The 1,153,433-nt window shown below is 37.9% G+C and overlaps 2 protein-coding genes across 6 annotated transcripts; one reads left to right on the top strand and one right to left on the bottom strand.

Moving 5' to 3' along the window:
• Positions 1–614,978: 614,978 nt before the first annotated feature.
• On the bottom strand, positions 614,979–618,760 carry FGF20 (fibroblast growth factor 20). Its single transcript, XM_053700854.1, has 3 exons — positions 618,484–618,760; positions 616,493–616,596; positions 614,979–615,224 (listed from the first exon to the last, which is right to left on the bottom strand). The coding sequence occupies exons 1-3, from the start codon at positions 618,758–618,760 to the stop codon at positions 614,979–614,981; spliced, it is 627 nt and encodes a 208-aa protein (XP_053556829.1).
• Positions 618,761–665,545: 46,785 nt separating this feature from the next.
• Positions 665,546–1,143,736, top strand: MICU3 (mitochondrial calcium uptake family member 3). Of its 5 annotated transcripts, XR_008400732.1 has the most exons (16): positions 665,546–665,914; positions 858,558–858,711; positions 863,673–863,704; positions 913,008–913,086; positions 942,082–942,129; positions 952,426–952,508; positions 1,005,062–1,005,133; positions 1,017,249–1,017,287; positions 1,031,454–1,031,549; positions 1,032,377–1,032,477; positions 1,043,099–1,043,270; positions 1,093,999–1,094,107; positions 1,101,329–1,101,486; positions 1,111,343–1,111,411; positions 1,137,441–1,141,961; positions 1,142,210–1,143,736. XR_008400732.1 is itself a non-coding variant. In XM_053703927.1 (15 exons), the coding sequence occupies exons 1-14, from the start codon at positions 665,591–665,593 to the stop codon at positions 1,111,409–1,111,411; spliced, it is 1,536 nt and encodes a 511-aa protein (XP_053559902.1). In that variant the 5' UTR covers positions 665,546–665,590; the 3' UTR covers positions 1,137,441–1,143,736. The 5 variants fall into 5 exon arrangements, 4 of the variants coding, with proteins under 4 accessions (XP_053559902.1, XP_053559903.1, XP_053559904.1 ...); XM_053703927.1 differs by having other exon boundaries at positions 1,137,441–1,143,736; XM_053703928.1 differs by lacking the exon at positions 1,017,249–1,017,287 and having other exon boundaries at positions 1,137,441–1,143,736.
• The last annotated feature ends 9,697 nt before the right edge of the window (positions 1,143,737–1,153,433 follow it).

Genomic DNA, 1,153,433 nt, shown 5'->3' with positions numbered 1-1,153,433 from the left:
GTAGGTGTAATTAGTTTAAAATTGTTGTAATATTTTTCTTATGTTTGTAAATATTTTTTTATTTTTTGTAACTTAGTTCTTTTTTATTTTTCGTACTTTAGTTAGTTTATTTCATTGTAGTTATTTGTAGATATTGTATTTAATTAATGTATTGATAGAGTAGTGTTAGGTTTAATTGTAGGTAATTGTAGGTATTTTATTTAATTAATTTAATGATAGTATAGTGTTAGGTTTAATTGTAACTTAGGTTAGGATTTATTTTACAGGTAATTTTGTAATTATTTTAACTATGTAACTATTAAATAGTTCTTAACTAATTAATAGCTATTGCACCTGGTTAAAATAATTACAAAGTTGCCTGTAAAATAAATATTAATCCTAAAATAGCTACAATGTAATTATAATTTATATTGTAGCTATATTAGGATTTATTTTACAGGTAAGTATTTAGCTTTAAATAGGAATAATTTATTTAATAAGAGTTAATTAATTTCGTTAGATTAAAATTATATTTAATTTAGGGGGGTGTTAGTGTTAGGGTTAGACTTAGCTTTAGGGGTTAATACATTTATTAGAATAGCGGTGAGCTCCGGTCGGCAGATTAGGGGTTAATAATTGAAGTTAGGTGTCGGCGATGTTAGGGAGAGCAGATTAGGGGTTAATACTATTTATTATAGGGTTAGTGAGGCGGATTAGGGGTTAATAACTTTATTATAGTAGCGGTGCGGTCCGCTCGGCAGATTAGGGGTTAATAAGTGTAGGCAGGTGGAGGCGACGTTGAGGGGGGCAGATTAGGGGTTAATAAATATAATATAGGGGTCGGCGGTGTTAGGGGCAGCAGATTAGGGGTACATAGCTATAATGTAGGTGGCGGCGCTTTGCGGTCGGCAGTTTAGGGGTTAATTATTGTAGGTAGCTGGCAGCGACGTTATGGGGGGCAGATTAGGGGTTAATAAATATAATACAGGGGTCGGCGGTGTTAGGGGCAGCAGATTAGGGGTACATAGCTATAATGTAGGTGGCGGCGCTTTGCGGTCGGCAGTTTAGGGGTTAATTATTGTAGGTAGCTGGCAGCGACGTTATGGGGGGCAGATTATGGGTTAATAAATATAATATAGGGGTCGGCGGTGTTAGGGGCAGCAGATTAGGGGTACATAGCTATAATGTAGGTGGCGGCGCTTTGCGGTCGGCAGTTTAGGGGTTAATTATTGTAGGTAGCTGGCAGCGACGTTATGGGGGGCAGATTAGGGGTTAATAAATATAATACAGGGGTTGGCGGTGTTAGGGGCAGCAGATTAGGGGTACATAAGTATAACGTAGGTGGCGGTCGGCAGATTAGGGGTTAAAAAAAATTAATCGAGTTGGGGCGATGTGGGGGGACCTCGGTTTAGGGGTACATAGGTAGTTTATGGGTGTTAGTGTACTTTAGAGCACAGTAGTTAAGAGCTTTATGAACCGGCGTTAGCCCAGAAAGCTCTTAACTACTGACTTTTTTCTGCGGCTGGAGTTTTGTCGTTAGATTTCTAACGCTCACTTCAGACACGACTCTAAATACCGGAGTTAGAAAAATCCCATTGAAAAGATAGGATATGCAATTGACGTAAGGGGATCTGCGGTATGGAAAAGTCGCGGCTGAAAAGTGAGCGTTAGACCCTATTTTGAGTGACTCCAAATACCGGAGGTAGCCTAAACCAGCGTTAGGAGCCTCTAACGCTGGTTTTCACGGCTACCGCCCAACTCTAAATCTAGCCGCATGCTAGCTACAATATAACTAATAGTTATATTGTATCTATCTTAGGTTTTATTTTTATTTTACAGGTAAGTTTGAATGTATTTTAACTAGGTAGACTAGTTACTAAATAGTTATTAACTATTTACTATCTAGTTAAAATAAATGCAAACTTACCTGTCAAATAAAACCTAACTGTCTTACACTAACACCTAACCTTACACTACAATTAAATAAATTACATTAATTAAATACAATTAACTAACTAATTACAAAAACTAACTAATTACAAAAAAACAAACACTAAATTACAGAAAATAAAAAAGAAATGATCAAATATTTAAACTAATTACACCTAATCTAATAGCCCTATTAAAATAAAAAAATCCCCCCCCCCCAAAAAAAACCCTATCCTACAATAAACTACCAATGGCCCTTAAAAAGGCCTTTTGCAGGGCATTACCCCAAAGAAATCAGCTCTTTTACCTGTAAAAAAAAAAAATTCAAAAAAAACCCCAACAGTAAAACCCACCACCCACACAACCAACCCCCCAAATAAAATACTATGTAAAAAAAACCTAAGCTCCCCATTGACCTGAAAAGGGCATTTGGATGGGCATTGCCCTTAAAAGGGCATTTAGCTGTTTTTCTGCCCAAACCCTAATCTAAAAATAAAACCCACCCAATAAACCCTTAAAAAAAACTAACACTAACCCCAGAAGATCCACTTACAGTTTTTGAAGACCGGACATCCATCCTCAACGAAGCCGCAGAAGTCCTCAACGAAGCCGGCAGAAGTCTTCATCCAAGCGGGCCGAAGTCTTCATCCAAGGCGGCAGAAGTCTTCATCCAGACAGCATCTTCTATCTTCATCCGGCGTGGAGCGGCTCCATCTTCAAGAAATCCGATGCAGAGCATCCTCTTCTTTCCGCAGCTAACGAAGAATGAAGGTTCCTTTAAGGGACATCATCCAAGATGATGTCCCTTGAATTCCGATTGACTGATAGAATTCTATCAGCCAATAGGAATTAAAGGTGAAAAAAATCCTATTGGCTGATGCAATCAGCCAATAGGATTGAGCTTCAATCCTATTGGCTGATCCAACCAGCCAATATAATTGAGCTCTCATTCAATTGGCTGTTCCAATCATCCAATAGAATGCAAGCTCAATCCTATTGACTGATTGTTTTTTTTAGCTGGCTCTCCCCTTTGATGTCTATGGGGAAATCGTGCATGAGCACGTAAAATCAGCTCAAAGCAGCGCTGGTATTTGAGTGCGGTATGGAGCTAAATTTTGCTCAACGCTCACATATTGCCTGCTAACACCGGGTTTATGAAAACCTGTAATAGCAGCGCTATAGGGAGGTAAGCGGTGGAAATAACTTGCAAGTTAGTACCGAGCCACTCTTACCGCAAAACTCGTAATCTAGTCGTTAGTTACTTGGATTATAAAATCAGACTACAGACAGGATGATTGCAGGTGCAAAGCCAAACAGTTAAGCTCATCAATACGACAAAAGGTTAACTCAAAGTGATGGTAAATACAAGCGTTTAACAAACCCTAGGATTTACTATCGCTAAAATAAACTCTAGTTTCTGTCATCAATTACTAAAAAATCGGTTCAAAATTTTCACCCTTTCTGTGCTGAAGTATATGGCCTCCCACAACATAGCGCTCCTTTATCAATTAGGTGAAGTTTCCACTTCTAGCTGTGCTAGGATGTCAGTTGACATGCGCGGCTATAGGTTTAGAGGTTGATACATCACCACACTGAAGAAGACCACTGTGACGTGGGCGGCCGGATGAATTGATTTTTGTGATAGTAAATCCTAACGTTTGTCAAACTCTTGAATTTACCATCACTTTAAGTAATATATTAAACTACTGTTTTTTAAGTATTTTCTAAAATATTATATTGCACTATAGCAAAGCAAACTAAATTAAATCTAAGTACTATTAGTATATCTCTAGTCTAGCTGTTAAAGTGTTATTATTTTTAAAATCATCTAATTTGCAGCTAAAAGTCTTCTGATTTTTTAAGATAAATAAAAAAGGAGAAAAAATAGACACAGACACACTAAGTGCTAGTATATTATTCTCTAAAGCAGCAATAAGCAATCCAAGGGAAAATATCGTTCTCAAAAGGTCTGTAACTCATTGAGGCCACAGTGGAACAACACAAAGAAAGCTAAATGCTAACTAACTGATTGCCAACAGATCAGAGCTTCAGGAAATAACTTAAAAATACCCCTTCCACTTCCATCCCTGAGAATCCTGGATGGCTAGAAAATGTCACAGGTCTCCACTAGCGGGTTAAGTTAAAATGTCAATCTATTTGCCTGCTCTTCCTGGTTTCATTTTATTGGATAACAGCTTGCTTGCATCAGAAAAGTAGGCTGTTATGGAAACAAAAACGAACAAACAAATTAGTTGAACACATTTTTTTCATCTAATTATGTGTATTCATTGCCCAGATTACAAATTGAGTGTTAATGATAGCGTGGATCTCGCTATTTACAAGAGAAGGGTAAGCGCGGCCATGATCGATATAGCGCAACCTATTCTTTCAATGGATATCACAAATGTGATAATTAGTGCTAGATTATTTATCACGGCTTAAGACTTGAAGTAAGTAAGGGTTAAAAAAAAGCACAAAACACATAAAAAACACATTAAAATAAAGTATTACACTCATATATACACTTTTTTTAATAAAAATATCATTTTTAACATTATTAAAGGGCTTCAATGTGTGTGTATATATATATATATATATATATATATATATATATATATATATATATATATATATATACAGTATCTCACAAAAGTGAGTACGCCCCTCACATTTTGTAAATATTTTATTACATCTTTCCATGTGACAACACTGAAGAAATTACACTTTGCTACAATGTAAAGTAGTGAGTGTACATTCTGTATAACTGTGTAAATTTGCTGTCCCCTCAAAATAACTCAACACACAGCCATTAATGTCTAAACCGTTGGCAACAAAAGTGAGTACACCCCTAAGTGGAAATGTCTAAATTGGGCCCAATTAGCCATTTTCCCTCCTCAGTGTCGTGTGACTTGTTAGTGTTACAAGGTCTTAGGTGTGAATATGGAGCAGGTGTGTTAAATTTGGTGTTATCGCTCTCACACTCTCTCATACTGGTCACTGGAAGTTTAACATGGCACCTCATGGCAAATATTTCTCTGAGGATCTGAAAAAAACAATTGTTGCTCTACATAAAGATGCTCTAGGCTATAAGAAGATTGCCAAGACCCTGAAACTGAGCTGCAGCACGGTGGGCAAGACCATACAGCAGTTTCACAGGACAGGTTCCACTCAGAACAGAAGAAGTTGAGTGCACATGCTCAGCGTCATATCCAGAGGTTGTCTTTGGGAAATAGATGTATGAGTGCTGCCAGCATTGCTGCAGAGGTTGAAGGGGTGGGGGGGTCAGCCTGTCAGTGCTCAGACCATACTCCGCACACTGCATCAAATTGGTATGCATCGCTGTCATCCCAGAAGGAAGCCTCTTCTAAAGATGATGCACAAGAAAGCCTGCAAACAGATTGCTGAAGACTAAGGACATGGATTACTGGAACCATGTCCTGTGGTCCAATGAGACCAAGATAAACTTATTTGGTTCAGATTGTATCAAGCGTGGGTGGCGGCAACCAGATGAGGAGTACAAAGACAAGTGTGTCTTGCCTACAGTCAAGCATGGTGGTGGGAGTGTCATGGTCTGGGCATGCATGAGTGCTTCCAGCACTGGGGTGCTACAGTTCATTGAGGGAACCATGAATGCCAACATGTACTGTGACATACTGAAGCAGAGCATGATCCCCTCCCTTTGGAGACTGGGCCACAGGGCAGTATTCAACATGATAATGACCCCAAATACACCTCCAAGATGACCCCGGCCTTGCTAAAGAAGCTGAGGGTAAAGGTGATGGACTGGCCAAGCATGTCTCCAGACCTAAACCCTATTGAGCATCTGTGGGGCATCTTCAAACGGAAGGTGGGGGAGCGCAAGGTCTCTAACATTCACCAGCTCCGTGATGTCGTCATGGAGGAGTGGAAGAGGACTCCAGTGGCAACCTCTGAAGCTCTGGTGAACTCCATGCCCAAGAGGGTTAAGGCAGTGCTGGAAAATACTGGTGGCCACACAAAATGTTGACACTTTGGGCACAATTTAGACATTTCCACTTAGGGGTGTACTCACTTTTGTTGCCAACGGTTTAGACATTAATGGCTGTATGTTGAGTTATTTTGAGGGGACAGCAAATTTACACTGTTATACAGGCTGTACACTCACTACTTTACAATGTAGCAAAGTGTAATTTCTTCAGTGTTGTCATATGAAAAGATATAATAAAATATTTACAAAAATGTGAGGGGTGTACTCACTTTTGTGAGATACTGTGTATATATATATATATATATATATATATATTTTTTTTTTTATTATTTTTTTTAATGTGTGTTTATATTTATGTGGAAATAACACATAAAAGCAGCGGCGCTAAAAAACATACCCTTTAAGTGGTCCTTTACCTTTCTTCTGCGGTATCCTTTGTATAGATGATTTGGAGAGGTGTCCTTGCTTCTGTGTGCAGGGATAAATGATCACCGTGGTGTAGATCAGCAACAATAGTAGTAGACACACTCTATCATCCTGCAGCTCCAGAAAAAGGCAGAAATAAATTTATTAATATATTTATGTGTGTATTTCTGTTTTTATATGTATAAATATGTATGTGCACATATACATACATATTTACACATATATACACACATATGCACAGACAGAGGCCCCTATTTATGAAAGTCTGGCGGACCTGATCCGACAGTACGGATCAGGTCCGCCAGACCTCGCTGAATACGGAGAGCAATACGCTCTCCATATTCAGCATTGCACCAGCAGCTCACGTACTCGATCAGGTTGAATTGTGGCGATGTCTGTCCGCCTGCTCAGAGCAGGCAGACAGGTTATAGAGCAGCGGTCGTTGTGACCGCTGCTTCATAACTGCCGTTTCTGGCGAGCTTACAGGCTCACCAGAAATATGGGGCATCAAGCTCCATTCGGAGCTTGATAGATAGGCCCCATAGACATTTTACATTCCTGTTCTTCGCTTAGAAAAAAAAAAATATTTTTATTTTTTAATTGAAATGTCTATATATCTATATATAAAAATTATATATATATATATATATATATATATATATATATATATATATATATATATATATATATATTCTTAAAGATATAAAGGTAAAGATAATTATTTTACAAAACAAAATAATTATATATATATATACTTAAAAAGAAAATTTTCTTCTGCATGAGTAACATAGGAATGTAAAATATTTGTAACTCACCTTCGGCTTTAGCGCAGTTGGTCCAGCACTGTGTCGGGTTAGCACGCGAGTCTATGGGGTTAGCAGGGTCATGATATCCAAATTCCTGAAGTTAGCATGTCTAACTTACGGCTAGATTTGGAGTTCGGCGGTAGATGGGTTGCTAACGCCACGCGTGTTTTATGTCTAACGCACGTCATTGTTTGACTCCGGTATTTAGAGTTCAAAACAGACCATCTAACGATGCTCCTAACGCGTGTATGTCACACGCGTAATACTGCCCGCGTAAGACAGTCTCCCATAGAGATCAATGGGAAAGCAAAAAAATAGCTTTTTTCACCTAACACTCGATCTCGCGAGAATACGCACAGCTCGGTCATATGACGCATACCACATCATGCACAACAATAACACGCCGCAAATGTCACAACAACAATCAATCAACAAAGCACACAAGCATTACACATTCACAAGCGGGGGGATTTGAAATAAAATTTAATACGGGGAATACGCATATACTTTAAGATGCAGAAATTCGCAAAATAACAACAAGGAATAAAAAATATATACATACACTAGAAAAATAATCGCATTCAATATAACTATATATTAGGACAAACATACATATACAACACTTCACTAATAACACACCATCGCAAATTCACATTTAAAAAGAATACTATTGGACAATGTTAGAGAAAACGACCACTATGACATCATCGCATTCTACACATTCCACAAATACTAACTCAAAATGAGCATGCGCAAATTCACACAACTAATACACATTGCACTAATATTAATTGCTAATAAAGCACACCTGAACACAATTTACAACGGAAATTGGTACATCATTAAACATTTACACAGGGTATATAAGCACCACACAAGCATGGCTTCTTTGACTGTGTTGCTGGTGGGTCTTTGGAGATTGGAGTTTTAAGATTAGAGAGTTGGTGCATTATTGTGAGTGAGTTAGTGTTAGCGTGAGAGAGTCAGTTGTTAGTGTTATCGTGAGTGAGTTAGTGGGAGTTAGTGGGAGTGGGAGAGAGTCTGTTAGTGGGAGCGTGAGTGAGTTAGTGGGAGTGGGAGTTGTTAGTGAGAGTTGTTAGTGGGAGCGTAAGTTAGTGGTAGTTAGTGAGAGTTAGTGGGAGTGTTTGTTAGTGAGAATTAGTAGTAGTGTGTTAGTGAGAATTAGTACTAGTGTGAGTTAGCGAGCGAGTGATTTTTCTGTACACGTAACACATTTACACGCAAACACATTCAATACATACATACACTTATCAATAACACTACATACACTCCATACCCCCTACCCCCTCATACTACACTCCATACCCCATTCCCTGTAGTCCCATTCCCTTTCATCCCATTTACTCTTATCCCATACCCCATACCCATCCCCTAGTTACATTTAGTTTACATATCCTCCTTTTAGTCTTCTTCTTCTTTTGGTTTATTTAAATACTCCTTACCCTCTTTGTTTTTTTACATCCCTCTCACACTTTCAGCACTTTTTTTGTCTTTTTAGTTCTTTATTTTGACCCCCTCTCATTTCATCACACTCACTTTTTGTTTGATTATTTGGGGTTTAGTTTAGGGAACAGATGGAGGCCAGGCAGGGGAGAGGTAGAGGGGGGAGGAGAGGGAGGGGGAGAGGAACAGGGCAGGAAGGGGGGCAGGAAGGGGGGCAGGAAGCGGGGGTGGAAGCGGTGGGTGGACCCAGCCACTTGGTTCAAGATGAACAAGTGGCTGGGCCCAGTGGCGGACAGAGTAGGGCTTCACAGTCCGGGAAACAGAGGGCATCGTCACAGGGGAAGGCCAAGGCGACTAGGGAGGCGAGGTTTTCGATGGAGGAGAAGGAGGCCCTCATAGAGGCCTATATGGCCAGGTATAGGAGGCTGCAGCACCAGAAGACTACCCCGACTGACAAGAGGAGGCTCTGGAATGAGATAAGAAATGCAGTCAATGCAGTGGGTGGCCGGAACAGAGATCTTGATTCGATAAAACATCGCTACCGGGACTGTAAGATGGATCTCAAGAAAAAGTTAAGCCTGGAGGCCCGACATGCCGCAGGAACCGGTGGCGGACCTGCCCTGGAAATAGAGTACTGCCGATGGGAGGAAATGTTGCGGCCCAGCATCTCCGAGGTGGAAGTAGTCGGTATCGGAGGAATTGATACCGGGAACCTGCCACTCTCATCTGACGGTAAGCTCATTGAACAATAAATTCACATACGAATGTATTTCAAGGGACACTATACGCAAACCTTTACTTTCATGATTGAGGTAGCGAATACAATTTGACAAAACATTCAAATGTACTTATATTACCTAATTTGAATCATTCTTGAGATATATTTTAATTAAGAAATAGCCATGCACACGGTGAAACAATCACAGGAGGCAGCTATATTCAGCTAACAATCAGCATCTTATAAGCATATTTAGATATGCTTTTCAGCAAAGAATATCCAGAGAATGAAGCTAATTAGATAAGAAAAGTACATTAGAAAGTTGATAATAAATGTATGCTTCTAAATCATGAAAGATAAAACATTGGGTTTCATGTCCCTTTAAGGGTCAGATTAATGCTATAACGTTGTTTACACGCATTCAATTACTTTGCGGTTACATCAGTATCTAGGCTATAGGTTAGGTGTGCATTTAAACAGACTGAAAACAAACGCGAAAACATTCAGATTGACCAGAGATATCACAAACACGGTTTTGAAAAAGCGGAAATCGTATTGATTGTTTGTTAGATTTCAAAGTGGATTAATGATTCTGCATTTGTAATTGTATCGTAAGCTAAGTCATTTAAAGCTTGATTTGCAAATATGCTAATATATACATTTTTTTTTTTTTTTTTATAATATACAGAGTCTGGGGAGGAGGCAGCACAAGAAACACAGCCTCATCTATCTCCCCGGGATGAGAGTGGTGGGGAGGAATTTCCACTTCGGAGGGAAGAGGCCCCCCGTGAGGAAGAGCGCACGGAAGCTGATGAAGAGGCCCCGGAAGCAGAGGAGGAGCCTGCGGAACCAGAGGACCCTCAAGGACCCGCACACCGCCGTGCACGGGCACCCCGCCGTGCACGGGTACCCCGCCAAGCACAACAAGAGGAAATAGCGGAGGTGCGGGTTCTACTGGACTACATAGACCAGATGCGTAACTCCCGGATACAAAATATCGAAGGCCGCACTCGAATTCTTGATGGACAAAATCAAATAATTGAAGGACAAAACCAAATAATAAACATGCTCAATAGAATCGAACAAGGCCAAAACAGAATCTTTAATCTGCACCAAGAGATGTTCAATTTTTTCCGGGAGGCGCATGCTGGTCTACCTCCTGGTCCGCCTCCTGCTGCTGGGCCTCCTGCTGCTGGGCCTCTTGCTGCTGGGCCTCCTGCTGCTGGGCCATCTCCTCCTGCCGGCCCATCTACTCCTGCCGGGCCATCTACTCCTGCCGGGCCATCTACTCCTCTTCAGCCATCTCATCCTCTTCAGCCATCTCCTCCTCTTCAGCCAGCTTCTCCTCCTCAGCCATCTTCTCCTCCTCAGCCATCTTCTCCTCCTCACCTTGGTCGTCCCAGTACTCTTCCTTCCACTCTTCCCACAACCTCTCCAAGGAGAACTCTTCGGAGTCAGCAGTTGCCCCTCCCAGAGCCTCAGCCCCGTGGGAAGAGGGGAAGGAAGAGGAAGTAAGTATTTATTTTCATCTTTAATTTTTTTTTTATTTAATGTGTAATGGATAGGTATGTGATGATGTGGTTTTCATACACTTGTGGACCACACTCTGTATATAATCTACTTCTATGGGACCGGGTCCATGGAGGAAGATTGTTTGCAGAGTGTGGGTTATAAGTGTGTGAAAACCACATCATCACATACCTATCCTTGTTCATGATATTGATTGGTTTCTGTGATGTGATGTCCAAACTGTTTCCCGAATCGCAAACAAAATTACCATTACAATTATCCATGATGGCATATTACTGTTTGAATGCCAATAACACAGCTTAAAGGGACAGTCAGAAAATTATTGATTACAAAGAAAACACTGTATTACGCATTATCAAGTTGGAAACAACAAAACATGGAGAAATACGTGTGACTTATGTGCTTAACCTTGCATCTATGACTAGGAAAAATGACCACTTATTTGTTGTTCTGACATAACAACCTTTTAGATATCAATGATCAATACATGGTAAATAATATGCTGTATGAGCACAAGGTTTTACATATACAAATGCTATCCAAATGCCCTCTAGTGGTCAAATTGTATAATGATTACATGCACTCTTCAAGCTCGAAGAAATGAGCACACGAACCTCATAGGTTTAGCTAGCAAATTTAAATAAACAAAGACAAATGATTAATTGGTGAGAAACCTTTGATATCATTGATATTACAAAATTGACTTTTAGAATAATGCAAAACATTATTTGTTTTCTAAACTGTCCCTTTAACAAAATTACATATGCTAACACATATTTGAAGCTTGTTGGTATATCTACATGTACTTGGTCAAAAATTAAATATTGAAATCAGATTTATATTGACGTGTTAAATAAAGTATATTTTCTTAAAGAGACATTATTGTGTTAATTTTTTTTTAGAAAGACATTTGTTTGAACAATGAATATGGTTTAAAGTCCTTTTAGGAGTGAGGGGTGAAAATATGCTAACAATAATATATTTGAAGATTAAACAATGTGGAACTCATACATGATACAAAAATCAACATTTGCATTAAAGGGACAGTATACTATATTTTTAACAGAACTGTATGTAATAGACACTACTACAAACAACAAGATTAACATATACTGATATCAATATTACAAAGCTTCAAACACTTTCAAAGAAAATCGGGTTAGCTCTATTGAAAATATAGATGAACCCCCATTACAACCGTAAAACAAGACAATACCCCATCATTAACATATGAAAAGACCCTTTACACAAACAGGAGAAAGCTGGAGATGGTACTCACATGAAACTCAGAGGCTGGGCGAGGAGTCGGAAAATTAATTACATTTTCTTTGAACAGAAGCAAAATGAAACGTGTATTTGTTAAACAATGGACTATCTAACTAGAGACAAAATAAAAAGTTTTGATTTATAATGTGAGTGTCTAATGAACCTTTAATAAAATATACAACGAAATTACATTTAGAAGAAGTCGGCATCATATATTTAGCATATGATAAAGCTAAATGCATATTGATTACTTTATTCTAACACAATAGCGCATATTTATTAATTAGATATCATTAACATTAAAAACAACAGTCATTTTTATGAAAAAGGAACATATTGTTGACAAACATATTAAACAACATGGACTATAGAGATTTGCACCTGCCTCGAAATATCATATGCATGAAAACATTTTGCTTTCGTTCGTTTATTCAACCAGACATCCAGCAAAAGAGAATGTGGTGGTCTTTATCAGCTACGGGTCAACAATGTAACATGATGCAAATAATACATATTCGCAAGGTTTTTAAAATTGTCTGCAGTCACAAACGTGTTTAACGTGCACAAACAAATATTGCGGGACTACGTAATCCAATCATACGTTTTTTTACCTTTGCATGTGACGTCTTAACATGGAGCTTCCTTGATCACGTAAGAACGCCATCCAATTAAAGGCACATTCTTGATCACGTAAGAACGCCCCAAAAAAAAAGGCGCATCCTTGATCGTGTCAAAACGCCATCCAATAAAAGGCACATTCTTGATCACGTAAGAACGTCAGTCAATACAAGGAATCATTGGACAGCCTGGCAGGTGACGTTTTAAGCAACATGGCGCATCCGAGATAGCTGAAAAACCGCAGCCAATACAAGGACTCAGTTGACAGCTTGGCATATCACTAAAAAACTTATTTATATTTTAGGAACTAGTATGTGTCTAGATTGCTATCTAGGAATGTCACCAAATCATGAATCATCTTTTCGGACTTGACTGTCCCTTGAACTATAGCTATGGTGTATATCTTTAACATTTAAAAGATACACATGAGAAATACATATGCCATTGATGTTTTAAGATATGTTTTGATTGTTTTGGAATAACAATAATGATACATGGATTGATTAAACGTGTCATTTATTCAAGTTTAAATATGGTCAGCCTACCTATAGCCATATATGGGAGTAGAATTATTTTGTTAACATATTTTTCCAAAAATATTCATCATCTAAAATATTTGCATTACACACAGAGATTTATTTGGTTACACTTTTACAATAAGATAAAATAGAAAATGAAATACATGTGCTGTCAACATTACAATAAGATTGTTTATTAATAAGATTATATGTCCTTGTTCATGTAAAAAGGACAAAAACGCTTTAGAAATGGAAATACATTCATTAACAATTGTGCTCACCATCCCTTAAAGGGACATTATTTTGTTTTTAAAAAGAGGATACACATAGACAATACTATTTCAATAAAATGAACACTTTACAGGGATTATATCATTGTATCAATCCTCAGATCATTTGTTAAAGGTGCATCAATTCATGCAGAGTTTCTAAATACACACATGGATGTGAAAATTGAAATATACATATATACACAAATAACAATCTATATATACATATATAAAACAATTACTATGCTAATCATAATCATGCAATGATAAAGCTAAGAGAAAAATATATAAAGACAAATAATAAGATTACATTGGAGATGTTAATCTTAAAGTCATTTACAATTGTCTTACATATATGATTTTTTATAAAAAAATATTTTTGGTAGGTCCCTTTAAGGATCAACAAGATAAACTAGAGCTTTAAAAAAATAACATGAAGAATGAGGACAAAGAATCGTGCAATTACATGTCTTTTATTAGTATGTAATCAACAACGTTTAGAAATAATCTTGTAAAAATAAGGAATATTTGAGCCATATGACAAGGTAACAGAGTGCATCACAGTCCATGAAGAGAGTTGCCAAGGGCCACCATAGCCCCATTGGAGACATATGACAAGGTAAAAGAGTGCATCACAGTCCATGAAGAGAGTTGCCAAGGGCCACCATAGCCCCATTGGAGACATATGACAAGGTAAAAGAGTGCATCACAGTCCATGAAGAGAGTTGCCAAGGGCCACCATAGCCCCATTGGAGACATATGACAAGGTAACACAGTGCATCACAGTCCATGAAGAGAGTTGCCAAGGGCCACCATAGCCCCATTGGAGACATATGACAATGTAACACAGTGCATCACAGTCCATGAAGAGAGTTGCCAAGGGCCACCATAGCCCCATTGGAGACATATGACAAGGTAAAAGAGTGCATCACAGTCCATGAAGAGAGTTACCAAGGGCCACCATAGCCCCATTGGAGACATATGACAAGGTAACACAGTGCATCACAGTCCATGAAGAGAGTTACCAAGGGCCACCATAGCCCCATTGGAGACATATGACAAGGTAACACAGTGCATCACAGTCTATGAAGAGAGTTACCAAGGGCAACCATAGCCCCATTGGAGACATATGACAAGGTAACACAGTGCATCACAGTCCATGAAGAGAGTTGCCAAGGGCCACCATAGCCCCATTGGAGACATATGACAAGGTAACACAGTGCATCACAGTCCATGAAGAGAGTTGCCAAGGGCCACCATAGCCCCATTGGAGACATATGACAAGGTAACACAGTGCATCACAGTCCATGAAGAGAGTTGCCAAGGGCCACCATAGCCCCATTGGAGACATATGACAAGGTAACACAGTGCATCACAGTCCATGAAGAGAGTTGCCAAGGGCCACCATAGCCCCATTGGAGACATATGACAAGGTAAAAGAGTGCATCACAGTCCATGAAGAGAGTTGCCAAGGGCCACCATAGCCCCATTGGAGACATATGACAAGGTAACACAGTGCATCACAGTCCATGAAGAGAGTTGCCAAGGGCCACCATAGCCCCATTGGAGACATATGACAAGGTAACACAGTGCATCACAGTCCATGAAGAGAGTTGCCAAGGGCCACCATAGCCCCATTGGAGACATATGACAAGGTAACACAGTGCATCACAGTCCATGAAGAGAGTTGCCAAGGGCCACCATAGCCCCATTGGAGACATATGACAAGGTAAAAGAGTGCAACAGGCACAACAATAAACTTTTAAAAAGGCCAAATGGCAACAATAAAAAAAAACATCAACATGTGGACGGAGGATTCTTATCTGCCACCTTGGAGCATCTCCAGATCCTCCACTTACTGGTCATCCTCTTCATCGTCCTGTGCATGTCCAGCTCCAGATTCAGGCCTTGAACTTAATCGCATAATTTCACGCAGAGTCAAGTCCTGAACCCGGAGCTGGGCCTGCATGGTGTCGTTCATCCCTCTCAGGACAGCTGCGTTCCTCAACACGGCCTGCTCTACTCTTGCTATACCTTCTAGCATGAGACATGCTGAGTCACAGCCTAAAATAAAGAATAAATTAAATATTAATGATAATTAGACAACAGACGAAAAAAATAGAAAAGATACATTGTCATCATAAAGACAAATCATTCTTTACATCAATTAGTTTAAATTTATTCTTTACACATGAATTATGTTATTCAGACAGACCGAAATCATTAAAGGGACAGTTTACTCAAACATGTTGTCCCCTTTAATTGGTTTTAGATGATCCACTTATACAGCTTGAGTGTATAAAATCTTGTTAAAGGATTTACATTGTACTTACATTAGCAATTTAAATATTTTAATTATACTGTGGTAGGCACACCTATCCTTAAACATTTTGGCATTGAGGACAAGCTGTGTAAACATAGCAACCTGAAGAAATTACATTCCCACTGGGTTAGACAAGAGATAATGTATAAACATTTGTACATTAATTGTTGGATCCAAGTAGTGGTGATTGGTATATGTAGTGATATCCAATTAAAGGGACACTGAACCTAAATATTTAATTGACTGATTCAGATAGAGCATGACATTACAAATATTTAAAAATTACACATATTCTTTAAATGTTTGAATTCTATAGCTAGATTTTGAATGCAAGAATGTCGGTTTTTAGGGCAGGCCATATTTGTTTATCAACTTTGTTTGTCCCTGCTGGTTGATGGATACATTCATCCAACAATAAAGAAATGATGTCCACAATTATTTTATTTTTTAAAATAATTATAGGCATTTCTTTGTTTCAATAAAGATATCAAGAGAATGAAGAATAATTCATAAGAGTAGTAAATTATAAATTTGATTAACATTGCATGCTCTATTTGAATCACAATAGAAAATATTTTCCTTCAGTGTACCTTTAAGTATCTTATAATGTTGATTTTGAATGATACTTCCAGCTGTGCCTGGGAAGGACAGTCCGACACTCAGGACAATGAAGGTTGAGACAGGGGGGAGGGATGGGATTGGCTTGGGGAGGGATGGGATTGGCTTGGGGAGGGATGAGCTGATGCTCCGGGGTAGGCCGTACAGCTGGGGAGTGAGGAGTTGGGGTCTGGGCAGCTGTACGGGCCATAATACGGGGAGAGTGGCGAAGGGGGTTGTAGGGGCGTTTTTTGGGAGGGGCAGGAAATGATAAATGGGAAGGGCCGGCAGGGGTCTGGGCATGGGCAGGAGTCTGGGCATGGGCAGTGGTCTGGGCATGGACAGGGGTCTGGGTCTGGGCATGGGCAGGGGTCTGGGCATGGGCAGGGGTCTGGGCAGGGGTCTGGGCATGGGCAGGGGTCTGTGACTGGGCAGGGGACTGGGCAGGGGCGGAAACCAGATGACCAGAAGTGGTGGATCCATCTGAAAATGTAATAAATATATATTAACATCTCATACATCATGAAATCAAATCAACGCATTTCAAATTGATTATGTTTTCTATATACTTAGAAGTGTGTTTGAATTTGTAAACAATTATGAAATGAGGATATGGTATGCATATAGGCACTCAGATAAATATCAATTACTGTCTGTACAATTATAACATTATTATTGTGTTTTGGCCTGGAATATGCATGTGACATAATGATGGCATGAATTATACATTTTAAAAAAAAAAAATTTCATGCTGCCTGATATAGAAAGGGGGCAGTAGTGTATTTGAACAGACAAATAATATTCCTTTTTAAAGTGCAAAAGCTGTAGACTTGTCTTCAATGAAATGATTTCAAATAAAGCAACATGTTGGAAACATGATAGATATATTTCACATACCATTAGACTCCAAGGCAGCCTCTTCCTCCTCCGTCACATATGTTAAATCAATCTCTGTAAAACATAACATGTTGTGTACACGTTAAGTACAGATATTATAACATATGTTACTGTTGTTCAAAGACACACATCAATGTTGCATTAAAGATATACACACCCAAAGTTATGATTTACATCATTTTGATGGAGCATACAAATTACATTAGATTTGTTATTCTCAATGATTCATATTTTCGATGTATTGTTTGTATTAATTTAAAAATCATAAAAGCATAGTGCATAGAACATTTAAGATTTCTCATGTGTGTATCACTTGATGACTGTTGTCAAAAATGAACATGGAAACAAACATATGCTATACATCTTCTGAATAACAAATGTGTAGACTAATAAAGTTTTAATTATTAATCTTTCAATATTAAAAGAAAATTAATATATAATCAGAAGAGAAAATTATATGTTTGTTTCAAATGTTATGCTTCATCAGAATCATGCTCATAATATTGATTACCAATACACCTTCAATGACATATAAATGAGTCAATGGACTTACCAGGAGACCGCAAAGGCGAATCTATGTCACTGCTGGATTCCTGTAGGCTCACCACACCAACTCTCTCTATGAATGATATAGATATATATTAGGAAACACATTTGGGATATCACTAAATCACATCTATATCGAATTTTAAGATTAATCAACTTGAAAATGTGAAGAATAGAGCATTCATTAAACCAGAAAATGCTTAATTGAATCAAGGGGGTTCTGTTAAAAATGATGTATTGAACATATGTTTAATTTCAGACTATATTAGACATCAAACTCATCTCATACGATGCTATTGCATATCTAAATATACCCATTGATCAATGTTCTTAAAAGAATACACACAAACCACATTTTGAAGAGCAGCTGTTGACAAATCTAAACAAACACATGTGGCACATCGAGCCATTTGTGCAATGTACAGTAATCTTGTTTAGGACACAACACATATTTATCACAATACAAAACCAAATTGATTAGTACAAATATGTAATCATGGTGCTGTTAGAGTATGCTGATATCTATAAAGTAACTCCAACAGTGAATATGTGAATTATATATCAATATTGTTTAATCCAAAGAATGTAAAGATGAATGAATCTATTGTTTATTAAAGGGACACTGACATGATTAATTTAAATCATTGATTTCTATGTTCAAACTGTTCAAAATGATTTAACATTGACTCCTATTATAATTTGAATGTTGCTACATTTTAATCTTAAAGGCAGATAAGCAATTTTGTATTCAATAAATATTGTTTGTTGAAGGTATCCACCAATCATCAATAAAAACCCAGGTTGTTCAACCAAAATTGAGATGCAGATAAACGTACATTCTTGATTTTAAAATACATTTAGCAATAGAATATTTCACATATGATGATAGTATTATATTTAAATGTTTATTAATATTGCATACTCTAGCTGAATGACAACATTAATAATTGTAGATCAGTATCCCTTTAATATAAAATTATATTGATTTGACAATGTTGGTGTTAATGAATTCTCTACTCCATATGTTGATGTAATGAATGGGATTGAGCATGCAATTCAAATCTAATATGTTATTTAAGGATATCCGAAGAATTATTTAATTTTCATCTATTAAAGGGACATTACATATAAATATTGAACAATGTGGATTTAGTATGTAATGTTCTGTCCATGTTTCTAAGACAAATGTCAATTAAAATGAGACATACCATACTGTGACAAGCCCTGCCTTAAGGATCCAGCAGCAACATCCATATCTGTAATATATTAAATGAGGATTGCATATCATTAATACAAATCATGCCATGTTTAAAATCTTTACATTATTAGCAAATCAATTTAAAACTATTAATCCTTTGGTAGTCCCATGAGTTAATTGTTTCCTCAATTCAATTCATGATAAATATATCCTGTACTCTTATTTTCAATCAGTTGTGTTGTTTACTGTAGCTTTAATTATTTTTTGGTGTTATTTCATTCTCATCAATTGATGTGCATATGTTATAATTTATTTGGATTCTTCTTTTTTTATTATGTATAATATTGAAAATAAGAATACTGTATTCTTCACATATATAATAATTCACATTTCATTTTGACCAACATGTATAAAGCAATGCCACTTACAGCAAAGCCATGTTAACGTGTATGCGCAATTCCATTTTCGCGATCATTGCGCAATGATTCAAAGCGGGATTACGCATCCGTCATTTGACCAACATGTATAAAGCAATGCCACTTACAGCAAAGCCATGTTAACGTGTATGCGCAATTCCATTTTCGCGATCATTGTGAAATGATTCAAAGCGGAATTACGCATCCGTCATTTGACCAACATGTATAAAGCAATGCCACTTACAGCAAAGCCATGTTAACGTGTATGCGCAATTCCATTTTCACGATCATTGCGCAATGATTCAAAGCGGAATTACGCATCCGTCATTTGACCAACATGTATAAAGCAATGCCACTTACAGCAAAGCCATGTTAACGTGTATGCGCAATTCCATTTTCGCGATCATTGCGCAATGATTCAAAGCGGAATTATGCATCCGTCATTTGACCAACATGTATAAAGCAATGCCACTTACAGCAAAGCCATGTTAACGTGTATGCGCAATTCCATTTTCGCTCTGTGACGCATATTCTGTAGAGCGCAAGACACATCATTCCTATTTCATGTGTCACTAATCTAAAATCAGATATCTAAACATCATATGTAGTGTATGTTGTGAGATCTGTATAAGTTTAGTATCTGACTATATACACATTTATTGATTTAAAAAAAAAAAAAGATATTATAGGAAGTTGGATAATTACCTGGTTCAGATTCTCCATCTCCTCCCAGGCCACCGGACGGAGAAGCAGCTGCCCTGGCCCCCGCGTCAGGACTTTCAGATCCCGCAGCTGGGAGGGAAGAAGAGGAGGCCGAGGATGGCGAGGATCTGAATCTTTTGGGGACCCGGAGATTGAGGAGCTTGCATAAAGTCACCTCATAAGGGAGTAGGTACAGTTTCCGCGAGGCCTCTCTTTTGCCACCTCTTTTACGGGCTTGTACCCAGTCCCTTATGAGGTTGACTTTTTTAGTTAACCGCAACCTCATATCTCCGAATCTCCTCATGATCTGATCCTGGGTCCTCTGGACGTCACACACCAATCTAACCGCATTGGTGATAGACTCCCAGAGGGCCTTCTTAACAGGCGCATCTGTCAACCTCCTCTTGTTCCCAAACAGCTGGGGATAAAAGTCCTTGACGGCGTGGACCAGTGCAGCGCTCTCCTCCTTGGTGAACCTGGGAGCTGACATGCCTGCTGGGTTGTCCAATAAATATATTATAATAATAATATAAACTACCTGCAGGCATTAGACAACTGACAAGGATGGCAACGTGTAATGGACTTTTATATGGTGAAGTAAACATGAGATGCACCATGGGACAAGTTATCTGTACATCTGATTGGATAAAAGTTTGAAATATTGTTAGAATGTCTGTGAGACCATCCTGACTCAAGTTGTGTTTGTGTGATGAACTCTGATTGGCCGTTCCTTAATGTTTCATATCTTAGTAACTTCCTTACACATACCTCATGGTGGTGCTGTAACTTCATTTTTCATGTAGACTTATTTGTAATTAATGGGCCTGTCATGCGGATATGTGTGACGCAGATTTAATATCCATGATCCGTTAAATATTAATGATTAAATTCTATTTAACATCTAATACTGTCACATTATTAATGTTGTAGACATTTCTCGGTTTAATAACGGTCTGTTTCTTTAATACAAATACACATTTAATATTGTATGTCTTTATTGTTCATAAAATCCATTTATTGACTTATTGTGAAGTATTGATATTGCTCTATTAAATGTATTTCATAATGCACATTGATTGTGTGCTATTGCGTGACATTAGACTTTAATGTTTAAAGATGCTAATCTGGTGTTTCAAGATGCGTTTCCCACGCAATATTTCTGAATGTTCAAATTCAGGTTATAAGGTCATTCACTTGGATAATCTGTTTATAAATGTTAAACTACAGGTTTGTTTGTTATTAGTAAATAAACCTCGTGCTTATATTTGTCTGAAGTGCTCATATATTTTATTGTGCAATGGCGTCTTTATTTTTAAATAGACATTACAAACAAACAATTGTATCAAATGATCTGTAGAGATAGAAGATTGTTTAGACTTTAAAATGTAAATCAATTTATCTTAGTATTTAGATATCCTCAACAGAAGAAATTTAAATGCACATGGTTGAGACAATCACATAAGGCATCTATGTGCATCCACCAATCTTCATCTACTGAGCCTATCTCGATATGCTTTTCAAGCAAAGTATGTCAAGATAGGAAGAGAAGTAAATACACTCTTTAAATCTCTTAAAGGGACACTGTCCAAACAAATTTAGCGTTGGTGATTCAGATTGAGCATGAAATGTTAATCAACGTTATAATTTAATCCGATTCTCAAATGTTAACAATTATCTTGTTATCTTTCTTTGCAAATCAATAATGATATTTGAGATTACGGACAATTGTTTCAAAAAACCTGGGTTGTCCTTGATGATTGTTGGATAAATTAATCCACCACAAAAAACCAAGTTCAGTCCAGAGTACTGAAGCTAATAAATTATCTATTTAATGCCTTATTTTTAAAGTAATGATAGCAACATCACAAGGAGCATTCATAATATGAGACAATATTTAAAGTTGCTTAAAATAGAATACTCATTCAGAATGTATAAATCATTAATTTTTTAACTGTCTCCCTTTAAGTATATTTTTAGTTCATGTCCCTTTAAATAAACATTTCACAATAATGCTTGAAATATCAGAAACCTAGGCACCTTCCTTTTGATAAATTAGTATAACATATGAGTATATAAAATTTAGATTAACTTCTGGATTGTTTTACACACTGACTGAAATATATATTGTAAAGGAGGTATTTCGGAGTCTTCAGCTTAGAGGGACATTAAGCTATATGTTATGTATGCATTTTGGATAAGATTATAATATTTGAACAACTTAATATGTTTTGGTATTCAATCATTAGATTGTAATTATATATATTTTTGGATTAAATACATATCTACATAGGCTATTTTGATGCTGATTGTTGGTTGCACATAGATACCTTATGTAATTGACTAAGATATGTGCATTGATTTTTTTTTTACAAAGTATATTTAAAGACTGAATGTAATTCTATAGTACTTTCTAAATATGTTTAAATTATTTTATGAATTATTTAAAAATCAATACACAATATACTTTGTGAATGTCCCTTTAAGGACCAAAACATTTGGAATGTTGATTTAACATTGTCAAAATAAACTAAAGGGGAATGAAAATTATATATAGATATGTGATGTCTAACCCAAGAGGTAAGATTTTAAAAACTACATAATATTATTAACTATAGTTAAATGACTCCACTAGAAAATCAAATCGATTAACCTGCCATCCAATAACTAGCTTGTGAAAAATATAAAGTTAAATGACCTACCATTTATAAATGTAAAAATTAAAATAATTTAGCAAATAATGTTTTGAGATACCTAAGGAAGATACAAGATCTTATAAAATTAATTTTACATTCAACAACACTGTCACTTTAATGTAATTGAACCACTTCCCCTTCTTAAAAGTGAAAAAAAATAATTTTTGAGAAATTGACTACATATCCGAAATTATTTTAACATCTAAGAATTTCAAAAGAAAAGCATCAATGGATCTCACTCCCCAATGAATGTTAAAAAAGATAGTTTAATGTAATATTCTCTGAATCAGTGGATTTTCCACAATTAATGCATTATTTGATCTTATGCATGTGCTTGTCAAATAGACAACTACCAGTCATGGGAGTCAAATTGATTTTTATTGACAGATTATATGGATATTTATTATAGTCTGTTCCAAAGAGTGTATTTAATACTAAAATGTTTATTATTACCATTTTAAAATTTAATAGTTTCTGAACCAAAAATAAAAAAATATTCCTGGAAGTCATCAGATGCCAATCTGAAATGTAAAAATTTTTTTTACAAAAGTTAATACACACGTAGTCAAAGATTCATAAAATACATTTACAATAATCTTGTGTCTATGCTCTAACTTTGTTCAACATTTTTTAAAGATATTTATTAATTATATTTAAAAAAAAAAAAAAATATTGTGTAATAAAATAAAAAAAAAAATCTGATTTTCGAATTATACATAAAAATGTATATCACATTTCAATAATATATATGTTGAACATAAATGTCATATTTCATGTCCATTCAAATACCTCTATATCAACTATAATATGTATTCCTTTTTATGATTGTGATCCCTAAATATCTAATGATGAAATATGTATGACTAATGTATGTAAGATACCAATAATCAACATTCTTCCTGTGATTCTTAACTAGCATGCATTGGTACACCAACCTGGATAATGCATGGTCTTTGAAAGTCAATTCAGGGGTAAATAGTTGATCTTCAATAGGTGTCTTATTCATCATTTCAAAAATAGAGGACTGAAATCCCATCTAAAAATTAGAAATTCATCTAAGTGTCTGATTGTGATCCCTAAATATCTAATTAAGAACTAAATATGACTAATGTATGGAAGCTACTAATATTCAACATTCTTCCTGTGATTCTTAACTAGCATGCATTGGTACACCAACCTGGATAATGCATGGTCTTTGAAAGTCAATTCAGGGGTAAAAAGTTGATCTTCAATAGGTGTCTTATTCATCATTTCAAAAATAGAGGACTGTGAAATACCATCTAAAAATTTTAAAATCATCTAAGTGTCTCCAATAGGATGCCTCAACAGTCTTATTCTATTAAATAGTTGGCACTTACCATGTGAACATGTCTTTGTATGCTTTTCAAGGTCAGCAGATTTGAAAGATAATGCCAGACATGATCCCATTGGTATACTTCAATTTCAATCTTGGCTTTTTCCACTGTCAGTCTGGGCAATCTTCACTGTCAGGCTTCTAATTCTTCCCTTTCAGTCTTTAGATTAAGTCAGCTCCCTAATGGCATAAAAGGTTTATTCAAAATTACTACAAGTGTGTGAATCATTTCTCTAGCCCTCTCCCACCCACCATTTCATAAGAAATTTCTGTCACTAGCTTACTGTGTAGCATCTTGTGTTATGTTCTATCAAGTGTGAAGATGAGTCATATTGAGCAGAACAAACCTCTAATGTGTGACATTGAACCATAGTCATGCTAGAGGATCCCTTTCTGAGTATTTTCATTTTAAGTAATGTGTAAACTAAATACTAGTTTAGAAAATGTATGCCATATGATGTATTTGTGTACAATTCATGCCAGCAACAGTCCAGACATTTATACTTACCAGCTGATGTCCTCTTTAAAAACCAGGTGGCAAAGACTCGCTACAGGACCCAATGGCCAGAGCATCACCTATATTAATAAATGAAACACATTTTTAGCATTTGATGAACAATCCTAACATGTTTGCACAATTCTCTACTTGTCATTTCCCTACAGTTCACATCTATTGATAATACTCCAGTCTAACTTCTATTCTTTACCGTCTAAAGTTGCGGTTGATGATGTCTGCTCTGACATTGAGCCCCTCATCCCGGAATGGCCCCTCTAGAACAGGATCATCCTCCTCATCTCTGAGGAGGTTTCTGTCCGGCCGGACGGCCTGCAGCATCCCAGCCCGCTGTGCAATATTATGCAGGACGCTACAGGCTACAACGATCTTAGCCACCTTCTTTGGGTTGTACTGGAGGGCTCCTCCCGACCTGTCCAGGCACCTGAACCTCATCTTCAGGAGCCCGAACATCCGTTCAACCACCGCCCTGGTTCTCTTATGAGCCCTATTGTAGCGCTCCTCAGACACATCAGTCGGGCTACGCAAGGGGTAATGAGCCAAGGCCGGCTCATGTACCCAGAATCACCTATAAATTATGAACAGAACATAATTCAAACAGAATCCTCAAAATAGTATTTGTAGTACAATAAAAAGTTTTGTACACAATAATCCATTAATAAATGTTTATTTTAACTTTAAAATATCTAGTTCAATATTATTCTCTATCTTCCCATTTCAGCTAAGACATGCTACATATGCGTATTTCTCCTAAATCAAGCCTTGTGTAAAATGCTAACTACATGGTTACATTACATTCTCTATCTGAGCATTTAAGGTAAGACATGCTACATATCTGCATTGAACTAAAAGACATTTGCGGAAAGAGACAATGACATGGTTAAATTGCATTAGCTAATATCTTCCCATTTCAGCTAAGACATGCTACATATGCGTATTTCTCCTAAATCAAGCCTTGTGTAAAATGCTAACTACATGGTTACATTACATTCTCTATCTGAGCATTTAAGGTAAGACATGCTACATATCTGCATTGAACTAAAAGACATTTGCGGAAAGAGACAATGACATGGTTAAATTGCATTAGCTAATATCTTCCCATTTCAGCTAAGACATGCTACATATGCGTATTTCTCCTAAATCAAGCCTTGTATAAAATGCTAACTACATGGTTACATTACATTCTCTATCTGAGCATTTAAGGTAAGACATGCTACATATCTGCATTGAACTAAAAGACATTTGCGGAAAGAGACAATGACATGGTTAAATTGCATTAGCTAATATCTTCACATTTCAGCTAAGACATGCTACATATGCGTATTTCTCCTAAATCAAGCCTTGTGTAAAATGCTAACTACATGGTTACATTACATTCTCTATCTGAGCATTTAAGGTAAGACATGCTACATATCTGCATTGAACTAAAAGTAGACATTAGCGGGGGGAAAATATATGGTTAAATTGCATCCTATAGCTGAACATTACGCTAACATTTTAAAACTACAGTGGCAATTGTCAAAATAATTAACCATGTTGTGCACAAATACTCACCAACGAGATAACAAGGGGGCATTTGTCTTTCCTCAAACTGTCTCCACAGGGACGACAGAGAGAGGATGCGGGCATCATGACAAGCTCCTCCAAAATTCGCACACACATGCATAATCCTCATCTGTGCGTCACAAACATACTGCACGTTGAGGCTATGAAAATGTTTGCGATTTCTGAAGGGCGAGTCATCAATTGGAGCACGCAGCGCAATGTGGGTACAATCTATGGCTCCCAAGACATTGGGCATTTGAGCAATATCAAAGAATTCCCGCTTCAGGGATCCTATGTATTGCTTACTGATACGTACCATGACGTCCAGAAAGTTATCAAACACCCCAGAGAATGTACCTTGAGCCAGGCCATGCATGTACAGTTCTCCGGATTGAAAACTCCCGGAGGCCAGGACGTATAGACAGCTTAGCATCCTACTCATGGCGGGAACAGCAGTCCTTATTCTTATACGTGGCTCCAAATGAGGTTTAAGAAGATCGTAAAGGCCAATGAGCTGTTCACGATCGAGCCGATACTTATCAAAAACCTCAAAGTCGCTCATGTTTTCCAAGGTGGGTCTCACCCTGTAGACACGAGGACCTCGAACCAGATGACCCCTTCGTCACAGTCTGAGCCGCCGAGGCTGCCTGATTCGACCAACAGCTAGTTCGCCAATAGCAGCACCAGCTGCGTCTACCATGTCATCGTCATCCATCTTTCAAAACAGCGTAACAAGGTAAGCACTTGATCTGATGTGGATCACAAGTGATGCATTGGCCATGTTGTTTGGGGGATTTATAGTACAATTAGTCCAAATGGTAGTGAGTTTGTAATGATTGCTGATTGTATTCACCTGTTTGTATGTGAGCGGCGCGAATGCTTTCACAGTGGGCGTTTATTTGTTGTTTGCTGAAATGTTATTTTCAAACAATGATTCTCAATGTGAAAGTGTCAAAGATCACACATACAGTGCATGTTTGTAATGTTTGTTCATATGCGTAATCAATATTTCTTAAACGCGATCTTATAGTAACAAGCACACGTCCAGGCTAACATGAATGAAAGTGCATAGTTGTGTATAATGTGCATCGAATGTGATCGATCAATGTTGCTGCAATATTGTTTGTAAACGATAAAGTAACAGCTGCCATCTGTAGGATTGTATATATAAGTGATTGCCGAGCTGTCAATATTGTATGCGTCCCTTTAAAATCGCACTAATGCTGAATAACTTCCGGCTGTCATCTGTAGTATTGTATATATAAGTGATTTCCGAGCTGTCAATATTGTACGCGTCCCTTTAAAATCGCAATAATAATTCCGAACTTCCCGTCTGCCATCTGTAGTATTGTATATATAAGTGATTGCCGAGCTGTCAATATTGTATGCGTCCCTTCAAAATCGCACTAATGCTGAATAACTTCCGGCTGTCATCTGTAGTATTGTATATATAAGTGATTTCCGAGCTGTCAATATTGTACGCGTCCCTTTAAAATCGCAATAATAATTCCGAACTTTCTGTCTGCCATCTGTAGTATTGTATATATAAGTGATTGCCGAGCTGTCAATATTGTATGCGTCCCTTTAAAATCGCAATAATAATTCGAACTTCCCGTCTGCCATGTGTAGTATTGTATATATAAGTGATTGCCGAGCTGTCAATATTGTATGCGTCCCTTTCAAATCGCAATAATAATTCCGAACTTCCCGTCTGCCATCTGTAGTATTGTATATATAAGTGATTGCCGAGATGTGAATATTGTACGCGTCCCTTTCAAATCGCACTAATACTGAATAACTTCCGGCTGTCATCTGTAGTATTGTATATATAAGTGATTGCCGAGATGTCAATATTGTATGCGTCCCTTTCAAATCGCACTAATACTGAATAACTTCCGGCGCTCATCTGTAGTATTGTGTATATATAAGTGATTGCCGAGCAGTCAATATTGTATGCGTCCCTTTCAAATCGCGCTAATACTGAATAACTTCCGGCTGTCATCTGTAGTATTGTATATATAAGTGATTGCCGAGCTGTCAATATTGTATGCGTCCCTTTCAAATCGCAATAATAATTCCGAACTTCCCGTCTGCCATCTGTAGTATTGTATATATAAGTGATTGCCGAGATGTGAATATTGTACGCGTCCCTTTCAAATCGCACTAATACTGAATAACTTCCGGCTGTCATCTGTAGTATTGTATATATAAGTGATTGCCGAGATGTCAATATTGTATGCGTCCCTTTCAAATCGCACTAATACTGAATAACTTCCGGCTGTCATCTGTAGTATTGTATATATAAGTGATTGCCAAGATGTCAATATTGTATGCGTCCCATTCAAATGGCACTAATACTGAAGAACTTCCGGCTGTCATCTGTAGTATTATATATATAAGTGATTTGCGATCTGACAATATTTATTAATTGTCCCATTGAAATCGCCTTAATAATGCTGTTCCAAACTGTTGTTTACGTATATGTTGTATTGTAGTATTGAGTGTTAAAGTTCCGAAAAGGGCGGTACAGTCGTGAATCTGTGATGTGTATGGTTGAATCTTCTAATGACGTCATGATATTATTAACCTGCCTATGTAGTTCTGAAATCCTCATTGTGTTGTTGTATTGTGCTACATTGTTATTGTGTGCTCAATAAAATCTAAATGTGTGCTTTGTGGTTGCGTGATGGGTGATGCGTGTTATGTACATGTACGTATATATTGTGATTGTGTCCCACATATGCTGACTTCTATATAGCGGTCTGGCATTGTTGTTCCTTCCCATAAAGTGACATCTGTAATCTGGTGTACTGATGTTCTTGTTGTACGTAATTCCTAATGGTTTCTGGTGATGGAATCATGATGTTAAAAGTACAGTAAAATCCATATGTTCTGTTTTGTGATTCCTCTAGAGAATGTAATGTGTTTTTCCCCCATCATTTGAATGCACATGTATGAGTGAGTGTTAAAAGTAATGTATGTGCATCCATGAGTGATCATGTGTTAAGCCTATGTAGATATGCTGTTGCTGCAAGCATATGAGTTGAATAACTGAAATGCAATAATAAAGGTAAATGAGAATTGTTTCCCATTGTGTAGTGTTTGTGAATCCTGAAAAGTTGACATTATTTTTGTGTCCGTTTAAATGTAATATTTTTAAAACAAAAATGTTATTACTAGTGATGTTGATTTGTAGTTGATGTAATATAAAATTCTGGAAGAATTTAATGGTGTTGTGAATATTCAAACAGTAAAATCCATAAATCCACCATAGGGAAATAGTCATTTCTTGATCTATTTATCATAGCTGGGTTTAACGCATGAAATCATGTCTTTTCTAGCGCTGGTATTTGGAGTTTTTCTGTCTACGCTATTTGCGTGCGTTAGGGAAATGAGGGTTTCGCGTGCACGAGCACGTCTTCCCAATAGAAGTCAATGGAGGCTCTAAAATTTGTTCATGTTTTTTTTCTAAGACTGGTTTTCCTCGTAAAGTGAATGACGTCATGAGCTTTTGTGAAAAAGTAACTAAATCGTGTTCTTTTTGTAATAAATAAATATTTTGTGTATGTCATGTGGTGTATATTGTTTGTATGCATCGATGAGTGTATATTTGTGATAATGTTATTAGTTAGATGTAGGTATATGAGGGTCTTTTCCCGTGTGTCAATGTAAGTCAATGGGAAAATGGATTTGTGTTGTTTTTTTTCTAACACCCGAGATCTCGCAACTTTAATCCTTTGTATTTTGATGAAAAATTATTAAATATGAAAAATAAACATAGTGTAGTGTTTGTATGACTGTAAGTGTAGTTTGTATAATATTTTTTATTTGATTCGTGGATCTTTTTTTGTCGGTATATGTTTACTACTGGGTCTGAGGTGTCGGTAGAAATGTGAGCGTTAGGTTTTTTTTGAGTGTCGGTAACTGAACTCTAAATACCGGAGTCCGTAATAAACCCGCGTTAGGAGCCTCTAACGCTGGTTTTCACGGCTAACGCCGAACTCCAAATCTAGGCCTTAGTCTTTTGCTCATGCACTAACTTTCTTATTTCAGGTTGTAAAAAGCAAAAAATTAGCGCACCATGGGCCCCATCCGATATGCAGCGTGGCTCGCAAAAGCCGGCGATGCCGGTTTTTGCGCAGGTTTGGTATTACATATACGGTGTAGCATACAAGTTACGCGCGTATATTTCAGCTTTCGCCCGTATTTTTTTTACCCATAGACTGACATAGAAAAGACGTGCAATTTGGTATCTAATATACAGCGTAAGGACTTACGCACGCAGAATACAGAAAATCTACTCCATTCTCATCTCGCCACAAATTGCAGGCGCAGCAACCCTTGCACTGACTAAAAAAACAGCGTAACTCTCTGAAGGCCTAACAAATGCATGCTCAATAACATACATATCAGCTGCTTGATCTCAAACAGTTAAACCTCTTCCAAGCATTTATTATTCCTGCCCCTGCAAGTGTGTCAAACCAATCACAAACACAACCTCTCAACAGGAAGCCTAAAAAACCCGCCAATGCACATCCTCATTAGCCACCATGTTTCCCCTGCTTTCCATAGAGAGGCAGCATCATGGGGCACAAGGGGTGCATCATGGGGCACAAGGGGTGCTGGAAGCCCTACAAGCCCCTGTTGTTCTGTCTATACATGCTGATTCTATAGTTGCTGCTGAGGTCCCTGGTCATGGTGCTGCCCCTACTGCTGCCCCTGCTGCAGCTGGTCATAGAATTACATACTGCGGATTTCCACTGCATGTAAGTGAAACTACTAAATCCCACCCCCCCTTCCCTTAACCACCCTAATTAATGAAAATATCTCATTATTTTAATTCATGTTTAGGTCACTATGATTTATTGACTATTATTAAGAAGAATGAAAATGGATGTTTATACCTTATGTTCACACCTTCTGTAAATACATTATTATTTATATATATATATATATATATATACCCATGTGCAAGGATAGGCAAGGTGTCCGTACACGGTGTCCGTGACTGGCCCTTGCAGTGTCCGCCGCCCATTTTGCTGTGGGGAGGGAGAAGTAAGACAGATGAATACTGGTCCTGACTCCTATTTAACACACGCGGTGCCACATTTTTAGGGTTGTGGCCACTCACACATGATGTCGCTTAGTACCAGAAAATGACTCTGAGTGAGACAGAGAGAGAGGGAAGATTCAAGAAGCAAGCTGCCACTGTGTCCCTGGCGCTTTATATGCAAAGGTAAAGCACTTTAACCAGAACCTGAGGTTTATTATAAATAGTATTTAAATATAAAGAAAATATATAGTAAGGTTGTGAATCATAACCTTAGTATATCTTTTCTTTCTGATTAAATAATAGGAATGGGGAAATATTTAGTGAGAATAAAATTAGTGGCTTGTCAAGAGACTGCTAGCAATATTGGAATAAATAAAGCCTGAGTGAAATACTGGATGTGTATCTTCTGCATCTGTATAATAACACCCAGCTCTATACAAAGACACAGAAGTTACACTGGCACATGTGTATAGCCAGGCAAGGGCTGGTTATAGGATCAGTGGTATCTGCATCAGTATAATAAAATTCAGCACTATAAAATATTAGTTTTAATTGTAAATGTACCTTGGTGTCCTTCACTAAAGGTCTTTACTTTAGAAACTGTCCGCCACAGCCTTGGCTCGTGACTATCCCTACCCATGTGTCAATTTCCATTGGATGTGAGAAACCTTGATTTACATCTTATAAGTGAATATTACTATATGTACCCTTCATACACAACTATGTGATGTGGTTTATAGAACATGAATATGTCATAAACATGATAATATTACCTTTTTTGGGCCATTTCCACACAGGCCTTATTATATGTTTTAACAATATTAGTGTACTAAAACACACCTCACATTGATGTGGATGACAATTATATGGTAAATAACAGAGGACAAGATTTATGGTGAACTATAAGAATATTTATTTCTTTTTAGGCTTCTTGGATGAGGGGGCTGAGGTGACTGTAGTGGATTTCCTTGTTCTCCTGGTTTGTGAAGCTTCAGATGTTTCTGCTGGAGTGCTGGCCACAGATGATAGGCTGGAGGAAGTGCCCTGCTGGTGTGTAAAGTGCTCAACCAACACACCCAAGAGTTGATTTTGTTCCCGCCATCTATTGTCCATCTGCATCTGCATATCAGACAGAATTCTCATCATCTGCGACTGGTTTTGAACAATTCCACTTAATGATGCTGCCATGTCCCTCTGCAACTCTATGCTACACTTGTGTAACCTCTCTTTGCTCCAGTGAAACCTCTGTTGGCCTCTTTGTCTGCTCTCGCAGCGTGTTATGAGCCTCCTCTGGTGTGAAATGTATTCCTCACCCAGTGGAGAATACAATGCATCCACAGGCTCTTGAGCAGCAGGGCTTCTAGGTGCTTGAGGTGCAGGTTCAGCTGCATCTGCTGGTGCTTGTGGGGCATCTTCAGCTGCATCTGCTGGTGCTTGTGGGACATCTTCAGCTGCATCTGCTGGTGCTTGTGGGACATCTTCAGCTGCATCTGCTGGTGCTTGAGTACTTTCAGCTATATGTTCATCTGCAGATGGTGGAGCTCTCCCAAGTGAAGAGGATGGTGGAGCTCTCCCAAGTGAAGAGGATGGTGGAGCTCTCCCAAGTGAAGAGGATGGTGGAGCTCTCAGGGTGGATTGATAGTCCCTCTGATGACCAGTGTGTGACCACTCAGCCTGTCCAGTTGGCACTTCTTGTGACATACCCTGTGTGTAAAAGCCATGACTGCCCTGAGATTGTGTTGGGGGGGGGGGGTAAATACATGGACCCTTTGTGGCTGACTTGGCTCCCCCTCAATGCCAAAAGAAGAATATTCCTCTGGCCAGGAATCTTGCCAGGGGTCATATGTCAATGGTGGTGGCATCACTTCCGGGTCCTCAACTGAAGCCATCCAACCCTGCTCATGCCTGGGAGCATAATGTTCACATGGTTGCCTGAAGACTGGTGGTGGTGGCTGCATGCCTGTGACTGGTGGTGGTTGTGGAGGTGGCTGCATGCCTGTGACTGCTGGTGGTGGTGGATGTGGCGGCATGCCTGTTTGCATCCTTGTGACAGGAGGTTCTGTGGAGGAGTCAAATGATGAGAGGGATTAGTACAGTCATATATATGTCCATGTGGGCATACAATGCACATTGATACATGCTAGGGCCTATACTCATTCTCATGTCAAACTCTATAGCATGCATGTGCACATTGTGATTTGTGATATGAGGGATTTTAATCTGCACAGTATACAGGTATGTGTTTCATACAATAGTTATGTGTACATGTCAATAATGGAAAAATGTGTTCTTTAAGTGACACTATGGTCACACAATTTACTTTAGCCTGATGTAGGCACAGAACCTGCTTTCTGAGCTAAAAGTATTGTGATGGCTATAGTGTCCATTTACTGAAAACTCTACATGTGGCTTGTGGCCTGTGTTACTCTGAGACATGTTAGTATTGCACTATTCCACCTCATATCATGAATTGCATTGTGTTAAGTAGCATTAATGTCAAATATAATTGTAGATGTTTTTGTTAGTAGGCCAAATACCATGCTCCTCATTGTGTACATGAATGAGTGACATTAAAGGATGTTATATCTCAAATACATATCATACTGGTGTGTGGGATGTTACTCACCAGCATGATGTGCTGTGGTTGCAGCCCCTGAGTCACGAGCCCCTGAAAGTCCATGGACTGCTGTGATACTCAGGGACCTGCGTATCATCTCCTGCCAGGTGTTGTATTCTGTATCCAGGGGTGGACCACTGCCTGTTCCCCTCTGGTGCATAGCTTCCTGCCCCATCTTTTCTTTCACCCGCCTCTTGTAGTCATTCCACCACTTCTTAAGGCCCTCAACAGTCCTCCTCTGCGGGGCCACACTGTTGACGGCATCCTCTACCGCCAACCATACTGTTTTACGCCTTTTGGCAACGCATTTGCCCTTCTCCTGGCCAAAGAGGGCACTGTGATTGTCCATGATGGCCTGGACTAGGGCAACATTCTCATCGAATGAGAAGTTTGGACATCTCATCCTCTCATCCTCTGTGGACACCTAGCTTGCTCCCTGTGATGTCCTTGGTGTGGGTTCCTCCCTATCCTCTCCCTCCTCCCCCCTTCTGTCCCCATGTGCACACTCTGTCCCTCTTCTAGATGTGCCTGGTCTCTGGGGCTCTCGGGCATCTCCCCTCCCTTCTAGCTCTCCCTCTCCCCACTCCACTTACTCCCTGACGGGGACCCCACTGCTCCTCCTGTCCTCTCCAATACTCCTCTCCCTGCCACTCCTCTCCCCTCCGCCCTACATCTCCCTGCCATCCTCACACTACACACACTCACATACTCACACTCACTCCCAGTTCAATCACACACAATCACAACCAAACACAGCCTATCACACTGTAAAATTGAAATAAAATGTGTGAGGTGTTAGAAAAAAAAAAGTGTTGTGTATTTTGTATATGTATGTATGCAAAATGTGTGCAATACGTAAAAATATGTGTAAGTGTACAAGCTTAAACAACCAACAATGCGACCTAACTAACTCCTCTGTTTGCGCCTCTCTCTCTACTCTGACTAATCCTCCACTCCACTGTAGTGTGCTGTAGCTCAACGAACCATCCAAAAACACTGAAGAAAATGACAGCTGCGCATGGGTTTATATATGACTTTTGAATAGCATAATTACGTGGCGCATTTTTAGATGTAGTCGCCGTTGATTTTTACGAGTGTTAGCCTAATTTGCATAAAACTACTTTTTATTGAGACTTTACGTGGACAAAATACAGGCGTAAGTCACTTGCGACAAGTAAAATGTGTATTTGCGCACTTTTCGAAAGATCGCCAGTTTGTCCTACTTACGCCAGTTTAGCATCTAACGGCGCAGTATATGTAATACCCGATGTGCGAGGTGAAATTACAGGCGTCGCAGGTTCCATCGCTTGCGTCGAAAACTACGCCGTATATCGGATCGTGCCCCATAATCCTTAATCAGATATTAACAGATATCACAAATAAAGAACAATTTGGCATTTTTTACATTAATTACAAAACAAATGCACATCTCTATATCACACCATGTAACCATTTGCAAAGCTTATAGTCTATAATTTACCAATCACCTAATTATGACAATGTAATTTGTAATTTGAGTAAATTCCACTCAATTTATTTTAAAACCCATTCACAATTTTCATCTTGTTGAATGCTTATATTAAACCCTCAAATATTACATATTAAAGTAATACAAATTCATAATTGTATAAATAAATATAATAGAATTATATTGTGACGAAACCAATCTCGCCACTGTACATTGGAGGGCCTGTTATGGAACATTCTTTGGGCTGGAGGTACATGGGCTTAAGGATACCCAGAGACTGCATGGAAATATGGAATTTTATATGCTGGACACCCCATGTACTTTCATAACTCTGTCTTATGTCTATGTCACCCTGTATCCATAAATACAGGATGGGTACAGGGTGTGAGTGCACCTTTTGGGAGCAATTGTGACTCTATAAAGCAAGTGGGCATAAAAGACTTTATAGCTAATAAGAACTGTTCCTATATTCTGTAATAAGATGTATTCTATGTATGTTTCAGATCTGATTGTGTCCTTGTGTGATTATGTTAACTAGACTGCCCAACATCAGATTGTCTGAGTAAACGTTCTTCCCTAGTTAATTAACTTAATATGTTAATCTGTTTTACCTGTGAATAGACAATTGTTAGAGAGGTTTGATGCATTGTTCATATGTTTGCTTTACTGTTAAACCAATGCCCTTTGTAACCTGAACCCAGGGTGTATAAATCTGTGTGCTGCCTTCAAATAAAGGAGACATTCTGTTTTAAACCTGAAACTGGCTGGGTTGTGAATTGCTGATTCCCTATGCAGGACATTGTTCATCTGGTATTAACCCTTGGTACACTGTTGGTACCGTAACATTGGTGGCAGCGACGGAATGAACCTTATCGCCCAGAAGAGCAACTACACAAGCCAGTAACCTCAGGAAGAGGGGGATTATTACAATACTGATTAAGATGGAAAAGAGAAAAGTAAATTTTGCAGCTTTTAAAAACTTCCTGGAAACAGAAGGAGAGATTGATGGGTACCTTGCGGATTTTGAGAGGCAATGTGCACTACACAAGGTACCCGCAGAGGACTGGGTCACGATATTATCTGGAAAATTATCCAGCCGGGCCAGAGAGGCTTTTCGGGCCATTCCAGATGAGGAAGTCAGGGATTATAATACTGTAAAAGAGGCTCTGCTCTCCAGGTATGCGGTTACACCGGAGGCATACCGGAGACGGTTCAGAGACACTGTTAAATTAGCTGGAGATTCCTACCTTGAGTGGGCATGTAAGGTGCACCGCACAGCAGCTCACTGGATAGCGGGGTGCCAAGCCATATCTGGGGAAGAGGTGCTGCAGCTATTCCTGTTGGAACATTGCTTCGACAAATTACCCGCAGGAGTTCGAGAGTGGGTTCGGGACCGTAAACCCTCCACCCTGCAGGAAGCGGCTCGCTTGGCAGATGAGTATACGGATGCCCGCAAACTGGACACTGCTACCACTAAGCCCCCTGCTAGAGTGGAGTACAGACCCCCAGTCACCCCAGCAGCTGCCAGTTACCAAACCCCGGCGCACCACTATACCACACGGCCTCCGGCCACGAACTACCCTCAGAGAGCCCTGCGGTGCTACTCACAACCTATTCGGTGCTTTAGATGTAAGCAACTAGGGCACAAAAGACCAGAGTGTCCCCTAAACGCAGCGAACCAAGCGCAGTCCTGGAGAATACCCGCCGGCGGAATCCCACGTAATCCTCAGCCTGCGGCCCGCTACGTAGAGGCGCAAGAATGCTGGAGCATCCTACATGAGGCAGACCTTGTGCAAGCTGCCCACCGGAATAACCGGCAACTGGTTAAAGTGAATGGGAAGAAGGTCAGTGGTCTACGGGATACTGGTGCTACCATGACCTTGCTTCAAAAGAACTTGGTGTCTGAGAAACAGTACACTGGAGACACTCTGGCTGTGAGGGTAGCAGGGGGCGATGTGTTCAGCCTACCTGTTGCCAGGGTACATTTGGATTGGGGAGTGGGCGCTAGACCTGTGAATGTGGGGGTCAAGAAGGACTTACCTGCTGATGTTCTTCTTGGAAATGACTTGGCCCCCCTTGTTTCTGCCTACGCTCCTATGGGTCCCGCTGATGTTAACTCTGTGACTACCCGTGCCCAGATCCGTGCAGCAGAGACTGACCCACCTGCTGCTAAGCCCCAGGACGCTGAGCTCAGTAAATCTCTATCCGCTATTGATATGTGGAGGTCCCGTTACAATGCGCTGATGAAGGAGAAGAGGAGCGCAGAGGAAAAAGCACGTTTAGAACAGGAATCTCTGCTAGACAAGCTGCACCGACAGACTGCAGAAAACACCAGCTTGAGAGTGGAACATGAAACATTAAAGACAAACTTAGTGACACTGGAGGAGAAGCTGACGCTGGCTCATAGTGAGGTGCAGCAACTCAAGGGCACCCTATGTCAGTATGAAGGGATTGTGGATACCTATAAAGAGCAGGTACAGAAAACTCGTAAAGAAGCTGATGGGATTTTGAAGGACTGTTTGGCCCTGGTCTGGGCACTGAGGAATTTGAACCCTTGTTTGTATGGACAGGAATTCTCTCTCATAACGGGAATACAGATGGATTGTCCCAGCAAACTGACATGCCTACCAGGCGCTCTGGTGGTATATGGCACAGTATATACCCTGGACAGCCGAGCATGACAAACCAGAGGGAGAGGAGTTTGATGGTCCTGTCCCCCAGCAACACGGCTGTTTAGCCAAAGGGGAGACGATTGGTCTCCCCCTCCAGCAGCACAGCTATGTATCCGAAGGGGAGACAGTCGGTCTTCCCCTCCAGCAACCAGGCTCCCACCAGGCTACTTCCATGGTAGTGCTGCCACCCGGGCAGAGTACAGCTGGTCTCTGCCCACCTCGCAACCCACCAATTCAGCGTACCAGTCCCCCACACAGCTGTGGTGAGGCACCTGGACATGGACAAGTTTTCCCCGTACTCAGGTGTAGTAACCATTTATTGTGGGTGGGCTGTACTACTAATTGTGTTTTATGGGTGGGTTGCTGGACTAACCAGGGCACTGACCGGCAGGAAGTCAGATACCCTGTTAGTCTGTTTGGAAAAGGGGAGAGATGTGACGAAACCAATCTCGCCACTGTACATTGGAGGGCCTGTTATGGAACATTCTTTGGGCTGGAGGTACATGGGCTTAAGGATACCCAGAGACTGCATGGAAATATGGAATTTTATATGCTGGACACCCCATGTACTTTCATAACTCTGTCTTATGTCTATGTCACCCTGTATCCATAAATACAGGATGGGTACAGGGTGTGAGTGCACCTTTTGGGAGCAATTGTGACTCTATAAAGCAAGTGGGCATAAAAGACTTTATAGCTAATAAGAACTGTTCCTATATTCTGTAATAAGATGTATTCTATGTATGTTTCAGATCTGATTGTGTCCTTGTGTGATTATGTTAACTAGACTGCCCAACATCAGATTGTCTGAGTAAACGTTCTTCCCTAGTTAATTAACTTAATATGTTAATCTGTTTTACCTGTGAATAGACAATTGTTAGAGAGGTTTGATGCATTGTTCATATGTTTGCTTTACTGTTAAACCAATGCCCTTTGTAACCTGAACCCAGGGTGTATAAATCTGTGTGCTGCCTTCAAATAAAGGAGACATTCTGTTTTAAACCTTAAACTGGCTGGGTTGTGAATTGCTGATTCCCTATGCAGGACATTGTTCATCTGGTATTAACCCTTGGTACACTGTTGGTACCGTAACATATATAAATAAGAAGAACAACAAATTATTCACACATGTAAAATTACACAAGTAAAAAAAATCTTGGCATCTATGGAACCCAATTATTGCAAATGAGATCTTAGGTAATACAAATACAATGCATCTCAAAGTAGCCCATACCCTTGGTTTCTCCTAGAAAATCTAGCTAGTTTATAAATGTTATTTTAATTGTATCTATTTCTGATCTAAGCTAGCAATAGTCATGTCCATAGTAAGAATGCATGAAGCAAAAAAGAATTAAATAACCAGAGTGATGCTCTTCTAAAATATATGGTCAGAGTCAGACTGTTAACTCAAAGTCAGACTGTTAAATCAAAATAAGAATCTTCAAAGTCTCTGACAGGAAAAACATTATACATCTAAAGTAGTTATTCCTGGTTATTTGTGAGCCTGTCTTTAGAACAGAAATGGCTATAAATGCAAACTGATGCATGTCGTAACCCACACTATAAATTCCATTGGATACAACATTTTTTTTGTGCATTACCACAAAAAATGGTTTAATGATAGAATCATTTTGGAGCCAGACATTTCAGATTAACCATCACAATATTTCATAATATTAAATTATGCTTATGTATTTTCATCAATTTCTATATAACCATTTACAAAAATACCAGCATAGCTATCAATGTCTGTTTTAAAAGGTGAGAATGGTTTAATGCCACTTAAAAATTGTAACCTAGCAGCTACAAATAAGATGATTCATTTTTTTATTGGATCTGTTTGTGAAATAGGATTAGAAATGTGTTGTTGGCTAAACATTTTTAAAAGTAAATACCTTGAGTGAATAGGAACAAAAGTTTTCACATACCAGTTTTTATTTATTGGATTATTTGAGGAGTGACCACTAAGATCATTATTGTGGCGCTGGCGAATGATTGTCCTGCCCTGCTGGTAGTATGAGAGGGGGAAGACGTGTAGTATTCACTGGCTTGTGGTGAGCTGTTGGACAGATTTGAAAAAAGAACACAACCTACTTTTAGCACCATGTATTTGGTGTATTCCTTTTATAATGTTTTAGCTGTTATTGAACTTTTTGCAGTGGTTCCACGCTCTGGTTTTTTGTTTTTTGTCCTTATAGATTTTTAAAAAAAGTATTTGTTACATTCATTTGCACTGCTTAAATAATATTTGCATTTAGCATCAGAAAATACTTTTTGAGAGGTACGACTTTTCAATTGTTAATAACTTTCGGCTAGATTACGAGTTTTGTCGGTAATGGTGTGCGGTGCTAACGAGTATTTTATTCTCACTGCTCACTTAAGATAGCACTGGTATTATGGGTTTTTACAAACCCGGCATTAGCCGCAGAAAAGTGAGCAGAGAGCAAAATTTTGCTCCACATCTCACCTCAATACCAGCGCTGCTTACGTTAGCGGTGAGCTGGTGTAACGTGTTCATGCACGATTTCCCCATAGGAATCAATGAGGGAGAGACGGCTGAAAAAAAGAAGAGTAAAGCTCCTAAAGCAGCCCCATTGATTCCTATGGGGAAATACATTTTATACCTACACCTAACACCCTAACATGAACCCTGAGTCTAAACACCCCTAATCTTACACTTATTAACCCCTAATCTGCCGCCCCCGACATCGCCAACACCTGCATTATATTATTAACCCCTAATCTGCCACTCCGGACATCGCTCTCACCTACATTATATTTATTAACCCCTAATCTGCTGCTCGGGACACCACCGCCACCTACATTATACTTATTAACCCTAATCTGCAGCCCGCAACATCGCCAACAGCTACATTATATTTATTAACCCCTAATCTGCCGTCCCCAATGTTACCACAACCTACCTACAATTATTAAACTCTAATCTGCCACCCCCAACGTCGCTGCAACTATATTAAAGTTATTAACCCCTAAAACTAAGTCTAACCCTAACCCTAACCCCCCCAACTTAAATATAATTTAAATAAATCTAAATAAAATTCATATCATTAACTAAATTATTCCTATTTAAAACTAAATACTTACCTATAAAATAAACCCTAAGCTAGCTACAATATAACTAATAGTTACATTGTATCTATCTTAGGGTTTATTTTTATTTTACAGGCAACTTTGTATTTATTTTAACTAGGTACAATAGTTATTTAATAGTTATTAACTATTTAATAACTACCTCGTTAAAATAAATACAAATTTACCTGTAAAATAAAACCTAACCTGTTACACTTGCACCTAACAATACACTATAATTAAAGTAATTCCCTAAATTAACTACAATTAAATACAATTAAATAAAATTATCTAAAGTACGAAAAAAAAAACACTAAATTACAGAAAATAATAAAATAATTAAAAGTTTTTTAAACTAATTACACCTAATCAAATCACCCTAATAAAATAAAAAAGCCCCCCAAAATAATAAAAAGCCCTACCCTATACTAAATTACAAATAGCCCTTAAAAGGGCCTTTTCCAGGCATTGCCCCAAAGTAATCAGCTCTTTTACCTGTAAAAAAAAGTACAATACCCCCCCAACATTAAAATCCACCACCCACACACCCAACCCTACTCTAAAACCCACCCAATTCACCCCTTAATAAAACCTAACACTAACCCCTTGAAGATCACCCTACCTTGAGATGTCTTCACTCAACTGGGCCGAAGTTCACGAAGCCGGGTGAAGTGGTCCTCCAGATGGGCAGAAGTCTTCATCCAGACGGCATCTTCTATCTTCATCCATCCGGCGCAGAGCGGCTCCATCTTTAAGACATCAGACGCGGAGCATCTTCTTCATTCGACGGCTTCTTCAGCAATGACGGATCCTTTAAGTGACGTCATCCAAGATGGCGTCCCTTCGATTCCGATTGGCTGATAAAATTCTATCAGCCAATCGAAATTAATGTAGGAAAAATCCTATTGGCTGATGCAATCAGCAAATAGGATTGAGCTCGCATTCTATTGACTGTTTCAATCAGCCAATAGAATGCAAGCTCAATCCTATTGGCTGATTGGATCAGCCAATAGGATTGAACTTCAATCCTATTGGCTGATTGCATCAGCCAATAGGATTTTTCCTACCTTAATTCTATCACCCAATAGGAATTGAAGGGATGCCATCTTGGATGACGTCACTTAAAGGACGCGTCATTGTTAAAGAAGCCGTCGTTTGAATAGGATGCTCCGCATCGGATGTCTTGAAGATGGAGCCGCTCCGCGCCGGATGGATGAAGATAGAAGATGCTGTCTGGATGAAGACTTCTGCCCGTCTGGAGGACCTCTTCTTCCTGGCTTGGATGTAGACTTCTGCCCGTCTGGAGGACCACTTCGCCCGGCTTTGTTGAGGACTTCGGTCCGGTTGGGTGAAGACTTCTCAAGGTAGGGTGATCTTCAAGGGGTTAGTGTTAGGTTTTATTAAGGGGGGATTGGGTGGGTTTTAGAGTAGGTTTGGTTGTGTGGGTGGTGGGTTTTAATGTTGGGGGGGTATTGTACTTTTTTTTACAGGTAATAGAGCTGATTACTTTGGAGCAATGCCCCACAAAAGGCCCTTTTAAGGGCTATTTGTAATTTAGTATAGGGTAGGGCGTTTTATTATTTTGGGCGCAAGCAATATCATGTTTTTGCGATTGTTTACTCGAGGGTTAAATTGCGCAGAAGTAATCACGATTGCTTGAGCGCGATTCAAGTTGGACACAAAAAAGTGTCACAAAACACATCAAAAATACATTACAAAGTACAGTTACACTTATAATAACACCATCTAATAAAAATTATTTAAAGAAAATATTGCACAAAAAAGTGCTCAAAGATATGAGGTCTCAGGTGTTAGGAGAAAAAAAAGCAGGCAAAGGGCTTTAACCTAGAGATACATGCAGTTAAGTAGATGAAAAAAACATGAAAATTCATATGTATGCAATATTCATATTTAGTATAGTGTTATATTGTGTATTTACTGTAAATATTTCACATTCCAATGTTCTGCACATAGCAGAATATGTTCTAAGTATGTATAAATATATATATATATATATATATATATATATATATATAAATATATATATCTGTATATATCTATATATAATTATATTGCAGATCATGTCGGCCGCACATCGATAAATGCCATTTATCATTGCACCAGCAGTTCTTGTGAACTGCTGGTGCAATACCGCCCCCCGCAGATTCGCGGCCAATCAGCTGCTAGCAGGGAGTGTCAATCAACCCGATCGTATTCGATCAGGTTAATTTCCGGAGATGTCTGTCCACCTCCTCAGAGGAGGCAGACAGGTTATGGAGCAGCAGTCTTTAGACCACTGCTTCATAACTTGTGTTTCTGGGAGCCTGAAGGCTCGCCAGAAGCACAGGACATCAAGCTCCGTTCAGAGCTTTATAATTCGGCCCCTTTGCTACAATGTAAAGTAGCGAGTGTACAACCTGTACAACCGTATAAATTTGCTGTCCCCTCAAAATAACTCAACACACAGCCATTAATGTCTAAATCGTTGGCAACAAAAGTGAGTACACCCCTAAGTGGAAATGTCCAAATGTGAGGGGTGTACTCACTTTTCTGAGATACTATATATATATATATATATATATATATATATACAGTATCTCACAAAAGTGAGTATACCCTCACATTTTTGTAAATATTGTATTATATCTTTTCATGTGACAACACTGAAGAAATGACACTTTGCTACAATGTAAAGTAGTGAGAGTTCAGCCTGTTTAACAGGCTGCAGAGGTTAAAGGGGTGGTTAGTCAGCCTGTCAGTTCTCAGACCATACGCTGCACACGGCATCAAATTGGTCTGCATGGCTGTCATCCCAGAAGGAAGCCTCTTCTAAAAATGATGCACAAGAAAGCCTGCAAACAGTATGCTGAAGACAAGCAGACTAAGGGCATGGATTACTGTAACCATGTCTTGTGGTCCGATGAGACCAAGATAAACTTATTTGGCTCAGATGGTGTCAAGCCTGTGTGGCGGCAACCAGGTGAGTTGTATAAAGACAAGTGTGTCTTGCCTACAGTCAAGCATGGTGGTGGGAGTGTCATGGTTTGGGCCTGCATGAGTGCTGCTGTTACTGGGGAGCTAAAGTTCATTTAGGGAACCATGATTGCCAACATGTATTGTGACATACTGAAGCAGAGCATAATCCCCTCCCTTCAGAGACTGGGCCGCAGGGCAGTATTCCAACATGATAACGACCCCAAACACACCTCCAAGACGACCACTGCCTTGTAAAAGGAGCTGAGGGTAAAGATTATGGACTGGCCAAGCATGTCTCCAGACCTAAACCCTATTGAGCATCTGTGGGGCACCATCAAATGATAGTTGGGGTAGTGCAAAGTCTCTAACATCTACCATCTCTGTGATGTCGTCATGGAGAAGTGGAAGAGGACTCCAGTGGCAACATGTGAAGCTCTGGTGAACTCCATGCCCAAGAGGCAGTGCTGGAAAATAATGGTGGCCACACAAAATATTGACACTTTGGGCCAAATTTGGACTCATTTTTGTTGCCAACGGTTTAGACATTAATGGCTGTGTGTTGAGTTATTTTGAAGGGGACAGCAAAGTGTCATTTCTTCAGTGTTGTCACATGAAAAGATATAATAGAATATTTACAAATATATATATTTAGACATATATTGTACCACAATACCATCAATAATACCATCAACTGTATGTAGAAATATGTATTTATGAATAAATAAAACATATCCTGTATGTGAAGAACATTAGAATGTTTTTTTCCCACTTTTTTGTGCTTCATTGACTTTTATGGGGGAATTGGTTATCGCGAGCATGATAACTTTTAACTTTCAACTCATAATACCAGTGCAACCAGACACACGCAAAAAGTTTACTTCTAGCTCAATTAACTCTCTAGCGAAAGCACTAAATAGTTTTCTACTTTTAATCTAGCCCTAAATCGGTTGTGATATTTAGTAAGCAAGCAGCAGGTTTTACTCTCACTTAAACTTTTTACTTTCAACTAATAAGCACGCAACATGATGTGCGCAGAAAGCTTACTTATAGCCAAGTTTATGCTTGAGTAAAAGCGCTAAATAGCGTGCCACTTGTAATCTGGCCCTAAGTAGAGATTGGTTAATATAGGATAATGATTATTAAACTAGTTTGCTGCTGTGTTAAGCTACTCCTGCTTCTAAAGTGCATAAAAAAAGTAGAGACTGATTATTTTTTGGTCTCAGACTTTAGTCTCTTTCCCATATTCAAGGGAGGTTATGATTGGTTTAAGACTTGGAATTATTATTGATGCTATGTACAGTAAATGTTTATCATCCTTGAATGTCTCCTTTTAAGACAGTAAATATAATCTTGTTACTTTTTCAAGAAAACTCCGACATCCTTTACATGTTCCTTTCTGCAGCGTTGGGTTTGGTTTATATTTTTATATATTTTTAGATACTTTTGTCATACCTTGTATGTCTCATTTGAAGAAAATACATAATCCTTGTTACTGGAAGAAATATTTTTGTCCACTTTAAATATCTATTTTTTGCACAAACCAATATATTAATCTATCTATCTATTGGGTACTTATAGAGCGCAAACTAATCACCCGTGAGGGTCTCAAGGCACTAAGGGAAAGCAGATAGGAGGAGGGGGGAGGGGATGGGCGTTCAGTCAAAGAGCCAGGTTTTGAGGTCCTTTCTGAACTTAGTAAGGGAGGTGGATTGTCTGAGGTGCAGCGGGATGGTGTTCCATGTCTTTGCTGCTATGTGGGAGAAGGATCTTCCGCCCACTGTGGATTTGCTGATGCGGGGGATGACTGCGAGTGCTTGGTCAGTCAATCATAGTTGTCTGGCGGGGGTGTAGAAATTTACACGGTGGTTTATGTATTAGGGTCCGATGTTGTGTAGGGCCTTGAACGCATGGGTAAGGAGCTTGACGATGATTCTCTTGTTGATGGGGAGCCAGTGAAGGTTCCTTAGGTGTTCGGTGATGTGGCATTGGAGAGGGATGTCGAGGATGAGTCTGGCTGAGGCGTTCTGGATATGCTGGAGTCTCTTTTGGAGTTTGATGGTGGAGTCGGTAGGGAGTGTGTTGCCATAGTCCAATCGGCTGCTGACAAGGGCGTGGGTGACTGTTTTCCTGGTTTCGGTAGGGATCCACTTAAAGATTTTTCGTATTAGGTGCAGGATGTGGAAGCATGTTGAGGTGATGGCATTGATTTGTCGGTTCATGGAGAGTGATGAGTCCAGGATGAAGCCTAGATTTCGTGCGTGGTCGGTTGGGGTTGGAGGGTGACCAAGGGCTGTGGGCCACCAGAAGTCATCCCATGTGGATTTATTGGGTCCGAGGAGGAGGACTTCGGTTTTGTCTGTGTTCAGTTCGAGCCGGTTGTCATTCATCCAGGTGGCGACTGCTGTCAGGCCTTTGTGGACGTTCTTTTTGGTGGTGGTGGGATCTCGGGTGAGTGAGATGATTAACTGGGTGTCGTCGGCGTAGGAGATGATGTTGAGGTCATGGCGTTGGACGATGGCTGCGAGAGGGGCCATGTAGATGTTGAAGAGGGTGGGGCTCAGCGAAGAGCCTTGCGGTACACCACAGATGACTGGTGTGGGTTTGGAGGAGAAGGGAGGGAGTCTGACTTTCTGGGTCCTGCCCATGAGGAAGGAGGTGATCCATTCCAGGGCTTTGCTGTGTATGCCAGCATCGTGTAGGCGGGTGCAGAGGGTGTTGTGGTCGACAGTGTCAAAGGCTGCTGAGAGGTCTAGGAGGATGAGGGTGGCAGTTTCTCCTTAGTCGAGCATGGCGCGGATGTCGTCTGTGGCGGTGAGGATGGTGGTCTTGATGCTGTGGTTGCTTCTGAAGCCAGATTGGGAGTGGTCCATGGTGTGGTTGGCCTCAATGTGGTCAATAAGTTGCGAGTTGATGGACTTCTCTATGACTTTGGCCCTGAAGGGGAGTAGCAAGATGGGGCGGTATTTATTTGGTCTGTGGGATCTGCCAAGGGTTTCTTCAGCAGGGGTTTCAGTTCTGCGTGCTTCCAGACATCCGGGAAGGTGCCGGTTTTGATGGAGCAGTTGATGGTGCGGCAGAGTTCAGGGGCAATGGTGTTGCTTGCTTTGTTAAATATGTGATGAGGGCATGGGTCCGAGTGTGCACCGGAGTGGATGGATTTCATGATTCTGAGGGTGTCTTCTGTGGTGAGGGGGCTCCAGATAGTCTGGGTTTGGGAGGGATTTGAGAGGGGTATCTGGTGTAGGGGAGTGGGTGGTGGAGGTTGAGTTATGAGGTGTAAAACTGTCATAGATGTCAAGGATCTTGCAGTGGAAGTGGGCAGTGAGGGTATTATAGAGGTCCTGGGAGGGTGGGATGTTGGTGGTGTCGCTGTTGGGTTTAGAGAATTCCTTGATGACTGAGAAGCTTGATGACTGGCTGTTGTGTGCATTAGAGTTGATTCTGTCTTGGATGGCTGTTTTTTTGGTGGCTGGATGGTTTTTTGAGGGGGGCAAGGATGTTGGAGCAGTCTGTAATCCAGAGGTGGAGGTTGCGGGTGGATGAGTTGGCATCTGTGGAAGTAGGTGGGGAGGATTTGTTTAGGGTGCGTTGTAGTTGGTCTTGGGTGATGTTGTTCCAGTTTCTGTGGGGTGGGTGGTACTGTCGGAGGTGGGTGGTGGGTTTGTTGAAGGAGAATTGTATGCAGTGGTGGTCAGTCCAGAGGAGTTTTGTGATGTTATTGACTGAGATGGGGTTGCCTGAGGAGAAGATCAGGTTGAGGGTGTGGCCGGCTGCGTGGGTTGGGTAATTTACTAGTTGCTTCAGTCCGATGGTTCCGAGGTTTTCCAGGAAGGTGGAGGTGTTGTGATCATTGGGGTTATCAAGATGGAAGTTGAGGTCACCGAGGAGGATGTAGTCTGTTGAGGCGAGGTCATGGGGTGCGATATGGTCGGTGATGGAGTCGCAGAAGGCGGGATGAGGTCCGGGAGGTCTGTAGATGAGGGTGCCACTGAGGGGGGTGTTGGGGTTGACCTGGATCTTGAAGTGTAGGTGTTCTAGGCCTGGTGAGTGGTCGTCGGAGCTGGTTGCGACTTGGATGGTATGTTTGTGGATGATGGCGATGCCTCCTCCAGGTCGGTTGCTGCGGTCTCTGTGGCAGATCTTATAGCCTTTGGGTATTTCAGTGGCGATGTCCGGCGCTGATGTGGGGTTTAGCCAGGTCTCGGTGAGGAAGGCAACGTCTGGGGAGGTGGAGTCTAGCAGGTTCCAGATTTCGAGGGAGTGCTTGTGGATGGAGCGGGTGTTGAGGAGGATGCAGTTTAGGTCATTTTGGCTGTTTTTGGGTGGGTTAGTTGGTTGGGTTGTGGTCTGGAGGGAAGGGAAGGAGCAGTTGTGGCAGGTAAAAGGTCCGAAGGTGTTGGTCGGGGATGCGTGGTGGCAGGCAGGTGATCTACCGGTGTTGAGCTTAGCTGGATAGGGGTAGGTGTGAAATGAAAACAGAGCAAGTAGGATACAGTAGAATACAACAAAAATACATAGGGAGGAGGGAGAGAGAGAGAACTTACTTCAATGGTGTTGGGAGCAGCATTAAATACAGCAGGAAGGTGGGCAGGCTGGTTAGCTGGATAGGGGTAGGTGTGAAATGAAAACAGAGCAAGCAGGATACAGTAGAATACAATAAAAATACATAGGGAGGAGGGAGAAAGAGAGAACTTACTTCAATGGTGCTGGGAGCAGCATTAAATGTGATGGATGAGACGACTGCTGCTTCTTAAATTAAAAAGCCGGAAACTTTGAGGGTAGATTGCAGCATTCGCTGTTTGATAAATCTACCCCGTAGACTCTTTGCCCAATGTGTTTAGAGGGATATTGCTATCTCAAAGACGAGACCCAAAGGAGGCTGAAACAATTGTCTGCGGTTGCCATTTACCTTATTTAGAGAAGAATTTCCTGTTTTTTGTGCTGGACTCACATTGTTTGGCAGGATCAGATTGATATACAACAGAAAAGTTTTCCTCTGTGAAAAGCACAATTGGGCTAAAAGAAGCTACTCCTAGGTGATAACCAGGTGATAGAACAAGCCACTGTGCTGTTGTTCATTCCTGGCAGACTGCTTCTCTTTCTGCATGTATTTCTATTATATTTTAGTTTCTCTTTTGCTATGGTTGTAAAGTTCTGAATCTACATTTGGATTAAATAGCTATACTAACATTTTGGCATAGACATTACATATTGTCAAGACAGTGGCCTTGCCCTATATCAGACAGCTGCAATTTTAGTTTGTAGAACAAGAACATAAATGGAAAAGAAAGAGGAATATACAAATAAATATGCATGTATGTTTAAAGCTAATCCCTCTATTTATGTGCATGGTATAGTTTTCAATCCAACCAACAGGCACATGCTACTATTTTCTGATTAGCATTTTTTCAGTTCTGAGCTATGGTACCAGGACATTTAACTTTTTACTTTTTTTTTATTATTATCTTTATTTGCATTTTAGAAAAACATAATACAATGATATATATTCATACAAGAGAGATAAGAGTTATCAAAATGATCACAAGATTCGTAAGGGCTAACACAATATTTCTTTGATATTTATGCATGTGTTTCCTTTTCCAGATTGTCCATATCCTTTAAAGTACCGTATTGAGATAGTTTAATCTTGTGAACTTGTGCACTCATTGACATTGAGTCAAGTTGTTAAAGTTCTGATCTCTCTCTTAATGTCCACTTGTCATTAAAATAAAATAACTAAACAAAGATTGACAACAATTTTAAAACATATAATTAAACAAAAGAAGAAATAACAATAAACAACTTGTGTTTATCCACTTAAAACATAGTTACCCGAATCCATTTATTTGAGTTTCCTATAGTATAAATTATTCATTTGTTACTTTCTGAAGAGTGTTTTGGTTGGAAATAACAGAAAATGTGAAGGAATAGATATGATGTAGTAAATCAGCTACTGTTTACGAAAGACTCCCAAAAGAAGATCATGTCTCTCTAGTAGGAGAGTATCCTCTACCAATGTTGGGGATATCGGTTGATTTCACAGTTTTGGAATCAACTGTTTTGCCAAATTAAGGAGTATCTGAAATAGGTGTTTTTTAATCATGCAGGGGATATTTGGTTTTAGAAACATAGAAACATAGATATTGACGGCAGATAAGAGCCATAGGCCCAACAAGTCTGCCCGACCTTACCTAACAGTATAAACTTATCTAGTTCGTAGGATAGCCTTATGCTTGTCCCATGCATTTTTAAAGTCCCCCACAGTGTTTGTTGCTACTACCTCTTGAGGAAGTTTATTCCATAAATCAATCACTCTTTCTGTAAAGAAGTGCTTCCTCAAATTACTCCTGAATCTACTACCCTTTAGATTGAGCTCATGACCCCTTGTTCTTGAATTTTCCATTTTATGTAAAATACCCACAGCCTCAGTTTTACTAAACCCTTTAATGTACTTGAAAGTTGCTATCATATCACCTCTTTCCCTTCTCTCCTCTAAGCTATACATATTTAGGTCATTGAGCCTATCCTGGTAAGTTTTATTTTTTTAGACCATGTACCATTTTGGTAGCCCTCCTTTGCACAGATTCAAGTTTGTTAATATCCTTCTGAAGATATGGCCTCCAGAACTGCACACAATACTCAAGATGAGGCCTAACTAATGATCTATAAAGTGGCATAAGAACCTTACTATTTCTGCTGCAAATACCTCTACCAATACATCCAAGCATTCTGCTAGCCTTACTCGCTGCATTACTACATTGTTTACTAAGTTTTAAATCATCTGAAATAATAATTCCCATGTCCTGTTCCTCGTCTGTAACAGTCAGTAAAGTGTCATTGAGTCTGTAATTAACATTTGGATTTTTCTTCCCTAAATGCATTATTTTACACTTTGCTGTGTTAAACTTTAGATCCCAGTCGTTTGTCCAATCCTCCAATTGTTGTATATCACTTCTCATTTTGTCTACCCCCCCTGGAACATCCACACTGTTGCAAATTTTTGTGTCATCTGCAAAGAGACATACTTTCCCCTGTAGCCCTTTTCTGATATCGCAGATAAATATGTTAAACAAAACAGGCCCCAGAACTGACCCCTGAGGAACACCACTAGTAACAGCCCCCTCTGCTGAATGAACTCCATTTACTAAGACACTTTGTTTTCTGTCCTTAAGCCAGCATTCCACCCAGTTCACAATTTTTGAATCTAGACCAAGGAGATATAGTTTGTGAATAAGTTTATTGTGTGGGATGGTGTCAAATGCTTTGCTGAAATCTAGATATGCTACATCAACTGCTCCTCCCTTGTCTAATACAAGGGAGGAGCAGTTGATGAATACAAGGGAGGAGCAGTTTGTGTTTAATAAAACAATGTCATATGTTAATGTGATATTTGTTTGTAGTATATCATTTATAGCAGATGTTAAATGATCCCAGAATGGTTTTAATCTACTACAACCCCACCATATGTGTAACAAATCACCTTTAGACCCACATTCTCTCTAACATCTGTCATTGGCTTTAGGAAATAAATATTTGATTCTGGTAGGAGTGAGATACCATCTCATCATTATTTTAATGTTAACTTCCAAAGCTCTAGCTGAATGTGCTCATTTTGATAGTGTTTTGAATCTTGATGACCAGATCTCGTCAGGCAGACGGAATCCCGTCTCTTTCTCCCAGCTACTAGTATAACTTGGCATTAGAGGAAAAATCCATTTCAAAACTATTTTATATAAGGTAGAGATAATTTTTTTAGGAGGTTTGTCACTAATGCACATGGTTTCAAATGGGGTTAGGGGTTGCAGCAGATCATCTTTATATGTATGTGAATTAATGAAATGTGACAGTTGGTGGAATCTAATCCAGGAATTTAGAAATTCTGATCCTAATTCTCCTAGTTGGGACTTTGGAAGGATCTTTTTGTCTTGGGTAAGTATACAAATAGAGAGTAACTGTTTGAAATTTGAAACCTGTTCAGGGTGTTTCTTTGCTCCCACTGGGAATTCATTAAAACCCAATAGAGGGGATAAGGGAGAGTATTTAGTAGTTAGGAGTTTATGTTTGTGTCGCAGCTTCTTCCAATCATTCCATGTTTTAATCACAATGGAGGACTTAGAAGTTAAGTGTTTATATGTATTATCTGGATTCCAACACATAGCACCCAGGTGTGAAAATGTTGTGAGATGTGTTTCTATTTGCACCCATCTCTTACATGTTTCAGAATTATAACTAGACCATTCCATTATTCTATGTAAAGAGATAGCTTGTCTGTATTCTTGCAAATTTTGGACGCCTAGGCCACCCTCTGAGGTTATTTGGGTCAATGTGTGTCTTGGAGGTCTACGGCTCCAAATATAGTCGTTTATAATTTTCTGTAAAAGGTTAATATGATGGGAGGTGTTCGGTATAGGAAGCGTTTGCATTAGGTACAAGGCCTTGGGTAGTAATATCATTTTAACTGCATTTATACGTCCTAGCCAATTTAGATTCTTTGGAGGCCATGTAGATGTGAGTTGGCTAAATTCTGATACTAGTCTGGCATAGTTATTTTTAGAAGGATATCAGGATAGAGAGAGATATGAATTCCCAGGTACTTTAATGAAGATTTTTGTATTTTAAAAGGACATTTGCTAAGCAAGAAAGATTTATTGGCCTAAGTTCTGATTTATGAAAAGTAACTTGAAAATTTAAGACCAATCCATATGATTTAAGTTCTTCTAGTACCGCAGGGAGAGAGCCAATAGGGTCAGTCAATGTCATTAAAATGTCATCCGCAAATATTGCGAGTTTATACATTTGATGATTCACTTGAATTCCTTTAATTTTGTGATTAAGGTGAAGATTAATAGCTATTGGTTCCAAGGCTAATATAAAAAGCAGAGGGGATAGAGGGCAACCTTGACGGGAGCCATTACAAATCTCAAAGAGGTCAAATAGGCACCCGTTGACTCTTATACTAGCTGAAGGGCTATGGTAGAGGGAAAACACTTGTGATAGAAATTTGGATGGGAGTCCAAAATGTCGTAGGGTAGTTAGTAAGAAAGTCCAGTCAAGTCGGTTGAAAGCTTTTTCTGCGTCTGTCGATAGAAAACAGGTAGGTGTGTAGAAGAGACAAGTTCCAGGAGATCTAGAACTTTGATAGTGTTGTCTTTGGCCTCTCCCTGCAGCATGAAGCCCACTTGATTGTGATGAATCAAAAATGGTAAAATGGGGTTCAATCTTGTCGCTAAGCTTTTAGAAAAAAGTTTCAAGTCCACATTTAGGAGCGAGATGGGTCTGAAATTTGCAGGGGAGTCAGGGGGTTTGCCCGGTTTAGGAATAACTGTAACATGTGCTGGTGTCATTGTGTCTGGGAACTGTAAATTTTCAGGGATTTGGTTGAAAAGATTAGTAAGGTGTGGAGCTAGAGTTTTTACAATAAAGGTTTGTGAAGGCGTCTGGGCCCGGAGCTTTACTGGGTTTTAGACTTAAGATGGTATCACTGACTTCCTGTTCCTGTATAGGTTGTTTTAGTATATTTTTAAGTTCTAGTGGTATATTAGGTGTTGGAACATTTTGTAGGTATTTTTCACAAAGCTTACTATCGGCTAGATTACGAGTTTTTGTCGTTAAGGCTTGTGGTGCTAACGAGCATTTTTTTCTCACCACTCATTTAAGACAACTCTGGTATTACAGGTTTTTCTAAACCCGGCGTTAGCCGCAAAAAAGTGAGAGGAGAGCAAAATATATCTCCACATCTCACCTCAATACCAGCGCTGCTTAAGTCAGCGGTAAGCTTACTAAACATGCTCGTGCATGATTTCCCCATAGGAAACAATAGGGCTGAGCTGGCTGAAAAAAAAAAAGCAGTGTTCAGCTCCTAACGCAGCCCCGTTGTTTCCTATGGGAAAATACATTTTATGTCTACACCTAACACCCTAACATGAACCCCGAGTCTAAACACCCCTAATATTACACTTATTAACCCCTAATCTACATCGTTGCCACCTGCAACCCCTAATCTGCCGCTCCGGACACCACCGCCACCTACATTATACCTATGAACCCCTAATCTGCCGCCCCCAACATCGTCGCCACCTGCATTATATTGTTAACCCCTAATATGCCGCTCCAGACACCGCCGCCACCTACATTATACCTATGAACCCCTAATTTGCTGACCCCAACATCGCCGAACCCTACATTATATTTATTAACCCCTACTCTGCCACCCCCAACGTCGCTGCAACCTAACTACAATTATTAACCCCTAATCTGCTGCCCCCATTGTCGCCGCCACAATAATAAAGTTATTAACCCCTAAACCTAAGTCTAACCCTAACCCTAACACCCCCCTAATTTAAATATAATTTTAAATAATCTTAATAAAATTACTACAATTAAATAAATTAATCCTATTTAAAACTAAATACTTACCTATAAAATAAACCCTAAAATAGATACAATATAACTAATAGTTACATTTGTATCTATCTTAGGGTTTATTTTTATTTTACAGGCAAGTTTGTATTTATTTTAACTAGGTACAATAGTTATTAAATAGTTATTAACTATTTAATAACTACCTAGCTAAAAGTACAAATTTACCTGTAAAATAAAACCTAACCTAAGTTACAATTACAACTAACACTACGCTATAATTAAATTAATTCCCTAAACTAACTACAATTAATTACAATTAAATTAAATAAACTAAAGTACAGAAAAAAAAAACTGATCCAATCAGCCAATAGGATTGAGCTCGCATTCTATTGGCTGTTCCAATCAGCCAATAGAATGCGAGCTCAATTCTATTGGCTGATTGCATCAGCCAATAGGATTTTTCCTACCTTAATTCCGATTTGGCTGATAGAATTCTATCAGCCAATCGGAATTGAAGGGACGCCATCTTGGATGACGTCATTTAAAGGAACCTTCATTCTTCAGTTGGACTTCGTTTGAAGAGGATGCTCCGCGTCGGCTGGATTGAAGATGGACCCGCTCCGGATGGATGAAGATAGAAGATGCCGTCTGGATGAAGACTTCTGGCTGTCTGGAGGTCCTCTTCTGCCCGGATCGGATGAAGACTTCTGGCCGTCTGGAGGATCACTTGTGCCCGTTGGGTGAAGACGTCTCAAGGTAGGGTGATCATCAAAGGGGTAGTGTTAGGTTTTATTAAGGGGGGATTGGGTGGGTTTTAGAGTAGGGTTGGGTGTGTGGGTGGTGGGTTTTAATGTTGGGGGGTATTGTATTTTTTTTACAGGTAAAAGAGCTGATTACTTTGGGGCAATGCCCCGCAAAAAGCCCTTTTAAGGGCTATTTGTAATTTAGTATAGGGTAGGGATTTTTATTATTTTGGGGGGCTTTTTTATTTTATTAGGGGGATTAGATTAGTTTAAAAAACTTGTAATTATTTTATTATTTGCTGTTATTTAGTATTTGTTTTTTTTCGTACTTTAGTTTATTTAATTTAATTGTAATTAATTGTAGTTAGTTTAGGGAATTAATTTAACTATAGTGTAATTGTAACTTAGGTTACGGTTTAGGGTTAGGGTGTCGGCGATGTTAGGGACGGCAGATTAGGGGTTAATAAAATTTAACTAGTGTTTGCGAGGCGGGATTGCGGCAGTTTAGGGGTTAATATATTTATTTAAGTGGCGGCGATGTCCGGTCGGCAGATTAGGGGTTAAAAACTTTATTTAAGTGTTTGCAATGTGGGGGGTCCTCGGTTTAGGGGTTAATAGGTAGTTTATGGGTGTTAGTGTACTTTTTAGCACTTTAGTTAAGAGTTTTATGTTACGGCGTTGGCCCATAAAACTCTTAACTACTGACTTTTAAATGTGTTAGGAGTCTTGACAGGAGAGGGTCTACCGCTCACTTTTTCCAAGACTCGTAATACCGGCGTTAGGCAAATCCCATTGAAAAGATAGGATATGCAATTGACGTAAGTGGGTTTGCGGTATGTTCGAGTTACTGAAAAAAAGTGAGCGGGAAACCAGTACCTGCCTGACTCGTAATACCAGTGGGCGTTAAAAAGCAGCGTTGGTACTTCTCAACGCTGCTTTTTAAGGCTAACACAAGACTCGTAATCTAGACGTATGTGTTTCCACATCTCTCAAGGGAAAAAGGTTGTATAATCTGTTATAAAAAGTTTTAAAAGCTTCTGCTATACTAATTGTATCCTCTATGTTAGAATTGTTTTCTCCCTTTAGAGAATGTATATACGCTTTGTGTTTTTGCTGTTTTAGGGATTTTGCTAGGATCTTGCCCGCCTTATTACTTTCACAATAGAAACGTTGCTGTAAATTAATATACTGGTTTTGTGCTTTGGTGTGAAGTAGTTTATTCATAAATGTTCTGGAATCTGAGAGTTGAGATAAAATATTATTATCTTTAGGATTTATTTTATGCAAATAGTCTAGTTCTGAGATTTTGTGAGCAAGAACACTGTGTTCCAATCTTTCCTTTTTATTTATTTGAGCTTTTAGCTTTAATAGTTCACCTTTTATGAAACTTTTATGCGCTTCCTATAGTGTAGCAGTATTAACGTCGTTGGTGTCATTAATGGAGAAGAAAGACTGAAGTTGTTCTTCAAGTTGTGATTTGTGCCCTGGCTGCAACAGAATGGAATCATTGAGCCACCACTGGAAATTTTTTAGTTGTGTAGATGGCCAAATCATGTTGCAAGTAGCCATTGAGTGATCAGATCATGTAGTGTGTTTAATGCTAGCTTCTAGAACATAGGGTAAGGCAACATGGCCCACCATAGCATAATCCAACCTTGAATAATTTTGCTGAGGGTGTGAAAAAAAAGTGTACACCCTTTTTTGTGGGAACTTGAATCTCCACGTGTCATGAAGTGACTGTGGATCTAGAATTTGAACAATCCATATTAGGATTTAGCGTAATATTTAGATTACTGGCCAGAATTAGTGGTCCTTTGATTATTGGGATTAGTCTAGTGGTAATTCGTTTAATGAAAGCATCCTGGCCCTTGTTAGGTGCGTATAGGTTAACAATAGTGATTGGCTTACCATTCAGTTGTCCTATTATGCAAATGTATCACCCCTCTTTATCCTAAGTTGTCAATGTGTAATGTTGTCAAAGCAATTGACTTATGAATAAGTATGCTTACACCATTTGTTTTTTTTAATGGGTTAGTGCTATGGAAGTGTTGTGAATATATAGGAGAAAAGTATTTAGGTATGTGCAGCGATTTAAAATGGGTCTCCTGTAAGAGAATTATATCACCTTCTCGTTTCTTAATATCTTCAAGGGCTATTCTTCTTTTAGAGGGGCAGTTAAAGCCCTTCAAATTTTGAGAGATTAATTTTATTTTCCATTGCTGTTTATTTGTCATTGGAGCTAATTTTGGGTAGAGTATATGTACTCAATTTATAGTGATGTGGCAAATGTGATACTGGATAACTTAAAATAAATACAATGAAACTACACATATTTAAAAAATTGGTTGGCAACATTAACAAGAAGTAGTAACTACTTGAGGATGTCTAAAATCCTCATCATGTAAAACTCTTAATATACATGGTGATCTTAAAAACTCTTAGAACAATTTAACTGGAAAACTGTGGCCTGCTAAGGCAGTAGGCTACAACAGAAGGCATCACATTAGATCAGGTATCTAGTTGACAAATTACAATAATCATCCAAGCTAATAAAAACAGGTTATTAACTATGAAAAGTCAACATTAACGTAGAAGTACTTATCATATAAAGTCTTACTTAAAGAGCAAAAGAGCTGAAATATTCCTCTTTATGAGGATACGTAGAGAAAAAAGGATACATGACCTGAGGTTTCAGGTGCCCTCTTTATTAGACTATGAGGCTTTATTATTCTCTTTATGAGGTTTCTTTGGATTCGACCTGCCATTCTAGTCTTTGTGGCAAGGGTGGAAGAGTTGGTAGGGTTTCAGAATTAGAATCTCTTCTGTCGTCCGTTACTTCAGGGTCAGGTAAATTTAGGGTCTTGCAGGTTTCCAGGATGTTGTTTGGTGATCTACAGACTATCCGCCTGCCCCTCCATGTTATTAGCAAGTGGAACGTAAAGCCCTATTTGTATGCAATGTTCTGTTTTCGTAGAATTGAATTGAGGGGTTGCATCTCTTTTCTCTTCTGTAGCGTTCTGCTAGACAGGTCAGCATAAATCTGCAGATCAGTCCCATTATATCTGATAGGCTGCTTAAAGCGGGCTTGCTTCATAATTTCTTTTTTGACCTGGTAGCTTGTAATTCTAGCTATAACATCTCTTGGTGGCTGTGGTCCGATTGGTTTAGGGCACAATGCCCTATGGGTTCTGCCTATCTCAACTGAAGATGCAGGGTCCTCATCTTTAAGAAATCTAAAAAGATCTTGTAGATATTGGTCTAATTCTGATGATTCAATCTGCTCAGGTATATCCCTGATTCTAACATTGTGTCTTCTGCTGCGATTGTCAACATCGTCGAGCTTGTTCTCTAGCTCTTGAATAGTGTCATCTTGTTTGGCGATTCTTGTATAAATGCTAGATAGTGCAGAAGTATGTGAGTCTAGATTACTTTCCAGGCTTTCTACCCTCTGGCCCATGTCAGTGATTTCATTCTTGAGGTCTGAAATCTCGTCTTTTATGCATTGCTTGACCTGCACTATTAAGGTAGAGAAATCTTTTTTTGAAGGTAAGGTATTAAGCAGTGCCCTGGGTATGGTGATTGCTTCCACATTAGGTTCATCTTCAGAGTCTGAGGATGGAGAGAGGTCTCGCTGCGGAGAAGACATGTGTTTCTCATGTGTAGTAGGAACTGCGTCCTTCGTTTTGAAAAAAGTTATTGACAGAGGGAGTAGAGGAGGTCGTGTTTTTTACTTGGTTCTCTTTATTTCATTTTTTAGGAGACATGCTGTCAATATAACTTGCTGGTTTATAGGAATAGTGGTGCACTGCTCTAGAATTCTACTGAGCTGCCAATAATACTGTGTAGTGCTATGAGTAAATGCTCAGAAAATCAGACTAGACACTGATAAATTGTGACTCATTAGGTGATATAAGGGTGAACAACTGCTGTATGCAATTGAACGTATAATTTTTATTTATATCGTTGAAGCCTCGGTGTGAGATGTAATGCCTCTGGCTGCGGGCCGTTAATAAATGCCTGTTCTGTCAGCCATTTTAAAAGCTGGGTCCTAGTCAGCCACGTGGGTGAAATAAGAGCCTGCAAAACTTTTGCATTTATTTCTTGAGTTAGAGTTCAATTTTCCCTGCAGGGCTCCTTTAATTTTGTGACAATGGTGTATTGGAAGGTGTCTCTGTACCCTGTAGCAGGATCAAGTGATGCAATTATATGCAGGTTTTATTTTTCCCCAATTGTAGGATCTGTTTACATTCTGCTATCAATAGTACTGCTTCAAGGTGTTTTTCTATTTATTAATTTTTGTCTTACCGCTTGTGGTCTGGGCGGATGTAACTCCGATACTGGGTGAGAGTGCTGCAGCTATTGACAAACTTTGAGATGCTGCTTCATAGGTGTCATGGTGGCTGCAAGCAGTTTGACCGAAATCCTCTGTATCCAAATGTAAGGAGAAGATTCAAAGTGCCTACAGAGCGGCAGAGTAGAATCTTTTATCCGGAGAGCACAGTTTAGGTGCTGAAAAGGGGAATTTAATGAGTTGTAAGCTAGTTTTACATGATGTGGGCGCTGGAGCTCATTCACTGTGCAGCCTCATCCATTGAGCGCTGGCTCGGCCCCCCAGGACTTTTTATTTTTTATTTACGAGTGCTTTATCCGTGCTCAACTTTTTTTTACCATTGCGTGCCCAGTTGCACATGCAAGTAAAACTTTTGTGCTCTAGTGTTCACATTTATTTTCAACTTGTAATACAGGCGGAATATGGCCACAAAAATCCAATATTGATTGCACGCAAACGATAGTACACCACTTCTAGTGGTACCTCTCTTCTTTAGCCCATAAAGTACGTGGTACCTCTCTTCTTTATATTTTTCCATTTTTTTCATGTGCTTTTGCTGTTTTCTAATTCAAGCATTTTGTATCCAATCAGCTGTTCTTGATAGTTATTGGAACATTTTTTTTTAAATAAATTAAAAATATTTTTGTGTATGATTGTATAAACCCATTAGCTTCTAAATGAAAAAGGTTCTAACATATTGCTATTTATTAAAATGTGCATTAATTCTTAGTTACTTGCAATTTGTATTTATTTGTATTATTAAAGATAAACCTACTTGTGGGAAAGACTGTCACTGACTATCAATTACTTTAAAATGTCAGCTTTGTATAACACCAAATGCAAGCAAAATAGATGCATGGCTAAGCCAAAAATATTTTTTTATTATTTCTTCTTATTCTACTTCTTTCTTGTTTCCCCTTCTCCTTCTTACTTTTTTTTCCTTCTTCCTGTTCTTCTTGCTACTTTCTCCTTATTTCTTCTTTATTCTTCCTCCTCCTCTCCATTTTAAAAATGGTATGTTTAATTAATAACAATGTCTCTTTAATTCAGTTCCACAGTTGAAAGGGACATTAAAGTATGTATGTGTATATGTATGAAGTGTTTAATACTTAACTTTCATTAAAATAATATAGCGCCAAACTACTTGAAAAGGTCTCCTACACACCATTGTTTTGCTCTTGAGAGATACCCAACATGACATTTGCTGCGTGCCCCCATAGAAGTCTATTATGTGAGAGATTTAGCATAGCTGCTTTGACTAGCAGATGCTAACATGCTCTATTTTATCACTTCAGTGATAAAATACACCTTTGGTCTTGTAATATGAATGTAAAAATAGAATCACTATTGATTATGGTCAAGCATTGTTAATGCATAGGGGTCGATTTATCAATCCTTTCGATCCACTATGGCTGCAGTTCCTCACAAGAGAACCTGCACACTGTATTTAACAAGCAGCGGTCATCAGACCGCTGCTTCCCTAATCTTTTGCCACCTCTTAAGTAGCGATATTCAATCTCTGCGGTCTAGTCCGACCGGAGAGATTGAAAGCTCCTGCCCGCACGTAATTGGCTGTGCACGCGCAGGGGGCAATTGCACGCAAGCGCAAAATAGTGCTGGTGTGCAATGCTGAATTTCGCCAGGGGAATTCAGCTCGCCAGAGACGAGCTGCGGTGAACAGGGGCGCGTATGTGCACCCCTGTCTGCCTCAGCTTGATAAATCGCCCCCATAGAAGTGCTAATATTTTATGCTCTTCTTGTAATTTAGACCTTTATGGGGAAACACATTTTAAGTTTTATGACCCTTTAAGATGATTTTTTTAATATATTTGTGCAATGACAATGATTGGATTTACTTTTTTTTCACTCTGTGATCTTTATTGTAAATGAAAATAGTGGGAAGAAAAAAGACAAGGAACTTTTGTTTTTATAATTTTTGAATGTGCAGTTTGCGTGATGTATCAAAAACACATTAATAGTACAATCCCTTTTAGACTCAAACTAAATCAGAAACAAACACAAAAAGATTTAAAACTTCAGAAACTGTAAGCCATTTCATACAGAGGGGCCGATTTATGAAAGTGCGAGCAGACATGATACGATGTAGCTTATCATGTCTGCTGCACATCGATAAATGCCGACAGCATACACTGTCGGCATTAATCATTGCACAAGCAGTTCTTGTGAACTGCTTGTGCAATGCCTCCCCCTGCAGATTCACGACCTGAAAGCTTGGGCGGAAACAAGGGCATTCAGAGCTTGATAATTCGGCTTCATAGACACATATATGGGACGAATACTCAACATAATAGATATCTTATATAACTTAGATATCATATTTGCATATTATTTTGAAAACTCTCCAAATATTCACCAGCAATGGCAGATTAAACATTACATATTCACATTACAAATAAAAATATATATCCTCTGTATGGTTTTACCTTTTTTCCTGACTTGTCTGAAAACTATCCTTTCTTGCTCTTGCCAGCAGTTTTATAAAGAAACACCACTCATAATTGCCCACTGTTTAATTTTGGGGGTTTTTGCTACTGTGGAGTATTTATGACTTTTTAATCATGTCTTCTGTATTTTGAGAATAGCCATGAAACGTCAAGCATGAAATCTATTATGTACTGTCACCATTATTTCTTCTGGTAAGGTCATGCATTCATAACTTTTAGAACATAATTTACATTTTGCTCTGTGAATGAATTTGCTAGGCAAGTAATTGCACCTTTACAAATACATCATACATGTATAAAAATGTGTGTATATATATAGTTTTCATTTTTTTATTTTACTATTAGTAAATTTTCAAATCGTCTTGAGTTATACATAAATAAAAAATTGCACTTATATAAAAAAAACATGCTTTTTGATATGCAATCCTATGAGGCATACAATGGTTACACATTTACCAAATTACATTATGGGTCCCATTTCATAAGCTGTTGGTAGGTAACTTTTGCATCTCTAGTGGGCATTATTGGACTCTGGTGGACTGCTCTTCTGCCATTCCTCCCACCACTGCATGGGCAAACCTACACCACAAGGGCTCCAAAACTACTTACCTTGGAAAATGTCTCAAGCAGTAAAATTATAAACTATTTATTCACCCTTTTTCAGTACATACATATCTGCAATTCTCATGTAATAAGTATTCACAATGATTTAATGCACAGAACATAAAATGTATACAGTGAGATGTGCTTTATCAAATTAAATGTAACTTTATTTGCAATAAACATACAGCTAGATTACAAGTTGTGCGTTAGCCTTAAAAAGCAGCGTTTAGAGGTCCTAACACTGCTTTTTAACGCCCGCTGGTATTACAGGTAGGTGCAGGTGTACCGCTCACTTTTTTGGCCAGACTGAAATACCATAAATCAACTTACGTCAATTGCGTATCCTATGTTTTCAATGGGACTTGCATAGCGCCAGTATTATGAGTCTGACCAAAAGTGAGCGGTAGACCCTCTCCTGTCAAGCCTGGTACCACATTTTAAAGTCAGTAGTTAAGAGTTTTACACTACAACGCCTTAGCATAAAAATCTTAACTAAAGTGCTAAAAAGTACACTAACACCCATAAACTACCTGTTAACCCCTAAACCGAGCCCCCCCCCCCACATCGCAAACACTAAAATAAATATTTTAACCCCTAATCTGCCGAACCGGACATTGCCGCCACTATAATAAATATATTAACCCCTAAACCGCCGCACTCCCGCATTGCGAACACTATTTAACTATTATTAACCACTAATCTGCCGACCCTAACATCGCTGACACCTATCTACATTTATTGACCCCTAATCTGCCGCCCTCAACGTCACAGACACTATAATAAAGTTATTAACCCCTAAACCTAAGTCTAACCCTAACCCTAACCCCACCCTAACTTAAATATAATTAAAAGAAATCTAAATAAAATTACTACAATTAACTAAATAATTCCTATTTAAAACTAAATACTTACCTATAAAATAAACCCTAAGATAGCTACAATATAACTAATAGCTACATTGTAGCTAGCTTAGGCTTTATTTTTATTTTACAGGCAACTTTGTATTTATTTTAACTAGGTAGAATAGTTATTAAATAGTTATTAACTATTTAATAACTACCTAGTTAAAATAAAGACACATTTACCTGTAAAATAAAACCTAACCTAAGTAACAATTACACCTAACACTACACTGCAATTAAATTAATTACCTAAATTAAATACAATTAATTACAATTAAATAAAATTATCTAAAGTACAAAAAAAACAAACACTAAATTACAGAAAATAATAAAGAAATTACAAGATTTTTAAACTAATTACACCTAATCTAATCCCCCCCCCCAAATAAAAAAGCCCTACCCTACACTAAATTACAAATAGCCCTTAAAAGGGCCTTTTGTGGGGCATTGCCCCAAAGTAATCAGCTCTTTTACCTGAAAAAAAATTACAATTCCCCCCCAACATTAAAACCCACCACCTACACAACCAACCCTACTCTAAAACCCACCAAATACCCCCTTAAAAAAACCTAGCACTAACCCCTTGAAGATCACCCTACCGTGAGAAGTCTTCACCCAACGGGGCAGAAGTGGTCCTAAAGACGGGCAGAAGTCTTCACCCAACCGGGCAGAAGTGGTCCTCCAGACGGGCAGAAGTCTTCATCCAACCGGGCAGAAGTGGTCCTCTAGATGGGCAGAAGTCTTCATCCAGACGGCATCTTCTATCTTTATCCATCCCGCGCGGAGCGGCTCCAGAATTCTATCAGCCAATTGGAATTAAGGTAGAAAAAATGCTATTGGCTGATGCAATCAGCCAATAGGATTGAACTGTTATTCTATTGGCTGATTGGAACAGCCAATAGAATGCAATCTCAATCCTATTGGCTGATTGCATCAGCCAATAGGATTTTTTCTACCTTAATTCTGAGTGGCTGATAGAATTCTATCAGCCAATCGGAATTGAAGGGACGCCATCTTGGATGACGTCATTTAAAGGAACCTTCATTCAGTCGTCGGCCGTCATCAGAAGAGGATGCTCCACGTCGGATGTCTTGAAGATGGACCACTCCACGCCGGATGGATGAAGATAGGAGATGCCGTCTAGATGAAGACTTCTGCCGGTCTGGAGGACCACTTCTGCCCGGTTGGATGAAGACTTCTGCCCGTCTGTAGGACCACTTCTGCCCAGTTGGGTGAAGACTTCTCACGCTCTCCGCTCCAGAAGAAAGAAGATTGAAGATGCAGCTTGATAGAAGACTTCCTCCCGATGATGGACTTCCGACTTCAGCCCGATGATGGATTTCTTCAGCCGCCGCTTGGATCCAGACTTCAGCCCGAGGATGGACATCACTCTTCAGCCCCCCGCTTGGGCTTGGATCAAGACTCTGGACCGATCGGTGAACCTGGCATGGTGAAGACAAGGTAGGAAGATCTTCAGGGGCTTAGTGTTAGGTTTATTTAAGGGGGGTTTGGGTTAAATTAGGGGTATGTGGGTGGTGGGTTGTAATGTTGGGGGGGGGTATTGTATGTTTTTTTTTTACAGGCAAAAGAGCTGAATTCTTTGGGGCATGCCCCGCAAAGGGCCCTGTTCAGGGCTGGTAAGGTAAAAGAGCTTTGAACTTTTTAAATTTAGAATAGGGTAGGGCATTTTTTTATTTTGGGGGGCTTTGTTATTTTATTAGGGGGCTTAGAGTAGGTGTAATTAGTTTAAAATTGTTGTAATATTTTTCTAATGTTTGTAAATATTTTTTTATTTTTTGTAACAGTTCTTTTTTATTTTTTGTACTTTAGTTAGTTTATTTCATTGTATTTATTTTTAGATATTTTATTTAATTAATTTATTGATAGTGTAGTGTTAGGTTTAATTGTAGATAATTGTAGGTATTTTATTTAATTAATTTATTGATAGTGTAGTGTTAGGTTTAATTGTAACTTAGGTTAGGATTTATTTTACAGGTGATTTTGTAATTATTTTAACTATGTTAGCTATTAAATAGTTATTAACTATTTAATAGCTATTGTACCTGGTTAAAATAAATACAAAGTTACCTGTAAAATAAATATAAATCCTAAAATAGCTACAATATAATTATTATTTATATTGTAGCTATATTAGGGTTTATTTTACAGGTAAGTATTTAGCTTTAAATAGGAATAATTTATATAATAAGAGTTAATTTATTTTGTTAGATTTAAATTATATTTAATTTATGGGGGTGTTAGTGTTAGGGTTAGACTTAGCTTTAGGGGTTAAAAAATTTATTAGAATAGCGGTGAGCTCCGGTCGGCAGATTAGGGGTTAATGTTTGAAGTTAGGTGTCGGCGATGTTAGGGAGGGCAGATTAGGGGTTAATACTATTTCTTATAGGGTTATTGAGGCGGGAGTGAGGCGGATTAGGGGTTAATAACTTTATTATAGTAGCGGTGCGGTCCGCTCGGCAGATTAGGGGTTAATAAGTGTAGGTAGGTGGCGGCGACGTTGTGGGGGGCAGATTAGGGGTTAATAAATATAATATAGGGGTCGGCGGTGTTAGGGGCAGCAGATTAGGGGTACATAAGGATAACGTAGGTGCCGGCGCTTTGCGGTCGGCAGATTAGGGGTTAATTATTGTAGGTAGCTGGCGGCGACGTTGTGGGGGGCAGATTAGAGGTTAATAAATATAATATAGGGATCGGCGGTGTTAGGGGCAGCAGATTAGGGGTACATAAGTATAACGTAGGTGGCGGTCGGCAGATTAGGGGTTAAAAAAAATTAATCGAGTGGTGGCGATGTGGGGGGACCTTGGTTTAGGGGAACATAGGTAGTTTATGGGTGTTAGTGTACTGTAGAGCACAGTAGTTAAGATCTTTATGAACCGGCGTTAGCCCAAAAAGCTCTTAACTACTGACTTTTTTCTGCGGCTGGAGTTTTGTCGTTAGAGTTCTAAATCTCACTCCAGTCATGACTCTAAATAGATCCCATTGAAAAGATAGGATACGCAATTGACGTAAGGGGATCTGCGGTATGGAAAAGTCGCGGCTGGAAAGTGAGCGTTAGACCCTTTAATGACTGACTCCAAATACCAGAGGGCGTTAAAAACCAGCGTTAGGAGCCTCTAACGCTGGTTTTCACGGCTACCGCCCAACTCTAAATCTAGGCCTAAGCTAGCTACAATGTTTATACAACTATTAGTTATATTGTAGCTAGCTTAGGGTTTATTTTATAAGTAAGTATTTAGTTTTAAATAGGAATTATTTAGTTAATTGTAGTCATTTTATTTAGATTTCTTTTAATTATATTTAAGTTAGGGGGTGTTAGGGTTAGACTTAGGTTTAGGGGTTAATAACTTTATTATAGTGGCGGCTACGTTGGGGGCGGCAGATTAGGGGTTAATAAATGTAGGTAGGTTGCGGCGACATTGGGGCAGCAGAGTAGGGGTTAATAAATAAAATGTAGATGTCGGCGATGTTGGGGGCGGCAGATTAGGGGTTCATAAGTATAATGTAGGTGGCGGCGGTGTCGTGGGTGGCAGATTACAGGTTTATAAGTGTAACATTAGGGGTGTTTAGACTTGCGGTTCTTGTTAGATTGTTAGGTGTAGACATAACTTTTATTTCCCCATAGGAATCAATGGGGCTGCGTTAGGAGCTTTACGCTGCTTTTTTGCAGGTGTTAGGTTTTTTTTCAGCCGGCTCTCCCCCATTTATTCTTATGGGGAAATCGTGCACAAGCACGTTTTACCAGCTCACCGCTAACGTAGGCAGCGCTGGTATTGAGGTGAGATGTGGAGCTAGATTTTGCTCTTCGCTCACTTTTTTGAGGCTAACGCCGGGTTTGTAAAAACCCGTAATACCAGTGCTGTCTGTAAGTGAGCGGTGAGCATAAACTGCTCGTTAGCACCGCACAGCCTCTAATGCAAAACTCGTAATCTAGGTGTTAGTATTTTAATATGAGTAAAATTTGTTTATAATAATAAAATGGAAAAATCTAAAATAAGTGTATTAGTTTGCCAAGCATCTCTAACATCCTGCTTCTACTATTTTAGTATGCGTCCAAAGTTTCCACAAACACACTTTACAATGGGCTCAATCAAAATCTGTTGTCCCATCTCTTTCAGTAGTGGTACTTTTTTAGTTCAAGCTAATCACAATCAAAGACTTTCTATTTATTTCAGTACCAAAAATGCATAATCGGCTCTATGAAAAAAGGCCATATACTTAATATTGGACAGTTTAATTTTTTGTTAATAATGATCCATTTCCTCAATACTTTAGATTTTAAATACCATCTGGCACTGGCATTAATCATTTGTAAGCATTCTAAGATGATTTGTAATGAAAGTTATTTTCCCATTATGGTGAACTTTGGCAGTTATGGCGAACATTGGCACTTCAGATTTTTCAAAACTACATTTCACATGATGCTGGACTGGACTTCAGAGTGGCTGAGCATCATGGGAAATGTAGTTCTGAAACATCTGGAGTGCCAAGGTTCGCCATCACTGGTCTAAAGTCATTAGAACTCACTTCATTGCTATTGTATACTGCACCATCAATGGGTAGTCCTGTCATTTTCATATGTACTGTAAATGAATTTAAAAGGACAGTCAACACCAGAATTTTTTTTGTTTAAAAAGAAAGATAATCCCTTTATTACCCATTCCCCAGTTTTGCACAACCAACACAGTTATAATAATACACGTTTTACCTCTGTAATTACCTTGTATCTAAGCCTCTGCAAACTGCCCCCTTACTTCAGTTCTTTTGACAAGCTTTTAGCCAATCAGTGCTCACTCCTAGGTAACTTCATGTGCATGAGCTCAATGTTATCTATATGAAACACATTCACTAATGCATTCAGATTAGAGGCAGTCTTCAAGGTCTAATAAATTAGCATATGAACCTCCTAGGTTTAGCTTTCTTGACTGTCCCTTTAATATAAATATATACGTGATTTCTCATACAGAAAATGAGATTTTCAGGAACACGAGAAAATAAAAATCTCAACCACAAAATCTAAAAAAATCTATTTAGCAATCACGGTTTTAATTTTTTGTTTTTATTTTATATTCACATTTTTTGCAATCTTATCTTACACATCTTATCTTCCAGCAAGATATTAAGGTTTGGTAATCCTTCTTGTTTGTTGTCAAAAGCAGAGATCTTGAAAGTAAAAAAAAATTTTTTTAAAACAAATTGTTTTCAATTTAAGAATCTCATGTCATGATCTGCTTACAATGATAGAAATATTATGAGGTTGTAATTATTTTATATACATCACAGTAAACGTTTTTTAAATAAAAGAGTTCAATACAGGGAGAATGTAAAATTTTAGGAGCCATTTTCTTTCAATAAGATAATCCTTGCAAATTTATGCTTTCACAATTTACAATGGGAGAATAGTTAAAATCATGTTATAGAAAATAATATTCTGTACTGTTCTACTTGATTGAAAATTAAAATCTGGAAAAATTGTGAAACACTTTCTTCTCAACCAATGATTGAAAAAAAAGAAAAGAAAAATAATTACTTTTATAATAAGAACAAAATCATTTTGATGTAATGAGATTTACAACAAAGTATAATATAAAAGTTTTGAACCATTTTTACATTGTAACAGGTGTTTGTATAAGCTATGGAGGTACATTTAAGGTATTGGGGCATATTTATCAAGCTCCAAATGGAGCTTGATGCCCCATGTTTCCAGAAACAGCAGTCATGAAGCAGCGGTCACAAAGACCGCTGCTCCATAACCTGTCCGCCTGCTCTGAGCAGGCGAACAGACATCGCCGGAAATCAACCCGATCGACTACGATCGGGTTGATTGACACCCCCCTGCTGGCGGCCTATTGGCTGCGAGTCTGCAGGGGGCGGCGTTGCACCAGAAGCTCTTGTGAGCTGCTGGTGCAATGCTGAATACGGCGAGCGTATTGCTCGCCGTATTCAGCGAGGTCTGTCGGACCTGATCCGCACTGTCGGATCAGGTCCGACAGACCTTGATAAATTGGGGCCATTGTATAGTCAAAATTAAACCTTCATGATTCAGATAGGGAATGCAATTTTAAACAACTTTCCAATTTACTTTTATCCTCAAATTTGCTTTGCTCTCTTACGGCTAGATTACGTGTTATGCGTTAGGTAAAAAAGCAGCATTAAGAGGTCCTAACGCTGCTTTTTTTTACGCTCGCTGCTATTACGAGTCTTGAAGGCTTAGGGTCACCGTACACTTCTTTGGCCTTACCGCAAAACGACTTACGTAAACTTTGTAAAGTATTTTTTCTCTGGGACTTCCATAGCACCGGTATTTCGAGTCTGTCCTGGGAGGCCAAAAAGTGAGCGGTACACCCTAACCTGTCAAGAGTCCTAACGCATTTAAAAGTCAGTAGTTAAGAGTTTTATGGTACAACGCTGTAAAATAAAACTCATAACTAAAGTGCTAAAAAGCACACTAACACCCATAAACTACCTATTAACCCCTAAACCGATGCCCTCCCTCATCGCAAACACTAAAATACATTTTTTAACCCCTAATCTGCCGCTCCGGACACCACCGCCACCTACATTATATTTATGAACCCCTAATCTGCTGCCCCCAACATCGCTGACACCTACATTATATGTATAAACCCCTAATCTGCCGCCCCCAATGTCGCCGCCACCTACCTACACTTATTAACCCCTAATCTGCCGCCCCCAGCGTTGCCGCCACTATAATAAACATATTAACCCCTAAACCGCCGCACTCCCGCCTTGCAAACATTTGTTAAATAGTATTAACCCCTAATCTGCCATCCCTAACATCGCCGCCACCTACCTATATTTATTAACCCCTAATCTGCCGTCCCCAACGTCGCCGCAACTATACTAAATGTATTAACCCCTAAACCTAAGCCTAACCCTAACACCCCCTAACTTAAATATAATTTAAATAAATTTAAATAAAATTACTATCATTAACTACATTATTCCTATTTAAAACTAAATACTTACCTATAAAATAAACCCTAAACTAATAGTTACATTGTAGCTAGCTTAGGGTTTATTTTTATTTTACAGGCAAGTTTGTATTTATTTTAACAAGGTACAATAGTTATTAAATAGTTATTAACTATTTAATAACTACCTAGCTAAAATAAATACAAAAGTACCTGTAAAATAAAACCTAACCTAAGTTAAAATAACACCTAACACTACACTATAATTAAATTAACTAAATTAAATACAATTACCTAAATTAAATTAAATTAAATTAGCTAAAGTACAAAAAACAAACACTAAATTACAGAAAATAATAAACAAATTACAGATATTTAAACTAATTACACCTAATCTAATAGCCCTATCAAAATAAAAAAGCCCCCCCAAAATAAAAAAAAAAACCCTAGCCTAAACTAAACTACCAATAGCCCTTAAAAGGGCCTTTTGCGGGGCATTGCCCCAAAGTAATCAGCTCTTTTAGCTGTAAAAAAAAATACAAACAGTAAAACCCACCACCCACACAAACAACCCCCCAAATAAAATACTATCTAAAAAAAACCTAAGCTCCCCATTGCCCTCAAAAGGGCATTTGGATGGGCATTGCCCTTAAAAGGGCAGTTAGCTCTTTTGCAGGCCCAAACCCTAACCTAAAAATAAAACCCACCCAATACACCCTTAAAAAAACCTAACACTATCCGCCAATAAGAATTAGGGTAGAAAAAATCCTATTGGCTGATCCAATCAGCCAATAGGATTGAACTTCAATCCTATTGGCTGATCAAATCAGCCAATAGGATTGAGCTCGCATTCTATTGGCTGATTGGAACAATCATTATATAATGAAAGTATATTGGAAATTGCATGCTTTATCTGAATCATGAAACCTTGATTTTAACTTTTGTGGTCCTTCAAGAAACTGAAATGTTTTTTGTAACCTGTAAATTGTGGCCTAGATTACAAGTGGAGCGCTATTTCTAGAGCAGGGTGCACTATCAATATTGCTAGACTGTGCTAGGATTAGTGCGCTATTGTAATGCTATTGTAATAATAGTATTTTGATCCATAATACACTGAGAGATGTATCAGAGTGGAAATATTTATGTATGAGTTGTAACCCCCAATTTCCGTTTATATGGCTGGCTGTAATAACCTAAATATCAGGCTATTTATAGTGGTTAAATCAATACAGTCTTTTGTTACAACAACAATGTAATGGAGGTGTAAATTGGTATTTGTGACACGGAGGTAACCAAGATGTAAGTTTACAAAGTTTACAGGTTACCTCTGTGACTTGATATAAGCCGCATGCAATAGTGTCAATTTTACTGAAATAAGAACACGGATTTACATGTGGCGTGTGTTACCTTATACCTTCGAGCGCTTGTTGGAAGGACACTGAAGCAGCGTGTCAGTGGAGCTGTTCTGCGTACTTAGAAGCTGCAAGTCTTCTGGTCCCGGTAGGAGAGGGAGAAGCAGCCATCCGTAGCTGATGACATCAGCGGAGAGAGTAACAGGAACACTGATGTCTGTAGAAAGCTCAGGGTAGATTCACCGTTAAGGTTTGGTAGGAGCATAGCAAATACAGGAATGATCCCAGCAATAAGAGCTAGCAGGAGGCGCTTTATATAGGGAGAGGATGAAAATTTAAAGAGCAGAACGAAATACAAGGTAACGAGTACATAGTCCTTACAGCTATCCGGTATTACAAGTACATGGTAAAACAGAATAACCAGAGAATGTTTAGCGCAGCTGGTATCCCTTTAGCACATCCCATTATTTTAATAGATATCACGCTAAAACACTCTCATATTACAAGTTGAAATATGCTCAAGTGCAACACATAACAACACTAAAAATGTAGTGATACTTGAGACCTGAAGTAAAGTGTTAGGGCTACAAGAAAAGTATCACCAAATAACACATGTAAAACATATTAAAATAAAGTATTACAATATATTTACAGCTCTGGAATAATGAAGAGACTCCATTTTTTTTCTTAAATCATCATCTCTACATCTATGGCACCCATTCCATTCCAGTGTCTGTGTCTGTTGAATTTCAACACAGGCACACTCATTATACTTAATGAGGTACTGATTAGGCGATCCCCTGAACCAAATCTTATTTAATAAGGAAAAGTATAAAAAAAACACTGCTGTGGTCATCAATATCCTCTTGCTAAATGACCAACTGAATGGCAAAAACAGTGCAAGCAGTAACTCAAATGTAATTAGAATAAAAAAAAAAATATTGACAATGCCAAAAGAGTTGAAAATAGAAGTTTTGAGCGAGGAAAATAATGGTTCAATTCTGGCTTTACTGGCAGAACGATACAGTAAGCATCAGGTTGCTTCCATCCTTAAAATTTCAAAGACGGTGGTTCATAAGAACAAGGTCAAACAGCAGACATTGGGAACAACAAAGCAATAGACCAGCAAAGGGCAAAAATGACTCTCCGGTATGACTGCCAATTCATTCGAATGTCACTCAGCAACCTTAGCATGACATCAAGTGACCTACAAAAAGAATGGCAAATGTCAGCTGGGGTGAAGTGTATGTTGAAGATGTTTCAAAACAGGATTCTAGGGGCAGGGGTGAAGTTGTGCAAAGAAAGAAAAAAAGCACTTCATCAATGAGAAGCAAAGAAGAGCCAGGCTTTGGTTTGCAAAAGACCATAAGGATTTGACTGTAGAGAAGAATATATTTACAGCTCTGGAAAGTAAGGTCATCTTTTTTCACAAGTCCATTTTTAAGCTTTGTCCAACACCTGGTCATCTAATGGTTAGATAGCAACAATGAGAGACCTACAAGTTACAGTGTCTCTCACCCACTGTGAAATTTGATGGAGGACCGATGATGATTTCAGAATGCTACAGCAAGGCTAGAATCGGGCATATTTATCTTTGTCAAGGACACAAGAATCAAATCATGTACAAGGTAATCCTGGAAGAAAACTTCTGCTCTGACAATATACCATGCCACACAGTCAGGTCAATCAAGGTGTGGATGGAGGACCACCAGATCAAGCTTTGTCATCACCAGTCCAATCTCCAAACCTGAACCCCATTGAAAACCTCTGGAATGTGATCAAGAGGAAGATGGATAGTCACAAGCCACCAAACAAAGAGGATCTGCTTGAATTTGTGCACCACGAGTGCCACAAAGTCACCCAACAGCAATGTGAAAAACTGGTGTAGAGCATGCCAAGATTTATGAAAGCTGTGAAAATTGACCTTGAATTGAAAATAAGGATATTTTACAAACATTTTTTTGAACTCTTGCTGTTAAAACATTAGTATTGTGTTATTTAAAAATGAATATGAACTTGTTTTCTTTGCATTATTTGAGGTCTGAATACACTGCATCTTTTCAATATTTTGACCAGTTGTCATTTTCTGCAAATAAATGCTCTAAATAAAATTGGGCTAAATTACGAGTTTTGCGGTACGGCTTTTAATGCTGGAATGGCCAGGAACGCATATTACGAGTTGTGGCGGTATAGCTATGCCGCCATCATTTCAGCCAGTAACGCAACGTCCATTCCGCACTCAAAAAAATGATGTTTGAATGTGGGATTCTCATACCGCCTGAATTACAGTTTGTGTGTTCAGGCTAAAATGCTTGCGTTACAGCCTAATAGTCTAATTTAGTGTTTTGTGATGTCCCCCACATCGCAAAACACTAAATTAGACTATTAACCCCTAAACCTAACACCCCCCTAACTTTAAATTAAAATTACAATATAACTATCTTAAAATAAATTACCTGTGAAATAAAAAAAAATAAGTTTAAACTATAAATTAACCTAACATAACTATTCTAATAAACTTAAAAAAACTTCCAATTAAAAAATCTAAATTACAAAATTAAAAAAATCTAACACGGCGGTTTAGGGGTTAATAGGTTTATTACATTTCATAGATGTTGGGGAGCAGCGGAATAGGGGTTAATAATTATATCTAGTGTTGGCGATGTCGGGGAGTGGCGGAATAGGGGTTAATACGTTTTAGTATTGTCGGCAATGTTGGGGGAGGCAGATTAGGGGTATTTAGACTAGGGGTTTATGTTAGGGTGTAAGGTTTAAATGTAACTTTCTTTTTCCCATAGACATTAATGGTGTTGCGTTACAGCAATTTGCCATTCTGCACTTAAGGTGTTAATTTTTTTTTTAACACTCTCTACCCATTGATGTCAATGGGGGAAAGCGTGCACGAGCACGTAAACTCAGCACTTGACTTTTGTGCTGTATGGAGCTTAATACACCATAACGCACAGCACAAGGAGGCTTTTCAGTAACTCGTAATGGCAGGGCTATGGAGAGTGCAATAACGCATTTTTTTGGGCGTTAGCGCAAAACTCATAATCTAGGTAAATATTTTTATTTGGAACTTGGGAGAAATGTTGCCAGTAGTTTATAGAATAATAAAAAAAAAGTTTTATTCAATCACATACTGTACCTATAAATTGTTAAACCAGAGAAACAGATAATTTTGCAGTGGTCTCTTTATTTTTTCCATAGCTGTATACATATCAAATATAAGTTTAATATTAAAGTAAATGCATAAAAAAGTGTTTAAAAGGTAAATGATATTTGTCAAGTTGTTTGACTGTGAAGGGCTCAAAGGTTTGTTTATATACATATACAGTATATACACAGAGTAAGATATGTATGAGTATATATATATATATATATATATATATATATATAATTTTATTTTTTTAAATATAAATATATATATATATTATTATTTTTTTTTTTAAATAAAATAAAATGTTCTTCTAAGTGAAGACCAAAGAATTTCTTAATGCACCTTCAGCTTTAAGGCAGCTGTCCTAGCACGCCTTTGCGAACGAAAGCCAGAAGAGAGTTTCGTACCTCGCCCCATAGTAGTCTATGGGGAATGGGAGTTAGCACAGCCATGCTATCCAACCTCCAGATGTTAGCACACCTGAGGCTTCCCCTCAAACACAAACTTTCAACGTGCAATATAAGCACAAGAATAGGAGTGCTATTTATTTAACCTGAGCGTTGCTCAATAACGTTAATATTTTTGTACTCCACTTGTAATCTGGGTCTGTAAATTTTCCTTTGCAATATGTATCAATTCGTTTGATTTAATTTATTTCTATCTCCATTTATTTCTAATTATGTAGCTGAATAATCAGCTAAACATAGATACTTAACACAGCCTATTGCTAAGAAATAATGATTTACATTTTGTAAATACAACATACATTCTGTATAGAATTATGGAGGAACATTTTATAATTAAAACTGTGTCTTAATAACCTTTTACTTACACTAAGAATAAATATTTATTCATTCTTTCATCAGAGCTATGTTTCGCAAGTTAAAGCGTTGTACATGCATGATTTTATTGTGTATAAATAAAAGAGAGTATGTAGAATTGAGAGCTACGTGGTATGAATTTAAACTTCAATATACTGTAAAGGAGGGTTTGTGCTTGAATTCTACAGATAACATTCTTTTCTATTACACTTCATTATACAGACATCATGGAAGAATTCTTTATCAAGTGTTCTAGTGGCTAGTTCCCATGAGCTTAGACAGAAGCAATTTGTTATATAGAGAATAGTAACCCCATCTTTAACAGCAGAGTCAGTCTTTTATCATTTCACCTGCCAGAGTGTTCTAATTTGGCCTGCATGCTTGGCATAGCACATATGAGAATGTTTGCACAAATCAGCAGCTTGGTAAAGTCTGTTGTTTAATCTTCACATTTCATATGAATTTAATTTCTAATATACAGCACATTTTTCAGTTAGTTTCAGTTATTTTCAGAAATAAAAGACAATGGTAATATTTTTCTACCTTTAAATTTCTAAATATACTATTTAACCAAAAGTATGTTGACAGCCTTACTAATTATTAGGTTCAGGTGTTTCCGCCACACCTTTTGCTAACAGGTGCAAATACCCACAAAATATCCATAGACAAACATTGGTTACACAATGGGTCATACTTAAGAACTATGTGACTTGAAACATGGCTTATCACAGGATGCCACCTTAGCCACAAGTGAGTTTGTGAAATTCCTGCCCTGGTTAAATTTAAGTGGTATTATTGTGAAGTGGAAGCATATAGGAACTACAGCCCAGCTTTGAAATTGTAGAGCATGCAAACTCACAGAGTGGGGCGGTCAAGTCCTAAAGACGTAGCACATAAAAATTGCCTATCATCTGTTGAATCACTCACTACAGACCTCCAACTAGATCTGTGCAGGAACTATGCTTGGGGAGCTTCATGGAATGGGTTTTCATGGCTGAGCAGCTGTACACATGTCTAACTTTAACATGTGCTATACCAAGTGTCAGCTGGAGTGGCATAAAGCAAGCAACCACTGGTCTCTGGAGCAGTGGAAACGTTCTCTGGAGTGATAAATCATTCTTCATCACCTGGCAGTCTGATGGAAGAATTTGAGTGTGGCATATGCCAAGAGAATGCTACCTACTGGATTAGATAGTGACAGTGTGGAGGAGGGATATTGGTCTGTGGCTGTTTTTTTATGGTTTGGGGAAGGCTCCTTAGTTCCAGTGAAGTGTCATCTTAATACTAAAGTATGGGGGGCAGAGTCTGTCTAGAACCAAAATTGAGGTTTTTCACTGAGGCTCCGTGTTCCAGGATGGGGAGATGAGCCATCAACCTCTTAATTTTACACCTAGAGGGTCACAAAGCAGCTATAAAGTGACATGAAGAAGCAGAGAACAGGTGGATTGATTATTTAGAGGTCAGACCCACGGCTAAAGCTCATTTTAGAATGACCAGGAGGATCGTCATAACCGCCATCTTTCTCTAACTACCAGGAAGACTCTGCCGTGTGACGCGACCTGATCAGCCATAAACCAGAGGCATACTAAAAAGGTCACGATCGCAGGAACATATATCTAGCTACAGACTGTGAGTACTTGACACAATGTCACTTTATGCCCCACAATGTCTACAAACACCGGGTCACTTTATATGAGACACACAACAGCATAAGGGGAGATTCTCTAATATTGCAATGCATTTGTATATATCTTGAAGCCAGCCTTACCCTGTTAGCCTGTGAACCGGGAGGATCATTATGGTGGTATCTTTGACATGGGACTATATTGTGGCTGTTAGCAGAGGCTTCTTTTATAAAATATCATAATACACTACAGATTGGAGGAGGCAAGATGTATAAAATGTGTGGCTGAGTCCATGAAGTGTAGCGCTCTCCACGTGGCAATTGTATTAAGGGCTCTCATACCTCAAGCCAGAATATATAGGCTAGTTTTACTGACCCTCCTGGTCACTTTAAGGGGGTTATCTGTGAATGGCCTTTACACAATTTTTGAGCCCATGCACAGTCCTTGAGTCCAGGGGAACATTGGATGACTATAAATTTTGAAGGGAGTCTAGGCCTGCATCTCCCTTATTTCTCCTGCCAGATACGTTTTTATTCAGTGATTCCCCATTTTCAATACAAGCCTGCCACCATGTGATTATAGTTGATATTGCAGCCTGGTTATTAAGCATGTATTCAATCTCCAATATAGAGGGGGAAGGAAATAACTTGATATTAGCCCTCTTGTTATTATTGAAGTGTAACTCCTCAAAGTATACATTCATAAGAGAGATAGAATGGCTTCAAAGAGACCAAATAAGCTAGAGAAACTGGGTGGAAAAAATACACCTGTTACGTCCTACTTCAAGCAAACTCCGGGGGATAACTCTGTGGACCACACTAAGGAAGTTATGGATACGAACGAAGCCACCCCAACAGGGTCTAACTCTATACAAGATAACACCCCTTTAACCAGGGCTGATCTACACCTGCTTGTTTCCAAACAGGACATCACCAACAGCTTTGATAAGCTATGGGCTAAAATTGATACTATGCATACTTCCATGAACGAGAGCCTAAATGACATCAATAAAGATATATCTGATCTAGGCACAAGAGTAGAAACCCTAGAAGATAATAGTGACAACTTAGTAGAAGATGTAGAGATGGCGGTTCAGCAGGTCTCACAGCAACAACAAGTGGTTAATGAACTACTAGATAAGATTGAAGACATGAAAAATAGAAGCAGGAGATGTAACATCCGTCTCAAAGGTATTCCAGAGTCAGTAAAGTCTGAAGATCTCCCATCCTATCTTCATCAGCTATTTTGTGCAATAACACGAGTGGACCCATCCACAGAAATTGAAATTGAAAGGGCACACAGAGCTTTAAAACCTAGACCTAGAGCTGACCTTCCACCGAGAGACATTATTGTAGCATTTCTGAAAAAGATAAGATCCTTAAAGATGCAGCTAAGCAACCGACCTTCAAGTTTCGAGGTAACGTGGTTCATTTTTTTCAAGACCTAAGCATCAGAACATTACAAAGAAGAGGAACCCTAAGACCCCTCACTACTCTTCTAAGGAAAAACCAAATTCAATATAGGTGGGGTTACCCATTTGCTTTGCATATAACTAAGGACAATAAATTACTAACAATTAGAGACGCAGAAGGGATTCCAGACATCAGTGCAGCATTGGATCTGGAAACACCAACACTACCAGAGCCTTCATCACCAACGGGGCCACCCAAACCACAACGGGTACCCATGAAGTCGCAGAGATCACAATGGGCTAAGATGCCTAAGAAGAAACCTAAGAACAAATGAAAGACTCAGCCTTAAATTTCTAGATTGCTTTTTCTTTTCCCCATGGGTGAACATGCCCATTAGGGAGTGTTGGTAAACAACTGGAGCCTTTAGGCCTAAGAACTGAGTTTATAAACAGTCAGAAATAATAGTTATTTTTCTAGGAGATCGTTATTGTATTCATACGAATGATAGTACCCGTAGAAATAATTAGAGAGTTTATAAAGTTGTTATTTATTCTTATGATAAACTCTGAGCAGTTAGGCTCGGACATATGACTTTTAGATTGATGGCCCTCTCCTTAAACAACCTTATTTAGTATTGAGCAGGAGGATGAGTGGCATCTCCCCAGTTCCTGAGAGTTCCTCTAGATTTATATATGTTATGTCAGGAAAATAATTTTTTGTTTTTTATTCCAGGTTAAACTTTATGGTTTAACTTTATGGATTGACAATAAGGTTTCCAGTTTTAATAACCTGTTTTATTTATTTTTTTCTCCCTCTTTAACAGACTATCTTTTCCTCTACTCTTCTCCTCTCTTCTTTACCCCCTTCTCCGAATGGACCACAAATGTACCTGTCACACGGGAGATGGTTAGAAATTCCTATTTGGGCATTGAAGACAACATGGCAAGTTGAGCCTTATACAACTTATCAGGTAACCAGGGTCTCTATGACACATAGGGAGTTCATTGCACTCACTAAAATCACATATGGCTTGTTCTAACATTACCCTTATCTCGCATAATGTGAGAGGCCTTAACTCTGATATGAAAAGAAGGAAGGCAATGTCACAATACAAACTCCTAGGTGCTAACGTGATATTTTTACAAGAGACCCATTTGATGTCTACACAGGTTTCTAAATACTGGGAAAGACAATTTCCACTACTGTAGACCAGACAAAAAGGGGGGTATCTATCCTACTGCATTCCTCCCTGAATTTTTATCACACTGACTCTATCATTGATGAGGAGGGCAGATATCTCATTATCAAAGGTACTTTAAATGAGGTTGAATTAGTTTTTTGTAACGTATATGCTCCAAATGAACACCAGGAACAATTCTTTACTAAATTGTCCTACCTCCTCACTAGCTGAAACTCAGCTAGGATCTTCCTAGCAGGTGACTTTAATGTTTCTCTATACCCACGAGACCAGTTGCCGAACACTCACACTGACACGCAACACAGAAATAATAGAAAGGTTAAGTCAATTTTTAACATTATGGAGGGACACAGCTTACTAGACTCCTGGAAAGCCCTATATGGCATAACCTCAGACCACACATATTTTTCTACAGCACATCGTAAATATTTTAGACTTGATTAAATTTTTCTGAGCCAAATTCTATTAGCAAATACTGTGTCTTCCTCTATTCACCCATGCGTGTGGTCTGACCACTCCATGGTGTTAATAAAGTTGGAGGGGCTCCTCCCGCCTAACAATACGAGGAGCTGGACATATGATCCCACAATTTTGAAAAACCCAATTCACAAGGAGACGATACTCAAACACATGGAAGAATATTGGATCTTTAATACAAATACAGTAGATAATCCTATACAGGTGTGGGCGGCACACAAATCAGTAATGAGAGGCATATTAATCCAAACTAAATCATATACTAAACGCAAAGCAAAAACACTTTTTAACACTCTCCAACTAGAAGTAGCAAGCCTGGAGAGGCACCATAAAATCACAGGTTCCGCTAGTTTATATGAAACATTACAAGACAAACGCCAAACTCTCGACAATCTACTCAATGACCAGTCAATCAGAGCAGGGTTAAGACTTCAATCTAAATATTTTATATACGCAAATAAACCGGACAAATTCTTGGCATATAAAATTAGAAACAGAACTAGAGACATGTCTATACGTATCCTTTACAATACTAAGTGGGATCTGACTTCGAATCCCAAAGACATAGTCAACACATTTGCGACGTATTACGGTTCTTTATATGATGGACAGAAAGTGAATAGAACAGCTCAAATGCAGAACTCACTGGATACTTTTTTATAGGAGGCTGCCATGCCTAAGATTAGCCAACAAGACTTAGACCCTCTAAATGCCGACATTACGGATAGGGAGATTATAAGTGTCCTTAGGGATTTAAAGCCAGGAAAAGCTGCAGGTCCTGACGGTTTCCCGGGGGACTACTACAAACTATTTAAATCATCCCTTACTTCTCATTTAACCCAGTTCTGCAATTCCATCCTGCAAGGTCATACTGTACCACATGAACGTCTGGAAGCAAAAATTATAGTTCTCCCCAAACCAGGCAAAGATAAGATGTTATGTCAAAACTATAGACCGATATCCCTAATAAACCAGGACTTAAAAATATTTACAAAAATTCCAGCTAACCGTCTTAAACATCTTCTCCCCAAATTAATCCACCCCGATCAGGTGGGTTTTATTCAAAACAGAGAAGCACCAGATAACATCAGGAGAATGGTGACCTTGCTGGACTATCTTCATGTGACAAAAACACCTTCTCTGCTCCTTTCTTTGGATGCGGAGAAGGCGTTTGACAGAGTCAATTGGGTTTATATGCAGGTGGTTTTGAATAGGATAGGGATTATGGGGGCGTTCATGGATGCAATTAAAAATGTATACTCCACCCCCTCAGCTAGTTTTAGGGCTATAGGACATCAGTCTGATAGATTTGCGGTCCTTAACAGCACCCGTCAGGGATGCCCATTGTCCCCTTTGCTGTTCGCAATATGCATAGAACCACTAGCCCAACATATTAGAAAATCCCCTGACATTGCAGGAATTAAAATAAAGCAGAAGGAATACAAAGTTACGCTTTTCGCAGATGATATCCTTCTTTCCTTGACAAAACCGTTAATCACTCTGCCGAATCTTTACAACACCCTTAAATCATTTTCATCAATATCAGGATATAAAGTAAACTTAGAAAAATGCGAAGCGATGCCCATAGAACTACCAGACCATACTAAAAAGTTGATAGAGCTCAACTTTGAATTCAATTGGGCTAGACAATATCTCATATACTTAGGGATTAATCTCACAAAACATTCATCAGAATTATACCATGCCAATTATCCCCCAATATATAAATCTATAAAACAAGATCTGAATAACTGGAGCAAACTAACACCTAGATTTAGAGTTTTGCGGCCAAAGGGGTGCGTTAGCTACGCGTGTTTTTTCCCCCCGCACCTTTTAAATAACGCTGGTATTTAGAGTTGTCTGAAGGGCTGCGTTAGGCTCCAAAAAGGGAGCGTAGATCATAATTTACCGCCACTTCAACTCTAAATACCAGCGTTGCTTACGGTAGCGGCCAGCTTGAAAAACTTGCTCGTGCACGATTTCCCCATAGAAAACAATGGGGCAGTTTGAGCTGAAAAAAAACCTAACACCTGCAAAAAAGCAGCGTTCAGCTCCTAACGCAGCCCCATTGTTTCCTATGGGGAAACACTTTCTAAGTCTGCACCTAACACCCTAACATGAACCCCGAGTCTAAACACCCCTAACCTTACACTTATTAACCCCTAATCTGCTGCCCCCACTATCGCTGACCCCTGCATATTATTATTAACCCCTAATCCTACGTTATCCCTATGAACCCCTAATCTGCTGCCCCTAACACCGCCGACCCCTATATTATATTTATTAAGCCCTAATCTGCCCCCCAACATTGCCGCTACCTTACCTACACTTATTAACCCCTAATCTGCCGACAGGATCTCGCTTAACTCCTAAACCGCCGCAATCCCGTCTCGCAACCCCTATAATAAATGTTATTAACCCCTAATCTGCCCTCCCTAACATCTTTGACACCTAACTTCAAGTATTAACCCCTAATCTGCCGACCGGACCTCGCCACTATTCTAATAAATGTATTAACCCCTAAAGCTAAGTCTAACCCTAACACTAACACCCCCCTAAGTTAAATATAATTTAAATCTAACGAAATAAATTAAATCTTATTAACTAAAGTATTCCTATTTAAAGCTAAATACTTACCTGTAAAATAAATCCTAATATAGCTACAATATAACGAATAATTATATTGTAGCTATTTTAGGATTTATATTTATTTTACAGGCAACTTTGTATTTATTTTAACTAGGTACAATAGCTATTAAATAGTTATTAACTATTTAATAGCTACCTAGTTAAAATAATCACAAAATTACCTGTAAAATAAATCCTAACCTAAGTTACAATTAAACCTTACACTACACTATCAATAAATAAATTAACTAAACTACCTACAATTACCTACAATTAAATCAACTAAACTAAATTACAAAAAAACCCACTAAATTACAAAAAATAAAAAAGATTACAAGAATTTTAAACTAATTACACCTACTCTAAGCCCCCTAAAAAAATAACAAAGCCCACCAAAATAAAAAAATGCCCTACCCTATTCTAAAATAAAAAGTTAACAGCTCTATTACCTTACCAGCCCTTAAAAGGGCTTTTTGCAGGGCATGCCCCAAAGAAATTAGCTCTTTTGCCTGTAAAAAAAACCATACAATACCCCCCCAACATTAAAACCCACCACCCACATACCCCTAATCTAACCCAAACCCCCCTTAAAAAACCTAACACTAAGCGCCTGAAGATCTCCCTACCTTGTATTCACCCAGCCGGGTATCACCGATTCGTCCAGAAGAGGGTCCGAAGTCTTCATCCTATCCGGCAAGAAGAGGTCCTCCAGAGGGTCCAAAGTCTTCATCCAGGCGGCATCTTCTATCTTCTTCCATCCGGAGCCAAGATGGCGTCCCTCAAATTCTGATTGGCTGATAGGATTCTATCAGCCAATCAGAATTAAGGTAGGAAAAATCTGGATCAGCCAATCAGATTGAGCTTGCATTCTATTGGCTGTTCCGATCAGCCAATAGAATACAAGCTCAATCTGATTGGCTGATTCAATCAGCCAATCAGATTTTTCCTACCTTAATTCCGATTGGCTGATAGAATCCTATCAGCCAATCGGAATTCGAGGGACGCCATCTTGGATGACGTCATTTAAAGGAACCTTCATTCGTCGTTAGTCCGTCGGTGAGAAAGGATGGCTCCACGTCGGCTGCTTCAAGATAGACCCGCTCCGCTCCGGATGGAAGAAGATAGAAGATGCCGCCTGGATGAAGACTTTGGACCCTCTGGAGGACCTCTTCTTGCCGGATAGGATGAAGACTTCGGACCCTCTGGAGGACATCTTCTTGCCGGATAGGATGAAACATAGAAACATAGAAACATAGATATTGACGGCAGATAAGAGCCATAGGCCCAGCAAGTCTGCCCGACCTTACCTAACAGTATAAACTTATCTAGTTCGTAGGATAGCCCTATGCTTGTCCCATGCATTTTTAAAGTCCCCCACAGTGTTTGTTGCTACTACCTCTTGAGGAAGTTTATTCCATAAATCAATCACTCTTTCTGTAAAGAAGTGCTTCCTCAAATTACTTCTGAATCTACTACCCTTTAGCTTGAGCTCATGACCCCTTGTTCTTGAATTTTCCATTTTATGTAAAATACCCACAGCCTCAGTTTTACTAAACCCTTTAATGTACTTGAAAGTTGCTATCATATCACCTCTTTCCCTTCTCTCCTCTAAGCTATACATATTTAGGTCATTGAGCCTATCCTGGTAAGTTTTATTTTTTAGACCATGTACCATTTTGGTAGCCCTCCTTTGCACAGATTCAAGTTTGTTAATATCCTTCTGAAGATATGGTCTCCAGAACTGCACACAATACTCAAGATGAGGCCTAACTAATGATCTATAAAGTGGCATAAGAACCTTACTATTTCTGCTGCAAATACCTCTACCAATACATCCAAGCATTCTGCTAGCCTTACTCGCTGCATTACTACATTGTTTACTAAGTTTTAAATCATCTGAAATAATAATTCCCAAGTCCTGTTCCTCGTCTGTAACAGTCAGTAAAGTGTCATTGAGTCTGTAATTAACATTTGGATTTTTCTTCCCTAAATGCATTATTTTACACTTTGCTGTGTTAAACTTTAGACCCCAGTCATTTGTCCAATCCTCCAATTGTTGTATATCACTTCTCATTTTGTCTACCCCCCCTGGAACATCCACTCTGTTGCAAATTTTTGTATCATCTGCAAAGAGACATACTTTCCCCTGTAGCCCTTTGCTGATATCGCAGATAAATATGTTAAACAAAACAGGCCCCAGAACTGACCCCTGAGGAACACCACTAGTAACAGCCCCCTCTGCTGAATGAACTCCATTTACTAAGACACTTTGTTTTCTGTCCTTAAGCCAGCATTCCACCCAGTTCACAATTTTTGAATCTAGACCAAGGAGATATAGTTTGTGAATAAGTTTATTGTGTGGGACGGTGTCAAATGCTTTGCTGAAATCTAGATATGCTACATCAACTGCTCCTCCCTTGTCTAATACTTTTGTTACATAATCAAAGAAGTCAATTAGATTAGTCTGACATGATCTCCCTGAAGTAAAACCATGCTGATTTTGGTCCTCTAAATTGTTTGTCTTTATGTAAGTCATAATTCTTTCTTTTAAGAGGCTTTCCATTAATTTCCCTACTACTGAAGTTAAACTAACTGGCCTGTAGTTGCCAGATTCTTCTCTACTGCCCTTTTTATGAAGGGGTATTACATTTGCTATTCTCCAATCATCTGGGACAGCTCCTGTTAATAGTGACTGATTAAACAGATCAGTTAATGGGACAGTTAGCACTGATCGAAGTTCTTTTAAAACCCTTGGATGAATATTATCAGGACCCACTGCCTTTGTAACATTTATTTTTGATAATGCTAACAAAACCTCATCCTCTGTAAAAAGATTACTGTTAAGCTTGTTTCTATTTTGCATTGCATCCCTTAATGTAGACATTGTATCTTCACAATCTTTAGTGAAAACAGAACAGAAGTAATCATTGAGACAGTCTGCAATCTGCTTATCTCCTTCTATTATTCTACCATCAACTGATTTCAATTTTACTATTCCTACCTTATTTTTTCTTCTTTCACTGATATATCTAAAGAATGTTTTGTCCCCATGTTTTACTGACTGTGCTATCTTCTCTTCTGCATGAGCTTTAACCTTCCTAATTAACTGCTTAGTCTTTTTTTGTTGGAGTCTCCATATTTTCATATCATCATCTGCTTGTGTGTGTCTGTAATTTTTATAAGCTATCTTTTTTGTCTTTACAGCATGTGCTACTTCTTTGGAAAACCAAATTGGTTTCCGCTTTCTTTTACTTTTACAGACATGTCTAATACAGTGTGCGGTTGCATCTAAAATGGCACCTTTCACAAATTCCCACTGTTCTTGAACCCCTGTAATAAGAGTTTTCCCCTTTAAATAGTTCTTTAGGTATTCTCCCATTAATGAAAAATCTGCCGTCCTAAAGTCTAAAACTTTTGTTTTAGTCTGGGTGGACAGTTCCTGAACATGAATACTAAACCAAACAGATTGATGATCACTGGATCCTAAGTTCTCACCTACAGACACATCTGAAACTGTATCACTGTTTGTAAGTATTAGATCTAATATAGCTTCCTTACGAGTTGGTTCCTTGACTAATTGTTCAAGTGATTCCCCTAGCAGAGATTCAAGAATATACCTGCTTCTAGCCGATCTAGCAGAAGGAGTCTTCCAGTCTATATCTGGCAAATTAATGAAGACTTCGGACCCTCTTCTGGACGGATCGGTGATACCCGGCTGGGTGAATACAAGGTAGGGAGATCTTCAGGGGCTTAGTGTTAGGTTTTTTAAGGGGGGTTTGGGTTAGATTAGGGGTATGTGGGTGGTGGGTTGTAATGTTGGGGGGGTATTGTATGTTTTTTTTTACAGGCAAAAGAGCTGATTTCTTTGTGGCATGCCCCGCAAAAAGCCCTTTTAATAGCTGGTAAGGTAATAGAGCTGTTAACTTTTTATTTTAGAATAGGGTAGGGCATTTTTTTTATTTTGGGGGGCTTTGTTATTTTTTTAGGGGGCTTAGAGTAGGTGTAATTAGTTTAAAATTCTTGTAATCTTTTTTTATTTTTTGTAATTTAGTGTTTGGTTTTTTTTGTAATTTAGTTTAGTTGATTTAATTGTAGGTAATTGTAGGTAGTTTAGTTAATTAATTTATTAATAGTGTAGTTTTAGGTTTAATTGTAACTTAGGTTAGGATTTATTTTACAGGTAATTTTGTAATTATTTTAACTAGGTAGCTATTAAATAGTTAATAACTATTTAATAGCTATTGTACCTAGATAAAATAAATACGTTAAATAAGTTGCCTGTAAAATAAATATAAATCCTAAAATAGCTACAATATAATTATTCGTTATATTGTAGCTATATTAGGATTTATTTTACAGGTAAGTATTTAGCTTTAAATAGTAATAATTTATTTAATAAGATTTACTTTATTTCGTTAGATTTAAATTATATTTAACTTAGGGGGGTGTTAGTGTTAGGGTTAGATTTAGCTTTAGGTGTTAATACATTTATTAGAGTAGCGGTGAGGTCCGGTCGGCAGATAAGGGGTTAATAAGTGTAGGTAAAGTAGCGGCGACGTTGGGGGGTCAGATTAGGGGTTAATAAATATTATGTAGGTGTCGGCGATGTTAGGGGCAGCAGATTAGGGGTACATAGGGATAATGTATGTGGCGGTGGTGTGCGGTCGGCAGATTAGGGGTTAAAAAATGTATTAGAATGGCGGCGATGTGGGGGGGCCTCGGTTTAGGGGTACATAGGTAGTTTATAGGTGTTAGTGTACTTTAGAGCACAGTAGTTAAGAGCTTTATAAACCGGCGTTAGCCCATAAAGCTCTTGACTCCTGAGTTTTTTCTGCGGCTGGAGTCTTGTTGGTAGAGTTCTAACGCTCACTTCAGCCAAGACTCTAAATACCAGCGTTAGGAAGATCCCATTGAAAAGATTGGATACGCAATTGGCGTAAGGTGATCTGCGGTACGGAAAAGTCGCGGCTTGCAAGTGAGCGTTAGACCCTTTCCTGCCTGACTCTAAATACCAGCGGGCGGTAAAAACCAGCGTTAGGGCCCAATAACGCTGCTTTTGACGGCTAAAGCAGAACTCTAAATCTAGGGGTAAGATTCTCTTGGTTTGGAAGATTATCGGCGGTTAAAATGATGGTGTTACCACGGATTTTATATCTGTTCCGCACCTTACCGATAGGAATACCAACACCAGACATTGACAACCTCCAAAAACGCATACATAGTTTTATAAGAGGAAATAAAAAAGCTAGAATCCCCACAGTGATCCTCAATAGGAATAGAAAGTTGGAGGGGGGGGTAGGGGCCCCAAACTTTAAACACTAATATCAGGCAGCCAGACTGGCACAGACCACTCTTCTTAACGACCCAGACGATGACATTGTATGGACTAAACTCGAATCAGATGTTGTTGGAGTAGTGCCGCGGGACCTGATTCTTTGGGATTCAAAATGAAGTTTTAATAGAAATTTTTACAAATTCTCTACTATAGATTTTATGATTAAACAGTGGTCCAAGTTGACCGTCTCCCTGGCACTGCTTCCCCAAAATTCTATTAAAACTCCACTCACATGCATAGTCAGACCAGAACTTATCACGATTCTTAAGAAGTGGGAGAATAGAGGATTATATAGAATAGCTGACATACTAGAAAGGGGCAAAATGCTGAGTTACTCCCAGCTACAAGATAAACTACATCCAATTAAACTAGATTGGTTTTCATACCTACAGCTTACCTTTACCATATAACATCTTCTGCCAACGATAACTAAGAACCCACCCACTACTATGTGTAGTGTAACGTCTAGACCCAAGAGCACTATATCACAACTTTACCAGGCAATTCAATCGGCTACATGGAATTCTAAAACCACATTGCAAACTAAATGGGAAAATGATCTTAATAAAGAAATAGAGACACATAAATGGCACACAATTCTAAGTAACGCGGGGAAAGGATTACTAAGTGCAGACATGCTAGAAAGCTGTATTAAAACCAATTTTCGTTGGTATCTTACGCCAGTGATAACTTCACACGCTACCAGAAATAGGTCCAGACTTTGTTATAGAGGGTGTGGAGGAGATGGCAATTATAAGCAGATGTGGTGGGATTGTTCCCACTCACATAGAGTCTGGAATCAACTATCACGATTTTTAAGCTCTATTCTTGAAAGCCCAATTAAATTGTCTATAGAACAAGCCTTACTTCATACTAGACTTAAGGAATTTAATAAATACATCAATTTATTCATTAAGATAACATGCACAGCCACAAGGGTGTGTATAGCCCGACATTGGAGGGAGGGGGCCCCTTCCTGGGAGGAAATCGTACTCAAAATCAAACATTACTACAGCATGTCAGCACATGCAGCTTTTATTTTAGATACTCAAGAAACCTTCCTGAAGGTTTGGTATTATTGGATCTTACATAACTAGGTTTAGTACGCAAATTAATTCTATCAGGGTTCTCCCTCCTGGGTGCTCTTCCCCCAAATTTACCTGGAGCCCCATTGTGACAGGAGAGAAATTTAATAAGAATTATGGATACAGCAATGTGGTCAGGAGATTGTCCCTTCTTTGTAATCTTTCCACCTCTCTTTTCTTTACCTTTATCTCTTTCTTTTTTTAGTCCTTCACTATTTTTTCTTCTCCCTGGTAAAAGGTTGTTTTGCAATGTCTATGAGTGGTTTATTGTAATTAGAAATACTAAATATCTATGATTAGATCTGGTTTTCACCAGATTAGTACCACCATTACAAAATTTAATGTAATCCTGCTTTCTAGGTAAAAGAAGATTTTTAATTATTGGTTTATGATAATTCTGAATATTGTAACCTTTTCTTTTTTACTTTTTTAGTTTCTTTTGGAAGCTAAGATTCATGTTGTTATGGATTGTTTCTTTTTTCTGTTATTATGCTTTCATTACAAAATAATAAAAATCACTTTATCTTAATACTAAAGTATGCAAAGACATTTACAGTTGGGTGCTTTAAACGTTGTGGCAACAGTTTTGAAACGCCCTCTCTTGTTCCAGTATGACTGTGCCCCTCTGCACAAAGCAAGGTCCATGAAATTATGGTTTGATGAGTTTGTTAAGGAAAAACACAAGTGGCCTTCACACAGCCCTGATCATAATCCCATTAAAGGCCATTTGAATGAATTGGAAGGCTGATTGCGAGCCAGACCTGTCTGACCTTAAAAACACTCTTTTGGCTGAATAAGAACTGAAGAAAAGGAGGGGGGAAACTCCATATTAATTCCAATGGTTTTGGACTATAATAGAGGGGTTTGTAATGGGGGGTTGTTGCAGTTTAGGGGTTAACAGGATAGATACTTGTGGTGGATATGTGGCGGTTGAGGGATTAATAAAATATACGGGTAGTTGCATTGGGCATGGGGGGTTTTCAATATTTATTAGTGTAGTGTTAGGTTGCGATTGTGGGGTACTTTGGTTTAGGGTTATTAGGTTTAGTGGTTAGGCATGGCAGTTATATTCAAAGGGATCTTTTACTAAACATCGCCAATATGGCATGTATACTAAACACTTCTAGTAAACACCTCTTGATGATGCCTTCTATTATCAGGAGCTTGGAATATCTCGACAGGCTTGCTCGACATAGCAGCGGATCCCTTGGAATATGTTGTCGCCTCGTAGCACTTTCGATCATGGGGCCTCTGTGAGATCTCTCACAAGATTCTATTCAAGCTAATTTTGCTATATTTAGAGGCATTCCTTAAATTATTGTATGTGAAGGAGGGACAATCACAGTTTTGTTACATTTACACTTTCTACTTTGTATTATAAATTACTTTTCAATTAAGTGGTGATTTCTCAAATTCCGATTATGCCTTGAAAGTTTGTGTTTTACTTTAACAAATTAGGATCATACTTTGTATATTTCTGTGTGATTTTTACAAATTATATTGCTCTTTGTATTTTCTCCTTTGTAAAATAAAACTGAAAGCTTCTGAAAGTGGGAGTTCCCTGAGCTGAACAGGGGATTTCCCAGGGTATGTCTGAATCTCTTTTACAATGCTCATGAAATGCTCTAAGCATTTTACACAAGCTTGTCTCCCTGATTTATCTCTCCAGATCAAAATTCTCAATGCATTTAACTGACAGAAAAAAAATAAAAGTAAAAGAAGAGTAATATATACTAAACTGGAGGCAAAAGCAAATTAAATTGTAGTGAAAAAAAATTCAGTTTAATTTGTATTTCTGCAAACGGAGGCTTTATATCAGTCCCAGGTGCTCACCTGTTAACTATTCCCTGTGAAATTCTACATTGCAGATATGCTCATTACTTTCTATGGAAAGCATCTCTGATCTATTTGGGACTTCCAGCTTCAATCCATTTTCTTATGGAATTCAGTGAGTTCATCCCCTGTGAAGAAAGCACTATACTTTTTCTGCAATCTAGTGAATATTTATTCATCAGGCCCATATAGAGTAATGAAGCTCCCTGGGAAACTGAAGCTGTCAGTTTTATTTAAAATGGAAAAAATATAAAGTATAGTGTAATTTGTAAAATATACACATACATATACAAAGTATGACTCTAATTTGTTACACAGCATTTCTCAAAGCATTATAAGAATTTGTAAAATAATCCTAAATACACTGCTGTAGACAGAATCTAAATGCATTAAAATACTAAATAAAAAGCTTAAATTTAATAAAACTTAAAGGATATAATCTGAAGTGTAAAGTAATAAAAAATACAAAACACAAAGTGTAAATGCAGTCGAACTGTCATGTCACGCAGTGCTATATTGCACTGGACTTGCCTCTCTTTCATAAGCAGAAATGCAGGAAACACCCCTTGGAGAAGTATAGCAAAATCTGCCTTTTTAGAATCTGGTGAGGAACCTCTCAGTGCTGGAGAGTCATTTTATATCATCTCATCTGAGCAGAGAGCTTTATATCACCTTGTCCTAAGCATTGGTCTCACTGCGTATACTAAGATAACATATGGTGGATTATGTATACATAATAGAGAGATAAGCTAATGAGGGCCACTCTCCCTGCAAGGTCAGCCTATTTAATTGGGTTGTGATTATTATTACAAGAAGCAATTTTACATACAAATAATAAGCACAGCAATTTTCCATACACTTTATACTCTGCGTTTGGTATAACAAGTAATCTTAAACAAATTTAAAGGAAACCACGTTTACAGAACAATCTCCCTTTAACTGTATATAAAAATAGCTTCACTCTGCATTTTATCATCACTAGCCTAATACTGGAAAATAAAATAAGCACAATCCACACAAAAATATCTACAATGTGGCATGTCATAACATTTTGCTGTGGTGTTTTATTTTCGCTTTTATGTGCCATATGGTATTAACTTTACTATATGTTTTTTGTGTGATTCACATTTTGTGTCAGGCTTCCAAGTTGTTTGGGAAATATATTGATAGTGTGAATGCAGCACAAAAACTAATCAGCTTTCGTGCATAGTTTAAGGTGGTTAGGAGTTTTCCATTTCATTGCTGCCACCAATCAATTACTGAAAGCACCACAGCAAGTTTCTGATGGCTTTTTCAATTAGAATGCAAATAGCATACCCAATTCTTATTTTTTGATTAGAGGTAAATTGCTCCATTAAAATCTCACTAAGGACTTTCTCTGGTATGTACAAAAATCACAGACTCAAAGATCTTATGGAACTTTAATATCTAACCTTTCCCAAGTACAAAAGTTGCTTTGCTAATTAAGTTTTTATGCTATCTCCTTCATTTTCACTTCTAAAATTATTTAATAACTAGAATATACATGACTGTGTCATCAATGTGCCCTTCAGTTCAATACATTTGAGTTTGTTGGTAGCCTTAATAACTTTCGGCTAGATTACGAGTTGTGCGTTAGGGCTAAAAAGCAGCGTTGAGAGCTTCCAACGTTGCTTTTTAACGCCCGCTGGTATTACAAGTCTTGAAATGACAGGCTCACCGCTCACTTTTTTGGCCAGACTCGGAAATACCGCAAATCCACTTACGTCACTTGTGTATCCTATATTTCCAATGGGATTTGCATAAAGCCGGTATTACGAGTCTGACCAAAAGTGAATGGTACAGCTTCTCCTGTCAAGACTGGTACCGCATCTTAAAGTCAGTAGTTAAGAGTTTTACACTACAACGCCGTAGCATAAAACTCTTAACTAAAGTGCTAAAAAGTAAACTAACACCCATAAACTACCTATTAACCCCTAAACCGAGGCCCCCCCACATCGCAAACACTAAAATAAAATTTTTAACCCCTAATCTGCCGAACCGGACATCGCCGCCACTATAATAAATATATTAACCCCTAAACCGCCGTACTCCGCATCGCAAACACTAGTTAAATATTATTAACCCCTAACATCGCCGACACCTACCTACATTTATTAACTATATTAAATGTATTAACCCCTAAATCTAAGTCTAATCCTAACCCCCCCTATCTTAAATCTAATTTAAATAAATCTAAATAAAATTACTATAATTAGCTTAATTATTCCTATTTAAAACTAAATACTTACCGATAAAATAAACCCTAAGCTAGCTACAATATAACTAATATTTACATTGTATCTAGCTTAGGGTTTATTTTTTATTTTACAGGCAAGTTTGTATTTATTTTAACTAGGTACAATAGTTACTAAATAGTTATTAACTATTTAATAACTACCTAGTTAAAATAAAGACAAATTTACCTGTAAAATAAAACCTAACTTAAGTTACAATTACACCTAACACTTCACTATAATTAAATTAATTCCCTAAACTAAATACAATTAAATACAATTTAAAAAAAATCTAAAGTACGAAAAAAAACCCCACTAAATTACTTAAAATAATAAAATAATTACAAGATTTTTAAACTAATTACACCTACTCTAATCCCCCTAACAAAATTAAAAAAGCCCCCCAAAATAAAAAAGCCCTACCCTACACTAAATTACAAATAGCCCTTAAAAAGGCCTTTTGCGGGGCATTGCCCCAAAGTAATCAGCTCTTTTACCTGTAAAAAAAAAAAGTACATTTCCCCCCCAACATTAAAACCCACCACCCACACAACCATCCCTACTCTAAAACCCACCAAATACCCCCTTAAAAAAACCTAACACTAACCCCTTGAAGATCACCCTACCGTGAGACGTCTTCACCCAACCGGGCAGAAGTGGTCCTCCAGACGGGCAGAAGTCTTCATCCAAGCTGGGCAGAAGAGGTCCTCCAGACGGGCAGAAGTCTTCATCCAGACGGCATCTTCATCCATCCGGCGTGGAGCGGGTCCATCTTCAAGACATTCGACGCGGAGCATTCTCTTCTTTCTTCGTCCGACGACTGAATGAAGGTTCCTTTAAATGATGTCATCCAAGATGGCGTCCCTTCAATTTCCGATTGGCTGATAGAATTCTATCAGCCAATCGGAATTAAGGTAGAAAAATCCTATTGGCTGATGCAATCAGCCAATAGGTTTGAACTTCAGTCCTATTGGCTGATCCAATCAGCCAATAGGATTGAGTTGGCATTCTATTGGCTGTTCCAATTTTTCTACCTTAATTCTGATTGGCTGATAGGATTCTATCAGCCAATTGGAATTGAAGGGACGCCATCTTGGATGACGTCATTTAAAGGAACCTTCATTCAGTCGTCGGACGAAGAAAGAAGAGGATGCTCTGCATTGGATGTCTTAAAGATGGACCCGCTCCGCGCCGGATGGATGAAGATAGAAGATGCCGTCTGGATGAAGACTTCTGCCCGTCTGGAGGACCACTTCTGCCCGGTTGGGTGAAGACGTCTCACGGTAGGGTGATCTTCAAGGGGTTAGTGTTAGGTCTTTTTAAGGGGCTATTGGGTGGGTTTTAGAGTAGGGTTGGTTGTGTGGGTGGTGGGTTTTAATGTTGGGGGGTATTTGTACTTTTTTTTACAGGTAAAAGAGCTGATTACTTTGGGGCAATGCCCCCAAAAGGCCCTTTTAAGGGCTATTTGTAATTTAGTGTAGGGTAGGGATTTTTTATTTTGTTAGGGGGATTAGAGTAGGTGTAATTAGTTAAAAAAAAATCTTGTAATTATTTTATTATTTTCTGTATTTAGTTTAGGTAATTTATTTAATTATAGTGTAGTGTTAGGTGTAATTGAAACTTAGGTTAGGTTTTATTTTACAGGTAAATTTGTCTTTATTTTAACTAGGAAGTTATTAAATAGTTAATAACTATTTAGTAACTATTGTACCTAGTTAAAATAAATACAAACTTGCCTGTAAAATAAAAATAAACCCTAAGCTAGATACAATGTAACTTTATTTAGATTTGTACTTTTATTTAGATTAGGGTTAGGGATAGACTTAGATTTAGGGGTTAATAACTTTATTATAGTGGTGGCGATGTTGGGGGCGGCAGATTAGGGGGTTAATCAATTTAGTTAGGTTGCAGCGACATTGGGGGCGGCAGATTAGGGGTTAATAAATATAATGTAGGGTTCGGCGATGTTGGGGGCAGCAGATTAGGGGTTCATAAGTATAATGTAGGTGGCGGTGGTGTCCGGATCGGCAATAATATAATTCAGGTGTTGGCGATGTCGGGGGCAGCAGATTAGGGGTTAATAAGTGTAAGATTAGGGGTGTTTAATCTCAGGGTTCATGTTAGGATGTTAGGTGTAGACATAAAAAGTATTTCTCCATAGGAATCAATGGGGCTGCGTTAGAAGCTGAACGCTGCTTTTTTGCAGGTGTCAGGTTTTTTTTTAGCTGGCTCTCCTCCATTGACTCCTATGTGGAAATAGTGCACAAGCACGTTTTATCTGCTCACCGCTAACGTAAGCAGCGCTGGTATTGAGGTGAGATGTGGAGCTAAATTTTGCTCTTTGCTCACTTTTTTGCGGTTAACGCCGGGTTTCTAAAAACCCGTAATACCGGCGCTGTCTGCAAAGTGAGTGGTGAACTTAAACTGCTCGTTAGCACCGCACCCCTGTTAATGCAAAACTCGTAATCTAGGTATGTGTTTGTTTTTAACATTAGTTTATATTTATAGTTATTGAATGTTTTACCAGAAAAAATACATTGAGATTTCTCTCATTTTCAAGTATGTCCTGGGATATGCCAGCAAAAAAGAAATAGTTATTTTGCAATGCTTACTAAATACCAACTAAAAGCATCAAGGTTTTGTACTAGCATTACAAGTAAATGATTTTCAGTGGAGTCACAAAACAGCAGGAAAATAAAACAAAAATTAAAACAAAATTTAAGTAGTTTAAAAAAAAAAGTTAAAGGGACAGTATAGTCCAAAATAAACTTTCATGATACAGATAGGACATGCAATTTTAAACAACTTTCCAATTTACTTTTATCACCAATTTTGCTTTGTTCTCTTGGTATTCTTAGTTGAAAGCTAAATCTAGGAGGTTCATATGCTAAGTTATTAGACCTTGAAGGCCGCCTCTTATCTGAAGGCATTTTGATAGTTTTTCACCACTAGGGGGTGTTAGTTCATGTGTGTCATATAGATAAAACTGTGCTCACACATGTGGAGTTAACTAGGTGTCAGCACTGATTGGTTAAAATACAAGTCTGTCAAAAGAACTAAAATAAGGGGGCAGTTTGCAGAGGCTTAGGCTTATAGGTAAAAATGTATTAATATAAATGTGTTGGTTAGACAAAACTAGTTAATGGGTAATTAAGGGATTATCTATCTTTTAAAATAATAAAAATTCTGGTGTAGACTGTCCCTTTAAATAAATATTGACAATTGGTGGAATTGAATCCAAGTGGGATGGAAATTTCTGCAACACACCCAGGACCTATGACAATAAAGTCACAATTAAGCTTTCATGATTCAGACAGAGCATTCAATTTTCAGAGACTTTACCATTTTTTTTCATTGTCAAATTGTGCATAATTGTTTTACATGCACACTTACTGAGGCACCGGCTACTACTGAGCAGGTGCACAAGTTCACAGTCTATTTGTATATGAGTCTGTGAATGGGTGATAGTTGTCACGTAATACAAGGGGTTAGCAGATTGAAGTAAATTATTACATTTTTAAGAAAAAAAACCTGCTCATTTAAAATTCATAGTAAGTGCTCTTGCATTGTTTTTTCTTATGCACTTGTTGATTATGCAATTCTAATGTATTTAATAGTCCTTTAAAAGCCATATAAACCCAGTAGTATATTAAAGCCACATATCACATACAATATGTAAATAATACATTTTGAATTAACAATATTTTTATTTTTATTTCCATCATCTCCTTTTCTAGGTATCAATCCCTTTTTTGTTATATTTACTAAGATGGCAGCTTGAGCAAGTCTTTGAGTTAGAGGAAAAAGAATGTATAGGGGGCACCTTGGCAAACCACAAAATGTTTAACAAAGCTAAACACAGCAATAAATATATTAACAATTGTGAAGAAATATGGTTAGAATGACCAGATCATATAAAACAATATGTGAGAAATATGATATAGAATAACAGTATAACGATAAATATAAAATAGTAATTAGTCCCAAGTGGCCAGACATGATGATGTCCCGTGGATACAGAAGAAATTAGGGGGCAAGGCAGCTATCTGTGAGAGGATCAAGGTCCACATCCTGGATCATATATCTGTAAACAACATAAGAAGATAGAAGCGCCACATGGCCCAATACTGTGTGATGAGGTATGTAAGATTATAACAGTGTAATAACACACTCACATTTGGTGAGACACCCCAAGTGGTGTAGAAGACACGGCCTGGGATCAATACAGTCACCCAGCAGACTAACCTCCAATGGCTGATCTGCAATTTGTAGTAGGTATAAACAGATACAACGCCAATATGGCCTAGTATTGTCGAAACAATGAAGCAGTATATGGTGATAAATATACTCACATTTGGTGAGGCACCTCCCTTGGTGCACTAGAGGCAAGCTGGGATCAAACAGTCACCCAGCAGACTGATACCCGGTCAGGCAGGAACTCCCAGTAGTCCAAAAAATAGTTCAGTGGCTAATAAAGAGATCTGGCAGCAAGTGGTAAGTGGAATAAAAATATTAATATCAAAATATAAAATGCTAGCAACGCGTTTCTCATCCAACCAGTGGATGTTTCATCAGCCTGATGAAGGTACAAGCGGAGTGTGGCATCATCTGACTCCTTTCCCGCCATACTGGCACTTTCTCAAAGAAAGCATCAGTACGGCGGGAAAAGCGTCATATGACATCACACATTCATTTCAGGATGAATGTATAAATTTACAATTTTTCCCATACTTGCATTCATATGAAAATATAAACTTATGCACCTTATGAAAAAATTAACAAATGCTTGAAAGTTTAGTTGAGTTGTTTGTGTTGATCAGTTGACTTTTTTGGGGGGGGGTTTAAACATACTTCAAAATGTTAATATTTGAACTATTTAGGTGGGAAAGGGAATTTACATTTATATTACTATTTACAAATTACTTTTTCAGTTGATTAAATCTGGTGTCAACCAATAATAATCTTTACTTTTGTTCTTGGCCATTCCTGACATTGTGTGCTGCTGCTGGCTTGTCAAAGTAATGCTAGCTACTACTTTAACTTTATTTAAGTTTAATCTTCTGTGTGGAGTGTGAAGGAATTTGCTTTTTAAATTATCATTCTGTCAGCTTACATACATTGATATAGCAAGAAAACAGGATACTTCCTTTGTGCACATGCTGGGAACTAGACATTTACATGGGCAAAAAATTCAGTTTGTACGAATCTCTCTGACCTAATATTCTGAAAATTTAGTTTTCCTAATATTCGGCTACCATGCTATTTGGTATTCATTTCATTTTAAACCAGGGGCATATTTTGGCCTAGGCAAACAAAACCTAAATATGCCATTGTTTTAAACTAAAAGAATACAGAATATTCATTGAACATTTAAATTTGTTTTCGTTAAATGAATGTATTGCTACAGGTGAAAAAGTTCATCTGTAGTGTTACATCCTTACCTATATTGCGCTGGAGAGTTGCACTAATCCTGACCCTTCTTTAGGGTCGGGATTAGCGATGCTCTACAGCACGCTAGAGGTAAGTATTTTAACCCCTAAGATAATTTAAAGGAAACAAAAGAATAATGACAAATTTTATCAGTACAGGTAGCCCTCAGTTTACGCCGGGGTTAGGTTCCAGAAAGAATGGTTGTAAATCAAAACTGTTGTAAATTGAAACCCAGTTTATAATGTAAGTCAATGGGAAGTGAGGGAGATAGGTTCCAGGCCCCTCTCAAAATTGTCATAAGTGACGCCTAATACATTATTTTAAAAGCTTTGAAATGAAGACTTTAAATGCTAGACAGCATTATAAACCTAATAAAATAACCACACAACAAAGAATATATAATTAAACTAAGTTAAATGAACAAAAACATTTGCTAAACAGCATTATAAACCTAATAAAATAATTACACAACACAGATTTCACTTGCATTTTTCTGCAAACAGTTATTTCCATGCATTCCAATATGGAACAGGGAGATCTTGTTTCTTTGAAATCTGCTTGATAGCTCAGGTCTGGTTAAACGGATTAATTTCAGCGTGCTTGGCTTTGCTGCAACACAAGCGGACAGTTCCACCTACTGGCTATTTTAATACATGCACTGCTTCTCAATGCTTTTCAATAGCAGTCACATGACTGGAAAAAAAAAGGTTGTTATTCTGAAACGGTGTAAATTGAACCGTTGCAAAACGAGGGCCACCTGTAGTTATTCATTTTTGTTAAATTTTGAAGTGCATGAAACAAATATTTGTTTCGTTAACGAATTTGCATTTGTAGCAAAACAAATGCACATGTCTACTAGGAATCTATTTAAACTGATATTACATTGAATTAAATGATGGTCTTGAATCAATACTGACTCATGAAAGAATGTTTATTTTCTCTGGGATTCTTGTTTTTATAGCAAGAGTATTCAGGCATGCAATACAAAGCAAGAGTCTTGATTCTAGTTTGATAAAATTGACACTTCAATGTCAACAACCTTCAAGTAAGTAATGCTTTATCTAGATGTATTGCATTGTTATTGCTTGTAGCAATTTCTTTCTGACAACATTCTACAATGATATACACATTGAAGGGAGTTCTGGAGGATATAGCTAGACCATGAACTACTGAGCTATATTTGCCCCATTGGTCAAATATTGTAAGATGGCACCTATTTAGTAGGACTTAGAAATGTTATGTATTGAACAAAGGCTGGTGTTTTAAATAATAATTTTTTTAATAATTTTTACAACATGCATGTACAATCCCTTATGCTATACAAGCTACTACATTTACCTTTTCTTTTCAAAAATTGTCAATTAGTTTAAAATGACAAAATCCTTAATATCTCTGTACCTGATCTACCCTCTGTACACATGTTTAATGTTAAATTTTATTTCACAAGGCTGAATTATCAAGCTCTGAATGGAACTTGTTGCCCCTGTTTTCGTGTGAACCTTCAGGCTTGCCGGAAACAGTAGTTATGAAGCAGTGGTCAAAAAAACGTTGCTCTATAACTTGTCCTCCTGCTCTGAAGCCGTGGATATCAATCCGTCCGAACTTATATGATCGGGCTGATTGACACCCCCTGTTAGTGGACAATTGGCCGCGCATCTGCAGTTGTGGTATTGCACAAGCAGTTTACAAGAACTGCTTGTGTAATGATAAATGCAGACAGCTTATTCTTTCTGCATTTATCGATGTGCAGTAGACATTATACGCTACATCGTATCATGTCCATTCGCACTTTGATAAATTGACCCCTATATGTGGAATAGGTAATGTTTTTTCTTAATACAACACAATAATTATTTGTATTTGTATTTAACTACCCCTTGCAATTAGCCTAGATTTTTCTCCTGTCATTATGTATTCTTATTTAGTCTTCTTAGTAGTCTTCTTTTTGATTTTTCCTGCCTGCTGTAGTTTTCCTTCCTTTGGTCTCTGAATGCATCACTGACTCTCAAGCTACTGGCAAGTGGTTCCACCTGCTAGAAGGGGGGACTGTAAGATTAGGATGAGAATAAACAGATCCTATAATGTCATGGGGAGTTGTACTGAAGGTGTAAAGATTAAAATCAGGTTTATGGACTTGCATCCTGGTATAGTTTGATGCAAAGAAATTGACTGAAGATGTTGACAATTACAGTTCCTGCCACATAATCTCACAAAAGTTCTTTATGGGTTATCTTTTAGTTGACCTCTTGTTGCAGGTATTCCCGCTGAAGCTCCCTGTACTGTGCCTTCATGTATAACGCTACATAATACATGTGGTGATGTAATGTAAAGTGTAGTTTTTACTAACTGAGCCATGAGATTAATATTATCATTATCATATTTTAAACAAAACATAATGCCTCAACTAGCAAGTACAGCCTCTTTCCCCATTTCTATTCACATCAGGTTATATTTAAACATATACTATACATGTTTCTTATGAGGTTGTGGTCATCTCATGGGAGATTAATGGGCGAGTCACTTCAAAACTTCCACTCGCTGCATGCTTAGTATATTCCCCATGATCAGCAAAACAAAACAAAATTGTTATGTAAAACACAACTCTAATGAAAATATAATTAAGTGGTTTGTAGCAATAAATAAATAAATTATATATATATATATATATATATATATATGCATATATATAAATATATATATATATATATATATATATATATATATATATATATATATATATATATATATATATATATATATATATATATATATATATATGTTAAATAGTTTTTTTTTTATGTATAATTGTCATCTTGCCTAGTGGGTATCTAAAATGTCCACCTCAGCAGTAAAGCTGAAGTTTAGTAGTCTAACCACAAATTGCAACCTTTCAAAAACCTTGTAATAAAAAAGAATATTGACTGAACAAAAAAATCAGGTGAGGTTAAACTTGACTGTGTAAAGTTGATGAAAGGTCAAGCTATTCTAAATTTAAATACCACTAAGGAAGCTTGACTTACTTTGTATGTATCTCACTGGATAGTGCTCTAGTCAGGGTATGGAATCTATGTACTGGATTATTATTGCTGTAAATAAATCTCTAAAAGGTAATAGGATCTAGTGATTTACATTAAGATAATCTGGAGTCTCTATGGTATTAAGCTATAATTTCTTGCAGCATAGTGTGTTCATGCAGAGTATGATTTATTACAACTGCATAAAATAGTGTTAACCTGGGACAGTGTTTGTTGTTACTTATGATTTATTTTGAAGGTGTTCTATGCTAACATGTGTCACTTGTTTTAGTGTATTCTTGCAGCTACTAAACTACTAGTAGCTTCTAAATGACCAAATTCATTATTTCATAAATTCATAGATTAATAGTAGATTCAAGAGTGATCTATGCTGTATGATAGGGGCTCTTTAGTAGTTCAGTCTCTATAGAATGGGTCCAAAAGTGGCCCCTATGTTCCCACCTATCACATGCTTTATATCAGTTGGCCCACAAGTGGCCGATCATACCAATTACGGGACACTATTAGAAAACAGAGGTTCTTAATATGACGGTGTATAATCAATTTATTTTGTATTACTATATTCTATTTACAGTTTGCAACTTTTACATTACTGTTTTCTCTGACTCATCATAATCAAGCTATTCACCTAAAAGATGTAAAAACATGAAGTCATCTTTGTCTCACTTTAAAGGGAGCCAAATGTAATTGACTTAACAGTAGAATAGCGTAATCAATAAATGCATAATAATTAGACAATGTAAAAGAAATTAGTTTGAACTTTTCTTTGCATAAATGTTTTGTAGATGATCCAGTTATATAGCCTATACAGCTTTTTTTTTTTTTTTTTAAAGAATAGTTTTGCTTATTGTTAAATAACATTGCACTGATTTTCAGACTCCTAACCAAGCCCCAAAGTTTTAGAAGAATACTGGGGCGCGATCCGATATACGGCGCAGGTTTCGGCACAAGCGAGGGAACCCGCACCGCCCGTAATTTCACCTCGCACATCGGGGTATTACATATACCCCGCCGGCAGTTCCTAAAGTGCCGTAAGTTGGATAAACTAGTGATGTCCAGAAAGAAGCGTAACTACAAATTTCTGGAGTCGTTAGTGACTTACGGCACTTTAGAAACTGCCAGCGCCTAATAAAAGTAACAAAAATTTTAAATCTCCCGTAACTGTCTAACACGCCTCCCAAAAATAAGCCCGACATGTATACCCCTATATCCGGAATCCCCCTCTCACCCCTAATAATAAATGTATTAACCCCTAGACCGACAACTCCCCACAACGCAATAAGCCTAATTATTAACCCCTAAACCGCCATAGCCCACACTGCAAGTAATAACTAAATTATTAACCCCTAAACCGCCATAGCCCACACCGCAATAAAACTATTCTAGTATTAACCCCTAAACCGCCATAGCCCACACCGCAATAAAACTATTCTAGTATTAACCCCTAAACCGCCATATCCCACATAGCCTATTAAATCTATTAACCCCTTATCTGCCGCCGCCAACATCGCCGCCATTATAATAAAGTTAGTAACCCTTAAACCTAAGTCTAACCCTAACACCCCCCTAACTTAATTATTATTCAAATAAATCTAAATAATATTACTATTATTAACTAAAGTATTCCTATTTAAAACTAAATACTTACCTATAAAATAAACCCTAAGATAGCTACAATGTAACTATTTTAGGATTTATTTTTATTTTACAGGCAACTTTGTATTTATTTTAACTAGGTACAATAGCTATTAAATAGTCAATAACTATTTAATAGCTACCTAGTTAAAATAACAAATTTACCTGTAAAATAAAACCTAACCTAAGTTACAATTACACCTAACACTACACTATCATTCAATTACAGTTTGCTACGATCAGCTGTATGCTGTGTGACACGATCTTTCCTCCTGATGTGTGGACAATCAGGCGTTGCGGCGTCCTACTATGCAGGGAGGGGTGTGTGATGGCACATGACTCCAAGGTCCAATCAGCACGTCCGGCTCATCTGTGTAGAAATTGATGAAAACTGCCAGGATTAAAACAGCAGCCATGAGTGGCAGCAATCCGGTTTGGGACTCCAAGGGTGAAAAAAGCGTTCCTGCTGCCTGACAAAGTAAAAGTTCAAATAAAGGCACAGTGCAGAAAACGATAAATTTAAAACTCCAAAATTTTTATTGATTCCAGTAAAAAATACCCACAACATCCATGGGTGACAGAAAACACACACAATCACTTGCTGTGAATAGTGATGTCACAAATAGTTCGCCGGCGAATAGTTCCCGGTGAACATAGCATGTTCGCGTTTGCCGCTGCGGGCGAACATATGCAATGTTCGATCCGCCCCCTATTCGTCATCATTGAGTAAACTTTGACCCTGTATCTCACAGTCTGCAGACACATTCCAGCCAATAAGCAGCAGATCCTCCCTCCCAGACCCTCCCAGCTCCTGAACAGCAGCCATTTTAGATTCATTCGGAAGCTGCATTGTTAGTGAGAGGAGGGACAGTGTAGCTGCTGGTGATTTAATAGGGAAATTGATAGCTAGGCTAGTGTATTCAGTGTCCACTACAGTCCTGAAGGACTCATCTGATCTCTGCTGTAAGCACAGCACCCCAAAAAGCCCTTTTTAGGGCTAGAACATAATTTTTTTTTGTTTTTTTTTCCTGTGTTATCTAATTGCAGTTGCCTGCCTGCCAAGCCACTTGCCCAGTGCCACCCCTCATATCTGGTGTAACAGTAGTGTAAATTTAAAAAAAAAAACTTTTTTGACTGTGAAACATCAGTCTGCTAGTGTAATCTAATTGCAGTTGCCTGCCTGCCAGCGTGTGTGCCAGCCCACTTGCCCAGTGCCACCACTCATATCTGGTGTAACAGTAGTGTAAATTTAAAAAAAAAACTTTTTTGACTGTGAAACATCAGTCTGCTAGTGTAATCTAATTGCAGTTGCCTACCGGCCAGCGTGTGTGCCAGGCTCACAGCGTATACTGTGCCCACTTGCCCAGTGGCCCCACTCATATCTGGTATAACAGTAGTGAAATTTAAAAAAAAAAAAAAACTTTTTTGACTGTGAAACATCAGTCTGCTTGTGTAATCTAATTGCAGTTGCCTGCCTGCCTGCCAGCATGTGTGCCAGGCCCACTTGCCCAGTGCCACCACTCATATCTGCTGTAACAGTAGTGTAAATTTAAAAAAAAAAACTTTTTTGACTGTGAAACATCAGTCTGCTAGTGTAATCTAATTGCAGTTGCCTGCCTGCCAGCGTGTGTGCCAGGCTCACAGCGTATACTGTGCCCACTTGCCCAGTAGTCCCACTCATATCTGGTGTAACAGTAGTGTAAATTTAAAAAAAAAAAACTTTTTTTGACTGTGAAACATCAGTCTGCTTGTGTAATCTAATTGCAGTTGCCTGTCTGCCTGCCAGCGTGTGTGCCAGGCTCACATCGTATACTGTGCCCACTTGCCCAGTGCCACCACTCATATCTGGGGTAACAGTAGTGTAAATTTAAAAACAAAAAACTTTTTGGACTGTGAAACATCAGTCTGCTTTTTTGTGTCAGGCTCACAGCGTATACTGTGCCCACTTGCCCACTGCCACCACTCATATCTTGTTTAATAGTAGTGTAAGTGTACATTTAAAAACAAAAAAAACTTTTTGGACTGTGAAACATCAGTCTGCTTTTTTGTGTCAGGCGTACAGCTTATACTGGGCCCACTTGCCCAGTGCCACCACTCATATCTTGTTTAATAGTAGTGTAAGTGTACATTTAAAAAAATAAAAACTTTTTGGACTGTGAAACATCAGTCTGCTTTTTTGTGTCAGGCTCACAGCGTATACTGTGCCCACTTGCCCAGTGCCACCCACTTGCCCAGTGCCACCACTCATATCTTGTTTAATAGTAGTGTAAGTGTACATTTAAAAAAATAAAAACTTTTTGGACTGTGAAACATCAGTCTGCTTTTTTGTGTCAGGCTCACAGCTTATACTGGGCCCACTTGCCCAGTGCCACCACTCATATCTTGTTTAATAGTAGTGTAAGTGTACATTTAAAAAAATAAAAACTTTTTGGACTGTGAAACATCAGTCTGCTTTTTTGTGTCAGGCTCACAGCGTATACTGTGCCCACTTGCCCAGTATCACTACTCATATCTTGTCATATCTGATGTTTTAAAGCACGTTATTCCAAACAATTTAGGAAAGTTAGGTGATTTATGCCATTAATAGATTAAAACCAGACTCTGCATCAACTATGTAATTTTCCGTGGGAGTTTTGCCATGGATCCCCCTCCTGCATGCCACAGTCCAGGTGTTAGTCCCCTTGAAACAACTTTCCCATCACTATTGTGGCCAGAAAGAGTCCCTGTGGGTTTTAAAATTTGCCTGCCCATTGAAGTCTATGGCGGTTCGCCCGGTTCGCCGGTTCGCAAACTTTTGTGGGAGTTCGTGTTCGCAGTTCGCGAACCCAAATTTTTAGGTTCGCGACATCACTAGCTGTGAACTGCTGACATGTTTCGACCCTCAGGTCGTAATCATAGCTGTAAGTAAAACACCTGTCAACCTATTTAAGGCTGCAGGTTAAATCTCATTGGTTAAAAGTTTAAATTAAGCAAGGTGTGTCAATGGTAATTAATACCAGTTTAAACATACATCTATTTGCGCCCATTTAAACCATGTTATCAGCAGGGCAAAAAGGAAATGAGACATAGAAAAAGAATTATACATTATTTTAGATGCTTTAGATCTGGGACATATAAAAGAAAAAGAAAAGAAAATTGTTACATATGCAAATATGTGATGTTGTATATAGTAGAGCATACAATACATAGTATATATACAACATGTTATAATAATACATGATGTGTATATTTTACATTAATGACTGTAGCAACTTGTGTTCAGAATACCTCCATATGACTTGTCACTCATCTAACATACATGTGTATGCACTTTCATATCTGCTTATTTTAGTACATATTGTATGTATTGCATTAATGGCTGAGACAACTTGTGTTTAATATATCTCCATATGACAAAGTCACTCATCTATCATACATGTGAATGTACTTCCACACCCACATATATGTGCAAGCACAAATGCACACATCCGTACACACATATATGTACACACACACACACACATATGTGCATCTCATACATTACATAAACCTGAAGTGGAAACTATCATATCATTTACAAAGTGTATTGTATAGAAAATGTATAGAAAAGTATATGAACATACACAATTCTATACCCTAAAACAAGCATTTATAGGATATTAATTGATATGTCATCCCTATATGAACATTATATATCTGTAGCCATAGCTGCAGTGTAAAATTTCAGAATTTAAACAAAGCATAAAGCGGTATACAAGTAGACAAAACATACAGTATGTGGCCAATACTGCTGATTCAAAATCAGATTTCTAAACATAAATACGTATATACAATTATATGTAACAAAGATTGGTCACATATGCTGATATAGGTCAATACCATAAATGAGAACGCACACATTAAAACTTGTGTGTATACACCCACATGCATATACAGTATACATATATATCCAAATGTGGGCAGTCTTGCTGCGAAAGAGGGTGATACATAAAAGGATTACACTACCTCCAAAAATTGATCAAGTCATATTCGGAATTTAGACCAGTTGGTACCCTTGTCTCGAGCCTAAAACTCCAATACATCTCCCTCTTCCGCTGCAGTTGTTCACGATCACCTCCTCTGGGGGGGCATGCTACCCTCTCTATGGCCTGCCACCTCAAAGAACTGTCACTCTTGTCATGACAACGTGCAAAGTGCCTGACTAGAGGGGTACTGGCTTCTCCTGTTTGTATAGTGGATAGGTGATTGCGAATGCGAACCTTAACCTCATTTGTAGTGAGTCCTACATACTGTAGATGACAGAGTGTGCAGGTGAGTAGGTATATTACGTAAGTTGTAGTGCATTTCAAACAGCTGTTAATGGGAAAAGTTTCTCCTGTGACCTCAGATTTAAATATATTAGATACTGTGATATACTCACACACTCGGCACTTCTGTCTGCACTTATAAAGTCCCTTTTGTGTGAGCCCAGAGCTAACCGATTTATTCTGCTCGGGCAATGAGGAAGGTGACAGGGAATTAGCCAAATTAACCCATCATTAACACATTTTTCAAGTTTATCGTCAGCCGATAAAAAAAATTAAATATTTTTTAATTATCTTACAGATCTCTGGATATTGTGCACTGAATTCTGTAACAAATGTTACCCCTTGAAAAGTAGTGTCAGAATGTTGGAGTGATTTAATTCAGTCTTGAATTAGTTCAGTCCTTTTGATTTATTGGACTTGTCTCTCCGCTTTATGAATTACATGTTCAGAATAGCCTCTCTGTTTTAATCTCATACTGAGGTCTTTAGACTGTTGTTGGAATGTTTTATCCATGGTACAGTTCCTCTTAACTCTGACAAACTGACCCTATCTATATCAATGATGCAACACCTGGTACACATATATAGGGGTTCAATGTCTCTAATGAGGACATGAGAAATTTGGCGCAGGTTTTTTGCCTTCCCCAACAAAAAACAGGGATAGGTCTAGGTACACAGGGTGGACAAGACTGGTATCAGTTGAGAGGGAACAAAGGGAAACAAAAATACAAGTAAATAAAAATGTGGTTAATTTATCTAATCACACTCTAACACCGTCCCAACTATCTGTTCTAAGTTATGGTTTAAACTTTTCACCCACAAATAATTTTAATATCTTTCAAACACTTCTAGATGTTAACAAACTGATCAGGAACATCACACTCAATAAATATTACAATGATATATTGGATTCTTCCACTGGTAATGCAGAACCTATAAGTAAAGAATCTATTATCAACACTAAAATCTCTTCTAATAAACTCTCTTTTAAAGAAGCTTGTGACACATTGACACTTGAACACCTTTGGAGGGATGGTACTGAAGACACTAACCCCCAAATGATCAATTCTTATGGAGGTTTTAGAAATCCTTCAAATTTTTATCCTATACAACATAGGGGGCAGACATTAGAAACCTTCTTTAAGAGAGTTGAACGTGACCTTTTAGAACTTAAGTCTACTAATCGCTATACTAAACCTAACTTAACTAGGCAAGAAAAACTAGCCCTAGAAGAACTAAGATCTAAGGATGACATAGTTGTACATTCAGCGGACAAAGGTGGCTCTATTGTTGTTTTAAATAGAGCTGATTATGTTAAAGAAGCTTTCTGCCAATTGAATGATACTGACAACCTTGTCAATAGATCTAACCAGAGCTTTTCAGAAAGAATTGCTCAGTATCTTGGACGATTGTATGGAGGATGGGCACTTTGATCTCAAAACATTTGAGTTCTTGTGTGTTACCCATCCCATAGTGCCCATCTTCCACCACCTGCCCAAGATACATAAGTCCCTCATTGATATCAAAGGTGGTCCCATAGTCAGTGGGATAGGCTCATTAACTGAACATGTATCCCAATGAATCGACAGTATTCTCCAGCCATTTGTGGTTTCACTGTTTGGTTATCTTGGTGACACCAAACATGTGATAAACACACTTGAAGGCATGGATTGGGAGTATGACACATTCAGATGGGCCACAATAGATGTTGTGGCCTTGTACTCTTCTATCCCACACAAAGAAGGCCTTGAAGCTATATCCTTCTTTCTGAAACAGAATTTAACTTTTACTGATGACTTTCAATCATATATTCTGAGATTACTCAAGTATTTACTCACCCACAATTATTTTAAATTTGAGGGACAGTTCTATCTCCAGAGATGTGGGACAGCGATGGGGGTGAAATTTTCCCCCTCTTACGCCAACCTATTTATGGGTTAGTGGGAGCTGTCCCACATCTATGGAGATGGTAATCCCCTAAAGCATCTGGTCCATTATTATGGGCGTTATATAGATGACCTTTTGTTAATTTGGTTGGGTGATGACTCTGATTTCTCTGAATTTCTGAATTATTTGAATAGTAATGAATTTGGTATCCGGTTCACCTCTGAACTACAAAAAGACACAATTAACTTTCTTGATATCTCTTTATCAGGAACCAGAGATGGAAAAAGTATTACTAACATTTATAGGAAGCCAACAGCAGGCAATGCATTATTGCATGCAAAAAGCTGTCATCCAAGACATGTGCAGTTGCAAAGGGTCAGTTTGGCAGAGTTAACAGGAACTGTACCATGGATAAAACATTCCATAAACAGTCTAAAGACCTCAGTATGAGATTAAAACAGAGAGGCTATTCTGAAAAAGTAATTCATAAAGCAGAGAGACAAGTCCAAAAAATCAATAGGACTGACCTAATTCAAGACCAAATTAAATCACTCCAACATTCTGACACTACTTTTCAAGGGGTAACATTTGTTACAGAATTCAGTGCACGATATCCAGAGATCTGTAAGATCATTAAAAAACATTTTAATTTTTTATGGGCTGACGATAAACTTGATAAATGTGTTAATGATGGGTTACGTTGCTCCTACAGGAGAACGAAAACTTTGGCTAATTCCCTGTCACCTTCCTCATTGCCCGAGCAGAATAAATTGGTTAGCTCTTGGCTCACACAAAAAGGACTTTATAAGTGCAGACAGAAGTGCCGAGTGTGTGAGTATATCACAGTATCTAATATATTTAAATCTGAGGTCACAGGAGAATCTTTTCCCATTAACAGCTGTTTGAAATGCACTACGACTTACGTAATATACCTACTCACCTGCACACTCTGTAATCTACAGTATGTAGGACTCACTACAAATGAGGTTATGGTTCGCATTCGCAATCACCTATCCACTATACAAACAGGAGAAGCCAGTACCCCTCTAGTCAGGCACTTTGCACGTTGTCATGACAAGAGTGACAGTTCTTTGAGGTGGCAGGCCATAGAGAGGGTAACATGCCCCTCCCAGAGAAGGTGATCGTGAAAAACAGCTGTGGAAGAGGGAGATGTATTGGATTTTTAGGCTCGAGACAAGGGTACCAACTGGTCTAAATTCCGAATATGACTTTATGACTTGATCAATTTTTGGAGGTAGTGTAATCCTTTTATGTATAACCCTCTTTCGCAGCAAGACTGCCCACACTTTAGTATATATATATGCATGTGGGTGTATACACACAAGTGTTAATGTGTGAGTTCTCAATTATGGTATTGACCTATATCAGCATATGTGACCAATCTTTGTTACATATAATTGTATATACGTATTTTAGAAATCTGATTTTGAATCAGCAGTATTGGCCACATACTGTATGTTTTGTCTACTTGTATACCGCTTTATGCTTTGTTTAAATTCTGAAATTTTACACTGCAGCTATGGCTACAGATATACAATGTTCATATAGGGATGACACATCAATTAATATCCTATAAATGCTTGTTTTAGGGTATAGAATTGTGTATGTTCATATACTTTTCTATACATATTCTATACAATACACTTTGTAAATGATATGATAGTTTCCACTTCAGGTTTATGTAATGTATGAGATGCACATGTGTGTGTGTGTGTGTGTGTGTACGGATGTGTGCATTTGTGCTTGCAGATATATGTGGGTGTGGAAGTACATTCACATATATGATAGATGAGTGACTTTGACATATGGAGATATATTAAACACAAGTTGTCTCAGCCATTAATGCAATACATACAATATGTACTAAAATAAGCAGATATGAAAGTGCATACACATGTATGTTAGATGAGTGACATGTCATATGGAGGTATTCTGAACACAAGTTGCTACAGTCATTAATGTAAAATATACACATCATGTATTATTATAACGTTTTATGTATACTATGTATTGCATGCTCTACTATATACAACATCACATATTTGCATATGTAACCATTTTCTATTCTTTTTCTTTATATGTCCCAGATATAATGCATCTAATATAATATATATAATTCTTTTTCTATGTCTCATTTCCTTTTTTGCCCTGCTGATAAAATGATTTAAATGGGTGCAAATAGATGTATGCTTAAACTGGTATTAATTACCATTGACACACCTTGCTTAATTTTAACTTTTAACCAATGAGATTTAACCTGCAGGCTTAAATAGGTTGACAGGTGTTTTACTTACAACTATGATTACGACCTGAGGGTCGAAACATGTCAGCAGTTCACAGCAAGTGATTGTGTCACCCATGGATGTTGTGGGTATTTTTTACTGGAATCAATAAAAATTTTGGAGTTTTAAATTTATCATTTTCTGCACTCTGCCTTTATTGAACTATATATATATATATATATATATATATATATATATATATATATATATATATATATATATATATATATATATATATATATATATACACACACACATACACAAAATAGAATATTGCTGCACATCCACTTCTATATTATCAAAACATTTTAAATATTGCAAAAATTCACCTATGCTCATATTTTAAAATTAGGATCTTAGTCCCACAATATGGCCAGATTTTGTTTAAGCCAGTCACCAACTTACAAGGTGTCCCTATGTTGACTGGTCCTAACACTGCAATGTGATGCCTTTCTGGGCTATAGCATTTCTGCTTCAACTATGCATCTATGAATGAGCCTCCCTGGCTTTATACACACTTCCAATGTCCTATAATGAGAGCACCTGAGCAACTGGGGGGGGGGGTTGCTAGAAACCATGAAGGTGGTTAGTCTTCCTTTAAATACAAATGTTTCTGCACACCTTACAAAATTATTATATTAATATTACTTAGGGGGTGCAGGCAAACAACCAAATAATTACACAAAATAGAATATTGCCGCACATCCACTTCTATATTATCAAAACATTTTAAATATTGCAAAAAATCACCTAAGCTCATATTTTAAAATTGGGATCTTAGTCACACAATATAGTCAGATTTTGCTTAAGCCAGTCACCAACTTACAAGGTGTCCCAATGTTTACTGATCCTAACACTGCAATGTGATGCCTTTCTGGGGTATAACATTCCTGCTTCAACTATGCATCCAAGAATGAACCTACCTGGCTTTATACACACTTCCAAAGTCCTATAATGAGAGCACCTGAGCAACTGGGGGGTGGGGTATAAACCATGAAGGTGGTTAGTCTTCCTTTAAATACAAATACAAATGTTTCTGCACACCTTACAAAATTATTTTATTAATATTACTTAGGGGTGCAGGTATACGGAGATATATATATATATATATATATATATATATATATATATATATATATATATATATATATAATATTTGTATAAAACCCACCAATACAAATATTCATATAACTCGATTTGAAAGCTTCTAAACTTCTTGAACAATTGTAAGATGTGGCATAATTAGATTTCAAATGAAGGTCTTCAGCTAATAAGAATAAAAATAATAATAAACTGCTGGTATAAATAGTCCAAACTCCTTAACCTATTATTTATTCTGTATATAGATCCACATCTCATATGGAATTTAAACCCTTCTTCACTATCTAAACCCTTGAGTCTGTCTCCTCATTAGGGGCATTTGGGAACTTGATCTATTAATTTAACTGAAAGGTGAAATAAAGTATTTGGATGTAAGGCAAACGGGGATATTTATCAAGCCGTCAACTGAAAATATGTCAGAATTCTGCAGCGTAATTGTTGCGAGCTTGATCCGACCTAGTTATCAAACCCTACAGACCGGCAAAAGCTGAAATCTGTGACGTAACATACGATCCGCCGGTCTCAATCCGACGCAGATCGATGCTTACGTCAATACAGATGTTCCAAATACACGTTCGGCTCTATTTGACACTTTTTCAAAGTTTTTAAATAGTTAACAGGTACGCTTGTGGCTATTCCAGCCCAGCGTACCTGTTTTTCAATCCACCACCCTGGAGGCCGCGGATGCCATAGGAATCAATGGGAGTCTGAAAGCAGCGAAAGCTTATGTTCGATGCTGCCAGATATCCCATTGATTTATTTGGTAGAAAACATTAAATGTTTACACCTAACACCCTAACATAAACCCGAGTCTAAACACCCCTAATCTGCCGCCCCGGCATCGCCGCCACCTAAATAAAATGTATTAACCCCTAAACATTTGGCCTCCCACACCACTACCACCAACTAAACCTATTAACCCCTAAACCGCCAGCCCCCCACATCACCATAAACTAAATTAAGCTATTAACCCCTAAACCTAACAACCGGCTAACTTTAAATTAAAATTACAACATCCCTATCTTAAAATAAATTTAAACTTACCTGTAGAATTAAAATAAACTATTTTTAAACTATTAATTAATTTGCCCTAACTATTATACTACAATTAAATTAAAATACCAATTAAATTAACTAAATTACATATTAAAAAACCCTAACCCTACTCAAATAAATGAAATATACTATTAAACCTTATTAAAAATGACTAACTTAAGAAGAAAAAAAAAAACACATTATCAAAAATAAAAAAGAATTACACCTAATCTAACAGCCCTATCAAAATAAAAAAGCCCCCCCAAATAAAAAAAACCCTAGCCTACAATGAACTACCAATGGCCCTTAAAAGGGCATTTTGTGGGGCATTGCACCAAAGAAATCAGCTCTTTTACCTGTAAAAGAAAATACAAACACCCCCAACAGTAAAACACACCACCCAACCAACCAATCCCCCCAAATAAAAACCTTATCTAAAATAACCTAACCTCCCCATTGTCCTAAAAAGGGTATTTAGCTCTTTTACCTGCCCAGACCCTACTCTAAAAATAAAACCCACCCAAACAAACCTTAAAAAAACCTAACACTAACCCTCGACAAATCACTTACAGTTATTCAAGCCCCACTTGAAGGATCCATCCAGCCGGCAATAAGTCTTCATCCGGGCGGCCTCTTCCATCTTCATCCAGCCGGCAAAGTCTTCATCCAGATGGCATCTTCTATCTTCATCCATCTGGCGCGGAGCGGGTCCATCCTGAAGACATTCGGCGCAGAGTTCCTCTTCAATACGGTCGCCGCCGTAAACTGAGACTTGAATGCAAGTGACGTCATCCAAAATGGCGTCCCTTTGCATTCCTATTGGCTGAAAGGTTCCAATCAGCCAATAGGATTAGAGCTGCTAAAATCCTATTGTCTGTTCCAAGTAGCCAATAGGATTTGAGCAGCTCTCATCCTATTGACTTTTCCAATCAGCCAATAGGATGAGGCTTTGATAAATATCCCCCAAAATGTTTAGCTACAGCCTACAGGTGTCCTTGGGGATCTTGTGCTATAGACAGTATGTGCTCCCTTATTCTATCGTTGGCCATATGAATAGTATACACCTGAAAATACAGAACCCTCTTCTGAATTGAAGCTTCTGTGTTTGTACACTTTAATTTCTAGCATGCTCTGTGACCAAAGCTGTGATATGATCTGTTTTTGTTTCCACTTCTTGCCATTTAATTAGTGCTGGTCTACTGATTACAAATTAAGATCTGTGTTTTGTTAATGTTTAAAAAAAAATCTTCTCCGCCCACCCCCACCTCCTAATACAACTTCTCTCTCAGCTCAAGATTTTGCCAGCCACTTCAATAGCAAAATTGATTGATTCCATCAGAAATTAAATCAGCTCTCAACATACTACCAATCTCCCACCCCTCAAAATCTCACAATTATTCAAAACCCAAATGCCCATAAATTTAGTCCTTTCGCCGCTGTTTACGAGGAAGAAGTTTCTGCCCTTATACTGTCCTCCCACCGCACTACCTGTCCCTTCGATCCCATCCCCTAACAGCTACTCCCCTCCCTCTCTTCTACCCTCACCCATTTTCAACCTCTCCCTCAGCACTAGTATATTTCCCTCATTTCTAAAACATTCACTGGTCACACCTATCCTCAAGAAACATTCCCTCGATCCAACCTTCCCATCCAACTACCGCCTTATTTCCCTACTGCCTCTTGCCTCAAAGCTCCTCGAAAAGCTAGTATATGCACGTCTATCCAATTTCCTTACACTAAACTTTCTTCTTGACTCACTGCAACCTGGATTTCATCCCCTTCACTCCACAGACACAGCAATTGTCAAGGTTACCGATGACCTTCTTACATCAAAATCCAAAGGCCGCTTCTCTCTGCTTATCCTCCTTGATCTGTCTGCATCCTTTGACACTGTTGACCACCCTCTTTTGCTCCAAACCCTCTAATCCTTCGGCATCTGCGACATAGCTCTCTCGTGGTTCTCTTCCTATCTATCTAACTGTACTTTTAGTGTAGCATTCTCCGGAGCATCCTCTGCCCCGTTACCACTTCCCGTTGGGGTACCTCAAGGCTCTGTCCTCGGTCCCCTTCTCTTTTCAATCTACATGTAATCATTAGGTTCCTTAACCCCTTAATGACAACTGACGTACCAGGTACATCATGCATTAACAAGCAGTTAATGACAATGGACGTACCTGGTACGTCAGTTGTCTAACAGAGTGCTGGAAGTGATCACAATCACTTCCAGCAGCTCTGAGGGTATTGCAGTGATGCCTCGATATGGAGGCATCCTGCAATACCCCTTTACAAGCCTCCGATGCAGAGAGAGCCACTCTGTGGCCCTCTCTGCACCGGTAGTGATGGTGCCGATGGTGCCTTTGCCCAGTGGGAGGAAGGAGCGTGTGCGCGCGCGTGCACGATGCGCGCGCACACGTGCACGATGCGCGCGCGTGCACGTGGATGCGCGTGCACGATGCGCGCATTACCACACTGACACCAATGAAGGAAGGGGAAAAAAAAAAGTTAAAAAAAAAAGTTTGTTTTTTTTTACATATAAAAGGATCTGGGAGGGGGAGGGGGTGGGGGTATTGTGGGGGGGCTGCTACACTACAGAAATAAATTTGTATAAAAAATACAAATAAAAGTTATAAATAAAATTTAAATAGTTTGGCCAGTGGGGCCAAACTGGGTACTGGCAGACAGCTGCCAGTACCCAAGATGGCGGTAATTAGGTAGGGGAGAGGGTTAGAGAGCTGGAGGGGGGGATCAGGGAGGTTGGTGCTAAGGCAGGGGTCCATCACAACTAAAATATTTTATAATTTTTATTTAAAAAAAAAAAAAAAACTCTTTTATTTAGTACTGGCAGACTTTCTGCCAGTACTTAAGATGGCGGTAACAATTGTGGGGTGGGGGAGGGAAGAGAGCTGTTTGGGAGGGATCAGGGGGTGGGATGTGTCAGGTGGGAGGCTGATCTCTAAAATTAACCCTGCAAGCTCCCTACAAGCTACCTAATTTAACCCCTTCACTGCTGGGCATAATTCACGTGTGGTGCGCAGCAGCATTTAGCGGCCTTCTAATTACCAAAAAGCAACGCCAAAGCCATATAAGTCTGCTATTTCTGAACAAAGGGGATCCCAGAGAAGCTTTTACAACAATTTCTGCCATAATAGCACAAGCTGTTTGTAAATAATTTCAGTGAGAAACCTAAAATTGTGAAAAATGTAAAGTTTTTTTTTTTATTTGCTCGCATTTGGCGGTGAAATGGTGGCATAAAATATACCAAAATGGGCCTAGATCAATACTTGGAGTTGTCTACTACACTACACTAAAGCTAAAATTAACCCTACAAGCTCCCTACAAGCTCCCTAATTAACCCCTTCACTCCTGGGCATAAAACATGTGTGGTGCGCAGCGGCATTTAGCGGCCTTCTAATTACCAAAAAGCAACCACAAAGCCATATAAGTCTGTTATTTCTGAACAAAGGGGATCACAGAGAAGCATTTACAACCATTTGTGCCATAATTGCAGAAGCTGTTTGTAAATAATTTCAGTGGGAAACCTAAAGTTTGTGACAAAATTTGTGAAAAAGTGAACTTTTTTTTTATTTTTATCGCATTTGGCGGTGAAATGGTGGCATGAAATATACCAAAATGGGCCTAGATCAATACTTTGGGATGTCTTCTTGTATATGTGTAACAGATTTTGGGGGTCAAAGTTAGAAAAAGTGTGTTTTTTTCCATTTTTTCCTCATATTTTATCATTTTTTTTTAGTAAATTATAAGATATGATGAAAATAATGGTATCTTTAGAAAGTCCATTTAATGACGAGAAAAACGGTATATAATATGTGTGGGTACAGTAAACGAGTAAGAGGAAAATTACAGCTAAACGCAAACACTGCAGAAATGTAAAAATAGCCATTGTCATTAAGGGTAAGAAAATTGAAAAATGGTCCGGTCATTAAGGGGTTAATAAAGTCCCACGTGTTTCAATAACATTTGTATGCCGATGAGACCCAAGTCTATCTCTCTGCACCAGACCTACCTCCTTGCTTACTAACCCGTGTCACTAACTGTCTTTTTCATATCTCATCTTGGATGTCTTCTCACTACCTTAAGCTAAATCTCTCCAAAACTGAACTCCTTATTTTTCCGCCTTCTTTCAATATCTCCCCCACCCCCCAATTTTCTATAACTGTTGATAATTCCATCATTAAACTCAAACCCTGCATGCCCGATGTCTTGGGGTCACACTTGACTCAGACCTTTCCTTCACTCCTCACATTCAGGCCTTGGCTAAAGCCTGTCGCTTCCACCTTAAAAACATCTCTAAAATTGGGGGGGCAGGTCTGACCAATGACCAAGATGGCTGCTTTCAATATGGGCTGTGATTTAGTGCAACCTAATCCGCTGTTTATTGCCTAACTAACGTAAAATTTACAGTTACTCTGAGTGATATAGTAACAGATTTATAAAAAAAGTGGGCGCTTAAAGCAGGAGATTCAGTAGATATGCACAAATTATAATTTCCTCTGTAGAGAATAGATCAGACTATGGGGGATAATATCCAATCTACTGCCGTTTAGTAATATTAAAATATTTTAGTTAATAAACAAATCTGATATATTTAAATATTTTTATTTGATGAACAAAAAAATGATAATTAATATTCAAGATTAAAACAATAATTCATATTCAATATCTAAAACAATACACATTCACTCCCAACTATAGTTGCTCTTTCAGCCGTTCACACACTCCCTAAAACAATACAGTATAGATGGTTATATAAAAACAATATAAATGCAAGCTTGAATTTGTGTCAAAAACCAGAAGGTGCAATATATTTCCAAAAGGGATTAAAAGGTAATATTGTCTATTCCTGATAAAAGATTGTGCACAGTATTTTTAAACAAGTCCGCTACAGCAAGGTAAAGTGCCAGGTCTTAGTCTCTTTAAAACTGATTAACCCAAGTGAGAACAGCCGTCGGTCTTTTTTCACCGGCGCTGTATTCAGTTTGCAAAAGGGTAGTCCGTGAGACTTCAGTACTTTACGGAGATCTCTGTTACGGTCCTGTATGTTTTAAGGCTATCCGCCTTCTTACCGTTACTCCACTGTATTTCAGCCGTTCTGCTGCAAACAATTGACCGCACGCCGGTGGCTTCCAAGACTCCTACGTCACCTGGTTTCCGGAACCTCCAGGTGAATCAGACTTGCGCAAGTCTATTACGAGGTGTAGGAAGACCTCTAGTCCTGGTTCTGTTACCGCTCTTCAGTACTTACACAGTACGCGGTTGAAAGATCCTCCAGTCTTTGTCTATCAGATAGACTTGTAGCAGAAAAAGGCAACGGCTGAAATACAGTGGAGTAACGGTAAGAAGGCGCCGGTGAAAAAAGACCGACGGCTGTTCTCACTTGGGTTAATCAGTTTTAAAGAGACTAAGACCTGGCACTTTACCTTGCTGTAGCGGACTTGTTTAAAAATACTGTGCACAATCTTTTATCAGGAATAGACAATATTACCTTTTAATCCCTTTTGGAAATATATTGCACCTTCTGGTTTTTGACACAAATTCAAGCTTGCATTTATATTGTTTTTATATAACCATCTATACTGTATTGTTTTAGGGAGTGTGTGAACGGCTGAAAGAGCAACTATAGTTGGGAGTGAATGTGTATTGTTTTAGATATTGAATATGAATTATTGTTTTAATCTTGAATATTAATTATCATTTTTTTGTTCATCAAATAAAAATATTTAAATATATCAGATTTGTTTATTAACTAAAATATTTTAATATTACTAAACGGCAGTAGATTGGATATTATCCCCCATAGTCTGATCTATTCTCTACAGAGGAAATTATAATTTGTGCATATCTACTGAATCTCCTGCTTTAAGCGCCCACTTTTTTTATAAATCTGTTATTTAAATTGTTACTATCCAGGAAGGGGATAGTTTTATAGTGAGGCTTTGGAGATTAGATTCAGCGCTTCACCCACACTATTGTTTTAAATGAGTGATATAGTACACTCGAACATCTGAGGACCAGATTTATATATTTTTCTTCCACGGCAGTTCAGCCCAGCAAACCATACTAGAGGAGGTGCACAGCGGAGGCCTTACAGCGGCCTGGACCTTCATCTACCCCTCCCCACTACCTGCTTAAGGTTATAAGTATGCAGATACTAACATTGTTCTACACCCTTGCTTTGAGAACAGCCAGTATTTAGTAAAGGACACATTTTTCTACTCCAGCCGGTTGTACTGACGTAAGAATATAGGCTAGATTTCACAATGGCTGGTCAATTGCGTTACAATATCGTTGAACTTTTAAGCGCCCACTTGTATAATGTTGAAGAGGAAATGACAAAAGTCTTGCGCACATTTGGGGCTGTGATCGCTACCGAAAGAGAGAGAGAGTCTGACCTAATGGAAGCTTATGACCTAGGACATGAAAAGGCTCCGCTAAACCAGACATCATCTATAACGGAGTCAGTTACCGCTGCGGAATCTGAGAAAATATTTCATAGCCAAGAGTCTGATATCATAACTCGACATGAGCCGCTTCTACAACAGGGGATTATCTGCCACGAGGCAATCCGGAAAATAGCACAGAATAAAGTGCACTTACTACTGCTAAATATCTCCCCAGTCGAATATGACTGCCAAGAGTCAAACATCGCCTATGAAGAATTCCGACTCGCTACACACCACACTGTGCAGACACTTTGGACCCTGATCCCCCTGACAAAAGAAGGGACATTGAAATCCGCTGGGAGAAGGCCGCTTGTAGTGGGGAACGTAGCTTTCTTGATGCAGATCCCTAGTCGGGTCATGGTGCTAAGTTTACTGAATACTGTGACGCAAGAGAAACGGAGCTGGAAGTCAGGGGGACTCACCGAGGATGCCTGGACCAGGCTCCGGTACAGTATCTCACCAAGCGAGATTATTTCTAGAGGGATAGGTTATGCTCCACTCTGCTTACATCTTAGCCTGGAGATGTACTGTGGCCCCAGCGCTTTCAGCGCGGCTGGGGTCGGTTGAACATTTTGCACATTCTGAGGTGGCCACTTGGGGATTTTAGCTGCCCAGCCGACCAGAACTTATATCTAGAGTGAACATGGCCTGTTGCTATATTTGTAGCCCCTCAAGGTTTAATTGTCAGTAAGTAAAGCAGAAGCATGATATGTTTACAGTCATTTGTGAGAGTGCTATATTGTCGGCACATTAGCATGTTCTTTAGGGAATAACACATGTTAACATGATCATATTTGGACATTCGAATACGCTGGTTTGCAAAGTATTCTTACACAGCGAATCGACTAAAATTTGGACTTGCTATACCCAGTTTATCATATTAAAATGTCTTCTGAATGGACACTGTTCACAACACTATCAGATTGTGCGAGAGCCTCTGAGGTCTATATAGTTTCTATCGTTAATGTTCACATAGAGCCTTGTTATGTTTTGGGTATGATTTTGCTATATTGTCTCCTAACAGGTTTAGAGCTTATTGTACTAGTGAGGCAGGAATATTTTGAAGTTAATAATAGTTCAGCCGTGATAGTTATTTTCATTTAGTTTACCATAGCTAGAGAAAGGCTAATGTAATATTATATATTCTTTCTTTTTGCAGATATTATATTTTCAAATTTTTATACTAATATCTTTGTACTGAAGCATACTAGCGAGTGTATGTCAATTTTTGCTCTTTTGATGTATTTGCCTTTAACTTATCAATGTCTGGTCAATTGAATTTTATTTGCGCCCCCTAACTACTATTGATATCTAATTATTATTATGATTCATCTGTTTATGGGTATAGGGCCCATATCCAAGTGACAGGACCTAATTGTGAGAAATGGAGACGTATAATGTTTATTCCCTATTATTTTAGTGCTGATGTCTTCAAACTTTATTTTTTACTAGCATAGGCCATAATATATTTTACTATTTTAGTGTTAGTAATAGTTTCATGGCCTATTTCTGAGCTAATTTCATTATGACCACATGGCTCACCTGCTCATTAGTTCTACTTCCAATTTAGTTCTGGATTTCTGCAGCAATTAAATTAGTGAGTGCCCTCAATTTAGAAGTAATGCTATTACCTCACGTAGTTGGATTTTATACCCCTGCTAAGATTAGATAGAGTGTATATGCAGCTGGAGACACCCACCCTTTCTTGCAGCCTTAGGAATAGTTCAGTAGCCAGCGTATACTCCCCCATATTATTATTTTGCCCTAATATATTGGTCCTCAGATTCTCTCCACATCATCCCCCCTTAGCGATTTGATCCTACACTAGACAGCCCTTTTGCTTCATATCTACTTTTGATATGAGTACTATTACTTTCATATAAGCCCAAACATATGTTTTGATCCTTATAGGTCCACTTATTATATTGTAGGGGCCATCACAGTTTGGTGTAATGAGGGTGTGTGTTCTACATTTTCCTCATGTTTATTTTAATGTTTCTTCAGTGTTTTGATTTATAGTGCTTCTATATAAATTTACTTGTGCAAGTATAGTTTAAGGGCCCAAAAGTGACCCTGCATGTTGCTACTTTAAAAAAAAAAAACGGAGGTTTGCTTTTTGCTTTTATTATTCATACAGTTAACGGTATACTACTAGATTCATCTCTGGAGCTCAGAGTCCTGTCATTTTTAGTTATTGAACTGTATACTATCATTTCTGCTTCACAATATTGTTATTTATAAAGTTTATATAAGAATAATTTCTGTATACCACTATAATTCGCTCTTACGGGTTGAGAGCCTTTGTAAGTGGTTGCTATGTAATGTTATATCTTTCAACTCAATAAAAAAATATATTATAAAAAAAAAAAAAATCATCTCTAAAATTAGACCTTTCCTTACACAAGACACAACTAAGATTTTAATCCACTCTCTCATCCTTTCTCGCCTCGACTACTGCAACTTCGTCCTCTCTGGTCTACCTTGCTGCTGCTTAGCTCCTTTACAATCCATAATGAATGCCTCTGCCAGGCTCATCTTCCTTACACATCGCTCTTCATCTGCTGCACCTCTCTGCCAATCCCTTCACTGGCTTCCTCTTGCCTCCAGGATTAAACATAAAATCCTCACTCTGACATACAAAGCCCTCAACTGCACTGTTCCCCCCTCCATTTCAGACTTTGTTTACAGATACTCTCCCCCCTGTCCCCTTCACTTTGCTAACGATCTCCTACTCTCCTCCTCTCTTGTTACTTCCTCACATTCCCATTTACAGGACTTCTCCAGACTGGCCCCCATCTTGTGGAACTTCCTGCCTCACTCCACAAGACTCTCCCGTTTTAACAGATTCATGCGCTCCCTAAAGACTCTACTATTCAGGGATGCATACAACCTACACTAACCTTTCCTACCTCAATTGCTTTCCTCTTGAACCCCTTAGAATGTAAGCCTATGATCCCAGGTGTTTGCAGATCGCCTTCATAAGAGCGGACTACAACAGTGCAACTCTCGGCAGGGCCCTCTACTAATTTGATTCCTATAAATGTTATCCTGTATACCGACTATGTTTATAGCGCTGCAGAAAATGTTGGCGCTCTACAAATACCTCATAATAATAATAATAATAATAATCTACCTACACTATGAAATGTATCAAACATGATTTACATGTAATTAAATACTCTACATAACGTATGTTGAGCTACAATTCTAATGATGATATATTTTATATAAACTTTGATTTTAGTAGATCTAAATGTTTCTGTAACTTCTATGTAAGTACAAGTTTAATTGGTCTCAATCCACAGTTATTGCTACTATTTGTTTGGTGTTAACCAATTAATACATTGTTTTGAAGACTTAGAGAAGTCTCTACTTTACCTATTCTCTAAAGTAGTACTTCTTTTTGGAATAAATCTCAGTTTGCTTTTTAACATGTTGTGTATTTTTATGTCTCCCCATAAAATCCCTAGATTGTTTTTAATTATTCTGCATATATTATTATACTCATTACTGAAACATGTAGAAAAACTACCTGAGCTGAATAGTTTTATCTTGGTAATAATTGTGTTGTTTATTTTATATTTAACTTCTTTGAGACTTCTTTTATTGTAAAATCTTGCTGTAAGACGTTTCTCCAAATCATTAGCATGTTTGAAGTAAAGTTGTTCAGTGCTGCAATTTATTTTGGTTCTAATGAATTGCCCCTTTGGTATTGCTTTTTTGATGTGGCTAGGATGGCAGGAATAGGCTCTAAAAACTGCTGTTGGTTTTCTTTATAGCTCAGTTATTATATTTCCTGATGTAGCATCACCAATTCATTTTAAAAACAAAAAAGCTTTCTCTTTTTCTGATGTTTCATAGGTAAATTTTAAATTTACTGTGTTATTATTCAGATATTCCACAAATGTATATAGTTGTTCATTGGTACCCTGCCAGATAAGTATCATGTCATCTATAAACTGACCGTAATGTACTATTTCTTGTATGTAGGGGTTTTAATCACCAAAGATTTTATTTGACTCAAACCAAATCATAAATAAATTGGCATATGAGGGGGTAAATTTAGCCCCCATTGCCGCACCTCTTTTTTGGATATAATAAATCCCATCAAACAAGAAAAAAATTATGATTCAGCAAATAATCTGTTACTGTAATCTGAAATTGGATGAATGTAATATCATAGTCGGTATATCTCATTAATACCTGATACATGGCTTCTAGCTCTTCTTTATGGGGTATGCTAGTATACAATGAAGCTACAGCGATAGTTTCCCATTTGTAATTCCATATTGCTGTTAATATTCTTTTCTTTAAATTCCCAAGAATCTCATATATAGCTTGGACTTTGGATTTCTATGGGTTGCAAATAAAAATCTAGCCAATGTCCCAATTTTTCTCCCAAGGTACCAATAGTTGAAACAATGGGGTGGCCATGAGGTTTTTTTATATCCTTATGTATCTTAGGTATTATTCTAAAAACTGAAGTTTTGGGGTGTTCGACTGTAACAAATTCTAAAGTGGCTTGATCTATCAACCCCTCATTAACTGCATATTTAAATAAATTATCTAAATCTGACTTAAACTTACTTGTGGTATTAAAAATTTATCTCAGATATTGTTGTTCATAACTCAATTGTTTCATTATTTCATGTACATATTTGGATCAATCCAAAATGACTATATTGCCACCTTTATCTGCTTCAGTAATTACTAACACTTGTGCCTTTTTTAAATTATTTAAAGCTATATGTTCTTGAGCAATTAAATTGTTTCTATATGGTTTTAAATCTTTGGTTTCAACGTGTCTAGCCAACTCTATCAAATCAGATGCAACTTTTCATTGAAAAATCTCTAAATAATCCTCGCTATTTTGTATAGGATAAAAGTCTGTTTTTCTTAAACATGAATTTGGAGTTGTGACTTAATGTGATAACGACTCAAAATTTAGTGAAATCAAATCATGTTGAGAACATAAATCAGTGAAATTGGTCAATTGTGTGTGAGTGATTTGTTTTAAATTAAATTGTTTATATGATAATCTTGATGCCTGATAGTAATTTGTAAATCTTGCACATTCTCAGTAATAGCTGGTGTCTCAGAAAATGTGCATATAAAAGGATTGTGCATAGTTAGATAACAGATGTGAATTGGAACGTTGTTTAACTTTGTGTGCTCTATCTGAATAATGAAAGTTTAATTTTGACGTTAATGGTCCTTTTAATTGTTTTCTATGTAACTGTAAAGTAGTTTCAAATTACTTCAAACTTTGCAATTTTAAACTGACTTATGGCTTAATTGTCAGAAACTCTCCAACTTGGAGTGAAATCATCTAGCAGACTTCACATGGGCAGACCTCACACTCTATGAAAATGTACCAAATATAGAAGTCCTAGCAATCTATTGGCTGCCTCCCTTATAAAGTAATGAAGCTCTATGGAATGCAAAGTCTCACAGAGTGAGTGGAGCATCAGATGCTGATACAAATTGTCAGCTTAAAACACACATAAATTAAACTGAAATGTTTTAACTACATTTTAACTTTGATTTAGTTTAGTACACTATCGACGAGATTACGAGCTTTGCGTTAGAGACTATGTGGTGCTAACGAGCAGTTTTCTCTCACCGCTCACTTACATGCAATGCTGGTATTGCGAGTTTTCAGAAACCCGTCGTTAAAAGACAAAAAGTGAGCGTAGAGCAAAATTTTGCTCCAAATCTCACTTCAATATCAGCGCTGCTTAACTCAGCGGTGAGCTGGTGTAACGTGCTTGAGCACGATTTCCCCATAGGAATCAACAGGGAGAGCCGGCTGAAAAAAAGTCTAACACCTGCAAAAAAGCAGCGTATAACTCACTAATGCAGCCCCATTGATTCCTATGGGGAAATAAAATTTATGTTTACACCTAACACCCTAACATGAACTCTGAGTCTAAACACCCCTAATCTTACACTTATTAACCCCTAATCTGCTGCCCCCGACATCGCCGACACCTACATTATAATTATTAACCCCTTGATCTGCCACTCCAGACACCGCCGCCACCTACATTATACTTATGAACCCCTAATCCGCTGCCCCCAACATCGCCGACACCTACATTATATTTATTAACCCCTAATCTGCCGCCCCAACATCGCCACCACTATATTAAAGTTATTAACCCCTAAACATAAGTCTAACCCTAAGCCTAACACCCACTAACTTAAATATAATTTAAATAAATCTAAAGAAAATTACTATCATTAACTACATTATTCCTATTTAAAACTAAATACGTACCTATAAAATAAACCCTAAGCTGGCTACAATATAACTAATAGTTACATTGTATCTATCTTAGGGTTTATTTTTATTTTACAGGCAAGTTTGTATTTATTTTAACTAGGCAGAATAGTTATTAAATAGTTATTAACTATTTAATAACTACCTAGTTAAAATTAATACAAATTTACCTGTAAAATAAAACCTAACCTAAGTTACACTAACACCTAACACTACACTATAATTAAATAAATTAAATAAATTAAATACAATTACCTAAATGAAATTAAATTAGCTAAAGTACAAAAAAACCCACTAAATTAAAAGAAAATAATAAACAAATTACAGATATTTAAACTAATTACACCTAATCTAATAGCCCTATTAAAATAAAAAAGCCCCCCAAAATAAAAAAAACCCTAGCCTAAACTAAACTACCATATAGAATACCAGATAGAAGATGCCGTCTAGATGAAGACTTCTGCCCGTCTGGAGGACTACTTTGCCGGCTTGGATGAAGACTTCTCCTGGCTTCGTTGAGGACTTCGGCCTGGCTTGGATGAAGACGTCTCCCAGTAAGTCGATCTTCAGGGGGTTAGTGTTAGGTTTTTTTAAGGGTGTATTGGGTGAGGGTTTTTTTAGGTTAGGGTTTGCGCAGCAAAATATCTAACTGCCCTTTTAAGGGCAATGCCCATCCAAATGCCCTTTTCAGGGCAATGGGGAGCTTAGTTTTTTTTTAGAAAGTATTTTATTTAGGGGTTTGGTTGTGTGGGTGGTGGGTTTTACTGTTGGGGGGGGTTGTTTGTATTTTTTTTAACTGTAAAAGAGCTGATTACTTTGGGGCAATGCCCCCCAAAAGGCCCTTTTAAGGGCTATTGGTAGTTTAGTTTAGGCTAGGGTTATTTTTATTTTTGGGGGGGGTATTTTAATAGGGCTATTAGATTTGGTGTAATTAGTTTAAATATCTGTAATTTGTTTATTATTTTCTGTAATTTAGTGTTTGTTTGTTTGTTTGTTTGTTTTTGTACTTTAGCTAATTTAATTTAACCTCTTAAGGACATATGACGGAATTTTTCCGTCATAAAACAATTGAGCAAACTAAAAGCTGTGTCCTTAAAGGGTTAATTTAGGTAATTGTATTTCATTTATTTAATTTATTTAATTATAGTGTAGTGTTAGGTGTTAGTGTAACTCTGGTTAGGTTTTATTTTACAGGTACTTTTGTATTTATTTTAGCTAGGTAGTTATTAGATAGTTAATAACTATTTAATAACTATTCAACCTAGTTAAAATAAATACAATCTTGCCTGTAAAATAAAAATAAACCCTAAGCTAGATACAATGTAACTATTAGTTATATTGTAACTAGCTTAGGGTTTATTTTATAGGTATTTAGTTTTAAATAGGAATAATTTAGTTAATGATAGTAATTTTATTTAGATGTATTTAAATTATATTTAAGTTAGTGGGTGTTAGGTTTAGGGTTAGACAGGTTTAGGGGTTAATATGTTTATTATAGTGGCGGCGACATTGGGGACGGCAGATTAGGGGTTAATAAGTGTAGGTAGGTTGGGGCGACATTGGGGAAGGCAAATTAGGGGTTAATAAATATAATGTAGGTGTCGGCGATATTGGGGGCAGCAGATTAGGGGTTCATAAATATAATGTAGTTGGTGGCGGTGTCCGGAGCGGCAGATTAGGGGTTAAAATTTTTATTGTAGTGTTTGCGATACGGTAGGGTCTCAGTTTAGGGGTTAACAGGTAGTTTATGGGTGTCAGTGTACTTTTTAGCACTTTAGTTATGAGTTTTATGCTAAGTCGTTGTACCATAAAACTCATATCTACTGACTTTAAAATGCAGTATGAATCTTGACAGGAGAGGGTGTACCGCTCACTTTTTGGCCTCCCAGGACATACTCGTAATACCAGCGCTATTGAAGTCCCATAGAAAAATGACTTTACGAAGTTTACGTAAGTCATTTTGCGGTAAGGCCAAAAAAGTGTGCGGTGCCCCTAAACCTGCAAGACTCGTAATACCAGCGATAGTAAAACAGTAGTGTTAGGACCTCTTAACGCTGCTTTTTTACCCTAACGCAAAACTCATAATCTAGCCGATTGATTGTAGTTTAATAAATACTATTTTTCTTTCAGTCAGAAAATACATTGTGAATTTTGAGAAAATGTCACCACCATACAATTTTCAAGATAGATCCATGAGTGTATGACAGATCTTAATAGATAATGTTACCTGAAGTTTTGAGAGCAAATAGAAGGACATTCACAATTTAATTTAAAAGTATTATTAATTTGTGTGTTTTACTTTAATTGTATTAAATTATAAATACAATATTATAACTTAAAAATTATTAAATCTATTCAAGAAAAGTTGTAGAAATTCAACAAATGAGAGAACTATACATAACTTAAAAAACTCACTTTGTGAAAATTCAGATAGTTATTTTATCAGCATATATCAATTGCTGTAGAAAAGCAATCTTTTTCATAGTGATCAATAATAATAATCCTTTTGTAATTTTTTTCTTTTCTTTTCTTATTTAGATATTTGTATTTCTGGAAAATGTATATGGATTCTCTGTGGGTATGAAACTGAAATAGCCCTAAGAGATTCTAGTATTTTCGATGTTATTGCAAACTTTTAACTTTTTTAGTTATTAATATAAGTAACATTTATCTGTTTTCTGTAAAATTTCAGACAATAAATATTAGTAAACTTTTTTTAATGAAATACAACCATAATGTTGTATTGCTAACCCCTAAAGAGACTTTCGTGGTTATAAATAATGTTAACTTCAATACATTCGTTGCTACCAGTAATATCATATATTATCTTAAATATTTATCAGTCACTTAAAGGGAAGCTAGTACGCATGTGTAGCACAATTAATAGAGGCGAGCAGCTGCCTTCTGATTTGGTGGACCGTTAACTAATTACATTTTTTTAAAAAGCAGCTGTCTGGTAAAATCTTTGCAAGGGATAATAAATATATAAATTTGATTTTGATAAATATTTAGGGCTAGATTACAAGTGGAGCTCCTGCTCGATTGTTATCTGTGCTAGAAGTGGGGAAAAAATACACTCCCAATATTCTCATGTACGCTAACCCAACATGAAAATATGAATACAAAAGAAGCAGAGATCTGAGCACTCGGGGGCAAGTAAAATCCATAGAAAATCTTTATTGAGGTAAGAATAAAAACTGCATCTCAATGCAGGTAAGCAAGGACAGCAATCCTGACGCGTTTCGCGCCCCCTAGTGGCACTTAGTCATAGGAATAAGTGCTAGAGGTGTCTGTAGTGTACTTAAAGGGATGACTGACCAATCACTAACCTGTAATAGGTGTCATCGGACGCCACCCCAAAAAGAACACTGACAGCACAAGAGGAATGTTTTAAAAAAACAATATAAGTAATAAAACTGTAGGTACAAAAATCCTTGTATGCATACTAACAGGCTTATGAGATAGAAAACACATGGTACATAGAAAATATGTTAATTAATATGTCTTATAGGTTGCCTAAACAATGTATTTAAAAAATGCCTAAATGACAATATATTAAACAAATCCATGGCTACCAATGAAACCTAGGACGATATGTATATATATTACTTATAAACATGAAAGCATAATGACAATGTAAAGACAGTAAGAAAACAAGGTTTATATAAAACTATGTGTTTGATTAATCAGTGTGAAAGTTTGAATAATATTGGAAAATAATATTATTAAAAAATAATGTTGTTAGAAAATATGCTGTTAGCAATAAAGGGGTCAATAATCTGGAAGAAGAAAATTACAAACATTGCTATGTGCATGTTGTTAGACATGAATCAAAGCAAGGAAATTACAAAAAAAAGTTTTTTTTGTATATTAATCTATGAAATAAGAAATATCCCATTCCAGATTAATACCCTTGGGATGTCTGGTTTCCAACTTCAGAATCCAGAATAACTCTCTTTTTGTGAGAAGTTTGTGTCTGTCTCCCCCTCTGGTGGGTTTGTGTACTACCTCAATGATCTGAGCTCCAAAACTGGGAACACCAGTTAGGTGCAGGCCATTGAAGTGTTTAGCAACCGCTGAGTTTTTATTAAAATTCTCAACGTCCCTCAGGTGCTCCCTGACTCTGTCTCGAAATTCACGGGATGTTTGGCCTACATACTGTTGTTGGCAAAGGTTGCAATTAAGTACATATACTACCCATTTGGTTCTACAGGTGGCATAGAAATGGATTTCAAATGATTTCAATGTGCTATTAGAATAAAAGTAGTTGCCAGTAATAATGGATTTACAGGATTTGCAGTTGAAATTGTGGCATTTGAAATTGCCTCTTCTGCCACTGTGTAACCAAGTTGAGGAAGACTGATTAGTAATTTGTATCATGCTGGGAGCTAATCTGGAGCACAATGTTTCCGGCTTTCTTGAAACAAATTTGAAGTTGATCAATGAATTTGATATTAAGGGGTCATTTTTAAGGAAAGGAATGTGTTTCTTTAAGATATTTACTACTTCACTGTATTGGTTAGAAAATGGAGTACTAAACACTACTGAGTTTTCTGAAAATATTTTATGAGGTCTTTTTGGTTTGGGGATACAATCTGCCTTGACATATTGCTGTGCTTTTTCCAGGAGACTTGAGTCATATCCTCTGGCTAACAATCTTATTTTTAAATCCTTTGATTGGTTAGAATAAATCTCATCACTGTTGGTGTTTCTCTTGAGTCTTAAAAATTGGCTTTTGGTAATTGACTTGAGGAGGTGCGGAGGATGGGCTGATCGGGCATGTAGGATGGTGTTGCCCGCAGTAGGTTTTCTATAAGTGCTTGATATAATAGATCCGTCATCTACCACTCCTTCCAATGTCAAGTCCAAAAAGTTAACTATAGAGGGGTTGGATTCACCAGTGAATTTCAATAGACTAGTGTTGGTATTTAAATATTCCAAAAAACAAGCAAGTGAGAAACCCTCTTGTCCCCTATTTTCAATTATGAAAATCATATCGTCGATAAATCTATTGTAAAAAATAATATCATGTATAAATAAGTTTTGATAAGAATAAATATGTTGGAGTTCCCACCAACCCACATATAAATTGGCATACGAGGGGGCGAATTTCGCCCTCATTGCCGTTCCACAAAGTTGGAGGTAAAATTCTTTATCAAAAATAAAATAGTTGTGGGTTAGTAGGAACTCCAAGCAATCACAGAAGAAGATTTTCTCTTCTTGTTTGTATGCAGTGTCTCTATCCATGAACCATTTTATGGCTCTGACTCACTGATTGTGAGGGATACATGAATATAGTGATTCAATATCAATAACTACCCAATTGAAATTGTCCTTCCATTTTATGCTTTTTAAGTTATCTAGTAGATGACCAGAATCCCTAAGATAACTGTACAAGTTCACTACAAGTGGCTGTAGAATACAATCTAACCATTCAGACACAGGCTTCAAAAGGGAGCTGATTTGGTGGACCGTTAACTAATTAGATTTTTTTTAAAAGCAGCTGTCTGGTAAAATCTTTGCAAGGGATAATAAATATATAAATTTGATTTTGTTAAATATTTAGGGCTAGATTACAAGTGGAGCTCCTGCTCGATTGTTATCTGTGCTAGAAGTGGGAAAAAATACACTCCCAATATTCTCATGTACGCTAACCCAACATGAAAATATGAATATTTCACATTCTAAAGTTCTTCACATACAAGAGTATCTTCTATTTATTCATAAATAAATAATTTTACATATTTCTGGTTCAATATATATACATTGGAATGTGAAAATATTTACACTGAAGGCCGAAACATGTTAGAACTGGAGTAACGCTCCTGTTTTTCATCTTATGGGATGTTGTCCTGTTTGTTTGTTTTTTACTTTTTGTAATAAATGTTGGACTTTTATATTTACTAAAGCAGTTCCACCTCTCTTCTTTGCTTATATTTACACTAAATACATAGATAAAAACCTTAATCAAATATGAATATTGCATAAATATCCTTTTACATGTTCACATCTACTTAACTGCAAAGGGATCCAATGCACTTATATATATATATATATATATATATATATACACAGGGAGTGCAGAATTATTAGGCAAATGAGTATTTTGACCACATCATCCTCTTTATGCATGTTGTCTTACTTCAAGCTGTATAGGCTCGAAAGCCTACTACCAATTAAGCATATTAGGTGATGTGCATCTCTGTAATGAGAAGGGGTGTGGTTTAATGATATCAACACCCTATATCAGGTGTGCATAATTATTAGGCAACTTCCTTTCCTTTGGCAAAATGGGTCAAAAGAAGGACTTGACAGGCTCAGAAAAGTAAAAAATAGTGAGATATCTTGCAGAGGGATGCAGCACTCTTAAAATTGCAAAGCTTCTGAAGCGTGATCATCGAACAATCAAGCGTTTCATTCAAAATAGTCAACAGGGTCGCAAGAAGCGTGTGGAAAACCAAGGCGCGAAATAACTGCCCATCAACTGAGAAAAGTCAAGCGTGCAGCTGCCAAGATGCCACTTGCCACCAGTTTGGCCATATTTCAGAGCTGCAACATCACTGGAGTGCCCAAAAGCACAAGGTGTGCAATACTCAGAGACATGGCCAAGGTAAGAAAGGCTGAAAGACGACCACCACTGAACAAGACACACAAGCTGAAACGTCAAGACTGGGCCAAGAAATATCTCAAGACTGATTTTTCTAAGGTTTTATGGACTGATGAAATGAGAGTGAGTCTTGATGGGCCAGATGGATGGGCCCGTGGCTGGATTGGTAAAGGGCAGAGAGCTCCAGTCCGACTCAGACGCCAGCAAGGTGGAGGTGGAGTACTGGTTTGGGTTGGTATCATCAAAGATGAGCTTGTGGGGCCTTTTCGGGTTGAGGATGGAGTCAAGCTCAACTCCCAGTCCTACTGCCAGTTTCTGGAAGACACCTTCTTCAAGCAGTGGTACAGGAAGAAGTCTGCATCCTTCAAGAAAAACATGATTTTCATGCAGGACAATGCTCCATCACACGCGTCCAAGTACTCCACAGCATGGCTGGCAAGAAAGGGTATAAAAGAAGAAAATCTAATGACATGGCCTCCTTGTTCACCTGATCTGAACCCCATTGAGAACCTGTGGTCCATCATCAAATGTGAGATTTACAAGGAGGGAAAACTGTACACCTCTCTGAACAGTGTCTGGGAGGCTGTGGTTGCTGCTGCATGCAATGTTGATGGTGAACAGATCAAAACACTGACAGAATCCATGGATGGCAGGCTTTTGAGTGTCCTTGCAAAGAAAGGTGGCTATATTGGTCACTGATTTGTTTTTGTTTTGTTTTTGAATGTCAGAAATGTATATTTGTGAATGTTGAGATGTTATATTGGTTTCACTGGTAAAAATAAATAATTGAAATGGGTATATATTTGTTTTTTGTTAAGTTGCCTAATAATTATGCACAGTAATAGTCACCTGCACACACAGATATCCCCCTAAAATAGCTATAACTAAAAACAAACTAAAAACTACTTCCAAAACTATTCAGCTTTGATATTAATTAGTTTTTTTGGTTCATTGAGAACATGGTTGTTGTTCAATAATAAAATTAATCCTCAAAAATACAACTTGCCTAATAATTCTGCACTCCCTGTATATATATATATATATATATATATATATATATATATATATATATATATATATATATAATACATATAAACACATATAAATACATATGTTTACACACACACACACATATATATATATATATATTACATATAAATACATAAATACATATGTTTACACACACACACATATATATATATATATATTACATATAAATACATAAATACATATGTTTACACACACACACACATATATATATATATATATATTACATATAAATACATAAATACATATGTTTACACACACACACACATATATATATATATATTACATATAAATACATAAATACATATGTTTACACACACACACACACATATATATATATATATATTACATATAAATACATAAATACATATGTTTACACACACACACACATATATATATATATATTACATATAAATACATAAATACATATGTTTACACACACACACACATATATATATATATATATATATATATATATATTTATATATATATTATACATATACATCTTTAGACAGATCTTTAGCCATTTGCCTGCCTTTTTAATTCTAACACCTGAGACCTCATATCTTTGAGCCCTTATAACTTTTTTAGTGCAATATTTTTTTTTTTAATATTTGCTATTAGATACTCTTATTATGAGTGTAACTATACGTTGTAAAGTATTTTCAATGTGTTTTGTGCTACTTTTATGTTTTCACAAACAGTTAACCAGAGCTTTAAAGCTGCGGTTATTATTCTAGTGTAAATCGTGATTGCGCTCAAAGGGACAGTCAACAACAGAATTTTTGTTGTTTTAAAAGATAGATAATCCCTTTATTACCCATTCCCCAGTTTTGCATAACCAACACAGTTATATTAAAGGGCCACTAAACCCAAATTCTTTCTTTCATGATTCAGATAGAACATACAAATTTAAACAACATTACAATTTACTTCTATTATTTATTTTGCTTCATTTTTAGATATCCTTATTTGAAGAAAAAGCAATGCATATGGGTGAGCCAATCACATGAGACTTCTATGTGCAGCAACCAATCAGCAGCTACTGAGCATATCTAGATATGCTTTTCAGCAAGAATATAAAGAGAATAAAACAAATTAGATAATAGAACTAAATTAGAAAGTTGTTTAAAATTACATGCCCTATTTAAAACATTAACTTTTTTGGACTTGACTGTCCCTTTAAGCGTTAAGCCAGACAAGTGCAAACACCCGCGATAAACCCCTTATCACTCGCGTGCAAACATTTGCGCTCCACTCATAATCTTGCCCTTACTTGGCAGATATTTTTTTAACTTCCACTGCCTCTTTAAATGGCCTTGGTAAAATGTCCTGCATTACATTTGTTTTAAAAGTGTAAAGCATCAGCTACTAAAATAAAAATGCTGAAAGTTGCCTAGCACTTTAGATGTCAGACCTGGTCAGCAAGGAAAGCCTTAATTATATAAAATAGCTGTAAATTACCATTTAGATTACATTGACGAGGTACTGTTTCACCTATCAACACCCACCACATTTTCCTGACATTCTTAGCTAGTTGGAGTGTCACTGAGTATTGCTAGAGATCTATTAATTTTTATAATAAAGTTTCTTTTATAATGGATAGTTGAAATATCATGAGAATATTAATTACAAGATAACTACTAACATTTTGTCTTTCAATATAAAATGTTTATTGATTTACAAAACATATTCCATTTATTTTATTTTTCTTCTAAAGGTAGTTTTTATTTCAAAGGTTACACATTGTATGTGCATAGATACTTATAGAAGAATCATTTTTACATGCATGCACTCTGATACATGAAGAAAAGAAAGTGAAATATTATTCATTTCTTCACAGATGTCTGTCTTCCTCTTGTGAATACTGCTTTGTCAAAGCTTATAAAATATCCATAATCTAACTACTGCCTTAAGCACGGCTCATGCCAGCAAGGCTGTAGTTTAGCCATTCATGAAGAATACTTGTCTGATGTATTTTTGTCTGAATACAAACACAGATCTAAGTAGTGTAGTTTTACTGCCATCTAATGGACTAAACAGGAATAGCATAAATAAATTGTTGAACAAGTATGAACTGTATGCAATGTTAATATGCTATAAGCATGGTATACATATGTACGTATGTGAGTTTGGGTTTATTTCTTTCTGCAACAATATGCTCAGTTTACTACAGCACAAGTTGTTTTTTCAGGGTCATCTTGAAAATAGATATACAAGCTTGACTTGATGAAACTATTTATAGGATACTTTTACATTTTTGTGGTTTTACTTCCTTGAGGTAATAAAGTACATGTGCCATCTCTCATGACTAAAACTAACCAGGCCTTAAAGTAAAACCACATAACCTATTTTAATCTTTGAATATGTGTTACAAAGTCTGAATAGTTTCCATTAACAAGATTAAACAGCCTGTAGTATGTACGATGTAAATCATATCTTTGATTTCTAAAACCACCTCTGTAAATGTTGTTTCAGATTTACTTTAAAACGTAACGTTAACTTGTGAACAGTTCTTTTACAAAAATAGTTTCTTAATGTTTTTATCTAAACTTTGTCTTTAATACCTTATATGTTATGTGTATTTATTATAGATATATAAGGAGAAGGCTGCATAACTCAGTATAGAAAAAGCTACCGAAATCTATATTATTCTTATTTTCCATCTAGACTCTAGACAATCCTACTCTATAAAAGTATTATGTATTGTCCTGGTCTTATGATAAAGAAAACCTTCGCGCTCTTCAGTGCCGGCATTATGTTATGCAGCTAAACTATGTGTTTCCAGGTGCAGGGAACCCACATGAGGTATAGTGGTAAATATAACAGAACCTCAATAATTAGCTTCCGCATATCCTAAAAAGGAGCAACAATGAAAGTTCAGTATATATAAAAGGCACATATATAAAAAGGTACAATTTAAAAAAAAAATCATAAAAGTCCACATATACACAGAGCTTCCGGTTGGGTGGAGTCAGCTTGAGCAGCTTCCGCATATCCAAAAAAGCAGCAACAATGAAAGCTCTATAACAACTGTGACCTAATCACAAAAAGGGGGGGCGCTAAATGAACATAAAGCACAAAACACAATTGTGGTGTAAAATTAATACAAATAATATGTATATAATAAAAGTTTTGGTTGCAATAAATCCTAGAAAAAGTATGTGCAAGGAATGTCCTTAAGATGGTATAGGTTATTGTCCAATATTGGCTGCCTCCTCCTCACTGGCTGGTTCAGGCAAAACTATAAAAGGTGAAGAGAAACAGAGCGGCGCCTCATGTGTAGTATCGTCATATGCAGACACAGAATATAGACAAATTTAGCCAAATGGGTACTCACACACTCCAGGAGCACACTTATGTGCTGGTAAGGGCCGGCTGCAGATTTATAGGGGTGTGGCAGCTCACCCGTACAATGGCATTCTCAGTGCTGTGGTGCTGGGAATGTAATAGAGAAAAAGCACTACATGTGCAGACTGTTAAAGGTACAACCAACAATATTTGCTTAGTTATGTAGATGGGTACTCACATATTCCCAGAGCACACCAATGTGCTTGTAGATACCGGCTGCAGAATTAGGCAGGTGTAGCAGCTCACCCAAGCAGACAGGTTTTTGAAACAGATACTGTTGTGAAACAGTATGCGAGGTGGTCCAAAAAATGTTGCACAAAGTGTCAGGAACAATTCTTGTGTTCAGTTAAAGCAGTAGGTAGGTAGAAAAATCCACTCAATAGGTAAAAATACAATTATTTAATAAAAACAAGTTAAAAAACAACAACGCGGGGAGGCGGAGCTGGCCGCAGCCAAGATGGCTGCTTAACACCATAGCTCCGGAATCCAGCTCCAATAAAATAACCCCATAAGTTCATATTCCTGTTGGCTTGCAGTCTATTTCATGGGGGCTCGGTAGTTACCCACATAAGAAGGCTGGGAGCAGAGTTCGAGCTCATAACTCACCCATCTAAGCTACGGAGCCGGTATTAACCTCACGGCCCGTGCCGCACTCTGTACTCCCCGGAGCGCCGCAGCGCTACAGACTACAGAGGATTCCAGCAGCGAAAGGGGATAAAGCTGATGCGCAACTTGCCGGAAAAGAAAACCACAGGTAATCTGCAACAACAGAGGGAGCACCCTCCCGCATCTTCCCCACGACTGATATCTCACCCACACGCCACCGGACTCTCTTGTCCTCTCATCACAGGCAGCCATATTACCCACGTGGTAAGGGGGAACTCTAAACAGTTTAACGCTGCTGCTGCAGCATATATCTAACCAGAGTGACACACTTGGCAAACGGCTGAGTACCGGGGGGTGACCAGAAGGAAAAGAGGGAGGATTGCTGGAGAAAGGTTCAGCTGAAGTTGAAAACTCAGTATAAAACATAAAGACATTCTAAGTGCATCCTCTCCTTCTACAATTATGCGTTACAGTTCTATCATTGCGTTATCAATTCAATGTCCCACATTTTGAACATTGGACTGAGCTTTTATCACTGTATTCTCCCCTGGATATCCTTTGCCCAGGCTATTGCTTCTCTATATAGCTTCAATCTTTAACATAAAACCATCCTGGGATAGTCACCCATCATTTTCACCCCATCTCTGCAGCAGAATTTATGAGAATATTCCCTGTGTGTTCATAGAGCTCTTCATAAATTATTATCATGAATCCTAAACGCTCTGCAAAATTAAACAAGCCACAGAAAATAACTAACCAAAGGGACAGTGTGGTAGACCATTTTTTCTCCCCTACGGGAACTAAAGCAGCAATGCATACAGAAGCCACCAGATCGCCTATGAAAAGAGTGGAGACAACACAGCATAATGTGGAGGCCCCTGAAGAGAGCACCTCTGTGCCAAATGCTATCCTTTCCACACTGGCGTCCAAACAGGATATTGCGGATATTATCCGCTCATGCATCCGTGAGGAAATAGCAGAAATAAAACAGGACTTGCACTCTGTGGGAAATAGAGTGGAAGCACTGGAGGAATTCACAGACCACCTGCAGAAGGAAATTAATACAACTCAGGATGTCACAAACCACCACACCACATTGCTATCTGATCTACATGACAAAATAGAGGACCTTGAAAATCGGAGCCGTAGGAAAAATCTTAGGATCCGTGGCATTCCTGAGTCGGTGCTCCCGAAAGACTTCCCAACCTATTTTCCAGCCCTCTTTGCTCACCTTAAGAGCTCCTCACCGACTACAGATATCCCTTGGGTCAGAGCCCATAGAGCCCTCAGGCCCAAACCTCTGGACTCAGCGCCACCAAGAGATATCATCATGAAGTTTAAGGACTTCAGAGAGAAGGAGGAACTCCTAAACCTCTCCCGTAAGAATCAACCGGTCAAGTTTCGAGGGGTCGTTTTACAATTTTTTCAGGACCTTTCACAAAGAACTTTGCAGAGAAGAAGGGAACTAGCCCCTTTAACTGCACTCTTACGTCAAAAGAGGATTCTATATAGATGGGGTTTCCCATTCCATCTATACGTCCTTCATGGAAATCGGAAATTAACCTGCAAATCTACAGAAGACGTCTGAGACTTTTGCACTGCCTTAGAGATCGAGGTCCCTAATGGACTGCCTACAGAAGAATCTCAAGAACCTCCGAAGAAAAGGCCAACTCAGACAGATCCACGATTGTGGCAAAAAGTTGCCCCCAAGCAGAGGGCTCGCCCTTTAGACAGGTCTCCAAGCTCCTCTCCCTGATATGCACACAAGAGACCTTTTTCAGCGGAACTGAACCATTTATTACTGAACCATTTATTGGGGCCTGAAACAAGGAGGACGGGAACTTGGTAAAGTATGCCTAGAAAGTAGCATTTTGGGGAACACTTTAACCCAAATTTCTTTTATTTTCTTTTATTCTCTTTTTGAACTTTTCCTGCTCCTGTTCTGCTGTTTTTTGCTGAGTATTTACCTTAAAGCTGTGGCTACTTGGGTCCTCATATTGACCACTTTAATGTAGTTTGAACTCTTTCCATAAGGTTTTAGACTTGCAAGCTCTTCTTTATTGATGTCAAGTTAACATGACTTATGGGTAATTGTTAGATCTAATTGTATATAGCATAAGGTGGAGCTGGCTATCATCTCCTCCCAACTAATAAACGTTATATGACGTTACTTTCTCTAAGATACTTTTTGTTAAGACATAAATTATGTTATCTGTTTTCATGTTATTATTTGTTTATTATGTTAATGTTGTGTACAAGAAATGCAGTAATTGGGTTACAATTGAGATTAGACATGCACTCACAGATCATCAGTCCGGAACCATTGTTTAGACTTTTGCACAAGATGACAGATTTCCCCCCACTGACGAAACATGACTTCTGACAGCAAAAGCATTACACTGATAAGCCAGAATGTGAGAGGCCTTAACTCCGCCCAGAAGCGCTCCATTGCTATGCTAGATCTACGTAGGAAGGGAGGTGATATTCTTTTCCTACAAGAGACGCACTTCCTAAAATCTAAAGAGCCTAAATACTTCGGGGGCTATTATGCACAACAGTTCCATAGCTCTTTCGACCATAAAAGAAATGGTGTGAGCATCCTCATAAGCAGGCGCATCTCCTTTACTCCGATCCACACACACTCGGACATGGAGGGAAGGTTTCTGTGTGTGACTGGTTTAATGTTTGGTTCACCTGTCACGCTAGTGAATTTATATGCCCCAAATAACAAACAACTCCCTTTTTTTTAAAAATACTTTGCCCAAATTCTAGACCATACTATAGGAGCACTCTATATTGGGGGGGATTTTAATGTACCCATCCACCCAGACATGGACACTACAAACCCTAAACCCTCCACATCTAAACACACACTTAGGCAACTATGGAAACTCATGTACGAACAGACGATATTTGACATTTGGAGACTTAAACACCCAACTAGACGTGATTATACTTTCTTTTCCTCCCCACATCGCTCATACAGTAGAATAGATTACCTCCTGACAAATCAAAAAGGCTTGTCTAATGTTCTCACTTCCAAGCTTTCCCACACAGTTTGGTCAGACCATTCTGCGGTGCTCTCCCAATTAGTTTGGCCCTCAGCGCCTAAGAATACTTTCCAGTGGAAATTAGAGGACAATCTACTAAATTTCCCCGACTTTAAAAATAAGATAGAGAAATTATTGCCGGAATACTTCCAATTTAACTCTATACCCGAGACCGACCCCTTTATAGTCTGGGAAGCCCACAAGTGTTATATCAGGGGGGAATTAATTAAATATAAGGCACATGTCAGAAAAAAAGCACGGTTGCTGTTTAAAACATCTACTGATCTCCTAGCCAGACTAGTACACAAACACAAACTGAACCCCACAGACACTATAATCCTAGAGGATTTAGATAAAGCTAGGAAAACGGTACAAGACCAGTTGCTACAGGAAGCTAATACATTGGCTTTGAAGACAAAGCAAAAATTTTATTTTGAGAGCAATAGAGCGGGAAAACTCCTTGCACGCTCTCTGAAACTTAAAAAATTGAAAACCTTTGTCCATGAATTAAAAACACCAGCAAACAAAACGGTTAACACGACTCCAGAAATACTTTCCCAGTTCTTAGCGTACTATTCTAAACTGTACAACCTCCCGAGACCCAACCCTCTGGTTGGCAATGAGAACACCATAAAGGCATACCTCACAGAAACCCCCCTACCTAAGTTAACAGATGAACAGGCAGCTGACCTAGAGACACCCTTTTCAGTCGCAGAAGTTGCGGCGGCCCTGAAACAATTACCAGCGGGAAAGAGCCCAGGGCCTGACGGGTTCACGGTCTCTTATTATAAAAAATTTGCACCCTTCCTGCTCCCATACCTCAGTACACTTTTTAATACGGCCGATCAAGAACACCCCTTCCTCTCATCCATGCTAGAGGCCCATATCACCGTAATCCCTAAACCAGGCAAACCTACCAACTCTCCTGCAAATTTCCGCCCTATTTCGCTTTTAAATGTAGATATAAAGCTGTACGCTAAACTCATAGCCTTAAGAATCAACAAATTGCTACCCCAATTAATCCACTTAAACCAAGTAGGTTTCGTGCCTCGCAGAGAGGCAAGAGATAATACCACCAAGATACTAAATTTACTTGAATATGCCCAAACCCATACCATTCCCTCTATTTTCCTGGCCATCGATGCCGAAAAGGCGTTTGATCGTCTAGATTGGCTATTTTTAAAACTTACATTAGCACGATTCGGAATAGGAGACAAACTCATAGGAAAAATCTTTGCTTTATATCATACCCCGAAAGCCCGAATTAAATTGAATGATTCTATTTCAGATCCCTTTCCCGTCCTTAATGGTACCAGGCAGGGATGCCCTCTCTCTCCTTTATTGTTCGTCCTAGTCATGGAAGTCCTAGCTGCTAACGTCAGGGAAAACTCGGGTATACAGGGGATTCAGGTAGGCGACACCCAGTATAAAACAACGTTGTATGCTGACGACGTCCTCTTCACACTCACTTCACCTTTACAATCACTCTCTTCACTAATGCCTGCAATAGAGACATATAGCTCCCTAGCCAACTTCAAGATTAACATGGCAAAGTCAGAATTTTTAAGTGTAGGACTCTCAGACCGCATGACCAACCGAATTACAGAACAATACCAGTTTAGGCAACAACACACCTCTATCAAATATTTAGGGATTCAAATCCAAAGCACACGAGACTCCCTATATCGGCTGAACTATCAGACCCTATTAGAATCTGTGAGAACAGAACTGAAGGGTTGGCAGAACAAATGTCTGTCTTGGCTCGGCAGGGTGCAAGCATTTAAGATGAGTATCCTGCCTCGCTTTTTATATCTATTTCAGACGGTCCCTATTTGTCTCCCCAAGCAGTACATTAGCGATACACAAACTTTAGTTAATTCCTTTGTATGGGCACACAAGCGCCCCAGGATAGCAAAAGCTACACTTTATAGACCCCGTAATAAAGGGGGGCTCGGGGTACCCAATCTCATGCTCTACCAACAAGCGGCGAGTCTTAATAGAATAATAGATTGGTGTAAAAATGTGCAGGACAAGGAATGGGTGAAACTTGAGCATGACCTAGCTGGCTCAAAGAGCCTAGGGGCGCAATGTTGGTTGTATAAGCAAGACAGGAGTGCGCTGATATCGTCCACCTCTCTTATAAAGGACACATTTTCAACATGGGATTGCCTCACTAGACCCTTAAAGGGTGTGTCTACGGTACCTTCCCCATTAACCCCATTACTTCATAACAAGAACTTCCCTCCTGGTCAACAGACACAGGCGGACGGGTCATACGGCATTGCAGCAGGGTTCCCATGTTTTTCTGTGTTGGAGGGAGGTAGCATTTTACCTAGATCCTCCTTGGTAGAAAGAAACATTCCATATTTCAATAAGTGGTTTGAATATCTCCAAATGTCACATTTTATCTCACATCACACAGACAGAGCTAATATAGTCAGGAGCCTAAACCCTTTTGAAACGCTTTGCTGGTCCACGCAATCAACAAGAGGTGCTCTCTCAATGTCATATAAAATCTTAATAGCCATACACTCTAGAGACCTCCCGACATACACTCGAGTCTGGGATTCAGAGCTGGGCTTCACAGTCCCTCCTGAGACTTGGGATGTTATTTTCCAACACATGGGGAAAGCACCATCTTCAATGAGCATCACAGAGACAAATATGAAATTATTGTGTAGATGGTATCTTTACCCAAGCAGGCTTGCCAAGATTCATGGACTCTCAGACCCTCTCTGTTGGAGAGGATGTGGACAAGTCGGCTCTCTATACCATATATGGTGGGACTGTCCAGTTCTCCAATCCTTCTGGAAGTGCATACATATCGAGATTCAAAAAGCCCTTACACATGAGATTCCGTATGACCCCTTGACATTACTACTTAATAAACCCCCACGACTTAAATGTAAATATAAATCTACACTACTTTATATAATGCTTAGCAGCACAAAGCAGCTAATCCCGAGGCTATGGAAACAAAGAACTGTCCCGACTATGAAAGACTGGTCACAGAATGTCTCATTCCTTTTATCCCTTGAGAAATACCACTATACTCAGACTAACAGACTTGACTTCTATTGTGCAATGTCTTTTTACTGGGAAACCTATAGTTACAGAGCCGAGGAGGTTACCCCACAATTAACTAACACTACTATAACCACCCATTAGGGGCTGAGTTTAGGGAGATATGTGGATAATTGGGCAACACTCAAGAATACGCTCTATACTGTTATGGTTGTGGGTCTTTCTATGACATTATCTTTAACGACTTTACGACTTTTATAGTTTCCCATACTGAAATTTCAATCTTGTAAAGTATTATTATCTGCATACGAATTACATAACATGTTTTTCTTTTTTGTTGTTGTTATTTAATTGTTGTTAAGAAAGGAAAAAAAAAAAAAAGGACACAAGCTTTGGACTTTGCAAAAGGACTTTTGCTCTTTCATTGGACATTACGACTTATGGCTTCTCTTGAAGCGGACATGAAGATTAGGGTCCATGAGAATTGTCCACAATGTTATTATTTTCCCTTTGTTGCGCAATTGTCTTCTAAGTATGTTGTCAATTTTTTTTTTCTCTATCAATAAAGCTTGTTGGAAAAAAAAAAACAACAACAACGCACAGGTTTGTTGTACCAAGTGGATTAAAGGGGTTAACAATATTGCCCCAATAGTTGCAACGCATTTCTCGGTTAACCAACCGTTTCATCAGGCATAAACTAACTTCATCCTACCTCTGCCTTTTATACCTAACTGACAAACATTCTACTCCCATTCAAAAGGGTGTGTTTCCTAATTAATCAGTTACACCTGTATAGTGAGACTTGTGTCTCTCGTTACAATGTCTTACATACATGCAGTTAAATGAAAACTGAACTTAGCCTAACCCTTTTTCTCCTTTTTTTGAAAATACATCATAAAAACAATAATAAACTAAAGCATCCCGCATATTGAAGCAAGAGATTGTGTATACATAAGAAACATAAAAGGGGATTTTCCTTACCTGATATTACCCATAATTCGTAAATCACTATTCTCCCTTTTGTATACGTTTTTTATGATACTAGTTTGATTAAAGGGTAGTGTTCCCCTACTGTGAACAACATTTATTTAAAATCCTTAGCTAATTTCTCGTTTCTTTCTGTGTGTGGGTTTGTGCAAACAGTTTGTTTACATGCCTCGTTTATCACTGCATTTTTATTTGCTCTCGTGGAGGCCTTGTCGGACACCCAAATCTCATTGGTTTTCGTTGGCTGACAGGAAGCCAGAGGGCTTTACTATAGGCTAAACCACCATGACCTGGGCGTAAGTACACGCCCCCCGATCAGTCATGATTTTACAGTATGATCACTGATGCCCTGGGAATTGACAGACGCACCCCAAATGGGCTAGACCCCAATTCACGATAAGAGCGTAATCTGTGCGCTTATCCTTATCTGTGTTTCAAGAACCTGTTTGTTTGGGTGAGCTGCTACACCTGCCTAATTCTGCAGCCGGTATCTACAAGCACATTGGTGTGCTCTGGGAATATGTGAGTACCCATCTACATAACTAAGCAAATATCGTTGGTTGTATCTTTAACAGTCTGCACATGTAGTGCTTTTTCTCTATTTCATTCCCAGCACCACAGCACTGAGAACGCCACTGTATGGGTGAGCTGCCACACCCCTATAAATCTGCAGCCGGCCCCTACCAGCACATAAGTATGCTCCTGGAGTGTGTGAGTACCCATTTGGCTAAATTTCTCTATATTCTGTGTCTGCATATGACGATACTACACATGAGGCGCCCCTCTGTTTCTCTTCACCTTTTATAACAATGAAAGTTCAGTAGATATAAATGCCACAATTTAAAAAAAAAAATCATAAAAGTCCACATAAACACAGAGCTTCTGGTTGGGTGGAGTCAGCTTGAGCAACAACGACGAATGCTGGCTACATGCTCTTACTACCAAGGGCAAATTCTATCTTCCCACGCTGTCAGTATTTAACATTGCAAAATCAGTTCTGGTGAACTGCTTGTGCAATGCAGCCCCTGCAGATTTGTGGCCAATTAGCTGCTAGCAGGGGGTGTCAATCATCCCGATTGTACATGATAGATGGATTGATGTCCACAGCCTCAGAGGCAGCCGCTGAGTTAAGGAGCAGTGGTCTTAGGAAGGCCTAAAGGCTCGTGCAGAAACAGGGGTATTTGGCCCAATTCGGGCCATGATAAACGGCTGTCTGGAGACTTCAGAACCCTGATCTTAAGGAATTTACATGTGAATCCTTATCGCACAAATCCTTCTCTCGGATTGATTTCTTTTTAATTTCTAACAATATGCTGGGTCTAGACTGCAAAGCACGTTTAAATGAGATAATATAAAGAGAAAGCCTATAGTCTCCGGAATTGGGTCCCTTTTGGAGAAACTGTTGACCTGGATAGATTCCTTTTTGCAGCCGTTATTCAAGCTGATTTCCAGTTACATAAGGGATACCAAACATCTCCCGAGACTGTTGAGACTGTTGGATAAGGAAGTTTGGCAGGAGGGTTATACCTGAGTAACTGTGGACATTGTGGGATTATGTTCTGCAATCCCCCATGACAAAAGAGTAGCAGCAGTTTGGTTCTTTCTTGATAGATACACTAATTTTGATGACCAGTTCAAAGACTAGATCATTCGGGTTATCACAATCTTACTGAACCACAATTATTTTCTTTTTGATGGTGATTATTATCTTCATAGACCTGGGACAGCGATGGGGGCGAAATTTGCCCCCTCATACGCCAACCTGTTTATGGGTTGGTGGGAGCTGTCTCACGTCTATGGAGATAGTAATCAATACATTAATTGTATTAAGTTTTACCACAGATACATTGACGATTTGACTTTGTTTGGAGTGGTACAGTCTTAGAAGTGGAGGAGTTTATAAACTATCTGAATACTAATGCAGTAGGCTTGCAATTTACATATACGGCTAGTCCTAAAGAAATAGCCTACTTGGATGTAAATAGCCTACTTGGTAATTTTGAAAAAGGTAGAATTGAAGGTTAGATGTATCAAAAGCCACTTCAATCAAATATCATATTGCATGCAAGAAGGATTCGTTGAGGACTTTGGCCCGGTTGGTTGAATACTTCTCCCGGTAAGGTGATCTTCAAGGGGTTAGTGTTAGGTTTTTTTAAGGGGGTATTGGGTGGGTTTTAGAGTAGGGTTGGTTGTGTGGGTGGTGGTTTTTAATGTTGGGGGGGATTTGTAATTTTTTTTACCGGTAAGAGAGCTGATTATTTTATTTAATTGTATTTAATTTAGGGAATTAATTTAATTATAGTGTAGTGTTAGGTGTAATTGTAACTTAGTTTAGGTTTTATTTTACAGGTAACTTTGTATTTATTTTAGCTAGGTAGTTATTAAATAGTTAAAAACTATTTAATAACTATTCTACCTAGTTAAACTAAATACAAACTTGCCTGTAAAATAAAAATAAACCCTAAGCTAGCTACAATGTAACTATTAGTTATATTATAGCTAGCTTAGGGTTTATTTTACAGGTAAGTATTTAGTTTTAAATAGGAATAATTTAGATAATTATAGTAATTTTATTTTTGATTTCTTTTAATTATATTTAAGTTAGGGGGTGTTAGGTTTAGGGTTAGACTTAGGTTTAGGGGTTAATAACTTTTATATAGTGGCAGCGATGTTGGGGACGGCAGATTAGGGGTTAATAAATGTAGGTAGGTGGCATCGATGTTAGGGCTGGCAGATTAGGGGTTAATAATATTTAACTAATGTTTGCGAGGCGGGAGTGCGGCGGTTTAGGGGTTAATATGTTTATTATAGTGGCGGCGACGTTGGGAACAGCAGATTAAGGGTTAATAAATGTAGGTAGGTGGTGGCGACATAGGGGGCGGCAGATTAGGGGTTAATAAATATAATGTAGGTGTCGTCGATGTTGGGGGCAGCAGATTAGGGGTTCATAAGTATAATGTAGATGGCGGCAGTGTCCGGAGTGGCAGATTAGGGGTTAATAATATAATGTAGGGGTCAGCGATGTCGGGGGCGGCAGATTAGAGTTTAATAAGTGTAAGATTAGGGGTGTTTAGACTCGGGGTTCATGTTAGGGTGTTAGGTGTAGACATAACTTTTATTTCCCTATAGGAATCAATTGGGCTGCATTAAGGAGCTTTATGCTGCTTTTTTGCAGGTGTCAGACTTTTTTTCAGCCGGCTCTCCCCGTTGATTCCTATGGGGAAATCGTGCATGAGCACGTTACACCAGCTCACCGCTAACATAAGCAGCGCTGGTATTTGAGTGAAGTAAGGAGCAAAATTTTGCTCAATGCTCACTACTTGTCTGGGTTGTAAAAACCCGTAATACCAGCGCTGTCTGTAAGTGAGCGGTGAGCATAAACTGCTCATTAGCACCGCATAGCCTCTAACGCAAAACTCGTAATCTAGGTGTATGTATTTTACTGTTTCCAAGATTGCTCTAATTCTTAAAAAAAAGAAAGACCCCAAATGCCCTGTGTCCTACAGGTATATATCGCTACTGAATCAAGATTATAAAATTTTGACAGCTATTATTTCTAATAGCCTTAAAAATTACCTTAACCCTATCATACATTTAGATCCAGCTGGCTTCATGACAGGAAGGAACCTTGTCAAAAATCTTCAGAAAGCTATGCTAATATTAGATTATTTCCATAATAAACCTGTATGTAAAAAATCACACCTAAGACTGGATATGGCTCTAATTACAGTTGACACAGAAAAGGTGTTCGATTCTATTTTATGGGACCATTTATTTTCAGCTCTTGAAGGTTTTGGTTTTGTTGGTAACTTCTTACAATGTATACATCTTATTTACAAGGCTTCAATCTCTTATTTTATTGTCAATGGTGACATCTCAGACTAGAAAACTCTCAAAAGAGGGACGCAACAAAGGTGCCCGCTATCACCCTTATTATTCAATCTTTCCCTAGAACCTTTTGCGATTCTCTTGAGGGAGGAATTGAGAGGAATTAGATTGGTGGACCGGGAATTAATGCTGTCACTCTTTGCAGATGATATTCTGATATTTCTGAGTAACACAGGTCAGACTATTCCTCGGCTACTACAATTGATCGAGCTGTATAGCTCATTTTCCGGATATAAAATAAACCTGGGGAAGTCAGAACTGCTTCAATAAACCAGCGGGTGAGGTTCTTCACCCATTCAAGGTGGTGGATCAAATCAAATATTTAGGTATTAATCTTAGCAATAATCCCTCAAATTGGTATCATTGGAATTTTCTCAAATGTCTTGATGACATCGGGAAGTTGAATGTTTGGAGTAATTTACCCATTTCGATGTCAGCACGCATTATGCTAATCAAGGAAATTTTTTCCCCAAACTATTCTATCTTTTACAGAACCTCCCACCACTCCATCTCAAAAAGGATATCATTTTGTTCCATAAAATGTGCTCTAAGATCATCTGGCAAGGGAAAAAACAAGAATCTCACTACATAAACTCTCTCTGCCCAAGATGAAAGGCTGCTTGGCATTTCCTAATATTACCTTCTATAACTTTGCCTCTCTGGGGAAATTTGCTTTAGACTGGATTACAGGAAGGGATTATGTATCCTTTTCCCACCTGGAGCTGAAGCTGATTGCTCCATTTTCATTAAAAGCCTCTCATATACCCTTTTCCAAACTGCCAGCAACTATTGTTCCAATGCATACTTTCAAGTTTATAATTCTTGACAAAAAAGATGAGCAGTGAGGTGACAGTTACTAATGTTCATCAATAAACTCAAAAGCCACTCTTGAGGAAATAGCGAATCACCATCCATATATTTAAACACAGCAACCTAGGTAGGTGAGACTTACTTTTAGTATTTGGCACTGTCCTCACGGCAACCACTCTCAGACCTAATCGCCTTCTGTATTTATCACAGACCAGGCGACTGGTACTATTTAGTGGGCTTTTCGGGTGTAAATCACTACCCGACTTATCTGGACAATGTCTCACAACACACGGCACAAGCCGTCACAAAGTTTTCACTCACCCCCTAGTGCTGTTATTTTTGATGCGGTGGCTTCATTCGTCCTCACGGAGAAGAAATGCTTCAGACGCTTTTCACGTCCGCAGTTAGCTCCCGGCAGTAGCGTAGCCACTCCAAACTCCTAGGCCCCCAACAAACCAGGGACCACGTGATCGAATCCTCCAATTGGATACGTCCTCAGTAGGCAGAGTAATCAGTCCGAACAAATTGCAGGCTAAATGAGAACAGCAGTAGGCAGTAATCCAAGGGTTATAGTGCGGTACTGTGTGTCTATGAGAACAGAGTGAGAGATTCAGAAAGCGGGTCCCTGTACCCACTTGAAAATAAGCATTGGAAAAAGAGAAAAATGACTGATCCTCACTCAGGTCATAAACAAACAATTCTTTAATCCATATTATTTAAAAATAGGAAACAGGACATGACAAAAACATGCAGCCAAGCTGAAACGTCTGACCGGTTTCGGTCACACAGGACCGTAATCATAGACACCATATAATTCTTGCCTGGAAAAAAATATGCTCCCTAAGCGAGAGGAACTATCGTAGATCTGGTTTTTATGCCCTTAGTCGGGAATCCGGAATTTGGCCCAGGACTTTCCCCGGGTCCTTATGCCGCTTGGGCACTAAAAGGTCTTGTATTGGAGATTTTTATGAGTAGGGGGTTTTAAGAGCGAGATCGTTTTCTGCACTCTGTTTAGATTTCGGTATTCATCATTACAGATCTGCCACTAGCTTGAAACATTAAGACTGGAAACTGGGGATGACATGTCTTGGATAAATAGATAAGTTAATATGACTATACTTATCAGGGAACATTTCCATTTCTAAAATGTATAATACTCAATACTATTCAGGGTGAAACTCATATTGAAGCTTTGCATGTAAAATGGAACAGACTGCTCCCTGAACTATCAATAGAAAATATCTCCCAAAGTTTCCAACTAGCTGAAAAACTCTAGGCCTCGATCCGATATGCAGCGTCGCCCGCAAAAGCCGGTGACGCCAAATTTTGCGCTGGTTTGGTATCACATATACGGCGTAACAAAGAAGTTATGCTCATATATTTCTGCCTTCGGCCGTAGTTTTTTGGCCCATAGACAGGTATACCAAACCAGCGCAGTTTGGTATCCAATATACAGCGTAAGGACTTACGTGGCGAAAATGGAGAAATCTTACTCCATTTTCACCTCGCCACAAATTGCAGGTGTAGTAAGCCTTATGCTGTGTATTGGAGCCCCGTAACTCCCTAAACTACCTACAAAATAAACACCTAACGCATGTGCAATGTCTATCTACCTGTCAACCGCAAACTGCAAAATAAAACTTAACACCTAACGCATGCGCAATGTCTATCTACCTGTCAACTGCAATCCCCCGCTGCAATCCCTAAAAAAGTATTTAACCCCTAAACCGCCGCTCCCGGACCCCGCCGCCACCTACATTACCTACCCACTAATGTGAGCCCCTTACACCGCCGCCACCTATATTAACTACCCCCTAATGTGAGCCCCTTACTCCGCCGCCACCTACATTACCTACCCCCTAATGTGATCTCCTTACACCGGTGCCACCTACATTACATACCCCCTAATGTGATCTCCTTACACCGCCGCCACCTACATTACCTACCCCCTAATGTGATCTCCTTACACCACCGCCACCTACATTACCTACCCCCTAATGTGAGCTCCTACCCCGCCGCCAGCTATATTATAATTATTAACCCCTAATTTAATCCCCCTACCCCGCAGCTAGCTATATTAAAATTATTAACCCTTAATTTAATCCCCCTACTCCGCCGCCAGCTATATTAAATTAATTAACCCCTAAAATACTAAAATATCCTTACCACTAAACCTAAGTCTAACCCTACAAATAGCCCTGAAAAGGACCTTTTGCTTGGCATTGCCCCAAAGTAAACAGCTCTATTGCCAGCCCTTAAAAGGGCTTTTTGCGGGCCATTGCCCTAAAGTAGCCAACTCTTTTACCAGCCCTTAAAAGGGTTTTTTGCGGGGCTTGAATCTTATTGGCTGATTGAATCAGCCAATCAGATTTTCTTACCTTAATTCCGATTGGCTGATAGAATCCTATCAGCCAATCGGAATTCGAGGGATGCCATCTTGGATGACGTCATTTAAAGGAAACTTTATTCGTCTTTCAGCTGGATGTTCCGCGTCGGAGGTCGGAAGAAAGAAGATTGAAGATGCCGCTTGGAGGAAGACTTCGCCCCGATGGAGGACCTCTTTTTTGCCGCTTGGATGAAGACATTGCCGGGATGGAAGACCTCTTCTTTGCCGCTTGGATGAAGACATCGCCAGGATGGAGGACCACATCTGGATGAAGTTCTGCCCGGCTGGGTGAAGACGACTCAAGGTAGGGAGATCTTCTGGGGGTTAGTGTTAGGTTTTTTTAAGGGGGGGTTTGGGTGGGTTTAGAGTAGGGGTATGTGGGTGGTGGGTTGTAATGTAGGGGGTGGTATAGTGTTTTTTTTACAGGCAAAAGAGCTGATTACTTTAAGGAAATGCAGTGCAAAAAGCCCTTTTAAGGGCTGGTAAAAGAGCTGGTTACTTTTTAATTTAGAATACGGTAGGGCATTTTTTTATTTTGGGGGGCTTTATTATTTTATTAGGGGGTTTAGATTAGGTGTAAGTAGCTTAAAATTCTTGTAATCTTTTTTTATTTTTTTGTAATTTAGTGTTTGTTTTTGTAATTTAGTTTAGTGTATTTAATTGTATTTTAGTTTAGATATTTGTAATTTATTTAATTTATTGATAGTGTAGGTGTATTTGTAACTTAGGTTAGGATTTATTTTACAGGTAAATTGGTAATTATTTTAACTAGGTAGCTATTAAATAGTTATTAACTATGTAATAGCCATTGTACCTAGTTAAAATAAATACCAAGTTACCCGTAAAATAAGTATAAACCATAAAATAGCTACAATGTAATTATTAATTATATTGTAGCTATCTTAGGGTTTATTTTATAGGTAAGTATTTAGATTTAAATAGGAATAATTTAGTTAATATTATTAATATTATTTAGATTTATTTTAATAATAATTAAGTTAGGGGTGTTAGAGTTAGATAGGGTTAATATAGTTATCATACATAATATAATAACTATATTAACTATATTAACCCTAATATAATTAGGGTTAATATAGTTAATATAGGTTGCAGCAGTGTAGGGGGATTAGATTAGGGGTTAATGTATTTAATATAGGTGGCGGCGGTGTAGGGGGATTAGATTAGGGGGTAATACATTTATTATAGGTGGCGGCGGTGTAGGGGGATTTAGATTAGAGGCAAAAAAGCTGATTACTTTGTGACAATGCCCCGCAAAAAGCCCTTTTAAGGGCTGGTAAAAGAGCTGGTTACTTTAGGGCAATGGCCCGCAAAAAGCCCTTTTAAGGGCTGGCAATAGAGCTGTTTACTTTGGGGCAATGCCACGCAAAAAGCCCTTTTCAGGGCTATTTGTAGGGTTAGACTTAGGTTTAGTGGTAGGGATATTTTAGTATTTTAGGGGTTAATTCATTTAATATAGCTGGCGCCGGTGTAGGGGGATTAAATTAGGGGTTAATAATTTTAATATATCTTGCAGCGGGGTAGGGGGATTAAATTAGGGGTTAATAATTTTAATATAGCTGGCGGCGGGGTAGGAGCTCACATTAGGGGGTAGGTAATGTAGGTGGCAGCTGTGTAAGGAGATCACATTAGGGGGTTGGTAATGTAGGTGGCGGCGGAGTAAGGGGCTCACATTAGGGGGTAGTTAATATAGGTGGCGGCGGTGTAAGGGGCTCACATTAGGGGGTAGTTAATATAGGTGGCGGCGGTGTAAGGGGCTCGCATTAGGGGGTAGGTAATGTAGGCGGCGGTGGAGTAAGGGGCTCACATTAGGGGGTAGTTAATGTAGGTGGCGGCGGGGTCCGGGAGCGGCGGTTTAGGGGTTAATAACTTTATTAGGTGCGGCGGGGTCCGGGAGCGGCGGTTTAGGGGTTAATGCATTTCTTATTAGGAGAGTGAGGGGGGATTGCAGATAGAGGGGTATACGTGTCGAGCTATGTTTGGGAGGCGTGTTAGACAGTACGGGAGATTTAATACTTACGGCACTTTAGCATCTGACGGCGCTGTATATGGGATAGCTCGAGTTGCGAGCTGAAACTACGGGCGGCGCAGGTTTCCACGCTTGCGCCGAAACCTGCACCGTATATCGGACCATGCCCCTAATCTCTATAAACTGGTGCGAATCTCACTTTGAATTAATAAATATTGCGTATATTACACCCACGCGCACTGCTAAATGGTCCGGCAATGATGGGCATTGCTCTAAATGTCGGGCTAAAGATGCAGACATTCTACATTCTAGACAAAATAAAAAACAAAGAGAGGCACCGAAATGTGCACATCAGTAGGTTCACAACATCAGAATGGAAAGAGCAAGCACAGGGTACTCACATGTGTGAGGAGCACAGCAATGTACTTGTAGGTGCAGGCTGGTTATAACAGCTAACCAGCTAGCTGATTCTTGGTACTGGAACTGGATTACAGCTAGTAGATGGAGACGGTCCGCCTCATATGTTAGCAAGGTGCTCAGATAGCAAGTTCAGATCATGGTATCATATTAAAACTTTTAGTATAAAAAGTAACAAGATGAAATCATACCATAGAACTTTGCTTATAAAAGAGCAATTTAAAATCAAGTGATATTGCAACGCGTTTCTCGGTGCTATTGCCGTTTCATCAGGCATATTAAACATTTTAAAACCACTGAATTATATAGCCAGACGCTACCATATGTTAATAGGACCTCTCACTAATGGGAGTAAAGGACGGACCAATCACTACCCTCATCAGGGTGGGTGTGTATCTTACACCTGTTCATTTGTACAGATAGATTCAATTTGTATGAGGACCAATCTAGTATAAATTTACATCTAATATAAGTTTACATACAGTGCATATTTATGTAAATTAAAAGAAACTCAAAATCACTATTGTTCATGTTTAGAGATCTCATATTGAGTATTTTCTTATGTATACACACCTTCGCTACTGGTGATATCAGAAAGAAGGGGTCGTGTGGACTGACATGTAGCTATTGATATGAATCACCAAAATACAGACTTAAAGAGAAAAACAGCATAAACAGATAGGGGGAGTAGGAGTACCCAATTTATTAGATTATTACCAAGCTGCTAGACTGGAACAAATCACATTACTAAGTAAAAACTGTCAAGGAGTCACTTGGACCACAATCAAAGCTGATATAGCAGGACTGCACAAACCTGCAGATATCATATGGAATCCCATAACCAAAACAAATAAGCTACTATATAAAATGAAGGTTACAGAGGAATCCAAACAATTATGTAGATCCCTTACATTGTCACTAAAACTAATACCCAAACACGGGGGGCGGAGCTTGGTAGCAATCATGATGGTCGCATAAAACCGGAGCTCCGCACATAGGGTCCTAAAACAGCTATCTGGGGTCGCTTCCAATGCCTATACCATACTATATGGAAAGATAACTGTGAGCGGAACGCATACTGACAGGAAGGACATCTTGCCTATATCGACAACTGGACCATTACACTTTAGCTGCATAGAGCCCTGCAGTCAACACTACACTAACGCAGCAGTTCGGGTGCCAGCATAGGAGCCAAAATTACCGCAGCAGAGCCTTTACTCGCAGCACTGAGGTGAGACTGGGAAAAAAAAAACCTTAGCCACGTGGGTAGCGAGTATAAGGCGCATAAACTAAAGGGACACCCGGCACTACCGACAGCCTCTGAGATATTACAACCAAATAGTGGAGGCTTACGCTACACCTGCTTTACCAAGCAGGTTACATAAATACAAAATAAAGACGTTTACAGATAGAGAACACCTCTCTAGGGATTGCTACCCACAATACCATATCATACCCCCTACTCCATATCATTTACAAGGTGGACACTAACTACAAGGGGTGCCTTTAATACAAGTCCTTTTCTCAGCGAAATAGAGAGGATATTATATCATCTTATCAAATGGCATCCAGAAGGCCTTCCAAAACTGACAAATTAGCCAAACTGTCCGTAAATAAAACGCATACAATGCCTTCCTTTTTTACTACAGATCACTCTCCTACAATTGCTCTGGCTAATAAAAGCAAATCTCCCCCCCAGCACACAATCTCAAAGATCTGTAACTGATTCAACACCAGGGGAGACTGACACAATCCCTGCCTCTCTTCTATCACATTTTGCATCTAAACAGGAAATCTCAGAAATTTTCAGAACATGTCTCAGAGAAGAACTCACAGAGCTCAAACAAGAAATTCACACAATGAGCTCTAGAATTGAAATGCTGGAAGCAGACACTGAAGAGATCAGGGAAGATATTACCCGTGTAGAGAACAATACCGCTGTACACCAAGAGAATATAGCGGCATTATTAGACAAAATAGATGACCTAGAAAACAGGAGTAGGAGGAAAAACCTGCGCCTGCGAGGTATCCCTGAGTCTATCCTGCCTAGTGACTTCCCAGAATACCTGCAAGCCCTCTTCTCTGCTATTAAAGAAAAATCATACACAGAAGATATTTTATGGGTAAGGGCACACAGGGCCCTTCGGCCTAGACCACCAGACAAGGCTCCACCTAGAGATATTATCATTAGATTTAAAAACTTTCTTGAAAAAGAAATGCTTCTCAACCAATCACGTCGACAACAGCCCGTGAGATTTAGGGGTAATGTTATACAAATTTACCAGGACCTCTCTACAAGAACACTGCAGAGAAGGAAAGAATTTACTCCTCTAACGACACTGCTCCGAAGCAAGAAGATCCCGTACAGATGGGGTTTCCCCACACACCTCATAGTTATTCAAGACGATAAAAGACGGATTTGCAACAACCCAGAAGATATGAACGCCTTCAGCAAAGATTTGGGCATTGACCACTCAATGGACTTAACTCCTCTGACAACAGACCAACAGAGAGCTAATAAAAGGTCAAATAACAACCCGGCAAAATAATGGCAAACCAAGATGTCCAAAACGGATAAAACAATATCAACGGCAAGTACATCCAGGAAGCAACAACCCTCACCTAGAACCAATCCTCCTTCTGAATCTGAGGAGGATTAGAGACATAACATACACTTTTTGTTCAAGTGCTGCCTCTTTTTGGGTCCAGATACCAAAGCTCACTATTATATTGTATTTTATTTCATTTTATTTTTTTCTTTACTGGACATATGCTGAACTCTGAATATAGGACAGCCACGCCGAGACAGGTATCGTATGTAGCCTATTAACGTATTCATATCTAATATGAGACTGATAGTCACTACATGAAGAGATACGCTGCCCCTGCTTGGGGCTACCAATGACCCCAAGATACTTATATTTAAAGTCTTATTCCTGTTCTGGGATAAGCAAGAACTTTATGCTTACAAAATATAGGACCTTATGATTGTATATCCCCCTTTTGTGTTATATCTCATTTTATGTCTGTTCTCAGACTTAGAGATTTGTTTGTCTTTATAATGTTACAGTTTTGCACTTCACAAAGTGTTAATGATGCATTCATGCATAGTTATATTGTTTGTTTTGATTGTATGTATGAAAATAATACATGCTCAGATTATGTTACTATTTGGAAATGTTCTTTACCCTGTAATACAGCCATTGTATGTTTGATATGCTTAGATACTTACAAATATAGCGTATTTTTCTACCTAGATAATGCCTTACCATAATTCTAAAGTACCACACTCCTTAGTCCTTTTCTCCCAGAACATCAAGGGTTTTAACTCCCCATGTAAATGATCAAAAGCCCTTTCGGATGCTTCAAAGAGGCAGGCCGATATACTTTTCCTCCAGGAGACCCATTTTAGGAAGGGAAGCACCCCAAAATACTTAGGACAAACATATACACAACATTTCCACAGCACGGGTCCCTCTAAAAAATGCGGAGTTAGCATACTAATGAAGAGAAACATACCCTTTACATTGATTAAACAGGAGTCAGATAGTGAGGGCAGATTTTTAGGTCTGGTGGGCCTTCTGTATGGAAGACCAATTACATTTATCAATGTATACGCCCCTAACAGTAACTAAGCCTTTCTTTGCAAAACTGTTCAGCCGTATCCTAGACCTTTCCACCGGTCCTATTTACATAGGGGGGGACTTCAACTTACACTTTCAGCCCCATTTGGATAGCAATAACTCCCGCCTCACACATAAGACGAAATTTCACGCATATTTTTGGAAACAACTTAAACTACACAAACTATACAACATTTGGAGACTTCAACACCCCAACACCAAGGACTATACATTCTACTCCCACCCCAACAAGTCACACAGCAGAATTGATTATTTCCTTACTGATCAAAAGGGTCTCACACATGTGAAAAAATGCTTAATATCACCTACAGCATGGTCAGACCACTCAGCAGTCTTGTTACATGTTGTGTGGCTGGAACACGCGGATATACCATTTGTATGGAGGTTAGATGACACCTTGCTCACCAAAGTAGATACAGTTGATGGTTTGAATAAAATTATGGAGGAATATTTCCAGATAAATGTCCCCTCAACTCCTAATCAGTTCGCGGTTTGGGAGGCGCACAAGTGCCTCCTCAGGGGCGAACTTATAAAATTAAAAGCCCAAAAGAGACGGGCACAAAGGGTAGAATATGACAACCTGACTACTAGACTTTCTCAATTGGAGCATTCACATAAACATTCCCCTCTAGATGATAATATCCTGGCCGAAATATCAAAGACTAGGCAAGCTCTAGATGACTTTTTACAAATAGAACACCACAACCTCTCACACAAACTAAATAGTCTCTTCCACTACGAGAACAACAGAGCTGGTAAATTCCTAGCAAGAGCTCTGAAGAAGAAAAAACTTAAATCACATATCTATGAATTAAAGCCCCCAAACAAACCACCTTTAACCACTATGCCTGCAATTCTCCAGGCGTTTTACGCCTACTATTCAGAGCTATATAACCTGCCTTCTTACAATGATTTGCCCAGTTTTGAGAAGATACTAGGCGAATACACCAAAAACTGCCCTTTACCCAAGCTTACTGAGACCCAATTAAAGCAACTTAACTCATCCTTCACTGTCCCTGAAATAAAAAAAGCCATACAAACACTGAAAAATGGGAAAAGCCCAGGGCCAGATGGGTTCTCCACGAAATATTATAAAGTTTTTCAAGACACCTTAGCCCCACACTTGGCTACTATTTTTAATTAAATAAATCAAGGGGCAAGGTTCCCACCCTCGATGTTGGAAGCACATGTTGTGGTTTTGCCTAAACCAGGCAAGCCGGCCACGACCCCTTCAAATTTCCGCCCCATTTCTCTACTAAATGTAGATGTTAAATTATACGCTAAAATTCTTGCCACTCGCTTAAATAAAGTACTCCCACACCTTATTCACTTAAACCAGGTAGGATTCACCCCATACAGAGAGGCAAGGGACAACTCCACTAAAATCATTAATCTCATGGAATACGTAAGTAAACAAAACATCCCCATGGTAGTCCTTTCTATGGATGCTGAAAAAGCATTCGACCGCTTGAATTGGTCTTTCCTTAAACACACGCTCCTAAGATTTGGCTTTAACACTGAGTTCCTTACCAAAATATTCGCCCTCTAAAATAACCCCACGGCCAAAATTAAGTTAAATGATTGTCTATCCGACCCATTCACCATCAAGAACGGCACTCGACAGGGCTGCCCCCTTTCCCCCACGTTATTCATTTTAGCAATGGAAGTTTTGGCCACATACATTAGATCCAACCCGAAAATTAAGGGCATAGTCATAGATCATATGGAATATAAGACCTCCCTATATGTGGATGACATCATCCTAACCCTTACAAATTTGGAAACTTCAGTACCTGCACTCATGTCACAGCTACATGAATTTGGAGAGATGTCATATTTCCGAATTAACTACTCCAAATCAGAATTTATTAATGTAGGAACCCCACAAAACGAGCTACACCATTTGGAAATGCACCAATTCAAGCAACAACCTGTGGCACTAAAGTATCTAGGTGTTTACATCACCCCCCATCTGCACAAAATAATCCCGTTAAATTTCGAACCCCTTAAAACACATATCATAACCACTTTGACCTCTTGGAAGCAAAAACCCTTGTCCTGGTTAGGTAGAATCAACCCTATAAAAATGATCATTCTCCCTAAAATTTTATACCTTCTCCAGGCAATCCCTCTCCCTATCCCAGATAAGTCATTATATCAGCTACAAAAAATAATAAATTCCTTTATTTGGGGTAATAAACGCCCAAGAATCGCCACCCAAACACTATACCGTAATAAACTGCATGGAGGATTAGGGGTACCAAATCTCCAATTATACAAACAGGCAACTCACATGGCAAGGATAGTGGACTGGTGTAAGCATATGGCTCATAAGGAATGGGTGACCTTAGAAACTAAACTCAGTGGGGCCACACAGCTTGGAGACTGGTGTTGGACCCCAGCCACTCAGGCACGCGCCGACCCTGCTCAGCCTATTGACCCACTCACTGTCCAGGAAACATTTCGGTTATGGTATAAAACCCTAAGGTCACAGAAATCTATCTCATCCCCTCAATCACCGCTGTCCCTCCTTACCCACGATACTCAGCTCCCCTTTCAACTTCATACAAGTGCTCAGAATATTTCAATGATACACCAAAGCATGTCTTGCTACAGGGTCTTACAAAACGGAAAGCTTAAAACTAAACGAGAGGTTTTGGATATATTAAACCTTAACCAGCATAACTGGTTGACATACCACCAAGTTTCACATAGCCACCAGACGCATGCCAACAAGAACAACATCTCTAGACCCCTAACACCCTTTGAGTCCATGTGCCATGCACCATTACCAAGCAAAGGCACCTTATCCATGTCTTATAAATTGCTCATTTCACATCAAGCCATACACCAACCATCGTATGTTCAAAAGTGGGAATCAGAATTAGATGAACACATATCACCCAAAATTTGGGATACAATTTTTAGACAGATGAGTTCCTCCGCTTCCTCTTTGCAGATTACCAAAATGAACACTAAACTACTATGCAGATGGCATTACACTCCAGATAGGTTGGGGAAGATGATCCCTTCTTATGATACAAGCTGCTGGAGGGGATGTGGAGCCAGGGGCACATTTACACATGTTTGGTGGACTTGCCCTATTGTAAAGAAATACTGGCTAGACATAGGCAGGGAAATAGAGACAGTTCTGGGCTCCCCTGTCCCCCACACACCGTGGACATTTCTGTTCAATGTCCGCCCCCAGATACGTTGTATATACAGACTTAAACTGTTAATGCTTATGGTAAATACGGCCAAGAGATACATCCCTTATAATTGGAAAAAAAATACATTACCAACACTACAGTTCTGGAGAGACAGAGTAACCACAGTTCTAAAACTAGAACAATACCACTATACCAAAATAGGAAACTTAGGGGAATTCCATGATTTGTGTTTCATTTGGGAGGAATATCTACACTCACTTAAAGACCTGAATACCCATCTTATATCCCCCCCTTTATAGCACAGACACCTCATTAGCACCTTTCGCACTATTTTGAACACACCTCATATCCTAACCAGAGAGATACCATGAGCCCTGACCATTACCCACTAATGATACTAAAACAAAGACTGGGTACCTGTTATCGATATCCCCCGAAACAGGACTTCAACTAGTAATACTTTGTGACTATTGGAGCTATACAGCGTAGGGATCTTATCATGATGTTAATCTAGATTGCCACTGTATGTCTTTTGCATCAGATCCTTTCAAATGGAAATGTCTTTTTATGGCTGTATTTTTTTCATAATGATATGTAACATGTGCAATGTTTTACTGTTTCAATAAAATTGTTTAAAAAAAAAAAAAAAAAAAAACTAATACCCAAACACACTTCAATAATGCCAGTGGGAGCTTTATTTCCTTCAGACTTTCAAAGACTGGTCAGTAAATGGGAAAATAAGGGACTGTATAGAGTGGCAGACTTTTTAGATAGGGGAAAAATTATGACATATATCCAGTTAAGAGATAAGCTAAAGCCCTTTGCACTGGTTCCTGTATCTTCAGATCTCTAATGCCATAACTAAATACATAGAACATTACAACACTTCGATACACTACTCTGGAACGACTTAGTGCAACATCTGGTAGAAATAAAAAAATGATTACACAACTTTATCTAGCTATACAGGAGGTTAAAAATAATACAAAAACGACACTCCATGAGAATTATTGTATGCATGTTTATTGTAGTATTACTATGTATGAGGTACAATATCTGATAATAAAAATCATTTCAACTAAATATTCACCTCTAAACCCAGCCTACGGACCTGTAAATACAGTTATTATGATAGTACGGAACTTAATTTGAAAGAACTGGAAAAGTAGATCTGGACTCAAATTTTCTGAATTGTTTAAAATGCTGCAAAAGCAAATGACTTTGAAACAATTCGGCCTGAGGATTTATAATGAAAAAGAGATAAAACGCTTCTTTCTAAAATGGGAGAAACTGATCTTATCTCTCCCTCCAGGAGTCCAAATCCAAGTGGTTTCCTCTTTTAAGAAATCAGATTGGTTTAATCAACAGATATTGAGAGGTATTTTCCCAGGTGGCTGGCAAAGAAGTAGTTAAAACTAATTCCCCCCCTCTTTTTTTTTTTCTCTCCGCCCTCTCCCTTCCTTTATAATCTAGTCAAGTGCTTGTAGATTGGCATCCTTTCCCCTACATGGATCTTTTCTTTCTGTTTCTCTTTTCTCTTCGTTTTTTATTTCTTTTTTTTTTCTTCTGTTTGGTGGGTAATGCAAGCTTAGTGATAATTCCTGTTTTGCTTCTTTAGACGTTATTATCCGCAATTTCTATACTTTGTACTGAATACAACAACTAGTTTACATGTGCTTTACAATGGTTTTACATGTTGCCTTTATACATGGTTCCTCCTTCCAGGAGTTAAGAACCTACCCTTTATTTTCTTTGTCCTAAATGAACAAGTTGAGTTTACTGAAAACCATTGTAGTATTTTTTTTTAATTATGTGAAAAATCACAGATGATATTTATAGACATGTCATTATGTTATTGCTTTGTATTTTCAATGTTACGGTACTAAGTTTCAATAAAATCTTATAAAAAAAATAAAAAGTAATAAAATCACAAAAAGTAATACAGTGTAGCAGTATAGGGAAACCCAACCATATGCGTTTTGGGCTTAATCTAACTCTTGTTCATTGGCTAATAGGTCCAACTATTAATAGACAATTTCTATAAATAATGATACGTGTGTGTCTAGTTGTCATCATTTTACTACATTAGAAAATGTCATCATAATCTAACGTAGCATGTATTAAAAGAATCACCAATGTAAGGGAAGAGAGCACTTGTAAGGCTTCACCTTGAGATTGGAGTGCATTTCTTAGGACCAATTTTTTTTTAAAAAAAGGACATTGCATAATTTAGAAAAAGTTCATAGGAGGGCCACAAAACTATGATGGGAATAGAAGATTTAAACTATGAGGAGAGGTCTGTTTTCTCTAGAAAAAAAAAGCTGCTTAAGAGGTGAATTGATTACTGTAAACCAATACATTCAAGGCCCATATACAGAGTTGGCAGAAACCCTGTTTATTCCAAAGCAATTGTTTGTGGCTAGAGGTCACAATTTAAGGCTAGAGGGTAAAAAGATTTAATCTCCATCAATGTAAATGTTTTTTTTTTACTGTAAGTGCAATCACATTGTGGAACTCATTGCTTAGATGGTAGGGAATGACAATACCTTAGATGCATTTAAAAATGGCTTAGATACATTTCTGGCTAGAAATAGAATTCATATAAATGACTGTGTTAAATGCTTACTTGGATATACAAAACATCTCACATTTATATACAAAAACGTGGAAATAAAAAGCATCTCACATTGATTTCATGTTAAGTAATGTCTAACATATTAATACATTTATCTTGTTCATACACATATTGGAATCACAGAAAAAAGGAAATAAACAAAGTGTTATTGTATTATTTTTATAGCAACTTTGTTTCTAAATAAATACACCCCCAAGCAAAAACATTTGATATGTCTTCTACTGCTCTTCGCTTATCTGATCTACTTTAAATGAATATATTAACATCCATCTTGAGATTGAAACCAGAGGGTTGTCTAATTTTTAAGTGAAAGATCCAATGGACTTCACAATTGTCACACCCTTCTTTCTCTGTCTCCTCTTCTGTGCCTACTAGCGGCAATGCTTAGGAATTGTAGATTAACAGACGCCACTGCAAAATGCTATCAGCTCGTCTGACAACTGCTCTGTGTGAGAGAGGCGGGGTCACTTGACATTGCGTGATGATGTCACTGACCTCTGGATCGATTAGGATTTGCACTGCATTGATGTAGCATCATTAACGGCTGCATCACGATGCATCGCAATAGCGATTATTTTCAGCACCGCTAATTCTTACTTCCTAAAATTTTGCAGCTTCAATCAGGAGTGGATGCATTGTCCTCTGACGTGTGACAGTATGCGGGATGCCTAAACCAGACAGAACAGTGCATCTCAGATGTTGAAGACCAACAAAACGAGACACAAACGGCTAGATTACGAGTTTTTGTCGGTAATGGTGTGCGGTGTCAACAAGCATTTTTTTCTCACCGCTCACTTAAGACAACACTGGTATTACAGGCTTTGTTAAACCCGGCATTAGCCTCTAAAAAGTGAGTGGAGAGCAAATTTTAGCTCCACATCTCACCTCAATACCAGCGTTGCTTACGGTAGCGGTGAGCTGGCTAAATGTGCTCATGCACGATTTCCTCATAGGAATCAATGGGGCAGTTTAGGCTGGAAAAAAACCTAACACCTGCAAAAAAGCAGCGTTCAGCTCCTAAAGCAGCCCCATTGATTCCTATGGGGAAATACATTTTATGTCTACACCTAACACCCTAACGTGAACCCCAAGTCTAAACACCCCTAATCTTACACTTACTAACCCCTAATCTGCCGCTCCCAATATCACAGACACCTGCATAATATTATTAACCCTTAATCTGCCGCTCCGGACACCGCCGCCACCTACATTATACTTATGAACCCCTAATCTGCTGCCCCCAACATCACCGACACCTACTTTTTATTTATTAACCCCTAATCTGCCGCCCCCAATATTGCTGCCACCTAACTACACTTATTAACCCCTAATCTGCTGCCGCCACTATAATAAAGTTATTAACCCCTAAATCTAAGTCTAACCCTAACCCTAACACCCCCCTAACTTAAATATAATTTAAATACATCTAAATAAAATTACTATCATTAACTAAATTATTCCTATTTAAAACTAAATACTTACCTATAAAATAAACCCTAAGCTAGCTACAATATAACTAATAGTTACATTGTATCTAGCTTAGGGTTTATTTTTATTTTACAGGCAACTTTGTTTTTATTTTAACTAGGTAGAATAGCTATTAAATAGTTATTAACTATTTAATAACTTCCTAGTTAAAATAAATACAAAAGTACCTGTAAAATAAAACCTAACCTAAGTTACAATTACACCTAAAACTACACTATAATTTAAATTAATTCCCTTAACTAACTACAATTAATTACAATTAAATTAAATAAACTAAAGTACGGAAAAAAAATCCCACAAAATTACAGAAAAAAATAAAATTACAAGATTTTTAAACTAATTACACCTAAACTAATCCCTCTAATAATATAAAAAAGCCCCCCAAAATAATAAAAATCGCTACCCTATACTAAATTACAAATAGCCCTTAAAAGGGCCTTTTGTGGGGCATTGCCCCAAAGTAATCAGCTCTATTACCTGTAAAAGAAAATACAATACCCCCAACATTAAAACCCACCACCCACACACCCAGCCCTACTCTAAAACCCACCCAATCCCCCCTTAATAAAACCTAACACTAACCCCTTGAAGATCACCCTACCTTCAGACGTCTTCACCCAGCTGGGCACAAGTGGTCCTCCAGAGGGGCAGAAGTCTTCATCCAATCCGGGCAGAAGAGGCTCTCCAGAGGGGCAGAAGTCTTCATCCAGGTGGCATCTTCTATCTTCATCCATCCGGAGTGGAGCGAGACCATCTTCAAGCCATCCGATGCGGAGCATCCTTTTCCATCCGATGACTAACACCAAATGACGGTACCTTTAAGTGACGTCATCCAAGATGGCGTCCCTTCAATTCCGATTGGCTGATAGAATTCTATCAGCCAATCGGAATTAAGGTCGAAAAAATCCTATTGGCTGATCCAATCAGCCAATAGGATTGAAGTTCAATCCTATTGGTTCCAATCAGCCAATAGAATGCAAGCTCAATCCTATTGGCTGATTGCATTTTTTCAACCTTAATTCCGATTGGCTGATAGAATTCTATCAGCCAATCGGAATTAAAGGGACGCCATCTTGGATGACATCACTTAAAGGTACTGTCATTTGGTGTTAGTCGTCGGATGGAAGAGGATGCTCCACGTTGGATGGCTTGAAAATGGACCCGCTCCGCTCCGGATGGATGAAGATAGAAGATGCCACCTGGATGAAGACTTCTGCCCCTCTGGAGGACCTCTTCTGCCCAGATCGGATGAAGACTTCTGCCCCTCCGGAGGACCACTTGTGCCTGGCTGGGTGAAGACATCTCAAGGTAGGGTGATCTTCAAGGGGTTAGTGTTAGGTTTTATTAAGGGGGGATTGGGTGGGTTTTAGAGTGGAGTTGGGTGTGTGGGTGGTGGGTTTTAATGTTGGGGGGTATTGTATTTTTTTTACAGGTAATAGAGCTTATTACTTCGGGTCAATGCCCCCAAAAGGCCCTTCTAAGGGCTATTTGTAATTTAGTATAGGATAGGGATTTTTATTATTTTGGGGGGCTTTTTTATTTTATTCGGGGGATTAGATTAGGTGTAATTAATTTAAAAATCTTGTAATTATTTTATTACTTTCTGTAATTTTGTGTTTGTTTTTTTCGTACTTTAGTTTATTTATTTAATTGTAATTAATTGTAGTTAGTTTAGGGAATTAATTTAATTATAGTGTAGTGTTAGGTGCAATTATAACATAGGTTAGGTTTTATTTTATAGGTACTTTTGTATTTATTTTAACTAGGAAGTTATTAAATAGTTAATAACTATTTAATAGCTATTCTACCTAGTTAAAATAAATACAAACTTGCCTGTAAAATAAAAATAAACCCTAAGCTAGATAAGATGTAACTATTAGTTATATCGTAGCTAGCTTAGGGTTTATTTTATAGGTAAGAATTTAGTTTTAAATAGGAATAATTTATTTAATTGTAGTAATTTTATTTCGTTTTATTTAAATTATATTTAAGTTAGGGGGGTTAGGGTTAGACTTAGGTTAAGGGTTAATACATTTAATATAGTGGTGGCAACGTTGGGGGCGGCAGATTAGGGGTTAATAAATGTAGGTAGGTGTCGGCGATGTTAGGGACGGCAGATTAGGGGTTAATAAAATTTAACTAGTGTTTACGAGGCAGGAGTGCAGCGGTTTGGGTTTAATATATTTATTGAAGTGGCGGCGATGTCCGGTCGGCAGATTAGGGGTTAAAAACTTTAAGTGTTTGCGATGTGGGGGGGGGGGGGGCTCGGTTTAGGGGTTAATAGGTAGTTTATGGGTGTTAGTGTACTTTTTAGCACTTTAGTTAAGAGTTTTATTTTACGGCGTTAGCCCATAAAACTCTTAACTACTGACTTTTAAATGCGGTAGGAGTCTTGACAGGAGAGGGTGTACCGCTCACTTTTTCCAAGACTCGTAATACCGGCGTTAGGCAAATACCATTAAAAAGATAGGATACGCAATTGACGTAAGGGGATTTGCGGTATGCTCGAGTCGCGGAAAAAAAGTGAGCGGTACACCTGTACCTGCCAGACTCGTAATACCAGCGGGCGTTAAAAAGTAGCGTTGGGACCTTTCAACGCTGCTTTTTAAGGCTAATGCAAGACTCGTAATCTAGGCGAAAGTATGGTATTAATACTGCGCAGACAATACAAGACCTGGAAAAGACCTGGAAAATTGTTCCAGGCGCAATAACCTGAGAATTTTGGATCTCCCTGAGTAAGAATAGAACAAATAACTTTTTTTTTTAATATATATTTGTATTGGGGTTCAATGTAAGTCATACAAACATGAAATGGCAGTGAACAGTAGAAAGAAAAATAGTTTCCAGATGCACATCTAGTATAAAACAGGAGAGATATGCATTACAGGTTATATGACATATCATAAACTTATTATACACCGTGTTTGCCAATCACACTATATACCCACCAAATACATCTTGAGGCCACTTTTGGACCTCTCAAGGACTAGATAAATATGCAAATACAGTAGGTCATCTCAAACATAATGAGCCCACTCTTATAAAGAATAAAGAACCTTTTTGATATAAATTTGTTGGTCTATCTGTGTTCAGTTTTTATGTTTTTAATCCTCCTTTAAATGTTAGGGCCTCTTTTGGACCCATAGTACTAGCATTACTGAACAATGGATGGTAATGCAGTTGAACTATATATATTCAGTAGGCAGGGTATAAACCTGGGATTATGTATCAAGCCAAGGAGATATAACTCTGCAAATTTTAACTATCTTTAAGCACTTCAAGTAGTATAGAATCCAAGACATGTTATATGTTTGCCTGTTAAACTATCCTAGGACATCAATATTGAAACTGCCTCTTACACCTGTTAAAGCCTCTCTTGGATCTTAAGTGTAGCGATATGCGGCAGTGTGTAGGATACAGCTTATTACATCACATCTATATAAATAGAATAAATAAAAAATGTGTTTAGTATTATATATCAAGCAGGGGCAGCGTAAGTGTACTATTGTGTACCCTTGACATTTCTAGAAAGTGCAAATTCTGAGTCACATTGTCTAATTTTCCGTTGAGTATTATTCCCTTTTTTATAGAACAGCAGAACTCCCCCAAGTTGCTATGTCATTAAATTAAAGGACCAGTAAACACAGTAGATTTGCATAATCAACAAATGCAAGATAACCAGACAATACAATAGCATTTACTCTGAATTTCAAATGAGTAGTAGATTTTTTTTCTAACAAATTTCAAAGTTATGTATAATTCCATTCCCTCTGTACCTTGTGATAGGAATCAGCCTATCACAAATGCATATACGTATAGTCTGTGAATTCTTGCACATGCTCAGTAGGAGCTGGTGGCTCAAAAAGTGTAAATATAAAAGACTGTGCACTTTTATTTTAATGGAAGTAAATCGGAAAGTTGTTTAAAATTACATGCTGTATCTGAATCATGAAAATGTAATTTCACCTGAGTGTCCCGCTAAGTTAAAGTTGGTATAATAAAGGGACTAACCTGATACGAATCTTACACTCTATGGAACTAAAAGTACATAATCTAAATAAGGATTCATATGAGTATTATGGGTTAAAAAATTCGCCATCTAAACAAAAGGTTCTATAGGGAATCATTGTTCTATAGCACAAATTAACTACAGCAGAAATACTGGAGGGGTTTAGAAAATACTATCAAGAACTGAAGAGAGAAAAAAAATGTAGTGCGGCTATCTAAAATAACATCAGAACAAAGAGATTCAATGAATGCTCCTATATCAGTGAAATAAGTATTATTATCCATTAAGAATATGTCAGCAGGTTAAGTGGCAGGATTTGATGGTTTATCAAATATTACAAACTCCTTGCACCAGACATTGGGGCATTTTTCTCAAGCTCTGTATGGAACTTGAAGCCCCTTGTTTGAAGCAGCGGTCTAAAGAGCACTGCTCCATAACCTGTCCACCTGCTCTGAGGAGGCAGACAGAACTCGCAAGAAATCAACCCGATCCAATATGATCTGGTTGATTGACACCCCCTGCTAGCGGCCGATTTGCCACAAATCTGCAGAGAGCGGCATTGCACCAGCATTTCACAAGAACTTCTAGTGAAATAATAAATGCCAAAAGCGTACGCTGTCGAAATTTATCGATGTGCGGCGGACATGATCCGCAATATCGGATCATGTCCGTCTGCCCCTTGTTAAAGGGACACTCAGGTTATATTACATTTTCATGATTCATATACAGCATGTAATTTTAAACAACTTTCCAATTTACTTCCATTAAAAAAAAATGTGCACAGTCTTTTATATTTACACTTGTTTAAGTCACCAGCTCCTACTGAGCATGTGCAATAACTCAGACTATATGTATATGCATTTGTGATTGGCTGATTGCTATCACAGTGGAAATATACATAACTTTGAAATGTGTTAGAAAAGAATCTACTACTCATTTGAAATTCAGAGTAAATGCTATTGTATTGTCTTGTTATCTTGCATTTGTTGATTATGCAAATCTGGTCTTTTAAATAGTCCCCATTGCCTCGATGTTGGCAGATCTCTTTACGACATACATACATACATAACAACGGAAATGCAACTTGCAAACATTTTTATGAATGCTAATATATTTATTCTACCAAAACAGGGAAGAGACCCAGAATCTCCCAGTTCCTATCATCCATATCGCTTCTCAACAGTGATCATAAACTGCAGACTAAGATTCTAGCTGATAGACAAGTGACCATCCTCCCATCAGTCATTAATAAAGACCAGATGGGGTTCATCAAAAATAGATATTCTGTGACTAATTTTAGAAAAACACTCCTGGTTTTATAATATTACTGGCATAAGGAGAAGAAAGGGGAGCTTGGGGACCTGTCAGACACCGGTCTGCTGTTGTTGGATGCGGAAAAGGCATTCGACAGGGTAGAATGACCACACTTATTTAAATCATTGACAGTTTTTGGATTTCAGTAAGAGAGTGTCCTGCTCTAGTGGCTAAATTATATAATCAGCCTAAAGCTTCTCCGTTAGTGAACAGGCATGTGTCCAGTACTTTCCCACTCGCTAGGGGCACCCATCAGGAGAGCCCTTTATCTCCCTTACTATTTGACATTGCCATAGAACCTTTAGCCCAGCAATTATGCCAAGAAATGGAAGGTATATCATGTGGATGATATGCTTCTTTTCATAAGAAATCTGGATAATTCTATACCCCAAATAATGAATTGTATAGAGAATTTTGTCAGCTTTTCTGGACTAAAAATTAATATTGACAAGTCAGAACTTTTATGACTCAAAAGAAGCAAGACATACTTATTGAAAGATTGGCCTTTTAGTGAAGTCTCTAAATCGTTCAGATACTTGGGCATTCAATTGGCGAAACACCCACATACTTGGTACCAGCTAAATATTTCCCCTAAAATAGCTCAAATGGAGAGCATTTTAAAGAGTTGTATTCACTTTCCTTTAACAATGTCAGGTAGAATAGGTTTTATAAAAATGTCACTTTTCCATAAGTTGTTGTATGTATTGCAGGGGTTCCCCTTGTTATTAACTAAAAATGACATTTAGAGAATGCATATGTCATATTCTTTATTTATCTGGCAGCAAAAAAGTAAGAGGATAGGGCTCTCAAAACTATTTAATTCCACACCAAAAGGAGGGTTTAAGTTACCGAATGTCCAATGGTACAATTGGGCAGCATTAGCTAAGATAGTAAGGGGTTCATCAAACTGGGCAACTGACTCTGAGCATTTTATAATCAAGGAGGTAGAGGAGGCATGGGTGACACCACTTTAACTGGGATATTTACAATTTTAAAACCTAGATGGACTACCTACTCATATCAAAGATAATTGGATACTTAAAGGCCACATATTAGCCAGGAGAAAAAAAACTCTGCATTTTTTGGGGCATCTGGCTTTTATTTTAAATTACTTCCTCTATGTGGAAACATTGATTTAATTCTGTGGCTTACCTCAAACCACTTGAAATGTTGGGCTTCCAGAGGCTTAAAGGGACAGTATACACACATTTTTCATATAACTACATGTAATATACACTACTATAAAGCAGAATATCCAAAGATACTGATCTAACAATCCAGTATTAAACATTTTAGAAACTTGACACCCAGTGGAATGGACTGGAAAACCAGGAAGAACAAACACTCCCCCCTTAGCCTATGAAAAGACAAACAGGATCCAGCAGTAGTCCGTAAACGAGCATATACATCTGATACTTTGGAGCTTGGTTCGGAGTCTGAAAATCACAACAATGTTATTAAAAAATAAGCAAAACTATACACTATTACAAAACATTCATGCAAAGAAAAATCTAGTGTATAATGTGCCTTTAATAACTATAAGTCAAATGGTTGATTGCTCACAAAAACGTATTCTCACATTCAAGCAGCTGCCGGAAAATGTTGAGATACCTAGGCAGCATTATTTTTCATACCTATATGACCACAACTATGTCACTAAGATTGTTCAACAGAATGCTTCCTATCACTGGAACATCTCATTGGAACATCTAGTCTTCCCTCTATAAACAGGGACTTTGATCTATCACATTACCATGTATTGCTGTCAAGTAAAGCTGATTTGTTTAATACCCAAATACCCGATAAATGTGTGAGTGCAGGTTATCCAGAGGTCACAACAGAGGCAGTGTCTCTGAGTTTTGAGAGTGTTAGGGCTGCCACCTTATCAGCAGATCTCCGTGAAACAAAGTAGAAACGCATGCATATATCCTATCTCACACCACAACAATTGGCTAAATGGGCCCTGTCCCCAGATAACATTTGTAAGAAATTATCCTCCTCTAGTCCATAATTAACAAATCTCATGTGGGATTGTCCAAAGATCCGATCATTATGGGGCCTATCTATTAAGCTCCGAACGGAGCTTGATGGCCCATGTTTCTGGCGAGTCTTCAGACTCGCCAAAAACACACGTTATGGAGCAGGTGGACAGGGATTGCCAGAATTCAAACCGATCGATTATGATCGGGTTGATTGACATCCCCTGCTGGCAGCCCATTGGCCGCGAGTCTGCAGGGGGCGGCGTTGCACCAGCAGCTCTTGTGAGCTGCTGGTGCAATGCTGAATACGGAGAGCGTATTGCTCTCCACATTAGCGATGTCTTGCGGACCTGATCCGCACTGTCGGATCAGGTCCGCAAGACATTTGATAAATAGGCCCCTATGACTTAATGTGACTATATCATGGTCTGCAGTTCTGTTATGTAGTGACAGAAAAATGAATAATGTGACAAAGTTTATAAATTCTGTATTTTTGTTAGCTAGGAAACTAATATTATCACTTTCGCTGTCTTCAACTCCCCAGAAGCTTGCAATTCTAAGGAATAGGATCTATCACCAGCTGAGGATAGGGCAAGCAGATGTGAAGGGAGAGATCTCCACACATATAAAAACCTTCTTTCTTAAATGGGAGATACTGATTATTACACTTCCTATTCCATTACAACTCCACATACTGGACCCTTTCTCTACGTCTGAATTCATCATGGCAAATGGAGTTCTTCGAATGAGACAAAGGGAAGAAAAGATGGGCGTTCCAGTTCCCGGAAGTTGCAGGCTAGCTAGGGTCTGGATCACCTCATTATTATTGTTTGATCTTAGGGAAATGTAGAGCACTAGTTTAGATATTTAGTAATTATTATGATTGTTTATTCTTTTGAATATTAATTAATGTATCTTGTTGATGAAATATGTTTTTTCTTTTCCTCATATGTCTAAATACCGCTCTATGATCATGCGATGTAATTGTATGACATGTTCTTGATATGTGTATGTCTCAAGTTTCTTGAATAAATAAAGAGGGGGGGGGAAGTGTCACAGGTAGTATATTGTCTGTCCAAGGTTGGGAAGTGACCATAAGAACACAGTCCCAGCACAGAGGATGAAACCAAGGAGGTGACAAAAATTATAGTGGGAGCAAGCAGAAGCAGAGTTGATATCCAGGACAGAGGACTGTAACAAGCGGGCAAAAGACAGTTCAAAATTGGTAAGCAAAGAGTTCAGGCAAAAGGTCAAAACACTTCCAGTCAAAGGCAAGCAGAATCGTGATCCAAAGGAAGGTCAGCAACAAAGTTCAGCAAGGGAAACTTCTTAGGTTAAGCCCACTCAGGAAAATATCCTATACACAGGCAAAGACAAGAAGCTGCTGATATAGGGTGTTGATTATCTACCTGCAGCTGGCAGGCAAGGGGAGTTAGAGAGTGAGCCAGACAGAATAAACATTTCTAAAGCAGAACCTCAATCCTTCATTGGCTCAGGAGGAAAAGTAACTGGCCAGAGACCGGAGGTCTATAAACATTAGAGTTAATGTTTGTTATGTAAGAACAGCACAGGGACCAATTAGAAATGCTCTTAAATAAGGAACCAATTCCTAACACAATAGGTTTCCTCTTAACTTTTGTGATTCAGACAGAGCATGTAATTTTTTTTAAAAAAGCTTTTCAATTTACCTTTATCATCTAATTTGTTTTGCTATCTTGGTATCCGTTGTTGAAACATAGAATTTGACGGTAGATAAGAACCAATCAACTCTACCCATATTACCGCTGTCTTGTGAAGCTGCCAGCTTTTGCTAAAGTGAAAAAGAGAGTTCTGTATTTCCCCTCTAAGTGCAGTGGAATGTTCCACTGTCACTTCCTTAATACAGACAGAGGCAGAGCAGGAAGAGAGATGCAGTCAATGAGCAGTGTTTTAGCCACACCTTAGTAAGTTCTGCAACCTTAGATTTCACTGAAAGGGATTCTGTTAGTGAAAATTATAATTTAATGAATGTGGTTTAGTGTTTTGTGTTGTTTTTTACTGTTTTACAACAAAGGATCGTTTTTGTATTTTGTTTCCTCAAACTTTACACTCACTAACTTAGCAGTTTGCCTCTGTATTAATTTATAGTCTTACTTTGTGAACTCTCTGTAGCTCTGCTGTTTTATTACTTAAAAATGCAATGGCCCCTCTCCCCCCCCCACCCTTGTGTGTGTGTGTGTGTGTGTGTGTGTGTGTGTGTCTCTCTATCTATCCATCTCTCTTCTTATGTGTTGTTCTCCCCCATGATCTCTTTCTTACTCTGTCTCTCTTCCTCCCCCTCTGACTCTCTCATCCCTTATGTGTCTCTCTAACCCTCTGTGTTTGATTGTCTGTGTCTCTCTCTCTCTCTTTCTCTCTCTCTAACTCTCTGTGTGCGATTGTGTCTATCTCTCTCTCACCCTCTGTGTGTGATTGTGTCTCTCTCTCTTTCTCTCTAACCCTCTGTGTGTCTCTCCCCCCATCTCTCTCTCCCTCTCCCCCCGAGTGCTTTTCTGTGTTTCTGTCTACCTTTTATTTATTTAATTAATGAATTGGTAGTGCCATCTGATAGTGTGGCTTTATTTAAAGGGGTGGGGTCAAGTGCCCCATCATCTTTAAATTTCACCAGCCGCCACTGGATCAAGACATTTTTATATTTACTGAATAATGAAAGAATCTATAAGCATAATTTGCAGCATTAAAGTAAAAAGTATGTTTTAAACATATTTTAACCCTTTGAGTGCTAATGACGGCTCAGAGCCGTCACAGAGTTTCTCACTCTGGTGCTAATGCCGGCTCAGAGCCGTCATGAGCACTCTCCCACCTAGAGGGAGATCTGGGGGCTCCTTACTGATCCTACCCCAGCGATCGTGCCTGTAGAGCCGGGGCTTCACATGATGTGCGGTGACGTCACACGCAATTACGTGATGACGTCACTGCGCAACTTTATTTATACCTAACAATGTTAAGTATAGGAGGAGGGGGCATGCTGCTTAGAAGCCTGTATCTCAGGCATCTAAGCAGCTACAGACCCCCAAGACCCATTGTTGGAAAGGTAATCACCTAACCTTTCCAACAGTGTAAGTCTGTAAAAAGAAATAAAAAAGTTTAAAAAAATGTTTTCAAAAATTTCAAAAATAAAAATAAATAAATAAAATATTAGCACCCAGGTGGGAAATGGCTTAGCAGCCAAAGGGTTAATGGGCATGGATTTCTAGATCTCATAATCAGAGCTAGCATTTTGTTATCTGGCAATTGTTTCTGTTACAATCCTTTAGACTAAAATCAGATGTTTACTAAGTTGACCAGTTTTCCAAGAAACCATTTAAAGGGACATGAAACCCATATGTTTTCTTTCATTATTTAGAAAGAGCATGCAATTTTAAATAACTTTCCAATTTACATCTAATATCTAATTTTCTTCATTATTTTCATATCCTTTGTTGAAAATCATATCTAAATATGCTCAGTAGCTGCTGATTGGTGGCTGCACATAGATACCTCATGTGATTGGCTCACCCACGTGCATTGCTATTTCTTCAACAAAGGATATCTAAAGAATGAAGGTGTATCCTAGCCACTGCCTCACCAGCCTCTGACGTCACTGCACGTCACTGACATGAGCAAAGTCTCTAGTCTTCACAGGCACCTGAATCTCAGTGCACTGCTGTATCTGGAAATACATGTTATTGTTTTCTAAGGATAGGCTTACGCATTTCCCAGGTATTCTTGAATTCTTTTACAGTCTTTGGGCCAGATTATGAATGAGCGATAAGAGATTTGTGCACATAGTGCTTACTGCTCGTATTACGAGTTGAAAATAAACATGAACGCTTGAGCATAATCACGATTTATGCTACAATGATTAACGCAACTTCAGAGCTCTGGTTAATTGTTTTGCAAAACTAAAATTTCTCACAGAACACATCAAAATAACATTACAAAATACACTTACACTCATAATAAAACCATCTAATAAAAAATATATTTTTTGTAAAAATTGCACACAAAAGTTATAAGGGCTCAAAGATATGAGATCTCAGGTGTTATAAAAAAAGTCAGGCAATCGCCTTTAACATAGTGATATACATACATATACATATTTAAAAATGTATATGTATATATCTATATACTGTATATAAATAAAAGAAGGACTGAATGACTGCATCATCAACGCCCGGCTCAAACCATTTAACCTAGGAACGTGAAATTTGGAAGGTACATTGTTTTTATGACGTAGGCACCCACTAAGGAAGGATTTTTGGAAATTACGTCCCTAAGGGGGTGAAAAAGGGGGGTGAACTTTTTATGAGGATACCTATAGCTCACAAACCGACAATGTTACAGGCGTGAAAATTGGTATTTAGATTCTCCTTGAAAACAAAAGAAACAAGTGTTTTACCATTTCCCCAAAATCCACTTAAGGGGGGGGGTCAAAAGAGGGGGGGCTGATTCATGAGGATACCTATATCTCAAAAACCAATGATGTTACAGACGTGAAAATTGGTATTTAGATTTTCCTTGAAAAATTAAGAAACTTGTGTTTTATCATTTTCCCAAAATCCACATAAGGGAGAGTTCAAAAGAGTGGGGGCTGATTTATGAGGATACCTATATCTAAAAAACTGACGATGTTACAAACGTGAAAATTGGTATTTTGATTCTCATTGAAAATGAAAAAAACATGTTTTACCATTCCCCCAAGATCCACTTAAGGGGGGTCAAAAGGGGGGCTGATTTATGGGATACCTATAACTCAAAAACTGATGTTGTTACAGACTTGAAAATTGGTATTTAGATTCTCCTTGAAAAATAAAGAAGCACGTGTACTTAAGGGGAGTCAAAAGGTAGTGCTGATTTTTGAGGATACCTATATCTCAACAACAGACAATGTTACAGACGTTAAAATTTGTATTTAGATTCGCCTTTGAAAATAAAGAAACACATATTTTACCATTTCCACAAAATTCCTTTAAGGGGGTCAAAAGGGGGGAGCAGATTTATGTCGATACCTATATCTCAAAAACCAATGATGTTACAGACGTGAAAATTGGTATTTAGATTATCCTTGAAAAATAAAGAAGCACGTGTACTTAAGGGGAGTCAAAAGGTAGTGCTGATTCCTATATCTCAACAACAGACAATGTTACAGACGTTAAAATTTGTATTTAGATTCGCCTTTGAAAATAAAGAAAAACAAGTTTTACCATTTCCCGAAATCCACTTAAGGGGGGGTCAAAAGGGGGGGGGAATTTAGGAGGATACCTATATCTCAAAAACAAAAGATGTTACAAACATAAAAATTGGTATTTAGATTGCGAGAAACAAAACAACAAAGTAAGGAGCGTCGCATAAAACATTACATAAACACAATGCAAACTGCAGTTAAAAGCAATAACCTCAATGTGTATAAGCAATTAGTAGCAGGTTATTATTGCAAACTAACACAATGTTAAGTCTTTTAGGGTACATAAAATACTTAGTCCCTTAGTAGATGTTTTTTCTTTCTCTTATTTTTCCCCCTGTATGATTAATATGCTGCTCCTAGTCCTTCCTAGTCCACTTGTGTGTACTCCGTGGCTGTTAAATCGTATATCAAGTTGATCTGTAAAACAGAGCAAATGGTGCGCAACAAACTGCACAGGAGATCTAAGTGCAGTATTAAAAGCACCAATTTTATTTAAAAAAGCTGATAAAACTATACACTCACAAAGGAACCCTTAAACATATGAGGTATGTATTCACAGTGATTAACAGTTGGTCCCCTCAGAGCCGTCTCACCAAAAGTCCACACTATGGCAAGTTTGTGTTACACACCTTTGTCTTTAAACAAACCCCCAGTTATTGCAGTAATTTCAATTTACTCCTATCGGCTCCACCGGATCAAACAGTCAATAGGTAATGGTGCGCAAGACATCCTCTGTGAATACATACCTCATATGTTTGAGGGTTCCTTTGTTAAGTGTATAGTTCTATCAGCTTTTTTTAATAAAATTGGTGCTTTTAATAATGCACTTAGATTACGAGAAACACCAAGAATTAGCAAAAACTCAAGAAGTTCATGTCTGCGAGTGTGCAACCCGAATGGGCACACATGTGAGGGCACATGTCGTTGTGAGTGGTCAGGTTTTTCGCTTTTTTTACAAATCACAAAATCCACGCGCGCGAAGCCGTGGGCAACAGCTAGTATATATATATATATATATATATATATATATATATATATATATATATGTGTGTGTGTGTGTGTGTGTGTGTATGTGTGCGTGTGTGCACATTTGTATTTATGTATTTATATGTGTATATATGAATTTACAGACATATATACACATATAAACACATAAATACATATGTACACATGTATAGACATATAAACAAGTGCATTAAAGCCCTTTGCATTTAAGTAGATGAAAACATGTAATAGCATATTTGTGCAATATGTTTTATTTAATAAAGGTTTTAACTAGTATTTACTGTAAATATTTCACATTACAATGTTCTACAAACAGTAGAATGTGTTCTAAGTATTTCTAAATAGATATTCCTATATACTGTATATATATATCTGTCTATATCTATACCTTTATAAAATTGTATATATATGTAGTTACAGACATACAGTATCTCATAAAAGTGAGTACATCCCTCACATTTTTGTAAACATTTTATTATATCTTTTCATGTGACAACACTAAAGAAATGACACTTTGCTACAATGTAAAGTAGTGAGTATACAGCCTGTATAACAGTGTAAATTTGCTGTCCCCTCAAAATAACTTAACACACAACCATTAATGTCTAAACTGTTGGCAACAAAAGTGAGTACATCCCTAAGTGGAAATGTCCACCATTATTTTCCAGCACTGCCTTAACCCTCTTGGGCATGGAGCTTCACAAGTTGCCACTGGAGTCCTCTTCTACTCCTCCAAGATCACTGAGCTGGTGGATGTTAGAGACCTTGTGCTCTCCCACCTTCTGTTTGAGGATGCCCCACAGATGCGCAATAAGGTTTAGGTCTGGAGACATGCTTGGCCATCCATCACCTTTACCCTCCACTTCTTTAGCAAGGCAGTGGTCGTCTTGGAGGGTGTGTTTGGGGTCGTTATCATGTTGGGGTCATTATAATTTCTTCAGTGTTGTCACATGAAAAGATATTATAAAATATTTACAAAAATGTGAGGGGTGTACTTACTTTTATGAGATACTATATATATATATATATATATATATATATATATATATATATATATATATATATATATATGAATAAATAGTACATATTCTGTTATGTGCAGAAGATTGAATTGTGAAATATTCATATTTTCATGTTAGATTAGCGCAAATGATTGGTTTTGATTTCTGGTTAATTTTGTAAGCGCTAATTGTTACCGCAAGCTCGCGGTAACAATAACCAGCCGCTTGTAATGGCTGATTATTTATTGTGCGCCAGCAAACTGACAAAATTGCCAGTTTAAGGGTGTGCAATAAATTAGTGCTCCACTTGTAATCTAGCCCTTAATGTTTACCGAAAACAAATTTGAATGTTTAACTGATTAGTGCAGCCAATGAAAATTCAGGGAAATTAATTTCCTTAAATATCCAAACGAATATTTAGTTGAAAACCAAATCACATCTCTAAGGTATATATATATATATATATATATATATATATATATATTCAATTATAAGTGAAGAACATAGGTATTTTGAATATTCTAACACACCTTTCTGCTTTAGCTCAGTTGGCCTAGTACACCTTCGGGTTAGCGCTCAAGCTAAAAAAAAAGGTAAAATACTTTTTTAGCAAGTACCATAGAAGTTTATGTGGTAAAGAATTTAGCATGGTTGTAATATCCGACCTCCAGATGTTAGCGTGCTTGAGTATTTTGCTAGCGCACTAAATTTTACATTCAGCTTGTAATACCAGCGATATCATGTCAGCATTATTGATTTACCTTGAGTGCAGTTAGCACTCAAGAGTGATAAATATGTATCACTCTACTTGTAATCTAGGCCTTTAACTTTATTTGATATGGTAATAAGTGTGCACACACAAAGATATTTATTATCATGTATAAATTTAACAATAATGCGTTTTTGAACAATGTGCAGTATGATTCTTGTCCACTAGATGGTAGTAAAGACTTAACTCATTGCTAACATAAAATCATACAATTCAAGATCTACTTTTACATATCATATCACCCTGGGGAATAAAAGTTTATTCTACGTTATAATAATTTGCTAAAAAAATTATTAAACAGTATCAAGGCTAAATGTAACTCTCTAAAAAGTTATGTAAGCTCTATGAGAAAATATTCTAAGAATAAATCTGTAAATTGTCTTTTAAAAACATTTCAATTTCTCTATTAATTTACAGAAACAAAATACCCCCAAATAACCACACGGTGTGTATTTACTAATTGGTGGGAAACTTCTATATTATACACTTGCAAAAAATGATAGATCTGACAAATTTACCGTTCACAGCAGAAAAAGCGCCTCATGTGCAGACATATAGTACCAAAAGTGTAAATTGTACTGTTTATAACTTTTGCTCACTAATGGGATTCCAAACACAATATTCAAGTATTAAAGGAACATGAGCAGTATTTTACTTTCTCTCTGCAAGTGAAATATTCATAATACACTTTACATACAAATAGAAGTTTTAATTTTTTTTGCCCATTCTATGGGCAAGATTACATATGCGGCGTCGGGCGCAAAACCTGGTGTCACCAATTTGTAGTCGGATCTAGCGATCACATATACGACGCTGCATACAAGTTACGCGCATATATTTTAACCGCCGCCCATAGTTTTTTCTCCCATAAACTAACATAGAACCGGAGTTGCGAGTCAGTTTCACATATTCAGTGCAAGGACTAACACGCACAGAATGGAGAAATTTTACTCTATTTTCACCTCGCTACTCATGGCTGGAGCAGAAAGCCTTGCGCTGAGTATGAAACTACCGTAACTCCCTGGAAGCCTTAACAAACACCTAACGCATGCGCAATATCTACCTCAAAACCGCCATCCCCCCACATCGCAATAACTAATAAAAGCATTAACCCCTAATCCGCCAACCCCCACATTGCAAAGTACCTAATTACATTATTAACCTCTATTCCGCCAACCCCCTAATCCGCCAACCCCTACATTACAAACTACCTAATAAAACCATTAACCCCTAATCCGCCAACCCCCACATTGCAAAGTACCTAATTACACTATTAACCTCTATTCCGCCAACCCCCCCAACGCAAAGTACCTAATAAAGCTATTAACCCCTAATCTGCCACACCTCCACCACAATAACTAATACAATGCATTAACCTCTAAACCGCCAACCCCCAACGCAAAGTACCTAAATAATCTATTAGCCACTTAACCGCCAACCCAGCACAACCCAAAATACCTAATTAACCTATTAACCCCTAAACCGTAAACCCCCCCAACAACGCAAAGTACCTAATTAACCTATTGACCCCTAAACCGCCACCCCCCACAACACAAAGTATTAGCCAAATAACTAAGCCCCCTAACTTAACAACCCCTAAGTTAGCCCAAATTACAATACACTAACATAAAATAAAAAATACTAACTACATTAAAAAATAATAACCCTTGGCTGTTAAAATCAGCCAATAGGATGTAAGCAGCTTTCATTCTATTGGCTGATTAGAATTTTTAAGCCAATAGGAATGCAAGGTAACCAAATATATAAGGGGTACCTTGCATTCAATCTTCAGTGTGCAGCGGACGATCGCATGAAGGGGACCTCCATGTTGGATGACCTCGCTGTCGCCGCCACTCCACGCCAACGGAATGAAGATTGAAGACGGTCCCGCGCTGGATGAAGATGGAGCTGCCTGGACGATGCATCGCAGGACTTCAGTAATGGTGAGTACCTATTTTGGGGATAGTGTTAGTTTTTTTGGGGGGGTTTGGGTTGTTTTTTTTTTAGATTAGGGCTTTTTTTTTATTTTTATAGGCACTAAAAGGCAATGCCCATACAAATGCCCCTTTAGGGGCAATGGGTAGATTAGGGTTTTTTAAGTTAGGTCTTTTTTATTTTGGGGGGTTGGGTGTTGTACTGTTAGGGGGGACTTTCTATTTTTTTTTTAAAAAAAGATCTGATTTCTTTAGGGCAATGCCCTACAAAAGACCCTTTTAAGTTTTATTGTAAGATTAGGGATTTTTTTATGTTTGGGGTGTTTTGTTTGTTTTTAAGGGGGTATTAAAATAGGAATAATTTTTTTATTTTGGATAATTTAGTTTGTTTATTTTTTTGTAATTTTAGTTGTTGTTTTTTTAAGTAATTTTGCCCTATCTTCTTTCTTCAATAGGCTCAAGCACACCCACATACACACAGAGAAGCAGACTCAGATGCAAACACACAAAACATAACAGCAATTAAAGGGAAGGAATGGAGAAACATTACACAGTTTGAGATTGTAATAAAAAATGTTTAATTATGGGCCAAATTACGAGTGGAGCGCAAATTGATGTGTTAATTGCTCCTGTCCAGTTACGCTCGTATTACGAGTTGAAAGTAAACTGTTTTCACTCTCACGCTAACCCGACAAGCGCAAAAAATCAGAAGTTAGAATATCGTGTGTGCGTTCACATATTCCCCCATAGAAGTCAATGGAGAAAAAAAGTGGAAAACAAAACCTAACATCCCACTCTCGCAAAAACCTGATTGCATATTCTCATTTACGCTAACCCGACATGAAAATATGAATATTTCACATGCAATGTTCTGCACATAGAAGAATATGTTCTATTTATTCATAAATACATATTTCTACATATATCTGATGTTAATTTGGTACAATATATATCTATACCTATATATATATATATATATAGATGATTATATATAGGTATAGATATATACAGATATACATAGGAATATCTATTTAAAAATCCATAGAAAATATTCTGCTATGTGCAAAACATTGGAATGTAAATTTTTTACAGTTAATACATAGTTAAAACCTTTGTTAAATATGAATATTGCATAAATATGCATTTTCATGTTTTCATCTACTTAACAGCAAAGGGCTCCAATGCACTTTTATATATATATATAGATAGCAGAAATGATGCACTCTCAGGTCTTTATGTAAACACAAACTTCAATTTAATGAAACATTTTAGGGGACAGCCTCCCCTTCATCAGCATACAAAACAGTGATAACATCACACCTTAAATACATAATGTAAAGAAGTTCTCCAGCTAGTAGTGCAAAATCGACCTTTATTAGTGCCTACAGGGTTCCAACAGTAACAGCAACGTTTCAGGCAAACAATATGCCATTTGTCAACCTTAAATACATAAGTGAAAAGAAATCAATTTACACACCTGTGATAACACTCAGTGTTAGTGACCATATCGTGTATGAACCGCATGCCATGCGTGTCAGTGATGCCACCGGAAGTAGTGATAACGCTCACAATAACCATGTGCTGAGCATTGTTAATGTGTACACTTAGTAGTGGTGTGCCACAGTATGTTACGGTAGTCACTTACACGATAAGTTAATTAACAGAACAGATCCGATACCAGAAGTGACGAGATACGTCACAACCAGGACCCATTCTGATCGGAAGGTAATTAAGGTGGCACTCAAGGATAGGAGGAAGTATCACTTACAATTTAAAAGACGAGGGGAACAAGCCCCACTTATAAATTCCTATTTTTTGCTACACTGTATATATAAAGGTTAAACACACTGACACATGAGTTCCACAGAATATGGGACAAGTTAAATATCACAAAATATATACCGGATATTATGGTATTGGAATTTACATCCGGTTGACTTGCCGCTACTTCCGGTGGCATCACTGACACGCATGGCGTGCGGTTCATACACGATATGGTCACTAACACTGAATGTTATCACAGGTGTGTAAATTGATTGCTGTTCACTTATGTATTTAAGGTTTGATGTTATCACTGTTTGGTATGCTGATGAAGGGGAGGCTGTCCCCGAAAATGTTTCATTAAATTGAAGTTTGTGTTGACATAAAGACCTGAGAGTGCATAATTTTTGCTATCTATTATTGTCATTTTTAAACCCAGGCAGATTTCCCATTGGAGGGTTATTCTGTTTAATTGACTGTGACTATATATATATATATATATACAGAATACAAAATTCAGCTCAACCCTCCTAACGACAACAACCTGGGTGCAAGGATGCAATAACATACAGGAACAAAGGATGCACTCTCAGTTCTTTTTCACTCCAAGTATACAATACTTTATTGTGTAACGTTTTCGGGGATCTAGTCCCCTTCGTCAGCATACATAAGTGTTAAAACAAACATATTTTAAAGTGTGAATAATTACAAATCAAACAAACCTGGTTACTCCCAGTAGCGCCAAACATTCCGTGTGTGGAACGCATATTGCGTTCCACCATTAGAGCCAAAACCGGAAGTTCAATTACGTCACTTCTGGTTCGTTCCAATATGAAAAAATAGTAAAATATGCTCATTATATAAACATGGCACAAATGTGAACTAAAGTCTTTGAAAATATAACTCAGCAGCATCAACTTGTGTGTACATATAAACATGTGATAAACATAAACACATTTAGCCATACGCCATAGTATACAAATGGTTACCATGGAGACCAATGACGCTCTAGAAGCGTAAGTGCCACTGCAGAAGAAAATCTTTTTTTTGAAAGGCCATCATTCCTTATATACAAGCCTAAATAGTGCGGTATTAGTGCAAACGTATAATAGAGCATGGCAAAAAAATAAAAACATGACATAAACAAATAATATCTTATATATAAAGTGCAAACAATATAGGTTATAATGCACAGATCAGTTTCTCTTGTAATAACCTATTAATCAGACTACGATCATTTATAACAATCCTATTACGGGTTTATTAATATCTTGGAACCAGTGGTAGTCATAACAACCACACCATGATACTTATTATTAAAAACACGGAAAGGCTATATCGTAACAATGTATTAATACATATTGGCAGTGTAGAAGCAGGGGATCTTATACAAATACCAGCTATCCAACCTGCTTGGCTCTTTCAGAAAACCAGAACGGTTATATGCAATATTTTCAAACTGTAGATCTGGGTTTGTATTTCGATCTGCTTGCAAAGATAGTGTGATACTCTTATATACATGTGACTTCACATAGACATTAAGCCTAATTCTTATTTATTCAAATACAGGTTTCCTCAATAAGGATTTTTCAAACCCTGCCTTCTAGAGTATTAACAATTATTAGGCTTCATTCTTCCCCAATAACATACTAGCATCAGCTACCCCCTGCAGATCATAAGTATGAGTATATAACCACATCCACTTTCACAATGTTCCAAAACATAAATGTCCAGGAATATGCCTTACGATGGTATATAGTATAGATCCCATGAGAAATATAGGGGAACTTTCCAAAAGTGTGACAGAAAAGAGTGACACCCACCAGGAGGCCTGACTTCCACACAGGGATAGGGATACGAGATGTTTCCAATCCCTTATGCTGTGAGCATAATGTGAACAGACCTCTACTCTGTGGGATGCCTATGCACAATGCAAACACAGAGTCTAAGCTCCCCAGAGACGCATTCCCAGTATGTAACACACTAATCAGACTTATAACAGACCCTTAAAGTCTGGAATCGTATTCAAGCCACCGGGGTATATGGTTCCCAACCGGTAAATCCATTGTGCTTCACACTTAAGTAGTAATTTATTCCGGTCACCTCCCCTCTCCAAGACTGGAATATGATCAATTAGAATATACCTAATCGAGGAAGTGGAGTGACCTTTCTTGGCGCAGGTCACTCCACTTCCTGAGAGTTCATCCTTTGTTCCTGTATATATATATATATATATATATATATATGCATTGGAGCCCTTTGATGTTAAGTAGCTGAAAACATAACGTATTTATGTGTTTATTTGTGTATATATGTCTGTAAATACATATATACACATATAAATACATATTTGCACATATATAGACATATAGATGGATAGATGATAGATAGATATAAGATAGATAGATAGATAGATAGATAGATAGATAGATAGATGATAGAAGATAGATAGTAACTTTTAACTTGTAATACAAGCTGTAAGCGTCAGAAGCCTCGATTACAACCTGGGTGTACAATATTTGTTTGGATACTAAATCATTTTGATAATTTCCTAAATATTTAGGCAGCTAATATAATTTTAAAACTTACATCTGCATATTATTCTCAGGCTAATCCTTGCTTTGAAGAAGTCAGAATGTCTACCATTTCTTAATGTTTATTTAACCATTCAAAATATATGCTCTAAAAGTAAATTCCCAGTGGGAACTAGGGAGATACATAATAAAATGTTGATCTTCAATTGTCCTCTCTAAGTATTGGACTTTGGTATAAAGACAGAGATAATATAAAGAAGCATGTGTGTGTAAAGAAAGTGATAAAATAAGGAAATCTGATTTCCCTGCAAACTCAACTCATTTTAGGGCTAACAATTACACGCAAGCAAAAAGCGGTTTATCACAGCTGTTTGCACATGTAGGCTGTAGCGCTCGAATTACAAGTTGAAAGTAAACGTGATCACTTGAGCTCAATTAAATTTAACGTGTGTTGAGATTGTACGTCCTCAGAGCTCTGGTCAACTGTTTTGCAAAATAAAAAAGTTGCACAAAACACATAAAAATACATTGCAAAGTACAGTTACACTCATAATAACACTATCTAATAAAAATTATTTTTAAAACAATATTGCACACAAACATATGTACATTTATGTGTGTATATATATATATATATATATATATATATATATATATACTGTATATATATATATATATATATATATATATATTATATATACAGTACTGTGCAAAAGTCTTAGGCCACTATTAGATTAGTTGTTTTAGCAATTGTATAATAACCATTTATAATTCTGTCTCAGTCTCTTTATTAGAATACAACCAGAAAATACAGGATATTTGTATGCAGTATAACAAAAATCTGAAAAAAACAGGTTCTATAGGCTAAAGTCGCAAGTATTTAGTGTGACCTCCTCTTACACTTGAGCAATAGAAGGAACCTGACTGCAAAAATGATCTATTACACCAGGTTTGTGCAAGACATGCTTGAGTATTACATACACATGTGGTATGAGTTTAATTAATTAGAAGATTGCTAATAAGACCAACTTTCAATCATATCATTCCATTCAAAATGCCAAAGATCACAGAATTTAGACAAAATCATACTTTTGCATCAGCAAGGCCACTCTCAAAGGGAAATCAGCAAAGAAACTGGATACTCAAGATGTGGTATTCAAGCTTATAAAGAAATATGAAGAATCAGGAGAGGTCAAGGACAAAAAAAAGAACTGGAAGGCCAAGAAAACTTTTAAAATCTGATGAGAAGTTTAGCAGACTTTCTTCTTTGAGAGACCGGAGGAAGCCCAGCATGGACCTGGCTCAGCATCTGGCAGCTTCATCGGGAAGCCAAGTTGACCCTTCTACAGTCCAAGAAGCTTGATCAGGAATGGTATTTGTGGAAGGGTAGCAGCTAAGAAACCAATTTTTGGGAAGTAGAACAGGGTGAAAAGTATAAGATATACTAAAACTTACAAAGATTGGAATGAAGAACAAAGGAAAAAAGTATTATGGATTGATGAATACAATTTTGAAATGTTTTGGTACAATCATCCACAATATGTGAGAAGAAGAGTTAGAGAGAGATGGAAGAATGAGTGTTTGCGGCCTTCAGTGAAACATGGTGGAGGGTCAGTCCTGGTTTGGGGCTGCATTTCTGCCAGTGGTGTTGGCGATATTGTCCGAATTGATGGAATCATGAGTGCTGAAAAATGCAGACAGGTTTTAATTCATCATGCCATTCCTTCTGGAAAGCTCCTGATTGGGAATGGTTTTATTTTTCAGCATGATAACGATCCCAAGCACACTGCTAATGCAGTGAAATCATATTTGGAAAGTAAAACATCTGATAAAACACTGACAGTCATGGACTGGCCTCCACAGTGTCCAGACCTTAATATTATAGAGGCAGTATGGGATCACCTGGACAGAGAAATAAATAAAAGACAACCTAAATCTAAAGAAGAACTCTGGGAAGTGCTGAAAGAAGTCTGGTATAATATACCAGAAGATTACTTCAGAAAACTTCAGGACAGTCTCCCCAAAAGAGTTCAAGATGTGCTTAGTGCCAAGAGAGGTCACACTAAATAGTGAGTTTGCCTGAAGTATCCATTTTGGTCTGAAAATTGTTTTTTAATATTTTGTGTACATATTTCCTGTATTTTTCGTTTGTATCTTAACAAAGAAACCGAAAAATAAATATGGATGGTCATTAAAACTTTGCTAAAATAACAAATCTAATGGCGGCCTAACACTTTTGCACATTACCATATTTATTTATATATATATATATATATATAGTTTTACTGGGGATAGGGTGCACACAGATATATTGTAAGGGTAAAGCGTATTGTGCTGGCAATCCTAAATGTATATAACCAAATCAGTTAGAAAAGAGCTCTAACAATTCTAAAAGAGCTAAAGCGGATTACTGGCCGCACCAAAAACAACCCTACAGTATACTTGGAAATGACATCCTAAACAGGTTTGCTGAACATATACATTTTAATAAAAACATAGCCAAAAAGGTACATGCTGAGAATAATGGCAATAATCAAATTACAAAATACAAGTTACAAGTGTAGTGCACTACTGATATCTGTGGGCTAGCATATGCAAGGTTAAGGTCGACTCATGAGAAAGTCCATCCCTAATACCGGGCACTTGAGTGTTAAGAACACGCTCCGGTTATAGTGTAGACAGAATACCGTCCTTGATATCTCATTGGTGTATGTTTGATCCGGTACCGGATTTTAGACAATAGTATGAGAGTCCAAGAGTGGTAATTTCACCGTTGAAAACTTAATCCCATGTGCAAGAGACACATCAAACTTCAAACTTTCAGAGTGCAAGACTTATTACTGCATGGCTTACCTTCGCTCTCTTCACACACTCTACGGTATTACCTGACAGGATCTCATCCGTGGTGTGACTTACAGCAATGTATTCCGCCTATGCAGCTCTTCACTTGCTCAGATATTCGAACTTGATATCGCCAGATACACAGCAAATGGGATGAGATCCTGTCAGGTAATACCGTAGAGTGTGTGAAGAGAGCGAAGGTAAGCCATGCAGTAATAAGTCTTGCACTCTGAAAGTTTGAAGTTTGATGTGTCTCTTGCACATGGGATTAAGTTTTCAACGGTGAAATTACCACTCTTGGACTCTCATACTATTGTCTAAAATCCGGTACCGGATCAAACATACACTAATGAGATATCAAGGACGGTATTCTGTCTACACTATAACCGGAGCGTGTTCTTAACACTCAAGTGCCCGGTATTAGGGATGGACTTTCTCATGAGTCGACATTAACCTTGCATATGCTAGCCCACAGATATCAGTAGTGCACTACACTTGTAACTTGTATTTTGTAATTTGATTATTGCCATTATTCTCAGCATGTACCTTTTTGGCTATGTTTTTATTAAAATGTATATGTTCAGCAAACCTGTTTAGGATGTCATTTCCAAGTATACTGTAGGGTTGTTTTTGGTGCGGCCAGTAATCCGCTTTAGCTCTTTTAGAATTGTTAGAGCTCTTTTCTAACTGATTTGGTTATATATATATATATATGTATATATATATATATATATATATATATATATATATATATATATATATATATATATATATATGCACCTTATACCCTTGAACACCTATAAATATTTTTATATTAATATTGTAACAGTATATTTTAATTATAGAAATAGAAATTTTAGATCCAGGCTTTCCAGATAAACGAATAAACTTTATTCAATGAAAATCAACATATTGACATGTGTAACACAGCTCAGTCTTACGCGTTTCAGTTTACAAGCGTGCCGTAATCATAGACCATACATTCAAACTTACACCTGTGGCTTAAATGCCCAGGTATTACACACTCCCACTTGATTTTTACTTAACTCTCCTCCCACAGACTAGGAAAACTTTACAATACATATTTCTTGTTGAGATTGAAAGTTAGAATTAAACTTAAAACTGCTATAATCTATCTTTTATACAATCCTTATCTACAAGATATTTGTACTGATTTACCTGATAAGTTAGTTACACTAGTTGCTACCATAGCAATTTTCTGTTATTCTTTAAAGCCATATCAATATCCATAGAGCGCTTATAGTTATGTATTATACAACTTGAAAATTACAATTACAAAATAGGTAGAAATAGCAAAATGGTATTTCAGCTCCCTTCTGTGTATATCATAATACATTGTGCCATTCCATCTCTCTTTAAATGTTGTAACCACGCATTATATTCTCTTCATTAATTAAAAACCCTGGGGGTCTATATATAAAAAACCCTTCACAAAATATATTGGGGACAAATATAAAAGATAATAAGAGAGTTATTTTGAAGACATATCAGTTGTATCAGTCTATTCTAAATATATCTTGCTAGAACCAACAATTTATGATATCATGTTCAGAGTTGAACCCTTGGGGTACCTGTGTCTTTAACTTAAATATCAATCATAGAAAATAGCACAGCACTTACTGCCAGTATCCAGGTGCACGCTGTCAGAACCCTGCACAGATCCCCAATAAAGTGCAATATATGAAAGACAGCAGCACTACAAAATATGAATCAATATCCTTTATTTATAGTGAGACATCACACAGAACAACAACGTTTCGGTCACAAACTGACTGATAACATGATTAAGGTCAGTTTGTGACCGAAACGTCATTGTTCCGTGTAATGTCTCACTAAATAAAGGATATTGATTCACATTTCGTGGTGCTGCTGTCTTTCATATATTTAACTTAAATATCCACTAAGCCTCTTGTTTCTTTCATGTAATTAGCAAGAGTCCATGAGCTAGTGACGTATGGGATATACATTCCTACCAGGAGGGGCAAAGTTTCCCAAACCTCAAAATGCCTACAAAAACACCCCTCACCACACCCACAAATCAGTTTTACAAACTTTGCCTCCTATGGAGGTGGTGAAGTAAGTTTGTGCTAGATTCTACGTTGATATGCGCTCCGCAGCAGGTTGGAGCCCGGTTTTCCTCTCAGCGTGCAGTGAATGTCAGAGGGATGTGAGGAGAGTATTGCCTGTTTGAATTCAATGATCTCCTTCTACGGGGTCTATTTCATAGGTTCTCTGTTATCGGTCGTAGAGATTCATCTCTTACCTCCCTTTTCAGATCGACGATATACTCTTATATATATACCATTACCTCTGCTGATTTTCGTTTCAGTACTGGTTTGGCTTTCTACAACATGTAGATGAGTGTCCTGGGGTAAGTAAGTCTTATTTTCTGTGACACTCTAAGCTATGGTTGGGCACTTTTTTATAAAGTTCTAAATATATGTATTCAAACATTTATTTGACTTGACTCAGGATGTTCAACATTCCTTATTTCAGACAGTCAGTTTCATATTTGGGATAATGCATTTGAATCAATCATTTTTTTCTTACCTTAAAATTTGACTTTTTCCCTGTGGGCTGTTAGGCTCGTGGGGGCTGAAAATGCTTCATTTTATTGCGTCATTCTTGGCGCTGACTTTTTTGGCGCAAATTTTTTTTTCTGTTTCCGGCGTCATACGTGTCGCCGGAAGTTGCGTCATTTTTGACGTTCTTTTGCGCCAAAAGTGTCGGCGTTCCGGATGTAGCGTCATTTTTGGCGCCAAAAGCATTTATGCGCCAAATAATGTGGGCGTCTTATTTGGCGCTAAAAAAATATGGGCGTCACTTTTGTCTCCACATTATTTAAGTCTCATTTTTTATTGCTTCTGGTTGCTAGAAGCTTGTTCACTGGCATTTTTTCCCATTCCTGAAACTGTCTTTTAAGGAATTTGTTCAATTTTGCTTTATATGTTGTTTTTTCTATGACATATTGCAAGATGTCCCACGTTGCAACTGAGTCAGAAGATACTTCTGGAAAATCGCTGCCTGGTGCTGAAGCTACCAAAGCTAAGTGTATCTGCTGTAAACTTTTGGTAGCTGTTCCTCCAGCTGTTGTTTGTATTGAATGTCATGACAAACTTGTTAATGCAGATAATATTTCCTTTAGTAAAGTTCCATTACCTGTTGCTGTTCCGTCAACATCTAATACTCAGAGTGTTCCTGATAACATAAGAGATTTTGTTTCTAAATCCATTAAGAAGACTATGTCTGTTATTCCTCCTTCTAGTAAACATAAAAAGTCTTTTAAAACTTCTCATTGTTCAGATGAATTTTTAAATGAACATCATCATTCTGATTCTGATAATAGTTCTTCTGGTTCAGAGGATTCTGTCTCAGAGGTTGATGCTGATAATTCTTCATATTTATTTAAAATGGAATTTATTCGTTCTTTACTTAAAGAAGTCCTAATTGCATTAGAAATTGAGGATTCTGGTCCTCTTGATACTAAATCTAAACGTTTAGATAAGGTTTTTAAATCTCCTGTAGTTATTCCAGAAGTTTTTCCTGTTCCTGGTTCTATTTCTGAAGTAATTTCCAGGGAATGGAATAATTTGGGTAATTCATTTACTCCTTCTAAACGTTTTAAGCAATTATATCCTGTGCCATCTGACAGATTAGAGTTTTGGGACAAAATCCCTAAGGTTGATGGGGCTGTCTCTACTCTTGCTAAGCGTACTACTATTCCTACGGCAGATGGTACTTCCTTTAAGGATCCTTTAGATAGGAAAATTGAATCCTTTCTAAGAAAAGCTTATTTGTGTTCAGGTTATCTTCTTAGACCTGCTATATCATTGACTGATGTTGCTGCAGCTTCAACTTTTTGGTTGGAAGCTTTAGCGCAACAAGTAACAGATCATAATTCTCATAGCATTATTATTCTTCTTCAACATGCTAATAATTTTATTTGTGATGCCATCTTTGATATCATTAGAGTTGATGTCAGGTATATGTCTCTAGCTATTTTAGCTAGAAGAGCTTTATGGCTTAAAACTTGGAATGCTGATATGTCTTCTAAGTCTACTCTGCTTTCCCTTTCTTTCCAGGGTAATACATTATTTGGTTCTCAGTTGGATTCTATTATCTCAACTGTTACTGGAGGGAAAGGAACTTTTTTACCACAGGATAAAAAATCTAAAGGTAAATTCAGGTCTAATAATCGTTTTCGTTCCTTTCATCACAACAAGGAACAAAAGCCTGATCCTTCATCCTCAAGAGCGGTATCAGTTTGGAAACCATCTCCAGTCTGGAATAAATCCAAGCCTTTTAGAAAATCAAAGCCAGCTCCTAAGTCCACATGAAGGTGCGGCCCTCATTCCAGCTCAGCTGGTAGGGGGCAGATTACGTTTTTTCAAAGAAATTTGGATCAATTCCGTTCACAATCTTTGGATTCAGAACATTGTTTCAGAAGGGTACAGAATTGGTTTCAAGAGATTTCAAAGAGATTTTTTCTTTCCCATGTCCCAGTAAATCCAGCGAAGGCTCAAGCATTTCTGAAATGTGTTTCAGATCTAGAGTTAGCTGGAGTAATTATGCCAGTTCCAGTTCTGGAACAGGGGCTGGGGTTTTATTCAAATCTCTTCATTGTACCAAAGAAGGAGAATTCCTTCAGACCAGTTCTGGATCTAAAAATATTGAATCGTTATGTAAGGATACCAACATTCAAAATGGTAACTGTAAGGACTATCCTGCCTTTTGTTCAGTAAGGGCATTATATGTCTACAATAGATTTACAGGATGCATATCTGCATATTCCGATTCATCCAGATCACTATCAGTTTCTGAGATTCTCTTTCCTAGACAAGCATTACCAGTTTGTGGCTCTGCCGTTTGGCCTAGCAACAGCTCCAAGAATTTTTACAAAGGTTCTAGGTGCCCTTCTGTCTGTAATCAGAGAACAGGGTATTGTGGTATTTCCTTATTTGGACGATATCTTGGTACTTGCTTAGTCTTCACATTTAGCAGAATCTTATACGAATCGACTTGTGTTGTTTCTTCAAGATCATGGTTGGAGGATCAATTTACTAAAAAGTTCATTGATTCCTCAGACAAGGGTAACCTTTTTGGGTTTCCAGATAGATTCAGTGTCCATGACTCTATCTTTGACAGACAAGAGACGTCTAAAATTGATATCAGCTTGTTGAAACCTTCAGTCACAATCATTCCCTTCGGTAGCCTTATGCATGGAAATTCTAGGTCTTATGACTGCTGCATCGGACGCGATCCCCTTTGCTCATTTTCACATGCGACCTCTTCAGCTCTGTATGCTGAACCAATGGTGCAGGGATTACACAAAGATATCTCAATTAATATCTTTAAAACCGATTGTACGACACTCTCTGACGTGGTGGACAGATCACCATCGTTTAGTTCAGGGGGCTTCTTTTGTTCTTCCGACCTGGACTGTAATTTCAACAGATGCAAGTCTTACAGGTTGGGGAGCTGTGTGGGGGTCTCTGACGGCACAAGGGGTTTGGGAATCTCAGGAGGTGAGATTACCGATCAATATTTTGGAACTCCGTGCAATTTTCAGAGCTCTTCAGTCTTGGCCTCTTCTAAAGAGAGAATCGTTCATTTGTTTTCAGACAGACAATGTCACAACTGTGGCATACATCAATCATCAAGGAGGGACTCACAGTCCTCTAGCTATGAAAGAAGTATCTCGAATTCTGGTTTGGGTGGAATCCAGCTCCTGTCTAGTTTCTGCGGTTCATATCCCAGGTATAGACAATTGGGAAGCGGATTATCTCAGTCGCCAAACGTTGCATCCGGGCGAATGGTCTCTTCACCCAGAGGTATTTCTTCAGATTGTTCAAATGTGGGAACTTCCAGAAATAGATCTGATGGCCTCTCATCTAAACAAGAAACTTCCCAGGTATCTGTCCAGATCCAGGGATCCTCAAGCGGAAGCAGTGGATGCATTGTCACTTCCTTGGAAGTATCATCCTGCCTATATCTTTCCACCTCTAGTTCTTATTCCAAGAGTGATCTCCAAGATTCTGAAGGAATGCTCGTTTGTTCTGCTGGTAGCTCCAGCATGGCCTCACAGGTTTTGGTATGCGGATCTTGTCCGGATGGCTTCTTGCCAACCGTGGACTCTTCCGTTAAGACCAGACCTTCTGTCACAAGGTCCTTTTTTCCATCAGGATCTCAAATCCTTAAATTTCAAGGTATGGAGATTGAACGCTTGATTCTTAGTCAAAGAGGTTTCTCTGACTCTGTGATTAATACTATGTTACAGGCTCGTAAATCTGTATCTAGGGAGATATATTATAGAGTCTGGAAGACATATTTCTTGGTGTCTTTCTCATCATTTTTCCTGGCATTCTTTTAGAATTCCAAGAATGTTACAGTTTCTTCAGGATGGTTTGGATAAAGGTTTGTCTGCAAGTTCCTTGAAAGGACAAATCTCTGCTCTTTATGTTCTTTTTCACAGAAAGATTGCTAATCTTCCTGATATTCATTGTTTTGTACAAGCTCTGGTTCGTATAAAACCTGTTATTAAGTCAATTTCTCCTCCTTGGAGTTTGAATTTGGTTCTGGGGGCTCTTCAAGCTCCTCCGTTTGAACCTATGCATTCATTGGACATTAAATTACTTTCTTGGAAAGTTTTGTTCCTTCTGGCTATCTCTTCTGCCAGAAGAGTTTCTGAATTATCTGCTCTTTCTTGTGAGTCTCCTTTTCTGATTTTTCACCAGGATAAGGCGGTGTTGCGAACTTCTTTTGAATTTTTACCTAAGGTTGTGAATTCCAACAACATTAGTAGAGAAATTGTGGTTCCTTCATTATGTCCTAATCCTAATAATTCTAAGGAGAAATCATTGCATTCTTTGGATGTAGTTAGAGCTTTGAAATATTATGTTGAAGCTACTAAGACTTTCCGAAAGACTTCTAGTCTTTTTGTTATCTTTTCCGGTTCTAGGAAAGGTCAGAAGGCCTCTGCCATTTCTTTGGCATCTTGGTTGAAATCTTTAATTCATCATGCTTATGTCGAGTCGGGTAAAACTCCGCCTCAAAGGATAACAGCTCATTCTACTAGGTCAGTTTCTACTTCCTGGGCGTTTAGGAATGAAGCTTCGGTTGATCAGATTTGCAAAGCTGCAACTTGGTCTTCTTTGCATACTTTTACTAAATTCTACCATTTTGATGTGTTTTCTTCTTCTGAAGCTGTTTTTGGCAGCTGTTTCAGTTTGAATCTTCTGCTTATATTTTCAGTTTTTTTCATTATAAAATGTAATCTTTATTTTGGGTGTGGATTATTTTTCAGCAGAATTGGCTGTCTTTATTTTATCCCTCCCTCTCTAGTGACTCTTGCGTGGAAAGATCCACATCTTGGGTAGTCATTATCCCATACGTCACTAGCTCATGGACTCTTGCTAATTACATGAAAGAAAACATAATTTATGTAAGAACTTACCTGATAAATTCATTTCTTTCATATTAGCAAGAGTCCATGAGGCCCACCCTTTTTGTGGTGGTTATGATTTTTTTGTATAAAGCACAATTATTCCAATTCCTTATTTTTTTATGCTTTCGCACTTTTTTCTTATCACCCCACTTCTTGGCTATTCGTTAAACTGCTTTGTGGGTGTGGTGAGGGGTGTATTTGTAGGCATTTTGAGGTTTGGGAAACTTTGCCCCTCCTGGTAGGAATGTATATCCCATACGTCACTAGCTCATGGACTCTTGCTAATATGAAAGAAATGAATTTATCAGGTAAGTTCTTACATAAATTATGTTTTTTTCAAGAGGTTCAGCCTGCCCCCCCCCCCCACCTCTATGTGGTTTTCTAATGTGTTCTATAGCACTCCATCTAAAGGATTTCAAATCTTGTTCATGTTCTTCTATAAAGTGTTTAGCTAAAGCTGAACAAGGTATAGAGATCATGACCCCTTGTTCTTGAATTTTCCTTTTTATGTAAATACTCACAGCCTCTTTACTAAGCCCTTTAATATACTTGAAAGTTGCTATCATATCACCTCTTTCTCTTCTTTCCTATTTAGGTCATTGAGCCTCTCCTGGTATGTTTTATTTTTTAGACCATGTACCATTTTGGTAGCCCTCCTTTGCACAGATTCCAATTTGTTTATATCCTTCTGGACATATGGCCTCCAGAACTGCACACAATACTTAAGATGAGGCCTAACTAATGATCTGTAAAGTGGCATAAGAACCTTACTATTTCTGTTGCAAATACCTCTATCAATACATTCAAGCATTCTACTGGCCTTGCTCGCTGCAATACTACATTGTTTACAAAATTTTAAATTAGCTGAAATAATAATTCCCAAGTCCCGTTCCTTATTTTTTACAGTCAGTATTGTAGTGTTACAAATTGTAGTTTAAAAAGATATTAAATACTGGGCGTGTGAGTAAATTTAAAATTTCACAAGCAAATCCCGAATATGGCAGCGGCATTTGACTATTTTCTGCCTCTGGATTATTTAGTGTTAAGTGCAATGTAAAAATATCTGTGCAAATCCAAATGTGTATGTTGCACTTTCCTTGATTTTATGTGTAGGGTATGTTTGCTTTGTTTTAAAGAGCATACCTACAACTTTGAAGGCGCAAATATTATTTTTTTTCATTTTGACACAAAAGTTAATAAAACAGTACAAAAATAGGTATTTCTTGGTTGCATAAGTATTTACCCTTTGCCTAAGTAGAACCTTGCTACTGCTACTGTTGTAAATCTGGATCAAATTTTAATCCATTCTTCTTGGCAAAAATGCCAAGCTATTGTTAAGCTCTGGGTGGTCGAATAGAAATTGTAGGTGAACAGTATTTTGAAAGCATTGCCACAGATTTTTAATCGGATTGAGGTTTGAGCTTTGACTGGGAAGGTGCGCACAACATTCTCTCTAGCCTCAGGTACTTGCGCAATGAATCAGGGTGTTCTTTAGACTTATCCTGTATTTGGCTCCATAAGGTTTGCCTTCAGTCATGATTAGCTTCCCAGACCCATCCAATAAAAAGCATTGATCCAACAAGATGCTTTTACCACTATGTTTCACCTTGGGCTTTAAAAGTAATAAGCAGTTTTGAGCACCACACATTGCATTGTGTACCAAGGCCAAAATTTAGCTTCTTAGCCTAGTGAAAAGTTAAAATGTGTGTTCAGCAGCATAATTACATTTAATTTAATTATAAAAAGCAGGAGCTAGGTTTACAATATTTACTATTAAACTGAGATGGCATGTGATACTTATCTGTATATATATATATTTTTTTTAATAACTTTATTTATAGTAATAAGATCCATTACATACTTGACAAATTAGAGCAATGCCGTGTTGTATACATAAAGATTAGAACAGTATACATTACAAGAAACATTATTCAGATACCTGAGAATGTGCATACTTGTATTTGCCATGCAGAGGCTAGGATCATTTTTTCTTTTTCCTTATATAACATAAAATAAGACATCGAGGCCTATTTATCATATGTCTGTCGGACCTGATCCGACAGTGCGGATCAGGTCCGTCAGACATCGCTGAATTCAGAGAGCAATACACTCTCCGTATTCAGCATTGTACCAGCAGCTCTTGTGAGCTGCTGGTGCAATGCAGCCCCCTGCAGACTCGCGGCCAATCAGCCAGCAGGGGGTGTCAATCAACCCGATCGTACTCGATCGGTTTGAATTCCGGCGATTTCTGTCCGCCTCATCAGAGCAGGCATATAGGATTATGGAGCAGCGGTCTTTGATATGGTCTTTTGAAACACAGGGCGTCAAGCTCCATTCGGAGCTTGATAGATAGGCCCCATTAACTTAGTGCTAAGATCCAGTCCATACATGAAAAATTGGAAACAAAAACATCAATGCCGTGTTGTATACATAAGATTGAGAACAGTATACATTACAAGAAACGTGATTCAGATACCTGAGAATATGCATATTTGTATTTGCCACGTAGGGGCTAGGATCAACTTTTCTTTAAATAAAACATACAATAAAACAAAAACACAAAATAAACTTACCCAGAGTGTCCCCAGATCACCCCCCACAGACCAATACCTGTACGGAGTGGAGAAGCCCATCCAGCGGGCTATGTATGTGTAATTGAAATGGGTTCAGGATTGATTATCTGAGATGCACAAGTTACCCTTTAGGTTTTCATTTAAAACATAACGACTATTTCTAAATGGGTGAATGACCCTATCTCTAACAATAGCCGGTAAGTATTTAAGGTAAGCTTCCCATTTATGAAGAAAGCATTTAATTTGCTTTTCTGGGTCTCCTTTTGCGTCTGCTTGTTCAGTCAGCATTTGGGTTTGTATATTATTAATTAACTGCTGAAAAGGGGGTGTTTTATTGCGTGCCCATTCCGCTAGAATTAACTGTTTTGCTAAGATAATAACTATGGCCTAGATTTAGAGTTTGGCGTTAGCCGTGAAACCCAGCGTTAGAGGCTCCTAACGCTAGTTTTAGGCTACCTCCAGTATTTGGAGTCACTCAAAAAAGGGTCTAACGCTCACTTTTCAGCTGCGACTTTTCCATACCGCAGATCCCCTTACGTCAATTGCGTATCCTATCTTTTCAATGGGATCTTTCTAACGCCGGTATTTAGAGTCGTGTCTGGAGTGAGCGTTAGAAATCTAACGACAAAACTCCAGCCGCAGGAAAAAAGTCAGTAGTTAAGAGCTTTCTGGGCTAACGCCGGTTCATAAAGCTCTTAACTACTGTACTCTAAAGTACACTAACACCCATAAACTACCTATGTACCCCTAAACCGAGGTCCCCCCACATCGCCGCCACTCGATTAAATTTTTTTAACCCCTAATCTGCCGACCGCCACCTACGTTATACTTATGTACCCCTAATCTGCTGCCCCTAACACCGCCGACCCCTATATTATATTTATTAACCCCTAACCTGCACCCACAACGTCGCAGCCAGCTACCTACAATAATTAACCCCTAATCTGCCGACCGCAAAGTGCCGCCACCTACGTTATACTTATGTACCCCTAATCTGCTGCCCCGAACACCGCTGACCCCTATATTATATTTATTAACCCCTAATCTGCCCCCTCAACGTCGCCTCCACCTGCCTACACTTATTAACCCCTAATCTGCCGAGCGGACCGCACCGCTATTATTATAAAGTTATTAACCCCTAATCCGCCTCACTAACTCTATAATAAATAGTATTAACCCCTAATCTGCCCTCCCTAACATCGCCGACACCTAACTTCAATTATTAACCCCTAATCTGCCGACTGGAGCTCACCGCTATTCTAATAAATGTATTAACCCCTAAATCTAAGTCTAACCCTAACACTAACACCCCCCTAAATTAAATATAATTTTAATCTAACGAAATTAATTAACTCTTATTAAATAAATTATTCCTATTTAAAGCTAAATACTTACCTGTAAAATAAATCCTAATATAGCTATAATATAAATTATAATTATATTATAGCTATTTTAGGATTAATATTTATTTTACAGGTAACTTTGTATTTATTTTAACCAGGTACAATAGCTATTAAATAGTTAAGAACTATTTAATAGCTAAAAGAGTTAAAATAATTACAAAATTGCCTGTAAAATAAATCCTAACCTAAGTTACAATTATACCTAACACTATACTATCATTAAATTAATTAAATACAATACCTACAAATAACTACAATGAAATAAACTATCTAAAGTACAAAAAATAAAAAAGAACTAAGTTACAAAAAATAAAAAAATATTTACAAACATAAGAAAAATATTACAACAATTTTAAACTAATTACACCTACTCTAAGCCCCCTAATAAAATAACAAAGCCCCCCAAAATAAAAAAATTCCCTACCCTATTACTAAAGTTCAAAGCTCTTTTACCTTACCAGCCCTGAACAGGGCCCTTTGCGGGGCATGCCCCAAGAAGTTCAGCTCTTTTGCCTGTAAAAAAAAACATACAATACCCCCCCCCAACATTACAACCCACCACCCACATACCCCTAATCTAACCCAAACCCCCCTTAAATAAACCTAACACTAAGCCCCTGAAGATCTTCCTACCTTATCTTCACCATACCAGGTTCACCGATCGATCCAGAAGAGCTCCTCCGATGTCCTGATCCAAGCCCAAGCGGGGGGCTGAAGAGGTCCATGATCCGGCTGAAGTCTTCATCCAAGCGGGGCAGAAGAGGTCTTCCATCCGATTGAAGTCTTCATCCAAACGGGATCTTCTATGGTCATCCATCCGGAGCGGAGCGGCAGCATCCTGAAGACCTCCGACGCGGAACATCCATCCTGGCCTACGACTGAACGACGGTTCCTTTAAATGACGTCATCCAAGATGGCGTCCCTCGAATTCTGATTGGCTGATAGGATTCTATCAGCCAATCGGAATTAAGGTAGGAATATTCTGATTGGCTGATAGAATCAGCCAATCAGAATCAAGTTCAATCCGATTGGCTGATTGGATCAGCCAATCGGATTGAACTTGATTCTGATTGGCTGATGGAATCAGCCAATCAAGCCAATCAGAATCAAGTTCAATCCGATTGGCTGATTGGATCAGCCAATCGGATTGAACTTGATTCTGATTGGCTGATGGAATCAGCCAATCAGAATATTCCTACCTTAATTCCGATTGGCTGATAGAATCCTATCAGCCAATCGGAATTCGAGGGATGCCATCTTGGATGACGTCATTTAAAGGAACCGTCATTCGTCGTTCAGTCGTCGGCCAGGATGGATGTTCCGCATCGGAGGTCTTCAGGATCCTGCCGCTCCGGATGGATGACAATAGAAGATCCCGCTTGGATGAAGACTTCAATCGGATGGAAGACCTCTTCTGCCCCGCTTGGATGAAGACTTCAGCCGGATCATGGACCTCTTCAGCCCCCCGCTTGGGCTTGGATCAGGACATCGGAGGAGCTCTTCTGGATCGATCGGTGAACCTGGTATGGTGAAGATAAGGTAGGAAGATCTTCAGGGGCTTAGTGTTAGGTTTATTTAAGGGGGGTTTGGGTTAGATTAGGGGTATGTGGGTGGTGGGTTGTAATGTTGGGGGGGGTATTGTATGTTTTTTTTTACAGGCAAAAGAGCTGAACTTCTTGGGGCATGCCCCGAAAAGGGCCCTGTTCAGGGCTGGTAAGGTAAAAGAGCTTTGATCTTTAGTAATTTAGAATACGGTAGGGCATTTTTTTATTTTGGGGGGCTTTGTTATTTTATTAGGGGGCTTAGAGTAGGTGTAATTAGTTTAAAATTGTTGTAATATTTTTCTTATGCTTGTAAATATTTTTTTATTTTTTGTAACTTAGTTCTTTTTTATTTTTTGCACTTTAGATAGTTTATTTCATTGTAGTTATTTGTAGGTATTGTATTTATTTATTGATAGTGTAGTGTTAGGTTTAATTGTAGATAATTATAGGTATTTTATTTAATTAATTTATTGATAGTGTAGTGTTAGGTTTAACTGTAACTTAGGTTAGGATTTATTTTACAGGTAATTTTGTAATTATTTTAACTCTTTTAGCTATTAAATAGTTCTTAACTATTTAATAGCTATTGTACCTGGTTAAAATAAATACAAAGTTACCTGTAAAATAAATATTAATCCTAAAATAGCTATAATATAATTATAATATATATTGTAGCTATATTAGGATTTATTTTACAGGTAAGTATTTAGCTTTAAATAGGAATAATTTATTTAATAAGAGTTAATTAATTTTGTTAGATTAAAATTATATTTAATTTAGGGGGGTGTTAGTGTTAGGGTTAGACTTAGCTTTAGGGGTTAATACATTTATTAGAAAAGTGGTGAGCTCCAGTCGGCAGATTAGGGGTTAATAATTGAAGTTAGGTGTCGGCGATGTTAGGGAGGGCAGATTAGGGGTTAATACTATTTATTATAGGGTTAGTGAGGCGGATTAGGGGTTAATAACTTTATTATAGTAGCGCTCAGGTCCGGTCAGCAGATTAGGGGTTAATAAGTGTAGGCAGGTGGAGGCGACGTTGTGGGGGGCAGATTAGGGGTTAATAAATATAATATAGGGGTCGGCAATGTTAGGGCAGCAGATTAGGGGTACATAGGGATAATGTAAGTAGCGGCGGTTTACGGAGCGGCAGATTAGGGGTTAATAATAATATGCAGGGGTCAGCGATAGCGGGGGCGGCAGATTAGGGGTTAATAAGTGTAAGGTTAGGGGTGTTTAGACTCGGGGTACATGTTAGAGTGTTAGGTGCAGACGTAGGAAGTGTTTCCGCATAGCAAACAATGGGGCTGCGTTAGGAGCTGAACGCGGCTTTTTTGCAGGTGTTAGGTTTTTTTTCAGCTCAAACAGCCCCATTGTATCCTATGGGGGAATCGTGCACGAGCACGTTTTTGAGGCTGGCCGCTTGCGTAAGCAACTCTGGTATCAAGAGTTGAAGCTGCGTTAAATATGCTCTACGCTCCTTTTTTGGAGCCTAACGCAGCCTTTATGTGGACTCTCAATACCAGAGTTATTTTTATGGTGCGGCCAGAAAAAAGCCGGCGTTAGCTACGCGGGTCCTTACCGACAAAACTCTAAATCTAGCCGTATGTAAATAAAGATATCATGAACAAGATTCTTGTCATTTGGTATTAAAAATATTATATGTTGGGACTAGAGGTGACCCTGTGCTTTCGTCACTTTTGTCAGCCAGTATGAAATTTTATAACAAAAAACAGAAAGTGGATCACGGGTGGAAAAAGGAAATATACATCTTTATTGTTAGTAAAACGTATGATAAGACAAAAATAAAAAATACTACATGTAGGATAGCGGTCAGAAGCGTTTCGGCTCACACCTTCATCAAAAAGTATGAAATTTTAACCCAGATAATCTGTAGCTTGGGACAACCCCATAACAGATGGATCCAATCTGGAGAGGCATAACTACATTTATTACAAATATTTTGAGCACCAGGAACCCACCGAGAATGAAGACCCGGAGTTATATAAGCCTGTTGTAATATTTTCATATGAGATTCCCTAAGGTTTGCTGACAGGGTCACAGATTGCACTTTATTTAAACTAGCATTGATAAGATCCTCATCGACAGGCAGGGCATCACAAGCAGCCGACCTTGATAAAATCCTCTACATAGCAGAATTTTCTAAATGTTGTAGAATAAGGTTATATGTGTTTGTGATTTTATAGGAGCCCAATTTTGCCAGCATACAAAGTCTATAAATATTGGTAGGTTCCCCAGAGAGCAGCCCGTCTGTTTTTTAACTTGGTTATATAATGCCTACATTGAAAATAAGCACATTTTTGAGTGTCCGGGAGGCCATAAGAGTTTTTAAGTTCCTGAAAAGTCAGTGGGTTGATTAGCTGTTTAAGTGTCATAAGATGTTGTGATTGCCATAATTTAAATGCTTCCGTGGTGTATCCCAGTAAAAATTGTAAATTGCCCTGGATCGGCAAATAATTACTAGACAATTTTTTCACTCCCCATAACCTGCACAATTTGACCCAAGCTCGTAGGGGATCCCTATAGAGTATGTGACTTTGTATATGTGATGGTAGCGCTGTAATGTCTGCATGGGTTAGAAAAGCTATATGTATCAGTTTAATGAGGTTAGCCTCTAATTCCAGGGAAGTGAATCGGCCATTTCCAACTAGCCAGTCCAAGATTAATTTTGTTAATGTGACCCAATTGTACTATGATATACTAGGAAGGTGCAGCCCCCCCTTACATATCGGCATTGCTAGGTAGGTTTTCCCTATCCTATGTTTATTCCCTCTCCATATGAACCACCCTAGAGCGGATTGTAAAGAATTAGTATCTTGTTGAGTAAGAAGGAGTGGCAACATCTGCAGAGGGTAGAGGAGTTTGGGCAGTGCAACCATATTTAAAAGGTGGATTCTGCCTGAGAGGGAAAGAGGTAGACCAGCCCATCCTGATAATAACAATTTTATATTTTGGACAGTATCCCAGAGATTAAGATGGTATAATTTATTGGGGTTTACATATATGTAAATACCTAGATATTTAAATGACCCATCCGTAATTTTAAGTCTCATATCTGCCAATGTAGTGGTTGATGTGTTTTGCAACCAAGTAACCTCAGATTTGTCAATGTTAATTTTATAATCTGAAAAGGTACCGAAATTATTAATTACGTTAAAAAGGCTATTCAAGTTAGTATGGGGGTTACCCACAAAGAGTAACAAGTCGTCGGCGTATAGTGACAGGTGCAGAGGACTGTCAAATAAGTCTAAACCTTCGCTGTTCTGTCTGATGTAGCACGCCAAAGGCTCCATAGCCAGGTTGAACAACAGAGGGGAGAGAGGGCAATCCTGTCTTGTCACCCTCTGCAACTCAAACAAAGGGGAAAGCCATCTGTTAATTATCAGGGACACTCTAGGAGCACTGTATAGTCTTTGGAGGAAATCTGTAAAAAAGCGTTAGGCCAAATTTTGCTAAAGAAGTCTGTAAGTGGTCCCATTCTATCCTATCGAATGCCTTTTCTGCATCTAATGCTAAAAACCATGCATCAGGTAATTTAGTAGGGCTAGGGGAGTAATTGTTATACCAATAGTAAGATGAGATCGCTAAAGTTCTCTGAATGTTTATCACTGAGGACCTGCCTGTTACAATTCCTTTCTGATCAGCGTGAACAATGGATGGCAGGACCTGTGCTAAACTATCCGCTAAAATTTTAGTGAGTAATTTATAATCTCCATTGAGAAGCGAGATCGGTCGATAGGAAGATGTATGAATAATGTCTCTGTCTGGCTTAAGCAAAAGACAAATATTGGCTTCTGCAAATCTACTGTCCATCTGGGAAGCTCCCTCCAAGTAGGTTGTGTATAAGGAAGACAGGGTAGGAGCAATCTCCTTCCCTAGGAGATTATAAAATTCTGAAGGCAGGCCATCAGGGTCTGCTGCTTTCCCTAACTTGGCCTTCCGTATGGCCTTGAGTACCTCCTGTGGGATTACACAGTCATTAAGAAGGGCCCTTTGCTCATCTGTCAGAGTGGGAAGACGTACATTGTTCCAAAAATGTTGCTTAGCTTCCAAATTAATATTTTGGCTGGTGTATAGGGCAGTATAATATTTTACAAACTCTGCCATAATCTCTCTATTATCTGAGGTCACTTGTGATTGCGAGTTAATGGCTAGTATGTAAGATTTGGGACTATTGAGTTTTACCAGATTTGCTAATAATTTGCCTGATTTGTTACCATGCCTATAATACCGACCCTGTCTATGGATGTTGAACACATTGTCTTGCTGGGCTAGGAATGTGTCTCTTGTTCATTTAAGGCCATAGTATTGTTGTTTAGACGCAGGTATAGGGTCTGATAAATATGTGTTATATGCCTCTGTGAGGTTTGAGAGAAAGGTGTCAACCACCTTCCTAACGTTCTTGTTGTAATGTGCTGTAAAGGACGTAATGTGACCTCTCATCACTGCCTTAGAGGCATGCCAAAAGAGGTTGGGGTCAGTTGCGTGTTGGTCATTGTCAGATGCATAGTGTGTCCAGGAGGACTTTAGATGTTAGTGAAAATGAACATTATTATATAAGTAGTATGGGAATCTCCACGCCTTCTCTGGGGGTTTAATAGACATTTGTTGGAGTACGAAGGAAATTGGGGCATGATCCGAGATTGTGATTTGTCCTATGATTGTATTACATATCTGTGGTGTTATCACCGGGGAGGTAAGGAAGTAGTCAATTCTTGACAGTGAATTATGTGATTTTGATAGGCACGTATAGTCCCGTACCACTGGGTTCTGCGCCCTCCACACATCTACTAAGTTTAAGGTATTTTTAAAAGAGCTAATCAAGGCCACCTCTCTTTTGTTTTTTGCTAAGCGTTGTGTTTGAGAGGTATTTGGTGTAGTAGGGTCTTTGCATCTATCCAGGGGAACCACTTGAGCCAGGTTAAAGTCTCCCCCCATAATTATAGGGGAGTCATACGTGGCTAACTTAGCTAAAAGAGTTGCCCAGACAGCTGGACAGTGGTCATTAGGTCCGTAGACATATGGTATAAATTAGATTGTTAAACTGGAAAAGTGCCAAAATGTATCTACCTGTCTTGTCCACCTCCACCTGTGAGAAGGAAATAGCAAGGCACTTCCTCACCAGAATAGCCACCCCCCTTTTCGTGCCCTCCGTAGGAGAGTATAATAACTGACCCACCCATCTAGATTTTAACTCTTCATGTTCCTCAGCGGACAATTTGGTTTCCTGAAGCAAAGCTATATCTGCATGCAGTGTGTTTAGTGTTGTAGGATCATACTTCTTTTAGCTGGGGAAGTAATACCCCAATGTTCCACAAAATTACTTTAAGTCGTAAATCCATAATGCAAAGATAAACAGAATCCTGCCATGGAACTGTGCAACATCAGCGGTAGTGACATTAATCGGATATTGATAGGTGAACCTAAAAAGGTGGGAGTAAGCACATGTTCCAAGGGAGAGACCCAAGTTGTGACATAGATATTCCCTGCTTCTATGTGTGATATATTGTTAGTGGAATGAGCAATAGTACTTACTACCTGAGGATGCTGGGGGACGTATCTTTGGTGAGTTTGGCCTAGGGGGGGTGAAACTGCAATCACTCCAGAGACATCCTGATAGTAAACAAAGAAGAAAGCAATGGTTAGAAATGATGGTAAAGATAGAAACACGTAATAGATAAAGTAAGGCCATACTAGTTGATAATTTTCCATATAACTCTCCACCATAAAAAAGGGAACCCGGTTTGACACGGTATACATAGTAGTTTTGGTAAATAAAGTGTAATTGCAATAGATAACTAGAAAAATAAGGCCATGACCCTGGAGATCCCAACTCCCCACTACACAGAGACATCATGGAAACCTTGAAGGTGTTACCCAGTGTCAAGATAGGAAGCAGGGGCCCCCAATGCTTGTAATAGGAGAGCAGTGTGACCCCTAACTCTGACCAAAAGGGGTATGGCAGCTGGAGGCTAGAGACTGGGTAAGGGCATATGAAAATTTTGTGTTTAACGGACTTTTCCTATGCCAAATAAAAAACAGGTGTATTGCTAATAGACAATTCAAGTTCCGTGTATATAATATAAAATCATGGGTTGCCCTCCCTTAGTAGCAAAGTGACATCCATAGGACACTAAATGGGGGGGAACAATAGTAACTTAGAAAAGGGCTAATACTTAATGAGATAACCTTGTGTCACATATATTCCCAGTATGGGTTGTTGAACCAATACAGGTCAACCCTGCAAACCCTAGGCATTGAAACAGGTGATGCACAATACAGGGAGTGCAGAATTATTAGGCAAGTTGTATTTTTGAGGATTAATTTTATTATTGAACAACAACCATGTTCTCAATGAACCCAAAAAACTCATTAATATCAAAGCTGAATAGTTTTGGAAGTAGTTTTTAGTTTGTTTTTAGTTATAGCTATTTTAGGGGGATATCTGTGTGTGCAGGTGACTATTACTGTGCATAATTATTAGGCAACTTAACAAAAAACAAATATATACCCATTTCAATTATTTATTTTTACCAGTGAAACCGATATAACATCTCAACATTCACAAATATACATTTCTGACATTCAAAAACAAAACAAAAACAAATCAGTGACCAATATAGCCACCTTTCTTTGCAAGGACACTCAAAAGCCTGCCATCCATGGATTCTGTCAGTGTTTTGATCTGTTCACCATCAACATTGTGTGCAGCAGCAACCACAGCCTCCCAGACACTGTTCAGAGGGGTGTACTGTTTTCCCTCCTTGTAAATCTCACATTTGATGATGGACCACAGGTTCTCAATGGGGTTCAGATCAGGTGAACAAGGAGGCCATGTCATTAGATTTTCTTCTTTTATACCCTTTCTTGCCAGCCACGCTGTGGAGTACTTGGACGCGTGTGATGGAGCATTGTCCTGCATGAAAATCATGTTTTTCTTGAAGGATGCAGACTTCTTCCTGTACCACTGCTTGAAGAAGGTGTCTTCCAGAAACTGGCAGTAGGACTGGGAGTTGAGCTTGACTCCATCCTCAACCCGAAAAGGCCCCACAAGCTCATCTTTGATGATACCAGCCCAAACCAGTACTCCACCTCCACCTTGCTGGCGTCTGAGTCGGACTGGAGCTCTCTGCCCTTTACCCAACCAGCCACAGGCCCATCCATCTGGCCCATCAAGACTCACTCTCATTTCATCAGTCCATAAAACCTTAGAAAAATCAGTCTTGAGATATTTCTTGGCCCAGTCTTGACGTTTCAGCTTGTGTGTCTTGTTCAGTGGTGGTCGTCTTTCAGCCTTTCTTACCTTGGCCATGTCTCTGAGTATTGCACACCTTGTGCTTTTGGGCACTCCAGTGATGTTGCAGCTCTGAAATATGGCCAAACTGGTGGCAAGTGGCATCTTGGCAGCTGCACGCTTGACTTTTCTCAGTTCATGGGCAGTTATTTTGCGCCTTGGTTTTTCCACATGCTTCTTGCGACCCTGTTGACTATTTTGAATGAAACGCTTGATTGTTCGATGATCATGCTTCAGAAGCTTTGCAATTTTAAGAGTGCTGCATCCCTCTGCAAGATATCTCACTATTTTTGACTTTTCTGAGCCTGTCAAGTCCTTCTTTTGACCCATTTTGCCAAAGGAAAGGAAGTTGCCTAATAATTATGCACACCTGATATAGGGTGTTGATGTCATTAGACCACACCCCTTCTCATTACAGAGATGCAAATCACCTAATATGCTTAATTGGTAGTAGGCTTTCGAACCTATACAGCTTGGAGTAAGACAACATGCATAAAGAGGATGATGTGGTCAAAATACTCATTTGCCTAATAATTCTGCACTCCCTGTATATACTCTCTGAAATAAGAATCATAAAGACAACGGTTATAAACATGTAAAGATTACTATACATTTTAAACCATGAAAAGGTCCCTGAAAGAGATACCAAGACAAATACTCAGAGTTGTGGCCTCAAACATTGTCCTGTCTTCTTTCGGAAGCCAAGTAGGCCTGCAGCGCTGCAGTTGAATGAAAAATCTTGGGCCCTGAAATAGTCTGGAGCCTCAGTTTAGCAAGAAACAGAAGGGCTACTTGATGGCCCTGCTTGTGCAGCTGAGAACATAATGGTGCAAAATCGTTGCGTCTTCTGGTGACATCTGTTGAAAAGTCCTGAAAGATTAGGAGATGGTGTTCCTCAAATTTGACCTCCTTATCCGCTCTGTAAGCTCTCAGGATTGCTAACTTGTCCTGATAATTCAGGCATTTAAAGATGACTTGGCGGGGCCTATCTTTCAGGTTACCCAGGTGTCTGTCCGGGCCTATTCAATGTGCTCTTTTGACATCAATCGGTGTGTAATCTGAAGACATTCCCAGAAGCTTAGGGAGCGTGGATGAAGTGAAGAGCAATAGTTATTTGTCTTTAAGCGTTGCAGGCACTCCAACGATGTGTAGATTGTTTCTCCTGCTGAGATTTTCTAAGTCCTTCACCTTATCTTGTAGATATTGATTCTGCTTTACTAGATTTTTAAGAGAGCCATCTGACTCCTGTTGTCTGTCTTCCACTCCTGAGATCCTTTGTTCAGCAGCCGTAAGGTGCATAGAAAATAATCTAACTTTGCTGGTTAGCGTTTCCATACCAGCCTGCAGGGATTCCATTTTTGGTAGAAAAAAAGCCTGAAGATCCTGTAGCAGTGAGCTATGATCTCCTGGAGAATCTATTCCAATTTCTATCTGAGGAGAATGTGTTGCATGTATTTCCACAGCATGGTGGGTTTTTCTGTCTTGTGCTTTCGGTCTTTGACTCATAGGGCGCCATGTACTAAGGCGTCAATTTTTTCGCACAGACCGTATCGAAATAACCCGCCGGCATTCGCACCATGCGGATGGCACTTCGTTACATGAATGTACTAAAAACCAAGCCGTAAAATTTTGCGTCTATTGTGTGTCGAAGACAATCGGATTATTGATAACTTTGAAGCTTCGTTCGGCGCGAAAGAGCAAAGTTAAGAAGCAGTCTGCGACCTGATTGGTTTAGTTAGACACAGCTTGGAATGAACCGGTGGCAAAAAAGTGTAAGGCTGCCAACAGTTTTAATAGTCCGGGTATGGCTTGTGAACGCGCTGTCATTGGTTCAAGGTATTCTGCTATTTCATTGTAAAGTTGCATAATAGCTTCTCTGTCCAAACGGAATCTCTGGATAATCTCTCGATCAGAAATGCTTTCCAAACCCATACGTGGAAGGAAAACTCTAGGGACTCTAATTCTTCTACCTCTCCTTCTTTGCAAGTTGTTAACCGGTGCCTGTATAGCCCTTCTTCCTCGTAATTGAATTAATCGGAAAAGAAACATGTGTAAAAGTGTCTCCATCTTCATTCACTGATCCAAAAACCAATAATGCTACAATAGTAGTCTAGTCCTTTCACTTAAGTACTTCTACCTGGCGTCAGGTTGATACCCCCTATAGTTTTCTATTGTATTCGCTACCTAAATGGTCGCGAAGCAAATCACGCGAAGTTATAGTGAAAGTTGGAGCGGGCGGATTAGTTGTAACATTCATAATTTCCGATTACAGTGAATTTACGTGCGATCAAACATGTAGTAAGTGGAAAAAGGCTTCGGAACGATGAGTTGAGTAAAATTACGATCGCTGATGAAAATAGTGGTTTTTCGAGCAGATCGCAGATTGATACATACGAGAAGCAGATCGTGAGCGAATTTTGACGCGGAAATACAGACGGACGGTCACTTCGAAGCTTAGTACATGGCGCCCATAGCGTCTTTTATAGGTGGAGACAGCCTTTGAAAATATTCAGTAACTTTCATAGAACAGAGGCAAAATATATTATGATTGAACTGGTACTTCTGATGAGATATTTAGATTTGGCCACTAGATGGTACTATTTAGCTGGATCAGAACACTGAAGCTGAACCTCACATACACTGTGAGAAAGTAAAGCAAAAATTTTAAATTTAAAACTGTGTATGCAGAAATTGCAGCATTACATACTCCAGTGTATGAGAGGAAATTATAAGGAGGTGTTATAGTAGCCCCTGACACAATGTCTCCCAGGATGATAAGGGAGTTATGAAAGTCCAATGCATCGGAGCCTTTTCACACTATCCCCCTGTCGTTTCCTTTCCACCCTATGCAGCGGTAGTGGGTGGATGTCTAAGTCTAGTGCACTATGTGTGGGTTAGGTGGTGTATCTGTAGGCCAAGTGAGACCAATGTGAACTTAAGCTGGGCCTCAATATGTCCTCCACTTATCTCAGACCCCCACTGTATTTAAGGGCAATGCATGGTCCTCGGTATGCTGTGCGTTCTGGTCTGAGAAATCCCCTCACTCACCCAGGCTGCAAAACGGGTTCTGAGTGTCAGCTGAAAGAATGAGAGCAGAGGGAGATCCCTGAAGCCTCTACCCAAAATGGCATCTTTACGCACCACAGCGCTCCCTTTTTCCTCCCGTGGACTAGGACCGATTTTTGAGTCCTGCGTCTGCCACAATTCAGCCAGGGTTTATCAGCATCAGTGTCTGCCATTCTCCTGGCAAGAAGTAAATGCGGGGGCAACCGGGAAGGCAGACTTGGATACTTTTAGTTGTAAAAGTTACGGAGCTCCTCTGTGCTGCTGCCCTCCAGTTGCCCCGCCCACCGAAAGTCCCTCTTATCTGGACAAATCTTGGACCAAAACTTTTTATTAAGGGATATGAAACCCAAAAATTGCTTTTGTGATTCACACAGTGCACACAATTTTATAAACGTTTCCAATTTACTTCTATTAAAAAATTTACTTTGTTCCCATGTTGAAGGGTTACCTAGGTAGGTGTCTGGAGCCATAGATGGCAGAAAATAGTGCTGCCATCTAGTGCTCTTGCAAATGGATAACATTCTTGCAAAACCATTGCCTTATATTGCTCCAAACACATGCATGCTCCTGAGCTTACGTCCATGCTTTTTAATGAAAGATACCAAGAGAACAGACAATTTAATAATAGAGGTAAATTAGAAAGTTGTTTAAAAGTGCATGTTCTATCTGAATCATGAAAGAAAAATAATGGGTTTCATGTCCCAACACCTCCATTGATCTAGTGTAGAGTGAAACACCAACTACAAGATAAATGTAATGTACTCACAATACTAATACAAATTAGACATGTGAAATAGGATTTGAAAGAATGCATGGAATTCCTAATTTTGCTGTATGCGTTATTCATGCATGCATTATCAAATAAAAACAAGCAGCCCCTTTAGGGTTCAAATGCTCACAGTTACACTATTCAGGCAGGAAAGGTTTCAAAAAGTTTAAATTTAAACTATCCAATAAATAATATATCCCCCTATGATGTCAATCATATCATTCCAATATTGGTTTCTGATACCTCGGTTTGGGTTGACATTGGAAGCCTGTTTTTCAGGTGAGGTGATTAAAAATCCAAAATTAGTTTGAAGGCTGAAAGCTACAATGTGTAAAGGAAAAATGGTGGTTCATCAAAGAAGATAAAATTCCAAATTTATTGTAACAGGTTAAAAACTAGGGTAATGCAACCCTTAGGATCATACATTTAAGTGGCGTAGCACTGGATGGCTTACGTGTTTCGGCTTATACAGCCATAGTCACAACCTACAATTCATTGCCTCAAACAGGTTTAAAAAGACATGAAACTTTCATGATTGGTTAAAATTAACACGCCTGCTTAATGGTGACCCAATGAAATCAAGTCCATGTCTGACAGCTAATATATATACATGCAATACAGAAAAATAACAGCAGTTACTAAATATAAACAAGGGCTAAGCATCGTAATGTGGGTAATGATATTTACAAATTAATAGTATGAGTATGCAAGTTTATCAAAGGGCAAACATAAACAGCAGATATACATGCTGCTGAGAGTAAATAAGTGCATATTCTGTAAGCAGTGATCGTAACTGGTTGCTGGTTGAGCACAACTATATGCTAATGGTCCAATGCAAGAGGCTTAATGTATGGTCATTATTGGACTATCGTGACTGGCTATATACTAACACACCCATTACTTAATGGTCCAATGACAGTAGTTTGGTCCTATGGGTGTCTGCCAACTAATATGTTTTGTGATACAACTCTTAGTGTTGTTGAATTAATGAACCATCCAACCATCATATTGCAAATCATTAAGATAACATATACAATTTACAGATAAGCCATAATATCAATAGACAGTAGGTGAAAGCATGATAGGACCGCTATATACAAGGGGGTACATATGTAGTCAAACGGGCTAAAGCATTGTCCTATGCAAATGGGTACATTTATAGTGTGCCGGGCTAGATTACCGTTCTATACATAAAAAAAAATGTGCAGTATACCTGGCTGATTTAGTCATTATTAATAATAAACTACCTTAGTATTCCTCATATATGATATAATATAGAAATAAGCATCAGTGTCATTGACCTATAATATATAATAGTATATCCATTCTGCTGCTGTATACTAGATATTGACAATCACCAGTATCCAAGGTCTGGACAGCTTGACATTAATGCACATAACTTTGCATAATTTGTGCCCCACGTTCAAAACATCTAAAAGTGAAGTATTGGCATAGAGAAGTGGATCTTATACAAATATATGGACAGATGTGATCACTGATGTCCCAATGAGAAATGGGAGTGGTTACAAATACATTTCTGTTGCCCTATTCTATAACGGTCCTAGGACGAACGTCCCATGGGCCGTTGATGGAAAGGGAAACATAATATCCCTGTGACATCAATCATTCAAATCCATAGTGTATTCATTATATACTAAACCTCTCTCATGAATATAGCTTAACCCCACAGTACATATAGGAGTATCTCCCTATGGCATCAGTCATCATAATCCATGGTGTACTCATTATATTACATACTGAACCTTTATCATGAATACAGCTTAGCCCCACAATATGATATGGGAATATATGGTTATTCCCAGTGGTTCATAATGTCATATCTTGAGAAGAAACAAAAGCCACAGCCATAAAAGAGTTTTCAATCGAAAAGCACCTGAAAATGTGTTTTTGGCTGTTATATACCTTTTATTGAGTTCGAAACTGGGAATCCTAACAAAACTTTTACACCTCTTAAGGTTACATTACAGTTCTTTTGAATAAATCCCTTTGTATAAGGTGTAAGGGAAATACTTATGTAGATGTGTAAGATTACCTACTGTATCTGAATCAATCCTGATCACTGGTAAAAATATAAATGCCATTTGTATATAGTCATGATGGGTATACTGAGCATTTTTACTCAATAATTATATTGACACTTAATATTTTAGAAGTATTTTTTTTCTTCATTATTTCCAAATATGAATTGAAAAAGAGCCGTTTTCTGATTTGGCAAGATATACTTCTGATATCAAGAAAAACAATATGATCTTTCATATGAGATTGATCTTTCATGACTGGGATTTCAATAATGTAGTTGCAAAAACTGGAAACCTCACTGTTGTGAACGGGCTTTTTCCATTGCATTAACAAATGTGCAATCCTACTTGAAACTTTACTCACAAAGTGCAACCTCCCCATTGATAATTCCACTGCCTCCTCTGCAAAACAACATCTGCAACTCACTTCCTCATTCGGCCTGTCACAATGGACTGACTAGCCCACTCACAAAGATGGTCACTCCCTTGATCTGATTTTCAGCTATCGATGCACTATCTCAAACTTCACAAACTCACCTTTTCCTTTTTCTGGCCACACCTCCTCACTTGTAACATCACCTCCCTCTCCTACAACTCTCCCTCCTTCTACCGCTCAGACTAAACTTCACAGAAGTATCAAGTCACTAGATCAGCAATAGCTTGCTAGCTCTCGTGAACCTCTTCTCTCTTCCATCCACTCTTTTTCCTGTCCTGATGAATCTATCTACCACTATAACACCACCCTTACATCGGTCCTTGATAATCTGGCCCCACCTACCATAGCTCAGAAAACAAACACTCATCCTCAGCCCTGGCATACTCCTCTGACACATTACCTATGTAAATGTTCCCGTACTGCTGAGCGACACTGGAGGAAATCTCGGAGTTCTGCTGACTTTCTTCACTATAAATTCATCTTGAACTCTTACTATTCTGCCCTTAATCTATATAAGCAACATTACTTCTCCACTCTTATCTCTACTCTTTGTTCAAACCGAAAATGCCTGCCTCCCACCACAACTTTTCTCTCAGCTCAAGATTTTGCCAGCTACTTCAACAACAAAATCGACTCTATCAGAAATGAAATCTGCTCTCAACATACTATCAGTCTCCCACACCCTCAAAAGCTCACAATCATCCAAAACCCACATAGTCATAAATTTAGCTCTTTTGTCCCTGTTACGGAGGAAGAAGTTTCTGCCCTTATACTATACCTGTCCCCTCGACCCCATCCCCTCACAACTACTCCCCTCCCTCTCTTCTACCCTTACCCCTATACTCACACACATCTTCAACCTCTCCCTCAGCACTAGTATAGTTCCCACATATCTTAAACATGGATTAGTCACACCTATCCTCAAAAAACCTTCTCTCGATCCAACCTCCCCATCCAACTACCGCCCTTTTTCCCTACTCCCTCTTGCCTCAAAGCTTCTTGAAAAGCTAGTATATGCACGTCTATCCCATTTCCTTACATTAAACTCCCCGATGTCTTGGGGTCACACTTGACTCAGATCTTTCTTTGACTCCTCACATTCAGTCCTTGTCTAAAGCCTGCCGCTTTCACCTGAAAAACATCACTAAAATCAGGCATTTCCTTACACAAGAAACAACTAAGATTTTAATCCACTCTCTCATCCTTTCCCGCCTCAACTACTGCAACTCCATCCTCTCTGGTCTCCCTAACTGCTGCCTTGCTCCTTTACAATCCATAATGAAGGCCTCTGCCAGGCTCATCTTCCTTACACGTCGCTCTTCATCTGCCACACCTCTCTGCCAATCTTTCACTGGCTTCCTCTTGCCTCCAGGATTACACACAAAACTCTTACTCTGATATATAAAGCCCTCAATTGCATTGCTCCCCCCTACATCTCAGACATTGTCTCCAGATACTCTTCCTCCCGACCCTTTCGCTCCACTCATGATCTCCTACTCTCCTCCTCTCTTGTTACCTCCCCACATTCCCATTTACAAGATTTCTCCAGACTGGCTCCCATCGTATGGAACTCTCTGCTTCGCTCCACAAGACTCTCCCCTAGTTTTAAAAGCTTTAAGTGCTCCCTGAAGACTCCACTATTCAGGGATGCATACAACCTACACTAACTTTCCTATCTCCACTGCTATCCCCTTAAACCCCATAGCATGTAAGCCTATGAGCCCAGCTGTTTGTAGTCCACCTTCATAAGAGCCGACTACAACAGTGCAACTCTCGGCAGGACCCTCTACCCAATTTGATCCCTGTAATTGTTTTTATATACCACCTATGGCTCTAAAAATACCTGATAATAATAATCCCGCTTGACAGCTCAGTTATGAAGAAACCTGTACTAACAGTGACAATCACAACAAAGCCATTTTAAATAAGAAACAAATGTTTGTCTGCATATACAAATACACCTCTAAAATGTAATATGTGCCCATTTCAGAGTGTCCCGGACATATGCAACATAATAGAATTATTTAAATTGTCTTGGAATAAATGAAAATACGTCAAAAATGAAAATATGTCAAAAATGAAAATATGTTAAAAAGGTAATTTTGGGACTTTATCAATTGCCTTTAGTTGTCAAATTCAATAAATGGTCTTTAAAATTTGCTGAAAATTATTGAGAAAATGGATTTTGATTGCTGTGAAAATTTTGGCTCCATAGGACTTTTTTCAGTGAGCTGAAAATGTGTCTTTGGCTTGAAGAAACTAACAACCAGTTATTGTGATTGTGTTGAAATGAAAAGTGCCATTTTCTGGATGAAAACCTGCTGCAAGACAAAAATGCCTGATAGATTGTCCTCTATGTCCTTTTAAGTTAATTATGTAAGATTTAGTTTTGTTCTTGGTCAATTTAATCCTGACCCAAATTTATAAATAAATATATCAGGCTTGTGCAGCAGCGAATAATTCATGTTAATCAAATTATTTGTAATGAATATTCTGAAAAATTTGTTTTTAGTAGATGTGTTTGCTACACTACTCATTTGTTCGGATATTGGTTTTGTGAAAACAAAACAAATATCTGTATTTTGTTATGAATATGCATTTGTAACTAAATGAATGCACCTCTCTAATATATATAGCTTGAAGTAGTAGCAATGACTACTACATTAACTTTATTTAAGTTTAAACTGCTGTCCAGCTGCTTCTCTGCTGCTCTAAATATCTTCCCTATAGGAAATAAGGGGTTACCAAATTTCCATTAACGAACCATTATTGTTGGCAAAATGTATCAACAACAAATGTCCTTGGATAAAATTAAATATTTTTTTTTCCAAGATAAATAATTTACACAAAATGAATATTTTGCCATACACATGTCTAATTCACATATTTATTCAAAAGGAAAAAAATTTGGTAATTTTCTCAATGATTAGTAAATATTCAATAGATTTACAAAAAAATGATATCAATACTAGAGTGAAAGATCTCATTTAAATGTACAAAATCCAGGCATTTCCAAACTTAGTCTCCCCCCACCCACTGGAATATTTTGTGAGATCATCAATGACTTCATATGTGATATAATCTATTACATCATCAATTCCTCCTTACTAACATACAACAAATCACTTAAAACATCATCAATATGACATTGTTACTCGCAACTCACATCACAATTTTCATTATTAGGACCCAATTATCTAAAGGTTTCTGGGCTAGCAAGATTCTCTAAGAAATCTTACCAATAATTTGAAGATTTTCTAAAGGTAGTTTTTACTTTTAGTATGTGTCTTGTAAAGGGGTTTTCCCTGCGTTTCAGTATGTGAAGGAGATGCATATATTACAATGGGATTCACAAAAAAATTTAATTTAAAAATCTCATAAAACAAATAAATAATCTGTAAAAAAACATCCAATTAAACTTTAATGATTCAGATAGGGCATGCAATTTTAAACGACTTTCAAATTTACTTGTATCATCAAATTTGATTTGTTTTCTTGGTATTCTTTGTTGAAAGCTAAACCTAGGTAGGGTCAAACTGATTTCTAAGCTGTTAAAGGCTGCAGATGCTTAGAAACAAGGCAATCACAGAAGTAAAAAGTGTTGAATATGCAAAACTTTGGAATGGGTAAAAAGGGGTTATCCAAATTTTTAAACTATAAAGCATTTATGTAAGACTGTCCCTTTAAATCCCATTAAAAAGCATAATTTAATAATTCAACAAAAATTGTATTTTATGGAAAAATTAAGATTCATATTGAAACCATGCAGGAAAATGCTATTTATTGCATACATAGCTGTTAGGCTTTGCCTTAATCTTTCTTCTTTTAAATGCTCTCTGAAGACTTTTCTGTTCAGAGAAGCCTACCACCCAACTCAATAATATTTCTCTTACCTAACAACATTTCCCTCATCTAACTCTGCATTAACATATTTTTCAATCTTGCAGTCCTCGCCTCCTGTTTCTCAACCTCCTACCCTTCTAGATTGTAAGTTCCCACCAGAATAGGGCCCTCAATTCCTCCTGTATGTGTTTGTAAATTTTGTCCTGTCTCTTAGAAGTTTTATATTATTGTTTTATTTAAATGAACTGTATCCATGGACAGCGCTGCGGAATATGATGGTGCTTCATAAATAAAGTATAATAATAATAATAATACAGTTGAAATCATAATAAAATTACACTGCAGATGCAAAAAAAAAACATTTTATTTACAACCCCAATTCCGAAAAAGTTGGGACAGTATGGAAAATGCAAAAAATAAAAAAGAGTCATTTGAAAATTCAATTCACCCTGTACTATATTGAAATTTCAAATCTGATGACTGCAACACTTTCCAAAAAAGTTGGGACAGGGGCAATTTAGAACTAAAAGCAATGTGACAAGTGAAATAAGAAGGTGATGTGAAACAGGCGAGGCAATCGTGTAATCATAGTATATAAGGAGCCTCCAAAAAAGGCCTGTCCTTCAAGATCAAGAATGGGTCGAGGCTCGCCAATCTGCCAACAGATGGATCAGCGAATAATCCAACACTTTGAGAACAACATTCCCCAAAGAAAAATCAGTAGGATTTTGGGCATTTCACCTTCTACAGTGCACAATATAATTAAAAGATTCAAGGAATCCTGTCAAATCTCAGTGCATAAAGGGCGAGCCCAAAAACCACTACTGAATGTGCTAGATCTCCGATCCCTCAGACATAACTGTCTCAAAAATCGTCATGAGTCTGTAATGGATATCCTGACATACTTTAGTAAACCTTTGTCAGTCAACACCATTCGCCGCTGCATCCACAGATGCAAGTTAAGGCTTTACTATGCAAAACAGAAGCCATACATCAACACTGTCCAGAAGCGCCACCAACTTCTCTGGACTCTGTCTCATCTGAGATGGACAGTAGCACAGTGGAATCGTGTTTTGTGGTCCGACGACTCAACACTACAAATAGTTTTTGGAAAAAACAGCCGACCAAAGAGGAAAAGGAGCATCCAAGCTGTTATCAGCATCAGATCCAAAAGCCAGCGTCTGTCATGGTATTGGGTGTGTCAGTGCCCATTGTCTTTTCCAGGGACGTCCATGCATTTTCCAGCAGGACAAAGCCAAACCACTTTCTGCCTGTATTACAAGCACATGGTTGCCTAAGCAGAGAGTGCGGGTGCTAGCATGCCCTGTCTGCAGTCCTTACCTGTCTTCGATTAAGAATGTGTGGTGCATTATGAAGCACAAAATAAGGTAACAAAGGCCCCGTACAGTTGCGCAGCTGAAGACATGCATAATGGATGAATGGGGGAAAGTTCCGCTTGCTTAACTTAACCAACTGGTGTCTTCAGTTCCCAAACACTTAATACGTTTTATTAAAAGAAAAGGTGATGTTACACAGTAGTAAATAGTCGGCTATCCCAACTTTTTTGGAGTGTGTTGCAATCATCAGATTTGAAATAAGTGTATATTTTAAAAAATACATTAAATTCACACAGTAAAACATCAAATAATGTGTTAATAATGTGTTTTCAATATAGTACAGGGTAAATTGAATTTTCAAATAACTCTTTTTGTTTGTTCCATACTGTCCCAACTTTTTCTTAATTGGGGTTGTATATTTATCAGGGCAAAATTCTCTATTTTCCTTATTGTAAAATGTGTTTTTCCACCTCATAGAGATGTTCAGGTGATGTTTTCTAGTCAGCTTTTTACAGATATGCTGCATCATTTTCAAGTGCTTCAACATTTGGGTATCATGTCAGTTTAAGCTTAAGTGTGTACATTTGTAACATACATACTGCAATTCTCCTGCTCATTTTGCTTCCATCTGTATCTTTGAACCCAATACTTTACCAGTGATTGCTGCTTGCTTCCAGTATATTTCCTACCAGTCTTTACGGATTTCAGTTTTAGGGATCTTTGGTCAGCTTAAAGGGATAGTCAACACCAGAATGTTTGTTGTTTAAAAAGATAGATAATCCCTTTATTACCCATTCCCCAGTTTTGCATAACCAACACTGTTATAGAAATACACTTTTTACCTCTGTGATTACCTTGTATCTAAGCTTCTGCTAACTGCCCCCTTATTTCAGTTCTTTTGACAGACTTGCTTTTTTTTTTTTTTTTTTTAAATATTTTTTATTGAGGTTTTGCATGTCAAACATAGAACAGAACACGGCTCTTATGAAAAAGAGAAAAAAAATACAAACAAAATTGAGCAAAATACTTTGACAATTATAAAGAGTATTAATGATAGGCTAATGAGACCTCGATTTTTTCAATAAAATAGCATATATGACTGACCAGACGAGAACACAAGTTTAGGCCCAATGAACCAGAATTATATAAAAAAAAAGAAATAGCTACTGGTCAGGTACACAGCTCTTTAGGAGCTTCCAGAAGCGAAGGAATATATATATAGTAGGGGGGGGGGATATTAAGCGGGTAAGCACCGCTCTAAATATGGGGGGGTGGAGTGGAGGGCGGAGCCATAAAATATATTGCAGCTAACATATCTCCCAGGCTGCTACCAGTAGTATTTTATGAATATCTTTGAGTAGAGACCTAATAAAGGTCTCTAGGCTTTTGTGTGTATAATGAATAAGATTAGCTCCTAAGATAGTTACACCTATGGAGGGATGCTAGTATATAGGTAATATGAAATACGGAGTAAAAGATATAAAAGCCTTCTGGATTGGGCTCCTCTCCTAGGGGAATGCCAGCTATAGGCGATGTGGGAAAAAGGAGTAGGTATAAAGTACCGGCAGGCAAAAAGTACCGGCAGGAAAGGGAGGAGAGGGGCCCAACAGGGAAAGGATGATTTACTCTAGTAATGAAGTCAACATAGGGAGCACCCATAACCATAGTAAGGTTGACAGTGTCACCTTCACATGTGATCACGGCATGTACAGGATGGGGGTCATCTATAGGAATATCACCACAATAGAAAAGTAATACACGTTACCTCTATAAACTCTTGCATGGCGTAATATCAACTAGTCTGAGTATTATGTATAATATGAGTTGGGGGTTATATAGCATTCTAGCAGCCAGGATCCCAACATTAAAAGCCGGTATGGAGGAAAAGAGCTTAAGGATATAATGTACTATTTACTCTCACGCCCCATAGTCAGGGTAAAATGCCTAGGGCTAGACGTGGAGATGTCTTTAGGCATATCTTAATAGTAGCCAATAGCTAAAGTTTGCTATGACACCCAGAGGATAAGTAATGAGAGAACTGACATAGGCAAAGCACTTAATCAAAACATATAAATTAACAGGGTATCTGAAGTAACTTAACTCATCAGAAGGTCCTCTTCTTTGGCAAAGATAAATAAATAGTATGACTCTGCTACTACGTGGGATCTTGAGGCCTATAGCTGAAATGAGTATGACTTCAAAGGTTCATATCTAGTATTTAAATAGTGTCAACTAAATTATTTTAAATGTCAGAAATCTCTGAACAAATCTGATAGCTTGTAGGAGGTATAGTGCTAAAAGGCTATATGTGTAACAGAACAGCTCAGGGAAACACAAACAGATCAGAGCTAACTTCTCTGAGGATAATATAAACAGTACTTCTCTGAAGAAGAATATTAGGTAATATGGATAACATTACTATACATACTAACATATAGCATAGTTGTACCATCTGTAGTAGGATCTAGCAGATATAAATATACAATTTTAGAAATAGCGGTAAGTAGCATCAAATTCCTATATTATAGTGATATGTTAATAAGCTAGGTAGCATATGTTACAGGTAGCAGACAAACCAGAATAGTTATACTATATTTCTCATGTCACGTCAGATGCTTATAATCCCAATTTCCATGTGGAATTGTAGGAACATTGGTAATAGGCAGTACTATAGGTAAATATATCCTAGCAAGGAAAAATTATGTACCAGAAGTTACCATAGTAAGGGCAGTTATAGTAGTATGTAAACATGAAACTGGGGTAGAATAGTTCAACCTTTCAAACCTAATGAAGAACAAAAACATTTAAAGATGACAAAACAATATCACCTAAAAGGGTAGACTTTAGGCATTAAACAAATAACCAAGAGTGGTTATATAGTCACTGTAAGTAATCTAGCAAACTCCATTAGCTGAGACAGTAAGTTCAAATGTGACCTAAACAGAAGGTAAAACAAAGCATTATATGTCTCCCGGACCTTAGAGAGGATAATAAGAAGCATATTAGTTAGCAAAGAGAACCTATTTTGTAAAAAAAAAAAAAAGAAATACTTATATGGAAACCAGAAACAATACAGAAGCATTACTAATACCACAGTTCTGTACAAGGGGCATTGATGTTAAAGTGTAGCTAATGTTAAAAAATATAACTTTGCAAGGGTAATGTCAGGATCAGTCCAGATTGGTATGAGTGTCTGAGTAACAGCAATAGTGGGTGATTCATATGTTAATGATTAGATCCCCTGCTATAAATTTTCCAAAAGATCCTCAGCCGATGCCCAGCTTAGGCGAGGCTTTTAATAGATAGTCCAAGTCCCTTTTATGGAATTGATCAGGACCAGTCTGGGCATAGAGAGAGGATCTGCACCTTGACACCTGATTTCGTGGGCAGATGAAAAGGAAGCCAGGCCGACACGAGAGCCGCACCAAAAGTCTAACATGACCAGGAGAGGAATAAGAGAGGTAGCGTGATGTCCATGCAGAAGGGCTTGAGCGCCTGGAGTGGGGATTAGATCGTAATGCATCTAGACACTTTCGCAACTGAGGATCATGGCGCTGGGCAGTCATACCAACCAAGTCCCCTTTGTGTGCAGTTAGATTCCCTTCAGGTACAGATCCGTGCGTTTTCCTTCCTACTCCAGTAGTGTTCACAGCGGTGAGTGCTATAAGCGGCCGGTGCAATTGCTTCGTTAAGTGCACACAGGGATCTGCTGCACTGCTTGGTGTCATAAGAGTGTTAGGGCTCAGGGACAGTTGCAGACTTCGGCAAGTTAACATTTCAGGCATCGGGCACTGCATAGCCTTGATCTGGGGGAGTCCTACCAATCCCGACATGACAGCTTCTATGTGGAGTGTGTCATCTGTGCTTGATTGCGCCGGGTTACCTCTTATAGATCCAAATAAGATGCAGGTCGGGTCTCCTCCGGGCTGCTTTTCTTGTAGTCATGCAGGGTAAGATTGAGTAAACAGTGAGTCTCCTGTCTGGCCCGCTATGTGGATGTCAAAATTGGGTAGGCGCGAAACGCCATCTTGGCTGTGCAGCTCTGTGATGATGGACCGCAAGCTGCTAAAATGACTATCATCTCTATCCAGCAAGCCTGTCAGCAGAGAGGAAAGGTTATTAGGAGAGTTTTCCATCTTACAGGCAAAATATGATAAAGATATAGGTTCCTAGAATTCCATATGTTAAAGTTTTATCGTTCAGGTTCCGGGAGCACTGCTATGGAACGTCTTTCTCCTTTGGCGGTTGGCTCCGCCCCCCGACAGACTTGCTTATTAGCCAATCAGTGCTGACTCTTAAATAACTCCATGGGAGTGAGCACAATGTTATTTATATGAAACACATGAACTAATGCCCTCTAGTGGTCAAAATGCATTCAGATTGGAGGCAGTCTTCAAAGTTTAAGAAATTAGCATATGAACCTCCTAGAATTAACTTTCAACTAAGAATATGAAGGGAACAAAGCAAAATTGGTGATAAAAGCAAATTGGAAAGTTGTTTAAAACTACATTCCCTATTTAAATAATGAAAGTTTTTTGGGGACTTGGCTTTCCCTTTAAGTGAGAGAAGGTTCACTAGCTTCCTCTGTTTTTTACTGCTGTGCTTAACCTGTGGGTGGGTATTACCTCTCTTACTTGAGAGACTTGTTTCTGAAACCCAGTTTAAAGGATTGTTGCTCCTGTCCCTTTTCTTCAGTTTCATTTAATAAAATAATTTTTGATACTTGCATTTTGGATTCCTTCAGTCACCTAAGGGTTAAAAGATAAATTAGCACTTTTAATGTAATTGACTTTTCAATGAACCATCTATGATGAATTGGTGCTGAATCAAATTGCTTAAATAATTCTAATATTTGTGTACATTTCTGCAAGAAATGGGTAATCTACACATATGAAGTATTGATTATTTTCTCTGGAAGTTGGTGGAATTATAAGATTATTATTATTGGGACCAAGTAGTCAGGAGGAATCAGGGAAACTACTCATACTTGGTACTTTAAAGTCTTCTATGGTAATATTAAAATGTGCCTTGAGGTTAAAGGGACAGTCTAGTCAAAATTAAACTTTCATGATTCAAATAGGGCATGCAATTTTTTAAAAAAAAATCTAATTTACTTTTATCATCAAATTTGCTTTGCTCTCTTTGTATTCTTTGTGGAAAGCTAAACCTAGGTAGACTCATATGCTAATTTCTAAGGCATTGAACTGCCTCTTATCTCAGTGTATTTTTACAGTTTTTCACAGCTAGACGGTGTTAGTTCACATGTGTTATATAGATAACATTGTGCTCACTCCCATGGAGTTATTTAAGAGTCAGCATTGATTGGCTAAAATGCATGTATGTCAAAAGAACTGGAGATAAGGGGGCAATCGTCAGAGGCTTAGATACAAGGTAATCTCAGAGGTAAAAAGTGTATTAATTTTAACAGTGTTGGTTATGCAAAACTGGGGAATGAGTAATAAAGGGATTATCTATCTTTTAAAAGAATAAAAATTATGGAGTTGATTGTCTCTTTAAACCTAAACTTTAGACACCATTAACCCATGCTCTGCCACCTAGTTTCCTTTGTACAATTACTTTTAGCCACTGCATTAATAACCACAGTTTCTGAAGGTTGTACTAACCCTATGTTATGTTCTTATACCAGTTGTAAGGCACTGCAGATGGATCAACAGTTAAAGAGCAGTGGGTTAACAATCATACCTGTATTATATTGGTGTTATGTTTTGAGTATAACTAAGGTGAGCAGTGCTTGCTGGGAGATGTAGTTTTATGGCAGTTACAGTTGGTCTTGTCTGTTTGCTTAGCCTTTGAATAGAGACTAATGGAGCACATCAAAGTTGTATAACTATAGACAAAGCCCTTTTCTTTCATGTAATTAGCAAGAGTCCATGAGCTAGTGACGTATGGGATATACATTCCTACCAGGAGGGGCAAAGTTTCCCAAACCTCAAAATGCCTATAAATACACCCCTCACCACACCCACAAATCAGTTTTACAAACTTTGCCTCCTATGGAGGTGGTGAAGTAAGTTTGTGCTAGATTCTACGTTGATATGCGCTCCGCGGCAGGTTGGAGCCCGGTTTTCCTCTCAGCGTGCAGTGAATGTCAGAGGGATGTGAGAAGAGTATTGCCTGTTTGAATTCAATGATCTCCTTCTACGGGGTCTATTTCATAGGTTCTCTGTTATCGGTCGTAAAGATTCATCTCTTACCTCCCTTTTCAGATCGACGATATACTCTTATATATATACCATTACCTCTGCTGATTTTCGTTTCAGTACTGGTTTGGCTTTCTACAACATGTAGATGAGTGTCCTGGGGTAAGTAAGTCTTATTTTTCTGTGACACTCTAAAGCTATGGTTGGGCACTTTTTTATAAAGTTCTAAATATATGTATTCAAACATTTATTTGCCTTGACTCAGGATGTTCAACATTTCCTTATTTCAGACAGTCAGTTTCATATTTGGGATAATGCATTTGAATATATCATTTTTATCTTACCTTAAAAATTGACTTCCCTGTGGGCTGTTAGGCTCGCGGGGGCTGAAAATGCTTCATTTTATTGCGTCATTCTTGGCGCTGACTTTCTTGGCGCGAAATTTTTTTTCTGTTTCCGGCATCATACGTGTCGCCGGAAGTTGCGTCATTTTTGACGTTTTTCGCGCCAAAAATGTCGGCGTTCCGGATGTGGCGTCATTTTTGGCACTAATAGCATTTAGGCGCCAAATAATGTGGGCGTCAATTTTGTCTCCACTTTATTTAAGTCTCGTTATTTTTTGCTTCTGGTTGCTAGAAGCTTGTTCACTGGCATTTTTTCCCATTCCTGAAACTGTCATTTAAGGAATTTGATCAATTTTGCTTTATATGTTGTTTTTTCTATTACATATTGCAAGATGTCACACGTTGCAACTGAGTCAGAAGATACTACTGGAAAATCGCTGCCTGGTGCTGGAACTACCAAAGCTAAGTGTATCTGCTGTAAACTTTTGGTAGTTGTTCCTCCAGCTGTTGTTTGCATTAAATGTCATGACAAACTTGTTAATGCAGAAAATATTTCCTTTAGTAAAGTTCCATCAACATCTAATGTTCAGAGTGTTCCTGATAACATAAGAAATTTTGTTTCTGAATCCATTAAGAAGGCTATGTCTGTTATTCCTCCTTCTGGTAAACATAAAAAGTCTTTTAAAACTTCTCTTTATACAGATGAATTTTTAAATGAACATCATCATTCTGATTCTAATGATTCTTCTGATACAGAGGATTCTGTCTCAGAGGTTGATGCTGATAAATCGTCATATTTATTTAAAATGGAATTTATCCGTTCTTTACTTAAAGAAGTCCTAATTGCATTAGAAATTGAGGATTCTGGTCCTCTTGATACTAAATCTAAACGTTTAGACAAGGTCTTTAAATCTCCTGTGGTTATTCCAGAAGTTTTTCCTGTTCCTGGTGCTATTTCTGAAGTAATTTCCAGAGAATGGAATAATTTGGGTAATTCATTTACTCCTTCTAAACGTTTTAAGCAATTATATCCTGTACTGTCCGACAGATTAGAGTTTTGGGACAAAATCCCTAGAGTTGATGGGGCTATTTCTACCCTTGCTAAACGTACTACTATTCCTACGGCAGATGGTACTTCCTTTAAGGATCCTTTAGACAGGAAAATTGAATCATTTCTAAGAAAAGCTTATCTGTGTTCAGGTAATCTTCTTAGACCTGCTATATCATTGGCTGATGTTGCTGCAGCTTCAACTTTTTGGTTGGAAACTTTAGCACAACAAGTAACAGATCATGATTCTCATAATATTATTATTCTTCTTCAACATGCTAATAATTTTATCTGTGATGCCATTTTTGATATTATCAGAGTTGATGTCAGGTTTATGTCTCTAGCTATTTTAGCTAGAAGAGCTTTATGGCTTAAAACTTGGAATGCTGATATGTCTTCTAAATCAACTCTACTTTCCCTTTCTTTCCAGGGTAATAAATTATTTGGTTCTCAGTTGGATTCTATTATCTCAACTGTTACTGGAGGGAAAGGAACTTTTTTACCACAGGATAAAAAATCTAAGGGTAAAAAGAGGGCTAATAATCATTTTCGTTCCTTTCGTTTCAACAAAGAACAAAAGCCTGATCCTTCATCCTCAGGAGCAGTTTCAGTTTGGAAACCATCTCCAGTCTGGAATAAATCCAAGCCTTCTAGAAAAGCAAAGCCAGCTTCTAAGTCCACATGAAGGTGCGGCCCTCATTCCAGCCCAGCTGGTAGGGGGCAGATTACGTTTTTTCAAAGAAATTTGGATCAATTCTGTTCACAATCTTTGGATTCAGAACATTGTTTCAGAAGGGTACAGAATTGGTTTCAAGATAAGACCTCCTGCAAAGAGATTTTTTCTTTCCCGTGTCCCAGTAAACCCAGTGAAAGCTCAAGCATTTCTGAAATGTGTTTCAGATCTAGAGTTGGCTGGGGTAATTATGCCAGTTCCAGTTCTGGAACAGGGGCTGGGGTTTTATTCGAATCTCTTCATTGTACCAAAGAAGGAGAATTCCTTCAGACCAGTTCTGGATCTAAAAATATTGAATCGTTATGTAAGGATACCAACATTCAAAATGGTAACTATAAGGACTATCCTGCCTTTTGTTCAGCAAGGGCATTATATGTCTACAATAGATTTACAGGATGCATATCTGCATATTCCGATTCATCCAGATCACTATCAGTTTCTGAGATTCTCTTTCCTGGACAAGCATTACCAGTTTGTGGCTCTGCCGTTTGGCCTAGCTACAGCTCCAAGAATTTTTACAAAGGTTCTCGGTGCCCTTCTGTCTGTAATCAGAGAACAGGGTATTGTGGTATTTCCTTATTTGGACGATATCTTGGTACTTGCTCAGTCTTCACATTTAGCAGACTCTCATACGAATCGACTTGTGTTGTTTCTTCAAGATCATGGTTGGAGGATCAATTCACTAAAAAGTTCATTGATTCCTCAGTCAAGGGTAACCTTTTTGGGTTTCCAGATAGATTCAGTGTCCATGACTCTGTCTTTGACAGACAAGAGACGTCTAAAATTGATTTCAGCTTGTCGAAACCTTCAGTCACAATCATTCCCTTTGGTAGCCTTATGCATGGAAATTCTAGGTCTTATGACTGCTGCATCAGACGCGATCCCCTTTGCTCATTTTCACATGCGACCTCTTCAGCTCTGTATGCTGAACCAATGGTGCAGGGATTACACAAAGATATCTCAATTAATATCTTTAAAACCGATTGTACGACACTCTCTGACGTGGTGGACAGATCACCATCGTTTAGTTCAGGGGGCTTCTTTTGTTCTTCCGACCTGGACTGTAATTTCAACAGATGCAAGCCTTACAGGTTGGGGAGCTGTGTGGGCGTCTCTGACGGCACAAGGGGTTTGGGAATCTCAGGAGGTGAGATTACCGATCAATATTTTGGAACTCCGTGCAATTTTCAGAGCTCTTCAGTCTTGGCCTCTTCTGAAGAGAGAATCGTTCATTTGTTTTCAGACAGACAATGTCACAACTGTGGCATACATCAATCATCAGGGGGGGGCTCACAGTCCTTTGGCTATGAAAGAAGTATCTCGAATTCTGGTTTGGGCGGAATCCAGCTCCTGACTAATCTCTGCGGTTCATATCCCAGGTATAGACAATTGGGAAGCGGATTATCTCAGTCGCCAAACGTTGCATCCGGGCGAATGGTCTCTTCACCCAGAGGTATTTCTTCAGATTGTTCAAATGTGGGAACTTCCAGAAATAGATCTGATGGCTTCTCATCTAAACAAGAAACTTCCCAGGTATCTGTCCAGATCCCGGGATCCTCAGGCGGAGGCAGTGGATGCATTATCACTTCCTTGGAAGTATCATCCTGCCTATATCTTTCCGCCTCTAGTTCTTCTTCCAAAAGTATTCTCCAAGATTCTGAAGGAATGCTCGTTTGTTCTGCTGGTAGCTCCAGCATGGCCTCACCGGTTTTGGTATGCGGATCTTGTCCGGATGGCCTCTTGCCAGCCGTGGACTCTTCCGTTAAGACCAGACCTTCTGTCGCAAGGTCCTTTTTTCCATCAGGATCTCAAATCCTTAAATTTAAAGGTATGGAGATTGAACGCTTGATTCTTGGTCAAAGAGGTTTCTCTGACTCTGTGATTAATATTATGTTACAGGCTCGTAAATCTGTATCTAGAGAGATATATTATAGAGTCTGGAAGACATATTTCTTGGTGTCTTTCTCATCATTTTTCCTGGCATTCTTTTAGAATTCCGAGAATTTTACAGTTTCTTCAGGATGGTTTAGATAAAGGTTTGTCCGCAAGTTCCTTGAAAGGACAAATCTCTGCTCTTTCTGTTCACAGAAAGATTGCTAATCTTCCTGATATTCATTGTTTTGTACAAGCTTTGGTTCGTATAAAACCTGTCATTAAGTCAATTTCTCCTCCTTGGAGTTTGAATTTGGTTCTGGGGGCTCTTCAAGCTCCTCCTTTTGAACCCATGCATTCATTGGACATTAAATTACTTTCTTGGAAAGTTTTGTTCCTTTTGGCCATCTCTTCTGCCAGAAGAGTCTCTGAATTATCTGCTCTTTCTTGTGAATCTCCTTTTCTGATTTTTCACCAGGATAAGGCGGTGTTGCGAACTTCTTTTGAATTTTTACCTAAGGTTGTGAATTCCAACAACATTAGTAGAGAAATTGTGGTTCCTTCATTATGTCCTAATCCTAAGAATTCTAAGGAGAAATCGTTGCATTCTTTGGATGTTGTTAGAGCTTTGAAATATTATGTTGAAGCTACTAAATCTTTCCGAAAGACTTCTAGTCTATTTGTCATCTTTTCCGGTTCCAGAAAAGGCCAGAAAGCTTCTGCCATTTCTTTGGCATCTTGGTTGAAATCTTTAATTCATCATGCCTATGTCGAGTCGGGTAAAACTCCGCCTCAAAGGATTACAGCTCATTCTACTAGGTCAGTTTCTACTTCCTGGGCGTTTAGGAATGAGGCTTCGGTTGATCAAATTTGCAAAGCAGCAACTTGGTCCTCTTTGCATACTTTTACTAAATTCTACCATTTTGATGTGTTTTCTTCTTCTGAAGCAGTTTTCGGTAGAAAAGTACTTCAGGCAGCGGTTTCTATTTGAATCTTCTGCTTATGTTTTCATTAAACTTTATTTTGGGTGTGGATTATTTTCAGCAGGAATTGGCTGTCTTTATTTTATCCCTCCCTCTCTAGTGACTCTTGCGTGGAAAGATCCACATCTTGGGTAGTCATTATCCCATACGTCACTAGCTCATGGACTCTTGCTAATTACATGAAAGAAAACATAATTTATGTAAGAACTTACCTGATAAATTCATTTCTTTCATATTAGCAAGAGTCCATGAGGCCCACCCTTTTTGTGGTGGTTATGATTTTTTTGTATAAAGCACAATTATTCCAATTCCTTATTTATATGCTTTCGCACTTTTTTTCTTATCACCCCACTTCTTGGCTATTCGTTAAACTGATTTGTGGGTGTGGTGAGGGGTGTATTTATAGGCATTTTGAGGTTTGGGAAACTTTGCCCCTCCTGGTAGGAATGTATATTCCATACGTCACTAGCTCATGGACTCTTGCTAATATGAAAGAAATGAATTTATCAGGTAAGTTCTTACATAAATTATGTTATTTATTTGAGAATAACACTATTTACAGAATATGTGTGGGTTTCTCACTGAAAAAGTAGTGCTTAAATATGAGTAACATCTAAAAACTCCAAAGCGTCTCAGCACAGGGATGTAAATGGCTCAGCAGTTAAGGGGTTAAATAATCTAGTCAACCAAAGCACAGCTGTAAGTAAATAATGTACACAGTGGTTAATACAAAAATATGGTGATAATCCTATTGTTGTTCTGAGATAACATCTGGGCCAGATTAAATGATTAAAAAATAACCCTATTAACTGTTAAATATATCTTAGAGGTCATCTACTGATCATATATCGGATATTGCGACTATTTTTCCCATAACTTTACATTTCTCATGTTCTAATTGATACATCTGGATTAAATTACCAACAATTGAAAATCCTTGTTTATGGTTCTGGTCTCAAAAGTCAATCCAGAGATGCAATTAAACCTCATTTTCAAGTGTTGCAGAAACTAAAGTCAAGTAGTTAAAATGAAAAGATGATCTTTAAAAATATATCTATCTAGAGGATACTGCATCTTACCATCTGACATGTGGACTTTAACACTGCAAAAAGCTTGCAGCTTATACTTTAAACAAGTTTAACCTGGGTCTTCTATCAAAGGGAATGCTGTTATAATAGGGAACATATACGAACAAAAAAGAGGAAATGATGGTGAAAGATGGAAACATTTTGGAAGGAGTCATTGTATTTCTATGTTGTGAAAGAGTTTTCAAGCATCAACATGATAAAAAAAACTGCAAGAAATTATTGCTTAAAGGCACAGTAAATACTTTCTGAGAATAGCAGCAGTACAAAGATATAGTTTGTCATCTCAAAGCCTAGGAAATATTCATTTAACCCCCCACACACTGTAAATGCATGTTTAAAACCAACTCATCAACCATAGGCAGCCGTTGAGATGCTATAGTGAGCTCTGGTTAATGTTAATTAAGCAAGTGGTTCAGCAGATGTTCTCTTGGTTACATCTTAAAGGGACACTCAAGTCAAAATAAACTTTTATGATTCAGAAAGAGCATGCAGTTTTAAGACACTCTCCAATTTACTTCCATTATCAAATTTTGCACATTTTTTTTATATTCACACTTTCTGGGGAACAAAATCCTACTGAGCATGTGCAGAAGCTCACAGGGTATACATATAGTAGTCTGTGTTTGGCTGATGGTCTGTCACATGATGCAGGGGGCCGGAAAATAGGAGAAAAAATAAATTTGTCAAAAAAAAATCTACTGCTTATTTGAAATTCAGAGTAGGTGTTAAATCATTGTCTTTTAGTTATGTACTTGTTAATTATGCAATTCTACTGCATTGAGTGGTCCTTTAATAAAGGCTGGGATCAGATAACTGCTAAATGTTTTCAAGGACCTTATAGGAATGAACCACACGTATACACTAAAACATTATATTGCTGAGTTTACATTGTTTTCTTTAATCATTTATGATTTACAAATGTTTGGCATTAAAAGGTTTTACACAGTTTACACTGAAATTTTCACCTTGCAATAAAGGGCATTTGTACCCCTTTGTATGCCTAGTAGAGGAGGCTGAAATGTTGAACCCATTAATGGCGGCATATGCCAAGCTTAAAGCTGTTAATGGGTTCCTCATTTCAGCCTTCTCTACTAGGCATAAAAAGGGGTACAAATGCCCTTTATAGCAAGTTTAAAAGTTGGTCATTTAAAGGGACATAAAACTCAAAATATTTCTTTCATGATTTAGTTACAAATTGAAAAAACAAAACAATAAACGTCTAAAAATCAATCGTATGTTTTCATGGCTTCTCATGACAGATCATTAAATTACTTCATATAGACGTTATTTTTTCAATAGTTTTTTTCTTTGCAATATAAATTACATTACAATAATGGAAACTATAGTAAATCTAGAAAGATTACAAATTAAAGTAATATAGAATATTGTGTTATGTGTACATTCTCTAAAAGTTTGCTCAGAGACAATTAGGGCGCTACTGTAATATAATTCAGTACTTGCCCATTTGCCTGTTTCATTTTTTTTTTATTATTTTTTTTAATATTCTTTTATTGAGGTTTTGCAATAAAGTAAATGTACAATACATACCATGAAACATAAATGGCATAATTCCAGTTGAACAATGAACAATGTTATAAGCAAGAAAAAGGATGGTTGACATAATATGGATTTCTGAAACCTTGATTTTATACTAATTATAGCAATTTGTAAACGACTAATTAGCTGGCTGCTTATGGGCCTTTTGGTTACGAAAAGATGGGTAAAATATGATAGTCACACTTGTGACCCCGAAGGAGTCCGATAACATCTGTAAGATTATATCAGCGGATAAACACTGCTTACAATAAGCAAGAGTACTTAAGATTGGCATAAATGAAATAAGAAATAAGTGAGTTAGCATTATATATATGGTCTCTTATGGAAACATTATAGAAAATATTAAACTATGATAAAAAATAATTAAAAAAAATAACAAGAAGAAGCTTTAAGTGAGGTGACTAGTATTACCGTGTTGTTAAAAGTGGTACTTAATGGAGGAGGGTAACTATAGCCTAGGACTGCTTTTAGGCCTTTTAGGAAGATGAGGCTTATGATCCCACATTAAATCAATGTGGAAATTAAACGGCCATCTGTTAACTTACTGTACTGTTATAAGGTAATGCAAGTGGTCTGTCAGGCGTGTTAATCGCATGTTAGGGAGCATATTATTAAGAACGTTACTCACTTTTATAGTGGTTGATCACAAGAAATTTAAGAATTTAGTTATGTGGCTATCACATAATGTGGGGGTCTTTTGTATACTTTTACTCTGAGGCATTTTCCTTAAGTGTGGTTAACCATCAAGCAAATGGATTCTAGGCCTTCTTTCATGTATCAAACCTGAAATATATCTCAGTTTTATCAATACCAATGCCATGCAGCCCCGGGCCACGGGCCGCACAGCAAGATCTGGTATAAAGGGAAATGTTAGTAAGAAAACAAGAATTCTAGGGCTATCCACATTTATATGTCACAGGTTAAATAACGTTAACAATGAGCCATGAATGTATAATGCTCTCTATCCCTACATACAACCTATAAAATTAGGTATGTTGCTTCTGATGGGTAGGACCCGTGTAACTAGACTTGAAAATAAACAGCTGCTGTAACTTGTACCTCTTGAGGAGTGGAATAAACCTATACAGAAAGAGGTCATATAGATCCCATTTAAGTAAACTAAAAGACAAGTAACTGCATAACCACAAATAATTTGATGCATGTATTAGCATAATATAATCTGTTTTCTTCTTGTATCATACTACATTGGCGTAAAAGTGGTAATAGGTTCGATAAATGGAGTGTGTATTAATTAAATTATCCTCATGGCTGACGTTAAAGTTTGTTGTTATACAAGGGTGTCGAGAAAAGTCACATACAGGAGGAAAAGTTTGTGATACACTTTAATCAGTTGCCCTAATATGAAGACGAATGGTTCCTGTATTCCGTGAAATATGAGTGTTAAAGTCCCCTTCAGAATGGTAAAGCATTCGCCACATGTGCTGAAAGGTCCACCTGGATCCCACATCCAAGACCATAGCCGCATATGTGTTCGGGTCCATCGTTTCCCTTTAGGATCATCATCTGTTGTTATTGAGCAATAACCAATGGGCTTCCATGAATCCCAAATGCACTGCTGGGTAACACTTGGATAGTGATTATAACCTGTCTTATTTATGGAGTGTCTCTTGAGCTTCTCCCCTGATTTGAAGGAAGAAGGTTTCTCCCGGAGTGTAAGGTGTTTCTGGCGACTTGCAGCAGTGGCGGTGTCTGTCTTGTCGTAAAAAAACTTAAAGACCTTTTATTTCTGTCGGAGGGAAGAGCTCTATAGCAGGCCTGCTCGCCAGATACCGGGTCACATTTTCACAAGGCGAGTGTCTCTGTGAATCGCCCAAAACCAGATTGTCTAGGTAGTTACTAGAAATTCTCTCCGCTTTCGTGGGACTAGTGCAGCAGAATGCCAGTCTAATTTCCTTTGTGTGCGTCTCTGTTTGGCGGTCCAGTCTGTCAGCACGACAAGTAAGTCTCTGGGGCTAAGCTCCATGGCAGATTCCGTATAGTTGAGACTCAGGTGGCGCTTATAAACTAGTATACCTTAAGAAATTACACAGTAATACTTATGAAATATTGCAGTATGATGTTGATTGCTTTAACCTGGCTAGCCGGTTGAGGGGTATATAGCAAGAAACCTTGTAGGCCGCCTGTGCTTCTTAGAGGTCCGTATTAGGGGTCCGAGCATGTTATTTCACACAATAATTATAAAAATTCATGCAGCGTCATCTGGTGAAACTTGTGCTCAATATATATAAAGATGATGTTCCTTAAATCCGTAGATAATCAGCAGATTGTTTAGGTATCTCTAGGAGCTCCTAATTTTTTGTGTTATTCTGGCCGCTGCTTGGACACGCCCCCAGCCTGCTTCATTTTAATAATAGTAGTTAATTACTTCCAAACACTCACAGTGTTATAAATACCCTAGTATTATGCTGCAAATTATTTAGAGGGACATCAGTATTTTCCCTGGAATGCATCTAACAAGAAATTTAAAAAAAATGTATTACAATCTTTTGTTCATGGAAAATGGATATTCTTGCTATGAAAAATAAGCATGAAACATGTCACTACCAACCAACAGAGCTGTAAGAGTCTTCCTCAGCAGCTGTAAGAGACTTCATCATCTTCTGTAAGAGTGTTCCTCATCAGCTGTAAGTCTTCTTCATCAGCTGTAAGAGTCTTCCTCATCAGCTGTAAGTCTTCTTCATCAGCTGTAAGTCGTCCTTATCAGCTGTAAGAGTATTCTTCATCAGCCACTGAGCTTTTACTATATGCTACAAACTGTCTACAGACTTATACTTCCTGTTAGTTTAAAATCAAAATAAACAGGCTTAAAGGGACTATCAAAACCAGAATTTTTGTTGTTTAAAAAGAAAAATAAGTCCTTTATTACCCATTCCCCAGTTTCGCATAACCAACACAGTTATAATAATACAAATTTTACCTCTGTAATTACCTTGTATCTAAGGGGGATATTTATCAAAGGTATGTTGGACCTGATCCGACAGTGCGGATCAGGTCCGAAATACCTCGCTGAATGCTGAGAGCAATACGCTCTCCATATTCAGCAATGCACCAGCAGCTCTTGTGAACTGCTGGTGCAACGCCTCCCCCTGCAGACTCGCGGCCAATTGGCCACCAGCAGGTGGTGTCAATCAACCCGATCGTACTCGATCGGGTTGAATTCCCGCGATCTCTGTCCGCCTGCTCAGAGCAGCCGGACAGCGTTATGGAGCAGCAGTGTTTAGACTGCTGCTACATAACTGCTGTTTCTGGCGAGTTTGAAGACTTGCCAGAAACACGGACCCTCAAGCTCCATCTGGAGCTTGATAAATGGGCCTTTAAGCCTCTGCAGACTGCCCCCTTATTTCAGTTCTTTTGACAGATTTGCATTTTAGTCAATCAGTGCTCATTCCTCTGTAAATTCACATGCATGAGCTCAATGTTATCTATATGAAACACATGAACTAACACCTTCTAGTGGTGAAAAACCATTCAGATTAGAGGCAGCCTTCAAGGTCTAAGAAATTAGCATATGAACCTCCTAGGTTTAGCTGTCAACTAAGAATACCAAGAGAACAAAGCAAAATTGGTGATAAAAGTTAATTGAAAAGTTATTTAAAATTACATTCCCTATTTAAATCATGAAAGGTTTTTTTGGACTTGACTGTCCCTTTAACGTATCCTTTATCAAGCAAAAATATTTTAAAATAATAATATTTTTAATTAAATAGTGCTTTTTCATATGCATGACAGATTATTTTTTTAGAGTTTAATGTCATTTTAAAGGGATATGAAACCACAACATTTTCTATTGTGATTTAGACAGAGCATACATTTTTTTAAACAAAAAGTGTTCAGTTTACTTCTTTTATCAAATGTGCTTTGTTCCCATGGTATTATGTTTTCAAGAGATACCAAAGCAAGTGTGGGGAGCAATACATGGCAGGTAATAGTGCTGACATCGAGTGCTTCTGCAAATGGATAACTTTCTTCCAAAACTGCAGCCATATAATAAATCCATACCCTTGCAAGCTCATGAGCTTACGTCAACAAAAGATACTAAGAGAACCAAGAAAATGTGATGATAGAAGTAAATTAGATAGTTGATTAAAATTGCATGCTCTGTCTGAATCATGAAAGAAAATATGTGTGTTTCATGTCCCTTAAAGCTGATTCTATTAAAATAAATACATAAATAATACCATAACATATTTTAAATAGCACTCAACCTATTTTAAACTCATCATTACCTTTAACAAATATGTCTTACTTTTATACCAGTAAACATCTTGTTATTTTGTTTGTTTCTTAAATTCAGATTTATTTATTCGAAACCTTCAATAAAAATAACAATATTTAATTTTAAGATTTATTCTAATTTCCTTTTGGGATTTTATTTACTACACACATTTTCGCTAATGGAGAAGAAAAAATGTTAATCCATTCTTATCTGGGCTCATCTAAGGTTTGATTTGTAGGGGCTTTGAATGTTTTTCACCAAGAGAGAAAGATTTGGCTGTAGAAAACAGGATTTTTTTGATGACATGATACAGCACGTCTTGAGATAATGGATTTTTTTTTCATTTACTCCTTACCTCCTCCCTCCCTTTCTCTCTCCTTAGTTGCTCATGCAGTTGCCTCTTACTTATATTTTGTTGCCATTCGTATTGAGGGGCCTTTGTTCATTGTAACAAAATATAAAAGAGCATCATTATAAGTTCAGATTTCTACAGTGGCTTTCTGGAAGGTTTTGATCAATGTAGAGAGGTTGTCTGAAAGGAGAAACATTTTCCAAGATAATGTAGTGCAAGGAAAAAAAGAATGCTGTCATATTGAGAGAGTCTGTTAAAACTACCTACCAGTTAGGTAGACAAAAGATACAGGTTACGGCTTATTTTGAAATGCACTGATTAATGTGCGGTCCTGTTACTTGCAGTAATCATTGTGTTGTTATGAGAGAAAGCTTTCTACATTCCTAATTTGTTTAAAAAGATTGAAAGAGAGAGTGTCCTTCCATAGTCTGAAATGGGTGCATTATGACTGGCGTGCTTAAAACATCCGTAATATTTTTATAGTTTTTCTATTTTTATGGCTGAATGTTTCTATAGAAAGCAACTTGGAAGCACTGTTTAACAGTGAATGTCATTGCTACTATATAAATCACAACAAGGAGTCAATACTGATGGAGATACATTTGTCATTAAGCAAAGTGAGAGTATTTTCAAAGGAAGCAACTATGCATTTGTCACAGGTGCAGGAGACAGTGAAAGTTTGGATTTTTTTTAATTGGGGTTATATCATTATCAAAAGGACTGAATTTTTTTAGACATAAAATATATTTTTTACTTTAGCCTCTTAAGCCTTGATGATCAAAAATTTGCGTACGAAAGCATGAAAAAACAGTTTTAGCCTCGCAGGGACAGTCTTCATGCATTTATCAAAGAAAATTGGCTGTCCCTGCGAATGGCGAGCTGTCACCCATAGAAATAATGAAAGCTCTCTGCTATGTTAAAGGTTGAAATGGAGGACGAAGTACACAGGAAGAAACCGGTGCATGTTTCAACTTTAATATTACACATAATACGATTAAAAATACACTGTTTTCAGTGCACTGTACCTTAAATTCACTGTTATTTTTGTATGGATAGGTTTTCCTTTCAGAGTAATTAGTGTTTTGAGTATTTTGATAAAAGCACTCCACCTTTTAACGTGCAAGAAAACAGTGAGATCTGTAGGGTGAAATGTATACAAAATTGCGCTGGGATTAGAGAGACAATCTCATACACGCCCATGGAACGCCCATGTTCAGCCCATTTTAGGGGGAAAAAAAACAACAAGGCTCTATATTTTGTACCCATGAATACGATTTGTTTCTATGAGGCCGATTTATGAAAGGTCTTGCGGACCTGATCCGACAGTGCGGATCAGGTCTGCAAGACCTCGCTGAATGCGGAGAGCAATACGCTCTCCGTATTCAGTATTGCACCAGCAGCTCACAAGAGCTGCTGGTGCAATGCCACCACCTGCTGACTCGCGGCCAATAGGCCGCCAGCAGGGAGGTGTCAATCAACCCGATCGTATTCGATCAGGTTGAATTGCCTTGATTCCTGTCCGCCTCATCAGAGCAGGCGGACAGGGTCATGGAGCAGTGGTCTTTAGACCGCTGCTTCATAACTGATGTTTCTGGTGAGTCTGAAGACTCGCCAGAAACTCGGCCCTCCATACGGAGCTTGATAAATGGGCCTCTATGTGTGTAATTAAATTACGATTTATTCTGTGCATATTTAAACCGATTTATTCATGTGTAATTTACTTTAAAATTAAAGTTTTTGATCAAATATGATTTTGTAAAGATTTTTGATGCACCATATATTTTCCTGCGTTTTTTTGTGTGAATGGTTTAATTATTAGTTTTGTATAATATTTAAAATTACGATTTTCAATGTGCACTTTTGTAATATATGCATCTGCTTCCCATACAGAAATGTAGTATACGCCCCTTAATAAGACACCCTGTTTTCAGCATAAATAAAGTCAAAAAAATGCTCCATAAATGTCACTACGATTAAAAGGACACAAATGCCATGCAATGAAAAGCACACAATGAGGCCCATTTATGAAGCTCCGTATGGAGCATGAAGGGCCGTGTTTCTGGCGAATCTGAAGACTCGCCAGAAACATCAGTTATGAAGCAGCAGTCTAAAGACCGTTGCTCCATAACCCTGTCCGCCTGCTCTGATGAGGCGGACAGAAATCGCCGCAATTCAACCCGATCGAGTATGATCGGGTTGATTGACACCTCCCTGCTGGCGGCCCATTGGCCGTGAGTCTGCAGGGGGCGGCGTTGCACCAGCAGCTCTTGTGAGCTGCTGGTGCAATGCTGAATACGGAGAGCATATTGCTCTCCGCATACAGCGAGGTCTTGCGGACCTGATCCGCACTGTCGGATAAGGTCCGCAAGACCTTTGATAAATTGGCCTCAACGCATGTCTTATTTTGGAAATACATTTGTTTCAATACACATACATTAGGAAAAATGCTTATAGTAAAATGCTCAGTCGTAGTTTTACTGTGCTTAGAACATATGTATGTATGTCCTTTGCACCTGGATTAATAAACTGCACCAGCTCAGAGATTATATATATTGCATCAGTTAAGTCTGAGTCATTGTTTGTTGAGAAAGCACAGGGTTTGAATGCAGGTGCATAGTGTATATGTGCATACTCTCAATACACAAAAAAGGACATCACTGAAACTGGTAACTATTAAAAGAAGTATTTTTGCTAAACTGAATTTATTTTTGAATTTTGAGTATTATGTCATTTTAAGTAAAATATCAGTGTATTCAACAGGTTCCCAAACCAATGTGCCATCATCCTAATATGTTATTTAAAAAAAACATTCAATGACTTCAGCACAACGTTTCATCCTATATGTAAAGGGCAAATGATTAGAATGACAAAAATACAAAGATGAGTCTCACGGACCACACTAAAAATATAGCCCAGATATTCCAATGTTATTCCTTCTGGAAACAGACCCGATGTTGATGATATTTCTGTTAACTGAGTCTCATGCACCTTCATTTTCTAATACAGGATTATACAAATGTCTGGTCCGTGTCCTCAACCTAACCCCTTTCATTTCAATACCTTCACCCAGTTCTTACATCAAACCTAACTGTTGGCTACGAGTGGTGGAACATCAAACCCAAGCAATGAGTAAAAATAACTATCCAGTCAAAACTGTGACTACCTCCACTATTCATTTCACCCATCGAAACTGAAAAAACTCCAACTGAAAAAAATCATAACAATTCAGCCTAATCTAAAGATATCTCTCAAAAATTGTATAATCAATAGGTTAGCCCTAAAACAGTTGTTGAAGAACATCTATGAAGTAATGTGAAACTGTCCCCGTGGCTTTAATTAGGAAAGGATATAAAGAGACATGAAACACACATTTTTTCTTTTGTGATTCAGACAGAGCATACAATTTGTAAACATTTCCAATTTCCTTCTGTTTATCAAATTAGCTATCTCTACTGGAAATGAAATCAATTTGGGAGGAGCAGGACAAAGGTAAGAAGTGTTAAGGTCAGTGTTTTTGGCCCTGTACCTTACATCGGATGCTAATGCTCCTGCAAGAAACACAATTTAATTTTCCTAATCTGGGGAAATCCAGCATGAGAAAGGGAAACTTAAACATATCTGCCATGAAACCTTATGATTCCAGGATACCATGGGTTAATGGTTTTCTCTGTGTATCCAGGTATTTTAATGCTTGCTGTTTACATTGATCTTTATGAGTCAAGATGTCAACACAGAGATTTGAGGTCAATTAGATTTGAAATGCTAGGATATCACTTATATGTTACTTCATGACCAAATATGACAAACATGTCATGTTTGGTATCAAAATAATACTTATGTTGCCACAATGGGATTGCTTATAGATGTATGTGTACTGCATATGCATAATTTAAGATATAAGATATTCTATAACTTAATAATAGCAAATGTGTGTCGGCACCTTTAGTCACCATAGGGTTAATATCACAATAAGAGAAGTGACTCCGCTTTAGTAAAAGCCAAAGTTCCTGTTAGGGTTAAATCCGCCACTCTGTAACCCTCTTCCACTCACCTCACATTAAGCTGTCAGGTCAGGGTGCAAATTTCGCCGCTTACCAGCGAGTGGCCTGTCCCAAGGTAGAGATGCTCTTATCACTCTGGTCAGGATATCTGAATGCAATCCAGTAGCTAACCGTGCAGATACCGTCCACGCTTCATTCACTTTCAGCGTCTGACGTCATCCAACTACACCGGCTTCCGACCTTTGACTTCCAGGTGCCGCATGAGGTGAGTGGGATCTTGCAAACAGGGAACACCATCCGACATCTTCCATGCTAACCTCCGTTTCAGGAAAACCAAACAGTAACAACAAATCAGGTGCACTGGTAGCCAGAATGGTGAAAAAGGAAACTTTATTGAAGAATTCTTAAAACTTTCATTACGATAATGAAAAGGTTCATCAGGATCACAAGGTTGTGTGAGTGGTGTGTGTTCCACTCCAAGGACTGTCCGCTGACGCGTTTCGGCTCAAGAGGCCGTAATCGTAGCTACAGTCTATTGTTCTAAAGGCCTTATATACCAATTAGAACCAGCTAATAGGTTAAAAACAATTACACCTTTTGCTACTTGGAGCATAACTTAAACACACCCACTATTGCTAAACAATTTACAATGCATTACAATGTAGAAAGAACAAACTCTTTCAAATTTACAAATATATAGATATGTTAAAGCAATAACTCACTTTTAAGGATACAAAGTTATAATTACATTGACCAGACCATCATTAGCCTTAAGCATAGGGAAATGTTTCTAGAAGAGAGATTCCTCAAATGAGGCTATAAAGGGAGTGACATTAGAGCTTCCAGAATGAATATTGCGGCAATAGAAAGAAAAGAATTTCTTAAACCAAGAAGGAAAACTAAGGAAAAGTTTGAAGGAGTATCCTTCATAACTGAATACAGCAAACAATATCACCAAGTATGTAATATTGTCATGAAACATTTCCCTATGCTTAAGGCTGATGATGGTCTGGTCAATGTAATACCAAAGGGTTGTAGATATGCATTTAGAAAGGGTAGGAGTTTAGGAAACATACTAGCTCCCACACAACTCAAGTCAGAACATCCAGAAATTTAATCTTGGCTTAGATTTAAAGATACATGTAAATACAGCTATGCTTAAAGTACTGCCTGTGAACATTTGCAGCAAGGTGACGGTTTCACTAGCACAGTCACGGGGTAGAAGTTTAAGCATTTTTCCTGTTTAAACTGTAGATCTTGTTATGTAATCTATCTCCTTATCTGCATTGAATTTGGGATTCAATATACAGGACTTACCACAAGAGAAACCAGAGAAAGGATTAGAGAGCATGTAACCAATATAAAGACTGGTAAACTAAGTACACCATTGGTGCAACACTTCAGACAGGCTCACTGTAAAAGTGCACACTCTTTAAGGTGGACCATAATTGAGTTGGTTAAATGTAAACAAAGAGGGGGTGACAGAGACAAATTACTGGCCAGGAGGGAAGCCTATTGGATACACAGGCTCAGGACAAGAGTTCCGGATGGATTAAATTCAGAATACGATCTTATTAATTTTTGGGAATAGAGGTCCTGAGCATGTGTATCCATATAAAGGTTATTTTTGGCAAGCTATCTGACAGAGTTAACAACCTCCCCTCCAGTTATTAAAACTATACAATATGTTCCTATTTTGAACGAGCTTAACATTGGTTCTATGTAAATTGGAGCATACCATCAATTACCAATTGGAGCATATATCAATAAATGGATTCCTTTTTATACATAATCGATTGATATGTGTTATTAGTGTAATGTACAGAATATTAGGAAGGGTCACATATAAATTTACACACATTAAAAAGAAAAATGTGCATAGAATTAATCTGTTCTGTATATGCCCCTGAACTTGTATGCATACAGATGTATTTGTGCATGTACAAATCTAGTTACTCAATGTAATAGTTGTTTTAATGATTATAACTTTGTATCCTTAAAAGTGAGTTATTGCTTTAACATATCTATATATTTGAAAATTTGAAAGAGTTTGTTCTTTCTACATTGTAATGCATTGTAAATTGTTTAGCAATAGTGGGTGTGTTTAAGTTCCGCTCCAAGTAGCAAAAGGTGTAATTGTTTTTAACCTATTAGCTGGTTCTAATTGGTATATAAGGCCAATAGAACAATAGACTGTAGCTACGATTACGGCCTCTTGAGCCGAAACGCGTCAGCGGACAGTCCTTGGAGTGGAACACACACCACTCACACAACCTTGTGATCCTGATGAACCTTTTCATTATCGTAATGAAAGTTTTAAGAATTCTTCAATAAAGTTTCCTTTTCACCATTCTGGCTACCAGTGCACCTGATTTGTTGTTGCTGTTTGGTATTCTGTAACTTAAGCCAGGGATTGTAATTTGGTTTATGTCCTTCCATAAAAAAAAAAAGGGATGGCTACTTTCCTTGTCCTTTCTGGAAGGGGCCTCGTCAGAAAACTGACCTCAGAAAAAAAAACGTATGTAATGGTGAATTCAGAAAAATATTATTTTCTTTCACAGGGGAAGCTAGACCAGCATGTCTGACCATTGTTTATTGCATTGTATTTTTCATGTGTCCCTATTTAAAGCGGCAATATGGTCACCCTAATATATATACATATTTATATTTATAAGAAAGAGAGAAAGATTGCAGAATGCTCATGAACACTACACAGGATGGAATGGATTAGTCAACACACTAAACCACAAATAGCATTTTCATAAGTTCTTCCCCTTATTGGTGCTGTGTTAAGTGTTGACTGAATAGCTCAAGAAATGATTCATATAATGCGCACAAAACAAGAGGTTCAGGGGAATACAATTATGGATAGTTAATTATATGTGTCATTTAAACACAATCCCATAAATACTACAGATACATTAAGCTGTACATGAGTAGAGATGTATGATGACAATTTCTTGGATTGGTTTGTAATTTTGTTTCTATAGCTGAGGTTTTATAACTAGTCAGTTAAATACACTTCAAGCTATATTTTTTTCCCATAAAGACTCAAACTAAAGAAAGCAAATGAGAAAAAAAAAATGATTCAAGCATAATGTGGAATTTTCAGTTTAGTATTTTTTTAGGAAAGAAAATTAGAGCATGAATTTTAGTGTCAATATAATTAAACAGTGTTCTATTTTACATTTAGTCACGAGTTATGTGTTTTTTATGCTATGTGCTTACGTCGTTAATTGTGTTCTTAAGTCTTTCATGGTCTGCATTAAAGGGACAGTAAAGTCAAATTTAAACTTAAAAAGATTGGGTAGAGCAGGTTATTTTAAATACATTTCCAATTTACTTCTGGTATTAATTTTGCATAGTTCCCTTGGTATCCTTTGTTAAAGAGTTATCCTAGGTGAGATCAGGAGCATGCACGTCTTTAGACATCTGGTAACAGTGTTTGCAACAATGTTTATAGCAATGTTATACATAGTTGCAAACACAGCTGCCATAAAATGATACAGACTTTCTATGGCAGCAATATTATGAATATACAAAAAACGACGATGTAACAAAGATCAGAACAGATTAAGTTGTTGTGTGGTTAAGAGAAACAACATAATTAGTATAGAGAGACTTCCTCACCTTCTGCCTAAAGAAGGATAGACTATATATTATGTAAACAACATACAAGGTTGATTCACACCTACAGTTTTTTCAGTGCCCATAAACATAGCAAGTACCAAATTCCTATAGTTTCAGTTCAATGCATTTTAACCTGATGACCGAGCCATATTTGCCTAAACATAAAATCAATTCCAACCAATGCAAAATACAAATTTTATATATGTAAATTGAAATCAAGCTGGTTACAATGAGATCTAAAAGAGTACAGTAATTCCCATAAGTATGCAGTATGTATTATTAAAAGTTCCAGGGTTATCACACAACATAAAATAAAATGCAATATCAAATTATTATTATTATTATTATTATTATTATTATTATCTGTTATATTAATAATTTTAAAAGTATAATTTATCTATGTATATATTTTAAATATAATCTGTATATAATATTTATTTGTATATAACCATATACAACTAGTTCACCTGTCTTACTGTCAGCCCTATAAAAGATTAAGGGATTCTTCAGTTCATCTGGAGAATATTAAACTTGCTTTTAAAAGATATTGCTGACGAAAGGTTCAATGATATCCATATGTAAACAACTGAGATGTGATAGCTTGCTGTACAAGTGTATCATGGCAGCAGATAACTCTCAAACACATTTTACAACTACACCCTATGAATTCCTGCTTCATATTTAATTGTTTAATTGTTTAAACATGTGCTGCATAATTAATGTACAACTTCTAGATTTAAAAAAAAAAATCAGCCTACTTCAAGCAGTAAATTCTTACCTATTAATAAAAATACACAGCCACATATAGAACCAGTGTTGGCGATAAACAATATATTGTATTGTGCAAATTGTTTATTGGTTTATGTATGTCTAATGTATTTTTACGAAACAAATTGCAGATATATAAATGTACTGTAATTTTTGTGAATAATATTTGTTATTCTTGATGGGATCTGGTTATGTTCATTTTTTATAAAAATTATTGCAGAAAAATGTGTTTCTATTATCTACATGGGCCACAGTAGAAGTAAATGTCCCCATATAAATACTAGTTTGATTTCAATTAGCAACATAATTTAAAGGGACATTAAAGCTGTTCATGACATCTAAAAGAGTGCATGGGATGGTTTCCTTTTGGTCCTGGAAACTTTCCCCAAGATAAAGTATAAGTAACATTAAACAAAAAATATATAAATGGAAGAGCAATAACATATTTTTGCATAACAAAAAGATAAGTTAAAATCAATTGAAACTGATATAGAAAGTACTAGGAAATGTATACTGCTTCACAAATTATCTCTATAGAAAAATTGCTCACTAGCTGATAAATACAACCACTCTATTGGCAGGGAGAAAAAAGCATCAACAAGTGTGAAAGTAGTTTGTTCAGGAGATAAACATTTGTTTTAAAAGAAAACTAATATGGCTGATACAAGCTTTACCAAGCTGTTGTTGGTACCATTAAATATCAGAGGACCTTTTTAATAAGTTATTAAAATTAGTTTCAAATCAACAATGTACCAACAAGCACATTAGGTAACCAAAGTGAAGCAGTTAATATGGCAGTATAGCAGTTTCAGCAAATTAACCATCTAATTGTTTAAACAAATTTTTATGGGTGCTGTAAATATCTGAGTGTCAATTTAATATTAATAACTTCTTTTATTGTTCTGTATATAAATACAAAAATGTAATAATTAGCTTAAAATCATTTCATTTATCAGCTATGAAGGAAAATAAAAATCAAAATGCCTTAATTATGTAGTCATTTGCATATTAATCTCTGATGAAGCGAATGTACGCTTGAGCGAAACGCATCAGTTTATAGGGAGCACACCTTTCTACCCTATGGCTCAGATCCAATAAACTATTGGATTCAATTCACTACGGAGCTCAAGTGTGTTTTTTTTTTGTTTTTTTCTTAATGAGGTATATTCAGATAATATTGTAAAAGTATATTCAAATATATAGCCATTGATAAAGTGCATATTACTTTTAATTCCCTGGAAATGTATCTATGGACAGTATAAATTAACATAATTTCTTACACACTAACGTGCCTGTGAAAATAGTCTTAAGGGGCTTTTTCTATTGTCTGATATTTTTAAATTAGTTCTGTAGTAAAGTCTAAACATTTTGAAAACTTATTAATATCTTTTTTTGTTTTTCAATAGCCAAACCTCTATAACCACTTGCTTTATTTGGAGGAGCCAACCCGAGCCTGAGTTTGCAGACAATAAGCCTAACCACAGTCATTCTGTTGGCTCTTCGACAACTAAATGATGAGTCCACCTACAAGCAGCTATCTGGTAATCCAACTTTTGTGTTATATACAGTTGCAAGAAAAAGTATGTGAACACTTTGGAATGATATGGATTTCTGCACAAATTGGTCATAAAATGTGATCTGATCATCATCTAAGTAGACAATCACAGTCTGCTTAAACTAATAACACACAAAGAATGAAATGTTGCCATGTTTTTATTGAACACACCATGTAAACATTCACAGTGCAGGTGGAAAAAGTATGTGAACCCCTAGACTAATGACATCTGCAAGAGCTAATTGGAGTGAGATGTCAGCCAACTGGAGTCCAATCAATGAGATGAGATTGGAGGTGTTGGTTACAGCTGCCCTGTCCTATAAAAAACACACACCAGTTCTGGGTTTGCTTTTCACAAGAAGCATTGCCTGATGTGAATGGTGCCTCACACAAAAGAGCTCTCAGAAGACCTACGATTAAGAATTGTTGACTTGCTTAAAGCTGGAAAGGGTTATAAAAGTATCTCCAAAAGCCTTGCTGTTCATCAGTTTATGGTAAGACAAATTGTCTATAAATGGAGAAAGTTCAGCACTGCTGCTACTCTCCCTAGAAGTGGCCGTCCTGTAAAGATGACTGCAAGAGCACAGCGCAGACTGCTCAATGAGGTGAAGAAGAATCCTAGAGTGTCAGCTAAAGTCACTGGCAAATGCTAACATCCCTGTTAGCGAATTTACAATACGTAAAACACTAAACAAGAATGGATTTCATGGGAGGATACCACAGAGGAAGCCACTGCTGTCCAAACAAAACATTGCTGCACGTTTACAGTTTGCACAAGAGCACCTGGATGTTCCACAGCAGTACTGGCAAAAAATTCTGTGGACAGATGAAACCAAAGTTGAGTTGTTTGGAAGAAACACACAACACTATGTGTGGCGAAAAAGAGGCACAGCACACCAACATCAAAACCTCATCCCAACTGTCAAGTATGGTGGTGGGGGCATCATGGTTTGGGGCTGCTTTGCTGCGTCAGGGCCTGGATGGATTGCTATCATCGAAGGAAAAATTAATTCCCAAGTTTATCAAGACATTTTGCAGGAGAGCTTAAAGCCACCTGTCTACCAGCTGAAGCTCAACAGAAGATGGGTGTTGCAACAGGACAATGACCCAAAGCATAGAAGTAAATCAACAACAGAATGGCTTAAACAGAAGAAAATACGCCTTCTGAAGTGGCCCAGTCAAAGTCCTGACCTCAACCCGTTTGAGATGCTGTGGCATGACCTCAAGAAAGCGATTCACACTAGACATCCCAAGAATATTGCTTAACTGAAACAGTTCTGTAAAGAGGAATGGTCAAGAATTACTCCTGACCATTGTGCACGTCTGATCTGCAACTACAGGAAACGTTTGGTTGAAGTTATTGCTGCCAAAGGAGGTTCAACCAGTTATTAAATCCAAGGGTTCACATACTTTTTCCACCTGCACTGTGAATGTTTACATGGTGTGTTCAATAAAAACATGGCAACATTTCATTCTTTGTGTGTTATTAGTTTAAGCAGACTGTGATTGTCTATTGTTGTGACTTAGATGATGATCAGATCACATTTTATGACCAATTTGTGCAGAAATCCATATCATTCCAAAGGGTTCACATACTTTTTCTTGCAACTGTATATATATATATATATATATATATATATATATATATATATATATTATACAAAACACGGAAGGGGACCGCACTCTCAGAGTGGACTGGGTACACATCCCATGACCCTGCAACATGTCATAGGCAGTTAACCCCAGACAGGTCTGGGTGCAAGAACGATAGGAAAAATTACAAAACAAATTAATACAACACACAGACAAAGTCCAGCACTCACTTACCTCTCAGCTAAGATTAAAAGCAAAAATGGAAGGGTTAGTTACCGCATTTGGCCAAATGGGACAAGCCCAGATACCATGTCAAGGTCCCTTCCAAAACCTGGGACCCTAAAACAGCTACACAAAGCAAGCTCTCAATCCAACAAACTGGGAACAAGTGAAGGGTACACAGGTTATGTAATCACCCTAGACATATACAAAATACGGAAGAAGACTGCACTCTCAGACTGGACTGGGTACACATGCCATGACCCTGCAACATGCTCAGACCTGGGTGCTCACTGGCACTTACAGGAAGCTGTGCTGTCCCCATAGTCAGAGGCAGTTAAACCCAGACAGGTCTGGGTGCAAGAACCATAGGGACAATTACAAAACAAACTAATACAACACACAGAGAAAGCTTGTGAGTGCTGGACTTTCTCTGTGTGTTGTATTAATTTGTTTTGTAATTTTCCCTATGGTTCTTGCACCCAGACCTGTCTTGGTTTAACTGCCTCTGACTCTGGGGACAGTACAGCTTTCTGTGAGTGCCAGTGAGCACCCAGGGCTGAGTATGTTGCAGGGTCATGGGATGTGTACCCAGTCCAGTCTGAGAGTGCAGTCCCCTTCCGTGTTTTGTATATGTATAGGGTGATTACATAAGCCTGTGCACCCTTCACTTGTTCCCAGTTTGTTGGATTGAGAGCTTGCATTGTGTGACTGTTTTAGGGTCCCAGGTTTTGGAAGGGACCTTGACGTGGTACCTGGGCTTGTCCCATTTGGCCAAATGCGGTAACTAACCCTTCCATTTTTGCTTTTAATCTTAGCTGAGAGCTTGTAAGTGAGTGCTGGACTTTCTTTGTGTGTTGTATTAATTTGTTTTGTAATCTCCCCTATGGTTCTTGAACCCAGACCTGTCTGGGGTTGACTGTCTGTGACTCTGGGGACAGCACAGCTTCCTGTGAGTGCCAGTGAGCACCCAGGGCTGAGCATGTTGCAGGGTCACGGGATGTACCCAGTCCAGTCTGAGAGTGCAGTCCCCTTCCGTGTTTAGTATATGTCTGGGGTGATTACATAAGCCTGTGCCCCCTTCACTTGTTCCCGGTTTGTTGTATTGAGAGTTTGCATTGTGTGGCTGTTTTAGGGTCCCAGGTTTTATAAGGGACCTTGACGTGGTACCTGGGCTTGTCCCATTTGGCCAAACCCTTCCATTTTTTCTTTTATTCTTAGCTGAGAGCTTGTAAGTGAGTGCTGGATATATATATATATATATATATATATATATATAAAAAACTGAAGAAATGACACTTTGCTACAATGTAAAGTAGTGAGTGTACAGCCTGTATAACAGTGTAAATTTGCTGTCCCCTTAAAATAACTCAACACATACCGTTGGCAACAAAAGTGAGTACACCCCTAAGTGGAAATGTCCAAATTGGCCCAATTAGCTATTTTCCCTCCCCGGTGTCATGTGACTCATTAGTGTTACAAGGTCTCGGGTGTGAATGGGGAGCAGGTGTGATAAATTTGGTGTTATTGCTCTCACACTCTCTCATACTGGCCACTGGAAGTTCAACATGGCAGCTCATGGCAAAGAACTCTCTGAGGATCTGAAAAAAAGAATTGTTGCTCTACATAAAGATGGCCTAGGCTATAAGAAGATTGCCAAGAACCTGAATCTGGGCTGCAGCACGGTGGGCAAGACCATACAGCGGTTTCACAGGACAGGTTCCACTCAGAACAGGCCTCGCCATGGTCGACCAATGAAGTTGAGTGCACGCTCAGCGTCATATCTAGAGGTTGTCTTTGGGAAATAGACATATGAGTGCTGCTAGAATTGCTGCAGAGGTTGAAGTGGTGGGGGGTCAGCCTGTCAGTGCTCAAACCATATACCGCACACTGCATCAAATTGGTCTGCATGGCTGTCGTCCCAGAAGGAAGCCTCTTCTAAAGATGATGCACAAGAAAGCCCACAAACAGTTTGCTGAAGACAAGCAGACTAAGGACATGGATTACTGAAACCATATTCTGTGGTCCGATGAGACCAAGATAAACTTATTTGGTTTGATAGTATCAAGCGTGTGTGGCGGCAACCAGGTGAGGAGTACAAAGACAAGTGTGTCTTGCTTACAGTCAAGCATGGTGGTGGGAGTGTCATGGTCTGGGCCTGCATGAGTGCTGCCTGCACTGGGGAGCTACAGTTCATTGAGGGAACCATGAATGCCAACATGTACTGTGACATACTGAAGCAGAGCTTCAGAGACTGGGCCGCAGGGCAGCATTCCAACATGATAATAACCCCAAACACACCTCCAAGATGACCACTTCCTTGCTAAAGAAGCTGAGGGTAAAGATAATGGACTGGCCACGCATGTCTCCAGACCTAAACCCTATTGAGCATCTGTTTGGCATCCTCAAATGGAAGGTAACATCCACCAGCTCTGTGATCATGGAGGATTGGAAGAAGGCTCCAGTGGTAAACTGTGAAGCTCTGGTGAACTCCATGCCCAAGAGGGTTAAGGCAGTGCTGGAAAATAATGGTGGCCTCACAAAATATTGACACTTTGGGCCCAATTTGGACATTTCCACTTAGGGGTGTACTAACTTTTGTTTCCAACAGTTTAGACATTAATGGCTGTATGTTGAGTTATTTTGAGGGGACAGCAAATTTACACTGTTATACAGGCTGTACACTCAGTACTTTTCATTGTAGCAAAGTATAATTTCTTCAGTGTCGTCACATGAAAAGATATTATAAAATATTTACAAAAATGTGAGGGTTGTACTCACTTTTGTGAGATACTGTATATATATATATATTGAACAGTTTTAAGAGTTAAATTACATGAAAAAGTGGCAAAATAAACATTAAACGCATAGTGCATAGTAAGTTCCACTAAATATATCAAAATATTTTAGATTAAAAACGCAAAGGTGTTCATTAATTGTGATGTCCCGAACTGTTCGCCCGCGAACGGTTCACAGCGAACATAGCTTGTTTGTGTTCGCCCACAAACGCCCCTATGTGTCATCATTGTGGAAACTTTGACCCTTTATGTCACAGCCACCTGACACATTAGAGCCAATCAACATCAGACACTCCCTCACAGACACTCCCAGCTACTCGGAATCCGCCATTTTAGACTCATAACGACCTTGCTTTTTTAATGATAGGACGTGTTATGTTTTTGCTCCTGACATTCATAGGAAAAACATAGCTAGGCTAGTGTATTTACAGTCCAGAAGGACTCCACTCATCTCTGCTGCAAGCACAGCACCCCAAAAAGCCCTTTTTAGGGCTATATTTTGTGCCGTTTTTTTTCTTTATTTCTTTTTTTTTTTATTAGCATTTGCCTGGCTTTCAGCTGTGGGTTTAAGGCTCACAGCATATGGTGTGACTACTGCCACCACTGATATCTCCCTAACAACATTAGTTTAAATTTAACTAACCTAAAAATATAATTATTTTTCTAGTGTAATTTTTTTTCATTTTCTATCAGGCCAGTGTCACACAGCATATACTCTGGTTCATTGCTCTGTGCCAGCCAGCAGCCAGCAGTGTTAATATCCGTTTATAACATTATTTTTAATTTTAAAAAAAAACACAAAAAAATATTTTTCTAGTGTAATCTAATTACATTTACTATCATGCCTGTGTCTGTCAGGCTCACTCAGCATTAATATACCTCTTTTTTTTCAGTCTTTTGGTTAATTGGTCTGTGCCAGGCAGCCACCCAGCACTCATATCTATTTTTCTTTCACCTTAATTTTAATATATAAAAAAAAAAGTTTAAATTTGTTTGCTAGTGTAATCAAATCTAATTTTCTATCCGGCCTGTGTGTTTTGCTGACATAGAGAGCCTACTGTGTTTACTTGCTGCCCTCCATAGTCTATGAGCCACGACTCATATGTGTTTAACCTTTTTTTAATTTCCCCCCCAAAAAAATAATTTCAATCATTTTTCTAGTGTAATCTAATAGTATTTTCTATCAGGCGTGTGTGTATCCGACATACATAGCCTACTGTTTTTAATAGCTGCCCTTCCAAGGCTATCAGCCACGACTCATATGTATGTGCTTAACCTTTTTCTTAAAATTTCCAAAAAAAAGTCTTTAAATCATTATGCTAGTGTAATCTAATTGTATTTTCTATCAGGCCTGTGTCTAACTGTCTATCTGACTTACACAGCATACTGTTGTTATAATTGCTGCCCTACGTAGCAGCCAGATAGTGCAACCAGTCATAGAGTCATATGTGCATTGCACTTCTTAACATAATTTTAATATTAAAATCTAAAATTTTAAAATATTTTGCTAGTGTAATGTAACTTAATTTTCTATCAGTCCTGTGTTTTTGTCACTTACACAGCATACTGTGTTAAATTACTGCCCTACCTACCATCCACGACTCATATCTGCCAGCCAGTCAGCCAGGCCCAAGTAGCCAATTAGTGGCACCAATCACAATTCTTGTAACAGTAATAAAAAAATAAAAAAAAAAATTTTTTTGGACTGCAAATATTCAGTCTCCTAGGGCCATTGAATTTCATTTACCTCCTGCCTGCCACTGCCAGCCTTTTGTGCCAGGCCGTCTAGCCAACTATTTACACCAATCATAATTGTTGTCACAGTCAGACAGTATAGTTATTAATTTAAATAAAAAAAATTTTTAGTGTTGATTTTAACCCTCAGTTTGCTCGTGCCTTTGAATTGCACTTTTCTACAGCCTTCCAAGCCTGTGTGCCAGGCCTACTTAAAAAATATTTACACCAATCATATTTGTTGTGACAGTATTCTAATAATTAAAAATTAAAATTTTTGGTAATAGTTGCTGTGATTTGAATCCTCAGTTTGCTGGTGCCATTGAATAGCACTTTCCTCCTGCCTTGCAGCCTGCTGTGAGCCAGGCCCACCTAGCCAATTGTTGTCACCAATCATATTTCTGTTAACAGTATTGCAAAAATTGTCAATCATCACTGTTTAGACTGTCAGTAATCAGTCTCCTAGTGTCCTTGAATTGCATCTCCCTCCTGCCTGCCATCCTTTTGTGCCAGGCCGTCTTGCCAACTATTTACACCAATCCTAATTGTTGTCACAGTATAGTTACTAATTAAAATAAAAAAAATCTTGATGGTTGATCTTAATCCTCATTTTGCTTGTGCCATTGAATTGCACTTTTCTACTGCCTGCCAGCCTGTGTGCCAGGCCCAACTATCCAATTAGTGCTAGCAATCATATTTCTTTTAACAGTATTGCAAAATTTGTCAATCAACACTGTTTTGACTGTCAATCTGCAGTCTACTAGTGCCCTTGAATTGCATTTTCCTCCTGCCTGCCTGCCTGTGTGCCAGTCCCAACTAGCCAATTAGTGCCACCACTCATATTTATTGTAACAGGATTGGAATTTTTGTTAATCATAACTGTTTTGACTGTGATTCTTCAGTCTCCTAGTGCCATTGAATTGCAGTTTCCTTTCTCCCAGCGTGTGTGCCAGACAGGCTCATTTGCCAAATAGTGCCAAACAATCATATTTGTTGCCACAGTACTAGTAATATTTCAAAAAATTAACAATTTGTGATTTTTGAAACATCTGTCTTTTTTGTTGTTGTCAGTCTCACAGCGTATACTGTGCCCACTTTCACAGTGCCACCACTCAATTGGTGTAATAATATTGTTAGTGTCCATTTAAAAAAAAATGACAGGCAGAGGCAGGCCACCCCGCAGGTTCCGTGGTCGTGGTCGTGGTGCTGTGATTCCTTTAGACCCTACAAATATGCACATTGTTCAGACGCCGGGTGCCAGGGGGGATGCAAAAACTTCTGAGGAGGACCTAGTTGAATGGCTAACACAGGAAACCCAATCTTCTTCAGCTTCAGCTGCTAGTCCTCCTAACCTTGACGCACCATCTAAGTCCAGCTGTGCTTTGGGCAGGTCTCAAGTGACCAGTGCCACTCCGCCGCCTGTCACCACCACCAACACTAGCACCACAGCCGCTTCACTTGATCTGTCACAGGAGTTATTGACACATCATTTTTAAAAAATGAGTGATGCGCAACCATCATTGACAGAGGATGTAGATAATAGTGATCAGTCTCAGTCAGGCAGCATTACCGACATGGAGGTACGGTGTGATGATGATGGTGATGTTGTACCCGCTACTGCTTCCTTTCTTGATGTTTCAGATACAAGTGAAGCGTTAGTTGATTTAGACCCATTATGGCTTAAAAGCAGACTCTGCATCAACTATGTAATTTTCCATGGGAGTTTTGCCAGGGATCCCCCTCCAGCATGCAACAGTCCAGGTGTTAGTACCCTTGAAACAACTTTTCCATCACTATTGTGGCCAGAAAGAGTCCTTGTAGGTTTTAAAGTTCGCCTGCCTATTGAATTCAATGGTTGTTCGCGCGGTTCGCGCGTTCGCGAACAATACCGGAAGTTCGAGTCCGCGGTTCGCGAACCGAAAATTTTAGGTTCGCAACATCACTATAATCATTTACCCTCTAAATGGTGCAAAAAAAATTATTAGAGGTTGAGTTAATTTAATCAATATGGTTTGGACAAGCTTTGTACTTTTTTAGAAATAACTTATATTTACATTTTATTTTGAAGCAAATAAGAAATGGGGAAACTGTGAGAACTGAAACATTATTATAAAAAGTTTGTACAGAGAGAAAGGCATTTCATCTTTTTTCATGGACAATTATTGTTTCATCTCTGAAAATCAGAATGACAGTTTTACTGACGGAATGATTAGACAACTGGCCTGTATTCTGCTGATGGAAACAGGAACTTACTGTATTTTATCTAGACTTATGCTTTATACAGGATTCTTAAAGCTTTGCACAAGGGTTACTTGTTAGAAAAATATGTTTTCAAATAACTTGAGAGGGAATATGATACAAGCTTGTATTTCACTTGATTTTAGCTAACAGCTTAGTATTCAAGAAACAATATGAATTATATTCTGATCTGTAACAGTCTAATAGATTTTTATTATGCACAATAAACAAGATTCAGAAATAATGTATCCTCTCTATTCATTAAACTAGTTTTTATAACTAAATTTTAATATGGTTTTTATTTAAAGGAGGAATTATGTGGTTGTTGAGATTTTGACGTAGTAACAGTATTATTTGCTTCTTTTCAACATTCAAATAAACAAATAATCTAAACAAATAGATCACATTGGCTCATTTGGTTGTTGAGTGGCCTCCATGTCGTTAGTGGCAATCCAGCTTACCATGTTTAGTGGCATTAAAGGGATATGAAACACAACATTTTCTTTCATGGTTCAGATACAGCATGCAATTGTAAACAACTTTCTAATTTACTTCCATTATCAATTTTCTTTGCTCTCTTGGTATCTTTTGTTGAAAAGCCATGACGTATGCTTTGGAGTATGTCCATTTCTGGAGCACTGTATGGTAACAAAATAAATGTTGTCCATTTGCAAGAGCATTAGATGGCAGCACGATTTTCCACCATGCAGTGTTCCAGATGCCTGCCTAGGTATCTCTTCAACAAAAAATATCATGAGGCTGAAGCAAATTTGATCATAGAAGTGAATTGGATTTTTTTTTTAATTGTATGCTCTGTCTGAATCACATGATAAAAAATGGGTTTCTTTCATGTATTTGGCAAGAGTCCATGAGCTAGTGACGTATAGGATATACAACCAAGATAAACTTATTTGGTTTAGATGGTATCAAGCGTGTGTGGCAGCAACCAGGTGAGGAGTACAAAGACAAGTGTGTCTTGCCTACAGTCAAGCATGGTGGTGGGAGTGTCATGGTCTGGGCCTGCATGAGTGCTGCCGGCACTGGGGAGCTACAGTTCATTGAGGGAACCATGAATGCCAAAATGTACTGTGACATACTGAATCACATGAAAAAAATGGGTTTCTTTCATGTAATTGGCAAGAGTCCATGAGCTAGTGACGTATGGGATATACAATCCTATCAGGAGGGGCAAAGTTTCCCAAACTTTAAAATGCCTATAAATACACCCCTCACCACACCCACAATTCAGTTTTACAAACTTTGCCTCCTATGGAGGTGGTGAAGTATGTTTGTGCTTGATTTTCTTCTGTGATATGCGCTTCTCAACATTTTGAAATCCGATTCCTCTCAGAGTACAGTGAATGTCAGAGGGACGTGAAGGGAGTATCACCTATTGAATTCTATGGTTTTCCTCGCGGGAAATCTTTTCATAGGTTCTCTGTTATCGGTCGTAGAAATTCATCTCCTACCTCCCTTTTCAGATCGACTATATACTCTCATATTCCATTACCTCTACTGATAACTGTTTCAGTACTAGTTTGGCTATCTGCTATATGTGGATGGGTGTCTTTCGGTAAGTATGTTTTTATTTCTTAAAGACACTCTCAGCTATGGTTTGGCACTTTATGTATTAATGTAAAGTTTTAAATATATGTATTGTACTTATATTTGCCATGAGTCAGGTTTATGTATATTTCCCTTTGCAGACTATCAGTTTCAAACTTGGGAAAAGCATATTTAGGAAGTTATTTCTTCTTACCTGGGGTATAGTCTTTTCTTCAAAATTGACTGTTTTTATTAATTTTCGCGGGCAAAATTTTGGCCTCCGAGGCCGCAAAATGCTGATATTTATTGGGTCATTCTTGGCGTGAGAATTTTTTGGCGCGAAGTTCGATGATGCAAATTCGCCATTTCCGGCGTCTTAGTTGACGCCAGGTATCCTTGCACAAGGTTGCGTCTGCTATGGTGCGAGTTGCGTCATTTCCAGATGTTGTTAGCGCAAAAAAAATTAGTTTTGCGTTGAGCGTCATACTTGGCGCCAAATAATTGTATTATTTAAACCCCACTTCCTATATGCCTCTTGCCTTTTTCTATGCTTAGAGGGCTATGCTGTTTGCATTTTTTTCCCATTCCTGAAACTGCCATATAAGGAAATTGATAATTTTTCTTTATATGTTGTTTTTTTCTCTTACATTTGAACAATGTCTCAATCTGATCCTGTCTCAGAAACCACTGTTGGATTCCTGCTGCCTGATAACAATTCTACCAAAGATAAGGGTATCTGTTGTAAGTTAGCGGAGATTATATCTCCAGCTGTAGTATGTATCAGTTGTCATGATAAGCTTTTACATGCAGAGAATGTATCCATCAGTACTAGTACAATGCCTGCTGTTCCTTCAACATCTAATGTACATTATATCCCTGTGAATATAAAAGATTTTATTGCTAATGTGATTCAGAAGGCTTTGTCTGTCATTCCGCCTTCTAATAAATGTAAAAGGTCTTTTAAAACTTCTCATAAAGATGATGAATTTTCAAATGACCGAAAACATACTGAATTATCCTCCTCTGATGAGGATCTATCTGATTTAGAAGATCCTACCTCAGACATTGACACTGACAAATCTACTTATCTCTTTAAGATGGAGTATATTCGTTCCTTGTTGAAAGAAGTGTTAATTACTTTGGATATTGAGGAAACTAGTCCTCTTGATATTAAAACTAGTAAACTTTTAAATTCTGTTTATAAACCTCCTGTGGTTACTCCAGAGGTTTTTCCAGTTCCTGATGCTATTTCTAATATGATTTCAAAGGAATGGAATAGGCCTGGTACTTCTTTTATTCCTTCTTCTAGGTTTAAAAAGTTATATCCTTTGCCAGCAGCCAGATTAGAGTTTTGGGAAAAAATCCCCAAAGTTGGTGGGGCTATTTCTACTCTTGCCAAATGTACTACTATCCCTATGGAAGATAGTACTTCCTTTAAGGATCCTTTAGATAGGAAACTTGAATCTTATCTAAGGAAAGCATATTTATTTTATGGCTATCTTCTCAGGCCTGCAATTTCTATAGCTGATTTTGCAGATGCATCAACCTCCTGGTTGGAAAGTTTAGCGCAACAGGTAACAGATTTTGATTTTTCTAGCATTGTTTGCTTGCTTCAGCATGCTAATCATTTTATCTGTGATGCTATTTTTGATATTATCAAAATTGATGTTAAATCTATGTCTTTAGCTATTTTAGTTAGAAGAGCTTTGTGGCTCAAATATTGGAATGCTGACATGGTATCTAAGTCTAGATTGCTATCTCTTTCTTTCCAAGGTAACAATTTATTTGGTTCTCTGTTGGATTCCATTATTTCAACTGTCACTGGGGGGAAGGGGGTGTTTTTTTTACCTCAGGATAAAAGATCTAACAGTAAATCTAAAGCTTCTAATCATTTTTGTTCTTTTTGACAGAATAGCGAACAGAAACCAAATCCTTCCCCCAAGGAATCTGGTTCCAATTGGAAGCCTTCTTCATGTTGGAATAAATCCAAGCATTTTAAGAAACCAAAGCCAGCCCCCAAGTCTGCATGATGGTGAGACCCTCATTCCAGTTCAGCTGGTGGGGGGGCAGATTCAAATTTTCCAGAACATTTGGGCAGATTCTGTCCAAAATCATTGGATTGAGAGCATTGTCTCTCAAGGGTATCAAATAGGATTCAGAATAAGACCTCCTGTGAGAAGATTTTTTCTCTCACGCGTTCCAGCAAATCCAGTGAAGGCTCAGGCTTTTCTGAAGTGTGTTTCAGATCTAGAGCTTTCAGGGGTAATTATACCAGTTCCGTTTCATGAACAGGGTCTGGGGTTTTATTCAAATCTATTCATTGTCTCAAAGAAAGAAAATTCATTCAGGCCAGTTCTGGATCTGAAAATTTTGAACCGTTTTGTAAGAGTGGCAACTTTCAAAATGGTGACTATAAGGACTATTCTGCCTTTTGTTCAGCAAGGTCATTATATGTCCACGATAGACTTACATGATGCATATCTTCACATTCCGATTCATCCAGATCACTATCGGTTTCTGAGATTCTCTTTTCTAGACAAGCATTACCAATTTGTTGCTCTTCCATTTGGCCTAGCAACAGCTCAAATAATTTTTTCAAAGGTTCTTGGTGCCCTACTCTCTGTAATCAGAGAACAGGGTATTGCGGTGTTTCCTAATTTGGACGATATCTTGGTACTGGCTCAGTCTTTACATTCTGCAGAATCTCACACAAATCAACTAGTGTTGTTTCTTCAAAGACATAGTTGGAGGATCAATTTACCAAAAAGTTCCTTGATTTCTCAGACAAGGGTCACCTTTTAAGGTTTCCAGATAGATTTAGTGTCCATGACTCTGTCTCTAACAGACAAGAGACAAATAAAATTGGTTTCAGCTTGTCAGAACCTTCAGTCTCAGTTATTCCCTTCAGGGACTTTGTGCATGGAAGTTTTAGGTCTCATGACTGCAGCATCGGGCGTGATCCCCTTTGCTCATTTTCATATGAGACCTATCCAGCTTGTATGCTGAATCAATGGTGCAGGGATTATACAAAGATATCACAATTAATATCCTTAAATCCCAATGTTCGACTCTCTCTGACTTGGTGGTTAGATCACCATTGTATAGTTCAAGGGGCCTCCTTTGTTCGTCCAACCTGGACTGTAATCACAACAGATGCAAGTCTTTCAGGTTGGGGAGCTGTCTGGGGATCTCTGACAGCACAAGGGGTTTGGAAATCTGAAGAGGCGAGGTTACCAATCAATATTTTAGAACTCCGTGCTATTTTCAGGGCTCTTCAGGTTTGGCCTCTATTGAAGAGAGAACCATTCATTTGTTTTCAGACAGACAATGTCACAACTGTGGCATATGTCAATCATCAGGGTGGGACTCGCAGTCCCCTAGCTATGAAAGAAGTATCTTGAATACTTGCTTGGGTGAAGTCCAGCTCTTGTCTAATTTCTGCGGTACATATCCCAGGTGTAGACAATTGGGATTATCTCAGCTGTCAGACTTTACATCCGGGGGAGTGGTCACTTTATCCGGATGTGTTTTTTCAGATTGTTCAGATGTGGGGTCTTCCAGAAATAGATCTGATGGCTTCCCCTCCCAGGTACCTGTCCAGGTCCAGGAAACCTCAGGCGGAGTCAGTGGATGCGTTAGCAGTTCCTTGTTTTACCAATCTGCTTATATCTTCCCGCCTCTAGTTCTTCTTCCAAAAGTGATCTCCAAGATCATCATGGAACATTTGTTTGTGTTTCTGGTAGCACCAGCATGGCCTCACAGGTTCTGGTATGCGGACCTTGTCCGGATGTCCAGTTGTCAACCTTGGCCACTTCCTTTAAGACCAGATGTTCTGTCTCAAGGACCATTTTTCCATCAGGATCTCATATCATTAAATTTGAAGGTATGGAAATTGAATGCTTAGTGCTTAGTCATAGAGGTTTCTCTGACTCAGTGATTGATACTATGTTACAGACTCGTAAATCTGTTTCTAGGAAGATTTATTATTGAGTTTGGAAGTGTTATATTTCATGGTGTTCTTTTCATAAATTCTCCTGGCATTCTTTTAGAATTCCTAGAATTTTACATTTTCTTCAGGATGGTTTGGATAAAGGTTTGTCTGCAAGTTACTTGAAGGGACAAATCTCTACTCTTTGTATTTTATTTCACAGAAAGATTGCTAGACCTCTTTATATTCATTGTTTTGTTCAGGCTTTGGTCCATATCAAGCCTGTCATCAAATCAATCTCTTCTCCTTGGAGTCTTAATTTGGTCTTGAGAGCTTTACAGGCTCCTCCTTTTGAGCCTATGCATTCTTTGGATATTAAACAACTTTCTTGGAAAGTGTTGTTCCTTTTGGCTATCTCTTCTGCTAGAAGAGTTTCTGAATTATCTGATCTTTCTTGTGAGTCACCTTTTCTGATTTTTCATCAAAATAAGGCAGTTTTACGGACTTCGTTTACATTTTTACCTAAAGTTGTGAATTCTAACAACATTAATAGGGAAATTGTTGTCCCCTCTTTGTGTCCTAATCCTAAGAATTCTTTGGAGAGATCCTTACATTCTCTGGATGTTGTAAGAGCTTTGAAATATTATGTTGAAGCTACTAAAGGTTTCAGGAAGACTTCTAGTTTATTTGTTGTCTTTTCTGGTTCTAGGAAAGGTCAGAAGGCATCTGCCATTTCCTTGGCATCTTGGTTTGATTCATAAGGCTTATGTGGAGTCGGGTCAGGCCCCGCCTCAGAGAATCACAGATCATTCTACTAGATCAGTCTCCACTTCATGGGCTTTTAAGAATGAAGCTTCAGTTGATCAGATTTGCAAAGCAGCGACTTGGTCTTCTTTGCATACATTTACTAAATTCTACCATTTTGATGTATTTGCCTCTTCGGAAGCAGTTTTTGATAGAAATGTTCTTCAGGCAGCTGTTTCAGTTTGATTCATCTGTTTATGTTTTAAGTTTTTTTTCTTTTCAAATATAAGAAAAACATTTTCTTTTGAGTGTGGATTTAATTTTTCAACGGAAAATGGCTGTTTTTATGTTATCCCTCCCTCTCTAGTGACTCTTCTGTGGAGTTCCACATCTTGGGTATTACTATCCCATACATCACTATAGCTCATGGACTCTTGCCAATTATATGCAAGAAAACAAAATTTATGTAAGAACTTACCTGAATAATTCATTTCTTTCATATTGGCAAGAGTCCATGAGACCCACCCTTTTTATGGTGGTTACGTTTTTTTGTATAAAGCACAATTATATTTCCAGTTCCTTTTTTGATGCTTTTTACTCCTTTTTCTATCACCCCACTACTTGGCTATTTGTTAAACTGAATTGTGGGTTTGGTGAAGGGTGTATTTATAAGCATTTTGAGTTTTGGAAAACTTTGCCCCTCCTGGTAGGATTGTATATCCCATACGTCACTAGCTCATGGACTCTTGCCAATATGAAATAAATTAAGTTATCAGGTAAGTTCTTACATAAATTATGTTTTCTTATACCTTTAAGTGCACAGTACTTGAAATCCTACACATCAAACTCATCAAACTTGAAATGATTGTTAAACTGGTTGTTAAAGGAACATGGAACTGAAATCGTTTCTTTCATTATTCAGATAGAGCATGTAATTTTAAACAACTTTATAATTTACTTATATTATCACATTTTCTTTGTTCTCTTGGTAGCTTTTGCTTAGGAGACGGCACATTTCTGGAGCACTATATGGCAGCAGTTTTGCAAGAATGTTATCCATTTGCAAGAGCACTAGAGGACAGCACTATTTCCTGCCATGTAATGCTCCAGATACCTACCTAGGTATCTCTTAAAGAATATAATGGAAAATAAGCAAATTTGATAATAGTAAATTATTATTTACTTTTTTTAAAATTGTGTGCTCTGTCTGAATCACAAAATAATTTGTCGGTTTTGTATCCTTTTAAGAGGTTAAAACAATTACAACTGTAACAACTTCAGAAACACGGTAAATGTAAATGTCTGTAACAGTATATTACATATATCTGTCTTGTTATAGAAAGTAGTCTCGCTGGATAGAACGAGAGGCATCTCAGTAACTCAGTAAGCAGTCAGAGGGAATGGTTGTCCGTGGGGCCTTCTCGGCATGGTCTGGGCTTTCCACCTATACCTCAGCCACTCTATTGCCCCTATGAAGCTCCATTTGTTATAATGCTAAACTCTCAACTTGCGGCTGTAATGAGAGGTGGGTACAAATGCCTTTGAATACCGTAATTTTTGACTTGCAAATTTGCAGCAAATTGGTTTTTATTACATTTATAGCAGTCTTGCGTGGATAATTACATACTGTATATTTGAGAAGTTGTTTACTGCTGTACTATATGATGTATAAGCAAAACACCTGCATCACTGTTGTTGGGTTTGTGTTTTAAATAAAGAGGTTTATATGAAAACACAGAATAGTTCATGTGGATGAAGATGATTTAAAAAGTCATATAAAAATATGAATTTAAAAAACAAACTGAACAGCCAGTCATATCTTGTATAAAAAAAACTCTTAACTTGTAAGCATTACCAGAAATAAGTTCAAATTAACAATTTGTTGCACATAATTAAATATTCAAACTATGAATCAAAGATATGGTAGGTCACCTATAATTTATTTTGTACGTTATTAGACAAAACATACTATACACAAATTTGTTCCATTAAATAAGGTTCCCACATCAATCAGTAGGTGGTGGGACCTGCAATAAACCTTATGACCCCCATCTTACAGGAAAAGCCAGATTTTCATGATTTAGGCCCCTATTTAAGAAAGGTCTTGCGGACCTGATCTGACACTGTGGATCAGGTCCGTAAGACCTCGCTGAATGAGGAGAGCAATACGCTCTCCATATTCATCATTGCACCAGCAGCTCACAATCGGCCGCCAGCAGGGGTGTGTCAATCAACCCGATCGTACTATGTAACATTATTTAATTAATATGACAGTATATTGTGGGTGTCAGATATTGCCAATTTAACAAATGTCTCTGCTGGTGCAACGCCGCTCCCTGCAGACTCGTGGCCAATGGGCCGCCAGCAGGGGGTGTCAATCAACCCGATTGTACTCGATTGGGTTGAATTACGGCGAATCCTGTCCGCCTGCTCTGAGCAGGCGGACAGGGTTATGGAGCAGCGGTCTTTGTGACTGCTGCTTCATAACTGCTGTTTCTGGCGAGTCTGAAGACTCGCCAGAAACACGGGCCATCAAGCTCCGTTCGGAGCTTGATAGATAGGCCCCATAGACTGGTTTACATGTGTAAGTAACAAATGTAAGGGTGTGTGTGCCTTGATTGAGCTAGCAGCCCTACCTGAAAGGGCTGTTGGAAGTATTGGATATTTTTAGCAAATAGATTGTTATATCTGGTGATCGGAGTTTGTCCTCCACTACTTCCTAATCTTGCCCACCCATGCATGCCTTTCCATAGACCTAGAAACCAGAATTAAAATTCCCTTTTAAATCTAAAGCCAACACCACCTTCCCTTGTACACTCTGGAACTCTTGCTTTGTTTGCAACAAGCTCACTTCTATCCATGACCTCTTCATCACCCATTCCCTCAACCTCCTGGCTCTCACATAAACCTTACTGTCATTCAGACACAGCTTCCCCTGCTGCATTGTTGCATGTAGGTCTGCAGTTCAGTCATACTCCTAGGCCTGGAAACAGGCAAGGAGGTGGTTTAGGTATTTTACTTTCCTCTTGTTGCAGCTATCAACAAACCTATCTCTTCCTCACATTTTCTTCCTTCACATAGTTTCTTCCCTCTCTCTACTTGTTGCAGTTATATACCCCATCCCCCGGGTCCCCAACTTAATTTCTTTCTGCTTAGCTATCTTATTTCCTCTCCTCAGACACCCCTGCCCTCATCCTTGGGGATTTTAACCTCCCATTTGACAATCCCATTGTTCTTGGAGCAAAGAAATTTCTACAGCTCACTTTCACTTATCGTCTATTACAATAGACTGACACTCCCACTCACAAAGATGGACACTCCCTTGACCTGATTTTTAGCTATCTTTGCACAATCTCAATCTTTACAAATTCCCCTTTCCTTCTTTCTGACCATCATCTCATCACTTGCAATGTCACAGCACTTCCTTCTACCATCTAACCCTCACAACAAACTCCATAGAAGCAGCCACTAGAGTAGCAACATCTCTCAAACTCTCTAAATCCTCTGCTGCCTTCTATCTCCTCCTTTTCCTGCCCTGACCAATCTATCTGTCAACTTACCATTGGTCCTTGACCATGCACTCATGCTCATCCCTGACATACTCCTCTGGCAACCTACCTATGTGTTTGTTCAGGGCCGGTGCTAGGAATTTTGGCCACACAGGCGAAGATACATTTTGCCGCCCCCCCCAATTACATACCACTCCATTTCTAGTCTTTGATAAACCGTTACAGAGATGTGCTAACAAAACGTACAGATAACTATTTTATCTATAATTATAGTGAAAATAATTCCCCATTCCCCAGTGTGTTAGTAGTATATGTGTGTGTGCATGCCAGTATGTGCGCATATCTGTCTATCTGTGCATGTGTTTGCATGTAAGTGTGGGTACATTCATGTGTGAGTGTGTGTGTAATGGTGAGTGTGTGTGTAATGGTGTGTGTATGTAATTTTCATAGATATTAATTTTTGTTGTCCTAATAACTTATATTGTCTCTCAGAGTAGATCATACACCTTAAGTAGCATTTTACCTCTATTTGGTAGTTTCCCTTATCATAAGATTGTTTTTTAAAAATATCACAAAATACCTGGGGCGCGATCCGATATACGGCGTAGTTTTTGGCGCAAGCGAGGGAATCTGTAATTTCACCTCGCACATCGGGGTATTACATATACCCCGCCGGTAGTTGCTAAACTAACTAAAATATAAAATCTCCCGTAACTGTCTAACCTGCCTCACAAAAATAAGCCCGACACGTATACCCCTATATCCGCAATCCCCCCTCTCACTCCTAATAATAAATGTATTAACCCCTAGACCAACAACCCCCCACAACGCAATAAGCCTAATTATTAACCCCTAAACCGCCATAGCCCACACCGCAATAAACCTATCCTAGTATTAACCCCTAAACCGCGGCTTCCGGAGCCCACCGCCACCTACATTGTATGTATTAACCCCTAAACCGCCGCTCCCGGACCCCGCCGCACCTAAATAAAGTGTTTAACCCCTAAACCACCCCACAAAAGGCCCTTTTAAGGGCTATTTGTAATTTAGTTTAAGATAGGGAATTTTATTATTTTGGGGAGCTTTTTTATTTTATTAGGGGGCTTAGATTAGGTGTAATTAGATTAAATTTCTTGTAATATTTTTTTATTTTTTGTAATTGAGTGTGGGGTTTTTTGTAATATAGTTTAGTTGATTTAATTGTATTTTATTTTAGATAATTGTAGTTAATTTATTTACGGCTAGATTTAGAGTTTTGTCGGTAAGGACCCGCGTATCTAACGCTGGCTTTTTTCTGGCCGCACCTTTAAAATAACACAGAATGGCTGCGTTAGGCTCCAAAAAAGGAGTGTAGAGCATATTTAACGCAACTTCAACTCTCGATACCAGAGTTGCTTAAGGACGCGGCCAGCCTCAAAAACGTGCTTGTGCACGATTCCCCCATTGGAAACAATGGGGCTGTTTGATCTGAAAAAAAACCTAACACCTGCAAAAAAGCCGCGTTCAGCTCCTAACGCAGCCCCATTGTTTCCTATTGGGAAACACTTCCTACGTCTGCACCTAACACTCTAACATGTACCCCGAGTCTAAACACCCCTAACTTTACACTTATTAACCCCTATTCTGCCGCCCCCGCTATCGCTGACCCCTGTATATTATTTTTAACCCCTAATCTGCTGCTCCGTAAACCGCTGCTACTTACATTATCCCTATGTACCCCTAATCTGCTGCCCCTAACACCGCCGACCCCTATATTATATTTATTAACCCCTAATCTGCCCCCCACAACGTCGCCTCCACCTGCCTAAACTTATTAACCCCTAATCTGCCGAGTGGACCGCACCGCTATTATTATAAAGTTATTAACCCCTAATCCGCCTCACTAACCCTATAATAAATAGTATTAACCCCTAATCTACCCTCCCTAACATCGCCGACACCTAACTTCAATTATTAACCCCTAATCTGCCGACTGGAGCTCACCTCTATTCTAATAAATGTATTAACCCCTAAAGCTAAGTCTAACCCTAACACTAACACCCCCCTAAATTAAATATAATTTTAATCTAACGAAATTAATTAACTCTTATTAAATAAATTATTCCTATTTAAAGCTAAATACTTACCTGTAAAATAAATCCTAATATAGCTACAATATAAATTATAATTATATTATAGCTATTTTAGGATTAATATTTATTTTACAGGTAACTTTGTATTTATTTTAACCAGGTACAATAGCTATTAAATAGTTAAGAACTATTTAATAGCTAAAATAGTTAAAATAATTACAGATTTACCTGTAAAATAAATACTAAACTAAGTTACAATTAAACCTAACACTACACTATCAATAAATAAATTAAATACAATTCCTAAAAATAAATACAATGAAATAAACTAACTAAAGTACAAAAAATAAAAAAGAACTAAGTTACAAAAAATAAAAAAATATTTACAAACATTAGAAAAATCTTACAACAATTTTAAACTAATTACACCTACTCTAAGCCCCCTAATAAAATAACAAAGCCCCCCAAAATAAAAAAATGCCCTACCCTATTCTAAATTACTAAAGTTCAAAGCTCTTTTACCTTACCAGCCCTGAACAGGGCCCTTTGCGGGGCATGCCCCAAGAAGTTCAGCTCTTTTGCCTGTAAAAAAAAACATACAATACTCCCCCTCCAACATTACAACCCACCACACACATACCCCTAATCTAACCCAAACCCCTCTTAAATAAACCTAACACTAAGCCCCTGAAGATCTTCCTACCTTATCTTCACCATACCAGGTTCACCGATCGATCCAGAAGAGCTCCTCCGATGTCCTGATCCAAGCCCAAGCGAGGGGCTGAAGAGGTCCATGATCCGGCTGAAGTCATCATCCAAGCGGGAGCTGAAGAGGTCCATGATCCGGATGAAGTCTTCATCCAAGCGGGAGCTGAAAAGGTCCATGATCCGGATGAAGTCTTCTATCAACGGCATCTTCAATCTTCTTTCTTCGGGAGCCATCATCTTCCATCCGATGCAGAACATCCTCTTCTCCCGACGCCTACTAGCCGAATGACGGTTCCTTTAAATGACGTCATCCAAGATGGCGTCCCTCGAATTCCGATTGGCTGATAGGATTCTATCAGCCAATCGGAATTAAGGTAGGAATATTCTGATTGGCTGATGGAATCAGCCAATCAGAATCAAGTTCAATCCGATTGGCTGATTCAATCAGCCAATCAGATTGAGCTTGCATTCTATTGGCTGTTCCGATCAGCCAATAGAATGCGAGCTCAATCTGATTGGCTGATCGGATCAGCCAATCGGATTGAACTTGATTCTGATTGGCTGATTCCATCAGCCAATCAGAATTTTCCTACCTTAATCCTATCAGCCAATCGGAATTTGAGGGACGCCATCTTGGATGACGTCATTTAAAGGAACCGTCATTCGGCTAGTAGGCGTCGGGAGAAGAGGATGTTCCGCGTCGGATGGAAGATGATGGCTCCTGAAGAAAGAAGATTGAAGATGCCGTTGATAGAAGACTTCATCCGGATCATGGACCTCTTCAGCTCCCGCTTGGATGAAGACTTCATCCGGATCATGGACCTCTTCAGCCCCCCGCTTGGGCTTGGATCAAGACATCGGAGGAGCTCTTCTGGATCGATCGGTGAACCTGGTATGGTGAAGATAAGGTAGGAAGATCTTCAGGGGCTTAGTGTTAGGTTTATTTAAGGGGGGTTTGGGTTAGATTAGGGGTATGTGGGTGGTGGGTTGTAATGTTGGTGGGGGGGTATTGTATGTTTTTTTTTACAGGCAAAAGAGCTGAACTTCTTGGGGCATGCCCCGCAAAGGGCCCTGTTCAGGGCTGGTAAGGTAAAAGAGCTTTGAACTTTAGTAATTTAGAATAGGGTAGGGCATTTTTTTATTTTGGGGGGCTTTGTTATTTTATTAGGGGGCTTAGAGTAGGTGTAATTAGTTTAAAATTGTTGTAATATTTTTCTTATGTTTGTAAATATTTTTTTATTTTTTGTAACTTAGTTCTTTTTTATTTTTTGTACTTTAGTTAGTTTATTTAATTGTAGTTATTTGTAGGCATTGTATTTAATTAATTTATTGATAGTGTAGTGTTAGGTTTAATTGTAGGTAATTGTAGGTATTTTATTTAATTTATTTATTGATAGTGTAGTGTTAGGTTTAATTGTAACTTAGGTTAGGATTTATTTTACAGGTAATTTTGTAATTATTTTAACTAGGTAGCTATTAAATAGTTCTTAACTATTTAATAGCTATTGTACCTGGTTAAAATAAATACAAAGTTACCTGTAAAATAAATATAAATCCTAAAATAGCTATAATATAATTATAATTTATATTGTAGCTATATTAGGATTTATTTTACAGGTAAGTATTTAGCTTTAAATAGGAATAATTTATTTAATAAGAGTGAATTAATTTCGTTAGATTTAAATTATATTTAATTTAGGGGGGTGTTAGTGTTAGGGTTAGACTTAGCTTTAGGGGTTAATACATTTATTAGAATAGTGGTGAGCTCCGGTCGGCAGATTAGGGGTTAATGTTTGAAGTTAGGTGTCGGCGATGTTAGGGAGGGCAGATTAGGGGTTAATAATATTTATTATAGGGTTAGTGAGGCGGATTAGGGGTTAATAACTTTATTATAATAGCGGTGCGGTCCGGTCGGCAGATTAGGGGTTAATAAGTGTAGGCAGGTGGAGGCGACATTGAGGGCGGCAGATTAGGGGTTAATAAATATAATATAGGGGTCGGCGGTGTTAGGGGCAGCAGATTAGGGGTACATAGCTATAATGTAGGTGGCGGCGCTTTGCGGTCGGCAGATTAGGGGTTAATTATTGTAGGTAGCTGGCGGCGACGTTGTGGGGGGCAGGTTAAGGGTTAATAAATATAATACAGGGGTCGGCGGTGTTAGGGGCAGCAGATTAGGGGTACATAAGTATAACGTAGGTGGCGGTCGGCAGATTAGGGGTTAAAAAAATTTAATCGAGTGGCTGCGATGTGGGGGGACCTCGGTTTAGGGGTACATAGGTAGTTTATGGGTGTTAGTGTACTTTAGAGCACAGTAGTTAAGAGCTTTATGAATCGGCGTTAGCCCAGAAAGCTCTTAACTACTGACTTTTTTCCTGCGGCTGGAGTTTTGTCATTAGATTTCTAACGCTCACTTCAGACACGACTCTAAATACCGGAGTTAGAAAGATCCCATTGAAAAGATAGGATAAGACGTAAGGGGATCTGCGGTATGGAAAAGTCACGGCTGAAAAGTGAGCGTTAGACCCTTTTTTGACTGACTCCAAATACCGGCGGTAGCCTAAAACCAGCGTTAAGAGCCTCTAACGCTGGTTTTCACGGCTACCGCCAAACTCCAAATCTAGGACTTAATTAATTTATTGATAGTGGTGTAGTGTTAGGTTTATTTGTAACTTAGGTTAGGATTTATTTTACAGGCAATTTTGTAATTATTTTAAATAGGTAGCTATTAAATAGTTATTAACTATTTAATAGCTATTGTACCTAGTTAAAATAAATACAAAGTTACCTGTAAAATAAATATAAATCCTAAAATAGCTACAAAGTAATTATAAATTATATTGTAGCTATCTTAAGGTAAGTATTTAGTTTTAAATAGGAATAATTTAGTTAATAATATTAATATTATTTGTATTTATTTAAATAATAATTAAGTTAAGGGGTGTTAGGGTTAGACTTAGGTTTAGGGGGTAATACATTTAATGTAGGTGGCGGCGGTGTAGGGGGGGTCAGATTAGGGGTTAATATAATTAATGTAGGTGGCGGCGGTGTAGGGGGGTCAGATTAGGGGTTAATATATTTAATGTAGGTGGCGGTGGTGTAGGGGGGTCAGATTAGGGGTTAATAAATTTAATGTAGGTAGCGGCGGTGTCCGGGAGCGGCGGTTTAGGGGTTAAACACTTTATTTAGTGGTGGCGGGGTCCGGGAGCGGCGGTTTAGGGGTTAAACACTTTATTAGGTATTGCGGTTGACAGGTAGATAGACATTGCGCATGCATTAGGGGTTAGGGAGTTTTTTGTAGGCATTTTTAGGGAGTTACGGTGCTCCCATACTCAGCGCAAGGCCTGCTACGGCTGCATTTTATGGCGAGGTGAAAATGGAGTAAGTTTTCTCAATTTTTGCCACGTAAGGCCTTGCGCTGGATATTGGATACCCAATTGCGCGGGTTTTATATGTTAGTCTATGGGGGAAAAAACTACGTCCGACGGGTGAAATATACGTGCTGCATTTATATGCGGTGCTGTATATAGGATACCAAACCCGCGCAAAAACCGGCGTCGCCGGCTTTTGCGGGCGAAGCTGCATATCGGATGGGGCCCCTGGGACCTAATGTTTAGCCAGAAAGCATAAATTTATAAGTATACACAGGACTGGCAATACTTGTCTGGTACAATAAATGTTAGAATATTGCATGCAAAAAAACTGTCTTCATTCTGTGTGCAAATAGTGGCACTATATATGCACACATACATGATGGCACCTTCACATCAAGCAGCTCCTTACTCCTCAGCCCCATTGTCATTCTAATACAGGGCTGTTTCTAGAGAATCTGGTTCCCAGGGCTAGGTTCCAAAATGAGCCCTCCTCCCAAATTTTAAGTTCAACCTTCCCCAACTTGGACCTTGCATGTCTCACTATCATTTACTATTAATTTGCAACTCCTTCAAAATGTACAATTTCAATTTCCAAAAAACATAAAGAACAAGACAAAAGTAAAAACTTACAAAATATTGTAAAATTAATAATTACAACGTATAGTGGCAGTTATAACAGCCTAATGGTACTTTGCAGTACTTTATATAACAAAAGCAACATCATTTATTCACAAATGTGTTTGTCTCAATCCTTAAAGGGGTCATGGAACCAAAACATTTTCTTTTGTGAGTCAGATAGACCATAACATTTAAAGTAACTTTCCAATTTACTTCTGTTATCAAATTCACTGTATTTTCTTGTTATCGTAACCTTTGTTGAAGGAGCAGCAAAGCACTACTGGGAGATAGCTGAGCACATCAGGTGAGCCAGTGACAAGAGGCATATATGTGCTGTCATCAATCAGCAGTCAGCTCCCAGTAATGCATTGCTGCTCCTGAGACTACGTAAGTATGCTTCTTAATAAAGGATACGGAGAACAGAGAAAATTAGATAATAGAGGCAAATTCTGAATCATAAATTTAGTAATGACTTTACTGTCCCTTAAAAAATAAAATGGAGAAATCAACATAAGTTATCAAATCACAAAATATTATTTGTTTAAGCTAGCATCAGTGTGCTGAACAAATAGCTTTTAGCAGTGGTATATTTAAATTCAATTACAATAGAGAGGCAACTAGAGGGCTGCAATGGGTTGCTATACATTCAGCTGTAGCCCTGTCATAGGAAAAGGGTTAAAAAGGGCACTAAATTAACATTTATACTGTGACAGTGCCTGCATTTCAGCCCCCCATAGTGAAAATAGAACAGCGCTACGGAATTTGGCGGCGCTATACAAATAAATGATAATAATAATAATTATAAAGTTGTATTTATATTGTCCTCAGTTGCAGTTTATTGTAGTTAGATTAGAGAGCAGACCACAAAATACATATAATCCCAAACCCCTACCTTTGTTTGACAGCTATGCCTGCCTGGTTTTACATTCCCTTACTACTGACAGCACCGTGGGGGCAGTTCTTACAGAAAAGCAGGGAAACTTTGTGAGACATCGTAGTTTTGCCTGTTGAGCGGCATCTCATGTTACAATCACTGCCCTTCATGATAGCAGTGGAACGGAAGCTGAGCATTCCATAAATCATGACAACCATGACAGTTGCAGAGGGGGAGAAGGGGGAGAAGGGAAGGGTCAGGTCAGGTTTATATTCTGTTGCAGCATGTGACCACACCACTGAAAACGGCCCTGCTCTGAAAGCCTGCACGCTGTACAGTTAAAAGCTACAACACATGCTTGAAGGGAAGAGAGGGCATGTTATACCACAAAAAAACAAGCCCGTAGGATTAGGAAAAACCCATTGTCAGGTGAGAGAGGAGTAAAAAGGTGGAAGGTGAAGTAGGGCACTTATAGTGGTGGTGGGGCGTCTAAATTAACCAGCAATTCACTCAACCTCTATGAGGTCAGTGTGCAAAAATAAGGGGGACAAGTCTGGTGCAACCCCACATCTAGTGGGGGACTCAGCCTGCAAAGAGGTCACTTCCCTCAGCGTGGTATTGGTTGTGCCCCCCACTAACACTGTACTCCCAGCCTTCAGCCCCAGGTGTTGACGTCAGCTTTGACGCGTCCACTGTGGAGTCCAATGTGTCCAAATTCATCTCTGGATCACTCTTCTGATGCTAGTGGTATGGTTTTGGCAGAGGTAAAGGAAACCGATTACGAGGGTCTCTGCTGATCAGTAGAATCAATAACTACAGTAGAAAAGATGTCCCAGACAACTTTATTTCATATTCCTTAAAAACAGCATTGCAGTGTAATCATAGAAAAAAAGCAGGATGGCACTTAGACTAACTGTCTAACGCGTTTCTGCTCCATGAGCCAAATTCATAGACACTAAACTTCTCCCCTCCCTCTAGTCTTAAATATCCTGTGTGAAATTAAAATAAATATGTGCACCTGATTAATTACTCAAATCGTCACTTTGATGTTCTTAGCCTATAGCATTATACAAAGTCAGTATACTTGGTTAGTGACTTCACTGATGCTGTATTGTTATGTGTTATATTTACAATCAAAGCTTTTTGGTGTATTTATTTTGTTGTGGATGTAAAACATTTTTTCTCGTTTTATTATATTTTATTTTTGCTGCAGTCTTTGTAGCTGCTTATTAAAAAAAAACTTTGGTGAATGAATATTCACAATACTTATAAGTATATAACCTTATAGAGTATATAGAAATATGCATATACATTTTCCTTTTGCTTCATAAAGCATAGCTAAAAGGGATTATTTTGTTTGGTACACAATAAAGGTTATATTTGAAATTGAATTGGAAATACATTTATGTCAAACAGACCCTTTGCACTATACAATAATATCTTATCCCTTTGTTTTTCTGACACCTCACATAAAAATGAGTATACATATTATTTCATTTGGTTAAAATGCTTGATACTAACATATTAGTTCTATCTCCAATAATTGATCAGGTCAAATTTGCTATTTAACCCATGTGGGATTCTGGATCTTAGCTGGAATATCCAGTAGATCTCCCTTTTGCTCAGGAGTTAATCTATATTACCTCCTCAAGGGTTCACTTTTACCTGTTCAATTATATTCCAAAACAAGGAGACTGTATTCCTGTTGTGATGTTCTATAAAATGTCTCGCTAAACGTGTAAGTTTGGTCTCACTTTTTTGTCTAGTATGGTGGTTGTCTTCCTGTAGTGATGTGATGTTTGTCAGATGTTCTCTGATCCTCACCCTGGCCTCTCTTGTCGTTTTACCGACGTACTCTAAATGGCACTCTTCACAGGTTATGAGATAGATAACATTTTTGGTCCTGCAGTTAACGCAGGTCTTAATCTCTATATGTTCACCTGTCACCTTTGTATGGAAGCTATTACCTGGTCTGACATGTTTACAGGTTTTGTCAAGAAAGCTTCAGGATCCTGCTGGGTACTTTGTTTGATTGTAACTATAACACATAGCAATACAGCATCAGTGAAGTTACTAACCAAGTATACTGACTTTGTATAATGCTATAGGCTAAGAAAATCAAAGTGAAGATTTGAGCAATTACTCAGGTGCACACATTTATTTTATTTCACACAGGATATTAAAGACTAGAGGGAGGGGAAGTGTAATGTCTATGAATACAGCTCATGGAGCAGAAACGCATTGGACAGTTAGTGCCATCCTGTTTTTTTTTTCTATGATTACACTGCAATGCTGTTTTTAAGGAATATGAAATCAAGTTATTTTTATGGAACCGCTACATCTGGGACATCTTTTTCTACTGTACTTATGAATTCTATGCATATGTTCCCACACTGCTGAATGATACTGGAGAAAGTATCAGTCTTTAGCTGACTTTCTTCAATACAAGTTCATCTTAAACTATTATTCTGCCCTTAACCTCACTAAGCAGGATTACTTCTCTACTCTTATCGCTGTCCCCTTGATCCAATCCCTTCACAACTTCTGCCCTCCCTCTCTCCTACTCTTACTCCAATCCTCACACATATTTTCAATTTCTCCCTCAGCACTGGTATATTTCCCTCATCCCTTAAATATGCACTAGTCCCATCTATCCTCAAAAAAGCATCTCTCAATCCAACCTCCCCATCCAACCATAGCCCTATTTCTCTACTCCCCCTTGCCTCAAAACTTATGGAGAGTTTAGTATATACACTTTTATCACATTCCCTCACATCAAACTCCCTCCTTGATCCATTGCAATCTCGATTTCAGTGGATCCAGAAAGCATTAATGACCTTCTCAAAGCTAAACTGAGAGGCCAGTTCTCTCTGTTAATCCTTTCCAATCTGTCTGCAATCTTTGATACTGTTAACCACCCTCTCTTGCTCCAAACCCTCAGCATTTTTGGCACAGTCCTCTCATGTTCTCCTCCTACCTTTCTAACTATCTTTAGTGAAGCCTTCTCTGGCGCATCCTCTGCCCCTTTATCACTTTTTGTTGGAGTACCACAAATCTCTATACTTGGTCCCCTTCTCTTCACGATCTATATATCATCCTTAGGTTCCTAAATAAAGTCCCATGGATGTAGATATCATTTGTATGCTAAATCTACCTTTCTGCACCAGACCCATCCCCTTCCATGTTAACTCATGTCACCAATAGTGATGTCGCGAATAGTTTGCGGCGAACATAGCATGTTCGCGTTCACCGCGGCGGGCGAACATATGCGATGTTCAATCCGCCCCCTATTCGTCATCATTGAGTAAACTTTGACCCTGTATCTCACAGTCTGCAGACAAATTACAGCCAATCAGTAGCAGACCCTCCATCCCAGACCCTCCCAGCTCCTGGACAGCAGCCATTTTAGATTCATTCGGAAGCTGCATTGTTAGTGAGAGGAGGGACAGTGTAGCTGCTGGTGATTTAATAGGGAAATTGATAGCTAGGCTAGTGTATTCAATGTCCACTACAATCCTGAAGGACTCATCTGATCTCTGCTGTAAGGACATCACCCCAAAAAGCCCTTTTTAGGGCTAAAACATCATTTTTTATTTTTTTATTTTTTTCCTGTGTAATCTAATTGCAGTTGCCTGCCTGCCAGCATGTGTGCCAGACTCACAGCATATACTGTGCCCACTTGCCCAGTGCCACCACTCATATCTGGTGTAACAGTAGTGTAAATTTAAAAAAAAAAAAACTTTTTTGACTGTGAAACATCAGTCTGCTAGTGTAATCTAATTGCAGTTGCCTGTTTGCCAGCGTGTGTGCCAGGCTCACAGCGTATACTGTGCCCACTTGCCCAGTGCCACCACTCATATCTAGTGTAACAGTAGTGTAAATTTAAAAAAAAAAACTTTTTTGACTGTGAAACATCAGTCTGCTAGTGTAATCTAATTGCAGTTGCCTGCCTGACAGAGTGTGTGCCAGGCCCACTTGCCCAGTGCCACCACTCATATCTGGTGTAACAGTAGTGTAAATTTAAAAAAAAAAAACTTTTTTGACTGTGAAACTTCAGTCTGCTAGTGTGATCTAATTGCAGTTGCCTGTTTGCCAGCGTGTGTGCCAGGCTCACAGCGTATACTGTGCCCACTTGCCCAGTGCCACCACTCATATCTAGTGTAACAGTAGTGTAAATTTAAAAAAAAAAACTTTTTTGACTGTGAAACATCAGTCTGCTAGTGTAATCTAATTGCAGTTGCCTGCCTGCCAGAGTGTGTGCCAGGCCCACTTGCCCAGTGCCACCACTCATATCTGGTGTAACAGTAGTGTAAATTTAAAAAAAAAAACTTTTTTGACTGTGAAACTTCAGTCTGCTAGTGTGATCTAATTGCAGTTGCCTGCCTGCCAGCGTGTGTGCCAGGCTCACAGCGTATACTGTGCCCACTTGCCCAGTGCCACCACTCATATCTGGTGTAACAGTAGTGTATATTTTTTAAAAAAAACTTTTTTGACTGTGAAACATCAGTCTGCTAGTGTAATCTAATTGCAGTTGCCTGCCTGCCAGCGTGTGTGCCAGGCTAACAGCGTATACTGTGCCCACTGCCCAGTGCTACCATTCATATCTTGTGCAACATTAGTGTAAATTTAAAAAAAAAACTTTTTTGACTGTGAAACATCAGTCTGCTAGTGTAATCTAATTGCAGTTGCCTGCCTGCCAGCGTGTGTGCCAGGCTCACAGCGTATACTGTGCCCACTTGCCCAGTGCCACCACTCATATCTTGTTTAATAGTAGTGTAAGTGTACATTTAAAAAAATAAAAACTTTTTGGACTGTGAAACATCAGTCTGCTTTTTTGTGTCAGGCTCACAGCGTATACTGTGCCCACTTGCCCAGTGCCACCACTCATATCTTGTTTAATAGTAGTGTAAGTGTACATTTAAAAAAAAAAAAGTTTTTGGACTGTGAAACATCAGTCTGCTTTTTTGTGTCAGGCTTACAGCGTATACTGTGCCCACTTGCCCAGTGCCACCACTCATATATTGTTTAATAGCAGTGTAAGTGTACATTTAAAAAAATAAAAACTTTTTGGACTGTAAAACATCAGTCTGCTAGTGTAATCTAATTGCAGTTGCCTGTTTGCCAGTGTGTGTGCCAGGCTCACAGCGTATACTGTGCCCACTTGCCCAGTGCCACCACTTATATCTGGTGTAACAGTAGTGTAAATTTAAAAAAAAAAACTTTTTGGATTGTGAAACATCAGTCTGCTAGTGTAATCTAATTGTAGTTGCCTGCCTGCCAGCGTATGTGCCAGGCTCACAGCGTATACTGTGCCCACTTGCCCAGTGCCACCACTCATATCTGGTGTAACAGTAGTGTAAATTTAAAAAAAAAACTTTTTTGACTGTGAAACATCAGTCGGCTAGTGTAATCGAATTGCAGTTGCCTGCCTGCCAGCGTGTGTGCCAAGCTCACAGCGTATACTGTGCCCACTTGCCCAGTGCCACCACTCATATCTTGTTTAATAGTAGTGTAAGTGTACATTTAAAAAAATAAAAACTTTTTGGACTGTGAAACATTAGTCTGCTTTTTGTGTCAGGCTCACAGCGTATACTGTGCCCACTTGCCCAGTGCCACCACTTATATCTTGTTTAATAGTAGTGTAAGTGTACATTTAAAAAAATAAAACGTTTTTGGACTGTGAAACATCAGTCTGCTTTTTTGTGTCAGGCTCACAGCGTATACTGTTCCCACTTGCCCAGTGCCACCACTTATATCTTGTTTAATAGTAGTGTAAGTGTACATTTAAAAAAATAAAAACTTTTTGGACTGTGAAACATCAGTCTGCTTTTTTGTGTCAGGCTCACAGCGTATACTGTGCCCACTTACCCAGTGCCACCACTCATATCTTGTTTAATAGTAGTGTAAGTGTACATTTTAAAAAATAAAACCTTTTTGGACTGTGAAACATCAGTCTGCTTTTTGTTTCAGGCTCACAGCGTATACTGTGCCCACTTGCCCAATGCCACCACTCATATCTTGTTTAATAGTAGTGTAAGTGTACATTTTAAAAAAAAAAACTTTTTGGACTGTGAAACATCAGTCTGCTTTTTTGTGTCAGGCTCACAGCTTATACTGTGCCCACTTGCCCAGTGCCACCACTCATATCTTGTTTAATAGTAGTGTAAGTGTACATTTAAAAAAATAAAAACTTTTTGGACTGTAAAACATCAGTCTGCTAGTGTAATCTAATTGCAGTTGCCTGTTTGCCAGCGTGTGTGCCAGGCTCACAGCATATACTGTGCCCACTTGCCCAGTGCCACCACTTATATCTGTTGTAACAGTAGTGTAAATTTAAAAAAAAAAACTTTTTTGATTGTGAAACATCAGTCTGCTAGTGTAATCGAATTGCAGTTGCCTGCCTGCCTGCCAGCATGTGTGCCAGACTCACAGCATATACTGTGCCCACTTGCCCAGTGCCACCACTCAATGTCAACAGATTACAAAATGCAACAACAATATAGTGTATATATAGTGTGATAAAATATACAAAATGATATAACTTATCAGTCCATAGGTGAGTCAATCACTGAAAAAGTATTGTCCCTTTGGACTTGCTTTCAATAGTCTTTTACTCTTGAATTCACGGCAGCTCCTTCCCAAATAGAAGAGGTCAACTGGAATCTGTGATGGTATAAAACAAACACACAGAAGGGCGCCTCCTAGTGTAATAAAGTACAGTATTTTTTTATGTACTTTATTACACTAGGAGGCACCCTTCTGTGTGTTTGTTTTATACCATCACAGATTCTGCTTACTTGCTTTCCTTGTTTGCATTCTCCGGCAATGATCTGCTATTATTCTGTGCTAGCAGCTAGTAGGTGATTGGCTAAAGTAGATCCCCAGTCAGTAGTACCTCGGGTTGTACACCCTCCCGGGGTCTTAGGGTTAGGCCGGGTTCCTATGTCGTAGATTGTGTTATTATTGGCAACTCCATTGTTGTTGGTGGTATCCTGGTCATAAGAAGTTGAAGCTCACGTACCAAAGGCACTTTTTCTATTATTGGCTGAAAGATCGCCTCCAGTCTAAGGAGTATTAAATCATGCTTAATGGAGGAACTTTTATCCCTTGTGTCAGCTGGAAGTGATGCCATCATACCGTTCTCTGGGATTTCCCGCTTGGCAGGTAGTTCTGGTTGGAGAAAGCGGCAAATGTTGAAGGCAATTGAAGGTGTCAAGGCTTAATATGCGATCAGTCCTGGAAGAACACCCCGGTAGACGGGGGGGCGGCGCTTCCTGTAAGATCACCGCTGCTACAGGCCTCAGATCTCCAGTTCCGGCCCTGGGGTCATAAGTACAGCAAAATGGTTCCAATTGTATTATAGGTCTTCAGGAACACACATTTTATCGTGTTAGTGTTAGATGCTGTGGCTGTGGACCGATAAACAGAGGTTTATAGGCCACTCTCCTGGAGCTCTTGAAAAGTGTGGCTACACCGAGACGCTGTTAGGACACGCCCCCTTTTTATTTTTAAGCTTAGGGTTCTTTTGCCTTTTAGGTTTTTTTAGTACTGCTGCCATTCCAGGGGGAGTAACCTGTACTTTGATTGGGATACATCACCAGCAGTGCGATATATTCCAATCTCTGAAGTACAGGTTACAAGTAGGGTGTCAGGCATGTTTGTCTCTCCACCTTTTCAGTGGCAAGACTTTCCAGTGTGAGGCAGTTAGTGTAGGTTAAGGGAAAGTAAGGTCTCACAGGCATTATTTGAAGCATATAGAAATCATGTTTGGTTTCAGTGAGCATTCTGTCTGCGCTGTGTAGGAACACTTCAAATACGCTCGCCCACAAAAAAGGCCGACAAGTGGCGATGTCAGCGATGTTTTGCTGATGTTGCACTCCCCATTATATCCTATGGAAGACACATCGCCACTCGCCTGCCCTTTGTGGGTCTTCCCCTTTTATTCAAATATATCAACAGACTAATAGACTGCGAGGCCGACGAGGCCAGAAAGACAGTTGATGCTCTGAATATAAGGGCCCCAGTTTTTGGCCAATTCCTGCTGTTTCCACCTTAAAAACATTTCCAAAATTCTCTTCTTCATTCAAAGCACAATTAAGATTTTATTCCACTCTCTTATCATTTACCACCTTGACTATTGCAACACCATCCTCTCTGGTCTCCCTAGCTGCCATCTATCTCTATTGTTTGCGATTTCAGAAGGGACCCTCTGCTGCTGGAGCCCGCAGAGCAATATGGGTGCAATCTATTGCTCCCAAAACATTTGGCATTTCAGCTATTGCATAGAATTCCCTCTTGAGGCATCTTCAATCTCGGGGCGGAGCCAATAGCTGTTGCGGTATGACGTGTGTCTGAGGAGCTCCTGGTCTAAAATAGTCATTTTGAAGTTTATTTTCAACTTTAATTTGATTTTTCTTTTGAGAAATATCTGCTATGAAACCTTGTGGCATCCAAGAAGAGACTAGAGACATCTGACATGTAACGGACCTACCTATGTTCCTCAGCTGGCTACATTACGATTGACCACGAGGCTGTGAGGCCTTTCTTGATTAACTGTTGGTGTCGTCAAAGCTGCCGCGTATATACCCCCCCAGGACCCTGGGTTATCAAACCAGTTCATTAGCAACTGGCCTGTTCTATAGTCAATCTCTGTCACAACTAATATATTTCCAACATGGCAACCGCAATTCAAAATACCTTGATGGAAGTTGAAGCCCTTCTAATCTCACACTTTGAGAAAATTGCTACAGCATAGGACGCTGAATTTAAGAGCCTACGCACTATTGCAAGATCTTATTCCACTTCAGCAAGTAACGCTAACGAGTCTCGGTTCTCTGGAAAAGAGCGGCGCAACTCGCCAAAAGTTCCGGTGTCACCAGCATTGTCACTTACTGGTACAACCACTAGCTCAGCACATGCAAATGAAGCTCTAGACAAACCTGAGTTCCATGGATGTGGCATTGCTAAACAAAACAAGCTCCCTTTGCTGGCATCGGCATCTACAGGGAGTGGGGAAACAGGACGCAGACAGCTACCCCGCTTGGCCCTGTAACGGAGGCCAATGTGGGAATGGATCATCACTTTTTGCCTGGCATCTGCAGTGGTAGCGACAACTTTATCCCTGACTCAGATGTTGTGATGCGGCAGCATGGTGCCCAGGCAGCTATACTGACAGCCTGCTATATCTACGCTGAATGCAGGGTGATGAACAACTTGGAGACATCAGCCATGGCCGTAGGGGATCTCGGATTGGAAGGTATGTCTCGAGCCTATACACGGTCATCGGTTAAAATCTTCCAGGCTGGGAGGCCAGCTAAGCCAGAACAGTCACAGTTGGGTCCCATAGATCATCACCCTCACCAAAGCCCGTACACAGAGATCGCTTGGCTACTGCCAGCTGAATGTCTGGCTCCATACTACGCTGCAAACTTCCCCCCGGTAAGGCTAAATCCAAATCTCATTGAGCCATAAACTTACCTCACTTTGCCCTCTATGTGTCCCGGGCTGGAATTGGTTAGTGAGGGGTCTCATCCCATGCACATTGGCCCGGATCTGCGAGGATGACCTGGAATCTCCCTAATGTGCCGCAAGCAACTATGCATGCATACATTTTTTCTTATTCCCTTTTCCTGTCCCTCTGGATATTAGGAACTGAATTTACTATTCATCAGACAGTATGTGAGCTGTAATGAGATTGCTAGAATCTCCACCGGTTAGTTACATGCAGGGACATATTAGCAATCTCGGAACTGTGCAATCTATTCCCCCCAGTATTAAACATGGTATTAAGTCTGGACTCCTAGGAGAACTATTTGCTTGGAAGTCCCGCAGAACCCATAACGCTTGCTTCCAACTCATATTGGGCATAACACGGGACTAACAGTTTGATGCAGGAGTATTCTTACATACTGGCGATCATATCTTCAGCTGGCTGTTTTTTTCTTTTCTTACCTATTGCATGTTTTAGTGTTCATGTCCCATGGTACCTTGAGCTGCTATGCTGATAGTTTCACTAGTCCAACTTTTTCTGCATATATCACAGACTATTAGGTTAGTAAATATCCACTCCTTTATACACAGCCCAAAGACTTAGTTCTATGCATTATAATATATGTTGGTATAGAATGTGCATAGAGACTGTAATGCTATCTATCTACTCCACATATCATTTGTATTATATTATTCTACAGGTCTATAAATTTATTAGCCAAGTACAATGCTTAGGTACCTTACCTGTATAGTGCTTTTTATTGGGCTTATTCATGCGACAATAAGGGAAAATGGTAACACCCTAACTAATGTTGCTTAGTTTAATTGTACATAGTCTGATCTTATATGGTTTAATCCCGTGTGTGTGCTTCCCTAGGTTCACCACTTGCTTGCTATAAAATGTTTAGAACCATTGTCTTATTTAGATTGTGGGGTTCCAGAGTGCCTTTAATGCTCCGGTAGGGAGAGGGGAAGCTCATATATGGTCTGAGGGGCTGGCTTCGTAGTAGAGAGATATCTTAACGAAGATAATGCTAGCTGCTCACTCATAATAGTAATTTCTCTGACCATTCCCTATATTCGGTTTAGTCCGGCCCCCACCTGACATCTGGTCCCTTTTATCCACCCTATATAGTATTAATCAAGGGACAGTGTACACTCATCAGGACCCCTCAGTTTAGGGCAATGACTAGTCATAGCCTATATATTTTCCAATACCCTGTGTAATAATTGTGTATTCCCATAATGGGGCTTTTCCACTTACTATTTGACAGAGCAAAATATGGAGCATTCGTTTTTTGTTGTGTTTAACTAATTTCTTTGGTCCGAAAGTGGCCGTAACTACCACTAGAGTCCCCTTATTGAGCTAAATCAGTTATCATAGGTCCAAAAGTGACCTTTTATGGTTTTGGGGACACCCATATATAAATCTACATTGCTGGAGTTCAGTAGCTGGGTGTGAACTAATGTGAGGTTGTTATTTACTTGTCTTTGAATTCTACTGTTTGCCATAATTGTACCATATCAATTGTTTGATGTCCCTGCTATTGAATGTATACATAAAGTTGTATTTCTGAATGACCTCAATAAAATTTAAAAAAAAAAAAAAAAAACCTCTGCATCGCTCATGTTATCCAAGGTGAGCCTCACCCTTTGAACAGGAGGAGCCCTAATCCTCAGGTGTTCCACATGCTCCTCTTCGAGGCGCCGGGCACACCTGAGTCTGTTACATAACTTGTACAACAGCACCAACACAATCTAACTGGGGGTTGTCCATATTTGCAGAGCCAAGCAGCACATGCTAAATAGCAGAGCAAACACGAAATGAGTAACAAGGTATTCAAACACACAAACGCGATCTGATACAATGTCGGTAATAAGGGACGTATTGGCCGTGGTGTTTGGGTGATTTATAGTGCAAAATGTCGAATGGAAGCGTGTTCGTAATGACTGCTGATTGTATACACTTGATTGTATCTGAGCGGCGCAAATGCTTTCAAAGTGGGCAGGTTTTTTTTGTGTTTGTTGACATTTTGTTTTTCACCAATAAATCGTAATGTGAAAGTGTTAAAGTGTAAAATATAACATATACAGTGTATCTTCGTAATGTTTGTTCATATGCGTAACAAATACTTAGTAAACGCAATGTTATATTAAAAAACGCTCAAATTATTGAAAGTGCATACTTGTGTATAATGTGTACATAGACATGGCATATAATCTGATTGATCTATGTTGCTGCAATATTGTTGCAAAACGATAAAGTAACGGCTGACATATATAATATATAATAATATAATATATAATATAATAATATATATATTATATATATATATTATATTATAATATTATATATATAAGTGATTAGCGAGATTTCAATATTTTACGTGTACCATTGAAATTGCAATAATAATGAAGATCTTCCAAACCTGTCGTCTATGTATATGTAATATTGAGTGAGAAACTGATTAAAGAGGCAGTAAAGTCCTAATGCTATACTCTGTATGGTTGAAGCTTAGAATGATGTCATCATATTAGCTACATGCCTGTCTACTTTCCAAATCTTCATTCTCTTGTTCTAATTTGCAACAATATTATTGTGTGATGATTAAAAAGATAAATGTGTGTTTTGTTGTTGTGTGATGTGTGTTATGTACATATAGGTATGTATTGTGATTATCCCTCACATATGTTCATTTATATAAAGCAGTATAGCATTGTTGTTCCTTCCAAAAAAACGACAACTATAATATTTTCTAATGAAATTCCTAATGGTATATTATGTTTAAATCTTGATTTTAAAGGTACACTAAAGCGATTATCTTTCATGATTCAGACAGAGAATACAATTTTAAACAACATTCCAATGTACTTCTATGATCTAAATAGCTTCATTGTTTATATATCCTTTGTTGAAGAAATGTTTTGTGGGGGCGTGTCTAAGCCGCAGCCATGAATAGACGTGAAAATTGGTTGCTCTAATTATATTCTAAATAATCGGTGGATTATCTCGTTTATACTACCTCATCTCTCCTCACATGGCTGAATATTAGCTAAAGAAAAGCTCTGGAATCAGATGATACCAATATTTCCATGTACCTGCAACTAAAGGAACTAAAACAAGCTACAATCAGGGCTGCGGCCTAAGACTAATTTTCATCTCACCCCCCCCCCCGGTTTGAAAGTTAGCCGGGTGAAGCGGTAAGAACCTGTTCTATCATATTGGGATCCCCACTTAATGGATCAGAGAGGTGTTCGCTGGGAAGAAATGGTGAACCTATGACCCATACAGACTCACATTGGGGTCAGAAGTCTTACCCCTTTTTGCAGCGGTTATCTCATAAGATGGAGATTCATCACACAGCCCTCAGGATGAGCTTGAGAGCTGAATTGAGGGACAAACTCACCTTTTCCAGTCCAATCCTGGTTTCAACAAGTCTCCCGGTCGTGTTAGATGGGAGCCAGAAGGGAGATCATACTGATGGCCTAAAGGAGACTACCTGTACGATCATGCCACCAGACACAGATGGATGGGCCTCGCTAAATATTGCCTCAGCGGACATGGCATCATGCACGCATTATGGCATTGGGATACCGCTGGCAGGAGAGAGGCTGGTTCTGTCAGGGTGCCAGGAATCAGAAGAGAAATGCAAAAATAATCACACCTTTATTAATAGAAAAAAATAATAAAAAGTCCACAAGTCAAATAACAAGCCAGGAATCAAAACCAGAGCTGGTAGTCAGACGAGCCGAGTCAGGAGCCAAAGCGAATAGTCAGAGTCGAGTCAGATGAGCCGGAATCAGGAACAAGGAGAACAGCAGAGTCAAGAACAAGCCAGGAATCAGGAACCAGAAGAGACGTCAGACAGTCAGGTAATACGCAGGAACTCACAAACAGGTCTGAGACAACGCAAGGGCAAAGCATACTGAACAGAGGCCCTTTAAATAATAAGTGATGACATCACAATTCTGAGACTGCATCCTGTCTCACACGGATGATGTACACCATTCTGGCCATAAAAGGATGTGCAGGAAATGAGCAGCATCACACAGTATGCACCAGAGTCAGCAAGAGAGGTGAGTAAAATTGGCCATGAACAGGGATAACTTGGAGGAAGCATTAATAGCACTATTACGAGCAAATTCTGCCCAAGGTAACAGTTCAGACCAATTATTGTGGTGATCTGAGACATAGCAACGGAGGAACTGTTCCAGAGCCTGATTAGACCGTTCCGCAGCCCCATTGGATTGAGGGTGATATGCAGAGGAGAAGGAAAGCTGGATCCCCATTTGAGCACAAAAGGAACGCCAAAATCTGGAGACTAACTGGCTACCCCGGTCCGACACTATCTCCTTGGGTAACCCATGTAAACGGAAGACCTCCCGGGCAAAAATTGAAGCAAGCTCCTGAGCGGTAGGCAACGTCTTCAAGGGAATGCAATGTGACATTTTAGAAAAATGGTCAATCACCATAAGGATAACAGTATTGACATTGGAAACAGGGAGCTCGACAATGAAGTCCATGGAAAGATGTGTCCAAGGACACTCACCATTAGCAGGTTGAAGACCCACAGGAAGACGTTGAGGAGTCTTATTCTGAGACCAAACTGAGCAGGAGGCAACGTATGCAGCAACATCAGAACGAAGACCTGGCCACCAGAATTGTCAAGTGACAGACAAAATCATTTGGTTCTTGCCTGGGTGACCTGCGGCTTTAGGATAGTGATAAGTGTGCAAAAGTTTAGTTCAAAGATTCTCAGGAACAAAAACAAAAGGAAAAAATACCACTAGGTTTCTCAGGAGGTGCATTGGTTAGTGCAGCCAGGATCTCCTCCCCCAAGGGAGGAGTGAAATTAGTACGTATGGTAGCCAAAATATGGTCAGGAGGTATAACTGGAGTAGGTACAGACTACTCCTTGGACAGAGGCGAAAATTGTCGAGAGAGGGCATCAGCCCTAACATTCTTACTACCAGGCAGGTAGGAGACCACATAATTAAACCGAGACAAAAATAGTGTTAAATTCTTGTGGTCAGTAAGAATGAGCACTGGCACGCTAGTACCCTCGAGAAGATGCCTCCATTCCTTGAGTGCAAAAATTATGGCCAGTAATTCCCTGTCGCCAATTTCATAATTGCACTCCGCTGGAGACAATTTCTTAGAAAAGAAACCACACGGATGCAAGGAACCATCAGGCGTAGGACGTTGAGACAAGAGGGCACCTACTCCAGTCTCAGATGCATCGACCTCAAGAACGAAAGAAGAACGAAAGGCAGGACAGGGTTAGGATGAGCCAGAACTGGAGCGGCAGCAAAGGCAGTCTTAAGACTATCAAAGGCCTTAATGGCAGTAGGTGACCAATGGAGTGGATCATTCTCTTTATGGATCATGTCTGTGATAGGTTTGACCAACTTTCTATAGTAATTGGCGAACCCCAAAAAACGTTGAATAGACCGAAGACCAACTGGGCAAGGCCACTGCAGAACTGAAGATAACTTGTCAGGATCCATGGAGAACCCTGCAATGGAGATAACATAACCTAGGAAGGTTAGTTGAGTCTGATGGAACTCACATTTCTTGAGTTTACAAAACAGGCTCTGAAGAACCCGTGTAACATCAGAACGATGAGCCTCAAGTGTGGGTGAGTGTATGAGGATGTCATCTAAGTACACCACAACACACTGTTGCAACATATCTCGTAGGACATCATTAATAAATTCCTGGAAAACAGCAGGAGCATTACATAGGCCAAAGGGCATTACAAGATACTCATAATGCCCGCACCTGGTGTTAAATGCTGTTTTCCATTCGTGGCCCTCCTTGATCCCAACGAGATTGTACGCTCCTCTCAAATCAAGTTTAGTAAAGACCGTAGCTCCCTTGAGGCGGTCAAAGAATTCCGTAATGAGCAGAATAGGGTAAGCATTCTTAATGGTAAGACGATTAAGACCCCTATAATCGATGCATGGACTTAACTCGCTACACTTTTCTTTCACAAAGAAGAATCCAGCCCCTGCAGGAGACCAGGATTTGTGGATGATCCCCCGCAACAGAGCATTGGCAACATACTCCTCCATAGTACAATTCTCCACAACAGACAGAGGGTAAACCCAGCCCCGAGGAGGAATGGCTCCGGGTTGCAAGTCTATGGCACAATCGTAAGAATGGTGAGGAGGCAATGTACCGGCACGCAACTTGTCAACATTGTCTAGGAACTCTCGGTACTCCTCTGGCAATTGAGATACCGAAGAAGTGCACAAGACTTTAACTGGTTTCCGAAGAAAAGTGGAAATACATTGCGGAGGCCAGGACAAAATTTCGGACCTGCGCCAGTCAAGACTGGGATTGTGCTTTTGGAGCCAGGGATAGCCCAGAACAACCTTAAAATGTGGAGAGTTTATCACTTGGAACTGGAGGATTTCAAAATGGAGAGCCCCAACAGCCATGGATAACGGAGCAGTTTCGTGAGTAACAAGTGCGGGCTGAAGGGGCCTGCCATCAATGGCCTCAATAGCAAGCAGAGCAGACTGAGGCAAAATAGGAATGGAGTGCTTTGATACAAAAGCACTGTCAATTAAATAACCCACAGCACCGGAGTCAACAAGAGCCTGGGTGACTATGGAGGAGTCCACCCAGGAAAGGACAACCGTAACCGAAGGTTTCTCCTTTAGTGGTTCCGGGGATGAGGATAAACCACCCAAGGTCTGCCCCCGACAGGACCTTAGGTGTGAGCGTTTTGCCGGCTGTGTAGGACAAGATTTTAAAAGGTGACCCTGTAACCCACAATAGAGACAGAGCCCCACCCTCCTCCTAAAGGCCCTCTCCACTGTGGAGAGACGCATGAATCCCAACTACATCGGCTCAGCAGTACCTGGTGACTCGGGACCAGGAGGCATGGGAGAAGAGGGAGGCATGGGTGGGAATGAACACGTAGGAAACAAGGGAACAGGAGGCTTCCACATGCGCTCCTTGAAAGAGGGCCTCTCACTTAGTCTGATGTCAATTAGGATCAAAAAAGACACCAATGCCTCGAGATCTTCTGGTAAATCTCTGGCAGCAACTTCATCTTTAATCGCATCAGAGAGCCCATGAAAGAAGGCGGCAACAAGGGCTTCATTGATCTAACCTACCTCTGCGGCAAGCGTACGGAACTTAATGGCATACTGAGCAACAGATCTTGTTCTTGCTGAATGGACATGAGTCATTTAGCAGCAGAGGAGGAGCAAGCCGGAACATAAAATACCCTTTGAAAGGAGGCCACAAATTCAGGGTAATTTGAAATCACAGGTTTATTAGTCTCCCACAAGGGATTAGCCCAGGCAAGAGCTGTGTCAGAGAGTAACGAGATGAGAAATCCCACCTTAGCTCTGTCAGAGGGAAACGCCCGAGGTAACATCTCAAAGTAAATGCCCACCTGGTTCAAAAACCCTCTGCACTGATTAGGATCGCCTCCATATCAGCATTAGCTGATTTATTTAATCAGTCACTTCTAACAGGAGTTGTTCCAAAAGACTGGAAAATTGCCAATGTAGTCCCTCTTCATAAAAAGGGTAGTAGGGAAGATTCTGCTAACTATAGGCCAGTCAGTTTGACCTCAATTGCAGGGAAATTAATGGAAACTCTTTTAAAGGAAAGACTTGTATCTTTCTTTCAGACAAACAACTTAGAAGACAAAGGACATCATTGTTTAACTGCTGGAAGATCATGCCTGACTAATCTAATTGATTTCTAAGACCATGTTACTAAAATAATAGACCAGGGAGGAGCCGTAGATGTTGCATATCTAGACTTTAGCAAATAATTTGACACCGTCCCACACAACAAACTTATTCACAAAATGTATTGCCTTGGAATAGATGCTAAGATTGTTAAGTGGGTAGAATGCTGGTTAAAGATAGACGACAGAGGGTTTCAATTAATGGAGTACATTTAAATGAGGCATCAGTTACTAGTGGTGTTCCCCAAGGGTCAGTTCTTGGGCCTGTTTTGTTTAACATGTTCATAAGTGATATTGGAAGTGGGCTTAAGGGGAAGGTTTGCTTGTTTGCTGATGATACAAAAATTTGTAACAGGGTAGATGTTCCAGGAGGAGTTGATCAAATGAACTGTGATATTAATAAACTAGAAGACAGGTCAAATAAATGGGATCTGAAATTTAATATTACCAAGAGCAAAATTATGCATATAGTATCCAAAAACCCAAAGGCCAATTATAGTCTCAATGGTACATTACTTACTGTAATTAAAGAAGAAAGAGATTTGGGAATTATTATTTCAGATGATTTAAAATGTGGTACACAATGCCGCAGTGCAGCCAGCATGGCCAGTCAAATGCTTGGTTGAATTGGAAGAGGTTTTAGTAGCAGAAATAGCAAGGTTCTTATGCCACTTTACAGATCATTAGTTAGACCAAATCTGGAATACTGTGTACAGTTCTGGAGACCATATCTTCAGAAAGATATAAATAAACTAGAAGCTGTCCAAAGGAGGGCTACTAAAATGGTACATGGTCTAAAATATAAAACGTACAAATAAAGACTCTATGATCTAAATATGTATAGTTTAGAGGATAGAAGGGAAAGAGGTGACATGATAGAAACCTTCAAATATATGAAGGGACTTAATAAAATAAAACGCCAAAACAAGAGGTCACAATCTAAAGTTAGAGGGTAGCAGATTCAGGAGAAATTTAAGGATGCATTTTTTTACAGAAAGGGTGGTGGATTCATGGAATGAACTTCCATTTGAGGTGGTAAACACAAAGACGGTAAAGGAACATGCTTAAGGCTATCCTAAGGAAAAAGTAACATTTAATATGGGTAGACTTGATGGGCCTTTTCGGTTCTTATCTACCGTCAAATTCTATGTTTTTATGAGGTAGAGGTGTGAAAAACAGTTATGAGTGAGTGCACCTATTGGATTGAGACAGCTCAACCCTGATAAACAGCTGTTCCTTCAAACAACTGTGAGGGATCGATGGGGTAAAAAACAAGTGAGGGGAGCTGTGTGTATTTCAATACATAAATAATATGTGTTACCGTGACCTTTAAATGAGCTTCTCGTATTGGTTTCAAAATTCAATCATAATATATATTGCGCTGTGATAAGGTAAACAAATAGGTGAAAATTGGGTGAAAAATAGTGAAAATATGACTACAAGAGGTTAAAAAACAAAATATTTAATTGTTGCCATACAAAATAATATTGGACTAGATAATATATTCTGATAGGATAATAAGTGGTAAAGAGCTCTATTACCTTGCGTATAATATATATTAAAATTCCTTAATCACAAGTTAAAATTGACAATAAATTCACAATAAATTCATGCTATAGTATTCAAAGCATATGATAAAAACAGATTAAGTTAAAATAATTAACATAGGAGGTGGAAATAAATGTTCATCTGATGAATTGCAAGTATCTTTTGATGTGACTTTAAATGTGACTTTTAGTTGGAAATGAAATTACTCACAGTTTGCTTGAAATAATTTTTCCAGGTGTCTGATTGGTTGAAACAGACAAGCCTTTATGTGAATAAAAAAAAATGTTTTCGCTGTATTTAAAACTTGTAGATCGAAATTGTAGATGAAGATAACAACTACTGGATGGTAAAGATGCTGAAACTGTTTACCTAAACTGGGTTTGCAGGAGTTTCAGTTGTTGATCAAACTTGGTTCTATATGTAACGTAGGAGGTGGAAATAAATGTTCATCTGATGAATTGCAAGTATCTTTTAATGTGACTTTAGATGTGACTTTTAGTTGGAAATGAAATTACTCACAGTTTGCATGAAATAATTTTTCCCGGTGTCTGATTGGTTGAAACAGACAAGCCTTTATGTGAATAAAATAATTTTTCCGCTGTAGTTGAAACTTGTAGATAGAAATTGTAGATGAGGATAACAACTACTGGATGGTAAAGATGCTGAAACTGTTTACCTAAACTAGGTTTGCAGGAGTTTCAGTTGTTGATAAAACTTGGTTCTGTATATTTAAACTGTTATCTAAGACTTGGTTTGCAGGAGTTTCAGTTGTTGGTATGACTTAATTATAGAAACTGTTTACCTTGTATTTATTTGCTGGAGTTTTTATTTTTCTGGTTGCGTGAGGTGTTTGAACGCTTCTCTTTGTAGGTGTCTGTTTGTAGCTGAAACTATATACCCTCCCCGGGTTTGCTGGAGTTTCAGTGATTGATGGTTGATCTGTAGTGAAACTGTTTACCTAGGAAAGGTTTGCAGGAGTTTCAGACCACCTGTTGGTTATAAAAATCTTTTCTTAAGAGTTGCTGGAGCTGTATACCTTTTTCAAGGTTTGCTGGAGCTTCAGGTCTGGTGAGTGTCCACTTTAAGTCTTGTGGTGCTCGGTGTATAGCAATCACCGGTAACAGATTTTTTCGTGTTCAATCCTGGGTAGTCTCAGATGCAGACTTGAGTTGTTGGAGTGCACACTAGGGGCAAATCTACGCGTTTCGGCTTCAGCCTTTATCAAGATGCCCAAGGTGTGCTGGTCTTGAGTTTTTAAAGGTGTAGGTGTGATTTCATTGGAGCAATTTGAAATCTGGATCAACCAATCAGCTAATTGATTGGTAACTACATAGGCTTGTAGCAATTAGTTTTATTATGTTGAAAAAAGGACCTTAGTTTTACCTTGAACATAGGAAAATTGATAAATAAAATATGACATTTATAAAATAGGAAACAATAATAAAATATTTTGATAATTTTAATGGACATTTTTTTGAAATGTAAAAATGTTTAAAAAACTTTTTAAAACTTGTAGATATTAGAACAATTAAATATTTGTTGCCTCTTATAGTTGGGAGTTAAAGAGTTTTTTTGCAAAAAACATATTTTAAAATTAATTGTGCGTGTCTAATTTCATTGATACAATATTTTTATTGTTATATTCTTTTCTTTGATGCATTATTTTGGACAGTTTGGTAAATGTACCATTGTTTTAATTTTATTTGGATTTTATGGACTTATATTGGTCTCCCTTTAAATTTATATCTTTGAGTGCTAATGTGGGAGGTTCTTATATTCAAGTATAGAAAGGTATTAATTTAAAGAGGAATTTTTACTTATTCTATATGTGAGGATCAATTTATTTCACCTAAAATTTATAGGTGTAAATTTGTAATTTATAGTACAGATTAGTATGACGTTATTGGCTGTTTCTTTAAATGAGAAAATTAAGATCAAATTCCATATTTAGTCTGTGGGGGTGTAGAGTTTTAAAAGAGTGGATATATTCTGCTTCTTTTCTCAGAAGTAGATTTTCTATGTTTCCCCCTCTAGGGTTTAAAATGATTTTCTGAACACCCCAAAATTTCATATGTCTAGTATTGCCATTATGGCATTCTGTAAAGTGTTTGTATAGAATTGTATTAGTAGCTTTATGCTCAATGTGATGTAAGTGTTCTCTAATGCGATCTCTTAGCATTCGACTAGTTTGGCCAAAATATTGATGGCCACATAAGCATTGTATGCAATAAATTAAATTTTTGTCTGAGCAGCGGATAATTTCTTTAATGTTAATATATTGTTTCGTGTTGTTTGATTGTAAAGATTTAGTTTTTGTACTGTGTTTGCATGATTTGCAAGCTGGGCAGGGGAAGAAGCCTTCTACTTTTTTATTCAAGATGTTTGTGGTACCTTGGATGTTTCTTTCTTTATTTTTAAATTCGCTGGGGGAAAGAATATTTTTAAAATTTTTAGCTTTTTTAAAAATGATATCTGGTCTGTTTTTTAGTTTGTGTCCAATAATCTGGTCTTGTTTTATGTAGTGCCAGTGTTTATTTAAGATTTTCTAATCTCTTGATGTTGGGAATTGTATTGTGTTATGAAGGGTATGAAGAGGGGATCTTCCTCTCTGTTGACATAATCTTTTTTTATTTTTGGTTTTAAAATTTGATCTCTGTTCATTTCAAGGACTCCCAATTTGTTTTGTTCTAGAAATTGTGGGTCGTATTTCTTTTCTTGAAATCTTTTTGTTAGTATTTCTGATTGTGTTGTAAAATGATTTATATCTGAGCAGTTTTTTCTGATTCTAATGTATTGATTTTTTGGAATATTTGTTTTCCATTTCGGTAAATGACAGCTGTCATTATGAATGTAATTATTGGCATCAGTTTTTTTGAAAAAAGTTTTCGTGGTGATTTCATTGTTTACTATTTGTATTTCTATGTCAAGGAAGTGGATATTATTAGTGCTTGATTCGTGTGTGAAACTAAGGCCTAATGAATTGCTATTTATATCTTCTATGAATAGTTCGAGTAATTCTGGTTCCCCTTTCCAAATAAGGAACAGGTCGTCTATATATCTGTAATATTGCACAAGGTTCGCCCCCCAGGGACTGGAATTAATGTATTTGTTTTCAAAGTATCCCATAAATAAATTAGCGTAACTGGGGGCAAACCTTGTGCCCATTGCAGTCCCTTTTAGTTGTAAGAAAATATCTTTATTAAAGAAAAAAGAATTATTGTGAAGTATGAAATGTATACAGTTTAAAATAAATTTATTTTGTTCTATATTGAGGTCTGTGTCTCTATCCAGAAAACATTTTGTAGCTTCTAAACCTTTTTTATGATCAATATTTGTATATAGCGAATTAACATCGCATGTTACCAGGAGGTAATTATTTTTCCAAGAAATTGTTTTTAGATTATTCAATAGTTGTGTAGAATCTTTGAAGTATGAGGGTAAGTGTGTGACATATGTTTGTAGAAAGAAATCAACGTACTGAGAGAGATTGGAAGTGAGAGATCCTATGCCAGATATAATAGGGCGTCCTGGGGGTCTTTTGAGGTCTTTATGAATTTTGGGAAGTATATAAAAAGTTGGGGTAATGGGGTTTTTAATATTCAGAAAGTCAAATTCATTTTTAGTGAGTAATCCTATTTCTGATGCTTCTTTTAGAAGTGACTCCAATTTTTGAATCTGATTTTTTATGGGGTTTGATCTGAGTTTTTTATATGTCTCTTTGTCTTCTAAGAGTCTATAGGACTCTTCTAAATAATAAGTTGTGTCCATAAGCACAATCCCTCCACCCTTGTCAGCCTGCTTAATGGTGATGCCAGGGTTGTTTTTTAGGTCTTTTATAATTTTGAGTTCTTTTTGAGTCAAGTTCCAATTTATGTATTTATTTTCATCAATTTTATCAATATCTTGTTTTACCATTTTTTCAAAGAGTTTAATAGATTCGCTTTTTTCATTTGTTGGATAAAAGGTGGAAGTAGCTTTTAGATTTGTATGTTTATATCTAGATTCATTTTCTTTGAGGATTTTGTTTTCTACAGGATTTTTGATAAAATATCTTTTTAAAGTGAGCTTTCGAATATATTGGTTTATGTTTATTAGAGTATCAAATTTATTTTATTTACATGAGGGTGCAAAGGATAGGCCTTTATTGAGTACTGATTCTTGTATTGGATTTAAAGGGTATTTGCTAATGTTGAATATTCCAATGTTAGTTATTTTTGTCTCTTTGGGGTGTTGTCTAGATGGTCTTCTATTCCTCCTGCCTCTAATCCTCTTTTGCTTCTTATGATTCTTTGTGGGAGAATATGATGTGTGATGTTTTTTGATCTCTCAAATGAATGGTTTGAAGTACTCGAAACAGCCTCTTTAGGACTCATGAAAATTATAGTGAAATCAAGAAACATTTCATTAAATGAAACCAAAACTGAAATAGACAAACATAAAATCACTATGAAAACATTTGAAAATAATACCGAATTCATAAATTATCAAAAAGAAATCTTTAAAAATATTTCATTGTTCAAAGAAAACATTTTAGCAAATAAAATATCTAAATACAACAGAGATTTAGAAGACTATTCAGACAATGACATCACAGATATTCCTATAGAAATTAACCCTATTGTAGAAAACAATTACAATCTGACACCCTCCTATGCTCATAAAAAAGACAGATCTTTCATATTTGGTAAAAGTAATCATCAAAACACCAAACAAACCTTAGCCTCCACATCCAATAACACAGTACAAAGAAATCAAACAAATCACCATGTATCATACAGACACAAAAACTAATTACCATATAAACAGCAAAATCATAAATACAGGAATAGAAACCCAGAAAAGAGTTATCATCAGGAGAATTATTATACTGACCCCAAAACACAAGATGAACATTCTTTCAACCACAAGAGAAAAGAATTAAGATCACAACGGAATTACTCCTCAAATTAAACCTATTACAATAATATAGACCATACTCAAAACAGAGAATATCCTCATAGGAGGAATTACAATGATTCCCATCCACAAACCAGTAACTACTCCTCGTATAGAGAGAGATATGACCAAGATCAAAAACGAAATGATATAAAGAATTACCAATACAGACAGTACAATTCACACACAGACAAAGGCCCATATCAAGGCTATTCCAGAAGCAACCACAATAACCAAAGTGACTAATTGGAGAATACCAACTAGAAATAGATTTCAAGCTCTAGAACATGAAAATAATAGGTCACCTGCACCCCATCACACACAACAGGAAGTTTTTTTAGAGAATGCCCCTCAGGGGGAAGGTACATCAAAAAACATCACACATCATATCCTCCCACAAAGAATCATAAGAAGCAAAAGAGGATCAAACCCCATAAAAAATCAGATTCAAAAATTGGAGTCACTTCTAAAAGAAGCATCAGAAATAGGATTACTCACTAAAAATGAATTTGACTTTCTGAATATTAAAAACCCCATCACCCCAACTTTTTATATACTTCCCAAAATTCATAAAGACCTCAAAAGACCCCCAGGACGCCCTATTATATCTGGCATAGGATCTCTCACTTCCAATCTCTCTCAGTACGTCGATTTCTTTCTACAAACATATGTCACACACTTACCCTCATACCTCAAAGATTCTACACAACTATTGAATATTCTAAAAACAATTTCTTGGAAAAATAATGACCTCCTGGTAACATGCGATGTTAATTCGCTATATACAAATATTGATCATAAAAAAGGTTTAGAAGCTACAAAAATTTTTCTGGATAGAGACACAGACCTCAATATAGAACAAAATAAATTTATTTTAAACTGTATACATTTCATACTTCACAATAATTCTTTTTTCTTTAATAAAGATATTTTCTTACAACTAAAAGGGACTGCAATGGGCACAAGGTTCGCCCCCAGCTATGCTAATTTATTTATGGGATACTTTGAAAACAAATACATTAATTCCAGTCCCTGGGGGCGAACCTTGTACAATATTACAGATATATAGACGACCTGTTCCTTATTTGGAAAGGGGAACCAGAATTACTCAAACTATTCATAGAAGATATAAATAGCAATTCATTAGGCCTTAGTTTCACACACGAATCAAGCACTAATAATATCCACTTCCTTGACATAGAAATACAAATAGTAAACAATGAAATCACCACGAAAACTTTTTTCAAAAAAACTGATGCCAATAATTACATTCATAATGACAGTTGTCATCTACCGAAATGGAAAACAAATATTCCAAAAAATCAATACATTAGAATCAGAAAAAAACTGCTCAGATATAAATCATTTTACAACACAATCAGAAATACTAACAAAAAGATTTCAAGAAAAGAAATACGACCCACAATTTCTAGAAAAAAACAAATTGGGAGTCCTTGAAATGAACAGAGATCAAATTTTAAAACCAAAAATAAAAAAAGATTATGTCAACAGAGAGGAAGATCCCCTCTTCATACCCTTCATAACACAATACAATTCCCAACATCAAGAGATTAGAAAATCTTAAATAAACACTGGCACTACATAAAACAAGACCAGATTATTGGACACAAACTAAAAAACAGACCAGATATCATTTTTAAAAAAGCTAAAAATTTTAAAAATATTCTTTCCCCCAGCGAATTTAAAAATAAAGAAAGAAACATCCAAGGTACCACAAACATCTTGAATAAAAAAGTAGAAGGCTTCTTCCCCTGCCCAACTTGCAAATCATGCAAACACAGTACAAAAACTAAATCTTTACAATCAAACAACACGAAACAATATATTAATATTAAAGAAATTATCCGCTGCTCAGACAAAAATGTAATTTATTGCATACAATGCTTATGTGGCCATCAATATTTTGGCCAAACTAGTCGAATGCTAAGAGATCGCATTAGAGAACACTTACATCACATTGAGCATAAAGCTACTAATACAATTCTATACAAACACTTTACAGAATGCCATAATGGCAATACTAGACATATGAAATTTTGGGGTGTTCAGAAAATCATTTTAAACCCTAGAGGGGGAAACATAGAAAATCTACTTCTGAGAAAAGAAGCAGAATATATCCACTCTTTTAAAACTCTACACCCCCACGGACTAAATATGGAATTTGATCTTAATTTTCTCATTTAAAAAAACAGCCAATAACGTCATACTAATCTGTACTATAAATTACAAATTTACACCTATAAATTTTAGGTGAAATAAATTGATCCTCACATATAGAATAAGTAAAAATTCCTCTTTAAATTAATACCTTTCTATACTTGAATATAAGAACCTCCCACATTAGCACTCAAAGATATAAATTTAAAGGGAGACCAATATAAGTCCATAAAATCCAAATAAAATTAAAGCAATGGTACATTTACCAAACTGTCCAAAATAATGCATCAAAGAAAAGAATATAACAATAAAAATATTGTATCAATGAAATTAGACACGCACAATTAATTTTAAAATATGTTTTTTGCAAAAAACTCTTTAACTCCCAACTATAAGAGGCAACAAATATTTAATTGTTCTAATATCTACAAGTTTTAAAAAGTTTTTTAAACATTTTTACATTTCAAAAAAATGTCCATTAAAATTATCAAAATATTTTATTATTGTTTCCTATTTTATAAATGTCATATTTTATTTATCAATTTTCCTATGTTCAAGGTAAAACTAAGGTCCTTTTTTCAACATAATAAAACTAATTGCTACAAACCTATGTAGTTACCAATCAATTAGCTGATTGGTTGATCCAAATTGCTCCAATGAAATCACACCTACACCTTTAAAAACTCAAGACCAGCACACCTTGGGCATCTTGATAAAGGCTGAAGCCGAAACGCGTAGATTTGCCCCTAGTGTGCACTCCAACAACTCAAGTCTGCATCTGAGACTACCCAGGATTGAACACGAAAAAATCCGTTACCGGTGATTGCTATACACCGAGCACCACAAGACTTAATGTGGACACTCACCAGACCTGAAGCTCCAGCAAACCTTGAAAAAGGTATACAGCTCCAGCAACTCTTAAGAAAAGATTTTTATAACCAACAGGTGGTCTGAAACTCCTGCAAACCTTTCCTAGGTAAACAGTTTCACTACAGATCAACCATCAATCACTGAAACTCCAGCAAACCCTGGGAGGGTATATAGTTTCAGCTACAAACAGACACCTACAAAGAGAAGCGTTCAAACACCTCACCCAACCAGAAAAATAAAAACTCCAGCAAATAAATACAAGGTAAACAGTTTCTATAATTAAGTCATACCAACAACTGAAACTCCTGCAAACCAAGTCTTAGATAACAGTTTAAATATACAGAACCAAGTTTTATCAACAACTGAAACTCCTGCAAACCTAGTTTAGGTAAACAGTTTCAGCATCTTTACCATCCAGTAGTTGTTATCTTCATCTACAATTTCTATCTACAAGTTTCAACTACAGCGGAAAAATTATTTTATTCACATAAAGGCTTGTCTGTTTCAACCAATCATACACCGGGAAAAATTATTTCATGTAAACTGTGAGTAATTTCATTTCCAACTAAAAGTCACATCTAAAGTCACATTAAAAGATACTTGCAATTCATCAGATGAACATTTATTTCCACCTCCTACGTTACATATAGAACCAAGTTTTATCAACAACTGAAACTCCTGCAAACCCAGTTTAGGTAAACAGTTTCAGCATCTTTACCATCCAGTAGTTGTTATCTTCATCTACAATTTCGATCTACAAGTTTTAAATACAGCGAAAAAAAAATTTTTTATTCACATAAAGGCTTGTCTGTTTCAACCAATCAGACACCTGGAAAAATTATTTCAAGCAAACTGTGAGTAATTTCATTTCCAACTAAAAGTCACATTTAAAGTCACATCAAAAGATACTTGCAATTCATCAGATGAACATTTATTTCCACCTCCTACGTTAATTATTTTAACTTAATCTGTTTTTATCATATGCTTTGAACACTATAGCATGAATTTATTGTCAATTTTAACTTGTGATTAAGGAATTTTAATATATAATATACGCAAGGTAATAGAGCTCTTTACCACTTATTATCCTATCAGAATATATTATCTAGTCCAATATTGTTTTGTATGGCAACAATTAAATATTTTGTTTTTTAACCTCTTGTAGTCATATTTTCACTATTTTTCACCCAATTTTCACCTATTTGTTTACCTTATCACAGCGCAATATATATTATGATTGAATTTTGAAACCAATACGAGAAGCTCATTTAAAGGTCACGGTAACACATATTATTTATGTATTGAAATACAGACAGCTCCCCTCACTTGTTTTTTACCCCTATGAGGTAGAGGTGCAGCACCGGACATGCTCCTGGTAGGACTAGGTGCAGCAGCGGAAACAGGAGCAGCCATAACTTGCAGGACACTTTAGTCCAAATGTGCAGTGTGAGTCAGCATGGTTTGCAGGGCTAGGGCAAATTGATCCAAGTGGTGATCCTGTTCATCCATCCTAGAAATTATGGCAGGTCAAGGTGGATTATTAGCACCATTAGGATTCATGGCCCTTGCGTAATGTCAGGGTGCCAGGAATCAGACTGAGACGAGAAATGCAAAAATAATCACACCTTTATTCATAGCAACAAATAATAAAAAGTCCACAATTCAAATAACAAGCCAGGAATCAAAACCAGAGCTGGTAGTCAGACGAGCCGAGTCAGGAGCCAAAGCGAATAGTCAGACGAGCCGAGTCAGGAGCCAAAGCGAGTAGTCAGACGAGCCAGAATCAGGAACAAGGAGAACAGCAGAGTCAGGAACAAGCCAGGGATCAGGAACCAGGAGGCACGTCAGACAGCAAGGTAATACACAGGAGCTCTTACAAACAGGTCTGAGACAACGCAAGGGCAAAGCATACTGAACAGAGGCCCTTTAAATAATAAGTGATGACATCACAATTCTGAGAATGTATCCTGTCTCACACGGATGATGTACACCAGTCTGGCCATAAAATGAAGTGTAGGAAATGTGCAGCATCACACAGTATGCACCAGAGTCAGCAAGAGAGGTGAGTAAAATGGCTACCAGCAGCACATGGCAAACAAAGCAGGGAAAAAACCCTGACAGGTTCTGGGCACCCCGGAGATGTGGCCGGTCGAAGGGGGGCCTGGAATAAAATTTGAGCTGAGGTACCTGGTGAGCCCGCTACTGAGATCCACACATGCCATACTGGGACATTCTAAAATCTTCCAGCTCTGAAATACGGACTTTGCCCTGAAAGCCACTAACCATCCTGGGAAAAAACTTATGTACGGCAGGCATTTTGGTGGCCCCACTTGTCCATGCAACCCCAGATTCGATATGCCTGAACTCTCCTATGCCTGAAAGAGGGATAGGATAGAGGACTGAAGGGACTTTGGAACCCGGATAAGAGACAAATAGTAACCATAATTACTTGATGATGACTCTCAATAGTCTGAGTTGTGCCCTTATTCATAGTGTACAATATAATATGCTTATCTGTCTCCTACAGTCAGAGGGGGTACATTGTATAATTGCCCTATGACCCACTAGATAGTTGTTAATATGGGACCTCTACCTCCCCTCCTTGTCTCCTAGACTGTTTTAGTTCTAATTTCCTCGTTGATCACTGCTATGTCAGCGTGTAAAAGTAAATGTGTAAGAATGCCCAGCAAATATATATCTGCACAAGTTAGTTATGGGTCTTCCTACAATAACTTCATTAGAGACATAGGGTAGGTGAAGTGGGCAGATTCTGGTCACCATATACTATGTCCTGGTACTAAAACGCCTTTCATAAGGCACAGATACATTTCACGGTTCCTTGTCATAGTGGAGATGGTTCACTGCTTGCACTGAAGGGGAATGTGTGTTTACTATCCTTATCCACATATATACTCTGCATGTTATTCTCTTGTTTAGCTTCACAAAGCTATATGGGTTTACTGTAGCATCAGAACAATCCAACTTCATTTTAGCTATGTCTTTTAAAACTGCGCCCTTGCCTTTTTATATATAGCATGCATACTTATTAGAATACCTTCCCCAGCAACACATAATTATTAGAAGTAATGAAAGCTCTGTTTGTGGGGACCCCAGATACATTGATCCTGCTAGTTTACTAATATTATACCCGTATATCATATTTCTTATATCAGTTGCTCTTTCCTATTTTCTATATACTAAGGTCCACGAGTGACCACGACAATCAGCTAATTCCCCATACTTTTATAATTTCGGATTCGGTAGGTCCAAGAGTGACCCTTTGTGCCATACGAGGAACATAAGTTAAATTTTAAAAACTGAGGTTTCATTGCTATTTGTCCTAGACACCTCTGTTAGCTATAGGCTAGCTACCTCTATTGTTATTTTTATGTTTAGTACATTTTACTCATAGCAGAACATGATATCGCTGTCTATAGGATTAAAATATATGACACAGTACTATTGCTCATGTCAGCAGATATTATCATATTGTAGAACTTGCTTTATTGTATAATATCTAGTTGTATACCTATGTATAGCACTACACAGGGTAAGACATAGCACTTGTTTTTTTTTTCGTGTACATGTTAAAGTGTGTACATTGTACTAGATCTGCACAATTTTCTTCCTTTTTTTTATTTTTTTTTATTTTATTATCATGCCTGCTTGACTTATTTCTTATGTTGTATTCAATCATAACCTCAATAAAAAAAACTATACATTTAAAAAAATATATATGTTTTGTGTACGTAATCTCCTGTATATTGTTTGTATGTAGTACATTATGTATGTATGTGATGATATTTGTGCGGAGATGTAGCTAAATGAGTGTATGTTCATGTATGTCTATGTGAGTCAATGTAAAATGGGTTTGTGTGCATATTTCTTTTCTAGCACCCAAGATCTCGTATCTTTGATTCATTATATAATTTTTTTTTTATGCTATTAAAAATAAATTTATTGTACAGTGTTTGTATGAGTGTAAGTGTACTTTGTATAATATTTTTGAAGTGATTAGTGAAGGTTTTTGGCTGTGATATATCAATAACTACTGGTCTTGGATAGTATTATTGATTTGTGCGTAGATGGGGATTTTTGTTGTCTTATGGAGGTTTTTTCAAACTTGTAATGGCTGCGTTAGGGAAATGGATGCGTTATGGGCCATAACGCTACAATTTTAGTCATAACGCACAACTCGTAATCTAGCTGTTATTTTGTTAATGGTCCTTTTGCAGTGCATACCCATAAACCTTAGATTTATAAGAAAAGGGATGGAATAATGATGATTTTCATGATGGGCATTTAATATGTATTAATTTATACATTTATCTCAGTTAATTCCAAGCTTTGTTATAGCTGCACCAAGCACACCTTAAAAATAAATACAAATATGCACTGACTTGAAAATTAAATAATTATAATCATGTTATTCCACCTTAAAGGGACATTATACACTAGCTTTTTCTTTGCATAAATGTTTTGTAGATGATCCTTTTTTTACAGTCTACCTGGAAGTTTTTTTTTTAATAATCTATAGTTTTACTTTTTTTTTTAATATCATTGTTCTAGTTTTCAGACTCCTACCCAAGCCCCAAAGTGTCAGATGTATATGTGTGTTTACAGACCACTGCTGGTTCCTGTTTGCCTAATCTGTCTTTTCATATGCAGGGAAGGGGGGGGGGGTATCTGCATAAAGCCCCTTTCACTGGGTGTTTCATCTAATTTCATCAACAGTGCTGAATTTGGAGCTTCTAAGTAAGTTTTTAAAAGGTTTTATACTAGATTTTAGATCAGTATCTGTGCATATTCTTCTTTATAGAAGTATCTATTACATGCAGTTATATGAAAATTGATGTATACTGTCCCTTAAAGCATGAATTCCCCCCCCCTACAGATCAGCCTGCTCCTCCCCTAGCTAGTCATGATTTGATGACCTATCTACAGGAGGAAGGGCTCCCACCCACCAGCTACTAGAACTTTCAGTTCAGTTCAGTGTGTCAGTAGAGATATGAAGCCTGATTCATCTTAATGAATCACTTCATTTTGGATGGTTTGTTTAACTGAACCAGTTCATGAACCAATTCATCTGTTCACTTGTTGGGCACATGATGCATGAGGGAAGAGCCACAGTGTTTCCTATTATGGATGCTCCACTGATCTGATTCCTGACTTCTGAGTCACTGTCCGACTCCTGACACACAATGCAGCATTACATCTATTTCTTACCCATATCATATGGATAACCATATCTGCTGTGACCTGATATTTGAATGAGTGTTCTGCTAACTGAGTGTTTCATTGCTAAGTAGTTAGTTAAATGGGAAATGCAAGTCAAAATAACCTTTTATGATTCAGACACAGCATGCAGTTTTAAGACACTTTCCATTATCAAATTGTGCACAGTCTTTTTATATTCACATTTACTGTAGAACAAAAATCCTACTGAGCATGTGCACAAGCTCACATGGTATACATATACTAGTCTGTGATTGTCTGATGTCTGTCACATGATACAGGGGGCGGAATATGAGAGAAAAAAAATAATTTGTCAGAAAAAAATCAACTGCTTATTTGAAATTCATAGTAGGTGTTTTTGCATTTTCTTTTTACTATGCACTTGTTAATTATGTAATTCTAGTGCATCGTTCATGAACTGGACATCACTATGGGCTCGATTTAGGAAGCCATTCTCCTCCCTATGACTGGAGGCTCTCACAAGAGAACCTGCAGCCACGATTTATCAAGCAGCAGCCATGAGACAGCTGCTTCCCTACCCTCTTATATTTGTCCGACCAGGGAGATTGACAGCTTCTGCCCGTGCGTGATTGGCTGTGTGTGGGTAGATAGCAGGATTGCAGGCGAGTGCAAAATAGCGCTCGTGTGCAATGTTAAATTCCGGCAGCAGATTGCTGCCCACCAGAGGAGAGCTTGGGCGGGCAGAGGTGCACCTCAGCTTCAGTCACATGGATTTCTAAAGCCCAATGTTATCATTATGTTATGTGAAAAACAGTACATATAGCATTGCAATGCAAATGCTCACAAAGTATATTTATCCTTTTTCAATACAATGCTAAATAATATATGATTACCTTGTGTGACGAACCAAGGTTATCCAACTCTGCGCCAGTCAATTATTTGACACAGAAAGGGTTTTCAGCCCCCTTTTACTGTCACCAATAGGTCACAATCTAGCTACACCAGGGAAGCTTGTGATTCAGTTTAGTGGGTGCACGGGTTAACCACACACCCTAGTCTGTACTTGACGTAAGAGAAATGCCCAAAATTCCCTTTTAATGCCACCCACAATAAACTATCAATCCTATAGCTCCAATACTGTCACCACTCAAAATTTATTAAAGGGAAAATCCTAAGAAAAAACCCAGACTTTACACGTTAACTCTAGAAATACAATTTAGCAGAAAATAACCTAAATTATACAGTTCTAATATTCCAGTCTCTTTCAGTAACGTGGTTCAATTATTAGACAAAGGCTAAACTTAATAAAGGAATTATTTATTATGCCAAAAATATTATGCACAATGCATAATTAATAAACAAGTTGTTACAAATAAAATTACACACGCAAACAGTTTTTTCAAAATAAAAAGAAGAAAATTAGAAACCTTACACTGTACTAGTCTTTGGAATCTGTTACCAGAGAGATGGCATGAAGCAATTGGGTCCTTACTCTGTGTTGTCGCAGCCTCCCTTGTAAGAATGACAATCTTATTATTAAAACATAAAATTCTTATACCATTTTCCAGAGATCAAGTTGCCTGACCACACCCTCCTGGGCGGGCTAAGAAAACCCCCCTGTCTTTATGACCTTCAATAGACTAATTTCTTGCCTGAAATTATACAATCCATTATAAGTTCTGCTAGGTAACTCAATTTCTATATTTACATATCTAGAACCTTTTAGTTTCATTGGGAGAATCGGTTTGATATCAAATATGCCATAGGTTGTCATATTTACCTTCATTTAAGGTTATAACAGTTTTAACACACATATGTACATAATATACCAATGTCCTTTCAGTGACCTGGTCAGTTTTTATGATGAAGGGCCTGTTTTGCATCATGCATTCTATTGACAGCCTAAGCCATAAACTTTATCCTGTGTATCTCTGGGACTAAGAGCTTGAGTGGCTTTATGACTCAATGCATACACAATAACATTTGGTGGAGCTATTTAGGAGGCTCCTGGCAGTTCAAAGAAAACACAAGTCACAATTTTTCTTGAAAAACAAATAACTGTTTTGAGTTCAAGCTACACAAAGTTAACTCCTTAGCAGCCTAATCCTGAGATATTTGTGACACCTTGTATCTAAGGCTTTGCACCAATCCCCCTTATCTCAGAGGTGTGTGCATACTTGAATTTAGCCAATTAGTGATTACTCATGATTCAACGAGAATCTGCTCAGTGTTATCTATATGATACACATTAACTAGCTTTTGTTTTGCTGTGAAAAACCTATAAAATGCTATGGATTTTAGTTCTTATAAATTATATTAATATAACAATGTTGGTTGTGCAAAGCTGGGGAATGGGTAGTAAAGACGCTATCTATCTTTTTACACAATAAAATATTTGAAGTAGACTGCCCCTTTAAACTTTACACTGTACTCAGACAGATAGGCCTATATGAAGTAGACTGCCGCTTTAAACTTTACACTGTACTCAGATAGATAGGCCTATATTTATCAAGGTCTGTCGGACCTGATCCAACAGTGCGGATCAGGCCCGACAGACCTCGCTGAATACGGCGAGCAATACGCTCGCTGTATTCAGCATTGCACCAGCAGCTCACAAGAGCTGCTGGTGCAACACCGCCCCCTGCAGACTTGCGGCCAATAGGCCACCAGCAGGGGGGGTGTCAATCAACCCGATCGTACTCGATCGGGTGGAATTCCAGCGATGTCTGTCCGCTCAGAGCAGGCAAACAGGTTATGGAGCAGCGGTCTTTGTGACCGCTGCTTCATAACTGCTGTTTCTGGCGAGCCTGCAGGCTCGCCAGAAACACGGGGCATCAAGCTCCATTCGGAGTTTGATAAATATGCCCCATAATCTCAATGTAAACAACACATTTTGCAGCTATACTGCTTTTGAATCCAATCCCTATCTTTTGGATAACCTTTGCAATGTACAGCATTGTGTGTACAATAACACAGGCTTCCGTGAATCTACTGTGCACAGAGCATTATGAAAATGTATACAGTACAGTTCTCACTGCCATTTTTTTCTTTAGGTAGTGGAATCAAATTGGATGTTTCCATAGTATTAATAAAAAAATAATTGTCAACATTACCCTGCTTAAAAAAGACAGAAGAATGTGACAATATTTTACAGAGAAATGACAGAAAAATATGTATTTGAATTGTACAATTCATAATTTTTTACAGGTAGCACAACTATTTTGTTTTGAGAAACCAGTTTTTAACCTGAATAATTAACTAATTTCTGTTCAATATATATTTTAAATATAATATAATTTATGTAGACCTATTTCACCTCCAATAATTTGAATATAATTGCATTGTATTGTGAAAGGATAAATATGCTTTGTGATCATTGCAATGCAAAATGTACTGTTTGTCACATAACATAATGCTAACATTGGGCTTTTAGAAATCCATGTGACTGAAGCTGAGGTGCACACTTACCAGTCTGTCTGTATTGATCCTTACTGACACATTGGGGCCGATTCACCAACCTCTCATCGGCCCCAATGTAACTGTTTCCGCGTGAGCTTTCAGGCTCGCCGGAAACAAGAGTTAAGAAGCAGCGGTCTTAAGACCACTGCTCCTTAACTCGTCTGCTGCCTTTGAGGCTGCGGAAATCAATCCGCCCGGTCAAATACAATCGGGTTGATTGACACCCCCTCCTAGCAGCCGATTGGCCACAAATCTGCAGGGGGCGGCATGGCACAAGCAGTTCATCAGAACTGCATGTGCAATGTTAAATGCCGACATGCTGTTGGCATTTAGCAATGCAGGGCGGACATGATTCGCTATAGAGAATCATGTCTGCCCGGGGTATGATAAATCTACCCTATTGACTGAACTGACACTGAAAGTAATATTAGCTGGTGAGCCTGATCTGTAAGTGGGAGGATTCACGCTTAAGGTGGAATAGCATGATTATAATTATAAATCATGCGCACAATTTAGCTAAATCGCAAGCACGATTTAACTAAATATTTTTGGCAAAATTGATTTAGCAAAATGTGCTCACGATTTATACAAAAACTCTTGTGTGACACCTCTGGTGTTCCGTTTGGACATATTATTATTATTGTTTATTTATAAAGCAAAACATATGTATGCAGTTGTGGAGTACAGTAATCAGAAGACATTTATAGAAGTCATAAAGGGTAGAGGTCCCTGCCCTTGGGTCACTGTAAGCTGTAAACCATCTTTACATAAGGCGGCCAACAGGGATGTGAACTCATGAGCTTACATTCTGCTGTTTGCAAACCTTAATCACTGGCCTATAATGGCAACAGTACTGGTTAACAGGGGTAAATACCTGTAACAAAATGTAGCTTTACTTATAAGTGGAACATCTTTTTTTCAAAATAAAATACCTTCATATTAGATGGCATGCATGTAAATGAATAGAATTTCCCTTTAAAGTAAGAATGAAAGGTTTGTATAATACAATTTAACAGTCACTATACAAAACGTCTTTCACCTTCACCTGAAAGATCGCCTTTGTAAGATAGGTTTACTTCTGGTAAATGATATATTGTAAAGGTGTGCTATAGAACAGATGGGTTTGGCACAGCATTATAGAAAACAAGTACCAACTGAAGTGAGTCATTCTGGTGCTCCATTAGGTCTTTTCAAACACACATTTGTATAGCAGGAATTGCCATTAACATTTACAGATAAATGCCAGACTCACTACTGCTTTTCCTTGGTTTGTAAACAAAGTTGGTTATTGGACCATGACTTAGATTAAAGACTAACTGTATTGTATCTTATTTATGTAATTGTTACAACAAATAATACTGTATATAGGTGACTTAAGTGAGAAGGTATTTGAGTCAAAATGTGCTACAATAGAGAGAGTATGTGGTTCCTATGTGTATTTGTATAGAGCAAACTATCTTATAATTTGGAAATTAAGCATACAATATATTACTGATCAGCATTAGGGTAAGAAATATACACCATGAAGAGTGTTTTTTTAACTCTAGAAATGACTGATTTATGGCAAAATTTATAAGAAGAGCACCCTTCCACAACATGTATGAATGTAGGTATTGAATATAGCTTAGATAAATGTACATTTAAACTCACACACACATACATATATGCATGATGTAAAATATTTGTGTATAATTTCTCTTTCATTTATAAAAGTAGTAATTTGAAAAGAGTAGTTTGAAATTTGAAGTCTTGGTAAGACTGTTCTGATTTAAACACAGTGGGAAATATTCTTTCTTGCAATCTTTATGTTATTAAAGGATTAAGCATTGTTAAACAACACAATCTCTTTAAATTACGATTTGAAGCATGCAACTAGGAGTATCTAATTCATACACAATCTTTCTCACATTTCAAAGAGGAAAACTGTGTAAATGCTGAAATGTAACTATATCCTTTAAGGTATTAAAAGTGACATGTGAATGTAAAAATGTCTATTGTTATTAGTATTAATTTCCTTTCCCATATTTGATTTAGCTATACTAACAAATTACTACTTGATGACAAGAGTAGATAGGTTTTGATTTTTTATTTTTTTTTGTCAAGAATTTGACCTTTAGGTCCTTGCAACCTGTTACAAATGTGCAATGTTTAGAATAGCAATAATCAATTCCATTGCATCTATTCTTAAGGGAACAGTAAACACCAGAATTTTTGTTGTTTAAAAAGGTAGATAATCCCTTTATTACCCATTCCCCAATTTTGCATAACCAACTCAGTTATAATAATATACTTTTTACCTCTGTGATTACCTTGTATCTATGGCTCCGCAAACTACCCCCTTATTTCAGTTCTTTTGCATTTTTAGCCAATCAGTGCTTGCTCCTAGGAGCTTCACGTGCCTGAGCTCAATGGTATCTATATGAAACACATGAACTAACACCCTCTAGTGGTGAAAAACTGTCAAAATGCATTCAGATTAGAGGTGGCCTTCAAGGTCTAAGAAATAAGCATATGAACCTCCCAGATTTAGCTTTCAACTAAAAAGAGAACAAAGCAAAATTGGTAATAAAAGTAAATTGTAAAGTTGTTTAAAATTACATGCCCTATTTAAATCATGAAAGTTTTTTTTTTAACTTGACTGTCCCTTTAAGAAATTTTATATTGCTAATAATTATTATGCTAACCACTTTTTTTATGTGAAAATAATAAATCAGAATAATATAATTAAAAAGTAAAGATAGCAAAAACAATTTGGATATTCTATCATGTTCTTACTTACATAAAATTAATTTATAAATGTATAACTATTAAATGGTCAGCATAAAAAAACTGATTGAATTTTTGAAATATTTCTTTAATCTTTTAAAAATTTTAGAGGTGCTCCACTGAATAAAATGTTTGAAAATTGCTGTGTCATAAAACACAGGTTGCAGCAGCCCATTGCAATGCTTCAATAATAGGTTATTGGTTTTTATTGTGTGTTAACACATAGTTTAATAATCTGGTACATATAACCCCATTGAGGAAAACTAAATATTATATGGAAAATATAAAACAAAAATCCCACTCCCAATTCAAATCAGTTCAGGTTTGCACATGAAAACATACTGTAGCTTGTGTTGTATTTCAATTACTTTAAATTGTGATTAATAGCATTTCTGAAGACTATTCAAAAACCTTCATTGAAAGATGTTACATCAAACTAATGGGAAAAATCATCAAAAAAATTGATGCATTATTTTATACTATATATAAGACTATGTTCAGCACTGGAATTTTATCTATGTAGTTGGAATTTGTTGAGAGAGAGATAGGTAGACAAATCTATGATCAAATACAAGAGATTGCTCTTATTTTACAATAAGGAGAGTGAGGAAAACAAAGGGGGTCCAGGGGGAATAAAGGGGAGTAAGGGGAAAACAGAGAGGGATGAGGAGGAGAGTTTACGACATTTGGAGTGAGAGGGGTAGAGATAGTAACAGGGTGAGTGAAACAGAGTCAGAAGAGAAGACAAAGTGGCAGAAGATGCAAGAGAGGGAGTCAAAGGGGAAACTAAGTAACAGGAGAAAGACAGGAGAAGATAAAGTGATAAGTAAAGACATATGAGGAGAGATAATGATGGGGAGACAGACAGAAAGAGAGGTAGTGAGAGGGAAATAAAGAAGAGAATGTCAGGGAGAGTAAAAGATTAAGGGCCCGATGACCTAAAGCTCTACGCTCAGGTGAAATGATCTAACTAATCTCATCAGTACGGTGAAGTCCCTCAAATAATTTTTGAAACACAAATCTTACATTGAGAGATGTTTATCTCACTTTGTACATGAAGGAAAAACGTCTTTATTACAATATAAGGTCTAAAAGAATGCCCATAGATTTTGTGTGATTTCTCCCCATTACGGCAAGTTTTTTAACAGCAGGCCCAAGTAACAAGGAGAATGAGGGATTAAGGGCCTGATATTCAAAACCTCTCCGGCATAGGGAGAAATCACACAAAATGTTTTTAGACCTTGTATTGTAATGTAGGAGTCTCTGTTTCATATAAAGAACACTACATAGCAACATAAACATTTCTCAAGTTAAAATTTGTGTTTCTAAAAAAGGGCCTTGCAGTACCGAAAGTGTCACGCTCCGCTCAGCTATTCTCTGCCGTTTTCTGCGCTTTTGCGCTACGCTGCGTTGCCTGGCAACATCTTACCTCGCTGAAGCCGTTCCACTCTGCTGACATCAGGCCAGGTTCTTATTCCGGCGTCTCTACTCCACTGGTGCCCGTTTGTTTTACCTGCTGTGGCTTTTGTGAGTACATTCTTTCAGGATTACCTGTTATTGAACTTTTGCCTGTCTGACAACGTTTTTGCTCAATCCTTCCAAGTCTGAAGATAAGTTTTATACTTTCTGCCTGATACTTGTTACCTATAATCTGCTACGTTATTGCTTGTATCAAACCTGCCTGAATACACGTTGCCAGACCTTGCCTGCTTGACTACTCTATTGGTTAACCCCTACCTGCCTGAATACATGTTGCCAGACCTTGCTTGCTTGACTACTCTATTGGTTAACCCTTACCTGCCTGAATACACATTTTGCCAGACCTTGCCTGCTCGATTACTCTATTGGTTAACCCCTACCTGCCTTAATACTCGTTGCCAATCTCTGCCTGTCTGACTATGCCTATTCCTGGCCCTGCTCTGCCTGCTATCAAACTTACAAGTACCATCCTTGAAACCTTTGAGTAACTCCAGTTTCTATTGTGTTAACTTTACTTTCCTCTGAAGCTGTCGTGGGGTCAGGTCCTGGTTTATACTCAGTGTGCTAGTGTGTTTTTAAGTTCATTCTAGCATTTGGGTCTGATTCTGGACTTTTCCTAACCTGACATTACAAACGGGCCAATTACAGACCCCGATGAGTTATCCAGGGCTGTGGCTCTACAAGGACAGCTTCTTGGAACCCACTCTGCACACCTGCAATCTCTGGATTCTAAATTAGACCAGATAACTGCTCTTCTGCATAATCTCTCATCATCTGCTCAAGCTTCAGCAACTCCTGTTGTGGCAGGACAATTGATTCCAAGAATCCCACTCCCTTAAAATATGATGGCAATCCTGAAGACTGCCGTGGATTCATAAACCAATGCCATCTTCACTTCAGAAATAAGCCTCATGTGTTTGTTACCTCTTCTTCTAAGATCACCTTTTTGATTTCTCTCATGAAAGGTAAAGCCTTAGCCAGGGTTTCACCTCTTTTGGAAAAAGACAATCCTTTCTTAATGATAGTGAATATTTTGTGTCCATTTTTTCTTCTGCGTTCGATAAACCCGGATGGTCTTCGGCAGCCGAGACTAGGCTGTTGAATTTAAGACAGGCTTCTCTTTCTGTAGAAGAATATGCTATTGAATTCTGGACTTTAGCTGCTGAAACTATGTGGAACCAAGGGGCCCTTCGTGCTGCCTTTTGCAAAGGAGTTTGTGAACGTTTAAAAGATGAGCTTATCTTTAGGGATCTACCTGATTCTCTGGAAGAACTCATCAACTTATGTATCAAACTGAATGCCCACTATTCTGAGTGTCTACAAGAGAGAGACCGTAACAGGAGACCATTTTCCAAACCAGTTTATCATATGCCAACCCGTTCTCCTAACCTTCCTAGTCCTAGCTCTTCTGTTTCTGAGTCTGTAGAACCCATGGAAGTTGGAGCTATTAAGTTAACCGAAGCTTAACGCCTCAGAAGGCGCAATCTTGGACTGTGTCTTTACTGTGGTACTAAAGGTCATTTGTTGAAAGATTGCCCTACACAACCAGTAAAAGCCAGGGCTTAACTTCTGAAAGAGGGACAGAGTTAAGCCAAAACTCTTTGTCTTCCCTCAATCCTAAACTCTATGTTTCTGTTACTCTTAGATGTGGGAACACCAAGTTCCAAGCTCAAGCTCTTATAGATTCTGGAGCTGCAGGAATATTTATGGATTCAAATTTTGTCAACACACTCCGGATTCCACTTCTTACCAAAAGTCAAATGATTAAAGTTACCACGGTCAGTGGCCAACCTCTGGGTTCTGGATACATTCAATATACCACTATAACCCTACTTATGTCAGTAGGCATTCTACACTCAGAAACTATCATTTTTGAAATAATCTCTTCTCCTCAGTTTCCTTTGATTTTGGGACTTCCTTGGTTACAACTCCATGATCCTGTTTTCTCTTGGTCTAAAGGGGAACTTATAGCCTGGGGTACTACTTGTTTCAAACATTTTCTGCAGAGTCCTCACAAATCTTCAAGTTCTTTTTTAGCAGTATACATCAAAGATTATTTGACCAGAGGTTTTATTCGTCCTTCATCCTCACCTGTAGGAGCAGGCTTTTTTTTGTTGAGAAAAAGATGGGGGTCTCCAACCGTGCATCGATTATCATGCTCTGAACCAAATAACTATCATGAATTGTTATCCTCTTCCACTCATTCCTGAGTTATTTGATCGTCTCTAAGGTACATCCATTTTCTCCAAATTGGATCTTGGAGGGGCGAACAACTTAGAATACTTAAGGGGATGAGTGGAAAACGGCATTCAACACTAGATTCGGCCACTATGAAAATCTTGTTATGCCGTTTGGGTTGTGCAATGCCCCTGCTGTTTTCCAACACTTTGTAAATGAAATCTTCAGAGATTACTTAAATCAATTCATCATGATCTATCTTGACGATATACTGATCTACTCCAGGACCATGTAAGAACATCATCATCATGTAAAGTTAGTACTCCAGAGATTACGTGAGAATTCTCTCTTCGCCAAACTCGAGAAGTGCTCTTTCCACCAAGATTCCATTTCCTTCTTGGGATATATTATTTCACAATCTGGATTTGAGATGGATCCCGATAAACTCACTGCTATTAAAGATTTGCCTAGACCTACCACCCTAAAATCCCTACAAAGGTTTCTTGGCGTTGTCATTTACTATCGAAAGTTTATAAAAGACTTTGCTAACATTTCTTCACAACTTACTTCTCATACTAAGAAGGGTCAAAACTGCAGAGATTAGTCAAGCACTGCCTTACAGGCCTTTGAAACTTTGAAATCAGCATTTTCTTCGGAATCCATCCTCTGTCACCCCGTTTCAGATCTCCAATTCATCCTGGAAGTGGATGCCTCTTCTATAGCTGCATGAGCTGTGTTATCCCAACAGAACCCGGTCACCAGTAAGATCCATCCAGTGGGGTTCTTCTCTAAAAAGTTTAATTCTGCAGAACAAAACTACGATGTAGGTAACAAAGAGTTACTAGCCATAAAATTGGCTATGGAAGAATGGAGACACTGGCTTGAAGGCACTGCTCAACCGTTTCTTATCTTAACAGATCATAAGAATCTTCTGTATCTCCATACTGCTAAATGCCTCAACTCACGTCAAGCCCGCTGGGCTTTGTTCTTTTCCAAGTTTAATTTTGTACTCTCTTATGTTCCTGGTACTAAAAATTTCAAGGCTGATGCTTTATCCAGGCAATTTCAGTCCACTGACTCTGTGTTGTTGGATTCTGAACCCATACTACGACTAGTAAGTTTTCTTGCTCAGTTGTCCTCATTTCCTATACAGGCTCTACTCTCTGCTTAAGCTAAGGTACCTTCTTCCTACAAACTACCTCCTGGAATCCTGTTAGGATTTGAAAAGTTTTTATAGATAACACTACTACAACAACTTACTGCCAATGTAGGACCACTCAGTCTCACACCTTACCTCGGATTCCCACAGATTGAACTTAAGGGAACCCTGATATGCTCATTGATCTGAGGGTCACTACAGCAGGGTAGCTGGGTGAATACGGAACCTTCACTCAACAAAGACTGCTGGCAGCAGAAAGGAGAGTATTAGATAGAGATTAGTAACTCAATAGTAGTGAAAGAGTTAAATACTGCAGGTGCCTTGATTCAGTCACACAAGCAGTCAAACATAAAATATATACAAAAGGCTTTAACAAACACGCCAGCAATCACACAGCACTTAGTTATATGAATAAAACTAACCAAGCTGAGAATATAGCATAATCCAGATTTTGAGAATGAATATTTAGTTATATCCTAACTTGTCCAATGTAAACATAAGTAGCTGTGTTGATCTTATGAAGCAGGTGTAATTGAATTTATACAAACAGTCATTTGCAAGCAGATTTGAAGGTAAGTTTGATAATTACTAGAGTATGCTTAGGAAGTCCGTTATGAACAAATTGTAGCAATATGTATCTTTGTCAAAGTTATTAGTATTCAAGTTAGTAAGCAGAGGAAATAGTTTGAGGCATACTAAACCTATTTGTCAGCAAAAGCAGATATAATTCCCCAGCAAGTGTGAGCGTTAGTTACACAGTTAATATGGCAAGCTTGCAGATAAATGAAGTTGTAGTAGTACATGCAGTTCGTATAATGCAAAATATACAGACCAGTATTACAGGAGGTGGCAATGAGCAGAGTAATACTGTTACCAGACAGCAAACAGCCCCAGCGGTACCAGAGAGAGCCGGAGACACAGCCGCGGCGGGAGAATGTCGGGCGTGACGTCACACTCTGCTGGGAGTAACTTCAATACAGGAGAGACAGAGAGATCTCTGACTGAAATAAACGGTGAAAGGCTCTAACCACAAAAGAGCATAAGCAGGTAGATTCAAGCAAGTAGAAACTCAAGGTGAGTTTAAAGAGTAATGTAATTAAATACAATGTTGTATAAACGGCTAGGTCTCTTCAGAAGCAGCTTGTCACTGAGCAACAAATTACCAAGCAATGAGTTCTGTTGGGAGGTGCCTTAAATAGGGCTAGTGAGTTCACTTTTTTAAAGGTACAGCATGAAAAGAAATGAATCCCTGACAGGACACCCCCCTCAAGGAGCCGCTCCGCGGATCAAGGACCAGGACGGTCAGGATTTCTACGATGAAACAAGGAGACAAGACGGGGAGCATAGACATGAGTGGAGGGTTCTCAAGAGTCCTCCTCCGGACCAAACCCTTTCCAACTGACAAGATATTGGAGCTGATTACGATGGTAACGAGAGTCTAAGATAGACTCAACTTCATACTCCATGCCATCAGTAACTGAAGGATCCACCGTGTCATTCTGAATTGTGTCTCTCATTGTACAATACGGTTTTAAGAGTGAAACGTGGAATGTGGGATGTATCTTCAGAGAATCCGGTAGCTGAAGTGTTACAGAATTAACATTGATGACTTTTTGTATCAGATAAGGCCCTAAATATAAAGAAGCCAGTTTTTTAGAAGGGACTTGTAACCTAAGATGTTTAGTGCTTAACCAGACTTTGTCGCCAATCTTGTAATCTGGGGGCTTGGATCTACGTAGATCATAGTGGTGTTTCTGAACAGCCTGAGCTTCTTGTAAGACTTGTTTCAATGTTGTGAAATTGGTGGCAATGGAGTTAACAAGGTCATTGACTGTAGGCATATCGGAATTGTTGATCTGATTTGGGTAATATGAGGGATGAAATCCATAGTTGATATAAAATGGTGTCATTTTAGTTGAAGAATTCAGAGCATTATTATGGGCAAATTCGGCAGTAGAAGTAGAGAATGCCAGTTATCTTGTTGTTGGGTGCAGTAGCAACGAAGATATTGCTCTAATGTTTGATTTGTCCTCTCTGTTTGACCATTCGTTTGTGGATGATAGGCGGTACTCAATAGTTTGGAAATATTGAGAGAGGAGCACAGTTGATTCCAAAACCTTGAAGTGAATTGCGTACCTCTATCTGTGGTAATTGACTCAGGTAAACCATGTAATTTCACAATCTGATTCAGAAAAAGTGAGGCAGTTTCTGATGCTGTAGGTAATCCTCTATGTGGTAAGAAATGTGCCATTTTAGAGAATAAGTCCACTACTACTAGTATGGTATTATAATTAGCAGATGAAGGTAAGTCAACAATGAAATCCATAGCAATTGCTGCCCAAGGTCTATCTGGTACTGGTAAGGAGAGTAGGTAACCATAGGGGCTCTTGTGCTGATGTTTCTTAGTGGTACATACAACGCAGGATTCAATGTACTATTGAATAGTATCATGCATCTTGGCCACCAATAATTCCTTTTAAACAAATGAGCCGTTCTATGAACTCCAGGATGACCAGCCAACAAGGAGTCGTGGGCAGAGGCAAGTACCTCATTCCTGAGAGAAGGAGGTATATACAATAGAGTGCCATGGTAATATAAATTGTCTGAATGTTTTAGTACATCCAAATGATCCAAAGAAGAATCAATCCTTAAATGTTCTTGTAGAGTGGTTTTAAAATCAGTTGTTAGACAGATAATTCTATCCGAGAGTATGATAGATGAAGGAGAAACTACATCAGTAGGACGGGGGTCTTTTCTAGAGAGAGCATCGGCTTTCATATTTTTGGATCCTGGTCTATAAGTTATAACATAATCAAAACGAGAGAAAAACAAACTCCATCGAACCTGGCGTGCAGTAAGGGTCTTGATTGATTTTAAATATTCTAAATTACAGTGATCAGTATAGATAGTGATTGGATATGTTGCACCCTCCAGGAGGTGTCGCCAAAACTCCAAAGCTGCTTTGATTGCAAGAAGTTCCTTATCACCGATTCCATAATTAATCTCCGCTGAACTCATGGTTCTAGAATAGTAGGAGACAGGATGCAAAGGTTCTTTATCAGAGTGTCTCTGAGATAGAACAGCCCCTACAGCAAACTCAGAAGCATCAACTTCGAGCGTAAATTGACATGTGGGATCTGGGAATTGTAATATAGGGGCTGAGATAAATTTACTTTTTAGAGTATTGAAGGAATGATCAGCATCTTGATTCCAGACAAACTTAACCTGTTTACGTGTTAGCGTAGTAAGAGGTCTGACTATAAGAGAGAAATCTTTAATGAACTTTCTATAAAAGTTCGCAAAGCCAAGGAATCTTTGGACATCTTTTTTATTACGGGGAATAGGCCAGTTTGTGATAGCGTCCACTTTGCTTGACTCCATTGAAATTCCAGCTGGTGAAATGCAATATCCGAGGAATTATATGGTGTTTGTGTTAAAAATACACTTTTCAAGTTTTGCATAGAGATGGTGCGCCCTTAAACGTGTTAACACTTGTTTGACATGTACAATATGAGCCTCTAGAGAATTTGAGTAAACCAAAATGTCATCCAAGTAGACGACTATACAGACATCTAATAAGTCATGGAAGACATAATTTATAAAACATTGAAATGTCGCTGGGGCATTGCACAACCCAAAGGGCATTACAGTGTATTCATACAATCCGTATCTTGTACGGAATGCAGTTAACCATTCATCCCCTGCCCTCATCCTGATCAAATTATAGGCACCTCTGAGGTCTAGTTTAGTAAAAACTGTGGCACCTTGTAAACGTTCAATAAGTTCAGGTATGTGGGGCAGGGGGTACCTGTTCTTTTTTGTGCATTTGTTCAACTGCCTATAATCGATAATAGGCCTGAGACTGCCATCTTTATTTTTTACAAAAAATATTGCTGCAGCTGCAGAGGAGGTGGAAGGTCTAATAAACCCTTTTTTCAAGTTGTCATCTAAATATTGTTTTAAATGATTTAACTCTGGCTGTGACAACGGATATATGTGACCGTAAGGTATGGAGCTTCCAGGTATAAGATCAATAGGACAGTCATAGTCTCTGTGTGGAGGCAAGGACTCAGCCTCTTTTTTTATCAAAAACATCAGCAAACTCACTATAGCATTCTGGTAACTTATGTTCAATGATTTGACAAAGTGTGTGTACCCCAAAACAGGATTGCTTACAGTGATTTGAATCGAAAACCACTGATGCTGTAGACCACGATATAGTGGGATTATGTTTTATTAACCAATTCAACCCAAGGATTATTGGATAAACAGAAGATAGAAGGACATCAAACGAAATAAGCTCTTTGTGTCCTGAAGGGGTAACCACATTGAGTGGGATAGTGTGGTGAGTTATGAGACCAGAGCTAAAAAATGAACCGTCAACCAGACGAATTGCTAGTGCAACATTCTTTTTTATTAGTGGTATGTGATTATTAACAACAAAAGTATTATCAGCAAAATTCCCAGAAGCCCCAGAGTCAATTATGGCCTGAACGTTTATCTTCTGATGGGACCACTGTAGGGAGACATAAATAGATAGATGAGATTTTATGCTGTTAACCAAATTAACTGTATGGTCATTAGATGAAATCTTACCCTTCTTTTGTCGAAGCAGGGAGGGACAGTCCCTAACTCCATGGTTCTTTTCAGCACAGTATAAACATAAGTTTAGAAGCTTACGCCTTGCTTTTTCTTTGGGTCTTAAGGGTCCCCTAATGACTGCAACATCCATGGGTTCTTCAATGGATCTGGTGGATACTGTGGAAATAGTTGAGTGATGATAGTTAGGAGTCCTCCTGGTGGTATTCTCAGTAAAAGATCTTTCTGACTTCCTTTCCCTAAGTCGACAATCTATGCCAATAGAGAGAGTCATCAAGGCATCCAAGTCCTCTGGGATCACACCCCTTGCCAACTCATCCTTGACTGCATCGTTGAGCCCTAAACGGAACTGATTGCATAGAGCAGGAATATTCCAAAGGGTGTCAGGTGCCCATCTTTTGAATTCAGTAATGTAATCTTCTACCATTCTTTTGCCCTGCCTTAAAGATCTAATGGCAGTTTCAGCAGTGTTCTGCTTATTGTGATCTTCGTATAAGAGAGACATAGCAGAGAAAAATTCTTCTAGGGAATTTAGAATGGGGTCATCCTTTTCATAAAAGGCATTGACCCAAGACCTGGCCGCACCTCTGAGAAATGAAATTACAGTTAAAACTCTAATCCTGTCAGTTGGGTATGACTTAGGTTTCAAAGTAAATAGCAGAGTGCAGGAATTCCTGAAATCCCTGAACATAGATCTGTCCCCAGAGAACTTTTCAGGCAGACTAACAATGGGTTCTGGGGTTGGCTCAACATTGGGAGTCTTGTTAGCAAGGTGATCATTAATAAAAAAAAAATATATTCTGATTCTCTAATTGAATATCCCTTAAGCCTTGAATCATGTGATCCATACTCTGGGCTTGAGAACCAACTCTCCTGGACAGTTCACTTATGTCCATGATTTAAGCTGTTAGTATTATTCTTTTTAAGGCTTGGTAATATGTTAGGATTTGCTAAGTTTTTATAGATAACACTACTACAACAACTTACTGCCAATGTAGGACCACTCAGTCTCACACCTTACCTCGGATTCCCACAGATTGAACTTAAGGGAACCCTGATGTGCTCATTGATCTGAGGGTCACTACAGCAGGGTAGCTGAGTGAATACGGAACCTTCACGCAACAAAGACTGCTGGCAGCAGGAAGGAGAGTATTAGATAGAGATTAGCAACTCAATAGTAGTGAAAGAGTTAAATAATGCAGGTGCCTTGATTCAGTCACACAAGCAGTCAAACATAAAATATATACAAAAGGCTTTAACAAACACACCAGCAATCATACAGCACTTAGTTATATGAATAAAACTAACCAAGCTGAGAATATAGTATAATCCAGATTTTGAGAATGAATATTTAGTTATATCCATACTTGTCCAATGTAAACATAAGCAGCTGTGTTGATCTTATGAAGCAGGTGTAATTGAATTTATACAGTCATTTGCAAGCAGATTTGAAGGTAAGTTTGATAATTACTAGAGTATTCTTAGGAAGTCCGTTATGAACAAATTGTAGCAATATGTATCTTTGTCAAAGTTATTAGTATTCAAGTTAGTAAGCAGAGGAAATAGTTTGAGGCATACTAAACCTATTTGTCAGCAAAAGCAGATATAATTCCCCAGCAAGTGTGAGCGTTAGTTACACAGTTAATATGGCAAGCTTGCAGATAAATGAAGTTGTAGTAGTACATGCAGTTCGTATAATGCAAAATATACAGACCAGTATTACAGGAGGTGGCAATGAGCAGAGTAATACTGTTACCAGACAGCAAACAGTCCCAGCGGTACCAGAGAGAGCCGGAGACACAGCCGCGGCGGGAGAATGTCGGGCGTGACGTCACACTCTGCAGGGAGTAACTTCAATACAGGAGAGACAGAGAGATCTCTGACTGAAATAAACGGTGAAAGGCTCTAACCACAAAAGAGCATAAGCAGGTAGATTCAAGCAAGTAGAACCTCAAGGTGAGTTTAAAGAGTAATGTAATTAAATACAATGTTGTATAAATGGCTAGGTCTCTTCAGAAGCAGCTTGTCACTGAGCAACAAATTACCAAGCAATGAGTTCTGTTGGGAGGTGCCTTAAATAGGGCTAGTGAGTTCACTTTCTTAAAGGTACAGCATGAAAAGAAATGAATCCCTGACATCCTGTATGTACCTCCTGAATTCCATCTTAAGTTTCTGCGTTGGGCTCATGATAATATATTGGCCGGTCATCCTGGGGTAAACAATACTTTATGGAAACTCAAACAACATGTTTGGTGGTCCTCCATGACTAAGGATGTTAAGTATTATATTGTTGCTTGTAACTCTTGTGCCTCTAATAAAAAGGCTTCTCATCTACCTTTTGGGCTATTACAACCTCTCCCTGTACCACACTACCCCTGGACTCACATCTCCATGGACTTTATTATTGGAAACAAGACCATATGGGTAGTGGTTGACAAGTTCTCCAAAGCAGCCCATTTTGTTCCTTTGCCTGGATTACCCTCAGCCCGGAAACTCTCTGAGTTTTTAATCCTTCATGTCACTCAATTACATGGATTCCCTTTGGACATAGTTTCTGACCAAGGAGTCCAATTTGTCTCTAGATTCTGGAGGTGTCTTTGCAAACATTACAGAGTTAACATTTCCCTTTCTACTGCCCATCATCCCCAGTCTAACGGTCAAACTGAACGTGTGAACCAATCTCTTAAAACCTTTCTCAGGCACTATTTAAACCATCGACACTCTAACTGGTCTCAACTTCTTCCTTTAGCAGAACTAGCCCAAAATTCTCGCTTCAATTCTTCCTTACAGACTTCTCCTTTCAAGGCTGCCTATGGATTTGAACCTAGAGCTTTTCCTATGTCTACCAGTACTACTGGAGTACATGGGGCTGAGCAAACATTGACAAGACAACGTATCCGAGAAATCCTTCTCCTTTCTTCTAAAAAGTATAAAAGATTTGCTGATCGCATACGTTGTAAGGCTCCTTTATTCCGCACTGGAGATAAAGTATGAATATCAACCAGATTCATTCGTCTAAAGCAACCTTGTACTACATTGGGTCCCAAAGGCATTGGACCATTTAGGATTGTTTCCAAAGTCTGTTCTTCTGCTTACCGAGTGGCATTGCCCAAGACCTTGAAAATTAATCCAGTATTTCACGTATCTCTTCTGAAATCTGTAGTGACAAACCAATTTTCCACTAAATTCAAATCTCCTCCACCTTTCCTTGTGGATGGTACTTCTGAATTCAAGATCAGTCAGATCCTGGACTCTAAATTGCGGGGTAACCACTTGTATTACTTGGTTCATTAGAAGTGTTACCCCATTACTGAACGTTCCTAGGAACCTGCTTCTCATGTCCATGCCTCTGCTTTGATCAAACAGTTTCACATCCGGAATCCTACTAAGCCTGGTCAGGTCCCCCGGAGGGGTCCTTAAGGAGGGGGTATTGTCACGCTCCGCTCAGCTGATCACACTCCGCTCAGCTGTTCTCTGCCGTCTTCTGCAATTTTGTGCTACGCTGCGTTGCCTAGCAACATCTTACCTCACTAAAGCTGTCCAACTCTGCTGACGTCAGGTCAGGTTCTTATTACGGCATCTCTACTCCACTGGTGCCCGTTTGTTTTACCTGCTGTGGCTGTTGTGAGTACGCTTGTCTGACAACGTCTCTACTCAATCCTTCTAAGCCTGAAGATAAGTTTTATACTTTCTGCCTGATACTTGTTGCCTATCATCTGCTACGTTATTGCTTGTATCAAACCTGCCTGAATACACATTGCCAGACCTTGCCTGCTTGACTACTCTTTTGGTTAACCCCTACCTGCCTGAATACACATTGCCAGACCTTGCTTGCTTGACTACTCTATTGGTTAACCCTTACCTGCCTGAATACACGTTGCCAGACCTTGCCTGCTTGATTACTCTATTGGTTAACCCATACTCAGGACTTCTTAGAATATCTCACCTAAGCCACAAGGTTTTGAATCTCAGGCCCTAAGAGAGATAAAGTCAGTGGGAATGGGAGAACTGTGGACAGATAGAAATAGGGAAGGCATATAACAATAGATACAGGGCCAGGTCACTGCTAAAAATGTAGAGAACATTATCGATATTTAAAAATAGTAAGCCCAACATCAGGTTTCTAATATTTCCCACTAGATACCTCACAAATCAGAGGGTTAATAAACGCTCTTGAATATTATATTCACTCATAGAAATGATGGTTAGAATTTCATTATTTGCAAGCTTACCAGAAATGGACATAGAAGAAAAACCTTTGAAAAGTCTAGTGATGGACTGCCTGTTAAAATATGAGAAAACTATTTCCAAAGTTGTAGAAGTCATTATTCCAGAGTGTGTGGATACAGAAGTTCCAAATACCATCACACAATCTTGTAAAAAAAAAACACATGATAAGTGCTCGAAATTGCCTTGTTTAAAATGTTTCTTCATAGACAGATGCAAGTAAATGTTTTTCATTACAGGAACATTTTTATTTTATCCATTGCACCTTATTTACTCCCAACACAATAAAACTCAGATAACCTAGAAAAATGCAACAATAAAAACATAAGGTGACCAGATGTTTTTTCTGACAAATTTCAAAATTTCCTTTATAGTGCCAGCTCTATGTATCATGTGACAGCCATCAGCCAATCACAGACTCAAATATGTATACACGTGCTCAATAGAAGTTGATGCCTCAGAAAAGTCAGCAAATAAAAAACTGCACAATTTGATCAATTGGAAAGTTTTTTAAAACTGTGTGCTCTATTGGATTTTGATTTTAGTGTTCCTTCAATATGAAAACATAATTCAAATCAGGCATGTGCAATATGTGATCAAAGCATGTGCTGTTATATCTGCTAACATTTCTTTAAAGGAGAATTAAACACTAAATAAATGCTTGATAGATTAAAGGGACACTGAACCCAAAATTTTTCTTTTGTGATTCAGATAGAGCATGAATTTTTAAGCAACTTTCTAATTTACTCCTATTATCAAATTTTCTTTATTCTCTTGGTATCTTTATTTGAAATGCAAGAATCTAAGTTTAGATGCCGGCCCATTTTGGTGAACAACCTGGGTTGTCCTTGCTGATTGGTGGAAAAAATCCATCCACCAATCAAAAAGTGCTGTCCAGAGTTCTTAACCCAAAAAAGCTTAGATGGCTTTTATTTCAAATAAAGATAGCAAGAGAACGAAGAAAAATTGATAATAGGAGTAAATTAGAAAGTTGCTTAAAATTGAATGCTCTATCTGAATCACAAAAGAAGGGTTCAGTGTCCCTTTAATGTATTCAAATAGAAGATTACTCTAAGTATAACATGTAAAGTTAAATTAGCTGTTTAAATATTGACAAAATAAGTGTAAAGTTTTAGGGCCAGATTATAAGTGAAGCACTAAAGCGCACGCAAATGTGCACTGGCATTACAGATAAGGTGCAATGCAAACGCGACCTCATGTTTGCATTGCACGGAAAGCATTGTGCTCACAAGAGTGTGCTTCCATTGGCTCCAATGGGTGCCTCGCTCTCATGCCATGGGACATGGCATGAGAACTAGCGCAGCGCAGGGGGTAAGTCGCGCAGCGATGGGCAGCAAATGTAAATATATGTATATCAATATATACATATATATGTATTTCAGGGCCGTTTTCAGGGGCGGGTGAAGCGGGCAGTAGCCCGGGGCGCAGAGGGAAAACAAGTTGCAGTTGAAACTCACTGCCGGCTCTAAAAGGAAAAGGTTCATTCTTTTTTATAAGATCAGTTTGTGGTTTCCCTGCCTATTATATATTGCTCCCAGCCACATGAAGAAGAAAAAAATATATGCATTTGAAATGAGCCTGTACGCGAGGTAAACTTAGCACTCCTGAATGACAGGCCCACCCTTTATGCGGGGCAAGCATTGCACAAGTTTGTGGGACAAAGTGATGCAACAGTGTGCACTGTAGTGCCGCACAAAAGTGGCTACACTAAACCCAGATGCAGAGTGATGGGCGGCGGCAGATCAGACTTAGCACTATTCAGACCACGGCTTACAATTGCAATGTTAGGGAAGAGCAACCTCAAGCAGCACATGTGTCCTGTCCTCTTTCTAAAAGCATGTGCTGTACAGTGAGCAATACAGCGCAGGCTTTTACATAGAAGACAGTGCACATGTGCTGCTTGAGGTCACTCTTCTCTAACTCAGTGCGGTAAGCAGCTCTCCTTACAAGAGTTCTTCAATTGGAGCTCCGTCCTACAAGGTGAGACTAGAGAAGGAGAGCAATCCAGGGAAAATAAATAACACACTTAGTTAAAAGGGCAAGGTGTAGAAGATGCGGCCGAGCAGTTACAGAGCAGGGGATTGCCTTAGCTGCTATTCTTACTGTAAATCTTCCCTGTCTCACACACAAGTGCTGCGAGTGCCGGGCTCCCTGCTCTAAATTCAGTGTAGATAGAGTATGAAAGGTCTAAGTTCAGCTGCCAGTGTTCTGTGAAGGGACCTAACTTTTCAAAAGAGCGAACCATGTCACTTCCTGTGACGTTTCATCAGCTGTTTCTCTCATGTTGACCCTAATACGCATGCGTGCCAGCTTCTTCACATTCCTGGCCGCATACGTCACGGTAAAACTATTTAGACTTGTGAAATTGTGAAACCATTGTATAGCGCATGCGTGGCCTTTTATATCACAAATGGGGGTGTTTTATGGAACAATGTTTATTCAACACTGTATGTTCATTATGGTGTGAAACAGAAATAAATGTATAGTTATTTAAAAATATTTCTTTATATATAACCTCAAACATGGAACGATATTTATTCGTACCTGCATGACAAACAGCCACTCGGATATCGCCACTGCATATCGTATTTCACAGTAAAAAGTCAAGTGCTTTGGATGTTTGTATGTTTTTTAAGTTATATATAAATAAATATTTCTAAACAACTATACATTTATTTCTGTTTCACAGCATAATGCACATACAGTGTTGAATAAACATTGTTCAATAAAACACCCCCATTTATGATAGAAAAGCCCACACATGCGCTATACAATGGTTTCAGAATTTCACAAGTCTAAATAGTTTTACCGTGACGTATGCGCCCAGGAATGTGAAGAAGCTGGCACGCATGCGTATTAGGGTCAAAATGAGAGCAACAGCTGATGAAACGTCACAGGATGTGACATGGTTTGCTCTTTTACAAAGTTCGGTCCCTTCACAGAACACCGGGCTTATGAACTCCCTCTCTTGCTGTGGCTTTTACTACCTTAGGCATCGGAACCTTCACTAATACAAAACCAGTGGCAGGCAGTGCTGTGTCTTCAATCCCCCCTTCAGTACGGCATTGCACAGGATTCAGGATCAGATAAGTGTCCCTCATAAAATGTGTACAGAATTGGTGATTGTGTTGCTGCACTGTTTCATATGTTTGTATTTTTAGAGGATTTTTTTTACTTCACTAAACTATTTATTTAAACTATTTTTTCTTTTCCTTGTGCTACATTCTTTCCCTTTAACTCTTACATGGAAAGCAGTATATGGTAAAAACCTTCTAGGTTTGTCCCAGTGTGTGTGTGTATGTGTGTGTGTGTATATATCTGTGTATGTGTGTGTAAATATGTATGTGTGTATGTATGTGTGTGTGTATATGTCTGTGTATGTGTGTATATGTGTGTGTATATGTGTGTATGTGTGTGTGTGTGTGTGTGTATATATGTATGTGTGTATGTGTGTGTATGTGTGTCTGTGTGTGTATGTGTGTATGTGTGTGTGTGTAATCACTGAGCACTTTGATTCATATGTGTATACACTACATACACCCACACTGTACACACACACTACATATACATACACATACACACACTACAAACACATAACACTACACACACACACATACTAAATACACACACTACTTACACACATGCATGCTCACACACATACTATATATACATATATACACACTATGCACGCACACATGCATACTACACACACACAATTAACCTACATACACATATTACACACACACTGCATACAAACACTTCACCTACATGAACACTACTCACAACTCTACATACACACACTACAAAATCATACACAGACTTAACACATACATTATATATTCAAATTATTGTTATTTTAATTAATTATCCTAACTTTCTGCCCATATTTTTGTTGTGTAAACAGTTTGCCTATAAGAAGGTGGCAACATTATGCGATGCAAATGAGCAAGCTTGGTAGTCTTCAGATGCTTTTTTGTAAATGGATATATTTTTTCTCTCCAATATCACCATAAGATTTAACACCCAACTTATAATTATTTTTGTTGCTGACATGAAGCAGTAAGAACATATAGTAGTTTTACTCATTTACTGTATAGAAATCTAACACTTGTTTAAATCATAACTTTATATATACTGTGTGTGTGTCTATAAATATATATATATATATATATATATATATAAATATATATATATATATATATATATATATATATATATATATATATATACACACACACACACACACTTGTGTGTCTCTTATTTGATGCATCTGTTTCACAAATGAGTATTGAATGTATATTTACTGTATATGTACTTTTTGATTGGAGTAGTGCATGTCTGTGCGTTAGTGTGTGTAAATATGTGTCTCTGAATGAGGGTCCATTAGTTTTCTATCTGTGATCTATGCCTGAGATTTGGGAAGTGTCAATGAGTGCTTGTATCTATATGTGGATGTCGATGGGTGCCTCTGTGTCTGTCTATGTCTATGGATGCCTGGGAGGAGGGAGAATGTGTGGGGGGGCACATTTTGAAATTTCGCCTTGGGAGCCAGATTCTCTAGAAACTGCCCTGTATGTATGTGTTTATATGTGTATATACCCATATTAAATGTCAAAGAAATTAGGCAGACACTCAGAAATCAATTCAAATCAAAATTTCTTTACTGTAGGCAGCAGCACATACAGAGCAACGTTTTGGGGTAAGTTACCCCCTCCTCAGGCTCAATACAGACAAATACCAAATGTACCTCTTATATAGCCAAATAGACCCACCCCCAATTAACAATTATGACATCATGGGGTCGATCCGATATAGATCGTAGTTTGCGGCGCAAGCGAGGGAACCCGCGTCGCCCGCAGTTTCAGCTCGCAACTCGAGCTATCCCATATATGTCGCCGTCAGATGCTAACGTGCCGTAAGTCTGACAAACCAGCGATGTCCAGAAATCTGCGCAAGTACAAATTTCTGGCGTCGCCAGTGACTTGCGACACGTTAGAAACTGCCGGCTCCTACAAAACCTGACTAAAGTCTAAATCACCCGCACTGTCTAACACGCCTCCCTAACATAGCCCGACAAGTCTAACACACCTCCCTAACATAGCCCGACACGTCTAACCCTCTATCCGCTATCCCCCCTCACTAGCTGTAAGGTTCCTCGCACTGAATCTATCTGACTGTACCTTTAAGGATCATCACCTTCCTCCTTTATAAGGAACTTCCTCCCAGCAGTTCATTGCTGGTTAATTGAAGTCTCTATACGATCTTCATCTCTGTCAGCCCTAAGTGGTTTACACTTACTCTGTGATTTTCTACTTGTCTCCGTTGCAGCTATCAGCTTCCTGACTTACCCACCAAGCTACAAACAGGAGATTCCAGCATCCGCTCTGCAAACCCTACGCTCAAGCCGGCATCTGCTGTTTGGAACAGTTACAGATTTCTGTGAAGCCGCCGGTTACGTCATCAGCTACGGCCGCAGTGCGGTAAGCTTGTCTCTCTCCCTGCAGCTCTATCAGATCAACGCCGGAACCCCTCTCTCCTATTCCGCTGCCTGCTAACCACCTAACAGCCTACAATCAATCCCTGAGACTCTGGCTACGTATTCCTTCAAAGAACTAAAGGTACTGACTGATTACTTGTTTCATATCTAATGTAAAGCCTAACTGTTTGTTGCTGTTGTCACAACTCATTGTTCTCAGTGAAAACTATGTTTGGCTACTATTAAATCTTTTATGTAGCTTGGGAACTTCCACTCAAAGAAGTTACATAATAGATACACACAAAACTTTGATTCTGTGTATTACATAATTAACCAGCCAAAAAAGATACAGGATTTAATTGTGAATTCACTAATTTTTGATTTCTGTTTTCACCGTCCTGTTTAAACTATACAAGTAAACAATATGGAGATGGGTGCTATGTCTGAACACCTAAAAAATTTATCTGATAGGGTAGATATGCTCGCCAGCTCATTTCAAGAATTACAGATAGAAAACCAGGCCCTAAAGGCCTGTCTTAGGGAAACACTAGCTGCTAAACCAGGCCAGAATGAACATCATCCTGAACCTGCAGTTTCTACACCGGAGAAATTTTCTGGCAACCGCTCTCAATTCAGAGAGTTCAGGAACTCCTGTATGTTATTGTTTGAACTAAAACCTAAAACATACGCTTCTGAAAGAATTAGAGTGCTAACCGTCATTTCTTATTTAAGAGGAGAGCCCAGGGCATGGGCAGACACCTTTTTTGAAAAACAGGATCCTATCCTAGGATCTCTGGAAGCTTTCTTTACAGAAATGTCCACACTCTACGATGATCCTTATAAGCAAATCTCAGCAGAAAATAACCTTAGCGCTTTGAAACAAAATAAAAATGCTGTTGAAACTTACATAACTCAGTTTAAGATCTTTGCCACTGATTCATTGTGGAATGAGATTTCACTGAGGAATCAATTTCGTCTGGGATTAAGTGAGGAGCTTAAAGATGAACTTTCACGGATTGGAATACCGGACACTTTGGAGGAGTTGTATACGGTGTCCATATCCATTGATCGGCGTTTGAGGGAGAGACGGTCTGAAAAATCTGGGTTCACAAAAAGAGCTCCTGCACTACCTACTCCTTCTTCTGGGAAATATTTCCCACAACCTATGGAAATAGGCTTTATTAAAGGCCCCCTATCCACACAAGAGAAATCTAGAAGGAAAACTCTGAACCTATGTTTATATTGTGCTTCCCCTAAGCACGAGGTTAAGGACTGCCCCCTATTGGCAAAACAGAAATTAGGTAAGAATGATCTTCCTCTAACTAACTTTTTCTCTAAAACTACTGCCACTAAATATCTAACACTGCCCATCTCTTTACAGTGGGAATACTACAAGATCCGGACTACAGCCATAATTGACACAGGGTCTTGTGGTAATTTCATTGACGTGAATTTTGTGAAAGTTAATAAAATTCCTTTGATCACTAAGCACATCCCTGTATCTGTGAAGGTTATTGATGGTACTCTTTTACCTAGTGGTCCTCTCACTCACCAAACCATTCCCCTTCAGTTACACACAGAACAAAAACACACTGAACAAATAAGTTTAGATGTTATCTCCTCCCCTATGTTCAAAGTTATTCTTGGAATTCAATGGTTAAGTCTTCATAAACCACTTATTAACTGGTCATGTCTTACCATTACATTCCCAGAGATCCAGAACACCAAGCTTACATCTAGTAATTCTTTTTGTTTGTCTCTGACTGATTCAGAGAGCAAGATACCCCCTCAGTACTCCGAATTTACTGACGTGTTTGACAAAAAAGAAGCAGAATCTTTACCACCCCACAGGGCATACGATTGCCCTATCGATCTGCTTCCAGGTGTCTCTATCCCATTTGGGCATCTATATCCTTTGTCTAAGCCTGAATTAGAGCATTTGAAGAATTATATCGACGAGAACCTTAAAAAAGGGTTTATAAGACCCAGTACCTCACCCGCTGGGGCGGGCATGTTCTTTGTTACCAACAAAGACGGTTCTCTCAGACCTATAATAGACTATAGGGAGCTAAATAAACGCACAAGGAAAAATAGGTACCCTCTTCCATTAATCCCTGAACTGATAGAAAGATTGCGTGGCGCCTCAGTTTTCACCAAATTGGATCTTAGGGGCGCCTATAATCTTATCAGAATGAGAGCTGGAGATGAATGGCTTACAGCATTTAGGACTAGATATGGTCTATATGAGTATACTGTAATGCCATTCGGGCTTTGTAATGCCCCAGCAACATTTCAGTGTTTCATTAACGACCTTTTCAGAGACATATTGGATGTATATATCGTCGTCTACTTAGATGACATTTTAATATATTCGCAAACTATTGACCAACATAGAATTCATGTCAAAGAAGTACTAAACAGATTAAGGAAAAATAGTTTATATGCTAAACTTGAAAAATGTATTTTTGAAACCCAAGACATCACTTTTCTAGGTTACCATATCACTGTACATGGTATCTCTATGGACAATAAAAAAGTACAAGCTGTGCTTGAGTGGCCAATTCCTAGCACTAGAAAGGAAACTCAACGCTTCCTGGGTTTCTCTAACTTCTATAGGAAGTTTATTCCTGGATTTGCTGCAATTGCTAAACCTCTCACAGAACTCACAAAAATACATAGCACTTTCCGTTGGACACCTGAAGCTCAAGAATCTTTTGAAATCCTTAAGGAAAGATTTTCTACAGCTCCCATCTTGATGTTTCCAGATATGAACCATCAATTCGTCTTGGAAGTTGACGCTTCCGAATACGCAATTGGTGCAATCCTTTCCCAAAGACCGTCATTCAAGGATCCATTGCATCCAGTAGCTTATTTCTCCAGGATTCTACAACCTGCCGAAATTAATTATCCTGTCGGTGAAAAGGAGTTATTGGCGATCAAAAGTTCATTCGATCACTGGAGACATCTATTGGAGGGTGCTGTTCACCCCATTGTAATATTCACTGATCATAAGAACCTGCAATATCTGCAAACCAATAAAACCCTTTCCTCCAGGCAACTGAGATGGAGTCTTTATTTCTCAAGGTTTAACTACGTCATAACTTATAGACCTGGGGAAAAGAATGGGAAGGCCGATGCTCTATCTAAACAACATACGATAACTACACCTGACCTTACGCCAACCACTATAATTCCTCGAGACTGTATTCTAGGATATATAGGAGATTTCGTACCACAGATGATACTTGCCCAAACTTCTGATGACGATAGACCTACAGATGGTCTTACCATGCACACAGATGGGTTGTTATATAAAGAAAAGAAATTGTACATACCAGCTTCCTTCCGTCCCCTAGTATTGAAAACTGTTCATGACTCACCTTTAGCTGGCCATATGGGTGCAACTAAGACCACTGAACTCATCCTTCGTTCTTATTGGTGGCCTGGAATCAGAAAATCAGTTCAATCCTTTTTATCTAATTGTACTATCTGTGCCACTTCAAAGCATTCAAAACAACGTCCAATCGGATTTTTACAACCACTTCAAGCCCCTTTGAGACCATGGGATAAGGTCTCCATGGACTTCATCGTTGAGTTACCCAGATCCAATGGGTTTACTACTATCTTTGTTATCACCGACCTATTTTCTAAAATGGTCCATTTCATCCCCACTACTGCTCTTCCTACGTCTAAGCATACAGCTGAACTTTTTATTAGAGAGGTGATTCGGTTGCATGGAATACCAAAATCTGTAGTCAGTGACAGGGGGACGCAGTTCACATCCAGGTTTTGGAGACATCTTTGCAAAGCTTTGCATATTGAACAATGCCTCACGACTTCTTTTCACCCGCAGTCAAACGGGCAGACTGAACGAATGAATCAAGTTGTGGAACAATATCTGAGATGTTACTGCTCTCAAGAGCAGGATACTTGGGCATCTTATTTGCCTTTGGCGGAGTTTGCACTTAACAACCATGTAAGCTCTTCCACTGGTTTCAGCCCCTTTTACATTAACTATGGACTTCATCCCGTAGTGATCTCTTACCCAGGATTGATTCACCTTGTCCCCAGGTGAACGATACAGTGAATGGCATTTCACGCATATTTTCTTCCGCAAGGGCTCATATTCTTGAAGCCCAGGCTTCCCAGAGTAAGTACTACAACCTCCGACATAGGGCAGGTCCGCAGTATGCCGTTGGACAACGGGTCTGGCTCTCCACTAGGAACTTGAAGTTGCGCTATCCCTGTAGGAAATAGGGTAGAACTTACATTGGTCCTTTTGCTATCACCTCTGTTCCTAATCCGGTTACTGTTACTTTGGATCTTCCACCCACTTTGCGGGTTCATCCCACCTTCCATGTTTCCTTGGTGAAACCATGTGTTTCTAATGATCCTACTCCCGTTTCCCAACCTGACTTGGTCGGTTCGGACCCTCAAGAGGAATACCAGGTTCATAGTATTCTTGATTCTCGTCTTCTTCGTGGTCAACTCTTCTATCTGGTCCATTGGTTGGGTTATGGACATGAGGAAGATTCCTGGGAGCCGGCTTCCAACCTCTCTGCTCCCCGTCTCGTCTCCCTTTTCCATCGGAGACACCCGGACAGACCTCGTCCGTGAAACCTCGCTGTGGTTTCCTTGGGGGGGGGCCTATGTAAGGTTCCTCGCACTGAATCTATCTGACTGTACCTTTAAGGATCATCACCTTCCTCCTTTATAAGGAACTTCCTCCCAGCAGTTCATTGCTGGTTAATTGAAGTCTCTATACGATCTTCATCTCTGTCAGCCCTAAGTGGTTTACACTTACTCTGTGATTTTCTACTTGTCTCCGTTGCAGCTATCAGCTTCCTGACTTACCCACCAAGCTACAAACAGGAGATTCCAGCATCCGCTCTGCAAACCCTACGCTCAAGCCGGCATCTGCTGTTTGGAACAGTTACAGATTTCTGTGAAGCCGCCGGTTACGTCATCAGCTACGGCCGCAGTGCGGTAAGCTTGTCTCTCTCCCTGCAGCTCTATCAGATCAACGCCGGAACCCCTCTCTCCTATTCCGCTGCCTGCTAACCACCTAACAGCCTACAATCAATCCCTGAGACTCTGGCTACGTATTCCTTCAAAGAACTAAAGGTACTGACTGATTACTTGTTTCATATCTAATGTAAAGCCTAACTGTTTGTTGCTGTTGTCACAACTCATTGTTCTCAGTGAAAACTATGTTTGGCTAATATTAAATCTTTTATGTAGCTTGGGAACTTCCACTCAAAGAAGTTACATCATAGATACACACAAAACTTTGATTCTGTGTATTACACTAGCCTAACAATAAAATATGTATTAACCCCTAAACCGCCGCTCCCGGAGCCCGCCGCTACCTAATAAAGTTATTAACCCCTAAACCGCCGCCAGCTATATTAAATCTATAACCCCCTAAAGTGAGCCCCTAACACCGCCGCCATCTACCTTACCTACCCCCTAAAGTGAGCCCCTACCCCGCCACTATCTATTTTAAAATTATTAACCCCTAATCTAATCCCCCTACCCCGCCGCCATCTATATTAAATTATTTAACCCCTAAAATACTAAACTATCCCTACCACTAAACCTAAGTCTAACCCTACAAATAGCCCTGAAAAGGGCTTTTTGCGTGGCATTGCCCCAAAGTAACAGCTCTTTTTGCCAGCCCTTAAAAGGGCTTTTGGCGGGGCTTTGTCACAAAGTAAACTGCTCTTTTGCCTACAATCTGCATCCCCCTACACCGCGGCCACCTATAATAAATGTATTAACCCCTAATCTAATCCCCCTACACCGCCGCCAGCTATATTAACTATATTAACACTAATTATATTAGGGTTAATATAGTTAATATAGTTATTATATTATATATATTAACTATATTAACCCTAATTATATTAGGGTTAATATAGTTAATATTGTTATTATATTATATATATATTAAGTATAATAACCCTATCTAACTCTAACATCCTAACTAAACTCTTATTAAAATAAATCTAATATTAATATTATTAATTAAAATATTCCTATTTAAATCTTAATACTTACCTATAAAATAAACCCTAAGATAGCTACAATGTAATTAATAATTACATTATAGCTATGTTAGGGTTTATATTTATTTTACAGGTAAATTGTTAATTATTTTAACTAGGTATAATAGCTATTAAATAGTTATTACCTATTTAATAGCTACCTAGTTAAAATAATTACCCAATTACCTGTAAAATAAATCCTAACCTAAGTTACAAATACACCTACACTATTAATAAATTAAAGAAACTACAAATATCTATCTAAAAATACAATTAAATAAACTAAACTAAATTACAAAAAAAAAAAAAACACTAAATTACAAAAAATAAAAAAAAGATTACAAGATTTTTAAGCTAATTACACCTATTCTAAGCCCCCTAATAAAATAATAAACCCCCAAAATAAAAAAATTCCCTACCCTATTCTAAATTAAAAAAAGTTCAAAGCTCTTTTACCTTACCAGCCCTTAAAAGGGCCTTTTGTGGGGGCATGCCCCAAAGAAAGCTGCTCTTTTGCCTGCAAAAAAAACACAATACCACCCCCCAACATTACAACCCACCACCAACATACCCCTAATCTAACCCAAACCCCCCTTAAATAAACCTAACACTACCCCCCCTGAAGATCTCCCTACCTTGTATTCACCCCGCCGGGCAGAACTCCTCATCCGATCCGGGCGATGTCTTCCAGCAAGCAGCAGTGATGTCTTCTTCCATCCGGGCGATGTCTTGAAGCAAGCGGCAGAGAGTCTTCTTCCATCGGCGATGTCTTCAAGCAAATCGGCATCTTCAATCTTCTTTGTTCGCTCCTCCGCCGCAGAGCATCCATCCGGCACGACAACTTCCCGACGAATGAGGTTCCTTTAAATGACGTCATCCAAGATGGCGTCCGTCAAATTCCGATTGGCTGATAGGATTCTATCAGCCAATCGGAATTAAGGTAGAAAAATCTGATTGGCTGATTGAATCAGCCAATCAGATTCAAGTTCAATCCGATTGGCTGATTGGTTCAGCCAATCGGATTGAACTTGAATCTGATTGGCTGATTCAATCAGCCAATCAGATTTTTCTACCTTAATTCTGATTGGCTGATAGAATCCTATCAGCCAACCGGAATTCGGCGGACGCCATCTTGGATGACGTCATTTAAAGGAACCTCATTCGTCGGGAAGTCGTCATGCCGGAAGGATGCTCCGCGGCGGAGGAGCGAACAAAGAAGATTGAAGATACCGATTTGCTTGAAGACATCGCCGATGGAAGAAGACTCTCTGCCGCTTGCTTCAAGACATCGCCCGGATGGAAGAAGACTTCACTGCCGCTTGCTGGAACACATCGCCTGGATCGGATGAGGAGTTCGGCCCGGCTGGGTGAATACAAGGTAGGGAGATCTTCAGGGGGGTAGTGTTAGGTTTATTTAAGGGGGGTTTGGGTTAGATTAGGGGTATGTGGGTGGTGGGTTGTAATGTTGGGGGGTGGTATTGTGTTTTTTTTTTGCAGGCAAAAGAGCAGTTTTCTTTGGGGCATGCCCCCACAAAAGGCCCTTTTAAGGGCTGGTAAGGTAAAAGAGCTTTGAACTTTTATTAATTTAGAATAGGGTAGGGAATTTTTTTATTTTGGGGGGCTTTATTATTTTATTAGGAGGCTTAGAATAGGTGTAATTAGCTTAAAAATCTTGTAATCTTTTTTTTTATTTTTTGTAATTTAGTGTTTGTTTGTTTTTGTAATTTAGTTTAGTTTATTTAATTGTATTTTTAGATAGATATTTGTAGTTTATTTAATTTATTGATAGTGTAGGTGTATTTGTAACTTAGGTTAGGATTTATTTTACAGGTAATTGGGTAATTATTTTAACTAGGTAGCTATTAAATAGTTCATAACTATTTAATAGCTATTATACCTAGTTAAAATAATTAACAATTTAAATGTAAAATAAATATAAACCCTAACATAGCTATAATGTAATTATTAATTATATTGTAGCTATCTTAGGGTTTATTTTATAGGTAAGTATTTAGATTTAAATAGGAATATTTTAGTTTATAATATGAATTAGATTTATTTAATAAGAATTTAGTTAGGGGTGTTAGGGTTAGATAGAGTTAATATAGTTAATATAAATACTATAGTAACTATATTAACTATATTAACCCTAATATAATTAGGGTTAATATAGTTAATATATATAATGTAATAACTATATTAACTATAATATACTTAGGGTTAATATAGATAATATAGCTGGCGGCGGGGTAGGTAGATTAAATTAGGGGTTAATAATTTTAATATAGATGGCGGCGGTGTAAGGGGTTCACATTAGGGGATAGATCAGTTAGATGGTGGCGGTTTTAGGGGTTCACATTAGGGGATAGATCAGTTAGATGGTGGCGGTTTTAAGGGCTCACAGTAGGGGGTTAGTTTATGTAGATGGTGGCGGTTTAGGGGTTAAATACTTTATTAGGAATTGCGGCGGGGGATCGCGGTTGACAGGGAGATAGACATTGCGCATGCGTTAGGTGTTAGGTTTATTTTAGCAGATCGCGGTTGACAGGGAGATAGACATTGCGCATGCGTTAGGTGTTAGGTTTATTTTAGAAGATTGCGGTTGACAGGGAGATAGACATTGCGCATGCGTTAGGTGTTAGGTTTATTTTAGCAGCCAGTTTAGGGAGTTACGGGGCTCCAATAGTCAGCGTAAGGCTTCTTACGGCTGCTTTTTGTGGCGAGGTGAAAATGGAGTAAAATTTCTCCATTTTCGCCACGTAAGTCCTTACGCTGTATATTGGATACCAAATTGCACGGGTTTGGTATACATGCCTATGGCCCAAAAAACTACGGGCGACGGCAGAAATATACGCGCGCAACTTCTAGGTTACGCCGTATATAGGATACCAAACCCGCGCAAATATTGGCGTCGCCGACTTTTGCGGGCGACGATTTTTATCGGATCGACCCCCATTAAGGAAAGAAAACACACCTCTAGTGCAATTTCAATTAATAACACTAAACAACCAATCTCATTTATAATCTAATGTTTAAACATCATAAATCACAACTTCTAATGCTATGTATGCATATTACTTATAACTCTTGATGAATTCCAAACAATAAGCTAATTTCTCACTCTCTACTAATCCCTTAAACGCATGCCATATATACATTTCATGCATTTGGGATGTTATTGTTTTGTTATTAATATTTCTTTTGTTTTTTTGTTTTTTTATTTCTTTATTATTGTTACTTATTATCTTCTCTCTAACCTGAAGAGTATTAAAACAGACCAGCTAAATGATATTCTCTATTAAGCCCTCTAGGATGTAACGTGCTAAGTCTATGTATCCACATAGCTTCTTTTTTCAGCAACATCCTTTCCCTGTCAAAGCCAATAGAACCTTTTGAAACAGAGTCAAGTACCATAAATCTTAACTGATTCACCTGGTGTCCCCTCTCAAAAAAATGAAAGGGGACAGGAAGGTGTCTCATTTTGGAGTTCCTAATAGTAGACTTATGTTGGGTGAGTCGCTCCTTAACACTCTGTGTCATCTCGCCGACATATAATAGTCCACACGGACACTTTAGAGCATACACCACATAAGACGATTTACAAGTGAAATGGCCTTTAATATGAAAATGTTTGCCTGAATGGGGATGACTTATTGTGTTACCCTTAATAATGCTATTGCAATGAGAGCAGTTGAGACAGGGAAAAGTCCCATTCTCAATAGGTCGAAAAACCCTTTGTACACTTTTCATGGACTTTACCTTAGCCCTGACCAATTGCTTACCAATAGAATTACCCTTTCTAAAAGAAGAAAAAGGTGGAAATTTAAAATCCCTGATTTCAGGCATAGAATCCCTTAACATAAACCAATTCTTACAAATCACTTTATGTAATTTGACACTCATATTGCTAAAATTAGAAACAAAGGCCAATTTCTTAGTCTCATCTCCATTTTGCTTAGGTTGAAGATTGATAGACTCCAATTCCCCACAAGAATAACCTCTTTCTTGAAACCTCTTGCGCATCTCATCTAAGCGCAATGAACAGGTTAAGGGGTCTGAGACTATCCTCTTCACTCTAAGAAATTGCGATTTTGGTACACTCTTGAAAACTCTTGGTGGGTGATGGCTTTGACGGGACAATAAAGTATTCTTGTCAGTAGGCTTTCTAAAAATGTCTGTCTCAAAATGGTTGCCAGCACGCATAACAACAGTGTCTAAGAAAGCCACTTTCTCAGTATGATAATTAGCAGTAAATTTTACTGCTGGCACCTTATTTTCTATTCTTAAACGGAGTGCCTCAATGGATTCAATGCTGCCCTGCCAAATGATAAACAGATTATCTATATAGCGCCACCAAGTCAAACACTTATGAAACTCAGGATCAATATATATCACTTGTTCCTCCAATTGATCCATGTAAAGGCAGGCATAGGCAGGGGCAACATTTGAACCCATTGAGGTACCCCGTAACTGCAGAAAGAATCTGTCATCAAAAGAAAAATAATTGTGAGTTAACACTAGTTCTAATAACTCCATAAAGAAGTTAATTTGTCTATCAGAGTATTTGGCTGACCGCATCAGAGAAGACCAGACACTGTTTAAACCATCAGCATGGGGGATTATAGTATACAGACTACTTACATCCCAAGTAGCCAAAATGATATCCTCTGGTAGGTCAGCCAAACTTCTGATTTTACTCAGAAAATCACTAGTGTCTTTCAAGAAAGATCGTCCCTGTCTTACTAAAGGAGTGAGAACTTTTTCCAAAAATTTAGCAATTGGACTGAACAAGGAGTCAATGGAGGCCACTATGGGCCTACCCGGTGGATCACAAAGATCCTTATGTATTTTAGGTAATACATAGAAATTAGGGGTTTTAGGATTCTGGTTAAACAAATAATCAAACATTTTTTCACTAATTATTTCATCATCAACAGCTGTTTTAAGTATCTCCCTAACTCTAGTCATAAACCCAAATAAAGGATCACAGTCAAGTTCCTTATAGACCCCTTAATCACTCAATTGTCTTAAAATTTCACCTTTGTATTTTGATGTATCCATAACGACAATTGCTCCGCCCTTATCAGGTCCTTTGATGGTAATGTCAGAATTTTGTTTTAAATTCTCAAGGGCAGTCTTTTCAGCAATTGTCAAGTTATGTTTTACATCCAAATAAGAGGACCTATTAACCAAATTTTCAAATTCCTTATTCACAACATTGATAAATGTATCAACAGAATGATTGTACACAGTAGGGGTAAATTGACTCTGAACATGTAAACCAAACACAGATGGATCCAAAATGCATTTGTCCATTTGAGAGCCGTTATCAATCACAGGCTCAGATTCCCCAAAAAAAGCTTTTAGTTTAATAGTCCTGTATAAACGATGTAAATCTAGCTGTAATTGAAAAGTGTCCACCTCCTCCACAGGGCAGTAAGTAAGACCTTTAGATAAAACAGAAAGTTCTGCAGCAGAAAGTACATAACTTGAAATATTAATGACATTATTGATATTACCTATTTCTTTGCTCGCCGTTGCATGCCCTGACCCTGACTTCCTTGCTCGTTTTTGGCTCCGTTTCCTCTTTCGCTTGGAGCTGGACTGTCATCCCCCGAGGAGGTTGAAGAGGAGCTTGTATCCGTTGAGGCCGGATCATTTGTGGCTTTTTTCCCCCGCTGTGGCTTCCATGCTTTCACCCGGGGTCGATTCTGAAAGCCACCCGATAGCCAACGATAGACATTTCCTGCTGTATAGTCAGACTCGTCACGTCTGAACTTCCGGCGCTTACGTTCCTCCACTTCCTTCCGGAACGTAGCTGCGCCCTCCTTAGCTGTCTGAACCAGCTGTTGAAGTCATCTTCGGTCGACGCCTCATGAAGGAGCTCCTCCTGCAACTTAACCTTTTCCTCCAGGGTGAGTAACTCCATCTTGGAAAATTCGATATTTAGAATCATTAGGTCAAAACTGCATTTATTCAGAATCTGTTGATATCTTTGGCAAAATTCAGCATTGTCTTTAAAGAAAGTAGGTTGCAGTCTTGAGCGCATTCCTCTTGGGATGCGTTTTACCCGGTGGTATTCAGCTAACGTAGAAGAATGTAGCTGAATACTACACTGTCTCTTGACAAGTTTTTCCAGATCCTTGGAATATAGGTCTTTATTCGGTGCCGTTAGAAACTCCCTAGGTCACAGAGCAAATGTGGCAATGCGTGCGGCATCCTCTTCAGAGTAGGAAAAACCCCAGATTCATAGGTAGAACTAGGAGTGCTGCTTTTTTATGCCATGTCTTTAAATAGTGCAATTTAAGCACAGGAAAGGGTCCTCACCTCACCAGGACAAAATGCAATATTCACAGCTTTGCAAAACGTAGAGGGAGTTCAACCTTCCAATTGGAGTGTCACAATCCTCACCTAGTCCACAGGTGTGAAGTATATGTCAAAGAAATTAGGCAGACACCCAGAAATCAATTCAAATCAAAATTTCTTTACTGTAGGCAGCAGCACATACAGAGCAACGTTTCAGGGTAAGTTACCCCCTCCTCAGGCTCAATACAGACAAATACCAAATGTACCTCTTATACCCATATTAAATTTCAGAAAGAAAAAAATAATACCACACTCCGTAAAAGTTATATATTTATTGAAAAATATTTAAAATTCAAATTACGAAATTATATGACAGCTTTGCCACATAATATGGAGAAAGAGCGCAGCACACGGGCTTACGCATTTCGACTGATTGCCGTAATCATAGCATATTGTGTGTCTGTGCTCCCTGCCATTAAGAACACTTTACTTCAATCTAATTGGTTAAAAAATATGCGCTGTTTCTCCTTCTAACGCTCAGATAATGCTAGACACCTGTAGCTGAATATTTAACCCTATCACTTTTATGTCCCTTCTTATGCATACTAACATATTCAAGAATATCTCTATTAAGTGATTTTTAATTTTGTATAGTATGTGATATTGGGTTTATGCCAAATGAAACAAGATATATTATATGTATCTTTAAATTTTGTTGTCCTGAGAACAAACCTTTTATTCATAAAATATTATAGGTATAATCTTGAGAGCCTATTATGTAAGATAATATCAGTCTATGGAAGTTATAGTGGCTTACCCCTTAGAGAGCAGTGATAAATTTGTAGTAATAAAATGGGATTTTATAAATGCTTACTATTCTTTGTACTCTACCTAATACCTATTCATAGGAATTCTCTATGTCTATTATGGTCAGTTGGTAAAGTATTACAGGGGGATTATGTGTATTTTGTTTTAATCCTATTCACTAAACCCTATTCTCTATGAGGCTTTATTGTACCTCAGTAATCTGCCTCTCTACTCCCTCTAAGGGAACCAATGAATAACACTGTACTGTGATAAGAGTACAAGGGGAGGGTTTTAATAACGAAAGAAATAAGAAAAGAATGTGATGATATATGGAAGCAATGTGGTGTCATACGGTGTGAGACAAGTAGGGGACAAGTTATTCCCAATAGTTTATAATGTCGTACCTGGAGTTGAGACCCTCAGGTATTCTCGTTCTGAGTCTCAAAATCCAGAACATCTCCCTTCTTGCCAAAAGTTTGTCTAAATCACCCCCCTCCTGGGGACCCTTACATCTTCAATTGCGCACCACCTTAGTGTGTTTATCTCACCCTTGTGTCTCTCCGTAAAATGTTTCACTAAGGGAGTTTGGGATTTACCTCTCGAAATCGTAGATATATGCTCCCTTATTCTTGTCTTTATGTCCCTTGAGGTGAGACCAATATATTGAACTTTACATGTTTGACATGTGAGCATATATATAACACTCTCTGTCGTACAGTTCATACAAGTATTAATCTGGAAAACCTCTCCTGTCACATGGGACTTAAATGACTAAGTTTTTTCTAGATACTCGCAGGGCTTACATTTTTTGTGGCCACAATTGTACATGCCTCTGCTGGTCAACCAAGTACCACTGGGTTTAATTTGGGACTTCAGTTCTGTTGGAGACAATAGTGACCCCAGGGTGGGACATTTTCTTGAACTGCACCTAACTCCCTTTTTAACGACATTCACCAATTTGTCATCTGCTGCCAAAATGGGGAAATGCTTCCTTATTATATTGACAATTTCAGGGAACTGTGCACTATAACTAGTAACAAATGTTAACCCCTTGAAATTACCCTGTTGTTTTCTATTTCCTCTAAGAAAAGTGTCTCTCGTTTTTGGTTCCGCTTGCATTCTTGCCCTCCTTATTATTTTCTGTGTATACCCTCTCATTTTTAACCTTTGTTCAAGGGCTACTGCTTCTTGGTGGAAATCTCCATCATTCGAGCAATTCCTCTTTAGGCGAATGAATTCGCCTTTGGCTACTGCCGCTGCTGTGTGTCTTGGATGACAGCTACTGCAATATAGCAGTTTGTTTCCACTGATCGTTTTTTTGTATACTTTGGTAATAACTTGTTTGCCAGTTATCCCTTTTAAGATAAGATCCAGATAGTTAATTTTACTGGAATTACATTCGAAAGTGAAACTCATGCCCACATTGTTGTCATTGAGGGTTTCAATAAATCTTGGAATATCTGATGGATCCCCTTTCCATATAAATAGGAGATCGTCAATGTATCTTCCATACATGACGATTCTATCCTTGTAGGTATTTCTATCTCCAAAGATGTGGAAAAATTCCCACCAACCTAAAAATAGGTTGGCATACGAGGGGGCAAATTTGGCCCCCATCGCCGTTCCACATCTCTGGAGATAGAAAATATCCTGAAACTGGAAAAAATTGTGGGTCAAAAGGTACCTTGTTACTCTAAGTACAAAGTCTTGGAAGTCTAAGGAGAAGTCTGAGTGATTTCTGAGAAAGAATTTGATAGCCCTCAAACATTCCTCATGAGGGATCGAGGAGTACAGGGATACGGCATCCACTGTTATCCACTGATAGTCCTGGTCCCACATTTGTGTTTCCATCATATTAAGGACATGTTTAGTGTCCCTAATATAAGAAGGCAACTTTTTCACAAAAGGCTGTAATATGCTGTCAAGCCACTGGGATAATGGTTCTAAAAGGGACCCGATCCCACTAACTATGGGACGTCCCTTTATATCATCAAGTGATTTGTGGACTTTGGGTAGGTGATGGAACAAGGGTGTTCTGGGGTTGTCCACCATTAGAAACTCCCTTGTTTTCTGATCAATACACCCCTGCTCCATCCCCTCATCCAAAAGATGCCACAATTCCCTCTTGAAAATCTCTGTGGGATCTTTGTGCAAAATTACATATTTTCTTTCATCACTCAGTTGCCTCAATGCCTCCTTGACATAGACTTCTCTGTCCATAACAACCACTGTCCCTCCTTTATCTGCGTTTTTGATGACTAATTCAGTGTCATCTTGCAGTTGTTTTAACGCTAATCTCTCTTCTTTTTTTAGATTCTGTCTAGTGGGAACAGTGTTGTCTTTCAGAGCTAAAAGGTCTTTTTCAACTCTGTTAAAGAATGTCTCTATAATTGTCCCTCTATCTTGTATGGGATAAAACACAGATTTTGGTTTGTAGCATATGCCTTTATTAACATGACCATGTTCCGTGTGTGCATCAAACTGGAGATTTTGTAATGTTACCTCATCACATGTTTCCTGAACACTCAATTTTATTGGTTCTATTTCTGTATTTACATCCCTTAAATCAGAGACTTCAGTGTTCTCCCTACCAAAAAAGTGTTTTTTCAAAGTTATATTCCTCACCAGTTTATTAACGTCAATGATGGTTTGGAACACACTGAAGTCTGTGGTGGGTGAAAAAGACAATCCATACTGTAAAACATTATATTGAGTTTTTGTTAAATGTTTCTTGGACAAATTGATCTCGCTACCTATTTGTACTTTGTTTGTGTCTTTTGCACTCATATTAACACATAAATATATATGTATATAAGCATATACATATATATTTACAGGGAACACACAGTTCCCATAGACCGCTATGTAAAGGCACTTTTCAATTCCGTTTTTTTTTTTTCTAACACCCGACAGCTGCCGACTTTTGCCCCCAAAAAACTGCTAAGTGCAGTTTAAAAAAAAATAACACTAAAGTTTGATACAAAAAATCTCTAGACCTCACTGGCTATAAAACCTATAAGCACACTCTTAAAAACATGATCTTCTCACACACGTTTTAGTAGAAATGAATTCAAAATAAAAGCATAGAGAGTGGCACCCATATAACATACAGGCTAAAAGGTTATAGAATTTTAATCAAAACGAGCGGATGACTTAATAAACTCTCTACACACTGTGTGTATACAGGGAGTGCAGAATTATTAGGCAAATGAGTATTTTGACCACATCATCCTCTTTATGCATGTTGTCTTACTCCAAGCTGTATAGGCTCGAAAGCCTAATACCAATTAAGCATATTAGGTGATGTGCATCTCTGTAATGAGAAGGGGTGTGGTCTAATGACATCAACACCCTATATCAGGTGTGCATAATTATTAGGCAACTTCCTTTCCTTTGACAAAATGGGTCAAAAGAAGGACTTGACAGGCTCAGAAAAGTAAAAAATAGTGAGATATTTTGCAGAGGGATGCAGCACTCTTAAAATTGCAAAGCTTCTGAAGCGTGATCATCGAACAATCAAGCGTTTCATTCAAAATAGTCAACAGGGTCGCAAGAAGCGTGTGGAAAAACCAAGGCGCAAAATAACTGCCCATGAACTGAGAAAAGTCAAGCGTGCAGCTGCCAAGATGCCAAATGCCACCAGTTTGGCCATATTTCAGAGCTGCAACATCACTGGAGTGCCCAAAAGCACAAGGTGTGCAATACTCAGAGACATGGCCAAGGTAAGAAAGGCTGAAAGACGACCACCACTGAACAAGACACACAAGCTGAAACGTCAAGACTGGGCCAAGAAATATCTCAAGACTGATTTTTCTAAGGTTTTATGGACTGATGAAATGAGAGTGAGTCTTGATGGGCCAGATGGATGGGCCCGTGGCTGGATTGGTAAAGGGCAGAGAGCTCCAGTCCGACTCAGATGCCAGCAAGGTGGAGGTGGAGTACTGGTTTGGGCTGGTATCATCAAAGATGAGCTTGTGGGGCCTTTTCGGGTTGAGGATGGAGTCAAGCTCAACTCCCAGTCCTACTGCCAGTTTCTGGAAGACACCTTCTTCAAGCAGTGGTACAGGAAGAAGTCTGCATCCTTCAAGAAAAACATGATTTTCATGCAGGACAATGCTCCATCACACGCGTCCAAGTACTCCACAGCGTGGCTGGCAAGAAAGGGTATAAAAGAAGAAAATCTAATGACATGGCCTCCTTGTTCACCTGATCTGAACCCCATTGAGAACCTGTGGTCCATCATCAAATGTGAGATTTACAAGGAGGGAAAACAGTACACCTCTCTGAACAGTGTCTGGGAGGCTGTGGTTGCTGCTGCACGCAATGTTGATGGTGAACAGATCAAAACACTGACAGAATCCATGGATGGCAGGCTTTTGAGTGTCCTTGCAAAGAAAGGTGGCTATATTGGTCACTGATTTGTTTTTGTTTTGTTTTTGAATGTTAGAAATTTATTTTTGTGAATGTTGAGATGTTATATTGGTTTCACTGGTAAAAATAAATAATTGAAATGGGTATATATTTGTTTTTTGTTAAGTTGCCTAATAATTATGCACAGTAATAGTCACCTGCACACACAGATATCCCCCTAAAATAGCTATAACTAAAAACAAACTAAAAACTACTTCCAAAACTATTCAGCTTTGATATAATGAGTTTTTTGGGTTCATTGAGAACATGGTTGTTGTTCAATAATAAAATTAATCCTCAAAAATACAACTTGCCTAATAATTCTGCACTCCCTGTATAACCTACAATTAGCTATTGCGTGGTAGTTTATAGAGAATAAAGGCTGCGGTCATAAAATCCTAGAATATGCATAAGCTACACTCTATGGCAGTGCTTTCCAAACTGTGTGTCGTGACACTTTAGTGTGTCGGCAGCATTGTGTAGGTGTGTCCCTGCTTCGGCACACCTTTTTTTAATTTAAAATTCTTTTTAAATTTTCTTTTGGTTTCCGACTTTCTTCGTGCCTGCTATGGATATCATGTGGTTGACACGTGATTGATACCTAGTGGGTCCCAGATCATCTTAACCTATTGACGCAGCTTAGTGGGAACTGAAACTATTCCCATTGGTGGCACATTGGCTCCTGACTGCACGAGTAGTCTCCTCAATCGGCTTGTGACTGCACATGTAGTCTGTGAGTGGGACAGCAGTGTGTATGCAGCGTGGGCAGTAGTCAGTCGGATTCGCAGAGCTCTGAGGGCGGCAGCTTAAACGCTGAGCTGAAGTCAGTGATTTTTTTTTTGCAGCTAGCTCCCAGTAGTGCATTACTGCTCCTGCTCTTGATATATGGATAGGAAATCGAAGCTTAAAAATGCTTGATGATGAAATGCGAGTGTCTTCATCTAATATTCCCCAAAATATTCAGAAACTGTGTTCATCCCATCAACCTCATACATCCCATAAAAAAAGTAAGTAGCTATTGGTGTTATTAAACTTTTTTTAATTCTTGCACATACATACTGTTACTTGTAAATACATTTTGCTATTATATAATTTATGTATGTGCCCGTATCTCTTAAAACAAGATAGTTTAACCTCCTGTTTGCTAGTACAATTGAATTACTGTGTCGCGAAATGATGTAGGTCTAAAAAGTGTGTCACCAACATGAAAAGTTTGGAAAGATCTGCTCTATGGTATATCTAAAAATAAACATAAATTATAAATGATATTTAATAAACATAAAACATGATAGTACAGTATCTTTTAAAACAAATGTTGTAGCCACACCTATTAATAGAAATTTTTTTCTGAATATTCCAGCAATTAAAATATTAAAGGGCCATAATACCCAAATGTTTAAACACTTGAAAGTGATGCAGTATAGCTGTAAAAAGCTGATTAGAAAATATCACCTGAACATCTCTATGTAAAAAAGAAAGATATTTTACCTCAAAAGTTCCTCAGTAGCCACATCCCATTGTAAAGGATTTCTAAGCAGCATATTAGTATGTCTGTCCTGGGACAGCTGAAAGGATGAGCCTCGTGAACTCTCATATTATTTCACCAATCAGGTAAAGGAAGCTTACTATGAAATCTCATGAGAGTTAAGTCAAATCTCATGAGATCACAGTAAGAGTTCATGACCTCAGCACTGCTGATGCTGATTGGCTGCTGTTCATTTCTTCATTTTTTTTATTTTTTTTTTACCTGCAGCTGGGAGCAGCTGAGTATAACTTTTTACACAGAACTTACTCTGCTGAGCTGAGGAGATTGTGAGGTAAAATATCTTCCTTTTTTACATAGAGATGCTCAGGTGATATTTTCCTGTCAGCTTTTTACAGTTATACTGCATTAGTTTCAAGTGATTTAGCATATGAGTATTATGTCCCTTTAACTGTTGCAACTAAGTTACAGCTATGTGTCCACTATGTATCCACTTTGAAAGCATATTTTTGCTCAATAAGTGTTATCCAATGTATATCAGTTAACAGTACTTTTAATCCAAAGTATCCACAGATATTTTTGTAACAAAGTACCTTAGTTTTCTTTGTAATCAGCGTTCTCCAACCGTTAATCCATCCAAGCAGACACGTGGTTCTAAGACAACCAATCCTTGTATGGGTCTTTATTTGAACAAGTGCTGCAAGTTGAAACAATTTTTCGCTCGGATTTACTGAGTATAAGGAATGCAGGAGTGAACGTTCTAGGTGACAAGTAGTTACCTGTTTGTTGCAGACTAGCTTCCAATCCGCTGTCTGTGATGTAAGTGTCCAATAGCTTATTATCCCAGTGTGCGTCCAGATTGGGAGAAGTAGATATTTCAGGTTTTCACCTGACTAGCTGTTTATCAGCTGTTCGGCAGATTGTTGCACATATTTCAGCATCTAAACAATGCCTTTATCAAGATAACAGGATTTGGATAGTTGTCCGTCTTTTATATCCGTCCTTTAAAGGGATACTACCTTTCTCTTAAAGGCAGTGTATTAATATTTATACAGTCTTTTTTTTTTTTTTGAGTTTTAAATATTTTATTAAAGATAATAAAATCACAAAACAGGATTTAAATATTTAAATGAGCGTTTCAGTAACAAGACAACATTACATACAGGTAAACAATATTGGGTTACTCAAAATCCACTAGGCATACAGTAAATAACATAAATACTTGGGGACTCGTGGTAAATTTTGCTTATCATAGACTGGTGTCCCTATTATATCTCGGGCTAGTAAAGAAAGGGAAATTGTTCGGGTTGTTAGGGCCTTCTACGAGACTTCACACAGAGGGCTCAAACAAAGTCACATGGATTTCCGGTAGAAGAGTTTAAAGTTAAATTGGAAACAAGGAGAGGGTTTACAGTCCCTCTTAAACTCACAAAAATATTTATGTATGGGAAGAAAAGGGGGGAGCATAAAGGTTAGGAGGGGGAGAAAAGGAGAGGGGGGAGACAAGGAGGATGGGGGGGTGCTTGATATTTGAACTAGGTCAAACAATTTGTGTAGGTCCTTATTATCCACAGGGACCAGGTCTCAAATTAAATATCACTAGAGGATACATTAGGCTTCCAGTCAGTGTCATAATGTTGCTTCCAGTCTGACCATACCAATTCAAATAAGTCAGAATTATTTAATTTATAAAATATGTCCTTCTCCATGGTATATATATATATGCCATGGTGTTGCAAACCATGGCCCAGCTAGGGGATGACTCCTTTTTCCATGAACAGGCTATAGCATATTTGATGGTCGTAAATAGGTATATGGAAATGTATTCTTGGTGTTTGGGTAAAGCATGAAGGTGTAGGTGCAGGAGGGCTGGAGCGGGTGACCTAGAGAGGGAAATTCCAATACGAGAAAGAAATGCGAAGCATTGCCGCCACAGAGGCTGAATCACGGGGCACTCCCACCAGATATGCAGCGCATTACCTCTGTGTCCGCATTTCCTCCAACACTCGGGAGACGCACTCAGGAACATCTTCGCTAACCTAGTAGGTACATAGTACCAATGGGATAGAAGTTTGAAGTATACTTTATATATGGTGGATGGGGTATGTGTGAATTTGAGTGAGCTTACATTTAGACTTTCCTGATTTATTTGTAGTGTATAGTGTGAAGCAACATATACAATTAAAAATCCTTTGTTGAAAGATTTCTAAGACTCGTTGGCTGGGATTTATTGATGTTATGTTATTATTGAGTCAGGGACCAGACTCTATCCCGTGCATGAGCATATTGTAAATCTATCTAGAAGGTGGTGCGGTCACTATTTGATAATTGTATACTTCATATAGCGTTGTGCAGTGAATAGCCTTCTGAGTCAAAGAAAAGGCACACTCCCACCTTTCAGGTAGGACCCAAATGCTTAACAATGTCTCCCATCGGGCCAAATGGGCTGGCATTTCAGGATTTTGTGATCCGCTTAGGAGTCTATAATGTAGGGTGAGGGGCTTACAAAGCCTGGCCCCCTGAGCCCAATTAGTCTCCCACAAGGTTAACGGACGGGAAAGATTTGGTTTGAATCCCCAGCTATTCAAGAAGCTCTTAATTCTGTGGAACTCAAAGGGCAAATAAAGTGCTCCTGCTCCATCACCTATTTGGGTAAGCTGCTTGTAAGAATCCCGCAAGGTCGTAGACCACAGGTCCGACACTAGGTTGACTCCCAGTTGCCCCCATTTATTGGGGTGAGAGTCCCGTAGGCCCAAGAGGAGACCCAGAATAGAAGTATACAGTCTTTTTTAATGTTTAAATGACATTGTCTCCAAAAATATGTCCTCTAGTAACAGAAACTCAAGCAATATACATATTACATATATAAAAGACCATTTCAAATTAATCACTTAAAAATTACAAAAATAAAAATTACAAGTAAAAATTACAAAAATTAAAATACTCTTAAAATATTTAAATGCTAATTGTAGTAAATATATATATATACCATGTCATAAAATATAACAAATTCGTTTTATCAAATAAATGGATTTAAATCTAGCTCCGCAATAAGACCATTTGGTGTTAAGGTGTTAAAATTAAAAATTAATTCAGCTTCAGTTAAGAGTAGTCTTCTAGTGATATTCCCACCCCTGTGTAATTTTATCTTTTTCAGTCCCCAATATCTCATTCCATTAGTTTTTTGGTTATGATGATCCTTGAAATGCTTTGATAACAGGTGATCTTCAAAGCGCCATTCAATATTTAATAGGTGTTTCCTTACCCTATCTTGTAAGGGGCGACTAGTTTGACCCAAATATTGCCTATTACATGGGCATTGAATTAGATATACTATATATCAGTACATCTTATAACCTCATTTATATGAAATCCATAATTTGAGTTACTAGATTTAACAGTTTTAGTTTTTGTGCTAAATCTACAGGATTTACAACCATGGCAAGGAAAAAAGCCTTCTAACTTGTTCCCTGATAAATCTACATCAATTTTGTTACCCCTTTTGTATTGGAATTCGCTAGGCGATAAGATTTTTGCTTTTCTATAAATCACTTTAGGTTTATAACTAATGAGATCACTCAGCAGTGGGTCATTTTTAACTAAGTGCCAATGCTTGTTTAATATTTTATTTGCTACCTTATAATCTGAGCTATAGTTGATGATGAATGATGTATCTCTTATTGTGTTTACCTGTGTCTTATCACTTTTTGTTTTTCTAGATCTTAATAACTGCTCCCTGTCCTTTTGCTCAGCACAGAGGATGGCTTCTTGAATTAAGTTTTCACTATATCCTCGTTCTGTAAACTTAAAGGACCAGTCAACACAGTAGATTTGCATAATCAACAAATGCAAGACAAAAAGACAATGCAATAGCACTTGGTCTGTACTTCAAATGAGAAGTAGATTTTTTTTTCTGACAATTTTAAAAGTTATGTCTATTTCCACTCCCCCTGTACCATGTGACAGCCATCTGCCAATCACAAATGCATATACGTACCATGTGACAGTCATCAGCCAATCACAAATGCATACACACTTATTCTGTGAATTCTTGCACATGCTCAGTAGGAGCTGGTGACTCAAAACGTTTAAATATAAAAAGACTGTGCACATTTTGTTAATGGAAGTACATTGGAAAGTTGTTTAAAATTGCATGCTCTATCTGAATAATGAAAGTTTAATTTTGACTTGAGTGTCCCTTTAAGTGAAAACTTAAAGGGACACTGAGCCCAAATTTTTTGTTTCGTGATTCAGATAGAGCATGCAATTTTAAGCAACTTTCTATTTTACTCCTATTATCAATTTTTCTTTGTTCTCTTGCTATCTTTATTTGAAAAAAGAAGGCATCTAAGTGTTTTTTGGTTCAGTTTTCTGGACAGCACTTTTTTTTGGTGGATCAATTTATCCACCAATCAGCAAGGACAACCCAGGTTGTTCACCATAAATGGGCCGGCATCTAAACTTACATTCTTGCATTTCAAATAAAGATATCAAGAGAATGAAGACAATTTCATAATAGGAGTAAATTAGAAAGTTGCTTAAAATGTCATGCTCATTCTGAATCACAAAAGAAAACATTTGGGTTTAGTGTCCCTTTAAGTTTTCACTTAAAGGGACACTCAAGTCAAAATTAAACTTTAATTATTCAGATAGAGCAGCAATTTTAAACAACTTTCCAATGTACTTCCATTAACAAAATGTGCATAGAAGTAGAAGAAGTCATCATCTGTGCTGAGCAAAAGGACAGAGAGCAGTTATTAAAGGGACATGCCACCCACATTTTTTCTTTTATGATTTAGAAAGAGAATGCAATTTTAAACATCTTTCTAATTTACTTATATTATCTAATTTGTTTTATTCTCTTGATATTCTTTAATGAAAAGCATATCTAGATATGCTCACTAGCTTCTGATTGGTTGCTGCACATAAAAGCTTCGTGTGATTGGCTCACCATGCGCATTGCTTTTTCTTCAAGTAAGGATATTTAAAAAATGAAGCAAAATAAATAATGGAAGTAAATTGTAATGTTGTTTAAATTTCTATTCTCTATCTGAATCATGAAAGAAAGATTTTGGGTTTAGTGGCCCTTTAAGATCTAGAAAAGCAAAAAGTGATAATAAGACACAGGAAATCACAGTAAGAGATACAGCATTCATCACCAACTATAGATCAGATTATAAGGTAGTAAATAAAATATTGGCAGTGCATTGGCACTTAGTTAAAAAGGAAATCCTGTAGATTTAGCACAAAAACTAAAACTGTTAAATCTAGTAACTCAAATCATGAATTTCATATAAATGAGGTTATAAGACGTACTGATAGCAATATAGTATATCTAATTCAATTAATGCGGAGCTAGATTTAAATCCATTTATTTGATAAAACAAATTTGGTATATTTTATGATGGTATATATTTTTATATATATATATATTTTTACTATAATTAGCATTTAAATATTTTAAGATTATTTTAATTTTTGTAATTTTTACTTGTAATTTTTACTTTTAATTTTTGTAATTTTTAAGTGATTAATTCGAAATGGTCTTTTCTATATGTAATATGTATATTGCCTGAGTTTCTGTTACTAGAGGACATATTTTTGGAGACAATGTCATTTAAACATTAAAAAAAGACTGTATAAATATTAATACACTGACTTTAAGAGAAAGGTAGTATCACTTTAAAGGACGGATATAAAAGACTGACAACTATCCACTTCCTGTTATCTTGATAAAGGCATCGTTTAGATGCTGAAACACGTAGACTTCTAACGGAAGTGCAACAATCCGACGAACAGCTGATAAACAGCTAGTCAGGTGAAAACCTGAAATATCTACTTCTCCCAATCTTAGTACCCAGTATGACCTCCATTACATATGCAGCGTCGCCTGCAAAAGCCGGCGATGCCGGTTTTTGCGCATTTTTGGTAGCCTATATACAGCGCCGCATATAAATGCGGTACGTATATTTCCCCCATCGCTCGCAATTTTTACTCCCATAAGCTAACATGGGGCCACGTCGTAAATCAGTATCCAATATCCAGCGCAAGGCCTTTCGTGGCGAAAATGGAGAAATCTTACTCCATTTTTACCTCGCCATTAAAAGCAGCCGTAGCAGGCCTTGCGCTAAGTATGGGAGCACCGTAACTCCCTAAAATGCCTGCAAAAATAAACTAACACCTAACGCATGCGCAATGTCTATCTACCTGTCAACCGCAATCCCCCACCGCAATAACTAATAAACTGTATTAACCCATAAACCGCAATAGTCCGCACCGCAATTAACCTATTCTAGTATTAACAACTAAACCACCGTAGCCCACATAGCCTATTAAATGTATTAACCCCTAATCTGCCGCTGCCACTATAATAAAGTTATTAACCCCTAAACTTAAGTCTAACCCTAACACCCCCTAACTTAAATATTATTTAAATACATCTAAATAATATTACTATTATTAACTAAATTATTCCTATTTAAAACTAAATACTTACCTATAAAATAAACCCTAAGGTAGCTACAATATAATTAATTACATTGTAGCTATTTTAGGATTTATTTTTATTTTACAGACAACTTTGTATTTATTTTAACTAGGTACATTAGCTATTAAATAGTTAATAACTATTTAATAGCTACCTAGTTAAAATAATTAAAAATTTACCTGTAAAATAAAACCTAACCTAAGTTACAATTACACCTAACACTACACTATCATTAAATTAATTAAATAAATTAACTACAATTACCTAAAATTAAATAAAATTAAATAATATAAACTGTAGTACAAAAACAAACAAACACTAAATTACAGAAAATAAAAAATACAAGATGTTTAAACTAATTACACCTAGTCTAAGCCCCCTAATAAAATAAAAAAGCCCCCCAAAATAATAAAATGCCCTACCCTATACTAAATTACAAATAGCCCTTAAAAGGGCTTTTTGCGGGGCATTGCCCCAAAGTAATCAGCTCTTTTATCTGTAAAAAAAGGAATACACCCCCACAACATTAAAACCCACCACCCACACCCAACCTTACTCTAAAACCCACCCAATCCCCCCTTAAAAAAAACTAACACTACCCCATTGAAGATCACCCTACCTTGAGCCGTCTTCACCCAGCCGGGCAGAAGTCTTCATCCGATCCGGGCACAAGTGGTCCTCCAGCCGGGCAGAAGTTTTCATTCAGTCTGGGCACAAGTGGTCCTCCAGCCGGGAAGAAGTCTTCATCTGATCCGGGCAGAAGAGGTCCTCCATCCGAGCAGAAGTCTTCCTCCAAGTGGCATCTTCTATCTTCTTCCATCCGACGAGGAGCGCCTCCATCTTGAAGACATCCGACGCAGAGCATCCTTCCTGGCCGACGGACTAACGACGAATGAAGGTTCCTTTAAATGACGTCATCCAAGATGGTGTCTCTTCAATTCCGTTTGGTTGATAGGATTCTATCAGCCAATCGGAATTAAGGTAGGGAAAATCCTATTGGCTGATGCAATCAGCCAATCGGATTGAAGTTCAATCCGATTGGCTGTTCCAATCAGCCAATAGGATTGAGCTTGCATTCTATTGGCTGATTGGAACAGCCAATAGAATGCGAGGTCAATCCGATTGGCTGATTGGATCAGCCAATAGGATTTTTCCTACCTTAATTCCTATTGGCTGATAGAATCCTATCAGCCAATCGGAATTGAAGGGACGCCATCTTGGATGACATAATTTAAAGGAACCTTCATTCATCGTTAGTCCATCGGTCAGGAAGGATGCTCCGCGTTGGATGTCTTCAAAATGGAGCAGCTCCTCGTCGGATGGAAGAAGATAGAAGATGCCGCTTGGATGAAGACTTCTGCCCGAATCGGATGAAGACTTTTGCCTGGCTCTAGGACCACTTGTGCCCGGATCGGATGAAGACTACTGCCTGGCTGGGTGAAGACGGCTCAAGGTAGGGTGATCTTCAATGGGGATCTAATATGATGGTACACTGAGCACCTACTACTTGGGAGACCCTTTGCTCTAATAAATTGACCCCTAGCGGTCAAATACAAGTGGAAAAATCAGAAATATATATATCAGAGCGCCAAATAACAATGGCAGGGTCTAGATGAAACCAAATATTCAGGAAATTTTACTCATACAGATACAATATATAAAATTACAGATAAACCAAATAAAAACAAATAATCAAGGATCCGAGATTTCACAATAAATAAAAAGCCCAAAGTCCTTGGGTGATTCACAATATTGTTCACAAGTAGCAGATCTAAAACATATAATTTTGGAACATGTAGATTCTATAAATGTCTTGCTGATGTATAGTCTGTGAAATTAAAAAAGTGTGGACCTATGGTCTTAATATGGCGTTGGTCCTACTAATTGTAATATATTGTTGTCAGTCGAACCTTATATCAAAGTAATTGAATGATGTGTCTTTTTTTGTGTAATATATATGATCAAAGGGTTTAACTAGTGATCTCCATAAAGGTGATGTTACAATATAAATTGGCCTTGGGAAATGAAATGCAAATGATTCAATGGACAAAAAACTTCTGTGTGTCAAAAATCCAAATAGCAATGGTGAAAAAACAACACTTAAAAGTGATGAAAAAAGAACAGTGTGATCACAAAAAATCTTAAATTGGTGCAGATTGTGGATACAATCTGTCTTGATAAGCAATAAACAGTCAAAGGGCAGTCTTCACAATTGTGCAAATACAATTTAATTGTCAAATAAATGAAATATATTCCATAGTGAAAAAAAAACTTCCAAGTGAAATAAAAAGAAAAAGAAAAAGCTTAGTCCTGAATAGGTGTGAACAATCACACGGCTTATAGTTAATGTCAGATTGAGATATAAATGTGTGGTGGTTTTCTCCCAGTGTTAAGTGCGATGTGTCTTCTAAGCAGTAACCCAAACAATAAATTCAGCTTGCTGCAGATATAATTCCTTCTGCCAAAAAGAAATCAACAATAGTGTAGATGGTTTATAATAAGTAATATTACCAGAGTGCCACTCACCAGTCGACGCGTTTCGGTCATACACTGACCTTTATCAAGACTGGTTTTACATTACAATTAAGGTCTTTAAATACCTTGTTTAGTGATTACCTTTTTTCGTAATACCGGAAGTGAGTTTCTCAGCTTCCGGTTTCGCGTTAGGCTAATACATTTGTTTCATGTAACAAACAAGCATTAAACTGCAAGACATTCCCTGCAAATAGAACTGAGAAGAATTTTATGATAATTAAACATTATAGATGTATTAGCCTAACGCGAAACCGGAAGTTGAGAAACTCACTTCCGGTATTACGAAAAAAGGTAATCACCAAACAAGGTATTTAAAGACCTTAATTGCAATGTAAAACCAGTCTTGATAAAGGCCAGTGTATGACCGAAACGCGTTGACTGGTGAGTGACACTCTGGTAATATTACTTATTATAAAGCATCTACACTATTATTGATTTCTTTTTGGCAGAAGGAATTATATCTGCAGCAAGCTGAATTTATCGTTTGGGTTACTGCTTAGAAGACACATTGCACTTAACACTGGGAGAAAACCACCACACATTTATATCTCAATCTGACATTAACTATTTGCTGTGTGATTGTTCACACCTATTCAGGACTAAGCTTTTTCTTTTTCTTTTTATTTCACTTGGAAGTTTTTTTTTCACTATGGAATATATTTCATTTATTTGACAATTGGATTGTATTTGCACAATTGTGAAGACTGCACTTTGACTGTTTATTGTTTATCAAGACAGATTGTATCCACAATCTGCACCAATTTAAGATTTTTTGTGATCACACTGTTCTTTTTTCATCGCTTTTAAGTGTTGTTTTTTCACCATTGCTATTTGGATTTTTGACACACAGAAGTTTTTTGTCCATTGAATCATTTGCATTTCATTTCCCAAGGCCAATGTATATTGTAACATCACCTTTATGGAGATCACTAGTTAAACCCTTTGATCATATATATTACACAAAAAAAAAGACACATCATTCAATCACTTTGATATAAGGTTCGACTGACAACAATATATTACAATTAGTAGGACCAACGCCATATTACGACCATAGGTCCACACTTTTTTAATTTCACAGACTATACATTAGCAAGACATTTATAGAATCTACATGTTCCAAAATTATATGTTTTAGATCTGCTACTTGTGAACAATATTGTGAATCCCCCAAGGACTTTGGGCTTTTTATTTATTGTGAAATCTTGGATCCTTGATTATTTGTTTTTATTTGGTTTATCTGTAATTTTATATATTGTATCTGTATGAGTAAAATTTCCTGAATATATGGTTTCATCTAGACCCTTCAATGGGGTAGTGTTAGTTTTTTTTAAGGGGGGGTTGTTTGGGTTTTAGAGTAAGGTTGGGTGTGGATGGTGGGTTTTAATGTTGGGGGGTGTATTTCTTTTTTTACAGGTAAAAGAGCTGATTACTTTGGGGCGATGCCCCGCAAAAATCCCTTTTAAAGGCTATTTGTAATTTAGTATAGGGTAGGGCATTTTATTATTTTGGGGGGCTTTTTTATTTTATTAGGGGGCTTAGATTAGGTGTAATTAGTTTAAGCTTGTAAAAAAAAAATCTGTAATTTAGTGGGGGGGGTTGTACTATAGTTTATTTTATTTTATTGGATTTAATTTTAGGTAATTGTAGTTAATTCATTTAATTAATTTAATGATAGTGTAGTGTTAGGTGTAATTGTAACTTAGGTTAGGTTTTATTTTACAGGTAAATGTGTAATTATTTTAACTACGTAGCTATTAAATAGTTATTAACTATTTAATAGCTATTGTTCCTAGTTAAAATAAATACAAAGTTGCCTGTAAAATAAAAATAAATCCTAAAATAGCTACAATGTAATTATTAATTATATTGTAGCTATCTTAGGGTTTATTTTATAGGTAAGTATTTAGTTTTAAATAGGAATACTTTAGTTAATAATAGTTATATTATTTCAATTTATTTAAATAATAATTAAGTTGGGGGGTGTTAGGGTTAGGCTTAGGTTTAGGGGTTAATAACTTTATTATATAGGTGGCGACGTTGGCGGAAGATTATATATATTTAATAGGCTATGTGGGCTATGGCGGTTTAACGGTTAAAACTAGAATAGGTTTATTGCGGTGTGGGCTAGTTAATATTTAGGCTTATTGCGTTGTGGGGGATTGTCGGTCTAGGGGTTAATACATTTAATATTAGTAATGAGAGGGGGGATTGCGGATATAGGGGTTTTATGTGTCGGGCTTATTTTTGGGAGGCAGGTTAGACTTTTACGGGAAATTTGATATTTCCTTTACTTTTCTTAGGCGCCGGCAGTTTCTAAAGTGCCGTAAGTCACTAGCGACTCCAGAAATTTGTAGTTACGCTTATTTCTGGACATCGCTAGTTTATCAGACTTACGGCACTTTAGGAACTGCCGGCAGGGTATATGTAATACCCCGATGTGCGAGGTGAAATTACGGGTGGCGCAGATTCCCATGCTTGCGGCAAAACCTGTGCCGTATATCGGATTGCGCCCTATATATGGACCCACACTGGGATAATAAGCTATTGGACACTTACATCACAGACAGCGGATTGGAAGCTAGTCTGCAACAAACAGGTAACTACTTGTGACCTAAAACGTTCCCTCCTGCATTCCTTATACTCTGTAAATCCAAGTGAAAAATTGTTTCAACTTGCAGCACTTGTTAAAAAAAAAGACCCGTAGAAGGATTGGTTGTCTTAGAACCACGTGTCTGCTTGGATGGAGTAACGGCTGGAGAATGCCAATTACAAAGAAAACAAAGGTACTTTGCTACAATAATATCTGTGTATACTTTGGATTAAAAGTACTGTTAACTGATATACATTGGATAACACTTATTGAGCAAAAATACGCTTTCAACGTGGATACATAGCGGGCACATAGCGTTCACTAAGCTGCAACAGTTAATATTTTAATTGCTGAAATATTCTGACAAAAAAAATCTATTAGTAGTGGTGGCCACAACATTTGTTTTAAAAGATACTGTATTATCATTTTTTATGTTTATTAAATATAATTTATAATTTATGTTCATGTTTTTAGATATACTATAGAGTGTAGCTTATGCATACTCTAGGATTTTATGACCGTAACCTTTATTCTCTATAAACTACCACGCGATCGCTAATTATAGGTTATTATACACACAGTGTGTAGAGAGTTTATTAAGTAATCCACTCGTTTTGATTTAAATTCCATAACCTTTTAGCCTGTATGTTATATGGGTGCCACTTTCTATGCTTTTATTTTGAATTAACACTTAAAGGGACAGTCAACACCAGAATTGTTGTTGTTTAAAAGGAAAGATAATCCCTTTATTACCCATTCCCCAGTTTTGCATAACCAACACAGTTATATTAATATACTTTTTACCTTTGTGATTACCTTGTATCTAAGCTTCTGCTGACTGCCCCCTTATTTCAGTTCTTTTGACAGACATGCAGTTTAGCCAATCAGTGCTCAGTCCTAGGCCACTTCACGTGCATGAGCTCAATGTTATCTATATGAAACATGTGAACTAATGCCCTCTAGTGGTCAAAATGTATTCAGATTAGAGGCAGTCTTCAAGGTCTAAGAAATTAGCATATGAACCTCCTAGTTTTAGCTTTCAACTAAGAATAACAAGAGAACAAAGCAAAATTGGTGATAAAAGTAAATTGGGAAGTTGTTTAAAATTGCATGCCCTATTTAAAACATGAAAGTTTTTTTTTGGACTTGACTGTCCCTTTAAGTTTGGGGGCAATCGGTGGACATTTAGAAAACTAACCAGAGGTCAGAACAGGTTAATTTTCGTTGCGCTAATTGCTAATGCAAGCTCACGGTAGCAATAACTAGCAACTTGCCCATTTGCGAGCGCACGATACTTTAACTCTCCATTTGTAATCTAGCTCTTAGTGTCTATAAAACAATGGGAGCTGCCATGTTGTAACTTAGGTTACCTCTTCTGCTGCGGCCAGTTAGGAACAGTTATAAATAGGTCACTAGAGTGTGCACCCAATGGCTGCATGGAATATAACAGTGTTCTGCACTTCCATTTCTAACAGGAACTGAAAAGATCACAATTTCAGAATGGAATTACAGGAAAAAGGGACAAAAAAAAATGTAAGTATATTGCAGAGTTTTTTTTTAAATGTACAATTTATAATTTTATATTACCATGTCAAAGAGTTTAAAGGGACACTGAACCCAAATTTCTTTCGTAAATCAGATAGAGCATGAAATTTTAAGCAACTTTCTAATATACGCCTATTATCACATTTTCTTCATTCTCTTGTTATCTTTATTTGAAATGCAAGAATGTAAGTTTAGATTCCGGCCCATTTTTGGTGAACAACCTGGGTTGTTCTTGCTAATTAGTGGATAAATTTTTCCACCAAAAAAAAAAGTGCTGTCCAGAGTCTGAACCAAAAAAAGCTTAGATGCCTTCTTTTTCAAATAAAGATAGCAAGAGAACGACGAAAAAATGATAATAGCAGTAAATTAGAAAGTTGCTTAAAATTGCATGTTCTATCTGAATCCATTTAATATACCCCTTATCTCTTTTATTTTGACAGACTTGTATTTTAGCCAATCAGTGATGACTCCTAGGTAACTGCACGTGCGTTAGCTCAAAGTTATCTATGACACACATAAACTAACACCCTCTAGTGGTGAAAAACAGTCAAAATGCATTCAAATTAGAGGTGACCTTCATGGTCTAAGAAATTAGCATATGAGCCTATCTAGGTTTAGCTTTCAACTAAGAATACCTAAAGAACAAAGCCAAATTGGTGATAAAAGTAAATTGCAAAGTTGTTTAAAATTACATGCCCTATTGGAATCATTTAATTTTATTTTGGACTTGACTTTCCTTTTAAGGGCTATTGGTAGTTTATTTGTAGAATAATGTTTTTTTTTATTAAAATTAATTAATTTTTTTTTAAATTTTTCTTTGGTATTTTTTTGTTTGTTATTTTTTGTAAGAATAGATTTTTTTATTTTTTGTAATGGTAGTTTTTTTTGTGTAAATGTTAGGGGGTTTTGTATTTTTTGTAAAGGCTACTTATTTTTTTATAATATTTTTTTATTTTTTGTAATGTTTTTTTTATTTTTTTAAGTAATGTTAGATTTGTTTAGGGTAGGCTTAGGTTAATATTTTATTTTACAGCTAAGTTTGTTTTTTTCAAGGTAGTTAGTATAGTTTTAATTTATTTATGGGTATTTTAATTCGGGTTAAGTTAGGGGGTTTTAGGTTAGGGGCTTTAGTTATTAGTTTATTACTGTGTGTTGTGGGGGGATGGCAGTTTAGGGGTTAATGATTTATTTAGATAGTTTGTGATGTGGGGGTGGCGGTTTAGGGGTTAATAGTTTATGTACTTTGCGATTTGGGGGGATAGTGGTTTATGGGTTAATACTTTTATTTAGTGTTTACGATGCAGGGGGGTGGCGGTTTAGGGGTTAATACTTTTATTTAGTGTTTGCAATGTGGGGGGATGGCGGTTTAGGGGTTAATCATGTAGTTTATGGGTGTAAGTGTACTTTGTAATGTATACATTATAAAGTAATGTATTAGATCGCGGTACGGATTGATGCAGAAAAGACTATTGTGGTAGCGCAATGGAGATTTCGCTTAACTTGGAATAGCATAAGAAAAATGGATTGCAAAATCGCCATTGCCCTAGTGCAAAGTCTGTTGTGCATCACTTGTAATCTTGCTCCTAGTCTTCTCCTCAGATGACCTATTTAGGTAATCTTAAAGAGACAGTAAACACCAGAATTTTTGTTGTTTAAAAAGGTAGATAATACCTTTATTACCCATTCCCCAATTTTGCTTAACCAACACAGTTATAATAATATACTTTTTACCTCTGTGATTACCTTGTATCTATGCCACTGCAAACTGCTCCCTTATTTCAGTTCTTTTGACAGACATGCATTTTTAGCCAATGAGTGTTTGCTCTTAGGAACTTCACGTGCCGGAGCTCAATGTTATCTATATGAAACACATGAACTAACGCCCTCTAGTGGTGAAAAACTGTCAAAATGCTTTCCGATTAGAGGCAGTCTTCAAGGTCTAAGAAATTAGCACATGAACCTCCTAGATTTAGCTTTCAACTAAGAATACCAAGAGAACAAAGCAAAATTGGTACTAAAAGTAAATTGGAATGTTGTTTAAAATTACATGCCCTATTTAAATCATGAATTTTTTTTACTTTACTGTCCCTTTAAGGCTTTGCCTAAATGCAGCAGCATTTGTTTTGGTTATGTGGAATAAAGTTTGTGTTCCAGTTTGATCCAGACTTCTCTAGTCTGCCTAATACCATCATTTAACAGTATGCTCCAGCTTTTTTATTATGTTAACAGTTTGGACTCTGCTACATTTCTAAGAGTATAAGTGACAAGAGTTAACAACCAGCTTCTTTACCTACAGCTAGCATTATCTAGAGAAAGCGAGACATTATATTAAATGGTCCAATTAAATACATCAAATAGCACTTAATTACAGCATACAATTAAGTAACACATGGACAATGCATTCTACAAAATATTTATTTAGCCTAGTGATTTATAATTGGCTAAGCAAATTTCATTTGAAACTTTAAAGGGACAGTAAACTGTATATGAAAGACACTTGTATAATTATTTGGGCTAATTTCTGACTTTAAGAAATACAGGGCCAGATTATGAGTGGAGCGCAAACATGTGCGCCCAAGTGATAAGGGGTTTATCGTGGGTGTTTGCGCTCGTCGGGCTTACCGCTGATATTACAAGTTGAAAGTAAAGACGATCACAATCGCAATTTACGCTAGAATGATTACCGCAACTTCAGAGCTCTGGTTAACTGTTTTGCAAAACATAAAAGTTGCACAAAATACAACAAAAATACATTAGAAAGTACAGTTACACTCATAATACCACCATCTAATAAAAATTATTTAAAAAAAATGTTGCACACAAAAGCTATAAAGGCTCAAAGAGATGAGATTTCAGGATGTTAGAAAAAATGGCAGGCAAAGGTCTTTAACATAGATACACACATATTTGTGTCTAAATATGGATATGTATGTATATAGGTTTAAATATATTTATACTATAATCGCGTTTGTAACGCGTCCGTCCCTGTCGGCAGTTGCGCACGCCTCCTCAAAAGAATGTTGGCTGTGCGCGCAGCTAAAAGAATTCACCTGGATGCAGTGAAGGTTGATTCAGAAAATAGCAGGGTGGTAAAAGAATCCATCAATTCTTTCACAACCCTGCAATTTTCGGAATCCACCGGGATGCAGCGAAGGCAAATTGAGCATTACAGAAAAGAAAAAAAACTATCTGCCCGCAATAAGTATTGAAAAAAAACGAACTGTCCGCAATAAGTAATAGAAAAAAAAACTAACCGCCCACAACAAGTATTTTTTTAAAAAAACGAACCGCCCTTACAAACTATTAAGAGAAAAAAAAACTAACCGCCCGCACAAAGTATTAAGAATAAAAAAAAATACCCAATAAAATTATTAAACCCCTAAATCTGCCAACCACATTGCAAACTACCTAATACATCTATTAACCCCTAATCCACCAACCACAATGCATTAAACCTAATTTACCTATTAACTCCTAAACCGCCAACCCCCAGAATGCAAAAAACTAATTTAATGACTAAGCCCCCTAATCTAACACCCCCTAAATTAACCCCCAAAGTATAACTAAATAAAATTGCATGTATATTGCAATGCCTCACTTTAAAGTGTATGTGCATCTTCCATCTTAGAACAGTAAAGACCAAACATTCCCCTAAAACCTTTTTCGCATGCATATACTTTATTATTTGCACATACTTTACTAGTATGAGCCATAATGTATGGCGTAAGTTCTTTGCAACTTCTGAACTCTATGTATGCATAGCCTATTTCCAGGTAGTATTGGAATAGAAAGAGTTAAATAGAATTACACACGTATCTAAACTCAGGTATTGGTTAATCTTACCATCAATGAAATTGAAGGTTTGCTTTTAAATAAGTTACACAGGTATATTGTATCAGCTTTGATTACGGCAGTTTGCGGGAACATGTCAGCCTAAGTACATCTGTGCTTTTATGTGTTACTTTGGACCCCCATGGGTTATTTTATCCCAGTGGATTACAAATAAAACTTTTGGATTTTACTTTGCCTTTGGAGGATTTTCTTACTTTTCGATAATATATATATATATATATATATATATATATATATATATATATATATATACTGTATATATAGTAGATGTGGAACAAAGCACTCACTGGTCTTGAAATATATTCAAACTTGAGTTTTTGTAATGGTTTGCTATACTAGTATCCTGATTATTGTAGGACCACTCAGCCTCACACCTTACCTCGGGTTCACTCAGATCTAACTTATAGGAACCCTGTTGTGCTCATCGAACTGAGGGTCACTACTGTAGGGATACAGAGTGAAAGGGAACCGTCACACAACACAGCTACTATTGTAACACAATATGATAAATAAGTTATAAATGCTCACTCCAGAGATCCAGAGATAACGTCAAAGTTGAGTAAGAAAATGTGTTCAGATAGATCATAAAGCTTCATTCCAGTCACATAAAATATTTACAAATTCACCACTCACACACACAGTCTTCAGCCAGTAAGTTGCTAGGCTTGTATAAAGCAATGGCCACAAGTATAAGGTTTATATAGAGAGCAAGCAAAGTCCTGTCCTGATATATGTATATATGTGAAATATAGCAAAAGCACTGATTGCAGCCTTGACTGATAGAAATTTATTCAGTAAATGGCATTAGACACAGATACATAAGCTTATAATTGATACGCTAGATACACAAGCTGAGTAGATAAATAATAGAACTGATTTACCAGTACCGGTTGTTAACTTACAAACTGGCTTGTACTGTGAGCCTGTAGCATAGGAAGAGTGAGAGGGAGTCCGGCGATGCTGCAGGAATGGCAGATGCAGCTTGAAGCGTGTGTGAGCGGCAGCAGCCATTGAGGTCGGAAGTAGACCGGGCGTGACATCACACGCTAACAGTGCAGCAGACTCCACAGCTCCTGAAACCTGCTAAGATGGTTCCTATGCAGGTAAGAGACAGGGAAGGATCAAGTATCACAGTAGAAATTAGGAGGAAGCCAAGGTTAAAACGATGAGCAAAGAAAAAGGCTTCAGCAGTAGAAATCCCAGCTGGTTAGCTGGAAACGGCTAGGTGTCTTCTTAGGTACTTAGAGAATTCTAAAGCACTGACAAATTACCAAGCAAGGAGTAGAGCAAGGAGGAGCCTTAAATAGGGAGATGTTGATCAGGTACTTAAAGGTACAGGAACGTATATGCCAAAACCCCTGACAGAACTCCCCCCTCAAGGAGCCGCTCAGCGGATCAGGGTCCAGGGCGCTCAGGATTCCTGCGGTGAAATAGCGAAATAAGTCGAGGGGCAGAGAAGTTAGTAGAAGGTTCCCAAGAATCCTCCTCAGGACCAAACCCCTTCCATCTCACCAAATATTGAAGCTGGTTTCGGAGGTAGCGGGAATCCAAGATAGATTCAATCTCGTATTCCATGCCATCAGTCACCTGAGGATCGAATGAAGAACCCTGGGGGTATCCCTCACCATGCCGTAAGGTTTGAGTAGTGACACATGGAATGTAGGGTGTATTTTTAAAGAAGTGGGAAGCTGTAGCGTAATGGCATTGGGGTTAACCACTCTAATGATTTCATAAGGTCCTAGGTATAGTGCTCCAAGCTTCTTACTAGGAATTCTCAACTTAAGGTTTTTTGTACTCAGCCACATTTTATCCCCAACTATGTAATCGGGGGGTTTGGAGTGTCGTATATCATAGTGTCGTTTCTGGGAAGCTTGAGCATCCTGTAAAACCAATTTCAGAGATTTGAATCCATTAGCTATGGAATTACCAGTGTCAGTTACCGTAGGTACGTCGAATCACTAAAGTGGGGTAGATTATACGAAGGATGAAATCCATAATTAATATAGAAGGGCGTAGATTTCGTAGAAGAGTTAAGTGTGTTATTATGGGAAAACTCAGCAGTAGGCAAAAGTGAGTGCCAATTGTCTTGTTCAAGAGTGCAGTAGAAGCGAAGATACTGTTCTAAAGCCTGATTAGTCCTCTCCGTCTGCTCATTCTTCTGAGGATGGTATGCGGAGCTCAATCTTCTAGTGATGTTGAGGGAACGACATAACTGATTCCAAAATCTTGACGTAAATTGCGTTCCCCTATCTGTCGTAATAGAATCAGGTAGACCATGGAGCTTTACTGAGGTATAAAATGAGCCATCTTTGAAAACAGATCTACTACAATCATAATGGTATTATTTTTTGAAGATGAAGGTAAATCCACTATGTAATCCATAGCGATGTCCATCCAAGGTCTCTCGGGTATAGGAAGAGAAAGGAAGTAATCATATGGACGGTTATGTTAATGCTTTTTAGTGGTACAGGTAAAGCAAGTTTGGATGTACTGTCTAACAGTGTCTACCATTTTTTGCCACCAATAATTTCTTATGAGAAGATGTAGGGTTTTATGGACCCCTGGATGTCCTGCTAAGAGTGAATCATGAGCAGTGCTAACAACTTCCTTTCTGAGAGAAGCTGGGATGTATAATTGATTCCTATAGTAATACAGGTCATCTGAATGTTTATTTAATCCGAGCTGTTTCAAGGATGGGTCTTGTTTCTGTTGTTCTTTTAGGGTGGACTTAAACTCCCTGGTCAAACATATAATCCTGTCTGAAGGTATAATAGTTCCTGGGGTTTCTACATTAAGAGGTTTAGGATCCTTTCTGGAGAGAGAATCAGCTTTGAGATTCTTTGACCCAGGTCGGTATGTAATTACATAGTCGAATCGTGAGAAAAAAAGACTCCACCGGACCTGACGTGAGGTCAAAGTTTTATTAGATCTTAGATACTCTAGATTCCGATGGTCAGTGTATATCAAGATGTGAAATTTTGTACCTTCCAGGAGATGTCTCCAGCACTCCAAAGCTGATTTGATAGCAAGAAGCTCCTTATCACCTATACCATAATTCATTTCTGCTGAACTCATGACTCTAGAGTAGTAGGACACCGGATGGAGGGGATCTGTCGGAGAAATGCTTTGAGACAGAACAGCCCATAAAGCATATTCAGAAGCGTCAACCTCAAGCGTGAATTGACAACTGGGATCTGGGAATTGTAGAATAGGGGCTGAGATAAACCTGTTTTTGAGGGTGTTAAAGGAATCATTGGCAGATTGATTCCAATTAAACTGAACATGTTTTTGTGTTAAGTAGGTCAAGGGTCCAACAATATGTGAAAAACCTTTAATGAATTTTCTATAAAAAAATTGCAAAACCCAGGAACCTCTGAACCTCTTTTTTGTTACATGGAACAGGCCATTTAGTCACAGCTTCTACCTTACTACACTCCATGGATATACCAGAAGGTGAAATATGATACCCCAGGAAGGAAATCATGTTAGTGTTAAATATACACTTTTCTAACTTAGCGTAAAGATGGTGAGCTCGTAAGCGTGACAAGACTTGTTTCACATAGGATAGATCATTCTCATAAGTATCTGAGAATATGAGAATGTCATCCAGATATATGACAATACACACATCTAACAAGTCATGGAACACGTCGTTTATGAAACACTGAAACGTCGCTGGGGCATTACATAAGCCAAACGGCATAACCGTATATTCATAAAGTCCGTAGCGTGTTCGGAAAGCTGTCAACCACTCGTCCCCAGCCCTCATCCTGATCAAATTATAGGCACCTCTGAGATCTAATTTCGTATAAATAGTGGCACCTTGTAAACGTTTCTTTCAGTTCAGGAATGAGAGGCAGGGGGTATCTGTTCTTTTTAGTACATTTATTGAGTTGTCTGTAGTCGATTATGGGATGGAGACTCCCATCTTTATTTCTAACAAAAAACATGGCCACCCCAGCTGAAGAAGTGGAAGGTCTAATGAAACCTTTTTTCAAGTTATCATCTAAATAATCCTTTAGATAGGCTAATTCTGGCTGTGATAGGGGGTATATATGGCCATAAGGAATAGTACTGCCAGGTATCAAATCGATAGGGCAGTCATAGGTCCTATGTGGGGGCAGTGTTTCTGCCTCTACCTTATCAAACACATCAGCAAATGGTGTGTAGCACTCAGGTAAAGTATGTTCAGTAATGTGACCAAGTGTATGCATACTGAAACAGAATTGTCTACAATACACAGAATAAAAAAAACACTGACCCATACTTCCAAGAAATAGTGGGGTTATGTTTAATTAACCATTTTATACCAAGTATCATGGGGTAAACAGATGTTGGGAGTACATCAAAAGACAATTTCTCTTTGTGCCCAGAGACTGAAATAACAGTAATAGGGATGGTGTGGTGAGTTATGGGGCCTGAACTGAAAAAAGACCCATCAACCAGACGGGTAGCCAGTAAAAACACTCTTTTTTATTAGCGGAATCTTATTTTTAACAACAAAAGAAACATCCACAAAATTCCCAGATGCACCAGAGTCAACTACGGCCTGCACGTCTATCTTCCGATAATGCCACTGTAGGGAGAGAGGAAGTGATAAATGAGAATTTAAGTTATTAACCTTATTGAATTGTATGTTCAAGATGGGGTGTCTTACCCTTCTTTTGTCGAAGAAGTGATGGACAGTCTCTGACGCTATGGTCTTTTTCGGCACAATATAAACATAGATTTAGCAATTTGCGCCTGGCTTGTTCCTCAGGTTTTAGAGGACCTCTAATAACTGCTACATCCATTGGTTCATCGGAAGGCCTGGATGGCACAGTTGAGGGATTAGAATGGAAGGTGGGATACCTCCTGGAACTAAGATCAATTGAAGATTTTTCAGACTTCCTCTCCCTCAGTCTTCGGTCAATGCCTATGCTGAGAGTCAGTAAAGCTTCTAGGTCGTCTGGGATGATATCACGAGCTAGCTCATCCTTTAGAGCTTCACTCAGACCTAAACAGAACTGATTCCTTAAAGGAGGATTGTTCCACTGTGTGTCAGTGCCCATCTTCATTCTTCCACCACCCTCTTACCTTGGCGTAGGGACCTTAAGGCTGTCTCTGCTGTGTTCTGTTTGTTGTGGTCCTCATACAGGAGGGACATGGCACCAAAAAATGCATCCAACGAATTCAAGATGGGGTTATCATTCTCGTAAAAGGCATTAGCCCAGGATTTAGCCTCACCCCTTAAAAAAGAGATGACAGTTAATACCCTAACCCTGTCTGTAGGGTAGGATTTGGGTTTTAGAGTAAATAACAGGGTACAGGAATTCCTAAAGTCCCTGAACATAGATCTGTCCCCAGAGAATTTTTTTGGGGGAATAACCATGGGTTCAGGTGTTGATTCAGCCACAGGTGTTTTGGTAGCGAGATGTTCATTAATAAATTTCCTGATATTTTCCAATTGAATCTCTCTTAGACCCTGTATCATGTGGTCCATGCTCTGAGCAAGAGAGCCAACCCTGTTGGAGAGTTCAGTTATATCCATAATGCAAGATACCAGTATTCTTTTTTCAGGCTTGGTAATATGTAATGGTTTGCTATACTAGTTTCCTGATTATTGTAGGACCACTCAGCCTCACACCTTACCTCGGGTTCACTCAGATCTAACTTATAGGAACCCTGTTGTGCTCATCGAACTGAGGGTCACTACTGTAGAAATACAGAGTGAAATGGAACCGTCACGCAACACAGCTACTATTGTAACACAATATGATAAATAAGTTATAAATGCTCACTCCAGAGATCCAGAGATAATGTCAAAGTTGAGTAAGCAAATGTCTTCAGATAGATCATAAAGCTTCATTCCAGTCACATAAAATATTTACAAATTCACCACTCACACACACAGTCTTCAGCCAGTAAGTTGCTAGGCTTGTATAAAGCAATGGCTACAAGTATAAGGTTTATATAGAGAGCAAGCAAAGTCCTGTCCTGATATATGTATATATGTGAAATATAGCAAAAGCACTGATTGCAACCTTGACTGATAGAAATGTATGCAGTAAATGGCATTAGACACAGATACATAAGCTTATAATTGATACGCTAGATACACAAGCTGAGTAGATAAATAATAGGTAACCAGTAAGGGGTTGTCAACTTACAAACCGGCTTGTCCTGTGAGCCTGTAGCGTAGGAAGAGTGAGATGCTGCAGGAATGGCAGACGCAGCTTGAAGCGTGTGTGAGCGGCAGCAGCCATTGAGGTCGGAAGTAGACCGGGCGTGACATCACACGCTAACAGTGCAGCAGACTCCACAGCTCCTGAAACCTGCTAAGATGGTTCCTATGCATGTAAGAGACAGGGAAGGATCAAGTATCACAGTAGAAATTAGGAGGAAGCCGAGGTTGTAGTGATGAGCAAAGAAAAAGGCTTCAGCAGTAAAAAAGGTGTCTTCTTAGGTACTTAGAGAATTCTAAAGCACTCACAATTTACCAAGCAAGGAGTAGAGCAAGGAGGAGCCTTAAATAGGGAGATGTTAATCAGGTACTTAAAGGTACAGGAACGTATATGCCAAAACCCCTGACAGTTTTATTTGCAGTGACATTTCGGAGTGTTCACCCCTTCACCTGCCACCCTGGCATTTGAATACAGTGAGTGTGAGTGCACTTAACCTACCTCCTATATATATATATATATATATATATATATATATATATATATATATATATATATTTATGTGTGTACATATGTATTTATGCATTTATATGTGTATATATGTATTTACAGACATATATAAACGCATAAATACACATGTACACACATAAGACATATATATAAGTAAATTGGATTCCTTTGCAGTTAAGTAGATGAAATCATGCAAAAGCATATTTATGCAATATTCATTGTTAATAATGTGTTATATTGTGTACTTACTGTAAATATTTCACATTCCAGTGTTCTGCACATAGCAGAATATGTTCTATGTTTTTTTTAAATAGATATATATATATATATGTTTATATCTATACCTAACTACCTAGAACCGAAATACTGTCACAGTTAGATGATGCTCTGGTCTACGAAAGACTGCCAAGTAACCCTACACGCAATTTCAAAATAAAAATTGATGAATACCTCAAGAATCTAAACACTCAAGGATTACTGTCACAATCCCTTTTTTCCTACCTGGTTGTGGAGTACCCCATCCGGTATGAGAGTCCAGTTCCCTTCCGTGTTTTGTATATGTCTAGGGTGATTACATAAGCCTCATATAAAGGCATAAAGTACACTACTCACATTTTTGTAAATATTTTATTATATCTTTTCATGTGACAACACTGAAGAAATGACACTTTGCTACAATGTAAAGTAGTGAGTGTACAGCCTGTATAACAGTGTAAATTTGCTGTCCTCTCAAAATAACTCAACACACAGCCATTAATGTCTAAACCGTTGGCAACAAAAGTGAGTACAAAAGGCAGTGGTCGTTTTGGAGGTGTGTTTGGGGTCGTTATGTTGGAATACTGCCCTGTGGCCCAGTCTCCAAAGGGAGGGGATCCTGCTCTGCTTCAGTGTTGTCACATGAAAAGATATTTACAAAAATGTGAGGGGTTTATTCACTTTTGTGAGATACTGTATATACACATGTATACACTTATATACATATGTATATATACATACATACACATATTTAGACATGTATATGTATGTATATATACATTATAGCCCTTTCACTTCAAATACCTTGTCATATACCTTATACCTTTTAACCCTTATAACTTTTTATTGTATATGAATAATTATTATTAGATAGTGTATATATGAGTATAACACTTTATTTTAATGTATTTATGTTGTTTTTGGTGCAACTTTTTAACCCTTTATGCAAGGACTTTAATCGCACTTATTTTGCACTCATGTGGTCGTGTTTACTTTCAACTTGTAACTTAATTTAATTTATTTAATTTTTATTCCCAAAAATTGAAATCGAATGCCGAATTAAATCCCTTAGGAATACGTGTATTTAGGGCAAAAAAATTCAATAGGCTTCTCTCTTGTATAATAATTTAGTGATATTTCCTCCACGCTTGGGGTATTTGATCTTTTTCCACCTAAATGTGGAATTGACACTCTGATGTTCAATTATAAATTGTTTGGCAAGTTCTGAAGAATGCTCTGATCTTTTTATTTCAGAGAAATGTTCCCTAAACCTTTCTCTTTCCTCACAAGAGGTGCAACCTACCTATTGTCTATCACAACACGTGCACCAAATCAAATATAATCCTTTTTTTATCTGCAATGTATGTCATACTGTTTCCCTGTCATCCTAGACTCAAAAGTATCACTTATGTGGATAAAACCACAGGGTATACATCAACTAGTATATCCACATCTATACATTCCATTTACCTCTAACCATGAACTTGTTGGTTTTTGGGTCCTCAATTCACTAGGAGGTAAAATATTGCCCAATGTGTTGCCTCAACTGTAAGAAAACTGTCAACCTTGTTTCATCACATGCTTTAATTCATCATCAGCAGACAACATTGGAAGTTGTCTACCGGTAATTTTACACACATCATAGTAATCTGAGGAATATTGTGTGACAAAAGTAACATTATCTTTTTTTAGGGAACCTTCGTTTATTAGCTGGTATCTACATCCAATTTGGCACTTTTAATTATATCTTTTTTATAACCTCTTTCAATTAATCTGACAACCAGATCATTACTTTGTTTTTCATAATCACACTGATCAGAGCAATTACGTTTAGTCCTAATAAATTGCTATGGAATATGGGACCTGTTTCGGGTGATTACTTTTTCCATGTAGTAACATATTACCTGAGATGGGCTTTCTATATATTGTAGAATTTACCCTCCCAGTTACTTTGTTAGAAATCAAAGTCACATCCAAATAGTTAATAGTACAACTGTGAAAATCATGAGTAAATTTAAGACCAAGTGGATTATCATTGAGATACTGCACTAAAGCATTAATTCCTTTACTGTCCCCTGGCCAGACAGATATCAGGTCATCTATAAAACATATGTCATATGTACTGGACAAAAGGATTTTCATATTCAAAAATTTGGACCATCTCCTACCAACCCATAACTAAGTTAGCGTAGGAGGGGGCAAATTTGCCCCCATAGCCGTGCAACGGATCTGGAGATAATAATTGTCCTCAAATTAAAAATAATTATGTCAGTAGAAAAAAGGTGACTTCTAACAGTGCTATACTTTGTAATTTTTTTAGAAAATATTTAATAGCCTCTAAACCTACATCATGTGGTATGGAAGAATAGAGCAATACAACATCTACTGTAAGCCATCCAGCATGAGGATTCCAAATAAATGTATCAAGTTTTTTTTAACAAATGCTTTGTGTCTCTAAGATAACTATGTAATCTTAGTACCAATGCCTAGCCATTCTGATAGGGACTCACATTATGACCCTATGCCAGACCCTTTCACTATTAATAGCAGGTTATACAGTCTGCCATGTCTTTTAGTTTACTTTTGTGTAAGTGAGCATGAGTGGATCCTCTTTCCCTCTGCTCTCTAAAGATTTATGTGATATATTGTATGGTTAAATATGGTTGAGAGGAAAAAACATTTATCAACATGTTAAATGTGTTCATTAAAAAAGAATTAACAAGGTACAAAATCCACCAAAACATCATCTTTAAATCATCTTGCTTTTTTACAGATTGACAACTTTAAAAAGATAGACAGTGAAGTGATATTACATACCAGAGGAAAGTGGAGCACATAAGCTTTGTTAATACCCAATGCTACACTTTCTTCAAAATGCTTTTTAGTTTTAAAGGGACATGAAACCCACATTTTTTCTTTCATGATTTAGAAAAAGCATGCAATTTTAAACAACTTTCTAATTTACTTCAATTATCTAATTTGTTTTATTCTCTTGATATTCTCTGCTGAAAAACATATCTAGATAGGCTCAGTAGCTGGTGATTGGTTGCTGCACATAGAAGCCTTGTGTGATTGGCTCACTCATGTACATTTCTATTTCTTCCATAAGGGATATCTAAAAAATTAACCTAAATAAATAATAGAAGTAAATTGGAATGTTGTTTAAATTTGTATTCTCTATCTGAATCATGAAAGAAAAAAAATGGGTTTAGTGTCCCTTTAAGTTCACTAGATAAGTGAGTGGGAGTGTAGCTGTAGTGGTGAATGTAAAGATTTCACAGGCGGGAGAGCTGGTATGTTGCTTGTTACTCTTTGCACCTGCAGGGAAAAAAGATTTGTTCATTTTTGCCTCTTTTGTCAAACAGGCATCCGACATTCACGTGTTCTCTAATAGTAATGATCGGAAGGAGGTAAAATGTCTTAATGAAAACACAATCTTCACCCTTTCCTTGTGTTAAAGGGACATAAAGCCCACATTTTTCTCTCATGATTTAGATAGAGCATTCCATTTTAAATAACTTACCAATGTATTCTATTATCAAATCTTCTTCATTTACTTGTTATCCTTTGTTGAAAAGCAGGAAGGTAAGTTTGGAAGTGTGCACATGCCTGCAGCACTAAATGGCAGCAGTTTTGCTAAAATGTTAACAAGAGCACTAGATGGCAGCATAATTTTCTGTCATGTAGTGCTCCAGACATGTGCGCGCTATCTATATAGATATCTCTTCAACAAACCATAACAAGGGAACAAAGCAAATTTGTTAATCAACGTAATTAAGAAACTTTTTTTTTTAAAATTGTATTCTCTATCTGAATTCTGAAAGAATAATTTTGGGTTTCATGTCTCTTTAAGGAAGTGATCAATTTTAAACACAGCATTTTGGGATGAGCTTATAGCCATCTACATAAGAAATAATTCTAAAACACTGACAACTGATGATTAGGTATCAAATCAGATACACAAATCTATAGAGATTCATTTTTTTATAAATATGAAAATGTATTTGGTGCTCTGTTCCCGGGTTTATAAACGTATCCCATGTCATGTACGCTGAAATTGGGGATCAAGGTGGCAAATTGGCTTTTTTATTCGAAGTGTAAAAATCTAATCTGCTTGTGTAACATTTTGCTTTATCTCTCTCATGGTTTAACAGTGTCCTCAGCAAACAGAAAAATGACTAAACTATTAGTCGCCACCTGCATTCCCACAGCACAATAATTAAAAGAGTAGATTGTTCTTGACTGATGGATTATTAATTCCCCTCAGGTGCTTTGCACAAAATCTTGATCAGTAGAAACAGATTCATCTTTAATCAGTTAATTTATTAATTTTGCTACTGTGCAACAGAGTCATGAAAATTGGTCGGTGTATAACAAACTAAATGAAAGCTCTGTATTTCCTCCTTGATAATAGTCCTAATTTATGAGTGATGACAACTACTCTGATTAAAGAATTCTGAGATTTGGGTTCACTTAAATATAAACACTTTTGCCTTCAGTATGTGATCTAGGTTAAAAGTAAAGGGGCATTCTAGTGTTAAAATAGAATTTTCAATTTTATTAGGAGTAAATTAATGTCCTTTTTCTCGGTAGCCTAGGTTCCAATAGTTTTGGCAAAATGCCAGGTAATTATCGAATTAAGGAGTTTGGGTGTGTTTTTTTAATTCAATTTCAATTAATTACATTACAATGTTTTCAGATTCCTGAAATTCCATTGTGACCACTTGGTTTGAAGGAATGGACCCTATTGTCATAGCTGGATATTTCTGAGAATTAACACACACATTCATAAATATCTACTTTAAAGGGACAGTCTAGTCAAAATTAAACTTTCAGATTCAGATAGGGCATGCAATTTTAAACAACTTTCCAATTTACTTTTATCTTCAAATTTAGCTAAACCTAGGTAGGTAGGCTCCTCATATGCTAATTTCTAAGCCCTTGAAAGCCACCTCTCATCTCTGTGCATTTTGACATTTTTTTACAGCTGGACAGTGCTAGTTCATGTGTGCCATATAGATAACATTGTGCTCACTCCCGTGGAGTTATTTATGAGTCAACACTGATTAGTTAAAATGCAAGTCTGTCAAAAGAACTGAAATAAGGGGGCAGTGTAAAAGAGCTAAATACCCTTTTAAGGCCAATGCCCATACAAATGCCATTTTCAGGGCAATGGTTAGCTTAGGTTATTTTAGATAGTTTTTTTATTTGGGGGCGTTGGTTGGGTGGTGGGTTTTACTGTTGGGGGGTGTTTGTATTTTTTACAGGTAAAAGAGCTGATATCTTTGGGGCAATGCCCCACAAAAAGCCCTTTTAAGGGCCATTGGTAGTTTATTGTAGGCTAGGGTTTTCATTTTTATTTTGGGGGGGCATTTTTATTTTGATAGGGCTATTAGATTAGGTGTAATTCTTTTTTATTTATTTTTATTTGTTTGTTATTTTTGTAATTTAGTGTTTGTTTTTGTAGTTTAGTTATTTTTTGTAATTAGATACTTTTTGTCATTTTTAGAGTAGTGTTAGGATTTTTTAATGTGTAGTTTAGTTTTATTTAATTGGTAGTTAGTTTAATTTTAGTTTAATAATTATAATAGTTTGTTAGTTTAAAATTAGTTTTTAAATTTGACAGGTAAGTTTTAATTTAATTTAAGATAGGGAAATTGTAAATTTAATATAAAGTTAGGGGGTCGTTAGGTTCAGGGGTTAATAGTTTATTTTAGTATATTCCGTTGTGGGGGCTTTCGGTTTAGGGGTTTAGGGGTTAATAGTCTATTTTAGTTTATTTTGTTATGGGGGGCTTGCAGTTTAGGGGTTAATAGGTTTATTATAGCAGCAGTGTGGGCGGACGGCAGATTAGAGGTTAATAATATTTAGATAGTGTTTGCGATGCGGGAGGGCAGCAGTTTAGAGGTTAATAGGTTTATTATAGTGGCGACGATGTTGGGGAGCGGCAGAAAAGGGGTTAATACATTTTATTAGTGGTGGCGATGTCAGGAGCGGCAGATTACGGGTTAATGAGTTTATTATAGTGTTTGCGATGCGGGAGGCCCTCGGTTTAGGGGTTAATAGGTAGTTTATGGGTGTTAGTGTACTTTTTAACACTTTAGTTATGAGTTTTAAGTTACAGCTGTGTAGCGTAAAAATATAACTGCTGACTTTAGATGGCGGTACGGATCTTGTCGTTATAGGGTGTAACGCTCACTTTTTAGCCTCACCGCAAAACTTGTAATAACGGCGCTATGGGAGTCCCATGAAAAAACGTAATTTTTACGTGTGCGGTACTGACGTTGCGTTACAGGCTAAAAGGTGTGCGGTACACCTATACCGAAAAAGACTTGTAATGGCTGCGGTGCTGTTTTAATGCTGAAAATGCCATATTTTCAGCGTTACTAGCCACAACACAAAACTCGTAATCTAGGTATTTATTTTTTAATAAAATACACTATTTTTTGGGCATTTGGGGCAGATGTATCAAATTAACCAGCTCGCGGTAGCAATAACCAGCCACTTGTTGTAATGGCTGATTTATTATCGCCCGCAGCAAACAGGCAAATTTGCCCATTTGCGAGCGGGATAATTTAGCTCTCCACTTGTAATCTAGCCCTTATTCGGCAGTGAATTATTTTCCCACCGAGCTAAATGCCCACCTCTGTTTTCTGCGCTCCACTGCTGAGGAGATTATTCACAGGAAAGGTCTAGCTGTAAAATTTCACATTTTTGGTTGGAGGGGGTAACATAACCTGTAACTTCCAAGAGATGGGTTAATATATTATATTATAAAGTATTATTTTATTTAATTTGTTGCTCTAAATTGTTTTTGCTTTTCACTAAGAGGTTCATCTGCTTTACATATTACTGTTTATTATTCTCCTGTTTTTTTTATTGTTCACAAAGGTCCCTGAATTATTTTATGTTACTCTGTCTCCGGTTCAGAATATATTATAAAATTTCTGTTGTGGTGTACTGTATTGTACTTTCATTTCCATGATGGAACATACCGCAACTGTCCCTAATTCTATGAATAAAATATTTTTTTTATCAGATTGTGTTTATAAGAGTGAGTGCAACTGTATATTTTAATGTATTTATGTTGTGTTTGGTGCAATTTTGTTTTTTATTCCAAACTTTTTACGCAAGGTTTTCACTCGCTCTAACCTGATGCACGTTAAATGCAAGTGCGCTCTAACGTTCATGTTTTCTTTCAACTTGTAATATAAGCGCAAATTAACATGCCAGCGATATTTTTTTATTGCACGTGCTAACATTAGGGCGCCCTATGTGTGATATCAAAGCTCACTACCTGGTTCTTACCAGAAACTTCTGTTTTATCTCAAAATTGTAGTTTGCAGAGTACTTATTATTATTATTATTATTATTATTATTATTTGTTTATAAAGCCCCGACAGATTCCGCAGCGCTGCCCACGGGTACAAGATAAAAGTACAACGGAGAAACAATACAATAAAAGACAAAATTTTACAGACAAATACAGGGGGAATTGAATAGTTGCAGACAACTAGTTTATTTTTACTTAGATTAGACCACTTTTATATTATTACTAGATAATTAGTAACTTGGTTTATAATCTCGTGGTGAGAATGTTTACACATAGTGGATCACACGCATTTATGTCTTTATATTGTATTGCTCCTAACTGTGGGCCAGATTAAGAGTGGCGTGCTAACAGTTACGGGTGAGGGCATTCGGGTTTATTGTGTTTATCGTCGCTGTTTGCGCACACGATTCGAAATAGTATTTCTAGTCTAATACTGCGTTTTATAAATGTAATATTCGAATTCTAATGCCACATTCAAATTCGAATATCACATTCGAATTTGAAAGTGACATTCGAAAACTGTAAATAACATTTGATAATAGAATTTTTAAGAATATTCGTTCTCATCAACATTCGATTAGGTAAATCAAATTTATACAATAACATTTGTTCTAACATTCAAATTCGAATATAAACACATTTGCCCATCCCTAGTAATTAATCTATGTGCAATTAAATTTTTACTAGAATGTCCCTTTAAGATCTCCCACATCACCCATCTCAATAAATTCTACCGTGCAGTTATAAGCACTGTGACCCTCAATTTTGTCCTGTAGTAATAGGAGCTTTAGTATTAGGGGCTTAGATTTTATATTATGAGTATACGGAGTGTAAGGAGCTCACCGTACTTTGTGTGTTGAGATTCAGTAATGTCGATCCTTGTTATGATCATGCCAGTTTTCCAGTAAATTGTATGTCTATTTTTCACCCAAATACTTAGAAAACAGAGGTTTAATAGAGTATTATGTTTCAAATATATATTAGTTTTCTATTCAAGTAGCTTTGTGTCCATAAGGGGCCTCCCCCCCCCCTCTTATTTTCCCCCATTTTTTTCCAATGGCTTTGTAGGTGATCCAAGAGTGGCCACTATTCAGCATTTTGGGAAAGTTTCTCTCTCTTATAAATTATATATTTTATTGTTTTTGGAGATGCTTAAAATATTTATAAAAAACATGAGGGGGTATATTTATCAATGTGTGAGCGGACATGATACGAAGTAGCATATCATGTCCGCTGCACATCTCTGCACATCAACAAATGCCAACAGCATACACTGTCAGCATTTATCATTGCACCAGCAGTTCTTGTGAACTGCTGGTGCAATGCCGCCCCCTGCAGATTCGCAGCCAATCGGCCGCTAGCAGGGGGAATACGATCGAGTTGATTTCTGTCCGCCGCCGGAGAGCAGGTGGACAAGTTATGGAGCAGCGGTCACCAGAAACAAGGGGCCTCAAGTTCCATACAGAGCTTGATAAATATGCCCCAAGGTCATTTTACTCTTTTTCCGTCCAGAGAATTACAAGTACCTAGCTGGTAATAATGTTGGTTATGCTCATTATTTAATCTTGGCAAGGTGATAACTGTATTCATACAATTGGAAGATATGTTATGAATATTTATTTATTAACTTTAGTAATTTTGTCCATGTATGATGATATCTTGGTACAGGCTCCATCTTTACCTTTAGCAGTCTCTCATACCATCAGTCTCTTGTGGTTTCTTTGCAATTACGGTTGAAGAATCAATATCCCAAATAGTTCTCTTTCTTATCTGACCAGAGTCTTTGCTAGTAGTCATTATAGACTCAATATTTGCAAAACTGATACAGAATTTAAATTAATTCTATTTACAAGATTTTCCAATTTTATGATTATGCCTAGGCACTTTTAGGATAGTCCTGTTTGTTCATCATACAATTGATGTTTCTCTATTTTTGTGATATTTTTAAATTAGCAGATTTAAATTTTGCTTGATATGCTTGAAAATATAGTGTTTTTGTATCTTTTTCTAAAAAAGCGGATTATTTAAAAGAATGCTGAATTCCCGTTCTTTCTCAGGATTTTAGGATTGTTATCCTGTTCTCTCTCTGTTCTTATAACATTTTTATGCTCTTGTAACTTGTGCTAGGACTATAAAAACTTTACTTTCAACTTCTAAAACAAGAACAAAGATGCTCAAAGAACAAAATATACTCGCAATTTTGATTTTACTGGAGCACAATTTACGCTTGAAATATCACACAAGAAAGCATAGGCCCTGTAGAAATACAAAACAGAGTGTATATATTTGTACTTTGTGTATTTTGAAGTGAAATGGTCTTTTATAGAAACCACAGATTGCTTGGATAAATGGATTTCTGGAATTGATACTCAGGGATAATTTGGCCAAAGTAAACATGGCATATAAATTTAACAATTATAAAATATCTTACTTTCAAGTAGATCATATAAATCAAAATAGAACAAAGGTTGAAACAGAAAAAAGTGAGGTCTGCCCCTGTGATGTCTGAACAACAATTTTACTCCAGTCTGGAGAGCTTTAGAGACTTAGGCACTTAGTATGTTCCTCAGGATTCTTTCCATGGACTTCATGGCTCCACCCATAACACACCTGACAAATCTACTCTGTTTATGACATGCTGGTCCTGCAAATGGCACACACATTGCCCCACCCCTTGTGTTGCAGCTCAATCCACAAGTTCAACTTACCTAGCTATAACAGAAAGAGTTGGCAGTATGGAACCTGAAAGTCAGAATTACCTGCATCAGGATTGAACGCTAATGACCTCTTCCCATCCGGTAGCAACACAAGGTGCACTAATTCAGAGTGCTGCTCCTTAGATAAAGTCGGGATTGGGTGCTATAACTCCACTCTTGAGTCCTGGTGTGCTATCTGCTGAAGAACCAAGTGTGCTATGCCCTAAGATTGATCTGACTATGTTGAAGCTTGAACATTTTGTTGGTCGCGTTATCCATGACCTCTATGGGCCTTCAAGATGTGCTAAGTGGCTGTAGCATTATTTAAAGACAGCACTGTTGGGTTAGCGTATGCATCAAGAACCTTCAGCCAATCAAGGCATACTGCAATATGTCCCAGTGACATAATTCAATGCCCTATAAATTCCTCTGAGGCATTTCAGACCTTATCCCTGGCTTCCTTTGTTGGCTTTCAACTCAATTAAACCCCTGATTGCTTTTGACTGCTTCTGAGGATTCTGATCTTGAACCTATGTTTATGCCTGTGATACTTGTATATATTTCATAAATAGTTCCACACTCCATGATCTGTCAGCTCATTCTTTTGCTGCTTGTCAACAATCTTCAGAAACACAAGCAATTACTATTTTGAACACTAAAAACATATGTTCAAGATAAATTATCTCTGACAAGTTAGGATTAGAGTCTCATTTTCTTATATTTTAAGTTTAGCATTTTATAGTTTAAAATATGCTGTCTAGTTAACTGTTCTATTTCTGAACCTTTTTCTTTTTAGCACATTTTGTGACCTGGAACAAAACGGCAGTTAGACATTTCCTAAGTAATGTTAAATTTTACCAAGGTTTAACATAAAAAGCTATATCAATGACCCTTTTCCTGTCTAAAGCAAGTAACCTGACTTATAGCTGCTGATTTTGCAGCTGTCATTTTCCTCAATGAAGGAATCTTTTGTTCTTCAGATAACTGGCACATTGTTTGCTGCTCAGGTGCCCAGGAAAAAACATAATATGTAATATAATGAGAATATCTTCAGTAAGAGAGAGAACATATTTATGTACCATAGAATACTTTAGCATAAAAAAAAGGTTTTTATGCTCTTTTAAAACTTAATTTTCTAGAAATAATAAGGCTATAAACCATACATGTAATTGTGTACTAAAGAAAAGTGTTGTTTTACAAATGTAAGTCATAACACAATTAAAACACACAGTTATACAATGCAGTATATTATATTTTCTGGTGACAAAAAAGTTAAAACCACAAATCTTTCTGCAAGTTGTGAGAATTTTAAGACTAAATCAGGGGAGAGGAAAGTTTAAATGTGAATAGATACTATGCTGCATAGTTTACTAGTCTTCATATGACACTTTCTATATTAAACATTTTTAGTTTTTGTGATTTTTATGACAGTTTTCGTATACGTGTTATAGAGTACGATGGAGTTTTATATACCGCTAATCATAGACACAGTTAGAAATACATATATGCTAAAGGTACGTTGGAACATGGAAATGGTCAAATCCCTGTAGAAACACAAAAAGATAAAAATTAAAACTCATCTCACAAAAAGTAACCTTCAATATATTCAAGAAGTTCCTATGAAAAAAATGACACTTTTTGAAAGGTCACGACCGAATGATCTCTCTTTACTCTGGTGAGATTATCTAAGAAGTCTTTCAGTAATGCAAAGTCCCTCACAGAATTTTAGAAAGGCTAATTTTTGCTTGAAAGTTGTTTATATCACTACAGGGCTCTAAATGTGAAGACCCATATAAGATTTTGCATAATTCTTCTCCATGCCAGCAAGTCTGAACATAAGGCTCACTGAGTGAAAATGTTCATAATATGTAGAAAACTTATGAAGAAGACTTAAATTTTGGAACCTCTGAGCACCCAAGTTCCAAAAATATCACAGAGGCTTCAGATTTATATGGAATAAGAATATTGTGCTCATTAAAGTTGCACTTCAGTGTTAGTCCTTAAAGGGATATTAAACATTGCTCCTTTGGTAAAAACAAATAAATTAAATCAAAGTAAACATAAAAAATAGATTGTGTACAAAAAAGCAAACAACTTTCTTGTTTTCTTGTAATATTAGCACTTAGAATTTCTCATTGTTGCCCCTGCTCCCAGTGTGATGAGAGGGACATTTTTTAAACTTAAGTTTCATTCTGGCGGTTCTGACCATGAGCAAATCTGACTCCCTGTTTATCTAGTTTATTCACTTAATACTAAACCAACTGTGGAAGTTTTATGACATCATGCTAGATAAGCCTTCTGTAGAGACCACAGCCTCCTTGTAGAACTAGGACAGAAAGTAATGGACACTGCACAAATGGAGATTAAAAAAATAAATAAAAGGTCTAATCCATTTTAATTGATGAAAAATACATATTGCAATTATTTATATTAAAGGGACAGTATACACCAACTTTCATATAACTCTAAATAAAAGGTCTAATCCATTTTAATTGATGTAAAATACATATTGCAATTATTTATATTAAAGGGACAGTATACACCAACTTTCATATAACTCCATGTAATATACACTACTATAAAGAATATGCACAGATACTGATATAAAACTCCAGTATAAAACCATTTAAAAACTTACTTAGAAGCTCCCAGTTTAGCTCTGTTTAAAAGGTTACTGGAACACCCACTGCAGGTGGGAAATAGCAGACACTCTCCCCTCCCCCTTCATTTGCATATGAAAAGACATTTTACACAAACAGGAGCAAGCTGGAGTAGATATAGGTCGGTATTCTCCTAAAACTTTGGGGCTTAGTTAGGAGTCTGAAAATCAGAGCAATTTTATTTAAAAATGGGCAAAACTATCCATTTAAAAAAAAAAAAAAACTGTATGGGCTATATAAATGGATCATCTACAAAACATTTATGCAAAGAAAAATGATCCCTTTAAGAATATACCACTGCATAGGTTTTTTTTTGGGGTTTTTTGTATTACAATAAAACAGACTGTTTATTATCCCTTTGAAACACATCATGTGAAAAGTCTAGTGTCAGGAATAAGGAGTTTTAATTACACTTTTATAACTGTAAAATTGTAGTGAAGAAAATGTGCCTTAAAGCTAAAGTACGGGAAATAAACAGACAAGTGGTTCAGCCCAGAATTTCAAATGCAATGAAAAGCTCTAAAGATGAAACAGAACAAGAGGTAAGTAAACAATACTTACCACTCAAAATGAACAAAAAAAAATCACAGTCACTGCAGAGACACAGACAGACCAAGGGTAAAATGCATGCTTATCATAAATTACAGATGAAAGTCCACCAAGTGCACTAGCTGGAAAAAAGTGTTTACATCAGATGTTAGGAATAGCAGTGAAATGACTGTTTTTCATTTTAGATTTAACATGTGTTTATTAAGGATTTTTTGTTTTTTATTGGAAAGGTGAGAATAAACTCGGAAAGAGCAAAAAATATGTAGAGGGGTTGTAGTGTAAGGTAAGTGGAGTAGATGGCATGAGGAGGGGAACAAGGTGGAAGTCTGGATAGAGTTAGAAAATGGGGATTAGTAGGGTTAGAGTGGGTGTTAGTGGCATTGCACTGCCTAGGGGGGAAAGGCATGAAAGAGGGGGTCATTAGAGTGCCCCATCCCTAGACAGGAATACATGGACCTGGCAGAGATCATATGTTTTGGTGCAGGAACAGTTATGAGGCTCAGACATCAAGAATTCAGGAGAGATAGCTGGTTAGTCACTGCAGATGGAATGTCAGGAGTGTGCTGTGTTTCCTCAGAAAAGAATACATCCAGGAAGGAGAGGTACTCTGAGCTAGTGAAAGAAGCACTTGTATGTTGAGTGGATACAACAAGACTAGGGACTGATTATCTAAATCCTGGGGTTGTGAGAATCTCTACAAAATCTCGCCAGTAGTGTGAATCCCCTGATGGAATTCTCTAAAGGCAGTTTTTACTTAAGAGCAGTGCGTCTCACAAAGGTTTTTTTCCTCGATGTAATTAGGTGTGTACATTAAATAGGGCTCTCAAATAATTATAATTTAAAAATCATATTAAATTATTTTATACCATGTTGAAATAAAAAGATGCAGTAAAATATTGTACTGTTAAATCATATTAAAAATGTTATTGAAATTGCGCTTCAAAATTTGTATTTCTCAGGAAAACCCCTATTTAATGCACACAGTAGAACTCTTAATAAAATGACACTGCTAATGGGCTGAACAAGGGCATTCTATGGTGATAACAAATACCATAATATCACAAAGCCAAAGAAATGTGAAATAAATGTGATAAAGTAGTGAACAAGAAGTGATTTATAAAGTGTACTTAATGAAAACTAAATACTTCGCCCAGCTATGCCAATTTATATATGGCAAATTGGGAAAATCTTTACATCTATAATTCCCCTGGGCGCAATATCTGGTGTCCTATCGTCGTTACATAGACGACCTGTTCCTGAATTGGTCAGGAACTGAATGCCAATTGGACGAATTTAAAAAATATTTGGCAAACAATGAGTTTAACATAGCACTAACATGGACCCATAGTAATACTAGGGTAGAATTTCTTGATTTAGAAATCTATATAGAAGACAAGTAGTGAACAAGTAGTGAACAAGAAGTGATTTATAAAGTGTACTTAATGAAAACTAAATACTGCGCCCAGCTATGCCAATTTATATATGGCAAATTGGGAAAATCTTTACATCTATAATTCCCCTGGGCGCAATATCTGGTGTCCTATCGTCGTTACATAGACGACCTGTTCCTGATTTGGTCAGGAACTGAATGCCAATTGGACGAATTTAAAAAATATTTGGCAAACAATGAGTTTAACATAGCACTAACATGGACCCATAGTAATACTAGGGTAGAATTTCTTGATTTAGAAATCTATATAGAAGACAACATACTAAAAACCAAAAACTTTTTCAAGAGTATTGATGTGAACAACTATATTAGTCTTAATAGTTGTCACCAGAAACATTGGTTAAAAAACATACCAAAGGGGCAATTTGTGCGTCTAAGACACAATTGTAGGGACAAGACTGTTTTCCAAACCCAAGCTAAAATACTAAAAGATAGATTTAAAGAAAAAAACTATCCTAATGCCTTCTTAGAGGAAAAAATAGAGGAAGTTGCGAAATTAGATAGGAGTGAGTTATTACAGTACAAACAAAAAAATAAAAGGATACCGATAATGGATAACACCAAAGCAGCAAGTAGACTTATTCTACAACACAGCACCCAAAGTAATGAAGTTAGAGATATTATACAGAAACATTGGGGTATTCTATTCAGAGACCCAAGTTTGATGGATGTCTTAGAGGACAGACCAAATATAATTTTTAAAAAGGTACCTAATTTAAAATTACAACTCTCACACAATATAACACAAGTAGAAAAAATAAGTCCAAATAACAACTGGTTATCCTCTCCCCAAGCAGGCTTTAGGAGATGTCAGTTTTGTAATGCCTGCAAGAAAATGAAAAAAGGATCGAGAGTTTGTAACACATTTTACTCTGCTGATGGCAATAAAACTTATTATATCAATCAGTTCATCACATGTAATAGCAAGAACGTAATATACTTATTACGGTGTTCGTGTAATTTAATTTACATTGGCCGCACTTCCAGACTTCTCAAAACCAGACTAAATGAACATATTTATAATATAGAAAAAGGCTTTCAAAAACACTCACTATCAGCACATTTTGATAGAAAACATAATAGGAGAACAGAAGACCTAGATTTTCTTGGTATCAGGAAGATAGAATGTAGTTGGAGAGGAGGTGATGTACAGAATCAATTGGGTCGTCTTGAGATGAAATGGATCCACATTATGGACAGTTTCATACCGAACTGCCTCAACAAGGACTTTGAGTTACATCATTTCTTATAAGGATACAACTCAGCTTCCTTCCTCTTAAAATCCTCTCACTAACTTAGGACACCTTTATTTATCTACTTATAGGTAGATCTAGAATAATCACAAAATATAAATAATCATCGTTATCATGACATAACTTGTGTCTCATATCATAATTTATAATGTTCATTTAAGCTTGAGAATGTTATCAAATAATATTGTGTGTAGAAGAACGTCTATTTATATATATTATGATGTTACTTCTCAAACGATAAGACCTTGTTTTGATCAATATAAACATGTATATTCTGGTTATGGATAGAGAATGCTGTAATATCGGTGGGGGACAAGTGTGACTTGAGTTGACGTGTCACACAATAATCCACAAATGGCATTAACCGCTATGTTAGGTAATAGACATGTTAGTAAATATTGTTTTAACGAAATAGATGTAGGGCGTTTTAATGAAGATTTACGTAAACCAATATTGTCCTTAACCTATATATATATATATTGTCTAGAGTTTTCTTGTTGGAATATTCTCAATCTAAGGAAAAATAATCATGATTATGCCCACTTCCAAAATGGAGGACTAAATACCGGATATCCGGTTTAACGAACTAGAAGTATTCAAATAGGATTTTCAGACATGCGCACACCATTCCTTGAAAAAGCTCTTTTGCGAAACGTACGTCGGATACATTGTTTCTTGTTCCTTGGTGTCCTTCCAAGAATCTGCACACCAGTAAGGAGAGCAACATATGCTGGACTCTTAAGGGGGAGGTTGTGTGGTTAAGTTTCTGCACTCCTTACCACGGTCTCTAGTATTGTGTATAAGCTCAATGTAAGCAATTACTTGATTGTATTGCCTATCCTATTGTATGTGGTGGTCTCTGCAGCTCTTGTGGCGCTTTTTATACTTATATTTTAAATAAATCCTTTTTATTCAAAAATCCTGTTCAAGCAACTGTTTACCCAACAGTATAACATTGGGTGTGCGCTTAAACCTGAGCTTGGCTATAGCTCCATCTCATGTGAGTAAGCAATTGTACACACACATTCTGCATTTGAAAAGGTTACAGAGTTACGCTATGTGGCATTTTTTTCTTTCTTTTCATATGAGGATCAAAAGAAAATAGAAGCGTGAAGATTTTGGAAGAACACACATATCCTTATATGAACTTTTATAAGTATTTAGTTTTCATTAAGTACACTTTATAAATCACTTCTTGTTCACTACTTTATCACATTTATTTCACAAGGGCATTCTATGGGCCTAGCTGAAAGCTCTCTCCAGGTCTGGCAGATTCTCTTAACATTTCTCCCGGAAGACCTCCCTATTTTATCTTGCAAACTGAAAGTTGGCAAGATTATGTAAAAATAAGCAAAACTTGTATTACACTAATAGAAACACATACATGAAAAATAGTGGCAAATGTAAAATACTATACTATGAAAACTGAGTAATCTGATTTGTATTGGGTGCAGTGATTAATTTTTAATGAGAAGATCTGGCAGATGTTTTATTTACTTTATTTTTCATTTAAAAAGGGTGATGTGATTAACAACCCATGTACAGTAATACCCTTTAATACATGTTTACATATATTTCTATAAATACTAATTCATGCTCCCATGTATAGGAATTTGACAATAAACGTACAAAACAGACATTGACTTCCTTTTTATACATTTTTAAATTATTAGACCTTTCACCACCAACATTCATTCTGTACAATCAATAAGTGTCTCCTACTCAAGGCCGGATTGGCCTATCAGGATACCAGGAGATTTCCCGGTGGGCTGCAGCTGCTGGGGCAGAAAAGTTACAATTTAAAGGGGTGCCTTTATTACAACAATCTGGCACTTTCATTTCATGTAAAGTAATATAATTTAATCATGAAAACAATATTGGGGGAATGAGTATCCCATTAATCCCTTTTGAGAAAAATGTGACGTGCATTCTACTGACTCAGCAGAAAATAGGGCTGGTCTTTATATTTTTCCAGGGCAGCTTTTTATTCAAAGTCTAGCTCTGCTCCTACTCAGTGACGTGCAGTGACTGGTAAGGCACTGGCTAGTATCACAGCCAGATAAACACACATAATAACCCTAAAAAAAGGTTAAAATGTTAGATACTTAAACATCTGCAGAAACACTCAAATAAAAACATTAAAAGGGATACACAGACTCCGACACTCAGACACGCACACTTACATACACAGACACAAAGAAACAGACTAAAACAAAAAGTATTTTTACATGCACAATAATATGCACTCATTGGATTAATAGCAAATAAAATAAAATAAAATATTGTATTTTTTTCTACAAATCCATAGAGCGCCTATCATGCATTTGTACTATGCTTTGTAGTTTAATTATACTGCTTTTATAGTCTGTTGGGAGTACTGGATCCATTCATAATATTTTATCGCATGCTGTTGCTAAGCTTCTTTAACTCTTTTGCTACCGGGACTTTCAGACAAAAATTTGCCCAAAATACCAGAGAATTTTTAGCATTGTTGCTATCACTCCATTTAAACAGAAATAGAGCCTTTTTTATTTACCTGTCAAAACTATATATAAGTAGACAACCCAAGCTATTGATCTAGACCCATTTTGGCATATTCCATGCCACCATTTTAACGCCAAATGCAATCAAATTAAAAGATTGGTACTTTTTTCATAAACTTTGGGTTTCTCACAGAAATTATTTACATACTGCTTGTGCAATCATGGTACAAATGTTTGTAAAAGTTTCTCTGGGATCCCCTTTGTTCAGAAATATCAGACATATATGGCTTTGGCATTGCTTTTTGGTAATTAAAAGGGCGCTAATTGCAGCTGTGCACCACATTTGTCAGGGTTTTTTCCCTGCTTTGTTTGCCATGTGCTGCTGGCAGCCATTTTACTCACCTCTCTTGCTGACTCTGGTGCATACTGTGTGATGCTGCTCATTTCCTGCACTTCCTTTTATGGCCAGACTGGTGTACATCATCCGTGTGAGACAGGATGCAGTCTAAGAATTGTGATGTCATCACTTATTATTTATAGGGCCTCTGTTCAGTATGCTTTGCCCTTGCGTTGTCTCAGACCGGTTTGTGAGAGCTCCTCTGTATTACCTGTCTGTCTGACGTCCCTCCTGGTTCCTGATCCCTGGCTTGTTCCTGACACTGCTGTTCTCCTTGTTCCTAAATCCGGCTCGTCTGACTACTCACTTTGGCTCCTGACTCGGCTCGTTTGACTACCAGCTCTGGTTTTGATTCCTGGCTTGTTATTTGACTTGTGGACTTTTTTTTATTTTTTGCTATTAATAAAGGTGTGATTATTTTTGCACTTCTCGTCTCAGTCTGATTCCTGGCACCCTGACATTACGCAAAGGCCATAAATCCTGATGGTGCTAATAATCCACCTTTACCTGCCATAATTTCCAGGGTGGATGAACAGGATCACTGCTTGGATCAATTTGCACCAGCCCTGCAAACCCTGCTGACTCGCACTGCACATTTGGACCAAAGTGTCCCGCAAGTTACGGCTGTTTCTGTTTCCGCTAATGCACCTAGTCCTACCAGGAGCATGTCCGGTTCTGCACATCTACCTCAGCGATATGGAGGCGATCCTAATCAGTGCAGAGGGTTTCTGAACTAGGTGGGGCGTTTCCCTCTGACAGAGCTAAGGTGGCTCGCTCCTCCTCTGCTGCTAAACGACTCATGTCCATTCAGCAAGGTACAAGATATGTTGCTCAGTATTCCATTGAGTTCCGTATGCTTGCCGCAGAGGTAGGTTGGAACAATGAAGCCCTTCTTTCATGGGCTCTCGGATGCGATTAAAGACGAAGTTGCTGCCAGAGATTTATCAGAAGATCTCGAGGCATTGGTGTATTTTTTGATCCTAATTGACATCAGACTAAGTGAGAGGCCCTCTTTCAAGGAGCGCTTGCGGAAGCCTCCTGTACGGTTGTCTCCTACATGTTCTTCCCAACCATGACTCCCTGCTGAGCCAATGCAGTTGGGATTTACGTGTCTCTACGAGGCAGAGAGGGCCTTTAGGAGGAGGGAGGGGCTCTGTCTCTATTGTGGGTTACAGGGCCACCTTTTGAAGTCTTGTCCTACACGGCCGGGAAACGCTCACACCTAAGGTCCTGTTGGGGGCAGACCTTGGGTGGTTTATCCTCGTCCCCGGAACTGCTAAAGGAGAAACCTTTGGTCACGGTTGTCCTTTCATGGGTGGACTCCTCCATAGTCACCCAGGCTCTTGTTGACTCCGGTGCTGCGGGCTATTTCGGGCTATTTCATTGACAGTGCTTTTGTATCAAAGCACTCAATTCCTGTTTTGCCTCGGTCCATTCTGCTTGCTATTGAGCAATATAGAGTAGAGTCCAGCACAAAGCACAAGTCCTCAAAATGGTGAGAATATTTCCTCAGAGTGACTGCCACACTCCAATATCATAGTACAAAAAAGGAAGAGAGTAAATATTTCTCATTTAATCCAAGTCTTTTATTGATACAGGATCAGACAAAAAAAGACACAACGTTTCGGGGTCAATACCCCTTAGTCATGTGATAAAACACACCTATGACACACCTGTTTAAATACACTAATAAATTAACCCCTTAATGCAAACTGCTTAGTAATTTTATCACAGTAGTGTATAAACACTGACACCTGCTGGTCAGGTGTGAAATGGCATGTAAATTAAAAACAAACCTGTTGATCAAATAAGCCTACCAGGTAAAGCAAGATTTCTACAATTATTCAATGAGTCTAAGAATGTGAGCACAAACAGCAAAAACTTTTCAAATATTTACACATTATGAATCATAAATCTGCATTCAAAATTATATAGTGAATTCCAATAGAGAAATGGACAAATATGGACAAATATATATTACAAGGTCCACCATATATACATTTCTCAAATGAGAAAAGAAGATTTGATGAGGGTACCAGTTTCATTTTATAAACACTTAATGGGTCAAAATGTTTCCAAGAGATATATACTAAAGACCTAGAGTGATAACTCATAACCTAAAAAATATCTCAATACAAAACAGACCAATTAATCTCTCTATTCATTCCCTTCGGTTCCAGGGTATCTAATTTAAAGATCCAATAGGATTCACGTTGTTTCAATAACTGTGTCCTATTGCCCCCACGTCTAGGAGATTTGACGTGGTCGATAACCTGGAACCGAAGTTGACTGATGTTGTGGCCAGCGGCCAAAAAATGATGTGCCAGGTGAAATCTCTCCCACGCAGTCAAATGCTCAGGGTTAGGAGGATTGTGGATGATGCTGATAGGTCACAGAGGGGATACCCACCCACACTGATTGAAGAGACTATGAATGATGTTTCTGCCATAGATAGGGAAATTTTGTTTAAACCAAAGTCAGTACAGAATAAGAGCAATAGGATGGTGTTCGTCTCTGGTTTATATAGACAAAGTCATGACATTATACGTATCATACGTAAACACTGGAACATTTTACAGGATTGTGTCCCTAATGTTGAGGAGTTCTGTCAATATCCCATGCCAGCCTATAAGCGGAATAAAAGCTTGAGAGATACTCTTGTGAAGGCGGACATTGGTTCTGGCAGAACCCCTCAACAGGGATACATCACCAAGAAAAGTCTTGGCTGTTTTCCCTGTCTGGGCTGTACCAACTGTGGATCTATTATCAAAAGCCCCTATTTTTCACACCCACTGACAGGACATAAATTTAGATATAGAGATTATTATACATGCAACACCTGTTTTGTGATCTATATGATCAAATGTCCTTGTGGGCGGGCCTATATAGGGGAGTCCACTAGACGGGTGGGTGACCGTATAACCGAACACAAGAGTAACATCAGGTGTAAGGTCACCACTGCCCCTGTGGCACATCATTTCATTTTTTGGCCGCTGGCCACAACATCAGTCAACTTCGGTTCCAGGTTATCGACCACGTCAAATCTCCTAGACGTGGGGGCAATAGGACACAGTTATTGAAACAACGTGAATCCTATTGGATCTTTAAATTAGATACCCTGGAACCGAAGGGAATGAATAGAGAGATTAATTGGTCTGTTTTCTATTGAGATATTTTTTAGGTTATGAGTTATCACTCTAGGTTTTTAGTATATATCTCTTGGAAACATTTTGACCCATTAAGTGTTTATAAAATGAAACTGGTACCCTCATCAAATCTTCTTTTCTCATTTGAGAAATGTATATATGGTGGACCTTGTAATATATATTTGTCCATATTTGTCCATTTCTCTATTGGAATTCACTATATAATTTTGAATGCAGATTTATGATTCATAATGTGTAAATAGTTGAAAAGTTTTTGCTGTTTGTGCTCACATTCTTAGACTCATTGAATAATTGTAGAAATATTGCTTTACCTGGTAGGCTTATTTGATCAACAGGTTTGTTTTTAATTTACATGCCATTTCACACCTGACCAGCAGGTGTCAGTGTTTATACACTACTGTGATAAATTACTAAGCAGTTTGCATTAAGGGGTTAATTTATTAGCCTATTTAAACAGGTGTGTCATAGGTGTGTTTTATCACATGACTAAGGGGTATTGACCCCTAAACGTTGTGTCTTTTTTTTTGTCTGATCCTGTATCAACAAAAGACTTGGATTAAATGAGAAATATTTCCTCTCTTCCTTTTTTGTTTCTGCTTGCTATTGAGGCCATTGATGGCAGGCCCCTTCAGCCCACACTCGTTACTCATGAAACTGCTCCGTTATCTATGGCTGTTGGGGCTCTCCATTTTGAAACCCTCCAGTTCCAGGTGATAAACTCTCCGCATTTTCTGGTTGTTCTGGGTTATCCCTGGTTCCAAAAGTACAATCCCAGTCTCGACTGGCGCAGGTCTGAAATTTTGTCGTGGTCTCTGCAATGTATTTCCACTTGTCTTCGGAAACCAGTTAAAGTCTTGTGCACTTCTTCGGTATCTCAATTGCCAGAGGAGTACCGAGAGTTCCTAGACATTTTTGACAAGGTGCGTGCTAGTACGTTGCTTCCTCACCAGTCTTATGATTGTGCCATAGACCTGCAACCCGGAGCCATTCCTCCTCGGGGCCGGGTTACCCTCTGTCTGTTGCAGAGCATTGTGCTATGGAGAAGTATGTTGCCGATGCTTTGTCGCGGGGGATCATCAACAAATCCTGCTCTCCTGCAGGGGCTGGCTTCTTCTTTGTGAAGAAAAAGGGTGGTGAGTTAAGACCATGCATCCATTATAGGGGTCTTATTCATCTTACCATTAAGAATGCTTACCCTATTCCTCTCATTACGGAACTCTTTGACTGCCTCAAGGGAGCTACAGTCTTTACTAAACTTGATTTGAGAGGAGCGTACAATCTCGTTAGGATCAAGGAGGGCCATGAATGGAAAACAGCATTTAACACCAGGAGCAGGCATTATGAGTATTTTGTAATGCCCTTTGGCCTATGTAATGCTCCTGCTGTTTTCCAGGAATTTATTAATGATGTCCTACGAGATATGCTGCAACAGTGTGTTGTGGTGTACTTAAACGGCATCCTCATACTCTCACCCCCACTTGAGGCTCATCATTCTGATGTTACATGGGTTCTTCAGAGACTACGTGAAAATGACCTGTTTTGTAAATTCGAGAAATGTGAGTTCCATCAGACTCAAGTAACCTTCCTAGGTTATGTTATCTCCGTTGCAGGGATTTCCATGGATCCTGACAAGTTATCTGCAGTTCCGCAGTGTCTTCACCCAGTTGGTCTTCAATCTATTCAATGTTTTTTGGGGTTTGCCAATTACTATAGAAAGTTTATTAAAAACTTTTCTTCCTTGGTCAAACCTATCACAGTTATGACCCGTAAAGAGAATGATCCACTCCATTGGTCACCTACTGCCATTAAGGTCTTTGATAGTCTTAAGACTGAATTTGCTGCCACTCCAGTTCTGGCTCATCCTAACCCTGTCCTGCCTTTCGTTCTTGAGGTCGATGCGTCTTAGACTGGAGTAGGTGCCCTCTTGTCTCAACGTCCTATGCCTGACGGTTCCTTTCATCCATGTGGTTTCTTCTCTAAGAAATTGTCTCCAGCGGAGTGCAATTATGAAATTGGCCATAGGGAATTACTGGCCATAATTTTGGCACTCAAGGAATGGAGGCATCTTCTCGAGGTTACTAGCATGCCAGTGCTCATTCATACTGACCACAAGAATTGAACTTATCTATCTGATTTGACTTCTCCCTTGGGGGAGGAGATCCTGGCTGCACAAACCAATGCTCCTCCTGAGAAACCTAGTGGTAAGTGTTTTGTTCCTGAGAATCTTCGAACTAAACTTTTGCACACTTACCACTATCCTAAAGCCGCAGGTCACCCAGGCAAGAACCAAATAATTTTGTCTGTCACTCGACAATTCTGGTGGCCAGGTCGTCGTTCTGATGTTACTGCATATGTTGCCTCCTGTTCAGTTTGTGCACAGAATAAGACTCCTCAACGTCTTCCTGTGGGTCTTCTTCAACCTATTGCTAATGGTGAGCGTCCTTGGACACATCTTTCCATGGACTTCATTGTCGAGCTCCCTGTTTCCAATGGCAATACTGTTATCCTTATGGTGGTTGACCATTTTTCTAAAATTTCACATTGCATTCCCTTGAAGAAGTTGCCTACCAATACTTCAAGGGACCGGGGTAGCCAGTTTGTCTCCAGATTTTGGCGTTCCTTTTGTGCTCAAATGGGGATCCAGCTTTCCTTCTCCTCGGCATATCACCCTCAATCCAATGGGGCTGTGGAACGGTCTAATCAAGCTCTGGAACAGTTCCTCCGTTGCTATGTCTCAGATCACCACAATAATTGGTCTGAACTTTTACCTTGGGCAGAGTTTGCTCGTAACAGTGCTATTAATGCTTCCTCCAAGTTATCCCCGTTCATGGCGAATTATGGGTTTCAACCATCCTTGTTGCCCGATTCATTCATGTCTCAGGGTATTCCGGCTTTGGAGGAGCATCTCCGGCAACTCCGTTCCACATGGGTGCAGATTCAGGATTGCCCTCTTTGTTCTATGCAGCGACAAAAGTTCCAGGCTGATTGTAGGCATCTGCCCGCGCCTTCCTACCAGGTTGGTGAGAGAGTTTGGCTGTCCTCCCGCAACTTGAACCTTTGTGTGCCTTCCAATAAGCTGGCTCCCCATTATGTTGGTCCTTTTCGAATACTCCGACGGGTCAATCCTGTGGACTAGGCTCTTGACCTTCCTCCTGCAATGCGCATCTCCAATGTTTTTCATGTCTCCCTCTTGAAAGCATTGGTTTGTAATCAGTTTACCACTGTGTTGCCTCGTCCCCATCCTATCTTTGTTGACAACCATGAGGTGTATGAGGTAAGCAGCATTATTGACTCTCGTATGTCCAGGGGCCGCGTACAGTATTTGGTTCACTGGAGGGACTACGGTCCGGAGGAGCGTTCATGGGTTCCCTCCTCTGATGTTCATGCTCCTGCCCTCCTCCGTGCCTTCCATGCCTGTTTCCCCAATAAGACTTTTGTCCTCCTGCGGGGGGAGGGATCGTTGAGGGGAGGGTAATGTCAGGGGTTTTCCCTGCTTTGTTTGCCATGTACTGCTGGCAGCCATTTTACACACCTCTCTTGCTAACTCTGGTGCATACTGTGTGATGCTGCTCATTTCCTGCACAATCAGCCAATAGGATTGAGTTCACATTCTATTGGCTGATTGGAACAGCCAATAGAATGCAAGCTCAATCCTATTGGCTGATTGAAATGCTTGTGCAATGCTTGTGCAATGCCGACCCCTGCAGATTTGCGGCCAATCAGCCGTTAGCAGGGGGTGTCAATTTACCCGATCATCTCTGATCGGGCTGATTACTGTCTGCCACCTCAGAGTATTATGACCGTTGCTTCTTAACTCCTGTTTCTAGCGATCTGGAAACTATGGAGGTAGATTGCAGCATCCGCTGCTTGTTAAATCTACCCCATAGTCTTTACTTTAGGTTGGTAGTTCAGTACTGCAGATAGCCAACTTCAATATCTCAATATTATTTTAGTCACATAAGTAATGCATTGCAAATATACTTAAGCATACATAAAAACAGGTTAAAAAATAATAAAAAATGACAATAATAACAAAATGAACTTAACATATAACAAATGGTGCCAATCACTGCCAATGACTGTGCTGTTATTAATAATACATTACATGCTAAGCATCAATTCTTTAAGCCTCTACCATATGTTTTGGGACATATGGTTTCTAGGTCATATTTAGAAAAAAATTTGAAAGTCTATTTATTAGATTCCCAGTAGAATTTTATGTCTTGAAACATGTCAAGTTTATTACTTTTAAGGTACCCATATTCTTCAAGGACCATTATTTTTTCCATAAATTGCACCCACATAGTCATTGTAGGAACATGTGATTTCCAATGTCTTGCTATGAGGGATCTGGCTGCGTTCAGGGAAAAATTAATAAGTCTTGTGTGGAGTTTACACACACGTTTTGGTAGAAAATTTGACATAGTATTTTTTAAATAATGCAGTCCTTTTTTTAACTCTGATTTCCTACCACAATTTCTGCTACTCGGAAATCAAAAGTATATATACTCTGAGCATAAGTGATTAAATTCTTGTAAAATAAATACTTTACCCAGGATGTTTCTCCTTAGCACCTTCACATGAGAGCTATTCACAGCAGCAGAGAGTGCTAAGAGCAGCACATCCCAGTAATCTGCCTACTGGAGGGAGGAAGTGAAGGGCTGACAGCTCTGCCCTCTTAAAGTCACGGCTGCTGTTTGCTTCTTGCAGAAATTTGTAAAAATAAAAAGCACAGCCAGGCAGCCAGCAGCCAAAATAGAGCAATGACTGCTGCTACCCTACATTGCATGCTCCAGCAGCCCTTTACACAGTGAACTGTATAAGTGAAACCCAGGTCTGCCCACACAGGGCACGCAGTGTAGAGTGGAGAGAGGCACTTAAATAATACCTTTTCTGCTGCTAATGCTGCAGACATTGTGCTCAAAACAAAAATTATGGTGCACAATTTTAAGTGGAAAGGCAGTTGCTGCACTATATTTCTGTCAACCAGGTTTCCCTCTTTTATAAGGTCCCCCCATAGTACAGATTGTCAGTTCTTCTCTTACACTAACACTGTAACGCCCCCCCAGAGGCAGATATGAGAGCTGCCTCAATTGGGGATTTTTCTTGATGGCTTAATGATGAAATGTAATATTCACATTCCTTATGAATAAAGATCTGCAGAGGGTGTTATACTTGAAAGATGGTGGGGTCTGGATGCAATATAAAATAATTACTACTGTAGCTAAATGTAATAGCTACAGCCTCCAGATGACTGTTGTAAGTGTTGGCTCCCAGGATACAGGGCTTCTAATGATGAAATGTGACTCCTGACCTGACAGCATCTTTTAAGTTGTTGTGTAATCGAGGAAAAGCTGAGCTGATCTCTGCCTATCTCCATGTATTTGCAGAATTGTCAGAACATTTGGTGATTTATTTATTTTACTTTAACATTATTTTCCTTTATCTTTTCATGACAGGTGAGTTTCTTTCTCTCGTGACTACAAGTACAAGCTCCCACTATCTCTACAATTTACACCAGCTCTATATATGAGAGTCAATTAACAATTGTCTTCTGAGAATAGAGATGGCTAACGAGATTTCTGTGCATAGATTCATAACTATAACACCACCATCCTCTATGGAACCTACCTGAACATGTCTATTCCATATTATAAATTGTTTCTTGTGGTGTACAATTTATGCATTATGTGTGCTGCCTTGGAATACAGCTTGCAGATTCATCATACGATTCATCATTTTTAATCTAAGATCAGTAGCTGTATGTTATAGCTAAAAAAAAGATCTTCTTCATACATCTCATGTATTTTAAAGGCAAGGACATTTCTGCATGTGTTATTTAGAGCTTTTAATACCTGGATTAGGATATCTGAAGAGGATGACTAGCAGTGATGTGCAGTCACTAGAGGCAGGTGAGGCAGTGCTTCACCTCTCATATGGGCAAAAATAAATATATATTTTTTATTGGCTTAAAAAAAAATAAAAAAATTGCTATTTTTTTTCCCCAGCATTTTTTTTTCACAGCTACATGTTGTGCAATGGAGAGGCACAAGCAGGTCTGCCCACCATTACACAACATGCTGCGCCATCTACTGGATTAAATTGGTTAAGCTCATTGCATGGCCCATTATCTGCTTATTTGAGGCAGTCCCATTTGGGCTGACCCAATCCAGTGAGAGGCATTAGTAAGTGGAATTTAGGGTTGGGGCTGGATGTTAAATCATATAAAACAAAACAAAAACGGAAAAAAAAACAACTTTCATTTATTTTGTTGCTGTCCTGTGAAGCTGACAGCTTTGCTAAAGTGAAAAAGAGAGTTTTGTTCTTCCCCTCTAAGTGCAGTGGAATGTTCCACTGTCACTTCCTGAATCCTTATAGAGCAGGAAAGGGAGAGAGGCAGAGAGAGCAGTGTTTCACCCACATTTTATTGTAGTAAGTGCTGCAGCTGTAGATTTTACTGAAATTGATTCTGTTAGTGAAAATGATAATTTAATGAATGTGGTTTAGTGTTTTTGTTGAATTGTGTTCAGATACAGCTCATTAACAGGGGGGACAGTAAGTGAGCATAACCCAATACTTACAGGAAGTCAAAGGGTCAATTCAAATTTAAATCCATAATTTAAAACCCAGAGTTTGAAGTTAAGTGTGCAGTGTCCACATTATTTAAACTAAAGTTTTTGACATTGAATATTGCTAAGCCTCCCTTTTTCATGGTTATTTGATTTAATTAGGTACAAACTCCATATATGTTATGCCTGTTCAGTCAGAGGATGCAGTATCTATTTTTATTTTTCTCTGTATCTCCATTTATTTAAAGACTGCTGTTAACTTGTAATTCACAAATCAATTGAAAGCTGTTGCATTGTGTTTTTAATATGTGCTGCTTTTATACAAGTATATATTAATAAAAGGAGATACTGAGTCATTTAAAAAATATATGTAATTATTGCAGTTGTTAAATGTTTTTAGAAATAATGCCACTGTAAAGTAACTGGTTAAACACATAGTCAAAGGGAGACATTTAAAATTAAACTTTCATGATTGAGGTAGAGCATGCTATTTTAATAGACTTTTCTAGTTATTTATATTTTGAGAATTAGCATCAACTGTTACTGGCCCCATGCCAGCAAATCAAATTAGTTTTTGAAAGGAACATGAAAGTCATATTTACATTTCCATCATTCAGATAGAAATTGCACACAAAAAATAAATAAACTTTCTATTTTACTTTTATTATTATGTACTTCATTATTTTGGTATCCTTTGGTGTCCTTTGTTGAAGAGCATACCTTAGTGGGATGTGCACATGCATATGAACACCATATTGCAGCAGCTGTGTTGGCAGTATTGATAACTTTGTGTAAAACTTGTATGGTAAATTATTTCTATTTTTACAATACAGTAGTGAGTAGAGAAGAGATTGTGTATCATTCTAATTGCTTAGTAACTGGCACTGTGCCACAGAATTGTGTGAGTGTGTATGTGAGCAGAGTGTGTGTGCTTTATTCTCCATGTAATCAATACATTTCCAATGAGCTGGTGCTTTAGTGCAGTGTTTCTCAACAATGATCCTCAAGTACCCCCAACAGGCCAGGTTTTCATTATAGCCAAATCAGTGCACAGGTGAAGTAATCAGCTGATCAGTAACTCAGTGGTTACTAACTTGCTCTCACCCATCGCCTGATTATGTCACCTGTGCACTGGTTCAGCTATCATTTAAACCTGCCCTGTTGGGGGTACTTGCGGCCCTCTGTACATGTGTTTCTCCGGCGTATCATATCTAGTGCCTCACCAGCCTCTGACCTCACTGCACATCACTGATGACTAGGTTATTACACTTATGGTGGACTTGGTGGACTGAAAGGACCAATATGTCAAAAAGCAAAAATGGTTTAATAACTTTATAAGGTCAGTGATAGATTGGTTCCCTACAAAAGTAGACAACAAGATGCCGGTATATTTTCTGCCTGTGGAGCCTAAACCTATCTAGGAACTCTACTCAGATATATATGGAACTTTAATATGTTATCTAGTAAACAATTTGTATTTTATTTAAGGGGAATATTGCAGAACATAGATTACTTTATTTAAATGTACTTGTAATATTTTGGTACAAATATTATTTCAAAATGTATCCCATGGTATTAAATATACTTATATATGTATCTACTGTATGTTAAATGCATTTTATTGCAAGTATTAACAACATTTTTATTTTTTCATTTATTTATTTACATTCTTTGTCTTTTTTGACATAGACAGACAGACGGACGGACGGACGGACGGATGGAAAGACAGACAGATAGATAGATATAGATTATAATTTAGTATAAAAATACAAATGTAGTTTTTTTAATATGTTGTCAATATTACTTGGAAACTGTCACTGAGTAGCTATCAACTTAATTTTTAAGTTTGATTCCGTTCTATTGTTAGTGACTAGTTTTGTGAAGATGAGTTGCAATCATTTGATCTAGAACATAGCATTAGTTACCCATTTCATAGTGGAATTTTCCTTATCAGGTGGTAGGTGATTAATTTTACAGCTGCCTGCCATATTCACAAGTCACAGTGTTGCATGTTCCCCAAACTGCATTCAGTTTTGGTACTCTGCATTCTGTTGTGGAGATTAAGAGCATTGCCTATACAGCAGCTAAGTAGTGTACTTATGTTGCTCCATGGCTCTGATGCAAAATCCAAGGACCTTTATGCAGGGTTTTGTGAGCTGGTGACATTATAAATGTCCCATAGTGAGCAATATATAAATGAGCAGTGTGCAGGGCATATGTGCTAATTAATGGTCGAATACAATGGATTGTTTCAGGAAAGGAGACTGATAAAAAAAAAGGTAAATACAAAAAAAAGAGGGCACAATACATTTAATACAATTACATTGCAATTTCTACATTCACTTATTCATCTTTTAAAAACTTTGCATTTTAAAAACTGCTAATATGTTCCTTTAATTAAAAACATCAAAAACAAAATTGTTGACATCTTTAAGTTTTATTATTTCATATTAATTGCATTAGATATATTGTATTGAATAAAGTTTTCTACCAGCAAGGGTCCCACCTTGTTCCTTTACATCATTAGCTGTATACATTTGACTCAATATTATTAACACGCCTTCCTGCATGCCTTTCTACTATGCAATACAGTGCAGACAATAACTGAATTATATTAATGTAATTTTGTGTTATGAAAAGATTAAGATGTGATCAAGATGGTTATGCTTAGTTTTAAATTCTGTTCTCCTGTGTACGATGTTGCATACACTTTAAGATGGACATGGGTTATGGGTGGTTGGTATTAAAGACTAAGGGGGATATTTATCAAAGGTCTGGTGGACCTGATCTGACAGTGCGGATCAGGTCCGCCAGACCTCGCTGAATGTGGAGAGCAATATGCTCTCTGTATTCAGCATTGCAAGCAGTGCAACGCCGCCCCCTGCGGATTCACAGCCAATCAGCCGCCAGCAGGAGGGTGTCAATCAACCCGATCGTACTCAATCGGGTTGAATTGCAGCGATGTCTGTCCATCTGCAGAGCAGACGGACAGGTTATGGAGCAGCGGTCTTTAGACTGCTGCTTCATAACTGCTGTTTCTGGCGAGTCTGCAGGTTCGCCAGAAACACGGACCCTCAAGCTCCACCCGGAGCTTGATAAATGGGCTCCTTTGTCCAGCACCAATAACTGGCATCACCTCTCCAAAAATTTAGTAGAAATACTCACACGTATGTTCAATTTGACTTTGGTCATCATTTTTACTAAGACAGTAAACATACGAGTTTTGCGGTAAGAGCTGCTCGGTACTAACTTGCAAGTTATTGTCACCGCTCACCTCCCTACAGCGCTGGTATTACAGGTTTACAAAAACCCGGCATCAGCAGGCAATATTGCAGCGTAAAGCAAAATTGAGCTCCATACCGCACTACAATACTGTTATGTTCCTGTCCCTTTAAGTCAGGATGTTCAGGTATTCACATTCCTATATAAGGCCCCTCCTCCAGTCTACCTATGCTTGGTAATTTGTATTCACTTAGCTATAAGCTGAGCAACAACGAAGACACCTTGCTGATATTCCTAACCAAGGAATTTACTATTAGTAACTTAAATTGCTGTGTGCTTTTCAACTTTGGATCGTCATATTTCAGGTTTCCTTATTTTGACCGGAATCCTCAAAGTATCTTACACTTGTTAAATCTGTTTCTCCCGGCTTATACATTGAAGCCGTGTATCGGCGTCTGACGTCACCGTAAGTCTCAGGAGCTCTCTCTCACTCTGGCTGCAAACAACCAACTCCTGTGCTCAATAGTAACTCACCTTGAAGCTGCGGTAACCGTTACTATTTCTTACTCTCTGAAGGTGGTAACGTATATACCTTAATTCACTTACTACTTTAAAGGACTTTCCTGCATGTTATACAGTGTGACGCTTATGCAAATTCAGCTACCTTTAACAATCTGATTGCTTGTAATATCTATCGCTTCAGCTTGACGAACTGTGCTTTAATATTCTATGTGCATTATCAAATATCATACTGTTGATTGTGAAGGACTGCCTGCTGTTTACATGAATACTAACAACGTTATAGACTAACTAAGGATTGCCTGTTAACTAAAAACAATATAACCGTTATAGAGCTCTCCTGCTTAATTTATATTGAAACACCTCCTGGTTGCAACCTGTGTTATTTGAGGCTGACATTCACATACTAACACTAATCTATATTTACCTTTCTTTTATCTACTATCTCTATAATTATCTGCATATTGCAAACTGCTATTGCAATCGGGATAATATACCTTTAAATCTCATTTCCTCCTCTCTGTATAATTATCTGCATATTGCAAACTGCTATTGCAATCGGGATAATATATCTTTAAATCTCATTTCTTTCACTCTGCATCCATGCAGCAGTGACCCTCAGATCTATGAGCAAAAACTAGGTTCTTGATTACATCTAATGAACCTAAAGGTTTGGTGTGAGACTGAGTGGTCCTGCAGTTAAGGATATCAAATACTTGCACCTAACATAACATATTACCAAGCCTAACATATATCCTACAGCATGGATATCAGTGAACTTACAAACCGTGTTGGTTCCCTTGCACAAAGCATGGACCATATGCTACAAGGCCTCAGAGAAATTAAAATTGAAAATGATCACATTAGGAAGTTTATTAATGTGCATTTATCTGATAAACCTGCTCCTATTGATTTAACACCTGAACCAATTGTATCTCCACCTGAAAAATTCTTTGGTGACAGGACTCAGTTTAGAGAATTTAAAAACTCCTGTACTTTGTATTTCTCTTTAAAACCCCGAACCTATGCATCTGATCGAGTCAAAGTTCTAACGGTCATCTCATATCTCAGAGGAGAGGCTAAATCATGGGCTAACGCCTTCTATGAGAACAATGACCCCATATTGGACTCCTTAGATGCCTTTTTCTCTGCCATGTCCCTATTATATGAAGACCATCATAAGCAGAATACTGCTGAGACAGCTCTTAGGAACCTACGACAAGGTAAAAGAGCAGTAGAAGAATATATCATGGACTTTAAAAGATGGGCACCAGACACCCAATGGAATGAACCTGCTCTGAGAAATCAGTTCAGAACAGGTCTTTCTGAAACATTAAAAGATGAATTAGCCCGTGGTGCAGTTCCTGTGGATTTAGAGAATCTTATGACTTTATGTATCACTGTTGATAGAAGGATAAGAGAACATAGATCTGAAAGGGCACTATCTGATCCTGTTGTCAAGAAAATCCCAGCATACCATCCTGTGGTCACTGCACCATCTAAATCAAACGATGAACCTATGGAAGTTGCTGTCATGAGGGGTCCTCTAAAACCAGAGGAAAAAGCCAGAAGGAAGCTACATAACTTGTGTTTATATTGCGCAGCAAAGGACCATGCTGTTAGAGACTGTCCTGTGCTTATCAGACAGAAGAGGGGTAAGAATCTTCAACACCAAAATTGTCTTAATAAATTGTCTGCGCTTACCACTCATTTACCAATTTCTGTTCTTTTGCAGTGGCATCTACAGAAGACAAAAACCCAGGCCGTTATTGACTCTGGTGCATCTGGGAATTTCATTGACCAAGCATTTGTAACAAAACATAAAATACCCACAATAAAAAAAGATAGTGCACAAGCCATAAGATTGGTTGATGGTTTTCTTATGAATACAGGGCCTATTACCCATCATACCACACCCTTACAAGTTATCACACAGAAGGGCCATACTGAGACATGTACATTTGACATTTTGCCCTCTAGTTTATACCCATTAATTTTTGGTATCAATTGGTTGATAAAACATGATCCTGATATTTCTTGGAAGCAAGGTGTTGTGAATTTCAATTCCACTTACTGTAAGGAAGTCTGTTTTCCCAAAGCTTCTGTGTGTTGTATGACTGATCATGTTTTACCTGAATGTTATAAAGAATATTCTGATGTGTTTGACAAAGTAGAAGCTCAGAACTTACCCCCCCACAGGTCATATGACTGTCCTATAGACTTACTACCGGGCAGTTCCATTCCCTTTGGTCATATATACCCTATGTCAGAACCTGAATTGGTTCATTTGAAACAGTACTTAGAGGATAACCTTAAGAAAGGTTTTATAAGACCTTCCACCTCTCCAGCAGGTGCTGCAATGTTTTTTGTTAAAAATAAGGACGGATCACTTCGTCCTATTATTGACTACAGACAACTTAATAAATGTACCAAGAAAAACAGGTACCCACTCCCACTTATCCCTGAACTTATAGAACGGTTGCAAGGAGCTAAAATTTACACAAAATTAGATCTTAGAGGAGCTTATAACTTGATAAGAATGAGGAAAGGCGATGAGTGGTTAACAGCTTTCCGCACACGTTATGGACTGTATGAATATACAGTAATGCCTTTTGGGCTGTGCAACGCTCCTGCAACGTTCCAGTGTTTTATAAATGACGTATTTCATGACTTACTTGATGTCTGTATGGTCATTTATTTAGATGACATTTTAATCTATTCTGACAATATAACAAACCATCACACCCATGTCAAGCTTGTTTTGTCCAGACTTCGTACACACCATCTCTATGCCAAGCTAGAGAAATGCATTTTTAATACCACTTCTATCTCCTTCTTAGGATACCAGGTTTCCCCTTCTGGTATCGCTATGGAAGCAAACAAAGTGGAAGCTATTACTAACTGGAGCACCCCCCGTACAAAAAAAGATGTTCAGAGATTTCTTGGGTTTGCAAACTTCTATAGGAAGTTTATCAAGGGCTTTTCTGAGATTGTTAGACCCTTGACTAAATTAACTCAGAAAAAACCTGGTTTCTCTTGGAATATACATGCTGAGAACGCATTTAAAGTATTAAAGGAGAGGTTTGTAACAGCACCGATACTCAAATTCCCAGATCCCAGTTTACAGTACACTCTTGAGGTTGATGCTTCTGAGTACGCTCTTGGAGCTGTACTCTCACAAAGAGTTTCACCCAAGGAAGCACTACATCCAATATCATATTACTCTAGGGTAATGAGCTCAGCCGAGCTAAATTATGCTATTGGTGAAAAAGAGCTTCTCGCTATAAAATCAGCACTAGAGTTTTGGAGACACCTCCTTGAGGGTACTAAACATACTATTCTTATATTTACGGATCATAGAAACCTTGAATATTTAAAAACCAGCAAAACATTAACATCTAGACAAGTTAGATGGAGCCTCTTCTTTTCAAGATTTGATTTCACCATCACTTACCGCCCAGGTTCTAAAAATACAAAAGCAGATGCGCTTTCAAGGAAGGATCCAAAACCTCAACATTATATACCTCCAGATTCTATCATTCCACAAAATAAGTTCATTGGATTGACTTCAATCACTGAAACCTCTATAAAAGAGTATCAGAGAGCAGATCCAAAACTCCCATTAGCAGATCTACAAAAAAAACAGTAGTAATCTGTATTACCATGGAAACCAGATATACATTCCAGAACCTCTACGAAATGAATTGATGCATTCTGCACATGATTCTCTCCTTTCAGGACATCCTGGACTTCATAAAACACTACGCATACTACAAAGAGACTATTGGTGGCCCAATATGAAAAGTTCTGTCTCTTCTTACATTCGATCCTGTTCTGTCTGCGCTACTTGCAAACATACTAGAACTCGTCCTTATGGACTTCTACTTTCATTACCAGTTCCTGAAAGACCCTGGAAGGACATAGCAATGGACTATATAGTGGAGTTACCTCCATCCTCTAACCATAACACAATTCTAGTCATTGTTGATTTGTTTTCTAAAATGGCACACTTTATCCCACATATGGGTTTACCAACCGCATCCGAAACAGCCATACTGTTCTTGAATCATGTTGTAAAGTTACATGGACTACCTGACTCCATCACGTCTGATAGAGGATCTCAATTCACCTCTAAGTTCTGGACTCAATTATGTTCTATACTCAAGATTACTAGGAGATTAAGTACTGCTTATCATCCCCAGACTAATGGTCAGTGCGAAAGGACTAACCAGTCTCTTGAACAGTATCTGAGATGCTATTGTACCAACCAACAGGATAACTGGTTCGCTCTGCTGCCTACTGCAGAATTTGCACATAATAACATGACCAACGCATCCACAAAAACTTCGCCATTCTATATTAATTATGGTTTTCACCCTTCATACCATCTTTTCCACAGAACCGATTCCTTGCTACCTACGGTTGATCAGACAGTTAATACTATTGCTGAGGGTTTTTCTGTTCTCAAAACAACCTTACAAGAAGCTCAAGCTTCACAGAAACATCATTATGATTTGAGACGCTCGAAACCCCCTCCTTATAAACCTGGGGATAAGGTTTGGTTAAGTACCAAACACTTGAAACTCTGTATTCCAAGTAAAAAGTTTGGAAGTCTCTTTATAGGTCCCTATGACATAGTTAAGGTTGTTAATCCAAATGCTGTGACTCTTCAGCTACCTCCCTCTCTCAGGATACATCCTACATTCCATGTGTCCCTCCTGAAACCTTTCTCTCCGACAAGGGATTCCCCTCATCCGTCATTGACTAACCCTCCAGTTGTGGATGATGTTGAGTATGAAGTGGATTCTATTTTGGACTCTCGTTTATACCGCAATCAACTCCAGTACCTGGTACGATGGAAAGGTTTTGGGGCTGATGAGGACTCCTGGGAACCATACTCTAATTTGTCGGCACCCCGTCTTCTTTCAATTTTCCATCGAAGACATCCCGACCGACCCAAGCCTTGATCCGCGGAGCGGCTCTTTTTAGGGGGGCGTCCTGTTATGTTCCTGTCCCTTTAAGTCAGGATGTTCAGGTATTCACATTCCTATATAAGGCCCCTCCTCCAGTCTACCTATGCTTGGTAATTTGTATTCACTTAGCTATAAGCTGAGCAACAACGAAGACACCTTGCTGATATTCCTAACCAAGGAATTTACTATTAGTAACTTAAATTGCTGTGTGCTTTTCAACTTTGGATCGTCATATTTCAGGTTTCCTTATTTTGACCGGAATCCTCAAAGTATCTTACACTTGTTAAATCTGTTTCTCCCGGCTTATACATTGAAGCCGTGTATCGGCGTCTGACGTCACCGTAAGTCTCAGGAGCTCTCTCTCACTCTGGCTTCAAACAACCAACTCCTGTGCTCAATAGTAACTCACCTTGAAGCTGCGGTAACCGTTACTATTTCTTACTCTCTGAAGGTGGTAACGTATATACCTTAATTCACTTACTACTTTAAAGGACTTTCCTGCATGTTATACAGTGTGACGCTTATGCAAATTCAGCTACCTTTAACAATCTGATTGCTTGTAATATCTATCGCTTCAGCTTGACGAACTGTGCTTTAATATTCTATGTGCATTATCAAATATCATACTGTTGATTGTGAAGGACTGCCTGCTGTTTACATGAATACTAACAACGTTATAGACTAACTAAGGATTGCCTGTTAACTAAAAACAATATAACCGTTATAGAGCTCTCCTGCTTAATTTATATTGAAACACCTCCTGGTTGCAACCTGTGTTATTTGAGGCTGACATTCACATACTAACACTAATCTATATTTACCTTTCTTTTATCTACTATCTCTATAATTATCTGCATATTGCAAACTGCTATTGCAATCGGGATAATATACCTTTAAATCTCATTTCCTCCTCTCTGTATAATTATCTGCATATTGCAAACTGCTATTGCAATCGGGATAATATATCTTTAAATCTCATTTCTTTCACTCTGCATCCATGCAGCAGTGACCCTCAGATCTATGAGCAAAAACTAGGTTCTTGATTACATCTAATGAACCTAAAGGTTTGGTGTGAGACTGAGTGGTCCTGCAGTTAAGGATATCAAATACTTGCACCTAACATAACAAATACCAGCGCTGCGGTGAGCTGGTTTTACGTGCACGTTCACGATTTCCCCATAGACATCAATGGGGAGAGACGGCTGAAAAAAAGTCTAACACCTGCAAAAAAGGAGCGTAAAGCTCCGTAACGCAGCCCCATTGATTTTTATGGGGAAAGAAAATATATGTTTACACCTTACACCCTAACATAAACCCCGAGTCTAAACACCCCTAATCTGCTGCCCCCAACATCACCGACACCTACATTACACTTATTAACCCCTAATCTGCCGTCCCCAACACCGCCACCTACCTACACTTATTAACCCCTAATCTGCCGCCCCAATGTCGCCGCCACCTACATTACAGTTATTAACCCCTAATCTGCAGCTCCCGCCACCGCCGCCACCTACCCACACTTATTAACCCCTAATTTGTCGTCCCAATGTCGCCACCACCTACATTACAGTTATTAACCCCTAATGTGCCGCCCCCGACACCGCCGCCACCTACCTACACTTATTAACCCCTAATCTGCTGCCCCAATGTAGCCGCGACTATACTAAAGTTGTTAACCCCTAAACCTAACCCTTAGTCTAACCCTAACACCCCCTACTTTAAAATAATTAAAATAAATCTAATTAAAAATTCCTATCATTAACTAAATAATTCCGATTTAAAATTAAATATGTACCTGTAAAATACAGTAAACCCTAAGCTAGCTACAATATAACTAATAGTTACATTGTAGCTATCTTAGGTTTTATTTTTATTTTACAGCTAAGTTTGTATTGTATTTACTAACTACCTAGCTAAAATAAATGCAAATTTACCTGTAAAATAAAACCTAACCTGAGTTACACTAACACCTAACCTTACACTAAAATTAAATAAATTACATTAATTAAATCCAATTAACTAAATTACAAAAAAAAACGAACACTAAATTACACAAAATAAAAAAGAAATTATCAGATATTTAAACTAATTACACCTAATCTAATAGCCCTATCAATATAACAAAAGCCCCCCCCCCCAAAAAAAATAAAAAAAAACCTAGCCTAAACTAAACTACCAATAGCCCTTTGCTAGGCATTACCCCAAAGAAATCAGCTCTTTTACCTGTAAAAAAAATACAAGCAACCTCCCAACAGTGAAACCCACCACTCACACAACCAACCCCCCAAAATAACTAAAAAACCTAAGCTCCACATTGCCCTGAAAAGGGCATTTGGATGGGCATTGTCCTTAAAAGGGCATTTAGCTCTTTTTCCGCCCAAACCCTAATCTAAAAATAAAACGCACCCAATAAAACCTAAAAAAAAAAACTAACACTAACCCCCGAAGATCCACTTACAGTTTTTTAAGACCCGACATCTATCCTCAACAAAGCCGGCAGAAGTCCTCAACGAAGCGGCAGAAGTCTTCATCCAATCGGGCCGAAGTCTTCATCCAAGCCAGCAGAAGTCTTCATCCAGACGGCATCTTCTATCTTCATCCATCCGGCGCGGAGCGGGTCCATCTTCCAGAGCATACTCTTCTTACGACAGCTTCTCGAATTAAGGTTCCTTTAAGTGACGTCATCCATGATGGCGTTACTTGAATTCCGATTGGCTGATAGAATTCTAACAGCCTATCGTAATTAAAGGCAGAAAAATCATATTGGCTGATGCAATCAGCCAATAGGATTGAGCTTTCTATTGGCTGTTCCAATCAGCCAATAGAATGCGAGCTCAATCCTATTGGCTGATAGAATTCTATTAGCCAATCAGAATTCAAGGGATGCCATCTTGGATGACGTCACTTAAAGGAACCTTCATTCGAAAGAAGAGGATGCTCCGCGCTGGATGTCTTGAAGATGGACCCGCTCTGCGCCGGATGGATGAAGATAGAAGATGCCGTCTGGATGAAAACTTCTGCCGGCTTGGATGAAGACTTCGGCCCGCTTGGCTGAAGACTTCTGCCGCTTCGTTGAGGACTTCTGCCGGCTTCGTTGAGGATGGATGTCGGGTCTTCAAAAACTGTAAGTGGATCTTCGGGGGTTAGTGTTAGGTTTTTTTTAAGGGTTTATTGGGTGAGTTTTATTTTTAGATTAGGGTTTTGGTGGAAAAAGAGCTAAATGCCCTTTTAAGGGCAATGCCTATTCAAATGCCCTTTTCAGGGCAATGGGGAGCTTAGGTTTTTTAGTTAGGATTTTATTTGGGGGGTTGGTTGTGTGGGTGATGGGTTTTATTGTTGGGCGGTTGTTTGTATTTTTTTTTACAGGTAAAAGAGCTGATTTTTTGGGGGCAATGCCCAGCAAAAGGCTCTTTTAAGGGCTATTGGTGGTTTAGTTTAGGCTAGGGTTTTTTTTATTTTGGGGAGGCTTTTTTTATTTTGATAGGGCTATTAGATTAGGTGTAATTAGTTTAAATATTTGATCATTTATTTTTTATTTTGTTTAATTTAATGTTTGTTTTTTTTGTAATTTAGTTAATTGGATTTAATTAATGTCATTTATTTCATTGTAGTGTAAGGTTAGATGTTAGTGTAACTCAGGTTAGGTTTTATTATACAGGTAAATTTGTATTTATTTTAGCTAGGTAGTTAGTAAATAGTTAATAACTATTTACTAACTATTCTACCTAGTTAAAATAAATGCAAACTTACCTGTAAAATAAAAATAAAACCTAACGGCTAGATTTAGAGTTTGGCGGCCAAAGGGGTGCGTTAGCTATGCGTGCTTTTTTTCTCCCGTACCTTTTAAATACCGCTGGTATTTAGAGTTCACAGAATGGCTGGGTTTTCACTGCGTTAGGCTCCAAAAAGGGAGCGTAGAGCATAATTTAACGCCACTGCAACTCTAGATACCAGCGGAGCTTTCGGACGCGGCCAGCTTAAAAAACGTGCTCGTGCACGATATCCCCATAGAAAACAATGGGGCATTTTGAGCTGAAAAAAACCTAACACCTGCAAAAAAGCAGCATTCAGCTCTTAACGCAGCCCCATTGTTTTCTATGGGGAAACACTTCCTACATCTGCACCTAACACCCTAACATGTACCCCGAGTCTAAACACCCCTAACCTTACACTTATTAACCCCTAATCTGCCGCCCCCGCTATCGCTGACACCTGCATATTTTTTTTAACCCCTAATCTGCCGCTCCGTAAACCGCCGATACCTACATTATCCCTGTGTACCCCTAATCTGCTGCCCCTAACACCGCCGACCCCTATATTATATTTATTAAACCCTAATCTGCCCCCCACAATGTCACCTCCACCTGCCTACACTTATTAACCCCTAATCTGCCGAGCGGACTGCACCGCTACTATAATAAAGTTATTAACCCCTAATCCGCCTCACTCCCGCCTCAATAACCCTATAATAAATAGTATTAACCCCTAATCTGCCCTCCCTAACATCGCCGACACCTAACTTCAATTATTAACCCCTAATCTGCCGACCGAATCTCGCCGCTACTGTAATAAATGGATTAACCCCTAAAGCTAAGTCTAACCCTAACCCTAACACCCCCCTAAGTTAAATATAATTTTTATCTAACAAAATAAAATAACTCTTATTAAATAAATTAATCCTATTTAAAGCTAAATACTTACCTGTAAAATAAACCCTAATATAGCTACAATATAAATTATAATTATATTATAGCTATTTTAGGATTAATATTTATTTTACAGGCAACTTTGTAATTATTTTAAACAGGTACAATAGCTATTAAATAGTTAATAACTATTTAATAGCTAAAATAGTTAAAATAATTACAAAATTACCTGTAAAATAAATCCTAACCTAAGTTACAATTAAACCTAACACTACACTATCAATAAATTAATTAAATACAATACCTACAATTATCTATAATTAAACCTAACACTACACTATCAATAAATTAATTAAATAAAATACCTACAATTATCTACAATTAAACCTAACACTACACTATCAATAAATTAATTACATAAAATACCTACAAATAAATACAATTAAATAAACTAACTAAAGCACAAAAAATAAAAAAGAACTAAGTTACAAAAAATAAAAAAATATTTACAAACATTAGAAAAATATTACAACAATTTTAAACTAATTACACCTACTCTAAGCCCCCTAATAAAATAACAAAGCCCCCCAAAATAAAAAAATGCCCTACCCTATTCTAAATTAAAAAAGTTCAAAGCTCTTTTACCTTACCAGCCCTGAAAAGGGCCCTTTGCGGGGCATGCCCCAAAGAATTCAGCTCTTTTGCCTGTAAAAAAAAACATACAATACCCCCCCAACATTACAACCCACCACCCACATACCCCTAATCTAACCCAAACCCCCCTTAAATAAACCTAACACTAAGCCCCTGAAGATCTCCCTACCTTGTCTTCACCTCACCGGGTCCAGATCTGTCCAGAAGAGGGTCCGAAGTCTTGATCCAAGCCCAAGCGGGGGGCTGAAGAGTGATGTCCATCCTTGGGCTGAAGTCTGGATCCAAGCGGCGGCTGAAGAACTCCATCATCGGGCTGAAGTCGGAAGTCCATCATCGGGATGAAGTCTTCTATCAAGCCGCATCTTCAATCTTCTTTCTTCCGGAGCGGAGCGGAGTGGAGCCATCTTCTTCCAAGAAGACGCGGAACATCCTCTTCAACTGACGCCTACTCGCCGAAAGACAGTTCCTTTAAGGGACGTCATCCAAGATGACATCCCTCAAATTCCGATTGGCTGATAGGATTCTATCAGCCAATCGGAATTAAGGTAGGAATATTCTGATTGGCTGATGGAATCAGCCAATCAGATTCAAGTTCAATCCGATTGGCTGATCCAATCAGCCAATCAGATTGAGCTCGCATTCTATTGGCTGATCGGAACAGCCAATAGAATGCAAGCTCAATCTGATTGGCTGATCCAATCAGCCAATCGGATTGAACTTGAATCTGATTGGCTGATTCCATCAGCCAATCAGAATATTCCTACCTTAATTCCGATTGGCTGACAGAATCCTATCAGCCAATCGGAATTCGAGGGACGCCATCTTGGATGACGTCCCTTAAAGGAACCATCATTCGTCGGGAAGTCGTCGGCCAGGATGGATGTGCCGCGTCGGCGGGATGAAGATGGAGCCGGAAGAAAGAAGATTGAAGATGCGGCTTGATAGAAGACTTCATCCCGATGATGGACTTCCGACTTCAGCCCGATGATGGAGTTCTTCAGCCGCAGCTTGGATCCAGACTTCATCCCGAGGATGGACGTCACTCTTCAGCCCCCCGCTTGGGCTTGGATCAAGACTTCGGACCCTCTTCTGGACAGATTGGGACCCGGTGAGGTGAAGACAAGGTAGGGAGATCTTCAGAGGCTTAGTGTTAGGTTTATTTAAAGGGACAGTCTACACCAAAAGTTTTCTTATTTAAAAAGATAGATAATCCCTTTATTACCCATTCCCCGTTTTTGCATAACCAACATACTTATATTAATATAGTTTTTACCTTTGTGATTACCTTGTATCTAAGCCTCTGCAGACAGCCTCCTTATCTAAGTGCTTTTGACAGACATGCAGTGTAGTCAATCAGTGAAGACTCCTAAATAACTTCACGGGAGTGAGCACAATGTTATCTATATGACACACATGAACTAACACTGTCTAACTGTGAAAAACTTTCAAAATGCTCTGAGCTAAGAGGCGGTTTTCAATAGTTTAGAAATCAGTTTGAGCCTAGCTTTTCAAAAATACCATCAAGGGAACAAAGCAAATTTGATGATAAAAGTAAATTGGAAAGTTGTTTAAAATTGCATGCCCTATCTGAATCATGAAAGTTTAGTTTTGACTTTACTGTCCCTTTAAGGGGGGTTTGGGTTAGATTAGGGGTATGTGGGTGGTGGGTTTTAATGTTGGGGGGGTATTGTATGTGTTTTTTTTACAGGCAAAAGAGCTGAATTCTTTGGGGCATGCCCCGCAAAGGGCCCTTTTCAGGGCTGGTAAGGTAAAAGAGCTTTGAACTTTTTTATTTTAGAATAGGGTAGGGCATTTTTTTATTTTGGGGGGATTTGTTATTTTATTAGGGGGCTTAGAGTAGGTGTAATTAGTTTAAAATTGTTGTAATATTTTTCTAATGTTTGTAAATATTTTTTTATTTTTTGTAACTTAGTTCTTTTTTATTTTTTGTACTTTAGTTAGTTTATTTAATTGTAGTTATTTGTAGGTATTGTATTTCATTAATTTATTGATAGTGTAGTGTTAGGTTTAATTGTAGATAATTGTAGGTATTTTATTTAATTAATTTATTGATAGTGTAGTGTTAGGTTTAATTATAGATAATTGTAGGTATTGTATTTAATTAATTTATTGATAGTGTAGTGTTAGGTTTAATTGTAACTTAGGTTAGGATTTATTTTACAGGTAATTTTGTAATTATTTTAACTATTTTAGCTATTAAATAGTTATTAACTATTTAATAGCTATTGTACATGGTTAAAATAAATACAAAGTTGCCTGTAAAATAAATATTAATCCTAAAATAGCTACAATATAATTATAATTTATATTGTAGCTATATAAGGGTTTATTTTACAGGTAAGTATTTAGCTTTAAATAGGAATAATTTATTTAATAAGAGTTAATTTATTTCGTTAGAATAAAATTATATTTAATTTAGGGGGTGTTAGGGTTAGGGTTAGACTTAGCTTTAGGGGTTAAAAAATTTATTAGAGTAGCGGTGAGCTCCGATCGGCAGATTAGGGGTTAATACTTGAAGTTAGGTGTCGGCGATGTTAGGGAGGGCAGATTAGGGGTTAATACTATTTATTATAGGGTTATTGAGGCGGGAGTGAGGCGGATTAGGGGTTAATAACTTTATTATAGTAGCGGTGCGGTCCGCTCGGCAGATTAGGGGTTAATAAGTGTAGGCAGGTGGAGGCGACGTTGTGGGGGGGCAGATTAGGGGTTAATAAATATAATATAGGGGTCGGCGGTGTTAGGCACAGCAGATTAGGGGTACATAACTATAATGTAGGTGGCAGCGGTGTACGGAGCGGCAGATTAGGGGTTAATAATAATATGCAGGGGGCAGCAGATTAGGGGTTAATAAATATAATATAGGGGTCGGCGGTGTTAGGGGCAGCAGATTAGGGGTACATAGGGATAACGTAGGTGGTAGCGGCGTGCGGTCGGCAGATTAGGGGTTAAAAATTTTAATAGAGTGGCGGCGATGTGGGGGGGGCCTCGGTTTAGGGGTACATAGGTAGTTTATGGGTGTTAGTGTACTATAGAGCACAGTAGTTAAGAGCTTTATGAACCGGCGTTAGCCCAGAAAGCTCTTAACTACTGACTTTTTTCTGCGGCTGGAGTTTTGTCGTTAGATTTCTAACGCTCACTTCAGACACGACTCTAAATACCGGCGTTAGAAAGATCCCATTGAAAAGATAGGATACGCAAATGGCATAGGGGGATCTGCGGTATGGAAAAGTCGCGGCTGGAAAGTGAGTGTTAGACCCTTTAATGACTGGCTCCAAATACCAGAGGGCGGTAAAAACCAGCGTTAGGAGCCTCTAACGCTGGTTTTGACGGCTACCGCCCAACTCTAAATCTAGGCCTAAGATAGCTACAATGTAACTCTTAGTTATATTGTAGCTAGCTTAGGGTTTATTTTATAGGTAAGAATTTAGTTTTAAATAGGAATTATTTAGTTAATGATAGGAATTTTTAATTAGATTTATTTTAATTATGTTAAAGTTAAGGGGTGTTAGGGTTAGATTTAGGATTAGGTTTAGGGGTTTATAACTTTAGTATAGTGGCGGCGACGTTGGGGGCGGCAGATTAGGGGTTAATAACAGTAATGTAGGTTGCGGTGATGTTAGGGACAGCAGATTAGGGGTTAATAATATTTAACTAGTGTTTTCGATGCGGGAGTACAGCGGTATAGGGGTTAATATGTTTATTATAGTGGTGGCAATGTCAGGAACGGCAGATTAGGGGTTAATAATTTTATTTTATTATTTGTGATGTGGGAGGGCCTCGGTTTAGGGGTTAATAGGTAGTTTATGGGTGTCAGTATACTTTTAGCACTTTAGTTATGAGTTTTATGCTACAGCTTTGTAGCGTAAAACCCATAGCTACTGACTTTCAGTTTACGGTATGGATCTTGACGGTATTGGCTGTACCGCTCACTTTTTGACCAGAAAGGCAAACTCGTAATACCGGCGCAAAGGAAGTCCCATTGAAAAGGGACTTTTTGAAAGCTGCGGTAGTTACGCTGCGTTACAGCCAAAAAAGTATGCGGTACAGAAATACGAGCCTTAACGCTGCTTTTTCACTCATAACGCAAAACTCGTAATCTAGCCGATAGTTATTTATCATAAAATTATATATTTTAAAGGTGTACTAAAAGACATACATTATAAAAAGGCAGGACTGAGTTCTATAATAATAATAATAATCCAATATGTATATAACAAAATGAAGCTCACACAAATGACATGTAATGCATAATGGCAAAGGTCTGGGAAGCCTACTGGGTGGTATCCGTTAGAGCCTCCAGCATAGAAAGGTAAAAGAATAGCTTTTTTTCAGCTGATGGAATACTAGCTTCTATGAAAACAATGTAATATGTCTTTTTTAACAGCTTAATCTGACATACAAAGCAAGTCATTTAGGACTTATAAACTGACCCTTGAAGGCAAAAGAGGTATTTTGTATCATCTAAATGTATGTCAGGTTAGAGAGATCTGCTCCTATTATTATTCCTCTTTAGAGTACTATTGAACAATTGACCTCTGTGACCTGATACAGTACAGTTTCCTCCAGATTTACAAGTGAATCCAAAAGTGATTAATCAGCTGCAGATTTAAGATTCTGATAAAGATTTAAATTTCTTCTAAGGATTTCATAAAGTAATTTTGTTTTGCACACATTGCTCCTCAATTAAAATATTACATTTCATATATTCCCTCTATTTTATCATTTTAAACTATTTGTCTTTGCAATCATTTATTTCCTAGTTCATTTGTCATGAGAGGAGATCATCATGCTTTAAATGGATATGAAACTAAAACATTTTCTAATTTACTTCTATTATCAGTTTTTCTTCATTCTTTTGGTATCATTTGTTGAAAAGCAGCCCTCATATGCTTAGGAGCCGCCCCAATTCGGGAGCACTATATGGCAGCAGTTTTACACAAATGTTATCCATTTGCAAGAGCACTAGATGGCAGCGCTATTCCCTGTCATGTAGTGCTCCATATGCCTACCTAGGTATCTCTCGCTGCCTAATGATATACCATCATAGTACTATGAAACATGTTGCAGAGTTTTGAATAATTGTTTGTTTTTATGTATAAATTTCAGTACCTAAATAAATATCCCATTGAAGTTTTGGGAATTTTTATTGTGGTGAAGTTTTGTTCATTTCATAACATATATTTGACTATTTAAGAACCTGAGTGAAGTAGCTGGGAGGCTCCTAGCTTACCCAGACTGCGTATACAGCACCTAGGTGGTGCTTTCTAAAGTGTGAATATTAGCCCTCAGAGTGTGGGAGTAATCAACTATGATCAGATATACAGCAGTGCCATTGGAGGGTGTCTGTGCTTCACTTTTGCAGTGGATCCTGGAGTGAGCTAGCTTGGAGGCTCCTAATCTGCTCAGACTACGCATTTAGCACCTGTGTGGTGCTTGGGAAATTGTGAGTCTTTGTGGTGTGTGCGTAATTGAATCTTAACTTGGATTAAACATACTGTGCCATTGGAGCCCCTTCTTTTTTATTTGTTTTTACAGTGCTTTGAGAATTTTTAAAGAAAAGCTGATCTGATGAATCTTATGATAAACTGTTAATATTAGCCAGTATTTGGCTCTTCGGTTTCTGGACCATTTCTATTGGTGATATCTCTTCAACACAGACTACCATGGGAACAAAGCAAAGTTGATAACAGACGTAAGATGGAAACCCTTTTTAACCCTTTTAGTATGCTCTGTCTGAATCACAAAATACAATTTTTGGGTTTTTATATCCCTTTAAGCAATCAAGCAATAAATCCACTACTATACAATCTCCAATAGATAGCGTAGACCGTTATGCAGGGTAATCAGTTTATGTGCATGAGTGTAGGTTGATTAACTACTGGCCTTTTAGCCTTTTTTTGTAGCTTACATTTAAAGGGTCATGTAAGTTTTTCTTTTGTGATTCCGATAGAACATGCAATTTTAAACAACTTTCGAAGTAACTTCTGTTATCAAATTTACTTCATTTTCTTACTATCCTTACCTGAAGGAGCAGCAGAGCAATACTGGGAGCTAGCTGAACTCATTTAGTCAGCCAATGACAAGAGAGAAATGTTTGCAGGCACCAATCACCATCTAGCTCCTAATAGTGTAGGATATATACATATTCTTTTTCTTCAAAGAATACCAAGAGAACAAAGTAAATTTGAAAATAGAAGTACATTATAATGTGTGTTAAAATTACATGCTCTGTCTGAATCATTCAAGTTTAATTTTGAATTTTCTATCCCTTTAAATGGACAGGAAACCTCAAAATTTTCTTTCATGATTTGGATAGACAACTTTCCAATTTACCTCTATTATCAAATTTAGGGCTAGTTTACAAGTGGAACACTAATTTATTGCACGCCCCTAAACGGGCAAATTCACTACATTTAGCCACCAATAAGCAAGCGTAACCCAGTTTCTGAACCAAAATTGGGCCAGCTCCTGAGCTTTACATTCCTGTTTTTTTAAATAAAGATAGCAAGAGAACAAAGAAAAATTAAGAATAGGAGTAAATTAGAAAGTTGATAAAAATGTCACGCTCTATCTGAATCATTAAAGAAAAAACAAAATTGGGGTTAGTATCACTTTAAATGCAATTGTTAAGTTTCAACTTGTAATCTAGCCCTGTATGTGTGGGCGAGGAGAGTTTAGGAGGAGTGATGGTGTTGGTTATGGTTAAAAGTCTGTTGCAGAACTAAGATCATTGCTGCTTAAAGGATTATAAAAGTTACCAAAAATTACCAGCAAATAATTATATCTTTTGAAAATTCAAATAATACTCTGTTAATTACACTTACTATTTCTTAAAATTGAAGCTGCTGTAGTAGTAAAAATATATATTTTATTTTCCACATTGACGTCATAAACTCATTTCCATAAAATGGTCGTAGCTTCCTTATTTTAGATTGGCCAATCGCGGTAATTGAAATTTAGATATTGAGTGTTTACGATTTCCCAATTGCATGAGCATTTCAAATAAAGTAAATCGTATGCGCATTAGCCCTGTATATTTTTCTCTTATTGTTTAGCCAGTGAATAATGCTTGCGCAAACAGACAGGCAAATTGAGGAATTGCCTATATCTCGCAAGGGACCAGAGTTGTGACGTCAATAAATGGAAAAGAACATTTCAAAAACACCTGCAAGAGGACCGATGTTGCACTTTTCACCCAAGCAGAGAACCCAAGCAGATAGGTCTATGCAAATTAGATCTGCTGTGGGATTGGATAAGAGCTGTTTTTGGATCACAAATTGCAGAAAAACTACAGAAAAGAAAAAATGGAAGGTATTTAGGCATATTAAGGGGCTGATTTATCAATGTGCGGGTGGACATGATCCACTGTAGCAGATCATGTCCGCCCCACATCTATAAATGCAGACAGCATACGCTGTCAGCATTTATCATTGCACAAGCATTCCATGTGATCTGCTTGTGCAATGCCACCCCCTGCACATTCACGACCAATCGGCTGCTTGCAGGGGTGTCAAACCCCTGTTTGCGCGGAAACTGCTGCATTTGCAGCATGGTAAATCAGCCCCTAAGTGTTTGTTTTGACCTGCGGAATGCTGAAATAAAAATGTTAAAGTTTTATATCCCTTTAACTTCTCAGCAACCTAAAGTGAGGCAAAGTTAAATCATCCTGGTAAGACACAAACCAAGATGATTGACTAGCCCTGCTCACACCTATTGCTTATGCAATGGTAAATGCACGCAGTGGAAGCTGCTCGCTGGTCATGTTGCCAAGAGGAACTTTGTCTATCCAAAGTAAGATAAAGGGGCCACACTATCACTTTTAACGGTTTCAAAAGAAACTAATAGTTGTTGCCATTATTTTAAAACTATTACAGTGTGGCTATTGGATTGAGCACAGGGTGTTAAAAATTGAGGATTGGGCACAGGATATTACTCAAATTTATTTTATGCTACAATTCTTTAATATTTTAAAATATTTTTCCATAAATTTCCAATGTACAAATAAATATATGCCCTGTAAAATGCAAATTTCTTGCAGTTGATCAGTAAGGTATTCAGTTGGGTTTTGGACTAAGCTTCTCTAATTTCTAAATTGCTGCCCTGTCAATCTTTGTGTGGAACTCTCTGTTATGTCTGAATGGCACAAATGTAAAGAATGTAAACTCTTCATTCTCATATACCTGTCCTGAATTCCTGAAAAGTTAAAGGTCAGCAACATATATAAAGATAAATACTACAGCTACAACTTTACAATAGACATAAAGTTTACTAAGATGAAAAAAGTTAAGTCCCTTTGGAGCGGTCTTATTTCATAAAACTAATCAAATCGTGGTAATTAGGATGTTATGAGACTTTTGAAATAAGGTAAACCTTATCTGCTGAATCTGTTTTTCTTATTCATATTCTTATTATTATTATTATTAATAATAATAATAAAGTAAGACTGTGCAGTCATAAATTTCATTTCATCTACTATTTTCAAAACCTGATAACTTTTGAATGCAATAACAAAATGTTTCAGTTGTAAATTATTCAAATTCTACAAAGCACATATTCCCAATTTGCAAGATGAGAAGTTTTAGTTATGGCTACACAAAAATCTAAAATATATCAATGTACTTGGTATTCTAAGGATATTTGTAGAATTAACATAGATTTAAAAAAAAAAGTTAAGTTCAATTGCTTTTTCAAGAAGATCTACAAAAATTAGAAGTATGGGCAGGTAAATGGAAAATTATGTTTAATACGGGGAAATGCAAGGTTCTACATTTTGAAGTAAAAATAAGCAAGCAACCTATTATTTAAATTGGACTAGACTTAGCAAAACTGAGGAGGAAAGGAATTTGGAAGTACTTATAGATAACAAGCTAAAGATGGGTGCAGAATACAGGGCAGCGGCTTCTAGGCTAATAAGATACTAGAATGTATTAAAAGGAATATTGAGGTAAGGGGGGGAATATAATTCTGTCACTATATAAATCCCTTGAGTATGGAGCCAAGTCCTGGGGACCAATCTCAAAAAAAGACGTTGCAGAAAGTTGAGAGAAGGGCCACAAAACTAATAAGGGGAATGGAGAATTTAAGCTATGAGGAGAGGTTAGCCAAACTGGATCTGTTTTCTCTAGAAAAAAGGCACTTGAGAGGTGACATAATTCATTTATATAAATATATTCAAGGCCCAGATACAGAGAAGGCAGAAGCTCTGTTTATTCCAAAAAAAATGTTTGGGACAAGAGGTTACAATTTAAGGCTAGAAGAAAGGCAATTTACTCTCTAGCAACGCAATTCCTTTTTCACTGTAAGAGCAATCAAATTGTGGAACTCATTACCTGAGGAGGCAGTAAATGCCAATACCTTAGATACATTTAAAAATGGTTTAGATACAGTTCTGACTAGAAACAGAATTCAAGGATATCATTGCTTATGTTAAATGAGTCACATTTATAATGGGATTAATTTAAGCTCATCTGGAGCTTTTATTATAAGTATATTAAGATTTGTATAGGTTGAACTCAATGGACTTCTGTTTTTTTTCAACCTCATCTACTATGTTACTATGTTACGCAATGGGATCAGGAAAACATGCAAGCTTTTACGTAATACATATTTTTATGTACACTAATAACAAAACAGAAAAGTAAAAAATAAAGTACTTTTCATTGTCAGATTGTCCTTTGTTTTAAAGCATTTTCATAACAATAAAAAACAAATATTCCAAAACAGTGCTATTAAAGAGACACTAGTAACAAATTTAAGCAATAGTTTCTTAATTTCCAGGATGCAGAAAGAATTTCCACTTCAATATATACCTTCTGCAGCACTGTCCAAATAGGGGACACGGAAAAATCAAATTCTGCAAAGAAAGAAATGGCACCTTTTGAAGTAGTCTTGAGAATAACAAAGTTTAAAGTTATTTATAAAAACAGAAGCATCAAGCACCATTATAGTACAGTATCAGCGTTCGTGATGATCTCATTCATCCAGCTAACTGCCCATGGCCCTCTCCAGTTCCAGAATGAGGTTTTATCTTGGGCACATCAGAATCTGTTAAGAGGGCATCCTGGTATCATGGCAAAAACTAAACATCTTCGACAATATGGTTGATAGCCTACTCTCCCTCAACACTCAACACTTCCTAACTGAACATACCACATGTGCCATCAATAAAAAACCTTGGACTAAACCTCCAGGGATGCATATAGCCATAGATTTTATCACATAATACAAATTTTAGGGTGACACAGTTGTATGGATACTAGTTGATTTCAAAGTCTAATCAGCCAATAGGATGTAAGCAGCTCTCATCCTATTGGCTGATTTAAATTTTCTAGCCAATAGGAATGCAAGGGTACCCCAATATAAAAGGAGTACCTTGCATTCAATCTTCAGTGTGCGGTGGACGATCGCATGAAGAGGACCCTCCACGTCGCTGATGACCGCCACCACCACCTTGGACCACCGCTCCCGGATCCATGCATCAGAAGACTACTTCGCACCTTCGGCAAGAAGAAAGAAGATGGTCCCGTGATGGAAGAAGATGGATCCACCTGGATGAAGACTTTTCTCCACCTAGAAGAAGATGGACTTCAGTAATGGTAAGTACCTATTTTGGGGTTAGTGTTTGTTTTTTGTTTTTTTTGGGGTGGCTTTTTTTTTAGATTAGGGCTTTTTTTTATTTTAATGGGCAGTAAAAGAGCTCATTGCCCTTTTAAGGGCAATGTCCATGCAAATGCCCCTTTAGGGGCAATGGGTAGATTAGTTGTTTTTTTAGTTAGGTGTTTTTTATTTTGAGGGGCTGGGTGCGTGGGTAGGTTGTAATTTTAGTGGGGACTTTGTATATTTTTTAACCCCTTAGTGACCAGGCCGTTTTTTATCCAGGGCTGTTTTTACATTTCTGCAGTATTTTTGTTTAGCTGTAAATTTCATCTTACTTGTTTACTGTACCCACACATATTATATACTGTTTTTCTCGCCATTAAATTGACTTTCTATTGATATCATTATTTTCATTATATCATATAATTTACTATAAATAATTATAAAATATGATGACAAAATTTAAAAAAAAAACATTTTTTCTAACTTTGACCCCCAAAATCTGTTATACATCTACAACCACCAAAAAACACAGAAGCTATATAGTTTCTAAATTTTGTCCTGAGTTTAGAAATATCCAATGTTTACCCCCTTAACGGACCGTGAATTTCAGACTAAAACTTCCCCAAAACACCAGAATATTTTTAGCATTTTTGCTATCACTCCATTTAAACAGAAATAGAGCTTTTTTTATATTTACCTATCAAAACTATATATTTTTTTAGTAGACAACCCAAAGTATTGATCTAGGCCCATTTTTGTATATTTCATGCCACCATTTCACTGCCAAATGTGATTAAATAAAAAAAATCGTTAACTTTTTCACAAACTTTTGGTTTCTCACTGCAATTATGGCACAAATGTTTGTAAATGCTTCACTGGGATCCCCTTTGTTCAGAAATAGCAGACATATATGACTGTGGCATTGATTTTTGGTAATAAGAAGGCCGCTAATTGCAGCTGTGTACCACACTTGTATTATGCCCAGCAGTGAAGGGGTTAATTAGGTAGCTTGTAGGGCTTCCCTCCTAACCCTCCCATGCCACCTACAATTGGTACCATCGCTGGTCAATGCAGAGAGGGCCACAGAGTGGCCCTCTCTGCATCGGCAACTGACCGGAGGGTATTGCACGATGCCTCAATATCGAGGCGTCGCTGCAATACACTGAGAGCATCTGGAAACAATTGCAATTGCTTCCAGCGCTCATTTTCACCGAGGATGTACCAGGTACGTCCATTGTCATTAACTGACCATTTTTGCAGGACGTACCTGGTACGTCCTCGGTCGTTAAGGAGTTAAAAAGAGCTGATATCTTTTGGGCAATGGTAGTTTATTGTTAATTAGAAGTGGAGATGGTTGGGATAGCGCTAAACAGCTAAGAGAATGTAGGGTTAATCGTGAGAGATTTTGTTATTATATAAGCGTTTGCTATTTTTATTGTCAGTATTTAACGTTCCTATATGTTTTTCTTATATACTTATGTGAATAAACCTTGTATCTGATTATAATTCTAACAAATCTGAAGTTAATGAAATTCAATAATATGGTGCTAAATTCAATAATATGGTGCTAAATGTTAACCCTTTGTTTTTACACTTGATAAGATTACCATTACAACTTAAATATATATAAAACATAACCTTTCTAATGTTCTATTACTTTGGGTATTAACCTGTTTTAGGCGTGTTAATTAGAGTCCAAAGTTTCGTCTATTTCTTTTGTGAAAAATAATTATAGCTTTTAAATGTGTGTGGCGATGTGAATTCTTTACATTATTTGAGATATTCTATATGTTTCTAATATGTATTTGAAATATGCCATGTGACTTAAATGATACATTCATTCAGTTTTTATTATAATTTTCCTTCTGTATTTAACAACCTTTAACAGTGTGAGTTCTACATATTGTGTGAAATAGTGAGTTAGTTATGTGTCTATAGGGATCTAAATATTTACATGTATATTTGTGATTGGACTTCTACTTGAGTTTATGTGAGTTTGTGGGTTGGTCATTTTTCTATGGGAAACGTTCTGTTTCTAAATGGTTTTTCAAATGTATTGGTTCCTTCTCTCCAATTATTTCTATTATAATACCCCCTTCCTGTCTGGTTTTGTCTATTCTGATTTTTGTTATGATGGTGCTGTTGTGTATCATTATATGTTTGTTGTGTATAGTTTTGTTGATTTTTCTTGATTTTATTGGTATTTTTCTTTTTACTGAATATATGTACAAGCTCTTTTCTTGAATTTTCTAGGTTAATGTCCTCATTAGTGTTTTCATCACTTATATATATCGTATATATGTAGTTTATTGTTAAATTAGGGGGGTTTATTTTGGGGTGGCTTTTTTGTTTTTAATGGGGTATTAGATTAGGAATATTTTTTTTATTTTGGATAATTTTGTTTGTTATTTTCTGTAATGTTAGCTTTTTTTATTTTTTGTAATCTTAGCTATTTTTTTATTTTTGTAATGTTAGGTTTTTTTTTTAGTAATGTTAGATTTTTTTATTTTGTGTAAATGTTTATTTTTAATATTTTCTGTAATGTTAGGTTTTTTTTGTAGTTTAAGCTTAGGTTTTATTTTTTTCACAGGTAAGTTTTTATTTATTTCAAGGTAGTAAATTGTAACTTTAATTTCAATTTAGGGGGTGTTAAGTTTAGGGGTTAATAGGTTTAATTTAGGTTGTCATGATAGAGGTGTTATGGTTTAGGGGTTAATAGGTTTGTTTTAGTAGTAGCAATGTGGGGGGACAGCGGTTTAGGGGTTAATTGGTTTATTTTAGTAGTAGCGATATGGAGGCATGGCGGTTTAGGGGTTAATTGGTTTATTTTATTAGTAGCGATGTGGGGGGACAGCGGTTTAGGGGTTAATTGGTTTATTTTAGCAGTAGTGATGTGGGGGGACGGCAGTTAAGAGGTTTATCAGTTTATTTAGTGTTGGCGATGTGCAGGGACAGCGGTTTAGGGGTTATTAGACTAGGGGTTTATTTTAGGGTGTTAGGTTTTTGTAAAACTTTCTTTTCTCCATAGACATTAATAGGGAATGAGAAAATGCGGTAGCGATTTCGCAATCGCAGGTGTTAGGTTTTTTCCTAAATTTCTTCTCCATTGATCTCTATGAGAGAATACGTGCACAAGCATGCCAAGTCGGAACTTGGATTTTGTTCGGTATGCGTCTTACCGCACCATACCGCACAACAAAAGAAAGTTTTATGGTGGATTGTAATGCCGGCACTATAGAAATAGCGGTACGGCCCCATGTTGCGCCGTGTATACGCAACGGGTTTACAGCACAACTTGTAATCTTGGTGAATGTGAAGTAAAAGCTTTTTAAATTGAAATGTAATCTAACAGAGCAGTATCCCTTGCTTATGTCCAACTAATGTTCATTGACCAATATGTAATTCCTCCATTGGCTGATCATTACAATAAGTATTTGTAGAACGTATACATCTGGGGCTAGTTAATTAGTTTTAATTTAAATTTAAACAGCTTTTATTGTGTCTCAATAAAACCTAGTTAATCAGTAACCTCAAAATGTTATTTAAACAAATTACTGTTACAAATCTCAAAATTCAAAAATCTCACATGTGTTTATTAATGAATAAAATGCAATATACTTAGGAATGTATAGACTTTAAGGATAAAAGACAAATAATAGCCTAATGACCGGTCTTATACTAATACTCTTATATCTAAAACCCTATCCTATAATGAAACAAGTAAATAATCTATACAGAAAAAATCTTAAAGACATATTACATGTGACTAACATTAAAGTGTGGATGTTTGCTAAAGTACGATATGTGTCTAAAGTGCCTTCTGTGAATATGATAGTGTATATTGTTACATACCTATAACATAAAGTGCAATCAGTTGTAAAAGTGCCTTACGTATGTAGTCAGAAAGATATTGCTAATGGACCCATTATATAGTAATATAGGTTACTACAGAAAGATATGCTACAATGTGCAATATATTACAACATGTATGTTGCAAAACTTATATAAGTGAAAGTGCAAGGTGTCTGTCTTATATATACAATAATAAAAAAAAATATTAAAAAATCACTAACACATGATATTCCTTTATATGCCAAAGTTCATAATAGTTAAAAAATATAAAGTGCAAGATGCCTATTCGGTAAAACAATCTCTATAATATCCTCCTCTTATTAGCAAGTAATATGCCAAAGATACTTGAGTGTCAAAAAGTCTATGACTGTATCTAAGTCTTATAGCGTTGCGTATCAGCAAAAGGTATGGTATCTCTTATATTTGTTTCAAATGTCGTATTTTTACTGCAGAGACTTCTTAATACAAAGCTTTGTATATAGATTTTGTGTGGTACCTTGTTATACGTACGGACGGGCTGTACATCTCTCTAGTGCCCAGATTCAATGCCAAAAACAGAGTCGGTCTCTTACCATACTCAAACTGCGGCACAGGTGTCTCCACAGTTGCCGTCCATCGTTACCTGGTTGGCCCACGTGGTGTCTCTAAGCCAATCCTATGGCAGAAGGGAGAAATGTAGTTCCGTGATGAGATATGTAGTTCCGTAGTGATCCGCTATCCTTTTACTCTGCGCAGAGATTTCGAAGACGGTTCTAAGGAAAAAATCCCTTTTGCAATTCAAGTAATCCTTTGCTGTCTTTAGTATTAGACCAAAGGTATTTAATATCCTGCTATCATCAACGTGTTTCACCGTATTCAACGGCTTTATCAAGAATTTTTTTCTTCACTTTTGTTTCTATTTTTCTCTTCACTTAGAAGAATATGTTCTATTTATTCATTAATACATATTATATATATATACTGTATATGATGTTTTTTTGGTAAAATATATATCTATACATATATATATATATATCATATATATACTGTATATGATAGATATAGGTATATACAGATATATATATATACAGTACATATTAATATATACTTAAAAATACTTGGAACATATGCCCCTATCTGAAGAAAATTGCAATGTGAAATATTTACAGTAAATACGCAAACACTTTATTAAATATGAATATTGCATAATATGTTTTAATGTGTTTATAGCTACTTGACTGCAAAGGGCTCCAAAGCACATATATATGCCTATATACTGTATGTATACATATGCATTTATGTGTTTATATGTATATATATATCTATAAAAACATACATAAACATGTAAATACATAAATACATGTGTACACACATGTTTATGTATATATATATATATATATATATATATATATATATATATACACATATATATATACAGTATATATATATATATATATATATATATATATATATATATATACACATATACATATTTAGAAATGTATATGTATGTATCTCTATGTTAAAGCACTTTGCAGCCTTTTTTTTTCTAACACCTGAGACCTCATATCTTTGAGTCCTTAAAACTTTTGATTGACATTTTTTTTAAATAATTTTAATTAGGCAGTGTTATTATGAGTGTAACTGTACTTTTAAATGTATGCTTGATGTTTTTTTGTGTAACTTTTTAGTCTAGCGTTACAGTTTATCCAAGCTTGCCATATTGCCATAACAGTTATGTGTGAGTGAAAAGGGGTTTATCACGGGTGTTTGCACGTGATGGCTTTAGCGCTAGTGCTAGTTGAAAGTAAATGCGAACGTGAGAGCGCAATTGCGATTTACACAAAAAATGTATTGCGCCTTCAGCGCTCTGGTTAACTGTTTTGCGAAACAAAAAAGTTGCACAAAACACATCAAAAATACATTACAATGTACACTTACACTCAAAATAACACTAGCTAATAAAAATTATTTTAAAAAAATTGCACAAAAAAACTTATAAGGGCTCGAAGATATAAGGTCTCAGGTGTCTAAAGATGGATATTAATATATATTTATACAGTATATATATATATTTATATGTGTGTACATATGCATTTATGTATGTATATGTGTATATATGTATTTACAGATATATATATATATATATATATACGCATATAAACACATAAATACATGAAAACATGTAAAATAAAATGTATGCAATATTCATTTATTATAATGGTTTTAACTATCACCTAGATTACGAGTTTTGTGGTAAGGTGAAAAAGCAGCATTAACAGGTCCTAACGCTGCTTTTTTACGCCCGCTGCTATTACGAGTCTTGCAGGTATAGGGGCACCGCACACTTTTTTGGCCTTACCGCAAACCTACTAACGTAAATTTTGTAAAAGCTTTTTTCTATAAGACTTCCATAGCGCCGGTATTACGAGTTTGCCTGGGAGGCCAAAAAGTGAGCGGTACACCCTCTACCGCCAACATTAATAACGCATTTTAAAGTCAGTAGTTATGAGTTTTACACTACAACACTGTAGCATAAAACTCATAACTAAAGTGCTAAAAAGTACACTAACACCCATAAACTACCTATTAACCCCTAAACAGAGGCCCTCCTGAATAGCAAACACTATAAAACAATTATTAACCCCTAATCTGCTGCTCCCGACATCGTCGCCACTAGAATAAATATATTAACCCCTAAACCGCCGCACTCCCGCCTCACAAACACCAGTTAAATATTATTAACCCCTAATCTGCCACCCCTAACATCGTCGCCACCTACATTATACTTATTAACCCCTAATCTGCCGTCCCCAACGTCGCTGCCACTATTCTAAATTTATTAACCCTTTAAACCTAAGTCTAACCCTAACCCTAACACCCCCTAACTTAAATATATTTAAAATAAATCTAAATAAAACCTACAATTATTACCTAAATAATTCCTAATTAAAACTAAATACTTACTTATAAAATAAACCCTAAGCTAGCTACTATATAACTAATAGTTACATTGTAGCTAGTTTAGGATTTATTTTTATTTTACAGGCAAGTTTGTATTTATTTTAACTAGGTAGAATAGTTACTAAATAGTTATTAACTATTTAATAACTACCTAGCTAAAATAAATACAAATTTACCTGTAAAATAAGACCTAACCTAAGTAACCTAAATAACTTACCTAAATTAAATACAATTAAATAAATTAAATACAATTAGGTAAATTACAAAAAAAACAAACACTAAATTACACAAAATAAAAAACAAATTACAAGATATTTAAACTAATTACACCTAATCTAAGAGCCCTATAAAAATAAAAAAGCCCCCCAAAAATAAAAAAAAACCCCAGCATAAACTAAACTACAAATAGCCCTTAAAAGGGCCTTTTGCGGGGCATTGCCCCAAATAAATCAGCTCTTTTACCTGAAAATAAAAAATACAAACACCCCCCAACAGTAAAACCCACCACCCAAACAACCAACCCCCCAAATAAAACATTAACTAAAAAAACCTACCGCTAGATTTAGAGTTCTGCGGCCAAAGGGGTGCGTTAGCTACGCGTGCTTTTTTCCCCCCCGCACCTTTTAAATACCGCTGGTATTTAGAGTTCACAGAAGGGCTGCGTTAGGCTCCAAAAAGGGAGCGTAGAGTATAATTTACCGCCACTGCAACTCTCAATACCAGCGGTGCTTACGGACGCGGCCAGCTTCAAAAACGTGCTCGTGCACGATTCCCCCATAGGAAACAATGGGGCCGTTTGAGCTGAAAAAAAACACCTGCAAAAAAGCAGCGTTCAGCTCCTAACGCAGCCCCATTGTTTCCTATGGGGAAACACTTCCTAAGTCTACACCTAACACCCTAACATGTACCCCAAGTCTAAACACCCCTAGCCTTACACTTATTAAGCCCTAATCTGCCGCCCCCACTATCGCTGACCCCTGCATATTTTTTTAACCCCTAATCTGCCGCTCTGTACACCGCCGCCACCTACGTTATCCCTATGTACCCCTAATCTGCTGCCCCTAACACCGCCGACCCCTATATTATATTTATTAACCCCTAATCTGCCGCCCCCAACGTCGCCGCCACCTACCTACACTTATTAACCCCTAATCTGCCGACCGGACCTCACCGCTACTATAATAAAGTTATTAACCCCTAATCCGCCTCACTCCCGCCTCAATAACCCTATAATAAATAGTATTAACCCCTAATCTGCCCTCCCCAACACCGCTGACACCTAACTTCAAGTATTAACCCTTAATCTGCCGACCGGACCTCACCGCTACTCTATTAAATGTATTAACCCCTAAAGCTAAGTCTAACCCTAACCCTAACACCCCCCTAAGTTAAATATAATTTTTATCTAACGAAATAAATTAACTCTTATTAAATAAATTAATCCTATTTAAAGCTAAATACTTACCTGTAAAATAAACCCTAATATAGCTACAATATAAATTATAATTATATTATAGCTATTTTAGGATTAATAATTATTTTACAGGCAACTTTGTATTTATTTTAACCAGGTACAATAGCTATTAAATAGTTAAGAACTATTTAATAGCTACCTAGTTAAAATAATTACAAAATTACCTGTAAAATAAATCCTAACCTAAGTTACAATTAAACACTACACTATCAATAAATTAATGAAATAAAATACCTACAATTATCTACAATTAAACCTAACACTACACTATCAATAAATTAATTACATAAAATACCTACAAATAAATACAATTAAATAAACTAACTAAAGTACAAAAAATAAAAAAAGAACTAAGTTACAAAAAATAAAAAAATAATTTACAAACATTAGAACACGATTACAACAATTTTAAGCTAATTACACCTACTCTAAGCCCCCTAATAAAATAACAAAGCCCCCAAAATAAAAAAAATGCCCTACTCTATTCTAAAATACAAATAGAAAAGCTCTTTTACCTTACCAGCCCTTAAAAGGGCCTTTTGCGGGGCATGCCCCAAAGAATTCAGCTCTTTTGCCTGTAAAAAAAACATACAATACCCCCCCCAACATTACAACCCACCACCCACATACCCCTAATCTAATCCAAACCCCCCTTAAATAAACCTAACACTAAGCCCCTGAAGATCTCCCTACCTTATCTTCACCACGCCGGGTATCACCGATCCGTCCAGAGGAGCCTCCGAAGTCTTCGTCCAAGCCCAAGCGGGGGCTGAAGAAGTCCATCATCGGGCTGAAGAGGTCCATCATCAGGCTGAAGAGGTCCATCATTGGGCTGAAGTCTTGATCCAAGCGGGCGCTGAAGAGGTCCATCATCAGGCTGAAGTCTTGATCCAAGCGGGCGCTGAAGAGGTCCATCATCGGGCTGAAGTCTTCTATCAAGCGGCATCTTCAATCTTCTTTCTTCCGGATCCATCTTCATCCCGCCGACGCGGAACATCCATCCTGGCCGACGACTTCCCGACGAATGACGGTTCCTTTAAGGAACGTCATCCAAGATGGCATCCCTCGAATTCCGATTGGCTGATAGGATTCAATCTGAATTAAGGTAGGAAAATTCTGATTGGCTGATGGAATCAGCCAATCAGATTCAAGTTCAATCCGATTGGGGTTGGGGAACAGCCAATAGAATGCAAGCTCAATCTGATTGGGGTTAATAACTTTATTATGGTAGCGGTGAGGTCCGGTCGGCAGATTAGGGGTTAATAATTGTAGGTAGGTGGCGGCAACGTTGGGGGGGGCAGATTAGGGGTTAATAAATATAATATAGGGGTCGGCGATGTTAGGGGCAGCAGATTAGGGGTACATAGGGATAACGTAGGTTGCGGCGGTGTGCGGTCGGCAGATTAGGTTTTAAAAAAATTTAATAGAGTGGCGGCGATGTGGGGGGCCTCGGTTTAGGGGTACATAGGTAGTTTATGGGTGTTAGTGTACTTTAGAGCACAGTAGTTAAGAGCTTTATGAACCGGCGTTAGCCCAGAAAGCTCTTAACTCCTGGCTTTTTCCTGCGGCTGGAGTCTTACCGGCGTTAGAAAGATCCCATTGAAAAGATAGGATACGCAAATGGCGTAGGGGGACCTGCGGTATGGAAAAGTCACGGCTGCAAAGTGAGCGTTAGAACCTTTCCTGACTGACTCTAAATACCAGCGGGCGGCCAAAACCAGCGTTAGGATCCCCTAACGCTGGTTTTGACGGCTAACGCCAAACTCTAAATCTAGGCGCTAAGCTCCCCATTGCCCTGAAAAGGGCATTTGGATGGGCATTGCCCTTAAAAGGGCATTTAGCTCTATTGCTGCCCAAAGCCCTAACCAAGTGGCAAGATGTCTTCAATGAAGCCGGCAGAAGTGGTCCTCCAGACGGGCAGAAGTCTTCACCCAGATGGCATCTTCTATCTTTTTCCTTTCGACGCAGAGCGGCTCCATCTTCAAGACATCCGGCGCGGAGCATCCTCTTCAATCAACGGCTTCTTCAGAATTTAATGTACCTTTAAGTGACGTCATCCAAGATGGCGTCCCTTAGATTCCGATTGGCTGATAGAATTCTATCAGCCAATCGGAATTAAGGTTGAAAAAATCCTATTGGCTGATGCAATCAGCCAATAGGATTGATCTTCAATCCTATTCGCTGATCCAATCAGCCTATAGGATTGAGCTTGCATTCTATTGGCTGATTGGAACAGCCAATAGAATGCCAGCTCAATCCTATTGGCTGATTTTTTAGTTAGGGTTTTATTTGGGGGGTTGGTTGTTTTGGTGGTGGGTTTTACTGTTGGGGGGGTGTTTGTATTTTTTATTTTCAGGTAAAAGAGCTGATTTCTTTGGGGCAATGCCCGTAAAAGGCCATTTTTAAGGGCTATTGGTAGTTTAGTTTAGGCTAGGGTTTTTTTTTATTGGGGGGGGCTTTTTTATTTTTATAGGGCTCTTAGATTAGATGTAATTAGTTTAAATATCTTGTAATTTGTTTTTTATTTTGTGTAATTTAGTGTTTGTTTGTTTTTTGTAATTTAGCTAATTGTATTTAATTTATTTAATTGTATTTAATTTAGGTAAGTTATTTAATTGTAGTGTAGTGTTAGGTGTTAGTGTAACTTAGGTTAGGTTTTCTTTTACAGGTAAATTTGTATTTATTTTAGCTAGGTAGTTAGTAAATAGTTAATAACTATTTATTAACTATTCTACCTAGTTAAAATAAATACAAACTTGCCTGAAAAAGAAAAAAAAAACCCTAAGCTAGCTACAATGGTTTATTTTATAGGTAAGTATTTAGTTTTAAATAGGAATAATTTAGTTAATGATATTAATTTTATTTCGATTTATTTAAATTATATTTAACTATTTAATTATATTTAAGTTAGGGGGTGTTAGGGTTAGACTTAGGTTTAGGGGTTAATACATTTAGAATAGTGGCGGTGACATTGAGTGCGGCAGATTATGGGTTAATAAATATAATGTAGGTGTCGACGATGTTGGGGGTAGCAGATTAGGGGTTCATAAGTATAATGTAGGTGTCAGCGATATCAGGGGCGGAAGGTTAGGGGTTAATAAGTGCAAGATTAGGGGTGTTTAGACTCAGCATTCATGTTAGGGTGTTAGGTGTAAACATAAAATGTGTTTCCCCATAGGAATCAATGGGGCTGCGTTACTGAGCTTTACACTGCTTTTTGGCAGGTGTTAGACTTTTTCTCAGCCGGCTCTCCCCATTTATGTCTATGGGGAAATCGTGCATGAGCATGTACAACCAGCTCACCGCTCACTTAAGCAGTGCTGGTATTGGAGTGTAGTGTGGAGCGCAATTTTGCTCTACGCTCACTTCTTGCCTGTTAACGCCGGGTTTGTAAAAACCTGTAATACCAGCGCTGCAGGGAAGTGAGCGGTGAGAAAAAACTGCACGATAGCACCGCACCCCTCATAACGCAAGACTTGTAATGTATTTACAGTAAATATTTCACATTCCAATGTTCTGCATATCGCAGAATATGTTCTATGTATTTTAAAATATATATTCATATATACAGTATATATAATCAATGAAAATATTTGCATAGGAAATTAGCACATCTAGGCAAGATTCCCCACTCGCTTTTTCCCAGAAATACCTCATATACAATGTTACCAATGCACAAGAGAATTCTGGGTAAGATATGCAAATTAGATATGCAAATTCTCAGTTTTTTTGCTTCAAAATACTGTTTTAACACAGCTATCCTTTTAACCGGATTATTGCAGCAAACCAGAAATCACTTTGCTGCAATAATCCTGTTAAAAGGATAGCTGTGTTAAAACAGTATTTTGAAGCAAAAAAACTGAGAATTTGCATATCTAATTTGCATATCTTACCCAGAATTCTCTTGTGCATTGGTAACATTGTATATGAGGTATTTCTGGGAAAAAGCGAGCGGGGAATCTTGCCTAGATGTGCTAATTTCCTATGCAAATATTTACATTGATTTACGGTAATTTTGAGACATGTAGGATTTTAATTTCAGTTTTTTATCTCCCCCCATAATTTTAATGAATTTTATATATAAATATATATATATATATATATATATATATATGTATCTATACCTATATGTAATCATATAGATATATAGGTATAGATATATATTGTAGCAAAATACCATCAGATATATGTAGAAACGTGTATTTATGAATAAATAGAACATATTCTGCTATGTGAAGAACATTGTAATGTGAAATAATAATGTTTTCATGTAGAGTTAGTGCACTTGAGAATACGCGATCGGGTTTAAGAGTGAGTAGGGTGTTTTTTCACTTTTTTTGGTTCATTAACTTCTATTGAGGAATACTTTAACATACCTGTGATGTTTTAAGTTTGGCTTTTTACGCAAGTCAGGTTAGTGCGCAAGCAAAAACTATTTACTTTCAACTTGTAATTCGAGCGCTACCCGACTTGCACAAAAAACTTTCTTATAGCTGAGTTAGCGCTGGAGTGAGAGCATTAAATACTGCTCCACTTGTAATCTGGCTCTTAATTTATAACATCCTTCTGTTATTGTATTTTGTAACGTGGTTGTCATTAAACAGTAAAAGAATGAAAAGTAATTTAAAAAGGAGCTACTGAAGCTCACATTTAAATAAATGATAATCACTGATTCCTCATCAACCTGTACCACAGTCACTCAAAATTACAGGCAACTGTGAAACTTGTAATTACACATAAGCTGCACTATCAGGGAAAAATAACACACACAGACATCCAAAGGCACCACCACGTACAAACAAACGCATCTCAGACTGTTGCAATCACACAAAAACAGTTACATTAACAGGCACCATCAAGGAGAGCTGCATTTTAGTGACTGTTTTCCTAACCTCTTGGTTAGCCCATGCTAGAGAATATGCACTTGTGCAGCCTTCCTATACAAATATGGTGGCATGTTTTCTTCTACTACAACACTGTGGCAGCCATTTTGGAATCAGCCATAAAGTCAAAGTAATACACATTCTATATACACAGAGGGGCCAGATATGAGGGAAATGGAGGTCAGGCACCACTCGGCCCCTGTAGGAATACAACTACTGACTGAAAGGCCAGAAGGGGCCCCTATGTGTGTGTCCCATTCATGAGACCTCTGAGACCCCTCTAGTTATACCCTGCCCAAGGGGCAAGACACCTCCAGATGGGATGTTGTCTGAAGCTGCTACAGACCAATCCTACACTATATGCAAATATGGGTGAAACAGAGTTAACTGTCTACAGCCCATCAAGCAAATGCCCTGTATGCCCTATGGTTAGTCCAGTCCTAAAAATATAGTTTAAAACCATGAAGAAAATTAAAGCTATGGAGTCTGACATAGATGTACATTCATTTGTTTAGTACATATTTGAAAATACATGTTTAGGTCTAGTGTGCTCAGTTGATCACAAGTGAGGGTTGTAAGCACAAAACAAATCTTTAGACCTTATTGTTAGAGTTGCTAAGCAACATACTCAAAGACACTAAGTTACTGAATATTAGATGAAAATGAAGGCAAATAATGCTTAACAGTCATCTACATTTTCTTGCTCTTGGACAATAAATGTCAGAAACTTAGGTGAGTGATCCTGCAATGGGCTCCTGCCTTGGCATTCCTCCATGTAAAACACCAAGGTCTGTCTTCTGCAGCAGCTGCTACTCTCCCTAAGCACATGCGGCTGTGCGCTGCACTAATTTAAAGGGGCCGCACATAATTACAGGACCCCCACCTAAATGGGTTGAGTTATTGAGAGTTGCGCTTTTTTGCTGTGCCTGCTGAGTCTCAAGCTGTTACTTAACTTGTTCCTGTGCCTGCTGAGTCTCCTGTGCTTGCTGTACCAGTGGCAGCTTACCTGAATCATCCTGTACATGCTGCACCTACCTGGTATCCCATTGTAGCCTCACCAACAGTACCCGCTGGGTATCTTGTGCCTGCTGATTCTCCCGTGCTTGCTGTACCAATGGCAGCTTACCTGAATCCTTCCATACCTGCTGCACCTAATTGATGTCCCAGTGGCAGCTTACTTGAATTCTGCTGTACTTACAGCACCTACCTGATATACTGTGACAGGCTCACCAATAGTACCCACTGGGTATCTTGTGCCTTCTGAGTCTCCTGTGCTTGCTGTACCAGTGGCAGCTTACCTGAATCCTGTTGTACCCACTTCACTACCTGGTATTCCATGGGTGCCTCACCAACAGTACCCGCTGGGTATCCTGTGCTTACTGAACTACTGTACCAGTGGCAGCTTACCTGAATCCTGTTGTACCCACTTCACTACCTGGTATTCCATGGGTGCCTCACCAACAGTACCCGCTGGGTATCCTGTGCTTACTGAAATACTGAACCAGTGGCAGCTTACCGGAATCCTGTTTTCACTACTGCATCTATCTGGTATCCTGTACCAGTGTCTCCACCAATACCTGCTGGACATTTCTCCTGTATCTTGGTACCTAGTTCCTGGGCTGATCTCACAGCATCTGACCTTTGGTCTGATCCTGATCCTGTATATTGAGTTCCACTCACCCTAACCCTCACAATGGAATAAAGAAGTATGTAAACCATTTAAAAAAAACACCAGCTGAGTGGTTTAATGCCTTGAGACATAGTCAATGTTGTGCACCTGTTCTGCTTGTGTACAGTTCCAAATACTGTTGTAACTGCTGAGCCAATCAGAAGCAGGCAAACACAACAAAACATATACAGTTTGCCAACACTAAATAACCTTTTGTAAATGTACTTAAAAGATATAATTTATTTTTATAATAAAGGGACAGTAAAGTAAAAAAAATGCTCTGATTCGGATAGAGCATTCCATTTTAACCAACTTTCCAATTTACTTCTATCTAAGTTGCTTTGTTATTTTAGTATCATTTGTTGAAGAGCTGACTTAGGTACGCTCAAGAGCAGCATTGCATTACTGGGAGATAGTTGGTGATTTGGTGGTTGAACATACATAACTAATCATTGGCTCACCTGATGTGTTCAAAAAGCTCCCGTAGAAGTATATTGGAAAGTTGTATGCTCTATCTGAATCATGCAAATACAATTTTGGGACTCATGTAACTTTAATTATAAGAGAAATCAATCTCTGTGTCTAAAGTATTAAAATAAAAAATTTTAGGTCTAATTTACAGTTGTTTGCATTAATGTATTTTATCAGATACTTCTTTGTTATTGCTTTATCTAGGTATACAGGTGTATATTTATTGTTAAGGATGGAGAAGCCCAGAAAAATATACTGAAAAAATTTAAAGTCTACTAAGCTTATTATGAACACTGAAAAAAATGGATTAGTTGATTTGATTGGTCAGAACTATAATGATGATTTTTTTTACTATACAATGGAGAAAAATATTAAAAATAAAATAACATGATATTTGAGCAGGGTTTTATTTATTTATTTAGGGCTAGATTACGAGTGGGGTGGTAATTTCTGCTCCTGCTCACACGCTAACTCCACTTGATGCTTAAAGAGCAGAAGTTACAATATCCCAACCCTGTTAACGTATTCTCTTATAGACTTCAATGGGGAGAGAAAACCTGAATCGCCTTAAGCCCCCTACTCTAATAACCCCTAACCAGCCGTAGCATAGCCCACTGCAATCTCCCCATCTACACTATTAACCAATATCCCCACTGCATAGCCCACCGCCAATTAACCCAATATACTATTAACCCCAAAACCGCTACAACACCCACCACAAAGTAATCCATTAAAACTAAACTGCCACAACCCTTACCACAAATTAACACAATACACAATGAATCCCTAAACTGCCACAACCCCCACGCAAAGTAATCTACTACACTATTAACCCCTAAACCGCCACAACCCCTACTGCAAAGTAAACCACTACACTATTAACCGCTAAACCACCACAACCCCCACAGCAAAATAACCCACTACACTATTATCGTCTTAAACCACCACAACCCCCAACACAAAGTAACCCACTAACATCTAAACCATCTAATCAGCTAATCCCCCTAACCTAACATCCCCTAAATTACTCCAAAAAAATAATAACCTCACCTGTAAAAAAAAGTACCTTTAAAAATAAAAAAAACTAACTTTACCTTTAAAATAAAATAGCCTAACATTACTGAAAAAAAAAATACCATTGCAGAAAATAAAAAACCTACCATTAGAGAAAAACAAATTACCAAAATAGAAAAAACAGTTATGCCTATATCAAAACCCCACGTATTGCCCTAAAGTAATTTAGCTCTTTTTCAAATAAACAAAAAACTGCACCAATCTACAAGTAACCCCCCATCCCCCATAAAAAAAAGGCTATATAAAAAAAAGCTAATCTAAAAATCGCCCTGAAAAGGATATTTTGGCTGCGCATTGTCCTTAAAAAAGGGTATTTAGCTCTTGTGCTGCCCTTAAAAAAAACTAATCTTAAAAAAAAAAACATTCTAACACTAAACCCCAAAGATGGTACTACTAAAAGTTGATCCCAGGCAGCGGTGCTCCATCTTCTTTGCAGCGGTGGTCCATCTTCATTCTGGCGGTGGTCTTCCTATCTTCATTCCAGTGGCGGTCTTCCTATATTCATCCCTGCGGGGCGTCAGTCTTCTTATGTTCATCCATCTTCTTATCTTCCGCCCCCAACATCCTCTTCAAGCGATCACAGAATTTTGAATTCAAGGTACCCCCTTTATATAGGGGTACCCTTGCATTGCTGTTGACTGATTTTCAATTTAAAATTAGCCAATAGAATGATAGCTTTTTCTATTGGCTGATTTTAATTTGAAATGTAATAGTTTGAGTGTTAAATGCGATTGCGCATTTACTTTTAACTTGTAATATGAGTGGACATCGCTGCTCAATGCTGCCCATAGAAAATATGGTGAACGTAAATTACCTTGAGTTTGCGCAATTTAATTTGCTGTAATTTAAACAGCAGGCCAATTGTAATATGGATTTGAGCGTAAAGAACACCACAGTCTCGAGATTCCTTTTTCTCTCCTCACACTAACAATAGCCCTCCACTTGTAATATGGCCCTTAGTTAGTTAGCTAGATAGTTAAATAGTTAGCTAATATGTAATTATTTTGTAGATATGTGCATCCGTGCTGCAATTTCAGAGCCGCAATTATTCTTGTGAAAGTGCAACAAACTGGGATCTGTGCAAATTCAATGCACATATCTATTTTTTTGTTTAGTTGCATGTATTTAATTATGTATAACATTATTATTCAATTAATTTATATTATCAATTAAATGCAAATTACCTTCAATAAAAAAACATTATTCTGCCAATGAACCCAAAAGAAGAAATATATATATATAAAAGAAGTAATATATCTAACAGTATTTATATTTTTTAATACTTTTTAATGATTAAGTGTAATCATCTATGCTTTCATTTTAGCACCTCTAATATATTACTCTTCTAACCACTGTCATCATATCCTTTTACAGAAGTAAAAATGATTTGAGTTTATATTATTTAATTTGAGCTATTTACAATTACACCTGGGGGGAAAAAATAGTTGCTTAAATGGCCACAAAATACAAACTACAGATATAATTTGCTCGTCTGTAGATAAAAGATTGCATGACCCAAAAAGTTGTCTATACTAGTGTTTGATGATTGAAATAATGCATTCTTAAACCTTCACACCTTAGATGTTAAACCTTAGCAATGATTTTTGTTTCCTTTGTTTGTTTTATTTTACAATGTGGATGTTTGTTCTGTTCAAACCTGTCACAATGTTGATTACCAATACGCTGCAGGCGTTGTTTTTTAAAGGAAGATTTTTTTTTTGTATAAAGTCCACTGAATTAAATAAGAGACTTGCTAAACCGAGCAACAACAAGGACTTAACATAATATAGTTGATGTGGGTTTTGTGGGAAATGGCTGCAAAGTTAAAGACTGAAAGCCAATTAATCCCGGTAATTGTTTGAGGAATCAGATGAAAAAAAAAGTATGAGCATGTCAGGTAAAGAAGCTTTGTATCATTGACTTGTAAACACAATGGTTACTTCAATGTTTAGACAGTAGGGGATTTCCTAAACTTAGAATAAGCAGGGAATTTTCTAGTCTTTTAGTTTTAAGTATGCTATAGCTATAGGACCTATACTCATATTTATGGGTGAAAAAATATGAAGTGTATATACTCAAATCAATACACAATGGATTGCTGCAATAATAACCGAATGCAACAGTTATACATTTTTAATGAGCAGTTATCAATCATTTAGTTTTATTTTCTATTCCTTGTAAATAAAGTCATACTTAGGGCCAGAATAAACGTGTTGTGCTAACAGTTTGGTGCAAACGATATTGGGGTTATCATGGCTGTTTGCGCACGTTGGGTGTAGCGCTCGTATTTCAAATTGAAAGTAAACAAGATTGCTTGAGCACAATTGAAGTTAATGCTCGTTGTTATATCACATCCTGAAGTGTCACAAAACACATAAAAAAATACATTTAAAAGTACAGTAACACTCATAATAGCAATAGCTAACAAAAATTATTAAAAAAAAAAAAAAATTACACAAAAAAGTTATAAGGGCTCAAACAGGTGTTAGAAAAAAAGGTATGCAAAGGGCTTTAACATAGAGATACATACATATACATGTCTAAATATGCATATGTATGTATATTTGTGTGTACAGAAATGTATTTAAATATATACATATATATATATATATATATATATATATATATATATATATATATATATATATATTAGACATGTGCAATTCGTTTTGGTCGAATTTCCGAATCGGCACCATAACTAAAATCCCCCAAAAATCCGAAAACTAATAAATCAGTTTTCGAATTTTAGGATCCATTCTTTATTCATATTCAGAATTTTTCATTATTCTAATCTAAACCGCCATCCTTCACATCACCAACACTAAATAAAGCTATTAACTCCTAAACCGCCATCCTCCCACATCGCCAACACTAAATAAAGCTATTAACTCCTAATCCGCCGCCCCCCACATCACCAACACTAAATAAAACACTAAATAAAGCTAATAACCTCTAAACCGCTGTCCCCCCCACATCGCCAACACTAAATAAACCTGTTAACCCCTAAATTGCTGCCCCCTACATCGCTAACACTAAATAAACCTATTAACCTCTAAACCACCATCCCCCATGTCGCCAACACTAAATAAAGCTATTAACCTCTAAACCGCCACCCCCCACATCGCCAATGCTAAATAAAACACAAAATAAAGCTATTAACCCCTAAACCTCCATCCCCCCACATTGCAAATACTAAATAAACCTATTAACTCCTAAACTGCCATCCCCCCACATCTCCAACACTAAATAAACCTATCAACTCCTAAACCACCGTCCCCCCACATCGCAAACACTAAAGAAACCTATTAACCCCTAAACCGCCATCCCCCACATCGCCAAAACTAAATAAACCTATTAACTCATAAGCCTGCCGTCCCCTTACATCACCAACACTAAATAAACCTATTAACCCCTAAGCCGCCATCTCCCACATCGCAACTCCCTAAATAAAACTATTAGCCCCTAAACCGCAAATCCCCCGCATCGAAAAACACTAAATAAAATTATTAACCTCTAAACTGCCGCCCCCCCCCCAACATCGCAACTTCCTAAATTTAACTATTAACCTACCCCTAAAGTTAACATAATTAAAATACACCGAAATTAAAGTTACAATTACTAACTAACTACCTATTTAAAAATAAATACAAACTTACCTGTGAAATAAAAATAAAACCTAAGCTAGTTACAATATTACTATTTAGTAACTACCTAGTTAATATAAATACAAACTTACCTGTGAAATAAAAATAAAACCTTAGCTTAAAGGGACACTGAACCCATTTTTTTTTCTTTCATGATTCAGATAGAGCATGACATTTTAAGCAACTTTCTAATTTACTCCTATTATAAAATTTTCTTCGTTCTCTTGCTATCTTTATTTTAAAAGCAGGGATGTAAATCTTAGCAGCCAGCTCATTTTAGGTTCAGCACCATGGATAGTGCTTGCTTATTGGAGGCTTACATTTACCCACCAATAAGCAAGCATAACCCAGGTTCTCAACCAAAAATGGGCCGGCTCCTATGAATCACATTCCTGCTTTTTAAATAAAGATAGCAAGAGAATGAAGAAAAATTGATAATATGAGTAAATTAGAAAGTTGCTTAAAATTGCATGCTCTATCTTAATCATGGAAGAAAAAAATGTGGGTTTAGTGTCCCTTTAAACAAACCTAACATTATTTGTTTAAAAAAAATAAAAAAAAATAAAAAAAACCTAACATTACTAAAAATAATAAAACCTAACATTACAAAAGAATTAAAAACTACAATTACAAAAAATAATAAACAATAAAATAACAAAAAATAAAAAGCTATCATTAAAAAAATAACAAACAAAATGATCCCAAATAATAAAATAATTCCTATTTTAATACCCCCGTTTAAAAATAAAAAAAACACCCCAAAATAAAAAAAAAACAATCTATAATAAACTACCAATAGCCCTTAAAAGGGCCTTTTATAGGGCATTGACCTTAAGTTAACAGCTCTTTTGCCAATAAATTAAAACAAATACCCCCTAACATTACAACCCCCCACCCCCCCCCAAATTAAAAAAAATGAACTAAAAAAAACACATAATCTACCCATGAAAAGGGCATTTGTATGGGCATTGCCTTTAAAAGGGTATTCAGCTCTTTAAAGCCCATTTAAAATAAAAAAATCCCTAATCTAAAAAAAAACTACCCCAAAAATAAAAAAAACTAACCCCAAGATCGGTACTCACCATTCCTGAAGTCCGGCGAAAGATCTTCATCCCAGCGGCAAAAACATCTTCATCCAGGTGGCTCCATCTTCATCCATCGCGGGACTGGCATCTTCTATCTTTATGGCGGAGGTGGATGCGCGAAGACTGAGGTCCATCGGTCCGATGTGGAGGTCCTCTTCATGGGATTGTCAGCCGCACACTGAAGATTGAATGCAAGGTACCCCTTTTATATTGGAGTACCCTTGCATTCCTGTTAGCTGAAAAATTCAAATCAGCCAATAGCATGAGAGCTGCTTAAACGGGGGTATTAGAATAGGATTAATTTTTATTATTTTCGATAATTTTGTTTGTTAGTAGTTTTTTTATTTTTTGTAATTTTAGTGTTAATTTTTTTTTTTTTTAATTGTAGTTTTTATTTTTTTTGTAATGTTAGGTTTTATTATTTTTTTAGTAATGTTAGGTTTTTTATTTTTTGTATTTTTTTAAAAAAAAACAAGTAATAGTAGGTTTTTTTTTAGTTTAAGCTTAGGTTTTATTTTTATTTCACAGGTAAGTTTGTGTTTATTTTAACTCGGTAGTTAGTTAATAGTTATATTGTAACTAGCTTAGGTTTTATTTTTATTTCACAGGTAAGTTTGTATTTATTTTTAAATAGTTACGGCTAGATTATGAGTTTTGCATTATGATTATAAAAACAGCATTAAGGCTCATAATGCTGCTTTTTTACTACTGCTGGTATTACGAGTCTTGCAGATTTAGGGGCACTGTACACTTTTTTGGCCTTACCGCAAATCAACTTACGCAATTTGCGTATAGTCTATTTTTAGTCTATTTTCAATGGGACTTCCATTGCGCCGGTATTACAAGCTTGTCCTGGGAGGCCAAAAAGTGAGCCGTACAGCCTATACCGTCAAGATTCGTAACGCATTCTAAAGTCAGTAGTTATGAGTTTTACACTACGACGCTGTAGCATAAAACTCATAACTAAAGTGCTAAAAAGTAAACTAACACCCATAAACTACCTATTAACCCCTACACCGAGGCCCTACCGCATCGCAAACACTATAATAAAAATATTAACCCCTAATCTGCCACTCCGGACATCGCCACCACTATAATAAACATATTAACCCCTAAACTGCCGCACTCCTGCATCGCAAACACTAGTTAAATATTATTAACCCCTAATCTGCCGCCCCTAACATCGCCGCCACCTACCTTAATTTATTAACCCCTAATCTGCCGCCCCCAAAGTCGCTGCCACTATACTAAATTTATTAACCCCTAAACCTAAGTCCAACCCTAACCCTAACACTCCCTAACTTAAATATAATTAAAATAAATCTAAATAAAACCTACTATTAATAACTAAATAATTCCTATTTAAAACTAAATAATTACCTGTAAAATAAACCCTAAGCTAGCTACAATATAACTAATAGTTACATTGTATCTAGATTAGGGTATTTTTTTTTACAGGCAAGTTTGTATTTATTTTAACTAGGTAGAATAGTTACTAAATAGTTATTAACTATTTAATAACTACCTAGCTAAAATAAATACAAATTGACCTGTAAAATAAAACCTAACCTGTCTTACACTAACACCTAACCTAACCCTACAATTAAATAAATTCCCTAAATTAAATACATTTAACTAAATTCAATACAATTAAGTAAATTACAAAAAAAGCAAACACTAAATTACAGAAAATAAAAACAAATTACAATATCTTTAAACTAATTACACCTAATCTAATAGCCCTATCAAAATAAAAAAAGCTCACCCAAAATAAAAAAAACCTAGCCTAAACTAAACTACCAATAGCCCTTAAAAGGGCCTTTTGTGGGGCATTGCCCCAAAGAAATCAGCTCTTTTACCTGTCAAAAAAAATACAACCACCCCAACAGTAAAACCCACCATCCACACAACCAACCCCCCAAATAAAAGCCTAACTAAAAAAACCTAAGCTCTCCATTGCCCTGAAAAGGGCATTTAGCTCTCTTGCAGCCCAAACCCCTAATCTAAAAATAAAACCCACCCAATACTCCCTTAAAAAATCCTAACACTAACCCCCGAAGATCCACTTACAGTTTTGAAAACCGGACATCCATCCTCAACGAAGCCGGGAGAAGTCTTCATCCAAGCGGCAAGAAGTCCTCAACGAAGCCGGGAGAAGTCTTCATCCAAGCCGGCAGAAGTGGTCCTCCAGACGGGCAGAAGTCTTCACCCAGACGGCATCTTCTATCTTCATCCTTCCGACGTGGAGCGGCTCCATCTTCAAGACATCCGGCACGGAGCATCCTCTTCAATCGACAGCTTCTTCTACAATGAAGGTTTCTTTAAATGATGTCATCCAAGATGGCGTCCCTTAGATTCCGATTGTCTGATAGAATACAATCAGCCAATCGGAATTGAGGTTGAAAAAATCCTATTGGCAGATGCCGGCTTGTCGCTGTGCACATGTCTAATTATATGGACATGTGCACAGAGGTGGAGGTGTGCCAATACCTTTTTGTTGTATAATTACTGGGTCATATTGGCAGCAATCCCAAAAGATGTGTATATAAACTTTTTGTAAGGTGTGCTAAAAAAACATATTATATTTGTATTTAATTAGGGAGACTGACCATTTCCCATTTGTTTAAGCACCCCACCCAAGTTCAGGTGTGCTCATGACTGTGTAACAGAGTTGTGAATATTAAGCCAGTGAGTCTCATTCTATTATGAGGAGTTAAAGCAGGAATGATTCAGCCCTCTGTGGCAAAAGAACTGTAGTGTTAGGACCAGTCTATATTGGGACACCTTGTAAGTGGTGACTGGCTAAGCAAAATATGGCCATATTGTGTGACTAAGATCCCAATTTTATTTAAAAAAAATAGTTGTTTGCAGGCATTTCTTTGCAGCAGTTTAAAAAATATGTATTTACAGACATAGATACACATAAAAACAAATAAATACATATGTACACATATATACATATAAGTGCATTGTAGCCCTTTACAGTCAAATAGATAAAAATGTGTAAAATCATATTTATGCTATATTAATATTTAATAAATTGTTTGACTGTGTAGTTACTGTAAATATTTCACATTCCAATGTTCTGCACCTAGCAGAATATGTTCTATGTATTTATAAATATATATTCATATATATTGGATATAAAAAGTCTACACACCCCTGTTAAAATGTCAGGTTTCTGTGATGTAAAAAATGAGACAAAGATAAATCATTTCAGAACTTTTTCCACCTTTAATGTGACTTATAAACTGTACAACTCAATTGAAAAACAAACTGAAATCTTTTAGGTAAAGGGAAATAAAAATAAAAAAATAAAATAATATGGTTGCATAAGTGTGAACACCCTTTTATAACTGGGGATGTAGCTGTGTTCAGAATTAAGCATCACATTCAAAATCATGTTAAATAGGAGTCAGTACACACCTGTCATCATTTAAAGTGCCTCTGATTAACCCCAAATAAAGTTCAGCTGTTCTAGTAGGTCTTTCCTGACATTTTGTTAGTCACATCCTACAACAAAAGCCATGGTCCGCAGAGAGCTTCTAAAGCATCAGAGGGATCTCATTGTTAAAAGGTATCAGTCAGGAGAAGGGTACAAAAGAATTTCCAAGGCATTAGATATACCATGGAACACAGTAAAGACAGTCATCATCAAGTGAAGAAAATTCGGTGCAACAGTGACATTACCAAGAACTGGATGTCCCTCCAAAATTGATGAAAAGAAGAGAAGAAAACTGGTCTGGGAGGCTGCCAAGAGGCCTACAGCAACATTAAAGGAGCTGCAGGAATATCTGGCAAGTACTGGCTGTGTGGTACATGTGACAACAATCGCACGTATTCTTCATATGTCTGGGTTATGGGGTAGAGTGGCAAGACGGAAGTCTTTTCTTACAAAAAAAAAAACATCCAAGCCCGGCTAAATTTTGCAAAAACACATCTGAAGTTTCCCAAAAGCATGTTGCAAAAGGTGTTCTGGTCTGATGAAACCAAAGTTGAACTTTTTGGCCATAATTCCAAAAGTTATGTTTGGTGCAAAAACAACACTGCATATCACCAAAAGAACACCATACCCACAGTGAAGAATGGAGGTGTCAGCATCATGCTTTGGGGCTGTTTTTCTTCAGCTGGAACTGGGGCTGGAAGGTAGAGGGAATAATGGACAGTTCCAAATACCAGACAATATTGGCACAAAACCTTCAGGCTTCTGCTAGAAAGCTGAACATGAAGAGGAACTTCATCTTTCAGCATGACAACGACCCAAAGCATACATCCAAATCAACAAAGGAATGGCTTCACCAGAAGAAGATTAAAGTTTTGGGATGGCCCAGCCAGAGCCCAGACCTGAATCCAATTTAAAATCTGTGGGGTGATCTGAATAGGGCCGTGCACAGGAGATGCCATCGCATTCTGACAGATTTAGAGTGTTTTTGCAAAGAAGAGTGGGCAAATCTTGCCAAGTCAAGATGTGCCATGCTGAAAAACTCATACCCAAAAAGACTGAGTGCTGTAATAAAATCAAAAGGTGCTTCAATAAAGTATTAGTTAAAGGTTGTTCACACTTATGCAACCATATTATTTTAGTTTTTTATTTTTATTTCCCTTTACCTAAAAGATTTCAGTTTGTTTTTCAATTGAGTTGTACAGTTTATAGGTCACATTAAACGTGGGAAAAGTTCTGAAATGATTTATCTTTGTCTAATTTTTTTACATCACAGAAACCTGACATTTTACCAGGGGTGTGTAGACTTTTTATATCCACTATATATACTGTATGTATATATATATATATATATATATATATATATATATATATATATAAAAATATACAGTATCTCACAAAAGTGAGTACACCCCTCACATTTTTGTAATCATTTTATTATATCTTTTCAAGTGACAACACTGAAGAAATGACACTTTGCTACAATGTAAAGTAGGGAGTGTACAGCCTGTATAACAGTGTAAATTTGCTGTCCCCTCAAAATAACTCAACACACAGCCATTAATGTCTAAACCATTGGCAACAAAAGTGAGTACACCCCTAAGTGGAAATGTCAAAATTGGGCCCAATTAGCCATTTTCCCTCCCCGGTGTCATGTGACCTGTTACAAGGTCTCAGGTGCGAATGGGGAGCAGGTGTGTTAAATTTGGTGTTATCACTCTCACACTCTCTCATACTGGTCACTAGAAGTTCAACATGGCACCTCATGGCAAAGAACTCTCTGAGGATCTGAAAAAAATAATTGTTGCTCTACATAAAGATGGCCTAGTCTATAAGAAGATTGCCAAAATAACTCAACACACAGCCATTAATGTCTAAACCGTTGGCAACAAAAGTGAGTACACCCCTAAGTGGAAATGTCAAAATTGGGCCCAATTAGCCATTTTCCCTCCCCGGTGTCATGTGACTTGTTACAAGGTCTCAGGTGCGAATGGGGAGCAGGTGTGTTAAATTTGGTGTTATCACTCTCACACTCTCTCATACTGGTCACTAGAAGTTCAACATGGCACCTCATGTCAAAGAACTCTCTGAGGATCCGAAAAAAATAATTGTTGTTCTACATAAAGATGGCCTAGTCTATAAGAAGATTGCCAAGACCCTGAAACTGAGCTGCAGCACGGGGGGCAAGACCATACAGTGGTTTCACAGGACAGATTCCACTCAGAACAGGCCTCACCATGGTCGACTAAAGAAGTTGAGTGCACGTGCTCAGCGTCACATCCAGGGGTTGTCTTTGGGAAATAGAAGTATGAGTGCTGCCAGCATTGCTGCAGAGGTTGAAGGGGTGGGGGGGTCAGCCTGTCAGTGCTCAGACCATATGCCGCACACTGCATCAAACTGGTCTGCATGGCTGTTGTCCCAGAAGGAAGCCTCTTCTAAAGATGATGCACAAGAAAGCCTGCAAATAGTTTGCTGAAGAAAAGCAGACTACGGACATGGATTACTGGAACCATGTCCTGTGTTCCAATGAGACCAAGATAAATGTATTTGGTTCCAATGTGTCAAGCGTGTGTGGCGGCAACCAGGTGAGGAGTACAAAGACAAGTGTGTCTTGCCTAAAGTCAAGCATGGTGGTGGGAGTGCCATGGTCTGGGCCTGCATGTGTGCTGCCGGCACTGGGGAGCTACAGTTCATTGAGGGAACCATGAATGCCAACATGTACTGTGACATACTGAAGCGGAGACTGGGCCACAGGGCAGTATTCCAACATGATAACGACCCCAAACACACCTCCAAGATTACCACTGCCTTGCTAAAGCAGCTGAGGGTAAAGGTGATGGACTGGCCAAGCATGTCTCTAGACCTAAACCCTATTGAGCATCTGTGGGGCATCCTCAAATGGAAGGTGGGGGAGCGCAAGGTCTCTAACATCCACCAGCTCCGTCATGGAGGAGTGGAAGAGGACTCCAGTGGCAACATGTGAAGCTCTGGTGAACTCCATGCCCAAGAGGGTTAAGGCAGTGCTGAAAAATAATGGTGGCCACACAAAATATTAACACTTTGGGCCCAATTTGGACATTTCCACTTAGGGGTGTACTCACTTTTGTTGCCATCGGTTTAGACGTTAATGGCTGTGTGTTGAGTTATTTTAAGGGGACAGCACATTTACACTGTTATAAAGGCTGTACACTCACTACTTTACATTGTAGCAAAGTGTCATTTCTTCAGTGTTGTCACATGAAAAGATATAATAAAATATTTACAAAAATGTGAGGGTTGTACGCACTTTTGTGAGATACTAAATATATATATATATATAATATATATATATATATATATATATATATACCAAAATACTATCAGAAATATGTAGAAATATGTATTTATGAAGAAATAGAACATATTCTTCTATGTGAAATATGGAATGGGAAATATTTTCATGTCAGGTTAGCGCACTTAAGAATATTCGATCGGGTTAGCGCTTGAGTAGGGTGTAGGCTTTTTGCACGCATCAGGATAGCGCACAAGCAAAAACTTTTGCTTTCAGCTTGTATTACCAGCGCTACCTCACGCACGCAAAAAGCTTACATCTAGCGGAGTTAGAGCGAGAGCTGGAGCGTTAAATACCGCTCCACTTGTAGTCTGGGCCTTAATGTCTTCGACGGTCTTATTTGTTTAAGTGGTCTACAGTCGGGATCAGACACTTGGGGGTCTTCCTGTCCCATGCAAAAGACATAGTGATACAGGAAAATTACGCTACTCTGCTAAAGGGGGTTGAGTCCCGGTTGAAATCTAGGAAATACGAGGAAATATCATGGATGGGCAGAATTGCCGCGCTCAAAATGATGATCCTCCCCAAGTTAACCTACATTATGCGGTGCATCCCCATCCCAGTGCCGGAGTGGATCCTGCGCGGCTTCCAAACATTATTCAACTCCTATGTTTGGGATGGTAAGCGGCCGAGAGTGGCGGCAGCCACGCTTCAGGCTCCAGTAGCCAGAGATGGACTGGGCCTACCCAACGTACAACTATATTACCACACGGCCATGATTTCACACGTTTCAGCATGGGGACCAGCTCTACCCCCCACTAGGTGGAGGGAGCTGGAACAGGCTTCCCTACCAGCATACACTGATCTCTGCTATGGGTCCCCCAACATTTAGCCTCGCGAACACCTGTCTCTAACCGGCTCATCAAAAGTTGTCAAACAGCCTGGTTCCAACTGAGGCACAACCAATTGATAGCCCCACACCCATCCCCTATTCACCCGGTCACGTCACTCTTACAGGGGCTGCCTAATGTTAGGCTTACCCTCTGGAGGACTCTTGAGATTGTCTCCTTGAGTGGCTTCTATTCAAACGAGAATCTTCTCTCGAACCAAGACATGATAGCTAGGTTTGACATCCCTCGTCACTTGGAATTTGATCTTGCGAGACTTAGATCCCTTATGAAAGCCTGGGGATTCCTGACCGATAAGATCAGGGCCCCCACAAACTGGGAGGTCAGATGGAAAACTAACCTACAATTATACAAACCCCTTACCACTCACTACAAATCTCTTTTAGGGCTACCCACCCTTATAAAGACAAGACATATGACCTCCTGGGAAGCCGAGTTAAGATTGACCTACACGCCCCCAGACTGGTCCAGGGCGATACAGTTAACTAAATCTGCACTCCAGTGTGTCACAATGTATGAACTATACTTTAAGATCATTACTAGATGGCACTTAGTACCATCCAAGCTTCGTACTCTGTATCCCGAACACTCACCCCTATGCTGGAGAGAGTGTGGCGAGATCGGCACTCCGCTTCATGTGTGGTGGTCATGCGATAGATTATGACCACTTTGGTCCAGGACCTACGCGACTTGCCCGGCCCTAGAACTTCCGACGCCTGACGCCCCGGGCCTGGCCCTCCTGCACATTGGGGTAAAAAAGATTCCGAAACATAAGAGATATTTGTTGGTCTACCTGTTGACATCTGTCAAGATGTTAATAGCCAGGAATTGGAAGAAGCAACAGCCCCCAAGATGGCAGGCTGTGGTTGACTACCTGCACTACATTAAGTCTATGGAAGACTATGTCTTTCGGACGAAAAACCAATTTGCTCTCTTCAGCCAAATCTGGAAACCATGGGAGACTCATCTCAAACTGACTCCGTAACTGCTCTCCCCTGACCGCTGATGGCCTGCTTTTGTCTGTGACCCATGTGGACCTCAAAGGACGCACCTCGCTGTTTCTGAACTGAGGTGCCTGTCCATAAAATTACCACCCCCTGATGCCTCCCCTCCCCCTTACTATCCCCCCCCTCCCCATGGGAGTATGGATGATTGATCCTCACACTCTAACTTCCTTACATATATAATACGTATACCCATTATCCTCCCTGCATGACTGTCAGATTCCCTAGGTATGGCATTTATTGCTGTACGTCACTTAAAACTTAAAAACTTAAATGTCCCATTAGAATAACCAGAATATAACAACCGAGACACATAGACACACACCAGAGAATGTCTATATACTCCTCTATACTAAGTGCAGTGATCCTCCTTGTAGACCATTCCTTTAATGTCTGATTGCGTGTACTCCCGCTTCTATCTGTGTCAATGTTAACTATGTTGTTATATGGTTTTTGCAACTTATTTATTAATAAAAATCTATTTAAAAAAAAAAAAGAAAGAGATATACTCACATTTAGCTTTACCATCCTATTAACCTTTTATACCAACAAGTGAGTACTTCCCCCCACATGTGGCTTTCTTCAGCATTAATAAATGCTACTTTAAAGGTCTATGGCCTAGATTTCAAGTTAAATCAATAGTGCTTGAGGCAAAGCCTCAGGCGCAATAAAATCCGGAGGTCGGATAGCTCAGGCGCACTAATGTCTGGAAGTCGGAGAGCTGTTTTGATTTTCGCTCGCACACTAACCCAAAGGTGCACTAGGCAACAGCGCTAAAGCTGAGGGTGCATTAATAAGTACTCAGAACGACCATTAATGGCCGCAGCTCACAGAAAAATTAGATGTGTTAATGGGGTTACTTGAGTCCACATCTGTGAGATAGTACATGTGTGGAAGGGGTTTTTCCTTTATATGCTGGGTATATCAGCCAACTGGGAGGCTGCAAATGACTCAAGATCACTCTTGAGGAACTATTAAAGTGTACTTTACTGGTGAGTATACTTCCTAAAGGGGGGGTAATATTTCCTGTTTATTTTGGAACTTTTGTGAGGGGGGCCTGCTGCTCTACAGAAAATTTAAATTTTTTTTAAAATATATTAAAACTTTGTACTGACAGAAAGCGGTCAGCTGCCAATACCTAAGATGGCAAAGATGGCAGACTCTAGTTAGAGGAAGGGAGGGTTAGAGAGCTGTTTGGGATGGATCAGGGAGGTTGAAGGGTAAGGGGAATCCTACACAGCAGAAAATAAAATATAAATAATAGTAATTAATAAAAGAAAATCACCTCGGGATTGAGGGAATAAAGAGAACTGTTTGAGAGGGATCAGGGGGTGGAAGGGTAATCTCTACACTATAGCTAAACTTAACCTTACAAGCTAGCTGATTAACCCCTTCACTACTGGAAATTTCAGCAGTGTGATGCAAAGCTACAAGTAGCAGCCTTCTAATTAACAAAAAGAAATGGCAAAGCCATGCATGTCTGCTAATTCTGAACAAAGGGGATCCCAGAGAAGCTATTACAACCATTTGTGTTATGACCACAACAATTTTTTTAATATGATTGCATAAAGCGGTGAAGAGGTGGCATGAAATATACAAAAATGGTCCTGGATTAATACCTTAGGTTAACCTATTTCTGTTCACCTCTTAAGGACATAGGAATTAATTTTTCCGTCATAAATTAATTGAGCAAACTGAAAGCTGTGTCCTTAAAGGGTTAAATGGAGTGATAGCAAAAAATGCTCTTTTCTTTTGTGCAAGTTTTCTCTGAAACTCTGGTTCTTAAGGGGTAAAACTATTTTATGTTATTAAATATTTTAAAAAGTATATTTTTCTTTATTTTTTTCAGTAATTGATTAATGGGACAGTCAAGTCCAAAAAAAACTTTCATGATTTAAATAGGGAATGTAATTTAAAGGGACAGTCTATACCAGAATCGTTATTGTTTTAAAAGATAGACAATCCCTTTATTACCCATTCCCCAGTTTTGCATAACTAACACGATTATATTAATATACTTTTTACCTCTGTGATTACCTTGTATATAAGCCTCTGCAGACTGCCCCCTTATTTCAGTACTTTTGACAGACTTGCATTTTAGCCAATCAGTCCTGGCTCATAGGAACTCCACGTGCATGAGCACAGTGTTATCTATATGAAACACATGAACTAACACCCTCTAGTGGTGAAAAACTGTCAAAATGCCCTGGGAGAAGAGGCGGCCTTCAAGGGCTTTGAAATTAGCATATGAACCTTCTAGGTTTAGCTTCCAACTAACAATAATGATAAAATGCGCTATACCTAGAAAAAATTTTGAATTAAATATATATATATATTTGCAAGTATGTCCTTTTTGTTGATATAACAGTTGCAATACTGCAGTTTGATCAAATGATAGAAAGGAACAGTACCTTTACTGGAAGAAAATAAGTCCAATAAGGCTTCCTGTGCTCAGGGATGTTTATCAGTGTTTTCCAGAATTGTTCCAAATAATTGGTTTCTAAAATCCCTTAAGTTCCAGGGAAGTCACTGTGCCCAAGCCTTGCTGCCTTTAATCCAGCCTGGTATTCCCAAACCAGGGCTTCGTATGCAGGAACAAGTATGTATGGAAAGAGAAGAAATGGTGCAAAAGGCAGGACTCAAGTGAAAGCGTTTAATGACACAGTATAATACACAAATATATATGCACTTACAAGATTAAAATAAGTGTACTGCAATTAGGATGATCATGGGTGGTACAGTTCTTGTTGCTTCCCACAGCCGGCTTGTTGTAATTGCCGAGCGCTGCTGCACTGGATATGACTGGCAGGTGAATCTGGATACCTTGTGAGCAAGTCCTATGGCTGTTGTGAGTGCAGGATACCAGGACCCTTTTTCCAGCCTAGATTGTCAGTTCAATACCCTGACGCGTTTCCCCCGGTCAGCGGCCGGGCTTCTTCAAGAGGGATTTAAAAGTGAATGTGTTGGAATGAGCGCTCTTCCTTTTTGAGTCCAAATCATCCAATTAGAGCTCAGAGGTGTGTATAGGAGCTCCTATCATGTCGCTCAAAACATCAAGCGAAATCTGTCCAATCAGGGCTCAGAGGTGTGAGCCAGAGCTCCTGTAAGATTGCTCCTTAGATAGATTCAGGCAAATGTTGATGCCCGTATGTTTCTAAAATAGCAATACTCAAAGGCTAAAATATCGTGGTTGCCTCATTTATGCAGTTATGTCAATAGTGTTACAACAAGATAAAAACAATAAATATACTTACATTTCTATACTATAACAATTAATAAAACATATGTGATAAATTGCATTTCTATATTTAACAAATAATAATCTTCAAAATTTATAAAAACCTTTCAATGAACGTTGCCAGTGAAAGCAAAAGTTCACTTGCAGTATACAAGTTTTATCCAGACATAATTAGACCTATCATATATAATATGAATGTTCAAAGTAACTGAGCATATTGCTCCTATATATCTTTTATTAAAATAATTTGTTTATTTATAAACGAAGTATTGATACTCTAGTAAGGAATGGTTATATGGGGTAACATTCTATAGAGGAAGTTTTTATTTTATTATCTATATTCTTGATATTTATTTTTACAGATATTGATTATTGGTAAATGCTTGTTAAAAAAGTAATAAAAAGTAATAATGGTAAGTTAAAATACTGGTAACAACAAGATCCATAACCTGGTGCAATGAGGACCTATATTGACTCAATGTTAAAAACTATTTAAATTAATTTAGTTTAAACTATTTAGACTTTAAAAATTATATAAAATATATTGATATATATATATCCCTTAAAATTCTAAGAACATTATGTAGAATTAAAATGAATTAATGTGTGTTCTAGGGAAAGGATCTAAAAATGAATTGTTTGATTGATACTATTTTACATTGTTTTAACTACTAAAAATACAATTTAAATAAAAGCTGCTACATCAATATCTATATTCATACCGAGTGGTTGGAGTGTTTTAAGTTTATAAATCCACTTGGTTTCAAGTCTCCTTAGCTCGAGTAGCCTATTTGGTTTTGAAGGGGGTACCCAATCTATAACTTGTATTTTGAGTGAACTAGGGTTATTACCGTGGCACTCAGAAAAATGCCTAGGTACACTGTGTTTGAGCAATTTTTCTTTTATATTATAGATGTGTTCGTTAGTTCTTCTTCTTATTTTACGTTTCGTGCGGCCTACATATAATAGGCCGCACCCACATTCTAACAGATATACCACATATGTTGAATCGCAATTGCTTTTAAATGTGATGTTATATGTGTTGGTCAGTTCACTGTTCGAGAAGGTTGGTGTTTTATTAATATGTTTGCACATATTGCATCTTGGTTTATTGCATCTCATAGTTCCCTTCCATTCTTTCAGCCAATTACCTGCCGCTGATTTTGTTTCTGCCTTTTCTAAATTTAGATTTTTTACAGGTTTAAGTTTACTGGGTGCCAGTATATTTTTCAGGCTCTTTCCTTTTTTATATGTAAAAGTAGGTTTATTTTCCAGGTGTGGCCCAAGGATAGGATCTGACTTTAATAATGGCCAATGCTTCTTGAAAATATTTTCCATTTTCCTGGTGCCCTCATTATAGGTTGTAATAAATCTAGGTTGGTTCATTGTACCTGCTTGTGATTTAATAACTGTATTATGTGTTTTGGTCCCCAGTTTTTCAGTGAATTCCTCATTACTGGTTTTGTTACCGATAATTGATACTCTATCCTTATTTGATGCTTTATCCTTAGCTTGCTGTATGATTTCATAATTATACCCTTTCTCTAAGAATTTATTCTCCAATATAAGGGCTTCTGATTCAAAGTCAGCTGAATGTGTACAATTTCTTTTAATGCGTAGAAATTGGCTGTATGGGACATTATTAATCCAGCTTTTCTTATGGGCACTCTTTGCTTCTATAAAGCTGTTACGATCAGTTGTCTTACGATAATTTTTCACTGCAATCTTGCCTACACTATCTTTAAACAATACTAGGTCCAAAAATTCTATTTGGATTTTTGAGTATGACTTGGTGAATATTAAATTATAATTGTTTTGATTAATAAAACTCATAAAATGTTCTATTTGATCTACCTCTCCCTTCCAAAGGATGATAATATCATCTATATACCTTCCATAACATAATATGTTATTGATGAAGGGGTTGTTTTCCCAGATAAATTCATTTTCAAATGCATTGACGTATAGGTTAGCATATGATGGGGCAAATGTGGTCCCCATCGCTGTGCCCCTGGTTTGAAGGTAAAATTGTTTTTCAAAAATAAAATAATTATGATATAAAATGAAATTGATACTATCTACAAGGAATTCTATATGTTTATGTGGAATCTGCCATTTCATCAATTCTTCCTGGACTTTCTGGACCCCTAATTTGTGTGGGATACATGTGTAGAGGGCTGATATATCACATGTTAGCCATACCATGTTTTCTTCCCATGGAATGCCCTCAAATCTTTTAATTACCTCCGTCGTGTCTTTTAAATAAGCTCTCGTGTTTTTTACTACTGGTTGTAAGTAGAAATCGACATATTTAGATAAGCTATCACAGATAGATCCAATACCAGATACTATCGGCCTTCCCGGTGGACTTAGAGGGTCTTTGTGAACTTTGGGTAGATGGTATATGATAGATACATTAGGTTGTGGCGTGAAGATAAATTTGTATTCTTCACTATTCAATATGCCATCTGATTTAGCTTTATTTAGCATTTTATTAAGTTCTTTGTTATACCTTTCTGTTGGGTCACTGGAGAGAACTTTATATGTTTCTGTATCATTCAGAAGGTTATATGCCTCCTGTATATATACCTCCCTTTTCTGGATAACAATACCCCCGCCCTTGTCGGCGGGGCGTATTATTATCTCATCATTATCTGCTAGCTTCTTAAGGGACTTCCTTTCTTGTATTGTTAAATTGTCATTGTACTTGTTAACAAAACTAGCTTCCTTCTTAAATTGTTCCTCAAGGTCTTGCTGAACTAATTTGGTGGACAATCAGCCCAAAATTAAAATCTTCATATATCTTCACATATCCACTTGGGAGAAAAAAGGTGCAAGACCAAAAGAAAATTCTGAGAATAATTTTTTAGGGATAGGGACCAATCGGAACCAGGAACCACCAGAACCCCAGCAAGACAGGACAAGGCAGAGAAAAAGATCTCTAGAAAGAGAACAAGAGGAAATAGAGCAGGAAAACAGCTTCAGACAAACAGGAAGAATAAGAAAAGAATGAGTCAAGCCAAAAAAGACATCTTTAATTTAGCTAACATAGATCTAGATCATAATGACATAAAGCTTTTACAGAAGGGCCTGAATTTTGCACCTAAATCAAGACCTAATAAATTTGAAATGTATGTGGATCTACACAAATATGTTAGAAAGCTCACACTCCAAAGATACTTTCTGAAAAATCCTCTAAATAGGGATGTACCAAATTATAATCATATTGAATCAGGTGATCTAGGTACTTTGAATATTTTAAAAGACTTAGAAAATATGAACAATACTATATATCCCAATACAACTGACTGCACTTCCATTCAGGCAGATAACTTACAAATCGATACACATGAACTCTCAAATGATTATATAGATGCATTAAACTTGTCCTTACACGAAACTGAGCCTGAAATACACCATTCCACTTTTAAGGCTAAATGATCTTTTAATCCAGTAGGGTCCCAAGGTGAACAGTTATCCATGTTCACCAAATTAGTTCAGCAAGACCTTGAGGAACAATTTAAGAAGGAAGCTAGTTTTGTTAACAAGTACAATGACAATTTAACAATACAAGAAAGGAAGTCCCTTAAGAAGCTAGCAGATAATGATGAGATAATAATACGCCCCGCCGACAAGTGCGGGGGTATTGTTATCCAGAAAAGGGAGGTATATATACAGGAGGCATATAACCTTCTGAATGATACAGAAACATATAAAGTTCTCTCCAGTGACCCAACAGAAAGGTATAACAAAGAACTTAATAAAATGCTAAATAAAGCTAAATCAGATGGCATATTGAATAGTGAAGAATACAAATTTATCTTCACGCCACAACCTAATGTATCTATCATATACCATCTACCCAAAGTTTACAAAGACCCTCTAAATCCACCGGGAAGGCCGATAGTATCCGGTATTGGATCTATCTGTGATAGCTTATCTAAATATGTCGATTTCTACTTACAACCAGTAGTAAAAAACACGAGAGCTTATTTAAAAGACACGACGGAGGTAATTTAAAGATTTGAGGGCATTCCATGGGAAGATAACATGGTATGGCTAACATGTGATATATCAGCCCTCTACACATGTATCCCACACAAATTAGGGGTCCAGAAAGTCCAGGAAGAATTGATGAAATTGCAGATTCCACATAAACATATAGAATTCCTTGTAGATAGTATCAATTTCATTTTATATCATAATTATTTTATTTTTGAAAAACAATTTTACCTTCAAACCAGGGGCACAGCGATGGGGACCACATTTGCCCCATCATATGCTAACCTATACGTCAATGCATTTGAAAATGAATTTATCTGGGAAAACAACCCCTTCATCAATAACATATTATGTTATGGAAGGTATATAGATGATATTATCATCCTTTGGAAGGGAGAGGTAGATCAAATAGAACATTTTATGAGTTTTATTAATCAAAACAATTATAATTTAATATTCACCAAGTCATACTCAAAAATCCAAATAGAATTTTTGGACCTAGTATTGTTTAAAGATAGTGTAGGCAAGATTGCAGTGAAAAATTATCGTAAGACAACTGATCGTAACAGCTTTATACAAGCAAAAAGTGCCCATAAGAAAAGCTGGATTAATAATGTCCCATACAGCCAATTTCTACGCATTAAAAGAAATTGTACACATTCAGCTGACTTTGAATCAGAAGCCCTTATATTGGAGAATAAATTCTTAGAGAAAGGGTATAATTATGAAATCATACAGCAAGCTAAGGATAAAGCATCAAATAAGGATAGAGTATCAATTATCGGTAACAAAACCAGTAATGAGGAATTTACCGAAAAACTGGGGACCAAAACACATAATACAGTTATTAAATCACAAGCAGGTACAATGAACCAACCTGGATTTATTACAACCTATAATGAGGGCACCAGGAAAATGGAAAATATTTTCAAGAAGCATTGGCCATTATTAAAGTCAGATCCTATCCTTGGGCCACACCTGGAAAATAAACCTACTTTTACATATAAAAAAGGAAAGAGCCTGAAAAATATACTGGCACCCAGTAAACTTAAACATGTAAAAAATCTAAATTTAGAAAAGGCAGAAACAAAATCAGCGGCAGGTAATTGGCTGAAAGAATGGAAGGGAACTATGAGATGCAATAAACCAAGATGCAATATGTGCAAACATATTAATAAAACACCAACCTTCTCGAACAGTGAACTGACCAACACATATAACATCACATTTAAAAGCAATTGCGATTCAACATATGTGGTATATCTGTTAGAATGTGGGTGCGGCCTATTATATGTAGGCCGCACGAAACGTAAAATAAGAAGAAGAACTAACGAACACATCTATAATATAAAAGAAAAATTGCTCAAACACAGTGTACCTAGGCATTTTTCTGAGTGCCACGGTAATAACCCTAGTTCACTCAAAATACAAGTTATAGATTGGGTACCCCCTTCAAAACCAAATAGGCTACTCGAGCTAAGGAGACTTGAAACCAAGTGGATTTATAAACTTAAAACACTCCAACCACTCGGTATGAATATAGATATTGATGTAGCAGCTTTTATTTAAATTGTATTTTTAGTAGTTAAAACAATGTAAAATAGTATCAATCAAACAATTCATTTTTAGATCCTTTCCCTAGAACACACATTAATTCATTTTAATTCTACATAATGTTCTTAGAATTTTAAGGGATATATATATATCAATATATTTTATATAATTTTTAAAGTCTAAATAGTTTAAACTAAATTAATTTAAATAGTTTTTAACATTGAGTCAATATAGGTCCTCATTGCACCAGGTTATGGATCTTGTTGTTACCAGTATTTTAACTTACCATTATTACTTTTTATTACTTTTTTAACAAGCATTTACCAATAATCAATATCTGTAAAAATAAATATCAAGAATATAGATAATAAAATAAAAACTTCCTCTATAGAATGTTACCCCATATAACCATTCCTTACTAGAGTATCAATACTTCGTTTATAAATAAACAAATGATTTTAATAAAAGATATATAGGAGCAATATGCTCAGTTACTTTGAACATTCATATTATATATGATAGGTCTAATTATGTCTGGATAAAACTTGTATACTGCAAGTGAACTTTTGCTTTCACTGGCAACGTTCATTGAAAGGTTTTTATAAATTTTGAAGATTATTATTTGTTAAATATAGAAATGCAATTTTTCACATATGTTTTATTAATTGTTATAGTATAGAAATGTAAGTATATTTATTGTTTTTATCTTGTTGTAACACTATTGACATAACTGCATAAATGAGGCAACCATGATGTTTTAGCCTTTGAGTATTGCTATTTTAGAAACATACGGGCATCAACATTTGCCTGAATCTATCTAAGGAGCAATCTTACAGGAGCTCTGGCTCACACCTCTGAGCCCTGATTGGACAGATTTCGCTTGATGTTTTGAGCGACATGATAGGAGCTCCTATAGACACCTCTGAGCTCTAATTGGATGATTTGGACTCAAAAAGGAAGAGCGCTCATTCCAACACATTCACTTTTAAATCCCTCTTGAAGAAGCCCGGCCGCTGACCGGGGGAAACGCGTCAGGGTATTGAACTGACAATCTAGGCTGGAAAAAGGGTCCTGGTATCCTGCACTCACAACAGCCACAGGACTTGCTCACAAGGTATCCGGATTCACCTGCCAGTCATATCCAGTGCAGCAGCGCTCGGCAATTACAACAAGCCGGCTGTGGGAAGCAACAAGAACTGTACCACCCATGATCATCCTAATTGCAGTACACTTATTCTAATCTTGTAAGTGCATATATATTTGTGTATTATACTGTGTCATTAAACGCTTTCACTTGAGTCCTGCCTTTTGCACCATTTCTTCTCTTTCCATACATACTTGTTAGCTTCCAACTAAGAATACCAAGAGAACAAAACAAAATTGATAAAAAAAAGTAAATTGAAAAATTGTTTAAAATGACATGCCCTATCTGAATAATGAAAATTTAATTTGGACTAGACTGTCCCTTTAACAACTTTCCAATTTTCTTTTATTACCAATTTTGCTTTGTTCTCTTACACCTAGATTTAGAGTTTTGCGACCAAAGGGGTGCGTTAGCTACAGGTGTTTTTTTTCCCCCGCACCTTTTAGATAACGCTGGTATTGAGAGTTCTCTGAAGGGCTGCGTTAGGCTCCAAAAAGGGAGCGTAGAGGCATATTTACCGCCACTTCAACTCTCAATACCAGCGTTGCTTACGGTAGCGGTGAGCTGGCTGAACGTGCTCGTGCACGATTCCCCCATAGGAAACAATGGGGCAGTTTGGGCTGAAAAAAAACCTAACACCTGCAAAAAAGCAGCGTTAAGCTCCTAACGCAGCCCCATTGTTTCCTATGGGGAAACACTCTCTAAGTCTGCACCTAACACCCTAACATGTACCCCGAGTCTAAACACCTCTAACCTTACACTTATTAACCCCTAATCACTGACCCCTGCATTTTATTATTAACCCCTAATCTGCCGCTCCGGACACCGCCGCAACCTACATTATACCTATGTACCCCTAATCTGCTGCCCAGAACATCGCCGACCCCTATATTATATTTATTAACCCCTAATCTGCTGCCCCAACGTCGCCGCTACCTTACCTACACTTATTAACCCCTAATCTGCCGACCGGACCTTGCCGCCACTATAATAAATGTATTAACCCCTAAACCGCCACACTCCCGCCTCGCAAACCCTATAATAAATAGTATTAACCCCTAATATGCCCTCCCTAACATCTGCAACACCTAACTTCAAGTATTAACCCCTAATCTGCCGACCGGACCTCGCCGCTACTCTAATAAATGTATTAACCCCTAAAGCTAAGTCTAACCCTAACCCTAACACCCCCCTAAGTTAAATATAATTTTAGTCTAACTAAATAAATTATTTCTTATTAAAAAAAATTATCCTATTTAAAGCTAAATACTTACCTGTAAAATAAACCCTAATATAGCTACGATATAAATAATAATTACATTGTAGCTATTTTAGGATTTATATTAATTTTACAGGCAACTTTGCATTTATTTTAACTAGGTACAATAGCTATTAAATAGTTATTTACTATTTAATAGCTACCTAGTTAAAATAATTTCAAAATTACCTGTAAAATAAATCCTAACCTAAGTTACAATTAAACCTAACACTACACTATCAATAAATTAATTAACTAAACTACCTACAATTACCTACAATTAAATCAACTAAAATAAATTACAAAAAAAACCCACTAAATTACAAAAAAAAAAGATTACAAGAATTTTAAACTAATTACACCTACTCTAAGCCCCCTAAAAAAATAACAAAGCCCCCCAAAATAAAAAAATGCCCTACCCTATTCTAAAATAAAAAGATAACAGCTCTATTACCTTACCAGCCCTTAAAAGGTCTTTTTGCGGGGCATGCCCCAAAGAAATCAGCTCTTTTGCCTGTAAAAAAAACATACAATACCCCCCCCAACATTACAACCACCACCCACATACCCCTAATCTAACCCACCCAAACCCCCCTTAAAAAACCTAACACTAAGCCCCTGAAGATCTTCCTACCTTGTCTTCACCCAGCCGGGTACCATCAGGTCCGTCCAGAAGAGGGTCCGAAGTCTTCATCCTATCCGGCCAGACGAGGTCCTCCAGAGGGTCCGAAGTCTTCATCCAGGCGGCATCTTCTATCTTCTTCCATTCGGAGCGAAGCGGGTGCATCTTGAAGCAGCCGGCGCGGATCGATCCTCTTCTTCCGACGTCCTAACACTGAATGAAGGTTCCTTTAAATAACATCATCCAAGATGATGTCCCTCGAATTCCGATAGGCTGATAGGATTCTATCAGCCAATCAGAATTAAGGTAGGAAAAATCTGATTGGCTGATTGAATCAGCCAATCAGATTCAAGTTCAATCGGATTGGCTGATCCAATCAGCCAATCAGATTGAGTTCGCATTCTATTGGCTGATCGGAACAAAATTCTTGTAATCTTTTTTTTTTTTTTTGTAATTTAGTGTTTATTTTTTTTGTAATTTAGTTTAGTTGATTTAATTGTAGGTAATTGTAGGAAGTTTAGTTAATTAATTTATTGATAGTGTAGTGTTAAGTTTAATTGTAACTTAGGTTAGGATTTATTTTACAGGTAATTTTGTAATTATTTTAACTAGGTAGCTATTAAATAGTTAACAACTATTTAATAGCTATTGTACCTAGTTAAAAAAATACAAAGTTGCCTGTAAAATATATATAAATCCTAAAATAGCTACAATGTAATTATTATTTATATTGTAGCTATATTAGGGTTTATTTTACAGGTAAGTATTTAGCTTTAAATAGGATTAATTTTTTTAATAAGAAATAATTTATTTCGTTAGATAAAAATTATATTTAACTTAGGGGGGTGTTAGGGTTAGACTTAGCTTTAGGGGTTAATACATTTATTAGAGTAGCGGCGAGGTCAATAAGGGTTAATAAGTGTAGGTAAGGTAGCGGCAACATTGGGGGGGGCAGATTAGGGGTTAATAAATATTATGTAGGTGTCGGCAATGTTAGGGGCAGCAGATTAGGGGTACATAGGGATAATGTAGGTGGCGGCGGTGTGCGGTCAGCAGATTAGGGGTTAAAAAATTTATTAGAGTGGCAGCGATGTGGGGGGGCCTCGGTTTAGGGGTACATAGGTAGTTTATGGGTGTTAGTGTACTTTAGAGCACAGTAGTTAAGAGCTTTATAAACCGGCGTTAGCCCATAAAGCTCTTAACTCCTGACTTTTTTCTGCGGCTGGAGTCTTGTCGGTAGAGGGTGTACCGCTCACTTCAGCCAAGACTCTAAATACCGGCGTTAGGAAGATCCCATTGAAAAGATAGGATACGCAATTGGCGTAAGGGGATCTGCGGTATGGAAAAGCCGCGGCTGGAAAGTGAGCGTTAGACCCTTTCCTGACTGACTCTAAATACCAGCGGGCGGTAAAAAGCAGCGTTAGGACCCCTTAATGCTGCTTTTGACGGCTAACGCAGAACTCTAAATCTAGGCGTTAGTATTCTTAGTTTAAAGCTAAACCTAGGAGTTTCATATGCTAGACCTTGAAGACTGCCTCTAATCTGAATGCATTTTGACCACTAGAGGGAATTAGTTCATGTGTTTCATATAGATAAAACTGAGCTCATGCAGATGAAGTTACCCTGGATTGAACACTGATTGGCTAAAATGCAAGTCTGTCAAAAGAACTGAAATAAGGGGGCAGTTTACAGAAGCTTAGATACAAGGTAATACCTATTATATATATATATATATATATATATATATATATATATATATATAATGTTTACAGACAACTCAAAGTATTGATCTAGTCCCAATTTGGTATATTTCATGCCACTGTTTCACCCCAAATGCAATTATATTAAAAATATTAACTTTTTCAAAAACTTTTACTAATTTCTTTCTAAATGTTAGTGCGTATGAGTTATTGTACCATTGAGTAGACAGGCAATTTTGTCTCTTTATTTTTGTTGAAATTATATTGACACCAAATATTTCTGAAGCATATTCAAGATTAACCTAAAATTGGTAAAAAAAAAAAAAGTAAATTGGAAAATTGTTTAAAATGACATGCCCTATCTGAATAATGAAAGTTTAATTTGGACTAGACTGTCCCTTTAACAACTTTCCAATTTACTTTTATCACCAATTTTGCTTTGTTCTCTTAGTATTCTTAGTTTAAAGCTAAACCTAGGCGGTTCATATGCTAGACCTTGAAGACTGCCTCTAATCTGAATGCATTTTGACCACTAGAGGGCATTAGTTCATGTGTTTCATATAGATAAAACTGAGCTCATGCAGATGAAGTTACCCTGGAGTGAACACTGATTGGCTAAAATGCAAGTCTGTCAAAATAACTGAAATAAGGGGGCAGTTTGCAGAAAGTTAGATACAAGGTAATCACAGAGGTAACATGTGTATTTCTGTAACCGTGTTGGTTATGCAAAACTGGGCAATGAGTAATAAAGGGATTATCTTTCTTTTTAAACAACAAAAAATCTGGTGTTGATTGTCCCTTTAAGGAAAAAAAATCAAGAAAAATACTGCAGTAAATTAAAGTGATTGTAAACTTGACATGTTTTAAAATCAGATCTGGAATCTAAGGAATATTTTAGATGGACTTCAAATCTTAATCTAGCCAAGCCACTCTAATACCCGTGCTCCGGCCACCTACTCATTTTTTTGGTGAGCTAACAGTTTTAACTGTTCTTCCCTGGGTACTCTATCTACGAAAAAAAAAGCCGTACGGCTAGAGAGACAATTGGAGATCAGTTTAAACTGTCAGCTTACAAAAATAATGAGTTTAAATTGGGCGGCCAGAGCACAGGGTATTAAAATGGAATGGCTATATTAAAAAGTTATAATGCAACTTCATTAGAAGGGAACAATTAAAGTCCATTTAAAATAATGCTTGGATTCCTGACCTGATTTTAACCCCTTAAGGACCGTACATTTTTAAAAAAAGACCAGAGAATTTTTAGCATTTTTTGTATCACTTCATTTAAACAGAAATATTGCCTTGATTTTTATATTTACCTATTATATATATATATATATATATATATATACTGTATATATATATATATATGTAACACCCTTTCCTGACCTTCCCTGAGGTGGGTGATAGTGTAATGCTGTCTACCTGTTTTGTGTATGAGAACTAAGCCTCCGCAGAGTGGGAGTAGGAGGGGGGTTGAAATCAGGTATATAAGGGATGCCTGTATGACGCAGTGCCTCCACCTATAGGGGACACCATAGAATAATAGGGTGTGGGGTCCTATAAGATTTTAGTACAAAAAGAAAACAAGTAATAACCACACCCTATTATTTTTTATATAGAAATCTTCAAATAAAATGTTGCTTTGATTATTATAAAGTGTTTAACCAATAACATACAGTGCAACAAATACAAATAATAATATTAATCACAATATCTTCTTATGACATCAGTATACCTTTTTTTTACTCAGAAGTCCTTCATGAGCTCATGAAATAATAACATAACTGTTGTTGTAAAATACTTTGAGGTGGTGCTGTAATATGCAATTTCATATACTTAATAGAATTTAGTTGAGGTAATTATCCTTTGCTGCTTGTGAACGAAGCTAGAGAGCGCTGCTTGTGATCGATGCAGTGCTCAAGAAAACTTCTCCTCAGAAATACTGAATAACATAAGTCTCTACCTTATTACTGAATTTCAGCAATCCACTTGCCTTATACTGCAAAGTCAGTCACTCTTTTACTACAAACAGCTGCAGAAATCTCACAGTTATGCCCTTATGTAATGCAGCTTTATAAATCCAGTCAGTGTATTTGTGCAAACTGTTCAGACAGAATAACTTATAGGATATTATCTGGGTTATCTCTTTAATATACATCACACTCAGTTACTTCCTTATGTAATGCAGCTGTGCAATCCATTTAGTGTATTTATGCAAACTGTTTAGGCAGAATAACTTCTAGAATATTCTCTGGGTTATCTCTTTAATATACAACAACTCTGCAGCACATCACACTCAGTTACTTCCTTATGTAATGCAGCTGTGCAATCCATTTAGTGTATTTATGCAAACTGTTTAGGCAGAATAACTTCTAGAATATTCTCTGGGTTATCTCTTTAATATACAACAACTCTGCAGCACATCAGATATGACTAGTCTATCTTTTCTCTTGCATTTAGTTAACATGAAGTTATGGAGATCTTAAAACAGCAGATAATGGCTGACACTCACTGTACAAATAAAAGGTTCCAACTTCTGTCTGCTGCAGCCACATGTAGCAATGTCTGAACTGTCTCTGGAATCCATGCATTAGTCTGAATAACTTCTTTCAGCTTGGAAACAGCAACTTTCTTCCCCCATTTTCCAAGTCTGTGCAAAGCTCCACACTTCTCTTAACACCTCAGAAATCTCCTCAGCACTAACAACTCCTCCCCCTTCCCAGATGGCATTTCTCTTCCTCAATACAACTATTACAGCAGCCATCTTGGGTAAGGGCAAGGTCCTTACATACTCCCCCCAAAAGAGAAAACTTGCTGTCCACAGCAAGGGGTACAAGAGCAACACATCAATACATTTTCTTTAGCAAGTCTACTAACAAAATCACATATTCATCATGAGTCAAATTATGGTTAGGGTATACATCTTTCAAAACACATCGTACAGCAGATGTTAGAGCAGGCAACATGGGTTCAACATTATAACCAGGGTTTCCTAGTGTATCATATGTCAATTTCTTTGGGGGATGTCTCTTTCTTGCTGGTCTTTTCTCTCTATAGGGACTTCTACTATCATAATGTATAGGGTTTGGAGATTCCCTATCTGGTATAGGACTATTAGGGAAGGATGGCATATCAGGTTCAGAGGTTGGGGCAACAGAGGAGGCATGCTCATCGTTATAGGTCTCTCTTTGCAATGGAGATCTCATTTCAGGGTCCAATTGAATTGATGAGTCTTCATGTGGGATACTATATTCATTATTAATTGACATGCTTGGGCCTTGGTCCTCATGATATGTAACATCATGCTTGAATTGAGGTATAGGCAACAAATGATTCCGATGCCATGTCTTCACAACACCATTTTCATCTGCTATCTGAAAAACTGGAAGACCTGGCAATTGTCTGACTATTCTATAGATACTATTCCTCCATCTAGGAGCTAACTTGTGCTTGCCTGGTATCCCTAAATTCCGTAAAAGGACACGGTCTCTTGGTTGCAAATCCTGATGTTTTATTCTCTTGTCATATCGTTGTTTATTAGCCTCATTCAATCGAGCAGTAGCTTCTTCAGCCAACTTATAAGCTGTTTGTAAACTCTCCTGCAATCGCCTGACATACTGATAGTGACTCTTATGAGAAACTCCATCTGATGACACCCCTAACTGGAGATCTATAGGTAGTCTCGCTTCTCTCCCAAACATAAGGAAGTATGGTGAATAACCTGTGGAATCATGTTGGGTGCAGTTCTAGGCATGAACTAGTGCTTCTACTTGACGACTCCAAGTTCTCTTTTCAGACTCTGGCAGGGTCCCTAACATATTTAGCAAAGTTCTGTTAAACCTCTCAGGCAAAGCATCTCCTTCTGGATGATAGGGAGAAGTTCTTGTCTTCTTAATTCCCAAAACATTCATCATTTCTTTAATGAGGCGACTCTCAAAGTCTCTACCTTGATCAGAATGCAGTTTCTTAGGAAGACCATAATGAATGAAAAACCTTTCCCAAAGAACTCTAGCCACTGTACTAGCCTTCTGGTCCTTTGTTGGGAAGGCTTGAGCATAACGGGTATAGTGATCTGTTACAATAAGAACATTTCCAATGCCACAAGAATCTGGCTCAATGCACAAAAAATCCATGCAAACAAGATCCATGAGGCCTTCACTTTTCAGATGACCCATAGAGGCAGCTCAAGTTGGAAGAGTTTTCCTCTGTACACATCTAAAACATTTATGAATGTAGTCTTCTACATACTCTCTCATCTTTGGCCAATAACATCTATCCTGCAAGAGGCCAAATGTTTTTTCTATCCCAAGATGTCCATGCTGATCATGCAAGGATGACAGAACAAGTTTTCTTAGTTTGGCAGGTAACACCAATTGTCTTCGATCTGGATGATTGTGGTATTTAACTACTCGAAACAGAAGTCCATGTTGAATTTGAAACTTATCCCACTCTCTATTTAGTGGACCAGACCATTCCCTAGGAATTCTCTTCAGTAAGTGTGGGCTATCAGTTTGAACAGCTTTTCGAAGTAGTCCAATTAAAGGATCTGGTTCCTGTGCATTTATTAATTCTTCAGGAGGTATTCGAGACCATCTGGCTAATTCCACTACAGATGGTTTACAATAATATACAGGCAGAGCTTGTGGATGACATCCCAATGAATCTACTGCTCTCAAATCAGAAAAAACAGAGGTTTCGTCTTTGAAGACACTGGTTTGGCAGAATGCTCTCACACCAAGTGAAGGAATTTCTTCCCATTGAGAATCACCTGCTTGTTCTGGTAGTCCTGGTCGTCGGGACATTGCATCAGCCCCTATATTCTTAGGCCCTGGTTTGTAACGTAACTTAAAAGTGTAATTTGATAGTGCAGCCAACCACCGATGACCGGTTGCATCCAACTTTGCTTTAGTCAAGATGTAGGTAAGTGGATTATTATCTGTTCGAACTTCAAATTCTACTCCATAAAGGTAATCGTGGAGTTTATCCACTACTGCCCATTTCAGAGCCAAGAACTCAAGCTTGTGGACTGGATAATTCTGTTCATTCTTAGACAAACTCCTACTTAGATAAACAACAGGTCTCAACCCTCCAGGGTACTCTTGGTGTAAAACTGCCCCCAAACCCACATAGCTAGCATCTATATGTAGCACATAAGGTTTCTCGGGATCTGCATAGGCCAAGACAGGTGCCTCAGTTAAATTTTTCTTTAAATTCTCAAACGCTTTGGAGCACTCTGATGTCCACCGAGTTCCCAAAGGAGTTTTTGCATTTAGTGGCTTTTTAGGATCATCTTCACTATGTTTCAGCAAGTCGTTTAGGGGTCGAGCTAACTGGGAGTATCCTTTCACAAATCTTCGATAGTATCCACAAAATCCAAGAAATGATCAAAGTTCACCAATGTTGTTAGGCTGTGGCCATGCGGTTACTGCTTCCACCTTAGCAGGGTCTGTAGACACCCCTTCTGCCGAGACCACATGACCTACATAGGTCACAGATGATTGCCCAAATCTACATTTCTCCGGACTTAACTTTAGGCCTTCTTCGTGAAGACGATCCAATACTTTCAGCAACCTTGTCTCATGTTCTTCCAAAGTACTACCGAATACAATAAGGTCATCTAGATAGACAAGACACTCACGTCCATTCATATCTCCCACAGTACGCTCCATTAGCCTTTGGAATGTGGCTGGAGCTCCACAGATCCCTTGTGGCATCCGTGTAAACTGATAGAATCCTAGTGGACAAATAAAAGCTGTCTTCTCTTGGTCTTCTTCAGTCATCCCTACCTGAAAATAGCCGGATCTCAGATCCAGAACACTGAACCAGCGGCTGCCATTAAGACAATGTAAAATCTCTTCAATTCGAGGTAGGTCATATTGGTCAGGTATAGTTCTTCGATTGAGAGTCCGATAGTCAATGCACAAACGTATAGACCCATTCTTCTTTCTAACCACTACAATGGGTGAAACCCATGGACTGCGAGAAGGAACAATTATTCCAGCTTTTTCCATCTCAGCCAAAATGGCACGAACATCCTCAACATCACAAGGAGGCAATCTCCTAGAGCGTTCCCTAAAAGGGGCAGAATCTGTTAGGCGAATGGTATGAAGCATATGTTTTGAACGTCCTACATCCATTTCTGCGGCAGAAAAAACTCCTGCACGGGCCTTCATAGCCTTCTGCAACCACTCACATGCCTCCTTAGGCATTGTAGATCCTTCAAAGTTAAATTGTAGTTTTTCTGTTTCTGTTTTTGAGAGAGAGAAACATTTACGAATAGCCAATGATGAGTCTACTACTGGATAAAGATATCCCAAAGTCTGATTAAAATCAATACCAACAGGGTATGGGGCCAAATTTTGGACCTTAACACTTAGCCACTGTGGTGGAGGCCCATCCTTTCTTCTGTGTAAGATTTCAGGTACCAAAATCCAACCCTGCTTGGTTGCTTCTTCATCTGGCGTTTCAAGAATAAAACAGTCCTCTTTGGGTCTGCCGTCAGGGTACACCACCAAACATTTTAACTCTTTCATCCCTCCTGGGGAAATGTAAGTCACTCCGGCAGAACGGTTGTAGCACTGACCAGCATATTGTCTCAAATATATCTTTTCAACCTCCTGACGTAAAGTTGGGTGTAATGACTTGTCTATGTCTTGCCCCCCAACCTCCATCATGAATTTCCGTAGCAAAGATTGTACATATTTTGTGTTGGTCCCTAGAATTATAGGGGCTTCGGGAATCTTTGCAGGTTTCTGGGCAGATTAAAGCCTTCACTTTCATGGGGTATATCATACTAGTATGTAACTGGACAATACTAATGACTACAGTGACAACTCCATCAACAGCACACCTATTTCCACCCACACCTCTTAAATCAATTTGAGAGGGAGGCTTGATTTTAAGATGTTTAAGGTAAGTATCATAAAAACTACGATAGATTATGGTGCACTGAGATCCAGTGTCCAACAGCGACTGTGTAGAAATGTTACAAACTTTTACTCCAATAAAAGCCCTTGGCCCAGCTACATCATCTTCAGATAAATCAAAGGAAATATCAGTCATTCCCTTCTTCTGAGGGACTGTAAGGCTTCCCAAAAAATCACCAACATATGAATGTATTTTGCTGGGGCAATCCTTTGAGAAATGGCCTATCTCTCCACAAGTGAAACAAATCCCTTTTGGTCGAGTAGCATTTTGGAGTTTTACAGGTAGTTTTGCTCTCTCCAAATCAGCCTTTACTTGGTCAGGCAGTCCATTCTCCATAAGCTTTTTCAACAAAGAATCTGCATTTCTGGAGTCTTCTAATTTTTTTTTTAGTCTCACTTTTACCTATGCAAGCTTCGCCAGACTTACACACAGTGTGGAAACTCATTTCCTCTTCTTGAGTCCTTATCATAGGCATAAGGGCCTCCAATTCTTTTGGTGCTTGAGAGTGCAATTGGGCTCTAAGAAAGATGGCTATTGGGTGGTCTGGTATAATGCCATGAAGGAACTGATCTTGCCTCCGTTTATTCATATCTTGTTGGGTCACTACCCCTTTTCGAACCAATAATACAAGCTGCTCATGTAATCTTAATAGAAAGTCAGACATCTTCTCTGTCTCTCGCTGCTTCAGTAACCGAAACTTATACAAGAGATCTTCTGGATCTTCAAATAGACTATATAAGGTCTTTAAGAAAGAGATTAACTCTACAGCAGTAGCTTCAGGGTGTTCCTCTCTATGGTGTTGCAACAATACTTGTGCTGGTGGCCTAACACTTTCTAAGAGGCGGACACGCTTCACTGTCTCTGGGCAACTCCATTCTTGCAGCACCATGTTAGCATGATCACACCATGCCGCAATACCCTCCTCTCCTAAGGGTACAGGAAGGTTTCCTGAAAATATCTTTAGTTTCCGGTAACTGTATGTATGTGAGCTGTCTGTGATGCTTGTAGCCAACATCTTCAGAACTTCAGATAGACTAGACTCCATAATAGATTCATTTTGAGATCCTCTAACACCCTGAACTTCATTTTCCTTGACTATATGCAGTTCTGATTTTATGGCATAAATGAGGGGTAGTCTGACTGAAGGTAGCCCAAGTAGCTGTAGCTCAGAGGGGTTGGGTACTTCTAAGAAACATTGGTTGGTCTCTATTAATATGCTACCCCAAGTGTCATCTGGTACTCTTTTGAATGCTACTATCTTAGGTTACTCTCTTAGTTGAAGTGCTCTCTGGAGTGACTCACATAGTTTATCTTGACTGGTTCCTACTGGTATCCAAGTCACAGCCACTGCCTGCTCAATTGGTACCTTTTTCTGCATTGCCCACTCTCTCACCTCTTCTAATTTTAAAAGATGCATCTCTTCTGATTTTGCCCCGCCTCTCGATCTCAGCAGTGCCTCCATCTGTAACACCCTTTCCTGACCTTCCCTGAGGTGGGTGATAGTGTAATGCTGTCTACCTGTTTTGTGTATGAGAACTAAGCCTCCGCAGAGTGAGAGTAGGAGGGGGGTTGAAATCAGGTATATAAGGGATGCCTGTAGGACGCAGTGCCTCCACCTATAGGGGACACCATAGAATAATAGGGTGTGGGGTCCTATAAGATTTTAGTACAAAAAGAAAACAAGTAATAACCACACCCTATTATTATTTATATAGAAATCTTCAAATAAAATGTTGCTTTGATTATTATAAAGTGTTTAACCAATAACATACAGTGCAAATACAAATAATAATATTAATCACAATATCTTCTTATGACATCAGTATACCTTTTTTTACTCAGAAGTCCTTCATGAGCTCATGAAATAATAACATAACTGTTGTTGTAAAATACTTTGAGGTGGTGCTGTAATATGCAATTTCATATACTTAATAGAATTTAGTTGAGGTAATTATCCCTTGCTGCTTGTGAACGAAGCTAGAGAGCGCTGCTTGTGATCGATGCAGTGCTCAAGAAAACTTCTCCTCAGAAATACTGAATAACATAAGTCTCTAGCTTATTACTGAATTTCAGCAATCCACTTGCCTTATACTGCAAAGTCAGTCACTCTTTTACTACAAACAGCTGAAGAAATCTCACAGTTATGCCCTTATGTAATGCAGCTTTATAAATCCAGTCAGTGTATTTGTGCAAACTGTTCAGACAGAATAACTTATAGGATATTCTCTGGGTTATCTCTTTAATATACATCACACTCAGTTACTTCCTTATGTAATGCAGCTGTGCAATCCATTTAGTGTATTTATGCAAACTGTTTAGGCAGAATAACTTCTAGAATATTCTCTGGGTTATCTCTTTAATATACAACAACTCTGCAGCACATCACACTCAGTTACTTCCTTATTTAATGCAGCTGTGCAATCCATTTAGTGTATTTATGCAAACTGTTTAGGCAGAATAACTTCTAGAATATTCTCTGGGTTATCTCTTTAATATACAACTCTGCAGCACATCAGATATGACTAGTATATCTTTTCTCTTGCATTTAGTTAACATGAAGTTATGGAGATCTTAAAACAGCAGATAATGGCTGACAATCACTGTACAAATAAAAGGTTCCAACTTCTGTCTGCTGCAGCCACATGTAGCAATGTCTGAACTGTCTCTGGAATCCATGCATTAGTCTGAATAACTTCTTTCAGCTTGGAAACAGCAACTTTCTTCCCCCATTTTCCAAGTCTGTGCAAAGCTCCACACTTCTCTTAACACCTCAGAAATCTCCTCAGCACTAACAACTCCTCCCCCTTCCCAGATGGCATTTCTCTTCCTCAATACAACTATTACAGCAGCCATCTTGGGTAAGGGCAAGGTCCTTACATATATATATATATATATATATAATTTTTACAGACAACTCGAAGTGTTGATCTAGTCCCAATTTGGTATATTTCATGCCACTGTTTTGCCCCCAAATGCAATTATATTAAAAATATTAACTTTTTCAAAAACTTTTACTAATTTCTTTCTAAATGTTATTGCGTATGAGTTATTGTACCATTGAGTAGACAGGCAATTTTGTCTCTTTATTTTTGTTGAAATTATATTGACACCAAATATTTCTGAAGCATATTCAAGATTAACCTAAAATCGTATTAACAAAACACAACATAACAAAAAATGGAATACGCATGCCATAGCTGGTGTGGTTTGGAGAATAAACATTTATTGAGCACCTAATCAAACTGAAGAACCATGCCTTTTAGAAAATCCGTCAGATCTTTGGTGAGGGTGATGAATATTATTAGCAATTGTTTATAATAACACCAACATGCAATGCAGTACTATGCAGGGGTACATTAATAACGAAATATTGTTAACAGATGATTAAACAATCTAAAGCAAAATGGGGATGCTGCCTTGAGTTACAATCAATTAGGTAAATTTGTATTTCATACTAGTGATTAATTAAGGTCCCAGTCTACAATAGAGGCAATCTAGACCTTAGGGCGCCCCAGTAGGGGGAGAACAAATTTGGTACATGACATACATTTTTTATTATTTTCTAAAAAATGTTTTGCTGCCTAACTTGGGTTTCATACTAAAGACCATTTGTGGTGGCATAGTGGCTAAAATGGGAGGAGACTCCCCTAAAACATGGGAAGACAGAGAGTGCAGTAGAGCCAGTACAGCTGGAAGCATCTGACTGAAATATCTCACTGCACAGCCCCTGTACTATCTGCAAAACTTTAGCAGCCTTCATAAAAATTGATGTGGGACTTTTGATCTTTTGATATACTTTTTCTTCTACATGATATATGTGGAAAAATATCAATATAGTTTACTAGTCAGGTGTAAATAGCTACTAACTGAAATGGAAATGTTACTAGTCCACTCAATGTTAAAGATAGAAAACAGTCAAAGTTGTATTCTTCTGCTGCAATTTCTTACTTGGAAAATACTGGACTAGTGGAAATTTCAAGCCCTATATATTTATATAAAGTCATAATTGCACAGTACCACATCTATTATCTGTCTGCTCTACATACATAGCTATTTAATAAAGTGTATATGTGACCATAATCATTATTCAGCACAACATGCCCTATTTAAGTGTATATATACTATACTTGGTATAATTATACAGTGCAGTGTGTTTATTTTCATTGTATAAATGTTCAGCATCATTAGTGCTCACAATCAGATACCAATCTTCACTATACTGTCCAGCTCATTCTCTTTTGTAGTGTATGAAACCTCAACCTCATTATACAGTGCACCATATATGTTTTCAGTGTATAGGTAGCCTGCAATAATTATACAGTGCAGCAGGTTTATTTGTGTATATATATATATATATATATATATGTGTATATATATATATATATATATATATATATATATATATATACAGTATATATATATTGCATGATCATATAGTGTGTTGTGTTTATTAGTGTATACATGTTCATAATCATCACTATGCAGTGACAACTGTCTAAAATAAGTGTGAGTTGTACTTGTCCCCTGGCCAAAACTTGTCAGTACTCCACAGCAAGTTGATGTGATCTATAGTAGGGCTTAAAAAATTAATACTTAGAGGGAAATGTGTGAAAATGCATTTGCAGCTTTAATAAGTTGCAGTTTTTGTCTTGCAAGAGTGAGTCTGCAGCCAAAAATTGCAGGAGCGCATTGGCCTTGCAAGAATAGATCCTCTATGTGTGCGCATAAGGCTTGCTCCGTCACCTCCCTCCCTCTGCAGGCTCTGGCCATCCCCACACTCCCCAATTGATCGGATATGGCCATATGCTAATTATTTATTTATTTCTAAAATATTTTACCAGGAAGGATACACTGAGATTTCTCTCGTTTTCAAGTATGTCCTGGGTCCAGAAAACATTGCATTGATACAATGGGGTACAATAAAATACAAAAACAATAATAATACACTGTATATACAAATGTAACATAGAACAGGTAGGAAATATATAATCAACCATGACAGGTGCATTCTGTTTTGAGATATGTAGAGAGGGATCTCTTAAAGATATTAGGCTTGAGGAAGGTTTGAAAGTGTGCGGGAGGTCATTCCATAATTGTGGTGCTCTGTAGGAAAAGGAGAATCAAGCTGCTTTCTTTTTGTATTGAGGCAAGCTAAATAATGTGCTGGTACTGGATTGAAGATTATAGGAGATGGGGATAGCCAGGGATAGAATTCTGCTCAGGTAGGGTGGGAGCCTCCCAGAAAAGCTCTTAAACACAAGGCAGGAATTGATTCCAGTGACAGCCAATTCCAACGACAATTCCAGATTCCAGCGACAGCCAATTTAGTTATTTTGCCTGTCACAATGGTGGGTCCTGTAGTTACATTGTAGCACAAAGCGGCAGAACGAGTTATACAATCTATTAAGTTTATTATGGTGAGTTTGCGGTGCAGGAGCATATACTACACCCCCATAATCAGCAGAGCTATTCTGCAATTTAAGGTGGACAGGTTCTCTGCTTGAGAACTAGTCCACCTGCACCTTGATAAAATTTCCTGTTAGACATGCTAGTGTCATGCTAGTATCAGTTTAAGATTAGCGCACAATCTGGTTTTACAAGTCCATGGTAAAACAGAATTACCCAAGAATGTTTAGCGAGGCCAACGTCTCTTTAGCCTGGCCCATACTGTCAATGGATATTGTGGCTGCACTAAACATTGCTTATATAACAAGTTGTGGATTATGTGTTTTGCTTGAGTGCAACACATGACAGCTCTAAAAAAGTTAGCACTTCTTGAGACCTAAAGTTAAAGGGACAGTCAAGTCCAAAATAAACTTTCATGATTCAAATAGGTCATGTAGTTTTAAACAACTTTCCAATTTACTTTTATCACCAATTTTGCTTTGTTTCTTGGTATTCTTAGTTGAAAGCTAAACCTAGGTAGGCTCATATGCTAATTTCTTAGACCTTGAAGGCCACCTCTTATGTGAATGCATTTTGACAGTTTTTCACCATTAGAGGGTGTTAAGTCATGTGTGTCATATATGCACGTGAAGTTACCTAGGAGTAAGCACTGATTGGCTAAAATGCAAGTCGGTCAAAAGAACTGAAATAAGGGGGCAGTTTGCAGAGGCTTAGATACAAGGTAATCACAGAGGTAAAAAGTGTATTATTATAACTATGTCGTTTATGCAAAACTGGGGAATGGGTAATAAAGGGATTATCTATCTTTTTAAACAAGAAACATTCTGGTGTTGACTAGTCCTTTAATTTAGGGCTGCAATAAAAGTATTAAAAATGCATGTAAAACCTATAAAACACACTCATACAGTATATACATATAAAAAGTAAAGTGTATGTTTATTATTTGTGATAGATGATAGATAGACAGATAGATAGATAGATAGATAGATAGATAGCTGCTACAACTATGTAGAGGATTCTGAAAAGGAGTAATTGATATTGAATAATAAATTCTTGGAAATCTGCGCTATGTAAAATCAATTTACTTGCTAATTTTGGCACAGCCTAGCAATATTGATATTGCTATTATTAGCACTTCACTTATAATCTGGGCCAAAATGTTTACTGTCCCTTTAAAACTGCAAGTGCCAGGCCAGGGTATAAAATACAATTAAAAATACTCTAGCAAATACTGAAAGTCAATAATCCTAGTGTTCACCGTGTCTGTTATAAAGTAGGGAACATAGAGGGTTAAAATTAAGTTAAGGCCATAAAAGAATAAAGTTAATTTCAGCTATATTTATCATTCAGTGTTGAAAGGGCTTTTAACTAATTGCATTGCCATATACTTCTACAATTTATAGAATGACACTAATCACTTGTGGAAAGTAATATCAAAACGTATAAAGCTACATATATCTTTATTAGTGTCGTGCCCTCAGTGTGATGAAATCTTCTTGATCCTAGACTATAAAAAGTTTTAGCTGGTGAAAATGTGTTTCTGGTACCTGAGCTATGTTTTGTCTTATTTTCCTCACAAGATTCAACCTCTGTGTTTTATTAAATAGATTAACCAGAACTATTTTGTGTCTTACAGTGGCAAATGTCTCTTAATTTGTGAAAGGAACATACTAGTAAAAAAATAAAAAAAGTGCTTAAATTAGTTAACCCCTTCACTACCTGGAATTTCAGAGAAAACCTTGCCCAAAATACTTGAGAATTTTTAGCATTTTTGCTCGCACTCTATTTAAACAGAAATAGAGCATTGTTGTTTTTTTCATTTACCTATCAAAACTACCGGTATATATTTTGTTTAAAGGGAGAGGAAACCCCAAAATTTTCTTTCATGATTTGGATAGAACATACAATTTTAAACAACTTTCCAATTTAATTTTATTATCAAATTTTCTTCATTCTCTTGTTATCCTTTGCTGAAAGAACAGCATTGCACTACTGTCAGCTAGATGAACACATAAAGTTAGCCAATCACAAGAGACAAATGTGTGCAGGCACCAATCAGAAGTTAGCTCCACCAAGTGTAGGATATGTGCATATTCTTTTTCAACAAGGGATACCAAGGGCTCGATTTATCAAGCCTTCTCCTGCTCTTCGGCTGCAGGTTTTTACAGGCCGCTGTTTCCTCTCCTCTCCTCCACCACTTAGGTGGAGAATTTCAATCTTGACAGCTTCTTCCGTGCATGATTGGCTGTGCACGGGCAGGGGGCAGCATTGCACAAGAGCGCAAAATAGCACTCTTGTGCAATGCTGAATTCCGCCAACTGAATTCTGCCGCCAGAGGCGAGCTGCAGCGACAGGGGCACATATGTATGCCCCTGTCCTCCAACGCTTGATAAATTGAGCCCAAAGAGAAGGAAGCACATTTGAAAATAGAAGTGAATTTAAAAGTGTCTTAAAATTACATGCGCTTTCTGAATTATGCAAGTTTAATTTTGATGTTCTTATTACTTTAAGTAGACAACCCAAGGTATTGATCTAGGCCTATTTTGGTATATTTCATGCCACCATTTTGCTTCCAAGTGCGATCATATAAAAACTTTGGTTTCTCACTAAAATTATTTACATACCACTTGTGCAGTTATGACACTAATGGTAGTAAAAGCTTCTCTGGGATCCTTTTTGTTCAGAAATAGCAGACATGCATGGCTTTACCATTGCTTTTTGGTAATTAGAAGGGCCCCTAATTGTAGCTGTGCACCACACTTCTGAAATTCCCGGCAGTGAATGAGGTTAATAAGTTAGAGCTAGATTACAAGTGGCACACTAACTGTTACGCGCAAGCGATATTGGGTTTTTGCATGCGTCAGAAATAGCATGGGTATTACAGTTAAAAGTAAACGCGATTGCGAGAGTGCAGTCGCATTTTACCCTCGTCAGTTTAGTGTGATTGAAACCCTTGAGAAAAGTGTAGTGCATTAAAAAAAAAAAAACTTTTAATATTGTACATTTACATAGTACTGCTAAGTTATTTGCTTTTGACTAGCATTACAAGTGTTACCTTTTGCTGGACATATCGCTCCATGTGGCATTACCCAAGAAGCGGTCACTTTCTTTTGAGATGTATGCATTTTTTACTCAAATTTCTTATAGCTATTCCATGTCTTCTGTATACATTTGTGAAAGTTCATATTTCTTGTAATTATATCAGTTCCATCTCAGCCCTGACAGCATGTCTGCATGATATGCCAGATGTTAAATGACATTAGTTTTTGTATGATTTCATCTTGAACATTATTAGATTGATGAGCCATACCTAAGGTTCTTAACCTACTAGTAATACTTTCATCCTTGGTTTATTTTTACATTTGGTTGCCTGTTCTAGAAAGTTATTATGTGCATGATGAACAGATAGAGAGACAGACATAAAGCAGATAAATAGATTAAATGAATATTAAAACAAAGAACTGTGATACCTGTCATTGCAATTTCATATTTGCAAGTAATATGGAAGCTAACTTTTTAATGGGATGCATCCCACATATATAAATGTAAATATATTTTATAATTACTCATATTGTCATACAATGTTTAAAAGTACACTGATATGTAGTGCAATATATAACACATACAAATATCCACTATATTTTTTATTGAAATAAATGATACAGGGTTATTCTTTTCAAATGTTGATAGGGGGCAACAGAAAAGAAAAATCCCACTATACCCGTATTGTAGGAGAAACATCACATACAGGTGTGTAAGTGTAAATTGATTTTTTTCTGCACGTAATATAAAAATGCCTATAACTCTTTAACACAAATTTCCAGGTATAATTTTTGTAATTAAGATGACAAATTTAATCTAAAATTTCCCATTCATTCCCCTTATTCAGTATCAAAACAAAATTACTGTTCAACATTGGAATGATTCCACATTATAACAGTTAACAGTGTTCTATTTAATTATTTCAAAATCTATAGTGCAAATGTGGTACTCAAGATAACACTCTAATGTACCAACTAGCCTTGGAATAATAAAGCAATAATTCAGTTCTGAAAAGTTATGTAATTATAGTATTTAAAATTAGTAATAATTCAGGAATGTTTTCATGGCTTACATTTAATATACTATATCAAGTTTAAAGGAAGGAGGTTGTAACAATTAAGGGCCAGATTAAAAGTGGAGAGCTAAATTATCGCACCCACAAATTGGCAAATTTGCTGTTTGCAGGCGCGTGATAATTAACCAGCCATTACAAGTGGCTGGTTATTGCTACTGCGAGCTCGCTGTAGCAATTAGCGCTCAGAAAATTGACCAGAGATCCGATCTCTGGTTAATTTTCTAAAAGTGCCCCAAATGCCCTCAAAATTGAGGTCATTGTAGTTTTTTATTTAAAAAAATTAGCATTTTTTTTTAAATAAAAAACAACTGCACTTTTTGGGGTCTAAAGTTGGTGGGAGTAGGGTGTTAGAAAAAAAAAACGGCACTGAAAAGTGCCTTTACATTGTGGTCTATAGGAACTGTGTGTTCCCAGTAAATATACAATATATGTATATGACTATATACATATATATTTATGTGTTAATATGTGTATAAAGTCATATACATATATATTTATGTGTTAATATGTGTATATAGTCATATACATATATATTTAAAATTATGCTGTCATTGTTGCGCTACTTACCCCTTCGTTGCGCAGGGTTCTGATGTCTTTTGCGGCATCAGAATGAGGCTCACATTGGAGCCTATGGAAGCGCACTCTCATGAGCGATATTTAGCGCTACATATGTAATCTAGCCCTGAATATGTAAAGAAAATGGACCCACGCCCAAGTATTAACCACTAATTCATGAAAGAAAAAAAAAATATATATTTTTTGACACCTCATTTTGTCAAGAAATAAATGTTACTGTAACATTACACATATGAGCATTATACTCAATGATATATAAACTTATATATAAAAGCCAAGGAGAACTAAACTAGGCTAAAACTGAATGTTGTTTATTCCAAATTTCTTGATTGGCATAGAGTGTGTCATAAGTTTACAGAGCCATTCTTCAGAATGCCCTCTGAGGTCAACATTTACATTGTTGTAACTAAGGGTACTTTAACAGCAACATCAACAAGATTTGATACAATTCAGGTGGCATATTGAGGCATGCTTATAGAAATAGTAGAGACATGTTACACTGTATTGAGTATCTGTGGTTAGCACAGAGGAAGACTGGCAACTTTTGGCCCAGAGGGCAAATACTATCCAGTGGCCCAGGCATATCAACCCACCCCTTTTAAAATACTATTGTTCATATTTTAAAAAACAAGTAGTAGTGGATCCTTTCTACAACTACAACATTCATGCCAGACAGTCTACAGCTATAGTAACCAGGACTTCTGGGGGGTACAGGCAGAAACCCAATGGTGGGATGCATAGTTAGTTGGGCACTGGGCAAAACAGGGACAGCTCTGTGAACAAGCAGTGCAGTGTAAGGAAAGAGAGCATGGTGTGCATTTATCTAAATCTACAATCAAACCCTATGCACCCAAATATATGTATGCATGTTTATAAAGACATTCATATAGAAAGATAGACAGACAAACAGATACACTTTTAAATTACATACTGAAAATGAAATAAATTAAAATAAACTGCTGGGCATTGTACCTTCTGCACCGGCCCTTATTCCATCACGAGCAGCCCATGGGAAAATTACTACCCTGCCAACCTGGCTTAGTCCATCGTTAGCATATAACCCATACAAGAAAAGTAAGGGTGGAAATCAGGAAGGTTAGAAAATTAGACCCTGATCCATCCACCAGCAAAAGTCTGTGTATTTAATAAAAGCATAATTAAAAATCAAAGAGGAAACTATCGCCTAGATTTAGAGTTTTGTCGGTAACGACCCGCATAGCTGACGCATGCTTTTTTTTCCCCGCACCTTTTAAATACCGCTGGTATTTAGAGTTCACAGAATGGCTGCGTTAGGCTCCAAAAAAGGAGCGTAGAGCATAATTTACCGCCACTGCAACTCTCAATACCAGCGTTGCTTACGAACGTGGCCAGCTTCAAAAACGTGCTCGTGCACGATTCCCCCATAGGAAACAATGGGGCAGTTTGAGCTGAAAAAAAACCTAACACCTGCAAAAAGCAGCGTTAAGCTCCTAACGCAGCCCCATTGTTTCCTATGGGGAAACACTTCCTAAGTCTGCACCTAACACCCTAACATGAACCCCGAGTCTAAACACCCCTAACCTTACACTTATTAACCCCTAATCTGCCGCCCCCGCTATCGCTGACCCCTGCATATTATTATTAACCCCTAATCTGCCGCTCCGTACACCGCCGCAACCTACATTATCCCTATGTACCCCTAATCTGCTGCCCATAACACCGCTGACCCCTATATTATATTTATTAACCCCTAATATGCCCCCCACAACGTCGCCTCCACCTACCTACAATTATTAACCCCTAATCTGCCGACCGGACGTCACCGCTACTATAATAAATGTATTAACCCCTAATCCACCTCACTAACCCTATAATAAATAGTATTAACCCCTAATCTGCCCTCCCTAACATCGCCGACACCTAACTTCAAGTATTAACCCCTAATCTGCCAACCGGACCTCACCGCTACTCTAATAAATTTTTTAACCCCTAAAGCTAAGTCTAACCCTAACCCCCCCTAAATTAAATATAATTTAAATCTAACAAAATAAATTAACTCTTATTAAATAAATTATTCCTATTTAAAGCTAAATACTTACCTGTAAAATAAACCCTAATGTAGCTACAATATAAATAATAATTATATTGTAGCTATTTTAGGATTTATATTTATTTTACAGGCAACTTTGTATTTATTTTAACCAGGTACAATAGCTATTAAATAGTTAATAACTATTTAATAGCTACCTAGTTAAAATAATTACAAATTTACCTGTAAAATAAATCCTAACCTAAGTTACAATTAAACCTAACACTACACTAGCAATAAATTATTAAATAAAATACCTACAATTATCTACAATTAAACCTAACACTACACTATCAATAAATAAATTAAATAAAATACCTACAAATAAATACAATTAAATAAACTAACTAAAGTACAAAAAAATAAAAAAAGCTATGTTACAAAAAATAAAAAAATTAATTACAAACATAATAAAAATATTACAACAATTTTAAGCTAATTACACCTACTCTAAGCCCCCTAATAAAATAACAAAGCCCCCCAAAATAAAAAAATGCCCTACCCTATTCTAAAATTAAAATAGAAAAGCTCTTTTACCGAACCAGCCCTTAAAAGGGCCTTTTGCAGGGCATAACCCAAAGAATTCAGCTCTTTTGCCTGTAAAAAAAAACATACAATACCCCCCCAACATTACAACCCACCACCCACATACCCCTAATCTAACCCAAACCCCCCTTAAATAAACCTAACACTAAGCCCCTGAAGATCTTCCTACCTTGTCTTCACCATGCCAGGTATCACCGATCGCTCCAGGCTCTGAAGTCTTCATCCAAGCCCAAGCGGGGGCTGGGGATCCATCATCCGGCTGAAGTCTTCTATCAAGCGGGGGCTGAAGAGGTTCAGAAGAGGCTCCAAAGTCTTTATCCTATCCGGGCAGAAGAGTAGTTCCGGACCGGCAACCATCTTCTTCCAAGCGGTGACAAGCGGCTCCATGTTGAAGACCTCCGGCGCGGATCCATCCTCTTCTTGCGACGTCCTAAATCCGAATGAAGGTTCCTTTAAATGACGTCATCCAAGATGGCATCCCTCGAATTCCGATTGGCTGATAGGATTCTATCAGCCAATCGGAATTAAGGTAGGAAAAATCTCATTGGCTGATGGAATCAGCCAATCAGATTCAAGTTCAATCCGATTGGCTGATCCAATCAGCCAATCAGATTGAGCTTGCATTCTATTGGCTGATCGGAACAGCCAATAGAATGCGAGATCAATCTGATTGGCTGTTTCAATCAGCCAATCAGATTTTCCCTACCTTAATTCCGATTGGCTGATAGAATCATATCAGCCAATCGGAATTCGAGGGACACCATCTTGGATGACGTCATTTAAAGGAACCTTCATTCGGACTTAGGACGTTGCAAGAAGAGGATGGATCCGCGCCGGAGGTCTTCAACATGGAGCCGCTTGTCACCGCTTGGAAGAAGATGGTTGCCGGTCCGGATCTACTCTTCTGCCCGGATAGCATGAAGACTTTGGAGCCTCTTCTGGACCTCTTCAGCCGCCGTTTGATAGAAAACTTCAGCCGGATGATGGATCTCCAGCCCCCGCTTGGGCTTGGATGAAGATTTCGGAGCCTGGAGCGATCGGTGATACCTGGCATGGTGAAGACAAGGTAGGAAGATCTTCAGGGGCTTAGTGTTAGGTTTATTTAAGGGGGGTTTGGGTTAGATTAGGGGTATGTGGGTGGTGGGTTGTAATGTTGTGGGGGGGTATTGTATGTTTTTTTTTACAGGCAAAAGAGCTGAATTCTTTGGGGTATGCCCCGCAAAAGGCCCTTTTAAGGGCTGGTAAGGTAAAAGAGCTTTTGTATTTTAATTTTAGAATAGGGTAGGGCATTTTTTTATTTTGGGGGGCTTTGTTATTTTATTAGGGGGCTTAGAGTAGGTGTAATTAGCTTAAAATTGTTGTAATATTTTTATTATGTTTGTAATTAATTTTTTTATTTTTTGTAACTTAGCTTTTTTTATTTTTTGTACTTTAGTTAGTTTATTTAATTGTATTTATTTGTAGGTATTTTATTTAATTTATTTATTGATAGTGTAGTGTTAGGTTTAATTGTAGATAATTGTAGGTAGTTTATTTAATTAATTTATTGCTAGTGTAGTGTTAGGTTTAATTGTAACTTAGGTTAGGATTTATTTTACAGGTAATTTTGTAATTATTTTAACTAGGTAGCTATTAAATAGTTATTAACTATTTAATAGCTATTGTACCTGGTTAAAATAAATACAAAGTTGCCTGTAAAATAAATATAAACCCTAAAATAGCTACAATATAATTATCATTTATATTGTAGCTATATTAGGGTTTATTTTACAGGTAAGTATTTAGCTTTAAATAGGAATAATTTATTTAATAAGAGTTAATTTATTTCGTTAGATTTAAATTATATTTAATTTAGGGGGGTGTTAGTGTTAGGGTTAGACTTAGCTTTAGGGGTTAATCCATTTATTAGAGTAGTGGCGAGGTCCGGTCCGCAGATTAGGGGTTAATAATTGAAGTTAGGTGTTGGCGATGTTAGGGAGGGCAGATTAGGGGTTAATACTATTTATTATAGGGTTATTGAGGCGGGAGTGAGGCGGATTAGGGGTTAATACATTTATTATAGTGGCGGTGAGGTCCGGTCGGCAGATTAGGGGTTAATAATTGTAGGTAGGTGGAGGCGACGTTGGGGGCGGCAGATTAGGGGTAATAAATATAATATAGGGGTCGGCGGTGTTAGGGGCAGCAGATTAGGGGTACATAGGGATAATGTAAGTGGCGGCGGTGTGCGGTCGGCAGATTAGGGGTTAAAATTTTTTAATAGAGTGGCGGCGATGTGGGGGGCCTCGGTTTAGGGGTACATAGGTAGTTTATGGGTGTTAGTGTACTTTAGAGCACAGTAGTTAAGAGCTTTATGAACCGGCGTTAGCCCAGAAAGCTCCTAACTACTGACTTTTTTCTGCGGCTGGAGTTTTGTCGTTAGATTTCTAACGCACACTTCAGCCACGACTCTAAATACCAGCGTTAGAAAGATCCCATTGAAAAGATAGGATACGAAAATGGCGTAGGGGGATCTGCGGTATGGAAAAGTCGCGGCTGGAAAGTGAGCGTTAGACCCTTACCTACACGACTCTAAATACCAGCGGTAGCCCAAAACCAGCGTTAGGAGCCTCTAACGCTGGTTTTGACGGCTAACGCCAAACTCTAAATCTAGCCGTCAGGAAGCTGTGGATGCATTTTTCCAGGCAGACACTCTTTGCATAAGATATAATGCTACTGAAGAATGTTAAATGTTTCCTGAGCAAAACAAATTACTTGTTCTACCACTAGATGTAGTAGTAACATGTTTTTTTGTTTGTTTTAAAGGGACCTCAGTTTTCTTTAGCCTTAAAGCATTTTACTTTAAATGTTTCAGGTTTCCTTTCATGACAGCCTCTGACGTTACACAAATTCAGTTAACATGAAAAATGATGAGCTGAGATACTGTGTTATTTCACACGATTGGTGTATTAGTCATACTAGGGCAGATTGGTGGTCTTCTTAGAAGGACCCACACTAAAATATTACATCTGTGTAAGCTTTGTTCATAAAGAGCTAATCCTTTATCATATGTATTAATTAGAACTTTTTTAAGAATATTGCTTGGCCACAAAACTTTATCCTCACTGTCCTTTTTCTTACATTGATGGTGACCTGCAACTATATCAATGTGAAGCGCAAATTGAACAACATATTCTGTTTGGATCTGATCTCACTTTGTCTCACACTAATGGTGACTTGTAAATAGTTCAAGAATAGGCCGGTAAATATACCTTTCATAGTTTGAGATTTTTAACACATGGTCCATTGCTGCTATTTTTAATATAAATAAATATACTATACTATAGGTGCTGTGGTTTTGTGCACTTTTTAGGCCCCTACTTATTTTTAGAATTCTTCAGACATATTAATGATCTAATCTGACTGGAAGAAGCTGACATCACTTGTACTCAAGAAATCCCTACAGGCAATGCAAACAATTAAATTGTAGGATATTGATTCTCATCTTCGAATTTGAGAACAAAAGAGGTCAAATACCTTTGTTTTGTTTTTTTAAAGAGTTGTACTTTGCTAACTCATAGTCTATTTACAGCCATTTGCTAGAAAATATGGCAAATGGGGTAAATGTTTTCTAAAATGTATAAAGACAAATCTCACATTAATCATGACCTTCTTGTGGCAATAATTAATTTTACAACATTATTAGATATTTATTGCTATTACATTTATCACTATTAATGTTAAGGCACACATTAATTAAGGTTATCAGAATCCACCATCCGCATATATTATTGTACACGTATGTGCTTGTGTATCCCCCCACCCTGCTCTTAAACAACCAACTGTGCAATATTAGAGCTTGTCAATCATCCAATAAAAATTAGTCTGCATGATTTAAAGAGATATTAAACAGTCTGTTTCACTGCTCTAATAAGAAAATCAAAAAGCAGTGGGTTGTACTTAAAGGGACAGTCAAGTAAAAATAAAAACTTTCATGATTTAAATAGGGCATGCAATTTTAAACAACTTTCCAATTTACTTTTATTTCCAATTTTGCTTTGTTAGTTGAAAGTTAAACCTAGGAGGTTCATATGCTAATTTCTTAGACCTTGAAGGCCGTCTATAATCTGAAAGCATTTTGACAGCTTTTCACCACTAGAGGGCGTTAGTTCATGTGTTTCACATAGATAACATTGAGCTCAGGCACATGAAGCTCCTAGGAGTCAGCACTGATAGGCTAAAAATGCAAGTCTGAAAAAAGAACTTAAATAAGGGTGCAATTTGCAGAGGCTTAAATACAAGGTAATCACAGAGGTAAAAAGTATATTATTATAACTGTGTTGGTTATGCAAAACTGGGGAATGGGTAATAAAGGGATTATCTACATTTTTAAACAACAAAAATCCTGCAGTTTACTGTCCCTTTAATATAAATCATTGAAATATTTATTATTCATCATTTTAAAATGATTTACCTTTTATTTATTTTTCTTTCCAGTGTCATGGGCAGTCCACAAATCCATTCCAATTACTAGTGGGAATTCAACTCCTGGCTATTGTAGCCACCAGTCAGCAAGGTCTATCCAGGGTGCTAAACAAAAAATGTGCTGGTTCTTAAAGGGACAGTCAACACCAGAATTTTTGTTGTTTTAAAAGATAGATAATCCCTTAATAACCCATTCCACAGTTTTGCATAACCAACACAGTTATAATAATACACTTTTTACCTCTGTGATTACCTTGTATCTAAGCCTCTGCAGACTGCCCCCTTATTTCAGTTCTTTTGACAGATGTGCATTTCAGCCAATCAGTGCTCACTCCTCTGTAAATTCACATGCATGAGCTCAATGTTATCTATATGCAGCACATGAAGTAACGACCTCTAGTGGTGAAAAACTGTCAAATGCAGAGGCGGCCTTCAAGGTCTAAGAAATTAGCATATGAACATCCTAGGTTTAGATTTCAATTAAGAATACCAAGAGAACAAAGCAAAATTGGTGATAAAAATAAATTGGAAAGTTGTTTAAAATTACAAGCCCTATTTGAATCATGGAAGTTTTTTTGGACTTAACTGTCCCTTTAAGCTTACATTCCTGCTTTTTCAAATAAAGATTGGAAGAGAACCAAGAAAAATGGTAATAGGAGTAAATTGTTGATTAAATTTGCATGCTCTATCTGAATCATGAAAGAAAAAATTTGGGTTTAGTGTTCCTTTAAAGATGGTACCTAAATCACGTTGAAGAATAATTGTTGCTGGTTTATTTCAGTTACTGTACATAAGTAATCAGAATTGATTACTCGATTCATGAAAAAATAAATAATAAATAGCTAATCTAGAAAAGGACAAGCCACAAATTGATCAAAAACAAGGCATTTCATATAAAAATGCCATTCAATAATAGGTAAATACATAATATACTATCAGAGCTATGACCAAAGGAATTCCACAGTATGTAGTGTCACTGACTATCTGCTATACAATGAGTGTATACAAAGAAAATCACTTGTTACAAATGATCTAGCAGTTAAGTTATTTAGACACAACAGTATTCTGTAGGCTTTGTGGAAGATGAATGTATTTACCCTTCAGCAGATCAAAGCAGTTCTTTTTGCTGCAATACATAACTTTATAGGACAGATGGAATTCAACCTGAAAGACCTGCAACACTTAAAGCTAGATTATCTGAAGTTTAAAACACTAAAAGTAATTGCATTCTTAAATCCTGATGCCTGCGCTGTTAGAGATTTTTTTTTTCTTTTTTTTTTCTTTGAGACAACTTGGTCCTATTTGATTCTGTTTTGGAAAGTTCAAAGGTTGGGTAAAATGACTGTGAGGGAAGTACTGCCTTTTGAAGTCTTAATGTTTCCGATATCGCACACGTTTATTGAGATGACTAACAAGCTGTGAAAATAATAAGATATCAGTCAATAAGCACATTGTAAAACAGACCTGCTAATTGTCAGAAATCTACATCAACATACGAAAATGACTGGACCTGCACTATTTATATATTATGTAAAAACAAAATCTAAAAACACTGCTTATATCTCATATTTAACTAGATCGATAGATAGATAGAGAGAGATAGATAGATAGATAGATGATAGGTAGATAGATAGATAGATAGATAGATTCACTACAGGGGGTGCAGAGGTCGCAACTAAGGGCCCCCTTAGATTCTTGCACCTGGGCCCTGTGGTTTCTAGTTACGCCTCTGGATAGATTGATAGATAGATAGAAAGATAGATAGATAGATAGATAGATAGATAGATAGATGATAGGTAGATGATAGATAGATAGATAGATAGAGACAGACAGACAGACAAAAAGACAGACATAGATATATAGATATATAAACTATATCACCAAAGTATGTGAACAGCAGTACTTATTGTTGGATTCCAGCCATACCCATTATTAACAGGTGCATTAAATCTAGAACATAGCCATGAAATCTCCATAGACAAACATTGGTAGTACAATGGGAAATTTCTGACCTATCAGATCTGCCTCAGTCAGTTGTAAGTACTATTATTGTGAAGTGGAAGTGTAGACCATGCAAAGTCACAGAGTGGGGTTGCAGAGATTTGAAGCATGTAGCGCTTAAATATCAACTGCCATCTGTTGCATCACTTACTACAGAGTTCCAAACTTCCTCTGGAAGCAACATCAGCACAATAAGTGTGTGTCAGGAGCTTTAAGAACTGGTTTTCCATCACTGAGCAGCTGCACACAATTCTCAACATGCACAATCCAAAGCGTTGGTTGGCGTGGAGAAAGAATGTTCTCACTAGGCTTTGGAGCAGTGGGAACATTCTCTGGAGTGAATAATCGTGTTTTACTATTTGGCAATGTAATGAAAGAATCTGGGTGTGGCAAATCCCTGGAGAACACTAACTACAATAATGAATATGATCAGTGGTGGGATTCAGAAATTTTAGCTTCAGGTTCTCTAACTTTTCTATAATACAGAAAGTTAGGAAATGCTGTGATGTTAGAACCTTTACACTTTGAGCCTCACTGGTTTAACTCCTTGAAACAGTTGTCTATATCAAATGACAAGACTGTAGCATGCCTTGATTGAAATAAATCTAAAGGAGCAATTTCTCATACCCTGTTTTACACTGAGAGTGCTATTCCTGCTATTTGAAATGCACACAGTATAATCTGAGAGTGTTTCCCAAGATATGGAATGTCAACTGTGAGAGTCCAGTCCATTGCTATGTTTTATATGTATTTTCTATGAAAACAACATCTAGCAGGAGGATCCACTGCTTTATCAAAAGCCAACTTGAAAGGTGGGGTTATGGTTTAAATACTGGGGGCGGGGCACAGAGAAACAATTGTGCTTGTCATCTTTTGGTTAATAGTTGAATCTATTGGTTAATCAAAACAATAAATGTTGAGGTTCACAATAAGCGAGAATCCTAGGTTCAGATGGGAAAAAAGAGGGTATAATATGAATCTGCTCAATCTCAAAAATCTATCGCCTAGATTTAGAGTTTTGTCGGTAAAGACCCGCGTAGCTAACGCTGCTTTTTTTCCCAGCGCACCCTTTAAACAATGCTGGTATTGAGAGTTGTCTGAGTGGCTGCGTTAGGCTCAGAAAAGGGAGCGTTGAGCATAATTTAGACCCACTTCAACCCTCAACACCAGCATTGCTTACGGTAGTGGTAAGCTGGCAAAATGTGCTCATGCACGATATCCCCATAGGAAACAATGGGGCAGTTTGGGATGAAAAAAAACCTAACCCCTACAAAAAAGCAGCGTTCAGCTCCTAACGCAGCCCCATTGTTTCCTATAGGGAAACACTCTCTAAGTCTACACCTAACACCCTAACATGAACCCCGAGTCTAAACACCCCTAACCTTACACTTATTAACCCCTAATCTGCCGCCCCCGCTATCGCTGACACCTGCATTTTATTATTAACCCCTAATCTGCCGACCGGACACCACTGCCACCTACATTATCCCTATGAACCCCTAATATGCTGTCCCTAACATCGCCGAACCCTACATTATATTTATTAACCCCTAATCAGCTGTCCCTAACATCGCCGAACCCTACATTATATTTATTAACCCCTAATCTGCCCTGCCTAACATCACCGCCACCTACCTACAATTATTAACCCCTAATCTCCCGCCCGCAACGTCGCCGCTACTATAATAAAGTTATTAGCCCCTAAACCTAAGTCTAACCCTAACCCTAACACCCCCCTAACATAAATATAATTTAAATTAAACAAAATAATATTCCTATAATTAAATAAATTATTCCTATTTAAAACTAAATACTTATCTATAAAATAAACCCTAATATAGCTACAATATAACTAATAATTACATTGTATCGATTTATATTTATTTTACAGGCAACTTTGTATTTATTTAAACTAGGTAAAATAGCTATTAAATAGTTATTAACTATTTAATAGCTACCTAGTTAAAATAATTACAAAATTACATGTAAAATAAATACTAACCTAAGTTACAATTAAACCTAACACTACACTATCATTAAATTAATTAAATAGATTACCTACAATTAGCTAAACTAAAATACAATTAAATAAACTAATCTATAATACAAAAAAAAAAACACTAAATTACAAAAAAAAAATATCACAAGAATTTTAATCTAATTACACCTAATCTAAGCCCCCTAATAAAATAAAAAAGCCCCCAAAATAAAAAAATCCCTACCCTATTCTAAATTACAAAAGTAATCAGCTCTATTACCAGCCCTTAAAAGGGCTTTTGGCTGGGCATTGCCCCAAAGTAATCAGCTCTTTTACCTGTAAAAGAAAATACAATACCCCCCCAACATTACAACCCACCACCCACATACCCGTATTCTAACCCACCCAAACCCCCCTTAAAAAAACCTATCACTAACCCCCTGAAGATCTCCCTACCTTGAGTCATCTTCACTCGGCCAGCCGAAGTCTTCATCTAATCCGGGCGATGTGGTCCTCCATCCGGTAGAAGTCTTGATCCAAGCGGCAAAGAAGAGGTCCTCCATCTGGGCGAAGTCTTGATCCAAGCGGCAAAGAGGTCTTCCATCCGGGCGATGTCTTCTTCCAAGCGGCATCTTCTATCTTCTGTCTTCCGGATCCATCTTCATCCCGCCGACGCGGAACATCCTCCTTCCCCGATGAATGAAGGTTCCTTTAAGGGATGTCATCCAAGATGGCGTCCCTCGAATTCCGATTGGCTGATAGGATTCAATCGGAATTAAGGTAGGAAAAATCTGATTGACTGATTCAATCAGCCAATCAGATTGAGCTTGCATTCTATTGGCTGATCGGAACAGCCAATAGAATGCGAGCTCAATCTGATTGGCTGATTGGATCAGCCAATCGGCATCAACTTCAATCTGATTGGCTGATTGAATCAGCCAATCAGATTTTTCCTACCTTAATTCTGATTGGCTGATAAAATCCGCCAATCGGAATTCAAGGGACGCCATCTTGGATGACGTCCCTTAAAGGAACCTTCATTCGTCGTTAGTCCGTCGGGGAAGGAGGATGTTCCACGTCGGCGGGATGAAGATGGATCCGGAAGACAGAAGATAGAAGATGCCGCTTGAAAGAAGACATCGCCCGGATCGAAGACCTCTTCTTTGCCGCTTGGATCAAGACTTCGCCCGGATGGAGGACCTCTTCTTTGCCGCTTGGATCAAGACTTCTACCGGATGGAGGACCACATCGCCCGGATTAGATGAAGACTTCGGCTGGCCGAGTGAAGATGACTCAAGGTAGGGAGATCTTCAGGGGGTTAGTGATAGGTTTTTTTAAGGGGGGTTTGGGTGGGTTAGAATACGGGTATGTGGGTGGTGGGTTGTCCTTTTAAGGGCTGGTAATAGAGCTGATTACTTTTGTAATTTAGAATAGGGTAGGGATTTTTTTATTTTGGGGGCTTTTTTATTTTATTAGGGGGCTTAGATTAGGTGTAATTAGATTAAAATTCTTGTGATATTTTTTTTTTGTAATTTAGTGTTTTTTTTTGTATTATAGATTAGTTTATTTAATTGTATTTTAGTTTAGCTAATTGTAGGTAATTTATTTAATTAATTTAATGATAGTGTAGTGTTAGGTTTAATTGTAACTTAGGTTAGTATTTATTTTACATGTAATTTTGTAATTATTTTAACTAGGTAGCTATTAAATAGTTAATAACTATTTAATAGCTATTTTACCTAGTTTAAATAAATACAAAGTTGCCTGTAAAATAAATATAAATCCTAAAATAGATACAATGTAATTATTAGTTATATTGTAGCTATATTAGGGTTTATTTTATAGGTAAGTATTTAGTTTTAAATAGGAATAATTTATTTAATAATAGGAATATTATTTTGTTTAATTTAAATTATATTTATGTTAGGTGGGTGTTAGGGTTAGGGTTAGACTTAGGTTTAGGGGTTAATAACTTTATTATAGTAGTTGCGACTTTGCGGGCGGGAGATTAGGGGTTAATAATTGTAGGTAGGTGGCGGCGATGTTAGGGAGGGCAGATTAGGGGTTAATAATATTTATTATAGTGTTTGCGAGGCGGGAGTGCGGCGGTTTAGGGGTTAATACATTTATTATAGTGGCGGCGAGGTCCAGTCAGCAGATTAGGGGTTAATACTTGTAGTTAGGTTGCGGCAACGTTTGGGGGGCAGATTAGGGGTTAATAAATATAATATAGGTGTCGGCGATGTTAGGGGCAGCAGATTAGGGGTTCATAGGTATAATGTAGGTGGCGGCGGTGTCCGGTCGGCAGATTAGGGGTTAAAAAATTTTATTATAGTGGCGGCCTCGGTTTAGGGGTACATAGGTAGTTTATGGGTGTTAGTGTACTTTGTAGCACAGTAGTTAAGAGCTTTATATTCAGGCGTTAGCCCATAAAACTCTTAACTACTGACTTTTTTTGTCGGTAGGAGTCTTGTCGGTAGAGGGTCTACCGCTCACTTCTTCCAAGACTCCAAATACCGGCGTTAGGCAGATCCCATAGTAAAACTAGGATACGCAATTGGCGTAAGGGGATCTGCGGTAGCCTGGAGTCGCGGTAAGGAAGTGAGCGTTAGACCCTTTCCTGGCTGACTCTAAATACCAGCGGGCGGTAAAAAGCAGCGGTAGGACCCCTCAACGCTGCTTTTGACGGCTAACGCCAAACTCTAAATCTAGCCGTATGAAAGCTGTTTACATTAATTATGAATATAGTGTATTTAAATGTCAACTAAGTAGGTCATGTTATTCATCATTTTAAGCATTGTTTTTGTGGATAATGCCTAGGCTAACACACATAGCATAATCATGATGTACCACATAAGGACATTATAAAAAACATTCTGCAGCAAAATTGTTGGAAATAAAGCATTAAAGATAACATTGTAGATCTAAATTAGTATTGAGTCCCTTAGGGACCAGGGTCTCAAGAATGTAAATCCATCTACTTTCTCTTTGCAGCAGTAGTCTGCCCCTATCACCTCTTCTAGGCAGGGGTGGTATATGGTCAATGGTTATATAGCACAGGTCAGAAACTGTATGCTTGTTTTGTAGGAAATATCTAGCCACCAGTTGCTCTGAACTGCCAGAATTTATAGCAGCCCAGATAGCAGACCAGTGATTTGCCATCCTAGTTCTTAAGTCATCTTGCGTTTTGCAGATGAAAAAATTGTCCCTGTGGGAAGTTTTACATCAGTGTGCTTTTCAAATAGCAGACCGGTGGTTCGCCATCCTAGTTCTTAGGTCATCTTGCATTTAACTGAAGATGAAAACTAAGTATACTTTTTAAGTTATGCATTTGTGTCTGAGCTAATTGTAAATAACTGAGAGGCAATATATGTGAAGGGCATTGTCTCACAATAAAAGATATAACAAATGGATTTTATTCTCTTGACTTCAATACTGTTACTGCAGCCAGTTAAACATAGTTGCATTAAAGGGACACTAAAGTCAAAATAAAACTATCACAATTCAGATATTTTCCATTTTACTTCTATTATCAAATTTTGCACATTGACCTCGATCCGATATGCAGTGTCACCCGCAAAAGCCGGCGACGCCGAATTTTGCGCAGGTTTGGTATCCTATATACGGCGTAACCTAGAAGTTACACTCGTATATTGCTGCCTTCGGCCGTAGTTTTTTGGCCCATAGGCAGGTATACCAAACCCGCGCAGTTTGGTATCCAATATACAGCGTAAGGACTTACGTGGCGAAAATGGAGAAATCTTACTCCATTTTCACCTTGCCACAAAATGCAGCCGTAGTAAGCCTTACACTGTCTATTGGAGCCCTGTAACTCCCTAAACTACCTGCCAAATAAAACCTAACACCTAACGCATGCGCAATGTTTATTTACCTGTCAACCGCAATCTGCTAAATAAAACCTAACACCTAATGCATGCGCAATGTCTATCTACTTGTCAACCGCGATCTGATAAATAAAACCTAACACCTAACGCATGCACAATGTCTATCTACCTGTCAACCGCGATCCCCGGCCGCAATCCCTAATAAAGTATTTTACCCCTAAACCGCCACTCCCAGACCCCGCCGCCACCTACATTAAAAGTATAACCCCCTAATGTGATCCCCCTACACCGTCGCCAGCTACATTACATACCCCCTAATGTGAGCCCCTTACACCGCCGCCATCTATATTACCTACCCCCTAATGTGAGCCCTTACACCGCCGCCATCTACATTACCTACCCCCTAATGTGAGCCCCTTCCACTGCCGCCATCTACATTACCTACCCCCTAATGTGAGCCCCTTACACCGCCGCCATCTACATTACCTACCCCCTAATGTGAGCCCCTTACACCGCTGCCATCTAAATTACCTACCCCCTAATGTGAGCCCCTTACACCGCCGCCATCTATATTACCTACCCCCTAATGTGAGCTCCTACCCCGCCGCCAGTTATATTAAAATTATTAACCCCTAATTTAATCCCCCTACCCCGCCGCCAGCTATATTAATTACATTAACCCCTAATTTAATCCCCCCATACCGCCGCCAGCTATATTAAATTAATTAACCCCTAATCTAATCCCCCTATACCGCCGCCAGCTATAGTAAATACATTAACCCCTAATCTAATCCCCCTACACCGCCGCCAGCTATATTAACTATATTAACCCTATTATATTAGGGTTAATATAGTTATTGCATTATATATATTAACTATATTAACCCTAATTATATTAGGGTTAATATAGTTAATATCGTTATTATATTATATATATTAACTATATTAACCCTAATTATATTAGGGTTAATATAGTTAATATCATTATTATATTATATATATTAACTATATTAACCCTAATTATTTTAGGGTTAATATAGTTAATATCGTTATTATATTATATATATATTAAGTATAATAACCCTATCTAACTCTAACATCCCTAACTAAATTCTTATTAAAATAAATCTAATTAATATTAATATTATTAATTAAAATATTCCTATTTAAATCTAAAGACTTACCTATAAAATAAACCCTAAAATAGCTACAATATAATTAATAATTACATTGTAGCTATTTTAGGGTTTATATTTATTTTACAGATAACCAATCAGCCAATCGGATTGAACTTGAATCTGATTGGCTGATTCAATCAGCCAATCAGATTTTTCTACCTTAATTCCGATTGGCTGATAGAATCCTATCAGCCAATCGGAATTCGACGGACGACATCTTGGATGACGTCATTTAAAGGAACCTCATTCGTCGGGAAGTCGTTGTGCAGGATGGATGTTCCGTGTCGGAGGAGCGAAGAAAGAAGATTGAAGATGCCGCTTGGAAGAAAACTTCGCCCCGATGGAGGACCTCTTCTCTGCCGCTTGATTGAAGACATTGCCGGATGGAAGACTTCTTCTTTGCCGCTTGGATGAAGACATCGCCGGATGGAAGACTTCTTCTCTGCCGCTTGATTGAAGACATCGCCCGGATCGGATGAAGAGTTCTGCCCGGCTGGGTGAAGACAAGGTAGGGAGATCTTCAGGGGGGTAGTGTTAGGTTTATTTAAGGGGTGTTTGGGTTAGAGTAGGGGTATGTGGGTGGTGGGTTGTAATGTTGGGGGGTGGTATTGTGTTTTTTTTAACAGGCAAAAGAGCTGATTTCTTTGAGGCATGCCCCGCAAAAGGCCCTTTTAAGGGCTGTTAAGGTAATAGAGCTGATAACTTTTTTAATTTAGAATAGGGTAGGGACATTTTTTTATTTTGGGGGCTTTATTATTTTATTAGGGGGCTTAGAATAGGTGTAATAAGCTTAAAAATCTTGTAATCTTTTTTTATTTTTTGTAATTTAGTGTTTGGTTTTTTTTGTAATTTAGTTTAGTTTATTTTATTGTATTTTAGTTTAGATATTTGTAGTTTATTTAATTTATTGATAGTGTAGGTGTATTTGTACTAACTTAGGTTAGGATTTATTTTACAGGTAAATTGGTCATTATTTTAACTAGGTAGCTATTAAATAGTTATTAACTATTTAATAGCTATTGCACCTAGTTAAAATAAATACCAAGTTACCTGTAAAATAAATATAAACCCTAAAATAGCTACAATGTAATTATTAATTATATTGTAGCTATTTTAGGGTTTATTTTATAGGTAAGTATTTAGATTAAAATAGGAATATTTTAATTAATAATATTAATATTAATTAGATTTATTTTAATAAGAATTTAGTTAGGGATGTTAGAGTTAGATAGGGTTATTATACTTAATATATATATAATATAATAACGATATTAACTATATTAACCCTAATATAATTAGGGTTAATATAGTTAATATATATAATATAATAACTATATTAACTATATTAACCCTAATATAATTAGGGTTAATATAGTTAATATAGCTGGCCGCGGTGTGGGCGGATTAGATTAGGGGTTAATGTATTTAATATAGCTGGCGGCGGTATAGGGGGATTAAATTAGGGGTTAATGTAATTAATATAGCTGACGGCGGGGTAGGGGGATTAAATTAGAGGTTAATGTAATTAATATAGCTGGCGGCGGTATAGGGGGATTAAATTAGGGGTTAATGTAATTAATATAGCTGCCGGCGGTATAGGGGGATTAAATTAGGGGTTAATGTAATTAATATAGCTGGCGGCGGGGTAGGGGGATTAAATTAGGGGTTAATAATTTTAATATAGCTGGCAGCGGGGTAGGAGCTCACATTAGGGGGTAGGTAATATAGATGGCGGCGGTGTAAGGGGCTCACATTAGGGGGTAGGTAATGTAGATGGCAGCGGTGTAAGGGGCTCACATTAGGGGGTAGGTAATGTAGATGGCGGCGGTGTAAGGGGCTCACATTAGGGGGGTAGGTAATGAATGTAGATGGCGGCGGTGTAAGGGGATCACATTAGGGGGTAGGTAATGTAGATGGCGGCGGTGTAAGGAGATCACATTAGGGGGTAGGTAATGTAGATGGCGGCGGTATAAGGGGCTCACATTAGGGGGTAGGTAATGTAGGTGGCAGCGAGGTAGGAGCTCACATTAGGGGGTAATATAGATAATGTAGGTGGCGGCGGGGTCCAGGAGCGGCGGTTTAGGGGTTAATAACTTTATTAGGTGGCGGCGGGTTCCGGTAGTGGCGGTTTAGGGTTAATACATTTTTATTGTTAGGATAGTGAGGGGGGATAGCGGATAGAGGGTTAGACGTGTCGGGCTATGTTTGGGAGGCGTGTTAGACAGTATAGGTGATTTTATAACTTAGTCAGGTTTTGTAGGCGCCGGCAGTTTCTAAAGTGCCGTAAGTCACTGGTCGACTCCAGAAATTTACTTACGCAGATTTCTGGACATCGCTGGTTTATCCGACTTACGGCACTTTAGCCTCTGACGGCGCCGTATATGGGATAGCTCGAGTTGAGAGCTGAAACTACGGGCAGCGTGGGTTCCCTCGCTTGCGCCGCAAACTACAATCTATATCGGATCGCGCCCCTTATTTTTATATACACACTTTCTGAGGCACCAGCTCCTACTGAGCATGTGCAGAAACTCACAGGATATACGTATACTAGTCTGTGATTGGCTGATAGATGTCCCATAATACAGGGGCCAGAAAATGGGGAAAATTAATTTGTCAGAAAAAAAAATCTACTGCTTATTTGAAATTCAGAGTAAGTGCTATTGCATTGTCTTTTTATGTTGCACGTGTTATTTACTCACGTCTACTGTATTAAGTGTCCTTGAATTTTACTAAAGGTGCTAGAATCTGATGCTCCTTATCTTTAGTTTATCCAAATGCAAATTAGTGTAAGGAGTGTTAATCTTTTTACACATATATGGTGGTAAAAAGCCACTTAATATAGCCTGCATTTTACTATCTTGTGTTATCTAGCTCTATTACACAATCTTTTATTAAATTGATATCTAGATGCAATAACTTTTAAATTATTTTCACACTGCATATATAACTTTTTTTTTTTTACTTTCAAAGAGAACCATTCACTTAAAAATTGTTTGCTTTTATTTGTACCCAATTTTTAAAACACAATACAATAAAATTGCACCACTTAAGTCCCCATACAATTTATAAGGAATGCAATAAATTCATTTTAAAAGCATCAGAAGCCTTTTGATATTTTAAACAGATATCTCTGGATTACACTTGATAAAAGGAAACAAAAGAAGAATTATAATAGCATGAAGATACTTGTTAAAGGAGCACATATTTTGCTTTTACCCACGCTACATAGAGAGGCCAAAAAGCAATTCTTCAACCTGCAAATGCTGCAAATCAAATAGCTATTGTAGTCAAACTGCAGCCTTTTGAAAATCTAGATTACATGGTTTGCTTTTTGGCTTCCCTAAGGGAGCGTGAGACAAAATACGAGTAGCAAAACAATGTCAAAAAGTTTTAATCTTCAGGGGAAAAAAGTTGAAATTAAAAATGGACAAATGTGAATAAGAAAAACAGGATCAGAATCATGAACTATTTAAATGTGAAACAGTAGGATAAATGGTGAAAGAAGAAATTATTTAATTTTTCAGTTGAAGTGATGAACTTAGTAAAGATGGATGCTGAAGTTATTCTAAGCCCTGATTTGGTCATTTCAAGTAGAAATAAATAAGAGAATATAAACATAATGTAACTATGCAATAACATTATGTAAACAGTAGAAAAGGTGGGAATAAATATACAAAAAGTGAGGGCAAATACTAATCTCTGAGTCTTAATAAAATCCAGATTATTCAGTCACAAAGTTGGGATAATTGGAAATGTATTGCCGGCACAGAGATTCATATATAAGAATAAGACATCCCAATAGATAATACAGAACAGAAAGTCGAACTGATAGAAAACCTAATCAGAGGACCAATTTGTTGCATACAAAATGTCTTGAAAGAGATAAAGATTTAGAAAAAGCTTTTTTTTTTATTATTTACAGTTTTTATTGAGAACAAAAAAATATATTTACAGAAAGAAAAAGGAATGAGCTTCATATAAGGTCACATATGTATGCATCATGTTCAACAATCAAGGCTTTAAATATTAACATCATATTTAACAATTTAACATGCATAAGTATACATATAAAATGTCTTCCCTCATTATTATCTTTCCTCATGGTTTTCTAACTTTGAGTAGGTCACTCTTGGGGGCATATGTATCAAGCTCCATATGGAGCTTGATGCCCCGTGTTTCTGGCGAGCCTGTAGGCTCGCCAGAAACAGCAGTTATGAAGCAGTGGTCACAAAGACCGCTGCTCCATAACCTGTCCGCCTGCTCTGAGCAGGCGGACAGACATCGTCGTAATTCAACCCGATCGAGTACGATCGGGTTGATTGACACCCCCTGCTGGCGGCCTATTGGCCGCGAGTCTGCAGGGGGCAGCGTTGCACCAGCAGCTCTTGTGAGCTGCTGGTGCAATGCTGAATACGGCGATCGTATTGCTCGCCGTATTCAGCAATGTCTGTTGGACCTGATCCGCTCTGTCGGATCAGGTCCAACAGACATTAAAAACTAGAGGCCTTGGACCTTAATATTATGTATTCCTTATAAACAGGGGTTAATATTAATTCTATTAATTTCGTAGCCATATCTGTAACAACCTTAGCAAAATATTTCTCAATCCGTGAACAAAATAAAATTACTATACATAAAAAGTCAGAAAGCTACACATTATAGGACACAATAAGTCCTATGAACAGTACCTAAATGTATCAACATAGTGACAATTATAAATGCATTTAGTAGTTCATAAACATAGCTGAGATAAACCAATACAGGCAAAAGATTACCAATTTACAGTTTGAATGTAAGGGGCATGAAAAAAAAAAAATTCTCTTCTCTCCTTCCCCTCTTCCTCCCTCCTCTATTAAACTCTCCTCCACCCTCTGCTTCCCCATCATTCAGTCTCCTTCCTATCACTATCCTTCCCCTTAAACAAAAGGGCACTATAGGATTTAACTAATACAACCTAAGTTTTGGAAAGGAGTCAAAAGTTGTCTTTGGGAGTTACTCTCATATAACTTTAAAAAAAGCCAAAATGTATTATTAAGAGATTCTGTGTCATTAAAGCTATCAAACTTTTCAATTATTTATTGAGTTTGTAATAGGAACGTTAAATTGTTAATAGTAGGTTCTTTTTTACTCTTCCAATTCTGAAGAATTAGGTATCTCCCACCTAAGATAACGGTGTTGATAAAATCTACATTAACTTGCGAATTTTCTTTATCCAAAAGGAAAAAAATGTGTTGAATATCAAGGGTAAAGTTGGATTTTACAGTTTCCTTAGCCAGAATTGAATACGTTGCCAAAACTGAGATATTTTTGTGCAGCTCCAGAACATATGGACCAAGTTAACACCAGACGAATTACAGCAAGGACAATTATTCTGCATGTTGGGTTACCAGTTATTTAATCAAGTAGGAGATATATATACCCTATTAATTAACTTAAAATTCGATTCACACCAAGTTGCAGACAGTGTGGTATTTTCAACACTTACTATACTGCGTTTCAACATGTCCTCATCTATTATCGGAAAATCATATTGCTACTTGGCACACTAATTGAGAATGTTAGCCTCACCAGATTTGGAGAGTAACATCCTATACCTATAACCAAAAACCTATAACCAATGCGCACTTGTAGGTAAGCATAGAAATCTGTGTTCTTTAGGCCATACCGGTCTTTTAAAGTGTCAAAGGTAAACACTCTGTGTGAATCGGTATCGTTGATTTGCAATAGGTATATCAGACCATCACTAGCCCATCTAGAAAATAAATTATTATTGATACCTTTCGTGAATCGAGGGTTTCCAGCAATTGGGAATAAGTCAGAAATGTAAGGATTAATTCTTAAGGAGGATATTATGAATTGCCAGGCTTTTATAGTATGATGCATGCATAGTATACATTTTCTTAACTTTATCAGGAATAAACTAGTTAGGGCAGTATAAGAGGGCGGATAGAGAAAAGGGGTAAACCAGATTTTGCTCTGCCTCTAAATACGCAATGTAGTCCCCTCCAGTAAGCCAATCCATTGTGGATTTAGCAACAGACATTAGTATAGATAGATAATTCCGGGAGAGCTAAGTCCCCAAACTGTCTAAGTTGAGCTAACTTTTCCAAAGCAATGCGTCTTCTACCAGACACCCAGAGAAATACCCTAAAAGAATCTTCAAGCGACTTAATATCTCTTTTAGTTAGCAGAATAGGAATATTCTACATTAAATACAGAAGCTTTGGTAAAACAATAATTTTAATTAAATTAGTTTTTTCAGTAATTGATAGGGGTAAACCAGCTCATTTCATCAACATTTGTTTAATTTTCATAAATAAAGGAGGATCATTTAAATTGTACCAACTAGTGGGATTTACACCTATTTTAATCCCAAGGGCCAAGATATGTGATGAAATCTATAGCACTTTTAAATGGGTGAGAAGTATTATCATGCGTTGATCTCTGAATCCATAATATTTCTGACTTGGAGGTATTTACTTTGTAGCCAGAAAAAGAGCAGAACTCAGAAAAGTCTAAAACGAATGGGATTTCTGTTTGCGTGTTAGTAAAAAATAATAGCAGGTTATCTGCATATAACAGAAGTTTAAGTAGTTTGCCTCTAAGTGGTATCCCAATTAATTCCTTCCTAAGAACTATAGCCAGAGGTTCAATAGCTAGGTTAAAAAGTAACAAGGAGATCAGACAGCCCTGACGCTTCCCCTTAGCCATAGAAAAAGATTCAGTAAGGGATCCATTTAGAAATATCGAAGAAGAAGCATTTGCATAGATAGATTTTATACATTTCAGGAATTGGTCTTTAAACCTGAATTGACTCATTGTGAAAAATAAATGGTCCCATGTAGTGATGTTGCGAATAGTTCGCCGGCGAATAGTTCCCGGCGAACATAGCATGTTCGTGTTTGCCGCGGATGGCGAACATATGCGATGTTCGATCCGCCCCCTATTCGTCATCATTGAGTAAACTTTGACCCTGTATCTCACAGTCAGAAGACACATTACAGCCAATCAGCAGCAGACCCTCCCTCCCAGACCCTCCCACCTCCTGGACAGCATCCACTTTAGATTCATTTGGAAGCTGCATTCTTAGTGAGAGGAGGGACAGTGTAGCTGCTGCTGATTTAATAGGGAAATCGATAGCTAGGCTAGTGTATTCAGTGTCCACTACAGTCCTGAAGGACTCATCTGATCTCTGCTGTAAGGACAGCACCCCAAAAAGCACTTTTTAGGGCTAGAACATCAGTCTGCTTTTTTTTTTCCTGTGTAATCTAATTGCAGTTGCCTGCCTGCCAGCGTGTGTGTCAGGCTCACAGCGTATACTGTGCCCACTTGCCCAGTGCCACCACTCATATCTGGTGTAACAGTAGTGTACATTTACAAAAACAACACTTTTTTGACTGTGAAATAATAGCAGACAGCTGCCAGTACCCAAGATGGCCACCAATAAGGCAGATGGGGAGGGTTAAAGAGCTGTTTTGGGGGGGGGGGGATCAGGGAGGTTGGGGGCTAAGGGGGGATGCTACACCACAGCATATGTAAATATGCTAAAAAAAATTAAAATATTTAAAAACCTTTTATTTTAGTACTGGCAGACTTTCTGCCAGTACTTAAGATGGCGGGGACAATTGTGGGGTGGGGGAGGGAAGGGAGCTGTTTGGTAGGGATCAGGGGGTCTGATGTGTCAGGTGGGAGGCTGATCTCTACACTAAAACTAAAATTAACCCTGCAAGCTCCCTACAAGCTACCTAATTAACCCCTTCACTGCTAGCCATAATACACGTGTGATGCGCAGCAGCATTTAGCGGCCTTCTAATTACCAGAAAGCAACGCCAAAGTCATATATGTCTGCTATTTCTAAGCAAAGGGGATTCCAGAGAAGCATTTACAACCATTTGTGCCATAATTGCACAAGCTGTTTGTAAATAATTTCAGTGAGAAACCTAAAATTGCGAAAAAATTTAAGTTTTTGTTAAATTTGATCGCATTTGGCGGTGAAATGGTGGCATTAAATATACCAAAATGGGCCTAGATCAATACTTTGGGTTGTCTACTACACTACACTTAAGCTAAAATTAACTCTACAAGCTGCCTACATGCTCCCTAATTAACCCCTTCACTGCTGGGCATAAAACACGTGTGGTGCGCAGTGGCATTTAGCAGCCTTCTAATTACCAAAAAGCAACGCCAAAGCCATATAAGTCTGCTATTTCTGAACAAAGGGGATCCCAGAGAAGCATTTACAACCATTTATGCCATAATTGCATAAGTTGTTTGTAAATAATTTCTGTGAGAAACCTAAAGTTTGTGAAAAAGTGAAAAAAAAATGTTTATTTGATCGCATTTGGCGTTGAAATGGTGGCATGAAATATACCAAAATGGGCCTAGATCAATACTTTGGGTTGTCTACTAAACTACACTTAAGCTAAAATTAACTCTTCAAGCTGCCTACATGCTCCCTTATTAACCCCTTCACTGCTGGGCATAAAACACGTGTGGTTCGCAGTGGCATTTAGCAGCCTTCTAATTACCAAAAAGCAACGGCAAAGCCATATAAGTCTGCTATAATGGCATGTCTGGCACACAGTGTTGGGGCAAGGGTCCATCTGACCACTGATACCTGGTCTGCAAAGCATGGTCAGGGCAGGTATATCACCTACACTGCGCACTGTGAAGCGGGCGTAACCCTTACACTACCTGATCGATACAACATCATACCTGATGTTTTAAAGCACGTTATTCCAAACAATTTAGGAATGTTAGATGATTTATGCCCTTTATGCATCAACTATGTAATTTTCCATGGGAGTTTTGCCATGGATCCCCCTCCAGCATGCCACAGTCCAGGTGTTAGTCCACTTGAAACAACTTTTCCATCACTATTGTGGCCAGAAAGAGTCCCTGTGGGTTTTAAAATTCGCCTGCCTATTGAAGTCTATGGTGGTTTGCCCGGAAGTTCGCGTTCGCCGTTTGCGAACCCAAATTTTTAGGTTCGCGACATCACTAGTCCCATGTGATTGAATTAGATGCCTTATGAGCGTCAACAGAAAGAATAGCAGAATCGTACATAGATTTAGACTTATGCTGATTACAAGCAGTTAAGCGATATTCTAGTAATAAAATAATTTTGAGGATATTAGCAGATGGATTTCTGTGTGACATGAAACCGACCTGGTACATATGCACCAAAGGAGCGATAGTCTTTTTAAGTCTATGAGCTAATATGGCCGTTAGAATTTTGTAGTCCAAGTTTAATAAGGAAATTGGACGATAGGAATGCATTAATTCTGGGTCTTTACTCTTTTTGAGTATCAATGTAATTTGGAAGCCGAAAAGAAATGGGATGGCGCCTTTTGGTCAGAAAAATATTCATTAAACAGTTTCAACAGGGTTGGGGTTATTTCCATTTTCAGAATTTTATAAAACTCACCAGGTAATAGATCAGGACCCGGAGCTTTGTCAAGATTTAATTTGTCTATCGCCGGGTGAATTTCTTGTTCTGAAATGGGCATATTTAAAATATCTAACGCTTCAGAGAACAGAGTAGGCAAAGAGATTTTCTGCCAAAACTTAGTTTTGTTATAATAATGCGGTTCTGAATCAAAATATATTTGTTTAAAGTAATTTAAAAATTCCATATTAATTGATTCAATATCGATCATTCTAATTCCATCCCTATTAATTACTTTAACAAATTTCTGGGGATCCTGTATTTTAACACATTTAGCCAAAAATTTCCCAATCTTATTGCTATATCTATAAAATTTAGCTCTAGATCTAAGCTCCTGAATTGATGCTTTTTGTGTGTTAAAAATTTCCCATTCCTGTTTAGCCTTAATATATTGCTTCCAATTTTCTTGATTAGGGGAGTTTATATAAATATTGTATTTATTCTTGAGATCATTTGAAAGTTAAGTTTCCTTAGCCTGATATATTTTCTTCAATCTAACATAATAACTTTTAACTTCCCCTCTAATAATTGCCGCTTCCCAAAAGATCTCACTTTTATGGCTATATGACCCATTCTGAGTGACATACTCATGCCATTTACCAATAAGCCATTTCTTAAAATCAACATTATTATACAGGAAACGGGGAAAGCTATAACTCCTAAAGGGCTCAAACTTCGCATCACCCCACAATATTTCTAAGGCGATAGGGGCGTGGTCAGATATGGTGCAATCTCCAATCTGGGCTTTCGGCTTAAGTCCAAAAACTTTATCTGAGATTAGAAAAAAATCAATATGAGAAAAAGACTTATATTGTTTAGATTCACATGAAAAGACCTTACAGTTCGGGTTGTGGAGTCGCCACACATTCTTAATTTTTTTTTTACTTAACCTTAGCATACGACTGCCCACATTCCAAGATCTATTAATGCTATTAAACGCCATATTAAAATCACCGGCAACAATTAGGTTAGAGTTAGCATGTTGTAGCAGTTTGTTTTTGAGATGTCCCCAGAAGAACTCATCCATATTATTAGGCCCATTTACATTACAAAAAGTAAATAGCCTTTTTCCAATGCTTATATTTAAAATAATAAATTGCTCATTAGGATCCAATTCCTGATATGCAATTTGATACTCTATTCCACGCCTTTATAAGATAGCAACACCACGCTTACATGAGGCACAAGGGGTGGCAATGACTTCCCCTACCCAATTTATCTTAAGTTTATTATGCTCTGCTTCTGAAAAGTGGGTCTCCTGTAAAAAAGCTATATCAGCCCTGCTCTTCTTAAGCTGACACAGAATCTGTTTCCTTTTCATAGGATTCAAAATACCACCTATATTCCAAGAGATAATATTGAGTTTAGTCCTATTAAATTATTGACCCAAAATACATACAAAAATACAATGGGAGGAGAGGAGAAGGGAAGAAAAAAAGGGGGGGGGAGAAAAACCTCACCCAAAATCACCTCCCTTAGACCACAAACCGCATAAAAAATAAAAACAAATAAAAGGCAACTAATGACATACATAGTGTTCAGTATATATATAAGTATACATAAAATAGTAGAAACATTTAAAGTTACAGAGAAAAGAAAAACAGCAAATTCCATTCACCTGTCAGACTTGTGATTATCGATATATTTAATAGGCTCCTGAGGGGTTCCTAAAGTGATTATTTCATTTTCAAGAAAAACTTTCATTTTAGCTGGATAAATAAGTATTGCCGAGAGTCCTGTATTAATCATTGTGGTACAATAAGTGGCCATTTCTTTGCATTTTGCCGCTGTCTGTGCTGAGAAATCTTGGAACAGAAGTAATTTATTGTGGTCAAAAGATATTAACTTTATCCTGAAAGTTTAGATATTTAATCATAATAGGTATTTTTTGAATACTATTCTCAGGTACATTTTTTAACGGGTCTATCCTGTGTGCCCTTTCCACAGAGATTGTGCGTTCATGTAAATTAATCCCAAGCAATTGGGGCAGAGCTATAGAGGCAAAATTAATCAAATCTTGGTAGGCAGGACTCTCAGGAAGACTAATCACTTTTACATTATTCCGACGTGACCTGTCTTCTAAATCCTCAAGTTTGTTAGTGAGCTCAGCAATTTTAAAAGTATGATCTTGGATAAGTTGGTCTTCAATATCAGAAATTCTAGCTTCTGCTCAGAAAGCCAAGAGGTAAAGTTTCTCATCTCAACAGAAATTGAAGATAGCTCATTTTTTATATGGTCAAGTTGTGGAAGTAGAACCTGGGCCACTTGTTTAGAATTTTCGATGATATCAGCATTACTAATATTAACATTATTAGTCTCCATTTTGGCATCAGAGCTAGATTCCAAGCTATTCCTGGGTTTCCTGTCCATACTTTTGGGTGGCATTACTGGTGTTTTAAGTGACAGATATCTTTCCATCAATGTGCGTATGTATTAAGGTGTCAGGATTGACACAAAAATAAACACAAAAAGAGAAGAAAAAAAAGGGAAAATGTGAATGTGAGAGAAGGGAAAACAAAACAAAAAAAGGAAAAACCCAATACAACAAACAAGTACACAGCAATTCTGAATTCTACTTTAGACAGAAATTATTTAAATGTAAAATACTCACATATAAATTAGTGCTAAACAAAACTAATGCAGCATCTAATTATATAAATTCAGTCAGCTACAAAAAATGATTTCTATATTTAACCTGTTTTCTGAATAATAACAGATATAAAATATATTCCAGAAAATTAGCTGTCTATCTTTTGCATAGACTGAGAACTGTAACTAGATTACTTAATGCTCCCTTCATCATTCATCATTATAGTAGAAAAGTAGGTATAGAGCTACGTGCTCAGGTTATCTCAAAAGAGCCAACAGCGACATACTGGATTAGTTAACAGGTCCTAGAATAAATACTTGTAACTATATCCTAGAGAAAGATATTTTTTTTAAAAGAGAAAATAAAAACAAAAGATGATCTTCAACTCAGAATAGCATTACCCAAGTGTATATACACATTATATCTTTATATTTTTATATTAATCAATTGTTTTTAGAGTACTGGCAGTCTTTAGGTTGCTGAAAGCGATTATGTAGGGATCTTGCTAAGTCCAGCACAGAAATAGCGGCCTTAAAAGACAGCCCAAAAGCAACCTGTAAAGCAATGAAGACAGACTGACGGTACCTTGCTGAGTTCCAACTGTGGTTTGCTCAAAACTTTAGGGGTTATATACCAAATGGCCCATGGCACTACAGGGGGAGCCCAGTAGCAGAGCCTTCTAATAGTGCACAGCAAATTACCCTGCACCCACAAAAGGCCCTCAGGTAGGTGAAGCAAAACTTGAAAGAGATATAAATTTGTACTCTGTGAGAGACTCTTGCAGAAGTATCACACTCCCTCCTTTCCTCTTGCAGCTTTCCCCTTTTTTCCTTTATACTTTTTTTTATGAGCAAAAAATCCCAGCCACAGTTAACATGCTCAAACTTAAAGAAAATATGTAGTTGTAGTGTCAAAGTTCCAAAATTATAAGCATAAAGATAAAATGTGGACTCAAAGCTTGCAAAACTTTGAGATTAGATTAAATAGGTTAGCTCAAACAAAGCCGTTCCTGTTCCCTCTTACCTTCACCCTGCAACAGACCAACAGGGGCTTTCAGCTACTAAGCTTAGAGATAGCTTACTTCCTTCCCTCCAGGGATCGTTGGAAGCTAAACTGTTTGGACAGAATTCCAGGGCGAATATCAGCCTTCCTGGAGCCTCTGATATCTCGGCACCCTGCTCCTAACTGGAGCTCTCACGTTCCGTGCTCAGATCCACTGATTTGGGCTGCACGAACCAAGGCACGTTACCAGGCTGCAGACGGCCACTGGTACTCCTACGGCTCAAGTGATTTTAGCCCCAATGCGGTTTCCAACTGTGGTCGCGGCACTCCGACCTCTAGCCGTACGACAACTTTTACACTCCCACACCTATCAGTGATAGGTGTCTAGGATATCCCGACCATAGTAGGTACTCCTCGGCCAAGGGAAATGGCGTGTCGGCGTGGATGCATCAAGCCTGGTCCGGGGAGCGCACAACCATGCTGTACTTGAAGGCTCCTCCCACCGGAAGTCTCTTTAGTGTTTCCTTAGAAAAAGCTTTAGATGTTGCAACCCCTCTTATAGAATGATGAACCTTCCCCGTGTGTCTGCTGACTCAAGACTCCTGAGGGTGTCAGGCAATCAATTTTTGAGTGCATAGCCCCGATTGGCTTTGCAGTGCAATTAACTTTGGGCCCTAACCTGCTATTGCTTGGGTTTTTATGCTCATAACAACTGAGTTGCCCTCTCCCATATTCTGTTGGAAGAAATAGATGTCTTCCTAAAAAGTTTAGTAATGCCTTAAAGGGACAGTACACTATAAAATAGTTTTTCCCTTAATGTGTTTCCAAATACTTTTTTTTTACCAGCTGCAGAGTATAAAATGTATGAGATTTGCTTTTTAAAGTTTATTTGTGTATATCAAATAGTTGATTTTGTGTTTTGAGGCCACAACCTTATAAAATAGGTTGAGCGTGTAGACATAATCTGATCTCATTACTTTATCACATTGTGTACATATACATGCTTCTTTATGTTATATCTGTCCATAAACCAATTACCAATACTTGGAGAGAATAATGGAAAATTAACATTTATAATCTTATCTCTTCTATACCCCACTGGGAGTGTAATTTTTTCTGCTGGCCTTAAGGCCAAAAACTTTCAGGATAGGAGGGGATACCACAGGCTAAATCAACTATTTAAAATGCTAATGTAAGGTTAATGGAAATACTTGTAAATAATTTACTACACTCCAGCAGGTAAAGTGGATCATTGAAAACAAATTAAAGGGATTCATTTTTTTTGAGTAAACTGTCCCTTTATTAAGTTATTGTTAATAAAGCAACCAGTTTGGTCTTAACATCCAGCTCCTGAGATGTGTATTTATTTACTGTTAGTGGGTAGTTTATGGGGCTTGTTGTTAGCATTAAGGCAACTGCCAGTTAATGAGTGGGTTTAAACCTTAAGGAAATTAGACATAAAGGGGTAAACATTTTAGAAGACTGTCGTTTGAAAGATAAATATTCTGTTTGAAGTCCAACATCTAAACAAAGAGAAAATAAAATAAGCCTCCCAAAAACAAGTACATTTTGAAACAGGAAGTCTATTAACCCCTTCATTACTGTAAATTTCTGAGAAAAACTTGCCCAAAGTACCAGAGAATTTTTTTTAGCTATTTTGCAATCACTCTGTTTAAACAAAAACAAAGCCTTTGTTTTTGTTTTGTTGTTTTTTTATTTACCTACAAAAAATACAATATATATATATATATATATATATATCAAGAAGAGTTCGGTGGGGACGCAATTGCAACTTGAGCTTTGCTAAATTATTTATATAGGCACAATAGCCTTAGTGTATGTCAAAGACAAAGTGGTGCAGACCCTTATAAAAAATGTTATGAAGTTGCAGAAGGAAAGCAACATCAGGAATGTAATCCCGATTTGAAAAGACAGGGATTTCAGCACTCTTTTTTTTTAAATAAAAAGAAAATAAGCTCAAAATCAATTTTTTCAAATTAGCAATGTTTAATCGTGAGACAGTGGTCTCTCACACATAGAGAGTACATTAGTGCTAGAAATAGTTATATTGATATACAGCAATAGCTGAAAGTATAGAAAATGTCAAGACAGTAGAAACCTGGGTCGGTAAAATATATACAAGAAACCTGACCGGTCAGGGGTACATGCAGGTATCGCTGGTTAAAGCAGTCAAAGAATTATTTTCACAGTATTTGTATTCCTTTAAAAAAGGTAGTACTCTGTATCAAAGCCTTCTACACCCTGCTGCTCACAGAACCTCTCCAACAAAGGTCAGAGGGGTATATCCTGGGCAGGTTGAAAGTGGGATCTAAGAGGCTAGAACAGAGTACTAAAGTCAGACAGCAAACTGGATTTAAATATGCATTGGGACTATGTTGTATGTACAAACAAGAGCCAGAAGTATATCGAGGAGTACCGCTCCAGACTCACTACACCCAGCTGCACGCAGCACCCCTGTTGGGGGGTAAATATGCTGGGCAGGTATGCCGTGGGGATCTAAGTGGACTGATTAGCGTACTCTCTCAATATGTACATATTAGGATACCCATATAAATATAAAGCAAGATGAGACAATGCTTAATGAAGTGGAGACATGCAGCAGCCTTGAATGTCTATGTATAGAGATCGAAGGTTGGTTGTACTTTTTCATGCAAGGCACAAGCGGCTTAAAGCAGTGATTGTTAGTGGCCAAGGTTAAGCAAGCGGTTTTTCATCTATTCCTTGCAAGCGTTCACATAGACATTAACTATCACACATCAGAGTAAATTGTGGTTTGTAAACAGGCTACACAAATCTGTACTTTAAACAACGGTCAGCTGGTGAATCCTCAAAAGCAGTACCCTCGACAGGGAACTGCATTTACAAGAGCACGATCCAGTATGATAGCTAGTGGTGCCTTATTTTCACACCATGAGAAACAAAGTTCATACGACCTGTACAGACTCGGTTTGTTGAGCGTGTCCTTTTCTTTTTGTTTTTGTTACAGCAACATTAGTGAGGTCTCAATAGGTTCTGTTTGACGGGAACATATTTCTATACAGAGGTGAGTGCATGTGTCTTTACTTCAGACCGGGCCTCGTCAGGGCGGAATTCAGCTGTCATCCTTATGTCCTCATTTATAGGGAATAGTAGTAGAATGCTGTAGATACACACTTTAACAGGAATTTCCTTATTGCTTACATGAATATTTAATACTTAAAAATAAGTGTGTCAAATAAGACACTGCTGTTATTAAGTGCAAAAATACATAAAGAAGTAAAGAATTATAAAAAATAGATAGTGAAATGAACTATCTAGTGTAAAAGTATATATAGTATTTTCACATGGTTTCTAATGTAGCTAGATTAGCTTACATAATTTAATTCTACAGGTAATAATTTACAGAATTAATTATTTATACCAAAGACATTTTTTATAGGAAGCAGGCCATGTCCAACTTGTCATTGAGACCATTTGGAAACTGTGTTTCAAGAATTGAAATCCACCTGCACTCTTTTCTGAGGAGGGCTTTGTCATTGTCCCCACCCCTGCCATTCATGATGCCTCTGTCAATGCCGACAAATCTTAAGGAGTCAGGATTACACTCATGCATTAATTCAAAGTGTTTTGCTACATTGCTCTTAGGATTTTTGTTTTTTACATCGTCACGGTGCTCAGTTATACGGTCTTTTATCGCTCTCCTAGTTTTACCCACGTAGAAACGTGGGCAGCTACAGGAGAGCAGATAAATAACATCCTCTGTGTTACAATTTACAAAGAATTTGAGTTTGTAAATTTTACCCATATTGGTACTGAACTCTTTGGTTTTTAGCATGTATTTACTGCTACACATTTTCCACATGGGCAATTACCTGAAGATCTGTGTTTGGTCAACCAGTCATCTCCTACTTCCTGATATACTCCTGCATCACTAGAGAGAGTTCCCTAGCATCACTGCAAGGAGAGCACCAAACTTAAAGGACAAACTTGTGAGAAGTCAGTATATGTCCAAACCGAAACAGATTGACTGGTTGACCAAACACAGATCTTCAGGTAATTACCCATGTGGAAAATGTGTAGCATGTAAATAAATGCTAAAAACCAAAGAGTTCAGTACCAATACGGGTAAAATTTACAAACTCAAATTCTTTGTAAATTGTAACACAGAGGGTGTTATTTATCTGCTCTCCTGTAGCTGCCCACGTTTCTACGTGGGTAAAACTAGGAGAGCGATAAAAGACCGTATAACTGAGCACCGTGACGATGTAAAAAACAAAAATCCTAAGAGCAATGTAGCAAAACACTTTGAATTAATGCATGAGTGTAATCCTGACTCCTTAAGATTTGTCGGCATTGACAGAGGCATCATGAATGGCAGGGGTGTGGACAATGACAAAGCCCTCCTCAGAAAAGAGTGCAGGTGGATTTCAATTCTTGAAACACAGTTTCCAAATGGTCTCAATGACAAGTTGGACATGGCCTGCTTCCTATAAAAAATGTCTTTGATATAAATAATTAATTCTGTAAATTATTACCTGTAGAATTAAATTATGTAAGCTAATCTAGCTACATTAGAAACCATGTGAAAATACTATATATACTTTTACACTAGATAGTTCATTTCACTATCTATTTTTTATAATTCTTTACTTCTTTATGTATTTTTGCACTTAATAACAGCAGTGTCTTATTTGACACACTTTTTTTAAGTATTAAATATTCATGTAAGCAATAAGGAAATTCCTGTTAAAGTGTGTATCTACAGCATGCTACTACTTTCACCGCCCAGCAGAGGCGCAACACTGTTCCCTATAAATGAGGACGTAAGGATGACAGCGGAATTCTGCCCTGACGAAGCCCAGTCTGAAGGAAAGACGAGCGGGTGAAACGCGCGTCGGCATTGGCTGAGCCGACCGGTCATGTGACACATGCACTCACCGCTGTATGGAAATATGTTCCCGGCAAACAGAACCTATTGAGACCTCACTAATGTTGCTGTAACGAACACAAAAAGAAAAGGACACGCCCAACAAACCGAGTGTGTACAGGTCGTATGAACTTTGTTTCTCATGGTGTGAAAATAAGGCACCACTAGCTATCATACTGGATCGTGCTCTTGTAAATGCAGTTACCTGTCGAGGGTACTGCTTTTGAGAATTCACCAGCTGACCGTTGTTTAAAGTACAGATTTGTGTAGCCTGTTTACAAACCACAATTCACTCTGATGTGTGATATCACTGTTAATGTCTATGTGAACGCTTGCAAGGAATAGATGAAAAACCGCTTGCTTAACCTTGGCCACTAACAATCACTGCTTTAAGCCGCTTGTGCCTTGCATGAAAAAGTACAACTAACTTTCGATCTCTATACATAGACATTCAAGGCTGCTGCATGTTTCCACTTCATTAAGCATTGTCTCATCTTGCTTTATATTTATATGCGTATCCTAATATGTACATATTGAGAGAGTACGCTAATAAGTCCACTTAGATCCCCACGGCATACCTGCCCAGCATATTTACCCCCCAACAGGGGTGCTGCGTGCAGCTGGGTGTAGTGAGCCTGGAGCGGTACTCCTCGATATACTTCTGGCTCTTGTTTGTACATACAACATATTCTCAATGCATACTTAAATCCAGTTTGCTCTCTGACTTTAGTACTCTGTTCTAGCCTCTTAGATCCCACTTTCAACCTGCCCAGGATATACCCCTCTGACCTTTGTTGGAGAGGTTCTGTGAGCAGCAGGGTGTAGAAGGCTTTGATACAGAGTACTACCTTTTTGAAAGGAATATAAATACTGTGAAAATCATTCTTTGACTGCTATAACCAGCGATACCTGCATGTACCCCTGACCGGTCAGGTTTCTTGTATATATTTTACCGACACAGGTTTCTACTGTCTTGACATTTTCTATACTTTCAGCTATTGCTGTATATCAAGATAACTATTTCTAGCACTAATGTACTCTCTATGTGTGAGAGACCACTGTCTCACGATTAAACATTGCTAATTTGAAAAAATTGATTTTGAGCTTATTTTATTTTTATTTTTAAAAAAAGAGTGCTGAAATCCCTGTCTTTTCAAATCGGGATTACATTCCTAATGTTGCTTTCCTTCTGCAACTTCATAACATATATATATATATATATATATATATATATATATATAAAACATTCATTTTCACATTCCACAAAAACCAGTGGCAAAAAAATCTCAAAATGTGTTCATTGACATCCTCTGATTCAGCTAAAACCAAACATGAATATGTCTAAAATTATTTAATGGGGTAACTCATTTGATATAGCAGAACTGCCCAAATTCTTTATGCTTAAAGTGAAAAGCCCAAGGTATTGATCTAGGCCCATCTTATAATATTTCCAGTCTCTATTTGGGCGTCATATGAAATCATATAAAAAAAATTCACAAACTTTGTATTTCTCACTGATCTTACTTACACACAACTATTGCAGTCATAAGACAAATAGTCATAAAAGCTTCTCTGGGATCCCCTTTATTCAGATATGGCAGACATGCATGACTTTGCCATTATTTCTTGGTAATTAAAAGGCTGGTAATTGCAGCTGCGTACCACACTTTTGAAATTTCCACGAGAAAAGGGGCTAATCAGCTGTTATATGTAATATTTGCTGTAGTGAAGAGATTACACTCCGAACTGACACCTACCACCTCCCTGATCCCTACCTGATCCCTCCCAAACATCTCTCTTCTGCCCCCTCCCCTGACCACAGCCATTTTAGGTACTGGCGGTATGCCAGTATGCAGTTTTAGCTTCTTTTTTTTAATTATTATTTTTTATTATGTTCTTTATTATAAGGATTCCTCTCACTATCTCACCTCTCTGATTCCTCGCAAACATCTTCCTTCCTTCCCTCTTTTATCATCAAAAGGGCAGTTTAAAACAGCTATTTTTCATAATGAGTGCAAGAAAACCCTGTGTTTTTTAAGTGTAGGCTTAAAGGGACAATGTACTGTAAAATTGATTTCCAATGATTTGATATACCAGCTGCATAGTATAATATATAAGTGAAAATGCTCTTTTATATTTATTTTTGAATATGAAATAGATGATAATGTTCGTTGACGGCACAACCAATTCAAATGGGCTGAACTTGCAGGTATAGCAGACATATGTATCTTATATTTATCGCTATACACAAAGGCTTCATTATCTTATCACTGTCTGTCTACACAAAGGGCAATACTTAGAGCAATTGTAAATTAACACTTCAGTAGATATCACCCCCCCCCCCCTGCCAGAAGTGCAATTTATTCTGCTGCTTCTTCTTTATTTAGCTTTTCTATAGCCAACACTGTGTGCAGTGCTGAATTTGTCATTATAGGTAAAGGAGCTATTTGTAAACAATTTAATACACTCCAGCAAGTACAATTGGATAACTGGAAACAAATTAAAGGGGGGGGACTTTTGCTGTACACCGTCCCTTTAATTATTCCTTGGTATACCCATATGTTTATCCAAGACTTTCTCCTTTACAATATTTGTCTTTACCACCTCTATTGGAAAATATATTCCACTACTTAACCACCCATTACAATCCATGCCTTAAAGGGACATGAAACCCCCATTTTTTCTTTCATGATTCAAAAAGAGCATATATTTGTAAACAGCTTTCCAGTGTACTTCTGTTATCAAATTTGCTTTATTTTCTTGAAGAAGCAGCAATGTTCTACTGGAAGGTAGCTGGACACATCAGTAAGCCATCACAAGAGGCATATACAGGTGAAACTCGAAAAATTAGAATATCGTGCAAAAGTTCATTTATTTTACTAATGCAACTTAAAAGGTGAAACTAATATAAGAGATAGACTCATTACATGCAAAGCAAGATAGCTCAAGCCGTGATTTGTCATAATTGTGATGATTATGCCTTACAGCTCATGAAAACCCCAAATCCACAATCTCAGAAAAATATAATTTATGTAAGAACTTACCTGATAAATTCATTTCTTTCATACTGGCAAGAGTCCATGAGCTAGTGACGTATGGGATATACAATCCTACCAGGAGGGGCAAAGTTTCCCAAACCTCAAAATGCCTATAAATACACCCCTCACCACACCCACAATTCAGTTTAACGAATAGCCAAGTAGTGGGGTGATAAAGAAAGGAGTAAAAAGCATCAACAAAGAAATTTAGAAATAATTGTGCTTTATACAAAAAAATCATAACCACCATAAAAAGGGTGGGCCTCATGGACTCTTGCCAATATGAAAAAAATGAATTTATCAGGTAAGTTCTTATATAAATTATGTTTTCTTTCATGTAATTGGCAAGAGTCCATGAACTAGTGACGTATGGGATATCAAATACCCAAGATGTGGAACTCCATGCAAGAGTCACTAGAGAGGGAGGGATTAAAAATAAACAACAGCCAAATGCTGAAAAAATAATCCACAACCCAAATATAAGTTATTCTCATGAAGAAAAGAAAAACTTAAAATAGCAGCAGAAGAATCAAACTGAAACAGCTGCCTGAAGAACTTTTCTACCAAAAACTGGTTCAGAAGAAGCAAATACATCAAAACGGTAGAATTTAGTAAATGTATGCAAAGAGGACCAAGTCGCTGCTTTGCAAATCTGATCAACTGAAGCTTCATTCTTAAAAGCCCACGAAGTGGAGACTGATCTAGTAGAATGAGCTGTAATTCTCTGAGGCGGGGCTTGACCCGACTCCAAATAAGCTTGATGGATCAAAAGCTTTAACCAAGAGGCCAAGGAAATAGCAGCGGCCTTCTGACCTTTCCTAGGACCAGAAAATATAACAAATAGACTAGAAGTCTTACTGAAATATTTAGTAGCTTCAACATAATATTTCAAAGCTCTTACCACATCCAAAGAATGTAAGGATCTTTCCAAAGGATTCTTAGGATTAGGACACAAGGAAGGGACAACAATTTCTCTACTAATGTTGTTAGAATTCACAACCTTAGGTAAAAATTCAAATGAAGTCCGCAAAACCGCCTTATCTTGATGTAAAATCAGAAAAGGAGATTCACAAGAAAGAGCAGATAGCTCAGAAACTCTTCTAGCAGAAGAGATGGCCAAAAGTAACAACACTTTGCAAGAAAGTAGTTTAATGTCCAAAGAATGCATAGGCTCAAAACGGAGGAGCCTGTAACACCTTCAAAACCAAATTAAGACTCCAAGGAGGAGAAATTGATTTAATGACGGGCTTAATTTGAACTAAAGCCTGTACAAAACAGTAAATATCAGGAAGTTTAGCAATCTTTCTGTGAAATAAAACTGAAAGAGCAGAGATTTGTCCCTTCAAGGAACTTGCAGACAAACCCCTATCCAAACCATCCTGGAGAAACTGTAAAATTCTAGGAGTTCTAAAAGAATTCCAAGAGAATTTATGAGAAGAACACCATGAAATGTAAATCTTCCAAACTCGATAATAAATCTTCCTAGAGACAGATTTAAGAGCTCGTAAGTTGTAACATAGTATTAATTACTGAGTCAGAGAAACCTCTATGACTTAATACTAGGCGTTCAATTTCCATAACTTCAAATTTAATGATTTGAGATCCTGATGGAAAAACGGACCTTGAGACAGTAGGTCCGGCCTTAAAGGAAGTGGCCAAGATTGACAACTGGACATCTGAACAAGATCTGCATGCAAAAACCTGTGGAGCCATGCGGGAGCCACCAGCAACACAAACAATTGTTCCATGATGATCTTGGAGATCACTCTCGGAAGAAGAACTAGAGGCAGGAAGATATAAGCAGGTTGATAACACCAAGGAAGTGTCCATCCACTGCTTCCGCCTGAGAATCCCTGGACCTGGACAGGTATCTGGGAAGTTTCTTGTTTAGATGAGAAGCCATCAGATCTATTTCTGGAAGACCCCACATCTGAACAATCTGAGAAAACACATCCGGATGGAGAGACCACTCCCCTGGATGTAAAGTCTGACGGCTGAGATAATCTGCCTCCCAATTGTCTACACCTGGGACATGAACCGCAGAAATTAGACAAGAGCTTGATTCCACCCAAACAAGTATCCGAGATACTTCTTTCATAGCTAGGGGACTGTGAGTCCCACCCTGATGATTGACATATGCCACCGTTGTGATATTGTCTGTCTGAAAACAAATGAACGGTTCTCTCTTTAACAGAGGCCAAAACTGAAGAGCTCTGAGAATTGCACGGAGTTCTAAAATATTGATTGGTAATCTCGCCTCTTGAGATTTCCAAATTCCTTGTGCTGTCAGAGATCCCCAGACAGCTCCCCAACCTGAAAGACTTGCATCTGTTGTCATCACAGTCCAGGTTGGCCGAACAAAAGAGGCCCCTTGAACTAAACGCTGGTGATTTAACCACCACGTCAGAGAGTGTCGAACATTGGGATTTAAGGATATTAATTGTGATATCTTTGTATAATCCCGGCACCATTGATTCAGCATGCAAAGCTGGAGAGGTCTCATGAGAAAACGAGCAAAAGGAATCGCGTCCGATGCTGCAGTCATGAGGCCTAAAACTTCCATGCACATAGCCACTGAAGGGAATGACTGAGACTGAAGGTACCGACATGCTGCAACCAATTTTAAACGTCTCTTGTCTGTTAGAGACAGAGTTATGGACACTGAATCTATCTGGAAACCTAAAAAGGTGACCCTTGTCTGAGGAATCAAAAAACTTTTTGGTAAATTGATCCTCAAACCATGTTTTAGAAGAAACAACACAAGTGGATTCGTGTGAGATTCTGCAGAACGTAAAGACTGAGCTAGTACCAAGATATCGTCCAAATAAGGAAACACCGCAATACCCTGTTGTCTGATTACAGAGAGTAGGGCACCCAGAATCTTTGAAAAGATTCTTGGAGCTTTTGCTAGGCCAAATGGAAGAGCAACAAATTGGTAATGCTTGTCTAGAAAAGAGAATCTCAGGTACTGATAATGTTCTGGATGAATCGGAATATTAAGGTAAGCATCCTGCCTAGATTTGGAGTTTGGCATTAGCCATGAAAACCAGCGTTAGAGGCCCCTAACGCTGGTTTCTTATGGACTCTGGTATTTCGAGTTCAGTTACCGACACTCAAAAAACACCTAACGCTCAAATTTCTACCGACACCTCAGACCCAGTAGTAAACATATACCGACAAAACAAAACATCCACGAATCACAAAACAAATATTACACAAAGTACACTTACACTCATACAAACACTACACTATATTTATTTTTAATATTTAATAATTTTTCATCAAAATACAAAGGATTAAAGTTGCGAGATCTCGGGTGTTAGAAAAAAAAAACACAAATCCATTTTCCCATTGACTTACATTGACACACGGGAAAAGACCCTCATATACCTACATCTAACTAATAACATTATCACAAACATACACTCATCGATGCATACAAACAATATACACCACATGACATACCCAAAATATTTATTTATCACAAAAAGAACACGATTTAGTTACTTTTTCACACAAGCTCATGACGTCACTCACTTTACGAGGAAAACCAGTCTTAGAAAAAAAAAATTACCAATTTTTAGAGCCTCCATTGACTTCTATTGGGAAGACGTGCTCGTGCACGCGAAACCCTCATTTCCCTAACGCACGCAAATAGCGTAGACAGAAAAACTCCAAATACCAGCGCTAGAAAAGACATGATTTCATGCGTTAGACCCAGCTATGATAAATAGATCAAGAAATGACTATTTCCCTATGGTGGATTTATGGATTTTACTGTTTGAATATTCACAACACCATTAAATTGTTTCAGACTTTTATATTACATCAACTACAAATCAACATCACTAGTAACAAACTTTTATTTTTAAAAATATTACATTTAAACGGACACAAAATTAATGTCAACTTTTCAGGATTCACAAACACTATACAATGGGAAACAATTCTCATTTACCTTTATTATTGCATTTCATTTATTCAACTCATATGCTTGAAGCAACAGCATATCTACATAGGCTTAACACATGATCAGTCATGGATGCACATACATTACTTTTAACATTCACTCATACATGTGCATTCAAATGATGGGGGAAAAACACATTACATTCTCTATAGGAATCACAAAACAGAACATATGGATTTTACTGTACTTTTAACATCATGATTCCATCACCAGAAACCATTAGGAATTACGTACAACAAGAACATCATTACACCAGATTACAGATGTCACTTTATGGGAAGGAACAACAATGCCAGACCGCTATATAGAAGTCAGCATATGTGGGACACAATCACAATATATACGTACATGTACATAACACGCATCACCCATCACGCAACCACAAAGCACACATTTAGATTTTATTCAGCACACAATAACAATGTAGCACAATACAACAACACAATGAGGATTTCAGAACTACATAGGCCGGTTAATAATATCATGACGTCATTAGAAGATTCAACCATACACATCACAGATTCACGACTGTACCGCCCCTTTCGGAACTTTAACACTCAATACTACAATACAACATATACGTAAAGAACAGTTTGGAACAGCATTATTAGGGCGATTTCAATGGGACAATTAATAAATATTGTCAGATCGCAAATCACTTATATATATAATACTACAGATGACAGCCGGAAGTTATTCAGCATTAGTGCGATTTTAATGGGACGCATACAATATTGACATCTCGGCAATCACTTATATATACAATACTACAAATGACAGCCGGAAGTTATTCAGCATTAGTGCCATTTGAATGGGACGCATACAATATTATTGAAAACAAAAAGAAAAAAACTGGCACTACACTGTAGGTAAGTGAGATAAGAAATTTGTATTCCGGTGCTACCCCTTTAAATAAGATACATTTAAACACTAGAGGATAGACAGATTAGGGGTTTAGATAGCACTCACTCTCACTTTCAAAGGTGACATTATAAAACATACATGCTTTATTTAATTAAGTAAAAAAGAAAAGGGGGATAAACCTCCCTAGAAATGGTTAAACTACCCACAACCTTAGAACCAAAAACAACTTTTAAAAGCAAATAAACCGCTAGTCACTCCTCTGTTTCCTGGCCGGGAACTGGAAACACTGGCATCAGGTGGCTAGAGTGACAATGCGGTATTAGACTCTAAAGTTTAAATAACAAACGCGTTTCGGCTCCGTGAGCCTTTGTCAATGTTTCACTTAGAGATTCTAAAATGAATAAGCCGAGGCTGTAGTGTGCGCGGCTTTTTATTTGAACCTTGTACTATTGCTATCCAATCCGGAGGGTGCTACAAGACAACGCCTCATTATCTATCAATGGGCGTTCAGGTATGCTTCCACCCACTGTTAAAAGAACTAGGATTGGATATTAGTTAGGTTCTCTTCTAATGGTCTGCACTATTATTGGTGGATTATATCAGAAAGGTAAAAGTCAATCACGCTCTTTCTCTTGCATTACTTAAAAGATGACATTTATTACCATCCTATAACGGTGAATTGAAGATATATATTATCAATAAAAAATCGTTCAATTTGGAAATTAATCCAACACCGGATAAATCTCTTATAAAGTGTTATTATTTATCATTCATGGTAAGACATCAACCTACAAGTAAGATGCATATTAATTAGAATCCTAATTTCAATCCCTATTTGCTTATAGATAACAATTCCTTAGAAGATAGTCTATAGCTCCCCATTATTGTGTTATTCACAGAGTGTATTTCATGGTTGCCATAAATATCGCACTTGTTAAAAAGGATTGTGTTTATATTTTTTTTTTTTTTTTTTTTTTATATGTTTTTATTGAGGTTGTGCGGAAACAATACAACTTATATGATACATCATATCCTTGCAACAGACATAAATGGTACATTTCAAATTGACAACTTTTGCAAAGATAGAAAGGTAAGGTTATCCATATAAACAATCCTATAGAGAGAAGAAAACAAAAAACAGAAACTGGAACCTCTTTTTCTTTGTTTTTCACAGACTAATATTACGCTATATATTATAAGCTTAAAGTAATTTAGTAGTTAGTTTTTTATTTTTACAAGATGGTCATAGTGAGAATATCATTTTGCGTTCTTTCGTATGGCTATGTAACGAGGTGAATTATATAGATATGCTGCGTTGTATTATGGCGATTCTAGTTAGGGTGCGGTACTAGCGAGAAAAACCGCATAGTTAACCCTCCTGTTATAGGAAGTATATTATGGGGGGGGGGGGAGGGGAGGTGGTGGAATAGAAATTTAGGGGCCAGATAGTTAACCTAAAGAATGCACGTATAGCAAAAAGGAGTAAGCAAGGAGTGTACTGGTCTAGTGTAAATTCTCACATACAGGAGTGCCCAATCTGGAATTTTCAAGTTGTACTATTGCGAGCAATTTAGTTTCTGCACAGCCTCATGTTACATGATAAACGCAGGACCAGCCTGCCCTGAGCATAAACCAACCCCTTATATTGAAATATGAATAGTTCTGTTACTTATGACTCACCACCTCGGCCGCCGGCAGTGTCGTCATATAGGACCAGTAAGCAGGGGTTAGGAGAGTATTATTAAGCAAATAAATGGCAGTCAAATTTATGAGAAACTGTGTTTAGAGCTTAAAGCATTCTTATGTGCAACATATTCTTTTACTAAGGAAAGTCTTCACCATCACTGCAATGCAGCTGACTTGCAGACTAGAGGTATCGTTAAATTGTTGAGAATTATAAATTAGAACGTGACCAGGGATAATTATGGGTGTATATAGACATTAGCTGTCAGGCAAGTGCTTAGCACCTCTGAACCATATGTAGTGGGGTAAACATATAACTAGGAGCTATAACATAACCTTAGAACCTCATGAAAACATTAATATTACGCTTAAATTAAATGTGCACGGGATAGGCGAACTATCCTGTAGGGGCTTACAGTATCCTAAAGCCCATTAGAGCCAAAAGTGTAGAGTATCACAATTAAACATGGTACTAATGCAACAAGAACTACAGGAGATACAATATACAAAAACCCCTCTACATGTTGGCTCCACTATAGTGAGAAGAGACTCTAAAACATTGGCTAATATAAACAAATAGAAATGTGACCAAACAGTATGCCCAAAATATAAATATGAGTATACCGAAGAGGGGAAGGATGGAGGCATAAGTAGTATCATCATATAACATATGGGTGATAGTTAGAAACCTGAGGACACAATGTTGGGCTAAGAGCTGGACATCAATGTGACTAAAAATATATTAAACATATTTAAACCTGAGATTAAGGCATATCAAGAAATCACAGTAAGACAGCTTCATATATTGTGACTTAGAGTATGGCATATAACAGCAGTATAAGTATTATCAAATCCAACAATATATTAAAAGGACCTAGAAATGTTCAGCACCCAGTATGGAACAAAGTTGGTCTCACAATATAGTTAGGATAGTTAAGTCCTAGAATTGTAGACTTTGAACTGTGGCAGTCCAGCTAAGCCGGGTAGGGCAGGCCAGTGGTGAAAACAGTTCTAAGATAATGCGGTAGAATGTATTTTGGGCTGCCTTCGGGCAAGCCGCCATTAATTGTAGGAGAAGTGAGAGTTTCCTGGAAGCAATAATATAATAAAAAGGGGGCAAACTCAACTGTATTAACCCAAAAAACTTTGTAAGGTCTTTGTCTCTTATACCTCCGGTACACGTGTGGAGACCAAGGGAGCCAATTCAGTGTTCTCTAAGTCCCTTTAACCAACCCCAGTACGGTAACATACGTAGCGTCTCAGGGATTCCTCATCCTCCAGCCACCCGGGTGATGATACCTCCCAGAGATCCGCCGCAGCCAGGCTCCATACGCGGCTGCAGCACCAAGAGGCTAAACCTGCTCTATAGGCAATCTGACTTAACTGTGGAGTCAGAAGACAGGATACTCCGCTGCTGCAAGAAATCCGAGGTGCACTCAAGGGCCTCACTGGGCCATCTGGGTAAGACACTGTTGCGCCGCTCTGTATGTTGAGCTCCAATGATACTCTGGGACCGCCGCTACAATCAAGGAACCCGGGTGCCGTGGGTACAAGAAAGAAACAGGATCTCCGCTGGTCCTCCAGCTCTGCGTCCAATTTTGTTATTGCGACACGAGATATTGTATCTGCAACAACTGGATGTGTGGCGGCGGTAGTGTTCATTATATGTTCTCTTTCGCTCCGTTTCCTGCTCTCTTGGTCGGGCTGGATAGTGAGTCTAAAGTTAGGATTGGGTTCTGTAAAAGTCCCGGTAAGGTGTGCTTCTAGAAGGCGGAATGAGGCCTCTATGAAGCTTAGAGCGGTAGACTCCCAATCCTCCATTTTGCTAAACAAAGAAAATAGATCCTTAGTCTGTATGACTACTAGTGCTGCCGCAATATCCCAGTTCAGTGGGTAGGGTTTAAGTACTTATCTGCCGTGGAGGTATTGTGGGCTGAAAAGCTTTGTTATTCTAAACTCTGTTCTCCCGTTAGTTGTAGTAGTCTATGTCTGCATGATTGCGTTGCGGGCCTTGAAATAGTAAATACCTTTTTTAGATACCCAAACTCGATTTAGTAAGGTGCTTTATGAAAAGGTGTTGCAGGGATCTTCAGTTAAATAGTCATATCGTAGATAAAACTCTGTTTTTGCCCCAAATATATGGAATAAGAGCCAGAGCTCTTGTAATGTGCGTCCGGCATCTTAGGTAGTTGGCTCCGCCCCCCTTGTGTTTATATTTATATAAGCTTCTTAGGTTATACATGCACAAAATTCTTATACAAAGCTCCACTATGTATCTTACAATTATAAAATAATATGACTTTGTACAGTAGGTGATTACAGATATATGTGCAGTTTTGAAAAACAAATATAATGATTCTATTGCATCTATATCACTAGCAATCAGAGCATCTGAAGTCAGTGTGTGAGATGGTTAGGTTATAATGTAGGGTGGTGGGTCACATATGACATATAAAGGCCATTGACTTTCTTTAGCAAAAAGGATTAAACAGGACAAGAAAACGTATTATCGTCTCACTTTGGCCTTGTTTATTTATCATTTACAGAGCCCTTATGTTAGCTTGTCTATGGACTATTTGATATATGCCCAATTCACCGTTACACATCCAATTATTTCGGTGGCCAAATTATTCATTATTGGGAACCACGTATCACTCTAAAATAAAGTGATATTAATTGGAAATACAAAACACATACTGACAGACAGCAATAGAGAAAGTAATCACTATTCAGATATATACCCAATAATTGTTAAACTCATTCATGCCATTGGGTATGACAGTGTTCAGATTGAAAACCCATTTGGTTTCCATCTTTAACAGTCTGTTTTCCGTATTCCCCCCTCTTATTCCTGGTTTCAGTTTCTCTAATCCCCAGCATTTTAAAGCATTGGTTTTCCCACTATGATATTGAAGAAAGTGTTTAGCTACACTCGTTATTTGTTTTTTATCTTCAATATCTTTGTGGGCTGTCCTTATATTGCTCAGATGTTCAGTTATACGTTTACCCAGACTGCGTGTAGTCATGCCAACGTAATATAAATTACAACTACAGGATATGCAGTAAATTACGTTGGTACTTTGACAATTGATGTGTTCTTTTATGGTCCACGTATAATTAAATCTGTCCACTATAGATTGTTTTTTTACCATATGCTGGCATACTTTACAATGCCCACAGCCTATAGAACCCTTGTAAGTTGGAGATTTCTTTGCATTCCTGTCATAGTGACTAGTTATAAGCTTGTCACTGATGTTACTTGCTCTCCTGTATGTTACTAACGGTCTCTCAGGTAGCAATGGTTTTAAAAGTGTGTCCTGGGTAAGGACATACCAATGTTTTCGTAAAATGCTGGTAATGTGATCACTTTGTGGTGAGAAAGTGGTAATAAACCTAAGAGGGGTATTAGATTCTTTTAATTTGGGAGTTAAAAGTTCCCGTCTATCCTTCAGTAATACTCGATTGTAAGCTTTGGCTAGTAACTTTCTAGAATAACCACGTTCCAATAATCTCTCTCTCAGATCTCTCGCAGCTATCTTAAAGTTCTCAATAGTACTGCAATTACGTCGTAGACGTATATATTCCCCCATTGGGAGCCCCCTAATAGTTGCTGGATGGTGATAACTATTAGCATCTAAAATATTATTAGTGGAGGTAGGCTTTCTGTATGCCGATGTTTCAATAGTATTATCGGTTTTATGAATATTCAGGTCCAAAAATTCCACTTTTGTCTTATTTATGGTAGATGTGAGGTATAGTCCAAAGGGATTGTCATTGAGAACTGTTATAAATTCAGTCAAAAGGTCTGGTGGTCCATTCCATACGAATAATATATCATCTATATATCTGGACCAGTGGGAGACATATTTGGTCAGATGTTTAAGGTCTTCATTGAAAACCACTGTTTCCTCCCACCAGCCCAGATATATATTAGCGTATGTCGGGGCACAGGATGTGCCCATGGCGGTACCACATGTCTGTAAATAGAATTTATCGTCAAATACGAAAAAGTTGTGAGTGAGTACAAACTTTAACATATCCAAAATAAATTCTTTAACCTCTTGAGTCATATTTGTATTCTTGTTGAGATAGTGTGTGGTTGCTCTACAACCCCACTCAGTTTTTATACTAGTGTAGAGCGATTCCACATCACAAGTTACCAACAGAGCATTTGTATCAATCTGGAGATCATTGATTTTATTCAAAAGATGCATTGTATCCCTCGTGTATGATGGTAGGGATTCTACAATGTATCTAAGCCGAGCATCAATATATTTACTAGCTTTCTCAGTTAAGGAACCGATCCCTGAGACTATTGGTCTCCCTGGTGGTTTGATAGTATCCTTATGAATTTTAGGCAGTAAATATAGAGTGGCTATTTTGGGTTGTGTAATTTCTAGAAAGTTAAATTCTTTTTGATCTATAGTACCACATGCTAGAGCTGATTTGATCAGTTTATTGTAACTGTTAAGGAACATATCCATAGGATTGCAAAGTAGAATTCTGTAATTCAGAGGATTATTTAGTTGGCGTAGTGCCTCCTCTCTGTACATATTGTCAGGCCAAATTACAATATTCCCCCCTTTATCACTACTTTTAATCTGGACATGTTTTAGTTCAGATAGTTGTTTTAGTGCCATGTTCTCTTCTTTACTTAGATTAAAACCTGAAGTTTCAGTGTTCCCTTGAATATTAAGAATATCCTGGCATACTAAGTTCAGAAATGTGAGTGCACTATGTGAAGTACTGTTCGGGGGTACAAATTTGGACTTGGTTTTCAATATGTTGCGCCAACTAGTGTTTTCACTACTGCTTATGGAGCTGCTAGTTTCTTCTAATAATGCAATCAAATCATTAATAGCTGCTTGGTCTGTAGAGTTCAAATTCTCTGAATCAGAGTTACTGAAGTATTTTTTTAAAAGAATCTTACGCGTGAATAAGTGTAAATCTTTTATTGCCTCAAATTTATTAAATTGTGGTGTGGGTATAAAGGATAGGCCTTTTTTGAGGACAGATATTTGTTCAGGGGTAAGAATTACATCTGAGAGATTAATAATGTTTAATTCCTGAGTATTCATTTCTTGGTGTACTGGGGTTTGTAATTGAACCTCACTTGTTTCCTTGTTCTGGGTTTTATTTTTGCGCCCCCTTCTTGTTCTACGCCTAAAGGGATATCTGAATTATTGACTTTATGTGGCTTAATTCTTTTTGTGTTTCTTAATATGGTTTTGGGCCTTAATTCATCCTCAGAGATTTCAGCTTCCGTGCTGTCACCTTCTCTGTCTGACATCTCTGTATCTGAATTAACAATTTTATTTTGCCCCCATGAATAAATTGTATCAGAGGAATAATCTTTAAGGTCCCTGTCTATTTTGCGTTCTTTGCGCTCTGATATAAAGCGTGCAAATTTCTCAACTTCCCCTTTAATTTTCTTATAAGATTTTTGAAAATCCTCATTTAACTCATATTGTTTAAGATCTTTACATAAAGTCGTGATATCCTCATTAATTTCAGTTAATTTGTCTAATTCATGTTCAGTAAGATATCCCATAAGTTTAAGGGAGCACTCAGTAAGTGCCATTTCCCATTTTATTTTAAATTCAGGTTTGAAATCTTGGAAAGAAGGAAACATTTTTAAACGTAATCCTCTTGGAATGACATTGTTCTCCTTATAAAAATTATACATTCCAATATTCCATTGTTTTTTAATTTGTTTCCTTCTTATTTTTTTAAGCTGTTTCAAAGATTCAAACCACTCAAAATTCTTATTACTCTCATTGGTGTTTTTATTTTGTAATTCTGCTGTTAAATTAGTAATATCATTCGTCCACTGGAGCATTTCTGCCCCTAAATCAAAAGAGGCCATATTTAAACGTTAAGTGTGTGCTCTAGTTTTAAAGAAAATATGAGTATAATTCTCACATCAATTATAATACTATTGAAAACAAAAAGAAAAAAACTGGCACTACACTGTAGGTAAGTGAGATAAGAAATTTGTATTCCGGTGCTACCCCTTTAAATAAGATACATTTAAACACTAGAGGATAGACAGATTAGGGGTTTATCCCCCTTTTCTTTTTTACTTAATTAAATAAAGCATGTATGTTTTATAATGTCACCTTTGAAAGTGAGAGTGAGTGCTATCTAAACGCATACAATATTGACATCTCGGCAATCACTTATATATACAATACTACATATGACAGCCGGAAGTTATTCAGTATTATTGAGATTTGAAAGGGACGCATACAATATTGACATCTCGGCAATCACTTATATATACAATACTACAAATGACAGCCGGAAGTTATTCAGTATTAGTGCCATTTGAATGGGACGCATACAATATTTACAGCTCGGCAATCACTTATATATACAATACTACAGATGACAGCCGGAAGTTATTCAGTATTAGTGCGATTTGAAAGGGACGCATACAATATTGACTGCTCGGCAATCACTTATATATACAATACTACAGATGGCAGACGGGAAGTTCTGAATTCTTATTGCGATTTGAAAGGGACGCATACAATATTGACAGCTCGGCAATCACTTATATATACAATACTACAGATGGCAGCCGGAAGTTATTCAGTATTAGTGCGATTTTAAAGGGACGCATACAATATTGACATCTCGGCAATCACTTATATATACAATACTACAGATGGCAGACGGGAAGTTCGGAATTATTATTGCGATTTGAAAGGGACGCATACAATATTGACTGCTCGGCAATCACTTATATATACAATACTACAGATGGCAGACGGGAAGTTCTGAATTATTATTGCGATTTTAAAGGTACGCATACAATATTGACAGCTCGGCAATCATTTATATATACACAATACTACAGATGGCAGACGGGAAGTTCGGAATTATTATTGCGATTTGAAAGGGACGCATACAATATTGACTGCTCGGCAATCACTTATATATACAATACTACAGATGGCAGACGGGAAGTTCTGAATTATTATTGCGATTTTAAAGGGACGCATACAATATTGACAGCTCGGCAATCACTTATATATACAATACTACAGATGGCAGACGGGAAGTTCGGAATTATTATTGCAAATTTAAAGGGATGCATACAATATTGACTGCTCAGCAATCACTTATATATACAATACTACAGATGACAGCCGGAAGTTATTCAGTATTATTGAGATTTTAAAGGGACCCATACAATATTGACAGCTCGGCAATCACTTATATATACAATACTACAGATGGCAGACGGGAAGTTCTGAATTATTATTGCGAATTTAAAGGGACGCATACAATATTGACAGCTCGGCAATCACTTATATATACAATACTACAGATGGCAGATGTTACTTTATCGTTTACAAACAATGTTGCAGCAACATTGATCGATCACATTCGATACACATTATACACAACTATGCACTTTCATTCATGTTAGCCTGGACGTGTGCTTTTTACTATAAGATCGCGTTTAAGAAATATTGATTACGCATATGATCAAACATTACAAACATGCACTGTATGTGTGATATTTGACACTTTCACATTGAGATTCATTGTTGCAAAATAACATTTCAGCAAACAACAAATAAACGCCCACTGTGAAAGCATTCGCGCCGCTCACATACAAACAGGTGAATACAATCAGCAATCATTACAAACTCACTACCATTGGACTAATTGTACTATAAATCCCCCAAACAACATGGCCAAAGCATCACTTGTGATCCACATCAGATCAAGTGCATACCTTGTTACGCTGTTTTGAAAGATGGATGACGATGACATGGTAGACGCTGCTGGTGCTGCTATTGGCGAACTAGCTGTTGGTCGAATCAGGCAGCCTCGGCGGCTCAGACTGAGACGAAGGGGTCGTCTGGTTCGAGGTCCTCCTGTCTACAGGGTGAGACCCACCTTGGAAAACATGAGCGACTTTGAGGTTTATGATAAGTATCGGCTCGATCGCGAACAGCTCATTGGCCTTTACGATCTTCTTAAACCTCATTTGGAGCCACATATAAGAATAAGGACTGCTGTTCCCGCCATGAGTAAGATGCTAAGCTGTCTATACGTCCTGGCCTCCGGGAGTTTTCAATCCGGAGAACTGTACATGCATGGCCTGGCTCAAGGTACATTCTCTGTGGTGTTTGATAACTTTCTGGACGCCATGGTACGTATCAGTAAGCAATACATAGGATTCCCACAGAATGATGGTGATTGGAGGCGCCTGAAGCGGGAATTCTTTGATATTGCTCAATTGCCCAATGTCTTGGGAGCCATAGATTGTACCCACATTGCGCTGCATGCTCCAATTGATGACTCGCCCTTCAGAAATCGCAAACATTTTCATAGCCTCAACGTGCAGTATTTTTGTGACGCACAGATAAGGATTATGCATGTGTGTGCGAATTTTGGAGGGGCTAGTCATGATGCCCGCATCCTCTCTCTGTCGTCCCTGTGGAGACCGTTTGAGGAAAGACAAATGCCCCCTGGTTATCTCGTTGGTGAGTATTTGTGCACAACATGGTTAATTAGTTTGACAATTGCCACTGTAGTTTTAAAATGTTAGCGTAATGTTCAGCTATAGGATGCAATTTAACCATATATTTTCCCCACGCTAATGTCTACTTTTAGTTCAATGCAGATATGTAGCATGTCTTACCTTAAATGCTCAGATAGAGAATGTAATGTAACCATGTAGTTAGCATTTTACACAAGGCTTGATTTAGGAGAAATACGCATATGTAGCATGTCTTAGCTGAAATGGGAAGATATTAGCTAATGCAATTTAACCATGTCATTGTCTCTTTCCGCTAATGTCTTTTAGTTCAATGCAGATATGTAGCATGTCTTACCTTAAATGCTCAGATAGAGAATGCAATGTAACCATGTAGTTTGCATTTTACACAAGGCTTGATTTAGGAGAAATACGCATATGTAGCATGTCTTAGCTGAAATGGGAAGATATTAGCTAATGCAATTTAACCATGTCATTGTCTCTTTCCGCTAATGTCTTTTAGTTCAATGCAGATATGTAGCATGTCTTAACTTAAATGCTCAGATAGAGAATGCAATGTAACCATGTAGTTTGCATTTTACACAAGGTTTGAATATGGAGAAATATGCATATGTAGCATGTCTTAGCTGAAATGGGAAGATATTAGCTAATGCAATTTAACCATGTCATTGTCTCTTTCCGCTAATGTCTTTTAGTTCAATGCAGATATGTAGCATGTGTTAACTTAAATGCTCAGATAGAGAATGCAATGTAACCATGTAGTTAGCATTTTACACAATATGGAGAAATATGCATATGTAGCATGTCTTAGCTGAAATGGGAAGATATTAGCTAATGCAATTTAACCATGTCATTGTCTCTTTCCGCTAATGTCTTTTAGTTCAATGCAGATATGTAGCATGTCTTACCTTAAATGCTCAGATAGAGAATGCAATGTAACCATGTAGTTTGCATTTTACACAAGGCTTGATTTAGGAGAAATACGCATATGTAGCATGTCTTAGATGAAATGGGAAGATAGAGAATAATATTGAACTAGATTTTTTAATTTTAAAATAAACATTTGTTACTGGATTATCGTGTACAAAACTTTTTATTGTACTACAAATACTATTTTGAGGATTCTGTTAGAATTATGTTCTTTTCATAATTTATAGGTGATTCTGGGTACATGAGCCGGCCTTGGCTCATTACCCCCTTGCGTAGCCCGACTGATGTGTCTGAGGAGCGCTACAATAGGGCTCATAAGAGAACCAGGGCGGTGGTTGAACGGATGTTCGGGCTCCTGAAGATGAGGTTTAGGTGCCTGGACAGGTCGGGAGGAGCCCTCCAGTACAACCCAAAGAAGGTGGCTAAGATCGTTGTAGCCTGTAGCGTCCTGCATAATATTGCACAGCGGGCTGGGATGCTGCAGGCCGTCCGGCCGGACAGAAACCTCCTCAGAGATGAGGAGGATGATCCTGTTCTAGAGGGGCCATTCCGGGACGAGGGGCTCAATGTCAGAGCAGACATCATCAACCGCAACTTTAGACGGTAAAGAATAGAAGTTAGACTGGAGTATTGTCAATAGATGTGAACTCTAGGGAAATGACAAGTAGAGAATTGTGCAAACATGTTAGGATTGTTCATCAAATGCTAAAAATGTGTTTCATTTATTAATATAGGTGATGTTCTGGGCATTGGGTCCTGTAGCGAGTCTTTGCCACCTGGTTTTTAAGCGGACATCAGCTGGTAAGTATAAATGTCTGGACTGTTGCTGGCAGGAATTGTACACAAATACATCATATGGCATACATTTTCTAAACTAGTATTTAGTTTACACATTACTTAAAATGTAAATACTCAGAAAGGGATCTTCTAGCATGACTATGGTTCAATGTCACACATTAGAGGTTTGTTCTGCTCAATATGACTCATCTTCACACTTGATAGAACATAACACAAGATGCTACACACGCTTAGTAAGCTAGTGACAGAAATTTCTTATGAAATGGGGGGTGGGAGAGGGCTACAGAAATGATTCACACACTTGTAGTAATTTTTATTAAACTTTTTATGCCATTAGGGAGCTGACTTAATCTAAAGACTGAAAGGGAAGAATTAGAAGCCTGACAGTGAAGATTGCCCAGACTGACAGTGGAAAAAGCCAAGATTGAAATTGAAGTATACCAATGGGATCATGTCTGGCATTATCTTTCAAATCTGCTGACCTTGAAAACCATACAAAGACATGTTCACATGGTAAGTGCCAACTATTTGATAGAATAAGGCTGTTGAGGCATCCTATTGGAGACACTTAGATGATTTTCTAATTTTTAGATGGGATTTCACAGTCCTCTATTTTTGAAATGATGAATAAGACACCTATTGAAGATCAACTGTTTACCCCTGAATTGACTTTCAAAGACCATGCATTATCCAGGTTGGTGTACCAATGCATGCTAGTTAAGAATCACAGGAAGAATGTTGAATATTAGTAGCTTACATACATTAGTCATATTTAGTTCTTAATTAGATATTTAGGGATCACAATCAGACACTTAGATGATTTTCTAATTTTTAGATGGGATTTCACAGTCCTCTATTTTTGAAATGATGAATAAGACACCTATTGAAGATCAACTGTTTACCCCTGAATTGACTTTCAAAGACCATGCATTATCCAGGTTGGTGTACCAATGCATGCTAGTTAAGAATCACAGGAAGAATGTTGAATATTAGTAGCTTACATACATTAGTCATATTTAGTTCTTAATTAGATATTTAGGGATCACAATCAGACACTTAGATGATTTTCTAATTTTTAGATGGGATTTCACAGTCCTCTATTTTTGAAATGATGAATAAGACACCTATTGAAGATCAACTGTTTACCCCTGAATTGACTTTCAAAGACCATGCATTATCCAGGTTTGTGTACCAATGCATGCTAGTTAAGAATCACAGGAAGAATGTTGATTATTGGTAGCTTACATACATTAGTCATACTTATTTCATCATTAGATATTTAGGGATCACAATCAGAAAAAAGAATACATATTATAGTTTATATAGAGGTATTTGAATGGACATGAAATATGACATTTATGTTCAACATATATATTATTGAAATGTGATATACATTATTATGTATAATTAGAAAATCAGATATTTTAATTTATTTTTTATTACACAATATAATGGTTTTTTATTTTATTTTTATTTTTTATTTAATTAATAAATATCTTTAAAAAATGTTGAACAAAGTTAGAGCATAGACACAAGATGATTGTAAATGTATTTTATTAATATTTGACTACGTGTGTATTAACTTTGTTAAAAAAAAAAAATTTAATTTCAGATTGGCATCTGATGACTTCCAGGAATATTTTTTTGGTTCAGAAACTATTAATTTTTTAAATGGTAATAATAAACATTTTATTATTAAATACACTCTTTTGAACAGATTATAATAAATATCCATATAATCTGTCAATAAAAAACAATTTGACTCCTATGACTGGTAGTTGTCTATTTGACAAGCACATGCATAAGATCAAATAATGCATTAATTTTAGAAAATCCACTGATTCCGAGAATATTACATTAAACTATATTTTTTAACATTAATTGGGGAGTGAGATCCATCAATGCTTTTCTTTTGAAATTCTTAGATGTTAAAATAATTTCGGATATGTAGTAAATTTCTCATAAATTATTTGTTTTCACTTTTAAGAAGGGGAAGTGGTTCAATTACATTAAAGTGACAGTGTTGTTGAATCTAAAATTAATTTTATAAGATCTTGTATCTTCCTTAGGTATCTCAAAACATTATTTGCTAAATTATTTTAATCTTTACATTTATAAAGGGTAGGTCATTTAATTTGATATTTTTCACAAGCTAGTTATTGGATGCCAGGTTAATCGATTTTATTTTCTAGTGGAGTCATTTAACTATAGTTATTAATATTATGTAGTTTTTAAAATCTTACCTCTTGGGTTAGACATCACATATCTACATATAATTTTCATTCCCCTTTAGTTTATTTTGACAATGTTAAATCAACATTACAAATGTTTTGGTCCTTAAAGGGACATTCACAAAGTATATTGTGTATTGATTTTTAAATAATTCATAAAAGAATTTAAACATATTTAGAAAGTACTATAGAATGAAAAAAAAACATCAATGCACATATCTTAGTCAATTACATAAGGCATCTATGTGCAACCAACAATCAGCATCAAAATAGCCTATGTAGATATGTATTTAATCCAAAAATATATATAATTACAATCTAATGATTGAATACCAAAACATATTAAGTTGTTCAAATATTATAATCTTATCCAAAATGCATACATAACATATAGCTTAATGTCCCTCTAAGCTGAAGACTCCGAAATACCTCCTTTACAATATATATTTCAGTCAGTGTGTAAAACAATCCAGAAGTTAATCTAAATTTGATTTACTCATATGTTATACTAATTTATCAAAAGGAAGGTGCCTAGGTTTCTGATATTTCAAGCATTATTGTGAAATGTTTATTTAAAGGGACATGAACTCAAAATATACTTAAAGGGAGACAGTTAAAAAATTAATGATTTATACATTCTGAATGAGTATTCTATTTTAAGCAACTTTAAAAATTGTCTCATATTATGAATGCTCCTTGTGATGTTGCTATCATTACTTTAAAAATAAGGCATTAAATAGATAATTTATTTGCTTCAGTACTCTGGACAGAACTTGGTTTTTTGTGGTGGATTAATTTATCCAACAATCATCAAGGACAACCCAGGTTTTTTGCAACAATTGTCCGTAATCTAAAATATCATTATTGATTTGCAAAGAAAGATAACAAGATAATTGTTAACATTTGAGAATCGGATTAAATTATAAAGTTGATTAACATTTCATGCTCAATCTGAATCACCAACGCTAAATTTGTTTGGACAGTGTCCCTTTAAGAGATTTAAATAGTGTATTTACTTCTCTTCCTATCTTGACATACTTTGCTTGAAAAGCATATAGAGATAGGCTCAGTAGATGAAGATTGGTGGATGCACAGAGATGCCTTATGTGGTTGGCTCAACCATGTGCATTTAAATTTCTTCTGTTGAGGATATCTAAATACTAAGATAAATTGATTTACATTTTAAAGTCTAAACAATCTTCTATCTCTACAGATCATTTGATACAATTGTTTGTTTGTAATGTCTATTTAAAAATAAAGACGCCATTGCACAATAACATATATGAGCACTTCAGACAAATACAAGCTCGAGGTTTATTTACTAATAACAAACAAACCTGTAGTTTAACATTTATAAACAGATTATCCAAGTTACTGACATTATAACCTGAATTTGAACATTCAGAAATATTGCGTGGGAAACGCATCTTGAAACACCAGATTAGCATCTCTAAACATTAGAGTCTAATGTCACGCAATAGCACACAATCAATGTGCATTATGAAATACATTTAATAGAGCAATATCAATACTTCACAATAAGTCAATAAATGGATTTTATGAACAATAAAGACATACAATATTAAATGTGTATTTGTATTAAAGAAACAGACCGTTATTAAACCGAAAAATGTCTACAACATTTAATAATGTGACAGTATTAGATTTTAAAGAGAATTTAATCATTAATATTTAACGGATCACGGATATTAAATCTGCGTCACACATATCCGCATGACAGGCCCATGAGTTACTAATAAGTCTACATGAAATATGAAGTAACAGCACCACCATGAGGTATGTGTAAGGAAGTTAATAAGATATGAAACATTAAGGAACGGCCAATCAGAGTTCATCACACAAACACAACTTGAGTCAGGATGGTCTCACAGACATTCTAACAATATTTCAAACGTTTATCCAATCAGATGTACAGATAACTTGTCCCATGATGCATCTCATGTTTACTTCACCATATAAAAGTCCATTACACGTTGCCATCTTTGTCAGTTCTCTAATGCCTGCAGGCAGTATATCTGATTTTGTTTTAAAAAAAAATCTACAACCCAGCAGGCATGTCAGCTCCCAGGTTCACCAAGGAGGAGAGCGCTGCACTGGTCCACGCCGTCAAGGACTTTTATCCCCAGCTGTTTGGGAACAAGAGGAGGTTGACAGATGCGCCTTTTAAGAAGGCCCTCTGGGAGTCTATCACCAATGCGGTTAGATTGGTGTGTGACGTCCAGAGGACCCAGGATCAGATCATGAGGAGATTCGGAGATATGAGGTTGCGGTTAACAAAAAAAGTCAACCTCATAAGGGACTGGGTACAAGCCCGTAAAAGAGGTGGCAAAAGAGAGGCCCCGCGGAAACTGTACCTACTCCCTTATGAGGTGACTTTATGCGAGCTCCTCAATCTCCGAGTCCCCAAAAGATTTAGATCCTCGCCATCCTCGGCCTCCTCTTCTTCCCTCCCAGCTGCGGGATCTGAAAGTCCTGACACGGGGGCCAGGGCAGCTGCTTCTCCATCCGGTGGCCTGGGAGGAGATGGAGAATCTGAACCAGGTAATTATCCAACTTCATATAATATCTTAATATTTGATTTTTTAACAAAAAATGTGTATATAGTCAGATACTAAACCTATACAGATCTCACAACATACACAACATATGATGTTTAGATATCTGATTTTAGATTAGTGACACATGAAATAGGAATGATGTGTCTTGCGCTCTACAGAATATGCGTCACAGAGCGAAAATGGAATTTCGCATACACGTTAACATGGGTTAGCTGTAAGTGGCATTGCTTTATACATGTTGGTCAAATGACAGATGCGTAATTCCGCATGGAATCATTGCGCAATGATCGCGAAAATGGAATTTCGCATACACGTTAACATGGGTTAGCTGTAAGTGGCATTGCTTTATACATGTTGGTCAAATGACGGATGCGTAATTCCGCATGGAATCATTGCGCAATGATCGCGAAAATTGAATTTCGCATACACGTTAACATGGGTTTGCTGTAAGTGGCATTGCTTTATACATGTTGGTCAAATGACGGATGCGTAATTCCGCATGGAATCATTGCGCAATGATCGCGAAAATGGAATTTCGCATACACGTTAACATGGGTTAGCTGTAAGTGGCATTGCTTTATACATGTTGGTCAAATGACGGATGCGTAATTCCGCATGGAATCATTGCGCAATGATCGCGAAAATGGAATTTCGCATACACGTTAACATGGGTTTGCTGTAAGTGGCATTGCTTTATACATGTTGGTCAAAATGAAATGTGAATTATTATATATGTGAAGAATACAGTATTCTTATTTTCAATATTATACATAATAAAAAAAGAAGAATCCAAATAAATTATAACATATGCCCATCAATTGATGAGAATGAAATAACACCAAAAAATAATTAAAGCTACAGTAAACAACACAACTGATTGAAAATAAGAGTACAGGATATATTTATCATGAATTGAATTGAGGAAACAATTAACTCATGGGACTACCAAAGGATTAATAGTTTTAAATTGATTTGCTAATAATGTAAAGATTTTAAACATGGCATGATTTGTATTAATGATATCCAATCCTCATTTAATATATTACAGATATGGATGTTGCTGCTGGATCCTTAAGGCAGGGCTTGTCACAGTATGGTATGTCTCATTTTTTTTTTTTTTTTTAATTTCTTTTTTTATTCAGTATCCAACATAATAACATAAGACATTGTTTCATTTACATTGTCTCATTATAATTTAACGAGGAGAAAGAGAGGGGAAAAAAACAAACAAAAAAAAACAGAAAAACAAAAAGACAAAAACATATTTCAGAAAATTACATTACATCTTCAACCCATCTTTCATAATACAAATTCAATTATATTTTATTGGATTTTCCTTAACCTTCTTGGGTAATCAGGATGGCTTATTTAGAGTTATTTGGTCTAAAAAAAAAAAAAAAAAAAAAAGGGTAAGTAAAAAATAATTTTCCCATCTCTCCCCCTTTTCCCCCCTCCTTTATTGTTCAATTTTTACCATGTTCCTAAAATAACTAATTCTGAGGATCTAAATGGGTAAATTAAATAATCAATTTCTTTTTTAGGAAAAGTTTTTATAAAGGAGGACCATTTTTGAAAAAAATTAGATACATCTCTTGTATCATAAAATTTTGTATTATATTGTTCAAGGATACATTGTTTTTTTATGGAGTTTCTAATTTCCGAAAATGTAGGAGCTGATATATCTTTCCATTTTTTTGAAAATCATATATCTAGATGCTAGTATGGCAACAATGATAATTTTTTTCTGATCAAGTGGAATTCTTGTATCCAGTCTGAGTAATATTATATTTATGAATGAAAAGTCCAGGTGGGAGACTCCCACCCTTTTACTTAACCAATATTCAATTTTTTTCCAAATTGCTTTTATTTTAGGGCATTCCCACAACATATGCTTAAAATTAGCCGCTGTTAATGAGCATTTTGGGCATTTATTAAATTGGGAATTCCCCCACCTATGACCCTTTTCCTGGGTGAAATATGTCATATGAAGAAGTTTTATATGAGATTCTCGCCATGTAGCAGAGAGAGTTGTTCGCCTGACTTCTAATATCGATGTTTGAATATTCCCTACTTCAACCTGTTCTGGTACTAAATTAACTGCCCATTTTGATTGAATTCTTGTTATATTATTTAAACCTTTGTCTGAGTTCAGTATTTGATAGCAATATGTAATGGATAACCGTCCCTTTTTAGCCTGCATTAGCCAATTCTCCAGAGGCCCCAGTGACCAATTCCAGCCTGAATAATTTAATAATTTCCAAATATAGTGTCTTGCCTGTAAGTAAACATAAAAATCTTTTTGGGAGAGATCAAACTCCGCTCTTAAATCAGCAAATGTTTTGATATGCTTTCCTGCAATGTCTACTAATTGTATCATTTTATCCAAGCCCATCTTTGTAATGGAGCTAAGTGTAGGCCTACTGCAAAGTGAGGATTCCCTTTTAAGGGTAAATATTTAGAAAAAATTTTATCGACTTTTAATAGGGTGCAGATCTTTGACCAGGCCTTGATTGGAGTATATATAGTTTTGGAGTTTTTTATTACCTTTGGTATGTCTCTTAATTCATTATGTATTAATGCTGTTGGGAGATAGGGAAAGGTTATATTATTTTCTAGATCATTATCTGTTATATAGTCTTTGGAACAGATCCAATCCACTACAATTCGGGCCAATCCTGCTAAATCATATAGACGAAGATCTGGCAGGGCACAGCCGCCAGATTTTTGAGGTAGACTAAGTTTCTCTAATGCTATTCTAGGCTTTTTCCCTTGCCAAATAAACTTTCTAAGGGCCATATTTAGGGTCTTAATATCTTTATCCTTCAGAAGAATTGGGACATTTTGAATAATATACAAAATTTTTGGCAGTAATATCATTTTATACAGAGCAATACGTCCTGACAGTGAAATGGGAAGATTTTGCCTGTTTTTCATTGTATATACCATAGTTTTTAAAATTGGGGGTATGTTAAGACTATACCATTTCTCTGGTGTGGAAGAGACTAAAATTCCCAAGTATCTGAAAGCTTCTTCAACAATTTTAAAGGGTATATTTTCTTTTAATTGGGAAGGTCGTTTTAACCATAGTAATTCGGTTTTAGATGTATTCATTTTGTAACCTGAGAACAGAGTAAATTGATTTATAATTGATAATAATTTTGGTAAATTTGTCTGAATCTCTCTCATATATAATAAGATATCGTCAGCATATAATGCTATCTTAAGTTCTCTATTTCTTATTTTTATCCCTTCACCATCTTGTCTAATCCTTATTGCAAGAGGTTCTATTGCAACATTAAAAAGCAGGGGTGAAAGGGGACATCCCTGCCTTGTGCCCCTAGCTAAACATATATCTAATGACTGTCTAGTATTCACTATTATCTTTGTAGAGGCTTTATTGTAAAGATTTTCAATGAATTTAGAGAATTGGCCCTTAAAACCGAACTGAGCTAGCGTATGAAGAAGATGATCATGATGGACTGAGTCAAATGCTTTCTCAGCATCGATTTTAATGACTGCCTTATCACTTTTATCCTGTTTTCCTTCTTGTCCTCTATTCGTCTCTGGTTTGAAATAATCAATAGTGAGAAACAGCTCTCGAATCTTAGCTGAAGAATTTCTATTCATTAAAAATCCAGCTTGATCTTTGTGTATTATAGTTGGAAGAGAAGTTTGCATTCTTTGGGCAAGAATAGAGGTCATTAGTTTATAGTCCACATTTAACAAGGCTATTGGCCTATATGACTCTTTCTGGGTTAAATCTTTCTCAGGTTTTGGTATAAGCGTTGTATAAGAGGCTGCAAAACTAGAGGAGGGAGAGTTACCCTCAACATACATATTATTAAATAACCTTGTCAAATGCGGAGCTATCAATGGCGATAATATTTTGTAAAACTCACTAGGCAGGCCATCAGGGCCTGATGCTTTATTGGTAGACATATATTTAATACTCTTTTTGACCTCTTCTTCAGTGATAGGGGAGTTTATCATTTCATTTAATTCATCTGTTATCTTTGGAAAGGAAATCTTTTCCCAAAAATTTGCACGCTGTTTCTTATCTGATGCCCTTTGAGAATAAAGATCTTTATAGTAATTCGTCATTATTTTTAAAATCTCCTCTGGGTTTGTGATTAATTTATCCCCTTCCTTGACAGACTTAATTGAGGGAGATCCTTTATCTTGTTTAATTAAATTGACAAGTAACTTTCCTCCTTTGTTTCCATATTTAAATAGTTGTGCTTGTAATTTTAGTTCTCTTTGTGTAGTTTTATGTAATAGAAAGGTGTCTCTTTCCCTTTTAGCTTGCGTATATCTATTCCATGATTCAGGAGTTTTATTCAGTATATAGGTATTATAAGTATTTGATAGTGTTCTTAAAACCTCTTCCTCTTTCTTTTTATATTTTTTCGTTCTATTGATATTGTATGCTAAAATCTCCCCCCTCATAACTGCTTTTGCAGCCTCCCAAAAGATGATTGGTCGGTTAGTGTAATCACTATTTAATTGGGCATATTCTTGAAATTTCAAGCTCAACATATTTTTAAATTCTGGATCTGCAGCCAAATACTGAGGAAAATGAAATCGTAAATTTTTATTCTTAGGATCCTGTGCATGTATTTCAAAAGTTATTGGGGCATGATCCGAGACTGTAATAGGAAGAATGTTAGACTCTATATTTAAATTTAAGAATTTCTCATCTACCAAAAATAAGTCTATTCTTGAGAGCGTCTTATGAGCTTTAGAAAGACATGTGTAACTTTTAGTATCTTGGTTATGTAGTCTCCAAATGTCCTTGACTTTTAAATTAGAATATATTTTAGTAAAAACTTTTGTTTCTAAGTTGTCTTTCTTTGTTCTTAAAATTCGAGCATCATGTTAAACATGTTAAAATCTCCTCCAATTATTAATAAGCCCTCTTTTTTGGAAAGTATTTTAGTTTGCAGGGTATCCCAGAAAACATAATCAATAGTATTTGGTGCATATATATTGCAGAGTGTATATGTGTTTTTAGCGATCTTAACCTTCAATAGTAGGAATCTCCCACCTGGATCTATTTCTAAAATTGTAGATGCAGCCTTTATTTTTTTCCCAAGTAGAATTGCCACTCCCCCTCTTCTACCCAGAGCCGGAGCTGCAATAACTTCCTGGACCCATGATTTTTTGAGTTTAATTATTTCATCGATGTTCATATGTGTTTCATGGAGGAGGGCTACATCTGTATTTATCTTTCTCAAATAGGATATAATTGTTTTTCTTTTGATAGGAGATGTTAACCCTCCTATATTCCAGGATACTATTTTACAAGTAATGTCTGTGTCCATTATTTAATACCAGAGGGAAGAAGGAGAGAGAAAAAAAAAAAAAACCAATATAAAACCCCTTATCTCCAATTCCTCCCTGACCCCTTCAATTGTGTATTCCTGGTTGTCCCATTTTATCCCCCCAATCATGGTGTCCCGATCAACCCTTGCCGGGGCATTAACCCTAGGTATGGGCTGGCTATTTCTTAGAAAAAGGAAAAAAAAAATTCCCATTAAGGTTAACATTAAAAATGATATATAATATCCTCAATTCAATGACTCTCTTTCTTCTCCCATCCATTCTTTCATTAAATTCATGACTATCAATCAGAGTAGTACCCATTTTGTTCTTGTGTCTCATTATCCTTATCTTCCTTTCTGTTTTGACAATTCTGCCTTCTGATCTTGTCATTGCTCATTATTTGGGAGATATTGCCTGTGCTATATACTTTTCAGCTTCTTTAGATGATTCAAAAACCTGAGTCCTATTATTTATTGTTATTTTTAATTTAGCTGGGTAAATTAGTGTAGCTTGATAACCTTGACTTATCAGTCTAGTGCAGATTGGGGATAATTCTCTTCTCTTGGCTGATGTCTCAGCCGAGAAGTCCTGAAAAAGCAATATTTTAGAGTTTCCCAAAAAGATGGGTTGGTTTTTTCTGAAATATTGTAGCAATGTAATTTTATCTTGATAATTCAATATTTTGGCAATAATTGGCCTTGGTCTGTCCTTCCCTTTTTCTATACTCCGCCACCCCAATCTGTGTATTCTTTCAATTATAATTCTTGGCTGTGTTTGTGGTATCTGTAATAGGTGTGGGATTGTTGTCGTGAGTAGCTTATTTAAATCCTCATATTGTTTCTCTTCCGGCACTCCTATTAACCTAATGTTGTTCCTTCTCGCCCGATTTTCGAGGTCTTCCAATTTCAATTCAGTTTTAATTAACTTAGAATTTATATCAGCTAAAGTAATGTTGTGATTTTGTATAGTGTCTTCTAAGTCAGATATTCTCTGCTCTGCTTCAGAGATCCTATTTGAAAATTGACGTACCTCAGTAGTTATTGTATTTAGGTCTTGTTTAATTTCACTTCGCAGCTCTTCAAACTTAGGGAACAGTGCTTCAGTTATTTTAACAACTAAAGCCTGTATATCTAATGGCTCATTTGCCTGAGATCCACTGTTACTGGAATTAATCTCAGTTGATAATTCTTGTGCATTCTTGTTTTTTTTTGTCTCTTTGCCTTGCCGCCATGACCGAATGAGGAGTCTTGGTTTGTGCAGTGATGTATTTGTCCATATATTCGTGAGTAACGTGCTATATATTGTGAGGTGAATAGCGTGCAATAAATAGTATGGAGGGGGAGGGAAGAGGTTTAGGCCTCCCTGAGTGCCAAAAAAAAAAAAGGGGGGGGAGGGGAGAAGGTGAGTCGAAGGTGATACTAAAGCGTGAGTGAGAATAACTAAAAATAAGTGGAGGGTAAATAAGGAGTGAGTAAAAGTGCTGAAAAGTAGTGGAGAAGAGCTCCACCTACTGTGTTAAATCTTCGGTCACAGGGGCTTGGCACAATATTATTTCTTATGGATGTATTTGTTATATCCACTTTAATATGTACTTTTCAAACAAATGCAGCCTGCGTGCTGTTCTATACTTAACGAGCTATAGTTAATTACTTAACAGACCATGAGTTCCTAATCTGCTATGCTAAGGAGAAAAAAAAAAAAGAAAAACTTTCTACCCCTTAAGAGTTAATACTGGGAAAGAACAAAAAATCTTCTGCAATATTCCTATTCACAATTAATCTACTCGTTAGTCAGTGTAGTTTACCCCACCTTTCTTATAGGAATGTATTTAGCCAATTAGTAATACTTTCTCCAAAATTTTAAAATATACTCTACTCAGTTAGATTTTATGTTTGGTTTGCATTATCTATAGGAACTTTTTAAGACATTTCCTCCTTCACTTCCAAAAATTGTTTAGATAAACATAATAGCATAATCCACAATACACTTGCAACAATTTGGCTTAACTTTTCAAAGTAAAGAGCAATTCTTAGTCAGAATATTTAAATTGGGTCATTTCTATAGCAGAGGAAAAATATCTGAAACAATCTTTACCCTCCAAATGTCTATGTTTTAATCAGTTTTCCTTTTAACTTAACTTTAGTATAGCATATCTATATTCACCCATTAAACAATCAGGTATTAGCATTAACCCAGGCTACAGACTTTGACAAAAAACTCTGTTCAGTTAGTCTTGTAACAGCGTTATAAATGAGTTATTCAATCTATAAGACCTTTAAACTCTATTTTTTTTTTTTTTAAAAAAGAGATAATTAATATGACCCACTTAGTGTTTAATAAATAGGCAGTTCTTGTAGTGCTTTTTAACAGCACTATTATATTACTGTCCACTTCCCTTTTAGATCCAATACCTTAGGGAGACTTGATCTCAAGATATAATCAAGCTTAATTGAGGGCCCAAATCTCCTCTATTATGTAAAAAAGTCAATTGGGGGCCTTTGACTCACAAAAGTACCTGTCTCCCTTTCTGGGGGCTCCAGAAACGGATCTCTCACTGCTACCAAGGGGTGCTACCAAGCAAATCGATTCTTCTTCTCCCCCACGCAACATCGGTGGGGGGGAGAAACACTGGAAACAAGTCTTTTCTCCGGTCGATACCACGCTGAACACTCACAGCGTAGGAAGCACCTTCTAGCCGACCATCCGTGACGTCACCTTCCTCGCTGTCGGATTTCCTTCTCCTTGCGAGTAGGACCGCCTTGTCTCCAGCTCCTCGCCTGTCCCTCCGCGGCAGACCGCCGGAACCTCCTTCACACCCCAAGAGCGGCTCCAGTCAGAACACAGAACCCTCACTCAGATCAGTGGCACACAGGCACCGCGGGTGAGAATACGGCCGCTCTTGAGCACTTATTGCCTTGTATTGTAGGAATTGCCCGTTCTGTTTAGGGCTTGCAGCACTGTTCACCTCCCCCTCACGCAGCACCGGTGGGAGGGGGGGTTTAGAGAAAAAAAAACGGTGTTGGTAGAATTTTGGGAATTTTCTTTGAGTCAGGGCTTAGGTCTGTTTCCACCAGGTGTCGGTTTATCTGTTCTGGGTATTCCTGTATTTTCTTAATTACAAAGGAGAAGTTAAAGTAGCATAACCAGTCCATTGAGTTGCTAACCAGTGCGTTGGAAAGGCACTTGTTAGAGTGCTGGGAATAGGATAAGTTCTTTTTCTTTATCCCTCAGTAAAAGAGCCACCTAGGACAAAGGTTTTAAGCACGATATGCTCTGCCAACGGCTCTTGCAGGGAACCTGAGAACAGGTGTTTGCACATCCTTACACCTGTGCTCCTCCCACCAGCTTCCTCTCCATGGTATGTCTCATTTTAATTGACATTTGTCTTAGAAACATGGACAGAACATTACATACTAAATCCACATTGTTCAATATTTATATGTAATGTCCCTTTAATAGATGAAAATTAAATAATTCTTCGGATATCCTTAAATAACATATTAGATTTGAATTGCATGCTCAGTCCCATTCATTACATCAACATATGGAGTAGAGAATTCATTAACACCAACATTGTCAAATCAATATAATTTTATATTAAAGGGATACTGAGCTAAAATTATTAATGTTGTCATTCAGATAGAGTATGCAATATTAATAAACATTTAAATATAATACTATAATCATATGTGAAATATTCTATTGCTAAATGTATTTTAAAATCAAGAATGTACGTTTATCTGCAGCTCAATTTTGGTTGACCAACCTGGGTTTTTATTGATGATTGGTGGATACCTTCAACAAACAATATTTATTGAATCCAATATTGCTTATCTGCCTTTAAGATTAAAATGTAGCAACATTCAAATTATAATAGGAGTCAATGTTAAATCATTTTGAACAGTTTGAACAGTGAAATCAATGATTTAAATAAATCATGTCAGTGTCCCTTTAATAAACAATAGATTCATTCATCTTTACATTCTTTGGATTAAACAATATTGATATATAATTCACATATTCACTGTTGGAGTTACTTTATAGATATCAGCATACTCTAACAGCACCATGATTACATATTTGTACTAATCAATTTGGTTTTGTATTGTGATAAATATGTGTTGTGTCCTAAACAAGATTACTGTACATTGCACAAATGGCTCGATGTGCCACATGTCTTTGTTTATATTTGTCAACAGCTGTTCTTCAAAATGTGGTTTGTGTGTATTCTTTTAAGAACATTGATCAATGGGTATATTTAGATATGCAATAGCATCGTATGAGATGAGTTTGATGTCTAATATAGTCAGAAATTAAACATATGTTCAATACATCATTTTTAACAGAATCCCCTTGATTCAATCAAGCATTTTTTGGTTTAATGACTGCTCTATTCTTCACATTTTCAAGTTGATTAATCTTGAAATTCGATACAGATGTGATTTAGTGATATCCCAAATGTGTTTACTAATATATATCTATATCATTCATAGAGAGAGTTGGTGTGGGGAGCCCACAGGAATCCAGCAGTGACACAGAGCCGCCTTTGCGGTCTCCTGGTAAGTCCATTGACTCATTTAAATGTCATTGAAGGTGTATTGGTAATCAATATTATTAGCATGATTCTGATGAAGCATAACATTTGAAACAAACATATAATTTTCTCCTCTGATTATATATTAATTTTCTTTGAATATTGAACGATTAATAATTAAAACTTTATTAGTCTACACATTTGTTATTCAGAAGATGTATAGCATATGTTTGTTTCCATGTTCATTTTTGACAACAGTCATCAAGTGATACACACATGAGAAATCTTAAATGTTCTATGTACTATGCTTTTATGATTTTTAAATTAATACAAACAATACATCGAAAATCTGAATAATTGAGAATAACAAATCTAATGTAATTTGTATGCTCCATCAAAATGATGTAAATCATAACTTTGGGTGTGTATATCTTTAATGCAACATTGATGTGTCTTTGATCAACAGTAACATATGTTATAATATCTGATCTTAACGTGTACACAACATGTTATGTTTTACAGATATTGATGTAACATGTGTGACGGAGGAGGTAGAGGCTCCCTTAGAGTCTGATGGTATGTGAAATATATCTATCATGTTTCCAACATGTTGCTTTATTGGAAATCATTTTATTGAAGACATTCAAAGTCTACAGCTTTTGCACTTTAAAAATGAAGAGTATTTGTCTGTTCAAATATACTACTGCCCCCTTTCTATATCAGGCAGCATGAAAAAATTTATTTTTTTAAAAAATTTATAATTCATGCCATCATTATGTCACATGCATATTCCAGGCCAAAACACAATAATAATATTATAATTGTACAGACAGTTATTGATATTCATCTGAGTGCCTATATGCATACCATATCCTCATTTCATAATTGTTTACAAATTCAAACACCCTTCGAAATATATTGAAAACATAATCAATTTGAAATGCGTTGATTTGATTTCATGATGTATGAGATGTTAATATATTTGGGGGTTTTTTTCAGATGGATCCGCCACTTCTGGTCATCTGGTTTCCGCCCCTGCCCAGTCCCCTGACCAGTCACAGACCCCTGCCCATGCCCAGACCCCTGCCCATGCCCAGACCACTGCCCAGGCCCAGACCCCTGCCCTTGCCCAGACCACTGCCCAGGCCCAGACCCCTGCCCAGGCCCAGACTCCTGCCCATGCCCAGACCCCTGCCGGCCCTTCCCATTTTTCATTTCCTGTCCCTCCCTAAAAATGCCCCTACACCCCCTTCGCCGCTCTCCCCGTATTATGGCCCGTACAGCTGCCCAGACCCCAACTCACCACTCCCCAGCTGTACGGCCTACCCCGGAGCAGCAGCTCATCCCTCCCCAAGCCAATCCCATCCCTCCCCAACACAATCCCATCCCTCCCCCCTGTCTCAACCTTCATTGTCCTGGGTGTCGGATTGTCCTTCCCAGGCACAGCTGTAAGTATCATTCAAAATCAACATTATAAGATACTTAAAGGTACACTGAAGATAAATTTTTTCTATTGTGATTCAAATAGAGCATGCAAATTTATAATTTACTACTCTTATGAATTATTCTTCATTCTCTTGCTATCTTTATTGAAACAAAGAAATGCCTAGAATTAATTTTAAATAGAAAATAATTGTGGACATCATTTCTTTATTGTTGGATGAATGTATCCATCAACCAGCAGGGACAAACAAAGTTGATAAACAAATATGGCCTGCCCTAAAAACCGACATTCTTGCATTCAAAATCTAGCTAGAGAATTCTAACATTTAAAGGATATGTGTAATTTTTTCATATTTGTAATGTCATGCTCTATCTGAATCAGTCAATTAAATATTTAGGTTCAGTGTCCCTTTAATTTGATATCACTACATATACCAATCACCACTACTTGGATCCAACAATTTATGTACAAATGTTGATACATTATCTCTTGTCTAACCCAGTGGGAATGTAATTTCTTCAGGTTGCTATGTTTACACAGCTTGTCCTCAACGCCAAAATGTTTAAGGATAGGTGTGCCTACCACAGTATAATTAAAATATTTAAATTGCTAATGTAAGTACAATGTAAATCCTTTAACAAGATTTTATACACTCAAGCTGTATAAGTGGATCATCTAAAACCAATTAAAGGGGACAACATGTTTGAGTAAATTGTCCCTTTAATGATTTCGGTCTGTCTGAATAACATATTTCATGTGTAAAGAATCAATTTAAACTAATTGATGTAAAGAATGATTTGTCTTTATGATGACAATGTATCTTTGCTTATATTTTCTTCTGTTGTGTAATTATCCTTAATATTTAATTTATTCTTTATTTTAGGCTGTGACTCAGCATGGCTCATGCTAGAAGGTATAGCATGAGTAGAGCAGGCCGTGTTGAGGAACGCAGCTGTCCTGAGAGGGATGAACGACACCATGCAGGCCCAGCTCCGGGTTCAGGACTTGACTCTGCGTGAAAGCATGCGATTAACTTCAAGGCCTGAATCTGGAGCTGGACATGCACAGGACGATGAAGAGGATGACCAGTAAGTGGAGGATCTGGAGATGCTCCAAGGTTGCAGATAAGAATCCTCCGTCCACATGTTGATGTTTTTTTTTTATTGTTGCCATTTGGCCTTTTTCAAAGTTTATTGTTGTGCCTGTTGCACTCTTTTACCTTGTCATATGTCTCCAATGGGGCTATGCTGGCCCTTGGTAACTCTCTTCATGGACTGTGATGCACTCTATTACCTTGTCATATGTCTCCAATGGGGCTATACTGGCCCTTGGTAACTCTCTTCATGGACTGTGATGCACTCTGTTACCTTGTCATATGTCTCCAATGGGGCTATGGTGGCCCTTGGCAACTCTCTTCATGGACTGTGATGCACTCTGTTACCTTGTCATATGTCTCCAATGGGGCTATGGTGGCCCTTGGCAACTCTCTTCATGGACTGTGATGCACTCTGTTACCTTGTCATATGTCTCCAATGGGGCTATGGTGGCCCTTGGCAAGTCTCTTCATGGACTGTGATGCACTGTGTTACCTTGTCATATGTCTCCAATGGGTCTATGGTGGCCCTTGGCAACTCTATTCATGGACTGTGATGCACTCTGTTACCTTGTCATATGTCTCCAATGGGGCTATGGTGGCCCTTGGCAACTCTCTTCATGGACTGTGATGCACTGTGTTACCTTGTCATATGTCTCCAATGGGGCTATGGTGGCCCTTGGCAACTCTCTTCATGGACTGTGATGCACTGTGTTACCTTGTCATATGTCTCCAATGGGGCTATGGTGGCCATTGGCAACTCTCTTCATGGACTGTGATGCACTCTGTTACCTTGTCATATGTCTCCAATGGGGCTATGGTGGCCCTTGGCAAGTCTCTTCATGGACTGTGATGCACTCTGTTACCTTGTCATATGTCTCCAATGGGGCTATGGTGGCCCTTGGCAAGTCTCTTCATGGACTGTGATGCACTCTGTTACCTTGTCATATGTCTCCAATGGGGCTATGGTGGCCCTTGGCAACTCTCTTCATGGACTGTGATGCACTCTGTTACCTTGTCATATGTCTCCAATGGGGCTATGGTGGCCCTTGGCAACTCTCTTCATGGACTGTGATGCACTGTGTTACCTTGTCATATGTCTCCAATGGGGCTAACTCTCTTCATGGACTGTGATGCACTCTGTTACCTTGTCATATGTCTCCAATGGGGCTATGGTGGCCCTTGGCAACTCTCTTCATGGACTGTGATGCACTCTGTTACCTTGTCATATGTCTCCAATGGGGCTATGGTGGCCAGGGCCGCCATCAGGGGGTGACAGGGGTGACTCCTGTCAGGGGCCCAATGAGCCAGGGGGGCCCCATGAGGCAAGAACTAAAAAAAAAAAAAAAAAAATATTTTTTTTTTTTTAAATTTGGGCAGCCACCAGTGGGTACTACAGCAGAGTGCTAATTGAGCATGGGGAATGTTATTACAAGGAGTAAAGTATTAATATTTGAGAGGATTTCTTAGTGTGAACTAAACCACTATGCGCAGTGTGAGACAGACTTGGCACTTTGTACAGTGTGTGCCTGAGTCAGAGGGCAGATCACTTTCATTTGCAGAGGAGGTGGGACTTACTTAGCAAATGTTTTTTATTTCTTTGTGCAATTTTGGATTGTAACTTCAGTGTGGTAGTAGTTGTTTGGTGGGGCTAGGGGTCCATAAAAACACATTTTTTAGCAGCAGTGTATTTATGATTATTTGACAATGCTGTAGAAACTCTATATTTAAAACCATGCAGAAATGTTTCCTCCTCAATACACAAATGGTAGATGCCCTTTTGGCAGATATGCATTTTATATATATATATATATATATATATATATATATATATATATATTACATTCCAGTTTACTGCCCCTTTATGCAAGGACTTTCCAGATGCAAGGAGGCATTTTATCTAAGATTTTTACATCTGCATAAAATGTTATACTCTCAGACTAAGATTGCTCAGTGTTTGAAATGAGACAGGTTAACTTAAAACTGTTCAGTTTATACTACAGCTGACTTCATTTTGAAATACATACCAACAAGCCTAAATTCTGCATTTAACCAGATCTAATGGTATGAGTACCACAGCTTATGGTCCCACCAAGACCATATAGAGTACAGCATTTTCAAAATCCATAAGTACAGCTGACAGCTGGGAAAATTTGTACACTATATTTGAAGTGGTGCTCTTGGTTGGGGAAAATGGGGAAAAAACAAACAAACAAACAAACATATGTCAACCTTTTAAAGGTACTTTTCTTCATCTAGCCATCTACCCAGCTCATTAATGTACAATTTTGCATTCACAGAATTATTTTTGTTTGCACATTTACAAATATGATTCTTTAAAGAGTGATCTCTTAATTTCTAAAAAATTATTTATCATGCATGTCACACACTGTTGATTTAGGGGATGCAAGGTGCATAGATGTTTCCTCCTGTGAGTGCTTCTATGGGTGTCTGTATTTATGTCTTTGTGCTTTGGTTTGTGTCTCTATGAGTGTGTATGTATTTTTTATCTGTGGGTCTCTCTGTGAGGGTGGGTGTGTATGTCTTTGTGCATTTTATGTGGATGTCTGTGAGGGTGTGTGCATATGTCTTTGAGCTTTTTCTGTGGGTGTCTCTGTGAGGGTGTGTGTATGTTTGTCTTTGTGTATTTTCTCTGGATGCCTCTGTGAGGGTAGGTGTGTATGTCTGTGTTTTCTGTGGATGTCTCTGTGAGGGTGTGTGTTTTATGTGGGTGTCTCTGTCTAGGTGTGTTGATGTCTTTGTGTGTTTTCTGTGGATGTCTCTGTGAGAGTGTGTGTATGTATGTCTTTCTGTGTTTTTTATGTGGTTGTCTCTCTGTGTGTGTATGTCTTTGTGTGTTTTCTGTGGGTGTCTCTGTGTGTGTGTATGTCTTTGTGTGTTTTCTGAGGCTGTCTCTGTTGGTGTTTCCTTGGGTGTATGTGCAAGTTTGAGTTTGTGTGTGTGTGTCCATTGTCTGTAGGACATTTTGACCTTACTACAAATTATTCACATCTTTCTACAGACTTTGAGACTAACAAGACCTTTCTGGAAGTAACCAATCCACCATTTAACCTTTTAAAGTTCAGGGCCCTTCCTTTCAGCCACTGCATGCTGTTGTCATAATTTAGTTGTCATCTTCCTTTACAAAAAGATAATCAGAACTCCATATTTTGTTTTCTAAATCTCCTTTTCTCTTGTTAAGTGTATCCAGTCCACGGATCATCCATTACTTATGGGATATATTCTCCTTCCCAACAGGAAGTTGCAAGAGTCCACCCACAGCAAAGCTGCTATATAGCTCCTCCCCTAACTGCCATTACCAGTCATTCTCTTGCAAGTCTCAACATAGATAGGAGGTCGTGAGAGTCTGTGGATTTTTATACTTAGTTTATTTCTTCAATCAAAAGTTTGTTATTTTTAAATGGCACCGGAGTGTGCTGTTTATCTCAGGCAGTATTTGGAAGAAGAATCTGCCTGCGTTTTTTCTATGATCTTAGCAGACGTAACTAAGATCCAGTTGCTGTTCTCACACATTCTGAGGAGTAAGGTACTTCAGAGGGGGAATGGTGTGCAGGTTTTCCTGCAAATAAGGTATGTGCAGTAAAATATTTTTCTAAGGAATGGAATTGACTAAGAAAATACTGCTGATACCGAAGTAATGTAAGTACAGCCTTTAAATGCAGTGAAAGCGACTGGTACCAGGCTGATTGATAGAGATATATGCTAAGGTATGTGCAGTAATATATTTTTCTAAGGAATGGAATTGACTAAGAAAATACTGCTGATACCGAAGTAATGTAAGTAAAGCCTTAAATGCAGTGATAGCGACTGGATCAGGCTTATTAATAGACATACATACTCTTATAAGAATGCGTTTTAAAACGTTTGCTGGCATGTTTAATCGTTTTTTTAACATATGTTTGGTGATAAAACTTATTGGGGCCTAATTTTTCCACATGGCTGGCTTAAATTTTGCATAGAAACAGTTATAGGGAAGGTAATCCACAGCTCAGCTGTGGCAGTTTTGTTGTGTCTGTTTAAAAAAAATGTCGTTTTTTTTTATTTATTTTTTTTATCTGTTTTTTGCATTAAGGGGTTAATCATCCATTTGCAAGTGGGTGCAATGCTCTGTTAACTTATTACATGTACTGTAAAAATTTCGTTTGATTTACTGCCTTTTTTCACTGTTTTTCAAATTTTGACAAAATTTGTTTCTCTTAAAGGCACAGTAACGTTTGTTACATTTGCTTGTTAACTTGATTTAAAGTGTTTTCCAAGCTTACTAGTCTCTTTATTAGTTCTAACATGTCTAACATAGAGGAGGCTCTGTGTTTATTATGTTTAAAGCCATGGTGGAACCCCATTTTAGAATGTGTACCAGATGTACTGATTTCATGTTAAACAATAAAGATCATTTTTTGTATTTAAAAACATTATCACCAGAGGATTCTGTCGAGGGGGAAGTTATGCCGACTAACTCTCCCCACGTGTCAGACCCTTTGACTCCCGCTTTAGGGACTCACGCTCAAATGGCGCCAAGTACATCAAGGGCACCCATAGCGTTTATTTTACCAGAGGATTCTGTCGAGGGGGAAGTTATGCCGACTAACTCTCCCCACGTGTCAGACCCTTTGACTCCCGCTCCAGGGACTCACGCTCAAATGGCGCCAAGTATATCAATGGCGCCCATAGCGTTTATTTTACAAGACATGGCAAAGGTTGTGTATAATACACTGGCAGCAGTATTAGTCAGACTACCTGAAATTAAAGGAAAGCAAAACAGCTCTGGGGGTAGATACAGAGCATACAGACGCTTTAAGAACCATGTCTGATACTACCTCACAATATGCTTAGTCTGTGGGTGATATTTGTGACTCAGGGAAGATGATTTAACCTGATTCTGATATTTCTACATTTAAAATTTATGCTTGAGAACCTCCACTTGTTGCTCAGGGAGGCTTTAGCTGCTCTGAATGAATGTGTTCAATCGCAGTGCCAGAGAAATTGTGTAGACTGGATAAATAATATGCAGTGCCGGTGTGTACTTATGTTTTTCCAATACCTAAAGAGGTTTACTAAAATTTTTCATAAGGAATGGGATAGACCAGGTGTGCCATTCTCTTCCCCTCCTATTTTTTAGAAGAATGTTTTCTAATAGTTGCCACCACACGGGACTTATGGCAGACAGTTCCTAAGGTGGAGAGAAGAGTTTCTACTCTAGCTAAGCGTACCACTACCTCTGGCGAGGACTGTTGTGCTTTTTTAGATCCAATGGATAAAAAATGTTTATTCAACAAGGTTTTATCCTGCAGCCCCTTGCACGCATTGCTCCTGTCACTGCTGCTGCGGCGTTCTGGTTTGAGTCTCTTGATGAGGCTTTACAGGCTCCATTGGATGAATATATTTGACAAGCTTAGAGCACTTAAGCTAGCCAATTCCTTTGTTTTCTGATGCCTTTGTTAGACTAACGGCTAAGAATTCTGTTTTTTACTGTACTGGCGCGCAGAGCGCTATGGCTTATATCATGGTCAGCTGTCGTGACTTTAATAAATAAGCTACTTAACTTCCCTTCAAGGGGCAGACCCTATTCAGGCCTAGTTTGAAGGAGATTATTACTTATATCACTGGAGGAAAAGATCATGCCCTTCCTCAGGACAGGTCCAAATCAAGGGACAAAAAAGGCCTAATTTTCGTGCCTTTCGAAAATTCAAGGCAGGTGTGGCATCAACTTCCTCTAAGGCAAAATAAGAGGGAACTTTTGCTCAGTCCAAGGCGGTCTGGAGACAACCGGACCTGGAACAAAGATAAGCAGGTCAAGGAGCCTGCTGCTGCCTCTAAAACAGCATGAGGAACGGACCCCTATCTGGTAACGGATCCTATAGGGGGCAGACTTCATTCTTCGCCCAGGCGTGGGCAAGAGATGCCCAGGATCCCTGGGCATTGGAAATTATACCCCAGAGATATCTTCTGGATTTCAAAGCTTTCCCCCCCAAAAAAGGGGAGTTTTTGCCTTTCACATTTATCTGCAAACCAGATAAAGAAAGAGACATTCTTGCATTGTGTACGTGACCCATTCAGTTCCAATAGAGGAACAGGGACACAGTTTTCCTCAAATCGGTTTGTGGTTCCCAAGGAAAGGAAACCTTCAGACCTATTTTGGATCTAAAAGATCTTAAACAAATTCTTTAGAATTCTATCATTTAAGATGGAAACTATTCGTACCATCTTAACTATGATCCAGGAGAGTCAATAGAGGACTACAATGGATTTGAAGGATGCTTATCCTCACATTACGATGCATAAAGATCACCATCGGTTTTTCAGGTTTGCCTTTCTAGACAGGCATTACCAGTTTGTAGCTCTTTCCTTTGGGTTAACTACAGCCCCTAGAATCTTTATGGAGGTTCTGGGGTCACTTTGGTGGTCCTTAGGCCGCGGGGCATAGAAGTGGCCCCTTATTTAGACGACATCCTGATACAGGCGTCAAACATCCAAGTTGCTAAGTCTCATACGGACGTAGTACTGGCATTTCTGAGATCGCATGGGTGGAAAGTGAACAAGGAAAGAGTTCTCTATCCCCAATATCAAGGGTTTCCCTCCTAGGGATTCTGATAGATTTTGTAGAAATTAAAAATTTACCTGACGGAGTCCAGGTTGTCAAAGTTTCTAAATTTCTGCCGTGTTCTTCATTCCATCCGCGCCCTTTGGTGGCTCAGTACATGAATGTAATCGGCTTAATGGTAGCGGCAAGGGACATAGTACCGTTTGCACGCCTACATTTCAGACCACTGCAACTATGCATGCTCAGCCAGAGGAACGGGGATTACACAGATTTGTTCTCCTGTTAAATCCGGACCAAGAAACCAGAGATTCTCTTCTCTGGTGACTATCTCGGGTCTATCTGTCCAAGGGTATGACCTTCCGCAGGTCAGATGGGACAATTGTTACAACAGATGCCAGCCTTTTAGGTTGGGATACAGTCTGGAACTCCCTGAAGGCTCAGGGATAGTGGACTCAGGAGGAGACCCTCCTTCTAATGAATATTCTGGAACTGGGAGCGATATTCCATGCTCTTCAGACTTGGCCTCAGTTAGCAACTCTGAGGTACATCATATTTCAGTCGGACAATATCACGACTGTGGCTTACATCAACCATCAAGGGGGAACAGAAGTTCCCTAGCAATGTTAGAAGTCTTAAAATAATTCACTGGACAGAGACTCACTCTTGTCTAAAAGCTATCCCTATCCCAGGTGTTGAGAACTGGGAGGCAGATTTTCTAAGTCGTCAGACTTTTCATCCGGGGGAGTGGGAATTCCCTCCGGAGGGGTTTGCACAAGATCAAGCAGGAGAGTGCTTTGGTGCTTTTGACAGCGCCTGTGTGGCCACGCAGGACCTGGTATGCAGATCTGGTGGACATGTCATCCTTTCCACCACGGTCTCTGCTTCTGAGACAGGACCCTCTACCTCAGGGTCTTTTCAACCATCTAAATATAACTAATCTGAGATGGACTGCCTGGAGACAGAACGCTTGATGTTATCAAAGCATGGCTTCTCCGAGTCAGTAATTGATACCTTAATACAGGCATAAAAGCCTGTCTCTAGGAAAATTTAACATAAGATATGGTGTAAATATCTTATTGTTATGAATCCAAGGGTTACTCATGGAGTAAAGTCTGGATTCCCAGGATATTATCTTTTCTCCAAGATGATTTTGAGAAAAGGGTTGTCAGCTAGTTCTTTAAAAGGACAGATTTCTACTCTGTCTATTCTTTTGCACAAGCGTCTGGCAGGTATTCTAGACGTTCAGGCATTTGGTCAGGCTTTGGTTAGAACCAAGCCTGTGGTTAAAAATGTTGCTCCGCCATGGAGCTTAAAGCTGGTTCTTAAGGTTCTTCAAGGAGTTCCATTTGAACCTTTTCATTCCATAGATATCAAACTTCTATCTTGGAAAGTTCCTTTTTGGTAGCTATTTCCTCGGCTCATAGAGTCTCAGAGTTATCTGCGTTGCAATGTGATTCTCCTTATCTGGTTCTCCGTACGGATAAGGTAGTCCTGTGTACCAACCTGGGTTTTTACCTAAGGTGGTATCTAACAAGAATATCACTCAAGAGATTGTTGTTCCATTCTTGTATCCTAATCCTTCTTCAAAGAAGGAACGTCTATTACACAATTTGGACGTGGTTCGTGTTTTAAAGTTTTACTTACAAGCTACTACAGATTTTCATCAAACATTCACCTTGTTTGTTGTCTATTCTGGACAGAGGAGAGGTCAAAGGACTTCAGCAACCTCTCTGTCTTTTTGGTTAAAAAGCATAATTCATTTAGCTTATGAGACTGCTGGACAGCAGCCTCCTGAAGGGATTACAGCTCATTCTACTAGAGCTGTGGTTTTCACTTGGGCCTTTTTTAAATGTGGCTTCTGTTGAACAGATTACAAGATGGAGTCTTGGTCTGCGTTTCATACTTTTTCAAATTTAACAAATTTGATACCTTGCTTCTTCGGAGGCTATTTTTGGGAGAAAGGGTTTTTTACAGGCAGTGGTAACTTCCGTTTAAGTACCTGCCTTGTCCCTCCCATCATCCGTGTACTTTAGCTTTGGTATTGGTATCCCATAAGTAATGGATGATCCGTGGACTGGATACACTTAACAAGAGAAAACATAATTTATGCTTACCTGATAAATTTATTTCTCTTGTAGTGTATCCAGTCCACGGCCCGCCCTGTCACTTTAAGGCAGGTCATTTTTCCATTAAACTACAGTCACCACTGCACCCTATGGTTTTCCTTTCTCTGCATGTTTTCGGTCGAATGACTGGTAATGGCAGTTAGGGGAGGAGCTATATAGCAGCTTTGCTGTGGGTGGACTCTTGCAACTTCCTGTTGGGAAGGAGAATATATCCCATAAGTAATGGATGATCCGTGGACTGGATACACTACAAGAGAAATAAATTTATCAGGTAAGCTTAAATTATGTTTTTTTTACAAAACTGTAGATTACCTCATTACTTGTCAGGTCAATGTAAACAAGTGCTGAGTGTTTGGGTGTCTGTGTCTGTTTCTTTGCGTGTCTGCTAGAGTGTCTATATGTGAATCCTTATGTGTGAGTGTGTTTGTGTGTTTCAGTGTATGAGTGTGTCTGAGTGTGTGTATGTTACTACCTTTACAACATTTCCAAGTTTAAATAGACAATTAAGAATAAAGTGCATATACGTTTTAGTCACTTCATCAAAAATTGCACATGTCAAAGGAGGGAGGGGGGGGCCCTGATCAATGGTTGAGTCAGGGGCCCCAAAATTTCTAGTGGCGGCCCTGATGGTGGCCCTTGGCAACTCTCTTCATGGACTGTGATGCACTCTGTTACCTTGTCATATGTCTCCAATGGGGCTATGGTGGCCCTTGGCAAGTCTCTTCATGGACTGTGATGCACTCTGTTACCTTGTCATATGTCTCCAATGGGGCTATGGTGGCCCTTGGCAACTCTCTTCATGGACTGTGATGCACTCTGTTACCTTGTCATATGTCTCCAATGGGGCTATGCTGGCCCTTGGCAACTCTCTTCATGGACTGTGATGCACTCTGTTACCTTTTCATATGTCTCCAATGGGGCTATGGTGGCCCTTGGCAAGTCTCTTCATGGACTGTGATGCACTCTGTTACCTTGTCATATGTCTCCAATGGGGCTATGGTGGCCCTTGGCAAGTCTCTTCATGGACTGTGATGCACTGTGTTACCTTGTCATATGTCTCCAATGGGGCTATGGTGGCCCTTGGCAACTCTCTTCATGGACTGTGATGCACTCTGTTACCTTGTCATATGGTTCAAATATTCCTTATTTTAACAAGATTATTTCTAAACGTTGTTGATGTTTTCTTACATACTAATAAAAGACATGTCATTGCACGATTCTTTGTCCTCATTCTTCATGTTATTTTTTGAAAGCTCTAGTTTATCTTGTTGATCCTTAAAGGGACCTACCAAAAATAATTGTTTTTCAAAAATCATATATGTAAGACAATTGTAAATGACTTTAAGATTAACATCTCCAATGTAATCTTATTATTTGTCTTTATATATTTTTCTCAAAGCTTTATCATTGCATGATTATGATTAGCATAGTAATTGTTTTATATATGTATATATAGATTGTTATTTGTGTATATATGTATATTTCAATTTTCACATCCATGTGTGTATTTAGAAACTCTGCATGAATTGATGCACCTTTAACAAATGATCTGAGGATTGATACAATGATATAATCCCTGTAAAGTATTTATTTTATTGAAATAGTATTGTCTATGTGTATCCTCTTTTTAAAACAAAATCATGTCCCTTTAAGTGATGGTGAGCACAATTGTTAATGAATGTATTTCCATTTCTAAAGCGTTTTTGTCCTTTTTACATGAACAAGGACATATAATCTTATTAATAAACAATCTTATTGTAATGTTGACAGCACATGTATTTCATTTTCAATTCTATCTTATTGTAAAAGTGTAACCAAATAAATCTCTGTGTGTAATGCAAATATTTTAGATGATGAATATTTTTTAACAAATATGTTAACAAAATACTTCTACTCCCATATATGGCTATAGGTAGGCTGACCATATTTAAACTTGAATAAATGACACGTTTAATCAATCCATGTATCATTATTGTTATTCCAAAACAATCAAAACATATCTTAAAACATCAATGGCATATGTATTTCTCATGTGTATCTTTTAAATGTTAAAGATATACACCATAGCTATAGTTCAAGGGACAGTCAAGTCCGAAAAGATGATTCATGATTTCGTGACATTCCTAGATAGCAATCTAGACACATGCTAGTTCCCAAAATATAAATACATTTCTTAGTGATATGCCAAGCTGTCAACTGAGTCCTTGTATTGGCTGCGGTTTTTCAGCGATCTCGGATGCGCCATGTTGCTTAAGTCGTCACCTGCCAGGCTGTCCAATGATTCCTTGTATTGACTGACGTTCTTACGTGATCAAGAATGTGCCTTTTATTGGATGGCGTTTTGACGCGATCAAGGATGCGCCTTTTTTTTGGGCGTTCTTACGTGATCAAGAATGTGCCTTTTATTGGATGGCGTTCTTACGTGATCAAGGAAGCGCCATGTTAAGACGTCACATGCAAAGGTAAAAAAACGTCTGATTGGATTACGTAGTCCCGCAATATTTGTTTGTGCACGTTAAACACGTTTGTGACTGCAGCCAATTTTAAAAACCTTGCGAATATGTATTATTTGCATCATGTTACATTGTTGACCCGTAGCTGATAAAGACCACCACATTCTCTTTTGCTGGATGTCTGGTTGAATAAACGAACGAAAGCAAAATGTTTTCATGCATATGATATTTCGAGGCAAGTGCAAATCTCTATAGTCCATGTTGTTTAATATGTTTGTCAAAAATATGTTCCTTTTTCATAAAAATGACTGTTGTGTTTAATGTTAAAGATATCTAATTAATAAATATGCGCTATTGTGTTAGAATAAAGTAATCAATATGCATTTAGCTTTATCATATGCTAAATATATGATGCCGACTTCTTCTAAATGTAATTTCGTTGTATATTTTATTAAAGGTTCATTAGACACTCACATTATAAATGAAATCTTTTAATTTGGTCTCTAGTTAGATAGTCCATTGTTTAACAAATACACATTTCATTTTGCTTCTGTTCAAATAAAATGTAATTAATTATCAGACTCCTCGCCAAGCCTCTAAGTTTCATGTGAGTACCATCTCCAGCTTTCTCCTGTTTTGTGTATGATGGTGTATTGTCTTGTTTTACGGTTGTTATGGGGGTTCATCTATATTTTCAATAGAGCTAACCCGATTTTCTTTGAAAGTGTTTAAAGCTTTGTAATATTGATATCAGTATATGTTAATCTTGTTGTTTCTAGTAGTGTCTATTACATACAGTTCTGTTAAAAATATAGTATACTGCCCCTTTAATGCAAATGTTGATTTTTGTATCATGTATGAGTTCCACATTGGTTAATCTTCAAATATATTATTGTTAGCATATTTTCACCCCCCACTCCTATCATATTGTTTGAGTTACATGTATAGGTATATCATTCTCACCAACATCAGCGATATAATATATGCTATCTATTTCTTATATATTCCCTCAAACACTCTGCAAAGATTAAGTAATTTAAAGATTTATAGCAACACAGGAGATAATGATTTGTAACAGCATTAATATATTTATACCTGTTATATTGTTCGATTTATTTGTATAGGAACATTGTATTTATCAACATTAGTGATACAACAAATGTTATCACTTCTATATAGCCCTTCAAATACTCTGTATAAATATAAAGCTATGCTAAGGATTTATAGTAATACAGGAGATAATGATTTGTATAAGTACAAATATATCTATACCACCTTATATATGTCCAAGCAATACCTATAGTCCACCTTTATGGAAAAGAGGTGTTGTACACCGGATCCAATAGGAATCAACAAACAAGCAGCCAATGAAATTCAAAGAACACCTTTAAAAAGTTTGAAATATACACCTGGAGTATCTTGATAAAGCCCTCTCAGGGTGAAACGCGTAGAATTTACTCCAGACACCTTGTTTTTATTTGGAACCCATCAAAGATTGAAATACACGCAAAAGCTGCGATCCAGCCCCTCCTGTGGACTCTCTAATTTTTTGATTTAGGAGATAAAACCACTGCAAGGACCAGGGATCTGATCAGCAAACAGCGAGTATTCACGTTTACCACTACAAACGTCTCTAAACACGGCTACAGCAGGCACAAATTGTCTGACTCAAGTTCAACAAACATCATTGCAGTAAAAGGAAGGATTCATCAAATAATATATCGGCCGATATATTTTTACGGAACGCCAGACATTAGACCTATCAGAAAAGGGGTGTGTGACCCAAACCACCAATCACCACATTAGCGAGCTGTTTGGTCTTTAAGCCGCGAAATACACCGCTATACTGAGACCCGGTGCAAAGGCAGAATCAACACACGCCCGGTCTATCAGCCTCCACAACATCTCTAACTGTAAGGTACCTTACTATTTGTGCCATTGTGACTTTTACGTATGCAGTAACACTGTAGTATATACCACCAACTATACCCAGTTAACTGCTGCTGAGCAAACTTCTTGTCGACAGATACCACTGATTGCAAGGGAGACGTCCCTAATGTTTTAAATATATCGATTGTTGTTTTATTGATTTTTTAAGGATTAAATATTTTATGCAGTAACTGTCACAGAGATTTATTTTTGCTACACAATCTGTCATTTATTATCTATACATATAGACCTTAATTGTCCACCACATCAAACGTATACACGTCACATTTTTAATATTTTTTGTATCACACTCACATCAGTATCGACGATGTCAAATAGGTAAAAACCTCTATCACATTTTCTGTTTCTTAAACACGCTGTCACTATATCCAATTAAGAATTGAGACACATAAAATTTTCTTTTTCAGTTAACAGAAGGATAATAATAGGATATCCACATCACATGTTCATTTTTCCACATCTCTATTTTTTCACTCTAACGGATAGCCGTCTATTAATATAATAGTCACATCATTGGTAGTGTTATCCTAGCTAATCTAACCATTAGCGCCAGTTACCCCCTTTTTTAATTATAGCACTTACACTTTTTTAAACTACTGAGGAGGAGTAGTTTTTCTTCAACCAGGCATTTAGGATAACAGTTAGCGCCAACGCTCAATTCTATACACTAAAAGGACTTTAAACCATATTCATTGTTAAAACAAATGTCTTTCTAAAAAAAAATTAACACAATAATGTCTCTTTAAGAAAATAGACTTTATTTAACACGTCAATATAAATCTGATTTCAATATTTATTGTTTGAACAAGTATATGTAGATATACCAACAAGCTTCAATATATGTTAGCATATGTAATTTTGTTAAAGGGACAGTTTAGAAAACAAATAATGTTTTGCATTATTCTAAAAGTCAATTTTGTAATATCAATGATATCAAATGTTTCTCACCAATTAATCATTTGTCTGTGTTTATTTAAATTTGCTAGCTAAACCTATGAGGTTCGTGTGCTCATTTCTTCGAGCTTGAAGAGTGCATGTAATCATTATGCAATTTGACCACTAGAGGGCATTTGGATAGCATTTGTATATGTAAAACCTTGTGCTCATACAGCATATTATTTACCATGTATTGATCATTGATATCTAAAATGTTGTTATGTCAGAACAACAAATAAGTGGTCATTTTTCATAGTCATAGATACAAGGGTAAGCACATAAGTCACACGTATTTCTCCATGTTTTGTTGTTTCCAACTTGATAATGTGTAATACAGTGTTTTCTTTGTAATCAATAATTTTCTGACTGTCCCTTTAAGCTGTGTTATTGGCATTCAAACAGTAATATGCCATCATGGATAATTGTAATGGTAATTTTGTTTGCGATTCGGGAAACAGTTTGGACATCACATCACAGAAACCAATCAATATCATGAACAAGGATAGGTATGTGATGATGTGGTTTTCACACACTTATAACCCACACTCTGCAAACAATCTGCCTCCATGGACCCGGTCCCATAGAAGTAGATTATATACAGAGTGTGGTCCACAAGTGTATGAAAGCCACATCATCACATACCTATCCATTACACATTAAATAAAAAAAACATTAAAGATGAAAATAAATACTTACTTCCTCTTCCTTCCCCTCTTCCCATGGGGCTGAGGCTCTGGGAGGGGCAACTGCCGACTCCAAAGAGTTCTCCTTGGAGATGTTGTGGGAAGAGTAGAAGGAAGAGTACTGGGACGACCAAGGTGAGGAGGAGAAGATGGCTGAGGAGGAGAAGATGGCTGAGGAGGAGAAGATGGCTGAGGAGGAGAAGATGGCTGAAGAGGAGGAGATGGCTGAAGAGGAGGAGATGGCTGAAGAGGAGGAGATGGCTGAAGAGGAGTAGATGGGCCGGCAGGAGGAGATGGGCCAGCAGCAGGAGGCCCAGCAGCAAGAGGCCCAGCAGCAAGAGGCCCAGCAGCAGGAGGCCCAGCAGCAGGAGGCGGACCAGGAGGCAGACCAGCATGCACCTCCCGGAAAAAATTGAACATCTCTTGGTGCAGATTAATGATTCTGTTTTGGCCTTGTTCGATTCTATTAAGTATGTTTATTATTTGGTTTTGGCCTTCAATTATTTGATTTTTTCCATCAATAATTCGAGTTCGGCCTTCGATATTTTGTATCCGGGAGTTACGCATCTGGTCTATGTAGTCCAGTAGAACCCGCACCTCCGCTATTTCCTCTTGTTGTGCTTGGCGGGGTACCCGTGCACGGCGGGGTGCCCGTGCACGGCGGTGTGCGGGTTCTTGAGGGGCCTCTGGTTCCGCGGACTCCTCCTCTGCTTCCGGGGCCTCTTCATCTGCTTCTGTGCCCTCTTCGTCACGGGGGGCCTCTTCCCTCCAAAGTGGAAATTCCTCCCCACCACTCTCATCCCGGGGAGATGGATGAGGCTGTATTTCTTGTGCTGCCTCCTCCCCAGACTCTGTATATTAGAAAAAAAAAAAAAATGTATATATTAGCATATTTGCAAATCAAGCTTTAAATGACTTAGCTTACGATACAATTACAAATGCAGAATCATTAATCCACTTTGAAATCTAACAATCAATACGATTTCCGCATTTTCTAAACCGTGTTTGTGATATCTCTGGTCAATCTGAATGTTTTAGCGTTTGTTTTCAGTCTGTTTAAATGCACACCTAACCTATAGCCTAGATACTGATGTAACCGCAAAGTAATTGTGAATGCGTGTAAACAACGTTATAGCATTAATCTGATCCTTAAAGGGACATGAAACCCAATGTTTTATCTTTCATGATTTAGAAGCATACATTTATAATCAACTTTCTAATGTACTTTTCTTATCTAATTAGCTTCATTCTCTGGATATTCTTTGCTGAAAAGCATATCTAAATATGCTTATAAGATGCTGATTGGTAGCTGAATATAGCTGCCTCCTGTGATTGTTTCACCGTGTGCATGGCTATTTCTTCATTAAAATATATCTCAAGAATGATTCAAATTAGGTAATATAAGTACATTTGAATGTTTTGTCAAATTGTATTCGCTACCTCAATCATGAAAGTAAAGGTTTGCGTATAGTGTCCCTTGAAATACATTCGTATGTGAATTTATTGTTCAATGAGCTTACCGTCAGATGAGAATGGCAGGTTCCCAGTATCAATTCCTCCGATACCGACTACATCCACCTCGGAGATGCTGGGCCACAACATTTCCTCCCATCGGCAGTACTCTATTTCCAGGGCAGGTCCGCCACCAGTTCCTGCGGAATGTCGGGCCTCCAGGCTTAACTTTTTCTTGAGATCCATCTTACAGTCCCGGTAGCGATGTTTTATCGAATCCAGATCTCTGTTCCGGCCACCCACTGCATTGACTGCATTTCTTATCTCATTCCAGAGCCTCCTCTTGTCAGTCAGGGTAGTCTTCTGGTGCTGCAGCCTCCTATACCTGGCCATATAGGCCTCTACGAGGGCCTCCTTCTCCTCCATCGAAAACCTCGCCTCCCTAGTCGCCTTGGCCTTCCCCTGTGACGATGCCCTCTGTTTCCCGGACTGTGAAGCCCTACTCTGTCCACCACTGGGCCCAGCCACTTGTTCATCTTGAACCAAGTGGCTGGGTCCACCCACCGCTTCCACCCCCGCTTCCTGCCCCCCTTCCTGCCCCCCTTCCTGCCCTGTTCCTCTCCCCCTCCCTCCCTCTCCTCCCCCTCTACCTCTCCCCTGCCTGCCCTCCATCTGTTCCCTAAACTAAACCCCAAATAATCAAACAAAAAGTGAGTGTGATGAAATGAAAGGGGGTCAAAATAAAGAACTAAAAAGACAAAAAAAGTGCTGAAAGTGTGAGAGGGATGTAAAAAAACAAAGAGGTTAAGGAGTATTTAAATAAACCAAAAGAAGAAGAAGACTAAAAGGAGGATATGTAAACTAAATGTAACTAGGGGATGGGTATGGGATGGGTATGGGGTATGGGATAAGAGTAAATGGGATGAAAGGGAATGGGACTACAGGGAATGGGGTATGGAGTGTAGTATGAGGGGGTAGGGGGTATGGAGTGTATGTAGTGTTATTGATAAGTGTATGTATGTATTGAATGTGTTTGCGTGTAAATGTGTTAAGTGTACAGAAAAATCACTCGCTTGCTAACTCACACTACTACTAATTCTCACTAACACACTACTACTAATTCTCACTAACAAACACTCCCACTAACTCTCACTAATTACCACTAAATCACGCTCCCACTAACAACTCTCACTCCCACTAACTCACTCACGCTCCCACTAACAGACTCTCTCCCACTCCCACTAACTCCCACTAACTCACTCACGATAACACTAACAACTGACTCTCTCACACTAACACTAACTCACTCACAATAATGCACCAACTCTCTAATCTTAAACCTCCAATCTCCAAAGACCCACCAGCAACACAGTCAAAGAAGCCCTGCTTGTGTGGTGCTTATATACCCTGTGTAAATGTTTAATGATGTACCAATTTCCGTTGTAAATTGTGTTCAGGTGTGCTTTATTAGCAATTAATATTAGTGCAATGTGTATTAGTTGTGTGAATTTGCGCATGCTCATTTGGAGTTAGTATTTGTGGAATGTGTAGAATGCGATGATGTCATAGTGGTCGTTTTCTCTAACATTGTCCAATAGTATTCTTTTTAAATGTGAATTTGCGATGGTGTGTTATTAGTGAAGTGTTGTATATGTATGTTTGTCCTAATATATAGTGATATTGAATGCGATTATTTTTCTAGTGTATGTATATATTTTTTATTCCTTGTTGTTATTTTGCGAATTTCCTCATCTTAAAGTATATGCGTATTCCCCGTATGAAATTTTATGAAAAATCACCCCGCTTGTGAATGTGTAACGCTTGTGTGCTTTGTTGATTGATTGTTGTTGTGACATTTGCGGCGTGTTATTGTTGTGCGTGATGTGGTATGCGTCATATGACCGAGCTGTGCGTATTCTCGCGAGATCGAGTGTTAGGTGAAAAAAGCTATTTTTTGCTTTTCCATTGATCTCTATGGGAGACTGTCTAACGCGGGCAGGATTCCGCGTGTGACATACACGCGTTAGGAGCATCGTTAGATGGTCTTTTTTGTACTCTAAATACCGGAGTCAAACAATGCCGTGCGTTAGACATAAAACACGCGTGGCGTTAGCAACCCATCTACCGCCAAACTCCAAATCTAGCCGATTATGTCCTTGCTGAACAGAAGGCAGAATAGTCCTTATAGTCACCATCTTGAAAGTTGGTACCCTTACATAACGATTCAAAATCTTCAGATCCAGAACTGGTCTGAATGAATTTTCTTTCTTCGGGACAATGAATAGATTTGAATAAAACCCCAGGCCTTGTTCCTGAAAGGGAACCAGCATGATAACCCCTGAAACCTCCAGATCTGAAACACACTTCAGGAAAGCCTGAGCTTTTACTGGATTCACTGGGATGCGTGAGAGAAAAAATCTTCTCACAGGAGGTCTTACTCTGAATCCTATTCGGTACCCCTGAGAGACAATGCTCTGAATCCATTTATTTTGGACAGAATTTGCCCAAACATCCTTGAAAAATCTTAATCTGCCCCCTACCAGCTGTGCTGGAATGAGGTCCACACCTTCATGCAGACTTAGGCGCTGACTTTGGTTTCTTAAAAGGCTTGGATTTATTCCAATTTGAGGAAGGCTTCCAATTGGAAACAGATTCCTTGGGGGAAGGATTAGGTTTTTGTTCCTTATTTTGACGAAAGGAACGAAAACGATTAGATGCTTTAGATTTACCCTTAGGTTTTTTATCCTGAGGCAAAAAAACTCCTTTCCCCCCAGTAACAGTTGAAATAATAGAATCCAACTGAGAACCAAATAAATTATTACCTTGGAAAGAAAGAGATAGCAATCTAGACTTAGATGTCATATCAGCATTCCAAGATTTAAGCCACAAGGCTCTTCTAGCTAATATAGCTAAAAACATGGATCTAACATCACAAATAAAATGATTAGCATGTTGCAGTAAGCGAACAATGCTAGATATGTCAGAATCCAATTCTTGTTGCGCTAAATTCTCCAACCAAAAAGTTGAAGCAGCTGCAACATCAGCCAAAGTAATTGCAGGCCTAAGGAGATGACCTGAATATAAATAGACTTTCCTTAGATAAGATTCAATCTTCCTATCTAAAGGATCTTTAAAGGAAGTACTATCTTCCATAGGAATAGTGGTTCGTTTAGCAAGAGTAGAAATAGCCCCATCAACTTTGGGGATCTTTTCCCAAAACTCTATTGCAATTGCTGGTAAAGGATACAATTTTTTAAACCTTGCAGAAGGATTAAAAGGAGTACCTGGCTTATTCCATTCCTTAGAAATCATGTCAGAAATAGCATCAGGAATAGGAAAAACCTCTGGAGTAACCACAGTAGGTTTAAAAACAGCATTTAAACGTTTACTGGTTTTAATATCAAGAGGACTAGCTTCCTCAATTTTCAAAGTAGTTAACACTTCTTTTAACAAAGAATGCATATACTCTATTTTAAATAAATAAGTAGATTTGTCAGTGTCAATGTCTGAGGAAGGATCTTCTGAATCAGATAGATCTTCATCAGAGGTGGATAATTAATTAATGCTGATGGTCATTTGAAATTTCATCAACTTTATCAGAAGTTTTAAAAGACCTCTTACGCTGATTAGAAGGTATAAATGCAGACAAAGCCTTCTGAATGGAATCAGTAATAAATTATTTAAAATTCATAGGTATATCATGTACATTAGAAGTTGAGGGAACTGCAACCGGCAATGTACTATTACAGATGGACACTATCTGCATGTAAAAGTTTATCATGACAACTATTACAAATGACATTTGGAGATATAATCTCCACAATTTTTCAACAAATGCACTTAGCTTTGGTAGAACCGATGTCAGGCAGCAAAGTTCCAGCAGATACTTCTGAGGCAGGATCAGATTGAGACATCTTGTAAAATGTAAAAGAAAAAAACAACATATAAAGGAAAATTATCAATTTCCTTATATGACAGTTTCAGGAATGGGGAAAAAAGCAAATAGCATAGCCCTCTGACATAGCAAAAGGCAAGAGGCAAAAGCAAACGGGGCAATAAATAATGAAAAAAGTTTGGCGCCAAGTATGACGCACAACGTAACTGAAAAAAATTTGGGCGCCAACCATGTCCGGAAATGACACACTCGCGTCACTAGCGACGCAACCCTGTGTGAACCCCTGCGTCAAGTATGACGCCAGAAATGTCAAACTTGCGTCAACGGACGTGCCTTTCGCGCCAAAACAAATTTGCGACAAGAATGACACAATAAAGTGTAGCATTTAGTGCCCCCGCGAGCCTAAGACAGCCCACAATTTGAACAAGTAATCAATTGAAAAAAAGACTAAACCCCAGGTAAGAAAAAATATTTCTCAATATTAACTTTCCCAAATATGAAACTGACAATCTGCAAAAGGAAATACATGAACCTGACTCATGGCACATATAAGTACAATACATATATTTAGAACTTTATATACATGCATAAAGTGCCAAACCATAGCTGAGGTGTCTTAAGAAATAAAAACATACTTACCCAAAGACACCCATCCACATATAGCAGATAGCCAAACCAGTACTGAAACAGTTATCAGTAGAGGTAATGGTATATGAGAGTATATCGTTGATCTGAAAAGGGAGGTATGAGATGAATCTCTATGACTGATAACAGAGAACCTATGAAAAAAGACCCCCGTTAGGAAAATCATTGCATTCAATATGTAATACTCTCCACGTCCCTCTGACATTCACAGTACTCTGAGAGGAATCAGGCTTCAAAATGCTGAGAAGCGCATGTCAACATAGAAATCTTAACACAAACTTACTTCATCACCTCCATAGGAGGCAAAATTTGTAAAACTGAATTGTGGGTGTGGTGAGGGGTGTTTTTATAGGCAATTTGAGGTTTGGGAAACTTTGCCCCTCCTGGTAGGATTGTATATCCCATACGTCACTAATTCATGGACTCTTACCAATTACATGAAAGAAACTAGAATATTACATGCAATCAATAATACAAGGATTGCACATAGAACAATATCGGACCTCTGAAGAGTATAAGCATGCATACTGTATGTTACTCAGTACTTGGTTTGGGCCCGCAGCAATTACTGTCTCAATGCGGCGTGGCATGGAAGCTATCAGCCTGTGGCACTGCTGAGGTGTTATGGAAGACCAGGATACTTCCATAGCGGCCTTCAGCTCTTCTGCATTGTTCAATCTCATGTCTCTCATCTTTCTCTTGGCATTGCCCCATAGATTCTCTATGGGGTTCAGGTCAGGCAAGTTTGCTGGCCAATCAAGCACAGTAATCCCACGGTCATTGAACCAGGTTTTGGTGCTTTTGGCAGTGTGGGCAGGTGCCAAGTCCTGCTGGAAAATAAAGTCAGCATCCCCATAGAGCTTGTCTGCGGAAGGAAGCATGAAGTGCTTCAAAATCTCCTGGTAGACGGCTGCATTGACCCTGGACTTAGCGGACCAACATCAGCAGATGACATGACTCCCCAAATCAACACAGACTGTGGAAACCTCACACTGGACTTCAAGCATCTTGAAGTGTGTGCCTCTCCATTCTTCCTCCATACTCTGGGTCCTTGGTTTCCAAATGAGATGCAAAATTTGCTCTCATCAGAAAAGAGGACTTTGGACCACTGAGCAACAGACCAGGTCTGTTTTTCTTTAGCCCAGGTAAGACGCTTCTGACGTTGTTTGTTGTTCAGGAGTGGCTTAAAAAAAAGGAATACGACATTTGAAGCCCATGTCCAGGATCCGTCTGTGTGTGGTGGCTCTTGATGCACTGACTCCAGCCTCAGTGCACTCCTTGTGAAAGTCTCCAACACTTTTGAATGGCCTTTTCCTGACAATCCTCTCCAGGCTGGGGTCATCCCTGCTGCTTGTGCACCTTTTTCTTCCACACTTTTCCCTTCCACATAACTTTCTATTAATGTGCTTTGATACAGCATTTTGGGAACATCTTTTGCAATTACCTTTTGAGGCTTTCCCTCCTAATGGAGGGTGTCAATGATGGTTTTCTGCACAACTGTCAGGTCAGTAGTCTTTCCCATGATTGTGATTCCTACTGAACTGAGAGACCATTTAAAGGCTCAGGAACCCTTTGCAGGTGTTATGGCTTAATTAGCTGATTAGAGTGGGACACTTTGAGCCTAGAATATTGCACCTTTTTACAATATTCTAATTTTCTGAGATTGTGGATTTGGGGTTTTCATCACAATTATGACAAATCACGGCTTGAACTATCCTGCTTTGCATGTAATGAGTCTATCTCATATATTAGTTTCACCTTTTAAGTTGCATTAGTGATATAAATGAACTTTTGCACGATATTCTAATTTTTCGAGTATCACCTGTATGTGCAACCACAAAATCAGCAGCTAGCTCCCAGCTTCTGAGCCTATCTAGGTATGCTTTTCAACAAAGGATACCAAGAGAATGAAGCAAATTAGATAAAATAAGTATCTTGAAAAGTTGTTTAAAATTGTATGTCCTATCTGAATCATGAAAGAAAAATAATTAGGTTTCATGTCCCTTTAAGTACAGTTTTCAGTACTTTAAAAAAAAAAAGTAAAGTAAACACTTTGTATGTGAGGGATAGTTGATGCGCTCTAAACAAATATTGTGACCATGTTAACGTATTCTCCCCATAGAAGTCAATGGAGAGCTCATGTGCTAACCCGACAGGAGTTATGAATATTTTACATTCCATGTTCTTTACTTACAGAACAATGTAATTTTTATTGTAAATATCTATTTCTATATATATATATCTGTTTATACTTGTATGTATATATATATATATTCCTATATATATATATATATATATATATATATACTGTATATATATATATATATATTATATTAACATTATCATATATATATATAAATATATATTTAATAATAAAAATTACATTTTTTTTTATATGTGAAGAACATAGGAATGTAAAACATGCGTAATGCTATTCGTGTTTTGTAATTTAGATCGGGTTAGAGCACATAAAGAATTAGTAATCTTACATCGGGTTATTGAAATAATAAATATAAAATATTACAAAATATTAATAAAACGTAAAAAACTATTATACTTACTGTGCAAAATTCTAAATAATTAATAGATTAGACCTCGTTAGACCTAAATCGTGAACCCTGATGCCCATTACGCATATTTTACATACCTACGTCATAGAAAAAAAGTAAATATACAGTAAAACACATAAATACTTAAATACATCTGAACACACGAATATATATATATATATATATATATATATATATATATATATATATATATATATATATATATAGACAGAAAGGTTTATACAGCGTCTGTACATCCACTATAGCTGAAAGTAAAAATAAAAATAAAATTTAAAAATAAACTGAACAGTTCATGTAAGTCCTTAGGATGTAGTCAATCAGTAATGACTCGCCATATATCAGCTGGTGTAAGATAAAAGGTGGTATAAAATACCCTTACCAGATATTACCCCAATCTAATGAGGTAAGTATGCCGCACTGGGGGTATGTGTAGATAGTAGAACCTCTTTCTAAAAGCCGGATCGAGTGGCTATTCCGATTTCGTCAGCCTCCTGGAGTATGTGGGGATGAACTTCTTGTAATGAAGATATCCCATGAGCTTCCTGTGCAGGTGTGTAATTAGCCTCTTGGAGTGCTTCTCTGTCCCGGTATAAACTTTCTCCAGCGTAGGGTTACCCAGGGAGACAAGAGAGTGTATATAGTGTAATACAGCTTTATTCACAATTAGGCAGTTAAAATACAGCACACATTAAACTCACATTTATCACCCTCAAACACAATGAGGTATGTATACAGCATGTAAGACCATAACAGGTCCCTCCATGTATGAGTGTCAGATAGGGTTCCAGGAGATAGATATAGTGAGTTTGAGATGAGTAATGTCCGTGGGGGAGCCACACACGGCAAACAGTAAATGACAGATAAGAGAATCTAGTATAATAAAAGTGCGCTAGATAACTAGCAATGAAATAATAAAACGTCAACTTAAAATCAAGACTAAAATATAAGATCTACAATATAAAATTCCCTGACGCGTTTCAAAGGTTTTTTTGGTTAATCCTTCTTCTTCAGAGGGTTGTTTGAAGCTGAGCCGTAATCGCTATTTTTAAACGCCTAGGGCGGCGGCACGCCCACCGCGTGTAATAGGTCATACGTGCCTGTGTATAGTGACGTAATACGTTTGACTAGCAACGTGTCTCTTTCTAGGGCATTGTTAAGGAGCATAAATTATTTAGTGCCCTTGATGATTGGACACAGGGTTTAGCGTGTGACGTAATGTCGTAATGGGCTAATTCGTTAGTATAGAACGGGGCTTCTGGGACATGTAGTCTTTTTCTCTCCGTCCATAGATAGCCTGTAAATTTTTAATAGAGTATTCAAATTTCTTCGTGTAATGATCTGATAGGATTTCTGACATTGTTTATGCTTTACTGGAATAAAGTTAGCACTATGGAAGTCAGTGGCAAAGGCGTATATCCCTTAAACATGTAATCCCAATCAGCACTAACATGCTTAACTAGTTTGTTCATAATTAAAGAAAATTATACAGAGCCTCTATATGAATATTATGCATTAAAATGGTACATAGAAAGGTCATTAATGTATAATTTACATATTATGATATATCTATTAGGATACTTGGTGGTTCTACTATAGTTAGAATACAACCTCATATTTGCATTGTGTTTCTAGAAGATATTATATAATTTGTAGACACATAGCAGATAGAGAGAATACATAATAAAAACTTTCAATATATACATATATTTATATGTTATGAATATATATTCCTTTGTATAACATATATCCCCCTTATGGGTTATAGTATATTTCTGTATATAATAGAGTGTGACATACAATATATACAACAGAGGAAGAAAAAGAGGAATATAACCATATACAGATATTCCTATAGATATTTTTCTATTTAGGACATAAAGTCCTGAAAGAGTTGATATATACAGTACACAAGGCTAATAGTTTGTGTGGTATAATGAGGACTTATATCTATTTACAATTCTATAATAAGAATATTGAATAAAACTTATCTTAACATTCCTCGATATAGGTTAATACGTATTTGCTAATTTTAACAAGAGGAGTATAAATAGAGAGGAATCCTATTAGTGTGGGGAAGATTAAATGAGGAAGGCTGCTATGTCTATGTCCTTGTTTAGGCCTTTGGGGGTCATAGAATCTAATTTGTGGATCCACTGGGTCTCCTTACGTCTTAGGTGTAGTTCCCTACTTATTCCTTCTGGTGGATCCTTAATGTGTTCTAATATAGTACCTCTTAAATATGTAGGATTAGAATTATGTATTAAACGGAAGTGATTTGAGACACTATGTTTTTTATAACTGTTTTCTATATTTCTAATGTGTTCTAAAAGTCTGGTTTTATAGGGCCTAGTGGTGCGTCCTACATATTGGAGCTTGCAGTCGCATTCTATAAGGTACACCACATAATCTGTTTTGCAATTTGTGATAGATTCAAATTCCCAGCTTTTGTTATTTGAGGATGAAGTAATACTTTTGGTTGGTTTATTTTTACTGTAGTGATGTTTGCACGCCTCGCAATGAAGCCGATTGCACTTGAAGAAACCTTTGGTTTTACTTTGTAGCCAGTTGGTGTTTCTTTCTGTCGTTGTTAGTGATTTTAATTTGCTTGGGGCGATGGTGGCTCTCATGTTCTTACCTTTTCTAAAGACAAGTTTAGGGTTATTCTTGGCGACTTCATTAAGCAGACTATCTTTTTTTAAAATGTGCCAGTGTTTGTTTAAGATGGTTTTGATAGCATTAGCTCCTTCGTTGTATGTTGCAATCATTAACGGTATTTTCCTTTTGTTTATTAGTTTTTTTCTTGGTGTTCTTTAATAATATATCTCTATTCATTTTGTTAACTTTAGTGAAGGCTTTGTGTATATTGTCTGCTTTATAGCCTTTATTTAGTAGTTTATTTTTTAGAATTTTAGATTCATGTAGAAAATCTGCAATTCCTTTTTATGCGCTGGAATTGTCCATAGGGTATACTTTGTATCCATGCTGGATGATGGCAGCTATTGGCCATTAAGTAACTATTGCTATCTGTAGCTTTGCTATATAGTTTCGTTTGGATTGTGTTATTTTCATGATAGAGTATAAGGTCTAGAAACTCAATTTCTTTAGAGTTTGTTTTGTCCGTAAATGTTAAATTGAAATTATTAGTATTAATGAAGTTAACAAATTCTTGAATTGTACTGTTGTTATTACATTCCCATATTACTATGATATCATCTATAAAACGATGATATGTTTTGATGTTATCTGTGAAAGGATTATTATTCCAAAATATATTGGTCCTCCCACATGCCCATATACAGACGTAAGGAGACCCAGTGGATCCACAAATTAGATTCTATGACCCCTAAAGGCCTAAACAAGGACATAGACATAGCAGCCTTCCTCATTTAATCTTCCCCACACTAATAGGATTCCTCTCTATTTATACTCCTCTTGTTAAAATTAGCAAATACGTATTAACCTATATTGAGGAATGTTAAGATAAGTTTTATTCAATATTCTTATTATAGAATTGTAAATAGATATAAGTCCTCATTATACCACACAAACTATTAGCCTTGTGTACTGTATATATCAACTCTTTCAGGACTTTATGTCCTAAATAGAAAAATATCTATAGGAATATCTGTATATGGTTATATTCCTCTTTTTCTTCCTCTATTGTATATATCGTATGTCACACTCTATTATATACAGAAATATACTATAACCCATAAGGGGGATATATGTTATACAAAGGAATATATATTCATAACATATAAATATATGTATATATTGAAAGTTTTTATTATGTATTCTCTCTATCTGCTATGTGTCTACAAATTATATAATATCTTCTAGAAACACAATGCAAATATGAGGTTGTATTCTAACTATAGTAGAACCACCAAGTATCCTAGTAGATATATCATAATATGTAAATTATACATTATTGACCTTTATATGTACCATTTTAATGCATAATATTCATATAGAGGCTCTGTATAATTTTCTTTAATTATGAACAAACTAGTTAAGCATGTTAGTGCTGATTGGGATTACATGTTTAAGGGATATACACCTTTGACACTGACTTCCAAATAATATGAAAGAGGATTATTGAAAAAACATAACATAGTGTTAACTTTATTCCAGTAAAGCATAAACAATGTCAGAAATCCTATCAGATCATTACACAAAGAAATTTGAATACTCTATTAAAAATTTACAGGCTATCTATGGACGGAGAGAAAAAGACTACATGTCCCAGAAGCCCCGTTCTATACTAACGAATTAGCCCATTACGACATTACGTCACACGCTAAACCCTGTGTCCAATCATCAAGGGCACTAAATAATTTACGCTCCTTAACAACGCCCTAGAAAGAGACACGTTGCTAGTCAAACGTATTACGTCACTATACACAGGCACGTATGACCTATTACACGCGGTGGGCGTGCCGCCGCCCTAAGCGTTTAAAAATAGCGATTATGGCTCAGCTTCAAACAACCCTCTGAAGAAGAAGGATTAACCAAAAAAACCTTTGAAACGCGTCAGGGAATTTTATATTGTACATCTTATATTTTAGTCTTGATTTTAAGTTGACGTTTTATTATTTCATTGCTAGTTATCTAGCGCACTTATATTATACTAGATTCTCTTATCTGTCATTTACTGTTTGCCATGTGTGGCTCCCCCATGGACATTACTCATCTCAAACTCACTATATCTATCTCCTGGAACCCTATCTGACACTCATACGTGGAGGGACCTGTTATGGTCTTACATGCTGTATACATACCTCATTGTGTTTGAGGGTGATAAATGTGAGTTTAATGTGTGCTGTATTTTAACTGCCTAATTGTGAATAAAGCTGTATTACACTATATACACTCTCTTGTCTCCCTGGGTAACCCTACGCTGGAGAAAGTTTATACCGGGACAGAGAAGTACTCCAAGAGGCTAATTACACACCTGCACAGGAAGCTCGTGGGATATCTTCATTACAAGAAGTTCATCCCCACATACTCCAAGAGGCTGACGAAATCGGAATAGCCACTCGATCCGGCTTTTAGAAAGAGATTCTACTATCTACACATACCCCCAGTGCGGCATACTTACCTCATTAGATTGGGGTAATATCTGGTAAGGGTATTTTATACCACCTTTTATCTTACACCAGCTGATATATGGCGAGTCATTACTGATTGACTACATCCTAAGGACTTACATGAACTGTTCAGTTTATTTTTAAATTTTATTTTTATTTTTACTTTCAGTTATAGTGGATGTACAGGCGCTGTATAAACCTTTCTGTCTATATTTATTCCTACTGTCTGAGGTTATATACCTCATACAGCATCTGTCTCGTATAGCTGCCTTATACATCCGATACCTCACAGACGAGCGCTACACGCGGAGTATCGCTTGATTCTACTCAGTACTCTGAATAGTCTCATTCTACTTGTATTTATATATATATATATATATATATATATATATATATATGGCGAAACACCAGCTTCACACCAAAAAAGCTTTCTAGAAAATATCACCTGAACATCTCTATGTAAAAAAGAAAGATATTTTACCTCAAAATGTCCTAAGTATTCACACCCCACTGTAAAGGACTTTAAGCATCAAATCAGTATGTCTGTCCCAGGACAGGCAAGGGAGTGAGCCTCATGCACACTCGTGTTATTTCCCTATTCATTTTAAGTAAGTTTATTATGAAATCTCATGAAAGTTAAGTAAAATATCATGAGATCACTGTAAAAGAGTTTATGACCTGAGCACTGTTGATGCTGATTGGCTGCTGTTAATTTCTTCATTTTTTTATTTTTTTTTACCTGCAGCTAGACAGCAGCAAAAATATTACTTTTTACACAGAACTTGCTCTGCAGAGCTGAGGAGATTGTGAGGTAAAATATCTTCCTTTTTTTACATAGAGATGCTCAAGTGATATTTTCAGCTTTTTACAGTTAAACTGCATCACTTTCAAGTGATTTAGCATATGAGTATTATGTCCCTTTAAATGCAAAAATCAATATTCATAGGTCCCCATACGAGAAGGGATGAAAAGATACACATCACAGTCTCAAAAATAGAAAGTGCAAAAATAATTGTGTATCATGCGTCACCTAAGTACATCAAGCCACCTATGTGCTGAAATTTAACTGACAAAATGCAATTGTTTTGGTTTAAATTTAAATGTTCTCATTTTACCATGTGGAGCACTCGAATCATACTGCTGTAGATAACTTAATCCTGCAACATGATACACAGTGACTGCATAGATCAGTGCAGGTGCTAATTTATATATGTCCCTAATTGGCCACTGCATACCTCCCAACATTTCAAAATTCAAAAGAGGGACCCCCCCCGCCCCTGCGGCAAAAAAATTGAAATGCGGTGTGCAGGGCTTAAAAAAAATCATATGATTAAATTAATATAAATGAAATTCTAAATAAAGTCATATATTTTAATACACTTAGGCAGCAAATCAAACACAAGCTCAAACCACTGGTATGGCTATGTGAGCTATGTATTTAATTAGCCTTTGCAAAGACATTGCTAAATATTTTTATCTTAATTTGACATTTAATAATAAATTCTTTAAAACTGCTCTCTGCATTCCCCATTAATATTCTAGATTCTGGCCTGGCCTGGTCAGCAAAAATGCACAGTAGCACACTACATAGGCCTCTAGTTATCAAGCCGTCAACCGCAAATACATTGGAATTCCGCAGCGTATTTGTGGCGAGGCTGATTCGCCTTAGTTATCAAAGGCTAGAGACCGGCAAAAGTAGAATATAGTGATGTAAGCTACGATCCGCCGGACTCAGTCTGACACAGATCGATTCTTACATCACTACAGATGTGCCGAACACAAGTTCGGCACAATCTGACTATTTTTGCTAGTTATCAAAGAATTAGCAGGTACGCTCGTCACTTTTCCGGCCCAGCGTACCTACATAATACCTATTAACCCATAATCTGCCGCCCCCTATACCGCCGCCACCTATATAAAATTTATTAACCCCTATCCTGCCCCCCCCCATACCGCCGCCACCTATCTTAAACTTATTAACCCCTATCCTGCCCCCCCTACACCGTCGCCACTATATTAAACTTATTAACCCCTAAACCTAAGTCTAACCCTAACCCTAACACCCCCCCTAACTTAAATATTATTTAAATAAATCTAAATAAAAATTAATATTAACTTAATTATTCCTATTTAAAAATAAATACTTACCTATAAAATAAACCCTAAGATAGCTACAATATAACTACACCCTGTTCCAAATTATTATGCCAATGATATCTTTCTCATTTACCAAAATAATTGATGTAAACAACAGTCAGCATAATTCTCATGTTATCAACTATTAAGAGTACAATTCAAATTTTATTGAGCAAACCTCCTAATGATAACAGTATTTTTTTTCAAAATAAAAAACTTACAATGCACTGTTCCAAATTATTACGCACAGTAAGTTTTAAAACACTTTATAGGTTGTACAGAACTAAAAATTGTCATTTGTTGTGTTTGCAGCATATTTACTGAAATCAAAAGCTATTTCAATCAAACTTTGAACAACATTTTAACTTTTTAGACATTTTAACAGGTCACGTTACATTTTAACATAGGACCCCTTATATGATAGCAGCTTCACAAGTCTTGCATCCATTGAACTTGTGAGTTTTTGGACAGTCTCTGCTTGAATTTGTTTGCAAGATGTCAGAATAGCCTCCCAGAACTGATGTTTGGATGTAAACTGCCTCCCACCCTCATAGATCTTTTGCTTGAGGATGCTCCAAAAGTTCTCAATAGGATTGAGGTCAAGGGAGGATGGAGACCACACCATGACTTTCTCTCCTTTTATCCACATAGCAGCCATTGATGCATAGGTATTCTTTGCAGCATGAGATGGTGCATTGTCATGCATGAAGATGATTTTATTACGGAAAGCATAGTTCTTCCTTCTGTACCAGGGAAGGAAGTGGTCAGTCAGGAACTCCACATACTTTGCAGAGGTCATCTTTACACCTTTGGGGACCCTAAAGGGGCCGCCCAGTTCTCTTCCCATGATTCCGGCCCAAAACATGACTCCACCACTGCCTTGCTGACGTCGCAGCCTTGTTGGAACAGGGTGACCGTCCACCAACCATCTACTACTCCATCCATCTGGACCATCCAGGGTTGCACAGCACTCATCAGTGAACAGGACTGTTTGAAAATTAGCCTTCATGTATTTTTCTGCGCAATGCAGCCGTTTCTGCTTGTGAGCATTGGTTAGTGGTGGCCAAATGGAAGGTTTATGCACAGTTGCAAGACTCTGGAGGACTCTACACCTTAATGTCCGTGGGACTCTAGAGGCACCAGCAGCTTCAAATATCTGATTGCTGCTATGTAATGGTATTTTAGCAGCTGCTCTCTTGATCCGATGCATGGATCTGGCAGAAATCTTCCTCAATGTGCCTTTATCTGCATGAACCCGTCTGTGCTCTGAATCAGCCACAAATCTCTTAATAGTGCGATGATCACGCTTAAGTTTTCGTGAAATATCTAATGTTTTCATACCTCGTCCAAGGCATTGAACTATTTCACTCTTTTTGGCAGCAGAGAGATCCTTTTTCTTCCCCATATTGCTTGAAAATGGTGCTCTGCTTAATAATGTTGAACACCCTTCTTTGGTAGTTTTTCCTTTAATTGGGCTCACCTGGCAATCTAATTATCAAAGGTGTCCGAGATTGTTTTCAGTGATCAAAAGAGCCCTGAGACACAATGCCATCCATGAGTTAAACTGAAAAAAAAAAAATTAATCTTTGTGACACTGAAATAGAATCTGCATAATAATTTGGAACAGGGTGTAATAGTTACATTGTAGCTATTTTAGGATTTAATTTTATTTTACAGGCAACTTTGTATTTATTTTAAACAGGTACAATAGTTATTAAATAGTTATTAACTATTTAATAACTACCTAGCTAAAATACTTACAAAATTACCTGTGAAATAAATCCTAACCTAAGTTACAATTAAACCTAACACTACACTATCATTAAATTAATTAAATCAATTAACTACAATTACCTAAAATTAAATTCAATTAAATAAACTAAACTATAATACAAAAAAACCAAACACTAAATTACAGAAAATAAAAAAGAATTACAAGAAGTTTAAACTTGTAACCGATCAGCCAATAGAATGCGAGGTCAATCCGATTGGCGGCGGGTGCGGCAGTTTAGGGGTTAAACAATTTATTTAGTTGCGGCGGGGTCCGTGATCCGCAGGATAGGGGTTAATAACTTGAATATAGGTGGCGGCGGTATAGGGGGCGGCAGATTAGGGGTTAATAGGTATAATGTAGGTGGCGGCGGGGTCCGGGAGCGGCGGTTTAGGGGTTAATATAATTATTATAGTTGCGGTGGGGTCCGGGAGCGGCCGTTTAGAGGGTAATAACTTTATTTAGGTGCGGGGGGCTCCGGGAGCGGCGGTTTAGGGGGTAAAACAGTATAGTTTAGTGTGGGTGCTTAGTGACAGGCTAGCAAGAAATCTGCGAAGAAGCCGATGAGCAGCGAGATCGATGACTGTTAGTTAACAACAGTCCACTGCTCATCGCTCCGTACTTGGTGCATGGCTTCTTGAGAGCTTTCTTGATAATTTTGGCGAACGTATTCATGTCCGCGGCAGCGATGGTAGGCGAGCTTAGGCGAGCGTATTGGGCCGGCGAATGCAGGAAAGTAGACGGCTTCATACATAGAGGCCATAGCATACACTTACACATGCAGATACACACACACTACATAGCATACACTTATACATGCAGATACACACACACTACATATCATACACTTATACATGCAGATACACACACACTACATAGCATACACTTACACATGCAGATACACACACATTACATAGCATACACTTACACATGCAGACACACACACACTACATAGCATACACTTATACATGCAGATACACACACACTACATAGCATACACTTATACATGCAGCATACACTTATACATGCAGATACACAGACACTACATAGTATACACTTATACATACAGACAAACACACACTACATAGCATACACTTATACATGCAGATACACACTTATACATGCAGATACACATACACACACTACATAGCTTACATTTATACATGCACACACACTAGCATAAACTTATACATACAGATACACACACACAGTTATGGATACAGATAGACACACACACTACATCATATATGGGTATCTGTAATTCATTGTATGGGGTCCTTGGGTTGGCAAGCACATTAGCTGGCAGTCTACAGCTGCCACTGTTCGTTATCGTAATATTAGCACTGCTCATTGTATAAAACTGAAGGCATGCTAGTATTATCACCAGGGGTTAGACATCATCACTCGAATAAAAGAAATAAGGGATAGCGCTAAAAAGCATAGAGAAACTATAAATAATATGTGTATGTGACTTTCACCTGAAAATAAATCATATGTGTTTGCCTGTGTGGTCGGTAATCATCTCATGTCGCTAAAACGGATGTGAAAGCATAAATTGCTTATATAATGGTGATACTAAAACGTAAATTTGTGTTAAGAATAAAATAAATGCTAATTAAATTGTGAGACAATAAATTTTATACAATGTAAAAAGATACAATATAAAAGGATACAATAAAAATGTAGATGCCGGCATCAAGTACAATGAACAGTGTTGCGCAAAGTCACGTTTTCACATTGCATATAAAAGCAATAGGTTAAAACATCAAAATAGTAATCTTAAAAAGAGTTATGGATTTTTACAAAGAAAGTTCAATGATAAATGTCCATATCTGTGCGTTATAGCAGGAGTGGCAAATAGATCAGTGATCTCTTCTGTAGCAGTGATTATAATGTTACCGTTAGTCCGTATGTAATGACCTCAACGGTCGGATCTCTCTCACCGGACTCTGTGTAAACAGCTGGAAAGTGACAATGATTCTTAACCGAAGTACGTCTCTTCCGGTGTTTGAAGGTGTTTGAAGGTAGATGTTAGGACCGGGGTTTTGGCTGGCAGCCTCAACAGTTCTTGCGGCTGAACCTCCAAGTCCTACTACCTGTTCCTGGTTCAGTAGATCAAGTTACGATTCACAGGTGTGAACGTTATCCAGTCCAAATGAACAACAGAGTTGACAGAGGTAGGATGATAGATCATGGGTTCGGAATTACGCATATAGAGATCACTTTTTTTGATATCTAAGTGACTCAATGCACCTCACCTACTATCACAGTGTGTCAAAGAATAATTGGGGTATAAATAAGCAAATCTACGCGTTTCAGCCCCTTAGGCCTTTATCAAGATCAGACATCATCATTCACTACCAGAGGTAGGTAATAGAGGTTACCATTACCCGTGGTCAGAGTGTATACAGCCTTCTTACTCCTGCTTAACCCACACACCATTCCTTTTCCACAGGGAATCTAACAGGTATCTAACCCTGTGAGAGCAAAGCCAGCTGCTTCTTAGTATGGGCCCAATAGAATTTAAAAAAAAAAAAAATATTTTTTTTTTTAAAATGCATGGGGCAAATCGGGACGGATTGCTAGCAACCCGGGACAGTGGGACAGACCCCTAAAATTGGGACTGTCCCGCGAAAATCGGGACAGTTGGGGGGTATGCACTGTAAAGGAGATAAGATAAACACACTCCAGAGAATTGATAAGACATAAGTCTATCCCTGGTAGTTCTCAACAACTTATACTACCAAAATTATGATTATGTCATTATAAATGTAAAACTTAAAGTTTAAAAATTAAATGTTCATGGGTATATTTCAATTTGAAATATAAGCATTTTTGCAATATACTTTCATCAGCAAAAATGCTTATAATAATAGTTATTACTGTTTTTATGTGGCATATTCACATATCCTGTGAGGGTCCCTGCACCAGTATTCAAACACCATGCCTGCTCAGAGAACTGAGGGTGGTGTGTATTGCACTATTGCTTTAGTTGTCATACATGCCCCTGCTGTCTCTCTGAGAAGGTGTGGTGTTTGAATACTGGTGCATAGGCATTCACAGAATATGTGCATATCCCACTGAAGCATTTTTGCTAGTGAAAGTATACAGCAAAAATGCTTATATTTCAAACTGAAATGCACCCATGCACTTTTCATTTTTGAACTTTATAAGCTTTCCGGAGTGCTGCTCTAATCAAATCTGCCAACCCATCAGTCTTAAAGACATTATAACATACATTCTTACAACAGATCAGTTTGATAATAGTTCCATGCTCTCAACCACATATGGAGCAACAATTAACCCCTTTCACTGTGGAAAATAAACATATTTAAAGGGACAGTATACCCCAATTTTCATATAACTGCATGTAATTGACACTACTATAAAGAAAAATATGCACAGATAACGATCTAAAAATCCAATATAAAACTTTTTAGAAACTCAGAAGCTCCCAGTTTAGCACTGTTGATGAGGTTGGCTGGGACACCCAGTGAAATGGGTTGGGGAAAAAAGAGGGCAGACACTTCCCCCTTCCCTGCATATGAAAAGACAGATAACATAAATAGGAACCAGCAGTAGTGTGTAAATGCGTGTAAACTGTGGGGCTTGGTTGGGAGTCTGAAAATCAGCACATTGTTATAAATAAGCAAAACTAAATTTTTACAAAAACATTCCCAGGTGAGCTATATAAATGGATCCTCTACAAAACATTTATGCAAAGAAAAATCTGGTGTACAATGTCCCTTTAATGAATCACCTGCTAAGGAAATATACATTGACAATAAGCAAATTAAATAGAAGGTGTATTTAATTTTGAGACTAGTGCCATATAAAGCAGAGAATTTATATTTATTGTAAGTCACAACAGTATTGATTATTAGATACTATGTAGAACATTTGACTGCAAAATTTACTCCTATATTTAGCAAACATGCTTCTATTAAAAATTTAAATGTTTCCATTTTCATTTCACTTTGAACCTTTCTATCCCTTTAACAGGAGTGAAATAAGGATACTTGAAATATTTACTATCTGCTGATTGGGAGAGTGATTTTTAAGTATTCACTTATTTTGTAATAATACACAAAATTTTATTTTTATATTCACGCCAGAGAGAGAGATACAGTAAAATAATAGAAACATTGGCATCATTTTCAGTATCTAAACAGAATTATAAATAAATCAAACATATTTTATAAACATTTAACACATGACTAGCACAGCCTTCTAACGCGCAACATTCATAGTTCTGTACAATTATGGCTATTTCATTACATAACCAAAGTTGCCATGGTTTAATTAGCAGGACTAAGCTACGCTACATATCCCATTTAATTACATAGTTGTGGATATTCCCAAAAAATTAAATATTAAAATTCAGAAAGTCTAATCAAATACTTGCAGAGGAATTGGCTTCAAAAAGTAGATTTCTTTACTTTTTAAGGAAAATGTCCTTCTTGCTCCAATTTGAAGATTTTTTAGAATGTGTAAGTATAAAAATGGTAAATAAGAATAATCTATGTTTCATGAATATATAAGTATAAACAGATGCATTTCTTCGTATCTAACATTTCGATGACAGATTGAAAAAAACACCACCCATTAGTTTTCAGGGCTAAACACAGTACACAATTTCCTATTCCCCAAGAGATACGTGAAAAGTATTAGGAGAAGTGCATAAGGCTAGGAGAGTTTGTGTGTGTTTGCGTGTGTGTTTGAGTTTTGTGTAAGAGTAAGAGAGGCTTTTGAGGTATACATTAAGATTGGGAAGGGTGTCTGCAAGTAAGCATATACATTTTAACCTCAATCCAGATGCCCAGTCTTTCTAATGATACATGTAGGGAAAGCACATAATCCATAAATGCACCCTTAGCCTCTGTTTAAAATGTAAACTCTCTAAAACCTGCCTCTCTGTGCAAGAGGAAAGTTGTGGGTTATGTCAAAGTTAATCCCATTTGCCTCTGCCAGGCCCAAATAGGCTCCGGTTACATGGAAAGATATGCAACTACCCCCTTGTAATCTCTTAAATTTCTTATGCTCCTAGTTATAGGGACATTATGAGAAGAGAATACAGCTTGTCCCTCATCCTGTATGCAGAATGCCATGATATCACTGTTCATGTGCACAATTACTTCACATTTAACAGATAAGTACCTCTAAGATACAGTAGTCCTTTTCACCATGGAGAGAAGGAGAAGGAGGGGTTCTCACAAAATTCCTGTCTTGGAACCTGTACCTCTTTTCCTTCTAGAATGCAGATGATCACTATGGAGAATGGTGATCTTCTGCTCCAAAGGACCATACCCATATCATTAGCAGTTTTTTGCTATAGAATTGTCAGTGTCAAATATATTTATTTTATGAGGGATAGGACCACCAAACGATCTCCCCACAAATGAATGTTCATATATCCCACTAGGTAGCAGGCAATTGCTATTTCAATAAAAAGCAATTGTCTACTAGTTAACATTTATGGTGCTGATTTGGTCTCTAAAACACTCACTAGCATTCCCATAAAAGCACCAAATAGGGCAAAATGGGGAGACTCTCTCTTCTACTAACCATATAGCTATCATATTATCATCATGGAAATAATAATCACCAGCAAACAAACCCCTGTTGACATTTTCTTGTTTAAGTCAATCCCAGCACTTCCATAAGGTAGAGCAGCCAGTATCTTAGGGCACCTTTGTATGGGTCTTACTGATGGGCACAGAAAAATGTTTGCTTGTTTTTTTTAATGTTTCTGTGGCAAATTAAATCAGTATAAGTGAAAAGGAGATGCCAATGTAATATATAGTGGCATTTGCCTCTTCCAGTAAACTTGATTGGTCAGAAGAGAAAGCAGAATCAGACACAGACCACACCTCCTGTTGGAAAACAATTTAGTGTACTCCTGTCGGGCGTATGTGCACAAAACCCAACAGGAGTACACTAATTCTTCATGTGTGCTTACCCTAGATGCGTTATGTATTTATTAATTATAAAATATTGAATAATAATAACAATGAATGTAAATAATTATTATATATGTGCAATAACTATAAAAACAATATTAATTCCTATTAATATTTTTTTAAATATTTTATTTTTAATATTTACATAACACGCTTTAAGATAATTAATTCTTCATGTGCGTTAACCCTACTCCGCATTAGACCTACAGCACGCAACCCAATCGTGTTATACATATTTTACATTCCAATGTTCTTCATATAGAAAAAAATGTTATTTTTATTTATATATATACTGTATATACTAGTCTTAAAGCCCGTGTACACAGGCCAATTTTTGCAGTACAGCGGTTCCACCCCTTGCTCTCTCTCTATCCCCCCTCTCTTCTGCTCTCTCCCCCCTCTCTTTTTCTCTCTCTCTCCCCCTTCTCTTTTCCTCCCTCTTTTGTGCCCTCTCTCCCCCTCTCTTTGCGCTCCCCCCCCTCTCTTTTGCTCTCTCTCCCTCTATCTTTTGCTCTCTCTATCCCCCCTCTTTTGCTCTCTCTCCCTCTCTTTTGCTATCTCTATCCCCCCTCTTTTGCTCTCTTCCCCCTCTTTTGCTCTCTCTCTCCCCCTTTCTTTTGCTCCCTCCCCCCTCTCTTTTGCTGTCTCTCCCCCTCTCTTTTGCTGTCTCCATTCCCCCTATTTTGCTCTCTCTCTTCCCCCTCTTTTTCTCTCTCTCCTCTTTCTTTTGCTCTCTTTCCCCCTCGATTTTGCTCTCTCTCCCCCATCTCTTTTGCTCTTTCTCTCCCCCTCTCTTATGCTCTCTCTCTCCCCCTCTCTTTTGCTCTCTCTCTCCCCTCTCTTTTGCTCTCTCTCTGCCCTCTCTTTTGCTTTATCTCCCCTCTCTTTTGCTCTCTCTCCCCTCTCTTTTGCTCTCTCTCCCCTCTCTCTTGCTCTCTCTCCCCTCTCTTTTGCTTTCTCTCCCCTTCTCTTTCGCTCTCTCTCACCCCTCTATTTTGCTCTCTCCCTCTCTTTTGCTCTCTCTTTCCCGCCCTTTTTTGCTTTCTCTATCCGCCCTCTTTTGCTCTCTCTCTCCCCCTCTCTTTTGCTCTCTCTCTCCCCCCCCCTTTGCTCTCTCTCTCCCCCCTCTCTTTTGCTCTCTCTCTCCCCCCTTTCTTTAACTCTCTTTCCCTCCTCTCTTTTGTGGTCTCTCTCTCTTCTTAATTTTGCTCTCTTTCCCTCCTTTATTTTGCTGTCCCTCTCCCCCTCTCTTTTGCTCTTTCTCTCCCCCCTTTCTTGTGCTCTCTCTCCCCCCTCTCTTATGCTCTCTCTCTCCCCTCTCTTATGCTCTCTCTCTTCCCTCTTTTGCGCTCTCCCCCCTTTCTTTTGCTGTTTCTCTTCCTCCCTTTTGCTCTCTCAATCTCCCCTCTTTTGATCTCTCTCTCCCCTTTCTTTTGCTCTCCCTCCCCCTCTCTTTTGCTGTCTCTCTCCCTCTCTTTTGATCTCTCTATCTCCCCACTTGATCTCTCTCTCCCCTTTCTTTTTCTCTTCCTCCCCATCTCTTTTACTGTCTCTCTCCCTCTCTTTTGCTCTATCTATCTCCCCTCTTGATCTCTCTCCCCTCTCTTTTGCTCTCTCTATCTCCCCTCTTTTGATCTCTCTCTCCCCTTTCTTTTTCTCTCCCTCCCCTTCTCTTTTGCTGTCTCTCTCCCTCTCTTTTGCTCTCTCTCTCCCTCTCTTTTGCTCTCTCTATCTCCCCTCTTTTGCTCTCTCTGTCTCCCCTCTTTTGATCTCTCTCTCTCCCCTTTCTTTTTCTCCCCCTCTCTTTTGCTGTCTCTCTCCCTCTCTTTTGCTCTCTTTCTCCCACTCTTTTGCTCTCTCTATCTCCCCTGTTTTGATCTCTCTCTCCCCTTTCTTTTGCTCCCCCTCCCCCTCTCTTTTGCTGTCTCCCTCTCTTTTGCTGTCTCTATCTCCCCTCTTGATCTCTCTCTCCCCTTTCTTTTGCTCTCCCTCCCCCCTCTCGTTTGCTCTCTCTATCCCCCCTCTTTTGAGCTCTCTGCATGGCCTTGAACGGCCCCGCCCACGTCAAACCCGCCCACACCCCGCCCACGCCTGACCCTGCCCGCACCACATCACGCCCACGTCTCACCCGGTTGCCCGTCACACTACTCACTCTGAGGTCTGCATTCTTGAAGGCCAGGTGTGTTTGTCCTCACGCGCAGTCTCTACTGCGCATGACTGCTTCGGACAAACACACTATTGGATATATACGGTATATATATTTGAAAATGTTAATGTAAAATATATATCTATACTTATATATCTACATATCTATCCTATATGTTTTTAAGTTTCAAATAAAAATGTTTACATTTTTTATTTGTTTGGGATCTTCTTCATCTCCTTTTGGATACTAAATATACCGTGCTCTGAGCGCTACCACTCTCTGGATTTTTACATTGGATTTGTCCGTTTGGGGCGTGAGTGGCAGTTCCGCCCATAGCAGCAGCCACAGCATAGGTTTAGGTAAGGGGGTGTGTCCCCGTCCATGCTCTATTGTGCCTGTTCTTCAGATATAAAAGTTGGAATGTTTCTCTGCAGGTGAACTCTGTTTTACAGCAATTGTTGTGATATATATTTCATAATGTTAATGTAAAATATATATCTATACCTATATATCTATATGAATATATACAGTTATAGATTTGCACAAATATATATAGGAATATCAATTTAAAAAGACAAAGAAGATTTTTCTCATGTAAAGAACTGTTAAATATTTTCAGTAAATTCACAGTAAAACACATTATTTAATATTATTATGGAACTATTATTTAGACACATATATGTATTATAGCCATTTGCAGTCAAATATATGGCCAAATAACTGAACCCTTATAAATATTTGTATTAATATTTGTAAAATAGTGTTTATATGAGTACAACTGTTTATTTTAATGTATTTATATTGTGTTTGGTGCAACTTTTATTTTAGCCCTAACCCTTACGCAAGGTCTTCAGTTGCTTTAACCCGTTGTGCGTTAACATTTATTTTTAATTTGTAATACGTGTGCATATTAATGCGGACTCAATATTGCTATATTGTGCGTTAAATAAATTCAGCACACCACTTGTAATCCAGCCCATAATGGGGTTGAGGGACTTGCAGGTGATTCAGAAATTCAATAATGATGAGGATATAAAAAAAAGCTATCTCAATGGATTGCAGTGTTTTTTTGTTTACATTATAACAAACCTCTACATTTCATTCTGTTTATAAGCCACTACAGACAGCCTCTTATCACATGCTTTTTTATTAGCTTTTCATAGCAAGAGACTGCTAATTCATGTGGGCCATATAGATAACATTGTGGTCACGCCCATGGGTTGACACTGCACTAATTGGCTAAAATGCAAGTCAATAGATCATAAATAAATAGCCATATGATCAGGGGCTGTCAAAAGAGGCTTAGATACAAGCTAATCACAGAGGTTAAAAGTATATTCCTTGGTATAGAACACATAGAGAAGGACCCATTAGGAGGAGAGTCAAACTTCTATTAAAAAGGGAGGTATACTGGATTTTCACACTTCAAACAAGGATACCACAAGGTAGGAATCATAGATACAATGTTAACCTGTTTGTTGAGTGATAGTCCAGGTTTTTTTGCCATAACCACAACTAAATTAGAACTTTGACCATAACCAAATTAGAACTCTATGAACCTCACCAGTAAATATAACTCATCATTGGTTAAGCAACATATCGATATATTATAATAAAATAAGGGTAATGGAAGGACTTATGTACAGGACCGTCTTTAACACAGGGCAAAAGGGGCAGCTGCCCTGGGCCCAGTCTTTGTTGAGGGGCCCTATAGTCCTAAAAAAAAAAAAAAAATTTATTTTTTTTTAAGTTCATGCCAGACTGCTGATGTCATGTAACATGGGGGACACACACAGTCAGTCCTAATATTGTCACAGTCAAACGTTCTCTGCTTATATTTATTTGTGAGAAAAGGTGCCAGACCGTGCCAATGTCATGAGACATGCCAAGCTAGTGCCATGTGCTGTTTTAGATGTGCACTGTGCAGCACTGGATGCTAAGCCCTAACTAGGCATCCAGTCAATCCCACTGCATCAGAAAAGGTCCTGCTGGGGTTACCACTGTTACCAGGTAACTGCTCTGGTGGTGGGGATTGTTTCTGGGTAGGGCTGACTATAGGCGCATGCAGCCGAAAGCTGGAGTGTCAGGCACGTGAGGATTTGAGCATCTGTGCAGCTGCACACACTGCTCTCTTCAGTCTTGAGGCTGTGTGACTCGTCTGTATCCATGCAGCCTTGGGCAGACAACATGCAGTCTGCTGGTCCCCTTATCCCTGCTCTTTCTGCTGTGGCTCTAAGGTCAACTAACTGAAGTTTGTTAGGAAAACAGTGCTTTGTAGAAAGGTGTCAGTGGGAAGAATAAGTGAGTGTACACATGCCCCTCCCCCATGCAGCATTGTCTAGTGCAGGATGAGAGGGAACTTGTTCCTAGCAAAGTAGTGACATGTGCTGCTGTGGCTGATATATAGTGTCATGCTGATACTTCACACATTAAGGTAAGGTTTATTTGTATAGTTTTTATTTCTCTCTGTTTCAGATTGTACAGCTTCCCATAGTAGTTCTACTGTTCCAGTCAGTAAACTTATATCTGTCTGCACCTCTATGCTTCCGCCTCAGTCTTTACCTTGCTTTGCTCCTGTTGGCTGCTCTAAATCTCTTTAACTAGCTAACCTCACACCAGAATCACATTCAAAAGCATATTAAATTAATCCAAAGTGGAGGAATTTATATATTTATTTACTTATTAGTACTGCTTAGGTCCAGTTTCACATATTGCAATTTTTTTTTTTAATGATTAGCCCAGCAGTGGATGATCCACTGCTGGGCTAATAATTTAAAAAAATAAATAAAAATAAATTGATTTAGTTGTTTTTTGGGATGTTGGGGTGGAGAGCGAAATTGCATGGGAGGGGGGGCCCAAGAAAATGTTTGCCCGGGGTCCAGTCAATATTAAAGACGGCCCTGCTTATGTATGGATCTCCGTACAATCAGTCACTCTAGTAACAACTAATAGAACCTACATTGAGGAATAGGATCACAATAAATTGAGAAGAGAAGCCATAACAAGATAAGTCACCAAAAGAACTAACAAACTTAAATACATAACCCTATTCCCAAATTAATGTGATTCCCAAAACAGCTAACGCTCAGTGCACATTTAAGATTCTGTACACAAACAGTGTCAGTTTCTCATATACAACAGCTTATCACCTATAACCATTTACCCTATATGGTTATTATTATTTTCTATTCTAGATTTTCATTTAGTTTTCTACTAAATTCTTTTATAATCCCATTAATGTATTAACCATGTAATCACTATTGTGTTATTTATCTACTAACTTTGATCTTGACCCTATTTCTATTTGTACATACTCTTCATACATTACACATTTTATAGATGAATTTAGCAATATTATTTTATTGCATGTTATTATTTGTTATTATAATTGTTTCTATTATATCATTTTGAAACATAAACATAGCAGTCAGTCCCAATTCCTGATGTAACACATCTTCTCAACATTCTAAGCCACTATTAATTAATTATCGTGATTCCGTCCTATTGGCTATTTACCTGTATTTAAGGCATCAGGTGGGACAGGTAGATATCTTTGATGAAGCGCAAGTACGCATGCGCGAAACACGTCATATAGCAGGGAGCTTACCTTTTTCGTGTATGTCTCCTATCTGAATACATTTTGGATTGTATTAGCGACAGAAGACTTGGGGGTCTATTTGTCAAGCTCCGAACGGAGCTTGATGCCCGTATTAATATATAAACACAAGTTATGAATCAGTGGTCTAAAGAACTCTGCTCCATAACCTGTCCTCCTGCTCTGAGGCGGCGGACAGACACCGCAGAAAAACAAACCAATCAAATACGATCAGGTTGATTGACAACCCCTGCTGGCGGCCGATTGGCTGCGAATCTACAGGGGGCGACGCTGCACCAGCAGTTCACCAGAACTGCTGGTGCAATGATAAATGCTGACAGCGTATGCTGTCGGCATTTATCAATGTGCGGCGGACATGGTTCGCTATAGCGGATCATGTCCATCCGCACAATGATAAATGGACCCCATAGTTTCTTTCGTTTTTCCAGTTATATTAAAATATCCATGTTGGCTGTGCAAAAACTGGAGAATGGGTAATAAAGGGATTATCTATCTTTTTAAACAATAAAAATGTTGGAGTTGACTGTCCCTTTAACACCCCTGTGTTCTCTCTGTAAAAGAATTCAACAATCTCCCTTATTGGGTGAGCATCGCCCTAATTAAAGGTCCTAGAGCTTTGTATTGGACTATGTATGTATGTGTATATATATTAAACTATATATATTATCAGATAAAGAGTCCAAATGTTATGTGGTTATGAGAACCTATATTCCATATTAGTAATTATAGATCAAATATTTATATATAGCCTGTTTTTTTTACATCTCAGAAGTACTTTTTAAATAAGTGGTATTAGTAAACTATGCAGTCTCTTAGAGGGGGTGGCAAAATGTATCTTTGCCTGAGGAATAAAATATATTTACACTGGCCCTGGTTTATGTTAGGGCTTATAGATCCTTTATTAAGTGAATATACATTTGATGTAAATAAACTGAAGAAATTTATCATGGTAAAAATATGTGGTATTTTATAAAGAAGAATTAATTTAAAAATGTATTTTATGTTTGTTAGTCGTTGTTATTATGCTCAGACAGCTGGGCAGGGGTAAATACATGCAAAAAAGGTGATATAAACAATCTTGTCTCTAAACACGATCTCAACTCAATTTTTGATAAGATGTGGGAAAAGATGGACTCCCTCCAAAATACAGTTACTAGTAGCCTAACCGAAATTAAGCAAGATATTTCAGAGTTGGGAAGTAGATTAGAATCCCTAGAAGAAAAAGAGGAGACCATTGAGGAAGATATTACAAATATTATGCAACAAATCTCTGATCAGCAGCAAGAATTAGCAGAAATACACAAAAAATTGGAAGACCTTGAGAACAGGAGCAGGAGGTGCAATATTCGTTTAAAAGGGATTCCAGAAACGATTGCCTCTGCAGATCTTGATAACTACCTTCTTCAACTATTTCAAGCCATTACAAGCTCAACAACAGAAGGAAAGTTTCATATGGAGAGAGCTCACAGAGCTTTAAGAGCAAAGCCCAAAGACACAGAACCACCGAGAGATGTCATAACTAAGCTACTACGATTCCAAGAAAAAGAAGAGATTATGGCTGCAGCCAGGAAAAGTCCAACTTTCAAATTTCAGGGCTCAGTGGTACAATTTTATCAAGATTTATGCATTAAAACACTACAAAAGAGATATGCACTCCGACCGCTGACGCAGTTGTTACGCAAAAGTCAAATTATATATAGATGGGGTTTCCCGTTTGCACTCCATATCCAGCATGAAGGGAAAACGTATACTATTAAGGAGAAATATGACATTCCAGACATCTGCCAGATACTCAAGTTGGAATGTCCGGACATTCCGGAGGACCAAAGAAACAACAACAATCGCCCACCACAACAATTAAGAGGAATAATGCAAGCAGAAAGATGGTCAAAGGTACCCAAGAGAAGGAGGAGACCATGAGGTTCAAGATAGAGACTCTGTTGTTCTTTCTTTGCCTTCCCTGGGAGAAAATTGAATTTTGTTACAAGTCTTTCACTCTTATCAGAGACTCTAACATAGATCTGCTATGAATACAAAATGGCGGACTCATTTGGAAATTGTATATACTTTAATGATGTTGAACGAAAGCAGTTAAGTAAATCCCTTAAGGATACATAATACTGTTTAGGTACAGATGAGTTTATAGAATTCAGTTACAGATAGATAGGATGCCAGATGTTAACTAAGAATCACCAAGACCTAAGCCAATTTGTTTAGGCAACAGGCAAAGACTAGGTGTTCACTTTTAGAACTAAAAACCCACTTGTAATAATATTGCTTTAAAATGTATAATATATTGAGGATAACTACATACCCGTATAGTGGGGTTTATAGATGCAGACCAACAAAATGTTCTTTAAGTTATCCAAGTTGAATTATTGTTTGTTTATGTTTAATATTCGGTTGTTTATTCTTATTTTACTTACCGTCGAGCAGGTTACCAGAAAGTTTCTTTATGACAGAGCCGAATCCAAGAGTCAAGAGGGCATCCAGAGATCGAAGGTGATTGGGTTATACAGGTATGAGGAGAGGGGTGGGTGGATAATTTCATATGGCTGATAAATTACAGATAATTTCCCATAATGTATGAGGACTGAATACAACTATAAAAAGGAAAGTAGCACTCACCCAATATAACAACTTGAGAGCTAAAATCCTGTTTCTTCAGGAGACACATTTTACACATCAACAAGTTCCTAAGTACTGGGACAAAAGTTTCACACAACACTATCACGCGATGACAAATAAAAAAAAAAAAGAGTTTCGATTCTTATACACAATTTGTTACAATTTACAAAGGAGGAGGTAATAAGGGATAAGGAGGGCAGATACCTTGTAGTTAGAGGTAACATGCAGGGCGTACAAATAACATTATGTAATGTCTATGCACCAAATGAGCAGCAGCACAGCTTCTTCCAGAGCCTCTCACATGTGTTACCTCAATGGTCTCAGACCAGGGTAATCCTGGCCGGGGACTTCAACATCAACTTAATGGCCTTCAGAGAAAATGCTCAGACTAAACTCACAAGTAAACAGCTAAGACTTAACTCTATCACTAAATCCATTAGAGAGACTTTAGAAACCCACAACATCCTAGATACATGGACAACGTTATATGGACAGACGACTGATCATACATATTATTCACCTGCACATAAAATCTACACCAAACTGGATTATATTTATATTAGTCAGATTCTGTTACCTGGTCTGATTTCCTCTTCCATCCACACCTCAGTATGGTCCGACCATTCTATTGTTCAGATATAATTAAAAGGCATAATTAACACAAACAGACAGAGAGCTTGGGCCTATGATCCTACCCTATTAAAACAACCTGACATCCATGCGAAAATATTAGGGAACCTCTCAGAATACTGGGAATTAAAAAAAAAGAGTTTCGATTCTTATACACAATTTGTTACAATTTACAAAGGAGGAGGTAATAAGGGATAAGGAGGGCAGATACCTTGTAGTTAGAGGTAACATGCAGGGCGTACAAATAACATTATGTAATGTCTATGCACCAAATGAGCAGCAGCACAGCTTCTTCCAGAGCCTCTCACATGTGTTACCTCAATGGTCTCAGACCAGGGTAATCCTGGCCGGGGACTTCAACATCAACTTAATGGCCTTCAGAGAAAATGCTCAGACTAAACTCACAAGTAAACAGCTAAGACTTAACTCTATCACTAAATCCATTAGAGAGACTTTAGAAACCCACAACATCCTAGATACATGGACAACGTTATATGGACAGACGACTGATCATACATATTATTCACCTGCACATAAAATCTACACCAAACTGGATTATATTTATATTAGTCAGATTCTGTTACCTGGTCTGATTTCCTCTTCCATCCACACCTCAGTATGGTCCGACCATTCTATTGTTCAGATATAATTAAAAGGCATAATTAACACAAACAGACAGAGAGCTTGGGCCTATGATCCTACCCTATTAAAACAACCTGACATCCATGCGAAAATATTAGGGAACCTCTCAGAATACTGGGAATTAAACATAGATCCCTTAATCAACCCGTCGATAACATGGGCTGCCCATAAACCCTATATCAGAGGGATGCTTATAAAAGAAAAGTCAAAGCGTATGAAACAAATTAGGCAAGTTTCCAACACATTACATCAAGAAATTGAGACCTTAGAAAAAACCCATCAAAACACAGCCTCTCAACTTGTCTTAAACACTTTGACCCAGAAAAGGAAAGCTCTGGCTAAAATCTTAAATGAAAATTCTCTTCGATCCTTACATAAATTAAAAACACACTATTTCCTATATGTGAACAAGCCAGACAGATACCTAGCATACAAATTAAGAGAAAGAACAAAAAACTGTGCGATCCCACAAATTCAAAAGCTAGATGGGACTTTGACATCGAACCCACAAGAAATTACTGAATGCTTTGTGCATTATTATGAGACCTTATATGATGGGAAAAAGGTATCTCACTCTGTACAGACTGAGATCCTCAAACAAAATTTTCTAGAGTCCGCGGAATTACCTGTACTAAATAGTTCAGATGCAGATACTATAGATACAGAGATTACAGTAAATGAAATAGCTTTAGCAATTAAAGACCTCAAGATAGGAAAGGCTGCAGGGCCTGATGGATTCTCAGGAGATTATTACAAATTATTTAAAAAACAATTGATCCCCCACCTACACAAATTTTGTAATGACATTATGCAGGGTACTCCGATCCCATCAGAACTACTACAAGCTAAAATAGTAGTAATTCCCAAACCTGGCAAAAATCACAAGATAACTCAAAATTACAGACCAATTTCTTTAATTAATCAAGACATCAAAATTTTTACTAAAATTTTAGCCAACAGACTGAAACAATTCTTACCCTCCTTGGTCCATCCGGACCAGGTAGGCTTTATCAGGGAATGAGAAGCCCCAGATAACGTGCGGCGTACAGGTACGTTGGTGGAATATTTAAAGAGCACAGAAACGCCTTCTCTGCTCCTTTCTCTGGACGCAGAGAAGGCGTTTGATAGAGTTGATTGGTCCTTCATGTTAGATGTCCTTGAGCACATGGGTTTCGGTAATAAATTTATAAAAGCTATTAAAAACCTATACTCCACCCCAACAGCAATAATAGGAGCAGCAGGACACCAATCTAGACCAATTTGAATACTAAATGGAACCCGTCAGGGCTGTCCGTTATCGCCACTTTTATTCACGCTGTGCATAGAACCCCTGGCGGCGTGTATAAGAAACAATAAAGATATTCATGGTGTCAAATTACAGAGGGGAGAACATAAGTTAACACTATTCGCTGATGATATTATGCTTACAATTACAAAACCTTTACTGTCACTTCCTATCTTATATCAGCTTTTAGAGGACTTCTCCACTATATCAAGTTTCAAAATAAACTCGGATAAATGCGAGGCACTTCCACTATCACTACCATCTCATACACAAAAATTGATTGAGGCCAATTTTGATTTTAAATGGGTAAAGCGGTCTATCAAATATTTGGGAATTTATATCACAGGCGACATTGACTCGTTATATCAAGCAAATTATACATCAATCTTTAAAATTATAAGGAAGGATATCAGAACATGGAAAAGGGGAAACTTTTCATGGTATGGAAGATTATCTTCAATAAGGATGAATGTCCTACTAAGATTATTATATTTATTCCAAGCACTTCTTATCAAATTTCCATATAGGGAATTAGAGGGGGTTCAATTGGAACTAATTAGATTTGTACGGGGACATAAAACTGCCAGAATAGCCGCACATATACTTAAACAGCACACACATTTAGGAGGAATTGGAGTGCCTAATTTATTAGATTATTATTAGGCAGCTAGGCTGGCGCAAATCACATTGTTGAGTAAAGATTGCAGGGATCTCACATGGCCAAATATAGAAGCAGACATAAAAGGAGTAGACAAACTGGCAGATATTATATGGAATCCATCCACCACAACAGCTACATTAGGACATTAACTAAAAATCACTGAAGATTCCAGACAATTGTGGAAATCTTTAACAGAGTAACTACACCTAATTCCCATGTGAACATTAATTAAACCATTAGGGGCATTGCTTCCTATGGACTTTCAAAGACAAGTTTCTAAATGGGAGAATAAAGGACTTTATAGAGTGGCAGACTTTCTTGACAAAGGTAAAACATTGACATATATACAACTAAGAGACAAACTACAACCGGAAACATTACCATGGTTCTTATATCTGCAAATATATAGTGTTATCAATAAATATAGACAGCTCACCCCAAAGGCTCCTTACACTACTCTAGAACAAATCATTAAATTACCTAGCAGGACAAAAAAAAAAATGATATCACAGAAATATCTGGCCATACAGGAAGCTAAATCCAAAGAAAGAATAGGACTTTATGATAAATGGGAACAAGATCTAGGTGAGTCTCATGATAGAGTGGAATGGCAACAGATATACTCCACAATGAGGAAGGGACTAGTTGGAGCAGACCTCATGGAAAACTCAATTAAAACAGCATATAGGTGGTATCTCACACCGATAAAGACCTCACACTATACTCATCAAGGTAATAGACAATGTTATCGAGGCTGTACAGGGTTAGGAACATATATCCACATGTGGTGGGAATGTCCTTTGATTAAGCCTATCTGGGATAAGCTTACACATTTGCTTAGAACAATTCTGGATGACTCCTTTATACTCCCAGCCTCTCAGGCCTTGCTACATATCCCTCAGGAATCTTTAAATTCAGCCACCAACAGGTGGATTAATATATTATGTACAGCAACTAGGATCTGTATAGCCAGAAAATGGAAAATGGGTGCTCCAGATTGGTCTGAAGTAATCCATAAGATTGAGGATATATACAGTATGTCTGAATCCGCAGCTTGGATGCAAGGCACATCTGGGCGATTTCAGCAGGTGTGGGTTCACTGGATTATGAACAAGGGGAAATATGATTCACTCAATAGATCGAACCTTGCAGAAGTCAGATTGGATTCATAAGGCTCTTAAAAAAATGTTACAAAGGTTCTATCTCTATAACATTAAATAAGGTAACAATTGCTAACTGCTTAAAAGATGTTTACTGCTCGACGGTATGAGTTAATAGTTAATAATTCATAGTTATACTTTGGGTTAAGTTCTCAAACCCAAAGGTAACAGGGGGAAAGGGATGAAGGGGGGGGACATTAAAAACAAAAACAAAAGTTAAGGCTAGATGCTGTGATTCTAGTTGAAATATCTTATTCAGTTTGTTTAAGAATGTATAAGATACTGGACTTTATTTTCTATATTGTAATCTACAGCTTTCATGTTATCTAAATGTATGATTTTTTGGGACTTTACTGAACCAGTATTTTGAACTATCTCACTAGTTTGAAAGCAATTGCTAACAAACATATTGTAATGTGAATCTGTGATGAATGAGATTTTCAATACTAAAAATTATTTCAACTAAATAAAAAAAGCCCTGCCATTGATTGTCAGTGAGCATTCACAATTCACAATTAAAAATGGATATAGCGCAGAGACATGAAATGGCTCAACAGTTAAAATGATGGTAAATCCTAGCGTTGTAAAACGCTAGGATTTACCATTGGAACAAATAAAGGGGACTTTCATTCATGAAGTATTTTATACTTCATGAATGAAAGTCCCCTTTATTTGTTGCAATAGTAAATACTAGCGTTTCACAAATGCTAGGATTTACCATCACTTTAAAGGGACAGCATATACCAATTTTAATTTAACTGCATGTAATAGACACTACTATGAAGAATAATATGTACAGATACTGATATAAAAATCCAGTATAAAACTTATTCAAAACTTATTTAGAAGCTCCCAGTTTAGCATTGTTGATGAAGTTAAGCTGGGACACCCACTGAAAGAGATGATAGCAGACCATCTCCCCTCCCCTGCATATGAATAGACCCATTATACAAACAGAATCAATCTGAAGTCTGAATACGTTAGTATACATCTAAAACTTTGGGGCTTGGTTAGGATTATGGAAATCAGCACAATTTTATTTAAAAATAAGCAAAACTATACATTTTTACAAAGCACCCCCAGATGGGCTATATAAATGGATCATCTACAAAACATGTATGCAAAGAAAAATCTAGTGTATAATGTCAATTTAATTAGTTAATTTAAATTAAATAACTTACATATAGCCATATGGATCCTGGAGATTGCAAAGCAGCATGCTATTCTATTGAGCTCATGTTCAAAACTGGTGTCTGAAAAAGTTTCCCAGTATAGGCTTATGCCTAGTGTGTTAAACTTAAACATATATTTAAAGTAACTAGAAAGCCTTAGTATTCCTCTTAATCTCGCTGTCTATACAGTAAGGAAAACAACAATCATTTTTTGATCCTTTTTATATTGTACTACAAATGTGAGGGTTTTTTTAGCTAGATTTCTTGAAAATGTTAAATGCCATATTCTTGTGCTGAAACCCCAATCTCATGTGTTTTAGATGTCAAGAGTTGATCAATTTAAATATTAATATGTGCAGGTATTTTAAATTATACTCTTGCCAAAAAGGAAATCACATGACAAAAACTTCTAAGTGTACTGCCAAGTTGCAACCTTATCTCACAAAAGATATTAAATAAAGTGCTTTAACATTGACTGTAATGACAAAACACAATAAGAGGAATATGGTATCAAGTTCCAAAGCAGCACTAAAAGTCACTTGGAAAATGATTAACGTCAGTACATGCAAATACCAACACTAATATGATTTAATAAACACAGAATAGACCAGTCATCAGCTTTTAATATATATATTTCACTTTCCTTTTAATTGGGCAGTTAGATCATTACAAATATTTGAAGGCAATCATATACATTAAAGTTATCAAAATGGAAGAACTCCTACATTAATTTTTCACCAATTCATGGCATTTTTAGGGGGTGTTGTTATGTCCAATTCACAATTTGTTGTTTGTTAACAGTTTAAAGTAGTTTTTATGTGTATATGGTACCTTCGTCTTTGTCCATAATAAAATGTTCAAATAGCCATTCTGTTATTGTAACAATAAAAATAAATTTTATAAATAAATAAGTATAAAAATAAATATATATTTCATGTTAAGTTCATGGTTTTCATACTGTAGCTTTGAAATATTTAGATATCTGTCTATGTTGACTTTTTTTAATATTTTTCAGCCAGCGTCTAAAAGTAATACATAATCTCACATAAGAGTGGATTATTGAGCATATTTTCAAAGATTTCATTATCTTCTGTCTTGTGTTCATCTTATTTCCGATATTCACATTCATGGCAATCAGGATTGCAAGAAACCTTTACTTTAATGCCATATCATCCAACAAATAAACAGCAAAGGTGCACACACATTGATGTGTCAGCTGGCATATCCTCTTCCTCAGCCTGAAAGGTCTTCGTTGGTCACCATATTCCAAGAAGTCCATGACTTGCACATTCCTTTCACTTCCAGCTTTCCTTTTTGCAATTTCGTACTGATTCCTTCACATCATGTGTGCTCTTTCAGCTGTATCCTATAACATCTTTGTAAAGCTCTGGAACCTTTTCCGGATCTACTGGTCTAGGAAGAAAATGCGTGAACTTTTGATGTCTCTTAGCTCTTGCACCATCTCTTGGAGTCCCATCTTTGTTCAGAGCTACAAAATATCTCCTCCCGGAGTCCCCATGCTTATACAAGTTTGATGAATAAGTATTATACCAATTTTCTTCAAACTGTTCCCGAAAAATACACTCGGGTGTCAATTTGTCCTAAAGAGAGAAACAAAGTAAGGTGAAATTCAAGACACATTCAAGTTATTATGTGGGGAGTTCATCTACAAGAGGGAATTTTACATTTGCTCAAAAAAAAAAAAAAACTACAATTTGTTTTCATGCTTGCGGGGGGAATACCACTGTATAGAAACAGTGTTGTGAGCAACCTATTTAAAGGGACAGTCTACTCCAAAAATGTTATTGTTAAAAAACATAGATAATCCCTTTATTACCCATTCCCCAGTTTTGCATAACCAACACAGTTATGTTAATATACTTTATTCCTCTGTAATTACCTTGTATCTAAGCCTCTGCAGATTGCCGCCTTAATTCAGCTCTTTTGAGAGACTTGCATTTTAGCCAATCAGTGCTGACTCATGAGTAACTCTACAGGAGTGAGCACAATGTTATCTATAAGGCACACATGAACTAGCACTGTCTGGCTGTTAAAAAAACTTTTAAAATGCATTGAGATAAGAGCTGGTCTTCAAGGGCTTATAAATTAGCATATGAGTCTAACTAGGTTTAGCTTTCAACAAAGGATACTAAGAGAACAAAGCAGATTTTATGATAAAAGTAAATTGAAAAGTTGTTTATATTTGCATGCCCTATCTGAATCATGAAAGTATAATTTTGAATAGCTTGTCCCTTTAAGTATACACCAAATCTCCAGCATAACATATGCAAAACAATTAAAACAGAATTTACATGTCTTGATTTTATATGGGGGAGACATTGATGTAAACTACAATTTTGAAACATCATATTTTATATCATATATAAATCATTTTCCATTGGTACACTTAATGGAATTTTCAAATTGGTTTTCAACAGGAGCAGTACACAAGCAATATTATTTTCTGAATAATAATCCCTAAACATATAGCAGCAGAAGTATGTCTAAAGATAGCAGTAATCCTTTTGCCATCTTACAAACCCCAACTATGCAAAAATGTCATAGTACCTCAGAGGCAGTGTGTGGGGCGGGGCATGCAAATGAACACATATAGTCACATACTTATGTTCTCCCTTTCCTGTAATGGTGACATTTAAATTTCTTGTTGTATTTTATATACATGTATTCATTCATGTTTCTCTACTCCAAAAATATTCCCCTACTACTGAAGAAAAGTCATTTTTACAGGCTCTTTATTTCAGTCAGAAATATTTGCATTCATTCATTTCATGAGCAAAGACAAATGTACTATTTTTGTTCATATACAAACTACATTTGTTATCTATGTGTCAAAACAAGCATTACTTACTGATCCAAATAATTCTCCTTTATCATTCATTCCAAGATATAGGCCGCTGTCCACTCCTCTTATGCTGACCAGGCCAATAGCCACACTGATGAACTCAAGAATGCCTGTGTACAGACGACAAAAACAATTATTCTTGACTTATCCTTTGTAAAGTCTGTTGTTTAACACATTTAACATTTTATATGACTAAAAAATATTTGGGTATTATGTATACTTTTAATACAAATATTTTTTTATCATAAATGCTTCTGTGTTTTAAGTTAAAAATTATACACTGTGTAGTGTTTCACTGAAGAAAAATATAAATATAGAGGTATTTTGTCTTTATTGTGATAGCTTTTACAAAGCCTGTCCTAAAAAATACAACAAGCAGGTGAGTCAACCCAGTGACAGACCACATCAGAGAAAGCTCTGAAGAGAATAGGGGCAGAATAAAAGCAAACCATATGAAAGAATTAAACCTATTGTTAGGTCACTGGCTTCTCAGAAAAAAAGTATTTGTTTACAGATTGCAGAACATTTCTGTCACTTCAATGTAGCAGCAATGTTCATTTTGGTATTATACAAACATTTATTTTATCATTTACATGTATATAGCTTCTTGCCTCTGTTCTTCAATGATCTGCAAGACTAAATAAGAATAATTTGTTTTGATTGCCTTGACTATGAGAAAGGCGATATGAACCCTTTTAATCACCCAGTACAGTTGTTAAATCAATAGAGAGGAAAAAAATATGGCTATTAACAATAGTAAGTTTGTTCAGATAAAACAGCACTGAATAAATACAATAATCATTATTCACTCTTTCTGTCAGATAAGCATTTACATCCTTGTATTTTATTTCCACGTGTGAAGAAAAAAAATGTTAAAATGTATAGGCTTGGAAATTGATAATGCCAGGTGCTGACACAGCTATTAAATGTATAGATTAAGCTGACAAATGTTATTGTAGTAGTTGCAATGCCAGTAACAAGGTATAACGTTTGTATACTGCCTACAACTTAACCTAATATGGCTTTGTAAAAATAAAATGATATAGTGAACTCTATAAAACGGAGTGACATTATTGGTGGTTATAGTATGTGTGTGTATGTTTATATATATATATATATATTCTTCATGTTGAACTACATACTACATAGAATTATACAGCTGCTACAGAATGTTTGGTTATGTAAATGTATTAGGTGTAAGCAGTATGAAAAATCTGCATACCTATGTATTGTTAACCACTGAAAGAAAAAGTCACACTTGTAAAGTTGTGGAAAGATGATACCAACTCCTATTTTAGTATTACATAGCACACATGTCTGCAGTATTGTATATGATGCATTGAGAAAGCAATGTAGAATTGAGCAGGAGGCCTGTGTAAATGATAAATGTTCAGAAGCCATATAGTGCAGAAATATTTTTCACCTTTAATTTCACATTAAATGAACAGTCTTTTAACTAAAATGATTTCCAATCGTTCTTTATATAAGCTAAGAAATGCAGCTGCATACAGTAATACAATGAAAGTTTCTCCCACCCCTTTATGAATGAAAATATTGTAATATACAAAAGTATCCATATTTGTGTTATTTTAAGCTTCCCAGCAGTAAAATGTAACCCAGTGTGTGACTGATGTGTTTTGTTTGAATGCACAATTAAATATAACGTTTTATGTGTTTTACAAACATTAGTAAAACCAATGTACAGGTAATTCTGCATATTACATGAAAATACAAGACTTTGTGCACTACACAATTACATTTTTAGTTTGACTGTATTAGTGATGTACAGAACATTTTGATTTTCTTTAAACTCAGTTTTATAATGGCTCATATCTAAGTAACCATTATAATTTTATGTGACATATTTTTTGTTATTTACCTAATTATAATTTGTTCATAATATATCCACTGTATTTATATGGAAGTTGCTTGATGAGATAAATAACAACACACCTCCAGTGGGATTACACATTGTCGAGCCCCGCCTGGGTACTCACCGAATCGGCTGTGGTCCTGCCGGGTGCCCTGCACGTTGCCATCTGGGAGGATCTGCAGGTGGAATCCGGTCCTGCAGTAGAGCTGACGGCGCCTGAGGATGCCCTGGAGATGCGCCAGATCCGAGGGGGCGCTGCGGGAGAGACGCTCAGACTGGCTCAGGTGCTCGCTGTAAAGGAAGGGACCCTCCCTGGATGGCGGCAGCAAGAAGTGGGCGCCCACCTGTCCCAGAGTATCTATGCCGGCCAGAAAGCTGCCCATATCTGATATAGGAGCCATGATATCTGTTGTTAGTTTTCAAGTCAAGGTGGGATCTGTGCTGCTATCGTCCCCTAGACTCCAGTGAGCTCCAGCAAACTTTCTGTACGTGTGAATGAAACGCTCCCACCTAGGTGTATATGTAGGCAAAGTGATGTATATTGAGCACGTTGACATATGTTAATACAGCGTTGTCAGACACTTTGTCTCAGTAAACTCTCTTTTCACACCTCACTAGGTTCTATGCAGTCTTCTTTTCTATACAGCTCCATTCAAATGCAATGTTAATCACAATGATGATCACCGTAATCCACATAAGCCAGTGTGCACTGCAGGTTCTTATTGAGTGATGCTAAATGACATCTGTGACTCAGGGTGGTTTCTAGCTCATATGAGCTCTATAGAGTGAGCCAGAGATGGAGTGAAGAGTGATCTGAAGCTTTCATATCCCACAGCAGCAGCAGGAGAGAGAGAAACCTCTTTAGGATGCAGGAGGTGCTCCTAGTGTAAGTACTGGACAGGTGTAAGGAAAGGTAGAGAGGGTGAAGTAGCCGAGGGGCGGGGCCAACAGCAAACACCTCCCTAGTCTTATACATAGGATTTACTAGAAGGCGAAAAGAGCTGGAATTTCTCAGAATTTAAACCACCAATAAAATAGAATTGGGATACACCCTCCTGGGGCTTAGCAAAGTGTGATATTTGTTTCAGCATGGATACTTAAATCCCAAAAGAAAGATTCTACTGAACAATTATAGAATATTTTATATAGCCATAAATAGTCTGAGGAAGGTATATGCCCTGAAACGTACCCATATTATATATGTTCAAAGTAAAAGTATATTTTATAAGACAAGTGAGTGCCGTTATAACATTATAACAATGGCTGATAAGAGCTTTGTACAGCACCCTGGTAGACCTGATTCTCTTGGTGAGTTTGTATGTTTTACACACACACACACATATATAAATACAAATATATATATATATATATATATATATATATATATATATATATATATATATATATAGTACCATGCATTAAACCATTAAACATCAGGTCATACATGTAAATTCATAACATAATTTAAATTAAAAAAACGAAACTTAAAAAAATATAAAAATAATTTATGTATATATTCCAACCATAAATGTGAGCTCCACAAGACATATTTATAAAGTAATCAATTGTATAAACCACTGACCGTATTATTTAAATGATTCGTGTTTGGCAAGACATTAAAGCAGGTATTGCTACACCTTTTCATCCTTTGAATCCCAAGTGCTTCAGTTTTCTGTGCACCTGAGCAATAAAAATCTTCCTTTAAAGTAGCAATTTAGTGAATAGTGTATTACAGACCCTCTGGCTAAAAGCTGTAAATAGATAAAAACACCCCCAAAAAACATTGAGGTTTTTACTGAAATAGTTATAGCGAGTATATGTTACATTATTTACCTTTCAAATGACAGGATTCTGTCATGTACTGGGATCTGAAATCCACCATAATCGAGATTTCAAAGCACATCTGTGTAAACAATATCACATCAGTGTAAAACACCAGCCAATGAGTTTGTGCTTTGAACAAAAATCTACCTAATTGCAGTGTTAATTCAAAGAAAGTGAGATCAAAGTTACATCTTCTAAACGCACCAATTTCGCAAGTGCTTTTGTAATCAAATGAATTGAACAAGCAGATTTATAGTAGTTTATAACTCACACCAAGGTCATTTATTGATATTGCTACAAATAAAAATAAGTTGATGACCCCAAATTGTAAATAGGTCAGTAGAGTTACACAGGTAGCAAACAAAACCATCTTACAAGATCTCAGATTCAAGACCACTTTATAAGCAGTTTTCCTGTTTACTCCAAGATTAAAACTATAATGGTAGAGCAGTTGTAGTTTCTTTAAAAAGCAGTGTTTATCCCTAAAGAATATTTTGAATAGGCAGTCAGACAGAATGAAAGATGACAGATTAATATATAGGGACAGAAAGGTTTACAGAATTAGATGAATACAGACTAAACGCCAGAACAATAGATACATGGATGATAGATAGATAGATAGATAGATAGATAGATAGATAGATAGATAGATGATAGATAGATAGATAGATAGATAGATAGATAGATTGATAGATATAGATACAAATATAGATAGAAAGAAATATGATATATAGGTTGATGATATAGCTTAAACTGATAAATGCTGTTCAATTTCCAAATGACATGCAATGATTATTTGTTCTACACAAGTTTTGTAATAGAGATCGCAGACTGAAAAGGAATACAATACTATTTACTATCACTTGCACATCGTAAACCGAAAATCTAATATAAGCATATTTGTTCACCATGTCCACGTTTTTGTCAAAGCACAAATATATATTTAATTGATTACAATAATTTAGAATTGGTCCCCACATAATGGGATATGACCCCTCTCCACGCCCACAAAAACTGGTTCCTGCACCTGTTTTGGTGAATTATAAAACCTTTGATGAATCCTATATTTATATAAATAATTTTAAAAAATTCCAAGGGATGTAATTGTGTAATTGCTAAGCACCTATATTTTTATAGAAATTAAATTATGGTAAATTGCCTACAAATATAAACCCCTGTCCACTAATTCATACCTCATTGTTTATGGTATGCTGCTTTGAGAGATGACAGTTATAGTATTTCCTATACACAGTACTGTATACTAATACACAGAGCCACAAGCTCAGAGATTATAATCACCTACCGAAACTGGGGTTGGCTCTATGTCATTGGGTAGATGGAACTGATATATGTCCTGGTATCTATGGTTCCCGATATCTCCTTTATAGGCAAGGTATTTGCATTTTAAAGCATCATGATTTTGTTCTATATATAGATAACCTGCCCTCTGTTGGTTGCTGACAAGATAAAAGCTTAAACTACCACCAACTACACCTGAAGCACAACACGTTGCTATGCACTGCCCCAAGTGGCCTGTAATACAGGGAGTCATAGGTACCACCTTACTAACCCTAGGGAGACAACGGGGAGGATATGGAAAATGAGAGAACTAGACTTCACAGTGAAAAGTAATCAACTGTTGCTATTGCTTTGCACACAATTGTACAGTGAGTACATCAATGAATGTCTTTATTTCAACAGACGTGTGATAATTCAAATACCATAAAAATACTTGACTGTTATTTGAACATAGTTTAAATCTTGTGAGTAAAGGTGAGGGTGGGGGCATTTAATTCTGATCCAAGGAGTTATAGGGATAGTCCAGCCAAAATTGAAACCCACAAGGGGGAATTTAGGTATTTAACAGAAGCAATTTTGTAATATACATGCTTCAGCAAAAATGCTTCTAATAAAAGCTATAGCTGTTTCAAAAGTGTATTTAAGTATGCACCGTACACCAGCATAAACACAAGCCTAAAGTGCTTGTACCATCTTGTAATGACTCAATTTGTTAATTGCTGACATGATACAAGCCCCACTTATGATCCGAGCAGCTGCATTATTTAAAATGTGGATGCAGTGACAATATCTAGCTATGCTTCACATGCACGTGCAGAGAAAAATGTTAACTCTAAAACAGTGATAACTCTTACTAGAAGCATTTTTGCCAATACATGTATATTGCAAATATGTTTCTATTCAAAAATGTAATAAATCTATGTGCGTTTATATTTTGACTGGAATGTCCCTTTAAACTTGCATTTACATCAATGGCTATACTGAAACATGGGCATTTTTATACTTAGTAGGTGAGGCCATGCCTAGCGTGGCAGATTGTTAAAAGAATACCATTGTTAAGCCCCATGTGACATTAATTATGTGTCACCTTGGTGCTTAGGGTGACACATAATTTCTTCATATGCCCCATTTACACCACTGCAATGCAGTTAAACATCTGCTTGTGTCTTTTGGCAATGTGGGTGTCAAATGTGTTTATTATGTTATAGTCCTGTTTGTTACAGATAGATGACAAACCATTCCTTCACGTATCTCAAGTATTTTTTTAAGGGGCCATTGTAGTCGAAAAATGACATACTCTAATTTTAATTCATTTTAAGACAAAACCCTGCACCTCTTTGCATTTAAAGGGACAGTATACACCAGAATGTTTATTGTTTTAAAACATAGATAATCCCTTTATTACCCATTCCCTAGTTTTGCATAACCAACACAGTTATATAAATACACTTTATATCTCTGTAATTATCTTGTATCTAAGCCTTGGCAAACTGCCCCTTTATTTCAGTTCTTTTGACAGACATGCATTTTAGCCAATCAGTGCTGGCTCCCTGGAACGTCACATGCATGAGCACAGTATTATCTATATGACACACTTGAACTAACACCCTCTAGTGGTGAAAAACTGTCAAAATGCCCTGAGAGTAAAGGCGTCATTGAAAGTCTTATAAATTAGCATATGAACCTCCTAGGTTTAGCTTTCAACTAAAAATACAAAGAGAACAAAGCAAAATTGGTGATACATGTAAACTGGAAAATAGTTTAAAATTACATGCCCAAACGGTAGTCAATACATTTATCTGGGCTCACAAACACCCCAGAATAGCGAAATCGATACTTTACAGAGACAGAGACAAAGGGGGTCTTGGAGTACCCAATCTCCTATTATACCATCAAGCTGCTCAATTAACCAGAATAATAGATTGGTGTAAAAATGTACGAAATAAAGAGTGGGTGAAACTAGAACATGAATTAGCGGGCTCACAGAGCTTGGGGGCTATATGCTGGACACATAAACAACACAGGCAGAGCCTCATATTTACTCCCTCGCTGGTGAAAGACACATTAAATACATGGGACAGTCAGGTTAAGTCCCAAAGACACATATCCACAATCCCCTCACCACTGACTCCCCTTTGCCACAACGATGACTATCCACCACTAAGACACTTGTGGGCAAGAGGTCCCTATTCCATCGCTGCAGGCTTGCCAATATGCTCAGTGACAGACAAGGGGGCTGTCATGACCAAAATATCCCTAATGGACAAAAATATAACATATTTCAATAGATGGTTTGAATACCTCCAATTAACACACTTCCTTTCCCATCACAAAGATAAGCCCAACCTGACTAGAGACCTTTCCCCCATTGAACAATTATGCCACTCCCCATTGGTAATGAAGGGAACACTATCCAAGATATATAAGATTTTAACAGTAGCGCACTCTAGGCACTTACCATCCTACACTAAGACATGGGAGGCAGAGATGGGCATCACAGTCCCCTTAGAAACATGGAATACCATCTATCAACAAATGGGCAAAGCACCCTCATCAATGGGAATCACTGAAACAAATATGAAATTGTTAGGGAGATGGTGCCTATACCCAAGCAGGCTGGCAAGGATGTTTCAACACTCAGATCCCCTTTGTTGGAGAAACTGCACACAGACGGGCACGTTATTCCACATATGGTGGGAGTTCCCTATACTTCGGACATACTGGCGGGACGTACACGAAGAAATACAGAAAGTCCTCTCACAAAAGATCCCGTTTGACCCCCTAACGCTATTATTCAATAAGCCTCCTAAGATTAAGTGTAAATATAAATCCACATTACTATACATCATGCTTAGCAGCGCAAAACAATTAATCCCAAGACTCTGGAAACAGAGCAAGACCCAGTCCAAACAAGAATGGTCCCAAAATGTTACTTATCTTTTGTCCCTGGAGAGATACCATTATATTAACACCGATAGAATGGATTTTTATTGTGCAATGTCCTTATACTGGGAAACATATATCTATACTGATACAGACACCACATCTACCTAGACACCCCTAACAGAATAATGACACACCAATTAGTCCACAGCACCGGACAAATGGTAGGGACTGGGACTTATAGCTATACCCTACCTAGACACCCTTAGTTTATCCTCACTTCACTTTATTACTCACCAGTTGACATCTCATAACGCCTTGTTTTTTGATACGCAATAATATATCACACTTAGAATTAGATTGCTCAGTAGTAAAAGCAGGCATGGCCGGATCCCCGGACATCTAATAATAAATAGAACTATATCACCTGTAGTCCCTTGGAAGCACATAGAGAAATAGCCCGGCTGTTGAGAAACTAGGACTTAGATAATACCCGAAAAATAAACATTCACACACCCAACCTCGTTTATAGAAGCTAAACATAGAGAACTTGTTTTACAACAACAAATGTAACGTTGATTAATAAGTAGCATGGTTTGGTTGTTTTCAAAGTTGATTGTTTTGTTCCTAATAATAAAGAAGAAAAATCCCCACAAGCCTTAACTAGATGGAGAGACTTATATAATCACAGAGGACATGAACTCGGACACTTTAATAATGAGACAATGGAAAAAGTGTCTCTATCTTGAAACATCTTTGGGCCTCATATACACCATGTTAATGTTGTTTTTTTCTCTTTTTTTGCAGATTATGAGTCTCTCTTTGCATTTATGTAATGAATATTATATATCTTCAATAAAGCTTGTTTGGAAAAAAATAAAAAAATAAAAAATAAAAATAAAATAAAATTACATGCCCTATCTGAATCCTGAAAGTTTATTTTGGACTAGACTGTCCCTTTAACCCTGGAAAAATACCATTTGGGACCCACAAAGCACTACTGGTCTGAACTGGGAACTGCTACTGATCCAATCAGCAGCACTAGTTACATAGCGGGGCGTATAACTAGCGCTGCTGATTGGGTCAGAGCAGTTTCTGTTTGGGACCCACAGTGCCCTGCAGGTAACAAGGAGTACTTCTACCATGTGCTTAACTCATTTTACTTCTTCAAACAGAGGCTAGTAAGCAAGGAGATCAATGCTAAATAGGTCCTGAAAGACATTTCAACAATAATACCAGGAGCTCTGTCAAGATTTATTTCCCCTTGAATCTTGACTTACCATTATTTTTTTTTCCTCTGTGTGTGATTTTCCATCACAGACACTAAATGCACAAAATAAATTATGTTAGGTGGAAATTCTAAGTTCAAATCTTAATTGTGTTTCTTCCAAACCAATAAATATAGCAGAGTGTCCTGAAAGAGAAAACATGAGGCTTTTATTATGCTCTGACAATGAAACATCAAAGGAGGAAGCCTGTGAGGTCTCTCAAGTGCAAACACTAACTGCGTTTACGCATAATTTATATTAGTCCATTACAGGTGCTGTGCCATTAAATTGAACTGATGACATATTTATTGGTTAAGATTAACTTCATAAACATTAAGTACTACAGGTATATAATATGCATATTAAAATGCTGGTGATTTCATCATTATTTGCACACAGAACAGTTATACACAAGACATTAGATATAAATCAGTTATCGGCAAGAGAAATATACTTTTACCATAACATTGAATGCAAGATATTAAAATTGCTTTAACAACAAACAATACCATATAATTATGCTATAATCAATGGTTTTAAATATCATTTTTCCACAACAGGTAGGAAATATACTTATTTATGAGATCTATCAAATACACAAAACAGAGCACATTTTGAAATAAACCTCCCACCAAATAGAATATTTGTGACATCACAGAGAGCATCGCCAATAAAATACGACATCATTGATTGCATCATAAATGTCAACATTTCATCACTTACAGCATCAATGACCACATTAAAATATATATGATATATTTAATTACATAAAGACCTCACAAATCATTGCATTCACCACTTGTCACATAGCACAATTTATATAATAAATATTAATGCTACCATTGTTAATGTATGTACAATGAAAGAAACAAGAGAAATGTATGGCATGACCTCTTAACTCATATTCATACAAAGAGAGAAGCCCTCTACCAGGAATGACCAACAGCTCAGTTGCTTGTTCTATGGCGAGTTACCACCTAGGGGCAGCCATTTTTAGGCCAGTTGTGCTTTTCACAGAGGACTTCTGAACAATAACAATAAAACCCCTATTTTTTCTTTCATTATTCAGATAAAGCATGCACATTTTTTAAAAAAAACTTTCTAATTTTCTTGTATTATAAAATGTGTTTCATTCTCTTTGTATCCTTTATTGAAGGAGCAGCACTGCACTACTGGGAGCTAGCTGAACATATCAGGGGATCTAATCCCAAAAAGTCATATATGTGCAGTCAACAATCAGCAGCTAGCTCCCAGTGGTGCATTACTGCTCCTGAGCCTGCTTAAAGGGACATTCAAATTGTATTGTTTAAAAATATAGATAAATGCTATCAAGTATATTAATATAACAATGTTGGGTGTGCAAAGCTGGGGAATGGGTAATAAAGGCATCATTTATCTTTTTAAACAATAACAATGTTGGTCTTGACTGTCTCTTTGGGACACTGAACCCAATTTTTTTCTTTCATGATTCAGATAGAGCATGCAATTTTAAGCAACTTTCTATTTTACTCCTATTATCAATTTTTCTTCATTCTCTTGGTATCTTTATTTGAAAAAGGAGGAATGTAAGCTTACGAGGCGGCCCATCTTTGGTTCAGCACCTGGGTAGCGCTTGTTGATTGTAGCTAAATGTAGCCACCAATCAGCTTGATTATTATCTGCACTAGAAGTAAGCTTTTTGGCGCTCGTATTACAAATTGAAAGAAAACAGTTATCACTCGTAAGTAAACCCGACAAGCGTAAAAAGACAAACTTACAATATTGCGCGTGCAATAACCTATTCCCCCACAGTAGCAAGAAAAAGGAAAAAACACCCTACTCGAGCGCAAACATGATCGCATATTCTCAAGTGCGTACACCCAACATAAAAATATGTATATTTCAGATTCCAATGTTCTTTACATAGAAGAATATTTTCTATTTATTCATAAAAAAAATCTAAACTTCGAATATTGAGACACGTTGTAATTTTGGTACAATATACTGTAGATATATATATATATATATATATATATATATCTGTAAATATATTTTAATATATATTTATATATATACCATCATGCGACATCTCTCCAAATCCTGGGCCCACCCTCATTCCCACAATTACTCAATTACGCACTCCTTATAGAAACTTTAATAAAAGCAACACACATAACCTCATTTCCATCTAATACATCCCATACGTACACAGTCCTTTCCCTTGTGCACTGTAGAACTCTCGTTCTGTCTGCAACAAACTTACAACCATTCATGGCCTGTTTATATCAAATGCTTTCACCCTTTTAGCAATTACTGAAGCCTGGCTATCTTCTTCTGATACCGTTTCCATTGCTGCTCTCACACACGGTGGTCTCCACTTTAATCATACCCTGAGGCCAGGTGAGAAACATGGCAGTGGTGTTGGGATCCTGCTCTCCCCCTCCTGCAGTTATCAGTACCTAACTCATGTACCAACTCTCTCCTTCTCCACCTTTGAAGTCCACTGCATTAGCCTGTTCTCCCCCCTCTCCCTCAGAGTGGCAGTCATCTATCGCCCTCCTGGACCAACCTCCCTTGACAACTTTGCCACCTGGCTTCCTATCTTTCTCTCTACAAATATACCAACCCTAATTCTTGGGGACTTCAACATTCCCATTGACAACCCATCTTCCCCTGCTGCCTCTAAACTTTTTTCACTCACATCCATTTTCTGTCTCTCACAATCCACCCTATTCCCTACTCACCGTGATGGACACTCCATCGACCTGGTATTTTCCTACCTCTGCTCTATCTCTGACCTCACCTGTCTCCTTTTTCCCATTGCAGACCATCACCTGGTCACCTATAATATTAATGCAACAGTTAAACCCACTTCTTAATCCCGCCCCCCGCACCTGTAGAAATCTACACACTGTGGATCCACTCCAATTTTCAAACATCATTCAAGATTTTCTCCCTCACACTTCCACTATAAACTGCCCTGATCTTGCTACAGCCCACTAGAACAAAACTCTCTCCTCGGCACTAGACACCCTTTCCTCAAACCCTAAATGACTCTTCTTCACCGTTAACTCTCTCCTCTACCAACCTGCTCCATGCCCCGTCTCTCTTTAGTGCTCAAGACCTGGGAGACTACTTTTTAAACAAAACACATACTATCCGAAACAACACCCAACACCAACCTGCAATATTTCAACAACAGGCCCAGTTACTCTCTCTTCCACCCTCTGTATTTTCCATCCAGTCACTGAGAATGAAGTTTCTTTGTTACTATCTTCCTCACGCATCACTACCTGCCCGCTTGACCCTATCCCTTCCCATCTAATACCCTCCTTGTCTTCCACCCTCACTCCTGCTCTCACTCACATCTTTAACCTATTTCTCTCTACCGGTTCATACCCATCTTCTTTCAAACATGCACTCCCATACTCAAAAAACCCTCCCTTGACAATAATTCTCCTTAAAGCTATCACCCCATATCACTGCTTCCACTAACATCAAAACTCCTTGAAAAACTAGTTTACAATCACTTAACCTACTTCCTGTCCACCAACTCCTTGCTTGACCCCTGCAATCTAGATTCCCCCCCCCCAAACACTAAACTGAGACTGCCCTTACCAAGGTTACTAACGATCTTCTTTCTGCTAAAAGCAATTGCCACTACTCCATATTTATCTTATTTGACCTCTCAGCTGCCGTCAACACAGTTGACCACCCCTCCACCTACAGACTCTTAGCTCTTTTGGCCTCTGTGACACTGCTCTTTTTTGGATTCACTCTTATCTTTCTCATAGGTCTTTTTCTGTGTCATTTGCTGGTGACCCCTCCTCTCCAATGCCTCTGTCTGTTGGAGTACCTCAAGGATCTGTTCTGGGTCCTCTACTCTTCTCCATTTATACTTCTTCACTGGGTAAACTAAAGTTATGGTTTTAAATATCACCTCTATGCTGATGAAACCCAGATCCGCCTCTCCAACCCCGCTCTCTCTCCCTCTGTCCTTTCTAATGTCAGTGACTGCTTATCTGGTATTTCTTCCTGGATGGCCTCTCATCATCTAAAGATTAACATGTCTAAGACTGAGCTCCTTCTAATCCCCCCCCCCCCTCAAGCTCTATGCTGACTTCTGACTTTTATATCCCTGTGGATGGCATCACCATCTCCCCATCACCCCAAGTCCGCTGCCTCGGAGTTACACTTGACTCAAATCTACACTCCGTCCCCCACATCCAATCGCTTTCTTCATCCTGCCGCAACCACCTACTCAATATTTCCAAGATTCAGCCTTTTCTGAGCGCTAACAACACAAAGCAAATAATCCTCTCCCTGTTATTTTCCGACTTGACTACTGCAATAAACTACTTACTGGCCTTCAACTTTACCGCCTCTCTCCACTTCAATCCATCCTAAATGCCTCTGCCAGGCTAATCCACCTTTCCTGTCGCTCTGTATCTGCTCCCCATTCACAGCAGAATTAAATTCAAAATTCTCACATTTACATACAAAGTTCTCACCAATGCCACTCCCCACTACCTATCCTCTCTAATCAACAAGTATAATCCAGCCCGCCCACTAAGATCGAATAATGACCTGCTCCTTGCATCTTCAACTATCACCTCTTCCCATGCTAGACTGCAGGACTTCTGTTGTGCAGCACCTACACTCTCCCTCGTCATGTCAGGCTTTCCCCTAATCTTTCATCTTTTAAATGCACCCTGAAGACTTTTTTGTTCCGAGAAGCCTACCACCCAACTCAGTAATAAATTAATTTCACTTACCTAACATTTCCTTCATCTAACTCTGCATTAGCATCTTTCTCAATCTTGCAGTCCTCCCCTCCTGTCTCTCAACCTCCTCCCCTTCTAGATTGTAAGTTCCCACGGGAATAGGGCCCTCAATCCCTCCTGTATGTGTTTGTAAATTTTGTCCTGTATCTTACAAGTCTTGTATTGTTTTATTTAAATGAATTGTATCCATGGACAGCGCTGCAGAATATGTTGGCGCTTAATAAATAAAGTATAATATAATAATAATAATGCATCAAGTGATTAAGCTAACTACTAAGTAAGCATGACATGATGTTGCGCTAACTACAAAAGAAGGTTCAAAATCTGTATCTTATTAGACTAAGTTTTAGAGCATCAAACTACATAGACGACACAGGTACCACATTTTTGTTCCCTGTAAACACTGTGTTTACTCTCTGTGGTTAGTCCACAGAAACAATTGTGATTTACTTATCATTTGACTTATTTTTTTACTTTCTGATGTTCTAAATTGCTTTTGGATATTGTGGACATTGATTACCTGGTTTCATCCTTAAGACGCAAACATGGGCATTTGACATTGAATTCTATGTCTATGTATATACCTGCTATCTATTGGGTTTGTTTATGTGAATTTTTTGGTGTGTCATATAACGGAGGTTGCCTTACATTGTGTATTTAGCCATTGGACATTTGGATTTGACCGCATACTATATCTTATATATATCTTTTGTGTATTTTTTATGCATTTGGAGTATACATAGAGATCCCTTGAGTTGTGTTGTGTGTGCCTTTTTCCACCCTTGTTTTAATACAATAGGTTAATTGTTTATTTTTTAATCAAATTTGGCTTTTTGTAAACTCAAAATTTGCTTTTTTGATATACTATACATGTACTTTTTCATCCACTGTGCATGTACTCTTCTGTACAATATGCCCCCTTGATTAATTCTTCCGTTTACCATCCGGTGCTAATGTATCTACCAACTATTGATTAGCTCAATATTCCTGCATTTGACCCTGTTAGGGACTGTGTCTGTGCTATATATAGCGATCAGTTATTTTTACTTTCCCCATATGAGTTATTTTTACTTTCCCCTTATGAATTTTTACTTTCCCCATATGAATTTTTACACCGTGTAAGGGTGTCCCTTACAATCTCTGGCTATGCGTATCCAGTGATCTCTTTTTCCAGCTGCTCTTGCTGCTGTCTTTAGCTGTTTGTTGCCTGTTGACAACATAGGGGCTTGTCTCCTCTAACCAATTAACTTTCACATAGCGATAGCCTTAGGGGCGTTGCTTAATTGCGATACGCATGTGCAGTACTCCAAGCTTATTGTATCTCCGGTAACACACACAACTCTCAGCGGAGCTATATCTCTCTAAACCCATCAGGTATTTATCTTCTCCTTATCTGTATGCATAGAGTGTTTTACTGGTTACTCCATGTTCATGTGCCTTGATAGCCCCTCTTCCTGCCAGCGCTACATTGATACTAATGAGATAAGTCCCAATGCATATACCTTGGACATCCCCTGCTAATATATGCTAATGTATGCCTGCAGTGTGATTTCTACTTATTATCTTGTCTACCTGCCTGTATGATGGGGATAGTATGCCCTGTATATGTATATATTGCTTGCTCAGTATAAGCATGTAATGAAATGTTTAATCTAAGCATTGCTCATTGGTCCTGTTAACTGCTGCCCATCCATAACATCTATCTATGCTGAATACTTTTTTCTATTGATATTCTGTTTGATCTTTAATTGTATCTACCGTTTGCATTATGATTCCCACTTGCTCTGTATATGTACATGGTTGCAATGTTCACTTATTTTGTTTTTTTAATTCATTTGTTTTTCATTTGTATGGGGTTTGTTGACACTTGGTGGTTGCCATGGCAACAATTTTGGCACAGTTTCACACTGGGGGAGGGTCTTATGGAACAGTATAAATGTTTGCTTCATTCTATGTACTCTGGTCTGATGAAGGGGTGTATTCCCCGAAACGTCACTGAATAAATCCAGTATTGTCAAGACCAGTGAGTGCTGTCTCCTGATTTCCATATATATATATATATATATATATATATATATATATATATATATATATATATATATATATATATATATATATATATATATATATGTATGTATAAAGTGATTGAGAGAGAGAGGGACAGTGAAAGAGATTCACACATACATACATAAAAAATAAACATTTAGGGATAGATAATAATAAGCTACAAAACTTATCAAGCGGTCAGTCTGTAGAATGTAGTAGAGTTCCAAATAGTACAGGGTGCACTTCAGCTTCCAAGGGAAATTGTAAATCCACAATTTTCAGTATTAAATAATGAGGAAGGAAAATACAAAATGACAGCAAATTGAAAACATGCTATTTTGATTTTGAAATTTATGTCCCTTTAAAGATGGAGACAATACGGGCGGAGCTGACTGCCGAAGCAGCTAGAAGCAACATATAGGAGCTCCTGTCTATAATTTTGATTATTGGGGTTTTATTGCTGAAATATTTGGTATATTTTTTATTTACCACCCAGACCCCTGGCTAAGGACACGCACTGGAGACTTGGAAGCCCCAAAGATATATTTCAGAGTTTTTAACTGGGCCGATTCAGTGTACTGACCGAGAGGCAGCTGAAACTAACATGGAGGACACTAATTTTACTGAGTGAGAGATCACTTGTTCGGTATACGGACCTTACTCATACAGTGGTCTGAAAAATGCAATATGCGACATGCTTCTCAAGATGGCGTAGAGTCACGGATGGTAAATAGTACCCTCATGAAACAAGGCACTGTGATTGCTGGCAGTGAGATCTGGAAGGAAGTCGCCGAGAACGCTAACAGCACTAACGTACTGGATACGCATGTACTAAGGGAGCACAGGCAGCCCAGACAGACTTACTATTTGCAACTTACACCACCGGACATCACAAAAGTCCCCAACCTGATATCCCACAAAGACAAAGTGAAGCTGGATGGAGATACCGAGACCGATTCTAAGGAGTGCATCGCAAGGTTTGGTCTGGATGAGCTACAGAGAGAAGCGGCCATTCCCAACGCGTTGGTCACTTTGCCACGGTGGACACATGTCATAATTGAATTTTGCAGGTCCGGAATTGGATGAGACTGTTTCCTGCTATGTGGGTCTTGTTCTCACACTGTGCTGGACAGGCCCTACGCAAGCTGGGTACTTGCGGTCTATTCACCCTACAATTTCTATGAAGGCTTTGGGCTGAATCTGCAGATGGACTATATAAGTTTGACAGAACATTTCAGCTTCTTATTCAAGGACATTTGAAGCAGACTGATATTTTTTCTAAATGATATAGAGCTGGTTTTTATTGCTTTAAAATGTTTAAGTCATAACACTCTAAGTAATTGGTACTCATTTAGATAATAACTATCTTAATATATTTAGTTTTATATAATATATTCAGTTCATGCTTTCTTTGTTTTTCTTGTTAAGGGGAGACCACTGAATGTGTGGTGGCAACAATGTTCAATCAATCTGAGTGTACTGCTTAGGTTAACTAGAGGGATAGGATAGTGCCTATAGAACCTTACGAGACTGTATGTTATCTTATACTAATCCATGTCCGGGTAGGTAACATTAAGATTTGGGTGTTGTTTTATATTATCTTTAGCTCATGGCACGCTAACGTTTATTAAGGTAGGAAGTGTTAAAGGGATATTCTAACATGGTCCTCCTTTTATTCTACCCTGCTCATCAATCCACTGTCTGCGGCCGGGACAGTGGAGTATAGAAACTTGAGCTATCTATAGTCCCTATAAAACAAGAGCAAGGAATATTAGTAAGATTAGATTTTCCTACCTAAGCCCTTAGCTAAGAGCAACCATTTCATTTTTAGAAGTACTACACTGTTTGAGCGGTAGCTGATAATGACTTTAGATATAACTTAAGAGGTGACCTACTCATGTGTCTATGATATTGGATATCAGCTCTCTACTCTCCCTACACATATAGGGTATGACTAATTATACAGTCCCTTGTTGGGTTAAGTATATCTACACATAAATAGTCCGTCATTTATTTCTCTCTCCCTGTTAGATGTAGAGGATAAACTAATTTAAGATGGGTTCATATGTTTAAAATGTTGTGACAGATTATACTAGTGTTTGAAAGTATTATATTGTTATTATGGTCCTTGATACCACAAGTATCCCCACTTTGTTCAGCTGGGATAACGTTGTAATATTCAGTACCCATCTATACCAAATATAAAGGGTGAAAGGTACCTCCCCTCATCCTTTCCCACTCTATGCGATAGAGTGGGTCATATCCTATACCCCTTTTCCGTCTCTGTCCAGTAGTAACAATAATCCCTGAGGGGAGGTACAACGTATCTCTGTTATATATATTTTAAGGAGCAGTAGTGTCAGGCTGTCTTGTTTTGGTGTGTTACGGTAGATACTTGGTTCATTATGCCCACCTGGAATTTTCATCAGGCTTAGAGAATTTATATCTTGTATGCTCCCCCCCCCTCTCTTTACACCAGTGAGCTTACTACATAAGCAAAGGAAAATATGTCCTATAGCACACTTACTCCTATTTTCATGTATGTCTATGCTTCGCAATGTCCATTACCAACCTATTCTCATAGTGATGTGGTAGATTTCCATATACAAAAAGCAATGAAGACACTCTCAGTTACTAAATTTCTTTCTCTACCAGGAATGAACTTGAGTGTTCAACAGGTTTTGATTATTTAGATCAAAACTAACCACATCATCCTTCACGATACAAATATTTATTAATGATCTTTTTGGGAATATAATATTAATGTGACATACTATATATCTATTTCAACTTTCCTCATTGTTTCCTCACTTCTGATATTACTATCCCCAACTACTTACACTATTTATATTTATGGCTCAAGAGTAGCCATTGTTTGAAATGGGGAATAGCCAGATACAGAAAATAAAAATGAGGTTATACACTAAATGTAGAGGTTAATAATCTATATATTTCTATACTTATGTTCAATAGTTATATTTTACCCCTTTGTTGTGAAGTTCAAGATGTATAATGTAGAAAAGTCTTCATTATTATATTGTCCCAATTTAAAACATTGTATTATGGCTATATTGTAACCTTGATTTTGTTAATACTCTATATAACCTCAATAAAAACACTTTTTAAAAAAAAAGATGGAGACAATACTTTCATGATAAATATTAGTATCAAGAGTAATCCTACTATTAAAATTATTATTTGTATATTATTTAATTGCACCTGAAAGTGTACCGGGCAGATATTTACTCATTGCAACACACTACATCTAATCATTTTATTGCAAGTATTATAGTAAATGTCCAATGTTGCTACTAAATTTTGAACCGAGTACACTGTATAGAAAATGTTTTGTTTGCATGGCATTCTAAAAACAGACAAAATGAGTCACATGCAGTAATAATTCTAACATTTTTATTATTTCTAAACTGTGCAGCACTTCAGACTAGTGACATATATAATAGATGTATTGTTATTTATTAAAAGAGAATATTTCAATGATGTAGAGTACACTTGTGGATTCGTCATCTTCGTTTAATGCTGAATGTTGAAGTAAGCAAACTTTTGTTAAATTCAGATGTTTTCATAGCTGAATTTTTTCTTGTGAAAGTGAAGCACCCTAAAATCTGGGTTTGCACACAAGAAGAAATTTGACCCCGAATAGATCAAAAGGAAAGTCTGCCTACTTCAGCATTCAGCATTGAACGAAAATGCAGGGTGCACACACTGTACTTCTGTATGGAAAATTTAATGGCAAATTGATTTACCAGCAACTGGCTTTAACCAGCTGTATGGGGGTGATTGCCTGCTGCATCCTGTTAATTATTGTTACAGAGACTGAGCATTTCAGTCAAAGTGATGAATGAAATTAGCAAGCTCTTAAGAAATTATTAGCTTTCAGTTATATGAGCAACCTATGTGTACGCTATTTCGTTTTGTGTGCGCTGAGTGAACAGTCTATATGTGCCAGCATATGTGCATATGATTTCTCTTGACATATTATTTATTTTTCTTTATTTTTTTTATCATATCCACTTTAGATACTTACAAGATCCATTTTTAATAATTTATATTTTGAACTAAAATTAGTGATAGAACTATTAGAAAATTGCATTCAAAGCAAATAAAAGACTTGATCAAAAGATTTACACAGTAACATTCCATAAAGTAATATGAGAGAAACATTTAATTTTTTATGTTTAACACAAAGCATGTAAATGTACTTTTATTATCAAATTTCGGCCTCAATCCCAATCTATCTGGTATATTTTTTGGTGGGTTTTTGGCTGCCGATAAGCACTTTTTGAGTTTAAGATGATAACAATCACAGGATGTTGATCATGCATTATCAGCTTGCTGCAAAAAAAAAAATAAAAAAAAAATATATATATATATATATATATACCTACAGTCACCAGCCACTTTATTAGGTAAACCTGTTCAATTGCTTGGTAACACAAATTGCTAACCAGGCAATCACATGGCAACAACTCAATGCATTTAGGCATCTAGACGTGGTGAAGATGACTTGCTGAATTTCAAACAAAGCATCAGAGTGGGGAAGAAAGGGGATTTAAGTGACTTTGAACGTGGCATAGTTGTTGGTGCCAGACGGGCTGGTCTGAGTATTTCAAAAACTGCTGATCTACTGGGATTTTCACACACAACCGTCTCTAGGGTTTACAGAGAATGGTCCAAAAACTATAAAATGTCCAATGAGCGGCAGTTGTGTGGACAAAAATGCCTTGTTGATGTCAGAGGTCAGAGGAGAATGGGCAGACTGGTTTGAGATGATAGAAAGGCAATAGTAATTAAAATAACCACTTGTTACAACCGAGGTATGCAGAATACCATCTCTGAATGCACAACACATCGAACCTTGAAGCAGACGGGCTACAGCAGCAGAAGACCACACCGGGTGCCACTCCTGTCAGCTAAAAACAGGAAACCGATGCTACAATTCGCACAGGCTCACCAAAATTGAACAATAGAAGATTGGAGAAAACGTTGCCTGGTCTGATGAGTCTCAATTTCAGCTGCGACATTCAGATGGTAGGGTCAGAATTTGTCGTAAACAACATGAAAGCATGGATCCATCCTGCCTTGTATCAACGTTTCAGGCTGGTGGTGGTGGTGTAATGGTGTGGGGGCTATTTTCTTGGCACACTTTGGGCCCCTTAATACCAATTGAGCACTGTTTAAATGCCACAGCCTACCTGAGTCTGATCTTCTGATGGCTACTTCCAGCAGGATAATGCACCATGTCACAAAGCTCAAATCATCTCAAACTGGTTTCTTGAAAATGACAATGAGTTCACTGTACTCCAATGGCCTCAACAGTCACCAGATCTGAATACAATAGAGCACCTTTGGGAAGTGGTGAAACATGAGATTAGCTTCATGGATGTGCAACCGATAAATCTGAAGCAACTGCGTAATGCTATCATGTCAAAATGGACCACAATCTCTGAGTAATGCTACCAACACCTTGTTGAATCTATGCCACGAATAATTAAGGCAGTTCTGAAGGCAAAAGGGGGTCCAACCCGGTACTAGCAAGGTGTACCTAACAAAGTGGCCGGTGAGTGTATATTTACATTTCAACATGTTTTCGGCATTTTGCATGCATCAAATTCAACACCTATAGATACTTGATAACGTGCAAAACTGTCCTTTTTGACATATTCATAAGTATACAAAAACAATTCGATTTAGCAATTGAGTTTTTAAAACGTTTGTTTTTATTTAATACTTACATTTTTGTTAATTAAATTTACAGTACTTTAATGTTTTTTTAATGGGCTTTCTATCTGCAATTTTATTGTTGTGGTTGTGATTTAAACGTCTGCTCTTCTGTCTTGTTAGCTGGCAACAAAGATCTCTTGCACAGGTTTTGGAAAAAAATCAGAAGTCACAAAAGCGTGTTTTTAATAATCTCAATTTATAGGATCTAGAACATTTTGTTACCATCTTCTTACATGTAATATAAATATAAGAAACTAAAGTATTTTTTAGGAAACATATTAAACCTGTTATGATATATGATTTAAACTATTTTTTTCTAAAAGGAAAAAAAAAAAATATATATATATATATATGTGTGTTTGTGTGTATGTATGTATATAATATATATATATATATATATACAGGGAGTGCAGAATTATTAGGCAAATGAGTATTTTGACCACATCATCCTCTTTATGCATGTTGTCTTACTCCAAGCTGTATAGGCTCGAAAGCCTAATACCAATTAAGCATATTAGGTGATGTGCATCTCTGTAATGAGAAGGGGTGTGGTCTAATGACATCAACACCCTATATCAGGTGTGCATAATTATTAGGCAACTTCCTTTCCTTTGGCAGAATGGGTCAAAAGAAGGACTTGACAGGCTCAGAAAAGTCAAAAATAGTGAGATATCTTGCAGAGGGATGCAGCACTCTTAAAATTGCAAAGCTTCTGAAGCGTGATCATCGAACAATCAAGCGTTTCATTCAAAATAGTCAACAGGGTCGCAAGAAGCGTGTGGAAAAACCAAGGCGCAAAATAACTGCCCATGAACTGAGAAAAGTCAAGCGTGCAGCTGCCAAGATGCCACTTGCCACCAGTTTGGCCATATTTCAGAGCTGCAACATCACTGGAGTGCCCAAAAGCACAAGGTGTGCAATACTCAGAGACATGGCCAAGGTAAGAAAGGCTGAAAGACGACCACCACTGAACAAGACACACAAGCTGAAACGTCAAGACTGGGCCAAGAAATATCTCAAGACTGATTTTTCTAAGGTTTTATGGACTGATGAAATGAGAGTGAGTCTTGATGGGCCAGATGGATGGGCCCGTGGCTGGATTGGTAAAGGGCAGAGAGCTCCAGTCCGACTCAGACGCCAGCAAGGTGGAGGTGGAGTTCTGGTTTGGGCTGGTATCATCAAAGATGAGCTTGTGGGGCCTTTTCGGGTTGAGGATGGAGTCAAGCTCAACTCCCAGTCCTACTGCCAGTTTCTGGAAGACACCTTCTTCAAGCAGTGGTACAGGAAGAAGTCTGCATCCTTCAAGAAAAACATGATTTTCATGCAGGACAATGCTCCATCACACGCGTCCAAGTACTCCACAGCGTGGCTGGCAAGAAAGGGTATAAAAGAAGAAAATCTAATGACATGGCCTCCTTGTTCACCTGATCTGAACCCCATTGAGAACCTGTGGTCCATCATCAAATGTGAGATTTACAAGGAGGGAAAACAGTACACCTCTCTGAACAGTGTCTGGGAGGCTGTGGTTGCTGCTGCACGCAATGTTGATGGTGAACAGATTAAAACACTGACATAATCCATGGATGGCAGGCTTTTGAGTGTCCTTGCAAAGAAAGGTGGCTATATTGGTCACTGATTTGTTTTTGTTTTGTTTTTGAATGTCAGAAATGTATATTTGTGAATGTTGAGATGTTATATTGGTTTCACTGGTAAAAATAAATAATTGAAATGGGTATATATTTGTTTTTTGTTAAGTTGCCTAATAATTATGCACAGCAATAGTCACCTGCACACACAGATATCCCCAATACAACTTGCCTAATAATTCTGCACTCCCTGTATATATATATATATATATATATATATATATATATATATATATATATATATATATATATATATATATATATATATATATGTATATATATATATATATATATATATATATATAAAAATATATATATACGTATATATATAAATATATTTGCTTTTTATTTATTTTTAATGCCTATTCAGAAAAGACAAACCTCTTTTTGTACAGTGAGGTTTGGATCTTTTGCAATATTTTAGCAGCAACATTATTTCAATAAAGTTGACCTTGTAACATAGTGGTTTCACGATTTACAGTATAAGAACTGTTAAAATCCTGTTAAAGGGACATGAAACCCAAATTTTTCTTTCATGATTTAGAAAGAGCATACAATTAGAAACAACTTTCTAATTTACTTCTATTATCTATTTTGCTTCATTCTCTTGATATTCTTTGCTGAAAAGCATATCTAGATATGCTTAGTAGCTGCTGATTGGTAGATGCACATAGATGCCTCCTGTGATTGGTTCACTGTGTGCATTGCTATTTTTTCATTAAAGTATATCTAAAGAATAAAGCAAATTAGGTAATAGAAGTAAATTGGAATGTTTGGGTATAGTGTCCCTTTAAAGAAGATAATGTAAATTCCAGCCACTTTTCTTCTTTTAGAAAATAATTTCCTGTACTGTTCTTGATTTTAGATAAAAATGTTACTAAATAAGAAAACAGTGTTTTCTCAATCCATATTTTAAAAAGTTTTTAAAATAATTAGTTTTAAAACATTGAGCAAACATGCTTAGTATACTCATCATAATGGTTTTGTAACACAAAAGGTTAATTTTACACATTTAAATGATTATTTTTCTTACATAATGTACAAAGGAGTTAATCCAGACACCTGTAATTTAACCTTTAGAGGTGCCAAATGGCCATTGTATTTGACAGTTTCATTGGGATTCACAGTTTTGGTCCTGATAACAACAACTTTTTAGTTGAAAAATATGTTGCAGCTGAATCACTTTATCAGATGAATCCAATACTGATTGTGATCACTTGAAAAACATGCTGGTTAATTTGACCGATATCGGAAACAATCTGGAGCTGATAGCATAAAGATTAAACCCTTACTTTTTTCTCTTAGTATTCTTTGTTGAAAAGCATAATTAGGGAGGCTCAGGACCAGCAATGCACTACTGGGAGCTAGCTGGTGTTTGGTGGCAACACACATATGCCTTTTATCATTGGCTCAACAAAAGTGTGTTAACTATATGTTTAACCCCAGCAAAAAAAACATTTGATAAACTTTCCTAAAAGATTGTGATAGACCCAATAGTTAAAGGGTCATTAATAGTTAATTTTGTTCTTACTATATTTATATACTGTCTGTCCCTTTAGTTCTATTAAATATTATGGCACAAATGTGGATGCTAAGTAAATTTGACAATTGTTTGGATAACCCCCCCCCCCCAGTGATGACAATGTTGAATTTTTTTTGTGCAAAACACCCCCAGTGATGAGCCCCCAGCCTCCCCATACTCACTTCCTTTTGACTCCTCTTCTGCATTGTGTCCATGTTGGCAGAGCAGTCAGTGACAAAGCTGCTGTCTGTTCATATCCTCTCCAAATAGTTGTAGCCATAGTTTTCTAGAAAAGCAGGGTGCACATGTGCGGAAGAACTACCTCTACCCGCTCTACCTAATGTTTTAATATATTATTGTGATGCTGTTATCCTGGACAGTAAAACTTGTTGAGGTGTTGTACTGTGAGGTGATACGTTAAAAAGGACACTCAAGTCAAAATAACCTTTTATGATTCAGACAGAGCATGCAGTTTTAAGACACTTTCCAATTTACTTCCATTATCAAATTTTGCACAGTCTTTTTATATTCACACTTTCTGGGGAACAAGATCCTACAGAGTCCAATTCGTAGAAGTGAAGAAAAAGGCGAGTTGGGGTAACAGGCTCAAAATTTAAAACTTAATGTCTATTGCCAGTACACAATAACATAAAAAGAATACTTCAGTGCATCCAGTAAAAACATAAAGAGCCAGCACAGCAGCGGTCTAACATGTTTCAGCTCCTGCCTTACTCATAGACCGTGCTGTCTCTAGCTCGCAGCCCTTAAATTATGATGATTACTCTGACGTAATTAGCAGCACTAAAGAATTAACCATTGCTAATTCAGTACAAAAGGAAATGACTAATATAAACGGTATTAACATTTTAAAGGCATTAAGATTATTTACAGTATAAGATACCTCTCTAGCCCTTATCAAAGATATAATGTTTATATATAACAGTGACAACAGTTACATTGTGCATAGAATTTCCCTAATGTTAAACAATACATGCTTGTCAAGGAAGTCAAGTAATCTAAGAAAAGCATATATATCCTAATATTATATGCCACTCTCTTTAACAGCAGGTCTAAACAATAATTCTTATTTAGGCATTTTAAATCCTGAAAGTCACATATGAAAAACCCTATAAACTGGGCATACAGCCCTATAAATCATGTCAAAATATATACAACAATGCTGTGGGCAGTAAATATAAAGTCGTTCACATGTAAATTATATTGTTACCTACATTACTAGAAACATTCAAAACAGGGGAAGAAATTAAGCTCCCTTAAATAGCTACATTATGGTATTAAATCTTAGTCTGCTTTTAAATGTTAAATGAACCCATGTCAGCTAAAGTCAAATAGTTGAGTAAGTTACAAACACTATGGGGCATATGTATCAAGCTCCGAATGGATGATGCCCCTTGTTTCTGGCGAGCCTGCAGGCTCGCCAGAAACAGCAGTTATGAAGCAGCGGTCACAAAGACCGCTGCTCCATAACCTGTCTGCCTGCTCTGAGCAAGTGGACAGACATCACCGGAAATCAACCCGATCGAGTACGATCGGGTTGATTGACACCTCCCTGCTGGCGGCCTATTGGCCGCGAGTCTGCAGGGTGCGGCGTTGCACCAGCAGCTTTTGTGAGCTGCTGGTGCAATGCTGAATACGGCGAGCGTATTGCTCGCCATATTCAGCGATGTCTGTCGGACCTGATCCGCACTGTCGGACATTGATAACTAGAGGCCTATGTATCAAGACACATTCTGTTTATTGTTTCCAAGCCTAATGAATAAAATATTCTATCATATGTGTGCACAGATTATTATGCTCTCTACTAGTGGAGTCTAAAAACTTATTATAAGAGTAGATAAGGATATTAAACAGATCAAATGTGTATTAAATATTATACAATGTATTAGTTAGCCCAAAAACCAAAAATGTACATAATATGTGTCCACATATCTATTAGCGCCAGCAGTTTATTAAATCTGTTTGTATATTCATACCATCCGGCACTTAGGTTTTAAGTTTAAAGATCCAAAATGCTTCACGTGTGCGAAGCATTTTGTCCCTATCTCCACCCCTTCTGGGGGTTCTGACCCACTCAATGACTTGCCACTTTAATTTATCTGTATTGCCATCATGGCAGTACTTGTAATGCCTTGCTACTTGTGATTCAGGGTCATCTGATTTTATACCATTAAGATGTTCTTTTATCCTGTCTCTAGCTTCCCTTGCAGTAAGGCCTACATATTGTTTCTGACAATCAGAGCAAGTTATTAAGTACACTACATAAGTGCTACGGCAATTGGTGCAAGCATCCATCATAAACACTTTTTGTGTATTCACAGACTGGAAAGTTTTCCCTGATAGGGTATATAAACACGCTTTGCATCTTGCTGCACCACACTTGTAGTGTCCTTTACATTCTAGCCAGCTATTTGTTCTGGCTGGAGGTATCTTCATCTTGCTAGGGGCTAGGATGTAACCTATAGTTTTGTTTTTTCTTGAAACACACCTACTTCCCTTCTTGACCACATCATAGAGATCTTAGCTTCTTTCAGTATAGGCAGACATTCCTTAATAATATTTGAGATTTCTTCAAATTGGTTACTGTTGTCAGTCACAAATATTGGATTGTTTTTTGCATCCAGTTTACTCTTGTTTTTACTGGTATGTAACATTACATCCCTATCCATCTTTGCCACCATGTGGTAAGCTCTCATAATTGATTGGTGTGGGAATCCCCTTTTTAGGAATCTGTCTTTAAATTCCTCTGCTGATTTTTTATAGACTTCTACTGAGGAGCAGTTTCTTCTAAGGCGAATAAATTCGCCTTTCAAGATACCAAAACGTGTATGCTTAGGATGCATACTTTTTGCATGCAGGATGCTGTTGCCTGATATGGGCTTACAATGAAGTTTAGTTTTAATCTTGTTTCCTTCTCCCAGAAGGATCAGATCCAAGATTTCAATGCTCTGTTTATCTTTCACACTCGTGAAGCTTAGACCTACATTGTTTTTGTTAATATTATTTACAAAATCGTGACTCTCCTGAGATGTCCCTTGCCAAATAAAGAGGAGATCATCAATGTACCTCTTGTACTTCACAATACTTCCCCTATGGTGGTAATCCTCCCCATACACATTGGCTAGCCCCCACTACCCCATGTATAGGTTTGCAAAAGCTGGGGCAAATGTTGCCCCCATCGCTGTTCCTCTGTTCTGGAGGTAAAACTTGCCACCAAAGGAGAAGTTATTGTGTGTAAGCAAGCAGTACAAGACTCTTAAAATAAAACTTTTATGAGTGCTTGTATAGCCTGTGTAGCTGTCAAGGAAAAAGGCAATGGCCACCATACCTTTGTCCAATGGTATGCTTGAATATAAACTAACAACATCAATCGTCATCCAGGTAAATTCTGGTTTCCAGTTTATTCTATCAAGGATAACCAAGAGATGCTTAGTGTCCTGTAAGAAAGAGGGCAAAATTCTAACTAAAGGTTGAAGGATATTTTCCATCCACCTCCCCAAGGGTTCCAACAATGACCCAATGCCCGAAACTATCGGGCGTCCTTGCACATTATCAAGAGTTTTGTGTGTCTTGGGGAGGTGATGGAAAATAGGAATACTAGGATACTTGACATGTAGGTAGGCACTGGTATTGTCAGAATTTGTTCTAGGCTCTGTTTGAACGAAACAGTTGGATTAAAACTCAGTTTCTGATATACCTCTATGTCTTCTGTCTTTCAGCCTCTTGTACATAGTCTCGCTTATTAAGGATAACAATGTTCCCTCCTTTATCACTTCTGCATATAACTATATCCTGTTTAGATTTCAACCTTTGAATAGCTTCCTGTTCTGCTTTAGTAAGATTAATATATTTGTTAGTTCTTTCTGAGAGAGAATTATGTAGTTTTATCAATTCTGCCTCAACTCTCTTGTGAAAAGATTCAAGGTAAATCCCCCTCTTCCTAGTAGGGTAGAACTCGGACACAGCCTTAAATTTGGTTTCAATCTGTTCCTCTTTACAGGATTCCATCTCTAGACTGAGGAGAGATAAGTAATCTGTTGCTTCACTAAAATATACATCTAGCCTTACAGTTTAATGACCCTTATCATCTGAAACAAAATTTTCAGAATCTGTTGTATAATTTTTAAAGCATTTATTAAAGGGACATGCCACCCACATGTTTTCTTTTATGATTTAGAAAGAGAATGCAATTTTAAACATCTTTCTAATTTACTTATATTATCTAATTTGTTTTATTCTCTTGATATTCTTTGATGGAAAGCATATCTAGATATGCTCACTAGCTGCTGATTGGTTGCTGCACATAGAAGCCTTGTGTGATTGGCTCACCATGTGCATTGCTTTTTCTTCAACTAAGGATATCTAAAAAATGAAGCAAAATAAATAATGAAGTAAATTGTAATGTTGTTTAAATTTCTATTCTCTATCTGAATCATGAAAGAAAGATTTTGGGTTTAGTGGCCCTTTAAGCGTTAAGTTCCTTACAAACTTATTGAGATCAAGAATGGTCTCAAAAAGATTAAAATCTTTTGAAGGAACGAAGCCAAGACCATATTTAAGTACCCTCTGCTCCTCTTCGTCTAGTGTGATATCAGAAAGGTTCAAAATAGTTAAATCTTGTATTTGTTCTTTTGCTGCTGTGTCTGGGGCCTCAGCATGTACCTGTTTGTTCCTACGTTTGCTCCCCCTCTTAGGTTCGGCTGGTCCTTCTGAAAAACCTTCATTTCATTAGGTATATTACCGATTAATGATGTAATAGGAGCTTGTAGCTGGTATTTATTAAAATTAGCTATGTGAGCATGTGCACAAGCTCACAGGGTATATGTATACTAGTCTGTGATTGGCTAATGTCTGTCACGTGATACAGGGGGCCAGAAAATGGTAGAAAAATGGTAGAAAAATAAATTTGTCAAAATTCAGAGTAGGTTTTATTGCATTGTCTTTTAATTATGTACTTGTTAATTATGTAATTCTACTGCATTGAGTGGTCCTTTAATGAAGATAGGAGCAGCTCTGTTGATTTCAATTGAGGTGAATACAACTTGGTAAACAAATAATTTATTTTATATAATGATTACAAAGCCACTCAAGGTAAGTCACATAAATACATGTAAAGTATACAACTCATTTTAACAAGAACACAAGTAGTTATTTTGTTACACACTAACAGTTCTTTTAGGAGACTCCAAGTACTGGCATGCCCCTCCATGTAACAAAGTGGGGAGAAACAGAGTATCGCAACACAGAATCCATAGGTTGCAGGACCCTAGGGGAGCAAGCAATATGTTCACATTCCAAGGATACTTAGCTACGTCATGAGGAGGGGCACATCATTATACACTTGGACTCTCTTGAGAGAACTGTCAGCTAAATAAGGAGTTGTATTCTTATATTTTATAAAATATTGTATTCACTTTACAGGACTTTAAAGGTATGTCATTTTTATAATCCTGAATTTTAATGGGATTCAATTTGTGTTACTTTAACCGAGTAAACAAGAAATTGTTTATACCCAATTGCAAAAGAATACACTATCAGCACTCTACTTATTCCATATATTGAGAGTCAGTGTTGTGTCTGTAAATGTAGTGTTTGGTGTAACATGTTTTCTCATACTTCAAGTTAAAATATCATCTTTATTAAGTTCTATTAAAATCAGGGGAAAATAGTAAAAACACAAATCCAAGACCAGTTCTCTGTGAATATACCAGAGTTGCCGTGATCCTAAAGAATCATCTAAATAATCAGCAGAATGCAGCTGCTCATATACAGCCCAGTATTTTGGTGAATTATATCTAAATAAGTGACAACAATGAAAATAACACCCTTGAAATTATAGGTGTATAACTAGCGCTGTTAAATGCTGCCAATTATACAGGATGACGTGCTGAACTGGACAAAATACAAAAGTGTAGACCCTCAAAATATGTCTGTATGAGGTACACTGACTGTATGCTATCAATTCTAAATCAGCAAGTAGCAATTAGAATGAGAACCCGAGACAAGAACTGTATGACTAATGCAAGTAGTAACAATGAATCCCTCTTGCCTCGCTATGTAACGATTAGCATATATTTAAAGCGTGTTACAAAGTAGCTTGCAACCAACACTGTATCACTATTGCCTCGCTAGGTAATGATTGGCATATATATGGAATGAGTTACAAAGTAGCTTGCAACCAACAATTATAAGTCTTCTATCCCATCTAAAGCTGATTACGTATATATCTAAGTGTTACCATGCAGCATTACCACATAGCGTAGCTATTAAATCTATAAACATAAAGGCCTCTATTTATCAAGCTGTCAACTGCAAATATGCTGGAATTCCGCAGCGTATTTGTGGCGAGCCTGATTCGCTATAGTTATCAAACCCTACAGACCGGCAAAAGTAGAATTTAGTGACGTAGCATACGATCCTCCGGACTCAGTCCGACACAGATCGATGCTTACGTCACTACAGATGTTCCGAACGCAAGTTTGGCACAATCTGACTACTTTTGGTAGTTATCAAAAAACTAGCAGGTACGCTCGGCACTATTCTGGCCCAGCGTACCTGGTTTTCAGTCCGCTGCACTGGAGGCCGCGGATACCATAGGAGTCAATGGGAGTCGGAAAGCAGCGAAAGCTTATGTTCGCTGCTGCCCGATATCCCATTGATTTCTATGGTAAATGTCTACACCTAACACCCTAACATGTACCCCGAGTCTAAACACCCCTAATCTGCCCCTTCAACACTGCCGCCACCTACATTATACTTATTAACCCCTAATCTGCCGCCCGACACCGCCGCCACCTACATTATACTTATTAACCCCTAAACCGCCGCCCCGCCACCACCTACATTATACTTATTAACCCCTAATCTGCCACCCGACACCGCCGACACCTACATTATACTTATTAACCCCTAAACCGCCGCTCCTAGACCCCGCCGCAACTAAATAAATTGTTTAACCCCTAAACCGCTGCTCCCGGAGCCCACCGCTACCTACATTATATTTATTAACCCCTAATCTGCTCCCCCCTACACTGCCACCGCCACTATATTAAATTTATTAACCCCTAAATCTAAGTCTAACTCTAACCCTAACACCCCCTAACTTAAATATAATTTAAATAAATCTAAATAAAAATCATATAATTAACTAAATTATTCCTATTTAAAACTAAATACTTACCTGTAAAATAAACCCTAAGTTAGCTACAATATAACTAATAGTTACATTTGTATCTAGCTTAGGGTTTACTTTTATTTTACAGGCAAGTTTGTATTTATTTTAACTAGGTACAATAGTTATTAAATAGTTATTAACTATTTAATAACTACCTAGCTAAAATAAATACAAATTTACCTGTAAAATAAATCCTAACCTTAGTTACAATTATACCTAACACTACACTATAATTGAATTAATTAAATTAATTTACTACAATGAAATACAATTAATTAAAATTAAATAAAATTAACTAAAGTATAAAACCCCCCCCACTAAATTACAGAAAATAAAAAATAATTACAAGTTTTTTAAACTAATTACTCCTAATCTAATCCCCCTAATAAAATAAAAAAGCCCCCCCCCCCAAATAATACAAATCCCTACCCTATACTAAATTACAAATAGCCCTTAAAAGGGCTTTTTGCGGGGCATTGCCCCAAAGAAATCAGCTCTTTTACCTGTAAAAAAAATTACAATACCCCCCTAACATTACAACCCACCACCCACACACCCAACCCTACTCTAAAACCCACCCAATCCCCCCTTAATAAAACCTAACACTAACCCCTTGAAGATCACCCTACCTTGAGATGTCTTCACCCAACCGGGCCTAAGTCCTCAATGAAGCCGGGCGAAGTCTTCATCCAACCGGGCAGAAGAGGTCCTCCAGACGGGCAGAAGTCTTCATCCAGGCGGCATCTTCTATCTTCATCCATCCGACGAGGAGCGGCTCCATCTTGAAGACATCCGACGCAGAGCATCCATCCAGACCGACGACTACCCGACGAATGAGGGTTCCTTTAAATGATGTCATCCAAGATGGCGTCCCTTGAATTCCGATTGAATCAGCCTTTAATCAATACACAGCACCTCATAGCATTATATATATTTTTATTCAGAATATAATACCTGAATTATATATAACTAAGCTAAATAATATTCCATTCGGTGGTGCCATTGGCCCTGCTTGCAAACAAGAAAATGTATTATCATATGAACTGAGAATGCACAAAAATGTAGTTATTTCAAAAATAAAAATGTGCAAGGCCAAGATATAGGGGCCTATTTAAGAACGTGCGAGCGGACTTGATCCGATATTGCGGATCATGTCCGCTGCACATTGATAAATGCAGACAGCATGCGCTCTCAGGCATTTATCATTGCACCAGCAGTTCTTGTGAACTGCTGGTGCAATACAGCCCCCTGCAGATTTGCGGACAATTGGATCGGGTTGATTTCTGGTAATATCTGTCCGCCGCCTCAGAGCAGGCGGACAGGTTATGGAGCAGCGGTCTTTACACCGCTGCTTCGTAACTTGTGTTTCTAGTGAGCCTGAAGGCTCGCCAGAAACAAGGGGCATCAAGCTCCATACGGAACTTGATAAATAGGCCCCATAAGGTCAAAACCGAAATGCATTTTCATGTTATCATGGCTGTCAAATTACTTAAATCCAATAATAATAATAATATAAAAGTGTTTCACAATAGAAAGGAATACCATTGGTTAGTGTTCTCAATGCAAAGCATGTAATGAGTTTTAAAATAGATCCCTAAATAAGAAGGTTAATATTACATATTAAAGGGACACTGAACCCAAATTTTTTTCTTTTGTGATTCAGATAGAGCATGCAATTTTAAGCAACTTTCGAATTTACTCCTATTATCAATTTTTCTTCGTACTCTTGCTATCTTTATTTGAAAACAAAGGCATCTAAGCTTTTTTATTAGTTCAGACCTCTGGACAGCACTTTTTTTATTGGTGCATGAATTTATCCACCAATCAGCAAGAACAACCCAGGTTATTCACCAAAAATGGGCCGGCATCTAAACTTACATTCTTGCATTTCAAATAAAGATACCAAGAGAATGAAGAAAATTTGATAATAGGAGTAAATTAGAAAGTTGCTCAAAATTCCATGCTGTATCTGAATCACAAAAGAAAAAAAATTGGGTTTAGTGTCCCTTTAACATAAAGTGCTGCGACAGAAGTTGCCAAAACGCAACACAAGATAAAATAATGTTGACTAGACTGTCCATTTAAAGGAATAAGAAACTGTAGGACACAACTACAAAAGCATGTTTACTACTTACTAATTATTATTTTTCCGTGTTTATAGTGGTTCTTGTTTGCTGTGGGAGATTTTATGTATTGGACTACAGCTCTGTATGTTATTGACAGGGACTGGCAATTGGCTAGATAAGACAGATGAAGTGAGCTTCAATGAATTTCGAACAAGATCTCACCTGACAAGACTCCTCAATAGCATAACAAGCCTCCATGAATCTAGCCCAATGGCTTATGCTATTTTTGCAACTGAGTCTGTAGAAACCACATGTCATTAGGCAACTAGCTTTTTACTGGCTTCAAGAAGAAATTATCTCATGCAAAGTAGATGTCCACCTAGAAACACCATCCCAAGGGCAAATATCAATTAGCATGGTGGCTCCTAAGTAACATCTGCCCAGATTTACCTGAGATGTAAACCAACCGTGCTTGATTATTTTGAGTACTATTTTGAGGTTTATTTGCAATGTATTTTTGTCTTAGGTGTGAAATATTAATAGACTGTGGGTTTGTTAGCACAATGACAAATGCTTAAAGGAAACAAAGACTTTGTTTTTTGAATGCTGCCAACTTCACTAGACTGTATATGACTACATTTAAAACTGTGTTGAGAAACATTATATTAAATGCAAACCTTTTTTCTTTTGCTTGCTCTTTTATCCAACTATTTTGTGTGTGTATGTGTGTGTGTGTAATAGGTATGAGCCCAAGAAAGTTCATATGAAGTTGACATTGAATATTCTTCTGGAAATTAGGCATAAATCCAAGATTTTTTACTACCATAGTTACAGCATAATTTGTATGTGTTTATTTGAATTATGCATAGATACAGGTGTTTTGTGTGAAATAACCATGGGTACTGTAGAATCTGGATTTGCTTTTGGAAAGACTCAATGACCTAGTTTTATTTGTAGAACTGTATCTATGTTAAAGCCCTTTGCAGGCCTATAAGACAATGTGACACAATATTTAAGGTCTGCTCTCCAGAAAACAATAAAATCCCCAATAAAATAAAAATCAAATTGTGTCTGCAAAAAACTTATTTTTATATCTGACACCTAATGTAATTTATTCATATGAAATAATATTGAAATAGGTACAAAACATGTTTAGAAAATATTGTTAAAAAGAGATTTATTTATGAGTAAAACATTTTAACAAGTTTCAGATATTCCTGAAACATCTCATTCTCAACACTATTCAACGATAGGTTAAAATATGTTTTTAAAAAAATGCACTAAAGCCCGGAAATTAACTAGAATAGACAGGAACCAATATGCATATTATAGTTGATTTCTTTCTCTGACTGCACTTTCTGTGACATAACCAGATATGCAAAATAATATTCACTGGGAAATATGTTTACAACTTGGCAAGACTATATTTATTTAAAAATGTGTTCTGAGGCTTAGATTACAAGTGGATCTCAAATAAGTGCTTCTGCTCACATGTTAACTTCGTTAGACGGAGACTTTTTGTGCGCTGGTATTACAAGTTGAAAGTAAACCCGACATATTTCCCCATAGACTTCAATGGAGTTCGAAAAGTGGAAAAAAACTAACACTCTTACTTTAGTGCCAACATGAAATATGAATATTTAATATTCCAATGTTCTTCACATAGAAGAATATGTTCTATTTATTCTTAAATATATATATATATAATTTTATTAATAAAAAAATATATATATAAATATATATCTATACACACAGATATATATATACATACATACATACATATATATATATATATATATATATATATACAGTCGTATGCAAAAGTTTAGGCACCCCTGAGAATTTCCATGATTTTCATTTATAAATAATTGGGTGTTTGGATCAGCAATTTCATTTTGATCTATCAAATAACTGAAGGACACAGTAATATTTCAGTAGTGAAATTAGGTTTATTGGATTAACAGAAAATGTGCAATATGCATCAAAACGAAATTAGACAGGTGCATACATTTTGGCACCCTTGTTATTTTGTTGATTTGAATACCTGTAACAACCTAGCACTGATTAATTGGAACACACAATTGGTTTGGTGAGCCCATTAAGCCTTGAACATCATAGACAGGTTCATCCAATCATGAGAAAAGGTATTTAAGGTGTCCAATTGCAAGTTGTTCTTCTCTTTGACTCTCCTCTGAAGAGTGGCAACATGGGGGCCTCAAAACAACTCTCAAATGACCTGAAAACAAAGATTGTTCAACATTATGGTTTAGAGGAAGGCTACAAAAAGTTATCGCAGATATTTAAGCTGTCAGTGTCCACTGTGAGGAACAAAGTGAGGAAATGGAAGACCACAGGCACAGTTCTTATTAAGGCCAGAAGTAAAATATCGGAGAGGCAAAGGATGGTGAGAAAGGTCAAGAACAGCCCACAGACCACCTCCAAAGACCTACAACATCATCTTGCTGCAAATGGTGTCATTGTGCATCGTTCAACAATTCAGCATATGGGAGAGTGATACGGAAGAAGCCTTTTCTGCACACACGCCACAAACAGAGTCACTTGAGGTATGCAAACGCACATTTGGACAAGCCAGCTTCATTTTGGAAGAAGGTGCTGTGGACTGATGAAACAAAGATTGAGTTTTTTGGTCATAACAAGGGGCGTTATGCATGGCGGCAAAAGAACACAGTGTTCAAAGACAAACACTTGCTAGCCACAGTAAAATTTGGTGGATGTTCCATCATGCTGTGGGGCTGTGTGGCCAGTGCCGGTACTGGGAATCTTGTTAAAGTTGAGGGATGCATGGATTCCACTCAGTATCAGCAGATACTTGAGAATTATGTTGAGGAATCAGTCACAAAGTTGAAGTTACGCAGTAGCTGGATATTTCAACAAGACAACAACCCAAAACACTGCTCAAAATCTATTCTGGCATTTATGCAACAGAACAAGTACAATGTTCTGGAATGGCAATCCCAGTCCCCAGACCTGAATATCATTGAAAATCTGTGGGGTGATTTGAAGCGGCCTGTCCATGCTCGGCAACCATCAAACCTAACTGAACTGGAGATTTTTTGCATGGAGGAATGGTCCAAAATACCTTAATATTCAATAAGAGGCTCCGACATCCATCATAGATTAAAACTTGAAAACATTATTCATATTAGTAAATAGCTGTTGCTATATTCTGAAGCGGACCCAAGTTGCTATCACTCCGGAGGGGAGCACCTTCTATTGGAGGACAAGCAGTGACATAAGCAGTCTACACCACCGTACGAGCCGTCCAGTGGAGATCCTGTGAGCCACGCAATTTGAAGTTGGAATCTTTGTTTGCGGCACAGGTTTGCTACACATCAGGTAGCAACGCTGGCAGTTGTGAAAGGGCTTAGAAGCGGATGGGTGAGTGACTCTACACTTGTTCCTATTTTGTGATATACGGATGTACTTTCACTGAATACCCGGAGGTATCCCTTGGGGTCCTAAGTATTATTGCTCATCGTGGTTTTGAGCTACGGCCTTTGGTGTTTGGGTTTCTCTTTTTTTTTTTTCTTTTTTTTTTAATATAATATTTATTTGAAAATCACAAACACTATGACAGTTCATAGTCACTGCCCAACATATATTCAGCAGATAAACAATAACAGAAAAAAAACAAGAAATCTCTTGTACATAGTTGGGATAGGGCTATATAACCATATAACATAACATCATCTTAACTTAACCTTAACTGCGAATTTCTCTGGGTTTCCCCCCCCTTTTTTCGATTCACACTAAACAGTGTGATACTGCTAAAAAAAGAAAAAAAACAAAAAACACACACAAACACAAAAAGAGAAAAAAAAAAAAAAGGATAAAGAAAGAAAAGAGCCCCTGAGTTAAACTAAATTAGCTTCCCTATTATTAGCTATCCAGGTAGAAGGAAACAAACCTACTAACACTAGTTCTGCAAAGCTGATGGATGATAGAAGCGGGAAAAGGATCTGTTTTTGTATGGGGAGGGAGAATGACTTAATAACTGGGCACCATCCTAACAGAAAGTTCTTTATTCTCTTATCTGACGCATCCTGCAAATGATAAGATTCAAACACTATTTGCTCCTGTATTAATTTAATGATCTCCACAAACCCCGGTACTCTCTTTGCTATCCAATATTTTAATATCAGATGTCTAACAGTTAATATGATAGTATTAACAGCACCTATCCAGTGGCTATCTCTAATATTTAATGGAGATATCAAAAGGATAATATCTTGTAGCTTCAAAGATAAAGATATTTTAAAATGTTGATTAACCCAATAAGTGATTTTCGACCAAAGTTGGTTGATTTTGGGGCAAAACCAGAACATGTGTAGCAGGTCAGCTCTAGCATACGAACATCTAGGGCAGCTACTTGATCTTGTTGGATAAAATTTAGCGATTTTCAGTGGGTATAAATAGAAATTATTAATGAGTTTCATGTGGGATTCTTTCCAGCCCATAGAGACCTTGCATTTCTTTGAAATAGAAAAACTCTGTTTAATACTCTCATGATCAATATCTGGAATATGAGGAGACCAAAAATTACAGATCTTATCCAGATATACTTGGCTCTGTTTTGACAACATTATATCATACATCAATGAAATTGATGTGTCCCCTACAGAGAATTTCTGTGAGAGTACTCTAACCTCAGACCAGGCAGCTGATAAAGGAAAAAGCCAGTTTTGAGCAGAGATAAAATGTCTGACCTGGAAGTATGCGAACAAGTTGGACCTAGGAAGATCATATAAATGGAAAAGAGATTCCACTGTAGACATCTGGTGATTTCCATCCAGTAGCTGTTTTATTAGGCTTAACCCTCTTTCAGCCCATACTTTAAAAACTTTTTGAAAAATACCTGGGGTAAATTGAGGGTTACCTCTGATAGGCAGAAAATCTGAATATGTAGGATCAATGCTTAACATGCCACAGAACTTATGCCAGGCTATTACTATATTCTTAAATGATATGAGAGAAGCAACGTTAGAGGGTAACTGTCGCGGTTTACAATGGAGTATAGCCTTTAAGGCGTAAGGGTATATTAACAATGTCTCTTCCTCGATAGAAGAGACTGTATTAGCATCTGTGATCCAATCACAAGCAAATTTGATTAACGTGGCTATATTGTATAACTTAACATCAGGGAGTGAGACCCCCTGTAGATGACTTCTGCATTAATCTAGCCAAAGCGATACAAGTTTTTTTGTCCTTCCATAAGAATTTTGAGATGTATCCATACAGGTTCCTAATGTCCTTATTCGTAATGAATATAGGTAGATTTTGGAGTGGATAAAGAAGACGAGGAAAGATAATTGTTTTAATTAGATTCACCCTGGCCGTAATAGCCAATGGGAATGCGGCCCATAGTTGTAGATCTAGTTTAATTTTTTGAAACAGAGGCAAATAGTTTGCTGCGTACCAAAATTTAGGATTCTTATGCAGAACCAAACCAAGATATTTAATGGCATTAACCATTTTGAATGGGGTTTTAACAGTAGAACAGGCCGATTTACCTAGACACATCAATTCACTTTTTTCCAGGTTAACCTTGTATCCTGAGAATGAACTAAATTCTTTAAGGAGTTGCAATAATGTTGGAATAGATTGGTGAATATTCTCCAAAAAACCCAGGATATCGTCGGCATATAACAACACTTTTAACCGTAGAGAACCAAGAGGGATCCCCGGTAAGCTATCCCTTAATCTAATTGCAAACGGTTCCAACACCAGATTAAACAGTAGTGGGGATAATGGACAACCTTGTCTGGTGCCCCGTTGCAACATTATCTGAGAAGAACGCTCCCCATTTATCAATAAATATGAGATAGGTTTAGCATAAATTCTGTTGACAAACTGCACAAAGTTTCCTTTAAACCCAAACCTTTCAAGGGACCGGAATAAGTGTTCCCAGATAATAGAGTCGAATGCTTTAGTAGCATCTAACGTGAGTACCGCACTATGCTGTACTGACAAACTTTTATGACCTTGATCAATACTCCAGGCATAATCCAAAAAAGTGGTAACTTTACGGAAGTTCTTTATTGGATTCCTAGCAGTCATAAACCCCGACTGGTCAGGATGTATAAGATTCTGTAGACAACAAGACAATCTTGCCGCTATAATGGCAGCTAAAATCTTATAGTCGGTGTTTAACACCGAAATTGGTCTGTAAGAAGCTAAATCTTCAGAATCTTTGCCTTTTTTCAAGATCAAAGAAATGTTTGCAGCAGAAAAATATGAAGAGATTGGATTATCTGAAACATAATAGGTATTAAATAGATTTTCCAGTATCAAAAGCAACTCATCCTTTAAACATTTATAAAATTCTGCAGGAAATCTATCTGGACCTGCAGCCTTATTCAGTTTCAGTTGGTATTTCCAATCTCTGTACAAGTAATGGGGTCATTCAATACAACCAATTCTTCAGATTGAATTTTTGGCGATTTGATCTTGGACCAGAAAACCTCTTGCTCAACGTAGTTTATATTGACTGGTGAATATAACTGTTGATAATAATTAAAGAATACTTCACCGATTTCTTTGGAATCAATATATCTAGAGTCACCATCTTTAATAGCTGGGATGAATTATTTTTTTTTCCTACTTTTGGTGAGCCTCGCAAGATGTTTTGCAGAACTCCCGTGAAATCCCCTATAATGTCGAGTTATTTTTATTTCCTCTTCCTGTGATTTTTGTTTTAAAAAAAGATCTCTCTCTTTTTTCTGAATCCTAAATATACATCCCAATTGGTCGAAGAGGGGTCAATCTGAACTCTCCTGAATGCATTCTTTACCTTATTTGACATTTGGATCTCTCTATCCTTAGTCTTCTTGTCTCGTCGTTTCATGTATGCCGTAATCTCCCCCCGCAACACCGCTTTTGAAGCCTCCCAAAATATTTCTACTTTATTCCTATAATTAGCATTAAGCCTACCATATTCCAACCATTTCTGTTTCATCCATGAGCAAAATCTAGGATCAGAATATAGGAACCTAGGGAAGCAAAATACAGCCTTGCTGGATTTACTCTTACCGTTCGGGGGAAGTACAATGAGATAATTGCATGGTCCGAAACTAGAATCTCTCCAATTTCTGCCTCCAGTTTCCAAACAGATAAAGATTCCGAGACTAAAAATAGATCGATCCTAGAAAAGGTCCTGTGGGCTTTAGACTCACACATGAAAGCCTGAAGATCCGGGTTTTGGATGCGCCAAATATCAACCAAATTTAGTTTATGACAGAAGTTTTTAAAATACTTAGCATTTTTTTTATATAGAGACATATTTTTATTGGAAAATCGATCTATTTCTGGGTATAGGGTCATATTGAAATCTCCACACAACACTAGATTTTCCCATTTAAACGGATATAACTTACTTTGGATTTTTCTCCAAAATTCTGCCGAAAATTGGTTGGGGGCATAAATATTACAAAATATGAATCTAGTATTCTTAATACTAATTTGGAGTATAATAAATCTAGCAGAGGGATCGATTTCAGTTTTAATAATCCTATATTCAAGATCTTTATGAATTAATACCACCACTCCAGCTTTTTTACTAATACCTGAAGAGGTAATAACCTCTCCCACCCATTTGATCTTGAGCTTAGCAGCTTCTTGCTCATTAAGGTGCGTTTCCTGCAAAAACACTATATCCGGTTTGTGTTTAGCCAAAATTTTAATAATTAATTTACGTTTAACCGGCGAAGAGATCCCCCCCACATTCCAGGATAGTGTCTTAACTCCTTCTACCATCGTCCTTTCCTATATATACCGTCATTAAAACAGGGGGGAGAGAGAGAGAAAAAAGAAAAGAAAAAAAAAAACCACAAAAAAAATTAAAAAAAGTAAGTCCAGGCTGGATACACCTTAAAATATAAAACCCGCTAATCAGCCAGGTCTCTACTGGTCGAGTTTTGAGTTTGATATGCCTTAATAAAATCTTTAACCTCATTAATTTCGCTAAACGAGTGTCTTATTCCCTTATCCTCCACTACAATTCTAGCTGGATAAAGTAGTCACGCTTTTAGACCTTTATTTATAAGCTGGGTGCAATATGGGGCCATCCCTTTCCTCCTGGAGGAAGTCTCAGAAGAGAAATCCTGGAACAAAAGGATCTTGCTATTACCAAAAGTTTGAGGATCAGTTTTTTTGAACCATTTTAATATATCCACTTTATCCTGAAATTTTAAAAACTTACATATAGCCATTCTTGGTCTTACAAACCCATTCCCTGCAGCTCTCTTAGGGCCCACTCTGTGCGCCCTTTCAATTATTAGAGGTAGGGACTGAGTTGGCATACCCAAAGCCTGTGGTAATGTAACGGACATAAATTTACTTATGTCATCAAATTCAGGTAATTCAGGCAGGCCTATAATCCTGATGTTATTGCGTCTGGAGCGATCCAGACGCAATTGCATACTATTTATTTTGGCCTGTTGTTTTCGAGAAACTGTCTCATGACTATTTGCCTGATCTTCCAATAGAGAAATTCTATTCTCGGCTTCGACCATTCTGGTTGAAAATTGTTTAACCTCTGAGGAAAGTACCCCTATCTCTGTTGCTATAGTACCTAGTTCCTTCTTAATTAACTCAAATTGGGGGGGAGAATATAGCTGAAAACTGTCCAATCAACACCTGTGTGTCGATGACTGACGGTACAATGTCCGTCACTACATCGATACTGGTATCTGCCATTTTGGCTTTTTTATCCTTGGGCTTCACAGGCATCTTTGGTGAACTAACTCTCACCTGTGACACAAACTTATCCATCAAGTGAAGTACAAAAAAAAGCAAATCTAGCCAGTACCCCACACTAACAAACTTGGGTCTGGCTATTAATGTGACTATGGTTGTGATTAATCAACACACTGGGGTGGTAGTCCCCAGGACCGTCAGGAAAAATCCCTTCTCCTTTATATGTGAAAAAAAAAGTGTTATATAGGTAAGTGAGAAATTCCCCTGTGAATTTGATGGCAGCGGACTGCCTATATACATAAAGAGAAAAAAAAAAGAAAAAAAAAAAAAGGAAAAATAATCAGAGGGTCTAAGACCCAGTAGTGAAAAGTGCTGAAGGCCTGTGCCCTGCTTGACGTTAACTGTTATTGACTTGAACCTATACTAACCACCAACAATAAACAGCTCCCTCCCTACCACATAATGATACTATGCCAGTATTACTATGTATCTGGTCACATTTTGACTTGAGGCCACAAAATACTTTAAAAAATATCAGAAAAAAAAAAATCAGAGAAATAAATGATCAGAATACCGGCTCTACTCCACCAACTCTGTTATCATTAGTCTGGTGCTCTTGTTCACTCTAAATAGATCCTCTAATTTTACAGTTGAACAATTATTACTCCACATACGGTCTCCACCAACATGAAGGTGTTTTTTAGATCTGACCAGAATCTAACCAAGCACTAGCTTCATCTTAGAGCAGGAAAAAAAAATAATTTAACAGAATATTTAGGATAAACAACAAAGTTTAGAATTTGAACACAGTAATGTCCCACTTTGCACTAGACTTTTGTAGCATGTGAAATCTTATTTAAAACATTAGTGCTTTAATATCAGGAATCTCCTCATGCCACAGAAAAAAAACATCTGATCACTTTTCTTATTAAGTTCCTGTGTGAGGATACTTGGTGGAATAGCAGACTCATACAGCTACCACATTTCTTTTTTGAGTTCTGTACCTCTCACTAACAAGATCGAGGGAACACAGTATTAATCACTATTTGTTAGATATCCAGTCCCCGGATAGAAAAGTTCCCATGTATGTCTGTGGCCCCAGCACGAGCCTTTTTTCCTACAGTCACTCAGTTAGCTTGACATAACAATCCCTTGAGAAACGGAACAAATGGTTAGGGGACCCAGCCCTAAATGTCCAGTGTACTCCTGTTATGCCTTCTACAACTACGGCACTGACTTATTCACCCAGCAAAACCGTGGGACCAAAACAGATCAATCAGTGCCGTGTGCTTACGGTCTCTGCGAGATCATAGTCAGCACAGTTCTTTATGTGATGCAGGCCAGGGCTTACCAGAGTGCTGCTGCCAGGTAGAGTTGAGGTACCTCCCAATCTCTCTTCCGCGGGTTCTCAGCTTTCTTCCGGATCAACAATACTCCCCAAGTCGGGGGAGCTCCACAGAGTTTGCCACTGCGGTGGCAGTGCTAAGCATTTGGATCCCTCCGCGCGCCTCCAGCACCTCCCCCTGCAGCGTCACTGTGTTCCGGATAGTGCGATCAACTTCCTCTATCCACGACAGGTAGGCAGCTTGCGTGTGATAAGACGTTGCCAGGTAAAGACCCTCTGTATGCTCTTGATATGTATATGCACCAGGGCACAATGATAACTCCTGGACTTCTGTTAGAAGGTGCGAAATAGCGGTTCTCCCGCTGGCCCAACCGGCCTCTGTGATTTCCTCCTCAGGCTGTCGTACAGCCAAAATTCAGCCCTGCTGAACCCAACTTGTATCGGGGGCTATGAGGCAATGAGTAGGGGCAGTGATTGTAGACACTAAGTCGAAACACCGACATGGAGCATGCTGCTGTTAGGCTCCGCCCTCAAACCGGAAATGTGGTGTTTGGGTTTCTCTTATTGTGTGCCCAAAATACCTTAATCCAGAATCCAGACACTCATTACAGGCTATAGGAAGCATCTAGAGGCTGTTATTTCTGCTAAAGGTGGCTCTACTAAATATTATTGCAATATTTCTGTTGGGGTGCCCAAATGTATGCACCTGTCTAATTTCGTTTTGATGCATATTGCACATTTTCTGTTAATCCAATAAACCTAATTTCACTACTGAAATATTACTGTGTCCTTCAGTTATTTCATAGATCAAAATGAAATTGCTGATCCAAACACCCAATTATTTATAAATGAAAATCATGGAAATTGTCAGGGGTGCCTAAACTTTTGCATACGACTGTGTTATATATATATATATATATATATATATATATATATATATATATATATATATATATACAGGTATATATATATATATATATATATATATACAAAACACGGAAGGGGACTGCACTCTCATACCGGACCGGGTACACATCCCATGACCTTGCAACATGCTCAGCCCTGGGTGCTCACCGGCACTCACAGGAAGCTGTGCTGTCCCCAGAGTCACAGGCAGTTAAAGGGACAGTCTAGTATAAATTAAACTTTCATTATTCAGATAGGACTTTTAAATTTAATCAACTTTTTAATTTACTTTTATCATCAAATTTGCTTTTTTCTCTTGGTATTCTAAGTTTAAGCTAAACATAGGTAGACTCATATGCTAATTTCAAAGCCTTTGAGGGCTGCCTCTTATCACATGCTTTTTAAATCTCTTTTCAACACAAAGAGACAGAAAGTACACGTGGGCCATATAGATAACACTGTGTTCAGGCACAGAAAGTTATTTAAGATTTAGCACAAAACAATGCTAAATTTAAGACAATGGATAATAAACAGTCACAGTCATGGGATCAGGGGGCTGGAAGAAGATTCCTAGATACAAGATAATCACAAAGGTAAAAAGTGTATTAATAAAACTGTGTTGGTTGTGCAAAACTGGGGAATGAGTAATAAAGGGATTATCTATCTTTTAAAACAATAACAATTCTATGGTAGACTGTCCCTTTAACCCCAGACAGGTCTGAGTGCAAGAACCATAGGGGTAACTGCCTGTGACTCTGGGGACAGCACAGCTTCCTGTGAATGCCGGTGAGCACCCAGGGCTAAGCATGTTGCAGGGTCATGGGATGTGTACCCGGTCCGGTATGAGAGTGCAGTCCCCTTCCGTGTTTTGTATATGTCTAGGGTGATTACATAAGCCTGTGCACCCTTACCTTGTTCCCAGTTTGTTTGGATTTGAGAGCTTGCATTGTGTGGCTGTTTTAGGGTCCCAGGTTTGGAAAGGACCTTGACGTGGTACCTGCACTTGTCCCATTTGGCCAGATGCGGTAACTAACCTTTCCATTTTTGCTTTTAAATCTTAGCTGAGAGCTTGTGAGTGCTGGACTTTCTCTGTGTGTTGTATTAATTTGTTTTGTAATTTTCCCTATGGTTCTTGCACCCAGACCTGTCTGGAGTTAACTGCCTGTGACTCTGGGGACAGCGCAGCTTCCTGTGAGTGCCGGTGAGCACCCAGGGCTGAGCATGTTGCAGGGTCATGGGATGTGTACCTGGTCCGGTATGAGAGTGCAGACCCCTTCCGTGTTTTGTATATGTCTAGGGTGATTACATAAGCCTGTGCACCCTTCCCTTGTTCCCAGTTTGTTTGGATTTGAGAGCTTGCATTGTGTGGCTGTTTTAGGGTCCCAGGTATTGGAAAGGACCTTGACGTGGTACCTGCACTTGTCCCATTTGGCCAGATGCGGTAACTAACCTTTCCATTTTTGCTTTTAAATCTTAGCTGAGAGCTTGTGAGTGCTGGACTTTCTCTGTGTGTTGTATATATATATATATATATATATATATATATATATATATATACATACATATACATTGTATGTATCTCTATGTTAAAGTCCTTTGCAGGCTTTTTTTTTCTTCTAACACCTGAGACCTTATATTTTTGAGCCCTTATAACTTTTTTATGCATTATCTATTTTAAATAATTTTTATTATTATTATGAGTGCTACTGTACTTTTACATGTATTTTTGATATTTTGTGAAACTTTTTTGCCTTGCGTAACAGTTAACCAGAGCTCTGAAGTCGTGCTAACCCGACACATTAAATTGAATTGCGCTCAAGTGAACTTGTTTATTTTCAATTTATAAAACACTCGCTACTTCTGACAGAGCCGTGATATACCCCTCATCACTTGCGCTCAACAGGCTTAGATACAAGGTTATCACAGAGGTAAAAAATTTATTAATATAACTGTGTTGGTTATGCAAAACTGGAGAATGGGTAATAAAGGGATTATCTATCTTTTAAAACAATAAAAATTCTGGTGTACACTATCCCTTTAAAGTGATGGTAAACAATACCTTTATGATAATGCAAAATATTATTTATGATAAGATTAAAAGTTAAGCGCTTTATAAATATTATGAAAAAAATAGTTACTTTTTTCAAAATAATCATTTATATATCGTGTGCATCACGCTCCTTCCCTCCACCCACAATATTGTCTCTGCTGTCTGTTTGTGATGTGCAGAGTGGTCGCACCCACTCTACATGTAGTAACTAAAGCGAACTCTTGAGTTCAACATAAACAGTGCATGTGCAGCCCTAGCAAGCCTCGTCATCAAAGCAAACAGTGAAACACAAGGTTCAATGATTACTGTACTTTTCTTCATTAGAGGTCAGAACGCTGCAAGCCAACTCTCGTCCCCTACGTGAAAATGAGCATATTATCAGCAAATGTTATAATAATAGCATCCGAATTTTATAATAATAGCAAACAAGCCCTTTACCCCGCATGCACAATATGTTCATGCATGCACACGAATAAAACAGATGGATTTCATTGGTTGATCTGCTGCAAGAAAAAAATTGATAAAGCACATGCAAACAGCAAGCCATATGGCTAGCAATGTGATTAGAGGCCACAGAAAAAAAAAAATAGAGGAAGGAGGGGGGCCGGCAGAGCATCACAAGAAACAAAGCAATGTTTACCAAAATGTTTTCAGCATGGAATTTTAAGCAATTTTCTAATTACTCCTATTATAAAAAAATGTCGGTCTCTTGCTATCTTTTTTTGAAAAAGCAGGAATGTAAACATAGGAGCCAGCCCATTTTTGATTCAGTACCTGGGTAGTGCCTGCTGATTGGTGGCTAAATGTAAATATGGTTGAGCAGAAGAAGGGGAAAGAAGGGGAAGCACTTCTTTACAGAAAGAGTGATTGATTTATGGAATAAACTTCCTCAAGAGGTAGTAGCAACAAACACTGTGGGGGACTTTAAAAATGCATGGGACAAGCATAGGGCTATCCTACGAACTAGATAAGTTTATACTGTTAGGTAAGGTCGGGCAGACTTGCTGGGCCTATGGCTCTTATCTGCCGTCAATATCTATGTTTCTATGTTTATATCAGCATGTAGGCAAAATGTAGTGGAATTTTAAAGACAAAATAATTATTGGAAAATGTATTGGTTTGTTTATAAAGCTACCAACTGATAGATATGTTATTACGATCATCTATAATGTGAGGGCAAGGCATATATCCAGGCAAATGCAAAAAAAAAAAAAAAAGCATCAAGATATAGTTATGCAGTATCCCCTCAAACCTGGCACCAGCTATAAATTAGTATGGCAGGCTCTTATTTGTATGGTTTGACCTATCTATGAAAAGGACAGAGGCACATAGAGGGAAGAGGGGTTTAATGTTATTGTTGTATTTGTCTAAAGAGTGAATAAAGATAACACAGATAATGAATATAATAATAAGAATAAAATGATAATATGTCCATGATTATTGTTATTATTATTAATAGTAAAATAAGTAGTGAAAATTATGAACCTATCATGAGTGGTATTACTGGCCCTCACTGCCACTGATATGTAGTTTGTGCACCCTTAGCTTTCACCCCCATTTTTTTTACATTTAGAACCCCATCTGCAATCCAGGTGCTGTGACCTCTAATCTACAAAGCACAGTCACTGTATAAATGTTTTTTTTTTATTTAAAATATGAAGCATTATATATATATATATATATATATATATATATATATATATATATATATATATATATATATATATATATATATATATATATACATTTATATACATACGTTTATTTCAGAGCATACTGTGGTGGTCACTGGCTATAAATCTTTTACATTTGGCTGACAGTTCCCCATGTCCAGCTCAGCGAGACTAGTGTGCTATTTTAGCCAGGGGCACAAGGGATTTGGCAGAGTTGCTCTTTTTCCTCTCGCGATCTTTCCATCCCCACCTCCCTCCTCCTATTTTCGCTGTCACTTCATTTCTCCCCTTATGGCAGCTCTCCGCAGGATACTACGGGCTCTCAGAGCCCCCCATCAGCCCTGGTCTGGGGACCATCACCGCACAGCCTCTACATATCCCCCTGAGAATACCGTGCCCCCGGGCCGGAGTTCCGTGCTGCTGCTGGTGTCCGGGGCTGCAGGGGCTGCTCTCGCTTGCTATGTCACCTATCGCAAACACAGTGCGCAACGGTGGGGTGAAACACTTTATCGCGACATGGCATCCAAAGATAGTTGCAGCGACATAGCTGACAGAGGGTCGCAGGCCCGCAGGGGGACAAGCATCCTTCTACCTGTCATCGCTGCCAAGGAAACGGTAAGCGAGGGGTGGGGGTGGAGAATAGGGTTATACTGAGAGTAGCAATTAAACACCTAAGGAAAGCGTTAGACAATGAGCACTTACACCTGTACCAAGCCTGGCGAGGACTGGTAATAAGACGTGCAGTGCCAGAGGTGACAGGACATATAATGTGCATCTCACTGGAGCCATCATCCCTGTCAGTATGTCGTCATATAGCTCCCTCTGTGTAATGATAAAGGCAGCCACAAAGTATGCTGTCATCATTTGACCCAGTCACCTTATCACGCACATAGAAATAGATAAAAGTAAACAGGTTGATAGATGTTGCAGACTGACAGCGTATGATGGTGGAGGACTGCTTGTATGTAGATTTCAATTTATAGTTGTGATATTTGTCAACTTTATGTGAGTACATTTAAGATGATTACACTATAGTCTCTAACCCAGGGTTTGCCTAATGTTGTTGCACCACATTAATAAGCTGTCTGGCAGGGGTCGTTTCTCATTGGGCAATATAGGCAGCTGCCTTAGGCACCTTCTCTCAGAGACACTTCCTGACTGGTTAGTAATGAAACTCACCATATCATCTTACTTACATATGTGGTTCTGCACATTTTACTGCCCAGTAGTGGTTTCCTATATTTAACATTGAGTGGACTACTAACTTTAAAATCTGGACTAGTAGCTTTTAACTCCTGACTCATATAAATATATATATGTGTGTGTGTGTGTGTGTGTTTGTTTCAGGGCTTGAAATAGTGAGTGCCAATAACACTAAATACTAACTGGTATTTAAGGAGGTTAAAGGTCACCAGATGCTGGATTTTGAGGACTCTCCATCAAAATGTTATACCCTATTAAGACGTAGGCCTAGTTTCCATTGAGGTGGTACATTTTGGAAACCTGGTAAAAAACATTTATCTCCATTTAATTCTATAGAGAATTCTTGTGTTACCACCAGTTTCCAGTCTTCAATGGAAACTAGGCCTTAATCTGTCATTTAACACAGTGTTAGGGATGAAGCACTGTTTTATTTTTTTTGTGTTTTTGGTTGTTTTAAATGTCATGCGTCATTTTATTATGTGCCTTATTCTTTTGTATTGATTAGTTCACCTGTTATATAAATTTTTTGGAAGCACATACTTTGGACCATTAATTAAGTTTGATATGTTCCCAAAGCTGCTAACAGTTCTTGAGGTATATAGACAAAACATTTGCACTTTATCTATGTGTTAGAATGAGAAGTATATATTCAATGTAGAAGAAAATATCAGAAATGCCGTTTTTATTAGATCCAAAAATAGTTTCAAATTTCATGCATATTTATCTCTTTACGGAAAGTCATAAAGACATTATTTAAATGCAAGTCAGTTTTGAAGTTAACCTTTAAAACCAGCTTGTAAAACCCAAATCAGATCAAATTGATTATTAAACAAATATAGCCAACATGCTATTAATAGTAATAGAAGCATAGCATAGCCTGTAAATTGGTGACTTGGTAAATCCAGCCGTTAAAGGTAAAGTCTGGGATTTCTGACTGTATGATGGACACCTGATGACTTGCTATATTTAAAGCTTAAAAACCTTATTATCGCAAGCCTCAGGTATATAATTGTTATGCTTAAATATCTGTTTCTAACTATTTTATACACGAATCCTGAAATAATTAGTTTTTTAAGTCCTTGTACAGGACTTAAAATCCCCAACTTTAGGTTTAAATGGAAAAAAAAGATAAGCAGGTTTCGTTTACTACCAATACCACTAGCAGCCAAAGGGTTCACTTTCTAGGCGGGGCCATTCGTTTCCTACTATTTAATAATACATAATTAATATATATTTAAATGTTATTTAATTTTAATTAATTTATGCAGAAATATATTTTGAGTTAATGTATTTTTTAACTGTAATCAAAGCATCAGAATTAAAGGGACACTGTACCCAAATTTTTTCTTTTGTAATCCAGAAAGAGCATGCAATTTTAAGCAACTTTCTAATTTACTCCTATTATCAATTTTTCTTTGTTCTCTTGCTATCATTATTTGAAAAAGAAGGCATCTAAGCTTTTTTTTGGTTTCAGTACTCTGGACAGCACTTTTTTATTGGTGGATGAATTTATCCACCAATCAGCAAGGACAACCCAGCTTGTTCACAAAAAATGGGCCGGCATCTAAACTTACATTCTTGCATTTCAAATAAAGATACCAAGAGAATGAAGAAATTTTTTTTCGGTACAGTGTCCCTTTAAAGTGGATTGATCTGACTGTTTCCAGTTGGTGTTTTACAGAGAGGGCCTAAGTTTGCAAGGCACAGTAATTAATGCCAACATTTTATACTGTAATGTTACCTGATTTTTCCATTAGGATATCCCATTAAATGGCTAGATTGCAAATGGCGCAATAACTTTTAGATGCAAGCGATATCGTGTTTCCTTGGCTTTTTGCACGTGTCGGAAATAGCACTAATATTACAAGTTGAAAGTAAATGTTACTGCAAGAGCGCAATTGCATTTTACTCTCATCGGATTAGCGTGACTGAAGACCTTGCATAGAGGGTAGTTTGTTAAAGAAAAGTTGCAGTAAACACAACATTTGTATAGATGTGTGTACAGATGCATTTATGTGTTTTACTGTATATTTACTGTACATATTTCACATTTCAATGTTCTTCACTTATAGGAATATGTTATTTTTATTTTAAATATATATATATATATATATATATATATATACATATTTATATGTATATACCTATATCTTTTTGTTCCTATAGATATATAGATAATGAAAAAAAAATCTTCTTTAAGAACATAGAAATGTAAAATATGCATATCATGCTTCGGGTTTCAACCCAGCGCACGAAAAGGTTCCCTTGGGGTGGATGCCAGAGGATCGGCGGTGCGACCCCCAGACAGAGGCAAAAATAAACAGTGAAAATAGAGGAGTCACCGGAAGTGACGTCATCTTGGAGTTTTCGCTTCCTTGGAGTTTTTCGACAGAACACCTCTTAAGCTTTACATTACTGCTTTTTAAATAAAGATAGCAAAAGAACGAAGAAAAATTGATAATAGCAGTAAATTAGAAAGTTGCTTAAAATTGCATGCTCTGTCCGAATAATTAAATAAACATTTTGGATTTATTATCCCTTTAATGGCTGAATATGCAAAAAAAGCTAATTCATTAATAAAAAGCTGCCACATTTGGCAAAGTTTAAAAAAACAGAGGATAAATGTTGTGTGTCAAAAATATGAAAACACTGAACTGATCTGAAGATTGGATAGCTATTTGTAGCTTTTTTCCTGATAGTTTTCTGGTTTGTAAAGCATAGAAGATGTATTGCTAATTGTTAGACGCTAGCTATTATCTGCTGGACAATGATCCCTTCCAGCTGTACCACAGGGAAATTACCCTTTTGTTTTCTGTGTTTCTAATCAGCAAAAGTGAACCTAACTGTTTACATTAGTAGTAAATAATATATATAGATATAAAATTACAGTGTTTGTAAAAATATAAGTTATTTAACCCTTTAATTTCTACAGAGGGCTATAACAAAATACTGTGTCACTTGTGTTTCAGGAAAGGCGTTAAGTTAAAATGAAAACAGCTACAAAACTAAGTAAAAAATACGAAAACATTTATCATAAGACATTTTTGCATGTTTTGTACTGATTATTTTGTTTGGAAATTAATTATTACTTATGTTGTTACTTAACACAATTAATATTGTTTTAATTGTAGATTCTGGAATAGAAAGTTTTTATATCATTCTAGACTGTGAGATAGTGATACAAAGAGGCAAGCTGTTCATCAATTAGTTTGTAGTTCTTTTCTTTATAATCAGTGGGGAATTCAGAATCTAGAGGTGCAGGCACTGGAATAGTTGTTTTATATATTATGCAGTCCAGTTCTATGCTGCTGCTGTAAGTCATCATACATAGGTTGTATTTCTGAAATGGAAACTAAGAGCTCTGGAGAGATAATATACACAGGCAATGTGATTTACAGAAGGCCTATATTGATGTGCCTATATATTATGTATTGCTTGCACACTGAATTCCTGATATCAGACATGTTTATACCCAGAAAACATATTTAAAAACACACTATTGAAGTTTGTAAACTTATCTTACTCCTATCATAATGGAAGCAAAATATTTGGTAAAACATGCTACAGATCCAGAACCCTCTACACCCTAAAGCAAAATACCACACCCACTCTCAAAAACATGTCACCCTATACATACATCTGTCTGTCTATCTGTCATGTATGGTAATTACAAACATTTCTGTTATTTATAATAGGTTATACAAATATACAAATTTAGTTCTGCTTACTGTCTTTCCAGTGCATTTAAATTTGCAGAACACAAAACGTAAAAAAAAAAAATGTAAGTAAAGAGACCTTTGTGCAACTACCTTCTCTTGCTAATGAAAGATCTAGCCCTGTGACTATAATGTCCCTAGGGTGCTGTCAGCTTTCTGAATTTATTGTTGACCATTTTGCATATATTAAAAGATAAAAAAAAATCTTTTAAAAAACAGCCAAGAAAAATGTGTGAAAAACATTTGTAAATTGGTTAACTTTCTAAATGACTTAATTATTGTAAATTATTAAATAACATGTTAGTATTTAACTAAAGAAGGGTAAAATGTGATATTAGCATGTGTATTTTTATGCTTTTGGTACTTTGCATGTTACATAAAAATATGTGCTTTGGGGGGCGGAGCTTGGCCACGCAGGCGGATGGCTGGGTTTTAAGTGTGCTCTTTGAATCCCTGGAAAGTATGCATACTAAAATCGGCATATATCCCTCCTAATTCCTCCAACCTTTAGGGGAGCATCGCGCTAACACATAAACCTACAAACATGAGAGAAGGGAGTGCGCGACCGCCATTCTGCCTGAGGCCTGGCCCTGTCGATGCGCGGTAAATATATCTGCAGGCTAATTGCAACTGCCTCGTTGTTGCTACCGGTGTACTTCAGACCGCACACATATGTACCGGACTCTGATCATTTGATGTGGCAACTGCCGGATGACTACAAGCCTGCTGTCGGTTTGGGTGAGTGATGCCACTACTTTTATACCCCCTTTAAACGCACAGCCCAACTGAAACGGAACATCTATACCGCTGCTTAAACTAAGGGTCTATTGGTTTTACAACGAATCTTACCTGAATCGCTTATACCCTTATCTGTTATACCGAGACCCTCAGCATTACCACTCCGCCAGGCCCCCTCTGGACTACACACTAACTGACACTGTACCTAGGCAAAATACCATCAGGCCTTCCGCGCCCAGTGCGCCTTAAGTGTCAACAGGGCCCGTGTGATAGTTACTTTTGTCGCATTTAAAGAGCACAACACCTTCGCACATAAAAACATACTGTGGGTTTTCACGGACATTTGTATGCTAGCCCCACTGGAACTTACTGATCTACCCCAATACCTTTACGTTACCTCAGAGATATAATCAGCCACGTGGAGTCTTCAACAACAACACAGGGCCTTTACATGACTCAACTTTTTAGCACCCTTTTGCTGGCTGGATAGTTATGCCGTGCAAACGACAACCCAAGCCAGATAAAGCTACTCCAGTACGTACTCTCACTGGTTATCTAAAGCAGGTGGAACTGCATAGTTCTGACTTGCCCGATAGCATGGAAACCATCAGGGACACTCCATCTCCTATCATGCAGATACCTGATCCCTTAGCCTTGCAACCTGTGACTAAAGAGGACCTGCAGCACCTCTCATCGAAAGAGGATATTAGAAATGCTGTTAAAAAGATGAGAAGCCTTTTCAATGAGTTGAAGAGAGATATTAATTCCCTGGACACCAGAGTGTCGCACTCAGAGGCAAAACATATACAGACATCCACTGCAATTCAGCAATTGCAGTCTGACCTACAACAACAGTACCTACAGAGTTTATTCCGCACTCTCAAAGATACCCCCTCATCTAGCGATATCCCTCTGGAGAGGGCACATAGGGCTCTCCGGGCCAAACCACCTCCTAAATCACCTCCCAGAGACATCATTGTCCGATTCTTAAATTTTAAGGATAAAGAAGACATCCTGAAGCATGCAAGAATCAAGCAACCCATACAACATGCTGGTGACTGAACGGGAGTCACCGTGATAATACTATCACTGGGCTCCTATAGGAGGTGCTAGGATCTGGTGTAGATAATGATAAAATATTGGTGAAAAAAAAAATGTAGGAAACGGCTGGCAATGATACAAATGACAATGTTTTACACTAGTATGCCAACATAAATAATAAATTGTGAGAAATGAACAATGTAAAATAAAAATATAAAATGTATACGAATCAGATGGTATATGCAACCCAATCTGGAAAGTCCAGCGAGTCTCTTCAAATGTCCATCAGTACTTGAACAGGCTGCTCTCTGTCTTCACCCAACTGGATGATGTATTCTATGATGCAAAACAAAAAACAGAAACAGAGGCGCCACATGTGTGGATCAATATAACCAGAAATCCAGTAAAGGAGTAGAATAAGGGTACTCACAAACGAGGCGGCACTCTCTTGTGCCAGTAGAGGCAGGCTGGTTTTCAACAGCAAACCAGCTGGCTGTGTGTCTCCCAAATCGATAAAGAATGCTTGTCTCCTGGGTGTCAAACACCGGCCAAAATACTGCAGTGGAAGGAGGAGGGAGGGCTATGGTGCCCTTAGGTTACTGTTATGGGGATAGTAACACCAACACCAGACTTATGTAAAAGTATAAAATCAGTCTTTTTATTATACACAATAAAAATACCAAATGGTATAACAGATTACAGCTGGGTGATGACAAACTATCTCCCCAAGGACCATACAAAATAGCGACGCGTTTCTCGGGGAACACCCCGTTTCCTCAGGCTTGTATGTATGTTGTATGCATAAATGCCCTTTATATAGGGCTTAGTAACCTAATATTCAAATGAATCCTCCCCTTCCTTTATCCGAATTGACCTATCATGTCCTTCCTTTCCAAACACTCCCCATTGTTGTGAAGTTGTAACAATAATTAGTTCTAATCATATATCGTGATTAGATTTGAAATCGTACAAATTCATATGCCTATGTGTCCCTGATAGTAATATGTAAAAAAGCAATTGGATCGTTAGTTACCGATCTCGATCATCCGCTATGTGTAATATAATTGTAGTGAGAAGACTGACATAAGTTCCAATACCTAACCAATAGGGTTACGTCTATATCGGGGGCCTGTTCCGACATTGCGATCCCATTGGTTACACTCTCGGCTGTATGGCATGGCAATCCCATTGGTTACGCTCTGGACTGTGTATTGTGTTGTCATGACATAATGTCATGTGATCGGTAGTGTGGCTAATAGGTGTAACATATGATGTTGTCATGACGTAATGTCATGTGATCGGGGGTGTGCCCAATTGCTGTTGCCGTGATTCCGACTTCCATACGGAATGACGCATGATCACCTGATCACTACGGCCCAAATCTGTGTAGCTTTATAGTATTGTGGTTGCTAAGGGCGATATAATTACGCCCATATCTAAATAAAGAGCCAGTGGCCAAGCGCCACCGTAACCCATATCCTGCTATTGGCCAAAAGTATATCGCTGGTGTCTAACCAACAGTAATATATAAATACTATAAATTAGTGAGTGTATTACACTAGTAATACGACTGACAATTATGAATCTGAAACAATCCAACATAGATATGGAAAACAGATTAGGAGTGTAGTAATAAAATTAATTTTTCTTATCAATTGGTGGGATTATAAAACTAGACTCCGGAACTACAGGATATACTATAAATAAGTGGTTGGTATTCCGAGGTCAATGTGTTGCCCTAATAAATAGTGTTGTGTATAATGTAAAATTAATAACCATCTCATAAATATTAATGTGATAAAAAAAGAATAATAGTGTAGGTAATCACTGACTAGTAAACGGTACTCCAAATATAAAAAAAATAATGAGTGTGATATGAAATTATCTGTACTAGGTGACATGAGTACCCATTGAAATGATGTGACAGGATAGTGTACTGGAGATATTAGTGTAAATCAAGTTATAAAGCTATATCCAAAAGTGAATTATATTTAAATAATTATCAATAGGTAATAGTGTTACCCCCCTATGATCCCTGGGGGTATATAAATATACTGTAATAGATAAAATATATATGTGAAGAGGTGATATGAAAGAGTCAAAGTGTTAAGATTAGAATACATTGTGTAGAATGTGCTTAGTCTAAAGTAATAACTATAATTAGAATTTCCCTATAGGTAACAATTTTCTATGATGTAGGTTATAATGCTTGTAAATGTGAACCAACAACAATGGGGTGTCGAAAAGTCCAGCTCACAAACTGCTCATCTAGCCATACATTTGTTCATACCTCTAACCAGACCTGTATTAAATATAACAAAGTCTCACATATAAATATGAATAAAAATAAGAAAAAATATTTACACAAATGCTGCAGAGTCTATAACCTCGTTGAGGCCAATGGGAAATAAACTATTGAATTTATAAATCCAATAGGTTTCCCTTTGTCTCAATTTGGAAAACCTATTGTACGAATTGCTAGGGGGGATTTTTTCCAATGGAGTTATTTTAAATGAACATTTACCAGGAATATAACTATTGCAGATATGCCTAGAGACACTATGTTTCAGCGATCTAGATTCAATGTTCCTCAGATGTTCACTCCATCTGGTCCTGACCTTTCTACAGGTCCTACCTATATACTGGATCCCACATTGGCAGGACAATGCATATATTACATAGTTGGAATCACAGGACAGTCGGTTTTTAATAGGTATCAACTCTTTTGTATGGTTAACTAATATGTCACTGTGACCATGTGTTATATATTTACACATGTGGCATCGTTTCTTCCCACATCTAAAAGTCCCTATTTTGCTAAAAGTGTGATTATTATGAGTCTGATCTCTCGGTCCTATGATATCAGTAACTTTCCTTTTTGACATCACCACCTTACTAGGGGCTAGTTTTTGTTTGTAAGTAGGGGCTCTCTTAAACACTAATTTAGGTTGTGGTGGAAGTGTTTTCTTCAGTACAGGGTCTTTGAGAAGGATCGGCCAGTGTTTCTTAAGGACTTTATTAATGATTTTATGGTTAGAGTTGTATTGTGTAATAAACAAAGGTTGTTTATTGGCAAAGGTTTCCTTGTCTCTGTCTATTGATGTGACAGAGGATAATAATTGTTCCCTATGTAGATTCTTGGCTTTCTCATAGCCTTTTGTGACTAATTCCGCAGGGTATCCTTTTTCAATGAATCTACATTTCAGGATCTGCGATTGCTGTTTATATTGGTCAATGGTACTGCAGTTTCTTCGCAGTCTGCAAAACTGACTAAAAGGAATATTAGTTTTCCATTTTGTTAAATGGTTGCTTGAGAAATGTAGGAAATTATTACAATCCACCTTTTTGAAAAAAGTGGACGTGGATATATTCTCTTCTAGGTCCCAGGATAGAATGACATCCAGAAATTCTATGTTTTCTTTTTGTAGATTGTGGGTAAAACTAATACCCATATTGTTATCATTTAGATGGGATACAAAATCTAAGGCTTCTGACTCTAAGCCATCAAAAATAAATATCAGGTCATCTATATAGCGGCCATAGAACACCAGATTGCCCCTCCATTGCGAATTATATATGTAATGATCTTCATAACAACCCATAAAGAGGTTGGCAAAGCTAGGGGCAAATCTGGTGCCCATGGCCGTTCCCCTGATCTGTAAGTAAAAGGAATCAAGAAACTGAAAATAATTGTGTTTTAGAATAAAATTGATGAGTGAAATCAGATATTCTTTTTGGTTTAGAGGCATGTATAAATCTCTATTCAAATAGTGCAAGGTTGTATTAATCCCCAGATCATGGGATATATTCGAATAAAGTGATCCAACATCACATGTGAGCCAAAGGTACTTCTTATTTTTATCTAATTGCACAAGAGAAAGTTTATTGAGCAGGTCTTTAGTGTCCTTAATATAGGATGGTAAGGTAATGACATACCTCTGTAGGTAGATGTCAATATATTCTGACAATCTGTCGGTGATACTGTTCATGCCAGCTATAATGGGCCTGCCAGGGGGCTCTATTTCGTTCTTGTGCAATTTGGGTAGATGGTAATAAAAAGGTATACTCGGATGGTCAGGGGTTAGGTATCTTTTCTCTTTTTTATTTAGGATCTGTGAGTTAAGGCCTTTTTCCAATAAGGTGTTAAGAATTTTTATATACTCTGTAGTTGGATCATACTTTAGTTTAGTGTAATAATTGGTATCCTCTAGAATTCTACAGGCTTCTTTTACATAGTCAGAATAATTCTGCAGCACTATGCCCCCGCCCTTGTCAGCCTGGCGGATGACCAGGTTTCGGTCATCCATCAGACTTTTAAGGGCTCTAGATTCGTTGGGCCAAGTTCTCTTTTTGCCCATAATCCTTTTTGGCATAGATTCAAAATCTTCTAAGACTAGTTGCTGATATAAGTCTATATAAGACACTTCTTCCTTAGGTGGATAAAAGGATGAGGGGGGAGCCAGTGAAGTGTGTATTACTCCTTCAAAGAGTTCCTCCATTAGTGAGCTAGGATCATATGATATAACCATAGAGGGATTTCTTGTTTGACCTGAATTTAATAGGATAGGTAAGCCCTCTATATTTTGTGTTCTCAAAGCCTTTATTGCAAAATATCTCTGAATTGATAATTTGCGTGTGTATTTATTTAAATCCACAAAAAGTTCAAAAATGTTATGCGAGTTAGGGGGACAGTACGAAAGGCCTCTTCCCAAAACTCTCACCTCATCATCTGAGAGTATATGGGAAGAGAGATTAAATATACCCTTTCTTAATTTTGAGAGTTTTTCTTTTTTGTTGGTTTTCCCTCTCCCTCGCCTTCCCCGTTTGGGAAAGGTCTTTTCTTTTGGTTTGTGGTAGGATTCGGTCGCCTCCATAGGGGTGCGAGGTTCGAATTCTCTAAAAAAGGCCCCGATGGAGTGGAGGGAATGGTGGAGGCCTTTGATGTGGAGGGTCTTACTTCTCTCGAATGGTCAAATACCTCTTCCTGCACGGAACTGAGGGCTTGGAATCTATTATTGATGGGAATATAGTTGGGGTTGTGATATTCCTGATATTGTGGTGTGCCTCTATAGTCCCTATCTGCATAGGTTAATCTAGTATAGTGAGGTTCTATATTCCGATTGACTCCCTGACCCTCATGGTATTGCTGGGAATCAGTGTTACGGTTACCATTGTGATCCCCATGATAGTTCTCACGTGGGTGACTGAATGGATTCTTTTGATTGTGTTTATTATTCCGATGGGAGTTATAGTGGGACTGATGGTTATGATTATTCTTGTTTTTTTGACGTTGAACCACGGTCCAATCATTAACTTTACTGGGTTTATTTCTATTGTAAGTATAAACTTCCCCTTTACTATAGTCTTCTTCATCTCTTTTAATTTTATTGTTCTTATTAGTTATGATTTCTGTCTGATATTCATCTACTGATTTGATCGTTTGAGTGTTAAGTTTGTGGTATTCAGGATGCTCCTTGAACCCTTCTAGTTCTTTCTGGATGTTGTCTATTTCTAACCCTACCTCATCTACCAATGACTGTCTATGGGAGATGAGTAGGTCAATAAGTTTAAAAGAACACTCATCCAAAATACCATACCACTTAGTAAGCAAATCTGGGTTGTTCTTAAAAGAGCAATTCTTAAAAACCCGCAAACCCCTAGGGATCTGTTTCTTTTCTTTATATTTCTTTAAACAGTCTAGGTCCCACCAATGCCTATTCTCATTTTTGAGTAGGTCTTCCAACTTAGTAAACAGACTCTCTATACTGGCATTGGTGGCAGGGTCAACAATGATTCCTATATTGCTATCATCATGTGCGGTGCTTTGTCTCCTTAAAGCTCTCTCTGAGGAAGACAACATGTTAATACAAGATGATAGAAATGAAGGAAAATAAAAATAACAATAAATATAAAACCAACAGTTATAAAAATGTATTCAATAATTGACAGATAGTGAAAAATAAAAATAATATAAAATATATAAATAATAAGAAGGAGCAGCTCTCCTATCAAACCTAAACCAGGTAAAGATAGACTGAACGGGAGTCACCGTGATAATACTATCACTGGGCTCCTATAGGAGGCGCTAGGATCTGGTGTAGATAATGATAAAATATTGGTGAAAAAAAAAAAAATGTAGGAAACGGCTGGCAATGATACAAATGACAATGTTTTACACTAGTATGCCAACATAAATAATAAATTGTGAGAAATGAACAATGTAAAATAAAAATATAAAATGTATACGAATCAGATGGTATATGCAACCCAATCTGGAAAGTCCAGCGAGTCTCTTCAAATGTCCATCAGTACTTGAACAGGCTGCTCTCTGTCTTCACCCAACTGGATGATGTATTCTATGATGCAAAACAAAAAACAGAAACAGAGGCGCCACATGTGTGGATCAATATAACCAGAAATCCAGTAAAGGAGTAGAATAAGGGTACTCACAAACGAGGCGGCACTCTCTTGTGCCAGTAGAGGCAGGCTGGTTTTCAACAGCAAACCAGCTGGCTGTGTGTCTCCCAAATCGATAAAGAATGCTTGTCTCCTGGGTGTCAAACACCGGCCAAAATACTGCAGTGGAAGGAGGAGGGAGGGCTATGGTGCCCTTAGGTTACTGTTATGGGGATAGTAACACCAACACCAGACTTATGTAAAAGTATAAAATCAGTCTTTTTATTATACACAATAAAAATACCAAATGGTATAACAGATTACAGCTGGGTGATGACAAACTATCTCCCCAAGGACCATACAAAATAGCGACGCGTTTCTCGGGGAACACCCCGTTTCCTCAGGCTTGTATGTATGTTGTATGCATAAATGCCCTTTATATAGGGCTTAGTAACCTAATATTCAAATGAATCCTCCCCTTCCTTTATCCGAATTGACCTATCATGTCCTTCCTTTCCAAACACTCCCCATTGTTGTGAAGTTGTAACAATAATTAGTTCTAATCATATATCGTGATTAGATTTGAAATCGTACAAATTCATATGCCTATGTGTCCCTGATAGTAATATGTAAAAAAGCAATTGGATCGTTAGTTACCGATCTCGATCATCCGCTATGTGTAATATAATTGTAGTGAGAAGACTGACATAAGTTCCAATACCTAACCAATAGGGTTACGTCTATATCGGGGGCCTGTTCCGACATTGCGATCCCATTGGTTACACTCTCGGCTGTATGGCATGGCAATCCCATTGGTTACGCTCTGGACTGTGTATTGTGTTGTCATGACATAATGTCATGTGATCGGTAGTGTGGCTAATAGGTGTAACATATGATGTTGTCATGACGTAATGTCATGTGATCGGGGGTGTGCCCAATAGTACCTTTGGCTCACATGTGATGTTGGATCACTTTATTCGAATATATCCCATGATCTGGGGATTAATACAACCTTGCACTATTTGAATAGAGATTTATACATGCCTCTAAACCAAAAAGAATATCTGATTTCACTCATCAATTTTATTCTAAAACACAATTATTTTCAGTTTCTTGATTCCTTTTACTTACAGATCAGGGGAACGGCCATGGGCACCAGATTTGCCCCTAGCTTTGCCAACCTCTTTATGGGTTGTTATGAAGATCATTACATATATAATTCGCAATGGAGGGGCAATCTGGTGTTCTATGGCCGCTATATAGATGACCTGATATTTATTTTTGATGGCTTAGAGTCAGAAGCCTTAGATTTTGTATCCCATCTAAATGATAACAATATGGGTATTAGTTTTACCCACAATCTACAAAAAGAAAACATAGAATTTCTGGATGTCATTCTATCCTGGGACCTAGAAGAGAATATATCCACGTCCACTTTTTTCAAAAAGGTGGATTGTAATAATTTCCTACATTTCTCAAGCAACCATTTAACAAAATGGAAAACTAATATTCCTTTTAGTCAGTTTTGCAGACTGCGAAGAAACTGCAGTACCATTGACCAATATAAACAGCAATCGCAGATCCTGAAATGTAGATTCATTGAAAAAGGATACCCTGCGGAATTAGTCACAAAAGGCTATGAGAAAGCCAAGAATCTACATAGGGAACAATTATTATCCTCTGTCACATCAATAGACAGAGACAAGGAAACCTTTGCCAATAAACAACCTTTGTTTATTACACAATACAACTCTAACCATAAAATCATTAATAAAGTCCTTAAGAAACACTGGCCGATCCTTCTCAAAGACCCTGTACTGAAGAAAACACTTCCACCACAACCTAAATTAGTGTTTAAGAGAGCCCCTACTTACAAACAAAAACTAGCCCCTAGTAAGGTGGTGATGTCAAAAAGGAAAGTTACTGATATCATAGGACCGAGAGATCAGACTCATAATAATCACACTTTTAGCAAAATAGGGACTTTTAGATGTGGGAAGAAACGATGCCACATGTGTAAATATATAACACATGGTCACAGTGACATATTAGTTAACCATACAAAAGAGTTGATACCTATTAAAAACCGACTGTCCTGTGATTCCAACTATGTAATATATGCATTGTCCTGCCAATGTGGGATCCAGTATATAGGTAGGACCTGTAGAAAGGTCAGGACCAGATGGAGTGAACATCTGAGGAACATTGAATCTAGATCGCTGAAACATAGTGTCTCTAGGCATATCTGCAATAGTTATATTCCTGGTAAATGTTCATTTAAAATAACTCCATTGGAAAAAATCCCCCCTAGCAATTCGTACAATAGGTTTTCCAAATTGAGACAAAGGGAAACCTATTGGATTTATAAATTCAATAGTTTATTTCCCATTGGCCTCAACGAGGTTATAGACTCTGCAGCATTTGTGTAAATATTTTTTCTTATTTTTATTCATATTTATATGTGAGACTTTGTTATATTTAATACAGGTCTGGTTAGAGGTATGAACAAATGTATGGCTAGATGAGCAGTTTGTGAGCTGGACTTTTCGACACCCCATTGTTGTTGGTTCACATTTACAAGCATTATAACCTACATCATAGAAAATTGTTACCTATAGGGAAATTCTAATTATAGTTATTACTTTAGACTAAGCACATTCTACACAATGTATTCTAATCTTAACACTTTGACTCTTTCATATCACCTCTTCACATATATATTTTATCTATTACAGTATATTTATATACCCCCAGGGATCATAGGGGGGTAACACTATTACCTATTGATAATTATTTAAATATAATTCACTTTTGGATATAGCTTTATAACTTGATTTACACTAATATCTCCAGTACACTATCCTGTCACATCATTTCAATGGGTACTCATGTCACCTAGTACAGATAATTTCATATCACACTCATTATTTTTTTTATATTTGGAGTACCGTTTACTAGTCAGTGATTACCTACACTATTATTCTTTTTTTATCACATTAATATTTATGAGATGGTTATTAATTTTACATTATACACAACACTATTTATTAGGGCAACACATTGACCTCGGAATACCAACCACTTATTTATAGTATATCCTGTAGTTCCGGAGTCTAGTTTTATAATCCCACCAATTGATAAGAAAAATTAATTTTATTACTACACTCCTAATCTGTTTTCCATATCTATGTTGGATTGTTTCAGATTCATAATTGTCAGTCGTATTACTAGTGTAATACACTCACTAATTTATAGTATTTATATATTACTGTTGGTTAGACACCAGCGATATACTTTTGGCCAATAGCAGGATATGGGTTACGGTGGCGCTTGGCCACTGGCTCTTTATTTAGATATGGGCGTAATTATATCGCCCTTAGCAACCACAATACTATAAAGCTACACAGATTTGGGCCGTAGTGATCAGGTGATCATGCGTCATTCCGTATGGAAGTCGGAATCACGGCAACAGCAATTGGGCACACCCCCGATCACATGACATTACGTCATGACAACATCATATGTTACACCTATTAGCCACACTACCGATCACATGACATTATGTCATGACAACACAATACACAGTCCAGAGCGTAACCAATGGGATTGCCATGCCATACAGCCGAGAGTGTAACCAATGGGATCGCAATGTCGGAACAGGCCCCCGATATAGACGTAACCCTATTGGTTAGGTATTGGAACTTATGTCAGTCTTCTCACTACAATTATATTACACATAGCGGATGATCGAGATCGGTAACTAACGATCCAATTGCTTTTTTACATATTACTATCAGGGACACATAGGCATATGAATTTGTACGATTTCAAATCTAATCACGATATATGATTAGAACTAATTATTGTTACAACTTCACAACAATGGGGAGTGTTTGGAAAGGAAGGACATGATAGGTCAATTCGGATAAAGGAAGGGGAGGATTCATTTGAATATTAGGTTACTAAGCCCTATATAAAGGGCATTTATGCATACAACATACATACAAGCCTGAGGAAACGGGGTGTTCCCCGAGAAACGCGTCGCTATTTTGTATGGTCCTTGGGGAGATAGTTTGTCATCACCCAGCTGTAATCTGTTATACCATTTGGTATTTTTATTGTGTATAATAAAAAGACTGATTTTATACTTTTACATAAGTCTGGTGTTGGTGTTACTATCCCCATAACAGTAACCTAAGGGCACCATAGCCCTCCCTCCTCCTTCCACTGCAGTATTTTGGCCGGTGTTTGACACCCAGGAGACAAGCATTCTTTATCGATTTGGGAGACACACAGCCAGCTGGTTTGCTGTTGAAAACCAGCCTGCCTCTACTGGCACAAGAGAGTGCCGCCTCGTTTGTGAGTACCCTTATTCTACTCCTTTACTGGATTTCTGGTTATATTGATCCACACATGTGGCGCCTCTGTTTCTGTTTTTTGTTTTGCATCATAGAATACATCATCCAGTTGGGTGAAGACAGAGAGCAGCCTGTTCAAGTACTGATGGACATTTGAAGAGACTCGCTGGACTTTCCAGATTGGGTTGCATATACCATCTGATTCGTATACATTTTATATTTTTATTTTACATTGTTCATTTCTCACAATTTATTATTTATGTTGGCATACTAGTGTAAAACATTGTCATTTGTATCATTGCCAGCCGTTTCCTACATTTTTTTTTTTTTCACCAATATTTTATCATTATCTACACCAGATCCTAGCGCCTCCTATAGGAGCCCAGTGATAGTATTATCACGGTGACTCCCGTTCAGTCTATCTTTACCTGGTTTAGGTTTGATAGGAGAGCTGCTCCTTCTTATTATTTATATATTTTATATTATTTTTATTTTTCACTATCTGTCAATTATTGAATACATTTTTATAACTGTTGGTTTTATATTTATTGTTATTTTTATTTTCCTTCATTTCTATCATCTTGTATTAACATGTTGTCTTCCTCAGAGAGAGCTTTAAGGAGACAAAGCACCGCACATGATGATAGCAATATAGGAATCATTGTTGACCCTGCCACCAATGCCAGTATAGAGAGTCTGTTTACTAAGTTGGAAGACCTACTCAAAAATGAGAATAGGCATTGGTGGGACCTAGACTGTTTAAAGAAATATAAAGAAAAGAAACAGATCCCTAGGGGTTTGCGGGTTTTTAAGAATTGCTCTTTTAAGAACAACCCAGATTTGCTTACTAAGTGGTATGGTATTTTGGATGAGTGTTCTTTTAAACTTATTGACCTACTCATCTCCCATAGACAGTCATTGGTAGATGAGGTAGGGTTAGAAATAGACAACATCCAGAAAGAACTAGAAGGGTTCAAGGAGCATCCTGAATACCACAAACTTAACACTCAAACGATCAAATCAGTAGATGAATATCAGACAGAAATCATAACTAATAAGAACAATAAAATTAAAAGAGATGAAGAAGACTATAGTAAAGGGGAAGTTTATACTTACAATAGAAATAAACCCAGTAAAGTTAATGATTGGACCGTGGTTCAACGTCAAAAAAACAAGAATAATCATAACCATCAGTCCCACTATAACTCCCATCGGAATAATAAACACAATCAAAAGAATCCATTCAGTCACCCACGTGAGAACTATCATGGGGATCACAATGGTAACCGTAACACTGATTCCCAGCAATACCATGAGGGTCAGGGAGTCAATCGGAATATAGAACCTCACTATACTAGATTAACCTATGCAGATAGGGACTATAGAGGCACACCACAATATCAGGAATATCACAACCCCAACTATATTCCCATCAATAATAGATTCCAAGCCCTCAGTTCCGTGCAGGAAGAGGTATTTGACCATTCGAGAGAAGTAAGACCCTCCACATCAAAGGCCTCCACCATTCCCTCCACTCCATCGGGGCCTTTTTTAGAGAATTCGAACCTCGCACCCCTATGGAGGCGACCGAATCCTACCACAAACCAAAAGAAAAGACCTTTCCCAAACGGGGAAGGCGAGGGAGAGGGAAAACCAACAAAAAAGAAAAACTCTCAAAATTAAGAAAGGGTATATTTAATCTCTCTTCCCATATACTCTCAGATGATGAGGTGAGAGTTTTGGGAAGAGGCCTTTCGTACTGTCCCCCTAACTCGCATAACATTTTTGAACTTTTTGTGGATTTAAATAAATACACACGCAAATTATCAATTCAGAGATATTTTGCAATAAAGGCTTTGAGAACACAAAATATAGAGGGCTTACCTATCCTATTAAATTCAGGTCAAACAAGAAATCCCTCTATGGTTATATCATATGATCCTAGCTCACTAATGGAGGAACTCTTTGAAGGAGTAATACACACTTCACTGGCTCCCCCCTCATCCTTTTATCCACCTAAGGAAGAAGTGTCTTATATAGACTTATATCAGCAACTAGTCTTAGAAGATTTTGAATCTATGCCAAAAAGGATTATGGGCAAAAAGAGAACTTGGCCCAACGAAGCTAGAGCCCTTAAAAGTCTGATGGATGACCGAAACCTGGTCATCCGCCAGGCTGACAAGGGCGGGGGCATAGTGCTGCAGAATTATTCTGACTATGTAAAAGAAGCCTGTAGAATTCTAGAGGATACCAATTATTACACTAAACTAAAGTATGATCCAACTACAGAGTATATAAAAATTCTTAACACCTTATTGGAAAAAGGCCTTAACTCACAGATCCTAAATAAAAAAGAGAAAAGATACCTAACCCCTGACCATCCGAGTATACCTTTTTATTACCATCTACCCAAATTGCACAAGAACGAAATAGAGCCCCCTGGCAGGCCCATTATAGCTGGCATGAACAGTATCACCGACAGATTGTCAGAATATATTGACATCTACCTACAGAGGTATGTCATTACCTTACCATCCTATATTAAGGACACTAAAGACCTGCTCAATAAACTTTCTCTTGTGCAATTAGATAAAAATAAGAAGTACCTTTGGCTCACATGTGATGTTGGATCACTTTATTCGAATATATCCCATGATCTGGGGATTAATACAACCTTGCACTATTTGAATAGAGATTTATACATGCCTCTAAACCAAAAAGAATATCTGATTTCACTCATCAATTTTATTCTAAAACACAATTATTTTCAGTTTCTTGATTCCTTTTACTTACAGATCAGGGGAACGGCCATGGGCACCAGATTTGCCCCTAGCTTTGCCAACCTCTTTATGGGTTGTTATGAAGATCATTACATATATAATTCGCAATGGAGGGGCAATCTGGTGTTCTATGGCCGCTATATAGATGACCTGATATTTATTTTTGATGGCTTAGAGTCAGAAGCCTTAGATTTTGTATCCCATCTAAATGATAACAATATGGGTATTAGTTTTACCCACAATCTACAAAAAGAAAACATAGAATTTCTGGATGTCATTCTATCCTGGGACCTAGAAGAGAATATATCCACGTCCACTTTTTTCAAAAAGGTGGATTGTAATAATTTCCTACATTTCTCAAGCAACCATTTAACAAAATGGAAAACTAATATTCCTTTTAGTCAGTTTTGCAGACTGCGAAGAAACTGCAGTACCATTGACCAATATAAACAGCAATCGCAGATCCTGAAATGTAGATTCATTGAAAAAGGATACCCTGCGGAATTAGTCACAAAAGGCTATGAGAAAGCCAAGAATCTACATAGGGAACAATTATTATCCTCTGTCACATCAATAGACAGAGACAAGGAAACCTTTGCCAATAAACAACCTTTGTTTATTACACAATACAACTCTAACCATAAAATCATTAATAAAGTCCTTAAGAAACACTGGCCGATCCTTCTCAAAGACCCTGTACTGAAGAAAACACTTCCACCACAACCTAAATTAGTGTTTAAGAGAGCCCCTACTTACAAACAAAAACTAGCCCCTAGTAAGGTGGTGATGTCAAAAAGGAAAGTTACTGATATCATAGGACCGAGAGATCAGACTCATAATAATCACACTTTTAGCAAAATAGGGACTTTTAGATGTGGGAAGAAACGATGCCACATGTGTAAATATATAACACATGGTCACAGTGACATATTAGTTAACCATACAAAAGAGTTGATACCTATTAAAAACCGACTGTCCTGTGATTCCAACTATGTAATATATGCATTGTCCTGCCAATGTGGGATCCAGTATATAGGTAGGACCTGTAGAAAGGTCAGGACCAGATGGAGTGAACATCTGAGGAACATTGAATCTAGATCGCTGAAACATAGTGTCTCTAGGCATATCTGCAATAGTTATATTCCTGGTAAATGTTCATTTAAAATAACTCCATTGGAAAAAATCCCCCCTAGCAATTCGTACAATAGGTTTTCCAAATTGAGACAAAGGGAAACCTATTGGATTTATAAATTCAATAGTTTATTTCCCATTGGCCTCAACGAGGTTATAGACTCTGCAGCATTTGTGTAAATATTTTTTCTTATTTTTATTCATATTTATATGTGAGACTTTGTTATATTTAATACAGGTCTGGTTAGAGGTATGAACAAATGTATGGCTAGATGAGCAGTTTGTGAGCTGGACTTTTCGACACCCCATTGTTGTTGGTTCACATTTACAAGCATTATAACCTACATCATAGAAAATTGTTACCTATAGGGAAATTCTAATTATAGTTATTACTTTAGACTAAGCACATTCTACACAATGTATTCTAATCTTAACACTTTGACTCTTTCATATCACCTCTTCATATATATATTTTATCTATTACAGTATATTTATATACCCCCAGGGATCATAGGGGGGTAACACTATTACCTATTGATAATTATTTAAATATAATTCACTTTTGGATATAGCTTTATAACTTGATTTACACTAATATCTCCAGTACACTATCCTGTCACATCATTTCAATGGGTACTCATGTCACCTAGTACAGATAATTTCATATCACACTCATTATTTTTTTTATATTTGGAGTACCGTTTACTAGTCAGTGATTACCTACACTATTATTCTTTTTTTATCACATTAATATTTATGAGATGGTTATTAATTTTACATTATACACAACACTATTTATTAGGGCAACACATTGACCTCGGAATACCAACCACTTATTTATAGTATATCCTGTAGTTCCGGAGTCTAGTTTTATAATCCCACCAATTGATAAGAAAAATTAATTTTATTACTACACTCCTAATCTGTTTTCCATATCTATGTTGGATTGTTTCAGATTCATAATTGTCAGTCGTATTACTAGTGTAATACACTCACTAATTTATAGTATTTATATATTACTGTTGGTTAGACACCAGCGATATACTTTTGGCCAATAGCAGGATATGGGTTACGGTGGCGCTTGGCCACTGGCTCTTTATTTAGATATGGGCGTAATTATATCGCCCTTAGCAACCACAATACTATAAAGCTACACAGATTTGGGCCGTAGTGATCAGGTGATCATGCGTCATTCCGTATGGAAGTCGGAATCACGGCAACAGCAATTGGGCACACCCCCGATCACATGACATTACGTCATGACAACATCATATGTTACACCTATTAGCCACACTACCGATCACATGACATTATGTCATGACAACACAATACACAGTCCAGAGCGTAACCAATGGGATTGCCATGCCATACAGCCGAGAGTGTAACCAATGGGATCGCAATGTCGGAACAGGCCCCCGATATAGACGTAACCCTATTGGTTAGGTATTGGAACTTATGTCAGTCTTCTCACTACAATTATATTACACATAGCGGATGATCGAGATCGGTAACTAACGATCCAATTGCTTTTTTACATATTACTATCAGGGACACATAGGCATATGAATTTGTACGATTTCAAATCTAATCACGATATATGATTAGAACTAATTATTGTTACAACTTCACAACAATGGGGAGTGTTTGGAAAGGAAGGACATGATAGGTCAATTCGGATAAAGGAAGGGGAGGATTCATTTGAATATTAGGTTACTAAGCCCTATATAAAGGGCATTTATGCATACAACATACATACAAGCCTGAGGAAACGGGGTGTTCCCCGAGAAACGCGTCGCTATTTTGTATGGTCCTTGGGGAGATAGTTTGTCATCACCCAGCTGTAATCTGTTATACCATTTGGTATTTTTATTGTGTATAATAAAAAGACTGATTTTATACTTTTACATAAGTCTGGTGTTGGTGTTACTATCCCCATAACAGTAACCTAAGGGCACCATAGCCCTCCCTCCTCCTTCCACTGCAGTATTTTGGCCGGTGTTTGACACCCAGGAGACAAGCATTCTTTATCGATTTGGGAGACACACAGCCAGCTGGTTTGCTGTTGAAAACCAGCCTGCCTCTACTGGCACAAGAGAGTGCCGCCTCGTTTGTGAGTACCCTTATTCTACTCCTTTACTGGATTTCTGGTTATATTGATCCACACATGTGGCGCCTCTGTTTCTGTTTTTTGTTTAACATGCTGGTGAGGCTCTGCAGATCTTCTCAGATTTGTCTCCAGTTACTCTGCAAAAGAGGAGAGATCTATCACACATTACAGAAAAGCTCCGGGCACACAAGATTCCATACAGATGGGGCTTTCCGGTGTCTCTGACAGCCACTTGGCACAACAAAACAGCATTTTTTCATTCAGGAACAGACCCCCAGGCTTTCTTTGCAGGCCTGGAGATTGAAGAGTCTACATCACAGTGGCCCTCTACCAACAATGTTCCTCGCTCTCCTACCTGAAGGGACATTAGTTCTCTTTACACCTGCTTTTAATCAACAACGAGCGGGCCTTGCTCCTGACACTGCTGCATCCTGTATCCTTGGGAACAAGCTAAGTACTTAGATATGTTAAGTTGACCATCCTTTTGTCCGCAGACCTGAACACTCAAAGAATCTGCCCTTTTCAATATGCCAGTTTTGACTTTGAATCTATGTAAGGTCCAAATTCTGGACTTCTTAGTATAACAAGTCTACTTGTTACATGATCTAAGTTATAACAAATGTCTGCCTTATTATACTGAATCTTGCCTTCTCATATATGTTATCAAGTGTTTACTGAGTTTATACAACGTTCTTTAATATATTACTCTTGCAAAAGTTACTATATATCCCAGATAATGTGAGTTCCCTTTACTTCTTATGCTCCCCTTTCCTTCCCTTTTTTCCCCTCCCTCTCTTCTCCTTCCCCTTCCCCTCCCCCTCCTTTTCTGCTCCTTCCCTCTTCCCCCTCCCCCTTCTCTCCTCCCCCCCCCTCCCCCCTCCTCCCTTTCCCCCTCCCTCCCTCCCTTCCTCCCCCCCCATCCCCTCCCTTCCCCTCCTTCCCCCCCCATCCCTTTCCTCTTCCCCATAACTCTGATAACCATTTTTTATCCAGCTGGTAGATCATAGACTGATTTCCATTTTGGGCCAATTTTTGGTTCCTTGATTTACGCGACAACTGATTTATATGACAACTGATGATACTGTTTACGCCCTATAGCACCACCCCCCCTCCTCATCTTGCCTTTCCCCTCTTGGCTCCGATACCATCAGCTTTCGCACTATCTCGTCCATCATAGACATAGGGATAGGCTTATGAGGGCGCTCGCACCCTTTGAGACTCTCTGCTCTGGCACACTCTGCCCTAGACGCCTAATCTCAAAAATATATAGGCTTCTTCTTCTGCCACCTGACACTCGACTCCCCTCTTTCACTTTGGCCTGGGACAAGGACCTTAGTAATACTATTGAAGAAGAGGACTGGATACGTTCCTTTACTTTAACTAAACGTTCCTCGGTCTCGGCAACTGTCCAGGAGATACACCTAAAGCTACTAACCAGATGGTATCATACACCAATGAGACTACACAAATACTTCCCCTTGACCAGCCCTCTATGTTGGAGAGGATGCGGCGAGCATGGCTCCCTGACCCACATTTGGTGGTCGTGCCCTAGATTGGGAGACTTCTGGAAGACTGTGACAGGGATTATGTCCCGTAAGGTACAGGCCCTTGTCCCTAATACCCCTGAGATCATGTTATTCTTGCTGCTCCCCAAGACTAAAGATGAATTCACTAGAACCCTCCTTCTACTCATGATTACGGGAGCCAAGAGATTGATCCCTAAAAAATGGAAATCCATTCAGGCTCCCTCCACTGATGAATGGTTTGCCTCAGTAGATGACTTATTACAATTAGAGAGGCTACATTACTTTAAGATTGGCCAATTAGATTTCCATGAGACGATGCTGGCGGTATGGAGAGGCACTCCTTTGTAGGACCTTGTTGGGTTATGCCTTCCCCCCTCCTCCCCTTTTTTTTTTTTTTTTTTTTTTTTCTCTTTCCTCTCCCCTTCCTTTTCTCTTCCTCTCCCCTTCCTCTCCCATTTATGATGTTCCCCCCCCTCCTCTCCTCCCCCCCTTTCTCTCCCTTTTCCTTCCAGCACTTATATGCCCTCCCCCTTCTCCTTTTCTCTTTTTCTCTTCTCTTTTATCTCTCTTCTTTAACTTTCTCTCTCTCTTCATGCTTGTACTCTATGTGTTCTTTCTTCTTGATTCTTAGGTTAATAGTATAAGTTTGAACTGTTCTTTTTTTGACATGTTTGTCTGATACAACAAAAACAAAAATTTCTACCAAGCTTTGTATCCTTGGAGGAACTCGGATTTCTCCCCCTTCCCTGGGGGGACTCCTGTTTCTTTAAAAGCGCAATTATCATGGACTTTAGTCACATTGAACTGCTTTAACTGAACTTTGTCTAGACCGTTTGTAAACGGCATACGGAGATGTATAATGTGACCTCATTGTATATTTTTGAATCTTCTTTAATAAAGCTTGTTTAAAAAAAAAAAAAATATGTGCTTTGAAATGTGCAATAATTATAATATTTATTCATAGAGAAAGAGAAGTGCTCTACCAGCAATTAACAAAATCGTAGTTTGTTCTATGGTGAAATACCACCTAGGTGCAGCCTCTTTTAGCCCAAAGCCTCTCTGTGAAAAGCATTATTGGGCTAAAAGAAGCTGTACTCAGGTGGTAAATCACAATAGAACAAGCTAACAAGTCACTGCGCTTCTGTTTCTGTATGTATTTAGTATTACATTCAGTTAGGCATTCTATTTTAAATCAAATTTTAGAACATGCACAATTGACAGCAAATCCAAAACATACAGTTTGACCTTGATTACAAGTTGGGTGCAAAAATATTTGCTCTGTTGAGAGCTAGGTAGGTGAAATTTAAAAAAAAATTTTGCGCTGCCTTATTAGGGTAAGCCCTGGCTCCTAGGATATTTTCCCCAAAATATCTAGTTTTGGTGTACAGGAGGGATGTAGGTTTAAAGAGTGTGAGGTGCAACTGGATGCTTATACCCTTATATTTTGAAAGTTAATAACAGGATTTTTTACAATCTGTTTCAAATATATTTCAAATATTACAACGTGCTTAATCTTTGAATAATATTTTATTAGCTCAAGGAGAGTCAAATATAAGTATACATTAAAAAACATATATGTCTGTACCCCAATCAGTGGGTATGTGGAAGAGCCTGTATATAGTATTGGCAGATATTAGATTTGTTGTTGGATATCTGTCCTGATATGATCATGCAGAAAAAATGGTAATCCTGTAGTAGGATAATGAATAAGCTTTTCGTGTATGTTGAGAGCTAACATGGCTCAAGTTAAAGGGACAGGAAAGTCATAATTAGACATTCATGATTTAGACAGAGCATACCATTTTAAACAAATTTCCAATTTACTTCTGTTATTTAATTTGCTTCCTTCTCTTGTTATCCTTTGCTGAAAGGTTTATCTTGGAAAGCTCAGGAGCATTAAATAACCTAGGTTCTAGCTGCTGATTGGTAGCTGCATATGTATATACCGATTGTCATTGGCTCACCCATGAGTTCAGTTAAAAAAACAGTAGTGCATTGAGGCTCCTTCAACAAATAATACCAAGAGAATGAAGGAAATTTGATAATTGAAGTAAACTGGAAAGTTGTTTAAAATTGTATGTTCTACCTAAATCATGAAAGAAAACATTTGGGTTTCACGTCCCTTTAAATCAATAGTCTCTTATTCTTGCACTCATATTGCAAGTTTACGCCAAAATATGGAGGTTGGATAGTGCAGCTGCATTAAATCCCTCACCTCACTTCTATTGGCATGCCACAAAACTCAGGTTCCGGCCTTCACTTCAGCGATAACTCAAAAGTGTGCTAACCAGAAGGTAAGTTAAAAAATAGAAATAGTTTTCTTCTGCAGTCAATATCTATCTATCTATATCTATTTCCCGTCTAAACACAAATTAAAAAATGTATTTTAATGAGTGAAATAAAATGTTTTAATTTTTTTATATGTATTTGTATGTACTTTTATTTTAGCCCTAACACTTTACTTAAAGGGACAGTCTACAATAGAATTGTTATTGTTTAAAAAAATAGATAATCCCTTTATTACCCATTCCCCAGTTTTACATAACCAACACAATTATATTAATATACTTTTTTACCTCTGTGATTACCTTGTATCTAAGAACCTTCTTCAAGGCCCCTGATCAAATGACTGTGACTGTTTATTATCTATTGACTTGCATTTAGTATTGTCTTGTGCTACTTCTCAAATAACTCCCTGTGCATTAACACAGTGTTATCCATATGATCCACATGAACTTATCAGTCTCTTGTTGGGAAAATGAATTTAAAAAACATTTGATAAGAGGCAGCCCTCGAGGACTTAGAAATTAGCATATGAGTCTACCTAGGTTTTGTTTCAAATAAGAATACCAAGAAGTACATTGGAAAGTTGATTAAAATTACAAGTGCTATCTGAATAATGAAAGTTTAATTTTGACTAGAGTGTCCCTTTAAGGTTTACTGACCATTATAGTTGTACTAACCTTTATAGCGATGTTATATGCACGCAACACATAACTCACAACTTGTAATATGAGCAATGTTTAGCTGTGTTTATCCATTGAAATTATAAAACATGCTAAAAAGATGTTGATTGTGCTAAGCATCCTTTGATAATTCTTTTTAACCGTAAACCTGCTATTCCAGATTTTGCTCTATTCTTAGCGTGGGTCTGCAACATTGATAGCGCGCCCTGAGCTATCAGTAGTGCACCACTTGTATTCAGGACATAAATAGTTAAAGGGACAGTATACACCAATTTTCATATAACTGCATGTAATAGACACTACTATAAAGAATAATATGCACAGATACTGATATAAAAAGCCAGCATAAAAACTTATAAAAAACTTACTTAGAAGTTCCCAGTTCAGCTCTGTTAAAAAGGTAGCCGTAAAGCCCCTTTCCCCCTCCCCCTTTCTTTGTATCTGAAAAGACTACACAAACAGAAGCAAGCTGGAGTAGGTATACCTCAGTATTCTCCTAAAACTTTGGGGCTTGGTAAGGAGTCTGAAAATCAGAGCAATGTTATTTAAAAAATAAGCAAAACTCTAAAAAAAAATTACAAAAAAACCCTGTATGCGCTATATAAATGGATCATCTACAAAACATTTATGCAAAGAAAAATCGAGTGTAAAATGTCCCTTTAAAGGGACATTAAACGTTTTGAAATTGTGATATAAAATGTTTAATTATTTGTAGTAAAAACTATTGCAATATACTTTAATTATTTAATTTGTCCCCCTTTCCTGTAATTTAACTCCAAAAAAGATACATAGTTTTCCCTTATCTAATCTATTTTGTTGAGGAAAATTAGGGACAGATACCTAGCTTTCCTTTATCTAATCTATTTTATTGAGGACAATTAGGGACAGATAAAATGTGCAAACAATATCTGTGTTGAAGATAGCAATGTTAAAGGGACTTTAAAACCTGTTTAATATTTACATTAAGGGAACAATGTACTCAGGCAAGAAGCAGGAGTTCACTGTATTTAAAGGAACATAATACCCATATACTAAATAACTTAAAAGTAATGCAGAAAAACTGGAAATAGCTAACAAGAAAATATCACCTGAACATCGCTATGTAAAAAAGGAAGATATTTTAGCTCAACATTTCTTCAGATTACAATAGTAAGTGCTCTGAGAACAGTTAGCCTTTAGCTTCTGTCTGCATGTTGAAAAAATAAAAAGCAAATCGGCTTCATCCGTGCTGATGTCACACTTTGCTTTACAGTGATCTTGCAAGATTTCATAGTAAACTTTCTTGTACTGAACAAAAAAATAGCATGACTGTGCCTGTGCTTGCCAGATGCACACTCGCTAGCAAGTCTTTGGACTAGCATCCTGATTGGTTGCTTAAAGAGATATGGCTACCTAGGACATTTTGAGGTAAAATATCTTCCTTTTTTACATAGCGATGCTCAGGTGATATTTTTAGCCATCTTTTTACAGCTATGCTGCATCACTTTTAATTGTTTCAATATTTGGGTATCATGTCTATTTAAAGTGGATTCAGGAACTACCTTTTTTAAAAGGCCTGTGCTTTCTCTGTTTCATCCCCCAACTGGGTGGCTTGTTTCTTCTGATGTCTCTTGTTTCTGTATCCCTGTACTCAAATATTTACCACAGGTACAGGTTTCAACAGGAAATGCAGATAATTCACATGACAATATAATTGTAAAGGAGTTATTTGCAAACAATTTAATACACTCCAACAGGTAAAAGGGATAATTGGGAAATTATTAAAGGGGACACCATATTAAAGTGCACTGTCCCTTTAATATCAAATTATTCCACACATTAATTGCACACTTTATCTGTCCCTTATCGTCCTCAGCAGAAGAGATTAGATAAGTGAAACCTAGGTTTCATCATGACGAGGCCCAATATTTTTTAGGAACTGAAGTACTTTATAGAAACTTAAACTTTATACTTAATTCTTCCAAATGTAAAAAAAATGTGTATCTCATATTTTAAAAAATGCATGTATATATTGTACTCAGGCTAATTTTTATAACAGTACATTTCAATTTTGATTAGAAGCATTGTCAAACATTTCTATCCAGCTTCTCAGACAGCTGGCTTTGAATGTGAGTGCATGGAGCATATGTAAGTATGCTCCACAGGTCACGTGTGCAGTAAAATAATTTACTAAAACAGTGGGAAACTTTCACCAGGAACATTTTTGCTTTATGAAGTAAATTGTAAAAATGCATCTACCGTAATTGAAATTGTGACTGTAGTGTCCTTTAAATTGGTAACAACAAGAAGCATGGATGTCTTCAGATAATAGATTAAAAAAGTTAAAAAAAATCTCATTATACTTTTCTTAAAAAATACTTTTTGCACACATTAAAAATTAAATTAGAATAGTAAAAACATGTATTATATAAATTCTCCACTAAAAATTCTAAAACGGAAATATGTGCCCCCACAGATTATGGTGCTGACACTAAATGTCACTCGCAAAAGCACCTGTGCATTATTCACTAGATATATGTTCAGCTGTAACGTAACAGTTAAAATAATAGTGGAAATATAAGCATGGTATGCTCACTGCATAACTTGGATACTTGTAGCATTAAGTCTGCATTTTCACATCAGATATTCTAGTAAACTAGACTGTAGTGCTTACATGGCCTTTTGTATGGCAAATCATTATTTAGTGCCTATATAGGCGTATCATAAATTATTTTGTGTTAACATCTACAGGTTACTTTTGCAAGGTTTTCTGCAAGAGCCAAAGTGATAAAGCACTGAAGTTTCAGATTTCTAAAGCCAGTTCCACTATACATGTGTTACCTAATTACAGCCCTATTGCTGACTTGCCTGCATAACATCACATGGGATTCAGTCACAACTCGTGTCAGGTTTTATTGTAGAAGCAACTTTAAATGATCTGTAGAGTACATTAATCGCTATGTTTAGAATTATATTTCACGTCATGCAGATTTCTATATTTATCAAATAAAATATACCATAGCTATATAGAGTGTTTTGCAGATTAATTTATAGATTTTTTAAAGGGACATAAAAATGCAAAAAGAAGGTGCAGCTATGTCAAAAAAGTGCAGGAAGAGGCAGGAAAGGAATTTAGGAAATAACCTATCATAGGGAGGTGGGAAACTAGGGGTCATTCCCCCATTTTCAATCACTTTGAATAAAAATGGTCAAAGGCAAATCACAAAGTCAGGAGTTCCAGAGAATCAAGGTAGACTCAACAAATCAGCAAGTTATAGTGCTGATCCCAATAATTTAGAAAAGATTATACAATGATTTAAATTAATAGTAAACTTTACATGTTTTAAAATCAGGTCCGGAATCTAAGAGCTATTTTAAATGGATTTTAACTGATCACTTCTAATGAAGATACACTGTAAATTACTTTTTAATCTCCACTTCAAAACTCAGATTTTTTTATTAGCTAATGGTTACTAAAAAATATGTTTTGAAGTGGGTGGCCAGAGGGCAGGGTATTAGAATAGCAAGGCTAGATTAAAAAGTAAGTTACAGTGGTCATTTAAAGTCCATCTAAAATAGGGCTTAGATTCCGGACCTGATTTTAAAACATGTCACGTTTACCATCATTTTAACTACAAAAATGCCCATGGTCTTTAATGGTGAATGTTTGTAGGAAATTATTAGATAAACTTTATAAAAGGATTGTAAATTGACCCCTGTACAGTATGTTCTGTTGGTATTAAAATACAGATTATTTTAATTGCTCAAATTCTATAATGTAAGATTTTTATTTGAGTTGTAAATTTGGAAATGATGATAATTAATGTGAACTAATATTCAGATGAACAGAACCCTGTCATGAACAACATTTTTGCCCATGTACATGACGAATAGGCATATGTGTGTAGCCACCAGTCACCAACTAGATCCGAGTAGTGCACTACTGCTCAGCCTATCTAGGTATGCTTTTTTTTATCAAAGGATACTAATAGAACAAATATATATTTAGATATAATTCATATTTTGTTTTAGCTATTTTGCAACCTATTGTAGATAAAATTTTGAGTATGTCTGTAATATGTTGTTTATTGTTTTAATTTTATTTCAGAATTCATAACAGAATTGATCAAGTTGATCTGTTTTTCAGTAATGTAATTTGAGTTAACAGATATTGGTCTAGAATCTAGACATACTCAATACTTTATCTACAATAGATCCCAATCAAGCACTTCATTTTACCAGCTGAGACAGTAATTAACAATACCCATGTGAGTATCATTCTCCATTCAAGACAGTTTAAAATCCCAATAAAGTAAAAGCCTTTTACTGTTAGTACATAGCTAACAGCAACTTGTAGTACCTTATGTTTGACTTGAAAAACACATTTGCTAATTCATTAATAATTGTGACCTTCACTCCAGTAACCCCATTTGTTTTACACCAGTTAGATTAAAGTCTACATTTTAATAATGCGTTAAATATTTCATTATTGAAAATGAAACATTATTGCAATATAAAATTATTATTTATTTTGTTTTCTTTTGCTGTAAAATACAAATTGCACTTGTTCCAGGAAGGCTTCAGTTAATACATTTAGCTAAATTATCTGTGAGGTTTTGTTTATCTCCTCCTATCTCATATCCTTTGTAATCATTTACTTTTTAAAATGGATTATCAATTTTGCATCAGCAATCATGATAGGAAAAATATCGTTTGCAATAGCAGTGAACATGCACTGTTGTTTATATGTTATATTGTTGTGTATAAATAAATATATATTTATATTTAGCTATTGGATAATACATTTTTTTTTAAAAAAAATTAAAATAATTAACTAAGCTGAATCAGTGAAAACCATCTTAAGGAAATAGAAGATGGCATGCTACCCAGTCTCTTTCTTTAATTGCACATGTGTGAACAGAGTTTATGCTATAACTGCATATTAGTTTATGATTAGTTAGCAAAGGTTCTTTTTTTCTGTGGGACAGGGAAATCAGTGCAAAGAAAAAAACATAAAATAATATGCTAATTTGACAAAATAAAGCTACATTATTTATTGCAAAATTCCTTTAAAATATGAAGGTACACATAAACACATGCATGCGCACATAGATACATACCCTTAGGGGTTGATTTATCAAGCTGCGGCAGACAGGGGCGCACATATGCGCACCTGTCTGCCGCAGCTCGTCTCTGGCGGGCTGAATTCCACTGCCGGAATTCAGCATTGCACACGAGCGCTATTTTGCATTTGTGTGCAATCCCGCCCCCTGCCTGATCACAGCCAATCAAGCACGGGTAGGAGCTGTCACTGTACTTCAGCATGTGCGACGCAGCTGTAGCTGAACTTGCTGCCCCAGCTTTGGTTACATGACCTGCCCCCTAATCAACCTGACATGGCGTCCAGCAATAAAATTACTTTGTAGAATGAGTCTCGAGCTGTCTTGAGTGTGAGACTACTTATCATACGCAGGCGCGGTACACAGATAAGGTTGCGTCACAGTCCCAGTGTGACATAAAGAGAGTGCTCTGGCAATAAGTAAATACAGAGCGCAGCTGTATTTGTTAAAGAGTGCGGCTGATTTTTAAAGCTGTATTATTTGTGTCAAAAATACAATTTTCCACCAGCAGGTCCTATTTGTGGCAAAAATACAACTTTCACCCAGCAGGTCCTATTTGTGGCAAAAATACAACTTTCACCCAACAGGTCCTATTTGTGGCAAAAATACAACTTTCACCCAACAGGTCCTATTTGTGGCAAAAATACAATTTTCAGCCAGCAGGTCCTATTTGTGGCAAAAATACAACTTTCACCCAGCAGGTCCTATTTGTGGCAAAAATACAATTTTCAGCCAGCAGGTCCTATTTGTGGCAAAAATACAATTTTCAGCCAGCAGGTCCTATTTGTGGCAAAAATACAATTTTCAGCCAGCAGGTCCTATTTGTGGCAAAAATACAATTTTCAGCCAGCAGGTCCTATTTGTGGCAAAAATAAAATTTTCAGCCAGCAGGTCCTATTTGTGGCAAAAATAAAATTTTCAGCCAGCAGGTCCTATTTGTGGGAAAAAATACAATTTTCAGCCAGCAGGTCCTATTTGTGGAAAAAATACAATTTGCAGCCAGCAGATCCTATTTGTAGCAAAAATACAGTGTATGCTGGACTATTCTTTGTGTTTTTTTTTTTAATAAATACATTATTGTAATTATTATTATCAAGACTGTGGCTTTTTTTTTAGTTTGGTGACCACGTCCCTTGGAATAAAATTAGAGGTAGCCCTTGTCTTACAAAAGTCTGCCCACCCCTGACTTAAAAGCACAATAGCATAAGTAATGGTTGACTGGAGATTTAAAAAAAAAAAAAAAAATGTGAAAAAAAATCTTGCCCAAAATAAGGGAACATTTTTAGCATTTTTGCCATCACTCTATTTAAACAGAAATAGAGCCTTTTTTATTTACCTATCAAAACTATATATATATATTATTTTAAGAAGACAACCCACGCTATTGATCTAGGCCCATGTTGGTATATTTTATGCCATACATATAATAAATCATTTACTTATTCACAAACTCTGGGTTTGTAACTGAAATTATTTACATATGGCTTGTGCAGTCATAACACAAATAGTTGTTAACGCTTATCTTCAGAAATAGCAGACATGCATAGCTTTGACGTCGCTTTTTGGTAATTAGAATGACGATAATTGGAGTTGCAGGCAGTGAATAGGGTTAATTAGTTAGCTGGTAAGGGTAACTGTATTGTGATGTAGGGGTTACCCTCCCACCTCCTTGATCCCTCCCAAACAGCTCCCCCCCCCACACACACACACTCCTCACCACCATCTTAGGTACTGGCACACAGTCTGCCACCAGAATGCAGCTTATAACTTTTTTTTTTCTTCTGCAGTGTAGAGCTCCTTCCTTAACCCTCCCACCGCCCTGATCCTCCCAAACAGCTCTCTAACTCTCCCCCCTCCCACTAGTGGCAGCCATCTTAGATACTGGGACCTGCCTGCCAGTACCAAGATGTATTATTTTTTCACATTTTATTTATTAATATTTTTTCTGTAGTGTAGGGGACCCGCCCCGCAATCCTTATGTGGTCCCGCCAGATCGTGCTCCGTTACCATATGAAGGGAGATGCTGGAAGCCCACAAGCAGCAAGTCTCGGTTGTCACTTGACAATCAAGACTGCTTGGGCTTCAAGCACTATGGACGTAGATCTTTGTTATGCAATACGATGGGCTATGTTCCTCATGATGTAGATCTAGGTCCATATGGGCAAAGGGGTTAAAAAAGAAAGTGATATTTCCAATTCTGTGTTAGAATGTATCATGTACATTAAAATGTTTGGTTAAAATTCTAACAAGCAACGTGTGTTTTTTCATTGCAAAATAAGGCACTGGCATTGTCAATACTGTTCTTGACTTGTAATTTAGCCCTTTGTGATTAACACCAAGAAGAACACATCCAATGAACCAATCAGCAGCAGTCACCCATAGCCTCCAATCCCTGGCTGTTTTCTACTCAGGAGATGCAATAGTGTCTAATTTGTGTGTTAGAATGTTCTGTTAATAGTAACATAGTAACATAGTAGATAAGGTTGAAAAAAGACTGAAGTCCATCGAGTTCAACCTATACAAATCTAAAATACTTACAAAAAGCTCCAGTTAAGCTTAAATAACCCCATTAAAATGTGACCCATTTAATACTAGCAATCATATCCATGAATTTTGTTTATATACAGAAATTTATCCAGACTATTTTTAAATGTATCTATGGTATTGGCATTCACTACCTCCTTTGGTAATGAGTTCCACAATTTTATTGCTCTTACAGTGAAAAAAACGTTTCCGTTGCAGGAGATTAAATCTCCTTTCCTCCAACCTTAAATTATGACCTCTTGTCAGAACCAATTTTCTTGGAATAAAAAGAGCTTCTGCCATCTCTGTATATGGGCCTTGAATATATTTATATAAAGTAATCATGTCACCTCTCAAGCGCCTTTTTTCTAAAGAGAACAGACCCAGTTTGGCTAGCCTCTCCTCATAGGTTAATTTCTCCAATCCCCTTATTAGCTTTGTGGCCCTTCTCTGAACTTTTTCTAGTTCTGCAATATTTTTTTTAGCAATCGGTCCCCAGAACTGCACTCCAAACTCAAGGTGAGGTCTTACCAGGGCTTTATATAATGACAGAATTATGCTTTCCTCCCTTGAATCAATGCCTCTTTTAATACATGCTAGTATCTTATTAGCCTTTGAAGCCGCTGCCCTGCATTGTGCACTCATCTTTAGCTTGTTATCTATTACTACTCCTAAATCCCTTTCCTCCTGTGTTTGGCTAAGTCTTGTCCCATTTAAAAAATACATAGCCTGCTTATTTTTACTTCCAAAATGTAGAACCTTACATTTTTCCGTATTAAATCTCATTTTCCATTCACTTGCCCATAGTTCTAATTTTAGCAAATCCCTTTGCAAAGAGAGTTCATCCTGCTCTGACCTAATGACCTTACTTAACTTAGTATCATCTGCAAAAATAGAGATGTCGCTATATAATCCTTGCTCCAAGTCATTTATAAAAATATTAAAAAGAACAGGGCCCAGTACTGATCCCTGGGGGACGCCACTGATTACCTTTGTCCAATCTGAGTATGATCCATTTACTGCTACTCGTTGCTCCCTATCTTTTATCCAGTTATTTATCCATGAGCTAACATTTTCAGCTATTCCCAGTCCCTTAATTTTGTGCATTAATCTCTCATGTGGCACTGTATCAAATGCCTTTGCAAAATCTAAGTATATCACATCAACTGATTCCCCTTTATCTATATTTTTACTTACTTCCTCGTAGAATCTAATTAGATTAGTTTGACATGATCTATTTCTCCTAAAGCCATGCTGATTAGAACTCATAATCTTGTTTACACGAATATGCTCATCAATATAATCCCTTATAATCCCTTCAAATATCTTCCCCACTATTGATGTCAGACTAACTGGTCTATAGCTTCCTGGATCATCCCTGCTTCCCTTTTTGAAGAGTGGCACCACATCAGCTTTACGCCAATCCTGGGGTACCATGCCTGAGGATAATGAGTCTTGAAAAATTAAGAGTAAAGGTTTGTCTATAACAGTGCTAAGTTCACTTAACACCCTTGGGTGTATTCCATCTGGGCCTGGAGTTTTATTTACCTTAATATTTTTTAGTTTTTTCCTGATATCCTCTAAACAAAACCTAGTTAGTGGTATGGACTGGTATGTTCTATTCTGTTCCAAAGTATCATTCAATGGTTCCTCTCTTGTGTATACTGAAGAAAAAAACTGGTTTAGTACCTCAGCCTTCTCCCTGTCATTATTTATCATGCTACCCTCCACACATTTTAATGTACCTATATTATCCTTCTTAGATTTTTTGCTATTTATGTACTTAAAGAACCTTTTAGGGTTAGACTTAGAATCCTTGGCAATTAATTTTTCATTTTCAATTTTGGCTAATTTGATTGCTTTTTTGCATGCTTTGTTACATTCCTTATAAATATTGTATGCTGAGTCTGTACTATTTTCTTTTAATAATTTAAATGCCCTACGTTTTTTCCTAATTTCTTTTAACACATTTTTATTTAGCCATAACGGCTTAGTTTTTTTATTTTTATAACCATATGGTATGTATTGATATGTATATTTATTTAACAAATTTTTAAATATTATCCATTTATCCTCTGTATTTTTATTAGAAAATACATTGTCCCGATTTATATTATTTAATGATTTCCTTAAATCGTTGAATTTTGCTTTCTTGAAATTAAAAGTCTTAGTTAAGCCTTTAAAACACTGCATATGAAAAGAGATTTCAAATGTGACCAGGTTATGATCACTGTTACCCAAATGTTCTTTAACTTCTATGTTTGATATTATATCTGTATTGTTTGATAGCACTAAATCCAATATAGCTTTACTCCTAGTTGGCTCCTCTATTAATTGTGACAAGAAGTTATCCCTGAGAACATTTAAAAATCTATCCCCCTTAGCTGAATTACTAGTTTCATTGGCCCAGTTTATATCAGGGTAGTTAAAATCTCCCATAATTACAGCACTGTTATTAGCAGCCTTACCTATTTGGATAAGTAGTTGAGTTTCCTCCGGGTCACTAATGTTGGGAGGCTTGTAGCATGTTCCTAGTAATATTTTTTTAGGATTTTTCCCCCCACTCTTTATTTCAACCCACAGGGTCTCTACATTGTCACTTGTATCATAAATATCTTCCCTTATTGTAGGTTTAAGGTCAGGTTTAATATACATGCAGATTCCTCCACCCCTTTTATTATTCCTGTCCCTCCTAAATAATGTATACCCCTCTAAGTTAACTGCCCAGTCATGTGAATCATCCCACCAAGTTTCAGTTATACTGATAACATCATAGTCCTCTTCTGCATCAGCTCCCCCATTTTACCTGTCATGCTTCTTGCATTTGTTGTCATACATTTAATTTTCATGTGCTTTCTGCTGCTACTTGGTGTACTTTCCTCTATACTTTCTAATGTGACATTTCTTAAGTCATCCCTTCCTTGAGATATTAAGGGAGTGACATATTCAGACACTGATCTCTCTGTTCTATTTTGTTCTAATTGACCCTCCCCCCCTTTGCCTAGTTTAAAAGGTTCTCTAAACGTGCTACCATCCTTTCCCCCAACACACCTGCACCCATGTCATTCAGGTGCAATCCATCCTTGCTGTACAATTTGTACCCTAGTGAAAAATCAGCCCAGTGTTCTAAAAAGTCAAACCCCTCATTTTTACACCATGTTTTTAGCCATGAATTAACAGACCTTAGCTCCTTCTGCCTTACTGAGTTAACACACGGCACTGGTAATATCTCAGAAAATATTACTTTGGAGGTCCTTGCTTTAATCTTGCTACCTAACTCCCTGAAGTCATTTTTTAGGACTCCTTATCTCCCACTGTTTCCTCCATTAGTACCAATATGCACCATGACTGCAGGATCAGACCCGCATCCCTCTAACAATCTATCAATACGCTCCACAATATGCCTAACACGAGCCCCTGGAAGACAGCAAACTGTTCTATGTAAAGGGTCTGGATGACACATTACCCTATCAACCTTCCTTATAATAAAGTCTCCTACCACCAACATCTGCCTCTGGCCCTGACTTGTATGCCCCTCTTCCATGACTGAAGGACTGCCCACCATAGTATGCTCCTCTTCCACAGCTAAAGGACTGTTCACTATACTAGGCAACACGGCCCTCTCTGACACTGCCACCCCTGAACTGATATCCCCAACATCTTCACTTAATCTTGCAAATCTATTGGGGTGTACCAGCTCAGAACTGGCCTGTCTCTTCCGCTTACTTCGCCCTCTGTGACCCAGCTACATCCTGGAGTCTCCTCATCTGAATCCTCCCCATTCCCACTGCTGGAACCATTAACAACCAGCTCAGTCCTATCCATTTCCCTTTCAAGTGTCTGAATTTCATGTAGTGGTGCAATTCGTTCCTCTAGATCCGCAATACGAGTTTCTAAAGAGACAATATGCTCGCACTTGCCACAAACATATAATCCCAGAAGCGGCTGCTCCAGTGATGCAAACATGTGGCAAGCTGTACACTGAATGAGATTCTCACATATTCTTAATAAAAGGTTTAACTTAAAAGTATAAAATAAATATATTTCCCCTTGGTTACCCCAAAACCTTGTTTGCCTAACTACCTTGGTTAGCTATTATACTTAAACAGACAATGTTACTTTAACAGAGAATCAATACAGCAAGCCTAAAAGAGCAAGCTCACAGAGTAAATGTGCTAAATTTATAGGCTTGCAAGGCAGGCCCAAACAGGTGAAAATAATCCCACCCCTAATTACCCACACAGACAGAAAAAAAAAAAAAAAAAAAAATTTGGAATGCTAGAAATAAAGTTATTTAGTTATTTCCTTTTTTTAAAATAAAAATGCAACCCTTGCAAAGCAAATAATTTAGAAAATAGCTTGGTTAGCTATTATACTTAAACAGACAATGTTACTTTAACAGAGAATCAATACAGCAAGCCTAAAAGAGCAAGCTCACAGAGTAAATGTGCTAAATTTATAGGCTTGCAAGGCAGGCCCAAACAGGTGAAAATAATCCCACCCCTAATTACCCACACAGACAGAAAAAAATAAATAAAAAAAAAAAAATTGGAATGCTAGAAATAAAGTTATTTAGTTATTTCCTTTTTTTAAAATAAAAATGCAACCCTTGCAAAGCAAATAATTTAGAAAATAGCTTGGTTAGCTATTATACTTAAACAGACAATGTTACTTTAACAGAGAATCAATACAGCAAGCTCACAGAGTAAATGTGCTAAATTTATAGGCTTGCAAGGCAGGCCCAAACAGGTGAAAATAATCCCACCCCTAATTACCCACACAGACAGAAAAAAAAAAATAAAAAAAAATTGGAATGCTAGAAATAAAGTTATTTAGTTATTTCCTTTTTTTAAAATAAAAATGCAACCCTTGCAAAGCAAATAATTTAGAAAATAGCTTGGTTAGCTATTATACTTAAACAGACAATGTTACTTTAACATCTGTGAAATGAACAGACAAAGGAAAAATATGATTTCTTTTTAAAGACACGATGAGTCCACGGATTATCTTCATTACTTATGGGATATTCACCTCCTGGTCAGCAGGAGGAGGCAAAGAGCACCACAGCAGAGCTGTTAAATAGCTCCTCCCTTCCCTCCCACTCCAGTCATTCTCTTTGCCTACGTTAGTGATAGGAAGTGGCAAAGTGAGGTGTTAGATTAGATTCTTTAATCAAGAGTTTATTATTTTTAAAGTAGTGCAAGATTGTGCTGCTTTGTTCTAGGGTGTAGCCGTAGTCCATATCAGTCTCTTCTGTAGAGCTTTTGGTGGCTTTAAAGCAATGGGAACTGGTGGGACATAATTCTCACTGCGCCTCCCATACATTTATGCTGCCCTAACCCTGAAAAATCTGAGGGATATTACTCAGTATTTTCTCCTCTTTCACAGGTCCATGTGAGGAATAGGACCTTGCAAACCTGGGAGCTGCCTTTGCTGTCGGGCAGAATATGAGGTAAGTGCTGACTTTTATTTCTGGGGACATAAAGAAGGAACTCAAAAGAAGTTGGGCACTTACTCTGTATGGATAGGATTTATAAAGAAGCCCTTAATGGATGGGCACTTTATTTTTATTTTGCATAAATTCTCCCTGATACTTAGGAGATTATGTGTGACAGCTAGCGCAGGCACTGGGGTCATTCTGTATTTATTTTGACTCACCGGGCATGGCGATGGTGGTAGTCACATCTCCCGGCGGTTACTTAAAGAAACATCCCGGCCGGGAGATGACTGTACTAATAGGCTTAGTCTCTGAGGCACTTTATCTAATCTCCCGGCAGTTACATAAGAAACATGCCGACCGGGAGATTTCTGTTCTGACATCTCCTTAGGCGGGTTTAATGGTTTACCTGTTTATTATAAGGCACTTTATCTAATCTCCCGGCGGTTACATGAGAAACATGCCGACTGGGAGATTACTGTACTGGCATCGCCCTAGGCGGGTGTAATTAGTTTTATCTGACCATTATACTAATTAGTCTCTGAGGCGCTGTATCTAATCTCCCGGGGGTTTCATAAGAAAGTGCCGACTGGGAGATGAGTTTATTGTCAAGTCTCTGAATTTGCATAGCGCGCCATAAAACTGAGAGCCGTCCGTTTTTGTTAACGCCCACGACGGGCGGTCCTTGGGGGGGGCGGTATTTGCATATCGCGCCTTTTTCTGTTCTCTTCCGGAGCAGTTACTGGTCCTATATGCATCCTCATTCTATATGCGTAATGAGACCGGAGACTGTAATTCCCTGTTGCAGATCATGAATGTGCTGCTCAGAGGGAGATGGTTTTCAGGCACCTCAGCATTTTCCTGCTGAGTGGTCTTTTGATAAATTACAAAGCCTATTTAAGCTGTTCTGTCATATTTACAACACTTTATTAAAAAAAAAAAAAAGTTACTCTTTTTAAAATTTAAAGTGACAGTAACGTTTTTGTATGGATACAGTTATTCAATGATTAAAGGATTCTTTGAGAGCTCTTGGTTTTCTTGTCAATCCAGAGTGGACCAAGAGGCTATGCAGAGAGTCTTTTGTGTTGTTACACAATGTTTAACCACCAACTCTTTTGCTATTCCTTATGTATGTGAGGAATTTAATCCTTAGGAATAGGTTTTGTTCTGAGACAACAGTTTTCAAAGAGGTTGTTATTCAGAAATTTAATTTCAATGTTTATTATATACAATTTTCCCTTTTGAAGTCCCAAAATGTATTGCCCTCACATGTAGTGCCCTGCGCTTCCTCTATAACTCATTTGAGTTACTTTATTAGACTTCACGCTTCTCGTGTTTTGATGCTTTGTCTGCTTTCCCAATATTTCAGGGAAAGCATTTGAGGTAGTACAGACATTCAGCAAGAGAGGTCTCTAAAACAGTGTCATTCCTCTTGTTGATGCTGAAGTTGTATTTTTCAAGTTCAAGCCACGTCTCCTTTGTCTGTTACTCAAGGAGGTTTCCGCTACTTTGGACAGCGACTTTTCAGTCGTAGTTTTACAAAAAAAAAGTTTTTGTTGTTGTTTTTTTGTACACCAGGGCTTACAATTACAATGACAGCCATTTGTGTGCATTGTTACCATCACTAGTGCGGCAGCATATTAGTTGAGGTGTTGCCTGATGCTATCAGGACAGAAACTTCTTTGAGTGAAATCCAGGATAGGATAAACACCCTTAAACTGGCTTATCCAGTTTAGCAGGGTTTTTATTCAAATCTGTTTGTAGTTCCCAAAAAATGAGGGAACCTTCAGACCTATCTTAGACCTCAAGAGTCTAAAAAGGTTTCTAAGAGTTCAAGATGGAAACGATTCGTACTATTCTTCCATTGATCCAGGAGGGTCAATTTATGATGACAGTGGATTTGAAGGATGCATATCTTCATGTTCCTATCCACAGAGATAATCACAAGTTCCTGAGGTTTGCCTTTCTGGACAAACATTTTCAGTTTGTGGCTCTTCCTTTCGGTCTGGCCACTGCACCCATAATTTTCACAAAGGTTTTGGGGTCTCTACTGGTGGTTCTAAGACCGCGGGGCGTTGTGGTGGCACTTTCTTTGGACAATATTCTAATCCAGGCACCATCTTGTCAACATGCAAGATCTCATACCGACGTTGTACTATCCTTCCTAAGAACTTACGGGTGGAAGGTAAATCTGGAAAAGAGTTCCTTAATCCCGAAGACATGGGAACTCTAATCAATTCTATATGAGGATTTTTCTGACAGAAGTCAGGAAATCAAAGATTCTAGATACCTGTCAAGCCCTTCAGTCCACTCCTCGACCATCAGTGGCTTAGTGCATGGAAGTAATCAGAATGATGGTGGCGGCAATGGACATCATCCCGTTTGCTCGGTTCCACCTCAGGCCTCAGTTAAACATGCTCAGGCAGTGGAATGGAGATTATGCAGACTTGTCTCCTTGAATAACCTTGGAACAGGAGACAAGGGACTCTCTTCAATGGTGGTTGTCTCTGGATCCTCTATCCCAGGGAACATACTTTCGCAAAACCGTCCTGGGTAATTGTGACAACAGATGCCAGCCTTCTAGGGTGGGGAGCTGTCTGGGGTTCTCTAAAGGCTCAGGGAGTGTGGACTCAGGCGGAGTCTGTTCTTCCTATAAACATACTGGAACTAAGAGTGATCTTCAATGCTCTTCTGGCATGGCCTCAGTTAGCCTAGGCCCAATTTATCAGATTTCAGTCGGACAACATAATTTCAGTGGCTTACATCAATCATCAGGGAGGAACGAGGAGTTCCTTAGCGATGACCGAGGTAGCCAAGATAATCCAATGGGCGGAGACCCATTCTTGTTATCTGTCAGCGATCCACATCCCAGGGGTGGACAACTGGGAGGCGGCCTTTCTGAGCAGGCAGACTTTTCATCCGGGAGAGTGGGAACTCCATCCGTAAGTGTTCTCCAACCTGATTCTCAAATGGGGTCGGCCAGAGTTAGATCTCATGGCATCTCGTCAGAATGCCAAGCTCCAGAGATTCCGAGGTCCAGGGATCCCCAGGCGCAACTGATAGATGCTCTGGTGGTTCCTTGGTCCTTCAGCCTTGCATACTTTTTTCCTCCGTTTGCTCTTTTTCCTCGGGTTATTGCTCGAATCAAGCAGGAGAAGGCATTGGTGATCCTCATTACACCTGTTTGGCCTTGCAGGATTTGGTATGCAGATCTGGTGGACATGTCATCCCTGCGTCCTTGGAGACTTCCGTTGAGGAAGGACCTTCTCATTCAAGGGCCCTTCCTTCACCCAAATCTAGTTTCTCTGAAGCTGACTGCTTGGAGTTTGAACGCTTAATCCTTTTTTTTTTTTTTTTTTTTTTTAAATAGTTTTTTATTATTCAGCATAAAAATAAATGACAATCCACATAAACATTGTGACTCATATCAGTACAAGATATTCATACTGTAATATAACATAATTAGCAGAATAATATAAAATCATACTCAATTTTCAGTAAAGCATAATCATGCCGAAATTTCACATAAATTATACTTTTCGTTAGTCAATATGCTTAAAATCATCTATAGAAATCATCAAATAATATGGACTAACACCCATCAAAGAAAAGACATCCAAAAAAAAAGCATCTCCAACAACTTATATATTACTTCATATATGGACATCGGTATTTAATCAACATAATTTCTGATACCATGTTTCATCACAGATACCTATTGATTCTTGTTCCCGGCTAGCAGGTGTCTCTCCTATCTTATCATATGGTCTAGTTGCGAAAAAAGAACTCTCTAAATTATTTTCAAACCAATTTGGATTGCCATTTCTAAATCACAAAGTCAGACATTCTAACCCTAAAAAGAAGAAAAAAGAGGGGAGAAAACCAAAGAAGGGAGGGCGGGAAAAAGAAAAAAAAAGGGCCAGCGAGAGAGAAAGAGAAAAGAAGAGAAAAAAAAAAAAAAGTGTGGGGGCCCTCCGGATCCGTAAAGCTCGACCTTAGGAGCGGTAGTTCATAACTTTATGGAATATCTCTATAATTTCTTATCCAGGAGTCGGGAAATACTTGTAGCAAGACTAGCTCAGCAAAGCTGATAGAAGAGACAAATGGAGACAGGATCCGTCGCTGGAGTTGTAATGTAAAGTCTTAATAATGGGTGCCCATTCTAACAAAAAAGTCTTGATTTTTTTCTCTGAAGCCTGTGATAGATGAAAAGATTCGTATATAATTTGGGATTGTATCCCTTTAAGAATTACCCCCAGGCTGGGAGGCGTCTTAGCAATCCAGGATTTGAAAATATTGTATCTAACAATTAATATAATGGTATTCAGAATCCGGATTTTTAAATCTGACATGGGATTAAGTATCAAGGATATTATAGCTTCCAGAGAGAGCGAGTAAGCCCCATTATATTGCCTATTAAACCAGAACTGGACTTTCTGCCAAAGTTGTTTTATTTTAGGACAGTACCATAACATGTGCATGAGGTCTGCTTTGCCATATGAACACCGCGGGCAATCGGCCTTTTTAAGCGGATAAAATTTCGCTAACCTGGATGGAGATAAATAAAATTTATTCATTAATTTAAGATGAGATTCTTTCCAGCTTACCGAAATAGGGTAGTTAGCTATTAACTCAAGGCTACGAGAAATCTTCTCTTGATCCATTGTAGAGATACAATTTATCCAAGAATTAACCAAATTTTCGCTCAATAATATGCCCTGTTTGGTGAGCATTATATCGTAAATTAGAGAAATCGATATGTCTCCAGCTATGAATTTTTCGATACAGATCTTGACCTCGGACCACTCAGACCTACTTGAAGAATACCAACTTTGGGAGCTAACATAATGACGGACCTGGAAATAGGCGAATTGATTCCCCGTGCCTAGCGAATATTTTGAGACAATAGTTTCCCAAGAAAGAATCTGAGATTGATCATTCAATAACTGATAAATATCCTTAAGGCCTCTGTCCTGCCACTCTAAGAATACTTTTTGATCTATTCCAGGCATAAAAAGCGGGTTACCCCTAATGGGTAAAAAGTCTGAAAAAAAAGGATTCAATTCTAATATAGGACAGAACTTCTGCCAAGCGTAAATCGGGTTTTTGAAGGATTGTAATATAGAAACTTTTTGTGGAAGTTCTTGTATCGGGCAGTGTAAAAGAGCCTTCAGTGACCATGGATTAGTCAATCGAGATTCAAAATCAAAAGAGGTAACCCTATTCGATTGAGCTAACCAATCTATAGCTATTTTAAGTAGTGTTGCGATATTGTAAAGTCTGATATTAGGAAGAGCTAGACCAGCATTAGAAAATTTTTGTGACAATTTTTCCAATGATATACGTGGTTTTTTAGCTTTCCAAATGAACTTGGAAAACCAGGAATTCAGTCTGCGTACATCTTTGTTTGTTAAAATTAATGGCAGATTTTGTATAGGATATAGAATCCGTGGAAAGATTATAGTTTTGATCAAATTGACAGACGCAGATATGGATAAAGGAAAAGCCTTCCATAAGTCAAGATCTTCTTTGATCTTCTGGAAGAGCGCATCAATATTAGCTGAATACCAGTGTTTAGGATTTTTATGAATCTCCAGCCCCAGATATTTTATGGCTGAAACCGTACGAAACATTAAATTAGTTTGTCGGTGAGTATATTTGCCTAGCCACATAAATTCACTTTTATCTAAGTTAGACTTGTATCCCGCAAAGGAGCTAAATTCCTCCAATGTATTTATGACCTTGGGGATTGTATCTCTAGTATTTTGTAAACAAATTAGAATATCATCCGCGTAAAGTAAGATTTTTAAGTTTGGGTCTAAATCTGGTATCCCCGGCAAAATTTCTCTTAATCTGGTTGCTAGCGGTTCAAGAGCGATGTTAAACAAGAGAGGTGAGAGGGGGCAACCCTGTCTTGTTCCTCTCTCTAAAGTTATCTTAGGAGAAAACGTCCGATTAACCAGCAGAAAGGATTCTGGCTTCCAATGAATTTTCTGAACAAAGTGTAAAAATTTTTCTGCAAAGCCAAATTTGTCTAAGGTTTTAAATAAATGAGTCCAAGCAATGCTGTCAAAAGCCTTGGCTGCATCCAAAGTGAGAACTGCATGGTCATTAAAATTAGTTCTATCTTTGAACTGATCACTATTCCAAATATAGTCTACCAAGGTAGTTAATCTCCTAATGTTCTTGGCGGAATTTCGCGTGGTCATAAATCCGACCTGATCGGGATGTATAAGTTTGTCCAAGCACCCTGCAAGTCTACAAGAAATGATAGAAGTTAGGATCTTGTAATCCGCGTTAAGGACTGAAATTGGTCTGTATGAGGCTGGATCTTCAGGGTTCTTTCCTTTTTTCAGTATTAGTGATATGTTTGCTGCAGCGAAAAGACTTGAAATTGGTTTGTCGGTAGTATAGTAACTGTTAAACAATTTCTCTAAGATTGGAGTTATTTCTACTGCTAGACTTTTATAAAACTCCGCAGGAAACCCATCAGGGCCCGCGGTTTTGTTCAATTTGGAAGCATTAATGGCTCTTAATATTTCTTCCGCAGTGATCGGAGCATTCAGAGCATCTAATTCTTCCTTCTGTATCTTAGGTAGAGTGACTTTCTCCCAAAAATTTTCTTGGTTAATAAAATTGCATTCCTGTTTGGAATATAATTGCTTGTAATAATTAAAGAAGACTCCGCGTATCTCTTCTGTATTGGTATATCGCAAATTTCCTTCTTTAACACTAGAGATAAAGTTCTTCCTTTTCCTAGCTTTAACCACTCTAGCTAAATTTTTAGCTGAGCTACCGTGAAAGCTCCTGAAATATAGATTGGTTTTAGCCTCTTCTTCTAGATGTTTTTGAGTCAGGAATATGTCCCTCTCTTTTCTATATTTATATTTATTCCAGTTACTATTGGAGCGATCTCCGTAGTATTTTTTATAGGCTTTTTTAACCTGGTTAGTAAGTTGCAGGTCTCGGGCATGTTGTTTCTTATTTTTAATATCTAGAAATGCCATGATTTCACCACGTAAAACCGCTTTTGAAGCCTCCCAAAAAGTTTCAATCTTATGAAAATAAGAAATGTTGCGTGTACTGTAATCCTTCCAAGACTGTTTTAACCATTGACAAAATCTAGGATTATTATAAAGATAAGATGGGTAATAAAAGGTCCTAGGCCTTTTAAATTTACTGCTGTCGTGGCATCTCAAAGTTAAAGATATGATTGAGTGGTCCGAGGTCACAATCTCCCCAATTCCAGCCTCTATTTTAGTAATCGAGAGTGACTCGGCAATTAAAAATAAATCTATTCTGGCAAATGTCCTGTGTGCTTTGGATTCACATGTGAAGCTCAATAGATCCGGATTAAGGCATCGCCATATATCAGTGAGATGTAATTTACGACAAAATCTAGTGAGATATTTGGAGCTTCTCCTAGTCTCTGGAAGGTTCTTCTGTGAGAATCTATCTACTTCTGGGCACATGGCCATATTAAAATCTCCACCTAATATGAGGTTCTCTTTTATATAAGGAAAAAGTTTAACTTTAACATTCTCCCAGAAATCCCTACAGAATTTGTTTGGGCCGTACACATTACAAAGAACATATTTAGTATTATTAATAATAATTTGTAATAAAATAAACCTTTCAGTCGTATCCGTCTCCACTTGTATGATCTTATAATCCAGGGATTTGCTGATCAATATTGCCACACCACATTTTCTCCTGCTTGAAGAAGAGGCAATTACCTCTCCCACCCATTTTATCTTAAGTTTTGCGACTTCCTGTTCTGTAAGTTGAGTCTCTTGAATAAAAACAATATCTGGTTTTTGTTTCGCCAGTAGCTTGATAATCAACTTACGTTTCATAGGAGAGACAATCCCTCCTACATTCCAAGATAAAAATTTAATATCCACTACCGACTCTTAGCGGACCAATCAGAAAAAAGTTTCCTCTTACGGACCCGGAGGGGGGAAATCGATAAAGAGCAGAGAAATAAGAGGAGGAGGATAAGCAGGGAAAAAAGCAAAAAAAAAAAAAAAAAAAAAAACCTTTGAAAAATATCAAAACAGCAATCCCTAACACTTCTAAACATACATCCCTCAAAAAAGAGATAAAGGACTTTAGGATCTAACTCACCCTTCATTTTATAGGGGACAAAAGTAAATCTTAAATAGCTGAGCAGTCAACTATTTATCATTTATAAAAAATTTTACCTCCCCGGCTTCTCGATAGATTTTTCTGGCACCGTCCTGCTCAACAATTATGCTAGCAGGATATACCATCCATGCATTGAAGCCATTATTAATAAATTGCGAGCAGAGCGGTGCCATTATCTTTCTTTTTGAGGAGGTTTCTACCGAATAATCTTGGAATAATAAAATTCTATTATTTCCAAACAGGAGTGGTTCACTTCTTTTTTTGAATAATCTCAAATATTCTACCTTGTCTTGGTAATTCAGAATTCTAAAAATGCACATTCTATTTAGGCGAGATCCCTCTGACTGAATATTTTTAGGGCCCGTTCTGTGGGCTCTCTCTATAACAATGGGAAGCCTCTGCTGGGGGAAACCTAGGGCCTGGGGCAATGTGTAAGATGTAAAATGATATAAATCCTGGAATTCCTGGGTCTCGGGGAGGCCGATAATTCGAATATTATTGCGTCTGGAACGATCTTCCAGGTCGTCCAGACGCAGTTGCAGATTGGCAATTTTGGAGTTCTGTTTAGTTATAATGTCATCTTGGACATTGGCTTGATCTTCTAACTCAGAAACTCTATTCTCCATTTCTAGCATTCTATTGGAGAATTGTTTGACCTCTACAGAAAGGTTAGAAATTACCGATGAAATCGTGCCCAATTCAGCCTTTATTATCTCAAACTGTGGGGTAAATAAATCAGTTAGATGAGTGATTAGCATCTGGGTGTCATTTATATTAGGTAATGTCTCACTAGAGCTGTTCAAACTGGGATCACCCAGCTTAGCTTTTTTGTCTTTGCCTTTAACAGGCATTCTGGGCGAAGAGGATTTAGCTTGAGTGACAAATCTTTCCATAAAAAAAAAGAAAGTAATAGAAAATGTATAGTGAAGAGAGGGGAGCTATAAGGGGGCACACCAAGTCTTCTAGTTGCTATCTTCGATCTAACTTCCTACCCTCCTGATTCTCCTAGGCGTGTCTAATAAACAAACAAAATTGAGTGAAGTGAAAGAAGAGAGGAAGAAAAAAAAAAAAAAAAAAAAAAAAACCCCCGACAGAAAAAGAGTGAAAAAGACCTGGATTTGGATCTAGTGAAAGATAGGCGTGCTCGAATGTGCTTCTCTCCTTGCTATGGAGAGCAATGTAAATATGAAAGTGGGAGTTGTACTACTTCCTGTAGTGAAATGTGCAAATATGTGAGAATACACAGAAAAAAAAAAAAAAAAAAAAAAAAAAGGGACCAAGATTGGTCTAGTGAAAAATAAGAGTCCTTAAATGCGCTGCTCTCCTGTGTACAGAGAGGCGTGTGAGATGTAAAAGTGACTATTATACTACTCCCTTGAGTGAAATGTGAAAATATGTGTCTACACACAAGGAGAAAAAAAAAAAAAAAAAAAAAAAAAAAAGGGGACCTAGATTGGTCTAGTGAAAAATAAGAGTGCTTAAGTGCGCTGCTCTCCTGTGTACAGAGAGGCGTGTGAGATGTAAAAGTGGCTATTATACTACTCCCTTGAGTGAAATGTGAAAATATGTGTCTACACACAAGAAGAAAAAAAAAAAAAAAAAAAAAAGGGTGAGTTGGTGCTCTAGTGTCCTATTTAATAAGGTATATCTGATTAGAATAAACAAGATAAGCTCTATAACACCTGGCAGGCAAAAAATAACATCTCTGCTTTAGTGAGAAAAAAAATATTCCATGGAATTCTAATATCCCTATACAGAGTAGAAAAACCACAGTTATCAAAATGCTTTGTGACCACTATAATGACCAGTTCCTGTGTAGGATACTAATATCTAGTATATGTCCAAGATCAAACAGTAGGAGAAAAAACAGCTAATTTCAATGCTAATTTTCAAACTTTTCACACTCCCCGCTTTACTTTGCCTAGATAATCATTTATTTATTTATTTATTTTTTTTTTAAATTCTTTATTCTCCCCCCCCGTTCCTTTAGCCACGTAAAGCTACTTATCAAAACACCCAGGGATAATTATTTACAACTGTAGGGTTACGTGCCAAATAACGTTTTGTTCTGAATAGCAGTCCCGTCTACCTCACCAGGATCCAGGAGTATGTATGTTTAAATGAGACAACACATTCAACATGCTAGTTCACACCCTAGCAGAGCCTAAACCATGAAAAGTATAAAAAAAAAAAAAAAAAAAAAATCCCAACAAAAAACAGATTCCTAGAATGTAGCTCTTATCCAGAGCAGATAGAATTATTGCAGAAGGTAACAATAAACCATTTCTCCTGACCTAATACAAAGCATAATACACTCTCTCTTTCATTAATTAGGTACATATATAGCTTGAATTATAATACATGGATTTATTGTTCTGTCCTTTTAGGGGATTAGACTGCAAGTATTCTTAAGAGGCTCTATAACGAGCTTTCTTTATCTGTTAGTCCCCCGTTATATTAGTATGACGTGTCAAGCAAGCAGTTTTTTTTTTTTTTTCTGTTGTCTTCCTTTTCTTGCTGTCCTGGAGAAGAGACAAGGACACCTTTGATTCCTATCAATGGGAATCCTAGTGTCTGTAAATTCAGCAGCTCAGGGAGAGGCTGACAACGTGTAAAACACTGCAGTAACACACAAAGCGAGGGCAGAATAAATCAGCTTAAAGGGAGTACTTATCAATGTCAGGTTTTAAGCCTGAGTCTTACCACTGCCGCCTCAGGATTTATCAGGAAAAAAATGTGCAAATGTCCCAATTGCAGTTCCCCCTTATCCTGGCTGTATGTCAGAATATTCTCCTCTCACCGAAGATCTCCAGCTACATACGGCCAGCCCTGAAAACAGCGAGAAATCTGAAGCTGCTGAAGATTCGGGGCTGTTTGGAAAAGGTAAGTCTCGGAATGTAGGGACCAGCCTTTATCTTAAAGATCTTCTTTGTGCCTTGATATGAACCGGCCTCCTTGCTTGTTACACCTTAGCCGGGCACTGCTGATTTTAGGGCAGCTCCTGTATCACGCCCCGGGCAACACCTGCATTGGTTGAATCTCCACTGACTGAGTCTTGCCGCCAGATACCGCCACCCACCTGAGCGGCCACTTTGCAGGCTTTTGACCGGTTCCGGCTGCTACAGATCACAGCGCCGCCTCCAGTAGATCCGATGCCTCAATTCTAGGCTACTCCGCTTCTCTTTCACAGTGCAGCCGTACAGCTGACCAGATGCCCTGCCACGCGTTTGTCTGCGCCTGGTTCCAATAAGCTTCCACGCCACAACTGCCTCACTCACCGACCACAGTCTGCAATCCCCGGGGAGCGACCGGTAGGATATCCCCTGCTTGTCCTCTGCCTTCAGCCCCAGCGGGGCATGGACATTTTCAAGGAGGTGAGCATTTCTTTTCCCTTTTCCTCCCAATCAACTTAAGGGTAATTGTCCTTTTTTCAGCATTAAAATTTCCAGCGAACAGATCGCTTAGCTGAATCAGCTATTGGAGACTCCAAACTCGGGCGGGCCGTAGCCACGCAGAGCGCCACACAGCAATCCCGGGTAACTCTCCCGGGCAAGTGGCTAGGAGCGGGGAGACGGTAGACTAGTGTTCTCTCACAACACCTGTGTGCAGCAGGTAATCTGCACAGCTCCTCCCCCAACGGAAGTCTCTCGTTCTGACCATATTAGCTCCCATCTTATGCAGGATGTTCCTTGAACGCTTAATCCTATCCAAGCGGGGTTTTCTGATTCGGTCATAGAGACCATGATTCAGGCTCGTAAGCCTGTAACTAGAAAGATTTACCCTAAGATATGGCGTAAATATCTATATTGGTATGAATCCAAGGGCTACTCATGGAGTAGAGTTAGGATTCCCAGAATTTTGTCTTTTCTCCAAGAAGGTTTGGAGAAGTGTTTGTCGACAAGTTCCCTAAAGGGTCAAATTTCTGCCTTATCTATTTTGTTACACAAACGTCTGGCGGATGTCCCAGATGTACAATCATTTTGTCAGGCCTTGGTTATGATCAGGCGTGTGTTCAAACCAGTTACTCCTCCATGGAGTCTGAATTTAGTTCTCAAAGTTCTTTAAGGGGCTCAGTTTGAGCCTATGCATTCCTTAGATATTAAGTTGTTATCTTGGAAAGTTTTGTTTCTTGTTGCTATTTCTTCAGCTCGAAGAGTGTCTGAACTCTCGGCGTTGCAACACGTTTCTCCTTACCTTATTTTCTATTCACATAAGGTAGCTACGTACTAAACTAGGTTTCCTTCCTAAGGTTGTTTCAGACAGGATCATTAATCAGGAAATGGTTGTTCCTTCATTGTGTCCTAATCCTTCTTCTCAGAAGGAACGTCTTCTACACAATCTGGACGTTGTTCATGCTTTAACATTTTATTTACAAGCAACTAAGGACTTTCGTCAGTCTTCTTCTTTGTTTGTTTTTTTCTCTGGTAAACGTAGAGATCAGAAAGCTACGGCTACCTCTTTTTCTTTTCGGCTGCAGAGTATCATCCGTTTTGCATAGGAGACTGCTGGACAGCAACCTCCTGAGAGGGTTACGGCTCATTCCACTAGAGCTGTTGCTTTCTCATGGGTATTCAAAAATGACGCTTCCGTGGAACAGATTTGCAAAGCTGCAACTTGGTCCTCTTCAGGCTTTTTCGAAATTCTATAAATTTGATATTTTTGCCTCGGCTGAGGCTGTTTTTGGGAGAAAGGTTTTTCAAGCAGTGGTGCCTTCAGTCTAGGTTCCCTGTCTTGTCCCTCCCGTATTATCTGTGTCCTCTAGCTTGGGTATTGTATCTCATAAGTAATGAAAATGATTCATGGACTCATCGTGTCTATATCTATATTGGTATGAATCCAAGGGCTACTCATGGAGTAGAGTTAGGATTCCCAGAATTTTGTCTTTTCTCCAAGAAGGTTTGGAGAAGTGTTTGTCGACAAGTTCCCTAAAGGGTCAAATTTCTGCCTTATCTATTTTGTTACACAAACGTCTGGCGGATGTCCCAGATGTACAATCATTTTGTCAGGCCTTGGTTATGATCAGGCGTGTGTTCAAACCAGTTACTCCTCCATGGAGTCTGAATTTAGTTCTCAAAGTTCTTTAAGGGGCTCAGTTTGAGCCTATGCATTCCTTAGATATTAAGTTGTTATCTTGGAAAGTTTTGTTTCTTGTTGCTATTTCTTCAGCTCGAAGAGTGTCTGAACTCTCGGCGTTGCAACACGTTTCTCCTTACCTTATTTTCTATTCACATAAGGTAGCTACGTACTAAACTAGGTTTCCTTCCTAAGGTTGTTTCAGACAGGATCATTAATCAGGAAATGGTTGTTCCTTCATTGTGTCCTAATCCTTCTTCTCAGAAGGAACGTCTTCTACACAATCTGGACGTTGTTCATGCTTTAACATTTTATTTACAAGCAACTAAGGACTTTCGTCAGTCTTCTTCTTTGTTTGTTTTTTTCTCTGGTAAACGTAGAGATCAGAAAGCTACGGCTACCTCTTTTTCTTTTCGGCTGCAGAGTATCATCCGTTTTGCATAGGAGACTGCTGGACAGCAACCTCCTGAGAGGGTTACGGCTCATTCCACTAGAGCTGTTGCTTTCTCATGGGTATTCAAAAATGACGCTTCCGTGGAACAGATTTGCAAAGCTGCAACTTGGTCCTCTTCAGGCTTTTTCGAAATTCTATAAATTTGATATTTTTGCCTCGGCTGAGGCTGTTTTTGGGAGAAAGGTTTTTCAAGCAGTGGTGCCTTCAGTCTAGGTTCCCTGTCTTGTCCCTCCCGTATTATCTGTGTCCTCTAGCTTGGGTATTGTATCTCATAAGTAATGAAAATGATTCATGGACTCATCGTGTCTATATCTATATTGGTATGAATCCAAGGGCTACTCATGGAGTAGAGTTAGGATTCCCAGAATTTTGTCTTTTCTCCAAGAAGGTTTGGAGAAGTGTTTGTCGACAAGTTCCCTAAAGGGTCAAATTTCTGCCTTATCTATTTTGTTACACAAACGTCTGGCGGATGTCCCAGATGTACAATCATTTTGTCAGGCCTTGGTTATGATCAGGCGTGTGTTCAAACCAGTTACTCCTCCATGGAGTCTGAATTTAGTTCTCAAAGTTCTTTAAGGGGCTCAGTTTGAGCCTATGCATTCCTTAGATATTAAGTTGTTATCTTGGAAAGTTTTGTTTCTTGTTGCTATTTCTTCAGCTCGAAGAGTGTCTGAACTCTCGGCGTTGCAACACGTTTCTCCTTACCTTATTTTCTATTCACATAAGGTAGCTACGTACTAAACCAGGTTTCCTTCCTAAGGTTGTTTCAGACAGGATCATTAATCAGGAAATGGTTGTTCCTTCATTGTGTCCCAATCCTTCTTCTCAGAAGGAACGTCTTCTACACAATCTGGACGTTGTTCATGCTTTAACATTTTATTTACAAGCAACTAAGGACTTTCGTCAGTCTTCTTCTTTGTTTGTTTTTTTCTCTGGGAAACGTAGAGGTCAGAAAGCTACGGCTACCTCTTTTTCTTTTCGGCTGCAGAGTATCATCCGTTTTGCATAGGAGACTGCTGGACAGCAACCTCCTGAGAGGGTTACGGCTCATTCCACTAGAGCTGTTGCTTTCTCATGGGTATTCAAAAATGACGCTTCCGTGGAACAGATTTGCAAAGCTGCAACTTGGTCCTCTTCAGGCTTTTTCGAAATTCTATAAATTTGATATTTTTGCCTCGGCTGAGGCTGTTTTTGGGAGAAAGGTTTTTCAAGCAGTGGTGCCTTCAGTCTAGGTTCCCTGTCTTGTCCCTCCCGTATTATCTGTGTCCTCTAGCTTGGGTATTGTATCTCATAAGTAATGAAAATGACTCATGGACTCATCGTGTCTTTAAAAAGAAAAGAAAATTTATGCTTACCTGATAAATTAGTTTCTTGTTAGACTCAATGAGTCCACGGCCCACCCTGTTCTTTTCGACAGGTTATTATTTATTATAAACTTCAGACACCTCTGCACCTTGGCTTTTCCTTTCTCTTACTAACTTCGGTCTAATGACTGGAGTGGGAGGGAAGGGAGGAGCTATTTAACAGCTCTGCTGTGGTGTTCTTTGCCTCCTCCTGCTGAACAGGAGGTGAATATCCCATAAGTAATGAAGATGATCCGTGGACTCATCGTGTCTAAAAAGAAACAAATTTATCAGGTAAGCATACATTTTCTTATTTCTATGGTATCTTTAACCTCCATAATTAATTAACTAATTCATTATTAATAAATTATTTAGAGGGACATTGTACGCTAGATTTTTCTTTGCATAAATGTTTTGTAGATGATCCATTTATAAAGCCCATCTGGGAGTGTTTTTGTAACAATATTTTGTTATACTTATTATAACATTGTGCTGATTTTCAGACTCCTAAACAATCCCTAAAGTATCAGATGTTGAATGAAGTCTATAGATTCCTGCTTGCTCCTGTTTGTGTAAATGTTCTTTTCATAATCGGGGGGGGGGGGGTCTTCTCCTCCTGCATTCCCAGTCCCTTTCACTGGGTGTCCCAGCCTAACCTCATCAACAGTACTAAACTGCGAGCTTCTAAGTAAGTTTTTAAAATGTTTTATACTGTTTTTTTCGATCATATTCTTTATAGCAGTGTCTATTACATGCAGTTATATGAAAATTGGTGTATACTGTCCCTTTAATCATTGTACATAAACATAACCTAAAACAATTGGAAAAAAATATTAATTTCATTTTTTGTTCAATCTGGGCCAAGTTTGTCACTTTATAGCCAGAAAGTTTTAGATACGTAAAATAGCTAAAGGCCTGTGGACACCTGATATATATAGGTAAACAGATCAATAAATGATTAAAATATGAGGTTAATAGCCTAATCACCAGTGGAATGTATGCATGATAAAATAAATAAATTATAAAGTAAAAATATTCCAAAAATAAAAATATTCCAGTTGAGTGTCTTAAGCAACTCTGTATACAGTCCTAAAAGATTTAAAGGGATAGGAAACCCACATTTTTTCTTTCATGGTTCTGATAGAGAATGCATTTTTAAGCAACTTTCTTATTTACTCCTATTATCAATTTTTCTTGGTATGCTTTGTTGAATGAGCAGCAGTGCACTACTGGTTTTTAACTGAACACATACGTGAGTCAATAACAATAGGCATATATATCACCAGCTAGAACATAGTTTCTTTGCTGCTCCTGAGCTTTCCTAGATAAATCTTTCAGCAAAGGATAACAAGAGAAGGAAGCAAATTAAATAATAGAAGTAAATTAGAAAGTTGTTTAAAAGTGTATGTTCTATCTGAATCATGAAAGACAAATTTTGGGTTTCATGTCCCTTTAATAAAATTTTGAATCCAATGAATAAGCTGAAGATTAAAATGTGAAATATTCATATTTTCATGTTGGTTTAGCGCACATGAGAATATGCAATCAGGTTTGCGTGAAAGTGGGGTGTTCGCCCCCCCCCCTTTTTTCTTCTCCATTGACTTTTATGGGGGAATAAGTGAACATGCACATGATATTCTAATTTCGGCTTATTGGGCTCATAGGGTTAGCGCACGAGCGAAAACAGTTTAATTTCAACTTATAATATGAGCGCAAGTGGCTGGTTATTGCTTGCGGTAGCAATTAGTTTTATAAATGTTCCTCAAATGCCCCCTTAATACAGTGGTGTGTATTTTATTACAAAAAAAATAGCATTTTTTTTTTTAAATAAAATAACTGCTCTAGGCAGTATTTTGGGGGGAATGAAGTATTAGGAAAAGAAAAAAGAAAAAAACGGCACTGAAAAATGCCTTTACCTTGCAGTCTATGGGGACTGTGTGTTCCCAGTAAATATATATGTATATGCTTACATACATATGTATCTACAGTATGTGTTAATATGTGTATATACACATATTAACACATAAATATATATGTATATAATCATATACATATATATTTTATATTGCTGCCATCGCTTTGCGACTTACCCCCTTCACTGCCCTTAGGTTCTGTGCAGTCTCTGACGGCATGAGAACGAGGCTTCCATTGAAGCATATGGAAATGCGCTCTCATGAGCACAATGCTTCCCAGCAATGCGAACGCGAGCTCACATTCGCATTGCTGTCAACTTGTAATACCAGCGCACATTAGCATGCGCAGGTATTACTAAGTGGAGCACAAATATCAATTTCACGAAAGCGATATTTTGCGTTCCACTTCTAATCTGGCCCTTAATACATGCAGGAGGTAAAATGGTTCATTGGGAACACATTTTTCTGTTTAAGGATATCACAAGTGTTGTGCTGTGGTCATTTTTGTCTGATTGCTCACACTGCTTAGCTACATGTCTCAGTTACATTTAAATCAGGTAGAATAATGTCTCAGGTAGCTAATCCTAAATGGTGTCATTAATCCGGTGTTTAATGTATGCCTTAGGTGCATTGTTTAGCACATTTTAGTATTAAACTGTAGTTGCTACACTCATCCCTCTAATCTGGAATAATGTCTCAATTAGTTAATCCTATGTTCTTTCATTGATCCTAACATTTAATTTGTACCATGAGTGTATTTTTTAACACATTTTGGTAGTAACCTGTAGCTGCAACATGCCCCTCTTGTTTTCTCCTCTAAGCTATTATTTATGTACACACCCCCTGGAATGATAACTGTTTGGGTGAGAGTGTCAGTTACAAGTTATGGTTGTTGTTAGATATATATTTTAGTTCAACTGGGGGGAAACACAGCAGACAAGTAGCTGTTGGTGCAAACATTTTAAAGTGATTGTAAATTATAATGAATGTGTCCAGTATCTAAAAATAATCTTAAAAACAGGGGCACTTTCATTCATTAAACTTTATAAAGACACTTATTTTTTAAAAGAATTACTTTTGTGTTATGGTAAACATAACGCCGATCCTCCGTCCGCAGCTCCTGCTTTCTTTAGCAGATCAATGACAAATCCGGCTTACTTCAATCGTTGTGTGCCCCCTTTGGCATCCAGCTCGTGAGGCACACAACGATTGGAGGAAGCCAGATCGTCAACAATATGCTAATGAAAACAGCAGATGCGGGTGGAGGATCGGCGTTATGTTTACCATAACGCAAAGGTATTTTAAAAAATAAGTGTCATTGTAAAGTTTAATGAATGAAAGTGCCCCTTAGATACCTGGCACTTCACAATCACTTTAATTATTATTATTTTATTTTTACTTTTATTTATTTTTTTAATTTTATATGAGAGACATTTATTTAGCCCCATTGATGGTCATTAGCACATTTAAATCAAATGATTTTTTAAGAAATACACTTGAGTTTTTATTTTATCGCTGGGGCTTTTGATAAGTGTGATTGGTAGCAGTCTCAGGTAAAGCATAATAAGTGACTGATGAGCTTTATCACACCTCAGGAGATATTACAAGTTGAGTGCAAATTTGCAAGTGTTATGGAGAATGAATATTGCTTGGACTTTTGTGCTGAGTCAATAGTTAAAAGGACATAAAACCCAACTTTTTCTTTCATGATCCAGACTGACCATAAAATGTTAAACAACTTTACATTTACTTATAATATCCAATTTGCTTTCTTATCTTAGTATTCTTTGTTAAAAAGCACACCTAGGTAGGCTTAGGAGCAACAGTGCACTACTGGGAGCTAGCTCCTAATTTGCTATTAACTATATGCCTCTTGTCATTGAATCATAGGATGTCTTTAGCTACCTACAAGTAGTGCATTGCTGCTGATTTAAAATAGTTTTTTCCTTAATATATTTCCTATGACTTTATACTGCAGAGTATAAAATGTATGAGAAATTGCATTTTCGCGTTTATTTGTGTATGTGAAATTGCTGGTTTTGTGCTTTGAAAGGAAAATCATTTAAATACAATTATATGCAGCGAATAAGAAAACATAAGAAGATAATGTTGAGTACAATAATTTTCAGTAACCTTTGTGTGTGAGATAATTGTTTCTCAGACTGGTGCAAACATTATTTTTATGTTGTGATTGTTGTTTTCCATTTCATCAGAAATCATACATTATGAATTGAGATTATTATATTGAACAGATCTTCTGATATTTTACTGAAATTCAGAAAACAAAGTTTTAGGGGTATAGCAGGGGGTTTCAATCAGCCTGATCATATTCAATCGGGTTGCTTTCTGTCCACTGCCTCAGAGCAGGCGGACAAGTTACGGAGCTTGAAAAATCGGCCCCATAGTCTTCACATTACAACTCTGTGAAGTCCCATTGCAAATATGTTAATCCCCTAGTGCTATTATACCATTGAATGCAAATGATCACTTCTGTGCACCTGATTAACTGAAGAATCTAGCTCCATTACACATGCAAATCTAATCAAGTTGCTCTTAAACTGCTTAAGGTAAGTGAGAATTAATGACATGATACACAAATGGGAACAATAGTGTCTGGTTCTGGTCACTTTTTAAATGTAATTAAAGCTAAATAAACTATTTTGAGAGCAACATATTATATACACACACACACACACACACACATATATATATAAATTCAAAGATTGTTCTTAGTAATTTGGAGATGTAAAAGATTAATCAATATATTTATCCACATAGCTAGATTCTCTAAGATTTTATATCGCTTTCCATATCCTATGTCATCTTATGGGTCTGTGTTGGTAAAGCATAAGATACCTTTCCAAATCTCCACCAATCGGCTAATTAGCATTAGCTGGGTAACTCACAAATTTGACTCACTAGGGGCGCGATCCGATATCGATCGCAGTTTGCGGCGCAAGCGAGGAGACCGGCGTCGCCCGCAGTTTCAGCTCGCAACTCGAGCCATCCCATATAGGTCGCCGTCAGATGCTAACGTGCCGTAAGTCTCACAAACCAGCGATGTCCAGAAATCTGCGTAAGTACAAATTTCTGGCGTCGCCAGTGACTTGCGCCACGTTAGAATCTGCCGGCGCCTATAAAACCTGACTAAAGTCTAAAACACCCGCACTGTCTAACACGCCTCCCTAACATAGCCCACACTGTCTAACCCTCTATCCGCTATCCCCCCTCACTAGCCTAACAATAAAAAAGCTATTAACCCCTAAACCGCCGCTCCTTTACCCCGCCGCAACCTAATAAAGTTATTAAGCCCTAAACCGCCGCTCCCGTACCCCGCCGCCAGCTATATTATATCTATAACCCCCTAAAGTGAGCCCCTAACACCGCCGCCATCTATATTAAAATTATTAACCCCTAATGTAAGCCCCTTACACCGCCGCCATCTCTATTAAAATGATTAACCCCTAATTTAATCTACCTACCCCGCCGCCAGCTATATTATCTATATTAACCCTAAGTATATTATAGTTAATATAGTTATTACATTATATATATTAACTATATTAACCCTAATTATATTATGGTTAATATAGTTACTATAGTATTTATATTAACTATATTAACTCTATCTAACCCTAACACCCCTAACTAAATTTATATTAAATTAATCTAATTAATTTATAAACTAAAATATTCCTATTTAAATCTAAATACTTACCTATAAAATAAACCCTAAGATAGCTACAATATAATTAATAATTACATTATAGCTATGTTAGGGTTAATATTTATTTTACAGGTAAATAGTTAATTATTTTAACTAGGTATAATAGATATTAAATAGTTATTAACTATTTAATATCTACCTAGTTAAAATAATTACCCAATTACCTGTAAAATAAATCCTAACCTAAGTTACAAATACACCTACACTATCAATAAATTTAATAAACTACAAACATCTATCTAAAAATACAATTAAATTAACTAAACTAAATTACAAAAAAAAACAAACACTAAATTACAAAAAATAAAAAAAAGATTACAAGATTTTTAAGCTAATTACACCTATTCTAAGCCCCCTAATAAAATAATAAACCCCCAAAATAACAAAAATTCCCTGCCCTATTCTAAATTAAACAAATTTCAAAGCTCTTTACCTTACCAGCCCTTAAAAGGGCCTTTTGTGGGGCATGCCCCAAAGAATTCAGCTCTTTTGCATTCAACAAATACAATCCCCCCCCCCATTACAACCCACCACCCACATACCCCTATTCTAAACCCACCCAAACCCCCCTTAAAAAATCCTAACACTACCCCCCTGAAGATCTCCCTACCTTGTCTTCACCACACCGGGCCGAACTCCTGATCCGATCCGGGCGATGTCGTCCTCCAAGCGGCAAAGAAGAAATCTTCCTCCGGCGATGTCATCCTCCAAGCGGCAAAGAAGAATTCTTCCTCCGGCGACGTCTTCCTCCAAGCGGCAGCAAAGTCTTCATTCTTCCGGCGGCATCTTCAATCTTCTTTCTTCGCTCCGCCGCCGCGGAGCATCCATCCCGGCCGACTGCTAAACTTGGAATGAGGTACCTTTAAATGACGTCATCCAAGATGGCGTCCGCCGAATTCCGATTGGCTGATAGGATTCTATCAGCCAATCGGAATTAAGTTAAAAAAATCTGATTGGCTGATTGAATCAGCCAATCAGATTCAAGTTCAATCCGATTGGCTGATCCAATCAGCCAATCAGATTGAGCTCGCATTCTATTGGCTGATCGGAACAGCCAATAGAATGCGAGCTCAATCTGATTGGCTGATTGGATCAGCCAATCGGATTGAACTTGAATCTGATTGGCTGATTCAATCAGCCAATCAGATTTTTTTAACTTAATTCCGATTGGCTGATAGAATCCTATCAGCCAATCGGAATTCGGCGGACGCCATCTTGGATGACGTCATTTAAAGGTACCTCATTCCAAGTTTAGCAGTCGGCCGGGATGGATGCTCCGCGGCGGCGGAGCGAAGAAAGAAGATTGAAGATGCCGCCGGAAGAATGAAGACTTTGCTGCCGCTTGGAGGAAGACGTCGCCGGAGGAAGAATTCTTCTTTGCCGCTTGGAGGATGACATCGCCGGAGGAAGATTTCTTCTTTGCCGCTTGGAGGACGACATCGCCCGGATCGGATCAGGAGTTCGGCCCGGTGTGGTGAAGACAAGGTAGGGAGATCTTCAGGGGGGTAGTGTTAGGATTTTTTAAGGGGGGTTTGGGTGGGTTTAGAATAGGGGTATGTGGGTGGTGGGTTGTAATGGGGGGGGGATTGTATTTGTTGAATGCAAAAGAGCTGAATTCTTTGGGGCATGCCCCACAAAAGGCCCTTTTAAGGGCTGGTAAGGTAAAGAGCTTTGAAATTTGTTTAATTTAGAATAGGGCAGGGAATTTTTGTTATTTTGGGGGTTTATTATTTTATTAGGGGGCTTAGAATAGGTGTAATTAGCTTAAAAATCTTGTAATCTTTTTTTTATTTTTTGTAATTTAGTGTTTGTTTTTTTTTGTAATTTAGTTTAGTTAATTTAATTGTATTTTTAGATAGATGTTAGTAGTTTATTAAATTTATTGATAGTGTAGGTGTATTTGTAACTTAGGTTAGGATTTATTTTACAGGTAATTGGGTAATTATTTTAACTAGGTAGATATTAAATAGTTAATAACTATTTAATATCTATTATACCTAGTTAAAATAATTAACTATTTACCTGTAAAATAAATATTAACCCTAACATAGCTATAATGTAATTATTAATTATATTGTAGCTATCTTAGGGTTTATTTTATAGGTAAGTATTTAGATTTAAATAGGAATATTTTAGTTTATAAATTAATTAGATTAATTTAATATAAATTTAGTTAGGGGTGTTAGGGTTAGATAGAGTTAATATAGTTAATATAAATACTATAGTAACTATATTAACTATATTAACCCTAATATAATTAGGGTTAATATAGTTAATATATATAATGTAATAACTATATTAACTATAATATACTTAGGGTTAATATAGATAACATAGCTGGCGGCGGGGTAGGTAGATTAAATTAGGGGTTAATAATTTTTATATAGGTGGCGGCGGTGTAAGGGGTCAGATTACGGGATAGATAAGGTAGATGGCGGCGGTTTTAGGGGCTCACAGTAGGGGGTTAGTTTATGTAGATGGCGGCGGGGTCCGGGAGCGGCGTTTTAGGGGGTAATAACTTTATTAGGGATTTGGGGGGGGGGGGATCGCGGTTGACAGGGAGATAGACATTGTGCATGCGTTAGGTGTTAGGTTTATTTTAGAAGATCGCGGTTGACAGGGAGATAGACATTGCGCATGCGTTAGGTGTTAGGTTTATTTTAGCAGCTAGTTTAGGGAGTTACGGGGCTCCAATAGTCAGCGTAAGGCTTCTTACGGCTGCTTTTTGTGGCGAGGTGAAAATGGAGTAAGTTTTCTCCATTTTCGCCACGTAAGTCCTTACGCTGCATATTGGATACCAAACTGCGCGGGTTTGGTATACCTGCCTATGGCCCAAAAAACTGCGGGCGACGGCAGAAATATACGCGCGTAACTTCTAGCTTACGCCGTATATAAGATACCAAATCCGCGCAATTCTTGGCATCGCCGGCTTTTGCGGGCGACGATTTTTATCGGATCGACCCCAAGATGGGTCTCTAAAAATGTAGTGAATTAAGGCAGTGTGTATAGTGTAGTTTGGCATGTTCCTATCCATGACCTCGCAAAACACAATGAGCCTGTAGTGTTGGTGTTGCTGGCTCATCTAATGCACTGTCAGGGCCGCCACTAGAAACTGACTTAACCATTGATCAGGCCCCCCCCCCCCTCCTTTGACATGTGCAATTTTTGACCAAGTGACTAAAACGTATATGCACTTTATTCTTAAAGGGACACTCAGGTTAAATTAAATTTACATGATTCAGATACAGCATGTAATTTTAAACAACTTTCCAATTTACTTCCATTAACAAAATGTGCACAGTCTTTTTATATTTACACTTTTTGAGTCACCAGATCCTACTGAGCATGTGCAAGAATTCACAGCATATACGTATATGCATTTGTGATTGGCTGATGGCTGTCACATGATACAGGGGGAGTGGAAATATACATAACTTTGCAATTTATTTAACAAAAATCTACTACTCATTTGAAGTTCAGGCTAAGTGCTATTGCATTGTCTTGTTATCTTGCATTTGTTGATTATGTAAATCCACTGTATTGACTGCTCCTTTAAGTGTCTATTTAAACTTGGAAATGTTGTAAAGGTAGTAACATACACTGAAACACACACACACACACACACACACTCACACATAAGAATTCACATATAGACACTCTAGCAGACACACAAAGAAACTCAGACACAGACACCCAAACAGACACTTAGCACTGGTTTACATTGACCTGACAAGTAATGAGGTAAACTACAGTTTTGTAAAAAAAAAAAAAAGGAGATTCAGAAAACAAAATATGGAGTTCTGATTATCTTTTTGTAAAGGAAGATACCAAGTAAATGATGACAACAGCATGCAGTGGCTGAAAGGAAGGGCCCTGAACTGCCTAAACAATAATTTAAAGGTTAAATGGTAGATTGGTGACTTCCGGAAAGGTCTCATTAGTCTCAAAGTCTGTAGAAAGATGTGAATAATCAGTAGTAAGGTCAAAATGTCCTAAAAAGGAACAGACAATGGACACACACACAAACTCAAACTTGCACATACACCCAAGGAAACACCAACAGAGACAGCCTCAGAAAACACACAAAGACATACACACACACACACACAGACACCCACAAAAAAACACAGAAAGACATACATACACACCCTCACTGAGACAGCCACAGAAAACACACAAAGACATACACACACCCTCACAGAGACACCCACAGAAAATACACACCCTCACAGAGACATCCACAGAAAACACAGACATACATACACACACACCCTCACAGAGACATCCACAGAAAACACAGACACAGACAGAAAAAAAAATACATACACACTCATAGAGACACAAACAAAAGCACAAAGACATAAACACATACACCCACAGAAACACTCACAGTAGGAAACATTTATGCACCTTGCATCCCCTAAATCAACAGTGTGTGACATGCATGATAAAAAAAATCAGAAATTAAGAGATCACTTTTTAAAGAATCATATTTGTAAATGTGCAAACAAAAATAATTCTGTGAATTCAAAATTGTACATTATTGATCTGGGTAGATGGCTAGATGAAGAAAATTATTTTTAAAAGGTTGACATATGTTTGTTTGATATTTTCTCCATTTTCCCCAACCAAGAGCACCACTTCAAATATAGTGTACAAATGTTCCCATCTGTCAGCTGTACTTGTGGATTTTGAAAATGCTGTACTCTATATGGTCTTGGTGGAACCATAAGCTGTGGTACTCATGCCATTAGATCTGGTTAAATGCAGGATTTAAGATTGTTGGTATGCATTTCAAAATTAAGTCAGCTGTAGAGTAAACTGAACAGTTTTAAGTTAACCTGTCTCATTTCCAACACTGAGCAATCTTAGTCTGAGAGTATAACATGTTATGCAGATGTAAAAATCTTAGATAAAATGCCTCCTTGTATCTGGAAAGTCCTTGCATAAAGGGGCAGTAAACTGGAATGTAATATATATCATTTGTGTATTGAGGAGGAAACATTTCTGCATGGTTTTAAATATAGAATTTCTACAGCATTGTCAAATAATCATAAATACACTGCTGCTAAAAAATGTGTTTTTATGGACCCCTGGCCCCACCATACAACTACTACCACACTGAAGTTACAATCTTAAATTGCAAAAAGAAATAAAAAACATTTGCTAAGTAATTCCTACCTTCTCTGCAAATGAAAGTGATCAGCCGTCTGACTCAGGCACACACTCTACAAACAAAGTGCCAAGTCTGTCTCACACTGTGCATAGTGGTTTAGTGCACACTCAGAAATCCTCTCAAATGCTAATACTTTACTCATTGTAATAACATTTCCCATGCTCAATTAGCACTCTGCTGTAGTACCCACTGGTGGCTGCCAAAATGTAAAAAAAATTTTTTTTTTTTTTTTTTAGTTCTTGCCTCATGGGGCCCCCCTAGCCCATTGGGCCCCGGACAGGAGTCACCCCTGTCACCCCCTGATGGCGGCCCTGTGCACTGTGACATTAGAAACACAATATGCTCCTGTACACAGAGTATCAGGTTATCCAGTTATTTCTGAAACCTAAATCAACAAGCGTTGTGGTGTTGCTCCTAAACTCTAGTAGATCACTTTAACAACAAACAGAAGCAGTCCTCCAGCTCCCAGAATCAAAGGTTTAATCATGAGTTTTCATGCTTTTGCACAATAATATATTCATTTAAAAATGACAATTTCGAAACACTGGTACATGTAAATTTGATGTCACTGGCTTCTTTATTTAGCACGAGAATCCTCCCATGCCCTTGGATCTACAACTACTGAACCTAACATTAATCACTGGTGGTTACATTTATCTGTGAGAAGCAGACAGACACTTAAAGGAACATGAAACCCCAAAAAAATCTTTCATGATTCAGATAGAGAATACAATTTTAAACAACCTTCCATTTTACTTCTATTATTTAATTTGCTTCCTTCTCTTGTTAACCTTTGCTGAAATGTTTAGGACAGCTCAGGAGCCGCAAAGAATCTAGGTTTTATCTACTGATTGGTGGATGCATATATATACTGATTTTCATTGGCTCACCCATGTGTTAAGTTAGAATCCAGTAGTGCATTGGTGCTCCTTCAAAAAAGCATACCAAGAGAACAAATGAAAATTGATAATAGGAGTAAATTATGCAATTTTGAAAGAAAAAAATTGGGTTTCATGTCCCTTTAAGGAATATGGAGGTGAAGAACATTAATCATTTTTTTCTACACCACAAAAAGAGTTTTTGATGACAAGTAAATACATGTAACATACTTTGTGTTTCATTAACTATATAGAATCATCTCCGCAACATCTAAATCATTTAATCAATTAAAGTACATAACATCATAAAGATGGGTTGGTAGCTGTCAGAAACAAACTAATGATTTATGGTGTCATCCTCTTGATATCAGGAATTGCTCCTAATCCTAATCCTGTTTAAGGGATTTATAATGGTAATATAGCAGTGAGCGTCTAACACTGCTTTGATGCCTACGAGTGTTGTGCAAGAAGCTGGAACTGTTAAATACAAAGGCCTAGATTTAGAGTTTGGCGGTAGCCGTGAAAACCAGCGTTAGAGGCTCCTAACGCTGGTTTTAGGCTACCGCCGGTATTTGGAGTCAGTCAGGAAAGGGTCTAACGCTCACTTTTCAGCCGCGACTTTTCCATACCGCAGATCCCCTTACGTCAATTGCGTATCCTATCTTTTCAATGGGATCTTTCTAACTCCGGTATTTAGAGTCGTGTCTGAAGTGAGCGTTAGAATTCTAACGACAGAACTCCAGCCGCAGAAAAAAGTCAGTAGTTAAGAGCTTTCTGGGCTAACGCCGGTTCATGAAGCTCTTAACTACTGTGCTTTAAAGTACACTAACACCCATAAACTACCTATGTACCCCTAAACCGAGGCCCCCCCACATCGCTGCCACTCTAATAAAAAATTTTAACCCCTAATCTGCCAACCGCCACCTACGTTATACTTATGTACCCCTAATCTGCTGCCCCTAACACCGCCGACCCCTATATTATATTTATTGACCCCTAATCTGCCACCCCCGCTATCGCTGACCCCTGCATATTACTAATAACCCCTAATCTGCCGTCCGCACGCCGCCGCCAGCTACATTATAGCTATGTACCCCTAATCTACTGCCCCTAACACCGCCGACCCCTATATTATATTTATTAACCCCTAATCTGCCCCCCTCAACGTCGCCTCCACCTGCCTACACTTATTAACCCCTAATCTGCCGAGCGGACCGCACCGCTACTATAATAAAGTTATTAACCCCTAATCCGCCTCACTCCCGCCTCAATAACCCTATAATAAATAGTATTAACCCCTAATCTGCCCTCCCTAACATCGCCGACACCTAACTTCAAGTATTAACCCCTAATCTGCCGATCGGAGCTCACCGCTACTCTAATAAATTTTTTAACCCCTAAAGCTAATTTTAACCCTAACCCTAACATCCCCCTAAATTAAATATAATTTTATTCTAACTAAATAAATTAACTCTTATTAAATAAATTATTCCTATTTAAATCTAAATACTTACCTGTAAAATAAACCCTAATATAGCTACAACATAAATTATAATTATATTATAGCTATTTTAGGATTAATATTTATTTTACAGGCAACTTTGTATTTATTTTAACCAGGTACAATAGCTATTAAATAGTTAAGAACTATTTAATAGCTAAAATAGTTAAAATAATTGCAAAATTACCTGTAAAATAAATCCTAACCTAAGTTACAATTAAATCTAACACTACACTATCAATAAATTAATTAAATACAATATCTACAAATAAATACAATGAAATAAACTAACTAAAGTACAAAAAATAAAAAAGAACTAAGTTACAAAAAATAAAAAAATATTTACAAACATCAGAAAAATATTACAACAATTTTAAACTAATTACACCTACTCTAAGCCCCCTAATAAAATAACAAAGACCCCAAAATAAAAAAAATGCCCTACCCTATTCTAAATTACTAAAGTTCAAAGCTCTTTTACCTTACCAGCCCTGAACAGGGCCCTTTGCGGGGCATGCCCCAAAGAATTCAGCTCTTTTGCCTGTAAAAAAAAAACATACAATACCCCCCCCAACATTACAACCCACCACCCACATACCCCTAATCTAACCCAAACCCCCCTTAAATAAACCTAACACTAAGCCCCTGAAGATCTTCCTACCTTATCTTCACCATACCAGATTCACCGATCGATCCAGAAGAGCTCCTCCGATGTCTTGATCCAAGCCCAAGCGGGGGGCTGAAGATGTCCATGATCCGGCTGAAGTCTTCATCCAAGCAGGAGCTGAAGAGGTCCATGATCCGGCTGAAGTCTTCTATCAACGGCATCTTCAACCTTCTTTCTTCCGGATCCATGTTCATCTGGCAGACCTCTGACGCGGAACATCCTGCTGGCCCGACGGACTACCGACGAATGAAGGCTCCTTTAAGGGACGTCATCCAAGATGGCGTCCCTCGAATTCCGATTGGCTGATAGGATTCTATCAGCCAATCGGAATTAAGGTAGGAAAATTCTGATTGGCTGATGGAATCAGCCAATCAGAATCAAGTTCAATCCGATTGGCTGATCTGATCAGCCAATCAGATTGAGCTCGCATTCTATTGGCTGTTCCGATCAGCCAATAGAATGCGAGCTCAATCTGATTGGCTGATCGGATCAGCCAATCGGATTGAACTTGATTCTGATTGGCTGATTCCATCAGCCAATCAGAATTTTCCTACCTTAATTCCGATTGGCTGATAGAATCCTATCAGCCAATCAGAATTCGAGGGACTCCATCTTGGATGACGTCCCTTAAAGGAGCCTTCATTCGTCGGTAGTCCGTCGGGCCAGCAGGATGTTCCGCGACGGAGGTCTGCCAGATGAACATGGATCCGGAAGAAAGAAGATTGAAGATGCCATTGATAGAAGACTTCAGCCGGATCATGGACCTCTTCAGCTCCCGCTTGGATGAAGACTTCAGCCGGATCATGGACATCTTCAGCCCCCCGCTTGGGCTTGGATCAAGACATCAGAGGAGCTCTTCTGGATCGATCGGTGAACCTGGTATGGTGAAGATAAGGTAGGAAGATCTTCAGGGGCTTAGTGTTAGGTTTATTTAAGGGGGGTTTGGGTTAGATTAGGGGTATGTGGGTGGTGGGTTGTAATGTTGGGGGGGGGGTATTGTATGTTTTTTTTTTACAGGCAAAAGAGCTGAATTTTTTGGGGCATGCCCCGCAAAGGGCCCTGTTCAGGGCTGGTAAGGTAAAAGAGCTTTGAACTTTAGTAATTTAGAATAGGGTAGGGCATTTTTTTATTTTGGGGGTCTTTGTTATTTTATTAGGGGGCTTAGAGTAGGTGTAATTAGTTTAAAATTGTTGTAATATTTTTCTGATGTTTGTAAATATTTTTTTATTTTTTGTAACTTAGTTCTTTTTTATTTTTTGTACTTTAGTTAGTTTATTTCATTGTATTTATTTTTAGATATTGTATTTAATTAATTTATTGATAGTTTAGTGTTAGGTTTAATTGTAACTTAGGTTAGGATTTATTTTACAGGTAATTTTGTAATTATTTTAACTATTTTAGCTATTAAATAGTTCTTAACTATTTAATAGCTATTGTACCTGGTTAAAATAAATACAAAGTTACCTGTAAAATAAATATGAATCCTAAAATAGCTATAATATAAATATAATGTATATTGTAGCTATATAAGGATTTATTTTACAGGCAAGTATTTAGCTTTAAATAGGAATAATTTATTTAATAAGAGTTAATTAATTTCGTTAGATTTAAATTATATTTAACTTAGGGGGGTGTTAGTGTTAGGGTTAGACTTAGCTTTAGGGGTTAATACATTTATTAGAATAGCGGTGAGCTCCAGTCGGCAGATTAGGGGTTAATGTTTGAAGTTAGGTGTCGGCGATGTTAGGGAGGGCAGATTAGGGGTTAATACTATTTATTATAGGGTTAGTGAGGCGGATTAGGGGTTAATAACTTTATTATAATAGCGGTGCGGTCCGCTCGGCAGATTAGGGGTTAATAAGTGTAGGCAGGTGGAGGCGACGTTGTGGGGGGCAGATTAGGGGTTAATAAATATAATATAGGGGTCAGCGGTGTTAGGGGCAGCAGATTAGGGGTACATAGGGATAATGTAAGTAGCGGCGGTTTACGGAGCGGCAGATTAGAGGTTAAAAATAATATGCAGGGGTCAGCGATAGCGGGGGCGGCAGAATAGGGGTTAATAAGTGTAAGGTTAGGGGTGTTTAGACTAGGGGTACATGTTAGAGTGTTAGGTGCAGACGTAGGAAGTGTTTCCCCATAGACGCCAATGGGGCTGCAGTAGGAGCTGAAAGCGGCTTTTTTGCAGGTGTTAGGTTTTTTTTCAGCTCAAACAGCCCCATTTTTTTCTATGGGGGAATCGTGCACGAGCACATTTTTGAAGCTGGCCGCGACCGTAAGCAACTCTGGTATCGAGAGTTGCAGTGGCGGTAAATATGCCTCTACGTTCCCTTTTTGGAGCCTAACGCAGCCATTCTGTGAACTCTCAATACCAGAGGGATTTAAAAGGTGCGGCCAGAAAAAAGCCAGCGTTAGCTACGCGGGTCGTTACCGACAAAACTCTAAATCTAGGCCAAAGTATCCATGAAAAGTGGGTGAGAATGGTGGCGGATTATCTCTGTACAGAGTAATGGTCTATTATGGGATTGCAACATTAATGATTGCACTAACAATATTTTTGTTATGTTTGGCTCAATGTAATATGAGTAAAATGTTAACTAATTTTACATTATTACAATGTTGTTGAACATATAGTACTTATGAGTATTTTAGTTAATCCTTTGAGTGCTAAGCACTTTCCCACCTGGGTGCTAAGATTTTTTAATGTTTTTTTAATTTTTTGAATTTTTTTTTTTTTAACTTTTTATTTTTATTTTTGTCAGACCCCCAAGACTTACACTGTTAGGCGATTACCTTTCCAATGGGGGGTCTTGGGGGTCTGTAGCTGTTTAGATGCATGAGATACAGGCTTCTAAGCAGCATGCCCCCTGCTCCTATACGTAACATTGTTAAGTATAAATAAAGTTGGGTGGTGACGTCATCACGTTATTGCGCGTGACGTCACCACGCAAAACGGGAAGCCCCGGCAATGCCTGTCACTCTACAGGCACAATCGCCGGGGTAGGAGCGAGTGGGAGCCCCCAGATCTCCCTCAAGGTGGGAGAGTGCTAGTGACGGCTCTGAGCCGTCATTAGCACCAGAGTGGGAAACTCTGTGACGGCTCAGAGCCGTCATTAGCACTCAAAGGGTTAAAGGGACATAAAACCCCAAAAAAATATTTCATGGTTTAGGTAGAACATGAAATTTTAAACAACTTTCCAATTTACTTCTATTATCAAATTTGCTTCATTCTCTTGGTATAATTTGTTGAAGGAGCAGCAATGCACTACTTGATTCTAACTAAACACATGAGTGAGCCAATGACAATCTGTATATATATGCAGCAACCAATCAGCAGCTAGAACCTAGTTTCTATGCTGCTCCTGAGCTTTCCTAGATAAACCTTTCAGCAAAGTATAACAAGAGAAGGAAGCAAATTAAATAATAGAAGTAAATTGGAAAGTTGTTTAAAATAGCATGCTTTGTCTAAATCACAAAAGAAAACATGTGGGTTTCATGTCCCTTTAAGGTCAGTGAGTTTGCTAATTTTATAGGCTCCTGTGTTAGGGTTGCAGTACTGGCACTATAACACTTGAATACTTTTACACGCACATACACACACTCACACATACACACACACTCACACACATACATATACACACTTACACACACACATGCATACACTCACATGCACACACACAAACTCACACATACACCCAGTATCACAGATTGTATATAGTGTTCTGCCACAATTGCCCCCTTACATGAAAAGGTTGGACTCCCCTTGCTTGTCTGATTATGGCTGAGCAATAAGCTGAACAGTTATAGTGTTGGGGCCGGGGGTCAACTTTGTAGTTATAAGTGTGAAAAATGTTGTTCATTTCAAACCTGAGAAAACAAATAAAGTTTGTGAGCTCCCAAAGCAAGATCTAATTAAATTAGCTGCCATGTATTAGGTGTACTTCTTTGATATTTACATTTATTTGTATTGTGTGCATTTAAATAGGAACTGCTTTCTTTATGAGAATGTGCCTAAGTGCTTACTTCAGTAAGGCTCACTTGAATCGGGAATGAAGGTTATTGTTTACTTCTTGTGTATTGGTCTTAAATAGAGACAGACAGCTGAAAACTGAAATGGCTGTGTAAGGTGGGGACTTCTCATGACTAAACTGCTGAAGATTTGACCTCCCATTTCAGCATTTCAAGCGCTCCTAAAGCCCTCATTGACTGTAGGCAATCCTTTAAGAGAAATATACTGCTAATTTACTTTAACAGTGAAAACATATTCAATGACATGCAATTCTGCATCTGCAATTTCTTTATCTATACAATACTAATGTCCACATAGCGAAAGTGGATTTCACATTAAATGTTATTTATCATTTAGAAAAATAAAATTCCTTCTTCATATGGAAATAATTGTGAAACTTTGCATAGCTCTGCTGCTCACAAAGGGACAATAATCTCCACTCAGGCAAGATAATAAACTCAAATTTGCCTTAAAGGGACATGAAACCCAAAAATGTTCTTTCATGATTCGGAAAGAGAATACAATTTTAACCCCTTAATGACCACAGCACTTTTCCATTTTCTGTCCGTTTGGGACCAAGGCTATTTTTACATTTCTGCGGTGTTTGTGTTTAGCTGTAATTTTCCTCTTACTCATTTACTGTACCCACACATATTATATACCGTTTTTCTCGCCATTAAATGGACTTTCTAAAGATACCATTATTTTCATCATATCTTATAATTTACTATAAAAAAAAATATAAAATATGAGGAAAAAATGGAAAAAAACACACTTTTTCTAACTTTGACCCCAAAAATCTGTTACACATCTATGACCACCAAAAAACACCCATGCTAAATAGTTTCTAAATTTTGTCCTGAGTTTAGAAATACCCAATGTTTACATGTTCTTTGCTTTTTTTGCAAGTTATAGGGCCATAAATACAAGTAGCACTTTGCTATTTCCAAACCACTTTTTTTCAAAATTAGCGCTAGTTACATTGGAACACTGATATCTTTCAGGAATACCTGAATATCCATTGACATGTGTATATTTTTTTTTAGAAGACAACCCAAAGTATTGATTTAGGCCCATTTTGGTATATTTCATGCCACCATTTCACCGCCAAATGCGATCAAATAAAAAAAATCGTTCACTTTTTCACAAATTTTTTCACAAACTTTAGGTTTCTCACTGAAATTATTTACAAACAGCTTGTGCAAATATGGCACAAATGGTTGTAAATTCTTCTCTGGGATCCCCTTTGTTCATAAATAGCAGACTTATATGGCTTTGGTGTTGCTTTTTGGTAATTAGAATGCCACTAAATGCCACTGCGCACCACACGTGTATTATGCCCAGCAGTGTAGGGGTTAATTAGGGAGCATGTAGGGAGCTTTTTGGGGTAATTTTAGCTTTAGTGTAGTGTAGTAGACAACCCCAAGTATTGATCTAGGCCCATTTTGGTATATTTCATGCCACCATTTCACCGCCAAATGTGATCAAATAAAAAAAAAAGTTACATTTTTCACAATTTTAGGTTTCTCACTGAAATAATTTACAAACAGCTTGTGCAGTTATGGCACAAATGGTTGTAAATGCTTCTCTGGGATCCCCTTTGTTCAGAAATAGCAGACATATATGGCTTTGGCATTGCTTTTTGGTATTTAGAAGGCCGCTAAATGCCGCTGCGCATCACACGTGTATTATGGCTAGCAGTGAAGGGGTTAATTAGGTAGCTTGTAGGGAGCTTGCAGGGTTAATATTAGATTTAGTGTAGAGCTCAGCCTCCCACCTGAAACATCAGACCCCCTGATCCCTCCCAAACAGCTCTCTTCCCTCCCCCACCCCACAATTGTCCCCGCCATCTTAAGTACTGGCAGAAACTCTGCCAGTACTAAAATAAAAGGTATTTGGCCCTTTTTTAAAAAAAAAAAAAGAAGCATATTTACATATGCTGATGTGTACGATCCCCCCTTAGACCCCAACCTCACTGATCCCCCCTAAAAAGCTCTATAACCCTCCCACTCTAACTTAATGGGCGCCATCTTGGGTACTGGCAGCTGTCTGCCAGTACCCAGTTTAGAAGAAAAAAATGTTTTTTTTTAACATTTATTAAAAGTTTCTGTAGTGTAGCTTCCCCCCACACAAAACCAACCCCCCACCCCTCCATGATCACTTTTTGTGCTTTTGCACAAACAAGATTAGGTCTTAATTATTAAAACATTTTCCGTAGTGTAGCGGTTCCCACCCGCTCCCGCCCGTGCACGCGCCCGCCCGCCACCCTCCGTGCACGCGCGCGCGCCCGTGCGCGCCCCCGACGATCGCGCCCCCGATCCCGCCCCCCTTGACGTCATGCGGCACACCGATGGCCGCCCACCCGCCTCCCAAGTCGGCTCCCACCCACCAACGAAACCGGCCATCGATGTCCGGTGCAGAGAGGGCCACAGAGTGGCTCTCTCTGCATCGGATGGCCGTAAAAGGTTATTGCAGGATGCCTCCATATCGAGGCATCACTGCAATAACCGGAAAGCAGCTGGAAGCGAGCAGGATCGCTTCCAGCTGCTTTCCACACCGAGGACGTGCAGGGTACGTCCTCAGGCATTAACTGCCTTTTTTTTGAGGACGTACCCTGCACGTCCTCGGTCATTAAGGGGTTAAACAACTTTCCAATTTACTTCTATTATTTAATTTGCTTTCTTTTCTTATTATTTTCTGAAAGGTTTATATAGGAAAGCTCAGGAGCAGCAGAGAACATAGGTTCTAGCTATTGATTGGTTGCTGCATTTATTTATCAATTGTGATTGGCTCACCCATGTGTTCAGTTAGAAACCAGTAGTACATTGCTGCTCCTTCAGCAAATGATACCAAGAGAATGAAACAGATTAGATAATATAAGTAAATTATAAAATTGTTTAAAATTGTATTCTTTATCTGAATCATGAAAGAAAATTTTTGGGTTTTGTGTACCTTTAAGGGAGCAGTCTACTCCAGAATTTATTGTTTAAAAAGACAGATAATTTTTTGCATAACCAACACATTATATATATATATATATATATATATATATATATATATATATATATATATATATATATATATATATATATATATATAAAAAGTCTTAAGAATATGCACTCACTGGATTTAAATCACAGCACTCTTTATTTAGGTTGTGACGTTTCGGGGCATTCACCCCTTCCTCAGACACCTGAGGAAGGGGTGAATTCCCCGAAATGTCACAACCTAAATAAAGAGTGCTGTGATTTAAATCCAGTGAGTGCATATTCTTAAGACTTTTTTTGATGATTTATGCACCCTGGTCTTGAGACTTATTTATATATATATATATATATATATATACTTTACCTTTGTGATTACCTTGTATCTAAACCTCTGCAGGCTTCTCCCTTATTTCAGTTCTTTTCACAGACTTGCAATTTAGCCAATCAGTGCTGACTCATAAATAACGCCACTGAAGTTACCACAATGTTATCTCTATGGCACACATGAAATAGCATTGTCTAGCTGTGAAAAGCTTTCAAAATGCACTGAGATAAGAGGCGTCCTTCAAGGGCTTAGAAATTAGCATATGAGCCTACCTAGGTTTAGCTTTCAACAAAGAATACCAAGAGAACAAAACAAATGTAATGATAAAATTAAATTGGAAAGTTGTTTAAAATTGTATGCCCTATCTGAATCATGAAAGTTTAATATTGACAAGACTGTCCCTTTAAGAGATATTTGTCTCACTATGCTGGGCATTTCCCCTCAGTTTCGTGTTACTTATGTCTGGTGAAGGATGAGTGTATGGGCATGCCCAAACCTGTAATTATGTGGACACAGCTTGTTGTGTTGGTGGCATTTGTGTAAGTTAGAAGCTGAAGTGTGCTAGTTTCAAGTGATGCGTGAATAGATTTTTATCCACATATGGAAATACAGTGTTTAATTGGGTGTATTATAAATGAACAGTGTCATAAACAGAGCTATGTTGTTGTTTCACCTATGATAAAAAAAAGTGACAACAGCTTAGAAGAAAAGGAGTTATTGTGTTCAAAGGTAGGATGTGATGTTACATCAGTTTGTAAGTACCATTAAAACAACTTTTTATTGAAATTACATCACCTATTTGGTAACAGTTATTGTAATCCCTTGGAATATCACAAATAAACTATTACAAAAGGACTATGAGAAATTTGATTACAGCACATATTAAAGGAAAAGAACTATGCTCTAAAACTTATCCCTGGTAGATCACAGTGTCCCACGTACTACAACACAATGTTTGTGATTGAAAAAGAAACATGTATGGAGCAGAATGTGATCATCTTCAGAAGGTTAACTCAGTTTGTGCTACTCTTGGTGTATCCCCTGCATTCTAGTTTAGGAAGATAAGACCAGATAAAAGATAAAGCGCTTTGAGAGCTAAAGTAGTAAGGATTTCTGAAACTTTAAAAAGAGATTACGTCAAAAGCAAAGAAGTAACTGAACTTCGTGAACTGAAACTGAGGTACGGGTTTAATAATTGTGAGCAAAACGCTACTATAAGAGGACATATCTGTGAAAATTGCATGTTCGTATCTGGTCCCTCACCAGAGATAATTAAAGGGACAGTATACACCAGAATTGTTATTGTTTAAAGAAGTTAGATAATTCCTTTATTACCCATTCCCCAGTTTTGCATAACCAGCACTGTTATATTAATACACTTTTTAACTCTGTGATTACCTTGTATCTAAGCCTCTGCAGACTGCCCCTTATCTCAGTGCTTTTGACAAACATGCAGTTTAGTCAATCAGTGCAGACTCCTAAATAACTACACTGGAGTGAGCACAATGTTATCTATATGACACACATGAACTAGTACTGGCTAACTGTAAAAAACTTTAAAAATGCTCTGAGCTAAGGGGCGGTTTTCAACAGTTTAGAAACCAGTTTGAGCCTAGCTAGGCTTAGCTTTTCAAAAATACCACCAAGGGAACAAAGCAAATTTAATGATAAAAGTCAATTGGAAAGTTGTTTAAAATTGCATGCCCTATGTGAATCATGAACGTTTTTTTTTTTTACTTGACTGTCCCTTTAAGACAAAATTGAGGGGAAATGTTAAAAAATTGCACTTGTAGCCCCCATAGAATTATTAAACCTGAAAAGTTTTGCATGCACTTTTACCCTACCTAGGTAACCCTTAAAAGTTAAAGACTGAGATACAAACCCTTCCCAAATTGACCCTAAAAATTGAACTTTCAGCAATCTTGATCATTACATTAGGAATAAAGGTCAAAGTCTAAGGAACAAGAATGTGAAAAAATGTTATATATGTACATGTTCCTTGTGATGTGCTCTAGACCAGTGATTTTTAACCTTTTTTTTGCCGTGGCACACTTTTTTACATTAAAAAATCCTGTGGCACACCACCATCCCAAAATTTTAAAAAAATCACACATTGTAGCCTAATACAGCATATATATATACACATACACACAAACACACACATACTGTATGTATTGTGCTGTTATGTCATGCCTCCTACAAACTACCCCTGCACTGGGAGTAAAAAACAAGCAAAGTTTAAAAAATATGTCACACTGTTGTCAGTCTGCCGTGGCACACCTGAGGATCTCTCACGGCACACTAGTGTGCCACGGCACACTGGTTGAAAAACACTGCTCTAGACATCAGTTTTTGTTTTCGAATAGGTAGGACCACCCTGAGCTGAGATATTGGGATCTCTGTAAACATATGTATAACTCAAATCTGCTGTGTGACATGACACAGAGATGACTGTTGTGGTTAAACCAAGTACAATTACATTTTAAAACTGGTGGTTTTGCAATACTTATAAATAGAGGCAACCACTCAAAATAAAGTGGATGGATTGACCCATATAGCTTAATTAGGTCATTACATAAATGTCTTACTTGCAGATATGCAGAAAAATATTTATTGGGTATATTAAATTCTGCTTCAAGTTTGTCAAATGATTTTACTTGTTGATTAGTAATATCTTTAATTTGATAGAGGTACACCAATCCTTTTTCCTTATAATGCTGGAATGGATATACTTGTAAACTTACCTCAAATTTAAGATTTTCCATAATAGGGGAAAAAACAAACAAATGGATTAAAATTCCATATTTTACATCGTTTTTTGCCATGCAAGAATCAGATATTTAAACATTTTAATTCTCTAAACTGATGGTAATTTATTTGGTTTAATGTGTAGTAAAGCTTGCAAGCTGCAGGTTTTGATTAAGATGTAGTTATCTTATTGTGTAATCACAATACTTAGTATGTTCTGTAAGTCTTACTTTTAATAAAGTTCTGCTACATGATCTTATGTGATGTGTACATTTTTGCTTTGGTAAATGCTACATTTGAAGCCTCTTATTGCTTTCTGATTTACATAGCAGATACTATTCACTGACAGTTTCTGTAGAAGCCACTTCAAACTAGCAAACCTTAGCAGCTTCTCACACTATGAGTGAGAGGTTATTTGTAAAACTCCTTTAGGTGTGAAGTGAGACATAAGGATTGTGTGAATTTTGGTATTAGTACAAACTTGTGAATTGTAAGATCTGTGTGATGTTGAGTGCAACTATGTAGCACTATGCAAGTTAACTGCTGTAAGTATTCGTTATATTGTTAATCAAAGTGAGAATATTCACAGCTGTATTATGTAGTGAGGTAGCCCAGCAGTTTATATGCTACACAGGTTCTAGCACAAACTGTATGTCTTAGCTACAGGACATCACAGTTAGGAGTAGACTTTCAGCCTACCTTTAAACTCAGCATTTAAACAATGTATAAAATGTTTCATTATTAAAAGTGAAACATTATTGAAAAATACAGTCATTATTTATTTTGCTTCCCTTTACTTAATATTCATTTGAAATGTGTTATTGTTTTACTTTCTACCAGAGAGTATTGGGTTAATAATTTACTAATTTATTAGTGAGGTTTTTTTTCTACTCCTCCCTCACCTTATCTTTGCATCAACAATCCTGATATAAAGGTACATTAACATGCAGCTTGCAATTTGTGTTTAATGTCTCTTTAAACAAAACAATGTGTATATGCTTAACATGTAATGATATCTTACAATAGGAATAAAGGTAGTTTATGTTAACATTGGAACCTGGATAACAGTACCAAGCCACCTCACAATGCTAAATATTCTCACTTTCATATACAATATGATGTCGTTGCACTCAGTATTACACATTTCTTAGAATTCACAAGTTTGTACTAATACCAATATTCACACAATGCTCACTTCTCACTTCACACCTAGAGGAAAGTGTTACAGATAACCACAGAGGGGGTGCTAGATCTACTTGTGGACATCCATTGTGGGGAATTCTTTCAGAAAGAGATCCTAGACTAAACAGTTGTATTTATTGTTAGAACAATGAAAAAAAGAAAAAGAAAATGTCAAGAAAACTTTGAAAAAGTTTTTTTTAAAATTTACCTTCACATATACATTTCACATCATCTCACTTAAATATATTGCTATTCCTGCAAATAAATTCTGTCAGTTTTTTTGTCATATTGTTGTATACTTACACTACACACTCATGGACCATATGCTTTAAAAATAATATATTAATATAAACGTTCTGTACTTTTTATTAACACTCTATAAAACATTTAGGGACAGATTAAGAGTGGCGCTCTAATTTACGTGCGGGTGACATTGGGGTTATCAAGGCTGTTTGCACACGTCGGATGTAGCGCTCATATTACAAGGTGAAAGTAAACACGATCGCTTGAGCGCATTTGAAGTCAGAACTATGGTTAACTGTTTTGCAAATAAAAAAGTGTCACAAAACACATCAAAAATACATTTAAAAGTACAGTTACACTCATAATAACACCATCTAATAAAAATTATTTAAAAAAAAATGCACCAAAAATTTATAAGAACTCAAAGATATGTCTCAGGTATTAGAAAAAAAGGCTTCAAAGGGCTTAAACATAGAGATGCATACATATTAATGTCTAACTATTCATATGTATGTGTATATATATATATATATATATATATATATATATATATACATGTTTATATGTGTATACATATATATTTATGTATTTGTATGTTTATATATGTATTTACATACATATAAAGACATAAATACATATGTACACACATAATACATATACATATATATATATATATATATATATATATATATAAAGTGCATTGGAGCCCTCTGCAGTCAAGTAGATGAAAACATGTTAAAACATATGTATGCAATATTCATTTTTAATAAAGTGTTATTCTGTGTATTTACTGTACATATTTCACATTCCAATGATCTGCACATAGCAGAATATGTTCTTTGTATTTTTAAATAGATATTCCTATATATATCTCTATATATCTATACTTATATGTAATCATCTATTTATATAGGTATAGATATATTGTACCAAAATACCATCAGGTATATGTAGAAATATGTATTTATGAGTAAATAGAACAAAATCTTCTATGTAAAGAACATTGGAATGTGAAATATTAATATTTTCATGTCGGGTCAGCGCACTTGAGAATATGCAATCAGGTTTGCTCACGAATAGGGTGTTAGGAATTTTTTCCCACTTTTCTTGCTCTGTGGAGGAATACATTAATGCAGTCGTGATATTCTAACTTTGGCATTTTGCGTGCATCAGGTTAACTTTCAACTTGTAATACGAGCTCTACTCAATGCACGCAAAAAGCTTACTTCTAGCAGAGTTAGCGCGAGAGCGGGAGCAATAAATACTGCTCCACTCATAATCTGGGCCATAATATATTGTCTTGTAAGCTAAATATAAACAATTTTGCAGTACTGGGACATATCTCTTGAAAAAGTCTATAATGGTTTTTATATGGCCAGTTAGAGGCAGGAATATCAAAGAATCATTCCATTAGCAGTGGAAAAAAAATGCATTTTTTAAATTTAAATTACAGTAAAAGTAGGCAAAATAAATCATAAAAGTGTGTTACAAAGATTGTTCCATTGTACATAATTAAACCCTTATAAAATGAATTACATTTTTAGTTTAATGTCTGTTTAAAGTATAAAAACATAGAAAATATTCCAGAGTGCAATATTATTCAGAATCCTAAACACAAATCAAATCTGTATGGCCTAAAAATGTGTTTATAGGTAGTCTTGAGTTTTATGTTAATGAGCTTCATGGGTGTGACACAGTAAGGCTGCCAAATGTATAATACAATGTATTTACAGGCATGTATAAATAATTCATAAAACAGAACAATGCAATTGGGGTAAAACATTCTGGTGCGATTCATATGTGGAGGTAGACAAAATGCATACAGATATGATCCATATCCCTGTATTAAATACTCTCAAAATTAATAATCAGCCACATTACGAGTTTTGAGCACTATAGGGAAATTAACGACCACAACATTTTCAGCATTATTTCACCTCCTTATAGCACTGCTATTACAGGTTTTAAAAAAGCAGGCTTGTGCGAGTGATATGGTGGCGTTGAGCTCCATACCGCACCGAAATCAAGCGCTGCTTTGACGTGCTCGTGCAAGATTTCCCCATAGACACCTGTGATCACAGAATGAAAAGCTCCGTAAAGCAGCCCCATTGATGTCTATGGGGAAAAGAAAAAGTTATGTTTAAACCTAACACTCTAACATAAACCCTGAGTCTAAACACCCCTAATCTGCCACCCCCGACATCGCTGCCACCTACATACAGTTATTAACCCCTAATCCGCCTCCCCCAACATTGCCGCTACCTACATTATAGTTATTAACCCCTAATCTGCTGCCCCTAACATCACTGCCACCTACATTACAGTTATTAACCCCTAATCTGCTGCCCCAACATCGCCGCCACCTGCATTACAGTTATTAACCCCTAATAGGCTGCTCCTAACATCGCCGCAACCTACATTACAGTTATTAACCCCTAATCTGCTGCCCCTAACATCGCCACCACCTACATTACACTTATTAACCCCTAATCTTATATTGTAGCTATCTTAGGTTTTATTTTTATTTCACAGGTAAGTTTGTATTTATTGTAACTGGGTAGACTAGTTAGTAAATAGTTATTAACTATTTACTAGCTACCTAGTTAAAATAAATACAAAGTTACCTGTAAAATAAAACCTAACCTGCCTTACACTAAAAACTAATATTACAATAAAATTAAATAAATTAAATTATTAAAATACAATTTTCTAAATTACAAAAACCCCCCACTAAATTACAAAAAATTAAAAACGAAATTATCAAAAATAAAAACAAATTACTCCTAGTCTAATAGCCCTAGCAAAATAAAAAAGCCCCCCCAAAATAAAAAAAACCCTAGCCTACACTAAACTACCAATGGCCCTTAAAATGACCTTTGCAGGGCATTGTCCCAAAGAAATCAGCTCTTTTACCTGTAAAAAAATTCAAACACCCCCCATCAGTAAAACTCACACCCACCCAACCAAATCCCCAAATAAAAACCTATCTAAATAAACCTAAGCTAATCATTGCCCTGAAAAGTGCATTTGGATGGGCATTGCCCTTAAAAGGGCATTTAGCTCTTTTGCGATGCCCTGAAAAGGGCAATCAGCTCTTTTAGGAATTGCCCAAACCCTAAGCTAAAAAAAACTCTACACACAAAATATTTTAAAAAACCTAACACTAACCCCCGATGATCCACTTACAGTTATCGAAGTCCGGATATCCATCCTCACCCAGCCGGCGAAGTCCTCATCCAAGCGGAAAGAAGTCTTCATCCAGACGGCATCTTCTATTTTCATCCATCCGGCGAAGAGCTGGTCCATCTTTAAGACATCCGGCGTGGAGTATCCTCTTGTTACGGTCGTCGGCATAAACTGAAGGTTCCCTTTAAGTGACGCTATCCAAGATGGTGTCCCTTACATTCCTATTGGCTGAAAGATTTCTATCAGCCAATAGAAATTAAAGGGGAATCAGCCAATAGGGTCGAGCTTTCATCCTATTGGCTGATGCAATCAGCCAATAGGATTGAGCTCTCATTCTATTGGCTTTGTATTTATTTTAACTATGTAGCTAGTAAATAGTTAATAACTATTTGCTAACTAGTCTACCTAGTTAAAATAAATACAAATTTACCTGTGAAATAAAAATTAAACCTTAGATAGCTACAATATAACTATTAGTTATTTTGCAGCTAGCTTAGGTTTTTTTTTACAGGTAAGTTTGTATTTAGTTTTAAATAGATATTATTTAGTTAATAATTGTAAGGTTTAATTAGATTTATTTTATTTAAGTTAGGGGGTGTTAGGCTTAGGGTTAGTGTTAGACTTAGGGTTAGGGTTACGTTAGGGTTAGGATTAGGGGTTAATATATTTATGTAGAGTTAGTGATGTGGGAGGTCAGAGGTTTAGGGGTTAATAATTTATTTTAGTATATTTGGTTGTGGGGGGCTTGCGGTTCAGGGGTTAATAGGTTTATTAAAGCGGCGGTGTGGGCGGACAGCAGATTATGGGTTAATAATATGTAAATAGTGTTTGCGATGTGTGGGGGCGGCTGTCTACGAGTTAATAGGTTTATTATAGTGGCGATGATGTGAGCGGCAGATCAATAATGGCGGCGAGGTCCGGAGCGGCAGATTAGGGGTTAATAGCTTTATTATAGTGTTTGCGATGCGGGAGGGCCTCGGTTTAGGGGTTAATAGTTAGTTTATGGGTGTTAGTGTACTTTTTTACACTTTAGTTATCAGTTTTATGCTACAGCTTTGTAACATAAAACTCATAACTACTGACTTTAGATGGTGGTACGGATCTTGTCAGTATAGGGTGTATCGCTCACTTTTTGGCTTCCCAGGCAAACTCGTAATACCGGCGCTATGGGAGTTCCATTGAAAAAGTGCGGTACTGACGTTGCGTGACGGCCAAAAAGGTGTGCGGTACACCTATACCTACAAGACTTGTAATAGCAGCGTTAGGGAAAAAGCAGCATTTCACTCATAACACAAAACTCGTTATCTAGCTAAATGTATTTTAAAGTATACAATGCTTTGCTTCTAAAATAGACTACGGGGCTGATTTATCAAAGGGTGAATGGCCCCTGATGCCCCTGTAAATAGCTGTTATGAAACAGCGGTCTTAAGACCTCTGCTCCTTAACTGGTCCGTCTGCTCTGAGGCTGCGGACATTAATCTGCTCAATCTTATACGATAGGGCTGATTGACACCCCCTGCTAGCGGCCAATTGGCCGTGAATCTGCAGAGGGCAGCATTGCACAAGCAGTTCATAACTGCTTGTGCAATGATAAATGCAGACAGGGTATGCTGTCTGCATTCATCGATGTCTGTCGGACAGGATCCACTGTCTGTCGAACAGACCAATGAAACAAAACATTATATTACTGATATTCACTTCATATTCCCAATTCATCATTGATTACTAGTTTGTCAGTATAACCCTAAATTTAGAATGGGGATGATTACTTGATTACCAAGCCGGCATTAAAGGGACATTTTCAATACGCTCGCCTAACATAGCCAAACATTGCGGCCGCGGATCAGAATACGATCTCCATATTTATAAAAAAAAGCCTTCAAAAACACGCTCACCAAGTATGGGGCGATGAGTATCGGACTGTTGTTAACTAATAGTCATCGATGATGCTGTTATTCAGGTTTTTCCCAACTTTATTTATACCAACTAAATTGCTACAAAGTACACTAACACCCATAAACTACCTATTAAAAAAACCTACCTGTTCAAATCAGCCAATAGGAGGAGAGCTACTGAAATTATATTGGCTGATTTGAACAACCAATAGGATTTCAGAAGCTCGCCTCCTATTGGCTGATTTGAATTTAACCCTCAAATCAGCCAATAGGAATGCAAGGGACGCCATCTTGAATTGCGTCCCTTGCATTGAAGCTTCAGTTTATGGTGGTGACCGTAAGAAGAGGAGCTCCACGTTGAATGGCTTCAGGATGGACCCGCTCTGGGATGAAGATAGAAGATGCCGCTTGGATGAAGACTTCTTCCGCCTGGATAGATGAAGACATCACCGCCTGGATGAAGACTTCTTCCACCTGGATGGATGAAGACATCGCCGCCTGGATGAAGACTTCTTCCTTCTGGATGTCTGGACTTCAGAACTGTGAGTGGATCTTCAGGGGTTAGTTTTAGGATTTTCTTAATTTTTTTTGGGTGGGTTTTTATTTTAGATTATGGTTTGGGCTTGTTAAAGAGCTAAATGCCCTTTTAAAGGCAATGCCCTTTTCAGGGTAATGGGTATCTTAGTATTTTTAGAAATAGGTTTTTTATTTTGGGGGGTTGGTTGGGTGGTGGGTTTTACTGTGTGGGGGGGGGGTTTACAGGTAAAAGAGCCCTTTAAGGGCCATTTGTAGTTTATTGTAGGCTAGGGTTTTTTTTATTTTGGGGGGGCTTTTTTATTTTGATAGGGCTATTAGATTAGGTGTAAACATTTTTATTTTGGATAATTTTGTTTGTTATTTTTCATTATTTAGTGTTTGTTATTTTTTGTAACTTAGTGTTTTTTTTGTTGTAATTTAGTACTTTGTAATAATCTTTAATTGTATATTTAAATAATTTTAGTAGTGTTAGTTTTTTTAATATGTAATTTAGTTTATTTAATTGGTAGTTTAATTTAATTTTAGTATAATAGTTAGGGTAGGTTAATTTATAGTTTAAAATTAGTTAATTTTAATTCTATAGGTAAGTTTTAATTTATATTAAGATAGGGATCTTGTAATTTTAATTTAAAGTTAAGGGGTTTTTAGGTTTAGGGGTTAATAGCTTAATTTAGTTTTTGGCAATGTGGGGGGCTGACAGTTTAGGGGTTAATAGGTTTAGTTAGTGGTGGTGATGTGGGAGGCCAGAGGTTTAGGGGTTAATACGTTTTATTTGTGTAGGCGATGTCGGGGACAGCAGATTAGTTGTGTTTAGACTCAGGGTTTATGTTAGGGTGTTAGGTGTAAATGTAACTTTTTTTCAACCATAGAAATCAATAGGGTATATTTCATTCTCTTGCAGCATCGAACATAAGCTTTCGTTGCTTTCAGACTCCAGTTGATTTCTATGGCATCCGCTGCGTCGGAATAGCCACAAGCGTACCTGTTAAATGTTTGATAAATTGAAAAAAAGTGTCAAATAAAGTCAAATTTGTATTCGAAACATCTGTAATGACCTAAGCATCGATCTGCATCAGATTGAGATCGCGGGATTATATGTTACGTCAGAAATTTCAACATTTGCCGATCTTGCCGCTTTGATAACTTGGTCGGATCAATCTCGCAACAATTACGATCCGTAAATGTTATAATGAACTACAAATATACTAGCTAAATGATACCTCTACTAAAGTTACAACACAATGTAGCTACTAATCAATACTATGTGTGTGTGTGTGGTGGTGGTGGGGGGGGGGGGAGGGTTCACAAAAAGCTGCACCAAAGCAGTGGAGGATCTGCCCACATTAATAGTAGAAATATGTTCATGCATTTGTGAATGTACCTCAAAAGTCGTTAGACTAACGTATTGCACATTACAGTTACAATTACACAGGATTTAAGCAACTGTTAATTTCAAATATAACATGTGTATGTCACATAATCACAAGGCTTGCATCTGGTATATCAGCATCTATACATACCTTTATGGCATAACCATGAACTAATTGGTGAATCAACCCTTCTTAATTTTGAGTTCTACATCTCCTATAGGAGCATTTCATGCCATCCTTAACTACTCCCACCAGCTTCTCATCTGCTTGAAGTAAAGGAAAGTGTTTTTTAATCATTTTGTAGATTTCATGGTACTGAAACTGTAAATTAAAGGGACATTCCAGCCAAAATTAAAATCCACATGGATGCATTTCAGTTTTGAATAAAAACATTTTTGTAATATGCATGTATTAGCAAAAATGCTCCTAGTAAAAGCTATAGCTGTTTCAAACGTGTATTTAAAGGGACACTGAACCCAATTTTTTTCTTTTGTCATTCAGATAGAGCATGCAATTTTAAGCAACTTTCTAATTTACACATATTAGCAATTTTTCTTTGTTCTCTTGCTTTCTTTATTAGAAAAAGAAGACATCTAAGCTATTTTTTTTGTTCAGACCATGGAAAGCACTATCTGAATCACAAAAGAAAAAAATTGGGTTCAGTGTCCCTTTAAGTATGCAGCATGCACCAGCATTTTAAACACAGCACTTGCTCTGAGAGCCTAAGTTGCTAGTACCATCATGAAAATACTCAATTTGTTGATAGCTGATAAGATACAAGCCCCACTGGCACTCTGAGCAGCTGTAGTACTTAAAAAGCTGATGCACTGGGGATATCTAGCTGTGCTTCACGTGCACGTTCAGAGAAAAATGTTAACACTAAAAGAGTGATAACTTTTACTAGAAGCATTTTTGCCAACACGTGTATATTGCAAATATGTTTTTAGTCAAAGATGTAATTTACCTATGTGCATTTATATTTTCACCGGAATGACCCTTTAATTTCTCTTTGTTTGCTTTTGTCTCTCAAGATGTTTACCCTGTCTATTGCATGAACTTCAGTTTTGGCTCTTTTAATATCTCTTTTGGCATAACCTATTTGTTTATCTGTATTATAACTTTAATGCCTCTCTAAGGTAATCACCTTCCTCTGTACAATTACGTTTAAGTCTTAAAAATGGCCCTTATGCCACTGTGTATGGTACATGTTTGGGATGGCAGCTGTTGGCATGTAAGAGTGAATTCCCTGTTATAGGCTTACAAATTATTCTAGAGACGACTTTACCATCCACACCTCCTATCAAGGTGACATCTAAAAAAATTACAGTCTCTTTTTGATTTTCAAAGATGAATCACAAGCCCACCACATTATAATTTAGCCATTCCATAAACAAAGCTGCTTCTTCTAATGTTCCAGTTCAAATAAAAATTAAATAATTTATAAAATAAATCATGTTTCCTTTTGATTTGAGTCTTAATCAAAAGGAAACATGATTAACTTCTGTAACTGGGTGCTAAGGAACACTTCAAGGTCTCTAAGATCTCCTTGTACCCTGAGGTGCCGGACAAAAAGATTGTTAACCTGTGGAAATATACTTGATAAAAGAGGAACAATCAATAAAGAATAGGCTATACCGGGGGCGTGAGTACAATAATCTGCACTTGTATCAAGAAATTGGATTACAATATTGCCTTTTTCCATCCGTTACATTTTGAATTTAAGAGTAACAAGTTTGGAGGCACATCATTGGCTACTCAAGGTCACGTGACAAGTAAAAACAACAGAGTCAGAGTCATTCTAACCTTACTGACAAGGAGGATCAGGAATGAACGCTAATTGATTTTCCTAAATAGTTATCTAGCTAGAACTATTTTGAAATAAAAAACCTTTATATATTGGGTTCTTAACATTGTGTATGAGCAATTTGCATACATTTTAGAGTGCGCACTCATGATTTTAGATTGACCATTTTAGAATTGTATTAATAAACCATTGTGTCTTTAGCCTTTTGAGCGCTTCTCTTTCTTTTATTTGTTTAAGCCCTATACTTTCAAAGTTAGATAAGCTCAAAATTTAGCATTCTTGGAGACCTGAAGTAAAGTGTTAACACAATATATATGCATATCAAAACACATGTAAAATATCTTAAAATCAAATATTATGTATGTGTGTGTATTTTTGTGTGTATGTGTATATATATATATATATATATATATGTATAAATGTGTAGGTGTGAAGTGTTTTAAAAAATATATTACAATACAAAATCAAAATTTGGCAATTTTGTGGAATAATTTTAATTTTATTTTTACATGGGGGAAGAATAGGGTTATTCCAAGTATGGCTAAACATTCAAATACTTTTTTCTTTCCTAAGATATGGTGAATCCACGGCTTTATCATTTACTGTTGGGAATATCACTCCTGGCCAGCAGGAGGAGGCAAAGAGCACCACAGCCAAGCTGTTAAGAATCACTCCCCTACCCATAAACCACAGTCATTCTCATTGCCTTGGTGCATGGAGGAGGTGAAGTTTTGGTGTCTGATTATTTCACTTCAGTCAAGATTTTATTATTTTAGGAATCCAGAGTAGGTTTACTCTGATCTTCCCTTTCAAGATTGGGTCTAGCAGTACTCCATGTCAGCCTCTTCAGTAGGGCAGTAGTGGCTTTAGAGCAGTTAGGAACTTGTGGAGTGGGCTCCACTGCATTTTCCTAACATGTTGCTGCCCTGGTATAGAAAGACACTTTGTTCTTTCCTTTTTCCACAGGTCTCTGTAAGGAGTGGAATCCTTCCATACTGTGAGAGCTGTCATACAGCTAGAGATGCAGGTAAGAGCATTGTGGTTGAAATCTTGGTCAGCTGATGATTCCTCTAAGTCTAAGCTTCTGGCAATTTCTTACAAGGGTAAGACCTTGTTTGGACCCAGACTCACAGAAATTATTTCTGATATTACGGGTGGAAAAGGGTCTTTCCTCCCACAAGACAAGAAGAATAGACCGAAAGGACGTCAGAGTAATTTTCGTTCCTTTCGTAATTCCAGAGGAAAGTCTTACTCTTCCTTTTCCAAGCAGGAACAGGCCAAGTCTTCTTCGAAGCCCTCCCAGTCTTGGAACAAGGGGAAGCAAATAAAGAAACCCGTAGCTGACTCTAAATCAGCATGAAGGATTTGCACCCGATCCGGGATCAGATCTAGTGGGGGGCAGACTATCTCAGTTTTCTCAAGCCTGGAAACGAGATGTCCAAGATCCCTGGGCTGTGGATATAGTATTCCAGGGTTACAAATTGGAATTCAAGACCTTTCCTCCCAGTGACAGGTTCCACATCTCAAGATTATCTGTGGACCAGATAAACAGAGAGGCGTTCTTGAAATGTGTTCAGGATCTTTCTTCCCTGGGAGTGATTGTTCAAGTTCCAGTTCAGGAACATGGTCTAGGTTTCTATTCCAATCTGTTCGTGGTTCCCAAAAAAGAGGAAACTTTCCAACCTATTTTAGACCTGAAATGTCTAAACAAGTTTCTCAGAGTTCCATCTTTCAAGATAGAGACTATCCGCTCCATTCTTCCTTTGGTGTAAGAGGGTCAGTTTATGACGACCATAGACCTAAAGGATGCATACCTTCATGTTCCCATTCACAGAGATCATCACAGATTTCTGAGATTTGCCTTTCTGGACAAACACTTTCAGTTTGGGGCTCTTCCGTTTTGCCTTGCCACAGCTCCCAGAATTTTCTCAAAGATTCTAGAGGCTCTCTTGGCAGTGATCCGGTCCCAGGGAATTGCAGTGGCGCCCTACCTGGATGACCTATTGGTTCAGGCACCTTCTTTTCAACAAGCAAGATATCACACAGAGATCTTGTTGTCTATTCTACGTTCCCAAGGGTGGAAAGTGAATCTGGAAAAGAGCTCCCTTGTTCCAGCTGCAAGGGTAGTCTTCTTAGGGACTATAATAGATTCCCTATTAATGAAATTTTTTTCTGACGGAGGTCAGAAGAGCCAAAATCCTTTCCTCTTGGCTCTCTCTACAGTCTACTGCTCGAACATCAGTGGCTCAGTGTATGGAGGTAATCGGTCTAATGGTGGCTTCCATGGACATCATTCCCTTTGCTCAATTCCATTTAAGACCTCTACAGTTGTGCATGCTCAGACAATGGAACGGGGATTATGCGGATCTGTCTCAGAGAATAGATCTAGACCAGTCGACAAAAGACTCTCTCCCGTGGTGGATTTCTCAGGAACATCTGCCTCAGGTCACATGCTTTCGAAGACCTTCCTGAGTGATTGTGACCACAGACGCCAGCCTGCTGGGCTGGGGAGCAGTCTGGGACTCGTTAAAGACGCAGGGACTTTGTACTCGGGAGGAGTCTGCTCTCCCCATCAACATCCTGGAGTTGAGAGCGATTTACAATGCTCTGATGGCTTGGCCTCAGTTGTACTTAGCCCAGTTTATCATGTTCCAGTCAGACAATTTAACCTCAGTGGTTTACATCAACCAAAAGGGAGGAACTCAGAGTTCCTTAACCATTATGGAGATGTCTCGGATTATTCAGTGGGCAGAAGCTCACAATTGCTGTCTATCTGCCATCCACATTCCAGGAGTAGACAACTGGGAAGCAGATTTCCTGAGCAGAGAGACTTTTCATCCTGGGGAGTGGGAACTCTATCCGAAGGTGTTCTCCAACTTAACCCTCGAATGGGGGGGGGGGTGCCGGAGTTGGATCTGATGGCATCTCAGCAAAATTCCAAGCTTCCACGGTACGGGTCAAGGTCAAGAGATCCACATGCCACTCTGATAGATGCTCTGGCGGTTCCTTAGGATTTCAGGCATACCGGTTTCCTCCGTTTGCTCTCCTTCCATGAGTCATTGCTCTTATCAAACAGGAGAGAGCATTGGTGATTCTAATAGCCCCTGCGTGGTCTCGCAGGAACTGGTACCTAGTGGAGATGTCATCTCTCCCCCCGTGGAGACTGCCTCTGAAGAAGGACCTGCTGATTCAGGGTCCCTTCTTTCATCCAAATCTTGCTCTGAAGCTGACTACTTGGAGATTGAACGCTTAGTTGGTCATTGAGACCGTGATTCAGGCTTGCAAGTCTGTTACAAGAAAGATTTATCATAAGATATGGCATAAATATCTTTATTGATTTAAATCCAAGGACTACTCTTGGAGTAGGTTCAGGATTCCTAGAATTGTGTCCTTTCTCCAGGATGGTCTGGAGAAGGGTGCAATGATAAATGCGGACAGCGTATGCTGTCTGCATTTATCGATGTGCGGCGGACATCATACGCTACATCATATCATGTCCGTCCGCACAATAATAAATTAACCCCTTAGAGTAAATGTTAAGTTTTAACTATGGCCTTCACATTTGGTTATAGATATCTATTTGTAAGTGTGTGCTAATATGGTGGTATCGTTTCCTGCTGTGATTTATTTGTATGGGTGTGTGTATGCATATTTGTTTATGAATATAATATTATATATATATATATATATATATATATATATATATACACACACATATATTTGGTTTAAATTAATATTATTGTTCATGTATAAAGCACTGCCATGCCTGATAGAAATTTGTTGATACACGTAGTAGAAATGTGTCTACTTTAGTGTCCCTTTAATTCTTTGTTTCTTTATATATGTAGTTATTTTGGTTGTCATAAGACTTTAAGCAAGTATATAAACAATATTTGTCTATTTATTTATACAGTGGTAGAATAAATTTATAGTTTAAAACGACAAATTTATAAAATTTCTAGAATAAAATACAAGATATTAGTATAGCACTATGGAATTTCGTGGTGGTTTAAAATACAATTGCCTAGATTACGAGTTTTGCTTTAGCTTTAAAAAGCAGCGTTGGCCGGTACTAACGCTGCTTTTTAACGCCCGCTGGTATTATGAGTCTTGAAGGTACAGGTGTACCGCTCACTTTTTTGGCCAGACTCGGAAATACCGCAAATCCACTTACGTCAATTGCGTATCCTATATTTTCAATGGGACTTGCATAGCTCCGGTATTACAAGTCTTCCAAAAAGTGAGCGGTAGACCCTCTCCTGTCAAGCCTGGTACCGCATTTTAAAGTCAGTAGTTAAGAGTTTTACACTACAGCGCCATAGCATAAAACTCTTAACTAAAGTGCTAAAAAGTACACTAACACCCATAAACTACCTATTAACCCCTAAACCGAGGCCCCCCCACATCGCAAACAGTAAAATATTTTTTTAACCCCTAATCTGCCGAACCGGACAATGCCGCCACTATAATAAATATATTAACCCCTAAACAGCCGCATCACAAACATTAGTTAAACATTATTAATCCCTAATCTGCCGTCCCTAACATCGCCGACACCTACCTACATTTATTAACCCCTAATCTGCTGCCCCCAATCTCGCCGCCACTATATTAAAGTTATTAACCCCTAAATCTAAGTCTAACCCTAACAACCCTAACAGCCCCTAACTTAAATATAATTTAAATAAATCTAAATAAAATTACTATCATTAACTAAATAATTCCTATTTAAAACTAAATACTTACCTGTAAAATAAACCCTAAGCTAGCTACAATATAACTAATAGTTACATTGTAGGTAGCTTAGGGTTTATTTTTATTTTACAGGCAACTTTGTATTTATTTTAACTAGGTACAATAGTTATTAAATAGGTATTAACTATTTAATAACTATCTAGTTAAAATAAAGACAAATTTACCTGTAAAAAAAATCCTAACCTAAGTTACAATTACACCTAACACTACACTACAATTAAATTAATTACCTAAATTAAATACAATTAATTACAATTAAATAAAATTATCTAAAGTACAAAAAGCCCCCACTAAATTACAGAAAATAACAAAGAAATTACAAGATTTTTAAACTAATTACACCTAATCTAATCCCCCTAACAAAATAAAAAAAGCCCCCCCCAAAATAAAAAAGCCCTACCCTACACTAAATTACAAATAGCCCTTAAAAGGGCCTTTTGCGGGGCATTGCCCCAAAGTTATCAGCTCTTTTACCTGAAAAAAAATTACAATTCCCCCCCAACATTAAAACCCACCACCCACACAACCAACCCTATTCTAAAACCCACCCAATCCCCCCTTAAAAAACCTAACACTAACCCCCTGAAGATCACCTTACTGGGAGACGTCTTCACCCAACCGGGCGAAGTGGTCCTCTAGACAGGCAGAAGTCTTCATCCAGACGGCATCTTCTATCTTCATCCATCCGGCGCAGAGCAGGTCCATCTTCAAGACATCCGACGCGGAGCATCCTCTTCAAACGACGGCTAAACACAGAATGAAGGTTCTTTTAAATGACGTTATCCAAGATGGCGTCCCTTCAATTCCGATTGGCTGATAGAATTCGGCCCGGTTGGGTAAAGACGTCTCCCGGTAAGGTGATCTCCAGGGGGTTAGTGTTAGGTTTTTTTAAGGGGGGATTGGGTGGGTTTTAGAGTAGGGTTGGTTGTGTGGGTGGTGGGTTTTAATGTTGGGGGGGATTGTAATTTTTTTTAAGGTTAAAGAGTTGATTACTTTAGGGCAATGCCCCGCAAAAGGCCCTTTTAAGGGCTATTTGTAATTTAGTGTAGGGTAGGGCTTTTTTATTTTGGGGGGGCTTTTTTATTTTGTTAGGGGGATTAGATTAGGTGTAATTAGTTTAAAAATCTTGTAATTTCTTTATTATTTTCTGTAATTAAGTGTTTGTTTTTTTGTACTTTAGATAATTTTATTTAATTTTAATTAATTGTATTTAATTTAGGTAATTAATTTAATTGTAGTGTAGTGTTAGGTGTAATTGTAACTTAGGTTAGGTTTTATTTTACAGGTAAATTTGTCTTTATTTTAACTAGGTAGTTATTAAATAGTTAATACCTATTTAATAACTATTGTACCTAGTTAAAATAAATACAAAGTTGCCTGTAAAATAAAAATAAACCCTAAGCTAGATACAATGTAACTATTAGTTATATTGTAGCTAGCTTAGGGTTTAATTTATAGGTAAGTATTTAGTTTTAAATAGGAATTATTTAGTTAATTGTAGTAATTTTATTTAGATTTATTTAAATTATATTTAAGTTAGGGGGGTTAAGGTTAGACTTAGGTTTAGGGGTTAATATGTTTATTATAGTGGTGGCGACGTTGGGGGCGGCAGATTAGGGGTTAATAAATGTAGTTAGGTTGCGGCGACATTGGGGGCGGCAGATTAGGGGTTAATAAATACAATATAGGTGTCGGCGATGTTGGGGGCAGCAGATTAGGGGTTCATAAGTATAATGTAGGTGGCGGCGGTGTCCGGAGCGGCAAATTAGGGGTTAATAATATAATGCAGGTGTTGGCGATGTCGGGGGCGGCAGATTAGGGGTTAATAAGTATAATATTAGGGGTGTTTAGACTCGGGGTTCATGTTAGGGTGTTAGATGTAGACATAAATGTATTTTCCCCATACGAATCAATGGGGCTGAGTTAGGAGCTTTACGCTGCTTTTTTGCAGGCTCTCCACCATTGATTGGTATGGGGAAATCGTGCACGAGCACGTTTAGCCAGCTCACTGCTAACATAAGCAGCGCTGGTATTGAGGTGAGATGTGGAGCTAAATTTTGCTCTACGCTCACTTTTTTGCGGTTAACGCCGGGTTTGTAAAAACCTGTAATACCAGAGCTGTCTGTAAGTGAGCATAAACTGCTCGTTAGCACCGCACCCCTGTTAACGTAAAACTCATAGTCTAGGCGAATATTATTATTAGTATTATTAATAATCAATTAGAAAATTAAAGTACAACGTAAGACTTTTTATACTCTCTCTCTTTCTTTCTCATATATATATATATATAGCCTCTCAAACAAATGCCCTCTCAGGACTTTCAAATGGAATAACAAAGTTATCTTTTATTGAAACGGTATTTCTGCACCCAGGCAGTTGACACCGGTGGGCTGAGCTGTTGAAAGGAGTTATATATATATATATATATATATATATATATATATATGCTATATATGCTATGGGTGGGGAAGAAGCGCCACACAAAAGATCTAAGCGTAGACAATGTTAAAAAAGACTTGGTTTAATGCAAAGTAACAAATGCACACTTACAGTAAAACACCTCACTTAAAGCTGAGGAAAACTTATTAAGCACATCAATAAAATAGCAGGACAGTAAAAAGCTACAGATTCTACAGGGCTGTCAGAGAAAATATTCGTTTTCAGTCTGAGATATTTCCAAGACTGCTGCACTTCCCACAGTGACATATGTGGACCCAATTGGCTGATCGTACAGGTGACAGCTGTAAACTGTCCTGCTATTTTATCAATGTTCTTTTTAAGTGTTCCTCAGTGTTTTATTGTAAGTGTGCATTTGTTACTTTGCTTTAAACTAAGTGTTTTTAAACATCATCTACGCTTGGATCTGTTGTGTGGCACTTCTTCCCCACAGTTTGCATTTTCAATTTGTTTCTACCTACTCCAGTGAGGAGGATTTCTAGAAGCTCTGCCTACAAGACTGATTTGGGTTCTCAGCCATTTGGATCCCTGCGCTTCCACATGAGTACTACGGAGCTGAGGCCAAGTACTACTACCATTTTATATATACAGTATATATATATATATATATATATATATATATATATATATATATAAAAGTACTGTATTATGTTGTTTATTGTTCTAGATTATTAATAATAATGTAGGAAATGAATGAACAGTGTATTACTCGAGAGAGGGAGAGAGAGAGAGAGAGAGAGAGAGAGAGAGAATATGAGGACAATATTGTTGAATAACAGATATCTCTATTAAAACATTTGCATGGTTGTAATTGTATCTTGTATAAGCTCTAGATTTTGGCCATTCATGGTAACAACCTTTATTACAAACCCATTAACGTGTGGGATGCAATACTTTCTCAGATGGTAATGTATCAGCATGGTACTGCAAACCTTATTAGCATTAACTCACACATGTAATTGATCCCATGCTCTCCTTTCACTTTCTTCTGTTAAGTGTGATCAGTCCACGGGTCATCATTACTTGTGGGATATTAACTGCTCCCCTACAGGAAGTGCAAGAGGATTCACCCAGCAGAGTTGCTATATAGCTCCTCCCCTCTACGTCACCTCCAGTCATTCTCTTGCACCCAACGACTAGATAGGATGTGTGAGAGGACTATGGTGATATATTTAGTTTTTATATCTTCAATCAAAAGTTTGTTATTTTATAATAGCACCGGAGTGTGTTATTCCTTCTCTGGTAGAATTTGAAGAAGAATCTACCTGAGTTTTTCTATGATTTTAGCCGGAGTAGTTAAGATCATATTGCTGTTTCTCGGCCATCTGAGGAGAGGTAAACTTCAGATCAGGGGACAGCAGGCAGATTAATCTGCAAAGAGGTATGTAGCAGTTTATTATTTTCTGACATGGAATTGATGAGAAAATCCTGCCATACCGTTATAATGTAAACTCAGCCTTGAATGCAGTAGATGTAGCTGATATCAGGCTGTCATGTATGTATATTTTACACTTCAGTTTTCTGGGAAATGGTACTTCTCTGGCTTTTAAACTGTATACATAGACTTAACCTATTTTGCAGGGACTTGCAATAGGTTTTAAATGACAATTAATTATTGAGGTAAAACGTTTTTTTGCTGGCATGTAAAAACGTTTTTTTCTCTGAGGTACTGGGTGAAAAAATGTTTTGGGCACTATTTTTCCACTTGGCAATAGTTTTGATTTAAATTAGAGCAGTTCACTGATCCCTCTCACTGTTATGTGTGTGGGGGAGGGGCGATTTTTGGCGCTTTTTCTAAGCATCAGAAAAACTCAGTCAGAGGTTCATTTTCTTCCTGCATGATCCGGTTCATCTCTACAGAGTTCAGGGATCTCCAAAGCCTTTTTTGAGGGAAGTAATCATTACAGCAGAGCTGTGCTGATTGTATTGACTGTGATATAAAAAACGTTTATTTGTGTATTTTTTTCTGCTGCCTGGGTTAGTTATCATTTGCTGAGGGGAACAATCCTTTGCTAAAACTGTATATTCTGACAAAGATTGATGCTATAACTTAATTATTTTATCTGTTATAATATTTTTCTGTGCTTCTTAAAGGCACAGTTCGTTTTCATATTATTTGTAAATTACTTTGAAAAGTATTTCCAAGTTGCTGTTTATTTGCTAGTGTGTTAAACATGTCTGATTCAGAGGAATATCTCTGTGCTATATGTGTTAATGCCAAAGTGGAGCCCAATAGAAATTTATGTACTAAATGTATTGATGCTACTTTAAAAAACAGTCAATCTGTACAAATTGAACATATTTCACCAAACAACGAGGGGAGAGTTATGCCGACTAACTCGCCTCACGTGTCAGTACCTGCATCTCCCGCTCAGGAGGTGCGTGATATTGTAGCGCCGAGTGCATCTGGGCAGCCATTACAAATCACATTACAAGATATGGCTACTGTTATGACTGAAGTTTTGGCTAAACTACCAGAACTAAGAGGTAAACGTGATCACTCTGGGATGAGAACAGAGTGCGCTGATAATGCAAGGGCCATGTCTGATACTGCGTCACAGTTTGCAGAACGTGAAGACGGAGAGCTTCATTCTGTGGGTGACGGTTCTGATCCAAATAAACTGGACTCAGACATTTCAAATTTTAAATTTAAGCTTGAGAACCTCCGTGTGTTACTAGGGGAGGTATTAGCGGCTCTGAATGATTGTAACACAGTTGCAATCCCAGAAAAAATGTGTAGGTTGGATAAATATTTTGCGGTACCGACGAGTACTGACGTTTTTCCTATACCTAAGAGACTTACTGACATTGTTACTAAGGAGTGGGATAGACCCGGTGTGCCTTTCTCACCCCCTCCTATATTCAGAAAAATGTTTCCAATAGACGCCGCCACACGGGACTTATGGCAAATGGTCCCTAAGGTGGAGGGAGCAGTTTCTACTTTAGCTAAGCGTACCACTATCCCAGTGGAGGATAGCTGTGCTTTTTCAGATCCAATGGATAAAAAATTAGAGGGTTACCTTAAGAAAATGTTTGTTCAACAAGGGTTTATATTGCAACCTCTTGCATGTATTGCGCCTGTCACGGCTGCAGCAGCATTTTGGTTTGAGTCTCTGGAAGAGACACTTCAATCATCCACACTAGATGACATCACACACAAACTTAAATTCCTTAAGTTAGCTAATTCATTTATTTCAGATGCCGTAGTACATTTAACTAAACTTGCGGCTAAAAATTCAGGATTCGCCATTCAGGCACGCAGAGCTCTGTGGCTGAAATCCTGGTCAGCTGATGTTACGTCTAAATCTAAATTGCTTAATATTCCTTTCAAAGGGCAGACCTTATTCGGGCCCGGCTTGAAAGAGATTATTGCTGACATTACAGGAGGTAAAGGTCATGCCCTGCCTCAGGACAAGGCCAAAGCCAAGGCTAGACAGTCCAATTTTCGTTCCTTTCGTAATTTCAAAGCAGGAGCAGCATCAACTTCCTCTGCACCAAAACAGGAAGGAGCTGTTGCTCGCTACAGACAAGGCTGGAAACCTAACCAGTCCTGGAACAGGGGCAAACAGGCCAGAAAACCTGCTGCTGCCCCTAAGACAGCATGAATTGAGGGCCCCCGATCCGGGACCGGATCTAGTGGGGGGCAGACTTTCCCTCTTCGCCCAGGCTTGGGCAAGAGATGTTCAGGATCCCTGGGCGTTAGAGATCATATCTCAGGGATACCTTCTGGACTTCAAATCCTCTCCCCCAAGAGGGAGATTTCATCTGTCAAGGTTGTCAACAAACCTAACAAAGAAGGAAGCGTTTCTACGCTGCGTACAAGATCTTTTATTAATGGGAGTGATCCATCCAGTTCCGCGGTTAGAACAAGGACAAGGGTTTTACTCAAATCTGTTTGTAGTTCCCAAAAAAGAGGGAACCTTCAGGCCAATCTTGGATTTAAAGATCCTAAACAAATTCCTAAGAGTTCCATTGTTCAAGATGGAAACTATTCGAACAATTTTGCCCATGATCCAAGAGGGTCAGTACATGACCACAGTGGATTTAAAGGATGCTTACCTTCACATACCGATTCACAAAAGTCATTACCGGTATCTAAGGTTTGCCTTTTTAGACAGGCATTACCAGTTTGTAGCTCTTCCATTCGGACTGGCTACGGCTCCAAGAATCTTCACAAAGGTTCTGGGCACTCTTCTGGCGGTACTAAGACCGCGAGGAATTTCAGTAGCTCCGTACTTAGACGACATACTGATACAAGCTTCAAGCTTTCAAACTGCCAAATCTCATACAGAGATAGTACTGGCATTTCTAAGGTCGCATGGATGGAAAGTGAACGAAGAGAAAAGTTCTCTCTTTCCACTCACAAGAGTTCCCTTCCTGGGGACTCTGATAGATTCTGTAGAAATGAAGATTTACCTGACAGAGGACAGGTTAACAAAACTTCAAAATGCATGCCGTGTCCTTCATTCCACTCTAAATCTGAATCAAGAGACCAGAAATTCTCTTCTATGGTGGCTTTATCGGCCACATCTGTCCAGGGGAATGCCATTCAGCAGGCCAGACTGGTCAATTGTAACAACAGACGCCAGCCTACTAGGTTGGGGCGCTGTCTGGAATTCTCTGAAGGCTCAGGGACTATGGAATCAGGAGGAGAGTCTTCTTCCAATAAACATTCTGGAATTGAGAGCAGTCCTCAATGCTCTTCTGGCTTGGCCCCAGTTAACAACTCGGGGGTTCATCAGGTTCCAGTCGGACAACATCACGACTGTAGCTTATATCAACCATCAGGGAGGGACAAGAAGCTCCCTAGCAATGATGGAAGGATCGAAGATAATTCGCTGGGCAGAGTCTCACTCTTGCCACCTGTCTGCAATCCACATCCCGGGAGTGGAGAACTGGGAGGCGGATTTCTTAAGTCGTCAGACTTTTCATCCGGGGGAGTGGGAACTTCATCCAGAGGTCTTTGCCCAAATACTTTGACGTTGGGGCAAACCAGAGATAGATCTCATGGCGTCTCGACAGAACGCCAAGCTTCCGCGCTACGGGTCCAGATCCAGGGATCCGGGAGCGGTCCTGATAGATGCCTTGACAGCACCATGGACCTTCAGGATGGCTTATGTGTTTCCACCTTTCCCGATGCTTCCTCGATTGATTGCCAGAATCAAACAGGAGAAAGCATCAGTGATTCTAATAGCGCCTGCATGGCCACGCAGGACTTGGTATACAGATCTGGTGGACATGTCATTCTGTCCACCTTGGTCGTTACCTCTGAGACAAGACCTTCTGATTCAGGGTCCTTTCAAACATCAAAATCTAACTTCTCTGAAGCTGACTGCTTGGAAATTGAACGCTTGATCTTATCAAAGCGTGGTTTTTCTGAGTCAGTTATTGATACCTTAATACAGGCTAGGAAGCCTGTTACCAGAAAGATTTACCATAAAATATGGCGTAAATACCTATATTGGTGCGAATCCAAAGGTTACTCTTGGAGTAAGGTTAGGATTCCTAGGATATTGTCTTTTCTACAAGAAGGTTTAGAAAAGGGGTTATCCGCTAGTTCCTTAAAGGGACAGATCTCAGCTCTGTCCATTCTGTTACACAAGCGTCTGTCAGAAGTTCCAGACGTTCAGGCTTTTTGTCAGGCTTTGGCCAGGATTAAACCTGTGTTTAAAGCTGTGGCTCCACCATGGAGTTTAAACCTTGTTCTTAACGTTTTACAGGGTGTTCCGTTTGAACCCCTTCATTCCATTGATATAAAGTTGTTATCTTGGAAAGTTCTATTTTTAATGGCTATTTCCTCGGCTCGAAGAGTCTCTGAGTTATCAGCCTTACATTGTGATTCTCCTTATTTGATTTTTCACTCGGATAAGGTAGTTCTGCGTACTAAACCTGGGTTCTTACCTAAGGTAGTCACTAACAGGTATATCAATCAGGAGATTGTTGTTCCATCCTTGTGCCCAAATCCTTCTTCGAGGAAGGAACGTCTTTTGCACAATCTGGATGTAGTTCGTGCCCTTAAATTTTATTTACAGGCAACTAAAGATTTTCGACAAACGTCTTCCCTGTTTGTCGTTTACTCTGGTCAGAGGAGAGGTCAAAAAGCTTCTGCTACCTCTCTCTCTTTTTGGCTTCGTAGCATAATTCGTTTAGCTTATGAGACTGCTGGACAGCAGCCTCCTGAAAGAATTACAGCTCATTCCACTAGAGCTGTGGCTTCCACTTGGGCCTTTAAGAATGAGGCCTCTGTTGAACAGATTTGCAAGGCTGCAACTTGGTCTTCGCTTCATACTTTTTCCAAATTTTACAAATTTGACACTTTTGCTTCCTCGGAGGCTATTTTTGGGAGAAAGGTTCTTCAGGCAGTGGTTCCTTCTGTATAAAGAGCCTGCCTATCCCTCCCGTCATCCGTGTACTTTTGCTTTGGTATTGGTATCCCACAAGTAATGATGACCCGTGGACTGATCACACTTAACAGAAGAAAACATAATTTATGCTTACCTGATAAATTCCTTTCTTCTGTAGTGTGATCAGTCCACGGCCCGCCCTGTTTTTTAAGGCAGGTAAATATTTTTTAAATTATACTCCAGTCACCACTACACCCTTGGCTTCTCCTTTCTCGTTGGTCCTTGGTCGAATGACTGGAGGTGACGTAGAGGGGAGGAGCTATATAGCAACTCTGCTGGGTGAATCCTCTTGCACTTCCTGTAGGGGAGCAGTTAATATCCCACAATTAATGATGACCCGTGGACTGATCACACTACAGAAGAAAGGAATTTATCAGGTAAGCATAAATTATGTTTTTTTGACATTCAATTTTATTGAATCACCATTTCAACAACTGAGTTACACAATGTTTCTCTGAATTCTATAGATGTGTTGTAAAATTTAATTGACAACGAGTTTCTACCTTGTTTCATTTTCCATAAGAAACAATGGGGTATATTCCAGTCTGTTAGCAGAGCATGGGTTTTCCCAAGGTTTTCAGTTTTGACCCCATTCCTGTCCATCTGAAAACTCTTTTATTTTTACTTTTTTTGCATGATTTCTGTACTATTCTATTACAACAGCGGCAGGGTGGTTCCTATTGGCAGAGTCTCAGTGATCATTAAGAGTAGTCCTGGGGTTGGGCACAGAGTTTGGGCGTTCCTAATTAGCAATTTCCCATTACTAGACAGGGTCTGGATGGTCTCTGTTTTCTCTTAATGAAACTGTTTCATAAAAGGTAGAAGGAGTGACATTGGGACAGAGTTCCAATTACAGCAATCCCACTAGTTTCAGGAAGATTGCGATCTCTACTTACAGAAAGTAGCGGAGACTGGAGAAAGTGCTTTTACAGGAGTGAGTAGGACTGTGAAGAAAGAGCTCCATTTACAGCAGTGTTTCCCAAACCCAGTCCTAAAAACCCTTATTAGTCCAGATATTAATTTTATCTTAACTAGAGTACAGGTGAAATAATCAGCTCAACTATCAGCTGACTATTTAGTCTGTGCTGTAGTTAATATATATGGCTAGATTACAAGTTGCACGCTAATTTGTGTGTATTGCAAATTGAAAGTAAACAAGCCCCAACAAGCGCAATTTAAATTTGTGCTTGTAGGGTTAGTGTGAGTGAAGACCTCATATAAAGGGTTAGAGCTAAAAATAAATGTGCTCCAAACAAAACATAAATATATTAAAATAAAGTTTAACACTCATATATACACAATCTAATAAAAAATATTCATATAGAATTAATTTAAAAAAATCATATATAAAAGCATATATGTGTATACATGTCCTTTTATGTATTTATATGTACAAATAAATACATATGTGTATATGTATATATACACATACTTTGGAGCCCTTTCCACTGAAAAACAAGAAAAATATATATTTCTATATCTGTATTTACCTATGCCTGTATATATTCATATATATATATATATATATATATATATATATATATATATATATATATATATATGTATAAAAATATATTTTTTACTAAAAAATAATCATTTACATAGATATATATTTAAAAATAAAAAGAACATTTTCTTCTACGTGAAGAGCATTTGTAGTATAGAATGTGAATAACCCACATCAGGTTGAGTGCACCTGACATGGTGTCGGGTTAGCGTGCAAGCGATAAGTGTTAGTTTTTTCTTCAGCAGCGCGCTCCATTGAAGTTTATGGGGAGAAGAAGTTAACACGGTCGCAATATCCAACTTTCAACTTGTAATACGTGTTCGTGCTTGAGTGAAAGCGCTAAATAGCGCACCACTTATAATGAATATCTGGCCTGTTAAGGGTCCTGAGGACTGGCTTTGGGAAACACTGATTTACAGAAATGAGTGCTCACTGTAATGACAATGCTGTATGAGAGATTTTTGGGTTGATTTGGGTGAAGGAATGAATATTAGGTTTACCATGGAAGTGGTAGTCATATCACCCAATGTATGGGTGCACTCACTGTGTTACATGCAAGCAGTCCTTTAACATGATAATTGTGACAAACATTCAAAGATTATTGTACTCAAAAAATGTTAAGCCTGAATATGAGATAGAGCAACATTTATACATTTAATTGTTTGATTTTATTTTGCCTAAAAATGTTAGGTAAAAGATTTTAAATTTAAATTGAAACTATTTCACGGTATTGGTTTTGTACTTCCTACTAAAACTTACTGGCTGATAAAGACATCTACCTGTGCTTTATTGGTGGAGACGAACACTTCTCTGTTTATTCTGCACAGGATTAGGTGCTTTTAAAAAAAGAAAGAAAAAACCTGAAATACATCTTGAAAAGTCTCTTTTAGATGAAACGGAGATAAATAGTGCCCCTTTCATACTATATATATATATATATATATATATATATATATACCCACCATATATACCCACCTAATAGATCTAAATGGAGAGAAGAAAAATAAGAAATGTCCATAGAAGAGAAAAATGCTTGCGGTAGCAATAACCAGCAACTTGTAATGGCTGGTTATTTATTGCGTGCCCGGAAACAGGCAAATGCACAATAAATTAGTGCTCCACTTGTAATTACAAGTGGAGCACTAATTTATTGTGCATTTGCCTGTTTCCGGGCACGCAATAAATAACCAGCCATTACAAGTTGCTGGTTATTGCTACCGCAAGCTTCCAGTAGCAATTAGCACTCAGAAAAATAAATAGAGGTTAGACCTCTGGTAAATTTTCAAAATAACCCCCAATTGACCCAAAAATAAAGAATAAAAATATCCCTGCAAAAAGCAGTTATGAGGGGTTAAAGTTGGCGGGTGCGGGGTATTATAAAAAACAGCACTGAAAAGTGCCTTTACATAGCAGTATATACACATATTAACACATAAATATATTTACAATCTGCTGCCCATTGCTGCGCAACTTACCCCCTTCGCTGCGCTAGTTCTCATGCCATGTCTCACAGCATGAGAACGAGACTCCCATTGGAGCCTAGGGAAGCGTGCTATCGTGTGCGCAAAGCTTCTGTGCAATTGCATATAACTTGTAATATCAGCGCACATTTAGGTGCGCTGGTATTGCTAAGTGGAGCGCAAATATTGCTTTCGTGGAAGCGATATCTTATGCTCCACTTATAATCTAGCCCTTAATGTTTTTTTTATATAGAGAAAATTAAAGAGACAGTAAACACTTTGGAGCCAGATTTATTAAATGGTCAGATTGCTGTCGGCTGCAGGTTCCACGAGCGATTGGCTGCGTGCAAGCAGGGGGTGGTATTGAACACTAGCCGTAGTGTGCAAAGGTAAAGCTAGACTCGAAGCCGGGTGAACAGGGGCAAACTTGTGAAATCCAGCCCTTTGTAATTACTTGTGTTGTAATAATTTAACATACTAAGCGAACATTAAAAAAGTTCAATACCTAATCCCTTTATTACCCATTCCCCAGTTATGCATAACCACAGTTATATTAATATATTTTTTACCTCTGTTATTACCTTGTACCTAAGCCTTTGCAGACTGTCCCTTTATCTCAGTTCTTTTGACAGACTTGCTTTTTAGCCAATCAGTGCTGACTCATAAATAAATAAATTAGCTTATGAGCCTACCCAGGTTTAGCTTTCAACAAAAAATACCAATAGAACAAAGCAAATTTGATGATAAAAGTAAATTGAAAAGTTGTTTAACCCCTTAATGACCACAGCACTTTTCCATTTTCTGTCCGTTTGGGACCAAGGCTATTTTTACATTTTTGCTGTGTTTGTGTTTAGCTGTAATCTTCCTCTTACTCATTTACTGTACCCACACATATTATATACCGTTTTTCTCGCCATTAAATGGACTTTCTAAAGAGACCATTATTTTCATCATATCTTATAATTTACTATAAAAAAATTATAAAATATAAGGAAAAAATGAAAAAAACACACTTTTTCTAACTTTGACCCCCAAAATCTGTTACATATCTACAACCACCAAAAAACACCTATGCTAAATAGTTTCTAAATTTTGTCCTGAGTTTAGAAATACCCAATGTTTACATGTTCTTTGCTTTTTTTGCAAGTTATAGGGCTATAAATACAAGTAGCACTTTGCTATTTCCAAACCATTTTTTTTTTTCAAAATTAGCGCTCGTTACATTAGAACACTAATATCTTTCAGGAATCCCTGAATATCCATTGACATGTATATATATTTTTTTAGTAGACATCCCAAAGTATTGATCTAGGCCCATTTTGGTATATTTCATGCCACCATTTCACCGCCAAATGCGATCAAATACAAAAAATCATTCACTTTTTCACAAATTATTTCACAAACTTTCGGTTTCTCACTGAAATTATTTACAAACAGCTTGTGCAATTATGGCATAAATGGTTGTAAATTCTTCTCTGGGATCCCCTTTGTTCAAAAATAGCAGACATATATAGCTTTGGCGTTGCTTTTTGGTAATTAGAAGGCCGTTAAATGCCACTGTGCACCATACGTGTATTATGCCCAGCAGTGAAGGGGTTAATTAGGGAGCATGTAGGGAGCTTTTTGGGGTAATTTTAGCTTTAGTGTAGTGTAGTAGACAACCCCAAGTATTGATCTAGGCCCATTTTGGTATATTTCATGCCACCATTTCACCGCCAAATGCGATCAAATTAAAAAAAACTTTACATTTTTCACAATTTTAGGTTTCTCACTGAAATCATTTACAAACAGCTTGTGCAATTATGGCACAAATGGTTGTAAATGCTTCTCTAGGATCCCCTTTGTTCAGAAATAGCAGACATATATGGCTTTGGCATTGCTTTTTGGTAATTAGAAGGCCGCTAAATGCCGCTGCGCACCACACGTGTATTATGCCCAGCAGTGCAGGGGTTAATTAGGGAGCTTGTAGTGAACTTGTAGGGTTCATTTTAGCTTTAGTGTAGTGTAGTAGACAACCCAAAGTATTGATCTAGGCCCATTTTGGTATATTTAATGCCACCATTTTACGGCCAAATGCGATTAAATAAAAAAAAAGCTTGTGCAATTATGGCACAAATGGTTGTAAATGCTACTCTGGGATCCCCTTTGTTCAGAAATAGCAGACATATATGACTTTGGCGTTGCTTTCTGGTAATTAGAAGGCAGCTAAATGCTGCTGCGCATCACATGTGTATTATGGATAGCAGTGACACATCAGACCCCCTGATCCCTCCCAAACAGCTCCCTTCCCTCCCCCACCCCACAATTGTCCCCGCCATCTTAAGTACTGGCAGAAAGTCTGCCAGTGCTAAAATAAAAGGTTTTTAATTTTTTTTTAACTTTTTTTTAGCATATTTACATATGCTGTGGTGTAGCATCCCCCCTTAGCCCCCAACCTCCCTGATCCCCCCCCCCCCAAAACAGCTCTCTAACCCTCCCCATCTGCCTTATTGGGGGCCATCTTGGGTACTGGCAGCCCCCACCACATGCCTGATCTTTTTTTTTTACTTTTTTATTCTTTTTTTTTTTACATTTTTACTCCAACTTTTTCTGTAGTGTAGCGGTTCCCAACCGCTCCCTCCCGTGCATGCGACTGCCCCCGCCCTCCCGTGCATGCGTGCGTGTCCGTGCTCACCCCCGGACATCCCCGCCCACGATCTCGCCCCCCTCCACATCTCCATCGATGGCCGCCACCCGCCTCCCGGTCCTGCTCCCACCCACCAACGAAGTAAGCCACCGATCTCCGGTGCAGAGAGGGCCACAGAGTGGGTCTCTCTGCATCGGATGGCTTCAAAAGGTTATTGCAGGATGCCTCCATATCGAGGCATCACTGCAATAACCGGAAAGCATCTGGAAGCGAGCAGGATCGCTTCCAGCTGCTTTCCACACCGAGGACATGCAGGGTACGTCCTCAGGCGTTAACTGCCTTTTTTTTGAGGACGTACCCTGCACGTCCTCGGTCGTTAAGGGGTTAAAATTGCATGTCCTATCTGAATCATGAAAGTTTAATTTTGACTAGACTGTCCCTTTAATGATGCAGTTATTTTGTAATTCCTAAGTCCCTCCCACCACTTGCCTTAGGACTTGTTACTAGAGAATACACAGCTAGCCTCTGTTATTTTGTTAGCAAAACTATCATTGCTTTGCAGTTTCTTATCTGATAATCTCTGGTGAGGTCAATTAGAGACAGATGTGGCAGCATTAGATTTGTGAAACCTGCTACATGTACTGCTCAGAATTGGAAATATCTTTATTAATGAAAGTATATTGTATAGTTGTATTAATTGTTCTGCATAATTAAAGTTTCATATTACATTCTCAAAGTCTTAAATGTCCCTTTAAAGGTATACTGTATGATGGGGCAGCTGAAGTTCAAATAAAGAGTACAGTATTGGGATATTGTGCTCCCCAAGCCTTAGATTGACTACCCTGGTTTTTCTTTTTGTGAAAGGAATATATACCATATATATATATTTTTGTAAACGTTTTCTTTATTGAGAGACTATGATCAGGATTTACAGGTACATTAAAACATTGTAAAATACACAAAAACAATCTTATTACATTACAGCTTTTAGTTGCTTAACCAAAAATATTTCAGACAGAAGAAAAGAAACTAATAAAACAAAACAAAATAAAAAATGTATCTACAAATAATCACTCATATCTGCACGTTATTAATGTAAAGAAAACAATAGCTCTCATTTTTCAATCTTGATAAACATATTGAGGGCTATTTAGACCTCAGATACCATGTTTAACATATTTATTTGTATTACAGTAAAAGACAGCACTCAATTAAGCCATAAGAAAAACAATCACAAAATATTTACATGACCAATGAGCCAAACGCATTATCCCTAGACTATGGAAACAACAGCAACCACCCACACTTCAACAATGGGAAGCCGAGGTGGACTATGTCTTGTCTCTGGAAAAAAGACATTCATGCTTTGCAGGCAAAAAAGATTTTATACTTAATGTTATCTTTCTTTGGGAACAAAGGACAAGTCAATAAATGACTACCAGATGAATCTAAACCTAATAATAAGCAATCAGACTCTACACAGAGAGGTTCCCTCCTTCCCTCCCTCCCGACCCTTTCCCTAGGACTCCTCTACATTTCTGTTTCTATTCCTAATTTTACACATCTTTACTATACACAACGAATTTATGGATTATTTAACGGTCAGTTGATGAGTAAACAGTTGACCTTATTTCCAATCATCCTTTTTTTATAACAAATTCTCCCAGTGATGATAATTAAAGGGAAATAGCAACGCAAGTTGATATTAGGCAGGCTATGTATACCCTTATGTCTATGTTATAAGAGAATTTGTATGTTTACATAAGTTGTTATTGAATATGTTAAAAAAATTTCAATAAAAATTATTTAAAACAAAAATATTTACATGACCAGACTATTATTTTTATATCCATAGAGTAATATACAAATAAAAAATATCAGATACCTAATTAAAAATAATAATAATAATAATAATTATCTCCGCTCAAATCTCTCCTCTCCATCCGCCACCCCCCTGAATAATCTAACCCTCAGCTCACCTCTCATTGGGGTTCAGAATTTCTCCTCTGTTGATAGTTCTACTCACAACTAGTGATGTCGCGAATAGTTCGCCGGCGAATAGTTCCTGGCGAACATAGCATATGCAATGTTCTATCCGCCCCCTATTTATCATCATTGAGTAAACTTTGACCCTCTATCTCACAGTCAGCAGACACATTACAGCCAATCAGTGGCAGACACTCCCTCCCAGACCCTCCCATCTCCTGGACAGCATCCATTTTAGATTAATTTGGAAGCTGCATTCTTAGTGAGAGGAGGGACAGTGTAGCTACTGCTGATTTAATAGGGAAATTGATAGCTAGGCTAGTGTATTCAGTGTCCACTACAGTCCTAAAGGACTCATCTGATCTCTGCTGTAAGGACAGCACCCCAAAAAGCCCTTTTTAGGGCTAGAACATCAGTCTGGTTTTTTTTCCCCTGTGTAATCTAATTGCAGTTGCCTGCCTGCCAAGCCACTTGCCCAGTGCCACCACTCATATCTGGTGTAACAGTAGTGTAATTTTTAAAAAAAAAAAACTTTTTTGACTGTGAAACATCAGTCTGCTAGTGTAATCTATTTGCAGTTGCCTGCCTGCCAGCGTGTGTGCCAGGCCCACTTGCCCAGTGCCACCACTCATATCTGGTGTAACAGTAGTGTAAATTTAAAAAAACAACAACTTTTTTGACTGTGAAACATCAGTCTGCTAGTGTAATCTAATTGCAGTTGCCTGCCTGCCAGCGTGTGTGCCAGGCTCACAGCATATACTGTGCCCACTTGCCCAGTGCCACCACTCATATCTGGTGTAACAGTAGTGAAAATTAAAAAAAAACACATTTTGACTGTGAAACATCAGTCTGCTTGTGTAATCTAATTGCAGTAGCCTGCCTGCCACCGTGTGTGCCAGGCCCACTTGCCCAGTGCCACCACTCATATCTGGTGTAACAGTAGTGTAAATTTAAAAAAAAAAAACTTTTTTGACTGTGAAACATCAGTCTGCTAGTGTAATCTAATTGCAGTTGCCTGCCTGCCTGTCAGCGTGTGTGCAAGGCCCACTTGCCCAGTGCCACCACTCATATCTGGTGTAACAGTAGTGTAAATTTAAAAAAAAAAAAAAAAATTTGACTGTGAAACATCAGTCTGCTAGTGTAATCTAATTGCAGTTGCCTGCCTGCCAGCGTGTGTGCCAGGCTCACAGCGTATACTGTGCCCACTTGCCCAGTGCCACCACTAATATCTGGTGTAACAGTAGTGTAAATTTAAAAAAAAAAATTTGGACTGTGAAACATCAGTCTGCTTGTGTAATCTAATTGCAGTTGCCTGCCTGCCAGCGTGTGTGCCAGGCTCACAGCGTATACTGTGCCCACTTGCCCAGTGCCACCACTCATATCTGGTGTAACAGTAGTGTAAATTTAAATAAAACCTTTTTTGACTGTGAAACATCAGTCTGCTTGTGTAATCTAATTGCAGTTGCCTGCCTGCCAGCGTGTGTGCCAGGCTCACAGCGTATACTGTGCCCACTTGCCCAGTGCCACCACTCATATCTTGTTTAATAGTAGTGTAAGTGTACATTTAAAAAAAAAACTTTTTGGACTGTGAAACATCAGTCTGCTTTTTTGTGTCAGGCTCACAGCGTATACTGTGCACACTTGCCCAGTGCCACCACTCATATCTTGTTTAATAGTAGTGTAAGTGTACATTTAAAAAAATAAAAACTTTTTGGACTGTGAAACATCAGTCTGCTTTTTTGTGTCAGGCTCACAGCGTATACTGTGCCCACTTGCCCAGTGCCACCACTCATATCTTGTTTAATAGTAGTGTAAGTGTACATTTAAAAAAATAAAAACTTTTTGGACTGTGAAACAACAGTCTGCTTTTTTGTGTCAGGCTCACAGCGTATACTGTGCCCACTTGCCCAGTGGCACCATTCATATCTTGTTTAATAGTATTGTAAGTGTACATTTAAAAAAAAAATGACAGGCAGAGGCAGGCCACCCCGCAGGTGCCGTTGTGGTCATGGTGCTGTGATTCCCTTTGGCCCTAGAATAATGCCCAGTGTTCAGAGGCCATGTACCATGAACTCGAAAAGTTCTGAGGACATAGTTGACTTTTTAACACAGGACACCCAATATTCTATAGCTTCCGCTCCGAACCTTGACGCACCATCCTCCTCCAGCTTATCTTCGGGCAACACCTCTCAAGTTACCATTCGCCCGCCTGCCGCCACCACCAACACTAGCACAATAGCCGCTTCACTTGATCTGTCAGAGGAGTTATTTACACATCAGTTGGAAGAAATGAGTGATGCACAACCATTATTGCCAGAGGATGTAGATAACAGGGATATGTCTCAGTCAGGCAGCATTACACACATGGACATACGGTGTGATGATGATGATGTTGTACCCGCTGCAGGAGTTTGGTCTGTCACTGTGAAGCGGGCGTAACCCTTACACTACCTGATCGATACAACATCATACCTGATGTGTTAAAGCACGTTATTCCAAACAATTTTGGAATGTTAGGTGATTTATGCCCTTTATGGATTAAAACCAGACTATGTAATTTTCCATGGGAGTTTTGCCATGGATCCCCCTCCGGCATGCCACAGTCCAGGTGTTAGTCCCCTTGAAACAACTTTCCCATCACTATTGTGGCCAGAAAGAGTCCCTGTGGGTTTTAAAATTCGCCTGCCCATTGAAGTCTATGGGGGTTCGCCCGGTTCGCCGGTTCGCGAACTTTTGCGGGAGTTCGCGTTCGCAGTTCGCGAACCCAAATTTTTAGGTTCGCGACATCACTACTCACAATTTGAGAACTCATCAGAAGCTTCAATATTTGTATCTGAATATCCCTATCATAGGATTTAATAAGCTTCCCCCACTTTTTAATAAAGTGTTTAACTCTTAATTCAGACAGACTCCTCGTATCAAATTGTTCAATAATTATTTGATTGCGTTTAAATTTGAGAAATTGTCAGAAACCAGGACTTTTTTTATTTCCAATATTTCCGATTTTTTCGAATTTTAATATCCAATATTTCAGTAGTAAGTTCCTACTAGCTAGAATTATCTGTGAAAGAAATATTGATAAAAGAATCGCCAAATGCAGAGTTGAATTATAATTGTACAGTGTCATATATCTGCCCTATCCTCTCTCTAAAAGCCAGCACACAGTACAGTGAGCGATAAAGTGCAGGCTTTTACAGAGAAGACAAGGCACGTGCGCTGATTAAGGTTGCTCCTCACAGGCAGTGCTCCTTTTGACCGTGGCTTCTTTTAGAACCAATGGAATTTTTGTAGTGGAAGCATTCTTGGTGAGAAACTTGCCCGGGAATATGTGGCTGGAGGAGAAGACTTTGTGCCAAAATGCTGCCTTCGCTTGTCAGCTGCGGTGGGTCTCGAGCGCAGTGCTTATTGCAGGTCTTTGTAACTAACAGACTGGATGCGTCTGTGCACTGCTTAGATCAGCTTTTGATGTCTAATCATAAACTCTCAGTACTATGTATGTTAGCTACTAATGCTAGCTTTCTCTGCATTCATGAACTCACAGAGTAAATAGTAAACGGGCACTTAAAAAGTTCCATTACTTGAATGATGATAATTGCTCTATGTTGTTGCATGTGAAGGGCAGTGATTGTTTCAGTGTATTCTTCTTTCCCTCACTTACTCTCCCTTCTTTCCCTTCTCCCTCCCTTCCTCTCTCAACTCACTCCCTCCCCCCCTCAACTCCCTCCCTTATTTATTTCCCTCCCTCACTCCCTCCCTTCTTTCCCTCCTTCATTACCTCCCTTCTTTCCCTCCCTTCTTTCTCTCAGCTTCCTCCCTCTTTCACTCCTTTCTTTCCCTCTCCCTTTTCTCCTCTCCCTCCCCACTTTTCTCTCTTCTCTCTCCCTCCCTTCTTTTCTTTCCCTCCCTTTTCTCCCCTCCCCTTCTTTTCTCTCCCTTCTGTCAGGGAGAAAATGGTATGAGATGCATGCAATTCAACCCACCTGTATGCAAGTGTTTTGCTAGCCCATTTTCTTTTGGATTGGTATGAAAAACAAACAAACAAACACTTGACACACTGACCCCAAAAAATATTAAGGGGAAAAAAGACCTAAAACCTTTTGGGAGGGGGGGCAGAAGAATTTTGAGTGCCTAGGGCAGCACAAAATCTATATACGCCACTGTGTCCGATCTTTTATTTCAGTCTCATATGCTTTAGGATAAGAAGCCAATTTGGGCACTAATGCATGGGTGAGTCTGTTTATAACAGGAAAAGAAAGCACCTGTGTTTCAATCTGGCCAGAAAGTCTGATTTAATGTGAATACAGTAACTTTAAACTAATGCTACTTGGGTATAGTTATGCAAAGTCGGAAGTGATTGTATGTACTAATCCACAGCCTACATTTTGAAAAGGCTTTTATGAATTTCCAAGATCAAGTGAACTTTAAAGATAAATGTCATACAGATGCATATTATTTTTCCATATTTCAGTTATATTTAGTATTACTTTACGTTTGCACACAGCATCATGCTGACAGTTCTATGCAAAGTTACTCAGTATTTTATCTAAAGTATCTTATAGTTTTGTTTTGCCAGTAATATAAAATCAGTGTTATTCTATTCACTTTATTCAGTGTATGAAGCCATTGTAGGTATATTTTTTTCAGTTTTTCGACTTGTGGAGCCTAATATAACCAGTAGAGTTTAGTGATAAATTGAGAATGTGTTTGGGATTATGGTTGCATTTCATAGAGGCAAGGCACTGATAACTGTAATAACCTTTGCTTAGTTGCAATTTTAGGCTGACTGTATATTTTTCTGTGTTTGCCATCAAACACATGACTACAAAAGATTTTATTGATTTGTTGCCAAATTCCACAGCTCAAATTTCTCAGCTTTTAGAATGTTACCTGAGAAATTTCACCTTGTGTTTAAAACCTTTGTAGAGCAGTTTTACATTTTGAGACCAGTTGCAGTACTGGGTTGTGCTGAAAGTGAAGGTCTATTTTGATGAATTAGTGCCCGGTTTTTAATAAACATTTCACAGTTTTCTTCAAAAACTTACCTTTTAATCGTGAATGCCGCTCCAGCGATTCCCACGGCCGTCGGAAGCCTCTGCAGACGTCAGAAATGACGAATCAGGCTTCCTCCAATCACAGCTTCCCCCCCGGGGGAATCTTTGCCTGATGCAATGCTGTGATTGGAGGAAGCCAGATTCATCATTTTGGACCCACGAAGAAGGATTGCGACGGGCGGAGGAAGTGCTGGAGCGTCTGCCAGGTTTAAAAGGTAAGTTTTAGAAGAAAACTGTGAAATGTCAATTTTGATGAATTAAAGTGCCCTTTTTTTTAATAGGTTTATTAAAAGCCGGGCACTAATTCATCAAAATGGACCTTCACTGGAAGGACCACTAAAACTCCTTAGGTTTAAAGGGATATGTAGTAAAACAATATATGATCTAATTTGTGTCATTTTTCAAATACTCACCCTAGAAATCTGTTTGGTTAAACACTGCAAAGAGCTTATACACATAAAGTTCCGCTCAGGAGGGACAGAGAACTGAACAGGAAATAGCAAATGAGCCAAGCAGCAGCAGTTGCATAACCCAGCCATTCACCGGCTGTGTTCAGCTTAGGAGCTGCAATGTTATTGGCTCCTGAGCAGGACTTTACTTATCTGTTTATCTCTTTCATAGGAGCTTAACATATAGAGATCCATATTGAGTAGAACAAAAATTGCATCCTCTAACAAATTTGAATATACAACTGTGATGCCCTTTTATCATGGAAATGTCTAAAATGTCAGTGTACTTGACAATATATGTTTTCATTTTCAATATATAGTTTGGGTTTTTTAGATTTTTTTTTTTTTTAAAGTTGAATTTGTGAAGTTGAAAATTTATTTTATCTGAGGGAAAAATATTCCTTAAAGGAACAGTAAAGTCATAATTAGATATTCATGATTTTTTAAAAAACATTCCAATTTAGTTCTATTATTTACTTTACTTTCTTCTCTTGTTATCCTTTGCTGAAAGGTGTATCTTGGAAAGCTCAGGAGCATTAAATAACCTAGGTTATAGCTGCTGATAGGTGCCTGCATATATGTGCCGATTGTCATTAGCTCACCCATGTGTTCAGTAAGAAACCAGTAGTGCACTGCTGCTCCTTCAACAAATGATACCAAGAGAATAAAAGAAATTTGAGAATTAAGTAAATTTGATAATATAAGTAAACTAGAAAGTTGTTTAAAATTGTATGTTCTACCTAAATCATGAAAAAAAAATGTGGGTTTCATGTCCCTTTAACCCCTTAAGGACACGGCCATTTTTCAATTTCTTTCCCTGAAGGACCAGGGCTTTTTTTAAATTTCTGCAGTGTTTGTGTTTAGCTGTAATTTTCCTCTTACTCATTTACTGTACCCACACATATTATATACCGTTTTTCTCGCCATTAAATGGACTTTCTAAAGATACCATTATTTTTATCATATCTTATCATTTACTTTAAAAAAATGATAAAATATGAGGAAAAAATGGAAAAAAACCACACTTTTTCTAACTTTGACCCCCACAATCTGTTACACATCTACAACCACCAAAAAACACCCATGCTAAATAGTTTCTAAATTTTGTCCTGAGTTTAGAAATACCCAATGTTTACATGTTCTTTGCTTTTTTTGCAAGTTATAGGGCCATAAATACAAGTAGCACTTTGCTATTTCCAAACCACTTTTTTTTCAAAATTAGCGCTAGTTACATTGGAACACTGATATCTTTCAGGAATACCTGAATATCCCTTTACATGTATATATTTTTTTTTAGAAGACATCCCAAAGTATTGATGTAGGCCCATTTTGGTATATTTCATGCCACCATTTCACCACCAAATGCAATCAAATAAAAAAAATTGTTCACTTTTTCCCAAATATTTTCACAAACTTTAGGTTCCTCACTGAAATTATTTACAAACAACTTGTGCAATTATGGCATAAATGGTTGTAAATGCTTCTCTGGGATCCCCTTTGTTCAGAAATAGCAGACATATATGACTTTGGCGTTGCTTTTTGGTAATTAGAAGGCCGCTAAATGCCACTGCGCATTACACGTGTATTATGCCCAGCAGTGAAGGGGTTAATTAGGTCATTTGTAGGGAGCGTGCAGGGTTAATTTTAGCTTTAGCGTAGAGATCAGCCTCCCACCTGACACATCCCACCCCTAATTAGGGAGCATGTAGGGAGCGTCTAGGGTTAATTTTAGCTTTAGTGTAGTGTAGTAGACAACCCCAAGTATTGATCTAGGCCCATCTTGGTATATTTCATGCTACCATTTCACCGCTAAATGCGATTAAATAAAAAAAAACGTAAAATTTTTCACAATTTTAGGTTTCTCACTGAAATTATTTACAAACAACTTTTGCCAGCATGGCATAAATGATTGTAAATACTTCTCTGGGATCCCCTTTGTTCAGAAATAGCAGACATATATGGCTTTGGCGTTGCTTTTTGGTAATTATAAGACCGCTAAATGCCGCTGCGCACCACACGTGTATTATGCCCAGCAGTGCAGGGGTTAATTAGGTCATTTGTAGGGAGCGTGCAGGGTTAATTTTAGCTTTAGCGTAGAGATCAGCCTCCCACCTGACACATCCCACCCCCTGATCCCTCCCAAACAGCTCCCTTCCCTCCCCCACCCCACAATTGCCCCCGCCATCTTAAGTACTGGCAGAAAGTCTGCCAGTACTAAAATAAAAGGTGTATTTAAAAAAAAAAAAAAAATTGTATAGCATATTTACATATGCAGCTGTGTAGGATCACCCCTTAGCCCCCAACCTCCCTGATCCCCCCCAAACAGCTCTCTACCCTCCACCTCTAACTTACTGGGAGCCATCTTGGGTACTGGCAGCTGTCTGCCAGTACCCAGTTTGCAAATAAAAATGTATTTTTTTTTATTTTTTTTATTTATTTTCCTTTTTTCTGTAGTGTAGTGTAGCTTCCCCCCCCCACCAATCCCCCACCAATCCCCCACCCGCTCCCAGATCCCTTAGATTAACTTTTATTAGGGATTTTATCCCCCCTTACTGCCACTTCTGTACAATGTCTTTTTCCGTAGTGAAGCGGTTCCCACCCGCTCCCTCCCCGTGCACGCGCCCGCCCGCCGCCCCCCCGTGCACGCGCGCGCTCCGGTGCGCACTCCCGACAACCCCGCCCGCGATCCCGCCCTCCTCTCTCTTCAGCCTTTCATCGATGGCCGCCCACCCGCCTCCCACGTCAGCTCCCACCCACCAACGATTGCGGCCATCGATGCCGGTGCAGAGAGGGCCACAGAGTGGCTCTCTCTGCATCGGATGGGGGAAAAATGTTATTGCAGGATGCCTCGATATCGAGGCATCACTGCAATAACTGTAAAGCAGCTGGAAGCGATCAGGATCGCTTCCAGCCGCTTTAATCCCCAAAGTCGTACAGGGTACGTCGCTGGTCTTTAAAGACCAGGTTGTGTGCGACGTACCCTGTACGACTCGTGTCGTTAAGGGGTTAATAAATCTCTGTCAGTTACATAAAAGCCACATCATCACGCTGTGCGCTGCACCGCTCTCAGTGTGTCACAGCCTTTAGTGTGTCTATCCTAACCACCCTTGAAATTTAGGAGATTGGTTAGAAGTTAGAACCTTTTTTCTAAATTCAGGATTCTCAGTGTTGTATAGTATACTGTATATGTTTATAGAAAAGTAAGCAGATGTACTTAGCAAAATGCTTAAGCCCCCATTTATCAACCTGTCCGTATGCATTTGGGGCCTCCAATGTAGCAATAATGATGGAATTTAGCATAGCACAAGCTAATGTTTGTGCAGCCCCACCCTTCTCTCTTGTTTAACCAATTGCAAGAGAACATGGCTTGCCAGTCATCCTGGATGAACAAGTCTAATGAATTGAACCTCTGAAGTTACAGACAGGTTAAGAAGCATCTGCCATAAGACCAGCACTTTTTAACTTAAGGTTGTAGAAATGCATGATTAAGGCCTGTACCTTATTTTACAGGTAAATTTGTATTTACTTTAGCTAGGTAGTTAGTAAATTGTTAATAACTATTTAGTAACTATTCTACCTAGTTAAAATAAATACAAATAAATGATAGTAATTTTATTTAGATTTATTTAAATTATATTTAGGTTATTGGCTGTTAGGGTTAGACTTAGGGTTAGGTTTAGGGGTTAATAAATATAATATAGTGGCGGCAACGTTGGGGGTGGAAGATTAGGGGTTAATAAATGTAGGTAGGTGGCGGCGATGTTGGGGGCAGCAGATTAGGGGTTAATAATATTTAACTAGTGTTTGTGAGGCGGGAGTGCGGCAGTTCAGGGGTTAATATGTTTATTCTAGTGGCGGCGATGTCCAGAGTGGCAGATTATGGGTTAATAATTTTATTTTAGTGTTTGCGATTCGGGAGGCCCTTGGTTTAAGGGTTAATAGGTTGTTTATGGGTGTTAGTGTACTTTTTAGCACTTTAGTTATGAGTTTTATGCTACAGCTTTGTAACATAAAAGCCATAACTACTAAATTTAAAATGCGTTAGGAATCTTGGCGGTAGAGGGTGTACCGCTCACTTTTTGGCCTCCTAGGACAAACTTGTAATACCGGCGCTATGCAAGTCCCATTGAAAACAAGCCTTTACGATATTTACGTAAGTTGGTTTGCGGTAAGGCCAAAAAGTGTGCGTTGCCCCTAAACCTGTAATACCAGCGGGCGTAAAAAAGCAGCGTTCGGACCTGATAACGCTGCTTTTTCACCTTAACGCAAAATTCGTAATCTAGCCGATTGTGTCTACTAGTAAGAGCCAGACATTGTAGATAAAAGAATAAGTAAAAGTTAATAACAAAAATATTAAAATTCATTCAGACGGAGGATATATATGATGATAGAGCTGTGCAAGCCACATTTTCTTGTATATTTATATATTTCTTGTATATTATGTATATATGTACAGTATATTATATGTGGGCACATCTCAATAAAGAGAAGTCAATAATGATAAGAAAACTTGTATACAAGAAAATAGATTAGTATCAAATACAAAATACAGTGCAAGATACCTAAACATTATCCACTTAAATTATGCTCTCATTTATATTTTTTAAGTTTTTTGAAGTTTATACTTTCAGTTATACGAGTATAGAAATTTCAAAGAAGAAACGGCATACATTATAAGAAACTAGTTTAGACCAATTGTAAACCCATTCTATACAAAGGATGGTTAGTAACATACAGGCACTATCTTTGATTCTAAGAGCTACCTCAGTTAGCAGATATTGAACACAGAGATGGGGGAAATAGGGATAGAATTAGTTGTCCCTGGGTGATCCATACTAGACCCATAAAGTAGATCAAAAGCTTAAGTGACAGTCAAGTCCAAAAAAAAAACTTTCATGATTCAAATCGGGCACGTCATTTTAAAGAACTTTCCAATTTACTTTTATCACAAATTTTGCTTTGTTCTCTTGGTATTCTTAGTTGAAAGCTAAACCTAGGAGGTTCGTATGCTAATTTCGTAGACATTGAAGGCCGCCTCTAATCTTAATGCATTTTGATAGTTTTTAACCACTAGAGGGCATTAGTTCATATGTTTCATATAGATAACATTGGGGTCATACACGTGAATTTACCATGGAGTCAGCTCTGATGGGCTAAAATGCAAGTCTGTCAAAAGAACTGAAATAAGGGGGCAGTCTGCTGAGGCTTAGATACAAGGTAATTACAGAGGTAAAACGTGTATAATTTTAACTGTGTGTTGTTTATGCAACACTGGGGGAATTGATAATTAAGGGATTATCTATCTTTTAAAACAACACAAATTCTGGCGTTGACTATCCCTTTAGTTAACAGATTAGAGACCCTGGTATAAATCGAGGTTCTATCACAAATGTATTCCATTTGGTTCTTTAGTTTCTAATTTATAGATCCATTGCACCTCTCTATCTAACAATTTTCTATATCTGTCACCTCCCCTTTTATTTGGGGGAATATAATAAATTGCCTGAAAACTTAAGGCACTCTTCTTCTCTCTATGAAGGTTGAAGTGTTTGCCTACTGGGGTTTTGTGGGGGGGTCTTTATCTATTGAGATGAGGTGCTCATGTATCCTATCTTTTAGATTTATACTTGTGGAGCCTGTATATTGATTGCCACATACCCCACATGTAATCAAGTAGATAACATACTTAGATCACCAATCTATGAATTATATACATATTTAATTAGATGGTTACCAATAGTGAGTGCTCTTCTTGGAATAAATTTAATTCCTTTGTCTACAATGTTTTTACACTGGGTGACAAGAGTCAAAATTTCCATATTTTTATGTATAATGTTTTTAATTTTACCAAGTTGGTTACTGTATTGGGTTATGAATTTTGTATCTTCCAAATTTTCTACCTTTTTTGGAATTTTTTGTCGATTATGTAACAGTTTTTTCCCTATTCATTTTTCTTACTTTGTATCTTAGTTGTAGGAGAGAATCCTTATTGTAGCCTCTCTTTTTAAATCTATAATAAGAGTGTTTATCATAGCTCTCTACATCTGTGCAAACTCTCCTGATTCAAATGACCTGTCCTTTGGGGATGCCAGTTTTCAAATGTTTTGAATGACAGGAATCCTCTCTCAGGATGGTATTTCCAGCTATTTTCTTTCTGTATAACTCTGAAATTACCCTTCCATTTTCACCTTTAAGGAGAATGTCAAGGTATTCTATAGTATGGTTAGTTAATTGATATGTGAATTTAAGATTCAGTGTGTTCGAATTTAGAAATATAAGGAAGGACTTGGCTTGCTCAACTGTTCCTGATGAGATTAGTATCAAGTCATCGATGTACCTTACATATGATTTGATATAGGTACTGTATGTATTCTGCTCACCATAAATATGTGTTGACTCAAAACATATAAAAAATAAATTGGCATATGAGGGGGCAAATTTTGCCCCATTGCCGTACCACATACTTGTAGGTAATAGTTTGTGTCAAACATAAAAAAAATATGGGGGGGGGCGGAGCCAACTCTGAGAAAGAAAGGTCGCATGTTGCCACAGCTCTGCTGTATACTTTCCAAAAAATGCATATTTGGCCTTTGTACTCAGCAAATTTAACACTCATAAAGTGCCTAATTGCTCACTGAGCATCATTCAGAAATTCGGAGTCTGAAGGACAATGAGAAGTTAAGCTGGCCTGACTGTTTTGTCGGAGGAACAAGTTGAGGCCTTTTTAGAGCAGCCATCTTTAATCTACACGAGAAGGATAATCCACAAAAAACCTTTCTAAGCTCACCATGGCATTCGCTTGCTGCCTCTTGAAGGACATCGGGGCCCTTCTAAAGCAATATCAACTCCGCTTCACTGAATCTATGCAATCTATTGTGAACCTACCTAACCCAGATGTTAAAGCCCAGCCTGCCGGCAAATTGGAGGATAAGCGCTCTTGTGATCCTCTGCAACTCAGCAGCACACCCCTGAACGAGATCTCACCTTCCATACGGGAGGCTGGAGGCTTCTGCCTTTCCGAGGGACAGATTGCTGATCAACAGTCTAAAGACCCGGAGCGGGCTTTGCTGCGACCTAAGCAGCTATCAATGAGTGGGGATCGTTCCGGGAGTGCTAACATTCAGGTTGAGCGCCCTACTATTTGTTCTGCTGATCTGAGTTGGGGGTCGGCAATGGCACTGATCTCCCCTCAGCACATACCGCTCCAGAAACTTGCGCTGCAGGGAACTCCACCATCCCCTTTTAAAGCCGGTATCGGCTAGAACACACTCTCCCGGCTGGTCCTATGCAGCGGTAACATAGTCTGGGACATACTCTGGGACAGCCATGTTTACATCTTACCGGATCGTTCTACTGTTAAGCTTGCTCTGGGGAACGGCACGCGACAATTACCGGTGAATCAGAGGACTGAATCTGTGATCTTGTTTTTTGGATTATGCTGTCATCTAAGGGGAACACTTATACACACGATAATATGTGGACCTCTTACGCTAGGCCAACTGCGCTTTATAATAGACACTTCATTGCAAGCCGTGTTAACTACCACTTTAAGATACGGGCTGGACATTTTATATTTTGTAACCTCTTATTTCTGGGACTTCCTATTGTCAACTTTTGAGTTTCAGACCCTTCGATGTCATAAGCCCAGCTTGATAGTTGGAAAATACTGGTTCACTTTAGTTTAATATATGTTTGCCTGTTTGTTAGTTGAGCCTATTTTACTCAGTTACGTTAGTGTGCCAGATATTTAATACAGATGTGTGAGTGTGTCCACTGTTAATTATATTGTCACTTTTCTCTATATAGATGACTGTAGATTAATATGTCCAACCACACATTCTCTGCCTACTTATGTACCTTCTGAACAGTTTCCTCATTGCGTTTTAGTTTAAGTAACCTCTGTATACAATTACTAAGCTGGTATTGCATTATTTACAAAGAGAGATGTCCTTATGTGTATTTCTAATTGTCGCATATACAACGCCCTATTTTTTATATCAAGCTGTATGTTGCTCCCCATGATTATGCTCCTACAGGTGTAACTAGCTAGGTGTGAGATTTTTGCTTAAAATATTAATGACCTAGGATGTCACATATTCTACCGAGATAATCAACTGTCTACTGTTCCTTTAATTCATAGAGGTTCCAGCTTCTTTGTTTAACAGCTTTACATTTTAGATATAACTTTTTAAACATGTAGAAGTTGTTCCCCTCAGTGCAAATAATTATTTGTTAGGATAAGTCCGGTCTTATTGTATATTTATATATAGTCAATGATTGCAAGCTCCTATTACATTTGGTATGATCACTGTAGGTGTATGTATGTTTATCATTCTGCACTCTCAAACTCCTCTCATGTTAGTCACACACTCTGAGGGATAAATAGCACTATTACATGGTGATATCTTTATTTCATTCCCATGCCTGTTTGGCTAAGGCTGGACCTTGGCCCCTACATGTACCCTCCAATTCTAGGGAAATCTCTATTGTAATAGACACACTCCTAGTAATATGGAGCAGCCTTTGATTTGGAAGCTCCCCTGCTAGCGGCCGAAGCAGTGGGCGCGTGCTTCTTATAAGTGTGTGGCTATATAGATGAATTTTAGTTTTAACTACATGTTGCCATTAACTTTTGGTAATTGTCATATAAACAGAGCTACTACATATGACTGACTCATCTACCCTTCCCATACCGGATGTCCTGACAGAAATGGAAGCCTTCCATTTATATAATCAAGCTTAGCTTGTCCCGCTAGGGGCTTGCTATATCCCTTTATTGCGGACAGTCTCCTTTACCTTGCTCTGGTACATATCCTTGAAGTTTGGTTCGCCCCAGCCCAAAGTAGGTGTTCCTAGGCCCTTATTATAACCGGAGACATACTCCCTTATTATTATTTGCCCTAACCAATTATTTCAATAACGTAGAGTTCCTTCTATCATATCTCCCATACCTAACTGCCCACCTCCCCCCCCACCCCATAATAATGTACCTCCTAATTTAGGAGATCTAACTACACGACTTATCTTGCCCATGTCGTATCCTGTTTATTCCTACTTAATTATTTTACTATGTTGGTGTTACCAGTTCTACCACATATTTTTATACATAGCATTTCCATATACTTAATAACAATAATTTACTTTATCATAAATCCCATTAGACAAATATCCTACTATACTTACGTATCATACCAAACTATCTAACCAGAAACGGCATTTGTCAATGTTGCTTGAATTATATCTTGTTATTCTTCTCTGTCATATAATTATAGAAAAGAGGTTCTTAACTCTTCCATAATATAGCCTGTGTTATAGTTATTATCTATGTGGATGGAAGTAGTATATGTGAAGTATACCATTTATGCATGTTCTGTACGATGTTATTTTGCATAAGCTGTATTGGTTTTTTGCACAACCTCAATAATTCTGGGAGGTCACTTTTAAGTTGTAGATAGTATTTTACTGCTCTAATTCCCAGTTCATGCGGAATGCATGAATAAAGGGACGAGAGGTCTAGTATTAACCATTTAAACGTGTCTTCCCAGACTTGACTGTCCATTTTCTTTAGCACTGTGTGTAGTGTCTTTAACAAAACTAGGCAGCATCTGGACAAATGGCTGCAGGATGTTATCAAGCCATTCACCCAGATGTTCACCCATAGATCCAACCACTGAAACTATTGGGTACAAGACGAAAAGTTTTTTGTCCAGTATACCCAAATGTTGCCCCCAGTCTAAAAATTTTTTTCAGTTCAACCAAAAAGATACAAGTGGGGTTTCTAGGTAGCAATCTATAGGTAGTTTTATCATTCAGTTGGTTCAGTGCCTCCCTATGGTAATCAGTTGTATTCTGGATCACTATGGTTCTGCCTTTGTCTGCTGGAGTAATGGTAATATTTTTATTTTTGTCTAAGTGTTTCAATGCTTGTCTCTGTTTGTATGTAAGGTTTGATTTGTATTTTTGTTTTCGGTTAGTAGTATGTTTGATCTGATGATGTAATAGGACTAAATCCCTATGTGTCTTTTCCTGAAACATATCTAGGTAATTGTTACGAGAGTGTATGGGAAAGAAGGTACTCTTAGTTCTCAGATGTTTATTTATAGCTTTATGAGTACTTATATCAGCTACTTGTCTTTTAGATACATTTAAAAGCTGTTCAAGTACTTGTTCTGTCATATGATCTTCAAAATTTAGGTTTACTTTTATATCAGTGGAATCTGTTTGACTTATATTAGAAGGTGGACTCTCATCAATTATATCTACAGTAGTTTGAGTATGTACATGGGAACTATCAGCAAATTGTATTTGCAGAAAGTGTTTTTTTAATACCAACTTCCTCACAAAACAGTTAACATCAGTAATTGTGCGAAATAGATCAAAGTCTGTGGATGGTGCAAAGCCCAGTCCTTTTTCTAAGACTTCTGTTTCTTGTTTATTCAGCAATTGTTTGGACAAGTCAAGTTAACTATAGTGCATATCTTCTTGTCACTGGTTTCTTCTTGTTTTGTGGTTTTCCTGACTTTTTTGATTGTTTAGATGATTTTCCATTTTTTTTCGTTTTTCCCACTAGGACTGGATGAGTCAATGTCGCTGGATTTATTTGATGTTTTTGGTCTTGCTCCTAGATGTTCTATGTAACTTTGGTTATCATTTTCAGATGGATTTGATGCTTCCAGAGATGCTGATATGGGAGTTGAGGCTACATGACTCCTTACCGAAAAATTTGAGTCTAAGAAATTGACCTTTTTCTCTTTATGTTGATTTCCTTGTTTCCAATATTGTTTCTTGTATTTATTAGCATTTTTTGAATTTTGGCCCTTTTTATTGGTTTACTTTGAGGTATTCCAATCATACACTACATCTAGGGCGTAGTCCTGCTCATCTCTGAGCATTTTGTTATCTTTCCTTGATGTTAAAACCTGTTCTAGGGGGCGGAGCCAACCGCCATAGCGATAGGTCGCACAGATACAGAGCTCCTGCAAAATATTTACATTCTATGGCTTTTATATGTAGTTTGAACACTTTACTTATAGTCTTTTATTTTGACAAAAAGTAGGAATTTCATCTGGACTGCTCTAACTGGTTCTCCATAGCAGAAGCTAAACAAATTTGGACTTTATTTCTCTGAGGCCACGAGGAGGCTCAGCCTAGAGATCGACATCTATACTGTGGAGCCTTCAGTGAAATCTAGTAAGCCTGCAGACTGGACTATCACTTTGTGGCTTAGGCACTGATCGCAACTACTGCAGATCTTGTTTACCCTTAATCTGGGACCCCCGGAGGTAATTTCTACCATTCAATATGGAGCCTCTCACCCTGCTACACGCAATCGAGCGTGTGCTGCTCCAACATCAAGAAACTTTTCTAGCTCAGCTGGAGGCTGCATTTTTTCTCCCTTCCACTCATGCTCCTGCCGTGAACTCTGGGGATAACGCAATTAACGGCCCTTTTGATGACACGGACTTGGGTTCCCAGCAACTGCTGTCCTGTGGGGCCTTGGATCTCCAAACGCAGATGAGTATTACCTTACCAGGGGGGGATGGTGCTCACCCGGTGGTCATTGCAGACTTACCTCAGGTCACAGCAGCAGACTTGGACTCTGTTGGCATTTGCTTCAAAGCGGAGGGGTCTCTGGTCTCACGGCGACAGGCTTGGGAGAATACTTGCCAGATATCGTATGGGCCCTTCACAGATCTTTGCAGCAGCATACATACAACTGACAGCTGTGGTGACTTAGGAAAGCAGATCCTACTCCCCGTATTTTTCTCAGCTGTCTATGTGGACATACCTCTGGGGTTTATCTTACCTTGCCTTAGCCTGCCTTGGTTACCTGATATTCACAACAAACTGCAAACCTGTGTAACCAAACTGGAGAACCATGCGCTCTCAAAATGTGGAATTGGCTGACCTTGTTTAGGGAAATCCCTTTGCATCCAAATCTTGTAGGATGTTAATTACCATGCTCATTTGATTGCTGAGTCAATAGAGACATAGACATTACAGTTGGACACTACCAGACTTTACTACACTGGTTTTCTTTTCAACAGTTTGCACTTACACAAATTAGCTCTATCATCTCATATATACCTTATTTTGGTATAATGTTTATGTTCATTTCGGACTGGTTACATATATATAATGTCTTAAAGTTAAAGCATAGTTTTCTCTTGTAAGGTGTATCCAGTCCACGGATCATCCATTACTTGTGGGATATTCTCCTTCCCAACAGGAAGTTGCAAGAGGACACCCACAGCAGAGCTGCTATATAGCTCCTCCCCTAACTGCCATATTCAGTCATTCTCTTGCAACTCTCAACAAAGATGGAGGTAGTAAGAGGAGAGTGGTAAAATATAGTTAGTTTTTTCTTCAATCAAAAGTTTGTTATTTTCAAATAGTACCCGAGTTGTACTATTTTATCTCAGGCAGTATTTAGAAGAAGAATATGCCTGCGTTTTCTATGATCTTAGCAGCTTGTAACTAAGATCCACTGCTGTTCTCACATATGTCTGAGGAGTGAGGTAACTTCAGAGGGAGAATGGCGTGCAGTTTATCCTGCTATTGAGGTATGTGCAGTTTTAAGTTTTTCTAGGGACTAGAAAATGCTGCTGGTACCTGATTAATGTAAGTTAAGCCTAAAAACAGTGATTTAATAGCGACTTGTATCCGACTTACTACCAGAGATATATACTCTGATAATATGACAATATAAAACGTTTCCTGGCATGTTTAATCGTTTTTATATATGCTTGTCAGGTATCAAGCTACCACCTTATTCTCTCTCTATTACTGTGCCTTTAAGACCAGTGCAGGTTCACTTCTCCTCCTATATAAGGCTCCTCCCTATCGCATATCATTGCTTAGTATTGCAGCTATCATTCCTGATCTCCTGCGAACCTTTGCCTAAAGTGAAACGCTGTTCACTTTCCTCCTGAAACCAGACCCCCTTCAGCAGTGCATTCTCGTCTGCCGCTTACTCCTTACCTCTTCTCAGCACTTCTGCCACCTTGTACTCTCCGCCTAAGGACCGACCTAACTCCTGAGCCGGAATTCAGCTCCAAGGGATCCCTGCACTCTCAGCCTGTCTCTCTCCATAGCGCTCACTACCGGAACGCGGTGACGTCATCCGCCAGCTTCAGTTCCCCGCCTAAGCAGCAGCTCTGAATCTCTGCTCTCTCCTTGTTGTCAGGCCGTGTACCTGTACTTTTGCTGGGTAAGCTTAGCCTCTCATTGTTCCTCTGTGCTACCGCAGTATTTTTGTTGCCAAGCTTACTATCAGGCAGATTCATTCATTACGATATATTTTACTGCCTTTTTCCTCACATTTACTTTTATTTGTTGCGGTCTTTACTTTATATTGTCATGTTTCAGTTTGTTGTAAATAAGGTTTATTTTCACATGACTCTCTTGCCCTCAGGTTTGCTTGTAATTACCCCTGCTCCTATAACTTTTACCACAGTGTCAACCCTGACACATGTGAGAGCCATAGGGAATAATTACAAGCTACTCCTGTAGAATAAACTTTGCATACAGTGATTACTCAGTACTACATTGTTGCGCAGTTCCCCATATGTACCCATATTAATCACTCTTGCAAAACAACCTAAGCATAACTGTCATATCCTAGCAGTTGTGGTCCTATGTTCTCACAAAATTGAACTTTTCAAGTTTTCTGATTTTAGTTCCTTGACAAAATACTAAGCCTCTAAATATGGACCCAGCTGGGATGAACACCCATGTACAGAACCTTACCCAGAGGGTTGCTCTCCTTACAGAAGCCTTGAATTCCCTGAAGGTGGAAAATGACACCATGAAAGCTTACATCAGGGATGTTGTGGATAAAAGGGTCCCCATACTTGAGCCCCAGGTTAGTACACCAGAAAAATTTAATGGTGATAGGTCTCAATATAGGGACTTTAAGAATGCCTGTTTGCTTATGTTTCCCTGACCCTAATCTGCAGTTTGTATTGGAGGTTGATGCTTCTAACCACGCCATTGGAGCAATTCTCTCACAAAGAGAGAATTTGACAAAACCTCTTCATCCTGTGGCCTATTATTCCAGGACTTTAAACTCTGCAGAACAAAACTAACCTATAGGTGATAAAGAACTTTTAGCCATAAAACTGTCTTTAGAGCATTGGCGGCACCTACTTGAAGGGACTTCCATACCAACACTCATTTACACGGATCATAGAAATCTCCAGTACTTGAAATCCACTAGAACATTGTCAGCCAGTCAGGTTCGCTGGAATCTTTTTTTTTTCACGTTTTAATTTCCTTATTACCTATCGCCCAGCAACAAAGAACCAAAAAGCCGATGCCCTTTCTAGAATAGAAACTCACTCTTCCTCCCCAGTCACTCTTCGCTCTGTGATACCAGAAGACAATTTCATATCATTCACAACTGATATGTCATCCATTCTAAAAAAGGAACAAACTAATGATCCTACAAAACCTTTACAACTCTTACAAAAGAACTCTCAAGGTCTCTATACCCATGACACCAAATTATACGTTCCACCCATCCTCAGACCATCATTTCTTCGTTCTGTACATGACTCAATTCTAGCTGGCCATCCAGGTCTTCATAAAACTCAAGAATTGGCTAATAGAGACCACTGGTGGCCAACTATCTCAGCTGATGTCAGGAACCATGTCAGTTCCTGCCCAACTTGCACTATATCCAAAAAGGATAAACATGCTCCTTATGGACTTCTATTACCCTTACCAACACCAAAGAAGCCTTGGTCTGAGATCGCCTTAGATTTCATCGTCGACTTACCCCTATCATCTAAATATAATACCATCCTAGTTGTAGTGGACCTCTTCACGAAGATGTGTCATTTCATCGCCTTCTCCAAACTTCCTACTGCACTAGAAACTGTTCACTTACTCATTGAACATGTCATCAAACTTCATGGCCTCCCCATATCCATACTCAGTGACAGGGGGTCTCAATTTTCTAGTAGACTCTGGCACCAATTCTGCAACACTTTCTCTGTTGAAAGAAAATTGACAACTGCCTACCATCCTCAATGTAACGGCCAAACCGAGAGGTGTAATCAGTGGCTGGAACAATTTCTGAGACTATACTGTTCCACCAATCAACACTCCTGGTCTGACTATCTCCCTTATGCAGAATTCTGCTACAACAATACAATACATTCCACCACTGGAATTTCTCCATTCTATGCAAATTACGGGTTCCACCCTAATTTTCACTTATATCAATCCTCTAACACTTCTTCACCCAGTATTTCTGAGTTATCCGACAGCATATCATCTAACTTCAAAAATATTGAATCTGCGATTCACCTCGCAAAAGAACAACACAAAAAGTATTATGACCGCCGTAGGCGTCCTCCACCTCAGTATAAGGAAGGTGATCTTGTCTGGCTCTCCACCAAGCATTTACATCTGAATACTCCTTCCAAGAAAATGTCTCCTCTTTTCGTTGGTCCATACCCAGTATTACGTATTATAAACGAAAATGCAGTTCGTCTAAAACTACCTGACTCTCTCAAAATTCATCCGACGTTCCACGTATCTCTGATTAAACCCTACCGACAACTTAGGGATTCCGTATCTTCTCTGATTCAAACGCCAGTGTCTATTGATCCTACCTTGGAGTATGAGGTACGGTCTGTACTGGACTCCCGAACTCGCAGAGGTCAATTGGAGTACCTGATTCATTGGAAGGGTTATTCACATGAGGAGGATTCCTGGGAACCGGCTGCCAACATTTCTGCTCCTCAGTTGCTCAAATTATTCCATCACCGACATCCAGATCGTCCAAGGCCTTGAGCCCCGGAGTGGCTCCTTGAAGGGGGGATTCTGTCAGGTATCAAGCTACCACCTTATTCTCTCTCTATTACTGTGCCTTTAAGACCAGTGCAGGTTCACTTCTCCTCCTATATAAGGCTCCTCCCTATCGCATATCATTGTTTAGTATTGCAGCTTTCATTCCTGATCTCCTGCGAACCTTTGCCTAAAGTAAAACGCTGTTCACTTTCCTCCTGAAACCAGACCCCCTTCAGCAGTGCATTCTCGTCTGCCGCTTACTCCTTACCTCTTCTCAGCACTTCTGCCACCTTGTACTCTCCGCCTAAGGACCGACCTAACTCCTGAGCCGGAATTCAGCTCCAAGGGATCCCTGCACTCTCAGCCTGTCTCTCTCCATAGCGCTCACTACCGGAACGCGGTGACGTCATCCGCCAGCTTCAGTTCCCCGCCTAAGCAGCAGCTCTGAATCTCTGCTCTCTCCTTGTTGTCAGGCCATGTACCTGTACTTTTGCTGGGTTAGCTTAGCCTCTCATTGTTCCTCTGTGCTACCGCAGTATTTTTGTTGCCAAGCTTACTATCAGGCAGATTCATTCATTACGATATATTTTACTGCCTTTTTCCTCACATTTACTTTTATTTGTTGCGGTCTTTACTTTATATTGTCATGTTTCAGTTTGTTGTAAATAAGGTTTATTTTCACATGACTCTCTTGCCCTCAGGTTTGCTTGTAATTACCCCTGCTCCTATAACTTTTACCACAGTGTCAACCCTGACACATGTGAGAGCCATAGGGAATAATTACAAGCTACTCCTGTAGATTAAACTTTGCATACAGTGATTATTCAGTACTACATTGTTGCGCAGTTCCCCATATGTACCCATATTAATCACTCTTGCAAAACAACCTAAGCATAACTGTCATATCCTAGCAGTTGTGGTCCTATGTTCTCACAAAATTGAACTTTTCAAGTTTTCTGATTTTAGTTCCTTGACAATGCTTTGGTGATAAAACTTATTGGGGCCTAGTTTTTTTTCCACATGGCTGGCTTGATTTTTGCCTAGGAACAGTTTCCTGAGGCTTTCCACTGTTGTATGAGTGGGAGGGGCCTATTTTAGCGCTTTTTTGCGCATTTAAAATTACAGATACATTCAGCTTCCCTCAGCAGTCCCCTGCATGCTATAGGACATCTCTGAAGGGCTCTAAAGGCTTCAAAAGTCGTTTATTGAGGAAGGTAGGGCCACAGCTGAGCTGTGGCAGTTGTTGTGACTGTTTAAAAAACGTTTATTTTGTTTTTTTGATCCGTTTTGGGCATTAAGGGGTTAATCAGGGCCGCCATCAGGGGGTGACAGGGGTGACTCCTGTCAGGGGCCCAATGAGCCAGGGGGGCCCATGAGGAAAAAACTAAAAAAAACTAAAAAAAATTTTTTAATTTTGGCAGCCACCAGTGGGTACTACAGGAGAGTGCTAATTGAGCATGGGAAATGTTATTACAAGGAGTAAAGTATTAGCATTTGAGAGGATTTCTTAGTGTGCACTAAACCACTATGCTCAGTGTGAGACAGACTTGGCACTTTGTACAGTGTGTGCCTGAGTCAGACGGCAGATGACTTTCATTTGAAGAGGAGGTAGGACTTACTTAGCAAATGTTTTTTATTTCTTTGTGCAATTTTGGATTGTAACTTCAGTGTGGTAGTAGTTGTATGGTGGGGCTAGGAGTCCATAAAAACATTTTTTTTAGCAGCAGTGTATTTATGATTATTTGACAATGCTGTAGAAATTCTATATTTAAAACCATGCAGAAATGTAAGATGCCCTTTTGGCAGATATGCATTTTATATATATATATATATATATATATATATATATATATATTACATTCCAGTTTACTGTCCCTTTATGCAAGGACTTTCCAGATGCAAGGAGGCATTTTATCTAAGATTTTTACATCTGCATAAAATTTTATACTCTCAGACTAAGGCCTAGATTTAGAGTTTGGCGGTAGCCGTCAAAACCAGCGTTAGAGGCTCCTAACGCTGGTTTTAGGCTACCGCCGGTATTTGGAGTCACTCAAAATAGGGTCTAACGCTCACTTTTCAGCCGCGACTTTTCCATACCGCAGATCCCCCTACGCCATTTGCGTATCCTATCTTTTCAATGGGATCTTTCTAACTCCGGTATTTAGAGTCGTTTCTGAAGTGAGCGTTAGAGCTCTAACGACAAAACTCCAGCCGCAGGAAAAAAACAGGAGTTAAGAGCTTTCTGGGCTAACGCCGGTTCATAAAGCTCTTAACTACTGTACCCTAAAGTACACTAACACCCATAAACTACCTATGTACCCCTAAACCGAGGTCCCCCCACATCGCCGACACTCGATTAAATTTTTTTAACCCCTAATCTGCCGACCGCCACCTACGTTATACTTATGTACCCCTAATCTGCTGCCCCTAACACCGCCGACCCCTGTATTATATTTATTAACCCCTAACCTGCCCCCCACAACGTCGCCGCCAGCTACTTACAATAATTAACCCCTAATCTGCCGACCGCAAAGCGCCGCCACCTATGTTATCTTTATGTACCCCTAATCTGCTGCCCCTAACACCGCCGACCCCTATATTATATTTATTAACCCCTAATCTGCCCCCCTCAACGTCGCCGACACCTAACTACACTTATTAACCCCTAATCTGCCGATCGGACCTGAGCGCTACTATAATAAAGTTATTAACCCCTAATCCGCCTCACTAACCCTATCATAAATAGTATTAACCCCTAATCTGCCCTCCCTAACATCGCCGACACCTAACTTCAATTATTAACCCCTAATCTGCCGAACGAATCTCGCCGCTATTCTAATAAATGTATTAACCCCTAAAGCTAAGTCTAACCCTAACACTAACACCCCCCTAAATTAAATATAATTTAAATCTAACGAAATTAATTAACTCTTATTAAATAAATTATTCCTATTTAAATCTAAATACTTACCTGTAAAATAAACCCTAATATAGCTACAATATAAATTATAATTACATTGTAGCTATTTTAGGATTAATATTTATTTTACAGGCAACTTTGTAATTATTTTAACCAGGTACAATAGCTATTAAATAGTTAAGAACTATTTAATAGTTACCTAGTTAAAATAATAACAAAATTACCTGTAAAATAAGTCCTAACCTAAGTTATAATTAAACCTAACACTACCCTATCAATAAATTAATTAAATAAAATACCTACAATTACCTACAATAAAACCTAACACTACACTATCAATAAATAAATTAAATACAATTTCTACAAATAACTACAATTACATAAACTAACTAAAGTACAAAAAATAAAAAAGAACTAAGTTACAAAAAATAAAAAAATATTTACAAACATAAGAAAAATATTACAACAATTTTAAACTAATTACACCTACTCTAAGCCCCCTAATAAAATAACAAAGACCCCCAAAATAAAAAAATTCCCTACCCTATTCTAAATTAATAAATTTAAAAGCTCTTTTACCTTACCAGCCCTGAACAGGGCCCTTTGCGGGGCATGCCCCAAGAAAATCAGCTCTTTTGCCTGTAAAAAAAAACATACAATACCCCCCCCCAACATTACAACCCACCACCCACATACCCCTAATCTAACCCAAACCCCCCTTAAATAAACCTAACACTAAGCCCCTGAAGATCTTCCTACCTTATCTTCACCTCAACAGGTATCACCGATCCGTCCTGGCATCCGGTGCTGAAGAGGTCCAGAAGAGGCTCCAAAGTCTTCCTCCTATCCGGCAAGAAGAGGACATCCGGACCGGCAAACATCTTCATCCAAGCTGCATCTTCGATCTTCTTCCATCCGGTGCGGAGCGGGTCCATGTTGAAGCATCCGACGCGGATCCATCCTCTTCTTCCGGCGTCTCCCGACGAATGACGGTTCCTTTAAGGGACGTCATCCAAGATGGCGTCCCTCGAATTCCGATTGGCTGATAGGATTCTATCAGCCAATCGGAATTAAGGTAGGAATATTCTGATTGGCTGATGGAATCAGCCAATCAGAATCAAATTCAATCCGATTGGCTGATCCAATCAGCCAATCAGATTGAGCTCGCATTCTATTGGCTGTTCCGATCAGCGGTATTAGCCAGACTACCTGAATTTAGAGGAAAGCGTGATAGCTCTGGTGTTAGGCGTAATACAGAGCATACAGACGCTTTAAGAGCCATGTCTGATACTGCCTCACAATATGCAGAAGCTGAGGAAGGAGAGCTTCACTCTGTGGGTGATATCTCTGACTCAGGGAAACCTGATTCTGATATTTCTACTTTTAAATTTAAGCTTGAGAACCTCCGTGTTTTGCTTAGGGAGGTTTTAGCTGCTCTGAATGACTGTGACACAATTGCAGTGCCAGAGAAATTGTGTAGACTGGATAAATACTTTGCAGTGCCGGTGTGTACTGAGGTTTTTCCAATACCTAAAAGGTTTACGGAAATTATTAATAAAGAGTGGGATAGACCCGGTGTGCCGTTTTCCCCCCCTCCTATTTTTAGAAAAATGTTTCCCATAGATGCCACCACACGGGACTTATGGCAGACGGTCCCTAAGGTGGAGGGAGCAGTTTCTACTTTAGCAAAGCGTACTACTATCCCTGTCGAGGACAGTTGTGCTTTTTCAGATCCTATGGATAAAAAATTAGAGGGTTACCTTAAGAAAATGTTTATTCAACAAGGTTTTATCCTGCAGCCCCTTGCATGCATTGCTCCTGTCACTGCTGCTGCGGCGTTCTGGTTTGAGTCTCTGGAAGAGGCTTTACAGACAACGACTCCATTGGAGGACATACTTAACAAGCTTAGAGCACTTAAGCTAGCTAATTCTTTTGTTTCTGATGCCATTGTTCATTTGACTAAACTAACGGCTAAGAATTCTGGATTTGCCATCCAGGCGCGTAGGGCGCTATGGCTTAAATCTTGGTCAGCTGACGTGACTTCAAAGTCTAAACTACTTAACATTCCCTTCAAGGGGCAGACCCTATTCGGGCCTGGTTTGAAGGAAATTATTGCTGACATTACTGGAGGTAAGGGTCATGCCCTTCCTCAGGACAGGTCCAAATCAAGGGTCAAACAGTCTAATTTTCGTGCCTTTCGAAACTTCAAGGCAAATGCAGCATCAACTTCCTCTGCTACAAAACAAGAGGGAACTTTTGCTCAGTCCAAGACGGCCTGGAAACCTAACCAGTCCTGGAACAAAGGCAAGCAGGCCAAAAAGCCTGCTGCTGCCTCTAAGACAGCATGAAGGAATGGACCCCTATCCGGTAACGGATCTAGTAGGGGGCAGACTTTCTCTCTTCGCCCAGGCATGGGCAAGAGATGTTCAGGATCCCTGGGCGTTGGAGATTATATCTCAGGGGTATCTTCTGGACTTCAAGGCTTCTCCTCCACAAGGGAGATTTCACCTTTCACGATGATCTGTCAACCAGATAAAGAAAGAGGCATTCTTACACTGTGTGCAAGACCTCCTAGTTATGGGAGTGATCCATCCAGTTCCAAAGGAGGAACAGGGACAGGGATTTAACTCAAATCTGTTTGTGGTTCCCAAAAAAGAGGGAACCTTCAGACCAATCTTGGATCTAAAGATCTTAAACTAATTCCTCAGAGTTCCATCATTCAAAATGGAAACTATTCGGACCATCCTACCTATGATCCAGGAGGGTCAATATATGACTACGGTGGATATAAAGGATGCTTACCTTCACATTCCGATACACAAAGATCATCATCGGTTCTTAAGGTTTGCCTTTCTGGACAGGCATTACCAGTTTGTGGCTCTTCCCTTCGGGTTAGCTACAGCCCCAAGAATTTTTACAAAGGTTCTGGGGTCACTTCTGGCGGTTCTAAGGCCGCGGGGCATAGCAGTGGCCCCTTATCTAGACGACATCCTGATACAATCGTCAAATTTCCAAATTGCCAAGTCCCATATGGACATAGTTCTGGCATTTCTGAGGTCGCACGGGTGGAAAGAGGAGAAGAGTTCTCTGTCCACACTCACAAGAGTCTCCTTCCTAGGGACTCTGATAGATTCTGTAGAAATGAAAATTTACCTGACGGAGTCCAGGTTATCAAAACTTCTAAATTCTTGCCGTGTTCTCCATTCTATTCCGCGCCCTTCGGTGGCTCAGTTCATGGAGGTAATCGGCTTAATGGTCGCGGCAATGGACATAGTTCCGTTTGCGTGCCTACATCTCAGACCGCTGCAACTATGCATGCTCAGTCAGTGGAATGGGGATTACACAGATTTGTCCCCTTTACTAAATATGGATCAAGAGACCAGAGATTCTCTTCTCTGGTGGCTATCTCGGGTCCATCTGTCCAAAGGTATGACCTTTCGCAGGCCAGATTGGACAATTGTAACGACAGATGCCAGCCTTCTAGGTTGGGGTGCAGTCTGGAACTCCCTGAAGGCTCAGGGATCGTGGACTCAGGAGGAGAAACTCCTCCCAATAAATATTCTGGAATTGAGGGCAATATTCAATGCTCTTCAGGCTTGGCCTCAGTTAACAATCCTGAGGTTCATCAGATTTCAGTCGGACAACATCACGACTGTGGCTTACATCAACCATCAAGGGGGAACAAGGAGTTCCTTAGAGATGTTAGAAGTCTCCAAAATAATTAGCTGGGCAGAGAAACACTCTTGCCACCTATCAGCGATCCATATCCCAGGCGTAGAGAACTGGGAGGCGGATTTTCTAAGTCGTCAGACTTTTCATCCGGGGGAGTGGGAACTCCATCCGGAGGTGTTTGCTCAATTGATTCATCGTTGGGGCAAACCAGAACTGGATCTCATGGCGTCTCGCCAGAACGCCAAGCTTCCTTATTACGGATCCAGGTCCAGGGACCCAGAAGCAACGCTGATAGATGCTCTAGCAGCGCCTTGGTCTTTCAACCTGGCTTACGTGTTTCCACCGTTTCCTCTGCTCCCTTGACTGATTGCCAAAATCAAGCAGGAGAGAGCATCAGTGATTTTGATAGCGCCTGCGTGGCCACGCAGGACCTGGTATGCAGACTTAATGGACATGTCGTCCTTTCCACCTTGGACTCTGCCTTTGAGACAAGACCTTCTACTTCAAGGTCCTTTCAATCATCCAAATCTAATTTCTCTGAGACTGACTGCATGGAGATTGAACGCTTGATTTTATCAAAGCGTGGCTTCTCCGAGTCTGTCATTGATATATTAATACAGGCACGAAAGCCTGTTACCAGGAAAATCTACCATAAGATATGGCGTAAGGTTAGGATTCCCAGGATATTATCTTTTCTCCAAGAGGGTTTGGAGAAAGGATTATCAGCTAGTTCTTTGAATGGACAGATCTCTGCACTGTCTATTCTTTTGCACAAGCGTCTGGCGGATGTTCCAGACGTTCAGGCGTTTTGTCAGGCGTTGGTTAGAATCAAGCCTGTGTTTAAACCTGTTGCTCCCCCATGGAGCTTAAATTTGGTTCTTAAAGTTCTTCAAGGGGTTCCGTTTGAACCTCTTCATTCCATAGATATCAAGCTTTTATCTTGGAAAGTTCTTTTTTTGATGGCTATTTCCTCGGCTCGTAGAGTCTCTGAGTTATCTGCTTTACAATGTGATTCTGCTTATCTGATCTTCCATGCAGATAAAGTAGTTCTGCGTACAAAACCTGGGTTTTTGCCTAAGGTGGTATCTACTAAGAATATCAATCAAGAGATTGTTGTTCCACCATTAAAGTTTTACTTACAAGCTACTAAAGATTTTCGTCAAACATCTGCTTTGTTTGTTGTTTACTCTGGACAGAGAAGAGGTCAAAAGGCTTCGGCAACCTCTCTTTCTTTTTGGCTAAGAATCATAATCCGCTTAGCCTATGAGACTGCTGGACAGCAGCCTCCTGAAAGGATTACAGCTCATTCTACTAGAGCTGTGGCCTTTAAAAATGAGGCTTCTGTTGAACAGATTTGCAAGGCGGCGACTTGGTCTTCGCTTCATACTTTTTCCAAATTCTACAAATTTGATACTTTTACTTCTTCGGAGGCTATTTTTGCGAGAAAGGTTTTACAGGCAGTGGTACCTTCCGTTTAAGTACCTGCCTTGTCCCTCCCTTCATCCGTGTACTTTAGCTTTGGTATTGGTATCCCACAATTAATGGATGATCCATGGACTGGATACACCTTACAAGAGAAAACACAATTTATGCTTACCTGATAAATTTATTTCTCTTGTGGTGTATCCAGTCCACGGCCCGCCCTGTCATTTTAAGGCAGGTCAAAAATTTAGATTAAACTACAGTCACCACTGCACCCTATGGTTTCTCCTTTCTCGGCTTGTTTCGGTTGAATGACTGGATATGGCAGTTAGGGGAGGAGCTATATAGCAGCTCTGCTGTGGGTGTCCTCTTGCAACTTCCTGTTGGGAAGGAGAATATCCCACAAGTAATGGATGATCCGTGGACTGGATACACCACAAGAGAAATAAATTTATCAGGTAAGCATAAATTGTGTTTTTAGCTATATGTCTGCTCTAATATATTTGGCCCCTGGGCACTAAGCACCTGTTTATAATTTATCTCAAGAGTTATATGCACCCACAAAATCAGTAACAACCAATATTAAAGGAAATTATCTATTTACTTTTTTCAGTACTCTATGTTAAAACTCTTAACTGTTTTGTGGCACTGCTAGATTATAAGTTGGTTGTATGGTGTTAGTATTAGGGACTCCCTTATGTAAGAGTATATGTTTAACTTAGGTATGCTTGTAGTCCCAGACACAGTATCTCTTAAACTATGATTGCCTATACATTAGACCGCTATAAATGGCCTTTATATGTTAACTAGATTGATTTGTGATATGCTGACATTGTCTATATACAATATTATGTTATGTCTACGGGTTCCTTGTTGTGTGCACTTATTACGAAATTAATAGAATTCTACCATTCCAGTGCATAGTTTTGCAGGTTCTCTTATTGTGTGTATACACACTGGGCCTAGGTGTAATTTATATATATGATTTCTTGTCGCCAGCGGCCGAGGTGGTGGGATGACTACATTTATTAAACAGATAGTCCCATGACGTGGCCTTGGATATAGCCTTGCAACACAGCTCCTTCTACAGCGCATAAACATTGTTTTAGCCCCCTATTGTGCACCGGGATTATAGGTTTGCTCCCTATATTCTTCCTACAGTTGCTATATGACCTTAACAAACTCAGATATTCCTAATATTGTTTATGCTAGAGTATACATTTGGGCGCACTTTAACCATTTTGATAGCTTAGCCTTTCTCTATACTCTGAACCCAGTTATCTAAAGATGTCCTACCCTCTAGCGCAGGCTGGACCTGCATTTATATCTAGTTGCATGATTTCTCGCCTCTATATTTTTTACGGGTACTGTATGGCTCTTGTGACCAGCTTCATATTAAACTTCTAGGTTTTAGCAGGTGGAATATAGCTTTTTATCCATACTTATCCAGTCTGTTCCATAAGCATAAAGCTCTGCTCTATAGCAGTTATATACCCCTCACCAGGATGCAGCGATTTATCCCATTCCTTTTGATACTATGCAAACCTTTGTTTTACCCAGTTGGGTTCCCTTTAATTCCTACCTCCCCCCCCCCCACTCTCCCACTTAAGATACCTCCTATAGGAGGGTTCAATGCACGGTTTTTCTAACTTGTACCGCACCTTAAATATCACCTCTATCGAGATCGACTGTAGTTCCCCCTTAAGGTTTAGCAAGAATGTTTTCACACCTTGTCAATATCAAAATCTAAACTACCTTCTTCATAAGTATATCCTTCAATATAATATTATAGCAATCATTTTCCCATAGATAAATGGTCTTTAATGGCAGCTAAGAGGGATCAAGCCTGGTTATTGCCTGTATATTTTTCTTTTGATATAGTCCCTAACAGTGTGTTAATATGAAAAATAACTTTTAAAATCTGAGATAAACAGAATAAGTTCCATGAGTGTTCTCCCATTTAGCAGGTAGCCTCCTACTTTGGCAAAACTCTCACTTAGTCATGGGCCCAAGAGTGGCCCTTTTAAGTAAGGTGGGAGGCTTAAATCATCATTGGTTCCTATAAAACGTCTTTAATCTTATTTACCTTGTTAATTTGTTAGTTGATATTGTTGATAACACTTTGTAGCATACCTACTGTATGATGAACCTTGTACTATGTTGTTTGTGATGACACTGGTGGAATGTTTTACATCTCTTGTTTGTATGCCAAACTTTACCTCAATAAAAATATTTAAAAAAAACAAAAACAAACAAACCTGTTCTAGATCATCTAGATGTTCGGCCAGTTCTGAATCAAACTTATGGTATTTCTCATGAGTTTGTAAAGGTGACATTCTTTTTTCCAGATCTTTAATTTCTTCTAATACTTTTGAGTTTTAGTGAGCATTCGCTTAGTGCTTCATTCCATTCCTTCATGAATTCCTTATCTTCATCTTTATCGACATAAGGACATTTTTTCATCTTTAGACCTCTCTGTATTATTGCGGATTTAATGTACTTATCAAGATATATTATTTCATACCACAATTTGAGTTTTTTTATTCTCAGATTTTCCATACTGAGAAATAGTTGACGTAGATCGTATAGCTGTGATTGGTTGATTGGTGATTTGGTATAAATACAAAATGCAAAGTGTAATTGTTGTTTTTTTGTAAAATGGGCTGAACATGGGCATATATGAAAATGTCTCTCTAATCCTAGCGTAATTCTATAAAGATTTTCGCACTGCAGATCTTACAGTTATTTCTTGCCAACTAAAAGGTAGCTTTTCTCAAAACAATACTTATAACCTCAATAGAAAAACAAATGCATACTAAAATATAGATCATTCCACCAGAGTAGCCCTGCGAGAGTTGGTGAGAAAAAGTAGGTTTAAGCTGGTGGAGTTTATATAATCGAGCCCCTGATCTCTGGTTAATTTTTTAAGCGCTAATTGCTACCGCATGCTCGCAGTAGCAATAACCAGCCACTTTGTATTTAGTTATTTATCACTCCACCTTTTAATCTAGCCCTTCAATGGTAGGAGCTTTTAGGCTGAGTATACATTATTTCTTTTTGTATGCACAATGACAGCAAATAAAAATGAACATGTTAATACTTTTCTTCTTAAATGGAAAGAGTCCACAGCTGCATTCATTACTTTTGGGAATTAAGAACCTGGCCACCAGAAGGAGGCAAAGACACCCCAGCCAAAGGCCCAAACACTCCTCCCACTCCCCTCATCCCCCAGTCATTCTTTGCCTTTCGTCCCAGGAGGTTGGCAGAGAAGTGTCAGAAATTATTTTGTCCCTAATGGAGGGTAGTACTCTTCAGCATGGGACAGGAGTTTTAAGTAATCCTGTCAGTCTCTCAGTGGGGGCTTGGATGAAAGAGAAACCACCCCGACTCATGTTAACAGCTCCTCAAGCAATCAGCATTGTCGAACTTCGCTCCTCTGCCTGCTTTCTTTTCTCAAGTCCATGGCTGAGGCTATGCTACTATCCGTCACACTTGAAGGGCCATGTTCCTGTTCCATGGCGTAGATTCTGGTAAGATAATTTAATTTTACTTCTTCATGAATGTACTGTAATGCAAATGTTTTCCCGAGAGGCTACCACCTTGCGGGTCTAACTATTACATAAGGTTCTCAGTGAGTCTCCTTTAGTATCTTGGAATCAAGGGTTAATATCTCCTGAGGGGGGTTATTGAACAGGGAGGTTTATAATCATGTTTGTTATGTGATTCAAACTGCTTATGTGTGATGGTTACTGGGCTTGTGGTTTGGAACATTGATTCCTTTGGAAGTGACGTGACCATATGGTTGGGCGCTCTTTTTTGGACTGTACAGTTCACCTTGTGGTCGGGCATGGTTACAATCCGTCCTCCATTTCCGCATTCTCGACCGTGTGGCGAAGGAGAAATTCTAGTCTGCAGCGGTTTGGTCATAGGAGGTGGTGAGTGCCCCAGCCATTGTTGGTGTCAGGTGCCATTTTTGTTTTACGTCTTTAGTCCATATTTACATATCCTCTATTATTATTATTATAATTTATTTGTATAGCGCCGCCAAATTCCATAGCGCTGGGTACAATGATAAGGGTATACAATGACAAAGATTTGTGATAAAATACAAAACATAACAAAACTAAACAGATCTAGTAAAGGGGGAAGAGGGCCCTGCTCCGGAGAGCTCACAGTCTATAGGTTTAGGGTGCGGAGACATAAGGTTGGGGTAGCTTGTTACATTGGTTGTATTTGCAGCATTGAGTCAGGCAGTTCATGTATATGTATTAGTTTGGTTCGGATGCGGGATGGAGGAGAGATGGGGAGGAAGCAGGACCCGTTTGGCGGAGCTACCCAGTTGGGGCATCCGGGGAATCCATCACATTGGTGGCAGCGGTGGGATCTGCTTCTTCCACACGATTCCTGCTGACAGAGAAGGACCACAGATTGTACGGAGGTGATGTGGAGTCCAGCCTTTGCTCAAGTGGTTTTACCCTTGAGGTATCCTCTTGCCTTTTTGTCCTGAGGCTGTTGGAGAGTCTAGAGGCTCTAGTGTCATTGTACGACTTTTACCGCCTTAGCTCCTATGGAGAGTGGGACTTCGGCAAGAGGTGGTCTCTTCCTTAGGTCGGGACTTGCGAGTTTTTCTCGTTATCCGGGAAATCTGGATATTACATTATTACACCCTGTGGTCTGGGTTGTTATATCAGACGAGTGTTAAGTTTTCAGGTATTGTTTGTTTCAACAATTGGGGGCTCGGACTGGTCCCTGGGGTTTCGAGTTGCTGAGTCTCACTCAGCATTTTCCCTTGTGGATCCCATTGTGGGTTATTACTGGATTTTTAGGCTCCAGGGCTGATTCAGGGTTCCCCTGTTTACTGGGAACTTGGGGCTATGTCCTTTTACTCGGATTCCTTGATCTGGTCTTGGTCGGCCAGGTTTTCCGAGTACTGTTGCTCATCTTTGAGATTGTTTTGCACCTTAGGTGGTTCCCCTGGTCAGCTTGCTGTAGTGCTTTGCAGGTGAATGGACTTGCAGTGTCTCTACTGCTACTCTTGCACAATGATTGTGTGTTGGGGGTTGATCTCTCCTTTAGTCTGTAGCTTGGTGCCTTGTGGTAGGTGCTGCGTTTTAGTCTTTTCCCCTCCTTGGGTGAGAGCTTATTCTCCTTTTTATGGTGATGTGGTCCTTTCTTAGGGCTTCTCCTGGATTCAGGAGATGGGAACTGTGAGTTTCCCTAGCAGAGAGGGATATTCTCTCTGGGGTATTACGTTCCATATGGAGTCTTGCTGGCTCCGTGTCGAGACTGGTTGGGCCTTTTCGCTAGATCATTCTTCCTTTCGTCTTTTGAGCTGGTTTTGGGCTTCTTCTGTTCCCCTGTTCAGACCTGCCATTGCTGGGACTGACCCAGCTGGGAGTGGGTTCTGAGAGACGTCTGAGGAGTCGGGTTGTACCCATGCTCTGGTGCCTTGGCTGTGGCCATTCTACCACCCGTCTTTGGGCTGGTTTTTGGGTTCTTCTGTTTCCCTGTTCAGACCTGCCATTGCTGGGGCTGCCCCAGCTGGGAGTGGGTTCTGAGAGACGGTGTCTTCTCCATAATCTAGGTGTTAGCATCATAGCTAGTTCCATAGGCTTACAGGCTGTGGATCTAGGATTGCTCCACCTCAGGTTCTGGGTATCACCTCTCTCTCTTGGGCTTCCCCCTTTTCTTTGAAATACCTGTGGGTAGCTCTGGCGGCCTGGATTGCCTAAAGTGGGCCCTCTGTCTGGGAGCTGTCCTTTGTAATTTGTTCTTTTGCTGACCGCTTTTACTTCTCAGCAAGTGGTCTCTGTGTCATCTTGATAATACCGGCGTGTTCTTGACTCAGGGTTTTTGTCTGGGTTCGTTACACGCTTTTTTGTAGCGGAATACTTCAGTATTCTTAGCTTGGACGATGTGAGGACTCCATCTTCTGTTGTCTTTTGGTGCTCTTGCACGAAGTTTGAGAGAACGGTTCTCTGTTACTACACCCGGTCCTATATCTCCAGTTTCTCCTGGTCTAGGCGTAGTCCCCCCTTGTCGGTCGGGACCCTTTTAGGCCTTGGGAGCTGGGCTCACTCTGATGGGTTTCCTTTTATAGAATTGTGACCTTTTGGTTTTTTCTTGCCCTATCCCTTTGGGAATTTGGGCTGGTGTTCCCTTCTTTAGTGAGCGGTGAGTAGTGAAGGACCGATTGTTGGGAGTCGGTGTCTCCTGGAGGCCTGCTGGCTCAGTTGAGACCGCTTGGCGGTCTCTAGCTAGGCTCTGGACTACCTGCGGGTCAGTGTCCTCTGGGCTTTTCCTTTAAAAGTTTTCTTGGCTTTGGACGAAACTGGTGTTTTATGGGCAGTGGTTCCAGGCTTGGTGCCCTCAGAATAGGCCGCCTATTGTACCCTCCCGTCTTGGCATTAAGTGTCCTCTATAGCTTAGGTATTGTTTTCCCAAAAGTAATGAATGCAGCTGTGGACTCTTTCCATTTAAGAAGAAAAACATAAATTATGCTTACCTGATAATTCCCTTTTCTTCTGATGGAAAGAGTCCACAGCTCCCCACCCGTACCTTTTTGTGGGGCGTCCTTATTTATTCTTCTGGCACCTTTCACCCTGATGTTTCTTCTACTGTTCCTTGTTCCTCTGCAGAATGACTGCAGGATGAGGGGAGTGTGAGGAGTGTTAGGAGTTTTTAGGCCTTTGGCTGGGGTGTCTTTGCCTCCTCCTGGTGGCCAGGTTCTTAATTCCCAAAAGTAATGAATGTAGCTGTGGACTCTTTTCATCAGAAGAAAAGGAAATTATCAGGTAAGCATAATTTATGTCATCTAATCCTCAGATGTCATTGCAATTTCTTTTGTAGTGTCTTGTTTACAGATCTTTTCTGTAACTATCATTTAAGTACTGAAATTTTGAGTATAAGTAGGAATACAGCAGGCAAAAATAGCTTTCAAATTACAAAATAAAAGTAAAGGATCCATTTCTATTCAGCTTAATACACATGGAACACATTAAAGGGAAGACTAATTTATAGTATACTGTCCCTTTAAGAAATAGGCAAATCAGATTTTTTCAGACACTTTCATGAATGAAAATGATTTCAACCAAAGTAAAAGTAAAGCAACAGATAAGCAAATCATGATGAATGTCTATGTATGTTTTTTTTCCACTTCATGATATGTGCAGTTTTATTTATTTACACTGTTTTCATTAACATGTTAAAACCTATAAACACAGAAGGCCAGATTACAAGTGGCGCTTTAATGTTAGTGCTCGCAATATTGAAATATCGCACCCACGCTAACTAGCACTCATATTAGTTAAAGTGAACACAAACACACAAGTGAAAACTAAATTTGCACTCATCTGGTCAGTGCGACTGAAGACATTGGGACTGATTTAACAAGCTGTCAATTGGCCCCAATGCAGCTGTTTCCACCAGAGACTTCAGGCTCGCCGGAAACAGGAGTTAAGAAGCAGCGGTCTTAAGACTGCTGCTCCTTAACTCGTATGCCTCCTCTGAGGCTGCGGACATCAATGCGCCCGATCGTATACGATCGGGTTGATTGACACCCCCTGCTAGCGGCTGATTGGCCACAAATCTACAGGGAGCGGCATTGCACAAGCAGTTCACAAGAACTGCTTGTGCAATGTTAAATGCCGACAGCGTATGCTGTCGGCATTCAACGATGTCTGTCGGACATGATCCGCTGACCGGATCATGTTGGACAGACACTTGATAAATCGGCCCCATTGTGTAAAGGATTAGGTTTAAATAAAAAGTTGCACTAAAAACAACATAAATACATTCAAATAAAGTGTTATACTCATATATACAGTATATTCATTATTCCCATACAAATTAAAATTAAAAAAGTTATAAGGCTTCAAAGGTATATGGTATATGACAAGGTATTTAAATGGAAAGGGCTATAATATATATACATACATATACATGTCTAAATATGTGTATGCATGTATATATACATATGTATACATGTGTATATGAATATATACAACTATAGCTATAGATTATATATTCATATATATATATATATATATATATATTAAAATAAAAAGAACTTTTTTTTCTATGTTAAGAGCATATTTATATTCAAAACACATTTCAAACATTTAAAATAAAAAAAATTGCATGTTTTAAGGTATTTGGGAAGGGCTCACAAGTGTGTGTGTGTATATATATATATATATATATATATATATATATATATGATATAATTGTATACATTAGATGAGTTTTTATGTGTATATATGTTTATATATGTATTTATATGTGCACATACATATATGCATACATATATGGGAGCCCTTTGAAGTCAAACACTTTATCATATACCATATCCCTTTTAACCCTTATAAAATCTTTTTATTAATATGTAAATTATATCTTTTTATTAAAGTGTATATATGTGTGTAGTACTTTATTTTAATGTGTTTTGTATGTATTTGGTGCAACTTTCTTTACTCTTACTGTTTACTTTAGGGCCTCTATTTATCAAGCCGTCAACTTACCTGAATTCGACGGCACCAATACGCTCTCCTAAGATCGCCTAACATCGCGGCCGCGGACCTGAATACGTTCTCCAAAATGATCAAAAAAGCTGTCAAAAAGCCGCGCACCAAGTACGGGGCGATGAGCAGGGGACTGTTGTTAACTAACAGTCATCGATCTCGCTGACCTTCGGCTTTTTTACAGCTTTCTTGGAACCCTGTCACTAAACACCCACACTATACTATACTGTTCACCCCCTATACCGCTGCTCCCGGACCCCTCCGCAACTAAATAAAGTGTTTAACCCCTAAACTGCCGTTCCCGGAGCCCACCACAACTCTAATAAGTGTATTAACCCCTAAACCGCCGCTCATGGAGCCCACCGCCACCTACATTATACATATTAACCCCTAATCTTCCGCCCCTATACCGCCGCCACCTACATAAAGTTATTAACCCCTATCCTGCCGCTCCCAGACCCCGCCGCCACTAAATAAAGTCTTTAACCCCTAAACCGCCGCTCCCAGAGCCCACCGCCACCTACATTATATTTATTAACCCCTAATCTGCCCCCCTACACTACTGCCACTATATTAAATATATTACCCCCTAAACCTAAGTCTAACACTAACACCCCCTAACTTAAATATAATTTAAATAAATCTAAATAAAAGTATTCCTATTTAAAACTAAATACCTATAAAATAAACCCTAAGCTAGCTACACTATAACTAATAGTTACATTGTAGGTATCTTAGGATTTATTTTTATTTTACAGGCAAGTTAGTATTTATTTTAACTAGGTAGAATAGTTATTAAATAGTTATTAACTATTTAATAGTTACCTAGTTAAAATAAATACAAAAGTACCTGTAAAATAAAACTTAACCTAAAATAATAAAAAGCCCTACCCTATTTTAAATTACAAATAGCCCTTAAAAGGGCTTTTTGTGGGGCATTACCCCAAAGTAATCAGCTCTTTTACCTGAAAAAAAGTACAATACCCCCCCAACATTAAAACCCACCACCAACACAACCAACCCTACTCTAAAACCCACCCAGTCCCCCCTTAAAAAAACGTAACACTAACCCCTTGAAGATCACCCTACCTTGAGACGTCTTCACCCAACCAGGCCGAAGTCCTCCACGAAGCCGGGCGAAGTGGTCCTCCAGACAGGCAGAAGTCTTCATCCAAGCTGGCCAGAAGAGGTCCTCCAGGCGGGCAGAAGTCTTCATCCAGGCGGCATCTTCTATCTTCATCCATCCGGCGCGGAGCGGGTCCATCTTCAAGACATCCGACGCGGAGCATCCTCTTCCAACGACATCCAACGACTGAATGACGGTTCCTTTAAATGATGACATCCAAGATGGCGTCCCTTGAATTCCGATTGGCTGATAAAATTCTATCAGCCAATCGGAATTAAGGTAGGAAAAATCCTATAGGCTGATGCAATCAGCCAATAGGATTGAAGTTCAATCCTATTGGCTGATCCAATCAGCCAATAGGATTGATCTTGCATTCTATTGGCTGATTGGATCAGCCAATAGGATTGCATTTCAATCCTATTGGCTGATTGCATCAGCCAATAGGATTTTTTCTACCTTAATTCTGATTGGCTGATAGAATTCTATTAGCCAATCGGAATTCAAGGGACACCATCTTGGATGACGTCATTTAAAGGAACCATCATTCAGTCGTCGGATGTCGTTGGAAGAGGATGCTCCGCATCGGATGTCTTGAAGATGGACCCACTCTGCGCCGGATGGATGAAGATAGAAGATGCCGCCTGGATGAAGACTTCTGCCCATCTGGAGGACCTCTCCTGGCCGGCTTGGATGAAGACTTCTGCCTGTCTGGAGGACCACTTCGCCCTTGTGGAGGACTTTGGGCTGGTTGGGTGAAGACGTCTCAAGGTAGGGTAATCTTCAAGGGGTTAGTGTTAGTTTTTTTAAGGGGGATTGGGTGGGTTTTAGAGTAGGGTTGGTTGTGTGGGTGGTGGGTTTTAAAATTGGGGGGGTATTGTACTTTTTTTCAGGTAAAAGAGCTGATTACTTTGGGGCAATGCCGCACAAAAATCCCTTTTAAGGGCTATTTGTAATTTAGTATAGGGTAGGGCTTTTTATTATTTTGGGGGGCTTTTTTATTTTATTAGGGGGATTAGATTAGGTGTAATTAGTTTAAAAAACTTGCAATTATTTTATTATTTTCTGTAATTAGTGGGGGGGGGGTTGGACTTTAGATAATTTTATTTAATTGTAGTTAATGTAGGTAATTAATTTAATGATAGTGTAGTGTTAGGTGTAATTGTAAATTAAGTTAGGTTTTATTTTACAGGTTCTTTTGTATTTATTTTAACTAGGTAGCTATTAAATAGTTAATAACTATTTAATAACTATTCTACTTAAAATAAATACAAAGTTGCCTGTAAAATAAAAATAAATCCTAAGCTAGATACAATGTAACTATTAGTTATATTGTAGCTAGCTTAGGGTTTATTTTATAGGTAAGTATTTAGTTTTAAATAGGAATAATTTCTTTAGATTTATTTAAATTATATTTAAATTAGGGGGTGTTAGGGTTAGTGTTAGACTTAGGTTTAGGGGTTAATACATTTAATATAGTGGCGGCGGTGTAGGGGGGCAGATTAGGGGTTAATAAGTATAATGTAGGTGGCGGTGGGCTCCGGGAGCGGCGGTTTAGGAGTTAAACACTTTATTTAGTTGTGGCAGGGGTGGTTTTGTGGTTAATTAGTATAATGTAGGTGGTGGCGGTGTAGGTGGGGGGCAGATTAGGGGTGTTTAGGCTCAGGGTACATGTTAGGGTGTTAGGTGTAGAACATGAGCTCTCGCTGCTTTCCGACTCCCATTGATTCCTATGGCATCCGCGGCCTCCAGGGCGGCGGATTGAAAACCATGTACGCTGGGCCGGAAAAGTGCAGAGCGTACATGCTAGTTATTTGATAACTAGCAAAAGTAGTCAGATAGTGCCGAACTTGCATTCGGAACATCTGTAGTGACGTAAGCATCAATCTGTGTCGGACTGAGACCGGCGGATCATATGTTACGTCACTAAATTCTACTTTTGCCAGTCTGTAGGGTTTGATAGCTAAGACGAATCAGGCTCACCACAAATACGCTGCGGAATTCCAGCGTATTTGCAGTTGACGGCTTGATAAATAGAGGCCTCTGTCTCAAGGTGCACTACGTATTCTAGCTCAGATTTAGCTTGCACTCAAGTGTAAACTATAACTTTCATCTTGTAATACCAGTGCAAATGAACCCTTCTCTGGTTAGCGCCCTTTACTCTGGACTTGTAATATCAAAGTTGCGCGACAATGGTAGGGCGGTCCAGTGATATTGTTTATTGCAGGCGCTATCATTAGCGCACCACTTGTAATCTAGCCCTAAACTTTGTAATGTAAATTTACTAGAGTGTGTGTCTTAAAAACTATTGGCTAGATTACGAGTTGTGCATTAATGTAAAAAAGCAGCGTTAACAGGTCCTAACGCTGCTTTTGTACGCCCGCTGCTATTACGAGTCTTGCACGTTTTGGGGCACCGCACACTTCTTTGGCCTTACCGCAAAATGACTTACGTAAACTTCGTAAAGTCTTTTATCTATGGGACTTCCATAGCGCCGGTATTACGAGTCTGTCCTGGGAAGCCAAAAAGTGAGTGGTGCATCCTCTACCTCCATGATCCCTAACGCATTCTAAAGTCAGTATACAACGCCGTAGCATAAAACACATAACTAAAGTGCTAAAAAGTACTATAACACCCATAAACTACCCATTAACCCCTAAACTGAGGCCCTCCCGCATCGCAAAAACTAAAATAAAATTTGTAACCCCTAATCTGCCGCTCCGGACATCGCCGCAACTATAATAAACATATTAACCCCTAAACCGCCGCACTCCCGCCTCGCAAACACTAGTTAAATAATATTAACCCCTAATTCACTATCCCTAACATCGCCGCCACCTACATTATATTTATTAACCCCTAATCTGCTGCCCCTAACATCGCCGCCACCTACATTTATTAACCCCTAATCTGCCATCCCCAACGTCGCCGCCACTACATTAAATGTATTAATCCCTAAATCTAACCCTAACACCCCCTAACTTAAATATAATTTAAATAAATCTAAACAAAATTACTATAATTAACTAAATTATTCCTATTTAAAACTAAATACTTACCTATAAAATAAACCCTATGCTAGCTACAATATAACTAATAGTTACATTGTAAGCTAGTTTAGGGTTTATTTTTATTTTACAGGCAAGTTTGTATTTATTTAACTAGGTAGTTATTAAATAGTTAATAACTATTTAGTAACTATTCTACCAAGTTAAAATAAATACAAACTTGCCTGTAAAATAAAAATAAACCCTAGGCTAGTTACAATGTAACTATTACTTATATTGTAGCTAGCTTAGGGTTTATTTTACAGGTAAGTATTTAGTTTTAAATAGGAATTATTTAGGTAATAATATTAATATTTATTTAGATTTATTGTAATTATATTTAAGTTAGGGGGTGTTAGGGTTAGGGTTAGGTTTAGGGGTTAATACATTTAGTATAGTGGCGGCGACGTTGAGGGTGGCAGATTAGGGTTTAATAAATGTAGGTAGGTGGCGGCGATGTTAGGGATGGCAGATTAGGGGTTAATAATATTTAACTAATGTTTGCGAGGCGGGAGTGTGGCAGTTTAGGGGTTAATATGTTTATTATAGTGGCGGCGATGTCCGGAGCGGTAGATTAGGGGTTAAAAAATATAATGTAGGTAATGACGATGTCGGGGGCGGCAGATTAGGGGTTAATAAGTGTAAGATTAGGGGTGTTTAGACTCTGAGTTCATGTTAGGGTGTTAGGTGTAAACATAAATTTTATTTCCCCATAGGAATCAATGTGGCTGCGTTAGGGAGCTTTACGCTGCTTTTTGGCAGGTGTTAGACTTTTTCTCAGCCAGCTCTCCCCATTGATGTCTATGGGGAAATTGTCCACGAGCACGTACGACAAGCTCACAGCTGACTTAAGCAGCGCTGTTATTGGAGTGCGGTAAGGAGCACAATTTTGCTCTACGCTCACTTCTTACCTTTTAACGCCGGGTTTGTAAAAACCCCGTAATACCAGCGCTGCAGGTAAGTGAGCAGTGAGAAAAAACTGCTCGTTAGCACCGCATAGCTTCTAACACAAAACTCGTAATCTGGCCGTATAATTTATAAGGTTTTGGAGCTTGTTTATGTATATCTACGCCTGTTGGGAATAGCTATCATTTATCCTATTAAGGATATAGGAAGGCAACAAGTAATATAATCTGCAAGTTACTCATCAATGGTTTCCTATGAGCACTCTCTGACCCTTTATTGCACTCTGTCCCTACTTGATTCCACAGTATAAATAAAAAACAGCTGCTGCAAAATATACTTGTATTTTATACAGATGTCAAAGCTACAACTTTAACTTTCTATACCATTTATTAAAAAATATTTAGGAAATAGCTTACAACAATATGTGCGTGTTGCCCAATGTGTGAACTACAGTGGAATAAGATATTTTAATTTATGTAGGTATATAAAAAAATACATGTTGGATAAGTTATAAGTATGTTGCCCCACCTATAGTAGTAACCTTTACCTTATACAATTAACAACCTGAGTATTTTAATTTCACACAACCACAACTGTTGTGTAAATCAGAAAGTGAATAATAACAAGAAACCTGTTAATAAAATAATAGCATGATTATACTGGCAAGTAAAAACAAATGTGATACTGTTTGTATCCGATAGTTACTATTCTGAAATGAAAATATTTCCTATGCATTAACTTTTGAAACCAAAGTTAGGAACTGTTACTGCTAAATTAAGAGTTTTGAGTGGAATGTGTCAGATTTTTTCTTTTTTTTCTCCACTTTTTTGTGTCATACTAATACAAACAAAAGAAATAAGCACGGAAATGCCTAAACATTTGTAATTGCAACAATTTTCTGGGCAAAGTGGTGCATTATCTGACAGAAATGCAGGGGTGCCAATATTTTTGCCAATTTTAAAGATGTGTAAGAACTAAAAACTTGTCAGTATAATTTCAGAACCCTTTCTTTTCTCTGTAGGTTTTAAGAGATTTAGAACAGCCTAATATAAACTTTAACAGATGAAGAAGGCTTCAAAGAAGCGGTCACTCATACTATACATTGTAGATTATTGTTTTTCCTTTTTAATATGATTGTAGATAGGTAATAACTGTTTTGATTTGTTTTAGGATCATGTAAAATGTGCTTACAGATTAGATTAAAAGGACATAATACTCATATGCTAAATCACTTGAAAGTGATACAGCATAACTGTAAAAAGAGAAGATATTTTAGTTGCAGGATCTAAGTTCTTTAACCTTTTATGGAAGAATTAGATTTTGGGTTTAATGTTCCTTTAAGCAAACTTTTTACTGACACAAATAGTCTATTGGTAATATTTGTTCTTATTATATAAAGAGCAGCATCAGAACATGGGGTTATCTATACATTTTTCAGTTTTGTTGCCACACTCTCACATTCTGAAGATAAGACTTTGTTCTTCATGTAACCAAATCTACCAGAGAGACTTGATCATTTGCCCAGCTATGCTATTGCTAATGTCTAGGTGTCATTAGTGGTCCTCTGATGAATATATTAATGCTTATATAGAGGCTGAATTAAACATAGTATCACAGAGGCTTATTGCATTTTGATTACCATTTCCTTACAATAAGGAATATATTAACTGGTAACATTCGTGTGTGACCTTTAGAAAATATGTATTTGCTAAAACAGAATTCATAAACAGTCTTAAGAGGTTAATATGTATTAGTTAATTCTGATTAGACAGTGCATATATGAGTACCACATTTTTGACGTTTACAATCTGACCTTCAACCTTTCCCACCTTATACTTTTCTAATTATCAATTGCAGGTATCTGCGAGATGATGAAAGACACTGTATTGTGTATGTGATAGTTAATTGATATAATTGTTTCAGTTTACCTGTTTAAGGTATTATCAGCTTGTAGACATCAGTATCCCCTGTCAGCCAGTGAATCCCTTATCTGGCATTTAATCTTGTCTGTATGGGAAAACCAAATATTTTGCCCGCTGAGTGAAACTTTTGAATTACTGACCTAACGTAATGTGAGACAATGCCTTGGCAGTGAACCTTTTCTCTTCTTACTTAAGGATAATGAAGAAACATATCCATTGAAGTCCTGGCCTGAGGTAGATTGATCTCCCTCATTATGTTTGCTAAGGGATTTCAGTATCTTAAATAGCACAACTTATTTTTAGCCACCCAATTGAGCAAGGTGCAAAATGAGCTTGTTCCTTGTTGCTGTAGAAGCTATTCCCCCGATAGTTGCTCATTGCTTCCAGCCTCTTATTTTCATTAGAAAACAACATAAAAATGAGTGTATATATAGTTAGATCAGTCTGGCTCTATTTTATCTTTTAAATAAATAGCTTAAATATATATGGCTAGATTACAAGCGGAGCGCTAAATTAATGTGCTCCTGCAAATGGGCAAAATAATTAGCAAATAACAATTGGCAAATAACAAGTGGCTGTTTATGGCTACCACAAGCTCGCGGTAGCAATTAGCGCTTAGAAAATTAACCAGAGATTAGATCTCTGGTTAATTTTCTAAAAGTGCCCAAAATTCCCTCAAAATAGAGGGCATTATAGTTTTTAATTTAAAAAAAATGTAGCATTTGTTTTTTAATTAAAAACAACAGCACTAGGCAGTTTTTGGGGTGGTTGGTGGGAGTGGGGTGTTAGAAAAAAAACAGCACTAAAAAAGTGCCTTTACATTGCAATCTATGGGAACTATAGACCGCAATGTAAATATATATGTATGTGATTATATATATATATATATATATATATATATATATATATATATATATAAGAATAATCCAGACCAGCACTCCCAATCGGTTCAAGCAGCTTCCAGGGTGCACTAAAACATAAGCATAGATTCCCAAATCAGTAAGTCACTCTCCGGTTTTGATAAACATCAAAATCTTTAATGTGATTAAATTATGTCATTAAAGATTTTGATGTTTATCAAAACTCTCTCTCTCTCTCCCCCTCCCCGTTAGGCTCCAAAAAAGGAGCGTAGAGCATATTTAATGCAGCTTCAACTCTCGATACCAGAGTTGCTTACAGACGCGGCCAGCCTCAAAAACGTGCTTGTGCACAATTCCCCCATAGAAAACAATGGGGCTGTTTGAGCTGAAAAGAAACCTAACACCTGCAAAAAAGCCGCGTTCAGCTCCTAACGCAGCCCCATTGTTTGCTATGCGGAAACACTTCCTACGTCTGCACCTAACACCCTAACATGTACCCCGAGTCTAAACACCCCTAACCTTACACTTATTAACCCCTAATCTGCCGCCCCCACTATCGCTGACCCCTGCATATTATTATTAACCCCTAATCTGCCGCTCCGTAAACCGCCGCTACTTACATTATCCCTATGTACCCCTAATCTGCTGCCCTAACATCGCCGACCCCTATATTATATTTATTAACCCCTAATCTGCCCCCCACAACGTCGCCTCCACCTGCCTACACTTATTAACCCCTAATCTGCCGAGCGGACCTGAGCGCTACTATAAGAAAGTTATTAACCCCTAATCCGCCTCACTAACCCTATAATAAATAGTATTAACCCCTAATCTGCCCTCCCTAACATCGCCGACACCTAACTTCAATTATTAACCCCTAATCTGCCGACTGGAGCTCACCGCTATTCTAATAAATGTATTAACCCCTAAAGCTAAGTCTAACCCTAACACTAACACCCCCCTAAATTAAATATAATTTACATCTAATGAAATTAATTAACTGTTATTAAATAAATTATTCCTATTTAAAGCTAAATACTTACCTGTAAAATAAATCCTAATATAGCTACACTATAAATTATAATTATATTATAGCTATTTTAGGATTAATATTTATTTTACAGGTAACTTTGTAATTATTTTAACCAGGTACAATAGCTATTAAATAGTTAAGAACTATTTAATAGCTACCTAGTTAAAATAATAACAAAATTACCTGTAAAATAAATCCTAACCTAAGTTACAATTAAACCTAACACTACACTATCATTAAATTAATTAAATAAAATATCAACAATTACCTACAATTAAACCTAACACTACACTATCAATACATTAATTAAATACAATATCTACAAATAACTACAATGAAATAAACTAACTAAAGTACAAAAAATAAAAAAGAACTAAGTTACAAAAAATAAAAAAATATTTACAAACATAAGAAAAATATTACAAAAATTTTAAACTAATTACACCTACTCTAAGCCCCCTAATAAAATAACAAAGCCCCCCCAAAATAAAAAAAATGCCCTACCCTATTCTAAATTACTAAAGTTCAAAGCTCTTTTACCTTACCAGCCCTGAACAGGGCCCTTTGCGGGGCATGCCCCAAGAAGTTCAGCTCTTTTGCCTGTAAAAAAAAACATACAATACCCCCCCCAACATTACAACCCACTACCCACATACCCCTAATCTAACCCAAACCCCCCTTAAATAAACCTAACACTAAGCCACTGAAGATCATCCTACCTTGTCTTCACCTCACCGGGTATCACACCGATCCGTCCTGGCTCCGATATCTTTATCCAACCCAAGCGGGGGCTAGACATCCACTGAAGAAGTCCAGAAGAGGGTCCAAAGTCTTCATCCTATCCGGGAAGAAGAGTAGATCCGGACCGGCAACCATCATCTTCCAAGCGGCATCTTCTATCTTCATTCGATGAGGACCGGCTCCATCCTGAAGACCTCCACCGCGGACCCATCTTCATCCGGCGACGTCCAACTGAAGAATGACGGTTCCTTTAAGGGACGTCATCCAAGATGGCGTCCCTCGAATTCCGATTGGCTGATAGGATTCTATCAGCCAATCGGAATTAAGGTAGGAATATTCTGATTGGCTGATGGAATCAGCCAATCAGAATCAAGTTCAATCCGATTGGCTGATCCAATCAGCCAATCAGATTGAGCTCGCATTCTATTGGCTGGTAAGGTAAAAGAGCTTTGAACTTTAGTAATTTAGAATAGGTTAGGGCATTTTTTTATTTTGGGGGGCTTTGTTATTTTATTAGGGGGCATAGAGTAGGTGTAATTAGTTTAAAATTGTTGTAATATTTTTCTTATGTTTGTAAATATTTTTTTATTTTTTGTAACTTAGTTCTTTTTTATTTTTTGTACTTTAGTTTATTTCATTGTAGTTATTTGTAGGTATTGTATTTAATTTATTTATTGATAGTGTAGTGATAGGTTTAATTGTAGGTAATTGTAGGTATTTTATTTAATTAATTTATTGATAGTGTAGTGTTAGGTTTAATTGTAACTTAGGTTAGGATTTATTTTACAGGTAAATTTGTAATTATTGTAACTATTTTAGCTATTAAATAGTTCTTAACTATTTAATAGCTATTGTACCTGGTTAAAATAAATACAAAGTTACCTGTAAAATAAATATTAATCCTAAAATAGCTATAATATAATTATAATTTATATTGTAGCTATATTAGGATTTATTTTACAGGTAAGTATTTAGCTTTAAATAGGAATAATTTATTTAATAACAGTTAATTAATTTCGTTAGATTAAAATTATATTTAATTTAGGGGGTGTTAGTGTTAGGGTTAGACTTAGCTTTAGGGGTTAATACATTTATTAGAATAGCGGTGAGCTCCAGTCGGCAGATTAGGGGTTAATGTTTGAAGTTAGGTGTCGGCGATGTTAGGGAGGGCAGATTAGGGGTTAATACTATTTATTATAGGGTTAGTGAAGCGGATTAGGGGTTAATAACTTTATAATAATAGCGGGGCGGTCCGCTCGGCAGATTAGGGGTTAATAAGTGTAGGCAGGTGGAGGCTACGTTGAGGGGGGCAGATTAGGGGTTAATAAATATAATATAGGGGTCGGTGGTGTTAGGGGCAGCAGATTAGGGGTACATAGCTATAATGTAGCTGGCGGCTCTTTGCGGTCGGCAGATTAGGGGTTAATTATTGTAGGTAGCTGGCGGCGACGTTGTGGGGGGCAGATTAGGGGTTAATAAATGTAATATAGGGGTCGGCGGTGTTAGGGGCAGCAGATTAGGGGAACATAAGGATAACGTAGTTGGCGGTCGGCAGATTAGGGGTTAAAAAATTTAATCGAGTGTCGGCGATGTGGGGGGACCTCGGTTTAGGGGTACATAGGTAGTTTATGGGTGTTAGTGTACTTTAGAGTACAGTAGTTAAGAGCTTTATAAACCGGCGTTAGCCCAGAAAGCTCTTAACTACTGACTTTTTTCCTGCGGCTGGAGTTTTGTCGTTAGATTTCTAACGCTCACTTCAGACACGACTCTAAATACCGGAGTTAGAAAAATCCCATTGAAAAGATAGGATACGCAATTTACGTAAGGGGATCTGCGGTATGGAAAAGTTGCGGCTGAAAAGTGAGCGTTAGACCCTTTTTTGAGTGACTCCAAATACCGGAGGTAGCCTAAAACCAGCGTTAGGAGCCTCTAACGCTGGTTTTCACGGCTAACGCCAAACTCTAAATCTAGGCCTATTACATTAACAAAAATAAGTTCATAGCAGTTAGCAACATCAATTTGAGTTCTGGGGAATACAACAGCTGGGCAGAAAAAGTAAGCTCTTGAACTGAGAGAAAGCAGAGAGTGTTGACATTAATGTGAGGTCATAGCAGACCTGGAAACATTGTTTTATAATTATCATCTATCATCTAACTTTCTCCACTGCCTCCTCTCTTCAATCTCTCTCTTTTCTTTCTCCCTTCTCACACAGGCCATGGGGTAGATTTAACAAGGGCCGTATGGCCCTTGTTCCCGCGCGAGCCTTTAGGCTCGCCGGAAACAGCAGTTATGAAGCAGCGGTCTAAAGACCGCTGCTCCATAACTTGTCTGCTGCCTCTGAGGCTGCGGTCTTCAATTCGCCCGATCCTGTACGATCGGGCTGATTGACACCCCCTGCTAGCGAACGATTGGCTGCGAATCTGCAGGGGGCGGCATTGCACCAGCAGTTCTGGTGAACTGCTTGTGCAATGTTAAATGCAGACAGCGTATGCTGTCATCATTTAGCAATGTCTGTCGGCCTTAATACGCTACAGCGTATCATGTCGGACAGACATTGGTAAATCTACCCCGTATCTTCTCTTTACACTCTTTCTCTCTCCTCTCTCATATCTCTTCACTCTTTATTTTTTTCTCTCTCTCCAATCCCTCTCTCTGACCCTGTTCACCCTCTCAGAAGAAACAGTCTAAGCACTAATGGGGTCTCTATAGCTCTAGAGGAATATCATATCCTTGCCCTTTCTTGGATATATAATATCCTGTCAGTATATGGCCGGGTTATAATACAATATATTTAATAATTATTCTTTAAAACAAACCCCCAATAAAATGCATATACAAAATAATTAAAATTAATGTAAATTCCTAAATTCTTTATATTAGTTAAAATTTATAGACACATTGATTTATATTTATAGTATGAATCAAACTATACACGTTTATGCTGTTATAATATGCTATACAAAGATCATAAAAATTACCTTATTCACAATCTCCCAAATCAGAGTTGCATTTGAATATCACAATGAGATGCCAAGGTATGGTTTGTTAACTTCCAGACCAATATACTTAAGCTATTTAGCCCACAAATGATTCTATACAACTGTAAATTAAAACACCAGAAGTTATATATATTCTTTATGCCAATTTATCTGAGCTGAAATAAATTCTTAATTATCTACGATTAAGACAAATTGTAAAATATATATATTTATTTGCAAAGATAAATTACTTAGCATTAATGATTAGTATTAAAATACACAGGGCTATGAAACACAAGTTTAAAATACAAATTGGGCCCTTTTAAATTTGCTAACTGCAATTTAGTTATAGTTACCAAATACCTTTGATTTAAATATTAAACAGTCATACATCACCAACATGAAACCAATTCAGTATTCCAATCTATTCCAAGTAGATTTAGATCACCTCATATGAAGAAAGGTTATTGCATAGATCAAGAAGTTAGTCTCATATTTTTGCTTAAAGTGATTGTGTCCCAAGTATGGCAGCCAGTTATTCAATCACAAGTTTCAGCAGACAAAGGACTTTTTTTTCTCTCTCCTTGCATTGAGGTTATATCATATGATATAATCCCACCCCTTTTTATTCTTATTGTAATCATTGGTGATTATTTGGAAATGCCCCACGGTGCTTGTCCTTCTCATTGGTTATTTGGGAGATGCCTCCCTGATTGGCTCATTTGGCTCTGCATGTGTTCCAATAGTTAATTTATTTGGCTGTCATACCAGTTTTAATCCCCTAGGGGGCAGCAGACAACCGCAAATGCAAATCTCATCATTAATATTGCTAACAATTTAATACATCCTTATAAAGTGATTATTTAACGTACTATAACTTTTTGCATTAATAAACCTCTCTTGTCAGCATGTATATTTCATTTAGCATAACAGAAAATGTACAATTTGACACCAAACACCAGTATTTTATCAATTTCTATGATAAAATAGAAAATATCCATGTTTATGGCTAATATTCATAGGACATCTTGCTGTCTGTAAAATAAAGAAACAAATGTTGTTAAAAATGTCAAACATTTATACATCTATTCGTAGTATTTATCAAGGTCAGCAAATATTTATCTAATATGTTACTATTAGTCACTGCTTTTTAGGTCCACAAATACACATTTTTATACAGTATTTAAAATTATACAGGCTGTATTTTCAAAATGAATTTCTCAGCTGCAATGTCACATGTGTCTCTGTTTAGCTATTTTTTTTTAATTGAGACGTATGTCTGAACTTCGTGTATTTCATACTCAATAGGGGGCACTTAACATCTAGGTGATATTTAGTCATTTTTCCAGCTAGACTGTTTTTTCCTGAATCTAATTAAGCTTCAAACGAAATCCAATGAGCCATGGTGTTAAATTATCACATGTGTCTGTTAGTGAAAGTTGGCATATGCTTCTCCCAGATCAGAGTGTATACAGGTGGCCCTCGGTTTACAACGGTTCAATTTGCACCGTTTCAGAATAACAACCTTTTTTTCAGTCATGTGACTGCTATTGAAAAGCATTAAGAAGCAGTGCATTGAGTAAAATAGCCAGTAGGTAGAGCTGTACGCTTGTGTTGCAGCAAAGATATGCAAGCCAAGCAAGCTGAAATCAGTTTAACGAGACCTGAGCTATCGAGCAGCTTGCAAAGGAACAAGATCTTCCTGTCTATAAATCAGTCCAGATTGGAATGCATAGAAATAACTGTTTGCAGAAAAATGCAAGTAAAGTCTGTGTTGTGTGTTTATTTTATTAGGTTTATAATCTTGTTTGGCAAATGTTTTTGTTTATTTAACTTAGTTTAATTATATATTCTGTGTTCTGTGATTAATTTATTAGGTTTATAATGCTGTTTAGCATTTAAAGTCTTCATTTCAGGGTTCCTATGACGCAGCGTGCCAGACAGACACCCTGAGGCTGGTCATATCTCTCTTGAAGGATATGTCCATCCGCCTAGACCAGCATTTTATGGCATGTTTGGCCGCTCTGCAAACTACTGCTGGCTCACCCCTTCCTCCATCAGCTGACCCTTGCCTTACCTACGGCCGATTAGACGTTAGACGGAACAAGCAAGGGGAACAAGGAGAACGTGTGCTACATGAGGTCCCCGGAGCAAATTTATGTCTGGATGATACCGCGCAATCTACCGCACACTTTGAAAACACTTCAGCAGCGCCAGAAAAGTTTCAGGGTCCCGCAGCATCACAAACTCTATTGACAATGGCTAAAATCTACCGGAAGCCATTCCTGCAAAGCTATACACATTCGGCTCCGGCTGTGGGACTGAGCGGTTACTCTGATCTTTTCCTTGAGATGGAAGGGTTGAGCTGGTGGCTGAGCACTCGACTAATATTTTTTGCAACCCCTTCTGGCCGGTTGGAGGACCCATTTGATCCAGGCGGCAAAATTCAACTATTAAGTGACATACCTACGGCCACTACAAAATAGGCGCTGGGCAGCTCAGACATGAGATCCTGGAGAGGTATCGCTAGTAAACAACTTATGGAACTGTCCATTCTGCTACACTCTGTACCTAACACACTTTTGAGCAGGCTGGTAATGTTACTAGCTGTTTATTTCCACCACAGGTTAATTGGATATCTTATGCAGCCATATACCTATATACATGCTCAGTATATGTATTAAATGTTTCACATGCAGGGCTGTGGTTTATTACCTGTCTACAGCCACCTGCACTCTTTTGTTAGTGAAGATGCAGGCTATGTCTTGCTATGATTATATCTCCAATCCTGTTTAATGCCATACTTTAACTTTTAGCAGACTGGAAGGCCTTAGCTTAAATGGCTTATAAATGTTCTGTATTACATGCTACTCACTATACGGCTCAACAACATGTATATATTGCATCACTTCAAACGTGTACAACTATGCAGTTTTGAATTTCTTAAGAGGTTAGCAGCTGTGTACCTTCTTCATTTATATTATATACGTGTCAATTTTGTTTTACTCAAGGATGTAGATATTTGGTTGAAGTCTGCCCCCTATGCTCCTAGTTCACGGTTTCCAATTTATAGGGTTAATATTTACTGTACAAGGTTAGTGTTTATTCCCTATAAATTGCTCTCCATCTTCATTGTCCAGCTAAACTGTGAGATACATTTTGTTGAGATATGTTCATCACTGATCAACTGAATGTAATTAACCTGATAGCTCCCAGCTAACCTATGTATGTCTGGTAGAACTTCTCACTCACTGCGTACTTCAGTAACATATTTATTATTTTCTATCATTACTCCCTAAATGCTAAAACTGCGGAGGAGTTACTTAGTCACCTCCCCTTCCTCTCAGATTTTGAAAGGGGTTCTTTGTATTACATATGCCTAGTCTTCCCCTATATCAAACACTTAATCCCTCAGCAGGAACAAGAGAGATTTCTGTTTTCAGATGGGGGATAACCTCTGTCTACACACATTTTTGCGACTAGAGGGCATTATTTTTATTCTTATAAATTAAAACTTCTACATCCCATTCTTTTTGGCTAAGATATAGTTTACTATTTGGTCGTATAGCTAAAATAACAAACTGACCATTAGACAATATACAAGTGAGGAGATCTTGCTTTTTAGGGCTAATTTAGTTCTATTTTATGAAAAGGCCTTTTAGACTCCTATCTATTTGAGAGACATATTTGGGTGAAAGTTAAATTTCCTAATATTTTATATAGCTCTAGAGCTGCCTGCCTTACTTAATAATAGGTGGTTATGGTTTATATAATATATGCCTCTAAGTATTAGATTTCTTAACGCCCAGCCCATAAGGTTCAGTCTGTGTATAGAGTAGTAGCTAGTGCAACATAGTGCCGTTGGTATATAGGGTCAGCTAGCCTACAGCAACAAGTACCATTCAGGGCCTCCAGTGTAAAGATGCAGTTTATGGGTAGCGCCAAGTCCACTACAATGTCTTTAATCTGTGGGCACAGCTTAGGTACGATGATAAATCTAATAAAGTGCCCTCTAGCGATAATTAGACCTCTAATGAATCACATCCCCGTGTGGAAGTCTATATTTGGACAAAATTTTGACCTCTGCTGAGCTCCTCTTCTCCCTTTCCCGCCGGTACTGGTTGCCTGCGGGTCATACCCATATCCCTTTTACCCACATCGCCTAGAGCTGGCACTTCCGTAGGAGAGGAGCTCATACAGCAATCACCTATACACTATATATACTAATAGTTTCTTCTAAATATGTCACCTGTAAAATTGTAACTGTATAATAAGCCCTCTGAGAGCCCCATTCGCATTGTTGACTTGGCATTCTAGAAAGCTCCGCCCCTCATTCCCCTCTTTCCCCCTCCTTTTCTAATACTAGCGGCTCTTGCCCGCTGAATTCTTTCTTCCCTTCTTTAGGCCATTCTGGTCTTAGAGCTTCTAAACAAATACTGCCCCACACCTACCTCACCCTATTAGAATAAACAAACCTAAAAATTCTCCTCACGGTAGGCTTGGGCCACATTTATCATATGTAAAATAAAAAACTGAGGTTCCATTATTTTATGTACAAACATAGATTCCGTTACTGACATCCCTGATTTACATGGTTAACCCTAGCGGTCTCATTTGTTTCTTGTTCATTATTCTTTGGTTTATAACTATGTTTATGCTATAAGGATGTATCTTTCAGAATTTTGCTATCATTGTTACTGGATGAATATGTTGTAAAACGTTTATTATAACCTCAATAAAAAAAAACTTTTTGAAAAAGTCTTCATTTCAAAGCTTTACAAATAATGTATTAGGTGTTACTTATGCCAATTTTGAGAGGGGCCTGGAACCTAACTCCCTCACTTCCCATTGACTTACATTATAAACTGGGTTTCAATTTACAACGGTTTTGATTTACAACCATTCCTTCTGGAACCTTACCCCGGCGTAAACTGAGGGCTACCTGTATTGAGAATTTTCAAAGGGCTTCTGATCATATTTTCCACCAAAACACAGACTATTGGCTTCATCAACCCAGGCGTTTGTGCTGTTGATGAGACAGATGCTCTCTTTTGAACTCTTAGATGCTATGTTAATCAGGAGAAATGTATCTTATGTCTGATCTAAGATTTGGAATACATAGAATGTATTCAGTGATAAAATGAGCATGCTCAAACTTACTATTTGAGAGATATCATACTTATTTTATCTTATTATATATATATATATATATATATATATATATATATATATATATATATATATATATATAGAGAGAGAGAGAGAGAGAGAGAGAGAGTATATATATATATATATATATATATATATGTATGTATTGTGCACTGACATCTACAGATACCGGCTAGTGGAAATCTTGAGCCCTATATATATATATATATATATATATATATATATATATATATATATACAGGGAGTGCAGAATTATTAGGCAAGTTGTATTTTTGAGGATTAATTTTATTATTGAACAACAACCATGTTCTCAATGAACCCAAAAAACTCATTAATATCAAAGCTGAATAGTTTTGGAAGTAGTTTTTAGTTTGTTTTTAGTTATAGCTATTTTAGGGGGATATCTGTGTGTGCAGGTGACTATTACTGTGCATAATTATTAGGCAACTTAACAAAAAACAAATATATACCCATTTCAATTATTTATTTTTACCAGTGAAACCAATATAACATCTCAACATTCACAAATATACATTTCTGACATTCAAAAACAAAACAAAAACAAATCAGTGACCAATATAGCCACCTTTCTTTGCAAGGACACTCAAAAGCCTGCCATCCATGGATTCTGTCAGTGTTTTGATCTGTTCACCATCAACATTGCGTGCAGCAGCAACCACAGCCTCCCAGACACTGTTCAGAGAGGTGTACTGTTTTCCCTTCTTGTAAATCTCACATTTGATGATGGACCACAGGTTCTCAATGGGGTTCAGATCAGGTGAACAAGGAGGCCATGTCATTAGATTTTCTTCTTTTATACCCTTTCTTGCCAGCCACGCTGTGGAGTACTTGGACGCGTGTGATGGAGCATTGTCCTGCATGAAAATCATGTTTTTCTTGAAGGATGCAGACTTCTTCCTGTACCACTGCTTGAAGAAGGTGTCTTCCAGAAACTGGCAGTAGGACTGGGAGTTGAGCTTGACTCCATCCTCAACCCGAAAAGGCCCCACAAGCTCATCTTTGATGATACCAGCCCAAACCAGTACTCCACCTCCACCTTGCTGGCGTCTGAGTCGGACTGGAGCTCTCTGCCCTTTACCAATCCAGCCACGGGCCCATCCATCTGGCCCATCTAGACTCACTCTCATTTCATCAGTCCATAAAACCTTAGAAAAATCAGTCTTGAGATATTTTTTGGCCCAGTCTTGACGTTTCAGCTTGTGTGTCTTGTTCAGTGGTGGCCGTCTTTCAGCCTTTCTTACCTTGGCCATGTCTCTGAGTATTGCACACCTTGTGCTTTTGGGCACTCCAGTGATGTTGCAGCTCTGAAATATGGCCAAACTGGTGGCAAGTGGCATCTTGGCAGCTGCACGCTTGACTTTTCTCAGTTCATGGGAAGTTATTTTGCGCCTTGGTTTTTCCACACGCTTCTTGCGACCCTGTTGACTATTTTGAATGAAACGCTTGATTGTTCGATGATCATGCTTCAGAAGCTTTGCAATTTTAAGAGTGCTGCATCCCTCTGCAAGATATCTCACTATTTTTGACTTTTCTGAGCCTGTCAAGTCCTTCTTTTGACCCATTTTGCCAAAGGAAAGGAAGTTGCCTAATAATTATCCACACCTGATATAGGGTGTTGATGTCATTAGACCACACCCCTTCTCATTACAGAGATGCACATCACCTAATATGTTTAATTGGTAGTAGGCTTTCGAGCCTATACAGCTTGGAGTAAGACAACATGCATAAAGAGGATGATGTGGTCAAAATACTAATTTGCCTAATAATTCTGCACTCCCTGTATATATATGTATATATATATATATATATATATATATATATATATATATATATATATACACACACATATTAACACATACATAAATATGTATATAATCATATTGCGCTCTTTAGTGGTGCAGAATATACACTTTCAAAAACCTTGTGGAATATTTTAATTAAAAAAAAGTTTATTAAATGATTTAGCAACAAACATGGTACATCCTGTAAAAATATATTTTTATCATTCTTTAAATTACAGTTAAATACAGTATAATTAAACAATCAACACAAACATTTTTGTTCTGTTAAATTTCAGAGTTAGTTCAATTTTCCTTCTCCCTGTATCATGTGACAGCCATCAGCCAAAAACAAAATGCAAATACACTGTACAGTCTTGCACATGCTCAGTAGGAGCTGGAGCCTCAGAAAGTGTTGATATAAAAGGACTGTGCACATTTTGATAATAGAATTGAATTGGAAAGTTGTTTTTTTTTAATTGCATGATCTATCGGAATGATGAAAATTTAATTTTGACTTTGGTGTTCCTTTAATGGAGTTTCTGAGAATAAACTACATTGTAAAGTAGTAAGTTATCACAGAGTTTACAAATGGATTGGAATGACTTTGAAATTGAAAACCTTACGAAAAGCTTTGCACTTTGCAAGAAAATTCTTATGACTTGACTGGGTGCATAGAAGATAGAGGTTAATGAAAGTCAAAATTAAACGTTTATGACTGAGTATGCAATTTTAAGAGACTTTTGTTTTCTGTTATAGCATTGGTAAGCTCAGGAGCATCACTGCACTACTGGGAGTTAACTGGTGAATGGTGGCTACACATATATTGGCTCACTAGGGGCATGACACATATGTGACGACGTGCACAAAACCCAGCACGGGTTTTAGTATAAAATTGAGCGATCACATATACGGCGCAGCATACAAGTTACAAGCGTATAATTTAATCTGCCATCCCCCCACATCACAAAATATCTAATTACCCTATTAACACCTAAACCGCCAACCCCCCACAATGCAAACACCTAATTAACCTATTAACAACTAAACCGCCAAACCCCCACAACGCAAACTACCTAATAAAACTATTAACCCCTAAACCGCCAACTTCCACAACGCAAGTGTTTAACTAAAGACTAAGACCCCTAACCTAACACCCCACAACTTAAACCCATTTAAAAACACTTACATAAAATAAATAAAAAATAATAAACAATTACAAAAAGAAAAAAAAAGAAAATTAATTTATAAAAAAACTACCCTTACACAAAATAAAAAATACCCTTACTCATAATAACAAAACCTACCCTTACACAAAATAAAAAAAACTAAGATTATATAAAATAAAAAAACATGACATTATAAAAAATAACAAACTAAATTATCCAAAATAAAAAAAAAAAATATTCCTATTCTTATACCCCCGTTAAAACAAAAAACTCACCCCAAAATAAAAAAACTAATCTAACAATAAACTACCAATAGCCCTTAAAATGTTCTTTTGTAGGGCATTGCTCTTTAGCCCAGAAAAAAACAAAGTACCCTGTAACATTACAACCCCCCACCCACCCAACCCCCCAAATAGAAAAAACATAACTAAAAAAAAATAAAATCTACCCATTAGCCCAAAAAAGGCATTCAGCTCTTTTACAGCCCATAAAAATATAATAAAAAGCCATAATCTAAAAGAAAAAAACAAACACACCACATCCAGGCGGCTCCATCTTCATCTATCGCGGGTCCATCTTCTATCTTCTTGGAGAAGACATGGAGGAGGAGCGGTCGGCGGAGGTATCTGCGACCCGGAGTTCTTCTTCATGTGATCATCCACCGCACACTGAAGATTGAATGCAAGGTACCCCTTTTATATTGGGGTGCCCTTGCATTCCTATTGGCTAAAAAATTCAAATCAGCCAATAGGAGGAGAGCTGCTTACATCCTATTGGCTGATCAAACCCCTTTGAAGGGGTTAAACATAGTTATATGCCAACAGTAGTGCAATAATAAAATCTTTTAATAAATTAGATAATTTTCTTTTATTTCAAAACAGGTGTAAGAGGGGTAGCAGATAATATATTTTATGGCTCAAAACGTAGATCTAATAATACTAATATATAGAGTACCTGTTACTTGTTATTCAAGAAATAAATATAGTTAAAGTGTTCAAATATTCCTGTAACAGGGGTTTGTAAAGTCACAAGTAACATGACATAATCTCAATTGAAAAGATTGCTGTTGTAGCCATCTGAGTTTGGGCAAATCTCATCAGCTGTGACCCTATTGTTATCTAGACTCCTAAAGTCTGTTTTATTTATACTGGTCATGAGAGCAAAATACTGGCAACTCTAATTGTGAGACATATAGCTTATTTACCATAGAAATGGAAATAAATAACTGTATTTCAGTAAAGCTAAACATTCATTTGTATCAGCATTCCCTGACACCAGTTTGTATCACAATTCATGAGAGAGAGAGAGAGAGAGTGAGAGAAAATCAAATATACTTTTGCTTACTATGTAGTACAAAATATATCATTTCCTTTTACCTTTTCATTCTTAACATACCACGTCACATGAATGAGAATGTAAATGGAGATTTCAGCTCTTATAAGACTTGAGATCACTATCTTCTTGTGAACACTAACAGCAAACATTTTTTTAAGCTTATTCCTTTTGTTAGAAGTGTCTGGGTTCCTCTCTTGCAACAAACTTTTTCTGTGCCTTACTTTGCGCTTGGCTTAAAAAGAAGCATGGACGGTAGTTCAAAGATCTAATTGCTATCTTTCATTGAATAGCTTGAAAATCAATTAGACTGCAAAACAAACTAAGTGATATGTTTGTGAGGGGACTAAATGTAAAGATGACAGTGTAGCTGTTTGCTTAGCTTACTAGCTTGGACAGAGATGCTATCCTTTTAAAAAGTGCAACATACTATAACAGATCTTATGATAAGAGTGCATTTGTTTGTGTTAGATCCATGTAATCTTTACTTGTTTTCTTCTGGATAAAGAATATCACTATACAACTTCACAAGGTTAATCGGGCATTGCAGTTTTTAAAAGTGTATAGCTAACTTTATTTTAAAATAAAAATGTTATCACACACAGATTAACGTTTGTGGAAAAGCAATATAAGAATATTGCGGGTGTGTTAATTTATGCGCGTATTACAAGTTGAAAGTAAATAGGTTTGCTCAAGTACAATCTAATTTAATGTGCATTGGATTAGTGTGACTGGAGACCTTATGTAAAGAGGTAGGGCTAAAAAAATATTGCACCAAACACAACATAATACATTAAGATATACTGTTACATTCATATAAACACTATCTGATAAAAATTATTTATATAAATATTATTTTTTATAATAGTTAAAAGGTATATGGTATATTGCAATGTATTTGACTGCAAATGGCTATCTGCAGGGAGCGGCATTGCACAAGCAGTTCACAAGAACTACTTGTGCAATGATAAATGCCGACAGCTTATGCTGTCTGTATTTATCTATGTCTGTCGATCATGATTAGCTGAGCAGATCATGTCGGACTATAAATCGGCCTCATAGTATACAGTGAGTTAGTAAACTCATTGTATACTATTTTTTAAGAGCGCACAGTTGCTTCTTTGTGATCGTTGAAGATTTCAAATACCAAAATACTTATATAACATTGTAAGTATCTGGATTACATGTTTATAATAATTGTACTCCTGTTTTGCATACTAAAAAGTTTATAATAAATATAGGGGCCTAGTTAACAAGGGCCGAATGGCCCCTGTTCCCCTTGTTTCCGTGCGAGCCTTCAAGCTCGCCGGAAACAGGAGTTAAGAAGCAGCGGTCTTAAGACTCCTAAACTCATATGCCACCTATGAGGCGGCATATAGCAATCTGCCCGATCGGGTACGATCGGGCTGATTGACACCCACTGCTAGCGGCCGATTCACAAGAACGGCTGGTGCAATGATAAATGCTGACAGAATATGCTGTCAGCATTTATCGATGTGCGGCGAACATGGTTCGCAATAGCGGATCATGTCTGTCCGCACATATATAAATAGATCCCATGGTGATCATGCCTCAAATATAATACATAATAATATATTTCTTATAACAGACACCTACTAGATATATATATATATATATATATATATATATATATATATATATATATAAGCGCTATGGAAGCAGTTGTCTCTTCTATTACTTTCAGGTATCGATCGTGCTAGCTGAAACAGAGCATGTGCGGCTCATGGAGGCGAATATCTTGAAAAGTACATGAAAGTAACATAAAATTATTCCCGCATGCGCTAATTGTGCCACATGCGCTCTGTAATCCATGGGCGTATTTGTAAAGGGGGTTGAACGCCCCGGGTGGCATCGTGAATTGGAAACTGTAATATTCGTCATCAATGACAAAAAATTAGAATACTGAGGGCGGGAGAACGGCGGTAAAAATGATATCATTATAAGGTATTAGAAATCCAAAGTAAGCGTTTATATAGGAATCGATTAATGAAACTTAAAGGGGTGGTAAACTCACTATTGACCAAATATATGATCAATCTTTTTCATTATTCTTAAATGTGCACACAAATTTTCACTTTATACATTATATAGCCATTTACTTACAATGACATAATAAAAAATATATCCGTTCCGTTAAATCGCCAGCCCTCTGTGACGTCATATCCCTTTTGTCGTCTTTCATCCAATCATCAAGCCTGTCGCTAGACAGGCTTCCTTCAATGCAATTGGATTCACGCATGTGTATTAAGGGCAATCCAAGCAATCCTAACATGGAGCGAGCAAACCCTCTGACGTGTAGAGAGGGTGGAGACCAGATCAACGCAGACAATATTCAGTGAAACATCTAAGAGGGGCGGAGCGAGGAGGAGAGATGCGGCGCAACAAGGTTTTGATAATGTATTAAAATTTACATTCAAATACATTAAAAAATAATTAATTGATAATGCGGTTTAATACTTATTATATAAACTAATCTAAATATGTTATTTGAAAATAACGGAGTTTACCATCACTTTAACCTTATTTTGTGCAATCTTTAAAATGACGTTAAGCAGTTATCTTGACTTCACATTCACTTTAAGGTGCATTATTAAAATATTAAATAATTAATCCAACAGATAGGGTTGGTCCTAATATGTTTACATGTACAAAATGTAATAAAAGTCCTCAGCTTAATAAGTCTTAAATTGAGTTGTAACAAATAAACATACCACATAGGTCCATAGGTGCAACATTGGGTCACTGGAACTTCAGGTATTGATTTGCTGGCCTAGGCTGCAAACTGGAAAGGGATATGGCTCTTTTCCCATAATGAAACAGCAAATCAAGGCTTATTATACTTGAAGTTCCAGTGACCCAATATTGCACCTATGGACTTATTGATCTATTGAATTGTTACCACTCAATTCAAGACTTATTAAGCTGTGGACTTTTATTACATTTTGTACACGTACAAATTATGTACATTGGAGCCCTTTGCTGTCAAACACCTGAAAACATGAGGAATTGTTATTCAGTTTTAATATTTCATTATGTGTTAAGCTATGTATGTAGTGTAAATATTTTACATTCCAATGTTCTTCACGTAAAATGTTCTATATAATTTTAAATATATATTTCTATATACAGTATATCTGTGTGTATGTATGTATATATATATATATATATATATATATATATATATATATATATATATATATGTGTGTGTGTAGGTTTTACATTTTGCAAAAAATCCATCAGATATATATATAGAAATATTTATTTAAAGGGACAGTCAACACCAGCATTTTTGTTGTTTTAAAAGATAGATAATCCCTTTATTACCCTTTCTGCAGTTTTGCATAACCAACACAGTTATAATGATACACGTTTTACCTCTGTAATTACCTTGTATCTAAGCCTCAGCAGACTGCCCCCTTATTTCAGTTCTTTTGACAGACTTGCATTTTAGCCAATCAGAGCTGTCTCCATGATAATTTCACGTGCATGAGCTCAATGTTATCTATATGAAACACGTGAACTAATGCCCTCTAGTGGTGAAAAACTATCAAAATACATTTAGATTAGAGGCGGCCTTCAAGGTCTAAGAAATTAGCATATTAACCTCCTAGGTTTAGCTTTCAACTAAGAATACCAAGGGAACAAAGCAAAATTGGTGATAAAAGTAATTTGGAAAGTTGTTTAAAATGACATGCCCTATTTTTTTTGGACTTGACTATCCCTTTAAGAATAAATAGAGCAATAGAACATATTATTCTATGTGAAGAACATTGGAATGTGAGATATTCATAATTCATGTCGGCTTGTGCACACTTGAATAAACAATATCGGGTTAGCTCGCGGGTATGAGTTTTCTTTTTCCAGTTTTACCGCTCCATTTATCATAAATAGATGAAGACAAACACCAGCAGTTGGGGCTTCAAAGGCCTCAACAACTTTCTATTAAATAACATAATAAATAGCATACCATACATTAACACAGTTAACAATTGAACCTTTTAGAAGAGCAATTGTTGAGGTCACGGTACCCCAAACCCACCAAAACCACTAGGAAAAATCATGCTTCAATTAAAGGGACAGTCTAGGCCACAATAAACTTTCATGATTCAGAGAGAGCATGTAGTTTTAAACAATTTTCCAATTTACTTTTATCACCAATTTTGCTTTGTTCTCTTGGTATTCTTAGTTGAAAGCTTAGCCTAGGAGGTTCATATGCTAATTTCTTAGACCGTGAAGGCCACCTCTTTTCAGAATGCATTTTAACAGTTTTTTCACCACTAGAGGGTGTTAGTTCATGTATTTCATATAGATAACACTGTGCTCGTGCACGTGAAGTTATCTGTGAGTAGTCACTGATTGGCTAAACTGCAAGTCTGTCAAAAGAACTGAAATAAAGGGGCAGTTTGCAGAGGCTTAGATACAAGATAATCACAGAGGTATTAACGTATATTAATATAACTGTGTTGGTTATGCAAAACTGGGGAATGGGTAATAAAGGGATTATCTATCTTTTAAAACAATAACAATTCTGGTGTAGACTGTCCCTTTAACCTAATGCTCCTGACACCTGAATATCCACCCACCCTTCACCAGAAAAACCACCATATCACACAATCTCTCCCACTACTGGTGTGACAAATACAACTACCACAACAAGCAAAAGAAAATCTGTACATTGTTTTTGGTGATTTTTGTTGCAAACTTTATGCTTTCTTCATAAAATATAGTAGACATGCAGCATTTTGTTTTGCTTGTTATCCCCATAACCCCCTGTTACAATTTGAAAACATTTTGAAATGAAAGTTCTTTATTAAGTGTGGAAATTTGTTGGTAGTTGTTACATCTTGTATGAAGTTTGATAACATGCTTGATAACATGGCCATTTCAGGCTGTGGCATACTATGTGTGGGGCATACTTTCCATAAGGTGTCAAGCTAATAAACCTAAGTGGGGTTTTTTGGTAAATAGTTTGCACATTATCTGGCCAGAGAGCTTTACCTGGATTAGCTTGCTTAGTTCATTATAAGTACCTGAGGCACTAAAATTCTTCAAGTTTCCTCTTGAAATTGGTGTCATTTTACTTTAAGTTAGGGAGGCTGTTATGCTATGTTGTATTAGAGTTGGTATAGTGACATTCTTTATGGGTTCAGTCTGGCACTTAGGATAATGATCTCCTATTAGTTGGAAGGAAGAGGGATTATTGTAGTATTAGTCCAAGAGAATGTTGCTCTTAGAAGATTGTGGCACGCTTTAAAGGGACATAAAACCCATATTTTTTTCTTTCATGATTCAGATAGAACATACAAATTTGTACAACTTTCCAATTTACTTATATTATCAAACTTTTTTAGTTTTCTTGTCCTCCTTTGGTGAAAAGCAGGAAGGTAACTTCAGGATTGTGCACGTGTCTGCCATACTATATGGCAACAACTTTACAATGTTATACATTAGCAAGAGCACTAGATGGCAGCAGTTTTATAACAATGTTATACATTAGCAAGAGCACTAGATGGCAGCAGTTTTATAACAATGTTATACATTAGCAAGAGCACTAGATGGCAGCAGTTTTATAACAATGTTATACATTAGCAAGAGCACTTTATGGCAGCAGTTTTATAACAATGTTATACATTAGCAAGAGCACTAGATGGCAGCACTATTTCCTGTTATGTTGTGCTTCAGACATGTGCAAGCTACCTATCTAGAAGCAAATATGAAAATAGAAGTAAATTGGAAGCTTTTTTTTAAAATTGTATTCTCTATCTGAATAATCAAAGAAAACAATTTGAGTTTCATGCCCCTTTAATAAAACTCATGCTCATAGATGCTCATTTGGTGACAGCATTATCGTTAAAGGGACAGTATACACTCATTTTCATATAACTGCATGTAATAGACACTACTATAAAGAATTAGATGCACAGATACTGATCTAAAAATCCAGTATAAAACTGTTTAATAACTCTCAGTTTAGCTCCGTTGAAAAGGTAGCTGGAAAGCCCACTGCAAGTGGGAAATAAGACACTCCCCCCTCCCCCTTCTTTTGCATATGAAAAGACCCTTTACACCAACAGGAGCAAGCTGGAGAAGGTAGCTGACAGTATTCACATAAAACTTTGGGGCTTGGTTAGGAGTCTGAAAATCAGAGCAATGTTATTTAAAAATCAGCAAAATTATACATTAAAAAAAAAACTTTATGGGCTATATAAATAGATCATCTACAAAACCTTTATGCAAAGAAAAAATGAGTATATAATGTCCCTTTAAGTATCCTGATTATGGGGAATGGACCAATGAACCTCCTACCTAGCTTCTTGCTGGGTATCTGTAATTTTAAGTTCTTAGTCGACAACCATACCAAGTCACCAATACTGTACTTAGGGGGTGTATGATGTCTTAAGTCATAATACTTTATTTGGTTGGTTTGAGCTTGTGAAATATTGTCTTGTAGGATCTTGAACACCTCTGAGAGAGAATTAGATAAATGGTCTATCTGTGGTAAGTTGATATAACACCTTGAGCAAAAGTTAGACTGGATTGGTAATCGTAATTAGCATACGCCTAGATTTAGAGTTCTGCGTTAGCCGTCAAAAGCAGCGTTAAGGGGTCCTAACGCTGCTTTTGGCCGCCCACTGGTATTTAGAGTCAGCCAGGAAAGGGTCTAACGCTCACTTCCCTACCGCGATTCCAGGCTACCGCAGATCCACTTACGCCAATTGCGTATCCTATCTTTTCAATGGGATCTGCCTAACCCTGGTATTTGGAGTCTTGGGAGAAGTGAGCGGTAGACCCTCTACCGACAAGACTCCTAACACCAAAAAAAATCAGTAGTTAAGAACTTTATGGGCTAACGCCGGAATATAAAGCTCTTAACTACTGTGCTCTAAAGTACACCAACACCCATAAACTACCTATGTACCCCTAAACCGAGGCCCCTCCACATCGCCGCCACTCTAATAAATTTTTTTAACCCCTAATCTGCAGACCGGACACAGCCGCCACCTACATTATCCCTATGAACCCCTAATCTGCTGCCCCTAACATCGCCAACCCCTATATTATATTTATTAACCCCTAATCTGCCCCCCCCCCCAATGTCGCCGCTACCTAACTACACTTATTAACCCCTAATCTGCCGACCGGACATAGTCGCCAGTATAATAAATGTATTAAACCTAAACCGCCGCACTCCCGCCTCGCAAACACTATAATAAATAGTATTAACCCTTAATCTGCCCTCCCTAACATCGCCGCCACCTACATACAGTTATTAACCTCTAATCTCCCGCCCGTACCGTCGCCGCTACTATAATAAAGTTATTAACCCCTAAACCTAATTCTAACCCTAACACCCCCCTAACATAAATATAATTTATATTAAACTAAATAATATTCCTATAATTAACTAAATTATTCCTATTTAAAACATCAGATAACACTGTTATCTGATGATATTAATAACAATATTATATAATATTAATAACAATATATGTGATCAGCATATATATCCCATTTAATATAATTGAAAATGTACAATTTGAAATCACACACTAGTATTATCAATTCTAGGTTAAAATAGAAAATATGTATATAGACTTCCTATACATTCTACTTATAATATTTTGAGAGATGTATTTAAAGTTATATAAATATTTAGTGTATAACCATATGATTTGACCTAGGTCACCCATTGAAGGAAATCCTGTTTCAGCATCTATTAGCCCCATCTGGAAGATAGAAAAAAACAAAAACATGTTATATATTTAAAAAATGGTATTATTACAATTGTAATTTAATCTATTACAAATCTGAATTGCGTTTCCAATATCCATATATAGATATTTATACAGTCTGGGTATAAATTAAATATTTGAGAATTATACAAGATTTAAATTTTTATATGCGTTCAGCTCTCATAGGGTTAAACATGTCTCTCTATTTTTTATTTTTTTCTGCCATTTCTTACTTGAAACACCAGCTCGTCTGGGAGATGTACTGTATATTGGGGCTTAGGATGGGACAATTTATCACCTATATGTTCAGGGCTATTTCCTCTGAGTACGCTTGTACATTTCATTACTCTTATAGATGGACCGTCTGTTCCTTCCAGGGGTTCCTGTGATCTAAGTAATGAATCTTGGGCAGGAAAACCATTTATGGGCATATATCTGAGGGCTCCATATGTTAACATTTACTTTGAAGTGGCCCACTGGCCTTATCTTATACAAAGACCTAAACCTTCTTTCTAAGATAACTATGAAAACAATTATTTTGATGAATTTGGAACAAAGGCCTGCGATGCATCCTATGTAACCAAGAAGAAGTGGGGTTGGTCTGCTATGGCTACAGCCCACACAATTCATGTCAAATTAGATTTTAGCTAAAAAATTAAATAGTAGTAGTTTATTTAGGGTTACTTCACAGGTACCCTGACAGTTTTTTTGGGTGTTTTTTTTTTTAGATTAGGGGTTTGGCATTTCTTAAAAGAGCTAAAAGCCCTTTTCAGGGCAATGAAAAAGAGCTAAATGCCCTTTCAAGGGCAATGCCCATACAAATGCCCTTTTCAGGGCAATGGGTAGCTTAGGTTTTTGTTAGAGTTAGGTTTTTTTTTTATTTTGGGGGGTTGGTTGGGTGGTGGGTTTGTAATGTTAGTGGGTCTTTGTATTTTTTTTTCAGGTAAAAGAGCTGTTTAACTTACAAAAGGCCCATTTAAGGGCTATTGGTAGTTTATTGTAGGCTAGTTTTTTTATTTTGGGTGGGCTTTATTATTGTTATAGAGCTATTAAATTAGGTGTAATTCTTTTTTATTTTTGATAATTTTGTTTGTTATTTTTTGTAATTTAGTGTTTGTTATTTTTTGTAATTTAGTCTTTTATTTTTTTATGTAATTAGATAGTTTGTAAATTTTAGAGTGTTAGGATCTTTTTAATGTGTAATAAAGTTTATTTATTTGTAAGTTAGTTTAATTTTAGTTTAATAGTTATATTAGTTTAATTTTTAGTTTAAACTTAGTTTTTTTAATTTGACAAGTAAGTTTTAATTTAAGATAGGGAAATTGTAATTTTAATATAAAGTTAGGGGGCGTTAGGTTTAGGGTTTACTAGTTTAAATTAGTTTATTGCGATGTGGGGGGACTTTCGGTTTAGGGGTTAATAGTTTAATTTAGTATATTTTGTTGTGGGGGGGCTTGCAGTTTATGGATTAATAGGTTTATTATAGTGGTGGCGGTGGCAGAGAGAGGCGGAATAGGGGTTAATAACTTTAGTATAGTGGGGTCAATGTGGGTGGATGGCAGATTAGGGGTTAATAATATTTAAATAGTGTTTGCAATGCCAGAGGGCGGTTTAGAGGTTAAAAACTTTAGTATAGTGGCGACAATATCAGGGAGCGGCAGAATAGAGGATAATACATTTTATTAGTGGCGGCGATGTTGGAAGCGGCAGATTAGGGGTTAATAACTTTAATATAGTGTTTGTGATGCGGAAGGGCTTCGGATTAGGGGTTAATAGGTAGTTTATAGGTGTTTAGTGTACTTTCTGACAGTTTAGTTATGAGTTTTATGTAACAGTTTTGTAGCGTAAAACTCATAACTACTGCTCTCAGATTGCGAAACGGAACTTGTCGTACAGCCTGCAACGCAAGCTTTTTAGCCTCACCGCAAAACTCGTAATGGCTGCGCTATGCAAGTCCCATGAAAAAACTTAATTTTTACGTGTGCGGGACTGGCGTTGCATTACAGGCTATAACGACAAGACTTGTAATGGCTGCAGTGCTGTTTTAACGCTGAAATTACAATTTCACGAACGCAAAACTTGTAATCTAGGCGAGTGTTACTAAATATTTCAGTTTTTACTAATAAGTTAATTTATTCACAATATTTATTACTAACAGTTATATTCAACATTAAGTCAAGATTTTATCAATGCAGAAACCAGGTAAAACATGACACAGTTATTTTTGTCACTTAAAAGACAATATTTATACTTACAGGTTCTTATTAAAAGGTTTTGTAGAATTATAATATCTTGGCTCCCTACGCTTCAAATTGCTGTACGTAGACACTGACGCCTGGTCCTTTTAATATTTGAAACTCTGTACATCCTTCTTATCATTTCATATATTATATGATCACGACTGTCCTGCTTTAACGATCTAACTCCTCCCATACAATGAGGAAAATAGCATTTCATAGCATATACTGGCATGACAAGTTCACCAGCAGTGAAAGGCTTCTGTAGGGACATCTTTGTATCTAACGTCACAACTATACTTGTCAATTAAATGAATGCATAACTATAAAATAAATAACGCAATATTTGTGTTATTTTTCTTTTTTTTCCATTACTTATAATTAACCATAATGTTAACTACAACTAACCCATACTAACAATAATTATATCTTACTTTTATTGTTTACATACTAATATGTATTCTTAATTTTTACCTAACGATTTATCCTAACACTACTAATCAAGTTATAAAAGAATACATTTTTCATTTCTTGTAAATAATTACAGAAACCTTCATAATATATTGTGTTAAAATGCTCATGTTGGAATGTTATTTATTTGAATTGAATTCCCATAGTGTGCTACAACATGAGTCAATAAACAACAAATTGATTAAAGATTCTGTAACTGAATGATTGTCAACTATAATTTTCAACATTGTACTTGTTTTAATAATGTTACCATATGCAAATTGTTATGATTAAAATCTTCGTTATATGTATGTGTGTTTTTTTTAAGTGTTAACCAAAGTTTAAAAACATTGTTATGATTAGTTTTGTCTTCAAAAACAATTGTATACTATGTATTGTAACAAAATTAACGTCTGCATCACTCTGTATTTAGTTGTATGTCATCAATGTATATAATCTTAACTATAATGTTTACTATATTGCACAAAATAAAGAACCAAATTTAAATTTTAAATTGTTTTTAATTAGACCAAAAGATAAAATAAAGATATTTAACATTTATTAAATATTTTTAATATAGGTAACATATTGTAAGAACACAATACAGAAATTTTTATTAAAAATCAATTGTTAAAATATTGATTGGAAACCATGTCCCTTGTGGCCATGCCACATCTATTTGGGGTCTTCCTACAAATTTCCTCTGGAAAATCTTCAAAGGACATGGGAATATCATCCACAATGAGGCATCCTCTTTTGGTGGCAATATTGTGCAAAATACTGCAAACTAATATTATTTTAGCAACTTTCTCAGTTGAATACTGCATTGTACCGCCAGATCTGTCCAGACATCTGAACCTCATTTTCAATAATCCAAATGTCCTTTCAATGACACTCCTGGTGGTCTTATGTGACTCATTGAACCAAATACGTTTCCTGAGTTGGGGGTTACTATACGGTGTCAGCAGCCATTCATAACAAGAGTAACCAGCATCTCCTGTAATACAAAAATATACATATTAAATATTTTGTCAAAGTTTGTAATGCATTTTTTTTACATATATTAAACATTATCCATCAATATAATTCTTCACAGATGTATCCAATGAATTTTTTTTTTTTTTTAAAGTGTAGGTGTTAGCGTCACATTTGTACCAGTTACTAAATTTACTTTGATTATTTTTTTAAAAATCTATGTATAAAACAAATGAAATACATACTTTTTAAATGGAAAGATGGATATTGTTTTTATGTACTTTTAATCGGTTAAATTGACAAAATTATATATTACGCCAGAATAACTAAAATTAGGTCAATTTTGGCACCATTTGAGCTTACCTAACAACCATCACTCTGGCATCTCTCAATTCTCGAACTTTTGATACAGTCCAGTCTGCCTTAGGATGTAAGAATCATGACAGGAGCCAGGGTAATTGGATCTTACACTTATAATTCTTAATTTTCGGTCACACACCATCTGTACATTCAGAGAATGGCAATAATTTCTGTTCCTATAAATCACCTCCCGTAAACGTGGCGGTCTTACTGAAATATGAGTACAGTCTATGGCCCCAAGTACATTTGGCATACCTGCCATATGATAGAATTGAGACTTTATAGATTGCCACTCTTCTGGGCTAGGTGGTAGACAAACATTCTGAGAATATATGCATGAGTGCATCAATAACTTTTGTAAGATGACGCGAAAAGGCTGATAGACTGAACCCAATAATGATGCTGGACACGGCCTGAAATGATCCAGTGGCAAAAAAGTGCAAGGCATCAAGGAATTTGAGGAGTCCAGGATTGGCCATTGAACATGTTTAATATTAATATTGTGCTCGCCACCTAAATGCTGGCGAGGGATAATTCACGAGATAGATGCGAAAAAAGTAGCGGGAGGAGAAATAGATTGTTTGGTAATTATTGTTTATTGCGAGATTAATGTTGAGTGTGGAATTTTTTGCTACTAAAAAGGCTAGAATATAAGAGTTGCGGACAAATTTGCTTGATACTTGTATATGTCATTTTCTTTCCTAAGATATGGAGAGTCCACAACGTAATTCAATTACTAGTGGGAATATCACTCCTGGCCAGCAGGAGGAGGCAAAGAGCACCACAGCAAAGCTGTTAAAGGGCCATAATACCCAAATGTTTAAACACTTGAAAGTGATGCAGCATAGCTGTAAAAAGCTGACTAGAAAATATCTCCTGAACATCTCTATGTAAAAAAGAAAGATATTTTACCTCAAAAGTTCCTCAGTAGCCACCTCCCATTGTAAAGGATTTCTAAGCAGCATTTTAGTGTGTCTGTCCTGGGACATCTGAAGGGATGAGCATCGTGCACTCTCATCTTATTTCACCAATCAGGTAAAGGAAGTTTACAATGAAATCTCATGAGAGTCAAGTCAAATCTCATGAGATCACAGTAAAAGTTCATGACCTCAGCACTGCTGAAGCTGATTGGCTGCTGTTCATTTCTTCATTTTTTTTATTTTTTTTTACCTGCAGCTGGGAGCAGTTGAGTATAACTTTTTACACAGAACTTACTCTGCTGAGCTGAGGAGATTGTGAGCTAAAATATCTTCCTTTTTTAACATAGAGATGCTCAGGTGATATTTTCCTGTCAGCTTTTTACAGTTATACTGCATCAGTTTCAAGTGATTTAGCATATGAGTATTATGTCCCTTTAAATGTCACTCCCCTACCCATAATCCCCAGTCATTCTCTTTGCCTCTGTCAATTGAGGAGGTGAAGTTGGTGTCTGAAGAAATTAATTCCTTTTTTGGATACTTTTCCCAGCAAGCAAGGATTTGGGTTTAGCTGAGTCCATGTCAATCTCTTCAGTAGAGTAGTGGTGGCTTTTAAGCAGTTAGGAAGTTGTGAGGTAGTCCTTGCTTTGTTTCCTAAGACATTGCTGCCCATTGAAGAGAAAGCCAGAATTGGTTACTCTGTTCTTTCTTTTTCTACAGGTCTCTGTAAGGAGTATGTGTCCTTTCATGCCTTGTGAGCTGTCTTCTTGCCGGACAGCTAGACTGGAGGTAAGTGCTTTTGTCTTCTAGGTCTTGGAGACTTGCACTTCAGAAGAATTTGTCATATGCAGTAGACAAGGACATTTTTAAAATCTTTTATACAGGATTTTCTTTATTAGTGGGCAGTTGGTTTTCTTTGGTTGTTTAGCTAGAACAGGCTAACTGACAAACTGCTTGCTTATGTTGTAGACAGAGGGAAACGCGCACCTTTTACTTGCTGTGTAGTTTCTTCTCTCTGCTGGTCATGTGACTTCTCTCTGCTGTCGGATATTCAAGGAGCAGAGCAGCGTAATTGAATTTCAGTCTCTTCAGTGTCGATCTACTATACGATCATTTTAGAGACTTCTGGCAGTCAAATTGTGGTATTAAAAATTCTAAAAGTGACAGTGTATTTAAAAAATTTCTACAATTTGGGGAATTTTTTAATTTAGTATTAAGGACATGGATCAAGACTGTATTTTTTGACAAATGCTTGTTATGCCTAGAGGCACACGTTTTGCCTATGCAATTTTGTGCAGCATGCTTAGCTAGAACACTTCAATTTAAAGATAAATTGTTGCCCTCTGAGCCCAATGTCTCTGAGGATGATGCTGTTCAGGCAATGCCACAGCTTTCTCCTCAAATGTCCCAAGCCTCTATGGCGTCACATACAGTGCCCTGCAGTTCCTCTAGGCCTCCTGGAGGAGTTTATTTGCCTGCAGATATTGCTGCACAGGTATCTTCTGCGGTATCTGCGGCATTATCTGCTTTTCCTATGCTGGGAAAATGCAAGAGGAAAATTAGACATTCAGATAGTAAGGTTTCTGTTCCACCTACTGCTACGCAGGTTGCCCTCCCTCATAAGTCCGAGGAGGAGGATACACCGGTAGCCTATGAGGGTGAAATTTCAGATTCGGACAGTATTATTCCTTCATCTGATACTGAAGAAGAAAACTTCAGATTTAAGCTTGAACACCTTCATGTACTGTTAAAGAAATTATTGGCTACTTTGGACGAAGTCTAGTAAACTTAATAAATACTATGATGTCCCTTCCTTTGTGGTTTTTCCTGTCCCAGACCATGTGACAGAGATTATTTCACAGTAATGGGAGAAGCCAGGGATTTATTTCTCCCCGTCTCCCATATTTAAAAAAGATGTTTCCTGTTGCTGACTCCTTTAAAGATTCTTGGCGCAGGGTGCCTGAAGTAGGAGGGGCTATTTCTACTCTGGCTAAGAGAACTACGATCCCTATAGAGGATAGCTGCTCCTTTAACCTCTTAAGGACATATGACAGAATTTTTCCGTCATAAAACAATTGAGCAAACTGAAAGCTGTGTCCTTAAAGGGTTAAGGATCCCATGGACATAAAGATGGAAGCTTATTTGAAGAAGATGTATGTTCATCAAGGTCTTCAATGGCAACCTGCAGTTTGTATTGCCACAGTAGCAAGTGTGGCATCTTATTCGTGTGAAGCCTTGTCTGAATCAATTTTATTAGAGACTCCATTGGAGTAGATACAAGATAGGCTTAAAGAACCAGTCAACACAGTAGATTTGCATAATCAACAAATGCAAGATAACAAGACAATGCAATAGCACTTAGTCTGAACTTCAAATGAGTAGTAGATTTTTACTGACAATTTTAAAAGTTAAGTCTATTTCATCTCCCTCTGTACTATGTGACAGCCATCAGCCAATCACAAAAGCATACACGTACCATGTGACAGCCATCAGCCAATCCCAAATGCATACACGTTTATTCTGTGAATTCTTGCACATGCCCAGTAGGAGCTGGTTACTCAAAAAGTTTAATTATAAAAAGACTGTGCACATTTTGTTAATGGAAGTAAGTTGGAAAGTTGTTTAAAATTGCATGTTCTATCTGAGTCATGAAAGTTTAATTTTGACTTGAGTGTCCCTTTAAGGCTCTCAAACTAGCCAATTCCTTTATTTCTGATGCTAACATGCAAGTTATTAGACTTGGAGCCAAGATGTCTGGCTTTAGTGTCCTAGCCCGCAGGGCATTTTGGCTAAATTCTTGGTCAGCTGATGTTACCTCTAAGTCCAAGCTTCTGGCGCTTGACCTGGTCTGGCAGAAATCATTTCTGATATTACGGGTGGAAAAGGGTCTTTTCTACCGCAAGACAAGAAGAACAGGCTCAAAGGATATCAAAGTAATTTTCGTTTCTTTTGTAACTTTAAAGGTCAAAAGTCTTCCTCTCCCTGGTCCAAGCAGGAGCAGTCGAAAGTCTTCTTGGAAGCCCAATCAGTCTTGGAATAAGGAGAAGTAATCAGAGAAACCCTCAGCTGAGTCTAAGTCAGTATGAAGGGTCGGCCACTGGTCCGGGTTCGGATCAAGTGGGGGGCAGACTTTCCCTGTTTTGTCAAGCATGGAGACGAGATGTCCCAGATCCTTGGGCTGTGGACATAGTATCTCAGGGTTACAAAATAGAATTTAAAACTTTCCCTCCCAGGGGCAGATTCCACCTCTCAAGATTATCTGCAGACCAGGTAAAAAGAGAGGCATTCTTGAACTGCGTTCAGGACCTTTCCTCTCTGGGAGTGATTGTTCCAGTTCCAGTAATGGAACAGGGTCTAGGATTCTATTCAAATCTGTTTGTGGTTCCTAAAAGAGAGGGAATTTTTCAACCCATTTTAGACCTAAAGTACCTCTTCAAGTTTCTCAGGGTACTGTCCTTCAAAATGGAAACCATTCTTTCCATTCTTCCTTTGATCCAAGAGGGTAATTTCATGACAACCATAGACCTGAAGGACACGTATCTTCATGTTCCCATCCACAGGGATCATCACAAATTCCTAAGATTCGCCTTTCCAGACAAACACTTTCAGTTTGTGGCTCTTCCATTTGGCCATGCCACAGCGCCCAGAATTTTCTCAAAGGTTCTGGGGGCTCTCTTGGCAGTGATCAGGTCTCGGGGAATTGCAGTGGCGGCAAACCTGGATAAAATATTGGTTCAGGCGCCATCTTTTCAACAAGCAAACTCTCATACAGAGATCATGTTGTGTTTTTTACGTTTCCACGGTTGGAAAGGGAATCTGTAAAAGAGTTCCCTTTTTCCAGCTACAAGGGTGGTTTTCTTAGGGACCATAATATATTCCCTATCTATGAATTTTTTTTCTGACGGAGGTCTGAAAATCCAAAATTCTCTCCTCTTGCCTCTCTCTTCAGTCTACTGTTCGGCCATCAGTGGCTCAATGTATGGAGGTAATTGGTCTGATAGTCAGTTCAATTGACATCATTCCCTTTGCTCGATTCCATTTGAGAGCTCTGCAATTATGCATTCTCAGATAACGGAACGGAGACCATTCGGATCTGTCTCAGAGGATAGATCTAGACCATTCAACAAGAGACTCTCTCCCATGATGGCTTTTTCAGGACCATCTGTGTCAGGGCACATGCTTCTGGAGACCTTCCTTGCTGATTGTGACCACGGACGCCAGCCTGCTAGGCAGGGGAGCAGTCTGGGACTCGTTAAAGGTGCAGGGACTATGGACTCGGGAGGTCTCTGCTCTCCCTATAAACATCTTGGAGTTGAGAGCGATTTATAATGCTCTGATGGCTTGGCCTCAATTGTCCTTAGCCCGGTTTATCAGGTTTCAGACAGACAACATCACCTCAGTGGCTTACATCAACCACCAGGGAGGAACTCGGAGTTCCTTAGCCATGAAGCAGGTGGCACAAATTATTTAGTGGGCGGAAGCTCACAATTATCTATCTGCCATCCACATTCCTGGAGTGGACAACTGGGAAGCGGATTTCCTGAGCAGACAGACATTTCATCCCGGGTAGTGGGCTCTCCATCCGGAGGTGTTCTCCAGGTTAACCCTCAAATGGGGGGGTGCCGGATCATTGGATCTGATGGCGTCTTGGCAGAACATCAAGCTTCCAAGGTACGGTTCAAGGTCAAGAGATCCTCAGGCCGCTCTGATAGATGCTCAGGCGGTTCCTTGGGATTTTGGTCTAGCATACCTGTTTCCTCCGTTTGCGCTCCTTCCACAAGTTATTGCTCATATCAAACAAGAGAGAGCATTGGTAATTCTAATAGCTTCTGCATGGTCTTGCAGGATCTTGGAGGTTGCCTCTGAGGAAGGACCTTCTAACTCCTGTTACTCAAAAAATGTACCATGAGGTATGGCGTAAATACCTTTATTGGTGTGAATCTAATGGCTACTCTTGGAGTAGGGTCAGGATTCCTAGAATGTTGTCAGTCAGTTCTCTGAAAGGTCAGATTTCTGCATTATCTATTTTGCTACACATGCGTCTGGTGGATGTACCAGATGTTCAATCTTTTTGTCAGTCCCTGGTCAGAATCAGACCTGTGTTTAAACCTGTTGCTCCTCCTTGGTGCCTTAATCTTATTCTTAAAGTTTTGCAGCAGGCTCTGTTTGAGTCAATGCATTCCATAGATATTAAGTTGCTTTCTTGGAAGGTTTTGTTTCTTATTGCTATCTCTTCTGCTTTGAGAATTTCAGAACTCTCGGCTTTGCAGTGTGATTTGCCTTACCTTATCTTTCACGCTGATAAGGTGGTTCTTCATACTAATTGGGGTTTCTTCCTAAAGTTCCTAAAGTTTGTGTGTTGATTATATTATTGGAGTGGAAGTACAGGTGGTTGAACCAGTAGGGCAGATTCAACAACAGATGTGTGTATATATATACTGTACGTATGATCACCTCTGATGAAGCGTGGGAGTACCCATGCGAAACATGTCAGGTGTTTGTCTGCTCATGTCTAAGTGGATGAAATAAACCCCTCAACTCTGATGCAAGATTACCGTGTTTGCAGTGATTTTTTCTTATACCATATATATATATATATATATATATATATATATATATATATGTAGATATCTAAAAAAACAAGCGCACAGAGACACCTCTCATAGTGCAGATCAATTGGATTTATTTACAAAAACATTTAAAATACATAAAAGCTGTGGAAGGTAATCCTTACTCACAAATATAACCTCAATCGAATGAGGTAAGATAAGGCAATTGGATTCTCAAAGTGTCCCCACTTATAACCTGGAAAGCGCTGAGCTGTGAAGTCAGTCCTTGAATCTTAAATTCGTTGGTGAGACTTATTGGCTTTCTTTCCGGTAAGCTTGGTTAAAAGTCCTCATGTGCTTATTGGAGATCCAAAGTACACTTTGTAAAGTATGCAAAAAATGCTCTATTCAGAGCTATAAGTTACCGCTATGGCTCTCTTATGATACTCAGAGAAAACCTTCAGCGTGTCTGTCGGCAATGACGTAAGGTGGGCGTGGCCTTACGCGTTTCACGGTAAACAACCGCTTCGTCAGAGGCATCAAGCCTCTGACGAAGCGGTTGTTTACCGTGAAACGCGTAAGGCCACGCCCACCTTACGTCATATTTTTATATATATATATGCATATCTAGCATTTCTATATAGATATAGATATAGGTTTACTCTTCACAAATACTAGTGATTATTCCATTTCAGGTCGTTCACTATAACACATTAGACACCATTTTTTATTTCATCAGAATTATTAGGTTCAATCAGAATCATTGTGTTCTATTATAACCATTTAAAATTAGTTCATATAAGTGTGCGCAACTCTTTTTTTACTTTCTAAGGGTAAGATTCACTAGTTGAGTCCACCTTTGGAATTTATATATATATATAGATAGATAGATAGATAGATAGATAGAAATATCTATTGAAAAAAAAAAAAAATTCTATCTGAAGAGCATATGAATACATCAAGTATTTCTGTTGAAAACACATTAAAACATATTAAAAATGAATAAAAATTATATTACATGCTTCGACTGGGAAGGGCTCGAAAGTGTGTGTGTGTGTATATATATATATGTGTGTGTATATATATATATATATATATATTTATATATATATGTGTGTGTGTGTGTGTGTTTATATGAGTATGTATGTATTTACACATCTAAACACATAAATACACATTTATACACACATACAAACACACACACACATATATGTATATATATATATATATATATATATATATATATATATATACCCACACACATATCGGAGCCGTTCCCAGTCAAACACCTTGCCATATTCCACATCTTTTTTTAACCCTTTTAAAACCTTTTTATCTATATGAAATTTATATACGGTATTTTGTATTATTATTTTGGCTTGCGGTCGAGCTCAACCTATAACTTTAAACTTGTAATTCCAGCTTTATATAGTGAGCTAACCCTTCTCTGGTAAATCATTTTTACTTTGGACTTGTAATTTCAAGTGTAATGTTAGCACGGTCAAGCAATAGTGCTTATCATGTACCAGGGTATCATTAGCACGCTACTATTGTAACTGAATATTCGACAGAGTATGATCAAATTTGTAAAATTTGAAAAAAAAACATTTTGCCATAATATTGGCTGATGATCAGTTAAGACAAATAGTATGGAATGGCTGGAGATTTACCTATAAAAAGTGTTCTACCGTTGGTAATATTTTATCCCCATATAAATTGAGAGACCCCAAAAAGGAGCTCAGTTTGTGACTTACATGCAAGAGTATGTACAAGTGTCACCATACCACTTGCATTTCTTGTTCCTACGTTGAGCAGGGGGGCCAAGTTGAATCTTTTACAAATGGGAAAAGCTTTTCAGTAAGATCATATGTAAACTGTCGCTCTAGTTTTGTAGTATATGTGTTCACACTGTAAGCTATAATACATAGGGTGTACCTAGTGGGAAGCTCAAGATAGGATTAGGGAACACTTGCTGAATATAATGAATAAGGAGACAGTGTCATTATTGGCAAAGCACTTTATAGATGTACATCTGGGTGATACTGCCACCTTAAGATGGAAAATAGTGGAAAAAGTTATCCTACCAGAACGAGGGGATGATCGCACTAATTTGTTGTTCAAACATGAAACCTTTTGGATTTTTACCTTGGGACATAATGGTCTTCAATTCTGATATGATAAATTATTGGGATTGATGGAGTTACTACAATATTTAAGTACTTAGTTTTGAATATATTTAGGTTTATAGTTTCTGTAACAGGTAGTAGCTTTCTTTGGGGATTGGCACTAAGAATGAGTGGTTGTTCTATAAAGGTACTTATTATGATTAGAAGAAATAATTTTTAGGTAAGTAGGTTTAGTATATGCTTCATAGCTTTATCTTGTAAGTAAACAATTTGTGGATGTTTAATCTACCAATTATTAATTGAGATATTCACATTATGACATAATTGTTCTATAAATATTTTTTTTACAGAATAATATATGACTATTGGGGTTATTAATTATTTATCATTCTCATATATGGAAAATAGGTATTACTATGTTACTATTTATGAATGAATAATATACATATTCCACCCTTTAGTACCAGTACTGTGCAATTTAAGTCACGTGATTAGTACAACCAATACTTTGCAGGCTTTTGTTTTAAATATTGCACTAGATTCATTGAATGTGTGAGCAGCTATGACTAAGGGTGTATTGCAGAAAAATGTAAGATGCATGTTTTATCCTGTCACCTTTTAAAGGGTTATGAAACCCCCCAAAAAGCATTTTGTGATTGAGACAGAGCATACCATTTTAAAAAAAGTTTAAAATTTTCTTCTTTTATTATATTTGCTTTGTTCCCATGGTATTCTGTGTTAAAGAGATACCTAGGTAGATGTCTGGAGTACTACATGACAGGAAATAGTGCTGCCATCTAGTGCTCTTGCAAATGGATAACATTCTTGCAAAACTGCTTTCATATAGTGTTCCAAAAATGGGCTGGCTCCTAAGCATTTGTCCCTGCCTTTTAACAAAAGATACAAAGAGAATGAAGAAAAATGTATAATAGAAGTAAATTTGAAAGTTGTTTAATCGCATGCGCTATCTGAATCATTGAAGAAAATGTTTGGGTTTTCACTTTTTTATCTGTGTGTGCCAACATTTTTCCTTTCTTTTTTCTTTGTGTATCATTACTCATTATTGTTAATTATAATCTGGCCTTAGTTTTTATCATTGAGCACCAGAGCTTAAAGGGTCATTAAAGCCAGCAGAATGGCGTAATCCACTAATGCTCAATACAAAAAAAACAATACCATAACTCTTTCTCTGACTTTCAAATTATTAGTAGATTTTTTCAGAGAAATTTCAATTGCTTCCACTTTCCTGCCCATTCTCTCATGTGACAGCCATCAGCCAATTACAGACTCATATACGTATAAACTGTGAACTCTTGCACATGCTCAGTATGAGCTGGTGTCTCAGAAAGTGCGCATATAAAAAGACAGAACAAACTGATAATGGAAGTAAACTGGAAAGTTGTTTAAAATTGTATGCTCTATCTGAATCCTGAAGGTTTAATTTGGACTTTAGTGTCCCTTTAATAAATGTACCAGAATATCAGTAAAGCAGTTTGCTAATGTCTAGAAGATACTCTAAGCACTTATATTATTGTTAGCGTCATTATTGTTTTTGTCTTGTTTTTTTTTTAAAGCATGTTATATTTTTTATTTTTTTACAGAGTTCATCAGAAAGACCAGATCTAGAAGATTTAGACATGTATGCAACTTCTCGGGAGCAACGGTTTCGCATTTATGCATCCTTAGAATATGAAGGACAGTTATATATGACCCCAATAGATTTCCTAGAGTCTGTTACAACTGATGAACCAAAAAGTAAGTTTAATTTATATATTTGTTAGCAATCTGCATTTGAAACTAATTTACACTCTTTTAATAATCATAAACATTCAACTTTGTTTCAATGCCAAAAAACCCCATTGATTTTTCCAAAATGAAGGTACTTAAAATGCTGATTTTCATTACACCATCAATGACAATTATCCAAATCAATATAATATTTAGCTTCAGTCATTTTGAATAATTCTCATAAAGTTGTACTCAAATTCTTCTTATGGTAGGTTTTTAAAGGACTGTCTCTAGAATTGCAATAAGTTTCATTTTCTCTTTGTTCCCAATTTGATTTTGGTACGGCCTATAATCCACGAGGAGGGTACATTTGTTTAGAAGTTTTAATTTACAGTGTATAGATACTTCCAAAATTCCTGTATGTATCTGATCTGTCAGAGAATCCCTCAGATAAGTTTGATAAGTCAAAATAAAAAAAATTAAAATTCTCCACAGCTGTGGGATGTCAGTGACTTAAAGGGACAGTCTAGGCCAAAATAAACTTTCATGATTCAGACAGAGCATGTAATTTTAAACAATTTTCCAATTTACTTTTATCACCAATTTGGCTTTGTTCTCTTGGTATTCTTAGTTGAAAGCTTAACCTAGGAGGTTCATATGCTAATTTCTTAAACCTTGAATGCCACATCTTTTCAGAATGCATTTTAACAGTTTTTCACCACTAGAGGGTGTTAGTTCATGTATTTCATATATATAACACTGTGCTCGTGCACGTGAAGTTATCTGGGAGCAGGCAATGATTGGCTAAACTGCAAATCTTTCAAAAGAACTGAAATAAAGGGGCAGTTTGCAGAGGCTTAGATACAAGATAATCACAGAGGTTAAAAGTATAATAATATAACTGTGTTGGTTATGCAAAACTGGGGAATGGGTAATAAAGGGATTATCTATCTTTTAAAACAATACAAATTCTGGTGTAGACTGTCCCTTTAAAAAAAAAAATATTTATGGGGTCAATCACAATCCTTTAAAAAAGTTAGTCTAATACTTTTTCTACAAAATTCACTTAAGACTTTAGAGATTTTTGTAGATAAATCATGTTATAAACCTGTTTACAGGATTGTGATCGACCCCTGTGTGCTGTCAAAGGGACATGAAACCCAACATTTTCATTTCATGATTCAGACAGAACATACAATTTTAAACAACTTTCCACTGTACTTCTGTTATCTAATTTGCTTCATTCTCATGGTAGCCTTTGTTAAAAAGCATACCTAGGTAGGCTCTGGTCCAGCAATGCACAATGCACTACTGGAAGCTTGCTGCTGATTGGTTGGTGCATATATTTGCCTCTTTTCATTGGCTCACGCAATATGTTCAGCAAACTTCCAGAAGTGTGTTGCTGCTCCTTTGAAAAAGGATACCAAGAGAATGAAGCACATTTGATAATAGAAGTAAATTGGAAAGTTGTTTAAAATTGTATTTTCTATCTAAATCACAAAAAGAAAAAAATGTGGGTTTTATATTCCTTTGTCAGATCATGTAGATAAACTAATTTGAAGGATTTTTCTTGCATACAACCTAAAGGAAAAGAGATTATAGCAATTCCTTCAAGAAATGTAAAGAAACCTTGCAGATAGCACTATAAAGTATGCAATCAGATCTTTAGAAATCTTTATGCTTAAAGTATTGAAACATTTTTAAAATTATTTAAATTTAGAGATTTTATTACAACTTTCAAGGGCATTTCTAGTCTACAAATTACGTTTTCATTTGTTAAAGCATGTCATTTTAAACCTAGCAAGTCTGTAATGCTGTAAACACATACATAAAGTAGCACTCAGAGGCTATGGAGCACTGCTGTTCCTAAGCAGAAACTGCTGATGACCCAATCAGCAGTGCTAGTTTGGGTCAGCAGTATTTTCCTCATGGGAATAGCAGTTGTTTGTGGCTCCAGAGCAGCACTTGAACCCTTTAAGCTAATGTTAATAGCTATTCTGTTTAGCTATGAGTTGCCTCATGACTACAGCACTCTATGTGAAAATAAAGTCATATGGCAAAAGCTATCAAACCCAGGTCACTTAATAAGTTCCCAAGCTTTCTAGGAAGTCTAAAAATACAATGCAGTGCAAAAGCTAAACTGAGAATGAACTCACATCCTCCAAATAAGGATGCCTTAATAATCCCTAATGGGATCAATGTATGTATTTCTGGAAGCCATCCAGCAAGAAGAGGCCTTTTTATTTATGGGAAAATTGGAAAACAGTCTTCAAGCTTGATTGAAATGGTAGAATGAGGGTCCAGACTAAATTGTGGTCTGAATATCTTATGTTTGGACTCCCTTAGTGTGGAATGGGAATTCCCTTGGAAAAAGAGTGGTCACATAGGATGTGGTACATTGTTCTGGAGGATCATGCTGTAATTATCTATGGGTGGAAGGGTTCTCTGGTGCATTACTGTTTTAAATGATTAGCTATCATGAGTATTCTGTGCTATTTTATTTTTTTGTAACGGGGAATTACTCCATAAATGTATTTGAAGTCAGCACTTACATGCATAAAGCATTCAGTCTTCAAATATTTCATAAAGGCACATTAAAACCTCTGAGTGCACATAACTTTCAACTTGTAATATCAGCTGTGCCAAACTTCTCTGGTAATTCTGTTTTACCATGGATTTGTAATCTTAGCATTTTCCTATGATATTAGTATAGTGCTACACTTGTACTCTAGTCCTTATATATACATGTATATATATATATATATATATATATATATATATATATATATATATATATATATATATTAGAAACTTTAAAATGAGTTAGATATATTTTATAATGAAACTTAAAAGGTGAAACTAATATATGAGATAGTCTCATTACATGTAAAGCAAGATAGTTCAAGCTGTGATTTGTCATAATTGTGATGATTATGGCTTACAGCTCATGAAAACCCCAAATCCACAATCTCAGAAAATTAGAATTTTGTGAAAAGGTGCAATATTCTAGGCTCAAAGTGTCCCACTATAATTAGCTAAGTAAGCCATAACACCTGCAAAGGGTTCCTGAATCCTGAGTCTTTAAATGGTCTCTCAGTCTGGTTCAGTAGGAATCACAATCATGGGAAAGACTGCTGACCTGACAGTTGTGCAGAAAACCATCATTGACACCCTCTATAAGGAGGGAAAGCCTCAAAAGGTAATTGCAAAAGAAGTTGGATGTTCCCAAAGTGCTGTATCAAACCAAATTAATAGAAAGTTATGTGGAAGGGAAAAGTGTGGAAGAAAAAGGTGCACAAGCAGCAGGGATGACCGCAGCCTGGAGAGGATTGTCAGGAAAAGGCCATTCAAAAGTGTTGGGGACTTTCACAAGGAGTGGACTGAGGCTGGAGTCAGTGCATCAAGAGCCACCACACACGGACAGATCCTGGACATGGGCTTCAAATGTCGTATTCCTCTTGTCAAGCCACTTCTGAACAACAAACAATGTCAGAAGCATCTTAGCTGGGCTAAAGAAAAACAGACCTGGTCTATTGCTCAGTGGTCCAAAGTCCTGTTTTCTGATGAGAGCAAATTTTGCATCTCATTTGGAAACCAAGAACCCAGAGTATGGAGGAAGAATGGAGAGGCACACACTGCAAGATGCTTGAAGTCCAGTGTGAGGTTTCCAAGACGCTTCTGACGTTGTTTGTTGTTCAGGAGTGGCTTGACCAAAGGAATATGACATTTGAAGCCCATGTCCAGGATCCATCTGTGTGTGGTGGCTCTTGATGCACTCACTCCAGCCTCAGTCCACTCCTTGTGAAAGTCCCCAACACTTTTGAATGACCTTTTCCTGACAATCCTCTCCAGGCTGCGGCCATCCCTACTGCTTGTGCACCTTTTTCTTCCACACTTTTCCCTTCCACATAACTTTCTATTAATGTGCTTTGATACAGTACTTTGGGAACATCCAACTTATTTTGCAATTACCTTTTGATGCTTTCCCTCCTTATGGAGGATGTCAATGATGGTTTTCTGCACAACTGTCAGGTCAGCAGTCTTTCCTATGATTGTGATTCCTACTGAACCAGACTTAGAGACCATGTAAAGTCTCAGGAACCCTTTGCAGGTGTTATGGCTTAATTAGCTGATTAGAGTGGGACACTTTGAGCCTAGACTATTGCACCTTTTCACAATATTCTAATTTTCTGAGATTGTGGATTTGAGGCTTTCATGAGCTGTAAGCCATAATCATCACAATTATGACAAATCACGGCTTGAACTATCTTGCTTTGCATGTAATGAATCTACTCATATATTAGTTTCACCTTTTAAAGGGACAGTCTAGGCCAAAATAAACTTTCATCATTCAGATAGGGCATGTAATTTTAAACAATTCTCCACTTTACTTTTATCACCAATTTTGCTTTGTTCTTTTGGTATTCTTAGTTGAAAGCTTAACCTAGGAGGTTCATATGCTAATTTCTTAGACCTTGAAGGCCACCTCTTTTCAGAATGCATTTTAACAGTTTTTCACCACTAGAGGGTGTAAGTTCATGTGTTTCATATAGATAATACTGTGCTCGTGCACGTGAAGTTATCTGGGAGCAGGCACTGATTGGCTAAACTGCAAGTCTGTCAAAAGAACTGAAATAAAGGGGCAGTTTGCGAGGCTTAGATACAAGATAATCACTAAGGTTAAAAATATATTAATATAACTGTGTTGGTTATGCAGAACTGGGGAATGGGTAATAAAGGGATTTTCTATCTATTAAAACAATGACAATTCTGGTGTAGACTGTCCCTTTAAGTTGCATTAGTGAAATAAATGAACTTTTGCACAATATTCTAATTTTTCGAGTTTCACTTGTAGTAGCTACCTCTAAACTTGTAAGATTTGGCCAGCCAAGAAATCCATTTTTCTTTTGCAAATGAAATACCTAGCAAACACATGAACCTTGCCCTTTAAATAAGTAATATTTTTTTTTTTATCACTTTAATTTTAGGTCCTAAACAATGGAAGACAATTTCAAAACAGGTGAGTTTACAGCATTTACATTGTATATGATACATTTAAAACATAATACATATATATTTATATGTGTGTGTGTATAGATAGATAGATGTGTGTTCAATATGTAATAATGTAATAATGAATTGTCTTTTGTCCATATACAACTGTTAAATTAATAGTGTCCTTGGTACAGAATTAGTGACAACGGTTCAGTTAACATACGGCTAGATTACGAGTTCGGCGTTAGCTTTAAAAAGCAGCGTTAAGGGGTCCTAACGCTGCTTTTTAACGCCTGCTGGTATTACAAGTCTGGCAGGTACAGGTGTACCGCTCACTTTTTTTCCGCGACTTTTCCATACCGCAAATCCCCTTACGTCAATTGGGTATCCTATCTTTTTAATGGGATTTTCCTAACGCTGGTATTACAAGTCTTGGAAGAAGTGAGCGGTACAGCCTCTACCTCCAAGACTCCTACCGCATATAAAAGTCAGTAGTTAAGAGTTTTATGGGCTAACGCCGGAACATAAAGCTCTTAACTAAAGTGCTACAAAGTACACTAACACCCATAAACTACCTATGAACCCCTAAACCGAGGCCCCCCCCACATCGCAAACACTAAAATACATTTTTTAACCCCTAATCTGCCGACCGGACATCGCCGCCACCTACATTATACTTATGAACCCCTAATCTTGTGCCCCTAACATCGCCGACACCTACATTATATTTATTAACCCCTAATCTGCCCCCCCAACATCGCCACCACCTACCTACACTTATTAACCCCTAATCTGCCGACCGGACATCGCCACCACTATAATAAATGTATTAACCCCTAAACCGCCGCACTCCCACCTCGCAAACACTATAATAAATTTTATTAACCCTTAATCTGCCATCCCTAACATCGCGGCCACCTACCTACAATTATTAACCCCTAATCTCCCGTCCCCAACGTCGCCGCTACTATAATAAAGTTATTAACCCCTAAACCTAAGTCTAACCCTAACACCCCCCTAAGTTAAAAATAATTTAAATAAATCTAAATAAAATTACTATAATTAAATAAATTAATCCTATTTAAAACTAAATACTTACCTATAAAATAAACCCTAATATAGCTACAATATAACTAATAGTTACATTGTAGCTGGCTTAGGATTTATATTTATTTTACAGGCAACTTTGTATTTATTTTAACTAGGTACAATATCTTTTAAATAGTTAATAACTATTTAATAGCTACCTAGTTAAAATAATTACAAAATTACCTGTAAAATAAATCCTAACCTAAGTTACAAATACACCTAACACAACACTATCAATAAATTAATTAAATAAATTAACTACAAATATCTAAAATAAAATACAATTAAATAAACTAAACTATATTACAAAAAAAACAAACACTAAATTACAAAAAATTAAAAAATAATTAAATTAAACCTAATCTAAGCCCCCTAATAAAATAAAAAAGCCCCCCAAAATAACAAAATTCCCTATCCTAAACTAAATTACAAAGTAATCAGCTCTTTTACCAGGCCTTAAAAGGGCTTTTTGCTGGGTATTGCCCCAAAGTAATCAGCTCTTTTACCTGTAAAAAAAAGAAATACAATACCCTCCCCAACATTACAACCCACCACCCACACACCCCTACTCTAAAACCCACCCGATCCCCCCTTAAAAATACCTAACACTACCCCATTGAAGATCACCCTACCTTGAGCTGTCTTCAGCCAGCTGAGCACCGATGGGGCAAAAGAAGACATCCGGACCGGCACAAGTCTTCATCCTATCCGGCCAGAAGTCTTCATCCGATCGGGGCAGAAGAGGTCCTCCATCCAGCAGAAGTCTTCATCCAAGCGGCATCTTCTATCTTCATCCATCCGGCGCGGAGCGGGTCCATCTTCAAGACATCCGACGCGGAGCATCCTCTTCTTTCCGACGACTAACGACGAATGAAGGTTCCTTTAAATGACGTCATCCAAGATGGCGTCCCTCGAATTCCGATTGGCTGATAGGATTCTATCAGCCAATCGGAATTAAGGTAGGAAAAATCCGATCGGTTGATTTAATCAGCCAATAGGATTGAAGTTGAATCCGATTGGCTGATTGGATTGACCTCGCATTCTATTGGCTGATCGAATCAGCCAATCAGATTGATGTCTTGAAGATGGACCCGCTCCGCGCCGGATGGATGAAGATAGAAGATGCCGCTTGGATGAAGACTTCTGCTGGATGGAGGACCTCTTCTGCCCTGATCGGATGAAGACTTCTGGCCGGATCGGATGAAGACTTGTACCGGTCCGGATGTCCTCTTCTGCCCCATCGGTGCCCGGCTGGCTGAAGACGGCTCAAGGTAGGGTGATATTCAATGGGGTAATGTTAGGTTTTTTAAGGGGGGATCGGGTGGGTTTTAGAGTAGGGGTGTGTGGGTGGTGGGTTGTAATGTTGGGGGGGTATTGTATTTCTTTTTTTTACAGGTAAAAGAGTTGATTACTTTGGGGCAATGCCCCGCAAAAACCCCTTTTAAGGGCTGGTAAAAGAGCTGGTTACTTTGGGGCAATGCCCCGCAAAAGGCCCTTTTAAGGGCTATTTGTAATTTAGTGTAGGGTAGGGAATTTTATTATTTTGGGGGGCTTTTTTATTTTATTAGGAGGATTAGATTAGGTGTAATTAGATTAAACTTCTTGTAATATTTTTTTATTTTTTGTAATTTAGTGTTTGTTTGTTTTTGTACTATAATTTAGTTTATTTAATTGTACAGGGAGTGCAGAATTATTAGGCAAGTTGTATTTTTGAGGATTAATTTTATTATTGAACAACAACCATGTTCTCAATGAACCCAAAAAACTCATTAATATCAAAGCTGAATAGTTTTGGAAGTAGTTTTTAGTTTGTTTTTAGTTATAGCTATTTTAGGGGGATATCTGTGTGTGCAGGTGACTATTACTGTGCATAATTATTAGGCAACTTAACAAAAAACAAATATATACCCATTTCAATTATTTATTTTTTACCAGTGAAACAAATATAACATCTCAACATTCACAAATATACATTTCTGACATTCAAAAACAAAACAAAAACAAATCAGTGACCAATATAGCCACCTTTCTTTGCAAGGACACTCAAAAGCCTGCCATCCATGGATTCTGTCAGTGTTTTGATCTGTTCACCATCAACATTGCGTGCAGCAGCAACCACAGCCTCCCAGACACTGTTCAGAGAGGTGTACTGTTTTCCCTCCTTGTAAATCTCATATTTGATGATGGACCACAAGTTCTCAATGGGGTTCAGATCAGGTGAACAAGGAGGCCATGTCATTAGATTTTCTTCTTTTATACCCTTTCTTGCCAGCCACGTTGTGGAGTACTTGGACGCGTGTGATGGAGCATTGTCCTGCATGAAAATCATGTTTTTCTTGAAGGATGCAGACTTCTTCCTGTACCACTGCTTGAAGAAGGTGTCTTCCAGAAACTGGCAGTAGGACTGGGAGTTGAGCTTGACTCCATCCTCAACCCGAAAAGGCCCCACAAGCTCATCTTTGATGATACCAGCCCAAACCAGTACTCCACCTCCACCTTGCTGGCATCTGAGTCGGACTGGAGCTCTCTGCCCTTTACCAATCCAGCCACGGGCCCATCAAGACTCACTCTCATTTCATCAGTCCATAAAACCTTAGAAAAATCAGTCTTGAGATATTTTTTGGCCCAGTCTTGACGTTTCAGCTTGTGTGTCTTGTTCAGTGGTGGTCGTCTTTCAGCCTTTCTTACCTTGGCCATGTCTCTGAGTATTGCACACCTTGTGCTTTTGGGCACTCCAGTGATGTTGCAGCTCTGAAATATGGCCAAACTGGTGGCAAGTGGCATCTTGGCAGCTGCACGCTTGACTTTTCTCAGTTCATGGGCAGTTATTTTGCGCCTTGGTTTTTCCACACGCTTCTTGCGACCCTGTTGACTATTTTGAATGAAACGCTTGATTGTTCGATGATCACGCTTCAGAAGCTTTGCAATTTTAAGAGTGCTGCATCCCTCTGCAAGATATCTCACTATTTTTGACTTTTCTGAGCCTGTCAAGTCCTTCTTTTGACCCATTTTGCCAAAGGAAAGGAAGTTGCCTAATAATTATGCACACCTGATATAGAGTGTTGATGTCATTAGACCACACCCCTTCTCATTACAGAGATGCACATCACCTAATATGCTTAATTGGTAGTAGGCTTTCGAGCCTATACAGCTTGGAGTAAGACAACATGCATAAAGAGGATGATGTGGTCAAAATACTAATTTGCCTAATAATTCTGCACTCCCTGTATTTTATTTTAGATAATTGTAGTTAATTTACTTAATTTATTGATAGGGTAGTGTTAGGTGTATTTGTAACTTAGGATTTATTTTACAGGTAATTTTGTAATTATTTTAACTAGGTAGCTATTAAATAGTTATTAACTATTTAATAGCTATTGTACCTAGTTAAAATAAATACAAAGTTGCCTGTAAAATAAATATAAATCCTAAATTAGCTACAATGTAACTATTAGTTATATTGTAGCTATATTAGGGTTTATTTTATAGGTAAGTATTTAGTTTTAAATAGGAATAATTTATTTAATTATAGTAATTTTATTTAGATTTATTAAAAATAGATTTAAGTTAGGGGGGTGTTAGGGTTAGGCTTGGACTTAGGTTTAGAGGTTAATAGATTTATTATAGTGGCGGCGATGTCCGGTCGGCAGAATAGGGGTTAATAATTGTAGTTAGGTGGCAGTGACGTTGTGGGCGGCAGATTAGGGGTTAATAACTATAATGTAGGTGTCGGCGATGTTGGGGGCAGCAGATTAGGGGTACATAGGTATAATGTAGGTGGCGGCGGTTTACGGAGCAGCAGATTAGGGGTTAATAATATTATGCAGGTGTCGGCGATGTTGGGGGCGGCAGATTAGGGGTTAATAAGTGTAAGGTTAGGGGTGTTTAGACTCTGGGTTCATGTTAGGGTGTTAGGTGTAGACTTAGAAAGTATTTTCCCATAGGAATCAATGGGGCTGCGTTAGGAGCTGAACGCTGCTTTTTCGCAGGTGTTAGTTTTTTTTTTCAGCCGATTCTGCCCCATTGTCTCCTATGGGGAAATCGTGCACGAGCACGTTTAGCCAGCTTACCGCTACCGTAAGCAACACTGGAATTACAGGTAGAAGTGCGCTAAATTTGCTCAACGCTCACTTTTCTGAGGCTAACGCAGCCATTCAGAAAACTTGTAATACGTGCATTGTTTAAAGTGTGCGCTGGAAAAAAAGGAGCGTTAGCAACGCACGGCTTTACCGACAAAACTTGTAATCTAGCCGATAGTCTCTCAGTAAAAGGTGAAAAGCTTTATGAAAACAGTTTGCATTGCCTTTAAATGAAGAACTACTAAATACAGAAGAATTGAAAAAATTACAAATACACAATAAAAAGACAATACAATAGCACTTGCTTTGAATTTGAAATGAGAAGTAGATTTTATTTTGGAAAATGTCAAAGTTAATTCAATTTTACCAACCCTGTAGCATGTGACAGCTATCAGCCAATCACAAAATGCATATACATATATACTGTGTACTTTTGCACATGCTCAGTCAGAATTACATGTTTGTAATATGTAAAGTATGTCTTTTATCTGTTTAATTAGCAATCAAAAGTGTTAGAATCCGTTTTAATTTGTACACACTAGTATATGAGATAACATTCGGCTAGATTACGAGTTGTGCGTTAAGGTAAAAAAGCAGCGTTAAGAGGTCCTAACGCTGCTTTTTTACGCCCGCTGGTATTACGAGTCTTTAAGGTTTAGGGTCACCGCACACATCTTTGGCCTTACCGCAAAACGACTTACGTAAACTTAATAAAGTCTTTTTTCTATGGGACTTCCATAGCGCCGGTATTACAAGCCTGTCCTGGGAGGCCAAAAAGTGAGCGGTACACCCTACCCTGTCAAGAGTCCTAACGCATTTAAAAGTCAGTAGTTATGAGTTTTATGGGCTAACGCTGTAACATAAAACTCATAACTAAAGTGCTAAAAAGTACACTAACACCCATAAACTACCTATTAACCCCTAAACTGAGGCCCTCCTGCATCGCAAACACTATAATAAAAATTTTAACCCCTAATCTGCCGCTCCGGACACCGCCGCCACCTACATTATATTTATGAACCCCTAATCTGCTACCCACAACATCGCCGACACCTACATTATATTTATTAACCCCTAATCTGCCACCCCGACATCGCCGACAACTACATTATAATTATTAACCCCTAATCTGTCGCTCTGGACACCGCCACCACCTACATTATATGTATTAACCCCAATCTGCTGCCCCAAACATCGCCGACACCTACATACTATTTATTAACCCCTAATCTGCCGCCCCCAATGTCGCCGCAACCTACTTACTATTTATTAACCCCTAATCTGCCACCCCCAACGTCGCTGCCACTATATTAAAGTTATTAACCCCTAAACCTAAGTCTTACCCTAACCCTAACACCCCCTAACTTAAATATAATTACAATAAATCTAAATAAATATTACTATCATTAACTAAATTATTCATATTTAAAACTAAATACTTACCTGTAAAATAAACCCTAAGAATGCTACAATATAACTAATAGTTACATTGTAGCTATCTTAGGGTTTATTTTTATTTTTTTTAAGGGTGTATTGGGTGGGTTTTATTTTTAGGTTAGGGACTTTGGGCTGCAATAGAGCTAACTTCCCTTTTAAGGGCAATGCCCATCCAAATGCCCTTTTCAGGGCAATAGGGAGCTTAGGTTTTTTTAGATAGTATTTTATTTGGTTGTGTGGGTGGTGGGTTTTACTGTTGGGGGGGTTGTTTGTATTTTTTAATAAATAGTATGTAGTTGTCAGCGATGTTGGGGGCAGCAGATTAGGGGTTAATACATATAATGTAGGTGGCGGCGGTGTCCGAAGGGGCAGATTAGGGGTTAATAATTATAATGTAGGTGTCGGCAATGTCGGGGGTGGCAGATTAGGGTTAATAAGTGTAAGATTAGGGGTGTTTAGACTCAGGGTTCATGTTAGGGTGTTAGGTGTAGACATACATTTTATTTCCCTATAGGAATCAATGGGGCTGCGTTACTGAGTTTTACGCTGCTTTTTTGCAGGTGTTAGACTTTTTCTCAGCAGGCTCTCCCCGTTGATTCCTATATGGAAATCGTGCACAAGCACGTACGACCAGCTCACCGCTGAATTAAGCAGCGCTGGTATTGGAGTGCGGTAATGAGCAAAATTTCGCTCAACGCTCAGTTCTTGTCTTTTAACGATGTGTTTCTGAAAACTTGTAATACCAGCGCTGCAGGTAAGTGAGCGGTGAGACAAAACTGCTCGTTAGCACCGCATAGCCTCTAATGCAAAACTCGTAATCTGGGCCATTATTCTTAGCAAATATAAAGCATGCATTGAAAGTGTGATTCTCCTCATCCATTTTTTTGCTAATTCCTACTGAGCATGCATGATTTAAAGGGACTGTATACACCAAATTTCATATAACTGCATGTAATAGACACGACTATAAAGAATAATATGAGATATGACTGATATAAAAATCCAGTTTAAAACCTTTTAAAACATACTTAGAAGTTCCTAATTTAGCATTGTTGATGATGTTAGGCTGGGACACCCATTGAAAAGGGTTGAGACCAGACCCTCCCCCCCATTCCCACACACCTGCATATGAAAAGACCCATTATACAAACAGGAGCAAGCTGAAGTCTGTAGACATCAGTATGCATCTGAAATGTTGGGACATAGTTAGGAGTCTGAAAATCAGTGCAATATTATTTAAAAATAAGCAAAACTATACATTTTTACAAAAACACTCCCAGATGGGCTGTAAAAATGGTTCATCTACAAAACATTTATGCAAAGAAAAATCAAGTCTACAATGTCCCTTTAAACTTAGAAAAAATATAATTGAAAAGTTAAAATATTGCTTTTGATAAAAGCCAAAAAATACTTTTAACAGGTCCAATGTGTAGAATTACCAAAGTATGAAAATCCCTTGAAAATATGCCTGAAACTATTAGCAATAATAATGTAAAACAGCTACAACGTAATGACACCCCCATAGCTATCACTACTAGCTTGGCTATCATTTTATGCCTGTTTGTCGGTTTATTAGCCAGCAGCCTGACAGTGATTGCTCCCAATTAATATCAACAACTACTACTATTCATAGAAGCGCTAGCAATCTGATTCTCTATAGCAGTAGTTAAAATGTGTTGTAAGTCATACTTACAAACAGGGGCCTAGATTTGGAGTTTGGCGGTAGATGGGCTGTTAACGCTACGCAGGCTTTTTTCTGGCCGCACCATAAAATTAACTCTGGTATCGAGAGTCCCAAAAAATGCTGCGTTAGGCTCCAAAAAAGGAGCGTAGAGCATTTTTACCACAAATGCAACTCTCGATACCAGAGTTGCTTACGGACGCGGCCAGCCTCAAAAACGTGCTCGTGCACGATTCTCCCATAGGAAATAATGGGGCTGTTTGAGCTGAAAAAAAAACCTAACACCTGCAAAAAAGCAGCGTTCAGCTCCTAACGCAGCCCCATTGTTTCCTATGGGCAAACACTTCCTACGTCTGCACCTAACACTCTAACATGTACCCCGAGTCTAAACACCCCTAACCTTACACTTATTAACCCCTAATCTGCCGCCCCCGCTATCGCTGACCCCGCATATTATTATTAACCCCTAATCTGCCGCTCCGTAAACCGCCGCAACTTACATTATCCCTATGTACCCCTAATCTGCTGCCCCTAACACTGCCGACCCCTATATTATATTTATTAACCCCTAACCTGCCCCCCACAACGTCGCCGCCAGCTACTTACAATAATTAACCCCTAATCTGCCGACCGCAAAGCGCCGCCACCTACGTTATCCTTATGTACCCCTAATCTGCTGCCCCTAACACCGCCGACCCCTATATTATATTTATTAACCCCTAACCTGCCCCCCACAACGTCGCCGACACCTGCCTACACTTATTAACCCCTAATCTGCCGAGCGGACCTGAGCGCTACTATAATAAAGTTATTAACCCCTAATCCGCCTCACTAACCCTATCATAAATAGTATTAACCCCTAATCTGCCCTCCCTAACATCGCCGACACCTAACTTCAATTATTAACCCCTAATCTGACGACCGGAGCTCACCGCTATTCTAATAAATGTATTAACCCCTAAAGCTAAGTCTAACCCTAACACTAACACCCCCCTAAGTTAAATATAATTTTAATCTAACGAAATTAATTAACTCTTATTAAATAAATTATTCCTATTTAAAGCTAAATACTTACCTGTAAAATAAATCCTAATATAGCTACAATATAAATTATAATTACATTGTAGCTATTTTAGGATTAATATTTATTTTACAGGCAACTTGGTAATTATTTTAACTAGGTACAATAGCTATTAAATAGTTAAGAACTATTTAATAGTTACCTAGTTAAAATAATAACAAAATTACCTGTAAAATAAGTCCTAACCTAAGTTATAATTAAACCTAACACTACCCTATCAATAAATTAATTAAATTAAATACCTACAATTACCTACAATAAAACCTAACACTACACTATCAATAAATAAATTAAATACAATTTCTACAAATAACTACAATTACATAAACTAACTAAAGTACAAAAAATAAAAAAGAACTAAGTTACAAAAAATAAAAAAATATTTACAAACATTAGAAAAATATTACAACAATTTTAAACTAATTACACCTACTCTAAGCCCCCTAATAAAATAACAAAGACCCCCAAAATAAAAAAATGCCCTACCCTATTCTAAATTAATAAATTTAAAAGCTCTTTTACCTTACCAGCCCTGAACAGGGCCCTTTGCGGGGCATGCCCCAAGAAAATCAGCTCTTTTGCCTGTAAAAAAAACATACAATACCCCTCCCCAACATTACAACCCACCACCCACATACCCCTAATCTAACCCAAACCCCCCTTAAATAAACCTAACACTAAGCCCCTGAAGATCTTCCTACCTTGTCTTCACCTCACCGGGTATCACCGATCGGTCCTGGCTCCGATATCTTCATCCAACCCAAGCGGGGGCTAGACATCCACTGAAGAAGTCCAGAAGAGGGTCCAAAGTCTTCCTCCTATCCGGCAAGAAGAGGACATCCGGACCGGCAAACATCTTCATCCAAGCGGCATCTTCGATCTTCTTCCATCTGGTGCGGAGCGGGTCCATGTTGAAGCAGCCGACGCGGATCCATCCTCTTCTTCCGGCGTCTCCCGACGAATGACGGTTCCTTTAAGGGACGTCATCCAAGATGGCGTCCCTCGAATTCCGATTGGCTGATAGTATTCTATCAGCCAATCGGAATTAAGGTAGGAATATTCTGATTGGCTGATGGAATCAGCCAATCAGAATCAAGTTCAATCCGATTGGCTGATCCAATCAGCCAATCAGATTGAGCTCGCATTCTATTGGCTGATCGGAACAGCCAATAGAATGCGAGCTCAATCTGATTGGCTGATTGGATCAGCCAATCGGATTGAACTTGATTCTGATTGGCTGATTCCATCAGCCAATCAGAATATTCCTACCTTAATTCCGATTGGCTGATAGAATACTATCAGCCAATCGGAATTTGAGGGACGCCATCTTGGGTGACGTCATTTAAAGGAACCGTCATTCGTCGTTCAGTCGTCGGCCAGGATGGATGTTCCGCGGTGGAGGTCTTCAGGATGCTGCCGCTTCGCTCCGGATGGATGCCGCTTGGATGAAGACTTCAATCGGATGGAAGACCTCTTCTGGCCCGCTTGGATGAAGACTTCAGCCGGATCATGGACCTCTTCAGCCCCCCGCTTGGGCTTGGATCAGGACATCGGAGGAGCTCTTCTGGACCGATCGGTGAACCTGGTATGGTGAAGACAAGGTAGGATGATCTTCAGGGGCTTAGTGTTAGGTTTATTTAAGGGGGGTTTGGGTTAGATTAGGCGTATGTGGGTGGTGGGTTGTAATGTTGGGGGGGGGGTATTGTATGTTTTTTTTTACAGGCAAAAGAGCTGAATTTCTTGGGGCATGCCCCGCAAAGGGCCCTGTTCAGGGCTGGTAAGGTAAAAGAGCTTTTAAATTTATTAATTTAGAATAGGGTAGGGCATTTTTTTATTTTGGGGGTCTTTGTTATTTTATTAGGGGGCTTAGAGTAGGTGTAATTAGTTTAAAATTGTTGTAATATTTTTCTTATGTTTGTAAATATTTTTTTATTTTTTGTAACTTAGTTCTTTTTTATTTTTTGTACTTTAGTTAGTTTATGTAATTGTAGTTATTTGTAGAAATTGTATTTAATTTATTTATTGATAGTGTAGTGTTAGGTTTTATTGTAGGTAATTGTAGGTATTTTATTTAATTCATTTATTGATAGGGTAGTGTTAGGTTTAATTATAACTTAGGTTAGGACTTATTTTACAGGTAATTTTGTTATTATTTTAACTAGGTAACTATTAAATAGTTCTTAACTATTTAATAGCTATTGTACCTGGTTAAAATAATTACAAAGTTGCCTGTAAAATAAATATTAATCCTAAAATAGCTACAATATAAGTATTTTGCTTTAAATAGGAATAATTTATTTAATAAGAGTTAATTAATTTCGTTAGATTTAAATTATATTTAAGTTAGGGGGGTGTTAGTGTTAGGGTTAGACTTAGCTTTAAGGGTTAATCCATTTATTATAGTAGCGATGAGCTCCGGTCGTCAGATTAGGGGTTAATAATTGAAGTTAGGTGTCGGCGATGTTAGGGAGGGCAGATTAGGGGTTAATAACTTTATTATAGTAGCGCTCAGGTCCGCTCGGCAGATTAGGGGTTAATAAGTGTAGGCAGGTGTCGGCGACGTTGAGGGGGGCAGATTAGGGGTTAATAAATATAATATAGGGGTCGGCGGTGTTAGGGGCAGCAGATTAGGGGTACATAAGGATAACGTAGGTGGCGGCGCTTTGCGGTCGGCAGATTAGGGGTTAATTATTGTAAGTAGCTTGCGGCAACGTTGTGGGGGGCAGGTTAGGGGTTAATAAATATAATACAGGGGTCGGCGGGGTTAGGGGCAGCAGATTAGGGGTACATAAGTATAACGTAGGTGGCGGTCGGCAGATTAGGGGTTAAAAAAATTTAATCGAGTTGCGGCGATGTGGGGGGACCTCAGTTTAGGGGTGCATAGGTAGTTTATGGGTGTTAGTGTACTTTAGGGTACAGTAGTTAAGAGCTTTATGAACCGGCGTTAGCCCAGAAAGCTCTTAACTCCTGCTTTTTTCCCGCGGCTGGAGTTTTGTCGTTAGAGCTCTAACGCTCACTTCAGAAACGACTCTAAATACCGGCGTTAGGAAGATCCCATTGAAAAGATAGGATACGCAATTGACGTAAGGGGATCTGCGGTATGGAAAAGTCGCGGCTGAAAAGTGAGCGTTAGACCCTATTTTGAGTGACTCCAAATACCGGCGGTAGCCTAAAACCAGCGTTAGGAGCCTCTAACGCTGGTTTTCACGGCTAACGCCGAACTCTAAATCTAGGCCAGAGTAAATGCTTTTAATTGTGCTAAAAATAATTAAAGGACCAGTAAACACAGTAGATTTGCATAATCAACAAATGTAAGATAACAAGACAATGCAACAGCACAGAGGGGCCGATTTATCATTGCCCGAATGGGGACAAATACCCCTGTTTCCACGCGAGCCTTCAGGCTCACCGAAAACAGGAGTTAAGAATAAGAAGCAGCGGTCTTAAGACTTCTGCTCCTTAACTCGTCCACTGCCTCTGAGGCTGCGGACATCAATCCGCCCGATCGCATATGACACCCCCTGCTAGCGGCTGATTGGCCCTGAATCTGCAGGTGAAGGCATTGCACAAGCAGTTCACCAGAACTGTTTGTGCAATGTTACATTCCAACAGCGTATGCTGTCGGCATTTAGCGATCGATGTCTGTCGGATATGGTACACTACAGCATATCATGTCCGCCAGACATTGATAAATTGACCCCTTAGGCGAGCTTGATGCCCTGTGTTTCTGGCGAGTCATCAGACTCGCCAGAAACAGCAGTTATGAAGCAGCGGTCACAAAGACTGCTGCTCCATAACCTGTCCACCTGCTCTGAGCAGGCGGACACACAAATCGCCGGAAATCAACCCGATCGAGTACGATCGCGTTGATTGACACCCCCCCTGCAGGTGGCCGATTGGCCGCGAGTCTGCAGGGGGCGGCGTTGCACCAGCAGCTCTTGTGAGCTGCTGGTGCAATGCTGAATACTGCAAGCGTATTGCTCGCCGTATTCAGTGGTGTCTGGCGGACCTGATCCGCAGTGTCGGATCAGGTCCACCAGACCTTGATAACTATAGGCCTTAGTCTGAATTTCAAATGAGTAGTAGATTTTTTTATGACAATTTTAAAAGATATGTCTATTTCCACTCCCCCTGTACCATGTGACAACCATCAGCCAATCACAAATGCATAAACGCATCTTGTGACAGCCATCAGCCAATCACAAATGCATATATGTTTATTCAGTGAATTCTTGCACATGCTCAGTAGGAGCTGGTGACTCAAAATGTTTAACTATAAAAAGACTGTGCACATTTTATTAATGGAAGTAAATTGGAAAGTTGTTTAAAATTGCATGCTCTATCTGAATAATGAAAGTTATGTATTATTGTCAATAAACTATATATTAAAGAAAAGGTAAAGTTAACCACACTCATTAACAACCTCTTAAAGTATATCTAAAATTAGCCCAAGTTTCATTCATTGTTTTTCATATATCTTTTTATATAACCGATATTACTACCTTATAAGTAGCAGCCGACAACAATTTCTCTTCCGACCGACATTTTGCAATAATTGATTGACACTCGACTAATACAGTGTCCTCCAATCATCGTTCCCCCCCAGGGGGGTCAGCCCATCCACTACTACATCACATGAGCACTGAGTGCATGCGTCCAACTATAATTTTCTCCCCTACTCACCATGCTCGTTCGTGAGACGCGCATGCTCCGTGCGACTTATCCTCTAATTCTGCAGAAAACAGCAGCTTACAGATCGATCGCGGTTAAAGTGAATAGAAGCACTTCAATACTGTTTGTATCTTTCATTTGTGGGTTTAATATTGGCAATATTTTGTTTAAACAGTATATTGTTAACAAAATCTTAGAAAGTTGAGCATGAGCAGATCAAAATGTTACCGTGCACGTGCAAGCAGCCGACGTAGAGAGCAGGTGGGACAGCTCTCTATGATGAAAACACAAACACGGAAGTAGCAGCTAGGAGGAATCTCCAAAGAAAAGGCTAGAGAAAATAAGATATATATCTTCAAAAGTATACTTTGAACATGGAAAAAAAGTTAGTGACTGCATTGTAATGATATTGAACAATCAATAGGGCTTTTCATAGGCACAAAACTTTACCTTTACTTTAAGCTCATTACAAAAAAGAAAAGGCTTATTTTGTTAATGAAAATAGATCCTTTCAATTAAATTGGTCAAGCCATTTTTAAGTTATTTAATGTAGAAAAAATGCTGTTTTTCAGAAAAATGTCTTTGACTTGAAATTGGGATTTTTGGTCAGTACTACTGCTGGCAGGGCTGAATGTATTTTCAAGAAACTTAGAATGCAGATAGCTTTTGATTTGATCTACTGCCCATTCATAGTTATACATTTATAACTTTTATTATATTTAAAGGACTACTCAATGCAGTAGAATTACATAATTAACAAGTACACAATAAAAAGAAAGTGCTATCGCACTTACTCTGAATTTCAAAAAGTAGTAGATTTTTTTTTCTGACAATTTAATTTTTTATCTCATCTTACAGCTCCCTTTATCATGCGACAGACATCAGCCAATCAGAGACTAGTATACGTATACTCTGTGAGCTTGTACACATGCTCAGTAGGATTTTTTTCCCCAGAAAAGTGATCTTGTTCCCCAGAAAGTGCGAATAAAAAAATAACTGTGCAACATTTGATAATTGAAGTAAATTGGAAAGTGTTTTAAAACTGTGTGCTCTTTCTGAATAATAAAAAGTTTATTTTGAAAAAAAAAAAAAGAGGGTCCAGTGACTATCCTGGCGCGTTTCGCGCCTCTGTCGGCGCTTAATCCTAGGATATGACTAATGCAGACCCACTTTTCACCCTATAAAGGGAACCTCAGCCAATCAGGGACCGGAATTCGGTTCCCAGTCGGCCAAGCCCCCTCCCGGGCTAAGGGTGGAACGGCAATTGTAAAACTAAGAAAACAATAGTAGTAATAAAACATATAATACAAAAAAGATTTGTGTGTTCTGGAATGAATTGCTCGTAAATTCATATTGACTTGGAAATCACAGAATCCATCCATCACTGCATACACGAACTATCTGACCCAAGTCTCCAAGAATACCCCGAATAAGAGAAGGATGGACAACCTGACTAAGGATGAGAGACGGGCACTTAAGACACTGGCTGACGATACGACCATTGTGATACGCCCGGCAGATAAGGGTGGGGCTGTGGTCGTGATGGACTTACAACAGTACAGATCGGAGCTTTTGAGACAAATAACAGACAAAAAGACCTACAGGACCCTACAAAATGATCCAACCCACCAATTGAAGAGATACATTGATGAAAAACTTGGAAGATGGTGTGAGATGGAATTTATCACTAAACAGGAATATCAATTTCTGAAGAGGGATTTCCCTATAACACCTATTATCTATACGCTACCAAAAATCCACAAGGATCCCACACACCCCCCAGGAAGACCTATCGTCTCGGCGAGAGGATCACTCCTACAACCACTAGCTGAGTTTTTGGACTTCCATCTACAGCCTATGGTTAAGAGAATGAAATCATATACACAAGATTCCAATGCTTTCATCCGATCTATCACTCAACTAGGGGATATACAACCAACTGATCTACTAGTGACGATGGACGTATGCAGTTTATATACGGTAATTCCCCATAAATTGGGGATTGCAGCTGTTGTCAACCATCTGAGAAAGAGTCCATATGTGGGACCTCCAGAGGAAGTTCTGGTGGACCTCCTTACGATATGTTTGGAGAACAACTTCTTCCGTTTTGAAAATACTTTTTACTTACAAACAGAAGGGACTGCGATGGGGTCAAATATGGCCCCATCGTTGGCTAACCTATTTATGGCTGATTACGAATCCATACAAATGAAGGTCTATGAAATGGAAGCCATTATGTTCTATTGTCGTTACATAGATGACGTCTTTTTGGTATGGCGAGATGGAGAACATTCCCTTGATAATTGGATCCACACCTTGAATAGGATGGATAGCAAATTTCAACACACTGTCAATAGTGCTACAGTGGATTTTCTGGATGTCAGAGTATTCAAAACCCCAAATGGACTGGGTACTACATTGTTCCGGAAGAAAACTGATCGCAACACGTTATTGCATGACAAAAGTTGCCACCAACCAGCACTAATACGCAACATTCCTAAAGCACAATACCAACGGGTAATAAGGAACAATACCGATGAGGATCTGATGCGGACACAGATGTCAGAAATGACACAAAGATTCATCCAACGAGGTTACAACAAGAAGAATCTTGGGGAACAACAAGAATTGGCTCTCTTATCTCAAGATGAGCGGAGAATTCAGAACATCAAAACAAATCCCCAACTCACGTTTGTCACCACATACAATCCAGACCAATATCAGATTGCACAAGCAGTGAAGGATGAATGGAAAATACTCCAGAGTGACCCCACACTGCCATTTGCGGAATGGGCTGCACCACAATTGGCATATCGCAGAGGCAGGAGTTTGAGGGATTTGATAGTAAAAACTGACATCCCTTCAAAAAACGACAAGCAAGCCTGGCTAAAGAAGAAATTGGGTTGCTATAAATGCATCAGTTGTGTTACCTGCAACAGCATGCACACGGGCACGACATTCCAACACCCTGATTGTCGTAAGAGATATCAGATAAAATACTTTCTCACGTGCACAACCCAGTTTATTATATATCTACTGAATTGCCCCTGTGGGAAATTTTATACTGGCAAGACGACTGACGATGCCAGAGTGAGGATGGCGAACCATCGCTCCAGCATCAGATCGGCGATAAATACAGGAAAGGCAGAACATCCGGTGGCCCGCCACTTCCTTAAAGCAGGACACACTGTGAGTGACTTACGTTTCAGAATCATTGACCATGTGCCAGTCCTAGAAGAGGAGGGAACAGAGCCAAGATACTCCTCAGAAAAGAAGCACGTTGGATACATGAACTGTGCACATTGGCCCCGAGAGGCTTAAATATACAGACGGAATGGCAGAACTTTCTTTAATAATCCATGATACGTGAGAGTTCATTGATCCATTGAGTGAGAGTCCATGATTGCAAGATATGTTGATATAATAACATGAATGAGAGTCCACGCCTCTACTTCCTACTCTTGAGATAGATTTAATTTTGGTAGCTATATCTATATATGATTAGATGAGGTGTTCCCTGTTCTCTATTATTACTTAAGTTTTCAATTGAAAGTATATGAGGTGTGTTATGTTTTTAATCTGTTTTTAACCTTTTAGTATTTCACTTCACTTGCCACACACATACACTGTGGGTAGTTCATTGTGTCCTTTATGCCCCCTATACATGTTCTAGCCGGCCTGATAATGGTACTTTGGTAACTTTTGCACTATGGCTATATATGATGGGAAAAGTTATTTTTGTACTCCATATCATTTATATTATAGTATTTTATGTGGATACGGATGTTCATAATGGCACACTTAAACTACTACTATCATGAGATAGTTGATTGTGGCTTTGGTACCATCTTTAGTACTTGTAATTGTTATTGTGATATTCTTACTAGTGTGGTTAGGTTGATGTCAATTTGTGACCATGGAATAGACATCCACACAATAGAGGCTTAATATTATGTCAATGGAAGATTGTGATTTATATTTTTTAATTTTAATTGTCTTGCAAGAGGCCACAAATATGGGCAATTCTTACCCTTGATAATCACTGTTGGGACTACACCATGTAATACTTTTGTTTTTGTTTTTGGTTACAATATCTATAGACGTTTATGATATTTTGAATAAATTTGGATTGGTATTATGTTTCTGAACAACAGGACGGACTGTCTACTATACACTATATAATTCTATGGAAGATAGTTTTTGCTATCTGTGTGTATTTGTTTTTTTTGTATCTTGTGATCCAGTTGGATGTTGATTTTGTAGTTACTATGGCAACTTTGTGTCATGAATAGTGGGGATATTTATTTTATATATATAGACGTGGCAGTTAGTTAAGACACTATTTGGGCACTTGTTTGTAATTATTATTTTTATATTTTTATATTTATTTTTATTTTTGGTTCACAGTAATATTTTTGTTTTCTTTTGTTGTTAGGTTGCCATGGCAACCTTACGTTTCAAATTGCAATGACTGCAAAGAAATCATTAAAATAGATGGTAGGAGATTGTGAGGAGAGATTGTACTTAGTAGTCGTACTGTGGTGTGATATAGAGATCACTAGCGAACTGGTGTGCTGTGATGGGTGTGGGTTCACATGTTGTGAACAGCACTGTTATATGTCCAGGGATTGAATCAGTAACCACCTTAGCTTTTACTAACACTTTACGCTCTGGGAAGCATTAACAGTGTTCAGACACGATAATATACAGCCGCATTGTGTGCCTTTATTTATGTGTTTGTACATGTTGCCATGGCAACCTCTCAACCAGTGGTTGAGAGTTGCGGCGATTCTATCCGATTTGGATTATGGGCGATCAGACTTAACTAGATTGTCACGGACCGCTACCTTATGAGGTTTGAATAGGTATAGACACCGCAATATATGTAGTGGATCGTATATATGTTAAAATCTATTCGGTATGTTAAGGTAGGCGGTCCGGAGTGAAGAGTCTCATGCTCCAATGAGCGACCGGAGGCGTGAGATATCCCATCCTATCAGAGGATTTGTTGACTTTTTCACGAATGGGTGCAATACAGTTTAACTCTGTCTGTAATGTTGATACAGGCATGGCTTTGTGATGAATCCTTTTCTCCAATGGAAATCCAGAGGTGTGAGATATTCTACCCTATCAGGGTATTTGTTTTCCTATGCATGAAGGAACGAGTGCTATGGATGTTTTTGGTCATATATATGATCGGATCTACTTGCGGGGGCTACTAGATTCACTTGAACCTCACAGATTTAGAGATGTATATAATTACATTTGCACACACTTATATTTTTACATATGAATATATATTTCATCAAGTTTTAGAATCAAGAATAATTCTCGGTTTGTCAGAGACTTGTGTCTATCGCCCCCTCTAGGGTGTCTTTTTACAATTTCTATAATCTGGGCTCCAAAGTCAAAAATATTTGTAAAGTGTGTGTCATTGAAATGTTTGGCTATGGCAGACTCCTTTTTGTAATTCTTAACATCCCTTACATGTTCCCTAACTGTCTCGGAATTCACGAGAAGTCTGACCTACATATTGTATGTTACAATGATTGCAGGTAATGAGATAAATGACCCATTTGGTTCTACATGAAGCATAAAAATTAATTTCAAAGGACCTGTTATTTACTAAAGTGGCAAAACAATTGCCTAGTGTTACTGTTTGACAGGCTATGCAATTGAAATTGTTGCATTTGAAATTACCCTTCTTATGTAACCAGGTTCTATTACTGTTAGTTTTTTGTGTTTGAACCATGCTTGGAGACAATCTAGAACCTAAAGTTTCTGGCTTTCTAGAAACAAATTTGCATTTGCTGATATATGGTGCCAAATGTTGATCATTATGTAGTAATTTTAAATGTTTATTCAAGATAGAAACTATCTTCTCATAGTGAATAGAGTATGGAGTACTAAAGACAACAGATCCCTCTGCAAATAAGTTTTTTTGTTTTTTATCATTAGATGGTTATCTTTCACTTCCTCCTGTGCAGAGTTAAGCAATGACTCTTTGTATCCTCTCTTTAAAAGTCTAACTTTTAATTCCTCTGATTGATTAATGTATGTATTCTCATCATTAGTGTTCCTTCTTAATCTAAGGAATTGACGTTTAGGAATAGAGTTTAACAAGTGTGGGGGATGAGCTTAATGAGCATGTAGAATTGTCAATTTCACCAGTAAATCTCAATTCTACATTGTTGTCATTTAGATAATTCAAAAATGAGGTCATTGTGAATTCATCACTACTCAAAGTATCAATTATGAATATCATATCATCGATAAATCGAGTAAAAGATGGTACTCTCTATGAATTTGTAATGATCTGAAAATATGTAATGGAGCTCCCACCAACCCACAAACAAATTTACATATGAGGGGGCAAATTTAGCCCCCATAGCCGTACCACAAAGTTGAAGATAAAATATGTGGTTGAATAAAAAATAGTTGTGGGTCAGCAGGAACTCCAAACATTCACACAAGAACAACTTCTCTTCTTCAGCATTCAACAAGACAATGGGCCTTCCTGGGGGTGACGTTATGTTCTTGTGTATTTTGGGCACATGATGGAAGATGGGAATAACTGGTGAATTGGGAACTAAAAGTTCTGCATCTCTCTTATTAATAATACCTAAGGCTATTCCATCTTCCAACAATGTGACCAAATCATAGTCTGCCTTATTGAGGAGTACAATGGAGCCTCCCTTATCCGCATTCCTAATGACATGATTGTCATTGGTTTTCAATTTATTTAAGGCAAACAATTCTTTACGAGATAAATTATTCTTATTGTATGAATGTGGATTTTTTTTATCTATATCACTGGCTTATTTTAATAATCCCTTTCAACACTACTTTGAAAGGCATTTATATAAGGCCCTCTAACTTGGATAGGATAAAAATCCTTATTCTTATGACAGATGGAGTTGCATTTTGACTTGACCCTTTAAGTTATTTCTTCTTCATCATCATCACATTATCAATTTAGCTGCAGTGCAGGAGTCTGTTTCTGTGTCAGCTTCTCTAGACTAAGGGGCTGATTCTCAAAAAAATTACAGCCTGGAGAGAAATTATAGAGCAGACTTAGGTGCAGAACTCACTGAAAGTGGCATAATAACCATATGCTAAATGACTTGAAAGTTATGCAGCATAAACATAAAAAAAATATCAAGAAAATATTATCTGAACATAGTTATGCAAGAAAGGAAGATATTTTACCTCTAAATTCGTTCTGCTCAGAAACAGCAAGATTACAAGTAACGCGTTATGAGATGTGGTCTTTTCACAATCGATTTCGATTGCTCAGGTACTACATGTCTTGAAAATCCCCATGGCGAGCGCGGATTCACCTTTGACGCAACAATCCTTTCCGTGCTTGAGGAGCTGTAGTTAACAGTTTTCCGCAACATAAAAGTTTCACGAAACAGTTCAAAAATACATTACAAAGTACAGTTAAACTCATATTAAAACTGTCTAATAAAAATGATTAAAAAAAATATATTGCACACAAAAGTTATAAGGGCTCAAAAATACGAGATGTTATAAAAAAGAGCAGACGCAGGGATTTCTCTTACATGGTGTATCCAGTCCACGGATTCATCCTTACTTGTGGGATATTCTCATTCCCTACAGGAAGTGCAAAGAGAGCACACAGCAGAGCTGTCCATATAGCTCCCCCTCAGGCTCCGCCCCCCCAGTCATTTTCTTTGCCGCTCTAACAAGTAGCATCTCCACGGGAGTGTAAACGGAATGTGGTGTTAGTTTGAAGTTTTTTATTTCTTCAATCAAAAGTTTGTTATTTTTAAAATAGTGCCGGTTTGTACTATTTACTCTGAGGCAGAAAATGATGAAGATTTCTGCTGAGAGGAAAATGATTTTAGCACCTTGTAACTAAAATCCATTGCTGTTCCCACGCAGGACTGTTGAGTACCGGAAAACTTCAGTTGGGGGGAACAGTTTGCAGGCTTAACTGCTTTAAGGTATGTTTCAGTCATTTTTTTCTAGTCAAGACTTAGAAATGCTAGAAGACTGACAAGAATCCCCATGTGGGAAAGGTAAGCCATATTCTGAGACTTAGTATAGAAGGAAGGCTTATTTGTAAGGGCTCAAAACACTGGTGGACACTGTTAAGGGGCAATCGATTATTTTTTTTACAAAAATCCGATATTTATACAAGTTTATATTACATTTGAAACACTTTTTTTTGGGTTTATTCCGCATGGCATATATTTAGACACCCATTTTGGCTTGGGTAGGCCCCACAACTCCAGTGTGAAGATGGAGGGGGCCTGAATTTCGCGCCTCTGTTGCGCAGTTGATTTTACAAACAGCTTCATGCAGATCCATGTGAAGGGTCCAAAGACTTACTTAAGGACTTCAGAGAGGCTTATTTTCGATCAAAACTAATCCCCAAGGAAGGTAGGACCACAGCAAGGCTGTGGCATGGTTAATTTGCTCCGGTTTGGACAGTAGGGGGTTAATTGACTTGAAATTTACTGTGCAATCAGTTCAAAGCATTAGGATCATATGGTGAAAATTTCATAAAGATTGGATGATTTTTGGAGGTTTAGTAAAAAAGTGTGCGCTTTTTATTATTTAAAGGCACAGTACCGTTTTTTCAAAAATTGTATTTTACTGTATTTGAGTGCTGTCTAAGTCTGTTTAACATGTCTAAGCCTACAGATAGACCTTGTTCTATGAGTTTAATAGCCATGCCGGTACCCCCTTTTACATTTGTGTTTAAAGTGTGCTAAGGTATCTAAACATTTTAAAGACCATGCAGTGACACTTAAAAATGTAGCCCAAGATGATTCTTTAATGGAAGGTAACGAGGATAGTCCTCCTTCCTCTCCCCATGTGTCGACACCAGTTACGCCCGTGCAAGCGATGCCTAGTACCTCTAGCGCATTGGCCCCTATTACATTACAACAATTAGCAGCAGTCATGGATAATTCCCTTGCGGCATTTCTATCCAAACTGCCAGTTTTTTCCTAAAAAACTTGATAGCTCAGTTTTAAGAACAGAGGATGAGCAATCAGAAGTGTTGGATGATTTATCTGTTGTACCCTCACAACCCTCTGACGTGGCGGTGAGGGATGTACTGTCTGAGGGAGAAATTTCTGACGCAGGTAAAATTTCTCAGCGGGCAGAATCAGATTCCTTAGCGTTTAAATTTAAGCTGGAACACCTCCACGTACTGCTTAAGGAGGTTTTAGCTACGCTAGATGATTGTGACCCCATGGTGGTCTCAGAAAAATTGTGTAAAATGGACAAGTTTCTAGAAGTCCCTGTATACACTGATGCGTTTCCGATCCCAAAGAGGGTGGCGGATATATGTGACTAGGGAGTGGGAGAGACCAGGCGTACCTTTTGTCCCCCCCCCCTATCTTTAAGAAAATGTTCCCCATAACTGACCCCAGGGGGGATGCGTGGCAGGCGGTCCCTAAGGTAGAGAGAGCAGTTTCAACACTAGCTAAGCGCACAACTATACCAATAGAAGATAGTTGTGTTTTCAAAGATCCTATGGATAAAAAATTAGAAGGTTTACTAAAGAAAATATTTGTTCAACAAGGTTTCCTTCTTCAACCAATTGCCTGCATTATTCCTGTAACTACTGCAGCGGCTTTTTGGTTTGAGGCGCTGGAGGAGTCGCTCCAGAGGGAGACTTCATATGACGAAGTCTTGGATAGAATTCATGCTCTAAAGCTGGCTAATTCTTCATCACAGATGGCGCTTTACAATTAGCTAAGTTAGCGGCGAAAAATTCTGGTTTTGCCATTGTGGCGCGAAGAGCGCTTTGGCTCAAATCATGGTCAGCTGACGTGTCGTCCAAAACAAAAATTACTTAATATTCCTTTCAAGGGAAAGACCCTATTCGGGCCATAGTTGAAAGAAATTATTTCAGATATCACTGGGGGAAAGGGCCATGCCTTCCCACAAGATAGACCTTTTAAGGCTAAAAACAAGGCTAATTTTTGCTCCTTTCGCAACTTCAGGAGCGGACCTGCTTCAACCTCTGCAACCGCAAAGCAAGAGGGTAACGTTTCCCAGCCCAAAGCAACATGGAAGCCTTTGCAGTGCTAGAACAAGGGTAAACAGACCAAGAAGCCTACTGCTGCTACCAAGACAGCATGAAAGGGTAGCCCCCGATCCGGGACCGGATCTAGTAGGGGGCAGAATTTCTCTCTTTGCTCAGGCTTGGGCAAGAGATGTTCCAGATCCCTGGGCATTAGAAATCGTTGCTCAGGGGTATCTTCTAGAATTCAAGGACTCTCCTCCAAGGGGAAGGTTCCACATTTCTCGTTTGTCTTCAGACCAGACAAAGAAACAGGCGTTCTTACGCTGTGTTGAAGATCTTCTAAAGATGGGAGTGATACACCCAGTTCCAATTGAAGATCAAGGACTGGGTTTTTACTCAAACCTGTTTGTAGTTCCCAAAAAGGAAGGAACTTTCAGGCCAATCCTGGATTTAAAAATTCTAAACAAATTCCTCAGAGTTCCATCATTCAAGACGGAAACCATTCGGACAATCTTACCGATGATCCAGGAAGGTCAATATATGACTACCGTGGATTTAAAGGATGCGTACCTTCATATTCCTATCCACAAAGATCACCATCAGTTCCTAAGGTTCGCCTTTCTGGACAAGCATTACCAGTTCGTGGCCCTTCCTTTCGGGTTGGCCACTGCTCCAAGAATTTTCACAAAGGTGCTAGGGTCCCTTCTAGCGGTACTAAGACCGCGGGGCATTGCAGTAGCACCTTACCTGGACGACATATTAATTCAGGTGTCGTCTTTTCAAGGAGCCAAGGCTCATACAGAAATCTTTCTGGCCTTTCTAAGGTCTCACGGGTGGAAAGTGAACGTCGAAAAAAGTTCTCTGTCTCCGCTCACAAGGGTTCCCTTCCTGGGAACGCTAATAGACTCAGTAGAAATGAAAATATTTCTGACGGAGGTCAGGAAGTTAAAACTTTAACTACTTGCCGAGTTCTTCATTCCATTCCTCGGCCCTCTGTAGCTCAGTGCATGGAGGTAATCGGGTTAATGGTTGCGGCAATGGACGTTGTCCCCTTTGCCCGAATTCATCTCAGACCACTGCAACTGTGCATGCTCAAACAGTGGAATGGGGATTATGCAGATTTGTCTCCTCAAATACAAATGGACCAGAAAACCAGAGATTCTCTTCTCTGGTGGTTGTCTCAGGATCACCTGTCTCAGGGAATGTGCTTCCTCAGACCAGAGTGGATCATTGTCACGACCGATGCCAGTCTGTTAGGCTGGGGTGCGGTCTGGGACTCCCTGAAAGCTCAGGGCCTATGGTCTCGGGAAGAGTCTCTTCTCCCGATAAACATTTTGGAACTGAGAGCGATTTTCAACACGCTCCAGGCATGGCCTCAACTAGCGGCGGCCAAGTTCATCAGATTTCAGTCGGACAACATCATGACTGTAGCGTACATCAATCATCAGGGAGGAACAAAGAGTTCCCTAGCGATGAAGGAAGTATCCAAGATCATCAAATGGGCGGAGGATTACTCCTGCCATCTATCTGCAATTCACATCCCAGGAGTAGACAACTGGGAGGCGGATTTTCTGAGTCGTCAGACTTTTCACCCGGGGGAGTGGGAACTCCATCCGGAGGTTTTTGCTCAGCTGACCCAGCTATGGGGCATTCCAGAGTTGGATCTGATGGCGTCCCGTCAGAACACCAAACTTCCTCTTTACGGATCCAGGTCCAGGGACCCCAAGGCGGCATTGATAGATGCTCTAGTAGCGCCTTGGTCCTTCAATCTGGCTTATGTCTTTCCACCGTTTCCCCTTCTCCCTCGTCTGGTAACTAGAATCAAACAGGAGAAGGCTTCTGTAATTTTGATAGCGCCTGCGTGGCCACGCAGGACTTGGTATGCAGACCTAGTGGACATGTCATCTGTTCCACCATGGACTCTGCCATGGAGGCAGGATCTTCTAATACAAGGTCCATTCAAGCATCCAAATCTAGTTTCTCTTCAATTGACTGCTTGGAGATTGAACGCTTAATTCTATCTAAGCGTGGGTTCTCTGAATCAGTTATAGATACTTTGATCCAGGCTAGAAAGCCTGTCACCAGGAAAATTTACCATAAAATATGGCGGAAATATCTTTGTTGGTGTGAATCCAAGGGTTACTCGTGGAGTAAGATTAGGATTCCTAGGATTTTGTCTTTTCTCCAAGAAGGATTGGAGAAAGGATTGTCAGCTAGTTCCTTAAAGGGACAGATATCTGCTCTGTCTATCCTGTTACACAAGCGTCTGGCAGAAGTACCAGACATTCAAGCGTTTGCACAGGCTTTAATTAGAATCAAGCCTGTCTATAAACCTGTGGCTCCTCCATGGAGTCTAGATTTAGTTCTTTCAGTTCTTCAAGGGGTTCCGTTTGAACCTTTACATTCCATAGATATTAAGTTATTGTCTTGGAAAGTTTTGTTTTTGGTAGCTATTTCTTCTGCTCGAAGAGTTTCAGAATTGTCTGCTTTGCAGTGTAATTCACCCTATCTGGTGTTCCATGCAGATAAGGTTGTTTTGCGTACCAAACTTGGTTTCCTTCCGAAAGTGGTTTCTAATAAGAATATTAACCAGAAAATCATTGTTCCTTCTCTGTGTCCTAATCCAGTTTCTAAGAAGGAACGGCTGTTACACAATTTTGATGTGGTTCATGCTTTAAAATTCTATTTAAAGGCAAATAAAGATTTCAGACAAACATCATCCTTGTTGGTTGTCTATTCTGGTAGAGGAGAGGTCAAAAAGCTACTGCTACCTCTCTTTCCTTTGGCTGAAAAGCATTATCCGATTGACTTATGAGACTGCTGGACAGCAGCTTCCTGAACGAATTACAGCTCATTTCACCAGAGCTGTGGCTTCCACATGGGCTTTTTAAGAATGAAGCTCCTGTTGAACAGATTTGTAAAGCAGCGACTTGGTCTTCACTGCATACTTTTGCCAAATTTTACAAATTCGATACTTTTGCTTCTTCGGAGGCTATTTTTGGGAGAAAGGTTTTGCAAGCAGTGGTGCCTTCCGTTTAGGTTACCTGACTTGTTCCCTCCCTTCATCCGTGTCCTAAAGCTTTGGTATTGGTATCCCACAAGTAAGGATGAATCCGTGGACTGGATACACCATGTAAGAGAAAACAGAATTTATGCTTACCTGATAAATTACTTTCTCTTACGGTGTATCCAGTCCACGGCCCGCCCTGGCAATTAAGTCAGGTTTAAATGTATTTTTGTCAAACTACAGTCACCACTGCACCCTATGGTTTCTCCTTTTTCTCCTAACCGTCGGTCGAATGACTGGGGGGGGGGGGAGCCTGAGGGGGAGCTATATGGACAGCTCTGCTGTGTGCTCTCTTTGCACTTCCTGTTGGGAATGAGAATATCCCACAAGTAAGGATGAATCCGTGGACTGGATACACCGTAAGAGAAAGTAATTTATCAGGTAAGCATAAATTCTGTTTTTTCATTGACATACATACATATACAGAGAGAAACATGGATTTATAGGTATAGAGATACTGTATGTATCTCTATGGAGATAATGAAAATATTCTACATTACAATCTTATGCACATTAAACAATATCTCAGATGTATTTTCCATCCAAAATTTGCATATAGATCTTGAGATATTTAGACATATATATATATATATTTAGACAAGACACCAACAGGAATACTGCACCCAGTCTCCAGACCCAAAGGTAAGCTGCCAAACTGTTTGCCCAAATTGGATCCTCAATGTCCAAAGACAATAATTCCAGGAACTCTCCAAAGTAAAAGCAGAAAGAAACTTTATTGTTGCTCCATCAATAACGGCTAGATACACATTTCACACATGTATATGGTCAAGACAGGTCAAACATGTTTCGTATGCTTCATATATGTTACTTCCTCAGTGACCATTTATATATATATATATATATATATATATATATATATATATATATATATATTCATATACATATTTCGCAAAATAAATAGATATATCAATTCAAATATCATCAATTATATATAGAAATATTTATTTAGAAATAAATAGAACATATTCCATTGTGAAAACTAAATATGAAATATTCACATTTTGTACACTTTTCAAGGAGAATATGTCATGGGCTTTGTGCAACTTATTAGTTTTTTTTCTATGTCTTCTCCATTGACTTCTATGTGGAATACATGAACGAGCATGCGATTTTCACAGTTTGCACTACGCGGCTTAACACGCATGCAAAATAAGTTATTTTGCAGGTTATAATAGCTGCGCAACCGCAAATGCGAAAAAGCCATAACGCACGAGTTGTTTTCACAACTGGTTTGCCACGCGACTTGTAATCTTGCTTGTGATCCAAAGCTACACATTTTAATGTCATTTGCATGATGAAAAAAAGCAAAAAAAGGCAATGAGCATCATTAGTGGCGAGTTTACACTTTGCTTTACAGTAATATCATGGGATTTCACTGAAATTTCACAAGATTTCATGGAACCTTCCATGCATGCCAATGTTATTGTCAGTTAAAGGGACACCCAAGTCAAAATTCAGATAGAACATGCAATTTTAAGCAATTTACTTCCATTAACATAATGTGCAGTCTCCTACTGAGCATGTGCAATAATTTACAGGATATATGTATTTGCATTTGTGATTGGCTGATGGCTGTCACATGAATCAGGGGGATTTGAAATAGACATACCTTTGAAATCTGACAGAAAAATATCTACTGCTCATTTGAAGTTCAGACTAAGTGCTATTGCTTTTTATCATGCATTTGTTGATTATGCAAACACACTGTATTTACTGGTCCTTTAAATAAGTGTATTGTGAACTTTGACCAAACTTCACCTTCATACACTTGCCTGAGTTGTGGCACACTATTGCAGCACATTAGGTCTGCTTGTTTTTATGTATACAATCCTCCTACAAACCTACATTTATATATAATATTATAATATACTGTATAAGTGTCCATTCATGCTGTTTCAAATGTTTCATTTGTTTTTTTTAAATAGTCTTTTCTTCATAAATGGAAAGAGTCCACAGCTGCATTCATTACCTTTGGGAAATTCAGAACCTGGCCACCAGCAGGAGGCAAAGACGCCCCAGCCAAAGGCTTAAATAACCCTCCCACTTCCCTCATCCCCCAGTCATTCTTTGCCTTTCGTCCCAGGAGGCTGTCATAGAAGTGTCAGAAGTTTTAGATTAGTCTCTTATGGAGGGTAGTACTCTTCGACATGGGACTGGAGTAAGTAGTCCTGTCAGCCTTTCAGTGAAAGCATGGATAAAAATTAGAGTCCGGAGATGCAGGGAGAGTCTTCCTGCGAAACAATCCCGGCTTTAACAGCTCCACAAGCAATTAGTGTTGACGAGTTTCGCTGCCTGCTTTCTTCTCTGAAGTCCATGGCAGAAGCGATGCTACTATCTGTCACACTTGTAGGGCCGTGTTCCTGTTCCACGGCGTAGATTCTGGTAAGATTGTTTCATTTTACTTTCTTTATGAAAAGTACTGTATTACAGAGTTTTTCCGAGGGGCTACCACCTTGCGGGACTAACTTATAACACAGGGTCTCGCCTTTTGTATCTTGGAATCAAGGGTTAATATCTCCTGAGGGGGTTTAATGAACAGGTTTTTTTTAATCATGTTTGTTATATGATTCAACTTGCTTATGTGTAGTGTTATTTCGTTCATGTCTTGTGGTACATAATGGCTTTTGGAAAGTGAAGCAACCTTACAGTCGGGTGTGCTTTTTTTGGACTATACGGTTCACCTAGTGACCGGGCGTGGTCACGTCTTTGGGCTCCATTTCCGCATTCCTGACCGTGTGGCGACACAGAAATTCTGGTCTGCTGATGTTTGGTTCATTGGAGGTGGTAAGCACCCCACCCATTGTGGGTGTCAGGTGCCGTTTACATTTTTTAGTCCACTCTTTTGTATTCAATATCCTAGTTATGGAGGAGTCTGATATGGGGGAGACGGATGTCTCTGTTTTGGATTTTATTCCTTGCACAGAATGCGTATTGCCCCGGGTTGATACAAGCTTATCAGTTATGTTCTGAATGCCGTATTAGAGTGCTCAATTCCTCATGATTGGGTAATCAAGGGGCTGCTGAGCCATCCGCCTCTGGGGCTTCTGTCCTCCGAGTAGCGAGTTCCCTTCCACTACCTCTTACTACGCATGCAGGTAACCCAGACTTTGCTTATCCTTCTCGGTAAGGTAGCTTGTTTCCACCGGGGGTTTCAGCACAATGTCGCATGTCCATAATTTTGCGCTGGCGCATCTCAACTTTCAGAAGGTTGCTTAAGATACTGTCCCTGAGGCTTCAGGGGCTCAACCTTCAGGCCGGAGTCGTCTTTCGCTCCGGCGGGGGTATGCTGTGCTTTTCGGTATAGACTGGCGTGCCTTCGTGTTCTATTGCGGCATGCTTTGGCATCGTTGGAAGATCCCATCCTTAATGGATATGAGAAATCTCAGTCTTCTTCCCTGAATAGCTTTTAGTATTAGATATAAGGGGATGCCGTATTCCTCTTATAAACCTATGCTTGAGTATTTTTTCCACTTCTGAGCTTGGTAGAACTTGGGGCGTCTGTTCTTATTGGGCAATAACCTACGGGTTGCTTTCTTATTCACTCCAGTTAAGATGTTTGTTTATTGATATTTTAAATTGTATATTTATTTTTCGTAACTGATTAAATATAATCTATTTTGACACTTAACCGTTTCCGTGCTTATAGTGCTGCTAATTCCTATTATACCTTTACCTTGCAATTCCATTTAGTTTACTCTGAGGGATAAACTATATTAGCAGCAGGAATTTTTTGGTCCTTAGGCGCTCCTATAACACACACTTCTGTTTATTGATTACAGCTCATGTTTGTTTAATTTTTCCTTCGGGAATTTTATTTCTGGAATAGATACTCGCAACCTTTTGATCGCACTGTTTGCTTCTACGTACGTTTGTTCTAAAGGACGCGTTTGGTCCTATGTTTATCTTTTATTCTCCCTCTGGGGGTGAATATGTGAGGCCTTGGGCCCTTGATTACAGGATCCTGCTTGGGTTCAGACCCTTCTATCTTGGGGCCTATTCAGACTCGTGGCACCGGTTCTGCCTGGCTGATCCGGTTAAGGTGCCGAATGCTTCACATTATTATTATTCTTGTTTTTAACACAAGTTCTGCTGAAGAGTTCATTTTTAGGTGGTTGTCTGGGATTCGGTGGAGTTCCGCTGCGATACACTCTGTTCTTTTCGATGTCTGTCGGGACTTAGAGTGTTCCTTCCCACGTGGGTGAAGGTTGGGATGATTTAGGCCCTCCTTGCCGCCGGTTCCTGGCAGTCTTGCCTTTTAGGGGCTTTTGGACTTGTCCTTTTTGGACTTGCTACTTTTGTAGTTCTCTTCTTTAGGGTTGAGACTTCCGAATTTGTCCGGTATCCTTCGCGGTTTAGCCGCCTTCTGGGAGGGCCTGTGGCCTTTTACAGCTTTTGGGAGTTAGTTTTTTCCCTATCGGGGATGATAGGTTGTGTTGTCTCCTTCTCCAAGCTTTGCTTAGGGGTTTTTCTACCGGGGTTGGGATGCTTTGCATTCTTTTTCCTTAGGTGGGTTCTACTGGTTACGTACTCTGAGGTGTTCATGGAGACGTTTAGGGGCACAGTGGCATGGCCTCATGGTTTGCTCTAGCCTTGTTCTACTCCTTCTTCGGATGACTTGGTCCTCAATGTTTTCCCTTGGTCCTGGACGTCTTGGTGTTGTTCTGCACACCTTTTGGGCTCTATAGTCTTGTAAAAATTTTTTTTATTGATAAGGTCGTTCATATATAGACATAGATACAAACATCAACATTATCTATGCAAAACAAGTTTCAATAAGAATAAAAAAAGATATATACCAACGTACAAAGATAGATATCAGAGCATATATAACAATTTAAGAGAAGATTTGGCATGTCTCTTTACAACATACTTAATTAACAATGTCTGTATCAATTAATATACAATATAAACAATATTCTCTGTTTCATAGAGGGTCGGAGGGAGGGAGGGATAAAAAAAAATAAAAAAATGTCTTCCTAGATCTATTCATTTAATCATAAATTTTGTAGAGGGATCAACAGCTGTCTTTGTAAGTCATTACTTTTGTATAGTTTAATGAAATCCAACCATTTTGTGACAAATCTATTTTGCTGTATTTCAGAGTTATTTGCGTTATCAAACTGCTCTATTATGAATTGTGATTGTAATAAGAATGTTAGATTGTTAATAGTAGGTTCCCTATTCTTCTTCCAGTTCTACAGAATAAGGTATCACCCCCCTAAAATAGTTATGTTGATAAAGTCACTGTTATATACCTTATCCCTTTTATCTATTAGGAAAAGGATGTGTTGTAGCTCTAACACAATATACATAGCTGTCACCTTGCTTAGCCAGAATTGTGTACATTTCTAGAATTGTTAGATTTTTGGGCAACTCCAGAACATGTGTACCAGGTAGGCCTCCGGAAAACTGCATCTAGGGCATAAGTTTTGCGATATAGTATACCATTTATTGATTCTAGTAGGAGAGACTTAAGCTCTGTTTAGAATTTTAATGTGAGCTTCACGCCAATTTGCAGATAATGTGGCTTCCTCTACAGAAATAATACTATGCTTCACTTTCTCTTCATCTAGATTTGGAAGGGCTGCATGCCATTTTGAACAGATTTCCCGGACATTAGCCTGACCAGATTCTGATAGAATAATTTTATACCAGTAACTGATGGAGTGCTTACCCATTTTATATAAAGAAAGAACAATTCTTATACCTGAGTGTGTCCATTCTATATTCCTGTCTTTAGTTATTTCAAGGTACCAACTGAAATTGCAAATATGCATAAATGTCTGTGTTCCGGAGCTGGAAACGTTCTTTGAGATTTTGAAAGGTGTGTACAATAGGCGATTCTGCTTCTTTAAATTGAATTAAGAAAGTCAATCCAAAGGAAGCCCATATCTTGAATAATTTGTTGTTTAGGCTGGGTATCAACCATGGATTTCCCGCAATAGGTATTAAATCAGAAATAAAGGGGTTACATTTTAAGGCGATCCATTTAGCCTGCCAAGCTAAGATGATATGAAATATTGTGTATTTTTTTTTTTTTTTTAGGAATAAATTTTTTAGGGCAATGCAAAAGGGCGCTTAAGGAGAAGGGATAGGTTAATTTTTGTTCCACTTCTAGCGACGCAATATAGTTCCCGTCGGTGAGCCAATCCATAGCTATTTTTGCAAGACAGATATTGTTATATATGGAAAATGTGGGAAGTTCAAGTCCCCCAAATTGTCTTAATTGAGCTAGTTTATGTAGAGCTATACAAATTCTACCATGCCCCCAAATAAGTCCTAATACAATTATCCAGATATTTAGTATCTGTTTTTGTTATAAGGATGGGAATATTTTGCATAAAATACAAAAGTTTAGGTAATACGATCATTTTGATTAAATTAATTCTTGCTGTAATTGAGAGAGGTAGATTAGGCAATTTCATAAAGTCTGATTTAATTTTCAGAAATAAGGGGGGTAATTTAAGGTATACCAGTTCATAGGATTTATGCAAATTTTAATTGCAAGGTATGTAATACATTTTTCTGCAATTTTAAAAGGGGGTGAATAATAAGTCTGTAAGGGCTTTCTTAGCCATAATAATTCTGATTTAGTTACATTAATTTTATACCCCGAAAACAAACCAAAAGCGGAAATGATGTCTAATATCTGAGGTATCTCTTCTTGAGTGTTATTAAGAAATAATAACAAGTCATCTGCGTAAATTAATAGTTTAACAGATTTGTCTCCTAGTGGGATCCCCTTCAAATTTGTATTGAAGCCAGTGGTTCAATTGCAAGGTTAAAAAGAAGAGGAGAGATTGGGCAGCCTTGTTGTGTTCCTGTAGCAATGGGGAATGGGCTAGTAGATGAGCCATTGACCGATAAGGTTGAAGATGGATTTGTATATATAGCTTGGATACAGTTTAAAAATTATTTTTGTTTTGCTCATTAACTAATGAAGCAGAATATAAATTTTTCAAGAATTTTTGGAACTCGGATTTAATTGCCTCAGCATTAGTTAGCCTTTTCCCATCTATAGTGATAGCGTTTATGGAATTATAGGTTTTCTGCGTGTTTACACATTTGGATAAGAACTTCCCTATCTTATTAGCATATCTGTAGAATTTAGTTTTATATCTCAGCTCCTGAATATAATATTTCTGTAAATTAATAACTTATGATTCCTGTTTGGCCTTCATATATTTTTGCCAGTTTATCTTGTTTGGTAATGTTATATAAAAATTGTATTTGTTTTTAAGATAGTTGGATAGTTCAGTTTCTCTAGAGAATAGTTTTTTCTTGAGTCTAATAGTGTATTTTTTGATCTCCCCTTTGATAACCGCTTTAGCTGTTTCCCAGAAGATCTCTTTTTTACAAGCATAGGCACCGTTTTGAATGGCATATTCGTGCCAGATGGACACGAGTCATTTTCTAAATTCAATATTATTAAAAAAGAAACGGGTAAATGTATAGCTCTTAGCCGGTTCATAATTATAGTCTCCCTGTTTGAGATCCAATAATATAGGTGCATGATCAGAAATGGTAAAATCACCAATCTGGGCTTTTACATCCAGACCAAATATTTTATCTGATCCTAAAGAAAAAGTCAATACATGAGAATGATCTGTACTGTTTAGATTCATATGAAAATGCTTGTGTATTAGGATATAGAAGTCACCAAATATCCTTTATCTTAAGTGTACTACAGAAAGATTTAAGGATTCTACAGGCCTTTTTAGATATCTTGATATCATTTTGGCTTGTTGTCTGTAATCTATCAATATTATTGAAGACCATATTGAAGTCACCAGCTACTAACAAATTAGAATTTACATATTCAAACAATTTTGACTTCAACTGTTCCCAAATATTTTCATCAATAGAATTTGGGCCATATGCGTTACATAAAGTAAGTAAACAAAATCCCACTTTTATTTTTAGAATTATATAACGTTCCCCCAGGTCTACCTCTTGAGACATGATTTGATAATCTAAACCTTTTCTAAAGAGAACTGCAACTCCCCTTTTACGCGAAGAGCAAGGGGTAAAAATGACTTCCCTTACCCAATTAGATTTTAGCTTTTTATGTTCTGCTTCTGTCTGGTGGGTTTCTTGTAAAAAAGCTATGTCAACCTTTCTCTTATTAAGTTTCATTTTTATCGGACTCGTAATCCCTCCTAAATTCCATGAGACTTTATATTTTATTTAAAAAACAGGAGATAGAGAAGGAAGAAAAAGGGACAGAAGAAAGAGAGGGAAAAAAAGGGGAAGGAAAGAAGGGACCTTCCCCTCAACCCCCTTGACTCACAAGGTCAATCAGTCTGATGCCCCTTATAACAACATTCCACTCTATAATACCGAAAAAAATATATGGACTAAACCACAATAACATTTATAGAAGGACATAGTAAATAAAGAAGAGACTGATTCATTATCCTGTCTGCTATATGTATTTATATTTGTCTATACAAGACCTAGCTTCTTGTGGGGTCTCTAGTGTGACTGTTTCATTTTCATTAAACAGCTTAATTTTGGCCGGGTATATTAGTCTAGCAGAAAGGACCATATTGATCAACATAGTACAATATGGCGCCATTTCTTTCCGTTTTGCAGCTGTCTGAGAAAAGAAATCTTGAAACAACAATATATTATTATGATCAATTTCTAAGTTTTGAGACTTCCTGTATGCTCTTAGAATACTGACTTTATCCTGGAAGTTCAGGTATTTGATCATGATAGGTCGTTTCTGAGTGGCATTTTCTGGTATATTTCTAATAGTGCCTATCCGATCTGCTCTTTCTAGCGAGATTTTCTGATCCTGTAGGTCAATACCAAGTGATTGTGGGAGTGTTATTGCAGCAAAGTGTATTAAATCCTGGTAGCTGGGGCTCTCTGGTAGGCCTATTACTTTTAAATAAATAATCAGCTACACAATCTTTAATTTGATAAATGTAGCTTAAACCGTTAATTACACACCTTCTTTTAACTTGAGCTGCACAGATCTAGCTTTTAAATATAATACTATAGAAGCATAGAAAAGGCCTTGGTACTAAAGAGCTCAGCACTTTAGCTACAACAGATCTAAGCATGACCCAAATATTGCAGTCTTTTGTTACATACATTAAGTAGAATTTTCAAGATTCCAAATTATAGCTATCTAACTAATGCCTAGATTACAAGTTTTGTCGGTAAAAAAAAGCCTTTTTTTTCCAGCGCACACTTTAATCCCTTAATGACAACTGACGTACCAGGTACGTCATGCATTAACAATCAGTTAATGACAATGGACGTACCTGGTACGTCAGTTGTCTAACAGAGTGCTGGAAGTGATCACAATCACTTCCAGCAGCTCTGAGGGTATTGCAGTGATGCGCGCGTGCACGTGCACGATGCGCGCGTGCACGGGTGTGCGCGTGCACGTGGGCGCGCGTGCACATGCGCACATTAGCCACACTGACACCAATGAAAAAGTAAGGGGAAAAAAAGTTATTTTATTTTTTTTATATTTAAAAGGATCTGTGAGGGGGAGGGGGTGGGGGTATTGTGGGGGGGCTGCTACGCTACAGAAATAATTAAACACAAATAACAGTTATAAATACAATTAAAATAAGTTTGGTTTGTGGGGCCAAACTGGGTACTGGCAGACAGCTGCCAGTACCCAAGATGGCGGTAATTAGGTAGGGGAGAGGGTTAGAGAGCTGGAGGGGGGATCAGGGAGGTTGGTGCTAAGGCAGGGGTCCATCACAACTAAAATATTTTATCATTTTTATTTAAAAAAAAAAAAACTCTTTTATTTAGTACTGGCAGACTTTCTGCCAGTACTTAAGATGGCGGTAACAATTGTGGGGTGGGGGAGGGAAGAGAGCTGTTTGGGAGGGATCAGGGGGTGGGATGTGTCAGGTGGGAGGCTGATCTCTAAAATTAACCCTGCAAGCTCCCTACAAGCTACCTAATTTAACCCCTTCACTGCTGGGCATAATTCACGTGTGGTGCGCAGCATCATTTATTGGCCTTCTAATTACCAAAAAGCAACGCCAAAGCCATATAAATCTGCTATTTCTGAACAAAGGGGATCCCAGAGAAGCTTTTACAGCAATTTCTGCCATAATTGCACAAGCTGTTTGTAAATAATTTCAGTGAGAAACCTAAAATTGTGAAAAATGTAAAGTTTTTTTTTATTTGCTCGCATTTGGCGGTGAAATGGTGGCATAAAATATACCAAAATGGGCCTAGATCAATACTTGGGGTTGTCTACTACACTACACTAAAGCTAAAATTAACCCTACAAGCTCCCTACAAGCTCCCTAATTAACCCCTTCACTCCTGGGCATAAAACACGTGGGGTGCGCAGTGGCATTTAGCGGCCTTCTAATTACCAAAAAGCAACCACAAAGCCATATAAGTCTGTTATTTCTGAAAAAGGGGATCCCAGAGAAGCATTTACAACCATTTGTGCCATAATTGCAGAAGCTGTTTGTAAATAATTTCAGTGGGAAACCTAAAGTTTGTGACAAAATTTGTGAAAAAGTGAACTTTTTTTTTTTTTTATCGCATTTGGCGGTGAAATGGTGGCATGAAATATACCAAAATGGGCCTAGATCAATACTTTGGGATGTCTTCTAAAACAAAATATATACATGTCAAGGGATATTCAGATATTCCTGACAAATATCAGTGTCCCAATGTAACTAGCGCTAATTTTGAAAAAAAGTGGTTTGGAAATAGCAAAGTGCTACTTGTGTTTATTGCCCTATAAATTGCAAAAAAAGCTAAGAACATGTAAACATTGGGTATTTCTAAACTCAGGACAAAATTTAGAAACTATTTAACATGGGTGTTTTTTGGTGATTGTAGATGTGTAACAGATTTTGGGGGTCAAAGTTAGAAAAAGTGTGTTTTTTTCCATTTTTTCCTCATATTTTATCATTTTTTTTAGTAAATTATAAGATATGATGAAAATAATGGTATCTTTAGAAAGTCCATTTAATGACGAGAAAAACGGTATATAATATGTGTGGGTACAGTAAACGAGTAAGAGGAAAATTACAGCTAAACGCAAACAGTGCAGAAATGTAAAAATAGCCATTGTCATTAAGGGTAAGAAAATTGAAAAATGGTCCGGTCATTAAGGGGTTAAACAACGCTGGTATTGCAAGTTTTCTGAATGGCTGCGTTAGCCTCAGAAAAGTGAGCGTTGAGCAAATTTAGCTCCACTTCTACCTGTAATACCAGCGTTGCTTACGGTAGCGGTAAGCTGGCAAGACTTGCTCGTGCACGATTTCCCCATAGGAAACAATGGGGCTGAGCTGGCTGAAAAAAAACCTAACACCTGCAAAAAAGCAGCGTTCAGCTCCTAACGCAGCCCCATTGTTTCCCATGGGAAAACACTTTCTCAGTCTACACCTAACGCCCTAACATGAACCCCAAGTCTAAACACCCCTAACCTTACACTTATTAACCTCTAATCTGCCGCCCCCAACATCGTTGCCACCTGCATTATACTATTAACCCCTAATCTGCCGCTCCGGACACCGCCACCACCTACATTATGCTTATGAACCCCTAATCTACTGCCACCAACATCGACGAACCCTACATTATATTTATTAACCCCTAATTTTCCGCCCCCAACATCGCCGCCACCTACCTACAATTATTAACCCCTAATCTCCCGCCCCCAACGTCGCCGCTACTATAATAAAGTTATTAACCCCTAAACCTAAGTCTAACCCTAACCCTAAAATCCCCCTAAGTTAAATCTATTTTTAATAAATCTAAATAAAATTTCTAAAATTAAATAAATGAATCCTATTTAAAACTAAATACTTACCGATAAAATAAACCCTAACATAGCTACAATATAACTTATGGTTACATGGTAGCTATTTTAGGATTTATATTTATTTTACAGGCAACTTTGTATTTATTTTAACTAGGCACAATAGCTTTTAAATAGTTAATAACTATTTAATAGCTACCTAGTTAAAATAATTACAAAATTACCTGTAAAATAAATCCTAACCTAAGTTACAAATACACCTAACACTACACTATCAATAAATTAATTAAATACAATTATCTAACATAAAATACAATTAAATAAACTAAACTATAGTACAAAAAACCTCACTAAATTACAAAAATTAAAAAAATATTACAAGAATTTTAAACTACTTACACCTAATCTAAGCCCCCTAATAAAATAAAAAAGCCCCCCAAAATAATAAAATTCCCTATCCTAAACTAAATTACAAAGTAATCAGCTCTTTTACCAGTCCTTAAAAGGGCTTTTTGCGGGGCATTGCCCCAAAGTAATCAGCTCTTTTATCCGTAAAAAAAACAAATACAATACCCCCGCCCCAACATTACAACCCACCATCCACATACCCCTACTCTAAAACCCACCCGATCCCTCCTTAAAAAAAACTAACACTACCCCATTGAAGATCACCCTACCTTGAGCCGTGTTCACCCAGCCGGGTACCACTGGTCATCCGATGGGGCAGAAGAGGACATCCGGACCAGCAGAAGTCTTCATCCTATCCGGGCAGAAGAGGACATCCGGACCGGCAGACATCTTCATCCAGGCGGCATCTTCTATCTTCATCCTTGCGGAGCGGAGCCATCTTCTATCCAGCCGACGCGGAGCCATCCTCTTCTTCCAATGTTCTAACACAGAATGAAAGTTCCTTTAAATTACGTCATCCAAGATGGCGTCCCTCGAATTCCGATTGGCTGATAGGATTCTATCAGCCAATCATAATTAATGTAGGAAAAATCTGATTGGTTGATTTAATCAGCCAATCGGATTGAAGTTCAATCCAATTGGCTGATTGGATCAGCCAATAGAATGCGAGGTCAATTCTATTGGCTGATCCAATCAGCCAATCGGATTGAACTTCAATCCGATTGGCTGATTAAATCAACCAATCAGATTTTTCCTACCTTAATTCCGATTGGCTGATAGAATCCTATCAGACAATCGGAATTCGAGGGACGCCATCTTGGATGACGTCATTTAAAGGAACCTTCATTCTGCGTTAGGACATCGGAAGAAGAGGATGGCTCCACGTCGACTGGATAGAAGATGGCTCCGCTCCGCTCCGGAAGGATGAAGATAGAAGATGCCGCCTGGATGAAGATGTCTGCCGGTCCAGATGTCCTCTTCTGCCCGGATAGGATGAAGACTTCTGCCGGTCCGGATGTCCTCTTCTGCCCCATCGGATGACCAGTGGTGCCCGGCTGGGTGAACACGGCTCAAGGTAGGGTGAATGAGGTAGTGTTAGGTTTTTTTAAGGGGGGATCAGGTAGGTTTTAGAGTAGGGGTGTGTGGGTGGTGGGTTGTAATGTTGTGCGGGTATTGTGTTTGTTTTTTTACAGGTAAAAGAGCTGATTACTTTGTAATTAGTTTAAGGTAGGGAATTTTATTATTTTGGGGGGGCTTTTTTATTTTATTAGGGGGCTTAGATTAGGTGTAATTAGTTTAAAATTCTTGTAATATTTTTTTATTTTTTGTAATTTAGTGTTTGTTTGTTTTTGTACTATAGTTTAGTTTATTTAATTGTATTTTATGTTAGATAATTGTATTTAATTTATTTAATTAATTTATTGATAGTGTAGTGTTAGGTGTATTTGTAACTTTTAGGATTTACTTAGGGTTAGACTTAGGTTTAGGGGTTAATAACTTTATTATAGTAGCGGCGACATTGGGGGCAGGAGATTAGGGGTTAATAATTGTAGGTAGGTGGCAGCGACGTTGGGGGGGCAGAATAGGGGTTAATAAAATGTATTATAGTGTTTGCGAGGCGGGAGTGCGGCGGTTTAGGGGTTAATACATTTATTATAGTGGTGGCGATGTCCGGTCAGCAGATTAGGGGTTAATAAGTGTAGGTAGGTGGTGGCGACGTTGGGGGGGGCAGATTAGGGGTTAATAAATATAATGTAGGTGTCGGCGATGTTAGGGACAGCAGATTAGGGGTTAATAACTATAATGTAGGTGTCAGCGATGTTAGGGGCAGCAGATTAGGTGTTCATAGGTATAATGTAGGTGGCGGCGATGTCCGGACAGCAGACTAGGGGTTAAAAAATTTTATTATAGTGTTTGCGATGTGGGGGGCCTCGGTTTAGGGGTTCATAGGTAGTTTATGGGTGTTAGTGTACTTTGTAGCACTGTAGTTAAGAGCTTTATGTTCCGGCGTTAGCCCATAAAACTCTTAACTACTGACTTTTAAATGCGGTAGGAGTCTTGGAGGTAGAGGCTGTAACGCTCACTTTCTCCAAGACTTGTAATACCAGCATTAGGCAAATCCCACTAAAAAGATAGGATACGCAATTGACGTAAGGGGATTTGCGGTAGACAAAAGTGGCGGAAGAAAAGTGAGCGGTACACCTGTACCTGCCATACTCGTAATACCAGCGGGCGTTAAAAAGCAGCGTTAGGACCCCTTAACGCTGCTTTTTAAAGCTAACGCAGAACTCGTAATCTAGCAGTAAGTGATTTAGAGAGTTAGGTCTTTTTTTTTTTCTTTTTTTTAGTTTGTAACGATTAATAATATACCCTGGAGGCGAAATTCTCCTGCTGAGAGAAAATAGTAGGTCAACAGTAAGTTAATTATACATTACTTTCTAAATTACTTCCTAAATTCTCTATAGATGAATATATAGGTTAAACTTTGTCTAATAGTAGACGTCCTGTATAGAGTAATGTACACTTTACAATAGTTAACAGCAGGAATAATTTGTACCTATCATATTGATACTAGAAGTTAAACCCTATATGCCTTTTTATATTTCTCTATTTGCAAGGGTTGCAGAAATTTTACACTCATATTTCATAAATGTGATACCATTCATATATTAACACATCATATAAGAAGAAAGAGAGGTCATAAATATATTTAGGCTTGTAAAACCTGCCATGTACAAGTTCTTAGAACTGGATAACCCAAAATGTTCCGACTTAAATTACAGCAAGAGGGGAAAATAAATAATTATAATATTTTACAAGTTGTTGTACTATGCACAATTAAACATTTTTATATTACAACCCAAAGGCTTGATATGGAGAAATAAAGATTAATAGAAAATGAATTGTCTGTGATAAAGAGTGATGATCAAGGTGAGGAAGATACACAGTTATCAGTGGTTGGGGTGTAACCAGGTGCGTAACTAGATAACACTGAGCCCCCATTTTATGTTGCTTTTTAATGATATGCTAATAGTGCCACTAAACTGGATCAGCAATAAGAAAATTGAGTCACTAGACTTTAGTTGAACTTTTATAGGCTCCTCTGAGTCTTTATAGAAAGAAACTCCTATTAATGATAACTTTGTATAAATGAGTGTCTCAGTTTGCAAAAATGTTTGTGTCTGCTGCAAATTTCAGCATTGAACCTCACTTAACTTTAATATCTTTAAATTTCAGATGTCACAATTTACATCTGCTCCATCAATTTGACAAATAAACTGACATATTAGAAAGGGGTATTGATGGATTTTAAGAATTACGTAAATATCCCCATCTGTAATTTTAGTGCTGCCTATCAACAAGTTAATCTACACTTTAGATCAAAGCAACTTTTTATTTCTTTCAGTATAAAAGGTTGAGTACAAAACTTTGTAAATTATTAAGGGATATTTATTAAACTTTGAACAGTTGTTCTTCAAAAGTTTAATTATGGGAATAATTCAATTTTAAACACAATTAGTTAAACAAAGTGTTTTGTTTGTATCATATTTGATGCCCTAGAAATGAAATACATTGCAAACAGGCAAAGGTTGACGGTCTCCAGTGCACTCAGGATTTAAAAATACAAAAACACAAATAGAAAAACATGCAATCAGCTAGTACTTCATTGGCTATGCCAAATTAAGGTTATCAATGGAAAAATATATTTACATCCCGCCCTATTAGATGAAGGGTAGGCAAACAAAGCTGCCTGTTTTTATATAGCTTGAAAGCTAAGAAATGTTTTTTACATTTTTCAATCATTGGGTGGCGGGGGGGGGGGGGAGTGACACCAGAGCATTAAATTAGATTCAAATTTCAGTGTACATAAAGAAAGTTTGATTGTAAAACAGCCACTCATTCTTTTATAAATAAAAAGAGAGAAGCGCTCAACCTGGGAACGAACAATAGCATAATAGCTTGTTCTATGGCTAGTTACCACCCTAGAAGCAGCCTCTTTTTGCTCAATATGTGCCTTTCACAGAGAAGAACTTTCCTGTAGCATATCAGTCTGATCCTGACTTAACAGTGCAGTCCAGCCCCGAAATACCAGGCAATCCCTCTCTGAACAAGAGAAACAGCAAAACCCCAGACGTACGTTTCGGCCTATTGTGGGCCTCGTCAGTGAGGTGCAGCCATATCCCTCTAGGCACACTGAGCAACGGGTCCACATCTGGATTCCCGCATCACACTTAGGGAGACTTCCCTAAGTGTCATAATTTGCATAAATAAAAAGAGAGAAGCGCTCAACCTGAGAACGAACAATAGCATAATAGCTTGTTCTATGGCTAGTTACCACCCTAGAAGCAGCCTCTTTTTGCTCAATATGTACCTTTCACAGAGAAGAACTTTCCTCTAGCATATCAGTCTGATCCTGACTTAACAGTGCAGTCCAGCCCCGAAATACCAGGCAATCCCTCTCTGAACAAGAGAAACAGCAGAACCCCAGACGTACGTTTCGGCCTATTGTGGGCCTCGTCAGTGAGGTGCAGCCATATCCCTCTAGGCACACTGAGCAACGGGTCCACGTCTGGATTCCCGCATCACACTTAGGGAGACTTCCCTAAGTGTCATAATTTGCATAAATAAAAAGAGAGAAGCGCTCAACCTGGGAACGAACAATAGCATAATAGCTTGTTCTATGGCTAGTTACCACCCTAGAAGCAGCCTCTTTTTGCTCAATATGTGCCTTTCACAGAGAAGAACTTTCCTGTAGCATATCAGTCTGATCCTGACTTAACAGTGCAGTCCAGCCCCGAAATACCAGGCAATCCCTCTCTGAACAAGAGAAACAGCAAAACCCCAGACGTACGTTTCGGCCTATTGTGGGCCTCGTCAGTGAGGTGCAGCCATATCCCTCTAGGCACACTGAGCAACGGGTCCAAGTCTGGATTCCCGCATCACACTTAGGGAGACTTCCCTAAGTGTCATAATTTGCATAAATAAAAAGAGAGAAGCGCTCAACCTGGGAACGAACAATAGCATAATAGCTTGTTCTATGGCTAGTTACCACCCTAGAAGCAGCCTCTTTTTGCTCAATATGTTCCTTTCACAGAGAAGAACTTTCCTGTAGCATATCAGTCTGATCCTGACTTAACAGTGCAGTCCAGCCCCGAAATACCAGGCAATCCCTCTCTGAACAAGAGAAACAGCAAAACCCCAGACGTACGTTTCGGCCTATTTTGGGCCTCGTCAGTGAGGTGCAGCCATATCCCTCTAGGCACACTGAGCAACGGGTCCACGTCTGGATTCCCGCATCACACTTAGGGAGACTTCCCTAAGTGTCATAATTTGCATAAATAAAAAGAGAGAAGCGCTCAACCTGGGAACGAACAATAGCATAATAGCTTGTTCTATGGCTAGTTACCACCCTAGAAGCAGCCTCTTTTTGCTCAATATGTGCCTTTCACAGAGAAGAACTTTCCTGTAGCATATCAGTCTGATCCTGACTTAACAGTGCAGTCCAGCCCCGAAATACCAGGCAATCCCTCTCTGAACAAGAGAAACAGCAAAACCCCAGACGTACGTTTCGGCCTATTGTGGGCCTCGTCAGTGAGGTGCAGCCATATCCCTCTAGGCACACTGAGCAACGGGTCCACGTCTGGATTCCCGCATCACACTTAGGGAGACTTCCCTAAGTGTCATAATTTGCATAAATAAAAAGAGAGAAGCGCTCAACCTGGGAACGAACAATAGCATAATAGCTTGTTCTATGGCTAGTTACCACCCTAGAAGCAGCCTCTTTTTGCTCAATATGTGCCTTTCACAGAGAAGAACTTTCCTGTAGCATATCAGTCTGATCCTGACTTAACAGTGCAGTCCAGCCCCGAAATACCAGGCAATCCCTCTCTGAACAAGAGAAACAGCAAAACACCAGACGTACGTTTCGGCCTATTGTGGGCCTCGTCAGTGAGGTGCAGCCATATCCCTCTAGGCACACTGAGCAACGGGTCCACGTCTGGATTCCCGCATCACACTTAGGGAGACTTCCCTAAGTGTCATAATTTGCATAAATAAAAAGAGAGAAGCGCTCAACCTGGGAACGAACAATAGCATAATAGCTTGTTCTATGGCTAGTTACCACCCTAGAAGCAGCCTCTTTTTGCTCAATATGTGCCTTTCACAGAGAAGAACTTTCCTGTAGCATATCAGTCTGATCCTGACTTAACAGTGCAGTCCAGCCCCGAAATACCAGGCAATCCCTCTCTGAACAAGAGAAACACCATTTATGAAGCAGCAGATGCTGCCTCGGAGTCCCATCATTTCGGACTCATCTGAAACGGAAGTTAAGAAGCAGCGGTCATAAGGCCACTGCTCGTTATCCTGTCCGCCACCTTTTATATTAAAATCATCCTGATCGAGTACGATTGGGATAATTGACACCCCCTGCTAGCGGCCGATTGGCCGCCAGGGATGCATGGGGGCCGCATCGCACAAGCATTTCAGTAGAAATGCTTGTGCAATGATAAATGTCGACAGCATATGCGTATTTAGTACATTTACCTTGATGACTGCCTACAACTGCAGAGTGCTACAGAGCAGGACTCTTGTTGATTTACTCTGCTCCTCAGCTCACTACAATATACATGAGCCCAACATTCATAACTCAAAGGAAAGTATCTGCCACAATAATTAGCCAAATGTAAAGCAGAATTTCTTTACAACAAATAAAAATGAGGCAAGAAAATCTGCTCATTTTTGTGTCATATATTTTGAATCTGATAATATAACTGTGTAAATTTGTTTACTTTTATGTTATATAAGTACCTACATAATATCCTCAAATTTGCTAAGTGATTTGATATTGGTGATGGCTGTCTTATGAGTTAGCAGTCAATAGTGTGGAGGATCCTCCTAGTCATGCACTGCCCAGCTTGTTCATAATCTTCAAATGGTAGTAGGCAGCTCAAATAAAGGCCATAATAGATTAAAGGGAAATTAAAGGGACATGAAACCCACATTTTTTCTTTCATGATTTAGAAAGAGAATGTAATTTTAAACATCTTTCTAATTTACTTTTATTATCTAATTTGTTTTATTCTATTGATAGTCTTTGCTGAAAAGCATATCTAGATATGCTCAGTAGCTGCTGATTGGTTGCTGCACATAGAAGCCTCGTGTGATTGGCTCACCCATGTGCATTGCTTTTTCTTTAACTAAGGATATCTAAAAAATTAAGCAAAATAAATAATAGAGGTAAATTGTAATGTTGTTTAAATTTGTATTCTCTATCTGAATCATGAAAGACAGATTTTGGGTTTAGTGGCCCTTTAACCCCTTAATGACCAAGGACGTACGCCACACGTCCTCAAAAAAAAGACAGTAATGACAGAGGACGTGTGGCGTACGTCCTTGGTCTGGAAAGCAGCTGGAAGCGATCCTGCTCGCTTCCAGCTGCTTTCCGGCTATTGCAGTGATGCCTCGATATGGAGGCATCCTGAAATAACCCCCCTTGGCCATCCGATGCAGAGAGAGCCACTCTGTGGCCCTCTCTGCACCGGACATCGGTGGCCGGTATCGTTGGTGGGTGGGAGCAAGTCTAGGAGGCGGGTGGGCGGCCATCGATGGGCCGAGTGGAGGGAAGGGGGCGGGATCGGGGGCGGAACAGGCGGGAGCGCGCACGGGAGGCGGCGGGCGGGCGCATGCACGGGGCGGGAGCGGGAGGGAACCGCTACACTACAGAAAAAAAAAATTGTTAAAAGTTAAAAAAAAAAAGTTTTAAAATGTAGAAATAAACATCTAAGGGATCAGGAAGGGGTGGGGGGTTGGTCTTGGGGGGGGGGGAAGCTACACTACAGAAAAGGGCATTTTTAAAAAAAAAAAAAGGCACATTTGTTGCTAAACTGGGTACTGGCAGACAGCTGCCAGTATCCAAGAAGGCGCCCATTAAGGCAGAGGGGGAGGGTTAGAGAGCTGTTTGGGGGGGGATCAGTGAGGTTGGGGACTAAGGGGGGATCCTACACAGCAGCATATGTAAATATGCCAAACAAAAAAACAAAAAAAAGCCCAAATATAGCTTTTATTTTAGTACTGGCAGAGTTTCTGCCAGTACTTAAGATGGCGGGGACAATTGTGGGGTGGGGGAGGGAAAAGAGCTGTTTGGGAGGGATCAGGGGGTCTCATGTTTCAGGTGGGAGGCTGAGCTCTACACTAAAGCTAAAATTAACCCTACAAGCTCCCTACAAGCTACCTAATTAACCCCTTCACTGCTAGCCATAATACACATGTGAAATGCAGCGGCATTTGGCGGCCTTCTTATTACCAAAAAGCAACGCCAAAGCCATATATGTCTGCTATTTCTGAACAAAGGGGATCCCAGAGAAGCATTTACAACCATTTGTGCCATAATTGCACAAGCTGTTTGTAAATGATTTCAGTGAGAAACCTAAAATTGTGAAAAATTTAACGTTTTTTTTAATTTGATCGCATTTGGCGGTGAAATGGTGGCATGAAATATACCAAAATTGGCCTAGATCAATACTTGGGGTTGTCTACTACACTACACTAAAGCTAAAAGTATCCCTAAAAGCTCCCTACATGTTCCATAATTAACCCCTTCACTGCTGGGCATAATACACGTGTAGTGCGCAGTGGCATTTAGCAGCCTTCTAATTACTAAAAAGCAACGCCAAAGCCATATATGTCTGCTATTTATGAACAAAGGGGATCCCAGAGAAGCATTTACAACCATTTAAGCCTTAATTGCACAAGCTGTTTGTAAATAATTTCAGTGAGAAACCAAAAGTTTGTGAAAAAAAATTGTAAAAAAGTGAACGATTTTTTGTATTTAATCGCATTTGGGGGTGAAATGGTGGCATGAAATATACCAAAATGGGCCTAGATGAATACTTTGGGATGTCTACTAAAAAAAAATATATACATGTCAATGGATATTCAGAGATTCCTGAAAGATATTAGTGTTCTAATGTAACTAGCGCTAATTTTGAACAATAATGGTTTGGAAATAGCAAAGTGCTATTTGTATTTATGGCCCTATAACTTACAAAAAAAGCAAAGAACATGTAAACATTGGGTATTTCTAAACTCAGGACAAAATTTAGAAACTATTTAGCACAGTGTTTTTTGGTGGTTGTAGATGTGTAACAGATTTTGGGGGTCAAAGTTAGAAAAAGTGTGTTTTTTTTCAATTTTTTCCTCATATTTTATATTTTTTTTATAGTAAATTATAAGATATGATGAAAATAATGGTATCTTTAGAAAGTCCATTTAATGACGAGAAAAACAGTATATAATATGTGTGGGTACAGTAAATGAGTAAGAGGAAAATTACAGCTAAACACAAACACCGCAGAAATGTAAAAATAGCCTTGGTCCCAAACGGACAGAAAATGGAAAAGTGTTGTGGTCATTAAGGGGTTAATACTCAAATGTTGAAGCACATGAAAGTGATACAGCATAACTGTAAAAAGCTGACTAGAAAGGTATCATCACCCGAACATCTCTATGTAAAAAAGGAAGATATTTTAACTCAAATTTCCTAAGTATTCACACCCCACTGTAAGGAGACTTTAAGCAGCCAATCAGAATGCTTGTCCCAGGGTTTGTTAGAGAGTGTGCATCTGTCATGTGTAGGCATAGTTTTGTTATTTTCCTATTCAATTTAAGGAAGTTCTATGAAATCTGGACAGCAGCTAAATTATAACTGTTTACACAGCACTTACTCTGGGGAGCTGAAGAAATTTTGAGGTAAAATAGTTTTTAATTTTTTTTACATAGAGATGCTCAGGTGATATTTTCTTGTCAGCTTTTTACAGTTATACTGCACCACTCTCAAGTGATTTAGCATATGAGTATTATGTCCCTTTAATAAAATGTATTTTAAACTATTCTGGGAGTTTAGTAACGTTTTTAAGAAACTGTTTTCTGTGACTGTTTACATCTCTTACTAGTGCCCCCTTATATAATGCGGTATTGTATTATTTGTTTTTTGTTTTTTTATAATACATATAATATATTTTTACAGGATTTGAATCAGATGCTTTTAGATACACCACCAGTTTGGAAAGGATCTTCAAGATTTTTCAGAACCCTTGGAGATGAAGGTAAAAATGCTGAATTTTATTAGGATACATTTTTTTTGTTGTTGTTTTGCGTTGTTTTTTTCCCCTCTGCTTCTACCACTTGTGAATAATACAAGCATAAAAAATATTTTTATGACTATAACCCATTTGTACAGTAATTATCCTGCTTTTCAGCTCAGTACTACAGTAATTCCATTAGCAAAAACAGCTGTAGCAAGCTTATTACAGAAATATCATCTTAAAACATAACTGTTCTTTGAAGTTTCTTGTTGTCAGTCTGTATGCTTAAAGTGCCTTTTTTGTTTCCATAACAATGAATTACCTACATAAGAGGAATTGGTGGAATACCTATTATTAAAGGATACAGTATTGTGTCATTTCAACAAAAAGAAAACGACAACTCTGACATGAATAGTTTATGAAACCTTTTAGTTCTCTTCTTCAGTCTTGCAAGTTTTACACTAGAGATGTGAAAACATTTGCTTGTGTTTCTAATCTGTCAGCTGTTGGCACTACTATAAGGGCTTTAATTTTTACAATGTAAAAAAAATAAAATAGATCTTTATAGAAAAAAAAAAACACTTGAAAGAACATATACTGTATCTGTAGTGTCATTGCCAAGACAATGTTTATCTTTTATTCCAGAATAGTTTGATTCATTCTGACTTCAACGAGTCAGGTTCCATGATACTGAATCTTCTGATTAGAACAGAGACAACATCTCTGGTTCAGATTCAGTGAATGAACCACTCACTGCCTATGACACCATTAATACTATAGCAACTGGAACCGCCATGTTCTTCTGTTGACAATTGACCTTATTTTGCTCTATATTACAATTGGAGTAAAAAAATATTAGTGCTATTGAGAGCTAACACTGCTGAACTTAATTCAATAGTGCTCTTATTCTTGCACTCATATTACAAGCTGAAAGTTATCGCTTGAGTGAAAGTCTCAGGTGCGCTAACATCTGGAAGTCGGATAATGTGGTTGCATTAAGACCCTTTCATCATAGACTTCTATGGGTCTCACTACAAAACCCTGTCTTTGTTCGAGTACTGGCCCAAAGGTACACTAAGCCAAAGTGCGCTAAATTTGAAAGTGCATTAAGAAATAGTTTAAATAAAATTGTTCTTCATTTACTAGAACATTTTATTTTTATTTTAAATATATTTATTTAAATATATATATATATATAGTGGGTGTACTCAACCGTACTGAGTATCACCACCTCTGCCATTTCACAATTTTCACAACAGGAGCTGCAAAATATATCAAGCATTGTAAATAACTTTGTCCCTTTGCTTTTCTCAAAGTCACTCAGCACAATATATCAGTCAATAATTAATCCGTACTAGCACCCTTTTTTGCAGTACCGGCACCTTTTCATTTAAAAACAGTACTGCATATATATACATATATATACATATATATATTTAGCCAGGAAAAAATGCACTCTCAGGACTTTCACAAACAAGTTACTTTTATTTCTGTAACGTTTTCGGAGGTCTTGCCTGATGAAGGAGGCAAGACCTCCGAAAACGTTACAGAAATAAAAGTAACTTGTTTGTGAAAGTCCTGAGAGTGCATTTTTTCCTGGCTAAATATTCTTTACAAAATTGCACCCAGGCAGTTTTCCTCTGTGGGCGAGTTCTGTTGTTTTGGATACCTATATATATATATATATATATATATATATATATATATATACAAAATAGAAATGGCTGCAGCACACCAAGTCAAGTTTATACCATTTTTATTACAAGCAGTGAAATACAGGCGACGTTTCGGGCTTCTGCCCTTTCTCAAGCCAAGTTGGCTTGAGAAAGGGCAGAAGCCCGAAACGTCGCCTGTATTTCACTGCTTGTAATAAAAATGGTATAAACTTGACTTGGTGTGCTGCAGCCATTTCTATTTTGTATATTAATATCTGTCAAGGTGAGACAGAGGCTGCTTGCACCCTTACCTGAAGGTGAATTGGTGCTGGACTTTACCCTGTTTATATATATATATATATATATATATATATATATATAAATATATTTATATATATATATATGTTGCGGGTAAAGTAAGAAACACTTACACTTACTACTTACCTGTAACTTATTTGCTAACATGGGTATCTTATTGTACATATTATAAATGTTGTACAGACAGAACATCTTAATTACATGCATTTTCTTTGCTAATTACATGCATCTTTTTTCACAGCATGCTAAAAATGCTCTGGTATTTTGGGCAAGTTTTTGTCTGGAAGTGCCAGTAGTAAAGGGGTTAAATGCATTTTATTGCATGCCTGTAGATTCTGTATACTCAGAACAGGCTACTTACCAGTACCTTATTTGCTATTCCAGGTACCTTCTGGTACATAGTATTGATTCTGTATATACAGAACATACTAATTACATGTATCTTTCTATAAGGAATATAGATCTGTTTTGACAGACCATACTTTATCTGCTAATTGCATATTCCTTTTGTCTGCATCATAGATTCTGAATAAACAGAACATGCTAATTATATATATATATATATATTATTTGCTCAATATATGTCCCTTATTGTAGGAACAATTTTCTCTTCCTATCCCCATATATTTTATTTCCTTCACTCTCAAATAAAGTTTTTGGGTATCCTCTTTCCAAAAAGGAATGGACTTTTTTCATCTTGAAAAGGATTTTTATACGTTTTTCAGGACTCTTAGATTTAAAAAGTTATTTCTCTAAGGACAATGCTAATAATATAAGTAATAGTTGTGCTGATACAATAAAATCATTACAGCATGATCAGGTGAGAGATAATACCTTTACTCTTAACAGGTTTAATCTGAGAGATAAAAGTAGGTTTATTCCACCTCAAAATAATCATAGTATTGAGACATACGTATCATTACTCAATGGAGATATAGAAGTACTTAAGAAAAAGCCTCTAAGGATAATAAGATTAGTTGTAATATGACTAAGGATGAGATGAATGCAATCAAATCCTTGAAAGATAAAATTATTATAGCTGACAAGGGCGGAGCCACAGTTATAATGGAAAAAGGTTATTATATACATGAAATATTGGGTCAGTTAGCAGATCCTACTGTCTATTTGAAGGTTGATTCAGATCAAAATAAGTTAATACACAGAGAAATTAATTCTATATTAACTCTAATCCAGTAGTGCCCATTATATAAACATTGCCTAAAATTCATAAATACTATGAACAGCCTCCAGGCCATCCATTTCAGTTTTTTCAAATGTGTCCAAATTTTTGTACAACATTTTACAACCTTTTGTGAAACAATTAAGCTCATATATAAAGTATACAATTGAATTCACTATAAAAATACAATAATTAGAGTTACCCTATCATAAGTATATTTTATATACCCTAGATGTGGGGAGTCTATATACATCGATAAGACATGAATGTGGGATAGGAGCAGTGATGAAAACCTTAATTTTTATTAAAAAATTTGATTAAAAAAATTGACCGTTATTGAGGTGTTATTAAGGGTGATATTATATTCCAATTATTTTTTGTTCCAAGATTCTTTTTATATTCAAAAGCAGGGAATTGCCATAGGTTTGAATGTCACCCCCTCATATGCCATATGAAAAGTATGTATATGAGAATCCTCTGTTTATACAGTTTGGTACTATATGATGGAGATTCATCGATGATGTATTTGGCATTTGGGGGGTTTACATTGAAGTGGATTAAAATTCACTGTAGAATAAAGTGAAGAGTCTATCAGATTTTTAGATATAAGAGTCTATAGAGATTCAGAAGCAGAGGGTCTAAAATTGGACATCTACAGTAAACCAACAGATAGGAATAATATGTTGCATTATTCCAGTTTTCACAATCCTAAACTTATTGACTCATTACCAGCCAATTAATCTGTGTAAATAGATTTGTAAGTGATGACACAGTTATAGTGAGTCGAATAAACACAATAAGGAAAAGATGTTTGGAAAGAGGATACCCCAAAACTTTAATTGAGAGTGAAATAAATAAAATATAACGGGATAGGAAGAGAAAATTATGTAATATGAGCCAATATGTGAAAACAAATTTAAGGAGTGTGCAGGATAATTCCAAAAGGGTAGTATTTGTATCCCAATTGAACCCTTATAGTAGGAAGATTGAATCCATCTTAATATAAAATAATTTCAGAAATGCCCAATATTGGCCTGTAGAAAAGTGCCCAACCTTAGGGATAAACAGGTGAGAACAGCTATAGGAAGTTGTAAAAAGGACAGTAAGAGTTATATTACATAATAAAAAAAATCATGTTTGCTGTCCATGTTTGAATTGTGGGAATTGCAATTCAGTGATTAGGGGTAAAGAGTTTTTACATCCGAGAACAGGATATAAATACCAGATTAATGATTACTATACTTGCAATTCATCTTTTGTTGCTTCAGTAATCCTAAAAGTCCCAGCTTGGATCTTAATAGGACATTGGATACTGCCCCCTTAATTTCCTCAAGGTTAACTTGGGTCTCAAGTGTGTCACACTGCAATCAAGACAGCAGTTATGGGTTCAATACCCAAGTAGGCTTTGCAAAATATTATTTCAAATCTCTAATCTTAACGGCATTGAGATTGAATGCATAATTCTCAGGCATAGAGTTTTCTTGGATTAGGTCTCTCACTGACAACTAGCAAACTAGTACCCAAAGAATTTTCCACAGTTTGGAAGTTTTTCCTTTGAGTGGTGCTCTTCTGAGGTTTTTTTCCTGGTATTTCTTTAAGATCAGTTGTAATCTTCATTTTCTGCTTTTCTTGCTTTTTTCAGTTCTTTTGCAAAATAATTTATTTAGTCTTTCTAACGTGTATATCTTTGTTCAAGATTTAAAGAGAGTTAGGCCTGTTGTTAGACCTATTCCTCCTCCATGTCATTGTATTTAGTTCCTCTGTATTTAGTTCCATAGTTTTTAATATTTTGTCTTGATTGTTCTCTATTCTGGTTTCCGTACATGCAAGAAGGCTACTAGTAGCTTTAGCTTTTGGCTCAATCAAGTGACTTTCAGAATGTTTGGTGGCAGGGAAGTCCCCTCCTAGGCATATCTCAGCTCAATCTTTCAGTTCACTTCATGGGCAGTCATAAATCATACATCCATTGGAGTGGATTTTTTAAATCTGCAACATGTGTTCTCTACATAAAGTCTTTAAATATTTTCTGGCTTGATGTTTTTGCTTTTGAGAAATGTTTTTTGACAGGAAACCCCGTCAGGCTGCAGGGCCTGGCAAATAGAAACTGATTTATTCTGTCACTCCCTTTCTTTAACATGGTCTCTCAGCTTGGGTATTAAATCTCACATGTTATGGAATTCCTATGGCCTTTTATTATATTACAAATGAAAACTAAATTAATGCTTACCTGATAAATTCTTTTATTTCAGGATTATAAATCTGTAGGCCCCGCCCATTCAGTTCTAATTTACACCTCCCTGCTTTTGTGTTTCCTACCAATCTGTTTCCTTTTCTCTGCTCGGTTATACATTAAACTGAGTAGAGAGGGTAGATTGGAAGGTATTAAAGCTCTTGTGTGGGCTCTCAGCCTCCTCCTTGTGGTAGGATGTATATCCCACATGTTAGGGACTATTATCATCCCAAAAGAAAAGTATACATTTTGTTTTAAATATTTTTGATATGTGTTTTGTTATACTTTTTTATTAGCCCTAACACTTTACTTCAGGTCTCAAGTCGCGCTAGCTTTTTTAGCTCTGTTATGTGTGGCATGCAACATATACCGAACAACTTGTAATTTGAGAGATGTTTAGCATGGCCACGCTGTCCATTGAAACTACAGGGCACGCTAAAGAGATGTTGGCCACACAAAACATTCTCTGGTTATTTTTTCCCCATTTTAATTGTAGTACCATATTGTGCACTATTCTTAGCATGGGCTCGAGATATTGATAGCGCACCATGGATCATCAATAGTGCGCTACTTGTATTTTGTTCCTTTTTTTAAGCCCTTATTAAAGGGGAACAACAAGAAGGGGCAGTATGGCAGACAGGTACATTTCTAATCACAGGCAGATATCTGCAACACAAAAAGAGGGACTAAAGAAATACTTGTAAACACTGTGGTAAATCTATTGGATGATTCTCTTACCTATCCATAAGTAAAAGTTTTGTCTTTAGGTTTGAGGTTTTCACCAACCACACACTCTAATTTATTTCAAACCATAATTGATATAAATAACCATCACCTAGATTACAAGTTTTGCGCTATAGAGGGTGCAAAACGAACGCAACAAAAGTTGCGTTATTTCACCCTCCATAGCGCTGCCATTACAGGTTTTTGAAAAGCCGCCATGTGCGTGCGATATGGTGGCAATGAGTTCCATACCGCACAAAATCCAAGGGCTGCTTATACATTCTCGTGCACGGTTTCCCCATAGACATCAATGGGGAGAAGGTGTGAAAAAAACGAACACCTGAAGCCCAGAATAGCGATCGCCTTAACGCAACCCCATTGATGTCTATAGGGAAAAAAAGTTACGTTTAAACCTAACGCCCTAACATAAACCCCAAGTCTAAACACCCCTAATCTGCTGCGCCCGGCATCGCCGAAACCTAAATAAAGTTATTAACCCCTAATCTGCCGCCCCTGACATCGCTGACACCGAAATAAACTTATTAACCCCTAATCTGCCACTCCCGATATAATAAAGTTATTAACCCCTATTCCACTGCACCCCAACATCGCCAACACTATAATAAAGATATTAACCCCTATTCCACCACTCCCCGACATCACCGCCACTAAATAAAGTTATTAACCCCTAAACCTCTGGCCTCCCACATCACCCCCACTAAATAAACCTATTAACCCCTAAACCCCAGCCCCCCACATCACAAAAAAAAACTAAATTAAACTATTACCCCCTAAACCTAACAACCTCCTAACTTTAAATTTAAATTAAAATGACAATATCCCTATCTTAAAATAAATAAAAACTTACTTGTGAAATTAAAAACTAACAATTAATCTAACAAATATTATACTAATATTAAAATAACTATCAATTAAATAAAGTAAATTACACATTAAAAAAACCTAACACTACTAAAAAAATTAATTCTAAAATTACAAAAAATAACATTCACTAAATTACGAAAAATAACAAGCAAAATGATCCAAAATAAAAACAATTACACCTAATCTAATAGCCCTATAACAATAAAAAAGCCCCCCCAAAATGAAAAAAAAAAACCTAGTCTACAATAAACTACAAATAGCCCTTAAAAGGGCCTTTTTTTAGGGCATTGCCCTAAAGTAATCAGCTTTTTTTCCCAGTAAAAAAAAAGTAAAAAGTAAACAGTAAAACCCACCACCCAACCAACCCCCCAAAATAAAAAATCTAACTCTAACAAAAACCTAAGCTACCCATTGCCCTGAAAAGGGCATTTGTATGGGAATTTAGCTCTTTTGCATTGCCCTGAAAAGGGCATTTAGCTATTTTAAGAAAGCCCAAACCCTAATCTAAAAAAAAAAACACCCAAAAAAAGTAAAAAAAATCCCAAACACTAACCCCTGACGATCCACTTACAGTTTCTGAAGTCCGGACATCCAGATGGCGAGAAGTCTTCATCCATGCGGCGTCTTCTATCTTCATCCAGGCGGCATCTTCTATCTTCATCCCGGCGGCATCTTCTATCTTCAGTCAGGCGGCATCTTCTATCCACATCCCAGCGGCATCTTCTATCTTCATTCCGGCAGTGCGGAGCGGGTCTATCCTTCAAGACATCCGGCGCGGAGCATTGTCTTCATACGATCGCCGCCGTACACTGAATCTTCAATGCAAGGGAGCCTTTTCAAAATGTCGTCCCTTGCATTCCTATTGGCTGATTTGATTTTTGAAATTCAAATCAGCCAATAGGATGAGAGCTACTGACATTCTATTGGCTGATTTGAATAGTAATTTTAGAATTAATTTTTTAGTAGTGTTAGTTTTTTTTTAATGTGTAATTTAGTTTATTTAATTTGTAGTTATTTTAATTTTAGTATAATAGTTGATAGGTTAATTGTTAGTTTAAACTTAGGTTTTTTTAATTTCACAGGTAAGTTTTTATTTATTTTAAGATAGGGATATTGTCATTTTAATTTAAAGTTAGGGGGTTGTTAGGTTTAGGGGTTAATAGTTTAATTTAGTTTTTTTGTGATTAATAGGTTTATTTAGTGGCGGTGATGTGGGAGGCCAGAGGTTTAGGGGATAACTTTATTTAGTGGCGGTGATGTCGGGGAGTGGCGGAATAGGGGTAAATAGCTTTATTATAGTGTGGGCGATGTTGGGGTGCGGGGCAATAGGGGTTAATAACTTTATTATAGTGGTGACGATGTGGGGGAGTGGTGGAATAGGGGTTAATACATTTTATTAGTGGCGGCGATGTCGGGAGCTGCAGAATAGGGGTTAATAACTTTTTTATAGTGTTTGTGATGCAGGAGGGCGGTGAAATAGGGGTTAATAGGTAGTTTATGGGTGTTAGTGTACTTTGTAACATTTTAGTTATGAGTTTTGTGTAATAGTTTTGTTGCGCAAAACTCATAACTACTGGTCTCAGGGAGCAGAATGCATTGTGTCGGTATAGACTGGAACGCAAGCGTTTTAGCCTCACCGCACAATCTGTAATACCGGTGCTATGAAAATCCCATGCAAAAACGTAATTTTTTTGTGTGCGGGATTGACGTTGCATTACAGGCTAAAATTCTTGCGGTACAGCTATACACCGACAAGACTCGTAAAGGCTACGTTACGTTTTTTATGCTGAAATGGCCATTTTTCGAGCGTTAAAACCGGAACGCGAAACTCATAATCTAGGTGCTTATGAATTACCTTGATTTTAATTTAAAGGGCCATTAAACCCAAAATCTTTCTTTCATAATTCAGATAGAACATACAAATTTAAACAACATTACAATTTACTTCTATTATTTATTTTGCTTCATTTTTTAGATATCCTTATTAAAAGAAAAAGCAATGCACATGGGTGAGCCAATCACATGAGGCTTCTATGTGCAGCAACAAATCAGCAGCTAATTAGCATATCTAGATATGCTTTTCAGCAAAGAATATCAAGAGAATAAAACAAATTAGATAATAGAAGTAAATTAGAAAGATGTTTAAAATTGCATTCTCTTTCTAAATCATGAAAGAAAAAATGTGGGTTTCATGTCCCTTTAAGTGTGCAGCATCTTTAAAAATGGAACAAAAATAGGTTTGAAACTCTCAACTAACAAGGGTGTAAATGTAGTTCTCAATAATAAGATCACATTAGGGATGCCCTTAGACAATAACTTTTGTAATTAACAACAATATCGAAGAAACTGAAACTTCTTTCCATTTTGAAAGCAGCTCTTCAATCATGTTATTGATCAGAAATGTTTATTATTTATTGGTTACCCTGTTGTAGTGATGTTTTTATTTTTACATTTTCAAAAGCATGGATTATGCTCCTGGACACTCCATTATTGCAGATATCTGGAATGTGTTATAAAAAATAAATTCTCTCACATGTTTCATATGTGCTGATCTATCATACTATTAAAAACACAATGGGAATGATGTACAATGTTAAACACTGACTTTTTTAGATGATAGATAGTTAATTGAACCATACAGTATATATATAAATATAAATATATATATATATATATATATATATATATATATATATATATATATACAGTGCGACTAAATTGCTACTCATTCCCGCAGTGATTTTTCCTAGTAATGCTATTTAAGAAATATTGGTAGCATCACAGTACTACATTAATAACAAATGTGATTCTGTGTAATATGCTATTCATAAGATTCATCTATACCATATTTAATTTTTTAGGAACATTGTAAAACTATGCAAGCATTTAGCTGATTGTGACAGCTTTAGTCTACAGCAGTTTCCTCTATTGTGTAATCCTGTTAGTTAGCTTTTAATTTTTTGGTAATAAAGTAAAGAGCTTACATGTTCAAAGGCAAATTGAGTTATTAACAGATAATCATACTTGACATCTCATCCTTAAGAAGTCTTCATTGCAATGCGTGATCCAGCCTGTAAAATAATCACACATTTTCGTAATTATTGGGATTTTGCACAGAAATCTTGATTTAGTTCACATACAGTTATTTTGTGAGCCTTCCACTGAATAAAAATATTACTAAATCAGTAAGCCCACCATATGACTTTTTAAAATCTTTATTTACCAACCATCTTATTTACACTTTTTCCTAGTATTATAAAACTATGGCATACAATATTAATTCTGCTTTTTCTGAAGGGCCACAAACCTAGGGCCAAGGCCTGCATGTAGCCCCTAAGACACATATTTACCAAAGTATCTACTTTTAAGTGGAAAGGTATTTACAGATGGGTATCTGTAGATGTGGAATTAGTGTATACTGCAATACAACATTATGTTGAATTTTTCTTGAAAATGTTTGTGAATATGATGTGACATTTCATGAATTTGCATTGACATCTATTGTTTCCTGTTGAATCATATTTATTTTTAATTTGACAGGGTTTAGTTTATTCACAGATAATTAGTCCCTTCTTTGCCCATCCTAGTAATGGGTTGCTGGAATCTCTGCTATCCAGACAGTAACTCCTATCTTTCCAATATCATTTTTAATGGTCAGCATATAGGCAACCTGCTTCTATTTGAGACTAATTATTTTATAATCACACATTTTCGTAATTATTGGGATTTTGCACAGAAATCTTGATTTAGTTCACATACAGTTAGTTTGTGAGCCTTCCACTAATTGAGACTAATTATTTTATTTCTTAAACAAGTTTTTAGAAACTTGAAACATTGTTGAGAAGGGTTTAAAGTTTACATACGTCTCAGATCATAAGCTTTGTAGACCTTATGCATATGATGTAAATTGATTAAAGTGCCATAGAAACTACTAATGTTAGAAAATCAACTGCAGTCAGTAAATAAATTCTGCTTATTATTATGTAAAAATAGCTGTTTACAACAGGTGAAATTGTTCATAGCCTTATATGACCATGTCCAATCTATTAATCTACAGTTAAGTTCAGTACTAACTTGTTTCTGTGCAGAACCAGGTATTGCGGGTGGAATGTACTATGTACACTTATAACTGATCCAGGCCAACTTTCTCAACAGCTTATTTACTGGAATACAAGCAGTCTTTAGCATTATTTAAGATTTTGCACACTGATGTCATGATTTTAAAATATATTAATAACTAAGCCATGTTTGTGACTAGGAAAGCCTTTACTTTGGCCTATGCGCTCTCATCTACTTTGTTACCCTTTTTCAGTCTTAGTACATAGTTAAATAAGCCTATTTTTTCCTCTATTTATTGATTTTGTTTATTCAGTATTCTGGATAACAGTTTTAGCTCATCTACTACAAAAGCAATTTACAAAATTAAGCAATATATTGATTCTAATCCCACTCATGATAATATAGAGGCCGTACAAAAAAGCTTTAAAACATGGCCTTTTGAACATCCAATTAATATAGAGGGCCCAAGAAGTGCTACATAAGTTGCAAAACATTTTCAGATCTGTACAATTAACAAATTTAAATTGTATGGCATACAGCAGATCCTTAAACTAACCAGAGGAGGCAAAAGGGAGAACATTGTAGATAAACCTCTCTGGCTTAGATAAATCAAACACTAATCTAATGGTTTGCATTAGTTCTAGATTTCGAATTTGGGTTCATATTTGTTTTAATGTTTGTTTGTTTTTAATATTTAGGTCTTATAGCTCATCTCTGTATTGCAATAAATATTCTCTTTTGTATAGCATTCCCTAATCAATAAATAATCATCCATTAATTAAAGATACTATTAAAAACACAAGACTTTCTTAGATAGATGGATAGATAGATGGATAGATAATAGATAGGGGCATATTTATCAAGCTCCGTATGATGCCCTGTGTTTCTGGCGAGCCTGCAGACTCGCCAGAAACAGCAGTTATGAAGCAGCGGTCACAAAGACCGCTGCTCCATAACCTGTCCACCTGCTCTGAGCAGGCGGACACACATCGCCACAATACAACCTGATCGAGTACGATCGGGTTGATTGACACTCCCCTGCTGGCGGCCCATTGGCCGTGAGTCTGCAGGGGGCGGCGTTGCACCAGCAGCTCTTGTGAGCTGCTGGTGCAATGCTGAATATGGCGAGCGTATTGCTCGCCGTATTCAGCGAGGTCTGGCGGACCTGATCCGCAGTGTTGGATCAGGTCCGCCAGACCTTGATAAATATGCCCCATAGATAGATAGACAGAGACAGGTGGACAGACAGACAGACAGATAGATAGATAGACAGACAGATAGAGACAGGTGGACAGACAGACAGACAGACAGACAGACAGATAGATAGATAGATAGATAGATAGATAGATAGATAGATAGATAATTGAACTAAATATATATACAGTGCTACTAAATTGCTACTCATTCTCCCAGTGATTTTTTCTAATAATGATATTTAAGAAATATTAGCATCATCACAGTATTACATTAATAACAAATATGTGATTCTGTGTAATATGCTATTCATAGCATTCATCTATACCATATTTACTGTTTTAGGAAGATTGTACAACTATGTAGGAATTTAGCTGATTATGACAGATGTAGTCTACAGCAGTTTCCTCTATTGTGTAATCCTGTTAGTTAGCTTTTAATTTTTTGGTAATAAAGTAGAGAGCTTACATGTTCAAAGCAAATTGAGTTATTAACAGATAATCATACTTGACATCTCATCCTTAAGAAGTCTCCATTGCAATGCGAGATCCAGCCTGTAAAATAATCACACATTCTCATAATCATTGGGATTTTGCACAGAAATCTTGATTTAGTTCACGTGTTAGTATGTGAGCTTTCCATTGAATAAAAATATTACTAAATCAGTAATATGACTTTTTGATATGTTTGTTTTGTTCATAAACCTTTATATGCCAGCTTATTCCGTGCATTGTTTTTGAAAATTTTATTTTTTTCACAATTTTTTCTTTACAACTATTTTCTCAATGTTGGGAAAACTGTTTCTTATTTCTGAAATAACATTTAACTCCCTTCTTCATTATTATATTTTCTATTAAGAATTACTCAACACAGGGTAAGGGTAACGTGTTCTGTTTGTTTGTTTGTTTTTTATATCATTGGTTATTTTCAATTTAGCAAAATCAAAGTAATCTTTTTTTCCTCACAATTAATCCATGAAACTATTACAAGACTGAGTTAAAAAAAACAATTTGCTCTCCATGCAGTGCAGGTGATTAAAAAGCTTTATGTTACTTTATTTGGTGTATCCAGATTCTTCTTACTTTAGATCTTTGAAGATGTAAAGCCTGTGTTCTGAGTATTTAAGCGGTAGGTATTTTTTTGTACTCTAGCCAAATACCTATGCTGGGATGAAACCTGTTAATCCTGGTGTTGAGTTTCAAACCAGAGCAAGTCTCCACAAAATAGCAGGGAAGGCTCCCCAAAACAAAGCATCTTTAGAAAGGTATGAAAATATGCTGACATCCTCCTTAGCCTCTTGGACATAGATAGACAGTTGTATGTGATTCCCCCTGATTATCATGGACAGCTTTAAGTCAAAGAGTGGCATTGTGTTTCAGTCCATGAAAAAAAACTTTCTAAAGCATTTTCCTCTTTGGATTTTAAGCCTTACCACATTCATTAAAGCTTAAAGCGCTGTCATTGCAAAACAATTCATGGTTTTGAACCATTGAAGAAAGCTGTGCTATTATACAAAAGCAATTGTAAGCACTGTGTTCTACTTAAAGCTACTACTCACACTTCTGGAGAGCAAACTTGTTGGGTGTTTTCAAAACATTTTAATACAGAAATTCTCTTGTTAGTCTCTTGAGAAAAGGATACACAATGTTATGTCTTATGCTGTGTTATGGTCTGCTTAAAACTCACTTCTCTGATCCTAAAACTCTCGTTACATAGAAAAGCCAATTATAAAATGTTTATGCTTTCTCAGCATTTCATGCATGATGCCGCAATTTATTCTGATATGGTTGTAGCAGATATTTACCAATGATCAACATTCCTCATAGATATAAATCACCATTTTAGAAATATTTTATGATTTTAGAGCTCTTTTCTTAGGTTAAGATGCTTTATTGATTTATTGAATAATCTACTGAAACAAATGTTTATTTTCTCCAGTGTACAGAGACATATATTTTTTTTTACACTAAAATACATTTTAATTAATTATTGATATAGTTTTCTGTATTCTTTCACTCATATATTTCCTTTCAGTTTGGAAATAATAGCTATAGTAATGTGTAGTCATAAACAATCATGAGAAATTTAAAGCTGTGGGTGGTCATTAGCCGTCTATCCCTTGCTGTGTTCGGGCTTGATTTATGAATTCAGCTACAAGAGCAGTTTTAAAATATTTTTCCACTGGGCCATTCCTTAAAGATGAAAAGCAACGCAAGCCAGAATATTAACTTACACTTTATTTACTGAGTCTTCATCTTAGTTGTCACATTAAGTTAGCTTAAGTCTCCTTACCCCATTTTGTTTCTTTAGTGAACAGTAGCATGAAGAATATGAAATCACAACACATTATAAGGAGCTACAACAACAAAGGCAGTTTAGACAAAATAAAATAATAATTTAAGCTTTGTTTTCTCTATTGTTCTTGAAAAATAAAATTAGCATATATTGCTCAAGACTATACTGTTTTAGTTTTTTTTGTACTTTTCTGAAATAAGCCCCAACCAAAGTTTTCATAACGGGAGGCGTTACAAAAACATCTTTTATTGATTTAATCTAATTGAATAATATATTTAAGCACACAGTGGAGCGCTAATAATAGCCTGGGCCGGGATATCGCTGGACCACTCTACCATTAGCATGCAATTTAATATTTCAAGTAAAGCATATTAAGCATAGAAGGTTTAACACTGCCGAATTCGTTCGAGCACAGCCCAAACATTCAATGGATATGTGCTACCATGCGCTGGTATTACAAGTTAAAAGTTATAGTTTGAGTGAAAGCTGAAACTGAGTTAGAATATTTAGTGCAACTTCAGACCTGACATAAACTAAGGGTCAAAAAAAGTTGAACAAAACACATGTAAAACACATTCAAATAACAGTATTACACACATATACACATGTTTGAAAATGGTTTAAAGGGATATTGTATTTGGTAAAGTGTTTCATTGGTGAAGTGCTCCAATAAATATATGTATGTCTAAATATATGTGTGTGTATCTATCTATCTATATACAAATATATATATATATATATATATATATATGTGTGTATATGTGTTTATATATGTATACATGTGCATTTGTGTTTATATTTGAAAATGTATATGTGGATACATACATACTTATATACACATAAATACAAATGTATTCACTTATATAGACTTCTATGTACACTTTTGAGCCATTCCTAGTCAATTACCTTGAAACATGCAATATAATTTTTATTCATTTGCTCATTTGTTTTATTGTGAGTTTAATATAAATACTTAAAATTCCTATGTACTTTTTATTTTAAAATAGATATTTCTATATATATTGTGACAGGAACACTTTTAACCACGGTCTTCTAGGGCACAAATGCAGCACAGGACAATCCACTGTAGTTTAAAAGGCTTTATTTTTCACAGCAATAACAAACAGGCAGTTCATTTTCAAAAGAGGGAAATCCTTCCTCTGCAGCAAAGTTAAGTGCTTTTAAATGTGTCCCAGCACTTCACAGCATTCCACAAGTGCTTTGTAAAAATAATGTCCTTTTACAGTTCACAGGAACAAAAGTCTTTTACACAGTGTAACAAACACACACACCAGCTTCTGTAGCTGTATAACTCTCTCTCAAGGCCTAAGTGAGGCTGCTATTTAAACCCTCACAATTTCTAATTAGCCACACCTGTGATTAGCTGCTGGACATCTTCCATTTATAACCAGGCCTTGCTTTCTGTCACATATCCTCCCCCCCAGCTCACACCCAGTGGGTTGAGCGACCATGGACATCAATGAATGTACCCGAGACAAACCATCAGCATTGCCCTGCAAAAGACCGGCCCTGTGCTCAACAGTAAAATTGAAGGGTTGCAAGCTAAGAAACCACCTAGTAACCCTTGAATTTGTTTCCTTATTCTGACTCATCCATGTGAGAGGAGCATGATCTGTTATTAATTTAAATTTTCTTCCCAACAGATAGTACCTAAGGGTCTCTAAAGCCCACTTAATTGCAAGACATTCTTTCTCCACTATAGAATAGTTCTTTTCCTGTGAAATAAGTTTTCTGCTTAGGAAAAGGACAGGATGCTCTTCTCCCTGACACTCCTGCGAGAGAACTGCTCCTAAACCAACATCAGAGGCATCTGTCTGTACAATAAAATCTTTAGCGAAATTGGGGGTTACCAAAACTGGATGGGCACAAAGGGCATCTTTCAACTGCTTAAAAGCTTGTTCTGCTTCTGGGGACCATTTTATCATAATTGGGGCCCTTGCTTTTGTGAGATCCGTCAAGGGTGCCGCAATTGTAGCGAAATTCGGGATAAACCTTCTATAATAACTAGTTATCCCAATAAATGCTCTTACTTGTTTTTTAGTTAGAGGCTGTGGCCAGTTCTGTATGGCCTCTATTTTTGTTGTCTGAGGTTTAACTAATCCTCTACCAATAGTATAACCCAAGTACTTAGCTTCCTGTAAACCAACAGTACATTTTGCAGGATTGGCAGTTAACCCAGCGGACCGTATTGCATCAAGTACTGCTTGAACTTTTGGAAGATGGGATTCCCAATCTGTACTATAAATTATAACATCATCCAAATATGCTGCCGCATAACGAACATGGGGTTTCAGAATTCTATCCATCATCCTCTGGAATGTTGCCGGGGCCCCATGTAAACCAAATGGCAACACCGTATACTGAAATAAGCCCTCTGGGGTTGAAAAAGCTGTCTTTTCCTTTGCTTGACTAGTGAGAGGCACCTGCCAATACCCTTTCATTAAATCAATTGTAGTGAGATAACATGCTTTTCCTAGCCTTTCTATTAACTCATCTACTCTAGGCATTGGGTAGGTGTCAAATTTGGAAACTCAATTAAGCTTACGAAAGTCATTACAGAACCTTAATGAACCATCCGGCTTTGGAACAAGCACGATTGGACTGTTCCACTCACTTTGTGATTCCTCAATTACCCCAAGCTTTAACATTTTTTCTACCCCCAGTTTAATAGCCTTTCTGCGAGCCTCAGGGACCCTATAGGGTTTAAGGCAAACCTTCTTCCCTGGTTCTGTTATTATGTCATGCTTAATAACATTAGTTTTTCCCGGTACCACAGAAAATACCTCTTTGTTTCTTCTAATAAAATCCTTGACCTCTCGCTTCTGATGTACAGATAGGGTTTCTGATATATTTACCTCAGGTTCAGTGACAGGGAGTTCTGTAGGTTTTAAGGCAACTAAACTTCCCTATCTTTCCAAGGTTTTAACAGATTTATATGATATATTTGCTCAGGTTTCCTTCTCCCTGGCTGACTTACTTTGTAATTAACATCACCCACTTTCTCAATTATCTCATATGGGCCCTGCCAAGTAGCCAAGAATTTATTTTCAACTGTAGGGACCAGAACTAACACCCTATCCCTAGGTTGAAACACCCTGGCTCTAGCATTACGGTTGTAGCTGTACTTTTGTGCTTCCTGTGCTTTTCCCATATGTTCCCTTACAATGGGCATGACAGCTTCCATACGATCCTGCGTTTGGGAAATATGTTCAATAATACTTCGATAAGGTGTTGTCTCTTGCTCCCAAGTCTCTTTAACTATATCTAGTAATCCCCTGGGATGCTGCCCAGATAACAGTTCAAATGGGGAAAAACCCGTAGAAGCCTGGGGAACCTCCCTGATAGAGAACATTAAATAGGGTAACAGAAGGTCCCAATTTCTCCCATCTGTGTCAATTACCTTTCTTAGCATACTTTTGAGAGTTTTGTTAAACCTTTCTACTAAACCATCAGTCTGAGGGTGATATACTGAGGTCCTTAGTTGTTTTATGCCAAACAACTTACACAATTCTTTTGTAACCCTGGACATAAATGGAGTTCCTTGGTCTGTCAAAAGTTCCTTAGGTATCCCGACCCTGCTAAACATTAGCATGAGTTCTTTTGCTATGGACTTTGCAGAGCTGTTACGAAGGGGAACTGCCTCAGGATAGCGTGTAGCATAATCAAGGATTACCAGTATATACTGATGTCCTCTAGCAGATTTAACCAGCGGACCCACCAAGTCCATAGCAATTCTTTCAAAAGGCACATCAATTATAGGCAAGGGCACTAAAGGGTTATGAAAATCTTTAGCAGGAGCTGTAAGTTGACACTTAGGGCATGAAGCACAATAATCCTTGATGGCTACAAATATCCCTAGCCAATAAAACCTTCTAAGAACTCTCTCTTTGGTTTTCTCAACTCCCAAATGCCCCCCTAGAATGTGGTTATGTGCAAGATTTAAAACAGTGTTCCTAAAAGTCTGGGGCACCAAAAGTTGTTTAACAATGTCTGTTCCTTTCTTCTCTACACGATATACCAAATCATTAACTGCTTCAAAATAAGGATAGGGTAATACATTTCCTGGCTGTGTCACAACATCATTTATAACCCTGATATTATTTCTTGCCTCTACCAATGTTGGATCCTCCCATTGGGCTTTTTTAAAATTAACAGGGCCACCAACCAGATCTATCAAATCATCAATATTTTCCGAGCTAGTACTTGGTACTTCATTACTCTGAGAAGGTTGATCACCTACTAATACAGGCATAGGGCAATAAATCTTATTTTTCTCCTTTTCAATGGAACCCCCTTCAAAATCAGTTTCAGAGAAAGGAAATACATAAATATCAGAGGTTTGACATATTTCTGGAGATTCCCATAACTCCAGAAATTTTGGAAAATCTCTCCCTATCACCACCTCATGGGCTAAATTTGGTACTACACCAACACAATATTTTAATTTACCACACTGAGTCTCAATCTCCACCTCAGCTGTAATATATTCCCATTTATCTCCATGAACACAGATAATTCCCATTTTCTAATATTGCATCTGGTACTAAAGATTTAGCCACTAGTGTGACCATACTTCCTGAATCAAGCAAAGCCCTAGACACTTTACCATTAACCATCACAGTACACCAATGGGAATCATTATTAACAGAGCTGTTGCTATTAGACAATAGTGAATGTGCAACATTACAGGCCATAAATTCATCTTTATCACAGTCTCTAGCAATATGCCCAACCTCATTACATTTAAAACATCTTACAGGTTGGTTATATTTAAATGTTTCCTTAATTCCTGGGGAAATGTCTCTGGTGTTTTGCCTATACACCTGCTGCTCTCTTATCCCCTTTATCCCCTGAACAGTCTTACCAGTTCTTGTAGAGCTCTGGGACTTGGGATTGTGGGGCTGATCCATTGAAGATTGTTGCAAAACTTCTCCTGAAGCTATAAATCTTTCGACCAATACAATCAACTGATCCGCTGTTTGAGGATCACCTTGATTAACCCACTGCCGCAGGGAAGCAGGTAATCCACGCTGAAACCGGTCCATCACCAGTAGTTCCACTATTTTGGTAGCCAAATTAACCTCTGGTTGCAGCCACTTCCTGGCAAGGTGTATAAGGTCGAACATCTGGGATCTTGCAGCATTATGAGAGGAAAACATCCAGGAATGGAATCTTTGTGCACGGACTGCCGAAGTCACCCCCAGGCGGTCAAGGATTTCTGCTTTCAATTTCTCATAGTCACCGGCTTGTGCTGGCTCTAAATCAAAGTAGGCCTTCTGAGGTTCACCACTAAGAAATGGCGCAAGTATACTCGCCCACTCAACTGTCGGCCATTTTTCTCTTTCTGCTGTGCGTTCAAATGCCAAAAGATACGCCTCAACATCATCAGCTGCTGTCATTTTTTGAAGATAATGACTAGCCCTTATTACTCTGGAACCTTGGCTGCCACCAAGATATTCAGAGTTCAGTCTTTCTGATATGGCTTGAACCTCTCGTTGCAGAGTCTGTGTAGCACTTTGCTGCTCCTCCCGGGTCTTCCTGAATGTCTCAGCTTGCACAGCAGCCATCTGTTGTATCAACAATTCAGTGTTCTCCTTCTGTCATTTAGCCAGCAGCATAGCACTCTCTGACTGGGCCAAGACCAACTGTTGCAGTGCTGCACTATTTTCAGCAGCTTTTCTGTTAGTCTCCTGCTGTATAGCATTAGAATGGATCAAAGCTTTAATGACTTCCTCCATGTTGCTTGCAGATTATTATGCCCACAGACATACAACGTGGTTGCCCGCATTCTCCACCAAGTGTGACAGGAACACTTTTAACCACGGTCTTCTAGGGCACAAATGCAGTACAGGACAATCCACTGTAGTTTAAAAGGCTTTATTTTTCACAGCAATAACAAACAGGCAGTTCATTTTCAAAAGAGGGAAATCCTTCCTCTGCAGCAAAGTTAAGTGCTTTTAAATGTGTCCCAGCACTTCACAGCATTCCACAAGTGCTTTGTAAAAATAATGTCCTTTTACTGTTCACAGGAACAAAAGTCTATTACACAGTGTAACAAACACACACACCAGCTTCTGTAGCTGTATATCTATCTCTCAAGGCCTAAGTGAGGCTGCTATTTAAACCCTCACAACTTCTAATTAGCCACACCTGTGATTAGCTGCTGGACAGCTTCACAGCTGTCTGGGATAATCAAATACACACTCTTTCTCCCTGGGGTTTTAACTGAAAGGAGAAATAGCATGTACAATGCTTGGTCTTAAATATCTTCCATTTATAACCAGGCCTTGCTTTCTGTCACAATATATATATATATATATATATATATATATATAGTAGACAATTTCCAGTTCAGCCCACCGATAGCCAACTCGCCTGGGTGCAATGATATAGCATCAAATAGAAAACAAGAGAATGCACTCTCAGGACTTTTTAAAAAAAAAAACAATTTAATGGAACGTTTTCGGGGGTTCACAGCTGATGAAGGGGTTGTGAACCCCGAAAACGTTCCATTAAATTGTTTTTTTTTTTAAAAAGTCCTGAGAGTGCATTCTCTTGTTTTATATATATATATATATATATATATATATATATATATATATACAGTATATATATATTACAAAACAATAATTATATTTAGATAGACATGTCTATTTAAAAATAAAAATAAAATGTTCTTCTATGTGAAGAATATAGGAATGTAAAGTATTTCTAATTCACTTCGGGTTTCGCAAAGTTGGTTTAATGCAGTGTCGGGTTAGTGCAGAGCAATAACTGTTAGTTTTTTTTTTTTTTTTTACAGCATTAATGCGATTACGGTATCTGAAGTCCAGAAGTTAGTGTACCGCATTCTTTCTTTTCTTTAATACCAGCGCTAATGTGGCTGCGATAAATTTTTACGTTGAATGCAGTTAGAGCGCAAGCGGAAACATTTATCTAGCGTGCCACTTGTAATGTGGCCCTATGTCTTTAAAAATTCATAAAAATTCCCAATACATTTTAATTTAAAAGTGTTCTAAACTATTCAGCTGGAATATATTGTACTAATTGGGTTACCATTTAGCTCATATTTTTATTATTTCATTCTTCTATAAACTATTATAATAATAAAATCTAAATTACTGTAATAAAAATTGGTAAGATTGTTTATTCTAACATTTTACCTAATGTTAAAAACTTGCAATGAAAAAAACCTAAATTATCAAGAATAAAAAATATTTCTAAACCTTAACCCCTCACGGCAAAATTTGCGTTATTACAACCAGACATACCCTTAACGACAGCAATGTACAGGTTACGTAAAGGTCGTTAAGGGATTAATAATCATCCAAATTGTCATTACAGAACAGCTAAGGAGTCTTAGCAATAATATGTGAATCCTACCATATTTTGTTTTAAGTCATGTATGAATCTTCTAGTCATTTCTGTGCTCTTTTTATAGACTTAATGGGGTCGATTTATGAAGCAGTCAATGCTGCTGAAATGTAAGTTAACTCACTGCTCCTTAACTCATCTGCCATCGGTGAGGTTGTGGACAGCAATCATCCCAGATACGATCGGGATGATTGACACCCCCTGCTAGCAGCTGTTTGGCCGCAAATGTGCAGGGGGCGCTAGTCTATGGGCCGATTTATTAATGTGCGGGCAGACATGATCCGCTGTACCGGATCATGTACGCCCCACATTGATAAATGCCTAGAGCATATGCTGTCGGCATTTATCATAGTACAAGCATTTCTTGTGAAATGCTTGTGCAGTGCAGCCAATCGCAGGGGGTGTCAATCATCCCGATCGGATCAGGATGATTGCTGTCTGCCGCCTCAGAGGTGATGAATGAGTTAAGGAGCAGCGCTGCTTCTTAACTTACGTTTCCAGCAAACCAGAAGGCTCACGTGAAAACAGCAGCAGCTGCTTCTTAAATCGACCCAAGCCTGATGTATTTTGGCACACTCTTAAATGAGTATTTGTACAAACTGTTTTTATATTTCCGAATTTTAAATTGCTTTCAACACATAATAGAATATAATTGGGATCTCAGACTATTTAAAAAAAAAAAAAATAGCAGCATCTCTATTTTACCTTAAAATAATAGTCAATGTATTGTTTTAAGGCTCTGGTAAATTAAATATAGTAAAAGTACAAGACCCCATCACCATCATTGCAAACAGGAGACATTTGTTGAAGCTATTGCATGAAGAACTGTTTTTAGTAGATTAGTTGCAGAATAAAAATATGTTTGTTTCTTCCATAGAACAGTTAATATTTGTTGGCAGATAAACTAATTTTTTTTAATAGGGCTTTCCCAGGATTGCCTCTTTTAGTGTTTGGGAAGCCCCATCGTGACCTCAGTTCCATCTGTAAGGTGGACTTGCTTGTTGAGCCATAGCCATTCCAAGATCTTTCTCCCATAACACTCAGGGAAGTCAACCAGAACTATCGCTCTCCTAATTCTACAAACTAGTACTACAAACAAAAGATGGGAATGCTTTCAGTGCTGCTTAGATAGCCCCTTCACTTCAGCTGACATGCTGCCTGACAGTTGCTCTACCTTTCTTTGTTTCATAACAAAGAGAGTGGCATCAAACAAAGAGACACAAATAAAAAATCAAGAAGATTTTGCATATGCTGAAGGTTGGTTTACACCACTTAATCAAAACACTTCTGTATCTGATACCTGGAAAAGCGTCTGCCAAACAAGGTTTTCAGTTCAGTTTTACGTACTTAGCAGGTCAATTATGTGACTAATACCCTATTACTGGAAAATGATACACAAAAACAAGAGGGCATAGGGTAGGAGGTATGTTTGTGTTTGTTATAAAACAATTCTTCCCTTTAAAGCAAAAAATACTTTGTATGTTTAGTGATAGTTTTGAAACAGTGTTTACCAAAAGCATGATCATTTCTGACAGTGCAATATTGTGTGTGTGTGTGTCTATATTTATCTATCTATCTGTCTATCAATATTAGTTTAAGAGAAAATATTCATCTAACATGTTGTATACGTGGACTGGAAAAGCCATAAAATTAGTACAGAAATCTTCAATAAAATTAATAAGGCTGAATGAAAGACTGCATGTTTTAACATTATTGATAACCATTTTTATTGCCTGAATACTTAGTTCAAAAGACATTGACAAGCAATGTGTCATATATATATATATATATATATATATATAAAGTACTACAGAATTTAGTTTGGCTTTACAAATAAATAATTGTAATAAGATTAATGTTAATAATATATATATATATATATATATATATATATATATATAAAGTACTACAGAATTTAGTTTGGCTTTACAAATAAATAATTGTAATAAGATTAATGTTAATTATATATATTATTTGAACTTGATAAAACACCCATTTTTTTAAGAGGCTTATGAGAAATACCCATCACAAGATCTTTAGCTCATTGTAATCAGGTGCTTTATACTTGTAATTTTATTTTACCCTTTTCTTCCAGTTTTCTAGTTTTATTTTTGAGATGTGGCTACCATTTTGTCATGTATAGTGGATGAATAGCAAATTTCTTATTTTAAAAGTCTAATGTTGCACCTAAATGGGAGCAGTGCTGCTTCTTCAGTAGTGTTGCGTAACGGGGGGAGGTTTCTATATGCTGCTCATAGATCTGCACTTGGTCCTTTTAGCCAATGGTTGCTACTTTTATTTTTTATTATCATTATCACCATTTACTCATAAAGCTCCGCCATGTTTTTAATGTTTGCAAGAGTGATGCGAAAATTCATGTATATAATAGTCATATTAATACAGGGAGAGATCATCTATATGCTTAATCTTGTTAAACTATTGCAAATATTATCTGTTAAAAGCCAGCATTAACAATTAGTCTCTCATACTTGCATTTATCCTAAGTATTTTACGTCAATATTTTGTTGAGAAAGGGGCTGTTAGAAAAAAAATTAGGACCCAATTATTTAACAATCTCTGGATCAGCTGTGAAAAAACACTCTGGCACTCACAGGAGCTTCCCCTAAGAAATTCTCTATGAAAAGGGGCTGCCTCTGCAAGTTGTGAGGTGTTTCTTATAGAAAATGGAGTTTATTAAAAAAGGAACATTTACAGGGGAGAGAAGTTAGCAGGCAGCAGGGGGCATACATTAAAAATTAAATACTACAGGGTATTGGGTGACACCCAGGTATACTATGCCATTGTTAACTCTGTCGTACACTATTGGTTGATGTCATTATGCCTATAAATCTTACTCTACAGAGACATGTTTAATTTTTCTTTTCGTTAATGAAAAATCGCAGATGGGGCTACCTCTGCTGACACGTACCTTGCAAGCATATCTGACAATGTGTGTACTTGAATGCCTTTATTTAAATAAAGTTATTAAAAAAATACTACAGGTGGGGAAACTCATTTACAGTAAGGAAAGCTATTTGCCTTATATTTTGTACCTGGAGTACAAACTTCACAGCTTTTTTTGCATGTGCAGTATAGTTGTAGTACCATTTCTACTGTGGGAGGCAAATATGTTTTTTTTCCCTGCATAATTTCAATATAAATTGTATTTTTCCGCTAAAATACAATTTTTCAGAACCATTTTATTACACTTTTTAATATGATTTAACAATACCATTTTACTGCATCTATTTATTGCTTATTAGTATTAATTTTTAATACTTCATTTATTTGCTCTATGTGATTATTAAATGATGTGGGTTTTTGTGAGCCCAATTGTAATGTATGCATCTTATGTTATTCACATAAATAGGGAATATCCTTTGTGAGACACACTGTTCTCAAGGTAAAAACTGCCTTTAGAAAATTCCATCAGGGGCTTCAGTTAACAGTACTGGTGAGATTTCTTAGAGAATCTTGCAAGCCTAAATACATTAAAGTGATTGGAAAGTTGAATGACTATGGGCATGATTACTTTAAAGTAGGGTTGCACCGATACCGATACTAGAATCGGTATCGGTACCGATACCAAGTATTTACATGAGTACTTGTACTCGTGCAAATCCACCGATACTTAAACCGATACCTCCACTTCCTAACCATATGCTACCTTGTGGCGTTTTTTCAAATTGCATGTTCCCATTTCATTTTAAACTGGAGTGTAGACTAAACTAAAAATTGTTTACTACTTTTCTGCCAATACAAATTACTGTTATTTGTGTTATTGTAGTAGAGATCACTGTACCTCGTTCAGACAAACCCCTGAAGTACTGGGCAGTTAATAACAGATTTCCAGCTCTGGCTAAAATGGCCCAAAAATATCTTTCTGCCCCATGCAGTATGGTGGAAAGTGAAAGACTGTTCAACTAGAGTCGAACCTCCATACAAATGTCAGATTGATGTTATATAACAGCCCTACAACCCAATTGCATCACCCCTTTAAATGTAATATTTTATTGTAATATTTTTTATTTATAAACATGTTCAGTAAACTTTTGACAAATAAAATTGTTTTATTATTTCATAATGTCTTTTAAATTAAAGTCCTTTATAATTATAAAGAAGGAATCTTAAATAATTAGTCTGTATTGTGCTTGGTAAACAGTCACATGACATTAAAAAAAAGTATCGGTAATTGGTATCGGCAAGTATTTGAAAACAAGTATCGGTACTTGTACTCGGTCATAAAAAAATGGTATCGGTGCAACCCTACTTTAAAGTAATTGTAAAGTTGAATTTAAAAATACTCTTAAAAACATGGGCACTTTAAGTCATTGAACTTTATAATTATGCTTCTTTTTTAAAATACTAATCCGTTGGCAAATGCTCCAGTGTACTTACGGTCTCACTCAGCCTGTGTATCGCGCTGAATATCCAATGCCTCTGCAGCACCACTCTGTGTCTCCTCCTCAGCGCTCCCCTCGGGAACTGTAACAAAGGGATAGTTCCGATCCGGTCAGGTGCACAGGGAGTACGGGAACCTTCACCTATTCCCCAACGAAAACATGAATCCAGAAGCAGCCAAGTCCTCGCACACTGAAGGATTGGTCTGGGTAAAGAACAAAAACAGCCGCCACTCCTTGCTTGAAAAATTAAAGCTTCTTTATTGGAAACACTTAAAAGGCAAAACCAGCCATCAAAGCATGGTCAAACACGTTTCGTAGGTATTACTTTCTCAATGACCCTTAGCATTACCCTATGACACTCCCTTAATAAAGGGAGTAGACACCCCCCCAATACAGGTGTCATAGGTAAGTCAAGTAAATTGGAAATGACATACACTCAGAATATGGCTTAACTTAAACTTATAGTGAAATAAGAGTGTACAATTATTAAATACAGATACAAATCAATTATAATCTTCAAACATTCATTCAGTAATTTAATGAAGTTGTAACTTATCCCTTCTGTTATTTTTCAGCTCTTCAAGTGACATCAGATAATCAATATATATATAAAAGAGATATATCACTTTAAAATTAATTTAATGTTTGAAGATTATAATTACATTAAAATTGCATAATTATTGCATAAAAAAATATTTTTCATATTTTCAGCTACATAACTGCAATGGGCTCGAATGCACTTATATATATGTCTATAAATGTATACATTTGTATTTATGTGTTTATATGTGTTACTGTATATTTACTGTACAAATTTAACATTCCAATGTTCTTCACTTACAGGATAATGTACTTTTTATTTTTAAATACATATTTCTATATATGTGTGTATATAGATATATCGGTATAGATATGTATTTTACATGAACAGTATTATATCCTATATTATTAAAGACCAAGTATGTTTGTCCAACACAGTCATGTGCAGTAGAGACTGTGCAAGACAAACATACCTGGCCTTAACCCCTTAACGACAAGCGCTGATTTGCAGTAGAGACTGCGCAAGGACGGCGCTGGTCGTTAAGCCCTTAAGGACAATTGTCGCACCCTGTACAAAGCTGCTGTCCTGGGCCTCTCTCTGCAGTGGGACAGTGCAGAACTAGTCTTGCAGAGGTACTCTGTGTCCCTCTCTGCATCAGGCAGTGGTGGTGCCGATCGTTGGTGGTGTGGGAGGGTTTGAAGGGAAAGGCAAAAAAGAAATCTCGGAGTACCAGTTTTAAATATGGCATAAAACAACTTTATTCTTTGCGATAGCAAACCATTTCAAATGCATAATAGTGCATATCTTTAGATAATTAAACAAACGGCTGACGCGTTTCGTCTCCTGCGTACTCTTAGCCATAAATAAAACGCTCCTTGAGCTGATTTAAAAACCCTCCCTCATCTATTGATTAGTTGGACTGTCCACCAATGCAGATTCTTTCTGCTCATTAACTCCTCCATTGCAATTACGAACACAATGTTCCCTTCTCATGTATTCTATACATTTGTACCATACAATGTTTATACATTTCTCCGTTTACAGTTTAAGGGAATCACATATTCATTAGCTTAACTAGTTAAACACTTATGTAAATACACACAAAATTTGTATACAAGATTTGCTAAATTAAAATGACATATTCCAGGGTTAGGAGAGAGGCGGGTGGACGGCCCATCGCTGGAGGGGGGTGGGGGGCTGTAACAGGTGGGACCACTACACTACAGATAAAATGCATGCTAAGAGTGGCAGGGAGGTGGAAGGAGGTACAGGGGGATCCTAGAGTACATGAGTACATTATTTTCTATGTTAAGAACATAGGAATGTAAAATATGTGTTTTGTGCATCACATTTCCCAGTTTAGATCTTAACATGGTCGGGTTAGCTCACATGAGAAATTAGTATTCCTAAGGTGCCTTATTGAAACATTACATGTAAAATATTTTTAAAAATGAATATATTTTTTTTTTTAAACATACAGTAAAATATTCTAAATAATCATAGAGTATATCTATATATTTTACAGTGTGTAAAATACCATAATAGATGTTTTTTTCTCTTTAAAGAAAATTGTAATATTTATTTTTAGTTTTAATTTGGGGGATTTACATCTAATCCAGGGTTCACTAATTTGCACTTTGTTACTCCTTTGTTAATTGTAAGTTACAAATCAAGACAGCAAACACAATGCAGAGATTTCAACCTCAGCACCTTTCTTCCACCTATATCCCGCCCTTTGCCTTCTTCCACCAATGCATGGCAAGTGTCATTGACTAAAAAGTGTCACTGCTCCCGTGTTTCCCCTTATATGTTCTAGAGCCCCTCTGGGGAGGCCGCCTCACACTTTGAAAACCACTGATTTAATGTGAATGGTAAGCAGAGAATATGAAGAACCTCATTACATACAGTACATGTATTACTTTACCAAAGCAATTGGGAGTAGGTTAGTAAAGACAAAGGTTTGCTCCGTTAATCAAACTTGATTATACATAGTATAGCAAAATCATGTCAGATTTATATTTAGGGGCATTCTGAACATAGTATGTACAGCCTATTATATATTCTTATTGTAATTACTCTGGTGACATAAAATACCATGAGAATTCAGTATTTAAAAATGTGTGTATTATTCCTTTTAGGAATGATTTCCTACACAGAATACCTCTTCCTGCTCTGCATTTTGACAAGTAAGTATTTTACTTTAAATTCTTCAGTTTCTGCAAAATCTGTGATCTCTGAAGCATCGCATGTGTTGTTATGCAATGTTATGAGATACCAAAGAGTATAATCATAGGAAGGCATAATATTCTACTGCTTTATGCATTGGAAGTGTATAGGCAGATATTTGTGTGTATCTGTGTGTGTCTTTATACGTGTGCATGTATGACAATATTAAACAAATGTTTCCATTCTCAAGGTGATATTCACTATTTGTATGGCTATATTCCTACACCCATATGGAGTAGACAGAAACAATTTTGAACTTCTTAGCTTCACTTCTGCAAGCTTCAATTCACAAATAGCCAGACAAGGACCTACTTAGAGGGAATGGATATCATTACCACATATGACACCCTAAAATAGAGAAGACCCACAGTCAATATGTTTATCTTTGTGGGCCGTCTTATGATATAGCTTCAAGTATAAATAAATTGAATACATGCAACTATAAATTCTGGTTTTCCATATGATGGTATATTTAGTATTTGTGTGTTAGCTCCAAAGTTACACATATGAATTCATGAGTGGGAAAAATCTCTATATGGTAAAACGTTAGTTACATTCGTTGGAGAAAAAGCACTGGATAGGCAGGAACCAAACATCACAGCAAAGGGTTGAAGCAGGAGAATAATGCAAGGTTCTTTTTGAAAGGTCAGTAGCCAGGTAATCAATCTGCAAAGCACAGCAGAGGTAAAGGATACACGCTAAGGTCAAGGTCAAGATCAGGAAAAAAAGTAATAAACATGAACACTAGGACTTCCATGAAGAATAATTAAGCACAGAATAGGTGTCAGCAATGGTCTTTTAACACCTCCCTATAGGCCTTGGCACCAAAACACTTTTATAATCATTTTCAAAGTCACTACCCTTAGAGCAGATAACTATATCTATAACTTACATAAAAGCCACAGCCACATTATCCTTAGAACAGGCTAAGAAACTTCAATAGAAGCACAGCAGGGCTATCTTTAGATCTATGGCATAGAAATATGCTGGCAGAGAGACAGCTCATCCCAGACCATGGGCCATGCTAAGCTGCTTCTTAGCACACCAAGTGGTATGTGCAGGTAATGGGGTCTAACAATCTCTTTGTCAACATCTAAAGAAGAGTTGAACCTCCAGAAAACCCACCAAGAATTAAATCACATTAAAACAATTACTACCTTGCTGTAAGATAAAGAGCTAAAATTATTGTCTCTTCTTTAGATAATTAGATAAGGAGAAACACAGTAAAGACCCAAGCACTGACACTCACTAACAGTAAAACAGTGAAAATCTACAAACATATGCATTGGTGAAAAGGATGATTTGGAACACATGTACATAAGATACCATGTAGGTAAAAGAGCATGGAAGAATGCTAATAGTACCAGGGTGGAATGCTCAATGAAAGAACAGAAGCACTGCACAAGCCGATGAGATGTACTGTAAACTCCTGTCAGTGCCATCTTTGAGAACTTCCAAGACCTGAAGAATCAACAGAGAAGCTCAATGATTTTTTTCCTTGTCCTTGTTTTTCAGAATCAAGTGTAAAAATGTAGCCATTAATGCAAACATTTTGTATGATTTGTAAATGAGTAGACATTGTGAAATAGAATTCTAGAGAACTGGGGAAACTTAACAGAAGAAGAGAATCTTTAATCTAGCTTCATGTATTCCCCAAAAATATGATGTACACTTTTTAACCCATATGGTTTAAGCAATAAAACTTGCCCACAATATGGCTTAGTAGAATCTGTCATAATGAAAAGAAACACTTTCATCAGTAACAGTTAAAGGGACAGTCAAGTATAAATTAAACTTTCATTATTCAGATAGGACTTTTAATTTTAATTGACTTTCCAATTTACTTTTATCATAAAATTTGCTTTTTTCTCTTGGTATTCTTAGTTTAAACTAAACATAGGTAGGCTCATATGCTAATTTCTAAGCCTTTGAGGGCTGCCTCTTATCACATGCTTTTTAAATCTCTTTTCAACACAAAGAGACAGAAAGTACACGTGGGCTATATAGATAACACTGTGTTCAGGCACAGAAAGTTATTTAAGATCTAGCACAATACAATGCTAAATTTAAGACAATAGATAATAAACAGTCAGTCATGTGATCAGGGGGCTGGAAGAAGGTTCCTAGATACAAGGTAATCACAAAGGTAAAAAGTACATTAATATAACTGTGTTGGTTATGCAAAACTGGGGAATGAGTAATAAAGGGATTATCTGTCTTTTAAAACAATAACAATTCTATGGTTGACTGTCCCTTTCATTTATACTAACTTTTGCATAATGTAAATATACCGCTTCCATAAATTAAACGCATCCAAAAATCCTAAACTCTTGACTTTTTTTCTGGAACGCACTGAAAAACTTCCCATAGAAGCTTAACACTTAACACTTGTATATTGTGCTTAATATAACATAACAAGCACTCCAAATTGTAAAGGGACAGTCAACACCAGAATTTTTATTGTTTAAAAAGATAGATAATCCCTTTTTCTTTCCTAAGATATGGAGAGTCCACAATGTCAGTCAATTACTATTGGGAATATTACTCCTGGCCAGCAGGAGGAGGCAAAGAGCACCACAGCAAAGCTGTTTAGTGTCACTCCCCTACCCATAATCCCCAGTCATTCTCTTTGCCTCTGTCAATTGAGGAGGTGAAGTTTGGTGTCTGAAGAAATTAATTCCTTTTTCGGGTACCTTTCCCTGCAAGCAAGGATTTAGGTTTAGCTGAGTACACGTCAATCTCTTCAGTAGAGTAGTAGTGGCTTTTAAGCAGTTAGGAAGTTGTGAGGTAGTCCTTGCTTTGTTTCCTAACACATTGCTGCCCATGGTACAGAAAGCCAGAGCTGGCTACTCTGTTCTTTATTTTTCTACAGGTCTCTGTAAGGAGTATGTGTCCTTTCACGCCTTGTGAGCTGTCTTCCTGCCAGACAGCTATAATGCAGGTAAGTGCTTTTGTCTTCTAGGTCTTGGAGACTTGCACTTCAGAAGAATATGTCATATGCAGTAGATGGGGACATTTTTAAAATCCTTTATACAGGATTTTCTTTGGCAGTGGGCATGCACATTATGTATGTTTAGGTCAGGGGGCCTATTTATTATTGTGCGAGCGGACATGATCCGATATTGCGGATCATGTCCGCTGCACATCGATAAATGCAGACAGCATACGCTTTCTACATTTATCATTGCACCAGCAGTTCTGGGGAACTGCTGGTGCAATACCGCCCCTTGCAGATCCCCTAGCAGGGGTTGTTAATGAACCCGATCATATTCGATCGGGTTGATTTCTGTCCGCCGCCTCAGAGCAGGTGGACAGGTTATGTAGCAGCGGTCTTTAGACTGCTGCTTCATAACTTCTGTTTCCGGCGAGCCTAAACACGGGGCATCAAGCTCCATATGCCCCTAGGGGTTAATCTTCCCTTTATTGGGATGTTTTTCCTCTTTGGGCTAATTTCGTTGAAATACTTTATTAGAATGTGTGTGGCTTATATTTTATACAGGGATTTATGTAGAAACTTAAAATTTGGCAGTTGATTTTCTTTGCTTGCTTAGCTAGAACATGCTAACTGACAGACTGCAGCTACTTGCATCTTATGTTGTAGGCAGAGGGAAATGCACGCCTTTTACTTGCTGCATACTTTCCTCTCTCTGCCGGTCATGTGACTTCTCTCTGCTGTCGGATATTCACGGAGCGGAGCGGTGTCATTGAATTTCAGTCTCTACAGTGTACATCTACTATGCGATTGTTTTAGAGACTTCTGGCAGCCAAATTGTGGTTTTAAAAATTCTTAAAGTGACAGTGTATTTAAAAAAGTTCTACAATTTGGGGATTTTTTTTATTTAGTATTATGGACATGGACCAAGACATTTTTGACAAATGCTTATTATGCCTAGAGACACAAATTGTTTTGCCTATGCAATTCTGTGCTGCATGCTTAGCTAGAACACTTCAATTTAAAGATAAATTGTTGCCCTCTGAGCCCAATGTCTCTCAGGATGATGCTGTTCAGGCAATGCCACAGCTTTCTCCTCAAAAGTCCCAAGCCTCTATGGCGTAACATACAGTGCCCTACAGTTCCTCTCAGTTTTCTGGAGGAGTTTATTTGCCTGCAGATTTTGCTGCATAGGTATCTTCTGCGGTTTCTGCGGCATTATCTGCATTTCCTATGGGAAAACGCAAGAGGAAAAATAGACATTCAGATAGTAAGGTTTCTGTTCCACCTACTGCTACGCAGGTTGCACTCCCTCATAAGCCTGATGAGGAGGATACGCCGGTAGCCTCTGAGGGTGAAATCTCAGATTCGGACAGTATTATTCCTTCATCTGATACTGAAGAAGTAAACTTCAGATTTAAGCTTAAACACCTTCGTGTACTGTTAAAGGAGGTATTGGCTACTTTGGATGACTCCAATACTTCTGTCGTTGTCAACCCTAAGAAGTCTAGTAAACTTAATAAATACTATGATGTTCCTTCTTCTGTGGAAGTTTTTCCTGTCCCAGACCGTGTGACAGAGATCATTTCACAGGAATGGGAGAAACCAGGGATTCCTTTCTCCCCGTCTCCCGTATTTTAAAAGATGTATCCTGTTGCTGACTCTGTTAAAGATTCTTAGCGCACGGTGCCTAAAGTAGAAGGGGCTATTTCTACTGTGGCTAAGAGTACTACGATCCCTATAGAAGATTGCTGCTTCTTTAAGGATCCCATGGACAAAAAGCTGGAAGCTTATTTGAAGAAGATATATGTTCATCAAGGTCTTCAATGGCAACCTGCAGCTTGTATTGCCACAGTAGCAAGCGTGGCATCTTATTGGTGCGACGCCTTGTCTGAATCAATTTTAGTAGAGACTCCGTTGGAAGAGATACAAGATAGGATTAAAGGGACATTATACACTCATTTTTTCTTTTTCATAAATGTTTTGTAGATGATCTATTTATATAGCCCATAAAGTTTTTTTTAAATGTATAGTTTTGCTTATTTTTAAATAACATTGCTCTGATTTTCAGACTTCTAACCAAGCCCCAAAGTTTTATGAGAATACCGTCAGCTACCTACTTCAGCTTGCTCCTGTTTGTGTAAAGCAGTGGTTTCCAAACTGTGTGTTGTGACACATTAATGTGTCAGCAGTAGTTTGTAGGTGTGTCCCTGCTTCAGCACAATTTTTTTTTAATTTAAAATTATTTTTAAGGTTTTTTTTTGGTTTCCGACTTTTTGTCTGCTTGCTACTCATATCACATGGTTGACTCGTGATTGATACTTAGTGGGTCACAGATCATCTTAACCTATTGGCGCAGCTCAGTGGGAACTGAAACTATTCCCATTGGCGTTTTTGGCGGCACATTGACTCCTGACTGCACGTGTAGTCTCCTCAATTGGCTTGTGACTGCATGTGTAGTCAGTGAGTGGGATAGCAGTGTATTTGCAGTGCAGGCAGTAGTCATTGCAACTCGCAGAGCGATGAGGGTGGCAGCTTAAACGCTGAGCTGAAGTCAGAAGTCAGTGGGGTTTTTTTTCCCTGCAGCTAGCTCCCAGTAGTGCATTCTTGCTATAGGGATAGGAAGTGGAAGCTTAAAAATGCTTGATGATGAAATACGAGTGCCTTTATCTAATATTTCACCAGATATTCAGAAACTGTGTTCATCCCATCAACCTCATACATCCCATTAAAATAGTAAGTAGCTATTGGTGGTATTAAACTTTTTTAAATTCTTGCACATACATACTGTTACTTGTAAATAAATTTTGTTATTATATAATTTATGCATGTGTCCATATCTCTTAAAACAAGTTAGTTCAACCTCCTGTTTGCTAGTACAACTGAATTACTGTGTCGCAAAATGCTGTAGGTCTAAAAAAGTGTGTCACCAACATGAAAAGTTTGGAAAGCTCTGGTGTAAAGTCTTTTCATATGCAAAAGAAGGGGGAGGGGGGAGTGTCTTATTTCCCACTTGCAGTGGGCTTTTCACCTACCTTTTCAACAGATCTAAACTGAGAGCTTCTAAGTAAGTTTTTAAACAGTTTTATACTGGATTTTTATATCAGTATCTGTGCATCTTATTCTTTATAGTAGTGTCTATTACATGCAGTTATATGAAAATGAGTGTATACTGTCCCTTTAAGGCTCTCAAACTAGCCAATTCCTTTATTTCTGATGCAAACATGCAAGTTATTAGACTGGGAGTCAAGATGTCTGGCTTCACTGTCCTAGCCCGCAGGGCATTGTGGCTAAAATCTTGGTCAGCTGATGTTACCTCTAAGTCCAAGTTTCTGGCACTTCCTTACAAGGGGAAGACCTTGTTTGGACCTGGTCTGGCAGAAACAATTTCTGATATTACTGGTGGAAAAGTGTCTTTTCAACCGCAAGACAAGAAGAACAGACTCATAGGACGTTAAAGTAATTTTTGTTCCTTTCGTAACTTATCTTCCTCTCCCTGTTCCAAGCAGCAGCAGTTCAAGTCTTCTTGGAAGCCCAATCAGTCTTGGAATAAAGGGAATCAATCAAAGAAACCCTCAGCTGAGTCTAAGTCAACATGAAGTGTCGGCCCCCGGTCCGGGTTCGGATCAAATGGGGGTCAGACTTTCCCTGATTTGTCAAGCGTTGAGGCGAGATGTCCCAGATCCTTGGTCTGTGGACATAGTCTCTCAGGGTTACAAAATAGAATTCAAAACATTCACTCCCAGTGGCAGATTCCACCTCTCAAGATTATCTGCAGACCAGGTAAAAACAGAGGCATTCTTGAACTGCGTTCAGGACTTTTCCTCCCTGGGAGTGATTGTTCCATTTCCAGCAAGGGAACAGGGTCTAGGATTCTATTCAAATCTGTTTGTGGTTCCCAAAAAAGAGGAAACTTTTCGACCCATTTTAGACCTAAAGTGTCTCTACAAGTTACTCAGGGTACCATCCTTCAAAATGGAAACCATTCATTCCATTCTTACTTTGGTCCAAGAGGGTCAGTTCATGACGACCATAGACCTGAAGGACGCGTATCTTCATGTTCCCATCCACAGGAATAATCACAAATTCCTTAGGTTTGCTTTTCTAGACAAACACTTTCAGTTTGTGGCTCTTCCGTTTGGCCTTGCCACAGCTTCCAGAATTTTCTCAAAGGTTCTGGGGGCTCTCTTGGCAGTGATCAGGTCTCGGGGAATTGCAGTGGTGCCATACCTGGATGACATATTAGTTCAGGCGCCATCTTTTCAACAAGCAAATTCTCATACAGAGATCTTATTGTCTTTTCTACATTCCCACAGTTGGAAAGTGAATCTGGAAAAAAGTTCCCTTGTTCCAGCTACAAGGGTGGTTTTCTTAGGGACCATAATAGATTCCCTATCTATGAAATTTTTTCTGACGGAGGTCAGAAAATCCAAAATTCTCTCATCTTGCCTCTCTCTTCAGTCTACTGTTCGGCCATCAGTGGCTCAATGTATGAAGGTAATTGGTCTGATGGTCGCTTTCACGGACATCATTCCCTTTGCTCAATTCCATTTGAGAGCTCTGCAATTATCCATGCTCAGACATGGGAATGGAGACCATTCAGATCTGTCTCAGAGGATAGATCTAGACCAGTCGACAAGAGACTCTCTCCCATGGTGGCTTTCTCAGGACCATCTGTCTCAGGCCACATGCTTCCGGAGACCTTCCTGGGTGATTGTGACCACGGCCGCCAACCTGCTAGGCTGGGAAGCAATCTGGGACTCGGTAAAGGTGCAGGGACTATGGACTCGGGAGGAGTCTGCTCTCCCCATAAACATCTTGGAGTTGAGAGAGATTTACAATGCTCTGATGGCTTGGCCTCAATTTTCCTTAGCCCAGTTAATCAGGTTTCAGTCGGACAACATCACCTCAGTGGCTTACATCAACCACCAGGGAGGAACTTTGAGTTCCTTAGCCATGAAGGAGGTGGCACAGATTATTCAGTGGGCGGAAGCTCACAGACATTTCATCCCGGGGATTGGGCTCTCCATCTGGAGGTGTTCTCCAGGTTAATCTCGCAGGATCTGGTATGCAGACCTAGTGAAGATGTCTTCTCTGCCACCTTGGAGGTTGCCTCTGAGGAAAGACCTTCTAACTCAGGGTCCATTCCTCAATCCAAATCTTGTTTCTCTGAAGCTGACTGCTTGGAGATTGAACGCTTAGTTCTGTCTAAGCGTGGATTTTCTTAGTCGGTCATTGAGACCATGATCCAGACTCGCAAGCCTGTTACTTGAACAATTTACCATAAGGTATGGCGTAAATACCTTTTTTTGGTGTGAATCTAAGGGATACTCTTGGAGTAGGGTCAGAATTCCTAGAATTTTACCTTTTCTCAAGGAGGGTCTGGAGAAAGGGTTGTCAGGCAGTTCTCTAAAAAGGTCAGATTTCTACATTATCTATTTTGTTACACAAGCGTCTGGCGGATGTGCCAGATATTCAATCTTTTTGTCAGGCCCTGGTCAGAATCAGGCCTGTGTTTAAACCTGTTGCTCCTCCTTGGAGCCTTAATCTTGTTCTTAAAGTTTTGCAGCAGGCTCCGTTTTAGCCAATGCATTCCATAGATATTAAGTTGCTATCTTGGAAGGTTTTGTTTGTGTGATTCGCCTTACCTTATCTTTCATGTGGATAAGGCAGTTCTTCGTACTAAATTGGGGTTTCTTCCTAAAGTGGTTTCTGATAGAAATATTATTTAGGAAATTGTTGTTCCTTCTCTCTGTCCCAATCCTTCTTCTCATAAAGATCGTCTGTTGCACAACTTTGATGTTGTGTGTGCTCTAAAATTCTACCTACAGGCGACTAAGGATTCTTGCCAGTCTTCTGCCCTGTTTGTTTGTTTGTTTCTCAGGAAAGCGTAAGTGACAGAAGACTACTTCTACTTCTCTTTCCCTCTGGTTGAGAAGTATGATTCGTTTTGCTTATGAGACTACTGGACAGCAGCCTCCTGAGAGAATTACAGCTCATTCCACTAGGGCTGTCTCCTCTTCTTGGGCTTTCAAAGATAAAGCTTCTGTGGATTAGCTTTGCAAGGCTGCAACTTAGTCCTCTCTGCATACTTTTTCTAAATTTGATACTTTTGCCTCAGCTGAGGCCTCTTTTGGGAGAAAGGTTCTTCAAGCGGTGGAACCTTCTGTTTAGATCTGCCTGTCTTGTTCTACCTCCCTGTTCATTCTGTGTCCTCTAGCTTGGGTATTGGTTCCCACTAGTAATTGAATTACGTTGTAGACTCTCCATATCTTAGGAAAGAAAACAAAATGTATGCTTTCCTGATAAATTATTTTCTTTCCAGATATGGAGAGTCCACGACCCCACCCTTTATTAAGACAGTTATTTTTTACTAAACCTCAGGCACTTCTACACCTCTGTGTTATTCTTTTTCCATTTCTCTTTGGTCGAATGACTGGGGATTATGGGTAGGAGAGTGACACTTAACAGCTTTGCTGTGGTGCTCTTTGCCTCCTCCTGCTGGCCAGGAGTGATATTCCCACTAGTAATTGAATGACGTTGTGGACACTCCATATCCGGAAAGAAAGAACTTTATCAGGTAAGCATAAATTTGGTTATTACCCATTCCCCAGTTTTGCATAAACAACACGGTTATATTAATATACTTTTTACCTCTGTGATTACCTTGTATCTAATCCTCTGCAGACTTCCCCGTTATTTCATTTCTTTTGACAGACTTGCATTTTAGCCAGTCAGTGCTGACTCCTAGGTAACTGTGAAAAACTGTCAAAGTGCATTCAGATAAGAGGCAGCCTTCAAGGCCTAAGAAATTAGCATATGAGCCTACCTAGGTTAAGCTTTCAACTAAGAATGCCAAGAGAACAAACGAAAATTGATGATAAAAGTAAATTGGAAAGTTGTTTAAAATTACATGCCCTATCTGAATCATGAAAGTTTATTTTTGACTAGAGTGTCCCTTTAATATTCCCAGAATATAAGATTGCATACTCATCATGCAAACTCCCGATCTTAAACTCATGCAGGACCTGTCACAGCAGTCGTTATATAAAGAACTAGGAGGATAATAATGAGTTTCTACCTATACAGAGTACTTGTGATACTATAACTCCCACATATGATATAAGAATATGAGAGAAATGCACTGACATACATGCAAACTTAACAACAAGTTTTAATCACTTGATGAGACCCAGATGACTGGGAAATATATGGCACACTTTTAAATTGCTCAAAATGTAAATGTTATGTTATGCAGAAATACTGGTTCCTTTTTTGTATATGTTTAAGTTTTAATGACTGTTTTATATATACATTTTCACAGAACCTCATGCTGGATTTAAAATAGCATTCAACATGTTTGACACTGATGGAAATCAAATGGTGGACAGAGAAGAGTTCTTGGTGGTATGTGTTATACTTGTAAAAAAAAAAAAAAAAGATGATAAACACATTACATTTATGTTGCTGTTCCACTAAATGTCCATTTAGTGATTTCATCTATATAAATATTTTTACTTCATTTATGCTTATTTATACCACACACATAATGGTCTCCATTCCAGTGTTTCGAATTGCAGTGAGCAAATTTGTTATCTAAATTTGTTGTCTTTCGAGTGCATTAGAAGAACATATGATTGGATTAACTTGTTCAAATTATACGTGACAAATCTATCTGTTCTCAATTTCTAATTGTCAGGTTGAGTAGACACAAAATTTCTATAACAAAAAGTAGTATCCCAGGCATTTTACAAACCATCACATAACCAAATAAACAAAGGGATCATACAAAAATGGTTTAATTACTAATGAGTGTTTGATTGCAGTTTGAGGATATGTGTGCAATTTACCCTTTCCTATCATTTCGAGTTTTAATTAACATTTTTTATAACATCCAATTAATTGCAGTAACAGTCTGGTGTTTATATATTTTCTGTGAACTAACCAGAAAACAATCCTGTCAGCTGCACATAGGTGAGAATAACAGTGCAAAATAACAACCCTGCAACAAAGCAAGATATACTATACCAAGCTCGTCATAATACATTTTCAAGAGGACTGTTGAATTCAGATGTAAAATATATTAAATTAAGTCTCAGGGACCGATTTATCAAGTGTCGGGCGGACATGATCCATTGTAGCGGATCATGTCCACCCTACATCGCTAAATGCCGACAGCGTATGCTGTCTTAAGACCGCTGTTTCTTAACTAATGTTTCCGGCGAGCCTGATGGCTCGCATGGAAACTGCTGCATTTGCAGCTTGATAATTCGGCCCCTAAGTATATTTTTCACAGTGCAGTCATTATAACTGCAAAAAAACACTTTCAAAGAGCACTTATAAGAGATTGAAATAAACAACATAGGGTAAAATTAGAAGTGGCGCTATTAATTTTTTTTTGCTTGGACGCTAACTGCGCTCAAAGTAAACTTTAAACGCAGTCGGGTTAGCCTACGTATTACAAGTTAAAAGTTATCGCAAGAGTGAAACCTAATGCGCGCTAAAATCAAGACTTTGGATATCGCAACTGCATTAACTTCTTCCCATAGACTTCAATGGAACGCACTTTAAAAAAAAAGATAACACTAATCGCTGGCGCGCTTAACCAAAACCATATAAGACCTACAGCACTAAACCCGAAGGTAGTTATTAATATACAATATATATCTATACCTATAAATATGCATGATTATATATATGTATATTTATAGAGAGAGAGATATAGATATATAGGAATATCTATTTAGAAATACATATAAAATATTCCTCTGTGTGCAGAACATTGGAATGTGAAATATTTACAGTACACAGTATAACACTTTATTAAATATGAACATTACATAAATATGCTTTTACATGTTTTCATCTACTTTACTGCAAAAGGCACTTTTATATATGTCTATATATGTATACATATGTATTTATGTGTTTATATGTGTGTATATGTCTGTAAATACATATATACACATATAAATACATACATTTATATACTCATATATACATATATATATATTTACATATTTAAACATGTACATGTAAATGTATGTATCTCTATGTTAAATCCCTTTGCATGCCTTTTTTTTTCTGGGACCTCATGTCTTTAAACCCTTATAACTTTTTATGTGCTTTTTAAAAAAAAAAAAAAAAAAAAAAAATATTTATTAGATAGTATTTTAAAGTGTGTAACTGTACTTTCTAATTTATTTTTTTGTGTTTTGTGCAACTTTTTTGTTTCATAAAAAAAAAAACAGTTAACCAAACCTCTGAATATGCGGTAATCATTCTAGCGTAAATAGGGATTGCGCTCACACGTTCGCATTTACGTCTTTTGAAAGTGGTTAGAGATGTTTCTACTGTAATTGTATTTTAAAAGTAAATTAGGTTATCTCATTTAAGTGTTGCTAATATATCGATTGTACTTATGTTATATTTGGGATTATCCCGTTATGTAACTAACACACTGATATTGTGAGCCTTTATTTTGTTTCTAGTTGTAAATTAGTTACTTTAACTGGAAATATGTCGGCATCTATGACAAAGCCCTAGAATGGATCATCTCCTTCCTCACCGGCAGAACCCAAAAAGTGAGACTCCCGCTCTTCACTTCCAAGCCCACAGAGATCAGCTGCGGTGTACCCCAAGGCTCTTCGCTGAGCCCTACCCTCTTCAACATCTACATGGCCTCCCTCGCCACCATTGTCCAGCGTCACAACCTCAACATCGTCTCCTACGCCGACGACACCCAGCTGATCCTCTCACTCACCAGAGACCCCACCACCGCCAAGAAAAACGTCCATGAAGGGATGACAGCAGATGCCATCTGGATGAGAGACAGCTGCCTCAAGCTGAACGCAGACAAGACCAAAGTCCTCCTCCTCGGACCCACCACATCTGCCTGGGATAACTCCTGGTGGCTGTCAGCTCTTGGACACCACCTACCCCAACCAACCACGCACAAAACCTAGGCGTCATCCTGGACTCATCGTTCTCCATGGACTGACAAGTCAACGCCGTCTCCTCTTCATGCTTCTGCATACTCCACCTGCTGTGAAGGATCTTCAAGTGGATCCCAACTGAGACCAGGAAGATAGTCACCCACGCCCTCGTCAGCAGCCGACTGGACTACGGCAAAGCACTCTACGCCGGCTCCACCACCAAGACTCCAGCACATCCAGAACGCCTCAGCCAGACTCATCCTCGACCTCCCTCGCCAATGACACATCACCAAACACCTGTGAGACCTGCACTGGCTACCCATCAACAAAAGAATCACGTTCAAGCTTCTCACCCACGCGTTCAAGGCCCTCCACAACATCGGTCCCGAATATGTCAACCACCGCATCACCTTCTACACCCCCGCTAGACAGCTCTGATCGGCCGACCAAGCCCTCGCAGTGATCCCCGCATCAGGAAGACCACAGCTGGAGGCAGATCCTTCTCTCACCTGGCAGCCAAGACATGTAACACTCTCCGCTGCACCTCAGACAAGCTACCTCCCTAACTAAGTTCAGAAAGGACCTCAAGACCTGGCTCTTCGACTGAACTGCAGCAACCCCAAGCACCTTGAGTAGCCGCGCTTTACAAAAACCCGATAAATAGATAGATAGATAGATAGATAGATAGATAAAATGAATCATAATAAACTTGTCTTGTTACTATTGTTTCAGTTTATATAGTTACAAATTTAGGTAAAAGCAAGATAAAGAGGGCTAGATTACAAGTAGAGAGATATTTAGTGCTTTCGCTCTAGCGCTAATTGCGCTCAAAGTAAACTTTGTGCGCACGTCAGGTTCCACTGGTATTACGAGTTGAAAGTAAACCGGACGTTAACCGGATGCTCGCAAAAAGCTAAACTTACAATATTGTGTGGCTTGCATGTTTAACCAAATGTTCCTGTTATCTTGTACATGCAATGCAGGGACCTTAATAACTAACTGATACAACTGCTATTCAAATGGATTGGAAATTGATTGCAATATGTTATACATTGAAATAGGGGGGCATTGGAAAAAAACATAAAAATGTATTGTTTGATAAACATAGAGTACATTTTATTTTTAGAAAGTGGTTAGATTAATGCACTTCCTTTGCATTCCAAAACTTTATATATTGACCCATACATTTAGATTTTCTTTATCAACTGTATAATTGTTAGTTCTTAGAGTAAAGGACAACCCTTAGTTGCTAATACTTTATTTTAGCCCACTGCTCTGTATACAAGCTCACTGCAGCACATCATGCCCTTGAGCAGTCTGCTAGGCCCACAAATGTTAGAACATATTCCCAGTTCTCTTTTACAGTCTGTCAGTTCAAGGCTGTATTGAACAACATAACAATTTAAGGGATTGATGTGGTTGTTCCAGTCTGGCTAATGTAGAGTTTTTTTAAGAAATATGCTAAATATTGAGTGTATTAAGTGTAAAGTAAGCAACATGGTCATTCTTCACAAAGAAGACGGGTTGTGGGCCAATGCCACAGAACGTTTAGGTTATAAAAAAAGTACCAATAACATAGGTTAAAATGTTATTTCTATATTTGATACAATGTTTAAAGAGACATTTATTTGATTCTTTCATTTTAAAAGATTTACTTTAATTGTCTAGAACAGATAATATTATAGCGTTTTTTAAAAATATTATGTCAAATCCTACATATTGTGTTTGACTTTAAGAACAGTCATGGTGAAAGCAAAAATATAATTTACAGAGCATGGTTGAGAGACCTTTTTTATCTTGTTTCTTTCTGCTTGAACAATTATGCATTTGTTATATATATATATACACAGCATCTCACAAAAGTGAGTACACCCCTCACATTTTTGTAAATATTTTATTATATCTTTTTTAATGTGACAACACTGAAGAAATTACACTTTGCTACAATGTAAAGTAGTGAGTGTACATTCTGTATAACAGTGTAAATTTGCTGTCCCCTCAAAATAACTTAACACACAGCCATTAATGTCTAAACCGTTGGCAACAAAAGTGAGTACACCCCTAAGTGTAAATGTCCAATTATTGCCCCAATTAGCCATTTTCCCTCCCCGGTGTCATGTGACTCGTTAGTGTTACAAGGTCTCAAGTGTAAATTGGGAGCAGGTGTGTTAAATTTGGTGTTATCGCTCTCACACTCTCTCATACTGGTCACTGGAAGTTCAACATGGCATCTCATGGCAAAGAACTCTCTGAGGATCTGAAAAAAAGAATTGTTGCTCTACATAAAGATGGCCTAGGCTATAAGAAGATTGCCAAGACCCTGAGACTGAGCTGCAGCACGGTGGGCAAGACCATACAGTAGTTTCACACGACAGGTTCCACTCAGAACAGGCCTTGCCATAGTTGACCAAAGAAGTTGAGTGCACATGCTCAGCATCATATCCAGAGGTTGTCTTTGGGAAATAGAAGTATGAGTGCTATCAGCATTGCTGCAGAGGTTGAAGGGGTGGGGGGTCAGCCTGACAGTGCTCAGACCATACGCCGCACACTGCATCAAATTGGTCTGTTTGACTGTCGTCCCAAAAGGAAGCCTCTTCTAAAGATGATGCACAAAAAAGCCTACAAACAGTTTGCTAAAGACAAGCAGACTAAGGACATGGATTACTGGAACCATGTCCTGTGGTCCGATAAGACCAAGATAAAATTATTTGGTTCAGATGGTGTCAAGCATGTGTGGCGGCAACCAGGTGAGGAGTACAATCAATCACATGTGTGTCTTGCCTACAGTCAAGCATGGTGGTGGGAGTGTCATGGTCTGGGCCTGCATGAGTGCTGCGGCACTGGGGAGCTACAGTTCATTGAGGGATCCATGAATGCCAACATGTACTGTGACATACTGAAGCAGAGCATGATCCCCTCCCTTCGGAGACTGGGCTGCAGGGCAGTATTCCAACATGATAACGACCCCAAACACACCTCCAAGATGACCACTGTCTTGCTAAAGAAGCTGAGGGTAAAGGTTATGGACTGGCCAAGAATATCTCCAGACCTAAACCCTATTGAGCATCTGTGGGGCATCCTCAAACGGAAGGTGGGGGAGAGCAAGGTCTCTAACATCCACCAGCTCTGTGATGTTGTCATGGAGGAGTGGAAGAGGACTCCAATGGCAACCTGTGAAGCTCTGGTGAACTCCATGCCCAAGAGGGATAAGGCAGTGCTAAAAAATAGTGGTGGCCACACAAAATATTGATACTTTGGGCCCAATTTGGACATTTCCACTTAGGGGTGTACTCACTTTTGTTGCCAACGGTTTAGACATTAATGGCTGTGTGTTATATAATATATTGAAGTGAGGCCTTTGGGTGTCATTGGGGCTTCTTGTGGGGCAATGAAAAGTGAGCTCTCATACTGTTGGTGTAAAGACTGGACACAGTGGGTCTTACCAAGGGCCAACCCTGTATGTAATATGTTGGTTTCATCCTAGCAATTGCTTAAACAAAATATGTGTTAATGCATAACCAATGGCTCTTGCTAACCTTTCATTAATGAATTATACATCTATTATTTGCATCTTTATAAAATACTTTCCAATTTCCATTTGATACTTGCTACACATGAGACTGTAATCTTCATATTAACATTTAAGTCATTCTCACAGTAGAAATAATTGTTTCTGTCCACATTCTAGAGATACTATGCATTTTGAAAGCAATGTATGTGTCTTAGAAAAAACAATATACACGTCTGAGTGAAACTAAATCACCTAAATCTAAATCAGCCGGCAATGACCTAAGATGTCACTTATGTCTGTTTGTAATACAAGAAGTTAAAAGAATTTAGAGAGAGACTGGCAGGAAAAGGAGAGAATGCGTCATAGCAAAAAGCACCAGAATTTGAAGCTGACAGTCAAAAAAAAAAATGTTCAGTGGTAGTTAATGAACTCTGCAAAAGAAAAATAAAGGGATCTTTTGTTTGGAACTATGGATAACAAAGTTGGATGGAATGCAGAGAGGAACCACCCTTGTCGGTTTCCCATAAGATAACAGTTTAAAAAAAGGTGCTTAAAGCATCACTTTAGAAGATGATAGGTAGGTAAGAGGTGATTAGATTCCTCAAGTGGTCTTATATGTTAGGGTAAATTCTAACTGAGGATCACTTTGCTAGTAGTATATATTTTACCTATCACATACAATTACTCTTCTAGGTTACAGTTACTGATAACTCTGATTCAGCATGTGTAGAAATCTCATTATCACACAATAGTTCCTCATCGAGTTGTTAGAATATAGCAGTTTTGAGGTTTAAAATGATTGTAAACTTTTTATTCCTTTGTGAGATATATTAAATATTTGTCAAAATATATGTATATCTGTACATTAAAGTTAATTTATTTTTGTACCTGAAATCCATGCCGATAGTAATTTTCCTTACACCAACCTCTGCCGGCCCACTTGGAAGTACTATTTTTTTTTAGCGGTGATGTTTTCCCTGTTTATCCAATCTGCATGCAATCCATACGGCTAGCATTCATCCATGCCTTTTGTGACGTTTCATGGCTGCTCATGCGCACCAAGCACCTTCCAATTGTTAGTGATTTTGCTGTCTTTGTGCTCATGCATATTTAATACTAGATTCAGTGTCAGGAGCACACATTGAAGCCTACATAGAGAGTGGGCAGGATTGCTCTCTACGTCACTGCAGAGCGGATAAATAAATTGAATGGGCAGAGGATCATCAGAGACAGAGTAACAATAAATCTATTATAATAAATTGGAACTACAAGGGGGAAAAAAATAATGCAATTTGATTTGGCTAGGCTTGTACTTTACATTAGTACATTACTGAAGTATATAATTTACAATTACTTTAACAAGATGGCACTTATTTATTTTGATCAGACAGATAGTGAATCAGTAATGTAGTGGATGTATTGATTGAATATTATTAATATGTTTTGATCATTTTAAAAATCACATGCAATCTTTAATAATGGATACATGTTAACTTAAATCTTTCATCACTTCAAGTTGGGGTGTCCAATTTTTCCAAAAATGGGGCCACTTCGGAACATGTTTTTACATGTAGGGATTGTGATGAAGAAATATTAGCATTGCTATCATTCAAGACAAAGTATAAACTTATAAATAAGTAAACTTTAAAAACGTACTTTTTTGAGATAATATATATCAGTAGTGGTATTTGTAACGCTAAAATGTAAATAATTTTACCCACTTTTCTATCACTTTTTTTTTTATAGTAAAACATATATCCTCACTGTCACAACAAAGAGCAATAGAAAAAGTGCTGAAAACCAAACATAAAAAAATAAGTATTCCCAAACACAAATATTTTTTTTTTGCGTAGATGTCACATAATCTGTAATCTACATTATTTCCTTATAATAATGGAAACTATACTTTTCCTTAAGGCTTCCACAAACTAGATGAAAACAAAAATAACACTAGAAGGTTCTATAAAAATAGTAATAACCCATATTATTTTCTAGTAATAAATTAGATGTACTCACAAGAATAGAAGGACTCAAATAAAACACCTGTACTTTTAATGCTTGAATAAATACCCTCCTAGCTGCCACCCAATCTGATCTCAAACACATCTTAGATAATTAAACGATAACCATTAATTCCACATACTGTTATCATCTGTGTAGTAGACAAGGATATTTTTTGGGACCCACTTAGTAATTTAGCTTTTATCTATATGTCATCTTTCCCTAGTTCCATAATGCCCTTTAATGTCCTAGATTCATAGATGCTTGTAATGTTGCAAAGGGGCCTCATAGTAAAGGCGTGATCATGTTTAAAAATCATTGAGCATTGTGTCACAACTATTTCCAGCATTTCATTAACAGGCGTTCCTTCCATTTACATCTACAGTTCTGTGAGGTGCTCAATACCTAATATTTTGCACATCAAACAAGAACCACTAGCAACATTAAAAAACACTAATTATAACCAGAACACTAAGGGCTAAATTACGAGTTGAGCTCTTATTTGCGCGTTTGCAAACCTGTAATCTGCGCTCAGTTTTGTTATTTCCATGTGCACTACTAAGATAGAGATTACAGTTGGGAAGTGCAAATATCGCTCCCATCGCAATCGCATCATTACGCTCAGATATATATGTATATCTTTAGACATGTATATGTATGTATCTCAATGTTAAAGCCCTTTGGCTACCTTTTTTTTTTTCATAACACCTGAGACCTCATATATTTGAGTCTTTATAACTTTTGTGTGCAATATTTTTAATATTTAATCATTTTATTAGATAGTGTTATTGTGGGTGTAACTATACTTTGTGATGTTTTGTGCAACTTTTTTGTTTTTCAAAACAGTTAAAGTGATGGTAAACTCACTATAATAACAATGTTATTTCCTAAAGCTTTTATTACACATATACTTTGTATACTCTAATTTCTTTACTAATCAATGTTTAAGACAGAGTAAATTACTTTTTTTATTTGCAGGATTGCCTGTCCCTGGCCGCCTCCGTGTAAAAAATACTGATTGTGAAATTTGATTGACATATGGCACATCCAATAGCAGATGCACCATACGCCCTATGTATTTGATCTTCAGCACGCTCCCGTGCCGCTGCTTTGAGGGCTCTGAATTAGCAATGCACACTGCGCAAGTGCAGTTATCAGATGAGCCGACAGCGGCCTCATGTAAACAAACTGTTATGTGAGGGATATGCACATCTATATGTGAGGGATATGCACATCTATATGTGAGGGATATGCAGCTTTGGTGCAGCTTTGGAGGATTGTGTGAGATCTCGTGTTTTTTTAAAGCAAAAAGTTATCAGGCACTGAAGAATTATAGGAAGTGAAATATCCCCTATTTATAGTGTTCTAGATTGTGAAGAGTATTTACTAATTATCAAGGGGTGTGACATCTATATGTGAGGGATATGCAGTTATTCCCACTATGAGCTTAGCTTTGATCCTACCACAAGGCATGCCCGGACAATGCATAACCTGCACCAAGCTAAACAAGCCGCACTCACCGTTAGTTCTACCTCCCTGAGCGGGAGAGCTGCGTCTGTTATCAGACGAGCCGACAGCGGCCTCATGTAAACAGTCTGTTTACATGAGGCCGCTGTCGGCTCATCTGATAACTGCACTTGCGCAGTGTGCATTGCTAATTCAGAGCCCTCAAAGCAGCGGCACGGGAGCGTGCTGAAGATCAAATACATAGGGCGTATGGTGCATCTGCTATTGGATGCGCCATATGTCAATCAAATTTCACAATCAGTATTTTTTACACGGAGGCGGCCAGGGACAGGCAATCCTGCAAATAAAAAAAGTAATTTACTCTGTCTTAAACATTGATTAGTAAAGAAATAAGAATATACAAGGTATATTTGAAATAAAAGCTTTAGGAAATAGCATTGTCATTATAGTGAGTTTACCATCACTTTAACCAGAGCGTAAATCGCGATTGCGCTCATGTGATTGCATTTACTTTGAACTTGTAATACCAGCGGAAAGTCCGACGAGTGCAAACCTTCACGATAAACCCCTTATCGCTCAGGTGCAAACGTGTGTGCTCCTCTTGTAATCTAGCTCTAAGCTGCATTTATTTATTTATTTCTACTTAAGCAAAGTATTTTTTTACGATTTTTGTTAAATATCTTTTTTTGTTGTCCAAAAATATTACATATTCTCACAGTTCAGTGCTATGCACATTACACAGTAATCTTACATTAAAAAAATCTTTAGAATATAATTAAACGGTGCTGACAGCATGAAAAGGGATCCAAAGGTGTGTGTAGTAAATTTTAAGCTGCTAAATGACTCAGTGTAGAGAGATGATATCTGAGAGCCCCTGAAACTGCAGACCATTCAGAGAGATTATCAGACTGCTAAAGATTGTATTCAAACGAAATTCTGTGCAAGCTAAATGTAGAAATCACTGATTTTTTACTATAATTTATTTTTATTATGTCATTCAGTGTGTCAAGAGCATTAGTACTTGTGAATTTAAGTGGCAAAAATTAAGAAAAAATGAGTATATCATGTTGAAATCATCCGTATTAATATATGTGCTGCTTTCCTTACTGTGCTTAGTTTTGCATTTGTTGTATTCTGAACTAATATTTGTTACAAAACAGTCTCTTCATTATAATGTGTTATGAATTTATAATAAATTGCACTGAAACAAAGACCACTATTTGCCATGTAGTATTTTTACAGACTTTTCTCACAACCCTTTCTCATTAAATGCATACTCATCTAACAGCAAGAAAATACAAATATAGTTGCAAAAATGTTATTAAACACAAAATGTAATATGAGTGACAGCCATGCACATTCTTAAATCTGCACATAAACACTGATAACTGCAAAGCCTTGCCCATTACTTTTTGAGCTTGCTTATTTAAATGCATGATTAAAAAAATATGTCATGTGACTCGCTGGTATTACGGGTTGAAAGTAAACATGATCGCTTGAGCGCAATTGCAATTTACTCTAGAATGGTTACCTTGACTTCTGAGCTCTGGTTAACTGTTTGGAAAGTTGCAAAAAAAAACACATCAAAAACACATTGCAAAGGGGGGCGGAGTCCGGAGCCCATGAGAGTGGCCGCATAACCTTGTTGCTCTGATCCTACATATCTAATATACACCTTTATCCATTGTTTTTCGTTGGGACGAAGTCTGAAAAATTCTTTGGACACCCCTTGGACTCCCATCTAACTGTTGGTGTAAGCCAAATTTATTCTCAGATGCTATTTTTTTTAACTAGGATCGGGGCTCTACTCTGCACTTATACAAGCGGCGGCCATCTTTCTTCCCTCGTGGCTATGGATTTTTATCATCTACCCGGACTCCCAGGGCATATTGAGGACTTTTTCCACCAGCTATACCCCGCTCTCTGCAGACCTGTCGTTAAGGAACAGTGATACCTCTCTCACCACTGCAATTGCATCATTAAGTGTGGGGAACTCATATCGTATTTGCTAAATGGATCCTGACAACTCTAATCTATATAGTGAGATCAAGGAACTCTTGGATGAGCACTTCTTGCGCTTAGGGTGTGCATTAATGACAGCTTGGGGAAACAGCATTGACCCCACTCAACAGTTTAACTATGGCATTGTCAGCAAAGCAGATCCCAAGATGGAGCTTACTAAAACGGAAGGGGTAACACTGTCTCTACCTGCTCTAACTCACGCTGCTCAGGTTCCTTCAGAGGCTTTGGTGAAATGTGATATGGGAGAGGAGATAGATCAACGCACCACAGCGCAGACAAATGCTGCGATCTTCAAGCTAGCTAAGCCGAACACTGGGAGGTGAAGTGTGCATACCAACTGCGGCTGTAGCTCTGGCCCTAGTTCCATGTCATTTCGGACCTAGCGTTTTAAGAGACCCTGGATGGAAGGCTAATATGTGGCGTAATGTTTCCCAGCACTACCCAGGTCCACACGCTGGACTAACTTATGATAAAACTGGAGTGGGCTAAACACTAAGTTTTCAGTGGTCACAGCTGCTGGGTGGTGATTTACGGAGGTTCCAGCAGTAACAGGCGATCTAGACCTAAGACCATGAATGGACTAATACATGAGTAACGCAGCTCATTGGTATTTTGCACCACAAGGTTTTACTTTTATCTCCCAGTAGCCAGTTACGTTTTTATGTTTAGATATATAATGCTTCCACATTTTTATTTCTAATGTGCCCACCAGTTATAGCAGCATACGTTGAATGCTTGTTCACTGTCTATTTACAGAATAACTTAATGTGCCCACGATATCCCAATTGACCGGCTCCTAATTATACTTTCTGTACTTTTATGCTTACAATTTTTTGCAGTGTTTGTGTACATGCCAGTTAGCCATCTTATGGTACAAGTAGAGCAGAAAACTGATGCTACTCTTCTTATGATTATTTAATAGCATCTGTTCTAGAAGCTGTTTGTCTACCCTTATACTCTTAACTTGTTATATTTAGATGCCTATTTGTGCTAGATAGACCCCATATATTCAGGCTCACAACATGTGACAGATTGAGACCTGAGAAACAAGATTTAATAGCTGAATAGGGATGACATGAGTAAATGCAGCTAGTCGCAATAACTAAATTTTCCCTTACAAGATGTTTGCAGGTCAAACATCTTTATTCTCTTACACCGTGTAGCTATAATTTCATTAACACTACTTTTATTTGGGTCTCCCTACCTGCATTTAAGAGTAACTGCCCTTTCTCTCCCATTCTGTATGGCATGGGTCTTGCTGTCTGCGGCCGGGACGGCGAGTTCCCATATTTGCCTAACAGCAGTTAGAAGTCTCATATCTGTATATAGGTTGGTGACAGCTATGTTAACAATAACCCTCTTACAGAGAAATCCTAGATTAGCCTCATGTTGGGATATGATAGTTGTGACCATAACCTTGTTCCCCATAAGATATGTGCCCCTATCTCCAAAGGTATACAGCTATATGGATGTTAGAATGCCACTCATGATTAGACTCCATAGAGGTCCTTGTATTTTAGACTTTCATGGTATATATACTCTACAGGAAAAACGATTTTACTCTTCCCCCTACCTTGAGAATAAGTTAAGACAATATCTACTACATATACCATATAAATATTACAGAACTAAATTAAAAAGTGAGATCCACAAGTGGTCTCTTCTAAGTCAAGGCAACCTTCTGTAAGTGTCATTTAACACTCATGGTGTAGGGTCCAAGAGAGGCCTTTCCAGTTCAATAAGAAGGTTTAAAATTTTTTTATTGGCATGATCTAGAATTGTTTTTAGCAACTATACCATATAAATATTATAGAACTAAATTAAAACCCTGAGGCACAAAAAGTGAGATCCATAAGTGGTCTCTTCTAAGTCAAGGCAACCTTCTGTAAGTGTCATTTAACACACATGGTGTAGGGTCCAAGAGAGTCCTTTTCAGATCAATAAGAAGGTTTAAAATTCTTTATTGGCATGATGTGGTATTGTTTTTAGCAACTATTAACATTTTGTGCTCCATGTTATGAATGTAGCAAACATTGCTTATTACATATGCAAGTTTCTTATACAACTCTTATGATAAATATTGTTAACTTTGAATTTATCTAGATAATACTGTAATACTATGTCTCTTTGCCAAAACTTAATTGCTTGACAGGTATTCCCAGGAACCTTGCCTTAATATGTATGTTTCTTTTTACAGTATTTGTAAATAATAAGGACTACATGATATGGACTTAGAAGACATTGTTTATTACATATACAAATCCATTGTGCTAATCTTACGATAAACCCTGTTTACTTGGAATATACTTCTATAATGTTATGATGCTATATGTGTTTGCCAAAACTATACCTCAATAAAAATATTTAAAAAAAAAAAAAAACACATTGCAAAGTACAGTTACACTCACAATAACACTATTTAATAAAAATTCATTTAAAAAAAATATTGCACACAAAAGTTATTAGGGCTCAAAAAAAAGGCAGGTAAAGGGCTTTAACATTGAGCTAAATTCATATACATCTCTAAAGATGTATATGTATGTATACTTGTATATCTATATGTGTCTACATATGTATTTAGGTATTTATATGTATATATATATATGTATTTACAGACATATATACACATATAAACACATACATATGTACCCATATATAGAGAGATGTATATAGAGATGAAAACATGGAAAATCATATTTATGCAATATTTGTACTTAATAAAGGTTTAAACTATATATTTACTGTAAATATTTCACATTCCAATGTTATACACATAGCAGAATATGTTCTATATATTTCTAAACAGATATTCCTATATACATAGGTATAGATATATATTATACAAAAACCATCATGTATATGTAGAAATATATATTTATGAATATATAGAACATATTCTGTTATGTGAAGAACATTGGAATGTGAATTTCCATGTCGGGTTAGCACACATGAGAATTTGGGTTAGAGCTAGAGCGAAAACAGTTTAATTTCAACTCATAGTACAAGCACAACCTAACGTACGCAAAAAAAACGTACTTCTAGCGCAATTAAAGGAACATGAAACAGAATTTTTTTTTCATGATTTTAGTAGAACATACCATTTTAAACAACTTTCCAATTTACTTCTATTATCAAATTTGATTCATTCTCTTGGTATAATTTGTTGAAGGAGCAGCAATGCACTACTGGATTCTAACTAAACACATGAGTGAGCCAATGACAATCTGTATATATATGCAGCAACCAATTAGCAGCTAGAGCCTAGTTTCTTTGCTGCTCCTGAGCTTTCCTAGATAAACCTTTCAGCAAAGTACAACAAGAGAAGGAAGCAAATTAAATAATAATAGTGAATTAGAAAGTTGTTTAAAATTGTATTCTCTATTTGAATCATGAAAGAAAAAATGTAACGCTCAAGCGTTAATTAGCGCTCCACTTGTAGTATGGCCCAATGAGTCTAGATAGACAGTCCTCTTTTTTATCTTTTTTAGGTCCAAGTAAAAACTCAACAAAATTATTATTATTATTATTATTTGTGTCTCATTAATATTTCTGCTATTCATGTAACATATTTAGTCTATTTTAATGTTAGATTCTAAGTTCATAAGTGAACTATATTAGCTGGGTTTAACCAAAAATGCCTATTTCAAACTGATGTAAATGCATATCCGGTGGAACTATAATGATAGTTTACTGGGTGCAAATATAAAGGGCCAGATTTGCGAGTGGAACACAAGTGTTTGCACGCAAGTGATATCTGTTTTTTAGGATCGTTTGCTCGCAGGTTAAATTGCGCTCATATTATGAATTGAAAGTAAACGTGATCACTTGAGGGCAGTTTTCAAGTTAACGGGTACTCAGAGCTGTGGTTAATACATTACAAAGTATACACTTATAATAACACCATCTAATAATATTTTTTTAAAAAATATGAGGTCTCAGGTGTTAGAAAAAAAAAGCAGGCAAAGGGCTTTAACATTGAGATACATACATGTACATCTCTAAAGATGTATATATATATATATATATATATATATATATATATACTGTATATGTATATGTATAAATATGTATTTATCTATTTATATGTGTATATATGTATTTACAGATATATATATATATATATATATATATATATATATATATATATATATATATATATATATAAACATAAAAACATATGTGTCCAATCAGCCAATAGAATGCAAGCTCAATCCTATTGGCTGATTATGCAAATATCGATAAGAGGTTTTTTACTCACTCTATGTAATGTCTACGGCCCCAATCAATTCTCTCGTGGATTCTGGGACACAATTCAAAACAAACTATACTGTCATTGTAGTGACAGATTGATAGTAAGTGGTGATTTCAATATGACACTTGCTCCAAATATTGATAGAATGTCCCAGAGTAAACGACAAGACATGAAGGCTAGTAAATATTTTAATAAATTCTGCTCTGCACTTAAACTTAATGATATTTGGAGGACCAAATTTCCTGACTCGGTGGAATTTACTTGCAAATCCAAAACTCATTGTACACTTTCAAGAATTGATTATATTCTTATCTCAGAACAACTTCTTCAATTATCTGTATATCCCAAAATTCATGATATCGTTATCTCGGACCATGCGATAATTTCACTAGCTATCCACTTAATCTCTAGAGAGAATTCTTCCAATGCCAGTTTCTTTTTTCCCTGTTACCTAAGTAATAATAGTACATTTATTAACTGGCTAAAAACACAATGGCGGGACTTTTCTCATAATAATATTTCATACTTTAATAAAAGTGAAATATTTTGGGAAACTTTCAAAGCTGTCCTTAGAGGTCAAATTAAGTCATATCTTTGTCATATCAAAAAAAAATCTTTAATAAGCGAAAGACAACTATCCATGCTTTCAATCAATACAAGTTATATCCCTCTAAGGACAACTGGTTACATTACTCCCAGTGTAGAATTAAAAGAGATATATATATATATTAAGCAGCATTGCCTTGAAGAAGAGACTAAGTTGGATAACCGTTTCAGAGGACACTATGGTAGTTCAGCCAAATATTTGGCTAGAATCACCAAAAATAGTAAAAGTAGGAATCATATAACGGCTATTAAGGCCAAACAACAGAGATATTTAGATAACAATAATATAAGAAAGGTGTTCTTTGAATACTTTCAAGATTTATATAAAGTACATCCGATAGATATCCACAATAAAGAACGTTTTTGGTCCAAAATTAGGACACCACAGATCCCCCCTCTAGATTTAGCAACCCTGAATTCTCCAATCTCCAAGGAAGAAATCCTGTCAACAATTAAGAACGCCAAATTGAATAAAGCTGCGGGGCCAGACGGGATTCCGATGGAATTGTACAAAATCCTTATGGAAGAAATTAGTGATGTATTAGTTTGTTTGTTTAATAATTACTATTCTTCTTCTTCCCCTATATCAAATCTCTTCTCTGCAGCCAACATAACTCTTATTCTCAAAAAGGGTAAAGACTCTGAACAAACATCCTCATATAGACCAATATCAGTTCTAAATTCTGATTACAAAATTCTTCTTTCCATTTTGCTAACAGAATGAAGAACTTTATGGGTAAAATAATCCATACGGATCAAACGGGATTTATGATTGATTGCACTGTAACCTCCAATCTTCGGAAAGCCGAAACATTGTTAGATTTTTTTTGGAATCAAAATTTTTCCCTAAAAAATGAGAAACCGAATAAGGATATAGCCATACTATCCATAGACGCCGAGAAGGCATTTGATTCTATATCATGGAATCATTTGCTACATTCTTTAGAATGCTTTGGTATCAAAGGCCAGTGCTTAGATTTTATAGCCAAGATTTACAAAAATCCTTATTCAGCACTCTTGATAAATGGCAACCTTTCTGATAAAATCATGATTGGGCGAGGCACGCGTCAAGGTTGCCCTTTATCACCCCTATTGTTTAATATCGCAATAGAACCATTAGCTATATGGCTTCGTTCAGAACTAACGGGGATCAGAATAGGTAACATGGAGGTCAAAATTTCACTATATGCTGACAATTTGTTAATTTTTCTTGAGGACTCAACTAAGTCCATTCCTAAAATTCTTCAGATATTATCTATCTTTAGCTCTTTTGCAGGTTATAAAATAAATTTACAAAAAAGTGAACTCTTATGGATTTTAAAATATAGCGGAAGTTGCATTGATCACCCATTTAAAAATACAGATAGCATTAAGTATTTGGGCATTATATTACACAGAAATCCTAAGACGTGGTATAATCTAAATTTTAAACCAGTCTTTGAAAAAGCCTTAGCTGATCTGAAGAATTGGTCTTCATTTCCTCTTTCTCTATCGGCTCGTGTCAACCTAGTCAAAACTATCATCTTTCCGAGGATATTATACCTCCTACAAAATTTGCCACTATTCATTTCTAATCAGGATATCCGAAAGTTCTACGCAGCATGTTCACAATTTCTTTGGAAAGGACAAAAGGCTTGCATCGCCATTGCAAAATTATGTCAAGAAAAAAGCCGGGGTGGATTGGCGTTGCCGGATATAAAACTGTATAATTTAACTACTCTAGCTAAAATAGCGATTGGTTGGCTGATTGACTCCAATAAAGTATCTTCTGTCGAGATGGAGAGTTTGTTTATAACCCCTTTTTCTCTAAAAGCTATATTACATTGTCCTACAAAGAAACTTCCGTCAAATATTAGTAATCTTATTTCTTTTAAAAACATTATTATTGCATGGCAAAAAATTTGTAGTCTATGTAACTTAGATTTTAGACTCTCTCCATTCTTACCAATACAAGGCAATCCAGAGTTTATCCCAGGAATCCATGAACAAATATATTATAACTGGGCCCAAATAGGCCTTAAGTATATGAACCAACTTATCTCTAGCTCAGGACAGATTCTGCCTTATTGTGATTTATTACATTCATTTGAACTACCAAGACATAGTCTATTTGCCTATTTTCAAACACGGCATTATATTAATTTGCTAGATCCTGGTAGTCAGTTGGAATCTCGCTGGTCCGAGATTAATGATTGCATTAAAAAAGCTGCCGCAGGCAAATTTACGATTTCTTTAATATATAATATTATGCTTGCAAAACAGGGCCAAATTTTCTCGCAAAAGCAGGTAAATTTTTGGTGTCATTATTTCCCGCAATTTAAAGAAGGTAATATAATTTATAGTTTTTCGGCATTAGAGAAACTCAATGTATCAATTGCGTGGAAAGAATCGCAGACCAAATTATTACATAATGTTTATCTAACGCCTTTAAAAATGTCTAAATTCTCTCCCTCTACACAACAACACTGTCCAAAATGTCATTTATTAAATGCAGACATTATACATATGTTTTTCTATTGTCCAAAAATAAACCAGTTATGGCGCAAAGTTAATTACTGGTATAACCGTCAGTTTCAAGACAGCTTTAAAATCCATGCCTATCATATAATCTTTCTGATACATTCAAATTTAGTAGTGGACAAACCAAAAAATATTCGAATACTGAACACAATAATCTTAGTAACCAGAATTTTCATTTTGAAAAAAATGGAAAGATACATTTCCACCTAGATTCTCTATCTTTCGTAATATGCTGCTCCAACAACTTGTGTTCGAATCACATAATACTATTTACCAGTTTAAAGATAGGGCTGAACTATTTTTGGAAAACTGGCAGCCTATAATCAAGCTATATCCACTTTCTACACAAAAGCTAGTCCTGGCGCCCCTGCGTTTCACTGAAATTTACAAGACCCTTTTTAGAGATTAATGTGGACTAAATGACGGTCGCAGGGGGGATGAGAGAGAGAGAGGTAGTCTGGTGTGTTTTTCTTTTCTCTTTTTTTTTTTTTCTCTCTTTTTTTCCTCTTTTGTTGTGTTAACTACTTTAACTGTTTATTAATCTATCAGAAAATTATTCCAACTAATATATACTATCTAGACATGAATTACATGACCAAATTGGTAATCTAAGTATATTTTTATGATACGGTAAATTTAAGGCTATAGTTGTATACCTTAAGTAGGTCATGATAGGAGGTTAATATGATTTTAATTTTGACTCAGGATAGACTCTTTTCAAAACGTAATCCTTCTATTCAGGCCGAGTTCAGTTTGTTACACTTACATATGTTTTGTCACATGAATATTAAGAAAGGAAAAAGGGTGGTTAAAGGAGTAAGAAAAAGGAAAACATGATATATCATAATGTTTTGTTGATTTATAACCTACCCTGTGTGACAGGCTGAAATATTAAGTCTGTCCAGTTGTTATGGTTGTGTATTGTTGGATGTCAAATAAAAGATATTATAAAAAAAAAAAAAAACTATTTAATAACTATTCTACCTAGTTAAAATAAATACAAACTTGCCTGTAAAATAAAAATAAACCCTAAGCTAGATACAATGTAACTATACTTAGGTTTAGGGGTTACTAAATTTAGAATAGTGGCGGCAACGTTGGGGGTGGCAGATTAGGGGTTAATAAATATAATGTAGGTGTCGGCAATGTTGGGGGCAGCAGATTAGGGGTTAATAGTTATAATGTAGGTGTCAGCGATGTCGGGGCGGCAGATTAGGGGTTAATAAGTGAAAGATTAGGGGTGTTTAGACTCGGGGTTCATGTTAGGGTGTTAGGTGTAGACATAAATTTTATTTCCCCACAGGAATCAATGGGGCTGCGTTACTGAGTTTTACGCTGCTTTTTTGCAGGTGTTAGACTTTTTTCAGCCGGCTCTCCCCATTGAGTCCTATGGGGAAATCGTGCATGAGTACGCACAACCAGCTCAACGCTAACGTAAGCAGCGCTGGTATTGGAGTGAGATGTGGAGCAAAATTTTGCTCAATGCTCACTTTTTGTCTGTTAACGCCGGGTTTGTAAAAACCCGTAATACCAGCACTGTCTGTAAGTGAGCGGTGAGCATAAACTGCTCGTTAGCACCACATAGCCTCTAACGCAAAACTCGTAATCTAGGTGTTAGTGTTTATTTTTTGTAACTTAGTTGTTAGTTTTTTGTAACTTTGTAATTTTTTATTGTAGATTTAAATTATTTGAGTAGGGTTAGGTGCTTAAATATGTAATATATTTAATTTAATTTGTAGTTTACTGTAATTTAGTATAACAGTTAGGGTAGATTCATTATTAGTTTAATATAGTTGAATGTAATTTTAGTATAATAGTTAGGGTAGATTAATTAATAGTTTAATATAGTTTAATGTAATTTTAGTATAACAGTTAGGGTAGATTAATTAATAGTTTAATATAGTTTAATGTAATTTTAGTATAATAGTTAGGGTAGATTAATTAATAGTTTACTATAGTTTAATGTAATTTTAGTATAACAGTTAGGGTAGATTAATTAATAGTTTTATATAGTTTAATGTAATTTTAGTATAACAGTTAGGGTAGATTAATTAATAGTTTAATATAGTTTAATGTCATTTTAGTATAATAGTTAGGGTAGATTAATTAATAGTTTAATATAGTTTAATGTAATTTTAGTATAACAGTTAGGGTAGATTAATTAATAGTTTAATATAGTTTAATGTAATTTTAGTATAATAGTTAGGGTAGATTAATTGTTTACTATAGTTTAATGTAATTTTAGTATAACAGTTAGGGTAGATTAATTAATAGTTTAATATAGTTTAATGTAATTTTAGTATAACAGTTAGGGTAGGTTAATTATTAGTTTAATATAGTTTAATGATATTGGGCAGCAGCGAACATGAGCTTTTGCTGCTTTCAGACTCTCATAAGATTCCTATGGCATCCGCCGCCTCAAGGGCGGCGGATTGAAAAGCAGGTACGCTGGGCCGGAATAGTGGCGAGCGTACCTGGTAGATATTTGATACATGGCAAAAGTAGTCAGATAGTGCCGAATTTGCATTCGGAACATCTGTAATGACGTAAGCATCGATCTGTGTCGGACTGAGACCGGCGGATTTTATGTTACACAAATTTCAACTTTTGCCGGTCTGTAGGCTTTGATAAATAAGGGGAATCAGGCTCTCCACAATTACGCTGCGGAATTCCAGCGTATTTGCGGTTGATGGCTTGATAAATAGGCCTCATACAGTTTAAAAGTAGTATTAATCTGGGATAGAAAACCCTTACCTAATATCAGTAATTATCATTTTTACTATTTACTACATTCCTTTTTTAAGACTATGGGTCCCATTTATCAAGTTCTGTATGGAGCTTGAAGGGCTGTGTTTCTGGCGAGCCTTCAGACTTGTTAGAAACACCAGTTATGAAGCAGCGGTCTAAAGACCGCTGCTCCATAACCTGTCCGCCTGCACTGAGGAGGCGGACAGAGATCGCGTGAAATCAACCCGATCAAATACGCTCGGGTTGATTGACAACCCCTGCTAGCGGCAGATCGGCCGCGAATCTGCAGGGGGCGGCGTTGCACTAGCGGTTCACAAGAGTTGCTGGTGAAATGCTGAATGCAGAGAGCGTATTGCTCTCCGCATTCAGCAATGTCTGTCGGACATCATCTGCTGATCCGATCATGCCGGACAGACATTTCATAAATAGGCCCCTATGGGGCCGAAATATCAAGCTCTGAGTGGAGCTTGATGCCCCTGTTTCCGCTGCTCCATAACTTGTCTGCCTGCTCTGAGGCTGCAGACATCAATCCGCCGGATCCTATATAATTGGGCTGATTGACACCCCCTCCTAGCGGCCAATTGGCCGCGAATCTGCAGGGGGCAGCATTGCACAATCGATGTGCGGCGGACATGATAAGCTATGCTGCGGCGGACATGATACGCTATGATACATCGTGTCATGTCCGCTCGCACTTTCATAAATCGGCACATATATCTCTCTGGAAGAAATATTTTGTGTTTTGATATAAATCTGATACTAATTTTACAGTAACACTAAATTGTAATGCTTTCTCATAGTTTTTAGAGGATCAATGTCCCTGTTGCTGAGCCACACCAGCAGACCACTATATTTGCATTTCCATTTCTCCAGGGTCCCCAAGAAAAATACAGATACTTTTACTTACATGTATGTAATACCAGTCTAATGCATAATTTTCTTTGATTTTTTTTATATACTAAAAATCTGTAACCTTATAAGTTTTTGAAGAAAACTAAAACACAAAATATAACTCCCTATTAAAGGCCAGATTACAAGTGGAATGGTATTTAACACTCCCACTCGAGCATTAACTCAGCTAGAAGTAAGCTTTTTGCGCCCGTCAAATAGCACTCGTATTACAAGTTGAAAGTAAACTGTTTTTGCTTGCGTGCTAACCCGACGCACGTATTAAGCTGACCTCAGAGTATTGCGCGCACAATAACCTATGGAGCAAAAAAGTGGGGGGGGGGACTAACACCCTACTTGCATGCAAACATAATCAAATATTTTTAGCTTTACTAACCCAACATGAAAATATTAATATTTCACATTCCAATGTTCTTCACATAGAAGAATATGTTCTATATATTCATAAATACCTATTTCTTCATATATCTGATGGTATTTTGAAAAATATATATTTAGACCTATATATATATATATATATAGATATATAGATGATTATATATAGGTATAGATATATGCAGATATATATAGGAATATATATTTAGAATAACATAGAACATATTCTGGGGGCAGAGCCGGCAGCTGCCATGCGTGTAGCGTAACTCCGGAGCTCCGCTTCACTAGCCCTAAGATCACAGCAAAATCTTGGCCATCCTTCCCCATAAACATGCCTAAAACATAGGCGTAACCTGCTACACCCTCACTGAAGTGATCACAGCCCTCTGGCGCATTCCCAGAGAACATGCCTCACGGTGACTTACTCAAGAGCCCTCAGAGCCCACCAGGCTGGGCCGCAAGAGCCTCATCAGATTCACTGAGTTCCAGAAATCATACAGGAACCTGCCCATATAACACCAGCTGTAGCCAAATAGAAGGCTCCGTTGAGCCACAGAGAAGCGGAGATACACGCGGCTGACATACCGGGCGTGCTGTGACGCATCTGCTGTCCCGACGGCTACATCAGGCCGCAAGCATAGCTCAAAGTGCACAAAGTCGGGATCGACCACAAAGGCAGCCATATACATCCCCTCTTTGGTAAGCACACCGATTATACATTGTACAGCTCCCACATCGCAAGGGCCAAATCTAAAAATGGCTATACAATATACAAAACCATAGGCCTTACTTTAAAGATTTCCCATACGGCGTTAAGCCCTACATCAGGTGTTAGGCCTCAAGCCTCAGTCTCCCATCCACCTCCGATATAAGAGACTGTTAATAAATTTTGCAGCTCCAACCTCTGCAAACACCTACCAGCAACATCTGAACCCTCAGATAGAGCTTTATATATACTTTAAAGGTCTGGGTCTATAAGATACTGCCAGAAAGACAAGGTTTAAGTTTCTGACCCCTTTGATCCTATTCCATACGGCCACTGTATTGCAGAACTGTGCACAGAAAGCACTGCAAAACGTGCACATAAAGCACTGCAAAACGCCTGTAAATCATCTTCCTATATCTTAGCTTGCCCCGATACATCACCTCAGGGCACCACGTTTGTCCCTGACATACAGCAAAATCCAAACTCACAAAACACCACAAGAGAAGAAATCCAACTTCCAACCTCTATCTTACAAAATCTTCCTTCAAAGCAGGATAAAGCAGACGTGAGAACATGTATCAGGGAAGAGCTAACTAATATCAAGCAAGACCTCCATACCCTTGGTTTCCAGGTTGAATCATTGGAAGGCAACCAAGATTTAATAAAAGAGGACATCCAACACCTGAAAGATCAAGTTATCTCTCAAAAAGAAGCTATAAATACACTCCAAGAGAAATTGATGGACCTGGAAAACCGAAGTAGGCGCAAAAACATGAGGATTCAAGGGGTACCTGAATCAGTACTACCCAGAGACTTTCCAGTATATCTACAATCTCTATTCCACCACTTAAAAGACACCCAACCTCCGACTAATATACCCCGGGTGAGAGCGCACAGAACCATAAGACCTAAACCTCCTGAAACTGCTCCCAAAAGAGACATTGTTATTTGTTTTAAAAATTTCCAAGACAAGGAAATGCTCCTGGCCCAATCACGGAAAACCAACCAGTCCGGTTCAGAGGCATTGTACTACAATTCTACCAAGACCTATCTACTAAAACATTACAGAGAAGAAAGGAACTATCCCCCTTACCATCATGCTGAGAAACAAAAAAATCCAGTATCGGTGGGGGTTCCCCACTTATTTGTGGATCATTTAAAACAACACTCGCTACATATGTAAATCTCCTGAAGACTTCCCTTCATTTTGTACCGCCCTAGGAATAGATGTTCATCCAGATCCTGTGACATCTACCAGACCCATTACACCAAAGAAGAAAAACCTCAGTGGATCCATTGATTCCTGGCACACAGTGAACTCTAGGAAAACTAAACCACCTGAAACATCACCCTCAAGCCATGCAACTCTCAGCCCGACTGTTTTAACCCACTCATCTTGAAAAGACTATGACCCTCATTCACAGTAACAGACAATAAAGTATCCTTACTATGCCCCATACTTAGACTTGTTATGTATAAAGAGAAAACAAGAGAATAGAGGGGCACCTCATTTGTGTATCAATATGTCAGATTCAATCAATCAAATAAGCAAAGCCAAGTGGGTACTCACATTTGGCCCAAGTACACTTATGTACTGGTAGAAGCAGGCTGGTAACTTGGGGTGTACCAGCTAACCCTCTCCAGGCATAGATCGATCAGTGCAGGGGGATCCTGCCACACTCAGTGTGAATAGAAGTCAGTTGCAGTAGTTATAACTGCTCACGAAGGTGATGACCCAGAGCTTGTATAAAACAAGTTCGTTTATTAAAAGCAAAATTAAAAACAGTAACAAGCGGGGGGCGGAGCTAGCATCCGAAGCAACAAGACGTATCTTTTTAGAGCTCCTGCCACTTGAACAAATAAAGCATTATATTAAGCAAATTAAGGACTCTTAAACTCCAATTTATTTTGTTTTTCACGCTTTGGAGAGCAGGACAAACAATATTGGTTATTGATACAAAGCATTTGGTGCTGCCATAGCACAAAGATTTCTTGGCCTGAGTAGATGCCTACATGGAGTAAGCCGCCATTTTAGTGCACGTCTGTGAGGCTTTATTACTATCAGAAGTACATTTTCTATGGCTTAACTGAGCCTTCAGTTGTATTATGGAGGGCCTTATCTCTGCTAAGCTACGCAACTTACTTATATCCTTGGACGCCCAACAACATGAACTACATAAAGAACTGAGAATGGCTATGAGGGCGCAGCCGGATTCACCAACAGTTTGTAACCCTGGGGACTCAGCAGGATTTAGTCCTCCAGAAGCGTTGCGCTGGAAAAGAAAGGCACCTCAAGAGGCAAGAGACATACGCAGTGCTAGCGCACGAAACTTGGAATCTAATATGGCTGAGTCATCACAGCTCAGTGTGTGGAGCAATTCTCTACAGACCTCTACTATTGAAGTAGGGCATCCTGAGCTCAGTGCTGCACAAAATAGGAGTGACTTGCCACAGATGGGAGAAAAAGGAACAGAGCCACATTTGCACATGCCGGTGCGGAAAGCTGGAGGGCATAATATGTTTGACGGATCCGAGACCGTCGTACAGCGAAATGATCCTCCGGCAGTCCCCTACACTAAGTTGATTCATGGTATATGGAAGGAAGTCCAGGCACCAGTAGCAATGAAAGAGTATGGCGGCCCCTGGCAACCCGTTGGAAGCGGTAATGAGCGGAGTGTTGTGGAGGGGACATGGGTCAGTGTGGACTTACTGGTCTATGGTTCTTATAGTGCACGGACAATTTTTGTATTGAGGCGGTTCCTGCAAAAACTTACCCAGATTGTATGGCTCTACATACTCAGACCAGATCGGACATACAGGAGAGGCGTGGGCTGAACTTGCTAATTAGCATACCATATGTACCTAGTGTCATTAAGCACTCTATATTATTACCCCTTTATTGATGTATCATTTAATGATGGCCTCAGGTCTGAACCCAATATATTGAAGAGGGGCTTCACATTATCGGTCTGTAAAATATTGTTATCTACATCAAGGGTCTTACAGCCCTCAAAGACTTAATTGCCAAATGATGGTGTAGGCTAATGTTAAACTGTTGCTTAGTGTTTGTTAACAGAAGGTGGTTTACCTATATAAATTGAAGTTATATAAGTATTTGTCAAATACCCATGTACTTTATTTTGCTTGGCTGTCTATTTTTTATTCACAGTGCCGCCACTCTTTATAACTTTTTACAGGTACGCCTTTTGTGTGTACTTTCTCCAACATTGGTGTGTCCGGTCCACGGCGTCATCCATTACTTGTGGGAAATATTCTCCCCCACAGGGAAAGGCAAGGAGAGCACACAGCAAGAGCTGTCCATATAGCTCCCCCTCTGGCTCCGCCCCCCAGTCATTCTCCTTGCCGCTCTGAACAAGTAGCATCTACCACGGGGATGGCGAGGAGTTTGTGGTGTTAGTTGTAGTTTTTTATTCTTCTATCAAGAGTTTGTTATTTTAAAATAGTGTACTATTTACTCTATAACAGAAAAGTGATGAAGATTTCTGTTTAAGAGGGCTATGATTTTAGTAGACAGTAACTAAAATCCATTACTGTTATCACGCAGGACTGTTGAAACAAGAGAACTTCAGTTGGGGGTAACAGTTTGCAGACTCATCTGCTTCAGGTATGACTGGTCTCCTTCTAACAACACAGGCTAATGCTAGATGACAGTCATATTTCCCCTCAGGGGAAAAGGTAAGCCATTTTTCTTTCACCTCAGCAAAAAAGATAACAGGCTTCCCCTTTTTGTTTATTATGCTGGTAGACACTGTTAGGGGCAAAATCGATTGGTTTTTATTACAATATGATACCATTTGAAATATTTTATAAGCTCACATACACTGGCGAACGTTTTTTATTGATCTGGCTTGTTTTAGACACCTAAATCTAGTCAGGAAGGCCCCTTCACTCTAGTGTGCTGAGGGAGGAAGCCTCATTTTGGTGCTTCAGCTGCACAGTTGATTTACAAGGCAGTGCATGCAGATAGGGTCCTGTGGCTCAGAAAGTGACTCCAAAAGGCTTTTTTCTGTGAATGGTGACCCCTAAGGAAGGTAAAAAGCTGCAACAAGTCTGTAGCAGGGATTGTAGTGTATAAAAACGGTTAAATCCAACAATTAGCTCCGGTTTGCTTGTTTTAAGAGCTAGAGTCTCCATTTTTGCTGTGCAATACTTTCTACGCATTAAGACTCTGGGGTCCAAATTTCAGAAAAATCGGATATTGCCTTCATAGTTTTTTGAACATTCAGAAATAAATGTGTCATTTTATTATTTAAAGAGACAGTAACGTTTTTGTTTAAAATCGTTTTTATTGCATTGTTTGCCTGCCTAAATCTGTTTAACATGTCTGTTCCATCAGATAACCTATGTTCTGTGTGTATAGAGACAAATGTGGTTCCCCCTTCGAGTGTTTGTGATAATTGCGCCATAGCGTCCAAACAAAATCAGGACAGCTCTGTTATTTTTCATAATGTTGCCCAAGATGATGTATCTAATGAAGGTAGTGGGGATAGCTCTACATCCTCTCCTTCTGTGTCTACACCAGCTTTGCCCGCGCAGGCGACACCTAGCGCGCCAGTGCTTATTTCTATGCAACAATTATCAGTAGTAGTGGATAATTCTATAGCAAATCTTTTATCCAAACTGCCAGCTTTTCAGAGAAAGCGTGATTGTTCAGTTTTAAATACAGATAAAAAGGATGAACAATCAGACGCTGACGATGCCTTATCTATTTTACCCTCGCATCAATCGGAATTGGCTGTAAGGGAAGGGCTGTCTGAGGGTGAAATTTCAGATTCAGGAAAAATTTCTCAACAGGCAGAACCTGATCTAGTGGCATTTAAGTTTAAACTAGAACATCTCCGCGCTTTGCTTAAGGAGGTATTAGCTACTCTGGATGACTGTGATTCCATGGTAGTACCAGAGAAGTTGTGCAAATTGGACAAATTTTTAGAGGTCCCAGTGCACAACGACGCTTTTCCAATACCTAAGAGGGTAGCGAACATAGTGGAAAAGGAGTGGGAGAAGCCAGGTGTACCCTTTGCCCCACCTCCTATATTTAAGAAAATGTTTCCCATAGTAGACCCTAGAAGGGACGCATGGCAAACGGTCCCGAAGGTTGAGGGAGCTGTTTCAACACTAGCGAAGCGCACAACTATTCCTATAGAGGACAGCTGCGCTTTCAAAGATCCTATGGATAAAAAATTGGAAGGATTGCTTAAAAAGATTTTTGTTCAGCAAGGGTTCATCCTTCAACCAGCTACGTGTGTTATTACTGTCACTTCAGCGGCGTCCTTTTGGTTTGAAGAACTAGAAAGGTCGCTTCAGAAAGAGACTTCCTATGAAGAAGTCATGGACAGAATTCACGCATTAAAGTTAGCTAATTCCTTTATATTGGATGCCGCCTTTCAAATAACGAAATTGGCGGCGAAAAACTCAGGTTTTGCTATAGTAGCGCGGAGGGCGCTTTGGCTAAAATCCTGGTCAGCAGATGTGTCGTCCAAGACTAAGTTACTGAATATTCCTTTCAAGGGTAAGACCCTTTTTGGGCCGGAATTGAAGGAAATTATTTCAGACATCACTGGGGGTAAGGGCCATGCCCTCCCACAGGATAGGCCTTTTAAGGCTAAGAACAAGTCTAATTTTCGTTCCTTTCGCAATTTCAGGAATGGACCGGCTAATAACTCCACTGCCGCTAGACAAGAAGGTAACGCGGCCCAGCCCAAACCCGCTTGGAAGCCCATGCAAGGCTGGAACAAGGGTAAACAAACCAAGAAACCTGCTGCTGCTACCAAGACAGCATGAAGGGGTAGCCCCCGATCCGGGACCGGATCTGGTAGGGGGCAGACTATCTCTCTTCGCTCAGGCTTGGGCAAGAGATGTTCTGGATCCCTGGGCACTAGAGATAGTTTCCAAGGGATACCTGTTAGAATTCAAGGGACTTCCTCCAAAGGGAAGGTTCCACCTGTCTCGCTTATCTTCAGACCAGATAAAGAAACAAGCATTCTTACATTGTGTAAGAGACCTATCAAAGATGGGAGTGATAAACCCAGTCCCCTCCGGGGAACAAGGTCTAGGTTTTTACTCAAACCTGTTTGTGGTTCCCAAAAAAGAGGGAACTTTCAGGCCAATTCTGGATTTAAAGATATTAAACAAGTTCCTCAGAGTTCCATCCTTCAAGATGGAAACCATTCGGACAATCTTACCGACAATCCAGCAGGGTCAATTTTTGACTACCGTGGATCTAAAGGATGCGTATCTGCATATCCCAATCCACAAATCTCATCATCAGTTCCTGAGGTTCGCCTTTCTGGACAAACATTACCAGTTTGTGGCTCTTCCATTCGGTTTAGCCACCGCTCCCAGAATTTTCACAAAGGTGCTAGGGTCCCTTCTAGCGGTCCTAAGGCCGAGGGGCATCGCTGTAGCACCTTATCTAGACGACATCCTAATCCAAGCGTCGTCCCTTTCCAAAGCGAGGGCTCATACAGACATTGTGTTGGCCTTTCTCAGATCTCACGGGTGGAAGGTGAACATAGAAAAAAGTTCACTGTCACCGTCCACAAGGGTTCCTTTTCTGGGAACAATAATAGATTCTGTGGAAATGAAGATCTTTCTCACAGAAGTCAGAAAGGCAAAGCTTCTAAAAGCTTGTCGAGTTCTTCATTCTATTCCTCAACCCTCCATAGCTCAATGCATGGAAGTAATAGGACTAATGGTCGCAGCAATGGATGTGGTTCCTTTTGCTCGAATTCATCTAAGACCATTACAGCTATGCATGCTCAATCAGTGGAATGGGGACTATACAGACTTGTCTCCCCAAATTCAAGTAGATCAGGTAACCAGGGACTCACTTCTCTGGTGGTTGACCCAGGATCACCTGTCTCAGGGAATGAGTTTCCGCAGACCGGAGTGGGTCATCGTCACGACCGACGCCAGCCTCTTGGGGTGGGGCGCGGTCTGGGACTCCCTGAAAGCTCAGGGCCTATGGTCGCGGGAAGAGTCGCTTCTCCCGATAAACATTTTGGAACTAAGAGCTATATTCAATGCGCTCCTGGCTTGGCCTCAGCTAGCGGAAGCCAGGTTCATAAGATTTCAGTCGGACAACATAACGACTGTTGCGTACATCAATCATCAGGGGGGAACAAAGAGTTCCCTAGCGATGAAGGAAGTAACCAAGATAATCCAATGGGCAGAGAATCACTCCTGCCATCTATCTGCTATTCACATCCCAGGAGTAGACAACTGGGAGGCGGACTATTTGAGTCGTCAGAATTTCCATCCGGGGGAGTGGGAACTCCATCCGGAGGTCTTTGCTCAGTTAACCCAATTATGGGGCATTCCAGACATGGATCTAATGGCGTCCCGTCAGAACTTCAAGATACCTTGCTACGGGTCCAGATCCAGGGATCCCAAGGCGACTCTAGTGGATGCATTAGTGGCGCCTTGGTCGTTCAACCTAGCATATGTGTTTCCACCGTTTCCTCTCCTTCCCAGGCTCATAGCCAGGATCAAACAGGAGAAGGCCTCGGTGATTCTGATAGCTCCTGCGTGGCCACGCAGGACTTGGTATGCAGACCTGGTGAATATGTCATCGGCTCCACCATGGAAGCTACCTTTGAGACAGGATCTTCTAGTACAAGGTCCATTCGAACATCCAAATCTAGTTTCTCTGCAGCTGACTGCTTGGAAATTGAACGCTTGATTTTATCCAAGCGTGGGTTTTCAAATTCTGTGATAGATACTCTGGTCCAAGCCAGAAAACCTGTGACTAGAAAGATTTACCATAAAATATGGAAAAGATATATCTGTTGGTGTGAATCCAAAGAATTCTCCTGGAGTAAGATTAAAATTCCAAAGATTCTCTCCTTTCTCCAAGAAGGTTTGGATAAAGGGTTGTCAGCTAGTTCTCTAAAAGGACAGATTTCTGCATTATCCGTCTTGTTGCACAAACGACTGGCAGCTTTGCCAGATGTACAAGCTTTTGTTCAGGCTTTGGTTAGAATCAAGCCTGTTTACAGACCCATGACTCCTCCTTGGAGTCTAAATTTAGTTCTTTCAGTTCTTCAAGGGGTTCCGTTTGAACCTTTACATTCCATAGATATTAAGTTATTATCTTGGAAAGTTCTGTTTTTGGTTGCTATTTCTTCTGCTAGAAGAGTTTCTGAATTATCTGCTTTGCAGTGTAATCCACCATATCTGGTTTTTCATTCAGATAAGGTTGTTTTGCGTACTAAGCCTGGTTTTCTTCCAAAAGTTGTTTCCAACAAGAACATCAACCAGGAAATAGTTGTTCCTTCTTTGTGTCCGAATCCAGTTTCAAAGAAGGAATGTTTATTACACAATTTAGATGTTGTTTGTGCTTTAAAGTTCTATTTAGAAGCAACAAAAGATTTTAGACAAACCTCATCTTTGTTTGTCGTTTACTCTGGTAAGAGGAGAGGTCAAAAAGCTACTGCTACCTCTCTCTCTTTCTGGCTGAAAAGCATTATCCGCTTGGCTTATGAGACTGCCGGACGGCAGCCTCCTGACCGTATCACACTGCACACTTTTGCCAAATTCTACAAATTTGATACTTTTGCTTCTTCGGAGGCTATTTTTGGGAGAAAGGTTTTGCAAGCCGTGGTGCCTTCCGTTTAGGTAACCTGATTTGCTCCCTCCCTTCATCCGTGTCCTAAAGCTTTGGTATTGGTTCCCACAAGTAATGGATGACGCCGTGGACCGGACACACCAATGTTGGAGAAAACAGAATTTATGCTTACCTGCTAAATTACTTTCTCCAACGGTGTGTCCGGTCCACGGCCCGCCCTGGTTTTTTAATCAGGTTGAAAAAAATTTCTTTATACACTACAGTCACCACGGCACCCTATAGTTTCTCCTTTTTCTCCTAACCGTCGGTCGAATGACTGGGGGGCGGAGCCAGAGGGGGAGCTATATGGACAGCTCTTGCTGTGTGCTCTCCTTGCCTTTCCCTGTGGGGGAGAATATTTCCCACAAGTAATGGATGACGCCGTGGACCAGACACACCGTTGGAGAAAGTAATTTATCAGGTAAGCATAAATTCTGTTTTATACAAAGTCCTTATGGAATGAAGCTCCTCATTTTAATGTTCCAGTTTTAGTCTAATGTATTTTAATAATGTAATGTATTGGATGTATCCCAATTGTGTATATTAAAACATGGATCCTCTTTATCTTCTAGCCGGCAGGAGAGAGGGGGGTATTGCTGGGATAGAGGCAATAGTTGCCTAGTGTGGCCGTTTGCATGTCTAATGCTATATAAATAATTCTTCTTATGCTATGGCTGCAGATTCAGAGAGGGCTTGGCTAACTATACAATATATGCTTATATATGCACTTTTGATTTAGAAATGGTATATCTGTAGCTGTGATGAGAAAGGTATATTACATGGGATAATCTCAAAAAATAGGAAAGCAATGTTACTTTACATTATTAACAGGGAGGTACATGTTTTTAAGCAGGGATAATGACTATTATTATGTGCACTAGATGTATATCCTCACCTTTTATATATAACGGGCTAAGTCTGTTATGCTTATGATAAGCCGTAGAATAGTACACACAAAGGATTTCCTTATACTATTAATATAATTATTACAACATGGTATTGCTTTTAAATATGGGTTCTTTGGGCTATATAGAATGTTATTGTGTTAACATTGTCTTCATATGCAAATGTTGTAATATGCTATTACTCTACCTAAACTGCGCAAGCTAATATAATCTTCAAGAGCCATGAGGATAACTACACATTCGCTGTTTATATCTTGAGCTGATCTATGTTATATTATATTTAGTATACCATATTACTCCCTTCCTCTACATACCATAATTGTTATAATACGCCACATCCCCTATAACATTACAGGCTGCATTTTCTCTTAACTCCAGGTATCAGGTTATTTATAGAAAATTTAATATAGCTACAACTCCATTTGCATTGCTTATGGCCGGCAATTCGGTTTTTACATGTCTATCTTTGTTACTAACAGATGAAAACCTAGAATGGGCCTATCACAAACATATTTTTAATTTTTCACACTTGAGACCACATATGCCTATAGTGAGGGCCATTGGGTTTAAAAGGCTGACTGATATGTATAAAATTTTTATACCCAATGTCACTTTGGAGAAACATTAGCAATTAATTTGCACCGTTTATATTTGTACTCCCTCCCTCCCCCCCCAGGTCAATGTGAGTGCGTGAGAGGATATATTCATCTATGTATTCGCCTAACATGGTGAATTTCTTATGCGGTATTAATCCACACTTTTCTCCTATTCATGCTTATAAATCATGCCCGTAAGTTGTTGTATATCACTATAATTTCCTCTAGCGACATAAGCTATTAGGGATGGGTCCAAGAGTGGCCTATAGACTAGACAGGAGGTATATAAAACTTAAAAAAACTGAGGTTCCTTGACTAAATATGTTTTAGTAGAAATGCAGCTCAACTTGTTTAAACTCCTATTATTGTGATTGTTATTCCTGTAATTGTTTTATGTATAACAAAACATATATTTTGTTTTAGTGTTTTGTATAAAAACCTCAATAAAAATCTTTGATTTAAAATAAAAACAAAAAAACAGTAACAAGCAATGGTTACATAAAATGCAACGCGTTTCTCAGCCCTAGCGTGGGCTGTTTCATCAGGCATAATACACCTTCCAACTGACAACCTATTTAAATTAAATCTAGCCAATGATTAGCAAGGACACACCCATTATGGGTGTGTAAGAGTACATACATTCCTAATTGATAAATTGACATTAAGCAACAAACTTATGGTTAAAGTGGATACATAGCAAGCATATATAATGTTGTATAATAGAAACTACACTATACATAGCAATCTAAACATTGTAAACCTATCCTGACAATCACCAATATCAATAATGTAATCATTTGTATAATGTTAAATACAACATTGCGCTGTAATCATACATAATAAAGGTACAAAAATGTATACAATGTCAATGTCAAATATCAATACTAAATGTGTCTATGCACATAACCGTTGTACAGATTTAAATATTATCCTCCAATGAGCAAACAAACCATAGCCGTAAATTCACAGCATTGAACACATGCACATCACATATCTCAATCCTCATCCCAATGGATCCAAATTGAGAATTTGCTTGTTTAATAAAGGTGTACTTATCATAAGGGGTAGGGATGCACCGAAATTTCGGCCGCAGAAAGTTTCGGCCGAAAATAGCCTTTTTGGCTATTTCGGTTTTCGGCTTTTTTGCCTGTTATTTTCGGTAAAATTATTGTGTATCATGTTTCAAATTTGATGCTAGCCTAGAGCTGCTGTTTAAGTTTATTACTTGACTTACTGTTCTGCATATAATGAGCTTTCTAGGACTATACTTTGTTTCGTTTTTTTTACCAATTATCCAAATAGTTAAATATGATTCTGTTACATAAAACTAAATGAAGAATACAGTATATTGATATTTATAATTGTTTTAAGTAAGGAAACATTTATTGTGTAAAATTATTGTGTAGCATATTATTGTTTTAATATATTTTGCTCCAATTTTAGTGTATTAATTTCAATAAAAGTGTGGGCTTTTTTATTGGCTCTAATTATGCAAAAAAAAAAAACTAAAAAAAATTAATTTGAAAAAGCAAATTTTCGGTATCAGTTTCGGTTTTCGGCCAAGTGCATCCTGGATTTTCGGATTCGGTCCCGGTCCAGAATTTCCATTTCGGTGCATCACTAATAAGGGGTTTATAATAATTGCCCAAAATATCTGGTATGTAGTATTCACAGTTTTGATTAATGGTCATGTGTCAAATTCTTTTAAGAGTAGTTCCGTTATGTGAAAATACTGTGAAAAATGCTGTGAAAATACCCATCCACTCTAAATTTTCACAAAGTGTATGTTGTGAGTTATACTCAAACTGCTGAATGAACGAATTAACAGGATTATTTGATATTGGAGACCTAATACCAATCCTGATGTATAAAGTTATGTGTTTGCACACAAGTTGCAGAATAAACATGACAAACGTGTGTGATTTTCATGGACGATATTAAGTCAATCATCGTGTCTCAAAGCCCTATCACACCCTCTACTTAGCCAATAACTTGGCCTTGGGCGTGTGAAGTCTGACGTCACGAATGAAGTAAACTGACTGTCACCTATTGGATTTAGTCTAATATGATGACACTCTTGAGGGGGCGTGATCCACTACCATAATCGTAGCTAAAGATATAACGGTTACCTATTGGGTCTAATGTGATGATGCTCTCAGGGGGGCATGGTCCATTATCCTACTCATAACTTGAGATATAATACTGACCACATTGTGCCTATTTAGTGTTAAGGTCTACTATGAGGATTCTCTTAGAGGGGCGTGATCCATTACCGTGACTTATACTCATCACTAAAAAAATATAATAATAATTAAGCTGTGCCTCTTTTTGTGATAGGGTCTACTATAAGGATGCTAATGGGGGGGGCATGGTCTGCTACCATAATCCGTAAAGTAGTGAACTATTATGTGCCCTATACGATAATATGTGTTGGTAATATTATTAATAGAAAAATGTAGAGAGAAAAAATGGATATAACAGAGCACTCAAGTAGAACTATTAAGGATAATTCTCTATAGGAGTGGATGTGCAGGACTAGGATATATTAGATAAAACAGAACATTTAATAATTATAAAGTAAAAATATGTATAATTGTAGTGACAAACATTCACTCAATGCGGTGTATATAAAACCAGTTAAAATAAATGATGAATGCTGAAGTGCCAAGTATTGGCCATACGAAGTATGTATAGTGGGTAGATCAAATAAGAAAGCACCTTGAAGTGCTAGCAAATTGCACAAATACTGATCTGAGAAGGAAGGTAGACTTCCGCAAAATTATCTAATATGTGCAATGCTTGAACGATGTTAGCATTTGTTAAAGTCACTCACTCTGTATCATAGCACAAAATTAAGTTAAGCAATCATACCTATCAATGTACAGGTCTGTGAAATGAGCCAATATAAAGACTCAGAAGTCAGACAAGGATATTATAAAGGTGACTTGTATGTTAACATCCATATGCAGCTATTAGAAAATTCTACCCACAAATGAGGTGTGTGAGGTGGGTAAGTCTGGCAAGGAAGCACCATAACATGCTCGCGGATTGCACATAAAACTAATCTGAAAAAGAGGATTGACCTCACACGAGAATTATCTAGCTAGTGCAATACTGGAGCGGTACTTTCACTTGTCAGAGTCCCATACTATATATTACACATTAGAGTTAGACAATGATTACCATAATAAAGTAGGTCTAATGTAAGAGCCAAATGAAAGGCTTAATAGCCTGGTAGGGGTACTAAATTATAAGCGTCTATTAAGCAAATGTGTAAAGTTCTAGAGGTTTAGCACACACACAATAAAACTGTCAGCATTCATCTGGAGCGCCTGATGCGCATTTCGCCACGTCCGTGGCTTTCTTAAAGGCTAAACCGTCCTGCCTCATCCTAAGCGGTTAAATATCGCTCAGAACCAATCACGGGTGAGTATTCGTACACACCCTCTTACGGCTGGCCAATAGCTAGTCATCTACCCTATTGGGTAGATGTTTGTCACATGACTTATCTCAATAGTGACATGTACAGATAGGCGTGACTCTTCACGCAAATGTCACCATATTAAAGATCGATGTTCTAAGAAATTATTACATCTGAGAGATATATATAAGATAATTTATTTCGAACTCCATTTGTTAGTTTGCATTTATTACCGTGTTACCATGGCGATCGGCTAGTATGTCTTATCTGCACTTATCGTCACCATTATTCATAATGATGTTTATGTGTTATTTCAAATATGTATTGTATGCTTGGTCTTATTTATTTAAATGTGTCTCGTTATGTATGTCAATCAAACTTGTCTTTGTAAATTCGGCAACTGGAGATTATACCTGTAAATAGATCAAACAATTATCAAAGGTATTTGGTTTTTTCTACTTTATTGTTGTAGGGGCTTAAAGTTAGAGGTAATGTGGCTTAAGGTAATAGCCTTGGATAATACATCTCCTATTAGGACTATTCCTAAGTAAATAATAGTCATATATAGGTAAGCTATCCAAGCGATACTATATATACATACAGATCCCTATATAGCATAGGTGCTATAACCTCTAATAACCATTAAGTTCAGATCAGGTTAATCCCAAAAGATTCCTATATTAGATGATCACATTTATTCGGTTTGGTATGATATTGCTCTAGAATCTTGTACTGATAAGTAATTTCAAAATCCTGTATCGATCCTAGTGTGATAAAGGAAATCCACCCCTGTCTTGCCAATATTTTACTGATGGTGTAGGTGTTGTCTGTGTACCAACGTTACTCATATTCTCTCATAGTGCCAAGAATACTTAAGGATTTATAGCTACTGTCTGATTAATATAGAATGTATATAATTAATCAAATATTAACACTACTTAGTTCAGTAGCATTAAGAGCCATCCTAAGGCAAACAATGTGCCAAGATAATGTTTATTAATTACTCAATGAAATTTTATTTATGAGTAAAGCCATAAATATAGGGCCAAGAATTTAGTTAGAGCCACTATATTAAGAAGTGTAGAGACATATTAGACCTTAGTTCATTCCTTATCATAAGTGAATATAATAAACACATAGTTGCAACCATATCCTGGTCATTTTATTAGTACTTATTTTAATTGATTTGTACACTTAGATATTATTGGATCATGGTTAATCTAAGAGACCAAAATTTAGGGGTACAGATATCCACAAAAATATTAACACATTTTTCTTTTCACTCTTTAGCTCTGGTTCTTGAGCATAGTACTGCTCTGGACATATCATTTCGGTTTCTAATTTCACAAGAAAGAGTTATATCCATCTTGTTCATTAAGACCTAGTGGCGCTAGAGTGTCCAACCAGAATATCCAGCGACACTCCGCTTGCAGTAACATAGTTTCCACATTTCCTGCTCTGATCCCAGGTTTTATTACTTGTAGTACTGATAATTTCAGTTCAGGTTTTGTACCATGATTCTTTAGGTAGTGTTTCGCCACCGGGGTTAGGTTCTTGCCTTTCTCTTGATCTTTTAGGCAGTTCTTTATACTACTGATGTGTTCACCCAGTCGCGTACGTAGCTCTCGAGTGGTTATTCCGATGTATCTTTTGCCACATTTACATAGCAAGCAATATACCACATTTCTGGTTTTGCAGTTGGCAAATCCGAGCATCCGTTTTATACTTCCTGTTCGTGTCCTATATTCTCTCTCATTGGAGATGTATTGACAGAAACTGCATGTACCCATGCGTATGTTCCGCATATGTATTTATTCATTCTCCTTTTGGTAAAGTGGCTTTTGATCAACATATTACCTATTGTCGGAGCTCTTCTCCAGCTCGTCTTTATTCTCTCACCTACATATGGTGATAGATCCTTGTCAGATTTGAGAATTCCACTGTGTTTATTCAGAATATTTGTGATTTTATCATGATTATTGTTGTAAGTGGTCATAAATCTAACTTCTTTTTCAGCAGTTTGTACTTTCTTTTTAGGGGTCAATAGTGATTCCCTTGGTGTCCTTTTCGCTCTCTGGTAAGCTTTACGTATTATCTTGCGACTATATCCTCTGTTCTTAAGTCGTATTTTCAATTCTCTTGCTCTCTCATTAAACACTTTAAAATCCGTACAATTTCTCCTTATCCTGAGGAATTCCCCCGTGGGGATTGCATTTTTAGTTCCTCTGGTGTGGCAACTGTCGTATTGGAGTATTGAATTGGTTGCAGTTTCCTTCCTGAAGAGATCTGTTTTTATATAGTATCCTGGTCATTTTATTAGTACTTATTTTAATTGATTTGTACACTTAGATATTATTGGATCATGGTTAATCTAAGAGACCAAAATTTAGGGGTACAGATATCCAAAAAAATATATATAAAAAAAAAATATTAACACATTTTTCTTTTCACTCTCTAGCTCTGGTTCTTGAGCATAGTACTGCTCTGGACATATCATTTTAGTTTCTAATTTCACAAGAAAGAGTTATATCCATCTTGTTCATTAAGACCTAGTGTAGAAAGGACCATTCCTTTCAATTAAAAGATCGTAAATGCTACAAGCATTTATTTTCTAATCCAACATCTCAATTCCTGACTGATTACCGTAAATTGATTAATGATGCAAAGGCAGATAATCTGATCAGCTCTAAGGAATGGTCCTTTCTACAAGTTAAAAATCCCAGGATTTCTACTATCTACTTTCTACCCAAAATTCACAAAAATAAAGAGTCACTGCCAAGTAGACCCATTGTCTCCAGCATAAATAGTCTATGTGAACAAGGGAGTAAATTTTTGGATTTATACTTGAGAGAGATAGTATGGGCATTGCCATCCTATACCCGAGATACTATGGACGTATTAAGTAAAGTAAATGACCTAATACTAGACAAAGATTCCTTTTTGGTCACCTGCGACGTTGAATCGCTCTATACCTCAATTAAACATGAATTCGGATTGAGAGCTGTAGAATTCTTCCTAAGTATGCAATCAAATGATAGATCTGAGAGAAATAAGTTTGTGATAAAGTTATTGCAATTTGTACTTACACATAACTACTTTGTTTTTAATGATAACTTCTACTTACAAATTCAGGGCACCGCCATGGGGTCATCCTGCGCCCCTACATATGCCAATATCTACTTAGGTTGGTGGGAGAGTGAATTTGTTTTTAATGATAGTATGTCTAAATACACTGACCATATAAACATGTGGTGTCGGTACATAGACGATCTCTTTATAATATGGACAGGAAGTGCAGAGATGTTCAAAGAATTCATTACAATTCTGAACCATAATGACATCAATTTGAAACTGACATACTGTATAAATAGAAACAAAGTAGAATTTCTGGACATCAATATCTACAGGGATGAGAACAACTATATAAAAACAGATCTCTTCAGGAAGGAAACTGCAACCAATTCAATACTCCAATACGACAGTTGCCACACCAGAGGAACTAAAAATGCAATCCCCACAGGGGACTTCCTCAGGATAAGGAGAAATTGTACGGATTTTAAAGTGTTTAATGAGAGAGCAAGAGAATTGAAAATACCACTTAAGAACAGAGGATATAGTCGCAAGATAATACGTAAAGCTTACCAGAGAGCGAAAAGGACACCAAGGGAATCACTATTGACCCCTAAAAAGAAAGTACAAACTGCTGAAAAAGAAGTTAGATTTGTGACCACTTACAACAATAATCATGATAAAATCACAAATATTCTGAATAAACACAGTAGAATTCTCAAATCTGACAAGGATCTATCACCATATGTAGGTGAGAGAATAAAGACGAGCTGGAGAAGAGCTCCGACAATAGGTAATATGTTGATCAAAAGCCACTTTACCAAAAGGAGAATGAATAAATACATATGCGGAACATACGCATGTGGTACATGCAGTTTCTGTCAATACATCTCCAATGAGAGAGAATATAGGACACGAACAGGAAGTATAAAACGGATGCTCGGATTTGCCAACTGCAAAACCAGAAATGTGGTATATTGCTTGCTATGTAAATGAGGCAAAAGATACATCGGAATAACCACTCGAGAGCTACATACGCGACTGGGTGAACACATCAGTAGTATAAAGAACTGCCTAAAAGATCAAGAGAAAGGCAAGAACCTAACCCCGGTGGCGAAACACTACCTAAAGAATCATGGTACAAAACCTGAACTGAAATTATCAGTACTACAAGTAATAAAACCTGGGATCAGAGCAGGAAATGTGGAAACTATGTTACTGCAAGCGGAGTGTCGCTGGATATTCTGGTTGGACACTCTAGCGCCACTAGGTCTTAATGAACAAGATGGATATAACTCTTTCTTGTGAAATTAGAAACCGAAATGATATGTCCAGAGCAGTACTATGCTCAAGAACCAGAGCTAAAGAGTGAAAAGTAAAATGTGTTAATATTTTTGTGGATATCTGTACCCCTAAATTTTGGTCTCTTAGATTAACCATGATCCAATAATATCTAAGTGTACAAATCAATTAAAATAAGTACTAATAAAATGACCAGGATATGGTTGCAACTATGTGTTTATTATATTCACTTATGATAAGGAATGAACTAAGGTCTAATATGTCTCTACACTTCTTAATATAGTGGCTCTAACTAAATTCTTGGCCCTATATTTATAGTTTGATTGACATACATAACGAGACACATTTAAATAAATAAGACCAAGCATACCATACATATTTGAAATAACACATAAACATCATTATGAATAATGGTGACGATAAGTGCAGATAAGACATACTAGCCGATCGCCATGGTAACACGGTAATAAATGCAAACTAACAAATGGAGTTCGAAATAAATTATCTTATATATATCTCTCAGATGTAATAATTTCTTAGAACATCGATCTTTAATATGGTGACATTTGTGTGAAGAGTCACGCCTATCTGTACATGTCACTATTAAGATAAGTCATGTGACAAACATCTACCCAATAGGGTAGATGACTAGCTATTGGCCGGCCGTAAGAGGGTGTGTACGAATACTCACCCGTGATTGGTTCTGAGTGATATTTAACCGCTTAGGATGAGGCAGGACGGGTTAGCCTTTGAGAAAGCCACGGACGTGGCGAAATGTGCATCAGGCGCTCCAGATGAATGCTGACAGTTTTATTGTGTGTGTGTGCTAAACCTCTAGAACTTTACACATTTGCTTAATAGACGCTTATAATTCAGTACCCCTACCAGGCTATTAAGCCTTTCATTTGGCTCTTACATTAGACCTACTTTATTATGGTAATCATTGTCTAACTCTAATGTGTAATATATAGTATGGGACTCTGACAAGTGAAAGTACCACTCCAGTATTGCACTAGCTAGATAATTCTCGTGTGAGGTCAATCCTCTTTTTCAGATTAGTTTTATTTGCAATCCGCGAGCATGTTATGGTGCTTCCTTGCCAGACTTACCCACCTCACACACCTCATTTGTGGGTAGAATTTTCTAATAGCTGCATATGGATGTTAACATACAAGTCACCTTTATAATATCCTTGTCTGACTTCTGAGTCTTTATATTGGCTCATTTCACAGACCTGTACATTGATAGGTATGATTGCTTAACTTAATTTTGTGCTATGATACAGAGTGAGTGACTTTGACAAATGCTAACATCGTTCAAGCATTGCACATATTAGATAATTTTGCGGAAGTCTACCTTCCTTCTCAGATCAGTATTTGTGCAATTTGCTAGCACTTCAAGGTGCTTTCTTATTTGATCTACCCACTATACATACTTCGTATGGCCAATACTTGGCACTTCAGCATTCATCATTTATTTTAACTGGTTTTATATACACCGCATTGAGTGAATGTTTTTCACTACTATTATACATATTTTTACTTTATAATTATTAAAAGTTATGTTTTATCTAATATACCCTAGTCCTGCACATCCACTCCTATAGAGAATTATCCTTAATAGTTCTACTTGAGTGCTCTGTTATATCCATTTTTTCTCTCTACATTTTTCTATGTATATACAGGATATTGAGCACCCCTCACCCCCATTATTGTGGTAAAGGAAAAACTATTTTTCCTCCCTAAGTATAGGGTCTAATTGTGTTGGGGAATTAATATGTACAAGAAAATACAATAGTATTTCTCTCCTTTAATTTCTAATATTATTAATATGAGTAACAACCAACGATTAGTCCTTATCATAAAATGATATTGTGTAATGTGATATCATCTTATAAGTATTTTAACTATAGTATGTGACCACCTTATGTAATGTGTAGTGGTCTGTGAACTGTGAACTGTGTGAATGAAATGCTATAGTGTGCAATATTCGTGACTGTAATATTAACAGATTAGAGTTAATATAAATAACAAATAAATAGTGCATAAAAACATTACTGACTAATAATATAAGTATTTTAGGAATGTGACCTCAATCATTGGTATCCTATAATACCATTTAAGTGTCCAATAAACATATAAGTATTAATTATCTATATCCTCCTACTTCTAGTAATAGGATATTAATTATCCATACTAAGTGGGAAATTCTTTATATAGAACAAGAACACCTTAACTAATATGAGAGTATGTAACCCTATAATTAAGAGCTAAAATATATGTCTAAGGCTCTAGAAATACTAAGGAATCATGGCTATTACTGTTTCATCTCAAAGGAGATGAGGAAAGAGAAAATGTGAACCTTACCAAATAGAGAGCATATGTCCAAAACCGAAGTGCATTAACATGTAAGAATATATCGGGGTGGCACGTCTCTAGACAGTGTACACTCTTTAATCTTATAAAACCTCATAATTATGATGCAGATTAGTTGATAATGACCCTCATATATAACTTTTTAGTTCCATTCATACTTCCCCCATAACTCCCTTATCTCCTACTCAATTGCCAAGATTTACTGTCAAATTAATATAACCTGGCTTCTTTATTTTCTACGTAAAAGGACGTAAAGTGAATGCCCACAGTTTTTTCTTTCATTATGCCCTATATTAGGAAGAGAGACTTGTTTTCACTGCTTTCAATGTTTTCAATATTGTTATTATTGCTGTTCAAGTTTATATTTTATTGTAATGCATACTTTGTTCTAGGTTCACAATCAGGCTGCACAACATACAGAGACTTCATGATGTATAAATACTCTGACACACTATCAAACAAAGCATACCCATACCACCTCTCGCCAGATATCTTCCTCTTTACATATCAAAATGACCCACAGTAACACATATAAACCACATCCCATGACTCATCACCCAAAGCGTAAAAGGATTGAACTCCCCTCATAAACGTTCTAATGCTTTCCAAGACTTTTCTAAAAGACAAGTTGATATTGTTTTTATACAGGAAACCCACTTTAGACACACTAAGGAACCGGAATACTTTGGCAAAACCTTTACCCCTCATTACCATAGCTCAGGAATAACCAAAAAGGGAGGAGTGAGCACACTTTTCAATAAATCCTTACCTTTTACCCTTACACAGGTCACAAAAGACGCAGACGGCAGATTTTTAGGATTAGTGGATCTCCTTTAAAGTAGACCAATCACCCTCATTAACATATATGCTCCAAACGCAAAGCAAACTCCTTTTTTTAAAAAACTATGTTCAATAAGATACTAGATATCGCGAAAGGCCCTGTTTTTATAGAGGGAGATTTTAATGTTCCTATACAGCCAACCAAAGATAGCTCAAACCTGAAGATCCAAATACCCAAAAAAGTCACTAATACTTTATGGGGAGGCCTAAAAGACCTCAACCCCTATGACACCTGGTGCTTCATCCATCAAGACTGCCGCGACTTTACCTTTTTCTCATATCCTAACAAAACACATAGCAAAAACGACTAAATTTTTACTAATCAACTAGGCCTATCCTATACGAAAAAATGCAATATTTCTCCCACAACATGGTCAGACCATTCCGTGGTACTACTCAAATTCACATGGTTTAAACCCCCCCCCCCCCCAACACCTTACCTATGGAAACTTGATGACACCCTTTTAGATAATCCGGCAATGCTGACCAACATTACTAAGACTATAGATGAATATTTCAACCTCAATTCTGGCTCAATTGATAACAACTTTACAATATGGGAAGCACATAAAAGTGTCCTGAGAGGAGAATTTATTAAATATAAAGTACAACAACAAAAATCCCAACGTAAGACATATAAAGAACTAACTGAAACCTTTACTCGCCTAGATTATGCTCACAAAAAAACGCCTACTATCCCTAAAATAATCGCAGATCTACAAAAAGCTATGATTTAGATTATTTCTTACAAATTGAATATCAATCGTTCCGCTGTAAAACCAATAGCATGTTTTACTTTGAATCCATCAGATCTGGAAAAATGTTAGCTAGAGCACTTAAAAGAAAACGTTTGAAATCATATATATACGAACTCAAACAACCACATAATGTAACTCTAAAGACCACAAAAGATATTCTGCACTCTTTTCATGAATACTACACATTACTATATAACCTACAAGATGAAACTCCCGCTTCTGATCATCATTCCAACATGATATCCTATATTAATAAATGCCATTTACCCTACCTTAGTGCAGAACAGCTATAATCATTGAATACACCAATTACAACCCAAGAAACTAAAAACGCGATCAAATTGTTAAAAAAAGGAAAAAGCCCAGGCCCAGATGGATTTTCAACAAAATACTATCAGATTCTTTCCTCCTTACAATCCCCACACCTCACCACTATATTCAATGAGACTTCCACATACAACCCTTTCCCACCATCCATGCTAGAAGCCCAAGTAGTAGTAATCCCTAAACTTGGCAAACCTCCCACAACACCGGCAAATTTCCAATCTCCCTATTGAATGTAGATATTAAATTATATGCAAAAATACTTGCAACACACATAAACGACGTCCTCCCAACTCTGATACATCTTAATCAAGCCAGGATTCACACCACATAGGGAGGCCAGGGACAATACTACAAAAATTTTCAATCTGATGGAATATGCCACTCACAACCAACTCCCCTCTGTGTTCATCTCGATGGATGCAGAGAAGACCTTTGACAGGCTTGATTGACTTTTTCTGAAAAATACGCTCCTTAAATTTGGCTTTACCCAAGAATTTGTCGGGAAAATTTTCTCCCTATATAATAACCCCAAGCATCAGTTAAATTAAACGACTCAATATCTCAACCATTTCACATTAAGAATGGTACGTGACAGGGCTGCCCTCTTTCCCCCATTTTGTTCATCCTATCTATGGAAACCCTTGGGTCAGTCATAAGAAACTCATCCGACATAACTACTATTAAAATTAAGGACCACGACTACAAAATTAAACTTTATGGGGATGATATTTTCCTAACACTCACTAACCCCTCCACATAGATAACTCCTCTAATTCACACCTTAAATACCTATGGAACCCACTCAAATTTTAAAATGAATTTCCTTAAATCCGAGTTACTTAGTATTGCCCTACCTATAGACGATATACACACAATACAGAACCAATATCAGTTCCGCACACAACCAGTTGGAGCGCCAAACCTGTCTCCTGGCTAGGTAGGATCAATGCAGTTAAGATGGTTATATTACCAAAAAATCTTTACCTTTTCCAGGCCCTCCCAATTCCATTTACAGATAAACTGATATATAACCTACAAAAATTACTTATCTCCTTTATCTGGCTTCATAAACACCCCCGTGTTGCCACAGTCACACTATTTCACCCTAGTTAACGAATCCTTGATGTCTGGATACATACCCGAACTCTGGAAAACTGCAAGAGTAGTGCCTATTCATAAAAGTGGGGAGTTAACCTTGGTTTCTAACTATCGCCCTATATCATTGCTCCCAGTATTGTCAAAAATCTTAGAAAAATGCGTCCATACGCAATTATGTGAGTATTACCAACTTTCTAAATATCTGACCAATGATCAATCATGTTTTCGACCAAATCACTCCACTACAACTGCCCTCCTAAAAGTTTGCAACGACATCCAAACTGGCATGGAACAAGGAGACCTAACTGGAGCTATTTTCCTTGATTTTGCAAAGGCTTTTAAAACAGTAGACCACGACATACTACTGCTCAAACTAAAAAACTCTGGTATTGCTGATCGTCCGTTAACCTTGTTTAGATCATATGTATCGGATCGATCACAATATATCTCCATTTCTAACAGTGACTCCCTCCCTCTCCCAGTCACGTGTGGTATTCCCCAAGGTTCCATTCTCGGCCCCCTACTATTCACATTATTTATAAATGATCTGCCTAATGTCTGCAAATCCTCAACTGTACACATGTACAGAGAAGACACTGTAATCTATGCAAACAAATCTGATCTGCCGCAGCTTGAAGCAGTGCTCCAAGACCAGTTCACAGAGGTAGAAAAGTGGATCTCAAAAAACAAACTCTTCCTAAACACTGACAAAACTGTCACAATGATCTTTGGAATGGGTCCTAAATTACAAAATTCCCATCTACGCATCAAAACAATATCCAATTGCACGCTTACCACAGTCCACTCTTTCAAATACTTAGGTATGTTGTTAGACCCTAATCTATCTTTTGGCCTCCACATAGAAAAACTTGCATCTAAACTTTATCCAAAATTAGATGCCCTGTACAGAAACAAATCTTGCCTCAGCCCTACAGTAAAGGAAAAGATTGTACAGCAAATGCTGATGCCTATCATGGATTACGGGGACGTAGTATACGCACCTGCACCGCAAACTCACCTTAATGAACTTAATACATTGTATAACTTGTTCTGCCACTTTGTGCTACAATGTAACTACAGGACCCACCATTGTGACATGCTAAAAGAACTAAACTGGCTGACGCTGGAATCCAGACGCACCCTACATCTTTCCTGCCTTGTGTTTAGGAGCCTTTCTTGGAAGCTCCCACCCTACCTGAGCAGAATGCTCTCCCCGGCTATTCCCACCTCCTATAACCTCCGATCCAGTACCAGCACATTATTTAACTTGCCTCAATACAAAAAGAAAGCAGCTCGATCCTCCTTTTCCTACAGAGCGCCACAGTTATGGAATGACCTCCCGCACACTTTCAAACCTTCCCCAAGCCTAATATCCTTTAAGAGATCCCTCTCTACATATCAAAACAGAATGCACCTGTCATGGTTGATTATATATTTCCTACCTGTTCTATGTAAAAATTTTGCATACATTGTGTATTATTATTGTTTTTGAATTTTATTGTACCCTATTGTATCAATGCAATGTTTTGTGGGCCCAGGACATACTTGAAAACGAGAGAAATCTCAATGTATCCTTCCTGGTAAAATATTTTATAAATAAATAAATAAATTTTGCCCAAAAGAACTAGGCGGACTGGGAATACCTAATTTGATACATTATAGAATAGCCACTTTCCTAACTAGAATCGTTAATTGGTGTAAACATATAACCAACAAAGAATGGATACAACTAGAACATCAATTAGCTTTTACAGACTACCTTGGTAGCAAATGCTGTCTCCCTCAAAACCAAAGACATTCCCTGAAATCCCTTCCCCTGTTGATCAAAGAAACATTCAGAGTTTCATATACACATATTAAAAAATACCCCCATTTCTCTACTATACCCTCTCCACTTACCCCATTACTAGAAAACCCTACTCTCTCCTTGCGACCACCACTATATAACGATCCTAAATTCAGCAACCACAATTCTGTTCCCTGTTACATATTACTGACTGACGGAAAACGTAAACCTTCATCTGAACTGATAACTATACTGGGACCCACGCCTACACACTGGTACACATATGCCCAACTATTACATTTTATCTCAATCCATCCCCTCAAAACACACATCCTGCGTTCCTTGTCAGGATTTGAAAATCTTTGTTATAACTTCACATCGGACAAGGGACTACTATCCATAAACAACTCTTAAAAATATATACAAAATCTCAACCTTCATACACCCGCAAATGGGAGGAGGAAACCTGCTATTCCCTCCCCCACCAAATGGAGACTGGTTAAAAATATTCTCCTCCATGAGCAAAGCCACATCATCTATACACACCCTAGAAATGAATTCTAAATTCCTATATAGGTGGTACTACACACCAGTACGACTACACAACCTATTTCCCTCTACACCACCAAACTGCTGGAGAGGCTGCATAGACACCGGCACACCTTCAGACATATGGTGGTCTTGCCCAATTGCTCAAACTTATTGGAAATAAAAAAGAAATAGAAATAGTAGTTCAACAAATTTCCCAACATAAAATGCAAGTTACGATATACCCTGCTAACAGTAATGGTTTATTCTGTGAAAAAGGTCATACCAAAAAACTAGAAAAAAATAAACATACCCTCCATTCAACAATGGAAAGAAACTGTGACATATTCACTCCAAATGGAACAATATAATTTCTCACATCATAAAAATGTAGACGATTACCACTCCATATGTTTCCTCTGGGAAGAATATTTAAAGGATACAGATAGAGTCAAAGTGCAGGTGAGATACTATTTATAAAATACAATAAATGTGCAGTTAACGGCTTGGCCAGTATGAGCAAGTTAGAATTTTACCCCCTAAGTGACAAGATCTCAAAAAACGGAGTTATACAGTGATAATCCTGAAACGTATTCCTTACAGGCACAGTTCAATGCACAGTTCAATGCAAATAGAATGCAAAATAGAATAGTTTGTATAGCAGGATAACAGAGACGGCCGGTCCCTGAAACGTAAAATGATTCACTGTATTGCAAAGAGTGCTCACAAATCAAATATGGCAGAGCACATACCTCCGTATTGATCCCTTGAGTCTCCAGTACTGCAAATGACAGTATTGGTCTCATGGTTCTGGATACAGCTCCTCCCGTACAGATTCCAAAGTTATTCGGTCTCAATGGACCCTTTTCCCTTGTAGTTGAGTTGAGCGAGCTGCCTGACATTCAGGCTCCTACCGCTGCCACTGTTCCCTGACATCACTGGGGGGTGTGTGTGAATCCTGGTCCAATCCGGTAGTCAGCCAGTAGAGCATAAGGCAAGCGGGTCACCAGTCAGAAAAACCTTAAATAAAGGTAAAGAGGCCTATTTATTAAAGGTCTGTCGGACCTGATCTGACACTGCGGATCAGGTCCGACAGACCTCGCTGAATGAGGAGAGCAATACGCTCTCCGTATTCAGCATTGCACCAGCAGCTCTTGTGAGATGCTGGTGCAATGCCACCCCCTGCAGACTCGCGGCCAATCGGCCACCAGCAGGGGGTGTCAATCAACCCGATTGTGCTCAATCGGGTTGAATTGTGGTGATCTCTGTCCGCCTGCTCAGAGCAGACGGACAGGGTTATGGAGCAGCGGTCTTTAGACAGGATTAAGTGATGGCAGGATTCTCACTAAGGTATACAGGAAGCCTATTGCTGGGAACTCCCTGTTGCATGGGAAAAGTTGCCATCCTAGAAATACTGCAGCGGCAGTGGCCAAGGGAGAGTTCACTCGCCTGAAAAGAAATTGCTCAACCAATGATGATTTTACTACTTAAGCTAATGAATTGGTGAATAGGTTGAGGGTATTCACATAAAACCATTATGGCAGACAAGAAACAAGTGGAATCTAAACAGAGAGTACAACTATTACAAGGATTCAATACAAAAAAGAAACAAGATTTCAGGGGAGTGAATTTTGTTACTAACTATAGTGAATGGTATCCCCAAATAACTCAGATAGTACAAAAACATTTCCCTATCCTTGCAGCCGATGACAAACTCATTGATGTGGTGAAACAAGGGCTAAGATGTAGCTCGAGGAGGTGTCCTACATTGGGCTCAATCCTATCCCCCACTCAATTGAGGAATGATCAACTTAACTGTAGTACCTGGTTGAAAAGTACAGGGATGTATGGTTGTGGTCATAGGAAGTGTAGACCATGTGATTACCTGCTTAGAACTAAAGATTTCAGTTTGCATGTAACAGGAGAAGTTTTCCATATTAAAACATGCATGAACTGTACGTCTACTCAGGTAATTTACATGCTAAAATGTGACATCTGTGGGGTCCAATACATTGGACTCACTTCTAGGGACGTTAAGTCCAGAATTCGTGAACATCTCTCCACAATTAGCCGGGGCACATCCTCTACCCCTCTGGCACGTCACTTTGCCGAAAAACATGATGGCAGACTTAATACCTTTAAGTGGTGTGCCATAGAAGAGGTTAAGGTCCCTAAAAGGGATGGAGATTTGGACAGGCTTTTGGCTAAGAGAGAAGTATTTTGGATGTTCAAGCTCAGAATAAGGTACCCAGAAGGTCTAAACTCTAGGTATGATCTAAGTCATTATTGGGAGTGACCAATATTATTATCCAGTTACTCCATCATACATTACATTTGGGCCTTCAACCCTTTCCATTCTCCAATCTCTAGTAGAGATCAGGTACATATTTTTGTCCTTTTATGCCTTCTGTTTTATATTGGCATTAGCTCTTGTATACAGTTACTTAGTCAGATTCATTATATCATTATATTGTTAAATGTACAGAGACCTCAACATAGGATACCATATACCTGTTTACAATGTCTTGGAGTTAAACAGGTCCTTAAATTTGTCAGTACTCTATGTTGAACAGCAGACCAAATGTGTATCCCATATATAACATGCTATTTTTGTTTCCTATGTACTCAATATATTGTATATTGTTTTCATTCAAACTATGATTAGCACTTTTATCGCCTTAGTGGCTTTCAATGGGTATTTCTTGCATCCTGTATGATGAATATTTTGAGAACTTATATTCAATGATTATTATATGTATTGCTAAATCGGGTGACCAATATCCAGCCTCTAATCAGGTACAACTGGGTGGACGCTCTCTCCTCCCTTTTTCCAACCAATCAGGTTGTTTTAGTATAGTTTTAAACCATGGAGGGACAACACTAGATAGGCTATGAGTATGGCATACTGCCACACACCGCGCAAACACCCTTTATAAAGACCTTTTCGCTTGCACGTAACTCTTAGCGCTCCACTCGTTATCTAGCTCTAAATGTTTTATCTATGCATTATAAAAAGAAATGTACAATAAAATTTAAGAGGATTCACCCTGGACTTAAAAGTGAACTTTGCTAACAAAATTCCAGTTCTTCATGCAGATTTTTTTTAAGATGCAGGGATTCTTAATGTGTGTATAAAAATACTTTACTTATTAGGTCTTTTAGTACTTTATCATAAATGCATCTAAATATGTTTCTTCCTAACATACTGGATATTTTTTTTTTTTATAGTTGTTTTAGAGGTAGAATGGTACACTTATATTTTATTAATGTCTTCCAGCTGCAAGAGATATTCAGAAAGAAAAATGAAAAGAAGGAAAGAAAGGGAGACGAGCAGAAATGTGCACAACTGGTAACAGATTTCATCATTTTGTGTTTCTTGCATTTCTCACAATAACTCTAATGTTGCTTTCAAGATTTTCTGTCACATTGTTTTATTAAATTAGCACAGTACATTTGCAATAGTTTCACACCCATACTAAACACTCATGTACAGATTTCATCATTTTGTGTTTCTTGCATTTCTCACAATAACTCTAATGTTGCTTTCAAGATTTTCTGTCACATTGTTTTATTAAATTAGCACAGTACATTTGCAATAGTTTCACACCCATACTAAACACTCATGTACACAGCACACACCCATACTAAACACTCATGTACACAGCACACACCCATACTAATTACTCATGTACACATTACACACCTTTACTAAACACTCATGTACACATTACACATCTATACTAAACACTCTTGTACACATTACACACCTATACTAAACACTCAGGTACACAGCACACACCTATACTAAACACTCATGTACACAGCACACACCCATACTAATTACTCATGTACACATCACACATCCATACTAAACACTCATGTACACAGCACACACCCATACTAAACACTCATGTACACATCACAAACACATACTAAGCACTCATGTACACATCACACACCCATACTAAACACTCATGAACACATTAGACACCTATACTAAACACTCATGTACACAGCACATCCATACTAAACACTCATGTACACATCACACACACATACTAAAGACTCATGTACACATCACACACCCATACTAAACACTCATGAACACAGCACACACCCATACTAAACACTCATGTACACATCACACACACATACTAAATACTCATGTACACAGCACACACCCATACTAAACACTCATGTACACATCACACACCCATACTAAACACTCATGTACACAGCACACACTCATACTCAACACTCATGTACACATCACACACACATACTAAATACTAATGTACACATTACACACCTATACTAAACACTCATGTACACAGCACACACCCATACTTAACACTCATGTACACATTACACACCCATACTTAACACTCATGTACACATTACACACCCATACTTAACACTCATGTACACATCTCACACCTTTACTAAACACTCATGTACACAGCACACACCCATACTAAACACTCATGTACACATTACACACCCATACTTAACACTCATGTACACATTACACACCCATACTTAACACTCATGTACACATCTCACACCTTTACTAAACACTCATGTACACAGCACACACCCATACTTAACACTCATGTACACATTACACACCCATACTTAACACTCATGTACACATCACACACCCATACTTAACACTCATGTACACATTACACACCCATACTTAACACTCATGTACACATCTCACACCTTTACTAAACACTCATGTACACAGCACACACCCATACTAAACACTCATGTACACATCACACACCCATACTAAACACTCATGTACACATCACACACCCATACTTAACACTCATGTACACAGCACAAACCCATACTTAACACTCATGTACACATCACACACCCATACTTAACACTCATGTACACATCACACAACCATACTTAACACTCATGTACACATCTCACACCTTTACTAAACACTCATGTACACAGCACACACCCATACTAAACACTCATGTACACATCACACACCCATACTTAACACTCATGTACACATTACACACCTATACTAAACACTCATGTACAAAGCACATCTATACTAAACACTCATGTACACATCACACACACATACTAAACACTCATGTACACACCACACACCCATACTAAACACTCATGTACACAGCACACAACCATACTAAACACTCATGTACACATCACACACACATAGTACACATCACACACACATACTAAATACTCATGTACACATTACACACCTATACTAAACACTCATGTACACAGCACACACCTTTACTAAACACTCATGTACACAGCACACACCCATACTTAACACTCATGTACACATTACACACCTATACTAAATATTCATGTACACAGCACATCCATACTAAACACTCATGTACACATCACACACACATACTAAACACTCATGTACACATCACACACATACTAAACACTCATGTACACATCACACACCCATACTAAACACTCATGTACACTTCACACACACATACTAAATACTCATGTACACAGCACACACCCATACTAAACACTCATGTACACATCACACACACATATTAAATACTCATGTACACATCATACACCCATACTAAACACTCATGTACACAGCACACACCCATACTAAACACTCATGTACACAGCACACACCCATACTAAACACTCATGTACACAGCACACACCCATACTAAACACTCATGTACACATCACACACCCATACTAAACACTCATGTACACATCACACACACATACTAAACACTCATGTACACAGCATACACCCATACTAAACACTCATGTTCACATCACACACACATACTAAATATTCATGTACACATCACACACCCATACTAAACACTCATGTACACAGCACACACCCATACTAAACACTCATGTACACATCACACACACATACTAAACACTCATGTACACAGCATATACACCCATACTAAACACGCATGTACACATCACACACACATACTAAATACTCATGTACACATCACACACCCATACTAAACACTCATGTACACAGCACACACCCATACTAAACACTCATGTACACATCACACACCCATACTAAACACTCATGTACACATCACACACACATACTAAACACTCATGTACACATCACACACACATACTAAATACTCATGTACACATCACACATCCATACTAAACACTCATGTACACAGCACACACACATACTAAACACTCATGTACACATCACACACACATACTAAATACTCATGTACACATTACACACTTATACTAAACACTCATGTACACATTACACACCCATACTAAACACTCATGTACACATCACACACCCATACTAAACACTCATGTACACATCACACACCCATACTCAACACTCATGTACACAGCACACACCCATACTAAACACTCATGTACACATCACACACCCATACTCAACACTCATGTACACATCACACACATACTAAACACTCATGTACACATAACACACCCATACTAAACACTCATGTACACAGCACACACCTATACTAAACACTCATGTAGACATTACACACCTTTACTAAACACTCATGTACACATCACACACCCATACTAAACACTCATGTACACATTACACACCCATACTAAACACACATGTACACATTACACACCCATACTAAACACACATGTACACATCACACACACATACTAAACACTCATGTACACATCACACACCCATACTAAACACTCATGTACACATTACACGCCTATACTAAACACTCATGTACACATTACACACCCATACTAAACACACATGTACACATCACACACCCATACTAAACACTCATGTACACATCACACACCCATACTCAATACTCATGTACACAGCACACACCCATACTAAACACTCATGTATTAACCTCTAAACCACCATCCCCCCACAATGCAATCTACCTATTTAAACTATTAACCCCTAATCCGCCAATCCCCACATTGCAAAGTACCTAATTAATGTACTACACCAGAATTTTTATTGTTTTAAAAGATAGCTAATCCCTTTATTACCCATTCCCCAAGTTTGCATAACCAACACAGTTATATTAATATACTTTTAACCTCTGTGATTATCTTGTATCTAAGCCTCTGCAAACTGCCCCTTTATTTCAGTTCTTTTGACAGACTTGCACTTTAGCCAATTAGTGCCTGCTCCCAGATAACTTCACGTCCAAGAGCACAGTGTTATCTATATGAAATACATGAATTAACACCCTCTAGTGGTGAAAAACTGTTAAAATGCATTATGAAAAGAGGTGGCCTTCAAGGTCTAAGAAATTAGCATATGAACCTCCTAGGTTAAGCTTTCAACTAAGAATACCAAGAGAACAAAGCAAAATTGGTAATAAAAGTAAATTGGAAAATTGTTTAAAATTACATGCTCTATCTGAATCATGAAAGTTTATTTTGGCCTAGACTGTCCCTTTAATCCGCCATCCCCCCACAATGCAAAGTACCTATCAACACTATTAACAACTAAACCGCCATCCCCCCACAACACAAACTACCTATTAAAACTATTAACCCTTAATCCGCCAATCACCACATTGCAAAGTACCTTATTAATGTATTAACCCTTAATCCGCCATCCCCCACAATGCAAAGTACCTATCAACACTATTAACACCTAAACCGCCATCCCCCCACAACGCAAACTACCTATTAAAACAATTAACCCCTAATCCGCCAATCCCCCACAACACAATCACTAAGCCCGCTAACCTAGCAAGGCTTGCTGTGCCTGCCTATGTGTGGCGAGGTGAATATGGAGTAAAATTTCTCCATTTTCGCTGCGTAAGTCCTTGCGCTGAATATGTGATACCAACTTGCGACGCTGGGTTCTATGTTAGTTTATGGGAGTAAAAACAGCGGCCCATGGGTAAAATATGTGCCGCATTGTATGCGGCGCCGTATTTGTGATCTCTACATCCTTCTAAAAATAACCGCATATGATGTAATCGAGCCCTCACTGTTCCTGCGTGAGCTGAGTATACTGCCTTTGGCATTTCTTTTATGATATCATAAAACAGTAGGAAATGCACCTGTATAACTACATTTATTTTTAAGCTGATCAGATTGAGCCAGACCTTGAACCTTGATTTCCCCTGTTTGGAGAGCTACAATCTGGCCAAAATTCAGTCTCTCCAAGAAATTATTTTGCCCTCATAAATATTTTTTGGACTATTGAAGCAAAGCTAGACCTCTTTAATAGTCTGTGTCCAAATTTACTTGGGCTTAAAATGTTGTAAAGTTGTGTTGTGGTCTCCATTTTATCACAATAATGAACTAAACATGATCTATCATCCATATGAAAAAGCTGCATTTAAACATGTTGACCTTTATTTTGCCTGAATAAGGGCCCAATGACCTAAAGCTCTCCCCTCTGGCTAGATAATGAAGTCTCATCAGTACTCCGAGGTCCCTTAAAGACCACATTTTTGAGCAGTAGTAGAAAGTATATAACTCATACAGTTGTTTATTTAATTTTAATGTAAATAGCTGCACTTTCGTATGGAGAAAATGCATTTTTTGGAGCGTTGTGCTTCAGCTCTGGAAACATTATATAATTAACTACTTCAAACTGTTTCTTTCCAGAACTAATCAAAAAAGCAAAAATTTGTACAAAACACATTCTGTAAACGTGTGCTACAGGCCAGTACCGTGTTTGTGGAATGCTTAAGGGACATGATACCCAAATGTTGAGCCACTTGAAAGTGATGCAGCATATCTGTAAAAAGTTGACTAGAAAATATCATCTGAACATCTCTATGTAAAAAAAGATTTTTTTTACCTAAAAATGTTGTATGTAGCCACATTCCATTATAGAGGGCATGTAAGCATTCAATCAGGGTGCTAGTTCTGGGACTGTCAGGGTGCCAGGAATCAGACTGAGACAAGAAGTGCAAAAATAATCACACCATTATTAATAGCAAAAAATAATAAAAAAAGTCCACAAGTCAAATAACAAGCCAGTAGTCAAAACCAGAGCTGGTAGTCAGACGAGCCGATTCAGGAGCCAAAGCAAATAGTCAGACGAGCCGGAATCAGGAACAAGGAAAACAGCAGAGTCAGGAACAAGCCAGGGATCAGGAACCAGGAAGGATGTCAGGCAGCCAGGTAATACACAGGAACTCTCACAAACAGGTCTGAGACAACGCAAAGGCAAAGCATACTGAACAGAGGCCCTTTAAATAATAAGTGATGACACCACAATTCTGAGACTGCATCCTGTCTCACATGGATGATGCACACCAGTCTGGCCATAAAAGGAAGTGCAGGAAATGAGCAACATCCCCCACAATACACCAAGTTAGGAAGAGAGGTGAGTAAAATGGCTGCCAGCAGCACATGGCAAACACAACAGGGAAAAAAACCCTGACAGGGACTTGCAAGAGAGTGTTATTTGGTATGTGCAGGGACAATCATTTTATTTCCCTCCTCAGCTTAAGGAAGTTTACAATGAAATATTTCAGTGAAATCCCACAAGATCACAGTACAACAAAGTGTTAACTGATGATTCTGATTAGTTGTTTCAATTACAGAGCACTTAATTTGGTAAGCTGAAGAAATTTTGAGGTACAATATCTTAATTTTTTAGAGATGTTTATTTGATATTTTCTTATTAGCTTTTTTACAGTTATGCTGCATCACTTTCAAGTGGTTTAGAACACGTTTAATAAGTCCCTTTAAATTTCTGAGAAAAAAAGTAAAGAAACAAAAAAATAAATGTTCCTAATCATCAAGAGTAAATTCCTTACTACGCTAAGTACCTGCAAAGGCCTGTTTAATGCATAGCTAGTTAAGTGGCACAGCATAGAAGAGTTTATGCTACACGTGTTTGTCTTTTCCACTTTACGTCATCATAGCAGCCATTACGTGGAAGCGCATTCAAGTGATTTTTAAATAAACTGTCTGGAATACATTTACTTCTTTTGTCATATATTGTTTCCAAGGACAAAGCTTTTTTAAAGAAAAAAATCTCACAATAAGACAGATGTGTTATCTCAGTCAGGATTAGAATTTATGCTCCAGCTGTTTTGTACAGTAGGAGAAGCCAAAGGAGAGAAAACTGTGTTTCTATTTTGTTGGAACAAATGTTTACTGCAAGATGAATAAATGTCTTTTCCCCTTATTTTTCTGCAGTATTTTTCTCAACTTTAAGGGATACTAAACCCAATTTTTTTCTTTCATTATTCAGCTAGAGCATGCGATTTTAAGCAACTTTCTAATTTAATCCAATTATCAAATTTTCTTCATTCTCTTGCTATCTTTATTTAAAAAAGCAGGAATTTAAAGCTTAGGAGCCAGCCCATTTTAGGATCAGCATCCTGGATAGCGCTTGCTTATTGCTGGCTACTTTTAGCAAACCAATAAGCAAGCATAACCCAGGTTCCTATTTAAAAAATAAATAAAAGAGAAAAAAACAATATGCGCTACAAACCACAGTTATATCACAATTATCAAAAGCTGTCACCTTATGCTGACAATAAACATATAGCACATAAATTGATTTAAAGTTCAGATCGTCAGAAATTCATACAACATCAATATACACGGGGTGATAGAAAACAGCAATTCATATAAAACAGCAATTCATATAAAGTATAAAAATGGTATAAGTAAGCGCATAGCATAAGCTTTATAAACTGTATTCAAACTCTTGTTCCTCATAATCAACAAATAATAAATAATAACTAAAAATCTAAATATTGAACCGCATACTGGATTTATGAAAAATAGTAATTCTATCTATATATAACTGATAATCAGATAAACCTGTAAGGCACTATGTACACAAAATAACTACTTACTGCAGGGCACTATAATAGTACAATTATGAAGTAAAAAAAAAGTGTTAAAAGTGACATATTTGATGTTTTGGTATCACTACAGATCTATCCTACCAGGCAACACAGATAGATGAATGATATGATAGTTACAAACTACAATTTCAAGGGACTATAAATTATAAAAATTTAAATATAAAAGTTGATGATATCATACATTACATGTGTGCTGCGACATCTATGTCAATGTTTAGACCTAAAGGATGTAAACACTTCATTTTATAAATCCAGAAGGTCTCTAATTTTCGTAGTTTAAGCAATCTATCTCTTTTCTGTGGGGAAACCCAGTCTATGATTTGAATTTTCAAACCAATTGGATCACTACCATGGCATTCTAAAAAATGTCTGGACACACTATGTTTAATTATTTTTTTCTTGATATTATAAACATGCTTATACATCCTCCTTTTCATTTTCCTTTTAGTGCGGACTATATAGAATAGGCCACACCTACATTCTAAAAGGTACATCACAAAAGTGGAATTGCAGTTACTCCTAATTTTGATGTTGAATTCTTCAGATTGATCAGAATTATGAAATACCGTTGACCTATTGATATGGTTACACAGTCCACATTGGGTCTTCCCACATCTCATAGTACCCTTGCCCCCAGATAGCCAATTAGTTGGTTAAAGAAAAAAATTGAGTTTAGTGTTCCTTTAATGTGACCTATTCCTCTTAGGCTTTTTCTTTCAATATTTATTACATTTCTAGCTTTATCAAGGAAGCTGGTTGACATTGTTTGTGTAAATGAAAACCTCAAATTGATATACCTTTAAAATGTAAATAAAATGTACAAAATAAAATTGTCATAAAATATATTTTGATATATGTTGAAATATACGCTTCATGCTTATAACAAACTAAAGGCAAATTTATAATGATTTTTACTTTTAAAGAGCATTATATTGTAAAAATGACATGACATAATTCATTTTGCATCACGGTCCCTAGCTATAAATGTGCTAAACCTGCAAAAAGAAGCTAAACACATAGGTAAAGTCTCAATCAGGAGCCTCAAGCATTGTTATTATTATTGCACAAGAATATCCAACCAATAGCAGGGGGCAAGATCAGGGTTAATCAATCACCCAGATGGATCAGTCCAGAATGTTTAAAGTCCATTAAATTTAAGGTGGAGAAGAGGTTTAGGAACCAGCTGGGTATTGCACCAATGCTTCATAAAGGGACATATATAGTTCATATTACTCAAATAATACACAAAGGGCTAGGTTACAAGTCGTACACTAATGTTAGCGTGGGGCGCGATGAGCAATATCACAACCTTGCTAATCAGCATGCGTATTACTAGTTGAAAGTAAATGGTTGCACTCAAGCACAAACAGAATTTGCACTCAACGGAATAGCGCAAATGATGGCCTAGCATAAAATGCAAGGGTAAAAAAAAAATGTTCACCAAACACAACATAAATACATTTTTACTTTTTACTTTTAATTGGTAATGTGCGAGCCCGCTAAGTTTGCGTGTGAGTGGAAAAAAAATTGTAATCTAGCTTAAAATATTTTTAATACATTTAAAAAGAAGCCAACACAACTTTAGCAACTGGGTTCCAATTAGGCATTTTGTTTGAGACCACCCAGCATGTTTTTTTTACATCTGAGTCTTAGAGATTCCATACAACAGTATCAGTTAAAGCAAAAGCCGTGGTAAGTACATGTGTATAACTCAGACTCCCGCTGCTGCAGGTATATGATCCTCCTTTCTGATCCTTAACAGCATTATAGAGTGTAAATAAAGCCTTGAACTTTTTCTTTGTTTTTTTTTTTTCTCACAATAAACAGCATTTCCTTGCCTGTGCCTCTTTCACAGAAAATTTTGAAGACACATAGGCTAGATCACATTGCAAGTATGTTCATGATGACTTGTAACAGTAAGAAAAATCATCATTAAAGGGGAATTTTCCTTTAAAAAAATAAATCTATTTTGTTAGAACATTTTATTTTTAAACAGATTGCCTCCTCACACTGTGGGACAGATTGCAAGTCGCAGGCAAAAATGCAAGTGTTATAGACCATTAGCATTGCTGGTGCACAACCTAGCCATATATAGAATTATAATTTACATATTTATTGTGTAATTTGTTTATAAGGTTTGCACCGCAGTAATGTCAGATAGTGCAAATGTGTATAGCCATTTCAGCACGCTATAGGGCCTGCCCTGCACTTAACGAACTCCTGTCTAGCAGAAACTGTCCATTCAGAAAGTGGATTTTTTTTTTATTTCTTTGCTATAAACTTCCATTGTTAGTAGGGATGGGCGAATGTTTCTAAAAATTTGAAATTTAAAACGAATTTTGATACATTCGTTCATTCAAATCGAATTTCTAATGTTATATCTTATATAACATTCTAACATTCAATTTTCTAATTTTCGTTTTCGAATTTTTCAAAAATACGAAAATATTCGTTTGAATAATAGAATGTTTAGCTATGTATTCATTCAATTTCGAAATGTAATATTCGAATTTGAAAGTCACATTCGAATTCGAATGTGACATTCAAATTTGAAATAGTATTTCTAGTCTACAACTGTGTTTAATAAATGTAATATTCAAATTCGAATGCTACATTCGAATTTGAATGTCACATTCGAATTCGAAATAGTATTTCTAGTCTAATACTGTGTTTTATAAATGTAATATTCGAATTTGAATGTGACATTCGATTCGAATGTGATATTCGATTTGAATGTGATATTCGATTCGAATGTGACATTCGAAATAGTGTTTCTAGTCTACAATTGTGTTTTATAAATGTAATATTCGAATTCGAATTTAACATTCGAATTTGAATGTGACATTCGAATTCGAATGTGACATTCGAAAACTGTAAACAACATTCGAAAATCGAATTTTTAAGAATATTCGTTCTTATCAGCATTCTATTATGTAAATCGAATTTCTACAATAACATTCGTTCTAACATTCGAATTCGGATATAAACACATTCGCCCATCCCTAATTGTTAGCTTAGATTGTACATATTAGACTTAGCACAACATACACATACATAGACATACACTCATACAATCTTGACCTTTCCATTCCCCTTAACTGCCACACCCCCATTGCAAAATACCCCATAGTCTACAAACCCCCATCACAAAGTAGCCCATAACCAATTAAAGGGACAGTCTACAATATAATTTTTATTGTTTTAAAAGATAGATAATCCCTTTATTACACATTCCTCAGTTTTGCATAACCAACACAGTTATATTAATATACTTTTTACCTCTGTGAGTACCTTGTGTCTAAGCATCTTCTGACAGCCCCTTGATCACATGACTTTTTATTTATTATCTATTCACTTGCGGGTGTGAACACAATGTTATCAAAATGGCCCACATGAATTAGCAGTCTCCTGTTGTGAAAAGCTAATAAAAAAGCATGTGATAAGAGGCTGTCTGTAGTGGCTTGGAAACAGGCAGACATTTAGAGGTTTAAATGTTATAGTTATATTATAATATAAAAGTACATTAATATATCAATGTTGGTTGTGCAAAGCTGGGGAATGGGTAGTAAAGGCATTATCTATCTTTTTAAACAACAACAATTTTAGTGTAGACTGTCCCTTTAAACCCCTAACCACTACAACCCCCATCACAAAAATGCCACCTAATTTATTAACCCCCCTAACCACCACACTCCCCCATCGCAAAATACCCCCTAACCTATTAACCCCCTTACCACCACACCCCCATCGCAAAATACTCTCTAAGCTATTAACCCTGCCAAACCGCTACACTCTCCATCGCAATCTACCCCCTAACCTATTAACGCCCTAACTGCCACACCACCTATTGCAAAATACCCCCTAACCTCCTAACAGTTAACCCTCCAAGACCCCTAACCTAAGACAAAAAATAGCATTACAAAAAAAATAAAAAAACTGTACAAGCCCTATCCTAAAACTAAAGTCCATTTAAAAAAAAACCCTAAAGGAAACCTATACTACGACTAAAATCTACTCTAAAAATTGGCATGAAAAGAGCATTTGTCAGGCAGTGCCCTAGTTGATCAGTTCTTTTGTATACAAAAACCCTATACTAAAACTAAAGTAACCCCCCCCCCCCAAAAAAAAGCTATCTTTAAAAAAAGGCATCAGTGATATAGATAGCTCTTTTGCTTAAAAAAAATGCCCTAAAAAGAACATCAGTGATAAATATATTTTGCCTCAAAAAAAAAACTGTCCTAAAAAGAAAGGGCAATGGTGATTAAGTTCTTTTGCTTAAAAAAAAACTATACTAAATACTAAAATAAAAATACCCTGAAAAGGGCATCAGTGATATAGCTCTTTTGCTACCTAAACTACAACTTGGTTTATCTATATAGTATCTTATGTATTATATTCTACACATTTTGCTTTTATGTACAACAAAACAACATCTGATGATTTGCTATTGTGAAAGGTTTGCTGTTGTCTGTAAATATTGAATGTACAATATGCACGCCTTAACCTATTCTGTTTTTCTTCTTCTTCCCTTTTATCTTGCTATTCACGACTTCACTCTGAAATGTGACACTTCACTTGGCTCTTTTTGGTGCACTTAAGCGTCTTCAACTTTATGGGTACCTTGCAACAACTAACGGTGTATGTACTTTTGAATGTGCAGTTGTTTAACAAGTTGTAGGGAAGTCTTGCTTGTAAAAATACCAGTCTACTAATAAGCTAACTTTGTCTGGCAAAGCTCACACCAGCACTGCTTTTTTTTCACAGTCTGCAGTGAAATGAACATATTTATAAATTACTTTGTTGATGTAATATTGTGGCATTCGGTAATATTATTCAAATGTATAAATGATGGTCTCCAGCAAATATTTTATGTTCCAGTTCTGTTTTTTATTTATTTATTTTTTAAACCTGCTGTTTCTACCCTAGTTTTTAAGACAATTATTTTATAATGTAAACTAAAAATAAAATGTGCAACAAAAACCACACACAAATAGTGATAATAATACAGACCAATATGCAGGAGTATATCCAAAGAGAAAAGAGTCTAAGAAACTCATTCAAGTACTCAATCTATTAAATAATGTTCTCACTGGAGGGTCATGTAGTAATTATCGCACCCTCTAATCAGGAATCGTAATCCAAACTGCTCATAGCTGTAACCAATCAATTAGTAGGTATCACAAAGTATATATGGAATCTGTTTTGAATGAAATAATGAATAAATCGGAATAAAAACTAAAAAGCAGTACATTTAAATGAGAAATAAAATAAGGTATTAAAATAAGATAATCCCATGTGTAATAACTAAACTACTTATTCCATCTTCATAAGTAGGATTATTGCACTAGCCCAAACATGATACTGTAATATTTCTTTTTTATTATTATTTTCAAAAGCTTTATTGAGAAGGTAAACTTGTACAAAACAATAATATAATAGTACAATGTAAATTATTACATTTAGACACTGTTAAATACATAAATACATGAGGTTTAAGTCTAAACCATAATAAACATAAACAATATATAACTGACTGGAAAGGGCTATAATTTGTGTGTATATATATATATATATATGTCTAACGTTTAACTTAAAGGTGGGCTTGTCCTGTAAAGAGGTCAAAAAATAAAGTGAGTGCCTTGTCTGTAGAGTGAAAAAAAAAATTTCCAAATCTAAATGTGGAAGAATAACAAAAAGAGCGAGAGGATCTAGAGGTTGCAAGCAGCGGGAAAAGAGAGGAAGGAAGGCGGTTTACCAAGAAAGGTGTGAAATATGTTAAGCCTGGATGTGCCCTCATAGTAGTTGTGGGTTGGGGATCAGTCCCACTAAAATCTTCCCAATAATGTTGAGTTCAGTGTTTTGCCTGCTAGTTTCCCAGTAAAACTTAATATCATAATACGTTTAAATTGCCATTTTGAAAATAGCCGTATTCCTCTAATAATAAAGTGTTTTCCATATGGTCCATCCAGGAGTTAACTGGGAGGTTTGCTTGTGACTTCCATAATCTGGCTATTAAAGATCGGGAAGAATTCAAACCAGTTGGATTAAGCGAAGGCGAAGTTTACAGGGAAATCTTGGTAATAAATTTAATAGGGCTGTTGTGGGTTCAAGTTTAAATGTGGAGTCTGAGCCCAATAAAAGATACTGATATTTTAAATTTAGACTGCTTGAGGGTAGATTTACCAAGCAGCGGATTCTGCAATCTACCCCCGATGTTTCCGGATTGCCGGCAACAAGAGTTTAGAAGCAGCAGTCATAAAACCACTGCTCCTTAACTCGTCCGCCACCTCTGAGGTGACTGGCCTCAATCATTCCAATACGATAGGGATGATTGACAACCCCTGCTAGCAGCCGATTCGCCGTGAATGTGCAGGGGGCAGCATTGCACCAGCATTTCACCAGAAATGCTTGTGCAATGTTAAATGCCGACAGTGTATGCTGCAGTGAATCATGTCCGTCCAGCATTTGATAAATCGGCCCCCTTGAATCACCAGAGTATAAATATTGCCATACTGAGTGATCTATTCATTTTCAGGGTTTGTAGTTACAATCACCTGTTGGTGTATAAAGAAAATTACAAATCATAACAATAGGGTTGATCCAAAACTAGTTTAATGGACTATTCTGTACTTGTCAATTGTATTTTTATTTTTGCATTTGTATTTTTAGCAAGTCAAAAAACTTGATATCCAGAAAATGACAGTGCCATGATATCTATATTAGACTTCTATTCAATTACAAAACAAAAACAATTGATTTATTAGAGATGGTCACAAAATATATTAAAAATCAAAAACACTTTACACTGAGCCACACGTTGTAAATTGTTAAGTGTAATTGTTGATGTTCATTTTATAAAAGACAATGTTTCAGGCTTTACTAGCCCTTCACCCAATTAGTCATCAGTAAGGGCTAGTACAGCCTGAAACATTACTTTTAAAGTAGTATTACAGGATAAAATAAATAAACAGGTTTTTTTTTTTTTTGTTTTGTTAATTTAACATTCAGCTTTGTTTATGGATACTGTCTTTGTAAAGGAATTCCAATATATCTGAAGTAGTTCCCACAATTTTAAAGTTTAAAATTCGAAACCAGTTAAATTGATTTCCTGATTGATATACTATGTAGTTAGGATTTTATTTTTGGCTATAAATTAATAATAAGAATTATATTACAATAATTAGTAAAACATATTGTAGGAATTTATTAGCATCCAATTCTAGTTAAATAAATCCTAAACTGGGAATAATTTAGATTGACAATACAATATGAGGTAATAAGTACATTTGAATTGTACAGCAATTTATTAAACTTTAAAGGGTTTGTGCAAGACTGCGAACGCAATTTAAGAAACGGGTTCTAGATCAATGCTAACTTCTCTGCCTCCATTTAAACCTTGACAGATTTGACCAGGCTAATTTGCAACCCCACCCCCAACTATCACAACCAATCACACAAAAGCACACATTTGGTATAAAGGTTAATCTTTCAGTTCATATTTTCATATACCTTTAAACATTTACTGTATCCAGACCAGGAGTGGGAGATTTAGGCTGGGCCATTGAAGGGTAGAGCATGTCATAATAAAGGTTGTGTGTGCCATAGACATTGCAGTCCATGAGCAGGACTAGGCAGTCCCTGGTTTCACTTTCAAAAAACAGGACATTCATCAGATAGAGAGAGCTGCAGAAAGGATTATAGGACAGAGCCCTGACCATCCCACAATATGCAGAACGCTTAGGAGCTTACCTGAGTCTAGCTTAGTGACAGATCAGTGTATTTTTATTTGTTCTTGTTATGTTACCTTATAAACATCCAGCTACTTTACGTGAATCTGTTTTCACTGCTAAGGGACGTGATTGCTATATTTGCTATATAAATATAGCTCTTCGAAAATGAATCCTGTTGAAATGTCCCTTTAATAGTGACTTCTGTAAATAACAACCTGGCTTGGGCCCAGAATCTATCCTGCAGCTGCATATTTTGTAGCTGTCAAATGTTAACATTGTTTTCTTTTCACTTTTTATTCGCACTGGAGCATTCTTTTTCATTTTTTTTTCCATTTCACTTTTAAGTGTTTTTGAAACGTGCATATAACGAAGTAAAGTCAATATTTTAATTGGTACTAATTACTTGTTATTTTTAAGCAGCAGGGCACTCCTTACTCCAACCTAAATAGTTAACATAGGGTACTGCTGTCTTCTTAAATATCTCACATTTTTTAATCATGTCATTTTACAGCACTTGAATACCTACTAAATGTATTTTTAAAAAGAAACGGATGACAGATAACCATTGAGAAATTAATACACCACACAGTAGCAATTCAAGAAAGTGCATGTCTTGTGTATTAGATAGAAATAATAACTTTTTGTGAAAGAAAACATTTTGTTCCTCTCTATAAACAGAAGTAGAAATGCTTTATTCGGTTACATTCCTGAACCTTTCGTATGACCCAACCACCTTACAATCTTACAACCACTACAAAGCTATTCAAGATTATTTTTCATTGGACTCAGTGCTCTCAATAATTAATGACAACATAATAGTGCAGTCGAATTACTTAAATGCCATGATGTCTCTAAATATATTGGCCTAGATTGAAAGTGGAGTGTAACAATGGCACTGCTATGGTGCAATAACATAGCTAGATCACCATCCATAATGCTCCCATTTATAATTTCATATCACAAGTGCCTAGGGCACACTAGCATCTTATCACCTAATAGACTTCTATGCGGAACGCTACAAAACTCCGGTCCTGGCTTTCGCTTGAGCTCTATTCTAAAAGTTATCTATAAAAAAGAAGAAATAATTGAGTTCTTTACAAAGTCATAAACTCTTTCTATCTATGTATCTGAAAAAAGAGACCAGTGCAAAATTATTAGTTTCTTTTGGCTAGATTATGAGTTTTGCGTTATGAGGGATGCGTTGCTAACTTGCACTTTATTCTCACCGCTCACTTTCCTACAGTGCTGGTATTACAGATTTTAAAAGGCAAGAGGAGAGCGGGAAGCAAAATTGTGCTCCATACCGCACTCCAATAGCAGCGCTGCTTAAGTCAGCGGTGAGCTGGTTGTACGTGCTTGTGCACGATTTCCCCATAGACATGGGGAAAGCCGGCTGAGAAAAAGTCTTACACCTGCAAAAAAAAGCAGTGTTTAGCTCAGTAACGCAGCCCCATTGATTCCTATGGGGAAACAAAATTTATGTTTATACCTAACACCCTAACATGAACCCCGAGTCTAAACACCCTAATCTTACACTTATTAACCCCTAATCTGCCGCCCCCAACATCAACGACACCTACATTATACTTATTAACCCCTAATCTGCCGCTCCAGATATCGCCGACACCTACATTATACTTATTAACCCCTAATCTATCATCCATCCTCAACGAAGCCTGCAGAAGTCCTCATTGAAGCGGCAAGAAGTCCTCAACGAAGCAGGGAGAAGTCTTCATCCAAGCCAGGAGAAGTGGTCCTCCAGACGGGCAGAAGTCTTCACCCAGACGGCATCTTCTATCTTCATAAATCCGGCTGGATCAGCCAATAGGATTTTTTCAACGTTAATTCCGATTGGCTGATAGAATTCTATCAGCCAATCAGAATCTAAGGGACGCTCCGCGCTGGATGGATGAAGATAGAAGATGCCGTCTGGGTGAAGACTTCTGCCCGTCTGGAGGACCACTTCTCCCGGCTTGGATGAAGACTTCTCCCTGCTTTGTTGAGGACTTCTTGCCGCTTCAATGAGGACTACTGCCGGCTTCGTTGAGGAAGGATGTCGGATCTTCAAAACTGTAAGTGGATCTTCAGGGGGTTAGTGTTAGGTTTTTTTTAAGGGTTTATTGGGTGGGTTTTAGTTTTAGATTAGGGTTTGGGCTGCAATAGAGCTAAATGCCCTTTTAAGGGCAATACCCATCCAAATGCCCTTTTCAGGGCAATGGGGAGCTTAGGTTTTTTTAGTTAGGGTTTTATTTGAGGGGTTGGTTGTGTGGGTGGTGGGTTTTACTGTTGGGGGGTGTTTGTATTTTTTTTACAGGTAAAAGAGCTGATTTATTTGGGGCAATGCCCCGCAAAAGGCCCTTTTAAGGGCTATTGGTAGCTTAGTTTAGGCTAGGGTTTTTTTTATTTTGGAGGGGCTTTTTTTATTTTGATAGGGCTATTAGATTAGGTGTAATTAGTTTAAATATCTTGTAATTTGTTTGTTATTTTGTGTAATTTAGTCTTTGTTTGTTTTTGTAATTTAGTTAATTGTATTTAATTTATTTAATTGTATTTAATTTAGGTAATTTATTTAATTGTAGTGTAGTGTTAGGTGTTATTTTATAGGTAAATTTCTATTTATTTTAGCTAGGAAGTTATTAAATAGTTAATAACTATTTAGTAACTATTCTACCTAGTTAAAATAAATACAAACTTGCCTGTAAAATAAAAATAAACCCTAAGCTAGATACAATGTAAATATTAGTTATATTGTAGCTAGCTTAGGGTTTATTTTACAGGTAAGTATTTATTTTTAAATAGTAATTATTTAGTTATTAATAGTAAGTTTTATTTAGATTTATTTAAATTATATTTAAGTTAGGGGGTGTTAGGGTTAGGGTTAGATTTAGGATTAGGGGTTAATAAATATAGTATAGCAGCGGCGGCGACGTTGGGGGCCGCAAATTAGGGGTTAATAAATGTAGATAGGTGGCTGCGATGTTAGGGACAGCAGATTAGGGGTTAATAATATTTAACTAGTGTTTGCAAGGCGGGAGTGCGGTGGTTTAGGGGTTAATATGTTTATTATAGTGGCGGCGATGTCCGGAGCGGCAGATTAGGGGTTAATAATTTTATTTTAGCGTTTGCGATGCGGGAGGGCCTCCGTTTAGGGGTTAATAGGTAGTTTATGGGTGTTAGTGTACTTTTTAACACTTTGGTTATGAGTTTTATGCTACGGCTTTGTAGTGTAAAACTCATAACTACTGACTTTAGAATGCGGTACGAATCTTGACGGGATATGGTGTACCGCTCACTTTTTGGCCTCCCAGGACAAGCTCGTAATACCGGGCGCTATGGAAGTCCCATAGAAAAAAGACTATACGCAATTTGCGTAAGTTGATTTGTGGTAAGGCCAAAAAAGTGTGCGGTGCCCCTAAATCTGCAAGACTCTTAATACCAGCGGTAGCGTTATGAGGCTTAATGCTGCTTTTTTACTCATAACGCAAAACTCATAATCTAGCAGCATGGTTTTACTATTTATACAGGGAGTGCAGAATTATTAGGCAAATGAGTATTTTGACCACATCATCCTCTTTATGCATGTTGTCTTACTCCAAGCTGTATAGGCTCGAAAGCCTACTACCAATTAAGCATATTAGGTGATGTGTATCTCTGTAATGATAAGGGGTGTGGTCTAATGACATCAACACCCTATATCAGGTGTGCATATTTATTAGGCAACTTCCTTTCCTTTGGCAAAATGGGTCAAAAGAAGGACTTGACAGGCTCAGAAAAGTCAAAAATAGTGAAATATCTTGCAGAGGGATGCAGCACTCTTAAAATTGCAAAGCTTCTGAAGCGTGATCATCGAACAATCAAGCATTTCATTCAAAATAGTCAACAGGGTCGCAAGAAGCATGTGGAAAAACCAAGGCGCAAAATAACTGCCCATGAACTGAGAAAAGTCAAGCGTGCAGCTGCCAAGATGCCACTTGCCACCAGTTTGGCCACCAGTTTGGCCATATTTCATATTTCATCACTGGAGTGCCCAAAAGCACAAGGTGTGCAATACTCAGAGACATGGCCAAGGTAAGAAAGGCTGAAAGACGACCACCACTGAACAAGACACACAAGCTGAAACATCAAGACTGGGCCAAGAAATATCTCAAGACTTATTTTTCTAAGGTTTTATGGACTGATGAAATGAGAGTGAGTCTTGATGGGCCAGATGGATGGGCCCGTGGCTGGATTGGTAAAGGGCAGAGAGCTCCAGTCCGACTCAGACGCCAGCAAGGTGGAGGTGGAGTACTGGTTTGGGCTGGTATCATCAAAGATGAGCTTGTGGGTCCTTTTCGGGTTGAGGATGGAGTCAAGCTCAACTCCCAGTCCTACTGCCAGTTTCTGGAAGACACCTTCTTCAAGCAGTGGTACAGGAAGAAGTCTGCATCCTTCAAGAAAAACATGATTTTCATGCAGGACAATGCTCCATCACACGCGTCCAAGTACTCCACAGCGTGGCTGGCAAGAAAGGGTATAAAAGAAGAAAATCTAATGACATGGCCTCCTTGTTCACCTGATCTGAACCCCATTGATAACCTGTGGTCCATCATCAAATGTGAGATTTACAAGGAGGGAAAACAGTACACCTCTCTGAACAGTGTCTGGGAGGCTGTGGTTGCTGCTGCACGCAATGTTGATGGTGAACAGATCAAAACACTGACAGAATCCATGGATGGCAGGCTTTTGAGTGTCCTTGCAAAGAAAGGTGGCTATATTGGTCACTGATTTGTTTTTGTTTTGTTTTTAAATGTCAGAAATGTATATTTGTGAATGTTGAGATGTTATATTGGTTTCACTGGTAAAAATAAATAATTGAAATGGGTATATATTTGTTTTTTGTTAAGTTGCCTAATAATTATGCACAGTAATAGTCACCTGCACACACAGATATCCCCCTAAAATAGCTAAAACTAAAAACAAACTAAAAACTACTTCCAAAAATATTCAGCTTTGATATTAATGAGTTTTTTGGGTTCATTGAGAACATGGTTGTTGTTCAATAATAAAATTAATCCTCAAAAATACAACTTGCCTAATAATTCTGCACTCCCTGTAGGTATGTGTTTAAGTAAAATTAACATTTTTGTTTAATTCTATAAACTACTGACAAAATTTCTCCCAAATATAAATATTGTCATTTAGAGCATTTATTTGCAGATAATGACAACGGGTCAAAATAACAAAAATCATGCAGTGTTTTCAGACTTCGAATAATGCAAAGAAAATAAGTTCAGATTCATTTTTTTAACATAACAATATTAATGTTTTAACTAAGCAAGAGTTCAGGAATCAATATTTGGTGGAATAACCCTGATTTTCTATCACAGACTTCATGCATCTTGGCATGCTCTCCACCAGTCTTCCACATTGCTTTTGGGTGACTTTATGCCACTCCTGGCACAAATATATTTGCAGCTCAGCTTTGTTTGATGGCTTATAACCATCCATCTTCCTCTTGATCACATTCCAGAGGTTTTCAATGGGGCTAAGGTCTGCATATTGGGCTGCCCATGAGAGGGTCTTAATCTGGTCCTCAATCCACACTTTAATTGACCTGGCTGTGTGGTATGGAGCAATGTCTTTCTGGGAAAAACAAATCCTCAGAGTTGGGGAATATTGTCAGCGCAGAAGGAAGCAAGTTTCCTTCTAGGATATTCTTATACGTGTCTAGATTATCATAAAGATAAATATGCCCGGTTTCCGGGTCATCCTTTCGGATTAGTCCAATTCTCAGCTTTACCCAACACCTGGTCATCTAATGGTTAGACGGAAACCTGGAGAGGCCTACAAGCCACAGTGTCTTGCACCCACTGTGAAATTTGGTGGAGGATCGGTGATGGTTTGGGGGTGCTACAGCAAGGCTGGAATTGGGCAGATTTATCTTTGTGAAGGACACATGAATCAAGTCATGTACAAGGTTATCCTGGAAGAAAACTTGCTTCCTTCTGCTCTGACAATGTTCCCTAACTCTGGAGTTTGTTTTTTTCCAGCAGGACAATGTTCCGTGCGACACAGCCAGGCCAATCAAAGTGTTGTCAGACCCTGTCATGGCCAGCCCAATCTCCAGACCTGAACCCCATTGAAAACCTCTGGAATGTGATCAAGAGGAAGATGGATGTCACAAGCCATCAATCAGAGCTGAGCTGCTTGATTTTTTGCACCAGGAGTGGCATAAAGTCACCCAACAGCAATGTGAAAGACTAGTTGCTAGCATGCCAAGACGCATGAAAGCTGTGATTGAAAATCAGGGTTATTCTACCAAATATTTATTACTGAACTTGAAGTTGTCATTTTCTGCAAATAAATTCTCTAAATGACAATCACCAAGTTGTGCACTAAACCCGATGCATAAATAGCGCAAATAAATTAGTGGTATCACACTTTCCATAGCGCTGCCATTTCAAGTTTCACAAAAACCTTCTTGTGTTGTGCGTTATGGTGCGATAAGCTCCATAATGCACAAAAGCAAAGGCCGACTTGACGTGCTCATGCACGTTCTCCCCCATAGACTTCAATGGGCGCAAAAAAACTGATTGCCCTTCTAAGGGCAATGCCCACACAAATTTTGAAATGTTAGGTTTTTTATTTTTTCGTAGCGATGCAGTGGATCAGCAGGTTGTAGGGCATTCTCAGTGACCTTGGCTTGGCTTGGCTCAAGAGTTTAAGGGACATGAAGCCTACAATTTAAAAAAACAGCTTTAAAATAAACTTCTATAATCAAATTTGCTTTATTATCTTGTTATCCTTTATTGAACGAGCATTAATGCACTTGGGACCTGACTGAACACATGGGTTGAGCTAATAACCAGAGGCATATATGTGCAGCCCCCAATCAGTAGCTATCTCCCAGTAGTGTATTGCTGCTCCTAAGCCTACCTAGGTATGATATTCAACAAAGTATATTAAGAGAACAAAGCAAATTAGAGAACAGATGCAAATTGAAAAGTAGTTTATAATTGAATGTTCTATCTGAATCATTAAAGTTTAATGTTGACTTTACTGTCTTTTTGAGGGACTCACTGCAATAGTTTGAAGCCGTTTGGGCATTGTATGTCAATCAGTGATGCTTGTAATGTAGATAAATCGGGAAAAAACTTACACCATGGCATTTTCACCCAACAAGTGTTTGTGGTCCAGTTCTTTGGAGTTAGTATAGGTGCTTGAAGAATCACGAATACCCATTGCATATGCTTGGGTCAAGGCAGAGACTATAGTGGGGTTAGAGGTGTAGTAGACGACTTTTTGATGGTTTTGATAACAGGGTTTTAAATCGCCTCTGTTGTATTGGGGGAGGTTGGAGCAAGAACTACACAATGGTTGGCTGCATAAGAAGTACTGCTATGCAATAGAGAGTAGAGCAGGACTCTCTCCTCAGTTATTAGTTCATTATTTATGTACAAAGGGACAAAAACTTTATTTAAAAAAAAATGGGTTTCTATCTTATATGTGTAACATTTTAATGTTTCATCAATAGTGGGGTAAGTGTGCTTACCTCTTTTCATGCAAATAATCCAGTTTTGGTGAATATTTATTCAGGGTGAGATACATTACAGTTATAGTTGGCAGCTGGGGAGGATGCTCTGTGGTAACCGTATGTAAATATTGCTCTTTTTTTATTTTGCAAACTGGGGGCCCACATAATTATTTAGAAGGGTTAAGCACTTTCTGTTTTCATGTTCATCATTGGGTGATGGTTGTGCTATTAATACATCACAAAAAACTTGTGCTTCAACATCTTCACCCAACGTGTGTGACCCAGTTTTTTATGTGTATTATAGTTGTTGAAGCATGGATGCCATTTGCATATACTTGGATAAGGTTTGAACCTGTGGACCTTTGAATTGCCTTCTAATTTATTCTTTAAATCATTATCAAAAAATCATGTAGTAGGTAGTAAGTGGGTTATCTATATGGTAATTGAAGATGGAATGCTGCACCTGTTACTGAAAATAAGGCATAAGAAAGGGCATCTTGTAAAGATCTCAACACAAATAAGTTTCATAAAAAATGTTAGGGATTTTTATTATCGTGTATATTAGAAGATATTTATTTACTGTATATGTTATTATTTATGTTTTGCCCATTCCGTAATGGAGCTGTATGCAGATATTTCTGCGTGAGCCTTCAGGCTCGCCGGAAACAGGAGTTAAGAAGCAGCGGTCACCTCTGAGGTGGCGGACAGCAATCGGCCCAATTGCAAACGATCGTGTTGATTGACACCCCCTGCTAGCACCCGATTGGCTGCAAATGTGCAGGGGACGGCATTGCACAAGCATTTCTAGTGAAATGCTTGTGCAATGATAAATGCCGACAGTGTATGCTGTCTGCATTTATCGATTTGCGGCGGACATAATCGCTACAGCGGATCATGTCTGTTCACACTTTGATAAATCGGCCCCTTTATATGCAGTTAACACAGATGAAATAAATCCATATAAATATAAACCAAATAAAACAGTTACTGAATGCACATTTATTAACTGGAAACTCAAAATGTAATAAAATCAACATGTAAAGTAACTAATATTTTGTGTTAAACAATGGGTCTGCCAAAGCTGTTTTGAATAATTTTTCATATCCTAGAACTATTTTATTTCCTGTTGTATCAGAAATTAACATTACATTGCAACTGGTACACATCCAGATCTCTTTAGATGCACTATAACAATTGTGATATCAAAGTATTTTAGAGTTTATTTAATTGGACATGACATGTTAATGAAGTCTAACAGCCCATAATATAGATGCACAAAAGAATGGCAAAATATACCAGAGAAAAAAATACTATAAAAACTATTTGTATTGGACAAAATGTGTGGGATATTACTGGCAATCAAATGCAAGGACATGTTCTAATATGTTCAGAAATTTGGTTGTAAATAAGAAGAAAAACGGTGTACCTATTTCTTTAATAATGAGACCTTTATATTATTTGTTCAATAGGCCTCTTTGACAGTATAGTCTCATTGCACACTTCGGCTTTCCCACTGTGTGTAAGTAGCTACAAAGTAGTGTTCGTGCCACAAGATCATGTTGTTGTCAGTAAGCCAGAATAGTAATGTGAATGCCTTTTGTCTCAGTACAGTGAATTCATTGCATTCCCTAACTGATGCCACATACGTAATCCAAACCATGGTTTTGCTTCAGTATTCAGACCTGAAATAAAACACGTTTATAACATTAAACATTCAGCTTTGAGGAATAAACACATCTAAATCACTACTTTAAAATATTCAGGGCTAGATAATGATCCCGCTCGAGCGTTAACTGCTCTAGACGTAAGCTTTTTGTGCTAGTCCGGTTACACTCGTATTATGAGTTTAAAGTAAATAGTTTTCGCCCTAACCCGATGAGTGTAAAAAGCCAAACTTAGAATGTGTTCCCCCACAGAAGTCAATGCAGCAAAAAAGTGTGTGGGGGGGAACACCCAACTTACGCGCAATCCTGATTGCATATTTCACATTCCAATGACCTTTCGTAGCAGAATATGTTCTATATTTTTACATATATGTCTATATATGTGTACATATGTGTGTTTATATGTGTGTATATATATATATATATATGTGTGTGTGTCTGTAAATACATAAATACATATATAAATACAAATGTACACATATAGACATATATATATATATATATATTATACATACATACATAATTATCCATCTTTAGACATGTATAGCACCTGAGGCCTCATATATTTGAGCCCTTATAACTTTTTAAGTCAATATTTTTTTTAATAATTTTTATTAGATAGTATTATTATGAGTGTAACTGTACTTTTAAATGTATTTTTGATGTGTTTTGCGACACTTTATTGCTTTGTCATAAAAGTTAACCAGAGCTCTGAGGATGCAGTAATCATTCTAGCATAAATCGCGATTGCGCTCAAGCGATTGCTTTTACTCCCAACTTGTAATACGAGCAGTAAAACATACAAGCGCAAACACCCGCGATAAACCCCTTATCACTCACACGTAACTGTTAGTGCTTCACTTGTAATCTAGGGATGTCTGTCCGACATCGCTAAATGCTGACAGCGTACGCTGTCGGCATTTAACATTGCACAAGCATTTCTAGTGAAATGCTTGTGCAATGTCGCCCCCTGCACATTCGCCACTAGCAGGGGGTATCAATCATCCCCATCGTATCAGATCAGGATGATTGCTGTCCGCCACCTCATTGCATTCGCAGCATGTTAAATCGGCCCTCATGACTTCAAAATTATTGATCCACATTTTATTACATTTAGACATTATATTACTAATCATATTACAATGCCACTGTAATCTGCATCAACAAAGAATCATATACTTTTTAAATTTACTAATCTTTTTCAGTAACATTAAAATTAAACAAAAGGCTTTATCATAGTTGCCCATTCATCATGTTCAAGTCAACTGAATAATGTAACTATTAAAAACATTATTATAAGCTAGAATATAATCATATCCAAATGTATAATCCACATTAATATTTCAATTAAAATCTTATGCACATGGGCTGTTTTTTTACAAGGAATTTATGAAGTATTATTTTTAAAGTAATTTAGATTTAAAATAACATGATAATACAAATATCAACTCTTGTGCTGCCATGCATTATTATTCTTACTAGTAATGATGCTTGATTACAGAACAATTTTTATATGCAGGTTAAATAATATGATTTTCATATATTCTTGGACAATACTTAGTAATAGTTCCATCTCTTGTTACTAAAGGTATACTGTAATTTTCAAATGTACAATAGCTTGCATGTTTATTAGTTGTATTCATTATTTCCTTTTAACTTAAATGGCCCTTAATTCAGGTTTTCTAGTTGAAAGTCTACATTTTATGTACAGTTAGCAGCTACTGCTTATCAGTTAATTGATACAATGGATCAAATATAAAGGTTTGATAATTCAGCAGTTTTCATAAAATTCTCTAAAAGGATATTTTAGTTTCTAAAACAAATATGTTTCAAATTGATATGTGATAGAAGTGTGTGAATATGGATTTTCAAGTCTTTTTGCTTCTTAAAACTGCAGGTACTTAAAACAGATGAACAAGAATTTGCTTCCAGAAGCTATTGGGATACACTAAGGCGTAGCACAAGCCAAGCACTCTTTTCAGACCTTGCAGAGGTACAACAAAACCTCTCCGGTCCAAGAAACATTTTTATGTTATATCTCATTGATACCATTTACAAATTTTTCGTTATTTTTTTAGCTTGCTTAATTTTTTACCATGTATTTGTAGATTGCATGCAGTAGTGTAATGCTATTTTTTGTGTTCGCCTTTTTATTTTTTGTTCACTTACTAACTGAGTGTGCTTATACTGAGTGTGTATGAACGTACTAGGTATATGTATGGGCAAAGTCGGTGAGGTAGCTCATTTTTGTAAATTCCCTGACTACAAAAAAGCCTGTTTAAAAGATCCAAGGTCACAGGTTCAAATCCCGGCATGGCCGACTCAGCCCTTCATCCTTCCGAGGTCGATAAAATGAGTACCATTAAATTGGGTAATAATAACAACTATTACTATTCAGCTGCCGATTTGGTTAATTCCGTGAGCGATGAAAAAGCGCTTTGAGTCCCACTGGGAGAAATGCGCTATATAAATACTAGTTATTATTATATTCTGTTTGTTACTGAAACCTTTCTTATATTTAAGACATCTTGTAATAGTACTTAACCATAAAGTGTTGTATAATGCACTAAAGAAAAGTGGGTGCTCATTGGAGTCTTAATCAAACTTTAAAAGGGAGAAAGTGTACAGCCCATATTTAATAATATTTATCTGATCTCTTAGCTGCCTTTAAAAAAGGCACAATTGATTCCAATCAGTAAAATTAAGAGATTTTGTCTTTTAATAATACAAGGTATATCATTTTCATCTCATTTTCATTAACCTTCTACTTTTGGTAAGCACAAGTCAACAATCATGTTAACTTTCAACATTTCTTTTAAGGGAACTGACGAACTAACAACTGCAATGATTCATACTACCCTTCTTGTGCACTTTTTTGGAAAGAAGGGAAAGGCAGAACTTAACTTTGAGGATTTTTATAGGTGAGTGTATTTTTTAATGCAATGTACTGGAATATAAATGTCCCCAAATATTGTGTGTGTGTATATATATATATATAAGTCATCCAAAAATGCAGGCACTCATTGGTCTTTGTAGTAAAATTATAAACTTTATTGATCCATATTAAAAAGTGAAAGACATAACGTTTTGGCACCACATCGTGCCTTTGTCAAATGTCACACCGCATCAAAATTAATGCAATCACACACCTAAAATCAGCTAACACACATTTAAAAACGTACCCCTTATAAAGCCAAGATTGAATCCGCTTTGCCGCCACCCAACCGCTCACGTCTTCCTGTTTGGAGCAATGACGTCACGTAGACACGTAAACGTCCCTAGCGTGATGACGCATGGCACGACGTTGTCATAGTAACGTCATCACGCTAGGGACGTTTTCATGTCTATGTGACGTCATTGTGCCAAACAGGAAGACGTGAGCGGACGGGTGGCGGCAAAGCGGATTCAATCTTGGCTTTATAAGGGGTACATTTTTAAATGTGTGTTAGCTGATTTTAGGTGTGTGATTGCATTAATTTTGATGCGGTGTGACATTTGACAAAGGCACGATGTGGTGCCGAAACGTTATGTCTTTCACTTTTTAATATGGATCAATAAAGTTTATAATTTTACTACAAAGACCAATGAGTGCCTGCATTTTTGGATGACTTGGATGCTGTACATCCGTGGCATTTCTATTACTGGTGAGATTGTGCTGTCCTATCTGGATCGGTATATATATATATATATATATATATATATATATATAGTGAAGATTGGAGTAGCCGTGTTAGTCCAGTAGATAAGATGCTCAAAAAACAAAGTATTGCAGTATGCAGTGATACCTTTTTTATTGGACTAACCTTGGAGAAACTGGCCTAAAGCTGCATCTCAGAATGAATCTACACAGACACTCAATCAAAAACCACAAGGAAAATGAATATTGTACCCCTGTTGGTCATCACTTCACCCAGACTGGTCACTCCATCCTTAACCTCAGGATTAAAATTCTTAAAGGGAATTTTAAAGACTCTCATGAACGAAAGACGTTTGAGATTAAAATGATCACATATTTCAATACCAAAAATGAAGGACTTAAAGTGAAAGTAAACTCAGTGGTTTTGCGATCCTCAGTAATATTGCTTGTCCAAAATTAATAGGACTTTCATTCATCGTTTTTTACAAAGTTATATGGAAATGAAGTTTTAGCCACATTGAAAGTATATTTTTAGCTGTGAATAATTCAACCCGTTTTTTTGTTGTTTTTTTAATTTCCTGATCACGTTTTTTTACTCACCAATTGAAATTCTGGCCGTTAGGTGCCCGTGAAGCTACGTCACCCTCCTATTTATTCCTCTGCGCATGCAGCAATTATTTTTTAAGGAAAGATTATGTTAGGCGCGCGCTCCCGATTCGCGCATGCGCAAAACATTTCTTGGCGAATAACCAGAAACTTCATCTGGTTTGACTGTGACCCAGAAATATAGAAGCGCATCGCATAACTGTTGCAGTCCATAACTAGACGTAAGTGTCTAAGTCATTTATAAAGATATATGAAACTCTTAGAACAATGCAACAAAAGCGCAGTAGAATGAGGAATAGACAATTTGCGCATGCGCAATACACTCGGGCCCCATGAACGTGCTTTGTGATGTTATCACACAGAAACATAGGAAGTACAAGATGGGTGGAGTCAGCCTGAGAACGGTAGGAAAAAAATATGTTAATAAATATTCAGAAATGAAAATAATTATGAAAAAAAAAAATAGCGATCTTAATATATTAATGCTATACAATACATTGATGTGTTCTAAAGAGACATAATTTCTCCAACATAGGTGTGTCCGGTCCACGGCGTCATCCTTACTTGTGGGATATTCTCTTCCCCAACAGGAAATGGCAAAGAGCCCAGCAAAGCTGGTCACATGATCCCTCCTAGGCTCCGCCTACCCCAGTCATTCTCTTTGCCGTTGTACAGGCAACATCTCCACGGAGATGGCTTAGAGTTTTTTAGTGTTTAACTGTAGTTTTTATTATTCAATCAAGAGTTTGTTATTTTAAAATAGTGCTGGTATGTACTATTTACTCTGAAACAGAAAAGAGATGAAGATTTCTGTTTGTAAGAGGAAAATGATTTTAGCAACCGTTACTAAAATCCATGGCTGTTCCACACAGGACTGTTGAGAGGAATTAACTTCAGTTGGGGGAACAGTGAGCAGTCTTTTGCTGCTTGAGGTATGACACATTCTAACAAGACGATGTAATGCTGGAAGCTGTCATTTTCCCTATGGGATCCGGTAAGCCATTTTTATTCAGACAGTAAATAAGGGCTTCACAAGGGCTTATTAAGACTGTAGACATTTTCTGGGCTAAATCGATTCATATATTACACATATTTAGCCTTGAGGAATCATTTATTCTGGGTATTTTTGTAAAATAATATCGGCAGGCACTGTTTTAGACACCTTATTCTCTAGGGGCTTTCCCTAATCATAGGCAGAGCCTCATTTTCGCGCCGGTATTGCGCACTTGTTTTTGAGAAGCATGACATGCAGTCGCATGTGTGAGGAGCTCTGATACATAGAAAAGACTTTCTGAAGGCGTCATTTGGTATCGTATTCCCCTTTGGGCTTGGTTGGGTCTCAGCAAAGCAGATACCAGGGACTGTAAAGGGGTTAAAGTTAAAAACGGCTCCGGTTCCGTTATTTTAAGGGTTAAAGCTTCCAAATTTGGTGTGCAATACTTTTAAGGCTTTAAGACACTGTGGTGAAATTTTGGTGAATTTTGAACAATTCCTTCATACTTTTTCGCAATTGCAGTAATAAAGTGTGTTCAGTTTAAAATTTAAAGTGACAGTAACGGTTTTATTTTAAAACGTTTTTTGTACTTTGTTATCAAGTTTATGCCTGTTTAACATGTCTGAACTACCAGATAGACTGTGTTCTGAATGTGGGGAAGCCAAGGTTCCTTCTCATTTAAATAAATGTGATTTATGTGACACTGAAAATGATGCCCAAGATGATTCCTCAAGTGAGGGGAGTAAGCATGGTACTGCATCATTCCCTCCTTCGTCTACACGAGTCTTGCCCACTCAGGAGGCCCCTAGTACATCTAGCGCGCCAATACTCCTTACTATGCAACAATTAACGGCTGTAATGGATAATTCTATCAAAAACATTTTAGCCAAAATGCCCACTTATCAGCGTAAGCGCGACTGCTCTGTTTTAGATACTGAAGAGCATGAGGACGCTGATGATAATGGTTCTGAAATGCCCCTACACCAGTCTGAGGGGGCCAGGGAGGTTTTGTCTGAGGGAGAAATTTCAGATTCAGGGAAAATTTCTCAACAAGCTGAACCCGATGTGATTACATTTAAATTTAAGTTGGAACATCTCCGCGCTCTGCTTAAGGAGGTATTATCCACTCTGGATGATTGTGAGAATTTGATCATCCCAGAGAAACTATGTAAAATGGACAAGTTCCTAGAGGTCCCGGGGCTCCCAGAAGCTTTTCCTATACCCAAGCGGGTGGCGGACATTGTAAATAAAGAATGGGAAAGGCCCGGTATACCTTTCGTCCCTCCCCCCATATTTAAAAAATTGTTTCCTATGGTCGACCCCAGAAAGGACTTATGGCAGACAGTCCCCAAGGTCGAGGGAGCGGTTTCTACTTTAAACAAACGCACCACTATACCCATAGAAGATAGTTGTGCTTTCAAAGATCCTATTGATAAAAATTAGAAGGGTTGCTTAAAAAGATGTTTGTTCAGCAAGGTTACCTTCTACAACCAATTTCATGCATTGTCCCTGTCACTACAGCCGCGTGTTTCTGGTTCGATGAGCTAGTAAAGGCGATCGATAGTGATTCTCCTCCTTATGAGGAGATTATGGACAGAATCCGTGCTCTCAAATTGGCTAATTCTTTCACCCTAGACGCCACTTTGCAATTGGCTAGGTTAGCGGCGAAGAATTCTGGGTTTGCTATTGTGGCGCGCAGAGCGATTTGGTTGAAATCTTGGTCAGCTGATGCGTCTTCCAAGAACAAACTCCTTAACATTCCTTTCAAGGGGAAAACGCTGTTTGGCCCTGACTTGAAAGAGATTATCTCTGATATCACTGGGGGTAAGGGCCATGCCCTTCCTCAGGATAGGTCTTTCAAGGCCAAAAATAAACCTAATTTTCGTCCCTTTCGTAGAAACGGACCAGCCCCAAGTGCTACGTCCTCTAAGCAAGAGGGTAATACTTCTCAAGCCAAGCCAGCCTGGAGACCAATGCAAGGCTGGAACAAGGGAAAGCAGGCCAAGAAACCTGCCACTGCTACCAAGACAGCATGAAATGTTGGCCCCCGATCCGGGACCGGATCTGGTGGGGGGCAGACTCTCTCTCTTCGCTCAGGCTTGGGCAAGAGATGTTCTGGATCCTTGGGCACTAGAAATAGTCTCCCAAGGTTATCTTCTGGAATTCAAGGGGCTTCCCCCAAGGGGGAGGTTCCACAGGTCTCAATTGTCTTCAGACCACATAAAAAGACAGGCATTCTTACATTGTGTAGAAGACCTGTTAAAAATGGGAGTGATTCATCCTGTTCCATTAGGAGAACAAGGGATGGGGTTCTACTCCAATCTGTTCATAGTTCCCAAAAAAGAGGGAACGTTCAGACCAATCTTAGATCTCAAGATCTTAAACAAGTTTCTCAAGGTTCCATCGTTCAAAATGGAAACCATTCGAACAATTCTTCCTTCCATCCAGGAAGGTCAATTCATGACCACGGTGGATTTAAAGGATGCGTATCTACATATTCCTATCCACAAGGAACATCATCGGTTCCTAAGGTTCGCATTCCTGGACAAGCATTACCAGTTCGTGGCGCTTCCTTTCGGATTAGCCACTGCTCCAAGGATTTTCACAAAGGTACTAGGGTCCCTTCTAGCGGTGCTAAGACCAAGGGGCATTGCAGTAGTACCTTACTTGGACGACATTCTGATTCAAGCGTCGTCCCTTCCTCAAGCAAAAGCTCACACGGACATAGTCCTGGCCTTTCTCAGATCTCACGGATGGAAGGTGAACGTGGAAAAGAGTTCTCTATCTCCGTCGACAAGGGTTCCCTTCTTGGGAACAATAATAGACTCCTTAGAAATGAGGATTTTTCTGACAGAGGCCAGAAAAACAAAACTTCTAAACTCTTGTCAAACACTTCATTCCGTTCCTCTTCCTTCCATAGCGCAGTGCATGGAAGTAATAGGTTTGATGGTAGCGGCAATGGACATAGTTCCTTTTGCGCGCATTCATCTAAGACCATTACAACTGTGCATGCTCAGTCAGTGGAATGGGGACTATACAGACTTGTCTCCGAAGATACAAGTAAATCAGAGGACCAGAGACTCACTCCGTTGGTGGCTGTCCCTGGACAACCTGTCACAAGGGATGACCTTCCGCAGACCAGAGTGGGTCATTGTCACGACCGACGCCAGTCTGATGGGCTGGGGCGCGGTCTGGGGATCCCTGAAAGCTCAGGGTCTTTGGTCTCGGGAAGAATCTCTTCTACCGATAAATATTCTGGAACTGAGAGCGATATTCAATGCTCTCAAGGCTTGGCCTCAGCTAGCAAAGGCCAAGTTCATACGGTTTCAATCAGACAACATGACGACTGTTGCGTACATCAACCATCAGGGGGGAACAAGGAGTTCCCTGGCGATGGAAGAAGTGACCAAAATCATTCAATGGGCGGAGACTCACTCCTGCCACCTGTCTGCAATCCACATCCCAGGAGTGGAAAATTGGGAAGCGGATTTTCTGAGTCGTCAGACATTACATCCGGGGGAGTGGGAACTCCATCCGGAAATCTTTGCCCAAATTACTCAACTGTGGGGCATTCCAGACATGGATCTGATGGCCTCTCGTCAGAACTTCAAGGTTCCTTGCTACGGGTCCAGATCCAGGGATCCCAAGGCGACTCTAGTAGATGCACTAGTAGCACCTTGGACCTTCAAACTAGCTTATGTATTCCCGCCGTTTCCTCTCATCCCCAGGCTGGTAGCCAGGATCCATCAGGAGAGGGCGTCGGTGATCTTGATAGCTCCTGCGTGGCCACGCAGGACTTGGTATGCAGATCTGGTGAATATGTCATCGGCTCCACCATGGAAGCTACCTTTGAGACGAGACCTTCTTGTTCAAGGTCCGTTCGAACATCCGAATCTGGTCTCACTCCAGCTGACTGCTTGGAGATTGAACGCTTGATCTTATCAAAACGAGGGTTCTCAGATTCTGTTATTGATACTCTTGTTCAGGCCAGAAAGCCTGTAACTAGAAAAATTTACCACAAAATATGGAAAAAATATATCTGTTGGTGTGAATCTAAAGGATTCCCTTGGGACAAGGTAAAGATTCCTAAGATTCTATCCTTTCTTCAAGAAGGATTGGAGAAAGGATTATCTGCAAGTTCCTTGAAGGGACAGATTTCTGCCTTGTCTGTGTTACTCCACAAAAAGCTGGCAGCTGTGCCAGATGTTCAAGCCTTTGTTCAGGCTCTGGTTAGAATCAAGCCTGTTTACAAACCTTTGACTCCTCCTTGGAGTCTCAACTTAGTTCTTTCAGTTCTTCAGGGGGTTCCGTTTGAACCCTTACATTCCGTTGATATTAAGTTATTATCTTGGAAAGTTTTGTTTTTGGTTGCAATTTCTTCTGCCAGAAGAGTTTCAGAATTATCTGCTCTGCAGTGTTCTCCTCCTTATCTGGTGTTCCATGCAGATAAGGTGGTTTTACGTACTAAACCTGGTTTTCTTCCAAAAGTTGTTTCTAACAAAAACATTAACCAGGAGATAGTCGTGCCTTCTTTGTGTCCGAAACCAGTTTCGAAGAAGGAACGTTTGTTGCACAATTTGGATGTTGTTCGCGCTCTAAAATTCTATTTAGATGCTACAAAGGATTTTAGACAAACATCTTCCTTGTTTGTTGTTTATTCTGGTAAAAGGAGAGGTCAAAAAGCAACTTCTACCTCTCTCTCTTTTTGGATTAAAAGCATCATCAGATTGGCTTACGAGACTGCCGGACGGCAGCCTCCTGAAAGAATCACAGCTCATTCCACTAGGGCTGTGGCTTCCACATGGGCCTTCAAGAACGAGGCTTCTGTTGATCAGATATGTAGGGCAGCGACTTGGTCTTCACTGCACACTTTTACCAAATTTTACAAGTTCGATACTTTTGCTTCTTCTGAGGCTGTTTTTGGGAGAAAGGTTTTGCAAGCCGTGGTGCCTTCCATTTAGGTGACCTGATTTGCTCCCTCCCTTCATCCGTGTCCTAAAGCTTTGGTATTGGTTCCCACAAGTAAGGATGACGCCGTGGACCGGACACACCTATGTTGGAGAAAACAGAATTTATGTTTACCTGATAAATTACTTTCTCCAACGGTGTGTCCGGTCCACGGCCCGCCCTGGTTTTTTAATCAGGTCTGATAATTTATTTTCTTTAACTACAGTCACCACGGTATCATATGGTTTCTCCTATGCAAATATTCCTCCTTAACGTCGGTCGAATGACTGGGGTAGGCGGAGCCTAGGAGGGATCATGTGACCAGCTTTGCTGGGCTCTTTGCCATTTCCTGTTGGGGAAGAGAATATCCCACAAGTAAGGATGACGCCGTGGACCGGACACACCGTTGGAGAAAGTAATTTATCAGGTAAACATAAATTCTGTTTTACTTTCACTTTAATGTAGACTCTGGCTTTCTCACACACTACAATAACTTTCTATAATCTCTCATCTTATTGTCCTATATTGATTTCTTTTTCCTTTAGTTTTTCTTCTCATCTTGCCTATTTACTCTCCTCTGTTTATTTATTCTTTCTGGCTATTCTCAGCTATTTTCTCCTTCAGACACATTCTCTTCTTTTTATGACACCCTTCTCACCCCCTCCCTTCCATTTGTTGTATGTGATGTGTATCTATATCAGATTGATCAGTATTGCTTCAGACCTGAGGAAGAGAGGAAAACTCTCAAAAGCTTGTCTTTTAAATATTATGTTAGTCCAATAAAAAAGGTATCACTGCATACTGCAATACTTTGTTTTTTGAGCATCTTTTATATATATATATATATATATATATATATATATATATATATATATAAAAGGTATTTTATGACAAAATAAATTTATATAGATCAGCGATGGCCAACCTCCAAACACATGGGACGTCAGTTCCAGTTTTTTAGAAGCCTTAAGGGCTGCATATACATTTATTGCTATTAAACACAGAAATAATAATTATATTTTCTAAAAGAGGCTTTTAATACAGTTCACATGAGAGATTATTGTATAAAATAAAAGAACTGTGAATAGCTGAAAATGTTAGCTCATAAATAAATAAAAAGGATAAAAGAGGGAGCAACATGTTGCAGTGAATGGATTATTCTTAGATTCTATAAAAGTGATTAGTAGGGTCCCCAAAGGATCGGTACTGGCCCCTGTTCTTATTAATATTTTTAAAAATGAACTAAAGAAAAGATTAAATACCAACATCTCTATTTTTGCAGATGATACAAAGCTGTGTAAGGTGATGAGGTCAATTAGAGGAATGGGCTGATAAATAGCAAATTATATATAATGTTAGAGATTAAGGGGCCAATTTATTAAGGGCCAAATGGCCCTTAACGTATCTGTTTCTGCGCGAGCCTTTGGGCTCGCCGGAAACAGGAGTTAAGAAGTAGCGGTCTTAAGACCGCTGCTCATTAACTTGTCTGCCACCTCTGAAGCTGCAGACATAAATCCGCCTGATCTCATATGATCGGATTGATTGACACCCCCTGCTAGCGGCCAATTGGCCGCGAATCTGCTATGGACAGTATTGTCCAATGATTGCTTGTGCAATGATAAATGCAAACAGCGTATGCTGTTAGCATTTAATGATGTCTGGAGGACATGATCTGCTATAGTGGATCATGTCCGCCAGACATATGATAAATCAGCACCTAAGAGTGGCAAGCAAACTTTTGCGCAAGAGCAATATCGGCTTTTTGTGCGCATCAGAAATGTCATTCAAATTACAAGTTGAAAGTAAACGCATTTGCTTGAGTACAATCCCAATTTGAGCTTGTCTGGTTAGCGAGACTGAAGAACTCGCGAAAACGGTAGTGAGTTAAAAAAAAGTAGTATTAAACACAACATAAATACATTTAAAGGTACAGTTACACTCATATAAACAATATCTGATAAAAATAACATTTAATAAAAATAATTTATAAAAAAAGTTATACAGCTCAAAGTTAAATGGTATAAGTTGTTTGACAAAAACAAACATATACCTATCTAAATATGTGTATGTATGTATATATATATAAATATATGTGTGTGTGTGTATGTGTGTACAGTTGTCTTTATGAATTTATATACCTATATATTTGTGTTAATATGTGTATATACACATATTAACATATATATATATATATATATATATATATATTCATATATACATATACATATATATTTTATATCTGCTGCCCATTGATGCATGACTTACCCCATTTGCTGCGCTAGTTCTCATGCCGTGTGTGTCCCATTGGAGCCTATGGAAGCATGCTCTCGTGAGTGCAAAGCTTTCATGAGCGCAAAGCTTCAGTGCAATGCAAACTCATGGTATTGTTTGCTTTGCACCTTACTTGTAATATCAGCGCACATTTGCGTGCGCTGGTATTACTAAGTGGAGCACAAATTACGCCTTCTCCGAAGCTATATTTTGTAATCCATTTATAATCTAGGTCAAAATAACTAAACCTGATTATTACATTATAACTATCACTCCTGCTCAAAAACTACAATGGGGACGAATAGTACCCAAAACACTATCAGGTATGAGCTCAGGAAGAACAGAGAAGGAATAGATAAGCAAAATTTTAAAAAAAATTGAGTCTGTAAAATTGTTAAAAAAATCCCTCCTGGATTACTGAATATTTAAACTAACAAATAATAAATTAGAATTAAGCATATTCAGGAATTTACATCCTTATTGGATGATTAAGTTGATACCCATCAGACCATTAAGTCAGGAATCATGTCCCCATATTGCCACATTCATTTGCTGATGAAAGATCATGTAGTATTATGAAGCTGCAAATCTGGTTTATAGTCATGGTAATAGAAGGATCACATGTTAGTCTTTAGGTCACATGATTATAATCATAAACACAGTGTTAACATTATATATACAGTATATATGGTGATAAACTTATGTACCATAGATCTCCTAAAATAGTAAACAACACATTTTTCTCATGTACAAAAGATAATGAATACATAAGGACCATTAGTCACCAGCCTCAGGTCCACTTGTTTACATATAGAACTTTTGTGCAATATTACAGAAGTATATGCATGTATGATGTTATGGCTATATTGCTACATACGGCAACTTTTGCTGGAGGAATAGAAACCAGTTGCGAAGAAAATAACTTTTTCTATGGAAAATGAAAATAGCTTTTAATAAGAATATAGCACATATTTATTCAAAGCATTTCTTTGAGTTATGCATTTCTTGTGTTTACTTTTACCACAGTATCCTAATAACAGTTGTATCAAGTCTATCAGTAATTTAATTATAGCAATATTTTATTTAGGTTCATGGATAATCTCCAAACTGAAGTTCTAGAGATTGAGTTCCTATCGTACTCTAAAGGAATGAGCACAATTAGTGAAGAAGACTTTGCTCACATACTTTTACGGTACACAAATGTAGAGAACACTTCAAGCTACTTGGAAAACGTACATTTCCGAATTCCAGAGGAAAAGGTGATTGATTATATGTACAATTTTTAATGTTAAGATATGTTTACTTTGTTGAAAGGTTGAAAGAGACCTTACACCCAAGTAATACATTAGGTTGTTTGACTTGATTTTGAGCAATATATTGTTATTAAAAAATATATATTTTATATTTATTTAAAGGGACATTGAAGCATGTCGTTTAATGCATCACATCCTGTTCCCTAGGAGGACTGCAGTACTGAAAAACATTGACATTATGGGCTGGATTACAAGTGACGTGCTAATGATAGTACAAGTTGCAATACACATTATCGCTGCACTATCATTGGTGCGCAACTTGATATTACAAGTCCATGGTAAATCCCATTTACCAGAGAAGGGTTAGCGCAGACATTGCTCTAGTGTAACCTATACTTTTATTACATTACAAGTTGAAAGTTATAGTTTGTGCTTGAGAGAAAGCCAAAACAGTGCAAGAATATTTAGTGCTAATTGATGCCTGAAGTAAAGTGTAAGAGTTAAAAAAAAAGTTGCACAATACACATCATGGCCTCTAGTTATGAAAGTCTGGCAAACCTGATCCGCCAGTGCAGATCAGGTCCGCCAGACTTCGCTGAATACGGCGAGCAATACGCTCGCCGTATTCATCATTGCACCAGCAGCTCACAAGAGCTGCTGGTGCAACGCCGCCCCCTGCAGACTCGCGGCCAATAGGCCGCCAGCAGGGGGGTGTCAATCAACCCCATCGTACTCGATTGGGTTGTATTGTTGCGATGTCTGTCCGCCTGCTCAGAGCAGGCAGACAGATTATGGAGCAGTGGTCTTTGTGACCGCTGCTTCATAACTGCTGTTTCTGGCGAGTCTGATGACTCGCCAGAAACACGGGGCATCAAGCTCCATACGGAGCTTGATACATATGCCTACATGTATGTATGCAAATTTTAATAAATATAATTTTAATATTTTTAAAAATGGTTACAAAGAGATATGGTATATGGCAAGGTGTTTGACTGGAAAGGGCTCCACATATGTGTCTAAATATGTGCATGTGTGTGTATGTATGTATATATATATATATATATATATGTGACACATATATATATATATGTGTGTGTATATATATAAAAAAAAAATATATATATATATATATATATATATATATATATATATATATATATATATATATATTGCGGGTAAAGTCAGATATTGGGTAAATCCTAGGATTACCCAGGTAAAACGGACATTACCCAAGCGGCTGTGGGTAAAGCTCGATGTAAGATCATAAATCCCCTCAGAGTGCATGCACTTCATTGAGTTATCACATCAAACATATATAAGATGCACTATATTTCCCCCCTCTTCACTGTGTTTTTCTTCTGTTAAGTGTGATCAGTCCACGGGTCATCATTACTTCTGGGATATTACTCCTCCCCAACAGGAAGTGCAAGAGGATTCACCCAGCAGAGCTGCATATAGCTCCTCCCCTCTACGTCACTCCCAGTCATTCTCTTGCACCCAACGACTAGATAGGATGTGTGAGAGGACTATGGTGATTATACTTAGTTTTATATCTTCAATCAAAAGTTTGTTATTTTAAAATAGCACCGGAGTGTGTTATTACCTCTCTGGCAGAGTTTGAAGAAGAATCTACCAGAGTTTTTGCTATGATTTTAGCCGGAGTAGTTAAGATCATATTGCTGTTTCTCGGCCATCTGAGGAGAGGTAAACTTCAGATCAGGGGACAGCGGGCAGATGAATCTGCATAGAGGTATGTAGCAGCTTTTATTTTCTGACAATGGAATTGATGAGAAAATCCTGCCATACCGATATAATGTCATGTATGTATACTTTACACTTCAGTATTCTGGGGAATGGTACTTCACTAGAATTACACTGTAAGAAGTACATAAAGCTGTTTAATAACTAGAAATTATGTTTAACGTTTTTGCTGGAATGTAAAATCGTTTTCATTTGCTGAGGTACTGAGTGAATAAATGTTTTGGGCACTATTTTTCCACTTGGCAGTTGCTTAATCTTTTTTCTGACAGTTTCTGTTCTCTCTCACTGCTGTGTGTGAGGGGGAGGGGCCAATTTTTGGCGCTTTTGCTACGCATCAGATATTTCAGTCAGCAGCTCATTGTATTTCCTGCATGATCCGGTTCATCTCTACAGAGCTCAGGGGTCTTCAAAACTTATTTTGAGGGAGGTAATTTCTCTCAGCAGAGCTGTGAGAATTATAGTTGACTGAGACAAAAAACGTTTATTCTGTAATTTGTTTCCTGCTTTCAGAATTTGTTATCTTTGCTAATGGGATTAAACCTTTGCTAAAGTTGTGTTATTTATAAGGATTGAGGCTATAACTGTTTCAATTTATTAATTTTCAACTGTCATAGATCTTCTGTGCTTCTTAAAGGCACAGTACGTTTTTAATATTATTCTAATTGAATTGTATTCCAAGTTGCAAGTTTATTTGCTAGTGTGTTAAACATGTCTGATTCAGAGGAAGATACCTGTGTCATTTGTTGCAATGCCAAAGTGGAGCCCAATAGAAATTTATGTACTAACTGTATTGATGCTACTTTAAATAAAAGTCAACCTGTACAAATTGAACAAATTTCACCAAACAACGAGGGGAGAGTTATGCCGACTAACTCGCCTCACGTGTCAGTACCTGCATCTCCCGCTCGGGAGGTGCGTGATATTGTAGCGCCGAGTACATCTGGGCGGCCATTACAAATCACATTACAGGATATGGCTACTGTTATGACTGAAGTTTTGGCTAAATTACCAGAACTAAGAGGTAAGCGTGATCACTCTGGGGTGAGAACAGAGTGCGCTGATAATATTAGGGCCATGTCAGACACTGCGTCACAGGTGGCAGAACATGAGGACGGAGAACTTCATTCTGTGGGTGACGGTTCTGATCCAAACAGACTGGATTCAGATATTTCAAATTTTAAATTTAAACTGGAAAACCTCCGTGTATTACTAGGGGAGGTGTTAGCGGCTCTGAATGATTGTAACACAGTTGCAATACCAGAGAAAATGTGTAGGTTGGATAAATATTTTGCGGTACCGGCGAGTACTGAGGTTTTTCCTATACCTAAGAGACTTACTGAAATTGTTACTAAGGAGTGGGATAGACCCGGTGTGCCGTTCTCACCCCCTCCGATATTTAGAAAAATGTTTCCAATAGACGCCACCACACGGGACTTATGGCAAACGGTCCCTAAGGTGGAGGGAGCAGTTTCGACTTTAGCTAAGCGTACCACTATCCCGGTGGAGGATAGCTGTGCTTTTTCAGATCCAATGGATAAAAAATTAGAGGGTTACCTTAAGAAAATGTTTGTTCAACAAGGTTTTATATTGCAACCCCTTGCATGCATTGCGCCGATCACGGCTGCAGCGGCATTCTGGATTGAGTCTCTGGAAGAGAACATTAGTTCAGCTACTCTGGACGACATTACGGACAGGCTTAGAGTCCTTAAACTAGCTAATTCATTCATTTCGGAGGCCGTAGTACATCTTACTAAACTTACGGCGAAGAATTCAGGATTCGCCATTCAGGCACGCAGGGCGCTGTGGCTAAAATCCTGGTCAGCTGATGTTACTTCTAAGTCTAAATTGCTTAATATACCTTTCAAAGGGCAGACCTTATTCGGGCCCGGGTTGAAAGAGATTATCGCTGACATTACAGGAGGTAAAGGCCATGCCCTGCCTCAGGACAAAGCCAAAGCTAAGGCTAGACAGTCTAATTTTCGTTCCTTTCGTAATTTCAAAGCAGGAGCAGCATCAACTTCCTCTGCACCAAAACAGGAAGGAGCTGTTGCTCGCTACAGACAAGGCTGGAAACCTAACCAGTCCTGGAACAAGGGCAAGCAGACCAGGAAACCTGCTGCTGCCCCTAAAACAGCATGAATTGAGGGCCCCCGATCCGGGATCGGATCTAGTGGGGGGCAGACTTTCTCTCTTCGCCCAGGCTTGGGCAAGAGATGTCCAGGATCCCTGGGCGCTAGAGATAATATCTCAGGGATACCTTCTGGACTTCAAATACTCTCCTCCAAGAGAGAGATTTCATCTGTCAAGGTTGTCAACAATCCAGACAAAGAAAGAGGCGTTTCTACGCTGCGTACAAGAGCTCTTGTTAATGGAAGTAATCCATCCAGTTCCACGATCGGAACAGGGACAGGGGTTTTACTCAAATCTGTTTGTGGTTCCCAAAAAAGAGGGAACTTTCAGACCAATCCTGGACTTAAAGATCCTAAACAAATTCCTAAGAGTTCCATCGTTCAAGATGGAGACTATTCGGACAATTTTACCTATGATCCAAGAGGGTCAGTACATGACCACTGTAGATTTAAAAGATGCTTACCTTCACATACCGATTCACAAAGATCATTACCGGTACCTAAGGTTTGCCTTCCTAGACAGGCATTACCAGTTTGTGGCTCTTCCATTCGGATTGGCTACAGCTCCAAGAATCTTCACAAAGGTTCTGGGTGCTCTTCTGGCGGTACTAAGACCGCGGGGAATCTCGGTAGCTCCATACCTAGACGACATTCTGATACAAGCTTCAAGCTTTCAAACTGCCAAGTCTCATACAGAGTTAGTACTGGCATTTCTAAGGTCACATGGATGGAAGGTGAACGAAAAGAAAAGTTCACTCGTTCCACTCACAAGAGTTCCCTTCCTGGGGACTCTTATAGATTCTGTAGAAATGAAGATTTACCTGACAGAGGACAGGCTAACAAGACTTCAAAGTGCTTGCCGCACCCTTCATTCCATTCAACACCCGTCAGTGGCTCAATGCATGGAGGTAATCGGCTTAATGGTAGCGGCAATGGACATAGTACCCTTTGCACGCTTACACCTCAGACCACTGCAACTGTGCATGCTAAGTCAGTGGAATGGGGATTACTCAGACTTATCCCCTTCTCTGAATCTGGATCAAGAGACCAGAAATTCTCTTCTATGGTGGCTTTCTCGGCCACATCTGTCCAGGGGGATGCCATTCAGCAGACCAGACTGGACAATTGTAACAACAGACGCCAGCCTTCTAGGTTGGGGTGCCGTCTGGAATTCTCTGAAGGCTCAGGGACAATGGAGTCAGGAGGAGAGTCTCCTGCCAATAAACATTCTGGAATTGAGAGCAGTTCTCAATGCCCTCCTGGCTTGGCCCCAGTTGACAACTCGGGGGTTCATCAGGTTTCAGTCGGACAACATCACGACTGTAGCTTACATCAACCATCAGGGAGGGACAAGAAGCTCCCTAGCTATGATGGAAGTATCAAAGATAATTCGCTGGGCAGAGTCTCACTCTTGCCACCTGTCAGCAATCCACATCCCGGGAGTGGAGAACTGGGAGGCGGATTTCTTAAGTCGTCAGACTTTTCATCCGGGGGAGTGGGAACTCCATCCGGAGGTCTTTGCCCAAATACTTCGACGTTGGGGCAAACCAGAGATAGATCTCATGGCGTCTCGACAGAACGCCAAGCTTCCTCGTTACGGGTCCAGATCCAGGGATCCAGGAGCAGTCCTGATAGATGCCCTGACAGCACCTTGGGACTTCAGGATGGCTTACGTGTTTCCACCCTTCCCGATGCTTCCTCGATTGATTGCCAGAATCAAACAAGAGAGAGCATCAGTGATTCTAATAGCACCTGCGTGGCCACGCAGGACTTGGTATGCAGACCTGGTGGACATGTCATCCTGTCCACCTTGGTCTCTACCTCTGAAACAGGACCTTCTGATACAGGGTCCCTTCAAACATCAAAATCTAACTTCTCTGAAGCTGACTGCTTGGAAATTGAACGCTTGATTTTATCAAGACGTGGGTTTTCTGAGTCAGTTATTGATACCTTAATACAGGCTAGGAAACCTGTTACCAGAAAGATTTACCATAAGATATGGCGTAAATACCTATATTGGTGTGAATCCAAAGGTTACTCTTGGAGTAAGGTTAGGATTCCTAGGATATTGTCTTTTCTACAAGAAGGTTTAGAAAAGGGTTTATCTGCTAGTTCATTAAAGGGACAGATCTCAGCTCTGTCCATTCTGTTACACAAACGTCTGTCAGAAGTTCCTGACGTCCAGGCTTTTTGTCAGGCTTTGGCCAGGATTAAGCCTGTGTTTAAAACTGTTGCTCCACCATGGAGTTTAAACCTGGTTCTTAATGTTTTACAGGGCGTTCCGTTTGAACCCCTTCATTCCATTGATATAAAGTTGTTATCTTGGAAAGTTCTATTTTTAATGGCTATTTCCTCGGCTCGAAGAGTCTCTGAATTATCAGCCTTACATTGTGATTCTCCTTATTTGATTTTTCATTCGGATAAGGTAGTTCTGCGTACTAAACCTGGGTTCTTACCTAAGGTAGTTACTAACAGGAATATCAATCAAGAGATTGTTGTTCCTTCTTTGTGCCCAAATCCTTCTTCGAAGAAGGAACGTCTACTGCACAACCTGGATGTAGTCCGTGCTCTAAAATTTTACTTACAGGCAACTAAGGAATTTCGACAAACGTCTTCTCTGTTTGTCGTTTACTCTGGGCAGAGGAGAGGTCAAAAAGCTTCTGCTACCTCTCTTTCTTTTTGGCTTCGTAGCATAATTCGTTTAGCTTATGAGACTGCTGGACAGCAGCCTCCTGAAAGAATTACAGCTCATTCTACTAGAGCTGTGGCTTCCACTTGGGCCTTCAAGAATGAGGCCTCTGTTGAGCAGATTTGCAAGGCTGCAACTTGGTCTTCGCTTCATACTTTTTCCAAATTTTACAAATTTGACACTTTTGCTTCATCGGAGGCTATTTTTGGGAGAAAGGTTCTTCAGGCAGTGGTTCCTTCTGTATAAAGAGCCTGCCTATCCCTCCCGTCATCCGTGTACTTTTGCTTTGGTATTGGTATCCCAGAAGTAATGATGACCCGTGGACTGATCACACTTAACAGAAGAAAACATAATTTATGCTTACCTGATAAATTCCTTTCTTCTGTAGTGTGATCAGTCCACGGCCCGCCCTGTTTTTAAGGCAGGTAAATATTTTTTAATTTATACTCCAGTCACCACTTCACCCTTGGCTTTTCCTTTCTCGTTGGTCCTTGGTCGAATGACTGGGAGTGACGTAGAGGGGAGGAGCTATATGCAGCTCTGCTGGGTGAATCCTCTTGCACTTCCTGTTGGGGAGGAGTAATATCCCAGAAGTAATGATGACCCGTGGACTGATCACACTACAGAAGAAAGGAATTTATCAGGTAAGCATAAATTATGTTTTTGCTCCATCTGGTGGGTTCAAGAGGGGTTCACTTGGGGTGGATGCCAGAGGATCGGTGGGGCGCCCCCCTTCAATCCCCTAGACGGAGGCAAAAAAAATTGTGTAGATGGGGGAATTACAGTAAATCGGGCTTTACCCACAGCCGCTTGGGTAATGTCCGCTTTACCCGGGTAATCCTAGGATTACCTGAATTTCTTACTTTACCCGTAACACATATATATATACAGTATATATATTTTTATATATATATATATATATATATATATATATATATATATATATATATATGTGTGTGTCTACATGTGTTTTTATGTGTATATGTATGTGCACATAAAAACACATGTACATAAGTATACAGGGAGTGCAGAATTATTAGGCAAGTTGTATTTTTGAGGATTAATTTTATTATTGAACAACAACCATGTTCTCAATGAACCCAAAAAAATCATTAATATCAAAGCTGAATAGTTTTGGAAGTAGTTTTTAGTTTGTTTTTAGTTATAGCTATTTTAGGGGGATATCTGTGTGTGCAGGTGACTATTACTGTGCATAATTATTAGGCAACTTAACAAAAAACAAATATATACCCATTTCAATTATTTATTTTTACCAGTGAAACCAATATAACATCTCAACATTCACAAATATACATTTCTGACATTCAAAAACAAAACAAAAACAAATCAGTGACCAATATAGCCACCTTTCTTTGCAAGGACACTCAAAAGCCTGCCATCCATGGATTCTGTCAGTGTTTTGATCTGTTCACCATCAACATTGCGTGCAGCAGCAACCACAGCCTCCCAGACACTGTTCAGAGAGGTGTACTGTTTTCCCTCCTTGTAAATCTCACATTTGATGATGGACCACAGGTTCTCAATGGGGTTCAGATCAGGTGAACAAGGAGGCCATGTCATTAGATTTTCTTCTTTTATACCCTTTCTTGCCAGCCACGCTGTGGAGTACTTGGACGCGTGTGATGGAGCATTGTCCTGCATGAAAATCATGTTTTTCTTGAAGGATGCAGACTTCTTCCTGTACCACTGCTTGAAGAAGGTGTCTTCCAGAAACTGGCAGTAGGACTGGGAGTTGAGCTTGACTCCATCCTCAACCCGAAAAGGCCCCACAAGCTCATCTTTGATGATACCAGCCCAAACCAGTACTCCACCTCCACCTTGCTGGCGTCTGAGTCGGACTGGAGCTCTCTGCCCTTTACCAATCCAGCCACGGGCCCATCCATCTGGCCCATCAAGACTCACTCTCATTTCATCAGTCCATAAAACCTTAGAAAAATCAGTCTTGAGATATTTCTTGGCCTAGTCTTGACGTTTCAGCTTGTGTGTCTTGTTCAGTGGTGGTCGTCTTTCAGCCTTTCTTACCTTGGCCATGTCTCTGAGTATTGCACACCATGTGCTTTTGGGCACTCCAGTGATGTTGCAGCTCTGAAATATGGCCAAACTGGTGGCAAGTGGCATCTTGGCAGCTGCACGCTTGACTTTTCTCAGTTCATGGGCAGTTATTTTGCACCTTGGTTTTTCCACACGCTTCTTGCGACCCTGTTGACTATTTTGAATGAAACGCTTGATTGTTCGATGATCACGCTTCAGAAGCTTTGCAATTTTAAGAGTGCTGCATCCCTCTGCAAGATATCTCACTATTTTTGACTTTTCTGAGCCTGTCAAGTCCTTCTTTTGACCCATTTTGCCAAAGGAAAGGAAGTTGCCTAATAATTATATACACCTGATATAGGGTGTTGATGTCATTAGACCACACCCCTTCTCATTACAGAGATGCACATCACCTAATATGCTTAATTGGTAGTAGGCTTTCGAGCCTATACAGCTTGGAGTAAGACAACATGCATAAAGAGGATGATGTGGTCAAAATACTCATTTGCCTAATAGTTCTGCACTCCCTGTATATAGGTATAGATATATATTTCTTTCATATAGGGGGCAAGAGTCCACAAGCTGTTATGTTTGTGATATACATTCCTACCTGAAGGAGGCAAAGTTTGCCAAGTCTTAACGCCTATAAATACCCCTCCCACCTCACACATACCTCAATTTTAAACTTTCCCTCTTTAGGAGGTTGTTAAAGCATGATGTGCTTATCTTCTTCAAGGTGCTTCAGTGCATATTGAAGCCCGGTACCCTCAGAGTATAGTGCTTGTCAGAGGGAAGTTAAGTGAGTACTGCCCCATGCCACAATGTTTTCGCCTCACAGGAAATCTTTTCATTATTGGGTGTTGGATTTTATTTTTCAGCGAAAAACGCTTTTTTTTATTTTATCCCTTTCAGTCTTGTTACTCGTGGACTTCCACATCTTGGGTATTATATCCCATATGTACACCTATATGAAAGAAAACATAATTTATTTAAGAATTTACCTAATAAATTAATTTCTTTGATCTGAGGCGTAACTGAATCCTCAGGGCCCTGGTGCAAGAATCCATAAAGGGCCCCCCCAACAAAAAAAAACAAAACATGATTTTTTTATATAAAAAGGGAGCGATAGAGAGAGGGAGTACAAAAGAGAAAAAGAGATAGAGAGAGGGAGTACAAAAGGGAGAGGGGGGGAGACAGGAAAATTAATAGAAAGTGTGTGCACATGAACACAGAAATACACACAGAGACACTCACACAAGCACACACTAACACAGGTACTCAAACAGACATTAACACACAGACACTAACACAGACACACACACTAACACATACAGGCACCTAGATACACTAACAGATGACAGACCAAAATGCTTATTTTAGTATATCTCTAAAGAGCTTGGCACTACTTTACAGTACTATGTGCCGAAGTGTCAGCCAGATGGGTTAGTTCCTGTCAGAAACTTCAAACTGGGATTGGCTGGACCTTGCACAGCCTCAGATCTATCTATCTATCTATCTATCTATCTAGGTGTGAGATGTTGCTTGGATGCCAAATGCTCAAAAGCTCACATGGGTAGTGCACCCTCTGACAATTGCCTAAAAACTAAAAATGGGATAATAGAAACATAGGCCTAGATTTGGAGTTTGGCGGTAGCCGTGAAAACCAGCGTTAGAGGCTCCTAACGCTGGTTTTAGGCTACCGCCGGTATTTGGAGTCATTCAAAAAAGGGTCTAACGCTCACTTTTCAGCCGCGACTTTTCCATACCGCAGATCCCCTTACGTCAATTGCGTATCTTATCTTTTCAATGGGATCTTTCTAACTCCGGTATTTAGAGTCGTGTCTGAAGTGAGCGCAGAAAAAAGTCAGTAGTTAAGAGCTTTCTGGGCTAACGCCGGTTTATAAAGCTCTTAATTACTGTGCTCTAAAGTACACTAACACCCATAAACTACCTATGTACCCCTAAACCGAGGTCCCCCCACATCGCCGACACTCGATTAAATTTTTTTAACCCCTAATCTGCCGACCGCCACCTACGTTATACTTATGTACCCCTAATCTGCTGCCCCTAACACCGCCGACCCCTATATTATATTACAACAATTTTAAACTAATTACACCTATTCTAAGCCCCCTAATAAAATAACAAAGCCCCCCAAAATAAAAAAATGCCCTACCCTATTCTAAATTACTAAAGTTCAAAGCTCTTTTACCTTACCAGCCCTGAACAGGGCCCTTTGCGGGGCATGCCCCAAGAAGTTCAGCTCTTTTGCTGTAAAAAAAAACATACAATACCCCCCCCCAACATTACAACCCACCACCCACATACCCCTAATCTAACCCAAACCCCCCTTAAATAAACCTAACACTAAGCCCCTGAAGATCTCCCTACCTTGAGTCATCTTCACCCAGCCGAGCCAAATTCTTCATCCAAGCGGAGCAAGAAGAGGTCCTCCATCCGGTAGAAGTCTTCATCCAAGCGGGGCAGAAGAGGTCTTCCATCCGATTGAAGTCTTCATCCAAGAGGCATCTTCTATCGTCATCCATCCGGAGCGGAGCGGCAGCATCCTGAAGACCTCCGACGCGGAACATCCATCCTGGCCGACGACTGAACGACGAATGACGGTTCCTTTAAATGACTTCATCCAAGATGGCGTCCCTCGAATTCCGATTGGCTGATAGGATTCTATCAGCCAATCGGAATTAAGGTAGGAATATTCTGATTGGCTGATGGAATCAGCCAATCAGAATCAAGTTCAATCCGATTGGCTGATCCAATCAGCCAATTAGATTGAGCTCACATTCTATTGGCTGTTCCGATCAGCCAATAGAATGCAAGCTCAATCTGATTGGCTGTTTTAGGGGCAGCAGATTAGGGGTACATAGGGATAATGTAAGTAGCAACGGTTTACGGAGCGGCAGATTAGGGGTTAATAATAATATGCAGGGGTCAGCGATAGCGGGGGCGGCAGAAAAGGGGTTAATAAGTGTAAGGTTAGGGGTGTTTAGACTCGGGGTACATGTTAGAGTGTTAGGTGCAGACTTAGGAAGTGTTTCCCCATAGGAAACAATGGGGCTGCGTTAGGAGCTGAACGCGGCTTTTTTGCAGGTGTTAGGTTTTTTTTTCAGCTCAAACAGCCCCATTGTTTCCTATGGGGGAATCGTGCACGAGCACGTTTTTGAGGCTGGCCGCGTCCGTAAGCAACTCTGGTATCGAGAGTTGAAGTTGCGTTAAATATGCTCTACGCTCCTTTTTTGGAGCCTAACGCAGCCATTCTGTGGACTCTCAATACCAGAGTTATTTTAAAGGAACGGCCAGAAAAAAGCCAGCGTTAGCTACGCGGGTCCATACCGTCAAAACTCTAAATCTAGCCGATAGAATGTGACGGTTGATAAGAACAAAACGGGCCATCAATTCTACCCATATTACATGTTACTTTTTTGCATAAGGCTATTCTAAGAAAAAAGTAACATGTAATATGGGTAGAATTGATGGCCATTTTTGGTTCTTTTTTTTTTTTTTTTTTTTTTTTTATTAAAAATAATTAATATAAAATACAAAAAAATGAAGTAAACCATAATGCACCTGAACATTTCATTGCGTACAATTTCAACAATTTCATATAATAATTCTTATACTTAAAGGGACACTGTAAGTAAATATTTTCTATGCCTGTTACTAACTAACTACCCCAAATACGCTTTTTATCAATAGCATTTCATTAACATATCTCTACCGTATATCAGAAATCTTGTCTGCAAATTTTAATTGTTTTCCAAACCCACTCAGTGGGTATCCTTTGCTCTGTACCAATCCGTTTACAATACCTAGGTTTCAAAATGGCGCTTTAAACACAAAGTTATTGGTTTAAGTATTTTGAACATGCAGTGCTGAAAATAGTGGGCAGGATAACGTGACATCATCGGCAAATAAAAGATATAACTTTTAGAACGTTATGAAACTTCGTTTTGGAGAAAATATAGGTCAGTAGGTTTTAATTAATGTTTATTAACTTTAATATGTTAGTTGTTTAGCTTAAAAATTATAACCGAAAGTAATCCTTTAAGACATCACATAAAATATACATGATTTAGGCCATGATTTTTGGTTCTTATCTACCGTCAAATTCTATGTTTCTATGATCCCATTTTTAGTTTTTAGGCAATAAGCAAAGGGGGTACTACCCATGTGAGATTTTGAGCATTTAGCATTCAAGGAACATCTCACAGATAGATAGATAGATAGATAGATAGATAGATAGATAGATAGATAGATAGATAGATAGATAGATAGATAGATAGATAGATAGATAGATAGATAGATAATGTGATTTGCACATGGGAAATATGCTTAACTTAAAATGAGCTTCATTAAAAAAAAATTATGTAGCACATTTTATTTAAATGAAGTTAGCACACAAATGCTTTTAATATCAAGTGAGTCCACAAAAATCTAGAATCCAGGTATTGTATTTATATATATATATATATATATATATATATATACAGGATTTGAGGTTAGTAGTACCATTTTAATATACATTCCTACCAGGAGGGGCAAAGTTTCCCAAACCTTAAAATGCCTATAAATACACCCCTCACCACACCCACAATTCAGTTTTACAAACTTTGCCTCCCATGGAGGTGGTGAAGTAAATTTGTGCTAGATTCTACGTTGATATGTGCTTCGCAGCAGGCTGGAGCCCGGTTTTCCTCTCAGAGTGCAGTGAATGTCAGAGGGATGTGAAGAGAGTATTGCCTATTTGAATACAATGGTCTTCCTCTAGGGGATCTATTTCATAGGTTCTCTGTTATCGGTCGTAGAGATTTCTTCTCCTACCTCCCTTTTCAGATCGACGATATACTCTTATATACCATTACCTCTACTGATTCTCGTTTCAGTTCTGGTTTGGCTATCTACTATATGTAGATGAGTGTCCTGGGGTAAGTAAGTCTTATTTTTTGTGACACTCTAAGCTATGGTTGGGCACTTTATATGTAAAGTTCTAAATATATGTCTTTAAACTTATATTTGCCATGATTCAGGATAATCAATATTCCTTCATTCAGACTGTCAGTTTCATTATTTGGGATAATGCATATGAATAAATATTATTTTTCTTACCTTCAATTTTCAATTGACTATTTTTCCCTGCGGGCTGTTAGGCTCGCGGGGGCAGAAAATGCTTCATTTTATTGCGTCATTCTTGGAGCAAACTTTTTTGGCGCAAAATTTTGTCATTTCCGGCATCGTAGTTGACGCCGGAAGTTGTTTGTAGTTACGTCATTTTTTTGACGCATGTGTATTCAGACGTTTGTGCCAAAAAATGTGGGCATCGGTTTCGACGTAAGAGGATGTGGCGTCATACATGGCGCCAAAAATGTGGGCGTCATACTTGTTTCACTTTTTTCTCACATTATTTAAGTCTCACTTTTTTGTTGCTTCTGGTTACTAGAAGCTTGTTTATTTTGCATTTTTTCCCATTCCTGAAACTGTCATTTAAGGAATTTGATAATTTTGCTTTATATGTTGTTTTTTTCTATTACATATTGCAAGATATTCAAAAACACTGTTCCTGTATCAAGAAATGCTGAGGGATTCCTGTTGGCTGATATCAGTCCTACCAAAGCTAAGTTCATTTATTTTAATGTTATGAATGTTTATCTTTAGCTATGATTTGTAATAAGTTATCATTATAAACTTTTACATGCAGAATCCATTAGTATTTATGCCTTATATATTGCTATTCTTTTTATATCTTATGTACAAGATATACTTTTATAAGAATATTTTTCTGATTCTATTTTAAAGTCTTTGTCTGACGTCCCGCCTTCTAATAACATTTTTAGGTCTTTTTCAAACTTCTTTTTTAGTTGATGAAGTTTCAAATGACAAACAACATAATGAATTATCCTTCTCTGATGGTGCTTTTTTTCTCATTCAGAATTTTTCTTCATCAGATATTGACACTTACAAATACATTTGCTCTTTGTTCAAAAGGTGTTGATTATTTTGGATATTGAAATATCTAGTTCTTTTGATTTTAAAGACTAGCTAACATTTAAATTATTAATCTTCTGTGGTTTCTTCAGGGTTTTTTTTCCAGTTCCTGATACTAGGGAATGGAATAGGCTGAGCATTTTCTTTTAGTCCTTCTTTAAGGTTTTTAAATTGTATTCTTTGCCGGCAGTTAATTTTCAGTTTTGAGGAAAGATTCCCCAAGTTAATGGGGCTATCTCTACTCCTGCTCAATATACTATTATTCCTATAGCAAATAGTATAGCATCTTTCTGGTTGGATTCTTTAAGATCAAGTATTGGATTATGATTTGTTTAGCATTGTTAAAAGGACAAAATCTTCTACTTATTTGAAGTTCAGACTAGGTGCTATTGCGTTGTCTTGTTGTCTTGTATTTGTTGATTGTGCAAGTCCAGTGTGCTGTCTGATCCTTTAACTTGATTAACATGCTAATAATTTCATTTGTATTCATTTTTATTAAATATTTTCGCAAATGAGGTTTAATCTATGTCTTTAGCTATTTTAGCTAGAAGAACTTTGTGATTTCAATCTTGGAATGCTAATTTGATTTCTAAAATCCATATTTCTTTTTTTCCAAGATATTCAATTATTTGGTTCATAATTGGATTCAATTATTTAACTGTTACTCTGGGCTTCAAGATTGAGTTCCAAGACTAAAACTTTAAGCTTATTTAGTTTTCTGTTCTTACTAAGGAACGGAATCCTGAATTCTTCCCCAAGTAACATGTTTATAATTGGAAGTTTTTTTCTTCATTCAATTAAGCCTTTTTTTTTTTTTTTTTTTTTAAAGTTCAAAGTCAGCTCCCCAAATTTGCATATAGGTGCGATTCTTATTCCAGCTTGGCTGGTAAGGGGCAGGTTAAGACTTTTTTGAAATTTGTTTAGTTCTATTCGGTCCAAACTTCTTAAACTTTGGGTACAGAATAGGTTTCAGAGTAAAACCGTCTGTGAGAAGTCTTTTTTCTCTATCATATTCCAGCTATTCCAGTAAGACTAACACTTTCCTGAAGTGTGTCTCAGACATGGAGTTTTCTGGGGTATTTTTTCCAGTTTCATTTTAGGAACTGGGTTTTGGGGGTTTTATTCAAGACTATTCATTGTTCCAAAGATAGAAAATCTTTTTGAACTGTCATATAAGTGTATCTCATCTAAATAAGGAACTTCCCAGGGGCCTATGCAGATCCTGGGATCCTCAGGCGGAAGTAGTGTATGCATTAACACTTCCTTGGAATTATCAATCTACCTATATATTTTCATCTCTGGTTCTTCTTTTTAGAGTGATTTTCTAAATCATCAGAGAGCAATCTTTGGTGTGGCTGGTGGCTCCAGCATGGCCACACAGGTTTTGGTATATGGTTCTTGTTCGGATGTCCAGTTGCTAATTTTGGTTACTTCCATTAAGGCCAGACCTTATATCTTAACATTCGTTTTTTTCATCAGGAATTCAAATTATTAATTTGATGGTATAAAAATTTAACGCTTAGTACTTAGTCATAGAAGTTTCTCTGACTCAGTGATTAATACTATGTTGCAGGCTCGTAAATCTGTGTCTAGTAGGATTTATTATCGAGTTTGGAAGATTTACATCTCATGATGCTCTTCTTATGAATTCTCTTGGCATTCTTTTAGAATTCCTAGGATTTTATAGTTTCTTCATAAGATTTTGTCTGCATGTTCCTTGAAAGGACAAATCTCTGCTTTTTCTGTGCTGTTTCACAGTAAGAATTGCTAAATCTTTCTGATATTCATTGTTTTGTTCAGGCTTTGGTTCATATCAAGCCTGTCATTAAGCCAATTTCTCCTCCTTGGAGTCTTATTTTGGTTCTGAAGGCTTTACAGGCTCTTCTGTTTGAGCATATGCTTTCTTTGGACATTATTTACTTTCATGGAAAGTATTGTTCTTTTTAGACATCTCTTCAGCTAGAACAGTTTTTGAATTATCTGTTCTTTCTTGTGAATTTACTTTTTTTCTGATAAGGATAAGGGGTTTTTTGCTGTCCTCATTTCAATTTTTACCTAAAGTTGTGAATTCTAACAACATTAGTGGAGGAATTATTGTCCCTTTCTTGTGTCCTAATCCTAAGAATTCTTTGGTATGATTCGTACATTTTTTGGATGTGGTAAGAGTTTTGAAATATTATGTTGAAGCCTACTCAGATTTCAGACAGACTTCTAGTCTATTTGTTATCTTTTCTGGTTTTAGGAAAGGTCAGAAGGCTTCTGCCTTTTCTTTGGCATCTTGGTTAAAGCTTTTGATTCATCATGCTTATTTGGAGTCGGTTTAATCCCCGCCTCTGAGGATTACGGCTCATTCTACTAGGTCAGTTTCTACTTCCTGGACTTTTAAGAATGAAGCTTCTGTTGATCAGATTTGCAAAGCAATGACTTGGTCTTCTTTGCATACTTTTACTAAATTCTACCATTTTGATGTTTTCTCTTCTTCAGAAGCAGTTTTTGGTAGAATAGTACTTCAGGCAGCTGTTTCAGTTTGATTCTTCTGCTTATAACTTCAGTTTTTTTCATTATAAAAATTGAAACTTTTGATTTGGGTAGTGGATTAATTTTTCAGCGGAATTGGCTGTCTTTATTTTATCCCTCCCTCTCTAGTGACTCTTGCGTGGAAGTTCCACATCTTGGGTATCTGCTATTCCATACGTCACTAGCTCATGGACTCTTGCTAATTACATGAAAGAAAACATAATTTATGTAAGAACTTACTTGATAAATTCATTTCTTTCATATTAGCAAGAGTCCATGAGGCCCACCCTTTTTTGTGGTGGTTATGATTTTTTTGTATAAAGCACAGATATTCCAATTCCTTATTTTTTATGCTTTTGCTCCTTTCTTATCACCCCACTTCTTGGCTATTCGTTAAACTGAATTGTGGGTGTGGTGAGGGGTGTATTTATAGGCATTTTAAGGTTTGGGAAACTTTGCCCCTCCTGGTAGGAATGTATATCCCATACGTCACTAGCTCATGGACTCTTGCTAATATGAAAGAAATGAATTTATCAGGTAATTTCTTACATAAATTATGTTTTTTCTCCAGCTACATTGGTCCTGCTTGCAGGCACAGTGACACTCTGACCTGATCATTTTAAATCTGCATCTCCTGCAGGCATCTGAGTCTTCAGCCCAGCGGTTCCCCAAGTCCTACCACAGCTACTCAACATAATGCTCCTCTCCACTGCTGTCTCTCCTGCATGGTACTCTACCTCCCACTCCCAAGTTCCCGCTCTCTGTCTGACTTTGTGTTTAGTTTGGGAACCCTGGGTGGTAGTCCCTGGCTCGCACCCCCCAAAAACGTACCTTGTACCGGCTGGATAGTACCGCGGCGCAAGATTCAGACACCTCCTCCAAAGTTGGCACAGCCCAGGCCCCTGCACTCTGCTGGGAACCTCCCCCCCAAAAAAAACTGGACCTTGGTGCCTCCCCAGCTTGTAGTAACGCCTACTGCCACTGCCACAAAAAATGTTTTTCAGAGTCTGTGCATGCACAAACTTAGAGTTCAGGTCACACCTTATGGACCCCCCAGAGTGGCCGACCTCGAGGGCCCGGTCGCACCCATGACTGTTGCGACTGCGGTAGTTCCACCCCTGTCTTTGATGGTGGCAAGAGTCCACACGGCCCACCCAGGGTTATAATTATTATTTTTGTTTAAAGCACATCTTTTTTCATAATCCTCATTATTGGCTTTTACTCCTTAAACACCTCACTACTTGGCTATTCATAAAACTGAGGTATGTGTGTGGTCGGAGGTGTATTTATAGGCTTTGAGGCTTGGGAAACTTTGCCTCCTCCTGGTAGGAATGTATATCCCATACGTAACTGCTTGTGGACTCTCACCACCATGAAAGAAATTAATTTATCAGGTAAGTTCTTACATAAATTATGTTTTTACAAAAAATAATCTTACATTATACAGTATATATATATATATATATATATATATATAACATCTATTTGAAAAGAAAATGGAGCAACAAACATATATTGGGCCAGATTACAAGAGTCAAGCTAAATTTTTTGTCCGCTTGTACGCTAACTGCACTCAAAGTAGAAAATTAGCATAGCTGCATTAATGCGCGTATTACAAGTTGAAAATAAAAAAGTAGTGTACAAGCGATAGACTCAGGCACGCTAATTTAAAAACTCTGGATATTGCGACCGCTCTAATTTCTCCCCATAGACGCTAACCTGACAATACACTAGACCAACTGCGCTAAAGCTGAAGGTGTGTTAGGAGTATTTTACATTGCTATGTTATTTTTATGTATATATTTATATAGATATATAGGTATGGATTACAAAAATAATCAGATATATAAGAAATAAATATTTAAAAAATATATATATTCAGAACTACCTTCAGCTTTAGTGCAGCTGGTCTAATGCAGTGTCGGTTTTTTTTGTTGTTTTTTTTAACAGCGATCTCCATTGAAGTCTAGGGGGAAAAGAAGTTAATATGGTCATGCTATCCGGAGTCCTTTTTACTTTCAAGTTGTAATATGCACTTATTCGACTGTGTTTAAAATTTACTTTGAGCGCAGTTGGCGTGCAAGTGAAAGAAAAGTCAATGGGAAGTGAGGGAGATAGGTTCCAGGCCCCTCTCAAAATTGTCATAAGTAACACCTAATACATTATTTTTAAAGCTTTGAAATGAAGACTTTAAATGCTAAACAGCATTGTAAACCTAATAAAATAATCACACAACACAGACTTCACTTGCATAATCTGGACTGATTTCTAGACAGGAAGATCTTGTTCCTTTGAAATCTGATCGATAGCTCAGGTTTGGTTAAACGGATTAATTTCAGCTTGCTTGGCTTTTCTGCAACACAAGCGGACAGCTCCACCTACTGACTATTTTAATAAATGCACTGCTTCTCAATATATGATATATATATATCAGAATAAGCATATATAGTTAAAAATGCTGCAATCGCTGCGCTACTTACCCCCTTCGCTGCACTTAGGTTCTGATGCCGTCTCTGATGGCATCAGAATGAGACTCCCATTGGAACCTTTAGAAGCGTGCTCTCATGCCCTTGCATTCGCATTGCTGTTAACTTGTAATACCAGCACACATTAGTGTGCGCTAGTGTTACACAGTGGAGCTCAAATATTGCTTTCTAGAAAGCGATATTTAGTGCTATACTTGTAATCTGGCCCTAAGGGGCCGATTTACTAATGTGCGGGCGGACATGATCTTACGAATGCTGCTTACTCTTCAGGCAGACCTGAAGAGGAGTGGGTCGGAAGCAGCATCTGCTGCTTCATAAATCGACCCTCTAGTGTGCAATAGCAATGTTTAAATATATATATATATATATATATATATATAAACAGCTGTGCTATATATATATTGTGGGATTGTCAAAGCTTGGGAGCGCTTCCCTTCTCTCCTGAATATCACAAATTCCAGTTTCCAATATCTATAGTACACTTGTGTCTCTGCCCCTCCAGTCACAGTTCAACCTACAAAACATCCACAGCAAGTGTCCCTCACCTCCTAGTCCAGAAAGGACATGGGAGGTGTTGTAGATAGATAGATAGATAGATAGATAGATAGATAGATAGATAGATACATATATTACAGTACAGTAACTTACAGTAACTTTTCCAGTAACTTTTCATGTACCAATGGTATGATTATTTATAACATCCTTTATTTAATTGTTTTAAATCACTTTTTTTTTTACGTACGTCTACAAGTTGACACATAATCAGTCTGTATAATGAGCTTCTGGACAACATTCCTTGATGAGTGATAAAGACTTATCAGTAGCCTTCAAGAGATTCCAAAGAACGCTGGCCACTAGAATGATTGAATGATTGTTACATACCTTTTAGTATTTAATTAGTTCATTTCTTGTGTAACAGATATGGTACCTGAGCAATAGGAAAAAAAACTTTTGGCAACTTTATGCATCAATGCAAACCAATAGGGCTGGTGTTACAAACAGTCCTTCAGGCGTGGGATGTTTTGGATAAATTCCTCTGTTTGTATTTGTGGTGGGATCAGGTTAATCCATTTTTAGGAAAACTTACAAACAGTTTGTATTTTCTTGAAATGGCTACACTTTGGCATTGTTGACAATTCAGCTTGTGAAAACTCAGTGTACTTAGTGCAGGATCTTTTGTTAAGGAACCTTTCATCTTACTGCATAGTCAGACAATGGAGCTGAGTGTAAATTGTTTTTAACAAAATAGGAGAAACACATTATCATTTTGTTGAATACAATTTATCTTGGTATGTCTCTTTTCACCTTAGAAAAAAGTGTGGGTTTAAATTTTAATAATAAAAATGTCTGCTGATAGAAAATCTGTAATATAGTATATATTTACTATTATAAAAGCCATAAGGTTCATCGGCACAATGTTAGTATAAATATTTTAACAATCTTAGCATAAACAGTATATCTGCCATCTGTATTTATTGTGCCTTTGCTATTTCTATGCAACTCAATGACAATCTCTGCTTTTGCCTCTTTGTTTCAGTACAATATGATTATTTCTAAGCCCTTGAAAGGCCAGCTCTTATCTCAGTGCATGTTAACAGTTTTTCACAGCTAGACAGCACTAGTTCATGTTTATCATATAGATAACATTGTGTTCACTTCCGTGTACTTACTTATGAGAGGGCACTGATTGGCTAAAATGCAGGTCTATCAACAGAACTGAAATAAGGGGGCAGTCTGCAGGGGCTTTAGATACAAGGTAATCACAGTATATTAATATAACTGTGTTGATATAGCAAAACTGGGGAATGAGTAATAAAGCGATTATCTATCTTTTTTAAACAATAAAAATTCCCTTGGAAAGTTGTTTATAATTGTGTGCTCTATCTCAGGGGTCGCCAACCTTTCGGACCCCAGGGAACAGTAAACTCACAATTTTTAATCCGTGGACCACTAGCATGATTTTTTTTAAAAGGTACAAACCTCTATAATGTGTTTGTATGTGTGTGTGTATATATATATATATATATATATATATATACACACATACTGTACATAACTAGTATAACCATAGCTAAGTTTACAATATGTAAATATTTACACATTTTTAAGAATTATTATTTGGAATTAACTAACTGAATGACAGAACTGATAGAATACTTCCAAATGACAGATGAAGGGTGAGTGCCAACTTTTGAGCTGGAAACAGAGAGGCAAAAAGTGGGAAAAAAGAACTATGTTTTAAAGGACCACAATACTTCCAAGTTACTTCCCCAGTTAGGAATTATTCAAAACTACTTATGATCATGGACAGACATTGGAGTCATAAATTAAGTTTATTTTAGAAAGCTCTCAACATGAATGTGAGCTAACCACCACTGATGTTACTGGCAATTACTATAATACTGATGGGATATGGCTGATCTGCTGGATGGCAATTACTGGAATTCAGGTGGAATGGCTTTGTGCGCAGGAAAGTTATTAGAATGAAAAATAATTATTATTTAATTAAAAAAGAAGAAGATGAAGGGGAGGGGAGAAAGACAAACAGTGATGTAAGTCCATCTGAAGGAATTAGGACAACTACTACAAAGAGACAGGTAAAGGGAAGAAAATAAATAAAATAAAAGATAGAATTTTTTTTTAAGAATTTCTTTTTTTATATACTTTAATTCCACTATTCAAAGCCAAGACTATACCACCCTCTGCTGGCTTTAGAATGGAAGCATCTTTCTCTAAGCAGCGCGCCTGGCGGGAGGAGTTAAAAATACAATCCAACGTGCATAGGGAGATTTAAATTTAACTCCTCCTTCGTCGGTTTTCACTGATGTCCAGTCAGGCACTGTAGGGAGTTGCAGCGCAACGGGGGTGACACCATCAGAGATTAATTCCTGCTTGATGGTGTCACGGACCACAAACATCTTCTCGTGGACCACCAGTTGCATCTGAATCATGAAAGTTTAATTCTGACTTTAAACATTTCTTACATTGTAAAATATGATTTGTAAAAATTTCCACCATGTAAGTAGCTTCATTCTTGCAAAACTGTATGTTTTCACTGTGTAGTATGTACTGGAAATATTTAGTGTTGTTAATCTTGTTTCTAGACAAAAACCATGCCAATTTTTTTATCATTATTATTTTATTTATTTTTTGTAGAAAAAAAATGCATACATTTACAGTAAAATCATATCAATGACACACTATACACACATTTACTGTAACCCATAATGCCCCAGCTCAAATGAATTAAACAATATTGTTGTGGTTTTTTTTGTCTTTTAAAAAACAAATACCATAGATTTCACAACCTCTAAATATATTTGTTATTATCATAACAAAAATACTGTACTTTAAAAATGGCGCCAATCATGTCTATAAAATCTTGATATCTTTGAAAACTTGTACAATAGATCTTGAAAGTAAACAAATGCCACTTCAGCACAAAGACAGGATGTTCTTAAAAAGATTGATGTAAATAAAAAAATTAAACTAATGCAAGTATTACATATAAGTATTGCATGAACTTGTTTGCACAATGGTTTTCCTTATGTTGCAATAGATTCTTGTTTGCTAAAAGACATTACATATAACTGGCCAATTCATTTAGTTAAATATTTACTCATGCATGGCATTTGCCACCTTATTCCACTGGCAACCAAACCATATTCAAGTTAGAGGGAGTTCAATAATAAAATGCTTTAATTAAATGTCAGGACTAACCAATAGTGAAGGACTATAAACATATATTAATATGTCCTTAATTAATCTAGACCATTTTATATTAAATACATCTATAATAGAATTAATGCAGACATCCCAACCTGTAAAAACCCATTTCAGGGAGGTGGCTTCTCCCGCTACTGCGCCGCCACCCCCCCCCCCCACCACCAGTTATATATTGGACACCTTGAAACCCTAAATAAGGTAGAGACTTATCATTGAAGTAGCTTCCCACTAAAGTCACATTAAAAAAAAGTAGCTTTATTGCACAACCACATACAACAAACCTATTTTCCAGTGACCGTACGCTTGTTGAATGCTTAAATATTTTAAAATACAAAGTTTAATTACGGGTAGTAAATAAGGTAGTATTTGTGTTTTATTTTATTAAAATCAGTGGGGGCTTTTTGGTTACTGATGTATGCTTTGAGGGTTCTATAACGTCCCAGCAACTAAAGGCATTCCTTAAAGAAACACTTTTCTGGATTTGGGCCACATTGGATCATGGTACTTGTAGTTTCAGGGAGATTGCACTCCATTTGCTGGCATCAGGGAGTCACTACTACAATCAGGGAGACTCCCTGAACTTCAGGGAGAGTTGGGATGTCTGTTAATGTGTTGTGTCTAGGCACAAAAGCAATGTTCTTTGTAAAAACAAAAAAACTAAAAAATGTTTAAATAAAACCCAAGGGGCCAATTTTGTGGTTATGAAGTCATGTATGATCAGTCACAATAGATTTACCAGAGCTTTTCACTTTGGTTAATATTTCCAGCTTTAATATTATTAGCGATTGTGTGCTAGGTTTAACCATGACCTTTAAGCGTAATATTTGATTGTCCTAGAATGTATAGGGAGCATTAGTAATGAGATATTGCTTTTCACTCCAATATGCAATACGAGTTCTTGCAGTAAAAAGCATCTTAATTACTTCACAGAACTAACTGTAACATGTATGGATATATCTAATCACTACATAAAATAGACAATGTAATCTTATGCAGAAATAAAATTTAAGAAAATACAATAAAACAATCTAAGAGACAATCTATATAATAGTTGTGGCCACAACCTAAAATATCTAAAAAGCTGATATAGAAGCGTCAAAATATTTTTCAATGCCCGCTATACATAAATAAAAGGTTTATATAAACACAAATATATTTCAGATGGCCTTTTGCTTAAAGCGGTGTATATTGCAATTAGTCTCTAGTGCGTCTGGTGAATAATGACACAAAAGCACAGAAGTTATCCAAAGTGTCTAATAAGGGCTTGTCGAAAATTGATGTTACTAATACAGCAAGGTAAGTCTGCCATCCAGCTGTAATAACTGCACAACGATACCAGAAGCCTTTACAAACCTGGCAGGATGTTTACAGCATCTTCACTCCCCTGTCCGTTAGCTGTATCATCTGACCTTACACGGTCCAATCCAGTGGGAGAAGCCAAAGAAGAATAGGTTTTGAATCGCATTCAAAGAAATAACAATTCCACTTGAGACGTCTGTGTGTATTGGATAAATACACAGGTATAACAATTGTACAAGTCACTCCTTTACTATGCGTTTCGGCAGACTGATCTTGATAAAGGCAGTCTATCTGCCGAAACGCGTAGTAAAGGAGTGACTTGTGCAATTGTTATACCTGTGTATTTATCCAATATACACAGACGTCTCAAATGGAATTGTTATTTCTTTGTATCAGATTCAAAACCTATACTTCTTTGGCTTCTCCCACTGGATTTGATCGTGTAAAGTCAGATGATACAGCTAACGGACAGGGCAGTGAAGACGCTGTAAACATCCCGCCAAGTAGGGTAGAAGTGAAACAGCAAGGTAAGTCTGCCATCCAGCTGTAATAACTGCACAACGATACCAGAAGCCTTTACAAACCGGACCAGTCAGTATTAGCAACATCAATTTTCAACAAGCACATATTAGATACTTTGGATAACTTCTGTGCATTTGTGTCATTATTCACTAGACGTACCAGAGACTAATTGCGATATACACCGCTTTAAGCAAAAGGCCATCTGTTTTCAACTGTTATAAGCAAGAGACCAGACAAAAGGTCGTCTTTCCCTACATATGAACTAATGGAATTTCATAAAAAATAAAGTTCTCATTTGGAACATTAGCACCCACTACATTTTTGAGCACTAAGGATTTAAACTACCAACCCATTTAACTATCTCCATTTTAAGGATAAAGGAGCTCAAAGTGGTTACATTGATACACTATTTCCTTTGGCTATATGAAAGAAGCCACGGACTGGTTACTATCAGCTTATTTAGCGGTATATTTGTGGTTATATAAACCTTTTTTTTATGTATAGCGGGCATTGTAAAATATTTTGATGCTTCTATATCAGCTTTTTAGATATTTTACGTTGTGGCCACAACTATTATATAGATTGTCTCTTAGATTGTTTTATTGTATTTTATTAAATTTTATTTCTGCATAAGATTACATTGATATATATATATATATATATTTATATTAACTTTGTATCTGTTACACTCCTTAGCTTTAAATAGTGCCACTCTTTAGTTTTTTTACTGTTGTACCCTTACTATCTATTATTAAACCGTGTTAGAGAGATCGCGTTTTTTTGAGTAGGCTAGGAGTAATTTACTAGGTCCGGATTCTCTTTTCCCTTGTTAAGTGTATCCAGTCCACGGATCATCCATTACTTGTGGGATATTCTCCTTCCCAACAGGAAGTTGCAAGAGGATCACCCACAGCAGAGCTGCTATATAGCTCCTACCCTCACTGCCATATATAGTCATTCTCTTGCAACTCTCAACTAAGATGGAGGTCGTAAGAGGACTGTGGTGTTTTATACTTAGTTTATTTCTTCAATCAAAAGTTTGTTATTTTTAAATGGTACCGGAGTGTACTGTTTATCTCAGGCAGTATTTAGAAGAAGAATCTGCCTGTGTTTTCTATGATCTTAGCAGAAGTAACTAAGATCCTTTGCTGTTCTCACATATTCTGAGGAGTGAGGTAACTTCAGAGGGGGAATAGCGTGCAGGTTTTCCTGTAATAAGGTATGTGCAGTTAAAATATTTTTCTAGGGATGGAATTTGCTAGAAAATGCTGCTGATACCGAAGTAATGTAAGTAAAGCCTTAAATGCAGTGATAGCGACTGGTATCAGGCTTATTAATAGAGATACATACTCTTATAAAAGTGTATTTTAAAACGTTTGCTGGCATGTTTAATCGTTTTTTACATATGTTTGGTGATAAAACTTATTGGGGCCTAGTTTTTTTCCACATGGCTGGCTTGAATTATGCCTAGAAACAGTTCCCTGAGGCTTCCCACTGTTGTAATATGAGTGGGAGGGGCCTATTTTAGCGTTTTTTTGCACAGCAAAAATTACAGACACAGACATCCAGCTTCTTCCTGCATGATCCAGGACTTCTCTGAAGGGCTCAAAAGGCTTCAAAAGTCGTATTGAGGGAGGTAAAATGCAATGCTCTGCTAACTTATTACATACACTGTAAAAATTTCGTTAGTGTAACTGCATTTTTTCACTGTTCTTTCAAAATTTGGGAAAATTTGTGTTTCTTAAAGGCTCAGTAACGTTTTTTATATTGCTTGTAAACTTGTTTTAAAGTGTTTTCCAAGCTTGCTAGTCTCATTGCTAGTCTGTTTAAACATGTCTGACACAGAGGAACCTACTTGTTCATTATGTTTGAAAGCCATGGTAGAGCCCCATAGGAGAATGTGTACTAAATGTATTAATTTCACCTTAAACAGTAAAGATCAGTCTTTATCTATAAAAGAATTATCACCAGAGGGTTCTGTCGAGGGGGAAGTTATGCCGACTAACTCTCCCCACGTGTCAGACCCTTCGCCTCCCGCTCAGGGGACGCACGCTAATATGGCGCCAATTACATATGGGACGCCCATAGCGATGACCTTGCAGGACATGGCTGCAATCATGAATAATACCCTGTCACTGAATTAAGAGGCAAGCGCGATAGCTCTGGGGTTAGGAGAGATACAGAGTGCGCAAATGCTGTTAGAGCCATGTCTGATACTGCGTCACAGTATGCAGAACATGAGGACGGAGAGCTTCAGTCTGTGGGTGACATCTCTGACTCGGGGAAACCTGATTCAGAGATTTCTAATTTTAAATTTAAGCTTGAGAACCTCCGTGTATTGCTTGGGGAGGTATTAGCTGCTCTGAATGACTGTAACATAGTTGCAATTCCAGAGAAATTGTGTAGGCTGGATAGATACTATGCGGTGCTTGTGTGTACTGATGTTTTTCCTATACCTAAAAGGCTTACAGAAATTATTAGCAAGGAGTGGGATAGACCCGGTGTGCCCTTTTCCCCACCTCCTATATTTAGAAAAATGTTTCCAATAGACGCCACTTCACGGGACTTATGGCAGATGGTCCCTAAGGTGGAGGGAGCAGTTTCTACTTTAGCAAAGCGTACCACTATCCCGGTTGAGGACAGTTGTGCTTTTTCAGATCCAATGGATAAAAAATTGGAGGGTTACCTTAAGAAAATGTTTATTCAACAAGGTTTTATTTTACATTCCCTTGCATGCATTGCGCCTGTCACTGCTGCTGCGGCATTCTGGTTTGAGGCCCTGGAAGAGGCCATCCAGACAGCTCCATTGAATGAAATTATTGACAAGCTTAGAACGCTTAAGCTAGCTAACTCATTTGTTTCTGATGCCATTGTTCATTTGACTAAACTAACGGCTAAGAATTCCGGATTCGCCATCCAGGCGCGTAGGGCGCTATGGCTTAAATCCTGGTCAGCTGACGTGACTTCAAAGTCTAAATTACTCAACATTCCTTTCAAGGGGCAGACTTTATTCGGGCCTGGCTTGAAGGAAATTATTGCTGACATTACTGGAGGCAAGGGTCATACCCTTCCTCAGGACAGGGCCAAATCAAAGGCCAAACAGTTTAATTTTCGTGCCTTTCGAAATTTCAAGGCAGGAGCAGCATCAACTTCCTCCGCTTCAAAACAAGAGGGAACTGTTGCTCATTCCAGACAGGCCTGGAAACCTAACCAGTCCTGGAACAAGGGCAAGCAGGCCAGAAAGCCTGCTGCTGCCCCCAAGAAAGCATGAAGGAACGGCCCCCTATCCGGAAACGGATCTAGTGGGGGGCAGACTTTCTCTCTTCGCCCAGGCGTGGGCAAGAGATGTTCAGGATCCCTGGGCGTTGGAGATCATATCTCAGGGATATCTTCTGGACTTCAAAGCTTCTCCTCCACAAGGGAGATTTCATCTTTCAAGGTTATCAGCAAACCAGATAAAGAAAGAGGCATTCCTAAGCTGTGTGCAAGACCTCCTAGTAATGGGAGTGATCCATCCAGTTCCGCGGACGGAACAAGGACAGGGATTTTATTCAATCTATTTGTGGTTCCCAAGAAAGAGGGAACCTTCAGACCAATCTTGGATCTAAAGATCTTAAACAAATTCCTCTGAGTTCCATCATTCAAAATGGAAAGTATTCAGACCATCCTACCCATGATCCAAGAGGGTCAGTACATGACCACAGTGGACTTAAAGGATGCCTACCTTCACATACCTATTCACAAAGATCATCATCGGTTCCTAAGGTTTGCCTTTCTAGACATGCATTACCAATTTGTAGCTCTTCCCTTCGGGTTGGCCACTGCCCCGAGAATTTTTACAAAGGTTCTGGGCTCACTTCTGGCGGTTCTAAGACCGCGAGGCATAGCGGTGGCTCCGTATCTAGATGACATCCTGATACAGGCGTCAAGCTTTCAAATTGCCAAGTCTCATACAGAGATAGTTCTGGCATTTCTGAGGTCGCATGGGTGGAAAGTGAACGTGGAAAAGAGTTCTCTATCACCACTCACAAGAGTCTCCTTCCTAGGGACTCTTATAGATTCTGTAGAGATGAAAATTTACCTGACGGAGTCCAGGTTATCAAAACTTCTAAATGCTTGCCGTGTCCTTCATTCCATTCCACGCCCGTCAGTGGCTCAGTGCATGGAAGTAATCGGCTTAATGGTAGCGGCAATGGACATCAACCATCAAGGGGGAACCAGGAGTTCCCTAGCGATGTTAGAAGTCTCAAAGATAATTCGCTGGGCAGAGTCTCACTCTTGCCACCTGTCAGCGATCCACATTCCAGGCGTAGAGAACTGGGAGGCGGATTTTCTAAGTCGTCAGACTTTTCATCCGGGGGAGTGGGAACTCCATCCGGAGGTGTTTGCTCAACTGGTCCATCGTTGAGGCAAACCAGAACTGGTTCTCATGGCGTCTCGCCAGAACACCAAGCTTCCTTGTTACGGATCCAGGTCCAGGGACCCGGGAGCAACGCTGATAGATGCTCTAGCAGCTCCTTGGTTCTTCAACCTGGCCTATGTGTTTCCACCGTTTCCTCTGCTCCCTCGACTGATTGCCAAAATCAAACAGAAGAGAGCATCGGTGATTCTGATAGCGCCTGCGTGGCCACGCAGGACCTGGTATGCAGACCTAGTGGACATGTCATCTCTTCCACCATGGACTCTGCCTCTGAGGCAGGACCTTCTAATACAAGGTCCTTTCAATCATCCAAATCTAATTTCTCTGAGACTGACTGCATGGAGATTGAACGCTTGATTCTATCAAGGCGTGGCTTCTCCGAGTCAGTCATTGATACCTTAATACAGGCTTGGAAGCCTGTCACCAGGAAAATCTACCATAAGATATGGCGTAAATATCTTTATTGGTGTGAATCCAAGAGTTACTCATGGAGTAAGGTTAGGATTCCTAGGATATTGTCCTTTCTCCAAGAGGGTTTGGACAAAGGCTTATAAGCTAGTTCTTTAAAAGGACAGATCTCTGCTCTGTCTATTCTTTTGCACAAGCGTCTGGCAGAAGTTCCAGACGTCCAGGCATTTTGTCAGGCTTTGGTTAGGATTAAGCCTGTGTTTAAAACTGTTGCTCCCCCGTGGAGCTTAAACTTGGTTCTTAAAGTTCTTCAGGGAGTTCCGTTTGAACCCCTTCATTCCATTGATATTAAACTTTTATCTTGGAAAGTTCTGTTTTTGATGGCTATTCCCTCGGCTCGAAGAGTCTCTGAGTTATCTGCCTTACATTGTGATTCTCCTTATCTGATTTTTCATTCAGACAAGGTAGTTCTGCGTACCAAACCTGGGTTTTTACCTAAGGTGGTTTCTAACAGGAATATCAATCAAGAGATTGTTGTTCCATCATTGTGTCCTAATCCTTCTTCAAAGAAGGAACATCTTTTGCATAATCTGGACGTAGTCCGTGCCTTAAAGTTTTACTTACAGGCTACTAAAGATTTTCGTCAAACATCTGCCCTGTTTGTCGTTTACTCTGGACAGAGGAGAGGTCAAAAAGCTTTGGCAACCTCTCTCTCCTTTTGGCTTCGGAGCATAATACGCTTAGCCTATGAGTCTGCTGGACAGCAGCCCCCTGAAAGGATTGCAGCTCATTCTACTAGAGCTGTGGCTTCCACCTGAGCCTTTAAAAATGAGGCCTCTGTTGAACAGATTTGCAAGGCTGCAACTTGGTCTTCGCTTCACACCTTTTCAAAATTTTACAAATTTGACACTTTTTCTTCTTCGGAGGCAGTTTTTGGGAGAAAGGTTCTACAGGCAGTGGTTCCTTCCGTTTAAGTTCCTGCCTTGTCCCTCCCATCATCCGTGTACTTTAGCTTTGGTATTGGTATCCCACAAGTAATGGATGATCCGTGGACTGGATACACTTAACAAGAGAAAACATAATTTATGCTTACCTGATAAATTTATTTCTCTTGTAGTGTATCCAGTCCACGGCCCGCCCTGTCCTTTTAAGGCAGATCTAAATTTTAATTAAACTACAGTCACCACTGCACCCTATGGTTTCTCCTTTCTCGTCTTGTTTCGGTCGAATGACTGGATATGGCAGTGAGGGGAGGAGCTATATAGCAGCTCTGATGTGGGTGATCCTCTTGCAACTTCCTGTTGGGAAGGAGAATATCCCATAAGTAATGGATGATCTGTGGACTGGATACACTACAAGAGAAATAAATTTATCAGGTAAGCATAAATTATGTTTTTACACTAACTGTAACATGTATGATATTAGAAATATATTACCTGAGGGGAAGTAGAAAGCTAGAATGACTCTCAGCATCTGAATTACCTGACAGAACTAGCTGTAACATGTATGATACTAGAAATAAATTACCTGAGCGGAAGTAGAAAGCTAGAATGACTCTCAGCATCTGAATTACCTGACAGAACTAACTGTAACATGTATGATACTAGTAATCCATTACCTGAGGGGTAGTAGAAAGCTAGAATGACTCTAAACATTTGAATTACCTGAGAGAACTAACTGTAACATACACAATACTAGAAATAAATTACCTGAGGGGAAGTAGAATGCTAGAATGACTCTCAGCATCGGAATTACCTGACAGAACTAACTAACATGTATGATACTAGTAATCCATTACCCGAGGGGAAGTAGAATGCTAGAATGACCTTCAGCATCTGAATTACCACACAGAACTAACTGTAACATGTATTATACTAGAAATCCATTACCTAAAGGGAAGTAGAAAGCTAGAATGACGTTTGATATCATGCAACAGGAATAACTTTCACATGTGATATAGATTAACCATTTACTTGTAATACACAGTGCATTATAACACTAGCATGATATTAGTGCTCATAACACTTTTTGTTGTCAAAATATAATCTAGCCCTGTGTGTTTAACCTCTGCTAAAAAGTTAAACACATAGTTAAAAGCTAACCAGACCAGCAGTGTTCTACCACTGAGTACATCAAGGGCAACATATGTGCATAGCTGCCAATTACCGCTATGTTCAGCTCTGGATGACCAGAGCATTGCCTGTCTGAGACTGACTTTACCTCTGAGGTTAAACATCCAGTTGATGTTATGGACAGCCCACAAGAAATCTCATCTCTTAATGAATGAAACTACTGCAGTCATAAGACAAATGGTTGTAAAAGCTTCTCTGGGATCTCCTTTGTTCAGAAATAGCAGACTTGCCATTGTTTTTCGGTAATTAGAAGGCTGCTAATTGCAGCTGTGCACCACACTTTTGACATTTCTAGCAGTAAAGGGGTTAATTAGTTGACTGGTAAGGGTAATAGTAAGATACTGTAGGTATTACCCTCCCATCTGACACCTCCCAGATCCCTACCTGATCTCTCCCAAACAGCTCTCCGCCACCCCACCCACACTCTTCACCACCATTTTAGGTACTGGCAGACAGTCTGCCTGTATGCAATTTTAATGGCTTTTTTTAATTATTTATATATACAGGGCTGAAAATTTAAAGGGACAGTCTGGTCAAAATTAAACTTTCATGATTCAGATAAGGCATGCATTTTTAAACAACTTACCAATTGACTTTTATCATTACATTTGCTTTGTTCCCTTGGTGGTAATTTTGAAAAGCTAAACCTAGGTAGGCTCAAACTGATTTCTAAAACCGTCGGAAACCACCTCTTAGCTCAGAGTATTTTGAAAGTTTTTCACAGTTAGACAGTCCTAGTTCATGTGTGTCATATAGATAAAATTGTGCTCACTCCCGTGTAGTTATTTAGGAGTCTGCACTGATTGTCTAAACTGCATGTCTGTCAAAAGCACTGAGATGAGGGGGCAGTCTGCAGAGGTTTAGATACAAAGTAATCACAGAGGTAAAAAGTGTATTAATATAACAGTGTTGGTTATGCAAAACTAGGGAATGGGTAATAAAGAGATTATCTATCTTTTTAATCAATACAAATTCTGGTGTAGACTCTCCCTTTAAATATCTAAACTACTAAACAGGCCAAAATGTTACTCGCCACTGATCCCACCAATCACCTGCCCACACCACACCCACTACCCCACCTCATCTTTGCATATGTTTAGTCAATGTGAAACAGTTTTTTGTTTAGTCAGTTTTAATACTTGTTATTTAATACCATAACGCAGAAGTTATTTTAATACAATTATTAAAAATACATGCTTTTGCTGTTTATTTGGTAATGTATATATGTTGATTTAAAATTCACCTCTATATATATATATATATATATATATTCTGTAGTGTAGGATTCCCCCATACCCTTTGACTGCCTTGACCCCTCCCAAACAGTTCTCTAACCCACCCCCCTCCTAATGGTCTCCGCCATCTTAGACAATGGCAGCTGTCTGCCAATACCCAGTATATGCAAAAATTCTTTTTGCAATGTATTAATTAAATCAATTTTTCTGTAGTGTAGCAGCCATCTCTCCCCCTGTCCAAGCGGTCATGCTGTCCCCTCTTTTCTGCAATGTAGCGATCCTACCCCCTCCAACGATGGTCCATCCCGACTCCCTCTGTCCCTTCCACACCACCCACAGCACTACCACAAGCCAATGCAGACAGGGACACAAAGGACTGCAACATGAGGGAGAAGGTTGGACCTAAGCACTATGTCAACAGGGTATGCGAGGCAAAGTACCCTGTGATGTAGTACCTACGTCCATTAGGCTTAAGGGGTTAAACATTTAGATTTTAAATACCTGTATCTAATAATTTAATGTTTGTACCTTTATTCGAGATTTTAACATATCAGTAATTTGCATGATAGTTTGTGAAATAAGAACTATCACACATTTGTTAGTGGTAACACAGAATCAATCAAGACAAAAACAAAAAAAAATTTGAATCTAAAGTTTCAGCCAAGAAACTCAAGATTGTTGCTTAGTTAGTGAGGGGGTGAAGGTTGCAAATAGTTATATATGGGGATACCAAAAATCACTAACATAAAGAGCCCCCTATATTAAAAGGATATAAAACAGTCTGATTCATTTTTGTAATAAAAAAATCACCAGTGGGTTACACTTAATATAAATCATTGAAATATGTATTTTTCATCATTTTACAAGGATTTTACCTTTTATTTATTTATTTTTAACATCATTTGTACAAAGTCTATTACTTCCTGTCACAGCCCTACATGGTGGCTGGAATCTCTGCAGGAAGGCATATCTAGCTTGTTGTCATACATCTAGAGTAACATGAGCTTGTTTACTATTAAATGAAAGTCAAAGGGACAGAGGGCCTGATATTCAAAGCCTTGCTGCTCATGCAAGATATTCTAAGAAGTCTCGTTATGGCGAGACCCTTTAAAAAAACACAAATGTTATCTTGAGAAATGTTTGTTTTGTATGATTTCTCTCCATGCCGGTGAGATTTTGAATATCTGGCCCAGGAAGTCTTCTGCCCATGCTCAGAAGAGGCAAATTGCAACCTAAGTTCTCAGCATGTCTGCTCACTTATGTAGCTGTAGGCAGGGACTACACTGAGTATTTTTAAGCGCTCATTTTTCAAGAAACCAAGTAAGTTGTATTTTTTGTTTTGTTTTTTTACACAATCTGTTTCTTTGTATGTTTACTTTAACATACTGTATATGTTTGTTTGTTTTTACTAAAGGAGCACTGTTCCATATCTGTTTAAAGAGGGGGTTTCCCTCTTTTAAATAAAGGATCTTGTGTCTGCTTGGTGACATTTGGGGTGTTACGAGTTCTAAAAAAGACCCTAGCACCACCTTATATCTAATGAGGGGTTCACATGCATAAATGTCTATTAGGTGCTCACTGTGGCATCAGTGATTCACCATAGGCAAAGCGAACAAAATCAGGGTGGTTAGGTATTCCTTCTATTTTACAATACATAATGGGATATTAGACACCCTATTTAAAACAGTAATTTTGCACTTTCCTATATGTGTTCCTGTGCCCACCCAGGTGACAAATAATTGTTATAACAAATGCCACACAATATTGTCCCTATTTTGAGAGTTCTGTAAAATCTAATAAGGTTTATTTAATTCTCTCACCATATAAATATATTTATTATTTTTATTATTAAAAAAAGGGGTTCCGGTGGGAGGAGCTACAGTGTGGAGGTGCCTGGAGTGAGCTCCGTAATTATACCCACAAGAAACTTAAAATTAAATACCACACTGGCTCCCAAACCAATCCTTAACCTTGCCTGAAGGTCTGGAGCCATTGCATCGAACAAGTGCGGCTGTTTGTGAGATCCGACGAACATAATCTCACCACCGGAACGGCAGCAGTGAAAGTGCCGGTCGCCATCTTGTCAACCCTCGTCCCAGAATCACATCTACCCCGATTGGACATCGGAGGGCTTTTTTCAGTGGGGTAAGAACTCCATCCACATTTGTAATATACACAGGCTTCCGGTGAGAGCGGCGATATTTGAGCAGGGTTTCAACTTGCTCCTAAAGCAGTTCAGTGCTCCTGGGGACTGTATTTACTATACCTATAGAAATATTAAGCATGTCTCACTCTTAATGCTCCGGTCCTGGCCCTAGAGAGACCTACTTGCTACACATGCTTGGAGCAGAGGGTTAGTCACATCTTGTAAAGGGTTAAACATCTCTGAGAGCTGCATAACAAATATTCTGAAACACACAGGCTGCACTTGAGAAGTGTATTTAAAGACATAAGTCATCAATAAGGGCAGAACATAGAACCTATGGACATAATAAAGTTACAAAGCTGAAAGCAAAACTTTAAAAAAAAAGAATACACTACATCCATATTACTGTTCAACTAGATCTATCCTCATTTGATTCCATAAAGGTCCCTGGGAGTCATAAAACTTGTACCTGGTGTTACATTTGGGAATGGCTATTTATAACAAGTGGCTTGACTGTTGTGCTTAGTATAACTGGTAAGACTATATGGACAAATATCTCATTACCTCTAAAATGTCCGGCAGAAATAAGACCCAGCAAGAAAAAAAAGCAAAACAACACCCTGACCCACACCAAAATCCTTCTCCCACAAAACCTACAACCCCCCCCAGTGGACAACGGGTCACAGTCAGGGGAGCAACAACTTAACTCATTGCTCCCGTCCAAACTGGATAACTTTCAGAAAGGAATGGACACCTTAACTACTGAGGTCAAACAATTTAATTCTAGGTTGGTAGGCACAGAGCAGAGAATTTCTGACCTAGAGGACAGTCACCATTCCCCCACCATTCAGCTTAAAGACCTGATCCAACAGATCAAGTACCTACACCAAAAAGTGGAAGATTTGGAAAACCGTTCCCGCAGGAACAATGTTCGTTTAGTGGGTCTGCCTGAGTCGGTTCGCCCCTCGGAACTACTCTATTTTGCTGAACACTCACTTCCTAGCTTGCTGGGTATATCAGTGGACAATATACCATTAAAGGTGGAAAGAGCACACCGAATTGGTGGTGCACCAACAACAGGAAAAGCAATCCCTCCGCGGGGAGTAATGATAAAATATCTTAACTTCCAATCTAAAATTCAACTTCTTAGAGCTTACAGAAAACTGGAGATGCTGCTTTATGACAACAAGAGAATTTATCTTTTTCAAGACTATTCCTCCAAAGTTGCAAAGAAACGGAAGGACTTTGCCCCATTGTGTAGTTCTATACATAAAGATAAACGTCAGGCCATGCTACTGTTTCCAGCTCGTCTAAAAATCCACACCTGGCAGGGTTTCAAGTTTTTTTATTTGCCTAAGGATGCTCAGGGATTCCTAGATCAGGAAAAAGACCACCCTCCTGACCTCTCTCCGAGTCAGAGGGACCCCGCTGACTAATCCCACCAGATGAACTTGCCAATTCATTGCTCTAGGGAGAGACAAATTTTCAGAAGAGAGACTTTTTGCGGAGACCCATGATGACTCTGTGCTAACCTTTTATCGTATGGTTTTGTGTAAAAAAGGTTTCTGCACTGTTCACTGTTTTTGATGTTTTACTTATATTGGTTTTTGTATTTATTTCTGTATTTATGGTTGTTTATTTTAAGCTGTGATTTCATTGTTAATGAAAAACATTACCGCAAGCGTCCTCTACTGCTTCCCCTCAGAATCATATTAAAGGTAACATATTGCTTTGGTCTTACTAGACCACGAAACTCTAACCCAGGTTTTGAGGTGGTCCCTCCTCCCACTTCTGTTAATGGGTCTGTTGTGGGGGTTATGAGACTATTAATAGCTAATTGTTATGTCCTTAGATGGCACTAAAGATTATATCTTGGAATGTGGGGGGATTAACTCCCCTATCAAGAGGAAGACTATACTAACACAATTAAAGAAGTCCCAAGCCCATATCATCCTTTTACAAGAAACTCACTTAAACGCCCCGGAACATGACAAGTTAAAAGTTAAGTGGATCTCAGAGGTACTTTATGCTCCATACAATAGCTCCAGTAGAGGAGTGGCTCTCCTCATACGTAAAGGCCTAGACTACCAGCTAGGAGATAAGATAATAGACCCAGAAGGAAGATTTCTTATTGTTAAGTTGAGATGGCAGGGAGAATGGTATACTTTCTGTAATATTTACGGGCCGAACCAAAGAGCACCTGTATTTTGGAGAGTCTTGACTGCTTCCCTCGCCCCATTTCTAGACACTAAACTCATAATAGCAGGTGACTTTAACTTAACTCCAAATCCAACATTGGACAGATTCAAAGACCCAACTGGACCAACCCCTAGTAAAATTAAAAGAGACATGACAACGTTTCCTGTTAAAGTTTTCAAAGCCCTGTACAGCTCTGTACAGCTCTCTAGGAGTACAAGATATTTGGAGACAACGTAATCCCACAGGCAGGGATTATACTTGTGCCTCTCGGGCACATAATTCGCTCTCCCTAATTGACCTTTTCCTTATCTCTGGATCTTTGGAATATTTGGTCACTGAGACTAAGATTGCTAATATCACTATTTCGGATCACGCCCCCATCTCCCTAACCCTTTCACAATCTCCCCAGCCCACTAATAAACGTGTATTTTGATTCCCAATACCCCTTATGAAATCTCCTGACTTTAACATGTATTTGACAAGACAATGGGATGACTTTGTAACTAATAACAGACCCCATTTGAGGACCCCGGCTCTCTTCTGGGAAATGGCCAAAGCAGTTCTTAGAGGGCATATAATCGCATACCTGACCAAGCATAAATGTCTTCACAATGGTAGAGAAGAACACTATAATACACATCTGACAGACACTTATGCCCATTATTGTCAATACCTGACCCCACATGACAGGGCCTCCTACTTTGCGGCGCGGAAAGAGAGGGACACCTTTCTATTACAAAATACGATATGACAAAATAACAGAAATCAGGGCTATTTCCTGAGGCATGGTAATAGGTCGGGAAGATTATTGGCCTCATTGGTCAAAATTAAGCAAGCAAACAGAGGAGTCCTAACTATTATGAGCCAAGGTCACCTAACGAATGATACATCAGTTATAGTGTCGGAGTTTGCAAAATATTATACCCAATTGTATCAGTCTCAAACACCCCATGAAAATGCGCAGAAAACATTTTGGAATAGGATTACTATTCCCAAACTGTCACCTGATCAAATGGACACTATAAACGCCCCGATCTCCTAAGAGGAGGTAACACGAACAATCAAATTGCTTTCCCTTGGGAAAACACCTGGCCCCGATGGGTTTCCAACCGAGTTTTATAGACTCTTGTCCGAACAAGTCTCTCCAGTGTTGTCTACCCTCTTTGACCACTATTTTACTGGTCAAAATGTTCCATCTAGTAACTTCTCAGCCGTGAACATTATGGTTATACACAAAGTAGGGAAAGACCCCTCCTTCCCAGAGTCATATAGACCCATATCCCTGTTGAATGTTGATTACAAAATGCTCACCAAACTCCTAGCGAACAGATTAAAATTAGTACTTCCCAATATTCTCCATCCGGGTTTCACTGCTAACAGGTCATCGGTTGCGAACATCCGGAGAGTTCTCCATGCGGTGTCCCACCACTGGCTGGCTGGACAGGATGGGACACTTGAAGCTCTCCTTGGGGCCTTCCTACTGTCCTTGGACGCAGAGAAGGCCTTTGATAGGGTGGAGTGGAATCATCTTTTCCACTCCATGGAAAACTTCGGTATTTCAGGCCACTTCACCGGATTTCTTAGAAACATTTACTCTAGCCCGGTAGCATATCTTATAGTTAATAATCTTTATTTCCCCCCGATCACTTTGCATACAGATGCCCGCCAAGGGTGCCTACTCTCCCCACTCCTCTTCAATTTGGCACTGGAACCACTGGCTGTCTATTTAAGGAAAGTTTTCCCTGGCATGCCACTGAACTCTCATATGCTTCAAATCGCCCTTTACGCAGATGATATGCTGCTCTTTGTGTCAGACCCCCAGACGTACATTCCAATTATATTAGAATCAATCCAATTATTTGGGAAATTCTCGGGATACAAGATATATATCTCAAAATCTGAGATTCTATGGCTGCATCGCAAGACTGAAGATGCAGCAAGATTATACCCTTTTCACACTGTAAACACCCACTTAACCTATCTAGGCATTCATGTCTCTGCTAACCCACAACAATGGTAATGTCCCCCCTCATTCAACAGATCAAACTAGATCTAAATGCTTGGCAAAATTTGCCACTTTCTTTAATGGGAAAGGTTCATCTAATCAAAATGATGGTGCTACCTAAGTTGTTATACCCGATGCAAATGCTTCCTCTCCTGCTCCGACGAAAAGATATAGCACTGTTGAATCATATATTCCGAACCTTCCTTGGCAAGGGCGGTAAACCTCGTATAAGTGTGCAGAGACTATATCTTCCCTACACTAAAGGGAGACTGGGCTTGCCAAACCTCCTCTATTATAACTGGGCCTCTCTGGCAAAGCTTGCTCTAGATTGGAAGCTAAAAACACAGCATTATTCCAGTTTTGACCTGGAAGGGGCATCCCTATCTCAGGTGTCTCCCTCTTTCTTCAAACAACATTCAATGGCATCCTATTTATCGAGATGTACTCCTGGGCTGGAAGGCCATGTCCAGGGCCCTGGCCTGGGATCCCAGTCATACTAAATATTTACCAATCACAGGAAACCCTAGGTTCCCCCGGGGTACACTTTATCCGTTTTTTTCTGAAATGGAATCCACTTGGTGTAGATAACATAGATAAATTATTAGACCCTGTGACGAAATCGGTCCTACCTTTTGATGTAATTTGTAGAAAGTTCCTAACCCCATACACTAGTAGATTTGCTTACTTTCAAATCCGACATTATATAAATCACATTCTACAACACTCTGGGACATTTTGGGCCAACTCGCCTTTGGCGCGCACTATTACACAATTTCAAGCACATCATTTTGCCATCTCCCCAATTTATAATGAGCTATTACAAGTTAAAATCCCTGAAACACAACTTAGCCTTCTCAACAGGTGGACCAAGAGACTGCCTAAAGTATCTTCTGTTAAAATTATATACAAGGGTCTCTGCCTAGTTTGGTCGGCGACTCTTGCAGCTGACCTGAGAGAATCGCAGATACATGTCATTTATCAAGACTATCTCACCCCGAGCAGACTGAGTAAATGGAGGAGGGACTTCTCTAATGTATGTGGGAAATGCTCTTACCCAAACCCCGACTTTTTGCACTATGAATGGTACTGTCCAAAGATTCGTAGATACTGGAGTCAAGTGTCTTTCTGGCTCTCGAGAGTTGCAGATATCCCTATAACACTCACGATTACACAGATATTATTCCTAGATCAACTAACATTTCCACGTCAGGATAAAAAATATCTCATTACTACTATACTTTTAGCTAGGAAATGTATTTTTCATAAATGGATTCATAGAGAAGCACCATCCATTATGTTTCTCAAGCAAATGATGTTAAAATCTTTGTTACATGAGCAATATGACACTTTATTTGATGTTAACATAAGGGTATCCCATTTTATTGGAAAGTGGAGACTTTATTTAAAATCTTTAGAGCTCCCAACCCAGAGGCAAATACTCAACCCTTTTAGAAACACCATTTATATGCTAGAGGCGACTCTGAGAGGTGACTGGAATATCTGGACGGAAGAATAGACATACTGGGGGAAGCTGGAGGTTACTAATCACCAATTAAAAATCTGATGATGTCCTTTTATGTAATTTATTGATTGTCTTTCTGATGTGAAAGGTTTATACAGCTATAGGTTGTAATATATGTTTCAAGTTACTAATTTTCTCACTATTATGATAGCCTTCAACCCGAGGCCAAGGAGTAGCTGAAGGGTGCTTTGAGCTTATATTGTTAAAAAAGTTGTTATGGGAAAAAAAATGTTTTTTGTTCAATAGACAACTTGATTATTGATGACTCTAGTCTTAGGGTGAAGAACTTCAAGTCGATAAACCAACTATGGACTATGTTTTATAATTTTTTTCTTCTATATTTAAGCATGATGTCAAATCATTGATTGTTTATTTCTGTTTGCATAGCCACATAAGTGGTTAATAACTTTGTTATTGGTTGGTACTCAAATTTGATTGCCTGTTGACAATAAAATAAAGTTTAAAAAAAAAAAGGGGGTTCCACCACTATAATAAGAGGTTCCATATAATTGGCAGCAGCTTCTCATTTTATTAATGCCATGGCTTATTGAGCAATGTTTCTTTGAGCTTATAAAAAACACAGATATCCAAATTGATGGAAGAACTGGGTAAGTGTAAAAATGTATGATGTTTTTTTAAATTCATAAGAGTAAGATTTTTGGTGAAATAATTTTAAGTTCAGAGGTTTTTCTTTTCAGTGTATTTACTATGCCAAACCAATATGCATAGATTCATTGTATGCACACATTGTCAAAACGGGCTAAGGAGTAGATTTATCAAGCAGTGGATGCTGCTTTTTATGCCCAAGGTGCCCGGATCCCTGGAAACCTAAGTAAAGAAGCGCTGCTCCGGACTGCAATCATCACGATCCGATACGATCGGGATGATTGACACCCCCTGCTAGCAGCCGATTGGCCGCGAATGTGCAGGGGGCAGCATTGCACAAGTATTTCACAAGAAATGTTTGTGCAATGATAAATGCCGACAGCATATGCTGTCGGCATTTAGCAATGTCAGACGGACATGATTCGCTACAGCGAATCATGTCCCTCTGCCATTTGATAAATTAGCCCCAAAGTCTCTCTTCTTAGCACTTGTTCTGCTGATTTTTTTTTGTACTTTAAAAGGTCCTATTGTTGTTTTGATTGTGAACTTGATCAGTGCTAGTAGAACTTTTTTGGTTCAGGTTCAGCTCTGTTGGTTATTGACCTTGTCATTTGATTAGTGATCACATTTATTGGTTTGATACCTGATTTAGGATTGTGAGTGGAGCTCCACTTGTAATCTGGTCCTTTATCAGTGTTGCCAAAGACACAATTTATGTATGTTGTAATTAAGAAAGTAAAAATGTGTGTATATATATATATATATATATATATATATATATATAAATATCTTGCTTCCAGGGTACCCCATATTGTGGGTGATAATCTAATCTAAATGAAGGTGTGTTCATCTTTATCTTGCAATGCACAAGCACAATTTATGTTGCTGTAGACCTGCTCTTTATTTATTTCATACACTTTATAAGTATGTGTTTTCTTCAGCATTGAGAAAAAGCACAATCTATGTACTGACGTTCCTTTAATATAATGTTATCTTTATTATACACTGATTTGCCTTGTATCATACATCCTTTGTTGAATCGGGCTCTTTTAATAGTGTTAAAACGTTAAAGAAGGTGTTTGCTTACATGTTTACCTAGTGTGTCTTTCATGTAAGTAAACACTACTTGGAAAATGCCTTTCATGTTCTCTTTTTCTTTTTCTCCGGCTGGTAAATAATGAATATTCCTGTTTAGTTAAAGTCTAACATCCGTCCCATTCTTCTTCAAAGGTTAACTCTTTATCTGCAAGGTTTGCTTTGCTTGCAGTAGAGGAAGAATATAATAAAAATTGTGACTGTGCCACAAATAAATGCAGTGTTTGAAAAATAATGTTCTTGCTGTGTTACAAGCGGCCCGTCACTAAAAAAATTTGTTTAGTTGAAAGCCCACAGATGCTAGAAAGGGTTTGTTGAAACCAAAAGCGATAATAATTGTACCAATCTAAATAATGTGTTGTAGGCCTTTCATCCCTGTCAGTCAGTAAATAGTTAATGAGCATTAATAGCTTACAGAGTATTCATAGTTTAAAGAACCCAAACACCAATGGGTTAAAGCAAATCAACAACAAAACTGCACAGTAAAATATAATCACTGCATTAAGTTGCACCAAGACAAGCCTTGATATCTCACACATTGTTTGCTTTAGAAAAAAAAATGTTAGTGCAACATTCTGGCACTTTAAATGCTTTTTTAGAGCTCTGCTAAAAGGCATACAAGAAGTGATGAGGCTGTTATAAACTGTGCAGGCCTACAGCCACTACAATCATTAATGCACAAATACTACAGTAGCAGTGAACCTCACACACAGCATGCAGATTGCATCTAATAGACTATTACTACTCTGGGCGCCTTACTGTTTTGCCCAGGAAGCTAACAGGCTGATTTCTCACATAATTTAACTACAGCATCTCCAAGACAGGAGATGATTATAGTGTAGGTTGTCACCCTTGGCTGTGTAGGCTATGATCCCATATTCAGGAGTAGGGCACCTATAAGGCTAGTATTACTGATATGAGGGACAAGCATTACTGATATAGTTAACCTTTGTCAGTTAACCCATAAAGCCCCTATTATAAATCCAGTACTTTGCTTTCAGACAATTTAACAGCAGTATTCCAATCCATCAGAAATTGCAGGACTATGATTGGTTGCTTAAGGTCACATTTCAACTACCCACTACCAACTATAATCTTGGCATTAGAACTAATGGTGAAGGAGGTTAAACACAAACAAAAAGTAAACTGTGTCTGTAGTAGTGAATTCAACAACAGCAGAAAACACAAGCAGAACTAATTATAATGTAGAAGAGAATAGTAAACATGGTAAAAATGTAAAGAAAAAGTAGTACTTATTAATAGCACTCTTTCCTCAAAACAAGTCAATAAAAATGATGGCTATAAATAAATGTAGCCACCTACACTAATGAGTCAACAATATGGTATATAGTATAGGCAAATACATTTATTCTGTTACATAAAAGGAAACAAACAATAAATAAAAATGAAGATCAAGGTCTATGTCTTAGGCATATTGTTATTGTTATGCAAAATGGAACTCAGCAAACACACACACTATGGTCCTCCTAATGGTTTCTGATGATCTTCTAATTTTGCCCTACTAAAGACTCATTACTACTAATTTTCGGAGCTGGCTATAGATCTTTACTTTCAGTAATAGTAGCTCACCTGTACATGTTCAGATATTGGCTAGGTTCACAAACATACTAATTCTAATGATCCTTCAATAGAACACTTTTTCGATTATATAATAATATAGAGTCCTTCATCTCACCAGTTGTATAATCCATTTATCATATCAGCTGTTATTTCACTTTTAATCCATATAGTTCCAAAAGTGACCTTTTCAAACATCAATATTCCTCTTCCTGGTTTTATGAGTGATCTTAGGTCCAAGAGTGGCCTCTTGAGGAATTTAACAAAGGAAACATAAAACTGAGGTTTAAGATGCCTATTTTTTTGTATCTCATTGTGAAACTTTTCATTGTGTTAATAGCCCTTGTTAAACTGAAACTTCTGTCATTACTGTTTTTTTTGGCTTTCAAAATATGCTGTATACTTTGCATAACCTCAATAAAAAATTATAAAAAAAAAAATGAAGATCAAGTGTATTACACAACAAAACAAACAAGAAAAGGCCCCCTTAGTTTGAAAATTAACCCTGACGAAGGCGTAAGGTGAAACGATAGTTGGCATTTACCTAAAGTTCTCCTTCCAATGTACCTTTGGTTGACATGAGAAAGGGGGTTTGAGGAGAAGTCTTTATTACAAGTGCATGGGTGCATAGCTGGCTTGTATTCTACCCACTTTTACCTATACTGCGTTCTAGAAATGAGTATCGGTGCACTTACAGGCTTCAGCTTATTTGAAGCCCTCCAGCTTCTCAGCTGTAAGGACAGGCGGTTCATCCCACTATACCGATAGCTTATAGATAAGAGTGAAACCTGTTTAATGCAGTCCATTGCTAGCAGTTACTAAGTGAGGTAGTTCTATAGCCTATGAATATATATCTATCGATACCTTAAGCACGCTGTACTCCTTGCTCTAATTGCCTCCTTGATAACACTGTTGACACGAAAGACTATTTTGCAGCATGTAACAGAGCATTCGGATCTACATCAGTCTTACGATCAACAATGCTCATAGTTACTCTTTTTGATCCAAAAGTCAAGAGGCAGCATGTCATATACTACTATTCAGCAAGTCAGGATAAATGAGTTACTGTAGAAAGCAAAAGATAGCATGCTCATACATGAGTATTAAGTCATAAGGAGGGATCATGATCCAAAGGCAGGTTTCGAAGCAACAGGGGGTCAAACAAAGAAGACACCCAGATTACACAGACCGACTCAATACCCTTTCCTTGAGCAGTGGGAGAGAAAAGCTTTAAAAAATACTAAGGAATACCTTTGGCTAATTCTGCAATCACAGCACCAACACTAATGAACTGTAGAAGTTCCTAATGGTACACTATTGAACTAAATTAACTCTTTAAGTGTGCATTATGACACCTGTCTTCCACGTGTCATAATCCTGGGGGATACTTTCAGAGCACATTACGACCCCTCTGCTTTTACTTCCACATGGATGCATGGTGGCAATAACACACTTTCACACACTGTATGCTCAGGGTCTCTAGACACTTATAATAGGTCATCAAAAAGGCATAGAGACCCCTATGAATCCTAGCTTTAAAGCCCAGAAGACCCGCTTAAAAACAAATTCCCTATATAACAGCTAGATTACGAGTTTTGAGCGCTATAGGGAAATTAACGACTGCCACAAAAGCGGCGGTATTTCACCTCCCTATAGCGCTGCTATTACAAGTTTACAAAAAGCAGGCTTGTGCGGGTGACATGGTGGCGTTGAGCTCCGTCCTTCCAACCCAAATACAAGCGCTGCTTTCTCGTGCTCGTGCACGATTTCCCCATAGACATCAATAGGGAGAACCGGCAAAAAAAAAGCCTAACACCTGCGATCACAGAAACAAAAGCTCCGTAACGCAGCCCCATTGATGTCTATGGGGAAAGAAAAAATTATGTTTAAACCTAACACCCTAACATAAAAACCACGTCTAAACACCCCTTATCTGCCGCCCCCGACATCGCCGCAACCTACATAATGTTATTAACCCCTAATCTGCCGCCCCCAACATCGCCGCCACCTAAATTACAGTTATTAACCCCTAATCTGCCGTCCCTAACATCACCACCACCTACATTACAGTAATTAACCCCTAATCTTGCCGCCCCCAACATTGCCGCCAGCTACATACATTTATTAACCCCTAATCTGCTGGCCCTAACATCGCTGCCACCTACCTACACTTATTAGCCCCTAATCTGCCGCCCCCAATGTCGCCGCCACTATACTAAAGTTATTAACCCCTAAATCTCTAGCCTTCCACATCACTAACAGTACATACATATATTAACCCCTAAACCTAAATCTAACCCCAATGTAACCCTAACACCCCCTAACTTAAATATAATTAAAATAAATCTAAATAAACCTTACAATTATTAACTAAATAATTCCTATTTAAAACTAAATACATACTTGCCTGTAAAATAAAACCTAAGCTAGCTACAATATAACTAATAGTTATATTGTATCTTTCTTAGGTTTTATTTTAATTTCACAGGTAAGTTTGTATTTATTTTAACTAGGTAGACTAGTTAGTAAATAGTTATTAACTATTTACTAGCTACCTAGTCAAAATAAATAAAAAGATACCTGTAAAATAAAACCTAACCTGCCTTACACTAAAACCTAATATTACAATAAAATAAATTAAATTAATAAAATACAATTATCTAAATTACAAAAAAAATAAACACTAAATTACACAAAATAAAAAACTAAATTATCAAAAATAAAAATGAATTACTCCTAATCTAATAGCCCTATAAAAATAAAAAGCCCCCTTAAAATAAAAAAACCCTAGCCTACACTAAACTGCCAATGGCCCTTAAAAGGCATTGCCCCAAAGAAATCAGCTCTTTTACCTGTAAAAAAAAAATACAAACACCCCCTAACACTAAAACCCACCACCCACACAACCAAACCCCCCAAATAAAATTCTATCTAAATAAACCTAAGCTAACCATTGCCCTGAAAAGGGCATTTGGATAGTCATTGCCCTTAAAAGGGCATTTAGCTCTTTTATGGTGCCCAAACCCTAAGCTAAAAATAAAACCCACCCAATAAACCCTTAAAAAAAAACACTAACCCCCGGCGATCCACTTACAGTTTTCGAAGACCAGACATCTATTCTCATCCAGACGGCAGAAGTTTTCATTCAATCGGGCAGAAGTCCTCATCGAAGCCAGCAGAAGTCTTCATCCAAGCGGGCAGAAGTCTTCATCCAAGCGGGCAGAAGTTTTCATCCAGACAGCATCTTCTATCTTCATCCATCCGGCGCGGAGCAGGTCCATCTTCAAGAGATCCGGTGCGGAGCATCCTCTTCTTACGAAGATCAGCCAATAGGATTGAGCTTGCATTCTATTGGCTGATTGGAATAGCCAATAGAATGCAAGCTAATTTTTCCCCTTTAATTCCTATTGGCTGATAGAATTCTATCAGCCAATCGGAATTTAAGGGACGCCATCTTGGACGACGTCACTTAAAGGGAAACTTCATTCTACAGCGACCATCGTAAGAAGAGGATGCTCTTGAAGATGGACCCACTCCGCACCGGATAGATAAAGATAGAAGATGCCGTCTGGATGAAGACTTATGCCCGCTTGGATGAAGACTTCTGTCGGCTTCGATGAGGACTTCTGCCCGCTTGGATGAAGACTTCTGCTGCCTGAATGAGCATGGATGTCCGGTCTTCGAAAACTGTAAGTGGATCGTCAGGGGTTAGTGTTAGGTTTTTTTAAGGGTTTATTGGGTGGTTTTATTTTTAGCTTAGGGTCTGGGCAATGGTTAGCTTAGGTTTATTTAGATAGAATTTTATTTGGGGGGCTTGGTTGTGTGGGGGGCTTGGTTGTGTGGGTGGTGGGTTTTACTGTTGGGGGGTGTTTGTATTTTTTTTTACAGGTAAAAGAGCTGATTTCTTTGGGGCAATGCCCCACAAAAGGCCCTTTTAAGGGCCATTGGCAGTTTAGTGTAGGCTTAGGCTAGGGTTTTGTAACTACTGAGTTTAGATGGCGGTACAGATCTTGTCAGTATAGAGTGTACTGCTCACTTTTTGGCCTCCCAGGCAAACTCGTAATACCGGCACTATGGGAGTCCCATTGAAAAAATTGCGGTACTGACATTGCGTGACGGCCAAAAAGGTGTGCGGTACACCTATACCTAAAAGACTTGTAATAGTAGCGTTAGGGAAACAGCAGCGTTATGAAGCATAATGCTGCTTTTTCACTCATAACGCCAAACTCGTAATCTAGCTGTAAGTTTATATAGCTAGGGGATTACTGTGGCAATAGTTATCACCTGGCATGCATAAATGTGCATTTATTTGAGTAGAGGTTTAGGGGAACCCCTATGTGTAGATAAAAGTTATTTACATATACCCAGAGGCCCTTATAGATATGAGAATATGCCCTTCTTCTTTTGACTATAGAGTTTAGAAGAAAAAAACACTATTTTTTTACAATCTTGTTAATTACAATTTTAATAAAAATATACATTTTTAACACATTTTGTTGTAGAGTTCTCACATGTCATGATATAAACATAAAATAATGGTATAGTTTGAATCTGCTGAATAACCTACAGTAGAGCCTAAAAGAGAGCAGCATCTAAAAACTCCAAAACAGCTGAGCACAAATCTTTGTAGTGTTTAGCTTTATATCCCACATTCACTTGCAGCAGAGTAGACGTATATATTTATTTGATGATGTATAAAGCTTGTGCATATAAAGCTGTGCTTTTTAAATTCATAATAGTCATTAAAGGGACATAACACTCATATGCTAAATCACTTGAAACTGATGCAGTATAACTGTAAAAAGCTGACAGGAAAATCTCACCTGAGCATCTCTATGTAAAAAAGGAAGATATTTTACCTCACAATCTCCTCAGCTCAGCAGAGTAAGTTCTGTGTAAAAAGTTATACTTCAGCTGCTCCCAGCTGCAGGTAAAAATAAAAAAAAATGAAGAAATGAACAGCAGCCAATCAGCATCAGCAGTGCTGAGGTCATGAACTCTTACTGTGATCTCATGAGATTTGACTTAACTCTCATGAGATTTCATAGTAAGCTTCCTTTACCTGATTGGTGAAATAATATGAGAGTTCATGAGGCTCATCCTTTCAGGTGTCCCAGGACAGACACACTAAAATGCTGCTTAGAAATCCTTTACAATGGGAGGTGGCTACTGAGGAACTTTTGAGGTAAAATATCTTTCTTTTTTACATAGAGATGTTCAGGAGATATTTTCTAGTCAGCTTTTTACAGCTATGCTGCATCACTTTCAAGTGTTTAAACATTTGGGTATTATGGCCCTTTAAATGGCTCTTATAAAATAGCATGAAGTGTCAGATTTGTGATAAACAAAAGTGAAACTAAAGTCAAAATTAAACTTTCATGATTCAGACAGAGCATGCAGTTTCAAGAATTTCCAATTTACTTCCATTATCAATATATGTACACTTTCTAAAGGCACCAGCTCCTACTGAGCATGTGCACAAGGTCACAGTATATAAGTATACTAGTCTGTGATTAGCTGATGGCTGTCATATGATACAGGGGGCCAGCAAATATGGGGGGGATAAATGAGTCAGAAAAAAAATCTACTGCTTGTTTGAAATATGTTTTTGCATTGTCTTTTTATTATGCACTTGCTGCCGTTCTACTGTATTTAATGGTTCTTTAACTAGACACATTTGTTCCTGTGCTGAAAACTAAACCTGTTTTGTTCTTGTGAGATGTGCCACTGTCCACCAATAATGCTGTGGAGGTTTTCCTGTGTACAGGCACGCACTTCCTTTCAGTTTTAAAATAAACAGTATATGTACATTTCTAAACAGTGCTGTTTTATGTAGATGATGGCAATTTGTTGAGTTGAATATCCCTTTTACTCATTTCTATTATTATTATTAATTCTTCTTGGAATTAAACTTTACTGTACTCATTTGCCCTTATCCATACTTTTTAGTTTGTTTATCTGAGAAAGGAAGTTTTACAAGTTGGCATTGGTTAGCTTGTGATTTGTTAGCTGCAGTCTGATTATGAGATCTGCATTAAGCTGGCTCAAGCACAGAGAGATATGGAAGTTCAGAGCAGTACAGGAAATATCATGTTACATATTATAACCTTCTAAATGACTTTTATTCATCACCTGTTGATACTTTCATCTACTTATCTAGATAAAATCATAGAGGAACTAACACTGCTCTATTGGTTTGTTTCCCAGGGAATCTCATTTGATGAATTTAGATCTTTCTTCCAGTTTCTGAATAACCTGGAAGATTTTGCGATTGCAATGCAAATGTATAACTTTGCAAGTCGATCTATTGGCCAAGGTAAGTTATAAGTACTGTATAACAAAAACACATGTATACATGTTATAGTCAATTATGTAATTGTACGCTAAATGTCTCATTAATACTTGTCAAAGGTAAATTTGTTATTTTAAACATAAAGTTATTTTATAAGTTATAAGTATTGTATAACAAAAACACGTATACATGATAGTCAAGATTTTAATTGTACGCTGTCTCATTAATACTTGTCAAAATTCGATTTGTTTTTTTAAACATAAAAAATAAATGAATAAAACTGAGGATAAAATGAATCATTATTGCTGTTGTACAGGTTCGCAAGTAGAGAATCTGTCTGCCTGCAGTTGCCACTTGTGATGCTGCATCATGTGTCGAAATTTAACATTTTTTCTTGTTTTCTTGTGCAATTGTGCAATACTGCCTCTGCTCTTGTGTAACTAATTACATGAGAGCAGGTAATGTCAATCACTTCGAACAAGCATGTTTCAGGGTGATTTATTTTGCTACTTCTGAGGCTACAGGTTCCCTCCTATGAACCTATACCGCAAAGCCTCAAAAGCTGCAAGTGCAGCTTAATAAATATACCCCAAAGTGTCCCTTTAACAATGGTCTGTTTCCATATATTGAAAATACAAAAAATAAATGAAGTAAAACTGGTAAAAATAATTGTGTAACAAACACAACTAAAATAGTGAATACAAAAAATAATAAAACGCAGCACTTAAGTCAAAGGATATGTGCAATACATAGTCCTTATGTGGTATGGATGGGTCCAATCTTATTATTTCAGCACATGTAAAGAGTAAATAACACCATAGTGCAATACTATCAAAGTTCTTATTTCAATAATATGCAGAAAATGACATTCTTCTGAGCTGTAAACCTAACTTCAAGTATCAACAGTGAATGTTATAGATGAATCTAATAATTCCAGGAACAGGACTTAGCTTTGTTGTTTATCCAAATACAAATTTATTAAAAACAAAGTATAATAAAAACAAGCGGTTAATGTCACAGACAAGGGATACAGTGTTAAAAAGTAACAGCTAAAGCCTCCCAGAGAACTCTTGCTATATAGCCATGAGGCCCAAACAGGGTTTGTATGAAGTCCAGGCACTGCCGTTTCTCCCCACATTCCTCTTATCCATCATAAGATTTGTCACAAGATTCTAAAAATGCAAATTTTGCTAAATATCTTTAAGGGGGCTTTAATTTCTGACACAAGCACAGTAAAATATATAACTACGAGTTTAGATTAATTTACTAAATACTTAACTTTCGTTGCAAATTAGTCAGTCAGTTTTATAAAATGGGCGTTGGACACTAGTGATCCTTTGGCTAGACAGGGGTGTTCTTGGATGTGTCTGTAGTTCTCTTACAATACACTTATTTATGTGACAAAAATAAGTGTATACTGAACTAGAAGCAAATACAAGTTAAACGGTAGTGTAAACATTTCAGTTTAATTTGTATTTTCTTCAAAAGAGAATTTATATCAGTGTCAGGTACTCCCCTAACAACCTCACTTTCCCTGGTGAAATTCTATCACCTAGATTATGAGTTTTGCGTTACGGCTTTTAACACTGAAAAAATGGCAATTTCAGCATAATGGCAGTAACACAGCTATTGCAAGTCGTGTCAGTATAGCTATACTGCAAGCATTTTAGCCTGTAACGCAATGCCCATTCCTCACTCAAAAAAAATGATGTTTTTGCGTGGGATTTTCATAGAGCAAATATTACTGGTTGTGTGGTCAGGCTAAAATGCTTGCGTTACAGCCTATGCCGGCACGATCCATACCGCCATCTGAGAGCAGTAATTATGAGTTTTGCGCCACAAAAATGTTTTAACAAAACTCATAACTAAAGTGTTACCGAGTACACTAACACCCATAAACTACCTATTAACCTCTAAACCGCAACCCTCCCACATCGCAAACACTATTTAAAACTTATTAACCCCTAATCTTCTGCCCACCCACATCACAACTATTAAATAAATTAACCCCTAATCTGCCCTAATATTAAATAAATTAACCCCTAATCTGCCGCTCCCGACATCGCCGACACTAATACAAATTATTAACCCCTATTCCGTCGCTCCCCATCACCGCCACTTTAATAAAGTTACTAACCCCTAAACCTCCGGCCTCCCACATCTCCACAACTAAATAAACCTAATAACCCCTAAACCTCCGGCCTCCAACATTGTAAAACACTAAATTAAACTATTAACCCCTAAACCTAACTGCCCCCTAACTTTAAATTAAAATTACAATATAACTAATTAAATAAATACAAACTTACCTGTGAAATAAAAGCAAACCTAACATTAAACTATACATTAACCTAACCTTACTATTCTAATAAAATAAAAAATACTACCAATTAAAATATCTAAATTACAAATTTTAAAAAATTAACACTACGAAAAATTTTTTAAATAAAATTACAAAAACTAATAAACACTAAATTACGAAAAATAAAAAACACTAAGCTTACAAAAAATAATAAACAAAATTATCAATAATAAAAACAATTACACCTAATCTAATAGCCCTATAAAAATGAAAAAGCCCTACCAAAATAAAAACACCCCCAAGCTTAAAATAAACTACCAATAGCCCTTAAAAGGGCCTTTTGTAGGCCGTTGCCCTACGTTAAACAGCTCCTTTTACATGTAAAAAAAATGCAAAGTCCCTCAACAGTAAAACCCACCACCCAAGCCAACCAACCCCCCAAAATAAAAAAACTTAACTCTAAAAAAAACCTAAGCTACCCATTACCCTAAAGGGGCAATTGTATGGGCATTGCACTTAAAAGGGCATTTAGCTCTTTTTCAAAAGCCCAAACCCTGAAAAAAAAACCACCCCAAAAAATAAAAAAATACCTAACACTAACCCCAGAATATCTACTCACGGTTGCTGAAGTCCGGACATCCATCTCCTTCCAGGCGTCGAGAAATCTTCATCCAGGTGGCGACATCTGTATGTATGTATGTATTGGGTACTTGTATAGCGCGGCTAATCACCTGTAAGGGTCTCAAGGTGCTGCTCATTTTATCGACCTTGGAAGGATGAAAGGCTGAGTGGACCTCGCCGGGGATCAAACCTGCAACCCTTGGGTTGCTACAGAGCTCAGCCATAGTGCCTTATCATGCTGAGCTATCTGTCCAGCATCGCAGGGGCTTCTTCTATCTTCATCCTGGCAGAGCAAAGCGGCGGCGACATCCAGCACAGAGCCTCCTCTTCATCCGTTCCCTGACGTACACTGAAGCTTCAATGCGTTTCAAAATGGCGTACCTTGCATTCCTATTGGCTGATTTGATTCTTCAAATTCAAATCAGTCAATAGGATGAGAGCTTCTAAAATTCTATTGGCTGTTCAAAACAGCCAATAGGATGAGAGCTACTGAAATCCTATTGGCTGTTCAAATCAGAATTTTAGAAGCTATCATCCTATTGGCTGATTTGAATTTGAAGAATCAAATCAGCCAATAGGAATGCAAGGTGCACCATTTTTAAATGGCTACTTTGCATTGAAGCTTCAGTGTACGGCGGGGACCATATGAAGAGGACGCTCCACGCTGGATGTCTTCGCCACGCCGCCGGGATAAAGATAGAAGACGCCACTGCGATGGATGAAGATATCGCCGCCAGGATGTCCGGACTTCAGCAACGTAAGTAGATATTCTGGGGTTAGTGTTAGGTATTTTTTTTATTTTTTGGGGTGGGGTTTTTTTCAGATTAGGGTTTGGGCTTTTGAAAAAGAGCTAAATGCCCTTTTAAGGGCAATAAAAAAGAGCTGAATGCCCTTTTAAGGGCAATGCCCCTTTAGGGGCAATAGGTAGCTTAGGTTTTTTTCTAGAGTTAGGTTTTTTTATTTTGGGGGGTTGGTTGGGTGGTGGGTTTTACTGTTGGGGGACTTTGTATTTTTTTTACCGGTAAAAGAGCTTTTACCGGTAAAAGAGTTGTAGGTTAGGGGGGTGTTTTTATTTTTGTAGGGCTATTAGATTAGGTGTAATTGTTTTTATTTTTGATAATTTTGTTTATTATAAAAGCTTAGTGTTTTTATTTTTCGTAATTTAGTGTTTATTATTTTTTTCGTAGTGTTAGGTTTTTTTAAAATTTGTACTTTAGATATTTTAATTGGTAGTATTTTTTATTTTATTAGAATACTAAGGTTAGGTTAATTTATAGTTTAATATTAGTGGGTTTTTTTATTTCACAGGTAAGTTTTTATTTATTTAAATATAGTTATATTGTAATTTTAATTTAAAGTTAGGGGGTGTTAGGTTTAGGGGTTAATAGTTTAGTTTAGTGTTTTGCATTGTGGGGGGTCGGCGGTTTAGGGGTTAATAGGTTTATTTAGTTGCGGAGATGTGGGAGGCCGGCGGTTTAGGGGTTAATAGGTTTATTTAGTTGCGGAAATGTGGGAGGCCGGAGGATTAGGGGTTAATAACTTTATTATAGTGTCAGCGATGTCGGGGAGCGGCAGATTAGGGGTTAATAACTTTATTTAGGTGTCGGCGATGTTGGGGCAGCAGATTAGGGGTGTTTATGTTAGGGTGTTAGCATAACTTTTTTTTCTCCATAGACATCAATGGGGTTGCAGCGATTTTTCATTCCGCGATTGCAGATTTTAGTTTTTTGTCTAACACTCTCTCCCCATTGATGTCTATGGGGGAAAGAGTGTATGAGCACGTCAAAGCAGCCCTTGTATTTTGTGCGTTATGGAGCTTAACGCCACCATATCGCACGCACAAAGAGGCTTTTCAGTAACTCGTAATGGAAGGTGAAATAACACAACTTTTTGGCGTTAGTTTGGCACCCTGTTTAGCGCAAAACTCGTAATCTAGGTGTATGGGTGGCAGTTTACATGTTAATGAAACTTCAAGGTTCCATCCCTTTTCTTAGAGAATTCAGTGAGGTTATTTCCTGTGTGGCTTGCAAGATGATTTCACTCCATGCTGGAGCGTTTTTGAAAATCTAACCCATTCCATTATAAGATAAAAATGAGTGTAAAATAAAAAAAATGTTATACTTTACATTAAAGGCCTGATGATCTTAACTTCGCCAGATTAGACGTAGTTTTTCTCACTGACCTCGTAAAAACGGGCATACCCTGTGAGTGGCGAGATGTCTCCTATAGAAAGTAATGGAGCTCGCTGGAAAGGGTTATAAATATTTTGAGTGTTTTGAAAAAGCTTACCACCTTTTAGCTTGCAAGAAAAAGCTGTGAGATCTGTAGTGTGAAAATCTTTACAGAGATACGGCTGAAATTAGAGAGACAATTTCATGCCAATGGAACGCCCATGTTCAGCCCATTGTAAGAAAAAAAATTACACTTTGTATTTTGTACTTAATCCTGTGTAATTTACAAACAAATTTAAAATGTTTTTTTTTGTCTTGTGTAATTGTGTAAATGGTTCAATTATTTGTTTTGTAAGATATTAAAAATACAAATTTTTTTGTGCATTTTTGTAATGAATGCATCTTTCAGAGACATCAATGAGTAAGTATTCAAAGGAAAGCATTTATTTTATTCTAATCATTGCTTGCAAATACAATGTAGATATCACGCAAGAAGGTAAAAGATCAGCAGTTAGCGCCACAAATAAGTTCAGAACATGTTTCACATTTTAAGCAAACAACTGAGATTTTACAGCACTCATAGGTATCCTGTGGACAGCAGAGTTAAAAATCTATTATGATTATGTTATCACTTTCTAAATAGATGTTTTCTTTGACTGCCTAGTAGTCTCCCTGCACATTTGCAGCTGCACAGCTACAATTATTGATTGGTTACTTATCCTTCTATAGGGGATATGCTTAAGAGTTCAGGGGGAAAATATGCACTTTGATAATATGTGCTCTAAAAATATATACACATCTCAAAACGTATTACATGAAATCAAAGCATCTGGTATACTTATAAATAATTATTAAACTAAATGTAAGACACATCCATAAAAAGCCCATACTAAAGTTTATCAGACTGCTCCTATAATAATGTATAGTTGGAAAGTTTATCCATATACTGTATACCACTTATTGCTAAAACAAAAGCAATGTATAGTGCAGCCATTCTAAAGAATTCTAAGAATCTCTGAGAAAACAGTTAGCATTTCACAGGACACAACTGTCATTAAAGTAATATAGTGTAATACCTATCACAACTTGCTAGTGTCTTCCCGCAATGCTCAGGAGATAACTGCCATCTTGCTAGCAAGAAAGCTCCTTATGTTCTGGCAATGATGGACAGCCTGATGTGTTCAAATATATGTATTGTATTAGACTTGCATGTCCTGGTTTCTATCAGGTAAACACCAATGGAATCGTGATCACCTGATAGAACCATATAAATACAGAACCAACGTATGGGATGTATGATCTCCTATCTCAAATGTATGACTTTGTCTCAGACCAGCTCCTGAGTGGTTGTAAAAAACAATCACATAAGTCATAGAACTGCTTCTGTCTCAGGGGGATGGTAATTTCCACGAAGCACCCAATTACATTGTTACCATAAAAATATATTATATGATCCTTGATTAGAAAGAAGAGTTTCCCACCATTCAAAGAAGGAGTTGTATGACCTTATAGGTGTGAAGTGATCATCATAGTAATATTGGTCACCTGGCAACAACTGCTATCCACATTTTGTTGAGTTGTTGATTTTAGGGGTCATAGACCTTCAAGTGAGCTTATAAATGGATTGACTATATTCCTGGTTACATTTTGTTACTCATTTTATATATAAAATACAATATGGTGCAAAGTGTGAAAAATAAAAATAATATATTCTCATTTTCATTATACCATAGGATCAGTTGTTTAATGACTTATAAGGACAATTCTCACAACTTCACATGCCTTCAAATTATGGAAAAAAAAATTACTTTTATATAGGATCATCCATTTAAAACAAACAAACAGAGGTCATACATTTACAAATATTCTATTAGATGCAAAAAAGAAAAAATGTTTCCTTTATTGTTTCCTTAAGCACCATAGAAGATCAATATCCTGCAGTTTTAGTTAACTAATATGCTGTCACTAGACAGGAACAGATATTTTTCCGAGGCTTGTGTCATGATTGTACATAGCAAGTTTAAGTGATATGTATATATGTGTGTGTTTTATTAGGGTAATACATTACATGACATAACTGCTGATTTCTGATTTCCTTTTTTTATATATAATGATTGTTTTCACTCTTTTTGTGTGTTTTTGTTTCCACAGATGAGTTCAAGCGTGCTGTGTACGTAGCTACAGGTCTGAAACTGTCTCCACATTTGGTTAACACAGTGTTCAAGATCTTTGATGTTGACAAAGATGATCAATTAAGTTATAAAGAATTTATTGGCATTATGAAAGACCGTCTGCACAGAGGGTTCAGGGTAAGAACTGATAGTTTAGTTCAGTATGCAATACCTGATAATTAAAGTTGTATCTATCACATGAACAGATTCCTGAGACAAAAAAAAAGTATAAATGAAAATATTTCATCTAATGCATTGATTTCCACTGCAACAAAGAAATTCAAGTTCACTTTAAGACTTCCAACTTGGAAACTAAACACTGGTCAAGTTTAATTAGACACGTTATCTTTAAAGCGATATAAAACATTACTTTATTTGTGAAGGGTCTATTACTTCCTGTCACTTCCATACAAGGGAACTGGGTCTTTAAAGGAAGGAAAAAGAACAGCTTTTCCTTTAGAGTGTTACTGGAAGACATTTACAATAGCTGCAGTCAGTTTATTGCCCATGCTGAGTACAGTACTTTTGCAGCAAAAATAATGTGACAGTAGAACTTAAGTTATGTAATGAAAGCTCTCTTATCTAGCTGTACGTAGTGGATACACTGATAATTTGCAAGTGCTCCTTTAGCAAGAATATAAGTAAGTTGGAATAAGAAATGTAATTTCATGATATTTAAAAATATTCTTACTGATAAATCACATAGAATATCATGATAGATTAAAAAATGTCAAATACACCTAAACTATTAGAATAAGAGAACAATTAGATGACAATGAAATGTTTCACCAGGAAAATTATTTTCACTGCATAAATCATGAACAGCTTACAGAACAAAATATCCATTTCATGTTAGCAGAAATTGAACCTTTAAAAAAAAAAAAACTTAATCTTCTGTTCTACTCAAATTTGATGTGAGCTAAGATTTGTATTATTAGATCATTGCCCCTCCACACAAAATTAAACTGAAAAATTATTTATTGATTGCACTTGATCTCTCAGATTTAGCACAGTCTTCCATTTTCTTGCAGACTTTTGGATTTAGCAGAAAACATCTCCTATTCTGCTAAAAAAAAACATATGTATATTATAATTAATTTAGCCTCATTAAGACCTTGCTGCACTATTGTAAATACATAGGGGTAGATTTACCAAGCAGCGAATGCAGCTATCTACCCCCGTACTTTCTGGCTCGCCAGAAATGTAATATAAGAAGCAGCGATCTTAAGACCGCTGCTCCTTAATCCATCCGCCACCTCTGAGGCGGCGGACAGCAATCAGCCTGATCGGATACAATCGGGTTGATTGACACCCCCTGCTAGTGGCCGATTGGTAGCATTGCACAAGCATTTCACTAGAAATGCTTGTGCAATGATAAATGCCGACAGCGTATTCTGTCTGCATTTATCGATGTGCAGCGGACATGATCCGCCCACACATTGATAAATCTACCCCTAAGGCCCAGATCTTGTTTGTTGATAGATACCAAACTGTAGCATATTGCCAGACTCTCACTGTTATGAGCAAATAGTTATCACACTCAAGTTAAACAATGGTTCATTGGCTAAAGCAAAATAATAGTGACAGCAATTACATTTTATGGGAGCTACCTGCTATAAAATGGTGACGGCATTCTGTGCATATCACTGTTATGTGTGACTTTTCACTTCACAATGATTACACGAGCCCCTTTTTTCATAAGATGATGTCAGTCCACAAGACCATCACACTATATGTCCCCTAGGAAGAGGCAAAATAGCCCTACATACCAGCGATTTGAACTCTCCCACTCACCCATAATCCCTTCTTGATGGTGTGGAGTTAAATATCGAAGTTCTGATTTACAAGATACAGAAAGGGATTCTCTAACCTACTTGAGACCCTATTACCTCCTCAGAGAGCCTACACACTGAACTGAGGAGGCAGTAAAAATCTTCTGCCAGTAGTTTTTCCTTACCATATACCCTTTATTCTAATATAGAGCAAATGGGTGCAGCTCAGGTCTCTGGACCACCCGCTGACCCTTTTGGAGGGACTATCTACTGACCATTTAACCCCTTTAAACACATTGTTGCCATTTTGCAGGACATATTTTGGGGGATTTTCACACTGCTGTTCTTTCTTTTGTTGCACATGCTCAGTTTACATTTTCTTAATGACCTCTTTAAAAATATAACCATTATAAACTATGAAACTCTTACACAACTAAAATATAAAATAGTGCCATCAGACTAATGATGCTTAAACATTTTTGGATATTTTAAATATTAAAATGATTGAAACTGATATCAGACAGCTAAAGGCACGTATCTTGGTTTGTCAGCTAAATTTTTAAACTACGTTCATACACATTAGGTAATATGGTTAGCTAGCTTCCATATTGCGCTTTGCTTTCACTTTGTATATATTGCTTTTCATAGGCTTTTCAATGGTTTTCCCACAAACCTTCAAATGAAGCATAATATTTGAAACCAAAGTAAAAGTAAACCATGATAGTAATTTGATTTTATTTATTATTTTTATTAATGTATTATTATTATTTATAAAGCACTGCCAAATTCTTCAGCACTGAGTACACAGTGGCACTGATTCATATCAAAAAAGGAAATACAATATATATAAAACAGACTAAACAAAACAAATACAAAAAAACATAATTTATGCTTACCTGATAAATTTATTTCTCTTGTAGTGTATCCAGTCCACGGATCATCCATTACTTGTGGGATATTCTCCTTCCCAACAGGAAGTTGCAAGAGGATCACCCACAGCAGAGCTGCTATATAGCTCCTCCCCTCACTGCCATATCCAGTAATTCGACCGAAACAAGACGAGAAAGGAGAAACCATAGGGTGCAGTGGTGACTGTAGTTTAATTAAAATTTAGACCTGCCTTAAAAGGACAGGACGGCCGTGGATTGGATACACTACAAGAGAAATAAATTTATCAGGTAAGCATAAATTATGTTTTCTCTTGTTAAGTGTATCCAGTCCACGGATCATCAATTACTTGTGGGATACCAATACCAAAGCTAAAGTACACGGATGATGGGAGGGACAAGGCAGGAACTTAAACGGAAGGAACCACTGCCTGTAGAACCTTTCTCCCAAAAACAGCCTCCGAAGAAGCAAAAGTGTCAAATTTGTAAAATTTTGAAAAGGTGTGAAGCGAAGACCAAGTCGCAGCCTTGCAAATCTGTTCAACAGAGGCCTCATTTTTAAAGGCCCAGGTGGAAGCCACAGCTCTAGTAGAATGAGCTGTAATCCTTTCAGGGGGCTGCTGTCCAGCAGTCTCATAGGCTAAGCGTATTATGCTCCAAAGCCAAAGGAGAGAGAGGTGACCGAAGCTTTTTGACCTCTCCTCTGTCCAGAGTAAACGACAAACAGGGCAGATGTTTGACGAAAATCTTTAGTAGCCTGTAAGTAAAACTTCAAGGCACGGACTACGTCCAGATTATGCAAAAGACGTTCCTTCTTTGAAGAAGGTTTAGGACACAATGATGGAACAACAATCTCTTGATTGATATTCCTGTTAGAAACCACCTTAGGTAAAAACCCAGGTTTGGTACGCAGAACTACCTTGTCTGAATGAAAAATCAGATAAGGAGAATCACAATGTAAGGCAGATAACTCAGAGACTCTTCGAGCCGAGGAAATAGCCATCAAAAACAAAACTTTCCAAGATAAAAGTTTAATATCAATGGAATGAAGGGGTTCAAACGGAACTCCCTGAAGAACTTTAAGAACCAAGTTTAAGCTCCACGGGGGAGCAACAGTTTTAAACACAGGCTTAATCCTAACCAAAGCCTGACAAAATGCCTGGACGTCTGGAACTTCTGCCAGACGCTTGTGCAAAAGAATAGACAGAGCAGAGATCTGTCCTTTTAAAGAACTAGCTGATAAGCCTTTGTCCAAACCCTCTTGGAGAAAGGACAATATGCTAGGAATCCTAACCTTACTCCATGAGTAACTCTTGGATTCACACCAATAAAGATATTTACGCCATATCTTATGGTAGATTTTCCTGGTGACAGGCTTCCGAGCCTGTATTAAGGTATCAATGACTGACTCGGAGAAGCCACGCCTTGATAGAATCAAGCGTTCAATCTCCATGCAGTCAGTCTCAGAGAAAGTAGATTTGGGTGATTGAAAGGACCTTGTATTAGAAGGTCCTGCCTCAGAGGCAGAGTCCATGGTGGAAGAGATGACATGTCCACTAGGTCTGCATACCAGGTCCTGCGTGGCCATGCAGGCGCTATCAGAATCACTGATGCTCTCTCCTGTTTGATTTTGGCAATCAGTCGAGGGAGCAGAGGAAACGGTGGAAACACATAGGCCAGGTTGAAGAACCAAGGAGCTGCTAGAGCATCTATCAGCGTTGCTCCCGGGTCCCTGGACCTGGATCCGTAACAAGGAAGCTTGGCGTTCTGGCGAGACGCCATGAGATCCAGTTCTGGTTTGCCCCAACGATGGACCAGTTGAGCAAACACCTCCGGATGGAGTTCCCACTCCCCCGGATGAAAAGTCTGACGACTTAGAAAATCCGCCTCCCAGTTCTCTTTGAAATAACAGTGAAAAAATGCAGTTACACTAACGAAATTTTTACAGTGTATGTAATAAGTTAGCAGAGCATTGCACCCACTTGCAAATGGATGATTAACCCCTTAATACCAAAAACGGAATAACAAATGACAAAAACGTTTTTTAAACAGTCACAACAACTGCCACAGCTCTACTGTGGCTTTTTACCTCCCTCAATATGACTTTTGAAGCCTTTTGAGCCCTTCAGAGAAGTCCTGGATCATGCAGGAAGAAGCTGGATGTCTGTCTGTAATTTTTGCTGTGCAAAAAAATGCCAAAATAGGCCCCTCCCAATCATATTACAACAGTGGAAAGCCTCAGGGAACTGTTTCTAGGTGAAATTCAAGCCAGCCATGTGGAAAAAACTAGGCCCCAATAAGTTTTATCACCAAACATATGTAAAAAACGATTAAACATGCCAGCAAACGTTTTAAAATACACTTTTATAAGAGTATGTATCTCTATTAATAAGCCTGATACCAGTCGCTATCACTGCATTTAAGGCTTTACTTACATTACTTCGGTATCAGCAGCATTTTCTAGCAAATTCCATGCCTAGAAAAATAATTTAACTGCACATACCTATTCCCCCTCTGAAGTTACCTCACTCCTCAGAATATGTGAGAACAGCAAAGGATCTTAGTTACTTCTGCTAAGATCATAGAAAACGCAGGCAGATTCTTCTTTTAAATACTGCCTGAGATAAACAGTACACTCCGGTCCAATTTAAAAATAACAAACTTTTGATTGAAGAAATAAACTAAGTATAAAACACCACAGTCCTCTTACGACCTCCATCTTAGTTGAGAGTTGCAAGAGAATGACTGGATATGGCAGTGAGGGGAGGAGCTATATAGCAGCTCTGCTGTGGGTGATCCTCTTGCAACTTCCTGTTGGGAAGGAGAATATCCCACAAGTAATGGATGATCCGTGGACTGGATACACTTAACAAGAGAAAGAACACCCCTGTTCTACAAAGCTAACCATTGGAATGACTAATTAACTAATAATTTCATTTTGTTGTGTGTAATTTTATAATCCTGTCTTTGTCCTGACACTTCATGCTAATCTAATTGAGCATTCTGATTATCTGCTTTAAATTGAGTGCAAGTTTCATCATTTGAAAGTGGGATTTAATCTACATTTTATGTTTATTTTTTACATTGTGTTTGTTAACATGTGATCTAAGCATGTGAAAAAAGAGACTAACATTGAAATGAGATGAATAAACTGCCAAGAAACGTTATTGAGTAGTCACAATCTCTTTATGCAGCTACATGTTTCATACCTATATTTGCTTTATATGTCCCATGCAAGCTATCACAAAAACAGTGGTAACTGTTTAGCATTTTGTGCTACAACAACGTATCCATTAGTACTGGACTGGTGTGTATTTCAGTTTTAACTACATTGTCCCTTTAAGTGATTTGAATGCTAGCTGATTCAGTGCTGGTGTACCTGTGAACGGTACTGTTTCTTACTACGTGGTGTGTGCCAAACTGCTCCAGAATACAGCTGTAGGATCCTGGGGATGTATTAGCTTGCCCCCTGCTGGCAACATATTGTAATTAACCTGTGCCTTTTGAAACACACTTGATGGTTTCATTAGAGGGACAAAAAAATGTTCTTTTGTGATTAGTTTAGTGCATTTAGTTTTAGACAACTTTCCAATTTACTTCTATTATCCTTTGTTGAAAAGCAGGGAGATAACCTCAGGAGCATGCATGTCTGCAGCATTATATGGCAGCAGTTTTGTAACAATTTTAGCAATTTGCAAAATTGGAAATCTTACAGGATTTCATAGTAAACTTCCTTAAATTGAAGAGAGAGATAAAGTGACTCTCTCCAAGTCTCAGGGCAAGCATGTATAGTGCATGTGAATAGTGCTGTCCAGAAACACAATACATGTTCCTCCCAGCACACCCTGCAGCATGTGTAACTCATAAGTGTCCAGGAAAACATGGCTGAGGTGGAAACCCTAATCTGGATTGTGGCTATTTAGGGAGTTTTGAGACAAAATACCATTCTTTTTTACCTTTAGATGTTCATGTGATATTTTCAAGTCAACCTTTCCCTTTCAAGTGATTCAGCATTTAGATAACACGGCCCTTAAATAAAAAGAGGGATAGAAGTGAAATGTTAAGTTCAGTGAATTGTTTCGGAGTCATTAGCGCGAATATGAAAACATTCAGGGTATTCATTGGTGCCGAGGTGACACAAAGTATGGTCCAAATGACAGCATTCTCCCATTCACACTAGCAATGAAATGTGGCTCCTTATTGGCTCTGTCTTCCCCAATCTTGTGTTAAAAAAAGAAGTTCAAGAGATGACAAGACGCTACAAACAGAGGTGCATTTAATGTCATATAGGAAAAAACAAAACACGTTCTTATATTGTGAAAGTGCTGAAAGCAAAGTGTTACCCATATTGTATTACTTCCATGTACCTTTAAGTAAAAAAACAGTGAACAGGGATGTTTGACATTTAATTACACTACTTGTAACATTTTGTAGCAATTTATAATTAATAGATTGTTCTACTATATCAAAGTAGGTGCTAAATGCAGCATGTAATATGTAGGGGGCAACTAGTAGATCATGGGCTATATATTCATGAACCCTTTTACCTTCAGCATACACATTACTGCCATGTAATATTCCTAGAAGCACTTTTATTAAATCTTTGTTCTTCCAAAATAGCAATTAAGTACAAGATTGTGATAAACTGAGGATCTGGATCCCAAATGCAAGTCTGAGGAAAACTGGTTGCTTTTTTGCTGTCATTTCAGTCTTTATGTTAAAGGGACATGAAACCCAAACCCTTTCTTTCATGATTCAGATAGATTATATATTTTTAAACAACTTTTCATTTTACATGTGTTATCAATTTTGCTTCATTCTCTTGGAATCTTTTATTGAAGAAGCAGCAATGCACTCCTAGGAGCTAGCTAAACACATTTGTAAGCCAATGAAAATGGGCATACAAGTTCAACAACCAATCAGCAGCTAGCTCCAAGCTCCTGAGCCTATCTAGATATGTTTTTCAACAAAGGATACCAAGAGAATGAAGCAAATTAGATAATAGATGTAAATTTGTTTGTTTTTTTGTCCCTTTATGTTTATGAAGAATAATTAGCAACATGTATCATAGCTGAAATTATTAAATGCAATTCTTAACATTATACAAATCAGAAAGCTGCTGCTGCAGTAATTTATGTGAATTATTAACAAATGTATGATAAAAAAATATATGACATAATGGGGTTGATCACAGCCTTTTAGAAAAGTGTATCTAATGATTTAAAAAGCCTGAGGATTTTGTAGAAAAATCATTTAATAAGTTTTTTAAAGGAATGTTTTAAATACCACCAATAAAGGGTTTTTTTTTATTTTATTTTGCAAACAATGGCATAGTGTTATATTTGTATGTTATACCTAAGCAAATCATTTAACACATTAACAATATGGCTCTCCCATTTCTGTAATTGTTGTATATGTATATGTTTGTACAATAAATAATTTCTTTGGTAAGTTTCAGCAGTAAAGCATTTGAGCTTTTTTAGAATTGGCTCCAGAGATCTACATTTTTAGAGAGGGTTGTTGAATGATTTCAAATGAATCCACAAAGGAACAGATTATAACTATGTAACTGAGCCACAAAAAGTCTTAGCTGCCTCATTTTATACAATGTTTCTTCAAGAAAACTACTGGAAATCTAATACTACTGTTTGCCCTAATGCACATACATATTTATAAAAAAAAACTACTATTCTTCCTAATGAATTTTAGTAGTAAAAAGTATTATTTCTTGTACGTAAATAGAAATATTTTCATAATCTTTATTAATAGAGGGTCAACTGCTTTCCCTATCATATGGGTGTGTAAGTGCATACACATCTATTTATTTAACTGCTGTTATATTAACAAAACCCTAAATTAGATATCAGTATAGTAATATAAATAAGTGACAAACATATTCTGCTTGGTTCCAAGGTATTATTCTCCTACACCAGAAATGTTAATGAAATGTATATGTTATTTCTCTATCAGTGTTTTATTCAGTGTTGCTGTAGGATGCAAGAAACTCCACACAAGTGAATTGTACATTCACAAACAAGCATGTATATATTTATTTATGGATTAGCAGCACAACATGTGTTAGAGATTGAATATCATTTTCCATTTGTTATTGTTATTATTTATTTTAAAAAACAAAAAATGTGTGAAAACAATACATGATGATACAAGGGCATACAACATCACTTACAGATGCAGGTTTTGAGAATTTATGAATTCTATATATTTATTGCTTTTGAAAACGCTACACACCATTGAAATACTTGTAACATATCTGTTTTATATTTTTTTAATGTTCTATATTTTATGTTTAAAAAAGATTTACATCGCAATTTAAAATGAAATTTTTAAAGGACATGTACAAAGAGGCACTATTTCACAATGTCACTAAAGCTTTTCATTTTTTTTATACTTTTATGCTCGGAAGCAGTTACCATGAGACATTTTTGCTTTAATATTTGTCATGTGAAACCATTAGCTGAGGTCTGAATGTAAACACTGTGAGGAATGGTTATTTTTCCTCTAGAAAACTAATCACACATTCACAAACACAAACAAAAAAAACAGTTACCCGGGCACTATTCACAAACTACTATTAATAAAGGAAATAAGTACCATATTATGGCCAAAATTCATAAGCTCACCTGCCCATGCAAGGGCAAACCCCATAGGCGAGTTCTACTCTAATACAATTTAATATATGATGCTTATAAAATCAGTTATACTGTTCACCCATATACATTTTGTTGGCTCTACAAGCTATATAAATATCTATGAGAACAAGCGGTAGATTGATTTAACCTCACCCAATTAATCATACAGGTATCCTACTCAGACAACTAATGGTATAAGGGAGTGTAACTGATTTTCATGCATCACATATTTAAAAGTACAGTATGTCTCTGCAATGTTATGCATGGGATATCAGTTACACCGTGAAATGAAGTATCTTTGGTTGTCTCTGTAACCTAAATAAACTTTCCCTAATAAAAATAAGTGGCATAATTTAAACACACCCGATTAACTCTTTAAGCCGCATTTAAAAGGAAGGGTGCTAAATAACGAACCCTTTATGGGGCATTTAAAAGGGGTGGTGCTAAATAAAACTTGAACACACTCATTTATTTATTTCTTTTTGTCTATCTTCAGCTCAGAGTGACACCATCAGATTTGCCTAAACACTGTGGTTGGGAATGGCTTCTCTTTATCATTTAGATATATTTCCTCTTCAAATCTAAGCACAAGTTCACATCTATTCTTCCTGTATTATTGCTGTGCACTTTTCCTTGGCTGCTTCACATTCTTTACTATTGCACACTACTATCTTCTGCTTCACAGGGCTACAGGACTGTACAGAGATATACCACTTTTAAAGCCTGTCTGAAGAAGCAGCTCCGCACCAGATAAGTATGTTATCCTCAAAGTTTTATCTCATACTCGTGCATGTTCTCTGTAGTTCATTTACTGATAATTACTTTTTCTAAAGCTAGAATTTAACTGAGAGTGTTACCATCCTGAAAATAAATATATAAGGTTTATTTCTCAGACTGTACTTCCCAAATCATTGCATGCTGATTTATTCATCTATTGCTGCACAAAAAGAAAAAAACAGGTTATCAATAGGTTGTTATACAAAAAATAATCAACTGTGTTCATCTTTTACATCAAACAAATAAATAACAAAAAATATAAATACTTCTCAATTTCTCCATGCATTGGAATGTACTTGTAATTTACTGTTTGTGTTTTCTGCAACAAACATTGTTGTATTAAAGAGACATTTTACAACTACTCTATAATGTATTTGGCATTATTTGCCTTCTGGTCCATGCAAAATCATTTTAGTGTTTTGTGCACATGGAAGTATTAAACATAACAAGCACAACCCCCTCCTGCAGATACAGATGTAGCAGCGAAAAAGAGGCTGCAGAGTTTACCACAGCAGGTAAACAGGAATTGCTGCTGATCTTTGGCTGCATTCTACATCTGTGTTTGGACATATGTGTTATATGCTTGCTAAAGGCTAACTACATTTTACAGATCCCCATTAGTACAAAAAAGCACAAACAACACAGCCCATTAATATTCGTCTAGTTTATTTTTTCACCTTTTTAATCCTTATTAGCTTATCACAAAGCTATCACTCCTATAGGGTACATGGGCAGGCCTCCACTAGCCTGCAAAGAAAGGAAGATATATTAAAAACAGTTTCAAAGATAGTAAAATGTGAATCTTTACATTAGATGGAAAGTTATGTGCGAATAAATTATAGCTCCCTAAATCTTGCACAAGAAGAATTCTGATTGCACCTGCCCTTCTACCTAATGATTTGATGGATTAATCTAGGTCACTGGTTTTCAAACCTGTCCTCAAGCTCCCCAACAGGCCAGGTTTTCAGGATTACCTTGGAAGAGAGCAGGTAAAATAACTATGGTTACTAATCAGCTGATTATTTCACCTGTGCTCTAGTTCAGATATCCTCAAAATCTAGCCTGTTAGGGAGGCCTGAGGACAGGTTTGAAAACCAGTGATCTAGGTTGTGACTCACAGTGAGCTTACTTATACCCAATAGTAACCCACCAAAACAGGATTATTTAACCCCTTCGCGACTGAGGACGTGTCAGGCACATCCTACAAAAAAATACCCTTAAGGACCAAAGACGTGCCTGACGCATCCTCTGGGGTTTCAAGCGGTGGAAGCAATCGTGATTGCTTCCAGCTGCTTTCAAGGTATTGCAGTGATGCCTCGATATTGAGGCATCACTGCAATACCTTTTTTACCCACCTATACAGAGAGGGCCACTCTGTGGCCCTCTCTGCTTCGGCCAGCGATGGTGCCGATCGTTGGTGGGTGGGAGCCATTGCAGGGAGGTGGGTGGGCGGCTTATCACTGGCGGATATACATCAGAGGGGGGCGGGATTGGGTGCAGGGGTGACGGGAGCATGCACGGGCACGGATGGGTGGCATGGGGGCGGGAGCGGGTGGGACCGATGCACTATGGAAAATATACATATATATATATATATATGCAGGGAGGGTAATCTATGCAGGGAGAGGGTAATCTGAGCCGCTCAAACAGTATTGCAGTGATGCCTCGATGTTGAGGCATCCTGCAATACTGTTCCTGACTACTGGACTCCATTTTGATCGCTCCCACGCAGCAATCACTTCCGGTTTGACTCCACGTGGAGCCCAGCAGTCAGGCAGAGCATCAGAAGCCATTGGGCAGACTTCTGATGCTCTGTAAGTGTGCTTAGTGCCTCGGTGGGTCGAGGCACTTAGTAAAATAACATAACATAAAAAATATATATATATATATATATATATATTATTACAAAAGCCCAATATAGTACCCATCTAGCCCCCTCCCCCATGTGGCTTTAAAGATGGTGATGCCCAGTGCATCATGGGGCTTTTGGGGGTGTCCCTAGCCTGCCTCATCATAGGGGCAGGCTGGGGTCATCCAATCTGAGTTTGCTCTATAATTTAATTTATAATAATAAAAAATCCCATTTGTCTGATCATGTCAATATTGGTAAATATTGACACTGATCAGTGTGAATCTCCCTCCCTCTCCTCAATTGCGTGTTTGTGGGAAAGAGAGAGATCTGTGTTGAGAGAGAGATTTAGTTACTTATATTAGTTTAAAAATTGTGAGACCCAAAGGTTCTTTTCAGAGCCATTAACCCCTAGCTTGCCAGTGATCCCTACAAATCACTGGCTCTTGCACAAAAGCACTTTCTAATGACATGGTGAGTCCACGGATCATCATCAATTACTGTTGGGAATATCACTCCTGGCCAGCAGGAGGAGGCAAAGAGCACCACAGCATAGCTGTTAAATATCACACTCCTACCCACAATCCCCCAGTCATTCTTTGCCTGTAGTGCAAGGAGGAGGTGAAGTTTAGGTGTCTGATGAGAAGTTTTCTTCAATCAAGATTATATTATTTTTTAGCAGAGTAAGCTTACTCTGTTCCTTTCTGGGGTCTAGCCTAGTCTACATCAGTCTTTTCAGTAGGGCAGTGGGGGCTTTTGAGTACTTGAGAACTTGTGAGGTACAATCCTCACTGCATTTTCTCAAGAATCTGCTGCCCTTTTTTTTTTTTTCCTTCCCTTTCCCCCCCCAGTATCATGATATTCTATAATTAATATATTTGGAATTTTCTCCTTCTTTTTTTGTTTCAAATATAAGAAGAAGGTTAAGTTTAAGGCATTAGATGATAAGATTGCTGGTGAATTATGTGAACTCTAGCTATAAGAGTTAATTCTGTATTAGTTAGTTCGTAATTATAGATGGTACTATAAGAAGTTTATTTGTAAAACATGAATAATGAAGAATGTATTTTTATTTTTCTGTAACTTGGAGATGTAGTATCAATAAAGCTTTTGAAAAATCAAAAAAAAAAAAAAAAAAAAAGAATCTGCTGCCCTAACTAGAAAACCTGAGTAGGTTTACTCAGTTTTTCTCTCTTCACAGGTCCATGTGAGGTGCTGCACCCTCTCAAACCAGGTGAGCTGTCCTGCTGTTGGTCAGCACTTACAGGTAAGTGCCATTTTAATTTTCTTTTGCAAGGAGATTGCTGGCACTTGTTACAGCTAAAAGCTGTCTTATTTAATATGGTACTTTATTAACCCTTCATTATAGGCAGTTTGGGCATTGAGACTGTGAGGTGATTTATGGTGGCTCAGTGTGTTATAGTAGTTTTTATACTTTAACTTTTGGTCATGGAGATTACTGTTGTAAGCCATTTTTTTCAGCAGTTATGGCTCTGTAACCGCTCTGTATTTGAAAAGGGGATTGTTTCTTCTGTGAGGGAAGTCACTCTGTGAGCTGCAGGACAGGTAGGCACCTCAGTAAAGCTACTGAGGTGTATAGGTAGCCTGAGGTCTATTTGGTTTGTTGCACTAACACACATTTCTATTTAAAGACACAGAACACATTTATTTTTTATTTTCAAATAAATAATTTTTACACTTTATCCTTATTTATTACATAAGATGGATCAAGAGGCTTTTCAAACCATTATCCCAGGCAAAGTTGCTGCTTGTCAGTTATGTTTTGATGCTCAGGTAGAACCCCCAGTTCATTTTTGTTCCTCATGCATTGAGAGAACGTTAAGTTATAGAGATAAAATATTTGACCATGAGCCACCATTATCCCAGGCAAATGCTGTTCAGGTGTCTCCTGTTGCAGATATGCTGCAGCTTTCTCCTCAAGCGTCCCAACTTTTTCAGTCTCCACATACAGTGCCCTGTGTTTCCTCTTGCAATCCTGTAGAATTTTCTCTACAAGACATTGCTTCCCAGGTATCTCTTGCGGTATCTGAGGCCTTGTCAGTTTTCCCCATGTTGCAGGGAAGGCGTAAAAGGAAATTTAAGGAAACAGTAAGGTTTCGTATCAAGTTCTGGCTATCCAGAGTGTCCCTTCCCATAAGCCTGAGGAAGAAGACATGTCGGTAGCATCTGAGGGGGAAATCTCAGACTCAGACAGTGTAATTCCTTCTTCTGATGCTAAAGTGGTATCCTTCAGATTTAAGCTAGAACACCTTCGCTTATTACTTAAGGAGGTTTTGGCTACTTTGGACAACTCTGACACAACTATCGTAGTCAATCCTAAAAAGTCTAGTAAATTGAACAAATACTTTGATGTTCCCTCCGTGGTGGAGGTTTTTCTGGTTCTTGACCGTGCTGCAGAGATTATTGCTCGAGAATGGGGACATGGTATTCCCTTTTCTCCATCTCCTATTTTTAAGAAGATGTTTCCTATAGCGGATTCTATTAAGGAGTCATGGCAGACGGTAGAAGGAGCGATCTCCACTTTAGCCAAGAGGACTACTATTCCCATAGAGGATAGTTGTTCTTTCAAATATCCAATGCATCAAAAATTGGAGGCTTTACTAAAAAAAAGATGTATGTCCACCAGGGTCTACAATGGCAACTCGCGGTGTGTATCGCCACTGTTACCAGTGCTACGGCTTACTGGTTTGATGCGTTGTCTGAATCTCTTCAGACGGATACCCCTTTTGATGAGATCTAGGACAGGATTAAGACTCTCAAGTTAGCCAATTCCTTCATTACAGATGCTTCCTTACAGGTTATTAAACTGGGAGCCAAAATTTCTGGTTTTGTGGTCCTAGCCCTCAGGGCCTTTTGGTTGAAGTCCTGGTCTGTGGATGTTTCATCTAAATCTAAGCTCATGGCTATTCCTTACAAGGGTAAGACCTTGTTTGGACCTGGTTTGGCGGAAATGATCTCAGATATTACTGGAGGGAAGGGTTCTTTTCTTCCTCAAGATAAAAAGAATAAGCATAAGGGAACTTTAAAAGCAAGTCTTCCTCTCCTTCCTCCAAGCTAGATCAAGCCAAGCCTTCCTGGAAGCCCAACCAGTCCTGGAATAAGGGAAAGCAATCTTAAAAGCTTTCAGCTGATTCCAAGTCAGCATGAAGGGTTGGCCCCCGATCTGGGAGCGGATCTTGTAGGGGGCAGATTCTCTTTTTTCCCAGGCTTGGATAAGAGATGTACCAGATCCCTGGGCGGTGGACATTGTCTCCCAGGGATACAAAATAGACTTCAAATCTTTTCCTCCCAGAGACAGGTTTCTCCTCTCTAGATTATCTGTAAACCAGATAAAAAGAGAGGCGTTCTTACATTGTGTCAAGGACCTTGCCGGCCTGGGGGTAATAGTTCCAGTTCCCTTTCAGGAAAGGGGTCTGGGATTTTACTAGAATCTGTTCATAGTTCCAAAAAAGGAGGGAATTTTTTGACCAATCCTAGATCTAAAATGTTTAAACAAGTTTCTCAGAGTGCCATCCTTCAAGATGGAGACTATACGCTCCATTCTTCCCTTGGTACAAGAGGGTCAGTTCATGACAACCATAGACCTAAACGATGCATACCTTCATGTTCCCATTCACAGGGACCATCACAATTTTCTGAGATTCGCCTTTTTGGACACTCATTTGCCACAGATCCCAGAGTTTTTTTAAAGGTTCTGGGGGCTCTTTTAGCTATGCTTCGTTCTCGGGGCATTGCAGTGGCACCTTATCTAGATGACATTCTGGTTCAGGCGCCATCTTTTCAACAAGCAGAATCTTATACAGAGATCTTGTTGTCTTTTCTTCGATCCCACGGATGGAAGGTGAATTGGGAAAAAAGTTCACTGGTTCCAGCTACAAGGGTCGTATTTTTGGGGACCATAATAGACTCCCTGTTAATGAAGATTTTTCTGACGGAGGTCAGAAAAAGAAAGATTTTCTACTCTTGTTTTGCCCTTCAGTCCTCTCCACGGTGTCAGTGGCTCAATGTATGGAGGTAATCAGGCTAATGGTGGCTTCCATTGACATCATTACGTTTGCTTGGTTCCATCTCAGACCTCTGCAGTTATGCATGCTCAGACATTAGAACGGGGACTATACGGACCTGTCTCCGTGTGTAGATCTAGATCAGGCGTCAATAGACTCTCTTTCGTGGTATCTTTCTCAGGATCATCTCTCCCAGGGTACTTGCTTCCGCAGACCCTCCTGGGTGATTGTGACCATGGATGCCAGCCTTCTAGGTTGGGGAGCAGTATGGGGCTTGTTGAAGAATCAGGGCTTATGGACCCAGGAGGAGTCAGTCCTGCCCATAAACATCTTGGAGCTGAGAGCAATCTTCAATGCTCTTCTGGCCTGGCCTCAGTTAGCCTTAACCCAGTTTATCAGATTCCAGTTGGACAACATAACCTCGGTGGCCTACATCCACCACCAGGGGGGAACCCGGAGTTCCTTGGCCATGACAGAGGTGGCCCGAATTATTCAGTGGGTGGAGACCAACAACTGCTGTCTTTCTGTGATCCACATCCCAGGAGTGGACAATTGGGAAGCAGATTTTCTGAGCAGACAGACTTTTCATCCTGGGGAGTGGGAACTTCATTCGGATGTTTTCCAGCTTGACCCTCAAGTGGGGGCAGCTGGAGTTGGATCTCATGGCTTCTCGTCAGAATGCCAAACTTCCGAGATACGGCCAGAGGTCAAGAGATCCGCAGGCATTACTGATCGTTGCTCTGGCAGTTCCTTGGAACTTCAGTCTATCATACCTGTTTCCTCCGTTCCCTCTCCTTGTAAGAGTCATTGCTCGAATCAAGCAGGAGAGGGCGTCTGTAATTCTCATAGCCCAGGCGTGGCCTCACAGGATTTGGTATGCAGACCTAGTGGAAATGTAATCCTGCCTCTGAGGAAGGACCTTCTACTTCAGGGTCCCTTGCTTCATCCAAATCTCGTTTCTCTAAAGCTGTCTGCTTTGAGATTGAATGCTTAGTTTTATCTAAGCATGGATTTTCAGAGTCGGTCATTGAGACCTTGATTCAGGCTCATAAGCCTGTGACTCGCAGGATTTACCATAAGATTTGGCGTAAATACCTGTATTGGTGTAAATCCAAAGGATACTTTTGGAGTAAAGTAAGGATTCCTAGGATTTTGTCCTTTCTCCAGGATGGTCTGGAGAAGGGTTTGTCGGCAAGTACTCTAAAGGGTCAGATTTCGGCATTGTCTATTTTGTTACATAAATGCTTGGCAGATGTGCCAGACGTGCAATCGTTTTGTCAGGCCTTGGTTAAAATTCGGCCTGTGTTTAAACCTGTTACTCCTCCATGGAGTCTTAACCTTGTTCTTAAAGTTTTACAACAGGCTCCGTTTGAGCCTATGCTTTCTTTAGATATTAAGATGTTATCTTGGAAAGTTTTGTTTCTTGTTGCTATTTCCTCTGCTCGGAGAGTTTCTGAACTCTCTGCTTTACAGTGTGATTCTTCTTATCTTATATTTCACTTTGAAATGGTGGTTGTGCGTACTAAGTTTGGTTTCCAAGGTTGTATCGGTCAAGAATATTAATCAGGAAATCATTGTACCTTCTTTGTGTCCTAATCCTTCTTCTCACAAAGAATGCTTGTTACATAATCTGGATGTTGTGCGAGCGCTAAAATTTTATTTGCAGGCAGCTAAGGAATTTCATCAGTCTTCTGCATTGTTTGTTTGCTGTTCTGGGAAACGCAAGGGTCAGAAAGCTATGGCTACTTCACTTTCCCTTTGGCTGAAGAGTGATATTTGCTTGGCATATGAGACTGCTGGACAGCAACCTCCTTAGAGAATCACAGCTCATTCCACAAGGGCCGTTTCTTCTTCCTGGGCCTTCAAAAATGAAGCTTCTGTGGAACAGATTTGCAAGGCAGCAACTTGGTCATCTTTGCACACTTTTTCCAAATTCTATAAATTCAATACTTTTGCCTCAGCTGAGGCTTCTTTTGGGAGAAAGGTTCTTCAAGCAGTGGTGCCTTCTGTTTAGGTTCCTGTCTTGTCCTTCCCTTATCATCTGTGTCCTCTGGCTTGGGTATTAGTTCCCAACAGTAATTGATGATGATCCGTTGACTTACCATGTCATTAGAAAGAAGACTAAATTTATGCTTACCTGATAAATTTATTTATTTCTTGACACGGTGAGTCCACGGCCCGCCCTGTATTCAGACAGTTTCTTTTTATATAAACGTCAGGCACCTCGGCACCTTGTGTTACTTCCTTTCTCTCCTTTCCCTTTGGTCGGACGACTGGGGGATTGTGGATAGGGGAGTGATATTTAACAGCTTTGCTGTGGCACTATTTGCCTCCTCCTGCTGGCCAGGAGTGATATTCCCAACAGTAATTGATGATGATCCGTGGACTCACCGTGTTAAGAAATAAATAAATTTATCAGGTAAGCATAAATTTGTTTTTTTTTCTCTGTGCATTTTTTGAGGGGTTAATTTTTTTTAGTAATTTTTTTTAGACCCAATGGCTCTTTCAGGGTCTATTAGTTAATTTAAATTTTGTGTTGATTTGTTTTAGTAATTAACCCCTAGCTTGCCAGTGATCACTATAAATCACTGGCTCTTGCACAAAAGCACTTTTTTGCTCTGTACATTTTTTAGGGATTAATTTTTTTAGTAATTTTTGGTGACACTCAAAGACTCTTTTCAGATCCATTTAGTTAATTTAAATTTTGTGTATGTCAAACTCAGACCCCAATTTTGACCCTGCCATATGCACATATACATCATTAGATACAGTCTCAACTGATAGTGATGTATCTGTGGCTGCTACCCCCCTGCTAGCCCCCCTTCCAGAAGGAGACGTGTTGCTCCAGCTGCCATTGCTGCTGAAGGGTGGGTAATGCCTTATCATCAGATGCCAGATATCCCACCCTTCACAGCAAATCCTGGCATCAATGTGGATGTGGCAAGATTTAGCCCCCAACAGTTTATGGAGGTGTTTCTCGGGGCGTTGATGTATTGGGGAACATTGTCGCCCAAACTAATTTATATGCCCATCAGTTCCATGCTGCAAAGCTTGACTCATATTTGGCAAAGCAGCAATGGGCCCCCATCGATGTGCCAAAATTAAAAAAAATTGGGGCATTGACTATGCTGATGGGCATAATAAAGAAACCCTCCATCCGCTCCTACTGGAGCAGTAACCCCATCTGCTCTACCTCTATTTTCTCCCAGTGTATGTCAAGGAAGAAGTATGAAATTATTCTACATTTCATGCACTTCAGCGACAACAGCCTGTGCCCCCCTAGGGAGCATCCCCAGTTTGATAGGCTGTATAAAATCCGCCCCCTGATTACCCACTTTGCTGCCATGTTTGCAGAGGCTTATACACCTGGAAGGAATATATGCATGGATGAATCCCTGATGAAGTATAAGGGAAGGCTGGGACTCAAGCAGTATATTCCTTCCAAGCACTCCAGATATGGAGTAAAAGTGTATAAGCTCTGTGAGAGCGAGACTGGGTATATTCAGGTCTTCCGGGTGTATGAGGAGAAGAATAGCCACCTTGACCCTCCAGGTTGCCCAGAACATATGGGAACTACTGGCAAGATTGTCTTGGACCTGATATTACCACTAATGAACAAAAGGTACCACTTGTATTTAGATAATTTTTATACAAGTGTCCTTCTGTTCAAGCTACTGTATTGCTTTGATACAGTAGCTTGCGGTACAATGAAAAAGAACCGCGTAGGTTTCCCAGGTCAACTTGCATGCACCCAGCTACAAAGGGGGAGACCTCAGCTCTGCACCAAGAGGAGCTGTTGGCAGTTAAGTACAGAAACAAGAAGGATGTGTACCTTCTTACCACCATCCACAATGAGAGGACTGTGGAGGTCTCGGTACGTGGCAAAGCGGAGAGCATAAAGAAGCCAGTGTGCATGAAGGCTTATAACCGGCATATGGGTGGGGTTGATATGGCAGACCAGCTGCTGCAGCCCTACTTAATTATGCAGAGGACAATGGCCTGGTACAAAAAGGTTGCAATTTACTTAATGCAGATTGCAACCCACAACACATTTTTGTTGTTCAAAAATAAAACTGACTTTTTTACAGTTTCAGCTCCAGATCATTTCAGGGATTTTGTACCAAAATGCACCTGCTCCCCGGGCGGTGATGGGAGAGAGCAGAGTTGGGGCTGCTCATTTTATTTTCAAAATCCCCCCCTACTACGGCGAAGCAGAATCCTCAGAAGAAATGCAGAGTCTGTACCAAGAGGGGGCAGAGAAGGGACACCACCTTTTACTGTCCTGATTGCCCTTGACAGCCTGGACTCTGCATTAGGGACTGCTTCAAGCGGTATCACACACTGGTCCATTTTTTTATTTGTTTTACATTTGCCATTGTGTTTTTTTTTGGGGGGGGGGGTTGTCTCGTTTACTGTTACTGAGTTTGTTTGTTTTTGATTTTTTAACTTTTACTGTGCCAGATTTTTACATTTCACTGATCTATTTTTTCTAAGTTCAAAAATTGGTGCTGTATTTTACCAAAACCCCTGTCAAAAACCTATGCATGGGGGGCATGGGTATTATTATTATTCTTTATTTATAAAGCGCCAACAGATTCCGCAGCACTGTCCATGGGTACAAAAATAAAAGTACAGTACAATACAATATAAAAGACACCAGACAAAGTTTAACAAACACATACAGGGGGAATTGAGGGCCCTGTTCCCATGGGAACTTACAATCTAGATGGGTAGGAGGGTGAGAAACAGGAGGTGGGGACTGCAAAGCTGAGAATGATGTTAGTGTGGAGTTAGATGGGGCAGCAATTAGGCAAGTTGAATTCATTTGTTACTGATTTGGAGATAGGCTTCCATGAACAGAAAGGTGTTTAGGGAGCATTTAAAGGAGGAAAGGTTAGGGGAGAGTCTGACAGCTCTAGGAAGTGCATTCCAGATGGTTGGTGCCGCACGATAGAAGTCCTGTAGCCTAGCATGGGAGGAGGTGATGGTAGAAGATGCAAGGAGCAGGTCATTGTTGGATCTTAGGGGGCGGGTTGGAGTGTATTTGTTGATGAGTAAGGACAGGTAGGGGGGGCTGCGTTGGTAAGGGCTTTGTAGGTCAGGATGAGAATTTTGAATTTAATTCTACTGTGGATGGGTTGCCAGTGAAGGGACTCGCAGAGAGGTGCAGCAGATGGGTATACTCAGGGGGCCTTGCAGAAAACAACCTGGAGTGTTTTCTTGCAATAACTTACAATAAGCTCTCCTAAATCATAGTAAAAAAGCAATGTGTGTGGAAAATTGAAAATTGAAAAATTACCACCATACACTTTCTCTACTTTTTTTGGCTAAAACGGTTGCATCAAAGCACTCCATATACAATACCTTGGGGTGTCAACGTTTTAAATATATACACTTTTTATGGCAATAAATAAAACTGGGGTATGCAATAGGCCCCAAACTAAAGATTGGCCTATCAGAAGAAATACTCTCACTTTTAACTCAAATTAAAAGTCATACAATTGTAACTGAACCTTCCCAAAATCCTGGCAAACCTATGCATGGGGGGCATAGGTGTACTCAGGAGGTTTTGCAGAAACAACCTAAAACGGTTGCATCAAAGGCATCAAAGCACTCCATATACAATACCTTGGGGTGACAACTTTTCAAATATATGTACATTCATGGCAAGCAAATAAATTGGGGTATGTAAAAAGGCCCCCAAAAAGAAGATATGTTAAATGTGAAAAAAACATAATTTATGCTTACCTGATAAATTCCTTTCTCCTGTAGTGTAGTCAGTCCACGGGTCATCCATTACTTATGGAATATATCTCTTCCTAACAGGAAACTGCAAGAGAATTACCCAGCAGAGCTGCTATATAGCTCCTCCCCTCACATATCATACTCAGTCATTCGACCAAAGCAGACGAGAAAGGAGGAACCATAGGGTACAGTGGTGACTGGAGTTTAATTAAAATTTAGACCTGCCGTAAAAACAGGGCGGGCCGTGGACTGACTACACTACAGGAGAAAGGAATTTATCAGGTAAGCATAAATTATGTTTTCTCCAGTTAAGTGTAGTCAGTCCACGGGTCATCCATTACTTATGGAATACCAATACCAAAGCTAAAGTACACGGATGAAGGGAGGGACAAGGCAGGAACATTAAACAGAAGGAACCACTGCCTGAAGTACCTTTCTCCCAAAAATAGCCTCCGACGAAGCAAAAGTGTCAAATTTGTAAAATTTTGAAAAAGTGTGAAGCGAAGACCAAGTCGCAGCCTTGCAAATCTGTTCAACAGAGGCCTCATTTTTAAAGGCCCAGGTGGAAGCCACAGCTCTAGTAGAATGAGCTGTAATCCTTTCAGGAGGCTGCTGTCCAGCAGTCTCATAGGCTAAGCGTATTATGCTACGAAGCCAAAAAGAGAGAGAGGTAGCCGAAGCCTTTTGACCTCTCCTCTGTCCAGAGTAAACGACAAACAGGGAAGAAGTTTGACGAAAATCCTTAGTTGCCTGCAAATAGAATTTCAGGGCACGGACTACGTCCAGATTATGCAAAAGTCGTTCCTTCTTTGAAGAAGGGTTAGGACACAGAGATGGAACAACAATCTCTTGATTGATATTCCTGTTAGTAACTACCTTAGGTAAGAACCCAGGTTTAGTACGCAGGACTACCTTGTCTAAATGAAAAATCAGATAAGGAGAATCACAATGTAAGGCAGATAACTCAGAGACTCTTCGAGCCGAGGAAATAGCCATCAAAAACAAAACTTTCCAAGATAACAGCTTGATATCAATGGAATGAAGGGGTTCAAATGGAACGCCTTGAAGAACATTAAGAACTAAGTTTAAGCTCCACGGCGGAGCAACAGACTTAAACACAGGCTTAATCCTAGTTAAAGCCTGACAGAAAGCCTGAACGTCTGGAACTTCAGCCAGACGTTTGTGTAGAAGAATAGACAGAGCAGAAATCTGTCCCTTTAACGAACTAGTAGATAAGCCCTTTTCTAAACCCTCTTGTAGAAAGGACAATATCCTAGGAATCCTAACCTTACTCCATGAGTAACTCTTGGATTCGCACCAATGTAAATATTTACGCCATATCTTATGGTAAATTTTTCTGGTAACAGGCTTCCTAGCCTGTATTAAGGTATCAATAACCGACTCCGAGAAGCCACGCTTTGATAGAATCAAGCGTTCAATCTCCATGCAGTCAGCCTCAGAGAAATTAGATTTGGATGTTTGAAAGGATCCTGAATTAGAAGGTCCTGTCTCAGAGGCAGAGACCACTGTGGACAGGACGACATGTCCACTAGGTCTGCATACCAGGTCCTGCGTGGCCACGCAGGCGCTATCAGAATCACCGAAGCTCTCTCCTGTTTGATCTTGGCAATCAAACGAGGAAGCATCGGGAATGGTGGAAACACATAAGCCATGTTGAAGACCCAAGGGGCTGTCAGAGCATCTATCAGCACCGCTCCCGGGTCCCTGGACCTGGATCCGTAACAAGGAAGCTTGGCGTTCTGATGAGACTCCATGAGATCCAGATCTGGTTTGCCCCAACGACGAATCAGTTGAGCAAAGACCTCCGGATGAAGCTCCCACTCCCCCGGATGAAAAGTCTGGCAACTTAGAAAATCCGCCTCCCAGTTCTCCACGCCTGGGATGTACATCGCTGACAGGTGGCAAGAGTGAGACTCTGCCCAGCGAATTATCTTTGAGACTTCCAACATCGCTAGGGAACTTCTGGTTCCCCCTTGATGGTTGATGTAAGCCACAGTCGTGATGTTGTCCGACTGAAATCTGATGAACCTCAGAGTTGCTAACTGAGGCCAAGCTAGGAGAGCATTGAATATTGCTCTTAACTCCAGAATATTTATTGGGAGGAGTTTCTCCTCCTGAGTCCATAATCCCTGAGCTTTCAGGGAATTCCAGACTGCTCCCCAGCCTAGAAGGCTGGCGTCTGTTGTTACAATCGTCCAATCTGGCCTGCGAAAGTCATCCCCTTGGACAGATGTGGCCGAGAAAGCCACCATAGAAGAGAATCTCTGGTCTCTTGATCCAGATTTAGTAGGGGGGACAAATCTGAGTAATCCCCGTTCCACTGACTTAGCATGCACAATTGCAGCGGTCTGAGATGCAGGCGTGCAAATGGTACTATGTCCATTGCCGCTACCATTAAGCCGATTACTTCCATGCACTGAGCTACTGACGGGTGTGGAATGGAGTGAAGGACACGGCAAGCATTTAGAAGTTTTAATAACCTGGCCTCTGTCAGGTAAATTTTCATCTCTACAGAATCTATAAGAGTCCCTAGAAAGGGAACTCTTGTAAGTGGTAATAGAGAACTCTTTTCCACGTTCACCTTCCACCCATGCGACCTCAGAAATGCCAGAACTATCTCTGTATGAGACTTGGCAGTTTGAAAACTTGACGCTTGTATCAGAATGTCGTCTAGGTACGGAGTCACCGCTATGCCTTGCGGTCTTAGTACCGCCAGAAGTGATCCTAGAATTTTTGTAAAGATTCTTGGAGCCGTAGCTAATCCGAAGGGAAGAGCTACAAACTGGTAATGCCTGTCTAGGAAGGCAAATCTCAGATACCGGTAATGGTCCTTGTGAATCGGTATGTGAAGGTAGGCATCCTTTAGATCCACTGTGGTCATGTACTGACCCTCTTGGATCATGGGAAGGATGGTTCGAATAGTTTCCATTTTGAATGATGGAACTCTTAGAAATTTGTTTAGGATTTTTAAGTCCAAGATTGGCCTGAAGGTTCCCTCTTTCTTGGGAACCACAAATAGGTTTGAATAGAATCCCTGCCCGTGTTCCGTCCGCGGAACTGGGTGGATTACCCCCATTAGTAAGAGGTCTTGTACACAGCGTAGAAACGCCTCTTTCTTTATTTGGTTTGCTGATAACCTTGAAAGATGAAATCTCCCCCGTGGAGGAGAAGTTTTGAAGTCCAGGAGATATCCCTGAGATATGATCTCCAACGCCCAGGGATCCTGGACATCTCTTGACCAAGCCTGGGCGAAGAGAGAAAGTCTGCCCCCCACTAGATCCGTTTCCGGATAGGGGGCCCTCTCTTCATGCTGTTTTGGGGGCAGCAGCAGGTTTCTTGGCCTGCTTGCCCCTGTTCCAGGACTGGTTAACTTTCCAGCCCTGTCTGTAACGAGCAACAGCTCCTTCCTGTTTTGGAGCGGAGGAAGTTGATGCTGCTCCTGCCTTGAAGTTACGAAAGGCACGAAAATTAGACTGTTTGGCCTTTGATTTGGCCCTGTCCTGAGGTAGAGCATGGCCCTTACCTCCCGTAATGTCAGCAATAATTTCTTTCAAGCCGGGCCCGAATAAGGTCTGCCCTTTGAAAGGAATATTAAGCAATTTAGATTTAGAAGTCACGTCAGCTGACCAGGATTTAAGCCATAGCGCTCTGCGCGCTTGGATGGCGAATCCGGAGTTCTTAGCCGTAAGTTTGGTTAAATGCACAACGGCATCAGAAACAAATGCGTTAGCTAGCTTAAGTGTCTTAAGCTTGTTGATTATTTCATCCAATGGAGCTGAGCGAATGGCCTCTTCCAGAGACTCAAACCAGAATGCTGCCGCAGCAGTGACAGGCGCAATGCATGCGAGGGGCTGTAAAATAAAACCTTGTTGAACAAACATTTTCTTAAGGTAACCCTCTAATTTTTTATCCATTGGATCTGAAAAGGCACAACTATCCTCCACCGGGATAGTGGTACGCTTAGCTAAAGTAGAAACTGCTCCCTCCACCTTAGGGACCGTCTGCCATAAGTCTCGTGTGGTAGTGTCAATAGGAAACATTTTCCTAAATATGGGAGGAGGGGTAAAAGGCACACCCGGTCTATCCCACTCCTTGCTAATAATCTCTGTAAGCCTTTTTGGTATAGGAAATACGTCAGTACACACCGGTACCGCATAGTATCTATCCAACCTACATAATTTCTCTGGAATTGCAACCGTGTTACAATCATTCAGAGCCGCTAATACCTCCCCTAGCAATGTGCGGAGGTTCTCTAGCTTAAATTTAAAATTGGAAATCTTTGAATCCAGTCTCCCTGGATCAGATCCGTCACCCACAGAATGAAGCTCTCCGTCCTCACGTTCTGCAAACTGTGACGCAGTATCTGACATGGCTCTCATCCGCGCGCTCTATCCTTAACCCAGAGCTATCGCGCTTGCCTCTTAATTCTGGCAACTTAGATAATACTTCTGTCATAACAGTAGCCATGTCTTGCAAAGTGATTTGTAAGGGCCTCCCTGATGTACTTGGCGCCACAAAATCACGCACCTCCTGAGCGGGAGGCGAAGGTACTGACACGTGAGGAGAGTTAGTCGGCATAACTTCCCCCTCGTCGTCTGGTGATAATTTCTTTACATGTAAAGATTGACTTTTATTTAAAGTAGCATCAATGCAATTAGTACACAAATTTCTATTGGGCTCCACATTGGCCTTTAAACATAGTGAACAAAGAGATTCATCTGAGTCAGACATGTTTAAACAAACTAGCAATGAGACTAGCAAACTTGGAAATACTTTTCAAAATTAATTTACAAGCAATATAAAAAACGTTACTGTGCCTTTAAGAAGCACAGAAAAACTGACACAGTTGAAATAACAATGACCAAAATAGTTATAGCAACCAAATTTTCACAGTAAATGTATTAAGTTAGCAAAGGATTGCACCCACCAGCAAATGGATGATTAACCCCTTAGTACCCAAAAACGGATAACAATTATATAATTAACGTTTTTCTCACAGTCAAATACACTGTCACAGGACTGCTGTGCCTGATTACCTCCCTCAAAATGGATTTTGAAGACCCCTGAGCTCTCTAGAGACGATCTGGATCATGGAGGATGAAGTAGACAGATTGTGACTGAATTTTTACTGCGCAAAAAAGCGCTAAAATAGGCCCCTCCCACTCATATTACAACAGTGGGGAAGCTCAGAAACTGTTTCTATGCAGAAAACAAAAATGGCCATGTGGTAAAAATCATGCCCTAATAAGTTTTATCACCAAGTACCTCACAAAAACGATTAACAAGCCAGTAAACGTTTTAAACATACATTTGAAAGTTATGTATTATTATTAATAAGCCTGCTACCAGTCGTTTTTACTGCAGTTAAGGCTCATACATTATTTCAGTATTAACAGTATTTTCAGAGTCAATTCCATTCCTTAGAAAAATACATTCAGTGTACACACACACACACATCAGCCTGATACCAGTCGCTATCACTGCATTTAAGGCTGAACTTACTTTACAATGGTATCAGCAGTATTTTCTCAGTCAATTCCATTCCTCAGAAAATAAATTGCTGCACATACCTCATTTGTTGCAGGGGAGCCCTGCATGCTATTCCCCTTCTCTGAAGTTACCTCACTCCTCAGATGAGAAACAGCCAGTGGATCTTAGTTACGTCTGCTAAGACCATAGAAAAAAACCCAGGCAGATTCTTCTTCTAATGCTGCCTGAGAATAAACAGCACACTCCGGTGCCATTTAAAAATAACAAACTTTTGATTGTAGAAATAAACTAAGTTAAAAAACACCACAGATCTCTCACAGCTTCCTTTTTAGTTAGGCTGCAAGAGAATGACTGAGTATGATATGTGAGGGGAGGAGCTATATAGCAGCTCTGCTGGGTAATTCTCTTGCAGTTTCCTGTTAGGAAGAGATATATTCCATAAGTAATGGATGACCCGTGGACTGACTACACTTAACAGGAGAAAAACACAAACACATGTCAGAAGTTTGGCATTGCACCCCCCCAAACAAGCCACAACCCTATGCATAGATGGTATCACTGTACTCAGGAGATGTTGGTGAACATGTTGGTTTGATGGGGGTAAATTACATTGGCCGGCTTCAGAAATGTCCCAAATAGGACATGGGTGAATGGGATGTGAAAATTCCAAGTTGAAAAACTGGAATGTGCCTCCTAAAAATAAGGCCTTTTAGCACCCTGAGAACCTGACAAACCTATTCATGGGTGGTATCACTGTACTCAGGAGATGTTGCTAAACACATATTGGGGTGTTATTTGGCATTAACCCTTAACGTTCTCAGTAAATGTATTTTTAAATTGCTATTTTGTCAAAAAAAATCACTTTTCTTTTTCTTTCAAACTTTGGCATAGATGGTATCACTGTACTCAGGAGATGTTGTTGAACACATATTGAGGTGTTTTTTGTCAGTAACACACAACAGGAACTGAGAATCCATGCCTAAAGTACAATGTGTGTAAAAAATAACACAAAAAAATAACTACCCAAAAGTTTGAAAAAGACTGGTGGTTGAATTAGTGCATGGAAAGTGTTAAAATACCAGCTTTTCAAATACCCTAGGGTGTCTACTTTTCAAAAATATATGGTTTGATGGGGATAAATTACATTGGCCGGCTTCAGAAATGTCCCAAATAGGACATGGGTGCATGATAACAGATGTGAAAATTCCAAGTTGGAAAACTGGAATGCGCCCCCTAAAAATAAGGCCTTTTAGCCCCCAGAAAACCAGACAAACCTATACATGGGTGGTATCACTGACTCAGGAGTTGTTGCTAAACACATATTGGGGTGTTATTTGGCAGTAACCCTTCACATCCTCAGTAAATGTATTCTTAAATTGCTATTTTGTCAAAAAAATCACTTTTCTTTCAAACTATGGCATAGATTGGTGGTAAAATGTCTGCATAAAAAGAGTAAAAATACCCCAAGTTTAATACCTTAGGTTGTCTTCTTTTAAAAAATATATACATGTGAAGGGTTATTCAGGGATTCCTGACAGATATCAGTGTTACAATGTAACTATCGCTATTTTGGAGAAAAAAAATTGAAAATAGCAAAGTGCTACTTGTACTTATTGCCCTATAACTTGCAAAAAAAGCAAAGAACATGTAAACATTGGGTATTTCTAAACTCAGGACAAAATTTAGAAACTATTTAGCATGGGTGTTTTATGGTAGTTGTAGATGTGTAACAGATTTTGGGGGTCGAAGTTAGAAAAAGTGTGTTTCTTTCCATTTTTTCATCATATTTTATATGTTTTTATAGTAAATAAGAAGATATGATGAAAACAATGGTATCTTTAGAACGTCCATTTAATGGCGAGTAAAATGGTATATAATATGTGTGGATACAGTAAATGAGTAAGAGGAAAATTACAACTAAACACAAACACAGCAGAAATGTAAAAATAGCCTTGGTCCCAAACGGACAACAAATGGAAAAGCATCCACAATAAAAAGGTACCAGCAGCACAGCAGTATCATTCAAAAATTATTTATTCATATACAGGACAAAAAAGTACAGACATGAAGCAACGTCTAACGCGTTTCGCACCCCCTAGTGGCGGTTCATCAAAGACTACAACAGGTACACCCCTGACCTTCTTAAATACTGGTCACAGGTGAACACATATTAACTCTTTGGTGTCACATATACAACATAACAAACAATCAATAGTGAAAATATATATATGTGATGTTAAAATCATAATATATGTCTCAGTCCTATTAACCCATCAATTCATATATACATATATTGACTAGAAAAAAACTCTCCTTAGACATTTAGATTATAACTTATTTAATAATGCAAGTATTCAGAGTACTATATACTGAAAATGCCTTTAAACATGCTATATGTATTCTGCTATTCATTTAGCATGCTTCAATACCTGTTCTTACTCATTTCTCTACATTTGTCATTAGCGATACGAAGAGGACCATACATCACAAAAAAGCCCCTTATAAAATATATTGTATATTGTGATCTTATCACAAGTTGGGGGCAAACATCAAATATAATGACATAATACAATCCATACCGCATCACCAAGAACTTAAATAGAGACAGGCATGAAACAAACCAAAGTAGACAAAGAACAAGAAAAAAACAAGAAAACCTAGCCCAGATGCTGACTGGTAAAAAATATATACTGATTGAATCAACATATTGTACTAAGCTAACCAACTGTATCTTCTTTTGAACAAACATACTCAATATAGACCATCAATCCTTAATGTTAGACTAAATTTATAATGATCAATGTAATATCACGCTATGATGACTATGTCCAATTAATACCAATAGCCTAGTTTCTAAATTAAATAGCTTATATCCCATTCTAAATTGAGTCCATTCGGTATTCTGGTCCTCAATCGGGAAAAACCAAAACAACTCCTTTTTTTCTAATATTTTATATTTATTTCCTCCTCTGAATGGAATCCTTGCAATGTCAACAATTTTTACCTTAAAGTCACCCACATTAGTAAAGTGCATGAGATTAAAGTGTCTTGCCACCGTAGAGTCCTTAGAGTAATTTTTCACATCATTGACATGTTCTCTTATCCTTACGTTGACCTCCCTTGTGGTTTTTCCAACATATTGAATATGACAAATATTACATTCAAGTAAGTATACCGCAAATGTACTCTTACAGTTAGCATAGAAATCAATATCATACACTGTACCATCAAAACAAGACCTAAAGGTGTTAGTTACTTCCATCATACTACAAGTGAGGCATGTTCTCACACCACATCTGAAGTTGCCTTTTTTTTCTACTTAACCAATGATCTCCTCTGTTTCCCAATTTACTAGTTACCATATTGGGAGCTAGCTGAGAAGTCAAAGTTAATGGTTTCTTGGACACAAACTTACATTTTTCAATTAGATTTTGCAAAATATGATCACCCCCAAGTATTGGCAGATTTGTTTTCAGTATTTTTACAATTTCAAAAAACTGATTAGTATATTCAGTTGTAAACACTATGCTATCATCAAATGAACTGTCATTTTTTCAACATTTTTCATACCAGAAATTTTACCTACTTCTAATTTTGTTTTTTCCAATTTGTTAGGATCATAGCCTCTAGCAGTTATTCTTTTAGTAAGTTCATCTTCTTATTGTGAGTATATCAGATCATCATTGGTATTTCGCCTTAATCTGATATTTTGGCCTCTTGGAATAGCACGTCAAGTGAGGTGGATGACATGAACTAGCATGGAGGATAGTGTTACCCGTGGTAGATTTGCGGAACGTTTTTGATACTATCCTCTCATTTCCCACATCACCCTCCAATGTTATATCCAAGAAGTCAATCTTTGTTCTATTAGATACTTCCACAAATTTCAAACACTTACATTATCATTCAAAAATGCCAGAAAACACTCAAAACTATCTTCACCAAGTGGCTCATCAATGATCATAATAAGATCATCGATAAATCTCTTATAGTAGAGAACCTTGTCTGTATAAGCCTTATACTCACTATTATACAAATACTTCATTTCCCAAAAACCCACATACAGGTTTGCAAAACAGGGGGCGAATTTCGCCCCCATCGCTGTTCCACAGCATTGAAGATAAAACTTGTCATCAAATGTTAGGAAGTTATGAGTGAGTACAAATTCCAAAATTGAACAAATATACATCTTTACATTGTCCTCATATGCAGTGAACTTGTCCAGAAAATATTTGACAGCTCTAATTCCTAACGTATGTGGTATCGAAGTATAGAGAGAGGCTATGTCTTCTACTACTACCCAAGAAAAATTGTTATTCCACTTGTGTTCTATTACACTTTCAAGGAGATGTGATGAATCCCTTCAATAACTGAATAACCCTTTCACTATCGGCTAAAGGATAGAAGCCAACCACTCAGATAGGGGTTCAAGAAGACAGTAATTGTTTCTTAAAAGCCAAAGTTGGATTTCCACTAAGCAACTTATAGGTAGTGGAATCACTCAATTGCCGCAATGCATCCTCGAAATACATCTTTCTTCTGTTAAGTGTGATCAGTCCACGGGTCATCATTACTTCTGGGATATTAACTCCTCCCCAACAGGAAGTGCAAGAGGATTCACCCAGCAGAGCTGCATATAGCTCCTCCCCTCTACGTCACTCCCAGTCATTCTCTTGCACCCAACGACTAGATAGGAGGTGTGAGAGGGCTATGGTGATTATACTTAGTTTTATATCTTCAATCAAAAGTTTGTTATTTTAAAATAGCACCGGAGTGTGTTATTACCTCTCTGGCAGAGTTTGAAGAAGAATCTACCAGAGTTTTTGCTATGATTTTAGCCGGAGTAGTTGAGATCATATTGCTGTTTCTCGGCCATCTGAGGAGAGGTAATCTTCAGATCAGGGGACAGCGGGCAGATGAATCTGCATAGAGGTATGTAGCAGCTTTTATTTTCTGACAATGGAATTGATGAGAAAATCCTGCCATACCGATATAATGTCATGTATGTATACTTTACACTTCAGAGAATTACACTGTAAGAAGTACATAAAGCTGTTTAATAACTAGAAATTATGTTTAACGTTTTTGCTGGAATGTAAAATCGTTTTCATTTGCTGAGGTACTGAGTGAATAAATGTTTGGGCACCATTTTTCCACTTGGCAGTTGCTTAAATCTGTTTTTTTCTGTCAGTTTCTGTTCTCCCTCACTGCTGTGTGTGAGGGGGAGGGGCGGTTTTGGCGCCTTTTTCTATGCATCAGTTATTTCAGTCAGCAACTCATTGTATTGCCTGCATGATCCGGTTCATCTCTACAGAGCTCAGGGGTCTTCAAACTTATTTTGAGGGAGGTAATTTCTCTCAGCAGAGCTGTGAGAATTATAGTTTGACTGAAATAAAAACTTTTATTCTGTAATTTGTTTCCTGCTTTCAGAAATTGTTATCTTTGTTAATGGAGTTTAAACCTTGTTCTTAATGTTTTACAGGGCGTTCCATTTGAACCCCTTCATTCCATTGATATAAAGTTGTTATCTTGGAAAGTTCTATTTTTAATGGCTATTTCCTCGGCTCGAAGAGTCTCTGAGTTATCAGCCTTACATTGTGATTCTCCTTATTTGATTTTTCATTCGGATAAGGTAGTTCTGCGTACTAAACCTGGGTTCTTACCTAAGGTAGTTACTAACAGGAATATCAATCAAGAGATTGTTGTTCCTTCTTTATGCCCAAATCCTTCTTCGAAGAAGGAACGTCTACTGCACAACCTGGATGTAGTCCGTGCTCTAAAATTTTACTTACAGGCAACTAAGGAATTTCGACAAACGTCTTCTCTGTTTGTCGTTTACTCTGGGCAGAGGAGAGGTCAAAAAGCTTCTGCTACCTCTCTTTCTTTTTGGCTTCGTAGCATAATTCGTTTAGCTTATGAGACTGCTGGACAGCAGCCTCCTGAAAGGATTACAGCTCATTCCACTAGAGCTGTGGCTTCTACTTGGGCCTTTAAGAATGAGGCCTCTGTTGAACAGATTTGCAAGGCTGCAACTTGGTCTTCGCTTCATACTTTTTCCAAATTTTACAAATTTGACACTTTTGCTTCATCGGAGGCTATTTTTGGGAGAAAGGTTCTTCAGGCAGTGGTTCCTTCTGTATAAAGAGCCTGCCTATCCCTCCCGTCATCCGTGTACTTTTGCTTTGGTATAGGTATCCCAGAAGTAATGATGACCCGTGGACTGATCACACTTAACAGAAGAAAACATAATTTATGCTTACCTGATAAATTCCTTTCTTCTGTAGTGTGATCAGTCCACGGCCCGCCCTGTTTTAAGGCAGGTAATATTTTTTAATTTATACTCCAGTCACCACTTCACCCTTGGCTTTTCCTTTCTCGTTGGTCCTTGGTCGAATGACTGGGAGTGACGTAGAGGGGAGGAGCTATATGCAGCTCTGCTGGGTGAATCCTCTTGCACTTCCTGTTGGGGAGGAGTTAATATCCCAGAAGTAATGATGACCCGTGGACTGATCACACTACAGAAGAAAGGAATTTATCAGGTAAGCATAAATTATGTTTTACATTGTCCTCATATGCAGTGAACTTGTCCAGAAAATATTTGACAGCTCTAATTCCTAACGTATGTGGTATCGAAGTATAGAGAGAGGCTATGTCTTCTACTACTACCCAAGAAAAATTGTTCTTCCACTTGTGTTCTATTACACTTTCAAGGAGATGTGATGAATCCCTTCAATAACTGAATAACCCTTTCACTATCGGCTAAAGGATAGAAGCCAACCACTCAGATAGGGGTTCAAGAAGACAGTAATTGTTTCTTAAAAGCCAAAGTTGGATTTCCACTAAGCAACTTATAGGTAGTGGAATCACTCAATTGCCGCAATGCATCCTCGAAATAGTCGATGACTCCCTTATCAGAATTCCTGATCACTATTTCGGGATTACATTTGAGTGATTCCAATGCCACTTTCTCTGTCTTTTTCAAATTACTTTTGGTACATTTCTTGGTCATAGATATGTTCAATGTCTTTTTCAACTGTTTTTGAAACATATTAATTGCTGGTCCTCTAAATTGTATAGGGTAAATATCTGACCCACTTTTTCTGGGACCTTGTGGGAGAGAACATTAAATCAGATTGTCAGACTCTCCTGTAAATCTATCATGGTGCTTAATACACAAGCATCCTGAAATGATTCTTCTGTTTTATTCAAAATATGTGCACTACCAACATCACTCATCACTATTATCAAAAGTATCTGGTTGCATAGAAAAGAACCTTTTTAAAGTGAGTTTTCAAACAAATCTGTTAATATCTAGCAGAGTATTAAATGGAGAAAAATCCCAAACCTCTGCTTAACAGATTAGTTTGATCCTCATTAAGTGCATAAGATGATAAATTAATAACATTGCGCTCTAACAGTTCCATATAATTTGATTTCATTTCTTTTTTGTTTTTGGATCTTCTGACTCGTCTAAAGGGACTTTCGATCCTTTCTTAGATTCTTTCTTGGACTTCTTTCTTGGTTCTTTGGAGCATGTTGCCGGACCCTCACTTTCAGTGTCATCAGTGCTGTTAACCTGTAGAGAATGGGAAAGTGCTGTGGTCATGAAGGGGTTAAAGGGACATCAAATGCAATCTTTTTCTTTCATGATTCAGATTGAGCATACAATTTTAAACGATTTTCCAATGTACTTATATAATCAAATGCTCTTTGTTTTCTTGTTATCCTTTGTTGAAAAGCAGGAAGGTAAGTTCAGGAGTGTGCACGTGTCTGCAGCACTATATGGCAGCAGTTTTGCAACAATGTTATACATTAGCAAGAGCACTAGGTGGCAGCACTATTTCCTGTAGTGCAGTGCTCCAGACGTGTGCACGCTACCTATCTAGATATCTCGTCAACAAAGAATAACATGAGAACAAATTTCATTATAGAAATGAATTGGAAACTATTTTTAAATTGTATTGTCTATCTGAAACATGGGAAAAAAAATTGGGTTTGGGTTTCAATTATATTGTGATATATTGTCTGATCTATTGTTTGTGGTCAAGTGCTGACAGTGTAGCCAAAGAGAGAAATTCATTTTCACCAAACCCCCCAAAATAAAAGAACACTAAAAAAACTCAAATCAATAGCCAATGAGATTTATTTAAAAATAAATAGAACATTTTCTTCTATGTGAATAAATTGGAATGTAAATATTCATAATTCATGTCGGGTATAGCGCACTTGGTTATAGGATACCAAAACAGCGCAAAAACCGGCGTCACCGGCTTTTGCGGGCAACGCTGCATATGTAATGGGGCCCTAGTGTTTTACTAACAATATACTATGTGTGTTTAAAAAGGTAACTAACCTGCATGTATATACTGCAACTAAAAACATTTCAAGCAAGTAATTGAAAAAAGTTAATTGAAAATATACAGCTACTGTTATTCAGCATATTATACAAATGATTGCTTATTGTGCCAAGACATATTTAGTTCATTGTAAATGATCGTCCCTACAAACTATATGATAATGGAGTGTTGTTGTTTGAAAGTTTTTCAGGTCTACAGAACTTTAGCAAATTGATTGTATTGAATTGTGTGTAGCCAGAAATGTGAAGTAGCAACTGCTGGTATATATATATAGCATCAAATTGTTAAAACTCTTTAATACATGGAAATGATTGTCTAGCCACTGTATTAGTAGTTGACATTTTGAAAAATATTTTACAATTTAATCATTAGACTGTATACTAGAGATTCCATTTGTAAATTGATAGTAGTAACAAAATGTGCCTTAAAAGAAAGATTTTTGTTCAGCAGATGAAATAAAACAACTACTTAGGAATTCTTTTTAACTTGTGTCTGTATATGCCCCTTTATCATTAACAGGAGGTCCCAAAACATGGCTTGAATGACTACTACAGGTGTGTGACATCAGTCACCAGAAAGCATCTGCGAGAGTACTTCAGGACTTTGCGAAGCAGAGATATGTTGAGATAATAACACAGCTGCAAGGATTATTTTTCTTTTAACTTGTTTGAAAAGCATGAACACAGACAGACAATGGCTTAGATTCACTAAACCTCTGTGTATCACCTGGTTCATTGAGGAACAGTTTTGTAAGAACCTCTCTGAGCAACTTTACACCTAAACCGCAGGTATCCAATAAGATCCCTAGTTATTATAATAGGAATAAAGCCATGTATGCCCAAAATATCAAATCCTATAAAATAACCTCAATACATACAAGATTATCTCTGTAAGTATTTTGCTGTTCTGCATATGTCTCGGGCCTTAGTGAATTGCAATATCAAATTTTTCTAAATATACCTACTATAAATATAAGGCAATATTATGATTTGCAAGTATTGAGTCTATTTCAATCTACTACTCCAATGGAGTTTTCCTGGTTTTTGAATTGAAAGCCATTCCAGTTTATAAGAAAACACATTTTTGAAATTATTTCTCCTGACTTTATACCATGTTAACCTCTTGAAATGCTTTGCATTGAGAACTCTTCCCAACGGTACTCCAATCGATCAGGTTTTTATTTAGCCATGCAAAAGGAGGCCCAAAACACCTGGGTCAAATTTGACATTTTTGTATGGCAAACTCCAGTAGATTGGAATGGGGACCATTAAGAGCTAGGCCTTAAGGGAGTTTGAGGGGAAAAAGCCCTCAGATATCCCCTTATCTTTCTAATTTTACCTCAGCTTTAGAGTTTACTAAATCTAAGCCACGCAGAGTCACATTCACTCATTATATTTAAGTTTTACAATATTTATTTTTTATTACACGTTTTTAAACAATGATCTTGATTCTAAGAATAAAAAAAGGAGTAAGAGACATGCACGCGTTTATTTTTAAATAAAATGTATTCTTAAATATTGTGTTGAGGAATATATATATATATATATATATATATATATATATATATATAGTAACTAAGTCATAGCACTCACAGGATTTACAATTAAAAGCATGCTTATTAGTGAAGTTCTGGGTTTATACTGAATCCCCTGAGTGCTTGGACATGCTTTGCTTAGGTTGTTGACCCACAGATGAGGCACTCACAGCTTCTTTTGATTTTATATATATATATAATTATTTTCTAATGTTACATTTTTAACTTAGCATAAAAGTTCAAAGGGGTTCATAGTTCCATTTGTAAGGCCTTCGCACTATCAGACATTCTTGATCGTTGAGTGCATTTTAAACAGATTCTAATTTTTTTATTACTAAAAATATTTAAAATAAGATATGTATGTCTTTTAGGATATATGTAAGCTTTTGCACTGAAATTAGGTGCTTTAGTATTAAAACTCCCCTAGTAAAGGGCAAACTTCCAATTTGCCAAATGATCAAAATTACTTTCTGCACCAGTTTTCAGAAACGCCACATTTAATTTGTAAAGTGGTTTCAGAAGAGCTTGAAGGGGCATGAAACCTACATTTTCATGATTCATATAGAGCATACAATTTTAAATAACTTTCCAATTTACTTCTATAATTAAATTTACTTTGTCTTCTTGTTATCCTTTTTTTAAGGTGCAGCAATGCACTACTTGGAGCTCTCTGATCACATTGATTGAGCCAATGACAAGAGGTAAATATGTGCAGCCACAAATCAATAGCTCCCACTAATACATTGTGGCTCCTGGGCCTATCTAGGTATTCTTTTCCACAAAGGATACCAAGAGAATGAAACAAATGTGTTCAAAGAAGTAAATTGGAAAGTTGTTCAACCCCTTAACAACCAGTGCCCTACCCTGTACGGAGCTGGTCGTTTAACCCTTAAGGACAAGCACTGTATCCTGTATGGCGCTTCTGTCCTGGTCTCTTTCTGCAGCAAGCTCGCTGACAGCAGCAAGATTGCGCTATTTCTGCATGCCTCACAAGTGGGGCAATGCAGAAATATCAGGGCAGAATATTACCGATGCAGAGAGGGACACTCTGCAGAGCAACGCAACACTGCAAAAAAACATTTCCAGAGGGAGGCAGGGAGAGAGAGGGACCTACCGAAAATGTGTTGAGAGAGGGGGTCCTACAGAATTGCTTGGAGGGTGTGGGGGGCTACTACACTACAGAATTAAAAAATAAAAAAGTACCTAATATGGCAGATACTAGTTAGAGGGGGGATGGTTAGAGAGCTGTTTAGGAGGGATCAGGTAAAGATCAGGGGGTGGGAGGTATCAGGTGTGAGGGTAATCTCTACACTATAGCTAAACTTAACCTTATAAACTACCTAATTAACCCCTTCACTGCCAGGATTTTCTGAAGTGTGGTACGCAGCTGCAATTAGCAGCCTTCTAATTCCGAAAAGACAAAGCCATGCATGTCAGTTATTTCTAAACAAAGGGGATCCGAGAAAAGCTTTTACAACCATTTTTGTTATAACGGCATACGTGATATGTAAATGATTTCAGTGAGAACCCCTAAGTTTGTGAAAAAGTTAACACTTTTTTTTTTAATTTGATTACATTTGGCAACAAAATGGTGGCAGGAATTATAACAAAATGGGCCTAGATCAATACATTGGGTTGTCTACTAAAATATATAAATATAATTTTGAGTAAATAAATAAAATGTTTAAATGAAGTGATAGCAACATTGATAAAAATGCTCTGGTCTTTTGAGTAAGTTTTTGTCTGAAATTCCTGGTCCTTAAGGGGTTAAAATTGTATGCTCTATCTGAATCATATAATAATCATGAAGGAAACATTTGGGTTTTATGTCCTATTATTGCATTGCTTCATGTTAATGTATTTAATTTCTTTTTTGTTTCATTTACCTATATATTAGAGTGTTTCAATCAAATATGAGAGTACTTTAGATTTTTCAATATAAAGGAAAAAGAAAGTCTTAATTGCAATTGTCTTAATATATTATTTATTATTACATTATTTAAATGTTTTAGCAATATAGAGCATATATTTCTGTAGTTCAGATGAAAACAAAGAGCATTTGATAGGAATTATAGCAAAAAGGTTAAGGGTTACAACTTATACAGACCTCTGTTGATAAGTCTTATTTACAGATTTGCATTCCTTTTTGTTCACTTAACATATTCCATGTTTTAGTCTCATAGAAAAACAAGGATAATGACATAAGAATATGGTGTGTTTGCTTGGATTGAATACAGGTGATTCATTCCATAAATGACCTGCTTTCATTTTAAACTGAACAAATTGATTAATGTTGAATGTATTCAAGGCAGTTCCTAGATTGCTTCTTATATATGGTAAATTGGGATCATCTCCTGCAGTCATTAAAATGTAGATTTGTCAAAAAGAGCTAAATTCCAAAAATGAAATTAGTAAATAAATTTAATGGAACGCTGCAGTATAAAGTTTTGTTTTACCTTAATGTATTCAAAATGATTTATACCTGCAGGATATTGATCCCTCATGTTTATTTTTGTATTTAAAATAGCTGGTCTTGCTCATTTAAACCATCACCTTTAGTTCTTAAAGACATGCCCATATAATTAGGCTGAGCCTGCAGGTAAAGAAGACCTTCTTATGTTATCTCTGTTTATAACTCTTCTAATTAAAGCTGGGAGTTCAATGAGCACAACCAGCTATTTCAAATACAAAGCTCTATCTCTCCTACACCCCCTGCTGGCAAGTTAATTAGTGCTATTGACTCCTGTTTATGTAGCTTTTCTACATCTGTATTCATTTACATATATTTTCAATATATGCCTAGATTACAAGTGCACTCAAGGTAAAACATTAGTGCTCCTAGGTTAGCACTGGCATTATAAGTTGAAAGTAAAAAGTTAATGCACAAGCAAAAGACTCAGGCTCGCTAACTTCAGTACTTTAGATATCGCGACAGCACTAACTCCATCTCTCCATAGACTTTGACGGGGTGCACTAAAAAAGTTTCTTTTTATTGCTCACCACTGCGCTACCCAGGTGCTGAACCAAAAATGGTGCGGCTCCTAAGCTTACATTCCTGATTTTCAAATAAAGATACCAAGAAAACAAAGAAAAAAGGATAATAGGAATAAATTAGAAAGTTGCTTAAAATTGCATGCACTATCTGAGTCATGAAAGAAAAAAATGAGGGTTTCATATAGTAAGTAGAGTTCTGGTAATCTGCCATATTGCATGGTAGATACTTTTAATATTCCAATATAAACCTTGTATAAGATTCATCCAACCGTAAGTAGCAAAATACCCAAAACAAATAGTTTTATCAAATTAAAAATGACAAAATTCACCTCAAATAGAGCTAGAAGTATTAATATTGAAAAGAAATTAAAATTAAATCATCTTTGCAGGGTTTTTTAAGCACTTGTTGTGGACCTATAATATATTCACTGATACGAAAGGCTTTCATATATGAACATGCACTCCAACATTACATGCATTTACAATTTATAATATAGGATTAGCTCTCACATGTGTAAGACGGCCAGTTATAAGGTCTGCTATTCTTAAGGCTGTGACACACTGAAAGCGATGCGGCGCGAGGCGATGCAGCTGCTTCGCACCACGTTGTATCGCTTCTGAAGTTCAATTATTTCATCTCTGAGCGCTCAGCTACGCAGCCTGGCGCAGCAGAGTGCTCAGAGATGAAAAGGCAGGACACACTGAGCGCGCACAGCCGCATCTACACGCTGCGCACCGCTCCGCTTGCAGTGTGTCACAGCCTTTATACTTTAATATAGGTAAACAAACATAGGCACACATATATAAGTATACATATATAGGTGTACATGTGTGGGTATACATACACAGGTATACAAACATAGGTGTGCATATACTGGTATATTTGGGTATTGGTAAATATGTGCAGTAATTCTCTTGATGTTTGGCTCATCTATTTGACATTTCAAGTAAGGTATTTGGCTAATATTTTGAAGATTTGTTTTGTTTTTCCATTAATCATATGAATGGTTGCTAATTTCAAACCATTGTTAGCAATAATAAAGCCATATCAATGAGTAGTGTTTATATACGTTGTCTGGCTTCCTTAAAGGGACATTAAAGTCAAAATTAAACTTTCACGATTCAGAAAGAGCATGCAACTTTATATTGTACTCCTATTATCAATTTTTCTTCCTTGTCTTGGTATCTTTATTTGAAAAGCAGGAATGTATGCTTAGCAGCAGGACTATTTTTGGTTCAGAACCTGGGTTGCACTTGCTGATTGGTGGCTAAATGTAGCCACCAATCAGCAAACACCAGCAAGGGTGCTGAACCAAAAATGGGCCGGCTCCTAAGCTTACATTCCTGCTTTTTCAAAAAAAGTTACCAAGAGAAGGAAAAAAATGATCATAGGAATAAATTAGAACGTTTCTTAAAATTGCATGCTCTATCTGAATCATGAAAGAAATAATTTGGGTTTAATATCCCTTTAAGAAGTCAAAAAATATTATAATTTGCCTGGTATATCTCATCTCCAGACTCTTCATACAAAAATATGCTGAGATCAATTAGTGCTACCTGCTTTTATGGCAATAGTGTTTTTGGATAGCACATCAGTGCCATAAAAATACATTTCTATAAAAACTAGAGCTCCCTCTGGAGGAGAGAAATGTTTTGATCATTAAAGGGACACTGAACACAAATTTTTTTCTTTCTTGATTCAGGTAAAGAATGAAATTTCAAGCAACTTTCTAATTTACTCCTATTATCAAATTTTCTTTATTCTCTTGGTATCTTGGAATGTAAGTTTAGATTCCGGCCCATTTTTGGTGAACAACCTGGGTTGTCCTTGCTGCTTGGTGGATACATTCATCCACCAATGAAAAAGTGCTATCTAGAGTTCTGAACCCTAAAAAAAAGCTTAGATGCCTTCTTTTTCAAATAAAGATAGCAAGAGAACAAAGAAAAATTGATAATAGGAGTAAATTCGAAAGTTGCTTAAAATTGCATGCTCTATCTGAATCACTAAAGAAAAAAATTGGGTTCAGTGTCCCTTTAATATTGTGCTGGAAATACCAGTAAGAGCAATTAAAACATATAATGCATCTCAGCAACTTTACTGTATTGTGGGAAAAATGTATATCTATCAACCAAAGTAAGGATGTGATTTTATTTGAATGGAATTGATGCACTACATATGCTTTTTATTTTGTTTCAGTATACTGCATGCCATATAGTAAAATGAATAAACTAGTAACTGCATTGTGTTCACTTTAAATAAGCAAATAAAATACATTTTTGAATAATTGATGATTTGTCTTTTTTTTAACTTATTTAAATAAACGTGTTTTACTTTAGAGAGGTAAGTGTAAATACTGTAAAGAAGTTCATTTAAAAAAAATAATTGGTATTACATTTGTATCTTGATAGTGCTGGGTCGATAAGTAACTGGGTTTGTAATCAAGAATCTCAGAGCACAATGATTAGGGATATTAAGGGGACGAATTTACATATTTATTATTGAATGTTAAATATTAAAACATTCAAGACAGTTGCCAATCTACCCAGGAGTGGACATCCAAGCAAATTCACCCCAAGGTGCAATACTCAAAAAAATTGCAAGAAACCCAAGTTACATCTCAGACTCTAAAGGCCTCAGTGAGCATGTTAAATGTTAAAGTTCATGACAGTCCAATTAGAAAAAGACTGAACAAGTATGGTTTGTATAGAATGGTTGCCAGGAGAAAGCTTCTTCTCTCTAAAAAAAAACATAGCAGCACAGCTTAGGTTTGCAAAACTTGCATCGGAACAAAGCACAAGACTTCTGGAACAATGTCCTTTGGATAGACATGACCAAAGTAAAGATGTTTGACCATAATGCACAGCACCACGTTTGACAAAAAACAAACAGCATATCAGCACAAACATCTCATACCAACTGTCAAGCACGGTGGTGGAGGTTTGATGATTTGGTCTTGTTTTGCAGCCACAGGACCTGTGCACCTTGCAGTCATTGAGTCGACCATGAACTCCTCTGTATACCAAAGTATTCTAAAATCAATTGTGACGCCATCTGTTTAAAAGCTGAAGCTTGGCCGAAATTGGGTCATGCAATAGTACAATCAACCCAAGCACACCAGCAAATCTACAACAGAATGGTTGAAAAATAAAAGAATTGAGGTGTTGCAATGGCCCAGTCAAAGTCCAGACCTCAACCCGATGACATGATGTGGTGGGACCTTAAGAGAGCTGTGAATAAATTAATTCCTGCAAACTTCAATGAACTGAAGCAACGTTATAAAGAAGACAGGGCCAAAATTCCTCCGCAACAATCTGAGAGAAAGTCATACAGAAAAGGATTACTTTAAGTTATTGCCGCTAAAGGTGGTTCTACAAGCTATTGAATCATAAGGTGTACTTAGTTTTTCACACATGGCTTCTCCATTTTGTCTTTCAAATAGAATTCAAAGAGGGTGTACTTTCTTTTTCACATGACTGTACATACATACATACACAAAGTTTTGGTCACTTAAACATTTCCTTTTTTCCATGAAAACATACATGAAATGAGTTTCAATAGGAAATATAGTCATTTACGTGGTTAGAAATAATAATCGTGTCCTTCAAACTTTGCCTTCATCCTAGAATCCTCCATGTGCAGCAATTACAGCCTTGCAGAACTTGGGCATTCCAGTTGTCAATTTTGTGAGGTAATCTGAAGATATTTCACACTATGTTTCCTGAAGCACCTCACTCAAGTTTGATTAACTTGATGGGCACTACTTATGTACCAAACAGCCAAGCTGATTCTACAACAGCTCAATAGGGTTGAAATCTGGTGACTGTGCTGGCCACTCCATTATGGCAGAATACCAGCTAACTGATAGTTCTTGCATAGTTTGGAGGTGTGCTTTTAAATCAGTTAAAAGCAAGCTTAAATGAAAATAGTTAAATATAAGTTTAAAACTTTGCACACCTTACGCAGCAAACAATTTAAAAACTCCCTTAGTTTTTTACCTTTACTTATACAGAAAAACATAATTAACACAGAGAAAATGAATGCAGCAAGCCACTCAGAGCCAGAGCCAAAAAACTGTAGTTAATCCAAAAACTCATATTACAACCTTACTTATAAAAATAATAAGAAGGTAATAAATAGCATAACACTTAAAACAAGTAGTACAATAAGATGACATAGAGGATGAAGATAAAAATAAACATAAGAAGAAGAATAGAAAAAAATATATAAAAAGTAAACAAACTTTCTCTGTACAGTGAGACATAGACAACCAGCCAGTGTTCATATTATGTCAATGTAGAAAAATAGGTATTTCAATACATAACTAAACATGAAATAAACAGATATAGGTTCCTAGTATTTCCTAGATACATTTTTTTCTACGTATCTCATTTCAACACAACAAGTTAGGAGCATATGGTCCACCCAGGACCCATATGCACTAACCAGCATACTGTATTTGAAAATAGAACTGTATCCTTCATATTGAATATACAACTTAAAAAACGGCTGTTTCAATAAAGGCTAAATTACATGTTAAACACGTTGTGTAACCCAGTAAACAAAAACACAAAGCAAATACATAAAGAACACGTGCTTTATGCATCTGCTGACAGTCATAACATATCATATTATCATCAAACATTCAGACACCCCATATGTTCCTGACATCTGTACTCAAATAGGAAATATGGTGTCAAGTCTTAGAGATAGGCCTGTAGGTCCAGATCAATATTTAGACCCAATGGTGTGATACTACATAGGGTTTTAATCCAATAAGTTTCCCTTTGGCATAGTCTTAGTAACCTGTTGTGGCCAATGGATCCGGACATAAACATTCCACTACTCTGACTTCCAAGCTAGTAGGATTACTGGATCCAATCAGCCAATAGGATTGAGCTCACATTCTATTGGCTGATTGGAACAGCCAATATAATGCGAGCTCAATCCTATTGACTGATTGGATCATCCGATAGGATTGAAGTTCAATCCTATTGACTGATTGCATCAGCCAATAGAATTTTTTCAACCTTAACTCCGATTGGCTGATAGAATTCTATCAGCCATTCGGAATCAAAGGGACGCCATCTTGGATGATGTCACTTAAAGGAACCTTCATTCGTCGGGAGTCGTCGGAAGAAGAGTATTCACGCCGGATGTCTTGAAGATGGACCCGCTCCGTGCCGGATGGATGAAGATATAAGATGCCATCTGGATGAAGACTTCTGCCCGTCTGGAGGACCACTTCTCCCGGCTTTGTTGAGGACTTCTCCCGGCTTCGTTGACAATGGATGTCGGCTCTTCAAAACTGTAAGTGGATCTTCGGGGGTTAGTGTTAGGTTTTTGTAAGGGTTTATTGGGTGGGTTTTAGTTTTAGATTAGAGTTTAGGCAGCAATAGAGCTAAATGCCCTCTTAAGGGCAATGCCCATCCAAATGCCCTTTTCAGGGCAATGGGGAGCTTAGGTTTTTTTAGTTAGGGTTTTATTTGGGGGATTGGTTGTGTGGGTGGTGGTTTTTACTGTTGGGGGGTTGTTTGTATTTTCTTTACAGGTAAAAGAGCTGATTTCTTTGTGGCAATGCCACACAAAATGCCCTTTTAAGGGCTATTGGTAGTTTAGTTTAGGCTAGGGGTTTTTTTTATTTTTGGGGGGCTTTTTTATTTTGATAGGGCTATTAGATTTAGGTATTTGTATTTAATTTTGTTAATTGTATTTAATTTAGGTAATTTATTTAATCGTACTGTAAGGTTAGGTGTTAGTGTAACTAAGGTTAGGTTTTATTTTACAGGTAAATTTGTATTTATTTTAGCTGGGTAGTTAGTAAATAGTTAATAACTATTTAGTAACTATTCTACCTAGTTAAAATAAATACAAACGCCTGTAAAATAAAATAAAAATAAACCCTATGCTAGATACAATGTAACTATTAGTTATAGTGTAGCTATCTTAGGGTTTATTTTATATGTATTAGTTTTAAATAGGAATTATTTAGCTAATGATAGGAATTTTTAGTTAGATTTATTTTAATTATATTTAAGTTAGGGGGTGTTAGGGCTAGGTTAGACAGGTTTAGGGGTTAATAACTTTAGTATAGTGACGGCGACGTTGGGCCGGCAGATTAGGGGTTAATAAATGTAGGTAGGTGGCGGCAATGTTAGGGGCGGCAGATTAGGGGTTAATAATATTTAAATAGTGTTTGAGATGCGGGAGTGTAGCGGTTTAGGGGTTAATATGTTTATTACAGTGGCGGCGATGTCCGGATCGGCAGATTAGGGGTTAATAAGTATAATGTAGGTGTCGGGCGGCAGATTAGGGGTTAATAAGTGTAAGATTAGGGGTGTTTAAACTCTGGGTTTATGTTAGGGTGCTAGGTGTAAAAATAAATTTTCTTTCCCCATAGGAATCAATGGGGCTGTGTTACGGAGCTTTAGGCTGCTTTTTTGCAGGTGTGAGACTTTTTTTCAGTTGGCTCTCCCCATTGATGTCTATGGGGAAATCGTGCACGAGCACGTACAACCAGCCAACGCTGACTTAAGCAGCGCTGGTATTGGAGTGCGGTATGGAGCTCAATTTTGCTCTACGCTCACTTCTTGTCTTTTAACGCCGGGATTATAAAAACCTGTAATACCAGCGCTGTAGGTAAGTGAGCTGAGCGGTGACAATAATGTGCAAGTTAGCAACGCACCCCTCTTACCGCAAAACTCGTAATCTAGCCGTAAGTTTCCCTGTGTAAGAGTGGCAGGGAAGGAGAAAGGAGGAAGGAGAGGGGAAATCTTATTGTGGAGGTGGGATTACAGTGTGGGAAAGCGATCTGGGACGGGGGTAAATAAGGTGGGGGGCAGCTACACTACAGAATAAAAACCCAAATTTTACTAAATCAAATTGGCAAATTTTGGAAAACTAGGTACTGGCACACATCTGCCAGAACCTAAGATGGTGGATCTAGTTCGAGGGAGGAGGGTTAGAGACCTTTGTGGGAGGGGTCAAGGAGGTGGGAAGGTAAGGGGGTAATCAATTTTTTATTAAAAAAAATAAATAAGACGTCTAAAACTGCATACTGGCAGACTTTCTGCCAGTACTTAAGATGGGGTGACCAGGGGGTGGGGGAGGGAAGAGAGCTGTTTGAGAGGGATCAGGGAGGTGTCAGGTGGGAGGCTAATCTCTAGACTAAAGCTAAAATTAACCTTATAAGCTACCTAATTAACCCCTTCACTGCTGGTAATACTAAAAGTGTGGTGCGCAGCTGCAATTAGCAGCCTTCTAATTAGCAAAAAGCAATGGCAAAGTCATATATGTCTGCTATTTCTAAACAAAGGGGATCCCAGAGAAGCTTTTACAACCATGTGTGCCATAATTTCACAAGCTGTTTTTAAATAATTTCAGTGAGAAACCTAAAGTTTGTAAAAAAGTTAACGATTTTTTTTATTTGATCACATTTGGCTGTGAAATGGTGGCATGAAATATACCAAAATGGGCCTAGTTTGATACTTTGGGTTGTCTACTACAAAAAAATATATAATTTTGATAGGTAAATAAAAAAAGGCTCTATTTCTGTCTAAATGGATTGATGGTAAAAATGCTCTGGTTGTAATGCTCGTGGGATATTCCACTATCAGACCAAACTTGGCCAGTAGTCTTCTTATCCCGGCATCAAGCTGAAATGATAGGAAATATCCCAGAGCAGAGAAAGTTTGCAAAATGAGGTAAGCAGTACTCACAGTAGGCAGGATAGTCTTTAGAGGTTACAGGAAGGAAATCCAGCGGAATGGCAGTTCAAGGATAAACCAATAGAGAGACCGGAAACAGGCAGGAATCAGGAAAAAAGGAAAACCAGTAAAATAACAGTTCAGGGATAAACCAATAGAGTGGTCAGGCAGGCAAAGTTCAGCAACAGTATGGCAATCCAGTAGTTTAGGGGTTAAGCAAGCAGAGTAGTCAGACTTTCAGAGTTCAGTAACGTTATGGCAATCCAGTTCTTTAAGGGTTAAGCAAGCAGAGTAGTCAGGCAGGCAGAGTTCAGTAACGTTATGGCAATTCAGTTGTTTAGGGGTTAAGCAAGTAGAGTAGTCAGACGTAGAGTAGTCAGACTGGCAGAGTTCAGTAATGTTATTGCAATCCAGTTCTTTAAGGGTTAAGCAAGCAGAGTAGTCAGGCAGGCAGAGTTCAGTAACGTTATGGCAAGTTATTTCTTTAGGGGTTAAGCAAGCAGAGTAGTCAGACAGGTAGAGTTCAGTAACGATATAACAATCCAGCACATACAGAGAATAGCACAAAGGAGCATATACAGTAATACCTATACTTGGGCAGTGATAGGTAGAAAGTGATCAACTTACATAGGTTCAGGATTCGTGCCACAGGAGTTCCTGACTGGCTCCAGTGAAAAAGAGACGTGCAGCGATGACGTCACCACCACATGCACACAGCAGCCGACTTCCTTCCTAGCAACGGCTAGAGCAGCAAGCGCCGCATCCCTGGCAACAGCCAGAGCGGCGTGACATAGTCCCCCTCTCAAGGGTTCCCTCCGGGAACCAGAGTCAGCTTCAAAGAATGAGCAGCATGGAATCTGGAGACCAAAGATGAAGCATGCACATCACGGGCAGGAACCCAGGAACGATCTGCCACAGAGTAACCCTTCCAATGTACAAGATACTGTAGTTGTCTTAGTCCATGATCTTAGCAACCTCATATTCAGGGTCACCATGGACCAGGAGTGGAGGAGGAGGAGCTCAGAGCCGAGTATATCTATTCTTGATGTAGGGCTTTAATAGTTAGATGTGGAAGACAGGGTGTATGCGCAGGGTTCTGAGTAAGGCCACTTTGTAGGCAACAGGAGACAGTCTTTTCAGGACCTTGTAAGGACCGATAAACCTAGGCCCTAATTTGTGACTGGGTAGACGTAGACGAATATGTTAAGTAGAGACCCACATTCTCCTACCAAAAAGGCATGAACAGTAGCTCGATGATGATCAGCAAACCTCTTGTATCTGGAGACAGCTGAACGTAACTGAGAGCGAATACGTTGCCAATTAGTAGTGAGATTAGTAACATGTCGGTCTGCAGCAGGAACCCCTGTGGACTGAGCAGAAAGAGGAAAGACACAAGGTTGGTAACCTGCTGCGGCTTGAAATGGAGAACATCATAGAAAAGAGTGCCAATGAGTGTTCCTTGCCAGCTCAGCTAGGGGTAACAAGGCTTCAAGATCTTGATTTACTCTCTCAGTTAGCCCATTAGTCTGAGGATGATAGCCAGAAGACAAAGAAACAGTGGTTCCAATCAACTTGCAAAAGGCTCTCCAAAAAGTAGAGATGAATTGTGGACCTCTGTCGGAAACAATATTCAAGGGAATGCCATGAAGTTGTACCACATGCAACAGAAGAAGATACGATAATTCTTGGGCAGATAGCAGTTTCTTTAAGGGTACAAAATGAGCCAGTCTGGAAAATCGATCCACCACAACCCAGATAACCATATGAAAGTCAGAAAGAGGGAGGTCCACAATGAAGTTCTTTGTTATGTTTGTCCACGGTTGTTTGGGAATGGACAACGGTTGGAGTAAGCCAGGAGGCAAGGATCGGGAAGTTTTGTTGGCAGCACAAGTCATGCAGGCTTTCACATAATCCTGAGCGTCAGACTTACTGGTAGGCCACCATACATGCTTGGAAAGAAGCTTAAAAGTCCTTGTCAAACCTGGATGTCTAGAAAGTTTACTATCATGAGCCCAGGATAGCACAGGAGTGTGTAGGTTCAGAAAGACAAACAAGATATCGGGAGCCACGGGGGCTTCAGGAGGCTTTCTAGACTGGGCACGTTGCAGTCTTTGAAGAAGAGATGTGTTCAGTTGAGCAACCACACAGGAGGGGGTATGATGTGTTCAATAGGAGCTTCAAAGGAATCACTAGACTGAAGATATTGACGGAAAAGGGCGTCAGCCTTCTTGTTTTTGGTCCCAGGAAGATAAGAGATCACAAAGTTAAAACGGGAAAAGAACAAGGCCCACCTGGACTATCGAGGATTGAGTCGATGAGCAGTCTCTAGGTACGTCAAATTCTTGTGGTCAGTGAGAATCTAAATGGGATTGGTGGTACCCTCTAGCCAATGATGCCATTCAGTCAGGGCCATTTTAATGGCTTAGAGTATATGATTACCCACGTCGTAATTCCTCTCTGCAGGAGTAAAGCGTTTAGAGAAAAAGGCTACAGGGTGCAACTTGGAAGTCAAAGGATCCCTTTGGGTTAGAACTTTTCCAGGCATCAACCTCTAAAGTGAACTGCAGGTCAGGACCAGGATGGCGGAGCACAGGAGCAGAACAAAAAGCCTTTTGCATCTAAGGCTTCAGGAGGCCAATTTTTACAGTCTTTGTTCCGTTTTGTCAACTCAGTGAGTGGAGCGACTATTTGGGAAAAGTTCTTTGTAGTTCCTTTAATGAAGTGGGTTGAGGCCATTCCAGAACTGCGGTGAGCTTAGAAGGATCCATGGCAAAACCTTCCTTTGAGATGACATAGCCAAGGAACTGGATCTGAACTTGATCGAACTCACATTTTTCCAGTTTGGCTACCAGAGAATTGTCTCTAAGATGTAGAACTACCTGTTTCACCTGTTCATGATGCTCCTCAAGGGTGGAGGAGAAAATAAGGATATCATCCAGGTAGACAATGACAGTGCGATTGAGGAGGTCACGGAAGACATCGTTGACAAATGCCTGGAAGACTGTAGGGGTATTACACAGCCCAAAGGGCATTACAAGGTATTCATAATGCCCTGATCTTGTGTTGAAGGTGGTCTTCCATTCATGCCCTGGGAAGATACTATCAGATTGTACGCCCCACGTAGGTCCAGCTTGGTGAAGTAGTGAGCATTCTGAAGTGAATCATAAAGTTCAGTGATCAAAGGAATGGGATAGTGATTCTTGATAGTGATGTTGTTTAAGGCCCTGTAGACAATACAGGGTCTGAACCCACCATCCTTCTTACTGATGAAAAAGAAGCCAGCCAGCAGGAGAGGAGGAAGAGGGAATGAAACCTTTAGCTAGGTTCTCTTGAATATACTCCTCCATGGACTTGGTTTCCGCTTTGGAGAGTGGATAAGTCCTCCCTTTAGGAAGTGGGGCTCCAGGAAAGAGGTCAATTTTGCAGTCGTAAGAACGGTGGTGTGGCAGCAAATCAGCTGCTTTCTTTTCAAACACATCTGTAAAATCTGCATATACTGAGGGAACGCTTGAAGGGGTCTGTTGACCGGCTATGGGTATGCGGAGCAGAGGAGTAAACTTAGCAAGGCAGGAGTGGAAGCAGGAGGTACCCCAAGAGGCCAACTGTCCCTCAGCCCAGTCAAACTGTGGGTTGTGTATACGAAGCCAAGGAAGACCAAGGATGACAGGCTGTGCTGGGGAATGAATGACATCTAACTGCAACTGTTCGGAATGAAGGATTCTCACAGTCAGGGTTAGGGGTGCTGATTTGAAATGGATTAACCCTGAACTAAGGGGAGTGTCATCCAGAGTAGTTATTTTGAGAAAATGTCTTTTATGCAGAAGAGGCAACCTTGCCTGAATCATAAAACCTTTGCCTTGGTTGCCATTCCACGTCTCTTTAATGTGTTTTCAATAAAAAACAATAGAACACAGAGATCCTAAAAAAGCTTCTCCTTTATTTTCTCCATATGGAAAAAATTGAAAACATACAAACTTAGGCAATGCATTTCCTCCTCTGCATTTTTTGCCCTGGTTGCCATTCCACATCCCTTTAATGTGTTTTCAATACCCTGGTATGCATTTCCTCCTCTGCATTTTTTGCCCTGGTTGCCATTCCACGTCCCTTTATTGTGTTTTCAATACCCTGGTATGCATTTCTTCTGATGTCTGAATTTATGACTTTTCTGTATATTTGTTATCAGCTCCTTTGTACAATTTATGTGTGCATCCCCCAAACACCCCCATCTAATTTACAAATGTGTAACTCCAGTCTACCTAACTAGTCTACTTGTAACACAG

Source organism: Bombina bombina, chromosome 2, assembly GCF_027579735.1.
Source record: "Bombina bombina isolate aBomBom1 chromosome 2, aBomBom1.pri, whole genome shotgun sequence".
Classification (NCBI taxonomy): domain Eukaryota; kingdom Metazoa; phylum Chordata; class Amphibia; order Anura; family Bombinatoridae; genus Bombina; species Bombina bombina.
Note: the sequence above shows the minus strand (reverse complement) of the source record. Positions and strands in the feature narration are given on the sequence as shown.

Excerpts from the sequence above, each read along its gene's own strand:
- FGF20 (XM_053700854.1), bottom strand. The coding sequence starts at position 618,760 with ATGGCTCCTATATCAGATATGGGCAGCTTTCTGGCCGGCATAGATACT. Across the intron at positions 616,597-618,483 it reads GCAGGACCACAGCCGATTCG|GCATTCTTGAGTTCATCAGT; the intron begins GTGAGTACCCAG and ends GTCTGTACACAG. Across the intron at positions 615,225-616,492 it reads AAGGAGAATTATTTGGATCA|GACAAATTGACACCCGAGTG; the intron begins GTAAGTAATGCT and ends TTCTCTCTTTAG.
- MICU3 (XM_053703927.1), top strand. The coding sequence starts at position 665,591 with ATGGCAGCTCTCCGCAGGATACTACGGGCTCTCAGAGCCCCCCATCAG. Across the intron at positions 1,017,288-1,031,453 it reads ACCTTGCAACAACTAACGGT|GTACTTAAAACAGATGAACA; the intron begins GTATGTACTTTT and ends TTAAAACTGCAG. Across the intron at positions 1,043,271-1,093,998 it reads TCCGAATTCCAGAGGAAAAG|GGAATCTCATTTGATGAATT; the intron begins GTGATTGATTAT and ends TTTGTTTCCCAG.